Source organism: Schistocerca nitens, chromosome 1, assembly GCF_023898315.1.
Source record: "Schistocerca nitens isolate TAMUIC-IGC-003100 chromosome 1, iqSchNite1.1, whole genome shotgun sequence".
Lineage (NCBI taxonomy): Eukaryota > Metazoa > Arthropoda > Insecta > Orthoptera > Acrididae > Schistocerca > Schistocerca nitens.
In genome coordinates, this window is record NC_064614.1 from 607,783,809 (window position 1) to 608,937,241 (window position 1,153,433).

Genomic DNA, 1,153,433 nt, shown 5'->3' on the forward strand with positions numbered 1-1,153,433 from the left:
CCTTTGCATCGGATTCACACGGTGTAAAGCGTGATTCATCACTCCAGAGCACTCGTTTCCAGTCATTCACGGTCCAGTGGCGTCGCTCTTTACACGTCCTCAAGTGTCACTCAGCACTGACTGCAGAAAAGTGTGTGTTGTGAGTGTAGTGGACTGTTAAGGCAGCCAGTCCACAGTGAAGTAGCCGAAAGGGGCACGCGTCAACTCACGCCGTCTGGCGTTAAGTCTGGAACAGGAGTCGTAATGAATGTGATAAAGAAAAGAACGTAGCTACTAGAACACTTAACTTTTATATTGTCCTTTGGTATACAGCATTCTGGATGATACAAGTGAGACTATCGTGAGATACATGCAATGGTACAAATGGCGCCTTGCTAGGTCGTAGCCATGGACTTAGCTGAAGGCTATTCTCACTGTCTCTCGGCAAATGAGAGAAAGGCTTCGTCAGTGTAGTCGCTAGCAATGTCGTCGTACAACTGGGCGAGTGCTCGTGCGTTTCTCGAGACCTGCCTTGTGGTGGCGCTCGGTCTGCGATCCTGACAGTGGCGACACGCGGGTCCGATATGTACTAATGGACCGCGGCCGATTTAAGCTACCACCTAGCAAGTGTGGTGTCTGGCGGTGACACCACAGTGAGGAGTTGCTGGAGCACTGCGACCCTAACTTTTTAACCCCCTACGCAAGTCATAGTACTAGCTGGACTGTTGCTAGCAGTTTGGAACTCACCAGTGATTCCTTTCCCTGATTTCATATTATTTGTATACATCCGCTATGCTCGACGGTCCCTCTGTCAGAACACGAGGTCTACCTGGTATGTGTTTAGGTATGGTTGTTTCTTCGCTTTTCCACATCACGGTCGCAACACCAACAGTGAACGTCGGCGGCTTTAGAAGCATTGAAATGCCTCTGAGGAATGTGTTACTCGGTTGACATTCAATGATTAGTCCACGTTCAAAGTCAGTGAGTCCTCCTGACCGATCCATTCTGCTGTTGCGGCTTGTCTACCGACAACACAGTACTCCCCTCTACCTTTTATACTGGCTGGTTCGCCTCCCGTGGAATCTAGTGGTCAAATTCGCTTTACGTAAGAGTGCTGCGTACTTTTCATCAGATAGTACACTGTTGTTGTGGTCTTCAGTCCTGAGACTGGTTTGATGCAGCTCTCCATGCTACTCTATCCTGTGCAAGCTTCTTCATCTCCCAGTACCTACTGCAACCTACATCCTTCTGAATCTGCTTAGTGTATTCATCTCTTGGTCTCCCTCTACGATTTTTACCCTCCACGCTGCCCTCCAATGCTAAATTTGTGATCCCTTGATGCCTCAAAACATGTCCTACCAACCGATCCCTTCTTCTAGTCAAGTTGTGCCACAAACTTCTCTTCTCCCCAATCCTATTCAATACCTCCTCATTAGTTACGTGATCTACCCACCTTATCTTCAGCATTCTTCTGTAGCACCACATTTCGAAAGCTTCTATTCTCTTCTTGTCCAAACTAGTTATCGTCCATGTTTCACTTTCATACATGGCTACACTCCATACAAATACTTTCAGAAACGACTTCCTGACACTTAAATCTATACTCGACGTTAACAAATTTCTCTTCTTCAGAAACGATTTCCTTGCCATTGCCAGTCTACATTTTATATCCTCTCTACTTCGACCATCATCAGTTATTTTACTCCCTAAATAGCAAAACTCCTTTACTACTTTCAGTGTCTCATTTCCTAATCTAATCCCCTCAGCATCACCCGATTTAATTTGACTACATTCCATTATCCTCGTTTTGCTTTTGTTGATGTTCATCTTATATCCTCCTTCCAAGACACTGTCCATTCCGTTCAACTGCTCTTCCAAGTCCTTTGCTGTCTCTGACAGAATTACAATGTCATCAGCGAACCTCAAAGTTTTTACTTCTTCTCCATGAATTTTAATACCTACTCCAAATTTTTCTTTTGTTTCCTTTACTGCTTGCTCAATATACAGATTGAATAACATCGGGGAGAGGCTACAACCCTGTCTCACTCCTTTCCCAACCACAGCTTCTCTTTCATGCTCCTCGACTCTTATAACTGCCACCTGGTTTCTGTACAAATTGTAAATAGCCTTTCGCTCCCTGTATTTTACCCCTGCCACCTTCAGAATTTGAAAGAGAGTATTCAAGTTAACATTGTCAAAAGCTTTCTCTAAGTCTACAAATGCTAGAAACGTAGGTTTGCCTTTTCTTAATCTTTCTTCTAAGATAAGTCGTAAGGTTAGTATTGCCTCACGTGTTCCAACATTTCTACGGAATCGAAACTGATCTTCCCCGAGGTCCGCTTCTACCAGTTTTTCCATTCGTCTGTAAAGAATTCGCGTTAGTATTTTGCAGCCATGACTTATTAAACTGATAGTTCGGTAATTTTCACATCTGTCAACACCTGCTTTCTTTGGGATTGGAATTATTATATTCTTCTTGAAGTCTGAGGGTATTTCGCCTGTCTCATACATCTTGCTCACCAGATGGTAGAGTTTTGTCATTGCTACACCACGAAGATAACGTGCTACAGACCCGAAATTTAACCGACAGGAAGAATATTCTGTGATATGCAAATGATTAGATTTTCAGAGCATTCACACAAGGTTGGCGCCGGTGGCGACACCTACAACGTGCTGACATGAGGAAAGTTTCCAACCGATTTCTCGTACACAAACAGCAGTTGACCGGCACTGCCTGGTGAAACGTTGTTGTGATGCCTCGTGTAAGGAGGAGAAATGCGTACCGTCACGTTTCCGACTTTGATAAAGGACGGATTGTAGCCTATAGCGATTGCGGTTCATCGTATCGCGACATTGCTGCTCGTGTTGGTCGAGATCCAATGACGGTTAGCAGAATATGGAATCGATGGGTTCAGGAGGGTAATACGGACCGCCGTGCTGGATTCCAGCGGCCTCGTATCACTAGCAGTCGAGATGACAGGCATCTTATCCGCATGGCTGTAACGGATCGTGCAGCCACGTCTCGATCCCGATCCCTGAGTCAACAGATGGGGACGTTTGCAAGACAACAACCATCTGCACGAACAGTTCGACGACGTTTGCAGCAGCATGGACTATCAGCTCGGAGACCATGTCTGCGGTTACCCTTGACGCTGCATCACAGACAGGAGCGCCTGCGATGGTGTACTCAACGACGAACCTGGGTGCACGAATGGCAAAACCTCATTTTTTCGGATGAATCCAGGTTCTGTTTACAGCATCATGGTGGATTGGCGACATCGTGGTGAATGCACATTGGAAGCGTGTATTCGTCCTCGCCATACTGCCGTATCACCTGGCGTGATGGTATTGGGTGTCATTGGTTACACGCCTCGGTCACCTCTTGTTCGCATTGACGGCACTTTGAACAGTGGACGTTACATTTCAGATGTGTTACGACCCGTGGCTCTACCCTTAATTCGATCCCTGCGAAAGCCTACATTTCAGCAGGATAATGCACGACCGCATGTTGCAGGTCCTGTACGGGCCTTTCTGGATACAGAAAATGTTAGACTGTTGCCCTGGCCAGCACATTCTCCAGATCTCTCACCAATTGTAAACGTCTGGTAAATGGTGGCCGAGCAACTGGCTCATCACAATACGCCAGTCACTACTCTTGATGAACGGTGGTATTGTGTTGAAGCTGCATGGGCATCTGTACCTGTACACGCCATCCCAGCTCCGTTTGACTCAATGCCCAGGCGTATCAAGGCCGTTGTTACGGCCAGAGTTGGTTGTTCTGGGTACTGATTTCTCAGGATCTATGTACCCAAATTGCGTGAAAATATAATCACATGTCAGTTCTAGTATAATATATTTGTCCAATGAATACCCGTTTATCATCTGCATTTCTTCTTGGTGTAGCAATTTTAATGGCAGTAGTGTATATATGCATTATCGTTAATTTATCAAAGAAGTCACAGCGGATATATGTGGAAACTATTGGAGGATTAATCTGATTAGACACTCCTGTAAACTGGTGACTAGGGTAAAACACACCAGGGGAGAAGTATGAAGATGTACTCGCAACAGATCAGTTATAGGTAAGGACGATATACCAAAGAAACAATTCTGACATTGCGTGTAGTAATGGAAGGCAGAGTGAAGGAAAGTTTGTGAGCGTGGAGAAAGCTTTCGTCGTTGTAAGGTGAATAAGATGAACGCCATCCTTTAGGAGCTAAAATATAGACACACTCGAATAACATACAACATCTACAAAGCCCTAGTGGGAATAATATTAGGCTTACAACATTGCTTCCGCCGTTCTGCAATAGATGGCACCAGTCGCAAGTTGTGATTGAGGTTTTAGGTCGTAGACGTCGTACAATAAGTTTAGGCATTTGTAAACACAACACCATCAAAATATTAGTCAATTTGTAACAGTTTTTTTCGATTGAGCACGTCAACTTTTCCGGGAAGTTTTAATTTTCTGCTTTAACATGAAATCTACGACTGAGGCTTATAAAACGCTGGCCAAGACCTATGGTGATACAACTATTAGCGAAAAAAAGTGCAGAGAATGGTTTCAATGCTTCAAGAATGGCGGTTTTTACGTCTGAAACCGGCATGTCGACGGAAGAGAGAAAATTTTCGAATCTATTGATAACGACGGAAACAATCACAAGAGATCGTTATCGAAAGCAGTTGATGCGTTTGAGGCAAGTACTGAAAGACAAACGGCCGCAGTACAGCGATAGATATGAAAAGGTGATTTTGCAGCGTGAAAATACTTGAGCCCACGTCGCGAAACCCGTCGAAACGTAATTGGAAACGTCAAAACGGGAAGTCCTACCCACGGTCTGGCTGACCAGCACTTCCGGTCATATCAACAGGTGCAAATTTGGATCGATTCGTGGATCTCCTCAAAAGGCGCCCGTTCTTCAGCGGCGGGATTCGTATGCTGCCCGAAAGATGGGAGAAAGTAGTGGCAGCGACGCCCAATACTTTGAATCGTAAAATTTTTGTAAGTTTTTCCACAATTAAACCTCGAACTTCGGAAAAAGCGGCAGAAGCATAGTTATAGACCTAATAAATGTGTAAGGTCAAGTGTCACAAGTTGATGATAAGCTTACCACCACTGCTGTTCAACTCGTACGTCAAAGACGCAATGAAGAAAGTATGAGAAAATTTCGCGAACAGACACTGTTGCCAAGGTTTGCAGGCGCCGTGGGCCCCCTGAATGACATTTTGAAAGAAATCGACGGGATACTTATTTCTTTATCCATCGTATGATGAAAACAGATACACAAAATTAAACTCGTACACTTTTACGTTGGCAGATGTATTTGTCTGATCCATTTGATCGCTTCATCAGAGGCGTGGTGAATGTCCATTATTGTTCCATTGTACGAAGAGGACAGTGAGCAACGAATGGTGGTGGATGGACTGCAAAGAGGCGCTGCAGTCACAGTTTGAAGAAGGAGCCCATCCTCAGTTGTGCAGTAGATGACACCATCTGTCTCATCTGGTTCATGAGCATCCACTGAAGTCCAGGGGTACCTAATTCTTGTACCCGCGTGGAAAGGTTTTCAACTAGATGTTTGTTGACAACTGATGACTGCTCCCACCGGATTTTCCATGAATGGTTGATATTTAAAGTGGACTCAAGAAGATTTTTTGCTGTGCTCGACGACGGTTCCCTGGATTTCAAGCGTTACTGTTCTGCTTATGCTATATCTCGACGAACGGGTACCTGAGGATTCTTCTTAATGTTTTTCCAGACTTTGTGGAGAGCTTCTGATCTTCTAAGAGCTGGAGGTCGGATATTTATGAGAACAGGGAGCCTTAGTCTGTTTGTACTCCGAACATGTCCCACAATTATTCGTACTGCCTCACGAGTTGCGCGTCTATCTTCTTAGAGTAAGCGTTATTGATCCATATTGTACAGTGGTATGTAGCAACAATGTGTGATAGGGATAAGGCTGTGGATCTTTAAACAGAGCATTAGCCTCCCATGATGTGCTAGCAAGTTTTTGAAGTACATTACTTCTCGTTTTGAGTTCAGCAGCTACATTTGAGAGATGCAGCTGGAAAGTTGAGTTCTGTCTAGTGTTATTCCTAGGCATATTGGTGTACTGCCGTGCTGCAAATCTTACTTAGCCTATGAATCTGACTCCTGGTGTGTAATCTGCCTTACTGTTGTTTAGCCGAAATGAAAACATAATTTTTTCTGAAGACTTAGATGGATAAATAATTTCTTGTAGTAGGTTCCCGAGGCTTTATTCGTAAATCTCCATCTCGGTCACACAAATTTTACAATTTACTATTAGCGGTTTCAGCTACTGCCATCTTCAGATCTGTTACAAAAAAGAAAAAGAAAAACAGTGGTAACCAACGACATTCAGTTAGCTGGTAAAATCTATAACAAGTCTGGCGACATATAAGAAAAATAAAATAATATTCACATAATTAACAGCCATCAGTCATGCACACCAGCCATACATACATGTAGATACCAACGTCAAAATCTGTACACATACCGTCTACTGTAGCGATCGTAGCAAGTGCTGGTGATGGCCTAGATGCGTTTGGTATTTATACAAATAACTGAAGCTAGCAGGGGGCACTATAGCTGGGGTACATGAGTAACTAGTATTGTGAACTTAATAGTTAAAATGCAGTATGCGTGGTCATTAAATAAAATTTCTTCACATGGCAAAACGAGCGTCTGACAATAAAACATGAACGGACATAAAATATGTGGAATTAGGTCCGTGCTTAAAATCCACGTAAAAGGTGTAAAGAGTAATGATGTGAAGTTCCTAGCCTGGCAAAGTGAATAAAACACAGTTGTATAACATCCAGAATAAAAGTTTAAAAATTATCTCACATCTATAAATCGAAACCTTCTATCATGACAAAAAATTGAAACATAACCGTAAGTGTAAGGTAATTAACAAAACAGTGACTATTAATTAAAACCTCGATAGCCGATAACACATCCGGAGTGGGATCTCCATGGCGCCGTCTCCTTGCTTTTCTATATGAAGAAGTTCTTGTTTTCCTGCGGCAGAGCTTTCGGAAGAATGCCCAGTCTCCTCGCCGCTGGTGGCCGGCGCACTCGACCGCACGCCGAGCTGTTGCGACGCTCGACGTTGCTCAAACTAGTAGGTTTCCTATTACATCAAAGTAAGCGTTCAGGTTAAACTCATGTTGTTCATTAAGCATTAATTCTGGTTGCCGTTTTCTTTGCACATAAACTTCCATTTCTTCGAGCAGGTTCAGTATAGTCCCTTTGGTGTCTTATGCAACACTTCCATATTGTCCTCTATGATTTCTGCTGCATGTTTTTTTTTTAATTCCACATATTGTATGTCAGTTCATGTTTTATTGTCAGACTCTCATTTTGCAGTGTGAAGTAATTTTAATTAATGACAAGGCATACTGCACGTCAATTATTAAATTTACGATACTGGTTACTCATGTACCCTAGCTATAGTACCCTCTGCTGGCTGCAGTTAATATGTATAAAAACAAGACGCATTCCAGATCATCACCAGCACTTACTATGTATTTAGATGTATAAATTTTGACGTTAATTCCTACATCAGAATATTTTATTGTATGTTTGACTGGTATGAGGGCCGTTAATCATATATTTTTTTTTTATTTTTCTTATGTATCACCAGGCCTGTTATAGATTTTGTTCCAGATAGTTGAATTTAGTTCATTGTACAGTATTCTTTATTTGTAAGGTCATTGTACAACTATTTTTTATTTTATCGATCTGAAGATGACAGTAGCCGAAACAGGTAAGACTGAAATGTGAAATTTGTGTGATTAAGGCGGACCTTCACACATAAAGTGTCTCATTATGATCGCGGACTCATTTACGGACTTTATGTCTTCAATTGATATTCCAATGCTTTCATATCAGTGGATAAAGTGGTTTAAGCATCATCTTGGAGCTGTGCGTCACCAAAGAAATGTCGCTAGCGTAAATGAATTTTTTTTGACGATGTTTCCGGTGAGTTCTATACGTACAGACCGAAAAGGAGTGTAACCAGAACATGTTCTTGAGGTAAATCACCATTTAGTTTAAAGATTCGATTTCTGTTATTATCAGAATAAATCTGAAGGTATCTATGCCTCAACACGTTCTTAAATAAGCGCATCATTTAATTACCCTCCGCGTGACCTCCGGATGGTGCTAACAAAACAACGATGATAAACCTCTCGGTCAAAGGACACACAAGATATCAGAGTATCCTTTTCAGGATCAATAGGTTTGTAGAATTGGGCCATATATTTAGCAGAGGCTAGACACATGTTATGAATACTGAATAATGATGAATACCGAAAAATGACTTGCTTAACGGCAAAATTGGAAACAATACAGTGGTAGAACAAGTAAATGAATTATCCAATCGGAAGTAAGGTTACACAGGATGATGGAAACACGGAATGAATCAGAAGGATATTACGACAGGGGACGAAAGATTTTCTCAATATAAGAGCTCTACTGATATCAGATACTTATGCGGAAAAGAGGAGGAAGTTCCTGAAAGTGTGCGTCTGGAACTCAACATTGTATGGATGTGGAACAAGGACCATTGGAAATCCAGATTAGAGGAAACTGGAAACATTTTTAATATGGTGCTATTGAAATTGTTACAAATTAAGTGGACAGATACAGTACGAAGTGGGAAAGTACTACAAAGAAGAAATAAGAAGAGAAGTCTTACGAAGATCTTTATCAGAAGAAAGGACAAGTTACTGGGACGTCTTCTACGGCATCCATGAATAGTTAAATTGGTGCTGAAACGAGAGGTAGAGGGATGAAACAATAGCGACAGACAAAAATAGCGACAGACAAAACGGAAAACTGTTATAAAGGATACTGCACGTGACAGGAATGTAAGGCTGAAAAGGTCAGCACAAGGTATTAAAAGCTGGAGGACAACATCAGATCAGTAGCAATACTGACGACTTAGAAAAAAAGGAAAAGAAGGACTGTCTAGTGTTTCACGCTGACTTTCCCACTCAATGCATTGAGCTATATGCGTAATAACCGGCTGTAGGAGCAGACTAACACAAAATGAATAATTCCTTTATAATGATCGTAGAGTTCTATTAACCAAAGTGAACATGCATATGTGTGAAGTATACTAGGAACTTCCCTGTTTCAAAACATGAAGTAAATAATGGCTGCCACTGTTGATATAGATAAGCGCCACTAACAAATGGTTTAATTGGGAACTCGCCAGAATGGCTCTACAGGAAAACATCAAAAACTAACTACCAAATTATGATAAACTAAGAAGAGTGCCCACCTTTATTTGAGTTACACTGACGGCTGTATCAAATTTCGAAATGACATACTGCTTGGTACTGCTATCGAAGAACTTTCGTCTTGTCCAGTCATCTGCATCCACGTCCACATCAGTGCTTTGCAAAAAGCTGTAAAAGGCATTGTACAGAGTATATTTTGCGGCATATGTTGGAGTTTGTTTCCGTTGGATTCACAGATGCAGCACTGTGAATATGTATATACGTTTCTGTACACACTATTTAGACTCGTGTTATCTGTTTCTATGGGGCAGTATATATTGAATTAAACAAAACTTGCAGATTTCAGCCTAAAAACCAGTCCTTGAAAATTTCTTTGCAGGTCTTCACCAGTTGTTCGCCTTCTTTATAGAATATCTACCTGTCAAAATTTTTCACACTTTGTTTACACTCTCTCACATTTCAACAACGTATGACCATCAAACTATCTTTCTTTGTATGCGATCAATATCCTTTGTTAATGTGATGTGATATTGATATAACACATCTGAGCAGGATTTCAGTATAGTCCGTCTTCGGCAGCATCCCAACTGTAACAAATTGTTTTTGAGACTGAAGGAATGTGTTTTCAGAAAAGCGCTTATCTTATTTGAAGTGATTGTGGTAATCTGTGAGTCGGTCGGCATACCTAGTGGGTATGTGAGACAAGTTATAGATCCTCTGAGACCGAAGTGCTACTGGCCAAATTACTTGCTACTGACGCTGAAAGTGTTTCACAGCGATCGACAAAGTTGTTCTTCTAATACAGAGAGCACACAGGTGTTCTGGAGTGCATTCCCGTGCACAAGTTTAGAATTCTGGTCAGATTCTTCCGAATTTTGTTGGCGAATGCGGGTGTGATTGATAGGCCAACGCCTCGTACTGGTTTGTAAAGTTATTCGCTGTCTAGAGGAGGTGTTTGATAGAAGAGACGGACGTGGTGAAGTTTAAATAACTGAATTTGTTTTATAGAAACTTGTTTTGGTTTTGTTGTGACTCTCAACTTATGTAAGTCTGATCAGTTATGTTTTGTTTTTATGAAGATTTCCCGGGAAGTGCAAGGAAAAAAATGAAAACGGTGTATTGACATAGCGGTGTACGTTTTCAGCAATGATTTCTACCTATAATGGATATCTAAGGGTAGTTGAGAGTAGAGGTCAAAGATTCTCGTACTTAATTTCTTACCCAGCTATCACATAGCGACCACGAAGTCTCACTAGAAAATAGAATAAAATATTTCCTGCTTCTGTGCCCGTGAAAGCCTCCACAAGTCACACCAACATCCAAGAAAGGAAACAGGAGTAATTCGCTGAATTACGACTCATATCACTAACGTCGATTTGCAGTAGGATTTTGAAACATATATTGAGCTCGAACATTATGAATCACCTCGAAGAAAACGATTTATTGACAAATAACCAACACGGATTTACAAAATCGTTCTTGTGAAATGAGGCGATCGACAGGTGTTGTCGAACTGATTCCATATATTGAGGTTTCCAGAATTCTTTTGACACCGTTCCTCACAAGCGACTCATAATTAAATTGCGTCCTAAGGAGTGTCATCTCAGTTGGGTGACTGGATTCATAATTTCTTGTCAGGAAGATCACAGTTGGTAACGACTGACGGAAAGTCGTCGAGCAAAACGGAAGTAATATCTGGCGTCCCCGAAGGAAGTGTTATAGGCCCTCCGTTGTTCCAGATCTACATAAACGGTTTAAGAGACATTCTAAGCAGTACTCTTGGGTTGTTTGTAGACGATGTTGTCGTTTGCCGCCATGTAATGTCAGCAGATCATCAAAACGAATTGCAAAATGATTTAGACATGACGTCTATACGATATGAAAAGTGACAATTGGCTCTAAACAATGAAAAGTATGAAGTCTGACACATGAGTCCCGAAAAGAATCGGTCAAATTTCGGTTACAGGACAACACACACAAATCTGAAGGCTGTAACCAACTAAATACCTGGGGTCTACAATTAGGACTAACTTAAATTGGAACAAACACGTAGATAACGCTGTAGGGAAAACAAACAAAAGACTACACTTTATTGGCAGAACACTTACAAAATCCAAAAGTTTCACTAACGAGACTGCTTAGTGCTGACACTATGCTTGTCCGCCCTCTTCTGGAGTATTGCTGTGCGGTGTGGGATCCGCTTCGGACAGGATTGAGAGCACATCGTAAAGTTCAAAGACGGGCAGCACGTTTTAGTGTCGCGAAATATGGGAGAGAGTGCCACGCTTATGATACATGAACTGATGTGGCAGTCATTAAAACGAAGATGTTTTTCGCTGTGGCAGGACCAACACAACAAATTTCAATCAACAACTTTCTCCTCGGAGTGTGAAAATATTTTTTTGGCGCCGCCTACACAGTGAGAAAATCTTAATAATTTAGAACTTGCACGGAAAGATTTAAGTGTTCGTTTCTCCCGCGCGCTATTGTAGAGTGTAACGGCAGAGAAGTAACTTAAAGGTGGTTCGATGAACCCCCTGCCAGACACTTAATTGGAAACAGCAGAGTAATCATGTAGACTTAGATGTAGATGTACATATGGATGTTCCAGATTTCTAAATAAAGCAAACCGAACTGTATCAGAGTTAGCGCAAAAAACGATGCCAGTATTGGGGACATTCCAGTCTTATGCAAAACTGCCCAGTGAGATGCATGAGACAACTCAGGTTCCATGTTATCCAAACCTGTAGATAGGTGTAATTCGAAAAATCAAATGTAATAAGCAGTGCAGATGCCTATTGAACGAAGCTGACATTATTTTCTCAGAGATGCTACTACTGATGGTAAAAATTAAGGATGGGTTAAGTAAGTAGGCGTACTCCTTCAGTATAAACTGATATTAAAATCTGCAAGAGCACTTACTTCTCAGTCTAACAAGTCGTTAAACATCGAATTTTCAGGAAGATTACCTCCAAAATGGTTCAAATGGCTCTGAGCACTATGGGACTCAACTGCTTTGGTCATCAGTCCCCTAGAACTTAGAACTACTTAAACCTAACTAACCTAAGGACATCACACACATCCATGCCCGAGGCAGGATTCGAACCTGCGACCGTAGCAGTCGCACGGTTCCGGACTGCGCGCCTAGAACCGCGAGACCACCGCGGCCGGCTGAAGATTACCTCCACTTATGGACACTATATGTGGAGTATTTTCACAACAGAGACACCTGTGCAAGGTGACAAATAACGGATTTCGGATGTATTGTTGCAAATGCTTGTCAGTTTCTTACCTTGTGGTGATCAGACGTGGGTAGCCGGAACCTTGAGGACAAGTACGCCTCCGCTCACATCACATACCCATTCGGTCAAATATCGGGCCACTGTCATATCCGAATGGCCTAAAAATCTGGATAGTGGATGATTCGACCAGCCGGCCTAACTGAGATCAATGAAACCCTTTCACATTCTTTCAGGTGCTGGTTACTGTGTCTCACGTAAGTACGCTGCATGAGCATGTCCTTCACAGTGACTACTCAATGTCTGATGCTTCTCACCCCTCTTATAGTCCCTACCAGGTCTGGTAACAATACTAAACACAAACAATACTAATGCACTGCGGTGACCGTGCTACCTGTGAGAGAGAATTGCAGCTCCACTCTTTGCATACCCCCCCCCCCCCCCGACTGAGTGTATTTGCACCAACTTACACTGACATCCCACCATGTCTTCTGGCTGCTACACTTTCGTTGGCAGGCAGTGTAATTATGGACAACTATATTTTGTTACCATTTGTAGAAACAAAGCAAGAGATGCTGAAAATTCGTAGCTTTTATGATGGAAGGAATTACTCTTACGGTTGTGTGGGATTCTTCTACTGAGACGTTACAATCTTGTGCTGATCCTTTAGTTCTTTGTGTCAGGTCAGGCACTTATAGTCAGTGACGTAAGTAACACTTAACCACGTACAAACCGAAAGTTGTTGCCTATTCGCAACATGGCGGACAATGTATACGATACGAATACAGTGTCTGATCAAAACTATCCGAACATGTGGAACTGACTACTAGATGTCACAAAAGAGAGAGAGAGAGAGACAGACAGACAGACAAACAGACAGAGAGAGAGAGAGAAAGAGACAGACAGACAGAGACAGAGAGAGTATAAAAGGAGGTGGAGAGGACTGTGTAGTCACTAATAGAAAAGCGTGTCGGTGGTGGAGAGAACTGTGTGGTCAGTAATAGCAGAACATGTCGGTCAGGAATACTCAGTGACTTTGTACCTGGTCTAGTCATTGGATGTCAGCTGAGTAACGAATCCAGCAAGGACATTTCGACTCTTCTGAAATTGCCAAAGTCGGCGGTGATTGTAATGTGAAGTGATGAAGAGTAAAGGCAAGGGAGCGACCACAGCTAAACCAAGACCAAGCAGGCGACCTCATGTAGTGACAGACAGGGACCGTCGAGCATTGTGGGGGGTACTGTTTCGAAGTTTCTAACAGTTACATTTGTAATGTGCTGAAGAATGGTACGTGGGTGGCACCGAGTGCGTTGCCGAACTGGGTGGTCTTAGAAGCACACTTTGCCATTTTATTCACGCATGTAGAGTCCTCCCGTGATCACGCCGCAGAAGGACGAGAAAAAGGAGAGATGAAAAAGCGTATAAATACTTTTCCCTAATGGTTTAAACCCGCATGGCTCAGCAAAAATGTCTGTCACACCACACTCCAGAGGGGGCGAGATCACGTTTAGTGGGGTTGCAGCCCCTCGATGTACTCAGAGTGGGGTTGAAATGCTTAAGTGGTGGCAGCAGTGGCCAGATTTGTCAAGCACGTCATCCTGTTGCTCATCGCACTGCGATGTGTAGTTTTCGACACCGAAATGTATTGGAATGAACGCTCCAGGAGAAGAGAGGTTTCATCGACGATCTTTATGCCACCCCTTGAGGCCCCTTCGTGTCTGTTCTGAGCGGCGGTGTGTCTGAAATGTTTTCCTGGACTACCGAAACGAAAACGGCGTGATTCCAACGCAAGGTGCCGCGGTTCTGACGACCATCGCAGAGGAGTCAAAATAAGGAGGTGAAATGTGAATTAAATGTGAAACCCAGCTCGCGCTATTCGTCCACGAGACTCAGAGGGCCATAGACACGGGTTCACAGGTAGATGCCGTGTTTCTTGACTTCCGCAAGGCGTTCGATACAGTTCCCCACAGTCGTTTAATGAACAAAGTAAGAGCATATGGACTATCAGACCAATTGTGTGATTGGATTGAAGAGTTCCTAGATAATAGAACGCAGCATGTCATTCTCAATGGAGAGAAGTCTTCCGAAGTAAGAGTGATTTCAGGTGTGCCGCAGGGGAGTGTGATAGGACCGTTGCTATTCACAATATACATAAATGAACTTGTGGATGACAACGGAAGTTCACTGAGGCTTTTTGCAGATGATGCTGTGGTGTATCGAGAGGTTGTAACAATGGAAAATTGTACTGAAATGCAGGAGGATCTGCAGCGAATTGACGCATGGTGCAGGGAATGGCAATTGAATCTCAATGTAGACAAGTGTAATTTGCTGCGAATACATAGAAAGATAGATCCCTTATCATTTAGCTACATAATAGCTGGTCAGCAACCGGAAGCAGTTAATTCCATAAATTATCTGGGAGTACGCATTAGGAGTGATTTAAAATGGAATGATCATATAAAGTTGATTGTCGGTAAAGCAGATGCCAGACTGAGATTCATTGGAAGAATTCTAAGGAAATGCAATCCGAAAACGAAGGAAGTAGGTTACAGTGCGCTTGTTCGCCCACTGCTTGAATACTGCTCAGCAGTGTGGGATCCGTACCAGATAGGGTTGATAGAAGAGATAGAGAAGATCCAACGGAGAGCAGCGCGCTTCGTTACAGTATCATTTAGTAACCGCGAAAGCGTTACGGAGATGATAGATAAACTACAGTGGAAGACTGCAGGAGAGACGCTCAGTAGCTCGGTACGGGCTGTTGTTAAAGTTTCGAGAACATACCTTCACGAAGAGTCAAGCTGTATATTGCTCCCTCCTACGTATATCTCGCGAAGAGACCATGAGGATAAAATCAGAGAGATTAGAGCCCACACAGAAGCATACAGACAATCCTTCTTTCCACGAACAATACGAGATTGGAATAGAAGGCAGAACCGATAGAGGTACTCAAAGTACCCTCCGCCACACACCGTCAGATGGCTTGCGGAGTATGGATGTATATGTAGATGTAGATGTAGAAATGTAGGTAAAAGGCAGTGTGGTGGCCTTCCCATGGTCTGACACGTCCAAGGGGGCGTTTCACAGAATTGTGGTGAAACTGTGTGCCAATGTGACATCATTGACCCACCTTACAGCTCACATGAACTTCTGAGCGTGTGTCGACACCTTGCTGTTTGAAGCGTAGCCGAACCGGAGGGTGAAGTCGCAGGGTGTCACTCTTTTGCACCATTACAGAGGAACATTGCAGGCTTCTTAGAGTCAAAATTCATACTTATGCGTTGCAATAATACATAATCGCGGAGTTTCGAAAAAAGTTATTCTTTAATTTTGTAGCGCAGTGTATTAGTGTCTGTTGTGTTCCTAGCGTGGGTGGTAGCGCAAGAGATTGCTCAGCCTATATCAAGAGTTCGATCCTTACTACCGTTCCACTTCCAGTTCTTGTATCGGTCTCTTGCTCGGTTTTAGCAAATCAAACGAAGCATATGTTAGGTGACATCGTCTCTGGGGACAAAACATAAACCGGAACTTCTGTATTTGGAAAGCATTCTTAAAAAAGATTGGAAAGCCTCGCTTTCAACATAAGCCGCGATTAGTTAGCACCGAGTGGCAGCATTTGTGAAGAGAAATACGTAGCGCAGGACGTGCAGAGTCGTTGCATGTCAGCTGGGAGCAAGGTTAGATATTCAGTCCGGCAGAATAAAATAAAAACCGAATCTGCGCGACCCTGTGGTTGTGAGATGCTGCAGATATTACTTGTGGTTTTTGTGAATGATACTCTATCCAACATAAAGCGCTGTCTTTGTCCTGTCAAGGAGTTTCCAGCCCAGCTGGGGACGTAGAACGATATCCCCCACCAGCTTACAAGGAAAAGAATTAACACGAAACGAATGGGACTGAAAAGAAGTTTTACATTCAATCTGGCCACATTTCATTACAGTACAGATATACGATTTCATGCTAAGATTTGCTCTTGTAGATAACTTCTTAATGAAAGTATGTATTCAGTAGATTACTGGTTTTTGGAAATAAAATCTGTTATTGTATTTTGAATTGTCGTTTTCATCATCTTTGCGACAATTTTTCCGGTGTTCAGATGCGCATCTAAATAGCTGTGCGTACGTTTCCGACACAGTGGGTATAGGAAATATGACGTTAATTTCGTTATAACATTCACCGCCGTCGGCCTCTACATCGATGCGATCTTTTGAACTTTGAACGTCTTCGTCTGTCAAAATCAGCATTGTACATACGTAAACATCGAATACCACAAATTCATCCAGTGGTACTTTAGTGGAAACTCTTCATATTTCTCTGCCGTTGCGTGTGAAAATTATATAATGGTAAGACAGAGATTTAGGGACCAGGTTTTAAATTGTAAGACATTTCCAGGGGCAGATGTGGACTCTGACCACAATCTATTGGTTATGACCTGTAGATTAAAACTGAAGAAACTGCAAAAAGGTGGGAATTTCAGGAGATGGGACCTGGATAAACTGAAAGAACCAGAGGTTGTACAGAGTTTCAGGGAGAGCATAAGGGAATAATTGACAGGAATGGGGGAAAGAAATACAGTAGAAGAAGAATGGGTAGCTTTGAGGGATGAAGTAGCGAAGGCAGCAGAGGATCAAGTAGGTAAAAAGACGAGGGCTAATAGAAATCCTTGGGTAACAGAAGAAATATCGAATTAAATTGATGAAAGGAGAAAATATAAAAATGCAGTAAATGAAGCAGGCAAAAACGAATACAAACGTCTCAAAAATGAGATCGACAGGAAGTGCAAGATGGCTAAGCAGGGATGGCTAGAGGACAAATGTAAGGATGTAGAGGCCTATCTCACTAGGGGTAAGATAGATACTGCCTACAGGAAAATTAAAGAGACCTTTGGAGATAAGAGAATGACTTGTATGAATATCAAGAGCTCAGACGGAAACCCAGTTCTAACCAAAGAAGGGAAAGCAGAAAGGTGGAAAGAGTATATAGAGGGTCTATACAAGGGCGATGTACTTGAGGACAATATTATGGAAATGGAAGAGGATGTAGATGAAGATGAAATGGGAGAGAAGATACTGCGTGAAGAGTTTGACAGAGCACTGAAAGACCTGAGTCGAAACAAGGCCCCCGGAATAGACAACATTCCATTGGAACTACTGACGGCCTTGGGAGAGCCAGTCCTGACAAAACTCTACCATCTGGTGAGCAAGATGTATGAAACAGGCGAAATACCCTCAGACTTCAAGAAGAATATAATAATTCCAATCCCAAAGAAAGCAGGTGTTGACAGATGTGAAAATTACCGAACTATCAGTTTAATAAGTCACAGCTGCAAAATACTAACACGAATTCTTTACAGACGAATGGAAAAACTAGTAGAAGTCAACCTCGGGGAAGATCAGTTTGGATTCCGTAGAAATATTGGAACACGTGAGGCAATACTGACCTTACGACTTATCTTAGAAGAAAGATTAAGGAAAGGCAAACCTACGTTTCTAGCATTTGTAGACTTAGAAAAAGCTTTTGACAATGTTGACTGGAATACTCTCTTTCAAACTCTAAAGGTGGCAGGGGTAAAATACAGGGAGCGAAAGGCTATTTACAATTTGTACAGAAACCAGATGGCAGTTATAAGAGTCGAGGGACATGAAAGGGAAGCAGTGGTTGGGAAGGGAGTAAGACAGGGTTGTAGCCTTTCCCCGATGTTGTTCAATCTGTATATTGAGCAAGCAGTAAAGGAAACAAAAGAAAAATTCGGAGTAGGTATTAAAATTAATGGAGAAGAAATAAAAACTTTGAGGTTCGCTGATGACATTGTAATTCTGTCAGAGACAGCAAAGGACTCGGAAGAGCAGTTGAATGGAATGGACAGTGTCTTGAAAGGAGGATATAAGATGAACATCAACAAAAGCAAAACAAGGATAATGGAATGTAGTCTAATGAAGTCGGGTGATGCTGAGGGAATTAGATTAGGAAATGAGACACTTAAAGTAGTAAAGGAGTTTTGCTATTTGGGGAGCAAAATAACTGATGATGGTCGAAGTAGAGAGGATATAAAATGTAGACTGGCAATGGCAAGGAAAGCGTTTCTGAAGAAGAGAAATTTGTTAACATCGAGTATAGATTTAAGCGTCAGGAAGTCATTTCTGAAAGTATTTGTATGGCGTGTAGCCATGTATGGAAGTGAAACATGGACGATAAATAGTTTGGACAAGAAGAGAATAGAAGCTTTCGAAATGTGGTGCTACAGAAGAATGCTGAAGATTAGATGGGTAGATCACATAACTAATGAGGAGGTATTGAATAGGATTGGGGAGAAGTTTGTGGCACAACTTGACCAGAAGAAGGGATCGGTTGGTAGGACATGTTCTGAGGCATCAAGGGATCACCAATTTAGTATTGGAGGGCAGCGTGGAGGGGAAAAATCGTAGAGGGAGACCAAGAGATGAATACACTAAGCAGATTCAGAAGGATGTAGGTTGCAGTAGGTACTGGGAGATGAAAAAGCTTGCACAGGATAGAGTAGCATGGAGAGCTGCATCAAACCAGTCTCAGGACTGAAGACCACAACAACAACAACAGCGTGTGAAAAATAAATTCCCATTGCCTATTTTTAAAAACAAAAAATACAAAACGGTTAGGATACAAAACTCACTGATTTCGAAACAATCCACCGATTTCGGCTCCTATTACCGAATTCTGGAAATGAAGTTATTTTCCAAGCGCAGTGCCCAAAGAACCAGAGAAAGTAAAGTACATATTGTTCGATTTAATGGAACAACTCAGCTAATAAATTTGGGGACGTGGAGACTGCAGAAAAAAGGTACATTTATTCATCCTAGCTGCGAAATTTTTACACATTTGAATGATTTTTATACCTTGGTAAGGGGGAAAATGTATGAAAAGTGCATATTATATTGTTCAGTTGGCGCCGGCCGGAGTGGCCGTGCGGTTCTAGGCGCTACAGTCTGGAACCGGGCGACCGCTACGGTCGCAGGTTCGAATCCTGCATCGGGCATGGATGTGTGTGATGTCCTTAGGTTAGTTAGGTTTAGTTAGTTCTAAGTTCTAGGTGACTGATGACCTCAGAAGTTAAGTCGCTTAGTGCTCAGAGCCATTTGAACCATTTTTGTTTAGTGGGCGTCGGTTGGCACTGAAATGAAAGATTCTGAGAATTGCAAAAGCTCTTATTCCACTTGGTTACCTCTACCCATTGCAGTTTCTGTGCAATAAAGAGGCGAATTGTAATTCATGTGGTCGGCGTTTCCGTGAACCGCACTGTTTGCAGTAGGGAAGACAACTTTGCACCAGTTAGGTAATTGCATTCGAACTCGAGCTCACTGAGGTAACAAAAGTCATGGGGTAGCTATAGGCACATATACAGATAACGGTAGTATAGCATACACATTGTATAATACGGCAGTGCATTGACAGAGCTGTCATTTATACTTCGTTCATTCATGTGAAGAGGTTTCCGATGTGATTATGGTCGCACGACGGGACGGCAGATAGTAGGGTTCGAGTATGTCGCAGACCCGACAAAGCCAGTTGCGTAACTCGCCTTAGACGGGCCCTGTATCAAAATTTGTCGCGGGGCCCTTTTACCCGACTGCGGCGAAACTCAAATGGAGGATAAAGAATTTTCAAAAAAGAAACAAAAACTCTAATTTTAAATAAAATAAATGTTTCTGATTAAGTATAGTTTACATAGGTAAGTAATTACTTACAATTAAGTTCGCCTAGGTACCAAGCTAGCCAAACAATTCAAATATAAAATTTTCTCGAATTATTTTCGGCAAAGTTACTTACTAAATCATCAATCGCTGTGAAACGTCCCCTTAGAAAAATTATAATGACTGTGCTTAAACTGACACACAATATTTTTAGCGCAACACAATCTGACTTTCAATAATCCCTACAAGAGAATGGCCCTGACTAACATTAACCTACACGTTTCACAAATCACTTACCTCACAAAAATCTTCGTTACTCGAACTACTGCAATACAGCGAACGCCACTACTGCCAGCTAAATAAAAGATTCAAACTACTGAAGGCACTAACTACTGATAGGCATAGTTAGCAAATGAAAGATTTTGATAGAGAACAATGTATTTACCTTAATAGTGTTCAAAAGTCGTAATATATATATATATATATATATATATATATATATATATATATATATATATATATATATCAGTCCATGATATCCAATATTACAAGTTTACTCTTTCTGATGGACACACGTCCAGATCGTCCACTCTCAAAATTCCGCCATCTCTCTCCTCACATCCACCACTGCTGGCGGCTCTCCTCCAACTGCTCAACGCTACGCGCTGTTAACAGCCAAATGCCCAACACTACAATAGCAAACAACAATGCAAACCAACCACAGCCTTCACACAGCAAAGTCAGTGATTTTCATATAGAGCGCTACGTGGCGTTACCAACATAAAAACCTAAACAGCCTACTTACAGCTGAAGACGATGTTAGGTTTTTGAGATGTTCTACCTCTATAGACAGCACTGACACGTCTGAAAGCCGTTCTTGGCTCGTAGAATTCTAAGACAGTTTTTAATCAGTTTTAATTTCGAAAAACTGCTTTCAGCTGTTACAGTTGTTACAGGAAAGGTCAATAATAGGAAACATGCTGTTATTACCTCCGGAAAACTGGATTCATAGCTATTGAATATTATCAGTAATAATTCCGTGAGTTCTTTAATGGAATGGATTTTCTGAATTTCAGGATTTACGCACATTTTCAAAGAAATTAATTATTCATACGGATCAAATGACACGTCTTTACTGTATTTAGCAGTCAGTTTTCGCGCTTCCTTTTTTATTATTTCATTTGAAAAGATAAGAGTTTCTCCGGTCGTAACACTTCGAATGTATTACTCAGATGACACAGGCTATGAAATCTTTGCTTAGTTTGAGAAATTAATATATCTAAACAGCAATAGTACACATTGACTTCGAAGTACGATTCCGGGTCTGAAATTCTCTCATTTTCGGATAACTCGTCAAAATATCACTTCGTCATCTGCCGTCGTTTATTTTTGAAAACAGTTGTTACCCCCCCCCCCCCCCCTCCACTCATTTGCTAGGTCTCTGAACTCGTTTAGCAAACCATGGAATGAATTCTGATTTCTTGTATCGCTCAGTCTATTCACAAAATTACTTAGTAAAATACTAACTTTCTGTAAGTCATTGTTTTCATGCTGCAGAGCCTTAGAAAAAGAACTAGTGATTCCAAATAATAAATTAAAAAGGCGATAAGCACTGTACAATCATAGCTCTCTAAAATATTAATTATACTTTTACATTCGCCACGATCGTCTTTTTGGTGGAAATTAAAATTATCTGGTACAAAGTTTTCATTATTAATGAATAATTTTTCTTTATAGCCGATAAAGCGTCGTGACTTGAAGACTATCTAGTAGGGCAAACCTTCTTAAGGGTAAGCTTATATTTTAAATATTTATCATTACTCATCATTGGCCAGCGTTTTATACTATTGCCAAAAAAGTGTATATTTTTTTCCAAATTACCGAAAAAAGTGACACTTCAGGAACACGTTTCGCAGCATCACTTAAAATTAAATGTAATGCATGTTCCGCATAATGAATATAATCGGCATTTGGCGCTTGTTCTTTTATAAGGGCTTGTAATCTTCCACACATACCCGACATAACATTCGCTCCATCCTAACTCTGCCCTCTACACTTGGACAAATCAGTTCCGCATTCTTTTATAGTATCAAAAATTTCAGTTTAAAGCCTTTCTGCATTACAATCAGCTACAAATATAAATCCCAAAAAGGACTCACAGATTTTTATTGCTTTAGACACACGATCATAATTTTTTGCTATCGAGACTTATCGAAAAACTACAGAAAGTTGGTCAGTTTTTGACAAGTCTCGAGTTGTATCCAAAATAATCGCCATAAGTGAAACGTTTTTAATTTCTAAAATAATATTTTCTCTAACTGCGGTAGCAAGTGAATTAACAACCTCATTTCGAATCGTGCGGTATAAGTAGTTTATTTCAACTTTTCGCTTTAAAAGAAGTTCTTTTAAAATAGGATCATAATGCGACAGTAAACGTAAAATTGACATGAAATTTCCAGATTCGGAATTATGGCCTCATAAAGGTAAATTGCATGAAGTTAAAGTAATTATGACATTAACAACACGATGCAATACATCTCGCCAGGAAGTAATTTTACTACTCATTTCAGTTTGCAGTAAAGTATCGATGGTATTACCTTGTAACCAATCACTGAAAGATAGAGTCGCATTAATATGCTGCCGTGAGTTTTCATTGTCAGACACACATTGTGTAAAAGTGCTTCGAACTGAAACACCGTTATCCCATGCGGAGGAGTATGATTCGCTTTGACCATCTGCAAACAACCAACAGAAGTGACAATACGGTTTGTTTAAAATATTAGAATAACACAGCCAAGGCCTTGAAATTATTATACCGGCCTTATCGAAATAAGAGTAATTATATGCTGAGAAACATCGCTTTGCTTCTGGATCCTTTGGAAACGGTCCTTGTGGTTTAAAAGGGCCCAATTTAAAAATTATTTTTCGTTCGCATTCAGTAAGGCTGTCACCAAAATTTCCTCTGTCTGACCAAGATATATTATGAAATTCCTCAGATTTATTAAGATCTTCGGTATGGGTTTCTTCTGTTTCCCGAACTTCTGGCAGACAATGTGTTCCAGATGAATCTAAAAATAAAACTAAGTAAAACTAATATTGAGAATTTTTGGAACTTATTCAAAGCTATAGGGTTAAAAATGTTAATAAAAATCTTTAATTTTTAAATTAATCTTTAAATCAGATCCGGTGAACCCAAAATGTTTCACTGGCCTCCTTGATGAAGTGCATCGTCAAAGCGGGCCATATTTTGTATGTTGTTCAGTCTTAAGATCGCTGCGGTGTGGGGGGTGCAAGGTGCAGAAGACGGATGTACAACGGTACGGTGGAAGGAGTGAAATAAATTCGCCAAATTTGCGCTATCTTATTCAGTGCAAGCAAAACACACACACACACACACACACACAATCATTTCCCTACCGTGCCGCACGACTTCTGTGGTGGAGATGCGACGAATACAAGTGATATTGCGTGGAAACACTTTCTTTGTAGAGTCTTTGAAATTCGTATGTGGTACATTTTTCTACCAAAGAATATTATATTAAAGTAAGCCGGGTCTGATACAGATATTTCATGACTAAGAGAAGACTGACATTTAAAATACGGTACTTATTAAACTTTTACGATCCTGTTACGTGCCCTTGAGGCGTTGAAAAAGTTATAGATAATGTACCAGGAAAACCTTCCTTGTACATCTAGTAATATTAGAAATTCAACTTACCGCTCAACAAAGCGATAATAACATCTACATCTACATCCATATTCCGCAAGCCACCTGACGGTGTGTGGTGGAGGGTACCCTGAGTAACTCTATCGGTTCCCCTTCTATTCCAATCTCGTATTGTTCGTGGAATGCTTCTGTGTGGGCTCTAATCTCTCTGATTTTATCCTCATGGTCTCTTCGCGAGATATACGTAGGAGGGAGCAATATACTGCTGGACTCTTCGGTGAAGGTATGTTCTCGGAACTTTAACAAAAGCCCGTACCGAGCTACTGAGCGTCTCTCCTGCAGAGTCTTCCACTGGAGTTTATCTATCATCTCCGTAACGCTTTCGCGATTACTAAATGATCCTGTAACGAAGCGCGCTGCTCTCCGTTGGATCTTCTCTATCTCTTCTATCAACCCTATCTGGTACGGATCCCACACCGCTGAGCAGTATTCAAGCAGTGGGCGAACAAGCGTACTGTAACCTACTTCCTTTGTTTTCGGATTGCATTTCTTTAGGATTCTTCCAATGAATCTCAGTCTGGCATCTGATTTACCGACGATCAACTTTATATGATCATTCCATTTTAAATCACTCCTAATGCGTACTCCCAGATAATTTATGGAATTAACTGCCTCCAGTTGCTGACCTGCTATTTTGTAGCTAAATGATAAGGGATCTATCTTTCTATGTATTCGCAGCATATTACACTTGTCTACATTGAGATTCAGTTGCCATTCCCTGCACCATGCGTCAATTCGCTGCAGATCCCCTTGCATTTCAGTACAATTTTCCATTGTTACAACCTCTCGGTACACCACAGCATCATCTGCAAAAAGCCTCAGTGAACTTCCGATGTCATCCACCAGGTCATTTATGTATATTTTGAACAGCAACGGTCCCATGACACTCCCCTGTGGCACATCTGAAATCACTCTTACTTCGGAAGACTTCTCTCCATTGAGAATGACATGGTGCGTTCTGTTATCTAGGAACTCCTCAATCCAATCACACAATTGGTCTGATAGTCCATATGCTCTTACTTTGTTCATTAAACGACTGTGGGGAACTGTATCGAACGCCTTGCGGAAGTCAAGAAACACGGCATCTACCTGTGAACCCGTGTCTATGGCCCTCTGAGTCTCGTGGACGAATAGCGCGAGCTGGGTTTCACACGACCGTCTTTTTCGAAACTCATGCTGATTCCTACACAGTAGATTTCTAGTCTCCAGGAAAGTCATTATACTCGAACATAATACGTGTTCCAAAATTCTACAACTGATCGACGCTAGAGATATAGGTCTATAGTTCTGCACATCTGTTCGACGTCCCTTCTTGAAAACGGGGATGACCTATGCCCTTTTCCAATCCTTTGGAACGCTACGCTCTTCTAGAGACCTACGGTACACCGCTGCAAGAAGGGGGGCAAGTTCCTTCGCGTACTCTGTGTAAAATAGAACTGGTATCCCATCAGGTCCAGCGGCCTTTCCTCTTTTGAGCGATATTAATTGTTTCTCTATCCCTCTGTCGCCTATTTCGATATCTACCATTTTGTCATCTGTGCGACAATCTAGAGAAGGAACTACAGTGCAGTCTTCCTCTGTGAAACAGCTTTAAAAAGACATTTAGTATTTCGGCCTTTAGTCTGTCATCCTCTGTTTCAGTACCATTTTGATCACAGAGTGTCTGGACATTTTGTTTTCATCCACCTACCGCTTTGACATAAGACCAGAATTTCTTAGGATTTTCTGCCAAGTCAGTACATAGAACTTTACTTTCGAATTCATTGAACGCCTCTCGCATAGCCCTCCTCACACTACATTTCGCTTCGCGTAATTTTTGTTTGTCTGCAAGGCTTTGGCTATGTTTATGTTTGCTGTGAAGTTCCCTTTGCTTCCGTAGCAGTTTTCTAACTCGGTTGTTGTACCACGGTGGCTCTTTTCCATCTCTTACGATCTTGCTTGGCACATACTCATCTAACGCATATTGTACGATGGTTTTGAACTTTGTTCACTGATCCTCAACACTATCTGTACTTGAGACAAAACTTTTGTGTTGAGCCGTCAGGTACTCTGTAATCTGCTTTTTGTCACTTTTGCTAAACAGAAAAATCTTCCTACCTTTTTTAATATTTCTATTTACGGCTGAAATCATCGATGCCGTAACCGCTTTATGATCGCTGATTCCCTGTTCTGTGTTAACTTTTTCAAATAGTTCGGGTCTGTTTGTCACCAGAAGGTCTAATATATTATCGCCACGAGTCGGTTCTCTGTTTAACTGCTCAAGGTAGTTTTCAGATAAAGCACTTAAAAAAATTTCACTGGATTCTTTGTCCCTGCCACCCGTTATGAACGTTTGAGTCTCCCAGTCTATATCCGGCAAATTAAAATCTCCACCCAGAACTATAACATGGTGGGGAAATCTACTCGAAATATTTTCCAAATTATCCTTCAGGTGCTCAGCCACATCAGCTGCTGAGCCAGGGGGCCTATAAAGTCATCCAATTACCATGTCTGAGCCTGCTTTAACCGTGACCTTCACCCAAATCATTTCACATTTCGGATCTCCGTCAATTTCCTTCGATACTATTGCACTTCTTATCGCTATCGCAATAAAACACACGGCGTAACTGATACTGTAGCGCAACACAAATGATCACTGCAAAGATTGGCTGATGTTTCGAAGCAGCACGAAAAATTGTAAGCATCACGGACGTGATTCCTTCAGAACATAGGGGGATCGTCAAAATGTGAATGAAATAGTGGAGTATAGGGCTTAATTTCGGCCGGAACACGCCGGAACGGCGTTTCGGCACCTCCGAGGGAACATTTTTTTTGGGACCGAGTGGACCAAGTCTGCGCCGGAAATTAAAAATAGTACAGTTTCTTTAAAACGTAATGTAAAATAGAATTCGCCCCTGCGCAGGCACCGGTGAACGTAGAAGTGATTGGCCTGTGTGTTGCGAAAGAGTCTTAGCGATTTGTTTGCAAAAACATTCCACACGAATATCAATTTGCAATAGCTGCAAAACTGCAATGTGCATTGATTGACCTCTCTGTATTTGTAATCCTCTGTGAGTCTAGTGTATAACGAGAGATATTTCTGATCGCTCATGTTCCACTTTTGTAAAGTGTTAATTATGTACTACACTATAGTGTTCCTGTTATTTTTCGATATAAAATATGTCCTTCTTTTCTTTGACGAGATATTTTTGGTACTCTGCATTCGTGGCAAACGAATGTTGCAAAAAATACTATGCAAGCATATTGACCTATGATATTTTCCAAGGCCATCAAGATTAGAAGCTAACATTTGTAGTAGCTCCAGGACTAAAAAATGCTTGGGGAATATGTAACCAGCAAAGTCAACACATCGAACATACCATTCTGCAATTTATATAGCTGGTTCAGACGTTTTCGTCTAAACTATAATCCATAAACTCATCGATCTTACTAGAAAAATTCGATTATCGTCCTTACTTATAACGAATTTTCCATCCGACCAGTTCTCCCAAGGAACTATTTTTTTGCTACTGCAGATATCAGTTTTTATTTTGTTTTCATCACGCGTGATAAAGCGCAAATATCTCTAAACGAGCTTTTATAATCCTTTATTAAATGTACCGTACACACTGATAATCGCAGCTCCCGACACACAATACTTTAGAAAAGAGTGAACAACGGGTTGAGCCTTTTCGAGGCAACGAGGTTAAACAGTAATGTCGTACTATACTGATTAAAATTTTATTTTATTAAGTGTGTTCTTAATAAAAACTACAGTGACTGATTTCATTTTTCATCGCCCTTTCCGCACCAGATGTCTTGGCTGGAAGAGGTCCCTTCCTGATATAACCCCACTGTTGTTAACAAATTTAATGTATACCATCTTGTTAACTGTGTACTATAAAAAATTTATTTACTTAGTACTTTCTGCACGAAGCGCGTAAAATTAAACATCTATCTACATCCGCCTAATGTGGGAAAATGTGTATCTAAAATAATGGAATGTATTTTTCTTATAAAGGTGCGTACTGCGTATGTACAAATCTAGCGAACGCGCTGCTCGCATGTATTTACTAGTGCAATTTGTTCGACTAGACGATAGAACTAGATGCAACTTTTCGCACGCCGCTGTTCTCAAGCGACATGCATCGCATGTGCACCCTTAATCTAATCCTATGATTTGTTACCATAATTCTAATAAAATTATGTACGTTGTACATTTCCGCGACGGCATGTAATGATACTTATGAGCCCTACGTTACACGCCGTGGAACGCTACGTAACGTGACCTAAATTACAAACAACAATTTTTTTTTCCGTGGTGATAGATAAGTTTTTAATATTTGCAAAGTAAATCACTCACAGAAACTGATTGCTGAAAAAATGAAGAAATTTTGGGCAATTTCTTTATAATTTCCTCAGTTTAGTTCTTCTTTTCATAGTTCCATTGGGGTAATCACTCTTTCTTTCATTTCTTTCACAACTAAACTTATTAACATATAATCACTAGATTTACGCTTTGAACGTCATGAACTGCGTGCACAGATTGAAATAAACGCATATAGATTGTTCTGGTTCAACTGAAAATTGTAATTATTGTTGTTTGAGAAGTTCTGTGTTGCCAACATTTGGCCACCCGTTTAATTAAACTGTAGGGTACGGCCTAAGACTTAAGCGCTCACCTTGAGTGAGATTTTAGAAAATATTTTACGAATGTTTGCTAACATATGTCGGGCCCCCTGTAGCCCGGGGGCCCCGTATCACCGATACAGTTTATATGGCGGTAGCTAAGCCCCTGCCTCGGCCCAAGTTGTCAACAATACACTGTGCAAACTGGTGATGGGGGTCCGAAGTGGTGTGGGCTCTGTTTACATGGAATGGACTGGATCATCTGGTCCAACTGAACCGATCAGTGGTAGCCGAACACGGTTATGGTCGGCTACTTGTTCCGAAACAAGGATGGAATTTCCATGGATGACAACACGCCGTATCACCGGGCCACAGCAGTTTGCCATTGATTTGAAGAACATTCTGGACAATTCGAGCAAGTGATATGGCTACGAGATGGCCCGACATAAATCCCATCAAACATCTGTGGGACACAATCGAGAGGTTAGTTCCTGCACAAAATCCTGGACCGGCAACACTTTCAATTACGGATAGCTAAAGAAGCGGCATGGCTCAATATTTCTGCAGTGGACTTGCAACGACTTGTTGCGTAAATGTCGCGTCGATTTGCTGCACTGTAACTTACAAACCATATTAAAACGTATCCCAAGACTTGTCATCTCAGTGTGTATTACAGAATTCTGCCACAAATGGATATAAGTGATATAAGATGGTACTTCTGCGAGTTAGGCATGCTACCTGTTCCGTACAAACGATGCTCCTTTTTTTTTAATGGCGTGAAAGAATATTCCGCTCAAAAGATAGGCCGTAAATTGAGGTTAACAGTGGAGCTAATTCACTTGCAACTCGTCCCACGCGCCCTGGGAAATCATCACCTGGAATGCGCTTTTTGATTTACGCCGCCATTTCGCAACAGTTGGAGTTTGCGCTTACGTCAGTTGGGCCATTGGCGAGAACAAGGAGGTGCGCACGCGGCGGAATCAGGCGGGCCTTTGTGCGGCCCGCGGCCTGAAAGGCACAAAGGGATGCCGCCCGGCGGTCGGCAGCGGGCGCGGGGCACTGTCCTCTCACAGCTGAGCCCGCGACTCTGGCCGGCGGCCTGCTTACGTTACGCTGCTCAGAAGCGCGACACGCTGCGCTGAGCTCTCCTCGAGTGCCGCAAGCGGGTTTGGCGCCAGACGTGCGTGCGACTTTCGCTTTCAAACCAGCGTAGACACTCTAGGTCTACCTCTACGCTCTGCAAACCACGTACCGATATCTGACGAAAACAACATATACCAGCTACGTACGACTCTGCTATTTTTCTTTCTTTCAACACCCTATCTAGATATCTTAGTCCATATTTCTCAGTCCTATTTCATTCCACTTGCCTACGAGAATTTTGTCGTTTATATCAATTCGGTTATCCTCGTCACGTCTTTCAAGGTAAATGGCCTGTACGACGAAAGGCTGTAATCTACAGGGTGCAACAGATATGTACGATACAAATTGCAGGACACGTTCCTCACACGTAGACGAAGAAATTATGTTGTTACATAAATGGCCTGTACGACGAAAGGTTGTAATCTACAGGGTGCAACAGAAATGTACGGCACAAATTGCAGGACACTTCCCTCAGACGTAGACGAAGAAAGCATGTTGTTACATGAACTTGAGTCCGGAAACGCATTTTACAGCTCATTTGCTCCATCTCATTAACCATGGGAAACACGGAAGAACAGAACGTCAGAATCATGGGGAACATGCACGCTTGGTGATGTCTGGTTTACCTTGTGTTCTGCCCGTGCTTTGCTTTAAATGTTACACGGTTTTCCGAAACTCCTTCATCAAAGGAAACGAAGTAAATATTCCTGAATTCCAATCAAGAACAACTGCTAAGATAAGAAACATAGAAGTAGATATCCTCGGGGTAACAAAGCAGCTCAATTCACTTAATAAAGGCAAGGCCTCCGGTCCAGATTGTATACCAGTCACGTTCCTCCCAGAGTATGCTGATAAAATAGCTCCATATTTAGCAATTATATATAACCACTCGCTCACAGAAAGATCCGTACCTAAAGACTGGAAAATTCCTCAGCTCACACCAATACCGAAAAAGGGAAGTAGGAGTAATCCTCTGCAGGCCTTTATCACTAACGTCGATTTGCAGTAGGGTTTTGGAAAATATACTCTATTCAAACATTATGAAGTACCTCGAAGAAAACGATTTATTGACACGGATTCAGAAATTATCGTTCTTGTGAAACACAACTAGCTCTTTATACTCATGAAGTAATAAGTGCTATCGACAGGGGATGTCAAATTTATTCCATATTTTTAGATTTCCAGAAGGCTTTCGACACCGTTCCTCACAAGCGTCTTGTAACCAAACTGCGTGCCTATGGGCTATCGGCTCAGTTGTGCGACTGGTTTCGTGTTTCCTGTCAGGAAGGCCACAGTTCGTAGTAATAGAAGGAAAGTCATCGAGTAAAACAGAAATAATATCGGGCGTTCCCCAAGGAAGTTTTGTAGGCCCTCTATTGTTCGTGATTTATATCAACGACATAGGAGACAATCTGAGTAGCCGTCTTAGATTGTTTGCAGATGATGCTGTCATTTACCGTCTTGTAAAGTCATCAGATGATCAAAACGACATGCAAAATGATTTAGATAAGGTATCTGTATGGTGCGAAAAGTGGCACTTGACCCTGAATAAAGAAAGTGTGAAGTTATTCACATGAGTACTAAAAGAAATCAGCTAAATTTCGATTACGCGCTAAGTCACACAAATCTGAAGGCTGTAAATTCAAGTACATACTTAGGGATAACAATTACAAATAACCTAAATTGGAACGATCACATAGATAATATTGTGGGTAGAGTAAACCAAAGACTGCGATTCATTGGCAGAACACTTAAATGGTGCAACAGGTCTACTAAAGAGACTGCTTACACCACGCTTGTCCGCCCTATTCTGGAGTATTGCTGTGCGGTGTGGGATCCGCATCAGGTGGGACTGACGGATGACATCGAAAAAGTACAAAGAAGGGCAGCTCGTGTTACATTATCGTGAAATAGGGGAGATAGTGTCACAGACATGATACGTGAATTGGAGTGGCAATTATTAAAACAAAGGCGTTTTTCGTTGCGACGGGATCTTCTCATGAAATTTCAATCACCAGTTTTCTCCTTCGATTGCGAAAACATTCTGTTGCTACCCACCTACATAGGGAGAAATGATCATCACGATAAAATAAGAGAAATCAGGGCTCGTACAGAAAACTTTAAGTGCTCGTTTTTCCCGTGCGCAGTTAGAGAGTGGAACGGTAGAGAGACAGCTTGAAGGTGGTTCATTGATCCCTCTGCCAGACATTTTATTGTGAACAGCAGAGTAATCACGTAGATGTAGATGTAGATGTCCCTATTGCTATGCGACATACGTCATTTGTTGTTCACAGGTAACATCAACTGTTCCAGAGAACAGTACGACCGTTGCAACTACGTGGAATTAATCATAGACTTGACTCGCGCAATGGCAGAGTACACAAATGCAGAAATGGCAGATGCCCATTTGATGTATGTTGATGTATGAATTAGCTGACGACAATGCCGCTCGAGCTCATCGTTTTTACTGGGAGAGATTTCCAGGACGAAGGTCCGACAGGACAACGTTTGAAGCCATTGATCATCGTCTTAGGTAATACGAGGTATTTAAGCCCGATTCTCGGGACCTGGAAAGGCCTAGGTCGAGTACACCGCAACGGAAGGTGCCAATTCTTCATGCAGTTGACGATGACCTTACCGTCGGTACAAGACATGTAGCTGCAACACTGAATATTGGCCATATGACTGTGTGGCAAATGTTGCACGAGGACCAGCTTTATCCATACCATTTATGGCGTGTAGAGGCACTATCAGCAGCGCACGAGTACTCTTCTGCAAATGGTTTATTCAACAAAGTGCCAACTCAGATTTTAGTGCAACAGTGCTGTTCACAGATATGGCGTCGTTTCAGCGATATCAGATTGTAAATTTTCACAATCGGCTTGTATCGGCAATTGTTGAAGCAAGTCATCGACAAAGATTTTCTGTCAATGTTTCGGCCGGCATCGTTGGTGGCTGTTTGGTAGGGCCTGACATTCTTCCACCCAGGATCATTCGTAGAGAATGTTCCGGGTGATCTGTTGGCAGATGTGCCTTTAGCTGTGCGACAAGACATGTGCATCAAGCACGACGAAGCACTTCCTCATTTTAGCGTTAATGCCAAAAAAATGGTTCAAATGGCTCTGAGGACTATGGGACTCAACAGCTGTGGTCATAAGTCCCCTAGAACTTAGAACTACTCAAACCTAACTAACCTAAGGACATCAGACACATCCATGCCCGAGGCAAGATTCGAACCTGCGGCCGTAGCGTTAATGCCCATTGGCTTTTAAATAACAGATTCTGCGACAGATGGATAGATAGAGGAGGACAACTGCCTGGCCTCCACGCTCTCCACCCACTGTACTTCTATTTGTGGGGGCATTTGAAACCTCTTGTGTATGGAATCCAAATACAAGATGTTCACAGTCTCCGTGACCTATTATGGAAGGCTGCGAAACCATATGCAATACTCCAGGGAGACATCAGCACATCCGAAATTCACTACGACGGAGCGTTGACGCATACATGTATGGCCACGGAGGGCATACTGAATATCTCCTGTGAGAAAGAGTTGCATGTGGTATGCTGTTGCGTTCTGTTCGTGTGTGTTTCCTATGATTAATGAGTTGGAGAAAATGAATTGTAACATGTAAACAAAGCGTTTCCAGACCCCTGTTCAGGAAAAATAATTTCTTTGTCTATTTTTGAGGTATGTGTCCTGCAATTTGTGCCATACATTTTTGTTACGCCCTGTATGTCTGCCTCTACACTCTGGAAGCCCTCTAACGAGTTGTGGCGCAGGGTACTTAACGTAGCACTGTGATTTTCCCCCCTTTCCCGTTTCAGTCGCAAGTGGCGCACGGGAGGAACGATTGTTCCTGAGCCTTTACATGAGCTCTAATTCCTCCAATTAACAACGAAGTAATTAAACTGGTGTCACTTTTTAAATAAGTGGTTTGTGAAACTAGATATGATTCTCGTAATGATGATGATGTTGAACAATATGGCATAATATGCACTATGTGGCACAATAAAAAGAACACTTAACAACAAAATCCCAAAAGATTCGAAAATTAAATTTTCTGAAAGTATGGTGATACCATTAATGTTGTACACAAACGAAAATTGGACAGTTAAAAGAAGGTAACAGCAAACATATGACACTTCTGAGAAGAAAGAGGGGCTGTACAAGAAGAGAATGAATGAGTTGAATGAAGATGCTAGTAATGAGGAAGTGACTGAATACAGAGATGGGTGGAAACAACGATTGAATAGAGAATGAAAGACTACGCAAGAAATTCATGAATTATAATCCAGGATAATGGGGAGATATAGGTCGATCAAGCAACAATGGACACAAACTTTAAGACGGAACAGGCGGATACCTAATCCCTGTATATAAGACGACGGTGGCAACATGAAGTACCATTAATATTTTCCCTTTGCAAACAGAGTGTACCACAACAGTAGGTAACGTCTTGCTAGAACAGCGAACTATATAGCGTGTAACAAAGTGGTATGACAAACTTTCAGCAAACATCTTCACACAGAGGAAGAAAATATTCTTTATTTGCATGTTAGAGCTCATTTTTCGCTTCTCTTCATATCACATTAATCATGGAAAACACATAGAAACATAACGTACCAGCTTTACATGAAACGATTTCTAACATGAAATGTTCAAAATAGCATCTTACAACGCATGCGACCTTTGAGACTACTACTCGCGACTGGGAGAGGCCTAGAGGGACCAGGATGCTTCAGCTGGAGGAGGAACTTCGTGTCGTTGACGACAATCCCAGTGTCAGCGCAAGACAATTAACTGCAACAATTAATGTTGACAACAAGACGGCCTCGAAAGTGTTACAGCTGGAGAGTGCCTACCACTTGCAGCAAGTGCAGGCACTACCAGCATCTCATTTTTGCACGTGTGTGCTTCTGCGAATGGTTCATTCAGCAATGTGCCATCTCTTACTTTAATGCAGAATGTGCTGTTCACGGATGAGGCTTCGTTTCAGTGTGATCTTCACCATTAGCTCTTATGGCCTGTCGAGAATCCATATGAAATTGTGCAGTCACATCATCAACAAACATTTAATGTCAATCTCTGGGGAGGCGTTGTCGGTGACTGTTAGGACGTCATGTTCTTCCACCCTAGCTCAACGGTGAAACTTATCATGCGTTCTTAGAGAATGCTCTACCTGTACTACTAATGTCTGTACGAGAGCGACAAAACATGCACTTCGTCCACGATGGAGCTCCTCCTCATTTAGGTGTGAATTCACTAGGCCAGACGGGTGGGTAGAGCTGGATAAGTTCCTTCGCCTCCACGCTCTCCGGACCTAAACCCACTCAGCGCCTAAGGGTTCAATTCGATGACGGTTTGATGCATGTATCCTCGTTAACGGAGAGCATTTTGATCATTTCACTTAGGCAAATGTTAGCCGAGCGGTCTAAGGCGCTGCAGTCACGGACTGTGCGGCTGGTCCCGGCGGAGGTTCGAGTCCTCCCTCGGGCATGGATGTGTGTGTGTTTGTCCTTAGGATAGTTTAGGTTAAGTAGTGTGTAAGCTTAGGGACTGATGACCTTAGAAGTTAAGTCCCATACGATTTCACACACATTTGAACATTTGAACAATTACATTCCGTTTTCTCTTGTTCTATGGTCGCTCTAATATTTACAACAAACAGAGTATTAAGCCGCCCATACACCTCTCTCGTTTTTAAGTTCTTTTTGTATGCAATCAGTACGATAGCACTTCTGTCTGAATATTGTAAAGCTTTTAAACACTGAATACTGTCATGAAATGTGTAAGGAAATTCACGTCCTGAGATCAGCTGATTTATAAAATAGGCAATATTCTGTACTGGCGCAGAGGGGTACGCGAGTCTCTTCATTGTATTTTATAAAATTTAAATCATTAACGAGCGATTCTGGTAAAACTACGTTATCATCTTCTGTTAAACTAACTTAGCATTGGTAAATTCAAACTCATCTGTTTTTCCACTCACTATTGTCTCGGTATTCCTCATACAGTAAATACCACGTAAAAGCAAGTTCAGATGCGGAAACTTGGAAATTTGTGGTAAGTTACTATGGGACCAAACTGGTGAGGTCATCGGTCCCTCAAGTTAAGATGCAACGTTCTCAAGGAAACCTTATTTTGCGTAATTGCAGGAGCGGTCATTCGTCACACAAAAACGTGGCATTTGACTTTATAACGGGTAAAAGGTTAGAAGGTGGACAATGAAACTCTTTCCTTCACCTTTCCGTCGTCTCACTGACAGTCGTAAGCTGCCAAGGAAACGGGGACAGATAATGATCACTCTTCCTCGCCTGGATTCACAAACGCAGTCTTTTTCGCATTTCTTGCAAGGCAGCAGTACATATTATTGAATAATCTAGGAATTATATCATGACACACGCAGCTTACAAGAGTGCAGAAATGTCGAAGAGAATAGAATTTTATACATTTGCAGGCTTGAATGAGTTCGGTTTTCCTAAAAAGGACGGCGGAGTTTACTTTGCCCATAAAAGACCAGTCTCTCTGGAGACGGTACCAGTTAAATTTTACTCGTTCATGGCCATAAAGGATAAAATTAAGAAGAAAAATGTTTGGTAGTCTGGTCCTCTAAAATCAGACTTAAATTTTTTTGTAGTCGTAATCAGTAGAAGTTATCGCTGTAATTCTGACTACACAGTGAAATCACGTGACTGACTGTAGATTCTGAACGCTTTTTCTACGTGACCAGCAAAATTGTAATTTTAAGTAGAGGCATTCGGATAGTGTTTTCTAGTTGGTGATTGGGGAATATATCGTCCAACGAAGAATGTTGAAACTAAGATGGACAGGTCGAGTCACTAAACTTAACTCCGTCCGAACAGGCCTCGGAAGGCCCAACGGTACCGACCGGCCACCGTGTCATCCTCAGACCACAGGCGCCACGGAATGAGAATATGGATGGGCATGTGGTCAGCACACCGCACTCCCGGCCGTATATCAATTTACGAGACCAGAGCCGCTACTTCTCAATCAAGTAACTCCTCAGTTTGCCTGACAAGGGCTCAGTGCACTCCGTTTGCCAACAGCGCTCAACAGACTGGATGGTCACCCAGTCCGACAGCGGTTAACTTCAGTAATCTGACGGGAACCAGTGTTAACACTGCGGCAAAGCTGTTGGCCAATCTAGTCACGAAGGAAGAACTATTGAACCGAATTGGGGAGAAGTGTTGTATGACACAAACTGAGTAAAAGACGGGATAGGTTAATAGGACACATCTTGGACATGAAGGAGTAGTTAATTTGTTAATGTAGAGAATCGTGTAAGTAAAAACTGCTGATGGAGACCAAGGTTTGAATAAAGTAAGCACTGTCAAGTTCATATAGGGTGTAGCAGTTGTCGAAGAGGCTTGCACAAAATACCGTCGCTTAGAGAGCTGCATGAAAGCAGTCTTCGAACTGACGACTACAGCAACATGATGTATTTACCTTGTAGATAACTTGCTGCGTTAATTGGGAACTGGATGTACAGCTTTTTATTATCTGTGATTCTAAGGTGGAAATCTCATACGTTGCAATTTAAACTGAGGTACTAAGAAGGAAGAATTGCACTATTTGTTAGTGCACTTCGTCTCTCGATGATGGACAAAACATTTTACTCAAAAAGTGAAAAACAAGCTTCTAGGTTATCTGTAATAGCCGCGCGGGGTAGCCGTGTGGTCTAGGGCGCCTTGCCACGGTTCGCGTGGCTCTCCCCGTCCGAGGTTCGAGTCCTCCCTCAGGCATGGGTGTGTGTGTTGTCCTTAGCGTAAGTTAGATTAAGCAGTGCGTAAGACTAGGGACCGATGACCTCAGCGGTTTGGTCCCATAGTCCTTACCACAAATTTCCATTTTTATCTGTAATATCTGTTCGTATTGGTAAGCAATAAAATCAATAAAGACAGTTAACTGTTGAATAGGAAGTGAATTAGTCGGTGGATTATAATGGTTAATGTCTGCTGGTACATACACGCAGGAGAAAGGGAAGCTTGAGTCTAATGTCGTGTCGAAATCGATCTCATTGTAGTTCGGATAGATCAAGGCCACAGGAAGGAAGAGATCGTGGCCTCTTTGAAGATATCGTCCTGGCATTGGCCTGACGATTTCTGGAAAAGATGGCTGAGACAGAGGCAAAACGACAAAAAAACGAACAAAAGTGAAAGGGGTGCAATGTTAAGATTGACTGCTTCGGAAGTGAGTGACAAAACAGCAATGAAAACAGAAAAAATTGAATGTTATAAATTCGTGGAAGACTGTGGAGCAGAGGTGACAGTTCTCAAAAATACCTCTTCACAAGATGGGCTAAGAAAGTAAGACTTACGTAAGATTGAGGAAAGAGCTATGCAATCCATCATAACCTCGCTTAGTTCAAATGGTTAAAATGGATCTGAGCACTATGGGACTCAACATCTGTGGTCATAAGTCCCCTAGAACTTAGAACTACTTAAACCTAACTAACCTAAGGACATCACACACATCCATGCCCGAGGCAGGATCCGAACCTGCGACCGTAGCAGTCGCGCGGTTCCAGACTGAGCGCCTAGAACCGCTAGACCACCGCGGCCGGCTCTCGCTTAGTCAGCGTAAGAGCGTTACAGACATTCTCGACGATTTGCAACGGGAGATGCAGCAGGAAGGACGATATCAACCAGTAAACGTTTACCGCTGATTTTCCTAGAGTGTACGTCTCGAGATGAGTCTCCAAACAAATTACTTCCAGGCACAGACGTCTCATGTCACAATCATGACTAGAGTCACTCAAGTTCCGATGTAGGCAGGCGTACCGACTGCTGCCCCAGCCCCACCCTCGAATGCAAGAGAAAGAGGATAAGGCGATACCGGTAGACGCCACAAACTGGTTGTGGCTTGCGGAGTACGGTAGACCGGAAGGTTTAATTTGAGAGGCATACGCGAAAGTGCCATGTAGGACGTTGTAGCAGCTTCAGACAAGTCTGCAGAAAAACTTCGCAAATTATGTCTCCGTTGAAGTGTAAAACGTGAGAAACATACTATGTTCCACATCCTTTGTACGCAAATCGTGACGTAATTATGCGATTACCGTCACAACGGTAAAAAAATGTTGATCTTCCAGCGTGTAAGAATGAGGTGAAAGGCAGCGCGTAATCAGTGGAACAGGTGTAGTTCTGCAGTGAAACCAAACGGGACGGCGCGCGGTGCGGGAACAGGTTCTGTCCTTCTGGCTGCTTACCGTGTGGCGGGGCGTCGTGGGCGCGGTCGGTCGGCTGCGGTCCCGCGCGGCTGCCCAACTGCCCGCTGTCGCTGCCGCCACACTGGCCGGTCGCGTCAGCGGAAACGCAGCGCCCATTCACCCGCCGCTGCAGATTCCTCACCATAACAACATTCCTGCTGCGCTAGATGCGGCGTCCTTAAAGATTTCCGTGAGGAGACTTTCTACGAATTGTAGTACCACCGGCCTCCAGGAATACGGTCGGTCCTGGCTACTGACCATATTCGATCACAGAGCTACTTCTGAATCGAATTTGGTTTCACTAAAATATTCAAAATTATTCCAAAACATGAGATTTTTACGTGCACTCTTAGGGTCAGTGTAGCCGATGGAGATGCCAAAGAAATGGCTTACCACTTTTAACACTGTCATTTAACGTCTAAACCAATGACAAACCACTTCCAGCGAACCAAAGAGTTTCCTTTATGCTGTCAATTTGCCGTTAGCGAATCAAGGTTCAAAATGGCTCTGAGCACTATGGGATTTAACTTCTGAGGTCATCAGTCCCCTAGAACTTAGAACTACTTAAACCTAACTAACCTAAGGACATCACACACATCTATGCCCAAGGCAGGATTCGAGCCGTACCGGTCGCGCGGTTCCATACTGTAGCGCCGTGAACCGCTCGGCCACTCCGGCCGGCGCGAATCAAGGGAAATTTTTTGAAGATGTTCCAGCGCACTTGACAGACGCATCGAGATAGTTGAGTGATTATTACGCTATCAATCATCTTCGTCCAAGCCCAAATAAAACCCAACTGTTTGCGTGTCATCTTAAGTACAACCAGACTCAACCTAAGCTTAACATCACATGGCAAGGGATACAGTTAGTAAATAAGCACCATCTAAAGTATGTGGCAGTCACTCTGGATCATACTTCGACGCAGAAGCAGCGTTGTGTAAATACGAGAATAAAGATGGAAACCTGAAATAGTCTTCTCAAGAAGGGGCTCTCGACCACAGATCCTGACAACTAAGGCAGTGGCAACATGTTACAGTGCTGCAGTGTATACTTTCCCTGTCTCGCACAAATATGGCCACGCAAACGTAGCTGACAAAGCGCTAAACGAAACGCGTATACTTAATACAGTTTGTTTGAAACCTAAGCCACTTGTAAAGCACCAGTACACTAGCAGCTCGAAGGCATAGAACCACCAGATATTAGATGTGAAGTAACTACCAGTGGAGTGACAATAAATCGGGATCATCTGGGAATCCATTTCCTACACACATCAAAAAAAGTTTTGCATCACCTCGGTTCTAAGAGTTTCGGAATCTGTACAGAAAATTGGGATAGACATCAACATAAACATCATTTCCGCCCTTTTTATTGCTCATCAAAACCACACATGGCATGTTGTGCCACCAACAGCGAGACCTTCAGCGGTGGTAGTCCAGACACACCAGTACCTCTAATACCCAGTAACAAGATCTCTTGCATTGATGCATGCCTGTATTCGTCGTGGAATACTGTCGATAAGTTCAGCAAGGCAGCCCGACTGGGTTGCCTCCAAACACGTCTCCGACGATTGTGTGGTTGAAGGCATATGCGACACTCATCGGTGAAGAGAACGCGATGCCAATCCTGAGCAGTCCATTTGGCATGTTGTTGGGCCCATCTGTGCAGCGCTGCATGGTGTCGTGGTTGCAAAGATGAATCTCGCCATGGACGTCGGGCGTGAAGTTGCGCATCATGCAGCCTATTGCGCACAGTTTGAGTCGTAACACAAGTCCTGTGGCTGCTCGAAAAGCATTATTCAACATGGTGGCGTTGCTGTCAGGGTTCCTCCGAGCCACAATCCGCAGGTAGCGGTCATCCACTGCAGTAGTAGCCCTTGGCCGGCCTGAACGAGGCATGTCGTCGACAGTTCCTGCCTCTCTGTATCTCCTCCATGTCCGACTAATATCACTTTCGTTCACTCCGGGACGCCTGGACACTTCCCCTGTTGAGAGCCCTTTCTGGCACAAAGTAACAATGTGGACGCGAACGAACCGCGGTATTGACCGTCTAGGCATGGTTAAACTACAGACAACACGAGCCGTGTACCCCCTTCATGGTGGAACGACTGGAACTGATCGGCTGCCGGACCCCCTCCGACTAATAGGCGCTGCTCGTGCATGGTTGTTTACATCTTTGGACGGGTTTGGTGACATCTCTGAACACTCAAAGGAACTGTGTCTGTGATACAATATCCACAGTCGAAGTCTATCTTCAGGAGTTCGGGGAACTGGGCTGATGCAAAACTTTTTTTGTTATGTGCACATGGGCATGTTCCAGCGGTCCTAAGGTTGAGGTCCAGAAGAAGCTTCCTCACACCACTTTAGCGTTGCAAACAGCAGCAACCACAGCAGGGCAACATTTGTGGATTTCTACCTGGCGTCTCCCTTCGGAAACCCTCCCACCTGGGCACAAACAGAATTGGGTCGTCTCGAAGTCGCTCAGCCACCTTCCTGCTGGAGCTGGAAGATCCAAGAGTAACCTCCAGAAATGACATTTCCCTGCGTATACCACTAACTATGATAATGGAGAACCACAACGTACTGCGTCGTCAACTGTGCCCTGCATCTTGCACAGAGGAACAACTTCACTTTGCGACTACGAGTGCAACTGAAGTTGAAGCTTTTGGTCAAAAGTAATGTAACTTGATTATCCTTTCTTTCATTTCCTTTTAATAGTAATAACAGTCTGTTTGCTTCTGACTCTGATAAAAAACCAAACACTATTCAGCAGGTACCTCTCATGTAGCGCCATGTGCAGATGCAGATCCAGGGGGGAGGGGGTCACGGGAGTCGTGGAGCTGATGTCTGCCCCCTCCCCCCAAGTACACTTTACTAAACGCTTTTATATTTTTATGTATGTCAATTTCCACATTTCACACCGGAGCATAAAGAAGCATGACAACTAAGGCTCTCGAAAATGTTGAGGAATTCCAAAAATAAATTACAAGCTAAATCTAACACAGGATACTTTCGAGTTGCTTGGATGAGAGTCTGACCACGTAATGGAGCTTGCGGCCTGATCGCCTACAAAGAACGTTCCAACCAGGCAACAGTGCACATCCCAGTCTGACAATAGCTGCTGACAGCAACAAATTCGGCACGGTTCTTGAGAATCGGCAAACTAAAGGAAGTTTAGTGAGGCAAGACAGAAAACAGGAGACGCTATGTAAAGGAAGAAAGTACAGCAAGGCTGCCCTCCCGAATGCGACTGGAAGAAACAACAGTTTTCCAATTACATGCTTGCATAACCATTGTCTACACACCTGTGTTCATTGTCGTAGTGCTAAGTGAGAGCACACTTCGATTTTATGAGCTGGGAATTATGACGTATTAATGGTTGAAAAGGTTTAATGGTTGAAAAGGTTTATTGCTACCATAGTTCTTAAATCAGTTTCAAGACACGATTACTTCTTGAAATTTAGACTAATGACTTGCAAGTGCTGTATTTCTCTGAATAGCAATTCTTTGGTTGCTAAACAAATATACCAGCGATGTACCGGTGGAAAAATCATCTTCGTTATTATTATCTACATCTACACTCCGGAGGCGGTGTGTTGCTGACGACACTGGTACATTGTGTACCACTGTCGCTTCCCATCTCTCCGTGTTCCAGTCGCGAATGGTTCGCGGGAAGAATGATTACTGGAAAACTTCCGTGTGAGCATGAAACCTTCTAATTTTACGCTTCTGGTGATGCAGAACGCCTCTCTTGCAGAGTCTGCCGCTGAAGTTGGTTGATTATCTCTGAGACGCTTTCCTGCTCACTAAACGAACTTGTAACGAAACGTGTTGCCCTTCTTTGGATCTTCTCTATTTCCTCTATCAATCCTATTTGCTACGGCAGTAAAGGAAACAAAAGAAAAATTCGGAGTAGGTATTAAAATCCATGGAGAAGAAATAAAAACTTTGAGGTTCGCCGATGACATTGTAATTCTGTCAGAGACAGCAAAGGACTTGGAAGAGCAGTTGAAAGGAATGGATGGTGTCTTGAAGGGAGGATATAAGATGAACATCAACAAAAGCAAAACGAGGATAATGGAATGTAGTCGAATTAAATCGGGTGATGCTGAGGGTATTAGACTAGGAAATGAGACACTTAAAGTAGTAAAGGAGTTTTGCTATTTGGGGAGCAAAATAACTGATGATGGTCGAAGTAGAGAGGATATAAAATGTAGACTGGCAATGGCAAGGAAAGCGTTTCTGAAGAAGAGAAATTTGTTAACATCGAGTATAGATGTAAGTGTCAGGAAGTCGTTTCTGAAAGTATTTGTATGGAGTGTAGCCATGTATGGAAATGAAACATGGACGGTAAATAGTTTGGACAAGAAGAGAATAGAAGCTTTCGAAATGTGGTGCTACAGAAGAATGCTGAAGATTAGATGGGTAGATCACATAACTAATGAGGAGGTACTGAATAGGATTGGGGAGAAGAGGAGTTTGTGGCACAACTTGACCAGAAGAAGGGATCGGTTGGTAGGACATGTTCTGAGGCATCAAGGGATCACCAATTTAGTATTGGAGGGCAGCGTGGAGGGTAAAAATCGTAGAGGGAGACCAAGAGATGAATACACTAAGCAGATTCAGAAGGATGTAGGTTGCAGTAGGTACTGGGAGATGAAGAAGCTTGCACAGGATAGAGTAGCATGGAGAGCTGCATCAAACCAGTCTCAGGACTGAAGACCACAACAACAACAACGGAGAAGTATTCAAATATAGATCGAACGAGGGTTTTGTAAGTGACCTCCTTTATTAACGTACTAATTTCCTGGAGATTCTTCTAAAGCATCTCAATCGCATCTGTCTTTCATTAGTTTATGTGATCCTTTCAGTTTTAAATGCCTCGGTATGCATACTACTAGATATTTTATGGGAGTAACTGCTTCAAGTGAATTTCCGCAATAGTGTAGGCACACAATAATGGGTCATTCAGTCTGTTTACACGCAATACGCTACTTTTTTTACGTTGGGGGTTAATTGTCACACCCTGTACCAATTGTCGATCGTCTGAAGGTCTTCCTGCATTTCGTTAAATTTTTCTAGCTTTGCGGCTTCTCTATATACAACAGCATTATCGCGAAAACTCATGGCACTACCAATATTGTCTACTATGTTATTTATATATATTGGGCAAAGTAACAGATTTGCAACGCTGCCTTCGGATACGCTCGATGTTCTTTTTATGTCTTAAGACTTTTTGTCCATTGGGAATGACATACCGTGTTCCTTTTGCTTAAAGCTCTTCAATCCAATCATACAACTGGTCTGACATTCCGTAGGCTCATATTTTGTTCATTAGGCGGCAGTGCGGAACTGTATCGAATGCCTTACGGGAGTCAAGGAACACAGTATCTAACGCCTTCTCGATCTCGTGGACGAACAGAGCCAGCTAGGTTTCACACGATCGTTGTTTTCGGAACTTATATTGATACCTACAGAGGAGATTTTCGATCTCCAGGAATGACACAGTACGAGAGCATAAAACAAGTTCTAAAGTTCTACAACAGACCGAAGTCAGAGACATTGGCCTAAGGTGTAGTGCGTCTGTTCGACGACCTTTCTTGAAAACGGGGATGACACATGCTTCTTTTCCGATTAACAGGAACACTTCACTCCTCCAGTCACATAAGGTACACTGCTGCTAGTAGAAGGGCAAAACATCACAATAAATAATTTCGGTGTCAGATGGAATGTTGTTATCTCTGTATAAAAACAGTAGATATGCTAAGGTTGATCTTGTTTGTCACAACCTGGTGTCTTTACTTTCTTAGCGTTGAATAGAGTTTGGGCAGATGGGAGTATGTCCTTTCAGTATTTAATAATAACCATTCAAGTGAAGAAATTGGTGCACAAAATTATTATTTTCCTTTGGTAACTTTTATTGTAGAGAAGGCATAGGAGTTTCGCCGTTCTTCGAAGCTGTAAAAGGAAGTAAGCGCAAACAGATTATTCCTGGCTAGCTTGGACTTATTATTTTTACTAGATCCTAAAACTAACGACAATCATGAAATACGGCACTGTGAAATAACCCGTTCGTGTCTCTCTCGGTAATGTAAATCAGTTTTGCGTGCTTCGACTAACGATTCTATCGAGAACCATCCCCAAATTGCGGATGTGTCTGATTCTCAAAATTATTAAATTATTTTCCTTTCATTAAGCGGTCAGGAATTTCTCTCTTCCCGCTAATAAACGTAAGTCATACAGAAGGAGATTTTACAGGATCAAGTTCTTTCACATGCTATATGTACAATGGCAGTGGTATCCCGTCTGGTCGAGTGGCTTTCACTGTGTTCAGCAATTTCAGTTGCTTTTCTATTGCCGGCCGTTGTGACCGAGCGGTTCTAGGCGCGTTAGTCAGGGACCGCGCTGCTGCTACAGTCGCAGGTTCGAATCCTGCCTTGGGCATGGATATGTGTACTGTCCTTAGGTTAATTATGTTTATGCAGTTCTAAGTCTAGGGGACTGATGACCTCAGATGTTAAGTCCCATATTGCTCAGAGCTATTTCAACCATTGTTGCTTTTCTATTCCTTGGTCACTTATTTCGATACAAGTAATTTTGTCGTTCGTGCTATGATTTACAGGAGGTACGCCAGTACCATTTCCTTCCGCGATACAATTTTGGAAAAAGAAGTTTAGTTTTCCGCCTTTTCCGTGTCGTTCTCCATTGCACTTAATTGTAATTAAACAATTTACTTATCTTTTTCTTTCATCATATCGGTCAACTAGGGACCACGTCAACTGACTATTTGTATTCGAGCTTTGACTGCAGTCCAACGCTTGTGCATTAGTCGGCGGTGATATTTTTTCCTCTCTTAGGTCTACACCTTCCTTTTTTCCATCTTCGGATTTTTCTGAAAATGATCCCGCTCCTGAATATCTTCGGGAGAAATTTCTAGTTCTCGTTGATCTAACTTTTGTAAACCATGCACCTTTAATTTTTTTATCCTGAAAGTAGATTAATATCCTTTAGATATCTTTCCTGGGCTCATTCGTGTCACATGGCCACAGAAGGAAGACCTTCTATTCCAAATCGTTTTACTTACTTTCTCTATGTACGTATAGTTTATCATTGCGACGCCTTATGTACTCGTTTTCTTTGATGCAACGCTGAATTTTTCTCAAAATCTTTCTTTCTTTGGCCTCGACTTTCCCCATTAGATATTAATTTTTTTTAATTTTTTATTTACACGTCAAGTTCCGTAGGACCAAATTGAGAAGCAAATCTCCAAGGCCATGGAAAGTGTCAGTACACGAAATTACAATATAAAAGTAATGACATACGAATAAAATGTTTATGAACCCGAAGAAAGTCAGTCCATAAGTTCAAGTAAACACAATCAACAATACAACAAGAATCAGTTTAATTTTTCAAGGAACACCTGAACAGAATATAAGGAGTGAGCCATCAGGAAACTCTTTAGCTTCGATCTGAAAGATCGTGGATTACTGCTGAGATGTTTGAATTCGAATGAATTCGAATGGTAGCTTATTGAAAAAGGATGCAGCAGTATACTGCACCCCTTTCTGCACAAGAATTAAGGAAGTGCAATGCAAATGAAGGTTTGATTTCTGCAGAGTATTAACTCATTGCTCGTGAACAGGAGTCGACAAGAGGTTCGTGTACTTACACCACTTATCGCCCGAACCGCCCGTTTCTGAGCCAAAAATATCCTTTTAGAGTGGGAAGAGTTACCAGAAAATATAATACCATATGACATAAGAGAATGAAAATAAGCAAAGTAGACTAAGATCAACACTGATCCCTGGGGCACCCCCCCTCCCCCACTTGACTGTACCCCACTCAGACCTCACATCCTAGCCATTCTCAATACTATGGAGAATGACGTTTTGCTGTCTGTTGCTAAAGTAAGAGGTGAACCAATTGTTAGCTACTCCCTGTATTCCGTAATGGCCCAACTTCTGGAGCAATATTTTGTGATCAGCACAATCAAATGCCTTAGTCAATTAAAAAAATATGCTTAGAGTTCGAAAGATTTTGTTTAACCCATGCAGTACCTCACAGAGGAAAGAGAATATAGCATTTTCAGTTGTTAAACGACTTCTAAACCCGAACTGTACATTTGATAGTAAATGATCAATTATCCTTACACACACAGCCTTTTCTGTAATTTTATCAAACACTGAGGTCTAAAATTGTCTACATTATGCCTTTCTCCCTTTTTATAAAGCGACTTTACTAATGAGTTCTTCAATCGTCCAGGAAATTGACCATTCCTAAAGGAAAAATTACTAATGTGGCTAAATACGGGGCTGACATGTGCAGCACAGTACATTAATATTCTGCTAGGCACTCCATCATATCCATGAGTACAAAAGCCTTTTAGTGTTAAAATTTGTGCATCATTGTCTCTAAGACCATGCACACATTTACTAACAGAATGCCCTTCTAGTAATGAAGAATGAATAAAAATGTTGTCTATGACTGTGCTACTGTTCCCCTGCACCCTAGTTGAAAAAAAACACAGTCTGCATCAGACAATATGAATTTAGGAGATGTACCAACATCCTTTTTCTTGCACCATCATACACAAAATTTATACTGAAGTCACCACATATAACTAATTTCTGGTACTTCCTACAAAGTGAATCAAAAACCCTCTCTAGTTTGAGCAGATATGCTATGAAGTAAGAGTTAGGTGACCTATAAACAACTACAATCAGAAGTTTAGTTTCACTGAATTCAACAGCCCCTGCACGACTTCCCTTGTTGAAAGCCCTTCCTGCCACAAAGTAGTAATGCGGACGCGATTAAACCGTGGTATTGACCGTCTAGGCATGGTTGAACTACAGACATACAGACAACAGGAGCAGTGTACCCCCTTCCTGGTGGAACGACTGGAACTGATCGGCTGTCGGACCCCCTCCGTCTAATAGGCGCTGCTCGTGCATGGTTGTTTACATCTTTGGGCGGGTTTAGTGACATCTCTGAACACTCAAAGGAACTGTGTCTGTGATAAAATATCCACAGTCAAAGTCTATCTTCAGGAGTTTGGGGAATCGGGCTGATGCAAAACTTTCTTTGTTATGTGCACATGGGCACGTTCCAGCGGTCCTACGGTTGAGGTCCAGAAGAAGCTTCCTCAACACCACTTTAGCGTTGCTAACAGCAGTAACCGCAGCAGGGCAACATTTGTGGATTTCTACCTGGCGTCTCCCTTCGGAAACCTTCCCACCTGTCTTTCAGTTTTTACGTTGGGGGTTAATTGTCACACCCTGCTTCAATTGTCGATCCTCTGAAGGTCTTCCCGCATTTCGTTAAATTTTTCTAGCTTTGCGGCTTCTCTATATACAACAGCATTATTGCGAAAACTCATGTAACTACCGATATTCTCTACTATGTTATTTATATATATTGGGCAAAGTAACGGACTTGAAACGCTGCCTTCGGATACGCTCGATGCTATTTGGAATTTTTGTCCAGTGGGAAGGAAATACCGTGTTCCTTTTGCTAGAAGCTCTTCAATCCAATCATACAGCTGGTCTGATATTCCGTAGGCTTGTATTTTGTTCATTAGGCGGCAGTGCGGAACTGTATCGAATGCCTTACGGGAGTCAAATAACACGGTATTTACGTGGGTGCCTGTATCTACTCAAAATGGCTCAAATGGCTCTGAGCACTATGGGACTTAACATCTATGGTCATCAGTCCCCTAGAACTTAGTACTACTTAAACCTAACTAACCTAAGGACAGCACACAACACCCAGTCATCACGAGGCAGAGAAAATCCCTGACCCCGCCGGGAATCGAACCCGGGAACCCGGGCGTGGGACCTGTATCTACTGCCTTCTCGATCTTGTTGATGAACAGAGCCAGACGGTTTCACACGATCGTTGTTTTCGGAATTTATATTGATACCTACATCACAATAAATAATTTCCGTGTCAGATGGAATGTTATTATCTCTGTATGAAAACAGTAGATATGCTAAGATTGATCTTGTTTGTCACAACCTGGTGTCTTTACTTTTTTAGCGTTGAATAGAGTTTGGGCAGATGGATGTATGTCCGTTCATTATTTAATTATAACCATTCAAGTGAAAAAATTGATGCACAATATTCCTTTGGTACCTTTTATTGTAGAGAAGGCATTGGAGTTTCGCCGTTCTTCGAAGCTGTATAAGGACGTAAGCGAAAACAGATTATTCCCGGCTAGATTGGACTTCTTTTTTTTCTAGATTCTAAAACTAATCAGAATCATACGGCACTAGGAAGTAACCCGTTCTCTCGGTAATGTAAATCAGTTTTGCGTGCTTCGACTAACGATTCTATCGAGAACCATCCTCAAATTGCGGATGTATCTGATTCTCAAAATTATTAAATTATTTTCCTTTCACTAAGCAGTCAGCAATTTTTCTAACCCCGTCAATAAACGTAAGTCATACAGAAGGGGATTTTACAGGGCCTAGTTCTTTCGCATGCTATATCTACAATCGCAGTGGTATCCCGTCTGGGTCCAGTGGCTTTCACTGTGTTCAGCAATTTCAGTTGCTTTTCTATTTCATGATCACTTATTTCGATACCAGTCATTTTGCCGTTCGTGCTACGATTTACAGGAGGTACCCCTGTACCATTTTCTTCCGCGAATCAGTTCTGGAAAAAGACGTTTAGTTTTCTGCCTTTTCCGTGTCGTTCTCCATTGCAGTGCCATTGTTATCACAAAGTGTCTGTACCTATGGCTTTGATCATTTTACTGATTTAGCGCAAAACCAAAGCATCTTAGGATTTTCTTATGATTATTAATATATCATAACAAACATTTTATGGTAATTAAACAATTTGCTAATCTTTTTCTTTCATCATATCGGTCAACTAGGGACCACGTCAACTGACTATTTCTTTCCGAGCTTTGACTGTAGCCCAACGCTTGTGCATTCGTTGGCGGTGATTTTTTTTTTCTCCCTTGGGTCTACAACTTCCTTTTTTCCAGCTTCGGATTTTTCTGAAAATGACCCCGCTCCTGGATATCTTCGGGAGAAATTTCCAGTTCTCGTAGATTTTTTTCAACTTTTGTAAACCATGCACCTTTAATTTTTTTACCCTGAAAGATTAATACCCTTAGATATCTTTCCTGGCCTCACTCGTGTTACGTGGCCATAGGAGGCAGGCATACTTTTCCGAATCGTTTTACTAATTTTCTCTGTGTACTTATAGTTTGTCATTGCGACAGTACAACAAGAATCAGCTTAATTTTTCAAGGAACTCCTCGACAGAATAGAAGGAGTGACCCATGTGGAAACTCTTCAGTTTTGATTTGAAAGTGCGTGAATTACTGCTGAGATGTTTGAATTCGAGTGATAGCTCATTGAAAATAGCTGCAACAGTATATTGCACACCTTTCTGCACAAGAGTTAAGGAAGTCCGATCGACATGCGGGTTTCATTTCTGCCGAGTATTAACTGAGTGAAAGATGCTTATTGTTGGGAATAAGCTAATATTGTTAACAATAAATGACAGTAAAGAATATATATTAAGACGCCAATGTCAAAACACCCAAACTCGTGAACAGGGGTCGACAAGAGGTTCATCAACTTACTCCACTAATTGCCAAAAATATCCTTTTAGAATGGGAAGAGTTATCCCAAAATATAATACCATACGGTCCGCAGCTCGTGGTCATGCGGTAGCACTCTCGCTTCCCGCGCCCGGGTTCCCGGGTGCGATTCCCGGCGGGGTCAGGGATTTTCTCTTCCTCAAGTCCCATAGTGCTCAGAGCCATTTGAACCATTTTGAACCATTATAATACCATACGACATAAGCGGATGAAAATGAGCAAAGTGGACTAATTTTCTTGTAGAACGATCACTCACTTCATGTACCGTTCGAATAGTAAAAATGGCAGCATCAAATCTCTGAACAAGATCCAGAACGTCTATATATCTGAACACCCAGATATTTGAACTGTTCAATTTCACTAATAATATGCCCATTCCGTGAAATTAAAACGTCAGGTTTTTTTGAATTGTGTGTTAGAAACTGTAAAAACTGAGTCTTACTGTGATTTAGCGTTAGTTTATTTCCTACAAGCCATGAACTTAGGTCATGAACTGAACTATTTGAAACTGGCCAATGTTGCACACATCAGCAAACAGAAATATTTTAGAGTTACCTGTGCTACTAGAACGCATATCATTTACATAAATAAGGAACAGGAGTGGCCCCAACACTGATCCCTGGGGCACCCCCCACTTGACCGTACCCCACTCACCTCACATCATAGCTATTCTCAATACTATGGAGAATGACCTTTTGTTGTCTGTTGCTAAAGTAAGAGGTCAACCAGTTGTGAGATACTCTCTGTATTCCATAATGGTACAACTACTGGAGCATTATTTTGTGATCAACACAATCAAATGCCTCAGTTAATTTAAAAAAAAATGCCTAGCGTTCGAAACCTTTTGTTTAACCCATCCAGTACCTCATAGAGGAAAGAGAATATAGCATTCTCAGTTGTTAAACGACTTCTATGCCAAACTGTACATTTGATAGCAAATCGTGTGATATAAAATGATCAATTATCCTTATATACACAGCTTTTTCAATAACTTTAGCAAACACTGATGGCATACAAATAGATCTAAAATTGTCTACATTATTCCTTTCTCCCTTTTTAAGCAGTTTTACTACTGAGTACTTTAATCGTTCAAGAAACTGACCGTTCCCAAAGAAAAAATTACAAATATCGCTAAATTCAGGACTAACATGTGCAGCACAGTACTTTAATATTCTGCTAGGCACTCCACCATATCCATGAGAGTCCTTAGTCTTCAGTGATTTAATTATTGACTCACTAGGCACTCCACCATATCCATGAGAGTCCTTAGTCTTCAGTGATTTAATTATTGACTCAATCTCCCTCTTGTCTGTATCACAGAGAAGTATTTCAGACATCAATCTCATAAAGGCATTTGCCAAGAAAGTTATATGATTCCTTGTAGAAACTAAATTTTTATTTAATTCACCAGCAATGCTCAGAAAATGATTGTTAAATACTGTACATTTATCTGATTTATCAGTAACAGAAATATTTTTACTGCGAACTGACTTTATATCGTCGAGCTTGTACTGCTGACCAGACACTTCCTTCGCAACTGACCATATGGTTTTAATTTTTTCCTGTGAATTAACTACTCTATTTGAATTCCACATACTCTTTGCCTTCCTAATAACACTTTTAAGGACCTTACAATACTGTCTGTAATGGGCTACTGTAGCTTGATTATGACTACTTCTTACATTTTGATATAATTCCCGCTTTGTTCTACATGATATCTTTATCCCACTAGTCAGCCACCCGGGCTCCCTATTACTGATAGTACGCCGCTTAGAACATTCTAATGGAAATCAACGCTCAAAGAGTATAAGAAATGTGTTAAGGAAAGCATTATATTTATCATTTATGTTATCGGCACTATAAACATCTTGCCACTCTTGTTTCTTGACAGATTTCAAAAAACTCTCCATTGCTGTTGGATTAACTTCCCTGCATAGTTTGTAATTATATGTGACATTTGTTTGAGTACAAAAGCCTTTTAGTGTTAAAATTTGTGCATCATGGTCTGAAAAGCCATTCACCCCTTTACCAACAAAATGCCCATCTAGTAATGAAGAATGAATAAAAATATTGTCTATGGCTGTGCTGCTGTTCCCCTGCACCCTAGTTGGAAGAAACACAGTCTGCATCAGATCTTATGAATTTAGGAGACCTACCAACATCCTTTTTCTTGCAAAATTTGTATTGAAGTCACCACATATAACTAATTTCTGGTACTTCCAACAAAGTGAATCAAGAAACCTCTCTAGTCTGAGCAGAAATGCTCTGAAATCAGAGTTGGGGGACCTATGAACAACAACAATTAGAAGTTTAGTTTCACTAAATTCAACTGCCCCTGCACAACATTCAAATATCTGTTCAGTGCAGTGCCGTGATACGTCTACGGACTCAAATGGAATACTGTTTCTTACGTACATAGCCACTCCCCCACCCCGCAAGGAACTTGAAAAACATTTCTTGCTCATTGTAAGAGTGTCTACTGTATACAGAGCCTTCAGTAGAATTGACACGAAGGCTTCTTTCTCTGCCTGCTAATTTCTTTATTTTTACTCCGACCTCCAGTTCTCATGGCGTTGATTTTATGTTCGTCACAAAGAGTGTCTTCTCAAAGCAGATTTGAAGCCCAGCCTTCGCTGCATGTGTCTTCAGTTGGTTAAGCTGGTTTGCTGCCGCACATATATACTGAAAAAATCAAATTGATTATTTATGACGAATTTCTTTAGCGAATATGTCTATTGTGACTGCACAGTTGAGAAGCCTAGCACCTTGAAGAAGTACCTACATGACGTCCATCGGTGAACACCATATATTCTTCGTACTGTCCGCTTTTGTGCAATCAATACTTCCTCTTTCCATAAAATTATTTCGTAAGACATCACTGAGTGGGAATACACAAAATACGAGAGGTATTCAACAAGTAATGCAACACATCTTTTCTCAAAACAGATTGTTTTTGTTCAGGATTCCAGTACAACATATTATCCCTGCTCATTTGGCTACAAAAGCTAGTTTTTCAACACAAACTCTGTTCATTACGACGGACTTAAGCCACCTTACTGTCTGTATGGATACTAGTTTTGTTTCTTAATTTCTTGTGTGCTTGTGTACTTACCAGGCACACTCTAGCGTTCTAATAACTCTGCAGTGTACAGGTTTCCCGTCTTTGGTATGGATAAGGACTGTGATTGCTATCTTCAGATGCGAGCTGAGTTGGTGACCATTCACACTGTACTGAAAGTAGAAGTAGAGGAAATGAAAATGGGAGAGCTGTTAAGTCGGTGATATGATTTATTTCGAAATGTAGATGAGCCGCGCGCGGCTCGTGTTCGTACCGTTTATTGTTTAACGTCTTGTCCTTCTGGTGCTGCCGTCTCGTTTCTTATTCGATTTACTGGCGTCACTAAGTTCCTGGTTTACCTGCTCATGAGAGGCAGCAGCAGCGCTAATCGATAAGAGCACTGTCGTATTATCTTTGGGGCGACCGCTAGTATTTCCGGCTCGTCGTGTGTCGGGACTTCAGTCGGGACGCAGCGCTAGTGAGGTCGTGAGGTCCGGACAGCCAGTACTCGCCGACCGCTTGCGACACACACCCATTGTCCGACGGAAGGAGACGTGAGCGGGACGACCGTTGATTGGTCGTTAGGTCGGTCGTCTCATCGGGCAACGTGTATTTGGTCTTCTTATCGCTACTGGGCCCCTTCAATTGATCATCTTGCGGGGACTTTGGTCGGTTCCTTCCTCGTGCAGAGATGTCGGGTGGCCAATGGGCCGGTGTTCCCTCTGCATGGTTGGGTCCGAGCCAGTGTGCCCGGGTCGCCGTGTCTCCGAGTTCCGAAAGGACATCAAGAGAGTCTGGATGGAGCTGCAGTGAGCTCCGGAGAGCAATGACTCGCCCAACTGTTGCCGACACACACAACTTGAGTGGGGACGACATTGGTTGGTTGTTCGGTCGGTCGTCTCATCGGACGACGTGTATTTGGTCCGCGACCGCTTACGGAAACTGTGTGTGTCGACTTGTGATTTCTCCTTGTGGTTCCACAGTGATTTGTTTTAGGTTGTCGCAGTTCTTGGTGCAAGTGTTTACGTGGAACTGTGTGTAGCTTCTGTGATTTCCACTGAGCAGTTGTGAAAGCTGTCTGCGTACTGGAGTAGGCAGTCGGTCGGTTGGGTCAGAGCACCGAGTGTGTGTTTCCTCGCCGAGTTGATGCTGTCCGGCACGGCGTGTAGTTCGACAGCCTTTGGTGTTTAATATTTTTGAGTGGTTACTGTCCCTCGGCTGTGTTTAGACGTCAATTGTCATCACGTAGTGCTGCTGGGGTCTTCGTCCTCACTCATATTTTCGGTTGTCGTGCCGTTGGTCGGGTGGAAGGGAATTGGTTAGGTTGTTGGTTGGTTCGTCAGCCGTCTCTAGGTCGTGCTGCCACCCGATTATTTAGTGTTATGCTTGACTGCTGGTCTCACCTAAACTGTTGTTACAGTTTTCTCCTGAGGCCGACCCTTCGAACACTTCTGAGCACCACTGTTTCTTGTTTGTGATTGTCATTTTATATGGTCGCAAGTACTGTGTTAGGCCTTCAGCGGTGTATTAATTTGTCTGTTTTATGTTTAGTATATGGCCTTCAGCCGAACCTTATGTGAAGTATTTTAAGATTAGGCCTTCACCCGTGTTTTATTTAAAGTTCTTGTTTGCTCTGTATCCAGGCCTTCAGTCGCGTTTGTTTTAAAATTTTTGCCTTTCAGCCGTAATGCGTAAATTCCTGTCTGTAAGGTTTCTCTTTAATTATCTTAAATTCTTAAAATGGACTTCGGCCATACTGTGTAAATGCTTATCATAAGCTTTGTCTTTAATTATTTTGAATAATTGCATGGGCCTTCAGCCGTCAAGATATTTCAGGTTTTCGTAAGATGTTTTTCTGTTGTACTGTGTAAATGCTTGTCTTTAAAGGTTGCCTTTATTATGTTGACATATTATTGCGCTTTCAGCTGAGAAATTAATTTAAATTTTCCTCGATATGGCTTTTAGCCGAAATTGGTAAATGCTTGCCCTTTAAAGAATTTCCTTTGCTGATCTCAAATATTATTTGGGCCTTTAATCGAGAAGATATTTTAATTTTACTTAAAGTAAGGCCTTCAGCCGTTTGTCTAAATTCTTGTGTTTTAAAAGGAATTATTTAAACCTTATTATTGAGAAGTTACTTGGGCCCTCAGTCGTGAATTGGTTCTTGTTGTTTTAAAGAGAAAACTGTGCATTGTTTTTCGAGGAATAAAGTTGTGTGTTCTTGTGTAACTAACAGTAACTGATTTTGGCCCCCTTTCCACAACCTGATCCGCTCTGTCCTGCGAAACCAGATTTCAGTAAAGCTGCTAGAGGAGGAAGACTCATGTTCCAGAATTTAGCGTTGAAGTTCTTCTTGTGGGACATGGGAGCCATTGTGGAGAGGAATTTACAGCTAATGTATTTCCATCCCAGATTCAGAGGCATTTCTTTTGCTCCAATATGGAGGTCATTTGTTGCTGAACCCTCAGTATTGGTTAGACCATTAGTGAGGCAGGACCTTCAATTATTGCTGCAAATAAGGCGAGTACACCGTTTGTTTGCAAATTATATTAACGAGCTTCAAACAGGAGCGACTTATTACCAGTTGTCTGTGTGGATACTAGTTTTGTTTCTTAATTTCTTGCGTGTTTGTGTACTTACTAGGCACAGTCTAGAGTTCTAATAACTCTGTAGTGTACAGTTTTCCCAGCTTTGGTATGGATAAGGCCTGTGATTTCTATGTTCAGATGCGAGCTGAGTTGGTGACCTTTAACACACTCCAGGTGGTGTTGGTTTCGGTCACAATGGTTGAGACTGTTGCCAATGAGTGAAACGGTGAGGGGCGATCTGAGAAGCGTCCAACGCGTCCCACTTGTTCACAGATTGGTCCACTACTGTAGCCGCCCCTGATACTGGCCACACGTGTGGTTGAGAGGGTAGTCGTTCCAAGGTGTGGCAGAAGCAAAAGACTTTCCGAGGGGCCCAGTCAGTGGGGCCTCCGATCTGACGAGCAGGTTTCGGGCGCAGTCTATGGCTAACGAAATCCTTCCACCAAATGCATAGCTTGCCCTGCTCCAGAGGAGGCCTCTACCAACGAGGTCTGGGTATTCACAGAGAACACCTATATGTCTTAGGGATATAGCTGCCAAAGAGGAAAAGGAATCCAGTTTCCACTCTGTGTGCGTACCTGGAGGATTCATTTCAGGTGTGGAAAGGCTACTTCCGGATGTCATGAAGAGCACAGGGTGCAGCAAACTGCAGTGGTGGCTCAAGTCGGAACTAAAAACGTGTGTCGCTTTGGATCAGGAGAGATGCCCTCTGGTTTCGGCAACTAGCTGAAGCGGTAAAGATTACCAGTCTTGCTTGTGAGACGAAGGCGGAGCTCACCGTCTGCAGCATGGCTGACACAGCCGACAGTGGTCCTTTGGTAAAGAGTCGTGTGGAGGGCCTAAATCAGAGGTTGAGATGTTCAGCGATGTACCTGTGGTAACAAGGTTGTTGTAGCGAGACTAAATACCGTAACTTCGAAACTCGCCAAAAATAAACGCAAACTACATCTAGTTAAATAAGCAGAAAAAAATTCGCTTGAAGCCTTCCTAAGAGACGGTCTCCACTACCTCCAATCTGACTGTGTGGGCATAGACCAGATGTGGTTGGGAATCAAAGAAATGGTATCGACGGCAATTGAGAGGTATGTACCAAATAAACTAGTAAGAGATGGTACACAAAACATGTCAGAACACTGTTGCAGAAGTAACGAAATAAGCATGACACGTTTCAAAGAACGAAAGCCCCAAAGTTTGGCGACGCTATACAGAAGCTCGAAATTTAGTGCGAAGAGACGCTTTTAACACTTCCCATAGCGAAACTCTGTCTCGAAATCGAGCAGAAAATTCAGATATTCTGCTCGTACGTAAATTACACCAGTGGCAAAACGCAATAATACCTTCACTGGTGACGATTTTGATAACAGTGCCACTAAAACAGGAGACAAAGTAAATATTACAGAATGCGAATCAAGAACAACTGCACCGCGCGTTGTAGCCACACGGCCTGAGGCGTCTCTTCACGGTCCGCGCGGCCCTTCCCCCGTCTGAGGTTAGAGTCCTCCCTCGGGCATGGGTGTGTGTGTTGTAGGTTAAGTAGTGTGTAGGCTTAGGGACCGATGACCTCAGCAGTTTGGTCCCGTAACTCCTTACCACCACCAGAACAACTGCCAACATGAGTAACATAGAAGTAGATATCCTCGGTGTAGTCAAGCAGCTTCAAACACTTACGCAAGATAAGATCCGTGGTCCAGATTGTATACCATTAGGTTCCTTTCAGAATTGCTGGTACAGTAGCTCCCTACTTCGCAATTACTTACAACCGCTCGCTCTTCGAAAGATCCGTACCCAAGGACTGGAAAGTTGCACAAGTCAGACCAATACTCAAGAAAGCAAAAACGAATAATCTGCTGAGTTACAGTAGAAATCTGGAACATTTACTGTGTTCGAACATTTCGCGTTACCCCCGAAGAAAACGATTTATTGACAGACAGCCAATATGGATTCAGAAAATATCGTTCTTGTGAAACACAACTGGCTCGTTATTCTCACGAAGTAACGAGCGCTATCAACAGGGGATGTCAAATTGATTCTATATTTTTGGATTTTCAAGTCTTTTGACACAATTCCTCACAAGCGACTACTAATAAAACAACATTCCAGTAATGCGACTGGATTCATGATTTCCTGTCAGAAGCGTCACAGTTCGTAGTAACTGACGGAAAGTCATCGAGTAAATCAGAAGTAATATCTGGCGTTCCCAAGGATGTGTTATAAGCCCTCTGCTGTTCCTGATCTACATATACGAATTAGGAGACAATCTGAGCAGCCCTCTTAGACTGTTTGCAGATGATGCTACCATTTTCCGTCTTAAAAAGTCATCGGATGATCAAAACAAAGTGGAAAAATGATTGAGACAAGATATCTCTATTGTAGGAAAAGTGGAAATTGTTTCCAAATAAGGAAATGTATGAATTCATACACATGAGAACTAAAAGATATCTGCTAAACTTCACTTACACGATAAATCACACAAATCTAAAGGCTGTAAATTCTACTAAATACTTAGGGGATATAATTACGAATAACTTACATTGGGACAATCACGTAGATAATGTTGGGGAAAAAGCAAACCAAAGTCTGCGATTTATTGGCAGACCACGTAGAAAACGCAACAGGTCTACTAAATAGACTGCTTATATTACGCCTATCCGTCCCCTTCTGCAATACTGCTATGCGGTCTGTGATCCAGATCATATAGGATTGACGAAGGGCATCGCTAAAGTTCGAAGGAGGACAGCTCGTTTTGTATTATTGCGAAATAGGGGAGAGAGTGCCAAGGATGTGATACACGAATTGGAGTGGCAATCATAAAAGTAAAGGCACTCTTCGTTGCGGCAGGGTCTTCTCGTGTAATTTCAATCACAACTTTCTCCTTAGAGTGTGAAAATAATTTATGGGAACTCACTAACAGAAGGAGGAATGATCATCGTAGTAAAAGAAGAGAAATCAGAGCTCGCGCGGATATATTTAAGTGTTCGTTTTCCCGGTACGCTGTTCGAGAGTTTAACAGTAGAGAAACAGCTTGAAGGTTGTTCGATGAACTCGCTGTCGGGCACTTAATCGTGTAGATATAGGTTTATGTGCAGAATCCATAGTTTTTAAACATAGTCTAAATTTATAAGGAAGCTTGTTCAGGCCTTCTAATACGGAGTTCGATGCTGATATGGAACCATGGTACCGGCAGTCCGAACGCACCACCTATCCTGAGCGTCCCACAACTTTTCTTCACGTGTAGACAAATTTTCATAGTACTCTGCGTGTACCACTGATGCCAGATGTGTAGACACCAATGATTAGGTCGGCGATATTTCCAGAACATTTTTATGTACTCGCTCACTGTTATTGTCATGTCGTAACCACAATCAAACATCGAATGTTTCAGAAAATGCAAATATTACAAAGTAAGAAATTTTTAGAACATTCTACAGACGATAAGCAACAAATAGCAAGTATTTGCTGGTGATCAGATTTGAAATTATGACCCGCAACACGCCAACTAGAGATACTTGCCGATATTCTACGCAGTGCAGCTCGCAGCAACATTTGTTGTAGCTGCGTCCATTTCCTGGTAGCACTGCTTTAGAAAATCAAATGGCTCTGAGCGCTATGGGACTTAACATCTGAGGTCATCAGTCCCCTAGAGAACTACTTAAACCTAACTAACCCAAGGACATCACACAGATCCATGTCCGAGGCAGGATTCGAACCTACTACCGTAGCGGTCGCGCGGTTCCAGACTGAAGCGCCTAGAACCGCTCGGCTACACCGGCCGGCTTTAAAATATCACATGTCACATAATTGTATAGATCGTCGGAACACTGCAATGTCTGAACGTCCTTTTGAACGACATTATGTAGGCCCGATGTGATAATACCAAACAGCAGGCGATAAAGAATTGAGCCTTGCAGCTGTGGTACACTTGTTTCTCTTGGTCCCACACGTTTGTCTCCTGCTAATCAGTGAAGTTTTGAGGACGTAAACATGGTACTAAGATTTTGAAATTTTGTAGCTAATACAGGAATCAACACATTGTTATAAACGCTGGAGGTGTCCATGTATACAGAGTTCATTCATCTATCCATTCACTTGCACACTGTATTCTTTAAATCCTAGTGATGTAATCATGCCTGATACACATTTCGAACCCTTCATGGTGATGAGTATCGATATCATGTGAAACCATTATTACTAAAATTCATTACTTCATGCACGACAATTTATATTTGATGTGACTAGGATAATTTATAGTTTTAACACGTAAATATAACAATTTATTTTTATAAATTTCGTTAAATATATCAGTTGGTTCAAATAAGATCTTTAACAAAGATATAAATAATTAAGTTCTTTGTATTTATATGTAATCATTCATCCAGTCGTTCACCTACACACTGTATTCTTTAAATCCCATAACGAAGAAGCAGAACCTGCAGGAATGTGGGACGAGTCCGTTTGTGATGTAATCGTGCCTGCTACACATTTTGAACCCCCATGGTGACGAGTATCGATATCATGTGAAACCATTATTACTAAAATTAATTACTTCACGCATGACAATTTATATTTTATGTGACTAGGATAATTTTATGATTCAAATAAGATCTTTACCAGAGATGTAAATAATTAAATTATTTGTCTTTATACGTTATCTTTGTTCTCTTGCATGGTTGGCGAGAAGAGTTGTAGAAATTATTGTGATTTTTCTTATTTTAATTATTTTTATAAATTTTTTATTTGAATTACTGGAAGAAAAGGTTCCATCTTAGATGTAGAAAGAGTTGGGTTTTACTTTTTGTAGGAAACAATCAAGTTCAGTTGTAGATGTTGTAAAGAAATGGTCATGTTTTATATGAATTTAAAGTTTGGAAATTAATGATTGTAAATTGAGTGAAAGCCAGGGGCGTAACTTTAGGGCCTATAATGCAGATGGGCCCGATACTTCAGGGGGCCGCAGTAAACCAAATAAAATATTATTGTTACTATTATTGACATTAAAAATAAGTACAAAAATTAAAATATATACAAATATAAGTAAAGAAATGTGTATAAGATGAACAGTCAAGTTAAATGCGATTCTGCACAGAAAAGGTCGGCTCAAAACGATTCCGGAGAATCTATCAACGGTTAGTTGAGGTTAGGACAGCTGGAAGAAAGTGTAAATAATGCTTGTCCTTGGCGTCTCTCGTAACACTTGGCTTGCAGCATTGTCCTCGGTCGTCAGAAAAGAGCGGTGCATATTAGTTATTACAAAATAATGACAACAATGATAATGTATACCAAAACACCACATGTAGGTAGAAAGTTATTCTTTCTTGATGTGTGTGATAGACAAAATCGGTCACCGGGTCCATTCCTCAAAGATACCAAGCATTAAAATAGGTTCTTCACTAAATATTACAAGAAGTTCACATTGACATAACAAAGAACTAGGGGATAATGGCTGTGTTATTCATCTAAAAATGATAGTTCATAGTAAACCGTGTTGTTTTCTTTGAAGAAAAGAAATCGGCATCAACTTGGATGGAAAGGGTGTGAGATTAGAGGCAGCTAGCCAAAAGCATAGTGCCACACGAAACTAGCTATGCACATTAGAAAGCATGTGTTCAGTTCGTGGCGTAAGAAAAAAACAGTTGCCGTGGGTACGGATTCAGAACTAAAGAAAAGTGAGAACATAAGGAAACAGGTCCTTGAGTGTATTGTGAATTTATCGTTGAGACTGGCATCCAATAATATAGCTTTTCGAAGACATAGGGAGTAAACGGGAATATCTTAGCAAGTATCGAATTTCTCGCAAAGTAACTTGCGTCCGGGAAGTAAGGACGAATTTGAAGTTTGCGCCTTTTCGTCATATGACGGTTGGCAGCCGTGGTTTTTTCATATCTGTTATCTGCGAGCCTTCCAATTAGCAGCCTGATAGCTTTTGTGTGGTGAGCGTTGTTGTTTGATATTTATTTCCGTCACGGAGCCGGTGAAAACTGAGCAACGTATGCAAGTGATAAAAAGTTATTACAAAAACAGCGAGTCCCATACAACCGTTCGTGAATTGCGTGTGACGCTCGGACGTAATGCTTTTCCAACTGAATCATTAGTTCGGAAGATGATCCAGAAGTGTGAGACCACGGGTTCTGTTTCAAACGTTAAGAAGACAGGACGACCGCGTTCTACTCGAACAAAAGAAAACATTGCAGTCGTGCGTGACAGTGTGACTGTAAGCCCCCGAAAATCGGTTCGCCGACGGGCTCAACTACTGAATTTATCACCAAGTTCTCTGCATGAAATCCTTTCAAAAGATCTGAAAATGCATGCGTACATCATTCAACTTAAACAAGAGTTGAAGCCTGCGCATCATGAAAATTCGATTTGCTCAATGGGTCTTGGCTCGACAGGCGGAGAACGAGAACACCACAAAAAGAATAATTTTTCAGATGAGATGCACTTCCATCTCAGTGGGTACGTCAATAATCAGAACTGCAGAATTTGTGGTAATGAAAATCCGCGAGTGACTGTGGACGATCAGAAGCATCCACATTGCACGACCGTGTGGGGTGGGTTCTGGGCAGGAGGAGTGATCATCCCGTACTTTTTTGAAAATGACGAGGGAGCTGTCGTCACTGTGAACGGCGACCGTTACCGAAACATGCTTTCTGATTGGTTATTTCATCTTCCTGATGAAAATGAGGATTTTTGGTTTCAACAAGATGGTGCGACATGGTACACATCCCGTGAAACGATTGCTCTGCTGAATGAAAAGTTTTCTCAAAAATTATCTCTCTGCTTGGCAACCAGGAATGGACTGCCAGATCTACATCAACATCTACATGATTACTCTGTAATTCACATTTAAGTGCTTAGCAGAGGGTTCATCGAACCACAATCATACTATCTCTCTACCATTCCACTCCCGAACAGCGTGCGGGAAAAACGAACACCTAAACCTTTCTGTTCGAGCTCTGATTTCTCTTATTTTATTTCGATGATCATTCCTACCTATGTAGGTTGGGCTCAACAAAATATTTTCGCATTCGGAAGAGAAAGTTGGTGACTGAAATTTCGTAAATAGATCTCGCCGCGACGAAAAACGTCTTTGCTTTAATGACTTCCATCCCAACTCGCGTATCATATCTGCCACACTCTCTCCCCTATTACGTGATAGTACAAAACGAGCTGCCCTTCTTTGCACCCTTTCGATGTCCTCCGACAATCCCACTTGGTAAGGATCCCACACCACGCAGCAATATTCTAACAGAGGACGAACGAGTGTAGTGTAAGCTGTCTCTTTAGTGGACTTGTTGCATCTTCTAAGTGTCCTGCCAATGAAACGCAACCTTTGGCTCGCCTTCCCCACAATATTATCTATGTGGTCTTTCCAACTGGAGTTGTTCGTAATTTTAACACCCTGGTACTTAGTTGAATTGACAGCCTTGAAAAATGTACTATTTATCGAGTAATCGAATTCCAACGGATTTCTTTTGAAACTCATGTGGATCACCTCACACTTTTCGTTATTTAGCGTCAACTACCACCTGCCACACCATACAGCAATCTTTTCCAAATCGCTTTGCAACTGATACTGGTCTTCGGATGACCTTACTAGAAGGTAAATTACAGCATCATCTGCGAACAACCTAAGAGAACTGCTCGGATTGTCACCCAGGTCATTTATATAGATTAGGAACAGCAGAGGTCCCAGGACGCTTCCCTGGGGAACACCTGATATCACTTCAAATTTACTCGATGATTTGCCGTCTATTACTACGAACTGCGACCTTCCGGACAGGAAATCAGGAATCCAGTCGCACAAGTGAGACGATACTCCATAGGCCCGCAGCTTGATTAGAAGTCGCTTGTGAGGACAATCTTACACCTTGTGACTATTTTTTGCGCGGATCTGTGAAACTAAAAGTGTACGTGAAAAAATCACACTCAATACACTAATTGAAGGATGAAATTAAAAAAGGTTATAACGGCATCCCACCAGATGTTTTTGAACGCGTCATCGAGAACTTCAAGGAACGCATTGTTAGTTGCCGCGCGGCCTTGGGTGGTCATATGGAGGATATAATTTTTCGTATATAAATGGGAGAAGTTACTTCATGTGTTCGTAAAAAAATTACATTTTCAATAAATTTTGTATGGTCTGTAGCACTTTGATATTCGTCCCTACTTCTCAGACACCCTAGAGGATTCGGTGTAACGTGATCTAATAAATAAATCAAAATATACGAAGAAGAACCTTAGCCCTTCAATTCAAAATGAGTCAATAAATGTCCTACCCCCTTCAGTTGCAAAAATTATTAATTACATTAAAGCTGCCGCATTCTTTTCTGTTGTTACAGATATAACACAGGACATTACAAAAAGAGATGAAATAGCTCAAATATTTATATATGTTTCAGTTTCACATGATGTCACTGCAAAGCCATGTAATGTGGAAATAAATGAAAGCTTTGTAGATTTTCGTGAAATAAAAGATCAAGGTGTATCAGGAATAGAAAACGAAATACTAAGTACAACAGGAGAAAAGGGACTCTTGTTAACTAAAATCCGTGGTCAGCATTCGACGGTTGCGCCAGTATGCAAGGAATATACAAAGTTGTCAGAACGAGAATTCAAAGAGACACAGAACTGCAAAATAACTGCATTTTTATAGCAGATAATTTAAATCTAATAGTTAACGATGCTGCATGTGGAACTCAAGAAGTCAGGTCATTTTATGACACAGTAGAAAGGTTGTATTTTTGCCTCAGTCATAGTATTAAAACATTGGAACTTTTGGTATCTTCTTGTAACTTAAAAAAGCTTTGTCCAAGGTTGAGCAGAGATAATCAGCGTGAGCTCGGCCCACATCCCAAACGACTGCTCGATTCAGTACAGATTCTAAAAGATACACATCGAATATACATTAGATTTACATAAGAAATAAATTGTAAATAGCACACAGGCCTCCAAACATGAAAGGGAAAATCGGGTCAGACAACCGAGACCGATTGATGTGCAGCTAATTAAGGTTAACAGAGTAAAATTTACATAAAAAATTAAATTACAACACCCTCACCGACTTTTTAGACTGGAAAACCTAAAGCAGATAACTGGGCCTATTTGACGCACAAGTACTTAAAGTTAACTGACAATGAAAAATATTAAATATACCTACACCTAGAAAATACATGCACCGGTAGTGCAAATAAAAGCAGATCTTTCTAGATCAGGTACTCACAAAATAGAACTAAGCAAAATGCAAGCTGTCATATTATTGAATCCATGTTTAACTCGGGCAACTTCTTATCACAGGGTTGCTGATTCTGATAAAGGGCAATGGCTAACATAACAGCCAGTAGTATAAGCCAGGCTAGCTTACGGTAAGAGCACCAAATGAACTAGTAGCAAAGGCACAGGGTTTTCACGAACAGTGACCGACACTTTACTTCATACAATACAGGCTTGTCATCGTTTACTCCTGCGTTGGGCCTGTGAGAATTAAAGATGTTATATGTGGCCATGTCTACCAACCAAGGCAGCAATAAACAAGCCTAGTCGAGCTCCAAAGTATGACCCTCTACCGCAAATGTAGGGGTAAACAGTGACTCTCCAATACGTGTAGGCATCTTCCCTGAAGTAAACAACCACCATCCAAGCGCGGCAGTCGGAACTGCAAGGCTAGCAAGTTCAGGCCGTAATCCAGGCAGACTCGTTCACAGATAGGCAACCCCCAGAAGACCTCTAGCGTGAGCTGCGTGTGCGCTTAAATGCCACCATATACCGAGTCGCGAGAGAAGCCATAGCTAGGTCACGAAACCCAAAGAAGTTCTCCCTCTCGTAAATGAAAGGGGGAGGTGGGGAGGTAGTGTCAAGACCCCAAAATTTAAGGGACAACCTGTGCTTCAGCATCCCGATTATCAGGGCTAACTTTGAGCTGACTTAAATGCTCCCTGGGCAGTCACTTAGTAGCATTGTCCTGAAAAAGGCATCTGATGACATCGTACAGCCCCACTAAGTGAGGAAGTATCGTAGCAGTAACCTTCTGACCAGCCTTCCTCTGATCCACGAAATTCTTTAACAAAATGACTTTGCCGAACTTGAGTGAGACTGATTGCCTGCCCCTGTTATACCTGGTAGCCTATCTCCGGTGTGCGAGACGAATGTGGTTCCCGGCAGCTTATGAGTTCTCCCTTATGACATTGGGATTAATATCCTCAGGAAGGTGGTCATATGTTTACCAGAGGTTTGATGTAAGCGAGTTAATCGGAAACGAAAATATCAACTTGGTAGGTGTAGTTTTGAGGGTTTCATGCACAACTGCACGAAATGCAAAATTAAGGTAGTTGATGGACAGGTAGCACTTCGCCTGAGACTGGTCATGGAAAATAATCATGGCTAATTTAAAGTTATGGTTCAAATGGCTCTGAGCACTATGGGACTCAACATCTGTGGTCATAAGTCCCCTACAACTTAGAACTATTTAAACCTAACTAACCTAAGGACATCACACACATCCATGCCCGAGGCAGGATTCGAACCTGCGACCGGCTTTAAAGTTATGATTAACTCGTTCTTCAGATGATGTCATCGGGTAATAGGGGGAGGTTGTGATGTGAGAAATCGCGCTCTTAGAATAAAACCTCCTAAATTTTCGGGACAGAAAGGTCGGTGAATCACAGCTCACTAAAACCTTGCGGAAAATATTTTTACCAGGTGCCGAAAGGTAGCCCCAGTTGTCATAGATTTACTCGGGAGCAATTAAATAAAATGACTAAATCGTCAACCACAACAAAATGTATCTGTTACCGCTTTTATTACAGGGAAAGGTCCCAGATGGGCAGCTTATCCATATGGTCTTCTAGCTAACTGGAATGCAAACTGCCCCTGCAGGTACTAGAATTAGCTTTAGCCTTACTGTACTCTTGGCACTGGCTGACCAACTTTCTTACATCGGCATTCAAACTCGTCCGAGTTAAATGCTCATTTATCCTCATGATGGTTTTGTAACTACCCAGACGTTCGTCACATAGATGTTGGTGGATGTGCTTAAAACGGTTGGAACAAATTCCTTCGGAAGACAGATCCTCATTTTCCCGCCGCAGCAGGTACGGTAATACAAGAGGCGTTTGTTAATGGAATATCCCATCATGTGTAGACTGTCCCGAAGCTGTTGCTTCACGTTACGTAGTTAAGCATCTTCTTCTTGTTTTCTTTTTTAAGTCACCGAATAACACAAGTATATTGCCCAGGACTGCAGAAACACAAATGGATTCCTGGTTAACTTGTGGGGTCTCAACAACTTCTGAGTCACGTTGGAACATGCGACTGAGAGCATTAGCAACTAGACTTGTTGTAACTGGGATTCACAGTCATAAACATTTTTTGAAGGACATCATCTTTACGCCAGTGACTGTTATAAGCTTTCATTACACTATTGCAGTTTTGGCCTTAGGCCATTATCAAGCGATATAATGGCTTTAAGCCATGTCAACGTAATGTAAGCTGACACATTTGTATGTCGTTGTCAATGCTGTTAAATACACTCGTGACGTTGTTACACAGTGCGAGCTCACGTATTCAGACATTGTAAAACAACATAATCTATAAGTGCACATGTTCGTTAAACCATCGCTAGTTTAATGCATTTGCGACTAGTGATAGTTTAACGAACATGTGCACTTACATATTATGTTGTTTTACGATGCTTACATGGCTTAAAGCCATAATATCTCTTGATAATGGCCTAAGGCCGAAATTGCAATAGTGTAATAAAAACTAATAACGGTCATTGGCGTAAAGCTGATGTCCTTCAAACAATTAGTAACTAGGTTATCTGCACCTCTGATGTGCATTACCTCAAAATGGAAGGCGGGAGCCGGCCGCGGTAGTCTCGCGGTTCTAGGCGCGCAGTCCGGAACCGTGCGACTGCTACGGTCGCAGGTTCAAATCCTACCTCGGGCATGGATGTGTGTGATGTCCTTAGGTTAGTTAGGTTTAAGTAGTTCTAAGTTCTAGGGGACTAATGACCACAGCAGTTGAGTCCCATAGTGCTCAGAGCCATTTGAACCATTTTTGAAGGCGGGAATCGTAACCATCCAATGGGCAATTCTGCCTGTCTTACGGGGCCTGCCCAACATCCGGGTCAAAGCTTGGTTATCTGTTTCCAGGTGGAATGGTTTATAGCAAAGGTAAAATATAAATTTCTCGAGTCTGAACACGACAGTCGAGGCCTCCAGCTCATATACAGGCTAGTTAACTTCGGCGGACGATAAGATACTCGAAAGATAAGTGATCGCCTTCCACTCTCCACCACACTCTTGGACTAACACGGTCGCTATCTCTGAATTTGAGGCAACTGTTTGCAAAATAAACTCGTTGTCGAAATCAGAAACAGCTAAGACGGGGGTGCTAGCAAAGGCTATTCTTAAGCTGCTGGATACAGATTTCTGGGTGCTGGTCCACTGAATTTTTCGCCTTTTTGGTGCAACTGATTCAGGGGAGTGGCCAGCTGGACAAAATTAGCGATAAACTTCCGAAAAAATTCACCGTTGCTATAAACCTAGCCACATCACTCTTGTCTTTAGGAGGTGGGAACTCACGGATGGCATACCATCAGCTGACATGCTGTGTCCCAAAAAGAAAATCTGCTGGCGGGAGGTTTCACAGTCAATTCAGCTATGCGTAAAGAGCGCAATACTTGGCGTTAATTATGAAGTTTTCAACAAAGATCTTGCTGTGTATTATAACATCATCTAGATAATGGTAAACACATTTGAATTTCAGCTCACATAACACAGAATACAGAAAATGCAACGACACAGCCATCCCTGTGTCCAACCCAAAAGAGACACGATTATATTCAAACAGATTCCAGTTAGTACAAAATTAAGCGAGAGGTTTTGACTCTTCGGCCAATGGCACTTGATATGGGCCTGAGTAATAGCAAGAATGGTAAAATACCGAGCTCCCAGAAACAAGGTAAAACAACTATGGAAGTAGGCTAATGGCATAGATTCTAATACTACTTTTCGTTTAAGGGAGTGGTAATCAACTACTGATTAATAACCGTAGCCACTGGGCTTAAGAACTACAAAAATGGGCGAGATGTGCAGCGACACTGACAGCCTAATATCACCACCTGCCAAAAGTTGACAGATAATCTTATATAGCTCTTTCATTTTAAGAGGAGGCAATCGGTAGGGGGATTGCCGGACAGAGATTTGATCGGCAAGCTACGTTTTGGAATCAGTTTTGTCTGTGACCCCTAATTTATCAGTAAGGACGTCTAGTTATTCCGCAAGTACTTGAAGTAATTGCTAAGCCTCAACTGTACTCAGATAAGCAATAATAAAAGGGTTAACTTTGCCTTTGCCATTATACATCCTTTGAGATGTAGATGCCTTGCCGTAGTGGTACCACCGGGTCCCCGTTAGATCACCGAAGTTAAGCGCTGTTGGGCTGGGCTACCACTTGCATGGGTGACCATCCGGTCTGCCGAGCGCTGTTGGCAAGCGGGGTGCACTCTCCTTGTAAGGCAAACTGAGGAGCTACTTGACTGAGAAGTAGCGGCTCCGGTCTCGGAAACTGACATACGGCTGGGAGAGCGGTGTGCTGACCACATGCCCCTCCATATCCACATCCAGTGACGCGCGTATGGTCTGAGGATGACACGGCGGCCGGTCAGTACCGTTGGGCCTCCATGGCCTGTTCGGGAAGAGTTTAGTTTACAGAGCAAATACCTTTTGGTAGGCAGAAACTTAAAAACGAACTCTCTGATACGTGGCGCCGTTGGCGCTAGTCGCTTCTCTGTATTCATTTAAGATCTCTGGGATCGACTCTTTGGTCGCTGTAAGTCTATTTAAGTGCACGACGCAGTGGGGAGAGGGCTGGTTTTTAGGTCGGTTGGTTGGCTCTCCGGTGTGCTGTCTGGTTGTCGGCGGTCGCTCCTTGTGCATGCTCTGCCTCTCTCTGTCGTGTGGGCAGTGGAGCTGCGGACGGAGACGTGCGTGCGGTGTACTGCGTCTAATGAGAGGGCGATGGTCTCGTCTGTGCTGCTAAACGATGTGAACGTGTGAAACTGGCTTTGGAATGTATCAGCCTGCAACCGGATACGCTTCAGAATCAAACATTAACGGCTCTCCCAGTGTTTGGACGCCCATGTTATCCCTTTCGTATTGAACACTGGTGCGCAACTTATTGAACAGTAGTTACCTGTGTGAACGAGGTTTGCCTGTTTTGGACGCACTTGAGATAGGGGCAAGGAGTTTATATCTAAGTGCGTGTCTGTGCACTCCAAAATAACCACAGGTACGATTTTCTGGCTGTCTGCTGGTATTTAGGTAATGTGTTCAGAGGTAAACAAACAGGGGCTTAATGATGAAAAATTTATTGTGTGCTAGAGTCCTGTCGTGAGGTAATTATTGAGTGTGTGTTTATGCAATATATATAATATAATTAATCGGCTCTGGGGATATGTCATGAGTTAAGTTACGAGGGCGTGATGTAGTATTATGTGCAGCTTCTTATATTTTTGGGCATATTATCACTTCCTGTTCTGGCAGTAATAAGCCTATCTGAACAGATTATTAATGAAAAAGTAGTGCAGATATTTAAATTGGTTAATTCTGAATGTGTATGGCTTGTGGGTCCCTTGTCGCCGTACTCCTGTTTTAAAATTTTTCTAATGTTTTATGGATCGTGTTTCTCTGGATACTGCCCAGTTGCTGTGTGGTTTTATGTTGTTGTTTCAGTGATACAATCAGCGGTGCGCGTCGTCCGTTGTAGCTGGTCGTTTGACTTGGGGACTACGCCTTGGCGGCGGCCAGTTTGGATTATAACCTATAGCGCGGTCGCTCTGTTTATCAGCAGACTCCAGTTATTCGGCGAATTTGAGTATTTTAGTATTTGCACCTGGTGACACCGAGCCGTCCAACTTTCCTTCTTCACTGTTCCTTCCGGCTTTCATTCAGGCTCGATCTGAGTTGTAGCTTCCGCGCACCTCTGATGTGCCATTACTTGTCACTGAAATTTTGTAATACCTGAAAGATGCCTTTCATTGCACTAGGTTTTTAATATCTTATTCAGAAAGAGAAATTGTAAGTTATTTCTGCTATTATATCGTAAAAGGGTGTCCTGCTTCTGTGGGAATTTTTCAAAGTAAACCATTTATAGTTTGTATGGTTCTTAAGACTTATGTAAAGAGAGTTTTAAAATTATTTATTGTTTGGGGTGGGCTTTGACACCAGTATACATCTTGTCTGTTTAGTAATGTTTCAAGTTCTAGGGCAATTATGTATATTATTCTGGGGTAACAGCAGTTTGCTGTTGTCATGCTATTGTTAAATAAAATCTGTTGGAAATTACAAGCCAGAGTTTGTGTTTGATTGGTAATTATTTCCTTGTCTTTACTGAGTTGAAGTATCCTTGAGCATGTGTCCCACGGACCACTGTCAACTTGCGTAATCTGAAATTCCCCGTCAAGTCTTCAATAAAAATCACAACGCAAGAAGACATCAGTCGACAGGCATTTGACAACAGTAAAACGTATCAGACACGACACTGATCTCGTCCAACACAGGCAACAACTCACCACTGACTGCACGACATTGCTTGATTAGTTTTTGTAAAGGAGGAAGTTTACAAATGTGAAGATGCTTGTCATATCACTGAAAATCCAACAGGGAGATGTCCCTACCCGAGTCAAGTAACCACATATTGGCTCATGGTTTAAAACAGCAAAACGAAATGGTAATTTGAGCTAGAAAGAGCCTTTATTATATCCATTGAGTGGCCCCCGGCACTTCTTACCATGAGCCGCCACCCTATGGCGTCAGCTCCATTTTACCCTGTCTCAGAGTACTGAACAATCTTGCACTAGATAACCTGACTGATCACACCGAAAACATATTGTGCTATCAAATGCTACCTGTTTATATTTATTACCAGGAGGTATGTTTTTAGCCGCAAAGGCCTCCAACATAAAATCATGAATGTCACACGTATTGTCGCTAAATCAAAGGTTTCTTATACTCGCCACTACTTTATCGAACTTAGTAAAAGTTTGTGGTTTATTTGTGAAGCGAATATGTCATCGATCTTCTGGATGCATACCTTCTTTCTTTCTTTCATTTGCTTGTGCCGTTTTTCCCGCGGATACGCAGGGTCAGCATGGTTAATCGGATGTGGCAATGTTAGTTGAAGGGGTGGCGTATGCCCGTCCTGCCGCCACCCCGAACCCCCCCGGAAGGAATTAGTGTACCCCAACTGTCTGACTAGTGTAATCCATGGAATAGAGCGAAAGTGTTCAGATGTCTGCGAGCCGTGTAACTGAGGCGGGACGTGGGGAGCAGCCCGGTATTCACCTAGGGGGATGTGGAAAACCGCCTGAAAACCACATCCAGGCTGGCCGGCACACCGGCCCTCGTCGTTAATCCGCCGGGCGGATTCGATCCGGGGCCGGCGCGCCTACCCGAGTGCAGGAAGCAGCGCGCTCGGCTAACCCGGCAGGTTCTCGATGCATACCTTCTAGAATATTATTTACTGCCTCAATTTCGGTAACTCTAAAGGAAAGAACTGACATGGGTAACCGAACATCCTCAGTATATCCGACGAGTAGCTCGCCATGGTTTTGAACATGATAGAAATGTTTATCGCAAACTGCTAATAAAAGGCCTCATCTACAGTGCTGCTCAATTTACCACAGGTTAACGGCTAAATAATTTGAAATATGACTGAATTGGTAATTTGCGGAACTTTGGCCTGATTCTGCAAACAAACGGTTCACCACAAAAGATAAACAGTTTCATTACTCATATCTATTGATAACTTATCAATTCTCTGTACTATAGGCAAAAGCGAATTAGTTAATTTGTTAAACAATTTCCAACTTCCCTCACAATTCGTGCAATTCGATCCAAAGGTTCCAAACCCCACACTGTAAATACTGTAGTTGGATCAAGAATAGGATCATCATCTTTATCCTGCCCAGAGGTATCTTGCCAGCTCACCAAACTGGCATTGAGCTGTAAGTCAATGATTTTTACTGTGAAGTTCTTCTATCAGAGGCGCCCATTTAGAGTCGAATTTTACCGTACTTGAATCCTGGGGCAGGAACACACATGTGCCTGACTCCTAAGCACAATTGAATGTGAAGGTACAGTTCCCAGACATAACTCAGTATTCACTTCCACGACGGACAGCACAGCAAACTACCGTACACTATGCGCAAGTGTAGACTTAACTCAGCTGTGCTGCCTTTTACTTTTAGACCACATACTTCGAGCTCGTATTGGAGTTGGTTTTTAGTCATGTCGGATATCGCCAGCACAGCTCGCCCGTCCGCTGAGGATTCCACCGTTACAGCCCCTGAAATGGACAAAACAAATATTACACTTTGCCTGCACTAGGCAACCTTATTCTTCATCAAATATCCTTAATTTATTTATAACGTCAGCACACTATTAGAACCACGCTCTGCTAGCACTGAAATGGGAGAGAGCTTTGATCTAGGTCTAATAAAGTACCGAACATTAAGAATATAATAATTTTCAATATACATTTGCCATGTAGGCCAAATTTAATATAAACAATGACAAACAATCAAACTCAATGGATCATCACAATACACCACAGTAACTTAGCAAAATTTTAAATTCCTGTCCTTTGAGTATTTCAGAGAATTTCCTATTTCATTTATAAAAAATCAAAACCTTTGAACTCGATAAACATTAAAAAACTCCCAAAGTGGCATGCAATGGATTTAGCAATTATTTTGGCTACTTGAAAATCAATATTACAATAACACAATACGAATAACACTTCCAAACAATTTTTAAAAAGTTTTGAAGACAGAAGAATATGTGACATCTACATTGCTTTTAAAATAAGAAATGGGACATCGAAAAACCAACAAGCACAAACAATTATTCTCAAGAGCAACCAAGAACAAATTCAAAGCAAATAAAGAGGCTGAAAACCGTGGGTCTAGCGGTTCTAGGCGCTCAGTCCGGAACCGCGCGACTGCTACGGTCGCAGGTTCGAATCCTGCCTCGGGCATGGATGTGTGTGATGTCCTTAGGTTAGTTAGGTTTAAGTAGTTCTAAGTTCTAGGGGACTGATGACCACAGATGTTAAGTCCCATAGTGCTCAGAGCCATTTGAACCATTTTTTTGAAAACCGTGGATCAGTTAACACACAGTAACTAGCTTGAGCTAGGCCGGCACCTGAAACGGTTGTTTGATTCAGTACAGATTCAAAACACACACTGGAAATGGCCAAAATAATCGCCGTTAGTATATGGCTCTGAGCACTATGGGACTCAACTGCTGTGGTTATCAGTCCCCTAGAACTTAGAACTACTTAAACCTAACTAACCTAAGGACATCACACACATCCATGCCCGAGGCAGGATTCGAACCTGCGACCGTAGCAGTCCCACGGTTCCGGACTGCGCGCCTAGAACCGCGAGACCACCGCGGCCGGCTCCCGTTAGTATAAGCCAGACCAGATTACGGTAAAACCACTAAACGAAACTCAGTAGAAGAAGCACAGGGGTTTTCACGAACTGCAGCCAACACTACCGCACACAAGACATGGTGCTTCCCATTGATTGCTGCATCAGGTATTGGATATTTAAAGACGGCGTATGTGACCATGTCTGCCATTCAAGGCAGCAAGAAACACGCGTAATCGAACTCCAAAATATGACTCACTGCTGCAAAGACAGAGGGAATCGACGACCAACCGGTATGCATAAACAAACTCCCTAAAGTAGAACATCCACTAGGCAAATGCGGCGAGCGGACCTGCACAGCTGTCAAGTTTAGGCTGTGACCCATGCAGACTCCTTCACTGACATTCAACCCCCAGCAGACCTCTACTGTGAGCTGCACATGCACTTAAATCCTACTCGAGGCGCTGCTAGGCCGCCACCTGATGTGATGCAAAAGAAGTCGTAGCTAGGTAACTAAACGCAAAGAAGTTCTGCAAGCAAAAAAATCAATACAAGTGTCTGCATATGGCTCAGTAGCAATGTCAATTATACAAACTATAAATGGTTAGGAATTGGAAACGAATAACGTGCATTATCGCTTATTTTTAAAGCTTGTCCAGGAAATACACAACACGAATTCTAGTATACATGGCATTGTTGTGAGATTGGTATGAAAATGGGCCCACACTGTCATAAATATAGTAAAAGTATTTGAGAAATTAAATTACAACATTTGTCGTAGCTGCGTCCATTTTCTGGTAGCACTCCTTTAAAATGCCACAAGTCACATAATTGTATAGATCGACGGAATACTGTAATGTCTGAACGTCTTGTTGGACGACGTTATGTAGGTCCTCTGTGATAATACACTGAAGCGCTAAAGAAACTGGTATAGGCATGCGTATTCAAATACAGAGATATCTGAACAGGCAGAATACGGCGCAGCGGCGGCGACGCCTATATAAGACAACAAGTGTCTGGCGCAGTTGTTAGATCTGTTACTGCTGCTAAAATGGCAGGTTATCAAGATTTAAGCGAGTCTGAACGTGATGTTATAGTCGGCGCAAAAGCGATGGCACATAGAAACTCTGAGGTAGCGATCAAGCGGGGATTTTCCCGTACGACCATTTCGCGAGTGTACCGTGAATATCAGGAATCCGACATCGCTGCAGCAAGACCCTGCAAGTACGGGACCAACGATGACTGAAGAGAATCGTTCAACATAACAGAAGCGCAACCCTTCCGCAAATTGCTGCAGATTTCAATGCTGGACCATCAACAAGTATCAGCTTGCGAACCATTCAACGAAACATCATCGATATGGGCTTTTGGAGCAGAAGGCTCCCTCGTGTACTCTTGATGACTGCACGACACGAAGCTTTACGCCTCTCCTGGGCCCGTCAACACCGACGATGGACTGTTGATGACTGGAAACATGTTGTCTGGTCGGACGAGTCTTATTTCAAATTGCATCGAACGGATGGACGTGTTTGGGTATGGAGACTACCTCACGAATCCATGGACCCTGCATGTCAGCAGGGGACTGTTTAAGCTGGTGCAGGCTCTGTAATGGTGTGGAGCGTGTGCAGTTGGAGTGATATGGGACCCCTGATACGTCTAGATAAGAATCTGACAGGTGACACGTACGTCAACATCCTGTCAGATCACCTGCATGTCCATTGGGCATTCCGACTTGGGCAATTCAAACAGGACAATGCGACACCCGACACGTCCAGCATTGCTACAGAGTAGCTCCAGGAACACTCTTCTCAGTTTAAACACTTTCGCTGCCCACCAAACTCCCGGACATGAACATTATTGAGCATATCTGGAATGCTTTGCAACGTGCTGTTCAGAAGAGATCTCCACGCCTTCATACTCTTAAGGAGTCATGGACAACCCTGCAGGATTCATGGCGTCAGTTCCCTCCAGCACTACTTCAGACATTAATAGAGTCCATGCCACGTCGTGTTGCGGCACTTCTACGTTTTCACGGAGGCCCTACACGATATAGGGCAGGTGTGCCAGTTTCTCTGGCTCTTCAGAATATGACATAACTGGTGTATAGGCAGAAGGAAACAGAGATTGTTGTTTACAAGTACAGCAGCCTCAGTTTGTGTCATATAATGGAAATAACATCGTCTATTGTAAACTAACTAATCTTCTTTCTTCCTATGTAGCAGGAATAAAGGCTTTATGAACTAAAAAAAATTGCTTCTCATTTGTTTCTGCTAAGTCTTATTAGTACCCTCTATAACTACTGCACTCAAATAGCTATTCAGTTCAATAATACAATGACAGCAGCTTAGAACACGGCTCTTCAGCCTACAGAATTTTTTTAAAAAAATGAAGATAATAAATAATAAAAGCAGGCGATAAAATCAGTGACATAAATGGTAAAATGGCGGAAAATTGTGAAACTTAAAACATAAAATAAAGGGTTGGCGATGCTAATAAAATACACAGGAAGCAGGTAGGTAAAATAATAGACAATTAAAAAAACACTGCAACAGTCTGGTTTCTGTTCACAAGAGATATAAAAATCACACCCAGCGACAGCATGATTTCTGTTCGCAACACTTTGGAAAAGACGCACAACACTGAACACTCACTTGATCACTGCATTAAAAAGTTGTCACAAATATGACACACTACAGCCGAGGGCAGATGAGGGGAACCCGGACAGATGATGGGAAAGAAAAGGGGGAAGGAGACGAAAAACGAAAGTGGGGGGAGGGGGGGGGAAGGAGCCAACGGAGAACAAGGACTCATAAGAGGGAGGAGGGCTGGGCAGACGCGAGAGGGAGTGGGGAAAGGCACAGGAAGGGAATGCAAAAGGACTTGGGAGGGGGAGAGAAGGGAGACAGGGTAGGTGGGGAAAAATAGGATGGCAGGGGGGGGGGGAGAGGGAGCCTAGGGAAAGGACAGAGGAAAGGAGGGGGAGGTGAGGATCAGAGTTGATAGGAGGGATAAATGGAGGGAGAGAGGGCATCATCTGGGAGGGGGAGTTGATGGAAGCCACCTTGGGAAAGGAGATGAAGTGTGTACAGATGGAGGGTAGAGAGGACACAACAGTGAAGGCACGGCAGAGGGCGGGGTTTAGTGAGGAGAGGAAAGGAGCAACCAGGGGATGAGGGGGGGATCTTCCATATCTGCAAAACGCTTTCGTCTCAAGTCTCTTTTCAGCCTTGGGAATAGGAAGAAGTCCGAGGGTGTTAAATCTGGCGAATAGGGCGCGTGGGTCAAGGTAGTCGTCTTCGCTGAGGCCAAAAAATGGCGAACACTGAGAGCCGTGTGCGTGGGAGCGTTGTCATGATGCAGGAACCACACGACAGAATCCCACAAAGCCGGACATTTTCGCAACAAACTTCTGCGAAGCCGTTTCATAACCTCCAAATAGAATTGTTCCTTTACTGTCTGGTTTTCAGGGACAAATTCAGAATGTATGATCCGATTGATGTCAAAAAAAAAAAAAAAAAAAAAGAAAAAAAAAAAAAAAAAAACAGATCAACATCGTTTTCACATTCGATTTCACTTGTCGAGCTTTTTTTGGTCGAGGTGAGCCAGGTGAGTTCCATTGTGAATGTTGTTTACTTTCTGGATCGTAGCCATAGCACCATGACTCATCCATCACCTGTAATGATTTTGTTGAAAAAATGTGGATCATCTTTGAATGCGTCCTTCATTTTGAGACAGGATTGAACATGACGATCCCTTTCATCTCCAGTAAGAAGCTTCGGCACGAATTTTGCTGCCACTCTTCGCATCCCCAAATCGATGGTCAAGATGCGCTGAATTGAGCTCCAGGACAACCCGGACAACTTCTCGAGTTGGACGATTGTCCTGCGTCGATCTACACTGATGAGATCACGGATTTTGTTGATGTTGTCTTCGCTTCGAGCAGTTTAAGGTCGACCGGAACGGGACCGATCTTCAACCACCATTTCTCCCTTTTTAAACCATTCGCACACTTGCGTTTTACTAAGAGCCTGGTCTTTGTAGACTGTCTCAATCATTGCAACAGTTTCTGCTGCGTTCTTGCCGAGCAAGAAACAAAACTTCAGTGCCGCACGTTGTTCGTAAGAACTAGTCATTTCCTCGTGTCACGTCTGCACTGTACGCACACTCAAAGAACTGCCAAAGGAACCACACTTCTCACTGTTGGGTGACGCCGCATGGCAGAATGACTCAGCAGAGCGGCACAATCTGCTACTACAAGTACGCGATGTGCAGCATTACGATTCCGGTTACTTTTGGGTCCCCCCTCGTATAAGCAGTGGACGGCTTCTCATTGGCTGGATGACGTCATGGTGAAAACGGCGTGTACAGAGGTGGCACCCTCTATGTCCACAGATTTTGTCTGCGTGGTTTATCCATCGTTGCTTGCAGCGCCATCCATCGCAACAGGCGCGCTCTTTCTTTATCAACTGCGCGCTTCCATGCATTGCTGAGTGCATATACGGAGTCTCTGTTGAAATTATTTTCACATAGTGTAATTTCAACTGCTTCCCTAATGACAAAGTTCCAATAGTTTGAAGCATGAGCAAGTATTCTTGTTTCATCAAATAGAATCTTATGTTTATTTAACAAACTGTGCTCAGCAACCGCTGATTTTTCTAGGTACCTGTATTTCAGGTGACGCTGATGCTCCCCACAGCGATCGGCAACAGTTCTTATAGACTGGCCCACACAATTTTTGCCACACTCGCAAGGAATGCTGTAAATTCCCGGTACTCTCAGGCCGAGATTATCTTTCACGGGTCAAATTAAATGGTTCAAATGGCTCTGAGCACTATGGGACTTAACGTCTGTGGTCATCAGTCCCCTAGAACTTAGAACTACTTAAACCTAACTAACCTAAGGACATCACACACATCCATGCCCGAGGCAGGATTCGAACCTGCGACCGTAGAAGTCGCGCGGTTCCGGACTGCGCGCCTAGAACCGCTAGACCACCGCGGCGAGCCGGCCGAAGTGGCCGTGCGGTTAAAGGCGCTGCAGTCTGGAACCGCAAGACCGCTACGGTCGCAGGTTCGAATCCTGCCTCGGGCATGGATGTTTGTGATGTCCTTAGGTTAGTTAGGTTTAACTAGTTCTAAGTTCTAGGGGACTAATGACCTCAGCAGTTGAGTCCCATAGTGCTCAGAGCCAGCCACCACCGCGGCCGGCTTCACGGGTCACAACATTTCCTTAACCTTCCTGGGTGACCGGAAGACTGGTCTGATTCCCTGCTAGCTCAGGACTCTACCGATCTTGCTGGTCGTTGCATCGCAGAATGGTAGCCGCCCGATGTGTTGGTCCTCTTGATCTGTTCGAACAGCGTCCTTCCTAGATTTCTTCGCCAGAGTAGATCTGATATCACAATCAGAACATCCATTTTTTCTGAATACCGTCGTCAGATGGTTCATCTCGGAGCCGAGATGATCCTTGTCCGAAATAGTCCTTGCTCTGTGTACCAAGGTATTCAGCATTGTTCTCTTCTGAACTGGGTGGCGAAAATTACGTGCCTTTAGATATAAATCTGTATGCGTCGGTTTTCTGTGCACAGAATGTCCGATACGTCCATCTGATTTTCGCTCCGCTCCACTAGCACATCTTTTCCACCTCCACTGTAAATCTTATGTTCTGGTGTATACCATTCAAATGATCAACAAAATGCTGCAGTGCCTCATTGCCTCAAGCTCGGGATTTTATCTAAATTTGACGTGGCAAGTAAACCGAGAATTTTTATGCAGTCGCTTAAATATGTTACTGAGACAAATGTATTTAAAAAATCATTATTTTATATTAATTATTTTGCTGTTACGATTTTGTTTTTTATCAGTGAAGTTGAGCTTATGGAGAGCGACTTTATTGCACTGTTTATGTATATATATCCACTCTCTTTATCCTTAAATTACTGTTACGTAAATGTAATAGCAACTTGAATCCATCTAGGTGCATCTATTCAACTTCTTTGGCTTCCAAATGATATACCATCATGCAGAACTCGTAGGTATTTCTGTTTCATGTAGTAAGGTGAAAAGCTCAATTTTCGCATTTAATGAGCTTCGTACGTTTTGATCGTAAACTGCAAATGCAATACGAATGTTACGTTTAGTCCTGGCCATGCTGACGTATTTCGTTTGGTGTTTACTTTCGCTAAGATTGAGCTGAGTGCTTGTCTCGATCCCCGCCAAAGCTTTTTGTGCCCTGTCGTCTTCTGAAATCTATTTGACCCTTAGGAATGGTGTTCTGCCTTTCCAGCCACCATTGCAACTTACGTGCCAGTTCGTGCTCTAAAATCTTATGCACACAGGAATGCAAAAACCCGTATGGAGATGTAACATCTGGTGACTTACGTACCTTACGATGTGGAACAACACGTGTTGATTTCATTTCTGATGTATCTACTTCCCTACACAAGACATCATTTATTATTTGGAACCTCGCTTAATTCTATCGACGGTAAGGGCACATCATTTGGCCAACGTGCTGTGCTCTTATCTCGTGCTGTTGCCCTGACGATTTCTGGAACAGTGACATTTTTATTTAAATTATGTTGCAGTTGGTCGTCACTGTTCCCTACGACGATTAGTGTGTCCAGTGTGGCTGAATGGTTTACTACAGTAAGGTTCTGGGCCAAAGACAGGAATTATTCTCTCCGTTTTCAGCTCGAAGTAATTTCTTTATTTTGTTCCAGACTGTGGTCATTTGGCCTGTGTGTTTACTGGGTCTCACCACGTCGTCCTCTTGTTATTTTTGAGGGGGCGTTTAACTTTGGCTTATACATTAAGGAGGCTGAGAATTGTAGCTCCTACCTTCTACGTGGTTCCCTTCGTTCCATAACTGCTGCCTTACCCTCTCTTTCCCATGATACATATTGATGCTCTGGTGACACACTTAATAAAGTTAGTTGGGAGTGTCTGCTCTTGGACATTACAATTATATTATTTTGGACGTTCCGGTTTCTGTTTAGTGTACACATCATATCCAATTTTTCTAATATTCCATTTATATTGCGAGAAGACTGTGCCCCTGCGATAGGACTTTTCTTTTTTACTTCTTATTAATATAGGTAAATAATCTGCTTCCAGGAGTTCTCATCTGAGACGATATGCAATGTTAGCTTACGAGGTGCTAGCACACTTCTCTCTTGGATTATTCTAATTGTGTTCAGGTTTAATTGTTTAAAATAACGAGGAGCATTTAAATCCTCAACAACAATTTTTGGCAGTTCGACTGAATTAATTTTTTTTTTCGGATTGACCACTGCTGATGTTTCAGTTCGTCGATCTATAAAGAGAAAGACTAACCAACATCCTAAGCGTAGCCAGTAGTGGAACTGTCCATATGAAATGTGACAGATTTATATTCTATGCCATGATTAATGGAAATAGAGCTTCGTCACTGATTCATCATTTTCCTGTTATGAAAAAATACTTCCACGCATATGCAGCTATTCAGGGAATATATTAACAAAATGAATTCTCTATTAGACTCTGTGGGAACAATTACCATTCGTTAAATAACCTTAAACAATTTGTTTTTATTCAAGCTCAGTTGAACACAGTAAAAGAAGGACTACCAGCCAGTGGAGCAAGTCAAGGCGTGTATTAAGAACGTGGAGCAGCTATTAGACTCAGCAGTAATAATTACCAAACGTTAAACGACTATAAACTATATGTGCTTAATCTGAATTGACACTGTAAAGGAAGAACTTTCAGCCACGTGGAACAAATGAAGATATACATTAGCAACATGAAGCAGTTATTAGACTCTGCAGTTGTAATTGCCAGTCGTTAAACAAGGTAAGGCATTTGTGCATCCTCGAGGTACACTGAACATAGCAAAATTGACAGGAAAGCCACAACCTTAGAAAAAAGCTGGAGCTTCCTCTGTTAAAGGAAGCAGATGCTGTTTATCTGATACTGCTAGCTTATTATCACCAGGGCTATACTGATACCACAGAACAGTAGTTACCTGTGTAGTATGAGACTAGAGACCTGTTTACATTCTTGTCGAAGCCTGCCCGAAAGAATTGGCATTTGTGCATTGGCAAAAACAGTCTGACCCTATAACATTTTTCAAGATGGTTTATAGCGACATCAGGCATTGGTTTGTCAAACATCTTATCATTAATGTACATCCATAGTATGATAAATAATGGAGCGTTATTACAACATCCTACATATCGTTCAGAACATTTTTGAACGTAGGGCCAATCTGTGCAAAATTTAGATCGTTGGAATACTTTTGAGCATATCGCAAAATTCAGACACTTTTGTACACAACAAGCTGTGTTGCTTTGCCGGTGAGGCGGCAGTCAGTGTGTTCCGCAGAGTGCCACCAAGCACAATCCTAGCTGTGCGCCAGTCAGCTGTTTCGTTTCAAAGACGCTGCCAGGCGCGCACCTCGCTGCGGCCTTCTGTGTACGGTGCCAGTGCTGTCGATGTAAGAAACAGTCTTTTCTAGAAAGACCCTTCCAAAATCAACTCACTACCAACGTAAAAATAAGAAGCAGCATTGTATTTCTTATTAAAGAAACAGAGGTGTACTTCACTTGTTTGTGAGAAGTGTCACAGCTGAGATATCAATATTAATTTTATTAAAGGGAAAGGAAACAAAGGCATTGCAATTTTTTTTGTATTGTACAGCACTTTATCTATTACCGTGTCTCCATGTCAATAAATTTCCTGCCACTTACCACCTTTAATTGTTAAATTTCCGCAACTTTATGACGCCATGCGTTGAAGGTCATTGATGATATGTCGTATGCGCGTGACTGGGTCATTGTCGAAGTCAGGTGTCCAACATCAATGATCATGTGTGATGTCACCAGGGTTCAAGGTCGGTCAAAATGGTCCAAAGGACCCATTGATATACTACTGCCGACATCTATATTTTATAAACTGGTGTTGCAGCAACCTCATTGCATTTCTGTATTTGGCTACCATAAAAAAATCAATTTTTCTTGTCTAGTAACAAAATTCTTAAAGACATATTATTTTTTAGGCTTTTGCAGTGATTTTTAAATGAATATACATGAAGCTATGCACTCTTTTGGCGAAAGTAAAGCACCTCAAACACTGAGACCTGAGCGTCCAGTACTACCAGCACACGTTAGCTGTTTTGGCTTTACGAGAGCCAAACTGAGCTATTGGTAAAGGCTGTTCTAAAAAAGGAAGGAGGTAGATATAATAGTAAACAATGAACCTTCAACAGACCCCCTCGAGCAAGCAACAGCCTTTAAAGAAACATTACTAGCTGTATACTTATTCCCGAACGACAACAGATTTGATGACATATTCAGACAACACGTAGACATGCAACTAGAAACCCTGATAAATTCCCCAACAACTGAAATCGAAGAACAGCAGGCCCTCACCAAAGACATCACAGACGTAGAAATAGAAGACGCAATCTTCTCAGGACGCAACTCCGCCCCCAGACAGAATGAAATCAGACGCATTCACCTACAAAAAGCCCCCCTCCACGTCATAATCCCCATCCTATCCCTTATCTTTAACTACTGCCTACACAATGAGACAATACCAACAAACTGGAAGACAAGCAAGACTATCATGATCCCTAAACCCGACAAACCCAGGACAGACCCAAAATCATACAGACCCATATCACTACTGGACGTGATAGGAAAAACATACGAACGAATAATAACTGACCGCATAAGGACTTACGTTGAGACGAAAGACCTACTTCCCCTCACACAAGCAGGATTCAGATACAACCACTCGACTAATGACCCCCTCCTCAAACTGACAGACAGCATCACCAAAGGGTTCAACCAGGGGCCGGCCGCGGTGGTCTAGCGGTTCTGGCGCTGCCGTCCGGAACCGCGGGACTGCTACGGTCGCAGGTTCGAATCCTGCCTCGGGCATGGGTGTGTGTGATGTCCTTAGGTTAGTTAGGTTTAAGTAGTTCTAAGTTCTAGGGGACTTATGACCTAAGATGTTGAGTCCCATAGTGCTCAGAGCCATTTGAACCATTTTTTTTCAACCAGGGACACTGCACACTCGCAGTGTTCCTGGACATAGAACGGGTCTTCGACAAACTATAGCACCAGGGCCTGCTGTTCAAACTAATCAGCATGGGCATCCCATCCAAAGTAGTAAGGCTAATCCAAACATATATCATCAACCGGACCTGCAGGGTGCACGTCGCCAATCAGGTGTCAGAAGCCTTTACGCCACAAGCTGGCGTCCCCCAAGGTGGCATCTTGTCCCCACTACTGTACACACTCTACACTGCTGACGTACCTACCGTAACGACTCCCCACGAAGAAATGGGACTATATGCAGACGACACGGCTTACTGGGGTACGGAATTACGCACAACGACACTGCAACGAAAAACGTCCACATACCTCCAACGTCTAGAAACCTGGATGGCAAAATGGAGGATACGACCTAACCCAACCAAGACACAGACAGTCCTCTTCAGACACAGACACTTAACAAAGAAGAAACAACAGAACGAACATGACATCCGACTAACCCTCTGGAATAACCCCCTACAACTAAACGACACAGCTAGATACCTCGGAGTATACCTAGACAATCATCTCAACTGGAAAACCCACCTGACGTACCTCATTAACAAAACCCGGCTCAGACAAAACCTAATACGACAAGTGCAAGGACGCTTCCATGGCTGCAACACTCAAACAGCAATACATACGTACAAAACCTTCATTCGTCCAGTTCTGGAGTATGCAGCAGCCCCCCTGTGAGGCATACATGCACCGATCGCAAAACGACTGTTCAGCACGGAACGCAGACTCCTACAAGGCTACCGTACATAACACCCAGCAACGAAGTATATGAGGCAACCAGAATGGAGCCACTACAAACCAGATTAGCCAAAATGAGAGCCAGACACGGAAATCACATCTTAAACAAAAGACCGGACATGGAGGACATTATCACTGTCAACCACAGAACAATCAGGAAACCTAAATTCAGATACACAACACCCTCCCACACAATCGCTCACAACACAGCAAAGACGTACCCCGATCTCGCCCCAATCCTATCACCACTAACAACAAATACCACCATCCTCCCACACCTAGACGAAAGAACTCAAGAATAAAACACAAACACCACCAAGCACACAAGAACATGGCCCACAAAAGAACCACCAAAACATACCTAACCCAACTCCCTCTACTCCCCCTCCCTCGCTCTGCACACTAAATAACAAATGTAAAATAAATGCATATGTAAAGGAGCATAAGTAGCTACCTGTATTATAAAATATCTGTAATTATAAACTATTAATGGCAAAGAACAAATTGCATTATAAAATTAATTGAAGGAAAACGAAACTGTAATGTAACATTAACAAAAAAACTGTTAAATTATCACTGAAATTGTTAAAATATCATTGTAACTGTTAAAATATCATTGTAAATGTTAAAATATCAAAATATCATTGTAATTGTAATTGTTAATGACCAAAAGAAAACTTGCACTATGTAGCAAGAGAAATGTAAAAATTGTCTAAAAATAAAGAATAAACTGTATAAACTCATGGCTGAAAAGGGCAAATAGCAAGCCCTAAAACAGCCCACTCTGTCCCCTCAGGACAGAGAATGAAAACGGCAAAAAAAAAAAAAAAAAAAAAAACAACTCCAATACAGCAGTCTCAGGTTGCCTGAAGAAGGCAACGAGTTACGTGGCCGAAATATTGTGCCAGGGCGACACAAACATCCGGCAGTAGACCCAATTATTCCACATGTCAAGATCTCGCCGGGAAAGCCTGTTATATCACAAATGCTTACTTCAGTCTTTCTTTCGTATACCCTGACCAGTGGTGACCAAGTATTCTTTAGTGGGTCAAGCAAACCCATTCACCGGCTGTTAGGGGTGGAGGAGGGTGGCGGGTGCAAAGACAGGCCTATTCACTGATTTCGTCAATTATGAATTAGAAATAGATCTTTCAGCACATCCGTTAAGCAAATAGCTATACCCATAGTTTGGACAGGTGTACTAGGCAGTCAGTGCTATGTTATTCTACAAAGAGAAACAATTCGTTAATAGCCGGCCGGAGTGGCCGAGCGGTTCTAGGCGCTACAATCTGGAACCGCGCAACCGCTACGGTCACAGGTTCGAATCTTGCCTCGGGCATGGATGTGTGTGATGTCCTTAGGTTAGTTAGGTTTAAGTAGTTCTAAGTTCTAGGGGACTGATGACCACAGCAGTTAAGTCCCATAGTGCTCAGAGCCATTTGAACCAATTCGTTAATATTAAAAGCCGTAACAAATCAATAGTTTGCTTTTTACCGACCTTGCTGATAAACGTGATATGGTTGCTGTAACGTTCAAAGAAATCTTGAGTCTCATTTCGAGTAAATACCGTACTCATGCAATTATACCCTGCGCAACAAAATTGAAGGATCACTTTTTTTGAAACCACGTAATTGTCTCCAACTGCGCCGCATTGGTTTAAAATTTGGCTCAAAGTGCCTACAATCTTCTTGTGTAATGGTGCAAAAACTTGACGCCCTGCGACATTACCCTCGGGCTCTGCGCCGCATCAAACAGCAAGATATCGACACATGCAATAAAAAAAAAGCTCGGAAGTTCACTTGAGCTATAAAGCGAGTTAATGATGTCGCATTGGCACCAAATTTCACCACAATTCTACCCAACGCCACCGTGGTGGACGTGTCACACGATGAGAAGATCTCCCCAGACCTTGTTACCCAAAATTCAACTCTTCTTTTGACGTCTCAGCGATGGATACCAGAAACGCGATACCTAGCGTTAAAATCACGCGGTTTTCTTTCAGGTGGCCAGGGAAAACATTTCAGACACACCGTCGCCCAGAATCGACATGAAAAGGCTTCAGGGGCTGGCATAAAAGGCGTCAATGAAACCACCCTTTTCCGTTGTGCATTGACCCCCACACACTTCGCGGTTGAAAACGAAAGATCGCAGCGCGATGAGTAACGGGAAGATGTTCTTGACGACCTTTGACCTTGCTTACATCCTTGGTCATTTCAACGCTTCTCTAAGGACTCTGTGGTGTTTCATTCCCACTGAAAGTGATTGCACCCCTTTGGAGTGTGCAATTTCTGCTCTCACGTACAGGTTGGAGCCACTATCGATCGTTCAGAGCCATTCGACGAAATTTTAACGTCATCCGAAGCAGTAAAGGATACTTACGCTTTTCCACCCCTCCTGTTTCGCGCCCTCCTCTGGCGTAATCACGCCGGAGTACATGCGCCTGAATAAAATGGCAGAGGGTCGCTCTAAGACCCCACAGTTCGGCAACATCCTCAGTGTCACTCACACAACTTTGTTGAGCGCGTTACAATAATTGCATAAGTATCCTTTACTGCTTCGGATGATGTTTAAATTTCGTCGAATGGTTTTCAACGATCCCTAGATACAATTGTCGTATCTGTCAGTAACTTCGACCCCTATTCACCTGCGAGGCCGCTCTGGCGCCAGCGGATTAGGCAAAACCCACGCATGGAGTGTCAGTGCAGCTACAACTGACTCAGCAGTCGACAGAGTCCCACGCGCAGCTATCATACCAGCAAAGTTTGCCTGTCTGAACTCACCGCGCCGTGGATGAAGGAGAGGGCCACACACACACACACACACACACAGACACACACACACACACACACACAGCTATATAAAATATATGGCAAGAGGTTCTTCTAACTATTCTGAATACACTCGTACACACACCATCTAGTCACTAATAAATAGAGAGCCAACACTCAGTCACTCAATCAGTAGTGTGAATCTGGGAGGGTCCCAATCACGTCCCCACACATTAACCATATGTCGTCATACTGTACTGCTTTCAGCTGCAGTGCAGTATGTACACTCAACAGCAAAAGAAACTGGGCCACTGCAGGCAAAACGGCTGAAAAATAGGACCATTTCGCAATAACAGCAGAAAAACACGACCAGGGCGCGACGTCAGTCAGAGAATTAAGGTCTTTGATTCATAAAGTGCGACATATCCGACTCTAATTTTGTATTCCTCGCCGGCCGAAGTGGCCGTGCGGTTAAAGGCGCTGCAGTCTGGAACCGCAAGACCGCTACGGTCGCAGGTTCGAATCCTGCCTCGGGCATGGATGTTTGTGATGTCCTTAGGTTAGTTAGGTTTAACTAGTTCTAAGTTCTAGGGGACTAATGACCTCAGCAGTTGAGTCCCATAGTGCTCAGAGCCATTTTGTATTCACCCATGCCTGCCATGCTAAGAAATACGAGGGGCGTTCAGAAAGTAAGCTCCGATCGGTCGCGAAATGGAAACGACTATGAAAATCCGATAAAGCTTTGCACAGATGTGTTGGGTAGTGTCTCTAGTATAACCCCAGTTGGCATCACGTCGCTCTTCTCATTCCTGAGCTCGCAGTGAGTGCGTAAAGATGTCTAGAAAATAGTGTCTGCCGCCAAGTACGAGGGCCTGGTGAGAAATTTCGCCTGAAGCTATGCAGCTAACATTACATAACTGTCGTGCTGTTTCTTCTTCAAGACAATTCTCAGCCGCATTCTGCAGGGGCAATGAAGATGCTCCTGCATCGTTTTCAAATGGAAATGTGAGATTACCCACAATACAGTCCGCAATTGTCTCCCCCTGAGTTTCATCTCTGGTCACATGAACCGCTGTCTTTGAAGACAACATTTTGACACAGACAACGAGGTGTAGGCCAGCGTGGAGAATTGGCGGAAAGCACTGGCGGCTGCCTTCTATGATGAGGCTATTGAAAAGTTGGTACAACGCTACGACAAAAGTCTAAGTCAGAACGGCGACTACGTAGAGAAGTAGCTGAAAGGTGTAGCTAATTGTTACAAGTAAAACATTTCTGATGTTCACTGTGGTTTCAATTTGGCAATCAATCGGAGCTTACTTTCTGAACAGGCCTCGTACTTTATGACTGAATGTTCGAATCGCTGGGACAGCACCTAGATACCAACAAATGTGAGGGACAGAGGCTATAACACTTTTAACCATGCACTGATAAGGCTCACTATCAACCATTCAGGCTTAACTAAGAATGGAACGCCAATTGTACCAACCTTTTTTTTTCGAAAACCCGTTATCTTCGTCTTTTGCTACGTGAAATAATAAAAGTTTTGGAATGAAGATTGAAGCCACAACATTATCTTCCACGAGCGTATGGACTCATATGTTTTGGCGCAACCACAAACGCCGGAACGAAGATGAGAATCGAAAGACCAGAGAAGGCAGTGAAGTAACGGCGGCCAATGGTGCGCGGAATCGGACCGCGCCGCGCCAGGCGTGCCCCCTGCAACAGCTGCATATAAACGCAGCTCCGGCTAGCCTCCGGCGTACATGATCGGCCCGAGTCTGCAACGTGATTAGTGCTACGCTGTCAGATCAAGCGTTTCCTTGGACTCTGTGTACACCAAGAAATGCACTGTTTTCACGTCGCCTCTCGCTAGCGACATTTGCTGAAAATAAAGTTAAGTATTGTCAGTTTGCTTTCTGGAAATAAAACTACTGCTGCTATTCGTTTGAAATTGTTATATAGCATTCCAAGAACGCTGCATTCCGTAGGCACCCTATTAGCGACGAGTGGGCAAGACCCCACATCATATATTCAATGAGGCCAATATATGTATGTTTCTCGTGGCGAAATGGTTAGAAGAGTGCAGCGACAGTCTGACAGTGTAGGTATCAAAGATACATGTTTCCATTTATTTATCGTTTGTACAAATTCATTAGAAAGAAAAAGACGACGATATTTCGGACAATGTTTAAGTAAATTACGAAATCGAAAGTGAGAGTAATGACATAGGTAGACTTAGTGCATATCTGCTTCGCAGTAATTAAAATACTTTTCTTCAAGTAGGTGAAGTTGCGAAAGATATGTTGTCTTATGTCAGAGAAAATATCTCATCAGAAAGCAGTTTTTGGAGTATTCTTAAAAGACAGAACCAAACATTGAATCATTACCAAATGTTCAAATGTGTGTGAAATCTTATGGGACTTAACTGCTAAGGTCATCAGTCCCTAAGCTTACACACTACTTAACCAAAATAATCCTAAGGACAATCACACACAGCCATGCCCGAGGGAGGACTCGAACCTCCGCCGAGACCAGCCGCACAGTCCATGACTACAGCGCCTGAGACCGCTCGACTAATCCCGCGCGGCGAATCATTACCAGTTCAGCGTAATAAATTGTACAAATTCGTACAGTTACATCTAATAATTATTATCCTCATGCGTTTAAAAGCAGTGATTACATTTTCTCAATAAATTAACAACAAAACACACTTCAATCAACAGAGTACAGGTAAGGGTGTAACGGCTTCTAGCGCACCTACAATCAGTCATTCAAGTTTTCTTGAATGGACAGTGTGTAAGGCGTTCGGATTTTACGGACCTTACATGAGCTTGATCCATAAATAAAAATCCTGGGCTTGAGAAGACAGTTCAGATGTGTTGTCCATTTGCGCGCTAAGTGGTAAGCTAAGTTTGCACACATTAGTACACTCACTGTGCAGATACAAAGGTCGGGCGTTCGACAAGTGTTATCAAATTAATAACAACGTCACTGATCACTTACTTGTCATAATATATTAGCTATAATATACAAAGACTTTTACAGACTTCTAGAAATAAATTATGCCCACAATTCAAAACTTTACAGAGGACTCTGAACTCAGACGTTCGCACCTCAAATGATGAGGTGAGATCAATTAAGGGTTTTTTAGTTTGATGAAGTTAGTTGAATACAAGTTAAATATCATAGTAAACTGATGAAAACAATAAAAACCGTGATTCGCTTCCTATCACTGATCTATTTAGGCAAACTATTTAACACAATGCACTATTATAATCCTACGAATCTCGTCCATCACATGTGCCGAACTATTAGTTCACTTTTCACTCCCATGAATAAAATCCTTGCGTAGAATCCAGTACAATGTTGACTCTGTGAAATGCAGTTCCACAAACCCATCTATGGCAACAAAGTCTCCAAGTTCTTCATATGGTTTACCATATTATTCAGATTTTCGTCATACCTTTCATGTTTTGGACTCGAATTCTGGAACACTGTATATCGTGTCGAGGCGTCTACGATTATTTACAAACAAATTAAAATTAATGGCCCCTAAATCGAAAAACATCAAGTGGAAGACAAGGGAAAATATGATGAGGTGAGCTGCGATCATGTGGTGGACCGGTTTAGCAACAATAGTACTGGACACAGAGCAATGGAAGAAGTCTGGAGAAGCCTTTGAACAACAGTGGGACACTAACTGCTAGTAATAAACGCAACAAATAAACACAAACAAAAGAACGCTCCATAGGATGTCATTACTCATGCGCTGGGATAAATTGGAACCGCTGACCAATGGTTAACTGTAATAAGTTCGTGGTTCTGATTGTGGATGTATGTCTGAAACTGAGGTGCTGTCAAAGAGGTTTATGGCTTGCGCCAAACGTAGAATATCGATTTGATGTTGGTTTCTCTTTCTTGTCACTCTGGCGGTATCGAAGGTGTCGACAACACAGCATGTCCTCCAATGTCCTAGCTGTAGCTGCAGAGGATTCGGCTAAAACTTGCAGTGTGCGGAAAAACTGACATGCTATCCACGCGCATCACAAATCTGGCACGTTTATTACTCTGTAGGTATCCCCCATCAATACGACAGTGATTAACTGGCAGTATCGCTAAACTTGAGCTCTGTCCCCAATTAATGCATGGTAATCAGGACCAACCAACAACAGCCCTACATACTTTATATATATGTCTGCAATAAATATTTCCAGTACACAAGATTTTTGTTCCTTTTGTTTAAGAATTCGACGTTGGACACATACGTGTTACGGTGGTTACCATTCACAATATTGGAATTCAACATTAATGATAAACAACCATTCACTGTTTTATCGTCATCATTATTAGTCACTGAGAACGCAGAAAGATACAAACAAATTATTATGACGATAGCTGCCACTATTGATGGCTGTTTGGCAGTTTTGCAGTTCAAATTAGCGACGTGGGAAGTGCGTATGTAGAAAAAGCTGGTGTCGTTGATTGAAGGCAGCACTTCTTGTAAATAACTAGCGGCCGCAGGGCCCTTAACAGGAGAATGAGATCCGAAGTACGTGATTTCCTGTCATTATTGGATCTTTCTTGCTTTTAACATTAGTCTTAAGAATTTTCCTTTCCTCTCGTGTTTTTATGACGTTGCAGCGTTCTAGATGGGAGCTAAGTGGAGACAATTAAGTGGGCCTCAGTAGCGATGTATGTTTTTTTTTTGTTTCAGTTGTAAGAATGTGGAACTTGGCGTAAGTAATTAGGAGGCTACAGAGCTGATAGTATTACATAGGTGGTAACGTTTTTATCCTCGTCTCGTGGGTCAAGGTGAGGCTCATTAATACTTTTATAAACTATTTTGGATGTATTCAAGTGTTAGGAGTTGATCCGGGTCCGCTGACAAATATATCTTGCAATGGTATAATTGCCTCGTGTAGTGAGAGTGCGCATATTATCACATTGGGACTGCGTTGACGCTAGGCACCGCGATCATGAGCTGCGAAAATAATAAAATGGCTATGATGCGTATTAGATGTTTATTCGTCACGTAGGGGCAAATCAACTAACAGATGCAACATACTTTCTTTGGTGCCTGAATGTGTAATCTGTTCATTCTCACATCATCTAAAAACGTTTCTTTAGCATTTTTCGAGTTCTTAATGACTTTGTCGAGTTCTTCCATGGCGATTCCAACTGTGGGTTTGCTAGTCTCGATATCTATTATTTCCGTTATATTTATTCGACCTACAAATTTTCAGTTAAGCAAGTGCTAATGAGGAAAGGGTACATGTTGATGTTCCCAGGATCTATCTCGGACAGGAATATCCTCCAAGAGTTTCGATTAGTTTAGGGCATGTCGAACATGATTTTGTTTATCTACCGTTAAATATTTCAGCTACATTTCTCTATCAGAGGGCTTAGTTTAATCAGAGAACGATATTCATATAACACAACATTAGATTAGATCCAAGAACATAATTTATGTTCCGTCCACATCATGGTAGTTCAAGGTGATGTTATCGTCTGGAACCTTCAACACAGCTCTTGCGCACATTTACTTTTCACTGTTCAACTGTTCACCAACTGTTTTTTAATCGAAAAAATTTGGGTATGCAACTAGCGCAAAACTAGGGCCACCAAAAGACATGGAAAGCAACGATCTCCCAGATGAAATCACCGTGGACAAACATGAAAAGTCATTGGGTAATCGAAATATGAAACAGAAATATAGATGACTTAACCCCCAACTAACAACCTGCAATATCACCAGAAACTTCAGCAAAACAAAAAACAAATTCAAACGAAATAACATGGTTTATTCCCCATTTAACGAGTACCATAACGACCATTAACTCCCATCTCCACTGATCGGCGGATTACCAATCAACACCGGAAGCTCCCATCGTCAAATCAATAACAACACTCGCCAGCGAATGTCGAATACTGGCGGTAAAACTCAACGCCCACCGTAGATATAGAAGTTATTCTTGTAGATTTTTCGTAACCGAAATGACTTGGCCAGTTCCTATGGATCCCAAATGTCAGATATGATAAATCGATACGAGTATACTACGGAAATAAATCTGTGTCCACTCTGCCACTAGGACCTCTCTTCTGTCCCCAACTGGGGACAAAAACCGACTCCTCGTTGCCACGAGTTCCTAGCTTCCAATGAAATATTGTAAGACCTATGCATTTTCGATAATCAGCGCTCTAGCTACAGTTTATTTGACAGCCATCACTACTAGGAGCTACCGCCATAATACCTCGCACCTCTGCATTTAATCATGATGTCAGATGCCAGAAACAGTCGAAGAACATCCATGCTCTGGTACAAGGACATAACTTATAGCTATTTCAGCCCTTCCCTAAGCGAAATATAGCTCGTCCAATCTCCACAGATCTCGAATTGTTGTCTGGAGAAACTGGTATGCTATGCGTCCTGCTACTCTCTGGATGCTAATACCTTTGTTTGTATGTGTGTGTGTGTGTGTGTGTGTGTGTGTGTGTGTGTGTGTGTGTGTGTGTGTGCGTATTTGTGTGTGTATGAGAGAGATAGAGAGGGAAAAGAGAGAGAGTAGATCTTACAGAAAAGTAGATCGCTGGTGCTTTTGTCTTAAGGGAGAGAGAAAAGGATAAGACAAGGATGTTTCAGAATACACAATGGGTAATGAAACAGGGTTTTTAAAGGAAGACACATGTTCTGCGAGGAATGATAGAGGAGAGAAATAAAAAAGGCATGAGATGGGGGGAGACATTACAGAAAAAGTACAATTTCAATGAAAACTGTTTGATTTGTTTATTAGTTCTGGGAGGATGGAGAGACAGGCAAGTGAGGCGAGAATATCGCACCTAAGAGAGTGAGAGAGGTAGTAAGAAGTAAAACTGTAAATTAAAGGTGAATAAATGTTTTAAAAAACTATTTACATATTTTTACGAGGCTGCAAGGGGTAGCAATAGAGGGGAAGAGAGAGACGAACTTCAAATAACATATAAAAGCCTTAAAAAGTCCCTCTTAATTTGCTAGTTTCCAAGCATGTAGGGACAGACCAAATAAAAGAGAAATGTATTAATTAAAAAATATATTTAAAAGAAATCGAACGCAACTTAAAAAAATTCTATTATTTTGGTTTTGACATTTTTGTATAGCTAAGTGATCTTCTACTAGCTGTCACTGACAGAAAACGGATCAAAAGAACAAGCAAATAAAACAGAATGTTTTCAGCGTCTAACGTCGTGTCTTGGCATGGAATCTATGGGGCGCCGGACGTAATTGTAGGAAGAGACAACTTTATCTCAGGCTTCAAGGACGCAGGCGTAAAGTGTGGTAGCTGCAGCCAGTTGATAGGCTGTAAGGTGAATTCTGCTTTACTGTATACCATTCAACCATCTCCGCTGTATGAGCGTATTGCCCACAGGCGCCGGATCCATGGGGCCTGAGGGGACCCGAGCCCCCTCAAAAATTCGTTAAGGGGGGGAGGGGGGGAGCCCTCTCCCCTCCCCCAATAATTTAAGAAAATTATTAGTTATATTATGCTTTGCAAAATCACAAAATTTTGTTGGAATTTTCATTTTTCTTGTTTGATGATAGTTACTTTTTAACATACATTCAGTAATGTGTTAAAACAAATAATTAATACCGTAGTAAGCAGGTTAACTGAAAAAGAGTGGTGTGAATCATGATAGTGTTACTGTGCTGTGGGCACTCTTAACAATTTGTCCCGGTGCCCGAACCCTCGGGTAAAGCCGGCCGGGTGGCCGAGCGGTTCTAGGCGCTACAGTCTGGAGCCGCGCGACCGCTACGGTCGCAGGTTCGAATCCTGCCTCGGGCATGGATGTGTGTGATGTCCTTAGGTTAGTTAGGTTTAAGTAGTTCTAAGTTCTAGGGGACTGATGACCTCAGAAGTTAAGTCCCATAGTGCTCAGAGCCATTTGAGCCTCGGGTAAAGTCTGGCGCCGGCGGGCCAGCGCTGCGGCCGCGGCGACATCAAAAGGACTGGAACAGAAGCACCTGGAACCCTTCGCCTCGCGTCGCCTTGACGCTTCGAGACATTAGGACGCCGCAGCTATATAAAGCCCACTCTGCTGTCGCAGTCATTCAGTTTGGATTGTTTCGTTCAGTGCATGCTACAGACGTGTTTAGTGTTCCGACTTTAGTGTCTAGTGGACCATTTTATATGACTATATTGTATTCGTTTACTTTAGTCTCTTAGTGTATTGTGAATTAAGTTTGCAATGGATAAATTTGTTACCAAAAAGGCGCGCTTGGAAGCTGATGATACTGTAAGTCAACCTCCAACAATTATTGTGTCGTCAATTGCTTCGTCGTCGTCTTCAGTCACAGCCGAAACCTGGACAGTCCGGTAAGGGAAGATCATTTCAGAAGTCTTTGTTGATCAAATATACATGGCTAGAATATGAAGCATCTACCGGAAAAGGTTTTGCATAACCTGCAAAGAGGTAGATGCTAAAAATCTATTACAATGTTCTTCAAAAAAAAGAAGATGCATTTACTTCCGTAGGATTTTCTAAATGGAAAAAGGCTTTGGAAAAATTCCGTCTTCATGAAAATACGTTTACGCATAAAGAAGGCGTTCTGAAACTAAATTCTATCACTAACCGAAGTGTGGCCTCCCAACTGAATGAACAATTAGATAGTGATATGAAGAAAGTCCGTTTAGCGTTTGAGACAATTTTTACTAACGTGCAATTTCTATGCCGACAAGGACTAGCAATTAGGGGACACGAAGATGTAAACTCAAATTTTTTTCAATTGTTGGGACTCCGAAAGAATAACATACCTGAGTTTAAAGACTGGAGGGCGTTCGGGGTATAAGTGCACGTCCCACGATATTCACAACGAGATCATTGATCTACTAGGAAAGTCTGTGTTGAGAAAGGTATTGGCTTCGATCAAGAAGACTGAAAATTTTTCTATTATGGTTGACGCAACAAGTGATTCTTCGATTCACGAACAAGTGTCATTTTGTATTCTTTATAAACACCGTAAGGGAATCCAACAATAGTATGGGACTTTTCAGAAGCATACGCTGTGAGAGTACCAACGACCAAGCTGGTCTACGACCCCTTTGCCCGACTCAATGGACTATGCGAGCTTCTAGTATCTTGAGAATAATGAAAAACTTCGAAGAACTAGAGTTTTTCTAAACATTTTCTGCAGAGGACAAAACAGAGGTAGGCTACAAATGTGCTACAAATGTGCAGGCTACCTTGAGTCAATGTTACAATTCAAGACTTATTTGTTTTTACGTCTTTATTGCCATGCAATGAACCCAGTAGAGGATGCCAATGAAAAAATTCAATGCCCTCATCTAAGTGTTGCTGATCTGGAAAAAATATATGAGGGCTTGATTTGTATATTGAATGGAAGGCGTGATAGTTTTGAACACTTTTGGGAAAAACTTTCACAAGTTGATGATCCTTCGCTTCCTCGGAATCGAAGTATACCAAAGAAGTATGAAAACAATGAAGCCAGCTCACCACACACTTTCAAAACCGCAAAAGAATACTACAAAGCTATTTACATTGAAGTTTGTGAAACGGTGCAATCTTGCATTACTGGGCGGTTTACTTCAACTGGACTCACACAGGTCATTGCAGTTGAACAAGAGTGCTTGCTTTTAGTAAGCCGAGGTGAAACAAATTTGGAAAAATCAACTGAGTTTTTCAAAAATGACCTAGACACTGAGAGACTGCGATTGCACTTGAATATATTAGCCGATATCGCTAATAAAAAAGACTGGTCTTCAAAAACATGCATGATGTAAGAACGTACAAGAGCCTGCAGTAGGAGAAATGCTATGTGAAGTAGTGAAGTGCACTAAGCTTCTCCAAGTAGTTCCAATCACGACAGCAACAGCAGAATGGTCATTTAGCGCCCTTAGACGTCTGAAGTCATATCTCCGATCAACAATGGGACAGGAGCGATTGAACAGCTTGGCTGTTCTTCATGCCCAACGAGATGTTTTGGATGAATTGGGTATCCGATCAGTTATCAACGACTTCATATTCAGTAATCCAGTCAGACGGTCGACATTTGCACCTTTCTAAAGACACTCTAGCCCTAATAATGGCATTTAGAGCAACATTAACCCTTAACCGGAATTGTTGGTCATTTTGGACCCGTCGACAACAATGAAACCGTCTAACAGTGGAATCGCGCGGAGTTTCAGTTTCGTGAGCCAGTGTAATCTCAGTGCATTCTGACGTGCGCCAGGGACCGGGAGCTCGCTGCTTGAAACCTACTGGAAGTGGAGCTAACAAGGGAACCTCCCCATCGCACCCCCCTCAGATTTAGCTATAAGTTGGAACAGTGGATAGGCCTTGAAAAACTGAACACAGATCAATCGAGAAAACAGGAAGAAGTTGTGTGGAACTATGAAAAAAATTAGCAAAATATACGAACTGAGTAGTCCACTTCAAGGGTGACATACAGCCAGGAGCGCCGTGGTCTTGTGGTTAGCGTGAGTAGCTGCGGAATAAGAGGTCCACGGTTTAAGTCCTCCCCTGAGTGAAAAATTTACTTCCTTTATTTTCGCAAAGTTATGATCTGTCCGTTCGTTCATTGACGTCTCTGTTCACTGTAATAAGTTTAGTGTCTGTGTTTTCCAACCGCACCACAAAATCATGTGATTACTGGACGAAAGGACGTGCCTCTCCAATAGGAACCGAAACTATTTGATCGCAAGGTCAAAGGTCAACCGATTCCTCCACAGGGAAACACGTCTGATATATTCTATACGACACTGGTGACGGCATGTGCGTCACATGACAGGAATATGTTGTCGACCCACCAAACTTGCACACTTGGCGAATGGGTAAAAAGATTCTTCTACCTTGCCCGATTTAGGTTTTCTTGTGGATGTGATTATCACTCCCAAAAAAGTGATCGCATCGGGCGGACAGACGGACAGATAATAATTGTCTGAAAACAAAAAATTAAAATTTTCAGCCGCGGGAAGACTTGAACCGTGGACCTCTCATTCCGCAGCTGCTCACGCTAACCACAAGACCACGACGCTCCTGGCAGCATGTCACCCTTGAAGTTGCATATGTTACACGTGGACTACTCAGTTCGTATATTTTGCTAATTTTTTTCATAGTTCCACACAACTTCTTCCTGTTTTCTCGATTGATCTGTGTTCAGTTTTTCAAGGCCTATCCACTCTGCCAACTTATAACTAAATCTGAGGGGGGTGCGATGGGGAGGTTCCCTTGTAAGTGCCATCCCTGGGTCCCATTTGACCCGCGATTTCAGATACGGAATGTTTTTAGTCAGTATATACTGACTTATTTTGTGGTGTTTCAGGTACTTAATTGCCACAATGCAGCGGAGTCTCACTGAAAAAGAAATCTGTGAACTATTTTTAGACGAAAATTATTCAGACACTGAATCTTTAAGTGTTTTTCAACCTTGTGATGAAGAGAACATAAGTAACGATGAAAATACACAACAAGAAATTTCGTCTTATCCAAGTAATTCATCGTCAGATGATTCAGTAGAGAGAGATAGCTGGCTGTCAAATAGAGTGTATTTTTGAGGAAAAAAATCGATGCAAGTGGTCTACTCATCCACCAGCTAGGTCCAGAGTCAGAAGCCACATCATCATTCACCTGCCTGGTCTCATCTGTACAGCTCGTGAAAAACGGAACATTCGCCAATTTAATCGTTGCTGTTGCTGATATCAGATGAAATGATCGCACATATTTGCACTCACACTAATCAGAAAATAACAGAATATTCAGAAAAATATAAAACTAATGCTACTTACACTAACCGTGTGAGTATTATGGAAATTAAAGCTTACTTTGGTTGTTGCTAGTATCAGGTGTACTCAAATCTGACCATGAAGATGTAGAAAGTTTATGGGCAACTGATGGAACAGGCCGAGATAAATTCAGAATAAAGATGTCAGTAAGGCGATTTATGTTCCCGTTATCTGCTTTGAGATTTGATTGTGTGAATTCTAGGGACAAAAGAAGAACTAATGATCGGGCTGCTCTCATCTCAGAAATATTTGGAAATTTCATTCAGAACTGTCAAAAAAACTACAGCTGCTTAGAAAATTTGACGGTTGATGAAATGCTTTGCCCTTTTAGAGAGAAATGTTTTTTTTCAGGGTTTATATGAAATCGAAGCCTGCTAAATATGGGATCAAGATTATGTGCCTTTGCGACGCTAAAACACACTATTTATACAATATTTTTATCTATATGGGCAAAGCAATCACTAATAAAACAAACCAACTTTCTGTTCCAACACAGAATGTACAGCAGCTTGCAGAACCTTTGTTTGGAAGAAACAAAAATATAACTGCTGATAACTGGCTCTCTTCTGTGGAGATGGTTGACAAACTGATTGAAAATTGTTTGACTGACGTTGGAACGATGCGCAAAAATAAAAGGGAAATACCACCAGAATCTTTAGCCAATAAACAATGGCTAGTAGGATCTACTTTATTTGGTTTCGTGAAGGATAAAACATTGGCATCTTATGTGCCAAAAAATAATCGAAGCGTAGTGGTGATCTCATCAATGCACCATGACAATTCGGTCAATGAAAACAGTGGAAAACCTGAGATAATTGAATTTTACAGCAGAAAAATGGTGGTGTTGATACATTAGATCAGAAATGCGCCAATTATTCAGTCTGTAGAAGAACACAACGATGACTGTGTGTAATTTTTCCAGCAATATTGAATGTTGCGAGTGCAAATGGATTCATATAATGGAATGCATCAAATGCTGGAAAACGTATGAAACGTAATCATTACATAAAAGAAATGGACTAAATTTGATAAGGCTATTTATCACAGAAAGAAAGATGGAGTATTCTTCATTTTCAGTATATTTGAAGAGTAGAATAGATAATTTTCTAGGGGCAGCTGATGAACCACAAAATGACCTACGACTAGAAAGTTCACCTTATAGTCAAAGTGGCTCACGAAAAAGAGGAAGGTGTTATTTATGTGGTCCAAAAACTGACAGCAAACTATCACAAAAATACGACAGATTTTTTAAGTTCACCTGTAAACGACACGCAAAAAAAGTGTTCTGTACCAAGTGCCATTCTTAGTTCAGGTACTGATATAGATAACATTTGGACACTTCACTGTTTCATTTTCATTATTTTTGTTTCTGATTGACCGCATAAAGAGTCCCTATTTATGTCAAAGGGAAGTTCTGAAAATCTCCATAGTATATCTTGGTTTTTTAATCTAGGCCTTTTTTGTAATCATGTAGCATTCCAAAATAATTACTAAAAATTCTTGTAAAATAAGAGACATGGGACTTAAAATTAAAAAAACAACACTATGTAAAATTTTTGCTCAATAAAAGTTGATTTATATTTGAAATAAAACTTATTTTAATACAATCATTACGCATTTACATATGAATTATATCTTTCATGGGGATTATGTTGAATTTTTATTCAAGGGTCCATTTGAACCGGCGATTCCATTATGTTAGTCAAAATATCGATTGTGGCTAAGGGTTAAAAATCTTTATAAAAGAGAGAATTAAATATACACATAATGTTAAATTTTCAGTTTCGAAATATTAGTACTAGTTTAGTACTGTATTGTAGTTATTTTCAAATACTTAAATTTTTTAGGGTGTAAGACCCAATTAAAACCCGCTACTTACATACTTTCTGACTGAAAGTATTAAGCATACTGTATTAATTTTATTAACTGTATTAAAGCATTAACTTTGAGATATTGTTTTTATTTAATGAACCCTGAGCCTTATTCAAAGTAAGCTTAAATTAGCTATTTCACTTATTAATCAAAGTGCTATTACTGTGCAACAGCAATATTTTATGTTTTATTCTTTTAATGATAGTTTAGGATTTATTTAAATATAATTTCAGTCTTTTCAGAGTTATATATTCACTGCTCTGTAATAGTCTATAAGCATGATTATTATTGTAAATTAAATAAGCTTTCTACGAAAATACCATGCACGTTTATGTTTTGTTTCTTTTCCAAAACCAAAAAATGTGTCAGGCTTGTCGAGTTTCCCGGAGTGTCGAGTTATTGAGAGTCCAGTTTTTGGGGTCCTAAGTTGATCATATGACTTTAAAATGCTTAAAAAGCTTTAAAACTCAATATTTTTCATCTAAAATTTAAAAAATTTCCTGGAGCAAGACCACCAGTGTTGCCCCCGGCCCCAGTATTTTTTCTCATTTGGCACCTCTGGTACTGCCTGTTGACAAGAGTTTCCTCAATTCTGTGAAGTACTTATGCTCTTCTCTCAGAAATCCAACCCAAGTAGGAAACCCATAGCTGTCCATTTCTTCTTGTTCCTGCTACATATTTTTTTCGACATCTTGTCTGTCGTGATATGTTAATCAATTTTAGACGGTCTTTGATTGTGGAAAACAGCTTCTAATCAACGAAAATTATGTTTTCCCACACTGCGATCAGATGAAGTTCTGGAATAAAACAGTTTTCTTTCAGAGTTCCTGTTCCACAGTGGATCTTCATGCATGCAGTCCAGCTTTCTTCAGCGGTCAGTGAACTATAGTAGGATGTCAGTAGACGTTTAATCCCAGATACTGATCATATCACTTCTGGTGTCATGTTACACATCCAGTGTCAGGTTATCCACTTTGGCGACTTATATTCAAGGTCAAGGTCACGCCCACTCCCCGGAGGAATAACCTTCCCCCCCCTTCTCCCAAACAATTGTTTGATTTACATTCAAGGTCATGATGTATCTCTACAGTAGCCATGTGACATAAAATTGGCGGAAACCGTTCTCAGCTAATGTGAGTACAATGAATTGGTGAGAAACCTCTCCTCTCCACCCTGAACCAATGAGGATCAAGCGCCCCCTCCTTCCCCTCCCCATCTTCATCTTGCACACTTAGGTGGGTGGAGTTTATTCAGGAGCTGGGCAGCAAAGGCAGGGGTTGTAGGCTGTATTTCTGACATGTGCATTTATTAAGTGCAGAATAAAGTTGTATGGATGGCACTGAGGGTGTTGCTAAAATGGAGGATCTTAGAGTGATCATTTGCCTTTTTATTCTCGCACATGTGGATGCTGCACTCCCATGTATCATGCCACAGGAGGATTAAAAAGCGTAAGCACCATTTACTGCTTCGGATCATGTTCAAATTTTGTCGAATGGTTTTGAATGATTACAACCTGTACAAGAGAACAGAAATTGTGGTCGGGCTGCACTCCAGTGGGGCGCGATCACGTTCAGTAGGGATGCAGCCCGAAAATGTCCTGAGAGAAGCGTTGAATCATCCAAGGGCGTCAGCAAGGTCAAAGGTTGTCAAGAACATCTTGCTGTTGCTCATCACATTCCGAACTGTTGTGGTGAAATGTTTTGGGAAGCAACGCCTCAGGAGTGTTTTCACTGACGTCCCATTATGTCATCCCGTGAGGTCGTTTCGGTTCTGAGCGGCGGTATATCTGAAATGTTTTCCTGGGCCACCCATAAGAAAATCGCGGTATTTCAATGCTGGGTGCCGCGTTTCTGACCTCCGTTGCAAAGACGTCAAAAGAAAGAGTGAAATTTGGGTACGAGGGGCTCTGTCGACCTTCTCATCGCGTGACACATCCACGGTAGCGTTGGGCAGGATTTTGATGAAATTAGGTGCCAATGTGATATCATCAACCCACCTTGCAGCTCACATGAACTTCTGAGCTGTAATCTTTTTTCCGCATGTGTCGAAGCCTTGTGGTTTGAAGCTTCACCGAGCCCGTGGGTGACTATTACAGAGGAAGGTTGTAGACACCTTTGAGATAAATTTCAAACGACTCGCAGCAATGGAGGAAAATGCCAAAGTTTCAAAGACGCGATACTTTAATTCTTTGCGCAGCGGAGACTGTCACAGAAATGAAATGATTCCGGAAAGTGGCCCTTCAGTACTGTTGCGCAATACAGCTTTTCGGTTGTTGCTGGAGAAAACCTGTTTCTAATTTTACTATGGATCCTTTCATGCACCGACCACTTGCGCTCGCCTACAGCTGCTGGTAGTACACTGAGAAGTTTGCAGGCGAGATAGCTCAGCGACTGACTGCTACGCAATCCTTCCACCAGGTAAAAGGAGAACCATTTTCAGCAGCAGCCCAAACACCATCTAAAGAGAAGAAACCACCGCAATTTCAGCGACATTAGCTAGCGTACGTCCTTTTTCATATAGCAACAATTGACACAAGGAGCTGATGAACTCCAATGCGTGGTTTTCATATTCAGCATTCGGACCAGTGCGTTTATACTGCGGATCTAACAGATTTCCTACAGCATGGACAGACTTGCAGGTGGATTTTGGTCTGTTTGTAATTGCAAAAAAATGGTTCAAATGGCTCTGAGCACTATGGGACTCAACTGCTGAGGTCATTAGTCCCCTAGAACTTAGAACTAGTTAAACCTAACTAACCTAAGTACATCACAAACATCCATGCCCGAGGCAGGATTCGAACCTGCGACCGTAGCGGTCCTGCGGTTCCAGACTGCAGCGCCTTTAACCGCACGGCCACTTCGGCCGGCTTGTAATTGCAGATATAACAAACACATAGTTGGTCTTTTGGAGATAGCTCTGAGCAATTGTTTTTTAAAAGGTCCACCTTTAGTGCAATTTTACCCTCGAAACTTCACAGAAGTTCTCCTGCGAAACTTGTGGGACTAGTACTCCTGGAAGAAAGGGTATTGCGGAGACATGGCTTATCCACAGCCTGGGTGATGTTTCCAGAACGAAATTTTCGCTCCACGGAGGAGTGTGCGCTAATACGAAACTTACTGGCAGATTAAAACTGTGTGCCGAACCGAGACCCGAATATGGGGCCTTTACCTTTCCGGGCAAGAGGTAATCAAGCACGACGTGACACGTTCTCACAGCTTTACTTCCGCCAGTATCTCGTCTCTTGCTCCGCTGCAGAGTGAAAATTTCGTTCTGGAAACGTCTTAATGTGTTATCGAAACGAACTGAAGGGGCAACAATGGATTCTAGATGATCTCTTCTTTTTTTATCAGACTCTCAAAACTTATTAAAGCTCCAGCCCAAGGAGCTGGTGAGGAAGGTCTCAAAGTTACAGCCTAATTCCCAGATTTTTCTTTCTGCTTCAGTTTTAACAGAGCATGAGGTACAATGCTTTTATTATTTTCTTACCGAGCTCCAATAGTCCCTGTACTACTGGTACAGCCGGCCGAAGTGGCCGTGCGGTTAAAGGCGCTGCAGTCTGGAACCGCAAGACCGCTACGGTCGCAGGTTCGAATCCTGCCTCGGGCATGGATGTTTGTGATGTCCTTAGGTTAGTTAGGTTTAACTAGTTCTAAGTTCTAGGGGACTAATGACCTCAGCAGTTGAGTCCCATAGTGCTCAGAGCCATTTGAACCATTTTGAACTACTGGTACAGCCATGATGTCTTTGATGAGGAGACTGATATGAGCAGCACATTCTACACATGTATTTTTCTTCCACCATTCTCCAGGTACCCCAGATATTTCTTGCACTGGCACCGTTGCGAACATGTCGTCCCCTATCTCTTGAACTACTGTGATAAGGCTTGAGGCGATAAGTTGTCCTATTTCTCTGCACCCATCAGGATGAATTCTCTTGAAGAAAATTAGTTCTGGTATCGTGACAACAAAATTAATAATTTTGTATCTGGAAACATTTGTCCATCCACCAGTAATTAAAGCGAGGGCATTTGATCGTTTATCTTGTCTGATTCCCGGCGGGGTCAGGAATTTTCTCTGCCTCGTGATGACTGGGTGTTGTGTGCTGTCCTTAGGTTAGTTAGGTTTAAGTAGTTCTAAGTTCTAGGGGACTGATGACCATAGCTGTTAAGTCCCATAGTGCTCAGAGCCATTTGAACAATTTTTGTTTATCTTGTCTGTGACAACAACATGAACACTTCGATATTCAGCGTTGAGCAACATTGTCGCAATAGCATGGTGGTTATTCGCCTCGTAGCTAGGACGAATTAAATGAAAAGCTTTCCTCCAGTATTGGGTCTCCAGCATTGATAAAGAGCTCCTGAAGTGTAAACAGCTCTAGTGGCGAATTTGCCTGAACCTCTCTCAGAATTTGTAAGAGTGCCTAATGAAATTGATGATGTGACACTCGAGAGACTTGATTGCTCATCAGGTGAAGTCGCAGAGGTAGTAGACATCGACGTTACACTAGTTGTTTGAGAAGTGGACCTCGAAATTTTTTCTGATCTCTGTAACGGCTCCAGAGCCGTGGAGTTGTGGACAGAGTCTAGACTTCTGAAGGTGATCTCATAGACGAGTAACCAGTGCGTTATGCTATATGGTTCCGCAGTACTTACACGTGGATTCCGTCTAGTTTTTGATGGTCCCATTTTACAATGCCCGCATTTCTGTACGACGCCACATGCTGAAGAACACTGGTCCCATACAAACTTTCCTTGTTTTGCATGGCCCTTTACATATCCCCATTCAGTTCCTAGACTATACAGCATCTCAGGTTTCTGGGGGAATCTAGTAAAACACTGATCGCATACGTAAACAAAACGAACGAAATGAGGTGACGCCCGATAGGTATGCAACACTCCAATTGTATAGGTAAAACAATCGCATGTGGATGTTGTTTATTTGTGAGAAGAAGTAGAAATATCTACCAGCTGTAACTTTGTTAATCTGGATTTGCCTTTTTGGTCTCACTGCTGTTTTTCTCGGTGTTTGGTTGCTGGCTGTAAACCGGTCTTATAACAATTTAGAAATGGTGTACACAACACTGAATTACTTATGCCTGCTGTTTCGATATGACAGTGAACATGCAATATAATCACTTTGCCCTTAGCTAAAAGTAACCACCCCTGTCACATCCCACCGGAGGTAGACGTTCTCTCTGCTGCGCGATGGCGATGGGCATGAGCTCTCCCACACAAGGTGACAGTCTCAACTTGGGGTCACGGATTTTAAAGCCCTTTCAGGATAAGGAAGTACTCGTTTTAAGAAGACTAAAGACCCGCTCACATGAACTTCTGAGCTGTAATCTTTTTTCCGCATGTGTCGGAGCCTTGCGGTTTGAAGCTTCACCGAGCCCGTGGGTGACTATTACAGAGGAAGGTTGTAGACACCTTTGAGATAAATTTCAAACGACTCGCAGCAATGGAGGAAAATGCCAAAGTTTCAAAGACGCAATACTTTAATTCTTTGCGCAGCGGAGACTGTCACAGAAATGAAATGATTCCGGAAAGTGGCCCTTCAGTACTGTTGCGCAATACAGCTTTTCGGTTGTTGCTGGAGAAAACCTGTTTCTAATTTTACTATGGATCCTTTTGGGCGCCAACATTCAGCCGTTTAAGAGGAAAATCGGTTTGAATAACGTGACGCGATTCATATATTGGAACGGTTGCACAAACAATCACTGGCAACATTTTTTTACACTCGTACAAGAAAACATACTTCGGTGGAATTTAAAAATGCAAGTCCCTGTTCAGTCAAATTGGCCACAAACATATTTTGAAATATTGGTAGGCTCAATTGATTCATAATCAAGGAATGTATCTTGATAGAATCTTCGTGCGATGAAGTTTCCCTCTGGACTTTTATTAAAACTGGATCGTTTTCCAAGTGCTTCATCAAAAGTTTCACCTTTATCGAATTTTGTTTATACATTTTTACCATTGCCCACTTATTTCGTAGTGTTTTTATAGTGGCTCATTGCTGGTTCTGATCTGATGTTTATTGATGCTGGATTTGCTATTATTAAGCAGTTGTTAATTGAAACATTTTTCCGTCTGTTCTATTAATATCTGAGCTCATACTGTGCTTTATTTAATTTATGTTGAAATAGAATTACTGGGGTGGCGTGAGACCCTATGCAGCGACAGGACTGGAGTAATTTTAAAATAAATTTGTCTTTTCCAATTGAGATGTTACGTTTTTTTGTGACCTGACGCCTTATAACTCCCAACTCCGCACTTGCTAAGGCGTTTTAATTCTATCACAGTTTGGTTGAGGGATGAGTGAACCGTTATACCACAAATGGCATAAAAGTGAAATTTATTTTATAAGTTTTTTGTGTACTGTGTATTTTCCAGTGTCTTTTTGTTTCTAGATAATTCTGTTATCAATCATGATTGCAAAGGAGGCAGTTGGAATTCGACACCTCAAGAAAGACCAATTAGTTTATGAATCACAAATGCACAGCCAGCTGGTAGAAGTCAGTGTTAGTGAATTAGCGCAGCATCTCTGTGGCGTCTGCTGCAGCTAAGCCTCACTATACCTGGCCAGGTAAATCAAACTATCGCTGTTTGTCTCGGGTCTCTTACCAGTGTTCAACATAATACGGTATTTACTTGCTTCAAGATAGTTGTCCCTTGCAGTCTCATTTATTTTGGATACAAGTTAATTAGATTTACATGAAATTAATACTGTTATAAAGCAGGGGACGGAAAATGAAGAGTTGCAATGAAACGTTAGGGGACTTACCTCATAGTTTTCTGTAATCTAGTCAGGAAGAGAAGCCCATTGACATAATTTATAGATTGTTTATGGCCACTTCCATGCACCAAAATCGTCAATAAGTATCATTTTGTTCACTCTGTATGTATGGCTTGTCATAAGTAGGGTTTGACAGTTCAGCATCTTGATAAATATTTTCTTACTTTGGCAATTTCAAGACATTAGTGATGATGCACCTACCTTTACTTCTAGAGAATTTAAGAAATTTTGTTTCAGAAGTGTCATATTGCACTATCATCACGATCTCGTGCTATCCTCAACCATCATTTGCCAAAGGTGTTAATCAGAACATTCAATCAGTGCAGATTACTTATCATAGGCAAGCTAAGAATAACTGAGATAAATCCATCAACTGGCTTAATTTTGCTTTCAGTTCCACTGTGCATGAGGTGCATATGTCCACCCCTGAAAAATTAATGCTTGCCTACCTGATTAATTTTCTGATATCCAGCCTTTGGTCCATCAGTGACAACCTCCCCAAGGAAACTGATCATGACACCATTAAAGGAATTGGAGTAACGCTATTGATAACATTCATTTTACTCACAGGAGGTAGGCCTGTGGATATAATGATTGTAGGCAACCTGTCTCATAAGTGATCGAGGATCCTGTTTTGGAAAGAACTTTTAGGGAGGGATATGAAAGCAAAAGTGCAAAATAACCACTTTGCTCGTGGTTAAGTAACTACCTGCTTTGCATCCCAACAGGGGCAGGCACTCTCTCTGCCACATCAACTTAACGGTAATCCACATAAACTCACTCTCAGTGATTTACCATCGATACTTGCAGAATGATCACTGTTGTGTACATAGTTCCGCGTAGTCAGCGCGTACACAACTTTCCCACTAGAGTGCATCCTGCTAAGCACAACAGCGCAGGCGCAGCGCTCGTCCGGCTCGGCACTACGAGATGGCGCTGCCATAGAGACGGACCAAATTCTGCTTCCACCGATCCGCATATTAATATGTAACGCAGCTAATGAGATTGCTGCTAACGTAGAACCTTTTCTCCTCGCGGATCACACTCGCGCAGTGATGCATGAGCGCTCGAGGTATTATAATGAGTGTAGAGACCTATAATTGGTCAGTCTACATTTCTCTGCACCAGTCTGTACCAGTCTGCATTAGTCTGTACAAATCTACATTAGTCTGTACCAGTCTGTATGAGTTCTACATTTGTCTGTACCAGTCTATAGTCAAGTTTCAGTCTGCGCCTAATAAGATTACCATTTCCATGAAGATAAATGTATAGACACTTTTATCAAGTATCAGAGATATATGTGATAATAAGATTAATGTACCAATACCAAAGGAACTTCAGATTGTCAATTGTAAATAGCATCCAGAACCAAGTTGTGTAATATTTACGCTTTTTATTATTTTAATAAATGTGTGTGAAAATTAATCAAGTTCTGTTTAAAGTTGGTCACCGTCAATCTGCTACTCTCAGCATGCAAGTGGCATTTCTATCGTCTGACCTAACGGCAGAAGATAAACACGCCACGGTAAGACCACAAGACATATTGCTGACACTCGCCTACTTCGTTCGAGCGACAAGTCAAATAATCTGATTGTGTGTACTGAAGGTCTTACAGTACACACGCCACAATCACCCAGGGACAAATGTAGGAATGTATGTAGGACATGAACAGTATGAGCAACTTCCAGAATTGAATATCCTTTTGAGTGAGAAAGTGAGTTGCTATTCTGTCAGCTTAGATGCCCAAGGTGCAGCTCGTCTGGATTTGGCAGAAGAAGGCGTTGCGCTTGCCAGAGGGTATTCTGTACCACTACTTGTCTACTGTTTAGTATCTACAAAAATCATAAGCAAAATGGAATTTCTGGGTGTTAGGTGCATTTATTTGGTGAGCACTTAGTGTGTAGAATGTTGAGCTGCTATCTGCAGTTATCTGCTGTGCCATATGGTTTTTATACTGTGTGCTTTAGGCTTGATTTAACCCTGTTGTTACTTGAAGAGTTCACCTACTGAACTATTTTACATTGATAAAATAGTTATTTCTCTCTATCAACTTGAAATGTAACATAAAGAGGTGACACATACTGCATAGAGCGATACCTTATCGAACCAGAGAACCCGATACTAAGTCAAGCTGTACACTGCCGGAAAATAAATTAGTATGCCCTTTTAGAGGTTTGCAATCTTATTGTTGCAAACAGTGCATATGGAGTACACGAAATGATTACATTTACACATCAATAGCACAAGCAGTTCTAAGGTAACAGGTAACTGACCCACACTGAAACACTCATATTAGTTCAAGGTGTGACCTCCACAGGGTGCAACACAGGCACTGATTCTGGCATCCAGTCAATCCTACAGATGGCGAATCTAATAATAATAATAATAATAATATTTATTCAACATCGAATAATCAAATACTATCCCTAGAAATAATACAGTTTCAGGACATCATACAGATTGTTCTTCTGAATACGTCAGTTTATAAATTACAAACTAAAGATTTGTTTGTATTAATCAATTTTACGGTTTGATGCATTTTACATTTGGTAGTATACAATCACAATATTACAAATATTGTTGTTATCAACATTATATTAGTTGTAGCTAACTTAAAACTATGAGCTTGACATACTTTTCATACAGATATAATACTCGTCTAGGGAATAAAAATGGGTTTCTATTAGAATTCTTTTTAGCTGATCTTTTAATTTGTTAGTAGGAAGGGTTGTGAGACTTTTTGGTAGGGCATTGGCTAGCTTCAGCCCAGCATTAAGTGCATTTTTTTCATATAAAGCTGTTCTGTGACTATTTACATGGTATCTGAACTTTTTCCTTGTATCGTACTGGTGCAGGTCACAGTTGAAATTTGGATTTATTGTTTTCACAAGCAGTATAACTTTCAATATGTATACACCTATAATGGTAAGCACGCCTAATTTTGGGAACAGATTCCGACATGATTCTCGAGGTTTGGCACCACAGATAATTCTGGTAACTTTTTTCTGTAGTATTAATAATGTGCTTAGGTTGGCTTGAGTTGTTGCACCCCATATTTCTACAGCATAGTTTAAATTTGATGAGAATAGGGCATGATAAGCAGTTTTTAGTACACACATGTCCTTACAATATTTGCTAATCATATTTATAGCAAACACATTCTTTGACAGCTTACATGCTGAGGAATCGATATGCATGTCCCATTTCAGGCTGTCCTGGATTGTAATTCCCAAGAACTTTGTCAATTTTTCTTTTTTTACAATGTCATTTCCTATGGATAATTTCATGTCAAATTGTATTTGTTTCCTTGTGTTAAATTCCATCATTGCAGTCTTTGATGCACTTACATTTAGATGGCTTTCATTAAAATACTTGACTATTTCATTAGTTACACTGTTGCACGGCACCGCCAGACTCTCATAGTCTTTGTGATTATACACTATTGTGTGTCATCTGCATACAATATTTTTGTACAGTTAGGAGAACAATATTGTATATCATTAACATAAATCAAGAAAACAAGGTGTCCCAAGACAGAACCTTGAGGCTCTCCATATTTGATATCAGTAATTTCAGATTTGTATGGCTCGCTGTTTGTTTTAAGCAAGACAAATTGTTTTTTATTGCTCATATACGATTTTATTAGCTCATAACCAGTTCCTCTGATACCCAGGTTCCACAGCTTGTCAAGTAATATGGTGATGTTGACACAATCAAAAGCTCTTTCTAGATCAAGGAACACTCCAGTTACATACTCCTTGTTCTCTATGGTCGTTATTATTTTGTCTATTAATTGTGCTGCTGCTACTGAAGTTGACTTATTTTTCATAAAGCCATTCTGATTTTCAAGTATTAAATTGTATTGACTCAGGAATGTCATTAGTCTAGTATAAATAACTTTCTCAACTACATTAGAAATTGCAGGTAAGATTGAGATGGGGTGGTAGTTTTCAATTTTAGATTTATCACCTTTCTTGTAAATCGGGATTACTTGTGCTATCTTTAGACTATCCAGGAAACAGCCTGATGCAATTACGTCATTTACTGCTGTGGCCATGGCATCAGATATGTTGTCTATGCATCTTTTCAGTGTACTGATAGACAATCCATCATAGCCTGCTGATTTTGTATATTTTAATGACATTATTATGTTTTTGACTTCCTTGCTATTGGTTGGGGCCAAGTATATGCTTTGTTTGATTGGAATGCCCATAAATCTATGCTGAAGATTCTTAAAATGGTCATTGACAGATTTTCCAACAGAAGAAAAGTACTCATTAAAAACATTTGCAATCTGACATTGACATTTCATGATATGCCCTTTATGGTTTATAGTGAAATCACTTGTTGATCTGTCCTTACAATCCCTAAAGCTATTTATTACTTTCCAAACAGCTAAACCAGTGTTAGTAGAGTTTCTTAACATTGTGGCTACATATTTACTTTTAGTTTCTAGCAGAAGATCTTTATAGTAATCCTGATAGTTCTTAAATTCTACATTTAGTCTATTATTATTGTTATTATTTATCATTGCATATTGGAAAAGTCTAAGTTTCTCTCTTGCTGTTTTTACTTCATGATTTATCCAGTTATTTTTTTGTATCTTTTTGCAGTCATTTACTGTAAAGGTCATTTCTAGGCACAAAACATTGAAGCAATAATAAAAATCTGATGAAAAATCACTGAAAGTAACGCTGTTTTTACACCCCATTGTAAGCTTTTCAGCAAACTGTTGAAATCTTTAACATTGCCATCATTGGTGATTCTTTTTGTCACATATTGTTTCTATTTTCTATTGACATGAAGATTTTCAGCTTCTATCAATACCTGTATTGCATGGTGGTCAGAAATGGCAAGCTTCAGAACTGATGCAATGCATGAAAAGTGGGACATGTTAGTTATAATGTTGTCAATGCATGATTTTACACTATTGACCTCTCTAGTGGGCTCGTTTATCAGAAATGTTAAGTTAAATTGAGCTAGTATTAGCATTAGTTTTTTAGATACAGAGTCATTGGACAGCAAGTCAATGTTTATATCTCCAGTTAGTATTATGTTAACACAGCCATTTTTATTGTAGTGTTTATTGTCAATATCAACAAGCAGGTCATTAAGAACATCAAAGAAACTATCTAGGCTACCAGATGGAGGTCTGTATAGGCCTATAATAATTAAGTTGTCTTTCCCACACTTATAATTAATTGCTGCTAGTTCTATTACACCCTCAATGCTGAAAGAACTTACATCTATTACACTATAATTACTACCACTGGCTGCAAAGATAGCTATCCCACCACCACGTTTCTCTTTTCTACTGAAGGCAGAGCAAAAGATCATGGAGGGTGGCTTACATACACTAATCTGTCATGGGACACGTTATGCCATGCCTCCTTGAGCTGTATACATAGTTCTGTAAGACGTGTTGGTTGACTAGTCACATGAGTCACCTCTCGTCCCATTGTATCCCACACATGCTTGACTGGAGACAAATCCGGAGACTGTGTTGCAGAGGGACCTTGCTGAATGTCTTGCAGAGCACATTGAGTTTCACAGGCAGTGTTTGGGCGAGCATTATCACATTGGAACAACATATTCCCTTCCTATTGCAAGAATGGCAAAAGAACAGGTCTAACAACATTCTGCATGTACTGAGTGCTTGTTAACATCCCCTCCAAAAACACCAAAGTTGAACAATAGTTATAGCTTATCGCACCCCAGATCATAAGTCCTGGGGCACATCCAGTGTGTGTTGGACGAATGCACCTATGAGATGGCACTTTGCAAATTTACATCAAACACGCAAACGACAATCATTTATGTGCAGGCATCCATCTTCCAATTGATTCTTTGACAGCACCAATAGAAGCGTGTGCACGATTGGTATAACATCAGTGGAAGACTGGCTAGAGGTGTGTTGGCCTAGTCCCAGTTATAATAACCAGGTCACAAAAGTTCATGTTGATAAGTCTGAGTTCACAAGCCCTCTTATCCCTGCTGTGTTACGTGTAGGGTCTGCCACTGCTGTCCTTACAATATGATGATCCTGGTGGGCATCTGTGCTGCGTGGACATCCAGAACATCATCTATGAGTGTGAGAATGCTCATATGACCACTGGTACCAGAACTGTTGCACAGCTAACGCAGTACATCCAATGTGTGTGGCAATTCTCCGACAGGACCATCCCGCCACTTGGAAGGCCATAATTTGACCCCGTTCAGACTCACTTAGTTGGCTGTAGGCAGCATGAATGCATCTCCATGGCATGCATGGCTGCCTGCTTGCTTCAAATCCTTGCACCATACTGAGCCTTCTGTCTGTGAGCATTCTGTGTTAAAGGGTAGACATAGATGGCGCTATGGTGACTATGTCACTACGCTCTCTGCTGGCAGATGCTGTTGAAACCATTATCAGTACATCTACTATCCCCAGCTAGTGTATGCTGTCATCAGAACAAAATCGACTTTGTCTTTCCAGGTGTACCAATTTTTTTCTGGCACTGCACATGCGAAGTAGATAAACTCCTTGAAGACAAATTGTAACCACGCTATGTGGCTGATTAAACTTTGGTTGTGTGCTTTGAATGTAATAGTGATGATTTTTAATTCAAATGTAATGAAATATTACTTTCATCTAAAAGTACATTTGACAAACTCAAATACTGAAACACAAATTTATAAAACCTTTACAGTATCACCTACCAGTTATTTCCAATCAGTTTAATGAGAAAACAGGAAACATGTTAGCCACGAAATTGGACCTGTAATTAAATTATTATTTGGTCTTTTAAATTATGAATTATTGTGAAGCCAAATTTTCTGTGTTCTGGGTGTGTTACATATATTCTGGATGTTTGTCCTGTTTTGTTAATCCAAATGTTGTAAGTTGTTATTTTACATATATTCGAACTATTTGTTATTCTAGAATGATTGTCCTGTTTTGTTAATTCAATTTCTTATCATCCATTTTATCATATACATGACATAGGAATTATCACAGGGAGAAAGAGAATGAGAGAGAGAGAGAGAGAGAGAGAGTGAGTGAGAGCATAATTTATATTTTTAACAGTCAAGTGAAATAACAATTTAATAATTACACTTTAAGATTTTCTTAATTACACTTTACATATTTTGTCTTATTTTTACATGCAAGTTTGAAAAAAAAAAAAAGAAAAAAAAATGTTTATACAAAGAAATCAAAAGATGAGCACTTTCTATTTAGATAGCAAAGAAATTCATCAAAATTATAGAAACTTTGACCTACTAGTAGCCTCTTTAATTCTTTTTTAAATATATGTGAGTTTTGTATGTTTTTGATTCCTTTTGGTAAGGTACTGAATGTTATTTTGGGTACATACATCACACTATTTTGGTTCAGCACTTTTGAATGTATGTTTATATGTAAATCATGAATGTTTCTGGTTTGACAATTGTGTACTTCACTGTTTAGAGAAGAGTATTCTTGATTTGACTTGAGGAAACATACTGATTCATAGATGAATAAACCTATGAGGGCCACATTTTCAATTCCTTAAAGAGTTCTCTACATTGATCTCTGCAGGCAACACCCTTCAGAATACGAATCGCTCTCTTTTGGAGCTTAAAACAACTTTTTGTGAAACCTGTATTCACCCAAAACATAATAGCATATCTTACAATGGAAAATTGAGGATGGAATCTAACAGTATTATGAGAAGGAAAGTTGTCACTCACCACATAGCAGAGATGCTGAGTTGCACATAGGCTCAACGAAAAGATTTTCACACTTAAGGCTTTCGGCCAATGACCTTTGTCAACAATAGACACACATAAGCACACACACACACTTATGCTAATGCAAACCCAACTCACACACATGATTGCAGTCTCAGGCAACTGAAACCACACTGCGAGCAGCAGCACCAGTACCTGATGGGAGTGGTGACTGGGTGGGGGAAAGGAGGAGGGTGGGGCGGGGAGGGGGAGAGAAGTATTATGGGGATGGCGGACAGTGAAGTGCTGCAGGTTGGGCGGCAGGCACGGGAGAGGTGGGGAGGGGGGAGGAAGTAGTGGAAAAGGAGAGAAATAGAGAGAAGTAAATAAATAACATAAAATATAATACATAAATAAAAAATACTGTTTGTGGTGGTGGAATGATAGCTGTGCAGTGCTGGAGAGGGAGCAGGGAAGACGCTGGATGGGTGAGGACAGCGACTAATGAAGGTTGAGGCCAGGAGGGTTGTGGGAATGTAGGATATATTGCAGGGAAAGTTCCCACTTGCACAATTCAGAAAAGCTGGTGTTGGTGGGAAGAATCCATATGGCACAGGCTGTGGAGCAGTCATTGAAATGAAGGATATCATGTTTGACAGCATGTTCAGCAACAGGATGGCTCATTTGTTTCTTGGCCACAGTTTGGTGGTGGCCATTCATGTGGACAGACAGCTTGTTGGTTGTCGTGCCTACACAGAATGCAGCACAGTGGCTGCAGCTTAGCTTGTAGACCACATGACTGGTTTCACAGGTAGCCCTGCCTTTTGATGGGACAGGTGATGTTAGTGAGCAGACTGGAGTAGGTGATGGTGGAAGGATGTATGGGACAGGTCTTGCATCTAGGTCTATGAAAGAGTTATGAGCCATGAGGTAAGGGATTGGGAGCAGGGGTCATGTAAGGCCACAGAGACACCCCCCCCCCCCTTCCAGTGCAGAGCACGGTGAGAGGAGGTGATGTAGGTTGGCGTGGTGATCGGTCTGGTGATGAAGTCGCGGTGCCACACCGGTGGGCGTAGCGGGCGCCCGAAACAGGAAACTGGGAGCAAGCAGCCCAGCAATGTGGGGGCATGGTGTGCCATGAGTGGTACGTGATTGCAGAGGTGGCCGTCCTCGTTGATCGAAGCCGTGATTGCCTCCTCTGCATCTGTCGGTACCGCAAACGTGCGTAAGAGTGTAACCTGGGCGACTGAATCGTCCAATGTGTGGGGGCAGGGGGGGGGGGGGGAGGGGGGGAGGGGGGGGAGGGGGGCCCGAGTAGGGCGTGTGTAGTGCGGGTCGTACCGTATCATCGTGCAGCATCATGTAATCGCAAACGTGTAGGTCTTTGTGCATGAAGACACGAGGGACCGTGTCTGCTCTTGGGGGCAGGGGGCGTACATTTGCAGCGAAGTGTTGGACATGTTCTATAAGCGTCGGAAGTTCTGACTGCGGGGGAGGATTGGAATCCTCGACGAATTGTGTTAGGAGGACGAGGGGTTCCCCGTACAACAATTCCGCTAGGGAGGCTTGCAAATCGTCTTTGTAACCCAAACGGACACCTAGTAGCACCCAGGGGAGGGTTTCGGACTAAGATCTGTTGTGGCACATCTGCACTGCTTTTAATGTGCGGTACCAGCACTCGCCCAACCCATTGCTTTGTGGGTGGTAGGTGGTTGTACGTAATTTGTTTGCACTGCATAGATCGCATTATTTGCCAAAGAGCACAGCTTCAAATTGTCGTCCTTGGTCCGTCGTGACCGAAGATGGGTGGTGGTGGTTAGTGTTTAACGTCCTGTCGACAACGAGGTCATTAGAGACGGAGCGCAAGCTCGGGTTAGGGAAGGGTTGGGAAGGAAATCGGCCGTGCCCTTTCAAAGGAACCATCCCAGCATTTGCCTGAAACGATTTAGGGAAATCACGGAAAACCTAAATCAGGATGGCTGGAGACGGGATTGAACCATCGTCCTCCCGAATTCGAGTCCAGTGTGCTAACCACTGCGCCACCTCGCTCGGTCCGAAGATGGGCAACCGAACCACGCGATCCATGAGGCGATGTAGGCCTGTGCGACAGAGTCAGCGGTAATGTCTGTTATTAGAATCGCCTCCACCCACCGACTAACACAGTCGATGATAGATAAAATGTATCAGAAACCCTCGGAAGGAGGGAGCGATCTGATCAGGTCAAGACTGACGTGAGGGAACCTGCCTTTCGGTACCTCAGACGAGCCCAATGGTGGGTATGTGTGATGGCCAAGCTTAGCGCATTGGCAAGGTATGCGTGCCTGTGTCCAGTTTTTGCAGTCTGCTCTAATCCCAGTCCATACGAATCACTCTGTTATGAGGCGTGTGGTAGCCCAAATACTGGGATGTGCTAGGTCGTGGATAGCGGCAAATAACTTATGGTGCAAGGCGGCCGGTACTAGGGGGCGGGCAGTACCTGTGGAGATGTCACAGAGGACTGATAAGGCTGAACCTGGAATTTGGCGGGGCTCAATTGAGAGCGAGGTGGACTCGCTTTTCAGTAATTGTTGAATGTCGTCATCCGCTTGTTGCTGGGCAGCTAGGTTGTCGAAGTCCCAAGAAAATGAAATCGTACCGGCCCATGACATGTAGTCAGCAACGATGTTGTCCACACCCTTGATATAATGGACGTCTGTTGTGAATTGACATATTAGGTCCATGTGTCTGATACGGTGGGGGGGGGGAGGTCGGTTGTGGGATTACGCACAGCGTCTGCCAACGGTTTGTGGTCTGTATGTATGGTCACTGACCTACCCACAATGTCCTCTCAGAAATGGCAAACTGCCTTGTAAATAGTAAAGAGTTCTCGGTCGAAAGTGGACCTCATATGCTGGGAGGCTGACAACTTCCGCGAGAAGAAACATAGTGGTTGTGCGGAGCCTGCCACCTGCTGCAGGAGCACAGCGCTGATAGCAGAATCGCTTGCATCAGCTGTGATTGATATTGGGGCGTCAGATACCGGGTGCGTGAGCATGCCAGCGTTCGCTAGTGCCGTTTTTAGTGCGACAAACGTGCGTCGCATGTCATTGCCCCATGGGACCTTGCGGAGCCCTGAAGTATTCTTTCTGATGAGTGTGTTGGTTAACAGAGCCTGTAGGGATGCGGCGTGTGGGATGTGCTGCCAAAACAAAATTTATCATCCCTAAAAAAGACGAAGGTCGCGGTAAGTCTCGGGCAGGGGGAGGTCGCGTATAAAGGCGACTGTGTCTGACGTGGGGCGGGTCCCTTCCGCGGAAACAGTATAGCCCAAAAATGTCACACTAGCGGACCGCAACTGAGATTTATCATCGTTGATTTGGACTCCATTCTCGGCGAGAATACTAAGAACTGTAGATAGGTGCTGTCCGTGTTCCTTGAGGGTAGTTGATGAAATGAGGATGTCGTCGAAATACGCATAACAGTATGGGAGTGAGAAAAGGATGGAGTCGATAAATCGTTGCCAAGTCTGTGGCGTTTTTGAGGACGTACGGCACATAACAGTACTCGTACAGTCCGAAAGGGGTGATGATTGCTGTTTTAGGGATGTCGTACTGGTACATGGGGATCTGATGGTACACTTTTCAGCAATCAAGTACACTGAAAACGCGTGCACCATGGAGTTGGGCGAAATCTTGTATGTTTGGTATAGGGTAGTTGTCTAAAATCGTTCTGGTGCTCAACTGTCAGTAGTCACCACACAAACGAAATGAACCATCCTTCTTGGGCACAAGATGGATAGGCGAGGACCAGTTGCTGTTGGATGGAAGGACAATACCTGAATCTAACAGCTCCTGTACAGTGGTTTTTGCATGCTGTAATTTGGTGGCATTAAGGCGTCAAGCCTTGTTGTGTACTGGGGGGCCTTCCGTAGTGTTCAAACGGTGACAGGTACCGTTAGTAATCGCGCTTATCACCTGCGGGACACCCTGGGGAACCACACTGGGACTAGGTGGGGTAACACGCACTACATTAAAGGTAGGAATGTCACTAACCTGCGGGAAAATGCATCATTGCGGAGGTATCTGCACCTCGGTGGAGTTCTCGTGGGTGTATCCTCGTGGTGTGGAAGCATCCCCTGCTGTCTCCTGTGTGCGTGACAGTTTGGCTGATGTGGCGGTGATCAACTATTGCAGACACGCGTTTTCGGCATGAAGGTTGGTGATCTCAAGGCGCTGGGTTGTCAGGCAGACTGCTAAAACAGGACAGGCAGCAAACTGTGGGGTAACTAGCATCAGACTTTAAGGCTGGGCAGAGTAAAAGTGTATCCAGACACACGATGCACTGAACACTCCTAATAATGGGCCTCTGCAGCTGACAACCGCTGCATGTGCCAATGTTAACAGCACTAAGAAATCGGCAACTAGGACTGAAATCTGAAATGGATACGTGACCATTGGCGCTGGGCATTGGCACAGGGGGCAGAGTGTAGCATGATCTGATGAATCCTGATACTTTTTTTATCATGCAGATGGGAGGATGTGAATCTGTCATCTTCAGGGGAACTGCTCCTTGACATCTGTACTGTGGGACAGAGACAAGCTGACAGTGGCTCCGTTATGCATGAGGGAACAATCATGTGGGCATTCATGGAGCCAGTGGAACTGGCGCAAGGTAGCATGATGGCCAAGGAATATTGTACACTGGTTGCAGACCATGTTCATTCCTTAATGACTCATCTTTCAACAATATCATGCGCCCTGTCAAAAGGCCAAGAGTGCAATGGAGTGGTTTGAGGAACATAGTGATGAGTTCCAGTTGACTTGCTTACCCTCCAACTCACTGGATCTGTACCCAATCAAACACATCTCAGATGTGTTCGATTGTGGCTTCAGAGTTCATCGTCGCCCTCCCCAGAATTTATGCAAATGTGACACATGTGCAGATGTGGTGTCAGCTCTCTCCAGTGACCTACGAAGGCCTCATTGCTTCAATCCATGATGTGTTTCTGCTGTTATCTATGCCTATTAGGTAGGTGGTCATAATTTTCTGGCCGATCAGCGTATGTACAGTCATGGACAAAACGAGCGAGACCGCTTGCCTTTTTGTTACGCTGATCCACACAGCTTTAAAGTCTGCTACACAGCATATCAGGCAAGGCGATGAAGTGCTACCAACATACTATGCACAGGTGTGAAATTGACAAACTATACGAACTTTGTCAGACTGTTTTCAATCATGTGTATCACTATATTAATGCTGATTAGTGTGTTAAACACAACAAGTAAATATAAGATGTAAATGAAAGAAGAAACGCTAATTAGTATGAACAGTACTAATGAAAAAGAATTTCAGCTTATCGAGATAACATAACTGTTAAAGTAAGACAAAGTACCCCAGATCGTTACGAATTAGTTCCTGCTTGATGCTCTGGTCAGTCATTGGTTTCATTTTCTCAAGCTCAGTGTGAGATGACTTTTGATGCAAATAAACAATTTTTCGACAAAATTTCACATTTCAGCTACACCATTTTTGGAGAAGTCTGGTGAGTCTAGGATCTAATTTACAGGTGAAGCAGAGTGTAGCAAATAGATATCCAGATTTCTTCAAACATCAAGAATCCAAGTTGAGCATTAACTCATGTAGCCCAACAAAGTGGTTATGTTTTGAGCATTGAGTTCTATTGATTATAAAAATAATTTGAGTTGGTCCTGTAATTTATTGTGTATTCAGGGTAAGCCCAAGTTTCATTTTACCATCTGCTATTTTAGTTGAAGCCATATGAGCATTCTCATCCAAATTTTACTTGTATATGCTTTTATGGAACTAGCTTCAGTAATGGCCATTTCAAATCAAGCTATGTATATTACTAAAGGTTTCTGTCTCCCTATGCTACAGTTATTCCTGTTTATTAAGCTTGAGCCTGCTTTGTAAATTTGTCAGTGTTATTTGTGCTGGCTTTGTTTAACTTATTTTGGTACTCAAGTTTAACTTTACTGTTGTTAAAGCCAAGTGGGCACTGTCCTTTAAATTTTATTTGTACATTCTATATCATTGTCTATCTATTTCACCGCGTTTTATAGGGGCTCATTGGCTGTTCTGATCTGATGTTTAATGGTGTTGTATTTATTATTATTGAGTATTTGTTAACTGAAACATTTTTCTCTCCGATCTAGTAATACCAGAATTCATGCTCTGCTTTACTTTGTGGCGTCGCGCGGGGTTAGCCAAGCGGTCTAAGGCGCTGCAGTCATGGACTGTGCGGCTGGTCCTGATGGAGGTTCGAGTCCTCCCTCGGGCATGGGTGTTTGGGGTTGTCCTTAGGATAATTTAGGTTAAGTAGTGTGTAAGCTTGGGGACTGATGACCTTAGCAGGTAAGTCCCATAAGATTTCACACAAATTTGAACATTTTACTTTGTGGCAGTTATTGACTGCAAGAATCGACCATCTCATCTATGAGAACGAACTTCTTTGAAAACTGTTGATCTCAGTGTGTTCTGAACACTGTATTCGAGCGGATGTGTTTGTACCGACAAGATCAAAATAAAGTTAATTCATTATAAACGAGCGAATACTTAATGTTGGGTTCGATATTACTGTACATAACATCTCGATTCCCACACTGGTGACCCCGATGCACACAAAATGCACAGAAATGCGTATTGGAACATCACCATGGACAAACAGTGCAGCAACCCTTTGTCGGAATTTTACGTCCATCAACTTTGCATCTCGCTGCATCTGGATGCAGTGTACAGGAAGTGTAATTACTGTGTAAATTCCTGACTCTTGTGTGAATCGTGCTTTTTGGTAACTTTTGTCACCTTCTCACACATCGACAATGCAACCGAGATGCACACGTCGTCCGTCGAAACCCGCTCAATGCGTTGGTAATTCCACTTCCAGACAGTGCAGTGCTCCTTCGATGATTAATTTGGACTATTTTGACTTGCTTTTGTGTAATGAATTAACTTTGTGCAGTGCTTCGACATTGGACAATCATGCCAAACAATGGACTGCAACAAATGGGGACTATGTTGCAAATCCCAGTTTGCACGAACTCCGAACTACAGCTAAATTGCATACCTGGTCGAATTCACAAACGCCCGTCATGGCTACCACATCTTCTGCACTGCGTGCAAATTCATTCGACCTGGTTTCCGCACAGCCTGTCTTCCAGAGTTCGAATGTTCGCGCCAACTTTTCCGCCACTTCTCCGCACTTGTACACTAGAGTGAAAGCTGCTTTAATTCAGCGCCTGTCACCAACATCACAGGAAGAATTTCATCAAGGACATCCTACCAATCAACAACAATGCACCAATTACACCGACGACAATGCCGGGTGTTTCTCAGTGCAACACTGTAAGTGCCACGCCTTCCTCTACGCAGCACCTGAGCCGCACCGACTCTGCTCGACTGCTACTGACTGGGATATCACGGCCGCCGCCTGCTGGCTCACTGACCTCGACCCAGTCAAAACAAACAGCTATGCTACATACGATCCTGCCACGGCTACCACACCCGCATCTTGTCCACAACTTGCTTTCACTACGCATGCTTACTGCCCGGCCGTACACTACTCGATCGTGCTCGCAACTTGTTCACCCACCCCCAGAAGACAATTTCAGCCGTATCAATGCTTTATACAGCAGTGAACGTCTTCTCACTCCGCCGCCACCAACTACTGAGTTTCACATTCGCGATTGCACACACGATATCTTCTACTCGAACTGTTATGTCAATACTGTGCTGTCGACCTTGTTTGTACACCAGGTTACCCATTGATAGAGACAGATTCTGATTTCGACCCCATCTTACTCAGTGACACACATCTGACTGCTTTATGACATACATTTTTGCCTGAACAACTGCGACAGCTACATGAGAAAATTGTGACATACAACTTGTTGGTACAAGATCTGTTACACATGCTGCAGCCGACACCGACCGAGCACGACATGCAACGGGATGCATTTTCGCCTGAACAACTGCGACAGCTACTAGAGCAAATTGCGACATACAACTTGTTGGTTCAAGATCAGTTACACATGCTGCAGCCGACACCAACCGAGAACGACATGCAACGAGATGCTTCTGTCATTGTTCTGCCTCCGACTGCTGATGATCCTTCGCCGTTACTACCAGCTACAACTAATACACTGACGATCACGCTACATGGATCTATGTCCCAGATGTCACAACTGTCATCATCACGCTGCCTCAAGTGGAAATTCTACGTTACTGATGTGATACAAGCAACTTATTTACGCTGCTGCCACCTTTCCTTGGTAGTTCCAGACACTTCGTTTCTGTACCATGGCATAACCAGCCGCATTCCAATGCCGCTTGCTTTGCCACCCTCTTCACTACGTCCACATTGTACGACCAATACACATCTGCCATTTCTGCTTCGACAAGTGAGCATCTTTCCGCTCCGACACACAACCGTGCAGCAGTTTCGCGTGAGCAGCTTGCAGCCTTACGACTCGACCACAGTGCCAACAGCATCAGCACACATGCAGCTCTAGTTCCATCAAACTGTGTCACCTCTCCCCCACGGACCAGTAGTTCATCCGCCGATTCAACTTCTTCACGTTCACAAATGTCAAGTGGCTGTGGGGCATGGAGGTGGGGAAAATGGAGCAAAATAGAGAGGAAAGATGGGCAGGTGTGTAGGCAGAGGGTGGCACTCAAAGAAGGTGAGACACGAAATAGGAAGGAATTGGTTGAACAAGAGGATGGAAACTGTTGAGTGGATTATGTGGGGACAGTTTGTCACATAACTCGAGGCCAGGATAATTTCGGAAGTGCAGAAAGTTTTGTAAGGATAACTCCATTTGTACACTTCAGAAAAGGTGGAGGCAGCGGGGAGAATCCCGATGGATCAGGTAGTGAAGCAGGCACTGAAATCAAGCTTTTTATGTTCATTTGCATTGTGTGGCACAGGGTGGTCTACTCTGCTCTTGGTCACAGTTTGGCAGTGGCCATTCATCCTGGTGGATAGCTGGTTGGTATTCATACCAATATAAAATCCTGTGTGTTGACTGCAGCAGATATGATATGGCTCATTTCAGGGTATGGTGATAGGTAATCAGAGCCCTGACAAAGACTGTGTTTCAGTTTTCCCCATCCAGGATGGTAGTGGGTGATGAAGGGGACACTTCTCTGTGACTGGTTGTTGTAGGTGGTGGGAGAATTGGGGGTGTGAGAGGAAATGTCACTGGAGATCTGTTTGCAGACAGTCTGGGGTTAGTGCCTGCCTGTGAAGATCTTGATGAGATACTCAGCATACTGTCTAAAGGAGTATTGCTGCAAATACACCATCCCCAAGTGGCCAGGCAGTATGGGAGGGGCTTCTTTGTGGGAAAGGGATGACAGCTGTCGAAATGCAGGTACTGTTGGTTGTTGGTGGGTTTACTCTGGACAGAAGTGCAGAATGAACCATCAGAGAGAATGAGGTCAATGTCCAGGAAGGTAGCATGATGGGTTGAGGAATACCAGGTGAAGTGGATGGGAGTGGAGGTGTTGTGGTTGTGAAGGAATGAAGGTAGGGTGTCTTGACCCTGAGTCATCAAATAACGTGAACCAGTGTAGGAACTTGGCATTTTGGGAGGCTAGGAAGGTCTCCTCTAGATGGCCCATAAACAAGTTGGCATAGCAGGGTGCCATGTGTGTGCCCATGACTGTGCCACAGATTTGTTTGTATACCTTCCCTTCAAAGGTCAAATAGTTGTGAGTTAGGATAAAGTTGGTAAGATATGAAGAATGAAGTAGTGGGTTTGGAGTATGACATTTGGAAAGGTAGTGTTCAATAGCAGTAACACCATGGGCATGAAGGATGTTGGCTTATAGGGAAGTCAGTTCAAGAGTGATGAGTAGGGATCCAGGAGGTAAAGGGTGGGGATGGTGGAGACTTGATGAAGGAAGTGATTGGTATCATAGACATAGGAGGCTAGATTATGGCAATTGGTTGGAGGTGTTGATCAGTGAGGACTAAAATTCTTTCAATGGAGGGACAATAACCAGCCACAAGGGGTATCCAGAATGGTTAGCTTTGTGGATTTTGGGGAGCATGCAGAAGATGGGTGTGTGGGGTGTCACAGAAGTAAAGTGGGAAATAGATTCAGGGGAGAAGTTCTCGGAAGGGCCTAAGTCTGTAAGCAGGGATTGAACATTGTGTGGAACTTCTGGGATGGGATCACTCTGACAGAGTTTATAGGTAGAGGAGTCACATAATTGGCAGAGACCTTCCTCCAGATAGTCACTTTGATTCATTACAATGGTGGTGGAACCTTTGTCTGCAGGTAGGATGATTAGATCAGGATATGTTTTGAGTCTGAGTATGGCTATTCTTTCTTCTTCTTAAAGGTTGGTGTTCTGAGGAAGGGACCTGGGGAAGGATGGTGAAACCAAGTTGGAGGTATGGAATTCGTGGAAGGTGACCAGTGAGTGGTTAGGTGGGAGGGGTGGGGATGGGGTAGGATCAAGCTTGGATAGTGGAATGAACATGTAATCTTTATGGTAAGTAGGAATCTATCTTTTCCTTAGAGTTTTGATATTCCAACCTGGAGTTTGCCTTGTTTGATTTTGTCAGACTGCTGTTCTTGCATCCCACAACCCTGTGATGTTCCCTTTGTTACTGTTCTCTGTAGTATTACTCTTCTCAGTGTCCATACTTTCTCTTCTTTCCTGTGTTTATTCACTGCCTTATAAACTGTATCAACTTCCAAGTCACACTGTATCAACAATCATCTGCACAGAACACAAGTTTCTGTGACTGCACAAGTTGTTGACACAGCATGTGATGCCGAAATTCTTCCCTCTGTTAATTATATTTGCCCCTATGGATCCCATTTCATATCTCTTCCTCATGTACTTTAGCATTTTATTTTCCACACCTGCCAGTGGCATGAACTTTGTGATCCTTGACCTAACCCATTCGCCTCCCCAGAGCACAACCATACTGCCATACATCATCCATTCCTTTTATCTCATGTCTACAGCTTACGGTCTAGTGGCTAGCATTGCTGCTTCTGGATCACAGGGTCCCAGTTTTGATTCCCTGCCGGATTAGGAATTTTCTCTGCCCAGGGTCTGGGTGTTTGTGTTGTTGTCCTCATCATTTCATCATCATCAGCATCATCATCATCTGTGACAGTGGCTAGATTGAATTGTTTAAAAATTGGACTGTGTAAAAATTGAATGCTGCTTAAACCATGGAATCGCCCACCCAACCATAAAAATTACTTTTTCTGGATCCCATTCATCTTTTCAGAATGACCTTATCTTTTCAGATTCCCCCAGTCCCTTGTCTCATAAATTTGGTACTGCAAGAACACACATGTATGGCATAGGCAACCCAGAATCACTGCAGTTGCCTCCACAAGTTACTGATACCTGTGCAATTCATGATGCATACATCACTTCTCTGAAACTGAATCCCTTGTTGTCCAGCATCTGGAAGAGCATTCCAGACACCACCTCCATACATTATCCAACCTGCTGACATCCTACTGCCACTTCGGTGTACCTCTGTCCAATCCCTATCCTACCCACAGTGTTCTTTCTCATCCACCTCTCATAGCATGTAAACTCTGACCTAAACCATCCCCTAAACCCTGCCTAGCTGACTTTTTCAACTTGCCACATACTCCAAAACTCCCTACCAACACTACACCAAATCCAGAGCCAAAACATTCCCACTCCCCCCCCCCCCCAAAAAAAAAATGTTCTTAACCTTTCCATCAAAATTCTCAACCCCATAGTAGTTTCAGTCCTATCCAAAGGCCTCACCTTTCACCCTACACCCAAATTTAATCATGATGGAATTGTTAGACCTATTCTCCTTCTCCCTATCCCTGCCATGGGAACTCTTCTTTTGCCACTAATCCCTCAAACCAGCTAACTTTATCTCAACATTGAACACTGCCTCTCCCAGTTCATATCACCATCCAGCGATAAACCCCTCTGCCTCTCCCTTTCCACATAACTACCCATTATTCATCTTCCAGGAATTCCTTACCTCCAACTTAGCCTCATCATACTTCCCCAGGTTACTTCCTCAGAACACAAACTGTTCAGCAGAAGAAAGAACAGCCATATACAACCTCAAAACAATTCCTGACCTAATTATCCTACTTGAAGACAAAGGATCCACCACTGTTATGAATCACAGTGACTACCTGGTAGAAGGACTGTACCAATTGTGTGACACCTCCACCTATAAACTCTGTCACAGTGATCCCATCCCAGAAGTCCAACATGACCTCGAATTCCTGCTTACAGACTTAGGCCCTTCACAGAAACTCTCCCCTGAATTCATTTCCCTCCTCACCCCTGTGAAACCATGCTCTAAAAAATCTACAGACCCAACCATCCTGGATGCCCCTTCTGGCTGGTTATTGTGCTTCCACTGAAAGAATTTGGCCCTCATTGACCATCCAGCCAATTGCCCTTAGCCTAGCCTACCATGTCTATGATACCAACCATTTCCTTCATCGAACCTCTACCAACCCCACCCCTTTACTCTTGGATCCCCACTCCTTACTTTTGATGCCACTTCCCAATAAACCAACATGCCCATGGTGTTGCCACTATTGAACACTACCTTTTCCAATGTCCTTCATACTCCAAGCCCTCTACTTCATTCTTCACACCTTACCAACTTTATCCTAACTGACAACTATTTCTCAATTGAAGGGAAGGTATACAAACAAATCTGTGGCAGAGCTATAGGTACACACATGGCACCCTACTATGCCAACTTGTTTATGGGCCATCTAGAGGAGACCTTCATATCCTCCCTTAACGCCAAATCCCTACTCTGGTTCAGGTTCTTTGATGATATCGTCATGATCTAAACTCAGAGTGAAAATACCCTACCTTAATTCACAATCTCAAAACCTTCTCCCCTATCTGCTTCACCTTGTCCTCTTCATCCAAGAGTTTTACCTTATTAGCCATTGACTTCCTCATTTCTGATGGTTCCATCTGCACCTCTGTCCACATTAAACCTACCAATCTCCAACAGTACCTGCACTTCGACAGCAGTCTTCACTTTCACACCAAAAAATTCCTCCCATATAGCCTGCTGACCCAGGAACAGCATATCTGCAGAGACAGGAACTCCCTTACCCAGTATGCTGAGTGGCTCACCAGGGCTTCACAGACAGGCACTATCCTCCCAGCATAATCCACAAACAGACCACCCTTACCATTTCCTCACACACCTCCAGTTCTCCCACCACCCTCTGGAAACAGACAAAAAGGAGTGTACACTTTGTCACCCAATACTACCCAGGATGGGAACAACCGAACCGTGTTATTCACCAGGGATTTGATTACCTATCATCAGGCACTGAAATGAGGTACATCCTATCCGAGATCCTTCGCACCCCTCCTAAAGTGGTGTTCCATCACCCACCCAGCCTCCACAACCTTCTAGTCCACCCCTGTGCTACTACTAGTCTCAGACCCTTGCCACAAGGATCCTATCTGTGTGGAAGACCCAAGTGCAAGACCTGCCGAATCAATCCACTCAGCAATTCCTATTCCAGTCCTGTTACAGGCTTATCCTACCCCATCAGAGGCTGGAGCCATGTCATGTACCAACTCTGCTGCAATCATTGCACAGTATTTTATATTGGTATTAGTACCAACCAGCTATCTACCAGGATGAATGGCCACTGCCTAACTGTGGGCAAGAGCTAACAAGATCACCTTGTGGTACAACATGCAGGTGAACATAAAACACTTGATTTCGATGCCTGCTTCACTATCTGATCCATGTGGATACTCCCCACCACCAGCAGCTTTTCTGAATTACACAGACAGAGTTATCCTTACAACAAATTCTCTGTTCCCAAAATTATTCTGGCCACAAGCTAAATAACATACTGTCCCCACACCTGCCACCCAACAGTTTCCACCCCTCTGTCTATCACCTCCTTCGTATTTCATCTCCCACATTCTTTGTGTGGCACCCTCTGCCAAAACACCCACTCATCTTCTCCCACTCCTCTCCTTCTTGCTCTATTTTCCCCACCTCCTTGCCCCACAGCCTCCCAACCCTGTGCCTGTTGGCAGTCTAGCCCCTGCATCATTAAGAAATTTCAATGATAATTTAAAATCCAGTAGAGAAATAAATTGCAGTGACAAGTACCTCCTCATATACCACCATAATGTCCAGCAGTCACAAAGAAGGTTTTAGACCTTGAGGTTTTGCTGGATCATCAACTTCATTTTGTCAGTGTTATATGTTTCTTGGAACACTGATTAAAGGCATATCAGATTGCTTCATTTCCAGTACCAGGCTACACACTTGCAAACTACTGCTGTAGAAGAAATCACAAAAATTGAGGTACAGCTGGTTTAATTAAAACTTGAATGAAATTAAAAACTATTGACAGTTTTTGGTACATCAGTGCCAAAGAAGCAACAGTTGTAGAAATCAGTGGTGCAAATACAGTTGTTGTGCGTATCTATCACTCTCAAAATGGAAACTTTTGGGCATATATCAATAAACCTGAAACATTAATAAATAGGATACAAGTAGGAAAGAAATCAGTAGGCCTTTGTGGGGATTTCAACATTGAGTTTCTTGCAACAATTAGGGGAAAAGAACTGTTGCTCAACCAAAACAAACAATTACAACCCCAACAAGAATTACAAAAACTTCTGCCACTGTTGTGGACCTAATATTTGTTAACAAACCCTATACAGCAAATTGTGTAAATACAAATTTTAGTGATCATGAAGCCCAACTGGTAATCCTCCCAGGATGTTTACCACCCAGCCAAGACCATAAAACAACTGTGACTGCAAGAAGGTTCAACACACAGAGCATAGAAACACTCAGTCACTTATTATCAAGAGAAAGGTGGGAAGAAGTTTCTCAAGAGCATGACATTAATAAAAAACAAATCTGAAAGCAAACTCACAGATAACAAAAAGTATAAAAGTCTCAAGCAACACAAAAAGAAAATTGCTCAATTACTGGATAAACTACAACGTATCCCTTCTCCTCAACAGTTATGTAGTATGTGTAGTATATAGTGTATGGATATATCATGGACCAGGCGAAAATAAAGGCCAATGATGAGTTTATATCAGAGTCATAGAATAAAAGCAAAGCAATCTGGAAAGTAATAAAGCAGGAAGGGAATATTAAAAAGGAAAATGTCACCCAGGACTGTGACAGCAAGGGAATTACTGACCTCCAGCAGATTGCAAATCTCTTGAGTATGAAGACAATAGAAAAAAATTAAATAATTAATAATAAGAGAGATAGGCCTGTCAACCAACAGAGCAAAGTAAATTCTTGCCTTCACTCAATCCATCTCTTACTGACCCCCAACAGTTTGCAAATCTCTTGAATATGAAGACAGTACAAAAAATCCAATAATTAATAACAACAGCGGTAGCCCAAACAACTAACAGGACAAAGTAAATTCTTGATTGATCTCTCTCTATGAAACATCACCATATGAAATCATTCACATAGCAAAAACTTTCACAAAAATGTCCTCAGGAATTGATGGTATTCAAGACTTCACCATAAAGGAATGTATTATTAACATTGCAACACCCTATACAGAGATAATCAACTCATCCTTCTCTACAGGAACCTGTCCTGATAGTCTTAAAATTGACAAAGTGACCCCTGTTCATAATAAAACGTGACAAAGCAAATTTGGAAAACCATAGACTAATCTCACTGTTATCAGTTTTTGCCAAACTCATTGAAGGAATCATACAATGAAGAGCCAAAGAAACTGGTACACCTGCCTAATATTGTGTAGGGCCCTGTGAGCATGCAGAAGTGCCACAACAAAACATGGCATGGACTCAACTAATGTCTGAAGTAGTGTTGGAGGGAATTGACACCATGAATCATGCAGGGCTGCCTATAAATCCATAAGATTATGAGGAGGTGGAGATCTCTTCTCAATATCATGTTGCAAGGAATCCCAGATATACTCAATAATGTTCATTTCTGGGGAATCTGGTGGCCAATGGAAGTGTTTACACTCAGAAGAGCGTTACTGGAGTCACTATGTAGCAATTCTGTACTTGTAGGATGTCGCATTGTCCTGCTGGAATTGCATACATCTGTCAGAATGCACAATGGACATTAAGGGATGTTGCATTGTCCTACTGTAATTGCCAAAGTCTGTCAGAATGCACAATGGATATGAATGGCTACAGATGATGAGACAGGATGCAAACGTACATGTCACCTGTCAGAGTTGTATCTAGACATATAAGGGTTACGATATCACTTCAACTACATATGCCCCACGTCATTACAGAACCCTCATAAGCTTGAACAGTCCCCCACTGACATGCAGAGTCCATGGATCCATGAGGATGTCTCCCTACCTGTACATGTCCATCCACTTGACACAATTTGAAATGAGACTCGTCAGACCAAGCAACATGTTTCAAGTCATCAAGCATCGAATGTCAGTGTTGGCAGGCCCAAGCAAGGTGTAAAGCTTTGTGTCATGCAGTCAGCAAGGGTACATGTATGGGCATTTGGCTCCAAAAGCCCATATAGATGATGTTCCGTTGAATGGTACACGCGCTGACACTTGTTGATGGCACAGAATTGAAATCTGCAGCAATTTGTGGAAGGGTTGCCTTCAGTCACATTGAATGATTCTCTTCAGGCATCATTGGTTCTGTTCTTGGAGGTTCTTTTTCTGGCCGCAGCGATGTCAGAGATTTGATGTTTTACGTGATTCCTGATATGAATGGTACACTTGTGAAAAGGTCATACGGGAAAATCCCCACTTCATTGCCAGCTCAGAGATGCTATGTCCCATAGCTCATACACTGACTATAACACCGCATTCAAACTCACTGAAATCTTGATAACCTACCATTGCAGTGGCAGTAACTGATTTGCCAACTGTATCAGATGTTTGTTGTCTTATATAGTCATTGCCAGCCACAGCACTGTATTCTGCCTGTTTACATATCTCTGTATTTGAATACACATGCCTATACCAATTTTTTTTGGAGTTTCAGGGTATATAACAGATACTGGAATTTACAGATAAGAACAAAATCCTCGCCAATGCCTACCATGGTTTCTGGAAAAATAAATCTACCATATATATAATGTCTTACTAAATGCTCTAGAAACACTGGATAGTAAAAAAAAAAAAAAAAAGAGGTTGCTGGATTTTCTCAGATGCAACCAACGCTTTGACAACTTGGACACAGAATCCTGTTGGAAAAATTCCAAAAGTATGCCATGAGAGGCACTGTATTAAAATGGGTCTCCTCATACTCTACAAATTGGAAACAGAAAGTAGAAATAACACATGAACTAAATGGAAACACTAGCACATATTTTTCAAATGCAGTAATATTCAAAAGTGGAGTCCCTCAAGGATCGTTTTTTGGGCCTATTCTTTTTTTCTGTCGTGATTGACCTAGATCTAAGCATAGAATCACAAATAAATACCTTTTTTGCAGATGACACTAGCATCCTTCATACAGGCAAAATACTAACATAGCTATAAAAGAAACATAAATAAAATTACAGACCAGCTAAATGATTGATTGCATGAAATAAACTAATAATAAACACATCGAAAACAACTATTCTTACTTTCTGTTTAAAAGGGGAAGCCTGCAACACCTCTACAATAATAAGCACTAGTGTATTGGGTTGGGTTAATTTGGTGGAAGAGACCAAACAGCAAGGTCAGTGGTCTCATCAGATTAGTGAAGCATGGGGAAGGAAGACAGCCATACCCTTTCAAAGGAACCAACTCGCTATTAGTCTGAGCAATTTAGGAAAATCATGGGAAATGTACTGCTGTAGAAGAAATCACAAAAATTGAGGTACAACTGTTTTAATTAAAATTTGATTGAAATTCAAAACTATTGACAAGTTTTTAGTACATCAGTATAGATAGTGACTTTGAAGCAACAGTTGTAGAAATCAATGGTGCAATTACAGATGTTGTGCATATCTGTCACTCTCAAAATGGTAACTTTTGGGCATATATCAATAAACCTGAAACATTAATAAATAGGATGCATGTAGGAAAGAAATCAGTAGACCTTTGCGGGGATTTCAACATCAACTTTCTTGCAGAAATTAGGGGAAAAGAATTGTTGCTCAGCTGATCAGGTACTTTCAATTTACAACAGGCCCAAGCAAGGTGTAAAGCTTTGTTTCATGCAGTCATCAAGGGTACATGTATGGGCATTCAGCTCTGAAAGCCCATATCGATGATGTTCCGTTCAAAGGTTCACACGCTGACACTTGTTGATGTCCCAGCACTGAAATCTGCAGCAATTTGCGGTAGGGTTGCACTTCTGCACATTGAATGATTCTCTTCAGGCATCATTGGTTCTGTTCTTGGAGGATCTTTTTCTGGCTGCAGCGATGTCAGAGATTTGATGTTTTACCTGATTCCTGATATTTATGGTAGACTTGTGAAAAGGTCATATGGGAAAATCCCCACTTCATTGCCACTTCAGAGATGCTGTGTCCCATAGCTCATGCACTGACTATAACACCACATTCAAATTCACTTAAATCTTGATAACCTGCCATTGCAGTGGCAGTAACTGATCTACCAACTGTTTCAGATGTTTGTTGTCTTATATAGATGTTGCCAAACACAGCACTGTATTCTGCCTGTTTACATATCTCTGTATTTGAATACACATGCCTATACCAGTTTATTTTGGCGTTTCAGTGTATATAACAGACTAATTGAATTTCTGGATAAGAACCAAATCCTCACTGTTGTCCAGCATGGTTTCTTGAAAAATAAATCTACCATATATAATTTCTTACGAAATGCTCTAGAAGCACTGGATTAAAAAAAAAAAAAAAAAAAAAAAAAAATGAGAGGCACCGCATTAAGATGGTTCTGCTCATACTCTACAAATTGGAAACAGAAAGTAGTAATAACACATGAACTAAATGGGAGCACTAGTACAAATTTTTCATATGCAGTAATAATCAAAAGTGGAGTCCCTCAAGGATCGATTCTTGGGCCTATCCTTTTCCTTCTATTCGTAAATGACCTTGATCTAAGCATAGAATTGTAAATAAATACCTTGTTTACATATGACACTAGCATCCTACATACAGGGAAAATACTAACATAGAGAAAAAAACATAAATAAAGTTACAGATCAGCTAAATGACTGGTTGGAGGAAATAAACTAATAATAAACACATCCAAAACAACTATTCTTATTTTCTATTTAAAAGGGGAAGCCTGCAACACCTCTGTGACAATAAGCACCAGAAGATTGGGTTGATTTGGTGGAAGAGGCCAAAAACGGGGTAATCAGTCTCATTGGATTAGGGAAGGAAGTCAGCCATGCCCTTTCAAAGGAACCATCCTGGCATTTGCCTGAAGCGACTTAGGAATATCACGGAAAACCTAAATCATGATGGCTGGATGCGGGATTGAACCGTCATCCTCCTGGATGCAAGACCAGTGTGGTAACCACTGTGCCACCTCACTCTGTAGCACCAGTGGAATTACTCCCTCAGTGGAAACAAAATTTATAGCTTATGGCTTCAACATGATTTTGTATGACACACACATATAACAAAAACAAATACAACACTAAAAAAGTATGCCACAGCCTATATTTACTTGCACGCAAAACAAGCTTTCACACTGTTCAAATTGCTTACATTGAATAGTTCCACAGAATTCTGCAATACAGAATTATATCTGGGGTTGCACATCAGCTAGCTCAGTCCTCTTCTTGATCCAAAAAAGAACTATAAGAGCAATGCACCATGCCCAGCAGACTGACTCCTTCAGGAACCTCTTTCAGAAGTTTTCAAACCCCCCTCTCACCTGTCTTTATATTCTAGAAACTTGTAAGTATGTGAGGAATTTCAAAAGGATGGATAAAAACTTTAATATACATGAACATAATACCAGGCAAAATGACAAGCTCCGCATTCAGTCAGTAAGGACAACAGCCTTTAAAACCTCCACTAAAAATGTACGATAGTCTGCCAAGCAAAATAAAATTTATTGTTTCATTTCCACTGTTTCATACATTGCTAAGAGCATTCTTATTACATCACTCCTTCCTTTCAATGCCAGAATTTTTAAACCGTCTTAAGTACAACAGTCTTAGAGCAAGAATGTGCAAAAATTGCTACTGCTGATAAAGTAGGATCAAATAGAATTAATTTATTGTGCTGTTAAAATAAATGTTGATGTTATACGTAACATGTATTTGTGTGTTTGTGACTGTGTGCATTCTCGTGTGCAAATAACATCCCATACTTTGTAGAGATTTACAGGATGAATAAATAAATTTTAAAAAATTAAATTTTATGTTAGCATTTGGTTCATTATAAATTATATCCCTGCCATCTCCTGTAAACTATTTTTAACAACATTTGTCCTGGAGTCATTAATTATTCTAACTGATTGCCACTGAGGCATATCCGTACTGTAAGGTGCTACGTTATTTATCCCAACTAACTGTGCATTCCAATAAATAAGAAAAGATTGATGTGATAAACTATTGTAATTTGGGAAGGTGAAATTAAAAACATGCAGGAGCAAGAAGGATGAACAAGGTCTGTTCAAAAAATTCCAGAACATTTGTAGCTTCTCGCCAATGATGTGTTTGAGCGAAATGCACTTGGCATCCCTTCACACACCTGTGTTTAATGTGTAACTGCTGAAAGATTCATTGATATATATCTGTTAGTTATTGGTCACACAGCTTGCAAATTTGAAGACAGTAGAGATAGAGGAGCAACTTACCTGCATTAAATTTAGCATGAAACTCAAGAAAACCTTTACAGAGACACACCTAATGGTGAAGGCCTATGGGAATGAGTACTTAAGCTGTAGTCAGTGTTATGAATGTTTCATGTCATTTATAAATGGCTGGAGGCTGCACAGAAGTTAAAGATGATCCTCATTCAGAAGGTCCTTCAATGTCTATCGACAATGCTCATGTCTGGAATGTCAAGGAAACTGTGCATGCCAATCGAAGGTTGACTGTCCCAGAAGTTGTAGAAGAATGTAACATTTCAGGTAGATCATGTCATGAAATCCTGGCACAGCATCTTGGAATGCATTGTGTTGATGCCAAGTTTGTCCCATGCCTCATGAGTCAAGACCAGAAAGATCTTCGTCTTGCAGTCTGTGAAGAACTTTCGAATTGCGCAAATGAAAATGAGATGTTCCTTAAAAGAATCATAACTGGTGATGTGACATGGATCTATGGTTATGATGCTGAGACCAAGGTTCAGTCTTCACAATGGGTTGGGAAAGGTTCTCCAAGACTAAAGAAAACTCGTCAGCTCAGGTCAAATATCAAAGCCATGCTGATACTTTTCTTTGACTTTGAACAATTAGTTCATCATGATCATCATGAATTCATGCCACCAGGACAAACTGTTAACTGATGGTATTATAGGGATGTGTTGTGACACCTGCGAAAATACGTGAGAAGGCAATGGCCGAAAATGTGGCAAGACAATTCATTGCTATTGCACCATGATAATGCATCTACACATTCATCTCTGTTGTTGTGTGACTATTACGCAATGAGCAAAATCACTGTGCTGCTTCAACCTCTGTAGTCTCCAGACCTGGTGCCTGCAGACCTTTCTTTACTTCCAAAGTTGAAAACCCCCATTAAAGGATGAAGATTTGCAATGATAGACAAGATAAAAGAAAATTTGCAGATGGTGCTTTGCGTGGTACAGCAAGAGACATAACAAAACTGCTTCCAGAAGTGGAAACAGCACAGGGAGCAGTGCATCAGTTGCGGAGGACAGTATTTCAAAGGAGACCATGCACAATAAGTAAAAGGTGAGCATAGAAAAATTTTGTGGACTAAGTTCCAGATTTTTTGAACAGATGTCATATATGGCTGATGACTAATGAGTGGAAGTCTAGTTGCTGATGGTGATGAATTCTTCTGGATAAACCATGTGAACAGAGCAACTGAAAGACTATGGCAATTGCAAGCTACTAAAATAAAAGATTTTTTTCTTATAAACAAACACCAATTGCTGCAGAAGATAATTATTTGCATAAGAAAAATCAGAATGTGTTTTATTTGAAGATGTATCATAAAAGTAATAAAGTTTGTACATTGATGTGTCAACAATTGCAGATTGTTAGTTTGCAATGAATTACTTGTGAGGACACAAATGTCTCTAATATGCATCGTGGGTGCTATACAATGTAGAATTTTGAAATGAATACATGTTAGAAGCTTGATAATGAGTGTTTTTAAGTTTTGATACATTCATTCCTTTTGGAAGTTATAGATGATGTTATATAATTGTAACAATGTCTGAGGTGAAATATTGTCTTTGAATTACTTCTGAAAAATGTTTTTTTGAAAGAAGGAAAACACACATTAATTACTAAAATAAAAACAAAAGTTTTATTGTGACTTAAAATCCACATTATACAGAGCAATGTTTTGTTCTTTAACAATAAAAGAAGCACAGTTTCATGTGTGTATAATTCATATTCGACATTACCCAAATTTCGTCAACCTTCATAATGCAAAAACCCTACCTCAAGGCTCTGACAATGTAATCCTGCTTATTGTCATCATATTGTCCTACAAATAATTTGTTCCTGTGTTAATACTCAATGGCACAAAATAGTCCAGTAAGAAAATTGATTTATCATCTACTCCTGCATACACAGTATGAAATAACTGGAGAAAACTATTTACTTCCTTGGATTTAATATGTAACAGAACTTTACAGCAGATGTTGCAATACTACTCACTGATAAAATATACTACCAATAGTGCCTGTCACATTTCTCCAACAGATTTGCAGACAACTAAATTGCATTCAGTCACAGCCTTCTCTGATATGTCTATATCTTTCAGCCTGAATAAAACTAAATGTTGCTAAATTTACTTGAAAAATAATATTTTCATGGAAAAATATCACTGTGGATAAGTATAATGAATAACTTAGCATTGGGAGTAGAGCAAAAATTAAAGAGAAAACACAGTTTTCTAAAAACCTAATGTTTTATGGGAGACTGGACTATGATACTATTTTATTGCAGAATTTACAGTGGTATATTACTAAATTACTGTTGTACAACATCTTATAACATGTCATTACAAGTGTCTGAGCTCCTCAATGTCCTCATATGAGTCTCACAAATTTTGAAGCATCAGAGGGACCAGTATCTGAGGATATCATCCCTTACAAATATGTGATGTTAGGAAGACTTTCATGTGAGTAAAAATAGATAAAACTGCATTTTCTGCATTTTTATCTAAGAACATGTCGTGACACAAATATTATGTATCATTCTGCAACTAAAAAGATAGCAAATAAAAATTTTACGCAAACGTATATACATGTATATAATGTAAAACCAAATTGGGGGATAGGTTTTTCTTCTTACACTGTGGCTCACCAGCTCAGTGTCAGAGATGTAGTATATCATGGACTAATGCAAATTTACAATTTCTTAGCAGAGTTGAACATTTGTTACACTTTTTTTAAGAAAAAGAAAGGAAATAGCTCTAAAAGTTTTCAATGTTCTGAGCAATCTCTTTCTTTCTTTGCAACATTTTTGTTAGTAAGGAACTGAATTCTTCTTATATTATGGCTATACACACACTCTGGACTACATTACAAAGCATTTTACTACAGGAGAAATAACAAAATGATAGTGTTATGTTTATCACTAATAGCAATCACAGTTTTTCCTTCCACTCCTTTTACATGAGTATCATAAATTTGAGGTGACAGTAAATGTCAAATTTTTTTTGTGCACTGATATGCCCTTTATATGAGTTCAAACTGTCTAACACGCTGTTCCCTGCAATCTGCAGATCAAAGCAAAATTCAAAGTCTTTATTCAGTTATCTTATAAATTTATCTGAAAATTTATGTAGCATTTGTTTATTTCTTATGGATAGTATATTAAATACAATACACTCTATAAGTGATTTCTCATAGAATTTCACTTTATGTTGTTTCATCACATAACTATCCACAGCAGTCAGAATGATGTCCTTGTTCTGACAATTATGTTTATAATGACTATGTTTGGCTGTCCTCATAGTTGGTAAACTGTAAAGTATTTACACAGAAAATTTTCCTTCATTGAGTGCACAGATTATAGCAAGTGCTTCACACATAACTCATGAGTTACAAACCCCTGAACGATGCTCAGACAAGAAGCTTTACATATGTAAAGTTTAAACAACATCCTTATTCAAGCATTATGGTACAAGAAATAATAAAAAGTCAAACAAGTGAAAAGCATTATTGTGGTAAGTACACTTCAGTACAACATCCTTAGATAACTTAAAATATGCTAACAAGCAACAATTTGTTCCAGTGGATGTTGAGAACTACCATGTTTCACTTCAGACACGGTTCCAATGTCATTCCTGTCTTACATATCAGATTGCCCGGGACCTGCAACATTCAGATTGCAGATTTAGTTTATACACTTCTTTAGGTGATAGGAAACTAAAGAAAGAGATAACTATAAATTAAAATCATATTTTTTCTGAAATAATATTTGTTTTTGGGAAATACTAAGTGATAACCTGTGTAAATGAGTTCAAATTATTTTAATAAAATATGTTTGACTGTTAAAAAAATATGCAGCAAGAAAACTTGAAATTCACCCACAAGAACTAGCAAAAAACAAAACTCAAAGAAAGTTTCAGTTAGTTCAGTGATTAACTTTAGATGGTAGCTACTGAAATCAGAGCATGCATCCAAATCACTACACATATCAGACAACAAATACATGCTAGATATTGACAGTAAAATCCTAGTAGCCTATACCTCTTCTAATGTAACATTAAAAGTATCTAGCTAGTGTCACTTGTTACAAAACTCTAAGAATATATCACATCCAAAGAGCAACTTTGAACTGCCAAAAGCAGTTAACAGTTGCCCTACGTTAAAGATGTAACTGCACTTAATAGGGCTGCATTAAGGAATTGTCATGTGTCTTATATACATAACAATTGTATCACCACAATTTGTGCATAATGGATTTCCTGCCTTACTAATATTACAGAAAGAATTTTGGATGTGTAGGAGAGAGGGATGTCAATGGCAATGGATCTAAAGGAAGGAAAAGGATGGATGTAATACCATGGTTCAAACAAAGTTAGGTCTCAGAAAAACGGCAACTGTCTTGAGGGTTAACTATGATGGTGCAGGGAATTATCATTCATTGCTTTTACTGTACCATGATCATAGTATATCCGACACAACAGAAACTCCAGTGGTCTGCGTAGATGACATTTTTGAGAAAACTTAAGTTATAGCTCTTTTGAACCTAATAATTAACTGCCTTACAAAAGTTTTGCACATGACATTTTTCTCTGCAAGTGCCTCTGGCCTTAAAACACTACTTTAGATCTGTTATGTGTTTTGTTCTTTTATAATTCTTAAGTGAACATAATATGTAGGATCTGTATATGTTCAGTGACAAACATAATAGGTAGGATTTCATCTTCAGGGACTGTTTTTCTCATCAAGATCATGTCTGCATGGTTAATATTTTATTAAACATCATTGAAATTTCTTTGGGCTCTCTCTCTTTATTAATTAAACATGTTTACTAAATTATGCTATTATCTTATTTATAAGAACAGCTCAAAGTAAATAACCCATGAATTTACTCCAGAAAAGTACAGATAACTTATAAGTATTATTTGAAACTATATGCTGTGAAATTTTGTACCATTTCACCAAGAAATTAGAAATTCATACATACTACACTCTAGTGGAACAGTGTGTGATCATTTATAAAATCAGAAAATTAAAGTTACTGGAGGACCAATCAGCAAAGCAGTGTAATGACATATTAAATATATGTCTTTGAATCAGATAATCTAGAAATACCATTCTAATTAGTGGACACATATTGGCCAGACAAATCAGCAACCTCTGATTTTTAATGACAGTTTATCTGCCATCATAGTTGCATGTTATTTCTAAGACAAAGTGTTTCCAGTTACTCAATGATCTTCTAAATCTGTTGTCTTGACAACCTCATCTGTTACAGTTGCAATTCTACTGTATCACCTCGTAGTGAAAATTGACCTGAAAATGGTTGTGTACACTGAAACAGGTTATCTCACAATTTACATGCAACTGTGTCACCAAATAAAACGTCACTAAAATGACAATCCTTAAAACTATTGAGCTTGAATAATTTTATGCCATGTACGGCAATTAATGTGACCTCATTTTCACAATGCACAGATGTGAATATCTATGCCTGTTGTTCAGAGATCTTTTTACCTGTTTCTTCCACATTAAAAACCAAAGGAATATTACAGCTTACAATCTAAGGATATTCTCAAAATAGCCAATATTGTATTTAGAGATGTGTTCACAATTACTTGGTACATCAATTGGCTTCCATTAACTAGTTCATCCCTTATTTTAAGAAAGTGAAAGATTCACTATATACAACATAACAAATTCTCACAAAATATAACATTTCTTCTTGGTTCAAACAAAATTGCATGTGTTAGCAAATTAAATTATTTCCCATTAATTTACAAAAATATCAACTCAATAAGAAAAGCCAGCATGGCCTCAGGAATTTTAATGAAGATGTGTAATGCTTAAATCATCACCTATAATAGTATTGACTAAGTGGAAAGATTGTGGAGTATTTTGGTAATACTTCTAGAGATAATATCACTCATGGTTCATGCATGTATATTTATGGTGTTTATATAAACCCACAGGGTACTTATATTTCTAGTTGTTGTTTCACAAAGTGTAATGTCTTAAGATGGGTATTACTGTTTCTCTTAATTTTTTGTGGTCGAATATGGATGCCAAAGGATAGTGTCTAGCTTCCAAATCTGTCTCAGTATAACTAAATATTTCATGTTGATCAGGATACTGGGTAAAGGCTAAATTCTACTGCAAGTAAAATAAATTATTATTCATTTTACTTTTTTGAAGAAGTAATGCTTGAACGAATTACTTATTACATCAAAAATGTAAACCAGTGTGATAGATTTAGATCATTAAAGATCATTAAGGCAAATTAATATTTATCTTAGTAAGTTTTCCAGGATATACAATAATGAAGTAGAATTTTGATGAATGAATAAGTTACTTTACCACAAATTAAGAGTCTTAACTTACTTTCATGTATAAAATACTTCTAATTTTTGCCATCAGAAACAGAAAAAGATGAAATAATCATTCTAAGTTTCAGAACTGTTAGTTCCTTCCTCACTCAAGGGTGAAAGAGGGTTAGGCTGTGAAAGGTTAGAAAGAAGAGCCATGCCAGTTAGCTACCCATTAGTTGTGAAATCTTTTGACCTGAATATGTGCCTTCCAAGAGCACTTCTCACTTAATTTTAATATCTTTCCTAAACATCTTCTTGGTTTCCTTTACTGCAAGAACACATGTAACATAAAATCACATTACATTCTCTTAGCACGGCTGCCACATCTTGACTGAAATAAAGCAGTACTAATGTGCAGGGGGTGGGCAGAAATATGGAAACACCAAAAACACATCACCATACTTAATACAGTGCAGGAAACCGATTGACATTCACAACAGCTTCCATTCATCTCAGAATAAATAAAAACAGATCCTGCATAGTTTTCAATGGAATCTTACACCATTCTTCCTGCAAAATAGTGACAAGTTCAGGTAATGATGAGAGAGGTGGATAGCAATCAGATTTCCTTCTCTCCAAAGCAGACCACAAAGGCTCAATATTACTGAGATCTGGTGGCTGTGCTGGCCAGGGGAGAGGCAACAATTCATCCTCATGCTCACAAAACCAGTCTTGGACAATAGAAGTTGTGTGAACAGGGGCTCTGTCATCTTGGAATACAGCACCACCACTTGGGACAAACATTGTACCATGGGATGGACCTGGTCAACCAAAACGGTCACATAATACTTGGCAGTAATGCGACTTTGCAGAGTAACCATGGAACCCATGAAATACCATGATATAACTGCCACAATCATTGGTAAGCCCCCAGTGTACTTCACTCTTTGGACATAACTTCAGTATGAAACAGTTATGAAACAAGCCTCATCCAACCAAACGACTTTTGTCCATTGCTCCATATTCCAGATATTATAGCTTCAGCACCATGTTTTCCTGTTATGGACATTTGCATCACTGATGAGCGGTTTTGCAATTCCTGCTCACCCTGAAATTCCCTGCTTACAGATCTCCATTTGTGTTATTCTGGTCCTCATTGGATTTGTTAAGTGTAGCATTTGGTTCTGCAGTGACTTTGCAGCTGTAATACTCATTTTTCATCACAAATCCTCTTCAATGACTCTCCATCATGTTCACTCAACAAGAACTTTCATCCACACCATAACTTAGAAGATGATTTTTTTCCAGTTTTGGTGTAGGCAGTATAACTCTTCAATACAGAGACTGTCAAAACACCAAACATTTTGGTTACCTCGCCATACAAGCACCATCAATTTGTGTATGTTCGAATGCACTGAGCTACAACCAAATGCATTCACAACTACACAGAACATTGTGCTGACCACAATGGCACTTGCAACATATTAAGAACATTGCACAGATGCCATTTGTCCTCAAATTCAGCACTGCAACCTGTAGGCTTGGCTACCATCTGCAGTAATGTTCAAGTATGTATTTCTCCTGGTGTTTGCATATTTTTGTCCACCTCTTGTATTAGTACCTGGTGTACAATATATGCCTACACAATCCACTTAATGTAAATTATTTGTACATATTGTGTCTGAGTGGTAAATCATGTCATATGCACTGTGTTCAAGTGGTTTATAATGAAATGGGCATTAATTTTAAAACTTAGTGTAAGTTACAATATTTTTGTCAATTACATTGGAATTTAGGCCAAGTTAAGACAGATATCAAGCATATTATGTCATTTGTGAATGAATATCCAACAGTTAACAGTAGCCTTTTGATTCATATTCAGTCATAAATAATGTTTATATATCAATGTCAAACACTATATTAAGTGGGCCATTAGTCTCAAAACAAGTGAAACAATAATGAATGAATCTCAGCAAGTACAATAAAGTAATATTATTTGGTATTTAAAACAGAAAAAGACTTGAACACTTTACAGTAAATCACTGTATGTATATGATCAACAGCAGTTCAACATTTGATTTCAAGGCTTTGGAGAAAAAATACTACTTTCAATGTTCTGTGATTTATTACAAGAGAACTTTATGGTGCCAATATTCCCACTTCAGTTTAGCCATTTGATCTGCTTCATGAAGCTGAAAAATGTACTGCTTGAAATTGAGTCCAAATAAATTCATGGTCCAACAATGAATTTCAGTGTCTTATTTGATAAGCAAAGGATGTCATAAATAAAATTGCTATTATGCTGTTCTAATATTTGAGGACTGATTTGTAAAAATGGGTTCATTATATCACTTCATTTCTAAGTAGTTATTCATAAACAGTATGTTGCTCTGTGAGTGAAGTCAGGAAAGTTGACTGCACAATTTTTGAAACTAAGTTGTGTCATGCTATACCCCTATCAGACATCATCTTCTGAGGGTCAAACAAACAATCCAAAATGTCGAAATATTTTGTTGGTTCTCACATACATACATAAAATAAAACAAGAGACATCAGAGCTCCCACAGAGAGATTTAACTGTTCAATTTTTCCACATGCAATTCATGAGTGAAATGGTCGAGAAATAGTCTGAAAGAGGTTCCATGAACCCTCTGCCAAACTCTCAAGTGAGAACTGGAGAGTAATCATAATGATATAAGGTAAGAGTGAATAGATATGATCTGTGTGTTGGGCATATTTGGCGGGAAACTCATCTTGCCAAAATGCTCATTGTGTATCAATTGCTGGTGCAACCTCAGTCAGATTATAGTCTATCTCTTATCACAGTGGAATCTACTTAGGACTATCCATATTACACAAATACAAAAGTCTCATTTTAGAATCTGCATCCAAATGGTGCCTTCAACACTGACCAACATTCTGCTTTTGGGAACAGCAAAAATGCCTCTTGGTAACTGATACCATTTCCTGATGGATAAAGATACAGTATGTCGCAGAGGATCCAGACTCCGGAGCCAGATGCTTCCTATAAATCATCTCATCTCATCTCATCTCATCTCATCTCATCGTCTTTGGGAAAATTATTCCTCTATTCAAACAAAAAGCAAGCTACTAAATTGATTCTGCTATGTGGCAAGAAAATGTCCTGAGTATCCAATTTACTGTATGTCTTTTCATGTGATTGGTACTGCAATCAGCAAGGTACTTTGCGCAAGGTACTAAATGAGATGAAAAAATTGTTTTCTGCTATCATTGTCATTATATTCAAATCAGAAAATATACCATCTTACAAAATTAGTGGGAACTAAGAAATTCTGACCTTCACATATAACTGAGTGTATTCTAATGGAGAGCTTATGTATTATGCTATTGATGGTCAGGCTGTAACATTATATCAATGCATTGTGTAATATTTACCTTGTGGAAGCCACGGCATAATCATGAGATTATCTCACAGTATCACTTTCAAACAAATTAATAGTTGAAACTTCCTTGCAGTTTGAAACTGTTTCCAAACTGGGGCTCCAACCAAGACGTGAAAGGTAGGTTCTTGGTCTGGCATGCAGCTTTAATCTGCCAAGAAGTTTCATAAGAGTGCACATTCCACTGAAGAGTGATAGTTCATTCTGGAAATTAAGAGCTGTACTATTCTCTACCATTTCTTCCCTCAATAATGATCTGTTAGCAGTTACTATTATCTGTTACCTATTATTACATGTCTGTAAAAGCTTACACTCACTCCTCGCCCCCCCCCCCCCCACCCCCATCCACACACGTACCCTGACCCCCTAAAATACATAGTTGTTGCTGCAGATAGTAAGCTGATAAATTTCTGCCTGCATCATTAGTTCAGTAAATTCCAATAGAATCAAAAAATGAAACTAAAATAACCATTCCATCACAAGATATCTTAAACATTCTCCTGAATCACAATTCAAGGACTATCTCAAATAAAAATATAAGTAAATATCATCTTAAGTATAAAAAATTCAAAGTAATAGTCTTAAAAGAAAACACATTGTAAGTAGAAAAATACTAATGAGTTTCATCTCTGCAACCTACCACCTGGAATTCCCATTGAGTCTATTGTGTTATCACTGTTGTTTTTTGTTATAATGGAAATTGAAAATGGAGTGAAGATATATGTTTATGGTGTGTTACAGTTTATATTACGTTTTTATCAATAGTACATAGAAGCACTTGGCCTGGGAGGAGAACAAACATTCATGCATTTCTGTATACGGTGGTGGTGGTGCAGAAACCAGTGGTGACATCAATGTCTCTTTCAATTTCTAGATTAATAAGATAAGGATTTAAGTTAATGAATAAAAGAAATACTTAAATCAAAACATTACAGAATTTCTTGTAAGACTTCATAAACAAAAGTACTTTTACAGTTTGAGAATGTTCTTTGTCCATTCTATTTAAATGATAGGGAAGAGAATACCAGTACTTACTGGAAATGTAAAATACGAAAGAAATTGTAATCTTTTCATCTTACCCTGTCCCCAGAAACTTAAACATTTGTTTACAAATCTAAAAGTATATGTTTAACATGGCATATATACTATATCCTAATGCATTATAAAATCTACTACAAATTATGACTAAAGTATTATTTTCATTACAGGGAAAGAAATGTATTAAAGAGAAAAATTCTGTAACATGCTTACTTCTGCAATTAAAAAGAAAAAAAAAAAAAACGAATTACAGCTAGAATACAGAATTGTTATGCATGTGTCTATATATAATCTCTTCTTTCCATACGTTGCAGGAAAAGTACACTAGCGTGTACTCTTGATTTCGTTAATTGCGTCCTCTGGATGTCACACTAAGCGAAACCTTTATGGATTTATACTGAGTCATATTATACATAAAAGACAACACTAGCTGTGAAAAACTACTTGTGTAGGCAGTCATTTAAAAAGTTCATAAAGAAGCTTCTTATAGAATTCATAGAAGTCCTGCTGTTTTCAAAACTGATGTTATACAACATAGCTGCCATTTATCTATTTCCTTTTGCTTAGTATGTATCGAAATTTATTAGCAAGTGTAAAAAGATAACAGTCATCTATATGCTATTACAATAAAGCACAGTAACCCATAACAGAAAACAGCTTTCACCCCAGTTTTCGGTCACTTGCTTTTTTTCAGTAACAGGAAACATTCACGCACGCAACTACACAGAAAACCAAATACACATTCCTGTGGTCACAGCAAGACTTGCCATGATTATAGGAATGTCTGTTGAGTGTCTGTGTGGTTGTGTGTGGAACAGAGTGCACTATTGTTGCAAAAAGAGCTAGTCTCAAAAACTAGTGTGAATGCTGTTTTCTTTCATGTCTTACTGTGCTCTACATGTTGATCCACTACAGGTGAGTGGTTACCTATCCCTTATTTCACACATTGCTCTATCCAGGAATATCCACTGTTGTCATTAGAACAGAGGTTTTATTTAAAGTGAATACTATGCTACTATAGGGATTTCCAGTCTCTATATACAAATAAACTGACAATTTGTAGAATAATGGCTAATATATGTTTTTTTTCCATTGGATTTTTGTTTGTTCCCAATTTCATGCCTTGCATTTCTAAGAGACCTTGGGACGCTAGAGATGGAGACAAAAGCTACATGGAAACCGTTTCCATACCTTGTATTTGTGTGAATGGTACTTAATATGAAACTGGCTTTTATCAATAGAGACAAATGCTATTAAGGAAGAAGTGTACTGAAGACAGCATAAGAATTCCAATAATTTGGAGAGGTTACTTTCAAATATCAATTTTTTACAACATTCTTGTTACTTGCTTCTGTAGACGTAATACTTCACTACTTTTTCTCCACACTCCACATGACAATAATGAGTATGCAGAATAAACTACAATTTTATCTGCACTCTAACATAAAGGAAGATAATTCTGAATCCAAAATACTGAAAATGGAGCATTTTACTAACCACAGCAATGTGATCACTTTCTGGTCTTTATCAAAATGTGTATATAGAGATTTTCTACACATTTACTTACAACACTGGTTTATTATTTATGCTGAAGCAACTTGAGAAACTGAAGTAAAACATCAGCAATAATTTTATGTGAGAATATGAGCTCCAAAAGGATTTAGTACTAGATAGAGATTTAATTAAATTAAGTCCAGTGCAGTGCAACTTCATAAATGAGCTCATTAATGTGCATTGGCCTAGTTGTCCTTACTTTCATTTTAGCTGTTTTAAATGCAACAGTAAATTGATACCTTTTTAAGTAGATAGCAAATATGGGGACAATTAATTCTCAATAGGCCTACTGTGCACTATTATTCTATTTCAAATCCTATACTTACACTACTGGCCATTAAAATTGCTACACCACGAAGATGACATGCTTATGATGTGAAATTTAACCAACAGGAAGAAGATGCTGTGATATGCAAATGATTAGCTTTTCAGAGCATTCACACAAGGTTGCCGCCGATGGTGACACCTACAACATGCTGAAATGAGGAAAATTTCCAACCAATTTCTATACACAAACAGCATTTGACCGGCATTGCCTGGTGAAACATTGTTGTGATGCCTCGTGTAAGGAAGAGAAATGCGTACCATCACGTTTCTGACTTTGATAAAGGTCAGGTTGTAGCCTATCGCTATCGTGGTTTATCGTATCGCTACATTGCTGCTCGCGCTGGTCGAGATCCAATGACTGTTAGCAGAATATGGAATCGGTGGGTTCAGGAGGGTAATACGGAACACGGTGCTGGATCTAAATGGCCTCATATCACTAGCAGTCAAGATGACAGGCATCTTATCTGCATGGCTGTAATGGATCGTACAGCCACGTCTCGATCCCTGAGTCAACAGATGAGGACGTTTGCAAGACAACAACCATATGTATGAACAGTTGGATGACATTTGGAGCAGCATGGACTATCAGCTCAGAGACCATGGCTGCGGTTACCCTTGATCCTGCATCACAGACAGTAGTGCCTGCGATGGTGTACTCAACGACGAACCTGGGTGCACAAATGGCAAAACATCATTTTTTTGGAATGAATCCAGGTTCTGTTTACAGCATCATGATGGTGGCATCCGTGTTTGGCAACATCGCGGTGAATGCACATTGGAAGCATGTATTCGTCATCGCCATACTGGCGTATCACCCGGCTTGATGGTATGGGGTGCCATTGGTTACACGTCTCAGTTACCTCTTGTTCACATTGATGGCGCTTTGAACAGTAGACGTTACATTTCAGATGTGTTACGACCCATGGCTCTACCCTTCATTTGATCCCTGTGGAACCCTACATTTTAGCAGGATAATGCACGACTGCAAGTTGCAGGTCCTGTACGGGCCTTTGTGGATACAGAAAATGTTTGACTGCTGCCCTGGCCAGCACATTCTCCAGATCTCTCATCAACTGAAAATTCTCAGGATCTATGCACCCAAATTGCGTGAAAATGTAATCACATGTCAGTTCTAGTATAATATACTTGACCAATGAATACCCGTTTATCATCTGCATTTCTTCTTGGTGTAGCAATTTTAATGGCCAGTAATGTATTTGCAATCTTTTGTGTAGTAAGGACAGCAGATACCATTAATGTCAGTCATTCATCTGGTGGAGAGTCTGCCTTTCAGCTAGATGAGAACTACAGTCCTGAGCTTCTATGAGGTGTGTTTTTTAAGTAAGTACTGTTTTGAATTTTTTTTAAAAAAAAAGAAAAAGAAAAGAAAAGATGTGCTAAGATATCTCAATAATTTTATTTTTAGATGAAATTAATCTACGCACTGACGCCATTACAGTCTGACTCTTCCTTGCTTACTGAGTGTTTAAGATGCCTCCGATCTTGTGCCCAGTGACTACCAACTGTTCCTGCACTTGAAGAAACACCTGGGTGGTCAGCGTCTTCAAGACGATGACGAAGTCAAAACAGTGGTGATGCAGTGGTTAACAAGTCAGGCGGCAGACTTCTATGAGGAAGGTATTCAAAAACTGGTACAGCGTTATGACAAGTGCCTCAATATTGATGGAAATTATGTAGAAAAGTAGATTAAGGTACAGGCTTTCATGTAAAAATAAAATTATTGAGATATCTTAGCACGCCTTTTTTTTTAATTTCAAAACGGTACTTACTTAAAAAACACGCCTCATATTTAGTTTTTATTTATATTCATTCACAATAACAGATATATTATGATGCACTTCATTGTTGCACTTCATAGAAAATGTAGGAATACAGTAAAAACTATTTCACTGAAACATTTATGAAGATTATGATAATTACCACCATCAGTGTGACACTTTTCCCCTCCTAGAGATAACACTCACAGCTTTAAGACCAGAATCCATCATCTCAGATTTAGATTACTTTAGCTGTGAAATGTATAGGAAAATTATCTGTACCACCACACACTGACTGACATGGATGGTATTAACAATTAAATCCATGTAGCTCCATTAAGGAACTTAACAGCCCAAAGGAGACACTACAAGGCTCTTAACTTCAAGATACTCTAGTAACTTTACCCTATTACATCATAAAAGCTTCAAGAAATTTTACATCAGAGAAACATTTGACAAAGCAGAGGTTGGTGAAATATACTATGGAAAGTAAATGATAAACTGATAACACAAAACTTATATAACAGTATTAATAATGACAACTACTCACCAAGTAAGGAAATCTCAAGCAGTTTATAGGCACATAAACAATAAGGTGGTCATTGTGGCTCACATTTTGAACTGAACAACCTTCTTCAGAGTGCACATGGGCATGTGCATGACCACCCACCCACTCATTCCCATTCTCCCTCCTAAGAATCCTCAAGTGCATTTTCTCTGATGTTTCAGCATATATTTGCAGTTTTGTTTTTGTAATGTATAGCTGGAATCATCCCAAATAAATACTGGTCATCATGTCTCTTCTGTGATGCCCAATATCAATGGAAAGTGTGGTTTGTTTCCCAATACAAACAAATTGATTTTTTATGCAGAATTTTGCATGAACGTTAAATAGAGCAATCCCAGATTAGTCTACTGTGATATCTGTTTTATCAATATGTGTTAACAAGGACAGTAAAACATGAAGAATAGCCAGTATTCCAGTAGCAACTGAGCAGCACTGCTACATGGTGGTAGCAGTCAGCACAGGCCGGGACAGTGCTGTAGCAGCTTGAGTAAAAGTTATTCTTTAAGTTTTACTGTCCCTGTGTGTACTTGTCAAAGAGCAAATATCACACTAAACTAATCTGGGCACATTCAATCGAATTGACACCTAAAATTCTGCTTTAAAAATAATTTTGTTTGTAATGGGAAACAACGCTGGGCGTTGCATGAAAGACATGATGAGCAGTGTTTGTTTTGGCTGACTCCCACTACACACTGCAAAACTAAATTGCTAATATCTGCTGAAACACAAATGGAGATTCATCTGATGACTATTTGGAAGGACACCAGAGGGAGGGAGAGAGAGAGAGAGAGAGAGATTTTTGAACCATCACTGAAGATCGTAACCTCAAAATTTGAGTAATAACGTTCAACTTCTTGTTGATTCATATCTATATTGACTATTCAATACTTCCTTCACATAGTGCATTGTTGTCTTTATTAACACTATTTTTTATCTTTCACTAAGGTTTTCCATTATCATAAAAATTAGGTAATATTGGGTTCCTTATGTTTAAACTCACTATTAACAAACAAATGACATTATTAATACCACAATTAATCAGATCCTGTAAAAACAATTGTCCAATAGAAATTCAAGCAGACTGTTGCTTATTCAGTCACTGTGATATGACTCACTTATCTGTCTGAGTGCAGATATTTACTGTTAGTTAATTACTATTTCAAACTAGTTTACTATACAGTCTGACAATTACCCATTCTTATCATTAAGAGGATGGCACACTATGAAATTTTATGTCTGGCATATTGTGATATACATACTGAAAAACATAGCGATAAATGTTTAAGAACATTGTTTAGTAATGACCAACAAAACAAAATTGCCATGTGTGATAAAGGATGAAAGAACAACAGTAAAATATATCTTTCATGGTCCAAATGTTGTTTAAGTGGGTCTCAGAAAAGAAATTAGAGAGAAGGGGGATTGAAATCAATCTGTAGTAACTGAAAAGAGTAGACCTACACCAGAACAATATGATTTTTAAAAACTTAATGCAATATGTTATCCATAATATTTATATATGTGTAATGGAGATATTCTTGTGCAGTTTCTACACTGTTACTGATGTTTTTGTGAGTAAAGTAAAAATAACTTTAATCATTGGCTTGTATTTCATGTATGTTACAGTCCAATACTTTAAATGGGGGTATTTTTGTCTCTGCCAGCTAGAAATAATACTAACAATGTCTTTTTAAATGTGTTCCATAATTATTAGCCATTTGTGTGATTCTCTATTACTTTTGGACACTGCAATGCTTATTACACCTACAATTGAGATCACTGTACATTATTAGACAAACAGCAAGCTTGGTAGCTCTCAGATCATCTAAGTGTTTAAATGTAAGTGGTGACAAAAACTGTTACAGAATTTCAGAAAAATTGCACTCATTGTCACCTGCCTGGTGTCACTTATGCTATTTTTCAAACTCACATGCTGATTGTGCTAATGTACCATAAGAATTTTGTTTCTTAAAACAGCCTGGCTACAACTGAATGACACTTTAAAAAATGATGATAAAGTGCTCAAAGCAAGGGTAAAATTTGCAGGATACATTGTGTCTCTGTTTCCTAAATCTCTGAAGTCCCACGTCACAATAGCTTCACTAGCAGTAACTAGCAAGGTACACTAGCAGCTGCTAAGAGCAGCAATTGTAACAATGAATAATTTTCCTTTCCCTCATTTTCATCTCTGATCTTTGACTGAGAAAACTGAAGCATTACCTCAATGTAGTACAATTCACTTCCTGGTTGTCCATATTGTCCAAGGAAACCAAGTTGACACTTGAAAGCAGTGCCTAATGAGAGTGATTATAAATGCATTTCCCATTTATGGTCACTCTCATCAGCCTTCGCACCAGCATCAACTTGGTTTGTACAGACAATAGTTTGTCCCTGTTTAAGCAAATGACTATAAGTTATTGGTTTACTAAATATATTTTCACTCCTGATACTCTCTACAAAATTCATGCAGTTGTTTTCTACTTTTGTTAGTATTATACTTCAACAAATGAAAAAATGAAGCTCATGGTAACCATATTGATTAGCCTTATAACACAGTCTACTGTCAAGAGTTGTCATTGACTTTCACTACATTTTTGTTTCAAGGAGAAAGGTTAAGTTTTAGAATTCAAATTGACCATGAACTTCATACATGCTTCTGAATGTCAAAGGCATCCAATGTTATGCAGCTATTATGTACTGTAATAAAAATGAAAGTAATAGTTCACACAATATGACACACACACTAGTTGTTAGAGTCAGTGCAAGGGTAAATGCAAACATCTCTTTGAAGCAAACTGCACCTTTGCAAGCATTTTATGTGTCAGTTAAAGTTCAGAATAAAATCTGATGCCATCATAGAATGAAGAACACTGACTAACACCAGTTAATGATTATTTAGTTTATCTGCGCTCAAAAATGCAGGGTGCAGAGACAGTGAGTTGATTTCTCTGTTTATTGGTGTACAAATTTTGTAACTCATGATTATGAGTTAAAGAGAAAGTAGTTACAACATGGTTATTTGTACTTCTCCCAACTTTCTGAACTGATTTTGTGCAAATATTATGAATGCTTATTATTTTGAATGTCATTATTGTTATGACAGTTTTTGTAAAAGGGAGCATAATTTATGAAATTTTAGAAGGAACTCAAAACAGTAATTGTGTGTCTTAATAAATAAAAGTTTTGCTCCACAATAAAAAGCTCCCCTTTTTTCTCTTTTTTTCATTTCTGAAAGGTGGAGTTTACTCCAGAGAGACAAAGTTCATAGGCTTTTCAAATCCAGATTACGTCTAGCAAAAATTTTAAAATGCAGACCAAAATTACCAAGAAATAATTAATAAGTGATTAACTACAGTACGCATCAAAATTATTAGAAGACTAAAGTCACAAAATTTATAAAAGAGGGTGATGCCGAGTACCTCCTGGGTATGACCCAGCTGGTCGACCTGCTACAGACATCTCAAATGTCTACCAAAAGCTCGAACGTTTGAACAAGTGATCACCCTCTGTTCACAGTCTGCCTGTCTCATCTCTTTCACATCATGAAGCTTGGGCTGAGGCAGGGGTCTCTGCACTGGACTCATTTTCTGGAATTACAGGAGCTTCAGGTAGGGGATCACTCTGAGACCCAGTCTTGTTCTCTTTTGAAGTCTCTGCTGATGCAAGATCCTTTGGCAGGTTTTTTGAGCTTGGTATCCTGGGACACTTAGCCCACAGTCCATTTATGAGACCTGTGCTGAAACCATGTGGTTGGGTGTGTTCTTGTAAAAGCTTAAATGCTTTTGAAGGAACAACATCATATTCAAAAGTTTGGTCAGTTCCATAATATGCATTTTGATTCCCCCAAGAATCATAATAATTGCAATAATCATAATAATTTGCACCATACATGGCATGTGTTGGGGGCATCAGTGGGTTGGCAATGTTGCTATTGGCAGCGTTGGCATTATTATTATTATAATTAATGGAATGTTGAGTCTGAAAACAAGATTGGTTTGAAGGCAAGCAAAACCCATTGCTTTCTTCTGAACCAGGGGAACTGACTGTGTCATATGGATCCATATCTTCTTGCAGTATACGTAATGCAGCTGCATGTAGTTTTGCCAGAGGTAATTTCTTTAGACGTTTACCTTTTTTCTTTTGCAACAAGCTTCGTATAAGCTCTTTTACTAAACGATCAGTAATAGTTGGAGAAGCAGGAGACCCAATGCCTGAAGAAGATGATAGACTATCTGGATCACTTGAACTATTCTGACGCAGTGGTAGTGTAAGTTGATCTTTCCTTGATTTCAGGGTTCCAACTGATTCTGTGTGTAAATCTTCTGCTTTATCATCATCCTCATCATTTTCTTCATCTTCTTTCCCACATTCATCCTGGAGAAGTTTGAAAAGACGAGAATGAGTAGCTGCTCTCTGACATTTGCTTAACAGTTGTAACTCATTTAAATTTAATTCAGACTCTGTGTCTGCATCCGATATGGGACGACTTAAGTCAGATGTTACTCCTGAATCATCTTCTTCACTTTCTTCCTGAGATTTTGAATTACTGGTTCTCATCTCATTTCTTCCTTGACTATTTGTTTCTGTGGAGTCTCTTCTCTGATTATCTCTGTGTGTCCCACTGGCAGTTTTTGGCTGTGTTTGTGAAGTTTCTAATTTGTTAAAAGTTTCATTATTGGAAATAATTTTACTATCAGTAACAATATTAAGTATCTTATCTGTTATGTCACTGCTGTCATTATTATTTGTATTTTCTGATTTGCTGTTTCTCTCAGAAACATAGTTTGTTGCAGGACTTTCAACTTTTTCTTTTGGTTTTATTGATATATTCCTCTCTCTTGTACTACTACTGGAACTGGCGCTACTTATACTCTCAGAATTAGAGGAACTCTCATCTTCACTTGTATCTGTGTCTTCCAACTCATGATTAGCAGTATTAACCATGGCATGTTCATCCTCTTTGTCACACTGTTGTTCGCAAGTTGATATTTCTTGCATTTTATTACTGCTCTGTACCTTCCTATTCTGTTCACCTTTGTCTTTTGTTGTTACACCTTTAGCTTCTGAAGTCTTGTTACTCTTTTCATCATCAATATTAGACCCAATCAGTTTTTTAATATGTGGAGCAAGTTTTACAGTTTGAATACTTGTACTACTGGAATCATCTTCCCAGTGACTGAAAGCACAGTCGCTATCATCACCCTTCACTTTTCCATCATCATCATCCTCTTCAGATACATTATTCAAATTCTCTGATGTAATATGTGACTTCGGAGGTTGTGGCTTTTTGTTGTTTGTTTTCTTCAGAGGCAGTGACAGACAAACAGATATATCAGAGTCAGACTCAGCAGTTTCATATACATCTAAATCTGATGCACTCCTTTGCCTGTTTAAATTATCCTCTAAACTCCCATGTCTTGAAAGCTTTGATATTTCAGATTCTTCTTTTTTGGTTATATCACCTTGCTGGTTAAAATGTTTATCCACATCTTGCTTCCACTGTTCTACTTTATCATTAGAACTAGATCGTGCTGTCAGACAAACAGTTACTGATACATCAGCTTCTTTTTGAGCTGTTGCCTTATTATTCACATTTGGTTTCAGCTCTCTTAACTTTGTGTCACCAAGAACTTCATCTTCCTTGGGAATCCTTTTCACCTGACTATCTCCAACGATCAGTGTTGTTACCTCTTCATCATTTTCTGATCTACTGAATTTGAGTTTTAGTGGCAAACGTACTGTTACTGTTGATGAACCAGGATCCATTGCATCATAATCAACATCACTGTCATCTTCACAATTATCCAGCGTTGCTGTTGAACTGTCACCATCTTCGCTTAAGTTACGAACATCAGCTTTCTCAGCTGAGTGAATGCGCTTAGTAGACTCTACATCACTGCATTCACTTTCTTCAAAAATCACACTTAGCTGGTGTGGAAGGCAAGTCTCTTCTTCATTGTTATAATGTCCTCTGTCACTAACCTCTTCAAACTCATCATCTCCATCTGAATCTTCTTCCCTTTCTGTTTCATCATCATTCGTTTCAGAGCTATGAGAAAGAACATCTGAACCAGAGTTATTGTTATACACGTTTATATCAGAAACAGACCGAATCATTTGCAGACTGTTACTACTACTTTTAGCAGATTCATCTGCTTCATTTCTATTCTCATCCTCCACCTCAGTATCTGAATCACTGGTATCATCTTCTTCAGAGCTACTACTATCATTTTCATTGGTTGATTCTTTCTTTCCATTGGCTTCATTACATTTTGGTGTGACACTCTCAGAAATCTTGTCTGGTTCAGTTACAATTTTATGCATATTTTCTTTTTCATTGTTACAAATCTCATTTGTGTTTCCTTCTGGTACATTATGTGGATTTCCTGATGGATGATTCATGTGTGGAAGCATTACTGGAGGATGTCCCTGGGGAATTCCATGTGCAAAATTTGCCCCATAATATGCCATTTCATCAGTGGATGAATATCCAGAACATTCATCGGAATCACTTCCACTATGTGGGTATCTAAATTGTCTTGATGGAGTGAAATGATGAGGTGAATAGACTGGAGGATATGGTGGAGGAGGATAACCATATGCAGCCATTTCTGCCATGTAAGCATACATAGCTGAATATGGGTCCCAGTAGTGCGGAGAAGGAGCTTGTGAATTCTTCTGTCCTTCCAAATTAGGAACAGGGTAGTATCTCCACCAGGCCTCAGGACCCCAGTAAGGAGGTACAGGTGACATGTTAGGATCATAAGGATACCACTGCCCAGCAGCATTCTCATCATAGCCTTGATGTGAGACAGAGACAGGTGCCTCACATTCGTCTGATGACGGGGCACTAGCTACAACAAATAAAAATCAGAAAGGGAAGATATAATCTGTTCCTTTTATTTAGTATGCAATTTGCCATCGAATAAAAACAGCTAATTAAAAATATCTGAACAAAAATCCAAAACCTATCTCTGATAATAATTCATTGTCTCTCTATTATAACAAAATAATGTAGTTAGATATTTACATTAGTGAAGCTAAATCTGGGACACTGAAATACCTTTATATCTATGATGATAAATCACAAGGTATCATTTATATTATTATTTACTTCTGGAGTGTTTATAGATTGGTCTATCAATGATGGTAGTCACAGTTCTCTTAAATTTTTTAAGAATTATGTTAACAGGTGCAGACCTCATGTTATTAAATGTATGAATTATATCAAATTAAGAACTACAATATAATTCTTGCAGCGATTACAGATTCACAGTACTCCAGTAGATTGTGGTCATAAGTATTAACATATTTATATATCACAGGAGAAACAAGATTAAAGAAGAATATTCAACAACTCCTTGCCTATTCTTAAAAATTATTTATACAGCAAGCACACTGTGTACTGAAAGTAATTTCCAAAATAATATGTTTGGTATATTATTTATCTTATTGTTCCCAAAAATAAAAAATAAACTCTGTATTTAGGAGAAATATGAGTGATACAGTTTATTGAAGCACTGTATTAAACAAGTGCATAAAATATTTTTATATGACATAGCTTCAGTTTTATTTTGTAATACGGAAAATATATCTTTCAACTTAAAATTTTCTTCAGTGGTGTGGAATAAAATGTAGCAGCCTAGAAATATTCTTCTAATTAATCTAAACACATTCAGTTATAGAGAGAATAAATTGCTTTGAAGAATGTCGCAATATATTAGAATGTTGCAATATATTAGTTTGTAAAAACAGTGTTATATGAAAAAGAAGTTAAAGATTAATTTAGATACTGATAAATGCTATGCCTTTATACAGAACACATTTGATGAAATTTGTCAGATCCCTTGTACCAATAATGAATCCCAAGTATACATATGAGGTGGTATAAGTCAACATTAGGAACAATTGAGAGATAAATTGGATGGAGAAATTACATAGTAGAAATGTAAGAAAGGTGAGAGATAGATAGAGAGAGAGAGAGAGAGAGAGAGAGAGAGAGAGAGAGTGAGTGCGTGCATGCATTGTTGAATGATCAGATGATCAGTTCTCCAATTCAGTACTGATATTTCGTAAAACAATTGTTTTATAAGAGATACAGATTATATGTGTCATTTAATAACTTTGTCAGTTCAGCACTGAAGACAAAAGAGATAATGGTTATGCAACCTGTACATTCATGTGAGCAAGAGCAATAGAAGATAAAGGGCATAAGTATAGAAAGCCAAATACTGAAGGCAGGTATTACCTTATGTTTAGACTTTGTGCATGTCACTTCTGGTAGAATTTGCTATAGATTTCTCTGTCAGTCAAGTCTGATGTGAAAAATTGAAATGTGAAACTGAGGAATGATTTGTCTCTTAAATTTGCATAGATTAATGTAACAAAAATAAATGAAGATGGAGAATAACCTCACTGTCAAACAAGCCATTGAATTTAACTTGATATTTAAATTAAGTGGAACTTTAAAAATACTACAAAATGTTCAATAACTTTTCATATAGTGTAGCTGCAAGCTACAAAACATTGGCATGCTTAGTCAAATATCAAACAGTGAGGATTTAAAAGCCAAAAAATATATTTTCCTGGTTGTGTCTTTTAACATCAAATTTCAGAAATATACTTGCAATATGTATTTGAAGGTAATTGTCACCAATTCTAATTGACTTTTTTTTCCACACTTCTTTCACTGAGTATGAAACAGACTCACAGCTATTTGCTGAAAAGATATTTTTAGAAATTTAAGTTATGGTTTCCTGCAAAACAAGATGAGTTTCTTCTAGTTTCTTCAACATGAGAATAGAAATTTAAATGCCACTTTCCTGTAAAATAAGATCCCTCTGTTCTATTATATTTGATGTGAGAATATTTAATGATGTGAAAACTTTTGCCTGGCTAGACAAATATCTTACTTTCTGCCTTTCTGATCCCACTATTCTCTGCAACCTAGTAAGAATTGGAAAATGCTCAGGACTGAATGCACAGGTACCCTACAACTCAGTATAAGTCATTTAGGATTAGAATTGTTTGCATATTCATTTCATAAATCATATCCATCAGTAACAATGTGAAGTTCTTCATAATTGTACCAAAAACCGGATACTGTATTGTTTGCCCTTCACATCAGTTACCTGATCTATTTATCCCAATTAGAAGTATTTGAATAGTCTCTCCAAATTATTTGATATGTGTGAATCATTTGCATGGCTTAGCAATGGTGCTGTAATCAAAACATTCTCCATACTTCTGTGTAACTTATATGACTATATTTACAGAGGCATGCCAACATTCTTGTCTCCCAAGCACATGGTGATCATATTTTCTTGTGACATCTCTTTGGCTTCATCATAATTTTTTATGACATGTCTTTGGCTAAACTGAAGTTCTGGATAATGTCAACAACCTAAATCCCATCACAAACCTGTTCCAGTACTCTCTAACTATGTGGGTTTTCTATTAACTGGCAAGGAATAAAGAAACTTGATATTCATTTCAGCACCACTTCACTTCTATGATGTGCTGAATGTCAAAGGAAGCCTGTTAGGTATTTTGAACTGTTCTTCATAACATTCAGGTTGATTTTTACAGCACAGTTGTTTAACTTCAATGAAAGCCTCCATGTTTGATAACAAAAATTTCCAATGCTCCAAACTGACATCAGTGATATAGATTCACAGTTCATTTACTTTTATATTTTGACCCTTAACAAAAATTGTCACTATCTAGCAATTTTCTTAGATGATTTGGGTGCATCATTACTGCTGTAGTGTAACTGTTGTAAGGGATAAATTCGTCGGTCTACATCAACTATATGCACTATCCTCAAGGACAAGGACAACATTAAGGAGATAGATGCTTTAAACGGAATGACAAAGAGTATCTAAACAATGGTTCCATATTCTGGATGACATCAAAGCAATGGCATGGTGAAACTATTAACGAGAACATCATTTGTGAGAATGCAAGAATAATTTTTGCTGACCTCATTATAAGAAGACACCAGGATCATCAGTGGCCGAAGAAGTGTTTAAGGGAAGCCATAGGCAATTCGAGCAGTTTAAGAGAAGAACTGGCATCCACAGCATTGTGAGGCATAGTGAAGCAGCCAGCTCCAACACAAAGGCAGCAGAGAAGTTCATCAGCAACTTCAAGATGCTTATAGCCTCTGATGATTATCTGCCACAACAGGTTTTTAATTGTAACAAGATGGGTCTATTCTGGAAAAAGATGCTGAAGTGTACCTTTATAACAGTAGAGGAGGATACTTTGCCCTGTCACAAGCCAATGAAAGTCCATCTCACACTCCTGTTTTGTGCCCATGCAAGTGGTGATCTGAAAATTAAACAGCTGCTTGTTTACCATTCAGAAACTCCACAAGCCCTCAAGAAGTAAGTCCAGAAGAGTGGGTCAAATGTGATGTGGAGGTCCAACAACAAGGTTTGGGTGACATGTGGTCTTTTTTTGTGATTGGACCAATGTAGTGTTTGGTCCTGCAGTAAAAAATATTTGCTGAGATGAATCTGCCACTCCATGTCTTGCTTGTTATGGACAATGCTCCTGCCCATTTCCAGGCCTACAAGAACACCTCCTTGAAGAATTTCAATTCATCAAGATCCACTTTCTGCCTCCCAACACCACTCCACTACTCTAGCCTATGGACAGTAGATTATTTCTAACTTTAAGGAACTCTATACTAAAGCACTCTTTGAATTCACTGAAGCTATCAATCTCACTCTCAGAGAGTTTTGTAAATATCACTTCAACATCATTGCCTGCATCAAGATGATCAAAAAGGTGTGAGAAGGTGTTATCGAGAGAACTCTCACTTCTGCTTCAACGAAGCTTTGGCTGAAGTGAATTGTCAAATGCAACTCTGAGGCATTTGAGTCAGTATCTCTGTAGTCTGTAGTCAATGAGACTGTGTCTTTTGCCAAGAGCATGGGACTAGAAGTGATAACAATGATACTGATGAACTTGTGGATGATCATAGCCAAGAAGACCACCGAAGAGCTTATGGAGTTGCAGTGTGTTTCACAGCAGGAATATGTGGAGAGGAGTTCTTCATAGGAGGAGAAGGAGGCAATAACGGCACAGCAGCAATCTTCTGGTGCAATAAGAGAAATGCTGAAAGCATGGGAATCGGTTGCATCATACACTGAAAATCATCACTCCAATAAAGAAGTGACAATGTGTGCTACAAATTTACTTGATGATAATGCTGTGTCTCATTTTCACCAAGTGTTGAATCATCTGCAGAAACAAATGGCTATAGATAGCTTCCTTGTAAAAAAGAATTACTTCTGTATAATGAATAATTAAGTACATAATACTGTAAATATAATTTTCTTTGAATAACTAGCATGAATAATATAAAACGTTTAGTACTTTTTCTGCATGGGATGCATTATTGTATTTTACATTAATTTATGCGGGATAAATTGTTTTGCTCAATGAGTGTTATGCACTAAGAATAAGTTTTTGGAACGAGTTATGCTCACTATGCGAGGTTCCACTGTATACAAATCTCTCATCACAAGTTGATCCTGTAATTGACAGAGGATAATGTACTGGCATATGTTAGTCCAAGGGCACATTTTGGAGCAAAAAAAAAAAAAAAAAAGGTAATTACATGAAATTAAGGTACAAAAATAAGTGCATATTTTTCATTGTCTATCAAATGCTAAGTCACAGAACATATTAAAAATTATAAAAGCACCTTGGGTGATTGTACAGTGAATAATAACTGCAGCTAAATAAGAAGTAATATGTGATTGTCAACAAAATGTTGAACTGAGCAATCAGTAATAACTAGAATTTGTTGAATTGGAGGATGTGGTTATTAAGATTGAGCAAGGGACCTAAAAGACTTGTGAGCTTGGACTGAAAGGACAATATTCTGCAAATTACTTAAGATTAGCTTACAGAATTTAAAATGGTTAACTTTATATAATTTAATATAGCAATGTTAATCAGTGAATTTCTGAGGGTAACTTGGCTGGTCACAATAAAATACAAACAATGACATCAAAGCAAAAATAACATTTTCAAGTAACTGGTCTTGGCAGAAATAGGCCTACTGAAAATTATGAGAGTTTATTACTGCACTCTCCATAAAAAGGATTGGTTTTACAAGAAGTTGGATTAACTGATAGGAAAAACACTGAAAATCACTTGTGACATGTCTGAAAACAAATGTGTCTATAGTGCAAAGAAAACCAAAAAATATCTTTTCAGTACCTGTCAGATTAAGCAATAAAACTTATAATTATGAAAAAGGAAAAGAGATCTGACATGCATGATTCAGTAATGAAAACAAGAGGAGATGGCAGACAGCAAAATCAAAACATTTCAAGACAAATGTTCAAAAATTTTAGACAATTGGCCGTTGACAATTAAACAATTAACTGGAGAAAGCTGGAAGCTTAAATTTTTAAATGAATGAAATCTAAACACATTGCCAGTGTAAATGACAATTCAGAGGTGTTAAGAAATATATGTGAAGGGTAGAAGATCATAATGAAATATGAGACAGATGAACTTATTTTCATTATGATGATAAAAAGATAGTCTATATACTGTGGTCTATATACAAAACAACAACACCATTTTTATAAACTTGTAAACCTTCAACATGTAAGAAGGGAAATGTGAAACAAAATGTGGTTGAAATCTGTAAGCAAAGTAAAAATTTTAACCATTCAATTTCTATGCTAAACCAACTGTAAAACTCAAACTGAATTAAATATTGAAAAACATTATTTTTGCAACTACATGAAAGGGAAGTTACCGTTTAACATTCTGTCTGTAGGGTAAAGAGGATATTAAATACACAGCACAAGCTTAGATTACATTAGGTTGAGTATGAAAAAGTATCTATGTCATTTTGAAAGAAACCATATTAGCATGTGCTTTATGTGATTTAGAGAAACAATGGAAAAATAAAAGTAAAACAGTGTGAGAATTTGGAGCCAACCCTCCACCCAAAGTGCCTTAATCACTATATCATATCACTTGATTTTTGTAACCTAAACCCATGAGCATCAATATATACACCCTCTGCCTGCTATGCCATTTAATGGTAAATTGTGTATGCTGAGTGCTGCATCAGAAAGTTGAGGAGGTATTAGGTAAACATGCATTTTATTTTCATAAAAGTATGGGTATTGCAAAAAGTTAATTTGTGAGGATTTATATCTCATAAATACGGTTCCAAAAAAACTTTGACCTATCAATGTGGCATAAATTACTTAAAATATGGAAATGTATAGAATGATATTATAAAAATAATTGCTGTATTTGAAAGCACTAAGAACCCATAAGAAATTGAACATGATTAAAAGCAAGACTATCTTGGGTGAGGCATATCTATAATTGTCTCCTGGTCCTGCAAACAGTATTGAGAGAGGCATATCTATAATTGTCCCACTGCCCTGCATAGAGCAAGAAGCAACAGAAATTAAAACACTAGTTGAATGTAAAAGAGAAAACACTGAATGTGTCACAGATATAACAAAGTGAAAGGAAACTGTGTGATAATTTTTTGCAATAATGATGAAATAAAACTGAAAGCATCGGCTTTGTCACTAACAGTATGTGTAATTTATCCAGTACCTGGATACAGTGTTTCCAGATGTGATCACCTAGAATCAGAGTTATACTCTATGAATGAAGGGATAATAACTTAAAAAATAAAGACTGTTGGGGAATTACAATGTTGGAATGTAAACCAGTGAAATTTTTAGTGCAAAAATACACCAAGTAATTACGTCAGTCATTGACAGGAATATCCACTCAAATTGGCATTATAATGAATTACATTTGATGGAGCATTACAATAAATTTGCATGAACTTAAAATATTATCATGAAATGAAAGATATACTAATCAGCAGGAGATATTTGTAGTTTTCAACTTTCTCCTGAGTAGCAACCCTGCCAACAATCCGACAAAGATGATGTTATGCATGATGTCAATGATAACTGAACACATGATGAATGAATAATGGAATGTTCTACTCATGCCCTAGACGTACTTTGCTCAACACAAGACCATTTTGTTTATCTTACATGCAGTCCACGGTTCAGTCTTTTTTCTCTAGAAAATGAATGATGCTAAATCATCAGACGGTAAACTTGCATGGACTACCAGGAATTTATAAATATGTGAAATTACTGAATATCTTATGTTACAGTGTCTCTGATAAAAAGAATTGCATTTTGATATGTAGGCAAAACAGAAATGAGTAAGCTCCTTTGGAGAAAGCTAAATCATACATTGTAAGCAGTATATTCAATTCAGAAACTAGAACTGTATCTATTACATTTCTAAAATTCTAGTCAAGAGTACTAAAAGATTAATCTGAATAATTTTCAAATTAGTACATGTTATGTAAGAAAATAAGTTTGTGTGTTGAGGACTTGCCTGTGTAGACAAGGGTGGCTTATTTAATTGGTGAAATGGGAATTCTGTTTAGCAACACGAAAAGTGATAAAACATGTCATAGGAATCCAATTTCAATATTCTAAGCTGACAACAATTAAACTCATCCTTGTATCTTATATTATAAAGCTATTTCAAAGGAATTAATCAAACTGATTCATTCAAGATTTGCGATTTCAACACCCATGCTCAAAAGGATTACATAAGCAATCAGCAATCACAAGTATTAAAAAGATCACATTTCTTACACACAATCCATGGTAAAATGTAATTTTCTTCATTAAATTAAAATTCTGGCCTGTAAACAATAGCTCATATTGCTTGAAATACCATGAATTTGAATTTCCTTCCATGGATATTACATTTATAAAAATGTATCATTAAAATTTATAATGGCAACTGTGTTTCAGTCATCTTTACTACCATACAGCTAGCAATGTATAGCTCTAGTATGACCAAAGATAAAATTTCATGTTGTCCATCCTCAGTAACCACTTTTCTAAAACTAAAAACCCAAAAATTATAGTTGTTTAGCAATGAAACTAAATATATATGTATATATATCACAATTCTAAGTAAATTAACTCTGGAAAGTAAAACGAAAAGTGAACATTGAAATTCATAAAACAATTTTTGATCAAACAATGGCATTAAACTCTGATCTCAGATTACATTGTATGATGCAACTCAGTCAGATCATGCTTGCATTTATTAAAGTAAATATGACAGCACAACATGCTCTTCCATATAACAGGCAAAAAACTTAAGTTTCTCTTTCAAAATATTCAGTACCCTATTCTGCAGTTCCATATAGATGCACACATTTTCCTTAAAATGTCCCAGACAATTATGGGAAATACATTTCATTTAACACTTAGTGATAACACATAAATGACTTCATACTATCCATCATACACCATTATCCCTCATACACTAGTAATGAAGTAAGTTCAAAAACAAAATTTCACATGATGTGTGTCTCATCAAATGTGACACCTGGCATAAAGCATTTCTTGCAAATCTCAAAAATGTGGAATTACATTGCATTAATATGAATGTCTGGCTCTGTAATGAATTTTGTCAGTTATATGTATTGAATCTAAACAGTATGATTTTATAAAAATATTAGAATGGGAACAAAATTATAACTGCATTTGTTATGTACAGTTATAAATTCCAGAATTTACTGTAAAATAATTGCAGCTCCACATCTGGCTACGTTTTCATCAATAACTTGTTCAGATTACAAAGCATTATATATCATTCCTTTAAGCTAAGTTTTTCTGTCAAGTCAATGGAGTTTAGAATATAAACAAAGGCAAAATTCAGCAGGATAATCATACTCACAATGTATCTGAATTCAAATGTAAGTCTGCCATCACAATTGCACTACAGTCAAATCTCTAAAGTTTACACTGTAGTCTAGTTTCTTTGCTCCCCTTATAATTTTCCAGTGGAACTTGATGTATTTTTTTTCCTTCAAATTTCAAGTGGGTTTGACATTCAGAATGTCACATTAAGGAATCCACACTCATTCTACTCATAATGTCACACGTCATGACCCAAATTAGTCTTAAAAAATAGAAGAAACCTGTTTAATCAGTCATTGCATTATAAAACACTAAACGAAACATGAAGAGAAATTTAGTAGAAGGGCTATCATATAAAAAAAAAGTGCTGATTAGTGTAACTCAGCTGTCAAACTTGTATTCTTTATCGGAGTACAGAGACACTCTTTTCTCCAAATGCTACAACTTGACTGGTGTGTGTGTGTGTGGGGGGGGGGGGGGGGGGGGAGGGGAGGGGGGGGAGTGGGGGCGGGGGGGGGGGAGTGCACATGTGTGAGTGCACATATGCCCTTTGATGAAGGGCACTGGTTTAATACCTGACTTACAGTAGGCTAGCTGTTTAGTGCTGTCAGTTTTGCCACTCGTGCGATTTATCACTGCATTTTGCAGCTGACTAGGTCAACCTGTCCAGTATAATCTGCTCCATCTCTAAAGCTCTGAAACTGCATCTGGTCCATGAGCAAATGTTTGTCTCATCCTAGTAAGCTCTGCAGTTAGCAGAACACTTTGTATATCACCATCTGATAAATGTCTTTTTTGTGTTAATTTCTTGTGGTGTATTACTTGAGTGAAAAGAAGGGGAAGGCAGTTGTGCCCTCTCACATTACACACTCATAACACAAGAGTGCCAACACAGGACCATAGGCGTAAAAGTGAACAGTTGCATACAACATTCACTACCATTTTTTAATGGGCCCGTCTACTCCTCAACACTTCTTTCTCTATACATTGACTGGTTCCCTTTCATAATAAGTTTTGTTATCTTGAATTACAATATCCCATTATTACAGCAATGTTTTTATACTGATAAAAAGCCGGCCGAAGTGGCCGTGCGGTTAAAGGCGCTGCAGTCTGGAACCACAAGACCGCTACGGTCGCAGGTTCGAATCCTGCCTCGGGCATGGATGTTTGTGATGTCCTTAGGTTAGTTAGGTTTAACTAGTTCTAAGTTCTAGGGGACTAATGACCTCAGCAGTTGAGTCCCATAGTGCTCAGAGCCATTTGAACCATACTGATAAAAACAATGTTTTTTCACTCTGTCATTTCTTTCCTTATTTTCTTTGTGCTGCAAGCAACGACACTAGTTTAATGAGCTGAAAGTAGTTCTGAGCTCAGTAATAATTTGAATGTGGCTTTGTTGTTGTAATGGCAAACATTTATTGCAAAAACTGACTTAGGAGTTAGTTCTTATTTGTAAAATATGACCTATAGATAAAAATAAAATAAACTAAAAAATTAATTCAAATGCTTGCATTAACAAGGACAGCAAACAGACATTCTCTATTCTGTGGTCGCAAAATGAGTATTCTAGTGAACTCTGTTACTTACATGTGAAGTGGAAACAACTGAGAACCAATTCATGACATGGAAGAAAGGATGGCTGAGAGGATGGTCTACTTAGTGAAGTAAAGTAGGACACACAACATGGAAAAAGAACATTGTTGTGATAACACATATTGGAGGTTTAACATGGTTCTCCTGGGCACAACAGAAATATTGTAAGGTACTAGTGAAGTTCAAGACAATCAGTAAACAAAAAAATAAAGGAATGACATAAAATGGAAAAAATGGATTTGACAACAACAAATAAAAATTCAAGAAGAAACTGGTTGCGTTTCAATCTAAAATAAATGAATCTGCTCCAACCACAATGCTTTGATCAAAAACAAATTACAATGGGAAAGAATATTAGTGTTTAGCATTCTGTCAACAATGATGTCATTAGAGAAAGAGCACAAGTTCAGATTAGGAAAGGATGTGGAAGGAAATCAGTTGTGCCCTTTCAAAGAATCGATCCTGGCATTTGCCTTAAGTGATTTAAAGGAATCACAGAAAACCTAAATATGGATGGCCAGACAGTGATCTGAACCATCATCCTGCCAAACACAAGTCCAGCATGCTAAAAAATGTGCTACCTTGCTCGGTACAAATTACAACTAAAACACAAAAGGTGATACACAATACTTTAGAAATGACAGATCATTAGCAAATTTTCTGATGAAAGGACAATCAAAATACATAAGTAGTGGTGTGTGCTGATGATTCATTGACTTTATAGGTAGTGTCCTCTCTCCTGAAAGCCAAAGCTAACTGCACTTAAGAAAGTTAATAAATTTATCCCATAGTAGGACCATAATAATGCAATGTCCATTCACTGTCCTAGAATTGCTCCTGAACTGCGTTCCAATAATGACCTTACTATGTGAAACAAAAATTATTAAGTACTGTTCTCTTGGCTCTATGAAAACTGGTTTTCAACACAAACATTTTAAAGGCTGATTTCAGCCCATGTTGACTAATTCATTCTCAAAATTGAGACCTTTCATACTTTCCCTCTCACCCTCTCCGCATCAGCTTTTTCCCATTAATCAGTCTTCTGACTAGTTTGATGAATCCCACCATGAATTTCTCTCCAGCACTATCCTCTTCATCTCAGAGTAGGAATTACACCCTACTCCACGACTGTTTGCTGGATGTATTCCAATCTTTGTCTTCCCCTACAAATTTTATCCTCTACAGCCCCCCTCTAGTACCACGGAAGGTATTCCCTGATGTCTTAAAACATGTCCTATCACCTTGTCCCTCCTTCTTGCCAGTGTTTACCAAATGTTCCTTTCTCTGATGATTCTGCAAAGAATCTTTTAATTCCTTATCTTATCAGTCCAACTTATTTTCAACATTCTTCTGCAGCACCACATTCTTCTGCAGCACCACATCTCCAATGCTTTGATTCTCTATTGTTCCAGTTTCCCCACTGTCCATGATTCACTATGTGCACAAGGCTGTGTGCCAGATGAACATTCTCAGAAATTTCTCCCTCATATTAAGGCATATGTTGATACCAGTAGACTTCTCTTGGCCACAAACGCCCTCTGTGGTTGTGCTAGTCAGGTTTTTTGTTCTCCTTGCTTTGTCCGTCATGGGTTATTTTGTTTCCAACGTAGCCAAATTCCTTAACTTCATCTACCTCATGATCACCATTTTTGATATTAAGCTTTTCATTATTCTCATTTCCGCTACTTTTTATTTCTTTTTTCTTTTCCTGGTTTACTATCAGTCCATATTCTGTACTCACTGGACTGTTCATTCTGTTCAACAGATCCTGTAATTCTCCTTCACTTTCATTGAAGATAGCAATGTCATCAGCGAATCTATATTGATAACCTTTCACCCTGAATCTGACTTCCAGTCTTGGGCCTTTCTTTTATTTCTGTCATTGCTTCTTCTATGCATAGATTGAACAATAGGGGTGAAATATGGCAACTTTGTCTTATATCCTTTTTAATCTAAGCACTTTGTTTTTGGTCTTCCAGTCATATTGTTCGCATATGGTTCTTGTACATACTGCATATTACCAGTCTTCCCCTTTAGCTTACTCCTATTTTTCTCAGAATTTTGAATATCTTGTACCATTTTACATTGTTGACTGCTTTTTCTAGGTTGACAAATCCTATGAGAATATCTAGATTTTTCTTCAGTCTTGCTTATCAAGTGCAATGTCAGAACTGTCTCTCTTGTGACTTTACCTTTCCTTAAGCCAATCTTTTCCTCATCTAATAGATCCTCAGTTTTCTTGTCTATTATTCTTGTCAGCAGCTTGGATGCATGAGCTGCTAAGCCTATTGTGTGATAGTTCTCACCCTTATCTGCCCTTGCTATCTTTGGAATTTTGTGGATGCTATTTTTCTGAAAGTGTGATGATACATTACCAGTGTAATGGACTCTACACACCAACTTGAATGGTTGCCACTTCTCCCAATGACTTTAGGAATTCTGGCAGAATGTTATCTATCCCTTCTGCCTTATTTGATGTCAAGAGAGCACCTTTGAATTCTGACTGTAATACTGGATTTACCACACTTTCCGTATCAACTCCAATTTCTTCTTCTATCACATCATTCCATGTCGACTGCAGTTTCTTTTTCTACCACATCATCAGGTAAGTCCTTCAATGTGTTCTTTCCACCAGTCCACTATCTCCTCTGTGGAATGCCCATTCACCATCCTTTCTTTTAACTTCACCAAAGGTTATTTTGACTTTTATATATGCTGAGTCTGTCCTCCTGACACATCTCCCTTTTGAATTCCTGCAGCCATTTCCCCTTGGCTACCCTGGTTTGCTATTCATTTCATTCCTAAGTGATTTATATTGCTGTATTCCCGTCTTTCCTTGAACATTTTTGTACTTCTTTCTTTTGTAAATCAACTGAAGTGTTTCTTCCCAAGCCCAAGTTTTCTTCACAGTTTCCTTCCTTGTACCTATGTCTGTCTGTCCAACATCTGCAATTGCCCTTTTCAGAGATCAGAGATGTCCATTCCTCTTTAAATGAACTGCTTACTCTTGGTATTCCTTATCACAGAATCCACACCCTTAGCAAACATTGAATGTGTCCCATCATTCCTCAGAACTAATTCTTCCAGATGATTCTCTTAAATTTCACTTTACTCTTCATCATTACTAAATTGTGATCTGAGTCTATATCTGGACCTGGGTATGCTTTAAATCCAATATCTGATTTCAGAATCTCTGTCTGACCATGATGTAATCAAGCCTGAAGGTTCCCTCCCATATCCCCAAGTCTTTTCCAGGTATGCTTCCTCTTACTGTGATTTTTGTACAGAGTATTTGATGTTACCATCAGAAATTTATTGCAGAACTTGATTAGTCTTTCTCCTCTCTCAATACTACTGCCAAGCCAACGTTCTCCCATAATCCTTTCTTCTATTCCTTCCCCTACTACAGCATTCCAATCTCAAATGACTATCAGATTTTCATCTCCCTTTACAAACTGAATTACACATTCCATATCCTCAAAATGCTTTCTCTGGCTCTTCATCTTCTGCTAGCAACACTGGAATGTATATCTGAACTATTGTTGTTGCTACTGATTCACTGTTGAATCTTATAAGAACAACCCTGTTATTGAACTCTTTTCAGTAACTCACTCTCTGCCCTACTTTCCTATTCATAATAAATCCTACTCCCATCACACCATTTTTTGCTGCTACTGATATTATCCCTTATTAACCCAACCGGAAATCCCTATCTTCTTTCCATTCCTCTTCACTGACCCTCACTAGATTCAGATTGAGCCATTGCATTTGTCTTTTCAGAGTTTTTAGCTTTCCTACTACTAACAAACTTCTGACATTCCATGCTCTAACTTGTAGAATGTTATCCTGTTGTCAGTTATTCCACCTTAGTCCTCTTGGCAGTTGCCTCCCAGAGATCGAAATGTGAGACTAATCAGGAACCCTTTGCCAATGGAGGGATCATCATGACACTTTTTCAATTACAGGTCATATGTCTTGTGGGTATACATTATGTGTCTTTAATGCAGTTGTTTCCATTGTCTTTTACATTCTCATGCTGATGCTCACTGATGATTTTTCTGCCTTTAAGTATAGTTTCCCATCCCAAGAGTAAGAGGTTGTCCTGAACCTCTGTCCATTGCTCTGCCCTCTTTGACAAGTCCAATGGTAGAGCAAGGATGACTTCTTATGCCAGAAGTCTTTGGCTGTCATTGTGATGATTTTTATTTAGAATTTAAGCAGTGGCTGTGTTTGATCAAGAACACAGGACATTTTTGATGACTAATCAAAGGCACTACTCCTAGACCACTGGACCAAGGACAAACTTACTAAGGAATAACTGATTACTTAAATGCATCAGCACTTTAAAGGAAAAACAGCCTAATTACGCCTATCAAAATAGCAAGCAACTCATTGTTACAGCTTACTGTCTGCAGGATGCATGTGAATTACCATTCTTGATCTTGAGCGTTAACTGCTCAGCTTTCCCTAAGAGACTTTTCCCTATAGGTATGGGCAATATTTAACATAACTATTAAGATAACACTGAGTCATAACAATTGAGCAAATAAAAAGTTCCACATTGACCTCTATTAAATTTTCAGTAGGGTACAATCCATTAGTGGGAAAATAAGTTTTCAGCTTTCACCTCATTCCTGGATAGATATCAGAAAAGTACTCAGTTTTTTGTGCTCTGTGTTTCTTCTTTCTGTTTAAATTTCAGTAATTTTTAACAAATAACTATCATTTGTGTCTTATTCCTGTAATAGCCAGCCTCAGAGTTCTATCTCACAACCTGTTATGCACAGATAATGCCATGGGATCAGAGTATTATTTGTATATCTGCAATGTATTTTTTCTTTCAGAATGTTCAGTCACTGCTGTTCTCTGTTGCAGCCATGACTCATTAATAGGTCAGCTTGGACAAGGTTTATTCAAAGCTATAAAATATTCATTTCTTTGATAACAGTTATCAGGGGCAGACTGTCAAACATAGAGTCTTTCCACAGTGCAAGCAGTACCACTATCCCATCACAGAAGCCATGACATGTTTACTGCTCCAACTATGTTGTGCATTCTTGACTGCAGTATTGTGGTTGTAAATGCGTTATGCAACTGTGATATACCATGGGAAAGTATAATATAAAAAAATTTACATTCAATTTTTTGTGTATCTGTGTGTGATTGTTAACAATGAACAAAACCCCAGTTATTTGTGGGGGTATTTTTCTATAAAAGATGGAAGTAACAAAATTACTCACAAGGAAACATCACCAGCCCCTGTAAAAATCTGGGCCATAATTCTCATAGTATACAGTTATGATCTTCAGAACATATAACTTTTAAATTTTGCAAGCATTGGTTGCCTGTCACTCTCTCCACCCCACTGCAGCCAACTAATTCCACAGCATGAAGTACTTTACAGCAAAGCTATAACCACAGTCCTCCTATTAGCAGGATGTTAAAGCAAAGGAAGAGGAGGGAGGAGGTGGACACATTTGTTTCATAACACAACTATGTTATGAAATGCTGTTCAATAATGTGTCATTTTAATCAAAAAATAGATCAGCATTATCAGTACAGTACATAATATGTCAGTCACATGAACATATATGTTCAATATTATTTAAAAGTATTCTCGTATTGATATTCTGCAGCTATTTATATGCTTGAAAAGCAAAATGAGTAAACCTAAATAACTGAAAAACAATTATGAAGTTAATTTTTTAATTTGATTTACAGTGTAAGGATGCCAATCACTTCAATGAATAGCATGTATTCTGCATATGTACTTGACTTTAATATCTTTAAAATCCAAAGAAAATAATGCACAACAGTGAAGTTAATAACATAATAGTGCTCTGCTATTTCTTTAATGACACTCTCATTTGTTTCATTCATATACACATCATTTGTGAATCACAACATAGAAATGTTTAATGCAGCCAGATTTCTGGCATAAGCTATAGGTTGGAAACCATGCACACTGACATAATGAACAAAGCAGGTTAATGGTGACACAGCAGTATTTCACAACTCTATTACCCACTACACCATACAGTATTTCACTCTCTGGAATTAGGTGGCTGCACTGGGGCTGAGTAAATGACAAACAACCAGTGTACATGAAATTTAAAAGCTGTACATTCGGAAGGCCACAAGTGCATACCATCAGCATTATGGCCCAAATTTTCACATGTGATTGATAACTGGGTCTGATATCTTGCAAGTGTGCTTTTTTCCCCATTAAAATATGAGTTTAAGTTGGTGATATTTGTGATCATCAAAATGACTAAGTATCCTGAGAAAACATCTGGAGCAAAGTGATCCAACAATAAATTTACCAACTCACAATTAACATTATACTCACATAACCGTGAAATCTGTAGAAAAGGTTCTGTTTCTAAAATATAGTTTGTCACTGAATGCAGCATAAATACATTGTTTAGAATCCTAAATTATAATGATTTTCTTAACCAAATAAAACACTTAGAAAACACTGTTACAATAATGTGAACTCTTTTGTTGTATCCAGTGCACTTCATGGCACTTATGGGACATATTAAATAATTAACAGATTTCTGGAACCTATTACCTGGTAGGAAATGGAATGTTATAACCTATTATTCATAATTAATAGTTTAGTCCATCCCTACTTCCACAAAATGGCTGCAAGTTGTTTAATTACTTTGAGTGCTGTTGGTGTGAAAGGTTTAAGAAGTTTGCAAATGAGCAGAAAAAAAACACACACACACACACTTGTGTGGCCACCAAAAATAGATTTCACTGGACCAGCATTTGTACATTGTTGCACTGTCATAATATAAGCATAACAATGAATTATATTTAATATTCATAATAAGAGACACTTGCCACAGAAGTAGAACAGTTTGAAATTTCACTGACAAATCAAACGTATAACATACAAAATGTATTAGTTTTACAAGGGTTATCTTACAAAGAATCAATTATTTGACAAAGATTGAATCATAGAGAAGAAATCACATTGTTTAATAAATGACATGTTACCTGCAATAAAGCAATAGTTTTTCTGCTGGGAAAATTAATCAAAAAGTAACAATCTAGTAAATAAAAATGTGTCTGTCATATGATTGAAGATTCTTTACTCTACAGAATCCTCCAAAATGTGGCAACCAGATCAGTATAGTAGTTCAGGGAAAGTAACTGCATCAAACTGAAGCTGTTCTGAATTTCCAAATAACTCATCCTGTTGATCTTTGTTTAAAAATTCCATGATTGTGCTAATAGAAAATTTAGAATGAAATAACAACAATGTGACAAGAATAGATTACTACTCACCACATAGGGGAGGCATTGACTGGCAGACAGGCACAGTGAAAAAAGATTGCTAGATATTATTAGCTATCAGAGTAAGTCCTTCATCAGGTGTAGATGAAAAACACACACACACACACACACACACACACACACACACACACACATATTCACATTTGCATATCATAACACACACAAACATCTCCACTGTCATCTCCAAGCTCTAAGGCCCTCTCCATTATGCTCTACAACCCTCCTACAAAGGTTTTCTGCTACTCACCCAACCAACACAATATCCTCCTCTGTTATTATTTCACCCCTACTTCTAATCAATTGCCCTAAGGCTTACATACCTGCTTGTGAATGTCCAGGGTGGAAGAACAACAATATGAAAAGCATTGCATGCCACTCACCACATAGAGGAGCCAGGTAGGTACAATCAAAAGACACTGTGCCAGTATGCAACTCAATGCCTTCTCTATGTGGTGAGTAAAAATCTATCTGTTTCATACTGTTGGGGCCAAGAAACAGCTGGACCACCAGTTGCTAAGCATGTTGTGCAGCTGAATGTGCTTGACATCAATGATTGCTCCACAGTCTGTGCTTTCTGGTTTGTTTCTACCAACTCCACTTTTTTTGAAATGCACAGATTACTGGAATCAAAGGGGCTCATTTTTTTAGGTTAGAGTTAGGTTACAAATAAAGAGTATTGAAAGAATAATCTTGTGAGCTGTTATTGCAAAATACTTCTCTGATGATTGTAACAGTCTACAGAGGAGAAATATAGATGCATTATCGAGCTACCTGTTAGACAAGAAGAAATAGTAGAGTGTGTAGATTTCAATGTAAATGAAAAAATGAAAAATTAACTAGAACTATTATTATTTGGGTGTTTCAATCTAATTTCTGTAATCAGTTTTCCAACTTGTGGCCAGCAAAATAGTAAGACACTGATTGACAACTTTTTTACAGGCAATGCTCAGGCTGAAAGAATTAATGTGTACCCAACTACTAATGGACTATCTGATCATGATGCACAATTAATGGACAGAAACAGTACGGTACCTTACAACTCTGAGACAAGTTCATACAAGACAGTGAGGCTTATTAATGAAACAGGGTACAATGTAAGCTGAAAGGGATGGTAAGCTGAAAGGGACAGTAAGCTAAAAGGGATGATACGGGATGAGGTAGATGTGGGAAGAGATGCTACTGTCAAATTCAGAATTTTATAGTAATTTTTTGTGAATATTTGAAAGTTGCTTTCCTAAAATATTATCCAGAAGATCCATTAAAAGAAAATTAAGCCATGGATAACTAAGGGAATTATATAATGGCCAGAGTACGTCAAGATCCAATATTGCTTGCTTGCTACAAAAAATGCTGTAGTACTTTGAAGAAAGACATTAAAATGTCCAGAAGTAGGCATTCCCAGACAGAAATAAATAATGCAGATAATAAGATTAAAACTAGTGCACAAGATTCCTCAACAATTAAATAAATGACAATGTTGTGACTGATAATAGCTCACAGGTTGCAAATACTTTAAACAATAACTTTCTAAACATAGCAGGAAATATGATTCAGTTAAAGAAGTAAGAGAATATATTAAAAATACAATTCCACAAAACTTTAAGCAACCAAAAGTAGCACCAACATCTTTCACTGAAATTAATACAATTATAAAAATAAAAAAAATAAAAAATTCATATGGAGTTGATGCAATTTCAGACAGAATTCTGAAAAGTTGTTCCAACTTCATCCTATCCCTTGTATATGTGAGTGACTTTGAACTTATCATTCAACAAGCAAAATTTATACATTTTGCAAATAATACTAGTGTTATTACAACTCCAATTAGAGAGTAAGCAACAGAAGAGGTCTTAAATGATGTTATCCAAAGAATTATTAAGTGGTTCTCTGAAAATGGACTCCCCATAAATTTTGAAAAAAACACACTACATTCAGTTCTGTACAACAAATAGAGTCATACGAAAAATTGATGTAGCACATGAGCAGGAGTCAGTAAATAGGGTAGAATGCTCCAGATTTTTTGGTGTACATGCTGATGAAAGCTACTGGAAGAAGCATATTACTGAGCTTCTCAATTAAGTTCAGTGACTTTTGCTCTTCATATTGGAAACAAACAATTCAACCTCCTCACATACTTAGCATATTTCCACAAAGTAATGTCTTACTGAATAAATGTCCATGGTGGCTCATCAGTTAGGAAGAAAGTATTGATTGCACAAAAGTGAGCAGTAGGAATTGCATATGATGTTCACCCACAGATGTCGTGTAGGTACCTCTTCAAAGAGCAAGACATTTTAACAGTGCTGTCACAGTAGATATGTTTACTAATGAACAAGTCATAAATAATCCATCACAATTTGAGAATACAGTGATGTCCATACACACAACACTAGAGGGAAAATGACCTTTATTACCCACTTTTGAAGCTGTCAGTGGTTCAGAAATAAGTTCAATATGCAGCAACAAAAATTTTTTATCTACCCAATAACAAAAATGTCTGACAGACAGCAAAGCACGTTTTAAATCTAACTTTAAATCATTTCTCCCACACAAATCCTTCTATTCAAATGACTAACTTCTACTTAAAAACTGCCAAGAAAAAAAACATTCGAATGATATATGGAACATGTAACTAACTGACAGATGGGAACTCACCCTGCAACATATCCTTCATTCCCATAAGCCCCGTCCTCAACCTTTGCTAGTCTGAGTTCTACAACTGCCTAACCATTCACTATTCGCACTCCATCCCTAAATATGCTTTGATTCCTAGCAGTACACCTGCACATTTATCTCCCCTTTTCTACTTCTCCCTTCTCCATTTTGATTCCCAATCACAGCCTGCCAATACTGCATCTAGCCGCCCACTACTCTGCTCCACAGCATCCTTGCAAGCTCCCACAGGCAGCAATATCATCTTCCCCCATCCTTACCTTGCTATCCCCAGGTGGGGTCCTCACCTCATACCTCTTCAGTTCCCCTCTCCCATCTCAACCAAGATCACTACTCACTATTGATGCAGTCAATCAGGTCTTAAGTGTCCCAAGACAACATTGGTCATTTGTATGTGAATGTGTGTGTGTTTTGTTTTGTGTTTGTATGATGAAGGACTTAGGCCAATAGCTATTAATCTCTACCAGTCTTTTTTCAATGAGCCTGTCTGCCATTTAATGCGTCCTCTATATGGCATGTCATAATCTATCCTTTTCATACAAGAATTGTGCTATATTTGTGTCTGCTAATGTTTTATAAGTGTTGTCACATGCTTAAATTATGAAAAAACACATATACAACAAAAATCAGCACAAATATGAAGGAAAATATGAATAGTGGTTGTCAGAAACAGAGAAATAAACTTATGAGTAATAAGATGATTAATGTCACACTTAAAATCTGTATAACCCAGTGTGGAGCTCCAAATTTGAAAATCTTACTTTTACATTGTTACTGTAACTGTTTCCATATACCATTAGAAACATGTGAAATACATATGCGTGATGATGTTAGGTCAATATCCTTCATGCAAAAAGAGTATTTCATAAACAGTATTTATTTTCATTATTAATATGTTGTGATCTAAGACAGCTGCAATGTAGATGCTCCAGAGTAATTGTATATTTAACTTCTAAATTAATAGTCAATCTATAAATGGACATACCTATGAAAATATTGTGACAACACCAACTGTAAGGACTACAATAAAATTAAATCATTCACAAAAATGGGCTAAGAAATTGCCCCTAAGGGTGGATGAAGCAACACATCCTGGTCAATGGCATAGAATAGAGAAGGCAATGGGAAACATTCCCTTGTGTTAAGGATATCCCAAGTGGAATGCAGCCATAAAAGTTGGCATTAATTAGGATTTAACTACTGATCATGGATCTTGGAAGCCAAGATCTGGCAGAGGAGATAAGAGGCAACTTAGGTCATCATCAAGCAAAATCTCTCTAAAATGGAGATGAAGATGGGAACATGGAATGTATGAATGCTACTGAAAGTGTGAAAACTGGACGATGTGAAAGATGCGATGAGGAAGAAGAGACAGATACATTATGTCTATGTGAAACAAGGTGGGAGAGAAATGGAGATTTCTACTGTGATGAGTTTAAAGTAATTTAAAGTGGTGGTAAGAAAAGAGGAAAGTATGGAGTGACAGTTGTAATAGGAGGAAAATTATTAAATAATGTTTGTGGTACTTACCATGTCATCGACTGTTTGATGCTGATACAAAAAGAAATAGTGCACCTGTGTACTTGTTAATATTTTCCAACATCGGATCATGACTTGGAAGACGCAGAGACTATGTATGAAGATAGTGAAGAACTGACAAAAGGAAAAGATAATGTTGCAATAATGGGTGATTTTAATGTCATAGTAGGATCCCATACAGAAAATACAACAGCAGGAAATTTTGACTTGGGGAAGCAAATGAAATAGGTGAAAATTTGGTAGATTTCTGTAATTACAAACAAACTATTTGAAGTCCCTCTTAGAAGGTATTAATGGGAGGCACCAGACAAAAGGCAATTGCAGTTACATTATATTAAGGAAGTAAAGGTAGAGGAACCAGATAAAATCATGACACAGTTATCTAGGTCCAGACGTAGATAGTGACCACACACCAGTGCTAGCCAAGAGCAACATTAGATTTAAAAGAACCTAGAGATCTGTCAAAAATAAATTGAGAATAGAAGGATTGAAAGAAGAAGCACTAATCATGGTTTTGGAGGAAAAAAAAACAATAAAATAGCTAATGAGTGATGAGCCATTCAGTGGAAGAATAAGAAAATGGGGAAAACTGAAGCAACAAATGAGGATTTAGAAACAAAGAAACTGGAGCCCAGAAAACTTTGGATGACAGACGAAATACTAAATCTAATTTGGGAATAGAATAAGCCTGGGAAGAAAAACAATGTAGATGACTACAAAAGAATCAGAAATTACATCAAAACCAAATGGAAAGAAGAAAATGAGAAATGAACAAAAAGCATTGCTGAAGAGATAGAAAAAGATCAGAAAAAGGGAAAAGAGGACAAAGTTTATAAGAAAATCAAAGCCCTTCAGTACAAACATACAATGAAATCAGTGGGCCTAACAGTTAAAAATAAAGAGAGAATATTACTGATAGACAATGATGAGTATGTGTTCATTAGAAAGAGTGCATAGAAGAGATATTTTATGATAAGGACTTCAAGAATGAAAGTAATCTAATTGAAGGCATTAATAAATGTAAAAAGGATGTGGAAGGTCCTACTATCATGAAACATGAATTTGAACATGCACTCTGGAGTCTCAAAGAAGGAAAAGCAACTAGTGTTGATGACATTCCTGCAGATTTGCTGAAAAATTTCAGTAACAACATGAAAAAAAAACAATTATTCAGAACAGTAATTGAAAGCTATGAAAGAGGAATCATGCCAGAAGACTCCAGACAACACGTAACCATTACCACACCTAAAATAGAAAATGCAGTTGACTGCACCAGTTACAGAACACCATCATTAATATAGTTGAAAGCACAAAAAAAGGAAAGGTAGGTAAGTATATTGGAGAAGAGCAATTTGGATTTAGAGAAGGCAGAGGTGCAAGAGAACCAATTTTGACCTTGCACCATTCTGGTCGAGCTGCTAGTAATTTGTGTTTAAGATGTACGTGCTTGTGTGAATGAATGAGTGTATGTTTCCTTTTCTGACAAAGACTTTAGTTGAAAGTTAATGTGTAAACATCTTTTAGTTGTGCCTGTCTGCAACTTAATGTGTCATCTTTATGGTAAGTACCAATCTATCTTTTTCTTAGATTGTTGATATTTCAGCCTGTAGTTCCCATTGTTTGATTTTGCTATTGGAGAGAAGGATGGATATTAATAGAAGAACGTATGTAACCTTCACCGACTTAGAAAAAGCTTTTGACAATGTAAACTGGGAGTTACTCATTAGGGCTATGAAAAAATAAGACTTGTCTGGAAGGACAGAAGAAAAATTAACTAACTGTATCAGAACCAAAGCACAAAAACAAACATCAATAATATACAGAAAAAGGCAAATTTTAGAAAAGGAGTTAGACATGGATGTCTCACATTCCCATATTGTTTCTTTGAGGAAGCTATTCAGGTTGTGAAGGAGAATACAAAAGGAATAAAAGCCAATGATGAAAAGATAGATTTATTATATTTACTGATGTCATTTGGATGCTTGGTGTAATGACTGGCAATTATCTCTCAATATTATTAAGTGTAACCTACTGCATCTAACAAAGCAAAAATCCCCATTAATGTACGAGTACAAAATAAACGCCCAGTCTTTGGAAGCAGTAACATCCATCAAGTATATGAGTGTGACTATTCGAAATGATCTCAAATGGAATGATCAAATTACACAAGTAACGGGAAAGGCGAAGTCTAGATTGCAGTTTATTGGTAGAATCCAGAAGTGATGCAGTCCTTCAACAAAGGAAATTGCTTACAATATGTTGGTTCATCGAGTCTTAGAGTATTGTTTGTCTGCATGGGACCCTGACCAGTTGGTTCTGATTCAAGAGATTGAGAAGGTCCAAAGAAGAGTGACAAGATTCACAACTGGTACATTTAGCCATCACGAGAGCATTACAAATCTCATAGAAAGTTTGTAGTGGGACACACTTGGAGATAGATGACGCACTAAACAGTGGAGACTGCTCACTAAATTCTGAAATCCGATCTTTGCTGAGGATGTAGAGCACATATTATTACCACCAACTTTCAAATCGTGCAATGATCACCATTCAAAGATAAGGGAAATTAGAGCTCATACTGAGGCATTCAGATAGTTGTTTTTCCTTTGTGCGATCTGCGAGTGGAACAGGGGGGCTGAAATATGACTTTGGCACAAATTGTGCCCTCCGCCACACACCACTTGGTGGCTAGTGGAGTATTTATGTAGATGTAGATGTATTCATTTTAAGATACAAAAAAAGAATGAGGATTTGTGTCAGATGAGGAAACCTACCTACGAATCTCAAGTTTTTCAAGGGAATAAAAACCAATAGTTCACCATACACACTTAGTTCTTTCTAAAATTTTACATATCTGAAAAATAATGCACAGCAGAAAGTCTAAGTTCAAAAAAAGGCGAAAAGGTACTGAAAAGCAATGAAACTGTAAGGTGGAAATATTTCCATTTTCACATACTGTTAATGATTTCACAGTAGGCTCAAAAGATCCCTATGACATATCACAAAACAGAACATAGAACAACTGCTGGCACATAGTAATGACACTATGCTGCTAAGCTAATGAGAAAGAAGAACCTCAATTATTTACATGTAGATAGCTTTCTAATCTGAATAAGAAACAAATATAAAAAATGCTGATATTTGCAATGAAAGAGCACAAAAATTGTGGGATATAAAACAAGTGATACATAATCAAAAAGACAAGTCAATAATTAATTAAAAAAGGAAACTTTAAAAACTTGAGTTGTTAAAAGAAATCATAACAAGATCACTACAAAATTTTCTATTTGTATTAAGAATATGACAAAAACAAATGAACTTGGTAAATCTCTGTGGACTGAAATATCCTGGACCAAAGCACAAGTTTTAAACTGGATATCTCATACTACTGAATTGAAGTGAGGAGAGATCCCCAAGTGGATTAGGAAGTTCCTTCAACATGAGCACAGAGGCTGGAAGTGAACCATAAATTCCATATACAGGCCAAACTACTTGAAGAATACCACAGTACTTCAGTTCATAACACACTTTCAGCTTTACACATATAAAAAATGTATCACAACTGGGCAAGGTGGCACAGTGGAGGGACAGTGACCTGATACATGGGAGGAGTATATTTTAAATCCTTTGTGACAACTCTTCTTTTTGTTCCCTACATTTTTCCTGAAATAAGCTGAGGTGAATATTGGAATGGCTTCTCTAACAACATGATGGTCAATTCCTTTTCCACTCAACCAAGTTAGACTTTTTTTTCATTTACACCCACTGTAATCTCTGGTTCTCCTCTTATTCTCATCAACAAATGATATAATAAATGTAATTACATTTCTTGCCATTTGGAAAAACATTAAGAGAAATAGAAGATACCTGGGAACCATAGAACAACAATATAGTTAAGTATCTAATGAATAAATTCAGTGGAGAAACAGGATCAGGTATGGATACGTGAGTGGGTTATGTGCACAGATATTGAGAAAAGTGTTAGTCTTCTGAAGTCAGTATGTTACTACTTTGAAATAGAGAATTCTGCATAATGGGTGAATATTGGGGTTCAGTTTCATAGCATAGCATCCAGAATTATTGTGTTAGGAAGTAAGTCCATTTGGTCATCCATCATAAAAGAGGTATCTGTAACAAATACTGTACAACAACAAGCAGCAGCACTAAAAATTTATAGAAACACATTTGTTTCAAAAGACATTGACACCTTTGTCTCATCTTCTCATACTGCTTCAGTTTCTGTGTCTGGAAACAACTGATATTACAATTGGAAAACCTGAATGATAGAACATCAAGCAGAGTTACATCGGAATTCAATTTAAAGGTAACTTTTTTATACAAAATGGACAATATATATTTCAGTGTGGTGCTCTGGCTTCACAAACTGGGCCTGGTTGTGGTGGAATGTGTACTAAAAAACATAGGTATGTGACAAACATAAGAACTGCTGTTAAAAATGATTGATAATGAGAAAGATGAATTATGAACTAAATTTAGTTTGTGGCATCCACTAATTTTCTTTAATGAACCATGTATTACTAGTAACAGGAGTTCTTTCTTTATGGAAATCTTTCTTTATTAAGTTGTAACTTCTCATTATTTTAAGATAATTAATTCCCATGAGACAGATGTGAACAGAAATACAAAAATATGAGTATAGAGACTGAGAGAAATCGTTTTCTTTAAGCTATATGTAAAACTGTTTTATTTTAAAATAGGAACTCGAGGCTTTCTTCCATATAAAACTATTTTAAGCAACAGTATCTCAAGAAAAAAATGCGTTATTGGTAGCAAAGTAGTGTCTTGACACTTTCAGTGAATTTAAGATGATTATAATATGACACTGCAAGGTCCTGGTTGGGATACAAGTAATGAAAGGAGTAAACATAATTACCCAACATATAATCAAGGCACTAAGCAGTTGCAGGGAGCTGCGCGGGATTAGCCGAGCGGTCTAAGGTGCTACAGTTACGGACTGTGCGGCTGGTCCCGGCGGAGGTTCAAGTCCTCCCTCGGGTATGGATGTGTGTGTTTGTCCTTAGGATAATTTAGGTTAAGTAGTGTGTAAGCTTAGGGACTGATGACCTTAGCAGTTAAAGTCCCATAAGATTTCACACACATTTGAACATTTGAGTTGCAGGGACACAAACAGTACCGAAGATGTTGCTGAGCCTATGTTACTTAGGTTCAAATAATGACTGTGCCTGAAAGTTCAGCATCATTGTCAGTCTTGTTTACATATCTTTTGATCACTCAATGCCTTAAGTGCACACTATTTACATTACTCAAAATGATTATAGAGATAATAAGAAATTTTATTTGTCATAAACACTTGCATCATAAATTAATTGAAGATCCACATTGTTAGGCTGTATCATATTCCCTGCAGACTTACATATAAACTAATTGTTTTAATTTACTTTACTTACCACAGTTCTCGGGTGCTGTCATTGCCTGCAGCATCCTAAATGAACGAGAAGGAATACAACCTCCAGTATATTTCTTAGGCTCCTGAACTTGTTGCTCAGATGGTGGAATATATGGCTGAGGAGATTCTGCAGAAGCACACAGATGAAATTTATAGTATCTCTGGTATTTATAAAAGATAATCATTTTATTTTATTTTAAGGCAAATTAAGATTAAAGACATTAATTTCTTAATCTGTGGCAAAATCAGCATTGATGATTAAACAGTGGTGCGTAATTACATCCATCCTAAACAATGTACAACATACCTGTTGCCACAGACCAACACCTACCACTGAGTTTATTTCAGGACTCTGCTTGATGATATGATACCTGCTTAACTACAGCCTATCAGAAGGAATTGGCTATATTCCTCCACAGACACCAAACATGCAGCAGAGCTACAGCTGCCATGAAAAAAAGAAGCTCTACCTATCTTATAGTAAGCAGCTGAAAATATTCTATAACAGGTAACTTACTACATTTTAAAATATATACTTCAGTACTTTTGAAATCATGAACAGCTGTGTTGACAAAATGCCCAATGGCATTTTGAAGTGAAACATTTATTTGAAAAACCACAAAAGCATCACAATACCCCAATACTGTCTGTGTAAAACAAAAACACACTTCTTTACATCACAGACAGCCATTGTACACAACTGCCAAACCAAAGAACAAAATTACGATGACCTGTGAAAGACAACTCCCAAAGATTATTAGTACACACACACACACACACACACACACACACACACACACACACACACACACACACACATATATATATATATATATATATATATATATATATATATATATAAACAAAGATGATGTGACTTACCGGACGAAAGCGCTGGCAGGTCGATAGACACACAAACAAACACAAACACACACACAAAATTCAAGCTTTCGCAACAAACTGTTGCCTCATCAGGAAAGAGGGAAGGAGAGGGAAAGACGAAAGGATGTGGGTTTTAAGGGAGAGGGTAAGGAGTCATTCCAATCCCAGGAGCGGAAAGACTTACCTTAGGGGGAAAAAAGGACGGGTATACACTCACACACACACACATATCCATCCACACATATACAGACATCTCTTTAAATATTTCTGCTTGTGTCTGTATATGTGTGGATGGATATGTGTGTGTGCGAGTGTATACCCGTCCTTTTTTCCCCCTAAGGTAAGTCTTTCCGCTCCCGGGATTGAAATGACTCCTTACCCTCTCCCTTAAAACCCACATCCTTTCGTCTTTCCCTCTCCTTCCCTCTTTCCTGATGAGGCAACAGTTTGTTGCGAAAGCTTGAATTTTGTGTGTATGTTTGTGTTTGTTTGTGTGTCTGTTGACCTGCCAGCACTTTCATTTGGTAAGTCACATCATCTTTGTTTTTAGATATATTTTTCCTACGTGGAATGTTTCCCTCTATTATAACCATATACATAACAACATTGAAAACACGAATACTTTCACAAGCTGAGATATGAATTTAGGAACATGCACATCATCCCAGTTACATACTTGCAGCTGGATTCATAATGCTACACATGTCCATATGCAGTGGTTGTACAGCACTTACGTAGGTAATAAATTTAATCTGTTACTAGAATTCATTTGATTTTTTTCTCCACATTTTTCCCTCTTCTTCATTGTTCTTCTCCTCAAAAAAGTTTTGGTTAGTTTATTATATGACTAATGTGTATCACTCTCCCTTCCTTGAAACATTTTTGTTCACCAATGTTTTCAGTGCTGATTCTTACACGCCCATTATTAACTTGTCTAAGGTTTTTAAGTGTATCAGTAAAGTGAATTTTCTTGTCTCTCTGCCACACACTATTCCTGATTTTTTTGGGAGTCAGTTTGATTTGGGAATTGCTGATACAAAATCATCAGGAGAATTATAACTTGCAAATCATTAGATCTGAAAGGCACTATCAGGGAACAAAATATAAAATTAATAAAAAATAAGTACAAGCCAGTTTGATTCTTTTTGGGATATACTAGTATGCTACAAGTGCCTGATAATAAATAATTCCTGTATTCCAATGCTTGCCAAGAATAGTCTTTATGTCAGATATGCATTGGTTTATGGATGTCATAAACCCATATTCAACGCACCTTTTACGGTCAGGTAGGCACTCTCACAGTCAAAACCTTCTGTTGGCAGTTGTGCTATTTGGGATATAATATTGAATTTTTCCCTTGAAGACCTATTCTGCCAACACCTGCTCTGCATTCCTGTGTTGACAGCATGCTTACTAACCCCTGAGTTCATTAAAAATGTAGACAGTACTTTTAGGAAAGTCTTTTGACAGGCTTTCTTTCTTTTAAGATAAATTGGAACAGTTCTTTTACATTGAATGAATGTGTTGGTAGGTCACTGGATAATTCTCCATACATGTTTATCTTGTTAACTGAAAGCAATCAACTAATATTTCTCAGGAGAGCAATTTAGCAGGTGCATTCACTTTTTCTATATGCTCTAAAACATCTTACTGAACTACCTGTAGTCAAGATGTGAACAATCTACCAAAATGAGGAATGCCGAACACTCATATGTGACTGATTGATACATTGCCCATAGAAACATACAACAGCAGAGAGATGTTATTAACTTGTCAGAGCCTTTATAGACAGAAAATATTCTGCTCATATAGTCTGGAAAAATATTTGCACTACTAATCCCTCCCTGTCACAATACCAACTCATAGCCACTGTGAATCAGTACCCTCCTCCGATTATTAATATCACTAGGCCCTTGAAATGCTCAACCACAGCCTTCAACTTGTTTCTGAATATATCTTGTGTAAAATGGGGAATGGCTTATCCAGAATTCTATCCTTATCACCCAAAGCAGTATTCCTTCACTCAGACAACCTATACAATACGTTTATCCCTATCACAATCCAGCTATCAACCTTGCTCTGCACAAGTCATTCATTAGTGCACAACCCAGGTGCAAAACCTCCCAAATGCAAGACCTGACCTACATAACCACCCACCACAGTTCAGTGACAGTCATTTCATATCCTGTTTCTTCCAATTTCCTGTCTAATCTAAATATATGGTAATTATCTAAAATTTCTAGATTCTTCTTTTTTCAATTTTTTTTTGTTTATATTAGATTCACATTTGGTTAAAATGTGAATTGTGGTTTATTCATTGATGTACATTTGCAATCCATGTAGTTTGAGAATGGGAAATATGTCAAAAACTTACTTTGCACTGTAGGAATTGGCATGGGTTTCAAAAAAGACGGTTGTGTGAAACCCAGCTCACGCTATTCGTCCACGAGACTCAGAGGGCCACAGACACAAGTTCCCAGGTAGATGCCATGTTTCTTGACTTCCACAAGGCATTTGATACAGTTCCCCACAGTCACTTAATGAACAAATTAAGAGCATTTGGACTATCAGATCAATTGTGTGATTGTATTGAAGAGCTCCTAGATAACAGAATGCAGCATGTCATTCTCAATGGTGAGAAGTCTTCTGAAGTAAGAGTGATTTCAGGTGTGCCACAGGGGAGTGTCATAGGACTGTTGCTATTCACATTATACATAAATGACCTTGTGGATAACATCAGAAGTTCACCGAGGCTTTTTGTGGATGATGCTGTAGTATATCGAGAGGTTGTAACAATGGAAAATTGTACTGAAATGCAGGAGGATGTACAATGAATTGACGCATGGTGCACAGAATGGCAATTGAGTGTCAATGTAGACAAGTGTAATGTGCTGCGAATACATAGAAAGAAAGATCCTTTATCATTTAGCTACAATATTGCAGGTCAGCACCTGGAAGCAGTTAATTCCATAAATTATCTGGAGTAGGCATTAGGAGTGATTTAAAATGGAATGACCATATAAAATTAATCATCGGTAAAGTGGATGTCAGACTGAGAGTCATTGGAGGAATCCTAAGGAGATGCAATCCGAAAACAAAGGAAGTAGGTTACAGTACACTTGTTCACCCACTGCTTGAATAATGCTCACTGGTGTGGGATCCACACCAGATAGGGTTGATAGAAGAGATAGAGAAGATCCAACGGAGAGCAGTGTGCTTCGTTACGGGATCATTTAGTAATCACAAAAGCATTATGGAGATGATAGATAAACTCCAGTGGAAGACTCTGCAAGAGAGACACTCCGTAGCTCAGTACGGGCTTTTCTTGAAGTTTCGAGAACATACCTTCACCAAGAAGTCAAGCAGTATATTGCTCCCTCCTTTGTATATCTTGCGAAGAGATCATGAGGATAAAATCAGAGAGATTGGAGACCACACAGACGCATACCGACAATCTTTCTTTCCATGAACAATATAAGACTGGAATAGAAGGGAGAACCGATAGAGGTTCTCTAAGTACCCTCTGCCACACACCGTCAGATGGCTTGTGGAGTATGAATGTAGATGTAGATGTAGACAATAATTTTTAGATCAATAAGAATATAACACTAAAATGATGTCCTTCATAGAAATATGACGGATATGCATCAAGTTGCATCCAGCTCAATTACCAGTTTATCTTGCCTATATTCATCTGCTGAGTATCGCATATTAAAGATACAAACCATCCTGTTTCTACTTAGATCCATACTCATCACAGCGGATGCCATCTCCCTATACATCAATGTTCCACATTCCAATGGCCCAGCTGCCATCAAGCACTACCTCACAATGTCCTTCCAACTCCAAACCCACTACCCCATTTCTCACACATCTAACCAGTTATATCCTCATACACAACTACTTCTCCTGTGAGGGAAAGATATGTAAACAAATCTGTGGCTCAGCCATGAACACTTGCATGGCACCTTCCTATGCCAAACTGCTTATGGGTCACCTGGAAGAAAACTTCCTAGGATCCCAAAACCCCAAACCCCTTGCTGGTTCATGTTAATTCCACTTCATGATCTAGTCCCAGGGCTAAGACACTGCACACTCATTCCTCCAAAGGCTCAATGCCTTTTTCCCCATTTGCTTCACCTGGTCTCCTCAGCCAATTTGTCACCTTCCTGGATACTGACCTTCATCTCTGTGATTGCCCCATCCATAGTTCCAAATCTGCTTATATCAAGCCCACCAGCCACCAACAGTACCTGCAATTTGACAGCTGTCATCACCTTCACACCAAAAATTCACTCCCATACATCCTGGTTGTTCACAGCTCATGGTTTCGCGGTAGCATTCTCGCTTCCCAAGCACGGGATCCCAGGTTCAATTCCTGGTGGGGTCAGGGATTTTCCCTGCCTCAAGATGACTGGGTGTTGTTGTGTCATCTTCATTATCATCATTCATCCCGATTACAGTCGTAGGAAAGAAACGGCTAACCACCTCCACTAGGCCCTTGCCTAGTACGGCGGTGCGTGTCTTCTGCATCATTCCCCTATGCTTTGTCAAGGAGTATGGGACTTCATCATCATCATATCCTGGTTATTTGTAGACAGCATATCTGCAGTGACCAAAATTTCCTTGTCCACTATTCTGAAGGTGTCACAAGGGCCTTCATGGACAGGCGATATCCCCCAAAACTAGTCTGCAAACAGATATTCCTCACCACATTATCACACATCCCTAATTCTCCCACCATTCCCAAGAACTGGCTGCAAAGGAGCACCCCCCCCCCCCCTCCAGCCCCCAATCGCCCAATATAATCCCAGACTGGAGCAAATGAATCACGACTTTCGCAAGGGCTTCAACTGCCTATTATCTCAATCAGAAAGTAGGGACAACCTACTCACAATCCTTCTCCAGTCCTTTTAAAGTGGTATTCCTCCACCAAAACTAACTACAGAACATCCTGATCCATTGCTATGCTATTCCACTCTCACTAACAATCCTTTACCATCATGATCATGCCCCAACAAAAATCCAAGAGCATAAACTGCGCAATTCACCTGCCCAGCATGTTCCAATCTTATCCTACCCAATCAGATGCAGAGTCACCTGTGAAAGCAGCAATGTAAGTTATTTAGGAATGATATAAATAGGAAGTGCAGGGAAGGCAAGGCAAAATGGATGTAGGAAAAATGTGAAGATATTGAAAAAGAAATGGTCATCAGAAAGACAGATGCAATGTATAGGAAAGCTGAAACAAACTTTGGTGAAATAAAAAGCAAGAGTATCAATATCAAGAATGCAATGGCAATTCCATTGTTAAATGCAGAGAAGGGAGTAGATAAGTGGAAAGAGTATAAGGCCTTAATGAGAATGAGGATTTGACTGATGGTATGGTAGAGATGGGAACTGATATGGAAGACATGGGCAATCCAGTATTATAGTCAAAGATCAACAGAGCTCTGGAAGATTTGTGATCAATAAGACAGGGCAGATAGACAACATTCCTTTAAAATTTCTAAAATCATCAGGAGAACTGGCAACAAAATTACTATAAAATTATAAACCTATCAACAAACTTTCAGGAAAATATCATGCACACAATCCTGAAGACAGCAAGGGCTGGTAAGTATAAGAACTATTGTACAGTCAGTGTAATGTCTCATGTATCCAAGTTATTGACAACAGTAATATACAGAAGAATGGACAAGAAAATCCAGGAGCTGCTAAATGTTTCTCACTTTGGTTTTAAGAAAGATAAAGTCACCAGAGAGTCAGTTCTGCTGCTATGCTTGATAATTAAGAAAAATCAAGACACATTCATTGGATTTGTTAACCTAGAAAAAGTGTTCAACAATGTAAAAGGGTGCAAGATGTTTAAAAGTGTGAGAAAAATAGGAATAAGCAATATGGAAAGACAGGTAATATACAAATGTACAAGGAACAAGAGGGAATAATAAGAATGGAAGACAAAGAATGAAGTACTCAGACTTCTCAATTTGTACATCAAACAAGCAATGACAGAAGTAAAAGACAGGTTTAAGAGTTGGTGAAAGGATATCAATGATATCACTGATGATATTGCTATCCTCAGTGAAAAAGAATAGGAACTGCAGACTTGCTGAATGGAATGAGCAGTCTAATGAGCACACATTGTGGATTGAGAGTAAATCAAAGCAAGACAAAAGTTATGTGGAGTCATATAAATGAGACTAGGTGATAATTAACATCAAAATTGGATACCACAGAGTAGACAGAGTAAAGGAATTATGTTACCTTGGAAGCAAAATAACACATGATGGATGAAGAACATAAAAACAGAGTAGTACAGGCAAATAGGGCACTCCTGGCCAAAAAGAGTCTACTAGAATCGAAGGTAGGCCTCAGTTTGAGGAAGAAATTTTTGAGAAAATACATTTTGAGCACAGAATTGTATAGTAGTGAATCATAGACTAAGGGAACTCCAGAACAGAAGAGAATTGCTGTTTGAGATGTTGTGCTACAGAAGGATGCTGAAAATTAGGAACTGATAAGAATTGAGGAAGTCCTCCATAGGATCTCCAAAGAAAGGAACATAAACTGCTGACAAGATGACAGAACAGGATAACAGGACACGTTCAGACATCAGGGAATAATTTCCACAGCACTTGGAGGAGATTTAGATGGCAAAATTTGTAAGGAAAGACAAAGATTGTACTACAGCTAGCAAATAATTGAGTAGTAGGGTGCAAGTACTACTCTGGGGTGAAGAGTTTTGCACAGGAGAGGGAAAAAATGTGCTTCATTGGAATGAGATCAGATGACCTTGGGGAGGAAGGGGTGTGGGGGCTGGGGCAGAGGGGCACTACACTCATGTTCAGTGAGTGTTTTTCAGAGAGTTCTTACACAATTTCAGACTGATGGAGTGATTCATTGACTTGTTGGTGGTACAAATCGCAAGTAGCTTCCAGAATTGTTTACTGGTAAGAGACAATGGCTGACATATGAGCCGACCTCATTTCATCCCACTTAAAAATTCCCAGCACAGGAATACCTCCACTACCTGCCTGAATAGTATGCTGTTGTCAAGGTGGGTGCATCATAACATGTGGATTATGATGTACTTGTTCCCACAACCCACCAGACCAGGTGACTTTTTCCCATGTTTCATATATTCAGTGGTGGTGTTATCACTTCAGTGCTAACCTCTGTGCCTTGTGACAGGTGGGAAGCAGAGTCACATATGTGGAGTGGTGGCATCTGTACCTCATATTAAGGATCTTCTTCCAGATGGTTCAGCTATTCATTGGTTGTTACTAAGAGATGAACTCATGACAGATTTACTGGACTGTGGCCTCTTCTCTTACAATCTGTTACAGTGAAAGGCAAATACTGTCATTGTCACTTTATTACCCACAGCTGCTGTCTTTGGTGGCAGCAGTTTTTGCTAAATTGAAAAGCCCAGTGCTTGCACAAAACAGCACACAACTCTCACAGAGTGAACTATTTGCAACTTTTTAATAAACTCCCACAGTCAGAATTCAGTACACCTGCCAATCATTTTAAAAGTAAGTTGTATAACAGGTTAATAAACAACCCACTCTACAATTTAAGAGAATTCTTGAATACGATTAGTGTAAAAATGAAATTTAAGATTACAATTACAATTTGGTGCAACCAGTAAAGATAGGGTAAATGATTTATGCATGTAATGTGAACATTAATCAATATAGTAGTTGCTACTGTATCATATCATTAATGTAAAGTCTATTCCACAACACATGGTCAACTGCTAATAAAGAATCTGAACCTATGGAATGTTCATTCATCAAACATCAACAACCAGTCTGCTATCAAAAGCACTGATACCAAACTTCCTGTTGATCCTGCACTTATCTATCACTCTGATGACATGTGCAACATCTGATGACAATCCATTTGTATGAGTTACCCAACAATTCCATCCATCACAATGCTGGGCATGCTCACTCTCCAACAAAGCTACTGCCTCAAATTAAATGGCTAGTAGTTGACAGCAGGCAGTTGCTGCCTACGAGTAAGTGTAAATGACTTTTTGCTGTAGTTTGTCTACTGGTAAATTATCTCATAATAAACAATAAATAACTTCATGTTCCAAAACCATAAAAACTATCTCAGGGGTCACACAAACAAGAGTACATATTCTTTGAAAAGCACAGAGATATGCTGGTCTTTATCACACGACTGAGGAATATGATGATTCTCTCCTCAAAAATTAAAGTGATGAAGCTCATGCTATTATCTCTCTATCACTCATGAGGTCTTACTCTGTGGATCAGCCATTAAAAAACCAAAATCATTACCATTTTTTTGCTAGCAAATGAGAGAATTAGTGACATGTTATGTTTACAGTGTACTTCATCAGTCACTGAAAAAGGCAAGGGCCCTTTATAATTACTCTTATCCCTGTTCCCTTTCATTCTTCTAATGAATATTGTTCAACTGCAACACTTTAACATCTTATCTTTTCTTCAGAGCAAAATTTCCACTCTGCAGTGATGCATATGATGTGGTATGTATTACACTTAGCAAGCAGGTTTCATTCTGAAACCAACTCCTAAGCTGTGACTAACAGTTTGTTACAAGAGACTGGTGAACACCTAAGTAGACAGGCACATGATAAATTTTTAAACAGTGTGGCAGATGTTGTCTGCTTACATTTTGTCCCTATTTCATTCCATATTCTCTGTCTCTGAACAACTGGCAGTGCTGGTGCATGTTCATACTGCCACAACCACAGCTTCTGACTCTCACTCATAAAGTTAATATACTGTATATGCGACCCAATCATTCTCATTTTTAGTCTAATATGTGTCGAGCTTCTTTTACATTATCAATATCAAGCATCAAAAAGGCAAAATTGCCATCACCAACACAAATATCAACATTAAATGTACAACAGAATCCTAAATTGCACACAACAAATAGAACTGGTACAATAATAATATCGGCTGGCATGTTATGTGGTACATTTTCTCTTGTTGAGTTTGCATCTCCCCACAGAGAGTTGGGGGAGGTCAGTCATAAACACACACACACACACACACACACACACACACACACAAACACACACACACACACACACATGCACCAGACAGACTGTGAAATTCAGAGACTGTGCTACAAAGGTCAACAATGAACTGTCTGTCTATAAGATGAATGGTTGACTTTACTTATACGATCAGTTATTTAAAAGCAAGTATATTTTCACTATCCAATACAAAGCAGATTTATGTTAAGTAAACTTCAGGTTACTTTATAAAATATCTTACATAATTACAAATAATTGCTTTCATCGCACTTGTCACGATACTTTCCACACTGCTACCTTTACATGGAGGTCTGGAAAAAATATTTGACAGTAAATATTGACTATGTACCTGTAGCTGGCTGTACACTGGCTGGCCTCTGTGGAGGTCCTCGAGATGGGGCTGGAGCAGGAGGAACTGTAGACAGATACGTTGCATATGCATCACCTATCTAGAAAGTAGTATAACATTTACATGCAGTCCAAGGCAGTTACTGAATTGTTGGAATAAGTAAGTGAAAACTGTCCTTTTGGAGTCTTTTAGTTTCCTGTAGTATTTACTGTAGTATGAATGAGCATTATTTGCTGAAAAATGCTAACTTTGTAAACTTAATTTTGTTCTTACATAAAATTTAACACTGTAATTCCACAGTGCACACAACAGAAGATACTGCAGATACAGAACACAGTGGAAACTGCATAACAGCAAATTACTGACAGAAAACTCATGGAAAAATATTATTAAAAAGTAGATTCTATATATTGTGCTGATGATAAATAAATGATACTCTATGTTAAGCTGATGGTGCCCATTACTGACTCAAAATCAGAATTATACACAGCCAAAGATAATAACGACAGCTTTATTTTCATAAGTGAAGCTCAGATGAAGTGGCCTAATCAGATGAATGAGAGAATATAATGTTGTAACATATAGCACAACACGTACAATGTAGAATGTCTAAAGTGAAACCTGGTGCTGAACATATTTTACAATTTTGAATTCTTTTCTCTCTTTTTTATTTGCATCTGCATACATCTGTTAAGTATTCAAGTTTAGTTTTACCTTCAGGCGCAAACTCCATTTTACACTCAAACTTCTGTGATAAATGGTTATATTTCCTGTCATGAACAATGATAATAAATTTTGACTATTATCAGCCAGAACTTTCACACACCTTAAACTTGACTGTCCCTAGTATACTTAGTATAAACAAAATTTCAAACCTATGATCAGATACTTTTCTCAAAAACTTAATCTCAAAAACTTCATCTGATTAATAAAAAGATACTTTTTGGAAGCAGAGGCAACTTAAAAGTTCTGCTGTCCCTCTTAGCACTCATACAAAAAGATGCAAAATCATGGTCTAAAATGTTAATCCAGATATTTGGTACTAGGTCTCATGAGACAGAACACTCATTGACAGAATACTCATTGCCTTCTCAAGAAAACGTGAAAACTAAGAAAGTACACAAAACATGGTTATGCAGCATAGGTTAGTACAGTTGCAGCTAATGATGCACATTGCCATGCATAATCCAAAACTAATGAAACAAAATAATTTTTATTGCAACTTTAAATCAGAAAATTAGCACTAACACATGCAAATTCTGCAGTTATATCTTCCTAAGGTGGCATATTTTGTTAGTAGTTAACAGAAAATAAAGTAAAGATTTTCTCTGAGTAAAGCCCTAGCATTGCTATAAATTCCTTGCATTTTATGACAATTACAGTACATCTAAATATGTGGTGTTTTCATGTTTTGTAAACTGTTACTTCATCAGATAGATCACAGTGTTAAGTGTTTTGTTTGTTTAAGAGAATATTAACAATATAATGAGAAGCTCCAACATTACTTTAGTTCCTAAAAATTAAGGAAAAACAAAACTGGTTTTGACTTTACAGAAATACAAGCATCCAAAAGCAAAAGCATTTGCAAGTTTTCACAGAGACTTAATTGATATGGTGAAAAGGGATGCATGGAGAGGATACATATCATCTTGAGGCATACTTTCAAATGAGATCCCTACACCCATTATACAAAGTTTCAACTTGTACATTGTTGAGGCCTGAGTCATAACTATAGTTTTCTTCCAAAACATTATCACTTCTTCAACTCAAGACAGTAAAAGTCTGTGTAACTCCTAGGTTCTGGCTGGTTGGTTGATTTGGGGGAGGGGACCAAACAGCAAGGTCATTGATCCCTAGGTTTTGTTGCTGGGTAAATGCTATACATTTTTTCTTTTTTTCTTTTTTCTTTTTTTTTTAATATAGCTCAGTAATTGGTTGAGAACAGTCTGTATTCAAACAATAAATTATTATGTAATTGTTCGTAGAATTTTTTATCCATTTGAAAATATGTTTCCTGGAAAACTGATTGCCTTGTGGATGGAATCATGTGAAGTGTGGCTATAAAATAATAGGACTGATTCTTTCACAGAAGTACAAATGTGCCAAAGATGAATGACCAATAGCTGTGAGGCCTTCTCAGTTGAATGTAGTGTCTTTGGTGTCTGTAAATAAATCAGTGTGGCCGGGGCCGTCTTATTATTTTGTTTTGTCAGAAAAATGATAAGTTAATAATAGAGCAACAAATTCTCATGAAGTTTCACATGAAATTTGGAAAAACTGCCACTAAAACCTATTGTTTGCTAAAAGAAGTGTATGGCAAAGACTGTTTATCCTGTATGCAGGTTTTTGAGTGGGTCAAGCATTTCTAATGTGGCCAAGAAGACGCTGAAGGAGACTCACACCCAGGACACCCTTCAACAACAGAAACAGATGCAAATATCTCAAAAGTAGGTAATCTGATCAAGCTGACCATCAGCTGAGTATTTGATTGATTGCTAAAACAGTAGGAATTGACAAAGAATGCATAAGGAAAATTTTACATAGCCAATTTACCATGAGAAAATTGTCAAGATTGGACAAAAAGGAGCTAATGAAAATGTTTGTACTGACACTTTGATTACCACTGAAAATGATCCTAATTTCTTGGAAAGAGAGATAACGTGTGGCAAGCTTGGTTTTTCACTTATGATCAATAAAATAAGTGTCAATACATGCACTAGAGGGGCCTGGCTTCACTGAGAGCAAAGAAAGACTGAAAGAGCAAATCTAAATTCAATATTCAAGGTATTGTGTAACTACACCGAGTTCCTGAAGGTCAAGCTATTAATCAACATTACTATTTTGAGGTTCTTGCTCAACTCCATGAGAAAATAAGGAAAAAAGGACTTTAATTATGGAAGAACAAGTCATGGACTCTTACCAAGACAACACACTTGCTCATACTGCATTGTATAGTTAGAGGTTTCTAGCAGAGTACAGCATCCCAGTATTAGACAGCCCATCTCTTTCACCTGACCTAGCACCATGTGACTTTTATCTATTCCCAAAGGTTACATCTGCCCTAAATGGAATAACATTTCAGTCCACTGAAGCAGGGAAAGAAAAACTGGCATGTGCCATCAAGTAGCTCACAGAGGAAGACTTCCAGTACTGTTTCAATCAATGGAAAATTTGCATGGTACATTGTAGGGATAAAGGAGGGGAGTATATTGACGGTGACAATAAATAAATAAATAAATATGTATGTGTTTGAAATAAAGTGTTTTACAGCAGTAGTCCTGTTATTTTATAGCCATGCCCCATAAGAAGTGCATACAACACTTTCATGACATTAAATTTTATTTGAACTCAGAATCACCCAATTCTGTATCAAAAGCTGAAAAAGTGACAGGACAAAACATGTACTCTGTTTTGTTGCTGTATGTGAACTGGAGCGGTTAACATTTTTATGTAATGAAAGGAGAAAAGGAAACTAGGGTTTCATGTCCTAACACCTGATAGGTTATATGCTTCAATTAGGAAAGGATGAGAGCAGAAGGCAGGAGTGGAAAATTAAACCTGCTACTTCTGAATGTAAATATAGTATCTCATCCACTTCCCCACCTCACTTTGGTGATGTGATATTATCATGCTGGAGAGAAATGGAAGATAATGAATCAGAGTTAGTGAATAAAGTAGCAGGAATGATAATGGAAAAATGAAAATTCCAAATTTATCTCATTAAAGAAATGAAAAGATAGAAACAGAAAATATGTAAGTACAAGCAATTACAGAAACTGAAATGAGAAGGGACACCAACAGTAAAGGGAATCCTAAAGATTAAATTAAGTAAAAGACAACTGAATGGGAGCAGAAATGAATGAAATATTAGACAATGTTCATCATAAATTTTCACTTCTAGTGTCAGTTAATTTCAATGTAATTATAACCCTTTTACTTTCATAATTAAACTTCTCTCTTTTCCTAATTAGTTTTACATTACTCCCTCCCCATTAATATTCTTACGACTGTGTCACATTCTCTGCTTTCGCTTTCTCTATGCCCCCTCCTTCCTACAACCTTTTCAACAGATTTCTTCTCCATCTATCTATATCATTCTCCTCTCTCTATCCTTCTCACTGTTGCTTTCCTGTGGGCAATTTTGTTAGCTCTCCAAATGCTGCCTTTATTTTTTTCCCAGTGGTATAGTATATGCTCAAACAGGAGCATTAATGTATTGTCCATCAACTTTTTCAACTTTGAGAAAGAACTGATTGACTCAAATACTAAAGAAACTCTGGTGTTTCCTTTACTAGTTGCTTATAAGTCTTGATAACTTAGGCATTTGGTATTATCATCCTTCATATATTGCCAAAAATGCTCGGTGCCAATTTTAAATGAAACTGCTTCTGATGAGATGTTTATGACTGCATTAAAATTGTAAAAAATATCACCTAAAACGTAAAATGGAACAGGTAATGTTGGTTTGCCATTTGTTTCAAGTAATTAGTGTGAAGCACTCCTTCTAGTGTGGATGCAAGTACAAATCAACATCATTTGGAGACTATGAGCTGTATAGAAGTTGTATCCCCCCTCCAATTAGTTTCCTGTTGACAGATACAACTGGATGTTGACACCACAAAAATCAACGAAGGCTCAGAAATAACACATAAATTTATCTGCCACATATTTTGCCAGTGTGTTTCAAACATTGGCCACATTATAAAAATGCTTTACATAAGGCAAGAAGTCTATAAAGCTATGGAGATGTTTTAGAAAGAATGGCCTAGTTGAAAGGTGAGTATGATGTAGCATTGGAAAGAAAACATGATGACGCTGGATTTCCATGTTGCGTTGGTGCCTTGGAGGCTCTCTGAATGACAGCAAATAGTGGCTTGAAATCATACTGAATGAATCCCAATGCCATGTTGTCAGGGTTAATGTTGATTTATTATTTCACAGTACTGGCAGAAGAAATTTCTTGTATCTTGAAACCAATCATATCTGAATACCATAATTCTGTACAAATTCTAAAAATGATGTGGCACATTGTCAATCCAAATTCAGCCATCTGCATCCTAATATATGTGTAGAGAACTTGTAATCTTTTTTATGGCTAATTACCAGTGTTACAGTTTGGCATTGGACTTTGGAATCGGCTCAATGCCTGTATTTTGGAGCTAGGTACATAAGTCACCACACAATATGACAATGTCACTTGTTGTAATCAAACCAGATCAACTGGAACCATATGACATGTGTAAGTGACCTGGAATACACAATGGACACACCATTACTCCATCACAATACTGGAATATTCGAGTTACATGACATTTGTTCAATTCATCTCTGGGTCTTTCAGCAAATCATACAGAAGCTCATAGTTCTGAGTAACCCATCAATGAGGTTTCTCCATGATCTTTTGATATACTGATTAATTGCTTAAAGCTTTGTACATGCTTTATTAAAACTGTAGGGCTAGTCACATAATTGGCTTGTGACAACAGTGCAAACAGATGCTCATAGTCCCTCAGTTCAAGGGAATTTTGACCATTAATATAACAACCATAGATGTTTGTGTGTGTGTGTGTGTGTGTGTATGTGTGTTTTGGACAGTTTCTTCTAGGTGTGTAATTTTTTCTGTTACTCACTGAATATTCTGAGCTGGACTTCCAGTTGTCATTTTAAGATACAACTGAAATACAGTGTTTATATAATGATTTTTTTGTGCTGTGTCATATTCATGTTTTCCAGATAAATCAAAACTTTTACACAATTTGCATCATTACAATTATATTTCAAGGTTTCATTGTTGCAGAGTTTTCGTGTGGTAAGGGTTTTATGAAACAATTTTATTTAACCCCCCTCCATTTTTAATAGTTTTCTCTAACACACTGCACCAACATTCCATTAGAAAGGAGAATACTACCATATCAACTTTCTCATTATCTCACTTTACTACTTTTTTATTACTTGTTTTTACTATGCATGGATTCATGCATGGGAATGTCACACTTGAAACATTTGTTTCTCATAACTATGAAAACACATGCAGGGATTTCCAGCAAACACGATCTATCATGTCCCCTCACCAAAGTCTGAACCACTTGCTCCATCAGTCATGCTTTGAAGTATACGAAAAGCACGCGAGGGAATTGCTGGCCCTCTGTATCTGGGATCTGATTCATTGTGCAGAAAAGAATCCTCGTCCACTAAAGGAAACAGCAAAATTAAATGTTTTCAGCAGTAGCTCATGAAAATATAATGTATAAATATGCAAAGAGCCTGAAATGTTTACCAAAAACCATTCCCCAAAAGAAATTTCTATTAGCTGCAATATAAATACATTGTAATACAGTGTTAAAGACCAACATGTCTGCCATCTACTGTCTGCAGAAGCTTGTGCTGAAAGAGGAGGTATATTTACTTCCATCACCAGTTTTCATCTGCCTGAAAGCTAATACTAAATTTAATTTTTTATACCACTTTCATCCAACATCTTGAAGACTCTTGAAGGGATATGACCACCTCTGTACCTTGGATTCTCTTCTTCCAACAAATGGCTTTCTTCTGCAACTGTCATTAAGTAAAAACAGAAAGTACTATACCTGAATATCATTCTCAGTGAGAAAATTACAAATGTAATCACAGTATTTCAGTTTCATGTTATTCTAAAGCTAGGATCCAGGTGAGTAGTTTTCAGTTACTTGGACTAGAATCTCATTGAATGTACTCTCATTAGCTGACAATAAAATAAAAATTTCAGCTAGTTTTTATGTTATTTATGACACTAAATGTGACTCAGCAAGCAGTAGTCCCGATTTATTCAACCAGTAATAAAAGATTAAAGTTGAAAAAGATGATGACACTTTTGACAGTAGGAAGATGAGCATGTTTTTGTCACATAAAATTAGCAGGAAAGTTTAGTAATAGGTTAGAAACAAATATAATATTTTACATATTGGTCTTCTCTATGAACAGTTGACTTATTTATAAAAAATACTGATATATTTGATATACTTGGCTGCTGAGAAGATGAATATATTTGTTTTCAGTATTCTTACATCTAAGTGGTATTTCTTCAACATTATGAGCTATTTCTTCAACATTATTATGGATAAACTGCACTGTAAAAACAATTAAGCACCAAGTAAATAATTTAGGAGTAAATGAGACCACTCACTAAATTGTAAAAGTGTTGAGAGGCTGACAGGCTCACACAGAACAGATTGGAAAATTGCTAGTTTTCAGAAGAAATCATTTGACAACCTAGCATTCACACACACACACACACACACACACACACACACACACACACACACACACACACACACACAGACCATGTGTACACACTACCACACCTCTGCCCCTACACTGAGCTGTCTCGGCATACAATTCTGTGTATGGTGCCGGCACAATGTAGGGGCACATGCGTGTTTGTGTGTGTGGGTTAGGGGGAAGGGGGGAGGCACCCCCTTGCATGCCCATGTTTGTGTATTTGTACCCTAACCCATCAAAGGATTTCTTCCACTATCTAACAAGTTTTCATTGTCTTTGGAGCATGACTGTCAATAATTTAATGTTCCTGCTGTCTGGTGAGTGGTGTTCTTTACTTCTAAATTATTAATGTTTCGCTATAAATTTCCTTTATAACTTCCTAATAAATTTGCTGTTTGTTAATTTATTTAGAAAAGTCAGAAACATAATTCTATTGGATCTTACTGGTTGATAGGGTATCATGTGCAGTCTATATTGTTGTAGAATATATGTTAGACTGCACATGATACCCTATCAACCAGTAAGATCCAATAGAATTATGTTTCTGACTTTTCTAAATAAATTAACAAACAGCAAATTTATTAGGAAGTTATAAAGGAAATTTCCTTTTAAGATATTTGCGAAGACAGTAACAAAAGTAAGTATTTTGTGTTTGTTCTAAAACCTTTGAAAGCAGTTATTAGCTGATGAACCCAACATGTACTCATAATAACTTTGAATCAGCCAATAGCTTAACATAGCACCTGCGGGAATGTTAGTCAGCTTATACAAAGTCATGAATTCAATGGCAGTAATACAGCCTATGTGTCATGATGAATGAAGCACCAACAGTTACTTAACAATTTATTTTATTGCAGTATATGACTGACTCAGTCATATCCTTGACAGATATAGAACAAATGTCATATAGGTGGCAAGGTTACATTGAATGTATGCACAGTGGAGAATAACTGTCCAGTTGTGTGAGGGAAGTCAGGTAGAATGTTCTATGGAAGAATTAACTGACTCTGTATTTATGCTGCACAGGCACAGCTCTAGGTTTCCGTACTGGGGAAGGCTGTGACATTTAGCATTCGGAACTAACTTAGGCCCCTGTCTATGCTACAGATCAGTCCGACACTTTATCACAACAAATCATACTAAAAGACACATTTTGGAGATAGCTTCAATGTAATGAATGTTAGCTTCACTGTATGCTTAATATTTTTCATCTTTTCAATTCTAAATTTGGGATATTTAATGTTTTGTATGTTGCAAGATTAAACAAAGATGTTCGCATGAGGTCATGGGTCTTGTTCTGTGATTTGGTGATAGATACAATCTGAGCAACTGCCATGCTGATTTAACTGCTAGAGGAACTAACAGACATTACTGTATTTGTTGGTTATTATATTTACATGTGTATATTATGAAAATATGTAAATGATTTATGCAATAAAGCATTCCGTCTTCAGGCCAAAAGTGGTTCATCGCGACCATCCGACCACCGTGTCATCCTCAGTTGACGATGCGGATAGGAGGGGCATGTGGTCAGCGCACCGCTCTCCCGGTTATTATGATGGCTTTCTTTGACTGGAGCCGCTACTATTTGGTCGAGTAGCTCCTCAATTGGCATCACAAGGCTGAGTGCACCCCGAAAAATGGCAACATTGCATGGCGGCTGGATGGTCACCCATCCAGTGCTTAACTTTGGTGATCTCACGGGAACCAGTGTATCCACTGCGGCAAAGCCATTGCCGGTTCATGCAATACACAACGTTAAAGATGTCACCAAAATGCAGATTTTTAATATGGTTTGTTGTGGTAAAGTGCTGGAAAATGTGATGTTGCTGGGAAAACATGTTAATCCCCCTTCTTAGGTAGTTACAAAGGGAAATTGCTTCCTATCACCTAATAACCCATGTTTTGCTTACCTTAATTCACTTATTCATAGGTGAAAAGAACTTGTCTCCTCATGTGCGCAGCAAAATGGGCTATGACCATTTCATTGAAATTTGGATGAGTTAACAGTTCTTTTTCAAGAGAGCACATCATGAGCATACAAACTCTGCCATTACTAATAATATTTCGCATGACTGTTTTCACCAGTTATAGCATCCACTGAGAAGCAGTATTCTGCCTCTCTAGTCATCACTGTGATGATCACTATTATCGGTAGCAGGTTAACACTTTCAGGAAAAGTTTTTACCAAGTTTTTTTCATAAAGAAATTCATTAAGGTCACCTGGTGCTTTCATGAATCCTATTGTCTGTACAACATATTCAGTTCATGACATAAGTCTGAAGACTATAATTAAAACAAATTAACAAATGCTTTAAGTTCTTTTTTAGGAAAAGAAATGATATTTTGAAACCATATCAGTTCAAACAGCTGTGCAGTTGACAGATGACCATTAAAATTGAATCAATCACTGATCTGAGTCATGATGCAGCCAAAGGTGTCTCAGGCACACATCTTTCTTGATTCTGTGAAATATTGGTTCTTATTGCTCCCATTGATGGTCAATGTTAAGTGAGGTCCTAACATAACATGCTGGATCCTTGCTGCAAAGTGAAATACATATTCAGTAGTTTTCACTGCATCAGTATTCCTTTGCTGCAGTTCATGGAAAAAATGTCACAATGTGGTATGACTTTCTTTAAAAAATGTAACCAGAAGAGGAAATATTTGTCTTGAAGAAAACCCTTCAGTTCCATAGTTTTGTTTATTGACCTGTAACCATTTTCACAGTTGTCAGTAATTTGTTCCCTGCACTTAACAATTTTGTTTTGGTGTTTGTATGCAGCAGTTACAATCTGTGATTTGAAATTCTATGTGATGGACTGAGGACAAGTAGGAATACGTTTCTTCACTATTTTATCAAGAACAGCTGTGCACCTCAGAGACTGGATAAAAAGGTAGAAATTCCTTACAAGTCAGTGAAAAGGCATACTTGCTTACTGCCTGTCACATAATGTTCAATTCTTAAATTTGAATGATGTGTGAATGAAGTGAGCTTTTTCGTAAACATCTTTAATCCTAGTCGGAATTCCACTTTTGTGGTCACTCATATCAGGAGGACCATCGTAACACTAACCTATAATGTTTTTTCTGGTGCCTCATTTACCTGCTGAGAAGGGCTACAGCTCCACCATCTGGTGGAAATCTTTCATTTATATTCCCCAGTATCTTATATCAAATTATTAGGGCCAGCTGTGATAAATTTGCACAGGCTGTGGTTTCATTAACTTTGATTGTCAGAATTTGTTCACTCCTGATAAGATACCTCATAAACTGATTACAGCAGTTCATTTTGAATTATTTTGGACAGACATAGGAAAACATGATTTTCTGATTTTTCAGTGTGTTGCTTCAATATACTATCCAGTTTTTACATTAGACCATCTAGCCCTCAAAAACTTTCTGGACTCTTGGAATTTTCTGTTTCATCATGGCCCCTTAAGGCTAGCTTGGATTTACCACAAAATTTAGAACAGTTTTCCCAGTACACGCAGATTCTTTGACACATTTTCCTTGTCTGTATATTAAGCAAGTAAGCACTATCTACTTGGCACACTTTTTCCAAAATGAAAATTTCATAATGCAATTTAAGTGTTGTTTCCTCGAATTATGTTTTTCTTTCTTTCTTTCTTTTCTTCCCATTGTGTAAAATTTGCATTCTCAGTCCAAGCACTATCACTACAATTTCTAACAAGATAAGTGACATGGGAAAATGCACTTCTCACTTCCCACACACACAACCACTCAGCTGCATTGGACATTGCTCTATTAAAATTGTGTATATACATCCTTGCCTGGGTGTACACCTAATAAACTGCACACTGAATTCATATTGTGCTGTTTTCAGACTTACAATATGCTACAATTATTCACAAGGAAATTAAACCCACTGGGACTCAAGCACAATACATTCTCAAAAAGAAGTTTGCTAATAATGCACTTTATCCCACAAACACAATCAGCAAGCAAGGAAACGAAGTAACAGGAGACTTTTTGCATGCTTATTTCTTCTATATATTTGTGAAAATCTTGCTTAGGTGGTGACACTTGTATTACCTTATTATAGCACATTCTATACGACATTTACAAACTTATTCCTACAGCAGGTGGAACTGCCAATGCCAGAAAGAACAAAATTATCTGAAACACTATCAAAACATTAATACTGAACATTGATCAATGATGACACAAAGCATAATTGAGGTATAAAGATGAGATACAAAGAGACAGGAATCCAATAGAGAAGTTTCAGCCACTTTATTCATTCAATTTTGATGTAAGCAGTGGAACAAGAAAATCATGTGGAAGTTGGTAGGACCCCTTAGGCTAAATGGACAGATCCGTTGGGGTCCCATAAGAGCTATACTACAAAACAGCCATGCCCCCTGAAGTCTACAACACAGAGCTAACCAATATTTCAAGGTGCAGCTGTAAGACCAGTTACTATATGTTTGATACCATTATTTGATATCAACAATTCAAAAAATTCTGGTGGTTATTTTTAAAATCTAAATGGGGAAACATGCAAAATGCAGCCTGATAATTTAAATTCTATAATAAATTATTGATAATGGCTCAGATTCTTTAACTAAGAGCTGCACCTGGTCCATAGTGTGGCAGAACACTAAATATCTGAACGCAAATAAGTCAGCAGGGGACAACAACAAACTACCATAGTTATTATAGTCAGTCAGAGATATAATAACTAGATTACTACATGTGATGACCAGAATATGTGAAAGCAGACACATACTATCAAGTTTCAAGCAAACCATTATCATAAAACTACCAGTGAAGGTGAAAATATTACACAGAAAACTTAAGAAAAATTGGAGAAGTACTGAATGACAAACATTTTGACTCTATAAAAGGTAAACATACCAATGAAGCATATCTAATCTTGTACTTAGTAATAAAAGGAAGCATAATGGAAAAGCAGGAGACTTCCATTCTATTTGTGGACCTCAGTAAACATTTGAACAATGCAAAGTGAAATAGCAATATTATGAAAAAGACAGATTGCTACTCATCATACAGCGGTCATGCTGAGTTGCAGACAGGCACAACAAAAAGACTACTAAGCACATAAGCCTTTGACCAGAAGGTGGTCTACTAAACACATAAGCTTTTGGCCAGAAGGAAGTCAAGATGTTTGAAACCCTCACGACAATAGGCATAAGGCACAGAGAGAAATAAACAATTACTAAAATTTACAGTTAGTGCCCTCTCTAATAAGCTTAAAGTTGAAAGTATTTTAAATTTAATCTTCATTTCTTCCAAACTGTCACAATTCAGTACAAGTGCCTACACTCTGAATGATTCCTGCTTAATTACTTTCCATCAAACTTTCTTTTCAAAATTCTCATTATTTCGTATCCAACAGTCACCTCTCCTTTGCCTTTTGTTACGAGAAGTTCTGTTGTCCTGTTTTTGAAGAGGAATTATTAAATGCTACAATCTTGATATGTATGAGACCAGTAACAATTATTTTATGTTGTAAGTGAAATAAATGACTTTAAGTCTCTACTCAGAATCAAATATAGCTATTAATGTGAAATGCATGATTAATTGCTTAATTTATAGCATATTTACAAATACAAATGTATTGTCAAATCAAACAGCATGTTTAGATCGCTTCCACTATTTTGTCCCCTTGTAGTTTCTCCAACCAGTATACGTCATCTATTTTTTGTAAAATTCTTCCATTAATATCCAAATTGTTGAACTATTAACGAATTTCAGTTATATTGTATAGCACACACTGGTACAGACAAACAACTCTCCGTATCTTATTTATGATTCTTTTTTCCCTAGTCAGTCTCCTCTCCCTTTACTCTTTCTCCATATCTGCTCTCCCTTTCTCTCTTTGTCAGAACAGACAAAAGACAGTTTGTCATGGACAGGGAGATGAAGTCATTTTCGTTAATTGCTCTCTCATTATGCTAGTCCTATTTATTGTCTCTCTCTTCTCGCTATTTACTTCCCCTTTTTCTCGGCCTGTCTTTCCTATCTGTTATCCATGAGTCTCTTCCTTCAAGTAAAGCATTTGTTGTGAAGACACTCACTTTTCAATCTGATTCTGCTACTTGCTGCTCTTCAAGTATAAGCTGTAACACCCTGTTAATTTCTTATGTAGTTTAGTTCAATGTATAACTTTTTTCTCCTGTGGCTCATGTTTTGTATGGTTCAAAATGGCTCTGAGCACTATGGGACTTAACTTCTAAGGTTGTCAGTCCCCTAGAACTTAGAACTACTTAAACCTAACTAATATAAGGACATCACACACATCCATGCCCGAGGCAGGATTCGAACCTGCGACCGGAGTGGTCGCACAATTCCAGACTGTAGCACCTAGAACTGCTCGGCCACTCCGGGCGGCATGTTTTGTATGTTTTTGTCAACGTTTCTTGTTTGGCTTGACCATATATCCTGAATTTTCATTGCACTTTGTGTTCTTCCTTGCCTCTAACCTCAGCCACTGAAGGAAAAATTTTGTTTTGGTTTGTGTGTAAATCAATATTCATTTTATATGCTGTTGGTTCTTCACTGATATTTATTCTTGTTCAATAGCAGCACAGTTACTATATTCCAAATTACTGAGTATTTGATGGCAATTATATTACGTAAACAATTGATACTGTTTCCAACTCTTACCCTGAGCTTTGAATCTGTTCATAAGTGCACGATCATCCTCACTCAGCTGAAGTTTTCTCAGTTGTTGCACTGGCACGCCTTGTGTTGACTGATTGCCATAAGGATACTCCATATGCTGACTATTCTCATTGCCTGCTGAAAAATTCAATGTGATATGTGTTATTTACAAATTTCTATTACACTCCTGGAAATGGAAAAAAGAACACATTGACACCGGTGTGTCAGACCCACCATACTTGCTCCGGACACTGCGAGAGGGCTGTACAAGCAATGATCACACGCACGGCACAGCGGACACACCAGGAACCGCGGTGTTGGCCGTCGAATGGCGCTAGCTGCGCAGCATTTGTGCACCGCCGCCGTCAGTGTCAGCCAGTTTGCCGTGGCATACGGAGCTCCATCGCAGTCTTTAACACTGGTAGCATGCCGCGACAGCGTGGACGTGAACCGTATGTGCAGTTGACGGACTTTGAGCGAGGGCGTATAGTGGGCATGCGGGAGGCTGGGTGGACGTACCGCCGAATTGCTCAACACGTGGGGCGTGAGGTCTCCACAGTACATCGATGTTGTCGCCAGTGGTCGGCGGAAGGTGCACGTGCCCGTCGACCTGGGACCGGACCGCAGCGACGCACGGATGCACGCCAAGACCGTAGGATCCTACGCAGTGCCGTAGGGGACCGCACCGCCACTTCCCAGCAAATTAGGGACACTGTTGCTCCTGGGGTATCGGCGAGGACCATTCGCAACCGTCTCCATGAAGCTGGGCTACGGTCCCGCACACCGTTAGGCCGTCTTCCGCTCACGCCCCAACATCGTGCAGCCCGCCTCCAGTGGTGTCGCGACAGGCGTGAGTGGAGGGACGAATGGAGACGTGTCGTCTTCAGCGATGAGAGTCGCTTCTGCCTTGGTGCCAATGATGGTCGTATGCGTGTTTGGCGCCGTGTAGGTGAGCGCCACAATCAGGACTGCATACGACCGAGGCACACAGGGCCAACACCCGGCATCATGGTGTGGGGAGCGATCTCCTACACTGGCCGTACACCACTGGTGATCGTCGAGGGGACACTGAATAGTGCACGGTACATCCAAACCGTCATCGAACCCATCATTCTACCATTCCTAGACCGGCAAGGGAACTTGCTGTTCCAACAGGACAATGCACGTCCGCATGTATCCCGTGCCACCCAACGTGCTCTAGAAGGTGTAAGTCAACTACCCTGGCCAGCAAGATCTCCGGATCTGTCCCCCATTGAGCATGTTTGGGACTGGATGAAGCGTCGTCTCACGCGGTCTGCACGTCCAGCACGAACGCTGGTCCAACTGAGGCGCCAGGTGGAAATGGCATGGCAAGCCGTTCCACAGGACTACATCCAGCATCTCTACGATCGTCTCCATGGGAGAATAGCAGCCTGCATTGCTGCGAAAGGTGGATATACACTGTACTAGAGCCGACATTGTGCATGCTCTGTTGCCTGTGTCTATGTGCCTGTGGTTCTGTCAGTGTGATCATGTGATGTATCTGACCCCAGGAATGTGTCAATAAAGTTTCCCCTTCCTGGGACTATGAATTCACGGTGTTCTTATTTCAGTTTCCAGGAGTGTATAATGAAATCCACACATTAACATACATGTGGAAGATTTTTAAGTATTTGTTAGCAGCTGTGTATTAAACTTCAATCTGTAAGTGTTAGTAAGATATTTTCAGTTTGCAATAAAAAAGTGTATAAATGCCTATGATTAATAAGTGTTTTAATCTTAATGAACATCAGTCAGTGTAAAGTTCAACAAACTGGTTTTAAATGTCTGAAAATCTCTACTAATCTATAGATACATGCACCCTGATGTTCCTTGTTCAGCATTTCGGAGAGGGTGTGTATGTATAGCAATAATTAATCTTTCTTTGCCATGAATGAATATAGCACAGGAAAAATGACTGCTCAGATTCCCCTGTATGATGTCTTGTCTAATCCTTATGATCACCAAAGTGTAATCTGATATACTATAAATATTCTTGGAGTCATCACTGAAAACTAGATCTTGAAATTTCGTTAACACATTTCTTGAAGTATTCATTATCTTCCTTCAGCACATGACCTTTTCCCAAACAACAATATCAAGAGATAAAAATGCAGACTATGCTCTTTTATCACAAACATTGTTGCTTTAAGGGTTTCAAAGTTTCTGTTTGAGTCTTTCATGTACCAAATAAGACTGCAGTTACACGTAATACAATTTTGAAAAAACTATTTATTTTAGTTCAGTGTAGACTGAATTCCATGTAACTGAGAAATATTCTACTACGTGTTGTACAAACACATAAAAAACTCTCTCTTTCAAAGAGAAATTCCATTTTCCAATAGTCCTTCCAATTAACTGAATCTCACCACTTGTTGGATGTTTTTAATGTATTCAGTCATCTTCAAGCATTTTACATGCTATCAGAGTTGTCATTGTTTGTTCACAGTAAAGAATATCAGTTCTAAGGAAAACAATGTAAACTAGAAAACAAAATACTAAAGACAACACTCAGTCTAAGCCAGATAACTATAAAATACAGTAAAAGGGGTAACAATATAGACATGTTAGTTAGCATACAAATTCACAGCAAGATAAGAGTCAGAATATAAGGCCTTCCTTCACACAATGAAGGAATTTCTCAATGGCATAAAATGCATTTTGGCCAATATTGTTTATCATCCCCAGATATCTTTAGTGAGACAGTGCATCCAGACTGAATTCTGAAAATAATCCCTGAGGCTATGGCTAAGTCATGTCTCCATGATATCCTTTCTAGGACTGCTAATTCTGCAAGGTACGCAGGAGAACTGCTGTGAAGTTTCAAAGGTAGTAGATGAGGTACATCTGGAAGTAATGCTCTGAGGGTGGACCATGAGTCTTGCGTAGATAGCTCAGTTTGTAGAGCACTTGTCCATGAAAGGCACATGTCTCAAGTTCGTATCCCAGTTTGGCACACAGTTTTAATCTGCCAGGAAGTTTTGAGATAGTACATTGAAATGTTTATGTTCTGACAAGCATAGGTTTGTTTTAAACAACAATATCCAAGTTTTCAGTTAAATCCAACTGTAAGAAAGAAAATGCTGTGCTGTGAACAGGTGTGCTTTCATTTTCTTTCTTGCAGGCAGTTTCAACTATGATAGCAGGATATTTAAACAAGTTGTTTTCCCATATGTTCTGTTTCTCCAGATATATAATTTTAAACAAAAATTGTATACACAACAATGTACTGTTTTTTCCTTCCTCGCAACTGTTAACAGAAAAGCTGTACATAAGGAAATTTCCATTTATGGCTTATCATATTATGACTAGAATATCACTATGCAACCTGCATCGACCAAAATTCTGTAATGCTTCTGAAATAAACAATATTATTTTGGAAAAAATTGTAGAAACACATAAGGAATACCAGTCAATCAATACCATGGTCACCACTGAACATGCAGTTCAGTATAACAAAAATGTCTTAAATTCACTGACACAGAATCCAGCTGGCTTTCCACCACACAGAATGTAAGACAGGGCTGCAGTCTTTCACTCCTACTGTTCAATCTGTATATCAAAGGACCAATGAAAGAAATAAAAGAAAAAATCAGGACTAAAATTTGGGGTGAGAGGATATCAATGATTCACTATCCTCATTGGAGGTGAAGAAGAATTAATGGATCTATTGAAAGGAATAACAGTCTAATGAGCACGTAATACAGACTGAGAGTAAACTGAAGAAAGACAAAAGTGATGAGAAGTAGAAGGTATGAGAATTGTGAGTAACTTATTGTTAAAATTGGTGATCACAAAGTAGAAAAAAATTAAGGAGTTCTGCTGCCTTGGAAACAAAATAACCCATGGCAAATAATATACAATGACCATAAAAGCCCAAGAAAAATGGCATTCTTGACCAAGAGAAATCTACTAATAGCAAACATAGGGCTTCAGTTTGAGGAAGAAATATGAGGGATATTGATAAGTAACGCAACACATGTTTTTCTCATCCAATTTTAGTTTAAAGCTATGGAATTTGTTGTGGGACACCATGGAATATTCCCACTTTAGCCTCTTTAGTTTCATGAAGTTCCAATAGGTGGCACTGCTAAATGTAGCCTCAAAACTGGCATCTGTAACAGAGGTGCATTTCAAGCAGAGAGCTGTCATTGAGTTTCTTTTGGGAGAAAAAAAGAAGATCATAGATATTCAAAGGTGCTTGCAGAATGTTTACCGGGACGTGACAGTGAATAAAAGCACAGTAAGTTCTTGGGTGAGGCATCTGTCATCATCACAACTAGGTTGCACAAACCTGTGGGATCTCCATTGTGCCAGCTGGCTGCATACAGCTGTGGCTCCTGCAGAGTTGGAACATGCAGATACTCTCATTCAAGGTGACTGATGGTCCACAGTCACACACCTCCCTGTTCAACTGGATGTCTCTGTTGATGGTGCTGACACACTCATCCACCAATTGGGGCATTCAAAGGTGTGTGCCTGCTGGGTTCCTCAATGCCTAACAGAAGACTTCCATCTGTTTGGCCCAATGAAGGATGCACTCTACAGGAAGCAGTACATGAATGCTGGGGAGGTTATTGATGCAGCAAGATTTTGGCTCTGACATCAACAGGTAGAGTGGTACCATGCAGGCGTACAAGCCCACCCAGTAATGTGGTGGAAGGCCATCACATTGAATGGAGATTGTTGTTGTTGTTGTGGTCTTCAGTCCTGAGACTGGTTTGATGCAGCTCTCCACGCTACTCTATCCTGTGCAAGCTTCTTCATCTTCCAGTACCTACTGCAACCTACATCCTTCTGAATCTGCTTGGTGTATTCATCTCTTGGTCTCCCTCTACGATTTTTACCCTCCACACTGCCCTCCAATACTAAATTGGTGATCCCTTGATGCCTCAGAACATGTCCTACCAACCAATCCCTTCTTCTAGTCAAGTTGTGCCACAAACTTCTCTTCTCCCCAATCCTATTCAACACCTCCTCATTTGTTATGTGATCTACCCATCTAATCTTCAGCATTCTTCTGTAGCACCACATTTCGAAAGCTTCTATTCTCTTCTTGTCTAAACTATTTATCGTCCATGTTTCACTTCCATACATGGCTACACTCCATACAAATTCTTTCAGAAACGACTTCCTAACACTTAAATCAATACTCGATGTTAACAAATTTCTCTTCTTCAGAAACACATTCCTTCCCATTGCCAGTCTACATTTTATATCCTCTCTACTTCGACCATCATCAGTTATTTTTCTCCCCAAATAGCAAAACTCCTTTACTACTTTAATGGAGATTATGTTGCAAAAATATGGTGAATAATATGGTATGTTGGAATCCTGAGTAAAACCAACCTGCTTTCATAAAATGAATGTATTGCATTACTTACTGAATGCCCCATGTATCTGAGAATGCACATCTGAAGCACAGGATTGTATGGTAGTGAATCATGCATGGATTGTGGGGAAACTGGAACAAAAGCAAACTGAAGAATTTGAGATGTGATGCTACAGAAGAACGTTGATATTAGATGGACTGTAAGGTAAAGACTCAGTGAAGAGAGGAAGGTAAGGAAATACTCTGACAAGAAGAAGGGACAGGACGATAGAACATGTCCTAAGACATCAGGGAATAAACTTGATGGCACAAGAGGGAGCTGTAGAGGGTAAAAAATATAGAGGAAGACAGAAATTGGAATACAACAACAAATGCTTGAGAATGTAGGTGGAAAGTGCTGCTCTGAGATGAGGAGGTTGACACAGGAGCGGAATTTGTGGCAGCCCACATCAAAGCAGTTATAAGACTGCTAACTCAGAAAATCTGAAAAAATAAAAAACTTATCCCAACTAATTTACCAATTCATTTTAAGTAATTGGCATTCCCAATCAAGGTTTTATTTCCAATAAAAAAACAAGTTTCAAAGTCAGACACTCAAATATATCGGGACTCATTTACAGTCAGATTGTTTCTCCCATGGTCAATTGTATGTTGATCTTTCATGAAGCAGTAGTTCAGAGTATCAGTTCATACTCTTACCACAGAATATCCAAAAAATGAAAAACAGTGTGTATTCTCCAGTTCTGTAATTGTATTTTGCACTAAAAGTTTTTTTAAAAAAACTGTAAAAACCAAAAATGAAAAAAGGAGGTCTTTTTCATTCCTGTCATACATACTTTATTATAATTTCGAGTTCTGTACATTCAAAGTGGGTGAAGTCACAATTTATTTCCTGACACAATTCCCAGGGATAGCCTGGTTTAGGATGTATATCTGGTTCCCATTTATATTTAGCAACTGCTTACAGTGTCAGGTGCATCTGGAGAGCCACAGAACTACATGTATGAACTACTACATATACTTCTACTATATGGAATACTACATACATGGAACACTTTGAAAGACTTCAGTTACAAATTCATGAAGAAATTCAACACAACCATTTGCAGTAAGTGCGGAACTGCATACACAGATAATTTAAACCAACTGCAACAAGCAATTTGCAACTGTGCTCAGATGCAGTAATTTCAATATGTCTATGTTGTCAGTAGATTAATTTGGAACATTTTCAGTAATTTCAGCATGTCTATATTGGGAAACAGATTAATCTGGAACAATGCTTTGTCATTATGACTATAAAACATATTGCCTTATTCTTACTGCAATATCCGTTACAAGAGAAAATGTACAAAGATAAATCCCATGTTGTTAATATAATCAAGAACAGGTGTTGAGAGGTAGCTATATTAACAAAAATATTAAAAAATTTCCAGAGGCTGGTATGTTAGCAGATAATCTGTAACTTTTTCTTTGGAAAATTTAATTTTCAGTATGTCAAAATAAATTTTTAACTGTCCATTAGAAAATTATCCAACATCTTGAAAAATAAAAATGATCTCTTCAAATATGCCATACTTGAACATTATTGAGAGATGCAAATGATGTGTCACATTATGATCCAAATTTAGTCCAGTGCACAGCCTTCACATGTCATATGCTTCACCACACATAATATAAATATTATATACTTGTTATATTACAGCAACTACCTCTTTTGAAGTCTTTTTCTTTTCATTTATAATTTTATCTTCAAAAATTTCTCTCATAACAATTCATGCTACTGGAGACATCACATGATGTTACTTTCCACTCTACACCATTTCTATACACATAGATCACTCACCATCAGTATTGTCAGTATCTGTAATTTTTTGCAGCACTCTGAATGATCGAGACTGGATTGGAGCCCCATTTGCACCAGGAGGGCCCCAGCTCTGCTGCTGTTGTAACTGTCTAGGATTGTGCTCAGCCGCACTGAAGGAACATAAACTGCATGTAAATTTGTTAATTTTCAAAACTGGTGGGGTTAGATATCAAAAATTAACACACGGGATGTGATTACTAAGCTAAAAATGGAAGTATGAAATTAGTATGGCACAGATGAAAATAAATATCAGCCTGAAATTCTGCACCTAAATGGTCTCTGTAGGTGAGTGGCAATAATAGGAAACAAAAGTTTGCTACAAATTCTTTGTAAAATAGTGAGAAATATATCACAAATGAGAGCATGACTCTAAAAAGATTTAGTGGTTCAGTTGTTAAGAAAGTTTTTTCTATGAGTTTGCTAACAACATTTCTACTTTGTCTTTTTGTTCTACTAGGGGTATCTGTATGAAACAAGTTGAAATTTTCTGTCAGAAATTCTAGTTTTACTTCACTAATACAGTCAAAGTTGAAAATTACACACAACACAGCAGTGTAGCAACTTCATTTCTTGTGCTGTTAAAATAGTTTCTATATTCTTCACAGATTTGGAAATTACACGAGTTGGAGGGAGAATCAGTAGAAATCAGATATCGTAACTGTTGACAGAGTTACTAATACACAACATTTATTTAAATTATCTAGTCACACAGAGTATTTCAGATAAGAAGATAACATTGACTGTACATCCACAAGGCAAAATTCCAAATACCACTTACAGGCACTTTTAAAAGTAGGAAAACTTATACCTAACTTTCTGATCTGTTACTTCCTTCCTCAAAGAGGATAGAGGGATAGTTGGAGATGTTTGGAAAGAAGTAACAGATCATTCAAACCTTAGATAGAGACGGACCCACACCTCCTGCGAAGACAATATGTCTTTGCTTCCACCCATAGGTGGGTCCCTCTTAATGTGGGGTCTGATGTGTCACATTATGATCCAAATTTAGTCCAGTGCACAGCCCTCACATGTCATATGCTTCACCACACATAATACAGATATTATATACTTGTTATATTACAGCAACTACTTCTTTTACCTTCTAAAACTCACCTGAAGAGAGAACTAACAGAGTTCCTTTTCTTTTTTAACTGTTAAATTTGTCTACTGGCAGTCTGTGGAATTTCGCCACATGTGGTAAGAACTGGCAGATCGTTTTGTCGCCTTGAAATTTTATGGTTTTTATTCTATGTACAATATTTTTTTATGTTATACTAAATCAGTAATCATTTTTGTTGCTGACAATCAAAATCACTATCAGCTGAACAGTGATCTACATAATCACAACACAATACAGAGAAATAATTTTCACATAGACTTTGTCTCCACGTCTATGGCTCAGAGTGAGTTATGTACTCTGGTGCAAAGTAATTCAACGAGTTTGTGTTTAACATAAAGCAAGAAATTGAGAATAATAATTAGTCCAAAAGAAAATTAGAAGCGTGCTTTATTATCCACTCTTTCTACAAGTTAACTGAATACCAATATTTAAAGAATAAAGTTCTGTTAACTACATGGCAAATAGCAAAGTTGATTGTAAAATTACATGACAAATAGTAATGTACTATAAACATGAATCAGTATTTGCAGATGTAGATAACTATTTTCTTTGAAAAATACCATTGTAATATTAACCAACCAATAGGAAATAAACAGTAACTATTTAAAGTAAATTAGGAGTAGCAGCCTTTTGAAAAGAAGCACTTTTTATTTGATTAAATTTAGCTGACATAAGTGTGAATGGCATTAAACTGTATAGTGAAAGATTATGGTTAATATGTATATGGAGTAAGTTTCTGTTCTATGTTTGTCCTTTCTTGATACTTACCTTAACTCATTCCCCATTTGTAAGGGTTTCCTTCTTTATGAGATCTACAGAACACACTGAATAAATGAATGGAGCTTTTGCTCAGACTGGACAAGGATGGGTGTACAAAGCAATACACTTCATATCAAGTGTAGGCTTATTATCAAAAGTATGATCATATGGGGTTTCAAGTGAAAGTTGTGACTGGATTGAGGATTTTTTGGTAAGAGGGCTGCAGCAAGTTAACTTGGACAGAGCATGCCTCAGGAAAGTGTGTGAGGACCCTTGCTGGCCATCTTGCATATTAATGACCTTGTGGACAATATTAAGAGTCTCCTGAGACTTTTCACAGATGATGCAGTAATTTATAACAAAGTAGTATGTGAAAGAAGATGCACAAATATTCAGTTATATTTGATAAGATTTCCAAGTGGTGCAAAAATTGGCAATTTGCTTCAAATGTTCAAAAATGAAAAATTGTGAACTTTATCAATGAGTGACAGCTGGAATCAATTAATTTATACAAGTACTTGGGTGTAACAATTTGTAGGGATATGAAGTGCAGCAATCAAATAGACTCAGCTGTATGTACTGCAAGTGGAAGACTACTGTTCATTGGTAGAATACCATGGAAATACAAACAGTTTACCAAAGACATTGATTGAAAAACACTCCTGTGATCCATCCTAAAATATTGCTCAAGCGTGTGGGACCTGACTAGGACTAACAGGGGATATAGAAAGAGTACAAAGAAGGCAGGATGAATGGTCACAGGTTTGCTTGACCCTTGGAAGAGAGTTATAAAGATGTTAAAGAATGGAACTGGCAGACACTTGAAGATAGACATGAACTATCCATGAAGACTCAATTAGATGGTTTCTAGAACCAACTTTAAGTGATGAATCTATGAATATATTACAATCCCCTGTATATGGTTCCTAAGAAGTAGTTATTCCTGTACTCCAAATATGAAGGGAACAGGAGAATGTCCTAATATCTGGTACAATGGGCTGTATCCTCTGCCGTGCACTTTACGGTGGTTTGCCGAGCATGGATGTAGAGATACATAAAGATGTAGATGTACAAATGGTGTGGTATGGCTAAGGAGATGATCCTGACATTCTCTTGAATGTGGTTTAGGCTGAGATGTAACTTTGTTGTTAGGAGATCTGCATAATGAAATATTCAGTAACAAATTCATATAGGAGCAGTTGATACACTTTTCAAGTAAAATATTCAAATTTTTCATGTTGTATGTAAAGTACACCAGGAGATGCATTCAGTACCTTCACTGTCCAATAACGATAGTGATGTTATTGATGACAGCACCCCTAAAACAGTTTTCTGAAATTCCTTCACAAAAGAAGACGAAGTAAATATTCCAGAATTCTAATCAAGAACAATTGGCAACATGAGTAACTTAGAAGTAGATATCCTCAGTGTAGTGAAGCAATGTAAAACAATTAAGAAAGGTAAGGCCTCCAGTCTAGACTATACATCTTCAGACTATGTTGATACAATAGCACCATACTTTGTGATCATATACAACCACTTGCTCATAGCAAGATCTGTGCCCTAAGACTGGAAAGCTTCACAAGTCACACCTATAACCAAGAAGGGAAATAGCAATAATCCACTGAATTACAGACCTGTATCAATAATGTCAATTTACTGTAGGATTATAGAACATACACTGTGCTCGATCATTATGAATTCAGAGTTACCTACAATAAAACGATCAATTGAAAAATAGCCAAAATGGATTCAGAAAATATAATTCTTGTGAAACACAACTAACTCTTCATTCTCATGAAGTAATGAGTGCTATTGATAGGGGATGTCAAACTGATTCCATATTTTTATATTCCCAGAAGTCTTTTGACACAGTTCCTCACAATCGACTTCTAATTAAATTATGTGCCTATGGAGTATTATCTAAGTTGTGTGACTGATTTCATGATTTCCCATCAGAAAGGTCAAAGTTCATGATAACTGATGGAAAGTCATACAGTAAAACAGAAGTTTTATCTAGCATTCTGTAAGGAAGTGTTAAATGTCATCTGTTGTTCCTGACCTATATAAACATTGTAGGAGACAATCTGAGCAGCCCTCTTAAATTGTTTGCAAATGATGCTGTCATTTACAGCCTTATAAACTCATCAGATGATCAAAACAAATTGAAAAATGATTTAGCCAAGATTCTGTATAGAGGAAAAAGTGGCATTTGACTCTAAATAATGAAAAGTGTGAAGTCACTGACATGTATACTAAAAGGAATCCACTATATTGCAAAATTCTTTGGGATTACAATTACAAATAACTTAAACTGGAATGTGAATAACTTGAATTGGAACAATCACATAGATAATGTTGTGGGGAAGGCAAACCAAAGACTGTGATTTATTGGCAGAACACATAAAATGTAACAGGTCTACTGAAGAGACTGCTTACACCATACTTGTCTGCTCTCTTCTGGAGTATTGCTGTGTGGTGTGGGATCTGAATCAGATAGGATTGATGGAGGACATCAGAAAGGTTCAAAGAAAGGCAGCTCATTTTGTATGATTGTGATAAGGTAGAGAGTGTCATCGATAAGGATACATAAATTGCGTTTCTGGACATGATTATGTCAAGGAATTTACCTGGGAGGACCAAGAATAATGGTGGGCTAGAATGGATCCAAGTAATCAATTATTGTTAATTGTTATTAGGGTTTGTGAGGGAAGCACTCATTAAAAGAGATTTGCAATATATTCATCAACTTACATTTCACTGGTTCCAGGACCGCTTGGAGTTGGGCTTGTTGGTGAAGCTGAAGAAGGATTAAATTTATTGTGAACATAGACTGGCTGTCTCTGTTGCACATGTTGTTGTGCTGATGGCTTTGATTGGCTGGGTGCTGGTTCACCTTCAATTTGGATTGGTATGATTCTCGTGTTTGTTTGCTGATTTGTTGCTGAAGGGGTTGACTTATTTGCCTGAACTGGAGTATCCCGTCCCTCCACCTGAAAGATAGGTTTTTCAAAACTCACAATAGTCATCACTTCAGGTTTTTCATCAAAAAATGCGCAAAACCCACAGTAAATGTACAAAATATGAATGTTAATATTTTTTTTTTTGTCCATAGAGTGTATACTTACCAGTTGGCAAAATAGAAATGACAGAAGAAGCCTAACAAATACAATTTTTTGAGCTCCAAATCAGCTTGAAATAATGCAAGTATATACTAAAAATCCATGAAGTTGTAAATGAATGTCAGTATTTCTCTTCTTTTACTAATAATACTGAAGATGAAATGATAGGTGATTAACAAACTAAATGAAATGCTCTGGTATTATAGAAGATTCAAATACGATAGAAAAGATAAATTAGACTATAGTAATATATTCAGTGTATGTAATTACTTCATTCTAGCTTGTGGGAGTAAGCACAGAAACTTTCATTATGTTTCAATCAGTCCTTCTACATGACCAGCTCTTTCACAGAGTCAGAATATGTACTCAATCCAAGATATAGTGCTATAATTATGTTCCTTGAAACTCCTGTACCTTCAAAACATGTACAAACAAATAAGAAATTTTAATTTATTTGAAGCACACTTTCTTGTCCTCTCCCTTATGGGCTCAAATCAAAACATTACACTCTCAGTATTTTTTTCATAGCATAATCTATTTCTAATCAACTATTTAATTAGTACTAATCTATTATTTTGCCACAAGTAAAAATTCAAGTAAATCGGTAGAGTGGCCTGTACCTTCCTTTAAGAGGTGACATGCCAAGTAGTGCTCTCAGAAACAAGTGAAGTGCAAAATACTATTCCTGGTTAAAGTTTGTGTGTTCCTTTCTCACGAAGGAATAAGGAATTGATTGAAACATGTCACCCCCTCCCTTCTTTCCAGGCTTCCAGAACTTGGATCTTCATCTCCTGAAGATGAGCAATGACTTCCAACTTGTTCCTCTTGTTATGTACAGTTTTCTCAACAAAAATTTCCACTTCATACAACTAAACAACTTTTTCAAAAAGTCTGTATTTATTTATTTTTAAAACTGCTACTATGTGATAGAGGTCATGTTTCAAAACAAAACTTGTGATGTGGCATTGGGGAGTAATCACACTTACTTGTATGGGTATGATCCGTGTACCACTTGGTGCGGGTGTGGGTGTGGGTGTAGGTGTTGGTGCTCCTGCTGCTGCTGAGGGTTGTCTCTGCACAGGAGTTTCATCACGGTTGACCCAAGTTGGCACTTGTTGCTGCTGGGGGCGCTGACTCATCCATGGTGTTGGTGCTTTGTTCAGGGAAACAGGAGACAATGGACTGGCAGTCTTCTGCTGATCTTGCTGCTGCTGTTGTACTGGAGGTATGTAAATGGAGCCCACTTGAGCTCTTCCACCTTGTGGCTGTACAACAGGTGGGATGTAGATGCTTCCAGGTTCATTTTGTGGTGATGCAGGTTTTGCCTGTAAACATGAGGATTTCATACATGCTATGGAGTCGAGCAGTTCTCTTACACTTTTAGGTTTAGTGAAAAGAACTAATGAAACTGAATATTACCTGAACAGAATATATATTATTTTTATTGAATGGAAAGTAAAACCCAATTGTTAGTTGTCCAATCATATGGCTGTCAACAATAATTCACAGAACATCAACACATTCTCAACTGTACATTGTTGAATACAGAAGAAAGTAAATTGTGATTCATATATGACAAGAAATCTGAAACTTATAACTGGAGTGCAGCTATATTATCACAATATGTCTGTTTTGGACCAAACACCAATAAGACAATGTACTGTTTATTGTATATGACATACCAGAGTGATGTTTATTGTTGAGACATTATTAAATCTTACTCCACTATAGTTTCTGAAGTTACTTTTATAAAAACTGTCTGTATAACTGTATAATTAATTTTACTCCATCCATACAAATGAAGAGTCACCTTACCTGTGTTTGAGACCATTGTGGTGGCTGTGTTGTGGCTTGATTCTGATTAACTGGCTGAGGCTGAGGAGGTGGAACTGGAACTTTCTGCACTTGTAGTTGTGAGTGTGGTGGAGAAACTGGTGCCTTCTGCACTTGTGGTTGTGTCTGTACCTGTGGCTGTGGAGGAGGAGGTGGTGGAACTGGTGGTGACATTTGTTGATTGCCTGTTGGAAAGACAGCGACTGGCATCTGAGGTTGCATAGCAGCCAAAGCTGATGGTGGGAGCTGGCCATGTGCCAGTGGTGATGTTTTTTGTTGTATCTGGAAAAGAAATTTGGCATTTTGATGGTGATGTAGTTAAAATATGTGGAAAATAATTTATACAGAAAAATCTGTACAATCCAGAATTCACATGAGATGAAAACCTACGTACAAGGATAAATACCCAGAACAGATCCACATTAGTTCAAAACAAAGGTAAGGAATAAGCAAGAAATGTTATCTAACATACAGATAAAAATGTAGGACTATGTTACTGAATAAGGAATAAAAAGAAATTTTTAAATTCATCAAATTCATCAATGTGATTTGTAAATCTGTAAGTGGCACAATCACTCATGTTCAGAATCAAAGAACTCATCATCCATCAAAAGAGGGACTGCTTGGAAATCACACAGGACTATCATATATCCCTTGTAATGTTTCTTGACACAGCAGTCTACATTCCTACATTTCCTATATTTCCAGTATGTGAACAAAAAGTGAGATCATACAAGCACTCTTCTGCCGATTAAAAGGGATTGCATATACGTGCACTTAAAGATGAGAAAATCATCTTATGAAAAATTACTTTTGTGTATTGGCATATTCTTTGAAAAGAAAGACTTTGCTTAAGCTAGTGCTATACAGATAATCATATTTATTCAGCTACCAAGCTTTCATTTGACAAACATTCCTGCCACAAAAAACTGAAATCATTTCCACTGGCAATATAGAATAATTGTGATCTAGAATCAGTCAGTGTACATTTTCTTCACTTATCCTGTGTATTTGTATATCATTAAATTTTAATTAGAATAAATGGTTTATGTTTTCCTTTTCCAATAACACTCAGTTGAATGTCATCAGTTGTTACATATAAATTAGATAAGGTCTTTCACATAATATCACAGTATGGAAGTATGATTAAAACTGGACTTCTACAAAAAAGTGGGATGAGGGGGTATACATGATACCATTAACCACTTCACAGAAAAATAATTTAGGAAAAGAAACCATATTTTAACACAATCACTGTAGTGGACAGCATTATAGCACCATATAAAAAGTTTCTTCTTTAGCTCTGAACTAAAGATCAGCAGGCATCAACATTCTGCCACAAACAACTGTTTTGGTACATCAGATTGATATCCATTCATGTCACCTCAAAATACTTGTTTTCCACTTTTGTTTTATGTGTGTTCCCTCTCTCTTCATTTCGATTCTCCCATTCACAAAAATTATTAATCACTACCCTACACATCCAGTATTTATTCTGACCTCAAGTCTTCTCCACTTTCTTCAGCCTCCCCCCCCCCCCTCACCATTTACAACCTCAACCCCCCTTACAACCCAACCCTCCACCCAGCCCCTCTATACACAACACTTTTCTAGCTTCTTGTTATTTCCTCTCATTTTAACATGACTGAAACTCCAATCTAATTTTTAATATGCATCTCTGATGAAGACTGTAACTGCAATATCATTGTAGACATAGTGCCTTACATTAAAAAGAATTGTATTTTGTCCCCACCCAGCAGAAAATTTTTTACTCGTGTGAAAATAATGCAATTAAGTTTCTGAGACATTTAGTTGGCAACTAGTCACTTTTACAGTAAATTATTAAATTTCTTTACTTGTAGAAAATGCATTCCAAGTTACTCACTGGCTGTTCTGGTACACCTTCTGCATTAGCATTTCGTGTTATGCGTCTCTGCATCCTGGGGCTTCGAATCTGTGACAGATCAAGGCCCCCTGGTGTGTAAGTGAAGGGCTTCTTATCCTTGGTCATCATTGCATTCTGAATGGCAGCAGGTGGCTCATAGGCGTTGCCTGTCTGCCCTACACGTCCACCTGTGCGTGTATCTGGAATCTTGAATAAGGAAAAAAAAAAAAGGTTAGCTTTCGAAGGCTGTCAAATAGAAAGTGTACATATTAACTAGTTAGACAAATAAGTACATGTATTAAAACATAGACAGTTTTGTTCACAGTACAGTACTGTGAATTATAAGATCCAAATTTTCTCATCTGAGAGTGTAGATCAACTATATGTCATACTCAGGATGAGTTTTACTTGGTAACAAGTGGAATGAAAGCATCTAGAACAAAATTCAGAAAACTCATTCTTTTAATAATAACAGACACTGTCTCCATCGGCTGCAATACAATTGATCCAGCAGAATCCTTTTTTTATTTCATCTGAGAAGAAATTTGTAATTTGCTTCATAAACATCTCTAGAGTTCATGTAAAATTTCCTCCCTCCAACACATTTTTGAGGTTAGGTAACAAAGTAGTTACATGGGGACACATCAGATTCAGCCTGTGCACACAGAAGTTCCCATTTTTTTCAGTGACTTCTCATCTTTGTAAACACACAGATTTGCCTGCAATGTGTCGTGATGTGGCTCCTTTTCATCTACAATTATATAAGAACACCAGAAGTTCTTTGATTTGTGTTTCAACATTTCCAAACACAGTTTTGCAATTTCCTCCTTCAACCCTGTTTCTCTGGAGACAACGAATGTGACAGCTATAGCGAGCTCTTCATAAAGATGTTCTATGTGTATTCATTCATCTACATGTACACACACACACACACACACACACACACACACACACACACACACACACACACACACACACCTAAAGCACAAGTAAAATGCATGATGGAAGGTGTATTGTACCAAAAATAGAGACTTTCTGTCATCCTTCATCTGCAACTGACTTTTTGTTGATTTTGCATTTCTCAATCAGTTGGTAACCTTGACTCACAGTGGCGACAAAATTTTAAATTCTTTACAGAGGAACTGAAGAAGAAGCAACTCTGCACCAGTTAAACAAGCTTAAATAAATTGTGTAAGTACCACTTCAATTTAACCCATTGGCTGTTACATGTCACAATGTAAATCACACTTTAGTCATGTGGCACGCCTACATTAATAATGATTGCTACAGATCTTTAGAATACTAACTGATTCATAGGTCCTGCCAGTGCATGAAAAACAACATGAATGAATACTGTGCAGTTACATGCACAGAAGAAGAATATATTTATATGGGTCCTCAATCACTGTCCCTGGACTATCAAAAGTCAGTTAATTTTTGCTGATTATTGTTATTGGTATAGTATCATCAGCTTCAGAGAATGTTCAGCTTCACCTTTTTAAACATTTTTTCATATATAAACATCTCTGGCTGTTTCTAAGAAGGTCCAAAGTGATATTTCAGCTATAGTTGGCCCTAAAGATGCCAGTAATTTTTTACACTCATTGCTGGCATTGAATTTTTAATAGAAAATGCACATGACATTTTGGAAGGTGACAGCAGCAAAGATGTTGAAAGCAGAAGTCAACCATGTTGTGGTGACTTATGCATTGATAAGAAAAGGAAGCTTAAGGCTGCCCCAAAGACTGGGAGAAAAACACCAATAAAGCAATGAGATTGCATCGACAGGCATACACTGGATGCAAAGAAGTAGAAGTGGCTAAGTTACTCAGTGTTCTGTAAGAGCCAGAAAACTATGTTTGACATTTATTTCAAATATGTGTCAGAAAATCATCCAAAGAAAGTGTTATACATTTTTACTGATGATAGGCAATCAATGCTTAACACATTTTGTTAGATGATGCCACTGGATCAGAGGAAGACTTATCTAACCAGTCTTGTGGACATTATTCCACCTAAATGTCCTGGGAAGATCACTAAGAAATCCTGGAGAAATTAAATGGAAAAACAAAGCATGCAGAAAATAAAGTTCGGACTACTCTTTTGATGCCCGATCTAGACTGAAAAATATTGCAAATAGAAGGATGAGTTCTGATTCAGAAACACTGCATTCTTGAATAAAATGAGAAAGGAAAAATGATGAGAAGAGCTTCATAAAATAATTTCTTAACAGTCTTCCAAACTTGTTATAGCAACACTGCAAGAAACCCTTCTCCAAGCTTTACTACTACACAATCCAAATTACTATTTTACAGATTCTATAAGAAAAAATGCAATGTGGAGAAAGTTTCACAACACACATGGTTTATGAATACACTAACACAAGCTTATTTTCTCCCTAAAAAGATCAGTGTGACTTGTGTTGTAGTTACAGGCTCAGAAACGTGAGTGAAGATTGCTCAAAGCACCACAAAGAACAGAGGGAGTGTGCAAGGCTGCAAAGAGAGACAAATAAAAATTATGGCCAGCAGAAGCTCTGCTGGGAGTATACCATGAATGCAGGGGTCATTAATTTAGGTGTGCCATTATGGTTATTACCACTCCCGAACCTATTTTGTTCTCTGAATAGTTCCCATCATTATAAACATCTACTGCATATTCCTTGAGTTTGTAATTTTCTCCTAAAGTTACTGTACATGCTGGATGGGACCACTGTTTATAATATAAAGGAGTGTCTATGAAATGGGCCATGTGTTCAATTTTTATATTCTTCAGCTATTGCGTGGAATTTAATAGCTAGAGGTGTAATGCCTGTTAGAATGTGCAAGGCTACAGTTGATGTCATTCCTTGTGCCTTAGCAGTTTTTATGCTGATCAAGTGCTGGATTCTTCATACAGTTATATTTTCTTCTTAGTGTATGACTCCAAACAGGAGCTGCATATGCCAATATTGGTAGTATAGTGCCATTGTAAATTATTTCAATTGCTCCAGAACCAAGTTCCCAGATAAGCCTTGCTGATTTAGATAAAGAATGAGTAAGTTTAATACATTTTTCAGTCACAAACTGCATGTGCTCAATAAACAAATTTAGAATCAATAATTATACCAAAGTATCATAACCTTTCAACTTGTTGCAAATCATTATTGTGCAAAACAATACTAACTGTTGCTTTGTCTTTATGCCTTCTCCTTGTTAATAGCATTATTTTCACCTTTTGCTCAATAAAAACGGACTTTTTGTTTTGGGCCCAAGCTGTGAGTTTTTCCATTTCTCTATGCAGAGCTCCTCAGTAATAGTGACAGTTACTGCTTTGGTCAATATGATTAAGTCATATGCAAGTGCTACTATCCTTGTATCAGCTGTGTAATCCAAATACAGCAGAGAATTATACTGGATATTCCAAAAATCTGGGCCACAGCAAGCTTTCTGAACATCAAGACTGGCTATTATTATGTAATATCCTTGTGATGTGCTTTCCTCTATGAAGTTCTTAACAGTCAACATGCATTTACTATCCCTTTCTGTGGAGTAAATCCATACTTATAGTTGCCTAGGTTATCCTTAGAGGAGACACGGTGCATATTCTGTTATTGCTTTTCCCTCCTTATGCAGAATGATGATGGAACAAAATTTGGATATTTCCATACTGTTTTCTTGACAAGGTTTGAGAATTGTTACTATTTTGGCTCTTTTTCACCATCTCAGAAAGCAAGCGTTCTTCCACAACTGTTACAGGGTGTTTCAAAAATGACCGACATATTAGAAACGGCAATATGCTTGGGACAGCAGTACATTTTCAGGCGGACAAACTTTCGAAATTACAGTAGTTACAATTTTCAACAACAGATGGCGCTGCAAGTGATGTGAAAGATGTAGAAGACAACGCAGTCTGTGGGTGCGCCATTCTGTATGTCGTCTTTCTGCTGTAAGCGTGTGCTTTTCACAACGTGCAAGTGTGCTGTAGACAACATGGTTTATTCCTTAGAACAGAGGATTTTTCTGGTGTTGGAATTCCACCGCCTAGAACACAGTATTGTTGCAACAAGACGAAGTTTTCAACGGAGGTTTAATGTAACCAAAGGACCGAAAAGCGATAAATAAAGGATCTGTTTGAAAAATTTCAACGGACTGGGAACGTGACGGATGAACGTGCTGGAAAGGTAGGGCGACCGCGTACGGCAACCACAGAGGGCAACACGCAGCTAGTGCAGCAGTTGATCCAACAGCGGCCTCGGGTTTCCATTCGCCGTGTTGCAGCTGCAGTCCAAATGACGCCAACGTCCACGTATCGTCTCATGCGCCAGAGTTTACACCTCTATCCATACAAAATTCAAACGCGGCAACCCCTAAGCACCGCTACCATTGCTGCACGAGAGACATTCGCTAACGATATAGTGCACAGGATTGATGACGGCGATATGCATGTGGGCAGCATTTGGTTTACTGACGAAGCTTATTTTACCTGGACGGCTTCGTCAATAAACAGAACTGGCGCATATGGGGAACCGAAAAGCCCCATGTTGCAGTCCCATCGTCCCTGCATCCTCAAAAGGTACTGGTCTGGGCCGCCATTTCTTCCAAAGGAATCATTGGCCCATTTTTCAGATCCGAAACGATTACTGCATCACGCTATCTGGACATTCTTCGTGAATTTGTGGTGGTACAAACTGTCTTAGATGACACTGCGAACACCTCGTGGTTTATGCAAGATGGTGCCCGGCCACATCGCACGGCCGACGTCTTTAATTTCCTGAATTAATATTTCGATGATCGTGTGATTGCTTTGGGCTATCCGAAACATACAGGAGGCAGCGTGGATTGGCCTCCCTATTCGCCAGACATGAACCCCTGTGACTTCTTTCTGTGGGGACACTTGAAAGACCAGGTGTACCGCCAGAATCCAGAAACAATTGAACAGCTGAAGCAGTACATCTCATCTGCATGTGAAGCCATTCCGCCAGACACGTTGTCAAAGGTTTCGGGTAATTTCATTCAGAGACTATGCCATATTATTGCTACGCATGGTGGATATGTGGAAAATATCGTACTATAGAGTTTCCCAGACCGCAGCGCCATCTGTTGTTGAAAATTGTAACTACTGTAATTTCGAAAGTTTGTCTGCCTGAAAATGTACTGTTGTCCCAAGCATATTGCAACAAACGGTGTATTTCTATCGCTGCTCGTTTAGTTTTTATTGCCGTTTCAAATATACCGGTCATTTTTGAAACACCCTGTATATAAAGAGGCAAGATAGTTGGGAAAAGCGCTATACAACTGAAGAAGAATCTTACTAGTAACACCATTTTCATCAGGCGTCTTCTTTTCAGGCAAGTTTGTTATTATTTACTCTATCTTTGTCTCTGTAAACTCTACATCGTCTATCGTTCTGTTTGGTTGTAATGTTTGAAGTTTGGTTGTAATGTTTGAATTTTTATTAGTGTATGATATTTCATGTCTTTTATTATATTGTCCTCAGGCACAAAATATTCGAGCATATAGGATGCAGTTTTGATTAAATCCTTTGTTGTCATGTTGTCACTTTTCCTTAGAATTGTCATGGGGGTATTATCTCTGATTTTCCCTGGAGCAATTTTAAGAGACAGACTGCATTCCAAGATGTTATTTGTTGGGGTCAAGCTGCAGTATTGCTTTCAGGACTGTGCTTTTGCTTTCTGAATAGCTGTGCTGTTCCTTCTTTTCTTTATAATATTGTTGCCTCCATAGCCTCCCCCCCTCCCCCCAAATTCTGACCTGTTTCTTTCAAGTTGTGTACCATTTCTTAAGTTCAATAAGGAGGTCACACTGAACCATGAAATACACTTCCATATCATAACACCACCTGCTCCATACTACACTGTTGGCACTACACATGTAGGCAGGTAAAGTTCTCCAGGCATTTGCCAAACCCAGATGCTTTCACTGGATTGCCAAAGGGTATAACGTGACTGATTGTTCCAAACCACTCATTTCCAGTTACATGCAATCCAGTAGCATCACTTTCTACATCACCTCATGTGTCGTTTAATATTAACTACAGAAATGTGGTGGCTTTTTAACTTCCTGCGTGCAGTCATTGTGCTAGCTGCACTGCTGTTAGGACTTAGGATCTTTCCAGTGATTCCTTCCGTTGATTTCATAGGATTTTGTACAACCATCCTCCACAATGCTCATCGGTCCCTGTCCATCACTACATGAGGTCTGCTGGTCTTGGCTTTTCTGTGATGGTTCTTTCATGTTTCCACATCACAGTCATGTCATAGACAATTGACTTGGGCAGCTTCAGAAGGGTCGAATTGTCCCTGATGGATTTGTTACTCAGGTGATACCCAGTGACTAGACCATGTTCAGAGTCATGAGCTCTCCTGACTGCCCCATGCCACTGTTACTGCCTCTCTACTGGCAACACAGTATTACCCACCTCCTTTTATACCGGTTGTTCTCCCTCTTGTGACATTTAGTGGTCAGTTCCACATTACACTGGGGTATACAGACATTTTTCATCACATAGTTTATGACCTAAAATTCACCAAAGGTAAGTTAGCCAGCAACTACATTTTTCACTAAAAGCTTTTCGGAATGTATGATGGATTACTTAATTTCGAACTGTCACAGTAACTATAATCAATAATGAAAAGAGAGCAAGTTCATTGTCAAGTGGCAACGTGAGACTATAAGGTACGAAAGAATCAAATGCTTTTATCATATAGTTTTCTCAAAATTGAGTGAGAAAAACTTCATAGTGGAGCACACACACAAATCTCATATCAGTGGTTTTTAATTATTTTGTGCGAGAAGTACAGATTTTACTGAGAGATGGATTTAGCTTTGCTTCATTTCCGTAAGAGATTAATTAAGTTGACTAAAGCTTCATTGTCTGATGAAGACAGTGTGCCAAGTTAACTCTGAATCACTTCTATTAGCACAGAGTCATGTGCACACTATGCCATTGTCACATACCTGGCCTACATGTATTACATATTACATCACTGCTCATGTCACGTTGGTGGTTGTCTTGCCTTAAAGAGCATGAAACTGCATTTCCTATCCAATAAGCCTTGATATGAAGAGATATGAGATAAAAGCCCTGATCTTATGGAGTCTATTATGGGGATGGAAGTTATCACTGAAACAACCAGTTTTCGGTTATATCGGTTTTTTACAACGCCAGTTCACGCTGAGTATTAAAATCACTCAACACAACACGTTTTGGGAATAACTGATTTTCAATTTTTAATTTCTATTACTTTCTGAAATAAATGTAGAAATTGAACAAAAGGTGAAAAATTTTTACTACCTTAGTTTCAATATACATAGAATCAAAATATTAAATTAATTAGGTGAATAACAGAAAAACTTTGTCCATCCACCATTAACTGCTTTTCTTGATAAGTGGCTGAATACTACAAAAAAATCACCAGTATTCTCCAACTGATTCTAACTTAAAAACTCTGCTCAAAAATCATATTGTGCAGTATGTGCAATATTACTTACTTAGATGCCAGCTGTGCAGAAGGGGCGGAGGGGGGGGGGGGGGGGAACAATGTTAGTGGGGAGTGAGTGGCCTCCTTGTGGGTGGAACAGTGTAGTGGTAGGGGAGGTGTAGTTCTACAGCCACCTAACACACAGAACACATACGCTACACAGTGAGTCTGCAAAAGATTGTATTAACAGATTATGCCAAAACAACAAATAATTCAATAAGTCAACCGTTTATTATTAAAAACACAATTGGTACCAGATTAGGCTGAAACTGGATCATACCGAGCGATTTATTTTCACTTGTCTTAAAATTAGCTTCAGTGGTGTTTACACAATTTCACCTCACAAACATGCTAATGCAGCCACAATTGTGGCATAATCCTGAAACAGACTACTATTAATCAGATAACTGAGCATAAATGAAGATTGATAACTTATAAAAAGCTTATTTCTGGTATACAAATAAAAGTATGATTCCATCATTTATGGTGTCACAAAATCCACAATAATGCTCATTTCACCAGCTATCGACAGCCCTTGGAAGACTTACATTATTTCATTGAAAAAAAAATGTAGTCTCTGGTAGATTGCAGTACTGGTACATAAGAAAGTTATGCATATTAGCTATGTGGCAAAATACTCTGTTCTTTGCATGCTATCATTTGCCAAAAATTCCATTTACAATCTTGAACCATTTATGAGACCCGAAGGATGGTATGAATATTTCACATCCATTATCTTTTTCGCAGTGGATCAGAAGTGTACATATAATCTATTTTCTTGTCTCAAGTTCAACGAAAAATTCAGTATGTCAGCTCCATTTCATATGGACTAACATGCACCAAACGCAAATTCTTAACGACCCCATTTTTTTATTGAAAAGTATTCGAATTTAGTCAGTACATAGAAATATCACAATAACTGTGACTGTTAACAAAATGATAGGCAGTCTTCATCATGAAGCTGACGATTGAGGCTATGAGATGTGTGAGAATCATTCTTTTTACGAAATAGTTTCTTTAAAACAAAAGGATGCAGCGCAACTGGTGTGCGCATACCTCTGTTCTTGCAGTAGAGCTGAGGCAGGTAGGAAAAATTTCGTTCATAACAGAGGAAGCTCACAGCTGTGCATGCGAAAGGCAATTGGGGCAGCCACCCCTTCGGAACAGATTGGTGGACTCGCCCAGTGCTGGGCACGAGAGTGCATTTCCATGCACCGGCCAAATAATCCAGCGCGAACTCTAATCGTTGATCGTACCACTATTTGGGCATTATGAAAGTCAGTGCTGAAGCATGAAAACTGAGGTTCAGAACTGTTTTTCTTGTTAATTTGTGCATTTTCATGGGCTACAAGCAGATCAAGGCATATTATGTATTTCAGGCAGCAGATCAGCTACTTTGTATTTTAATCATGATCTATAAACGAATTGTTAAGTTTTAAGTTTTCTCATCGTATGATGTCGCAAGTTTGATGGGCTCTTTCCGTTTTTAGTCTATTGAAGCAAATGGATCATTATGCTTTACTGGTAGCGCACTTCATAAAATACTTCCAGGCCATGGATGGTGCTATTCTGTAATACAACTGATGTCTGCTGATGACAATGACGTGGGGCAAGTCTTCTAAAGCGCATGTACACGTATACCATCTAATATGGCACACCACGTGGTATTAGGTACAGTCAGAGTTTCAAAACTGCTGTAGGCTACTGTAGACTGTCGTAAATAAGTGTAGACTATGGTAGTTTTTCTAGTAGCTTTGGTCAATTAAGATCATAAGCACTCCGTCTTCAGGCCACGAGTGCCCTACTGCGCCCATCCGACCGCTGTGTCATCCTCAGTGGAGGACGCGGATAGGAGGGGTGTGGGGTCAGCACACCGCTCTCCCGGTCGCTATGATGGTATTCTTGACAGAAGTTCCTACTATTCGGTCGAGTAGCTCCTCAATTGGCATCACGAGGCTGAGTGCGCCCCGAAAAATGGCAATGGCCCATGGCGGCCTGGATGGTCACCCATCCAAGTGCCGACCACGCCCAACAGCGCTTAACTTCCATGACTCCCCGGGAACCCGTGTATCCACTGCGGCAAGGCCATCAATTAAGATCGTACTCACATTATCTACACGTTAGGTGTGCTGCATGCTTGTCGGGCGTTATCTCATTTGGTCGCTTCGTTTTGCGTGTGCGATCAGTGTCTTATTAAGATTCCCCTTAAAACTGGAAGAGGTGAACGGTATAGAATCTGAGTGTGGGTATTTAAAGGGCAGTGCAACATAAGGGAAATTTTTGTTCTGCATAGTTATCCTCCCGTCTGTTGTTTAAAAACAAACAGTATTTATAGCAAATCTGAAATAATCATTGTTTAACTGAACTTTACTCGAAAATTTTAGACTTGTAACGTGAAACAGATGAATGTTGTAGTAAAAAAAAAATCAAACATTGCTTCACTGCTGCGTCGAGCTCATATAAAACATGTTTCTGTTATTGCTAAACAACTTTCTAACTTATCAATTGTAACAAGGAACTCTTGCCTTTGATCATGATGAAAAACATCCTATTTAGTACAACATAACAGCAATAATTATAGAGTATTTGTGTTTGTGCATGTAAACTGTTCTTGTATCAAAAGCAGTTATTTTGGTTGCATAGAAGTGCAGAGGTTACGCGCATATCTAATAGGTTTATTTATTTATTTAGTCCTTCAAATCCTATATGTATAGAATATATACAAGGATATTGGACATGGTTAGGTATTTACAAGATAAAATACAGTTTGTATTGCAATCCTAAGGACTAGATATTGAGGAATTTAGCACAGATTCATAAATACAACAAACATTACAGGCAACATACAAAGTAGAATATTAATAATGCATCTTTATTTTTGTTGTTTGGCTTTTATATATTCTGTCAGACTGTAAAAGCAATGATCAATTAAATATGCCTTTACTTCAGCCTTAAAACTACAGAGTTTACCTATTGATTTAATATGTTTAGGTAGATTATTGAAAATCTTTATCCCAGTATGTAGTGTGGCTTTTTGGCACAATGATGTTCTCACCTGTTTCACATGAAGGTCAGATTTTTGCCTTGTATTGTGTGCATGTATATCTTCATTTTTTAATAAGATATCTGGGTGTCTATCGATATATTGTTTGATGAAAACTGATGTTTTGTAGGTAAAAATGCAAGGAAGAGGAAGAACTGACAGTTTTTTGAATATGGGTCTGCATGATTTCGTATTGTTTACCCCTCATTTTCTTTGCTTAAAAATGCAAGTTATATTTTGTAAAGATATAAAATACAGAATGAACTAACACTGAACGATGTGTAGTTCTAATTATGCGCTAAACAAAGAAACAAAAAAAGTTCTCTTTCACACATTCATTTATGTTTCTTTCCCTACCAATGCTACCTACCATTACTGCCAGTAATCCTGTCATTTATTACCTCATTCATGTATTGTATCAAAACTGCCGAACCCTGGTTTTGGTGGAGCGCAACGCTGAACCAGTTCTTACATCTGTTTGTTGCTCGTTTCTGTCGGTATTGTTATTAAAATAGCACTGATCACTTTTCCCATTTTCTATTATGACATAGTATTTCTAATCAATAGGAATTTTACGAATACCAATTACTTGCTTTTTTTTTTAAAAAAAAAAGATTTATGTGAAAGCCAAATTTTAGCGCTGCTGCTACAGCTAATTGATATTTCTGTTTTTACCCAGTTATTAGTAAAAAATAACGGTATCGGTTTTTAAGAGGTCGGTTTTTTCTATCCCTAGTCCATTACCTGCGCTACTACTTTTTCAGTATGCTGATAAACTTTTTTGCCTGTACTACTCAAACCTGGAAAACCGAGCCTACAGTTACGAACCTGACAGTGACAGCGTATCGTCTGGTTGCTATTTACTATGAGTTCGGTTTCATCGAAGAGTGGCAAGAAATCTCGAGACGTCCAACAAAAATTTCTTGCAGAATGCTAGTTCACGAAGCTATACAAAGAAAAATGGGAAATCAAGAAACCTATATGAGGTCATTTACAGGAACTTGCAGCCATTCTCCCCAAGGACTGTCAAGGCTGTTATACGACGGCATCTCTTACGAATTGATCTCTTCTTGGAAATCACTGTCTCAGCCATGTCGTGTTTTGTTGCTGCTTAAAGGAATTGCTGGAGCATTTGAGATCATTTTATTATCTTGAAAGAGCGGTAATTGGTGTAGCACATTTTTCTTTTTTAAAAAGAAGGCACTGTAGAAATAGTATCAGGATTATATGAATAAAATTATGTTATTTCTTTTAAGCTAGTCGATTAAAAATAATATTTCAAAAAGTTTTGTCACTTGCTATTTCACAAGCAAGGACACCAAAGTAAGTCGTACAGGACACACTGACAAACGAATATGGTGTAACATACCCTACATCAATATAGCGTATCTAACATAAAGTCTTTCCCTTGTTTGTTTTGCTGAGACCCGAAATTTCATTGCAGCTCTGAAGCGCAAATTTTACACCTCTATGAATGGTTGTACGCATTTCAGACAAGTTTTTCTCCCTCCAGTGAAATTAATGTTTTTCTACTTAACACAGTATTATTTCTGCAGCCTTAAATTATGGAGTTGGGTGGCTGGAGGTGGGGGGGGAATGTCTGTCGGTACGCGTCCTTGTCTAACTGTTATAATCTGTGCGCGAGATACGATGGAAGCTATACAAAGAAAAATGGGAAATCAAGAAACCTATATGAGGTCATTTACAGGAACTTGCAGCCATTCTCCCCAAGGGCAAATTATTGTTGAATCGACTTCCTTAAACATCATTTCGCAGAATAACATTGTCTTTCTTCCAAAGATTTCCATTAAAGTTTTTTTTAACATCATCTCCGTTACATGCTGTTTCCATTACAAATGCGTCGCACTTTCCAAGGAGATGCTCAACAGAGACAAGTCTTTCGTGCTGCGCTTTCCTTGTTAATCTCATTTCATACTGTTTCGTCGTATACCCCTTAGACGATGTGGTAGACTCCAAAAGATTGCAAATGATTTTGTAATCGGATACCGTCGCCTTTCTCACTTCATATTAAATTACTACCAACATTGTATCACAAATCTCAAAGCGAAAGTTTTCTATCACGATGTCACGGGTTTTAGATATTCGAAAGAAATCTAAAATACAAAGTGTGTTAAAAAAAAACTGAATCTTGCTGTGTCAGCTTTATTGCTTATTGTACAACATTTTAAGCACTGTCTCTTCAAAATAGTTTCCTCTACTGGTAATATACCGTTCGCACCGTTTCTTCCAGTTTCGGGAACTTCTCCTGGAACACATTTTGTGGGATGCGGCGCAGATTTCTCATCGCATTGCCCTGTGTCTCCTATATGGTTTGGAAACGACGTCCTTTCAACGTATTTTTCAGTTTGGGAAACAGGAAAAAGTCTGCTGGTGCTAGCCCCGGAGAATACAGTGTATGGAGCACAGCGGTAATGTGGTGTTTTGCTAGATAGTTTCAGACAAGGAGTGACGCGTGAACTGGCGCATTGCCATGATGCTACATCCAACTCTGGTTTTCCCACAGTTCAGGCCTCTTCTTGCGCACAGCATCCCTCATGCGCACTGGGATTCTCTGGTAGACTTCTTTGTTGACCATCTGACCACGTGGCCCATCTGACCACGTGGCACAAAGTCATGATGGATAATGCCTTTGTATTCGAAAAACACAATCAACATCACCTTGATCTTTGACCGACTCATGCGTACTTTTTTGGACGAGGTGACCCCTTGCCCACCCACTGCGCCGACTGCATCGTCGTTTCAGCATCATAGACGTACACCCACGTCTCATCGCCCGTTATGATGTTCTTAACAACGTTTTGCTTGTCATTAACAGCGGCAAACAGTTCCTCGCACATTTCAACCCGGGTCTCTTTCTGATCTTCAGTCGCCGGCCGGAGTGGCCTGCGGTTCTAGGCGCTACAGTCTGGAGCCGCGTGACCGCTACGGTCGCAGGTTCGAATCCTGCCTCGGGCATGGACGTGTGTGATGTCCTTAGGTTGGTTAGGTTTAAGTAGTTCTACGTTCTAGGGGACTGATGACCTCAGAAGTTAAGTCCCATAGTGCTCAGAGCCATTTGAACCATTTGTTGATCTTCAGTCATCAAACGCGGTACGAATTTTGCACTGACACGACGCATTCAAGTTTGTCACTCAAATGTTGATGGCATGATCCCCACCTCCTCAGCAGCTTCCCAAACAGTTAAAAGAAGATTTCCGCGAATCACAGCACGAACACTATCCACATGGCCATCATCATCTGCTGATGTGGAAGGCCGTCCAGATTTGGAATCGTCACAGACGAGACACACTGCACTGTTGGAAACGTTTAAACCACTCGTAACACTGTGTGCGACTCATACAGTTCTCCCTGTAGGCTTGGCTAAGCATTTGGGACGTCCCTCTGAAAGTTTTGCCAAGTTTGTAGCAGAATTTCACACATACACGTTGTTTTTCAAGCTCCTTCATTGCACTAACCCGACGAGCATGCTGTACACGTACTTACTTCAGAGGCTGTGGTTCGCTTGCTAATAGTCAAAGCGACACGAGGCAAATGGCAGTTTGTTGTCTAAACCTGCCGCTAGATGCGCTCAGTAGCCGGCGCTCTCTCTGCTGCTTATCACAGTGTTTCAAAAGTCCGGTTTCTTTTTGAACGCATCTCGTATGCGTTTAGAACGCGACAAGTTTGCAACGCCCATACGACCACGTTTAAATTCATCTATTCAATAACACTGATCAACTTGTTTTCTCGCTCACGAGTACCAGTAGTTATATTTAATGCAGTTTTTATTGTGTTTTCCAATACGTGTTTAGAATTTTCCATTCCTGCAGGTTGTTTTTATTTCAGCTCTCTAAAATAAACGTTCTTTTTCGTCCTTTTATCTACTGTCTGTTCAGTTTACAGTGGACACACACACACACACACACACACACACACACACACACACACACACAGCTTCTTGCCTGCAGCATCGTCCATGTATGCTTATGTCACATATTGCATAAAGATAGGGCTCTGCTGTTTTACATGATACGACTCAAGAAAGGATGTTAAAATTATCTTTGATATTCAGCCATGTGCCATGCCGTTGGTCCCGAAACACGTTGACAAATGAATCATGTATATATCAAATTTTGTTTAAGTGATTTCATCAAAATAATCACGAAAAATTCAAATCTCGCATTTACTCTACGTTCCCTCGTCAATTTCTTTCCCCTCTCTTACACCTGCTTCATCACACGTTGTACCTTTTCCAACTGTCTTCTCACGCTCTGTACGTCTTCCACCTGCCTCCTCTTCATCTGTCCCTCTTCTGCCTGGCTCCTCAAACCCCCTCTGACTTCCATCTGCCTCTTCACACCGTCTCTCTATTCCATTTCACGTACTTTTCCTCTTCCACCTCACACTCTCTCTCTCTTCCACCCTATTCCTTTTCAATCAACATGCCAACTACCCCTCTCCATCTTCCACCTGCTTCATAAACCACCACCCCACACTCTGTTCATCTCCTCCTGTCCCTCAGTCCATTTCTTCCCCTCCCTCTCTCCGCCTGTCTCCTCCCCACTCTCTCTCTGTGCATCGCCTCCTCCCCTTCCCTCTGTCCACTTCCCCTCCCTCCTCTCTGTCCATCTCCAACCACCAATTTGTCCCACCTGTCATTGCTCCTCCCCCCTCCCCATCGCGTCCACACAGCCGTGGCCGTCCACCCATATACCGCCTGCAATGTATTCCAATACTGTCTGCACAACACGCCGGTCCTGTAGGAAATCCAATTGGACACACGGTCCTCTGGGTATTTCACAGTGAAGAAACACTATTTTTCCACCCTCACCTCCATCTCTGTAGGCGGCAGGTTTCCTCACCCCCATAATGCTTCTTTACAGACATTAAGTGATATGTGTACCACGTATGAGTGAAATCGATCCATTGGTTTAGGAAGAGAGGTTGAAAAATGGTTCAAATGGCTCTAACAAGGGAACCTCCCAATCGCATCCCCCTCACATTTAGTTATAAGTTGGCAGAGTGGATAGGCCTTGAAAAACTGAACACAGATCAATCGAGAAAACAGGAAGAAGTTGTGTGGAACTATGAAAAAAATTAGCAAAATATACGAACTGAGTAGTCCACATGCAACATATGCAACTTCAAGGGTGACATGCAGGCAGGAGCGCCGTGGTCTTGTGGTTAGCGTGAGTAGCTGCGGAATTTACTTTTTTTATTAAAATTGCTACACCAAGAAGAAATGCAGATGATAAACGGGTATTCATTGGACAGATATATTATACTAGAACTGACATGAGATTACATTTTCACGCAATTTGGGTGCATAGATCCTGAGAAATCAGTACCCAGAACAACCACCTCTGGCCGTAACAACGGCCTTGATACGCCTGGGCATTGAGTCAAACAGAGCTTGAATGGCGTGTACAGGTACAGCCGCCCATGCAGCTTCAACAAGATACCATAGTTCATCAAGAGTAGTGACTGGCGTATTGTGACGAGGCAGCTGCTCGGCCATCATTGACCAGACGTTTTCAATTGGTGAGAGAACTGGAGAATGTGCTGGCCAGGGCAGCAGTCGAACATTTTCTGTATCCAGAAAGGCCCGTACAGAACCTGCAACATGCGGTCGCGCATTATCCTACTGAAACGTAGTGTTTCGCAGGGATCGAATGAAGGGTATAGCCACGGGTCGTAACACATCTGAAATGTAACGTCCACTGTTCAAAGTGCCGTCAATGCGAACAAGAGGTGACCGAGACGTGTAACCAATGGTACCCCATACTATCACGCCGGGTGATACGCCAGTATGGCGATGATGAATACACGCTTCCAATGTGCGTTCACCGCAATATCGCCAAACACGGATGCCACCATCATGATGCTGTAAACAGAACCTGGATTCATCCGAAAAAATGACGTTTTGCCATTCGAGCACCCAGGTTCGTCGTTGAGTACACCATCGCAGGCGCTCCTGTCTGTGATGCAGCGTCAAGGGTAACCGCAGCCATGGTCTCCGAGGTGATAGTCCATGCTGCTGCAAACGTCGTCGAACTGTTCGTGCAGATGGTTGTTGTCTTGTAAACGTCCCCATCTGTTGGCTCAGGGATCGAGACGTGGCTGCACGATCCGTTACAGCCATGCGGATAAGATGCCTGTCATCTCGACTGCTAGTGATACGAGGCCGTTGGGATCCAGCACGGCGTTCCGTATTACCCTCCTGAACCCAGCGATTCCATATTCTGCTAACAGTCATTGGATCTCGACCAACGCGAGCAGCAATGTCGCGATACGATAAACCGCAATCGCGATAGGCTACAATCCGACCTTTATCAAAGTCGGAAACGTGATGGTACGCATTTCTCCTCCTTACACGATGCATCACAACAACGTTTCACCAGGTAACGCCGGTCAACTGCTGTTTGTGTATGAGAAATCGGTTGGAAACTTTCCTCATGTCAGCACGTTGTAGGTGTCGCCACCGGCGCCTACCTTGTGTGAATGCTCTGAAAAGCTAATCATTTGCATGTCACAGCATCTTCTTCCTGTCGGTTAAATTTCGCGTGTGTAGCACGTCATCTCCGTGGTGTAGCAATTTTAATGGCCAGTAGTGTAAAAGAAATCATGGCTCACACGGACGTTTACCGACAACCACTCTTCCAACACTTCCCAGAAGGTGGCCTGCGGAGTATACATGTATGTGTAGCAAAATTTCCTGCTCTTTTATAGAATTAAAGAGGCATATCAAACCAACTTTATAATAACTTGGATCACATAGATAATACATTACTAGTAACATTTTGCGAATTAAATAAACATTCAGAGAGAGAGAGTGCGCAACCTGCTTTGAGAGACTTACCTCAGTGGCAATACGAACGGCAGGCAAGGCTCCAGCACCTGGAGGCGGCGGTGGGGGCGGCGCTGGCGGTGCGGGGGCGGGGAAGGGCGGTGGCGCTGGCGCTGCGCTCACTCCATCACCTGCGTGTTAACACAAGTCGCTTAAGACGACGGCACCAGCGATCCGGAAACAAGTCTGCAACTTCCGATGACTGGCCATAAGATTTCCGTGGCGTCAACAGGTAGAATGTGACAGCAAATACAAACAAATTATCATCTGGGGCATAGCTAGGCTGGTTGGTTGGTTTGGGGAAGGAGACCAGACAGCGAGGTCATCGGTCTCATCGGATTAGGGAAGGATGGGGAAGGAAGTCGGCCGTGCCCTTTGAAAGGAACCATCCCGGCATTTGCCTGGAGCGATTTAGGGAAATCACGGAAAACCTAAATCAGGATGGCCGGACGCGGGATTGAACCGTCGTTCTCCCGAATGCGAGTCCAGTGTCTAACCACTGCGCCACCTCGCTCGGTCATAGCTAGGTAGTTTGGCACCAAATGGGGAGTTTTAATTTGACACCCTATCCCCCGCCCCCCAACCACACAAAAACGCCAAACAATTTTTTGGAGGACTCAGTTTTTTTTGGTGGAAGTGTTTAAGTAAGCAGAGTACAGTGTTAACTATTTTGTAAACAGTTCTTCTGGTTGAAAACAAGTAAAACGCATTTTTGTACATAACACAGTTTAATTGGTTATTAATGAGGCAGTATAAATAACCAAAGATTTTGAAAATGCGTCATCAGAATCGATGCCTTTATTACACTGTTTTTCGATCGATGAACTGCCAAAGTAGAAAGTCGTGCTTGTTTCATAGTGGCCCTCCGATAATTCTTAAAGTTTGAGTTTTGAAAAAATCCTCTCATGTGACGCTACCGAAACAATGTCGAGAAAAACCTTAATGCCAAAATGAGACAGGCAACAGAATCGGGAAATTCATATTCAGCTACGAACTATAAGAACCTTAAGGACTTCCTACCCTGAGACTCTTCTTTTGGAATTTTGGCAGCTTGCAAATTACTGCTCATCTTACGTGAAATTAATACACATTCCGAAGCTTAGTAATTCTTCTATAACAATTCTCCATAAACAAAAAGTACACAAAAACCAGAAATTACACAGTGCAGGAAACATAGTTTAAGCATATAAGTGCTGTTGTTATTTTGTGCTAAGTAGAGATATTAACTTCAAAATTAAATTAAATTTAAAATCTAATATCTCTACTTAGCACAAAATAACAACAGCACGATAACTTCCACAGCATTACAAAATCATAAAACAGTTTAGTGACTGATAAGCTACGTAGGCAATGCCCCCTTGACAAAAAATTTATTATACCAAACTAAATCATTTACACTGACGGCCCAAATACTGTGTGAGAATAATTTTTGTTTACGCGGTATTTTAGAGGTAAAATTCGTGTAAGCAAGCGAAAGGGCCAAGCCCAGTCCATAAGCCCTCGAGCTGCTTTCCCGCTTTCCTCAGCATCAAGAATGAAACAACGAAAAAAAAAAAAATGCATTACGTGCCTTACAACCTAGCAAGCTTTTTCACACCACAGGTCTGATACTCGTCGAATAACTTCTGGTGCTTCAGTATCACACTGTGCACCCTTGTGGTTAGAAACCTGTGTTCTGTGGATTGTGCAGCCTTTGAATTAGAGACTAAATGGTTGCCTGAGTGTGTTGCACAAAAGACATTCATGGAGTGGGGTTGTCACTAATTTACTATGGAATTAGTTGATGCTCATTTGCGTCTGGATGTTCATTAATTACCCAGGTAAAGACCGTTGTGGTATCAAGTGGCTGCAGTCTAAGCTATTTGACTTCCAAAAATTACTGTTGTTTCTGTTTTCTGGTACTAAACTGTTTCAGAGGACAGAGTTGACATTCTCCTATATGCATCTGGGACTCAGGAAGATGGACGGAGAGCATATCGTGGTACAAGGTGTGTGGTGGAGCAGCGGGCGTGACACAATCAGATGTTACTAAAAGAGAAGCAATGTTCCATTTATACCAAAAGCAATGTTAATGAATATAAAGATCATTTGGTTACCACTGAGTCTTCTATAAGTCGCAAACAAAATTTGTATACCCATTTATGTCTTCATTGTATATACTCTTAAGTTTAAAGATTTTGTGGTTGATTTGGTTATGCTTATTCTGTCTCGTGAGAAAGTGTCGAAGGGAGGCAGTTGATTACTGGTTTGAATAAGATTGAGGTAATTGAAATTCCTAAGAAAGAACAATAATTCAAAGACGTGCGTAAAAGGTTCCATTTTTAAGACGTGAAATTGTAAATTTTACTGTCAGTACTGGTATGATTGTGGCATATTCGTTTACACATTGGTTCCCTTAAGGAAATAATGTAATTGCAAGTTTTTACGCTGTATGGGAAAACTGTATTTAGTATTGTTGTTGGGTTATCAGTGACAAGTTTTGTGTGAGTTTGTAACTTTAAAATTAATGTTTGAAGTGTTAATGTTCTCCCCACTCCATCAATCGCTCCAGTCTTTTCCATTGTGGCCCATCTATCTGTTAAAACAGGTTTTCCCAAGATTTTTTATTGTACTGTATTACAATGTATGTACGATGCACCAAATGATTTCGATCCGCTTAATGCGTGAAAAGCGAATGGCATATTCTCCAACGCCTTAAATTGATTTCCTTCAGTTGTGTATTTATGGCAGTTTTGTCTTTCTTTTCTGCAGGTTCTAGCAATTTACAAAAAAGTCAACGCCTCTCAGTTTAAAGGTATACATACTTCACCTTACATTTCCATCCCCAGAGTCATCAACTAACATTGTATTCTACATTTCTCGCCCGTAACGGGCAGACCATGAATCAAGCCCATTGCTTGTGTCTCGGTTATCATTAGTAAAGACAGGCCCCTCTGGCGACAACTGATTCATCTTACTATCTTGTTTCTCGTGACGTATAGGCAACTGTTGAAATAATTTTGTCAACAGTACTTTGTCCTGTCAGCTTCTACCCATATGAAACCAACCGGCAGCATACCTTGTTTGTTGACATCGCTGTCACCGCTGGAAGAAAGCCAAGCAGAGAACTGCTTATACTTGGTCATTAACTAGTAACTCATTTGATTGTAAGGAGATGTTACAGTGTTTTTAGTACCTTATCTCATCAAATGATTAACCGTGTGAATACAGGTATAATTACTGATGGTTAGAAGGTCTTTGTTTATACAGCGTCCGTATCTTCACATCACAATTTCCTTCAGATTGGCATGCATGTATGTAGGAACAGGCACTGTTATGACGGTTACAGCTGTGGTAAATATTACGAAAGCGATTAACTTTTTGCGAATACGGATTGACGTCAGCTGTTTGTGGCTGATGAAAATTTGTGCCTGACCGAGACTCAACGCCGGCCCGAGTGGCCGAGCCGTTCTAGGCGCTACAGTCCGGAACCGCGCGACCGCTACGGTCGCAGGTTCGAATCCTGCCTCGGGCAGGTTTAAGTAGTTCTAAGTTCTAGGGGACTGATGACCTCAGATGTTAAGTCCCATAGTGCTCAGAGCCATTTGAACCACTTTTGAGACTCAAACCCGGATTTCCCGCATATCGTGAGCGGTCGCCTGAACTTGTATTTGTTAGTCATAACAGTACTGTGTACAAATCCCAGTGTACGTGAAGAGAAATAGTGAAACGTTGTGCAGCGTCTGACTGTACGAATGAATTGGGGAAATGAGCCAATATCCAAGGTACGTGAATACGTTTAAATATTTTACCCACAGTCACAGCACTCGCATTTTCATAGGGTAGGCATTACTGACTACATTTTTCTTCAACAGTAGCTGCTGTTTTTGAAGGTACAGGTGAACATGAGGCTCAAGACGTTTCTTTTTATGGTGCTGTAAAATGTTGCTGAGAATACCACACAGTCAGGTATCAAATTCAGCTGCATACCGCATGTGGCATAAAACGCTAATAATGTAGTGTACCAGGTACTGGAAAAAATCATGTGATGTCAAATATATTTCTTCTCTGCCCGGGGACTGGGTGTTTGTGTTGTCCTCATCGTTTCATCATCATCATCATCATCATTCGTGACAGTGGCTAGATTGGAATGCGAAAAAAATTGGACTGTGTACAAATTGGGACTTTGTACGGGCGCTGATGACCGCCCAGTTCAGCGCCCCACAAACCAAAACATCATCATCATCAAATATATTTCAGTACTAAACAACTAAGTGCTACAGTTCGCTCTCGTGCTAACGTGATAAGTTGCATTTAGTTGTGAACAAACAGCTATGGCAAATTTCTTGAAGTACGTAAAAAAATGATAAACAGTGACTGGTTGCCGTTTGTTCATAAGTTAAATTGCTATCTTGTAATTACACACTTAAATGAGACGTTATGTTTGAGACGTAATTCAAAGGAAGATGTGTTATAACCAAAGGAGCGTAAGTTTACCACCACAATGGCCACCGAGGCGCCTTTCAAATTGTCCGCTGTTCACAACAGACCACTTACAGGACTGTGGGGCCTTGTTCTCGATACTCTAATGAGCCAGAGAAATCGCTACACACAGACACCTGTGTGACGGAGGTAGAAGTAAACCAGCATTCTCAGTGCAGTTCATCAAAGCGCGTGGTCTCTCCAATTGCACACTGGATTTTGCGGCTTGTTTACTCTGTGCAATCTGCCCACGTGCCTCGAAGGCCGCCACACACGTAACTGCATACTTGACAAGCACGCATGCACAAGCGTGCTAGCGCAAGCATGCTTGAGCGTGTGTGGGATAAATCTGCGCAAGCGTCGGGACTGTACAAGCAGCTTCGTGCTTGATCGATTTTCGATTACGCATGCCAGTCCAAGCATTCAAGCGTGTGCATCCTTGACGTGTGTGCCAAGAATAGCCAGGCTCTTGCAAGCATTTGGCAGTAATTTTATTTGATTTAGCTATTGTCTGACCCTGTTAAATTACATTCTATAGAAAGGTTGTCCTGTATTATAGGACAAGTTAAGGAATCCATTATTACATGAAAAAAAAAAACAGGGGAGAACAGTAATGCTGTCAAACAATTTTTGTCCCATGGCTACCGCGAGTAGTTACCATGCGAATAATACCGGGTGATCAAAAAGTCAGTGTAAATTTGAAAACTGAATAAATCACGGAATAATGTAGATAGAGAGGTACAAATTGACACACATGATTGGAATGACATAGGGTTTTATTAGAACCAAAAAATTACAAAAGTTCAATAAATTGTCCGACAGATGGGCTTCATCTGATCAGAATAGCAATAACTAGCATAACAAAGTAAGACAAAGCAAAGATGATGTTCTTTGCAGGAAATGCTCAATATGTCCACCATCATTCCTCAACAATAGCTGTAGTCGAGGAATAATGTTGTGAACAGCACTGTAAAGCATGTCCGGAGTTATGGTGAGGCATTGGCGTCGGATGTTGTCTTTCAGCAGCCCTAGAGGTGTCGGTCGATCACGATACACTTGCGACTTCAGGTAACCCCAAAGCCAATAATCGCACGGACTGAGGTCTGGGGACCTGGGAGGCCAAGCATGACGAAAGTGGCGGATGAGCACACGATCATCACCAAACGACGCGCGCAAGAGATCTTTCACGCGTCTAACAATATGGGGTGGAGCGCCATCCTGCATTTTGGTTCTAATAAAACCCCATGTCATTCCAAGCATGTGTGTCCATTTTTACCTCTCTATCTACATTATTCCGTGGTTTATTAAGTTTACAAATTTATACTGACTTTTTGATCACCCGGTATTTTCGCTTCTTCACACACTATCCACTCCACATATCACATTTCCTCTTTCTTCGTAATAGAAGAAAAAAGGCTGCCTAGGCCATGGCATCGTCGTCTGAAGTCGATATTTGTGACAAACTGACGCTTGTACAAGCATTCTTGAGCCGTGTGGAGACGCGAGGAATTTGTGCATGCTTGCACAAGCACTCGTGCTGTTACGCGTGGGGCCTTAAGAGTCATTTCAAGCTTTAGACGGTGCGCGCATTCTCACTTTACGTCAATAAAGTTTGTCAGAGCGGGAAGTTGACCGCTGAATTGGCGTTCACCACAGCGACGACATTCGAACATTCAGTTAGTATCGTGTCTCTCGAAATACTGAAGATCTGCCTCGCAGTCGTCGCTCACGCTCAACAACACTACCTGATGACCGCTACCTACAAACTATAGCGCACAGCTACCCTGAGAAGAATGCAACAGAACTGCGCGCCATCTTCATGCACGCAACTGGGAGGGCTGTGTCGACCGACCGCAAGCAAATGGCGCCACACGATCGATCTGGCCTCTTGGCGTCCATATAACTTTTCCCTCCCCCCCCCCCCTCCCCCCTCCACCCACCCGCTCCCCGAGCACAGTGTAAAACAGAGAAAGTGGATAAAGGAACACTTGGATCAATGGCGTCAGTTCTGCTTCACCGTCGTGCAGGATGTGTCTGACAGCTGATGATCGTCTTAGAGGAGTGTGGAGGCGACCAAATACCTGCGCACGGCTCAGGAATGCGGGCCCATGGGTTCACCAAGCCAGGTGGATCAGTTGCATTGTGGGTCGGTATCACGTAAGGGCGTGGGATCCTCTCATCATTATCGAGGGTAAATCCATGGCTATACAGTATCGGGACAGGACCGTCCAACCTGTTGTCCAGCCTGCAGGCAAAGTTTCGACGATGCGTTGTCTTTCACAACAATAGTGCACGAGCATAGCGCTCCCAGCTCATAAACATTTGAATGTAAGCGCGCGCCCGTTCGTAGGCACGAGAGTGCTGCCTTTCCTTTCTTGGGCAATATTTTTTGTTTATTATCATGCCTCTCAGTTCATAATTAGATAATACTTATCATAACTGCAATGTGCTGATAGGAATGACACGTGTGTATCACACAATCGCTAATGCTGATCTACTTCAGTCGTACTGACAAAGAGTAAATAAAGTGACTAAATTACGTCACATTGCTCCATTCACATACACAACTTCGCATGCATATTCTAGTCAGGATTCAGTAAGTATCTATGTGTTTATTAATGGCAGCTATACTGACCCAGGTGAAGAGTAACAGAACCTTGGCCTATTTTCCTCGGACCATTTTCTTCCCACTCTGTAGCTCAGTAATTCCATTTTGACACATCAGTAGCATGACTTATGATTTTCTTAAGCTTCTGTAGTTTTCTTTTATAGCTGTGACGTCCAGGCTGTTATTTCTCCTCTAGGTTCGTAATATATACATTCACAGTGTTTTTTCCACTGTTTTATTGTAACACTTAAGTTTGGCATCTTCCTTTTTCTGCTGTTTTCAGCCGTTTCATGGTCTATAACGACACACTGACGTGACAAAAGTCATGGGATACCCTCCAATATCGTGTCGGACCTACTTCTGCACGGCGTAGTGCAGCAACTCGACGTGGCGTGGACTCAATAAGTCGATGGAAGTCCCGTGCCGAAATATTGAGCCATGCTGCCTCTACAGCCGTCCATAACTGAGAAAGCGTTGGCGTTGCAGGTTTTTGTACACGAGCTGACCTCTCGGTTACGTCCCATAAAAGTTCGATGGTATTCGTGTCGGGTGATGTGGGTGGCCAAATCATTCGGTCGAATGTCCAAAACGTTCTTCAAACCAATCGAGAACAATTGTGGCATGGTGCAATGTCATCCATAAGAATTCTATCGTTGTTTGGGAACATGAAATCCTAACGCAACCACTTCCAGTCAATGATCGGTTCAGTTGGTCCAGATGACCCAGTCCATTCCACGTAAACACAGCTAACACCACTAAGGAGCCACCATCAGCTTGCACAGTGTCTAGTTGACAACTTGGCTCCATGGCTTCATGGGGTCTGCGTCACACTCGAACATTACCATCAGCTCTTACCAACTGAAATCTGGACTCACCCGACCAGATCACGGTTTTCCAGTCGTCTAGGGTCTAACAGGTATGCCGAAGAGCCCAGGAGAGGCGCTGCAGGCGATGTCGAGCTGTCAGCAAAGTACTCGCTCTGCTGTCCTAACGGATACATTCGTCGTACGTTCCCACATCGATTTCTGCGATTATTTCATTCAACGTTGCTTGACAGCTCCATGCAAATTTCGCTGCTCTCGGTCGGTCGTTAAGTGAAGGCCGTCGGCTACTGCGTTGTCCGTGGTGAGAGGTAATGCCCGAGGTTGGTATTCTCGGCACACCTCTGACATTGTGGATCTCTGAATACTGAATTCGCTAACGATTTCCTAAATGGAATGTGTCATGCGTCTATCTCCATCTACCATCCCGCGTTCGAAGTGCGTTAATTCCCATCGTGCGGCCATAACCTTTGCGTCACGCTGCCGGAAACCTTTTCACATGAATCACCTGACAGCTCCGTCAATGCACTGTCCTCGTATACTGTGTGTACGCGATACTACCGCCACCTGTATATGTGCACATCGCTATGCCCTGACGTTTGTCGCATCAGTTTTGTGTGATGATGACAAAACCTCCCACGACGATGGAAAAGGGCACATGTACAATTTTAGAAATGGGACACAGATTCGGAAAGACTAAGTACTGAAGAAGAACTTGTTGTGGGAAATATGTTAGTGAAATAAGAGAACTTAAGAATCGTTATTTGTACACTTTACTAAATTTATTCATATATATGTAGTTGCTAATGTAGTAAAGAGGAAAAACCTGATCAACATGTGGCGGTTCATTTTGAGGGTTGGTAACATGAAATTCCATTAGTACACGGCATAGTGTTCGCATGGACGAGGAATCTTCAATCAGTACTATATCTACCGCACGTGCAATGATGTTCGGGAAGTAATAAGATAACAGCAAATACACCACCATCAGTCACAGAAAGTGCAAGCTTTCTTCTGGTGATTTCGCATCTTGCGTCATGTTGAAACAATGGGCGCTGCGGCGATGTATTTTCGACCCTCTCTTTCCTGCTTATGTGCCTGAAACGGGTGAAGCCTGTTTTACCACAAGCAGAATCCTGAGTAATCGCAGTGGTCATTTATAGGCCCTTGTGTGTCTCCGCAACAGTTGTCTACAGTCTAGAATCATCAGTACAGATGAGCAGAGAACATATATTCGGGCACTGTCAGAGGTTGGTTCACAGGTGTAAGATAGGCACAAATTTCAAACGGGGTAATGTAGATGCTGCATATAGGAAGTTAGGAAGAATAGTGTTTAACATACCATCAACGACTACATGATTATGGAGGAACACAAGCTTGGGAAGACGCCCTTTTCAAAGAAACCATCCAGGTATTTACCTGAAGTAATTTTTGAGAACATTTGGAGTGAAGAACAGCGGCTTTTCTGTTCAAGTTGCATTTGACGTTCGTGGAATTCGCAACGTGTACTGCGTTTACCGCCACCGCCTACCAACATAGTATGAAGTCTAAAGATGGTCAGTAGCTGACCGAAACCGGTTAACACAAAAATAAAGGTTTACTGAGATGAAGACTGTTTATGCTCATTTTAAATTTACGTTAAGCAATTTAGGGAAACGCGCAACAGCTAAATCTGAATGCGTGGACGGGAATTTCGAGCTCCATCCTCCAGAATGTAAGCCCAGTGTCTTACCTTCACAGTGCCATAAAGCTCGAGGCAAGGTCTACACAAGTTCGAAAATGAAATTTAAAAACTGGAAAAGTTTCATCACATCCTGTAAAGAAGGAATTATTGCTCTTTCGGAGAAAACAATGGCGTATAGATGTGAAAACGGACAATCAATCTATTATCACAGGCGTTAAAAATTCCGAAGAATGTTTTATCAAATAACGGAGCAAAAAACTGAAAGTAAATTATCAGAGCAGTAGTTTTGTTAAGGAAAGGTAGGGGGCACTCGAGGAGTAATTCCAGCGCTGCGGTTAATAACAGAAGGCAGATTTAGGAGAAACAGGGAAACAGACGAGTACATTGTATTTGTAGATTCAGAGAAGTCTTTTGATAATACGGAATACAATAACATATTTTCCATTCTTAGCTAATGTGGTGTCCAACTACGAGGACAGAGCACTAATCAATTTCATTTTGTAAAGCAGACTGACGTAGTCGGTATTGACCGAAACGTACAAGAGACCAAAATCAAGACATCAGTAAGGCAGAGTTGATCACTGTCACTACTGACAATTTGTGTACTTCATTTATTTATTTATTTATTGTACCGTTACAACAACGAATAGTACGAAGTAAATATAGTGAACATTGGTGTACAGAAGAGTCAGAGTGAGAAGGATGTCGTTGTGAGAGTTGTTTATCATCATCAGCATGATGACATCGCGGTGGTCACTGAAAATGTAAGGGAATTCAGTTACGTGCTCAATCAAATGGAACTTGTGCTAGCTGGTCGCTGTAACATGTGCTCAAGCAAAACAAAAACTAAGGTAATGATGTGTGCAGCTGGTGAATAGTTAAATGTTCATCTTGGACAAGATACTCTTGAAGAGTTGGATGAAATTTGGAATCTCGTCAGTAGAACGGATAAAAGAAGGAAGATGCAAGAAAGAAGTAGAAGTGGGGGTTACACAAACCAGTAGTCCTTGCCATAAAAAACAGCTGCTGTAAATCAGGACTATAAACACTGAGATCAAAAAAAGATGGATGAAAAGTCTTGTTTGAGGTCCATGGGCGCAAATGTTGACTATGATTAAGACAGAAATGAAACGATTACAAGCGTTTAAAATGTGCTGCCGTAGGAGACTGTTGGAGATGGGCTGATCGAGTGAGAAATGAATACTTTCTGCCGTCAGTCAGAGAGAAGAAACGCTTAATATAGACCATAATAAACCGAGACAGAAAATAGCCGTGGCCTATATACACATCAACAAAAGTTTTGCATCACCTCTTTATTTATAAATTCAAAAAGTGATTGTGAGGCATGCATACGTATTCATTTGCAGTGTGTCCATATCCGCCCATGGGAGTGGGGGGCGTGTTTTTACAGTACTTCTAAGCAACGTCAGTACTTGATAGAGCGTCTCCTGGCTCGGATGCAGGCTTAAACCCATCGTGGCTTACCATGGATGAGATCATAATTCAAATTGTCCCACTCGTCAATGGCGAGTCCCGCAGAGTACATGGTCGCTGTCGACGTCCAAAACCACTTCGTTCCATCGATCCCACACATGTTCGATTGGGTTCTTGTCCGGGGAATAGACAGGTCACTCCTTTCTGGCGATACTGGAATGCTGAAGCAACGTGTTCAAGAGAACAGCACGGTGAGTACACGAGTTATCATCGAGGTGAAAATCTCACGAAAAGTTTGGCGATATGGTCCCACAGTTGGTTGCAGTATCTTGTCCGTGTACCGTAAAGCAGTGAGACTGCCTTCAACAACCACGAGAGATGTACCGTGGCTCTTGTTGCACACGTGGGACAGTGTTGGAAACGTTCGATAATATCGGGCTGTCTCCACACACGTCTGCGATTATCAGGGTACAAAAAGATCCGAGTTTCGTCCGTAAATAACACAAGCGCCAATCTCGGAGCGCCCAGTGAGCATGGTGTCTTTCCAATCTGTAACGGAGCCATGGTGTTACGGAGTACGACGTGGTACTCGCCACGGTCGTTGTGAATGAAGATTTGCTTCATGCTATCGTCTCTTACCAGTTTGACGCGATACGAATACGTGACGTACCACAGCCCCTTCGAAAGCCAAATTCAATTCTGGAGCACTCATACAATGGTTTCTTTGATTCAGAAGTTGTAGATATCGATCATCCAATGCACCCATCGAATTTGGACGGTCTGTGCGATGTATGTTCTTAATACTGCCTGTCAATTGGAGCCCATTCCACGTTAACACCATATCGCTCACTCCAGTGCACAAGTCGAGCAATTGCCCTGGTTGACGATCCTTCCGCGCGTAACATTAAGATCCGATCACTGGTCGCGGCTGTTCTACGTGGGATCATGGAAGTTCACTCTACTGTTCCACAGACGTCGCTAATGCGTCCCTACTGGTGCTTTACATTCAACTGAAATGCTGCAATCCATTCGACTGCAGCGTGCTATCCGTAGGCAGCGCTCATGGTAACTGCGTGTATGTTCAAAATCGTTGATGCTTTCGTGGCCGCTTGTTGACAAACTGCCCATTGGCTTCTGTCTCGGGTTCTTCGGCCGACGTTCATCTAATGATTTTACTGACTTTTCGCTAGCACGAGTGGCTGGTATTGTCAAAGCTTCACCTTCCATTGCCGGTGGTGAACTGGAGCCGAGCTCGCGGCCGCAGACTATATATGTACCCGGCGCGCCAACGTCCGAGGGCTTCTCCGCGGTCATTTCCGGTGCGGTTCTCCTCTTGCTACCTGCGACGGTCCTTCGCTGCAGTACGAGAAGCCAGGATCCGTTGACCTTAAGGCTTTCTTCTTTCTTGTTGAAACTGTCTGTTGGTGTGTTTTTGTATTTCTACAGCTTCTCTGAACAAGTTCGTGTGATAGTGCTTCTCTACAGCCAGAATTTCCGTGTCGGCAAATTTTATTAGTTGGTCGGTCTCACTCAGTGCGTGCTCTGCTATGACCGATTTCTCCACCTGCCCCAACCTGCAATGTCGCTTATGTTCTTTGATCCTGGGCATCGCGTCGAATTGAACTTGGATGAGAGAAGCGAGTACGTCATTCCATGCTGCTTCAAATCTACGCCAGGGTTGATCGGTCATATTGGCTGGCGAGCTATGGTGTGCCAGTCTGTCGACAACCCATGGAAAGATGTTCCGATTGGCAGAGAGACCTTGAAATGCGCGAGCAGGGCAACAGCCGAACAGCCTCTGTATCGAGACAGGTCATGACAGAGAGAGCAACATGCGATCTTGGGTAACGTTGTTGAAAGATGACGTCACAGAGAGCTTGAAAATAAGGCACATCTGTCGCCCATACCTTCTCGGAAATGTAACCGCTGTTTTCCGGATCACCGATTATGTGACCGAGAGATGATTGTGTTGTGTGTCCAATGGCACAGCATTATCATCACAACAGGTGCTGGGCGTGTATGGCTGTGACGAATACGTCCTGGCAATGTTCATACTACTCGGAGCCTCCTCACAGGAATCTGTCCATTGGTATATTGTACGCAGAATATGGACTTGTCTGAAAAGCCATCCCTGTTTCCAGTGTTGTTGGATGCACGACATCGGCACGCCTCTCTCTGGTTCCGTGTGAAGGGAAGTTGCATCAATGATCGCTATGTTGACAGTCCATATTGCCCCAGACGTCATCGCACTGTCTGTTTTATTCGAGGGGTGGGGGTGGGGGGTGGGGGCGAAAAGTAATGCCTCTCAATTCTTTATTCTGTTGTCAGACTCGGTTGAGGTGTTACATGTCATCCTGATTTAGGTTTCGCGTGATTTCCCTAGATCACTCCAGGCAAATGCCGGGATGGTTCCTTTGAAAGGGCACGGCCGACTTCCTTCCCCATCCTTCCCTAATCCGAGCTTGTGCTCCGTCTCTAATGACCTCGTTGTCGACGGGACGTTAAACACTAATGTCCTCCTCCTGTTATATGTCATGCATGTTACACAGTGGACTGCCCCACTTCGATAGGAAGGGTTCCAACTTGAAGCGTGTAACAAGACGGTGTGTGAAGTAAATACGTCTGTGCGCGAGAAATCTGTGCCTGAGAAACAGCGTGCTCTAATCGAGTTTCTTACAGCAGAAAACGTGCCACACTCGGAGCATCCTCTCCTTCAGCATGACAATGGCAGATCACACACGAGCGCTGCGACATCTGTAACCTTCCGACGCCTTGTGTTCACGGTCATCGATCATCCTCGATACAGTAACAACATGCCCCCATCCGATTTTCACCTGTTTCCAAAACTTGAAGAACGTCTTCGAGGACTTCACTTTGATAGTAATGAAGCGATGCAAGCAGAGGTGAGTCAGTAGGCATTGTGCACCATAGTAAACGTTCCATGGTTCGTTAGGAACATAACGATTCACAATGACTTACAAATAAACACTGTTCCAGAGGAGATTCGATCCATGTCGGAAAACTTTTATGCCAGATTTCCTTCCTCCAGCAAATCATTCATTCGTGAATTATCCATGTATGAAACACACAAACATAAGCGTCCTATATTTATATTGTTACCACATCTGGAATCCAGACTGAGTCTGACATCCGCCATGCAGTGAAATAACCATTGTTCGAACATATTGTATTTATGTATGCTGCCGTCACACATCATTGTAAATAGTGTACCGTAACACTGTAAATTGTAATGTTTAAACTGCAATATTGTGCACCGTAAACAATATTTTGCTCTTTTTATTTCAAATGTCATGTTGTCCTATTGTTACATATAACGTTAAAATTATTTGTAAATCTTCTGATATTTACAGTTACTAATGACCTAGTCCTTGTAACTCAAAACTTGAATCCACGTTATATACTCATTTGTATTTTGTCATCTTGTGGGGTTTTTATAGGCTCCATGGCAAATGTTTTGCGCCATCACTGTCATTTTCAGCTAGATATACGAAATATTATGTAATTGGGTGGAAAAATCCGCGGGTCGGAACTCTATAAAATAAAAACGGAGTTTATGGCTTCATTAACAATGTCAAACATTCTACAGTGATAGTATCTACAAAACTGGTCTCCCGCTTTGAGAAATGTGTTCGTCGCCAAGGTTACTACAATGAGAAATTAATATGTAGACATGAAGTGTGGAGTTGTAGAATGCTAATAACGTTTGTTTTATTTAAAAAAGCATTCAGGGTTTTCATATAAAATATTCGGAGGCAACACTTTTGAGCAGGTCCTCGTAGTTGTTTTGCTTCAAGCAAGTCCATTTCCGGATTTGGTGTATGTAACGTGACTGTACGATACTGCACGGCCGAGCGAACAATGGGTCCGCCTTCTCGGGCACAGGTCCCGCGGGGTCGTTGAGGTCCTGCATGTATTGAGTACGGTTCTCCTTTATTCCATATGCACACAGCAGACCTGGGATTCAAACCAACGCGATCTGGAATATCGCGGAGCGATAGACCGCAGTCTTGAAAGGCCACAGTCCTGCCGCTTTCGAATTGTAACCCACCTTGGTAGACTTCTCTCCTTCTTAGACGAGACATAATACGATGATCTAACAAACAACCAACACCGAAATGAGAGTTTTGAACGAGAAACCCACTGTCTACTCCTTCCTTATGCAAAAAATGCGATTGCCAATAATCTCGCATACTTTGTGCGAACGATCTGAAATGTTAACCATTTGCGTAGTCAAGCAAGAAGTACACTTCATTCTAATTTGACGCTTGTGACACGTCCACCGTGTTCATGGTGTTGCTGCTTGAACACACGACAGTGTAGTTGATACTCCTTTGACTTTCTATTTCGTATATGATGTTTAGTCCGCCACTAGCTGTATTAAAAATACTTTAGCGTTTGTAATATCAATTATCGGAGTACAGCGTTTTGACGTACAGGGCCTTATAAACCGAGAGTCACTTGTAACTCTTCAGAATTGTTAGTTTTCTTATGTTTCTCCTCTCTCTCCTTGCGCCTTTGCTCTAGCATCAGGACGCTGTTGGGCGGAAATATCAACCTTACCTGGAAATAAAATACAGAGAGTAAGCTTTGAAGGGTTAGGCAGAACTTACCCGCAGGTGTCCCTGGTCCTGGGCTGGGTGAGCCTCCTCCGGAAATCTGGCTCGACTGTCGTCTGCAAAAAAAAAGAGAACAAACTTAACCTCACATATTAAAATGTTGCACTTTATAAAATATGAGAACAAAATACAAGTAACAGAGCTGTCCTCAATGACCATCCTAATTTTTTTTTTTTTTTTTTTTTTTTTTTTTTTTTTTTTTTTTTTTTTGCCGGTGCATTCATTGCTCTATCAGATTTCTGGCGTGCAGCCCTCCCAACTCCATTTGTTCCACTGATATTCGGACTGCATACCATCCGGCCATCATCCGAGTGAGTCGACCGACTCAAGCTACAGCCTTTTATCGTCTTTGCGGTTGATTGTAGTTTCTTGGGTTCCTTTTTTGATTATATTCTCGATCTTCCTTCTTGTGTTCTTCATTTGATAAGTGGTTTAATATTCAATAAGAAACACAATTTAACCGTTCTAGTTCCACTGGGATCAATATGATCCCATAAGCTCATTGGAAAATCATATCTCAATTATTTTCAAAGCTTTTCTTTTTCAGAATATATAACTTTCTCTCTCTCTCTCTGAGACAATTGTGTCCAAAGATGTTTTGTTCAATTTTATATTTATAACACAAAAAAAAAAATGGTTCAAATGGCTCTGAGCACTATGGGACTTACTTTCTGAGGTCATCAGTCTCCTAGAACTTAGAACTACTTAAACCTAACTATCCTAAGGACATCGCACACATCCATGCCCGAGGCAGGATTCGAACCTGCAACCGTAGCGGTCGCGCGGTTCAAATGGCTCTGAGCACTATGGGACTTAACATCTATGGTCATCAGTCCCCTAGAACTTAGAACTACTTAAACCTAACTAACCTAAGGACAGCACACAACACCCAGTCATCACGAGGCAGAGAAAATCCCTGACCCCGCCGGGAATCGAACCCTGGAACCCGGGCGCGGGAAGCGAGAACGCTACCGCACGACCACGAGCTGCGGACGCGGTCGCGCGGTTCCAGACTGAATCGCTTGGCCACCCCGGCCGGCCTTTACAACACATTAAAATGTATTCATGTTGTTTTTTGCACTGAGTACCACTGGGGTCAATATGACCTCAATCTGAATTTCATTTTTGTTTCTTGAATGTAATGTTTATGAAAATAGAATCATTATTGTTACATTGAACAAATGTAGTGTATCTTTTTGTGTTAATTCGTTAAATAACTGCCAATATATTCTATGTAAATTACTTGGGATCTATAGGACCCCAGTTGCACTCAGTGAGAGAAAAAACACCTGGTAGTAGGCCGGTTAAATGCGTAATGCTTTATTTGCATGACAGAGTGGAAGAGAAGAGTTCTCTTGTAAGTTTTAGCGAAGCAGCACGACAACGGAGAGAGAAACAAAGAATGAGAGACAGCGCTCTTTGGAGTTTCGATCGACCAGGAGCGTCTAGATTTGTCAACGTCTTGTTGCCATCCTCGACTCGGCGAGAGGATGGGCCTTGTAACAGCGCTGACCTTCCATCTAACTTACTCACTCGACGAAAGAAACATCGCGTGAAACGAGCCCACGCTACGTCTACAAACGACGGCGTGTCACAGTTCAACGACCGAGACAAATTACTGGTACCAGATTTTATTTTGATTTACGAGGGAGACAGCGATAAACTGTTGATCGCTGCCTCTTTTTTTAAATCGAAATAAAATCAGATTATTTCGATAAATTATAAACAATGGAGCCAACAGTTACACAGAATTGTAACTGACAAAAACAAGTCTGTGTTCAAATCAGTTTTCATTAGATATTTGTTACAATGGATAATAATGAAAGGTTACCTGAACACGGGAGAAATTGAAAATTAAGAGAGAAAGATTCAGGCTTTGTCGATCATCTTTTAACAGAAAACCACTCATACGATATAGAATTTACATTCTGTAAAGAAAAGTAGAAAGGTGACGCTGGTAGAAATACTTGAAATCAACAAACATGTCAGCTTAGTACTAAAAGCTCAAACTTAATTTTCTTTCTCCCCTCTTTTAAATTAAGTTTTAGTTACAAAGCACAGAGTGAAATTGTAAATTCAAAATAATTTTTCATCAATTGTTAAATGTATCTACAAAAAACGCTGTATCATTTTTTGGTTAATGTAATTACTTCTACGCGATAAAAAATGCAATACTTCCGTATGTCAACACTCTAACAAGTCAGGTTGGTATCTTCTGTGAAAATAAAATTCGTGTAAGTTGCACTTCACTGTTTCTGTGTTCACGACATACAGTTGTCACCTGAAGAGGCCTAAGAAGCCGAAAGGAAGTGGGTGACCAAATAAACTAATTTTGCAGAACATCAATAAGTGTTTCTTATTTAATATAATAATGACTTTGAAAGAAAGCACAGGATCTAATTAAACACCCTCTGGCCAATTTTGCGACAAAAAGTAAGGAACGACTTAATCAAGCCTGATACAATCGATAAGTGGTTAAAGAATATTTGGAATAGGATTCATTTATAAAACGCAGCAGCGTTTATGTTTCTTTTCATTATTGAATCGTTGTGTTCTGGGGATCATAACAGCATTTTGCAATCGTAACTGACTATGAATGTTGGTAGTCATAATGGCACTTAAGTACTTTGGCTAAAGTAATTTAAAAAAGTAGAGTAGCAGTCTGGGGCATGCGTTATGTGAGTTGAATTCTAGTTAAAGAATGGAAGGATGAAGAATAATATTTAACAGCCCGTCAACATCGACGACATTACAAAACGGAACTGCTCAAAGGTGGAGAAGGAAATGCCATGACCTTGCTGAAGTAAACATTAGGATTTCGTTAGAAACGATTTAGGGAATCCACAGAAAAACAAAACCAGGACGACCAGACGGAGATTTTAACCCTCGCGTAGCCAGTTCTTACTCTAGTGACTTAATGACACAGCTATCGAAGGACGGATGACGATTGGCAATTCTCTGCCTCATGATGACTGGGTGTTGTGTGTTGTCCTTAGGTTAGTTAGGTTTAAGTAGTTCTAAGTTCTAGGGGACTGATGACCATAGATGTTAAGTCCCATAGTGCTCAGAGCCATTTGAACCATTTGAAAATTGACAAACAGATTCAGAATTGTATAGTAGAAGCATCTAGCAGGAGAGCCCATCAATGCCGTCCCTCCACGTATGAGAAAGGAAAGAGAACTTGTCTGATTTAAATTCATTCATCATAATCGTTGTTTTTCGAAAGACTGCAACTGTAATGAAATATTTCACCAGTTATTTTTTTCAAGCAAGCACGACGCCTTTAAGGAATTTATTCCCATTTTCAAATGCAACTATTTACACTGGTATTGTACGTAACGTCTCAGGGTGTTGTTCTACTTCGCTTGCCAGGCAGCCGTCGTTTTATGATCTTACTGCGATCGCAAAATATAAATTTGGAATTTTTTACGCACTAATGTTAAAGAATAGTTAGAAAATAGTATTTTCTAAGTTTGTGTAACAAATTCCAAGATTTATATTTTCCGATACAGTAAAAATACAAAAGACTATTGCAGGGCAAGAAAAGCAAAACAACACACGCGCAGGCATCACATGCAATAAATAGTTGCACTTGAAAATAGGAATAAATTCCTGAAACTCATCGTGCTATACGTGCAGTGTTATATTTAAATCGAAATTTCTGTAGCTTGTAGTTATATGTAGCACAGCAGATACAGTAAGCGAACTGGCTTGTGAGACTTGACGCAGTTTCCGTCTCGAGTGCACGTGCTGAGAGGAAAGACGGCAGCGGACCTTGCCCCACATGGTCTGCCTTGGCCGGCCATACTGGGCAGCGACCCGAGGCTACGTGAGCTCCAGTTATCACAGGTCGCGTCATCATTTCTACACAGCTACCTGCTATCAGCAACGTGCAACCCGCGTAAAATACTTTCATTTCTAATCCAGAAAGGTATTCATAAAATGAAAAGTAATGTGTTCACAGGCTCACACAAAATTACATGGCACACAAACCTTAACAATAGAAGCATTGTTTAACAGGTAGGAGGAAGTTGACAGTAATAATACGTATAAAAGAATTAATGTATAGAACATCTGTTGTCACTACACAATAAACATATTACTTATAAAGTTACTGAAGATTGATGTTTCCGAAATTAGCAACTTCGTAGTAAGTATCTGAAAAGCCGTTCGGGGAACCGTGAAGCGCATTCATAAGGATAATAAAATTGTCGATGCAGACGCGTACAGCTGGGTTCACAACGATTTAAATGGCGAGAGATACGTTATTGCACCACAAGTTTAAAGAGATAGCTACACATTAGCACCTGCCGACGAAGTTACCTATCACACACCTTTTTCCATACGTGAGTGTGCTAGACTAAGCTTATTAGATTGGAGCAGATGCATCCGAGCAACAAAAGATAAATTAAGTACAAATGTACGGTTCTGACCAAAGTTCTAGGGGACTGATGACCTCAGATGTTAAGCCCCATAGTACTCAGAGCCATTTTTTTTTCTTTTATAGTGTTCTGTGAATTCATTCTGAGCGTGGAGACATGGTAACATTTTTTTTCACGTTTAGAGTCCAGTAATGAGGCAACATTCCATTTAAGTGGAACAGTGAACCACTACACCAGCCACGTATCACAGCCAAACACGAGAGAGACTCTCCTTAGCTTCACGTATTTTGCGCCTCACGTATTTTACGGCTCACTTTTTTGGGGGGGAGGGGGGGGGGGGGAAAGATGGTTACAGAAGTCGCGTACTTGAATATGTTGGTCTGGCTTTTCCCACAGCTGCGAGAACATGACAAAAACCTTATTTTTCAGCAGGACGGGGCACCACCATACTGGTGATACATGTAAGAGCATTTCTTAATAATGAGCTGGTTCAACGATGGCTCGACTGTGAAGGGAGTACGGATCTCGCATTGCACCATTGGCCTCCAAGGTTTCACGCTACGTGAATTTTGTGGAAATTTGTGAGAGACTCCTCTTATGTGCCACCCCTTCAATGAACTTTGAGTGAACTCAGTGACGCCGAAAAGTAAAAGCAGTATACGTGGTAACTCCAGACATGCTTGCAAAAGTATGGGACCATTTTGACAATCATCTGGATGATGGTACACGCATCCGGTGGAGGGCAAAAGTATGGGACGATTTCGACAGTCATCTGGATGATGGTCGTGTGTCAGGTGGAGGGCAAAAGTTTGATGAAACTTATTGCAGCACTCTGTAGACTTTTTGACTAGGTGATATTTGGCTGGCCAGATTGCTTGTCTTCCTACTGTGCACTGCGTTGAGCGACACTGATTGGCTGCAGGGAGCAGCGGTGGCGGCCATGTGTTCGCCACAGACAAGGCCGTCGGTGTCCGGCGAGGCCGCGGCGTTCTGTTTGTAGCATACATGGCTCTGCCCGCTGCCGGGCCTTAGCCTATTCCGCAGACCCGCACTTCCATTCCTGTCATCCTCAAGGCCGCGCGCCCCTGGGAGACCTGTCTCAGCGACGTGATCTGTTGCCGGCCCTTCCGAGGGAGCAAAGATTTGCGTTACGCGCGGCACCTGCTCTCCGCGTCTTTCTCCCTTTTATAGACAATGAGGTCCGTGTCACATAACGAATGTTTCGGTTTCACTGCCCGTGAGAGTGGAGTATGAGACAACTGGGTGACGGTCACGTATTTCGTGCAGAAGTAACGTCAGTCGAGAAACGTGAAAGCCTGCGTATCTGGATCTGGAGAGAATGAAGTCTTTTATTGTACTGTACAATGCTTGCATCAGAGACATACCATACTTCAAATACATTTTGTGTCGATCTGCTCCAGATTTTGCAAACGTCCATAAAGTTAATGAAAGCTGGTACGATATTACTACTAAACTAAAGAGCAACATCAGTTTTGCCGGTCGGGATGGCCGAGCAGTTCTAGGCGCTACAGTCTGGAACCGGTGACAGCTACGGTCGCAGGTTCGAATGCTGCCTCGGGCATGAGCGTGTGTGATGTCCTTAGGTTAGTTAGGTTTAAGTAGTCCCATAGTGCTCAGAGCCATCTGAACATCAGTTTTCACATGCTTAAAGTATTGACTGAAGTCGCTTCCATTTGTGAGTGATTATGCAAGTGTGGTCAGAAAGTCTAAAAAGCTCGTATGGGTGTTGCAGGGTAGGTTGTACTGAAAAATAATAGTTAAGAAAAAAATTCGATACGTTGTGTTAATTAGCACTGAAGTTAGTCAGTAACGCCGTTGCACGCAAAAATTCAAGCGTGTTCTTCGTTTGGTCTCCAAAGAGAGCAATACAAAAATTTGAAATTAGACGGTAGTAAGGATCGAAACCGAGCCAAAGACTGAGCAGTCTCGTGCGCTATCATCTACGCTATGAGAACAACTGACAGTAATCTGGCGGGCCATTTGAATTTGCGCGCACAACGGCCTGATTGCAGACTTCAAAGTTAACTAACTCAGAAACGGCTGAACGTATGGAATTTTTTTTTCCAACGATTACTTCTCAGCACAACCTATCCTGCAACGCCCTCACAAGCTTTTCAAACTGTTTCTCACCACTCCGTACAATTATAAAAGTTTCCTTACTTCAGTACATCCCATATAAACTCAACCTCTCTGGAGCCATGAAAAGTACAGGGAGCCTTGTTACATTCCACAGCTCTACACACCCTTTACTTGTAATCATTTTCTTTGGATATATAAGAATTCAGTAACAGCTGTATTTTATTTGTGAAAACAAATAGTTTCACATGCAATCGAAGAGCCCCAATTTGAAAAATCGTAGGAAACTCACTCCATAGCCCACTTTTGTAGCTGTGTTGCATTAAAAATGTATGGCAGGATCATTAACATGGGATCCTCAGTAATGGAATCGATCCGATCATATCTTTGAGCTGAAAGGTACCTTACAAATCCTTCGTGGAAGCAACTTCGATGAGGAGGGCGTGGGAGGCATTTTACCTTAAGAAACTTCCTTGCCGTTGTAAAATAAACTCGTGGAAGTTTTGGAACAGTTTCAGGAGTGAAGACTGCATCTTCACATTCATGATAATAATTTTGTGAATAATAACGACCTCATGGTTTGAATGCTAATTCTAATTGTTCTAATTGTTAAAAAGCACGAACTCGTTAGAGGTTTAGTCGTTGCTAGAAACTGTAGGTATTGGTATGAGAATGAGAGCGCCCATCTACCAGTGGCAGGGATTAAAACCAACTTTACGAGGGGATGTCTGGTTGCTTTCGACGTTGTTATGGTCTTCACTCTGAGGACTGGTTTGATGCAGCTCTCCATGCTACTCTGTCCTGTCTCAGCCTCTTCGTTTCTGAATAACTAGTGCAACTTACATCCTTCTGAGTCTCCTTACTGCACTCTTGGTCTCCCTCTACGATTTTCAACCCCCACCCTTCCCTCCAGCACTAAATTGGTGATCCCTTGATATCTCCGAATGTGTCCTATCAACGGATCCCTTATTTTATTCTTTTCTCCTCAATTCTATTCAGCACCTCCTAATTAGTTATGGGATCTACCACATTTCGAAATCTTGAATTCTCTTCTTGTATAAACTGTTTATCGTCCATGTTTCAGTTCCATACATGGTTACACTCCACACAAATACTTTCAGAAAAGACTTCCTAAGACTTAAATCTATATTCGATATCAACAAATTTCTTTTCTTCAGAAACGTTTTTCTTGCCATTGCCAGCCTACATTTTATTTCCTCTCTACTTCGGCCATCGTCAGTTATTTTACTGCCCAAATAGCAAAACTCATCTACTACTTTAAGTGTCTCGTTTCCTAATCTAATATCCTCGGCATCACCTGACTTATCTCGGCTACATTTCATGATCATTGTTTTGCTTTTGTTGATGTTCATCTCTACCCACGTTTCAAGACGCTGTCCATTCATTTCAGCTGGTCTTCTAACTCCTTTTTTGTCTCTGACAGAATTACAACGTCATCGGCAAACCACAAAGTTTTTTTTGTCCCTGTACTTTAATTCCTACGCCAAATTTTTCTTTTGTTTCCTTTTTTGCCAGCTCAATGTACAGACTGAATAGCATTGGGTTGGTTCAAATGGCTCTGAGCACTATGGGACTTAACATCTATGGTCATCAGTCCCCTAGAACTTAGAACTACTTAAATCTAACTAACCTACGGACATCACACAACACCCAGTCATCACGAGGGAATAGCATTGGGGATAGGCACATTTTCCAAATGTGGCTTATTAAACTGATAGTTCGGTAATATTCACACCTGTCACCACCTGCTTTCTTTGAAACTGGGATGATATAAACCGTACAATTTATATATTAAAATTAGAAATTTGTACATCGCTTTTAGCAATACAACAAACAGGTACTGCACAACAGTAGCGCAGTCGTTTTAGTATATAGGGAACTTTCTGTAATCTGGAAATATATAAAAGAAATGAATTTTGTGAAATACCTCAGAGTATATTTCGGTAGCGTTGCTAATATGCTTTCCTAGCGATGCGCAACCAGTACGTTTCCTAGAGAGCTGCAAATTAGCGCCACCGTAACTGTGCATATTACGACTAGGTGACTATGATTTGTGCAGGTGTAGCTGCATGCAGCGTTTATGGTTATAGAGGATATCTGTCAGCGCGGGCACGATGGTCAGTGTAGTTCCCTCCAAAAGCATCAAGGGAACTGTTCGCTTATATCTCATCTAATGGGCCGACTGCCATTAGTGTCCTCTTGTGCTCCCACTACACGGACCATTTCGGGGAACACTGTGATTTAAGCCGCGATGTTAGCATATGGTCAGCACAAGATGAATTGCACGTGTTACGATGTCGGTCATATTTCGTTGATAAAGCCGTGCGGATTCGAATCAGACTCTGCTAGATCACGATATAACGTCCCAAACATAGAGGTCGGTAGTCTGTGTATGAGGTGGGACAAATAAAAGTGGCCCTGCCGAGTGCATACTATTGGACGTGAATTTGTGGTGGCAATAACGGAGGAGGAAATGATCTTCAGTTACTTCCAATAGGAGGGAGCAACTGCCCTTACAGCCGGCCAAACCTACGAGCACATTTACACAATCTTCACGCTTGACAGAGTTGTAAGCAGACGTCAAGCTGGTCGCGTTCCTAGCTGGCAACCCACGTCACCTGATCTAACAGTGTGCGATTACTTTGTGTTGGGAGCCCTCAAGTCTAAGGTGTATCGCAACAATCCTCACAGTCTTCAAGAAGTGCAGCAGAACATTTCGGATGAGACTGCAGAAAATTCAGCAGTCCAACTTCGATCCGCTTTCAGCAACTTGCTGACCAGGGCCCAAAAGTGCAATGAGATGAATGATGGTCACTTTCAACATCTGCTACAGTCAGGTTAGTACTGTACTTCCTTTCCTCTGCTGCGTTTCTTTGTGCCCTGGTGCTCATTTCCCCGTGTCACTCTTATTTGCCCCACCCTGTATGTATAGATAATTTGATTTCTCATACATAAATTGTGAAACAAAGCTTTAATTAGGTAAAAAAAATTTCTTTATCAGCGTTCTCGCCTGACATGACTTACGAAGCAACTGCAAAGGGAGTTTGGTACTGTGTGCTGTGAGAGTCCTGGTGCCGACTGGTGCCCATGCATAATAACGAAAGTCACCAGTTCATATTCATTATCATCAAGGCGCGCCTTATCAGCACTCTAATGGTAAGCCATAGGAAGTCAGAATTTGATATGGGAAGTTAAATTGTCGCCTTGTATTACGTAAATCAGAATAAGGTGCTTATTCAAAATTAGTGCCTGTTCATTATGGAAAGAAACGACCAGTTAGTTACGTTATGTGGGTACTATTGAAACTTCTCGAAAAGTACTGCGCCCGTTTGCATTGTGACCAATTTCTTTTCGAATACTTTTGTAGTTCGGGATAAGTCCTTAATATTTGCCTTTTGGAAAACCACTCTTACATAGCACATAGTCACTTCAATACCAGTGTCCAGTGAAACCGTTGGTAACACCAATAACAAAAATATACAGACACAGTGGCGTATAAGGTGCTAATCTAAATTAAGAAGCAGAGCGCAATGAATCAGCTGACCACGACTACATGTTTGGCTTGTGAGAAATTATTTTTAAAGTTTGTAAAAAGGCCCAGCAGTGACATGATGAGAAGGAAAACAAAAACACCAAGTGATATAGGTGTTTTGTATCACTAGGCTAGTAAATAACGTTGCACTGTTGCCTCGACATGAGAAAACGTTTCTACCCTCCCAGTATTCTAAAACGAACATAACACACACACACACACACACACACACACACACACACACACACACACACGAGAGAGAGAGAGAGAGAGAGAGAGAGAGAGAGACATGCTTATATACATACACTTTTAAGAAACTAACCAATTACAAGAACAAGTGCACTGAAGTAATCACAGATTATTCCGATCCGGTTATTCTAAATGCACCAAAAAAAAAAGTTAGACTTTAAATGAAGGAGAGGAAATTAAGATAAAAATTTTCTGCAAAATCTTGTTGTTACAAAATGTTTTCACCTCACTTTACGATCGCAAGATTAAAGCCGAGACACTGCTGAAGAATTTAATTGTATCAAATAATGACGAAAACTGAGCACCTAATGATCTTTCCTCATATAAATTTGGGATGATAGTCACAACATTTAACCTGTGTATTCGACCGACAGTGAAAGGAGGAGTCGATACGGAACACGACGACACGCCAGGGGCTGGAGGAACGCCCACCTGTTGGTGAACTGCTGGAGCGCGTTTCCCGGCTGTGGTCCGCGCTGGAGGCTGCTTCGGAGATCACTAGCTCCAGCGCGGAGTCAGCGTCGGCAGCGTGATCCACTTTCTTTCCAGCAGTAGAGGGGGCGAGGACAACAGCGTCTGTGTCTGTGGATGCGCCGCCTGCCGACCTTGGGCGATTACCATGACGTACTGGATTGCATGGCTTCGAACACCTGTCACTCGGCTTTAAGAAAAATCAATCGCCTCTGGCGCTATCGATACATTTAAGACTTCTCAGTGATCCACTGGTGTCAAAAGGTGGAAGTGAATAATCATGCAATTTTCTATAGAAGTTGCGCTATGATATCGAGGGTAAAAGAGAGGAGAAAGGATCTAGAGTTTAGCGTCTGTCGACATTGAGATAATTATAGGTGGAATGCTGAAATGGGCGAAGATGGGGAAAGAAACTACCTTTGGTGTTTTTAAAGCACCTGACTCCGGATTCGCCTGAACTGATTTAGGGAGACCACTGAGCTACTCTTATCAAAAAAATAAACTTAAACTGTGGTAAAAATTATCTTGGCAGAAGTATGCTAAATTGCACGAACACTTAAGGTAGCGATACAGAACGTCAAAGGCAGCAAAATGAACAAATACCATGTAACACAGGGACGTATCAGCTGAACTGCTTAATGTTACACTAAGATTCATAAACCACATTTTGTACACTGCTCGATTTCGTAAAGGCAACAATACAGCAAGGGCCTGTGTCCAGCAGCCGTTTGCACTTCAATGTTAGAAATTACGAAATATCCTACTGAAATTAGGGACTCGAGACTCTTCATCCCTAAACTGTAATTCTACGAGATCTGTCACTCTTCAAGTGTTGTACTGTAAATCGTTTCCCGGAACGCGTCGTGCAAAATAAAAACGGAATCGTGAGTGATGGCAGGAAAGTTATTTCATAAAGAAAGCCACTGTTTCGACATTCGCAGGCTTTCACTAACTCTTTCTACTGGATCAAATGAATATTGTAAAAATTATTATGATCTTGTTATTGGTTATACTGATCAAATGTTTATTTGAGTCTTTAAATCTGCAAGCGCTAGACATTTAATGAAACGTGAGTAATTATCATCACTATCCAAAATTCGTCAAGATTATACTAATTTATGATATAAATATCAGAAATTATTTAAAATATATTAATATTAGAAAATTATTGTAAACGAAACCGAAAGGCATAAAATTTCAGCTTCTCGGTAAAGGAGATGGACCAGTAATGGTCTTTATCTATGAGGTTCAATTTCACTAGACTTCTTCACTGTTTGAGAGGAAATGTGGATCCAAATAGTAGCAATTAATCCAACCTAATGTTATTAAGCTATCTCACTTTTCGCTGAGTAGAAAAACGTAAACGTATTTGTGATATCAACTACTCATAACTAATTGATAACAGAAAAAACTGATCAAGAAAAAGAGCATTGAGAAGAGATGGAAATGTTACGGAGAAAGAATAAAAGACTGGGGACTGTGCCATTCACGTAAAGACTGATGAAGGAAAGAAAAGGTAATAATCTTAGAGCTACTTTTTTATAAGTTGAGACCGCTATTCCTGGTTAAAAATGACAGCTAAAAGTGATGTAAATCCTGCTCAAATGTTATCTCTGGTCAGCATTACAGTACGAAGCAGGTATCCAGTTCCCAACACCCTGAACGAAATGTGATTGTAAAATAATGTTACCGATAAAAAATGACTAGTTCCTCAAAAGAGCTCGTAAAATTAGAGGAAAAATAAAAATATCATGAAAGTCTATCAAAAGAGTTTACACCTCATGTAATGTAAGACACACAGCTAATACTACACAGAAAAGTAAAGGGCGACGACAGAACTGACGGGCTACAGATATTTCGGCTTAAGGTATCAGAAAATAGACGAGTATTCAGAAAGAAGACTGGCAGCTATACGACAGCACTAGTAGCGGGGTTAATGAGATTCAAGTGCAGTTTAGGTCCCACCTATATCAGTGCCATGAGGGTCCAACACCTCCCCCCTCAAGGTCACCATCTGTCCCACCGTATTCCCCCCCTCCCAACCAGTTTCGGATAAACTGCGACATGAATGAAACACACCTGCCACTTTTTCCATACAGCCACCTGAGCTGAAAACAAGAACTGCATATTGAAGGGTGGTCATTGTGTTGCATAATGACGAGGTGCCAGTGTAGGACGCATTGTAATGAGCCGGATGTGTGTTGTGTGGCCTTGAGGTTTCTAGTTGAGCTGGATCGTGCTGTGGGTGGTGTGTTGTTGGGGTTTATAATAATGGGCTGTCATGGGTACTCGGTCCTCCTGTTCGTGTCTCTGGCGGCCCCTGTCTGAACATTTTTGTCGCCTAATAAGAAAATGAGGTTTGCGGAAAAATGTGAGACAGTTTACAAACTAATATCGTGGGATTTTGCCTATCATACTGCATGTATTGGTCATTGGGAACAGATGGCACGTAATCGTAGCCGTTTCCATAGACTTAAGACATGTGCAAAATTTTGTATCCTGAACAGAATGTGTATCATAGAAATCATACTTGTGGAAAATTTCGTTCAAAACGTAATGTGATATTTAAGTAAATTATTGTTTTTGTCATTTTTATCTCTATGTATTTAGAGCATATAGCTCTCCATTTTCTATTATATGTGGCTTTTTCCTCGCAAAGAATGAAGAGGTTGTCCTATCTGTGATGTGATAGCATGAAGCAGATCACTGATGTAAGGAATCTGTTGTTAACAAAATGTAAAAGTGCTTCAGCCAATGATAAGTCAGACATATAGTAATAGGTTCACATCATTTTTCTGAAACTGTTTCGTTCATACTCATTTCTGGTGGTTCCAAACAACATGAAAAGATATTTTGTGAAATGTCAGCACTACATATTATTTACAGTTTCATGATTGCCTTTTATAAGAAAATTGGCAGAGCATAAGAGGGATTGCTGTACGCAGAAACCAGTACATACCTACTGAGCAGAAAAGTTCATGAAATTTAAAAGTTTTTCATATAAAGAGTAGTAAGTATCGTTTGTCGTGTACATGGACTTTGAATGGTTCCACGGCCCTGTGGCTGGCTATGATGGTGACCACAAAGACAACTGTCATGTACCATTTGCTGCAGCATCATTCATCTAGCCACATCAGATGATATAAAGAAACTCATAAATGCCTGTTTGACGATATAGTTTGCTACCTAACTGGGGTATTGTACACAACTTACCGACTCCCATCGCATTTAGCCATCAACTTGAGTGAGTGCGATATACGTGATGAAAATGAAATAGCAAGTCTCCAGCCGGTGCGCACTGAGATATTTTATTTTCGCAAGCAGTATTACGCAACATGTCTTAGATTCGGGTAGGCATCACTCGAGTCTTTGCTTCAGTTGGATATGCATCTCTCATGTTCGATGATGTATAATTTCATGTGCGGTTATGAATATCTGGCTTCATGGGATACACTCTTCTATGCTATGGTCTGCGTATCCAGTATACTTACGGTGGACGCGGAATGTGAGCATGTGTAACAAGCAGACGAGGTACGAATTTAATAGAGAATTATGCAAGGACACAAAGGTATGAATTATTGCAGCTGTATTTGAGCAACATACAGTCTGCGTCCTGGGTCAGAGTGGCAGACAATACTCAAAAGCACAACCCGGGGCAAATAATCAACGACTAAGTGAACTGTTCAACTACAGCTCTTACCAATTCATCGGACAGCGATTTCTGTCTATTAGAGTCTGATCCAATCCTAAAGATTTTTAACGCATGTTTCTGGTGTAGGATATGTCTTGGCATGACCTAATAGTTTGTTGCTACTAAGTTATGTGGTCGCTGACGTATACTGTTACTCTCTCTCTTGGAGAATATTGAAAACTTCTTCTTATTGATCAGATTATATGTCTTACATTTATTAAGTGAACATGATTACAGATATGAAGCATATTTAGGTACCTTCCACGTTTTGGCCTTTCGCCCTTAATATTGTAGTGTGATCTAATTTGACAGCTAATGTCTGCATCGTTAATTCGATCCAAGCACTTCGTAATTTGGTGCATAACTTGCTTTCAACAGATTATTTCGTCTTTCCTCTGTTCTAAAGATTTAGATATGTTGGTGCTACAACGAGGTCTTACAAAGCCAGTACTTCGATAATGTGCAGTGCTATTGTACAAGAGTGTGGATAACTTTGTATGCTACAGTCGCCATTGACAATCAGAGAACTATTGTTTCCTATAGTTTTACCTAAGTTTTGTTGCCTGTGGAATCCCAAGTCAGTGTGTTCTGAAAAGATTCTCTACGGCCTGTAGTAATTACAGTACATGTCACAATAAAAGGTTAAATTTTTCGAAACTCCGTGATTGTCTCTCATTGCGATGCATAAGTTTGATATTTCGCTCAATGGCGTCTACAGTTTTCCTCGGAAATTGTGAAAAAGTATTGTGCTCTACAACGTCACTCTCGGGCAAGCTGTCGACACATAAGAAAAGAAGACCAGAACTCAGAAGTTCATATGAGGTGTAAGGTGGTTTACTGATGACACGCTGGTACCAATTTTCACCACAATTCTGCCGAACGCCACCGTTAACCTGTCACACGATGGGAAGATCGTCACACCAGCTCTCACCCACATTTCACCCGCTTTTTTTTTACGCCTCTGCGACGGAGGTTAGAAGCACGACGCCCAGCATTGAAATCACGCGGTTTGCTTCTGGGTGGCAGAGTAACACATAACAGACACACCGCTGCTCAGACCCGACCCAAAAAGGCCTCAGGAGGTGGCATATAGGGCGTCAATGAAACCACACCTTTTCTTGCGGCGATTATGCCCACACATGTCGTATTGCGAGGAACAACAGGACGACGTTCTTCACAGCCTTTGACATTACTAATACCCCCCGGACATTTCAATCCTCCTATGAGACATAGTGGGACTGCATTCCCATTAAACGTGATTGCATACCTTTGAAGTACAGTGCGACTACAGTTTCTGTTCCCGTCTACCGACTGGAACCACTAGAGATCGTTCAATACCACTCGACGAAATTTCAAAAAATGGTTCAAATGGTTCTGAGCACTATGGGACTTAACATCTGTGGTCATCAGTCCCCTAGAACTTAGAACTACTTAAACCTAACTAATCTAAGGACATCACACACATCCATGTCCGAGGCAGGATTCGAACCTGCGACCGTAGCAGTCGCGCGGTTCCGGACTGCGCGCCTAGAACCGCTAGACCACCGCGGCCGGCGACGAAATTTGAACGTGATCAAAGCAGAAAAGCGTGCTTATGATTTTTCAGCCCTCCTGTTTCACGACCTCCTGTGGCGTGATCACGGGGGTTGCGACATTAACACATGCGTGAACAGCCACAAAGAGTACCTGTAAGATCATCCAGTTCGGCAATAACCTCGGATGCACATGCCCACGTTTATTGAGAATTTTAAAAACGTGCCTTTGCAGAGAAAACCTGTGGAGTAGCGCTAGGCACCTACAGGCAGGCAACCACTTGACACTCCTCTGATGCATTTGCCTGCCTGCAGGCGCCTACGATTACTTAACAGATTTTCTCTATAAAGGCACATTTTTAAAATTCTCAGTAAATGTGAGTGGGTGCCACTGAGGGCATTGCCGAACTGGAGGAGAGGGTCTCAGAGAGGCTCTTTTCTGTTATTCACATGTGTCAATTTCTCACCCCTCCATGATAATGTCACAAGACAGTGTGAAACAGGAGGGCTGAAAAAGCATAACCACCCTTTTCTGTTTCAGATCACGTTCAAATTTAATCAAATGGTTTTGAACGACCCCTACTGGTTCCAACTTATACACAAGAGCAAAAGTTGTGGTCGTGCTGAAATTCGAAATGGTATGCTCACATTCAATGGGGTGCAGCCCCACAGTGTCCTCAGAGAAGGGCTGAAATGTCCAGGGGTGCCAGCAGTGTCAAAGGTAGTCAAGTTCATCAGCTTGTTGCTCTTCATACTGCGAACTTTCGTTTCCGAGCGTGAAATGTAAGGGAATTAACGCCCCTACGAATGGGATGGTTTCATTGACGCCCTTTATGACCCCCCCCCCCCTTTCCCCGTAAGGTCTTTTTGTGACGATTATGAGCAGTGGCGGGTCTGTAATGTTTTCCTCGACCACTCTATCCTGGGCGTCACGGATCTGACCTCTATCGCTGAAGCGTCAAAAGAAGGGGTGAAATTTGGGTAAGAGGGGATTTGAAGACATTCTTATCGTGTGACAAGTTCACGGTGGGGCTCAGCAGAATTGTGGTGAAATTTGGTGCCAATGTGATACCTACAACTCTTTACCATAATGCAGCGCTTCAGCAACCGTGAATTGTTCAGACAATAAGAAATTCAGCCTTCAGTTGCAACTGACGGCTGAATTTCCTATTGTCTGAACAATGCGATATCATTAACCACCTTATACTTCACATGAATTTCTGAGAGCTCTGGTCTTTTTTCGCATGTGTCGACAACTTGCTGTTCGAAGCTTCGTCGAGCCAGAAGGTGACGTCGCAGGGCGCCACGCTTTTTCATCATTAAAGACGAGCGCTGTAGGAACATTTGAGAGAAATTTCTGACTTTTGTGTCCCAATGGGAGACAATCTCGGGGTTTCAAAAAAGTGATCATTTAACCGTAGTTCTAGGCGCTTCAGTCTGGAACCACTTGCTTGCTACGGTCGCAGGTTCGAATCCTGCCTCGGGCATGGATATCTGTGATGTCCTTAGGTTAGTTAGGTTTAAGTAGTTCTAAGTCTATGGGACTGATGACCTCAGATGTTAAGTCCCATAGTGCTAGAGCCATTTCAACCATTTTAACTGTGTTGCGCAGTGTATTTAGTATACAAATTTATGTAACTCCTTCCTTAATTACCGAAGACTGCAAAGTCTGCACTTTCTTAATGCACTTATTCCCCATTTGGGGGAAATTAAATGAAACTGCACGGAATAAAGACGGACGAAAAGGATCCGCAATTGATGTTTGGTAAAACACTGAATGAGTTACGTTGTCTGGGACAAGATGGCCAGTCGGCCGGATCGCGTGCACTGTTAATCGCCGTATCGGAGACGGATATTTCTTTTAATGACGGCTGTCGCCAGCACGGCTGCTACTGGGCGCGTGTCTAATCTGTCCTCACTTCCAGCTGGCGAGCCCTGCCGTCGATACAGCACACGTGCCCAGAGGATGCGGCTGGCCGCTCTTATTCACGTTACCTGAGACTTCTCCAGTGCTGTGACGTTAAGTTCTACGAGTAGCATCTCAATGCATGACAGTCTTATTTTCTGTGTTCACGTCTTGGTCTTTAAAGCGTTCCATAGAGTTTCGGTGCCATTTGCCTATAACACACTACATTCTCTGAGAGCAACATTTCACATGTCGAAGGAGCTGTAACTTTTTGTCAGCATTCAAAAGTCATTAAATTGGGATTTTGTCACAAAGTGTTGGCAGGTGTTTAATATTGTCGTCTGCAAAACACTTCAATGATACAATGAAGTTTTTCAAGCAAATTTTTCAAAGTAGTTTCGGTTGCCTTTTTAGATTACAGATGTTCGGATGCCTGAAGTAGGCATGCGTACGTGAAATTCGATGCACATATACAATTAATTGTTCCTTGCAACAGGTTTTAAACGTTGAGCGAATGGTCTAACACGTCACCACTGCCAGTTCCCATAGCATGATGACTTTGTCAGCGTAACGATAGCAGGGGTAGGACCAAAAATTAAAGTCGGAAGAAAGAGGAGAAGCACCTAAAAATGCGTATAAAGTAGAACAGGAAGTGAGGTCTGAACAGGGAGTTGTTAGACTTCTATGAGCAACCCATATACTAATACAGCTTAGAGTTTTTTCCTGTTTTACACTGAATAAGATTTCATGTTCTTATAACACTGACAAAGTTAAATATTTGTGCAACAATCTTGTATATCAAGGTACTGTGTTACATCCATACCTGCTGTATAAAACTGCCATCACTGAGAGTTGATTTCAACACCACAGTGCTTTACTAGGTGTGCTGCTATTGGAGGCGGAATGCCCTTACCTTTCATCGACCTTTGAACCGATTCAGCTCCTTGTAGGGAAGCTTTTCAGTTTAACGTGAGCTCCAAATAGTGATTCTTATTTTGTTTCATTTTGTCGAGTTTCTCTCCTGTTGTGATCAGCGACTTCTCCTATTTCTATGGTTTGGACATTAGCCACTTCGCTTTGTACTGTAACTGAATTTGCAAAAATATCATTGCAAAAGCATTGGTTGCTATTTAGGAATCCGCACACCGTATTCTTGATTCACTTTACACACATATTATAGAAGTAAAAGAACCCACTGAGGATTGTACAAAGGAGTAAAACACGCTCAGATGAAATTAAGAGAAGGGTACCGAGTTTTGCTCAAGGCAAGACAGACTTCAACCCTCTAAGCGTGTATTTTTCGTGTGCGCTCCACTGCCTCAGTGGGTAATTTCTCCCAGCGCCACGTACCTTGCATTATCATTAAAACTTTCCTTTGTCGATTTTAGTTTATGGACCAAAACTAAAGCGGAATAGGATCGATAGAGCGGAACTTCGCATATTGCACACCTATAAGATGTCTCTTTTCGAAGGTCTCTTCTTGTGCGTACTCTACACTACCTTGTTGGTCTTTCATTCGTTGTGCTTGGCAAGAACTCTGGTAAATATGAGGCTTTGAGAGGAGTCGCGTTTGGTGTCCGAGGTGTGCGCCCAATTGACCCTAGTTGTGGAGAGGATACGGCCAACCGTTGCGCAAGGTTAATCATGAATTGCAATCTGCTTTTTTTGGTGAACAGAATGTATGCACTAAAGTGTGCAACGTCCAACAAGTGGCGAAAAATGTTTTTTCAGTGCGCTCTTGGCCACTTGGTGGCTTTGTAACTGGGAACAACTCCTATTCAAACCTTTCATATTCCTTTTGTAATCCTTGATAACACTTCGTTTTTGCACGATGCCAATCTTTGAATTTACTTTTGGAAAGGTGTGTTCATTGAACGTGTTCACCATCACGAAGTCTCTCTTCTCCTTCCATTTTATCAACATCTGCTTGATTATGTGCACCGTTAAGTAATCGCGCTTTTTATTTTTTGTAAAGTCGGCTAATTCCTTTCTCTTTTTCTGCATTGTGCCAACAACGTCGGTGTTCTTATTCGGTTGTTTGTCAGCCAAATCTGGACTAGTATACCAACTGTCGAGGGAAACATAGGGCTTAATTTCAGCTGGAACACATGTAGGAATTCCGACACCTCCCCCGCAATTTTTTTTAGCTCATCGGAACAAGTCGGCACCGGAGATTTAAAATAATGCACGTTTGTTAAATTATAAAGCAAATGTATATCATAAATTGCCATTGCGCCGGCGGCACCAGTGAAGATGACAGGTGCGTGGGGGGGGGGGGGGGGGGGCGAGGTACAGTGTGTGTGTGTGTGTGTGTGTGTTTGTACACAGTATACCCAAGACAAGACAATTTGAGCATCATTCTCAAGTTGTGATTGGTACATACCGAAACCTCAGAGATCTACAGTATAACCAGCATAAGACGAGCTGCTTTCCAGAGTCGTGTTCGGCGCAATTCGCCTTTTGTTTACGACTGCCAGCAACCTCAGCGATTTAGTAGTATGGTGACGTCTCGTGTTATGTTTTCAAAAATCTAAACTTCTGGTTCTTATTGCTGTGGTGCTGTTGGTGATAGGGGCGGGAGTTTGTGTGGTTGAAGAGATGCCTTTCGGCCCCTAAAATTTTAGAAATTAAGCGCTGGGTAAATACATTTTACGAGCAAATCGTAAGCAAGCTTGAACATAATTCGACAATTATTTTCTTTTCAGGATGCGACTGCCACAATTTGTGTTCTCACCAATATAAAAAATGAAAAATACAACTATATTATCTTGACTGGCGAGAGGTACCTTGTAGAAGAGATAGCATTAACTATTAGCATTATACCACCTGCCTGCCTGAACTCGTCGTTACAATTAACTACAAGCTACAGAATGCTGTGGAGGGTTTAAAAAGTTGAATCTATTGAAAAAGAGCATTTAAAATAAAAGTTTGTTTCCAGTATTGTAGATTAGAGGCCGTTTTGAGTCAAACATGAAGTGATTACTTCATACATTCTTTTTTGGTCTAGGAATACATTTCTTTCGCAGAATCTATGCCATACTGTTTAGTGTGTCTCCAGACACTGACAATCCCGACGTGTGCTGCTACGCGCGATAACCACACAGAACGAAGCAGTAGGACGGATCAAATTTCTACTCCCAGTTATATTTCAGAACTTACGGGTCTTGTTTCCCTGCTTAAACAAAAAAAGCTAGAACGACTTTTTATCCGCGTCCTCGCGGAGGCGCCAGCTGTCCGATGGTTGAAACTGTGAGCGCGATTGCTCGCAGGACTCAATTTGAGACGCGGCACACGTTTGTAAAAATAAACATCTGTGCTGGGAGGTCGGAGAGAAGCGATTTCGGCGCAGCGGGGCGTGCGGCCCGCTTTTAGAACAAAGACGCCGCTTTGCCGTAACGGAGGCACAGCCTCATTACTCGCCGGCCGTACTCCTCTGCGCCGCGCATTTATTTAAAAATAAGCCCGACGGCGTTCTTCACATTCGCACGAAGCCGCCGAGCGACGCCCCAGTCATTAACCTACTTAGGCTGCAGACATTGTTCCTCATCGAGTGCAAAGGAGACGAGGAGGTTGGTTGGTTGGTTAGTGCTATGTCGTCTTGGCGCCTCTAGAGCAAACTAAACTGCTGTCAACAACATCCAGTCATCTACCTCACATCATGATCAAACTTTTTCTCGGATCCATGTCTAATGCAATTTTGGGTCATTCTTTATCTTTATTAGAAACAACTCCACTATCACATACATGTTTATGTTTGGATGGCCAACGGGACATCTACCCAATTTACCATATCTGGCACTCTTCCAGTGTCCATCTATTTCCAAACTTGAAATTAAAGAAAAAATGAATGACTCATGCGCTACTCAGTTTAAGGCTATATTCAGTAGAAACTTCCTCCAACATAAGTCCATGGCGAGTAAACTAGAGGGATCAGAGTGCATGGAGAGGTTTATCGACAATCGTTCTTGCCAGCCACCATTAGCGATTGGAACAGGGAAATGAAAGAAAATGGTAATGGTACCAGAAATACCCTCCGCCACATACCATAAGATGACTCGCAGAGAACAGATAGATGTAGATACGTTATTCACGAATAATTTCATCCATAATGAGTGTAACTCCTTGGCTGTAGTAGCAACGTCATTAACTACTCGCCATTTTTGACTATTTTTTTCTTTTGTCATTAGCTGTTTTCAGTGAGGGTCATCATCAGATCGCGTGGTGTTCCTGCCTGGTAAACTATGAGAGCACGCTGAATAGTAATGTCTCCAAATTTTTTACGTGAAAACTCAAATAAAATAAACGTTGTTAACATTCAACATTCTTACGCTTGATATCTACGTATTTGTCACTCAACATAGCTCTGGCGACGAAAACATTTCTCCCCACGAGAGACCAGCTTGTTGATACTGTCACTGCAGAATGTTTGTTGACGTAGCTACCACTTCATCTCTGCTTGCGCCGCTTCGACACTATCGAAGTGAAGTACACAAAGGTGTTCTTTAAGTTTTGGAAACGAATGACTATCTAATGGGGCCAAATAAGGATTGCATGGAGGATCATCAATGACAGTGAACGCAAGGCATCGGACAGTTCCTGATGTCGCAGCGCTCACGTGTGGACTGGCGTTGTCATACAGAAGAAGAGGATGTTCCATGTGTGGACGAACTCTTGGAATTCGAAACTCGACTACTGCGCGCTGTTTCTCACGCTCCGACATAATTCGTTACAAGCCGCTATGCTAGACACTACAATTCGGATTGCAAATGTGTACACATTAAGAATACAGACGGAGAATGTCAATACGTTTGTTTTATTTGAAAAGCTTTAAGAGATTTCATATTAAAAATCTGGAGGCGTTACTTTGCATCACGTCCTCGTATGTGTCATATGGCGTTAGCAAGTAACTGGATTCCGCGTGAAGTACGATGCAAAATGTATGGCGTGTTTTTGTGTTTGCAGCAGGTGTCGAAACTTATGAGATACTTTTACTGTCGCACGACTTACTTCGCGTTTGATGTTACACTACACGATGCCTGCACCCATCACAGTTACGTACTCTACGTACTAGAGACAGACCTAAGGCACCTCACATGTAGGCCATCCGAGTGTTATCCGTCAGATAGGTTTACACTAGGGCACGAGCCACACGAACAAAGTTAAATAGAAAGCAGCGTTCACCTATTCTCGATAGTTCAGTTTTGTGTTATTTCACTGACTGTACTGCCTTGACACATCCATTGTTTTGACTGCGTAGTACCATCTCCAGTGCTATTTTATCAGTTAAATATAATTTTTATGCACAATATGATCCCTCCACATTTGTTTATTCAAATCAAATGGTTCAAATGGCTCTGAGCACTATGGGACTTCTGAGGTCATCAGTCCCCTAGAGCTTAGAACTACTTAAACCTAACTAACCTAACGACGTCACACACATCCATGCCCGAGGCAGGATTCGAACCTGCGACCGTAGTGGTCGCGCGGTTCCAGACTGTAGCGTCTAGAACCGCTCGGCCACTCCGGCCGGCTATTCAAATCATCACGGTCAATATTTACATTATAGACCACATTTCTTATTGCAGCAAAAATATATAAAGAATTAAATAAAATGAAGTAAATAACTAATTTAATGTCAACCAACCACAAAATTTTGCAGCTAATCTGCTGGCGTTACAAACTGTACAAAGTTCTTGCTAACTTGCAACTAATATGCTAGCTCTTAAAACAAAAATATATACTCAAGCATGTTTGTGCAGCTCTCACCGATTTAAAAATGAAGAAAACAACTAATATACTGTACTCTGTAAGGCTCTAACGAGGTCGGGTCATATATTGATAAATTAGTACAAATTTCGTGTCAACCATCTTCCTGTCATCAGCGCCGTTATTACAGTGTGAGTTCTTTTAGCAACCACATTCAAGCAAGCTACATTCAAGTCGAGCAGCAAATTTTGACATTATTGTCAAACGATCGAACTAGTTTCACTCTGAAGTGCACTAAAAATGTGCTGTGATCCTCTACTGGACGCCGTGACTTCGAAAAAAAGACGAACGTGATTGAAGGGTTCGAAGAGCGACGAATGTGTTTCGATGGTTCGGATGCTACGGATGAGGCTGTTTTCATACGAGGCCGTATTTTTTAAAATTTTTTTTAAAGGATCGGTAACAACTGTGGTGTGTGTGTCTACATGGTGCTGTGTTTTTTTTTCCATGTGATGCATGTTGGTGCTTTCGCTGTTCATTCACTTGGCATTCTCTTATGAGGCATTAATATCAAAAACTTCGTACGTACTGCATTACCAGTTGTGCGGCTGGTCCCGGCGGAGGTTGAGTCCTCCCTCGGGCATGGGTGTGTGTGTTTGTCCTTAGGATAATTTAGGTTAAGTAGTGTGTAAGCTTAGGGACTGATTACCTTAGCCGTTAAGTCCCATAAGATTTCACAAACATTTGAACATTTTTTTTTGTGAAACTTCCTGGCAGATTAAAACTGTGTGCCCGACCGAGACTCGAACTCGGGACCTTTGCCTTTCGCGGGCATGTGCTCTACCAACTGAGCTACCGAAGCACGACTCACGCCCGGTCCTCACAGCTTTACTTCTGCCAGTACCTCGTCTCCTACCTTCCGGGCGTGAGTCGTGCTTCGGTAGCTCAGTTGGTAGAGCACTTGCCCGCGAAAGGCAAAGGTCCCGAGTTCGAGTCTCGGTCGGGCACACAGTTTTAATCTGCCAGGAAGTTTCATATCAGCGCACACTCCGCTGCAGAGTGAAAATCTCATTCTGGATTTTTTTTTGTATTACCAGTTGATATTTATTGCATCCTCTTGTGAAAGAAAAACAGAAGTTTGGCATTATCTTCGTTCATTCGGGACAATTCGTTGGCTGCATGAACTGCTGGATAACTTTTTGGCGTTAGCTATTTTTTTTTTTAGCCCTTTACGTTCTACAGTGCACTCAAATCTCAGCGTGAATTTGTCAAATTATCAAAAAATTTCATCAGCTTGATATCTTGGTCATTATTAATAGCAATCTCTATTTTTAAAGTTCCAAGATTTGTCACGGAGCCGAGTTTTGAAATGTTTCTTCAGCTTGGGAAATATACCTTGCTTTATTCGTGACATTTCGTCACAAATCGTAGCTCTCATGAGAAACAGAGGTAACCTTTTAAAACTGACAGCATGAGAAATAGTTTCTCCGTCTTGTAGGTATCTGTCCCATGGTACAGAAAGTGAATATTTATTTCGTTTGTAATTTTCTGTTTCACATAACTAAGTTATAGGGTGCTAGCGAACGGCTCTGTACTTCCGTCGTGTAGGTGTTTCAGGCTTTCAGTGGGACAGCCGTATTAGTTGGTACGAAACTTCCTGCGCCGCACCGGAACTCGAACCCGGGACCTCTGGTTGGTGACTGCTGTTGCATGTGAACGGCCACACACTCTGTGCATTGGAACTCTAACGTATGATACTATAAACGATCTGCCAAAAATACCTCAGTGCCGTGTGAATGCTACTTCAGATCTACACATTTTCGTAAATGTCAGCAGCAATCGCTTGATTGCTTTATTCTGGTGAAGCCTAGGTGTACTTGGTTGACTTCTTCCGAACTATAGACAACATGTCGTGTGTGTAATTGTGTCATGTGGGTGAGTGCCACGAGCTCTGATGAATTTTAATTCCGTGACTACCTACTTCTGGATGAGTATGCAATGAGCGGAACAGACCGAAACCCAGTGCCCCTCAAAAGGCATCCTGTGAGCCGTCGAGATTAATGTGTTCTTCCAATTGACGGATCTTCGCATACAGAGTCTTGTGCTCTAGCTGTACGAGTATGAGTCACTTTGGGAAAATGTAACCCGTGGTATTGGCGAATAGTATAATGATGATCCCTCCATAAGCAGCTCTGTTCCACTTACCAGCCACCTCCATTTCTCGCTCTTGGAAACGAATTGTTTTATCGCTAAAAGGTTACGTCGTTATATAACCGAATGCGAGGCTAAATTTCGTTCCAGAAGTAAAACATCTGCGAGTACCCAGAGAGAACATTTTTATTTCTTAATATACGTATTTCTCGATACAGTCACAGCACCTGGTAAGGATTTTTGTAATCTTGTTTTAAATTACAAAATAAACTATCTGTAAGCGGCGAACAAAACGTTTCCGTTCGAAGTCCATAGAGTTCAGAAACGGTATGCCGGTCAGGCAACATCACGGACCAGGTTGAAGATACCAGTTCGGTAAACCACCGTGTCCCGCTGCGTGAAGAAGGCCCTAACTGCCTGGTGAACATCCTCGTCCGACAGAAATCGTCGATAGTTCAAGGCCTTTGATAAGAGACCGAAAGCGTGATAATCGCATGAGGATCAGGAACATAGGACAGGTGCTCGAGTGTCTGTCACCTGAGCTGGTGTAACTTCAGCTTTACGACATTTGGTATATGGATACGTGTGTTATCATGAAGCAGCAGTACCCTTTGGCTCAGATTTCCCGGAAGTCTCGCCTTAACTGCATGCCGTAATTCCTCCAGATCTCTCTTCGATCCTAGACACTCACAGGAGACGCGTTGTTGTTCGCTGTCTTCTTCCCTCAGCTCTTAATGAGCTCAACTTTGCACGAAGAATACCATATTCCCTGTCGCGTATAGACACCGTGATTAACAGCACTGCACGTCGTGGTGCGTGTTTTATTGCTTGTAGAGGCAACCTCAATCCGTATTTGAGAGGACTTACTAACAGAAAGAATAGAAATTCATCCTTAAAGGGACGAAATCGATAGATGTACCTACAATGCTTAACTGTTGCTCCTCAGTATTATGGGCGAGATAGAGAAGAAAAAAATGGTTCAAATGGCTCTGAGCACTATGGGACTCAACTACTGAGGTCATTAGTCCCCTAGAACTTACAACTAGTTAAACCTAACTAACCTAAGGACATCACAAATATCCATGCCCGAGGCAGGATTCGAACCTGCGACCGTAGCGGTCTTGCGGTTCCAGACTGCAGCGCCTTTAACCGCACGGCCACTACGGCCGGCGATAGAGAAGAACCAAAGAATAGCGGCGAGTTTCGTCACTCGTTGGTTTAGTAAGCATTACCGAGATCCGCGTCAAACTCCATTGGCAGACCTGCCAAGACAGGCGTTGTGCGTCACCGAGCCGCGTACTGTTAAGTTCGGAGAGCGTTCGTTCCAAGAAAAGTCAGGCAACATACTACTTCCTGTCACGCACATGTCCTGTAATGAACATAACAGGGAAATCAGAGAAATCTGAGCTCGTACGATGGCTTACCGACAACGAGTTTATTAGAGGCAGCGCTGAAGCACTGTCGGGGGAAAGGCCGGGGAAGAGAGTCGGCGTGTCCTGTCAACGAGAACCACTCCGGTATTTGCCCCTAGCGATTTAGGCAAAACAAGGAAACCTGCACCTGGAAGGCGGGGCGAGGATTTGAAGTTCTGTCCTCTGTAATACGAGTCCCGTGCTTTGCCTTACCACTGCACCACCTCGTCTATCTGTACTCGCCGACAGTTGCTCTTCCCAACCGAGCGGGAAAGGAGGTAACAGGTAGCGGTGCTAGAAATGCTCTTCACCACACACAGCGAGGAGGCTTGCATAGAACTAGATGCATTTGCGATGTACGAAATGCACATCCAAACTGTTCATTTCAAGAATTTTGTTAATTGGAGCTAAGTATCTTTTTAGTGAACACCGTTTTTATGCTTTGTTTATGCCGTGTCCAATGGTTTAGATATTTCCTAAGTTCGATCACTCTTGACGCACAACTTCCTCTGTTTTCGTTTGCATTGCTTTTCTTTAATTTATGGAAACCAGGGAAACTAGGTAGCTATCTACGCATACCCGAAAGCTTGCGAGCTCTGCTAAAAAAAAAAAATTCACATGAGGTGGAATATTCGGTAAAATATCGGCAGTCACAATTGATCGCTGTCTTGCTTCTCTTGGGAAATCCCACAATAATGTTCATCCTGTGTAAATTTAGCTGCGCGTTGACGGCTGCTGTTCGGCGTGGATCACCCCTCCCCCACTCCCTCCCTCCCCCCTCACGCTCCAGAACATAACTACCCGACGTCCTCAGTTTTAACATGAGACGGATGCCTATGATTTTGATAACAACAACAATAAATATATAATGTGTTTTAGTATTGCAATAATAATAATTTGTTTACAGCAGCGCTTAGAACAAAGCGTTAACATAACTCCCAAGAAAATGCAAATCGGACGATTGCATAGTTTTAAAAGCATTCGTTCGAAAAATTCAAATTACACGTCTTGTGCAATTACTTTTAACAACCATAATAGCAACAAACTGTCTCAAATGTAACAACGTCATAATTTACATGATATAAAATCGAAGCATGTACTCACCATTATCAGTATTAAGTGGAAAGTTTAACGTAGGAGTTTTAGGAGAGAATTGTTCCTAACTACAGACGCGTAAGACACCGGTGCAGATCGAGCGCCGGCCACTGGGGACGAGCGGTTCTAGGCGTTTCAGTCTGGAGCAGCGCAACCACTACGGTCGGAGGTTCGAATCCTGCCCCGGACATGGACGTGTGTGATGCCCTTAGGTTAGTTAGGTTTAAGTACGTTCTAAGCTCTAGGGGACTGATGACCTCAGATGTTAAGTCCCATAGTGCTCAGCCAGTTGAACCATTTTGAGGTGATCGAGCCAGACCGACCACATTTTCGATATTATTAAGCTCAGTAAGCAATTGAGTAATAGGCATTGCCAGTGCTTTGTGCACTCCGTTTTGCTTTGGGTTGTGCGTTACCCGTTGCGTACTTTCCTTATTTTGAAAATGAGTGAAGAGACTAATCGTGGTCCATGAAGGGGTTAGATTACGTTTCACATAACACCAGGAGGGATCGACGTGTCAGTTCTAGTTTCGCAGAACCGTAGATTGGCAGTCTTTGCTCCACCGCACCTCTCCTCACTCCTCGAGAGGCCAGAGTGCTTGTTTGTTTACGCTAATGGCCGACTGCCACGTTACACGGTCCGCAGAGCATCTAACTTAGCAGCTATAACTAAAGAGGTAATAATAGATCAAGTCATCAGACAATGATGTAGCTTGTCACCGACATTTTTTAACTTCTATATTGAGGATCTCAGAAGAAAACGAAAGAATGTAGTACATGACAGTATTCAATGGAAAAGAAGCCGTCATCTCAGCGCTATGCTGTATGCAAATGATGTAGTCTCAACACAGGGTAAGGAAGCAAACTTGTAACATTCGGTGTATACATTACATGAACCAGGAAAACGATCCTACAATATGAAAACACCGGTAAGTCCCAGATCCTTTAAAGAATCGAACTGCCATGTATAAAACAGCTTCAGGTATTTGATTACTTTACAAATGAATTAATGTGTTAAATATTTGACTTTAAGCATGTAAGCGAGAAGAGGTTTAGGGAAGGTTTGAAATTATGCTTACAGGTCTGTTGGAAGCCGGTGAGAGATCTCATTGTGAAACACTAAATGAATATAGCCAGGGTAATTATCTCTCCTTTATAAGTAGAATCCAGTTTTTGACGAATCTCAGTATTTATGTCATATCTCCTGAAATGTTTGTCGTACAATGATAAAATCTCCTGAAGCGCATGTCGTATAATGATACAGTCTCCTGAAGTGCGTGTCGCGCAATGACACAATTTTGGGTGATTCAGCGGTATATGTACACACTATCTACAAACAGTGTTGCGATTAGAGTCGGTAGTTAAGATGCAACAAATTAAAAGGCAACGCCTGACGCTGAAGTTTTACTGCATTACAGCTAAAGTGCAGTAAGCGATACATTTTTTCCTATCATCATTTTGTGTGGGGAATTGTCAACGAGAAAAAGTTTCGTAAGAGTTTAAAATTATGTGTAAAGTTTGTTAGAAGTCACTAAGTGCTCGCATTCTCAAATACTGGATGAATATAGTTCAAATGGCTCTGAGCACTATGCGACTTAACTTCGGAGGTCATCAGTCGCCTAGAACTTAGAACTAATTAAACCTAACTAACCTAAGGACATCACACACATCCATGCCCGAGGCAGGATTCGAACCTGCGACCGTAGCGGTCACGCGGTTCCAGACTGAAGCGCCTTTAACCGCACGGCCACACCGGCCGGCAATGAATATAGTCGGTATATTTGCACGCAGTCGGTTAAGTTGGCTCAAGACAATCACACAGTTCCTAACTGCAATACTTGTCTTACCGCGTTAATCTTTTACCATAAGACCATATCTCTAACAGAATTTTAAATTTCTAAATTCGGTTTATAATTACTCGAAACATTGAAATTTTTTTCCCTTGAAGCCGTTAGGCAGGCAACCTGTAACTAGGACTGGATTCGGGGATAGCAGTTCAGTAATACAGGTTCACTATTGAAAATAAACTTTCTAAAATATCCAGCCTGATTAAAAAGGTACTGGAACAAGTCTCCAGTTTTAGAAACTTAAGTCGCAGTATCAATTTAAATAGCGGTAATGATGTGCAGAATAAACTCAATAAATTTCACGACATACAAATATGTGGAACGATACGTAAATCTTAAAGACTAGACAGACAAAATTAAATTTTAACAAAGGAACAGCTCTGCCTGTCTTTCTCTGTGGTAGTGAGTCTTGGAATGAGAAAAAGAAAGAAACGCAGCATAGGCTCTGCCGAAGCGAGATCTTAAAGATCTGTCAAAGGTTGCTCACGGAGCATGAGAAATGAGAATACACGGGAAGAATTAAATATATTTGTCTAGAGCGACAAGTGGAAGAATACAGGGAGTAAAGGCAACATCTTAGACACGTGGAAGACGACAGAACTCCAGTCGTCGTAAACAAGTACAAGCCCTCACGAAAAAGAGTCTTCACTCCTCTTCAGGCCACGAGTGGCCTACCGGGACCATCCGACCGCCGTGTCATCCTCGGTGGAGGATGCGGATAGGAGGGGTGTGGGGTCAGCACACCGCTCTCCCGGTCGTAAGATGGTATTCTTGACCGAAGCCGCTACTATTCGGTCGAGTAGCTCCTCAATTGGCATCACAAGGCTGAGTGCACCCCGAAAAATGGCAACAGCGCACCACGGCCTGGATGGTCACCCATCCAAGTGCCGACCACGCCCGACAGCGCTTAACTTCGGTGATCTCACGGGAACCGGTGTATCCACTGCGGCAAGGCCGTTGTCAAAAAGACTCTTGGGAAGACAGAAAAAATGGTATCGCATTGTGAAGTAGGATCAGTTATATTGCCTAAGCCTTCAAGTGAAAAAGAGAAAAAGAAGAGCTTTGTAATAATAGGTCTGCAGACTATGGGTACGCGAGAGCGTAAATTTTGAGGAACGCTGTTTTTCTTTCTCTCATTCCTTTCCATCTACAGTCGGGAAAGTATGTTGCGGTTATCTTTGTGTTATCGCAGCGTCTTTCCCTTTTATTGTATTATTCAACGACCTGCGCTTTGCCGATTCTACTTGTGGAATTAAGAACGTTGTCGGAATTGTTGCTGTCAGTGGCTGTGGTCAGCCTGTGAATGGGCGCATTCTCCTGGCTGGAATGTTTCCTGCAGCCGGTCAAGACGTAAGACCATCCGCGTGAGGTAGCCCCTAGGCAACCTACTAGAAAGTCTCGTGTGTTAAGCATAGCTTGAAATTTTATACAGTTATTGTCATTTTCGGAACTCTGGGGCTCTCAGTTTTGATGCAAAACTTGGCGATAAATTTGGTTATTGACACAAGTAAACATATAAACGCCTTTAGTAAAATGTTCTTTGAAGGAAGAAGGGCTGTAACCCTCATAAATTCCCGGTCTTGGATCCGCTCCCGGCTGCTGGTATGGGCAGTGCGGCGGTGCGTTGCAGCGTGCAGCGCAGACAATGCAGCGCAGCGGCCTTCGGGGAGCCCACTTGCCCGGCCCGTCCGCCGAAGGCGACCAAAAAAACTGGAGTCCGGTTTTCCGAGCGAGCGGCCGGTGCCTTGGCAGCGGGCGTCGCGACGCCAGAGCGTTGCACCGCGGGAGAACACGGCAAGGCGCCAGCTGACTAAATTTGGACAGAGCCACCGCCGCCGCCACCACCGTACGTCACGAGCGGGGCCCACGCGCCGCCTGCGCCGCTTCCACTCGCCACCGCAGACGCCGGCCGGCCGCCAGCCGCGCCTTTCCCACGCGTACCCTTAAGCCCGGTCCACACGCAACGATCTGTCCGCGCAGACATCGGCGCAGATGTCTGTACATGCAAAATATCGCTGCAAATGTGGTGTGATCACACGACACAAACCCCAATCTACTACTCGCCCGCCATCTGTCGGTGTAGAAAAGATATATCAGTGGCAAGCGACTATGCTCACCGTAAAAGTAAAAAAATTAATTCAGTTGTTTTGAAATATAGAAATGGAGGAAGTTCTGTTGTGGTCTGTGTTCGCAACTTGTGTTGCAAAAAACATTCAGACCAACCGCAGGAAACAGAGAAAGCGGTAAAATGGTGTAGACAGTGGCTGCTAAAGCGAAAGTAGTTTTCTCACGTAAATTTACTGCGAGAGTTGCAGGGCGAACCTGTTTTGTTTTACATTACCTCGTGTTCCATTTCCTCGCACATTGACACTCCAATTTCATCTTCAATTGTTCTCCTGCTTGGTCTTGGCGTTTATTGATCACTAAGAAAGCCAAGCACATCAAAATACCATAATGTTGGCTGGTATACTTGATCTACTCCTACACCAGATCTTCTAGATTTCTGAACTTTGGATAACTCTTTTCGGTAAACAGTTCGCAACGAATTTTTTTTATTTTTTATTACTGTTTCTCTGTTTGCCGAGGCGTCAACTGCCCGCAATTTTTCAATTAGAGCATTGTATGCTGCTGTGTTTTTGTCTCGGTCACTATATTCTTTACTTTTAATCTTCCACAAACATGGGTGGTTTCTATATATTTCAATGAATTCACTTACAAACTCTCGAGAACACTGACGAGTATCAGCCATTTTAATGCCCTGTGCGCACAAATACAAACTCTAGACTGAGCAAACAGCTGTTTTGCGCCAGATTTGCGGCGATCTCCTGTCCACACGCTCCAACTTGTCTGCGCAGATGTGGTTTGAACCCACAGATTTGAGAGGTTTCGCTCAAACCTCAAACTGCCAGGTTTGAACATACCTCAGGTTGGTGCAAATCTTCTGTCCACACGCAACGATCTGTCTGCGCAGATGTGGAGTGCGCAGACAGATCGTTGCGTTTGGACGGGCCTTTACGCACTGCGACCGGCTATCCACGTACAAACATATTTACTAAGTGAACGCGATAGCCTTCGACAAAATTATGGAGCTCGCTCAGGAATATTTTCTATAGTCTCTATAAAATAGTATATAAACTGAAGAGCCAAAGAAACTGGTACACCTGCCTCATATCGTGTAATTCCGCAAAACGACGTGACATGTACTCGACTAATGTCTGAAGTACTGCTGGAGGGAAATGACACCATAAATCCTGCAGGACTGTCCATAGATCCGTAAGAGTACGAGGGATGGAGGAATCTGAACAGCACGTTGGAAGGCATCCAAAATATGCTCAATAACTTACATGTCTGGCGAAAAAAAAAAATGGTTCAAATGGTTCTGAGCACTATGGGACTCAACTGCTGAGGTCATCAGTCCCCTAGAACTTTAGAACTAGTTAAACCTAACTAACCTAAGGACATCACAAACATCCATGCCCGAGGCAGGATTCGAACCTGCGACCGTAGCGGTCTTGCGGTTCCAGACTGCAGCGCCTTTAACCGCACGGCCACTTCGGCCGGCCATGTCTGGCGAGTTTGGAGGCCAGCGGAACTGATTAAACTAAGAAGAGTGTTCCTAGAGCCACCCTGCAGCAATTCCGGACGTCTGGGGTGTCGCATTGTCCTTTTGGAATTGCCCAAGTCCATCGGAATGCACAATAGACATGAATGGATGCAGGTGATCAGACAGGATGCTTACGAACGTGTCACCTCTCAGGGTATTGTCTAGACGTATTAGGGGTCCGATATCACTCCAACCGCACACGCCCCACACCATTACAGAGCCTCCACCAACCTGAACAGTCCACTGCTGACATGCAGGGCCCACGGATTCATGAGGTTGTCTTCGTACCCGTACACTTCCATCCGCTCGATACAATTTGAAACGAGACTCGTTCGACCAGGCAACATGTTTCCAGTCATCAACAGCCCCGTGTCGGTGTTGACGGGTCCAGGCTAGGCGTAAAGCTTTGTGTCGTGCAGTCATGAATGGTACACGAGTGTTCCTTCGGCTCCGAAAGCCCGTATCGATGATGTTTCATTGGGTGATTTGCACGCTGACCTTGTTGATGGCCCAGCATTGAAATCTGCAGCAATGTACGGAAGGGTTGCACTTCTGTCACGTTGAACGATTCTCTTCAGTCGTCGTTGGTCCCTTTATTGCAGGGTCTTTTTCCGGCCCCTGCGATGTCGGGGATTTGATGTTTTATCGGAATCCTGATATTCACGATACACTCGCGAAATGTTCGTACAGGAAAATCCCCACTTGATCGCCACATCGGAGATGCTGTGTTCCATCGCTCGTGCACCGACTATAACACGTTCAAACTCACTTAAATCTTGAAAACCTGCCATTGTAGCAGCAGTAACCGATCTAGCAACTGCACCAGACACATGTTGTCTTATACAGGCGTTGACGACCTTAGTGCCGTCTTCTGCCTGTTTACATATATCTGTATTTGAATTCGCATGCCTATACCAGCCTTTTTCGCGCTTAGTGTATACAGTTACCTGTCTCTAGTGGCTTCTTAGAGAGTAATAACCCATATATATATATATATATATATATATATATATATATATATATATATATATATATATATATATACTCCTGGAAATTGAAATAAGAACACCGTGAATTCATTGTCCCAGGAAGGGGAAACTTTATTGACACATTCCTGGGGTCAGATACGTCACATGATCACATTGACAGAACCACAGGCACATAGACACAGGCAACAGAGCATGCACAATGTCGGCACTAGTACAGTGTATATCCACCTTTCCCAGCAATGCAGGCTGCTATTCTCCCATGGAGACGATCGTAGAGATGCTGGATGTAGTCCTGTGGAACGGCTTGCCATGCCATTTCCACCTGGCGCCTCAGTTGGACCAGCGTTCGTGCCGGACGTGCAGACCGCGTGAGACGACGCTTCATCCAGTCCCAAACATGCTCAATGGGGGACAGATCCGGAGATCTTGCTGGCCAGGGTAGTTGACTTACACCTTCTAGAGCACGTTGAGTGGCACGGGATACATGCTGACGTGCATTGTCCTGTTGGAACAGCAAGTTCCCTTGCCGGTCTAGGAATGGTAGAACGATGGGTTCGATGACGGTTTGGATGTACCGTGTACTATTCAGTGTCCCCTCGACGATCACCAGTGGTGTACGGCCAGTGTAGGAGATCGCTCCCCACACCACGATGCCGGGTGTTGGCCCTGTGTGCCTCGGTCGTATGCAGTCCTGATTGTGGCGCTCACCTGCACGGCGCCAAACACGCATACGACCATCATTGGCAGCAAGGCAGAAGCGACTCTCATCGCTGAAGACGACACGTCTCCATTCGTCCCTCCATTCACGCCTGTCGCGACACCACTGGAGGCGGGCTGCACGATGTTGGGGCGTGAGCGGAAGACGGCCTAACGGTGTGCGGGACCGTAGCCCAGCTTCATGGAGACGGTTGCGAATGGTCCTCGCCGATACCCCAGGAGCAACAGTGTCCCTAATTTGCTGGGAAGTGACGGTGCGGTCCCCTACGGCACTGCGTAGGATCCTACGGTCTTGGCGTGCATCCGTGCGTCGCTGCGGTCCGGTCCCAGGTCGACGGGCACGTGCACCTTCCGCCGACCACTGGCGACAACATCGATGTACTGTGGAGACCTCACGCCCCACGTGTTGAGCAATTCGGCGGTACGTCCACCCGGCCTCCCGCATGCCCACTATGCGCCCTCGCTCAAAGTCCGTCAACTGCACGTACGGTTCACGTCCACGCTGTCGCGGCATGCTACCAGTGTTAAAGACTGCGATGGAGCTCCGTATGCCACGGCAAACTGGCTGACACTGACGGCGGCGGTGCACAAATGCTGCGCAGCTAGCGCCATTCGACGGCCAACACCGCGGTTCCTGGCGTGTCCGCTGTGCCGTGCGTGTGATCATTGCTTGTACAGCCCTCTCGCAGTGTCCGGAGCAAGTATGGTGGGTCTGACACACCGGTGTCAATGTGTTCTTTTTTCCATTTCCAGGAGTGTATATATATATATGTGTGTGTGTGTGTGTGTGTGTGTGTGTGTGTGTGTGTTTGCGTGTGTGTGTACAAGGTCTGTTCAAAAAATTCCGGAACATTCGTAATTTTGCGCCAATGGTGTGTTGGGGCGAAATGCGGTTGACATCCCTGCACACGCCTGTGTTTAATGTGTAACTGCGCCGGTCGGAGTGGCCGAGCGGTTCTAGGCGCTTCAGTCTGGAACCGAGCGACCGCTACGGCCGCAGGTTCGAATCCTGCCTCGGGCATGGATGTGTGTGATGCCCTTAGGTTAGATAGGTTAAAGTAGTTCTAAGTTCTAGGGGATTGATGACCTCAGAAGTTAAGTCCCATAGTGCTCAGAGCCATTTTTTGTGTAACTGCCGGAAGTTCGATTGCTGCATATCTGTTAGTTATTGTTCAGTGCTGTATTGCGTAGAACGTTGTGTCGCACAATTTGCGAATTTTGAGATGGCAAGAGTTAAAGGAGCAACGTGTCTGCTTTAAATTTTGCAAAAATGTTCACTCTCAAAGTGAAATCCTCGAAAGTGTTCAAAGTTTCGGAAAGAGATGAAATCTGATTGAACCAAGTCATGACTGTGTGGAGGATGATCGATGACAGTGAACACAAGGCATCGAATCGCTGCAGATGTCGCAGAATTGTCATGCCGAGGGAGTGGGTGTTGTGTTCCATGTGTGGACGGACTCTTCGAATACGAAACTCTATTACAGCATGCTGTTTCTCACGCACCGACATAATTACGTTACACACACCCTTATTACACGCTGCACTTCGGAACCCACTAGCAGCAGTGGGCTACAAATATGCAGATTAAGAGTAAAGAAGTATAGTGTTAATAACGTTTGTTTTATTTAAAAAGTGTAAAGATTTTCACACAAAAATTATGAGGCATCAATATTCATCACGCCCTCGTATATGTCGCTGCCTATAACTGAGCTATCTGATCAGCAATTCAATTAAACCTTGGATCACTTCACGTGACCAGCTCTCTTCGAATCATTTCAAGGTCATATTCTCGCAATCGGCCCGTACACTACGGCAGTTTGCCAGTGACACTGCCGGCCGATCGCCACTGCCCGCGGGACTAAATATAGATCAAACAATCCTATTGTTGTGACCGAAGATATGGTTTTATTTATTTTCACATATACCATATATAACATACCGCGCATGTCCCTATCTCTGGCGTGTTAAGGCTTGAAACCAACATCTAAGTCACGTGACTCAGGGCAGAAAGCCGAGTTCCTGTCTTTACTCGCTGTGTGAAGTGGAGCTGACAGTTACAGTTTTTCCCATATATAGCTTAAATCAAGCATTGATTTTGACAATTCAACGAACTGTAGTGCTACTATTATACATATAGTAGTGCAGTTAACGTAGTTTCTCCGAAATAACATAATAAATCAAAGATTATCGTTTTTACATCTGATCAAGTTTAGAAGTTTTGACAGTTCTTTTTAAAAGCCACAGAATAATTGTTGTTTAGTGAATACTCTTTTTTGGCGCGGTGAATTCTTGTAGTTCAGCACTTCCACAGGAGTGGAAGACAAAATAATAATTCCGCACATAGCATTAGTTTTTCTAACGATTCCACAAGAATATGTGTGTGTGTGTGGGGGGGGGGGGAGGGGGGGAGGGGAGGGGGAGGGGGAATGTTATATTCTTTTGTAAGAAAGGAAATTCGTTTATGTGCATAATGTCAGGTATTTATACAAAATAAGCGCATATAATTTGTGACTTTTTCTCAATCCAGTACAGATATGGAAACGATATCAAGATAAGAATCGTAATATATACAAAACGTTGATTATACTTGTGTAGTGAGCTAGAGCTAGATACTAACGGTATGTCGTATTAAAATCTTAGTTATTCATCAAGGTTTGCGTCCAAGAACCAATATCCATCCTAACTTTCAAATCACGGAAATACCTCTGCAAGTATTTTGAAATAGCTCCCTTTCACAATTGAGATTTTCATCAGTTTGTGCGGGGTCAAAACACGACTTCTCTGGGCATATATTCACTGAGGAACTGTAATTTTGTTGCTTGTAAACAGAACTGTCAGTACGTTTCACCTGGTCACATGTAAGAACTATAACCATCGCATTAATGTTAAGAACTTCGGAGAAATCAGATTAACTGCACAACTACATAAGGCAAATTATTTTCCTATTAAAACCAATGTTTCATTTCAGCTATAAATGAGAAAAACTGTATCAACTCCACCCCATACAGTGAGTAATAGCAGAAACTCGGCATCCTGCTCCGAATCACGTGACTTAGATGTTGGTTTCAATCGAGGCCTACGAGAGAGATAGGCCGCGGCGCTACGTCACGAAGGTAGGCCTGCGCTGGCTCAACTCAACAGACAAACTACGTTTCTACACCTATTAACCTGCCCGCATCTCGTGGTCGTGCGGTAGCGTTCTCGCTTCCCACGCTCGGGTTCCCGGGTTCGATTCCCGGCGGGGTCAGGGGTTTTCTCTGCCTCGTGATGGCTGGGTGTTGTGTGCTGTCCTTAGGTTAGTTAGGTTTAAGTAGTTCTAAGTTCTAGGGGACTTATGACCACAGCAGTTGAGTCCCATAGTGCTCAGAGCCATTTGAACCATTTTGAACACCTATTAACCCATATTCAGTTGTGTGTGAAATCTTATGGGACTTAACTGCTAAGGTCATCAGTCCCTAAGCTTATACAGTACTCAATCTAAATTATCCTAAGGACAAACACACACACACACCCATGCCCGAGGGAGGACTCCAACCTCCGCCGGGACCAGCCGCACAGCCCATGAATGCAGCGCCTTAGACCGCGAGGCTATTAACCCATAACTAAATGTGTACGTACAAACGAGAATTGCATCTTCTACTGTAATCCGCTATTGTAGAGTCTTACTGTTATTAGTCCTACAATGATTGGAAGTCCATAGGCGTAATTATAATTTGTTGCGGTTGTACTAGGGTAAAATAAAATTAAAATCACGCCAAAATGATTGTAGTTGCATAAGGCACCACCTCTTGTATGAAATGAAGACTGCTAAACAGAAGAGTGTAAATGCTACAAGTAAGCCGTTACACCATTTATATCGAGTATTGATCTTAAATTAAATTTTGATGTAATACTTTTAATCAGTAAGACTTCATAATAGCAGATTCCAGTAGAAGAAGTCATTCTCGTTAGCACGTACAAGCCCAGCTGCGAGTTAACAGGTCTAGAAACGCATTTTGGCTGCTGAGCTGAGCGAGCGAGCGAGTTCAGGCCTACCTACGCGACGTACGCGCCGCGGCCTGTCTTTCTTGTGGGCCTCGGTTTCAGTGTAATGACGTCACTCGCGGTCTATGTTATCTGTGATCTATGTACTTTCACAATTCGCCAATGATATCGCCCACTAGCTCTTATGCACATATCGATATTCGGACGAGGTTCAAGAACAGTAGACTTACAAACTGAACATTTTGAAAAAACAAATCTCATTTGAACTGACTTCAAGCGCACGTAAGGCACTTGCATCGGTATGTGATTTGAAGAGACCAAAAGTTGTCTCACCAGTTGTCGCGTAAAACGTACTGTCAGAATAGAAAGAGAAGGTGTTCACCAACATAATTCTGATTCGCTACGTTCATACACCGCCACTATCGATTTCCTTCGACTGGCTTCGAGAATGCTCATGCTCATGCATTATCATGCTGTGCGCAGGCGAATTGCAGTCGAGTTGCGAGTAACGCGCGCACTGCCGACAAAACGTCTCTTCGATCCGCTGTGAATGTGCTGGGCATTGTAAGACCTTGCGTTCGTTGTGCGTATCTGCAGGTTACGGAATAATATCGGCACCAGTTCTATTTTTTTTCTTTTTTGGGACTTGCTGTTGTTGCCTATGTTTCTTTTTCTTACTTCCATACTCTCTAAAATATTAATATAACGCATGCTATCACTCACTTATCAAAATGGCTCTGAGCACTATGGGACTCAACTGCTGAGGTCATTAGTCCCCTAGAACTTAGAACTTCACTTATCAACACAGGCTGTTACTATGAAGCAATACGACCGATATAGCTGAGTGTCATGCCGCCACACCTGCATTTTAGTGCATTAGCAGAGACGAGACTGCCGGTCGGGGTGGCCGAGCGGTTCTAGGCTCTACAGTCTGGAACCGCGCGACCGCTACGGTCACAGGTTCGAATCCTGCCTCGGGCATGGATGTGTGTGATGTCCTTAGGTTAGTTAGGTTTAAGTAGTTCTAAGTTCTAGGTGACTGATGACGTCAGAAGTTAAGTCCCATAGTGCTCAGAGCCATTTGAACCATTTGAACGTTCAATAACAGGCTTTAATTTTGTGCTCAATAACTGTATCCTGATTCCTTTGGTGCCTGATTGAGAGACGAAACTTCTGCTAACAATAACCAGACTCCTGCCGTATCATTTGGTTTCAAACGAACATTGGTGCAATTTGTAAACCGATTAGCATCCTTACGTCTGCATCGTAAATATCCAGTTTATATGAGGCTGTCTTGTTACTGTTCGTCTTGTTAACGCTGTAGGGAGAAGGGAGCGTGAAATACAGTGTACACCTCAGCTAGGGTACCAAATGGGGCGTCATATTTATTGCTCCCATACAATGCAAGAATAACCATGAAGTGTCTTGTTGCCTTTCGATTTAGTCTCTAAATTAAATTCAGGACACTGAGGAGTACACATCTCTTCTCATCTTGAAATTTGTGATCAGACAAACCATTGTTTTGTCACGACGATTCGAATCTGCCGAGTTGTCGTTGAGAGTCGCACCAACGTAGAGGGATCGCCCATAGAACTGTTTGTAGCCAGTTGACTGGTACGAAGGTATAGGGTCTAATCCGATTTAAAGTAGAGGTGAAGAGGCTGGCTGAACCCATACAGATATATGAATAAGGACAGTATCAGGTCCAATGGAACTACTGTTCGCAAGCTATTCTAGCAACTCGAACATAAACGAACACGCATCGAAAGATGGAAATAGACGACTACTTCAGGTATTGTAGGAGGCGTTACCCATCTTTTCCTTGCGATTCGAGGTATGTAAATTGGCGAGCTTTCCAGTTTTTAAAGCTTTAGTAAATATCGTATATTGTCGATTATGCATATGCCCAATCGAATTACAAAGGTTAAAAAATTCGAGCAAGAGAAATTATCACAATATTTCATTAATGACGTGCACTAAGTCAGCCAAGTTACCCGGCTAGTAATCGCCACAGAAATCTTGTGCAGATATCGTTACTGCTCGGAGAGTAACTCCCATCCTGTCGCGAAAACTTTGCTCCTGTTGCTACACGGCCGCACTTGCCCTCGGTCAACACGCGGGCCCGAGCCCAGCGGATGCCGGGGCGCGTGTCGGAGAGGCCTTCCGGCGTGGGTCACGGTATGGATATAATTAGCGGGCACAGCCCGTAGCGCCGGTGATTCAGCAGTGACGTCAGCGGCCGGCCAGCCTGAGTCCATGCATGGGCTTTATCAACATCCGGAAGCTGCCCTCTGCCACCAGACGATCTTACATCATGCCCTCAAATACCACCCGCTAACAAGCGTTTCACGTTGGTTCCTGCACTGAATCTAACCGAGGCACAAGAAGATGAGCCAAAGCGTAGGTGTTGAGGGTGCGGGATTTAATCGAAACTGCACGACTTGTGAGGCTATCAGATTTTATTTAAATTATTACTAAAATAGCATAGCGGTAGGGTGTAGCGCCAAGTCAGATCTGGATACTTGGCGATGTATTTTTAGAACAATGTCGTTTTGCTTTCTGTTGAGATAAGAGACATCACAGCTGTAGGCGATCGTCTGTCTACATCTGCATGCATCTTCTAACAACATCTTCAAAGAGCTCGTTATTGGTAGAAGATTTCGTCCGTCTGACGCACACACATTTTCCGTATTTTGCCTATCTGTGACTCCTGTTGCCTTTGGTAGTACATTAGCAAAGAGTTGCATGAAGCATAGAATTCAGACACACTCGCCTTGAAACTGGAGTACAAAGACCAAGACAGTGTTTAATTTCTGGTTCAAAGACTCAGAATCGAATATTACTGGTAAGAGTGATGGTTTAATAATGTGAGGAGAGGATCCAAAAAGATGGCTCTGAGCACTATACTACCTAACTTCTGAGGTCATCAGTCGCCTAGAACTCAGAACTAATTAAACCTAACTAACCGAAGGACATCACACACATCCATGCCCGAGGCAGGATTCGAGCCTGCGACCGTAGCGGTCGCTCGGTTCCACACTGTAGCGCCTAGAACCGCTCGGCCACCCCGGCCGGCCTACTGCGATATAGAACACAAAGCGGTGTATATGCGAACGGAAAAATGTTAATATGGGAAATTTATAACATTTTCTGACAGATTCTTTTGGGCAGGAAAAGAAAACTTACCCACTGCAGTTTTGTCCATTTGGTTCAGAGTTAGCTTCCCCATAGAGATTTGATTTAGCTGTACGCTTAATCCGGTCTGCAATTGACCTTAGTTCCTTATAATACAATCCTTTGGAATAATAATTTGCTAATAATGAGTTATTTACGATTACTTTTACACGGCGGGAGAGGGGGGTGGGTGGATTAATTAATTTTCTTATTCAGATTTAATTACGTTCACCGTAAATGAATTTGAACCGACGCTGCTTGAATGGCGAGAAGCTTTTATTCAGGAATATCGCCAAAATACTACTAGAACGCTCTGCACTTTCCGAACTTGCAAAATGAACAAAAGTTATGTGATCAAGTAGTAGAACAATAGAGTTACATGAGTTTAACACATAAGCCCACTACGGAACGCTGTATTTCACACGTTCTTTCAAGATTCCTGTCTCGTCACATGATGAAATCTTATCAAGAAGCATACTTAAAGGTAGACCATGCCTCTCGCCGTCAAGGTCACGCATTGCGAAAGGGGTTAATAAAAGTGGCTTCTGTCCTGCTTCATGTGACAATGTGTTTTTTCTGTAGTCGGTGCTGAGGTTAGTGGAAGAAAGTCATTAGAAAAACGTATTTTCTTTATCTCTAAACAAAACTCCACAACGAATATTGTGCACCTTGACTTGAGCCCTTGTAGCAACTCTGGATTAGACCACTTTTTAAGTATATATAGCTACTGCATCACTTCTACCTTCGAATTCAGTTCACTAGAGGAAGACATTTTTTAGTGTCGTCGGGAGTTTCGTTTTGTAACGATTCTCTTATTATTTAATTTCACTTCTACGTTAACAATCCACAAGCCATCTTATGGTGTGTGGTGGAAGGTGCGTCAGTACCACTGTCACTTCCGCCGTTTCCTTTTCCATCCGTGAATGATGCGCCCGAAGAACGATTGTTGGTTAGCCCCCGTTTGTGCTCGAATCCTTCTAATATTGCCTTCACAGTCTTTTTGCAAAACGTACGTGGGTGGAAGCAATATAGTAGTTGACTGCTCTAGGAAAAGTACGCTTTCGAAATTTTAACAGTAAACCATCTCGTGATGCACAACACCTCTCTTGGCCAGACGGTTTTAGATGATGAATCCTCCCTTGTGCGGCTGTCCTTTAATTGTTGCCTATGGCCGCTAGATTTGTCTACGTGAGGGCAGCGGACGAATGGGTGGTGGCGCCCGAAGAGAGTGTCGGCGCGTTTTGTGAGGACGGGGCGCCGTGACTCAGTCGGCTGTCGGCTGTCGGTCGGCCGTGTCCCGGTTTCCCTCCCCAGTCCCCAGCCGCGGAAAGTGAGCGGCCTCTTGACACTGACCCACACTACGTGGCCGGCTGCTCCTCTCCTCTCCTCTCCTCTCCTCTCCTCTCCTAGCACCTTGCTCTCTCACACTCATTCCTTCCGGTCTCTAAACGCTACTATGCTTATCGAACATTACGACGAAATCAATAACACAAGTATTTGCCGAGTCTTCCTCGTATCTAAATCTACATCTACATTCATACTCCGCAGACCACGGCGGAGGGCAGCACGTGCACTGGTAGCCATTCCCTTCCTGCTCAACTCGCAAGTGGAGCGAGGAAGAAACGATCGTCTGTAGGTACATCCTGTGATGATGATACAAACGCTCAAGGATGATGGAGAAGGGTAAAAGTATCAATTTGAGGTAAGGAATCCAGATCCGGAAACGACCTAGTCGAAACTTATAAACGAAAATCGTTGCGATACCTACACACATACTACACACGTTCCAGGAACATATCTCACATGTTAATCGTCAGCCGGCCGGGGTGGCCGAGCGGTTCTAGGCGCTACAGTCTGGAACCGCGCGACCGCTACGGTCGCAGGTTCGAATCCTGCCTCGGGCATGGATGTGAGTGATGTCCTTAGGTTAGTTAGGTTTCTAGGGGACTGATGACCTCAGAAGTTAAGTCCCATAGTGCTCAGAGCCATTTCATTTTGTTATTCGTCAACGAATTTGTTTTCAATATGATGGACCCCACGTCACTTTGGACTGAGAGCTCGTGCATACCTAGCTCAGACATTCCCTGAAAAGTGAATAGATAAGGAGGTCCTTTTTCGTGGTTACCGCACTTGATATCTTCTTGTGGGGCAATGTGAAACGTCTGGTGCACGAGACGCCTGTCGAGATTGAAGAGTATTCCTGGCAAGAGTTCTCGCTGCCTTCGCCACTGTTCAAAAGGCGGGTACGACAGAAATTTGTGCGACTATCCCATGCCTGCATTGACGCTCGAGGACGCCATTTTGAACAATTATTATAAATGTAACAGATTATGAAACCAATGCAGGCAAACGGAATTCATAATTACTGTACCCTAGACTGCAGTTTTGCTGATATTAAGTTACGGGGAAATTATCTGAAGGTATTGGGGAGTATTCAGAAGAATTATGTACTTCATGATCAGCGTGCGGAAGTTGGGGCCCCTAGTTCGAACGTCGCGCGTGGTTAAGGTGGAACTTGAATAAATTCCTCATACTGATAAATTCACACTTCTCCACCATCCCTGAAAGTCTGTAACGTCTCGAAATCACCCTGTGCGCACAATCTGTAGACGTCGTCCTAGAAGCCAAGACAATGGTATTCAGGCATTCTCAATGATTAAGAAAACATATAACGTCACCTTCTCTTGATACAACATCTAAAACGACACATGAGACAGAACTGGTAGTGGTGCTGAATCTTATGAACCAGCACAAGATTCCTTACGCGAGCATGAAGTAATGTAACTATATACAATATGGCCGACAGCGCCGTATGAGTTCTCATCTAAGCAGTAATTACAGCATTGCTCACACAAAAGCGTCTTTGGCGACCTGCCACCATTGAATCTGCCCGACAAAGAGACAAATGTTTTAGTAATGCCAAGATCGGTTTCTGGAGAAGCATACACTACGACATGACGCAATGGAAGGGACGACTGAGAAACATTCTTAAAAGGCAAGGACATTCATTACCAATGCTGTGGGCGCTTTAGAATAGATAATTACGGATGTGAGTAGTCTTGCTAGTAGACTTCCATATGTGGTTAGTTCCGTGCCGCATGTTTACCCTTCCCTCTTTGGTTCATTGCCAAATCAGTTAATGCTTGCGTATGTTCCCATTCAAAATGAGTAGACTGGTTCCTACGTTACGTGTTGGGAGCAACTTCCATTTACCACATCTATAAAGTGATACAACTTGATTTCTTTTCAGAGATATTTTTGTTACGCTGCCCGTTTTTTTTTTTTTTTCAAATCGTAGTTTCGCGTTGGTAACAGGAATAATTTTTCGACGTCCAATTTTCTGATTGCTACCTCTTTATCCTGCTTTGGCATCTGAACTGTAATGAATTAATTACAATGAGTTTTGTGGGAGAATAGGTGAAATGCCTAATTCCTCAAAAACCTGTGTACAAGATAATTGTTAATGAGCACTGTTTATTCATGTTGTAGACAGTTGTTTCAATTCACCATTTTAGCTACAGTTTCACAGTACTTTTCATGAAAATTGTTTTGAATACTCTACTACAGTTAAGAAATAATAATGACGCCCATAAGACACTACATTGTACACTGGTCCATATGCGACAAGAATAGGTCCCCCATGACGTACTGTATTTAGAGGAGAGACAGAAATATGTGATGGTTTGCGACACCTACTTAAGTTAACGAGCTGAGCTGTCTGTTTCTCGACTGCTGTCAGGCAGTTTCATTCCATTTCCATGGAACTTCATCGTGTTCTCCTGCAGTCCACTGGACGGGCGCTATTAACGTCGGCCTTCAGTAGACTCTGCATTGCACAGTCTGTCAGCCTCTGAGATTGAAACGCCATTTTCGTGTGCAGTGAACTGAACTATCTCCGACATTCTATCCGAGCTGTGTAACTCGCCACTCCTGACGCAAACAGCGATCTTGCATCAGATCTGGAGGTTACGGTTATGCATGCCGTACGAGACACGCGCGAGGTAACACATATCGGGACATGTTGCTCAAACTGTGTCGGTATAGCATGCAAAGCGAATGTGTTTTTTTCTGATTGCTGTATCTGCATATAAGTAAGAAGTATCTTGATAAAAGAAAGGATGAGATCGCGTGGCATTATTCACGGGTAAATACCATTGCACTGCAAGTCGCTGAATTGGTAAAGAACGAATTAGAGTTTAACGTCTCGTAGACAAGATCGTTAAGAGACGGAATGCAAGCACGGATTAGGGAAGAGTGGGAGGGAAAGGGACACTACTTATTCAATGAGTCCATTTCGGCATTCTTCTATAGTGATTAACCCCTTAATGCCGAATGTCGCGAATTCACATCATACGAAAGCGACGCTAATAAATGGAAGGTTAATGTTTTTGAGTGCCACTGACGATAGGAGCAGATTCTACACGAAGCTACCAACGGTTCTGACCTGTACTTCAGTGTTCGTAGCGTTTTGGGTACTTCTACAGCGACTTGCTGTTCGCACCTTTGATCACACACACACACACACACACACACACACACACACACACGAGATGCCTTCGTCATTCGCTAGACACACAAGGTAAGTTCAGTTCTTAAAATTATTTGTTTGTTTCATAATATCTGTGACGTGTCGTACATTACATTTTGACGTAATAAAATAGTCGCACGTGGAAGTGGAAATACAGTTTGTAAAACACATTCTCAGGTGTTTGTGTACGTTTCGGGGTACATGCAAGAGATGCAATCAAAGAAGTGAAAGTAATCTATAACACCGGAATACTTCGGTGGCCAATTGTGTCCATTATATGCGTATATATGCTTTAAGTTTCAGGTACGTCTACCCGAAATGACGCAGTCGGTCATTGGCTTCAGTTTATAGACACAATACAAATATATAAAAGACCAAATTGTCAATGAGAGACCGTATTATTGTGTAGTAAGTGTAACGTTCGTTTGTGACTAAACAACTGTCAAGGTATGGGTATCGAATGGATAAAGATGATAAATTCTGGTGTTAAGCGCTGTTATAACACAGAACAAGCTGATGAATAAACAATTTAACACTGGTATCAATTATCGCATCGATGTCTTAGCGTAATGTAGACTCGTGCGTTCGTTAGCCCACACAGTAATAGTTAAATACCGGGGATGCTTGCCGCGGATTGCACAGAATTTTCTAATATTCGTGGTCCAAACTCGGTGGTGTCACCTTTCCTAGAACTTACATCGCTCCAGAGGCTGAGAGGCGAGAGTAACCGATTTCCACTCTTCGCTTCTTCAACGAAAGTTAAAATGATACATAAATCGCAAATAATCAGTAAATAATGTAGATTATATGTAATGTAACTGTAAGAGAGCAAAAAATCGCATCACTTCATGACACTGTCAGTTCTGTAGGAGACGATCTATAGTAATTACCAGTGTTACGGTCTTCCTGTGGTAACACTTTATAAACTAAGTTCTCAAATATTTGTGCAATGATAATAAGGTTCAGCAAATTAAACTGCCACGTTCAGATCTGAAAAATATTGAAGGAACAGGTTACACGCCAGTATGCAAATGCAAAAAAATATACATATAAAGAGACTCCATAGTCTGCTTCTTAAATATTTTTCAGGTCTGAAGATGGCAAATTAATTTTCTGAAACTAGTTATCAATGTCGAAATATTTGCTATCTTGGCTAACAAAGTGTTCCCACATGAAGACTACTGCTGCACTTAAATGGAATACAGTTCGAGAACAGTACGTTACGAACACAAAATCATTACTCTGTAAAGCACTCACAGTCTGTACGAGCAGTACTCGTATGAGTATCTGTACGTAGCGCGTCGAACAAATGTCTTGCTTGATGTTTTCATGTTGTGTCACTTGCTGTGCTTCTTGGATCTCAGTCAGTTACTCATTTGTACTGAATGTTGGAGTACACTGGTAGGCCGTTCACAGACTAGTCACGATAACAGAGGCTGGTGCCTCCGGCGCAGGTCAAAGTCGTGTCTTGCTACATCGTCAACACACTTGTTGTTTCAGATGTTTCACTCGCTCAGATGCAGACGGATATGGAAACTATCAATATACGTCTTATTCAAACAGTCCTGCTAGAATACTGTGGTGCAGGGAGTACCGCACCACAATCGATTAGCAGCGCTCAAAACACTCGTAGAGCAGCAGCTGTATGGTTTGGAAGTACAAACTGTACCAAGGTCCCCCAGCGCCGCAGCTGCCAACTCACGGGCATCGCGTGTGTCGATAGCGACCAGTCGCTGCCTGGTTAAATACCGGAGCACTGACCTACTGGCGACAGTTCTATTCAGTGGGCCGAGTCGTGTACAGTCTCCAGTTACCGCCGAGTCTACACGCTGCAGTGTTCGTCCGTCGTCTTCGAGACTTATGCTCCTTCGCCATCGTAGGCCATCTCTGGGCCCTGCGAAGACATCTCTCAGAGGCGCAGTGATAGGACTTAAATATTTTAGAGGACTAGTAGTAGGTGTATTGGACACTCCACAAGAAGAATCCTTTGAGTATCTCTTCATATTTAATAAATATCATTTTATTACTAATTGTTGGAAATCTTTCAGACTGAAGATGTGCCGTCCTTCTGTGTTCCCAACAAATGCACCAGAACTAATTTAGATCGCTCTGGAGTCTGGAGTATAAGGTTGTCAACTGAAGACACCTCCTACCGACTAAATATGTACAGTGCTTTATCTCAGAGCTGCCTGAATATGTACACCGCTTTATCTCAGCGCCACCATCATATGGGCAGTGCTTTATCTCGGCGCCAACTTCCTGGGTGCCATGCGTCTCGTTCAGAAGAGTCCCGATATTTCTACAGAGTCTGAGCAAGGAGACGGGCGAGATTGTACTCCAGAAGTCGCAGGCGCATGCGAGTTGACGCGCTCAGAAGCGTGACCCGCTTTATGATAGCAAAATGCCTTGAAAACATACATCTGCACACTCCTGATGTTATATTTCAGCACGAGAATATCCCACCTAATATTTCACGAAATGCACAAGAACTTTATGCAACTTTCTCCTTCCTCAAAGAGCCATCCAGCTGGCAAAATCTAAGGCGAGGTGCATACAGCCACTTGATGTTCGATCTATAAACAGCGAGGTAATAATGGAATTGCCTGGTACACATCAGCACTTGACTTGTTTGGTTTGACGCCACAACGATTGGAAATCGTTGCTACATTTCCTACGGTTCATGAAAAATTAATTACATAGTAAACAGAGATGAATTAACACTTCAAGTGTCACTGGAAAATACATATACCACTGGTCTTAAATGCCGTTTATTACTTTATTTATTACAAACAATCGATTTTAGTGGTATTAATATATTCACAGGAAAGGTTTCCCTAACGGATAAAAATTTTATACTCACAAGAGTTGCTCTGATAAGTATGAATATCATTTGTATATTTCTGAGCCGTTGGGCTTGAGATACAAGCAAACAAGTGAATAGTGATATGAATATTTACCGACGATCCTTGAGAGACTTGTCTTCCGAGCTGGTTTTGTGTTCAATTAGCGTTTGTCGTTTGTGCATTTACTCGTTGTCTCATATAAACGTTAAATACGTGAAGTTCATCATGACTTTTCTTACGGTATAAAGTATAAAATCAATCAAATGAACCTGGGGGGAGGAGGGGGTGTGGTCGTGTGTAAGCATATTTACGGCTAGTTTTCTTCCGTGCTGTTCATGTAAGTAAACAGATTACCATTATTCATTGTTCTGATTATATGCTGAAATATGAAATGCTGTTTCTAACTAAGAAAGAACTTTGCATATAATATTGATTTCAAAATTGTCAAGAAAGTGTTAGCCACTGAGTTGTTATAAATTATTTCCACTGACAGCGCACATGCAGGATGAGTACTGAAAACATGTAACATGACGAAAATAGTTTATGTACATACTCGAATGTAATGGACACACTATATATTCACTTTTGGTTTGTATAGTTAGAGGGATCATACCGACATTTGTTAACGTTTGTTTTAGATCTATAAGAATGACATCATGGAGGGACAGGTGAAGTTTTGGCTGATCGTGTAACGCACTGCTCAGGAAAGGTTACAGAAGAGCACGAAGAAGATTCAGAATTTGGAGGAGACTCTGATGCAGATGATGTAATTGCTATCTCTGCCGTTTCAAACACTGCTATAGTAACGATGGTAGTCCGGGTAGCACAGTGTCAAGTAGACCAGTGGGTGAAATGTATAGTACAGATTCAGTAGGTAGCGTAGAATGTTCGCCTCTGCTTGAAGAATCATTTCGTGAAATGCGTGAAACACTGTGATACTGAAGTGGCTGCAAATGTGGATTCATATGCATGATCTAAAGTTGGTTGTGGAACGCAGGCCTTTGGGATTTGTTTTCCTCCTGAGTGCATATGTGTACTAACAAAAGTTGACATTGATAATTTCCTGCAAATGTTTTCAAACTTACCACTGAAACTTTCGTCTATCATTTCGTGCTGCTGATCCACTGATATGGGTATTTACCACCCCATAAATCTTGGTGGACATGGAAATCTATAAAATTGAAATGTATGTTTGTTTAAAATCTTAAATTTCCAAAAGTTCTTCACCAATTGCTTTGAAATTTTGACATAACGTTCCATTCGAATACGCGCGTGTTTTATATAATTATGGAAGCGCCGTATGTAATATACAAACACTTATGTAATCTGTAAACGGAAATGTAGTCACTAAAAATCTCGAAGAGTTCTTGACCGCATTACTTCAAATTTTTACACAATACGCAAATAAACATTCAGACAGACGTAGGCTACGTATTTGTTAAACGACAGTCCTGTGCTTATGGCTTATGAGCTTGTAATTGTAATACTACTATAGAGTCTGAATCGTTCAAAAGTTTGTAATCCTACCGATTTGCTGATTAACACTATGCGAAATACTATCACTGAAGCTACTATCAAATCCAGCTGCTGGAGAGGTCATTCTCATACCCCGTATACCAGTCACCCAAACCAATTTACCTATTCATTTTAAGCGACTTCAGGTCCCAATCAAGGTTTCGTTTGCAGTGACAATAACCAAAGATCAAGGTTAGAGACAGGGGTAAGAGGACAGGAAGGGTGGGGAGAAATTGACGTAGAGATGGCAGAGGAGGGGATGACAGAGAGAGGGGAGAAGGAGATGCACAGAGAGAGGAGGGAGGAGCAGCAAAGACAAAGAGAGGAGAAAGAGAGCATGAGCAGAAGGGGGGAAGGGCGAGGAAATTTGACGTGATTTCAAGACCTATATTTAGCAATTCCGAATCACTGCCCAGTTTCAAAAAACAATTCTGACATCTACTGCTAATATGCCAGCAAACATTGTTATTGTTTGTCTCCCAGTACTGACAACTCATGGCTATGTGTGACTCGAACCGATCAGCTGCTATAGTATAAACCCATTGTGAAGTTGAACATATTAGAAACGTGTGCTTTCGCTTTTCTTTCTTTTCCATTTCAGCGGACAGTGCCACAGCATCGTGTGGTAGGGTACAGCTGGTAGGTAATAGATCGAGCAATTTTACTGATTCTAGAATGGAATTTTCACTCTACAGCGGAGTGTGCGCTGATATGAAACTTCCTGGCAGATTAAAACTGTGTGCCGGACCGAGACTCGAACTCGAGTTCAAAACTCGAACTAGAGTTCGAGTCTCGGTCCGGCACACAGTTTTAATCTGCCAGGAAGTTACAGTTTTACTGATTACTACTCCTTAAAAGTACACACGGACGAGTATTTTATTGTTCTGCTGGCTAGGTCATTTCGACACTCGAAGGGTTAATCCGAATTTTAATCTGTGGGCTATGTAACTCTGAACGTATTTTCAAGTGTGCGGAACTTGGTGAGCTGAGCCGGCTATGCAGCGAGTGAGGGAGCGCGGTGGCCGGTACGCCGTAACCCGAGCGGGCGTCCGCGGTTGCTGCAGGCGGACCTCCGGCGCCGCTCTGCCTGGCTAGGCCGTCGCCAGGTGGCAGCACCGTCAAGCTCCCGCAGCGCCGCCCTCCACGAGTTATTGTTTACTCGTGGTCGCTGCTCTGCGTCACCAGCATCCGAACAATACTTCCTTCTTATTCATGAATCGAATCACCACTACGGAGGCGCCAATGTGGGACGACTCCCCACACGCTTAGTCACCTCGCGGCTAGAAATGATCCATTCTCTGTTCTGCAGCAACAAACAAATGAGGAATGGTTAGACTAACTTGCTGTCGAAGACGGGGCTGCTGGAATGTGAACACCGGCCGCGTCCTTATAACATTTGCCGTAATAAGATTCCTCTGCATCGATTAGAGAAAGCGTAAAGTACCTAAATCTAAACGGGCGGATCGGATGTGACTGTCTTAGCTCCCAAAGTTGAATCCAGTACACCACATGTTAACAAAGATACAGAATTATTTGAATGACACTCTAAATCAGTGGTCGTCAAACGGCGGTCCGCTGGCCGCATGCGACCCATATCGTACCGCCAGCGGTTCTCAGCTGTATTTTATAATATGCATCTACCAATTAAAAGACGAATCCAAAACCGTCAAGTAATGTTAAGAATTTTCACGAGCGTAGTTTTCCCGCTCATAAGAAACAAGCACTTAGCGACAACAGTATTTTAAGATGTGCTTAATTGTATCTGACGTTAGTGAATTCGGCTACGAGCTAACTTTGCCGCTTACGTGAGCGGGGGAATGTTTTATTGTTTGTCTCCCAGTACTGACAACTCATGCGTGTGTGTGACTCGAACCGATCAGCTGCTATAGTATAAATTTCAAGCGAAAGTGACGTGGACGCGTAACTGCGCATTATACAAGCTTGAAGAATAATGACATTCAAAACACTCAGCAAAAATTCGTGATCGTGTCTCATATTTAATAATGTATTTAGGTATGAGTACAATTACTGTTATCGAAAAAATGTTCAAATGTCTGTTAAATCTTATGGGACTTAACTGCTAAGGTCATCAGTCCCTAAGCTTACACACTACTTAACTTAAATTACCCTAAGGACAAACACACACACCCATGCCCGAGGGAGGACTCGAACCTCCGCCTTGACCAGCCGCACAGTCCATGACTGCAGTGCCTGAGACCGCTCGGCTAATCCCGCGCGTCTTGTTATCAATCAATGCGATATCCACTCATAGAGACAACACAACACCACTTCGCCGGGCAACTGGCATCACAACATGGGCTCGTCGAAGGTGGCAGCAGTCTGATATAGAGAACAGTCGACACGAAGTATTTAACAATGTTAGAGAATATGGGCTTGTTGCATCGTCACTATAGCTAGTCTGTTGGGGGCTCATAAAATACTAATTGATGTAGTTTACCAATAAATAATAAGATCGGTATATATGCGATCCAAGATGACGTTCCACAATTGCAGTCGGCACTTGGTCACAAACGTTTGACAACCACTGTTCTAAATGGTCAACATGTGTTGCGGCGGCACGACAAGAAAACATAGCCGAGGAGTGGCTGCTTCATATCCGTCCATGACGTCAACAAGGAGACCACACGGCACTTGCATTTTTCTAATATTTTATACTTATGGCCGGCCGAAGTGGCCGTGCGGTTAAAGGCGCTGCAGTCTGGAACCGCAAGACCGTTACGGTCGCAGGTTCGAATCCTGCCTCGGGCATGGATGTTTGTGATGTCCTTAGGTCAGTTAGGTTTAACTAGTTCTAAGTTCTAGGGGACTAATGACCTCAGCAGTTGAGTCCCATAGTGGTCAGAGCCATTTGAACCATTTATACTTATGGTATGTGAAGTTGAGAATTCAAATATCAGTCACACAAGGCAATTAGATGCAACTCTCAATAATTCTCGAGAAAATCACTTTGAAGTTTTGAAGTTTTCCCAACGCCTTTAGTAACCTAACGTAAGACTGATTTTGGCAGTGTGACTCTGTGGCAGAGTGCTTGTCTGCCACATGGACGGTCTGGACTCGATTCCTGGCAGATTCAAATTTTTATTCAAAGATGTATGTTCTATGAGCATTTATGTAAAGCATGAAATGCATAAAGATGTAAAAAACTGGTAGCGTTCGAAACGTGAAATCGCTGGTTCGAGTCTTGTTTTGGTTATTATGTTTTCGTTTCTTTTTTATTCAGTTCAGTTCAAATATAAAGTTCATCAAATACATGCAATAACTGGCATTTTATGAAAAAAGCATGTCTTCTTATTTCTAATTACATTTTACATAGAAAAATAATTTTTCTGTGCAAATGTAAATTCTTACTTACGGATTGTTTGTAAAATATTGTTAATAAAGGTTGCTTCCATTAAATAAAAACATTACAAATTAAAATTTCATCTTGATGTATTTTATTCTTCATGGAAATGCACATAGAACATGCACCTATGTTTAAATTATTTACCACAGCTAAGAATCGAACTCGTGCCGCCCACGTGGAGGACAAGTGCTCTACGACAGCGTCATTCTGCCTTTCCAAAAGTTTGTCTTACTTTATGATGTTAAATTCGCCCGGAAAAACTTGGAAGTCGATTTTCTCGAGAATTTTTGAGAGCTGCGTCGCACCGCTTCGTGGGATTGACATCTGAGTTCTGAACTTAACGTACTAAAAATATAAAAAATTATAAAAATCCGATTGCCGTTTGATCTCCTTGTAAGTATAAGTTTTCTCCGTCTCCTACATTATTCCTGATTTACAGTGTCGTCCTTCAGCGAGAGCCATGTGTGGCGCTGCCGGTACAGCCATCATGCTCCAACAATAAGGCAGCGTCTGGCACCAATTACGAGACACAAAGTGATCTCCATGGAAATAGCGAGCTATGCGACTGTTAAAGAATAATTATTATTGTCGTTAGTTTCTCAGAAACACATCTAAAAAAGGCACAATCTGCAAACAATGGTCGCTCTTTTTTCTGGGTGATCGTTCTCCTTAAAAAATACATTTGATGAGGTTGCAACAAGGAAGGGAGGGATAGAGGATCAACGTCAGTCGACTTACGAGCAATTAGAGACGGAGCTCATGCTCAGACTGGACGAGAATTTGGAAGAAAATTATCTGTGTCTTTTCGAAAGAACCATCCTGCCATTTGCCTCAAGTCACCCAGCAAAACAAGGGAAACCACAAAAGTGACTGGCCGGACGGGGGTCTGAATCTGACTCGGTGCTGTAATAACCATTGCGCCAAATGGCTCTCTGCAGCTTCCAGGTCTTGTATTGTAATGCCTAAGGAGCAACTGCAAAATTTATTTGAACGAGTGATAGTCTCCGATTGCAGAACAACTAAGCAGAATACCATTGCGAAGTTGTGGAGAAAACCGAACTTACCAGCCCATGTTAGCTCTACAATGCATGTCTCCGCGATTCTCATGAAGTCAATATAAATTTACAGGTCAAGTTCTCTCTCACAAAAGTATATGTCCAGAAAACTTTATTACATTTATCAAATACGAAATGAAGTGTTCCATTGGACATATAATGATTGTTTCTGCTGATAGTTTGCTGTTGTTCTCATTTTACGTTAGCGTAACATTCGGTTCCGTTACTGTCAGTTGCGGAACTAGGAACTTCATTTTCGCGGTGGTGTCGAGTGCCAAAGCAAGGCTCTTACTTCGCAACACACTTAAAGAAAAGATAGTCACTGCAAGCTGCGTTAACGAATGAACGACTCCGGCATAGCCGTACCCAGAACGGTTATCGCTACGCCGCCGTATCGACTCTTCCACTTACAACCGACCGCAGGACCGTTCAGCCTCAGTCTGCAATCATCGACTACGACGACGGCGTTGTCTTCCAGTAGGCCAGTTGTGTGATCAATTTATTAGGATGTAACTCAACGTGGAAATTATTGTTAAGCGTACTCTGTGTGAGAGAATTCTATTTTGTCTGCATCAAGTGATACGTAAATGTTCAGAGACAGCTGTAAATACTCATGAAATTCTTGTGGAAATGGACTATAGAAATTTATTTTTGTAACAAAAGCACTCCGTCTTCAGGCCACAAGTGGCCCATCGGGACCATCCGACCGCCGTGTCATCCTCAGATAAGGATGCGGATAGGTGGAGCGTGTGGTCAGCACACCGCTCTCCCGATCGTTACGATGGTTTTCGTTGACGGGGGGCGCTACTTTTCGGTCGAGTAGCTCCTCAATTTGCATGACGAGCCATTTTTGTAACAAAGTGAACTAATATTTTGTGTGTTATAGTAGCCACTCGATATCCTCCTGTAGCAAACTAAAGAAGCCATTGTTGTACCGACGAGTGTACTTTCAACCTATAGAAAATTCTCTGCTCTGCACGGCCAGTTTAGGCCCAAGAGACATAAGTGGTCGCTTGGGACATCAAAGGTGCCGCTGATGAAGAATATGTGCACAGAGTGTATCACAATTAGCTGCAGAAATAGCCCGTTTCCACGCGCTTGTTTATTTTTAAAGACCGTACTAGGAGCCCAAAGAATGGCAGCTACCGTGTGTGCGAGAGAGAAAGGGAGGGCGTCAAATGAATGTCACTTGTGTGGAAAAAATGTTCTTCGACCAGCTCTGTGAATTGAAAAGAATGATGCCTGCAACAGAGAATAACCGATTCGGAATAAGCATGGCTGCGAGTATCTACTGGCTGCGTGTATGATTTTTATTTTTCTCCTTCATGTACCTAATGTCCTACACAGACTTCTAGCGGCAACTGTGAATCAAACCAACGGAACAACTGTAAAGGTGAGCGAGCAATATGAAGCAGTGGTGAGACAATGAATTTGTATTTGGGAGGACGATGGTTCAAATCCCCATCTGGACATCTGGATTCACGTTTTCAGCGGTTTCTCTAAATCACTCAAGGCGAATGGTGAGATTTTTCTTTTGAAAGCATACCTCCCGCCGATTGCATTCATCTTTCCCGACTTTGAGAATGTGCCCTGTCACTAATGATATAGTAGTCGACAGGACGTTCATCTTTAACCATTCCTTTTTCCTTTCACCACTATGTTGGTGCATAGCCTGGTCGAAGAAAATCCTGATGTAATGACGATGCGAATATTCCACCCAAAGAAGACAAAATAGAATAAAAATAAATCTTCAAAGCCGTACTATTTGTTTGGCACAATGAATACCAGTTTATGGTTTACAGTCTCGGTACACATATTACACTACGTACTGGACTCCTGTACAGTCGTATTTTGCGAGGATGTTGTTGACAGATCTTACAAGCTGGAATCCGTCCTATCTCCGAAGTAATAACCACTCACGCCTGCGATTTCGTGGAGTCAAAGGTGCTCCAATGCTCTGCTTTTCCGATATGCGATATTTTCTGTTCATCAACAGACTTCGCCTCAATAGTTGGATTACGTTTTAAACTTCTCCGCTGAGTCTCACTGTAGGGACGTGTGACACGTTGATGGCGGTTCATTTGTTAAATTGACATACTAAGCTTCCCGAGCTTCCCATGTGGTGCAAGAGTAAAGAAAAGATCACCAACAATAAGCCTGAGCGTCCCTGTTACGGTGCATTCTAAAGGAATGTGTGCTTCGAGCAACAAAGGAGCACTATTGAGCTGAATTCTTAAGATGCAGCAAGACTAACCTGACCGGCCAACAATTAGCACTCCGTGCAAGCTGCAGAAAAAGGCGCTACAACCGCCAGAAAAAGGCACGCTGTTCGTGTTTATTCTGCACGTAGGAGACTAATGTCGACAAACCATTTTCCCTTTGCAACCCTCAATTAAAGCACACTGTAACACGACATAGGCCTGCCATTAAAGACTCGCACGCCTATCACTCGAACACAGTACGTTACTGTACTCGAGATACAAATACGAAGTATCGATCGTCAACGTTTGGGGCCCAAATCACACAACAAAACTACTTTTGCTGGTACCGTTAGTCCGAGTTCCTCTCTATGGTGTTGGAAAGATCGCCAACAATAAGCCAGAGCATCCCTGTTACGGTGCATTCTAAAGGAATGTGTGCTTCGAGCAACAAAGGAGCACTATTGAGCTGAATTCTTAAGATGCAGCAAGACTAACCTGACCGGCCAACAATTAGCACTCCGTGCAAGCTGCAGAAAAAGGCGTTACAACCGCCAGAAAAAGGCACGCTGTTCGTGTTTATTCTGCACGTAGGAGACTAATGTCGACAAACCATTTTCCCTTTGCAACCCTCAATTAAAGCACACTGTAACACGACATAGACCTGCCATTAAAGACTCGCACGCCTATCACTCTAACACAGTACGTTACTGTACTCGAGATACAAATACGAAGTATCGATCGTCAACGTTCGGGGCCCAAATCACACAACAAAACTACTTTTGCTGGTACCGTTAGTCCGAGTTCCTCTCTATGGTGTTAAACCATTAATGAGATATCGACATAAAGTATAATAGAACACCAAAGCAAATGAATCAAAGAAAGAGTAACCTGATTTAAGGAATCATCCAGAAATTTGTCTGAGTAAAACTGTACCAGGTAGGCTACACGGAGTTTCAACAGTAGTTCACCCAACTTTGAAAATTAAGGAAAGGAGATTAAAATATAACGTATCATCGATGACGACGTCATTAAGGACAGTACGACGATGCTCTAGAAAAGTATAGACAAATAATTCAGTAGCTCTCCTACATTATATTATACATTTCGATGATCGTAACTGGGAGAATAACCATTGGCCACAAGTGTTCCCTACAGCAGAAAGGAGCACAGGTATTGTTTTTTTCGCCCTCAAATGGCGATCATGCACCTTCAGAGGAATGCTGTGACTCGGTTTCCTGTGACCTAGGCCGTGCAGTGCATTGTGTATAGAAACAAAGGCAGATGACGACGCGGCTCTTGTTTACATTCATGGCGCGCGAAGCGTGTGCGTGTCGCCACTTTGTGTGAAAAAAAAAAAACCGCAAGAAGCGACGCGTGTTTTTCGCGTGAGGAACAGGGCGTTTATTGTTGAGCAGGTGTGCAGAGTCCACAGTGAGTGTACACGGCAAACACTGGGGCAGCAGCCTGGGCTCGGAAATCCCCCACTGCGCCCTCCACCGGCGCGTCTGACAGCGCACCGTGTCTGCGTCACGGGGGCGTTGGTCCGGCTCCAAGAGATGGGCAAAAGGAAACCAACGTTCAGAAACGGTATGTATGAAAATGGCTTTCTGCAGTCATTTAAGTAGCGCGTTCATCTACATCTACATCTACATTCATACTCCGCAAGCCACCCAACGATGTGTGGCGGAGGGCACCTTACGTGCCACTGTCATTACCTCCCTTTCCTGTTCCAGTCGCGTATGGTTCGCGGGAAGAACGACTGTCTGAAAGCCTCCGTGCGCGCTCTAATCTCTCTAATTTTACATTCGTGATCTCCTCGGGAGGTATAAGTAGGGGGAAGCAATATACTCGATACCTCATCCAGAAACGCACCCTCTCGAAACCTGGCGAGCAAGCTACACCGCGATGCAGAGCGCCTCTCTTGCAGAGTCTGCCACTTGAGTTTATTAAACATCTCCGTAACGCTATCACGGTTACCAAATAACCCTGTGACGAAACGCGCCGCTCTTCTTTGGATCTTCTCTATCTCCTCCGTCAACCCGATCTGGTACGGATCCCACACTGATGAGCAATACTCAAGTATAGGTCGAACGAGTGTTTTGTAAGCCACCTCCTTTGTTGCTGGACTACATTTTCTAAGCACTCTCCCAATGAATCTCAACCTGGTACCCGCCTTACCAACAATTAATTTTATATGATCATTCCACTTCAAATCGTTCCGCACGCTTACTCCCAGATATTTTACAGAAGTAACTGCTACCAGTGTTTGTTCCGCTATCATATAATCATACAATAAAGGATCCTTCTTTCTATGTATTCGCAATACATTACATTTGTCTATGTTAAGGGACAGTTGCCACTCCCTGCACCAAGTGCCTATCCGCTGCAGATCTTCCTGCATTTCGCTACAATTTTCTAATGCTGCAACTTCTCTGTATACTACAGCATCATCCGCGAAAAGCCGCATGGAACTTCCGACACTATCTACTAGGTCATTTATATATATTGTGAAAAGCAATGGTCCCATAACACTCCCCTGTGGCACGCCAGAGGTTACCTTAACGTCTGTAGACGTCTCTCCATTGATAACAACATGCTGTGTTCTGTTTGCTAAAAACTCTTCAATCCAGCCACACAGCTGGTCTGATATTCCGTAGGCTCTTACTTTGTTTATCAGGCGACAGTGCGCAACTGTATCGAACGCCTTCCGGAAGTCAAGAAAAATAGCATCTACCTGGGAACCTGTATCTAATATTTTCTGGGTCTCATGAACAAATAACGCGAGTTGGGTCTCACACGATCGCTGTTTCCGGAATCCATGTTGATTCCTACATAGTAGATTCTGGGTTTCCAAAAATGACATGATACTCGAGCAAAAAACATGTTCTAAAATTCTACAACAGATCGACGTCAGAGATATAGGTCTATAGTTTTGCGCATCTGCTCGACGACCCTTCTTGAAGACTGGGACTACCTGTGCTCTTTTCCAATCATTTGGAACCCTCCGTTCCTCTAGAGACTTGCGGTACACGGCTGTTAGAAGGGGGGCAAGTTCTTTCGCGTACTCTGTGTAGAATCGAATTGGTATCCCGTCAGGTCCAGTGGACTTTCCTCTGTTGAGTGATTCCAGTTGCTTTTCTATTCCTTGGACACTTATTTCGATGTCAGCCATTTTTTCGTTTGTGCGAGGATTTAGAGAAGGAACTGCAGTGCGGTCTTCCTCTGTGAAACAGCTTTGGAAAAAGGTGTTTAGTATTTCAGCTTTACGCGTGTCATCCTCTGTTTCAATGCCATCATCATCCCGGAGTGTCTGGATATGCTGTTTCGAGCCACTTACTGATTTAACGTAAGACCAGAACTTCCTAGGATTTTCTGTGAAGTCTGTACATAGAATTTTACTTATTCCAGTGTTATGCCTATTTTCTCTGTACCTAAAAATTAAGTGTAGTTAATGAGATCTTGGTGTAAGAACTCTGCCAACAATTAGATATGAGCTACACAATAACAATATTGTTCGATTTTCATCTCGCTTAATGTCTTTGTCAGAGATATTACATGGTATTAAAACTTATTGTTCCATAATATAATATTCGCGAAAAGTAAAGCAGTAGAAAAGATTTTCAACGGAGATAGAACCGAACCAGATACATTTCTAGAAAGAACGTGACCAGCCTTAAAAATCAAATATCAAATAAAATTGAATACATAAAACATCTAATTTATTTAGTCAGATGGCAAAATTCTTGAGCAAGGAATGAAGAGAATTTAGAATTTAATGTCTCGTAAACGCCCAGACTACTAGAGATGGATGGAAAATACCTCCTTCGCAAAAGTGATTCATAGAGACCAGGAGAAGCTAAGAGAGAATGGTCAGCCTGGAATTCGAGCCCTGTCCCAGCCAAACATGAATTATGCCGATGGCGCGCGTAATGTCAGGCAACGATTCCATACTCGGTTGCTAGTAGAGTTTTTCTGGTAGTTAACATGCTTTTCATCTCTAGCGACGCTTTATGCCTTTCCGAGGTTCAGATTCCACGTTAACATCCAGCTCTCCATTCTATACCTGACTCAATGAAATATTTTCCAGATCGGAGTAAAGATACGCCATTGTCCAACATTTAATGCGATTCTGTCTGTTTTAATTATTGAGGAGTTGACCGTCTGGTTTTAAAATTTCTTTCCTTTTTACCTTTAATTTGATTGGGAAACCACTGAGATTGAACTTAACATATACATGGATGGACATGAGAAATGGAAGGTTGCAATAAAGTTTTCATCTGTGGTTATTACTTTACGTATGAAATATTCTTTTGCAGATTAATAAAAATGAATTTCTTTGAATATTCCAAAATAATGATTCAAGTTTTACTTTTATTCAAGTACTAAAGCTGTATGTGCAAGAATGAAAATATTATTGTCCATCGAACTTAGCAAACATTTTCACGTTGCAGTGGATTTTTGTTTAACTGGATATACCCCGACTAGGTTTGAAGCATAAGACTATCTTTACAATATGAAAATGTTTTCTCTTTTTTATATAGCTAAGGCCTCATGAAAATTATCCACTTTGAAATACACTTCACGATATTTTCAGAATTTATCAGTTTTTTTGAATGAAAATTTACAAAGGCTGCAGCTTGTATCCACCTGTAAATGCACAAGATAAAATCTACTATCTCTTTTTATTCTGCGTCTGGAATGCTGTGAAAAGAAACACTTTATTATTTTCGTTCACCTCTACCTGTACCCTTTTTAGGATGTTGTCGTTATTGCCATCGTATACTTAAATCTGCCGATGCTGCAGGCTGCTCGCTCGCGGCGCAGCTCCGCACCGCCAGCAATATCCAATAAAATGCCGAAATTTCTTAAATAAAATGGGTAATGTCCGGTGCGAACTTTGCAGTAATTGTGACAAACAGATTTTACTAGCTAAATATATTTTAACAGAAAGAATTAAAATCTTTACACACCTTTCGCAATCCCAGCTGCAAATGGCGTCGATCATCGACTTATGACAAATGAAGACTACCTAATTGCGTAATGCACGTCTCGGGTTCCTCTCCCATTCAGTCCGTGCAGAAGACAAGCGATTCTTTTACAATATATTGCCTATTCACATCTTGACTAATTCTTGTACAGTCTTTGTCATTTTTAATTACATATCGTTTCTTCTGTGGCGGTTTTAACATCCTCCGCCACAGATAGTATTTCACATTTCTTTGAATAATCATTTATAATAGCAAAATTCATACTTATCTTTTTCCTCGCAAAAATAAGTGTCCTTTTGAAATTCAATTAACAGAAATACATATAAATTATTTGTTACAGTGAGCATTATACATCGAAATGTTCTTTTAACTTTCACTTTGGATGCTTGCTGCCAGAGAACGTTACAAACAGTACCACATCCAGTAAAAGCACTGTGGTCTCCAAACTAGGGCCTTAAACACAGTGCTATCTCTGTAGGTAAACTCTTGAGACGTAAAACCTTCTACGGCTTCTTCTCACTTATGGCCTTCGCGAGATGTGCTAGCTGTCTTGATGTTCTTTGGCTCCGACCGCCACCTCTAGGCGGTTGGTCGAAGACCACACGGAGCGGCCGGGGCAGGCAGTGGGCTTTGAGCCTTCTACCAGGTGGGTACCGGCGTACTTGTAAACTGCTGGCTGCGGTCAGCTGACGGAACAGCGGGAAGTGAGTTGTACTAGTGGTTTGATTCTTGGCCACGCTTCCCATAACATGTTATTAGGTGACATTTCTGCTGGAACCCGTATTAGCGCCCAGAACTATGAAAACAGTTGTTATTTACAATGCATTGAAGTACATTCGGTTTCTTTAAGTCTCTTGTTTAATCCAGGACTGCGGATTTCATACAGACTGGTTTGAGGTTCCGTTTCTGAACTCATATGGTTGGGTTTAAATAAGGGAATTTGTTCAGAGTACAGAGGCGATGCCTGCGTTTTAGTAGTGGCTATTACAGACATGGGCTGGGGCTTGTGTTGGCTCTGAGCACTATGGGACTTAACATCTATGGTCATCAGTCCCGTAGAACTTAGAACTACTTAAACCTAACTAACCTAAGGACATCACACAACACCCAGTCATCACGAGGCAGAGAAAATCCCTGACCCCGCCGGGAATCGAACCCGGGAACCCGGGCGTGGGAAGCGAGAACGCTACCACACGACCACGAGCTGCGGACGGGCTTGTGTTTATGAAGTTGTTACCACTATGGCTGCTGGGTGTTAATACTGTAGCACCCAGTTGTAAGAAGTGGTTTCCTGACGTAAGTTTTACGGTGTTGCATGCTATAGTAAACGGATTTCATATCCTGGACTACCGGTTGTGGCATGAAGTGTGACGCAAAAAGAAAGTTATGAATTATATTTTAAGAAGTATCCCGTAATGATAATTAGTTCGGTCTTATAAGCTATTTTACGTCTGCCGGGTTGCTTTGTCGTTTTAGGATGTAGGTGGGCCGGCCGGAGTGGCCGTGTGGTTCTAGGCGCTACAGTCTGGAGCCGCGTGACCGCTACGGTCGCAGGTTCGAATCCTGCCTCGGGCATGGATGTGTGTGATGTCCTTAGGTTAGTTAGGTTTAAGTAGTTCTAAGTTCTAGGGGACTGATGACCACAGCAGTTAAGTCCCCTAGTGCTCAGAGCCATTTTTGATGTAAGTGGGGCTGCTCATTATAGTCATTTAATGACGTATTATTTTACGTTATTTGACTGAAAGGTTTGTTAAATACTGAGCCTTCGTGTGAGTGAGTTTTGTTTTAAGGCTTATTCTCTAGTATATAATAATTATTGTGCGGGGTATGGTTTCTGGATTTGTTAATGTTTTCAGAAGAGTTTAACTTAAATGTTGTGACTCTGTTACGGTATCCATATCTGGGGCGGACCTGCATGGAAGTAAAGAACCACAGGTGCAAGTTAGTTCGACAACAATTGTGACCTTACGTCTCGGCCGTGCTATTATTATTTATTTTTCGGGTGATCAGAGTAATTTTCTTTATAACATGTAACTGAGTGGCCAATATGGAACTTTTTGACGTGTAAATAGCTCCCGATGCTACACTCAATATTGTGGTATTCCTGTAAACTGTTCTCTTCTGTTCCACGGCATATAAGCTTCGCTTCTTATATTTTTTTATTAAAAATTGTATGTGTTTAATTAATAAATGTTATGAGTTGTTATTCTGTGCTTTAATAACTCAGATCTCGTTCCACTACATGCTGTGGTACAACAGGTACAAAATCAGAATTGAAAGGCGGTAATTGAGTTCATTGCAGCGTAGGACCAAAACCTCAAGAACAGTAGGCTATAAAGAGAACATAAATTAATGGTGAACAAGGTGGAATCAGTGAATATCTGCTACTGAAATTAAAGGCAGAAGTACAATGCGATGCGATTGGAAGCTAATAACAATGCAAAACACCAGCATATCAGTCGAGTGAAGGGATATGGAAGATCAACGAGACGATTGTTGGAGCTAATACAATTGGAAGCAGGCTGAGCAGGTCTACCATGGGAAGAATGTAGACAACAACATAACAATTATAAGAAGTGTTAAACAATTGCATATCACGCTGTGGAAACTGCAGTTGATAAAAGATGATGATTTTTTCCACATCACCGAACCGCGAACATCGCATTTTAATTTTATGTCTTTATTTAGTCTACGATAGTGTTCACTGCAAGAAATGCCCATCTCCCTCATATATAGTCCCAATTACTGAATATCTAAACCTAGTCAGAAACATAAAGGTGTTCTGTTCTTGAAGATTTAGAGAAAATATGACGTGTTATCTTCTTGTGACTAAGACGAACAAGAAATAATTCAGGAATCTACAATTTTCTTTCACATGAAACATAATGGTGCTCTGTTCTGGAAAATTTAGACGAAATATGTAGTGTTATCTTCATGTGAGACTAAGACGAACAAGAAATAATTCAGGAATCTCTTTAGTCTTCGTTCACATGAAACTATAAAACCACCAAATAACAACAGGAGGAGCAACCAATAATTACAACACTTGCATAGAATCCCCATAGGAAACTTTAATAGACACACGAAAAGTATCGATACCGTGTTCCATCCGCAAATGGGTAGCGGTAAAACATCACTTAATTAAAAAATCACTTAATTTCTCTGTACGCGCCCTAGTCGCTCTGTTCTTGTGGTCTCCCTGCAAGAGCCGGCCGCTGTGTACGAGCGGTTCTAGGCCCTTCAGTCCGGAATCGCGCTGCTGCTACGGTCGCAGGTTCGAATCCTGCCTCGGACATGGATGTGTGTGATGTCCTTAGGTTAGTTAGGTTTAAGTAGTTCTGAGTCTAGGGAACTGATGACCTCAGATGTTAAGTCCCATAATGCTTAGAGCCATTTGAACCATTCCCCCCCCCCCCCCCCCCCCCGCAAGATGTACGATAGAAAAATCTGACTCAAACAGCTGAGCAAAGTTATCCGAAAAGAAAAAAAAGAGGTTCCTAAGCACTCTTTCGAACTAACTGGCAACAGATTAGAACCCAGTGTCTGAAGACCTAAGAGCTATTCCTGAATTGACATGGCGAAGATCCCACCCACTTGAAAAATGCTTCGGATCACACTAAGGTTTGTATACGCTGCCTTTTGGAGCTGCGCATCAATTTGTTGTACGTAACGTAACGGCTGATAGCTTGGACTGTTCTGATGGATTGATGCTCTTGCTGTTAATATGTGCTAAGATGTTCTACCCCAAAAGAAAACAAACCAGAAGAGCGCGTTGGAGTTCTCTAATTTCACTTTGCCACTACCTAACACGAAGAACGGCTTCCTTTCGTACAGAGGCGCAACTGAAAGGGAGCTCTCGTTTCATAAATCAACATCTGTGAAAACGGATTTCCAGAGAGATGTGGAGGTGCTGTCCCTTGTCACCATACAGGCGACAACCCCGATCTGTGGCACTAGTGTTCGTCCTTCGTACATGACTAGGAGAGGTGCCAAGTGAGTCAGCTTTCTTCGCTCTGTCCTCCATCCAGTGAGGCGCGGAATGAAGCCAAGGCGCTGTCACTACCACCAAGCGACGCATCGGGAAAACAGGAAAAGCTATGTCCCCTTGGTGGCGAAAATGTGTGGTGGATCTGGGGTATACAGTTACGCAAAAACTGGGAAGCTACTGTCCAAGGACAGTCCGTATTTTACTCTGACACATTATGTCCGTAACATTTGTAGGACTTCAGAAGAAAAGTTAATGTACGTATAAAAATATATTTAAAAAAAAACAACACCTGTGGTAGAGAAAATTCTGCCCCTCACTCACAGCACTTCTCAGTTTGATTCACGATTGATCCATTCGTTGGTCCATGGAAGTCAGAGTAACCAATGATCACGTCTTATTGTTTTTCTTAAGGTATCACTTTCCTGTTTCGTACAAGCCCCTCATTCGTCATTGAAAGTGTATGAGGCAGAGACGCCCTATACATGTGAGTTTGTGTCCAGGAGAAGTGCAAAAATATGGTAAAGTATGGTGGTCGCGGAATGTGCAATGTCACGCGAAGTTTAGTTTCGTGTCTCGGTGTTTCCCGTCAGTGGATACCATGTAGAGTTGCTCTCGTTGGACATAGATGTTTGCTGGAACGCATCTGCTGCAAATGATGCTGAACGTTGGGTCAGCAGAGACTGTGCGGAGATAGAATTGTATGGACCCTTAATAAAAATTTTCCAGTATTAGGGATCATAATTTTAGCAATTTTCGTTCATACAGTGATTACAAAACTGAAACCAGCCGTAAGTAAATGAAGTTGAGCTGTAATATCGATCTGCTTCGTAGACGACGTAATTCTATAGTACTTAAAGAATTTCTATACAAAAAATTACATCAGATTTCAGAAATAAATTAAAAATAATTAAAGGAATAAGATATAGCAATCGTTATTCTCTATTCGAATTTTAAAAAATTCAGTAGAAAGAAGCAACAGAAGATAACAGCACATCTGTATCCTCCCCAGAAGGTACTAAACCACACCGATAATAAATGGGCCGCCATGCTGTAAGTAGGTAGGAAGCTACGAGTACTTGCTAAACTAAAACCCAGGAAATGTGCATCACCTTCTTCTACTAGGAACACTGTTGGACAGATTCTGTTCAACAGTAAAGACAACGTTTCGACTTTTAGAATAGAGTACAATTTATAGTATTTTTTGCAATCTCTGTGGCAGATTATGTGTAGGTCAGTCTGGTAGAGCTATAACTACTAGACTGCCTGAGCACAAAAGGAGTTGGAGACTGAAGAAGAAAGATTTCACCTTGGCTGAACATGCACTGAATGAATGCGATTGGTGTGGTTTCAAACGTAACGTTCTCCACAAAAGAACTAAAGGCAGAAAATTGATATTACTCGAAATTCTGGGTATTAATAAACACCAATCAAAGAGTCCTGACAGTGTTCTTAATGATCAAACACAATTTCATTATTCACACTTACTGAAATAGCATCAACCAGCTAATATTTTTTTCTCTGTCACCATTAGACAGTACGCATGTTATAATCGATACACGCCCACATTTCATAGACTCCTTTCTCTCCCCTGCCCACACCACCTCTTTTCGGCCATTCACAAGTTGTTTTCAGTTATTTTATGCATGTAACACAGCAGGCTGTGCCAATACTCACTTCTACGTCGTTTCTGGCTTATACTTTCTTACATTTTTAATCTATGACTATAAATTAATAAAAGATTTATATGTTCAAGTCTTCTTTGTGAATTTCATTATGCTTATGTTTTTGTATAGACATATAGTTGTAAAACGTCACATCTGTTTGGAAAAACAATCTTTGCACAGCCATAAGCTCTCGCAAAGTGTTGCGTGGACCATCTGTGTAGTCTTAAGTAAACAGGATGGCCTAGAAATCCGAAAGTCGGTTATGAAGCGATAAATCGGAGCCCTGGTGAAATAGTACAAAGGGCAACGGAAGCTTTTGCTTGCTGGCACTGCACATTTTGGCAAGTGTTGGAAGGGAAAATGGCGGAGGGAGGCCGGGGGGTGGGCGAGTCAAAACAACAGATGCCGTATGCGTTAGTGACGTACAGATCGTGTATTTCAGTATTCGTGTTCAGTTGGCTGAGTGAAATTTCAGAAGGTCAACTAGTGGGTATATATTTTTGGGTTGATGGGATCTTCAAATGGGCTGGACATCGGAAAATATACCGTCTGATTACATGTAGTGAATCTTACACAAAAAAGATGACTTTCCATAGGTCTATAATCATCAACCAGACGAGTGGAGAAAATTGCCGAAAGTCATAACCGTCTCCTTTAACAGCTGGCACGCATTCTGTCCACTTATAGAGTAGACTGTTACAAAAAAAGTAATTAGCAACCATGAAAAAACTTAAAAACGAAAATTGTCTACTTCTTTTTAATAATGTTTTCACTTCGTCAATATATACACTGCCAAATAAAAAAAGTGAAGCATACAGAAGGGGAGAAAGAAATGAAATGAGATTTTAAGGATGGAGATGGTAGTGATTATAAAATCGAGTCAAATGTACTGGTTCGATTGGGAACGGTGTCATAAAGCTGATGCATACTTTTCTACAGCAAGCCGGCCCAAAACTGTTGTAATTGTTCCTTGATATCCTGCATAGCGGCAAAGGGATGGAGTTCACGTCGGAGCTGGTCATACATTAAGTTCCGTGGGGAACAAAGGGACAGAATAGGGACATTGCTGGCCACGGAAGTACGTCAACATTACACAGACAGTTCATAGACACATGGAATATGTAGACTAGTATTGTCCTGTTGAAAAACGGTACGACAATATTATCGCAGGAGAGGTAACACATGAGAACGCAGAATGTCCGTGACGTACTGTTGTGCCGACAGAGTTCCCTCAAGCACCATCAGCCGTGCACCTCACACCATGACGCCAGGAGTCCAAAACATTGGAAGAATGGATTCTCTCTCCAAGTCGTCGCTGTACTCCCCGACGATGGTCATCCGGCGTCGCGCAGAAACGCAATTCTTCGCCAAACACAATGTCATGCTACTCATCAGCACTCCATGATTCCCAGTCAAGGCACCACCCTAAACTCAGCTGTTCGTGTGGGCATGAGACCCAATTCCTCAGACCGTTGTTGCAAGTCTCTGACCAGTGGTGTGGGATGACACAGAATTTTGCAGGGAGTCAATTACTTGTTTTCAGATGATAGGCGTACGCAATAAAGAGTCCCTAGCTTGTGATGGTCAGACGAGGTCGATTGGAACCTCGACAACGAGTATGCCATCCCTCATGTTCCAAGCCGGTCAAATGAAGACGCACACTGATGTCCCGTTTCAAACTCTGTCAGCTGCTGATAAATCATACGAGTATGCTGCATCTCAACATGTGATCGTCGTCGCACCGCGTGACGGGACTGCGTCTTATCTCGATTGTTGGTGGCGTCTGAAAACTGAGAGTTGTGCCTCCAATCTGTGATGTGTTTCTTGCACTGATGATCCGGATGTCCTAGTTGTGGTTCCCAACCTTCCTTAGATCATTATCCTTGAGTGCAATCAGATACTAGGTAGTGCCACTGCCCTCCCCCCCGCCCCCCCCCCACACCAAATTATCACCAACTTTAGCACCTAACTAAACTGCAGAATGAAACCCTTTTCTTGGAACATCTTTATTTTTAAAATGAAATATGAATGGTATTTAGTTTGTGTGTGTGTGTGTGTGTGTGTGTGTGTGTGTGTGTGTGTTTGCTAGAATGAATAACGAAAGAATTCATGGTGCATTGCAAGTGCTACCCACAATTCCTCCTCAGGTACAAAAGCTAACTATCCACAGTGAGGATAGACACTTGTTATGAAACATACTTCCCCTGCATCAGTCCCCACCATTGTGGCACTTGTTTGACCTGCACACTGCAACCCAGTTTTAAATCAAACAGATTTATATGTATGCGATATACGGTTTACTGTTGGTAAATCACTTGATTGCTGCACTCTTTGCTTCTGAACTGGCAGAAATTGGACAACGTCAGGCTGTTAATGCGTTGTATCTAACCACTCTAATAAAAACTAAACGAAAATCCGCCCGAACATGCCATGAAGGCCCAGCGGTGCCGATCGGCCGCCGAGTCATCCTCAGCCCACAGGCGTCACTGGATGCAGATATGGAGGGGCGTGTGGTTAGCACACCACTCTCGCGGCCATTTTGTCAGTTTACGAGACTGGAGCCGCTAATTCTCAATCAAGTAACTCCTTAGTTCGCCTCACAAGGGCAGAGTGCATCCCGCTTGCCAGCAGCGCTTGGAAGACTGGATGGTCACCCATCCAAGTTCTAGCCCAGTCCGACAGCGCTTAACTTCGGTGATCTGATGGTTCAAATGGCTCTGAGCACTATGGGACTCAACTGCTGTGGTTATCAGTCCCCTAGAACTTAGAACTACTTAAACCTAACTAAACTAAGGACATCACACACATCCATGCCCGAGGCAGGATTCGAACCTGCGACCGTAGCAGTCGCACGGTTCCGGACTGCGCGCCTAGAACCGTGAGAACACCGCGGCCGGCTCGGTGATCTGATGGGAACCGGTGTTACCACTGCTGTAAGGCCGTTGGCCAAGCACTCTAATAATAATAATAATAATAATAATGACACTGTGTACAGCACTATAGTAGCCCTTATGTAGTTACTGTTGTGTTGTGCTGTCGATTAATTCATTTTTCTGTCTAGAAGCGAGTAATGAAGGAATTTCTGGACTACTGCAGTTACAGTCTACAACATTTTCTTGAGATATTTAGTATTTGTCACGTATATGTCGCACTTCTATCATCAGCGATGTACAGAACAAAGCACAACCTATGCGTGTAGTGGGTGAACTGTGAGAAACCTTAACCTCCACCACATGAATGCTGTTAACTGAGAAAAAGTGATTATTGATACCTCATATAATCAATATTAGAGTCTTACAAAATAGTGATAATAGTAATGAGCTTTTGAAAATAATTTAGTTTCGTGATTGAAATAGAATCTAATCGTTTAGTTTTTACCCCTCATAAAATTTCATGTAACCCCTCAGGGGGTAAATACCCCCATGTTGGGAACCACTATGCTAGGTGGTGGCTGCATTTGTCCAGTTGTTTTCTGGCACTGGCGAGACAGTCGCACAGTAGACGTGGCTAACGAGTGGTGTGCAATCGCTGCAGCCGCGTGCCAAGTGCACGGATGCGCGAGGTGTGGACTATGCTGTCTTCCTGCGGAAGAGTCGCAGTTTCGCGGTACCTCGTGAAGGGTGGGTACTTCACTGGACGGTTGGAAAGCGCTTCGGTATGTGGACGGACAAGCGAAGAGCACGGTCTGGAAGCCTCTGCAGACCGTCTATGTGCGTGTTCGCCAAATGCTCGAAGATGGGTTGAAACAGCGTAAAGTAGATGGCATCGCCTAGCTGAGGTAGAAGTGTTGTCTCAAGATTCGAAAAATGGGTACAGAACCCCCATCCTTACAGAGACCATGTGGAAATGGTTCTCGATGTGTTGTTCCCATTTTAATCTCCTGTCTACGGTGATGACCAGCTACATTACTGTGGTGCCCCATGGCGCAGCTGTTCCTCGGATGGTAATAGGCGGCAGTGCTGCTGGCACTGGTTGTCTGGCAACCGTTAAGGCTTGGGTCTTCTCACCGTTGAATTTTCGAGATCATTTGGTGGCCCACTGTGTCAGTTCTTCAACTGCTTGCCGTAAGCAGCGACATAAGTGAGGAAAAAAAAAAGTGTTCGCTGTGTACAAGGTATACAGCACCGGTCCCAGGACGGGTCCCAGAGGTACGCCAGCACATATAAGACGTTCCGTGCCCACACGTGGCATGTGATGCTGGCTCTATAAGCTTTACCAGGTCTGGTAACAATATGATACAGGAACAACACGAATGGACTCTGCCGCAAATGATGCGTTCGTGTAGCAGTGAACTCGAATCTACACTAAGGTGACGAAAGTCTTGGAATATCTCGCAATATCGTGACAGACCTCCTCTAGCCAGATGTAATGCAGTAACTCGACGTGGCATGGACTCAACAAGTCGCTGGAAGTCCCCTGCAGAAATATTGAGCCATGCTCCTTTATTGCCACCCATTATTGCGAAAGTGTCGCCGGTGCAGAATTTTGGGCGAGAACATACCTTTTGATTATGTCCCATAAATGTTCCATAGGATCCATCTGGGTGACCAAATCATTCGCTCAGAATGTCCTGAATGTTCTTTGAACCAATGCGAACAGCGGTAGCCCAGTGACGTGTCGAATTATCATCCACAAAAACCCATCGTTGTTTGGGAGCCTGAAGTCCATGAATGGCTCCAGATGCTCTCCACGTAATGTAACACACTCGTTTCCAGGCAACTATCGGTTCATTTGGACCAGAGGACCCAATCCATTCCATATAAACACAGCCCACACCACCATGGAGCCACTACCAGCTTGCACAGTCCCTTGTTGACAACTTGGGGCCATTGCTTTGTGTGATCTGCGCCACACTCGAATCCTACCATCAGCGTACTGAAATTGGGACTCATCTGGCCACAGTCTTCCAGTCGTTTAGGGTCCAAACGACATTTTCATGAGCCCAGGAGAGACGCTGCAGGCGATGGACTCGCATCGGTCGTCTGCTGCCACAGCCCATTAACGCCAAATTTCGCCTCCCTGTCCTAACAGATATGTTCGTCGTACGTCCCACATTGACTTCTGCGGTTATTTCACAAAGCGTTGCCTATCTGTTAGAACTGACAGCTCTCCGCAATCGCCGCTCCTCTCGGTCGTTAAGGCGTTGTCCGTGGTGAGAATAGTAACAGAAATCTGGTATTCTCGGCACTCTCTTGACGCTGTGGATTTTGGAATATTGAATTCTCTAACGATTTTCGAAATGAAATGACTCACGCGTTAAGCTCCAGCTACCATTCCGCGTTCAGAGTCTGTTAATTTCTCTCGTGCGGAAACCTTTTCACATGGATCACCTGAGTTCAAATGACAGCTCCGCCAATGCAGTGCCGTTTTACATCTTGTGTAAGCGATATTACCGCCATCTGTGTATGTACATACCGCTGTCCCACGACATTTTCACCTTAGTGTGAATCAAACAATCGGGCAGGCAACGGCAGGTTCAACATCTGGTCCCACGCGGTCGTCGGACGGAGCAGAACAAGAGAATCCTGCCTTTTCTCACCCTGTTGCACGCCGGAGAGAGCGTGCTGTGGTCCGTGTTATGGAGCGCGGCGGTCCGGGACATGCGTGTGGTAACCGAAGCCGTGGCAGCGTGAGTCATTAGGGAAGACCGGTTCCCACGCCGCCAGCCCCCATCCGGTACGACACAGACAGGCGCAAGGCGCCGGCCCCCACCGAATTCCTGTGACAGAGGAGGCTGCACATCGCTGACCCGGCGCACGCCTGCCGTCTTCGAACCTGTTGCTGGTATCGTTTCAGTACATGTGGTAGCAAACCCTACAGACTGCGCTTGAATATCTGTAAGAAGCAAAACAATGAAAATCACCTTGCTGTCTCGTTGTGTTGATTTGGCTTCGGCATGGGATGGATCTACGTCACAAAATTTAATCAATTCTGTAATACAAACGTTGAACTGCGCAATTTCTGTAGGAACAGTCAGCGCTTTCCGGTAATGTTAGCTACAGGAACTACTTTTCCTAGGAGAAAGCACTCCTTTGTGTTTCCTCCAAGCTGATAAAACTCAGAGAGCCGTTCTCTGTGTCCATGAGGATGCAGCTATCTGATGGAGCAGCTCATAGGCAAAATCTTTTTGGCCGTTAGGGCGCAAGTTGTCGCTATCTTTAATAACGTCAACTGGCGTCCATTACTTTGGAATCAGTCGTGTGTAATATGACGTCGGTAGAATTTCGGTCGCGCCACGGGAGATACAAGCGCCTGAGTAGCCGTCTGCAATTGCGAGAGCGCACCGCGTGCGCTGTGAGCTGACCGCAGAACTTTCACGTCGATTTTGGTGGAGTTAGGATTTCCGCGCTTACCGTTCTTTCTATTCATATCTCGCATCTCTCACGGTCAGTTATTACATCTTCTGGATGTTACTTTTGATGATTTCTCACGTTCCACTGTTACGGCTCTCTACGACTTGCACAATCTGTTATATCTTGTGCCATTGTTTTTCTCTTGTTACTCGTTTCTCATAAGGAGGGACGGTTATACGACGAGAAATCTAGAATAGTCCACTGATGTCCTGTACTGTAACATCGCTACCTCCCTTTCAAATGTGTTTTCAGTACTTCAGTATTTAATTATGCCACTAATTATTGCTTGTCTGTTCCTGGTTTGTGGCTTCCCAATGTGCCTTATCATATAACACATTCTGGTGTAATAACTTGTCTTAAGGACGTCATCCGATGCCGGCACGATGTAATTACTCTCCTCTTCTTCGATAATTTAAAGTTTTTATACTGCTACATTCGTTTCAGGATAAATCACAATCAAGGGAACTGGAGCTTGAACCTTGTTCTACTTGTTGATCGCCAGTTTTTATCTTGGTTCTAATTTTGTATTCTCCTCATCATGCCACAACTTCTGTTTCTGACATACATATCTCAAAATCACAGCTTTTACAAATGACATTTAGATTTAGCGTCTGTATTGATTTCTGAACCTTACATTCATCATTCTATAGGATGAACTGATCATCTGCGAGAAGCTCGTCATGATTTTATTAACTTAATCATTCACTTAACCACTTCCATAAACTATTCTACAGGCTTTGTGCCTGAGCCGTGGCAACTTTAATGTTGGCACGCATGACACTCCGCTGGCGCCACTAACTACTTGGGCTGCGGATATCAATTCTGTTCAATGTCGGGGGGCGAGGGTCTTTGGTCGAAGAGTGTGTTGTTTGTTTCTGGGGGGCCGTGATACGGACATTTAGCTGGAGGGCACGTGACTGGCAAGTGGTTGGTTTTGGGGACTCCTGCTGTCCGGTTTGGACCTTTAGAAGCCGCGAGTGGTTAAATCGGTCGGTGGCAAGCTTTGCTGGCTGGATTAAGGATTAATAGCGACGAGTTGCGGGAAGAGCAGCGGACTCTGCGTACAACCTGGTCACCGAGTTCCGGCCAACTCTGCATGCTTGAATTTTACGGCACCTGGAAGATCACCAGTACCGATTGGAGGTAATATCACCCTTGCTTGTAATTCTGGAAGTCATGTGTCCTTCACACCTGAGTGGAGTTAAGTGTTATTTTTTATTGGCACTTGTTATCGTAAGGCCACGTCTGTGTTAATGTTGAATTAGATCTGTCATTAATGCGCCTCCAGGTGATTGTGTGGATAGCCGTTGGTCAATGTAACTGATAACAGTTTGTTGTTCCAGCCCCCTATTCCGTGCAAGTGTACGAGCGTTCTCTGTTGTAAACTGAATTAATGAAATTTAAATTACAACATAATATGTATCTAGTAATTGGATTTTCAGACGCTAATGTTTCACCTTTTTAACTCTCAAGTAATTTTAAGGAGTGTTAAGCTTGTAACTTTTATGTGTAGCCACTTCTGGAATAAGTTAGCGTTGCCTATATCTTAGACATTCTCGTTTGTAGCCTTATTTGGATAAATTACTGTTCCCTTCTGATGTGTGTTTTCAGGGTAGTTGTGGCAGCGGACGACGCGTTCCTGTTTCCTGGGCCCGGAGCAGCGACGTGTTTTCTTCCTCCTGCGGCGACACTTCCGTTGTAGCACGGCGCCTAGGTTGGCCCGCAATCAGACGCCTCTACCAGCCGCCTCATCTTGGCTCAAGTTAAGGAAAACTGATCGTTTGATGCGTGCCACGGCGGAGTGTCGCCAGCTAATTCCGGAACTCTTGATTTATTCAGTATTGCGAATCAAGCAGGCACATAAGCTTTGAAGCGAGATCTGCAAGTCCAGAGTTCCTTGTCACTATATTTGCTCTTTAATTACTTATTTAAACCTTGCACCCTTATTGCTAGTTCTGGAGTGTGTTACGTTTTAAAGCCTTTAAATTTGCGTATGAACTGTTGATTTTCCCGTTCTTGTCTACAGTCATTAGGTAATTCAATTCATTGTGAAACTTTACTGTGTGTTGCCGTTGGCTGTGGTAGCCATTTGCTGTAATTTTTCATCTTCCTTGTATTTTGAGGGATTGTATTTTTATGTAAGAGTTATTATCAATGTTTCTGCCGGTGTGTACCAGCTGGGAGTCGCATTTAAATTGTATGCCTTCCCAGCTCTTCTTGTATTTTGGGGGATTGTGTATTTTATTGCTTAAGGGATTTTGTGAAGGTTTATAAATTGTTAAGGGCTTTCCAACAGCCAAAATCTGTGGTGTTGCCTATTTGCTTAAAGTTTCATCCGTGCTTGGTAATTCTTAGTATCTTCAGTTGCAGTCATTTGTAACTCATTATACTGGTAAAACTCAGTTTGTTGAACCAGATTGCCGTCACACTAGTTGGTGTGACTTCTTACTTGTATTTGGGGACATGCATATTCCTGGGTTAAGCCCTGTTCTTAACAGTATAAATTGTTAAAGATTTTTATTAATGAATTGATCCTGTTCAGATTATTTAAATTATTATGAGCGTTGTTATTCATTTTAACAAGGTTTTTAAATTGTAATCTTAATCATTGTTGTTAATCAAGAAATTGTATTCTATGAAATGACAAATGACGGAACTTGTGGGTCCACCTTCAATGTGTTGTTCCTTAAAATTATCCCAACCCTTGTTGTGAGGTATCAGCAGAGCCAATGTCCTAGATTAAATTCGAAATTTCTCTGCAGCGTCTCATGCAATGAGGGCATGTGACACTGTTGATGACGATCCATCCGTTGCATGGGGACGACAGGCCCTAACGTTCCCTTGGTGCTGTTTGAAAAGAGTAGGCTATGTGCTGGCTTCAACCCCTTCCTTCTCTCATGATCACAAAATGGAAACACGATACCACATTACACACATACCGCTACAGTCGTCTGTTCATGCGAAGTACCCTTAACACACAAATCTCATACTTCACGAAGGAAAGGTGCTAGTGTGCACGAATAGGGAGAACCTTTCCAATGAGGCGGTTGAACTTGTTCCTCGTGGCCTCCCAGCCAAGCATGCCATATGAGTTTTCTTCTTACTTTTATCACTGCGAGCTGTACCACACCTCTACGATCTCTCTTTTACAACACTGAACAAAACTGATTCCCTTTCGTTTGCGCCAATAAACCTAAACCTCAATGAAAAGTCTGCTGCTCGTGGTCTAGTGGCTAGCGTTCCTGCCTCTGGATCGCGGGGTCCCGAGTTCGATCCCCGGCCGGGTTGGGGATTTTCTCCGCCTTGGGACTGGGTGTTTGTATTGTCCTCCATTTTTCATCATCATTCGTGAAAGTGGCAAGATTGGACTGTGTAAAGACTGGGAATTTGTACGGGCGCTGATAACCGCGCAGTTGAGCGCCGCACAAACCAAACACCACCATCATCTCAATGAAAAGAATGGTAGTTGTCTCACAATATTTGATTCTAGTTAAGTATTCGCTAAATGTAACCCCTGGGTTGCTCTGCCATCATTTGGAACCACGCCTGCATTTAAACAGCTCGTCACACATGACGTACATCGACCCTGGCTTTTAGTATTCCAGCTGGAAGCTTCAACGTCCATTAGATACGGGAAGCGTGATTCACCACTGGAGGACCCAAGCAAGGGCACGCCTCAGTTCTCCTGCCGAGAGTTGCTGTCGGCATTCCATAAACCGCTTCCTGAAGAAGCATCAAGCTTCATATCTGCGGAGAAGCATTTCGATTCAAATCACAGCGATAAATAATGTACGTGTGCAGTGTTGCTTGTAGGGGCTACTATTAGGACGTTTAAAGCGTGCTATTATGAGTACCGCACTATTGTGTTCGCAGTTAACTGATTCTCCACGTATATTATCTTAACTGGGGAAGGTAATGTTACTATCTGTTAGCTACCCTAGCCGTCTTTTATGAGTGTAACAGTGAATGTAGGGGGACTTTCATGGTCATGCGTGCAGCACTATACACCGAAATATCAGAGCTGTAGAAAACTGGTTAATGTATAGAATGTGGAAGCAAAATAAAGGAAAATCCTTTTCGATAAGACTGATTATTTGAAATGATCGTAATTAGTTTTCACCATTGTTATTTTGCTGGCTTTTACCTCATCCCAACATGATAGTTTTGGAAGAAGCAACGAACTTGATTTCAACATTGCGAGCTACTGAGTTAATACGTTTCACATATTCTGACCTAACCTGCCTCTACAGTTGTTTTCCTCCATTGTCCCTTCTTGTGCCTAGGTGTCTTACTTCAGTTATATTTATAATACCGTACCTCTTCTCTTCGTAAGTTATCCGTTCACTGAAGTTTTTATATCCTTCTATAATGCTACGCCTCAAGACTAGTAACCGAATACTAAAGGTGAAAGAGATTCTCAGTGGTAGTGCTGCTTTTGAACTGTAATGGATGGATATAAAACGAAGGAAGGACATGACTAAACTCCTCTCGAAAATTGGCAGCTGGATATTAGGACCTGAGAGGAATCATCATCTATACCACGAATGCACATCGAACCAGACAGTGGTAAAGTTTATAACATACTTCATGAACTCTCAAGTCGACCTGGCGACGAGGAACTTTGTGAAGCGGCATTTTTTCTCCTTGTCGGTCAAATTATGGCGATGCAACCTTCGCACCACCAGAATACGAGCGGGCAGCCTTTGAGTTGACCAGCAGCGCACCACAGAAAAAAATGGCTCTGAGCACTATGCGACTTAATTTCTGAGGTGATCAGTCGCCTAGAACTTAAAACTACTTAAACCTAACTAACCTAAGGACATCACACACATGCATGCCCGAGGCAGGATTCGAACCTGCGACCGTAGCGGTCGCTCGGTTCCAGACTGTAGCGCCTAGAACCGCACGCCCACTCCGGCCGGTGCACCACAGAAATGTTTCGAACGCTTCTTTCTTTATACATGACAGAACTCGACAAAGAAAACGACATCTTCGAAAAGGAAGGAGAAATGAAGATTGGAACTTGACGCCCCGCTTCTTCCAGGTGCCAGTCCCGTGTCTTAACCACTGCAGTAGGCCGCTCGCTGAAAATGAAAGTGCTGGTGCGACAGCCGTGCCCGTGGCCATCACCATGACTCACGAGACAGGTCGATCAGCGGGCACTTTCAGCCACTGCTGTTCTCAGGCACGAACTGGGTGACTCAGCCCAAAGGGAAGCCCTATGACGTTTACGGGGAATCACAACGCATGTCTTGGAAATACACAAATGTTCGCATAACAGAAGTAGAAGGGGGTGTGTAGGAAGGGTGGGAGGGAGGGAGAGACAGTGTAGCAGATGAACGGTGATGAACAGAGTTATTTCTTACGATAGAGGAAGCCGGACAGGATCAGCAGGACCTGCAAGCAGTTAGCGTATGCCACGTACTCCAGTATCTCTATTTGGAGTTGTTTTCTACACATAACTGAAGTTATCGGGACCATCCACTGACCGATGCATAAACAGAATTAATTGGAAAAATAGGACCAACTTTCGTAACAAGTTGTTCATTGTTTTTGTGGATGGAATTATGCCTGATGATGGTAAAAAAAGATTGTAAATTGTGATAACAGAGTTTCGTTTCAAAATTATTTAATGAAACCGATATCCTGTTAACTACCCCGTTTATCCATGGCAGTGATAGTACGAGGGTGTGCTGAAAAGTAATGCCTCCGAATACTTCACGTGAAAACTCTTACCGCTTTTTAAATAAAACAATCTACGGCTCTATTCTTCATGTCTACAGTTTTATTTCTCAACACAGTCATTCTGATGACGAGCACCTTTCTGCTAACGAGAGAGGCCGGCCGGAGTGGCCGAGCGGTTATCGGCGCTACAGTCTGGAACCTCGCGACCTCAGCAGCAGTTGAGTCCCATAGTGCTCAGAGCCATTTGAACTTTTTTTTTTTTTTTTTTTTTTTTTTTGCTAACGACGTACCAATTTCTATATACCGTCACTGTAGAATGTTTGGCTTTGTTGACAGAGCCACAACTTCACCTGTTCTTGCATCGCTTCATCACTATAAAAGTGAAGTCCTCGAAGGTGTTCTTGAAGTTTCGGATACAGATGACAATCGGATGTGGCCAAGTCGGGACTGTATGGAGGGTCATCGATAACAGTACTTTTAAGGCGTCGAATTGTTGTAGATGTCGCAGCGCTCGTGTGTGGTCTGGCATTGTTATTCTGTAGGACAAGATCTCCTCGTGTGGACGAACTCTTCGAATTCGAAACTCGATTACAGCAGGCTTTTTCTCACGCATCGACATAGGTACGTTCCACATCACCAAGTTACACACTACAGTTCGTAGCCCTCTAAGGGCAAAGGACTGTAAATATGAAGACATGTAGGATAAAGATGTAGAATGTCAATAACGTTTGTTTTATTAAAAAAGTTTTAAGGTTTTCACATGAAATGTTCGGAGGCGTTGCTTTTCAGAACGCCCTTGTACGATTCTCAGTGAGTCTTTCCGGTGCGGTATCTGGGAAACCTTTAAGCTTCGGCCTTACTAGAGCATCAGGAATATGAAATGTCGAACAAGAGAGAATACACTACGTCCTAAGCAAGAAATGTGCAATTTATCAGGAAATATGGCCGTAATTTGACTTTTAAGAGTGGAGGAAAAAGTGTTCAAATGTGTGTGAAATCTTATGGGACTTAACTGCTAAGGTCATCAGTCCCTAAGCTTACACACTACTGAACCTAAATTATCCTAAGGACAAACACACACACCCATGCCCGAGGGAGGACTCGAACCTCCGCCGGGACCAGCCGCACACTCCATGACTGCAGCGCCCCAGACCGCTCGGCTAATACCGCGCGGCAAGAGTGGAGGAACCGGTATCATTTCCACGTTGGTGGGAACTCGTTTATCTATATAAACGATTTAGAAGACAGTCTGAGCAGCCGTCTTACGTTCTTTGCACATGGTGCTGTCGTTTATATCTAGTAAAGTCACCACAAGATCAAAACAAATTGCAAAAAGATTTAGAGAAGATATCTGAACTGTGCGAAAATTGTCAATTGACCCTAAATAATGAAAAGTGTGAGGTCATCCACATGGTTGCTAAAAGGAATCCGTTAAACTTCGGTTACACGATAAATCAGGCCGTAAATTCAACTAAATACCTAGGAATTGCAGTTACGAATAATTTAAATTGGAGAGAACAGGTAGAAAACGTTGTGTGAAAGTAAAACTAAAGACTACGCTTTATTGGCAGAACACTTAGAAAATTTAACAGATGTACTAAAGAGATTCCCTACATTACGTTTTTCCACCCTCTTTCGGAGTACTGCTGCGTGATCTGGGATCCTCAACAGATAGGATTAGCGGAGAACATCGAGAAAGTTCAACGAAAAGCAGCACGTTTTGTACTATCGCGAAACAGGGGAGAGAGTGTCACGGACATGTTACAAAATCTCCAATCTCCCCTCAAATCCTTAGGCTTCCTGAAGTACATGAACCCAGCCACTCAGAATACCCATTGTGACCGGTCACTGTGTCCATCCCCTGGGGTGGACACCATTAAAACAAAGGCGTTTTTCTTTGTGGCGGAATCTTCTCACGAAATTTCAGTCACCAACTTTCTACATAGAATGCGAAAATATTTTGTTGCCGCCGATCTACACAGGGAGAAACGATCATCATAATAAAATAAGAGAAATCAGAGCTCGCACGGGAAGATATAGGTGTTCGTTTTTTCCACCCACTGTTCGAGAGTGGACTAATAGAGAATTATTGTGAAAGTGGTTCGATGAACCTTCTGCCAGGAACTTCAGTATGATTTGCATAATATCCATGTAGATGTAGATGGAGACGTAGGCGTGGTAAATTGTTGGGATCGGCATCGAAGGTATCTGAACTTTACGGTCGCTTCGACTGCTTGATTGGTGGAGCAGTATGTTGATGTCGTTTCTGTCCTCAGTAGCTGTCTGAAATGCCTGGATACCGCTTAACCTCATATTACTGCTTTGGTGACATTCACCTTTCATTAACTCTATTTCCTCTTCAAACGGGGGGTTAAAACGTACTGTTGCCGACATTTTCGTCTTCTTCTGCTTGACGTTACTGGTGTCAGCTAAAGCAGCAACGTCATTTTACATTACGACTTGTGAAAAAGACAAAGAAGTAATGAGATGTATGCCACCGTTTTCAACTGGATGTAAGTGCAATGTGTCGCAGAAGCAAGGAATGTACAACAGACTATGCAGAGCTTTGTGATAAAGACAATGTGCTTCAAAGTCACACGCGTTTCATACCACTCGACCTCATGGTTCTGCGATGGAGGTGAGCCTGGCCTACGACGCCGGCCCCTTCGAGGACACAAACCTGCACGACAACAACACTAGAGACGTCATCATTTAAGACAAGGACACGCCGCTTGACGTCGCGCTTGAGCTTACACGGTCACTTCATCTAAAAGAAAACAGCCCCATCACAACGACTTATATCACATGTCGCTGTTAAGGAAAATAGGCGAAATCATGGCAGCAAAAATTATTGTATTTGTCAGCCATAATTACTTATTGCTTGATAAGAGTGCGAGTTAAGTGTCACGGAAAATGAAAATCGATGGGATGACTTCGCTGGAAAGGAAATGCGTGTTACGTGCTGACGGAAAAGGCCTGCTGTGAACAGATTTACAGAGACTTTAAGGGAACAGACAGTTTTTATGTTAAATTCCTGAACAAAATAAACGTGTATCCGTAGAGAACAAACTCTAGATTTCACTCATGAAACATCCCATTGGTTATTAACAGACTGAACTCACATAACGAGAAGAGAGCTCCGGTCCCTGTACGACAGTCATGGCTAATGTGTCAGTGGTTTCCTTAAATAATTTCAGGCGAATGTCATGGTGGTACCTTAAAGAGATTAGACACATTTTGGGCGCTCATTCTTTTTCAACTGAATGCCTGTTGTGTAAAGACTGCAGTGTTGACGGATTTTGTTTTTTAGAATGCACTCATTGCATAAATACTGTTTTTATCCAGCGTCTAAACTATTTCGAGCAGTTGAAATTCGCCGTTCCCTTCACAGCTGACAAAGCAAATAAAGTGTAAGTGAAATAACCAATACGATTCACAGGGAAAAAAAATGGAATACCTAGTCTTGTTTTCTTTGCTGATACTCAGGGACGAAGTAGAAAGAACGGAAAACAATGACTCACCGAAAGCAATTCTAATGGATCAGTCACCAAGCTCCTTGTTGAGCAAGTGCTGCCCAAATGATACTAAAAACGCTCATTACGACACAGGCTTATTTACAAAGTCGTCTTGATCTCTATAAATGGACTAGGTGGCTAAACAAAAAGAAGTGGACAACTTTTCCGAGGGTTCTGAACAAACTTAATTATGTGTATCACAGTTACGTGCTAGATCCATCCCAAGAATCGAAAAACACGACGAGTTTTGGCTGTTATCGATATCGACACTGGCAAGACACTCGTCATAGGCTTTCCAAGACTTTCGAGAAGGTTTTAATTTTAAGTCTGAAAAATTCGATAGTGAATGCGAAATTACACAAGAAATTAATAAAAATAAATTAAAAACTACAATAGCGAATGCGAGATTGCAGAAAAATGTGTTTATTTCTTTCATTTTGGAGTTATATCAGCATGCTACGCCAATTGGCAATTGCAGATGCTTTGACTTCGTCTGATATCGTCCCGGTTGCAAACACTGGTAAGATATGACGGAAGAGAGGAAAATGGTACATCTGGCCATAGGGCTATTGTTGCGCAGATGTCGAACTGTTGTGGAATACTCGAACGGATATTTTAAGGAATATTGGAACTTCATATCGAACTATAGGAGTGCAATCCTGCATCGCTTGCCGGATTACTTTGAAACATTACAGATTCTGCACATGTCGTAGGCATAGACTGTCAGGGGATATTTGTATGTAGAATGAGCAATTCGAAAATTACGACCGGCCGCAGTGGCCGAGCGGTTCTAGGCGCTTCAGTCCGGAACCGCGCGACTGCTACGGTCGCAGGTTCGAATCCTGCCTCGGGCATGGATGTGTGTGATGTCCTTAGATTAGTTAGGTTTAAGTAGTTTTAAGTTCTAGAGACCTATGACCTCAGAAGTTAAGTCCCATAGTGCTCAGAGCCATTTGAACCATATAATGGTGTCATCTTTACCGATTGAGGTACGAAACCTTAAAAATGCGGTGACGTCGGCAGGGGATACGGGTTGGACGGGCGGGGGGAGGGGGGAGGGGCAGAAGGAGGGCAGGGCATAGCAGAAGTTTTCCTGGGTTCCCGCAGCTCGAGCTAACCCTTTGAGTGCCCTAATCATCGAACTAGTAAGGTCGCCAGTTCGTAAATACTACTTCGTCGAGCTGTTGCGTTTCATTTAGTTGTGAATTGCCCTTCGTAAGAGTCTCGCCACGCACGGAGGAGACGAACCGGACGCGAAAGTAGGCGGAGAGCTGCGGCGCGGCGGTGCAGTGCGCTGACAGCTATGGAAAGCAGACGCTCTCCCGACAGCCGAGCCGAGCCGAGCCGGCCCCGTAAATCACGTCGGCTGCACCGGACCGCGGCGGCGCGCCGGCCACTCCCAGGGCAGCACGGCGCGGCGTGTCCGCCTAGACTGGCTCCGTTTACACGCCGGCCGCCGACTGTGTGCGGGCTGCAGCGACCACCGTGTAGCTCCTTATTTTCGGTGTCTAGCGGTAAATGACGGGCCAGAATTGTGACTCTTTTTCTTTCGAAAACTACACCGTATCGGTCGGCCTGTCTTCGGTCTAGTCAGCCGTCTCGATTTCCACATCATTACCAGCAGAGCGGTAACACACGAGCTTACTTGGTTTCGCTTCTCGGCAATTATTTAACTGCATGTTGCTTAAATCAGTAGCACGATTTATATCGAAATGACATTCTGAACACCATTTTCAAATGTTCTTTACCCGCCTCCCTGACCGAGGTCGCTAACACACACTTACGCGGTGGTTAAAAAATGGTTCAAATGGCTCTGAGCATTATGGGACGTAACATCTGAGGTCATCAGTTCCCTAAAACTTAGAACTACTTAAACCTGACTAACCTAAGGACGTCACACACATCCATGCCCGAGGCAGGATTCAAACCTGCGACCGTAGCACTTGCGCGGTTCCAGATTGTAGCGCCTAGAACCGCTCCGCCACTCCGTACGCGGTGGCGCTCGTTTCACAGAGTAACCGGTTCGAATCCTGATAGTGGATGAAATTTTCATTTCCAGCATTTCGCCGGCAAGGGGAGGACAGGTGGTGGCGTAAAGTTTCTGATCACCACACTTTTTGTTTCAGTATCATGGATTAAATTCCAGACTTTTCCGCGGTGTCTCACAGAATGGCGGCATGTCACTGTTGATAGTGACATGTCCGTCGAATGGGGAAGTTAAGCTCTGCGGCCCCCTTGGTGCTCTTCGCTTAGAGAAGGCTAGGTGCCGGCAACGGGTTTCACCCTCTCCCTTCTCTCATCGTCTGCAACACGAACATGACACGACGCTGCAAAATGGCTCTGCGCACTATGGGACTTAACTTCTGAGGTCATCAGTCCCCTAGAACTTAGAACTAATTAAACCTAACTAACCTAAGGACATCACACACATCCATGCCCGATGCAGGATTCGAACCTGCGACCGTAGCGTTCGCTCGGTTCCAGACTGTAGCGCCTAGAACCGCACGGCCACAGCGGCCGGCTACACGACGCTGCACATACATACACTCATTATAGACACCTACACTTAAGAGAAACACTTATTCACGCCATTCTCATACATCGCGACGGAAATATGCCTGCGGGCACGAAGGAGAGGGAAAACCTTTCCCAGCCGTTCATGCAATACGATTTTAACTTTAAAATCTTTGAAACTTTCCTGACAGATTAAAATTGTGTGCCGAACCGAGACTGGTACTCGGGACCTTTGACTTTCGCGGGCAAGTGCTCTACCATCTTTAAAATGTTTCTTTACAAACGAAAATCCGGAAGTATCACTCCAACTTAAATTCTCGCACCGCTGCAAAGATGAGTGGCGTTGAGAAACAGCTGAAAAGTTAAAACTGCGTAAATCTGCAGAGTTGATGGTATCCCTAACAGATCCTGCACTCAATTTTCCGCTGAGTTAGCGCTTCTTTTAACTATAATATACCGTAGATCCCGCGAACAAAAATATGTGCCCAGTAATAAAAACAAAGCACAGGTCACACATCTATTACAAGAAGGATCCACAAAACTGACATCCAATATCATTGTCGGCCGTCGTGGCCTTGCGGTTCTAGGCGCTTCAGTCCGGAACCGCGCTGCTGCTACGGTCGCAGGTTCGAATCCTGCCTCGGGCATGGATGTGTGTCATGACTTTAGGTTAGTTAGGTTTAAGTAGTTCTATGTCTAGGGGACTGATGACCTCAGATGTTAAATACCATAGTGCTTGGAGCCATTTGAACCATTTTTTTGTGTAAACTTTGTTTTCAAAGATTTTGTATTAAGTTCGTGGCAGGGGGTTCATCGAAACACCTTCAAGCTCTTTATCTGCCGTTCCACTCTCGAACAGCGCGCGGGGAAAACTTAAATCATTCCGTGCAAGCTCTGATCTCTCTTATTTTATTATGGACGTGGGCGCCGACAAAATATTTTCAAACTCTGATGAGGAAGTTGGTGATTGACATTTCATGAGAAGATCCCGCCGCAACGAAAACCGACTTTGTTTTAAAAATTGCCTACCCAATTCGAGTATCATATATGCGGCACTCTCTCCGCTATTTCGCGGTAATACAAAACGAGCGGTCGTTCTTTGAACTTTCTCCGTGTCCTCCGTCAATCCAATCTGATACGGATCCTACACCGCATAGCAACATTCCAGAAGAGGGCGGACAAGTGTAATGTAAGCAGTCTCTTTAGCAGGCCTGTTGAATTTTCTAAGAGTTTTGCAAATAAATCGCAGTCTTTGGTTTCCTTTTCCAATCTGTGCGGTCGTTCCATTTTAAGTTATTCGTAATTGTAATTCTTCCAAGTTCAAATATGTGTGAATTCCTAAGAAACCAAACTGCTGAGGTCATCAGTCATTAGAATTACACATTACTTAAACTAACTTACCCTAAGAACAACACAAACACCCATGCCCGAGGGAGGACTCAAACATCTGGTGGGAGAGCCGCGCAGTCCGTGACGTGGCGCCTCAAACCGCGCGGCCACTCCAGAAGTATTCAAAAATGGTTATGGGACTTAACATCTGAGGTCATCAGTCCCCTAGAACTTAGAACTACTTAAATCTAACTAACCTAAGGACATCACATACACCCATGCCCGAGGCAGGATTCGAACCTGCGACCGTAGCAGTCGGACGGTTCCGGACTGAAGCGCCTAGAACCGCTCGGCCACCACGGTCGGCCCCTAAGTATTCAGCTGAATTTTGTGTTTTATCCCATAACCGAAATTTAGGTGATTCCTTTTAGCATTCATGTGGATAACTTCACACTTTTTATGATTTAGAGGCCACTTTTCGCACCATACGGATATCTTGTCTAAATCTTTTGCATTTTTATTTTTGTATTAACATTGGACTACAAGCGACGTCATTTCTGAACTTTTGGTCTGACGAGGTAACGCAGTGATCAAAAACAGTTAAATTTATAAATTTGGGGGGAAGGGTGATATTGTTCTGGGAATAATCCTGATCTCACGAATGACGTAGCACATTAATAACGCTGGTGAGAACCGACGGTTCCATTATTTTGCACTTCATTCAATGTGCTCTACGCAACTCGCTGCTAACTGGAATCAACAATTTAGAAGACGAGACATGAAAACATGGAAAGCATATATCCTGACTACTTTGATCATTAAGGCGGGTTTTGCACTACTCCTCCGTTTACTGATTATGGCTGACAGGCCAGTCACGTCTCTAATCAGCTGCAGTCAGTTCCATTTGTACAGTTCAGAAATAAATGCACACAAAATCGCACAACTCAATTACTCTTTTTCATTCACTGATAACCCCACTATATTTTTCTTTAAGACACCCATTATCCTCTGCACGGTCACGGGAGTGTGTTACATATAAAGAAATTCTGCTCTCTGCGTTATTACACTGCGACTCACACATAAGTATTTCGCAAACGGATTACAGAATCACTTTCATTGTATTTCTTGGCAGAGGGTTCATAGAACCACTTTTAGATTATTCAAATTCAACTAGCACATGGGAAAAATGAGCACCTAACTGTCTGATTTCTTTTGTTTTTTAAGAAGGCCATTTCTCCGCCTGTAGGTGGATGTCAACAAAATATTTTGGCATTTGGAGGAGGAAGTTGTTGACTGAAACTTCGTGAAAAGACTCCGGCGCAATGAAAATGCATGTATTTCAGTAATTTCCACCCTGCACTCGCATGTCATATCGTTGATTCTCTCTACCTCATTTCGCGATAGTACAAAACGAAATGCCCTTGTTTGTTTTCGATGTCTTCCGTGAGTCCAGTCCGGTAAGGATCTTGTACCGCGCAGCAGTACTCCAAAGGAGGACGGACAAGCGTGATGTAGGCAGTCTAGTAGATTTGTACAGAGCGCTTTCGTGTCCGCAAATGGTGTTACCAGTTACAGGGTACTCGCAAGTAAGTTATTCAAGTCTGAACTTTCATCATTTTGAAAACACGTTGTGCATTACAGACCCCATAAAAATAGCACTATCTTTTTCTTGCAGTGTGTAGGACACACATATGCTGCAAGCTACCTTACGGTGTGTCCTGGAGGGGACTTTGTATACTACAGTCGCCTCTCCGCTTTCCTGTACCAGCCGCGAATAACTTACGGGTACTATCTGGAATGCAACAAAATCCGAGACGTGGTACAAATGACACACACCTGCTATTTCTTCAAACTGCGAATCTAAGAATTACATAAATTTGTAGAAAAAAAAGTGTTTGTTTCCAGTGCATTTGACCGTGTCCGCTCTTGTAATCGGGGTTCCGAACTCGGTGTGATGTAACTTTCTAAATAAACTGATAGGAGCGGTCGCCCTGCATCCGTATTTTTATCGGACAGACGTTGGAAGTCCCCAGAAGTAAATACTGATAAAAGAACGGCCTGCTACAACAGTGACATCAAGTTCCGGCACAGAAGAAGAAAAGCGCTCTGACTAGGTTTTCAAGAAAATGTGGAGTATCGCTCGGCTGCAACGTTTTCGCTAGATCCCGAAATTTTCGTATGTGACCAAGAAACTAGCAACCAGAAAATAAGTTTTGTAATATGATTCTAATGCCGTTGCCTTAGTTTCTCTGAGGACTGGTAACCCAGCCAGTTAGATGAAGAACATACAGTTTTATGTGAATTATGGATCACAAGATGATACCCTCTTTCTTTTAACTGCTTGAACTGAAAGTCACAGTAAATGTTCGGAAACTGCTACGTGCCACGCGGGGTAGCCGCGCGGTCTCGGGCGCCTTGCCACAGTTCGCGTGGCTCCCCCACTCGGAGGTTCGAGTCCTCCCTTGGGCATGGGTGTGTGTGTTGTCCTTAGCGTAAGTTAGTTTAAGTTAGACTAAGTAGTGTGTAAGCTTAGGGACTGATGATCTCAGCAGTTTGGTCCCATAGGAACTGACCACAAATTTCCAATTTCCAAACTATTAGGTAATTAGCCTGACACATCAGAAACTGAAGTAGTGTGATGCACTCCATATTACAAATTATGAAACAGTTTATTCTGCATATTATTATATGATACGCTACCAACAATTTCGAGCGTGAAATGTTCATCGTCGCACTTTTTTCTTTTTTTCCCTTTTTCTTTCACTAGTTTTACTATATGACATTATAAATACAATCTTAAATTCTACACTCCGACTAAGTAAATTGTTGTGATGCCTACTTGATAATGATTCCAAGCGCTTCAACAATTCTTTTGGATAAACACATGTACCCAAAAGTGGAGGGTAACATGAGTAAACCTCGAATCCACTGCACTCTGGTAGATTTCGATTTCTTTTCAGGCAGTTTCTTACTTTTATTTAATATGATTATATGCTAGAAACACGACACTGAAACGTCAAACGACACATTTCGCACATGTAACGCATGTTTCTTATTTGCGTTTGCAGTCGATGTGTATGCGCCGTAACAGTTCTGGTAACTGTTAGACGAGGAAAGCAAGCAATGTGGAGGTGCTAGTTGTTAAATATTATGGAAACTGATAGGAAGAGAAGAAACGTGATGATTAATGTGGTAGTTCAATATGCACAATAGTCAAGTCAGTTCTAAAATTCTTCGAAAGAAGACGATAGCCTGTTAGACCATTTTAAAAACTTTTCTTTGATATGCCTGGAATCACTTCTGGGCTACTTCGTACACATCACACAGAAGGCGTGAAAATAATAGCAAATTTTGTAGTGTATGATGAGGTACAGCAGTAATTATTGCCCCTGCTGGGGTATACTGGACAGTTTAGATGTATCTGAATGTAATATAAGCAGCATAATGAACCACTTATTAAAAATTAAGTACAGAGTTATGAATGACATACTTCAGTTTCTGTTTCGTGTTACCTGACAGCTTGTGACTCAAGAAGGGGTTCTCCAGCAACTCAGTAGTCTACTATGTTCATGCGTACATTTCAGTCGTAATGTAAAATATTTTGTTGCAGCATAGTTATATAATAATATTAATTCAAGTGCAGCATATTTTAATCTAGCTCTATTAAGAACGGACTGAGATCTAGCATAAAGTTGCATTTGTAAAATCAATTAGTTTCAATGTCAGGTTGACAAAGACAATCAGAGAGTTGCGTGTTTCGTTCTCAGAAATATTGTATTTGGCAACAGTGCAACTTCCTATTAGCAATTACTGGTACGCTTTCCCTGCTGCATTTCGTGATGGCTTGTAGAATATAAAAGTGGGTCAAAACAGTTACCAAGACAACTGACTTCACACCCAGTTGCTGAGTATTCTGTCATAATTGAATAGTGCCTGTATATAGCACAACGAGACGAAGTCTGTACAAATTACATTTCGCTCAGTGAGAAGCAAGGAGGACAGCGGCCGCCTTTGTGTTGAATGGCCCGCCACGTCTCGCATCGTCATTAAACTTCTTTCGGAGGCACTGCATAATGGTTAGCATTCGACACGCCTTTGAACCCCGACATGGTACACTCGCCCGGATCTTTACGCATGCTTGCTCGCATAAAGGCCGCGTCGACATTTTGCATGGTCTGCTAGCCATAAATCATGAGAGGACGGCGCCGTGATATGAAAAGAGAAACGAAGGAATACAAACCCGTCCTGTCTGAAATGAACGACCTAAGCTCTCTAGTTGAATACCCTCGTCACAGCTCGTTGCTCTTTCATGGAGAACAACAGCAATAATTACAGAAACGATGCAGATTGTTCAGAACCTCGACAGTACTTTAATGCCCTTTCTCTTCTTCTTAGAGCAGTTCTCGTAAGTAACAGCTTCGTTTCAACACTGTCAAAGGTTCCGTAGTCAAAAATCTTGGACATACACGCTTAGTTGTGCCAGTCTGCAACATTATGTCGCGAGGAAGAGCACTGCTTGTTGTCTGACACAAATCATTCGAGTATGTTTGTCATAGGCGCCTAGGGAACACCACCTACGTAACGACAATAGTATTGGTTGATGTGATTTGAATCAAATATGTCTACTGGAAGTTGCTGAAAATTTCATCGTGATGAAAATATATGAACTAATAATGACGACAAGGCAAGTGAAAAGAGGAATGGACGCTTCACTAGTTAAGTAACAAAGAGAGCACTGATTACTCTTCGATACTGCTTAAGCGTGACAATGTAGGCACATTAATATTACCTGCCGCTAGGGGCCACGCCATCCAGCTCCACAGAAGTAAATAGTCCCAGTATGAGAAGGTATAAGCAACAGAAACGTGCCGTGGTCTCATTCGCAGTATAAAATAGCTCATCACAGACCACATGCATATAAGAAGATGCAACAGTCTTACTCATAATGTGGCTACAGGCGGTGGAAATAGCAGAACAATGGCATGTTCACGAGAACATATTGTAACTGATTACGTAACCGCGGGAAATTTGTCCGAATCGAATCATATCACTCCCTTTGTTGCCACATCGAGCTTTATTTATCCCGCAGTTCAGGCTGATATGCCACCTCTCACCGCATTATTACGTCAGTTACGTATGATGCTAAATTTATTAAGAGACGGTCACACGAATTGTGGTCATCTGAATCCGGTCACCGTTATTGTGGCAGGTCGAGTGAGAGTAATAAATGTGAAAGCATGGATCTTATACATAGCGTAGATAATGACTGGAGAAAGGCTCCTCTGACATATATAAATATACCCTCAATAGAAGTTAAATTAGAAAAATTGAGTCTAATAAAACACTGAGATGGGTAGTGTGTCAGAAAGCTATTACGTGTACCACTTTTACTTATCCAAGACAGAAAGGAGATCAGCATCGGTCGTAGTATTATCTCTCTTTTTTATTGTATTGCAAATCTATATTTCAACAGACACTGAAGCTATCTTCAGTGCTGTAGATACACATAATACAAGAATACGGCACAGAAACAACAAGTTGATCAACCGCCATGTTACAATTGTACACAATTACAGTTCCACGTAATAATGTAATTGTGCACAACTGTGACATGGGGTTTGATCAATGTGTGTTTCTATGCCTGGTTGTTGTATTATTTTCATTTGTAGCCCTGATGAAAGCTGCACTGTCAGTTGAAATCTAGATTTGGATTGCTGTAAAAAAGACAGATAATAGATGATATTTCGACGGACGCTGACCTTCTTTCTGTCCTGTAGTACATCACGGTCGTGGGTGTAATCGTTCCTATGGAATCGAACATGACTTATTTATACCATAGGTCACTATTCAGTTATTAAATGACGGGACATTCTGGTTCTGTCATACTCCGCGGTGAAGTGTCAGTGGCATATTGTTCTCGTGTCTGCGTAGGCAAATAGCTCCCTTTAAGAAATTTAAAAACTAGTAAATTGTTATCATAACTTTTGCTTATCCATCGTGTAATTTGTAACAACTGTTATTTTTATTGCTCTCGTTATAACAAGTAAATTTCCCTTACTAAAATCTGTATGCACATTTTGCATCAGCGGGAGACTCATGCTGAGTAAAACTTTCATCAATCATTTAGGTTAGATTGAAAACCACAGCGCTTTACTAGACATGTTCCTGTTGGAGAAGGTACACCAGTGCCTTCCTCCGACGTTTGAACTGACAATGAGTTACTCCGCCAGCGATAGGGGGTCCCACAGTTTAACGTGGTCTCCGATCACGATGCAACCCGGCCTTTTGCAGTTATAGTAGCACCAATCAAACGACTGTTGTTGTTATTGTGGTCTTCAGTCCTGAGACTGGTTTGATGCAGCTCTCCATGCTACTCTATCCTGTGCAATCTTCTTCATCTCCCAGTACCTACTGCAGCCTACATCCTTCTGAATCTGCTTAGTGTATTCATCTCTTGGTCTCCCTCTACGATTTTTACCCTCCACACTGCCCTCCAATGCTAAATTTGTGATCCCTTAATGCCTCAAAACATGTCCTACCAACCGATCCCTTCTTCTAGTCAAGTTGTGCCACAAACTTCTCTTCTCCCCAATCCTATTCAATACCTCCTCATTAGTTACGTGATCTACCCACCTTATCTTCAGCATTTTTCTGTAGCACTGACCAGACATTTTCTGCTTGATTTGTTTCAATCTCACCAAACGTGACACCGCGAATTCAGGATGAAACCCTTCTGATTTCCATTCTCCGTTGTCTCGATTTTCTGTGATTGACGTAGATCCATCAAGACATTAAGTTTATCCGTGTCATGTGGGTATTGCTTGAAAGACTTTTATGAACTAGTATATGCTGCGACAATCAGTTGTTACTAATATTTTATTAGCACGACGCGTTTCGGCAGCTTACTGCCACCATCAGGTGCATTTACAGTTAACTTTTAAGGTGTAATTAAAATGAAGTGAGGATATAGAAAATGTATCATGACATAACTACATCCAGATATAATGTTTTATCTTCACTGCATCCTACTGTTTTAACAATAGTACAATATTTGTAGCTAGTGTATCTCGGCTTTTAAGAATCTTTGGACTGACATTAACAAATGAATGAATGTGGAAGTGTTAAGTTGTGGTGTACTTGCTACTATGCGCTGAGTGCCAGACAACGAAACTATCAAAAAATGTAAGTAATCACGCCTATCAATTAATGAACGCATTATAACATATGTGTCTTCCTGAAAAGGCGTATTTTTGACATATAACCTCACCAGAAAACACAGCAAAGGAAACTAACCTCACTTCATTTTAATTACAACGTGGAAATAACTGTTACCGCAACTGATGATGGCAGGACGCCGCCGAAAGGCGTCGAGCTAATAAAATTTTAGTAACAAGTCACTGTTGCAGCATATATTATTTCATAAAAAACAAATATTGTAGGGGTTGCCAAAGACCGTTGAAATTAAAATTTAAAAAAGCAAGAGATAAATAGATCATATAGGAGAATACTATATGCCTAAACCGAATATGGCAGGTACTCAACCTGGTAGCTTCATCGGGTCTCCGAATGGTACGCATACAGATTTCTTCAATGCAATATTAGCAGTGATAATGAATTGAGAAGTATGGGAAAGGACACCACGATAGCTACAGGTAGGAGTCAGTCGGCGCGGCACGAGATTCGGGGCAAGTGCAGACGGGTAGAAATAAGAAAGAGGACTCACATCATGCTCTCGAGCTTGTCTGCGATGCCCTGGTCCTCGTGGACGCGCTCCTGCGGCATGGTGCTGAGCAGAGCGTTCGCCTTGTCGTTGTAGGTGCCCAGCATGCCGCGGTACATGTTGTACACCAGCTTCCGCACGTGCGGGTCCGAAGGGTCCACTTTAGCGGCCATGCTACCGGCGGCGGCGGCTCCTTCCGGAGGCATTCGAGAGCGAGGAGGCGGCGCTGCGACCGTTGGGACGCGGTGGGTCGTGTGCTGCTGCTGCTGCCGCCTGCTGCCTTCACGACGCGCGACCGGCCGGCGACTGGCGGCCGCTGGAGGCCGCTCTGCCGCGCCGCCGCTGATGACGTCACGCGCCGGCTGCCCCGCGTTTCCTTCCGTTACCGCTTCCCAGTAACTACTCCTCTTCCTGTTGGTAATGCGCGTTATCTCTCCGCAATGTGGAGGGTGTCAAGCGAAGTCGTATCGCGTACTCGCCAGTCACTGAGAACTGTTCACTGCCACCATTAAAACTGTAAAACTGCCGTAGGCTATCGTAAGGAAGCGCAGACTACGGTAGTTTTCCTAGTAGCTTTGGTCAGTTAAGATCGTAATCGCGTTACCTAAACGTTAGGTGTGTTGCATACGTATCGGGCGTTACCTCATTTCGATCACTTTGCGTACTCGATCAATGTCTTACTAGAGTCCCCTGATCACCGGAAGCGGTGAACCGTCTAGAAACCGAGTGTGGATATGAGAAGGGCCGTGTAACCTACGGAATATCTTTGTTCTACATAGTTGTCCTCTTGTTACTTAAAAATAAACAGTATTTATAGCAAAGTTGAAATTGTCAATGTTTAATTTAGATTTTTTTCGAAGGTTGTTGATTTTTTATGTGAAATATAGGGATGTTATTCTAAAAAGAAAAAGAAATACAGATTTATTAGCCGGCTGGTTTGGCCGAGCGGTTCTAGGCGCTTCAGTCTGGAACCGCGCGACCGCTACGGTCGCAGGTTCGAATCCTGCCTCGGGCATGGATCTGTGTGATGTTCTTAGGTTAGTCAGGTTTAAGTAGTTCTAAGTTCTAGGGGACTGATGACCTTAGGAGTTAAGTCCCATAGTGCTCAGAGCCATTTGAGCCATTTTTGAACAGATTTATTATACAGTGCTAGAAAAGGCTATTTCCTGAAAGAAATTAAAATTAGGAAAAATGGAAAATAAAAGCATATCAAACATCGATTCAATACTTCATCCAGCTTATCTAAAACATGTTTCTGTTATTCATAAACAACTTTGGCGCTTATCAGTTATAACACGAAACTTTGCCTCTGGTCACGAAAAAAGACGTTCTAGTGAGTGCATGTAAAGTCTACTCGCATCAAAAGTTACTGTTCTGGTTACAGAAAAGCGCCAAAGTTCCGCGAGTAGCTAGTTTTCTTTCATGCAGTTTTTGTTTTGTAAGGATATAAAATACACTCTCGATTAACACTGAACGTTGTGCGTTCCTAATTATGTGCAAAAATGGTTCAAATGGCTGTGAGCACTATGGGACTTAACTTCTGAGGTCATCAGTCCCCTAGAACTTAGGACTACTTAAACCTAACTAACTTAAGGACATCATACACATCCATGCCCGAGGCAGGATTCGAACCTGCGACAGTAGCGGTCGCGCGGTTCCAGACTGTAGCGTATAGAACCGCTCGGCCACCCCGACCGGCAACTATGTGCAAAACATAAAAACAAAAAACGAGAAGTCGTTGGTTCCCAGTTCTTTTCTCACATATTCATTTACGTTTCATTCCCTACCAATGCTACCAATACTACCGGTAATCCCACCATTTACTACGTCATCTATGTACTCTAACTCAACTACAAAACCGTAGTTTTGGCAGAGCGCAGCTCTAGCCACCACTCAATCCTCTAACGGTTCTCACTTGCATGGCAGGTTATAAACTCACTGGACAAAATACTAGTCACTCCTACAAACGACTACACTGATCATTTTGGAACATAGTACATGATGCAGAACTTGTACCACGCAGTCATTTCTCACTCCACGGTCATGGCAGTGGTGTGTGCTGTATGTACCAGTCGAGCGTATGGAATCAGTGGAGTGAGATGGGTTGACGTGGAGACATGAAGAAAGCCAGAAAGGAGCTTTCGCGTCTGTACGTGCCCTTGACTAAAACGTCAATGTAATTGGCAGATTTGTCGTTGTATCAACGAAGACTCTCCGACGTTTCGGCAAGGATTCGTGTACCATTCTGAGCCAGACGATGGGGTGCAACAACTGTGGTAGTAAAAACGTCGCAACTGACAGGGCTTGTCAATTACAATCTGTTCCAAACACGACAATAACTGCTGCTATCAGTGAATACAAGTCCATCTGAAACCACATCCCGAGTGAGCATTGCTATCTGATGGGCATTTGGGTAGATATCTCTCTAAAGGCCATTGCCCCCAACTACATATAAGCTAAACGAGTTCTGCGTGAAAAACAATACATAAAACGGACAGCAACTGACTGTAGGCAAGAAGTGCTATCCGAAGAATCGCTAATTGACCTCTTTTCAATTGAGTGAATGTCGAGTGCTCTGACCGCCAAATGAGTCGTTTAAACAACAGTGTGTGGAGGGTATCGTTTACGATGAAAGTGATTATGTGATGTTTTACGAAGTATTTTTCGTATTCATTTGAGATACCGCCAACATGACTTGGGATGTTTATTTTAGTGTTCACAATGACGAAGTGTTGACCTTTCTCCCACATCTTCATGATGTGTATGCTGTGTACACTCCCAAGATAACGTGTTCTCAGCGCCGCATGCACACATTCCTGGTCTGATGGAACATTCAGACATCCTATCACACCTCGACTGGTTCGCTAAATCATGTAAGACTAATCGCATAGAAAATTTGTGGGATTGTTTGGAACAAAAGATGAAACGTAACACTACGGAATCTAAATGTCACTTACTGGCATCAACTTGATATGGCCCATCTGAAGAAATTTGTTGACGCTTTTTGATGTCCAATTTGATGCCATTATCACAGCTAGAGGTGTATTAGTGTCGTACTTCCTGGGGGTGGTTAATTTTTTGTTCAGCGGTGCTATGTGTGACAAGTGGAACAAGCGTTAAGGAGGTTAATTTGACAAGAGCGAGTCAAAATCACCCTCTGGTCATTCGTATTATATTGACCGATGTTCCTCCAAATGAATGCAGTCGATACTTGATAGTTTGCCTGAACAAAGCTAAGCTTCGAGCAACTGATCTGGTATTTTGTTAGCAGTAACCTCCCCGACGACATGGCGGTAAATTTTAATCAACGATCTTCTATCTTTCTACCCCGCAGATTATTGAATTATAAAACTTTATGTATCTCCTTTCGCATCTTTGTCAGAGTGGATGTACAAGAAGGAATATAGAGCAGTGATCCTTCTCCACAACAAACAAAGAACACATTGTGTGCACGAGAAAGATTTTTCAGCCTATAGTGTTGGACTGTATGCCTCATACATGCGAAACATGATGCTAGAAGTACACTATCTGATTAGTGCTATACGAACACCCCTATGTAATCTGGAATTGACCACTAGATGTTACGAGAGGCCAATATAAAAGGAGTTGGGCAATATCGCGTTGTCAGTAGAGAAGCACTAACAGCAGAGTGGGTGCATCAGGAGAGCTCAGTGACTTCGAACATGGACTAATCGCTGGATGTCATCTGAGTAACAAAACCATCAGGGAGATTTCAACCCTTCTAAAGCTGCACAGGTCCACTGTCCGTGCTATGGTTGTGAAGTGCAAACATGAAGTAACAACCACCGCTAAGCCTGCTTCTTGAATTGACAGATACCAACCGTCGAACATTGCGGAGGGTGGTTGAAAAGATCGCATGAAATAAGCACAAGGCTCATTGCAAGTATCACGCCCAATTACTTGCGTATAAAGTAAGAGGGAAGATGGATATTGGCTCAAATGGCTCTGAGCACTATGGGACTTAACATCGCAGGTCATCAGACCCCTAGAACTTAGAACTACTTAAACCTAACCAACCTAAGGACATTACACACATCCGAGGCAGGATTCGAACCTGCGACCGTAGCGGTCGCGCGGTTCCAGACTGAACCGCCTAGAACCGCTCGGCCAACAACGGCCGGCGCAGATGGATATCATTACAGAAACATCACAAAGAGGAAGTTGCTGTACAGTACCTTTTCCACCAGAATTCTTATAATAGATGAGATCTATCTATATTCATCATATCGATCCAGATAGGTATTCGATTCTCTGTTAACAAAAATGACGATGTTATACGTCTCTGATCAGAGGGTAGTGTTACTAGATTCTAGAACGAAATGGTGTACTGACGAATTTATGTCAGTGGTCTCACTTCATTATTGTAAAATATTAGGCTTTTAAGTCAGTGTAATGATTTTAGCTTTAGCTTTACAAAAATTGTTTTAAAAGAGTACCTCTGATACCTGACAAGATTTCATCCATGCATGAGTGTAAGCCTGCTGAATCGTTCAAATCATGCGTCTTCTGATTGAATCCTCTTCTAAATACGATGACAGTTTGAGCATTTACAATGAGGCACTTTCAAACACATCAAAAAATTCTGTGTCTAAAGGAAGACTTCAATACATATTAGAAAGACAGTAATCGTAATTCCTTGGTACTAGATCGCTGTGGTTGGTGAATAAACAGAAAGCAGATAATCTCTATGTATGGGGGCAATTGGCCTTCCTCAATTTTACGTGCTCTGTGATAGACTTCAAATTCTACAAACCTGGAAATCTTTCGTTATTTATTTAGTTTGCACTTCCCCTCCGAAAATGTCACCGTCTGTACCAGAAGATGAAAAAATTTCCGAAATCGTTTCTTTATGATAAACTGACGTGATACTGTAGTACGGTAATTTTAAGCTGTTTCCTTTTAGCGTTCCCACACTATAAGATATCTGTGTGAATATTTACTAGTTGACTTGTAAGGCGGCAACAGAAAATAGATGTCAACTTAAAACTAGTCATTTCGGGTAGCAACAACGACAACAACAACAACATCAAAAACAACAACAACAACATAGATCGCTAGTAACTATTCACTCACTTAAAAGGAAAGGGTTTGCCAGCTGTAGTAGTAGTAGTAGTAGTAGTAGTAGTAGCTTTATTCATCCATAGATCTCTTTTTACAAGGATATATGACATGTCAAAGTATTTACAAGTTTAGACTAATTTAAAATAAGCTAATTCGTATACATATACATTTACAGACTTCAAGTTAGAGGCAATCATAAGATTTACTCCTGGAATACAGTATAATATTTTTTTTTTTTTACAAATAACTTATTACATAATGTAATGCCAGACTGTTTACTCATATCTCACTATCAGCCACTGCACACACTATACACACATAGTTTCATAACACTTCACACACTACACACATAAACACACACACACACACACACACACACACACTGGTGATCCCTGGGCCATTTTCTATACCGAAAATTCCCATTCGATGTTGAAAATTGTTTACAAAAACCTCGTCACGTCAGCTCCTTTCCAGGAGCAGATAAACATCTGACTGCACCTGACGCAACTTGTTCTTCTTGAAGTTCGGCATGTATATTCATTCCATCGAATTAGCTATCTTTGTGAGTCACCAACGAACGATGCGTCGAATGACAAAGAGCTTCAGAAACGGATGACGTAAGCACAGAAGCCAAGACCGCGGCACGGATGTATGCTTCCTCTGTTTGCAGCACGCATGGGACGTGCGCTGCTGTCTGCAACATATTCCGCCTGGTTGACGTATTTTTCAGATGCCGTCCACAGAGTCAGATTTCGCCATTTTTGGAAAAACACAGTGTCAACTCAATACAACGTCATCACTATAACAAGCAGTTGTTATTCGTGTGAGTGGTACAGTATATTGCCAACTTCAAATTTTATAATTATTACTAACGGCAAAACCGAGGGAATAGTTACACTTCGCATGTACTGCGATACCTGTGCTGAAGCTTTTCGAAAATATCAGTATCGTAATAGGCCAATGAGATAAAAATGTCTTTGTTTTATTCTCTTTGGTTTTGCATAACGTATAATACGCCGTACACGGCAGATTATCTCTTCATCAAATGCCTGCATCTTTAGAGGCACTCGACGAGCGCACTGTACTCCTTTCCATGTTCCTCGTTAAGTAGCTCAAACATTTAATAACCTAGTTAATCTTATCTGATAAAATGCAATCTTCTACTCTGTAAATTTTCGTAAACAAAGAACCATTTTATGACATTTTATTTCCGTGAAAGATAAACAAAGGCTTTCCGCTTCGGAGCACTTCTGTACCTCACCTGATATTTTTATGGAAAAATAAATTTTGTTGAGGAACTCCCTTCTTTCTGTATGATGTACGGAGTTTGCGTTCTTGATGTACTATGTCATTTAAGAAAATGTTGTTTTGTGTTTGTAATAGTAGTATTTTAAATATTCTTTTACAGGAGCTCACTATGTCATTAACATGCTTGTTATTGAACTGTAGTGTGAATGGCAATGTAATTTGCGCACACACTCACCTTCCGAACTTAGAAACCACATTTAAATTGCCGTGACACGACAATCAGAGTTACGATACAGCTTCTGCAAGTGGAAAGGAAAGTAGGTGATGATTTAGCGACGTAGCACACTAACGACATAAATTATCTTGTGAGCTCTTTGTCTCACGCCAAAGGAGAGACCCTGAGGGCCGCCTTGTTACATATTTCGAGTGCAACACGAGACGCCGTATCTGTCATACCGTAGGAACTCTCTCACACTGGGGTTTCTTTCACGCTGTGTAACTTAACCGTTGTAATGTAGCTGGTAGCTCTTAGGCTTCAACGAAGCCTTTCAACCTATCTATAAAGTGAAGTCGATTGAGCTACAACCGCATCTGAGACCATACTCGGTAATTTGGTTGGTACGTCAGAGCTTGGAAATAATACTAATTGAGCAGTAGATGAAAATACGAAATTTCCAATGCATGTGTAAGATCAACATTACATAGAAAATTTATGTAAGATATTTCAGTTTTGGTCTTTACTGTCAAAGTACCATGAACAAATTTATGAGACGCTCCGGACTGTTGATGCAAATGGACTCAAAATGAAGTGCAATGCTCAGCTGTAATTTCTACAAGAAATATGTAAGTCGTCTCGAGATAGAAGCGCTTACTTTTGACATTCCAACCACTAAGATCGAAAGAAAGCAGGAAAAAATTAACTTCCTTTGGTGCCGTGTAATTGATGCATGCTGCAATCCTGTCTTCACTGTTTGATCCCTTTCTGGCGCAGCGTGCTGGTGATCAAACACGACGTGATCACTATAATAATCGGACAGTCAACAGCGTGTTGTTATATTCCTCCTCTTCTTCTTTGTATCTTCTCCGTCATTCTCCTTCTTGTAATACGTGCTTGACGAGCAACAGCCCGTCCTGGATTTAACAGTTACTGTAAATCTGTCGTCAGGTGCCTCTCCGGTTACCGCACGGTTTGCCCCTAAAATGGGAAGGAAAGTTATGTCCATTCTCTGCCTCCGATCAGGGAAATTTTGTTTTTATCGTCGTCGTGTTTTAAATGTTCGTGCGCCGTTTTTATTTGACGGAAACAGTGACTCAATTTATTCGTCGAAATGGATGTGCGAAACAGTGTAAAACTTATAGCTAAGCTGGTAAGTTTATCAGACGAACGACCATTAATTTACTGGGCTGAAGCCAGGACTCAAGAACGATACGCCATTTTCTGCTCCATCTAAACAACATTCCATTAACCATACAATCACTAATTTTCTCGAATGAGACGAGAGTAATAAACAAATACTTCCATCATACAACACTTAAGAGCATTTTAATGTTTATGGCTGTCGTTTTAACAGACAACATCGTCGCTTTTGTCCCCTGGCTCGTTCCTTCGTAGTACATTTGCCGACATTCTAGAGAAGTGTCACGCTGAGAACGATGGGCATTAAGCTAGCAGAACGGCCTTGAGGTGGTGGCCACAAGCTGCACCTTTACTCGTAGCTGCTGGCTACGTGGGTGGCGCGGCTAAACGCGAGGTGTCAGCCGGCCGTGGGACGCACAGGCAGCTGCGCGTTGGAGCCTTGTACTGCACAACGAACAACATACTTAGCCCTGCATAACATCGCACATCCTTCTTGCACAACACCTTCTCATGTCGCGCAAATGTCGTCTCACAAATGCAATTCACTGTAAACTCTCAGTTGATGTTCTGGAATTTGCTCATTCAACGTGTAAACATGAACGATACAACGCTACCAGCCAAGTAGCGTACTTCGTAGAGTAAGCCTGCAGATTACCGTTCTCCCGGTCCGTGATGATGATATTCTAAACTGGAGTTGCTGCTTCTCCTACGGTAGCTCCACAATTGTCCTTACAAGGCACAGTAGCTCCTATTCAAGTCCTCCCAATAAGTTAAATTATTTCGCGGCAGGATCGAGTCGGTATGCGACAGAGAAACATACTGATGGTCTTCCCATGGAAGGCAATCCTTACACTCTTCTTGTCATCAGTCTTCGGACTTGTTTGATGCAGCCCGCCACGAATTCCTCTCCTGTGCCAACATCTTCATCTCAGAGTAACACTTGCAACCTACGTCCTTAACTATTTCTTGGCCGGCCGCGGTGGTCTAGCGGTTCTAGGCGCTCAGTCCGGAACCGCTGGACTGCTACGGTCGCAGGTTCGAATCCTGCCTCGGGCATGGATGTGTGTGATGTCCTTAGGTTAGTTAGGTTTAATTAGTTCTAAGTTCTAGGCGACTGATGACCTCAGAAGTTAAGTCGCATAGTGCTCAGAGCCATTTGAACCATTTGAACTATTTCTTGGGTACATTCCAATCTCTGTCTCCGTCTACAATTTGTACCCTTAAATGCTCTCTCTAGTGCCATTGAGTTTATTTACCGATTTAACACACGACCCTTCTTGCGCGGTTGCCACTTTCCCAAATGATTTAAAATTCCAAAGAAATGTTGTGTATTTCTTCTGTCTTATTTGATCGTAAGTCTTCTGGGGATCTTTTAAATTCTGACTCTAATACGTCATCAGACAAGTCTTCCTCCTTGTAAACATCATCAATGCACTCTTACCACCTATCCGCTCTCTCCTCTGCGCTCAACAGTGGAATTCCCACTGCACTGTTAATGTTGCCACTCTTGCTTTTAATTTCATCAAAAGTAGTTTTAGCTTCTATACACGATGAATCTGTCCTAGAAACAACCATTTCTTTTTCGATTTCCTCACATTTTTCCTGCACCCATTTCACTTTGGTTCCCCTGCATTTCGTATTCATTTCATTCCTAAGTGATTTATATCGCTGTATTCCTGAATTTCCTTGAATATTTTTGATTCATATTGCCGTATTTCTCAATTTCCTTAACATGTTTGTACTTCCTTGTTTGGTCGATCAATTGAAATATTTCTCCTGTTACCCATGGTTTCTTCGCAATTAACTTCCTCGTACTTACTTTTATCTCTCCGACTTCTGTGATTGCCCTTTTTAGTGATGTCAATTCCTCTACGACTGCACTACTGAGCTAATCCTTATAGCTGTATCTATAGCCTTAGAGAACTTGAAGCGTATCTCGTCATTCTTTAGTACCTCCGTATCCCACTTCTTTGCATACTGATTCTTCCTGGCTAATCTCTTAAACTTCAGTCTACTCTTCATCATTAATACATTGTGATCTGAGTCTCCATCTGCTCCTGGGTGCACCTTACACTCCAGTACCTGATTTCGGAATCTCTGCCTGACCATGATGTAATCTTACTAGGATTTTCCCGTATCTCCCGGACTTTTCCAAGTATACCTCCCCCTCTTGTGATTTTTGAACAGAGTATTCCTTTTTACTAGCTGATATTTACTGCAGAGCTCAAGTGGACTTTGTCTTCTCTCATTACTACTACGAACCTCACGTTCTCTCATAACTCTTTTTTCTGTTCCTTTCCCTACTGGCGCATTATAATCTCCCAAGATTATGAGATTATAATTTCCTTTTACATACTGAATTACCATTTCAGTATTCTCGTATGCTTTCTCTATCTCTCCACGTCCTGCTTATGGTGACGGCATACGTAGCCGAACTGTTGTTGTCGGCGTGGTCTGCTGTCGATTGTGTTGAGAAGTACCGTATCTCTCAATGACTGTCCGCAGTAATTCGCTCTCTGTCCTACTTTCCCATTTATAACGAATCCTACTCCCGCTATGTCATTTTCCGCTCCTGTCGATACTACCCTAGATTCTTCTGACAACGAATCCGTATCTTCTTTAAATTTCTCTTCCCCCCCCCCCCCCACTACATCTAGATTGAGCCTTTGCATTTCCATTTTCCGATGTTTTAGCTTGCCTACCACTTTCCACTACCTGACATTCCACGCTCTGACTCACAGATCTTTACCCTTTCGTTGGTTATTCAATATTTTCCTCGAAGTTACCTCCCCTTTAAGGCACTCCCACGGTCATCCAAATGAGGGAGTAATCAGGAATCTTTTGTCTGTGCAGAGATCATCGCGACACTTTTTAATTACTGGGCACATGTCTTGTGAATACAATTTGTTTTTCTTTGATGGAAAGCTTTCCACTGCCTTTTGCACCTTCATGCTGTTGATCATTGCTGATTCTTCAGCCTTTTAAGGGTAGTTTCACACCCCAAGGCAAGAAGTTGCCCTGAAACCCTCTCCGCCCCTCCGCGCACTTGGACAAGGTCGTTGGCATCAGAGAGTCTTCGGCAGCTATTGCTCGTGATTTTTATTCCGATTTTAAGCAGTGGCTGCGCTCGAACCCGGGACCCACAGCGTTTTGATTATTAGTCGAAGACGCTATCGCTAGTCGAGAGAAATACAAAATTGCATTAAAAAGTCGGAAACCTGCGAATCTTATGCCATGGATTCTATGCATGTGAGACAAGAAGATACGCTACGTAAAACAGAACGCCACTAACTTCACAAAACTGAAGTTTTCGAACTATTTAAAGCTTCATACTCAATAAAATGAAGTTTTTCGCAAGAATTCTGAAGAAGTGTCGACATACGATACTTTAAAAGTGGATACTAGTGTATAACGTTTCATTTTTCGTACTTTATAGATATAAATATTACTATTAACAGAAATGAACTTAAGTGATGGTGCCAGAAAATGTATCACTTTTAAAAAGCATTTCAGCAGTTACTAATAGTCCGCAGCTCGTCGTCGTGCGGTAGCGTTCTCGCTTCCCGCGCCCGGGTTCCCGGGTTCGATTCCCGGCGGGGTCAGGGATTTTCTCTGCCTCGTGATGACTGGGTGTTGTGTGATGTCCTTAGGTTAGTTAGGTTTAAGTAGTTCTAAGTTCTAGGGGACTGATGACCATACATGTTAAGTCCCATAGTGCTCAGAGCCATTTGAACCAATTACTAATATCTCCAGCACTACAGAAATATAATTCTTTCCAAAAATATGTATTGTTTCTAAACATTCGGACTGTGAGTATGGGCGTTTAATGGTAGCCATAGAGCCAACTTGAGCAAATGCCCTCTGGCCGTGGCACGACTTGGCTCGCCTCACACAGAACGAGGGTCGAACGCACAAAGCAGGACTCTGTGATTGCGGAAGGCAGCCTGCTGAGAGATAGGGCACACGCCGGCAGCTGCGACCCCGCCGTCTGGACACGTACGAGTCGTGAAAGAGAGCACGTGTGACGTGGCTGGCGCGTCGCAGGTGACAGCCCAACAAATTTATGTTCCGGATCCGAAAAATCTGAGTTCGCCGGTCATGTTATTTTGTCGGTTGTCTGCGAAATATCTGGAGGTCAAAGTTGCTCTTAAAAACATTGATTATAAGACAAAGAATGGAACAAATATTTTTTGGATTGGGAGTGAACCCTTAGCTTTCTTTTCCGCAGTTGAATTAACGTGTCAGTTTAACACGTTGTCAGCTTATAGCTGTTGGTCTAGTCCTTCTACGTAGTATGATAATATCCATAATAAAACGCTTGTAATGTGAGAAAAATTCAGAATGCGGTCCATCCTGTCCATTTGTCTCGAATCCCTCAGTGTATCAGTAAACAGCGAATTGATTACGTCATTTTCACAAAAGGATCCTCTCACCAAGGAATATAGGCTTGCGCTTATACCCAGAGTGTCCCTGTTGGGTTTGGAAAAAGATGTTGCAGGTCACAGGTTCTATCCGCTCGCTAGGCCCTGTTCGGGTAGTTCGAATGAAAGAGCACTACGTGTGTTTTGAGGAGTTAGGGGTCGATTCTCAGAAGGGTACAGGTTGAATATATTACAGTTTTAAGCCTTTGTAGCTGAATATGCCACCAGAATAAATTACAATTGAGTTCTTTAAGATACACATAAAGCTTACTAATCTGTTCTACGGCAAACAGACAGGCGGACCGGCAGAACGCTACATCCGCACTATGCCTCCAACGTGCGGGAACTCAAAAACGAGGCCAGTTTCTGTAGGATGGCCTTTGTCGCCCACGAAAATGAAGTTCAAACCTACTGCACCACGGAAAATTAAAACATACCTGTTCACTATCTGGGATACCATGCACTGTGACCTTGCTGCGATGAAATGCTGTGGTGATCTTGCGTTGATTATGGCACCCGATGACATCATGACTCCACAACCAGAATGTTTTGGGAATGTAACATTTCTCTCAACATCCCAAAACATTTTGGCAGACCTGTTGCTTTCACCGCGCCCTGTACTGAACGTACCTAATCGTTGTACGCGTTCCACAGCCTACACGCTAGAGATACAGAATTGTCTCATAACAGTAGAATTATTCAGTGATCATCACACTCTCTTTACACTCTCCACAGGTACCTCAATTTGCATCGGTTCATTCATCTTCTAGGATTATTATAAATGGACATCAGTTCTTGTAGTCGTCAATAAATTAGGTTATTCACTGTGTCTAGTACTGTTATGCTATAACTGATTGCCTCTGCTTTCGACAGTATTCTGGAGTGGCAGTCGGTAGATATTATTCACTTGTTCTTTAAGAAAGTTGTGAAGGAGAGTTGTGAGGGAGAAATTTGGAAAGCGAATTAAACTTCGAGGAGAAAAAATTAAAAGTTAAAGTTTTGCTGACAACGCTGAAATTCTGTCAGAGATGGCAAAGAATTTGGAAGAGCAGTTGAACGGAATACTCTGAGGTGCCAAAAGTCACGGGATACCTCCTACTATCGTGTTGTACCTCCTTTTGCCAGGCGGAGTGAGGAGTTCCGCGTGGCATGGGCTCAACAAGCCACTGGAAGTTCCCTCCAGAAATACTGAGCCATGCTTCCTCTATATCTGTCCATAGCTGCTAAATTGTTGCAGGTGCAGGACTTTGAGCACGAACTGACCTCTCGATTATGTTCCGTAAATGTTCGGTGGGAATCATGTCTGGAGATCTGGGTAGTCAAATCATTCGCTCGAACTGTCCAGAATGTCCTTCAGACCAATCACGATTAACTGCGGCCCTGTGACATGGCGCATTGTCATCCATAAAAATTCAATCTTTGTTTGGGAACATGAAGTTCATGGGTGGATGCAAATGGTGTCCAAGTAGCCGAAACATAACCATTTCCAGTCAATGGTTGGACCAGAGGCCCCAGTCAATTCCATGTAGACACAGTCCACACCATTATGGAGCCACCACCAGCTTGCACACAGTCTTGTTGACAACTTGGATCCATGGCTTCGCAGGGTCCGCGTCACACTTGAAGACTACCATCAGCTCTTACCAACTGAACTCGGGACTCACCTGACCAGGCCAGCAGTCTAGGGTCCAACCAATATGTTCGTGAGCCCAGGAAAGAAGATGAAGGCGATGTCGTGCTGTTAGCAAAGGCACTCGTCTCGGTCGTCCGCTGCCACAGCCCATTAACACTAAATCTCGCCGCATTGTCCTAACGGATACATCCACCTTGCGTCCCACATTGATTTCTGCTGTTATTTCACCCAGTGTTGCTTGTATGCTAGCACTGAACTCGCAGATGCTCTCGGTCTTTAAGTGAAGGCCATCGGCCACTGCGTTGTCCCTCGTGAGAGGGTATGCCTGAAATTTCGTATTTCGGCACAGTCTTGACACTTTGGGTCGCGGAATATTTAGATGCCTAACGATTTCCGAAATGGAACCTACCACGCGTCTAGCTCCATTAATTCCCCTGGTGCAGCCATAATGACGTCAGAAACATTTTCTCATGAATCACCTGAGTACAAATGACAGCTCCGCCAACAGAATGCCCTTTTGTATCTTGTATATATTACCCCCTTTGTATATGTGCATGTCGCTATACCATGACTTCTGTCACCTCAGTGTAGTTAGCGCCTGAAAAGAGCTTATAGGATGAGAGTCACCAAAAGTAAAACTAGGATAACGGGAACATAGTCACATTTAATCAGACGATACTGATAAAATTAAATTATAGCACGAGACGCTAAGAGGAGTTGAGTTTTCCTATTTGGACAGAAAAATGAGTGACTATACTCGAAGCACAGATGACATACACTACTGGCCATTAAAATTGCTACACCACGAAGATGACGTGCTACAGACGCGAAATTTAACCGGCAGGAAGAAGATGCTGTGATATGCAAATGATTACCTTTTCAGAGCATTCACACAAGGTTGGAGCCGGTGGCGACACCTACAACGTGCGGACATGAGGAAAGTTTCCAACCGATTTCTCATACACAAACAGCATTTGACCGGCGTTGCCTGGTGAAACGTTGTTGTGATGCCTCGTGTAAGGAGAAGAAATGCGTAACATCACGTTCCCGACTTTGATAAAGGTCGGATTGTAGCCTATCGCGATTGCGGTTTATCGTATCGCGACATTGTTGCTCGTGTTCGTCGAGATCCAATGACTGTTAGAAGAATATGGAATCGGTGGGTTCAAGAGGGTAATACGGAACGCCGTGCTGGATCACAACGGCCTCGTATCACTAGCAGTCGAGATGACAGGCATCTTATCCGCATGGCTGTAACGGATCGTGCAGCCACGTCCCGATCCCCGAGTCAACAGATTGGGACGTTTGCAAGACAACAACCATCTTCACGAACAGTTCGAAGACGTTTGCAGTAGCATGGACCATCAGTTCGGAGACCATGGATGCGGTTACCCTTGACGCTGCATCACAGACAGGAGCGTCTGCGATGGTGTACTCAACGACGAACCTGGGTGCACTAATGGCAAAACTTTATTTTTTCGGATGAATCCAGGTTCTGTTTACAGCATGATGATGGTCGCATCCGTGTTTGGCGACATCGCGCTGAACGCACATTGGAAGCGTGTATTTGTCATCGCCATACTGGCGTCTCACCCGGCGTGATGGTATGGGGTACCACTGGTTACACGTCTCGGTCAGCTCTTGTTCGCATTGACGGCACTTTGAGCAGTGCACGTTCCATTTCAGATATGTTACGACCCGTGGCTCTACTCTTCAATCGATCCCTGCGAAACCCTACATTTCCTCAGGATAATGCCCGACCGCATGTTGTAGGGCCTGTAAGGGCCTTTGTGGATACAGAAAATGTTCGACTGCTGCCCTGGCCAGCACATTCTCCAGATCTCTCACCAATTGAAAACGTCTGGTCAATGGTGGCCGAGCAACTGGCTCGTCACAATACGCCAGTCACTACTCTTAATGAACTGTGGCATCGTGTTGAAGCTGCATGTGCAGCTGTACCTGTACACGCCATCCAAGCTCTGACTCAATGCCCAGGCGTATGAAGGCCGTTATTACGGCCAGAGGTGGTTGTTCAGGGTACTGATTTCTCAGGATCTATGCACCCAAATTGCGTGAAAATGTAATCACATGTCAGTTCTAGTAAAATATGTTTGTCCAATGAATACCCGTTTATCATCTGCATTTTTTCTTGGTGTAGCAATTTTAATGGGCAGTAGTGTAAAATCCAACAGAGCAGCACTGAATTTAAATCCTCTGAAGTCTTTTCGGAAGATATATTTGTGTGGTGTAGCCTTCTACAGAAGTGAAACATGGACAGTAAACAAATTAGGGGTGAATAGAACAGGGGAGCGAAGAATTTTTTGACACGACTGAAAGAAAGGGTCAGGTGATAGTACACGTCCTGAGACATCAACGAATCGTAAGTTTCGTAGTGGAGGGTAGTGTGTGTGTGTATGTGTGTGTGTGTGGTGGGGGAGAGGAAGGGAGGCTTCACTACAGTAATCTGGTTCAGATCGATGTAGGTTGCAGTCGTTATGTAGCGACGACGACGCCTGCACAGGATGGACTAGCGTCAAGGGCTGCGCGAAACCAGTCTTCGGACTGAAGTCCACAGCAACAACACTTAGTTGTAAAACACCGCCGAACGTGGAAAGTTTTTGATCCTGTTAGTACCCAAGCAGTAGGTAGATGTAGGTTGCAGTCTGCTCATTCGAGGCGAAAATTCCTGAGGCAGTCGGGGATTGGGAGAGGAGGAGAGGGTGGGAGTGCGGGCCTGCGGCGTCGCGCGGGTCTCGGGTCCTGGTCGGGACGGGCCGGCCTGCATTCCAGCGTCTGGGCCGCCAGCTGCGGTGTCTGGCGGAGAAAGCCGGCGCGCCTGCCTGCCCTCTGCCACCTTTCGCCGCTTCCTGACCACCTCAACGGCTCGCCGGCCCGCCCCGGAACGCACCCGCAAGACCACGCCTGCCCCACAAACTACCATCAGTCTGATGCTTTCCACCTAAGTCGCATTACAGCTAGATTCTTGAAGCAACTAGCAACTGTTTTCTTCTTTGCAAGAATCGACATGTACGAGGGTCGTTTAGTATAAAATTTTATTTTTTTCTGAAGGCAGGTTGGTTTTATTCAGGGTTCAAATACACCATTATTAGCCATTCGTTTGGCTAAAAAATCCCTACTTTTCAACGCAGTCTCCGTTCATTGTGACGGCCTTACGTCTCCTTACTGGAAGGGCCTCCATACCCTCATGGTACCAATCTACTGGTCGACGTCGGAGCCAACGTCTTGCTACGTCAATAACCTCCCCACCATCCATGTACTGCTGCCCCTGGGCCGAGCAGATGGAAATCGGAAGGTGCGGGATCCGGGCTGTAGGGTGGATGATGACCAGTTCATTGAAGTTTTGTGAGCTTCTTTCTGGTGCACAGACTCGTGTTAGGTCTTGCTTTCTCATGGAGAAGTTTGAGTTCTTGCTTTCTCGTGGAGAAGGAATACTCGTTCGCAATTTTGTAGCGACGGACACACTGCAGATTGGGTGCGGCCGACCGTCACGTGGGGATTGGACGGGTTTGCGCGACCTTGCTGTGATGATGACAGACATCTGGCCCAACGACTCACCGTGCTTTTGTTCACTCCCATGTCTCCGCTGACATTCTGCAAGCGCCTATGAATATCTCTGATTCTGTGTTTTTGCGCCAAAAGAAACCCAATGACAGGACTCTGCCTGGAATGTATCTCAATTACAGAACTCAATTTGTAGGCTACGTACAGCACCGCCACCTATCGGAACTTCATGAAACAATAGGATCTGAAGCAGATATATTCCACGATGTTCCACAACAAATTCCTCATTTTTTCAATCGAAATTGATCGAGATAAAGAATATGTTGTATTCTTCACTTAAAACTTCCGGGCTGATACGCCGTGGTCGATGTTAAAACTCCCCCCTGACGTTTCGTCCCCTACTGCGGGAGACATCCTCCGAGGCAAAACGGCGAACTGCAAGGAGAACTCAAGGAAGCGCTGATTATATTGAGGGTGCCACCGTCCATCACGTGGCGTCGGCTATAAGACTGTCTCTGGTAATACCGACATTCTCGATTGATAGTAATCATTCGTCACGCTTCCGATGCAACGCTGACATCCAAATTTTATCCAGTTTAACACCTTCCTCTTCAGTTAAAATTATTACAGTGTTTATCAATCTCGATAATAATGCGAGATTTTAGATATAACGGTCGCCTCGCTGAATTTTATTTCATGATTACCTTCCTGGTAAACATGTACTGCTACGGTCGACTTATCCGTGTGATCCAGGCGGCAATTCCTCTTATGTTCAGCAAGACGGGTACTAACACTTCTCTTTGTGGTACCGATATAAACCTGTCCACAACAACAAGGAATTTTATGTGCCCCCGCTGTAGCCAAAGGATGTCGTGCATCTTTTGCCGATCTTAAATACACTACTGGCCATTACAATTGCTACACCACGAAGATGACGTGCTACAGACGCGAAATTAAACCGACAGGAAGAAGACGCTGTGATATGCAAATGATTACCTTTTCAGAGCATTCACGCAAGGTTGGTGCCGGTGGCGACACCTACAACGTGCTGACGTGACGAAAGTTTCCAACCGATTTCTCATACACAAACAGCAGTTGACCGGAGTTGCCTGGTGAAACGTTGTTGTGATACCTAGTGTAAGGAGGAGAAATTACCATCACGTTTCCGACTTTGATAAAGGTCGGATTGTAGCCTATCGCGATTGCGGTTTATCGTATCGCGACATTGCTGCTCGCGTTGGTCGAGATCCAATGACTGTTAGCAGAATATGGAATCGATGGGTTCAGGAGGGTATTACGGAACGCCGTGCTGGATCGCAACGGCCTCGTATCATTAGCAGTCGAGACGACAGGCGTCTTATCCGCATGGCTGTAACGGATCGTGCAGCCACGTCTCGATCCCTGAGTCAAGAGATGGGGACGTTTGCAAGACAACAACCATCTGCTCGAACAGTTTGACGACGTTTGCAGCAGCATGGACTATCAGCTCGGAGACCATAGCTGCGGTTACCATTGAAGCTTCATTACAGACAGGAGCGCCTGCGAGGGTGAACTCAACGACGAACCTGGGTGCACGAATGGCAAAACGTCATTTTTTCGGAGGAATCCAGGTTCTGTTTACAGCATCATGATGGTCGCATCCGTGATTGGCGACATTGCGGTGAACGCACATTGGAAGCGTGTATTCGTCATTGCCATAATGGCGTATCACTCGGCGTGATGGTATGGGGTGCCATCGGTTACAAGCCTCGGTCACCTCTTGTTCGCACTGACGGCACTTTGAACAGTGGACGTTAAGTTTCAGATGTGTTACGACCCGTGGGTCTACCCTTCATTCGATCCCTGCGAAACCCTACATTTCAGCAGGATAATGCCCGACCGCGTGTTGCAGGTCCTGTACGGGCCTTTTTGGATACAGAAAATGTTCGACTGCTGCCCTGGCCAGCACATTCTCCAGATCTCTCACCAAATGAAAACGTGTGGTCAATGGTGGCCGAGCGACTGACTCGTCACAATACGCCAGTCACTACTCTTGATGAACTGTGGTATCGTGTTGAAGCTGCATGGGCATCTGTACCTGTACACGCCAACCAAGCTCTGTTTGACTCAATGCCCAGGCGTATCAAGGCCGTTATTACGGCCTGAGGTGATTGTTCTGGGTACTGATTTCTCAGGATCTATTCACCCAAATTGCGTGAAAATGTAATCACATGCCAGTTCTAGTATAATATATTTGTCCAATGAATACCCGTTTATCATCTGCATTTCCTCTTGGTGTAGCAATTTTAAAGGGCAGTAGTGTATTATTTTCCTGGTGGGTCTAAAAATAGTATCCACTCCATATTTGCTTAACACTTTCCCAATGCGATCTGCGACCTTACTAATGAACGGAAGAAAAACCTTGCCGTTGGGCGGCTGTTGTTCATCGTTGCTCCGATTCTCTGCGTAGAGTGAAGTGCTCGATCTATCTGTTTGCTAGAACAGCCATTCTTGCGTTATTTATTCGACGGCCCTTGGGTTTTGTACACTGCCACGGTCTGAAAAAGTAGATTCCGAGAAAATAGCATAAAGTCGCATTTTCAACGTAACTTGCCAAAAGGCAAGGAATGTCACGCGGAAATCATGTATGAATATGAATTCTCTTTGCCTCTGTTGCCCAGCGTTTTCCTCCACTGTGTTTTCATCGATGCTCTACCAACTCCTGCGCTTGAGGATACGACTGTGAAAACTGGTAACCACTAGAAGGAAGGAAGAAAGGATCAAGCTTAGCCTGCTCTAGACAACAAAGCCCTTAGATGGGGTCCTACTTCCGTTGTCCAAGAACTACTTCCGTTGTCCAAGGATAGGGGAGAAATCGGCCACGATGACGTTCAAGAAACCATCAAGACATGTGGATGTGATTACGCAGAGAAACACGAAAAGCTAAGTTCGGGTGAGCAAACGGCGAACTGAACCGCGAATCTTCCATAATACAAGGTCAGTTTATAACCGTCTGCATCAGCTCAATCGATGCTGGGTACAAGAGTTGTGCAACACGATTACACGTAGAAGCGCAGGATTCTTTGAACAACTTATAACGTTAATGTGGGTGAGTAGGAAAAACAAACCCATAATGTTCGGATACAGCATTACTAGTGTCCTGCTTGACACACCCACGTCGTTTAAATATCTGGACGTAACTTTGTAAAGCGATACGAAATGGAGCGACCATGCGAGGTCTGTGGTAGGGATGGCGAATCGTCTAATTCGGCGTTTTGGAAGAGTTGTAGGAAAGAGTTGTTCACCTGTGACGCAGGCCGCATATGGGACGTTAGTGCGGTTTATTCTTGAGCACTCCTTGAGTGTTTGTGATCCGTACCAGGTCGCATTAATGGAAGACATCGAAACAACTCAGAGGCGGAATGCTAGATTTTTTACCGGTAGGTTCGAACAATACGTCAGTGTTATGGAGATGCTTCGGGTACTCAAATACGAATCCTTGTAGAGAATGCGACGTTCTTTTCGAGAAACACTATGCAGAAAATTTAGCGAGCTGACATTTGAAGCTGACTGCCTAACGATTTTACTGCGGCCAAGGATCACAAACGTAAGAGAAATTAGGACCCATACGGAGGCATAGAGACAGTCGTTTTTCACTCACTATATTTGCGAGTGGAACAGGAAAAGAAATGATTGGTAGTGGTTCTGAGTACCCTCCGCCACTCGCCACACGATGACTTGCGGAATACGTGTGGATACTAACTTTAGTAAAATCTGTAACATCCAGAAAGAATTTTTTTGAATGAATTAAAACCTGGATGACTTGTAAAATAAATCGGCTCCAGCAAGTGATTGAAAGCACATCGTTCTTCTTTTTCTTGTGCCTTTATTCCGCATCTGTGCAGTCTCAGTATGGTTGTTAACGGATTTGACATGGTTAATTTTTACCCTCCCCACCCATGACCCCTGGACGCAATGTGTCTATCCGTCTATCCCAACCGCCTGTGTATGGTGTTACTCATGTGAAAGAATGCGAAAGTTTCCTAAATGTCTGCAGATTGTACAACACGGGACTTGGTACCAGCCCCATATTCAGATAGCCGCATGTGAGAAACCGCCTAAAAACCAGATCCATGGTGGGCCGGCACAGCTACCCTCGCCGGCGCATATCCTCGTTGTGGAAGCCGCTCTTCAGTGTGCACGGCTGTCGCGGCGTGTAAGTGATTAAAATCGCATGAAGATGGCACACGTCTAGGAGCACTTGCTCCCTCCTTGTGCGTCTAGAAAGGTCAGTGTTACGCCGATCTCAGTTAATCGAGACCTGCCAAACAGAGAGAAAATGTGGAAGCTGTTGCCCATATATTTCCTCTATATCAAGGGGCGCAATATTAGCACGTGAGTTCCAAGGCAGCAGAACGACTGTTCTCTGGGTCTGCCATATCATCAAATTTCGGATCCTAAAGGGCACAGGGTGAACTGTTTGTACGGCAGTGACGCGTTTTAGGATGCAGTAAGAGAGCATACCGTGACGCGACAAGCAACGTGACCACAGCTCGCCTTCTGCCCGTATGACTAACGGAACGTACGCCCAGAATTTGTCGAGCGCTGAAGCACTGAAACAAGTGTGAATACGACTTTGTCAACAGTTCGACGCTGTCTGCTGGTAGCATTCATACTACTGTATCGTCTTCCATTATCCAGAACAAAGCCACAGATTGTAATGTTAACGTGAAATCTGTCACCCTAGCGTGCTTGAAGCGGTAACAGGAAACCAATCTGACATTAGCCTCAACATGAGAGCGATGCAACCTTTGTACGAAACCAATAATCGCTAGTTCCGCGCACGGCTTCGATCTCATTTGAAGGCAACAGGAAGTCCGGCAAGTTCACGCTCTACCTGTTTAGCCACAGGGGAATGGCCTGATATCAGTCATTTCGTGTGAAACGCGATGCCTTGGTCTTGTCATCTTGTTACCTTAGGCAGAGCGTCGACTCTTAACGGGACTATCTGATGGCTTTTAGTCAGTCGAATTCCTTCTGATGAGTTGTCTCGCAACGATTATAATGGGTTTTTAATGGCAAAATTCATATGCACCAAGAACGCGCTAACTGTTTCAGTCCTGGTGTCCTACGTCATGTGTTCCAAATTATTAACGAGTATGCTTCCAAGAATTAAAACTATTGGTCACAGTAACTATAAGAAAACATGGTTATATTGTAATAACGGCAGAGCAGTATGTGGGTTAAAGAAATGCAACAAGCCGAGAAAGATAATGTATTTAGTGGGGGAATATTTGTGTCTTAGAGTAGTTTTTGTTATTCTAGTGCGTTTAAAGAGGTTCCCACTGACGAAGGGCTGAACTGGGCTGTCACTAAAATAGAAAATTTTGGGATGAGTTGGTATTTTCATAGAATCTGTTTGAAAGAAAGATTTTTGTTGGCCATGAAGAATTCAGATGAGACTGAGCTCAATAGGTCTCAGAAACAAAAGTTCTAAAGATCACAGATTAATTGGGGAAGATACTGAGTATTTCAAAGCAAGATTTATTTTATACGACGAACAACTAATGCATCGCAACGCCATGAGTAGAGTTTCGTCGTGTTTACATTTAACTAAAGTAAGATGGAACAACAAAAAGTTTCATTATGACCTGCATTGGGTATTCGTAGTCGTCATGTAAGGTTTACAGTTTTGTTTCTAAGACAGACGTGGTTAAAACATCACACTTACAAATCCGATAGTGTTTCCTAGTAACCAGTACTAGCGACGTTAAGCATCACGCTAAATAGCTAAAACAGACCCCCACGGCTCGATGGAGTTTCAAGTTCTACGCTGAAGCTCCGAGTGAATTTAAAGCAGATCTCCTCAGCAAGGATGTGTTCCCCGTGATTGCAAAACGGCGCTGGTGACGTCCACCTTCAAAAACATGAAGTAGAACTGATCCACAGAATTCTCGCCCTTGCATCATCCACATCTATTTGTAGCAGAATACTAAAACATTCTCTGAGTTATTACCTATCTGGGACGAAACAACCTTCTGCGTGGAAATCAGCAAGGTTCTTCACACTCGCACTCTTCACACGCGGTGGATGGGGAGAAACAAGTTGATTCGGTGTTTCTAGAATTTCGAAAACATTTTGATTCAGCACCATACGAAAGAAAATCTAAACAAAATATCTAAACAAAATACGTACCTATGGTCACGTAACCAGGTTTGATACTGGATCGAAATTTTCTGACGGGGAAGGAGCTGTAAATTATCCTGGATGGAAAGTCATCTACACACACTGAATTAATAACTAATGTACCCGTAGCGTAATATGCTCTTCGCTGTTCATGTTATACATTGACATGGTGGATAATAGTAGTTTCCATCTCAGACATTTAGCAGATTATGTAGTTACCCACAAGGAAAGCCTGTCCGGTAAAATTACAGTAAATAAAAGTTAGATCTCGCCAGCATATCAGTAAAGAAGCGGCTTGCTCTTAACGTAGAGTAGTACGAAGTTACGCACTTCAAGAAATGTGGAATATATGGTAGTTTTGACTACGGAGTCAGAAATGGCGTCAAAGAAATCGCACAAATACAAGGGTTAGAACTTTAGTAGTGGCAACTATTTATTTGGAGCTCGTGCAAAACGGATACGTGTTTCAAAGTTTTACTGACCTTCGAAGTAGACACCAGCATTGTGTAAAACCCGTTGCCAGCGATGTGGAAGTCGCAGGATACTCTTAGCAGTGCCAGTTGTGTTGACGGTTCGAGCGGTGCGGTCTATTGCCCGGCCGGCCGGAGTGGCCGAGCGGTTCTAGGCGCTGCAGTCTGGAACCGCGCGACCGCTACGGTCTCAGGTTCAAATCCTGCCTCGGGCATGGATGTGTGTGATGTCCTTAGGTTAGTTAGGTTTAAGTACTTCTAAGTTCTAGGGGACTGATGACCTCAGATGTTAAGTCCCATAGTGCTCAGAGCCATTTGAACCATTTATTGCCCGACGAATTTGTAGCAGTCCTGAAGCGAATGTCGTGAAGTGTTTCCTTCAGTTTAGAAATCGAGCTGAACTCACGAGGGCTTAAGTCAGGGGAGTGCAGTAGGTGGTATAGCACTTAGCAGCCCCATCAGTCAACCAAATCAGTAACAGCTTGCACTGTACGTGCTTGAGCATTGTCCTGCAAAATGATGGTCATGTCCTGCAGAAAGTGTCATTACTTCTAAGCTGGTCGTAGGTTGTGTTCCAACAATGAACAGCATAGAGACGGCTGGCACTGCTACGACTTCCACATCGGTGGCAACGGGTTATGCACAATGATGGTGAAAAACTTTGAAACACGTATGTGTTTTGTACGAGCTGTAAATAAATAGTTGCCACTATTACAGTTCCAACCATCGTATTTTGGATTAACTAGATGTAGAAATATGAAGCAGACGATCATATACACTCAGGTCTTCGTAAAATAGGTGGCAGGCACGACTCATTGGTAAGGTACTTCCAAACTGCAGTTTCTCTGCAAAAGAGATTCCATACAAAGAAACATGCACGCCAGTAATTGACTATTGTTCCATTGCACGGGACCCATACCAAGCTGGACTGGCACTAGAGCGGCCAGATCTTCAAGATCGTCTTTCAGGGAATAAACTACTGATATTTATGATATTCAGCAGCCCCTATGTGTCTATCCTACAGAGATGCCGCGGATGTAATAGCTCGCACCCTCTCTCCGGAATGGAGCGCGCTGAAACCTTCGGTACTTAGTACAGCAGAATGTACCCTCAACCACGCTGTGAAACGTTCCTTCAGATCCTGCCTCGAGGCTTCCGTAGGGTCGCGCCCGGTCACATTTGCGGCCGCGGCCTGAATCCACATATCCCTGGCGATGTGCGGCACGTTAGACAAAGCACGAATTGCTCCGGAAACGATTATTAGCGGAGCGAGATTAATCCTCCACTCTGTTACACCATAAAAACAATCTAAATAAGGGTCGCCAGCCTCGCTTTCACCCACATGACAGGGTTAAACTTGTCACTACTCCAATGTCAATAATCGAAGCTCTGTAGCAGTCCAACCATTTTCAAAGGGATTTCGAGATCCCACTACTGCACTGGATATGTTCACAACTAACAGCGTTATACTCCGCCCCCAACTGACTACTAACAATTCCCGTTGATAATATGAACATAAGAAAACAGTAATATAGGTAAATATCAAAAGGGAGAAAGTCTCGCAAAACACCACACTCAAATTCGCATGGCAACAAACGAAATTTATTTGATAACAATTAACCTTAACCAAGTCTGTCCCTTTTGTCCTGCACCGCCACCAGTATGCTAATGGCTCAACGCTCTGTTCCGAAGTTTCTCTCATTACCGAATAAGTACAAGTTCACTATTCTACAACACTGGCCGAGAAAAACAAGGAAGTGTCAAGTACAACTCCACTCCCGCAACCGCGAACGCACTTCGGGTTCTCTCGGTATCCTGTACTGCATGAAGTAATTTGGTTGACCGCGAGTGGTCATCTATTACCGACTTATACTATACACACTGTAAACACTACGTCCGTCTTAGAGGACACACGACCTCTCCATCCATGAGGACTGCCGGCCGACTCATCGATTTCGTGAGCTCCGGATCACTCAGCGAAGTTATTTAACCTTCAGGCATTCCAGCCAACCAGAATCAAGACCAGAAAGTAGGACTACATTTGAAATTTCCTGCTTCTTCTTGTAGCGCTTCTATAATGTGCTGTCTCCTGGCAGGACACTGAGAAACTTTTCTGTAGAGGATGTTTGAAACACGATCATCCTGGGAAAAATAATCACTCTTAAAACCCGCTTAGTCGGTTCTGACCACCACTAATTTAGGATGACTAAGAAAAAATCGGCCCACCACCTTCAGGCCGACCAAAAACCCCCTTCCCAAAGCAACCGGAAACATGCTGAGGCTACTTCAAAAGCGGCTAGGAAATGACACGTGACACTTCACAGTAATTCGCAGAGTGTAGGTGTAGAAGTAGGCTGGGAGCCGCACAACGTTACCTTATCGACAGGTAACATTGCCTGTAACGCCCTGTAAGCTCAGTGTAATCAGGAACCGGGCCGCGGTAGTTCAGGTAGCATAGAAGTACATCCAAGGCTTTCTCCCACACCAGTCCGGTCCCCATACCCACGTTACTTCATGGCCAGCAAGGTCAGTAGAAAATAGCCGGCATCTCGCCTCGTCACGCCAGCTTCACCGCCTTCTACGGCAGTTCTTCGCTTACATAGCCGCACCTTTCTAATCTGTCTCGTTCTTTACTTCAAGTAGTCGGTGGCCTTCTCAGTGATACAAACGTACCTTTTTAAGCAGCAGACTGATCAGATGAAATGCATTAGAAAACTCAGACAATTGACACACATTTATCGCTGTCTGCTAATGGCTTCCTATTCGCCTTAGGTAGCCGTGTGCAAGGGAAACGTGCAAATCGGATATGTGGCCGTTTGTGACACGCAACCTCGACAACGACATCTCTTGTAACGAGCAGATAGGGAACAGCGAGTGAAGTATGACTTTAGCCAATCAGAATATTGGCTTTACGTTACATTTTAACTAACTGCAGTTTGTCTGCAAAAGAGTGTCCGTACAAGAAACTTGTGCGTTCCTTTACTACCATTCCTCCTGCTTTTGCGTGTGAACGTAAAGGATCAGCGGGTAGGAAACGGAAGCTTACAGTGGCTAAATTCTTCATTTGTGTGCCCATACTGTCCATAGTTCCTTTATAGTTCTTTGGGGTATTTTTGTTGTGTCGTTGCAACTACAAAAATGCGTGATTTTTCATTTACCTCAATAAAGCGAAACGCGTCAGGTGAAAAAATTCACGCATTTTTGTAGTTCCAACGACAGAAAAAAATACCCTCTAGAATTACAGTGGCTAGTCTGAAGTCGCGTTCATGAAGGACAATGGGAGAAGAATGGGAAAATGATGAGACGCGCGCGCGCCTGTTTGTGTCAGTGTGTGTGTGTGTGTGTGTGTGTGTGTGTGTGTGTGTGTGTGTGTGTGCGTGTGTGTGATGGGGAGAGGGGAACTGGCCGGTATTCGCAGGAAATATTTTCAGGGAAATAACGTGAAAAGTAAATTATGATGTGTACACAAAATTCAAGCCTAACATCACTATAACGATGGCGAATACCTTAAATTGCTGATTGCATTCACAGCGGATGTGTGTAAACAGTGATATAATTTATTCTCTGTGTCACGCATTGAAATGTGTTTTGACAGTATTAGTGGCTTACGCTTGAAATGCTACGACATTAATTCAGTGAATATTACACAAAGAAGAACGGAGTGATACGTTGTGGCCAAGTAACCGTTATTTTGCTTGTTATCTGTGTTAATACTTTCATCTGCAATGGCAATGAAGAATAACATTACTAGGAATTGTTCTTCTATGAAAGCCACTCATGCATCCTCTCTGATACGCGGAAACTCACAAATGAGTATCTGAAATCCATCATTCTCAATCATGATAAAGCGTGTTATCTAAATGAAGAGCATTGGAGACAACATTGCTGACATAAGGAATGGGTGATGTTTTGCTGAAAAGCTGATATTTACCCCTGCCAGCCCGTAAAGGAATTGTGAAGCTTCGCTTACATAAATTCTGTGAATGCAGTAACTAATATATTGACAGCTGTCTCCATGACCATCGTTTTTATTACTTGCAGGCACAAATCCTTCGTAATTTTGCGACTTTTCAAGTGATATATGAATGCCGTTTCAAGTGTTAGATTTGCTAATATATTTTTTACATGTGAAACTATCTGTTGCAGTACTCACATTAAAAATCCATTACCAATGCCGGAGCGTACCTACTCTTGAAGTGAAAGTTGTTAACAACTTACCTGAAACAGAAAGAAAATCATAGTTAAATAGTGTTGTCATTCGTATCTCAGACGTTATCAAGCTAATATGCGCTAGCAGCTAATTCTGACACTGAAAAGTCCTTCGTTTCTCTCGAGAAAATAATATAATCCAACGTAAAAAGATTTATAAGCGAATTCCATAGAACTTATAAACTTTTTAAAAAGCTATGTACTCGGAAAAAGAAAACACTTGAACAGAGACTCAACATGTATTAAACTCACAGAGACTCAAATGTGTATTGAAAACAATGCGTGATTATAGAATTTCTGAATCGATTCTGCACTTGTTACTTTATCATTGCTACCTATCGCCTCGAGATCACGTGCTGCTGGACACAACAGAGCACTATTTGGTACGTCGAACGGAACGTTTTGACCTTTTGTTGATAATAAAGGCTACACGAAACAAACAAACAAAATATTTTGCAACATAAAGCTGTAGGTGGATGCAGAAAGCTTGCTTTGCAAGCACTGAACCAAGACCTCCGACTGTTCTTAACAGTTTTACCACACGCGTTGATCAGTAAGAATCAAGAGATATCACAACTGCACTAAGAAGAGTGGTGAGAAAAGATAGCGTTATAAGTTTTCTCAGGGTCCGACAAAGGTCTGTAGTTCGAAGAAACTTCTCCGTGCTTGGACAAACTGTCTACATAATTCTCATATATTGAACTTATAGTGAGAGATTTGGACTACTAACGTCAGTCTCTGGGTGATTCCCAATCACACCTGATCTTTGGTGAAGCAACACAGAAACTACAAGAGCTGTATGACATACAAACAAAGATGATTTCTTGAGCTATTGTACGTCTACCGTTAACGTCATTAAGCAAGACCTGCTAGAGGGAGGATTGTTTATCCGCGCGGTTACCGCATTCCTTAACGGAGGAGTACATGGTGCAACATTCTAGTGAAAAAAGAAAAAAAAAGCAGCGACGACACCCAACTTAAACAGCTAAGATTGGTTGTTAATGACAAAATTTCGTGTGCTACAATTCGAAAGGGCCGGCCGAAGTGGCCGTGCGGTTAAAGGCGCTGCAGTCTGGAACCGCAAGACCGCTACGGTCGCAGGTTCGAATCCTGCCTCGGGCATGGATGTTTGTGATGTCCTTAACTAGTTCTGAGTTCTAGGGGACTAATGACCTCAGCAGTTGAGTCCCATAGTGCTCAGAGCCATTTGAACCATTTTGAGCCAATTCGAAAGATCAGTCATCAGAGACATAAATTTGATATAAAAATTAAAAACGTGTTTACCGGGAAGCGGTGCATGCAGCAATACGTGCCTTGAGTCGCAGAAGTATTTCGAAAAATGGTTCAAATGGCTATGAGCACTATGCGACTTAACTTCTGAGGTCATCAGTCGCCTAGAACTTAGAACTAATTAAACCTAACTAACCCAAGGACATCACACACATCCATGCCCGAGGCAGGACTCGAACCTGCGACCGTAGCGGTCGCTCGGCTCCAGACTGTAGCGCCTAGAACCGCACGGCCACTCCGGCCGGCTGAAGTATTTCGTTCCTTTCATCGGCGGATATGATGCTTATTATTTCATAACAACGGACGCAGTTCCATTTTGTACGGATGAAGAGTCTACGGCTGTGAGATGTTTCATGTTCTCGTTGTCAGAAAGCTGGTCATTTCAAAAAATAAAATAAATAAATAAATAAATGGGATATATCGCAAAACTATCATGTTACCGTCTGATTAAATGGTTATGTTGGAAAGACCTTTCTCAGAATTTGAGTTTCTCAGTGTACTTGGTAGGTATTAATGGTTTAAATGTCTCTGAGCACTCTGGGACTTAACATCTGAGGTCAGCCGGCCGAAGTGGCCGTGCGGTTAAAGGCGCTGCAGTCTGGAACCGCAAGACCGCTACGGTCGCAGGTTCGAATCCTGCCTCGGGCATGGATGTTTGTGATGTCCTTAGGTTAGTTAGGTTTAACTAGTTCTAAGTTCTAGGGGACTAATGACCTCAGAAGTTGAGTCCCATAGTGCTCAGAGCCATTTGAATCTGAGGTCATCAGTCCCCTAGACTTAGAACTACTTAAACCTAACTAACCTAAGGACATCACACACATCCATGCCCGAGGCAGGATTCGAACCTGCGACCATAGCAGCAGCGCGGTTCCGTACATAAGCGCCTAGAACGACTCGGCCACAGCGGCCGGCTCAGAATGAATAGGAATAGCAGGAATTTTCGCGGCTGTAGAGGAGCAGCGTCGGTCGGCATCGAGCTCGTTTTTTCCTTGTGTCAGAGGGGTCCTGGAATGTGACGTTTTTGTGGCCCGTGGCAGTGACCGATGCGATATCCGGAGCGAGAGCGCGCTGGCGGGAACCCCCTCCCTCCGTTGTCGACAGGCCAAGTCGCCCAGTAGCCTTGCCAGACTGCGCCGAGTCCTCATGTCGCCCTCCTGGTAACCTGATTTCTAGCCACTGTTTTAGTTCTACGTAGGTTTCCTTTCCTTTTACTTACAGTGTGCAACGAACCAAAATACGGCAGCAATTTATTTTAATATATTCTATTTTATTGTCTATTTACCAAAGTATAGCTGTTACACATTTTGATATTATCCATATTATTGGCTGTATGCTGCTCTGTGTATTATTGTGATGTTTACCGTAAAGTACAGAAATTAAGTCTGCTCTCGGATGTGTACAACTCTAGTCGTCTATCGCTAGACATTTTTACACAAAATCTCATGAATTACTTTCACTTTTCTGCCGCCTTCAGAATAGTAACTCAGGCCAATGACATACTCATAAGAAATATTAGAAAAACTGATAGAAGAATCATTCTTCGAAGTTTTAAATGTGCTCAGATAAAAGAGCGGTATGTACAAGAAAGAGAGAGAGAGAAATAATTGCGATAATGGGAAGAACCCAAAAAGCTATTATTGGCCGAAGGACCCAGCCGATTAATACAACAATTGCTTAACATGATCACAGGTAATTTCCTCTCCCATTTTTCATACATTGTGCCGAAATAAAACACCTACAGCCGTTCTTATGGCTTTATTTTGCTTTGTTGCAACCAGTTTCAAAGCTTCAATGCGTCATCCTCAGGTTGTTTTGATGCGGTACGGGTTGATATGATCCCTGTATATATCACATCATTACTGATTACACAGATAATCTGAACCTTACGTGTCAGCACTCCAATCATCAACTGGGCAGTTGATGGTTGATGCTAGGAGTGCTGACACGTAAGGTTCAGATTATCTTCGCATCCCGTAAGGCTGGCAACTGATATGATATACATATGGATCGTATCAACCTGCACCGCATCAAAACAACCTGAGTATGACGCATTGAAGCGTTGAAACTGGTTGCAAAAAAATAAAATAAAATCATAAGAACGGCTCTAGGTGTTTCATTTTGTCACTATAGTAAACAGCCGTCGGAGAGACCTCCTGTCAAAAGGATGGACATACAAAAAATTTTCATCCAATCCAAGCTTACTCTCAGTGTGCATTGACGCACGCAGCACTCGTACCTCGATTCGCAAGTGCTAATCGTTCGCCCAGTTTCGCCAACGTAGACGTTGCCGCACTCAAGTTAAAGTAAGTAAACACCAGCGGAGTAGAGAGCATGGACGGAATTCTTCTTGGGGCTCAATAATTAGGAATGGCGGTTATCACTGAATCAACTGGTTTTCGGTTACATCGGCTTTATTACACGCCAGTCTAATCCGATTGTTAAAACCGATCAAAATAACCGGCCATTGAAACAACCGGTTTTCAATCTTTTATTCCTCTTATTTCCTGTAACAAAGGCAGAAATCGAACAAAGATCGAAAAATTTGGACTCGATCAGTTTCAAGATACTTACGCTCAAAATATTAACTCAAATAACAAATAATAGAAATTTCGTCTGTCCACTGTTCGCTGATTTACTCAAAAGTGGCTGAATACTATAAAAAAACTCTCCGATCTCCTATTGATTCTAATTTTTTGAAACTCTGCTCAAAAATCATGTTCTAATTGGAGATCATATCACTATTTGGGCATTTCGCATATTTAATATTAAAGGTGAAAACTAAGATTAAGAACTCTTTTTTCGTGTTATTTGTCCGTTTTCAATGGCTACAAGCAGATAAAGGCATATTATGTCGACACAGGCAGCCTGTGAGCTGGGTTCTATTTTTATTGAATAATACGAATGAATTACTTTTATGCCTTTTATTTATTACCGTTACCATAATTTCTTTCCTCTTTTATTATTTTATAGAAATGACAGACAAACCTTAAATCTTTAAAAATGAATGAAGTATTGTACTTCATCGCTATGTCACTTCGTAAAATATTTCCAGACTAGGGCTGGTGCCACTCTGCAGTACGACGGATGCCCGGCGACGGCAGTGAAGAAGTACCGTGTAGACCATGTGAGAGCAGGTCTTGAAAATACACGCGCGCGATACACGGCAAAAGCGACTTTGCTGACTCAGCAGGGGTGAACCAGTTCCTACGCCACGTGTTTGTTGTTCGTTTCTGTAGGCATTATTACTATAATAGCACTGATTGCTTTTCCCATTTTCTATAATAACGCAATATTTCAAACCAATGTAAATTTCACAAATAAAAATTAGACACCTATTATAAATGAGACCAAAGAAATACCGAAAAATACCGGTTATTCAGAACTAAAATATCTCTTCTGCCGGACATTCGAGTCCTCCCTCGGGCGTTGGTGTGTATGTTGTTCTTAGAATATGTTAGTGTAAGTAGTGTGTACGTCTAGGGACCGATGACCTCAGCAGTTTGGTCCCTTCGGAATTCACACACATTTGACCATTTGAACTAAATATAAGTTTTTTCCAGCCCTACAATGGATCTCGAAACTTGCGACCGCCCTGAAATATTAGCTTAACTTCTCCGCCGTGCAGCAGCTGGCCTTTTACACCGGCGGAACGTACGAGAGGCTTTCGAAATAATTGAATGTCCGAACAGTATGAATAAGGGGAATGGCTGCAAGTTGCCGATGGCTTACTGCCAGCGATTCCAGCCCGACAAGTCTCAAGTATTCGCCGGCCAGCAGCTCCTCAGGTCCAGGGTTTACCAGCATAAACGAGAAGCCGCAGTCGAGATACCGCCCAGCATCGACACCTTGCTGCAGCCCCTAGCTACAAAATGCCGATTCGCTGTTATCTGCAAATCACCTGCCAGGGAAGCATTAGAATAACCCTCCGTTTATTCCACCCCTTCCCCCCCCCCCCGCCACCCCCCCCCCCCACCAACCCACACAAAAAACACACACGCCCGCCCTCCACAGGCATATTGACTTTGATCTGTCATTCGACAAATCAGAAACTGACGTCGATTATCGCGTGACAGCCGGCCGAAGTGGCCGTGCGGTTAAAGGCGCTGCAGCCTGGAACCGCGAGACCGCTACGGTCGCAGGTTCGAATCCTGCCTCGGGCATGGATGTTTGTGATGTCATTAGGTTAGTTAGGTTTAACTAGTTCTAAGTTCTAGGGGACTAATGACCTCAGCAGTTGAGTCCCATAGTGCTCAGAACCATTTGAACCATCGCGTGACAACTAATATGGGACGGTACATAGGAAAGAGCATTCCCGGAAACCGGCAGCTTAGTGATCCTGCAAACACGGTTATAATGTAGTGTTTAATACTGGTTTTTAGTTCCTTTTTCTTTCTTTTTTACAGGGCTGGCCATTAAAATTGCTACACCAAGAAGAAATGCAGATGATAAACGGGTATTCATAGTACAAATTATACTAGAACTGATATGTGATTACATTTTCACGCAATTTGGGTGCATAGATCCTGAGAAATCAGTACCCTGAACAACCACCTCTGGCCGTAATAACGGCCTTCATACGCCTGGGCATTGAGTCAAACAGAGCTTGGATGGCGTGTACAGGTACAGATGCCCATGCAGCTTCAACACCATACCACAGTTCATCAAGAGTAGTGACTGGCGTATTGTGACGAGTCAGTCGCTCGGCCACCATTGACCACACGTTTTCATTTGGTGAGAGATCTGGTGAAGCTGCTGACGAGGGCAGCAGTCGCACATTTTCTGTATCCAGAAAGGCCCGTACAGGACCCGCAACATGCGGTCGTGCATTATCCTGTTAAAATGTAGGGTTTCGCAGGGATCGAATGAAGAGTAGAGCCACGGCCCGTAACACATCTGAAATGTAACGTCCACTGTTCAAAGTGCCGTCAATGCGAACAAGAGCTGACCGAGACGTGTAACCAATGGCACCCCATACCATCATGCCGGGTGATACGCCAGTATGGCGATGACGAATACACGCTTCCAACGTGCATTCACCGCGATGTCGCCAAACACGGATGCCACCATCATGATGCTGTAAACAGAACCTGGATTCATCCGAAAAAATGACGTTTTGCCATTAGTGCATCCAGGTTCGTCGTTGAGTACACCATCGCAGGCGCTCCTGTCTGTGATACAGCGTCAAGGGTAACCGCAGCCATGGTCTCCGAGATGACAGTCCATGCTGCTGCAAACGTCGTCGAACTGTTCGTGCAGATGGTTGTTGTCTTGTAAACGTCCCCATCTGTTGACTCAGGGATCGAGACGTGGCAGCACCATCCGTTACAGCCATGCGAATAACATGCCTGTCATCTCGACTGCTAGTGATACGAGGCGTTGGGATCCAGCACGGTGTTCCGTAATACCCTCCTGAACCCACCGATTTCACATTCTGTTAACAGTCACCGACCAACGCGAGCAGCAATGTGGCGATACTATAAACCGCAATCGGAAAAGGCATCACAATAACGTTTCACCAGGCAACGCCGGTCAACTGCTGTCTGTGTATGAGAAATCGGTTGGAAACGTTCCTCATGTCAGCACGTTGTAGGTGTCACCACCGGCGCCAACCTTGTGTGAATGCTCTGAAAAGCTAATCATTTGCATATCACAGCATCTTCTTCCTGTCGGTTAAATTTCGCGTCTGTAGCACGTCACCTTCGTGGTGTAGCAATTTTAATGGCCAGTAGTGTAAAATAACATGGTCTGATGCCCAATAAGGATTTTTTTTTAAATCGATACTGGCTGTAGGAGCCTAAGCACTTTTACAATGTCATTGATTAAGACTATGTCGCAGATAAGTGACTGATACGTTCAGGCAATAACGTGAATGTTGTCGGTGATGGGCAGCGGCAGAGCCCGTGTCTACGGGACGATCCCTGGCAGGCGGCGCTGCAACGGACCGCAGGAGGCGGCGGGCGGCAGGCCAGTCTGAAGGTCAGGGCTTCAAGGCCTGCCGGACCATCACCCGCCAGCGCAGCCGAATCCCACGCCGACCGATCAGCCACACCGGACTAAGGCGCGCACTACCTAGGTTTAAAACTCGCTCGTTTACTAAATGAAACTATAATTCCGTGAAGGAATTATCAGCGGTGCTTAAAGTTAGTGGCACCCGTGACGAACAGCGTCAATGATTAAAAATCGTAAGATTAATAGATATCTGCGTAGATTAGTGCGAGCTGTATAAGGTTACACTCGCGACAAAGCAAAGAGGTATTTTGTGTGTTTCTGACACCCAGGTCACCAATGGCTTCTGGAGGGCACTAATGGTACTGTTGACGAGTCACCTATTCATTACTTGTCGGACCTAATGTGAGGTTTATTATATATACATATATACTCCGAAAGTACTGTATAGTGCATCGGCGGAGAGCAGGTCGCTTCAGTACCGTCGAATTTGTTTCCTGTAATATTCACCTATTGACCAAGGGGAAAATAACCATCTGTAGGAGCCCTAATCTATCTTATACTCTCACGGTGCCCGCACGAGGTATACGATTATGGCAGCACAATAGTCGTATAGTATCTTTCGATACAGTTTCGCTACATTTACCCAACAGGATTTCGTGAGAACTATATATAGTCTCTCTTCCCAGATTTCCAACTTAATAAAGTTCCTCAAATACTGCTGTTACAGTTTCGTAATGACTATACCAATATGACGATCCTAGGAGCGTGCCTCTGAATTCGATATCTTTTGTGCACACTTGATAAGGACTGCAAACACAAGAACAACAGATCTGGCCACACTGGCACCTTCTACGCGATTTCCCTTACAGGTACGCTGCATCTTATCAAAACATTCCTAGCAAATTTGTCTTCCCCAATATTTATTTTGTGAGAGATACACAGAGGAAAGGACAAAAATAGCGCGTTGTATTGTAGAACAGACTCAGGAATGTGCTATGTGGAGTACATGCTGTGTGGCTCAGCCTGCAGTTTGACTCCATTTCGATGACTAGCGTATCGCCATAAATATTTATTCACGCAACCTCTTGGGTAACCACACGAAGTGAGTGTAGACCGATGACATTTCCTAAAAGAAAAATCCGAGATGGTCACCGCGAAAGGCACTGTGAACCTTCGACTCTGAAGTCAACAATGGCAGAACACTCAAAATGCTCTGCTACTGTATGTATTTCTGCTGTTGGGGTCACCCTCAATACGTAGAAGCGTATTTCCTGAAATTCAACGATCACCGTATCTTCAAATCCATCAGCTGTTTAGTACGGCGGTCCACAGTGTAAACGACAAGTAGTCGCAATCAGGAGCGAATGTGATCAACATTTTTAGCGAGGATGGGCAATGGCTGTCTTGCAACGCGACCAGTTCCCCGCACATCACTGATTGCATTCATGTGTCAACCGTACGCTTCGATCACGTTCTGCAGTGTGTAGAATGAACATCGGGATGTGTTATGAAGCGCTAAGTGGAGCTGTGATTGACAGCACCCCCTATCTTAAGGAAATTTCTTCAGAGCCATATCATTTTTTCAATAGACTCATGGTAGTGATTTAAAAAATAAAACATCACAGTACATTATACTCTGAATGTCTGCGTCTTCTGCTCAAGAAAGTTCTCCTTGGCCTGTCGTATCCATAAGTAACTCTAGAGTGAGGTAGCCCGATTCTAGACACCAATATTTCTTGGAATAGTATAGTTTACATGCGCCAATATGACAACACTGCGCTGCAGACGGCATAACTATCAGTCCACGCACCGTCGTCTGTCACCCAGCGATCGAGACCACGCCCATCTAGTTGACTGCCAGAGCGATACCGTTATGGCACGAGCAGGAGAAAGTGCATAGCTCCTGCAGTAGCAGTTGACACTAATCAACAACGTGAGATTGTATCACAAAGTGCAGTCAAATTAATGTCTCGTGGGAGCTGGCTTAATCTTATGAACAATTTATTAAACGTGATATTATTTCCCCAAGGAGCTCTGGGGAACAGGCCTCCATTGAATGGCAGTGTTTGTAACAAAGAATTAGCACATTACCAGATAAGGAAAGTTGCTACTCAGCGTATAGCGGAGATGCTGAGTCGCGATAGGAACAAAAAAAAAAAAAAAAAAAAAAAAAGTTCAAATGCCTCTGAGCACTATGTGACTTAACTTCTGAGGTCATCAGTCGCCTAGAACTTAGAACTACTTAAACCTAACTAACCTAAGGACATCACACACATCCATGCCCGAGGCAGGATTCGAACCTGCGACTGTATTCTTAGAATTGACGATAATTACAAGAAAAGAAGTCACTTTATCTTATAGCAATATTGGGAATTAGACTGCGAGAATTGTAATTTTTAGCGTTTCAACACCACTCATATGGTGCTATCGCTTGTACTATAGTGCCATGATAATTATTATCCTTCACTGAATACGTGAATTTCCCCTTGAACTCAGAATAGTTCTGAGTACCGTCAGAAAGCACAGGCCCCGTCCACGAGCAAAGAATGCAGCGTAATGTATTCGCAGAACTCGCCTCCGCATCCGTTCCCTCTGTCTATTGCATTAATTTTTTAAATTTATTGGTTTCGGTTCAGCATGAGTCATTCGAGTTACTCTTGTAACCGATACATTCATATCTGAGGATGGTTCACCTCGAACCGGAACCGGTCATTTAAAAAAGTCAATGCAATAAAGACGGATAATAAATCTGTTTAAGAAAATATACTTCTCCATAACAACCAGCACTAACTCTGAAAGCTATGGTACGGAACTCAGTTCCCAATCTTCTCTGTGGTACCCTAAGGGGCATGCATTTAAGTAATCTGCTGCAATGTGTACTTTCGAAAGGTTTACATCCAGTGAACCAGCAATGTCTACTGAAGAAAACATGTTTGTACAGATGTTTGACTGGTCTGAGGACTGATTGGCAGGAAGAAAAGGGCACGTTGTGCAGAAGGACTGCCATCTATCTGCGGATAACGTTTATTGCTCCCGACGAATTTTCACACACGACGCGCTTATACGTCAAGATATGAGAACCGGGTAGCACCTGAAGAAGACAGCGAGGAACGCTGTTGAAATATCGTGCGAGAACGACGCGAACATCCGGCTGGATTCCCGAATATCCAAGATGTCAACAGATCGCCAGGAAAGCATGAAGAATTACAATAAAATTGTAGTTAATATGTGATTATACTTCGGCAAGATACAGAAATTGTACCTAAAATTGGGTGCTAGCATTTTATTTGGATACCAAGTGTAAGGTTACACTTCTCGAAATGTAGTTGACATTAACTATACGATTGTTAAGTCAGTCAGTTCGGTCAAATATCTGGAAATTACAACTCTCTCCGTCCAAACAGGCCTCACAAGGCTCAAAGGTACTACCGACCGCCGTGTCATCCTCAGACGATAAGCGTCATTGGATTCGGATAAGGAAGGGCATATGGTCAGCACACGGCTCTGGTGGCGGTTGTCAGTTTTCGTGATGGGGGCCGCTACGTCTCAGTGAAGTAGCACCTCAAATGGCCTCACAAGGGCCGAGTGCAGCCCGCTTGCCAACAGCGCTTAGCAGTCCCGGAGACGGTCACCCATCCACGTGCTAGCCAAGCCCCACTGCACTTAACTTTGCTAGCCAAGCCAAGCAGCACTTAACTTCGGTGATCTAACGGGAACTGGTGTGATCAGTGCGGCAAGGCTGTTAGCTTTTTAATTACGAAGTGAGGGAAATAGTGTGTGAAAAGAATGCATAGGTTTTTCTAAGTGTAAATGGTGAGCATCGGATCAGTGATGGAATACTGGAAAACTGCACCTTTTCTACCTAAGTGGATGCGAGTGTAACACACTTTGACTGCCTATTCTGGAATACTATTCAACTGTGTTTGTTTGTTTTATTTTAGGGCGCTGTACTAACTCAAGATACCGAATTGGACATAGTACGGAATAGCTAATGACTCGCTGCAGAATGTGTCTGAAATGGTTAAAAATTTGAAATAGTATTGAAGAAAGTCGTTTAATATCTCGATAAAACATTGTTATAAAATTATGAGAACCAATTTTCAGGAGGAATCTGGAAACTTGAATATAATGTACTGTGGTGGTGGTGGTGGTGGTTAGTGTTTAACGTCCCGTCGACTACGAGGTCATTAGAGACGGAGCGCAAGCTCGGGTTAGGGAAGGATTGGGAAGGAAATCGGCCGTGCCCTTTCAAAGGAACCATCCCGGCATTTGCCTGAAACGATTTAGGGAAATCACGGAAAACCTAAATCAGGATGGCTGGAGACGGGATTGAACCGTCGTCCTCCCGAATGCGAGTCCAGTGTGCTACCACTGCGCCACCTCGCTCGGTGTGTACTGTCAAAATTACACTCTGCCTCTGTGCCTTACATGTTAGATGTAGATTATACGAACGGTACTAGTATTATGTTAATTACCTCCTCGAAAAATTAGTTACGTAATTATTTGTTGTTTATTTACAGGCATATGCCTGCAAGTATATGCATTCAGCCATGCCTGCGATATATTGTTTTGAGTCCTCTAGCAGCGTGCTACGGTTCTACGGCGCTGGAATTTCAATGGCTACTATAACTAGACATATACCTGTAAACAAAAAAAAAAATGGTGACGTAACTTTATTTTTTCGGGGTGTTAATTAAAACTTTCGACTACCACCTGTCGAGCCCACGGCAGGCGAAACGTTTGGTACCGCAGCTACGCTGTCCAGCTCGTCCCCTGCGTAGCCGTGGGAAAGGACAGAAGGCGCAGAGGTGCGGATTCGCCGGAAGTGGAAGGCGAGCTGAGCTGTTGCGACAGCGCCCGCCGTCTGTTGCGCATCAGCGTCAGCGCGAGATACGAGAGCGCCTCCCGTTATGTCACCGCGCGCTGCCCGCCGGCCGTGACTTCGTTTAATCCGAGTTGATCCGCTTTAGAAGCTCGATGAGGCGTTACGACAGGCTGCACTCCCCGGTATATGCGAATCGTCCTGCGGGGAGTCTGCTCAGGCGCTTTACAGAACCGATACCTCTAATAGTACAGCGGTGGGCGACTCACATTTTTCTAAAAGTGACAGATAGGGTATCGTAGAAAAAGGACCATTAGGCAGTTAGCTCTCTAAAATGATCCAGGCCATATCCAGAATGTAAACGTTATTCCTGAAAAACGCGTTGGATTCAATGATCAGTATTTCTTGCCAGTGTCTGCATGCGAAGCAACTCCCATGGGGAAAGGAATCTTAAATCTTGTTGAAAATACTGGCAGTTGTTGAAACATGCAGACAAGCAAACAAGCGTATGTGAAAACTTGAAAGTGAAACTAAGAACTAGTACAAGGACTCAAGAAATAATTTGTTTATTTTTCTTAATCCAGGGAGACCCGTGTGAAACCATCGTACTTTTATAGTTTCAAATGGTAACAGTATTTGGCGTAATGTACCGCTGGGACGTCCGCCCCCGGTAGCTGAGTTATTAGCGTGACAGACTGTCAATCCTACGGGCCCGGGTTCGATTCCCGGCTGGATCGGAGGTTTTTTCCGCTCAGGGACTGGGTGTTGTGTTGTCCTAATCATCATCATTTCATCCCCATCGACGCGCAAGTCGCCGAAGTGGCGTCATATCAAAAGACTTGCACCAGGCGAGCGGTCTACCCGACGGGAGGCCCTCGTCACACGCCAATATTATTATTATTATTATTAGCGCTGGGATAAGGATAGTAGTGGGAATGAAAACATCTTTAAAAATGAACCGAACGACATGAAATAGTAATTATGAATTTATGGTACATTCTTGTATACATTTCTGTGTGTCTAAAAATGTGTCTTCAATTCCGAATATTTGTTTCGGCTGGTATGACGGGCAGAGATCAGGGACTATCAATTGGACCATATTACCTGTAACTTTCACTCGACAAAAATTTTCAGTTAAATTAAGCACATCAGGCAATAGAAGCAACAGATAAATCGCAGTTCAAGGCGACAATGACAAATATGTTTGTCGTTTCGGAAAGTATATTCGTTTAGAAAAGTCAGCTGGTACGACGGGCAGAGAGAACTGACTACCGTATTGGCCACGGTTATTATTTATGCTGTATACAAATTATCCACTTAACAAATATTTTAAAACAAATAAAATAGTGTTTGTAATCTCTATCTATAAACATCAGTGTCCTGACTGACTGACTCGTTATCTTCCAGCCAAAACCACTAAGGACAGAGACTTGTAATTTGGCGAAGGTGTGGACCTTATACTGTAGACGTCGTTTAAGAGGGATTTTCTCAATTTTCAGCCTTAAGGGGGTGAACTAGAGGATGAAGGATTATTTTGAAAACGTCGCTATTTATGCAATTTTGAAGCTAGACTTACGACAGTCGGTGTTTGGTTTCTCGGTCAGAAATAAAGAAATACATGTTTCAGCATTTTTTGAAATTGAACCCTATGGGGGTGAAATCTTTTCTTGAAAATATACCATTATTAAAGAACCACTAAAGTATTTTTAAAGCTACATCTATGAACATTGGTACTTGACTTCTCGGATACAAATAAAAAAATTCGTGTCCCAGAGTTTTTGGAAGTTGGACCCCTAAGGGGGTGAAGTAGAGGATGAGATTTTTTACGAAAATGTTTTATTATGAAACTGTTTTTAAAGCTAAATCTATAAAAATTAAAATTCGTTTCTCAATTAGAAATAAAAACAATACGTGTTCCACTGTTTTTGGAAACCCTTTGGGGTTGACACGGGGGATGAAAGATTTTATGGAAATATTTCATTGTGCAAGCATGTTTGAAGCTAAATCTATGAAAATTTGTATTTGACTTCTCTGTTAGAAATAAAAAGTACGCATGTGGAAATTCAACCCCTAAGAGGGTGAAATAGGGGTAAAATGTTTTATGAAAATATTTCATTGCCAAAGCGTTTTTAAAGATACATCTTTGAAAAATGGTGTTGGTTTCTCGGTTAGAGATAAAAAAAGGTGGTGAAACAGGGGTTGAAAAGTTTTATTGAAATATTGTACAAGCATTTTTGAAGCTAAATCTATGAAACTTTGTGCACTCCTGGAAATTGAAATAAGAACACCGTGAATTCATTGTCCCAGGAAGGGGAAACTTTATTGACACATTCCTGGGGTCAGATACATCACATGATCACACTGACAGAACCACAGGCACATAGACACAGGCAACAGAGCATGCACAATGTCGGCACTAGTACAGTGTATATCCACCTTTCGCAGCAATGCAGGCTGCTATTCTCCCATGGAGACGATCGTAGAGATGCTGGATGTAGTCCTGTGGAACGGCTTGCCATGCCATTTCCACCTGGCGCCTCAGTTGGACCAGCGTTCGTGCTGGACGTGCAGACCGCGTGAGACGACGCTTCATCCAGTCCCAAACATGCTCAATGGGGGACAGATCCGGAGATCTTGCTGGCCAGGGTAGTTGACTTACACCTTCTAGAGCACGTTGGGTGGCACGGGATACATGCGGACGTGCATTGTCCTGTTGGAACAGCAAGTTCCCTTGCCGGTCTAGGAATGGTAGAACGATGGGTTCGATGACGGTTTGGATGTACCGTGCACTATTCAGTGTCCCCTCGACGATCACCAGTGGTGTACGGCCAGTGTAGGAGATTGCTCCCCACACCATGATGCCGGGTGTTGGCCCTGTGTGCCTCGGTCGTATGCAGTCCTGATTGTGGCGCTCACCTGCACGGCGCCAAACACGCATACGACCATCATTGGCACCAAGGCAGAAGCGACTCTCATCGCTGAAGACGACACGTCTCCATTCGTCCCTCCATTCACGCCTGTCGCGACACCACTGGAGGCGGGCTGCACGATGTTGGGGCGTGAGCGGAAGACGGCCTAACGGTGTGCGGGACCGTAGCCCAGCTTCATGGAGACGGTTGCGAATGGTCCTCGCCGATACCCCAGGAGCAACAGTGTCCCTAATTTGCTGGGAAGTGGCGGTGCGGTCCCCTACGGCACTGCGTAGGATCCTACGGTCTTGGCGTGCATCCGTGCGTCGCTGCGGTCCGGTCCCAGGTCGACGGGCACGTGCACCTTCCGCCGACCACTGGCGACAACATCGATGTACTGTGGAGACCTCACGCCCCACGTGTTGAGCAATTCGGCGGTACGTCCACCCGGCCTCCCGCATGCCCACTATACGCCCTCGCTCAAAGTCCGTCAACTGCACATACGGTTCACGTCCACGCTGTCGCGGCATGCTACCAGTGTTAAAGACTGCGATGGAGCTCCGTATGCCACGGCAAACTGGCTGACACTGACGGCGGCGGTGCACAAATGCTGCGCAGCTAGCGCCATTCGACGGCCAACACCGCGGTTCCTGGTGTGTCCGCTGTGCCGTGCGTGTGATCATTGCTTGTACAGCCCTCTCGCAGTGTCCGGAGCAAGTATGGTGGGTCTGACACACCGGTGTCAATGTGTTCTTTTTTCCATTTCCAGGAGTGTATTTGGTTTCTCTGTTAGAAATAAAACATACGCATGTCACTGTTTTTGGAAATAGGGTCAGACTGATTCACTGATTCATCATCGCCCAGCCCAAACCGCTAAAAATGAAATTATTTTTGAGAAGGTGTTGATCTTATACTCGAGGCATCATTTAAGAAGGGATCGCCCGAAATTCCACTCCTAAGGGGATGAAATAAAGGATGAAAAGCTCTTTGAAAGGAGGTCGCTATTAAGGGAAATCTAAAGCTAAAACTACGAAAACAGGTATTTGGTTTCTCTGTCACAAAATAAAAAATACGTGTTCCGGTATTTTTGGAAATTCAACCACTAAGCGGGTAAAATAGCGCGTGAATGTTATTTGTCTAAAATAAGTAATTACTAAAGAACTACTGAATCATGGTGAGAAATAAAAAATTACGTGTTTCAAAGTTTCTGGAAATTCAATCCCTAAGGGAGAGCAATAGAGGATGAAACTTCTCAAGAAAATATTTTGTTACATTAAAAAAAAAGTTAAAGCTAAATTTATGTAAATTTGTATTTCACTTCTTGGTTTGATACAAAGAAATATTTATTAAGGATGAAAATTGCTATGGAAATATCTCCACAAGAACGCAAAAGGCTTTGTTAACGAAAACTTTGAACCCCCGCTACCGTAATCGCTTTTTGGTCAGAAGTACATTCGGGAGAAACCGTGCTTATATGGCCTTAATCAGCCTGAAAAGTTTAGAAGGTGTCGCAATTTGTGAACATTAAAATTCGATTAACTAAAAACAAAAAAAGATCATTGTTGGCCATACAGTGTGCGCTAGCGAACCAGCGGGCGCTAAGCTAGTACGATAATATGAAAAAGGACTCTGTTATTCGTGATTAATAAGTTAGCTTAGTCAGATAAAGGTATGAAGCTGAGCATCCATGATTCCCTTTTGCCTATGATAGTTTTAAAAATTGGAAATTTGTGGTAAGGTCTTATGGGCCCAAACTGCTGAGATCATCGGTCCCTAAGCTTACACACTAATTAATCTAACTAAAACTAACTTACGCTAAGGACAATACACACACCCATTCCCGAGGGAGGACTCGAACCCCCGACGGGGGAAGACACGCGGGCCGTGACAAGGCCCAGACCGCTCGGCTACCCCGCGCGGTTATAGTTAAAAGTCTCTTTTATTTTATAATTTTCTACAAATATGAAGTTTTAGCGCAAAATCGTTACGGAATTTCAGTAGCCGGTTAAGAAATCTTTCTAACGATTGGTATGTGTTGAGAAAAAGGGATGTTGACTTGAGAAGTAATGTATATGATAACTGTGACTTCTATTTGAATACTTGTATTCTAATATAAAGAAGCCACAGGCCATATACGTGGCAAAGTAACTTGCTACCTGTTTGTACTGTGTAGACATGGTGAGCCCGAGCTCTAACAAGAATATTTCGAAGATCGATCAGAGAAATTGTCTGAGTATTTTTGTCGTCACAGAGTACTTGCAATTCGTTTCATTTCTTACCCCTATTTGTATTTGTACCCCTAGCACACAGAAAATATCTGCACAGTGTAAATGTCACCGATGTGAGCTACGTAATTTGTTTGGAAACGAACTTTTTCCATTTATTTATCGTACTTGCATTTGACAGCAGTAAACCCACTTTATTCTTTGTCCTCAGGCTTGCATTCACTACTGCTCGGTCTTATCTAGGGTTTGCCTTTCTCGCAGTGTTACTTGTGCGATAACAGTTTGACAGAGCAGCGTGGGTAGATTATTCTGATAACGAATTACTGACCGATGTGCACCTCGTGTGTGGGTTCACAGAATGCAATAGAAGAGCGACATGACAAGTCTATGCTGGACTGTTCCCGCAGAGACGGCAGTCTCCTCACAGTCCACATATTTCGTCTGAGAGTTATTTCACTACCCTGTGTTTTGTTTTGTATCTTTTGGTCACTGCACATTACAGGCTTCTTCTCTGTTGTGAAAGAATTTTCACAGAACCATAGATAACTGGGCTAAAAAACCGAATAAATCGTAAATAAACTGTTTACTGTGCAACGACTGGTCCCTACATCAGCATACTCCGAGAATTTCCCTCAACAACCTCAAGAAATTTTGGATGTGCAGTTGGGGCTCATCCTGCATACGATACTCAAGTGATCTGTATTAACAGATACAAGAATTCGTATACTTTTTCTCTTTCATTACCTGGGAATTTTTGTGTTATGTTCGAAATAACTCGTTGTGAATTTCCATGTGCATATTTTGTAAGTTTGAAGTGAATGTTTTAAAAGGGAAGGAAAAAACTTATTACGACTTCGTTTGTCTACTTTCATTACGTAAGAGTCCTGATCACAATTATTACGTTATAAAATACGGTCTCATATTGGCGTCGATTATAAACAACGACCATCTTCGAACAAGATCAATTGCAACTTCAAGCTCCTGAGGCTATCTGGTTAGTGTCGTTTAGCAGTAATTATGTGAGAAGTATGCATCCTGCAGTTCATGAAGTGACATTCGCCAAACAATTGTTTTACCGAATGTGTTCACACGGATGAAAATGAAACAAGAACATAATTTATGAAGTTTGATATGCCGAATAATTTTACCTTTGAAACACAATTATTTTTTGTCGTACTACAGTCACCAGAAACCATTGTTACTGCTCCTCACTATTAGCCCCCGGTCGCATCTTGCTAACAGACGCACGGCAACTGAAAAATAACTCCTTTATATTCTATGCGTTTCTTGTAATTCCAGACACATACACAGATTAAATTCCAGGTTTCTGGAAACAGTTACAACTATTCTACATTTGTGAATGTGCACCAGTCCGCCGGCCGGAGTGGCCGAGCGGTTCTAGGCGCTACAGTCTGGAACCGCGCGACCGCTACGGTCGCAGGTTCGAATCCTGCCTCGCGCATGGATGTGTGTGATGTCCTTAGGTTAGTTAGGTTTAAGTAGTTCTAAGTTCTAGGGGACTGATGACCTCAGAAGTTAAGTCCCATAGTGCTCAGAGCTATTTGAACTGTTTTTTTTTTTTTTTTTTTTTTTTTTTTGCACCAGTCCGACACCCTTACTGGTATCGAGTAAATCTGTATAAGCACTACCGCTAGGCGCACTAGGAATCAAAGTTCATTTTTAAGCAAATAATGAAAGAGATCTTTTCGTGTTAGACTAGATGAGAACGACCGGCTGCACTGCCAAACCCCCCCGCTTGCATCACGCTCGACACTTGCTACTAATAATAATGCGCGAGTTGTCGTCTCTCTATCAGATTGACTTCCTCCAGACTGACTTCCTTCCTGCTGGTCCCATGTAGGTTTCAGGCTCAACTGGTTCCACACATTGGAGCTATTACTGGGTAATCTCGATTGTCGCTTCAGCTTATTAACGTTTCACCGCTCTCGACGCCCTTCTCGTCCTTATTAAACAATAGACATTCTCGTTCAAATGGAATGGTAAGTCAGTGATGCGGTACGACAATAAGAAGAAATACGTAAAAAGTAGAAATGGTGTATCATGTTGTGCGGCACATAAACTAGAAATATATAACAAAATTCGATTCCACTTTAAATGACTGGTTCTTCTCCGTTATTGGTATGTTGGAGCAGCTCATAGGTCTTACCTCTGACAGGGACATTATGGATGAAGCAAATCCGTATTTGGATTTGTACCCCATAGTACTTCACTAAAATTGATGTAAATTTAGAAGTTGTTGTGTTCATCCGACCAGTGACACCATTCATCTAACCACTGATAATCGATTCACGCCAAAACCTATCAACGCTGTCACTTGACTCCTTTCTCTGCACGTAAAAGGAACTCTTTTGGAAAGAGACAAACATTTAAGGGGCGTATTATTGGTCAGAAAACGTCTCAGATAGGAAGAGTTATGGGCGAAGGTTGAGTTCGCCCAATAATATTAAAGCTTCCCTTTCCTTTCCCTGTCGTCTGTGTCTCTCTCTCTCTCTCTTTCTCTTATTTTAAATACAAATACCGCGGTGCAGTTGTTGAATTTCCGCACATTACAAATGTGACACCTTCTTTTGTGGCCGATAGCCTTAATAGCGGAGACGAATGTGGATTATGCCACATGTCTACGAAGCGTGTAAATCTGTGTTCTGTGTGTGCTTGGTGTATCATTCACTTGCGTGTTGTGTTCCTGAGGCGGAAACGGTGCAACAGATCGGTATTCGCAAAGGTGTTATAAAAATGAGACTTGAGATGTCATACCTAAAGATGAAACTGATCACACAAGATAAAAGGGATCCATGGATGAAAGAAAATCAAATTCGGAACTAATTAATAGAATGCAGAAGTGGATATAGCCAACAGTACCATTAAGATTAACCTGTACAAAAACTTAATGAAAACCGAAACGGTATATTAATTACACAGATATGTCCCACTCAGCCGGCTGGAGTGGCCGAGCGTTTCTAGGCGCTACAGTCTGGAACCGCGCGACCGCTACGGTCGCAAGTTCGAATCCTGCCTCGGGCATGGATGTGTGTGACGTCCTTAGGTTAGTTAGGTTTAACTAGTTCTAAGTTCTAGGGGACTGATGACCTTAGAAGTTAAGTCCCATAGTGCCCAGAGCCCTTTGAACCATTTTTTTGTCCCACTCAACAGAAATGTCTCCTAGAGAATATAAAAGAAGGAGAGAGGAAGTCTTGTAGAAAATATTAGGACATAGAAAGAGTCATAACAATTTCAATCACTTGAAGGATTGTACACGAAGTCGAAGAAAATGCACTCTATAAAAGAGAATGCTATAGATAGTGTTTACAAATCATTCAGGGGGTTTTGATGTCTTATAGCTTCAAATACATAATTCCCATCCGGGTATACTAATAACCGACGAAGAGGGCAAATTTTAAAGTTTTATTTTTGTCACTGCATGTTTCACTGTGTACAATTTACCTTCTCATGTTGTGATATTGATTGTTTCCTAATCTTATAGCTGGTATCCCAAACTGCATATTCCAACAAGTCTGAGCTCCACCTCATGGGACGGAGTAGTTCGTCACCATATGAACGAGGAACGTCGAAGCCGTTGGATTGGGCGCCGCGCCGCGCTCAAGATGATTTGGCGCTCTTCAGGTGGCCCAGAATTTCTCCTGACCTTATGGTTTGCGATTTTTTCTGTACGACGGTATTTACGTACCACCTTTGCCGACAACACTGACTGAACTTCAGAATCGCATCACTGCTGCAATCGTGTTCGTTGACAGGGACATGCTAGAATGTGTATGGATCGAAATTGACTACTGTACAGATGTTTGTCGTGTAACACGAGGATAGCATGCTGAACTTTTGTAATGAAGGGTACTTATCCATGCAATGCATCATTCATTACTTTGTATGCAACTCTTTGTGAAATACGCTTATCAAAAACTTGTTGAATCACTTCTAAACATCATTTATATTTATTGACCATTAGAACTTCCCCAGAAATAAAAGGCAGGAGAACTTTAAAGTACCTGGAAGGTTAGAAATGAGCGGCTAAGAGGTCCTAGGACGTTTCGGAAGAACAGTATAGAGCAGAAAATAGTGTAAAATAGGGAAGATTATAGGAATATCAACGAAATCGAGGTATACGAGCAGGAAATGGATACGTAGTACTACACTGGAGTGCTTGAAAGAGGAAAATCAATCTCAGTGATACTGTATGTGGTTCATAATACTCGTAAAACCGACACAACTAAATAATGGTATCTAAAACGTCGAATGAGCATTAAATGTCGAATGAGTATTAAATCTTTATCGATTTTCAATGTCTGTTAGACTGTTGATTTTAAGAGAAGGCAGCGTGAAACGGGAACATAATGAATGTGATGTGTCAGTAGTAAAGATGGCTAATAAAGACAGTCAGAAAGCCAAGAAAAGATAACACATTAATAAGTTTATTTACAATATGTACACTTAATAACTGAATGAGAGTACTGAGAAATCGCACATGCCTATTTTTTGACGAAACTGGGTTTCCTGTGCTTTTGTACTTTAAATATACAGGCCGATAACGATACAAAGGAACCCCGTATGTCCTGGCATTTTCTTTGTCGTTGTGCAGTCATTGTATCACCTAAAGCAAAGAGAAACCCCCCACGTGTACTAAAGACAGAGGCTTTGTCAAAATGTTATGTTGTCGCCACAAATTTTAAACAGAGAGAATAATCGGCATGTGCCTATAAATGACAAGAAAGTACTTGACCATTTCTGCCATTCCTGCTAAAAGATGAAATCATCCAGAACTTCTTTAATGACGTATACAACTGGTCAACTTGTGTCAAAGAATGAACCATGTGTTGAGTGCAATTACAAAGAGAATGAAAATTGGCGTAATTTGTTTGATTTTTGTCCATATCACGAATAAAGTAAGAGTTAAGTAATGATTTATGCCTGTTTGTTACAAAATATTGAGAAAGCTTGCATGCTCACTAAATTAATTTTAACTGGATGTCAAGGAAATGTATCATGATTGCCTACAGTGCATTGGCGTACATACCTCTACATTCATTTTAACGAAAAATGAGAAGAAAAGCGGAATTTTGGCATAATTTTGATGCCTGTAGTGTTTTTTCTTTTTCTTTTTTTTTTTGTATCTCCTGAAAATTTTAGTTTTTCGCACATGTGGGGTTTGTCAATATTTCCATTCAACTGAGATATACCTAACTTTATATAAGTGTAGATTAACAAAGAGATAGAGATGCTGGCCAGTACTTACCTCAGCTCAGTACAGCCAATAGATAACACAAAACAGAACAGAAAATTTACGTATCCTAGCTTTTGGAACTTTGTTCTTTCGTCATGGAGGAGAGAGAGGAAAAAAGGGGAAGAAGGGAAAGTGGATTCAGTTACTCACAACCCAGGTTATGAAGCAACAGGGGAAAGGAAAACAGGGAGGGCAGCAAAGATGGAGGCATGGGTGTCAGAGGGAAGCCAAAGATATTCTACCGTAAGTACTGTGTCAGCTTCAAACCAAAGAGGATGCATACAGAAGTATATAGGTATATAGTATAAAGATAAACACAACTATGTAGGATGAAAAGATGCGTGAATGGCTAAAGAGTGTTGTGTTTATCTTTATACTATATACCTCTTTACTTCTTTATGCATCCTCTTTGGTTTGAAGCTGGCACAGTACTTACAGTAGAATATCTTTGGCTTCCCTCTGACACCCACGCCTCCATCTTTGTTACCCTCCTGTGGGGCGGCGGGTGGAATAATTGTTATTATATAATGTTCCTATTATTTATTTAATGCTGTTGTTTGCTGTTCTCAACACTGGCTCTCTAACTACAATATTGGCAACCAGAAAGTGATTGACAAAACGTGAAGCCTGTAATTAGAATTCCTAGTGCCCACTTCATCTGAGAAATACACTTATAGCTACAGCTTATAGTTCTGAGGAATTAGGAGATTGTCTGGGATTCATAATCAAAAACGATTCTGTCTAAAATGTTCACTATATACTGAAAGTCACAGACCAAAAAAGAATCCACACAATCCAACTACCAGAGCAGTTCAGAGTCTAATGCGCTGATGCAACTATAACTGTCCTAATTAAATGTTTAAGTGAATGCTCGCCATAATTTGATGATAATGTTCATCAAACGCCACGCTAAATAATGGTAGAATTTTTGTCTCGCGGCGGCACGTGAAAATACGACATAAGCAAACTGAAGATAGATCATTAAAGTCATCCTAGAATTAACACATCACTCGAAAACGATTTCATGGTTACGCGTATCCCGGGCATCCGAGGCTGTTTATAGCAATGATACCGATGCGACGCGACTCCCGGCACAGATGGTGCGCTAATCAGCGTCTGGAGAGAACTGGGGCCTTACTTCCTCGCGCAGCGTTCTTATATATAAAGCCGCGGTGCGAACGGCTAAGGGAACGACTGATCAAATCGGCTCTCCCGACTAGCCGCTGGGCTAGTAATGCACCACTTTAAGTTATTGAATAAATCATCGCTTCCTTTGCTGATGGCCGATGAAGCTCACAATTTAAATGTGCAATCAGCACACAGGTAAGTAATCATAATAAAAGTCTGACGTGGCTAAGTCAAATATTTTGGGCGAGAGAATTAATTTAATTATACTACACGCAGTAGACGAGCTCTGAACTTGCCGTTTGGAGATACGCTATCGCTATAGTTTTATAGTTATTCAATTGAAACTTCTCACATCTTTATGTTTATAGCGGATCTCCCTTCTACTTAAATTTAAACACCCTAGCCTTATTTATTCGCCTACTTAGTCTATCTTGCTTCCTTAATTTCTAAGACAAAACCTAGAAAATCATGAATTTCAACTAAAATTTTAATTTGTGAGATTCAAAATACTGTTTCTACTAAATTATTATGAAAAAGGAATCTAAATATAAATTTTTAAGTTTCTAGCTCTTTTCTGTTGCGCCAATGATTTTTACAGAAAAAGGTCCAAATTTCGAAAATGGTTAAAGTTATTGAACTGATATTCAACACATATTGATATAGTATTACTCCTGACATGCTAGAAACGTTTCATGTTGTTTACTTGATTTTTAAAGTATTGCGCAACATTTATGACGTCAGAGCTAGTTACAGCGGACTAGGCTAGCACACAATGGAAAGACTGATGAGAATTTTATAAGGCGTGAGTAGGCTGCTCCCTACACTCCCTGTTTACCTTTCCCCTGTTACTTCATAACCTGGATTGTGAGTAACTGAATCCACTTTCCCTTCTTCCCCTTTTTTCCCCTCTGTCCTCCCTGATGAAGGGACAAAGTTCCGAAAGCTAGGATACGTAAATTTTCTGTTCTGTTTTGTGTATCTATCGGCTGTACCTAGCTGAGGTAAATACTGGCCACTCCCCCTACCTCTTTGTTAGTATTTGTTTCACATCTTTATATGAGATTTTCCATTAATAATTTATCAGTGTAGATTCTTTTGTGTTGCTAAAATACATACAAAGAGAGTAAAGTTCTTGATTTCAAAAAGCGGACTTGAACGCTGGTACACTTAAATAGTTTCTGAATATTAGTAATGTTTAGCAGTGTCGTGCCACGTCAATGTATTTGTCTTACTGCAGTCTTCCGCAATAATGTTGACAAATTATAGATGCGCTGAAGCTGGTGCGAAGTTCTGAGTGTGGCTGCTTAAAAAGACGCGCCGACCAGTCCGAGTAGCAAACAGTGAGATCATGTAAACTGTGCGACCTCTGGTGGCGCCTATGAGTGGCGCTCCCCATCGGAGGTGGCGGGCGGTGGAAGACCGAACTCGCCCGGCGACGTGCTGGCGGGAGGTTCAAAAGTGCCGTTTCTTCTCTCCCGTAGCTGCGAGTGCGGTCGGCGGAGATACCATCGATACTGCAGAATGTGGCGTTAAACAATGGGGCTAATGAGCGCACGCGCTTTACACGGTGGGTGCCCTGTGTGTGTGTGTGTGTGTGGGCGGTAAGCCGGCGAGAGGAGCTGGGAGCGCGCTAATAGCGGCCGGGGGCAGGGACCCGCGCCGGCGTTTATCAGGAGGCTGCGTAAATATAGCGCCAGCCCGCCTCTGCCCGCCTGGGTCACCGGCCGCCGGCTAACAGCCCTCTGCTCAAATCTGACGGCCTCCGCTCATTCCCACAGGAAAACCTGAAACCACTCCAGCAGCAGCATAACAGCCGACACAGCGACAGTACCTCTTACAGCCAGCTGCTTGCTGACTGAACCCGAACTCCATCGACAAAATTTTGCAGGCTGTTCAGGGGAACGAGGATTTCGCTGTAAGGGACTTATCTCCGGTGGCTCGTTACTGAGTAATAATGTAATTATGATTTATTCGGTTTGTTGCCCTGTTCCTCTTGTTTCTGTAAAAATACACTCCTGGAAATTGAAATAAGAACACCGTGAATTCATTGTCCCAGGAAGGGGAAACTTTATTGACACATTCCTGGGGTCACATACATCACATGATCACACTGACAGAACCACAGGCACATAGACACAGGCAACAGAGCATGCACAATGTCGGCACTAGTACAGTGTATATCCACCTTTCGCAGCAATGCAGGCTGCTATTCTCCCATGGAGACGATCGTAGAGATGCTGGATGTAGTCCTGTGGAACGGCTTGCCATGCCATTTCCACCTGGCGCCTCAGTTGGACCAGCGTTCGTGCTGGACGTGCAGACCGCGTGAGACGACGCTTCATCCAGTCCCAAACATGCTCAATGGGGGACAGATCCGGAGATCTTGCTGGCCAGGGTAGTTGACTTACACCTTCTAGAGCACGTTGGGTGGCACGGGATACATGCGGACGTGCATTGTCCTGTTGGAACAGCAAGTTCCCTTGCCGGTCTAGGAATGGTAGAACGATGGGTTCGATGACGGTTTGGATGTACCGTGCACTATTCAGTGTCTCCTCGACGATCACCAGTGGTGTACGGCCAGTGTAGGAGATCGCTCCCCACACCATGATGCCGGGTGTTGGCCCTGTGTGCCTCGGTCGTATGCAGTCCTGATTGTGGCGCTCACCTGCACGGCGCCAAACACGCATACGACCATCATTGGCACCAAGGCAGAAGCGACTCTCATCGCTGAAGACGACACGTCTCCATTCGTCCCTCCATTCACGCCTGTCGCGACACCACTGGAGGCGGGCTGCACGATGTTGGGGCGTGAGCGGAAGACGGCCTAACGGTGTGCGGGACCGTAGCCCAGCTTCATGGAGACGGTTGCGAATGGTCCTCGCCGATACCCCAGGAGCAACAGTGTCCCTAATTTGCTGGGAAGTGGCGGTGCGGTCCCCTACGGCACTGCGTAGGATCCTACGGTCTTGGCGTGCATCCGTGCGTCGCTGCGGTCCGGTCCCAGGTCGACAGGCTCGTGCACCTTCCGCCGACCACTGGCGACAACATCGATGTACTGTGGAGACCTCACGCCCCACGTGTTGAGCAATTCGGCGGTACGTCCACCCGGCCTCCCGCATGCCCACTATACGCCCTGGCTCAAAGTCCGTCAGCTGCACATACGGTTCACGTCCACGCTGTCGCGGCATGCTACCAGTGTTAAAGACTGCGATGGAGCTCCGTATGCCACGGCAAACTGGCTGACACTGACGGCGGCGGTGCACAAATGCTGCGCAGCTAGCGCCATTCGACGGCCAACACCGCGGTTCCTGGTGAGTCCGCTGTGCCGTGCGTGTGATCATTGCTTGTACAGCCCTCTCGCAGTGTCCGGAGCAAGTATGGTGGGTCTGACACACCGGTGTCAATGTGTTCTTTTTTCCATTTCCAGGAGTGTATGTTCACGACAGCGAAAAAAGCCTGTAGTGGGCAATCACCATACCGCAACACGGAAGGATCCGGTTTGACAGGGAGGCCTATGAACAGATGCGAAAGTACTGTGGAGGTGTGCACGTAGCGGGAACAGCTTAGCATAGAGTGTTGTGCCGCTCTTCCACTGTATTCAGTGAACCACGCACGACGTCCATGTCGGCCAACTATTCTGCAGAAAACCTATCCATACTTCCCTGAATTAAGTTTAACGTACAGCTAATACTAGGAAAAAAAATTAGAGACAGAAATCGAAGCTTGATAATGAGAACTACAAGTGAGTTAATGGAACAAGTTCGTTTACAAACAAGAAAAGTGGCATTCCGTCGACATTTGTACTGCTGTGCAGATATTTTCAGTGTCATACAGGTAAGAAGATAAATGGGGGCAGAAATAACAGAAAAAGCATTTACTCTGTAATGAGTCATCTGACATCACGGGTCCCTTATAGCAAAATTCTCAGAAAATATCTGTGACCAATCTTCTAAGTTTTGTCGGTGGAATCCGTGTTCACCCTATAGAATAAAACACAGAGAACAAATACAGCCGGCCGGGGTGGCCGAGCGGTTCTAGGCGCTACAGTCTAGAACCGCGCGACCACTACGGTCGCAGGTTCGAATCCTGCCTCGCGCATGGATGTGTGTGATGTCCTTAGGTTAGTTAGGTTTAAGTCATTCTAAGTTCTAGGGGACTGATGACCTTAGAAGTTAAGTCCCATAGTGCTCAGAGCCATTTTGAACAAATACAGGTCAACGAGCGACGACACAGACATCAACAGGACATGCATCACACACACACACACACACACACACACACACACACACACACACTTAGACGCAATGTTTTGTTTTTGTCTGGAATAATGAGCAACATCAATTTGATTAAAGCACCTATGCCTGGGTTTCAGGCAGAATCCCCCATTTCGTTCGATGCAGAGCTGCTATTCCAATAACGTTGGAGAGGGTCTGCAATGCTGTTTAAGCTTAGGTGGAGTCCTAAGTGGGCTGAGGCGTGAATGGGAATTTGTATTGAGGATGGAAGTGTGATATGGTAGCCAGCACAGTTGTGCAAAGCCGCTGTGCCAGGGTGGCGTAGTGGTTAACGCAGCTGCCTCGTGGGCAGGAGACCCGGCTTCAAATCCCAGTCTCAACACAAATTTTCATTCGTCGTTTCGGTCTGCACATATTCATCAATAAATTAAAATTACTTCAACTCCCCCGGTCAATACCAGTATTTTCGGCAGGTTTACCTTGTATTGTATTGTATTGTATGATAACAGGGGACCTAGAAACGACGGAGAGGCTCCGTCCCCCGCCGCAGCCTCAGTGGTCCACAGCCCCACGACGAGTACCGCAGTCCACTTCACCCCTCCGCCGCCCCACACCGGCCACCGGTGGACCCCCCAGGGAACGTCTCACACCAGACGAGTGTAACTCCTATGTTTGCGTGGTAGAGTAATGGTGGTGTACGCGTACGTGGAGAACTTGTTTGCGCAGCAATCGCCGACATAGTGTAACTGAGGCGGAATAAGGGGAACCAGCCCGCATTCGCCGAGGCAAATGGAAAACCGCCTAAAAACCATCCACAGACTGGCCGGTTCACCGTACCTCGACCCAAATCTGGCGGTCGGATTCGTGCCGGGGACCAGGCGCTCCTTCCCGCCCGGAAAGCCGTGCGTTAGACCGCACGGCCAACCGGGCGGGCAGGTTTACCATAGTTGTAATACAAATACCCTTCATTCATTCCCAACTGGGAAGCCTTCCGCCTCGTTACGTCTGGTATTTGAAAAGATGATGCTTTTAGTTCTTGATGTTGGACAAATCTCAAACGATTCACTGTACTTTCCAATACAAAAATAAATAAGTCATTCTGATTGGAGACCCTTTCTCTGATACCTTCAAATCAAAGGTGGAATTTCAAATTGACTAGAACTATACAGCATTTTTCCTTGATAATGACATTTTTGCCATCAACAAGAATTAGTGCAGACTTACTACATCTTGCGTGATCGTAGAGGTGATGCACTAGAGGTGGTGACGTAAGACCGGTGCAGTGCTGACATTTCTTGGCGTGACTGAAGCTGAGGCATGCGATACCAATCCCAAACCTCCTTCAGCAGCAGCTCTAGTAATGAGTTAAGTTAAAAGGAGCTGGAGCTGTCAGAAATTTGAGTAAATTCTGTAGGTCTGTTGGATCGATGCCTCTTACCTCTTACTGAAAACACAAACGTTGGCAATGACTAGCAATACCCCGAATCATAATGCGAACATCTCATTCGAAACGAAACTGCTGGTTTATTAACAGACACTGAAAGTATAAAGGCAAATCTTCAAGAATATAAAAAAGTCTAATTATGGTTTTTGAATGCTTAGTAGATAATCTTATTTCCCTTAAAACTTGTAGGAAATTGTCAAAAACATCAAGAGTTTGTAAACCTTGCTAGTCAGTACAAACTGATCTTATTAGTGCATGGTCTGCGGTCATTTCAGTCAGGATATTAGCTATGAGTAATCTGTAAACCTATTCCTAATAACGTTGCAGAAGGTTCTTCGTTCATCGGTAAATGTTTAAATTACTATTGAACTATGTTATGCACGGCAGCAACAAAAGGTGATGTGCGGCTAATTGGGAGTTTAAATGAAGAAAGGGGGGGGGGAGAGGGGGGGCTAGACAACACTTTTCGTGGTAATGGAAGTGAACTTAGCCTCTATAGCAAGGAAGCAATAAACATACCCCTAATGCAACCAAATTTAGAGAGAATTTAATGCAAGAAATACATATAAGTAAGCTTTCATTGTCTGTATAACGAGAAAGGAATCATTGGCCGAGGCTAGGTCTGCAACCGTTAATGATATGAAATCAAAAAGTTCTCGAAAATCGATGGTGGCTCGGCATAACACTAAATGGGACTATTAGCAGACCAAAGCCGACGGTAACGCTCCGAGAAGAACTGTATTCTCAACAGCTTTACTCGGTCATTAAGTTTCATCAGAGAAGATGTATGAGAAGAGGAGTGCTCTCACATGCTAGTCGATGTAAACGTGACAGAATAACGAACACGATTTGTCACCGAGAAGTCGATGAAAGGTGGCAAGAATAATGTCCTTTCCTTATCTTGTTGCTTATTCTGGTATCAGTCCATAATAAGTAATAACGATATACAAAAAATAAAAATAAAAATTTGTGTGTCCGTTCATTGCAGTCATCTGGTTAGCCTGGGTCTAAAGCTCATATTGAGGGCCGAAAGTCCTTCCTAACCGCACGAAGTAATTTTTTTTTTCTAAGGCAAAGCTGTGAATTAATTTTCACCATCAATCGTTAAGTTGTGGAAAATCTGTTGACTACTGTTTTAGCTTCATTTTTGTGTATTTGCGCCAATGAAGAGGAATTATCCCGGCAGCTGTTTCGTAAACGACGTAGAAAACATCCTAAACTCAGTACGCAGACTCACCGGTGTTCAACCGCAAAATTCAACGTAGAGTATCGGTCCGGGTACGTCGCACTCAAACTAGTGTTCCACTCGTTTCATTATGGGAATAGGTCACATTGGCATATAGTTCACCACAATAGTGAACTTTTTTTCACGAAGCATTTATTTTTCACTGTTAAGCTTTCGACATCACTGCAACGAAACACAGGTGTCACGAATCTTAGCGATCAAGTTGTATGGTCAAAAATCACTGCTTTCCACAAAACTGGAAGTAAAGGCAGATTCAGCTGTACATAATGCAACTGGCACGAATGTTGAGCTTCTTGTTTACGCAGCAGTGCAGCACACAATTACCACTTGCAAACCAGCAGCGCCACAGACTCATTGCGTCATCTGTACACAGCTGGCAGCTGTACGCTCCACGTCCCTCAGAGTGAGATTACACATGTGGAGTAGACTAACTGATAGAACACCGTTAACGTATTACCGACCATAAAGGCGTACTGGCAAATTGGAAGCAGGTTGATCTCAGAAGTGCAAAGATCGTTAACGTCATCCATCTTGTTGTTTACAGAACGCGCCAAAGATTTCTAATCGCAGGTTCTACATTCAGAATGTTCGACCAAGGAAACCGAAGGATTGTATGCCCGTCGATGATCGCAATTTTCTAATATACTTCTTTCACCTTTACTAATGCTTGCTAGTGTTCGAAGTCCACGTGACACTATAGTTCCCCTTGGAGAAGTCAGTTGAAAGGTCGGAGAAGACAACAACACCCCATCTCCAACGGGGTCATACATACTAAAGCACTGTGATGTTCAAGCGAATCTTCGTGTTAATGTCAGATTTACATTACGACTACAGTAGGTCAGTGCACAGTTGCTTAGTACATTGATGATATTGATCGTTTTGAGCATACGCTTGCAGAAGATGATACGTGTGCCGAAACGGGAACAATCTTTCGTATATACCACTCAATGCTCGGCACGGGAGAAAGCATTTGCATTTGGAGGGCCATTTACACCCTGTCAGCATAGCAGCGGAGAATCTTTCTGCTCACCGCTGAGTCCCATTTAAGCTTGCAACGTGTCCTGAAGTGAGGAAATCGTTACAAAATATTAACAAGCCCATGAAAGGGATACAGTCGTACAAGCTCTGTCTGTGTGTAAGTGGCATATCTCTGAATCTTATGGAAGTGCTATTGCCGATTCATGCAGACGTTTGCCACAGTGCATATGTATGCCCTTGTGTCGGTTGGTATATAAAAATAAAGCGATGAGTTCATCGTTTTGTCGTAGGAAAGTCACTTAGTGGATGGAAGTATCGAGCAGCAGACAATATATCACAAAGTTTATGAGTCGATCTGCCGACCTGAACCTCGTAGCGGAACTTCAGGCCCTCTGGGGAGCCATATTGCTACTCGCAGATCACCTCTCCAACCCTTGCCGTTTTGGGAAGATCTTTTGAAGAAGAGTGTCGTTAGTTTCCAATAAAGATCGTGGATCTGTAACATCATCAAACGTCGTGCTGCATTGCTGCTCGGAGTAACTACATGTCGTATTGTCTCTACTGGTGCTACATTATGAACTGACACGTCTATTCTGTGCATTTCAGACTTCTTATAAACTCTTTATCTGGAACTGTTTCTAGGTGTTTTACTTCCGCTGTGTCAGCTGTTCAATAGCGTGGAGAGGTTTAATAGCACTGAAAAAAATGGTTCTGAGCACTATGGGACTTAACATCTGTGGTCATTAGTCCCCTAGAACTTAGAACTACTTAAACCTAACTAACCTAAGGACATCACACACATCCATGCCCGAGGCAGGATTCGAACCTGCGACCGTAGCGGTCGCGCGGCTCCGGACTGAGCGCCTAGAACCGCTAGACCACCGCGGCCGGCAAGCACTGAAAACATTGCTCTTTTTAGTTGTCGTTATTTTTGTGATTCCCTAGTTATAGAAGTCAGACAGAGTGAGAGAAGTCACTCGTCCTCAGCAGAACAGCAATTAGTGGTTTGTAAACAAAGCGTGGGCAGGCGCCAGGGGACAGGCGAGGAGGCTGTATCGGCGCTGCACTTGGCAGCGGGCTACCGGCGCTGATGCAACAGCCTGCGCCGCCTTTGCCAGCGCGCGTGCCTCAGGCGTGGGCGACTTCATTGCAGTACTGTGTCGCGGCCCTGGTTCCTCGCAGCGACCTTGGTCAATGAAAGACGGCAAACGTACTAACTTTTGTTCTGTAATCAAGTAACAGTTTCTGATACGAAACTCCAACCAACGTCAGTACACTTCCGAGCAAACAGAAATCTACATACTATAAAGTACGATGCCGCGTTTTTGTCTGTCTGTATGTGAAGGCTAATCTGTTACTGGTTTCACTAATAGATACACTGATTCACGAGGAACTTTCTGCGCATGATGATGCCTTGATGATGTTTCAGACGTCAGGGACGATGGAAACGGTAAATGTATCAATTTGAGTTAAGGAACCTGGATCGGAAACTACTGAGTCGAAAGCTGTACGAGAAAATCGTCCTGACACCTCTGACAGTGGGATACATCTTCTAGTACAGTTGTGGTAAGACTGCATCGTAGGCGACCAAAACAAGAAAAAATATCTATTAAACAAGGGTTTTAAAATGCATATCTTAAGAGTTACGTTCACTTGTTCATATTCGCTGCTGTGAACAAGAACCCATAGCTTTTAGGATATGCATTTTAGAACCGATATTTAAAGGACAGTTTTGTCTTGTTTTGGTCCATATTACATCTATCCCTCCTCCCCCCCTCCCCCCCAAAAAAAGAAAAGAAATGGGAATCTGAGAGATGTGTTCCATAGTATCTAAAATGAACCAACGCTCACAGTTCTTAAGATATGCATTTTGGAGCTCATACTTGACATTCTTTTCTTGTTTTGGTCCATACTACCATCTCTGGAAGTTGCATACCCTACGTTCTTTGCAAGAACAGTACCAGTGCATGTATTACAGAGTCAGAGGAATCAGAACAATATTCGCTTATAACTTTCGACTTGGACGTTTCCGAACCAGGGTCCCTCACCTCAAACTGATACGTTTACCCCTCTACACCATCACCGAATCACCCTGTGTATATTTTATTACCACTACGTTAGAGTAGTCGTCCGGCTGTAGATACTTAGTGTTAACCGTGAAAAGCTGGAACAGGTCGCTAGTAGAGCATAAAAATGAAATATGATTCTCACAAGATTACATGAAAATTTGATTTTACTTTTAATGTTTTTGTTAATCTTTCTTCTTCCTTTTCCTGGTCTTTAACCCGTATCTAGACGTGGTTGGCATAGTAATTCATGAGGTTGGCAATGTTAGAAGCAGAGAGTCATTGTTTGACGGCGTTCAGCTGATGAAATGACATCATAGGAAGGAACGGTGCGTGTTTAAGGGGTGATGTATATGGCTTTCTGTGAGAGTACGTCACCACTTACGTTCATTTAAAGTACATCATAAAAAAATGGCTCTGAGCACTATGGGACTCAACTGCTGAGGTCATTAGTCCCCTAGAACTTAGAACTAGTTAAACCTAACTAACCTAAGGACATCACAAACATCCATGCCCGAGGCAGGATTCGAACCTGCGACCGTAGCGGTCTTGCGGTTCCAGACTGCAGCGCCTTTAACCGCACGGCCACAAAGTACATCATATCCAAGGGCTGTGCTAAACAAGGTGCCAATCAGAAAAAAACGGTGCAGTCGTCACTGTACCATAGTGTGTGCGTCACAAAAGAAGGCTACTACAAAACTGACGTAGTCTTGTGTCGCCTTGAGAGATCGCTTGTGTCCTTTGCAGTTGCAGGGTTTTCTTATCTCGCTTACCGTACACGCTCTTTGCCCCATAATTCAAGTCCTCACAGCTTTCTGGGTGTACAGTTCCAGATTTGACGCTATTTTTTACCTGTACTGAACTCAACTCGCTGTTCTGAGTCGTTTTAGGTTTTGGGATTTGTATCGATCTGGAAGAAACAATTACGCTCCTGTTAGGGAGCCGGGATCGTGTAAGTTCTTCCCATTTTTTGTGGTTGCTTGCTATCGTGTTCATGGGCGAAGGCTAATATTGCTAACAATGTGAAGCCAGGGCTTCTTAGTTTACTTAATGTTACTTATTACTGCCTTTAATTCAGGATGATATCTCTCTTCCGAACTAGACTCACTCATAGAATAAGCGCCGAGTCTTTACTCTAGATGCTGGAGACGTCATTCTATGATATGCTGCAAGCTATTTCTTTGCATTGAAGCTGAAAATAAATAAGAAAAATCGTTTCAGAGAAAGTGTAACTTTGGTTTCTGGCTTTTCACTTCTGTTGTGTAAGTCGCATGTCGAAGAAGAAAGAAGGGAGTGAAAGATGCGGGTTACGAATAAAAGTGAAATGGAAACGGCTGAGAGTGCGAAGGTTCACTGACGGCACAGTCCTTATTTGACAAAGTAACGGACATGCTCATCCAACTCCAGTGGCAAACACTACGATGGAGCATCATCGTGTGGTTTGGGGTTAAAATTCCGAGAGCGTACGTTCCTGGAAGCGTCGACCGACGTGTTCCTTCCTTTCACGTATATTTCGAGAATAGGCAACAAAAGTAAAGGTAAGAGATTCCAGGTCATATGGAGATTTATCAACAATCATTCTTCCCACAGACCTTTCGTGACTGGAACAGGAAAGGGAGGCAGTGACAGCGAACACTGAAACACAAAGTACTGTCCGCCACACTTTTCGAGTGTAGGTGTTAATGCAAGGAAAAGGTAGAACTTCTGCTTAGCTTATGAGTTGGATTAACGATAAACCATCAAATAAGGAAACAAATGAAAAAAAATTTTCTGTATGTTAACGAGTTTACACAGGGTGGCCTAAGCAAGAAAGATTACAGAAACAGATTGACACAGATAAAGAAAACTTTCTTCAGCGGGAGAGTTCCGCTTTCGGCAAATATCAACATGGGGTTGTACACGATGTTGCTGAAATCTTAAATTTGGCACACTGCACTGTACGGAAATGAAAAAGTGCTTTATAAAATATGATAGAATAAACTGGAATCATTTTAAATGTGCTCCCACGGAGGAATGTGAAAAAATCGGTACGCTGATAATGAAGGAAAGGGGCTCCCAGAAGAAAGTACTTGTGGAACATGTGTTAAAGCACCTACAGATAACTGACCTGTGACTGGAATGAGAGTAGAGAACAAGAATTGTAGGGACAGGGGTACAATGTAAAATAGAAAATAGACTACATAGGAAGCAGGGTGTAGTGAAAAACACAGATGAAAATATTAGCACATTCTACTGAGAGAGGTGGCGACGTAAATTAGTGCCAAGAATGATGACAATTGAAAAGAATACCTTTTTTGCCGATGATTTTTGTATTTAATAGATATGATAAAAATTAACAGCTCACTTTAACACAGAGCGGTTGTTTCTTAGTCTGTTGAATGAGTGGAATTAAAACCCTTCTGCGTGCTATCAAAAAATGGTTCAAATGGCTCTGAGCACTACGGGACTTAACATCTATGGTCATCAGTCCCCTAGAACTTAGAACTACTTAAACCTAACGACACCACACAACACCCAGTCATCACGAGGTAGAGAAAATCCCTAACCCCGCCGGGAATCGAACCCGGGAACCCGGGCGCGGGAAGCGAGAACGCTACCGCACGACCACGAGCTGCGGACTCTGCGTGCTATCAATCAGGAGATTTCTGCTCTCCTTCAGTAGTACTCCTACTTCTTGAAGCGTTCTAACTTGCACGGCTACTGTCGGAATGTCATCAGCGAAGGCGAGTTTCTTCTGTGGAAAATAGTAAGCACTATAGTTGGTCCTAGGATACTGCAAAGGTCTGTGTTATACTGATTTACTTCTCACAAAGGAACGTGCATCATGCAATATAGAACAGATCAAGTCACGGATAATCAATATTGTCAGAATGTGTATAATTACGCGCATCAGTCTGCAGCAGCCTGTTAGGAGGGAGTCAGAACAGTAGCTTACCGGGAAGAGTTGGCTTTTGTCAACCACAGTAGGAAAAATGTTATCTCGATTCCTGAAGGGAATGTGAATAATTGGTGCATGTGATAGGTCTTAGATCCCATCATTCAGGCAACGCCACTACGATACGTCATCAGGGCAACGCGCGGTCTCATGTGACGAGGAAGCGTACAAGCAAAGAAGTCAAGAAATCTTTGTGTGTATTTCACAGACATTTCAAAATATTACTTTTAAAATTCATGGAAATTCAGGAAACGTAGCACAATTTCACTTGTGGCTTCAGAGATGTGTCCTGTGGAAAGGTCTGCGAGGGCGCGGCGTGGCGCTAGACGAAGCGGCTCCAGCTTGTGCGTGGCGCCCGCGTCAGCTCTGTTGGCGCGCTTTATGGCCACGCTTTCCAATTCAGCGGTCATTAGGCGGTCGTTACGCGCTGCCACAAAGTCTTCGGCGGAAATTAGTTTTATGGTGCAGGCACGCGTCTTGGACACTCGGGCCGTTTAAATCGCTTCTTCGCGCTCCGCTTGCCCGCTCGTGTCCGTGACGCGAGTTCTCACTGCTCTAAACGATCTATTGTACGCAGACACAGAAGCTAAGACGCTTGACACATTTATTTATCACGGCCCTTTTAACCACCGTTAGCTTTCCACAGTCGTTAAAAGGCAGCAGGCTTTTCAGGCCGTGTTGGTGTAAGATCGCGCAGAAGAACTTCAGGAACCCCTCACGCAAGTGATTTTTTGCAGTACGACTCATTTGATTTATCCCACTAAGAAAGCGGGCACATACCAGTCCTGTTGATGTAGTAGCCTAGTCTCACCATTCACCAAACATACACGTTGATTTATTCAGTACTTTTATCTCGAAGAAAGTGCACCTCCCATCAAGCAGGCCGGAGTGGCCGAGCGGTTCTAGGCGCTACAGTCTGGAGCCGCGCGACCGCTACGGTCGCAGGTTCGAATCCTGCCTCGCGCATGGATGTGTGTGATGTCCTTAGGTTAGTTAGGTTTAAATTGTTCTAAGTTCTAGGGTACTGATGACCTCAGAAGTTAAGTCTCATAGTGCTCAGAGCCATTTGAACCATTAAAACCTCCCATCATCTCGAACGTTGCCGGAATACCACAGTATTTTTCTATATGTGGTCTTAATTGAGGTGGTATGTTGTTCTCGTCCTCCAACCCAGGACTGGCTCATCCAGCTTGTTGTTAGGGGAACCTGTAGTTTAGCGCATAATCCAATCTCCATAGTTTTACATTCACAAAGCTTTTACACTGGTAACAGTTAAGCTGGGATCTAGAGGGGACCATAACCCAAACCTTTGGATATGGAAACACCCCACCAAGGTACATCACTTTACTGTGTACACAGGGTGAGTCACGTAAGAAATATCACCCCTTTTATTTCGTGAACGGTTTCAGATATTGGAACGAGGTTTTTCGGCAAGCGACGGTCCACTAAGAGGCACGTACTTTGGTATGTAATAAAGAACTTTAACTCTTGTATCTATGGAGGTATTGAAGGAAGATTTTTTTTAAATAGAATGTTATACTTTTTTAACGATAGTCGAAAGCGCTTGTAAAGATGAGGGCAGTAATATGATTCTTATTACTTTAGAGGTTGAAGATCTTTGCAGAAGAATCCGAGAAATGTTCTAAAATTCGAAAGCAAATCGGTCGAAATCGGCCACTGAATTGTAAGTACTCTCATGACAAGCGAAAAGCTATTTATAATTTATTCAGAAACCAGATGGCAGTTATAAGAGTAGAGGGGCATGAAAGGGAAGCAATGATTGGGAAGGGAGTTAGACAGGGTTGTAGCTTATCCCCGATGTTATTCAATCTGTATACTGAGCAAGCAGTAAAGGAAGCAAAAGAAAAATTTAGAGCAGGAATTTAAATCCATGGAGAAGAAATAGAAACTTTGAGGTTTGCCGATGACATTGTAATTCTGTCAGTGACAGCAAAGGATCTGGAAGAGCAGTTGAACGGAATGGACAGTCAGGATATAAGATGAACATCAATAAAAGCAAAATGAGGATAATGGAATGTAGTCGAATGAAGTCAGGCGATGCTGAGGGGATTAGATTAGGAAATGAGACAAAGTAGTGGCTCAAAAATGGCTCTGAGCACTATGGGACTTAACATCTGTGGTCATCAGTCCCCTAGAACTTAGAGCTACTTAAACCTAACTAACCTAAGGACATCACACACATCCATGCCCGAGGCAGGATTCGAATCTGCGACCGTAGCAGTCACGCGGTTCCGGACTAAGCGCCTAGAACCGCGAGACCACCGCGGCCGGCGACAAAGTAGTGGATGAGTTTTGTACCTGGGGAGCAAAATAACTGATGATGGTCGAAGTAGAGAGGATATAAAATGTAGACCGGCTATGGCGAGGAAAGCGTTTTTGAAGAAGAGAAATTTGTTAACGTCGTGTATAGATTTCAGTGTCAGGAAGTCTTTCCTGAAAGTATTTATATGGAGTATAGCCATGTATGGAAGTGAAACATGGACGATAAATAGTTCAGACAAGAAGAGAGTAGTAGCTTTCGCAATGTGGTGCTACAGAAGAATGCGAAGATTATATGGGTCCATTATGTAAGTAATGAGGAGGTACTGAATAGAATTGGGGAGAAGAGGAAATTGTGGCACAACCTGACTAAAAGAAGGCACCGTTTGGTAGAACACGTTCTGAGGCGTCAAGGGATCACCAATTTAGTATTGGAGGGTATCGTGTAGGGTAAAAATAGTAGAGGTAGACCAAGAGATGAGTACACTAAGGAGATTCAGAAGGATGTAGGTTGCAGTAGTTGTATTGTATGGAACTGGGGACCTAGAAACGATGGAGAGGCTTCGTCCCCGCCGTAGCCCTCAGTGCTACACAACCCTACAACAGTCTACAGCAGTCCACTCACCCCACTGCCGCCCCACACCGAACTCAGGGTTATTGTGCTGTTCGGCCCCCAGTGGACCCCCGGCAACGTCTCACACCAGGCGAGTGTAGCTCCAATGTTTGCGTGGTAGAGTAATTATGGTGTACGCGTACGTGGAGAAAATGTTTGCGCAGCAATCGCTGACATAGTGTAACTGAGGCGGAATAAGGGGAGCCAGCCAGCATTCGCCGAGGCAGATGGAAAACCGCCTTATAAACCATCCACAGACTGGCCGGCACACCGGACCTCGACTCTAATCTGCTGGGCGGATTCGTGCCAGGTACCGGTACGCTTTCCCGCCCGGAAAGCAGTGCGATAGACCGCACGGCTAACCGGGCGGGCTTGCAGCAGTTACTCAAAGATGAAGAATCTTGCCTAAGATCGAGTAGCATGGAGAGCTGCATCAAACCAGTCTGTGGAGTGAAGACCACCACAACAACAACAGTGTAGGCCCGTCTTGCTGTACATAACTACGGAGCCTGGCGTTAGAGCTCTGCTTGGCGCAATAGTCGACTCTGGCCGTATTGTTTTCCAATTTTAGGCCATTTCTAGGACTCTTTTGAGAAATGTTTCAACGTGAATGCTAACAGGCGCTATATCACTGTAATTGTCTTCCCATTTAAAACAAACCACACTTGCCACTATATCTTGATTGATGCCCGAGTTGAGAGCGTTACCCACAAGAAACATTACGTGCCCCTCAGCATACTGTCAGTTGCGGAAAATCTCGTTGCTATATCTGGAACGGTCCAGGAAATAAAGAGGAATTTATGTCTTACATGACTCACACTGTCTGCGTGGGTTTCAAAGAGAAAGACTTTTGACGCCCAAATGTGCAGTCACATGACATCCTGGCGAAGGTATCGGTAACGTGTTTCGAATTACTTCCTGAGAAGTGGAATCTGACTGGCTAATCTGTAATAGAATAATTACCAATTGAAGAGAGACGGAAATTGACCCATCGACACACTCGGAAAAAAGGGGTTTAATATCTCGTCGACATCACGCTCATTAGAGACGAAGCATCCACTCAGTGGAAAAGGGCCTTACGAAAGCGTTCATACTGGTGTTTACCTTATTTGATTTAAGAAAACCACTGATATCCTAAATCAGAATAGCAGGGATGAACTTTGGAACTACTTCCTTCGACGAGGCCATCGTGTGAACCAGTGCGTCACGCGGCAGGGTACATTCCGCAGAAAAATGCATTGTCAATATTCGAGGCGGATTGTGGTATATTTACTTCAACGACGTTGTCGTACCTCAATTCAGCTACCTATGTACTTTTTCATGACTTCGATGTTGACGATTCTGTGAAAAAGTCCTTTACATGTTCTTTAAATACTAAGTTGACCGCCAAATAGGTATTTTTACTGATCTAAGTGAGACTTAAAAGGTAACTGCAATTCGGTGCCAAAAAATGGCCTGCTCTTGCCCCAAAGTGCCGAGAAAAGCCTAGCTGACCCATTACCAACAGCCTGTTTACTTAATCCACATATGCTCCAGATGCATTCGGAAATTTACCAGCTGTGATGACACCAAGTACGATATAACCAGCCATACACACCTAATAACGTATCGAGCATAAAAAGCTCTTTAGACACTTAAATTCATCAATAAAAAACTGGCATCAAATAATGTGCCCGACTGTCTATGCAAAGGAAAGATTTATCGACTATAGCGGACGAATCAAGTCTTTAGGCTATACTAAAACGTTATGAAGTTATTAGCTACGGTTATTGTTTGCTCAAGATCAAAGAGAAGCAAGTATTGCATGTTCGACGGCTACGTACTAATTTTTTGTGTGTACTCTGGCGTGGGTAAGGGATGGAGGAATTGACCGCGTTATCACAAAAAAAAAAAAAATTACTTAGAAGTTGCTGGACATCGTTTAGGACTAATATGACAAAGCCAGAGGCAACTTATTTCATATTCTAATAATGATATCCTGTCACATTGAAGATGCGTAGCATTACATTCTGGAGTAGTCTATTGCGAAAGACCGCTCTTACTGCTGATAGTCTTCTTTTGTCTTCGCCTCAGAGTCTTATTGTTGATGTTTTGGAGGTAGAAGTGATGTTATCGACAATCCGTTGCATCACTCACTGTAGATACAATGATTATGCAGAGTGCTGTTATCTTCTGGAAAACAACTAATTTCCCACCAGTTCTGCTTTGAGTCAACTAACAGCTTGACGAGAACCGCTTCTCTTTCTCGCACTTTAAAACTGAAATGTAAGTTTGTCGGGTAACCATGTTACGCATATTGTAGGGTTCTTTATTAGCTAACGCAGTCTGTACGCGAATTTGTCTATGGCATTTATGCTACGAGAAGCATATTCACGCTAACAGGGGCCATTACTGATTGTTGCGTGGTTGGGATGGAGTGGGTATAGAAGCAATCGGAATGGCTGGCGTTTATCTGTCTGGAAAGAGATGGATAAATGTAAGGATATGTGTTTGCTATCTGGGATAGTTCGCCAGTTTGGCCAGCAAATCTTTCCCCTGTGTTCTGGGACAGGGTACAATTAAAATTTAAAGACAGCAGCTACTTTTCCTATCTTATGGCATTTTTTATATTAAGGGAGATGTGGTTGACGTCCAGGTGCTGAGAAGAACTTCCGAAGAGCAGAAAATTTCGAGCTCCGCAGTGGGTGTAGGTATGAATTCTCAGTGGGCGAAAATCTCTCTTAAATCCTATGGGCTTAGGAGACTTACGGCATGAATAGTATGTGGCGAGAGGCTGCGCTCAAGATCTGGCGTAGCTTGCAATAGATTGGAGAATTGATATCCAAGGACTTGGTTTTGTCTAAGAATGCAAACTGAGTATTGTATGGCGCCAACTGCAAAGAATGCTTGTTTGGTAGTTCACAGGAATAGGGTCATATCCAATTAGCCGAGAACTTTGTTTATTCGAATAAGTGTAAATGAACTTGACGAGCCGGCGCTGTGGTCGAACGGTTCTATGCTCTTTAGACCGGACCCGCGCTGCTGCTACGGTCGCAGGTTCGAATCCTGCCTCGCGCATGGATGTGTGTGATGTCCTTAGGTTAGTTACGTTTAAGTAGTTCTAAGTCTAGGGGACTGATGACCTCAGATGTTAAGTCCCACTGTGCTTAGAGCCATTTGAACCATTCTGAACTTGACGAGGGATACATCTACATCTACATCTACATTTATACTCCGCAAGCCACCCAACGGTGTGTGGCGGAGGGCACTTTACGTGCCACTGTCATTACCTCCCTTTCCTGTTCCAGTCGCGTATGGTTCGCGGGAAGAACGACTGTCTGAAAGCCTCCGTGCGCGCTCTAGTCTCTCTAATTTTACATTCGTGATCTCCTTGGGAGGTATAACTAGGGGGAAGCAATATATTCGATACCTCATCCAGAAACGCACCCTCTCGAAACCTGGCGAGCAAGCTACACCGCGATGCACAGCGCCTCTCATGCAGAGTCTGCCACTTGAGTTTGCTAAATATCTCCGAAACTCTATCACGGTTACCAAATAACCCTGTGACGAAACGCGCCGCTCTTCTTTAGATCTTCTCTACCTCCTCCGTCAACCTGATCCGGTACGGATCCCACACTGATGAGCAATACTCAAGTATAGGTCGAACGAGTGTTTTGTAAGCCACCTCCTTTGTTGATGGACTACATTTTCTAAGCACTCTCCCAATGAATCTCAACCTGGTACCCGCCTTACCAACAATTAACTTTATATGATCACTCCACTTCAAATCGTTCCGCACGCATACTCCCAGATATTTTACAGAAGTAACTGCTACCAGTGTTTCTTCCGCTATCATATAATCATACAATAAAGGATCCTTCTTTCTATGTATTCGCAATACATTACATTTGTCTTTGTTAAGGGACAGTTGCCACTCCCTGCACCAAGTGCCTATCCGCTGCAGATCTTCCTGCATTTCGCTACAATTTTCTGATGCTGCAACTTCTCTGTATACTACAGCATCATCCGCGAAAAGCCGCATGGAACTTCCGACACTATCTACTAGGTCATTTATATATATTGTGAAAAGCAATGGTCCCATAACACTCCCCTGTGGCACGCCAGAGGTTACTTTAACGTCTGTAGACGTCTCTCCATTGATAACAACATGCTGTGTTCTGTTTGCTAAAAACTCTTCAATCCAGCCACACAGCTGGTCTGATATTCCGTAGGCTCTTACTTTGTTTATCAGGCGACAGTGCGGAACTGTACCGAACGCCTTCTGGAAGTCAAGAAAAATAGCATCAACCTGGGAGCCGGTATCTAATATTTTCTGGGTCTCGTGAACAAATAAAGCGAGTTGGGTCTCACACGATCGCTGTTTCCGGAATCCATGTTGATTCGTACATAGTAGATTCTGGGTTTCCAAAAACGACATGATACTCGAGCAAAAAACGTGTTCTAAATTCTACAACAGATCGACGTCAGAGATATAGGTCTATAGTTTTGCGCATCTGCTCGACGACCCTTCTTGAAGACTGGGACTACCTGTGCTCTTTTCCAATCATTTGGAACCCTCCGTTCCTCTAGAGACTTGCGGTACACGGCTGTTAGAAGGGGGGCAAGTTCTTTCGCGTACTCTGTGTAGAATCGAACTGGTATCCCGTCAGGTCCAGTGGACTTTCCTGTTGAGTGATTCCAGTTGCTTTTCTATTCCTTGGACACTTATTTCGATGTCAGCCATTTTTTCGTTTGTGCGAGGATTTAGAGAAGGAACTGCAGTGCGGTCTTCCTCTGTGAAACAGCTTTGGAAAAAGGTGTTTAGTATTTCAGCTTTACGCGTGTCATCCTCTGTTTCAATGCCATCATCATCCCGGAGTGTCTGGATACGCTGTTTCGAGCCACTTACTGATTTAACGTAAGACCAGAACTTCCTAGGATTTTCTGTCAAGTCGGTACATTGAATTTTACTTTCGAATTCACCGAACGCTTCATGCATAGCCCTCCTTACGCTAACTTTGACATCGTTTAGCTTCTGTTTGTCTGAGAGGTTTTGGCTGCGTTTGAACTTGGAGTGAAGCTCTCTTTGTTTTCGCAGTAGTTTCCTAACTTTGTTGTTGTACCACGGTGGGTCTTTCCCGTCCCTCACAGTTTTACTCGGCACGTACCTGTCTAAAACGCATTTTACGATTGCCTTGAACTTTTTCCATAAACACTCAACATTGTTAGTGTCGAAACAGAAATTTTCGTTTTGATCTGTTAGGTAGTCTGAAGTCTGCCTTCTATTACTCTTGCTAAACAGATAAACCTTCCTTCCTTTTTTTATATTCCTATTAACTTCCATATTCAGGGATGCTGCAACGGCCTTATGATCACTGATTCCTGTTCTACACATACAGAGTCGAAAAGTTCGGGTCTGTTTGTTATCAGTAGGTCCAAGATGTTATCTCCACGAGTCGGTTCTCTGTTTAATTGCTCGAGGTAATTTTCGGATAGTGCACTCAGTATAATGTCACTCGATGCTCTGTCCCTACCACCCGTCCTAAACATTTGAGTGTCCCAGTCTATATCTGGTAAATTGAAATCTCCACCTAAGACTATAACATGCTGAGAAAATTTATGTGAAATGTATTCCAAATTTTCTCTCAGTTGTTCTGCCACTAATGCTGCTGAGTCGGGAGGTCGGTAAAAGGAGCCAATTATGAACCTAGCTCGGTTGTTGAGTGTAACCTCCACCCATAATAATTCACAGGAACTATCCACTTCTACTTCACTACAGGATAAACTACTACTAACAGAGACGGACACCCCACCACCGGTTGCATGCAATCTATCCTTTCTAAACACCGTCTGTACCTTTGTAAAAATTTCGGCAGAATTTATCTCTGGCTTCAGCCAGCTTTCTGTACCTATAACGATTTCAGCTTCGGTGCTTTCTATCAGCGCTTGAAGTTCCGGTACTATACCAACGCAGCTTCGACAGTTGGCAATTACAATACCGATTGCTGCTTGGTCCCCGCATGTCCTGACTTTGCCCCGCACCCATTGAGGCTGTTGCCCTTTCTGTACTTGCCCAAGGCCATCTAACCTAAAAAACCGCCCAGCCCACGCCACACAACCCCTGCTACCCGTGTAGCCGCTTGTTGTGTGTAGTGGACTCCTGACCTATCCAGCGGAACCCTATGGCGCAAGTCGAGGAATCTGCAACCCACATGGTCGCAGAACCGTCTCAGCCTCTGATTCAGACCCTCCACTCGGCTCTGTACCAAAGGTCCGCAGTCAGTCCTGTCGACGATGCTGGAGATGGTAAGCTCTGCTTTCATCCCGCTAGCGAGACTGGCAGTCTTCACCAAATCAGATAGCCACCGGAAGCCAGAGAGGATTTCCTCCGATCCATAGCGACACACATCATTGGTGCCGACATGAGCGACCACTTGCAGATGGGTGTACCTTGTACCCTTCATGGCATCCGGAAGGACCCTTTCCACATCTGGAATGACTCCCCCCGGTATGCACACGGAGTGCACATTGGTTTTCTTCCCCTCTCTTGCTGCCATTTCCCTAAGGGGCCCCATTACGCGCCTGACGTTGGAGCTCCCAACTACCAGTAAGCCCACCCTCTGCGACTGCCCGGATCTTGCAGACTGAGAGGCAACCTCTGGAACAGGACAAGCAGCCATGTCAGACCGAAGGTCAGTATCAGCCTGAGACAGAGCCCGAAACCGGTTCGTCAGACAAACTGGAGAGGCCTTCCGTTCAGCCCTCCGGAATGTCTTTCGCCCCCTGCCACACCTTGAGACGACCTCCCACTCTACCACAGGTGAGGGATCAGCCTCAATGCGGGCAGTATCCCGGGCAACCACAGTCGTAGTCCGATCGGGGGATGCGTGGGACGAGCTGGCCGTCCCCGACAAACCCCCATCCGGACCCCCACAGTGATGCCCATTGGCAACAGCCTCAAGCTGTGTGACCGAAGCCAACACTGTCTGAAGCTGGGAGCGAAGGGATGCCAACTCAGCCTGCATCCGAACACAGCAGTTGCAGTCCCTATCCATGCTAAAAACTGTTGTGCAAAGAACGTCTGAACTAATCTACAGAGAGCGCAAACAAATCGACAAAATTTAAACGGTTATTAAAATACAAGATTGCCTAGTAAATGCAGTAATGCTGCTACTTGCGCACTGCTGACACACTGCTCGGCGGCGGAAGGAGACTACGCGATTTTACACTATTCAGGTACTAAAACGCGATGCTACAACTCTCAAATACTATAATACGCCCGAAATTTATGAATTAAACAATGCAAGTACCAAAAACACGCAAAGAAATTAAGAATTAAACTATGTAACAAATGAGTGAGCTAGGAGTATACGACTTGCTGCTGCAGCTGCTTATCCAACGGCGGCAGGGAGCACACTCCCTGTCTAAAAAAACTTTGATTCACCATTATTTTAAACTTTCTAAAGTATCCTTGTAGCTAAAACGTGGTGTGTGTGTGAAAGAAATGTTACGTCTTAGAAATAAGTTATGAAAAATGTTTTATTGCCTGTTTTGTGTTTTATGTTACTGTAAAAAGATTGCGGTATGTTCTTCGAGGAATTTTGCTGTACCAATCTTGCGTATAAAACGAAAAATCCAAATCCTATGATCTTAGTTATAAGCATTAAATAGTAGTCTTGTAGTGCTACGAGGTACACGCCGCCACGCAGAATAGGGTGACTCCTGGAGCGTGTGCCGGCCGGAGTGGCCGTGCGGGTCTAGGCGCTACAGTCTGGAACCGAGCTACCGCTACGGTCGCAGGTTCGAATCCTGCCTCGGGCATGGATGTGTGTGATTTCCTTAGGTTAGTTAGGTTTATTTAGTTCTAAGTTCTAGGCGACTAATGACCTCAGAAGTTAAGTCGTATAGTGCTCAGAGCCATCCTGGAGTGTGTATTTGTATGTAGACGCACATGTACCGGGGCGTGCTGAAAAAGTAATTTTTTACGTGAAAACTCTTAATGCTTTTGAAATAACACGAACGTCATTAAATTCTACATCTGTGTTCTTCATGTCTACGTATTTATTTTTCAACATAGTCGTCCTGGCGACGGACACATTTCTCCCAACGAGAGACCAGTTTCTGTACATCGTTACTGTCGAATGTTTGACTTTGTTGGCGAAGCCACAACCTTACCTCTGCTTTATTACAGTAAAGTTCTCGAAGGCGTTCTTTAAATTTGGAAACAGATGGAAATCGGATGGGATCATGTCGGGACAATATGGAGGATGATCGATACCGTGAACCCAAGGCGTCGGTTGTTACGGATGTCACAGCGCTCGTTTGTGTTCTGGTATTGTCATGCTGAAGAGGAGGGTGCTGTAGGCGTGGACGAACTCTTCGATTTCAAAAATGTATTACAACACGCTATTTCTCACGCGCCGACGTAGTTAGGTTACACACCACCATGTTACAAGAAACAATTCGGAGACCTCTATCGGCAGACGTTGCAATTTGCTTGAGCGAAACCCTAAAACTGAGCGCGTAATACGTTTGACATGTAATATCTTAAATAAGATTGAGAACAGAATTCGGGGACATTACTTTTCAGAGCGCTCTCGTAGATGTAGATGTTCTTCGACTCCTCGCTGAATACTGGTTCTCCAGTCTTTGTAACTAGGTCGGTACGCCGTCTTCAATCACAGTATTTAATTTTTTCCCGTTTTGCTTCAGTGCGTTTCGGAGACACAGCTCTGTTCTCAAGGATTACATTAACGTTTTTGGCCGTTACATCTTATTCAGTTTATCACCTTCATTTCGCCACGAGATGTTCATCTTCGGCACGGCTGAAAACCTTCCACATTTACATCGCCGCGCGGAGTGGCCTCGCGGTTTGAGGCGCAATGTTATGGTTCAAAATGGTTCAAATGGCTCTGAGCACTATGGGACATAACTTCTGAGGTCATCAGTCCCCTAGAACTTAGAACTACTTAAACCTAACTAACCTAAGGACATCACAAACATCCATGCCCGAGGCAGGCTTGAAGCCTGCGACCGTAGCGGTCGCGTGGTTCCAAACTGAAGCTCCATGAATTTTAATTTTCGAAGTGTAAGTGTAAATTTCGTGGCGAAATTCAAGTGATAAATTGGAGCACATGTAAGTCAAATAATTCTTTGAGGACACAACTGTAACTACGAGAGGCGTTGGACTAAAACAGAAAAATAAAATATTGTGACACAAGATGGCGTTTTACTCACAAAAGTATTCCTAACCCATATGTTATTGTCACAGACAAAGAAGTCTTTCACGGAGGCATTGTTATATAAAACAATCTCGGGCTTCTTGCTGCGTCAGTTCAGGGTAAAACCTCGAGCATTCGACGATTATCTCCAATGTCTTCGTCAGGAGCACAGTTCAGTTGCTCCTGACGAAGATGTTGGAGGTAACCGCCGAAAGCTCGAGGTTTTGCACTGAAATGACGTGGCAAGAAGTCTAAGAATGTTTTTGTAGATATGTTTGTAAGTAAAACCATGTAAGTATGCTTTCAGGCGATAGTTAACCTTTTGACTATCTCTCTTTTATCGTAAACATTGAAGTACCAATGTGCTCAAGGATGTGACAGTCAGAATCATACGCAGGTACGACGTGCAGGTTTTTGGAATCTCCGGCAAATGTCACAGGGAGCAGGGCAGAGCGGGCAGAGACGGCTGCGGGTCCGTGTCGGTGTCCGGGGCCAGACGGCTGAGGACAAAGACGCCACTGAGGCCGCCGCCGCCGCCGCCAGGAAAAACTGGGCGCGCAGTAATGGCAGGCAGCGTCTGGACACGGCCGACGACGCCTCGCAGCTCCTCCCGGAGAGCGTCCGTGCGAGAGCGCCAGTTATCGACGACTCGTCATCACCGAATTTGTCGTAACCAACCACCGACGGGGCACACTGTGCAGTCAGGCCGTACCGTTAGCGAGCGCAATGGGTCTCGAAAGTTTTCAGTATATGGTCGGGTGTGGTTGTGAAAACTGCATCCGCGTCCAAAATCGCCCAAACAGGAAGAAGCAACGTAGGGCAGAACATGCAGAGGTTTTGAAAGCAGTGTACCATAAGCTGGCACCATAAAAGTCACCATGACTGTTGTAAACGTCAAAGACTAGTACGCGGCAAATCTATGAGCTGGGAAACAAAATATTTTTTGATTGCACCCTTTTATTGGCATGTGTGATGTGTATAATGCGAAAGGTATGATCTATATTTTATTTATGTATATATATGAGGAAGGTATCTGTTCTTTCCGACATGTCCGAAAGAACAGATACCATCCTCATATCAATATATATATATAGTTAAGGCTCACCGGCCACTAGACCATCTTCTTCTTCTGTGCGAATGCACAAACAGTGCCAGAACTCTAACGGGAATCGGCAACGCGTCGCGAGTAATGTCTGACGAACTGGTTTCAGGCTCTGTCTCAGACTGATACTGACCTTCGGTCTGACATGGCTGCTTGTCCTGTTCCAGAGGTTGCCCCTCAGTCTGCAAGATCCGGGTGGTCGCAGAGGGTGGGCTTACTGGTAGTTGGGAGCTCCAACGTCAGGCGCGTAATGGGGCCCCTTAGGGGAATGGCAGCAAGAGAGGGGAAGAAAACCAATGTGCACTCCGTGTGCATACCAGGGGGAGTCATTCCAGATGTGGAAAGGGTCCTTCCGGATGCCATGAAGGGTACAGGGTGCACCCATCAGCAGGTGGTCGCTCATGTCGGCACCAATGATGTGTGTCGCTATGGATCGGAGGAAATCCTCTCTGGCATCCGGCGGCTATCTGATTTGGTGAAGACTGCCACTCTCACTAGCGGGATGAAAGCAGAGCTCACCATCTGCAGCATCGTCGACAGGACTGACTGCGGACCTTTGGTACAGAGCCGAGTGGAGGGTCTGGATCGGAGGCTGAGAAGGTTCTGCGACCGTGTGGGCTGCAGATTCCTCGACTTGCGCCACAGGGTGGTGGGGTTTCGGGTTCCGCTGGATAGGTCAGGAGTCCACTACACGCAACAAGCGGCTACACGGGTAGCAGGGGTTGTGTGGCGTGGGCTGGGCGGCTTTTTAGGTTAGATGGCCTTGGGCAAGTACAGAAAGGGCAACAGCCTCAACGGGTGCGGGGCAAAGTCAGGACATGCGGGGACCAAGCAGCAATCGGTATTGTAATTGTCAACTGTCGAAGCTGCGTTGGTAAAGTACCGGAACTTCAAGCGCTGATAGAAAGCACCGAAGCTGAAATCGTTATAGGTACAGAAAGCTGGCTGAAGCCAGAGATAAAATCTGCCGAAATTTTTACAAAGGTACAGACGGTGTTTAGAAAGGATAGATTGCATGCAACCGGTGGTGGGGTGTTCGTCGCTGTTAGTAGTAGTTTATCCTGTAGTGAAGTAGAAGTGGATAGTTCCTGTGAATTATTATGGGTGGAGGTTACACTCAACAACCGAGCTAGGTTCATAATTGGCTCCTTTTACCGACCTCCCGACTCAGCAGCATTAGTGGCAGAACAACTGAGAGAAAATTTGGAATACATTTCACATAAATTTTCTCAGCATGTTATAGTCTTAGGTGGAGATTTCAATTTACCAGATATAGACTGGGACACTCAAATGTTTAGGACGGGTGGTAGGGACAGAGCATCGAGTGACATTATACTGAGTGCACTATCCGAAAATTGCCTCGAGCAATTAAACAGAGAACCGACTCGTGGAGATAACATCTTGGACCTACTGATAACAAACAGACCCGAACTTTTCGACTCTGTAAGTGCAGAACAGGGAATCAGTGATCATAAGGCCGTTGCAGCATCCTTGAATATGGAAGTTAATAGGAATACAAAAAAAGGGAGGAAGGTTTATCTGTTTAGCAAGAGTAATAGAAGGCAGATTTCAGACTACCTAACAGATCAAAACGAAAATTCTGTTCTGTTCTCTTGTTTCTGTTCCGACACTGACAATGTTGAGTGTTTATGGAAAAAGTTCAAGGCAATCGTAAAATGCGTTTTAGACAGGTACGTGCCGAGTAAAACTGTGAGGGACGGGAAAAACCCACCGTGGTACAACAACAAAGTTAGGAAACTACTGCGAAAGCAAAGAGAGTTTCACTCCAAGTTCAAACGCAGCCAAAACCTCTCAGACAAACAGAAGCTAAACGATGTCAAAGTTAGCGTAAGGAGGGCTATACGTGAAGCGTTCAGTGAATTCGAAAGTAAAATTCTATGTACCGACTTGACAGGAAATCCTAGGAAGTTCTGGTCTTACGTTAAATCAGTAAGTGGCTCGAAACAGCATATCCAGACACTCCGGGATGATGATGGCATTGAAACAGAGGATGACACGCGTGAAGCTGAAATACTAAACACCTTTTTCCAAAGCTGTTTCACATAGGAAGACCGCACTGCAGTTTCTTCTCTAAATCCTCGCACAAACGAAAAAATGGATGACATCGAAATAAGTGTCCAAGGAATAGAAAAGCAACTGGAATCACTCGTTTTTGGAAACCCAGAATCTACTCTGTAGGAATCAACATGGATTCCGGAAACAGCGATCGTGTGAGACCCAACTCGCTTTATTTGTTCACGAGACCCAGAAAATATTAGGTACCGGCTCCCAGGTAGATGCTATTTTTCTTGACTTCCAGAAGGCGATCGATACAGTTCCGCACTGTCGCCTGATAAACAAAGTAAGAGCCTACGGAATATCAGACCAGCTGTGTGGCTGGATTGAAGAGTTTTTAGCAAACAGAACACAGCATGTTGTTATCAATGGAGAGACGTCTACAGACGTTAAAGTAACCTCTGGCGTGCCACAGGGGAGTGTTATGGGACCATTGCTTTTCACAATATATATAAATGACCTAGCAGATAGTGTCGGAAGTTCCATGCGGCTTTTCGCGGATGATGCTGTAGTATACAGAGACGTTGCAGCGTTAGAAAATTGTAGCGAAATGCAGGAAGATCTGCAGCGGATAGGCACTTGGTGCAGGGAGTGGCAACTGCCCCTTAACATAGACAAATGTAATGTATTGCGAATACATAGAAAGAAGGATCCTTTATTGTATGATTATATGATAGCGGAACAAACACTGGTAGCAGTTACTTCTGTAAAATATCTGGGAGTATGCGTGCGGAACGATTTGAAGTGGAATGATCATATAAAATTAATTGTTGGTAAGGCGGGTACCAGGTTGAGATTCATTGGGAGAGTGCTTAGAAAATGTAGTCCATCAACAAAGGAGGTGGCTTACAAAACACTCGTTCGACCTATACTTGAGTATTGCTCATCAGTGTGGGATCCGTACCAGATCGGGTTGACGGAGGAGATAGAGAAGATCCAAAGAAGAGCGGCGCGTTTCGTCACAGGGTTATTTGGTAACCGTGATAGCGTTACGGAGATATTTAATAAACTCAAGTGGCAGACTCTGCATGAGAGGCGCTGTGCATCGCGGTGTAGCTTGCTCGCCAGGTTTCGAGAGGGTGCGTTTCTGGATGAGGTATCGAATATATTGCTTCCCCTTCTTATACCTCCCGAGGAGATCACGGGTGTAAAATTAGAGAGATTCGAGCGCGCACGGAGGCTTTCCGGCAGTCGTTCTTTCCGTGAACCGTACGCGACTGGAACAGAAAAGGGAGGTAATGACAGTGGCACGTAAAGTGCCCTCCGCCACACACCATTGGGTGGCTTGCGGAGTATAAATGTAGATGTAGATGTAGATAATGGGCGGGGGCACTACGAATGTAGTGTGGGACAATAAGTTGGGAATGTGGATGTCACGGGAGGCGTGCCAGAGATAAGTCCCTGCAGTCGCACTAATCTCTGTCTCCTCGGTGGCTCAGATGGACAGCCGGCACGGTAGCTGAGCGTGTTTGGTCAGAGGGCCTCTCGCCCTCTGTAATAAAAAACCGAGTAAAGGAATCAATGATCAACTTGAACGGATGGCTTGTGACGTCCGCCCAACGAACAATACCGAACAAAATGAAAAAAAGTAAAAAAAATAGAAAAGATGGATAGAGCCTCTGCCACGTAAGCAGGAGATCCCGGATTCGAGTCCCGGTTGGGGCACACATTTTCAACTCTCCCCGTTGACGTATGTCAACGCCTGTATGCAGCTAAGGGTTTTCATTTCATTATATTTTATTTAGCAGATTTTGACATAGAATTGAAACAACTCTGAATGATGTACCCCAATCTGTCATCCAAGCTCGGTTCAGCATGATGCCATACCGGGCTAGTCATTTACCTACAAAGGGTGTCGGCCCTGTGTACCAAATTTCGCAGCCTTTGTACCCCAAATCAACTAGAAATTTAATCGTATATACTTATGACTACACTGTATAAGTACAATAAGTAAAATTTCGATATTTTCTGTCCTTTCATTTGTTGCAAATGTAATGGCCGGCAGAAACAGTATGTTTCTCATATGTCAGTTCGCTACATCAGACAGTTACGATGTTGAAGTGTGAAGAGGTCGTAAGGTATGCTCGTTTCGTGAAAGTTTAGAGCGTACCACAGTTGCAGCCCGCGTAGTGGAGTGCAATTACTGCTGCACGCTGCGACTGTGCGAAGCCACAAGAAACGACCTAATTAGGATTCACGAGGAGTGAGAAGCAAGTCGAGTCACATAATTACTACAAGCGAGCGCAGACCACTGTCTGCCCGAATCACGTCTCTTGCGTTACAAACTACAGTCCTCTGCTACAAGACAGTACTCCTACAACTTTTTTCCTTCGACAGTAGTATCAGCAAGTTGCTACTGTTCAGTTTCCGGTCTTCCACATGCGATCGTTGCGTCTAAGAAATAAATTCTTTTCGTCACTATGATTTTCCCTACAAAAGAAACGCATAAAGCAGATAAGTGCTCAAACAGCTTAATCTTTTACGTGTATATGTGCTGAAACGCAGAAAGTGCATCCATGCGAGGTTGGACCATTAGACTTTCTCTGGTCAAATTCACGTGCCGTATTAATGACCTTCAGTCTGGCACACTGACCAGCGTAAGTGTCGTTTTAGGAGACTTCTTTCTTAGGCCAGAAAGAATCTGGATTTCAATTGCATCCCATAAAGCTGCTACTGTTACTCACAATGTGTCGCGGAAGGTGATTTCCATCAAGTCTAACGCTAGCAAATTTCTTTTGCTTCTGCGATTAAAAATGATATTACAAACGTAAAGATATGAGAAGTTCGATGAATAATGCATGCCCTTCAGTGCAGCTCTTTTAAACCTGTTCATGCAGCACAACGTTTTGGGCAGTGTCGCGAGACGTGGAGATGAGTCACAACCGGATCGAAGTCACACACCAAATCAGCGACTGCTGGATGGTGTGATACACCGGTGGTTTTCCCATATAAATATAGACGAATGTCTAGCTTATTTGCCGATGTATACTTGGGATACTAAGTTGCGGTTGTGGTATCAGGCACTTGGCCGCGGCCAATAAGTACCAGAAACAATGACTAAGAACTCATCGGGTATGCATCCCCCAATGAGGGGCTGATAACGACAGGAGTTGAGAATGGTATGTTTTCATTCGCTTGCGTTTTCTGTTACTTTCATTTCTGGTTAATGAGAATATATTTTGACGTTTTGAGATGAGAATAATCCTAAACGGGATCGCTGATATGAAGGTTCATTTGAGAGTACATTCTGCAGCAGACTTAAACTTCCATTCAAGAAAAATGTTTGCAGCCTACTGTCCGATCGCCACAGGTATGTCACAATCGGTAATACCTTTCAGAATGACAAATCAAGTAGCCGGATTCTGTATACCGTTGCTTCTAAAATGATTTTTCCATTTCTCCATTAAACCGTGGTTCATTAGTGCTTCTGTGGATAAACATAATCTTCCAAAACGGCGACAGTGGCAGCTAACTTTCTCAGTGCTGATGCAACATCCAAAGCTGTTTTGAAAAACAACGCGAACGACCTAGGGCATCTGTGACACTATCGCAAACAGAGTGAAAAGCATCTCGGACTATACGAGAATAATCTAAATGGTGTAATTAGGATATCTGAATACTCATCCCAACTCATAATAATGAATACAAAGTCGTTCATTGTTTTACAGCGAGAGAGTTATTGCGAAGCGAGGCGCAGTAATAAGCTCCTACGGACATTTAATTAACTAAATCTACTCGTAGTTTATCTCTTATATTTAGATTCGACCAAGTTTCTCTTCGAAACTTATGTAGGAAGCGGCAAATACGCATGTTTCTTTGTTACTGTGTATGTGCTGGAGTGTCTATACAAGTGTCCAATAGTGTTTTGTGTTCCAGTAATGTAACTGCAGTTCTACAGTTTGTTACAAAAAGTAGTTTCAGGCAGAAAGATGATGGATAAGAAACAATTATTTTCTCAAAAAGACGTAGGTGTGCCAGTTCTACACCATGGGTTCTGGTCACATAGTTGGAGTGGTGCCTAAGGCCGCCCCTTTGCATGTCTGAAAGTTGATGACGTATACCAATGCTTAGTGCGTTTCTCTTCTAAGACGATCAGCATCTATCTACTGTTTGGCAACGTACAGCATAAAATATACAATAAATGTCAACCTCGATGTTGCACTAAAATGAAATGTGTATGACAGAGTGCATTACGTCGTAACTGTGAAGAGTTAGCTAGTTACTTTTATTAGATATTAAACGACCGTGCGATTTTCTTCCGCCGTCGTAATGTTCACACACATGCCTCCCGCTTACGGAACGACTAGAGGTAATGGCCTGGTTGTCAGGAAACTGTGCGCTGTCTCTTCTTGAATAAAAAAAGGAGTGGAAGGTAAGGCGTTGCATAGTGACTTGCGGAGTATATATGTAGACGTAGGGAGATGTCGGATCAGTCGTGCAAGAACACTTTTTTTATTTTAAAAGAAAAGAAAGTTTGCTCCCGACCACCTTGAAAAGTCGGATAATCAATTAAACAGCCTTTGGTCGGAGAATATGGAACACTGGCCTCTTGGCATTAAGGCAGTTTCGTTAAGGTTGATGTTTCCCGACTATAGCAGTAAAAAATGAGCAAGGACGCCTGAAGAACGTAACAGCCACATTCAGGTGTAAAGCTACTCTGTTTCCTTAGTTATCCAGAACTCATCAGCTGACGCAGAAGCGACGAGTTTGCCAGACTCGTAGTAGTATCCCTAGCTCGAGAGGGAACGTCACAGGTTTGTGTCCTGCCTCGAGGTAGGGTACCATTTCTGTGTATGCCTGTGTATACATCAGAGCAATAATCATATTCTACGTTTGTTTACAGCCGCATGTAACACTAGACTGCAAATAAAATTAACGAGATCAAATATCACCATAGCCTATGTCCTCGTATATCAGTTGCGGTAAGAGAAATACGATGTGGATCGAGGTAAACATGTTGACCTCCATACTGAATTGCTGTTAAAGATTTGTACACACATCAAAAATGTTTTGCATCACATCAGTTCCGAGAGATCAGGAACCTGTACAGAAAACTGGAATAGAGATCAACATGAACATCATTTTCGCCCTTTTTATTGCTCATGAAAACCACACATTCCATGTTGTACCACCATACAGCGAGACCTTCAGAGGTGGTGGTCCAGACTGCTGTACACACCGGTACCTCTAATACCCAGTAGCACGTCCTGTTGCATTGAAGCGTGCCTATACTCGTCGTGTCATACTATTCACAAGTTCATCAATGCACTGTTTGTCCAGATTGCCCCTTCCTCAACGGTGATTCGGCGTAGATTCCTCAGAGTAGTTGGTGGGTCACGTCGTCCATAAACAGCCCTTTTGAATCTATCCCAGGCTTGTTCGATTGGGTTGATGTCTGGAGAACATGCTGCCCATTTTAGTCGAGCGATGTCGTTATCCTGAAGGAAGTCATTTATAAAATGTGCACGATGGGTGCGCGGATTGTCGTCCATGAAGACGAATGCCTCGCCAATATGCTGCCGCTATGATTGCAATATCGGTCGGAGGATGGCATTCACGTATCGTACAGCCGCTACGACGCCTTCCGTGACCACCAGCTGCGTAGGTCGGCCCCACATAGTGCCACTCCAAAACAGCAGGGAACCTCCACCTTCCTGCACTCGCTGGACAGTGTGTCTAAGGCGCTCAGCCTGACCGGGTTGCCTCCAAACATGTTCCCGACGATTGTCTGGTTGAAGGCACATGCGATACTCATCGGTGAAGAGAACTCAATGCCAATCCTGAGTGGTCCAGTCGGCATATTGTTGGGCCCATCTGTACTGCGCTGCTTGGTGTCTTGGATGCAAAAATGGACCTCGCCATCGACGTCGGGACTGAAACTGCGCATCATGCAGCCTATTGGACACAATTTGAGTCATAACACTACGTCCTCTGGCTACAAGAAAAGCATTATTCAACATGGTGGCGTTGCTGCCAGGGTTCTTCTGACCCCCTCCGTGTAATAGGCGCTGCTCATGCATGGTTGTTTACATCTTTGGGCGGGTTTAGTGACATCTGTGAACAGTCGAAGGGACTGTGTCTGTGATAAAATATCCACAGTCAACGTTTATCTTCAGGAGTTCTGGGAACCAGGGTGATGCAAAAATTTTTTGCCGTCAGTTGTGTAAAAAAATATTTATGCAAAATAATAATGTGTGTCAGTTTTGCCATAACAGATGTCGGTGATTTATATATGGCGCATTGTATTAAATGAAAACTATATTAACTGTACTGTACATGTGAGTTATAATGTAGTGAAAATCCGCAGCCTTCTTATTGAATGTTAACAGAGATAATGAGACAAAGAAATGAACGCCATCTATTGATAAACACTACCCACCTGAACAGTCCATGGGTGTACTGACGGTTCGAAGTGTCTAACGGGCACATTATTTCGGCGATAATATATGTCACCATCGTTAGGTTAACAATTAAGAAGACTCTCAGCAAACAAAACGATCTGGCGACCAGGGCGGACACAGATCTTATACCAACGCCATCACAGAAGCCGACGCTAGCGTCTTCGCGATCGGTGATCCGACGCGCAGCAGCGGGCGCTGACCGCTGACCGAGCAGAACGCGGGGGCAGGCATGTTAGTCGACCACGCGCCCTCAGGAGCTCAGTTCGTCGGCGCATCTGATCGCCGAAATACTATGCCCGTTGGACACTGTGAACCGGTAATACACACGTGGACTGTTCAATCAACAAATACGCCGGCAGAAACCGAAGAATCAGATTACCCACCTGGATTATACTTTTGCCCTTGACTCTTCTTATCCAAATTTCACTGTAACCTAAAAGTATAGACCTCACAAAATTTCATTTATGTTATTAATCAATTGAATACCCCTAGCTGCATACAGGCGTTGATATAAGTGAGCGGGGACAGTTGAACATGTGTGCCACGACCGGGACTCGAATCCGGGATCTGCTGCTTACATGGCAGACGCTCTATCAGTCTTTTTTTATCTCATTTTGTTCTATATTGTTCGTTGTTGTTCGTTGATCCGTTTACTCAGTTTTTTTTTATTACAGAGGGTAGCTAAAGCCTCTGACCGAACACGCTACGCTACCGTGCCGGCGTCCATCTGAGCCACCGAGGACACAGAGGATAGTATGACTGCAGGGACTTATCTTTGGTACGCCTCCCGTGTGACCCACATTCTCATCTTATTGTCCCGCACTATATTCATAGTGCCCCTGCCCATTATATTCATTACTCGCGGCTTGTTGCCAATTCCCGTAAGAATTCGGACATATCCGAAAGAACAGATACCATCTTCATGTATATATTTCATTTGTGTGTTTTTCATGGACTTGTCACACTCTCTTCTCGACGACATACTATTCAATATATTACTACAAGTGTATGAAATATTATTACCAGTGAATTAAAAGGCGACTTAACATGCTCTCGCTTGACATCACCGATAGCCTTTTTACCTTATAAAATCTTTGGCGCAGAATGCCAGCTAACATCCTTACTTATAGTCGAAGTTACTTAAACTGCGATGTGGTTCAATTTGATGTGTCACTTATGATCTAAGACAAACAGTCAGTGCGTATTCAATTTACCGTACACTGTATTCCCTTTAATGTTCAGTTACAGAACATTAAAAAAACCAGTGATAAATAATTGCCGCTTTGAATAAAAAAACAGTCCGCAGCTCGTGGTCGTGCGGTAGCGTTCTCGCTTCCCACGCCCGGGTTCCCGGGTTCGATTCCCGGCGGGGTCAGGGATTTTCTCTGCCTCGTGATGACTGCGTGTTGTGTGCTGTCCTTAGGTTAGTTAGCTTTACGTAGTTCTAAGTTCTAGGGGACTGATGACCATAGATGTTAAGTCCCATAGTGCTCAGAGCCAATAAAAAAACATTTATGTCTATTGATGCCCAGTGAATTTCTGTAACGTGAGTGCTGGTGATTATAATTACAGCTTACTTCCACGTCACCTCTTGGCCTTAAATATCTGTGTTGTATCATACGTGCCCGCATCTCGCGGTCGTGCGGTAGCATTCTCGCTTCCCACGCCCGGGGTCCTGGGTTCGATTCCCGGCGGGGTCAGGGATTTTCTCTGCCTCGTGATGGCTGGGTGTTGTGTGATGTCGTTAGGTTAGTTAGGTTTAAGTAGATCTAAGTTCTAGGGGGCTGATGACCATAGATGTTAAGTCCCATAGTGCTCAGAGCCATTTTTTTTTGTACCATACGTAAGTAAATACTTTCAAAATTATCAAATATAGTAACGTAGGTACCCTTTTCGTGTCAGGCAAAGAAACAGCACGGTACAATGTGGAAGCATGTTTCACTTGCGACCTGCACCTGAGAGCAGACCCTCACTATCCGTGTAGCATCGTGCAGTAATAAAAAGACGTTTTTCTGATCGAAGAGAAATTTATTTAGTAGCGAACGTGAGAGACATTTATCGAAAAAATCGGTACTGAAGTTATCATTTCCTTTTCTCTTCACACCTTTTGAACAGCGAATGGATTTCGTCTAACAACTTCTTCGGAGAGATAATTGCGGCAAGCCCTCTGAGAAGAGGTACTAGGCGAGCACGGTGCCGAATTTGATAGGGGCCTGTGCCGCGGAGCGCGCATTCCTGGCGCCTGTGTCACGTCGCGCCTTTGTGGCGGCCGCCCAGGCTGACTCAGCAGCCTTGGGCCTCCTGCCTCTGCCAACCTTATTACCTGCGCCTTATTAACTGGTCGCCGGGGCCGTAGGTGGCGGTCGGCAGCTGTCGCAGTAGAGTTTTCTGCTGTTCACTGACGAGACGTATTGGGTTGGAGCATAATTCGTAGCTTCTTTGTTTTGCGTGTTGGTATTCCAATTATTATAAATTTCTTTTTTCCCCGATGCGCTACTGTATCTTTTCGTTAGTTGACTGTCATTTTTTATTTGTAGTTCATAGTTGTTATTTGAGTTTACATATTGTCATTTTGTCATTTGGACGTAGTGAGTGGAGCTGTGGACGCTAGAGAACGGAGTGACAAGTGGAGAAAACGGAACATTTCCGGCATACTTTCCTGCTTGAGTTCAGTAGAAGCGGAGGCAGCCAGAAATATTTGCGCCATGTATGGGGATAATGCCATTGGACGAAGTACGGGAAGAAAGTTGTTTACTCGACTTAAGGAGGATCATTTTGACATTAAAGGCTCTGCGTGCTCAGGAAGACCTCGGGTTTTGCGAAGACTGTTTTAACACATTAATCCATAATGAGACACATCAGTGTACTGGATAACTGACAAATGAGCTGAACTGTGATCATTCCGCCATCGTGCATGGGGAAGGTTCAGAAATCAGGTGCATAGGTAGCGCATGCTCTACGACAAAAATCGGTGAGTGGCCATATGTTCATCTCTGGCTGCTCATCATCAGATGGCTCGTGAACACCAACCATTCCTATCCTGTATGATTTTAACATAATGAAAAGAAAGGTGTGATAGAGCCCAAACAAAGCACAACTTCACGTACAGGGACTTGCGCGCGTCCACAAAAAAATGGTTCAAATGGCTCTAAGCACTATGGGACTTAACATCTGTGGTCATCAGTCCCCTAGAACCTAGAACTACTTAAACCTAACTAACCTAAGGACATCACACACATCCATGCCCGAGGCAGGATTCGAACCTGCGACCGCAACAGCAGCGCGGTTCCGGACTGAAGCGCCTAGAACCGCTCGGCTACCGCGGCCAGCCGCGTCCACAAAAGATAATGTTATACTTCGAGTGGAACAGTGACGGTGTGGTGTACTACGAACTGCTTCCCCGACATGTAACCATTAGTGCTGACATTTACTGTCAACAACTAAGATGTCTTGCAGACACAATCCAAGAATTACGACCGGGAAGACTGATGAAGTGCTGCTACTCCACGGTAACGTCCGCCCGCATTCCGCTAAATCGACAAAAAATACTACACACGAACTGAGTTGGAAAGTCTTTCCGCACCCACCTTATTCACCTGATCTTGCGCCCTCAAATTATCACCTTTTCCACTCTCTAACAGCCTTCAAGGAACCTCCTTTCCGGCTGAAAATGCGCACCGATCATGTTTCAACGATTTCTTCGCCTCAAAACCATGTGATTTCTGAAGTCGCTGAATCGAAAAGTTACTCCATCTTTGGCGGACTGTTCTAAATAGTGAAGGAGAATATGTTATTGATGAATAAAGTCTCTGTTATGTGTATCTCTCGTGTTTCTTAAACTTATGAAAAAAACGCTACGAACTAATGCACTAAACCAATATTAAAGGAACGTATAGGGATAACTTTAAGCAGAGTATCCCTTACAAAAGTGAGAATTACTCATAGATAAAAGCTTGTTTTAAAGTTATAAATCTTTTGAATCGACGTTCTGATACTACACTGTCTGCTCGTATAAAACGCCTTACGCCAGTAAGGACTGTGTCGATGTTGTTTGCAGGTTGGTATGTAACTCCTGTAACAACATTGCGCTGCAGAGAAAATAATAATTTGATAATAAAATTGCTGTAATTAAAATTCGACTAATCACCGATTCTGATTTTTGTGTGTTGTTCTCATTCTTGTTGTGCTCTTCAGAAGGAAGTCTGGTTTGATGCAGCTCTAAACGCTAGTCTCTCCTCTGCAAAACTTTTCATCTCCGAATAACTGCTGCAACTTACATTCATGTGATTCTGTTTACTGTATTAATCCCTTGGTCTCCCTCTAGAATTTGCACCCACTATTCTTCCCTCCACTACCAAATTGACGATTCTTTGATGAGACGTCCTATCAACCGATTTTATCTATTAATGAACTACAGCAGTTTGACAACGCATAGACCATTGTTCAGTGTATGCCGCTTTCAGAATCTGAAGATGGTCATTGTATGGCCGAAACCGGTTATGACTGTGTCATAAGAATGTGACTGCGTCTATAAATAAACAAAAAATTTTTTACAAATTAATCAATCACTCGCCGGCCGCAGTGGCCGAGCGGTTCTAGGCGCTTCAGTCTGGAACCGCGCGACCGTTACGGTTGCAGGTTCGAATCCTGCCTCGGGGATGGCTGTCTGTGATGTTAGATTAGTTACGTTTAAGTAGTTCTAAGTTCTAGGGGACTGATGACCTCAGATGTTAAGTCTCATGGTGCTCAGAGCCGTTTGAATCAATCACTCACTCCACTGACAAAATGTGGTTTTTTCCAAAATCATTGCCTAGTGAAGTTTGCTATAATTTTTTTTTCCCCGATTCGCTACTGTGTCTTTTCATTGGTTACTGCATCTACCTATCTGATCTTCACCATTCTTCTAAAGCATAACAGTTCAAAAAATCCTATTGTCTTTCGTCTGAACTGCTTATCATCCGTATTTCGCTTCCGTAGCTGCACTCCGGACAAATACCTTCAGAAAAGACTTCCTAATACTTGAGATTTATAATAAACAGATTCCTTTTCTTAGAAATGCTGTTTGGCGCGAGTGTAATGACATCTGAACAGTGCGCTACAGACACGTATGTAGTGAAAATGACTGTACGCCGCGAGTTAACCGACTTTTGACGTGGGAGGATTATCGGTAAAGATGCGTAGACCGTACAGGATATCGGAAATTACAAAACAATTCTGTTCGACGAGATCAAGAGCATCTTTGGGTCGATCACCAATATCGCAGAGACATTGTTTCGAGACAATCAGTCGCACAGGACGGTCACAAGTGTTTAATGAACAGACCCCAGCGACGCCTGCTGTCGATGTGAATGTGAGGCACAGGGAATCACTTTAATCATTTTACGCCACGACAGTACGGAGAAGTACCCCCCCCCCCCCAGGCTTCAGCAGCCGACGGCGTCTAACATATCCTGTGCCTTCCCGTATTCCCGTAACATGCCACTGAATATATTCTCTGCAGGACACTAAATACTGTACTTTGTGGTTATTTCCTACCAATAGCGGCCGCTCTCTAACATTTACGAAACGAGCGAGGGAGATGGGTAATATGCCTCCGTACACGACCTCATCTCTTATCTTATCCTCAAGGACACTACGCGAGTTACAGCAGAGAGGTTTCAAAGCCAAGGGCGTCTGTGCAAGATCATATAAATCTGGAACTTCATACCGCCACCTCTCCTCCCTCCATCAACCCGATACTGGCGAATAAGTTACCTTCGGGTTGACAGCCATATGGTGCGTTAGCGCCCTCGGTGGGGAGGGGATTAATTATTTAGACTAATGACCTCAGCAGTTGAGTCCCATAGTGCTCAGAGCCATTTTGAATTATTTATGTTACGTATTTACCTTTGTAACTGCAATTTATACACCTGTTCTCTGCTGTAGTTATATGAATGCCGCATGTACACATTTCCTTATTGATATGGAGTATACTAAGAAACGATAGTTCTCTGTGTCAGTTCAGGAAGGATTCAGGTTCTTCAGTTTGCGGCAGACTTGATCGGGTAACGTGTGTAGTGCTTCGTCAAACGTTAATACTAGTTAAACGGACGTCGACCACCCTTAGATGTCATAACCAAGACAGTAGCAGATGTGTACTAAGGCATTTATGCAGACGAACAGCAGAAACTTTTGTATCGAAGTGTCAGTCAATGAAACTTTCCTCATTCGTGAGACTTCATTCCTAACCAGTTGTTCGAGTTTGTGAGTGGAGCAGCGTTTTTAAATAGACGAGTCCGCTCAGGTGACGAGAGAGTTTGCAGATTGTGGAGATAAAGAAACAAAAACTACGTACAAACAAGGATATCACAGAATGTCTCGGTGAATTCCCTGCAACACTGTTGTGGGGATTCGTACGAGTTAACAGGTAACGCGACGTTGTGCTTCCGAGCATATAACAAAAGTTTCAAGAACACTGGATGGCACGCAGAAAACAAACAGAACTACATAAGCGTCTCAAGTGTTCTTCTTTACCTACTGTGGTATTTTTCTCCAGAATGTAGGCGTATAAAGAGAACAACATGCAACTGTTTCAAGAATGCAACGCTTACATAAAGTAAGAATACAGGAGAGAACTATTCTTCATTGTATTCTTGAGAAATACCGCTATTTTTGAAAAATGGTATCACATCTGATGTGCAAATAGTGTCGACAATGCCGTTCGTTGCTATGTGACACGCATAAAGTAAGAGCAGCATCTGGACATTTCATTTCCTAATAAGACTAAAAAACTGCAAACTGACTGTCGCACATAGCAAGGGCGTAGAAGTTACAGATATGAGAGATGGAGATGCAGATTACGGAAGCATTTTGAGAATTGAACTCCTTTCTGCCTTTGTACGACGCGTTGAGCTCTGAGAGTACTTAACTACCCAGAAGCACTAGTTAAATGCTGTTATAACAGTTTTATGAAAGGCAGGCGCTACTTCAGCTGTGTTTTTTTATGAACTTTGAGAGTAGCGTCATAGCTCTAACTAATGATTACCGTGTTTTGTAACTCGTAGCAACGCCAGCATATTTTCTGTCGCTAATGCTGGAGGGGTGGCTTCATCCTGAGGTAGCCAATTCGAATCCTGGCTCTGGTGAGGAAGAGTTCCTGATCGCAAGACTGTCGCCCCACGCATTCAACATAGAATTTGCGGTGCATTTTCCGCCTAATACCGTAATCAAGACATCAATATATATGCTAAAGATATCTCCCATAAGGAGGGCATATAACTCCTAATTGTGATCTGTCTGTCGGAAGGTGAACGTTAGGTTCAGTAACCTCCCTGGACTACTCAGGAGAAGTACGCTTTGTATTTGTACTCCTATGTATTTCATCTTGCGTCAAAAAAATGGCTCTGAGCACTATGGACTTAACATCTATGGTCATCAGTCCCCTAGAACTTAGAACTACTTAAACCTAACTAACCTAAGGACATCACACAACACCCAGTCATCACGAGGCAGAGAAAATCCTTGACCCCGCCGGGAATCGAACCCGGGAACTCGGGCGCTGGAAGCGAGCATCTTGCGTCAACAACGTAGTAACGCTACAAATGTCGGTGCATATTTCGACCATTCAAAAAAAAAATGTAAATATGAAGCATGAATTATTCTGTTAAAATCAGAAGCAATACTTTCGTGTAGAATAGAAATCTGTAGTTTTGAGAAGTTAAATGACCAAAACATTCTCGCTTGACTAAATGGCGAAGCCTATGAACCGGAATTTGAACAGGAGCTAGATTTTATCGATGTTTTAATTCACCGGAAAACAAGAACGAACCAGGAAAAATAGTGAATGAAAAACATAAACTGGACGATTATTTTGGAAAGTGAACTAAAAGCAAGTGATACAAATGCAATATGATTTAAGTGAAGTTTTATAAATAAGTTAGTTTCCGGCAAATAACGCATAGGTAAAAGTTATATTTAGAATGTTTTGTGAATATAGTAAATAGACGTTTTTGGTGAAGACTTCGGATAGTCCGTATTTTTCGGTTCACTTGTTGATCTTCTTGAGCATTTCATTTCTTGGATGAGTTCTGCGATCTGAATGATTGCTAAATAGTTGAAGCAATAAATGTACAGACAACTCCGAAAATATGTCACACTGATATCAACAGTGATTATATATACCCGGGTAGTTATAATTAAACTTCCCCTATTTAACACGTTATAACACGGAAACTAAATACTGCACGAGTACCAAACTTGGTATTAATGTCAAGGACATGGGGAAGAGAAATAATGCGGGATCAAATACGCTTTTAATGTGCTGCTACGGTACATCATTCCATTACATACCGGTACCATTACTGCTACAAAAAGGGCTCAATATGGCGTCCATCAGTGTCCAGAAGAGTCTGAAAGCGCAGGATTGCATTCAGCACAGCAGAACGAAGTACGTCCTTAGGTATGGTAGCTACCTCTTTTGCTATGCTGCGCTTCAGATCAACACGTCTGTGAATGTTCCCCTGGCAAACCCTGCCCTTCAGGTAGACCCACAAACAGAGATCACAAGGAGTGAGATCAGGTGATCGTGCCGGCCAAGCATTTGGAAACGATAGGCTGATAATTCGATCGTTTACAAATGTGTTTCGGAGAAGCAGGTGAACTTCACGAGCGGTGTGCGTTGGGGCCCCATTTTGCATGAAAACTACATGAGTTCAATGCGTCTCTCTCCTGCAGGGAGGGTATGACTTGCTGGCGGAATATATCGCAGTAAGGTTTGCCAGTCACACTGCACGTCTTTGGTCCTTAAGCGCCTACCTGATCAGAAAAGAATGGGTCAATGCTGAACGTAGCCGTGAAGCCACACCTTATGGTGACACGTTCACCACACAGAGAAACTTCATTCACAGTGACTAGAGCTGAAGATTCCTACACTCAGCAATTCTGTGTGTTCACCTCACCCGTCAGAGAAAAATGAGTTTCGTCTGTCCGTAGTATGGTCCAGGGCCAGCCCTCGTCAATTTCAGTCCTTGCGAGAAAGTGGAGAGCGAAATCAACACTTCGTTGTGCGTCCTGTGGTGCGAGCTGCTGCACGATATGGATTTTTTTTTTGTTAAGTCTCCTTTTGACAGGTGGTCTTTGGGACGGCGGCCGTTTAGTATTGTAAGGAAAGTAAACGACTAGCAGTGGTACAGGATACCCTCCGCCAAGCACCGTACGGTGGCCAACGGAGTATGTATGTAGATGTAGAGGTGCACTGATCTGCCAGAACATTATGACCATCGACCTGCTGTCGATATAAACCCAAATCTGGCGAGGAATAACTACTAGTCAGACACATGCACGCTACATGTAGTATTAGCGAGAGTGCTCTCCGTGTGTAAGATGGGAAAGGTGCTTGATCTATTTGAGTTTGACCCAGGGCAGGCTGTGATCGTCCATAGGTTCGGCACGAGCATTTTGATAACTGCACGACCTTTCATGTGTTCAAGAACTGCTGTGGTGTCTTCAAGACGTCGCTTAACAAAGGTGAAACCACATCCAGACGTCATGGGTTGGCAGACCACCCCTCATTACAAATGTCGGACGTCGTAGGCTAGGCAGGTGACGAACTGTGGCGCAACCGTCAGGCTTTAATGCTGATCAGAGTACAAGTGTGTTTGAACACAGTGCACCGAACACACCGTCCGCCCCCGGTAACTGAGTGCTCACCGTGACAGAATGTCAAACCTAAGGGCCCGGGTTCGATTCCCGGCTGGGTCGGAGATTTTCTCCGCTCAGGGACTAGGTGTTGTGTGTTGTCCTAATCATCATCATTTCATCCCCATCGACGCGCAAGTCGCCGAAGTGGCGTCAGATCGAAAGACTTGCAACGGTCGAACGGTCTACCCGACGGAAGGCCCTAGTCACACGACATTTACATTTACCAACACACTTAACGACGGGCCTCCGCAGCCAACGGTCTATGCAAGTGCCAATGTTAACACCACGACGTCGGCAACTACGACTGAAATGGGCACGTTATCATCGTCACTGAACGTTGGCCCAGTGCCAGAGCGTTGGATGATGTGATGAAGCCCGATACGTTCTTCATCATGCCGATGGTAGGGGGCGAACCTGTCGTCTTCCAGGGAAACAGCTCCTGTACTGCGGGACCGAGACAAGCTGACGCGGGCTACATTATGCCCTGCGGACCATCCACGTGGGCATCCACGGTTCCAGTTGAGCTCGTACAGGTGCACTGAGCAGCCTGAATATTATGACCATCCACCTGCTATCGATATAAACCCATGCACGTGATAGCAGCGTCACCTGGCGAGGAATGACTGCTAGTCAGACATACGCACGGTGCATGTAGTATTAGTGAGCGTGCGAAGGAGTATTACACTGGCTGCAGACCATGTACACCGTTTCATGACGATCATGTTTCTCGACGGTAGTAGTATTTTCCAGGAAGATAACGCGCCATGTCACCCGATCGAACACGTCTGAGATGTGACTGAACGTAGCGTCATAGCTCATCGGCCCCCTCCCCGGAGTTTAAGTGAATTGAGTGACTTGTGTGTGTGTGTGTGTGTGTGTGTGTGTATGTGTGTGTGTATGTATGTGCAAATGTGGTGCCAACTCCGTCCAGCCATCTACCAAGGCCTCATTGCTTCCATGCCACGAAGCGACGTTACTGTTATCCGCACCAAAGCTGGACATACCGGCTATTAGGTACATGGTCATAATTTTCTGACTGATCAATGTAGATGTAATATGTAAAAATACAAGTATTCCTGAAGATAAGAGGTGAAGACGAATTGGCATTTTTCATTGTCAAGCGTAGAGATCAGATAACCACTGCGGATAAGAACGTGTGGGTTGTACTACACATGAAGGCAGTGGACAAGCAGCGAAAGCTTGGGAGGCGCCTGCGCACGCCAGGTGGGTTGAGCTGACGAGCCTCGCGGAGGTCCCGAGGCTCGCGCTATCGTCCATTAGTGGCGAGATGGGAGCTGCCCGTCTGGGTGGCATCCCACGCGCAGCTCGTATTTCTTCATTAAGCCGCCTTCCAGCCGGGCCGACGGTGATTTATGTAAACAAGCGCATAAATATATCAATGAGCGGCGGGGCAGGGCGCGCGCACGGAGCGGCATAATTAGAGAGCCAGAGGGCAATTGCCCCATTACGGCGTTACGGCCAAGTATGCGCCTTCCAGCCGACACGTCGCCGCTCTCCGAGCGCTGATTTCCACGCACGCTGGCGCTCTCCGCTATTGTCAGCCTCTGCAGGAAACGTGAGACGCCCCATCTGCATATAATTAAGAGTCTGAATAGCGACTTCGTGACTGCGGGCCATTTTCACGCCCTCAGGTGTGAATGGTACTACTGCGGTTAGGTAACACTTGAAATACTGGCGCCCTACATTCAGTCGCACATCTCACCTTAGGAGTAAATGTGGCAGTGATATCAATCGCCTTAAAATCTTAGCGGACATGACGAGTTAAACGTCACAAAAACACTGCCAGATTTTATATTCTTTCATTTGAGCAGGTCTTTCAGGGGGAGCTAGTGGCTCTACGTGCAAATATTAGATGTTCAGTGCCCAGCCAGTACTATATTTTCTTCTTTTCTGGCATCCAAGGTAACTTATGACAATCCTTTGTGTATCAGAAAAAGTTGTTGCATCGTGGTTCGGATTCCACGCTGAACTAACGGGCATATTTCTTTTGTGTGTACTGGGATACTGAACTATACGATTTCTTGTGCTACCTACTATTACCAAGTGTCCATGTCATGGGCATACCCCGCCATCTAGACAATTTTTCGATTCAGCATGAATCTGAAGCATTGCAAAACATGTAAAGGATAAGGACATTTACTAGCGGACCTGCCTTGTACTGGTACTCAGACCTATCTCCATGTAGATTTTGTTACTTTCCCAGCAACATGCCGGCCGTTGTGGCCGAGCGGTTCTAGGCGCTGCAGTCCGGAACCGCGCTGCTGCTACGGTCGCAGGTTCAAATCCTGCCTCGGGCATGGATGTGTGTTATGTCCTTAGGTTAGTTAGGTTTAAGTAGTTCTAAGTCTTGGGGACTGATGACCTCAGATGATAAGTCCCATAGTGCTTAGAGCCATTTGAACCCAGCAACATTTTCGCAAATGATGAGCTAATTAATTCTCAATCGTGCTTATCATGTATATAAGAATAAATATATCCATCTTTTGCAGCTTAACGCTCATTATTGTTTTCAATCAAACATATTTTACCAATTAGTTTGTTGTAACAATAACAAACTTTCAGTTGCAGAAGACGGATGACATTCATTCATGTTTAAGTGATAGAAATAATTCAAGTAAGGACTAGAACATATTGGGCAAAGAAGTGGCACTTATTGCTTCATATCTTCAAGGAAAATGTTTCAGTACCCTGTCTCTAGACAGAGTTTTGTGCTGTTTCACATCTCACTCGGACAGCTCCAGAGATCTGTAATATGCTATGCTTCTGTAAAATACAGCCGCTGAACAATTAGAGTTAGGAAATCTGGAATGGGCGCTTTGAGCTCGTGCAATCATTGGCTGAATTATGGTAACTAATACTGCAAACAGTTTGCAGCGTTAGGCAGTCACCTCAATTTTTTACTTGGTTTATTGTTGAGATAATTTAGTTTTGTATGTTACTGGGCTCTACTCGATATTGGAATGATTCATGAGCGTCTGTTTTTAAGAGATAATAAAAGTAACTGCTTCAATCAGAATGTTTTCTTCATAAAAACTTTCACTTTTTTCTCGGAACAAAACTCTGTCACCTAGTGCAGCAAAATTCATTACGAATTTCTCCCCCGTTCCTACTAGTTCATACCCATGCATTCAAACTCCACGCCTGCAACTGATGACGTTGGGAGATGGCCGCCATCTCTGTATGTGACGAGTAGCGCCGTGTGCCACCTTCCGTTGATTATAACAGGCGGCTCCCGTTATACGGTAGAAATGTTCGAAAATACCGTGCGATCGAAAAGTCGCCCACATAAAAAAGTAATTAAGTTTATTGTAATATGTTTTTTTTTTATTTCATTAAGTTAACACTTTATTAAACCATGGTCAAAATGGTTGCATGAACTCATTTTACCACGTGTGTGGCCACTTCGCGGAGCATGTTGGCACGGACGTTAATCTCCGTTGTTACGGTAGTCTTTAGATCCGTCAGTGTGTGCAGCATCATTTTTTAGAACGCTTCCTTTAACGTAGTACTACGGAAACAAGTCTAGAGACGTTAAATAGGGACAACCCCTAAGAAATGAATTCTTTCGTTGAATCTGTCACACCTGTTACCGTCCTGCTACAGCCAACAATGGCGTTGATTTACCTCAAGAAACGAAATAAACCGTGTGCTGATATCTTGTTACAAAAACTGTTCACTGTAGCTTAAAAGAAAATGAGCTCACTATTTGATGACGCAATACCTTACACCACAGTCCAATTTTCTGAAGCAAGATGATTTTATTAAAAAAATGGATTTTCGATTGAGAAAATTCTTGTGTTTTGCCTATTAACATATTCATTAAGGTGAAAGCACACTTTATTAGTGGAGAAAACATTATCCATCTCTGGGAGGCTATGAATATCAATATAACACCGAAACTGTGTACACTTCGTTAGGTACTTTTCTTTATCGGGCGCCAGTTCGTGCACGCTACCAGCAAAATCCGCTCGAAATTTTAAATTCTGCATTGCGTTCTGTGTTGTACCATACGCAATCTGAACTTGGACAGATAGTCATCTCAAATTTTTCGAAAGCGAAGGTATCATCATATCTTTCTCCTCGGTCACTTTAGGGTCCGTCAAAATGGCCTGTCTCGCTGTTCTCTTCATGTCTGCAAATGATCCGCGTTCCTATTAACGGGCGATTACCTCGATACTGTTGAATTGTTCGGTACTGTGGCACCCGGATATTTCCCACGAAATGCGTTTACAACACGTGCAGACGAATGACTTGCAAAATATTGTTCAACTAGGTAGTGAAGGGAGACGAAAATTTAATAGTCATGGGTGACTGGAATTCGAGAGTAGGAAAAGGGAGAGAAGGAAACATAGTAGGTTAATATGGATTGGGGCTAACAAATGAAGCCGTCTGGTAGAGTTTTGCACAGAGCACAACTTAATCATAATGGTAAGACAGAGATTTAGGAACCAGGTTTTAAATTGTAAGACATTTCCAGGGGCAGATGTGGACTCTGACCACAATCTATTGGTTATGAACTGTAGATGAAAACTGAAGAAACTGCAAAAAGGTGGGAATTTAAGGAGATGGGACCTGGATAAACTGAAAGAACCAGAGGTTGTACAGAGTTTCAGGGAGAGCATAAGGGAACAATTGACAGGAATGGGGGAAAGAAGTACAGTAGAAGAAGAATGGGTAGCTCTGAGGGATGAAGTAGTGAATGCAGCAGAGGATCAAGTAGGTAAAAAGACGAGGGCTAGTAGAAATCCTTGGGTAACAGAAGAAATGTTGAACTTAATTGATGAAAGGAGAAAATATAAAAATGCAGTAAATGAAGCAGGCAAAAAGGAATACAGACGTCTCAAAAATGAGATCGACAGGAAGTGAAAAATGGCTAAGCAGGGATGGCTAGAGGACAAATGTAAGGATGTAGAGGCTTGTCTCACTAGGGGTAAGATAGATACTGCCTACAGGAAAATTAAAGAGACCTTTGGAGAAAAGAGAACCACTTGTATGAATATCAAGAGCTCAGATGGAAACCCAGTTCTAAGCAAAGAAGGGAAAGCAGAAAGGTGGAAGGAGTATGTAGAGGGTCCATACACGGGCGATGTACTTGAGGACAATATTATGGAAATGGAAGAGGATGTAGATGAAGATGAAATGGGAGATAAGATACTGCGTGAAGAGTTTGACAGAGCACTGAAAGACCTGAGTCGAAACAAGGTCCCGGGAGTAGACAACATTCCATTAGAACTACTGACGGCCTTGAGAGAGCCAGTCCTGACAAAACTCTACCATCTGGTGAGCAAGATGTATGAGACAGGCGAAATACACTCAGACTTCAAGAAGAATATAATACGTAATTCCAATCCGAAAGAAAGCAGGTGTTGACAGATGTGAAAATTACCGAACTATCAGTTTAATAAGTCACAGCTGCAAAATACTAACGCGAATTCTTTACAGACGAATGGAAAAACTGGTAGAAGCCGACCTTGGGGAAGATCAGTTTGGATTCCGTAGAAATTTTGGAACACGCGAGACAGTACTGACCTTACGACTTATCTTAGAAGAAAGATTAAGGAAAGGAAAACCTACGTTTGTAGCACTTGTAGACTTAGAGAAAGCTTTTGACAATGTTGATTGGAATACTCTCTTTCAAATTCTAAAGGTGGCAGGGGTAAAATACAGGGAGCGAAAGGCTATTTACAATTTGTACAGAAACCAGATGGCAGTTGTAAGAGTCGAGGGGCATGAAAGGGAAGCAGTGGTTGGGAAGGGAGTGAGACAGGGTTGTAGCCTCTCCCCGATGTTAATCAATCTGTATATTGAGCAAGCAGTAAAGGAAACAAAACAGAAATTCGGAGTAGGTATTAAAATCCATGGAGAAGAAATAAAAACTTTGTGGTTCGCCGATGACATTGTAATTCTATCAGAGACAGCAAAGGACTTGGAAGATCAGTTGAATGGAATGGACAGTGTCTTGAAAGGAGGATATAAGATGAACATTAACAAAAGCAAAACGAGGATAATGGAATGTAGTCGAATTAAGTCGGGTGATGCTGAGGGAATTAGATTAGGAAATGAGACACTTAAAGTAGTAAAGGAGTTTTGCTATTTGGGGAGCAAAATAACTGATGATGGTCGAAGTAGAGAAGATATAAAATGTAGACTGGCAATGGCAAGGAAAGCGTATCTGAAGAAGAGAAATTTGTTTACATCGAGTATAGATTTAAGTGTCAGGAAGTCGTTTCTGAAAGTATTTGTATGGAGTGTAGCCATGTATGGAAGTGAAACATGGACGATAAATAGTTTGGACAAGAAGAGAATAGAAGCTTTCGAAATGTGGTGCTACAGAAGAATGCTGAAGAATAGATGAGTAGATCACATAACTAATGATAAAGTTTTGAATAGAATTGGGGAGAAGAGGAATATGTGGCACAACTTGACAAAAAGAAGGGACCGGTTAGTAGGACATGTTCTGAGGCATCAAGGGATCACAAATTTAGCATTGGAGGGCAGCGTGGAGGGTAAAACTCGTAGAGGGAGACCAAGAGATGAATACACTAAGCAGTTTCAGAAGGATGTGGGTTGCAGTAAGTACTGGGAGATGAAGAAGCTTGCACAGGATAGGGTAGCATGGAGAGCTGCATAAAACCAGTCTCAGGACTGAAGACCACAACAACAACAACATGATAACTCGTTGCTCTTCAGAAAACGACGTCTTTACTAAGGAAACAGTTGCTGTGACCTGTAGCCATTAAATTGCCGGTAAAATCTGTGGCACTCTCTTGGGGTGGCTGATAGAACGAATGCATTGCAGCTCCTATTTATACACACATTTATTACCATGTGCGTGAATTTTCGATCGCGCTTATCTATGCTTCTGTACATGAAGCCACATCTCACACTGGTTCCTAGACAGTTGCAGCTGTAACACTAACAGTATATTATTGTTGTTTTAGAAACCTTCTCTGACTTTGAACGTCTACAATAATTTCAGAGGGGCACAGTAAACTTAATGGAATACAGATGTCATATCATTCGGCGCCTTTGAGAAAAAGGGATTTCCTATGGAGGAAACTAACATCAGTTACGATGATAGCAACCATGCCACTGCTTCACTGAAGTGGAAGGACAAGCTCTATTCTCTGACTTGTCAGGTCTCAGAATTATTCTTTATAATTTTCCGTTAGAATATTTACAACCATTTATGAGATGATATTGGACAAGTATGTGAAATTAGTTGCCATGATTGTTGCGGCAACTGGTGAGATACAGAACGTTTCTCACAAAAACGGCAGTAATGTTGCTATAGATACAGTCTTGTGTTTGGATGGTGCATATGAAATGACCAAATAATACAACCTCCATTTCACTTGGACTGGTGAGGACGTCTGGAAACAGTTCTCCCTTTGTGAATGTCACAAGTATCCCTCAATGAAACACTCATTTTATAACGACTTATGTCGTGAACGATAAATACGATGGGGAAACTTTTCCACTAATACTCTGTTTCTCTTAGGCTAGTGATTGATATTTTGAGGAGCTGCTCTGAAGTACCTCAGGGCTATGATTATCGAGACTAGTTTGTAAAAATATACAACTTGTAATCATGTGTATCAACCGTAGTCGAATGGCTGGGGTCTCTGTCTTCGATGCGGAAGGACCCGGGTTCGACACCAGGTACCTCCTCAGATTTTTCTGTTGCAGAATGATCTGTAACGGATCCACTTAGCCTCCTGAGGCCAAATGAGGAGCTGCTTAAATAAATATCATAGATCGCTCCTCATACCACCTTGTAGGCAGCAGTCGGCCAGTTGGAATAGTCCCAAGACGTAATGCGTGGGTGGTGTTTACCTTAACATTTTAATTATGTTTACGAGTCAAAGAGGTTGACCTTAACGATCAGCTGAACACAAACATTCCGCTTGACGCGATTACCTTTTTTCTTCTTCTCTAATATGGTATTATGAGGAGGAAGGCAACACGAAGCAAGCGCGTTCAGTGACCAGGACATTTGAACGTGGAACGTAGGCCCTCCATTCTGGATTGATTAAGTGTGCTTATGCCAATGCTTGGACTAGGAAGCGCACACATTGTAATGCAGTCTCCGTCGTCATACCCAGACCAACACAAGAGTGGATCAGTCAGCAGCTCGTGGTCCTGTGATTGGCGTAGCTGACACAGCGCTCTTGGTTCGATTACGGCTGCGTCGAGGATTTTTTCCGTTGGGCTTTTCTGTTGTCCCACTATTTCATCATCATCGACGCGCAAGTCGCCGAAGTGCACCAGGCGACCGAACTTCCCCGAAGGGGACTCCTGGCCAAATATGTCCACCCACATTTTATTTGAGGAGTGGCTCGTCTGATCAGTTGCCAGTACATCCAACTGCTTCACTACCCGTTTAGAGGTGCCAACGTCATTTCACCGCTCAGTGTCACTCCAAGCATTATTAGGCTCTTAGTTAAATGTGTCCCGAATTCGATCTCGTAGCGTGCCACCGACCTTCACAGTCTCACCGTTAAATTTGCAATGGTGTCGCGAAAGGCCGCACTAGGTTTGCAGCAGACTTCGTACGGGTTGTGTTTAGCAACGACATCAGGTCCTGTTTGTGCTCGGTTAACGGCTACGTGCTCATCAGGAGACCTTGTGGTGAAAACCTCAATCTTGGGTTTGCAGCAGAACAATATTCAGGTCCACTGGTGGTGTGGTGGACCGAGCAGCGCTTGCATTGCACACGCGGTCACCTCTAACACTGGTAAAGGAGCGGTGACAGCCGGTGCTCTGTGTAGGAAATTGCCTCATTGCAGCGATGTTACAGCGAGACAGCGGGCGGTCGCACACGGAGAAGATATATATTAAAAATTTTGCAACATTGCCGAAATCTTGTAGCCTCCCATGTCGGTCGATCTCTTGTAAATCGGGGCTATGCTGAATCGCTGGTTAAGGAATTGCAGTGATCTTGGAGTATAAACAATCTAGAGTTTCAATTCTAGCAAATACGATGGAGCGGCAGCATATTATTGTCCAATATGTATGTGTTCAAGTACATTCGTATCGCATCCTGCCCCTCACGATGTACAGCCTCAATTTGTCTGTATAATTTTACTAGAATAATTTTACTACATTTTCTGTGATATGAAGTTACACACGAGGTGTAGTCATGCAATTTTATTTATCACCTCGAAAAAATATAGTTGCGTATCAATCTTTTGTTTGTTTGCAGATATATGTCCGCATTCCTGCTAAACACTGCCACAATAACGTAGCCTGCCGCTAGAGGAACCAATACATAATGGCACAGGCCATTTATAATATGGAGTACCGTGCGGTAATTCGTTTTCGGCAGCAGGGGAAACGATGTGGCCGTGTCAGACCAAAGCAGACAGCTAAAGAAGTGATCTGAAATTCCCTGTCACAGATGCAACGTTTTCGTTGCTGCGGTAAACGAATTACCGCACGATACTCGATATCATCAAGGGGTTGTGCCATTATGTGTTTCGCCCTCCAGCGACATGCTTCGGTACTGTGGCGCGTGGATTTTAGGGTATAGCAGGATTTCAGGCGTTTAACTGCAAACAAATAAAAAATACGCAATTATATTTTTTTGAAGTGACAAAGGAAATTTTATGAATAGTCCTCGTATCTATAGGGACGTACTTTGTACTTTATAATATTTATAAAGTATTTGGTGTTTACGAGCAGGTTGGAATAAGAGGATTATGCGTGAGCTTCGATGGAAAGGTACCATTTTTTAGTGTTCCTTACATCGGTTGGTTAAGAGTATCAATCTATTCTCCGTCCGTCCGTTTGTCAGCCTGCTTGTCTGCCTGTCCAGCTATCCAAAACCATTTCTCAGGAACGGACCATTTTTCTCAGGAAAGGGAAGACGCATCAAGCTGAAATTTGTGTCAGATCTTAATGTCTATAATCTCTTAGCGGTGCAATAAATATAAGCTTCTAAGTCAATACAACCAAAAGATACGGCCATTTGTGTCATATGTTTTGACACTTACAAGCTAACTCATCAAAATCTAAAGAGTACTTTCCATTGACCTAGAATTATGAAAGTTGTCAAAAGCAAGGTTTCAGACTACAACCAAAAGAAAAAAAATCGGGAAACTGTTAATTTATAATTATATCAAACAAAGAAACTTTTTGTCATTTGTTATCAAACTGTCTGTCCATCCGTCTGTTAAGACATGTCAGTTTGAAATTTATGTCATGTACTAAGATTTATGCTCCCTTGGCGGTAAAATAAACGCCAGCTTCTAAGTCAATGCAATCGAAAGATACGGCAATTTGTGTCACATGTTTTGATATTTGCAAACTAACTCACCAAAACCTGCAAGGAATTCTTGTTGGTCTAGAATCATGAAATTTGGCAAGAAGAGGGGTTTCACAGTACAGGGCAAGGAAAAATCCAAAATTGTTAGAGTGTAATTATATCACACGAAAAAAATTGACATTTGTTATCCGACTTCAAACTTGAAATTAAAACATTCTCGAAAGTCTTTGAATCCTTGGGACTGATATCTTGCCAGTATCAGCGTTGATAAAAGGAAAAAATCGCCTAGATCCTCGATGTCCAAAATGTCTGAACTGTCTGTACACATAATTAAGTGTGTACGGAACTCGCAGTGTGCAAGTCCTGACCAGGTTGGACGATCCGTCAATGCCGTGAGTTGCACTGATGACTTTGACTGTGAGGTTGTATAGCATCTGCTTAGCTCATTCGTGTGAGTTCCGATTATTGACAGCTGTTATATGTAAGATTTTCTTGTGTGTTTCAATGTCATACAAGTGCCTTTGCAGCTGGCGAAGCAGTGTGACCGACGATATTGTTTTTTCTTGCGCGGGTAAGTTTAGTTAAGAATCCGGCAGTAAAATGTGAAATTCCCTTTAGTAACCTTGTAAAACTAAACAATGAGGTCTCTTCTAAGTATAACACCCTGGGATTTCAGCGTCCTATGTTAAGACGATGGAATAAAAGACAAATCGAATACTGTGATAGAAGAAAACATGGCAAGGGTGGTATTATGCCAAATCAGTAAACGGTTTGTTGTGTCCGATCTATTTAAAGCAACACGTTTCATTAACACCGCAGAATGACTGCGAAGTAACAACGCTGACTGTTTAATATTTCATGACAATTCTGTACTTGGAAGAGGAAACACTTAAAGGAAATTTTTTCAGGTACCGACATGGAGCGTGTTTCAAGGCCTGAGTTGCAGCTCTTTAGTGGTAAAATGAAATGACCAATTAAAAAGAGAAGGTTCCCTTTTATGACAGCGTTTAAAGTTGAAGAGGTATGCAAGGACAAATGGGCGCTATTTTATGTCTAGTCATATTCTTCATGGTTCCTGAAAGCTATTGTCGAACGCAAAGATAACACTTCGAACGAAAATAATTACCAATTTTACTCACAAGCTGACGGTCTCAGCCACGTGACATTTCTCTGACTATTGTAATAACGAAGAGGTTAAACGTTAAACATTGCTCTCACCAAATAATTGCAAGCCATCTTTCTCTGATGCTACCACAAATTCTCAGTGACGATTCGTTATACGTGGAGGATTGATACAGACCTGAGTTCCATTACCCATGCTATCACCACGATTTGCATATACCCATGATGCTCGTACGAAGTTTTATAAGATTTTTAAGGCATTTAAGTTAAGAAGCACGTCGCATGTGTCCTATTTCCTTCCGTTCCCCTAAAAATCTCTTCTAGCAGGATCTTCGTCGTAACCGGAGCCTTGACATACTGACTTCAGAAAGAGGTACTTAATAACTTGGGTCACCGCAGTTTCACTTTCATAGTCGCTAAATGCGCTGGAGATCAATAGTGCAATTACGCAATGACTGGGCACGCGGAGGCGCCGAATTGGCTTAGAGCCCCGACAATATCGTGGGTCAGAGGGAGCAGCTCTGTGGTTCCAGACACGCTGCGTCCTATATCTGCCGTCGCCTTCCATATGCAAGGTTAATTTCTTCTGTTACTGCGGACGTCACATACCACTTAATTGATTTCAGGATACGGCAGATGTCGGCTCCGGACGTAAGAACGAGTGTCCCAATTGGAAGAGTGCACTCAAGAGCACAGCGCTTCAATTGTAATAGAATGAGTGAGAGAGAGAGAGAGAGAGAGAGAGAGAGAGAGAGAGAGAGGGTTCTAGGCGCCTTTCTCTGACTGCGGCAGAAATATTTAGTAGTCCTCTTGTTTTCCAGTATATAATGGCTCCATTCGTTTGATATTGAACAAGTAACTGTACCACGAGGCTAATTGATTGGCATGTTGCGATAGATTTGCGTTCCAAAGAGGAGTGATGTACTGTTGGTTCTACCAGTCACACATTGGTATCACATCTGCGATATGAAGGAGGTATCCGGCCATGTTGAGAATATGTCCATTCAGGGAACCGATGAATAGGTCTCTGACGAGAAAGACATTGATTGGATGCAAGCTGACTTTATTATTTTGGTATTACATGTTTCGGACATTGCCATCATCAAATATCCTGGAACATCATGTTGCACATAAATATAAAAGTTATATGTATGACATAGTACCTCCTTCAACGTCCCAGACCATTGATTACCGAAAATAACATGTCCCTAATTCAGACAACCGTAGTTCTACGACCTTTTCCAAGTGGTATAATATACAGCATGTCATTCGATTCCTCCGTGTAATAATTTAATGTATCTGCTCAACAGAGGAAGATAAAAACTCAGTTGGGCAAACCAAGAAAGTAAAATATTCTTTATTGCAAATATGGACTTCGAATAGAGTCAGAATTTCTGTAACCCATACGCAATAACGCATGGCTGCAAATGGGGTGGATGGAAAACCTGAAAATACTTGATGTTGTATTATGGAATTAGCCCTTAGAAATTAAGCGACCAGATGAAAAAAATGTAAGGCATAATAAGCGCACAAACAGCTTTGTGTCCGGTCTCTAAATGAGGAAAGAATAGTTATTAGGAAAAATTAATGTAGCAGTAGAGGAAGCAGTAGAGACTACTAAGTACGTAGAACGACAAAGAATACTCAACAACAGGGTGATTGTGAAGTTTGAAGGAAGTTGCTAAGGACAGAAAAAAATAAAATATCACATTTACTACAAAGGTATTCAACTGAAATGAAGTAACATTTAATTTCTCTCACGCCGACCTTGTTGCAATTGTTTGAAAAATATATGAATAAAACAATAATCCTTGTTAAAATTGGCTATCGGTGTTCTGCTATCAGCCTTTTGCGACGGAGACATTTTTACTATTCTGAAAGATACTAGGCTGTTCACTGTGCCGGCACCCCGAATGTTAAAGACAACAAACGCTACATTTACACCAGTTCCTTGTTATTTTACCTTAAAAATTATTACAGTACTTCACTTATCTGTCAGTAACGTGACTGAAACGGTCATTTCTGTACATTCTCTGTGATTTTCTCGTGAAGATTACTTTATATTACTTTTAGGTTTGGTTACCGATTATTGCCCAGAGAGCAAAGCCTGTTTGTAAGTTGTTTTAGAATGTGTTAAGACTTCACGTGACATCTAAGAACTATGCCATCGTCAACAAACAATTACGGGATTATTGCACTTTGTTTGGGAAAAGTGATGTGATAAAATACTGCAGTTGGTCATCGCTTTTCGTTTGATGTGTACCACGCGTTGCCATATGTATGTATTGGAGACTGTAGTATTATATTCAATACTAGAAGCAATCATTTTCCCAGACATGTATCACTGCAGATAGCTCACTACAGAAATTTCCTACGTGCTTGCTACAAGAAATCATATTGGAGGATGGTAAATTTCGAGAGAGAGTATATTATGTGCAGTCGATCACTGATTTAGTTTATAACTTTCTCAATGTACACTGTTTAACGTCAAGCAGCCTCCTTCGCTAAGAGCTACGAAGTTGAGGTCGTTTGCATGTTATCTGTCTATAGTAATTTTCCAAGTTTATTTTATAACTGATGATGCATTTGGTTACTCTTGGCCGCGCGTGCGCCATTGATTTACCATAAATGCCAGACCGGGATTTAAACTCGGACGCGTGCTTATCTCACGAAGTGCTCAAGGCGAGCAAATATAGGACCACTGACTGGCCACAGAGACGGGTGTCAAAGTCCGATACAGTTTTAACTTGTCACAAATGATCAATACTGCATATACTCTAACAAGACTTAAAAAATTCCGTCCTTTTACAGTTCTTTGGACTTTGATGAAGTCACACACGCCGCTATTTCAGAGCTGTTTCGAATAAAAGCTTCTAACTGTAGCGGCCGGACTATGTGGCCGAGCGGTTCTAGGCGCTTCAGTCCGGAACCGCGCTGCTGCTGCCTCGCCGGTTCGAATCCTGCCTCGGGCATGGATGTGTGTGATGTCCTTAGGTTAGGTTAGGTTTAAGTAGTTCTAAGTCTAGGGGACCGATGACCTCAGATGTTAAGTCCCATAGTGCTTAGAGCCATTTGAACCATTTGAACCACCTGTAGCCATCAGCACACTGCTCGTATTCGCAGTCGACTCGAATTAATTGATCCTGAAGAAGAGTTAATACACAAAATTTTACACAGTTCTTTACAAAAAAACAGCTTGTCGTTACTAGTGGTGCAAGAAATTATCAGCGTCACCTCTCACAATGCAGTTCCCACCTCCAACATTATTCACGAATGGAACGAAGGCAATGGAAAATCATCTGTGGTTAAACTATGATCGAAATTCATTACACTGATCAAATATTCAGCGACTACGGTTCTGTTTTTGTTTTTGGTCCAAAATAGGACACACTATAGAATATCAAAGATGTCGAAATACCGAACCAAAACCGGTTAAAATACTTTTATGCAGGGACATGCATCTGATAATAGTTTGCTTTTATAACACAACAGCTTCTTAATTAACGTCGTGAGTTAAATTCATTTGTTTAACTGCTCTTTATTTTTAGTGAATTACTGCTGTCAGCAAATTCCTGAAGACCAATACGTTGTGGGAGAGTTATTGAATCACCTATCCGAAAGTGAAATATTACAAAACTAATCAAGTTGTCGTAATAAACACACGATATTCAGGACAAGGCAGGAATTTTGCACTGTAATTCTTCCTCGTTGTGAAAGCTGTCGAGGTACGTGGCGCAGTAGTTATGGAATTGCATTCGTATTCGCAGAGATCGGGGTTCACCTCCGTGCTAGCAATCGATCTCAAATAACTGCGATCACAAATAAATTAAATGGTCTTCGAGTTTAACTCACCGTCGATGTCCGTAGCGCTGGCGATAGAGAGAAAAGAAGGCGGTTTAGAGAAAGTGCGTCAGGTTTACCGGGAGGCAGATCCTTTTACTCGTGAATACGAATGCAGTGTCCTAAACACTCCGTCTTCCAGCTCATTATATCAGCAACAGTGTGTGTTCGTAGTTTCTTCAACTCTTGTAACTCACTGACTGAGCATCTTGGTAGAGACCATACTGCATCGAAGGTAACCTGCTGCTGTAACCTCTACAGTCTGTGTTGCTGCGTGTGGACTTCGACGTGTGTCAATCGTATGTGATTGACAACTGCAGTGGAATATGTGTGTCAACTAATTTTACTTTTTTGTACTTGTATTTAGCAAGAACAGCGTCAACACGTTTGCATATTGGTTACGGTGCCTATTAGGAAACTCCATGGAAAAAATAATAAAGTAAAATAAAATAAATTTACTAAGATAAAGGAATGAAGTGGAAGAAGTTTATTCTTTAGTTTACTGTTGAAGACAATAATGCTGTTGATCAAAATTTGGAGAAGTACCTCCACGAAAACCGAAATTTTGGAAAATATATGTCTTTGAAGAGAAACAAGGCGAAAATTTGCACTAATTCTGATGCGCTCTTTTCGAAGAGATACCTGAGGTAGCCCACCAAACATTCTTGAAGAAAAAAAAATTAGTGACTGGCTGAGAGTTGTCACCCCGGTAAGGAAATTTAACGGACTGAAGTACTTTATGATAAACAGCCAGGAAGACGAGGAAGAAGAAGACAACAAATGAATTGGATGTAATGTTTATTCAGTTTCCATTAGAAATGTTTCTGCAAGTGGTTTGCTGCGTTAATTGGAATAAAATGCTGGTTTGGACCCTACTGTAAGACAATTACCGGCTACCCGCCAAACCCTTGTCAAACTAGTTCCGTAAGTACATCAAATTCTTGTCGGGTCATCAACCTGATGAAACTGCCGTTTGCACACAGTATTTTCCCGGTCCACCTGGCCGCTATCGTCAGGTGACAAAAGCTGAGCTGCTCTCGCCGATAACTGATTCAAACCGCGAACGACGGAACCTTTACAATGCAGCGAAAATATGAAGGTGCATGAGCTAAGGCAAAATGCGCATGGGCTTAATCGTTGCTGCTGCCCCCTGGGGCAAGAAGAGCTGCAGCGCCTCCAGCGATGAATAACGTCGAAAAGCGCTGTATCGTTAAAAATTGTTACGCACAGTCGGCCGATTCAGATGCCGTCGTTTCTTAGTATCTGATAAAACAAGATTCCAAGTTTTACCTAGCGGGTATCAGTTATCACGGTTAGTGATATATGATTTGGACGGCTTCTTTTAAAACACAATCCCAGTAGCGCGAGGCGTTTGCAACCACTTGTGTCTCATTGTACAGCAACCTACGTCCGTCTGCAAGACAGTGCTCAGCCACTGCAAATTTGTCAGGTTGTAATAATCGCGTATGGCTATGATGTTCAACACATCTGGCATTGATGGTACGAATAATCTGGCTAATGTATACTTTACCGCACTCACATGGTATTTTGTAAACGCCAGGCTTCCTCAAACCTAAATCGTCCTTAACAGAGCGAAGAAGTGCTCTAATCATAGATGGCAGACGGAATACACATCTGATTTTATGTTTCTTCAAAAGCCTACCTATCTTGGCATAAAGTATCTTCAGCTGGTTTAGGCAGCTGTCCAAACTCAAAAGCACGTCGAATCTATCTGCTCGTATAGCTGTTATGATTTTACACACGCTTGAGATGTTGCAGCTCCTGTGGCAAATTCTCAACATCCGAGATAGCATATGCTGTTTTACCATGGTGGATGATACCTGGTAGCACCTATCAATATGTGTCGGCTTCCTATAAACTCTGTGTCCAAGAGTTACGTCATCTTTTTTATAAACCAGTACATCCAAAAATGGTAACTTCCCTACTTTTCAATTTTCATTGTGAATTTGATGTTAGGATGGAGACAGTTAAAACGGTACAATAACTGGTGCAAAGAATATATTCCATGTGGTCAAAGAAGAAACTAATCGTCAACATACCTCAGAAAACGAGTAGGCTTCAAAAAAGATGTTTCCAGGGTCATATCCTCCAAGTCCTCCATAAAAAGATTAGCGACTGTGGGGTATCTGCAGGTGTGTAAATGACTGTGCACAGGCTGTGTAGAAATGTGTCACAAATTGCTATACAGGATAGCATTGATGAAAACTAGAATAAAATTTCCCATAATGGTATCCCTGGAAACAAATACCTCTTGAGAGATGGGCCAGTCTATTACTTAGAAGTAAACACTATAGGGACTGCTGCTTGTGGTTGCCATGCACCTTGTCACATCCTCAGCACTTCTTCGCAAAGAATCACATACTCTGTCCATTACACCTGACACAATTTGACACGCCTCACATGGGGTGGTCACACGCTCCTGTGACGCTTCCACATTGTCGATGGGTTGGGCGTACACCAATGCCTTTCAATGTCCTCATAGCTATAAGGCCAACGGATTCAGGTCCGGTGAACGGGAAGACCATTCTACCGGACTCCCACGACTAGTCCTTCGGCCGTGGCTCTTTGCGTTGTGGTACGGTCGAACGATCCGTAGAAATTGGGTGGTACGCCGTCCTGCACAAACACAGTTCTTGTGTTTCTGCTAGGGTAACGATGTCCAATAGTACTGGTAATGCATCGCGAAAAATTTGTGAATCACTGCATCTACTAATCCGCTTGGTAAAGTGTATAGCCCCATGAGCATGTCACCGACAGTTCCTGCCCACTGATACTGAAGCGATCCTGGTGCCTCACCTCCATGATTGCTTGAGGATTTGCATCTGTCTATACGTGCATACTGTGAAAATTTAGTGTGTCATCTCTTGCGAATCCTGTCTGTACCACTGAATACTACTGATTACTCATCACATGTAAATCGGCCCATATCTCAATAGGTGTTGGTTTTCAGCCTTATAATTATAGGAAATTTTCTTCTAGTTTTGGCCAATACTACTCGCTTTAGGAAATGGTGATGCGTTTTTAAACACCCTTTATACGCAGTTTTCTTTTTTTACTTTGTTCTGAAATTGCTAAGTCCAGCAGCACTATAAAAAGGATCCACGGATGAATAAAACTACTAATAGTAAAATTTCGAATGGCGAAGGTGAGGGATTGCTTGTGTGAATGGATTTTAGGGTGTTTCTATGGCGGCTGCGAGGTCGACGCCAGCCTGGCAGTGTCCCAGGCGCTGATACGGTCGCTTTCCCGGAAGACGAGACAGCGCTGTCCGGTGCATTGTTCCTGTACTTCGCAATACTAAGACCAGACCTCAAAGACAGTCCCAATGGACGATATCTTACCGCTCTCCATAACTCTGTTCCTTACTGCAGATTTTCTAAAATTTATGCCTTACAGTGAATTCGCCTACCTGTAGCGCGTGACCCTTAACGATTCGTGGCTGTTTTGGAGCAATTACAACCTACTATTCCATTCCGTCTCGAGCTTAGATAGGCCACACTGCTATTTTCCTTTCCCACGTGGCTTGATGAACATCGAAAGCTCCTCTGCCTCAGTCCTTTATCGGATTTCAGTACTATTGAAAGTCAGAGGTCTGTCATAGAACAGTCGCCTGCAAAACTGCTGCTCCAGGGCACTGCGTACAAAACTGTATAGAATACATTCACAAGCAATTCACGAGCTGTACGGACCCATCCCCATACAGATCTCATCCCTATGTAAGTCTTCACCATATCAATTATGATTCTCCTGATATTTCTACTATCTGGTAATCAACAGTACCCACGTTCGTAGGCGAGCTCTGTATTGCACTTCATTTCTATAGCAGGTAACAGAAGAAGTCGTTTCGGATACTGATAAAGCACAGAATTCTCACCATTCTATCTGATCGCTGAGGGGAAGAAATGGGTTGGCATAAAGTTTCTGATCACCAGCTCTCGTGCTAACCTTCTGTCTCCGCAGAATTTCATGGTGTAATGGCAGCTGATACCACTGACAATGATTAGTTCGCCCCTTGCAATAAGAAAGCAGCGGCCTTGACACTTTTTAGAGTGTGCTATATGCAAATGCCGTGCTTCAGCCAATTCCTCTCTCTCAGCGTCACTAGCAACACAGACATGGGATTACTCTTTCTACTCTACAGCCTAAAATAAGCACTCACACATAAGATACAGTATTCAAGGGAAGATGCCAATAGCTACTTTACGTTCTGGGAGGGTCTTATAATAAAGTATACCATTCGACCGTATTTATTTCTACCACTAGAACGTGACATTTGCTTTTGTGTCATATTTCTTATTTGCGTTACACAATTCATTCTGGACTTCTTTTAATAGACTGTGCATGGTAAAGCAAAAGGTCCTATAGTCATTTCATAACTTGTGTCACACTGCTGTATTTGTTTCTGTGGTGTATGAAGTTCTGAGAGGGACTGATCACATGGGCTTGTACTTACGTTCACCAGTGACAGCGCATCCGACCTCCGTAACAAATATCTGAGAAGAAAACATGTCACTGGTTTGCGTAACAATGCTACCCAGTTATCTATAGAGTCACGCTGACGAAACAGCCAGAGGCGCAGAGACGTCAGTTAGATCGCCGAATGACTCAGAAAGCAGGCATTAGGCCAAAATGCACAGCCTGCAGGACTTATCCGCAGCTGCCGCTACGGTAAATATTTGTATGAAACAGTTCTCGAAATAATATTACTTGCAGATACACGCAGTAACCTTACTTGAAATATTTTGAAAGTACAGAGTGGTTATAATTGAACTTTCGCTACTTCAGAGAGCTCCCACGAAAAAAAGGTCATCGTAGGACAATGAAACCTTCTGGAAACATTTGAACGGATATGCGGAAGAGAATAAACGAATAAACTATCAAACAAACACTCTTTAATTTCCAAATGAAAGGGTAACGTTTGTTAATTGCGTAACCTGTTTACTTTCTAGATTACAAATGGTGCTCAGTGTGACGGCCATCTGCACACACGACAATCTGGAACAGCACTAGAGACACCAGTTCACAGTTGTTCGCAGCACTTTTCGAACAATGGACCATGGAATGATGAGGTGTCGTGACGCAACTCGTACACTGCTTGCAGAGCGCACACTGAATCCAGCATTCTTAGCCATGGCAACAGCTACTTCTTCAACATTTTGTGGCGCTATTGACTGTCGGACTCTCCCAGGAACAATTCCCAAATCGCCAGTTAATTCGAACTTCCGAATCATTTTCTTCAACCCCAATACAGAACGAGAACTTCTCTGTATTCCTTTAATGCGTCGATACCCCTGAAGAGAAACACCTGTTGTTTTGGTAATACAGCCGTACGAGTAAAGGCGTGCTCACCTTACCCAGATCCATGTTGACTGGCTGCAACTGTAATTCATACTGATGTTACGTCGCCGCACCATTAGCGGCGCCTAACGGCAAGTCTTGGCACTAACGCTACTAACAGCGCAATTCCAGCAGCGAACAGTCTGAACATCGTTCCTATAAAACGGGGTACCCATATGGTAAATAGACCCTGGCTCAAGCAACGAAAGTTTAATTATAACCACCCTGAATATTCGAGACTGGTGTATAAAATTAACTACTTAGAGTACTGTTTAGAAACAGGTGAAGAATCTGTGAAGATCGATTTATAAGGAGGTTGAGGATGGGCTACCAAGAACTGAAATGCATTGTGCAGATGAGTGATCATGAACCTCAAATTTTCTGACGGAGTTGTGGTTGAAAGAAAGACAAAAGAAAGAATACGAAGGAATTATCCGAATGGGACGGAAATCGGTAGATGTGGAGTATATGTACAGATAAACAAATCATTACAATTTCATAAAAATTAGATGTTTTATTCAAGAGTAACAGCTTCACAACAGCAGGTCAATAACGCGTTGCTCCAATTCTGGCTCTTATGCAAGCAGTTATTCGGCGTGCCATTGACAGGTTGTTGGATGTCCACTTGAGAGATATCGTTCCAAATTCTGTCCAACTGGCGTGTTAGATAGTCAAAATCCTGAGATGGTTATAGGGCGCTGCCCATAATGGTCCAAACGTTCTCAGTTTGGAGAGATCCGGCGACTCTGCTGGCCAAGGTAGGATTTGGCAAGCACGAAGCAAGTAGTAGAAATGCTTGCCATGTGTCAGCGGGCATTATGTTGCTGAAAGATAAGCCCAAGATGGCTTGCCATGAAGTGCACCAAAACTGGGCACAGAATATTGTCGAGGGTACCGCTTCGCTGTAAGGGTGCCGCGGATGACAACCAAAGGGGTCGTTCTATGACAAGAAATGGCATCCCAGTCCATGATCCTTGGTTGTCGGGCCGTATAGCGGGCGACAGTCAAGTTGGTATCCCAGCGCTGTCTGGGGCGTCTTCAAACACGTATTCGGCCTGGAATCGCATTGACTGGAGTAGAATTGTCTCCAGCGATTAGTGCCGCTTCGAAATGAGCCCCAGTGACCAGCGAAGATGTGTCTGGAGACGCCCCAGTCAGATACCAACCTGACTCGTCTGCCATATACGGCCCGACAACCAGGAGTGATGACCTGGGGTACCACTTCATTTCATAGCAGAACCTCTTTGGATGTCATCCACAGCACCCTTATACCGCAACGGTACGTCGCCGACGTTCTACGCTCCGTTATGTTGCCCTTCATGGCATGCCATTCTGTGTGTACATTTCAACAAGATAACGCCCTCCCGCACACGACGAAAGTTTCTGCTACTTGTCTTAGTGCTTGCCAAATCCTATCTTGGCCAGCAAAGTGCGCAACAGCTCCCCCAGATTGAGAACGTTGGATTTTTGGGCAGAGCCCTCCAACCAGCTTGGGATTTGTCGATCTAACGTGCCAGCTGGACAGAATTTGGTACAATATTCCTCAGGAGGACATCCAGCAACTCTGTCATTCATTTACAAACCGAACAACGGATTACGAGGGTCACTCCAAAAGAAATGCACGCTCTTTTTTTTTTAAATCCATCTTGTATTCTACATGTTTGAAAGTTTTACATTGTGTAGATACATCCTTTAGGAACAATATTTTCATTTCTCCACATAATTTCAATCCCTCTGAACTGCCTTACGCCATCTTGGAACCAGCACCTGTATACCCGCACGGTAAAATTCTGGACCAACCTGTTGGAGCCACTGTTTGGCAGCGTGCACAAGGGTGTCATCATCTTCAAACCTTGTTCCACGAAGAGAGTCAGTTTCCCAAAGAGATGATAGTCACATAGAGCCAGGCAATGGCTGTAAAGCGGCTGTTACAGTCTTGTCCATCCGTGTTTTGTGATCGCTTCCATGGGTTTTTGACTGACATGTGCCAGTGCATTGTCGTGCAACAGCAAAACATCCTGCTTTTGCCGATGTGGTCTAACACGACTCAGTCGAGCTTGAAGTTTCTTCAGTGTCGTCACATATGCATCAGAATTTATGGTTGTTCCACTTGGCATGATGTCCACAAGAACGAGTCCTTCGGAATCGAAAAACACCGTAGCCATACCTTTTCCAGCAGAAGGTGTGGTTTTGAATTTTTTTTTCTTGGGTGAATTTGCATGATGCCACTCCATTGATTGCCTCTTCGTCTCTGGTCAAAAATGATGGAGCCTTGTTTCATCACCTGTCACAGTTCTTTCAAGAAATTCATCTCCACCATTCTCGTACTGTTCCAAGAGATCGCTGCATACCGTTTTTCTTGTTTCTTTGTGAGCCGCTGTCAACATCCTGGGAACCCACCTCGCACAAACCGTTTTTAACGCCAACACTTTCAGTATTCTGCAAACACTTCCTTCCCCTATCCCAACGTAGCGTGACAATTCGTTCACTGTGATGCGTCTTTCAGCAGTCGCCAATTCGTCAACTCTCTGGACATTGTCTGGAGTGTGTGCAATACGAGGCCTGCCACTGCGAGGACAATCCTCAATATTGCCGCGCCCGCTTTCATCACGTAACCTGCTTGCCTACCGACTAATTGTACTGCGATCGACAGCAGCATCTCCATACACGTTTTTCAACCTCTTGTGGATGTCTCGTTTTCACAGCACAGGAATTCTATGACAGCACCTTGCTTGTGACGAACGTCAAGTGTAACAGCCATCTTGAAGGTATGCTGTGGCGGCGCCACTCACGGGAACAGGTTGAACTAAGTTTGAAAATAAGCGCGAAGGATGTATCTACACACTGTAAAACTTGCACACATGCAGAATGAAAACTTTATTTTTACAAAAATAGTGTGTTTTTCTTTCGGAGTGACCCTCGTTCAAAGGGGCCAGAAGTGGACCAAAGCGGTATTGACTTGCTCAATTTATAAAACTCTTTCTCTTGAATAAATCATCCAATTTTTCTGAAATTGTAATCATGTGTGTCTGTACATGTACAAAGTTCCGTCCCATTCGCATAGTTCCTTCGTGGTGCATCGTTTTTCATTGTATTACGGTGTATTTCCGTTACGACGAAAATGAAATTTAATTTTATCTCGTTCGAAAATGTATTTTACTCCGCTGTCAGTTTGGACCTTGAGTTCATCTAACATTACGCTATAAGAAAAAGAGCTGTAATGGATGGTGCAGCTCGATATGGCACGTACGTTTAGTGCTACCGTACTATTGTTCGTGCTCTACAAACCCGCAGCTATGAATAATGGAACGGTATAAATAAATCATGCAACGAGTTGCGCCTCTTTGAAGATGGTTACACCGTTACCAGACTTGGATGTTTTTTTTATTTACGGCAGGCAGTAGTGAGCACGACGACGACGACGACGGCGGCGGCGGCGTGTGCTCGTCGTGAGTTAGGTGAGAAGACTGGCCGGGAGAAAGCGCGGTGCGCCCCGCCAGAGAAAGCCTGCCGCCTCGCCAGGACCTCCTGTCGGAATTCCCGACAACTGCCGCGTCACTTCTCTGCTGCTTTCTGAGAAACCTTTACTGTTTCCCTCGCCTTCTGGGCGGGTTAGCCTGAAAGAAAACTGATTCCATCCCGATGGCTTGTCCAACGCGGGACACATTCGAGAGAGGCTATTTTGCCAAGTATGTGGGTGGAGAGTTACAAAGGAGAGAATCCAACACCTCCTAATGGGATAGCGGGATACGTTCACCGGACCCCATGGAATGCCGGAATCGCTTAGGCGGCAGACGGGCCTATAACCACAACTGAGTCACTTAATGGTCCCCTTTCTACGACTACATCGTCCCCATTCACGATATAACTGTTAAATCCTGTTCGTTGGAACAGAGGAATATGACACCTTATCTTGCCACTGTAACTTTTGGCCTAGAAACTGTTATCTACTGATCATTTTACCTATCAAATTTTGAAGAACCCGGTGGCAGCACAACATAGTATGTGACACCAGAACGCAATATTACTATCGAAATGTTTAATTTTACCCTCTTTATCGAATGTGTTTTTGTTTCTTTGTTATGTAGTATTAGTTTCACTGCTGAGTAAACACTGTCAACGAAATATGAGAAATGCATTCATATGTTGTAGAGGAAGTGTTATTTAAAATTATTAAAAATAATTTTGTAAAATTTGTGAAGTGGAGACAATGGCAAAGTCAGGAACTTTGTGTTGTACCGAGTCATTGAAACTGTGGGATTAAAACGAAAAATTCGGATTACAGGCGCGACTGCTACGGTCGCAGTTACGATTCCTGCCTCAGGCATGGATGTGTGAGATGTCTTTACGTTAGTTAGGTTTAAGTAGTTTCAAGTTCTAGGGAACTGATGACCTCAGATGTTAAGTCCCATAGTGCTTAGAGCCATTTGAACCATTTTCGGATTACAGGCGGTCTTTGACAACAACAGGTCGTAAGAGAGAAATGTAATAAGTGAGGACGCAAATGTGAGTGGTTCTGTCACAGCGAATAAGTGAGCAGCAATTCGTTGTGGTTGCCAGAGGCACTGCAAATTCCGCTGGCCGCAATACGTTGCTTACTTATAATGATGCTTCGAGAGAAATGAAAGGAGGACTACTGTTTTGCCGAACTAGTGTAAGGAATATTTGTATCTGGATACGAGGCATTATAGTTGCCGCCGAGCTGCTGCCTCTCGCCTGCAGCACCCGAAAGTAAAATCGAAAGACTCCAGCACCATGCCTCTGTAAAAGCCATGGTTTTTCTTGAAGGATCTGGACAATAGAATTTTTGCATGAACTTTAATAAAAATTTCATTGTCATCAATAATCCAAGTCATTGTTACCTAAAACAGTAGCCATATCCTACTGTCCAATTTTCCTAGCGTCACATTATAACTGCTAAATTTTGATTAATACTGAGGACAAAAACTTTGCTAGAAAGTAAAACTAATTTTGTCTGGAGTTTGGAAGTTCATGCTGTTGCCAATTACTCGAAATCATTAATAAAAGTTTGAATAACGCCAATAACGAAAAACTTTTGATGTTAACATCTAAAGTAACTACTCAAACAGTTCAATCTGGTAAATCACAACTATTTTTTCTTCTACAATGGGCAATCATAAAGTTCCCGTTCGAAGGTCGTACAGTCCCGAATCGGTGTACCAATCAGGCAAAATCGCCGTGAGCACTGAGGCACTCGTCCCACCGACGCATCAGGTTGAAGATACCCGTTTGGTAAAACACCGCCTCCTGCTGCGTGAACAACTCCGTAACTGCCTGCTGCACATGCTCATGCGACAGGAATTGTCGACCCTTCAAGGCCTTTCTTTGACCGACCAAAGAGTGATAGTCGCATGGGGAGAGATGAGGACTATAGGGCGGGTGCTCGATTGTCTCCCACTTGAGTTGGTGTGATTTCTGCGTTACAACATTTACGATGCGAGGACGTGCGTTATCACGAAGCAGCAGCATCCCTTGTCACTGTTTGCATTCCAGAACGGTGATTATTTGACATACGTACTGCCGCATACACAATCTCCTTTTTCCGATGGTTGTCTAGCGGTGTTTGTCCTTCGATAGCTAAGAGAAGAATAACAGCACATTGGTCCTGTTTGGACGCATTTAGTAATAATGGTTGTTATTTTTCAATTTCGGCATTTACCACACGAGCGTCCGAAAGACAAGAATGCTGCACTAATCCCTTGCCTACAAAAAAATGGTTCAAATGGCTCTGAGCACTATGGGACTCAACTGCTGAGGTCATTAGTCCCCTAGAACTTAGAACTAGTTAAACCTAACTAACCTAAGGACATCACAAACATCCATGCCCGAGGCAGGATTCGAACCTGCGACCGTAGCGGTCCTGCGGTTCCAGGCTGCAGCGCCTTTAACCGCACGGCCACTTCGGCCGGCCCTTGCCTACAATTCGGTGCTTATATACCAACTTCAGAGTAACGCTACGTTACATACAAGCTGCAGTAACGCCGTCAGAACGGAAACTTTGCGGTCACCCTTATATACCGGGTGATCAAAAAATTAGTATAAATTTGAAAACTTAATAATTCGCGGAATAATGTAGATAGAGAGGTAAAAATTGACACACAGGCTTGGAATGACATGGGATTTTATTATAACAAAAAAAAAAAAGTTCACAAAATGGCCGACAGATGCGCGTCGTTTGGTGATATCGTGTGCTCAGCCGCTACTTTCGTCATGCTTGGCCTCCCAGGTCCCCAGACCTCAGTCCGTGCGATTATTGGCTTTGGGGTTACCTGAAGTCGCAAGTGTATCGTGATCGACCGACATCTCTAGGGATGCTGAAAGACAACATCCGACGCCAGTGCCTCACCATAACTCCGGACATGCTTTACAGTTCTGTTCACAACACTATTCCTCGTCTACAGCTATTGTTGAGGAATGATGGTGGACATATTGAGCATTTCCTGTAAAGAACATCATCTTTGCTTTGTCTTACCCTGTTATGCTAATTATCGCTATTCTGATCAGATGAAGCGCCATCTGTCGGACATTTTTTGAACCTTTTTTTTGTTCTAATAAAACCCCATGTCATTACAAACATGTGTGTCAATTTGTACCTCTCTATGTACATTATTCCGTGATTTATTCAGTTTTCAAATTTATACTGACTTTTTGATCACCCGGTATTACTAAATTAATTTTTTGTGATTTTGTTTATATTCTGTATCGATGTGTTTGCTGTTGTACTCAATCGCTGTTATGGTGTTTTAGTGCTGTTATGAAACGATTAAAGTTTAAATGAAGTAATAGTGAGACTGAGTTTTAAGCTTTGGAGAAGTCTGTCTGTAAATATTCCTTATAGTAAAGATTCCACTGACGTCAAGGAACGGCGTCATTACTATCTCTTAGTGTGGTACTGCAATCTATTCAGTTTTCATTTTATTTATCATTGCTTTAAATAGTTATAAAGTGAAGACTTCACTAAATGCCTTTGATTCTCTGAATAAGTGTAGTTACTCCCGCACATGTAGTGACTGGCGTCATCAATACATGGGTAATTGACAGTTGCGTGAACTTAAATATGATAGTACCCAACTGGTTTCAGAAACAAATTGATCGCTTTAGGACTGAATTATGTCATCGCCTGATTGGAATTTCACTGTAAAACAAATGTTGGCTAGTGATAGATTCAATACACGAGTTGAAATTGGTCTGTAATTGTAGATCCGATTAACCAATCGAAACTGATCACTAATTACATTTCTTTGCACTACGTCTTTATGATGACACTGTGTTGCAGTGCCGTTTTCGTGATTAGCTGTAGACCTTTCCACATCGTTTCGGTCAAATTACTTCGAAATCGATGCCTTTCTGACGAGTTAGTTACACATAACCACAGTCCGTTATAGGCTGTACTGGACGAAGTGGGAGGGTCCTGGCGTAAGCAATGGCAAAGGATGCCGACAAAATTGCGAAACTGTGGGTTAGGAACCAGAGTATGTTCCCATTGTGGAATGAGCACGTTTCAGTTATCACCACATATGACGAAACAATACTGTGCACAAAAACGGTAATCAGTTACAATCTGAAAATTCACGCAGTATAGTTTCAATCTCACGTGCATCAGCGCACAATTAAAATATAATAAACAGCGATACCATTGTCAGATACCCGTTTAGCACGCTCGTCGCTCGTTCGTGGTTCTCTTTCCTCATGGTTCCGGCGTTGCTTTATTCTTCTTCCATGATTGGTCTCAAATGCTACTCGATCATGACGACTGTAAGCATGTACCAATTGGAAGTCACTAAATCAAACTACGTGTAACGAGCGCGATGACACGTCCTGGTCTGTTGTTCAAACAACGATCTGGCAGTTCTGAGTTACGTTCCGTGTAGTTCTTTTAATCCGTTTCATGCAAACTCTTATCTTCCGCTAACTCATATAGCTCTCCTCCTTTTACGATTTAGCCTTCGACAGTGCATGTACTCCTGATGGGTAAAAAGAGAGAACTGCAGTAGTTTTACAGTTTTCTGGCCATCACCAAGTTTCATTAACTCGCCGTGATTTCACCGATTAAGATTAATTTTATTTTTGTGTATATGAATGATCTAACAAATTTCCATTGAAGTTTTACCCAGCCGAGACGCTTAATACACAGAAAAATCTACTTGCAAAGAAAATAGTGCTCGGCCTGCATTTCTCCACTGTAATCTAACCAATCAGATTTAACTTCTTTGCACCAAATGTGCCTCGACCAGAGGACCGTTTCCTTAATGGAATGGCTGTAAGGTCAGCCGCTGTTACCAGTTGAATATGGAAACGGACGACCTATGAACTTGCACAAAAATTATGCGGCCGTGTAGTTGGCACAATTCGTGTAGCTCGTCAAGTGCATTGCGAAACGTAAAAGAACATAATAAGACATCCGTAGCAAATTAGAATGCTCTCCTGGTTCTGCGTAGAGACAAGTGTCAATGCATTGTGGAAGGTTCTGGTTGCTCTGAGACTTGTCCTAAGATAATGCTCTCTTTTTATTGGAAATTGGACATTTGTAATAAATGCCTATGGGAACAAACTGCTGAGGTCATTCGTCCCTAGGCTTACACACTACTTAGTCCAGCTTTAACTTACGCTAAGCACAACACATACACCGATGCCCGAGGCAGGACTCTAACCTCCGACGGGGGGAGCCGCGCGAACCGTGGCAAGGAGGGCAGACCGCGCGGCTACCCCGCGCGGCTCTGTTTTTGTTTTTGCCGCTGTTGGCAACATTATTTTGTATGTTCTTGTCACTTATTATAGTCTATACGCATCTTTGTTTCCTTTACAAAATGCATCTGATATTGTATGTCGACTTTTACGTGTCAGAAAAAGCCCGAGACTGGACCCAGAATTTTCCACCATACTAATATTGAAATAACTTCTCGCTACACGCTGAGTAAACAGGTCTGTAGCACCTGCAACGTAAAACAGTCTCAGAAAATAAGACTTTTATCGAAGCCTGTCTAGAAGACAGAATTCAATATTTGATCGAGGGATCGCTATATCTTGCTGTAGTTATGTAAGGGGAAGCTGAGTCCAAAAAGCATTTGCATCATAGCTACCAATAAAGTTTTAGCTTTTTGCATAACTTCAGAAAGAATGGCAGCCACCTGCATTTAATAATAGCACGCTTTCAGCGAGAACCTAATCTTAGCAGACATTGGCAGTGCCAGAATACTTTGGCAACGCAGCGGAGGTTGAATTGTCGAAGTTCGAAAATCTGAGTAGCATAGATGAAATAAAAACGGCTACAGAATTAATTATGAGTTCATCATAGCGACAGTGAAGTGGTTTTGGCGGGCAGCGAGACCAACAACTCTCGGTGAGGATAAAGAGAGCCAGTAAACGACAAATCAAAGTAGCGGGCTGTCGACCGCCCGCGCACGCAGCCAGGTTGGGAACACGGCCAGTGGGCAGCTACTGGTGCCGCTGCTGTTGCTGCTGCTACCTGCCAGCCCCACAGCCCGGTCTAGGTCAAACGTGTAGGCTCCTTTTCCATGTGGCACGGCGATCAGAAGATATCGCGATCGATAAGAAGGGATTTCGGAAATAAATAAATCGCTCATTCTACAGCGGATTATGAGTTTAAGGGGCTCCGGAACGCCCTATACTTGCAATGTTAAAATAACGCTTATAAATTACATCTTTCCTCACAAAGTATTTGAGGTAGGAAGTTGAACTTTTTACATATTATTTATTGGAATATGGGCTACAACTTAGCACAGGGATTTTACAAAATTTTAGTTCAGTTATTAAAGATGATTTTTTTTTCAATTGTAATGAAAATTCACAACATTTTTTTGCAATTTTTTATTTATATATTCAAAAATATACAGTTTTTTGGAAAAAGGCTGTGTTAAATTATGCAGAAGGTACTGTGTAACATTTACTGAAAGTTTGAAACAAATATGTTTGGAAGATCCTTAGAAAACATGTAATTAGTATGAGAAAATAAAAGTTTTGGGAATCGAACGACAAAGATTGGATTAACTTTTTAGTGCATTCCTGGTCCATAGGATGGATTATCTTCATCCTCTGCAAACTCCTCCTCCAGCTTCCTCTTGTTCCTCCTCCTGTTTACTCTTGCTTGTATTTCTAGACTCTTTACAGCCCTGTCTGCAGCCCGAAGGCGTTCCTTGTCTAAAGCAAGCATCGCTCATACCATGTTAGAACCTATCTTCATTCCCATATTTCTAAATACCTTGCACCTTACAATGTTGCCATCATTGAAAGTCGCAACAGCATCATACACACCAAAGTGAAGTGTTTCTATTCCAACAAATACAGTCTTGGGGATTCTCGACCATATAACACTATTTACACTTTCATTGGGGTTTTGAGTTTTTCCGTGAATACACTTTTTCAACAGTTCAGGTGCTGCTAAGTCTCTGAAAATAGGTTTTATCACCTCCATTATTGCATGAAGCAGACTATGCTTATGAGTGTACACTTCACCAGTTAGCAATCCTTTGTTATATTTACACCAACTGTCTTCTTCTTTGGGACACAAGCTATGTTGGGGATTTTCATCGTCTTTATTGTTTACAGTAATAACACATACCTTTGGCTTTCCAACATTTCTCCTTTTCTTAAAAGCCTTCAGAGGATTTCTAATAACTTTACTTTTACTCATTATTATACTTCAACAAAACAGAGACTCAAGAAACAGAATTAATTACGAATATTTTCGAGATAACGACAGAGTAAATAAACATGAAACAATCGACAATCACACCAGCGATATATATTGAACCATCACAGGTTAGCCACAACACATACTTTATCTCACATCACTAAAATGTACCTGATGAACACGGACGTTAATAATAACACCATCTGACAGCAGTTTAACAGCGGCACAGTGGGTCACGCCCATGTAGAACACATTTCAAAAAAAATTTAAAAATAGTTGTAGTCTTCGGAATTGAATAAATTATATATCTATTAAAAGGTAATAGTCTGCAGATTCGGAAAACGCAAAAAAGTAAAAATTGAACTTTTCATGATTTTGAGCCTTTCCGGAGCCCCTTAAGTCCCCAGAAATTAATATGCCAAGTACGGGCTCAAACCCATATACACGTCTTCTCTCTCTCTCTCTCTCTCTTTTTTTTCTTTGCCAGGATTCTTCCAAATAGCGTACGTCAGTGGATTAGGAATATAGACAATCCACCTCCATTTCAGCACCTCCATTCCCATGCAACATGGGCTCTTCCGTTCCGTTGCTGGACAAAGACCACTCCGACCTGTCCCAGTCAAAGCCTAGGAAAAAAATTGCAGCTTTTGGCAGCACTGAACTCATGTTAAAATCCACATACATGGTTACCTTAAGAGTCATCAAAGGCGGAATGACGTCGTACATGTACGTTCCTCAAGAGATCCATTTAATAGGTGCGCAAACGATACGTCGATTTCTCTTTCTTAGTTATAGTGATGTCTCCACATTACGCTAGCATCGCAAGGAAACGTGCTGCACTTACGAGCTCACTTACAGAATACGCTTTTCCAGTCAGTGTGAAAGAGTCTTGATTTGCCGTAGGTTGCATTATTACACATTTATTGTGTTTCATTCTGCTTTCGTGCGTTGAATATTTTGGATTGACGAGTCGTGATACCTGAAGATGTTCAACGAACGAAACCGGTCGTAACATAATACATGTGTAATAATGCAGCTGATGTGCTGCACAAGTAATAGTCTTTGGATAAATTACTTGCGCATTATCTTCTTAAGGTGGTGCATTACTTTTGCGGCCAGATTTCTTGTTCGTAGAAAGGATATTATTCGAATTCGATGTGTTTAGTGTTACAGGGTGTCCATAGCAGTTGCAAAAATAATCCCCAGCCTTCCACCTTCTTCGTGATAATGTGTCAAATGAACATCTGCGTATATGGAGGACTGATGAATAATTATTAATCTGTAATGTAATTTGTGTGTTGTTGTAAATGATTATGAAAATGGAAGGAAGCAGATTGTAAAACCTGGCAGCGATACACGGTCCACTCCTGATGAACAGCATCAAGGGGCTCGCCGAGTTTAACGTTCCCAGAGAAGGGACGGATCACCGTTAGTATCACACATCTTACCTCCATGTTCCTTCACAATGATGTTCGTAATATAACCCAGAACATTAGTACACAGTTTGATGATAACGAACTAATGATTAACAAAAACCACATCAGCTGCTTTATTACACATTTATTGTGTTACGTCTTGATTGCGTTCGTTGAATATCTTCGGATTGTCGAGTTGTGCTACCTGAAGATGTTCAACGAACGAAACCGGTCGTAACACAATAAATGTGTAATAATGCAGCTCAAGTGGTTTTTATTAGTCATTAACATTGTTAGCTGTGGTGTTCAACATGATCAAAATGATGAACTATGGTAAGCTGCTAGCCAAATACTGATGAAACGTTCCTACATCATCGCTCGAAACAGCTGTTTCTCTTAGTTACCAATATCGCTTGCAGCAATAAAATCAACACGTTTTCATATGGTAGCAAGACTCGCATGCGGCCCTAAGACATCATTTACTCGCAATACCTTGATGTTGCAAACACTGTAACCTGGAGCAAAGAACGAAATCATTTGTTCTTACAGATGCGTTAATTACTTAGCTGTTGTCATTAATTATTCCTTGAAACAAGCATATCTATATGTTTCTTTATTATTTTTATAAACAGATATTATTTCACTTCTAGTTTTCTAAAACGTACAATTCATTAATTAATCTAGGATTTGTTACAAGTTGTATGCTATATGGCAATCATTAGCTAATGTTTTGGCACAAAGAGAGATACACTTTAGGCAACCAGGAGATGAAACGATGTTCACTTACAAAATAAGTAAACAAGAAAAGAATGGCGATTCGAGGATAAATTTGTAATGCGTTTGTCTTCTCAGCTGATGAATTTTTCACAGGTTATAAACCACTGCCAATGTTGATCCAAAATATATTCGCATAACTTAAGACACGACCGAGGAAGTTATTAAATATAACTTTACTCATCTTTCTCACATGCTCCGCTGAATTGACTTTCCGTGATCGTTTTAGATAATGGAATCCATCGCCTATGGGCGGGGGAGGTAGGGGGGGGATTGAGGTTTCGTAGATTCGAGCACTGTATCAGCATGAAGATCTGAGCCTAAAAATTTCAAAATAAACTAATGTGTGCCAGATGATGACATAAAATGTCGAAACTAGCACAATAAAGATTTTAGCAGATTTTTGGGTGGTATACACAAAAACGTCTTTTATAAAAGGCACGGAGCGCAGTGTAAAGAAGACTAACATATTAAGACCATTTACAGTTGTTTGTTCCTGCTGTACGTTTCTCGGCAGTAATATACAGGGCTACCAGGTAATTAGTCGGGTGTGTATCCAGAATGAGTATTCACTCTGCAGCGGAGTGTGGGCTGATTTATTTTCTGTGAGGTTAAAACTATGTGCCCGGCCGGGACTTGCACATGGAATCTTTTCCTTTTGCGGCTAAATACTCTACCGAGGGAGCGATCCACCTAGCTTGGCTAGTTCAGTCGGCTAAGCATTTGCCCGCGAAAGGTAAAGGTTCGTGGTTCGTCACCCAGTCGAGCGCACAGTTTTAATTTGCCAGGAAGTCTCATTTTTTTAAAACGTTACGCTACACCTTTGTACTTTATAAAGCGAAGTATAAAGGTAAGACTGAGCTCTGTTATTCTGGATAATTGCAAGCTGCGATAAACATGTTGTTCTTAAATAATTATGCTGAATGAAGAACACACGAAAAATCTCAGCTTGTTTTCGAAAAAGCTAAATATGCTCGCAGTTACACGATTGCACTCTCAGATCCTGAGAAGAAAGGGTTTTCGTTCCTAATACCGCGTTCTCTCCTCCCCTTGCCGGTCAAATAGTGTCGTAGAAAATTTCTTCCGCCGTCAAAATTCTAAATGCATACCTCTGAGTCGAGCACCCCCACGCAAGAGTACGTCAGTGACCTCAGCTACAAATTATGAAATTTACATAGTATACACGCAGCATAAGCATGTAACGTTACACAGTGTACGTAGTTATTTACTCGCTGATCACAACGATACAGCTGACAAGAAAGTATTCCGGGTCTGGTTCTGCATCGTATTGTAACTAACCGTCACTGATGAAACCATCCTTCCGGCCAAGTTTATAGTGGTCTTCTACTGAGTCTAGGCCCATACATTTGCATTATATTGTAAATAAGTGTACTGAAGAAACAAATTTTTCGGCAGCGGCTACAGTGGTCTTCTCCTAGTCCAGACCCACAAAGAGACAACTGTAACTGTGGCCGAAACTTTGGTTTCATCACTGACAGTTATCTACAATATGACGCGGTACCAGACCCAAGAATCTTTCACGTCAACTGACTCTGGCCGCGGAAACCTATGCAATTACACAACGGTACAGTCGATGAATAGCATCTTTGACTCCTTCTTATTGGGTCTACTTTGAAGTGTGAATTACCAGAAACTGGGTGGTAATTACACAACGGTACAGTCGATGAATAGCATCTTTGACTCCTTCTTATTGGGTCTACTTTGAAGTGTGAATTACCAGAAACTGGGTGGTATCCGGTACAGCACATAGCTTACCCCTCTCGGATAGCACCTGGTGGGTCACCGAGCTTTACCTTCGTGTTCGGCGGCTGGATCACCATCAAAAGTGTCCCACCCAGTCACCTCACGTGATGCTCTCGAGAGATTTGGGAACTAAATCAAGGCACAAAGTCTGACTTAGTAAGAGTGGGCAGCATTGAAGTACGGAAAATGAACATTAATGCAACAAGCAGGGCAAGCACTTCAACCTTTGTGCACGTAACATATCTTGTATGCATATAATAAGCTTTGTTTTGCTTTTATTCTTAGCTTTCATAGATTGGAACCTATTACCAAACAATGAATTTTGTGGAGCTCCTTTTGTTTGCGTCAGTTTCAGGGTCCCTTAGTCTCAACTGCAACGTATCGATGACACTGAGTCTGCGTATGTAGAATAATAGTTAAGGGAGTATCTTGGACAACAATTATAAGCTTCTCATGAAAAAGCTGTCGGTTTTCAGCAAATTTAAAACATAACAACATTTGTCGGAGAAATAAAGCCGCAAAGAAAGCAAGTATCTACTACAAACACCTTCAGCCAGACTTTTACGTACATTAGCAAACATTCCCAAAAAGACTTGGAATGTGTGTTATTGGAAGAGAGTGCGTTGAGTGTAGCAAAAGGGAGTCATTTATTAATACGTTTTGTCATTATTCCTGTCCCAGTTCCATCTGGTCTCTAAAAGGAAAGATAACACGAAGGCTTCTGAGTGCGCCTTGTTTTGTTTAATTCGACATCGACATCCTTGTCTGCCAATACTTCACAACAACAGTTTTCTCGGTATCGCTGCCTGCATACACTCTCACATCTGAAAGGATGAGCTCTCTATTGCAAACGACGAACCGAATAGTATTTACAACGCAACTCAGATCACTGCTTTTCAGTCATTCCATAAACATGTGTTTAAATAGAGACCGTGGGTAAATGTACCCAAGACTTCACAGAAACCCACACTCAGCAACAGGCAGTGGTGACTAAAAAAAACAATTCAGATCTCCTACTATCCAGATCTGCGTTATCCGTGCTTTCCTTGCATCACTTCCGGAAGGAATAGCTTCCGTATCGCCTCTGTTAGCTTCGATGTAGAAGAGGCATTAATCCATAAACATTCTTATCAGAAGGCAATTAAGTAATAAGTGAGCGGCATTATCTACCCCCTTCTTTATTCTGCTGAATCAACTGAAAAGACATTGCGGTAGACGAGTGAGCAATTTTTCTGCTATTCTGCTCACGTTGAAACAGAAAACATTTAGTGTGGTTAGGACTAAGAGACATCAGGTCTCAACGCTCTTTTGAAACAGGTGTATGGCAATGTAATGCCCAAGGCGTAGGAACTTTATGTCTGCGTCTTGTCCTATGAGAAAGTGTGCAGAGGGACGTTATACGCCGACTCCTTTTGTTGCTGGGTAACACATATCAAACGCAACGCTGAACATTAAGTGTCGCCTGTGAAACTATAATGACAGTAATTTAAGATCGTCTCGCTAGTCGCTAAAATACCGCAAGATAAGAAAGCGTGGGCCGCATTTGCATGCAAACTACTTAAAGAGTACGTCTAGCGTTTAAAGACTTTCACGCAAGCGCCTGTATATCTTCTCTGGTCTCAGACTGTCCTGTTTTATTACGGCGCGCGTAACACATTAGGGAACGAGTTCCCGACCACCATTAAGGATCTCAAGATTCGTGATGTGAATTTAGTCGAGGAGAAACCTGGGGAGCAGCCAGGTTCCTAATTTAATCCCCAGTCTGCTGTCGCCTTTCGTTTGATTTTTGCTTTAATCACTGCAGACGACTTTTGTATGCTAAACAGATCTTTATTTAGTCCTGTTGCTATGCCGCTGAAAGCCACAGGAGATATGTGCGTTAAATTTTCAGTACCGGTTTGGTCAGACTAAAACTACGAAGATCTCGGCGTCGTCTTAGGTTTATTTCTGGCACTTACATGACTTTTCTTCTGGGTACGCTCCGTATTCTTGCGAATTGCAAATCTGCAGTGTGATTATGACTGCATGTTGAACTCTTGGTCTGCTTTTAGCGATTGGGTGAGCCAGTTCACATACTGGAGGAGGTCACAAGACAGTAAGCTCGAGCCTAATGTTTTAAACAATCTGCAAGCTGGAGGAAGTTTTACTAAGTACTACTATAAGTGATACCTACACATCTTTACAGAAGTAAAGCGACGTTAAAATTCCGAGAAATAGTATTAGGGCCCATTGTCCAGCGGGAATATGTGGCAAGATTGTTTCTCACCTACTGCGCAAGGAATGACTGCTGACTGCACTTATACTGAAATATATTTTAAGTAAATCTCTCGTATTTAAATTTATTTTTTGCTTCCTAATAAGAACAAATGGCGCACCGCGTATTTCAGTGTCTAAATTTGACGGTACATTAATTAACTGTGTAACAGAAAAACTCCTGTGCTACAGACTAATGAAAGTACTTCGAAATGAGAACTTCTGGTGTTATGGACAATAACGCTGCATATTTATCACGCAGTAGGTGAATGAGGCTAAAAAGACCCAGAGGTGGCTACTCATGGCTAACACTTGGGTAAGACACATGAATGTCCTTAACTGTATTTTGAACAAACTTGAAATTGAACTACTTGGTTAAGAGTCGAGGTAAGGTTAGCTGTCATTCAGGCTACAGATTTAGTAAAATTAAGGAACTTACGGCGAATTACGACGAGTGGAGAAGCTAGATTCAATAGCGTAGCCGATTTAAATTATTATACGCAAGAAGAACAAATGCATAAACGCATTCTGCTTTCTCGACAAGTTAATGGTTGCGGCTTGTTGCATAGTTAGTGATGTTGAATGTAGATAGCTTATAAGGGCACACATCTAAAAGAAGTCAATAGGAAATAAATGCAATTGTGTCGATCCGGTTAGTGATGTTCGACAAAGTTAACTGTCGTAAATTTGTTGGTCTGGAATCAAACGCAACAACAAGCGCGAACGTGAATATAATGAACAGTGGAGGTGATTACATTCAGTGCTAATGCCATTCCTGTAGAGCTCGTACAAATTATGTAAAAGTTAAGATATTGGTAACTTGATCTCTTTTAATGGTTACGTTAGGTTAGATTAGATTAGGTTTTCGTTCCATTGACTCAAAATGAGATGATTCTCGTTGGTTTGGAACATGTGAGAAAGTATAACGTAAAAAAAACATAGAACATTTGAATACAATACTAACCTTCCTGATCATTTTCAGGATATAGTCAAGATATAAGAATGCATTACAGTAAACTGGAATTTCTAATATTTACAGAATTAATACAGTGTCAAAATGAAACATATTATTCATTAGTCTTGATTGTTGTGATCAAGTTCTGTCAAAACTGAAATCTAACAGGCATTTTTACGTAAGCTGGTCTAACAGTCACTGTTTAGATAACTAACATCCAAAAATGGAGTATTCCATTGAAAATTAGCCTGCATGACTGCTCCCAATATTTGTTTTTTTAATCTTTCTCTACTAAACAACCCCTTCCCCCTACATCCATGGCTGAGGAAAAGCCACTTTTAAACGTCGTTCATGCTAGAATAGGATTATCATTCTACGATCGCACGCTGGAAGATCAGAGCTTGAATCTTAGCAGGGCCTCTTTAATTTGATGTTGTAGTTCCGAGCCGCATGCTTTGATGAATTCCGACGAAAAGTCTAAATAATGTACGTCATCACGAATATTGCCTAATATCAAGACAATTTGAGAACACGGTTCGCGTAACTGCAGATTAGTTATGTATATGCTGTATAGCCAAACCAAAAAAGTGTAACTTTTTATTTATTATTTCCTAATTGTCATGTGACTACACATACGTCTCAGAAGCATGTGAAGGCATAGTTTTCAGAAGAGAACATGTACTATGGGTCCCTTTACGTTAATTTGCATGGGATGCATTTTCCCTTTTAGTAAATTTCAAAGGTAATACCATCGTTGTCAGTTAGCCAGTGTATGGCATTCTTAACTGACACCGTTAGTAAGAGGTAAGTGTGATAGTCTTGGTGCTTTGAGGAGCGATAATATGTTTGTGGAACGACTAATCTGATCGGAACATCTGAACATTATGCACACCAGAGACGCAAAAGGATGACACAAAAGATAGCTACTGTTAGCGAATAAAACAGTATATTTTGAGATTTTATCTTAAATTTTCATATTGGAATATCAATACCGATAGTGAACAAGAAATTTTAATCCTTCCTGCCCATATTGTGCTCGGAAACTGATGAAACAATACCAGGAATAGGGAAATTTCCCTTGCTAGACCTAAGTTTAATCAGTTCGACTTCATAGCACAGTAACTAAGCGGTATGTGTGTGTCAATGTGCACAGAAGTACTTTCTTTCGAATTTATAATAAAAATCTTCAGTGTATGTCCCTTATCCATTATTTAGTGTGAGTGTCAGTTCCTGCAAACTGAAACGCATGAAAATGCAGGCTGATTTCTCATCGATGCCTTGGGTATCACTTCTCCGTAATAGGGATTCGTCATTGTTTGTAGGGCTCATATTCCTGCAAGGACGCATGCTTCGTGAACCAACCTGAAAACTGATAGTCTCTTCAGAATGAATGTCCATATGTATAACTTAGTTGTTGGTGTCAATTATAACATAACAAATACATTATTTAATTTTTATAACCTATCTGTAGCTTTCACCTAATGCCATTTCTGTCGTCTATTTATTTAAAATTCTCGCTTCGATTCTGGCGTTCTGTCGCCAATTTGTTTCTCGTGCAAATGTGCCTGGAAATTTGTCGATTATTGTAGTTGACGTGTAATATATCCAATTGCCACCCACCTCTGCTGCCTCCTCTGCCTAGTTTCTTACTTCGGTTTAAGAAGGAGTTTGAAGATCATTTAGAAGCAGAAATGGGAGATTAGGATACGCCTAAGGAACCTAACGAACCCAAAGATAGATACCAGACTCCGCACGAAATATACCCATAAATGTATAATCACTACTTGTACAGTAAAGCTATTGAGTCGAGCCGGCCGCGGTGGTCTAGCGGTTCTAGGCGCTCAGTCCGGAACCGCGCGACTGCTACGGTCGCAGGTTCGAATCCTGCCTCGGGCATGGATGTATGTGATGTCCTTAGGTTAGTTAGGTTTAACTAGTTCTAAGTTATAGGGGACTAATGACCTCAGAAGTTGAGTCCCATAGGGCTCAGAGCCATTTGAAACATATTGAGTCGAACATTGGCTAGGGCTCTGCTTGAATCTTTCGCCACAACGTATACCGCCTGCTGCAGCGGCCGCACTCTCAACTACACTGTACGGTGTGTTGCGGACCGAAAGGGGCAAGCGCATGTCATTGCTGCTCTATACACAGACGACATAGAAATTCAGGCTTCATTCTGTGGAATATAAACGATTCTAATCACAGAATTGTCAAGCAGTAAAGAGGAGTCAACTGTTTACGCGTTAACAACGGTATTAACTACTAATATACTACACAACGATTGTTAAGAGTAAAGATATTAAAGGTGTTACGAAAACTTATAAGATAAAATACACATCCTATAGTAAATGCCTTCATACGAAGTGTAGCGTCACACACGTACTTTCTCACCATCAGCGGTCAACCATCGGTGAGTTGCCGTTAGTTTTTTAGATAGTTGTATCAAACATAACAAATTGAACACGTGATCCTTTCATTTCAAGCGACCTATTCAGCAGTGGTATAAGAAGTGCTCTTTCCTCCTCTTCCTATTGCATTGGGAGGTGGTACAGGAGTAGAAAGACTGTCGATTCCCCTGTGTGTCACCCTTATTTTTCAAACTTTCCTTCATTGCTATTTCGTGAGATGTATGTTGGCGGAAGTTATTGTGGCCTCTCACGCCCCCGGACTATTGCAGTTTTGAACATTTTCGTGATTCGAACTGGTTAAACGATGCCATGACTAACGTGCAGCTCTTTTTTTATTCTTCTCTCTTTTGTTAATCCAACTTAGTATGGCTTGCATATCGTCAAATGAAACTGCGGAGTTTTTCGAAAGAGGGTTTGGTAAGCAACCTCCTTGGGGTTCAACCAATAATTACACGTCTGACATCTACCTTTCTAAGGCTATATTTATGAGACCTAAAGTCGCTCCGCATAGATACTCCTCGATACTCGACGGTTGTGACTGTTTCCAGTGATTAATTACGGATTATGTAGTCAAACAACATACGATTTCTTTTTCTGTTTATGCATACAGTATTTATTTATGTGAGATATCAGTTATGGCTCCTTGCACCAATCGCACCATCCTCAAATCCCTCTGCATTTCGTAAGAATTTCCTAACTGTGCCACCTCTCCGAGCATAACTGCTTGTCTGTCAAAAGTTTCGGAGAGCTAGATACGTTACATGCCAGGCCATTCAACATCGTGAGCAGTAATGGTCCCATTTGAGGTACTTTGGGCCTTATTTTCGATTCTGACGACGGCTCCCCGTTAAGAGCGACGTACAGATATTTCTTTGTTTTCAATCTAGTACCATATCTGTTCCAATACTAGTATGCACTTCTTTCAGGTGACGGTGCGGAGGTGAGCACGTGTAACTATTATACTTTGAATCTCACGAACAAACAGTGGGTTTCACGCGATAGGTGCATGCGGAAATCGTTTTGAATGCTGATTTCCTACAGAAGAATTATTCGTTTTCTAGAAAATTCATCATACGCTATCTGATCAAAAGTATCCGCACAGCCCTATGTAATGCGGAATAGGTCACTAGATGTCACTGACAGGAAGATTCGTCATTTTAAAAGGAGGCGGGTAGTATTACGTTGTCATTGTCTCGAAAGTGGAAACGAATGATTTGCAGTGATGAATCACATTATACCTTGAGTCCTGTGGAAGGGTCTGAGTTTGACGAATGCTCGGAGAACTTTACCTTCCATTACGTGTAGTGCCAACAGTGAAATATAGAGGAGACGGTGTTACGGTTTGGGAGTGTTTTTCGTGGTTTGGGTGCGGTTCCCTTATTGCGCACAAGAAAATGCTAAATGCGGAAGGATATAAACACATTTAACAGTGTTTTGTACTGCGAACAGTAGAGGAACAGCTCGCAGACGACAACTGTATGTATCAGCGAGACAGTGCATCTTGTCACAAAGCGGCATCTGCGAGGTAATTGTTTGTGGAAAATAACGTTCCTCAGACGGACTTTCCTGCTCAAAGTCCTCAGCTGAACCCAGTGGAACGTCTTTGGGATGAGTTAGAATGTCGACCTCCCTCCACATCCTAGCGTCCAACACCGCTACTCTCGCTGGTTTCAGCACGTGAGAGAGTATCGGCTGCCATTAATTCACAGACATTCAGAGACCTCGTTGAAAGTCTTTCCAGCAGTGTTCAGGTCGTGATAAAGGCGAAGGGTGGTCACACCGCATAGTAATTTCCACCAATGCGTATCCGGATACTTTTGATCACATAATGTACGTGAGTAAACATTACATCCTATAATTTTTCCACCAATGGGTATTCGGATATTTTTGATCACATATACGTTGAGTAAACATTAAATTTTATGTGGTCAAAACACACTGGCAATGAGACAGCTCTATAGTTTCGCATATCTGTCCTGTGACCTTTTCTTAGAGATGGCCTGCACATCTTTCTAGGACGGATAAATTCGCTCATACACTCCTACATACGTTCTTGGACAGTTTAACCGACTGAGGTTCCATTAAAAACTGTGCAGGTAAGATACTGCTTTCGAATTCGTCGAATGCTTTCCACCCATCTGCATTTAATATTGTTCAGATTTCGTTCTCATTTTATCTGTTTGTAATAATGCAGCCTGCCCTCGTAAAATGATATCTTATTCTGTTACCTGGAAAGATGAAGGTAAGAAATTTCCTAAGAAGTGTGTTGAGGGAGACCTCTCTAGAATGTAGAGGAAAACAGTTCGTCTTGTCAGCGGTCAGTGATGCCTGCCATTCAAGAGTGCTAAGGGGATTAATTCAAAGTGTATTCCACTAGCGAAATACGAAGATAATATACATTAATGAAATTATACCCAACGTCCCACGTGAAAACTTACAATCACAATGTATCAGGCTTTACAATGGTCAATAGCGCAGACACAAACAATACGTTACTTAGAAACTGACATCTTTCAGAAATAAATCGATTCCTACCAAAAGTCTGCAGAAAATCTTAGACATATATAAAGTCTCCCAGAAACTACTGTAGGGATTTTAATCTGGTTTCCACTAATAGGCTGATTAACGAGGAAGGTTTGTATATACAATTTATAAATATTTCGTGCAAACTGCCTGAACTATGATTACGTAAAATCTCCTGCAGCTGTGACAACGAAGTCATAGCCATCTATAGGTGAATGGCAGATGGTAGCGCCAGGCCGGCGCGAACTACCGCTACTAGGAGGGCGGTGAGAGCTACCGCAGACATCTAAACGACTTGCAGTGCATGAGGTATCCGATATTAAGCTGTTAACAGATTTTTTTGGTATAGAGTTAATGTACAAGAGGTGTGAAGGGAAATGCGGTTTCAACCGCATTAGGAAAACTGTGGCGGTGGTTTCTAAAAATTCCAAAGGTTTTCCTCTGAGCCTGTTTAGGATTTTTGGTTCTTTGGCATGGGGAAAAAGAGAAAAGATGCTTCTGGGATTAAGGTTCAAAATGGTTCAAATAGCTCTGAGCCCAAGGGGCTTAACATCTGAGGTCATCAGTCCCCTAGAACTTAGAACTACTAAAACCTAACTAACCTAAGGACATCACACACATCCATGCCCGAGGCAGGATTCGAACCTGCGACCGTAGCGGTCGCGCGGTTCCAGACTGTAGCGCCTAGAACCGCTCGGCCACCCCGGCCGGCTGGGATTAAGGCTAGGAGAGAAAGATATTTCACATTTTACTCTTGGAACTAGTAGCCAGCACTTTTTCGACTCAAGGGCGCCGCTGTGGCCATCTGTGGGAGCAGGCAGGGACGAGCAACGAGCGTGGCGACCGGCGTGCGGCCCAAAATAAGCAGCGGACGCTAATAACCGGCGATTCGGCTCCGCTGGCCTTCAGCTGCCCAACACCCGATTTAATGTCTAGCCGAGCTATCTTTAACTTAGCTTCGCAAGTCAAGAAAACTGCCTCCCCAGAAGTTATCTTTCTACTAAAACTCCAAAGACCTGTGGACATCGTCCTGCCTCGCCACTAAAACGATATTCATACGTCACCGTGCTCCAACGATGAGGATATACGAGAGAAATCAACAAAGTTTATTTAAGTACACAGTCTCGCAGAAGAATGACAAATTGTAGTTGTTGCTCAAAAATATTCACTAATGGCCATTAAAATTGCTACACCAAGAAGAAATGCAGATGATAAACGGGTATTCATTGGACAAATATATTACACTAGAACTGACATGTGATTACATTTTCACGCAATTTATGTGCATAGATCCTGAGAAATCAGTACCCACAACAACCACCTCTGGCCGTAATTAGGGCCTTGATACGCCTGGGCATTGAGTCAAACAGAGCTTGCATGACGTGTACAGGTACAGCTGCACATGCAGCTTCAACACGATACCACAGTTCATCAAGAGTAGTGACTGCCGTATTGTGACGAGCCAGTTGCTCGGCCACCATTCACCAGACGTTTTCAGTTGGTGAGAGATCTGGAGAATGTGTTGGCCAGGGCAGCAGTCGAACATTTTCTGTATCCAGAAAGGTCCCGTACAGGATCTGCAACATGCGGTCGTGCATTATCCTGCTGAAATGTAAGGTTTCGCAGGGATCGAATGAAGGGTAGAGCCACGGGTCGTAACACATCTAAAATTTAACGTCCACTGTTCAAAGTGCCGTCAATGCGAACAAGAGGTGACCGAGACGTTTAACCAATGGCGCCCCATACCATCACGCCGGGTGATACGCCAGTATGGCGATAACGAATACACGCTTCCAATGTGCGTTCACCGCGATGTCGCCAAACACGGATGCGACAATCACGATGCTGTAAACAGAACCTGGATTCATCCGAAAAAACGAAGTTTTGCCATTCGTGCACCCAGGTTCGTCGTCGAGTACACCATCGCAGGCGCTCCTGTCTGTGATGCAGCGTCAACAGTAACCGCAGCCATGGTCTCCGAACTGTTCGTGCAGATGGTTGTTGTCTTGCAAACGTCCCCATCTGTTGACTCAGGGATCGAGACGTGGCTGCACGATCCATTACAGCCAAGCGGATAAGATGCCTGTCATCTCGACTGCTAGTAATACGAGACCGTTGGGATCCAGCACGGCGTTCCGTATTACCCTCCTGAACCCAGCTATTCCATATTATGCTAACAGTCATTGGATCTCGACCAACGCGAGCAGCAATGTCGCGATACGATAAACCGCAATCGCGATAGGCTACAATCCGACCTTTATCAAAGTCGGAAACGTGATGGTACGCATTTCTCATCCTTACACGAGGCATCACAACAACGTTTCACCAGGCAACGCCGGTCAACTGCTGTCTATGTATGAGAAATCGGTTGGAAACTTTCCCCATGTCAGCACGTTTTAGGTGTCGCCACCGGCGCCAACCTTGTGTGAATGCTCTGAAAAGCTAATCATTTGCATATCACAGCATCTTCATCCTGTCGGTTAAATTTCGCGTCTGTAGCACGCCATCTTCGTGGTGTAGCAATTTTAATGGCCAGTAGTGTATGAACTTCATGCGAAGATAAAATTATAATACTCGATAGAAACATCTGTGCTACAATTCCTAGTATAAAGTGAAAGACATGTGCTCGACCTAGTAAGTAACAGGCTTTTTCCTAGTGCTAATTATTTACGAATGGCTGTAATGGCTATCCATCGGCCAGAAGATTAGATGACTGGAAGCAGTGTTAAGCTTGCAACAGCATACTTCAAATGGCTCTGAGCACTATGGGACTTAACATCTATGGTCATCAGTCCCCTAGAACTTAGAACTACTTAAACCTAACTAACCTAAGGACATCACACACATCCATGGCCGTGGCAGGATTCGAACCTGCAACAGCATACTCAGCGTCAGCAGATTTCTTAGTAAAACCGAGCTATCTTAGTGCTGGAGACGGACATTCATTTCCTTGTGTTCGATGACATCTTGGGATATGCTACCATGAACAATTTCTTTTCCGTACTGAAAAATGAGTTAACAAAACGTGCGGAGAGTTAAAGGTCGATGCTTTGTGACCCTCTTGTTTGGTTGAGGCTAATACAACGGTTTTTTTTCTGTTGGAGATGTCGCATTATTCAGTTATAATCCGGTTTTCAGGCGTCAAGCTATCAAAATGGTTCAAATGGCTCTGAGCACTATGGGACTCAATTGCTGAGGTCATTAGTCCCCTAGAACTTAGAACTAGTTAAACCTAACTAACCTAAGGACATCACAAACATCCATGCCCGAGGCAGGATTCGAACCTGCGACCGTAGCGGTCTTGCGGTTCCAGACTGCAGCGCCTTTAACCGCAAGGCCACTTCGGCCGGCTCGTCAAGCTATCAAGCGAGGTTTTTGAGGTTATATTGTGCTGCTCGAATTCAGATTTAACTTACCAGTAAATCAGAACTATGGTAATAGTAAAAAAAAGCAAAGATGGAAGATAATTGATAGGGAATGAAAATGGACGTGAAAGGATATTTATCGAATAGAGTGAGGTACAGTGAAAAATTAAGTTGAACGATAAGTCTGATGAAGGAAAGAGGTGAAAAAGAAAAAAAAAAAGAGTACTAAACAAGAAACGAATCGGTATTTACGATTAGAAAACGAATGACAAGCTAAATAGTGAAGTCGTTGGGAAATTATTATTAAACATTCGTGCTAGTGAGTGATAAAATAAGTTATAGGAACCAAGGACGGATGTGTGTGTAAAACTACTGTCAAGTAATTACCTCTATCTCCTTATGAGTTTCTAATACCTATACAACTTAGCGCTAAGAAGCTGGCCTGCAGTTTCTGGATATGAATTAGAGATGAATAACCACTGTTTTTTAGGCTCACGAATTAACGTTGGGTGTTTATCGGCGCAAATAAAAGAACTGAATTTTAAATATTACAAATCATATTTGGAGAACTGCACTGTTTACCAGTGCGTAGTTGTGTGATTCGTGATACTTCCCATTATAAATTCTTTCTTCCTCGATTGGAAGATAAATTATCGTAAATGATATGAATCTGTATAGGTGTTCCAAATACGAAAGCTTTTTGTGGGAACAAAACAGTATGTAGTCCAAATTTATTAGAAGAATCTGCCAGTTTCGCAATGATTTCAGTTTTTTTATACACGACATAGTTACAAAAATAGCTACAGTCTTTTGTTCCCTATACTTCGGCCATCGTTTTCTTTCTCATGCCTTGACATCGCCATTATTCTTCCCTATCTCATATTTCTGTCTTCACTTCTTGGTAATTTTGATCTTTAGATCTCTCCAGAATTCAACTGTGCTCTGATGTGCCCTATTCTGAACTTTTTTTATTCAGTACTATTTCCACCAACATATATGTTAACGATGTGGACTACCACAAAAATACGGAGCAGATTTCTTCTAATCAGCTTGATTTAATAATCAGTTTTGTCCTACTGCAAATACTAAATGTACGCTGATGACCTCTAATTGTATCTACGTGCAGAATCAATAAACGTGAAGACAACTATCGAGAATCTAAATATTGACCTGTGTGCACTATCAAAATGGGCGCAGAATATAGGGTTGAAACTCAACGCATCCAGAATCGAAGCGGTGATCATTGGCCATTCTAGGCTCATTAACCCGAAATATCAGGAACCACCATAATCTTTAACCACAGATAGGACAAATATCAACTTCTCTTGTTCAGAAAAGTCTAGGAATAATAAGATATGAAAACCTAAACTGGACTGAACACTGCAGTGTGCAACGAAGTATCACCATCTCCCCGTTACCTTCATAAATATAGACAGCTGTTTCCTCTTGACCTGAAAAAAAAACCTTCTACCGACACTTACGCTTTCAGTTACCGATAACAGGGATATTATTCTGCAAGGTCTTTCTCAGGAAATCTCACGGTGCTTGGAACTGGTTACGAATGCCTGTGTTCGATGTATTTCTGATGTTCGACTATTTGATCATATTTCACCATCATATGCATGGCTATCTGGCTGTGTGCAGACTAGCACAGAAATTTCCATACCCTCTGCCTTTCCTACTGTTTTGTCAACGTTCACTGTCTCTCATATCTCTCCTCGACTTAAACGATGTTGTCTGAACAACAGTGCAGGAACAGCTGTTTAGAGCAAAATGCTTTCTGTCCCATTCCAAAGTTCAGCCATTTACTCTAAGTCCTTCTCAGTAGCAGGAACCCGACTCCCGCATTACTAATATCTAAATAACATCTCCAGCAGACATATACTGACGTATCTACTGAAGCTTCAACAACGACTATCAGTGTCCCTGCACGCACTCGTTACCCCTGTACTTCCTTCTTTCCTGCCAGATATTCCTCATTTACCAATTTTCTTAGCTGGTGCAGTCCCCTTAAATTTCCTTCCCCAGAACTCATTGTCTCAGAAAAATCTATTTTGTACAGCTACCGAAATCGCTATCGTTATTATTTTCATTATTATTATTATTATTGTCATTAGTGGCAGCACGGCCGCAATAGTAGAAGTTAACTTAATTACCAGAATGAGATTTTTCACTCTGCAGCGGAGTGTGCGCTGATATGAAACTTCCTGGCAGATTAAAACTGTGTGCCGGGCCGAGACTTGAACTCGGGACCTTTGCATTTCGCGGGCAAGTGCTCTACCAACTGAGGTAGGAGACGAGGTACTGGCAGAAGTAAAGCTGTGAGGACGGGTCGTGAGTCGTGCTTGGGTAGCACAGTTGGTAGTGCACATGCCCGCGAAAGGCAAAGGCCCCGATTTCAAGTCTCGGTGCGGCACACAGTTTTAATCTGCCAGGAAGTTTAACTTAATTAGTTTGCAGTCAGAGGTATTTGGTTACATTCCCTTTGTAGACCATTCAAATCATTTTAATACTATTTGTGATAATGAAGCTGTTATTTCTTAGTTAACTTTGATGTAAAACCGGTAGTGTGTGTGTGTGTGTGTGTGTGTGTGCAACCTTAGTCCGATGTAAGAGAGGGCCTGGTAGCACCAACCAGATCAGGTTAAGGAATTAAATTGTGATACGTAAGAGCATATTTTCTAGCTTTGAAATGTATACATTATATCTCTAAGACCATTTCTATGTTAGCCATTCTCGAAATGCTTCATTCTCCTTCTGATGAGGAAAAAAACATTTTGTTCCCGTGCAATAAATGAAACAAAGTAGATTATTTTAAATAAAAATTGTGTTTGTGGTCATTAGAAACTTTAGGTAAATTCTACAATAAAACATTTCTGTTTACGTACCCGGCCACTACTGTAAGTACCTGACCCCTACTTACAACAGTGGCCGAACCGTTCGACCTACAAGCAATGTGGCGGCGCGGTCGCGTCACCAGTGTGGCATAGGTGGCAACATTTTGTTTTAGTTGAAATCACACAGCTTCTTTGAGTCGCTGGGCAGATATGGTGTTTGCTCCCTCTGGTGGAAACGGTGATATCTTGCGGCACCGGGGTGATCGAGTGACTTCGCTGTGAGCCGCACAGAGCGTTGTTGCTCACTGCGGACTGGGAGCGGCATCGGCCGTCAGCAGGGGAAGCAGCGCCGTGTCATACCGGTCGGTCTACGGACTTGGCTTTCTGGAACGTGTGGCCCGCTGGAGTTGTGCGGCAGTTCTGGGTTTGAATTCTGTTGGACTAGGAAACAAATCGCGAGCCCCCCCCCCCCCCCCCCCCACAAAGTTTGTTGTCATGCGACTAGAGAGCCGTGCTTAGATTAGGTGCTCTAAGTTGATGAGTTGCTAACTCCACCCTCGCTTAGGCTCAGTTTTGTTTCCATGGAAACTGATGAACTTATTTTTCGTGTACTGGACAGGTTACATGACACAGGTTGCCTTGCATGTTGAAAGGTGCAACATTTCGGGATCAGTTATTTTTTAAATTTATTACATCTGATCTTGTAACATATTGTTCTGTCTTGCAGCTAATTCTCAGTTGCTTCAGATGATGATGTTGATGATGATGATGATGATGATTAGTGTTTTAGGGCGCACAACAACGAGGTTATCAGCGCCAGTTGATTCAGGTAAACATTTCAGTGGTTAATTATAATGTAAATTACACAGTCTAAAGATGAATGATTGTTTACCAGTACACATGTTTGGATCGAGGAGGATGTATCATAGCAGTCTGGTTTTGAGCAGCATTGTCCAGGAGCAAAACCCGGAACTAGTAAAGTTCATTATAAAAGGGGAGATTTAAATGTTTGATTTCTAAAATAGTGAAGTTCTGTAAATTTTGATTTTACAGCTATTAAGCTGAAATTTTAAAAAATGGTCTGGTATTCACAGTATTTTGAAGATAGTTAACCACCTTAAATTCTTAAGAGATGGAGTCATTTTTCCTGTGAGCTTCGTTTTTACTGTCGTTTGGACATGGTCCCAGTTGTTTACAGTTGTTCGTCCCGTTAATATTATCTATGTTTAGTTGAATCAAGTGAAAGATGTTGATTGTGGTGCTCTGTGGAACGATCCAAGTGATTTGTTATGTATTTTATTCTAAATTGTGATTTACTAAACGTACAAAATTTTCTATTAATAACTCGGTTCAGTCAGTTGACACCATCCTTTCATCCTGCTTCCAGTTGAAGCGTCAGCGGAAACGTTTCATTGAAGGTGACAACGGTGTCAGAAACCTACGCTAGCGCATATGGTAAAATGTTTTATAGCGTTGATTTACCAAACTCAGAAACTACGGGAATTAATGGACTCATATTCTGTCTCTTCGTACACATGTAGATTCGTTATAGAACCGTTGTTCTATAAGTATATTGTCAATGAATGAAGTTGAAATGAGTCTACAAAAAAATTAACTTGTAGAGAAAATTTCTACTGCATTGCCAACCACGGTCAAGTCAGTTGGCACAACAATCCTACTTATTATTTAAAGTTTCTTTCAAGGCCATGTTTTGCAATTAGTCACAAAAGTCGTTGTTTCTTTATTATTGTCAAGATCTGGCGAAATACTCTATCTGATCAAAAGTATCCTATTAATGGACACTAATGTGGAGTATCCTCGCCTTTATAGCAACTTGAACTTTGGTGTGGACACTTTGAATAAGCCATCTGAATGTCAATGAAGGAAAGGCAGCCGGCCGGAGTGGCCGAGCGGTTCTAGGCGCTACAGTCCGGAACCGCGCGACCGCTACGGTGGCAGGTTCGAATCCTGCCTCGGGCATGGATGTGTGTGATGTCCTTATAGGTTAGTTAGGTTTAAGTAGTTCTAAGTTCTAGGGGACTGCTAGATTCAGGTCAGGATTATGGGCACATCAGTCCTTCTCAGGATTGTTAGTGCCGACAGACCTTTGCCTCACAGATTCTGCTTTTCGTCATTGTCACACTGATACAAACACTCATCGTCTCCGAACTGTTGCTCCACCTGTACACAATAAGAGGATCACATCCTAACCATCTAAAACGCTCCCACACCTAATACCACCGCCACTGCACTTCACCGCACTACCCATGATGGCTGGTAACGTTCTATAGGCATGAGCCAATCCCAAAGTCTTCCACCGGCACGCCTCAAGTTACAGCATGATTCATCACCCCAAATCACTTACTTTCAGTGTCGTCGCTCTTCGCAGCTCCTGAAGCGTCGCTTAGCATTGACTGCAGAAACGTGTGGCTCATGAAGAAATGTTCCATCACTGTAGCCCATTATTCGTAACACGCTAAGCACAATCATTGTGCTAGCTGGGCTGCTGGTAGCACTTTAGAACTCAGGAGTTATTCCTTCCGCTGATTTCATGCGAATTTTTCAACCACCCTCTGCAATGCTGGACGGTCCCTGTTCGTCAGTAACATTTATAGGTCTAAATAATATTTAATTTAATTCCTCAGCTGCCAACACGTGTTGTTGATATACCTCGATGGGGACAGCTGAAAATGTGTGCCCCGACCGAGACCCGAACCCGGGATCTCCTGCTTGCATGGCAGACGCTCTATCCATCTGAGCCACCGACGACACAGATAAATGGCGCGACTGCAGGGACTTATCCCTTGCACGCTTCCCGTGGGACCCACATTCCCAACTGTCCACAATCTACATACGTAATGTACCTAATAGATATTTGCCCATCCACTCATTACTCGCGCACACTAAGGTGACGATTCCCTAGGTCTGCCTAGTCTTGTTTTAGCTGTGGTTGTTCCTTCGTGTTTCCACTCCCAGTCGCATCATCGACAGTCGACTTGAGCAGCTTTAGATGGGTTGAAATGTTCCTGGTGGATTTGTTCCTCAGATGATACAAAATGACTAGCACACATTCGACGTCACTGCAATTTTCTGTCGTACACATTCTGCTGTTCCTTCTCTGCTGATAACACAATACTACCCGCCTCCTTTTATACTATACGGTCCGTCTGTCGTGATGTCTAGTGGTGCAACGCATCTCTTCTCCTCTGTAGTTGGAGCGCAGGGTGACGCGAGTTGTTTTCTCCGTGATCCAGTCATTTCACCTCACGCTCTATGTTTGAGATCGCTTGCATCTATTAATTTATTATTTTTTGGCCTCTGCTGTTCGCAATGTTTCGCACTAAGTAAGGTTGCAACGACAAACGCGTTAATACATGGCTTCATTAACGGGTCGCCACCAGACTACAACTGGAAATATCATCTATTATTTTACAAATGATAGGATGATACAGCTACAAACTAATTGAATTCTATTATTTCACCAACCCATTTTGTCGACTAGTAGTGGCCAAACAACGCTTAATAATGTATTAACAATTTATCTACTATTGATAGCTCTAACTTAAATTATGCACTTTGTACTATGTGCAGCAAAGTAGATAAATTCGTCCTATGACTTCCGCACTCCACCTCATGCTAACACTAACAGACAACATCGGGAAAGCATACCGTTAAAATTACGTCTGTTCTCTTACCTGGTTCAAATGGTTCAAATGGCTCTGAGCACTATGCGACTTAACTTCTGAGGTCATCAGTAGCCTAGAACTTAGAACTAATTAAACCTAACTAACCTAAGGACATCACACACATCCATGCCCGAGGCAGGATTCGAACCTGCGACCGTAGCGGTCACTCGGTTCCAGACTGTAGCGCCCAGAACCGCACGGCCACTACGGCCGGCCCTCTTACCTGGTCCGTAACGAAGTGCCGAATTTTGGGTCGTCTCTCTGCATGCGTAAGTGCGGTGTAAAGTACAAGCTTTTGATCAATGACCAGCCTAGCTTCTGGTGGTCGTTTGAATTTCGATAATAGTGCCTTACGATTCGTATAGAAACTGGTACGCAAACGTTCGAATTCCAACAGAACTGAATCCCGCCAAGTGGAAGCTTGCCGCTTCTTCTCCCGGTGTGTGTGGGATGGGGCGCCAGCCATCCCAGTCCTTCAGGTATCATCGTTTTAAATTCCCGTACTCTCATCTTTCAATGTGGCCGAGTTTTTCCTGCGGCTGTGCAATATCATTGCGACGAATATTCCAAGACTCAAAACTTGCTGGGCTCTAATACTCAGCTTACACCATTTCCATACTATTTCTTTTCACTATCTCATCATCTACCCCTTCTAAATTATTCAGTAGTAATTTCTTTAAATAAGCTATGTGTTGCGTCTCATTATCTCCCCTCCCCCTTCCGCAATTAGGTTTCAAATCGAGGGTTCCAGAATGGCGTTCTCAATTCACTTCCGCATTACATAAGGGTGGCTAGTTGCTTCTCGAATAATCGCAAAACGTGCAATCTATGAGATCCATTTTGCAGTCTATGAGATCCATGTAAACCTGGTGAAGACTTCAGTGATACTTCAAGGTTCTGTGTCTTCTCGTCCCATGGACGTTCGAATATATTCTACATCGATGGTTTCAACTAAAAATTCTCAAGAATCCGCAGGCCCCTCGATTCGCAGCGCCTCTCTGTGGCCCTGCAACTGACTTATTCGCAACTCCGCGGGAGCCTGGCCTCACCTTTCATGTCCACGCGTCGCTATGCGAGACTGCCCCACGCGACCGCAGCCCACCGGCCACCATAGATCTTCAGCCGAGCCCTGGCACACTGAAGTAACAAATGGTTCAAATGGCTCTGAGCACTATGGGACTCAACTTCTAAGGTCATTAGTCCCCTAGAACTTAGAACTAGTTAAACCTAACTAACCTAAGGACATCACACACATCCATGCCCGAGGCAGGATTCGAACCTGCGACCGTAGCGGTCTCGCGGTTCCAGACTGCAGCGCCTAGAACCGCACGGCCACTTCGGCCGGCACTGAAGTAACAGTTTGCTGTACCGTCGCTGACATATTCGAACACTGGCCAGTGGGTCCTGTCGCCAGTTTTATACTACATATTCCAGTCTTGTAAAGGGAAATCAGTTTTTTGTGCGTGATTTCCCTATCTTATCTCTCAGTGCTAGCATAAACAATTCACACATCTTATTACACTTACAAAGCAGTCATAACAATTACTGACACTACGCAGAGCACACATGTAAGTTGTTAAAGTGCTCTCTCGTCGAAAACTTTGCAACAGAACAGAAGGCGCAGCAGTACCTCTCATACAGAAGGATGTGAAGCTGAAATGATGTTGACATTTATATGGATTGGTTTAGAGAAAACACTAAAAGAAGTAAATCAGAAAGACTAAATCTAAATTTAAACCTACCACTTCCAACGGCTTAACTGCTGTTCCGTTTCGTAATTCTAGAGACACATTAAATCTACTGGAGGGAAGATGGTTTCAGAAAGGGCTAGGTAATACCTCTACCCTGACGCACTCCAGTTCCAATTCTTCAGTCCACCTAGCAGATTATACAGCCACATCACTGTCAAAATTGTTTACTTTAGGGATTGTGAAGTAGCAAGTATGCTCGTCGTACGACAGAGCATGGTGTGGGACTGCTGAGACAATGGGGCCGCAGTTTCACCACCGGCAAGGTTTGCTTGAAACACAGTCCTCTTCATTTTCTATGGTCTCTGTCTCTACGCTGGGCCAATTTTCCCCTGTCTTCCGAATGCTTTCTTCGACTTTTGAAGTTGACCCTTGGTCTTTTCCTGTGTCCTTTGCTTCCATCTTCATCTCGTGCATCTTCGTAAGCATCCTCGTCTCATTTTTCTCTTTACATGTCGTTTTAATCTATTTCCTCTATCTCCTATTATAGGCGTTCCTCATGCGTTATCTCCGTAACTCTTTCATTTCTCATCTGTTCCAGTTTCCTTACTTCTAGCCGTCTTTTGAAAAACTTCATGTCACTCGTGCCATACTTTTGCCGTTTACTTCACGACCCAGGTCTCTGCAGCGTACAACATTGTTGTACAATACCTTTGTTGTAATACCTTCGAACTTTACTAGAGGGACTATTTTGTTCAATTTCATTCACCTCATACTCAAAAAGTCACCAGATTGGCGTGCACGTACACTTATCCATTTGTAATTCCTTCCACTTTTCTGCATTATTCTCTCCAGGTTAGTTGTCACGTTTAGTTGTAGACGTCAGTTCAAATCCCCTTCCGGACATTCATATTTAGGTTTTCAGTGGTTTCACTAAATCATCATCATCCCGAACAATTTCCAGTCCCAGGCTGGGTCTGTCTGGAATACAAACCTCGTCATCTAGTCCTGCCGGCCAGAGTGGCCGAGCGGTTCTAGGCGCCTCAGTCTGGAACTGCGCGACCGCTACGGTCGCAGGTTCGAATCCTGCCTCGGGCATGGATGTGTGTGATGTCCGTAGGTTAGTTAGGTTTAAGTAGTTCTAAGTTCTAGGAGACTGATGACATCAGCTGTTAAGTCCCATAGTCCTCAGAGCCATTGAACCATCTAGTCCTGTTTTCCCACCATCTTTCTATGTTCACTCTGGTCCAGTCCACGCCTCTTTTTTCAACACACGCTTTCCCAGCTTTCAGTCATATATCCCTCAGTGTTCCTCTTGCTCGTTTCCTTCACGTTTTCATTTCATGTATCTTCTTGGGAATCCTCTTGTTTTCCATTCTCTTTAAGTGCCCATACCGTCCTAGCCTTAATGTTTCTATCCTACTCTGCGAAGGTTCATCTTTAACTATTTCCACTGGCCTTTCATTCCTCATTCTACCTCTCTTTGGTACTCCTATTGCACTCCTGAGGATTCATTTCACATCTGGCTACATCTCTCTTACATTATCCATGTTTTAGGGGCATATGTCAGTACTGGTGTGTAGTAACTTCCATATACACTCCTGGAAATTGAAATAAGAACACCGTGAATTCATTGTCCCAGGAAGGGGAAACTTTATTGACACATTCCTGGGGTCAGATACATCACATGATCACACTGACAGAACCACAGGCACATAGACACAGGCAACAGAGCATGCACAATGTCGGCACTAGTACAGTGTATATCCACCTTTCGCAGCAATGCAGGCTGCTATTCTCCCATGGAGACGATCGTAGAGATGCTGGATGTAGTCCTGTGGAACGGCTTGCCATGCCATTTCCACCTGGCGCCTCAGTTGGACCAGCGTTCGTGCTGGACGTGCAGACCGCGTGAGACGACGCTTCATCCAGTCCCAAACATGCTCAATGGGGGACAAATCCGGAGATCTTGCTGGCCAGGGTAGTTGACTTACACCTTCTAGAGCACGTTGGGTGGCACGGGATACAAGCGGACGTGCATTGTCCTGTTGGAAAAGCAAGTTCCCTTGCCTGTCTAGGAATGGTAGAACGATGGGTTCGATGACGGTTTGGATGTACCGTGCACTATTCAGTGTCCCCTCGACGATCACCAGTGGTGTACGGCCAGTGTAGGAGATCGCTCCCCACACCATGATGCCGGGTGTTGGCCCTGTGTGCCTCGGTCGTATGCAGTCCTGATTGTGGCGCTCACCTGCACGGCGCCAAACACGCATACGACCATCATTGGCACCAAGGCAGAAGCGACTCTCGTCGCTGAAGACGACACGTCTCCATTCGTCCCTCCATTCACGCCTGTCGCGACACCACTGGAGGCGGGCTGCACGATGTTGGGGCGTGAGCGGAAGACGGCCTAACGGTGTGCGGGACCGTAGCCCAGCTTCATGGAGACGGTTGCGAATGGTCCTCGCCGATACCCCAGGAGCAATAGTGTCCCTAATTTGCTGGGAAGTGGCGGTGCGGTCCCCTACGGCACTGCGTAGGATCCTACGGTCTTGGCGTGCATCCGTGCGTCGCTGCGGTCCGGTCCCAGGTCGACGGGCACGTGCACCTTCCGCCGACCACTGGCGACAACATCGATGTACTGTGGAGACCTCACGCCCCACGTGTTGAGCAATTCGGCGGTACGTCCACCCGGCCTCCCGCATGCCCACTATACGCCCTCGCTCAAAGTCCGTCAACTGCACATACGGTTCACGTCCACGCTGTCGCGGCATGCTACCAGTGTTAAAGACTGCGATGGAGCTCCGTATGCCACGGCAAACTGGCTGACACTGACGGCGGCGGTGCACAAATGCTGCGCAGCTAGCGCCATTCGACGGCCAACACCGCGGTTCCTGGTGTGTCCGCTGTGCCGTGCGTGTGATCATTGCTTGTACAGCCCTCTCGCAGTGTCCGGAGCAAGTATGGTGGGTCTGACACACCGGTGTCAATGTGTTCTTTTTTCCATTTCCAGGAGTGTATTACTCCAATTTGATGGGACTTATTCCAAACCAGGCTCCTAACACTTATCAGGAATGCTCTTGCCTGTTTGTCATGTTCAATGATCTTTCTCGTTTCTTCCGGTTTCTTGTATCACATTTCCCAAGTACGTGACATTTTCCACCTTCAGTTGTTCAGCTCCATTCCTTGTTCTGCCAATTGGTCTATTTTTCTTTCTAGATGTAACCAGGATCTCACATTTGTTTACATGAAGTTTTCTCGCAGAAGACCAACCTCTCGTCCAAATCGAGGGAGAGGGGCAACGCCGCAGACTAAGAGAGATGGCCTACAGGAGTGAAGTGCAGTAGGGACTTCCAGTGCCCCGAGACCGACATGGTAGCTGTGAAGGTCCTGCAGGAACTCCGAAAAGTGGCAGTTAACCTAGCTAGCCGACAGTGGACCAATAACCACTTTTTACTAGGGAAATAGCCCTCAGAAAGGATGGTTTCCCTAAATGGTTTAAGGCAAATGTAGGACACGGGCGGGTCTCTTCTCCATTCCGAGTTAGCGCTCCGTCCTTAATGACCTCGTCGTCGACGGGACATTAAACATAAGCTTCCTTTTTATCTTCCTTTTTTTCCCTGACGTACAATTTAAGCCGGCGCTATATCGATAAATACCGCATCGCCGTACTTTCGAACTGGTCAACGCGTTGAAGAGCCAGCGAGTGCGATGGAGGACCTAAAGTGGTGGAGCCACCTGTGAACGGAAGCGCGGCCGACCTTCTGGGACGAGTGCGGGGCGGCGCGGCGCGGCGCGGCGCGGCCGAGGCCAGGATTAGCAGGCAACGGCATCACATGTCGCGCTATACTTAGCGCCCACCTTAGGTCGATGACTGCCCGCCGATCGCCAATCGGCTCCCTGACTTTCCGTGTCTCGCTGCTGCCGTGTGCCAGTGAAAGCTGCACGTCATTACCTCTGCTCTTTCTTTAGAAGAATACAGTGAACACGCGCAGTGGCTATCACGATGACCTTGTGTCTCATTGCTTCTGCTCTTTCTTTAGAAGAATCCAGTGAACAGACGCAGTGGCTATCATGATGGCCTTGTGTCTCAAAACTAATACGGTCAGTTTACTCTTCATTTCGAAGCCAGCACCTCCAGTGTTTCCTGATACCATTCGATTCTTGTAACAGAGCCTTCTTCTTGCCACGATGCACTTTAAGCGCTTTAATATGAGGGCGTTTTTTTCAAGGTCCGATCGGTCGCGAAATGGAAAACCACAGTGAAAACCAAAAATGTTTTTGATTTGCAACATTTAGCTGTGTTTTCCAGCTACGATATACTCGCCGCTCCGACTTAGACATTTGTCGTAGCGTGGTACCAACTTTCCAATACTCCCGTTATAGAATAGACATTAGGAGCCTGAGAGCCGAGACCAAACTACTCATACATACCTTCCAAGCGGCCGATCAACAGCGGCATAAGACACAGCATGAAGAAGTCCCATGAACGTGATACTGTAGTTTTTAGTCGTCCAATTTTGCTTTAATTTTATTCTCAAGTTTTGGAGCCAGCTTTTAATGTGCCTCCTTTCAGTCAGGAATTAGTATTATTACGAAGGACTTTTCATAACAATGCAACACATTTTTTTCTGAAAGCAGGTTGATTTTATCCAGGATTTCAGTACAGCAAATTATTCCCTATACTTTTGGCTACGAAACCCTATTTATCAAGATAATCTCTGTTCAGTGTGAAGGTCTTACGCTATCTTACTGGGAGGACCTATATGCTCCCGTGGCACCCGTTTACTGCTCGACGTCGGAGTTAACATCTTGCTGCATCGATAACCCTCTCGTCATCAGCGTACTGTTCCCGGAGGATTGCATCCTTCATTGGGCCATACAGATGAATGTGGCAAGGTGCGAGATCCCGGCTGTAGGACGGGTGAGGAAGAACAGCGTAATGAAGATCTGTGAGCTACTCTAGGATGTGCAGACTGGTGTGAGGCCTTTCGCTGTCATATTTTCATGGAGAAGGAGAAGTTGTTTTGCATTTTTGTGGCGACGAACACGCGGAAGTCGTTCGTTCAGTTTCCTGAGGGTAAAACAATACACTTCAGAATTGATCGTTGCACCACGAGAGAGGACATCAAACAAAATATCCCGCTCGGAGTACCAGAAAGACCTTACCAGCTGGGGATCCAGATTTGAACTTTTTCTTCGGAGGAGAGGCGGTGTGGCGCCATTCCGTGGATTGGCTTGTTTCCCGTTCGAAGTGATGAACCCCTGTTTCATCGCCTGTGGCGTTGTTCGATAAAAAAAATTGTTACGATCAGCCTCGTAACGTGCTAATAACTCCGCACAGATGGCCCTTCGGTGTTCTTTATGGTCTTCCGTTAGGCGGCGAGGAACGCAGCGGGCACACAGCTTTGAGAACTGGTGGACGAGTTGGTCAGCAGTACCAACAGAGACGTGCACTTGTGCAGCGAGGTGTTTGATTGTGATCCGCCGATCTCCTCGAATTAGAATGTCCAGGCGTTCCAGTACTGCTGGAGTCACGGCTGTGTGCGGACGGGCGGCACGCGAGATATCGGACATGTTCGCGCGACTTTGTTGAGACGATGAGAAACCCCTCGCCCAACGATTCATCGTGCTTTTGTTCACTGCCAGGTCTCCGTAGACAATCTGTAAGCGCTTATGAATATCTGCGATGCTCTGGTTTTCCGCCAAAAGAAACCCGATGACACCTCTCAGTTGTTAACGGACCTCCGTTACACACGCCTACCGGAACTTCATGAAACTATAGGTGCTGTACGCCTTACTACATCTGCATGCGTATTTCGCAAGGCAACTTGTGGTGTGTGGCGGAATTTACTGTGTTTACCATTGTCACTCCCCCCCCCCCCCCTTTTCTTGTTACAGTCGCAAATAGTTCGCGATTGCCGGTAAGCCTCCGAGTGAGGTCGGATCTCTCCAATATTTTCATAGTCTTTTCGCGAGATATACGTAGGAGGAAGCAATATGTTTGTTGATTCTTCTAAGAATTGTACTTTAACAATAAACCTCACCGTGAGGCAGAATGCCTCTCTTGCAACGTCTGCCACTTGGGTTGCTATTGTGCTTACTAAATGAACCTGTGACGAACGCGGTGATCTCCTCTGGATCTTCTCTATCTCCTCTATCAATTCTATCTGGAACAGATCCCATACTGACGAGCAATATTCAAGTTGACCAGTGGTTCACAACCTTTCTGACAGCATTGCTCCTGAGTGCAATCAGATATTAGTACACTGTGCACACTCCTCCTTCCCTCATCATTATCAACATTAGCGTATAACTAAATATTAGAAATAATAAGAATTTTGGTTTTTAAAATGATGAAACATTAATGATATTTAGTTTTTGTAGATGTTTCATTAAACCACGAACTGATGAATCAGTGGCACAATTGATACCCCTTACTTCTAACAACTTTTTTTCTTTTTAGACTGGTGAAGCAATTCTCAGTGCATCGCGAGTGGTACCTACAACTCGTTTTCTGAAAGGAAAGCTTACTATTCACACTGAGGGTACACAATTTTTACAAAGCACAAGTCCTCTGCACCAATCCCTTCCCTAACCATCCACATCCAAGTTAAAAGCGTACACTACAGTGACTCTTCGTAAATTATTTGATTGCTAGACTCCTTACTTCTGAACTGACAGAAATAGAACTCCAGTCTGTCATGGCTTAAAATTAAATGTGTGGTAAGTTCCTATGGGACTGAACTGCTAAGGTCATCGGTCCCTAGGCTTACACACTACTCAAATTAGCTTATGCTAAGGACAACACACACACCCATGCCCGAGGGAGGACTCGAACCTCCGATGAGGGAAGCCGCGCGGACCGTGACAAGGCGCCATGGCTTATGGCTTGGTCTCTGACTACTGCCAATGATGATAACAACAATACATAATAATAATGATAATAATGATAATAATAATGAGAGGACCCTACAGCAGGCTATAATCTTTGTATTATTACTATTGTGTTGCTGCGAAGTGAATAAGGAAGCAATTTCTGGTCTATTGAGCAAACTACATACTACTCGGAGAACTCATTTTCATGAGATAATTAACCATATGTGATGCATGTGTCTCCATTATACTACCACAGATGAATCTATGGGCTAGCGGTGCCGGCACAATAGCTTAGCGTGTTCGGTCAGAGGGATAGCTGTCATCTGTAATAAGAAAAACTGGGGAGCTAAGGACTTGGATGGGTGACCTTCCGGTCTGCCGAGCGCTGTTGGCAAACGGAGTGCACTCAACCCTTGTGAGGCAAATTGAGAAGCTACTTGATAGAGAAGTAGTTGCTCCGGTCTCGGAAACTGACATAAGGCCGGGATAGCGGTGTGCTGACCACATGCCCCTCCATACCCGCATCCAGTGACGTCTGTGGGCTGAGGATGACACGGCGGCCGGTCGGTACCGTTGGGCTTTCATGGCCTGTTCGGGAGGAGTTTAGGGGAGCTAAGGTGAAACAGCTGCGTTACAAATATGAAGAAATCGAAAAAGAAATGAATGTCGGAAGGACTGACTCAGCATGTAGAAAAGTCAAAACAGCCTTCGGTGAAATTAAAAGCAAGTGTGGTAACATTTAGAGTGCAATGGGAATTCCACTGTTAAATGCTGAGGAGAGAGAGAGCATAGGTGGTAAGAGTATGCTGAAGGCCTCTATGAGGGGAAGGCATGTCTGATGACGTGATAGAAGAAGAAACGCGAGTCGGTGTACAAGAGACAGGGGATCCAGTATTAGAACTGGAATTTAAGAGAGCTTTGGGGGACTTAGGGTCAAATAAGGCAGAAGGGATGGATAACATTATATCAGAATTTCTAAAATCTTTGGAGGAAGTGGCAACAAAATGACTGTTCCTGTTGGTGTGTAGGATGTATGAGTCTGGCAACATATGTTCTGACTTTCGGAAAAATATCATCCACACAATTCCGAAGACTACAAGAGCTGACAAATGCAATAATGATGGCTCTATCACCTTAACATCTCAGGCATCCAAGTTGCTGACAAGAATAATATACAGAAGAATGGGAAAGAAAATTGAGGACATGTTAGGTGATGCTCAGAGTGGCTTTACGAAAGATAAAGGCACCAGAGAGGCAGTTCTGACGCTGTGGTTTTTAATGGAAGCAAGTCTAAAGAAGAATCAAGACACGTTCAAGGATTTGTCGACCTGGAAAAAGCGTTCGACAATTCAAATGGTGAAAGATGTTAGAATTTCTGAGAAAAATGTGGATAAGCCATAGGGTGAGAAGGGTAGAACACAATATGTACTAGAGTCAAGAGGGAATAATGAAACTGAAAGACAAGGAACGAAGTGTTCGGATTAAAAAGGGTGTAAGACAGGGATGTAGTCTCCGTACAAACTGTTCGTTATATATTTTTAAGAAGCACTGACGGATATAACAGAAAGGTTCAAGAGTGGAATTAAAATTCAAGGAGAAGGGATACCTACTATGAGATTCGCCGATGATATTGCTAACCTCTGTGAAACTAAAGAATAATTACGGGAGCTGCTGAATGCAATGAACAGTGTAATGAGTACAGAATATGGATCGGGAGTAAATCGAAGAAAGACGAAAGTAATGAGAAACAGCAGAAATGAGAACAGCGTGGAACTTACCATCACGGATAGCTTGGCAGCAAAATAGCCCATGACGGATGGAGCAATGAAGACATAAAAGGCAGACTAGTACTGGCAAGAAGGGCATTCCTGGCAAAGAGGAGTCTACTTGTATGGAACGTAGGCCTTAATTTGAGGAAGAAATTAGTTAGAATGTACATTTGGAATGCGGCTGGACTGAAAACCGGAACAGAGGAGAATCGATTCATATGAGATGTGGTGCTACAGAAAAATGTTAAAAGTTAGGCGGACTAGTCAGGTAAGGAATGAGTAGGTTCTCCAGAAAACCGGCGAAGAAAGGAATGGATGAAAAGCACCGTCAAGATGAGGGTACTGGATAACAGGACATCTGTTTAGACATCACGGAATAACTTCAGTGATACTAGTGGGAGCTGCAGAGGTAAAAACTGTAGAGGAAGACAGAGACTGGAATACGTCGAGCTATTAATTGAGGACGTACGTTGCAAGTGCTACAATGAGATGAAGAGGTTGGCACAGGAGAGCAAATCGTGGAAGGTCACTTCAGATCAGTCAGAAAATTGAGGACTCTCAAAAAATAAGAAAAAGGTGCGTCATACAAAGTACGAAGTATGTATTTTGCCTTGGACTACGTAATGAAGATGATGTTCACACATTCGTTTCACAAGTTGTAGCCTCCTCCACATTGTATCACACCCTAGTACTCGAAAAAATAATGTAATAATTGGTAATTTACGTAATCAGTATTACAGACTCAAGAAGTAGTCATAATAGCAATTATTGAACCCTTTTGTTTTTACGACTCAGAAAATTTCATTTTACCTCTCAGGGGGAAATTACCCTCAGGTCCGGTATCACTGTTCTAGACGATGCGAGAACTACATTCAGACCTATGTCAGCTCCCCCTCTTGCAAGCCAGCGATTTACACCTTGTGTTATGACAACAGGTGCGGCAAGCTTAGGCCTAATGTGGAAAGATCGGTGAGCCGGCCGGTGTGGCGCAGCGGTTCTAGGCGCTTCAATCCGGAACTGCGCGACCGCTACGGTCACAGGTTCATATCCTGCCTCGGGCATGGATGTATGTGACGTCCTTAGGTTAGTTAGGTTTAGATACACTACTGGCTATTAAATTTTGCAACAACACGAAGATGACGTGCTGCAGACGCGAAATTTAACCGACAGGAAGAAGATGCTGTGGTACGCAAATGATTAGCTTTTCTGAGCATTCACACAAGGTTGGCGCCGGTGGCGACACCTACAACGTGCTGACATGAGGAAAGTTCCCAACCGATTTCTCATACACAGACAGCAGTTGACCGGCGTTGCCTGGTGAAACGTTGTTGTGATGCCTCGTGTAAGGAGGAGAAATGCGTACCATCACGTTTCCGACTTTGATAAAGGTCGGATTGTAGCCTATCGCGATTGGGCATCTTATCCGCATGGCTGTAACGGATCGTGCAACCACGTCTCGATCCCTGAGTCAACAGATGGGGACGTCTGCAAGACAACAACCATCTGCACGAACAGTTCGACGACGTTTACAGCAACATGGACTATCAGCTCGGAGACCACGGCAGCGGTTACCCTTGACGCTGCATCACAGACAGGAGCGCCTGCGATGGTGTACTCAATGACGAACATGGGTGCACGAATGGCAAAACGTCATTTTTTCGGATGAATCCAGGTTCTGTTTACAGCATCATGATCGTCGAATCCGTGTTTGGCGACATCGCGGTGAACGCACTTTGGAAGCGTGTATTCGTCATCGCCATACTGGCGTATCACCCGGCGTGATGGTATGGAGTACCATTGGTTACACGTCTCGGTCACCTCTTGTTCGCATTGACGGTACTTTGAACAGACCTCTTGTTCGCATTGACGGTACTTTGAACAGTGGACGTTACATTTCAGATGTGTTACGACCCGTGGCTCTACCCCTCATTCCATCCCTGCGAAACCCTACATTTCAGCAGGATAATGCACGACCGCATGTTGCAGGTCCTCTACGGGCCTTTTTGGATACAGAAAATGTTCGACTGCTGTACTGGCAGCACATTCTCCAGATCTCTCACCAATTGAAAACGTCTGTTCAATGGTGGTCGAGCAACTGGCTCGTCACAATACGCCAGTCACTACTCTTGATGAACTGTGGTATCGTGTTGAAGCTGCATGGGCAGCTGTACCTGTACACGCCATTCAAGGTCTATTTGACTCAATGCCCAGGCGTATCAAGGCCGTTATTACGGCAAGAGGTGGTTGTTCTGGGTTCTGATTTCTCAGGATCTATGCACCTAAATTGCGTGAAAATGTAATCACATGACAGTTTTACTATAATATGTATATTTCTCCAATGAATACCCGTTTATCATCTGCCTTTCTTCTTGGTGTAGCAATTTTAATGGCCAGTAGTGTAGTTCTAAGCTCTGATGACCTCAGGTGTTAAGTCCCATAGTGCTCAGAAGAGCCTTTTGGAAAGATCAGAGAGCGCCGAATAGCTGTGTGAGGGAGTCGGAGGGGGAAGGCAGGTTGACAGCAGGCCCCTGGCGCCGCCCCCTTGCGACCCGCCGCCAGCACGTGCTGCGCCGTCGCGTGGGCGGCGACTTGCGAATCGGAATGGGGACGGCACGCGAAAAAAGCCCGCCGCGCGGCCGCCGCTGTAAAAATACCGGGCCTGGCGGCGCGTCGTGTCGTGTGCCCGCCGGCCAGGTGCTCACCCGGAACACGGCTGTTTGTTTTCAGACGCAGTAATTCTGCTCACGCGGAAGGCGGCGGTGCTTGGCGCTTGGCTCCTCTCGTGGGACGCCCTCGCCCTCTCGCTTAATGCTCCGGGGAAACGATCGCTTGGGTAAACACACCAAGTGTAAATGCGTTCGATGAGAAACTGGCGCAGCTGTCTTTTGGCCCTATCCCAGCTGTTTCCGGACTTTGACGATGCGCTTTATTTGCGTTAGTGGAATTATTTTACTCCTGTTCTCGTAATTAGGTAATGTACGTTATTCAGTAACGAGATAGACGCTTCGAATTAGAGACAGGGAACAAGACCAAAGTGCTTCATGTAGATAGAACGGTAGCACAGAATAGAGAAATAGGGTTAACTACCCCGTGAGTGATAAAATGAAATTCTCTGAAGGGTAAAAACAAAACGGTTCCGCTGCATTTAGTTCACAAGACTAAACTATTTTTAAAGTATCGTTATTAAAGGTCCATTCATAGTAAGGTGACCACCACCTATATTCGACGTCAACGTGCAATAACCATTCACACACAGACCGCAGGTGGCAGCACCAACATTGAAATGTATAAAAAGCGTGTCGCGGGGGATGCGCAAATCAGTGGAGTCGTTGTCGTAATTCTGAAACGGAACGATTTATCTGACCTCCAAAAGGGCCTGATCATTGGCTTTCGGGCCAAGGGTGTAAGCATTTCCGAAACGGTTAAGTTTGTAAGCTACTCGCTTGTAGCCATTATTAAACGTGCATGGAAAAAGGGTGTTACCCAAAGCTGACGCAGTGACAACTGTGGTGCACCATAGGCCACAATGACCGGGTGAACGACCGTTGCGGAGATGTGTACGGGCAATTAGATGCGCAACTGTTGAGCAACTGACAGTCCAGATGAACCAAGAAGCTGCCAATAGTGTCTCCTCAACGACTGTTCAGCGAACGTTGTTGCTTATGGGCCTCAGCAGCAGGCGTCTGTTCACCGGCGACGAAGGTTAGAATTTCCACCTCAGAACCGCAACTGGACGTCCACTGGGTGGCGACAGGTGACCTGGAAGGCACAATGGATCAACACAAGTATGCATCTGTTCTTGGAGACCATGTACAGCCCTACATTCAGTTTGTTTCTCCTCGGCACGATGGCATCTACCAGCAGGACAGTGTAATTTGTCACCCAGCACACAGTGTACGTGTGTGGTTCAGAGAGAATCAGGATGAGTTTAACGCACTCCCCTGGCTACGATACTCCTTAGATTTAGACACAGACCAGAATCTGTGAGATGACCTCGATCAGACTGTTCGTGCCATGAGTTCTGGCCACGACACTGGAGTCGGCATGGCTCAGATACCCGTCAGTATCTTTCGCAAACTCACTGACTCTCTTCCTGCATGTCTCGCAGTGGTCCGTTCTGCAAAATGTGATTTTCGGATACTAACAGTATTGTGACTGGACAGCGTATTATCACTATTCCTTAGACTGTGCCGGCACGGTACCTCAGCGTGTTCGGTCAGAGAGCTGGCTGGCCTTTGTAATAAAAAAGACTGAGTGAAAAGATCAACAACGAACTTCAACGGATGTCATGTGACGTCCGCTAAGACGAAATACAACAAACCATTTAAAAAAAAAAAAAAAAAAAAAAAAAAAAAGAGGTCAGCGTCACGGACTGCCATCCTCAGGGGGCCGGGTTCGATTCCCGGCTGGGTCGGAGATTTTCTCCTCTCAGGGTCTGGGTGTTCGGTTGTCTTCATCGTCATTTTATACCCATCCGGCGCGCAGGTCACCCAATGTGGCGTCGAATGTAATAAGACCTTGACCAAGGCGGCCGGACCTGCCCCGTAAGGGGCCTCCCGGCCAATGACGCCAAATGCTCATTTCCATTTTTCCATTACTTAAGTTACTAATATTTATTTATTTTTTCATATACTAGCATTAACGCGTCTCACACGTGATGGAGGTTACAGCTTGTGAAATAAATGTATGAACATAATGTTCCTCACGTAGTTCACCCACTTCGCACATACTTCGTATTTTCTACCAAGCATCTATGAGAGTAAAACTGTGACGTACGCGTCACATATGCTTTAATATGTCATGAAAACGTTTTCTACGAGTTTTAGGTAGTTCTGACAATGGAACAGAAATTACTTAATTATTTGCTTCGCAGTAGACAAACGAACTAATTGACAGCACAACACAACAGTAAATATGGCTACTACGTACAGTAGATGGAGGTCCTAACAGTATTATTATTATGGTTGGTAACGGTAATACTCGAAACACTGGCGGCCTGAAGTCTTTCATTTTTGTAATTTCAGAAGTAAGGAATCCAGAAGTAAAGTGATTTACGAACACTAAGCGTAGTGCACATTTGAAATGTCGGTGCAGGGTGTGGGTGAAGGTAGTGTCGCTAGAGAGAGGAGAGGTGCAGAGGAAGCACATTTTGTACCAAGTGTCTACCCTCACTGTGGATAGTTAGCTCTCTTTTGTGAGAAGGAGTTGTATGTAGCATTCGCGATGCACTGAAAATTGCTTCATTATTCCAAAAAGGTCTTGTTGGAAGTATGTAGTAGACAATGTCTCACTGGCTCATTAATTTGTGGTTAAATAAAACACCTATAAAAAATAAATACCATTTGTCTTTCGGCGTTTGAAAAACAGGTGTTCAAAAAAATTATTCATTCTAAAATTTAGTTAGGCGCTAATGATTATGGTGCGTTGAGGGGGTGGGGATTTACTAGCAAACATCTGATGACAGTCAGGGGTAATGGTCTCAGGAACCACTGGTATGCGAGGTTGCTAACAGCAAACAAGAGGAGTATTATTATTTATTTTTCTGTTATTGTTCTTTTACGTTCGGTGCTTTGACATGAAATAATGTTTGACAGAATATCTATATTGTCCTTAGTGGTTCAGTCATTTATCATTAAAGGTAATTTTTGTGAGACCTCGGGAGCTAATGAAGATTCACGAATATGAATGAAGTTCTACGCAAGTTATACTTTATTTTCATTGACGTGTTTCGATGATAATCACATCATTATTAGCTATATTTCGTAATACAGATCTCTAAAGAAGTAACTTTTGACATAAAACATCATGAAATCCACGCGGTGGTGATGGCTGTGATGATGATGATGATGATACGACCATCGAGACAGATACTGTATGCAAATAAAGGAGGATTAACTCAGAACATTTTTCCCGTTACTAACTGATTTGTCCCGTCAAAAAGCTGTCCATTACGAGGCTTCTTTTACAGACATCGTGATCTCGCAGTGCTTCGCCAGATTGATAAAGATTCGAAGGAAATCGGTCGTGACACAGCGAGAGGAACCACAGACCCATCGGAGTCAATGTATTTAGAATACTACTAGGAAATTTTAATTAAGAAATTTAATTAATATTTCTTAGAACAACTAAGAAGTTATACAGAAAGATACGGTGTTTAAGCAGATTGCAAGTAACCACACAATCATAACACACAAAGCAAAAATAAAGCTAGAAACAAACAGACCCAAACCGCAGGAAGTCAGAAATGAGGATTATACAATGAACATTAATTATGGTGAGCTAATGAAAATTTTCACTAATTTTCTTTCTCTTTATATACTTTTACGCCTCTAAAGCTGCTTTATTAATTTTTTGGTAAAACATCCCACCATAAAACTGCTCTACTCCATCACAAATCTCCACAGTTCATCTTAGAATGATGTATCGGTTAATTTACGTCGTAAATGATAATTGTAACTCAAACAAAATTCGAAAGTACTGTGAGCAAGGACCCGCGTGACGTGAGTTTATAATAGTAATTGCACCGTTTTGTCCCTGCTTATAACGAAGGAGTGGTAATGGAGTTGTCAGTTTATGTAACTAAGGAAACTTCCTGGCAGATTAAAACTCGGACTGATATTCGAACTCGCTTCTGTGAAGGAGAGCTTCTGTGAAATTTGGAAGGTAGGAGACGAGGTGCTGGCGGAATTGGGGCTGTGAGGACGGGTAGTGAGTGGTGCTTGGGTAGCTCAGTCGGTAGAGCACTTGCCCGCGTGAGGCAAAGGTCCCGAGTTTGAGTCTAGGTCCGGCACACAGTTTTAATCTACCAGGAAGTTTCATATCAGCGCACACTCCGCCACAGGGTGAAAATTTCATTATGTTACTAAAGATTCAAGGAAATTAAGGATTAGAATATTTCAAATTTTTTCGTATATTCAATGAGCAGTACCTAAAACTTGTCTGTCGTTAAACATGTTCTTCAGTTCCGAAGTAGTTATCTGTTTAGCTAGTATCAAGAATAATTACGAGGGTTGTCCATAAAATAAGTTCCGATCGATCGCGAAATGGAAACAACTTTGAAAAGCAGAAACGTTTTATTTGCAACACTTAGGTACACGTTCCACCTACTTGTTTACATAGTCCCCGCTCCAACTGGGAGTTTTGTCGTAGTGTTGTATCAACTTTCCAATATCCTCATCGTTGAAAGCAGCGGCCTGTGCTTTCGGCCAGTTATCTGCACTGGTCTGCAGCTCGTTGTCTGTGGAACAGGTTTGTGTTCATAGCCAGCGGTTCTTCTGAGCGGACTCAGGGGGAGCCAGTTATGGACTGTATTGTAGATGATCAAACACTTCTCATCGGAAACGCAGCAGGAGCCTCTTCATTGCCCCTGCAACGTGCGGCCGAGAATTGGCATGAAGAAGGAACTGCTCGACAGTTCTGTTATGTGGGCTGCATGACACAGGCGAAATCTCTAACCAGGCCCTCATACCTGGCGGGGGACGCTATTCCGTGCGCATCTTTACATGCTCACTGTTCACTCAAAACTGAAAAGAGCGACGCGACACGATCAACGGGCATACTAGAGACACTGCCCAACACATCTGTGCAAAGCTTTACCGGATTTTCACAGTGGTTTCCATTTCACGACTGATCGGAACTTACTTTCTGGACAATCCTCGTATTAAACAATACACATCCCAGAAAAAGTAACACAGTAAGGTTGAAAATATAAATTCAGCTTTATAGCTTAACATACGCACCACATAACATACATTACAATATAAAACATTATGCATGTCAACCTAAAAAGGGAAAAAACATTTTGTCCTTATCTCCGTTTTCTAGCGGAGGTCTCAGTATACATTCTGCCGGACGTCAGCGACGTCAGCTCAGCCCTCACTTGTAGACTCTTTATCATGTGTCGCATCATCGCCACAACTATTCACATCTAACGAACTCTGCTTTAGTGTCGAGAGTTGTAGGAAAATCATGGATACTGAAGGGTTGGTGGAGGAAGCAAACGCCGGCTGCTGTGGCCGTGCGGTTCTAGGCGCTTCTGTCCGGAGGCGCACTGCTGCTACGGTCGCAGGTTCGAATCCTGCCTTGGGCATGGATGTGTGTGATGTCCTTAGATTAGTTAGGTTTAAGTAGTTCTAAGTCTATGGGACTGATGACCTCATATGTTAAGTCCCATAACGCTTAGAGCCATTTCAACCATTTGAGGAAGCAAACGACAAGAGGATACCAGTATCTCTTACGGGAACTGGGGGAATTCAGCTCTTTCAGATAGCAAACAAACTAAAAAAATGTACATGTAAGCTACGGCCATATCTCTCTATCATACAGTAAATCAAATGCTCCTATCTTCTCCCATTCGTATTTTCTTTCTCAGTCACTCATGCCTTTTCCTGCCCCACTCTTCACTACATGTATTCTATCACGTTCCTCTTTCTCTCCCTCTTCCATCCCTTCTTTCAGATTCAGTGCCTGATTGTACCACAGTTGAATTCCAATTGTCAGAAATTTGTTCGTGCTGTTCCAGTTTTAATCTACGAATATTAATTTTTTTCTACTATAGCTGCTGCTGTTTCCACTATTTATGTCATAATTATCTCTGCACGTTGAATTCCTTGTTACATGTAATTAATGTAAAGTTAAAGCAATTACAGTCCTCGGTCAAAAAATTAAAGTCTTTTGACCAGGTTTAGACACTTCTATGAGTGGCTTCATCAAAAATTAAATATTCAGATTGGCATATCACGTACAAGATAAATATCAAGCGATTAGACTTTAGTTACAAAAATTTAAGAAAGAATGTATTATTCACAAAAATTAAAAAAAGAAGCTTGATATTTATCTTATACGTGACATGCGAATTTGAATATTTAATTTCTGATTAAGACAATCATAGAAGTGTCAAAACCCGGTCAAAAGACTTAAATTTTGTGACCGAGGACTGTAATTGCTTTAACCTTACATTAATTACATCTAATAACAAATTCAACGTGCACACATAATTATGACATAAATAGTGGAAACAGCAGTAGCTATAGCAGAAAAAATTAATATTCGTACATTAAAACTGGAACAGCACGAACAAATTTTTGACAGTTGGAATTCAACTGCGGTACAATCAGGCATGTATTCTTTTTTAAATTTTTGTGACTGAAGCCTTATCGCTTGATACTTATCTAATACGTGACTTGCCAATTTGAATATTTAATTTCTGATGAAGGCACTCATAGAACTGTCGAAACCTGGTCAAAAGACTTAAATTTTGTGACCGAAGACTGTAATTGCTTTAACTTTAATTTGTAAACGGTAGCTGACTAAACAGCCATGTTTAAAACTTTAAGTAATTGATGTAGTTTAAAATACGTAGACTGTCTGATTAGATATCAGGATAATAATAAAATCATCCGTCGATATCTCAGTGATTGGCGCAGATGACCATCATGCCTGGCATAGAGCACATACAGGACTGGAGCGCCTGAGCTGCACAGATAAATAGCACAAGCGGTAGCAATTGCAGTAAATCGCGCAGGCGCCCGCAGACGACAGGCAGACAAAGTGTGCGCGCTGGCGGCAGGTGCCCTCGTGGCTGGCGATCGGGCCGGCATTCCTGCCCGCGCGCCCATACGTTGACCTCCGGACCCACCGCACCGTCTCGATTTGTTGCTTCCTCATTCCTCAGAGACCTGCTCCTATCTGAAGATGCTGTGAGGCTTCGAGCTTTCCCAGGCGCTCCATTAATACGTCGGCGTCGTCGGCGGATATCGATAAATCTCGCAGGTAAAGAACAATGACTCGGGCCGGGCAATTCCGCTGCGCCGCGCGCTGCCAGCGGCGAATGCCTCGAGGGGCGCCCAGCTCTGAGTCTCGTTCGGGGTCAATCACACTGCAGTCGCCCCACCGGCCGTTTACTAATTCCACCATCCAAAGCAGCGCACGCTAGGAACAACTCGCTAAGCGATTTCTGTCATGCTTAGCAAGGTGTAAGCCGCGACTATCTACACATTTTCGTAACAAAAGAAACGATAAAACGCAAAAAAAGAACTGATAAGTCAGTCACATGTGGATCGAACAATTCAGATCATTCTCGTTAACCCACTTACTCGCAACAGCAACTGCCACGTTTAGTTTTCTGCTACGGTTCATCAGCTTGAGAAGTATTCCTCACTTCACGACGTTGTTTTTGGGAGCTATGCTAAAGGACAGGGAATAACAGAGTGGCTAAACTATGTGATAACGCAGAAGATTACGCGGTTTAATTTCAGCAATTTTGCCTAAATTTCTAGAAAAATGTACCAGTTCGCTGCCTAAAACAGTAGCAGAATCAGCTACTTTTTTGACGAACTTATAGTAAGCCAAGGGAGTAACGATTATGATTCGCCGAACAACTATCCCCGACCCTTCATCTAGGTCATCTTGTACACTGTACCTACTATAGAGTATGTGGATTTCTGGGTCCAGTTACGAATTAAACCGTACTTTGTTGTGGTCCATCGACCAAAGTTTTCAGTAGAATTGCTTTCTACACGTTGTCACCAACAGGCTTCGTATGACTTGTTTTGCCGCCAAGTAGAAAAAGTGAGGTACTGTGAAGTAAGATCCACTTATTCGACAGAAAATCCCTGTCAGATGAAAAGAAATATCAACAATATCTCTCTTTGTCGCGTTGGTGGCAACTATCTGCCCGTCTTCAGTGTGATTTTTTCTGAATAGTTTCCACACTTGTGTTGAAGTTCTGACACTGTTCGTTCGTTTATGCTGTACATATAATGCATGATCTGCTGCACGTGCTAACAGAGACTACCGTCTCACAGTCTGAAGGAACATAACGGTGTAATAAACCAACAATAACGACATCATTAGGAACTGTGCAAGCGTTCCAACTGGGGAAATTATCAGCCGTGGTCTTTTCAAAGAAACTATCTCCTAGAGAAACCAAAATCTGGGTGGATGATTCGAACTTGAAGCCCGCTCCACCCAAATCTTAGCCACTAAACAATCTCTCTCGATAAAAGTTCTTGTTCAGGCTGATTTTGATAAGAGCATTAGCAGGAGATAACTGCTACGCTTAAATCAGGGCTTTCTTATCTTTTTTATAGGACAGCTTTCTGAATAGGTATACAATATTTGAATATATGGTTCAAATGGCTCTGAGCACTGTGGGACTTAGCTGCTGAGGTCATCAGTCCCCTAGAACTTAGAACTACTTAAACCTAACTAACCTAAGGACATCACACACATCCATGCCCGAGGCAGGATTCGAACCTGCGACCGTAGCAGTCACGCGGTTCCAGACTGTAGCGCCTAGAACAGCTCTGCCACTCCGGCCGGCGATTTGAATATAAATCGTAAAGAGAGGATATGAAAGCAATACGAAGATCAAACATAGATATAATGTTACTTGTCAGCATTAAATTACACTCCTGGAAATTGAAATAAGAACACCGTGAATTCATTGTCCCAGGAAGGGGAAACTTTATTGACACATTCCTGGGGTCAGATACATCACATGATCACACTGACAGAACCACATGCACATAGACACAGGCAACAGAGCATGCACAATGTTGGCACTAGTACAGTGTATATCCACCTTTCGCAGCAATGCAGGCTGCTATTCTCCCATGGAGACGATCGTAGAGATGCTGGATGTAGTCCTGTGGAACGGCTTGCCATGCCATTTCCACCTGGCGCCTCAGTTGGACCAGCGTTCGTGCTGGACGTGCAGACCGCGTGAGACGACGCTTCATCCAGTCCCAAACATGCTCAATGGGGGACAGATCCGGAGATCTTGCTGGCCAGGGTAGTTGACTTACACCTTCTAGAGCACGTTGGGTGGCACGGGATACATGCGGACGTGCATTGTCCTGTTGGAACAGCAAGTTCCCTTGCCGGTCTAGGAATGATAGAACGATGGGTTCGATGACGGTTTGGATGTACCGTGAACGATTCAGTGTCCCCTCGACGATCACCAGTGGTGTACGGCCAGTGTAGGAGATCGCTCCCCACACCATGATGCCGGGTGTTGGCCCTGTGTGCCTCGGTCGTATGCAGTCCTGATTGTGGCGCTCACCTGCACGGCGCCAAACACGCATACGACCATCATTGGCACCAAGGCAGAAGCGACTCTCATCGCTGAAGACGACACGTCTCCATTCGTCCCTCCATTCACGCCTGTCGCGACACCACTGGAGGCGGGCTGCACGATGTTGGGGCGTGAGCGGAAGACGGCCTAACGGTGTGCGGGACCGTAGCCCAGCTTCATGGAGACGGTTGCGAATGGTCCTCGCCGATACCCCAGGAGCAACAGTGTCCCTAATTTGCTGGGAAGTGGCGGTGCGGTCCCCTACGGCACTGCGTAGGATCCTACAGTCTTGGCGTGCATCCGTGCGTCGCTGCGGTCCGGTCCCAGGTCGACGGGCACGTGCACCTTCCGCCGACCACTGGCGACAACATCGCGGTACTGTGGAGACCTCACGCCCCACGTGTTGAGCAATTCGGCGGTACGTCCACCCGGCCTCCCGCATGCCCACTATACGCCCTCGCTCAAAGTCCGTCAACTGCACATACGGTTCACGTCCACGCTGTCACGGCATGCTACCAGTGTTAAAGACTGCGATGGAGCTCCGTATGCCACGGCAAACTGGCTGACACTGACGGCGGCGGTGCACAAATGCTGCGCAGCTAGCGCCATTCGACGGCCAACACGGCGTTTCCTGGTGTGTCCGCTGTGCCGTGCGTGTGATCATTGCTTGTACAGCCCTCTCGCAGTGTCCGGAGCAAGTATGGTGGGTCTGACACACCGGTGTCAATGTGTTCTTTTTTCCATTTCCAGGAGTGTATAATCTAGAGACAGAATGACGCGAAGAACTTCACACTCAGGCTGAAACGGTGTTGAGGAGATAGTGGTGGCAATGGTATGGGGTAAGGTGGAGAGACAGAGAGAGAGAGAGAGAGAGAGAGAGAGAGAGAGAGAGAGAAGAGAAGAGAGACAGACCGACAAAGAAATAGAGGCCCAGTAGATGAGACACACAGTATCTGCTCAGGGCTGTTCCCCGCCCCGAATTTACAAATGTAAAATTCTTGTCAAAATAATTTTACTGCGATTCTTAACAGTTTCAACAAATTGTGGCTGGTGGTAATATTTGTGTTCAGGACGCACTCATTAGGTATCAGTAAATTAGCACATAAGGAGGCAAGATAGTGATTAACAGATGAAAGGTGCAACTCTGAGTCGGAGACTCTGTCACCTTTTTTTTATTGCGTTGGCAAGGAGGACAGGTTTTGATTGCCGCAATGTAAATAGCTTTTTCTGTCTTGTTCGCTGCCAACCACTCTCATTTATTTGCCGGTTTTCCTAGCAGTGTTGTTGCTGCACCATAGTAAGAGCTTATTTGCAACGCAGATTTTGTCTTCAATGGCCCAACAAAAATGCAGTTAGTACACTTGTCCTATCAAATACACAACCGAGGAAAAAATGCAGTAAAGAGGACGAAGGACACGAGAGCACTAAGTTTATTCATAATGCTGCGTGTCCTGATATGCAGTTTTCATCCATCGTCATTTGAAGTGCGAGATGCTTAGCGTCGCTGGCGGCTACGAACGGCTATGTATGCGGATTCAAGAGTTGGATGTATGAAATCACTGAGTCGAGTGAAAACTTGTATCAAAGTTGTAATGTTTTACCTTAATTTTTTTTCTGTTTTTGTTGTTTAAGTGTATTTGTTCTCAAGAAAGTCATAAAAAATTCTCATAAATCATTTCTGGGGAACGATGGGCTGGATAAAAGACGTAATGTCAGTGCAAGGTAGTATAAATTCATTATTAGATACTAAAGGATAAATACTAGTGGAGTGGAAGATGAAACACAGGATTGAGACTTACGTAATATCTGCATATTTTGTGTATCAACTGAAGAAAGGGTGGAAGATTAAGATTATCTTTGAACCTTCAATATTTCCCTACTTTTTCGCGTTTTCACGGCACAAACCTCGCAATAATTCATCTGGCCTTTTGAGAAAAACAGGAACGGATGATTTAACACCTTGTTCTACAGACTCGCCAGTAACCCAGCCGGAAATAATTCAAAATACTAGTTTCACATAGCTAGTTCTGGAAATCGTTTGTTCATTTTACAGGAAGAATCGAGATTGTCGTTCTTTAACTGCTCTCACAGAAATGTTAAGCAATATCTTTTACATTTTCCTTTACAGTTTTGTCATCCTCTGCAATACGTATGAACATTTATGCTACGTTTCGAGGAAAGTTTTATAGGTCTCAAGGATAAATACTAAACTCTCAAATAATCCAGACGTTGCCAACAAAATGGCAGTAAGCATAAGTTTTCGGTGAAAGCGAACAGGTTCATTTGGCAAAAACACTAAAAGTCACCGGTAGTGACAGTGGTGAAATCAGAATTATGAAAAAAATGCAGGCTACATCTATCGTCAGTGTGAGGTGATCTGTTGTGGGAAGTAAACAAAAAGGCAATCTGAAGAAAAATTAAGGAATATCACTGGCAGTACCAGTCCTTGGCTTGAGCTGATCATAGGTGGTAGTTGCGTACAGCCATGCGCCATGTGTGGACAACAGAGAGGTTTTAGAACTATTATAAAAAGTATGTTTCAAAAAATAAACAGTGGCTCTGCAGGTGGACATCAGACTATAACTCTCAAAGCACGATATCAAATCGATCCTAGGATTTCGTTCTGTCACTAAATATGACACAAACGTACAGCAGTTCTCTGTGTATGTGAAAACTCAGCGTCGTGGTTCGTATTCCGTGAAGGATCATAAGATCCAGTGAGGCTGTCTGGGTGAGTCGGTTCTCCAGTAGGGACAAAGAAACAGCACACCACCTCCATTCGGTCCACTGCGACGTACTACGAGAACGGAGCAGTCATATTTTCAGAGATGTAGCGACCAGAGGATAGGTGCTCGCTGAGAGCCTGAATATTAAAGGGGTTTGGAACGGTCGTGGCCGCCACTGACTGTGGGAAGAAATCATTATTTACGAAGGGACGGCCAGTGATATCTGTCGAAGAAGTGATGAGCCTACAGATTGTTGCAGGCATAATGGTATGCGGTTACCGTGACGGACATTATTAAATAATCTGAGAAGGAAAGACACTGATATGTGTCTTCCATCTCGTCCTCGGAGCTTCCGTGGCGTTGCGCGAATCACCCTGGCGGACGCGACCGGCATCCACGCATTGTTAGCGACTTGCGACGCAGCAGACCAATTACACATCCACACTCAAATGTGTAATGGTGCACTTAACTTAATCCTTTGCACTGCTTCACTATTTAAGCCGGCCGGAGTGGTCGAGTGGTTCTAGGCGCTACAGTCTGGAACCGCGCGACCGCTACGGTCGCAAGTTCGAATCCTGCCTCGGGCATGGATGATTGTGATGTCCTTAGGTTAGTTAGGTTTAAGTAGTTCTAAGTTCTAGGGGACTGATGACCTCAGAAGTTCCATAGTGCTCAGAGCCATTTGAAACATTTTTTTTTTTTCACTGTTTGCTTAGTCTTAATGACGGCCGCTAACATCGCTTTCACCTACCAGTCATGGGTAAACCTCTCACTACTCCTAAACCACTAACAAATGCCCTGTATCAATCCAACTACTTTCATAAATGTTCCTAGGTCCGATTATCGGACTGGAAAATCTACACCGCTGACAGTCAGGTCCTAGCAACTTCCAGCGACAATCTCCACCAAGATCAAACAGGACAGTTGTCAAACGTCAACAGGTAAAAGTTGTCACACAAAAATATCATATCACAAGCTTCTGCGGAAACAAATGTATTTTATTGCTTTCAGTTACAGCTGGCCAAGTCCGTCACTTTCATCAAATGCCATCGCCAGTCATCTAAGCGCTCCACGCCCTGCTACGAGGCTCTTCTTACTGAACACGAGCATGCTCACTAAAGCACAACACTCCCTGCGGAAAAACGGAAAAATAACGAGAATTACAACACTTGCGCGTGGAAACGCAGTTTCCAGATCTTTAAAAGCTTCACACAACTTCCGAACAACTGTACTTATCTCTGATCGGCGATGTCTGAAAGAACAGACACCACATATATTTATGGGGATGACAGCCAATGATTCCTTTAGTGTAGATGCACACCAAGCTCGAACTCTTAAGGGAAACTGTGAGATTCCGCGAATGATGTGGCTAATGAGCAGGAGCGCTACATCAGCAGTCTGTGATATAAGTTGAGAATTTGGGTCTGACGGGAGACGTGCTAGGGGAGTCCATGTGGTTTTGGAGACAACTGCATCTGAATGGCGTAGTGGTCACAGCATCAGCCTAGTAAGCACAAGAACCATGTTCGAATCCCAGTCCACCACAAATTTTCATCTTGCTCTACTCATATAAATCAATGCCGTCTACTCCCGTATTTTAGAAACTTCACAAGATTTGTTTTAACATTTAGCCGTTTCTGCTATTCTGACTCAGATCACTTGCAGATAGACGACGCGCTAAACAGAAGGGGTTGCTCACTAAATTCCGCAATCCAATCTTCGCCGAGGATGTAGAGCATATATTATTACCACCAAATCGAGTAATGATCATCATTCAAAGATAAGGAAAATAAGAACTTGTACTGAGGCGTTCAGACAGTCGTTTTTCCCTCGCGCGGTCCGCGAGTGGAACAGAGGAACAGAGGGGGAGGGGGGGGGGGAATATAACTTTGGCGCGAATTGTGCCCTCCACCACACACCGCTTGGTGGCTAGCGGAGTATATATGTAGATGTAGAAACGCTATTAGCATTCTTCAGCAAAGAGCTGCTTCCTGACTGGCCCTTTTAAAAGTTTATTTCCAACAGCTACTGGAGAACACTAGAATAGTAGACCCTGGCCACATCCCACACTGTCCTCATGCTGGACAAAGCTCCCTGCCAACGGGTACACGAAACCCGCTGTGGCCTCCACAACTGCCAGATTAAAGAACACACGAGCGCGATTACGAATGGTATGTTACAAAGCTAGCAGATAATGCACAGGCCAAACTTTAAGCATTTAGCAGTATTACAAGTAACCTTGATCCCTTACACATACATAAACAAAAATGTGCTAATAACTCCGTAGAACACTTTCCGGAGCTGTGGAGATATCTTCATACGGATGACTCAGATAGTGCTCATGATTTATAACTTACTTTATGTGGCTGCAGCATCAGCCGTCACTTTGCGAAGTCGTACTTGGAAAGCAGAGACCACCTAGGAACTCGTCGCCTCCACTTAGCCTCTGATAGAGCTCTCCGAATGCAGAGTGTGTTGCGGTTGGTGCACAGGAAGAAGCACTGTTTGGGCGAGCCAGTGGCAACTAGCCGGTGCGGCGATCGGCGGTCGTTATATAGCTGCCCGCCATCTGCGGGGTAGCGGGGCGGCACGCCGCGTGCAGCCAAGGCCGGGTCACCCGCCACAGCCCACAGCCACGGGGGAGGCGCCGCGCACGTCTGCTATTTCGGGGGCGCCGGCCAGCAAGTCACTCAACCCGACCCAGCGCCGAACGGTAAAAATACCCAATGATGCCGCGCCATCAATTCCGCGTATGACGTAGCAGAGCACGTGCGCACCTCCGTCGCCTTGAGGGTTGTCCGCCGTCCGCTCGTCAGTACACGCGCTGCTCTTAGCAGCACGACCAAAAAAGCTGATCGTGAGGCAGGACTCGTTGCGTATCTAGAGACTACTCAGTGATATGGTAAGGGAAATATTTCAGATATTTGTTTCAGCGGCCGCCAGGTTAGCGGTGCTCGTCGAATGGAGTACTTTTCTATCGAGCGCTGGTGTCTTCGGCTGCTACACGGATAAAGAGTGCTTATCCGCTGTCTGAGTTCACAACCTCTCTTTATGGGGAAATACTTGAGGACTATTCTGTCAATTGGAGATAACACTTCAGTTTCGCAGTAAACGTGCCCCCATTCTAGCTCATAATCCTGGGCTCGTCAGGATGAGGTTGCACATTTGCAACTGCACACTAAAACATTCCAAATGGATGCTGTAGAGCTGGTTTAAGCTTGTGGCAACGCTACTTCCACCTACCGCCCTCCAAGTTCCGACTTAAGTTACTAACTGATCGCTAATTGGGAAAAGAGCTCCACATGCATTGTCAGACAACCTCCTCCTTTAACAATTACTTTGACAATCTCTTTTGGCTAGCCTTTGTGAATGCTAAAAAGGCAAGTAGCATCACCGTCTAATGCTATACAAATCTGTGGGTCGCCTCGCAACTGGATGTATCAGACCACGAATCAAAGGAATTAAATAGCACACAGTCTCCAACAGAACGGTCTAAAAGACCGCAACCTTGCGGAGTGTGTGAAATACTGGAGTGGTCCAGGAGGCAAGCTGAAACTTTGAATCACTCTGATGCGCGTTTGGATGGCGTCTGCCCAAGGTGGGATAGTGTCTGGGTTCCAGTCCAAGATTGGCAAACAGTGTTAATATCTCACGTATAAAAGGCCCAGTGGTGTTGAAACAAACCTTTGCGTGACGAGTATTACGAGCAAAGTTAAGACACAAAGTACTGTTCTTAGCTTCAAGTCAGCTTGTTGATCCATGTTTTGTGCAAGACTAGAGTTATTGGTCCTTATAATCTGCACTGCTGTTTGGTGGAAGAACAAGAGATTGTGCTTCGTCTGTCATGACCTTGTGGGCGCGACTTTAAACTTCCTTTCTTTGTAGTAACAGTTTATTTAGACAGAACGTTTGGTTTTGGACTGCTCTGTAGTTTTTGATGGAGCAGTATAAGTTAGAACCTTAGGATGATAAGGAACCGCTCGACGCGTGCTTGGCAACAAGATCAACCGTACTTCTTCCCACACTAATCTGCTGCCAGGAGCGACCCCATTTCTGTCGAGAAGGAAGATGATCTTTTGCTTCATTCAGGTACAGTTTATATCATTTTGTACTTCTGTATTGTGGGTGGCTGTTGGTGGATATTGACAGCCTCAGTCATACTGAGCACTAACACGTTACGTCAAGGCTCAGAATTGCCTTCTAAACCATTGGAAGGTGCCGACCCCTATTTAATGGTGAATATAACTACACTTTGTGTGGTAACTCGACTGTTGAACGCTTGCCTCTGCGACGCTTTTAGTTAAAAAAAATTGTTCAAATGGCTCTGAGCACCATGGGACTTAACTTCTGAGGTCATCAGTCCCCTAGCACTTAGCACTACTTAAACCTAACTAACCTAAGGACATTACACACATCCATGCCCGAGGCAGGATTCGAACCTGCGACCGCAGCGGTCGCGCGGTTCCAGACTGTAGCGCCTAGAACCGCTCAGCCACCCCAGCCGGCGCTTTTAGTTGTTTCAAAACTATACCCATTTCATCGTTGCATATATACGAGGTGCGACAACAAAGTAATGAGACTGATTTTCTTTGCAAGATGTTGCAACCCTGATGGCTTGCGTAGGCAAAATATATTTGACCTTGGTCTATAAGCTGCTTCTGGTCAAAGTGGCACATCGATGCAACTGCTCAGTTGTGAGTTGTGCTGTAATAAGTTAACACGTGTTTGAGTCTCTTGTCACGGAAACGGGACCGCATAATACTGCGCAACGGTGTGCCATTTCTTTTTGCGTTAAATTGAGTGAAAAAGCGACCACAACTTACGTTAAGCTTCAGAAGGCTTTTGGAGAGGAGGTTATGTCAAGAGCTCAAGTTTTTCGTTGGCATAGCATGTTTAGTGAAGGCAGAACGAATGTTGAAGATGAAGACCGCAGTGGACGACCATCAACCTCACGGACGGATGTCAATTTGGCCACAGTGCGTGAACTCGTACGATCTGATCGAAGATTATCCGCTAAAACGATTGCAGAAGAACTGAACATCAATCTAGAAACGGTTCGTCTAGTAATAATATTGCTGATAATTGGATTCTGCATCACGATAACGCGCCATCCCATACTGCTCTGTCAGTACAGCAATTTTTAACCTCAAAACAAATTTCATTACTACCAGAGCCACCCTATTCACCAGATATCGCTCCGTGCGACTTTTTTTCTATTTCCGAGAGTCAAAACGGCGGTCAAGGGACGCCATTTTCCAACAACACAAGGTGTCCAAGAAGCTGAGACGTGGGTCTTGGAGGATATTACAGAAGATGAGTTCCAGAAATGTTACCATCAACGGCAGAAGCGCTGGAAAAAGTGTGTACAATCAGAAGGGAACTACTTTGAAGGAGACAACACTAAACTTGACTAAAACGGTAAGCAACATTTTTTTTTCATCAGTCTCATTACTTTATTGTCGCACCCTATATTCAGTATTGTTCGTGAAAATGTCGTTACCATCAAGTGCCTAAATGATATGACGAATGTAAGACGCTGAAAGCCCTGTATGAGTTGTCAAATATCAAATTTACATCGGCCGAATTGCGCCGATGTACGATCTTACTTTACGTACGTATAAAACCTGGTAGAGAAGTACTAAATGTTCTTTCCTTACTGATAGCCATAAACTCTGTATGCGACATCAGTAAGCCTCACTGAATCTAAAGTTCTAGAGGTTTTTATTGTTGTTAAACTGTAGCGAGTAGCGTAAAGGTTGTACAGTACTGCGTGTGCGGAACACGTGGATTGAAGAGAAATGTACGACTCATAATTGTATCGCTGGATTACGAAATGAGACATTCACTCCTCATCCGTGCGATTGTGACAGACAATAGAGTTTCGCTCGAAAGCTGACGAACGGAGCCCTGTTACAGATGCGCCGTTGTCTTCCCCCGCTAACGCTTATGTTATCCAGTGAACACATCGCAAATATTCCTATGTGCAGAATAGATGCCAAATCGGTGATGACTGCAATTCGGTGGACTTGGCATTACAGGTGATTTGTCAATACGCAACAAATCGTATAGCTTTAATTCGGATTTCGCTGATGGACTAGTACATGTCAGACGCCATATAGGTGAAACTATATCCGAATGCACATCATTCAGAGTCACACTAGACGAACACCTGACGTACGATCTGAGGGCCAATGTAAGCCATGGACATCTGATTCGAAGCCAGTCATTCTTGTCTATTGTTTTGTGGATTAACCACACTTTCTTTGACAAGAACCCCTGTACGGTGTTGCAGTTTTCGCAATCAATAATGTATTTCATTTACTCGCTCATGATCTGGTGCAGGTCTCTCCGGTTGACGCCATTTCGGCTGTTTATATGGCGCTTCAAGAGTAGCTCATTAGCCAAGGCGACTGGCGATGGATGACTTCTAGTCAGCCACACTGCATGTACAATCAGTGAACGTGCTGTCCCCGTGCAGAATGGGGAGAGCGCGCGATCTGCTGAGTTTGACTGAGGGCAGATTGTGACGGCCGGAGGGCTCGGCACGAGCATTTCGGAAACTGCACGAATTTCGGGTGTTCAAGGAGTGCGGTGGTGTGGGTCTGCGAGACGTCGCGAATACAAAGTGAAACCACGTCCAGACGTCGTGGGGTCGGACGGCCACGAGTGATTACAGATGACGGACGTCGTTGGCTGGGCAGATTGATAAAACAGAACAGGCGGGGAACTGTGGTGGAACTAACATCAGACTTTAATGCTGAGCAGAGTACAAGTGTGTCTAAACACACAGCGAACCGAACATTTTCAACGATGGGCCTCCGCAGTTCACAAGCCATGCATGTGCCACGTTAACACCACGACATCGGCAACTACAACTGAAATGGGCACGTGACCAACGGCACTGGACGTTGGCGCAGTGGCAGAGCGTTGCATGGTCTGATGAATCCCGATACCTTCTTCATCATGCCGATGGGAGTGCGCGAATCCTTAGTCGCCCAGGGGAACAGCTCCTTGACACCTGTACTGCGGGACAGAGACAACCTGGCGGCGGCTCCATTACGCTCTGGGGAAAATTCACTTGGGCATCCATGGGTCCAGTGGAGCTCGTACAAGGCACCATGAAGTCCAAGGAGTATCGTACACTGGTTGCAGACATGGTACACCCCTTCATGACGATCATATTTCCGAACAGCAGTAGCATTTTCCAGCAAGATAATGCGCCATGTCACACGGCCAGGGGTTTGTTGAAGTGCTTCGACGAACACAGTGACGAGTTCCAATCGATGTGCTGGCTCGTCAACTCGCTAAATCTGGACCCGGTCGAACACATCTGGGATGTGATTGAAAGTGGCGTCAGAGTTCATCGCCCCCCCCCCCCGCCCCCCTCCTCGAAATTTGCGGGAACTGGGTAACTTGTGTGTGCAGATGCGGTGCCAAATGCTCCCGCGACGTACTAAGGTCTCATTGCTTCCATGCTACGACGTGTCGCCACTGTTATCCGCACCAAAGGTGGACGTAACCGCTATTAGGTAGTTGGTCTTAATGTTCTAGCCGAGCAGTGTACAGCGCTTTTCTTTTAACAAGGTTCAGGGACGCAGCCAAGCCTAACATCTTCCTCGTAACAGCATCAAATGTTCTCACGAAATGAGAAATCGTGGGGAGATGAGGAGTTTAGCACAAGCAGTAGTGCAAGGTACATCCACGCCACGTGCTTTCTTCGACATAGCAGACATACTAGAGAATTTTTTCGCTCGTCGGCATTCGAATCAGGTATCTCTCAAAAAATCGGCGCCACAAAAGCATCTGTTAAGGACCACGATTACGGTTGCAGCCGCGTGTTCGGTAATGTTCAAACGCACCGATATTGTGCTCTTTATAACTGATGCAATAGTTTCACGATATATTGTGATGCATAATCTGATTCCTGTTGAAAGCACACTGTCTTGGTTTCCCGCGCTGAAAGCACTGCCGGTGGATCAAGTGTGACAGAGGATTTCACAGTATTGGCTTCTTATTTCTATAATATTTGTACAGTGGTACCTAGACTTAATGTAATTTTGAAATTATTGCGAAGATGAGAAGAGCTTCAAACAGTTTATTCGGCAGAGTTGTATAAGTTTAAAACATAATTAACGAATGTTGGCTTTATTTTGAGCTCTGTGACAAAAGTGTATGCTCATTGATGTTCGTTTATCTTCTAACTATAGTGGTATCGAACTGGTCCCAGCACCAACTACCTGTGTGATGCTCTTTTCCCCTTTCAGAACAGATGGCACAGTCCACTGGTTCTCTGACGCGATCATCTGCGCCTCTGAGTGCACAGCGTGGGCGATGCTGTCCCATAAAGCGAGCTCGAGGCGCACTGCCATTTTTCCGAGCCGTTTACGCTACCTGACATATAAGGCCACAGGAAACTTGCGACTAAAATGCACAGTGTTTCCCAAATACAATTAACGGTACCACTGTTACAGTGAAGTATTTCCCTATGCATATTATCCAAAGCTGGCTCGTAACACAGTTTATACACTGAAAGAGAAAAATGCGCCAGATTAATATCCTCATATTGCAGTTTTGCGTCAAGACTAGTGAAACCTACAACATTATCTCCAGTAGGAAGTGAGAATTTTTTCATAGTTCCTCGACTCCAGTCCACGTTCGAAATGCTTCAGAGTAATCCATCTGAAAATAATAAGAAGTATTTAAATAATTTTCTGACAAACACGTGAGTCCGTCATGCTTTATATGTGTCTGCAGTACTGAGAAAATTCACACCTTAACAAAAAGGACGTCTCTGAAACGTGATCAAGATACGACATTTCACTAAAAAAATAACATTAAAAAATTAAAGTTTATTTATTTGTATGAGCACCGGCACTACAGTCAAAAGCTGTAGAATGAAAATATATTCTCCAACAACTGAAGCCATTTCATGACAGAGCACAAAAACAAAACGAGAAATAGGATCAATTTCATTTCGGACAAAATCACTTCTGACGAAAACACACAGCAGTTGCAGATGAAAACTGTAACGAAAAAAACCTTCGAGCGCGATTAAGTTGAGAAGACGATAAGTCCTTTAGAGGAGATACGGCTAAACAGTGCCAGACACACCCTAGATACTCATGCCTAAACGGTCGTGTCGTGTTTACCTTGGAAGCAGCTCTCGATGAGCATCCCGGCTCCACACCACTCCTTATATCCTCACGCTCTCAGTTGGAAGTGTGCGCTATTGGTATAACCGTCACCAAGTAGCCTCAACCATTTGATGTCGTAAAAGGAATTTTAGGTGATTCAGGCTAGATGTTGTAAGTCCATCTTATAAAATTAGATTATATTACACAACGCCTCTTCTAAATAGGAGAAAACGCACTTGTGTCCAATCACACTAAAAACTACATTGAACTTGTATTCGTGAGGAGCAAAGCTAAAATCCTGTCTGAACAGCTTGCCGTGGTTTTCGTAACTCCACCTTGACGAATGATGGTATTATTCCTTCAACATATTCAGTGACGATTCTCTTCTCCATCGTTGTCCAAACGAGCTAGGTCAATGTCTCTAATAAACTCGAAATCGACGAGAAGTTAAGTCTAACTAATAAAGCAGATCATTTAAGCTGTAAGGGCAATATAATCTGAATAGTATAACTATGGAGCTCCGGCCTCTCACCTCGATGGTATTGGTGTATCATGCATCGTTGTGAGGATGCAGTATAAGCTGATTCCTAACGACAGTCTTTCAAAAACAATTGTATGAAGCTATACGGACTAATTGTTCGTGACTACAGGCGAAAGGAGGATGGTACATCCTGACTGACTGCAGAGGTGCTTGTAGAGTTCGTTGATGCACCAAAGTGCAAAGTAAATCTGTCGTAAAGAATGTACTGAATCACCGAAAATTATATACAGTCACTTTAGTCGTGAATCACTAATCAGTATATGGAAATAACACGGACAGTTTTGCATTCAACAGCATATTTTGTCCGCCGCAGTCTTCAACCATCAATAGAAAGTAGTAAGAGGACAGTAAGGCCTATGTACATAACACACGGAATGGCTCGGCCCTACGTTCTCTACCTCTGGTAAAAGCCCCAAAGCAGGGACACTGACAGGGACAGAGGGGCGCCGGTGCCGTACTGACCTCCAGGGCGCCGTTTCCGCACTCATGACCTTGACCTGGTGTCCTGCGGGCTGCTTCCCTTCCCCGGGCTGGGCTTGCGAGACGCACTGACCGCGTGAGCCTTGCGGGAACTGGCCTCTGGCCTACAGCCGCCGCCGGGCGTCGCGACGCCCCCTCCCCTGCCCCCTCCCCCACCCGTCCCATCCCACTCGCCAGGCCCCCACCACCTGCCCCGGACGACGCCGACGCGTCTTCTAGAATATCTCACCAGCCGCAGACTGTTGTCCATTTTTTTTCTTCTTTCTTAGCGAACTAATACCGATCGGAGACAATCTCGTTCTGCTATTAACTAAGAATCATTTGTTACAAGTCTAAGGTACCTATTACTCCGAGAGTCGAACTCGGATACGTGAATCTGGTAGGGTGTGCTCCTCCGATCCGTGTATTAGAAACACCCTAATGGTCCGACTGAGTACTTGTGAGTGACTGCTCTTCTGTAGGCTATCGATTCGCCGGCCGCGGTGGCCGAGCAGCTCTAGGCACTCCAGTCCGGAACCGCGCGACTGTTACGGTCGCAGGTTCGAATCCTGCCTCGGGCATGGATGTGTGTAATGTCCTTAGGTTAGTTAGGTTTAAGTAGTTCTAAGTTCTAGGGGACTGATGACCTCAGCTGTAGGTCCCATAGTGCTCAGAGCCATTTAAACCATTTGAACCAGCTTTCGATTCTCGACCCAGCAAGCGGTTTCAACTCAAATAATGAATAACCTATGGACGGTACAAGACCAAGTGGAGAACGTAAACGTCTGTCCAGTAGGCCGTAAATAAATATTTCATCTAATTACTTAGATTAGCCGTCAATCGAAAATCACCGCCGTCCTTCCTCTGAGAATGAAATCTGTATTTCGTTCCATATTTAACACAACGCCCCTCTCTCTGTCAGCACTTCTCTCTTCCTCAGCGTGTTCTTCTCTTACCAAACCCTGATTTGGCAACTTGTGCGAAGTCACCTAATCCCTTTACTCTCTCAAGCAAATCGTCACATATAACTCACACTAAGTTTTCCCTTTTTAACAAATCCACACATCTCATCCCAAAACTCAACGAAATCCATTTTTACCCCTAATAAAAATCGCTTTCCACTACCACAGCAACAGGAATGAAGCAGCCCAGTTTCAATCTTCTCGTAAATTAGCAAAAGAATCGTCTCTTTTATTTTTTAAGTATAAAGCTGGCCATTTATTTTTTCATTTTTAATATTGAAGTATATTAATGTGTTTTAGATTATGAATCTCCCTATATGTGTTTTGAACTATTTGTCTGAAGAGCGGGTATAAACATTAAGAATGAAAACCCAACCACCTTCTGTCGGTTGTTACGAAGGAGAGGAAATAACAATAAAGCAGAAAAAACAAAGAGCAGGAATATGCGTTCGGGCTGCTCTAATCCTGAAAAACGTTTTCAGTTCAGTTGCCAAGTGCTGTAACTTTCAGTATTGGCAATAATTTTTAAAGCTTCCAACTAGAGGGACCACTGATCATATACCGCGTTTAGTGTTCGATTGAAGCAGAGAGACATGAGCCATAATCGAATAAAATCCGTCAGCGAACGGATGGCCGAAGATCTGGTACACCTGCTAGACGAGGTATCATTTTTGACGACAAACATCTCAGACTCAGTATTTGTAGCATGTGCCCAACACATCGCAAATCTAATCGAAGGGAAATTGTCTATGGTGTGGTGAGTTTCCATTACTTTATTCAAATTTTTCGCTAGCCTTGCCGTAAGATGGGGATGGACGGTAAATGGTTGTCTTGAGTGCAGGGCGCTCTGTTTACTTGTGAAATATGAAAACATAGGTTTCCTAAGAATTCTGTTGTTTATGACAGGGTAGAAAGGGCTGAAACGACGTAGACATCAATATCAGATTTTGCAGGCGCATGACCCATTCTTGAGGCTTTAGTAGTATCCAATATTTCCGTATGATTGAGCTGATTTCCCTGAAATTACGACCAGGAGCGCAGTACTGTATGGAAGTGGAAATAGGGGCCTAAAAAAACTGGAGAGTGCGGAGACAGAAAGATTAAGACGCAGGACAGACAACTGAATCTGCGTTAGACGAGTACAGATGAAAAGGTTGGTTGGTTGGTTGGTTGGTTCGGAGGAGAGGACCAAACAGGGAGGTCATAGGTCCCATCGGATTAGGGAAGGATGGGGAAGGAAGTTGGCCGTGGCCTTTGAAAGGAACCATCCCAGCGTTTGGCTGAAACGATTTAGGAAAATCACGGAAAACCTAAATCAGGATGGCCGAACGCGGGTTTGAACCGTCGTCCTCCCGACTGCGAATACAGTGTGCTAACCACTACGTCACCTCGCTCGGTCTGAGATGAAAAATTAACACAAGTAGGGAAGACTTTGTAACTGCATGGAACTAACCAAAATACAGATGACTGAAAAAGGATTGATTCGTTATGAATAGTTGGAAGACACCAATAACGATCCATCTCTAAGCCCCATAATCTTATTCTGAAGAGTTGCACTGCCACTGAGGGTTCGAAACTGAATGTAAAGCTCCGATATACACTGTGCACGAGTTTCGAAGAAAAGTAAGGAGCTTTCACATTTCCATGAGGAAGGAAGTTAGAGTGGAGAAGGCAACTTGCTATAATAACAAATGTAGTGTGTGTAAGCTCAACGGACAAAATAATACTCTCTCCTTTAAAAAGGCACACTAACCATTGTGGATCGCTGTGTGACCCTCTTCTGCTTGCGTAATTCATGACGGTTAAGTGTTGCATATGTTCCAGTCTTTTTATGAATTCACCTCGGTACGATCGGTCGGCGTCGAGGTGTGAAAGAAGGGCAGAAAGAAACTATCGTGTTCGGACGTGCCCACGACCAAACCGTGAATGAGGATTCCCTGGTGTATCACCGCAGACGGTACAAGTGTCTGCAAGGAATGGTATACCACACACAGCTTTGTAATGTGGCGTGAGAAGAGTGGTTATAGAAGATCCTAACCAACGCAGAACGGAGACGAGGGTAACGCCTTGTCAATGGGAATCTGTTCCGAGCCCGATAGGAACTACTGCAAATCGATCTCAGTCAGTCAGCAAAAACTACTAAGGAAACTGCACGCAATGGACATTTGGAGTCGGGTACCACGCGGAGGCAATTTATCACCAGCGGCACAAAAACCTACGCGTCTTCAGTGGGTAAAACAAGGGAGAAATTGGACAGTGTTCGACTGGTGGCTTACGGTGTGTCCTGACGAACTGCAAGGCATCGAGTGCACCTAAGGCTCAGTGTGACACTTAACCCGAAATATGGGCGGCCATGTATCTGAAGCTGGAGGTGGTTTTGTGACGTTTTTAGAGTGTTTTTCGAACCATGGTTTCGGCCCACTTATTCAGGTCACTGTGAACACGAACCAGATTGTTTGTCAGAACATCCTCAGTGACCAATTGTTGCCATTTAGGTTACAATTTGCTGATGATTATTCTGTGAACACTGACATGTAAGGGGCAGTCAAATGAAAACCGAACACCAGACTCAACAAGATCATGAAATGGCTCCGTTCACAAGTGATCACCACACGCTTTAAGACGTTTATCCAACTGAGAGACGTGACGATCAATTCCTGTTTCGTAGAACGCGGTCGGCCGCTGACAGATTCCCAACCGCACCTCGTCCGACCGAAACCGAAGTCCAAGCACGTCTTCCTTCGGGTCGCCAAAGATGAGAAAATCACACAGTGAATAATCCGGGCTGTGCGGAAAACTTTGCAGTGTTTCCCAGCCAAATCACTGAAGCGTAGCCTTCGTCCGACCGGCAGTGTGTGGGTGGGCGTTATCATGCAACAAGATGATTCCGTCCAACATCATTTATGGGCTTTAAGACTTAATGGGACATCGCAGTTTCTGCAGAGTATCTTCATAGCGCTGCGCATGACTGTGCTTCCATGCTCGAGGAACACTAGGAGCAGGGGTCCCCTGCAGTCGACGAAGGAAGTTATCATGACATTACCGGAACTTGTGTGAGCAGCTGTGTACTTCTTTGGCGGAGGAGATGTGGCAATTTTCCATTGTTGGCTTTGCCATATGCCCTCAGACTCGGAATGGTGGCGCCACGTAAGGTCACGATGGCCTTCTTCCCCGACACCAGGGACCCTCTCTCGATGAGTTCCTCGGAGTTTGCAACCACAGTCAATACCCAGCAGTATGAAAAATACTTTGCAAACACTGCGTGGCGCCATAAAGTCAAAACGCCCAGGAATCCCTTCAGATGGAATTATCCTGTTCCAGGATAACGCCCACACCCATACTGCCAATCGCACGAAGGTTATACTTCAGAGAAAACCCTGCAACCACCTCCGTACAGTCCAGATCTTTCCCTGTGTGATTTTCACATCTCTGGCGACCTGAAGAAAGACGTACATGGACGTCGATTTCAGTCGAACGAGCAAGTGCAGTAGTGGGTGTGGCTGTGGATCTGTCAGCGGCCAACGGCGTTCTACGAATAAGGAATTGATCGTCTCGTCTCCCTGTAGGATACATATCTTAATGCGTGTGGTGATTACTTCCATCTGTTGAACCAAATAAGTCGGCCTCGAAAGTGTACACAATTCGACTGTCGCATTTTGCGAAAGGATTGGGTTAAATGCCGGGAAGATGTAGTGGCCGCTCGGAGACAGCAGTGAGGACAGCGTAAGGGGCGACGTGGCCTTTCTGCGGCATGCTGGGAGCGCGGCGCTAGCGTTCCCCGACGCGCGCCGCTGCCGCCGTCTAATTATTCCCTGCCTAGTCAGCGCGCGCTGCAACGTTCAGCATACGGCTTTAAACGTAGCTGCCTGGGATGCTGCGAGCCACACAGTGTAAGGCACGGACAGAGGCCACAGATGGCATCAGTGGAGAACTACTCGGCCCAGTGACATTAATGTTACCACCGCTTATGGTTCAAATGGTTCAAATGGCTCTGAGCACTATGGGACTTAACATCTGAGGTCATCAGTCCCCTAGAACTTAGAACTACTTAAACCTAACTAACCTAAGGACATCACACACATCCACGCCCGAGGCAGGATTCGAACCTGCGACCGTAGCGGTCGTGCGGTTCCAGACTGTGGCGCCTTTAACCGCTCGACCACTCCGGCCGCCACCGCTTATGTTCCATGTCAATATGCAATGACCACTCAGCGTGGAGCGTATGTAAAGCGTTGGGGGTGGGGGGTCGGAAAACACTGCAGTCGTTATCATACTGACGAAACGGAGCGATTTATCTGTCGCGTCAAAAGTGCATGATCTGTGATCTTTGACTTTGGACATGGGCGGAAGCGTTCCCGGCCGGCCGCGGTGGTCTCGTGGTTCTAGGCGCGCAGTCCGGAACCGTGCGACTGCTACGGTCGCAGGTTCGAATCCTGCCTCGGGCATGGCTGTGTGTGATGTCCTTAGGTTAGTTAGGTTTCAGTAGTTCTAAGTTCGAGGGGACTGATGACCACAGCAGTTGAGTCCCATAGTGCTCAGAGCCATTTGAACCATTTTTGAAGCGTTCCCAAAGTGACGAAGTTTGTAAACTGTTCGCCTGCAGCTGTACTTAAAGTATACCGTGCATGGAAAAATGGAGCTATACAAAACAGTCGCACATGCAACTGTGATGCAGCACAGGCCATAGAAGACAGGGATGACCGACCGCTTCGGAGATGTGTACGGACGAAGTGGCGTGCAACAGTTAAAAATGTGACTGCACAGATGAACCAAGGGGCTACCAACAGGTCTCCTCAACGACCCTTCAGAGAACGTTGATGATTAGGAGCCTCCACAGCAACTGCATAGTTCATGTACTCATGCTGACTGCTGTTCATTGCCGATGCAGACTGGAATTTGTACGTTAATACCGCAACCGGACAATCAGTAAGTGGCGACAACTGGACTTCTCACATGAGTAACCTTTTATGTTCCGTCGGACAGTTGGCCGTTGTTCCGTACGGCGTGAAATGTCCGAAAGCAAACGAGGACTATAAAACTAGACTGGCGATGTTTTCTGCCATGCCCTGCGTGATTTAGTGACTCTGGAAGGCACGGTGGATCAACGGGCATCGATCCTTGGGGACCATGTCCTCCCCTACAGGCAGTTCGTTTTTTCTCGGTGCGACGGGATCTATCGGCAGGACAATGCAACGTGTCAAACAGCTCGCAATGTACGTGCGTGGTACTTACACCACCATACTCACCGGCTTAAAACCCAATCGAGAAACTGTGGGACCACCTCGATTGGGCTGTCCGCGCCATGGGTCCTCAACCCACTGCAAAAGATGCTTATTCGGGCTTTCGACTGGTGATCGCATTAATGTGACTGGAGAGTGTAGAAGTGCAGTCGATTAAGGTGGAGCAGTAGAGTACCGGAGATGTCACTGGATGCTTACCGGAAAACAGCTCTCACGAAAGACGAATTCTCTGCCACTGGATACAATAAGTCAAAGATATATATACTAATATGGTATCTGTTCTGTCCGAAAGAACAGATACCATCGGTGACCATACAACTCGTTGGAATGAAATTACAATGAAATGAACACCCTTAGCTGCTTACAAGCGCTGACATACGTCAACGGGGACAGATGAAAATATGTGCCCCGACCGGGACTCTCGAACCCGTGATCTCCTGCTTACATGGAAGACGCTCTGTCCATTTTTTTTTTTTTTACTCATTTTGTTCGATATAGTTCGTTGCGTTTGGTCGGGGCGGACGTCAGAAGACATCCGTTCAAATTGATCGTTGGTTCCTTAACTCAGTTTTTTTTATTACAGAGAGCACCCAGCCCTCTGACCGAACACGCTGAGCTACCGTGCCGGCTGTCCATCTGAGCCACCGAGGACACAGAGGATAGCGCGACTGCAGGAATTTATCTCTGGCACGCCTCCCGCGAAACCCACATTTTCAACGTATTGTCCCGCACTACATTCGTAGTGCCCCCGTCCATTATACTCATTACTCGCGGCGCGTTGCCGATTCCCGTCCGAAAGAACAGATACCATCTTAGTATATATATAGTTAAGGCTCACCGGCCACTTGACCATCTTCTTCGTCTGTGCCCGAACTCTAACGGGAATCGCAACGCGCCGAGAGTAATGAGTATAATGGGCGGGGGCACTACGAATGTAGTGCGGGACAATGCGTTGAGAATGTGGGTTTCGCGGGAGGCGTGCCAGAGATACATCCCTGCATTCGCGCTATCCCCTGTGTCCTCGGTGGCTCAGAGCGGTCATTGTGGTACTATTTTGTGAATAGGAAATTTCCAACGAACTCCAGACTACATTCCATTTATCTGGCTGATTCCGCTTTGTGTACCACTTGCAACCTGATTGACACAGATGAACATCAATTTGTCTGTGGAAATGCAAATAATATATAGTTGTCAATCAGAAAAAAATTAGCAACTACGCAGAGAAAACCGCCGTATTTGATATCGCCATCGTGCCTTTTATACCCGGAAGAAGAACTATACCCCACCTGGAAGAAAAATGTCGTCAACTGGTTGAAGGGACACGCGGTATTTTACCTACTGTCCAGTAAAAAAAAAAAAAAAAAGAGCGAAGGAGATTTTTGGACGTACATCTCCGACAAGCATCACAAGCTACTACGCATGAATAATTATTATGATACATACGCCAACTTCCTCAGAAGAACAGTCATGTGAACTCCATTTTCGAGGATGCGATTCAGAACATGAAAAACGAGAGACAATTTGATCTTTGAAAAACAAATACGATCAAGTGACGAACATCACTATCTGGTTTAGACTTGGATTTTTTCTAAAATGTCAAGGAACCTGTAATTAATTTTAGTTTGTTTAATTACTTTTAAATGTCAGTTGAAAATTATGTACTACTGTGGCATGTTATGATCAATAAATTGGAGAAAAAAAAAAGAAAATAAGATGGATAGAGCGTCTGCCATTTAACCAGGAGATCCCGGGTTCGAGTCCCGGTCGGGGCACACATTTTCATCTGTCCCCGTTGACGTATGTCAACGCCTGTAAGCAGCTAAGGGTGTTAATTTCATTGTAAAGTCGAAGATTGTTTTCTTTTCTATGTTAAGCAGCTACATGCAACAGTACTGTGGGAAAATTAGCTGCCCTAGACCCACCCAAAGAGGTACCATGTTCGTACGTTACGTTAATCCCACTCCACAACAAATTCTGCTGGATGCTGGTGGACATGGATTTCACAATTTCAATGAAATAACTATCGTTGTACAGAGTTCTCGAAAGAGAACTTCTTTTTTGTCTGGTTACTCAGTAATATCTTTTAAGGAAAGACAAAATGTAAGGCCGAATTCAGGAGGCATGACGGTGCTGCCAGCGGCAGAGATACTTCGCCGCATCCGAGTGCACGAAGATGACCACGGCTATACTTATTACAACGAGAAAAGCATTCTGAACAATCCTTACAGTAAATCTAAAGTAGATAAATACACGCTTTCGTAATAATTTTATACAGAAAGTTTATTTATAAACTAAAAACTTATGAAATGTTTTATATTTAAAACCTATCATGGAGAGTGGGCAAGCCTCCGGCCTCGACGCTGTGTGATGAGGTGTGGACGCCCAACACGTTGTTGTGGTATCACCGTGCCTCAACCAGTTTCCATATATGCTCACGATAGTAGCACGCGAAGAGCCGACTACCTTAGTCGTTTCGGGGATGCTCGTTTCCAGTCGCCCATCCCTAATAATCTCTCTTTTGTCAAAATCACTTATGTCAGTAGACTTCCTAATTGTCGGCCGAGCGGTTCTAGGCGGTTCAGTCTGGAACCGCTCTATCGCTACGGTCGCAGGTTCGAATCCTGCCTCTGGCATGGATGTGTATGATGTTCTTAGGTTAGTTAGGGTTAAGTAGTTCTAAGTTCTAGGGGACTGATGACCTCAGAAGTTAAGTCCCATAGTGCTCAGAACCATTTGAACCAATTGTCAGCCCATATCGTTGCCAGAATGGTTTCCCATTCTCTTTTTGTTTTTCTTTGTTATTTTAACTCGTCACGAAGAGGGGGACTGATAGCGGATTAAAACCGTTCTTAACTAAAGATTATATATATTTAAAAGACGTATTATTATACATAAAACAATATTTATATTTTTTAAAGAAACACGTTGATGAACAACTTTTATGGTGTTTAAAACAATTTAGACAGTTTTAAATTACTGTTACAATTTAATTTCTGATAATGTTACTGATGGTATAATATTGATGTTGCTGGGGCATGAAAATTATCACTGTCCTGATGAAAGTGGAGTAATGAGCTTGACTATGGAGCCCTCTGGTTGTGACTAAAAGTATGTGAGGTGGATGAATGGGGTGGGGGGAAGATAAGGAGATAGTGCGAGATGGAGCGTTGTGACCAGGGATGGAAGGAGGTTTCAGGATGGATGTCATCTGCGAGTAGTGGGAGCTGTTTAGGTTCCAGTAGGACAAGGTGGATTAGGCACGAAGGTGTGAGGGAGGTGGAATGTGTGTGTAGTGCCGCGACAGTTTTGGAGTTTTGCGATTAATGTACTGGATACAAAGGTTCTCTAGGAAGCAAAAAAGGTGAGAGAAGCAGATGAATTGGTATAAGATGAGAGTTGCTACACACACACACACACACACACACACACACACACACACACACTCTTTCTGTAGTGGGTCACTTGCCTGCAAATCCATCAGGCGGCTTTCTTTCTCGCTGTGAGCAGCGGTCCTAATGTTTGGCTCATAGTGTATCTTATTTGCCTTACTAAATCCCAGCACTATGCGAATTGAGATTTACCAAAGGACAAGTCACTGTAAAACTTGTTGGAGTAATTCTGCCATAAAAACAGACGTGACTTGTTCAGTTTATGGAGTGAGAAGTGGAGGTGAGGGGGGAAAAAAAATTGGAAGCGGAACGCTTGGCCGTTGTCAGTAATACAGGGTGTTTCAAAAATGACCGGTATATTTGAAACAGCAATAAAAACTAAACGAGCAGCGATAGAAATACACCGTTTGTTGCAATATGCTTGGGACAACAGTACATTTTCAGGCAGACAAACTTTCGAAATTACAGTAGTTACAATTTTCAACAACAGATGGCGCTGCGGTCTGGGAAACTCTATAGTACGATATTTTCCACATATCCACCATGCGTAGCAATAATATGGCGTAGTCTCTGAATGAAATTACCCGAAACCTTTGACAACGTGTCTGGCGGAATGGCTTCACATGCAGATGAGATGTACTGCTTCAGCTGTTCAATTGTTTCTGGATTCTGGCGGTACACCTGGTCTTTCAAGTGTCCCCACAGAAAGAAGTCACAGGGGTTCATGTCTGGCGAATAGGGAGGCCAATCCACGCCGCCTCCTGTATGTTTCGGATAGCCCAAAGCAATCACACGATCATCGAAATATTCATTCAGGAAATTAAAGACGTCGGCCGTGCGATGTGGCCGGGCACCATCTTGCATAAACCACGAGGTGTTCGCAGTGTCGTCTAAGGCAGTTTGTACCGCCACAAATTCACGAAGAATGTCCAGATAGCGTGATGCAGTAATCGTTTCGGATCTGAAAAATGGGCCAATGATTCCTTTGGAAGAAATGGCGGCCCAGACCAGTACTTTTTGAGGATGCAGGGACGATGGGACTGCAACATGGGGCTTTTCGGTTCCCCATATGCGCCAGTTCTGTTTATTGACGAAGCCGTCCAGGTAAAAATAAGCTTCGTCAGTAAACCAAATGCTGCCCACATGCATATCGCCGTCATCAATCCTGTGCACTATATCGTTAGCGAATGTCTCTCGTGTAGCAATGGTAGCGGCGCTGAGGGGTTGCCGCGTTTGAATTTTGTATGGATAGAGGTGTAAACTCTGGCGCATGAGACGATATGTGGACGTTGGCGTCATTTGGACCGCAGCTGCAACACGGCGAACGGAAACCCGAGGCCGCTGTTGGATCACCTGCTGCACTGGCTGCGCGTTGCCCTCTGTGGTTGCCGTACGCGGTCGCCCTACCTTTCCAGCACGTTCATCCGTCACGTTCCCAGTCCGTTGAAATTTTTCAAACAGATCCTTTATTGTATCGCTTTTCGGTCCTTTGGTTACATTAAACCTCCGTTGAAAACTTCGTCTTGTTGCAACAACACTGTGTTCTAGGCGGTGGAATTCCAACACCAGAAAAATCCTCTGTTCTAAGGAATAAACCATGTTGTCTACAGCACACTTGCACGTTGTGAAAAGCACACGCTTACAGCAGAAAGACGACGTACAGAATGGCGCACCCACAGACTGCGTTGTCTTCTATATCTTTCACATCACTTGCAGCGCCATCTGTTGTTGAAAATTGTAACTACTGTAATTTCGAAAGTTTGTCCGCCTGAAAATGTACTGTTGTCCCAAGCATATTGCAACAAACGGTGTATTTCTATCGCTGCTCGTTTAGTTTTTATTGCCGTTTCAAATATACCGGTGATTTTTGAAACACCCTGTACATGTCTGAGACGATGTTATAGTCCAAGATTTGGCCGCTTGGAGGCGTTGCTTGCTGTGTCATGTCAACGCCACGTCGAAGGTGAATGTGTGACTCCACTTCTCAACACTACCGCAAAGAACAATGTGTATACGCTTTTTGTGCCTCACACTTCTCGGGGCCCTCTACTTCCTGCTGTGCTGGCGTGCTTGTTTACGAATATTCTTCCTGCGAGAAGGCTGTCTACACGGTATTTTAAGCCGTTCGTCGGCGGCCCCGCGCATGCGCTCATGCGCCGCCAAATCTCTCTCTGGTCCTGTTTTGCTGGCACGCGAAACGACCGACCTTCCGTCCACGCGCTTATAGCCGCCGACGGTCGTTTTGGTTACCTCGTGGAACGCTCAACACTATTTCACTGCCATTAAATGAACTCGTTTTGAAAATCTAACATTCTAAGCGCTATAATCAGCTGCTGTCAATATTTAGCGTCAAATAATTTTTTACGCTTTAAGCTCTATTCAAACTCTTTGTTTCCAAAAAGGGTGAAATTGCTAAAGTATTTGATTATGATTTCATCCTTATTTGACTCTGGTTGCTGCACTCATGACGGACGCCGTCCGCTGTCTGACAGATCAGCAGAATCTACTTTCCTTTCTATCACCTTTTTTCACTTTAGACTTTGGCTTTTTATCTTTAAACCGAATTTTGTGCTTTTTAGGCTGTTCATTCCGTGCAACTGTTATTTAATTCCTGAGTCTGTGCGTTGCTCAATCCCCTGTTTATTGCAGATGAAAATCTTCCTTCGCCCCATACAGGTAGCGAATTTACACCTAGCACATACTCGCTCTTCTTACGTTAACATTTTTCCATCATTTTTTACAATTACACTTGTCATCCTGTGATAATGATGCGGTCCCATACTCCGAGGAGCGTAGGTGACGTTACAGGAGACCCGCACCGCTGTACTAGGCAAGGTCCTTGTGGAGGTGATTTGCCATTGCCTTCCTCCTGCCGTAATGGGTACGAATGATGACGGTGAAGACGACGACACAACAACACCCAGTCATCACTAGGCAGGAAAAATCCCTGACCCCGCCGGGAATCGAACCCGGGACCCCGTGCGCGGGTAGCGAGAACGCTAAGGCAAGACCACGGCTGTCATCCTTGCAGAGAATATCTATTTTACGATGTTATTACTTTTCTCTTATGCGTTCAATTATATTGTTTTTCTACTTTTATCGTTCATTTGATATACAGGCTACCTTTGTAGGTAGATCACAAGGGCAACATTTGCTTTCTTGTACTTCCTTCTTTCATTGATAAGTGAAAGTATTTCTTCTGTGTCAACTGCCTTTACTGTACTGTGTGCTGATATGTCCTGCTTTAATTACTGCACCGAGCGTGACAATAATTAATACACTTACTTGCAGTCAAGAAGAGTAAGTTTCCGTCTCGTCGAATAATATTGATTTAAGCTTTTCTTGGTGCCACTAAACGGCTTAACCTTGATAAGGTCACGGCCTATTCCTTCCATATCTTTCACCATATGTACAATTGCATAGCGTTTCTAATAATCTCGCCGGCGACATGACGTCGAATCTATCCTTCGCTTTTTTTGTTATTTATTGTTGTTTCTTACATAGTTATTTCTTTGTTTGTTAGGCTGTATACCGGTCTTCTCCTTTTGAACTCCGTCAGCGCTTCTATCGAACCCAGTGACGTCTCAGATAGTTTCCATTTTGCGACATTCTTTTTTATATGCAGCATACCACTAAACGATATGGTCCTTTTCTACATTTGAATTTGCGAGACTGCGTATCTTCGTTTAGCTAAGATTCGATTTGACGTCTGCACCTGTGTATGTCCTGTAATGCAGAATATGGTTCCTAAATACTTATCATTACGTAATCCAGATTATATATTTCTGTGAAAGTAGACCTGACTGTATGTGATTATTTTTTGTGGCGATCTATAAAAGACTCTGTTTATGTGCCTCCGTTACTAACAATGAATGAACTAAGACGTCGCATAAAAGCAGCTGTGGAAGCTGTAACTCAAGACATGCTACCTGCAGACTGGGAATAATTTGAATAGCGAATTGACATATGCCGTGCATCTCAAGGGGACATGTTTAACACTTATGAAAAGGTACGAAAAAAATTTTTTTTGAGTTTCCTGTTCATAGAGAAACAAAATTCATTGTGTATGTTTATTATTTTCAGAAGTACAAACGTTCCAAATCGGATGTAGGCAAGGGGTTAGTGTGGCCGTCGAACGGAAACCTTTTGATCGCCCCTTACATTACATCCCGCATCACAACCATAATTTTTCTTGACGTTCTAAAAGTACATGTTATATCGACAAAGCAGAAAGCTGACGGAAGGTGGAAGCTTTACATCCCGTCGACAAAGGGGTCATTAGAGATGGAACAAAAGATCAGATAGGACAAAAATTAGGAAGAAAATTGACACCGCACCTTTGAAAGAGACCATCCTAGCAAGAGATTTAGAGAAACCGCAGAAAAGCTAAATCTGAAAGGCCTGATGTGGATTTGGATATTGCTGCTGCCGAATGAGAGTCCAAAACTAGACATAGCGAGAAAGTGTAGTACTAAATTTTATGTCCACCTCACACAGTTAGACTTAGGTTTCCAACCTTTATCTTAAAGCATGTATACCAAATGCCGGAATTGTTCCTTCGGAAATGGTACGACCAACTATCATCATTTTGACTAATTCATTCATATAGTGTTTAACATTCGACATACAACGTCGCTGGCATTAACAAAATAGAAGGACTAATGGAATTTAACATCCCTTCGATGTGAGTGTCATTTGGAATGTAAAGCACCCTTAGATGGAACAAGAAGGATGATTCAAAGAAATGTTACAAACTGACACTGCACATCGGGCATACACCAAGGATCAGTAACCACATGGGAACCGGGGTCACAAAGGCCATCCAGTGCTACTAAATGGCATTACAATTGTTTAGTCACATGCTACAAATGGACGCCCACTACAGGAGATGCTCAAAGTCTTGTACGCACGCACAGAGTCACTCCTGACATGGTGTCGAGTCACGCCTGACATCAACGCTGCACTGCACGGCGCGCTCTGATACCTGCCTGGTGCATCTCGAAGACATCCTGCTGCTGCACCAATATTTTCCTCTAGATCCTCCGGCGATTCATACACAAGGCCCTTCAGCTACTCCCACAGGAAAAAATCGATTGGGGACAGATCGGATGATCGGGTGACTATGCGACTGGCCCACCGCGACCAAACCATCGGTCGAGAAAGGTTGCCTGCGGATGTGCCCTCATCCATTAGGAACTGATGTCGGTCATCATCAGCACGAGATGTGATCTTTCCGCAGGCATAAATACATTCTTGTACTCATTGTGACAAGCACGTCAACGGCTACCGAATCTATTCTTGAGGATGTTCGTGCCATGCCCGAAATACATACTATGTCAGTTCATGAAGAGTGGTTGCTGAGACTGTTACGAAAGTATATGTTTACCTATCGCATTCCGGACTTGCTCTGTGGGAGACAAATGGAAGGACCGGGCATGCCAGTCGTCCAGACGTTTGTAGTGTGAACTGCTGCGTTCGGTCTTGCGTTACACTGCTGGAATGTGTTATTTCATACCGTGGTCATGAAAGGTAGGACAATAGGTTTTACCATTCTTGCCAAATACTGGCGAGCATTCAGACTTCCTTCAACAGCTACCAAATCAGTCTTGTTGTCATATCAAACAGCTCTCCACGTAATGATATCACGAGTTGGACTATGAGTCGCGAGTGTGTACTCTGTTTAGACTGATTTCGATTTCAGCTGGAAAAACGCGTGGTTCTTGGTTACATCTGCCTGTACTAAAAAAAGAGTCATTGGCTTCATGGTCACAATGTCATCGCAAAAGCAGTGGCGTGCTTTATGACATGCTTTTGCTTACTATATCTCTTCATTGACGAGAAAGCGAAATGATGTGCCTTAAACGGAGCATTAGCACTAAATGCAAATGTCGTATGACTAGAGCCTCCCGTCGGATAGACCGTTCGCTGGGTGAAAGTCTTTCGATTTGACGCCACTTTTTTTTTTTTTTTTTTTTTTTTTTGCATTCTGTTCGTTGTGTTTGGTCGTTGCGGACGTCGCATGATATCCGTTCAAGTTTGTTGTTTTTTTATATTTTTTTATTACAGAGGCCAACCAGCTACACTTCGGCGACTTGCGCGTCGATGGGGATGAAATGGTGACGATGAGGACAACACAACACCCAGTCCCCGAGCGGAGAAAATCTCCGACCCAGCCGGGAATCGAACCCGGGCCCTTAGGATTGACAGTATGTCGCCCTGACCACTTTTTTTTTCGCTGATCTCAATTTGGTTCGTAATTGTTCGTTGGATATGTTCGGGGCGGACGTCCCATGACACCTGTTAATGTTCATCGTTGATCCGTTAGCTCAGTTTTTTATTACAGAGGGCAGCTAACCCTCTGACTGAACATGCTGAGCTACCGTGCAAAACGTAATCTCGAACTATGTACGCTACCCCTACCACAGCTAGCTTTTTAACCACTCAGCTACCGGGGGCGGACAGAATTGACACTGATGCGCAAGAATGAAATGAAGAAATAGCCCTTATGACAGATGAGCAACGACTCGAGTGTTCCCTTGAAGGAACATGAAAAAACGACGAGAGGACCTACATCGTTATAGGCCTATTAGTCGAGCGAGAAGTTTAACTTCGCTCCTCACAAACAGATATCCTGAGTATGAAACCGCTGAGTCAAAGATGGCGGTGTGAGATGAACAAACAAAGCGTCAACAAATCATTATTTTGAAACAAAATAGCATCTGAATAAGAAAACCTAATATCTATATTCCAAGCGTATTTTATATTTGAGGGGCTAAGTTTCGAAAAGGACCAGTTCCTTCTTTTGAAGTTTGAGTTGCCGGCCGCGGTGGTCTAGCGGTTCAGGCGCTCAGTCCGGAACCGCGCGACTGCTACGGTCGCAGGTTCGAATCCTGCCTCGGGCATGGAAGTGTGTGATGTCCTTAGGTTGGTTAGGTTTAAGTAGTTCTAAGTTCTAGGGGACTGATGACCACAGATGTTAAGTCACATAGTGCTCAGAGCCATTTGAACCATTTTTATTGAAGTTTGAGTTCCTGTCAATACGACGGCTCCAAGAAACACGTGATTAGTTAATCATGGAAACTCCTCTTCACAGTTATCTAAAAACATGCCAGAAACAAAATTACTTTAAAGTGCAGACTCGTTCGGAGACAATTTCTTTCAAAAACGAACAAGACAACTTTATTTACATCACAGATACTCTTGTTTTCTGTTTCTAAATGTGTTCCAAGAGAACAAAAGTGTATAATACGGTTAGTGCAACTCAAATGCTCTTATAATCTAGTTTTAAATATTTGTAACAATTTTCGGTCTCTACAGAAAAAAGATGAAGTTGCATGGAATTGAATTTGCGTTGCATTAAATTTTCCTTGGACAACATGTAAAACTTATTATGCTTTCATCGTGAAAGGAAAAACGAGCTGCTTGAACTCTTACAAGTGCATTTCAGCCAGAAATCGCTGTAGCTATCAAACATGCTCTTAAGGTGTATTTAGACGGACAATATTTTACTACAACGTGCGACCGCTATGGTCACCAAAATTGTTGCACTGTGGCATCAACGAATAACAGTATTCCGGTACGGTCAGGCAATATTACTGATGTACGTTACTACCGAGATATCGCCGAGCTGTTGCCGGTATCGTGCAATAAACTTTAAGAACAATTCGTACGGCCGAGCAAAATTTGTCTCTGTCCTTGTATGTATAACCTTCCCTCTCTTTTCAGTCTTGCTTCCTCTTCTTACGTCCACAGCGCCTCAGTAATAATGTAAGTGAAACAATATTATTTCGCTTCAGTTCGGAATCATGTGCGCGTAAAGGTATACGAATTTTTGTCGACGACAATGCAGAACTGGAAAATCGAGAGAAACATGAATTTTATAAACGTGACAACCAATTGCGGTCACAACTAAGAAACATGGGAAGTAATATATACGAAGACCGCAATCTGAGAACAATACATCCTCGTTGCTGCTGTCGTAGTAGAACGAAATCTGCAGCAGTGTATTCTTACGACTTTCAATTTTTTAAAAAGCGTTGATGAAAATAAAAGAAAGATTGAAAAGTAGGATTAAAATTCACTGTGAAAGGCTGTAAGTGATAATATTCGCGGGTGACGTCATTGTTATGCTGACTTAAGGTGAAGAAGAATTACAGGATCTGTGTAATGGAATGAACAATAAAATGGTTAGAGAATATGGAATTAGTGTAAACTAAGGAAAGGCGAAAGCAATGAGAAGCAACAGAAAGAAGTTTAAGAAGAACATTAACACTGAAACTGGCGACCACGAAGTAAACGCAGTGAAGAAGTTCTGCTGCCTTAGAAGCACAATAGCATGTGACAGACGAAACAAGAAGAACATAAAAAAACAGGCTAGCACAGGCAAAGTGGGTGTTCCTGGCCGAAAGAACGTCACTAGTATCGAAAAAATTTGTGAGAATGTACGTTTGGAACACAGCATTGTATGGAAGTGAAACAAAGACTGTGGGGAAACCGGAAATGAAGAGGATCGAAACGTTTGAGATGTGGTGCTGTAGAAAAGTGTTAAAAGTTACGTGGACTGATAAGAGATGAGACTTTTCACAGAAACGGCTAACAAGGGAACGTATGGAAAACACTGACAAGAAAATGAGACAGAATGATAGGATACGCGTTAATACATTATGAATAACTTACGTGTTGGTAGAATGGGCTGTATGGGATAAAAACTGTAGGGGAAAGCGATATTGGAATACATTCAACAAATAATTGAGGACGTAGAGTGTAAGTGCTACACTGAGGTGAAGAGTTTCATATAAGAAGGAATTCGTGGCGGCCTGCATCAAATAGTCGGAAGATTGATGAATCATCACTTCTATTTCCCTGTTCATAGTCAGCTACTAATCAAACGTCCTTTTTTTTTATTACGATCTTTCTAAACATTATTTTTCCCCTTACTTTACAATGGTTGTTGAACTGCATTAGAGAAATATATAGTTCTCTCACTGTTGGTGAACTCAATGAAATATTAATATAAGCATTTACATCAAAGCGTTGCAAACGTCTTGCATTAAAAGGTTGATTGATGAAAAAGTGGACTTGTATGTCAAAATATGAATCACCAGTAGTCAAAAACAAGCCTTATCACCAACGTGGTTGTAAACGTATACAGTCTTTCGCACTGATATTGGTTTTACCAATAACCCGACCAATTGTTTTTACGGTACATTCGTAACCACGGTTCAGTATTCTGGGAGAGATATGTATCCAGCACCAGTCCACGAACTAAAGTTTCGAAAGCAGTTACTTAAAAAAGAACGCATCCACAAAGCCAGTTTTTTCTGGCTAACTTTGCATGGGGGCTTAATTATATATAATGCAAATAATTTTGATTTTAGTAGCCGAATGTCCGGCTACGAAGTCTCGTAACCGGTTGGCCCTGACTAGTATTAGTACGCAATCTGACTGCATAAAATAACAACCAAGAATGAAAGGAAATTTCCGTTAACACAATTAATTAATTAAGTCCCCAGCAACTATAAAACCTACGAAACAACAAAACACAAGTGTAACTGTTCTGTGTGTGGAAGTGTGACTCAACGTACACATCTGGCACGGTTCTTCCTCAATAAGACAAGGTATTTTAAGCATCACTTACACTGAAGTAATTAAAAAAAACAGAAATACTATAATTGCACATAGAAACCAGAATTACACTCTAATACATGAACACAAGCCAGATGCTTTGTTGGCTGAACCTGTGACCAAGAGGCATTATTGTTTAAGACATTTGAAATAAAAATAAAAAAAATTTATTACCTTCATATATGTTGACGAAACATACACTCTGATCATTACAACATCCGCAATCGAACAGCATCGGCTGTCTAGCCCATCAGAACAACTGCATACAACATGCTCCCAACTAGTCACGGCTACATCGGAACTCCTACTACCCACTTCTCAATAAGCACTCTCCACTACGACTTCTCAGCAAGCACTCTCCACTACCACATCTCAACAAGCACTGCCAGTGGAGGCGGCTGAATAATACTCTTTGGCGCAATCTCTGGCGCCGTGACTCAGTGTAGCCACCTTTCAACTTTTATCCTTGTGGATTGTTAATACCGCGCTTGCTTCCAGTAGTTTTCTATCGTTCAGTTCGCAACAACAGTATGGTCCGTGTAAACGCTTCTGCCACGAAAATGTATTGGTACAAACAATGACGGGAACAGTGGCTGGTAATGTTGCTGAACATGTGGCTGTAATTCTTGGGACCAACAATATTTGCTTGGCAACATTTCTGAGCTATATTGTCAGGTAGTTGCAATTTCTGAGGCACGTGTAGACGTAACTTGAAGAAGTGAGTCTCGAATTCTCCACTGCTGCTTACTGGAGGACTGTGAGTACGAGTGATGGCGAGCGCGTGTAGGTTCTGCTGTCGGCACTGGTCACGTCCATGTCCATGGTGTTTCCAGGCTAGCGCTCGGCAAAGTTAGTCGCGCTAATCTTAGCCACGGTGTTACGTCACAGAGTGAATTGTTCTATTTCTGCGGAGGCTGCAAGTGAGGAGGGAGGACGCTGACAACTGGCGCACGCACATCACACGCGACAGCAATCTCGCTGCAGCCTTGCGAGTTCTTATCGGGCCGGAGCGTTATGACCTCAGGCTACGTCTGACCACAATACTGTTCTGTCCAGTATGCAATGTCAACCAGGTATGTATGCCAGAAACTTTTTCACGGTTTTTTTTTTGTTGCATTTTTCAGCTTCGTGTTGGTATGATATGACACTGAAATATTCGATAAGAGAATTTAGTTTACAAGACGATTACTGTATTGTAACGCGGTATGCCTAGCCTGTCTGCAAATTTTTACGTTCGCAATGGTATGTTAGGTGATACATATGTGAAACAGTAGTTCATGTTATATTTTATCTGTGGCAGTGACACTTGCATTTCTTTTGTAACGCTATTGCGTTATACCATACTTGCAATGTGTACACATTACATTTTAGTATTAGCCTGAATGTATCTTCCCAGAACTAAATAAAAATGGTTTCCATCCACCGTTTCTGACCAATATACGAGGGCAGTTCAGTAAGTAATGCAACACACTTTTTTTTCTCGGTCAATTTTGGTTGAAAAAACCGGAAATTTCTTGTGGAATATTTTCAAACATTCCCGCTTCGTCTCGTATAGTTTCATTGACTTCCGACAGGTGGCAGCGCTGTACGGAGATGTTAAAATGGCGTCTGTAACGGATGTGCATTGCAAACAACGGGCAGTGATCGAGTTTCTTTTGGCGGAAAACCAGGGCATCTCAGATATTCATAGGCGCTTGCAGAATGTCTACGGTGATCTGGCAGTGGACAAAAGCACGGTGAGTCGTTGGGCAAAGCGTGTGTCATCATCCCCACAAGGTCAAGCAAGACTGTCTGATCTCCCGCGTGCGGGCCGGCCGTGCACAGCTGTAACTCCTACAATGGCGGAGCGTGCGAACACACTCGTTCGAGATGATCGACGGATCACCATCAAACAACTCAGTGCTCAACTTGACATCTCTGTTGGTAGTGCTGTCACAATTGTTCACCAGTTGGGATATTCAAAGGTTTGTTCCCGCTGGGTCCCTCGTTGTCTAACCGAACACCATAAAGAGCAAGGGAGAACCATCTGTGCGGAATTGCTTGCTCGTCATGTGGCTGAGGGTGACAATTTCTTGTCAAAGATTGTTACAGGCGATGAAACATGGGTTCATCACTTCGAACCTGAAACAAAACGGCAATCAATGGAGTGGCGCCACACCCACTCCCTTACCAAGAAAAAGTTTAAAGCCATACCCTCAGCCGGTAAAGTCATGGTTACAGTCTTCTGGGACGCTGAAGGGGTTATTCTGTTCGATGTCCTTCCCCATGGTCAAACGATCAACTCTGAAGTGTATTGTGCTACTCTTCAGAAATTGAAGAAACGACTTCAGCGTGTTCGTAGGCACAAAAATCTGAACGAACTTCTCCTTCTTCATGACAACGCAAGACCTCTCACAAGTCTTTGCACCCGAGAGGAGCTCACAAAACTTCAGTGGACTGTTCTTCCTCATGCACCCTACAGCCCCGATCTCGCACCGTCGGATTTCCATATGTTTGGCCCAATGAAGGACGCAATCCGTGGGACGCACTACGCAGATGATGTAGAAGTTACTGATGCAGTACGACGTTGGCTCCGACATCGACCAGTGGAATGGTACCGTGCAGGCATACAGGCCCTCATTTCAAGGTGGCGTAAGGCCGTAGCACTGAATGGAGATTACGTTGAAAAATAGTGTTGTGTAGCTAAAAGATTGGGGAATAACCTGGTGTATTTCAATGCTGAATAAAACAACCCCTGTTTCAGAAAAAAAATGTGTTGCATTACTTATTGAACTGCCCTCGTATTTGGAAGAACTCTTTTAGCTGTAGGACAAATACTGAACCTGACGGTCCCCTCCTAAATATTTCCAAATGGGACTCCTTTTACCCCCGGGTCGCCCGACTCTCGAATGGTTCCTTAAATAAACAGTCCACTCTACTTTTTGGAATAGGAAATAACAACTATTTAAAAATACCTGCGCACGCCCATACAGTTTCATTCAGTGAGCCGCACACAGTGATGCTAATCTAAATACTTCGACACACACACACACACAAAACAGACATACAGATGTACACATAGACTGTTTGTTAATTTTTGATTAGGACAATGCTACATATTGTCAAGTAGTACCAACACCAGTCTGTGACCAAGGCTTTCAGGAGGTTTTCTTCGTTGTAAGGCAGAATACAGAACTGATAATCCCCTCCCACTTGTACCCAATAAATACCCTCTCTAACCCTCCCCCAGCTCGCTCGTATTGGAGTGTAAAAATTGGAGCTCCGCAATTGACTGGAGCTTAAATATATTGCCTTACCCACTAAGGGCAGGGAATGAAATAGAAAAAAGTATATCTTTTGTGCACTGTAGCACATGTCAAGCATATCAAAGGCTTGAAACCAAATAAAAAACGCTCCAATCTCCTGGTTCTGAGGAAGTTTTGCGCGAAGTTGCCCTTCGTTATCAGGCAAATTCTGACGCTGGTAATCTACTCCCAAATGTTCCCAATTTTAACACCTTCGGCCGACTTCCAATTCGATAAGGTTTGAGTGTAAAGAACCGACAGCTCCACAGACTCCGCACTGTTACTTGGAAGTGCAAAAAGGCTTATTTTCTCTCCTTACAACAATCCAAATTAAACTGAATCTGGTCGTCTTCAACTTTGAATCCAGTGCCGACTCTTTCCCACGACTTGAAAATCAGGCATACTTCACCATATAAATTCTGTACGTTCTATTTAGAGCTATGTTAAAACAAATCCAGTCAAAATTTCGTTCAGTGAATGATTTATTTAGCAGTAATTAGTTTCTGGATTACACCCATCTACGGTGCGTTGCGTTCATTTCTTGCGATAATTGTATGTTGTTTCCCTTTTATTATGAACAAGTAAGCATGCTTAGCACTATAAATATGTAACAGATCTGTCGACATTTTCTGATCCTGAAAGATTTCAGCGTAGATAACGTCTTTTGTGGACGATAGTGGTTTAATGTGTGTTTCCGTGTATTATTAAGCACTTACAGTTGATCAAAATACAGGATTGCGGAAGAAATGTGTGTCACTGAAGATGGACCTTGTAAGTAGGCTGTTTATGTTTTCTTATTGGCAACGTTACGTAGCGCTTTGTATGAAACTGGCTGTGCTGTGTGCAGTCTGTGGCTAGTTTGCATTGTTGTCTGCCATTGTAGTGTTGGGCAGCTGGATGTGAACAGCGCGTAGCGTTGCGCAGTTGGAGGTGAGCTGCCAGCAGTGGTGGATGTGGAGAGAGAGATGGCGGAGTTTTGAAATTTGTAATACTGGATATCATGAAGTGCTGTATATATTATTATTAAGGTAAATACATTGTTTGTTCTCTATCAAAATCTTTCATTTGCTAACTATGCCTATCAGTAGTTAGTGCCTTCAGTAGTTTGAATCTTTTATGTAGCTGGCAGTAGTGGCGCTCGCTGTATTGCAGTAGTTCGAGTAACGAAGATTTTTGGTGAGGTAAGTGATTTGTGAAAGGTATAGGTTAATGTTAGTCAGGGCCATTCTTTTGTAGGGATTTTTGAAAGTCAGATTGCGTTGCGCTAAAAAATATTGTGTGTCAGTTTAAGCACAGTCCTTTATAATTGTTCAAAGGGGACGTTCCAACCTAGTTACGAATAAATACATTATTCATACGACGTTGGATTGTTTCCGTATAGTTATACTTCTTCTAATTTCGCGATGGTAATATTACATTAAAAACTACAAAAAATATATAAAATGGTTAGTTACGCTTTAAGAAACCTGGAGATATTAAAGATATAAATATACTCCCATGTTTAGAAACGATAGGGGATATTAAGTGCAATAAAAGTGCCTGAACACTATGTTTAGCTCAAGAGAGTATTTGGAGTACTCACGTGGGCAAAAAATATATCTGACATCTTAAATGGGCTAGTAAATACGAAAAATCATGAGTAACGAGCACTCACTACAGAAGGAGAATGATCGTAAGAACAGATGATCGCTCTTTCTGATTTATACGAAGAAGAGGTTATGACAACCTCATAGATACGATTTAACGTAGTTATTATTTATTACTCCGTTGTCATTGTGTTGTCTTCTGAATAATTACCGTAGTGGTATTTATTACACTGCCGCGAGATATAATCAATTGTGGCCATTGGCGGGAACAATGGTCCATTCCAAACGTTGACGTACATTACAGGCCCTTGTGCGTAACAGTGTTGTCTTGGGGACAACGCTGCTGCCTACGTCTGTGTGGCAGCACGTGTTCTAGCTACTGTTTGCGTTGCCAATGTTGTACCATGGCCTCTGCTCAATAAAGTCGTTATGGAATAAACTTTATATCGATGTAAAGTTCCTTGTAAAGTGATACCTTTCCATTAACTTCCAAAATCGCTTAGGTAGTGTGATCGATTTTATAATTCAAAGGAGATAAGAAAATTAAAAAGGAACGATACGAAACATTTTAGGAACAATTAATTATGACGTATAGGCTTTAAGAGAGAGCGGGGAGATAGCTTCCTTCTATGTGAAATACGATCCGAATTCCAAGCCTGTATAACGCTTTGTCTCGATCCTAAATAGATGCTAACGTAATAACTGAATTTAGATTTATCTCTCTAAAACTTTTTAATCAGAGTCAGCGTGTGAGCATGAACATTGATATATTCTGTAACATAAAATAAACATATTTTGCGCGTGAGGAACATAACAGCTTATGCGAAGGGATAACTAACAACAAAAAATCCTTCGAAGAATAGACTGAAACATCTGGATTGGTACATTTTTCGACAATTGTCAGTTGTAAGGTTTACGTTAATAATATTGAGAAAGATAGAAATAAGTTTGTGAAACAAATCGGTTGGAATAGTGGGCAGACTTCTTGGTCCACGACAACGAAGTCTATGATGGGAGATGCAACTGACTTTTAAATTGTACCAGGAAAGAGAAGCTGAAAGATAGAATGTATAACATGGTTTCTTGACAATACTGGTAGAATTAAAATGAGACTATGGAACAAAATGAACACAGAACCGAACTAACCACAATGCTTATGTTCGACTTTCATACTATGACCAGCAGGACATTGCGATGTTTGAGAAAGCGATCATTATGGTGGGCTGTGTTTTACTTCATTTTCCAAAAAGATCGTGCTATTCACTTTTTATTTAATTTTAAAACTTGTGACTTTTGGCCTGAGGGCCATACATTCGTTATGCTGACCTGTCTTCCGAAAGGGCAGACACCACACATGGTTCGACGGCCCCCAATAATACCTTTTGTGTAGATGCAAGCATGCGTTGGAACTCATACGGGAACCAGCGAGTGCTACGAGTATAGAGGCTTAATGGACGGGGACACTACATCAGTAGCGCGAGGATAAGTTGGAAGTTTGTCGTCGGTCAGGAACTGTTTCCGACTGGCTGAAGCGGTTATGACCGCTCAAGCGGTAAATCCGGGTTCGAGCTCCGGTCAGGGACACTTTTCCATTTTTCCGCACCGAATTATTTCAATGCCCACTATCAGCCGTTGTCTGTCTTTCTTTGATGTTTAGTTTCGCAATGCGTTTTACGAAGTAATCCTTTCTGATTTTCGTGGTCGGAACTAGCAGGCACTCTATGATATTGAAATTTTTCTAACATTTTATCCCTCCCGCTCCCCTCCCCCCCCCCCCCCCTTGTATTTTATACAAGATTGAGAAACAGTAATATGTGTCTGAGGATCCTCACGATTTAGAACATTTTATTCTATATTACATTTTAAACGTGAACGTTTTAAGCTAGGTTTGACTGTGACTGTTACTGAAATATAATCTGAAAATAGAAACTGCAGTAACCAGTCACTTTTATTAGTCTTTCTGTCATTAGTCTTTCTTTTAGAACTCGTAGAAAAGTATTCCACAGTAGGAGTATCACGCCCCTGCGTGCTGCAAAATTCGCCGTGGGTGTTTGTTACTATTTAAGTAGCGAGATTGGACCCTTTTTATTATTTATTACTAACTGTAATTTCTATTACGTAACGCATATCTCCACGCTAAAACACTGGCAACAGTGTTCGTCTAAAGGCATCACAGTCTAACGTTTAGTTTGTCAATATCTGCGAAACTCCGTGTCCTGTGGAATTGCATATCTTCCTAAAGGACAATTGTGTGCCCGAGATAAAATTTTACAGCATGTGTGTCGTCCACATTCTGTGTTCTCTGGGTCAACCACTCTTCTCCATCGCAAAGACACACTACACTATTAAAGGTTGAGTTTCGTCATCATTGTATTTCCCCATTCAGATCATGCAATACAGGCGAACTGTGAAAGTCAAAGCAGAGTCAGATATAGCTTGTAAACACGCACACATCACAGGTGGGATCTTTATCGTTTGCACATTGAATGGACTATTTTCTGTGTATATAAATTGTATATGAAAACATATTACAATGTTATGTACACTAAACGACATCATGTTAAGCACAAAATATGAATTTTATTTTAATTTCGATCAGTAGGCCTTGTAAGTGTAGATTATATACTTCAGTGTCATAAATACTCTTCCAAATTGCGTCTGGAAGATAACAAAGTCTATGTTCGTGGTCTGCTTCGAGGTCACCTTGTCCTTTGCTGTAATGACGTAACAGTGGGCGTGGCGCCCGTAGGTGGATGCGAACAGTAATTGGAAATTTGAGGTAAGGTCTCATGGGACCAAATTGCTGAGGTCCCACCTAACTTAATCTAACTTACGCTAAAGACGGCACACACACCCATGGAGGACTGGAACCTCCTACGGGTTAAGCCGCGCGGACCGTGACAAGACGCCAGAGACCGCACGGCTACCCCGCCCGGCTGAACAGTAATTAAGCGAATTTGAGCGTATTCTTTACCTCGAAATCCGTGGATTACAGTGTGTTAGGCATTGTTGTGGAAAAACTCGTAACAAATTTTCGTATTCCTCTGCGCCGAAGCAAACTGTTTCAATAAACCAGAGAAATCACGATGAAAAATCGTCTTCGTCGTCTTCAGCATTATCTGCATAAGAACAATGATTTAGGTCGACTGTAGATCTGTTTGGCAGTCCCACTGATTGGTTTTTCGACTTCAATACACTCTATTTTACAGCTGTAGTTTGTGGTAACCTTAAAAGTCGCTAACGCATTGTTATCTAACATAAGATACCCTGTTTCCTGATTATCTTCCGAGGAAAAAAACTAAGAAGTAATTTTTGCATGAACCAAGATTTTTTTATTTGCAATTTTCGTGAATCATCCATTAAGTCGAGGTTCAATAACGACAACAGAACTTTAGCCTAAACACTATTAGAATTATCAAATTCCGTTTCGACACAATTAAAGTGTTAACCAATCATTTGCGGCACAGCTAAGAAAGTTGTTGGTGTATAAGTTTTGTTTTGTGTGCCCTTACAGTCATTGTGTTAGCATCAAGTATTCAGGGGTATCTTTAAGCCGTAAATATCAAGATGCATATAAATCAGTCTTGGTCAAGTTAGGACAGTACAATCTGTGTTATGACGCGATTCATTGTTGTGTCTGAGAACTAATTTAAGAAATTATCGCCGGCGGAGTGGCCGAGCGGTTCTAGGCGCTACAGTCTGGAACCGCGCCATCGCTACGGTCGCAGGTTCGAATCCTGCCTCGGGCATGGATGTGTGTGATGTCCTTAGGTTAGTTAGGTTTAAGTAGTTCTAAGTTCTTGGGGCTGATGACCTCAGTAGTTAAGTCCCATAGTGCTCAGAGCCATTTGAACCATTTTTAAGAAATTATCATACAGTTATTTCAGCACGTCTATCTTTAGAAATTGCTAAGCAAAGCGATTTACTTGAGCTGAACATTTAACTTTAGTAGCCGAGTTATTTTGTTTGTTTACGCATGTGTCATTAGGAAGGATAATCATAATCATAAACTATCAATTAGCAGCTCAAAAAAATAAAAATGAGCGATTAATTTTTTTTTATTTTTATTTTTTTTCGCAGGTACCTGTTCATGGTACTGGTACATATTGAAATCTCCGCACCACAGTACCGTAACACGTAGACAGAGAGTCCGAAACGAAAGGGCACAACCCATTGATGAAATGGATAATTAGTTTCCTGCCTTTGAAGGGGAACGAGAACAACGCTACAGCGCTCAGTGCTGATTCGATGAAACTGTATGACAACAGTGCACTATCATAAGACAGAAGTTAGGTGGCGGAGACGCTTCTAGTGCTATGAGACAAGTCTGAATGACGGAGAAAGAAGTGGCAGACCAACTCCTCGTGAAACACAGGGAATCGGAAGAAAAGCTGAGACTAGTGCTCTAATGCCGGCGTACCACAAATGCGATAGTGGAAAACGTGAAAATTAGTGCTTGGTTTTCAACACCTTGCACGGATTTTGGAGAAAAAGCCGTTTCGCGGTTGTTTATGCGAATGGTCACTCCCATTAAAAAAGCTCCCGAATCGAAGCAGCAGCAGAAAAAATGACTCTAAGCACCACGGGACTTAACATCTGAGGTCATCAGTCCCCTAGACGTAGAACTACTTGAACCTAACTAACGTAAGGACGTCACACACATCCATGCCCGAGGCAGGATTCGAACCTGCGACCGTAGCAGCATCTCGGTTCCGGACTGAAGCGCCTAGAACCTCCCGGCCGCAGAAGCTGGCGCAGCAGCAGAAACATTGCAGCTGTATCACACCAATATAGGTTACTTCTTTAGCTACCTAATCGCCAAAGACAAGTTAGGGGTGTATCAGTATGAAACAGAGACAGGAGCAAAGCAAGCGGTGGAACCATGTGGATTCATCACCGCTGAAAAAGTCGAAGAGTCAACCAACCACGGGCGACATGATACGATGTGTCTTTTGAGACTGTCATGGTGTAGTTGTAATACACGGCCCAGTCACAGAAATTTGACCATCGCCTGTGTTCGAAGTCAACGAGCAATAGTCACTCACAAACGGCACGTGCACAAGCAACGGAGAATCTACAGGAAAATTAAAGAGACCTTTGGAGAAAAGAGAACCACTTTTATGAATATCAAGAGCTCAGATGGAAACCCAGTTCTAAGCAAAGAGGGGAAAGGAGAAAGGTGGATGGAGTATATAGAAGGTCTACACAAGGGCGATGTACTTGAGGACAGTATCATGGGAATGGAAGAGGATGTAGATGAAGATGAAATGGGAGATACGATACTGCGTGAAGAGTTTGACAGAGCACTGAAAGACCTGAGTCGAAACAAGGCCCCGGGAGTAGACAACATTCCATTGGAACTACTGACGGCCTTGGGAAAGCCAGTCCTGACAAAACTCTACCATCTGGTGAGCAAGATGTATGAAACAGGCGAAATACCCTCAGATTTCAAGAAGAATATAATAATTCCAATCCCAAAGAAAGCAGGTGTTGACAGATGTGAAAATTACCGAACTATCAGTTTAATAAGCCACAGCTGCAAAATACTAACGCGAATTATTTACAGACGAATGGAAAAACTGGTAGAAGCCGACCTCGGCGAAGATCAGTTTGGATTCCGTAGAAATGTTGGAACACGTGAGGCAATACTGACCTTACGACTTATCTTAGAAGAAAGATTAAGGAAAGGCAAACCTACGTTTCTAGCATTTGTAGACTTAGAGAAAGCTTTTGACAATGTTGACTGGAATACTCTCTTCCAAATTCTAAAGGTGGCAGGGGTAAAATACAGGGAGCGAAAGGCTATTTACAATTTGTACAGAAATCAGATGGCAGTTATAAGAGTCCAGGGGCATGAAAGGGAAGCAGTGGTTGGGAAGGGAGTGAGACAGGGTTGTAGCCTATCCCTGATGTTATTCAATCTGTATATTGAGCAAGCAGTGAAGGAAACAAAAGAAAAATTCGGAGTAGGTATTAAAATCCATGGAGAAGAAATAAAAACTTTGAGGTTCGCCGATGACACTGTAATTCTGTCAGAGACAGCAAAGGACTTGGAAGAGCAGTTGAAGGGAATGGACAGTGCCTTGAAAGGAGGATATAAGATGAACATCAACAAAAGCAAAACGAGGATAATGGAATGTAGTCGTATTAAATCGGCTGATGCTGAGGGAATTAGATTAGGAAATGAGACACTTAAAGTAGTAAAGGAGTTTTGCTATTTGGGGAGCAAAATAACTGATGATGGTCGAAGTAGAGAAGATATAAAATGTAGACTGGCAATGGCAAGGAAAGCGTTTCTGAAGAAGAGAAATTTGTTAACATCGAGTATAGATTTAAGTGTCAGGAAGACGTTTCTGAAAGTATTTGTATGGAGTGTAGCCATGTATGGAAGTGAAACATGGACGATAACTAGTTTGGACAAGAAGAGAATATAAGCTTTCGAAATGTGGTTTTACAGAAGAATGCTGAAGAGTAGATGGGTAGATCACATAACTAATGAGGAGGTATTGAATAGAATTGGGGAGAAGAGGAATTTGTGACACAACTTGACGAGAAGAAGGGACCGGTTGGTAGGACATGTTCTGAGTCATCAAGGGATCACAAATTTAGCATTGGAGGGCAGCGTGGAGGGTAAAAATCGTAGAGGGAGACCAAGAGATGAATACACTAAACAGATTCAGAAGGCTGTAGGTTGCAGTAGGTAATGGGAGATGAAGGAGCTTGCACAGGATAGATTAGCATGGAGAGCTGCATCAAACCAGTCTCAGGACTGAAGACCACAACAACAACAACAATCTCATAATGAAGAAACGGAGCGATTTATTTGACGTCCGAAATGGCATGATCATTGGCTTTCGGGCCAAGTGTGGAAACATTTCCGAAACGGCTAAGTTTCTAAACTGTTCGCGTGCCGTGCATGACAAAATGGCGATATCCAAAATCGGCGCCGAGGCAACTGTGGTGCACCACGGGCATAAATGACAGGGGTGAACGACGTCTGCGGAGATGTGTACGGTCGAATAGACGTGCAAATGTTAAACGACTGATCGCCCAGTGGAACAAAGGAGCTCAGCGACCTTTCAGTGGGCGGGCCTCCGCAGCAGGTGCCTGGTTTATGCACAGATGCTGACTGTTGTTCATCGGTAATGAGGGCTGGAGTTTGCGTGCCAGTACCGCAACCGGATGTCCACTGAGTGGCGACAAGTAGCCTTTTCAGGGGAATCACGTTTTGCGTTCCATAGCACTGAAAGCAAACTCCCTGCAACACTCATCGGAAGGGTCCATGCTGTTCGCAGTTTAGTTGCGTGGTTCTAAGAGCACCAGTATGAGTTAACCGTATTCCTGTGGGCATTAAAGTCCCCAGATTTATACCCAATCGTGACTCTGTGGAAACACCTCGGTCGAACAGTTCTTGCCACGGATCCTCAACCGAAAAGCCTAACGCAGCTGGCCACGGTACTGGTGTCACCATGGCTCCATATCCCTCTGGTTACCTTTCAGAAAATCACCGACTCTATTTCTGCACTTCTCTCGCTGCAAAATAAGGTTACATAGCCTTGTGATGGAATGTAGTCGAATTAAATCGGGTGATGTTGCGGGAATTAGATTAGGAAATGAGACGCTTAAAGTAGTAAATGAGTTTTGCTATTTGGGGAGCAAAATAACTGATGACGGTCGAAGTAGAGAGGATATAAAATGTTGACTGGCAATGGCAAGGAAAGCGTTTATGAAGAAGAGAAATTTGTTAACATCGTATATTCATTTAAGTGTCAGGAAGCCTTTTCTGAAAGTATTTGTATGGAGTGTAGCCATGTATGGAAGTGAAGTTTAGACAAAAAGATAACAGAAGCTTTCAAAATGTGCTGCTACAGAAGATTGGTGAAGGTTAGATGGGTAGATCATATAACTAATAAGGAGGTACTGAATAGAATTGGGGAGAAGAGAAATTTTTGGCACAACTTGACCAGAAGAAGGGATCGGTTGGTAGGACATATTCTGAGGCATCAAGGGATCACCAATTTAGTATTGAGGGCAGCGCGGAGGGTAAAAATCGTAGAGGGAGACCAAGAGATGAATACACTAAGCAGATTCAGAAGGATGTAGGTTGCAGTAGGTACTGGAAGATGAAGAAGCTTGCACAGGATAGAGTAGCATGGAGAGCTGCATCAAACCAGTCTCTGGACTGAAGACCACAACAACAACATAGTCTTGTGGCAAGTGATTACACTGACGTGAGTGGAGAGTGTCAATTATGTTTATAAGGGGCTATGTGTCATAGGAGCATACTAACAAAAGCTCCAGACGAAGTTACGGAATGCTGTCAAAACGAAGCGTCGTGAAAACTGTCCAAGGGGTGTATATGCTCCACGACGACGCCCCAGATCATTCCGCACGAGATACAGTCACTCGAACTGCTTCTTTGGGCTACCCTGACATGCTGCTCAGTGATTTCTTCCTCTTTCCTGGAATGAAGAAACGACAGCGTACCAGGCATCTGCAGGTTGGCGACGAGCTGTTTTTCGAGAGGTAGAGCGTTTCCTCAGCAGCCAAAAATACCGACTTCTACAACCAAGGTGTCTGCAAAGCCAGCAGAGGACATTTGCAACTGCCTCACTGGCACCATTTTCAGGCCCGTATACTCGAAACGAGATAATCCGTCCAGTCGTTCGTGCGTGCCAAAGGACTCACTATATCTAACTGGTTTCCGTGCATATCTTCACAATAGTCGTGGGCAATTCGCACATTTAACGCAACAGCCTTACTAAAGGAACGATATACCAAATTGGTTTGAGTAGGTATCTTCACAATAGTCGTTGACCCCCCACACACCTAATGAGAAATGTTGTAAGATGTGTGAATGGTCCATGTCTATTGGGAAGATAACTATGGACACCAGTTTGATATAGTGGTTCCTTTATGAAGTCCATACGACTAATCCTGTTTCGTGTAAAGGGGCCTGAAGTTGGTGCATAAGAGGCACCAAAACTGGTAGTGTAACAGAATATTCCAAATTTACGGTTGTTGGATATGTGCTCTGCGAGAATGTATTTCTCCTAGCGTCTGGTCTCTGCACGTGATCGAAGCTCTTGTCAGCAGCTACTTGGCCGCAGGACCGGGTGAGCGGGTCTTTGCTGGACAACCTCCAACAAGCCGCATCGGATCTGAGCGCGGCTGGGATTCCCCGCAATGTACGCAGAAAAAGAAATCAAAGCGGAGGCGAAGCGCGGCCGACGCACGCGTGGCGGGGCTGGCTGCCGGCTGCTGGCTAGCACGGCGACGCGTGTACGTCGGCCGCCCGGCCCGCAACCAACACCAGGAATACTACCGGCGCCCACGCGCCCCTGCCGCTCCCCTCCAGCCACCGGGGCACTCATCGTTCTACCCGTCCAAACCTTTTTGTGCTACCAGCACTACTAAAGACCTGAAACTTGAGGATGCTCAGCAGCTCCGGATGTACGTTATTTCCGAATCGCAAAAACTTGATAGTGGCGCCCCCTCCCCCCCCCCCTCCCCCATTCGTGCGTTTGAGACTGGACGTCAAAAATTTAAAAGAAAATCGATTTTCAAAAAATGTTCATTTTTCGGCGCTCATCTTTCTGAAGAGTTTGATATATAAAACATATATGTTCGAGGAAATATAAGAATGTTGTTCGGTCTTAAGTGTGCCAAAGTACAGTGCTACGCCTCTTCACACAGCATTTTTCTATCGCACATCACTGTACTTCGCTCTGTGGAATTCAAACGAGTACATTTTGTAATGGAGGCCATCAAGCCTGTACTCAGACACTGGAAATTATGATGTCCTGTGGTGCCTCTCCTACTCTCAGTCAGCCGATTTGACATCCTACCCCCCCCCCCCCCCCCTTAAAAAAACTCACAATTAATACTTGATAGGATTATTTGTAACCAGGAGAATAAGAACTCTTCAGGAAATTTGCGCCCTTTATTGCCTATTAGCTAATACCTTTCCCTTTTGTGGGACACAAAATTAAATATGGGAAGCATAAAACCAGTAAAGACAAGAGACAAGCAAGGCAGTACGCATTTATTCAATCCTTAAGTCCAGGTATTTTTTTCTCTCTAGTCCTGCTACAGCTTAACACAGCGTGCTTTCCTTTCTGCGAAAGAATCTATTATCTCGTCAGAATTTGTCAAATATTTTGCTACATGAAAAATCAAAATGTATTTGTCTAATACTGAAAAAGCTATTAATACGAATAGTACCCAAAACTGGTGTGGTTTCTCGATTTGATTACGTCTATTTTGTCACTGTCTGCTAGATAAAACGAAATAGGCCTTTCTCATAATTAAGCAGTTGTAACACACGCCAAATAACCGAGACAGTTTTGCTATAAATTCTCATTTTTATGTACATCATTTACATAAATAACACGACAGAATATAATTCACGAAGTACCACTATCAAATGCCTACTAGGTACACTACAAGAAAAAAGTTTATGTCAGTAAATAATTTCATTCGTGAGCTCCAGTAGTACGAAATTTTTATACAAATTTGAAATCGTCATATACTTCCATATAACTTCTGTGGTATCCGCGTTTCTTCTCATTCTTCGTTTTAACAAGTAATATTGTCATCACTAATTCTGCAACTATTCCTGCCATTGTCAAAACCTGTTCTCTGGCTAACTTCCCTAACAATCCCAGAATCAAAAGTTCAGTTCTATCCTATTTATTCTGTGCCATTCTGAGAATAGTAGATCAGCTGCTAACCGAGAACAATACAACTGATAGCGTAACGATCTGGCAAAAATTTTCTGTCAAAATTTCACTTTCTTGGATATACCTAGAACATAATATACGGGTATAATCTTTCTTACCTGTTATTCCTATTGGTCGTTTACTTCCACTCTGATGGTCTGAATCTACGGATTTCGATAATATTGTAGTAACGTTGATCATTCGCATACCCAAGCAACCACCCCCCCCCCACACACACACACACAGAAAAAGATTAGCATTCAAGCGTTCGGGTTTATTCGGCACAGCTTGTATAGCCCCGTCCCATTTTGTCAGCGGGAAATTTTTTTTATTTCTAGATGTGACTCGGATCCCCTTGCAGGGATATTACGTACACTACGCACGCATTCAAAACTCAACTTAAGATTCATTCAAAAATCAGCGTAGAATGTGTTCAAAAATATTTGAAAACCAACCGGGACGCGTTTCAAAATCATATGAAGAATCGATAGACCAACGTGGGCTGGATGTTAGGCGCTTTGTTAAACAATGTTTCTTTCTTCAAGAAAATGAATTTGGCGCCCCCTAAAATTGACGCCCCGGGCAGATACTCCGGTTTACCTCCCCCCCCCCCCCCAGTTAAGATCAAAACTCGCAACCTATGCATACTGTATTATCTGCATCTTGATTTCTTTTATTTTTATCTGAAGACAAAAAGGCTGTGGTAAAACATCACCACGTTCGGATATTTCAACCTCCTTCACAATATAACTTACTATGTAGAAGCTACTGTGACATACTTCCACATCTACACTGACGGAAAAATAGCTGCAACACCAAGGAGGAACCGTACGAAACAAACGAAAGTTGGTAGACGTGTTTATTCATCCAATTTCATGCCAGTCGCATAACAGTGGCGCTAGTAGTGCCTCAATGTGGATGCAAATCACATTTGCTTTAAATACACGCTGTAACGATCGCGAGAGTTGGTTATCCTTGTGATTGGACGTGGTGAGTTGATGTTAGTCAAGAATACCTGCCGCCATTATTAACACCTCACTGAGTTTGAACGAGGTAGGGTAGTATGGCTACGAGAAGCTGGATGTTCCTTCTGCGATATTTCAGAGATTGGCAGGAATGTAGTGTAGCCGCTGTACATTATTGCTCGTAGCGGTCGCAAGAAGGTCGGGGTTCGGACGACCACGTGGCACTACCGAGACGGAAGACCATAGTGTCCGGCGTATGGCTCTGGCACATCATACTGCATCTGCAGCAGCAATCTGAGCAGCAGTTGACACCACAACGGCGCAACGGACTGTAACAAATCGGTTACTTCAAGGACAGCTCCGAACCAGATGCTCTGTAACGTGCATTCCACCAACCCTAAACCACCGCGTTTATGTCTTCACCGGTGTTAAGCAAGAGCTCATTGGAGGGCAGGGTGGAGATCTGTTGTGTTTTCTGACGAAAGCTGGCTGGTTAACCGACGCACCCACACTGGAAAATTGTACGTCGGTATGGTGATTCGACCTGTTGTGTTGTCATTCATGAACGGCATCCCACGGGGTGTTTTACAAAAGGAGACCACTCGCCAAGACACCACTGCTATAACCCAACATGCTGTACAGTGTCTTGGTCTGCTCAGTCACCACACCTGTCACCATTCGAGCACATATTGTCAGATCAGATCGGAATTCCCCGTTTTAACCACACTGACAATGAATCTTGTTTTAGAAGCTGTAAAGTTTGGTCTGATGACGGCAGTATCCGAAACGACGTATGTATTAAGTTATCTAGACGGTTTCATTCACAAAATATCGACTGTACGGTTACAAAGTAGTAGTGTTTGTCATTCTGTCCTCAACCTGAAGTGACTAATTCATTGGAAGAGGACTTCATATTTACGGGGACGTGCTGGAAAGTAATGCCTCCGTTTTTGTGTGTGAAAACTCTTGAAGCTATTTAAATAAAAAAACATTATTAACATTGTACATCTATGTTCTTAGTATCTACATACTTATTTCTCAATATAGTCATCCTGGTAACGTACACATTTTTCCAAACGAAAGATCAGTTTGTTGATTCCGTCATTGCGGAATGTTTGCCTTTGTTGAGGGAACCACTAATCTCACGTCTCCTTGGACTTCTTCAACACTATCGAAGTGAAGTCCTTGAAGGTATTCTTTAAGCTTTGGAAACAGATGAAAATGGATGGAGCCAAGTCGAGACTATGTGGAGGTTGATCGATGAGAGTGAACCCACGGCATTGGCTTGTTATAGATGTCGCAGCGCTCGCAACTGGTTTGGCATTTTCATGCTGAAGGTGAGGGTACTCCATGTGTGAACGAACGCTTCGAAATCGAAACTCGATTACAGCACACTGTTTCTCATGCACCAACATAGTTATGTATACACCGCCATGTTTCATGCCACACTTGGGGGGGGGGGGGTCTAGCTGTGGAGGGCAGTGAATATGTAGAAATGATGAATTAAGATACATAATGTTAATAACGTTTTTTTTATCTAAGGAGTTTTAAGAGGTTCCACATAAAAAATTTGGAAAAATAATGTCTCAAATTTTTCGCTTACTATATGCTTGTTCATCGGTACCACTTTCGTTCTGTAACCAACATGCGATGGCGATTTAATATATGCATGGAAAAAATATGAAAATCATTACGAGAAGAAGAGCATATTTGCGGTACATCTGATAAGAAATCGAAGATGAAATAATTTGGAAAGTAAGTGTGCTCGAGAGGGTAAAGTAGTCAGGAATAGAATACGTGGCTTGGAATTCGGAAGTCGTTACGTTTCTTAATTGCAGAACTTATCATGTTGATGAGTGAAATAATGAAATGAAGGAAAAGCAGTACCTGCGTAGGGTTATGACACTGCATGAGTACTGTGAAGAACTCAAGTGCAACTCGATTCTTAAATTATGGTTAATACTACTCGAGGCTTACATTTACATTGGAACGAAGCAGATTACTACAAAATGATGTGAACATTACGTATTAATTTAAATAAATTGCTTTGAAGACTGATCATCTCAAACATAATAAGTAACCGCTGGAAACCAAAAATATGTGTGTAATACTAAACCAAGTATGCAGACACGAACAACGAGCAGAACAGGATAGAACTTAAAGAAGGGGAACATTAAAGCGATCGACGACTGACGAGGAGAACACTCCAAGTGCCATAATCCGATTTCCCAGAAACTGCGCTTAACTGATGACGGGTCAAAATAAGGGAATACTTTTCTCAGCTTATCCGTCTATCCTCATTATTTTCTGAAAAAATCACGGACATTGTTTTTGAGGTACTTTATGTGCCTTTTAACGACTAAGTAGTTCAATCGAAGCGGTGGAGCACTGATTAGCATTATGGTTTCACACATTTGCGCCCCGTGTTCGAAAACCAGTTATTACTTTTTATTTTTGTTTTCCATTTATCTATTCATATTTGTTTTCTATTTACGTACTCATGCACATAGAAGATTACTACACAAATGTTTCTCATAGTATATTGAAATAACGTTGTCTTTATTCGTTTACTAATTGGGTGGTGTACGAATTAAAAAGAAAAAAAGGACAATAAATGAATGGAAAAATTATTTGAAATTGTTTGTGGTGGCATTTCTGTCGCTATCTTGACTGAAAATCAAATGAAAGCTATTCGTGGTTTGCCGTGAAATTATTACAACGCGTGAAGTCTTCAGCTATGTTAACAACGTTTCTTTGCCGACTGAGACTCATACCAAGAAATGTCGCTGTGGCAAACATGCTTTCGGGCTATGCTCGTATTGTTCAGAATTTATGTCTTTCGAATCTTTCTATTTTCGGTATCATCCAAGAAAATCCACCAATCTTCCTGAAGAATAAACATTAGAGTAAAATATTGAGAACTGGCATACGAATGAAATACGAGAATACGAGAATTTTAAAAGATTGTAACCGCTGAAAATACCATAACACAGGACGTGTAATAAATGTGTAGCCTTTATTTTGAACGCAGTTGCAGTTTTACAATTAATATAGTGTCCTTGTATCTCATATCTTGTTAAGGAACATCAGTGTAGTAATCTTCTACGGACATGGGTAGATAAATGGAAAAAAAATGAAATAAAATAAATAAAAACAATAATCGGGCTTCGAACACGGGACGTAGAAGCAGTGGTGGCTCGTGACTATACATTTGGGTGTTCACAAATTTTTAGATTCAGATAAATTTGAGAATGTGAAATTAATAGCATCTGTTGTAGTTATGCGTATCAGCAAGTTTATACAACTACAGCCACTGCCAATAGTAATAACAACAGCAATCATAACAATAAAATAATAATAATATGCACAACTTCTTTGAGAAAAGAAAAAAAATTCTGCGGACTTTTGTTGTTTTGTACATAATTAAGTACAGTTTAGGGCAATAACGAAATAATTCGGCACGTAAGGCTATTACATAATGCCAGTCGCGCATGCGCAAAAGCTCCTTAAAACGTGCACAATTGAAGGTGTGCTCGCGATCCATATATTTCGGCTCTCAGCATCTATGTCACGTTTAACAGTATTCAAAGAAAAATAACAAATAAATCCGCAAGGTATCGAAAATTAGGATGTTCACGTGTTCTTGTGCTCTTTCACAGCAGCCGCAACTGCGCAAAAGTGAGAGGCTGCGACGCTATATACGTCACTTAGGTTGAACTTATTGGGCTCTGAAAGGCATATGCACTATGTGATCAAAAGTATCCGGACACCTGGCAGAAAATAACTTACAAGTTCATGGCGTCCTCCATCGGTAACACTGGAATTCAGTATGGTGTTTGCACACCCTTAGTCTTGATGACAGCTTCCACTTTCGCAGGCATACGTTCAGTCAGGTGCTGGAAGCTTTCTTGGCGAATGGCAACCCATTCTTCACGGAGTGCTACACTGAGGCGGCGTATCGATGTCGGTCGGTGAGACCTGGCACGAAGTCGGCGTTCCAAAACATCCAAAAGGTATTCTGTGGGTTTCAAGTCAGGGCTCTGTGCAGCCAGTCCATTACTGGGATGTTATTGTCGTGTAACCACTCCGCCACATGTCGTGTATTATGAACAGGTGGTCGATAGTGTTCAAAGATGCAACCACCATCCCCGAATTGCTCTTCAACAGAGGGAGGCAAGAAGGTGCTTAAAACATCAATGTAGGCCTGTGCTGCGGTGCTGTCACGCAAAACAACAAGGGGTGAAAGCCCCCTCCATGAAAAACACGACCTCACCATAAGATCACCGCCTCCAAATTTCACTGTTGGCACAACACACGCTGGCAGAAGGCGTTCACCGGGCATTCGCCATACCCACACCCTGCTAGCGGATCGCCACATTGTGTACCGTGATTCACTCTACACGTTTTTCCACTGTTCAATCGTCCAATGTTTACGCTCGTTACATCGAGCGAGGCGTCGTTTGGTATTTACCAGCGTGATGTTGCGGCTTATGAGCAGCCTCTCGACAATGAAATCCAAGCTTTCTCACCTCCTGCCTGTCATAGCACCTGCAGTGGATCCTGATGCAGTTTGGAATTCCTGTGTGATAGTCTGGATAGATGTCTGTCTATTACACATTACAACCTTCGTCAACTGCCGGCGGTCTCGTCAGTCAACAGACGAAGCCGTCCTGTACGCTTTTGTGCTGTACGTGTCCCTTCACATTTCCACTTCACTATCACATCGGAAACAGTGGACCTCGGGATGTTTAGGAGTGTGGAAATCTCGCGTACAGACGTATGACACAAGTGACCCCCAGTCACCTCACCACGTTCGAAGTCCGTAAGTTCCGCGGAGCGCCTCATTCTGCTGTCTCACAATGTCTAATGAGTAATGAGGTCGCTGATGTGGAGTACCTGACAGTAGGTGGCAGCACAATGCACCCAATGTGGAAAACGTATGTTTTTGGGGGTGTCCGAAGACTTTTGATCCCATTGAAAACTTTGACGGTTGTTTTCTGAAAAACGATTGAATATCTACGCACAAGCCGAATTATGCGTTCGCTTATTTTGACTCCTCCTCCGCGGAGCTAAGTTGCTGGAAAATCAGGTTACAGCAATTGCCGTGTTCTCATCGTGAGAACTTAAATAAAGGGAAAATTAACATCAGTAAGCCCCTCGCAGTTAATACACGCACCCTGTGTCGTGGTATTTATATCAGTTTTGCGGAGATCTGATGTAATCAGATGTGCCGAACCTGTGCCAGTAGCCGGCCGCGGTGGCCGAGCGGTTCTAGGCGCTTCAGTCCGGAACCGCGCGACCGCTACGGTCGCAGGTTCGAATCGTGCCTCGGGCATGGATGTGTGTGATGTCCTTAGGTTAGTTAGGTTTAAGTAGTTCTAAGTTCTTGGGAACTGATGACCTCAGATGTTAAGTCCCATAGTGCTCAGAGCCATTTGAACCTGTGCCAGTAGTCTATTCGTTGTTCTCGGGCGACAACAAAGAGTACAGGCGAATTTCTGCTCGTCGTGCTGCCAGACGCCAGCAGCGAATTAGGGCGCTGACAGCTGATTCGGCCTGCGGGACAGAATGGGGGCAGCTTGGCGCGTCCCCACTTGTTGCAGCGTGTCGCAAACCACTCCATCTGGCGGCGCGTGTCGAACAGGGTGGGAGGGCGGACGGGCCACGCCTTCACGGACGACGGTTCACAGCCGGCGCGCCACGTTGTAAACTCCGTTCCCTGCCAACCGACACGTCCCTGTCGCTGCTGTGTTCCAACGGTTCTGCTCTGCGACGGTTCTGCGAATGCTGTGGAAACCGTGCCAATTGTTGGATTAGCCACACTGCGACTCGCCCTACCTGCACGCCCGTCGATAGACTAAGGAGGTTCTTGTCATTGGAAGAGTTGCTGGGGACATCGTGAGCTCATATGAACACACCGATATGGCATTAGTGTAATTGAGAGAGTTATTATGACAGTTCAGTGATTTGTCGGAATGCGGGTTCCGAGTGAAAGGCAACGAAAAAATATTATGAAAAACTTCACTGCCGGAAAAAAATCGCAAAACATAGTTGTCCGATACAAACGGAAGTCGGTAGGTATGCTACTTCATCTGAAAGGTGATGTCTATTCAGATTTTGCACCAGTCGTGTAAGAGTGGCGCTAGTAGCGCCGGTACGAGAATGCAAATCATGTTTGCTTTAAGTACACGCTGTTAACCATATGGTTGCCATTCGTCCCGATATATCCGGACCGTCACCGTTATGGGGCTTATTGTGCCGACATCCCAACAAAACCGAACTTTGCAAAATACTGTTACGAGCTTGGTTCAAGTAACGCCATCTGTTAGCGCAATATGTAAATGTAGCGTCAGTTACTTTTATTTATGTCAGCAAATTTATAGTGACAAGGTCGTCTCACAGATGGCGCTGCATGTTGCGTATCCTGTATCGACTATGCAAGCACGTTCTTCGAGAAAATACAAGACTTCTCCAATAGTATGGGGCTGGAACTATTTAAGCAGCGCCACGCGGAAGGATCGGGCAGTTCGCATTTGAACAGCGATCTGATAAGACAGTTCTTTCTAAACGTAGTACGAACAACGAGTGCAAGTCAGTGATGTTTTAAGTGTTTACCGAGGGTATAGAGGATGTGAATTGTATAGTGCAGTGAACTTCGATCACTAAAGTGTTATTGTCGACTGTCTACAGTATAATTAACTTAGCTTATCGTAGCATACGAAAATTACTAACAAGGGAACCTCCCCATAGCACCCCCCTCAGATTTAGTTATAAGTTGGCCCAGTGGATAGGCCTTGAAAAACTGTACACAGATCAATCGAGAAAACAGGAAGAAGTTGTGTGGAACTATAAAAAAATAAGCAAAATATACAAACTGAGTAGTCCACGCGCAACATATGTAACGTCAAGGACAATGAGACCTCACGAGCGCCGTGTTCCCGTGGTTAGCGTGAGGAGCTGGGAAACGAGAGGTCCTGGGTTCAAGTTTTCCCTCGAGTGAAAAATTTACTTTTTTTTTATTTTCGCAAAGTTAAGATCAGTCCGTTCGTTCATTGACGTCTCTGTTCACTGTAATAAGTTTAGTGTCTGTGTTTTGCGACCGCACCGTAAAACCGTGCGACTAGTAGACGAAAGGACGTGCCTCTCCAGTGGGAACCGAAAACATCTGATCGCAAGGTCATAGGTCAACCGATTCCTCCACAGAAAAACACGTCTGATATATTCTATACGACACTAGTGATGGCATGTGCGTCACATGACAGGAATATGTTGTTGACCCACCTAACTTGTACATTTGGCGAATGGGTAAAACAATTCTTCTACCTTGCCCGATTTAGATTTTCTTGTGGATATAATAATCACTCCCAAAAAATTGATGAAAACATAAGAGTTTGTCACATAAACTGCAACAAATGAATGCAACAGTTTCACAGTCGCACAGTTTTCCCTGTGCTCTGTCAAAACAAATGTTTTCCATACAACGTCCCCATACTACGGCGCAGTTACCTCGCATCGGACGAACAGATAATAATTGTCTGAAAATAAAAAATTAAACTTTTCACTCGAGGGGAGACTTGAACCAAGGACCTCTCGTTGTGCAGCTCCTCACGCTAGCCACGGGACTACGACGCTCTTGGTTTTGGATTCCCCTAGATGTTGCCTATGTTGCGCATGCACTACTCAGTTTGTATATTTTGCTTATTTTTTCATAGTTCCACGCAACTTCTTCCTGTTTTCTCGATTGATCTGTGTTCAGTTTTTCAAGGCCTATCCACTGTGCCAACTTATAATTAAATCTGAGGGGGGTGCGATGGGGAGGTTCCCTTGTAAGGATGGAAAGAGAAAAGGTCGCTTTTCGGATGATTACGCAAAAGAGGGGTCTTTTGACAAAAATGACTTACGGATCAGGAAGCGCTTTGTGAGGTTTGTAGCTGTTTCATCACAGTACATCACAGTTCAGTAGAGTTCATCACAGTAGAGTAGTGGTAGCGTTAACGCCTAGCACGCAGGGGGCCCAGTTTCTTTTTCCGGCAGGGGACTGCATGATGTGTGTCCATCATCATTGATCCGCAAGTCGCCGACGTGGCGTCCACAAAAAAAGACTTGCAATACGGTGGCCGAACTTCCCCAAACGGGGCCTCCCGGCCAACAGTGCCATACGATCATTCCGATTTTATTCCACGGTGGGAAGGCAGATGCGAGGCATCACGTTTTTACGAAGAATCATACAAGTAGATTCGCGGCAGCATCGATATCAAAGCCCATTTCTACATTCATTATTAAAGGAGATACCCAGGAAGAATTGCTCTTTGCTGCTGCAGAACTAACAAAGTTGTCAAGCATCATCAGTCCTTCAGTTCTCTTCACTGTGTCGTAAAACTGAATGCCGCAGTGTTTCCCGACTCCAAAGTGCCGCAAAATAGTCTACAGCAAGGACCAAAGCTACAGCACCACACTCGGTGACCGAAAGCATAAAAGAATTGCAAGAAGTTTCATTATACGGCATAGGCACCGACGCATCGAACACATGGCTGAAAAGAAGTTTTCTTTAATTGTTCATTTCTTTACTGAAACCGACACAATCCAACAAAAGCTATTGAAGTTTTATTCGCCGAGTAACGAAAATCAGAGAAAATTGCCAAAGTTTTGTCTGCATACTTTAAGACAACTGCAGATTCCATTAGATAAATTAATCGCTTTTTGTGGAGACATTACCAGTACTAACTTCGGAGGGCTTCAGGATGCCCTGTCCATATTCTCCATAATGTTATATCAAACGCTGCCTAAGTCTTAACTGTGGACATTGAAATAATCGCCTTGAAAGTAATTATTTTTCAATATACGCGTATAGGACAAAGAAGCTGAAAGAGTTGCTTATACGTCGATATCAATCATCAGACTCTTCTGTCTCACTCAAAAACAAGATTTCTGTCGTTAATTCCCGCCGCTGAAGAGAATTCTTAAGCTTTGAATTCCATTAAAACAATTTTTTGACGCCGAAGACAGTCCAAAAATGGTTCAAATGGCTCTGAGCACTATGGGACTTAACATCTATGGTCATCAGTCCCCTAGAACTTAGAACTACTTAAACCTAACTAACCTAAGGACAGCACACAACACCCAGCCATCACGAGGCAGAGAAAATCCCTGACCCCGCCGGGAATCGAACCCGGGAACCCGGGCGTGGGAAGCGAGAACGCTACCGCACGACCACGAGATGCGGGCCCGAAGACAGTCCACCTAAACTAATTTCAGCTTTTGTCAGTAGTCCGATCAGTGAAATTTACTTCACGTTCCTGAAGTCAAAACTGGTTCTGTTTGGAAAAAAAACATGAAACGCATGAACAAGAATAAAGTCTCGATAATTGAAATAAGAAATATATTAATTTACACTCAAAGATATCTGAATGAAAGGAAGACTGCTGGCTTTATTTGCCTGCAAACCAAGACGATTTTGAAAAAATTAACGAATAAGGACCCTAATCAAGAAATAATAAATTTGATTTCGAAACTCGAGGAAGAGACAATAGCTACCCTTATCATAGCATTTCGTTACTTAGAGAAATGGGCTATTTCTTTTAATAAATATCAAGTATTTGATTGGATGACGCTATCTGAAATCCCAGATTGGATGATGGTTGAAAATACTATTATATTCCTGACTAAAATGGTGTGAAGATTTCAGGCGGCCATTGTTTTCAGGAAGAGTTCTTCAGAAATTAAGCGTGAGTCGGAAGAATGGAAGTTTAAACACTCCGTGGAAGGAAGGTGGATTTACTTTCATATATATTGGCCACGACATCTTGGTAGATGATTGTTGCAGTGTCTGTGTGTTTATGGGTTGCGTTTTTTCATATGACTTGTCAAGCCAATGGCAGCACAGCATCTCTTGCCGCAATTGTCACAGGTGTATCTGTCTGCTGAGGCAGGAGCAATGTCTAACAAGCCTTCATCATGCTTCGACATTCCAGATGATATATCATCACGCCACTCTGGTCTCATGCTAGCCCGTGCCTCCCATCTGTTTGTGTCGATTCCAAAGCTCTCCATATCTCGTTTACAGGAGTCCTTGAACCTCAATACAGGACGTCCTACAGGTCTTTTGGCTATAGAGATCTCTCCAACCACCACCTCACGTGATAATCTGTCAGGATGCATCCGGTGGACGTGTCCCAGCCAGCGGAGTCGTCTCTGCTTCAAGATAGCTGAAATACTGTTGCAGTTAGTTTTAGATAGCACTGCTTCGTTGGTCACTCGGTCCTTCCACGTTACTCCGAGGATGGATCTCAGGCACCGCATGTGGAAACCATTGAGCCGACGTTCTTGTTTGGCATAGGTAGTCCATGTTTCCGATGCATACAAAAGGATGCTGAGGACGCAAGTTTGATATACAAGAATTTTGGTGGTCAAAGGGAGATTGTTGTTTTTCCAAACACGTGTAGAGAGTTAGTCAAAAGTTGTCGCAGCTCTTCCAATGCGAGCATCAATTTCCTTGTCAACAGACATGTTTGATTCTATAGTAGATCCAAGATAGCAGAAGTTATCTACGACTTGCAGAGTAGTGCCATCTAGTGTGATATTCGGCTTTGTGTTAGCACCCTGGACCACAATTACGGTCTTACTGCTGACCAAAAATCCTGAACACAAATGCCAAGTGCTAAAACGGGGCGAGTATTTGTTTTGTATTCCCGCACACAACGCCACTATGGAAGAGTGTTTTCGTTGATGTCGGCCCAGTGCACAGATGAAAGAAATCGACTGCTGCCAGGGACTGTGGAATCAATCTTACAGTGTCAGTTTAAATACAAGCTGACTTGCATGGCATTTTATAAGTACGTAAAAGGAAAAAAAAAAGACTTGCTGAAAGAGGCGAAATCTTCAAAATACGGTGTACCAACCAGTTCTGCCGGAACAGTGTTTTAAGTAAAAAGTAATTTTCTTAAAGAAATTATTTACTTCATTTCTACACCCTATCTCAGAGTGTCCCAACGAGGTCCCAGCTAGATATGGCAAATCTACACTACTAGGCATTAAAACTGCTACACCAAGAAGAAATCCAGATGATAAACGGGTATTCATTGGACAAATATATTATACTAGAACTGACATATGATTACATTTTCACGCAATTTGGGTGCATAGATCCTGAGAAATCAGTACCCAGAACAACTACCTCTGGCCGTAATAATGGCCTTGATACGCCTGGGCCTTGAGTCAAACAGAGCTTGGATGACGTGTACAGGTACAGCTGCCCATGCAGCTTCAACACGATACCACAGTTCATCAGGAGTAGTCACTGGCGTTTTGTGACGAGCCAGTTGTTCGGCCACCACTGACCAGATGTTTTCAATTGTTGAGAGATCTGGAGAATGTGCTGGCCAGGGCAGCAGTCGAACATTTTCTGTATCCAGAAAAGCCCGTACAGGACCTGCAACATGCGGTCGTGCATTATTCTGCTGAAATGTAGGGTTCCGCAGGGACCGAATGAAGGGTATAGCCACGGGTCGTAACACATCTGAAATGTAACGTCCACTGTTCAAAGTGCCGTCAATGCGAACAAGAGTTGACCCAGACGTGTAACCAATGGCACCCCATGTCATCACGCCGGGTGATACGCCAGTATGGCTTCCAATGTGCGTTCACCGCGATGTCGCCAAACACGGATGCGACCATCATGATGCTGTAAACAGAACCTGGATTCACCCGAAAAAATGACGTTTTGCCATTCGTGCACCCAGGGTCGTTGTTGAGAAATCGGTTGGAAACTTTCCTTATTTCAGCACGTTGTAGGTGTCGCCACTGGCGCCAACTTTGTGTGAATGCTCTGAAAAGCTAATCATTTGCATATCACAGCATCTTGTTCCTGTCGGTTAAATTTCGCGTCTGTAGCACGTCATCTTCGTGGTGTACCACTTCTAATGGCCAGTAGTGTATGTAACGGTCGTGAGCGTTAGCTATGTTTAAGATAGGACGTCGTTAGTTGATTTTAGTTAAGTAAGCTTTTAAGGCGGCAAAGTCGCTAATATCAACAGCTCGATGAGTTTGAACGAAGTAGTATAATAGACCTACGAGAAGCTGGATGGTTGTTTCCGCGATACTGAAGATAGACTTGGCAGGAATGTAGCCACTCTACATGTTTGCTGGCAGCGGTGGTCACGATAATGTACGATTCCAAGATGACCGGACCACGGACGGCCACGTGGCATTACCGAGAGGGAGGACCATCGTGTTCGGCTTACGGCTCTGGCGCATAGTACTGTATCTGCAGCGGCAATTTGAACAGCGGGTGGCACCGCAGTGACATCACGTGCATTCCACTGACCACGCCCACCATTTGTGACTTCAGAGGTGACAAGCGAGAGCTCACTGGAGGACAGGGTGGAGGTCTGTTGTGTTTCCTGATGAAAGCCGGTACTGTCTCGGTGCCGGTGATGATGAGAAGAAGTGTTGATTAGAAGCAGGCCAGATGAGGGCCTGCAACCAAACTGTTTGCGTGCAGTGTGTGCTAGAAAGGCCGGGCCTCCACCTGGAGTTATGGTCTGGGGTACGATTTCGTATGACAGCAGGAGCACTCTCGTCGTTCTCCCAAGTAGCCTGACTGCTAATTTGGACATCAGTTTGGTGCTTCCACCTTTGTGCTACTTACTATTCATGTAATGCATTTCAGGTTTTTTTTTTACCGACAGGATAACACTCACCCTCATACAGCTGGTGTAACCCAAGATGCTCTACAGTGTGTCGACACGTTGCCTTGCCCTGCGCAATCCCCAGGTGTGTGTCTAATCGATCCATCATCGGATGACAGCTACAACGTTATCCACAAACAGCATTAACCGTCGCTGTATTGACCGCCCAAGTGCATCAGGTATGGAACTTCATCCCAAAAACTGACGTTCGGCACCTGTACGCTTGCATTCAACATTCTGGCGGTTACACCGGTTATTAATGTTCCACCGTTTCACATTGGCAATGTATTATCTCGCGCTTACGTTGACCTGTGATCTTACAATGTTATTCACTTAAATAGGTTACCTAGAAAAATGTATTCCCGAAATTAATAAATAAAGTAATTAATTATTTTTTGGCGTTGAGACTTTTTCTGCCAGTGTATCTACATTTACTTCTGTGTTCTCAACCTCACTATAACCTTCAGAACGTACTTCTGCTATGTAATTATTAAGGTCTCTTCTTTTTCGTACACTTGTATACGTCTTTTGTGGGCTATTATTGTTTTTATCTGCACAGAGTCTACAGGAACGATATACAGTAGATGATGACAGTTTGTAGATTCGGCCTGACACCATTCGTTCTTTTATTTTATGAACAGTTTACACACGAAGCCTTCTTCTTTGAGTGTATCCAGACTTTCATAATCACAGCAGCAGTCTCTCTAGAGGCTAACATCTCGACCATGCGGGCTTTCTTCTTTGAACACTATTGACATTGCCTGTTAGTCCAACTGCATATGTATCCTAAGGACTCGAGAGGTATCTAAATGGAAAATGAACCACCAAAAGCTGATGTTTAAGAAAACGTTTTTACTTGTTTAGGCTATAACCTGTTTTTAGCAGTGTAGGACCCCAAGAAACCCGAAGATCCAAATTAAAATATCATGATAATTTAAAGTAGGGAAAAGTGTTATCCTGACAGGTACGACTACTTTGACAAGAATACAACACCTTAAAGTTTTGATGAACGCCAATTTCAATAATTACTGAGTATGTCGTGATATAAAGGTAGAAAGAAAGAAAGGTTATTTTTAATTAGCTATCAAACATCTGAGTAATAACTGCAAATCAGTACGACGAAAGTTAAGTCCAAAGCAATATGTCGGTCAGAGATAACATTTATTGTGAAAGAGAGTTGTAAACTCGGCGAAAAGGAAATTTAATGCGTCTACAATGCTCGATCATGGAAATGTTAGTCGCTTACTAGCTTGCTTGCTATCAAGTCGTGAGAGAGCACCATTTGTTTTAGTACTAAAAACGGAACGCTGCGAGATTGTTTCTATTAAAAAAAAGTACTATTGCATGATAGAGATGCGCGAACTGTGTTGTCAGTTATTCTGACTTGAGAACTTGAACTGAAGTGATATTCTGATAGTGTACGACGAGTTAATAAACTTTAATTATTGGAGATATTATTGTTGGACTCAACCTTCATCAAAGTGAACAGTTACAACGAAGAATGGACATAGTATCGATGACTGCAATACCTAATTAGCATTGAGTAGGAAACATTAATACGACCACACGAAGATAATACAAATACGCCGATTGTAAAAGTTGTCGTAATTGTCAAGATCACCGAACTGACGAGAATCGTAATTGATCTGATTCATCAGTGTGCGTGTGGTGTGATGATTATAAACTAAGTGCTAAGAAGGAACAATAAAAATTGTTCGTCACTAATGGAAATCTCACGTGTTGGCTCCATCATTAATTGAACTGTGTGATAGTTGATCATCAAAATTAATGAACTGTGAACATTTTAATTGAAAGACTGACTTGATGAACATTGAGCATTGAAAGGAGTGTTTTCCGAAATAATATTACGACACACGACAGCAAAATAGCATTATAGATTATCTGTGGACTTGCGTCGTGCCGTAGTGAACAATTCTGCCTAGCAACGTAACAACAACTACTGATATTGAACCGCAAATGAATTTTTTCTCGCTTCAGTGGTGTGAGACGATGCCGGTGATGAATGATTCACTAAATACTGCAATGACCAACTAAACGGGCATAGCAAATCATCATAAAACCCTGACAGACAATTAAAATCAGCAGTTCGCATCGCTGAGAAGACTGTGCGGACTCGCAAACGGACTTTCATACATTACGCGACGAACAATTTTCTTTAGAGATTTTCAGGTGCTGTTCCACGTTATTCGACGGGGACAACCATCACTGCGCGTCGCGTCTCCATTCCACTGACCGAGCTGTGGCAGTAGCGGCTCAACATCAACAGCGACAACAAAAGGGGAGAGGGGACGTCACAGCAGCTATCCCACCTACAGATGGTTGCAGTCGATTCTTAGATACGTTGCAGACAGTGTTGATGGTACAAGTAAAGACTTTTATGATATAATGATTATGAACTCTTTATTGTATCATGAGATGCGACAAATAAAACAACAAATAACGACACAGTGAATGAGAAAATGTTATGACCAGGTATAATTACTTTCGTCCGGCCACAACTGTGGATTCTTTGATAGCTCTGGAGAAGGCTCTTCAAATATTAGTTCACTTCATTACATAATTGAATAAAATATTTACACTGACACACTTCTTTGCAACAGGATTAACAAAATGTTCTCTTGCAGTACAAAATGCAACATTAAAACAGTACAAATTTATCCGAAACTAAAACTACTCATTGGTCCAGACGATGATGTTGACTACTGTAGCTGAGGTCTCGAACTGGACTGAGCTGTTTCAAGCAGGACTCTATATTGACCTCCGCGTGAGGGCGCTGCTGTACTGAGAGGGAGGGCGTATGTTGTGGAGTGCCTCCCACTGGTTGTTGCAGACTGCAGCGAGCCGTCGATAATGCCTATGGTATCGATTAGCGCTGCCAACTTTGGTGTGGCACCATGATATCTGGACGATACTATAGGAAAAATAATCATGTATCTTATGTTTGTCTTTATTTTCATACTTTTTTATAACTTCAAAGAGATAAGAAAGGCTGGTACAAAACGTAAAAGAATTGAAAATGAGCTCTTCTATGACGAAACACAGAAACACCCCTTTCGCGTGGCAAGCATGCAGTACAGTAACGACCATGACTTAAAGTGTCGTACTGTAGAGGCTCCACCCGTTGTATGAAACCTCTGAGCATTAAGGAAGTGTACGTGACTTGCAGAATACCGGTATGTTGTTTTAGGCGCCGTGTTATAATGTCAGAATTTTCAAGTGTGTCAGCATTCAAGACTATTAATTACAGACAACTTTACCATCTTTCTATGTAACTCAGCAACAAAGAAGAACCTACGGCACTACAAAGTTATCTCTCTCTCAATTATTAAGTGTACATAGAGCAAATAAACTTATTAATATGTTACCTTTTAACAGATGCCTGATTGTCTTTCTTGCTCACCTCTACTACCGACACATCAGTAGACAGTTTGGTACTTGATAATGTAAACTTAGCCGCAGAAGGTCTTCAGTTTTTCACGGTCCAGTCTCACATCTTTCTTTTTGTGGTTTGTTCTACAGACAGCGTCGATGTAAGTACTGGTAAGGTGTTGAATGAAAATCACGTTAAGATTCGTTTTGAGATGATATACATTTCATATTAACGGGTACACAATATCCTGAAAGAAGTCCCAACTATAAGGAGATGAGAGCGCGAGAGATCCCAGGTTTGATTGACTCGAGACCAAATGTCTACGTAGGAAATTTCCAAATCTGACTAGAAGAAATTGATGCATAATTCGGAGGATGTCTAGCGTTGCTGCGTGACTTAAGATGAAATTTAGATCTACTGCCCCATTATGAACAGTAAACTGAGAGGGTCAAAGTGCACCAAAAACGATGAATACCTGTTTGTTGGAAAATTATGGCGATTGTTTTTTAGACTAATAGGATATCATCATGACTGAATATTTGGAAAATGTAAAATGTTGCTGATCATTATTATTATTATTGAATGTTTACAACCATTCATCTAGAGATTTGAAGCAGGAGTGAACTGGATTGACGAAAAGATAGTTCTCTTTTACCAGGATAGATGGCTTGTTCAAGCTTCGTCCGTTTCTGTGGCAACAGTTAGCGATCTGGGTTTCAAAGAGTCTCCCCATTTTCTCTGTAAGACATCCTTTCTCTCTGCGCGTCATTTGTTCGTTTCTTGTCTCCCCATAAAACTACTTAGGGTAATGAAATTATCATAGAACGAATTAGTTACCTCTAGTGCTCACTAAAATTATGCAGATTTGTAAACAAATTTCATTTCCGACGGATTAAAAAATTTGGAGTCCTTTTGAACGAAATAGAATGTACTCAATGGAGATAATGTAGAGGAATAAAACTGAATGTTCTCAATAAAAGTTATAAACCAAATTTCCAACCAAATGCATCATCCAAACTCGCAAGTGCTCGCTATAGCTGTAAAATTTCGTTTCTGTACCGTTCCTGTTCGCTTGTTTCGGGGAATACTGCGTACGACAGAGAAAGAGGCTTCCTTCTGCCTTGAAGTCTTGGGCTGGTCTTAACTAATCCCACTAAATGGGTACAGGTCGGAGCGTATGAGGACAGATCGAGAAGAAGTGATTTCCCCATGACTGCCGGAGCCCCGACCAGAGGCAGCACTTAACGGCAGCGCTGAAAAGAGGAGCAGGTAACGGCCAATGAGAACGTCTGCATTCCTGATTACGACAGGCTGAAAGGCTGTATGTTAAATAATTCCGTGTAGTGGTGTGGAGCTGACGAAATCGAGGAGTCGGGTAGAAGCCTCCATGGTGTTGGGCGGAGTTTGCGTTGTTACGTGCTCATCATTTCGGAAGTCTGAAATTAGTGATGCTCTATGATCAATGAAGTTACTTTTCCGGTACGGGAAGGCTACGAAGTATTTGAAAGTGCGTTCTCACGCGGGCGTCCAATTTTGCTTAGGCTTTTCCCTCTTTTTGTCTGCGACTGCTGCGGGTTTTTGAGTGTAGACTCGTCGCTAAAACAAGGCTTCAGAGCAGAGAGTGGAGACAGCATCTAGCTGGAGGCGTTTTCGAATAAAAGTGACGGACTTGGCTAGAGTTAACTGATAATAATAAATTTCATTTGTTTCCGTGAAAATTTGAGCGTGGTGTTTTCGAGTGACGTCTTCCCTACCGACTTTGAACTGTGTTCATGTTTACTTGTTACGGTCATTGTCAACAGATAACTAAAGCCAGTTGACAGTGGCGTACCGAACATTCGCGGTGAACATATTCCAGTCCAATACAAAGGTATCAGAACGTTTCCTGAAAATACATTGTTCTTGAAACTTCCTGGCAGATTAAAACTGTGTGCCCGACCGAGACTCGAACTCTGGACCTTTGCCTTTCGCGGGCAAGTGCTCTACCAACTGAGCTACTGAAGCACGACTCACGCCCGGTCCTCACAGCGCACACTCCGCTTCAGAGTGAAAATCTCATTCTGGAAACATCCCCGAGGCTGTGGCTAAGCCATGTCTCCGCAGTATCCTTTCTTTCAGGAGTGCTAGTTCTGCAAGGTTCGCAGGAGAGCTTCTGTAAAGTTTGGAAGGTAGGAGACGAGATACTGGCAGAAGTAATGCTGTGAGGACCGGGCGTGAGTCGTGCTTCGGTAGCTCAGTTGGTAGAGCACTTGCCCGCGAAAGGCTAAGGTCCCGAGTTCGAGTCTCGGTCGGGCACACAGTTTTAATCTGCCAGGAAGTTTCATATCAGCGCACACTCCGCTGCAGAGTGAAAATCTCATTCTGGATACATTGTTCTTGTTTAATACTAATACAGTCCATTATCCTTGTTTTGTTTTTGTTGATATTCATCTTATATCCTCCTTTCAAGACACTGTCCATTCCGTTCAACTGCTCTTCAGAGTCCTTTGCTATCTCTGGCAGAATTGCAGAGTCATCGGCAGTCCTCAAAGCTTTTATTTCTTCTCCCTGAACTTTAATTTCTTCTTCAAATTTTTCTTTGGTTTCCTTTGCGACTTCCTCATTGAACACATTGAATAACATCAGGTACAGGCTACAACCCTGTCTCAGTCCCTTCTCAACCACTCCTTCCCTTTCATGGTCCTCTATTCTTATCTGTTTTCGCCTCTGGTAGCTTCAGAATATCAAACGATGTATTCCACGTAACACAGCAAAATTCTCTCCAAGTCTACTGTTATAAAAGTACCTATGCCTTTCTGTAACCTATGTTGTAAGATAAGTCGTATGGTCAGTACTGCCTGGCATGTTCCCACATTTCTCCGATAGCTACAGAACTTTTTAATTAATGACCTTTGAGTTGTGAAGTTTAGCCTGTCTCGTAGGGTCAAAGCTTTTAAAGCTTTCCAGTCACATCGCAGGAGCAACACGTAGCGTCATTGGTCTCGCGCATCGCACATCGCCCAGACTGCGGGCATTCATGTCGCAGCCGCGAGTGCTGGAGCTCCTTAAAGTGCACGAAAGAAACGTTTCATGCTGTGGGGAGTCTTTCTTTCTTTCTTTCTTTTTTTTTTTTTTTTTTTTTTTTTTTTTTTTTCAGTCATCAATCAATCTTCTGTTGGTTTGGTGCGGTCCGTCACGAATTCCTCTCCTGTGCCAACCTCTTCATTTCATTGTAGCACTTGCAACCTACATCCTCAATTATTTGCCGGATGTATTCCAATATTTGTCTTCCTCTACCGTTATTACAGTCTAAAGCTCTCTCTAGTGCTATGGAAGTTATTCCCTGATGTCTCAACAGATGTTCTACCATCCTGTCTCCTCTTAGATGCCTTACCATCCTATCACTTCTTCTTGTCAGAGTTTCCATATATTCCTTTCCTTGCCGATTCTGCGGAGAACCTCTCCATTCCCTACCTTATCAGTCCATCTAGTTTTCAACGTTCTTCTGTAGCAACACATCTCAAATTCTTCGATTGTCTTCTTTTCCGGTTTTCCCATAGTCTATGTTCCACTACCGTTCAAAGCTGCGGGCCAAAGGTACATTCTTAGAAATTTCTTCCTCAAACTGAAGCCTATGTTTGATACTAGTAGACTTCTCTTTGTCACGAATGCCCTTCTTGCCAGTGCTAGTCTACTTTTTATGTCCTCCTCGTCCCGTCCGTCATGGGTTATTTTGCTGCCTAGGTAGCAGAATTCCTTGACTTCATCTACATCATGATCACTAACCATGATGGTAAGTTTCACGCTGTTCTCATTTCTGTTGCTTCTCACTACTTTTCGTCTTTTTTCGATTTACTCCATATCCATATTCTATACTCATTACACTGTTCATCCATTCAGCGGATCCCGTAAGTCTTCTTCACTTTCACTGAGGTTGGCGGTATCATCGGTGAATCTTATTGTTGGTATCGCTTCACCTTGAATTTTAATTCCACTCTTGAACCTTTCTGTTACATCCCTCATTGCTTGTTAGATGTATATATTGAACAGTTGGGGTGAAAGACTACATCCCTGTCGCATTCCCTTTTTAATCCGAGCACTTCGTTGTTAGTCTTGCACCCTACCTCTTGACTCTTGTACATATCGTATACCATCCGTCTTTCCCTAGAGCTTACCCCCATTTTTCTCAGAATTTCGAACATGTTGCGCCATCTCGTTGTCAGAGTTCGCGCGGCTGCCCCCGTCGGAGGTTCGAGTCCTCCCTCGGGCATGGGTATGTATGTTGTCTTTAGCGTTAGTTTAAGTTAGATTAATTAGTGTGTGAGTGTAGGGACCGATGACCTCAGTAGTTTGGTCCCATAGAACTATCCACAAATTTCCAAATTTTCCTGTAGCGCCATCTGATGTTGTCGAACCCTTTTCCCAGGTCGACAAATCCTACGAACATGTCTCGTTTCTTCTTTAGTCTTGCTTCCATTATCAACCGCAGTCTCAAAACTGCGTCTCTGGTGCTATCACCTTTCCTAAAGCCAAACTGATCGTCACATAACACATCTTCAATTTTCTTTTCCACTCTTATGTACACTGAAGCGCCAAAGCAACTGGTATAGGCATGTGTATTCAAATACAGAGATACATAAAGAGGCAGAATACGGCGCTGCGGTTGGCAATGCCTATGTAACACAACAAGTGTCTGGCGCAGTTGTTAGATCGGTTACTGCTGCCACAATGGCAGGCTATCGAGAGTTAAGGAAGTGTGAACGTTGTGTTACAGTCTGCGCACGAGCGATGGGACACAGCATCTCCGAGGTAGCGATGAAGTGGGGTTTTTGCCGTACGATCATTTCACGAGTGTACCGTGAATATCAGGAATCCGGTAAAACAACATATCTCCGACCGCTGCGGACGGAAAAAGATCCTGCAAGAACGGGACCAACGACGACTCAAGGGAATCGTTTAACGTTACACAAGTGCAACCTTTCCTCATATTGCTGCACATTTCAATGCTGGTCCATCAACAAGTGTAGCATGCGAACCATTCAAAGAAACAACATCGATGTGGCCTTTCGGAGCCGGAGGCCCACGTGTGTACGCTTGATGACTGCACGACACAGAGCTTTACGCCTCGCCTGGACCCGTCAATACTGAGATTGGACTGTTGACGACTGGAAAAATGTTGGCTGGTCGGAAGAGTCTCGTTCCAAATTGTGTCGAGCGGTTCGACGTGTACAGGATGGAGACAACTCATGAATCCGTGGACCGTGCATGTCAGAAGGGGACTGTTCAAGCTGGTGGAGGCTCTGTAATGATGGGGGGCGTGTGCAGTTGGAGTGCTGTTGGACCCCCGATACGTCTAGATACGACTCTGACAGATGACACGTACGTAAGCATCCTGTCTGATCAACTGCATCCATTCATTTCCATTGTGCGTTCCGACGGACTTGGGAAATTCCAGCAGGACAATGCCACACGTCCGGAATTGCTACAGAGTGGCTCCAGGAACGCTCTTCTGAGTTTAAACACTTCCGCTGGCTTCCAAACTCCCCAGACATGAACAGTTTTTAACGTATCTGGGATGCCTAGCAACGTACTGTTCAGGAGAGATCTCCACCCCCTCATACTTTCACGAATTTATGGACAGCCCTGCAGGATTCACAGTATCAGTTCCCTCCAGAACTACTTCAGACGTTAGTCGAGTCCATGCCACGTCGCGTTTCGGCACTCCTGCCTGCTCGCGGCGGCCCTACATGATATCAGGCATGTGTACCAGTTTCTTTGGCTCTTCAGTGTATATTATTCTTTGTCAGCAACTTGGATGCATGAGCTGTGCAGCTGACTGTGAGGTAATTCTCGAACTTGTCGGGTCTTTCAGTCTTCGGAATTGTGTAGACGACGTTTTCTGAAAGTCAGATGGTTTATCGCCAGACTCATACATCCTACGCACCAACATTAACAACGATATTTGAAAATTTATGAGCTGTAGAAGAAGGAAGAGCACTACTCCGCGCAAAGAGATTATTCGGCCACTGCAACTACTCTGCATCTTCCAACATTTGTTTTCACGGGAAAGGAAAGATAGGATTTAACGTCCTGTCGACGATGAATACATTACAGACTAAGTACGTACTTAGAAGAATGGGGTAGAAAATCGGCCGTAATCTTTGAGAGGGATTTTTTTACGTCTTAGGTGATTTAACGAAATCTCGAAAACCTTAAATTTTTATGGCCGGATGGGAAATCGAACCGCCATTGTCCATAATACGAGTCCAGTACCTCACTACACCGACTCCTAGCTCGGTGCGATACAGATTTCACGAAATGCACAATGGTCCGCGCTGTGCTACTTTCCAACTGCTCGGCAGCTCACATTTATGGGACCATGTCTTGTGCTTTGGATTCTGCTAACAGAAAACGGTCGACTATACTTACAGACAGACTCACCAGCTCCACGAGCGCAGCAGTTATTACAGATTTTTATCGCCGTCGCAACTACGCACGGCCCCTGGTGAGACCGGCAGGCCTCGAAGCCCGGCCCGGCGGCGTGGGCCACGGCGCGTGGTCTATGTCTGGAGGCTGACTCACCAGCCGGGCACGCATCTCCTCGGGCGCAAACATTTCAGCCCGGACAGCCGGCGCAGCAGAGCAAACAGGCCGTCTGCCCGCAGGCCCGCTGCCGCTACGGGTTCTCTTCCTGCTTCCCAGCTACTCCATGATACGTGCCTTGCTGAGGCCTCATGCCACGAGTGAATTACACTGGCAAATACAAGTTCATACCCAAACGTTGATTGTACTTATTATCTATTTAGCTACAATGAGAACAGTACCGTTACCGTCTAACTCTGCAAAAATCTTTTTCGGTCAAAGTGAGAGGTCTGCGAGTTATTAACGATTCACGCAATTTAATCATGCTTACCTGCCACAGCCGTTATTTCGGTCTTTTACAACGGCTACCGCGTCTCTACTCTGTAACAGTTCCACCAAGAGTAGGAATAGTTGTCAGTCCTTCCCCCTATACGTTCTTATCAAGCAATGTGCCGAAGTGGTAATGCAATGACCGTGCATTCGCAAGGAAGGAGGTTGCAACCCCTGTCTCGCCATTCTCATTTATGTTTCCTAGTTTTCGTTAACTAACTTACGAAAAATCATTCAGTGTTTTTTCAGTTAACTTAATTTTCTGCCTTAGCCTTACATCTAATCATCGTTGCTTGTAATCTCACAGAAGACTCGTATACCGGAGAGGCTAGGTTCAAATTCCTGCTTCAACGAGGCCACAGCCTACTTCCTACTGCCCAGCTATTACAGTGCTTCGACTCTCATGAACTTGTCGTCGACTAGACGTTTCATTTTAAGCTTTGTATTTAACGACAAGCTAGATAATGAAACATAAGGCATCCTCTGCTGGGTGGAAATGAATGAAAGCGCGGGATCATGTTGCCAGTCGTCTCCCAGTCGTGTGCATAAAGTTTGACGTCATATAACGTGAGGTCAGCGTGACTACAGTGACGAATGGGGCTATGGCGCTATAGGCTATGGGGCTATGAGGCTGCCTCCCTAACCCCCCCCCCCCCCCCTGATACGAGTACGAGGCAGTAGAAGGAACCGGAAAAGACAGTGTCTGTCAATCAGCGAGCCGTTACAACGGGCTGTTGTCGTGTTCCTCATTACATCACGGACCAGAGATAACATCTGGACGATTTCTCATACAAGGGAAACTGGAAGAAGGGCGATGTGTGACGAGTGTAGCCCAGAAGTTTGGTAATACTCACAGCTTTTTTTCAAATGCCAGGGGAGCATTACGAACCACAGGTACTGCTACCGTAGGGAGAGGAGTTGGTAGACCACAGTCAACTCCAGCACTAGATGGCAGCTACAATGTGTAACAGGCAAGAGAGAGACCCACCTCAAACAGAACAGCGGATGCAATTTCAACCATGTAAGGGCTGTTCAAAAAGAAACGCGCCCCTAGTCTGGAATGCGCAAATCGGTGACAGGAGGGTAATATCGTGGCGTGTGTAACGAGGTGTGGTTCCGACCAGAACGTGGAAGTTCACAGCCCGTCGCTAGAGGGCACGCGTGCAGGTCACGTGACTACACAGATCTAACAGCATCATGCATCAATCATCCAACGCTGCCAGTCACATTGCAAACAGTGAAATGAAGGTGTCATAAGAAGAGCAAAGACATGTTGTTAGTTTTCTGACATCGGAAGGAGTAAGAGAAACTGACATTCATAGACGAATGTCACAAATGTACGCCGAACACTGCATGTCCCTTGCAAGGGACAAGGCGTGGCACAAGCGCTTCAGGGAAGGACGGGTGTCGTTAGGCGATGATGCACGGTCTGGAGCACCACACTGCATTACCGATGACATCGTCCAGCTGGTGGATGCACTCATTATACAGGACCGTCGAGTGACAGTGAAAGCCATAGCCGCTGTGGTCGGATTGAGCGTGGGAAGTATTCACACCATCATGAAGCAATGACTGCACATGCGCCAAGTGGGTGCCCAGTGGGTGCCCCACAGTCTTCAACCACACCAGGAAGCATGTCGAATGGGCCACTGTCTTGCTCATCTGCAGCGCTATTCTCGGGAAGGGAATGCGTTCGTGACACGAGTGGTGGCTGGAGATAAGTGATGGTGTCATCACTTCGAACCAGAATCAAAACGATAAAGTCTCCAGTGGCCAACGTCATCCACACGAGTGCAGGGAAGGTTATGCTGACGTTCTACTTTGACCAACATGGCCTCCTTCTGATCCACTTCCTGCAGCACGGGTCAACAGTGAATGCCCAGCGTTACTCGCAAACCTTGACCACCCTTCGCCAAGCGATCAAATTAAAACGACCAGGAGCTCTCACCCGTGGGGTCATTCTGCTCCACGACAATGCAAAGCCTCATACGGCCAACACAGTCGCGGCACTGCTGCAGAATTTCAAATGGAAGGTTCTCGCGCACCTTACATACAATCCAGACCTCTCTCCCTGTGATTACGCCATTTCTTGGCCACCTTAAAAGGGCCCTGAGGGGCAAACGAGTCACTTCGAACGACGACGTCCAGCTGTACGTGCGGAACTGGTTAACATCGCAGCCCTGGGAATTTTATGAGACAGCCATTCACCGCCTTGTGTCACAGTGGGACAAGTGTCTCAACAGCCAGGGTCAATACTTCTAACATTCAGGTACTGGTTTCTGTAATTATGCCTCCGGCTCGTTTCCTTTTGAACACTCCTTATATTTAACAGTACTGTATGGCACGCAATCACGCGCCTCAAAGTGTCAGGTGATTGCATTGCGCTCGTATCTTTGCCTGGAGGCCAGTACGTTGTGTTCCGTTGACACCTGCACATAGGCGGCAACGTTGGCTATGCCGCCAAGAGCATACGAACTGCACCAGCGACGGGTGTGGTCGCGTGCTCTTCTCGGGTGAGAGCAAACTCAGTCTGAGTTGTTATTCTGGGTGTGTCCTCGTAAGGCGAGAGGCAAGAACAGGTAATGTACTCTGGAACATTGTCGAACATGATCGTTTTGGTGGTGTAAGTGCTACGGTTTGGGGAGGCATAGAGTTGCACGGACGTACTGACCTCCAAGTCTTTGAACACGGTACACTCACCGGTCAACGTTATTGTGACACTGTACTCCTTACTCATGTGCGTCTTTTCTGAGGTGCGTTCGGTCCTGACTTCATGTTTATGGATGGCAATGCGCGACCGCATCGAACAGTGGTGGCGGACGAGCTCTTGGAACGAGAAAACGGATCAAATGGCTCTGAGCACTATGGGACTTAACATCTGAAGTCATCAGTCCCCCAGAACGTAGAACTACTTAAACCTAATTAACCTAAGGACATCACACACATCAATGCCCGAGGCAGGATTCGAACCTGCGACCTTAGCGGTCGCGCAGTTCCAAACTGAAGCGCCTAGAACCGCTCAGCCATTCTGGCCGGTACTTGGAACGAGAGTTTATTTGTTCCAATGGACTGGCGTGCTCGTTCCCTCGAGTCAGATCCCGTTGAGCACATGTGGGATGTGTTGGGGACAAGTATTGCAGCACGTCCTCAAGCACCAATGACCACCCAGCGTTTGCCAACTACACTGGTGTAAGAATGGAATGCTGTCACAAGAACACCTTATCAACGCTGTGGGCCAGCATGGGAGCACGTTGCAGAGCATGCACTTCTGTCTGCGGTGACCACAAACCCTATCAGTAACCATGTCCCACATTTTGTAATGTCCAGGAAACCATCATAAATTACGGTTTCACTTTAATTATTGTCATTGAACAAAAGTGTCATTTATGTTTGTCTCATTGCGTATTTCTTTGTTGCCTTCTTTACTGTGCTGTAGCAGTTCTTCCTACGTATGGTTCAAGTTTCATCGAGCTATGTTACTTGGGAGTGACACATCACGCGAAACTTACTATCGACCTCAGTTTTTCGCACCAGAATAGTTGGAAATAAGTAAATAACTTGTGAGTCAAATGCTTTTCTTCCACGACACAATATCTTTTGGCCTCATTAATACACTAGTATGAATTTCCGGAGGTTCCTCCAAAGAAATCCTAGTCGATTTCTTTTCAAGTCAAATAAAATGGATGAAAATGTAATGTTAGCTTGTTGAAAGAAGACTAAATCAAAGAAAAGATAAGTTACAAGGGTGGTCTTGTTGTACTACTAAACAATGTACTCTTTCTGTGGAGTAATTTAGTTGAACAGGGATCGAGCAGGAATGCGCTGTGCCCTATACAATGAAACTATTCCAACATTTTCTTTGGTTGACGTAGGGTAATCTCGAAAACCTGAAATCTGGATGGTAACTTATGGATTTCAAACCCTATACTGTCAAGTACAAACCCATTACCTTTAGTACCATGCCAGCTCACTTGATGAAATAGGAAGCCACAAGCAGAATCAGATGTGTAATTGTGCGATCCAAAATCCTGTCCATTACATTGCATATATAGTTTCTGAAACAGTCTAAAGTGCAAGGAATTCATTATTTTCACAGTGGTTATGATTACTTAGGGCTAAAGGAAAAGAGACATTACGACCTGTTAGTCGATCTTTCCTGTGATTCGGGTTATTTACATCACCATTATTTGTCATGTCTGAAGCAAGGTAAGTTCAGACCATAGCAAAAAGCTGTAAAAGTTCATCCTTATTCATTTTCTTATTGCTTTCTTTTACACTAGTCCACAATCACTAACACGACAGCCTTTCGTACAGTTTAAACCTGTAGAATCCTCCACCTTACGTCTCAGGTCTTTTATGATTCGGTTTAGACTTGAGCTTCTATGTTATAAGTTCGTGTAGTTCGAATAACTGTCTAACATTTAAAAACTTTATGTACACAACAAAAAATTGTCAAGAATTAGGTGCTAATTACAGAATCGATTTTAATTTGCCGAATATTTGGAATCTCCCATGTTTTTCAGTCTGTACAATGAACAAACAGTTAGACAAACCTTAGAGAAACTTGATAAGCGAGTTAAGATTCTCAGAGAAGAAATAAAAAAGTTAGGATTTAACGATGACATTGTAGTTCTATTAGAGATGGTAGCTTCTTGAATAGAGAAGTTATAAAATGAACATTAAGAAAAGTAAAACAAGGCTGATGAATTGTAGTAAAATTAAGTCGGATGATGCTTAGCGAATTGCATAAGGAAATCAGACACTGAAAGTTGCAGATAAGTTTGGCTATTTAGGCAATAAAATATCTGACGATGACCGAAATAGAAACGATATAATATGCAGTCTGTAAAAGTAAGAAAAGAATTTCTGAAACAGAGGAATTTGTTGACATTTAATTTAAATTTAAACGTTAGGAAATCTTTTCTGAAAGTATTTGTCTCGAATTAAGCCTTTTATGGGAGTGAAAAGTGGACGTTAGACAATTCAGACGATAGGAGAATATCGTTTGGAGTGTGGTGTTACAGTAGAATGCTAAGGATTAAATGCGTATACCGAATCGCTAACGAACAGGTACTGCATAGAGCTGGGGACAGAAGGAATTTGTGGCACAACTTAATTAAAAGAAGGGGTCGTCTGGCAAGACACATTTTAAACTTCGCATGGTGTATGGGATCTTTTTAGATCCCAAGGCTCTTTTAACTACAAACAATTTTTACGCAGTTTTAACGTGGATGGAGACTTCTCGTCCTCCAGATATGCTTTCCATGAAATTTTTGCTATGGGATCAGAAAATACCCCAGGTATACAATAAGTGATTTTCAACGTTATATTTCAACTTTATTACGAAAATAAAAACTTGGCAGCAATGCACCTTCAAAACAGACGTTTATCTGTCCATTGTTGTAAACAATTAGTAGAAAATAAATACACGTGAATTGTGACAACAAATTCACAGTTAGGAACTGCATTTTGTTGAAGTAACATGTGATATTATAGTTGACCCGTCATCGGTGGTGATATACGTTTCGAAAGGGGCTATAGTCTCGATCCGGCTGTAGCAGATTTACAAATGAGTGATAATGATAACGAATAAGTTTTTGGAAATGACGATGAGAGTGATAATAATGCAGGTATGATAGAGGAAGATATACAAGTCGAAGATAAAGTGGATGTCAGTGAACATGAAGAAGATGATAATGGTATTCAGCAAACTAGTGTGCCTATTCTTGTATATATAAGTGGACAGATAACGTATGACACAGTACGATCTGACGTGCGCAAGCAGGTTTCAAGGAATGTAATAAGTGAAACTGCACATATTCCCCGTCACCTTAGACCACAGTTACAGACAAGAGCAGATTGTCTCAGACTTTTTATCACCAATCACATGCAGAGTGATAGTAATGCATACCAGTAACCCTGCAGATGACAGTAAAATTCTACACCCACACCTTCAACGCTGGATTGAACATGGCTCCAAAGAACTGCAGGCATTCTTCGGTCTACCAATAATAGCTACACAGAGCACGTGGAAAATCTTTGAGAGAATTTTGGTCAGATGAGTATAGCTTACCAATTTCTCAAGCCACAATGAACTTTTCAATATTAATTAGTTACAGTGCTGCTAAATAGTGTGTGGTATATGAATTTCTTGCGTTAAAATAAATTTTTGAACTAAACAAACTAAACAATATGTATGTTTTTATATTTCAAACGTAGCTAGTACATAATTGTACAAGGTATACATAACTTAATTATAGCAAGCAACAATGTAGTTGTAATTTCAACAATATGTTTGGGCGTGTCAATAAATCATTATTATTTTGGTGGAAATATTTTATATTTCATCTCCATAAAATTGTCAGAATCACTTTGGGATCAAAAATGACCCCAGACATATAATATATTTATCCAGAGCTGATACCATGTGAGGCTTAAAGCATCAGGGAATTATCAATTGGGCTATGAACGAAAGCGAGGGACGAAAAAATTATATCGGAAGAACAAGGACAGACTAGAGTGGTGCCTCTGACTGAATATCACTTCGTGGTGAAATACAGAGTCATGTAATACTGTTACAACACACGTTATGATATATAACACGTAAATAAAATTATTCTGTTTTCTAAATGACGTCATGTTCGCTTTTAGCCGTGACTCTTTACTTCGTTATTTCAGTTTCGGCAATTACGTCTTTTTCAAGCATGTAGAAAGACATAATACAAAGTCTTAAGAAAAAAGAGAATGAGATTAATAGTATATACAACAATTCTCCGGTTTATAAGCCTTTACATACTTACAATACCTGATGTTATGTCATAGAAATAGGGTAAAATTAATGGTCTTGCAGGACTGTGTTACTCTTAAAGGTGATATAGTCATTAGTTGTTATTAATGACACGAGTATATTTGTTACTGACATGTAGGTTGTTGCCTGTCATATAGAGAACCTATTCTTTGAAAATTGCTAATGCAGCTAGCAAGATTTTTTAAGAACAAGTGGACTGCTCTTTAATGGAATGAGAGCTGAAATGGAGAGTTTGCTATTACAATTTAACTGTATGCATCCAAATATTGTTTTTACGATGTAACTAGAGAAACAACATTCCATTAATTTTGTGAGTTTCATGATAAAGAACAGTAATGGCACCCATAAATTCGGAATGCACTGGAAACCGAACTGCCTGCCAGCATAATTCATAAGAGTTTGTGCTACCCAGACGTACATGTGAAAGCTCTCTTTTCACTCAACGATCAACAGAATCATTAAGTTTCTCTATAACAAAACAAAATTACCGAAATGTTATGTATATTAAACGATTAAAGCGTGCTAATAACAGCTTCGTCCCTGAATGGTAGATAAAGTGCGTACTACAAAATTACAGAACAAGAAATCACATTGACACGAGAAATACATCCAGATAAAATTAAGTACGTTGATTCGCCTTATCATGATACTACTTCAAATAGAACAGCCCTCACTGAAGCGTGGATATTAAATGCGGAGTTGTACGCCAGTCATCAAGCTATACTTCACGTAGTCTGCTTACAACTCGACAAGGTCCTAGTGTGTACTGACTCGATGAGTGCCCTAATTTCCTTCCGAGGGCACCCGAAGGAAAAACTGTTAATCCTTTGGGACACGACATACTGCGAAGTCTCAGTCGAACAAAGGAGCTGCGGCAACGGATTAATCTTGAATGGATACCGGGACGTGTTGGAATTAGGGGCAACGAGCGGTGCGCGTCAACTGGCGAAAATGGTGCAGCGTCTACTTCCCATCGGCATACCGCTACCATACAGTGATTTGCGTACTGGACCCGCCAGCAAAAAAAGAAGAAAAAAAACAACGGGTCGGATAAAGTTAAGGGGACGTAAACAATAATATCAAAGACACACGGTTTAGGCTGTACTACGATCAACAACAGATACCACGCCATTCTTGGTTTCTCAACTTTGTACTCACGAGAATAGAAATTCTTACTCTTAAAAAACTAACAGCAAGTCATAAGAATACCAATAATACGAAAAATTTGTTAAAATTAATTTCTTCATCAAATTGTGATTCCTTCCACATCGTCGAGGACATTGTACATATATTTGTAGAATGTGATAAATACCCTCATCCAGGAACAACTACACTGTACAATATTTTAAAAATTCAGGACTATTTTTCTCTTAGGGTAGCTCTTGGTTCCATGAATAAATCCGCTGTCAAATGTATTTGCTATTTCATTCGTCTTTGTAAAAGGTAACATTAAAATTTGAGGATACCTTTACATTACATTATGCATGCACATAACTGGACTGTATGATAAAATATCGTGGCTTTTATTCTAACGGTGCAGTCACATTGATGTATTTTGTTGTCTCCTTATTTAGTTTAATTTTGTTTTATGTTTTGTAGAAAAAGTAGGCCAATGACCTGTTTGTATCATTATGTGTAATAATTGTATTGGTGAAATGGGCTCCACCTGAAACCAAATAAAATAAAATATAAGTAGCCCGCGATTTTCGTGAAATTAATGTGCGAGTCAGGCTCCTCACCGGCAACAAGGCAGGGAAAATATTCAGGCACACCACCATTTGTGCACTCAGGAATTCGTAAAATCAAATGTGGCGAATGTGAAAGTATCTATGTGCAGCAAACAGGTAGGTGTTTCACTTCCAGATTCAGATCAGACTGCTGTATTAATTGCCAAACAAAATTTTCAAAGGAGCATTATTTTTAGCGAAAATTTCGTTGCCATTGAACTGAGCAGACTTTATGTAATCTTCGATAAACCCACTGCCACAGGATTGGCCATAGAATTGGCCACATCGGATATTTCGAAAGCTCTTCTTTTCGACTTTCACGACGAACATAAACGACAAAAAAATGGCAACAACAAAAAATTATTGATGTTGGGTAATGAAATGTGGAGAATACATTTGTCTTGGTAACATATGCGAGTGATTAACATTGCAAGATCACAGATTAATATAAGCGCGAGATAAGCCATTGCAAATACGAAAGCTGGTGCATTACTAACACGTCTAACCGCCAGAATGTTGAGTGCATGTTTGTAAATGTCCATGCATTGTGTTACACAGATGCCGAATGTCCGTTTGAGGTAGGGAGTTCCATGCCTGTTGCACTTGGTCAGTCAATAAAGGGACAGTTAATGCTGCTTGTGGATGACGCTGGATTGTCCGATGATGCCCCTTATGTGCTTTATTGGCGACATATATGTGATCGAGCAGGCCAAGACAACATTCCGACGCTCCGTAGAGCATATTTCTCCACAATAGCGGTACGTGTGTGAGCGTTATCCTGTTGGAAAACACCCCTGGAATGCTAGCACAACAGGTTGAACCACCAGATTGATGTACAAATTAGCAGTCAGGGTGCTTTGGATGACTACAAGAGTGCTCCTGCTGTCATACGAAATCGCACCCCAGACTCCAAATGTAGGTCCAGTGTTTCTAATATGCAGACAAGCTGGTTGCAGGCCCTCGATTGGCCTCCTTCTAACCAACACCCGGCCGTCACATGCACCGAAGTGCAACCAGCTTTCATCAGAAAACAGAATAGATCTCCACGCCACCCTCCAATGAGCTCTCGCTTCGCCCACTGAGGTCATTCATAATCATTTACGGATTGTTAGCGATAGCAGTGTTTGGCGTGTGAATAAACCGTGCAAAAACAACTGTAGTATAAATAATTTTAGGTTATTTACTTTCGTTCAGAGGCAAGTTCCTCAACCATATTCAGCCGACAATACGCATACAGGTACCATTACAAAGATAATTATGTACTGCGAACATACGGATCTTAATAGAACAATTTGATTAGTGGCTGCCTATGACTTAATCCATATAATCAAAGACTGGTTTCAGGGAAGTTGGTAACGAAAGATTCTGTCAATAGTATCTTTCCCAAATCAGAGCCAGCAGAATATAATCAGTGACCTTTTATTAGTGAGGGGTGGTTTGGATCTTTGGAGACTTAGTTTTTATGGGAAACAGATGAGAATGTTTTTTGTGGCTAACTCGTGATTCACTCACATCATAGATTATTCAAAGAGGTCAGAACTCTTCTACTATTTTAACTCACAGTTCCCTCGGTTTTCAGCATGGACTTGAGTTAAATCTTCCTTGCACTGGGTGTGTAAAGCAGGCACTCGGATATAACGTCCCCTCAAGTTTTCTGACGTCTCAGACGAATTTATCTCTGGAAGCAGTCCAAGCGACTTAGTAATTCGAAAGCCACGTTACTGAAGGACGTCTATACATAATGAGACGTACTGGCAGAACACAAAACAAAGCTCCTATTCACATCATTAACACCTGGTACATTTCTGAACTTACAAGATTAAGACTGATAACTGCAGTGATTAAGCGGGTATTATGGAAATGTCACCACGAAGAGCTCTTTTTCCTAAATTCCGTTCCAGAAGCATAGTATTGAGTTCTAAAATGTCCGAAAAATAGTTTGCGGAGCTACATCATCACTGTAGGAGCTCCGAAACCTAAGAAAAATATTATTCGGTCCGACGATCAAGGCATATCATTATTTAATGCCGCAAATCGAGATACCAATGCACCTGGCAACATGTACAGCACTGTCATACGAACTGTATTCTAGAGAAACATGCTCCTGATATGGGATTAATTACCTGTTAAGCATGAAGAGATGTTTCGTCATGCGCCCCAATTCTGTAATTTTTAAACATGTTTTAATACGAAACTTATCAACGCATTAAAACTGTGTGCTGGTCCAGACCTCTCCATCGGAGGGCAAGAGTCTTAACCGATTAGGATATTCATACACGCCTCACGCCCTTTCTAACAGCTTCATTCTATTAATATTTCTCTTCTACTTTACTAATTTCTACAGAGATTCTCCCGTATACCTACCTAGCTGCGACATATTAACTTTCCTTTTGTGACCTATCTGCACAAGCCTCATTCCCCGCCAAACAGCTTCACGCCACTAGTACGTTTCTCATACGTTACTGCCCCCACGAAGCTTCTCTTGTATACCCACGTAACTCTTGGAACTCGTTATAGAAAGGATATGGCAAAGAATCTACCCAATCACACGCTGTGTGTACTTTCCAGGACGATATTTCACTTCACAGTGAAGTGTGTGTTGTTATTATGAGTCGGATGGGGACTCAAACCCAGAAATTTTATGTTGACCGAAGCGCTTACCTGTACGGCTGTGTCTAAGCCTTTTCTCCACCATGTCATTTCTTCCAGGAATGACTGTCCAGACAGTCATGCAGGAGACCTTACGAGAACCTGCCGAATGCTGAAATTGAGAAACAGGATGTTCCACAACAGATCGGAGTGTCTCAGGGGTGACGTTAAGAATGTGTTGCGAATACGTGCCTCCATTTCAGCTACGTTTGTAATCGAAGCACTGAACACAGTCTCTTTCAGCTAACTCCACAGCCAGAAGTCACACGGATTAAGATAAAGTGATCTGGATGGCCAGGCTGTAGAAAAATGACGGCTGATAGTTCTAGTATTTCCAAAACAACTCTGCAGTAGCTGCTTCACTGGCTGTGCAATGTGTGGATGAGCGCCGCCTTACATAAAAATGGTCCTACCCACACATCCACGTTGTTGAATGATTGGAATGACGTTGGTGTGAAGACTCTTATAGCGTTTGTCGCCGACAGTATAGGTAACAGGACCTACAGGAACCACCTCCTCCCAATAACTACGGCTCTACGATAAACGATGCCGTCGCTCCGCACCACACTGTTATCTCTGCAGAATGAAGTGGTACCAGCGATGTGCGTGCCAATTTTCATTTCCCATATTCCGCTATTCTGTGTATTGACACGTCCATCGAGATGGAAATGGGCTTCATCTGTCTACAGAATGTCCCATGGCCATCCATTATCAACTTCCACGTGAGCGAGAAATTCTAGAGGGGACGTTTGTTTTACTCACACGTCAGCATGAAGCAAATTCCCGAACATGTTTAATTTTGTATGGGTGTAAATACAGGATGTTTCGTAGAATTTTATACTCCGAGCGAAGATTTCCAGAGCTCGAACAACTTCTTGTGCACTGCATGTTTCCACACCAACGCTAGACATCTCTTGCAACGCTGTGCTCACATCTTCTGCTGATGTCAGATCAGTTGTTTACCTCTGCCACTTTGCACTTCAAAATAGTCGTTTTTAAATGTTTTTTATTCCAGTCTTTGATCAGAATATCAATTTTTAGACGATGACCGGTTTCAGTCGGTAATGACCATCCTCAGATCTTTTTTACACGTCAAAACGATGCCATTATGGCCTTATTTTACCGACAGTGCTCAACCTTTCATTGCGACGGCTATGCCGAGCATCTCAGACGGAAACCGGGAAACAGTCGCGTACCACACGTCTTTTATTTTGCGTATTCTGCCCCTTACATCAACATCTAGTGGAAAAATTTTTGTTAAATTTATTTTGATTGCGTAACGTTCACCCCCTCTTCGATAACATTCCGTTCAAATTTGACGCCATTTTGAGCAGTGGTTCGTTTTGTACAGCGTTTTGAAACTAGAAACTGGAATTTTAATTACAATCGCTCTGTATTTCTTACTGTCCGATCAGTTATGGAACGAAAAGTCTTATTTGTTATGCAATCTAATTACGAAAATACCTAATGAAGATGCAAGTGAGAGGAATTTTTGTAAACAGACAGACTTGAACTGCCCTGTCATGTAATCTACTTTTTCCAGTTATATTGCATCCTGTGACGAAGGCTATCCCATCACAAATTTGCCACAATACAATCCTGACATTGTTTACAAAAGTTTTAGAGTACTTACCCATTTTCTTCTAATGACGGCTGTTGAACAGGGAAGATTTCTTGCAGTGATTTCCTGGAACGAGTTCTCTGCAAGGACCCAGGTGCAGCTCCAGAATCCGCCTCGCTGGAGTCGAAGTCTGCGTGGCGGTCGTCTTGCTGAGACACGGGAGATATTTTTCTGCCCCGACTGCCTGGTGGCTTCGTCTTAGGGACGCCGAGAGGTAAGTGATCTTCTTCTGGATTCCATTGAGTACCATTTTCGTTTGGCATGTGATTGCCATTTGTCGTTGCCAGTGACTGATAGAAAACGTCATCGTTCTTTTCGTCGATCAAGGCTTCGGCAAATTTTATACGTCTTTCTGAAAGGTCGTTCGGAGTGGCTGGCGTTTCTTGTACCTCGTCTTGCCAAAAGCCTTTGGACAGAATGCCGTCGGCGCTGTTTCTATAGCCGTTCGCCGGTGGGCTGGTTGTTGTCAGACCGACCTTCCCGTCGCTGTACGTCCTGAGCGAGCGCTGAGTCACGTTTTGAAACTCCGACGTCTTCCGAGGAACTCCCAGCGAGGTCTGTCTGCGCAGACTGAGGTGCTGCGTGGCGTCGCTGCCGGCGACTGCGGTCTGCTCGAACATCTCCCGCAGGAAGGCCGTCTGCGAGCTCCTCCTGGAGGGAGTGCCGCGCTGGAAGTAGGAACCAGAGCTGCTCGCGTCAACGGAGGGAAGTCGGTATCGCGGGAACGTCCCGGTCATGGGACTGGAGGCAGGGCTGGATACGGGGCTGGAGACGCCGGAGCTGGAGACGCTGGAGCTGCGCGAGAGCCGACTGCGCGGCGCCTTCATGACGAGCAGCTCGAGGCTGGTTCCTGGCTCTGCCACCACGTCGTCCACTTCGTCCTGCGTTAGCTCGGCCGGGTCGCGCCCGCCCAGCCGCAGGATGACGTCCCCAGGCGCCAGGTAATGGGCCCCCACCGTGCCATTGCTCACCTGCCGGCAGACGCAAGTATTAATTAGCAATAGCGAGTCTATACCACGTAAGGCGCAATGCTTAGAGGTCTGAGCGGAGAAAAGAAACGATATCCGCATCCGCGAGTCCTTATCGGCACCTGCATCCCCTAACGTTAGAGTTCCGTAAAGAACTTTAACCCTTACTGTATTCACAGCTATGATGATATCTTACAATTTCGGAAGTAAACATTCAACCTGCACTTTATTATTATGATTTTGTTTATTTATTAATCGACAGAAAGTGCAAAATGGTGCAAAAAAAATGGTTCAAATGGCTCTGAGCACTATGGGACTTAACTTCTGAGGTCATCAGTCCCCTAGAACTTAGAACTACTTAAACCTAACTAACCTAAGGACATCACACACATCCATGCCCGAGGCAGGATTCGAACCTGCGACCGTAGCGGTCGCGAGGTTCCAGACTGTAGCGCCTAGAACCGCCCGGCCACCCCGGCCGGCGTGCAAAATGGCTAAGCAGGCATGACTAGAGGACAAATGAGCTTTTAGAAGCATACATCACTAGGGGAAAGATAGCTACTACCTACAGGAAAATTAAAGAGGCCGTTGGAGGATAGAGAAGCAGCTGTATGAATACCAAGAGTTCAGATGGATAACCATTCTTAAGCAAAGAAGGGAAAGCTCAAAAGTGGAAGGAGTATATAGACGGTCTCTACAAGGGAGATGTACTTGAGGGTATATTATAGAAATGGAAGAGGACGTAGATGAAAATGAGATCGAAGGTACGACATTACCAGACGAATTTGGCAGAGCACTGAAAGACCTAAGTCGAAACAAGGCCCCTGGAGCAGACAACATTCAAGCAGAACTGCTGATAGCCTTGGGAGAATCAGCCATGAAAAACTCTTCCGCGTGCAAGATGTGCGAGAAAGATAGCAGATGCCGACAGATGTGAATATTAACGAACTAGCAGTTTAATAAGTAATGGTTGCAAGATACTAACACGAATTTTTTACAGAAGAACGGAAAAACTGATTGAAGTCAGTTAGGATTCCAGGGAACTGTAGGAACACCCGAGGAAATACTGGCCCTACGACTTCTCTTAGATTAAGGAAAGGCAAAAATGGAAATGAGTGTACGGCATTTAGGGCTGGCAGTCCCACATTAGGGGAAGTCCGGCCGCCGAAGGCAAGTACTTATTGCATTCGGCGGAGATGAGAATGAAATGATGATGAGGACAACACGACACCCAGTACCAGAGCGGAGAAAATCTCCTGCCCCAGCCGGCAATCGAACCCGGACCCCTTGCCGTGGCATTCCGCTGCGCTGACCACTCAGCTAACGGGGACGGACTAAGGAGAGGCAATCCTACGTTTATAGCATTTGTAGACTTAGAGAAAACTTTTTGACAATGTTGATTGGAATACTCTCTTTGAAATTCTGCAGGTAGCAGGGGTAAAATACAGGGTGCGAATGGCTACTTTCAACTTGTAAAGAAAGCAGATGGCAAATATAAGAGTCGAAGGGCATGAAAGGGACGCAATGATTGACAAGGGAGTGAGACAGGGATGTAGCCCATCCACTATGTCATTCAATCTGTACATTTAGCAAGCAATAAAGGAAACAAAAGAAAAATTTTGAATAGGAATTAAAGCCCAGGGAGAAGAAATAAAAACTTTTAGGTTTACAGATGACATCGTAATTTTGCCAGAGATAGCAAAGGACTTGCAAGAACAGTTGAACGGAATGGGCAGTGTCTTGAACGGAGGATACAAGATGGATATAAACAAAAACAAAACAAGGATAATGTAATGTAGTCCAATTAAATCAGGTAAGCGGAAGTTAGATCAGAAAACGGGACACTTAAAGTAGTAGATGAGTTTTGCTAATTGGGCAGAAAAATAACTGATGTTACAGAGGGTACAAAATGGAGACTGGCAATGGCAAGAAAAGCGTTTCTTAAGAAGAGAAATTTGTTAAGTTTAAGTGTCAGGAAGTCTTTTCTGCCGGCCGGTGTTGCCGAGCGGTTCTAGGCGCTTCAGTCTGGAACAGCGCGACTGCTACGGTCGCAGGTTCGAATCCTGCGTCGGGCATGGATGTGTGTGATGTCCTTAGGTTAGTTAGGTTTAAGTAGTTCTAAGTTCTAGGGGACTGATGACCTCAGATGTTAAGTCCCATAGTGCTCAGAGCCATTTGAACCATTTTTGAAGTCTTTTTTTAAAGTATTTGCCTAGAGGGTAGCCATGTATGGAAGTGAAACATGGACGATAAACAATTTAGACAAGAAGAGAATAGAAGCTTTTGAAATGTGGTGCTACAGAAGAATGCTGAAGATTAGATGGGTAGATCATGTAACTAATGAGGAGGTACTGAACAGAAATGGGCAGAAAAGAAATTTGTGGCACAACATATCTAGAAGAAGGAATCGGTTGGCAGGACACATTGATATATCACGGGATCAGCAATTTAGTACTGGAGGAAAGCGTGGAGGGGAAAAACGTAAAGGAATATCAAGAGATGAATATCTTACGCAGATTCAAAAGGATTAGGTTGCAGTAGTTACTCAGAGATAAAGAGGCTTGCGTAAGATAATGTGGAGAGCTTCATCGAACCAGTCTTCGCTCTGAGGACCATTACAACAACAATTATTTACATTTCATTGTTTCTCGCAAAAAATGAAGACAAATAAATAAAACAAAATACTAATATGCACGTGTAGAACTTCTATCTCCAAAACAAATACTTTATCAACTACGGATCCGCAAATCTCCGTAGACTATAATCCAGTCGACAAATCTGACAGCCTTGCACCTGGCCCGAATTTTCCTCTATTGAAGTCCTCACTCGGCTTTGAAACTTTTCTGCAAATTAACTGCTGGACTTACGTCAATTTCTTTTTGTACCTACGGGTCTCACAAAATAATTTTGCTCCTTATTTAAGTTTTAACTGATCTTGCTGAAAAGAAATGTCGTATCCGTTTCGTACACACTGTGTATATGATTTTCTTCTTGCTATAAAAAGTGTTTTCTTCCGTACGGACTACTGCAGTTTCGTTACTCGCTTTAATATGCAGCCACTTTCCATCACCTCATAAAAAAATGTGTCCATAGCGCTAATTTTACTGCCGCACTTTCAGTAATTCTTTACAGAAGAATGGAAAAACTGGTGTAAGCCAGTTAGGATTCCAGGGAAATGCAGGAAAACACGAGGCAATATTGGCCCTAAGACTTGTCTTAGAAGATAGATTAAGGAAAGGCAATCCTACGTTTATAGCATTTGTAGACTTTGAGAAAACTTTTTGATAATGTTGATGGGAGGATATTAGCCTCCGTTGACACTCAGCATACAAATCATGTAATTCGTATCATAATAATGATGCTGTCCTTTAACTTTTAACCACAAAGTAATTATTATTAGCGGGAAAACAGTCCTATCGCAGCACAAAAAATCCGAATATACTCCAGTTTAAAAGATTCTGAATGAAAATTGCGGCACCAGCTGCCTCGTTCTTTCTTTCTCAGAACTTTTAAAAATTCTCCCAAAAATTTTGGCAAGTGAACGTATTCGCGCTCTTTTTAACATGCGTCTTACATCTCACTCCCACAAGCTCCCCTAACTGTAACACGCCCACACTCACTAGGCCATCGCTGTAAGTCCCTCACACCCATCCGCAACCAGTTGCCCATTCTCACTCACTCATTCAGCCTAGCTCATTGTCATTATCTTCTTGTGTCTGTTACTGTCTCTTCTCTCACGCCCACAGTCTCCTTTCTCCTGTCTTTCTATTGCTTTCCCCTCTCATTGACACTGTCTCCCTCTTGATCTCTCTAACTGCTACTATCTCATTCACTTCTTCCCACTGCTCCTGCCTCTGCTCTCTGTCATTATCTCTTTCTACATCCTTGTCACTGTCATAGAATCTGTCTCTCATTATCACTGGCTCTCACCCACTTACCCTTTCTCTTTCTCTTTATCCCTCTCCCAATGCCACTGTCTTCTTCATCCCTTTCCTAGCGCTGCTCTGTCACTGTCAGCTATGTTCCATTGCTACTTGTCCCTTTCCTTCACACTGCTATTGTTTCCTTCGTTCTTTCCATATAACAACAGCTTTTTGGGAAAATTTTTAAAGGTGTTGAGCAAGGTAGAATGAAGCAGCTGCCCTCTCGGTTTTGCAGAGGATGTCCAGCGACGAGTACTTAAAACATTGCCATGCCATGGGCTCCTGTAGAGCATATAGGTCAGAGCTCACTGTTTCCTCTGTGTGCGTAAAGTGAAGTGGGGGAGCTGAAAGTGATCCGATCTTCAAATTTAAGTTACTTCCAAGCGGTACGTTTCTGGATCTAAGTCTTTTATCAAAACTTTATCAAAGTACCCTCTATAGCCTGTAACAGGAACTGTGAACACACTTTATATAAATCATTGACGGACGTTACTGGTAGCATAATTGACACAAAAATGCCTAGGACTGAGCAAAAAGTTAATCCTCCATCTTTGGACTTGCAGCCATGCTCATTTACACACTTTAAAAATTTTCCTTTTTCTGTTTTCTTGTGTACTACGTAGAAATTAATTTTCTTGTCTTTAAACGGTAATATTCTTCTCTTTCAAGAAAATTTTTTTCTCATTCGTCAAGTGATGATCCCAAGCAGAACATCATCTACTTCAAAATGTTCCCTTGATGCGCTGTAGCGAGTCCAGTTGGTCACCAGACATCGTGTGAATTGTTTTCGTAGTTGACAAAATGTTTGGAAGTAAATTTTCAGAAATGAGCCTCATTATACACCAACGATTAAAGACACGAAGTTTATGAAGTAAAAGAGTAGTAGATCACTACGTATTGCTCTGTTTTTGGCTATGGATACAATTGGTTCGATTGTTATCTTGTGACGTCCAAGATGGGCATGTCCGACATTATGGAATACCGCTGTTACATAAAACCCACGTTCATTGTGAAAGTGCTGAAAACGAAGATTAGATTTGTGCCTTCTGCAAATCGACGAAAAAAACGAATAATTGTTTCAGGACTTGGTGTTGAAGTAAATAAACTTAACAGAGTATTATTGAATCAAACTATTTTTCCTATTACTGATAAGTAATTCTTTTAAGAGTTTAAATTAGGAGCAATTTCAGAAATGTATTTTGTGTACATAAAGTATATTTTTTCCCAAAGTTTAAATGATTGTCTGCATTTTTACAACCCTGTTGCATATTTCCTGAGTATTCTATTTTAGCCTCCAAGTGCACCTCTTTATAAAACATTTTTTTTTGGAGGTAAGTTTTACAAAATTTTCAAATTTTGTTAAGAGATATACTTGAAGTTTATGATAAACTATGAGAGCTAAGAATGGCTTCAATGTTGAGATATAAGTTCAAAAGTAAATGGTACTCCGTACTGCCCGAAAACCATCTAAATCTTTTTCGATAAAAACAAACTTATTTTATATACGATCGAAACCTGTATACTTTAGGAATGTCTGTGATAAGAAAGCAAACTATCATATAGTATGACTCTTTGTATTACTAGTAAGATCAGAAGCCTCATCCTGAATAAGTAAGAACGGGACGAATTTTTTCTTCATTCGTTATACAGGAAACGAGCTGTAGTTAAACACAATTGACGGGCACAATTTCTGTGCGCGCTAGCCCTAGCTGTATAGGCAACCCAACAAACTCTACTGCTCTGCTGGCAGACAGGGGGAATACTTTCGCGAACATGAGGGAAGCGGAATAATTATCGCAGAACTGATAGGACTCCTACGCGAAGGTAATTTTAATTTCTGGTAAAAGCGCTGTCAAAGGTGACCGAATTGTAACATCATCAGGCTTATTTCAGGTCTCCTCTATCTTATGTGGGAACTACGCCCGTTACTTTTACGTATATTTATCCAAAAGGTTTAAAGAAATGTAAAGCTTCGCACTCGTATGTGCATTGCAACTGCTTTTCTTCCAGCCTAGTAAGCAAGTATCATACAATGACACTGTAAATAAGCATCAGACGTTACATAGCTAGTCTTGAAATTCCCGCTAGTGGTGCTTATTTACCTAATTATTAGATATTTGTGTTTTTCACTGCAGTAATATTTTATCTCAGAGCAGGTAAACAAGCATAATAGCATATACACTCCTGGAAATTGAAATAAGAACACCGTGAATTCATTGTCCCAGGAAGGGGAAACTTTATTGACACATTCCTGGGGTCAATTACATCACATGATCACACTGACAGAACCACAGGCACATAGACACAGGCAACAGAGCATGCACAATGTCGGCACTAGTACAGTGTATATCCACCTTTCGCAGCAATGCAGGCTGCTATTCTCCCATGGAGACGATCGTAGAGATGCTGGATGTAGTCCTGTGGAACGGCTTGCCATGCCATTTCCACCTGGCGCCTCAGTTGGACCAGCGTTCGTGCTGGACGTGCAGACCGCGTGAGACGACGCTTCATCCAGTCCCAAACATGCTCAATGGGGGACAGATCCGGAGATCTTGCTGGCCAGGGTAGTTGACTTACACCTTCTAGAGCACGTTGGGTGGCACGGGATACATGCGGACGTGCATTGTCCTGTTGGAACAGCAAGTTCCCTTGCCGGTCTAGGAATGGTGGAACGATGGGTTCGATGACGGTTTGGATGTACCGTGCACTATTCAGTGTCCCCTCGACGGTCAACAGTGGTGTACGGCCAGTGTAGGAGATCGCTCCCCACACCATGATGCCGGGTGTTGGCCCTGTGTGCCTCGGTCGTATGCAGTCCTGATTGTGGCGCTCACCTGCACGGCGCCAAACACGCATACGACCATCATTGGCACCAAGGCAGAAGCGACTCTCATCGCTGAAGACGACACGTCTCCATTCGTCCCTCCATTCACGCCTGTCGCGACACCACGGGAGGCGGGCTGCACGATGTTGGGGCGTGAGCGGAAGACGGCCTAACGGTGTGCGGGACCGTAGTCCAGCTTCATGGAGACGGTTGCGAATGGTCCTCGCCGATACCCCAGGAGCAACAGTGTCCCTAATTTGCTGGGAAGTGGCGGTGCGGTCCCCTACGGCACTGCGTAGGATCCTACGGTCTTGGCGTGCATCCGTGCGTCGCTGCGGTCCGGTCCCAGGTCGACGGGCACGTGCACCTTCCGCCGACCACTGGCGACAACATCGATGTACTGTGGAGACCTCACGCCCCACGTGTTGAGCAATTCGGCGGTACGTCCACCCGGCCTCCCGCATGCCCACTATACGCCCTCGCTCAAAGTCCGTCAACTGCACATACGGTTCACGTCCACGCTGTCGCGGCATGCTACCAGTGTTAAAGACTGCGATTGAGCTCCGTATGCCACGGCAAACTGGCTGACACTGACGGCGGCGGTGCACAAATGCTGCGCAGCTAGCGCCATTCGACGGCCAACACCGCGGTTCCTGGTGTGTCCGCTGTGCCGTGCGTGTGATCATTGCTTTTACAGCCCTCTCGCAGTGTCCGGAGCAAGTATGGTGGGTCTGACACACCGGTGTCAATGTGTTCTTTTTTCCATTTCCAGGAGTGTAGTTTACGTTATGTAATTGGGGTGGGGAATTCCTGCACAGTTTCTGAGGGTCTGAGGTTACGAAGTAGTTCCCTTTTGTTTCGTTCTTTGTAAATACGTCTCTCGTTTATTCCTTGATCAGACAACTGATACAGATTTGAAATTTCTACCCTCTTCGTCTTCGCCAGCCATAGGCTGAGATGAATAATTAAATCAAATAACAAAAATAAGAAACGCCAGCAAAATGAATGTAAAATGTCTCCCTAAACTGCACGGAATAACACTTTCTCTCTCGCTCTCTCTTTCTGCCTCTCTCACCACCCACCTACTCACCCACCCGCCCACACACACACACACACACACACACACACACACACACACACAATAGAACCACGGACTACATAAATTCTTAAAACCTTCTAGTACATAAGGAAATCAATTGATAGCGAGGAGATGGAAATTCTGTTGCAAATTTGCCTGGCTGTATCGCCCCTAAACTACAAAAGGGCGGTGGGTCAGTCTCTCTGCTAAACACTACATTCTCCAACCAAAAAATTTTGCTAGAGTCGAGGCAGTAAACAATATTTTGTCATACGTGTTACACTTGTCTCATCATTAGCTAAAATGGTTTAAGCACACTGATGCTCTGTCGTTATAATAAAAAATACACTTAACTGAAACATAGCCTATTGACATGTGTGAATACTCTTAGACAACGGGGACGCCATGGATCAGAGGACAATGCTCAACCCGTAGTACGGTGAGTGCCACTTCATCTCGTCGCTGTTACCGGAAGAAGACCAGCTACAGCCGGAGAGTTAATTTTAGCGATCGCAGCTTACTGTCCGACATTTCTAGTCACCACATCCCACTGGAGTATGATCTTCTCGCTCAGTCAATGACACAATATTCCAGAATGTGTCCGCTACAAGACTGCTCTGCTGCTGTTAGCCGACTCTGTAGTCCGGGTGGCGACGTGCGCTAATACGAAACAGTACCCTCCCCTACTTTTGTAGCAGGGGAGAGGAGCCCTTAATCATTGGACCCTTTGCTCAGCTGGGTTCATTCGCTCAGGAGCTTAGAGAACACTAAGTAAGTCGAAGCGTATGAGAAATTCTTTTGTAGATAACACTAGTTTTGCCTATTTGCCTCCACAATCGCATACAACTTTGCGCTGTAAATTGTGATTTTATCTGTACGTGAATTATGAAGAAATATTGGATACTGGGTATTAGTTTTCCTTTTGTATATCAGCCACAGTAATATCTTCAGCAGCATGTAGTCGGGATGTAATTAGGTCATTTGCCTGAGAAGTGTAGACATGATAGATGACAGTGCCTGCCACATCCACCGGATACAATCTGAGTGGCAAGGCAGATGTGACAAAATGCCTTGGAAGGGGTATCCACTACTTGTGCAGCAAATGGTGGAGTCTTTTTCTCAAATTTATGGCCAGCTAATTTCTCCCAGTCTTGAGAAAACGTGTTTTTAAAAAAAAAAACGGTGGGATTTTTTGTTTTTGTTTTATTGAGTTTTAGGATTTTTTTTCGTATTGACGATTAAATAGTTCAGTTTAAATTCCTTTGATTAATTTATTCAAAACACTAACCCATTCTTACATCTGTTTTATTAGTGCCTCTTTTCTTGCCCTGTCTGAGAGAATGTTCTCCATCTATCGGATTATTTGGTCAAAATTACCAGTACGATATAATTTTTGGAGAGGAAAGATCCGAGAAATTAGTGAGGATCTATAAATTTTTACATTTAAACTCAATTGAGCTTTACAGTCATTATGATTCTATATCAAGTTCAACCTTTTTTTTTGGATTGTAGATATTATTTAACTGTGTTTCGTATATTACGAGAAAGATTAAATAAAAATTTTAATAAAATAAATTCTTGGGACAGTAAGTAGTTGCTTTCAATAAATATGATGGCTCTTTTTAATTAGTGTAAGGGTATATAACATTTTGTATGTTAAGTACATTTTCATAATTAAATATATAGCTGGGCTTTACTCGGCTTTTTGGCGGCACTTTTAAAATTCTTTTAAATTCACATGGGTTTTTTAGGCCGAGTTTTATTTATAGCAACCCTGATTTATCCACAATGAATTCACGTCAGCTGTGTCCTTACAAGCGCGTGTTTAAAATTAATTCGCTATGAGAAATGCATCTTCGCAAACTCCCATGTCAAGCCAATACCGAACGAACACATCGGGGTAAATTGCAATAGCATGTAAATTGGGGACAGAATTGCATTCAACAGACACTTGCTTCTTCTTAGCCACAAAGTGGCCTTGTTACAGAACACAAAGACACATCAAGGACCGAAAATACTTTTATGATCTGAGCAATCTCATTTCTACCGGTATGTGAATCACTCCCTGTGTCGTATTCAATGCAACCTCAGGAAGACTTTGGCGAGGTTTGTGTGTAAGAAGTGATGAAAGCTGAAAGGAAACTGTATCATGATCATGTTCCAGGGATATGTTAACTGCCATAAATTAATTCTTTGGTTGAGAAGAGAAGTGTTTAGAAACAGCGCGGCCACAATGATCTGCAGAACAACTAGACTTGTACTTAGCACGTCATCTTAACGAGAACTGAAATATTAGGAAACGTGCCTTCTGAATCATAATTTTCGCTTCCATTGAACTAAACGTGCGATTGGCTATTCGGAAGTGATCAGACGTCTGTACTGACCTGTAAAGCCCCCTGTTGAAACATCTAGTTGAGCCTAGAACAGTGAATGGGATATCGGAGCCGGCATATAAGCCATCTGCCCAAAACACGCAGTCTTTGTATCAGGAGTGGTTTCACATGGATGTCTCCTGCATTTTCAACCTTATCTCGTCGCCTTAGTGAAGCGCAGGAGATGTTAAATGGAGTTAGGGCGTAAGTGACTAGTTGTCCTGTCCGATGAGAGAATGTCGTCTGAACAAAACCATATAAAACGTAGCGACGTCTATTACTGTAGCCGAACATTCAGGTGCTGGAGATTATTTTGCTTCACTAAAACTGTTACCTGGGCGTTTGTAAGGTGGAACAAAAGGACAGCTGCTACTCGTTTCTCTAACACGGTATGCTTATTACGCTGGAAAGTTCTGTGGTGTCACCGCCAGACACCACACTTGCTGGGTGGTAGCTTTAAATCGGCCGCGGTCCATTAGTACATGTCGGACCCGCGTGTCGCCACTGTCAGTGATCGCAGACCGAGCGCCACCACACGGCAGGTCTCGAGAGACTTACGAGCACTCGCCCCAGTTGTACGGACGACGTAGCTAGCGATGCACACTGACGAAGCCTCGCTCATTTGCAGAGCAGATAGAATAGCCTTCAGCTAAGTCCATGGCTACGACCTAGCAAGGCGCCATTAGCCTTACATAGCAATTGATACTTATCGTATAAAGCATGTCTCATCAAGAACGATGTATACAACAAGGATGGATTAAAGTTAAGTATTCCAGAAGCTACGTACTTTTCTTTATAGCATTCATTACGTATCCTGTTTCAGACCTATCTACTAGCCTGCGTGAGTTAACGCGTGCCTTTCGGCTACTTCCAAGTGGCGTGGTTGTCTTACTACGCCACATCAAGTTCTATAATGTGAAAGTCTTCAAAATATCTTTTAGAATCATTGTCTGTCGAGACTCAATGTCTATGCATTTCATTATATTGGCTAAATTACGTTTTCCAACATTCGCAAAGGAAAATCACAGAATATTACCACAATTCAGCTGCCATATCACTACCCATTGGAAGTACTGTCAGTTTCAAGACGGAATTTGCAAACGCATTTCGTCCGCGGTTAACAATAATTTATCACAAACCTATCAACTACCTATCAAAAATTCTCAAGAGGTGTTTCATGTAACTACCACCCTATGTTACTCTCGAGTATGTGCAGAAACATTATAGAACACGACGTTTTTCTTGGCTGCTAGCATGGATTTTGAATGAAACCGAAATGCGGAACCTAACTCGCGTATTTCACAATTGTTATCCAAAACACCATATGGTGTTTAGTGTATCTGGACTTGCGAAATGCTATCGATTCGGAACAACACGAGCACCTACGAAAGTTCATTCGTATGGTAATTCTAACTAAATCTGTAACAGAGTTGCGAGCTTCTTAACAGACATTTCACATCATGGTTTCCTGAACGAAGATATTGACATACTAGTAATCTCAACCGTGCCCCTGGCAAATTTAATAACGCCATTCCTGTTCAAGAAAGGCTTAGTAAATAGTTGTTAATGGACGTCTTATAAACACCGCGAGCTGCATTTAAAATGTTTAATAGCCAAACCGGTATTCGGGCTCGGAACCCATCGTGAATGGCATACATGAGTTGGGCAAAAATACGGAGACACCAAAAGCACTATACATTACGACGCCTAAAACAGTGTAGCGACCACGTTGGCATTGAAAACAGCTACCTGTAGTCTGGGAATGGATAAATACAAGTCCTGTAAGGTCTTTATTAATCCTGCAAAATAGTGGCAAGTTTAGGTAACGATAGTGGAGGCAGATAGCGATTACGCACCCTTCTCTCCAAAGTAGACCACAAATGGTTCAGTAACATTGTCGCAAAAGAAGCCGAGTAGCGCAGTCGCCGTAGCGGAGTGGTTATGATACTAGATTGTTGCATAGACGGTCGTGAGATCAAAACTCACCTAAAGTGCAAAATTTTAATTTCTATATTCGGTTCCGAGTACAATCTAGAAGTATCCACAAATGGCAAGAATCATTGTACTGGAATGTTCTGTTGCTGTATATATAATGTATGTGTTCTGGGTGGAGGCGGTTCGCTCCGCACTCTTGTATGTGCAAGTGCTTAATAAACCTTCGTTAAGCGAAGTTAGTGTTAGTCATTCATCTACTTACACCTTCCTCTTTGTGACAATATTGAGAGCTCGTGACTGTGGTGCTCAGTGGAAGATATGACAGTTCGTCCTCGTACTCACAAAACCAGTCCTGGAAGCTGCGCGTTGTATGAACAGGACCCTGTCGTTTTGGAACACACCATCATAATTGGGAAACAAATATAGTATCATGGGATGTACTTGGTCAGTGAAAATAGACACATAATCGTTGGCAGCAAAGCGATCCTGCAGAATTACCCAAATCATCACTGAACCACTCCCCCCTCCCCTGTTTCACTATTGAGACGGTAAGCTCGGCCAGGAGTTGGGTTGGAAACAGTGTCAAACAAGCCTCATCCGACCCAGTCCACTGTTTCGGCACACGTTTTCCCTTTATGGGCATTTGCATCACTGATGGGCGGTTTTTGAGTTCCAGCTTGCCCTGCAATTCCCTGTTTATGGAGCTCACCGGGTTAGCTAGTTCAACACTCAGTTCTGCAGTGACTTTTGCAGCTGTCGTCCCCTTATTTTTCATCACAATCCTCTTCAATGACCTTCTGTCACGATCCCTCAACATACACTTTCATCCTAGTTATGACTCAGCGGATGTTGTTATTCCGCTTACCCCGAACGCGGTGTTAATCTTCGATACGGTGCCTCTTGAAACTCCAAACATTTCGGCTCACTTGGTTAAGGAAGCACCTACCATGTGATTACCAACAATTTAGCCACGTTGGAATTCACTTGTCTCCGACATAATGAACTCAACAGCTACACAGAACACTGTTATGACCACGACTAACACAAGCAACATATTGAGGACATTACACAGGTGCCGTTCGTGGTAAAATACAGCAGCCTAATCTGCAGGCTCGTCTAGCATCTGGATTTATGTTCAGTCATGCTTTTGTCGCGATGTTTCCCTATTTTTGTTCAATCTCAGCATGTTGTGTATTTCTGTTTCAATGACACGTGTATTACTTATAAATTATTTGTGGTGTTCAAATCGATGTTCATCTGACGGTACACAGGTTATCGTGTATATTACTGTTGTCAACTCTTAAATTGTAATATTTCGTGGTCACATTCGACACAACTGTCCAAGTTTTAACAGCAGGAACATGCACGAGAACCTGTATATTGTAAAATGAACATCAATTTGAACACTGCAAAGAATTTGTAATGAACGCACATGCTGTTGTTAGAGAGATACATAATATATGCCACTGACGATGGGTTCGACACCCGAATACCGGTTACCTATTAAACATTTTAATTGCACCTCACGGTATTTACAAAATGTCTTTTAATAAATATTTGAAATCTGCGGAGCACCAAGCATTCAAGATTTTTAGTAAATAGGTAGGATACGATGTAGTATCTCTGAAATGAGTTATCTAAATAAATTTTAGTGTTATCCTGTCTGATGTTGATATGGCAACCACCGAAAAAAACTAATATTTGGGTACAAATATTGAGAAACGCACAGAAACGTAAAGTTGCGCAGTTTACAAAACTTGAAAGGTACTACTGTCCGAACATACGATTAACGAATAACATCTGAAAGCTCTCTTCTCAGAAAAATACATAGGGCAACAATGTGTTGGGGCACCATCTTCTATTAAACAATTGCATTGCTATGGTACTGGGAAAATGATTTGTCTCTATGAGAGGAATTGATGTATAGTACTTGTGGGACATTTTTAAAGTACAGCTCAAGTGAAGTATGGATTTAAGCAGTATTAAACAACGGAGACCGAAATTATACACTACTGGCCATTAAAATTGCTACACCACGAAGATGACGTGCTACTGACGTGAAATTTAACAGACAGGAATAAGATACTGTGATATGCAAATGATTAGCTTTTCAGAGCATTCACTCAAGGTTGGCGCTGGTGGCTACACCTACAACGTGCTGACATGAACAAAGTTTCTAACCGATTTCTGATACACAAACAGCAGTTGACCGGCGTTGCCTCGCGAAACGTTGTTGTGATGCCTCGTGTAAGGAGGAGAAATACGTACCATCCCGTTTCCGACTTTGATAAAGGTCGGATTGTAGCCTATCGCGATTGCGGTTTATCGTATCGCGACATTGCTGCTCGCGTTGGTCGAGATCGAATGACGTTAGCAGAATATGGAATCGGTGGGTTCAGGAGGGTAATACGGAACGCCGTGCTGGATCCCAACGGCCTCGTATCACTAGCAGTCGAGATGACAGGCATCTTATCCGCATGGCTGTAACGGATCGTGCAGCCACGTCTCGATCCTTGAGTCAACAGATGGGGACGTTTGCAAGACAACAAACATCTGCGTGAACAGTTCCACGACGTTTTCAGCAGCATGGACTATCAGTTCGGAGACCACGGCTGCGGTTACCCTTGACGCTGCATCACAGGCAGGAGCGCTTGCGATGGTGTACTCAACGACGCACCTGGGTGCACGAATGGCAAAACGTAATTTTTTCGGATGAATCCAGGTTTGTTTACAGCATCATGATGGTCGCATCCGTGTTTGGCGGTGAACGCACATTGGAAGCGTGTATTCGTCACCGCCATACTGGCGTATCACCCGGCGTGCCATTGGTTACACGTCTCGCTCACCTCTTGTTCGCATTGACGGCACTTTGAACAGTGGACGTTACATTTCAGATGTGTTACGACCCGTAGGTCTACCCTTCATTCGATCCCTGCCAAACCCTACATTTCAGCAGGATAATGCACGACCGCATACAGAAAATGGTTGACTGCTGCCCTGGCCAGCACATTCTCCAGATCTCTCACCAATTGAAAACGTCTGGTCAATGTTGGCCGAGCAACTGGCTCGTCACAATAAGCCAGTGACTACTCTTGATGAGCTGTGGTATAGTGTTGAACTTGCATGGGCAGCTGTACCTGTACACGCCATCCAAGCTCTGTTTGTTTCAACGCCCAGGCGTATCAAGGCCGATATTACTGCCAGAGGTGGTTGTTCTGGATACTGATTTCTCAGGATCTATGTACCCAAATTGCGTGAAAATGTAATCACATGTCAGTTCTAGCATAATATATTTGTCCAATGAATACCCGTGTATCATCTGCATTTCTTCTTGGTGTAGCAATTTTAATGGCCAATAGTGTACAAATAAGGGCGGCACGAGTGGGCCACAGCTAGTTCTCAATTCACTTACTAATCTTTCGAATTTCTGATTAAATGAAACTGTCAGGTACTCAGAGAGATTTTAACATATCGCTGAACAATTTTTGCTAAGTTCAAGAACGCTCTTTCATGGCCTCTGTTCTGTTCCGTATATACATATTATTCTACATCTACATTTATACTCCGCAAGCCACCCAACTCCGCAAGCACTTTACGTGCCACTGTCATTACCTCCCTTTCCTGTTCCAGTCGCGTATGGTTCGCGGAAAGAACGACTGTCTGAAAGCCTCCGTGCGCTCTCGAATCTCTCTAATTTTACATTCGTGATCTCCTCGGGAGGTATAAGTAGGAGGAAGCAATATATTCAATACCTCATCCAGAAACGCACCCTCTCGAAACCTGGCGAGCAAGCTACTCCGCGATGCAGAGCGCCTCTCTTGCAGAGTCTGCCACTTGAGTTTGCTAAAAATCTCCGTAACGCTTTCACGGTTACCAAATAACCCTGTGACGAAACGCGCCGCTCTTCTTTGGATTTTCTCTATCTCCTCCGTCAACCCGATCTGGTACGGATCCCACACTGATGAGCAATACTCAAGTATAAGTCGAACGAGTGTTTTGTAAGCCACCTCCTTTGATAATGGACTACATTTTCTAAGGACTCTCCCAATGAATCTCAACCTGGTACCCGCCTTAGCAACAATTAATTTTATATGATCATTCCACTTCAAATCGTTCCGTACGCATACTTCCAGATATTTTACAGAAGTAACTGCTACCAATGTTTCTTCCGCTGTCATATAATCACACAATAAAGGATCCTTCTTTCTATGTATTCGCAATACATTACATTTGTCTATGTAAAGGGTCAGTTGCCACTCCCTGCACCAAGTGCCTATCCGCTGCAGATCTTCCTGCATTTCGCTACAATTTTCTAATGCTGCAACTTCTCTGTATACTACAGCATCATCCGCGAAAAGCCGCATGGAACTTCCGACACTATCTACTAGGTCATTTATATATATTGTGAAAAGCAATGGTCCCATAACACTCCCCTGTGGCACGCCAGGGGTTACTTTAACGTCTGTAGACGTCTCTCCATTGATAACAACATGCTGTGTTCTGTTTGCTAAAAATTCTTCAATCCAGCCACACAGCTGGTCTGATATTCCGTAGGCTCTTACTTTGTTTATCAGGCGACAGTGCGGAACTGTATCGAACGCCTTCCGGAAGTCAAGAAAAATAGCATCTACCTGGGAGCCTGTATCTAATATTTTCTGGGTCTCATGAACAAATAAAGCGAGTTGGGTCTCACACGATCGCTGTTTCCGGAATCCATGTTGATTCCTACATAGTAGATTCTGGGTTTCCAAAAACGACATGATACTCGAACAAAAAACATGTTCTAAAATTCTACAACAGATCGACGTCATAGATATAGGTCTATAGTTTTGCGCATCTGTTCGAGGACCCTTCTTGAAGACTGGGACTACCTGTGCTCTTTTCCAATCATTTGGAACCCTCCGTTCCTCTAGAGACTTGCGGTACACGGCTGTTAGAAGGGGGGCAAGTTCTTTCGCGTACTCTGTGTAGAATCGAATTGGTATCCCGTCAGGTCCAGTGGACTTTCCTCTGTTGAGTGATTCCAGTTGCTTTTCTATTCCTTGGACACTTATTTCGATGTCAGCCATTTTTTCGTTTGTGCGAGGATTTAGAGAAGGAACTGCAGTGCGGTCTTCCTCTGTGAAACAGCTTTGGAAAAAGGTGTTTAGTATTTCAGCTTTACGCGTGTCATCCTCTGTTTCAATGCCATCATCATCCCGGAGTGTCTGGATATGCTGTTTCGAGCCACTTACTGATTTAACGTAAGACCAGAACTTCCTAGGATTTTCTGTCAAGTCGGTACACAGAATTTTACTTTCGAATTCACTGAACGCTTCACGCATAGCCCTCCTTACGCTAACTTTGACATCGTTTAGCTTCTGTTTGTCTGAGAGGTTTTGGCTGCGTTTAAACTTGGAGTGAAGCTCTCTTTGCTTTCGCAGTAGTTTCCTAACTTTGTTGTTGTACCACGGTGGGTTTTTCCCGGCCCTCACAGTTTTACTCGGCACGTACCTGTCTAAAACGCATTTTACGATTGCCTTGAACTTTTTCCATAAACACTCAACATTGTCAGTGTCGGAACAGAAATTTTCGTTTTGATCTGTTAGGTAGTCTGAAATCTGCCTTCTATTACTCTTGCTAAACAGATAAACCTTCCTCCCTTTTTTTGTATTCCTATTAACTTCCATATTCAGGGATGCTGCAACGGCCTTATGATCACTGATTCCCTGTTCTGCACATACAGAGTCGAAAAGTTCGGGTCTGTTTGTTATCAGTAGGTCCAAGATGTTATCTCCACGAGTCGGTTCTCTGTTTAATTGCTCGAGGTAATTTTCGGATAGTGCACTCAGTATAATGTCACTCGATGCTCCGTCCCTACCACCCGTCCTAAACATCTGAGTGTCCCAGTCTATATCTGGTAAATTGAAATCTCCACCTAAGACTATAACATGCTGAGAAAATTTATGTGAAATGTATTCCAAATTTTCTTTCAGTTGTTCTGCCACTAATGCTGCTGAGTCGGGAGGTCGGCAAAAGGAGCCAATTATTAACCTCGTTCGATTGTTGAGTGTAGCCTCCACTCATAATAATTCACAGGAACTATCCACTTCTACTTCACTACAGCATAGACTACTACTAACAGCGACGAACACTCCACCACCGGTTGCATGCACTCTATCCTTTCTAAACACCATCTGTACCTTTGTAAAAATTTCGGCAGAATTTATCTCTGGCTTCAGCCAGCTTTCTGTACCTATAACGATTTCAGATTCGGTGCTTTCTATCAGCGCTTGAAGTTCCGGTATTTTACCAACGCAGCTTCGACAGTTGACAATTACAATACCGATTGCTGCTTGGTCCCCGCATGTCCTAACTTTGCCCCGCACCCGTTGAGGCTGTTGCCCTTTCTGTACTTGCCCAAGGCCATCTAACCTAAAAAACCGCCCAGCCCACGCCACACAACCCCTGCTACCCATGTAGCCGCTTGTTGCGTGTAGTGGACTCCTGACCTATCCAGCAGAACACGAAACCCCACCACCCTATGGCGCAAGTCGAGGAATCTGCAGCCCACATGGTCGCAGAACCGTCTCAGCCTCTGATGCAGACCCTCCACTCGGTTCTGTACCAAAGGTCCGCAGTCAGTCCTGTCGACGATGCTGCAGATGGTGAGCTCTGCTTTCATCCCGCTAGCGAGACTGGCAGTCTTCACCAAATCAGATAGCCGCCGGAAGCCAGAGAGGATTTCCTCCGATCCACAGCGACACACATCATTGGTGCCGACATGAGCGACCACCTGCTGATGGGTGCACCCTGTACCCTTCATGGCATCCGGAAGGACCCTTTCCACATCTGGAATGACTCCCCCCGGTATGCACACGGAGTGCACATTGGTTTTCTTCCCCTCTCTTGCTGCCATTTCCCTAAGGGGCCCCATTACGCGCCTGACGTTGGAGCTCCCAAGTACCAGTAAGCCCACCCTCTGCGACCGCCCGAATCTTGCAGATTGAGGGGCAACCTCTGGAACAGGACAAGCAGCCATGTCAGGCCGAAGATCAGTATCAGCCTGAGACAGAGCCTGAAACCGGTTCGTCAGACAAACTGGAGAGGCCTTCCGTTCAGCCCTCCGGAATGTCTTTCGCCCCCTGCCACACCTTGAGACGACCTCCCACTCTACCACAGGTGAGGGATCAGCCTCAATGCGGGCAGTATCTCGGGCAACCACAGTCGTAGTCCGATCGGGGGATGCGTGGGACGAGCTGGCCGTCACCGACAAACCCCCATCCGGACCCCCACAGTGATGCCCATTGGCAACAGCCTCAAGCTGTGTAACCGAAGCCAACACTACCTGAAGCTGGGAGCGAAGGGATGCCAACTCAGCCTGCATCCGAACACAGCAGTTGCAGTCCCTATCCATGCTAAAAACTGTTGTGCGAAGAACGTCTGAACTAATCTACAGAGAGCGCAAACAAATCGACAAAATTTAAACGGTTATTAAAATACAAGATTGCCTAGTAAATGCAGTAATGCTGCTACTTGCGCACTGCTGACACACTGCTCGGCGGCGGAAGGAGACTACGCGATTTTACACTATTCAGGTACTAAAACGCGATGCTACAACTCTCAAATACTATAATAATTTATGAATTAAACAATGCAAGTACCAAAAACACGCAAATAAATTAAGAATTACACTATGTAACAAATGAGTGAGCTAGGAGTATACGACTTGCTGCTGCAGCTGCTTATCCAACGGCGACAGGGAGCAAGCAAAGTTGACACTCGGCTCATTGGCCGACGGGAGCGACCGTAAAGGCATTTTCCATTTGCGATCGCTACCATCAGCCACTGTGCAGAGAGTCAACTTACTGTGCGTGTATAGTATCCAACTACGTAGCGCACATGACTGTACTAGCTTCCTGAGAAGAGGAGCCGGTGTTGCCAACTTTGGGGGTTTCCCCCTAAATTTCGGGGAATCAGCTTCCGTAGGGGTGGGGGGGGGAGGGGGGGGGGAATTTAGAGGTACAAATACTTAGGAAGGAAATGTAGGAGGAAGTGTGCTTTGTGAGGAATTTGTGGTGGCTTCCTGAGCATGAATAACCGTATCAATTAAAAATTATTTAGCATAGCTAACACTGAAATGTTTCATTCTTGATTTTTTTTATTGGCAACCCTCCTTTACGACAGATTCCGCAACGTAAGCTGTTCTCGAATTGAGGATTACCACGATTACCAGAGAAAGAGTAGAGATCAGATGAGTTAGCAGCAGTCAATCAGTAAAAAGGTAAGGTACAGTAAAGCTTGTGAACTGTAGTTTAACAACTGTTTAAATGTGTTTGTATGTATGAAGTGGACATGTCATCAGAGAGAAAGCGTATTTTCAGAGACACACAAAGACGTGGGAATCAGATACCTTTCTGAGAGGTACGTTTATCTCCATTTCGTTTGATTTTATGTGCATAGCTAAGCAGTGACGATGTTTATACAGATTGTCCTGTAGCTCATACGTATGCGACGGTTTACATCTGATCATGTCATATGGAAACTACTGCTTCTTTTAGGAAACAGGAAGGGGTAGAATATTAAGAATTTGTATTTTTCCCTAAAGGACGTTTGGAATGAATGCTTGCATACGTCGCTCGACATGAAGGTTTGTAACAAAAGGTTCCATCAGTGAAAATAAATACTAATTACTGGTCATTATGTGTTGAATGCGTGTTATAAAGGGCTGCTATTAATTAGTAACTGACCCCTGTCCTCGTTGCTTTTCATATAGGTTGGCCCCTGACCTGTCTGATCAAGAATGTAGAGCCTTTTGGAAAAAGCCGTTCTAAGCTTAAAGCTCATAAAAACGATCTGCTAGACAATGCAAAAAGTGAAAAGCACGAAGAAAAACATAAAATGAAGAAAACAGCAAAATCATGCCAAAAGTAAAGCCGCTATAAATCAACAATCATGTTAAAAAGGCGGAAGGAAAAGTTGATGTTTATGTTGCTCAACACTCCTCCATTAAAAAGGGATGCCACCTGGTAGAATGTTAGGACCTTCGGCTGGGGTCAAAAGATATATCACACAAAATTAAAATCGTAATCAGTGCGAATGTGCAAGAGGATTTAATCGTAGAAATAGGAAATTCTTCGTATTCTTTCATTATTGATGAAAGCACAGACGTAAGGACTCAAAGCAGTTTTGCATTTTATCTTTGTCTTTTGAAGAAATGCATCATAACTATATTTTAATGCACTCCGTAATTAATTGCTTGTGATGCTCACATCATTTACAATGTCCTAAATTAAAAATTGGAAAGCGATGGTTTTAAAGTGGTAAAGTTGATATGAATTGATATGAAAGAAGATGCAAGTGTAACAGTAGGAATACATAGCTCTGTAACAGCTCTTTTCAAAGAAATAGTTCCTGACTTAGTTGTTGGTAAGTGTGTTAGTCATTTTCATCACCTTTGTGCATAAAAAGCTGCAGCAGTCTACACAGGCAAATTGGAATTGCTTGTTAGACGTGCATACAGTTGATTTTCTTACAGTCCTAAGAGACTGGACGAATGCAAACAGTTATGTAAAATTGTGAATGAGAATTGCAATAAAATAAAATTAAGCACTCTCTGATAGACGCGATAGCTAGGTATTTTACTACTGATACAATTTTGAAGCAATGGGACGAATTTTCTCTCGCTAAAAGCGACGATAAATGCTATATTGCTGAACAACAATGCAAGATAGTAGACTGTTCAGCATACAGAACACTATTGATGTTTTTCAGAAATGAATTAAAATCCATTTGCAGAATTAATTTGATTTTAAAAAATGAGAATACTGTGGGTGAGAAAGTCTTGAAAGACGTCTTGAGGTTGTTCAGATCTTTGCTCAGAAAGATTCTTGTTCCACCTCAGCTAGAAAAACTAAAGGATGATGAAATCACAAATTTTCATTCTGTAAATCACCTAATCCATACTCAAGCCTTGTACTTGGGTTACGAATTTAAATCCATAGAACACGTTCGGAAGCCAGAAGAACATTCCGATGTCCATGAGAGATGCAAAAGTTTCTACTAGAATTTTGTAAGGAATTTCAGATACGATTGTCAGAAAAGATAGCAGTTTTGCAAAAGATGACTGTACTTCACCCTTCCACTGCAGCTTCCCAGTACTAACCAGATACTGTTCCATTTGTCTCCAACTTTGAAGTACAAAGATAACTGGTAAAATAGATGACATCATCTCAGAATGGAACGCCCTGCGAAATAAACAGTAGAGAAACGTTTCAGACACTATAGATTTCTGGACAGAGGTTTTGCAAGATACGATGCATCTGGTACTACCCGATTTTGCAATATTGGCAGTTTTGCAGCTGGGTTGCTGACACTGCTTATATCAAATGCTACAGCTGAATATGCATTTTCAGGATTTTCTTGCATAAAAAAATAAACTCAGGAATAGGTTCTCTACAGCGTTAGTAAATGCTTTTCTAACCATTTAAAAAGGGAAAATATTCTGTATTCGTCCTGAACCATGGTCCAAAATGGTGAAGAAGTTCAATGTATCCATGTACGACCAAGCAAAGAAGTTCTGGAAGACCTTGGAGACGTCTAAAGACTACCAACTTTTTTTATGAGCTATATAAAAAGAAAATTCTTTGTAAGTAGTTTCAAATATTATTAAAATCGTTGTTGTATGAATAATGCATGATCAGAACGTGGCAGTAGTCTTCGAATATTGACAAACGATACTCAAAACACCTCAGGTCTCTGAGAAAGAATACAAGCATGACAGTTCTGTTGAGATTTTCACCTTAGAGTAATATATTACAATTCTTTGCTGAAACTTACACATTACTGATGTCGTTGTTATATTGTTTCTTGCCACTCCACCACGCTGGCACTTTAAGAGAGAGAGAGAGAGAGAGAGAGAGAGAGAGAGCCAGCGAGTTAGGATTTGCATAATATATTATATATCGTGGGTATTATCACAGGTATTACTCCACTTCGTCGGAGTGGTCGTAGTCCTGCTCAAAGCACTATATTTTATACTTCCTGCGGAGAAACCGACCTTACTGGAAACTTCAAAATTTGCGAATGGAATCTTGCTTATTCTTTACGGAGTTTATCTAAAATATAACACCAACCCAAGGCATATTAACACTGTAACATCACTTGAAGAACTTCATGCAAATGCAAGTTCTTCTTAATTTAAACACTAGAAAGTTCATGGCATTTTCTGTCAGAATTGCAGGGTACAGTTACGCCGTCTAAAGTGTTATAAGTTATTAGGACGGTTCCGGATCCCCCCACCCGTTCACCCGCCCAAAAATAAAAAATAAAAATTTAATAATATAAGTATTTAGTTTCATAAACTATTTAGAGGATTTTGGCCAGACAGGGTGATTGCAAATGCGATATAGGGTGAATTGTGTTTCAGCGTTGGGCAAATCGTTGACAGTTGTGTAATAAAGTTTCTATTCCATTTGTATTACTTATTTTTGTACTTTATGAAATGTTATTGGTGTAGTCGACATTTACTTAAAACTGCTGCATCTGTTGAAAATTAGGAGTATATATTTTCAAGAAACCAATAAATACTACGATAAATGAATTTAACTCTGAAATCCACAACGAAAATATTTTGAGCAAATGATTTAGTATTCGTACTATTTTCGCAGCTCGTTCCCATCACGAAGACAAAAGTGCACAAAACAACGCAGGAAGATCTTTAACATTGATGTAAACTGTTATTTATGAGACGTTATATGTCCGCCTTGCTGCAGGATAAGTTTACCCAATATGGAGCAGTCATCGTGCAGTAACCTTTCTACTGAGAAGGGGTTACCGGGATGCTGATATCTCTATGTATTTGCAGACAAAATAAAACAACGATACTTGACAAATGTCTGACATGCCTCTGAATTCAATAAAAACGCAAAGCAGTAATAACGAAATAAGGCTGTTGTTTTCTCTTGAAATATTTTTGCTGGTAAAACAACATAAATACAGCGAAATTACTGGTACTGGCATGTGCTGTAATGTAATCACATAGCATCTCAATAAATTTCTCGCAGAAAAATAATTCCTCGCAACGTCTGTAAATTACTATTGCCGCCAAAACAACTGTTTCTGAATGTTTGAAAAAAAAAAAAGGAAAAAAATTTGGCCACTCCATATGAATGTGGTATAGCAGCGCGTCATTTCCAGTCTCGTCAGGTATAATACAAACAACCGAAATCTTTGCTACGAACCACAAATATAAAATTAAACATAAAATAATCCAGAAAACAACAAAATCTTTTCATTTACCTGATTTCTGATGGTCGAGAGCTTCTTCTGAAGGAATAGCTTGAGTATGTAACATTTTTACGTACTTTGTACGTACTTCATACGTAAATTTACACTGAGTGATTGTTGTTTAATGCTACTATAATTCATTACTTTGTTGAGAGATACTATCCATGGAGGACAAAATGTGATGTTCGACGCAGTATTATCTTCGCGTAGTGCTTCTGCTCTTTGCATGTCGTTTCTATTTTCCATGTTTTGACCTAAACCATATGTTCGCTCTACATCAGTAAGAATCTTGTTAATAATTATGGCACACGCAAAAAGGTGACATTTCATTCAAAAACTACATTTCAAAATTTGTTTCTTTAATAATATATAAAGAAATATGAACACACATGCCAATCCTTACTACAGTTATTTATTTTTCGTTGCATCGTGCCGTGGCTAAATGTTCTGATCAATGTACAATGATGTATCATCATTTGAAGTAATCAGTAATATTAGTTTGGATACCGCAAAGAGAGTGAAGGTGAAGCCAAGTACTCGTAGAATCAACAGCAACTTGGAAATCGACGAGTATTACTGCTCTTTTGATGGTGTTGACAAAGTGCTGGTGACAAGTTGTTACAAGTTTTCTATGTTGAGTAGCTTTCTATATTTGATCACTTGCTGTTTCAAATTGTCAACCCATGAAGCAAGGCGACAAAATATCGTTTGTGCACTTGTACACTATGATCAGTAACTGCGTACGAGCGCGATTAGAACAATGAATGATTTCCATTTTTAGTATTATATGCACGCACAAACAATAGTGGTGAAACGGAAAAAAATATTAATTGCGCAAAAAACCTGAAAGAACATTTATTAACGCAGCTGTGATCTGTATACAAGGTACGATATTATTGTAACAAGAATAAATCTATAAATAAAACTAGATACTTGCTCATAAAGTAGCGCCAGGGTTGCGAATTCGCTTTCCGGTGCCTATTTGCAACAGTGATAATAAACTGCACAATTAACTCACATTTTCAATTATCAATAATCAATAAAGCTATTAGCTGAAAAGCGCTGATTCCGTTGACAGATGTTTGTATTGACGTGTTCGTAAAGTGACTGCGATTGAATGTACACATTACTATACATCTGGTTTATATTGTACAAGTGAGACACAACACAACGTTTGCTACTATGTATGATTAGATTTTAAATCTGAAAGCCTGAATAGTTTAATCAAATATAGTTTTTTAGTTGAATGTATTACTTCGTTTTGCATTTTCAGAACCGTATCTTCCGCAGTATCGGTGAATTCATGCTTCATGATGAGAAGTATTAACTGTCTTCAAGTGCAGGTCCGTATATCATATATAAGAAACTTTTGTCACATATGTTTCGACGCAGTAGTTACGTGAATATAGCAGAAAACTGTAATGTAACAATAGAATTATGGATGTGTCACCATTTGAGTTTGATCATGCACGGTTCTGCACATCACCTATTTAAATTTTCTCTTAAGTAACGATAAATTCGTTATTTTGGTCTCAACTTTCTCCAAACTCAGCATCTGTACCGCTTTTTGCTCTATAAAGTTAAAAAAAACCTTTGATCTACGTACTGAACAAAATGAACAGCTTTAGACCTCGTGCTGCGATCTAACGGCGTCCTCTTGAACCCTCTTCTTGCACTGTTGGCACTTGGCCCAGAACGGTGCCATTGGCTACGCGGTGTTCTCTCTGTAACGTGGAAGATGAATGTCTGTTTATCTGTCTCTTAATAGAGCTGTTTACTTGTTGCATTAGCAGAATAGTACTCAGTGTGCACTTTCGTTACTACTAACAGTGCTCTCCCATTATCGCTATTTTGAACTGAGATGTCTCAAATATTTCGGCCGTAGCTCTGTGGTAACTATGACACATTTTCTCTGTCGTATATGAGCAAGCGAAATATGAGGAGATGAGCTATGAAGGGTTTCGTTAACTGCTGCTGATGATTTAGGTCTAGCTGTGATCGTCATATTCACTTGAGAAATACCAATGGGAGGCACAAAATGACGAGCTGCACATCTCACCGTTCAACATAGGTCTCCATTTATTGTGGAGTAGATTTGCGAGTAACTGCCTACTTCTCACGTCCATGACGGAGCACTTGACTCTCGGATACAAGAGCTCACATACGATAGTTAGTAGGGGGAGTGGGCCGAGATCTGGGGTTGTTGTTGTTGTTGTGGTCTTCAGTCCTGAGACTGGTTTGATGCAGCTCTCCATGCTACTCTATCCTGTGCAAGCTTCTTCATCTCCCAGTACCTACTGCAACCTACATCCTTCTGAATCTGCTTAGTGTATTCATCTCTTGGTCTCCCTCTACGATTTTTACCCTCCACGCTGCCCGCCAATGCTAAATTTGTGATCCCTTGATGCCTCAGAACATGTCCTACCAACCGATCCCTTCTTCTAGTCAAGTTGTGCCACAAACTTCTCTTCTCCCCAATCCTATTCAATACCTCCTCATTAGTTACGTGATCTACCCACCTTATCTTCAGCATTCTTCTGTAGCACCACATTTCGAAAGCTTCTATTCTCTTCTTGTCCAAACTGGTTATCGCCCATGTTTCACTTCCATACATGGCTACACTCCATACAAATACTTTCAGAAACGACTTCCTGACACTTAAATCTATACTCGATGTTAACAAATTTCTCTTCTTCAGAAACGATTTCCTTGCCATTGCCAGTCTACATTTTATATCCTCTCTGCTTCGACCATCATCAGTTATTTTACTCCCTAAATAGCAAAACTCCTTTACTACTTTAAGTGTCTCATTTCCTAATCTAATCCCCTCAGCATCACCCGATTTAATTTGACTACATTCCATTATCCTCGTTTTGTTTTTGTTGATGTTCATCTTATATCCTCCTTTCAACACACTGTCCATTCCGTTCAACTGCTCTTCCAAGTCCTTTGCTGTCTCTGACAGAATTGCAATGTCATCGGCGAACCTCAAAGTTTTTACTTCTTCTACATGAATTTTAATACCTACTCCGAATTTTTCTTTTGTTTCCTTTACTGCTTGCTCAATATACAGATTGAATAACATCGGGGAGAGGCTACAACCCTGTCTCACTCCTTTCCCAACCACTGCTTCCCTTTCATGCCCCTCGACTCTTATAACTGCCATCTGGTTTCTGTACAAATTGTAAATAGCCTTTCGCTCCCTGTATTTTACCCCTGCCACCTTCAGAATTTGAAAGAGAGTATTCCAGTTAACGTTGTCAAAAGCTTTCTCTAAGTCTACAAATGCTAGAAACGTAGGTTTGCCTTTTCTTAATCTTTCTTCTAAGATAAGTCGTAAGGTTAGTATTGCCTCACGTGTTCCAACATTTCTACGGAATCCAAACTGATCTTCCCCGAGGTCCGCTTCTACCAGTTTTTCCATTCGTCTGTAAAGAATTCGCGTTAGTATTTTGCAGCTGTGACTTATTAAACTGATAGTTCGGTAATTTTCACATCTGTCAACACCTGCTTTCTTTGGTATTGGAATTATTATATTCTTCTTGAAGTCTGTGGGTATTTCGCCTGTCTCATACATCTTGCTCACCAGACGGTAGAGTTTTGTCATGACTGGCTCTCCCAAGGCCATCAGTAGTTCTAATGGAATGTTGTCTACTCCCGGGGCCTTGTTTCGACTCAGGTCTTTCAGTGCTCTGTCAAACTCTTCACGCAGTATCTTATCTCCCATTTCATCTTCATCTACATCCTCTTCCATTTCCATAATATTGTCCTCAAGTACTTCGCCCTTGTATAAACCCTCTACATACTCCTTCCACCTTTCTGCCTTCCCTTCTTTGCTTAGAACTGGGTTGCCATCTGAGCTCTTGATATCCATACAAGTGGTTCTCTTCCCTCCAAAGGTCTCTCTAATTTTCCTGTAGGCAGTATCTATCTTACCCCTAGTGAGACAAGCCTCTACATCCTTACATTTGTCCTCTAGCCATCCCTGCTTAGCCATTTTGCACTTCCTGTCTATCTCATTTTTGAGACGTTTGTATTCCCTTTTGCCTGCTTCATTTACTGCATTTTTATATTTTCTCCTTTCATCAATTAAATTCAATATTTCTTCTGTTACCCAAGGATTTCTATTAGCCCTCGTCTTTTTACCTACTTGATCCTCTGCTGCCTTCACTACTTCATCCCTCAGAGCTACCCATTCTTCTTCTACTGTATTTCTTTCCCCCATTCCTGTCAATTGTTCCCTTATGCTCTCCCTGAAACTCTCTACAACCTCTGGTTCTTTCAGTTTATCCAGGTCCCATCTCCTTAAATTCCCACCTTTTTGCAGTTTCTTCAGTTTCAATCTGCAGTTCATAACCAATAGATTGTGGTCAGAATCCACATCTGCCCCTGGAAATGTCTTACAATTTAAAACCTGGTTCCTAAATCTCTGTCTTACCATTATATAATTTATCTGATACCTATTAGTATCTCCAGGATTCTTCCAGGTATACAACCTTCTTTTATGATTCTTGAACCAAGTGTTAGCTATGATTAAGTTATGCTCTGTGCAAAATTCTACAAGGCGGCTTCCTCTTTCATTTCTTCCTCCTAATCCATATTCACCTACTATGTTTCCTTCTCTCCCTTTTCCTACTGACGAATTCCAGTCACCCATGACTATTAAAATTTCGTCTCCCTTCACTACCTGAATAATTTCTTTTATCTCGTCATACATTTCATCAATTTCTTCCTCATCTGCAGAGCTAGTTGGCATATAAACTTGTACTACTGTAGTAGGCATGGGCTTTGTGTCTATCTTGGCCACAATAATGCGTTCACTATGCTGTTTGTAGTAGCTAACCCGCACTCCTATTTTTTTATTCATTATTAAACCTACTCCTGCATTACCCCTATTTGATTTTGTATTTATAACCCTGTAATCACCTGACCAAAAGTCTTGTTCCTCCTGCCACCGAACTTCACTAATTCCCACTATATCTAACTTTAACCTATCCATTTCCCTTTTTAAATTTTCTAACCTACCTGCTCGATTAAGGGATCTGACATTCCACGCTCCGATCCGTAGAATGCCAGTTTGCTTTCTCCTGATAACGACGTCTGATCTGGGGTATGGAGTATTTTAAATATTTTATAGACGAATGTCGATTGCTAAGAAACCATAGAAATGTTCCAGTTTTGACTCTATTAAAAGGAAGAAAAACACCTGACTACTCTTAATGTTTCCTACCCCTGAGATCTAAGTGTGTGGGGAGGATGGAGGGAGGGGGGAGCGGGAGAGAGATTATATGTTGCTATATTCATGACGCTGATGACAACGATGGGATGTTACTCCCATGTTTATTTCAAGAAATTTTCAGAAAATGAATCATGAGCAGGAAATTGCGCCCTATACGGATGTACATTGACAAAACCGATTAACTGCAGAGACGGATTCCTGACTGGAAATGGAGTAAAAAAGGTCCTATGAACATGTGTCCGCCAGCCGTTGTGGCCGAGCGGTTCTAGGCGCTTCAGTCCGGAACCGCACTGCTGCTACAGTCGCAGGTTCGAATCCTGCCTCGGGCATGGATGTGTGTGATGTCCTTAGGTTAGTTAGGTTTAAGTAGTTCTAAGTTCTAGAGGACTGATGGCCTCAGTTGTTAAGTCCCGTAGTACTTAGAGCCATTTGAACCATTTTTGAACATCTGTCCGGATATGCATCGTGGCCACGGTGGACGGTGTTGACGAATAAAGATTCCTCTGGCAACGTGCCATGTGTTCCCTCTGTGTTGCGGGCTGTGATTGGCACAGCGTGCTGTAAGCAGCAGAATGGTCTGATATTCACGTCGGGAACAAGCCGAGATGTGTTTGTGTACGGGCAAGCAGATGGAAACGGTAAAGAGGCAGAACCCGGTCCTCAAAATCTGGTGTACGTATAGTCCGCCGCCTTCTTGCAGGTTCGTCCGTCTGAAAGGGCCCTTGATCCACACAAACGCCCAAAAAGGGCTTGAAATGTTATGTGATGTGGTTGGTGTGTGTGAAGGTACTAAAACAAGTATAGCCGTGTTGCCTCTCCATCGTTTCCATCTACGTCGCCGTACACAAACACCATCTCGGTTTGTTTCTGACATGAATACCTGACTATTCTGGTGCTTACCTGCCCTCCGTCAATCACAGCCTGCAACACAAAAGGAACACACAGCTCGTGGTCAGAGGAACTTTCATTCGTCAGCGCCATCTACCTCAGTAAAGATGCGTTCTGGGATGCATGTTCATAGGACATTTTTCCCTTCATTTCCAATCAGCAAACCGTCCCTGCAGTTTGTCAGTTTTATTAATGTTCACCCTGTATAATCCAATGCTTTTGTCTATAAATGACGTAACATCATCGTACGAGCCTGCGATGTTTGTCACTAGTTAACGTAATTTATCCCTCTTGAGTTTTTATTTATTTTTGAATATACACCTTTACGCATGTTGGAAGCCTTTCCCCCACCCCTCTTATGGGTCCTCATCCTCCATTGGCTCCTTTCCCCCCTCCCCCCCCTTCGATTTTCCTCTCCTTCCCCCCTTTTTTATTTTCCCATCATCTGTCCGGTTTCCCCCCACCTGCTCTCGGCTGTGGTATGTCACATTTGCAAACTTTTTAGTGCAGTGTTCCAGTGAATGTTCAGTGTTGTTCGTCATTCTAGTGTTGCGAACAGAAACCATTCTGTCGCTGGGTGTGAATTTTATGTCTTTTGCGAACAGAAACCAGACTCTCGCCGTGTTTTTTGATTGTCTGTCTATTATTTTTACCTGTCTGCTTCGTATGTATTTTATTAGCATCATCATCCCTTTGTTCTATGTTTTAAGTTCCACGATTTTTTCGCCATGTTACTATTTAAGTCTCCGATTTTATCACCTGTTTTTCTTATTTATTCTCTTCACCTTTTTAAAACAAAGTGTGTAGGCTGAAGAGCGGCATACTAAGCTGCTGCCAGCCCACCTCCTTCGGGGGGAATCTAAATTAAATAAAGAGAAAAAAAATTGGAAGCCTTCAAAAGAATCACACAAAACGAATGTCGATACACTGTATCACACACTCGTCAAATACCCATGTGTAATCGTACGATAACGGAGTCTGTCATATGGTACGGCTGTACAAGGAAATCTGACGAGTTACAGTGCGTCGAGATTCTTTTAATGAGATTCATCTGGTGGCTTGAGCCGAAACGCACTGAGGGGAATATTAAAAAATAAAACAGTTGAGACGGAAAAGTGCATTAACACAGTGTAAGTACTAGCGGCTTACAGCACCTACAAGGATTGAAGGACTGATTTCCCAACACAGGCTGTTACTCCCTATTCAGGCTATTATGAAAACAGCAGAAAAACCAAAACTAACGTAACTGCATCACTCGGAAAAAATTACGCTAATAAATCCAAACTCGAATAGTGAAGAAAACATTTTGCCACTAATAAACGAGCAGGTTTTGAGAGATTGCCTACCCGTGGAGACAGCACCGTTCTCACTTATGTCAGGCCAGTAGACTGAAGTGTATGGAGCGATAGAAGGGGAGTGGTCCACCCAGATGCGTGCACAGCTTTGTATTTGAGTAGAGGCAAAATACTTTCTCCGTACACGTGATTTATAAATTTTGAGGACATTGTCATCTGCTCAATATTTGCTCCTATTGGTTCCTAAGGTGCACTTTTAGTACCTGCTCAGTTTGCAAAACAGTGAGATCCTTACATAAAGCAGAACGTACGTAGGTGATGTGCAGGACCGCACATGATCAAACTCAAATGGCTACAAATCCATAATCCTATTGTTACATTACAGTTTGTGGTGAACTGAGAATTCTTCTCTGCTGTCGGACATGAAATGTCGAGTAGATGACTAATGAGATTGCCCTGTATTAGGAGGCAACAATTACTTGATATCGACAGTTAAATAAAATCAAACACAAATGGTAAGAAATTAAGGGGTTCATGTATGAATGTAAAAGATTGCTTATAAGATCAAAACATGAAAGAAATGTATTTATTTCAGTGCTGTTTGCACAAACCAAAACAAAATTACAAATCTCAGGGCTGATTTGACAGGGCGTGGACACGACTCAATTTTTAAGGGGAAGGAGGGGGTACGAATCGTCTCACCATTATTCGTTATCGTTCGTCGTATAGTGCTGTCGGCGCAGGCGCAGCGTCGGTACGGCGCGTCGCGTTGGAACTGCATCTACATCTACAGCTGCGTGATTACTCTGCTATTCACAATAAAGCGCCTGGCAGAGGATTCAGTGAAACACTTTCAAGCTGTCTCTCTACCGTTCCAGTCTCGAACGGCACGCGGGAAAAACGTGCAATTAAATTGTTCTGTGTGAGCCCTGATTTATTTTATCGTGATGATCATTTCTCCCTATGTAGGTGGGTGGCAAAAGAATGCTTTCGCAATCGGAGGAGAAAACTGGTGATTGAAATTTCATGAGAAGATCCCGTCGCAACGAAAAACGCCTTTGTTTTAATGATTGCCACTCCAATTCACGTATCATGTCTGTGACACTATCTCCCCTATTTCGCGATAATTCAAAATGCGCTGCTCTTCTTTGTACTTTTTCGATGTCATCCGTGAGTCGCACCTGATGCGTATCCCGCACCGCACAGCAATGCTCCAGAATAGGGCGGACAAGCGTGGTGTAAGCAGTCTCTTTAGAAGACCTGTTGCACCTCCTAAGTGTTCTGCCAATGAATCGCAGTCTTTGGTTTGCTCTACCCACAATATTATCTATGTGATGGTTCCAATTTAGATTATTGGTAATTGTAATCCCTAAGTATTTAGTTGAATTTACAGCCTTCAGATTTGTGTGGCTTATCACGTAATCGAAATTTAGCTGATTTCTTTTAGTACCCATGTGAATAACTTCACGCTTTTCTCTATCCATGGTCAATTGCCACTTTTCGCGCCATACAGATATCGTATCTAAACCATTTTGCAAGTCGTTTTGATCATCTGATGACTTTACAAGACGGTAAATGACAGCATCATATGCAAACAATCTAAGACGGCTACTCAGATTGTCTCCTATGTCGTTAATATAGAACAGGAATAACAGAAGGCTTATAACACTTCCTTGGGGAACGCAGGATATTACTTCTGTTTTACTCGATGACTTTCCATCTATTACTACGAACTGTGACCTTTCTGACAGGAAATCTCGAATCCAGTCGCACAACTGAGGCGATACTCCGTAGGCACGCAGTTTGGTTAGAAGAAGCTTGTGAGGAACGGTGTCGAAAGCGTTTTGGAAATCTAAAAATATGGAATCAATTTGACATCCCCTGTCGATAGCACTCATTAATTCATGAGTATAAAGAGCTAGTTTTGTTTCACAAGAACGATATTTTCTGAATCCGTGCTGACTATGTGTCAATAAATCGTTTTCTTCGAGGTACTTCATAACGACTGAATACAGCATATGTTCCAAAATCCAGCTGCAAATCGACGTTAGTGATATAGGCCTGTAATTCAGCGGATTACTCCTACTTCTCTTTTTGGGTATTGGTGTGACTTGAGGAATTTTCCAATCTGTAGGTACGGATGTTTCTGTCAGCGAGTGGTCGTATATAATTGCTAGATATGGAGCTATTTTATCAGCATACTCTGAGAGGAATCTGACTGGTATACAATCTGAACCGGAGGCCTTACCTTTATTAAGTGATTTAAGCTGCTTCGTTACTCCGAGGATATCTACTTCTGTTTCTCATCTTGGCAGTTGTTCTTGACTGGAATTCAGGAATATTTACTTGGTCTTCTGTGCGGCGCGAGTCGGCTGCACTCATCAGCGGTCGCGCCTGCGCGGCGAGGCCCAGGTACGATCTCCGTTCTGTCTTCCAGTTGTCGGTTGCGTGATATCACGGTGAAGGAAGGAGGACGTTGCTGATGGATGGAAGAGATGTCATGTCCTCTCGTTTCCGTGCCGTCTCACCCACTGCCTTTTTCGCTCCTCATCCGCCTCTCAGCTCCTCTTCGAAATTTTCTCCCTTTCGGCGTTGTCATTGGTGTGTAACACCATAGCTCTAATGCTCTACTGATTTATTTTTCTTTTGTTTTATTTAAAATTACATCGCTGAGCTTCTGTAAATATGTTTGATTGAATAGATAACACAAAATTGTATACTGCTTTCTTTATACAAACTTTGAGGTCATGGTTTGGTTCTATGCAGTGTAGTGTATCTGTTATTTAAATTCTTTGTCCCATTTGGAGGGAACAAAACTTACTATATATAATTGTAATTTCTGTGTGAATAATTTTTTGTAGAAATATTAATATGTGCAAATGTTCTGTGTTATTCAATGCGTTTGTTTGCTGTTATGTAAACCGCTGATCCTCACTTAGGAATCTTAGTAATTTTGTATATAAGAGGTAGTGTGGTTCCCCTCGGGAAAGGAACTGTGTAGCGCGCGAAAATTGTGGTTGGCCTAGGTAGGAAAGGTGGAACTGGTAGTCAGTCGGGGACGAACTACGAGTCGGGGACGAACTACCAAACTGTGCACTGCCATGTAAAGTATGCATATTGTGCTGGTTCCGAGAGAGGCTTTTACTGCTACTTTCCAATGCCTCGGATGGATGGATAAATAGCTGGAACTATTCTGGAATTTGTATCTATCATCACCACCAAGAAATGACTGAGTCCAGCAATTCTACCTGCAATTCCACCTACCAACATGCAGTTGCCACCACATTGCGCAATCATTGCATCGGAATGTTACAATGATGTACAGTGAAGGATCAGCTTAATGGATGTTTTAGTGTGCACAAATATAAGGTAATTTATACCTAAATTTATGTACCTACCTTAATTTTTTCCTAATCATAACACCTCTCAGGTTCCTTTCCGTTTGAACTAAAGTAATTACCGAGTGTCCCTACTGAAAGAACATTTATGACCAATGTTATGCTAATTAATGCCTCTTGAACTTAGTAAAAAGAAAGTTAAAGTTAATGTGGCAAGAAAGTGATTTAAAGTAAATGTTGTTTGCTGAAAATAATTGTCCTATTAAAACTGCTTATTAAAGTGCTGTTGCCAACTGCAAAATTAAAAGTTCTTAAGACTGAGGCTTGTAAAGTTTTGCTTAGCAAATGATCACCTTGATATCTGTATTAAATTCAGAAAGGTGAGTCAGTTTCTTGCAATTTTGTCAACATTGTGTTTCGCTGTAGTAAAAGTGGAAAACTGCAATAGTAGGAAATTATATATATGTTCATGATTGCTAAATGTTTGTCTCTCTTGTGTATTGGAAGTGCATATTAATCGTATAACTGGATTCACAGTTTGTCTATTGTGTTAATGCTGAGTAACAAGTAACGGAAAGACCATTAATTATGAAAATCATAATTTCTTTCTTCAAATGATAGTGAGAAGCAACGTTTCAGTGGATTCCAATTAACTTTCATTTTAAATAGTAAAGTATTTAACTGAGAGAGACTTAAATTATATCCATTTAATGATTCTGCAGTGAATGTTAATAGTAATGTTATAAAGACCATTCAGTTTGAACAAGCCTTGAAAGCAATAGTGTGTTTCGTCATCTCTTATAATTTTACAAATAGTTTGTGCTGCTCTAGCTGTTTGTTCCAACCTTAACGTTAACATATGCAGGTGTCAGAGTTCATTGCACTCGCGTGTGGCCAAGTTAAACAGTGCAGATAGGCAAAAATTTGTTTGTTACTGTTCAAACATCTACGTTATTCTGTCTTTCACTTCCGATAAGCCACCTCCGTTAGGTACAATACGGTCAACATAATAAAACTCCTCTCAGAGGGTAACACTGCTCTGATGCGTTATACCATAATTACTCTAACAAAATAATTCTGTTTTGCAAACTGCCTACAGCTTCGAGGTTATGGTATAGCAGTAGCGGACGATAGTGTTATAGGTGGACAAAATTTTCAATGCAGCCCAATGACAGATCGCCGTTTCATAGCCGCGCCTCTCCGTGCAGAGAGAAAATTTCCTATCTTACGTGGTCTGGCGTGTACCTCGTGAATCTGCATCTTTCCCACGATTTCACATTCTTACGATGCTTTCTGCATTACGAAGCTGTTGTGAAAACAGCTGCACAGCACTTCTTAGTAACCGCTATCCCTGCATGAGGCCAGGAGAGACTCACGTTTGGGCTTCGCCTCAGAGATTGCTGGCGTCCGTGATTTATAACGAACGTCCTTACTGTCGAGGAAAACATCATCTTAAGAACGCGGACTACTTTCATCCAGCTCCTGCGCGTGTTCACCCCGCTTTGTGTACGCTTCTCCCTATGCCCTTGGTATGCTGGGTGCTGGAATTGTCGGCCCAGTTCTGCTTTACAAGGCAGGTAAAATGACTACTGTCAGACCAGAAGAATTCACACGCTTTTGCGCGTACGTTCTTGTTGGGGTTGGGTTGTTTGGGGAAGGAGACCAGACAGCGAGGTCATCGGTCTCATCGGATTAGGAAAGGATGGGGAAGGAAGTCGGCCGTGTCCTTTCAGAGGAACTATCCTGGCATTTGCCTGGAGTGATTTAGGGAAATCACGGAAAACCTAAATCAGGATGGCCGGACGCGGGATTGCACCGTCGTCCTCCCGAATGCGAGTCCGCGTACGTTCTTTGCGTCCATCAGTTCTCAACATGCGTCTCGGTCAGCCAGGCCCTTCACAGTGTGTTTCTTCTAGAGTGAGGCGAGGGTGTACGCCCGACTTCTCGCTGTGTGCTTGCAGAATGGCTGCGGTGCCCTCTCCTGGGACTCCCTCCTCCCACCCCTCGGCCGCTGGTGCTACAGTTAGCGAAAGCAGTCCTGGCCAGAGGTACCACGAGTTTTCTGTTTTATTCACGTAAGTACGTCGTCGAAACACTTGTCACAAAAGTTTCTTCAAGCTAACATTGGAGCTAAACCTGCTTTTACATTCCTAAGTTTTACGCTTCCCCGCTATTTACGTTAATTTTGGTTTGTAACCTCGTAAGCATTGTTCTCTCAATTATTTTCCTGCCGTTAAAAATTTCGTGTGGATAACCTTTCCACTTCTGTGCTTTTGAACCACTGTCATAAGCTACAGCATCGATTTTCAAATCGATTTGTGTACAAACTACATCGTTTTCCCGCTCATACACAACCTGTAGGGTAATGCATAACATAAAACTGTAGAGTTTGTTTCAGACTCTAAATCATTTTGGGCTCGAAAAGAAATATACGTGGCCTTTTTTGAGGCACTTTCAAAACATTTCCGTAATGTTTCATCACCTGACTCTACTACAAACTGCAATAAATAATCGAAAACAGCATTTAAATTTGTTTTTCCCCTTAAAGGCAAGTCATGTAATCCACGAAACAATACGCAAAAAACAACTTATTTCAACATAGCGCTATCAGTTTGTGTTAATTTCACAAGATTCCCATCGACAAGTTTGAACAGATGGTTTATCAATGGGCCATAATGATTGCCATATGTCATGCATGGCGAGAAAAGCACCCACAACTTAGGAAGCGCACCTTTAAATGCTGCAGAACAAACCAACCATAGATACAGTGACAACGCGTCCAATCGAAATGTTATCGTTTCGCCACCTACGTCACTCAATACATTGTAATTTTTGTCAGGTTGCCATAGATTAAATAAAATCTTACAACTTATGAAATCTTCAATCACTTTGTTTCCAACGTAATTTCCGACGTCGAAAAACACTACTACCCTTTTCATCAACGCACTGAAGCCAGCATAGGAACCGGTGGATAGGTCTATATTTCCTCCATCAGGATAATTACTAGGATCTTTAGTACAGATATTTAGAGTTCGACTCACCCTTTTCCTGGCATACTTCATCGCAGTTAATATATTTTTCTACTCCCTCACTTTAATTTTCGGATTTCATTCGTTTATGAAGTGCAAAAAGCACACAATTTCAAGTAAACCACATTCATACACCACCACTCACTTACAGCGTTTTGTTGACTGTGAAAACATTGAGAGGTTACTCCGTCAACTACTGACAACACTTTCGCACCGTACCAATCAGCTGAGTTCCGTGACAGCGCGTTATAGAGATGTTCATGTTCAAAAGTAATTACTTGGAGACTGTCTGTTGTACAATTACTCAGTGAGTGCAACCCACTGTTAGATCTCACACACTGGCAGCAGGTCCGATGAAGATGACTTCTTACGTCTACAGACAGGTACTGATCAGCGGTCACACAATACAAATGCCGTATTTTCAGCAAATGAAAAGAAATATAATGCTATTTTCTACATTAAATTAGCACATGACGCGTATGTTCGGCATACGTGATATGAATAAGACAGTTTTACCAAAATCCAATAATTAAAAGTTGTTGCAGGAGTAGGAGATACAGAAATCCCACGACTTAAAACTAACAGTGAAGATGCTTCCCCATCTTCATTCTATGAACGCTGCAATTGCCAAATGTAATTAGAAATCTATTTACATATGCCTGCTCACTATTAGCGACACTTTTTGTTCTTTATGTAATAAAAGCTTATTCATTAATCTTAATTTTGATACCGTTTAAACAGTTAGTTATAAAATGTAATTGTATTAAAAAGATTCTTGTACAAATACAAGAACTAATAAAAAGGTAGCGGAAAAAGATAGCCGGCCGCGGTGGTCTAGCGGTTCTAGGCGCTCAGTCAGGAACCGCGCGACTGCTACGGTCACAGGTTCGAATCCTGCCTCGGGCGTGGATATGTGTGATGTCCTTAGGTTAGTTAGGTTTAAGTAGTTCTAAGTTCTAGGGGACTTATGACCACCGATGTTGAGTCCCATAGTGCTCAGAGCCATTTGAACCATTTGGAAAAAGATAGCGTAATGTGTAAGGTGACTGCTTGTGGTAAACAGGAAATTCGGGCTTGATTACCTGTCTGGCATTAATTTACAGTTGTCAATGTGTCATCTTTACCTTGCGGGTTTAGCATGAGTGGTTTGCACTTTAGCCGTTCTCGGCATTGCATCTTCCTTGACTTCGTCACTATGGTTTCATTCATTTCATTTCGGTGCATTTAAGTAATGTAATAAAATATGGCGATTTCACTATATTTAATTTATTTCACAGGATATTGCGATTGCAGTCCGTATACGTAAGTAGAAATTCATATGCTGGCACCAATGGCTATTGGATAACATACTGATCAACGTACCAAAATCATACTATTGTTTTTTATCAGTGAGAGAATACATAATTGTCATTTTTTTCGAGAACAAATGTAAAGGTCGACGGGAAGGGCTTGCTGAAAATCCGGATTGAGTTGTGGCTCTTGCTGCTGCATGTCGCGACTGCGTACTGACCGACTGCACTCGGTACCGTGGGCGAGTGTCAGGGAACAGCTCTTCTCTTGTCTTACCATTCAATTGCGTGTCACAATAAAACTACAAAACACAAGCGTTCGTCGTAAACAATGACCAGAATTATTTCCAATTTAGCTGACACCAGGATACATCCCTTATACTACGGAACGTATGTGCGGGAAATGATAACCCGATAATTAATTAGTGTCCTTCGGCATTTAGTACCGAAGACATCTGGACTCATCGCAGCAACGCCAGGGGCAATAATCCGGTAACATAGCAACAATAGTTGAACATCAACTCCTTCGTGAAACTGGTACTGAGGTCTGCTTGCACTATTATGCTTTCTCTATCGAAGAGAAAACGTTTCGATGAGCTGCACCAAATGTGGCACCAAGTATCCACAGTTTTCATATAGGTTATGGAAATGTGCCTGACAAAAGAAAATGCAGCACCCAGAAGACGTGGTCGTATTTCAATGTAATTTCGTACATTTACACACTATCGGAGGGTGTGTAAACGATTGGTTATGTTATGGTTTTAGGTAAACTATTGGGGTTGCAGTTCTCTGTTACAGGTAGATTCATTAGTGTCATTCGTGTTCAGTGTTGTTACCATCCCTACTAGGGTCAGATGTTGAGCGATCACTGTGAAGGACACGGAGATGCAGCGTACTCCTTTGTGGCAGCGTTATCAGCAACTGACAGAGTTTGAAAGGGGTCTCTCTGTCGGATCCAGATTTGTGGGGCATTGAGATGTGACAGTGGCCCAATGTTGGACCGCGTGGGAACGTGAGGGCTGGCATACTCGTCAAGGTTCCGGTCGACCACGTCTGATCAACACAAGGGAGGATCACCATTTTCTGTCACTTTATCACATCAGCACCTGCCATCCGAGAACAAGTAATGGACTTCCTATAACAGTCTGTGACATCCCGTGCCTTTGGACGGAGACTAACACCAGCCTGACTAGAGAATTACCGTCTCACGTATTTGGAGTGTTGCATTGACGGAGAAACATTGACTGTTGATGAATCGTGTAGCACTGTGTTCAACGATGAATAGCGGCTCTGTACTGCCCTGGATGTCCATCGTTGGTGAGTACGGCGGAAATCTGGAGTGAGGTCCCCTTTTTCCCATGTTTTGTGAGGCACAGTGTTGTTACCCATGGCGTCATGGTTTGGGGAGCCATCAGGTATTGTCTGGCAACGGCCGGTCGTGATTGGGGGGAAACTGACTGCACAGCCGTACGTCACGGACATCCTACGTCCTCACGTGGTTCACCTCATGTGACAGTCTCTTGTTACCGGGACAATGCTCGTCAGTATACGGCTCCTGTCTCTATGAACTGTGTGCATGATATTGAGGTACTCCCGCGACCAGCAAAAACGCCAGATCTGTCTCCGATAGTATATGTGTGAGACTAACTTGGGCATGAACTTCGTTCCAGTGTCACTATCCGGGATATCAAGGCCCAGTTCAAGAGTTGTGGGCCAGCTTACCTCAGGAGAGGATACAACGGCTTTACGACAGCCGTCCCTGGCCAGAGGATTTTTTATGAAACTGATAAGTGGACCAATACTCCCAGTTCTTTGTAAATTTGATTCGATTTTTTAATCTCTGACATAACATCACACAACCTCTCAAACTGTGTAGTTTCGATTTCTCCTTCTGTTTTGGGTGGATCACTATTTTTGTTAGTCAGTGTATTAGCTACCGATAGTAATGCGTGTAATATAAATTCGCAACAAGATAGAATGAATCAATAGGGTGTATCATAATTAACAGCGAAACTTGAGACTGGTGAAAGTGTACGGTAACAGAATCAAAGACGTTCCAATAAATATAAACGAGCCGTTTGTGAGGTCTGATTACGAGCCACCACTGACTCTTCTATGGAACATTGTCGTAGTTAGTGAGAAAGTATTTGAAATATGAACTTTTCAATTAAGTTACCATCTAACTGGACACAAATTTCATCCATCGTGCTTGCTTGTGGAACGTTGTACACAGACAATGGGACACCCACACGCTTTGCTGCTGATGAAAGACGACATCAAACGTTTCGTATGATCCAAGATCGACAAATGGAGCTTGCAAGAACGTCTAGCTCAGATTCCCTGGATTTCTGTCTGGGGTTATCTCAAAAGTAAAGTGTAAGGCAATGGTCGTTGCTATGACTGAAGGACAACAGTAAATTGTACACCTTGTCAAGATTTACGAGATGATCTGAAGACGTTCGAAAGAATTCGTAATTCTCTGCAGAGACAAGTGCACTATTATATTTAAAAGCGAGGAATGACTGTAGAATACCTGCTTTAACAGCTAACTACGAGTTCATTGTAAATTGTAGTAGCGGTTCGTGACTGGGCAGTTACGTGAAGAGCTAATAAGAAAGAAAAGTATACTCATATTTACGCAAGCTTAGTTTAGTAACTGAACTTGACTATTTTTGTACACCAAATCAGCCCTTCCGTCCTTCAAGGCCGCAAACTTGTCTGTGATGTCTTTATAGATTGGCTGTGTTTCTATTAACTGCGCTAGAAGTTCTTTCTGAACTGAAATATTCGCTAAAGGAGAAAGTGTTCTCTCCTGAAATTGCGTTCCTGAGATATGTTTTTATACTCTTTAGACGACAAAAGCTTCGTTCATAGATGCTGCAGTAGAACAAATGGACAGAATAAAGGAGAACAGCTTACAAGTATCTGTAAGAAGTCCTTACCGTGATTAAGCGTTTCTAGCATCTTTCCGATGGAAATAATTCTGTACTTCTCATCAGCATACAAAATAGAGAGCTAGTTTCTTCAGCACTGTGTCTTGGAAAATACAGGCCCAAAATGTTTTGCAAGTTTTTAAGTGCACTAAAAGGAAAACGTGGGGTATTCTTCAAATTTTGTGGTACCGCCAAGGTAAACAAAATGAATTTTTTCACAATCGCGAAATCTCTCATCCACTTCTATCAAAACATAATCCAAAATTTCGTTAACAAAGTGAAAGATGTGTTTCTAATAAAATACACGTCACATCATGAGCTGAATTCATATTTAAAACAAACAGCAAGCACTAACCGCAGCACAGATGTAAGTGTGCTCCACGCGCACAACAAAAAGGATTCAAGTGGCTCTGAGCACTATGGGACTTAACAGCTGAGGTCATCAGTCCCCTAGAACGTAGAACTACTTAAACCTAACTAACCTAAGGACATCACACACATCCATGCCCGAGGCACGATTCGAACCTGCGACCGTAGCAGTCGCGTGGTTCCGGACTGAAGCGCCTAGAACCGCTCGGCAACATCGGCCGGCACACGTACAACAACCACTGCTTTACACTCTGCTGTCGGGAACTGAAATAAAATATCGATCTACGTTACCGTGTGCCCCTTCCACATGCAAACTCAAGCAGGTGACGTCACGATTTCCATAGCAACTATACAGCTAAGCTCGGCCTGTTGGTCCACCCATGAGGTTGAGCTGCGAGAAACGGGAAGAACACTTCAGTTCGACATCCTGATTTAGGTTTTCCGTGATTTCCCTAAAATCGCTCCAGGCAAATGCCGGGATGGTTCCTTTGAAAGGGCACGGCCGACTTCCTTCTCCGTCCTTCCCTAATTCGATGAGACGGATAACCTCGCTGTTTGGTCTCTTCCCCCAAACAACCCAACCCAACTTCACTTCGCCTGATCAAAATCGTACGCTTGCTGCTACGAGAGAGTTCTGCGCAGTGCAAAACATGGAAATACGTTTTGAGTAAAAGATGGCATGTGCGGTAAAATAAATAAAGTTTTTTAAAGTCTGGTGGGATAAAAACATTGGTGAAATGCTATTTGACCTACTACCCTCGAATAGCCGCCTCTGACGTACTGAAGCAGTATTGCATTTATTGTCAGGGTAGGCCATGGGTAGAATTTCAGACCAGCTAGATAGGAACTGAGACGAAAAGTTTACATTTCAAATAACGTCTGTAATAACTAGAACAATGTGTTGTACTGAATCCAGTGGCAGCTCCAGCCACAATTATCTAGCAAACTTCTAGTCTGCGAACCCATAATTACTGGAACATGGTGCTTCCATTAACACGTATTTTACTCTGTGTGGCTTTCTGCCGTTAATTATGATACTCCCGGTATCGAGTTATATCAGAATGAGAACTTTCCCAAAAACAATAATTCTGCGAAGAAGATGAGCGGTTAGGCGGTTTCTCACACAATGGTTGATTGGCCGGCTGTTGGCGCCGTCTGTGCTGGGAAAACAGCGTCCTTCCTTTCGCATCCGGCACGTGCAGCGGCGCCTGGCAGCCGCGGCAGTCCAGCGGTCCACTATACAAATGGCAGCCGCCACCTGTCGCCGCCTGCATGCGAAGTGGAGCGGCTAGCGCCCAGCGCTCTGCGGTTCCCAAGGCAACGCGCGCTGCGTTGCCCGGCCCTACAACGGCGTGCCCGGCCCCGTACGAGTGTGTGGGCCTTGCGCACAAGGTAACATGTAATCTGAGGCAATGTACCAGCTGGCCATTAAAATTGCTACACCAAGAAGAAATGTAGATGATAAACGGGTATTCATTGGACAAATATATTATACTAGAACTGACATGTCATTACATTTTCACGCAATTTGGGTGCATACATCCTGAGAAATCAGTACTCAGTACAACTACCTCTGGCAGTAATAACGGCCTCGATGCGCCTGGGCATTGAGTCAAACAGAGCTTGGATGGCGTGTACAGGTACAGCTGTCCATGCAGCTTCAACACGATACCACAGTTCATCAAGAGTAGTGACTGGCGTATTGTGACGAGCCAGTTGCTCGGCCACCATTGACCAGACATTTTCAATTGGTGAAATTTCTGGAGAATGTGCTGGCCAGGGCAGCAGTCGAACATTTTCTGTATCCAGAAAGGCACGTACAGGACCTGCAACATTATCCTGCTGAAATGTAGGGTTTCGCAGGGACCGAATGAAGGGTAGAGCCACGGGTCGTGACACATCTGAAATGAAACGTCGACTGTTCAAAGTCCCGTTAATGGGAACAAGAGGTGACCGAGACGTGTAACTAATGGCACCCCATACCATCATGCCGGGTGATACGCCAGTACGGCGATGACGAATACACGCTTCCAATGTGCGTTAAAACACGATGTCGCCAAACACGGATGCGACCATCATGATGCTGTAGGCAGAACCTGGATTCATCCGAAAAAATGACGTTTTGCCATTCGTGCACCCAGGTTCGCCGTTGAGTACACCATCGCAGGCGCTCCTATCTGTGATGCAGTGTCAAGGGTAACCGCAGCCATGGTCTCTGAGCTGATAGTCCATGCTGCTGCAAACGTCGTCGAACTATTCGTGCAGATGGTTGTTGTCCTGCAAACATCCACATCTGTTGACTCAGGGATCGAGACGTGGCTGCACGATCCGTTACAGCCGTGCTGATAAGATGCCTGTCATCTCGACTGCTAGTGATACGAGGCCGTTGGGATCCAGCACGGCGTTCCATATTACCCTCTTAAACCCACCGATTCCATATTCTGCTAACAGTCATTGGACCTCGACCAACGCGAGCAGCAGTGTCGCGATACGATAAACCGGAATCGCGATAGGCTACAATCCGAACTGTATCAAAGTCGGAAACGTGATGGTACGCATTTCTCCTCCTTACACGATGCGTCACAACAACGTTTCACCAGGCAACGCCAGTGTAAGTGCTGTTTATGTATGAGAAATCGGTTGGAAACTTTCCTCATGTCAGTACGGTGTAGGTGTCGCCACCGGCGCCAACCTTGTGTGAATGCTCTGAAAAGCTAATCATTTGCATATCACAGCATCTTCTTCCTGTCGGTTAAATTTCGCGTCTGTAGCACGTCATCTTCGTGGTGTAGCAATTTTAATGGCCAGTAGTGTATTTATGGATGGAGCGACTGCATTTTCACTTGAGGCAAGGGGTCCAAACAACCGTTTTTATAACAAATGGTGTAAGAAAATGGCTCTGAGCACTATGCGACTTAACTTCTGAGGTCATCAGTTGCCTAGAACTTAGAACTAGTGAAACCTAACTAACCTAAGGTCCTCACACACATCCACGCCCGAGGCAGGATTCGATCCTGCGACCGTAGCGGTCGCTCGGCTCCAGACTGTAGCGCCTAGAACCGCAAGGCTACCCCGGCTGGCCAAATGGTGTAAGAAACAACACAGTGTTACACTCACTCGCAAGATATATGGTTTACCTCTTTTTCTTAAATGTCAATAAACTATTGTTAACTGTTATGCGAGGTGGTCAGAAACAGCCCGAAAAGCTTGTAAGTGCGCTGCAAGGTAGGCTGTGCTTAGAAATAATTGTTAACAAAAAATTGGATACGTTGCGCCGTTTCCCGGTTAACTAGAGTTGAAGTTAGCCAATCAGGCGCTTGCGCATGCGGCCTGTCAGATACGAGTAGTGTAAGTTGTTCTCATAGCACGGATGATAATGCACGTGATTACTCAGCCCTTAGCTCAGGGTCAACCCTTACTACAGTCTCATATCTAATTTTTGTATCACCCTTTTGTTCGGTTTTAGGAAAGCAAACAAATAACACACTTGGCGACATTGTCTTTGGTGGGCTGCTCGAATTTGTGCACACAGCGGCCTGATTCAATGCATATTAACTCAGAAACAGCACAATGTATCAAATATTTTGCTTTAATTATTTCTCAACACAACCTGCACTGCAACACCCTTACAAGCTTTCAAATGGTTCAAATGGCTCTAAGCACTATGGGACTTAACATCTGAGGTCATCAGTCCCCTAGACTTAGAACTACTTAAACCTAAGTAACATAAGGACATCACACACATCCTTCCCGAGGCAGGATTCGAACCCGCGACCGTAGCAGCAGCGTGGTTCCGGACTATAGCGCATAGAACCGCTCGGTCACAGCGACCGGCTACAAGCTTTCCAGACTGTTTCTGACCCCCCTGTATTTATAAAGCAGAGTGTATGTATGTCCGGGATCTTCTCTGAAACCCCTGTACCAATTTCAAACAAATTGGTAGAGAAACAGTCGGCCTCAAGAGCATCACCACTGTTGGGCTTGTAACCTCCTAGTTCCAATAGTAGTGGAGACACAGGCAAAAAGTTTTTTTCAGCCCCTTATTGTAGTGGGACGCAAAATTGAAGCGTCACCCATCCACCAGTGTCAGCCCAGTTTGCAGGTGAATATAAGTTTAATTTAGTGTTTTGTTTATGTATTTTTGTAATCTTTGTAATTGTTGTGAATTATCTAAAGTTTTTTATTTATTTTTTATGTTTCATGTACGGAGAGGGCGGCGCAACAAACGGAGACAGCATCTTCACTGCCGGGACCAGAGAGAAAATTGCTGGCCGCTATACGTCGCGGGTCGACAGCCAAAGAGCAACTGAAGATCCTGAAACCGAGTTGTTGCGTCGTGCTTCTAAAAACTGAAAAAAATAAGAATTTGTAATGTTTCTACAACAATGACATCATAGAAAGTTTAATCATGTTGTAAATGTTCAGTCCTCTCTTGCCAAGGCTCAGGTTCACGTCTATGTGTAGTATATAGGAAGATAATAAACTAGTGTATACTAGTGTATACTAGTGTATACTACAGAAGAATGCTGAAGATAAGGTGGGTAGATCACGTAACTAATGAGGAGGTATTGAATAGGATTGGGGAGAAGAGAAGTTTGTGGCACAACTTGACTAGAAGAAGGGATCGGTTGGTAGGACATGTTTTGAGGCATCAAGGGATCACAAATTTAGCATTGGAGGGCAGCGTGGAGGGTAAAAATCGTAGAGGGAGACCAAGAGATCAATACACTAAGCAGATTCAGAAGGATGTAGGTTGCAGTAGGTACTGGGAGATGAAGAAGCTTGCACAGGATAGAGTAGCATGGAGAGCTGCATCAAACCAGTCTCAGGACTGAAGACCACAACAACAACAACATACTACAAAAGTTTAAATACGTGTTCCGAGAATTTATTTATGAAGAATTACGTTAAGGAAGAAGTATTATTAATTTATTTGACAAGATTATTAATTTTTGACAACGTTTATCGCGAGTTTGAGTCTTGAAAGTTTATTCAATGTGGTGCTAATATTTATTAAAGCAGATAACATGCATTAATATAATTTCTGAGAAGAAACAAACGACATCTAAATTGAAAAAAGTTTGCGCAAACCAATAGGACTGAGTGACGTAATTCTGCGCATACGACTCAAATAATGATGTTTTACAGTTTCGTTCAAGAACCATTTAGAGACAATTTAAAAACAATTTAAATAATTTTGAAGTGTGTTGTAACTGACGTAGGTGACGAAGTCTGCACATGGTCATATGTCAAAAGAAAATCATTTATACAAAACTATACGTCGTTATACTACATTATCTACAGCGTGTCTTGCACGACAGGTTTGTTGTGTTGGAACAGTATAGACCTGCCAAATCAACCTACTTTGCAGGACAGCTTACACGTTGGGTGCGAGAAACGGTTGCCATGCTCTGACATATAGGCTACGCTGCATGACAGGTGTGTTGCGTTGGGGCAGTTTTGTCTTACTGACCTGCTGAGCATGGCAGTCTGTACATCAGGAGGAAATAAATGATACTCGAGCCCCGGTGTGCAGTCTGTAGACGGAGACCTAGGCATTAATACATGAAGGCGGCTCAAATGGATGTAGGCTGTAGTAGTAATTATGGTAAAAAGTAGTGGCTTGCACAGGATGGACTAGTGTGAATAACGGCGTCGAAACAACCTTCGGCAACAACAACAACAAAGGTTATTAATTCAAGGATAATCTATAAATTCATGTTACGATCACTGTGCTTCGATGATGTTTTATTAATCCTGCCCTCGCACAGATGCAGCGATTGTACTGTTTTAGTTTGCTGGAAACAGTTGTTCTTTATGTTCTGGATGAACTGGCTATTAGTAGTCACGTTACATGCCGCTCTGAATGCAGTTTTTTGCATCTTAGTGGGTGTAGTTTTTCAGAATCTGTTATTATTTAAATTCATTTAAACTGATGTTAACATGTTAACATGTTGCGTTTCGTGTCTTGAGCCATGCGATCTTTCGACATATAATCGAAAGCGCGAGGGCTCTGATGATGTCGCCGGTTAGCAACCTAAAACACCTAGACATTATCATCATCGTCATCATCATCAACAACAACATCTTCATCGAAAGCACGATGCAGCCATCTAGCTAACAGCTTGCTTAGCATCCCGCCGCGAGCAAGCGCGCGGTCTGCCGTTTCTACTTAACGCCGCCACGATCAGCTCGGCATCAGTTGTTGCCGACAAATAACAGGAGGATACCCAACCAGCGGCAGCGGCTGGCGGTTACGTGCGATATGAACGCTGCAAGCAACTTCCGGAATCGCATAGACCTTTGAACACATGTCTGCATTACAAATCTGTCAAGTTCCCAAAACATCGGAAGCACGCCACTCGCATATGGTGGAAGACGGCCTTTCTGTTATGTCTGCTGTTTGGTATCTACGGAAGTGAAAGCAAAGTGGAATAGATAGAGTTGTAAAACTACCATAGGCTACCGTAGACTATAGCAAGTAAGTGTAGACTACGGTAGTTTTCCTAGCAGCTTTGGTCAGTTAAGATCGTAACTGCGTTACCTGTACATTATGTGTGTTGCATACCTATCTGGCGTTAGTTCATTTCGATCGATTTGTTTGTGATCAGTGTCTTACTAGGTTCCCCTAGAAACCGAAAGTGGTGAACCACTAGAAACTGAGTGAGAATATATACTGAACATTTTTGTTCCACATAATTAACCTTCTGTCTGTTACTTAAAAATAAACAGTATTTACAGGAAAATTGAAACTATCATTGCTGATTTGTAACGTGTAACAGAGGAATGGCGTAGTAAAAGGAAAAAATAAGATTTATCATAAAGCGCTAAAAAAGGCAATTTCCTCAAAAAAAAGACAAAATTAAAAAAATCGAAACAAAAAAGTATCAAACATTGCTCCAGTACTTCGTCGAGCTTATATAAAACATATTTCCGTTATTGCTGAACAACTTTCGCACGTATCAGCTACAAAAGTAAACTCTTGTCTTTCATAGTGATGAAGAATGTTCCATTAAATACAAAGTAACAACAATAATTAGATACATTTTTTGTGTTGTCATGTAAACTGTACTTGCATCAAAAGTAATTGTTTTGGTTGCAAAAAAGCGCATAAGAAACTCAGGCAGCAAATAATTTTTTTTACTAAAAAATGCACCTTATATTTTATAAGGATGCTACCAATATTACTGCTAGTTCTACCATTCACTGTATCATTTATGTACTGTACCAAAACTACCGTGGTCGAGCGGTTCTAGGCGCTTCAGTCTGGAACCGCGCGACCGCTAAGGTCGCAGGTTCGAATCCTGCCTCTGGCATGGATGTGTGTGATGTCCTTAGGTTAGTTAGGTTTAAGTATGAAACTTCCTGGCAGATTAAAACTGTGTGCCGGACCGAGACTCGAACTCGGGACCTTTGCCTTTCGCGGGCAAGTGCTCTACCAACTGAGCTACCCAAGCACGACTCACGCTCCGTCCTCACAGCTTTACTTCTGCCAGTACCTCGTCTCCTACCTTCCAAACTTTACAGAAGCTCTCCTGCGAACCTTGCAGAACTAGCACTCCTGAAAGAAAGGATATTGCGGAGACATGGCTTGGCCACAGCCTGGGGGATGTTTCTAGAATGAGATTTTTCACTCTACAGCGGAGTGTGCGCTGATTCTAGGTGCGCTCATTCTAGGTTTAAGTAGTTCTAAGTCTAGGGGACTGATGATCTCAGATGTTAAGTCCCATAGCGCTCAGAACCATTTGAACCAAAACTACCCAACCGTAATTTTGGTAGAGAGCAACTCTAGGAACGGCTGAGCCATCTGTGCTTCCTTGGTCAGCAACTTAAAGTGTAAACTGTACTAGAAGCTAATGGTAGTTATCCAGTGTGCTGTGGTGTTACTATACTGTGTGTTTTGAGGCTTCAGTTAACCACAGTGTTGTTAACACGCGTTTACCAATAATTATGCTAATAAACTTGGTTGTTCTTCACGCTTATTTCTGTATATTGGCTTTACGTACTCTTGAAAATTCATGAACATTATAGGTTTTCCCTGTAATGTGTACTGAGCGTAAAGGTAAGTCTAATTTTCTGTTTATTTTAAGCCTCATGGGCGTTCTGGTTCAAATTTTATATTTATATATCTTTTGGGTGGAATTTGAAATCAAGACATGCACATGCTACTGGTCTCTGTTCATGTTAAAAACATTCGTGTTTATTGGGTACGAGCCTAGTGTTATGTACGCTGGCTCGGACACGTGGGGCTAAATACATTACTTGCCGTTGAAGCCAACTGGGCGCTATTTCCAAATTTTATTGAAACGTCACTCATAATTGTCCATTTGTTTGGCAATGTTCTTAATTAGCGGCTCATTGCCTGTTCTCAGCTGATAACTAAATGTCCGTACTAGTTAGTTTTATTGGTGTGTGATATTTACTAACGGAAACGTCTTTCTCTCTGTTTTAGTTCACATTTGCTTGTTTAATCTGCGTTGGAACAGAAATAATGAAGAGGCTAAAGTCAGCGTTTGGCTATCCCGAGTTAAATTATTCAGTTTATAATTATAAAACTGCATTATTCATTTTCTTGCAGTTATTGAAGTTTCTCAGAATTACTCAGTTATATGGAGTTCCGTTTTAAAAGTAACTTGCCTCTAGTTGTGAAAATCCAATTTTTTGAAACCGAGCACCTTGGCACTGCCATTCCTCGCTAGCTACAGTATTTCATATCTAACACTTAATTGTTTCAGGTAAAAATTTGACTGGTGGTTAATTTTTATGTAAACTATGTGCGGAAGAGGATTGATTTTTACCTAAAATTATTACTTAATGGAACCAGACGTTTGTTCGCAGCAACCAAGTTTGAGCAAGACTGTCTGGGATCCAAACTCAGAACCATCGGAGTTCTTTCTCAGACAGAAGGTATCCTTCTTACATGTTTGGTTTTTGAAACTGTGTTATATAATTGGCAGCTTCCTTAATCATTTGGAAATTATGTTTTTAAGATTTGTTTTACTATCGTTAAGCTCTATTGTTTAAAAATTCTCTGGTTGTTAAGTCTGGTGTTTTAATAATTATAAAGTTGCTTTCAGTTTGTTAAGAACCTAAGTTATATTGCTTGCGAGCCTTGTTTTTACACATTTTAATGAGTTTAATATTGTCACTGTTTACGTTGTTAGTTACGTGAGCTCAAGTGAGATTTCGAGAATAAAACTGTGTTTTGTTTTGTGCTGCAATGGTTGTTATTTTCATAAAGGTGTCAGTTATCGTATTTTGTAACACGACTCAATGAATCAGTCCCAGCCTTGCATCCTACTGTCCAGTTGAACCACATGATTATAATCTGTCTTTTATAATTGATTCGATTATTTTTGAGAATGAAAACTGCAGGAAAATGGACTGGTGTTTTCTGCGTCTGTATTATATTTCTTTAGCAGAGGCCCAACTCTTTCCTGTCTTAAATATTCTGGAAATTTCCCTGATGTAATTGACCGTTTTATTATGTTTGTCAAGGGACCTTGTATACTTTGTCTCTATTGTTTTAACACACATACCGGTAGACCTAAGCTTGCTGACTTTTTATTTTTTGGGTTTTGTGCAGTTTTGTAGAGGCTAGCGCCTGTTACAGTCGTTAGGCAGATATGAAGAGACTTACACGATAGACTAGCATGGAGAGCTGCATCACATCTGTCTTTAGACTGAAGACCATAACGACAACAGCTTTTCAACTGAGTTCTTTATTTATCATTAGTAAAACTGGCTCAACATTTTTATTCGAAAAGATGAGAGGTATATGCTAACGATGTTAGAAAAAATCAAACAAGTGTTAAGAAATAGAATGACGGTATCAGTAAATTACTTGAATACTCTGCAGTTTCAGCAGACAAAAACGACAAAGATAAAATACTGTAAGCCAGCTATATTTTGCCGCTAAACTGTGTTCCGCGTCTTGTTTCTACCCTGGACTAGCGACTTTGGCAATGGTCCACGCACAGCATGTAGTTAACAGGTCAGCCGCCAGGCGGCGACTGCTCGCGGCTGCCGTATCTTTACATCCAAGTATCGTTCGAGCAAACCAATCTCATACAGCTTTAATATTGACGTCGTGCCTGAGGATGTACACTGCTTATTCAATTATGTGTAGTTTTATTTGTCTATATTTTCAGTTGAATTTCTTTTTATTATGACATTGCATAATGGTTAGAATTCTAATTAGTCATTAAGCGTTTTTGCAGAAAATTCATGTCAAAAAAGCAAATCGTTCCCAATTTTATATGTAGTCTATCTTTAAGCAAGTAAATGTATGGCATACTTTTATTGTGCTCTTCAGATTACTGATGCCTTGTGCGTTCTATTGTAAGAGTGTTAGAAATTGAGTACTTAAAAAATGTATAACATTTCTGTTCATCGACAAAGAACATTAGATGGCACATTTGTACAACTATCATCTAGCATTTAATGATAGAAACGCAAACTGAAACCCGTGACCTTTACCAATTTCCTTTGGTCATATTGTGCTACATGTCTCAAGGTTTAATACATGTTCAGTAACATTTAGTTCAGTATTTTTTACACATTCATTGTTATTTGTCCATGCATTCGACGATGATGTCCCATATGGTTTTTGAAGGCGTGTTTTTACCGCTACATCTGAATCTGGAACGCGGTCGAATTTCCTCGCCAACAGCAACTGCTAAACGAGTGTTACGGAATATTCCTATTGAATGCAGTATATTTAGCACTTATTGCGAGTTAACGCACAAGCATAACAGACGTTTGTAACTGTGATTAGTGCCAAACTTATTCCCACAACTGAAACTGTGACAAGCTCAGACAAATTGCCACCAACAAGATAAGGCGAGGGCGGTGACACACCGGAGCCTATACGAGAAACAATGATACTTGCGAAACCCGTAATAAAAGCTGCGAATAATTAAATAATAATTTAATACCGTTCAGAGAGAAAAAACCGTGTCAAGTGATGCTGGTAGTAACGCAAACAGGTTAGTCAGTGTGAATTATAAATATAAGTGTATCTAATTTGTCGACCAGGGAAAACGTAATAACTGACCAGAATGTGAAAATCAATTAACGTGCAGAATAAGACAGTAGAATGACGGATGAATCTACTTCCACTGAATCAATTTATACAGGATCTAGTCCAAATCTGTCGGGTAAGTGCACTGAGAAAAGTCAAGATTATACAGGACGACAGATCTTAGCTCATATGTGAGTTTTTTTATTGGAGACAAGAAGGGAAACGTGAGCAGACTACAACCTGTGTTAGCTGGTACAATACTGTAACTGGTACAATACTGTCTCGAGAGATTCTGGAATTGCGTATTCGACTGCCTAACATAGCACTAACAGGGAGAAATAGATTAAAGATCGACTGAAGTTCAGCGACGGCAGCTTATGACGTCATGACGTCACGCGTTGTAAAAATGGAACGCAACTTGAAGCATATACCGCACTTCATAGAAGGTTTTTATACGTGAAGTGTCAACGGATATCGCCCAATACGAGATTAAACAGGACACTGAGCCCACAGTAAAAGTGCTTGAAGTAACGACTCTTACTACATGTGAGCTACACAAAAGTGTGGAGACTGAGTTTAAATTACGGACAAGCATTCTCATTTTTGACAGGCAAGCACAGCTGCATTTGGTTAACTCTTACGGCACTACTTAATCTAACAGTGTCTGGCCCTGCATATCTACTACAACTGCTTATGCTTCCGGCAGTGCAACAGACGGCCGCTACATGAGCAGCATGGTCACGTTCACGCGACGGTGAGTTTCAAGTCGCACACAGTTTCGCGAAATGAGATAGTTCAGTCCTCATGAGGAGACCAGTGATTCTCGAAACGGGTTACACTATAAAAGTCAATGTCTTGGTAACGTAATAATTTATTAAAGTTGATCAGTTTTGATAAAATACTATGCGACCAAGACATCGAAATATATAATCAAGTTGGACACAATAAGTTGTAACAACAGAGTTCCCACAACGGAGATATCCAACAATACAACAAACATAATTTGCAAAAGGTATGGACAGTGCGAGCAAGCACAAGAGCTATCTATTCGGTACATTATATTCATAAAGAAGCAAATGATTGGCTTTACGTTCAAACATATGGTCAGACGGTGAGATGACAACAAGAGTATATAATCAATTACTTACAGTATATGAAACACTGTCCCTCACTTACAATCAAAGAGCTAATTTCCAGAACTGACGTCGCAAAATAGATCCAAGCCCAGTAACTTATGACTGAAATGAATTGAACAGACACAGATAGCACTAGATACGCTGTGTACACCATACTCACAAACGACAAAAAAGCAGCTCTCATGCGCAACAGGACATTGGGGAGACGTGTGGTGACTTTCAGTACCACAGCAAAATTTGCTGCATTACATCAGAATGTACTAAGCCCTCTGGGATCTACGGGGAGTGAGTTGAGCGTTAGTATTGGCCGGTAATAAATAACGTACGCAAAGAGATGGCAATGTGATACAATATCTAATTTAAGTGATAACCAGAAGTACTAGAACAAATTCAAGGGGACGGGCAGGATAATCCAACTGTTGGCCTCAGAATGGCTGAAGCAAAATGTCGAAGAAAACAGTAGAGTCAGTATCCTCTCTTCCGTTTAATATTATGTTTAATGCCGTAAAGTGGGGCGCAAGGTATGTAAAATGTAATAAAATTACCCTCCTATAATACATTAGTTTTCTAAATATAGCCATCTGCGCTATCAGTGAAACATAGCCTGCAGATAAGTTTATGTTTTCAGGGTAACTTAACGGTCATCACACAGCTTCCTTTAAATAATATTTTAAAAGGATTATAAGGTTTCGAGGCAATGCTAGAAAATTCTGGATCGGAAATTACAATATCAGCGTTGTAGAGAATAGCCAATAACAGACTGTCAGTGGATGAACTGTGTGGTACACATGGACTGTTTAAAGTACCTGTGCTAAACCTGTGGTATTTAAACGCGGTACAAACAGTTTTGTGGATAACTAAGTTTTTTATCACTGAAACCAGTAGGGAGATACATGCGCACAATAATGTTTGGGTAGATAGATCAGACCTGGTAGCATCAAAGGCATTCTGCAAGAGAACACATTTCAGTTATGCAGTTTCAGTTGTTTCAGCAGAAAATGATGTTATACACATGTTCAAAGAGCATATACTAATACAAGAGACAGACTTTATCAAATACTCCTTATTCAAGCGAGTTTGCTTGAAGTTGTAGTGCGTCAGTTCCTTCCATAACAGCTGGTCTTACATTATTGGAATGCGAACTCGTTAAGAAAGTCCTGGACGCTGTCACGTGTGGTCTATCCCAGTACAACATTATTCTGCACACCTTTCTCCACTAATGTATATGACATATGGTCAAGAATTCAATCTTTGTGTTAAGGTGTCGTAAAGTATGCATAATCACAGTGAATCAGTGAAGAACAAGCGAGGCGGAGGAGAATGCACATGGGCACAGCACGGAGTCTGCAAAAAAGGTTGAGTAGTTTACTGCTTTTCTTATGCAGCTCTACCACTAAGTAATTCCATAGAGCACTTGGGTGCACAGTTTAACCCACGCACAGCGTGACAATCAGGAAATGATGCCGGCCAAATTCTGGCAATTAAAAGTTTTCTTTCTACCCGGCTTGAAACTGACATCCTATGGGCCACGCTCACAGCTCCGTCCATGGTGGCAGATGTTAGAAGTGGCAACTGAGTCAATGAGTCTGATAGTGAATCCAATATCAGTATTCATGAAGTCTAAAGAATAACTGTTGGCGTTTTCTAACTCCCTTTAGTACGTCTTTAGAGAAACCCAGAAATGAGCTTACATGTACGTGCGGCATAGCTGTTTTTTCATTACGTTTATATGTTTATGAATAATTAATCAATATTCAATGCAACTATTGTTGTAGGAAGTGTTGCAAGTAAACGTGGGATCTGAATTCTTCCAACAGCGGCTGAATACAGAGTGTATAAGGACGAATGGTCAGTATTCAGAGATATGGCAGTAACGATCATTAGAAGAAAAAATGTCTACTAAACATTGACTCTAAAATGCATACCTTAAAAACTATGAGCGCTTATTCAGTAGAAGAGATGTGTTTCACAGGAGCGAATATGAAGTGCTCATAGCTCTTAAGGTATGCATTTTAGAGCTCATGTTAAGTAGACTTTTTGCTTCAAATGATCGTTACTGTCACATCCCTGAATACTGACCAGTCCTCCTAAGATACCCCGTACATTGTATGAAAGAACAACAGTAAGAAAGAGAGGATAAGAGTTCTCAGATCAGTATTGAGTATTGACTATTTTGTCTGCTCAGCACCGAGTGGTTGGGATACACCTCCTTTAAGTGAGAAGCATCTTCATTGGATACCAATTTACGGCAATGACTTCAGTGAAAATGTAAGTTGAAGAGTTCGATTTAGCAGACAGAGCGATTAGACCTATATTTATTTCTGTGACTGAAACGCTGAATTATTTATTGTTCACCATTGACCAATTTCTGCGTAATAGCGTTTGCAAGTGGTCACTGCAATAAACATAAGAACAACGTAATAAGCATCTAGTAGTACAGAATGTAGTACAAGTACAAAGTTGATGATATTGAACGTATGATGGTTACATAACGAAATAATAAAGGGATGTATCACATTAGTCACCTTATTACTTTGGTATGCTGTGTACAATGTACATTTATACAAAGGTTAGGTGGGTAGATCGGATAGCCTTGTACGTGAAACGTTGACGATAAGCAGTTTGGTAAAGAAGAGAATAGAAACCTTTGAAATATGGTACTACAGAAGAATACTGAAGATTAGGCCATATGGGTAGATCGAATAACAGATGAAGGGGTGCTAAACCGAAGCGGAAAAACAGAAATTTATGGAAGCTGACTAAAAGAAGGGATCGGTTGATGTGACACATTTTGAGGTATCAAGGAATTACCAGTTTCGTAGAGGAGGAAACTGTGGGGGCAAAAACTATAGAGGGTCGCCAAGACTTGACTGCAACAAACAGGTTGAAATGAATATAGGTCGCAGTTAAGCGGTACGAAGAGCCCTGCGCTGGGTAGAACAGCCTGAAGAGCTGGAAAAATGCAGTTCTCGGGTCATAGGCCGAATGAACATACACTGTGGGGCCAAAGAGTCACAGGATGGCGATACTCACATATACGTATGGTGCTAGCATCGCGTATACAAGGTATAAAAACAGTACTGCATTGGTGGAGCTGCCATTTGTACTCACGAGATTCGTGTGAAAAGGTTTCCGACGTGATTATGGCCGCACGACTTGAATTAGCAGACTTGGAACGCAGAATGGTCGTTGGAGCTAGAAGCTTGGGACATTTAGTTTCTGAAATGGTTAGGGAACTCAATATTCCGAGATCCACAGGGTTAAGAGTGTGCTGAAAATACACTTCAGGCGTTTCCTCTCACCACGGACAACGCAGTGGCCGATGACATTCATTTACCGATCGAGAGCAGCGACGGTTGCGCAAAGTTGTCAGCGCAAACAGGCAAGCAACATTGCGTGAAATAACCGCAGAAATCAATGTGGGCTGTACGGCGAACGTATCCGTTAGGACGGTATGGTGAAATCTGGCGTTAAGGTCCTATAGCAGGAGAGGAGCATCGCGAGTGCCTTTGCTAACAGCTTGACATCGCCTGCAGCGCCTCTGCTGGACTCTTACCATATCGGTTGGATACTAGACGACTGGAAAACAGTGGCTTGGTCAGATGACTCCCGATTTCAGTTAGTAGAAGTAGAAGCTGATGGTATGGTTTGAGTGTGGTGGAGACCCCGCGAAGCCATGGACCCAAGCTGTCAACAAGGTACGTGCAAGCTGTTGGTGGTTCCATAATGATGTGGGTTGTGTTTGTGTGAAATGGGTTGGGTTCTCTGGTCCAACAGGAACGATCATTGACTGGAAATGGTTATGTTCGGCTACAAGCAGACCATTTGCAGCCATTAATGGACTTCATGTCCCCAAAAAACGATGTCCCATGCCATCAGGTCACAGTTGTCCGCGACTTACTTGAAGAACATTCTGGACATTTCGAGCAAAGGATTTGGCCCTGCAGATCGCCCAACATGAATCCCGTCGAACATTTACGGGACATAATCGAGAGGTCAGTTCGAGCTGATTCGTTTGTTTGTACGATTAGCAATTATATGAGAGCAAAAGCAGCTCAACTTAAAACTGTTTGAGGAGCTCAACAATATGCTTCTTCCATTTCAAGTTTTCATCAGTGTGTATATCCAAAAACGTGGAGCATACTATCCTGTTTACTGGCTCTTGCTCGTGAACAACACCACTTGTTGGTATGGCTCTGTTTGATCTACAGAACTGAAAATAGTGTTTTTTTTCTCCAAGAATTTAAGAAGGGTTTATTTTCTGAGAGCCACTTTATATTTCTTTGAAATATCGTTTACTATCTCTTCTGCAGCTTTCTCTCTAACGGTATTCGTTTTGACAGTAGTACCGTGTGGATGACAGAAGCCTTTCTGCAGTCATATCGTCCAGAACCATGTCCTCCCCGTGGGCGTACAAGCGGCCGTCGCGCAGATGTGGCTCTCCTCTGTGGAAGTCGCATCGTACAGAGACTACCAAGGACGCAGTAACAATGCCGGATGACGTTGGTGGCGTGGAAGTAGCTTGCATGGACTGTCATGTAGCGGAACACTTCGGCATACGCTTATTGTAGGGGCTGGGCACGTCGAAAATCACACTGTACGATTCATTCCACTCGCCAACAGGTAGTTATTGGAGGTATGTCTGATGTGGGACACTTTCTAGGAGTGAAATGTGTACCTGCCACCAGTTCTCTCCGAAGGGTACTGTAGAAACCTAGTGTCCCACCATGTACACCCGTTTATTGCCTACAGCAGCGCACAGGTTACTTGTGCCTTGAGCAAGACACAGCACCATCCGTTGATCTAGGGTTGCGTCTGGTCTGTGGAGCTCTGCACGGACTTGAGGTGTTTGTTCCTCCCCTTAACTGCGCCCTCCGTCCTCAATGCCATACGCCATATCAACCCAGTTCTATTGTGTTCTTCTAAGACGACATTCAGAGAGGTGCCTGGGACTTGTTACTAGCGGCGACCAATGTCTCTGAGTTGTGGGTGGTGGTTGAGCGGTCATGATTCAGGACGGTTTCCTCATGCTTTTGGTGCATCGTTGAGTCCACTGCAAGGCCCGTTGCAGCAGTCATCGAGGCGAAAAAGGGACGGATTGCACCTAGGGGTACTCGGTCGGTGTTCGCAACTGAACTGCTCATCAGCTCTCCCTTGGTTCTGTACGAGTGGAGTGTGCTCTGTTCCGACACCGAGTTTCACCCTCCCGTTTCCTTTGACATCTCATCCACAACGACTACACAAACAGAACATCACAGCCATCCAGACGAACCAGATACACATCTGACGCGTCTTAACAGAAATTTATTTCCTTACAGGTTAACTCTTACAACAGAGTAAAAACGGCATCAAGACACAGTTAATAACCCTATTGATTCAGAACAGAGATAACGCCGTTACCGATTTCACAAAGCCACGGTCTCATCATCGCGATTGTCGCTGTACCGTTTATTTCCCTTATTAATACAACGGAGATGCTGAAAAAACGAGGTTCTAAAAACAAACGAATTTTTTTTTAATATTTGGCAACCACTTACTAATCTCTCGCCAGCTTATTGCTGTGTAGTTTGTACAGTTTGCTCCAATAATTGGTTAATTATCTTCATTCAAAGATTTTATGTGCACAGTAAGATGAACTTGACTAGACAACACTTCCGGGCTGTGATTCTTCTACGATTTTAACTCGTCATTATGTCATTATGCCTATCGGCTTACAAATGCATTTAGCGAAGAAGAAACATCCAAGGCAAACGTTTTAATTGGTATAGCAAATTCAAGAGGTATAGGTTTTTTTGTTAGTGATGAATACTGGCAGAAATTTTGCCGCTGTTCGAGCAATGTTTGAAGAACATCGAAGGACATCCTTTGAATTTATTGGGGTGACATGGACATTGGTATGAGACAAATTCAAAACAATTTACATCAGCAATTAGACGTGAGAAAACTTTGTTGTAAATGAATTCCACTTAAACTGACGCCTGATCAAACACAACAGCACACTGATTGGTGCAGAAAACTCTGGAAAAATTCCAAGGCGGCACTTCAAATGTGGCTTGCAGTATCGCTAGTGGTGACGAATCCTGCATTTATTCTCATGATCCTGAAAAGTTAATGGGCTCAATGGGTCTTTCAAATAGAACCAAACGACCGACGAATTCGTAGTGCTGGTAATAAAATGGGTGCTAGTTTTCTTCTAAAACAGGCCATATTGCTAATATACCTCTAGAAGAGAGACATACCCCTTATTGCCGATTGGTGCACCAATGATTTTTACCGCAAATTTTGTATCACGACAACGCATCGTCACATCCAGCAGAACTAATATCTGAGTATCAGCTGAGCACCATGGACTCTCCACCATACAATCCTGACATACAACCTTGTGTTTTCCTTTTGTTGGAAAAAACTGAAGGTGAAATGCGTGGTATCACTTTTTTGTCATATGAAGCACTGCAACAGTAAAAGACTCCCGGTTTCAGAATTGCCTCGGGAAGAGCAGCATCATTGTTTTACGGACTGATTTTATGAAATGCAAAAATATGTTCATGATGAAGAGCAATATTTTATAAAAACAATAAAAAAACTAATGCTCGTTTGATTTTCTAAAAATTTTCCGTGTCGCCCGCTTACCAAAATGTCGAAGGAAGACACTGGCAAATACTTTGACGAGAATTTTGCAAAACCCTGTGTCACATCAATTTCCAGCCCCAGATCCACATTACTGTTTATGTGATAGACTGATTTTTATTTTCGTACAAACTGTTCGAACACAAAGTCTGAGTGCGGTAGCGTTCTCGCTTCCCGCGCCCGGGTTCCCGGATTCAATTCCCGGCGGGGTCAGGGATTTTCTCTGCCTCGTGATGACTGGGTGTTGTGTGATGTCCTTAGGTTAGTTAGGTTTAAGTAGTTCTAAGTTCTAGGGGACTGATGACCATATATGTTAAGTCCCACAGTGCTCAGAGCCATTTGAACCATTTTTGAACAAAGTCTGAAATGTTTACACTCCTACTTAATATTTGTTTCTAGTCGAATACACGACAGGTTATATGGCATCACAAGCGATATTTGTGCCCGAGAGAGCCGGTGGGGACTCCTAGATTTTTTGCAGGGGTGGAGTATTTTACTACACTATAAATTTACAGAGCCATAATGTCGTTCAACATTACAAATTCACTTGCACGAACGCCACGAGCACGCTGCATGATGTGAAGGTTATCAGGTGCCGTGAAGCAAGTGCCGAGTCTGCAAGCAGACGTCGCTATCCGAATCGACACAGAAGCTTCGTCGTCTCGCAGAGGGACGGGTCGTGTGCTCGCTTCCCATGACGGCAACGCCCAAAGACTGCATCCACTGCCAACAGACACTGCCCTACCCCCACCATTCGCCAGAGAATGGCTCTTCCATAGAAACAACGCGAGTGCCGCTTAATGCACTGTTGCTTGTATTGTTTCTCCACTTGCTACGTTACGCAGGACCATATTCGTATACAGGTATTCCCTTCAGAGACTGGACAGTTTAGTACATGCATTCTCGCTTGTCGTACGACATACGTTTTAATCTCACCATTCCTCTTTCAAACATTTTTCCCTGATTGCGAGGTTTTTTAGGATTTCGTGGTGTACCTTTTGAAGAACGTCATACACGATCATTAGGCTTCTAAGTTCAGAGTAACATATAGTGTGCTTATGTACTCACCCGTTGGCTTTACACCACTGTTTTAAAAGTGACATTTTCAGCGCCTTTCCTTTGAACGGGCACGGTCGACTTTCTTCCCCATCCTTCCATAATTCGATGGGACCGATGGCGTCGCTGTTTGGTTCCCTTCCCCCAACCAACCAAAAGTGACAGTTAACTGTCACATTATGATAAAATAATGTATAAAGAGAAACTTTTTTAATTGTTAGGACTAACATGCAAAACTCTTGAAATTATCACTTTCAGGATCCTGTCTTCGCGGAAGAAAAGATCTGCACTGCCACAGACACTGACCTGCATTTTTCCTCTGTCATGTCACGTATAACATGTGAGGACAACTTGGTGCGTTCACAGATAATATTCTCAGGCTAGAAACAAGTAGTTTGCGTAGCGATATCTGTGCTTTCCGATGTTCAGATGTCTCAGAACTTTAACTGTACCATGTAAATGTACATTTCAAATACACTCCCTCGTTAGTTTCATAATTGGTAACATAAAGTTATTCGTGTGGTCCCACAGAATCCGGGGAAAAAATAATTATGAAATTATACAGCTATGTGCCACCAATGAATAACGCAAAAGTCGGTAGGGATGATTTTAGTGAGGTGCTTAGCCTGAAATTAACTGTGGGTCAGTTTGCCGAATCAGCACATATGAAGCTCGGACTTTTTCACTCTTTATCCACGGATCCAAGAAGAAATACATCAAAACAGGACCATCCTCTGTAAGTTATACAGGATGTTACAAAAAGGTACGGCCAAACTTTCAGGAAACATTCCTCACACACAAAGAAAGAAAATATGTTATGTAGACATGTGTCCGGAAACGCTTACTTTCCATGGTAGAGCTCTATTACTTCTCTTCAAATCACATTAATCATGGAATGGAAACATACAGCAACAGAACGTACCAGCGTGACTTCAAACACTTTGTTACAGGAAATATTCAAAATGTCCTCCGTTAGCGAGGATACATGCATCCACCCTCCGTCGCATGGAATCCCTGATGCGCTAATGCAGCCCTGGAGAATGGCGTATTATATCACAGCCGTCCACAATACGAGCACGAAGAGTCTCTACATTTGGTACCGGTGTTGCGTAGACAAGAGCTTTCAAATGCCCCCATAAATGAAAGTCAAGAGGGTTGAGGTCAGGAGAGCGTGGAGGCCACGGAATTGGCCCGCCTCTACCAATCCATCGGTCACCGAATCTGTTGTTGAGAAGCGTACGAACATTTCGACTGAAATGTGCAGGAGCTCCATCGTGCATGAACCACATGTTGTGTCGTACTTATAAGGGCACATGTTCTAGCAGCACAGGTAGAGTATCCCGTATGAAATCATGATAACGTGCTCCATTGAGCGTAGGTGGCCCAATCAAGACATCATCAACAATGCCTGCCCAAACGTTCACAGAAAATCTGTGTTGATGACGTGATAGCACAATTGCATGCGGATTCTCGTCAGCCCACACATGTTGATTGTGAAAATTTACAATTTGATCACGTTAGAATGAAACCTCATCCGTAAAGAGAAAATTTGCACTGAAATGAGGATTGACACATTGTTGGATGAACCATTCGCAGAAGTGTACCCGTGGAGGCCAACCAGCTGCTGATAGTGCCTGCACACGCTGTACATGGTACGGAAACAACTGGTTCTCCCGTAGCACTCTCCATACAGTCACGTGGTCAACGTTACCTTGTACAGCAGCAACTTCTCTGACGCTGACATTATGGTTATCGTCAACTGCACGAAGAATTCTCTCGTCCATTGCAGGTGTCCTCGTCGTTCTAGGTCTTCCCCAGTCGCGAGTCATAGGCTGGAATGTTCCGTGCTTCCTAAGACGTCGATCAATTGCTTCAAACGTCTTCCTGTCGGGACACCTTCGTTCTGGAAATCTGTCTCGATACAAACGTACCGCACCACGGCTATTGCCCCGTGCTAATCCATACATCAAATGGGCATTTGCCAACTCCGCATTTGTAAACATTGCACTGACTGCAAAACCACGTTCGTGATGAACACTAACCTGTTGATGCTACGTACTGATGTGCTTGATGCTAGCACTGTAGAGCAATGAGTCGCATGTCAACACAAGCACCGAAGTCAACTTTACCTTCCTTCAATTGGGCCAACTGGCGGTGAATCGAGGAAGTACAGTACATACTGACGAAACTAAAATGAGCTCTAACATGGAAATTAAGCGTTTCCGGACACATGTCCACATAACATCTTTTCTTTATTTGTGTGTGAGGAATGTTTCCTGAAAGTTTGGCCGTACCTTTTTGTAACACCCTGTATATAACACATCTTACATACGTTATCCCTGAAACAACGGGTTTTCCGTTGTATTGTTTCTTTCTTTTACAACAGTTTAATCTGAGTGATAAAAACGATCAAAATAACTTGTTTCTGAAGTAACCGGTTCTTGGTCTTTTATGTTTCATTATTTCTTGTACTAAACGTGGAAATCGAATACATATTGAAAAATTTTACCTCCCTCAGTTTGAAGATGCACAGAACCAAAATATCAAATTAAATAGTCAAATAAAAGAAAAACGCCTTCCAACGTTCGCTGCTTTTCTCGAAAAGCAATAGGTGAATGAATACTACCAGTATTCTCTTATTGATTCCAAGTTTTTGAAACTCTGTTTAAAAATCACGTTGTAATCGAAGATCCTACCACTATTTGGGCATTAGGAATAGTCAGTGCCAAAGGGTGAAAACAGTTTGCAGGACCCTATTTTTCGTCTGAATCTGTACTTTTTCAAGGAATACAAGCAGATAAAGGCATAGTATGTAGACACAGGCAACAGATCAGCTACTTTCTACTTTTATTTGAAAATGTGAATGAATTGTTAAGTTTTAGGTTTTCTCCTTATATGATGTAGCGAGTTTGTTATGGCTCCTCAATATCGTAATTTTTTAAAGCAAATAGAGCATTGTACTTCACTGACAGCGAACTTCGTAAAATACTTTTCAGACTAGGGATGGTGCCATTTTGTAATACAACTAATGTTGGTCAACAGCGAGAAACTACCATGTAGACTAGATAGTGCATGTCACGAGCACTGCATGTTCATGGGTACTATCCAACAGACTACGCCACACAGCGCCACAGGGAACACGTACACCATTGTCTTAGCAATCCTGCACCAGTCCATGTGTTTGTTCATCGTTTGTGGGAGCATTTTTATTAAGACAGGACAGATCGCTTTTCTCATTTTCTGCACAACGCCATCTTTCAAAGCAATGGCAATTTTACGAATAAAAGTTACTCGTTTATTAAAAAATATTTATTGAAAAACCAAAAATTTTACCACTGCTGCTGTGGCTATTTGATAGTTTGGTTTTCTACCCAGTTATCAGTTAAAAATAAAAAAAAGCTGTTATAAGAGAAGTCAAGCAAATATCGAAAAATTCTTGTTATTCACAACTACTGCACCGGTACCGGTTTTCGAGAGTAAGTTTTTCCCATGCCTACACTGAGGTGACAAAAGTCATGGGGTAACGATATGCACACGTATCGCTTACATAATTCATAAAAGGGTAGTGCATTGGCAGAGATATCAGTTGTACTCAGTTGACTCGTGTGACAATTTTCCGAGACGATTACACTCACACGACGGGAATTAACAGACTCTGAACACGGAATGACGCCTTGTACATTCCATTTCGGAAATCGTTCGGGAATTCAATATTCCGAGATCCACAGGGTTAAGAGTGTGCCGAGAATACCAGACATCATGTATTACCTCTCAACGTGGTGAACGTGGTGGGCGACGGCCATCACTTAACGACCGACTGTAGCGGCGTCTGTGTAGAGTTGTCAGCGCTAAGAGACAATCAACACTGCGTGAAATAACCGCAGAAATCAAAGTGGGACGGGCGACTGACGCATCAGTTAGGAAAGTGAGGCGAAATTTGGGGTTAACAGGCTATGATATTAGAGGAGTGACGCGAGTGGCTTTGCTAATAGCATGACATTGCCTGCAGCGCCTCTCCTGGGCTTGTGACCATATCGGTTGAACCCTAGGCAGCTGGAAAATCGTGGCTTGGTCGAATGTGTCCCGATTTCAATTGGTACGAGCTTATGCTAAGGTTCGAGTGTGATGCAGACCACACGAAGACCTTGACCCAAGTTGGCTGGAAACATTTATGCTCGGCTACTTGTATACCATTTGGGGGCCATTCTCGAACTTCACGTTCCAAAAACAACGATGGTATTCTCATGGATAACAATGTGCCATGTCATCGAGTCACAGTTGTTCATGACTGGTTTGAACATTCAGGAAAATTCGAGCTTTGGTCCCCCAGATCGCCCGGCGTGAATCCCATCGAACATTCATGGGGCGTAGTGGAGACGTCAGTTCACGCACAAAATCCTGCACGGGCAACATTTTCGCAATTACGGACGGCTACAGAGGCAGCATGGCTCAGTATTTCTGCAGGGGACTTCCAACGGCTTGTTGAGTCCATACCACGTCGAGCAGCTGCACTATGCCGGGCAAAAGGAGGTCCGATACCTTCTTAAGAGGTCTCCCATGACTTTTGCCACCTAGTGTAAGTCTGTGGTATGATTTCATAACATAATGAATCAGTGTTAAGAAACGGGAGAATAATACGCGCAGCACCACAGATTGCATTTGATAGTGACACAAATGAAACAAATAATTGTTACGAACGTCGCTGGAAAATATAATAGTGTTAAAGTAACATCGCTGAGGCGTTGGAGAAGTCTAGGGAGTTGACTCTTCAGGTTACATGCAGATGACACGCTGATGGCTAAATTACTTAAAACAAAAGGCGTTTCTCACCAGAGTAGCTCAAGTTATTTTACGTTGAAACTTTCAGAACATATTATGTTGTTTTTTGGCTATTACCGTCACAGCTGTTATGCAACAGTGAGTAGGATAGAAATCGGAGGAGGTAGGTGAATAGTAATCGTGAAAATTATCAGATACGATGCTAGCCATTGTCAGATGCCAAGGCGAAAGTATTCTATAAATGTACTAAGTACACGACAAATATCATATGAGAATGAGGGCAGAGTTTTTGAGAGCGTTCCCAAAGCAAGATAAAATTTCACATAAAGCTGTAGATGGCGAAACAAGATATATCAAGAGAGCAAGGTGGAGCAGAAGAAGTCATCACTGGGTGATTCTGCTACCTTTCAAGGAATGCCTCAAACGATAGCCTTAAAATTCGAAACTAGAAATAAACCTCAACATTGAATTCTGTCTGGACTGGGAAATAGTACATGAATTATTTCTATCGATGCCCATGCTTGCACCAAGACGTTAAAAGGATATGAACCATTAAAGAATCTCTTCGCGCTAATACAGATAGAATTATTACTGAAGACGCCAGCGTTCTCACGCCTAACCATGGAAAAAACTGCTGTCGCTAATTTGCACTCGTCAGCATCCATCAGCGGTTAAACGGAAAATGAAGGCATGCGCCTCGGCAGCTGCATGATTAAGGGTGATCTACACAAATAACAGTAGGGAATTGGAAAGAGCTCGAACCTCAAGCCGAAAAATATTAGCTATGAATAAAATAGTTAAAAACAATCAGTGATATGAATGTATGTTAGTAGGAAACGCAAACCAATGAAATAAAAAGCAGAAACATATGAACATAGACGACGGTAGGTGGGATTACCACTAAACTGTAAGTAGTGCAGAATAGCGAGTGTCTAAATGAAACTCTAACCTTGAAATGCAAGTAGTATGGAAGTGAAGGGCAGAGAGAGGCGTACGGCGTGATGGCTTGTATTACTGAACCGAGGTATATGACAGAGGAATTTTAGTCCTAACTGAACTGTACGTTTGCTACTGCCATAAGGCCATATTAATGGAAGAAATGTCAGTCCAACAAACGATTTACTACGGTGGGACTGCAAGGACAAGCGCCCAATTTAATTTCCTCGTCAATCATGTCAAGATGTTTCGCAAATTCGGCTTGTCGTCTGTAGGAAGACAGCTTTATTGCATGATTGATCTGCCTGGTGTTATGGGTCACTAATCGTTGTGATATCTTAAAGTGGCGCCCCCTTATCGCACTCTCTCTCTGTTTGGATCATTTTCAAGATTCAGAGTAGATTATGCCCGCTCGTTGTATGGCATAGCTTCCAGGCAGCTTCTGTAGACACTCGACTTAGTATCGATACAAAATACTGCGATTACGCATAGAAGCTCTAGGATCCACCCTGAAGACTGCACTACTACTCGAAAGAATACAAAAATGGTTCAAATGGCTCTGAGCACTATGGGACTTAACATCTGAAGTCATCAGTTCCCTCGAACTTAGAACTACTTAAACCTAACTAACCTAAGGACATCACACACATCCATGGCCGAGGCAGGATTCGAACCTGTGACCGAAAGAATGGCAGCATCCCTATCAATACAGTGAAAATACCCCTCAGCAGGGAACTTTTTCTGAAACATCAACAACGCTTTGGGGATGAGCTTATAAATAAAACTTGCAACCTTATACTACCCCAGCCAATAGTCAACCCACAAACCAAAACCACCACTTGTGAAGGCATTTTCAATGCTAAGCAAACTCCAGAACCTCATTCGAAGAACGCGGCTGCTATCCTACTTCGAGAAAAAGTTCAAACGTATCGACCAGGTATGGGACATACGTATTAAAATCGACTACTTGAGGACCCTAGTAATTAACAACAACACTTTAGATATCTTTCTCTCACAATCGCCAAGTGCTGCGTGTGCGTATACCGAATGGTCCAAATACAATGACTCTGTCGGCTACACATACACAGATATTAAAAGTAAAAAGAGTGAACTATTTCGCCCACTGAAAGGGGGTCAATTTACACGGATGAACTAGTGACCGAAGAGGGCACTAAGCTATAGCATGTCCATCACTAATAACCATGTCGTAATAATCACAGACTCCAACAATGTGGTGCAGACACTGACATCAGTTGGTCAAGACAAGGGAGAGTTGTTATTTACCATATCAAAAGGCTGCTGCTGTATCAGAGCTACAAATGGTACACAAGTGTCGCTTTAAAAAAAAAGGAAAAACAAAGTAAGAACGATACATCGGTCCTATAAAGTGGTTTCCTCTATGACTAGAGCCAGCTACTGAACATTTGGATCTAGAAAGGACTGACACGGAAGAGCTCTACAGAATCGTGTAGGGGACCTAGTTAAACGTGACTTCGGTTACGATCAGAACTACAGTCATGAGGAAAACTATCGCTCCACTCAATCGGCCCATTCGATAGCCACTGGTGAAATGTAAATATCACCGGCGCTGGCAGCGAGTGCAGCAAGGGTGTTCCCCGGCGCTTTACGTGCCGCATTGTTTACGCGGCGGCGCTGGCTGGCGCTTGGCCCGGGCTGCGCCTGGGGCGGCAGTTCCCAGGTCGCCGGTGTTCTCCGCGGGTTGCGCCAGCTGCCAGCCACCGCTGCAAGAATAGACGCGACTCGCGCCACTGCGGTCGCGGCCGCAGGCGCAGCCGCCACCAGCCCGCGGCCGCCTTCCGAAGCGGCAGGTGACCACCGCCAGCGAGTCGGTGCTCGGGTGCCTGTCCTCTGCAACTGCCGTGTAGGGGCGTTATGGGCACACTACTTCATAGCTTCATAGGACAATCGCCTTAATCTGCCTTCCTTCTACCTTTTGACCATCATCGTCCTAATAACACAAATATGTTTCACCCCTACGAGCCTTGTTAGCAGTTGTGTTATACTGTAGACTGGCCGTGGTCCTCGTCGTATGAGACAGCAATGTCCATCCACTCCTGCCACAACCGTCACATGTCGGACAGACGGCGTGATTACAGCCTCTGATATCATGCGCGTTATTCCATAGATCTATATTAATATTACACTCTAAGACAAAAAAAAATGACGTACCACAAAGGAATTATCCGAATGGGGCGAAAATCGGTAGATGCAACGTACGTGTACAGAAAAACAAAGAATTACAACTCCAGAAAAAATTAGATGATTTATTCAAGAGAAAGAGCTTCACAAATTGAACAAGTCAATGGCGGTTCCGTCCACCTATAGCCCTTATACACTCTACATCTACCTACATCGACATTTATACTCCGAAAGCCACCCAACGGTGTGTGGCGGAGGGCACTTTGCGTGCCACTGTCATTACCTCCCTTTCCTGTTCAAGTCGCGTATGGTTCGCGGGATGAACGACTGTCTGAAAGCCTCCGTGCGCGCTCGAATCTCTCTAATTTTACATTCGTGATCTCCTCGGGAGGTATAAGTAGGGGGAAGCAATATATTCGATACCTCATCCAGAAACGCACCCTCTCGAAACGTGGCAAGCAAGCTACTCCGCGATGCAGAGCGCCTCTCTTGCAGAGTCTGCCACTTGAGTTTGCTAAAAATCTCCGTAACGCTTTCACGGTTACCAAATAACCCTGTGACGAAACGCGCCGCTCTTCTTTGGATTTTCTCTATCTCCTCCGTCAACCCGATCTGGTACGGATCTCACACTGATGAGCAATACTCAAGTATAGGTCGAACGAGTGTTTTGTAAGCCACCTCCTTTGATAATTGACTACATTTTCTAAGGACTCTCCCAATGAATCTCAACCTGGTACCCGCCTTACCAACAATTAATTTTATATGATCATTCCACTTCAAATCGTTCCGTACGCATACTCCCAGATATTTTACAGAAGTAACTGCTACCAGTGTTTCTTCCGCTGTCATATAATCATACAATAAAGGATCCTTCTTTCTATGTATTCGCAATACATTACATTTGTCTATGTTAAGGGTCAGTTGCCACTCCCTGCACCAAGTGCCTATCCGCTGCAGATCTTCCTGCATTTCGCTACAATTTTCTAATGCTGCAACTTCTCTGTATACTACAGCATCATCCGCGAAAAGCCGCATGGAACTTCCGACACTATCTACTAGGTCATTTATATATACTGTGAAAAGCAGTGGTCCCATAACACTCCCCTGTGGCACGCCAGAGGTTACTTTAACGTCTGTAGACCAGTCACACAGCTGGTCTGATATTCCGTAGGCTCTTACTTTGTTTATCAGGCGACAGTGCGGAACTGTAGCGAACGCACTCATGTTCATAAATTAAGGATAATGTGCCACACAACGTGGCACTACACAAAACTGGCGCTAATAGCAGAGGCACACAGGGAACACACACGACACACATCTGCATGTCCACAGTATTGGTGATAAGTTGAGAAAACCGTCCCGAAACACATGTGCTACAAAATGCAACTATTTCCTGCGCATGTACCCCGACATCAATATGGAATATGATCACCACGCACACGAAACACAGGCCGCACAACGGGTTGGCATACTCTGCATCAGGTGGTCGTGCAGCTGCTGGGGTATAGCCTCCCATTCTCGCACCAGTGCCTGTCGGAGCTCCTGAAGTGCCGTAGGGGTTTGAAGACGTGCAGCGCTAAGTCGACCGAGAGCATCCCAGACGTGCTCGATGGGGTTTAGGTCTGGAGAACAGGCAGGCCACTCAATTCGCCTGATATCTTCTGTTTCAAGATACTCCTCCACGATGGCAGCTCGGTGGGGCCATGCGCTATCATCCATCAGGAGGAAGGTGGGACCCACTGCACCCCTGAAAAGGGGACATACTGGTGCAAAATGGCGTCCCGATACACCTGACCTGCCACAGTTCCTCTGTCAAAGACATGCAGGGGTGTACGTGCACCAATCATAATCCCATCTCACACCATCAAACCACGACCTCCATACAGGTCCATTTCAAGGATATTAAGGGGTTAGTATCCGGTTCCTGGTTCACATCAGATGGAAATCTGGCAGGAATCACTGTTCAAACTATACCTTGACTCGTCCGTGAACATAACCTCGGACCACTGTTCCAATGACCCCATGTACTGTATTCTTGGCACTAGGCTTTACGGGCTCTCCTTTGACCAGCGGTCAGTGGAATGTACCTTGCAGGTCTCCGGGCGAATAAACCATGTCTGTTTAGTCGTCTGTAGACGGTGTGTCTGGAGACAACTGTTCCAGTGGCTGCGGTAAGGTCGCGAGCAAGGCTACCAGCAGTACTCCGTGGCCGTCTGCAGGCACTGATGGTGAGATATCGGTCTTCTTGTGGTGCTGTACACTGTGGACGACCCGTACTGTAGCGCCTGGACACGTTTCCTGAGTGCCAGAATCGTTGCAATAATCGTGAGATCACACTTTGTGGCACACGAAGGGCTCGTGCTACGACCTGCTGTGTTGGACCAGCCTCCAGTCGCCCTAGTATTCTACTCCTCATAACGTCATAATATATGTTCTTTGAGCCATTTTGAAGACGCAGTCACCATTATCACGTCTGAAAACATCTGCACACTTACTCGCTGCACCGTAATCTGACATGCACCAACACACCTCTGCGGATCTGAACTGCTGCCAGCGCCACCGTGCGACGACCGCAGGTCAAATGCACCACAGGGTCATACCCCGAGATGATTTAAACCCGCAAACCGCCCACCAGAGCGTTGTTTAACCATGTATCAGCATTATCCTTAATTTATGACCATGAGCGTAGTTATTCGACTTGGCATTGATCGATGTCCTCCTGGTGGATATCGTGCTGAATTCTGTACAATTGGCTCATTAGATCGTCAAAATCTTGATCTGGTTGGAGGGCCTTGACCACAACTCTCCAGACGTTCTCAATTGAGGAGAGATCTGAGGGCCTTTCTGGGCAAGGCAGGGTTCAACAAGCACGAAGAGAAGCAGTAGAAGAACTTGCCGTATGCGGACGGGCATTACACTGTGACAAATGTCATGGGATAGCGATATGCACTTATACAGATGGCGGTAGTATCACATACACGGTATAGAAGTACAGTACCGTGGTGGAGCTGTCATTTGTAGTCAGCTCACTCATGTGAACAGGTTTCCGACGTAATTATGGCTGCACGACGGAAATTAATACACTGTAAACGCGGAACAGTAATTGAAGCTAGACGAATGGGATATTTAATTTCGCAGATCGTTAGGAAATACAGTATTCCGAGAGATGCAGTGTCAAGAGTGCGCTGAGAATACCAAATGTCAGGCAATACGTCTCACCACAGACAACGGAGTGGCCGACGACCTTCACTTAATGACCCAGAGCAGCGGCATTGTCAGTGCTAACAGACGAGTAACATTGCGTGAAATAATCGGAGAAATCAATGTGGGACGTATGACGAACGTATCAGTTAGGACAGTGCGTTGAAATCTGGGGTTAACAGGCTATGGCAACAGACGACCAACGTGAGTACCTTTGGTAACAGCACGACATCGGCATCCGCGCTCTTCTGGGCTCATGACCATATAGATTGGATCCTAGACGACTGGAAAATGGTGGCCTGGTCAGATGAGTCCCACATTCATTTGGTAAGACCTGACGGTAGAATTAGTTTTTTATATTAGGTGCGTTGTGCTGCTACCTACTGCCAGGTACTCCGTATCAGTGACCTCAGTAGTCACTAGGCATCGTGAGAGAGCAGAATGAGGAGCTCCGCGGAACTCAAGGACTTCGAACGTAGTCAGATGATTGTGTGTCACTTGTGTCATACGTCTGTACGCGAGATTACAACACTGCTAAACATCCGTAGATCAAAGGTTCCCGATGTGATACTGAAGTGGAACCGTGAGGGGACATGTACAGCACAAAAGCGTACAGGCCGACCTCGTCTGTTGACTGACAGAGACCGCCGACAGTTGAAGAGGGTCGTAATGTATAATAGGCAGACATCTATCCAGACCATCACGCAGGAATTCCAAACTGCATCAGGATCCACTTCATGTACTATGACAGTTAGGCGGGAGGTGAGAAAACTTGGATTTCATGGTCGAGCGGCTGTTCATAAGCCACACATCACGTCGGTAAATGCCAAACGACGCCTCGCTTGCTATAAGGAGCGTAAACATCGGACGATTGAACAGTGGAAAAACGTTGTGTGGAGTGACGAATCACGGTACACAAACTAGCGATCCGATGGCAGGTTGTGTGTATGACGAATGCCCGGTGAACGTCATCTGCCAGCGTGTGTAGTGCCAACAGTAAAATTCGGAGGCGGTGGTGTTATTGTATGGTCGTGTTTTTCATGGATGGTGCTTGCACCCCTTGTTGTTTTGCGTGGCACTATCACAGCACAGGCCTACATTGATGTTTTAAGCACCTTCGTGCTTCCAACTGTTGAAGAGCAATTCGAGGATGGCGATTGCATCTTTCAACACGATCGAGCACCTGTTCATAATGCACGGCCTGTGGTTGAGTGGTTACATGACAATAACATCCCTGTAATGGACTGGCCTGCACAGAGTCCGGTCCTGAAACCTATAGACGATCTTTGGGATGTTTTGGGACGCCGACTTCGTGCCAGGCGTCACCGGACGATATCGATACCTGTCCTCAGTGCAGCACTCCGTGAGGAATGGGCGGCAATTCCCCAACAAACCTTCCAGCAGCTGATTCAATGTATGTCTGCGAGAGTGTAAGCTGACATCAAGGCTAAGGATGGGCCAACATCATTTTGAACTCCATCGTTACCGATGGAGGGCGGCACTGACTTGTAAGTATTTTTCAGCCAGGTGTCTGTATGCTTTGGTCACATAGTGTAGTTGCAGCTGCTTCCCTTTGATTTTTCCGTACACCGTATTTAATATGTAAACGACGTTGATAGCTGTAAATTTCTCTTCAAGGGCGCTTTCATGTGTGCGTCGCTTAATGTCAGTAGACAAATACAATGAAGTTCCAGTATGTAACAGTTTTTCACAAACGGTTTTTCAGGAACTGGGCTTACGTTCCCGCCTTTCAGAAATAATATTTTAGTGCTCTGATTGTCATTTCCAAAATTATTTCGCTAAGCTATTGGATGCTGCTAAGTGAACTGAAATTTAGACAACCACTTCAACCCTGTTGGTGGAATACCGATGATGAAATTTCTTTTCTAGGTGCAGGGAAGCTGTTGTGCTGTCTATGGATGAGATATGAGAATTGCAGATCTAGTGTCCAGCGGCGACTACTTCATCAAAGCACATCTCGGATAGGACACATATAGGGAAGGTTAGTTTACAAGTGAACCATCCTGGCATTCAGCTTTATTCGTTTCGGAAACACGGTAAACGTAAATCTTTATGCCCAGCACTCGCTCCCAGCAAACACGAGCCAGTGATGTAGCGACAATTCACTGGATATCACTGGTCTCGCACGTCATTGCCTTGCATGTCACTGTTTGCAGGTACCTGAATCATTCCTCTCTAGTGTGAAAGAGTAGGCTGTTTAAAGTGTGAAAGAGTCGGGTGTTTAACGTCAGATTAAATCGCACGTAAATATTTCCATGTAGAAGTAAAGCAACTGGGCTGGGCTCTGCTGTTAAGAGAGATTTGCCGCTTCACGTGATTCGTGACACACACGTACGAGCACACAGAGGCAGTTATTAGTCCAGACGACGTTACCCCGTGTTTTGTGTGTATTGTACGTTTTTGACATGCTTTTGGCAGAGGTACTGATGTGAGGCGATTTCTTGTGCATGCCACAGCGACGAGACGGTTCTACATGACACATCTTGCTATTGTCCGGTTTCCAGTTGATGACACTATGTTTTCTTCAGAATGGGCCTTCCATTCTCTGTTAGGAAGAGAGCTAGCCGACGGTGACTTGTATCTATAAATTGTTGCATCGTTGATGGTTACAATGTCTGTGTTTATATAGTGTCTGCATCCTAACAATACAATGTCCTTCAGATGTGCATGCCTGTCTGAAGGAACAAACACTATCATTGACGATTACAGTAGTGGTAAACATTACGAAATAGACTCGCATTCTGCGAATATGCATTGCCATCAGCTGTTTGCGCCACATGAAAATTTGTACCTGAACAGAATTCGAACCCGGATTCCCCGCTTATCACGAACTGTCGCCTTAACAACTTTGCCTTTCCGAGCCCGCTTCCAGGGCCGATCCCAAATTTCAATTATGCTCGCACAATTCGTGAGGAGACAAATATTATATCGTCATTTTAGCCCGTCGATGCATGCATGCGTGTTTGAAGGGCGTAGTTTTGTGAAGATACAGACACTATATAAATGTAGACATTGTAACCGTCAATGAAGTATCCATGCCTCGAGGGGCTAAAATTACGATATAACATTTGCGGAAATCACGAATGCCGGCCGGGGTAGCCGAGCGGTTCTAGGCGCTCCAGTCTGGAACCGCGCGACCGCTACGACCGCAGGTTCGAATCCTGCTTCGGGCATGGATGTGTGTGATGTCCTTAGGTTAGTTAGGTTTAAGTAGTTGTTCTAGGGGACTGATGACCTTTGAAGTTAAGTCCCATAGTGCTCAGAGCCATTTGAACCATTTTGAATCACAAATTGTGCGAGCGTAAGTGTTGTGACTACGTCACAGATGTAAGTTTGGATCGGTCCTGGAGGCATGCTCGGATAGCCAAAAATGTTAAGGCGACCACTCATGATAACTGGGAAATTCTGATCCGAGTACCGGTCCGGCACAAATTTTCATGTGTCGCAAGCAGCTCACGTCAATGCAAAGACGCAGAATGCGAATCTATTGCGTAATTTAAATATTATTGTTCATTGCTGTATTCCATCTTGCGAGAGACGCTCCCTGATTGCTGTTACCAGCTTTCAACGGCAAAACAATGTCTTCAGTACTGCCTGAAAGCTATGAGCACCTAGAAGTGCAGCAACGCTGAGGTGTTGGCACAGGGACGCAAACAAGGGGATGTCGCGTGTTCGGTAGTGGTAGACGCACGAAACGGGCGCGGAAAACCCACTTAATTATCATAGTTCCAATCTCGCTGCACAGACCATAACTAAGGAGGCCACCGTAGTATTTGATTGGTAGTCAACGAAAAATTCCCTCAGTCATAACTACTTAACATGAGACCCCGATAATCTGTTTCTGATCAAGCGCTCGGAGATGAAGCGACTTTTCCACCCAGTGAGATCGCATCTCTGATATCCAGAACAAGGACTCATAATCTCGCGGTCACGTGTTACAAAGGGTTGTTTCAACCGAAGGGATGAAAAGAAGGAAAGTTAAACCTCTCTTCTTCTTCGAGGTGATTAGAAGCGGAGGATCAGCTCAGTTGACGAAATGACGTTGGTTTTGGTCATCATCCGTCTGACAGGTTTGATGCGACCTACCACAACTTCCTCTCCATGTTAGTGTAGCACTGGATCCAACGCCTCAGTTATTTGTTAGAAAGACCCCAATCTCTATCTTCCTCTAGAGTTTTTATCCTTTACAGGTCCCTCAGATAACACAGGAGTTATAACCTGATTTTTAAACTCATGTGCCGTCGTTCTGCCTCTTCTTCTAGTCAGTGTTTCCCACACATTCCTTTCTTCGCCGATTCTGCGGAGAACCTACTCATTTCTTATCACTCCGTACAATTTTCAACATCCTTCTAGAACACAGCTTCTCAAAAATTTTCGCTGCTCTTATTTTTCTGTTTTTCCACAGTCCATGATTCACTTTCATGCAGTGAAAATGGAAATTATCGTTTGGCATCATTGGCCGGGAGGCCCCTTGCGTGGCAGGTCCGGCCACCTTGGTCCAGGTCTTATCACATTCGACACCACATGGGGCGACCTGCGCGCCGGATGGGGATGAAATGAAGATGAAGATAGTACAACTCCCAGTCCCTGAGCGGAGAAAATCCCTGACCCAGCCGTGAATCGAACCCGGCCCTGGAGGACGGCAATTAGTCACGCTGACCACAGCCATCGGGGCGGACGCTTCCATGCAATGCTGTGCTGGAATGGTACAGTCTCAGAAATTTTCTCCTATTTTCACGCTAGCAGACTTCTTTTAGCGGGAAATACCCTCTGAGACTGGACGGGGCTTGTACCCATTGTCTTAACCACTGTCACAGTTCGCTTAAGGTGAAGCTATAGGAAAAATCGAAATTGCGTAATCACATGTTCAAATTATCCACCACAGACACCAGCATTTATTTTTATGATGTTTACTAATTCCTTCTGTGCCCAAATTGCTTGTGAATACGTCTTCTTTTCGACATCAGTGAGATAACTAAGTTATGTAAAGATATAAAATGATATTACATTGATCCTTTAAGTCACTGATACGCGGGTCCATGGCAAAGATGATAGCGCTGGCTGACTCAGGAGCTCTCTTCTTGAGATAGGACCATACTGATGGATCAGATTATCGTCTCGAAAAATTTGCCAAGTAAGAGGAGAAGAAGTGGTGCCATACAGAGGGATCTCCAAAGCCCAGATCGTTGTTTCACTTCTAAGCCGTATCTTTTCATGTGTAATGAGATCGTAATATAGACAGTGATTCGTCCATAGGATTGAGAGATTAAGCTAGACGTTTTGCATGATGGATTTAGAAGCGTGTAGACGACGAACCACAACGCAACCTTCTATTCATTGCCGGCCAGAGTGGCCGTGCGGTTCTGGGCGCTACAGTCTGGAACCGGGCGACCGCTACAGTCGCAGGTTCGAATCCTGCCTCGGGCATGGATGTGTGTGATGTCCCTAGGTTAGTTAGGTTTAATTAGTTCTGAGTTCTAGGCGACTGATGACCTTAGAAGTTAAGTCGCATAGTGCTCGGAGCCATTTGAACCATTCTTCTTTTCATTCTATGTTCTTTCACAAACTTGCAGAATTTGCTGCTTCCGTCGGTTCTCTTTCAAAAGAACAAATTTGACGAAAGGAATGGTAGAAATTAAAATGACTCCCTGACTTCCGATTCCCAACTAACAGGTACATCTGGCCTGCTAATCTTCTGCTGTCTTGACAGTGGCCAGCATCGGACCTCATTTCTTCTAGTAGGCGTTTCTGATTATAAATTAAAAGATTTTAGGAGGCAACAGGGGAACTCTACAGACCAGTAGTTAGACAGATCTGGTAAAATCTTGTATATATTTCTATAAAACACACACATGGAAATGCGAGGTAGCCTCTTAAATTAAAACATCGGATGCTACACTCTTAGGAACCGCACAAACCTGACAAAAGTCTTGCTGCAAGATTAGACAAGGGAAACAATTTGCAGTATAAACGAGCGTTCTGCAACTCATCCAGTCCTTGATCGAAGGAGAGAAAGAGAGAGAGAGAGAGAGAGAGAGAGTACACTGATAGATAAATGGTAATGAATATTATGGATGAGAAAGAATAAACTGAAGCCCAAGCAGGTGCAGTACAAAGTACTATCGCGCAAGCATGGTTACCTTCGTAACACCTGCCGATCGATATGCAAACCGTTCCATTTCTAATGCTTTACAATCGAAACTATAGCGATTGCTTTATTTTTAATGCAAAGCAATACTAACCATAGGTGTAACGTCGATGGTTGCTACTGAGAACACTAACCAAGGACAAAAACATAGAAACAGTGGCAAATTCTGCGCTACAGAACTCCGCAGATCTACTCCACGAACATCTGCAAGCAACTGAGGACGAGAGGACCTCTCCCGTCAGTTTTGTTACTAATAGAGTATCGCAACCCAGTAGCGTCCCCCGGCAGAAAGAGCAGCCCGTAGCTAGCCTACCAGAGTGACGATCGAGTTTTGTTCTGGCGTACAAGGCCTGGTCTCACGGTTCCGAAATTGGGTTCCCTGGTGTGGCAGCAAGTCGTTTAAAGCGGAGGGCTCTCCTGTGCGCCTCGAAGAAGCCAGAGTTTTGAATTCGAAATAACGGTTCGAGCAGCCTTTGTGGCTGTTCACCTTAATGCAAATTACTAAACATGTTTAAATTAAGGCTCGGAAAATTACTCCGTCCCCACGAGACAACAGTGCTCTGGTTAGGTAAGCCTACGGTGATATCTGACTGCCGGGGAAGATTAGTTTGATATGATTATTAATCGGATCGACCTTGGTGATATTTCGAATGTTTTGTAAATTGGCGTGTAATATAAAAATACCGTCAGAAGAATGAATTGTATTTTGTTATAATACTGTCAGGAAGGAACTCTGCCACTGCCGGTCCCAAAAAACCTGGGGCCTCATCTCGCAAGTGATGAGGGAAGAGGAGGGGATGAGAACCACCTCGCAAAAATCCTGGGTCCATCTGGCTCCGGATGGTAGCACCCCGTGAGGGCCCCTGCCTAGGGTTACGGGTGAAGCCCGGTCAACGGTCTCAGAGGCGGAAGAGGAATCCAGCTCCCAACGTCAGAGAGAGCGGAAGAGCCTAATGGAGAAAACAAAATAAGCGGCGAAATGGTCAGCGTCAGTTCACCAGTGGTGCGACTGAAATTCATATTCTGGAACTAACCCTTCCAGTCTTAACATTCTGAGTTCTCAATGAGACTACTCAACCCCCCACATTCCTGGTACAATCATTATGGAGCATTTTGATAACTACAATATTACCCCAGGTGGTCAATCCATCGCCGGTATTACTGACATAACTGGTCTTTCGGATTCTGGGGCGGCCAGGTTAAAAAGCAAAGTGATTCAGGAGAGGAAGTCGGAGTCCTCTGGCCAACTTAAAACCAAAACAAATACATCTTTTGCTACACTTAACATAGAATCACTTTTTCTACATCTACATCTACATCTATACTCCGCGAGCCACCTTACGGTGTGTGGCGGAGGGTACTTATTGTACCACTATCTGATCCAGGTAAACTTCATAGGTTGGGAGATACATTGAAAGACCAGAAGGTTGAAGTTTTGGCACTTCAAGAAACACGAATGACGGACAATAACACCATGGATATCGGCAATTACCGTCTTTTTAGAAGTAAAACTGATATAAGAATACTTAATAATGCGCCACGTCTGGGAGTTGCTTTTTCAGTCTCCAAAAATATTTTAAACTCAACAACGGAGGTAAAATCCATTAATAATAGACTAATGACAATTTGTCTTAAATGCGCAAATAAAGCATTCACTTTAATTAATGCTCATATGCCAGTCAATGAGGATAGCCGTAAAAAACCTGATGAAGTTAATGAAGCATGGGAAACAATAGGAAACATCATCTCGAACACCCTCAAACCATGCTAAAATTTCAATGGGTGATTTTAATGCTCAGTTAGCTAAAGAGAAAAAATTATAAGAAAACGGTGGGTGGCTTTCCTGTGCATACATGGACAAACCAAAATGGCCAAAGACTTTTTGAAACATGCAAAAATTTTAACCTTAAAATAATGTCAACAAATTTTAAAAAGAACCTTCCAAACAAAAAACCTGGCAGGCTCCCAATACATTTATTGGGGAATTTCAGATCTATCACGTAGCAGTTTCATACCCTAACTACAAAGAAAGGGGCTACTATTGATTCTGATCTTTATTTAATGCGATTAAAAGTGAAACTTCAGCCTCAGAAACTCTTCAAAACAAAAAATGTTATCCCAGAATTTGACACTGCTAAAATAACCCCAAGTCTAACAAGTGAAATGACAAAAAATGATCCAACAATTCGCAAAGCCTAAAAGAAAAGTTCATCAGAATAGCACGAAATTTAATTCCGCTTCGAAAGAAACAAGAACACCCCTGGTGGAACGCGGATTGTGACACAGCAGTTAAGTCTAGGCACTAAGCATCAAAAATTTGGAATAGTAACAAAACTGAAAAAAAGCACAACACCTTTCTGTGAGAAAAGAAACATCTAAATTAATCCGACAGACTTAAATAAACTACGAAAATGCGCAGCTTTTGGAAGTCGAAAAAGATTTCCAAACTTTTATAAGACATTCAAAACAAAACTAACTGGTTACCAACTTCAAAGTCTTTGCTTCAAAAATGAAAATGGCAGTTTGGCTCGTAACAACTAGGAAAATTGTAAGGTACGTGCTAATTATTTTGAAAAACTATTGAACTGTTCAGAACCAGCGAATAAATTCCAACCACAGTAAATTAACAACACCAACCCTAACTCTAAAGCACCTAGTGAAATCAAAATAACTAAACAAAGTAAGAGACTTAAAAACAATAAAGCACCCACAGAAGACGGTATAATCCCAGAATTACTCAAATCAGCTGACCCTAACACTATAAGAGAGTTCACTCAACTAATAGGACGTATCTGGCAAGCTGAGAAAATACCTGAGGACTGGAAAACTGCCCTAATTCATCAATTGCATAAAAAAAGGGGATAGGACCGATGTTAATAATTACCATGGAACCTCTCTCCTCCCAGACACATACAAATTCTCTCGCAGTGTTTACTTGATCGAGCCCAAGGATGGCTAGAACCTAAAATTGCTGAATACCAAGCAGGCTTTAGACCAAACAGATCCTGTCCGGAACAAATTCTTGCTTTAAAACTAATCCTCAGACACCAAAGGATTTCTAGTTACAATATTGTATGTACATTTGTGGATTTTAAAAAGGCTTACGACTCAGTTGATCGTGATTCTCTTTACCAAATTTTAAAGGAACAAGGGCTTGATAATAAAACTCTAACATTGATTAAGGAAACGTTAACCGACACTAAAGTTAATTCACAGGAGAGATTTCTGAACCATTTGAAATAAAGACTGGTCTTAGACGGGGAGATGGACTATCTCCATTACTGTTTAACTGTGTTTTGGAAAAGGTAATTAGAGAATGGCGAGAGCAAAAGTCGATTCAAAATATAGACCAATCAATCAAGTTAAGTGGAAGTGATATTAGAGTAGATTGCCTCGCCTTTGCAGATTTTCTGGCAGTTTTAACTAGAGATGTTACCACAGACCAAAAACAAATTGAAATTCTTAAAGAAGTCTCGGAAAAGGTAGGACTACAAATATCATTCGAAAAAACGGAATACATGACAGGCAACATACAAGCACCAAAGTTTTTGAACACGAAATATGGAAAAATAAAAAGGGTGTCTCAGTTTAAATACTTGGGGGAATTTTAATTTTAATCAGGAAGAGGGATACCGAAGAAATTCAAAAGAAAAAAAGAAAGATTATTAGGAAAATATTAGGCCCCAAAATTACTGATGGAGAAACTTACAGGCTGAGAAGTAATAAGGAAATAGAAGACTGCACAGACATACATGGTGACATGAGAAAACGAAGAGTTAAATTTTATGGGCACATTAAAAGAATGGCACCGACTAGGTTGACAAAACAAATAGTAGAATTCTAAGGAAACAGAAGTAAGGCCAAAACTGAGGCAATGGAATGGATTGCTGTTATTGATGTGGATCTTAAAGCAGCCGGCATAACTCTGGCAGACCTTACAGATACGAAAACAATCAGACACAAGATATTTGACTGGAAAATTTTTCAGAGGGAAATTAGAAAACGGACTGTAACACCATGGTCTGATGAAAGAAAGAGACTTCATTCTGAAAGGATGAAACAAATTTGGGCACAAAGGAAGGCCAGCCATCAAACGTGACATTGACGGATTGACAGAATGGCAGTCGTTCCTACTGCACACCTCGTGGTAGGCTAGAGAAAAATTTCTACTCTACAATCTCTACTCCACAAACATCATTGCGACGATGTGCACGACATAGGCTAATTAGCAGGTGATACAACACCGAGTACTTGGAAGAAGACTGTGAAAACCGGCAAGAACAGGACCTTCCAAGTAGTGCGGTGCATGGTCTTTACAACGCTATTGATATTAAAAAGAGCGCCGAAACCAAATAATTAGGAAAATTCAAAAATTGAAGAAGGAATTTTTTAAAACACATCAACAAGTTCAGAAAACTCTGCGGCAACATGAAAACATTTGGCGGTATACCCTAGCATACCAAGACAGAGCTTCGTACCATTCCCTTCGGCTCCTTTGAGAGCAGGGTAACTGAGATGCGAATTGGAGCGAAGGAACGTCTGTTCGATAGTTACAAAAGCTCCGCGGAAATCGTCGTGAGAATGTCAGCAGATTAGGCTATTGTTCGTGAAAGCAAACACTTTATCTGGCAGTTACCGCCGTTAAGGTGGAAGACTGTATTTAGGAAGAGGGCCCGTCGTGACCACAGCGGCTCGTGGCCGGGCCGAGATAAACGCGGCGGCCCTGCCCGGCCACACAGCCGCCACGAACTCGTAAAGGCGCTCCGGCTCTGGGGGTCGATTTGTATCACTTCACTGTGCTGAGAGGGCGGCACTCGGATCAGCCAGATGGGACAAACATTTCAGGCATTACGTTCGTAGAAGCGCTGCTGCTCGAACACCAGAAAATTAAAGATCAGTATACGAGGGTGGGCAGAAAAGTAACGCCAATGAACTTATTGTGTGACGACACCTAACCTTATTAAAGTTCTACATCTTTATTCTTCACGTCTACATATTTATTTCTCAACATTATCATCCTGACGATGAACACATTTCTCCCAGCTAGAAACCTGTTTGCTGATACCATCACTGTAGAATGCTTGACTGTCTTGACAGAGCCACAGCTATGGATGGCCGGTGTCTCTGAAACATCTGGTTTTCGACTATATCGTTTTTCTAACTCCAGTTTAACTGCTCTTTAAAAAACACTTAAAATAACCGGTTTATGAAATAACCAATTTTCGGATTTTTATTCCTATCATTTCCTGTAATAAACGTAGAAATCGAACAAAGACTGAAAAATTTTGACTCCCTCGGCTTCAGGAAACGTAGAAACAAAATATCAAATTGCATAGCTAAATAAAACAAAATTTACCCTGTTTAGCACTTGCTACTTTTCTCGAAAAGTGATATATGTTTAACTGCTACAGAATGTCACCTGTATTCTCCTATTGATTCTAAATTTTTGAAACTCTGCTCAAAAATCGTAATGTAATAGTGACCGTACCACTATTTGGACATTACGAATATTCAACACTAAAGGGTAAAAATCGAGATTGAAGAACTCTACTTTTCGTGTCACTTTGTCCGTTTTCAAGGGCTAAAAGCAGATAAATGCATGTTGTGTAGACACAGGCAGCAGTAAAATGCTTTCTGTTTTCATTGTAAATCATCAATAAACTGTGTTTAAGTTTTCCCCTTACACTATGTTGTAATTTGTAGTGTCTCTTTCTGACTTTAACCTTTTAGAGTAAATCGAGCGTTGTGCTTCACTGATATCGCACATCTTAAAATACTTCCAGACTAGGAATTGTGCCATTCTGTAGTACAACTGATGTCCTACGACGACAGTGGTGCAAGTCTGACACACTACAAGTGCATACGTACCACCTAGCAGGCCACACCACATGATATTATTGTTTCAACAACGCTGTACCACGTGCCATGCGTTCGTTGCTCGTTTCGTCGGCATTATTATTAACATAGCACTGATCGCTTTCCCTCATTTTCTATAATAAACCAAAATTTCAAAGCAACGCAATTTTACGAATAAAAATTACTTGTGCTTGAAAAAAGTTTGTTTAAAAACGGAAACTTTTAACGCTGCTCTTGTGGCTAAAACGAAAATCTTTAACTCTGCTGCTATGGCTAACTGATATTTCGGTTTTTTACCCGATTATTATTAGAAAATTAAAACACCTGTTATTACCGAGAACAAACAAATTCCGAAAAAAAACAATTATTCAGAACTAAAATACCGGTATCGGCTCTTCCCGTTTGTAGCGACATCTTCACCTCTGGTTGAACTGTTTCACCACTATCAAAGTGAAGTCCTCGAAGGTGTTCTTTAAGTTTTCGAAACAGATGAAAATCGGACGGGGCTATGTCGTGAACGTATGGAAGATGATCGATGACAGCGAACCCAAGGCGTCAGATTGTTGCAGGTGTAGCATAGTGTGTGGTCTGACATTGTCATGCTGAAGGAGAGGGTGCTCCACGTACGGATGAATTCTTCAAATACGAAACTCTGTTTCTCACGCACCGACGTAGTTATTTTACACACCGCCATGTTACACGCTACTGTTCGGAGTCCTCAAACAGTAGAGGGCTGCAAATGTGTAGACAAGAAGAGTAAAGATGTAGAATGTTAATAAAGTTTCTTTTATTTAAAAAGTTTTAAGTGTTTTCACATAAATTCGGAGGCGTTACTTTTCCGTTCGTTCTCGTACGTACACGCCGCGAAGTCTTGCAAACACTCTTTCACTACTCGTGTGTAGCCAAAGACGTTACCCACATTCCAGCTTTAGTGGAACCCTACGTGCTCTAGGCGTATGCTCTAGGCATATGGAAACAGAAATCAGCCATAAAGTCAACGTCTACAGCTGCAATCCTACTGTGCAAGTAACATTTTGTATTGCAGGATACTTACATCCCAAACACCGCTTAATATTGCATTTATTAACGGATGGTGCACAGGAAGTTGCAAGTGTGCAATATCTGACGATAATAGACTCCATGCTGGGTAGGTTGGCTTGTTTAGTGCCTGTATTTTTCTGAAAATAGCTTTTTAGAAAGTGGAAAAGTGCTTTTGGAGTGCTGGAAGCCATAAGTCGCCGGTTTTGGAGATCGGTTGGTTGGTGGGCGTGGGAAAAGAAATAGGGCACCATTTTCGTGAAGTATTGAGTTAAATAATGTTTTAAAATAAAGATTTATACCTACGGGCGAATAAAAACAAGTGACGGAAAGTAATATGGTCATAACGGCACACCCTGAACAGACGTAATGCACACTTAGATGACAAGTCATGGGTTAGCGATCTGCACATGTACAGATGGCGGTAGTACCACGTACACAAGGTATAAAAAAGCAGTGCTCTGGCGGAGATGTGGTTTGTACTCAGGTGATTCATGTGAAAATTCCGACGCGATTGTGGCCGCACGGCGGCAATTAACAGACTTTGAACGTGGAATGGTAGTTGGAGCTAGACACATGGGACATTCCATTTCGGATGTCTTAGGAAATTCAATATTTCAAGATCCACAGTAGCAAGAGTGCGCTGAGAATACCAGATTTCAGGCATTACGTCTCACCACAAGCAATGACTGACCGTTTTCCTTTACTTAATGACCGAGAGCAGCGGTGTCAGTGCAAACAAACAAGCAACACTGCGTGAAACAGCCGCACAAATCAATGTCCAGCGCACGACGAAAGTATCCTTTAGGAGATTGTGGCGAAATTTGGCGTTAATGGGCTATGGCAGCAGATGACAGAGACGGCGCCTCTCCAGAGCTAGTGACCACATCGGTTGGACCCTGGACGACTGGAAAATCGTTGCCTGGTCGGATAAGTCTTGTTTTTAGTTGGTAGGGATCGAGTGTGATGCAGACTAACGGAGCCATGGACCCAACAGGGCACTGTGCAAGTTGGTGGTGGCTCCATGGCGGTGTGGGCTGTGTTTACATGGAACGGACTGGGTCCTCTAGTCCGACAGAACCGATCATTGACTGTAAATGATTACGTTCGGCTACTTGGAGCCCACTTGCAGCCATTCGTGTACTTCATGTTCCCAAACACCGATGGAATTTTTACGGATGACAATCCGCCATGTTACAGGGTCACAATTATTGCGATAGATTTGAAGAACAGTTTGGACAAATTGAGCGAATGATTGAGTCACCCAGATCGGCCGGCATGAATGGCACTGAACATTTATGGGACATAACGAAGAGGTCAGTTCGTGCACAAAATCCTGCACCGGAAATACTTTCGCGATTATTGTCGCCTATAGAGGTAACGTGGCTCAGTATTTCTGCAGGGGTCTTCCAACTATTTGTTCAGTCCATGCCACGTCGAGTTGCTGCACTACCTCGGACAGAAGGAGGTTGGACACAAATTAGGAGGTACCCCATGGCTTTTGTCAGCTCAGTGTATTGCATTGCGTGACTAAAGTACAGACAGTAAAACGTTAAATTTATAGTGTCATGAAAGTGTGACTAGAACCTGAACTGTTGTTGTTACCGAATCTCAGCACCCAACAACCACACTTTACTTCAGTATAACAGCGCAGATCATTGCTCAATGATCCTGAGACCTCCAGAAATTGTGGAAAAATATTGGTTCGACCTAGCTTTCCATGACAGCCTATCATATGTAAATTTGTTCATCGCTACTGTTGTGTCTAGACCATACAGCCCAGACACAATGCTGTAGCCGATAGGGCACGCAAGGCTAACGCAGACGGGCGTGAAGTCTGGAACATGAGACTTATAAATGCACTAAAGAAAAATACGTAGCTTTTTTAATACTTAACTTTATTCTCTTGTTGGAATACATCTCTCCTGCATACTCGTAAGCTATTGGCACTGATACAAATGGCGCCTTGCTAGGTGGTCGCCATTTAACTTAGCAGAGGGCTATTCTACTGTCTATCTCTCGGCAATTGAGAGCAAGGCTTAGCACGTCCAATCGCTAGCTATGTTGTCCGTACAACTGGGGACGAGGTCTCCTCAGTCTCTCGAGACCTGCCTTGTGGTGGCGCTAGGTTTGCGATCCCACAGTGGCGACACGCGGGTCCGACATGTACTACAGGACCGCGGCCGATTTAAGTTACCACCTAGCAAGTGTGGTGTCTAGCGGTGACACCACAGCTACTTAACTATTGCAACCTGCATCCACTAGTTCCACGAAGTCAGGCGCTACTATCCCTCTACAGTTTTTACTCTCACACTTCCGCCGGCCGCGGTGGCCGTGCGGTTCTAGGCACTTCAGTCCGGAACCGCGTGATTGCTAAGGTCGCAGGTTCGAATCCTGCCTAGGGCATGGATGTGTGTGATGTCCTTAGGTTAGTTAGGTTTAACTAGTTCTAAGTTCTAGGGGACCGATGACCTAAGATGTTAAGTCCCATAGTGCTCAGAGCCATTTGAACCATTTGAATCCCACACTTCCCTTCCTTACCAAACAGACATTCATGCCACAGGATATGCCCTATGACCTGTCCACTGCTTTAGAAAAGCTGCGCCATAAATTACTACTCTTCTAGTTCTATTCAGTAACTTTTCACTACTTATCCAGTCTACTGATCTAATCTTTATCATTGTTCTACGTACAGTATCACGTTCCAAAATCTTCAATTCTAATCTCAGGTGTACTATCTACTGTCCACGTTTCATTTTAGTACTAGTCTACGTTCCAGACGTCCTGGCAGTTAAATATGTACTCGATAAAATATTGATATTTCCTTAATTTTTGTAAATGTCGACTTGGCTTATCCCAGAGTCAAAGGAGACAAAAGGTCAAAGAATTCGAATTCTTATGAAACATTGGGACCGACCTCATTTGTGAACTCAATCAATTATTTATATAAACTGTTTTCATTTCAGAAAACTTCTAATAAACTGTAAGTAACACTAGGCACCACGTGGTGCAATAAAGCGCTAGTCACCTAATACACAGTCTGATGTTACATACATTCAGGTAAGCTCTACCATCCATATAGACTGATGCCTATTTTGCAATTGTATCACCAGTAAATCGGATAATGGGTTTACGAACACGGTCCCGTATCTTCTGTATACACGTAATCTATCTTAGCCGTCACACGACATGTCTGTTGGAGGAGGTGGTAGGTTTACTGGCTTATCTTGGAACGTCGGCTCTCGTAGTTCAGTCTGGCGTATATCTGCCCAATAACCACACTACACTCAGTCGTACCTGGATACCTCTGTGATAGCGCTGGCCGTGAAAGTTAATCTGCCGTGAAGTTCAAAAACAGCGCACACTCCGGTTTAGCGTGAAACACTCTTTCTAGAAACTAAACCATCTTTCGTAAGAACTGGAACACAGAGAATAGGCTGCAATGAAACCAAACTTTGAAGATTTATAAAGCAGTGTACCAGAAATTAAGATTGCACAGATATGACACATACGTAAATCCCTCTCATGTGTGAGCAGAAAATTTATGTTTTAGAACCATTAAACTCAAGTGGAAACGCGAAATCAGTTTCAAATATGGCTCTTGGCATTTAAAGGCGGAATATCAGCATGAGAGTTGGGTCTTGTTTTGAGGGAGGAGACCAGACAGCGAGGTCATCGGTCTCATCGGATTAGCGAAGGACGGGGAAGGAAGTCGGCCGTGCCCTTTCAAAGGAACCATCCCGGCATTTGCATGGAACGATTTAGGGAAATCACCGGAAAACCTAAATCAGGATGGCCGGACGCAGGATTGAACCGTCGTCCTCCTGAATACGAGTCCAGTGTGCTAACCACTGCTCCACCTCGCTCGGTAATATCAACATGAGAGTGAGTCTCGAGGAAGCAGAATAATCGGTCTTACAGTTTGGTTCGTACAGTGCATGCAGCCAGGACGGTGATTGCTTTGTGGATCTAGTGGGCAGGAATGTGTGACGGCAAGTGCTTCTCCAATGGGACGGCAAGACCAGATGGCAGTCATATTGTTCACATAGCCAAGCGGACCGTTCAGTGCGGTTCACAAATGGTTCAAATGACTCCAAGCACAATCTGAGGGCATCAATCCCCCAGACTTAGAACTACTTAAACCTAACTAACCTAAGGACATCACACACATCCATGCCCGAGGCAGGATTCGACCCTGCGACCGTGGCAGCAGCGCGGTTCCGGACTGGAGCGCCTAGAACCGCTCGGCCACAGCGGCCGGCGCTGCGGTTCACAGTACTTACTCAACGCTGGAGTACAACGGAAGTGAACCTGCCAACACTCCGAGCTATATGCGTGGCACGTAAACCATTGCTCCGCCTCCCATCACTCAGAAAGTACAAACAGCTCATATGCTATTTAATGTCAGTGGAAATGGCCTGCGTTGTTGAGCAATTTATCGGACGCTAAGTGCCTTGAATTGGAGCGCGAGTGGTGTTGACTCGCATGTGCTACCCTGTCGAATGTGCTCTCTTAACATGTTGTCTGTTGAACATGTCTGATCTATGGTTGATGGGCGACTCATTCGTCCCAGTTGCCGTTTAGCAAGACAGTTGATGCTTTATAGCTTAGCTGTGTGGAGTTAAGTTTCCTAGAAACATATCCCGACCATGAATGAAAATCACAAAGTAAAGGCTGAAGATGCGACGGATTCTGGAGACTCACGTCTGCTCACTCAGTATGAGCACTGCTTGCGAAAGGCACGATTCCTGCTCCGAATAGCGATCCAGCACATAGTTTTAATATATTCACGCCCCACTTGATTCCACGTCACGACGTTTACAAGCTGTGATAGCGGCCATTTTAGGCATCGCGCCATACTGAAGGATCACGTATCGTTCCGCACACCTATTCATTTGGAAAAGGTAACTAGGCGGTGATATCGAATCGTTATCAGTCACATGTAAACTTCTTGCTATTTCTATTTTCAGAAATGTGACTGTAAGTTTATACGATCATTAGATCGTTAATCACTATGGAGGTATTTTTCAATTGTCACTGGCGCTAGTTGTTGCTCGTAGATGCCCATTTAAAGAATAGCGGGTCTTTTCACATTTTACAGCTGTTACAGTTGCTTTCATTGTTTATTTATTTAAGTAACAGTTGCCAGTCTTTGCACTAAGTAATCATTATCCCAAGTATAGCTGCATTTTGCAGCAGTTTCGTAGTGACAGGTATCACTATAAAACTCAGCAGATAAAACAGGCGAAACGGAATACAGACGTATAAAGCATGAGACTAGCAGAAAGTGCAAAAACGCTAAGCAGGAATGGCTAGAGGATAAAAGCAAGAGAAACATAGATGCCACCTACAGGAATATTAAAGAGAACTTAGGAGAAAAGAGAAACTCCTGTGTGAATATCAAGAACATGTATGGGAAGTCCGTACTAAGCAAAGAATGAAAAGCTGAAAGTTGGCCGTAATATATACAGGATCTATATAAGGGGAACAAATTGGAGGACCGTAGTATAGAACGAGAAGAGGAGGTAGGTGAAGATGAGGTGGGGGCATATGGTACTGCGAGAAGAATATGAGACAGCACAGGAATTTCTGAATGGAAACAACACACCTGGAGCAGACTACATTTCATCGGAATTACTGAAACCATTGACAGAGCCAGCCTACATGTTGTGCAAGCTGTATGAGACAGGTGAAGAAGTACGCTCAAACTTCAGGAAATATGTAATAATTCCAATTCCAAAGGAACCAAGTGCTGACAGGTGTGAATACTACCTATCAGATTAATACTCGTGAGTCATGGCTGCAAAATATTGACCTGAAGTATTTACAGAAGAACGGAAAAACTGGTGGAGTCCAAACTCGGGAACGATCAGTTCTGGAGAAATGTGGGAACTCGCGATGCTATGCAGTCCCTAAGAGTTATCCTAGAAAATATGTTGAAGAAACGTTTATAGCATTTGTAGATTTAGAGAAAGCTTTTAACGATGTTGACTTGACTACACCCTTTAAAATGTTGAAGGTAGCAGGTATAAAAAACAAGGAGCGAAAGATTATTTACAACTTGTGTAGAAATCAGACTGCAATGAAAAGACACGTAAGGGATGTAAATGGGAAGTAGTAATTGAGGAGGATGTGGGACATGGTTGTAGCATATCCCCAGTGTTTAAATCTGTACATTGAGCAATCTGTGAAGTTAATCAAAGAGAAATTTGGAAAGGGAATTAATGTCCATGGAGAAGAAACACTAACTTTACGGTTTGCCGATGACATTGTAATTCCGTCGGAGACAGCAAACGACTTGGAAGAACAGTTGAAAAGAGATTATAAGATGAACACCAATAAAATTATGGATCAAAACAACAAACATAAATCAATGATATAATAATGAAGAGTTTATCTATTCTTCGTGTCACCTAGTAGTGAAATGCACTCAAATTAAACCACTCAATCCTGAGAGAATTAAATTAGGAAGTGAGACTCTAAAACTAGTAGATGAATGTCGTTATTTGGACAGTAAAGTAAGAAAGATATAAAGTGCGCATTGGCAATAGCCAGAAAAGCATTTCTAAAAAAAGAGGAATTTGTCTACATCAGATAAAATGTTGTGTTAGATCGTTTCTGAAGTTGTCTGGAGTTTAGCCTTGTATGGAAGTGAAACGTGGACAATAGGCTATTCAGATAAGAGAAACTTTTAATATGTAGTGCTATAGGAGAATGCTGGAGATTAGATGGGTATATCGAACAACAAATGCGGAGTTAGAGAACCGAAGTGAGGAAAAACGAAGTTTATGGCACGACTGAAAGAAGGGATCAATTGATAGGACACAACCTGAGTCATCAAGGAACTGCCAGTTCGGTAATGGAGGGAAGTGTGAAGAATAAAAGTTGTAGAGGAAGACTAAGGGATGAATGCAATAAGCAAATTCAAATGGATGTAGGTTGCGACAGTTATGCGGAAATGAAGGAGATTGCACGGGATCGACTAGCATGGAGATCAGCATCAAACCAATCTTCGGATTAAAGACCACAACAACAACAACAGCAACAGATATCACAACATATGGCTACGTTGTAGCACCTGACAGATCCTTACGTGCGTCAAAAAACATTTTTAAGAACATATTCTGTTTACCAACTGTCTGTGCGGAATCGAGGGCTTTCCCTAAGTCAAGGATACGGTAGCAACGTACTGAGGTAACAAAAGTCATTAGAAACCGATATGCACATATAAAGGTGGCGATAGCATCGCGTACACAACGTATAAAAGGGCAGCGCATTGGCGGAGCCGTTATTCATATTCAGGTGATTCATATGAAAAGGTTTCGGACGTAATTATGGCCGCAAGACGGGAATTAACAAACTTTGAACTGGTAGCTGGAGCTAGACGCAAGGGACATTCCATTTCGGAAATCGTTAGGGACTTCAATATCCGAGATCCACAGCGTCAAGAGCGTGCAGAAAATACCAAATTTCAGCCAGTATCTCTCACAACGGACGAAGCAGTGGCCGATGGCCTTCACTTAATTACCGAGTGCAGTAGAGTTGTGCTAACAGACAAGCAACTCTGCGTGAAATAGCCACAAAAATCACTGTAGGACGTACGAAGAACGTACGCATTAGCACAGTGTGGCGAAATGTGGCGTTATTGGGCTAGATCAGCCTTTGCTAAGAGTACGACATCGCCTTGCAGCGCCTCTCTTGCGCCCGTGACCATATTGGTTGGACATCAAACGACTGGAAAACCGTAGCCTGGTTAGATGAGTCCCGATTTCACATTGTAAGCGCCGATAGTACGTACGGTTCAAGCGTGGCGCGGACCGGATGATTTGGCTGCCCGGATCACTCGACATGAATCCCGTCGAACATTTATGGAGCATAATCGAAAGGTTATTCCTTGCCCTAAACCGTGTGTTGGCAACACTTTAGCAATTATGGACGTCTATAGGGTCGACATGGCTCAATATTTCAGCAAGAGACTCCCAACGACTTGCTGAGTCCATGCCACGTCGAGTTGCCGCACTACCCCGCGCAATAGGAGGTCTGACACGATAGTAGGAGGTATCCCTCAACTTTCTTCACCTCAGTAGGTGTAGCCTTCCAGATGTAGTAAGTGATTATGGTGAGCACACTTTCACACCATCAGTGTTCGGTGTCCTAAAAGGACATTATTCATTAGCACAAAACTTGTTTCAGAAGTCTATACCAGTCGCCAGAAACGGCTTAGGTTGTGCTGTCATCTTTTCTAAAACTAGATACAAGTAAAAAATAAGCGTATAGTGATACGTATTTCTGTCTATTATGTATATAAGTTGATTGATTCTGAAACTGAAGTGCAGTGAATATTATTTGAGAAAATAACACTATAAAAATTTTCAGAAATGATAAAAATTCATGGGCTTATGATCTACACTGGTATTAGAACGGGTTACTATAATCAGAAACTGTTTAAGACACCAAATCTTTTAATAAAGGGTACATCCATAACTAAAAGTTTCCAATTAGACCTAGATACGGAACCCTACCTCATATGATTGGGGAAACCAGAGAAGAAACTGCATCTGACAAGATGAGACAAGAAGTTTTGAATGTTCCTTGGTGCGTGTGCTTTACCGCTGCAATGTAGATTCAGGAATGCACTGAAGTAATGGTGTACTCTTCAGAGCGCGGCTCGGTTGGTGTTGAGATTACGCGCCATTCGCAGCTGCCACAATCGACCTCTATACCCAACGGCGCCCCTGGCCAAGACGCCAGATGATCAGCCGGCATCACTCTCTTTAATGAACTATGGGAGAAGTTTAGCTGTGTAGTGTGTCGTCTGTACTTGATGGTTATCGCCTAAGGCGCATGAAAGACAGTGATACTCTTCGGGGCTGCACTGTCGTGATGAGAACATCGTGGACAGAAGCATCTTCTTCTGTGTGTTTTACACAAGCAAATACGTGCGTAGAGTTAATAGGCAGAAGACAGCGTCGTGTTACAGGAACGAAGATGTGTTTCTGTCCCCTGTGCTCCAACATCGGTTGGGCACTCAGTTATCTCTTCAGCACTTTTCTACGCCCACTGGCGAGTGAAACGCTCAACGTTTTTTTTTTTTTTTTTTTCTTTTTTTCTGCCAGTGTCTGCCACGTGAGTACCGCTGTTACATGCTTGTAGTCTTTCACATATCACTGCAATACCCACATACTCTTTCACGTATCACTGTAATATGCTTACACTTTTGATTGCTTGCAACTTCACATTGTGTACAACTACATTCAGTAAGGTCGACTCATTTAAAATTCGTAATTTAGTCATCCCGCGTCCTTTATTGAGGAGAGGCTCAATGATGTTTCGTGGAGATTTTAGTCCGAATACTTCAACGTTTATAGGACTGTTCAGAGAGCGCCTTAGACCAAGGCTACACTGTCGCTTCGTGTTTCTGTTTATTACATATCACACTCTATCTCTGTCATATTACCTGCATGACGATTCAATTTCCTTAAACTGTAATTTTATTAGCATTTTAATAATTCAGAGGTACATCATTTTAATGTAATGGTACCATAATGTTAACCCTAATATCTACTGCTTTAGCCCAGAACACATTAACACTCCAAGTCCTACTAAAAAAAAGACCTTATGGTGGCCGAAGACATTGAACAGTATCTTCCTAATTCTGTCTTGCACAAAATCAGCGACCAGACACCGTCTCGACCTGCAATCAGTAGTGGCCAATACCGTGGTAATGCACCTCAGTCTATAAAGAAGCCTACTAACATCATGTGCACCAATCGTGAGTGGAGCTTATAGGGAAATGCGGGTAAGATAAAATGTGCACAAGAAGCAAAAGAGAACAGTAACACTGGAAGATCAAGAAAGAAGTGCTCTGAGTAAAAGGAGTATAAGACAGCGATGTAGTCTTTCGCCCCTACTGTTCAATCTGTACGTCGAAAAAGCAATGACAGGAATAAAAGTGAGGTTCAAGAGTGGGATTAAAATTCAGGATGAAAGCATATCGACGATAAGATTCGGTGATGACACAACTATTCTCAGTGAAAGTGAAAAAGAACTACACGATCTGCTGAATAGAAGGACGAATCTAATGCGAACAGAATATCGATTGAGAGTAAATCGAAAGTTACGAGAAGTAGAAGAAATAAGAACAACGAGAAACTCAACATCAGCATTGGTGGTCACAAAGTAGATGAAGTTAAGGAATATTGCTACTTAGAACGCAAAATAACCCATGACGGACGGAGTAAGGAGGACATCAAAAGCAGACTAGTACTGGAAATGAATGGGAGTTCGAAATGTCGGACTGTGGGTCATGATTACTGTTTCTAGAAACAGGTAAATCTGCTACCTCTGCCAAAATAGGTCCATGGCTTGCAATGCCCATATGAACCTGGCTAAGAGAAGTCTACTGGCATCAAACATAGACCTTAATTTGCGGAAGAAATATCTAAGAATGTACGTTTAGAGCAGAGCGTTGTATGGTAGTGAAACATGGACTGTGGGAAAACCGGAATAGAAGAGAATCTAAGCGTTTAAAATGTGGTGCTAGAGAAGAAAGTTGAAAACTAGATGAACTATAAGGTAAGAAATAATGAGGTTCTCCGCAAACTCGGCGAGGAAACGAATATATGGAAAACACTGACAAGAAGAAGGAACAGTATGATAGGACACTTGTTAAGACATCAAGAAATCGAAGTGATTGAAATGTGATGCTACAGAAGAATGCTGAAAATTAGGTGAACTGACAAGGTAAGAAATGTGGAGGTTCAAGAAGGAACAGGATGATAGGACATCTGTTGAGACATCAGGGAATAACTTGCATGATACTGCAGGGGTCTGTAGAGTGGGTTAAAATCAACAGTGGAGATCGTAATAATATTTGTTTAATATGAATATTTGTTTAATGTGAAAGCCATCTTCAGAATTTTTGGCCGTCTATAGCTGGTGCTGGTGGCTCCCCGGTTTTCTCGAGATATCACGATCGTACACTGTCGTACAGTGTATTCTGAACACGGCTTTGACATAAGCCGAAACAGGTAAATAAACAAATATTATTGAGATCTCGACTGTTGATTTTAATCTAAATATAGCACCAGGTCGCTGCACTCCATAGGTATTGTCCAAATTTATGGAGCTGTAGAGGATAAAAGTTTTTGAGCCTGGAATACAACCAGGAAGTAATCGAGGACACTGGTTGCAAGCTCTACCCTGAGGTGAAAAGGTTGGCACAGAAGAGGAATTCGTGGCGGGCTGCATCAAACCAGTCAGAAGACTAATGATGCAAAATAAATAAATGAATAAATAAATAAATGAAACTGTTCAATAGAGAATTACGCGTGAGACAATAAATAACGTAAACATCTGAATGGGAGTTCGGAAGGTCATGATAACTATTTCTGGAAATAAGTAAATCTGTCGTCTATCACAAAATAGGTCCATGGCATGCGCCCATATGAACCTCTATAAATAACGTAACATCTAACATTGGAAGAGAATGAAAAAAAAGAAAAAATCTCTATGATGATGAAACAGCAATGAGAAACATGTCGGGATGAGGAAATAATAAATGTTTTGAGTAAGCGGCCCTGACTTTCATCGTAGTAATACATTAGATTTACGCTATGAAAGAAACTAAGCATAATGAAGTTGCACGGAAAGTGTAGCGAATCAAAGCTAGAAATGATTGTGGCGAAAATAATAGTGGCGACTTGAAAGTTTTCGTGACACGGTGATGCGATAAGATTCTCTTGAGAAACCAACCACATCGCTCCGCAGAGTTCCCGCAACGTTTTGGGAAGCACAAACTTCCTCTTTCCATTTTCCCCCGATTGACGTCGTTCATATCAGGAAATGGTTATTGCAAATTGCGAGAAAAGGAAATATGTGACCTGGCATAACTGGAATTACAAGCCCGCATCTCGTGGTCGTGCGGTAGCGTTCTCGCTTCCCACGCCCGGGTTCCCGGGTTCGATTCCCGGCGGGGTCAGGGATTTTCTCTGCCTCGTGATGGCTGGGTGTTGTGTGCTGTCCTTAGGTTAGTTAGGTTTAAGTAGTTCTAAGTTCTAGGGGACTGATGACCATAGATGTTAAGTCCCATAGTGCTCAGAGCCATTTGGAATTACAATACGTGAAAATATCATGTCAAAATATTATAAATCACATGAGAATCTGCTGATAATTGTTCCCTCTGCACCCTAAACAATTTATTATGGTGAAGGACAAATAACGTAATTCTTACACGACGATAGCAGCTCCAGTGGTTAAGTAAATTACACTGAGAATGGTGCGAGACCAAAGCTTATCCCTAATGTGGACAGACACACAGATAGTGCCGCTGCCTGGGCTGCACTTGCGGCGATGACTTAGCCGGTTCTGCCCAAACACTGCAGGCGCGACCGGAAGGCTAAACACGGCGCGGATCTGGCAGTGATCGCGTCACTTCCTCTGCACGCGGCCTCATCTGCGAGGCCAGTTCTGCTCCCAGCATCCGCTGCCCCTGTGGCGTGTCGGCCCACTGCCTGCCCACCGCCAGTTCCTGTTCAGCCCTCGTGGAAAATTTGGTTAGCCGAAGCTGTACCAGTATGCCGTCCGCATACACAGAACATGTTCAACCATTATTTCTCATTGTCTACGTTTTATCGACTGATGGAATATGGCATTTCATTCCTACACTGACACAGAAAAGATTGCATCACCAAGAAGGAGTTGTGTGACAGAAACCAAAGTTGATAGACGCGTTTCTACATCCGAAAGATGATGTCTGTTCAGATTTCGCTCCAGTCGCATAAGAGTTGAGGTAGTAGCGCCACTATGAGGATGCAAATCAGGTTGGCCTTAAATATACGCTGTAACGGTCGTGAGCGTTCGTTGCCTTTGATATAGGACGTGGTGCGTTGATATTAGTCAAGAGTGCCTTTGAAGCGACGAAGAAGCCATTGTCAACACCTCATTGAGTTTGAACGAAGTCGTGTAACTGGGCCACCAGAAGCTGAATGTCCCTTCTGCGATACTGCGGGAACCTGTGGCAGGAACATGGCCACTGTATATGACTGCTAGCAGCGGTGGTCACGAGAATGTGTAGTTGCAAGAAGACTGGGGTCCGGACGGCCACGTGGAATTACCGAGAGGGAAGACCATCGTGTTCTGCGTATGGCTCTGGCGCACCATACTGCATCTGCAGCAGTAATCTGAGCAGCAGCTGGCACAGAGCTTCAAGGGTAGCTCCATTCCAGACGCCCTGTAGCGTACCTTCCACTGACCCCAAACCACCGTCGTTTGCGAATTCAGTGGTGTCAAGTGAGAACTCATTGGAGGGCAGGGTGGAGCTCTATTGTGTTTTCTGATGAGAGCTGGTTCTGCCTCGGTGCCACTGATGGCTGTATATTGGTTAGGAAGAGCCCAGTTCAGGGGATATGACCAACCTGCCTCCGTGCTATATACACTGGAATTACATCTGGAGTTATGGTCTGGAGTGCGATTTACTATGACAGCAGGAGCAATCTCGTGGTTATCCCACAAACCCTGACTGCAGTCTGTGCTGCTATGCCGGCTGCTGTGACCGAGCGGTTCTAGAAGCTTCAGTCCGGAACCACGCTGCTGCTACGGTCGCAGGTTCGAATCCTGCCTCGGGCATGGATGTATGTGATGTCCTTAGGTTAGCTAGGTTTAAGTAGTTCTAAGTCTAGGTGATTGATGACCTCAGATGATAAGTCCCATAGTGCTTGGAGCCATTTGAACCATTAGTGTTGACATTCATGAGTAGCATTCCAGAGGGCGTTTTCAAACGTGATACCGCTCGCCCACATACCGCTGCGTAACCCAACATTCTCTGCAGAGTGTCGATATGTTGCCTTGGCCTACTCGGTCACCATATCTGTCTTCAGTAGAGCACGTGTAGGATCTGATCGAACTACAACTCCAGAGTCAACCACAACCAGTATTAGCTTTCCCCGACCTGACCGACGAAGTGCAATAGGCATCGAACTCCATCCCACAAACTGACATCCGGCACTTATACAACACAATGAACGCACGTCTCCATGATTACATTCAACATTCTGATGGTTACATCGGTTATTAATGTACCAACATTTCACATTTTCAATGGCTTATCTCGCACTTACATTAACCCATCATCTTGCAATGTTAATCACTTCCATATGTAACGTAGACAAATGTATTCCAGACAATGCACGTACCTCGTTTTTCAATGTCTATCCTCATATCCACGACACCCATAGCCCTTGACAAGTAGTGCTTTATATTCCAGTCTGTTTCTTTCCTTCTATTTTTAATATTGTCTCCTTGTCCCTTTGTTACACAGGTGGGTAATGACCCTCCCTTCGTGACAGTTTTCCATATAATTCACCCCTGATACAGTTATGACTTATACTTGGAAGTACTGGCAAACGTCGGGAGGAAGAAATATTAGTGGACGATGGCCAAGATAGGGGAAAATGATTATCATAACAGTATCGAAGAGATTATGATAATTGAAGTATTAAGCAACATGTGATAGCTACGGCGGTGGCTTTGCTGCTCTACGTAGTTAAATTGTTACAGTTAGTTACTAGATGTCATCTACAATTCTAAGACGATGCTCATTTCAAAAATCTTATTTTAATGGGTAATTAACAGACTAAATAAGCGACAGGAGACTCTGGTGAGACAGGTTCCTGTTGAATATTAATGCTGCAACGTTGTTAGTCTAGAACACTATTTCCAACTGGAATTTCTTTCCTGCTTTTATTTACTTTCTTACTTCCAAATTTCTGCAAATCCCTTTAGAAATCCATCTGTGGTAATAACAGTCAAGATGCTGCCTTATCATGAGGTAGAAAAAAGAACAACGACATGTGATGACAAAAGTATGGAACCATAATGACATAAAATCACTCGCTTCAAACCGAATGTTACAGAGTAGAGTACGTCTTCTTTCTTCAGTATGAAGTGTTGCTTGGATGTCTGCGATAAGATGTGGTCCATTGTTGCTCTTGTTTGCAGAACTCGAAATCCTGCGTTGGGTCATCTCCTACTCTTACCGAACATCACCAAGAGGTCACCAGGTCACACGTAATCAACCATCAAGCATGTGAAACGCCCTCACCGGATGTGACACTGCCGACAGGCCTGGGATTTTACGCAAAACTATGTTGCCCTATATTAGTTGTGACACGTTCATTACCTGGGCTCCTCCTCATACCGACCATCTTACGTTGATGAACACAGCTACGAAGAAGGGTCAGTCTGTCATTTACAAATGCATTAACACTCATATATTGAGCAAGCGTAAGCATCCGTTAACGTGCGACTCGAGTTGTAAAACTACCGTAGGCTACTGCAGACTATAAGAAGTAAGCGTAGACTACGGAAGCTTTCTTAGTAGCTCTGGTCAGTTAAGGTCGTATTCGTGTTACCTGTACGTTAGGTATGTTGCATACTTATCGGACATTAACTCTTACCTATCGTTTTCTTCATGTATGCGATCAGTATCTTACTAGATTCCTCTAAAAAATGGAAGCGGTGAATCATCTAGAAACTGAGTATATATATATATATATATATATATATATATATATATATATATATATATATATATATATATATATATATACAGGGTGTTTCAAAAATGACCGGTATATTTGAAACGGCAATAAAAACTAAACGAGCAGCGATAGAAATACACCGTTTGTTGCAATATGCTTGGGGCAACAGTATATTTTCAGGCAGACAAACTTTCGAAATTACAGTAGTTACAATTTTCAACAACAGATGGCGCTGCGGTCCGGGAAACTCTATAGTACGATATTTTCCACATATCCACCATGCGAAGCAATAATATGGCGTAGTCTCTGAATGAAATTACCCGAAACCTTTGACAACGTGTCTGGCGGAATGGCTTCACATGCAGATGAGATGTACTGCTTCAGCTGTTCAATTGTTTCTGGATTCTGGCGGTACACCTGGTCTTTCAAGTGTCCCCACAGAAAGAGGTCACAGGGGTTCATGTCTGGCGAATAGGGAGGACAATCCACGCCGCCTCCTGTATGTTTCGGATAGCCCAAAGCAATCACACGATCATCGAAATATTCATTCAGGTAATTAAAGACGTCGGCCGTGCGATGTGGCCGGGCACCATCTTGCACAAACCACGAGGTGTTCGCAGTGTCGTCTAAGGCAGTTTGTACCGTCACAAATTCACGAAGAATGTCCAGATAGTGTGATGCAGTAATCGTTTCGGATCTGAAAAATGGGCCAATGATTCCTTTGGAAGAAATGGCGGCCCAGACCAGTACTTTTTGAGGATGCAGGGACGATGGGACTGCAACATGGGGCTTTTCGGTTCCCCATATGCGCCAGTTCTGTTTATTAACGAAGCCGTCCAGGTAAAAATAAGCTTCGTCAGTAAACCAAATGCTGCCCACATGCATATCGCCGTCATCAATCCTGTGCACTATATCGTTAGCGAATGTCTCTCGTGCAGCAATGGTAGCGGCGCTGTGGGGTTGCCGCGTTTGAATTTTGTATGGATAGAGATGTAAACTCTGGCGCATGAGACGATACGTGGACGTTGGCGTCATTTGGACCGCAGCTGCAACACGGCGAACGGAAACCCGAGGCCGCTGTTGGATCACCTGCTGCACTAGCTGCGCGTTGCCCTCTGTGGTTGCCGTACGCGGTCGCCCTACCTTTCCAGCACGTTCATCCGTCACGTTCCCAGTCCGTTGAAATTTTTCAAACAGATCCTTTATTGTATCGCTTTTCGGTCCTTTGGTTACATTAAACCTCCGTTGAAAACTTCGTCTTGTTGCAACAACACTGTGTTCTAGGCGGTGGAATTCCAACACCAGAAAAATCCTCTGTTCTAAGGAATAAACCATGTTGTCTACAGCACACTTGCACGTTGTGAACAGCACACGCTTACAGCAGAAAGACGACGTACAGAATGGCGCACCCACAGACTGCGTTGTCTTCTATATCTTTCACATCACTTGCAGCGCCATCTGTTGTTGAAAATTGTAACTATTGTAATTTCGAAAGTTTGTCCTCCTGAAAATGTACTGTTGTCCCAAGCATATTTCAACAAACGGTGTATTTCTATCGCTGCTCGTTTAGTTTTTATTGCCGTTTCAAATATACCGGTCATTTTTGAAACACACTGTATATACCAACAAAAAGAAATCAGGCGACGTCAAATCCGACGACCTAGCCAAGCGGGCCTCTGTCGATCCACCGATCAGTATATACACTATGTGATCAAAAGTGTCCGGACACCTGGCTGAAAATGACTACAAGTTCGTGGCGCCATCCATCGGTAATGCTGGAATTCAATATAGTATTCGGCCACCCTTTGCCTCGACGACAGCTCACGCAAACATACGTTAAATCAGTCAAATCAGGTGCTGGAAGGTTTCATGGGGAATGGCAGCCCATTCTTCACGGAGTGCTGCACTGACGAGAGGTTTCGATGTCGGTCGGTGAGGCCTCTCACGAAGTCGGCGTTCCGAAACATCCCAGAGGTGTTGCCGGCTGGGGTGGCCGAGTGGTTCTAGGTGCTACAGTCTGGAACCGCGCGACCGCTACGACCGCAGGTTCGAATCCTGCCTCGGGCATGGTTGTGTGTGATGTCCTTAGGTTAGTAAGGTTTAAGTAGTTCTAAGTTCTAGAGGACTGATGTCCTCAGAAGTTAAGTCCCATAGTGCTCAGAGCCATTTTTGAACCAGAGGTGTTCTACAGGGTTCAGGTCAGGGCTCTGTGCAGGCCAGTCCGTTACAGGGATATTATTGTGGTCTAACCACTCCGCCACAGGCCGTACATTATGAAAAGGTGCTCGATCGTGTTGAAAGATGCAATCGCCATCCCCGAATCGCTATTTAATCTCGGGAAGCAAGAAGGTGCTTAAAACATCAGTGTAGGCTTTTGCTGTGATAGTGCCACGCAAAACAACAAGGGGTGCAAGCCCCATCCATGAAAAACACGACCACACCATTACACCACCTCCGAATTTTACTGTTGGCACTACACACGCTGGCACATGACGTTCACCAGGCATTCGCCATACCCACACCCAACCACCGAATCGCTACATTGTGTACAGTGTTCCGTAACTCCACACAACGTTCTTCTGCTGTTCAATCGTCCAATGTTTACGCTCCTTATACCAAGCGAGGCGTCGTTTGGCATTTACCGCCGTGATGTGTGGGTTATGAGCAGCCGCTCGACCATGAAATCAAAGCTTCCTCACCTCCCGCCTAACTGTCATAGTACTTGCGGTGGATCCTGATGCAGTTTGGAATTCCTGTGTGATGGTCTGGATAGATGTCTGCCTGTTACACATTACGACCCTCTTCAACTGTCGGCGGTCTCTGTCAGTCAACAGACGAGGTCGGCCTATACGCTTTTGTGCTGTACGTGTCCCTTCGCGTTTCCACTTCACTATTACATCGGAAACAGTGGACCTAGAGTACGGAAATCTCGGGTACAGACGAATGACACAAGTGACACCTAATTGCCTGACCACGTTCGAAGTCCGTCAGTTTCGCGGAGCGCCTCATTCTGCTCTTTCACGATGTCCAATGACCACTGGGGTCGCTGATATGAAGTACCTGGCAGTACGTGGCAGCAAAACGTACGTAATACGAAAAACGTATGTTTATGGGGGTATCAGGAAACTTTTAATCACGTACTGTATAATATACTCAATAGAACGTTCTTCATCATGATCAAAGGCAAGAATTTTCTGATAATATTGATAAATGGGTAAGTTGCTTATGAATAACGGAAACATATTTTATATGAGTTCGTTGAAGTATTGAAGAGATGTTTCACATAATTCTGATTTGCATTTTTTTTTTTAATTTTACCTTTTCGTTGAGCCAATTGCGTTTTCTAGTGCTTTATGATAAATCTGTACTGTTTTCTTTACTTTTACTGCAGCATCCCCCTGTTTCACGTTACAGATCAACAGTTTTCGAATAAAACCTAAATTAAACATTGACAATTTCAATTTTGCTATAAATAATGTTTACTTTAAAGTAACAGACAGGAGAATAACTATGTAAAACTAAATGTCCCTTATGTTACCCCGTCCTTTATGTTAAAAGGTAAGGTGTAATAGTAAGTGCCTACAGGCCGTGAAGACATGGTCGATCGCATCAGAAACGCCTGTGCCGACATTCTCGCAGATGTGCTTCTGTCCTGTGTACAGTCATTTGAAATCCGGATCACTAAGTGTATTGACGTTGGTTTTTCTACGTTTGAATTCTTTAATTGGAAAAGTAGAGTAGCGTTCGCTTCGAGCCACGGTCACACTGGTGTGTCGAGTAGTCCCTGCTCGATGTTCGACATGTCGGAGGAATACAACGTTGAGGCCGGCCGGAGTGGCCGAGCGGTTCTAGGCGCTACAGTCTGGAACCGCGCGGCCGCTACGGTCGCAGGTTCGAATCCTGCCTCGGGCATGGATGTGTGTGATGTCCTTAGGTTAATTAGGTTTAAGTAGTTCTAAGTTCTAGGGGTGGGAATTTAAGGAGATGGGACCTGGATAAACTGAAAGAACCTGAGGTTGTAGAGAGTTTCAGAGAGAGCATAAGGGAACAATTGACAGGAATGGGGGAAAGAAATACAGTAGAAGAGGAATGGGTAGCTCTGAGGGATGAAGTAGTGAAGGCAGCAGACGATCAAGTAGGTAAAAAGACGAGGGCTAATAGAAATCCTTGGGTAACAGAAGAAATATTGAATTTAATTGATGAAAGGAGAAAATATAAAAATGCAGTAAATGAAGCAGGCAAAAAGGAATACAAACGTCTCAAAAATGAGATCGACAGGAAGTGCAAAATGGCTAAGCAGAGATGGCTAGAGGACAAATGTAAGGATGTAGAGGCTTGTCTCACTAGGGGTAAGACAGATACTGCCTACAGGAAAATTAAAGAGACCTTTGGAGAGAAGAGAACCACTTGTATGAATATCAAGAGCTCAGATGGCAACCCAGTTCTAAGCAAAGAAGGGAAGGCAGAAAGGTGGAAGGAGTATATAGAGGGTTTATACAAAGGCGATGTACTTGAGGACAATATTATGGAAATGGAAGAGGATGTAGATCAAGACGAAATGGGAGATAAGATACTGCGTGAAGAGTTTGACAGAGTACTTAAAGACCTAAGTTGAAACAAAGCGCCGGGAGTAGACAACATTCCAGTAGAACTACTGACAGCCTTAGGAGAGCCAGTCCTGACAAAACTCTACCATCTGGTGAGCAAGATGTATGAGACAGGCGAAATACCCTCAGACTTCAAGAAGAATATAATAATTATAATCCCAAAGAAAGCAGGTGTTGACAGATGTGAAAATTACCGAACTATCAGTTTAATAAGTCACAGCTGCAAAATACTAACGCGAATTCTTTACAGACGAATGGAAAAACTGGTAGAAGCGGACCTCGGGGAAGATCAGTTTGGATTCCGTAGAAATGTTGGAACACGTGAGGCAATACTAACCTTACGACTTATCTTAGAAGAAAGATTAAGAAAAGGCAAACCTATGTTTCTAGCATTTGTAGACTTAGAGAAAGCTTTTGACAATGTTAACTGGAATACTCTCTTTCAAATTCTGAAGGTGACAGGGGTAAAATACAGGGAGCGAAAGGCTATTTACAATTTGTATAGAAACCAGATGGCAGTTATAAGAGTCGAGGGGCATGGAAGGGAAGCAGTGGTTGGGAAAGGAGTGAGACAGGGTTGTAGCCTTTCCCCGATGTTATTCAATCTGTATATTGAGCAAGCAGTAAAGGAAACAAAAGAAAAATTCGGAGTAGGTATTAAAATCCATGGAGAAGAGATAAAAACTTTGAGGTTCGCCGATGACATTGACAGAATTAGAGAGACAGCAAAGGACTTGGAAGAGCAGTTGAACGGAATGGACAGTGTCTTGAAAGGAGGATATAAGATGAACATCAACAAAAGCAAAACGAGGATAATGGAATGTTGTCAAATTAAATCGTGTGATGCTGAGGGAATTAGATTAGGAAATGAGACACTTAAAGTAGTAAAGGAGTTTTGCTATTTAGGGAGTAAAATAACTGATGATGGTCGAAGTAGAGAGGATATAAAATGTAGACTGGCAATGGCAAGGAAAGCGTTTCTGAAGAAGAGAAATTTGTTAACATCGAGTATAGATTTAAGTGTCAGGAAGTCGTCTCTGAAAGTATTTGTATGGAGTGTAGCCATGTATGGAAGTGAAACATGGGCGATAACTAGTTTGGACAAGAAGAGAATAGAAGCTTTCGAAATGTGGTGCTACAGAAGAATGCTGAAGATAAGGTGGGTAGATCACGTAACTAATGAGGAGGTATTGAATAGGATTGGGGAGAAGAGAAGTTTGTGGCACAACTTGACTACAAGAAGGGATCGGTTGGTAGGACATGTTTTGAGGCATCAAGGGATCACAAATTTAGCATTGGAGGGCAGCGTGGAGGGTAAAAATCGTAGAGGGAGACCAAGAGATGAATACACCAAGCAGATTCAGAAGTATGTAGGTTGCAGTAGGTACTGGGAGATGAAGAAGCTTGCACAGGATAGAGTAGCATGGAGAGCTGCATCAAACCAGTCTCAGGACTGAAGACCACAGCAGCAGCAAGTTCTAGGGGACTCATGACCTCAGAAGTTAAGTCCCATAGAGCTCAGAGCCATTTGAACCATTTTGAACAACGGTGAGAATGGGTTTGCCAATCAGATGTTATGAAATACTGGTCTGTCCTACCTGCGCAGTTTGGAAGAGTGGTCTCACGTGGCATTGGATATTCAAGGGGCATTGGATAGTATGTCACAAATTACGATTGTGTATCCATCTCTATTCCTCCGATCACCTCACCATCTGTCTCGAAACGAAGAAAATGCTTCAGACAAAACATATGTAAATTTTGCCATAGAATCGTAATCTGCAAGTAAAAAAGTGGGTTCTCACTAAAGAGTTCAACGTTGTCCCCGGCCAGCTATGCGCGTGGTGGGGTGGCGCATCGAATGTGATATCGTTGGATGTCACCTTCCGAGCCAAACAAGTTGGAATTGTAACTTTTTTTGATCCAATGTATAGTATTAGAGGTATTTCAATGTCTTCCGTTAAAATAAACGCCAATGTTCGTGCATGTGAACTGTACTTGCATCAAAAGTAATTGCTTTGGTTACATAAATGCACATAGGTTTCACCATCGACTGATTTTTACTACTTATAAAATGCAATTTGTTTTCTATAAGGATATAAAATACACAATGGACTAACAGTGAATGATGTGAGGTTTCCATTGTGTGCGAAACAAACAACCAATAAACAAAAACAAAAAGAATTCGTCGGCTCCCAGTTTCTCACATGAGATTTTCATTGTGCGCAAAACAGACATCCAATAAACAAAAACAAAAAGAATTCGACGTCTCCCTTACACATTCATTTATCTTTCTTTTCCTACCAATGCTACCAATACTAGCGGTAATCCTACCATTTACTGCGTCATTTATGTGGTGTACCACGAATCGTAGTATTGGTAGAGGGCACCTCTACATACGACGCTCTACTGTCAACACTGAATTCTTGTGAACAACACTGGTAATGCATCATCTCGAGCAATCCTTTCATCCTTACTCTGGGAAACTACGATCACAGCCATAGGTGGAAGCACAAGCGGCCAAAGACACTACTAGCGAGGGCATAGCCACCTATGGTAAATTAACATACTCCAACAAGCGACAAACGTCGGTAAGCCTCTGCATATCAGCAACACTGACTGGCAATTACCAGCTGATACTAGAGCCGACCAACAGGCCACAGCAAGGACACCGACGAGCTCGCCCGCTAACGCACAAACAATTCGCCAACATCACCCTACACTGTGCATCCGATATATGACCTATTTGACACAAAAACGATGATAAACCTATTGCAGGTTGCTGAAGCTGAACGAGAGCTCAACACCGGCACCCAGCGGCAGCCGCCGAGCAACACCACCGCACTACGCCAAAGGTATCGACACGCATGATACCCACTACTAACAAAGCCTACCCTTGCACGACCTATCGCAGGCAGCAAGACATCCGCTGCTGCTCTTACAACCCGACCTGACTATCGGAGAAGTTTTTTTTGCCTTGGCTCTTGCCTTGGCACTTTTTTTCCTCTGCTCTTCAAACCGTTACCCTTCGTTCGACTTCGATCCAATCTATCTCTAGATGAGCGCGTATTAATGGTTAACCTTAACCAGACGTACGCAGACATCGCAGTACCCACATCCTGCGAGACCTCACTTTAGTGAAAACTAACCCTTACGCAGAGATGGCAGTAGACCTATTGAGTTGGGCAGCATGCCGGTGTGGGCGTGGAGGGGCTCCACCTGTGACAACATGTAAACAGTTACCGTCAACATCGTGAAAGACAATTTGGTGATTTATGGGAAATTAGACAATGCATCGACAAAGAAGAACCACGTGTTTCCCAAAAAAAGCCTGTAATGCCGACATTCACTCTGTCCAAAGGGTGCTGTGAGACTGGCCAAGGGGAAAACCGATGCAGCTGCACAGCCTGGTTTTGTGCACAGGCTGTGCAAAACCATACAAAATGCTCAATATCGCCGTCAGTCACTAGCCAGTAGATGTGATGGCACGCCGAAACCTTTATGCAGGTCATACTCCAGAGCAACACATGTAGGAGCTAGAGTATGCATGGATGCCGACCTATCGCAGAGGTTTTTCCCTTGGCTCTTGCCTTGGCACTTTTTTTCCTCTGCCCTTCAAACCGCTACCCTTCGTTCGACTTCGACCCAATCTATCTCCCGAGGAGCGCGTGTTAATGGTTAACCTTAACCAGACGTACGCAAACATCGCAGTACCCACATCCTGCGACACCTCCTTTAGTGAAAACTAACCCTTATGCAGAGATCGCAGTAGATCTATTGAGTTGGCCATCCTGCCGGTGTGGGCGTGGAGGGGCTCCACCTCTTAAAAAAAAAATCGTATGTTCTTACATGTGTCCTCCAGAGTCGACTGTGCTTCAAAATGGCTCTGAGCACTATGGGACTTAACATCTGTGGTCATCAGTCCCCTAGAACTTAGAACTACTTAAACCTAACTAACCTAAGGATATCACACACATCCATGCCCGAGGCAGGATTCGAACCCGCGACCGTAGCGGTCACGCGGTTCCAGACTGAAGCGCCTAGAACCGGTCGGCCACACCGGCCAGCAGTCATCTGTGTTCCACTTTCTTTCGAACTACTGTTTTCCCGCGTTAGTGCTGCAAAGCGTGACAGTGGCGACGTTACGTAACGAATGCTATCTGGAATAAAGATGTCACTTTGACTAATGAGGTATTTCATGGCAGGTGAAAGATAATGGCAACTATACAGCATAACGAATATCACTGTACGGCCGACATTGCTTTTGCTCTCTGCTTAAGCGCGAATGCCATATTCCTTAGAACCAGATGGCGCCTCGGGCGATATGGCAGAGAGCCGCGTACGCCCGCCGCTGACCGGTCCGGGCGCTTCGTGCGCCAGTGAATGGGTGACGTCAGCTGGGTCATGCCGCGTTCCCGGTTCACGGCCGCCGCAGCGCAGCGCGCGCACCGCCCTTCCTGTGGCATCCACCGTTCTGGGAGGTGGAGGAGTCGTCTGTGTGCGCGGCCGTCGACCGGCTAGAGGCCACCAGCGCCGTGGGTAAGGCACACGAGCGGCGCCCAACACCTGCGTGTGCGTGTGTCGCGACAGCAGAGCGGAAACAATGTGCACCATAATTTTGTTTTGGAGGAGGAAGAGAAATGTTAGTATGTCCCGTCTGCTTCAAGACGGAAAACCACGTCTAATGCAGAAGCTTATGGGAAATAACATCCGTCTCAGAGTTCAACAAAATGGTTCAAATGGCTCGGAGCACTATGGGACTCAACTGCTGTGGTCATAAGTCCCCTAGAACTTAGAACTACTTAAACCTAAAGACACACATCCATGCCCGAGGCAGGATTCGAACCTGCGACCGTAGCGGTCGCGCGGTTCCAGACTGTAGCGCCCAGAACCGCTCGGCCACTTCGGCCGGCAGAGTTCAACAAACTATCAATCATTCGTTTAAGTGATTTCGGAAATTCTTTAAATACGAAGGCTCTTCGGAAAATAAGGTCCTAAAGGTAGCAAAATGGAAACGATAGTGAAAATCCGATGGAGCAGATGTGTTGGGCAGTGCCTCTAGTACGCCTGTCGATCGCGTCACGTCGCTGTTTTCAGTTCTGAGAGCACAGTGAGCACGTAAAGGTGCCTACAACAGTAGTGTCTACCGCAAAGTATGGGCGACCGCTGCGAGGTTTTCAGCCTGGTTTCATGCAACCCCACAAAACGTAACTGTCGTCCATTTCCTTCCTCGTGAACATTCTCGGCAGCACACTGCAGAGGCAATGGGGATGAGCCTGCAGTGTTTTCGATAGCAACTGTTTGGTACAACATTACGACAAATGTCTAAGTAGGAGCGGAGACAATGTAGAGAAGCAGCTGGAACGTGTAGCAGTGTTGCATATAAAACATTTTTGATTTTCACTGTGGTTTCCATCTGGCGACCTATCGGACCTTACTTTCAGAATAGCCGTGGTAAATTAAAAAAGTTTGCAGCAGTAACTCCGAAATATACCAAAACTTCTTTGTAAAAGTTATAACACACTCAGTCCCTGCGAAGAACCGTTCGTGGCAAGTGTAAAACTACGTAGGTTATTTCGTTCTAAATAAAAGATCGGAAAATGTTACCACAAGGAAAATATTTGCGTTTTCCTTAAGTTACAACTATTTTACATTTAATGGCAACATTTATAAGTAGCCAAATGACTTATCGATAGGACCGTGAATAACTGGTACCATAGTTGACATATACAAAACTAATTTGGAACGAAAATTTCTCAACAGACAAGAATACTGCCTAAAGAAAATTGTATTTTATAGGAGATATACAGATGACTCACTGCTACTAGAAAAATGGAACGCTAAGGACATAGTGGACATTCTAAATTGTTTCAGAAGTCTATACCAGAAAAATTGATTTACCGTAAAACACGAAAAAGACAAAATAATTATTTACCTGGAACTAAATATCACAAGACACAACAACATATGCATGTCCAAAATTAATATGAAAAATACGATGATCACTATCACAATCTTTGTAACGTCATGTCGTCTAAACATTCATAAACAAGCGGCATATGGGCTAATTCTGTATAGGGCACTTAGTATGCCTTTGGATAAAGAAAACATGCAACAGAAACCAGACATAGTAAAACAGTCTACAGCCACCGATGATAACACTGATTCAATGGTTCAAATGGTTCAAATGGCTCTGAGCACTATCGGACTTAACATCTGTGGTCATCAGTCCCCTAGAACTTAGAACTACTTAAACCTAACTAACCTAAGGACATCACACACATCCATGCCCGAGGCAGGATTCGAACCTGCGACCGTAGCAGTCGCGCGGTTCCGGACTGAGCGTCTAGAACCGCTAGACCACCGCGGCCGGCCACTGATTCAATGATTGAGTCAGTATTAAACAAATTAAATAAAGACCCGGAAACAAATCACAGCAAAGAAGATACAGATAAAAACAGATTAAGATGTAGCATCCCATACATTGGTAATATATCACAAAAGATTGCAAATTCCTTGGAAACCCAACAATAAACGAAACAGGAACTAATACACAACATTAAGCGCAATCATGACCCATATTCATATTCTGGAATATACAAAATGACATGCCAGGAATGTTCTAACTAGAACAAACAGGCCGAGATATCCACACCAGGTATACTACTGCACATGAAAGTCTACACAGTCATGTGACGTGAAATTGGGCTCTCACCTGCGATAAAGCCTTCAGAGATCTCAACTAAGCCTTGCTCCGTCCGACATTTCTTATGGCCTACAATCCGTCAAATCTTTTAATAGTAGCAGTTGATACTTCTGATTATGGCTTGGCCACAGTGTTACCTCACAAAGTATTGCGTTCAGATCCAGAACTCTGATTCAGGCGCAACTCAGCTACAGCCTAATAGAAGAGTGTGGTCTGGTTAGTGTTTTCATTCAAGAAATTCCATGACCATGTGTACAGCCGACGTTTCACGTTACTGACGGGCCATAAACCCTTTTACCATTATCCAAGGCAACTCCGTCGGAACCGGATTCTCAAGTCATTTTGGAAATCTTTAACGTGCTCGAGACAGACTAACCAGGTTCCAGCACGGATTTTCACTATAGGACTCCAGGAAACTATAGTTACCGATAACGGCCTTCGATTCGCATCTTCCGAATTTACCTCTCTCTGTTATTCGAACGCCAATGATATAACCCACACCGAGCCTTTTCATACCACATTCAGTTACACTGCCATCATATTTTAGCTGAGGCCTCACTCTCTTTTCGGCTATTTATCGCTCCACGCCTCAGGAGCGGCATCAGCTTCGCCAAGCTAGACGAAACTCACCATCTCTCATCCCGCAAGGATCCATTGCCTTGACGCCAAAGTTATTCTGTCGAAGATGACGTTTGGGCATTGGTTTTCTCCAAAAATCGCCGCCAATGGGCTCCGGCAGCAATAACCCATTTGTTGGGAAAAGCCATGGTGGAAGTAATACTACAAGAGAGCTCGATTTGTCACAACCATGCCTATCAGCTGCGCTCACGGAAAACGGAGAAGCATCCTAGCAGTGGATTATCATAATCTTTTGTTCCCGAGTCGGACCTCCCACCTCCCCAAAACTTGGACAACACAGCACAACCGCCACAGCCACAGAGTCCATTGCCTTCCGCCTCTACTGAGGTGTCAGCCCCCCTCTGCTCCCGCGGTTCAGGCACGATCTCAGCCCATCCGGCTCTCCAGTGCCACCGGCGGTCAACGAAGAAGCACCAGGTTCCTCAGACATCGAGACGTGTTACACCCTCTCGTCCTTCTCACAGCAACGGCCTAGCCTCGCGTGGGTTGCATTAGCAGACGCCAGAGCTCAACCATGCATTCTGCCTAGGCCAGCAGCCTGCACTGCGGGAGCCGCCAGAGGTCACTGCCTAGCGGACCTGTTTGCCCCAGCGGGCAACGTGATTGGGAGGAGTGCCTCTGGTATATGCGGCCTCTATATTTTTACGGCAGCACAAAGCCGCTTCGAGGCACCTTCCGTCGAGCTCTTGGCCAAGCACCGACTGCACCCGCAGTTCGCTACTTACGAGGCCGTGTCACACCAGTCGCCTCCCCCCGACGGGGCTGCTAACACCTCGCTTCACGATGGCCTGAACTTGGCCTTTGCATCGCAGACGTCCATGGACTCGGTGTCGTCCGTCGATCTGCACCCCATTATTTTGTTCTACTTCCGAGTGAACGTTAACTTTGACTGTTTCGTCATTGTGGCATTCAGTCTAAGCTGTACTTCGACAAATTCAGTGATAATAACGAACTATCAAAAACCTGCAGTGATTAACTTTTCTGTAAAGCAGGAGTATTTTGCTTATGTACTTTCCAGTGAAACTATTATACTCTACTGGCCATTAAAATTGCTGCACCACGAAGATGACATGCTACAGACGCGAAATTTAACCGACAGGAAGAAGAGGCTGTGATACGCAAATGATTAGCTTTTCAGAGCATTCACACAAGGTTGGCGCCGGTGGCGACACCTACAACGTGCTGACATGAAGGAAGTTTCCAACCGATTACTCATACACAAACAGCAGTTGACCGGCGTTGCCTGGTGAAACGTTTTTGTGACGCCTCGTGTAAGGAGGAGAAATGCGTACCATCACAATTCCGACTTTGATACAGTTCGGATTGTAGCCTATCGCGATTGCTGTTTATCGTATCGCGACACTGCTGCTCGCGTTGGTCGAGGTCCAATGAGTGTTAGCAGAATATGGAATCGGTGGGTTCAGGAGGGTAATACGGAACGCCGTGCTGGATCCCAACGGCCTCGTATCACTAGCAGTCGAGATGACAGGCATCTTATCGACATGGCTGTAAGCGATCGTGCAGCCACGTCTCGATTCCTTGGTCAACAGATGGGGACGTTTGCAAGGCAACAACCATCTGGACGAACAGTTCGATGACGGTTGCAGCACCATGGACTATCAGCTCGGAGACCATGGCTGCGGTTACCCTAGACACTGCATCATAGACAGGAGCGCCTGCGATGGTATACTCAACGACGAACCTGGGTGCACGAATGGTAAAAAGTCATTTTTTCGGATGAATCCAGGTTCTGTTTACAGCATCATGATGGTCGCATCCGTGTTTGGCGAAATCGCGGTGAACGCACATTGGAAGCGTGTATTCGTCATCGCCATACTGGCGTATCACCCGGCATGATGGTGTAGGGTGCCATTGGTTACCCGTCTCGGTCACCTCTTGTTCGCATTGACGGCACTTTGAACAGTGGACGTTACATTTCAGATGTGTTACGACCCGTTGCTCTGCCCTTCATTCGACCCTTGCGAAACCCTACATTTCAACAGGGTAACGCACGACCGCATGTTACAGGTCCTGTACGGGCCTTTCTGGATACAGAAAATGTTCGACTGCTGCCCTGGCCAGCACATTCTCCAGATCTCTTACCAATTGAAAACGTTTGGTGAATGGTGGCCGAGCAACTGGCTCGTCACAATACGCCAGTCACTACTCTTGATGAACTGTGGTATCGTGTTGAAGCTGCATGGGCAGCTGTACCTGTACACTCCATCCAAGCTCTGTTTGACTCAATGCCCAGGCGTATCAAGGCCGTTATTACGGTCAGATGTGGTTGTTCTGGGTACTGATTTCTCTGGATCTATGCACCCAAATTGCGTGAAAATGTAACCACATGTCAGTTCTAGTATAATATATTTGTCCAATGAATACCCGTTTATCATCTGCATTTCTCCTTGGTGTAGCAATTTTAATGGCCAGTAGTGTACTTTTCTTTGCCTTGGCTGCACTTCAACCGGCATAAAGTTTAGTAGTTATCATATATTCATGTTCAATAAAGCGTTGATCCTAGTGTTCAGTGCTCTAGAGTCATTTTCTGCAAGAGAGTATGTGCCTGCAAGAGAACATCTCACACTTATCTCGTTAAAAATAAACCAGAAGCATAGCACATGCCAAGGTAATGATTACAGTTTGCACGGGCATCTGAGATTCCTTGGATATTTGGCTATAGCAGATTACATGAGTCTGCAGGCTCCGTGGCCTTAGTCATTGAATGTAAAATCTCCTAAGTTGTTAGACCGCGTCATGCTCCTCTTCACACTTGTTCTTCTCAAACTGACGTTTCGGATGACTATTGAGGTAATCATGAGCACTCTCCTAGTGTTCTCGGTTAGCTGTTCAGTTAACTGGACGGCCTAACAACCTAGAAGATTTCACCTCTTACAGCAGATACTGTGCTGCCTACCCAAGATTCACAAGGATGGGGCACCTCTTCGCCCAATAGTGAGCAATATAGGAGCTCCTACTTATTTCCTGGCCAAATATTTTACTACACTGTTGGGACCTCTCACAGGCAAGTGTGAGCACCATATCCGGAATTCAGAGGACTTCGTAGGACGCCTGAAGACACTTAAGTTACAAGCGTCGGATGTTTTAGTTAGTTTTGACGTTATATCTTTGTTTACGAAAGTACCTCTGCAGGACTTGTTAGAGCTTATCAGCAGCCAGTTGGAGAGAGACATTGTGGCATTATTTAAACATGTGCTTACCTCAACTTATTTCTTATTTAATGAACGGTATTTTGAACAAGTGGACGGTGTCGCCATGGGAAGTCCTCTGTCTCCCATGGTGGCAAACTATTTTATGGAAGACTTTGAGGAAAAAGCACTGCAGTCGGCAAGTCTCAAGCCTTCTCATTTTTGGCGGTATGCAGACTACACTTTTGTGGTGTGGCCCCACGGAGTAGAGACATTACCTGTGTTTCTCCAACATTTGAACTCGCTCCATCCCAATATACAGTTCACTATGGAAGTGGAAAGGGATGGCATCTTACCTTTCCTGGACGTCTTAGTCAGAAGAAGAGCTGACGGTACACTGGGACACAGCGTCTATCGCATATCAACTCATACAGAGCTATATTTGCAGGCCACAAGTTGCCATTATCCTGCGCAGCGCGGTAGTGTCCTATGCTCTTTGGTGCGTAGAGCACATGTAGTCTCAGATGCCGACAGTCTATTTGGTGAGCTAAAACACCTGAGAACGGTATTCCAACAGAATGGCTATTCCGACGGGCAGATACGCCATGCATTCCGTTCCAAGCAAACTCAAAGCAGGGATGTAAATGAAGTAACGGAGGCACCCACTGCAACAGCGTTCTTGCCCTATTTTGGCGGCATGTCTTCGAGAATAGAGAGAATCCTCAAAAAGCACGACGTCAAGTGTGTTTTTTGGCCACCAGCGAAACTGAGGAATTTATTGTTCTCGGTCAAAGACGACCTTGGCCTCAGGAAACGTGGCGTGAATAAAATCCCATGCCAATGTGGAAAATCTTATATCGGACAGACAAGCCGAACCGTGAAAGAACGTTGCGTCGAACATCATCGTCATACACGCCTGGGACAACCTGATAAATCAGCGGTAGCGGAACATTGCCTGGAAACGGGACATCGTATGCTTTACGAACAGACGGAAATTTTATCCCCAGCATCATCTTTCTGGGACTGTGTTATTAAGGAGGCCATACATATCCTCACGGTGGACAATCTTAGCCGGCCGCGGTGGTCTAGCGGTTCTAGGCGCGCAGTCCGGAACCACGCGACTGCTACGGTCGCAGGTTCGAATCCTGCCTCGGGCATGGATGTGTGTGATATCCTTAGGTTAGTTAGGTTTAAGTAGTTCTAAGTTCTAGGGGACTGATGACCACAGATGTTAAGTCCCATAGTGCTCAGAACCATTTGGACCATTTTTTGGACAATCTTATCAACAGGGATGCAGGTTTTCAACTGAGCGCCGTCTGGATTCCAGCACTGGCTGCCATTAAATCAAAAACAGGGAAAACAAGAACTTCCGTTTCCTCAAGTGACGCAACGCGTAGTTGAGATTTTTTAGTTGATACTTTAATCGCAGGAGCGCCCGGCAGAACAGTCATTGCCCATAGCGCACGCCCTTCTGCGGCTCCAAGCTGGGGGCACCAGGAGCGCCGATTTCCTCCAACTACGAGCGTCTTCCCGCGCACGCGTATTGCCTGCTCCCGTCACGATAAATTCCGACGCCGCCGCGCGATTATCATCAGTCGCGCCTTGCAGCAGTGACAGCAACAGCTACCACCACCTGAAGATGTCGAGCAGTTGCATCGAAGAAATATTGTGCGATTTACACAATACGATCCGGCGGCAAACCCAAGAAGCGTATTTGCAACAGATCCGTCGGGAAAGCATGAAAAGTCACAGCAGATAAATATTTTGCAGAGTTCGGCTAACGGCGTAGGGATAGGTTAACCTAAGCACGACGTGTAAGTTGAAGCTATTATCTATGCTTGGAAGAGCGCGGTTTGTATATGATGTCAGCGAGAGTGGCGGTTAGCGTCTGTTACCAGCGTCGGTCCCCAGGCAGCAATAACCCAGCGCCGGATGTCTGCACTTGGCGAGCCGACTGGACCACTTCACCTGGTTGTTGTGACTGGACCAATAAACGAGCTGATTTAAATCTGGTTTAAAATGGGTGACGGATTTGTGATAGCTTGAGTTATCAACAAGGGCGAGCCACCGGCTGACGGCTCACATCCACATCACACCCTCTAGCTGCGAACCGATAACGGCCTCTCGACACGACAGAAAATACTGTGGTGAGCAAGTCAAGTTTACGACGACGATGTGTTAGATCACCATACAGGAAACTATTTTGGCTGTCCTGCACTCCTTGTATCGTTATCTGACACGAAACTGAACTTAAAACAGTGAGACGGCAACATATAACATTTACGAAGAAGACAGCATGAAGACCAAAGAACACTAAATGCAGTCGGTCATCAACTGTGAGAAAAATATCCCTGCTGTCCATATGTTTGGGAAGTGTACATCTTCCTATGCGTGGAATGAAGAGTCTTCGTGGATCTTCTAAGCAGCATTGTTCCAAGTATCCTGTTACCGAGTGAGTTACTGGGAGGGTATGTGAACGCCCTTCACGTGATGTCGGCTATCGCAGTAATTTATGAGCAGCGCAAGCAGCCCGCAACAGGTTGGACAGGTCATAAACTTGTAATGTGAGGTGGGCATGCCGCAGAGAGCAACCAGTAAAACCTCTCATCTCCCGAGAGGCCGTAGAAGGGATGCTGATGGTCCTTGATAACACGATACTGTAGTCAATAACATTTTTCTATTCAAGAGTTCTACGTTTTTACTCCACTCTATAATGGACACTCCAGGGATTTTTAAACAATCCAAGTTGCATTTTACACACTTCTTCAACTTGTTGCAAGAAAAGAGGAATAATGTGGATTTTTCTCATAACTTTTTTTCTGGAATGCACCTCAGAGACTATATAATGTTGAAATCGCGTTTTTTATTACTTTCAGTTATACGCCAAGGTTAACTAGGCTTATCATTGGTACCGACAGTCGCGTTGTTTTGATGCGCAAGCGGTGCAGTTAACGCCTGACGAGGGACAGTTGGATTTCACTGTCAGTGAGTGTCGGTGGCTGTCTGTGGCTGATTCGCTTATAGGAGCCATGGAACGGAATGTGACGGTAGGAAGGTTGAAACTGTGTTAAAAAAAAAAAAAGAATTTATTGATGGTGCGTTTGTGCTGTGTGTTGCGAAATTCTGTCGATGGTACGCATAATACGGAAGTGATATAAGTTCGCATCCGGGTACAACTACCGCGCAACGTGGACAGAACCAGTAAGATAACAATTACGCTCAGAATCAGTAGACATGTTTCATGTTTAAAAGCAGCATGTGGACAGCACAGCCCTGACAAGGAACTACTTAAGAGAATAACTCACTGGAACTGAGTCAACTTAACTGATATTTAGCATCCACTCATTGCCTTCCTATTGGACATTATGTTGATTGAAACATTTCAGCATAGCTGCTGTCAAGCTTCTACTGAGGAAAGAGCGGCCTGTACTGTATCTGGCAGGTAGATGGGAGAAGTACACGTTCGTAAAAAATAATCTTTCTCACCACATAGTCCCACCAAATTCTCCAGCCGCATCGCTTGCAGACTATGAACCAAGGTTAGTTGGTCACGGAAGTCACTACTAATTTCTTAGTAAAATGCTGATAAAAACACAAATACCTAATACCTAACAGTGGAGGTTACAATTAAAGGACAAGTACTCGCGGTGGTCCAGTGAGAGCTGTAATTATCATATGGTAGCGCAACTTGGTTATTGGCCACCAGGTGCAAATCTGGCGCAGTATAGCATCTCGTCGACGTCTCTGGTGCTTGTATTAAACAAACTGTTTAAGTGGCTGTTAATAATAAAATCAACAGTATGCTTTTCTTACTTGTTTCACCTATTCTGCCCACGGCCCATTCCTAATACATTACATACGGAAACATTGCTATACATCTTTCTTGCGTTCACAGCGCCAAATTTGGACCTGGTGGCCAAAATAGGAACTAATTTTTTTCCAGCCTAAATCGGTTCCGCATTGATGCAGTAGAATATCTTCCAGCCTCACTGCCATACGATAATTACAGCCCACATTGGACGTCTGGGAATAGCTGCACTTTAATTATAACCAACCAGTATGAGCTGAATAATACAGTGAAATGGCCTAAGCTACAGGGAGGAAATAAAAAGTGCGTGCTGCAAGGAAGTCACAGGGTTGTCTTCCAAAGGGTACATTTATGTTGGGAGCATACAGAAAACGAATATTGCAGAATAGTATGTACCAAAATGTAAGTTGGTTAGGGTAGTGTTATCCAGCCCTAAATGGTCTATGTGGCGAGTGGTTGCAGAAAGCTGCTGTTCACTTTCAATAAATTCTTATTATTAACCACAAATACTAAGACAGCAACAGTATCCCTAACGCTGGAACAACGGCTTTAGTATGGAAGAAATATAGTGTTTGATTCAAAATTAAGAGAGAAAAAATCACTCTACTTTCTCAAGTTCGTGAAACGGAAGCCACCATTAGTTCAACAACAAAGAAATGCGCTGTTAACGAATTTGTACGATAGTGATGGTGGAAAACAAATCAAGGAGGCTTGAAAAGCCAGAACCGAGTAGTCTAACTGCTATAAGGGTCATAATGAATAACAGAAGCGAACTGTGCTTAAGTGCTTGTTCTTGGACACCAAATGACAAAAATTTTATTCAGTACATTCTAAGAAGCAAAAGAGTTCAACTGGATGATGCATGTTTGTAGTAAGTGGAACAACAAAGCTCGTGGACATAACAGAGACTCGACCAGATGCTCTCTCAGAGCCAGTAAATGGCAGAAATGAAATACCCCGGAAGTCTGAGCTCTTCGTGCAGTACGCTGTCGTCACCCTCGCATCGTTGAACATGTTTAGCCAGCGAACCAACGACAAACAACTGTCAGCGCGAAAGCGAAAAGATGCTGATAGACACATCCCAAACGACCACTCTCAGCAGCTTGTGTGTGCTGCAGAACGAGAATATTTTTCATTTTATAATCATTGCTTGTTTCACTTAGCTTTCCATCCTTATCCTAGCCTATCCTTTGGATGTCCCTTCTCTTCTGAGCACCTGCTACAGCAGATATTGTTCCCCACCGTTATTCACATCTCGTACCCCCACCAGTCCCAAACAATATTTTATAGATCCCTGCACACATTTTCACCCAACTCCAGCTCTAGTTCTCATATACCATCATTATGACTTTTGTCCTCCTACTTAATGTTATCACCCTACGGCATTACGACTGAAACAGCGCCGGTTCACTTTTTCGCATTTGTCACAGACTTTATCTCAGTAGTATTTGGTGCTGTGCATCAAACGTTTAGTTTCAAAAGCCCCTTCCCTAAACACAGGGCAGAGCTTGGGACCTAAAGAACATCTTTTTTGAACGATGTTGTTTTAGACCATTGTAGAATATATTAAACTGTTTCTTATCCTGCTCGTTTCTTATGATCTTACTCTGATGTTACTACATCGCTGAAGCTTACCAGTTTTAATCGTAAAGTAATGTTATTCTCTTTTCCGGTAATATTCGAATTATGCGTTAATTACGGTAGGTCTCGTAACTCTTCATTACTTTCAGGCGCCTTTATCTGGAAGCGGTAGCACTATTACATGTCCAAAATTCACTTATATACCTCTTCTGAAGTTTCGTTTCACTTTCTTACTTACCTCCTGGTGTACGGGTTACGCAGAAGTTGCAGTGTGCCCAAATGTGCCCCTTCCTCCACATGAGCTTTTCGATGTTAAATGGTTCTGAGCACTATGGGACTTAACATCTGAGGTCATCAGTCCCCTAGAACTTAAAACTACTTAATCCTAACTAACCTAATGGACATCACACACATCCATGTCCGAGGCAGGATTCGAACCTGCGGCCGTAGCGGTCGCGCGGTTCCAGACTGAAGCGCCTAGAACCGCTCGGCCACACTGGCCGGCTTTTCGATGTTGCTTACCCATATTTACTGAAGCACCTTTGGCTTTTGCAAGTCTGCTAAACGTTTTGTGTATCGTCACTTTCGGCTCAGAGTTCCCATCGTCTTTATCCACTTTCCAAGAGACGTTGGATACATATGTATGTTTGGAATTCTCCTATTTATTACGAAGTCGCAATAGTTTCTTGGGTCCCTTTACCCATATGTGTCCTAAGTCAAGCTGATCATAATCTACTGCGTCTTGTCTGCAAACTTTCTTTCTATTCTTCTGTACTCTTCGATCATTGTAGACAGTTTTCTGGAGGATAGTATCTCAATCCCTTCGAACCAGTAGTATGATGGTTACAAGCATACGCTGAAGCTACGCTCAGCCTTCCTAGGACATTTAATTCTATTTATTCTAGGTTTCATACATTTTATATTCGTCTAAAAAATAAAGAGATGTAATTAGATATTCGATTACACAGGGTCTCCGACGAGGTATGGTCACTGTTCAGGGATATGAAAGGATCGATCATTTGAAGTAAGTAACTTCATATGGATATATACCCTAATCCGAATTATTTCCGAAATATAACACATTTAATATACATTTTTATGTATGTTATGTGTTATTCAATATATTGTCAGGCTTATACATGTACATATGTACAACAGTTAATAAATATTATACCATACGTTTTACAAAGTATCAGGTGAAAAATACGTATTTTTAACACACACACTTCTAAACATTATCTTACATGTCACATTGCAGCCATCGTATTCACAATAAATATTCCAATATCTCATAGTCAACATCAATTTTTGTGCACCCAAAAATGGTTCAAATGGCTCTGAGCACTATGGGACTCAACTGCTGTGGTCATAAGTCCCCTAGAACTTAGAACTACTTAAACCTAACTAACCTAAGGACATCACACAACACCCAGCCATCACGAGACAGAGAAAATCCCTGATCCCGCCGGGAATCGAACCCGGGAACCCGGGCGTGGGAAGCGAGAACGCTACCGCACGACCACGAGATGCGGGCTTTTGTGCACTCTTGGGAGAACATATCATGTTGCTTGTCCGAATACCTTTGCACTTTCGCTCGTCCTCAAGATGTTCAACAAATGAATTTTCCAAAAAATGCAAGTAGTTCTGTCATCATCCGCTCTTCTAAAATAATTGGACCTATCAACATGTTACCAACCATGCTGCACCTAACATTGATCGAAGAACGAATTTGGAAATTGGTTTGTCTACAGCGTGTGGATTTTCCTTCGACCATCGATGATTATTATGTGCGTTTTGGATTTCATTTCATGTAAACGTAGCTTCATCGGTGAATAGTATTAATGGATGCAAATGACGATTTTTATTTAACCAGTGACAAAATCGTGTAGCATTGTCTCCGACGTGCAGATTGTGGATACGCAGTATGTGGAATGGCTACAAGTTTTCCCGCATGCAGTGTTCGTCACAAACTTGTTCGTCGTCGAACACAGATACGTGCTGAATGTCGCCATGTGCTGGTGGTAGGACTGCGCTGCACCATTTTAATAATGTATTGCCGTTCCCGCAAAGGTTGGCGAAGGTTGTTGAAGTACACATTCAGGAGACAAATGGGAACTTGGAAGAAAACCTGCTTCACGCAGTGTACTGAAAATTGTGGTAAACACTCTACGATCGAGAATTCGACGTGTCAGAAAGCGTCGACAGTATCCATTGACAGCAGCAGGAGCTATGTCATTGCAGAATCCGTAAACATACGCCACATCTGCATGTTCTTCAATAGTGTAGATGTGTGACATTTTAGCCAGACCGCGTACAGACACATTTAACCAATGCTTCTCTCTGATACACTCTCAATCCCTCGCAGTACTTCAATCGCAACACATCATGGACAACTATGCGTTCAAGGTGCTATTTTATTGGCAGGAAGTCATCCCGAGCAAAGAGGTTGTAAGCGACGAGATAGAGTGGGCTGGAATAAAATGCAGAAGGGATGCGGTCGATAATGCACTTACGCCCGCGCCATCAGTCCAAAAACAAATGTTCATTAAATATGTTCTCTGTCAGAAACCATTTGGAATAGGTATATGTCGTATGAAGTTTCTTGCTTGAAATGAGCATTCCTGTTATATCCCTGAATAGTGACCTTTCCCCCTGGGACACTTGAATATAAATATTAACTTTTGGTTGCCCGGTTCTAGGCGCTACAGTCTGGAACCGCGTGACCGCTACGGTCGCAGGTTCGAATCCTGCCTCTGGCATGGATGTGTGTGATGTCCTTAGTTAGGTTTAAGTAGTTGTAAGTTCTAGGGGACTGATGACCTCAGTAGTTAAGTCCCATAGTGCTCAGAGCCATTTCAACCATTTCAATTTTGGTTGCCCCTGGCTTCTTACATAGAAGGGTATATTTTCACTTACTGTGTAATCTATTGGGGCAATCTTCGGTTGATTGTACTTCTTGTTGTTTGGTATTTTATACAAAGGAATCTGTGACTGTATACGATTTTAAAAAAGAAAAAAGAAAAAATAACAAAAAACAATTTCTCTTCGGTTGCTGTGGTAAGTTGGTAATTTTCATAATTATTCGCTTCAGAAATATGCCCCAATACCCAAGCGTTTATACATATACAGGTAAGTCTAAAACTGAAGAAACTGCAAAAAGGTGGGAATTTAAGGAGATGGCACCTGGATAAACTGAAAGAACCAGAGATTGTACAGAGTTTCAGAGAGAGCATAAGGGAACTATTGACAGGAATGGGGGAAAGAAATACAGTACAAGAAGAATGGGTAGCTTTGAGGAATGAAATAGTTAAGCCAGCAGAGGATCAAGTAGGTAAAAAGACGAGGGCTACTAGAAATTCTTGGGTAACAGAAGAGATACTGAATTTAATTGATGAAAGGAGAAAATACAAAAATGCAGTAAGTGTAGCAGGCAAAAAGGAATACAAACGTCTCAAAAATGAGATCGACAGGAAGTGGAAAATGGCTAAGCAGGGATGGCTAGAGGGCAAATGTACAACCAGCATGTTCGCTACCCCAACGAATTCTTCCTCGACGATGGCGTGGCTGATGTGGGATGTATTTAATGGGCTTCCGAGCATTCAGATCAGCATCTTTTAATCGCTTCAGAATGGTCTGGCAAAGACAGGTGTGCTTGTGGCCGTTGCATGGTCTGCAGAGATGTGCCTAGTAGTGAGATGTCTATTTCTTTCTCCCACTAAGCCTATGTATCGATCGTCTTGCAGTTTGGTGGTCCGTCTGCAGCCACCAAATGCTTTCACAAAGCATTTCCAGCTTGAGCGGCCTTTTTTAAACCCGAGATGACACTTTTGGACACGCCAATTACTGTAACCACAGTTGTGACGCTTTGACTGGCTCCGAGCCGTCCAACTGCTCATCCACGATCATAAGAAATCAAATGATGTCTTGCAGACATATTTCCGTACAACATGGAGTGTTGCACTAATCGTCCCACAACAGTCTCCGTCAAACACTGTACTGCATGAACTGTCGAATGCATGCAGAGCGTCCGTTCTGAGTCTTCGATGCAATAAACACGTCCCGCCATGTACATTCCTTTCACTGTTATTGGTCGGGTGTTCAGTAGCAATTGTCGGTTGCTCCGTAGCAGTTGACTGTGATAGACAATCTTTTTCCAGATAGTTGGCAACAACCGATTAACTCCTTCTTTTTGATCGTCTTGTACTTAGTCCTCATACAGTGTCGGTCTTTCTCCGAAGAGTTAGCCGATGGAGTATTTTGAAATCGTTCGAGATGCTCTTCCTATCAGTTATATATGCAATTGAGTAGGAAACGTTTAACCTGTCACTTTTTGCCTAACAGTAGCGATGCTTCGAATGGAAACATCTTTGCGCCTTAGACATCCGTACATCTTTTAAAAACCAGAGTGAGCCGTACTGCGGCTCGTGTTGGTGCTGTTTGTGGATTTCCGTCGTCTGTTCGAGTCCAGACCGTATCGTTTAGTTGACATGGTTGCGGTTGTTTGTCTTCTTCGCGTGTTGACTGGCGCCACTTGGTTTCGCAAGCGTTGCTTGTCCGCTAGTGGCAGCAGCGGCAGTTATCGATATGTATTAACTGTGGCCCTATCTTTGGGGCGACGTGTTGTTCTTTCAGATCGTGTCAGTGTGCAGTTCGGTAGGGGGACTCGGGAGGAGCCAGGTCCGCACATTGCGAGAAAACGCTGGGACCGCTGGCGGCGCGCATGGACTGCCGGTTCAAATGGCTCAAATGGCTCTGAGCACTATGTGACTTAACATCTGAGGTCATCAGTCCCCTAGAACTTAGCACTACTTAAACCTAACTAACCTAAGGACATCACACACATCCATGCCCGAGGCAGGATTCGACCCTGCGACCGTAGCGGTCTCCCGGTTGCAGACTGTAGTGGACTGCCGGATCGAAGGCCTGTGGTCACGAGGGTGCACGACCTCGTGGTAAACCTGGTCCTGCAAGCTTTAAGTTGAGTGCATTTGGATGCAAATAGAGAAACCTCCACCATTGTGAGATCTTGCGATTCTTCAGTGGCTGGGTTTCGTGTTGCTGCTCGTAGTGTTGCCAAGTCGAAGAGCAGCGAGTGGAGTGCTTTGGGAAGGCGGATCTGATTTCCTTTTCTGGACTTCTAATTACTATTTATTGCGTTCAGTTTGTTACTGTTTGTTAAGTCAACCAGCGGTATCTTTGCTGCCCTGTGTCCGCTAACGCCCCAGTGATCTGCCCTGGAGGTTAATGTATGTAACGGCAGTGTACGTTTCCGCGCCTTGCCGCTGCTTTCCGGTGGGGCGTGTAGTTTTGACAGGTTTCTTAATTGTAGGTTGGTTGGCGAGTCTTCTGCTCTGGTGGTAGTGATCCCTTTCTCGTTCCGGGTGCTCTAAGCACAGTATTCTGTGAGCGGAATCCAGACCGCCAGTTCTGGCATCGGCGTATTTTTACATCTTTGCATTTGGTTTATTGGACGTCAGGTAGCCTCAGCAAGATTATCATTAGTCATTCGTTAGACTGCCACTAGTCTGAGTTACCATCTCGTGAACTGAATGCAACTCTTGCCAGCCTACCTAGCCGTTCGCGATGCTCGATTCCTGGTGCACTGTCTGTAACAGACCCTTGTGTTTTATTATTGTATTTTCTGTCGTATTGTACGTTACTAATTTTTTTATATAATTGCCATTATTGGCGTTACAGCAAGTTTAAATGGTTGTGCTACCAAGTTTACCATCATTTTGTCTCACCCGTTTGGTGATCAGTTGCCTGTCTTTTTTTAAATTAACCTTTGCTATTGCATTGTTGTTTTACAGTATGTTTGTTAATTTTTTTATATAATTGCCGTTTTTGGCGTTAAAGGCCTTCAGCCGTGATTGTCGTTACGTGCCTTAAAATTCTAATTGGGATCATATTGGCTTGTTTTTAAAACATTATTTGCTGTGTCTGCATTTTCCGCTCATTTGGTAAATTGTAACGCACTGAAAGCACTATTAGTTACACAGCTGTTTATTCCTTCATTAATAATGTGTGATATGTATGTTTTTGGATAGGGTCCGCCTTTAGCAAAACACATTTTTGTTTTTTAACCCAAATATGTTTCACTGCAGTTGCAGCGTCTTCAATGGGCTTTTATTGTCCATCTTTTTTCTGATGTGTTGTGTTTCTACAGTGGCCGTTTTTTTGCACAGTTTGTCATCTGCAACCACTTATGACAAACTGTGCAAAAAAAAAACGGCCACTGTAGAAACACAACACATCAGAAAAACCACACCATGTGGTAAAAAGAAGGAAAATAAAAGCCCACTGAAGATGCTGCAACTGCAGTGAAACATGTTTGGGTTAAAAAACAAAAATGTGTTTTGCTAAAGGCATACCCTATCCAAAAACATACATATTGTTAAAACACGGAAGAAAAGAGCTTCAACCCCAAGATGATTAATGTGTGATATCTTTATTTATTGCTCAGTCTGGAATTACCGTTTTGAAATAAATGTGTGTAGTTGCAAAACGTTCAAATGGCTCTGAGCACTATGCGACTTAACTTCTGAGGTCATCAGTCGCCTAGAACTTAGAACTACTTAAACCTAACTAACATAAGGACATCACACACATCCATGCCCGAGGCAGGATTCGAACCTGCGACCGTAGTTGCAAAACGGAACCAATAGTAACTGATTAGGGCTCCGTCCACAATCGTAACCGAATCTTGCCTTCCTCGACTGCCAGGTTACAAGAGCTACCACAACAGATGCCATGGCCTATATTCTCCACTTGTAAATTCAAGTGGACATAGTGAGGCTTCTGGGCTAACAGTTCCCTCTCCCACTACCCCCTCCACACACACACACACACACACACACACACACACAGTTGGCGGTTAGCTGTCACTCCTCTTAACTTTCCACATCATATGTCTCTTTCAAATTAGTAGCCGGCTTTATCTGACAATTTGTTTCAAGAAACGACGTTTTGTCCCAATTATGGAAACACGAAAGCTGGTATCTCGGGGTACGAGGCGCGTCTGGTGAAGATAACCCTGGCAGCGCCGACGTCGCCTCAGCGACCCGCAGGCGGCGGCGCCGGCTGCAACTGGAGCCCGTCCATCGTCCAGCGTCCACTGGGGCCTGTGGGCCGGCTGACGCGGCGGGATCCCTCCTCGTGTCGGCCTCCGGGAGGGCCTTGCGTTCGCTCTCACAGCGTAATGAATGCTGCGCACCCGAGGAATCAGTAAGGTGTTGCTGAATGCAGTTGTACTAGGTGGGTAAAATGAAACGGACCCGAAAGAAAATTATAAGACTAACATGGAACTGACCCTTTTTGATGAAGAAAATTGTGATGTAGATGCGCCAGTCTATTGTTGTAACATGTCTGTCATCCACTTTTTCCGCATGCCCTAACACGAAGTCTCGTTTGACTGGGTGAGAGGAGCAACGTGTTTTGTGTATTAGTGACCATCTGAATGCGGCACAAAATGGTGCTCACGATGAACCACCGCTTGTTCATTGTCGAGTGTTATGCGAAGCACAGTTCACGGAGAACGGGTAAGGAACTGAAACTTCCTGCCAGATTAAAACTGTGTGCCGGACCGAGACTCGAACTCGGGACCTTTGCATTTCGCGGGCAAGTGCTCTACCACCTGAGCTACCCAAGCACGACTCAGGACGCGTCCTCACAGCTTTACTTCTGCCAGTATCTCGTCTCCCACCTTCCAAACTTTACAGAAGATCTCCTTCGAACCATGCAGAACTAGCACTCCTGAAAGAAAGGATATTGCGGAGGCATAGGTTAGGACGGGGCGTGAGTCGTGTTTGGGTAACAGATGGTAGAGCACTTGCCCGCGAAAGGCAAAGGTCCCGAGTTCGAGTCTCGGTGCGGCACACAGTTTTAATATGCCAGGAAGTTTCATATCAGCGCACACTTCGCTGCAGAGTGAAAATCTCATTCGGGTAAGAAACTGTTTACGCAACTTTGTGAGGCTGGGGGTATTTAGGCAAGGCCTCCAGCAAACACTGCAATGCAAAACATAGTAGCAAAATAGCGCGAAACGGGCTCTGCATCGAATAAAAACCGTAACTGTCCGGAAAGAGTTAGAACACCGCAAAAAATTTATTCGAGAGAAGGAAAGCCGGAAACAAAAGTATGACGAAATCTGACTGCCGTTTATCTGTGCAAATGGGGTTTAAGATATCGAAGTATTGGAACATTATCACACCGCAAAACTATTGATACGTAGCCCTAATGGTGAAAAGAATCAGGCATCTCACCCCTGGACAGATCGCTGCAGACCCTGCAATTGCCAGCAGTACACTTGTCTCTGCCAGACCATTTCGCGATGATTAAATCATGCTCGGAAGCACGTTAAATACCGGGTGATCAAAAAGTCAGTATAAATTTGAAAACTTAATAAACCACGGAATAATGTAGATAGAGAGGTAAAAATTGACACACATGCTTGGAATGACATGGTGTTTTATTAGCACAAAAAAACCACCCCATATTGCTAGACGCGTGAAAGATCTCTTGCGCGCGTCGTTTGGTGATGATCGTGTGCTCAGCCGCCACTTTCATCATGCTTGGCCTCGCAGGTCCCCAGACTTCAGTCCGTGCGATTATTGGCTTTGGGGTTACCTGAAGTCGCAAGTGTATCGTGATCGACCGACATCTCTAGGGATGCTGAAAGACAACATCCGACGCCAATGCCTCACCATAACTCCGGACATGCTTTACAGTGCTGTTCTCAACATTATTCTTCGACTACAACTATTATTGAGGAATGATGGTGGACATATTCAGCATTTCCTGTAAAGAACTTCATCTTTGCTTTGTCTTACTTTGTTATGCTAATTATTGCTATTCTGATCAGATGAAGAGCCATCTGTCGGACATTTTTTGAACGTTTGTATTTTTCTGGTTCTAATAAAACCCCATGTCATTCCAAGCATGTGAGTCGATTTGTACCTCTCTATCTACATTATTCCGTGATTTATTCAGTTTTCAAATTTATACTGACTTTTTAATCACCCGGTAAATCCCACATCAGCTACGTCAACGGTGGCCACTTACAGCACCTTCTGCGATGTTCATTAGCAAGGGTAAATCCCAAGTCAGTGTTATTGTAAGTAATTATCAGGCGAGTTCACTTTTGCCCACCCTGTGTAACGAATTTTTCTTACAGTTTAACAACAATATGGCTGTCGAACTAAACTGCAAACATTTTTCCATTGTCATTCTAGGCAAATACCACGCTAATTCCTCGTCGTCTCGGGAGTCTACCATGTCTTAAACTGCTCAGACACTGCTGTTACAGCCGGCCGCTGGTGGCCGAGCGGTTCTGGGGCTACAGTCTGGAACCGCGCGACCGCTACGGTCGCAGGTTCGAATCCTGCCTCGGGCATGGATGTGTGTGTTGTCCTTAGGTTAGTTAGGTTTAAGTAGTTCTAAGTTCTAGGGGACTTATGACCTCAGCAGTTGAGTCCCATAGTGCTCAGAGCCATTTTGAACTGCTGTTACATATTTCGCCATCTTTGTTCTGGAAACTTGACTCCAACATTTTAAAAGTCTTCATTCACACCTGTCGACTATATTACTTCGAAGTAACTCAACATTACTGGAAAACAGCTCAACGTTAGTGAAAATCACTAGACTAATAAAAACATGCAACTACTGAAAAACTTTTTCCACATATTATAAACAATAAACTACATAAATGGTTAGCATTAAAAATTTCTTGAACTTTGAGAATCCAACATAATATGCCTCAATTGGAGCCTCTGAAGATTGTGGCGTGGAATCAGATAGGGACTAGGTGTTCCCGATATCTCTGCCTCTATGCTGTACAGTGCGGGACCACAAAGCGTCGATACTACGTAGTTGTCCACGACGAATGAATAGATTTCTGTCAAGCTATACTCGAAATTTTGATTTTAATTATCTTTAATACCAGTGGTTGACTGCAAACGTACATCACTTGGTTGTCGTTTTCGGTCTGTGATGACCATATACAGACCTATTTTAATATACAGATAAATGTGCAACGCAAACTGCATAAGAAAACATAATAGGAACAATGCTTCCACTTGAACATATATATGGTGTCCCGGAAATGTTGCTACAGACTTTGAGGAGTTGTAGAGAGTGCCTTGAGAAACAAATCGAGGATAGAGTGTCGAAATTATAGGCGCCGGCAGCTGCAACTGGCCCACTCCTTCGGCAACAAACATGACTTTATACGCTAATGGACCGTAGACAGAATGTCTCGAAATGTTGTTTGCTATTCAGTGATCGTAGCTGTTTGCCACTATAGTCAGTGGAGAAGATGGAGCAGGCTGCTGCATAGACAGACCTTGTCTCCTATGAATGCGATGCTCTATTTCGTTGGTGAATGACGCTTTCGGACATGGGTTTCCATCTGCAGTTTATTTTTCTCCTGTATACCGAACAAAATTGCAAATTTTAGAGGGTTCCAGGAGAAAAATAAACAGCGAATGAAAGCCTGTGTCTCAAACAGTCATCCACGTAGGCAACAAAACAATGCATTCATAGGCGACAAGTCCTTTCTGCGCAGCAGCTGGCAATCGTTGCAATCACTCGCGACCACTGAGTAACAGACAACATTCCGAGAGTTTCCACCTATAGTCTGTGACCATACAAAGCCACATTTGCCACCCAAGGGGTTGCCTAGTGGCAGGTGCCAGAACCCACAACTTCAACGCTCTGTAGCGTCGTTGGGATATGTTTCTGGACGATTTGTTCCTCAAGGCACCCTCTAAAGCCCCTCAAAGTTTGTCGCAACATTTGTGCAACGACCTGTATATTAAACACAGGTTAGATAAACGTACAGAAATGTCTACATGTTGCAAAGTCTAGGGATTTGAAGACATTTACGGCAGAACGGCAATGTCAGCTAGAATCATATGCGGATTGCATCCAGGATGTCCAGATATAAAAACCATAATATGGCATCCAGCATGGTGAGATCCCGTAAGGAAACTGCCGACTGACGGGACTGTTGACATCGTACTGTGCTGCGAGCACGAGAACAGAACACCAGCACACTTTGCGACAGTTACAGAGTTACAGGGCGTCGAAGCTGCATTCACAGCTTACAGGAGCAAGAAGGTTGAAAATTAGGTAGACTGATAAGATAACGACCGAGGAGGTTCTATGTAGAATCAGTGAAAACAGGAACAGGTGGGAAACACTGACAAGAAGAAGGGACAGGAATATAGCAGGGAATAGCCTGAAAAAAGTAAATCTGGAGCGTAAAGTGTTAGAAATGCCAACCAGTCATTAACTGTGTCATACAAACAGTACATTTCTGTACAATAAGAACATAGCACATAAAGTTCTTAAGCAAGAGACGCTAACATACGTAAAACAGGAAACGATGCTATCCCTCTCCGAGCAGAGGACAAGTAAAAGAGATTATGCTTAATTCTTGAAACAGGCAGCAGTCGCCAGATGGCCTAACATGTCCCTCAGGTACTGAAAGGATTTTTCGTGTACAACCTATGCTAGTAACGAAAGCATAGACTTCAAAACATGTAAAAAGAATAAAGGCTTTAAGTGAACTGTGCACCAGATTCATAAACAAAAACCGCTTCTAATCTGTATCAGAATGTAGAGACGTATTATGTATGCTGTATTTAAGAAACCACAAGTGATGACGCTTCGTAAATAAAAGCGAAATGTTTCACTTGTAACACTATCTTAAATTCCACTACGCTTAAGACATAGAGAGAAAAATAATTGAAAATTAGTATACGAAGCATATGTAGAAATTAATTTTTTGTTCGTTTTTTGAGGGTTGGCAACACTGAGTGGTAGAGGTGGATCTGCTGACCACAGCGAGGACCGTAGAAACACCTTAGTACGTAAACTCACGCTGTACTGTCCAGCTGCGTGAACGATGTCGGTAAGAAACCCGCCAAGTGTGAACCAAGCGCTGTGATTCGCTTGCTACTCACGGAAGGAATAACACCTGCCGAAATCTTTCTGGCGAATGAAAACGATTTACGCCGAAGGTAATATGAACAGAACTAGAGTCTTTAGGCAGAACAAATGTTCATGACGAACAGAGGAATGAAAGACCGTCCATTTTGACTGACGAGTTGGAACAGAAAATCGAGGAAGCTGCTCGCGAAGACTGCCGATTGATAGTGGATGAAATTTCTGAGATGTTTCCAGAACTCTTCAGAACTGCCTTATACGAGACACTCAAAGAAACGCCGGGATACCGGAAACTGCGCTAGATGGGTACCAAAACAGCTGAAAGAGCTGCGCAAGAAAAATGTGGTCAGTAGCGCCCACGAGGTTCTTGAGCGACTTGAATTGGGACGTGAGGACTTTCTGAGGCCTGTTGTGCCTGGAGCTGAATCTTAGATGGCTGATTAAAAGCCTGAGACAAAAAGAATTCATAACAGTGGTGTCACACCAATTCCTCTTCTGTCAAAAAATTCGAAACCATAATCTCGGGCCTCAGTATTTTGTGACAGAAAAGGCATCATTTTGGTCGAATTTCTGCCTCATCGGAGACCATCAACGCTCAACGGTATTATGAGACTCTAAAATACTCAGAAGGAGCGTTCAAAACAAAAGGAGAGGAATGCTGATGAGAAGAGTGTGCTTGTTGCAGGACAACGCACGTCCTCACAAAGCCTTAGCCACCAAAGCGCTCTTGGACTCATTCGTTAGGGATGTCTCGAACCCCCCCCCCCCCCCCCCCCGTACTCCCCTGTATTGGCGCCTTCAGATTATCATCTTTTCACCTCCCTAAAGAAACACATGAGTGTACTTAAACTTTCAATCTACGGACAGGGGAAGAAAGAGGTTCTGGCGTGAGGGAAGGAGCTTGCGTGAGAGTTCTTCGCATAAAGTAGCATGTGCCACGGCCCACCAAACACATTGAAAGGGGTGGCATTTAAGTGGAAAAATAGTCAACAAGTATGTCAACAGTTTCATGTAATTTTTTTCAAATACGCCTTTTCTAAATACACTACTGGCCATTAAAATTGCTACACCACGAAGATAACGTGCTACAGACGCGAAATTTCCCCGACAGGAAGAAGATGCTGTGATATGCAAATGATTAGCTTTTCAGAGCATTCACACAAGGTTGGCGCCGGTGGCCACACCTACAACATGCTGACATGAGGAAAGTTTCCAACCGATTTCTCATACACAAACAGCAGTTGACCGGCTTTGCCAGGTGAAACGTTGTTGTGATGCTTAGAGTAAGGAGGAGAAATGCGTACCATCACGTTTCCGACTTTGATAAAGGTCGGATTGTAGCCTATCACGACTGTTCGAATGTGTGTGAAATCTTATAGGACTTAACTACTAAGGTCATCACTCCCTAAGCTTACACACTACTTAACCTAAATTATCCTAAGGACAAACATACACACACCCATGCCCGAGAGAGGACTCGAACCTCCGCCGGGACCAGCCGCACAGTCCATGACTGCAGCGCCTTAGACCGCTCATTATCGCGATTGCGGTTTATCGTATCGCGACACTGCTGCTCGCGTTGGTCGAGATCCAATGTATGTTAGCAGAATGGAATCGGTGGGTTCAGGAGAGTAATACGGAACGCCGTGCTGGATCGCAACCGCCTCGCATCACTAGCAGTAGAGATGATAGGTATCTTATCCGCATGGCTGTAACTGATCGTTCAATCACGTCTCGATCCCTGTGGCAACAGATGGGGACGTTTGCAGGACAACAACCACTGCACGAACAGTTCGACGACGTTTGCAGCAGCATGGACTATCAGCTCGGAGACCATGACTGCGGTTACCCTTGACGCTGCATCACAGACAGGAGCGCCTGCGATGGTGTACTCAACGACGAACCTGGGTGCACGAATGGCAAAACGTCATTTTTTCTGATGAATCCAGGTTCTGTTTACAGCATCATGATGGTCGCATCCGTGTTTGGCGACATCACGGTGAACGCACATTGGAAGCGTGTATTCGTCATCGCCATACTGGCGTATCACCCGGCGTGATGGTGTGGGGTGCCGTTGGTTACACATCTCTGTCACCTCTTGTTCGCATTTACGGCACTTTGAACAGTGGACGTTACATTTCAGATGTGTTACGACCCGTGGCTCTACCCTTCATTCGATACCTACGGAACCCTACATTTCAGTAAGATAATGCACGACCGTATGTTGCAGGTCCTGTACGGGCTTTTGTGGATACAGAAAATGTTCGACTGCTGCCCTGGCCAGCACATTCTCCAGATCTCTTACCAATTGAAAACGTCTGGTGAATGGTGGCCGAGCAACTGGCTCGTCACAATACGCCAGTCGCTACTCTTGACGAACTATGGTATCGTGTTGAAGCTGCATGGGCAGCTGTACCTGTACACGCCATCCAAGCTCTGCTTGACTCAATGCCCAGGCGTATCAAGGCCGTTATTACGGCCAGATGTGGTTGTTCTGGGTACTGATTTCTCACGATCTATGCACCTAAACTGCGTGAAAATGTAATCACATGTAAGTTCTAAGTTCTAGTATAACATATTTGTCCAAGGAATACCCCTTTATGATCTGCAATAATTCTTGGTGAAGCAATTTTAATGGCCAGTAGTGTAAATTTAAACATCTATTTCACCTAATTTCTGAACATGCCTCGTGATTTACCGATCACAGAGGTACGTAGTGGTACAACTGTCGTGGCTTATGAAAGTGTCTTGGCAGTCGCGAATTTTGTTATCATAATCAGGTCCGCTACATCTATAGAATAATACTGCTAATAAACTTGCAGGCTCTAGTATGTTGGTAACCTTGCGTTAGCGAGATACGTATCCAGCCTTTCTTGACTTACGATGTGTCTGACAACGCTGGTCACTGTGAAAGAGTTCGGCTGCAAACGAGTGCCCACAGCGCAGCGGGAAGGCCTCGCCCAGCGAGAGGCGCGCCGCGGCTGTGGTGGGCGGACTGCATCCTCGCGTTTACGAGCGCCGCGCCAGAGTGGGCTGTTGCCGGCCCGGACGCGCCGCCGTCCGCTGTGTATGCCATACGGAGCGTTCGCCCGAAATAGCGACGCTTTTCACCCCGTCCGCGGCCTGACAGCTCCCGTCGTGCCCTCGCCGCTCGTAAAGTGACGGCTTTATTTTCTCTCTTTCCGTGTGGTTTGGTGTAGTCTGCACCGCGGCTTTGTGGTCGCGTTCCGCCCCTCCGGACCCCTGAACTCAGCACGCTGCGGGTCCGCACCGCTGTAACCTGCCGGCACCGTTCACCTCTTCCAGAGGCACGCTCGGGACAGACAGTAAATAACTTTTACTGCGGATGGAGATGTTTGCATTAAAGATTCATATCTGCCTAGTAAGTGTGTCAAAGAAGAATATTTTCGGTCTTCCGCGTAACGAATGCCTACATTAGAAATCGAGACTGCAAAATGATTATTGTAAGGAACAAGATGTCTCCCCGGAAATGTTGCTCTTACTTTAGTTACGAAAGACAAAAGAAAAAAGGAACTGTGCACCCCCCCACCCCCTCCCCGTGTTCTCCAGATGTAACTACTAAATGAATTTCCGCGAAACTGACTGATGTCAATCCGCAGTAGGATTTTGGAACATATACTGTGTTCGAACATTGTGGATTACCTCTAAGAAAACAATCTCTTGATACGCATTCGGCACTGATTCGCAAAACATCGTTCTTGTGAAACACAGCTAGCTCATTATTCACGCGAATTCACAGGGGATCTCGAATGGATTCCATAATTTCGAATTTCCAGAAGGCCTTTGACACGGTTTGTCACAAGCGTCTTCCAATCAAACTGCGTGCTTGTGGAATATCGTCTCAGTTGTGCGACTTAATGCGTGTCAGAGAGGCTACAGTTAGTAGTAACTGACGGAAAACCTGCTAGTAAAACGGAAGTGATACCTGGCATTCCCCGAGAAACTGTTACAGGCCCTCTGCTGTTCGTTATCGGCCGGCCGGGGTGGCCGAGCGGTTCTAGGCGCTACAGTCTGGAACCGCGCGACCGCTACGGTCGCAGGTTCGAATCCTGCCTCGGGCATGGATGTGTATGCTGTCCTTAGGTTAGTTAGGTTTAAGTAGTTCTAAGTTCTAGGGGACTGATGACCTCAGAAGTTAAGTCCCATAGTGCTCAGAGCCATTTTTTTTGTTCGTTATCTATATAAACGATGTAGGACACAAGCTCAGCATCTCTTTTACGTTGCTTTCAGATGATGCCGTCATTTACCTTCCAGGTCATATAATCAAAATCCAGTCTCGGAAACTGACATACGGCCGGGAGAGCGGAGTGCTGACCACATGCCCCTCCATATCCGCATCCAATGACGCCTATGGGCTGAGGTTGACACGGCGACCGATCGGTACTGTTGGGCCTTCATGGCTTGTTTGGGAGTAGTTTAGTTTAGTTTTTAGTTCATATGATCAAAAACCACTGAAAAATGATTTAGACAGATGATCCGTAATGCTATTCACTCCCGCCCGGATAGCCGTGCGGTCTAACGCAGGGCTTTCCGGATTGTGAAGGTGCACCTTGGACCCCGGCACGAATCCGCCAGGCGGACTTGTGTCGAGTTCCGGTGAGTCGGCTAGTCTGTGGATGGTTTTTAGGCGGTTTTCCATCTGCCTCTTCGAATGCGGGCTGGTTCCCCTCATTCCGCCTCAGCTACACTGTGTCGGCGATTGCTGAGTAAACAAGTTCTCCACGTACGCGTACACCACCATTACTCTACCACGCAAACATAGGGGCTACACTCATTTGGTGTGAGACGTTCCCTGGGGGGGGGGGGGGGGGGGGGGGCGGGGGGGGGGGTCCACCGGGGGCCGAACCGCACAATAACCCTGAAAGAGTGGTTCGGTGTGGCGCGGCAGAGGGGTGAAGTGGACCACGGTAGTCGTCGTGGAATTGTGGACCACTGCAGCTGCGGCGAGGACGGAGCCTCTCCGTCGTTTCTAGGCCTCCGGTTAACATACGATACAATACAATAAATGGCTATTCACCCTCAATAGTTAAAAGAGTGAGGTGATCCGCATGAGTACAAAAATGAATTCACCAAATTTCGACTAGCGAATAAAATACACTAATCTAAAGGATTTCAATTCAACTAAATACTTAGGGATTACAGTTACGAATAGCTTAAATTCGAACCATCAGGTAGATAATGTTGAGGGGAAGGCAAAGCAAAGACTGCGTTCTATTGGCAGAACATTTAGAAAATACAATAGAGCTACTAAAGAGACCTCCTATTCTGGAGTGTTGCTGCGCGGTATAGAATCTGCACTACATACGATTTACAGAGGCAATCGAAAAACTCCAAAGAAGGGCAGTTCGTTTTGTATTATCGCGAAGTACGGGAGAGAATGTCACTGATACGATACAGGAATTGTGGCGGCAGCTTTTGAAACAAAGCCGTTTCTGTTTGCGCACCATCTTTTCATGAGATTTCCATCACCAATCTCTCCTCCGAAACCGACAATATTTTGTTGGCGGTCACCTACAAAGGGTGAAATGATCATCGAAATACAGTACGAGAAATCAGAGCTTGCACGGAAAGATTTAATTGTGCCTTTTTCCCGGGCGCCGTTTGAGAGTGGAATAGTAGAGAAAGAGTTTGAAAACGCTACGATAAGCCCTTGCCAGGCACTTGACTGTGAATTCTAGAGTAATCATGAAGATGAAGATGTAGATGTAGAATGATAAATCATAACCATAACATCGAGCACAAGACAGGTAGTGACCGTTGATCACCTTAACACTATAACACATACTCAATTGAAACTGCACAAAGAGTATAAAACGTGCTGGCTGAGTCTAAATAGTGCTGACATCTTTGCGGGGTGAACAGTAATTCTTTTGATATAGGTGACACTTGGCCTCCAGTGGATCGTCGCAGAACAATTCGTTTCAATTCGATACTTCAACCATCTTTGAGAGCGGTTTGTTCAAATGGTTCAAATGGCTCTGAGCACTATGGGACTTAACTGCTGTGGTCATCAGTCCCCTGGAACTTAGAACCACTTAAACCTAACTAACCTAAGGACATCAAACACATCCATGCCCGAGGGAGGATTCGAACCTGCGACCGTAGCAGTCGGGCGGTTCCAGACTGTAGCGCGGTTTGTTCTAAAAACAACTGTACACTAGTGAAAAAGCACTTGATAAGGGATGAGTGTTGTGTTCGTATTGAAAGCTTCTCCTTTGACTCGCGGTCATCGCTGTTAGCACCAAGTAAATGGCTTCTTCCCCTTTCGCCCTGAAGTGTCTCTATCCTGTCTTACGTTTTATCCCGGCAGTTTTGCTGCTTAAGCCTTCATATAGTGCAGGCAGGGTGGCTTACTCTAGGAACTACTGAGCCTTTAGGAAAGGAAGATTAGGATTTAACATCCCTTGAACGACAAGGTCGAGGTTAGAGGTGAGATGGGTTGGATTATTTTGGGGAGGAGACCAAACAGCGAGGTCATCGGTCTCATCAGATTAGGGAAGGACAGAGAAGGAAGTCGGCCGTGCCCTTTCAAAGGAACCATCCCCGCATTTGCCTGGAGCGATTTGGGGAAATCACGGAAAACCTAAATCAGTATGGCCGGACGGGGGATTGAACCGTCGTCCTCCCGAATGCGAGTCCAGTGTGCTAGCCACTGCGCCACCTCGCTCGGTGTGACAAGGTCGAGCCCAAGCTCATACTGGGATACAATGGAGAAGAAAATCATATGCGTTATTTCCAAAGGAATCACCCTGCCACGCCATCTTACGTGATGTGCGGCAGCAGCATAAAACCTATATTCTACGGCCCGCATGTAATTTGAACGAAAGTTTACGGCAATCCACATTTCTTGACCGATTGATTCTCTACGCTTTTTCTTTGTTTTCTGTTGACGTACATGAAGGTTGGGTTGACGCGGCCGCCACGAATCCCATTCCTGTGCCAACCTTTAATGTTAGGGTAGCACTTGCACCCATCGTCCTCTGTCGTTCGTTGTTTATATTCCAACCTGTGTCTTCCCTCACAGTTTCTACCCTGTACAGCTCCCTCACGTTCCATGGAAGTTATTCATCGACGTCTTAACACTTGTTCCATCATCCCTCCTTTTCTTCCAGTAAGTGCTTACGCATGTCAGTTTCCTCGCCTGTTCCGCGGAGCAGCTAAATCTGTTTAATTTCCAGTATTCTTCTCTAACGCCACATTTCCAACGCTTCGATTCTCTTCTTTACCAGTTCTTTCATAGTCCATCATTTTGTATACAATAAGAACATTTCCTGAAGTTTCTCCTCAAACAAAGACGCACGTGCATTTCGTACTATTGGAAACGAGCGTCTGGCGTCATTAGCCGGGAGGCCCCTCCGGGGCAGATCCGGCCACCTTGGTGCAGGTCTTATTACATTCGACGCCACACTGGGCGACCTGTTCGCCGGATGGGGATGAAATGATGATGAAGACAACACAACACCCAGTCCCTGAGCGGAGAAAATCCCCGACCTAGCTGGGAATCGAACCCGGGCCCCTTAGGACGGCAGTCCGTCACGCTGACCATTTAGCTATCGGGCCGGACTTCGTACTAGTAGACTCCTTTTAGCGACGAATTCCCTCTTTGTCTTTGCTAGTCTACTTCTTAACTTCTTTCTGTCTTCCTCAGGCGTTATTTTACCAGACTGAAAATAATGGCTTTCAGTGTATATCCTCATCTACCGCAAAGTCGCTTCCCCTACACTGACCTTTAAGGATACGAATGTCCAGCTGTTTCACGGGTACAGATTTAAAATATTGACGTATTCTGCTGCGATTGAGTGAAACATCAATTGTAGGTGATGATGATTATAAGCATCTTATCACTGACCACCCTTTTCTAAGCGAGCAAAAATTGTTTGTGACATTTCTGGTCCAGTGCGTCTGATAACGCCCAGCATGTTTTGTGTAACATCGCGGACGATATGACTTCTTACGGCACCGCCTTATCAGACTGACCCTGCTTTCCCAAATGTCAAATCTGTGGCTGACAGCTCAACATTTCTTCGAAATAGCGCGATGCTCTAGAATTCGTTTAAGAACGTCGCAGCGAGCCTGTAGTAAAAACATCTTACACATTCTAAAAGTGGCGTAATTTATTGCCATTCGAACGAGTGGAATTTATTAACCGTCAGCGAAGTTTTTGGATCCTAACATTTACGCTTGTATTTCAGCGTCCTAACGTAAAACAAATGAAATTTATACAAACTTGTAGAAGAGAGACATTTTAGTGTGGGATATGCACATAAAAGTTTAAGTTAACTGTACCACCACATAAACACAGCAGCACGTTATTTCTAACAGTTTACCAGAAAATAATTTATACACCAGTTGCTAAAAAACAAGGAAGAAATACATATATGATGAGGTTACAAAAGTTATGCAAGAAATGTAATGAGACCTAACGAAAGAGCACATGAAATGACAAAGAAAAACTAAAACGTATAAATCAACAGAAACAAACATAGCGTATATTGTAAAAGCGCTCACGGTGTAGCAACGGAAGAAGCAAGACGAGCGCTTGCAGCAACGTATGTCCCTGATGCATCTCATAACATCTCTTTGGAACTCAGATTGGAAGTTCCCCTGTCCACCCAGTGCTGCTGTAGATATTCTTCCAAGAACGATGTCACTCTCTATCATGAAATCATCATTTGTTGCACGGGCGCTGAGACGTTCGTAGGATCAAGCGAGCCATCGCGACGCACCTACACGCACTACTACTTGCTCGTTTAAAAAGTGAGCGCATTCTCTGAATAGACACTTCCTTTTACGACAGCTTTCCTTGTAACGGATCTTTAGTAGAGGATAACTTAATGGCCGGCCGGAGTGGCCGTGCGGTTAAAGGCGCTGCAGTCTGGAACCGCAAGACCGCTACGGTCGCAGGTTCAAATCCTGCCTCGGGCATGGATGTTTGTGATGTCTTTAGGTTAGTTAGGTTTAACTAGTTCTAAGTTCTAGGGGACTAATGACCTCAGCAGTCGAGTCCCATAGTGCTCAGAGCCATTTGAACCATTTGATAACTTAATGCCGTTTGGTGCGTGGCGGAAGGTGCCCTTTACCACCGTTAGTCATTCCCTTTCCCGCTCCAATCTGAAATGGAGCGACGGAATTACGATTATCCACTGATTTATCTCGTCTTGGCTCTCCTTATGCGAGATGTATGTTAGGGACAGCAGAATCGCTCTGCAGTCTGTCACAAATGCCGTCTCTGTCAATTTCCTTAATCGTGTTTTGTTCAAAAATGGCTCTGAGCACTATGGGACTCAACATCTGTCATCAGTCTCCTAGAACTTAGAACTGCTTAAACCTAACTAACCTAAGGACATCACACACATCCATGCCCGAGGCAGGATTCGAACCTGCGACCGTAGAGGTCGCGCGGTTCCAGACTGAAGCGCCTAGAACCGCTTGGCCACAGCGGCCGGCCGTGTTTCGTGAAAAGAATATTTTATTCCTTCCAGGGATCCACGGAGCAGTTCACGGAGTATTTCCGTAACGTTCACATGTTGATCGAAACAGTCGGCAACAAATCTGACATCACGCCTTTGAACTGCTTCGTTGTCTTGCTTTAATCCGACCGGGCGGGGATCCCAAACACTCCAGCATTACTCAAGAATGGGTTGTACAAGTGTTCTCTATGCGATCTCATCTATAGATGAACTACGCTTTCCTAGAATTCTTCCAATAAAGCGAAGACGACCATTCCCCTTACCTATTAACGACCTTGCGTCCTCGTTCCATTTTATTGCTCTTTGCAACGTTACGCCTAGATATTTAATTCATGTGACTGCTCTTTGCAACGTTACGCCTAGATATTTAATTCATGTGACTGCTCTTTGCAACGTTACGCCTAGATATTTAGTTCATGTGATATCAAGATACACATCATCAATCCTGTATTTAAACAATACAGGATCATTTTTCCTACTCCTCTTTATTAAAACATATTTTCCCACATTAAGAGCAAGCTGCCATTCATCACAGCAAATAATAATTCTATCAATGTCATCCACTGACACGCTTTCCACTATACGAGAGCAAGGTGGGCAGTGCTTGACATGAAATTTAAGACTGTATTTTTAGGTCAGATATGCAGTTTTTCGGTGTAGTCCTCGTACATGTCAACGCACTTAGACCAACAATGAGATTCAGTTCCTGAAGTGCGCTTATGAATGGCTACAAAATATCATGTTCTGGCTGTTATGAGATCTTGATTGGTACCAAAACATTTTACAACCACTGTTTCTGTAGATGTGGACATAAGTCGAAGACATTGATTGGTAGATCTACTGGATGAGACGAATGTTCCAAAAATTTGCAATGAAAATGTCTCAGTTTCCTTAATGCCAAAGCACCTTTCATTGTTTTGATGATTTTGGTTTCTTTTGCGGTCCGAGCCTCTTCTCACATTCGTGCGAGCTTCTGTTAGTTTCTTCCAGTCAAGATAGACGACAGTTAATGTTCTTTTCTTCAATTTTCGGAACGATCAGCCTAGATTACGCGGCTTACTGCTCACAGTTTCACCAGTAGCATGTCATTTTCTACTAAAGCCAAGCTGAGTTTAATGTGGAAAGCATCGTAGCAGATTATTAGTGCAATATAGATACGTGAGATGTAGTCCATATTACTCAAAACGTATACCAGACAGATCAAACACAGTGTGGCTAACATCACGCAACGGACGTATTGTTTTGGGTAGCTTTTGTTCTCCTACACACTCTCCTCTAGCTGTAATGTAGTCATGCTATAGTGGACAGAGACGGTCATAGAGATGCCGAATATACTCGTGGTAATCAGGGGATGTCACTCGAAATGCAGCTCGGACCACATTTAATCCCTTCATGAGGATAGTTCTGTGTGATGTTTATGTAAAATGGCAGAAACGTAAGGTAACCGTGATAGCTATAGTAACCGGCGAACGCCTAGCGGAAGCGCGCAGAGTAAATTGCTCTGTCCTGCTGGAAAATCATCGTCTCCAGAATACACCGGATGGCGATCTTAATCTATCCTGCGCTTCTCAGTGTTTCTCGAGCAAAACCTACGTATGTAAGGTCATTCTAGCCTTTTTTTGGGTCATCAGTCACCTGACAGGTTTGATGCCGATCGCCGCTCATTCCTCTCCTGTGCCAACCTCTTCATCCCAGAGTAGCACTTGCAATCTACGTCCTTAGTTATTTGTCTGTGTATTCAAATCTCTTTCCTACACAGCTTTTAACCTCTACAGCTCCGTCTAGTACCATGAAAGTCATTCCCTCATGCCTTGTCCCTTCTCCTTGTTAGTGTTTTCCACATATTCCTTTCCTTTCCGACTCTGCGCAGAACTGCCTAATTCCTTATCTTATCAGTCCACCTAATTTTCGACATCGTCGGTAGAACCACATCTCAAATGCTTCGATTCTCTTCTTTTCCTGTTTTCCCACAGTCCATGTTTCACTACCATACAATGCTGTACTCCAGACATACATTCTCAGAAATTTCTTCCTCAAATTAAGGCCGATATTTGATATTAGTAGACTTCTCTTGGCCAGGAATGCCCTTTTTGCCATTGCTAGTCTGCTTTTGATGTCATTCTTGCTCCGTCCGTCATTGGTTATTTTACCGCATAGGTAGCATAATTCCATAACTTCATCCACTTCGTGACCATCAGTCGTGATGTTACGTTTCTGGCTGTTGTCATTTCTACTACTTCTCATTACCTTCATCTTTCTTCGATTTACCTCTGTCCGCTCCTCCGCCCTCTTTGACAAGGTTGTTGGCAGAATGAGGGTGACTTCTTATGCCCGAAGTCTTCAGCCGCCAATGCTGATTATTAATCAAAATTTAAGAGGTGGCGTGTTTCGGACCCGGACAGAGGACATTTTGATTACCCCTGTATTTTTTCTTTGATGTCATTTTGTTCGTTGTTTTTGTTCGTGGCGGACGTCCCATGAGATCTGTTGAACTTCATCATTGATCTATTCACTTTTTTTTTAGTACATAGGGCACCTAACCCTCTGATCGAACACGCTGGGCGCTGATAACTTCGACGTTGAGCGCACACGCTGAGCTACCATGCCGGCACTATCACTCTCCAGAGGCCATCCTGCGTGCTGTTCTCGTTGCGACTCAAGCAGTTATCAGTCTACCGTCAATGACGCTGAGGCAGAATCCGCCCCTTTCTACTAACATCAATTTGTGTCTTACACCCGTGATGTACTCTACGAGGTAGCGTGACTAGCACCACCGTCGTTCGAAAACGAGCTTCTAGCACTGAGTTCCTGATGGTCCCTACTGTTATTCTGGGTCCTAAATTGTGTTGTGGCCACTGCGTTATCATAAATGGTTGCCTTTCTGGTGAGGCATCAAGCGTGAAATTATATGCACTTGTCATCCAGAACGTGGACGACAAGTTAGTGCACCGTCCTTGAACCAGGCACTAGCATTGACACACATCTAAACTGTTGATCCCTTAATTAGACCTTGTTAATTTCCCTTAACTGCACAGTTCGTGCTTTTAACGCTGTCATGCCATGTTGAGACCGTTTCCTAACCCGGAACATTTCCCAGTTCTTCAAGTAACCTTGCCTGATCACACTCCTATTAGTGGAGATTAACATGAGGTGTGTCCACCACGCTCGTTACACAGTACCTACTCCGCCTACGCCACTAAGTTTTGAAGCATTGCCTTTACAGGCCTACCTCAGGGCCCCATGCAAACACTTCCTCTGATGAATATATCGGCGTACCTTGTGTATATCTATGTGCATGAGCATGTGAACGCGATGTATGTTTGGGAGGGAGGGGGGGGGGGGAATTGCATTCAAAATATCAGCCTCACTATCAGACACACAAACCTATGAAGTTGCTAATCTGTTTAGCAAACTTGGAAACGAAATCGAAAAGTGAAGGTAGTAAATATTATGGCTTCTGACCAGGGTAATCAACCTTTCTTTACCTATGCCCCACTTCTGTATCTCTGTCAGTAGTAAAATTTTCGAACTGCCGACCCTTCCCACAGTAAAGGTGATTCACAAAGTAGGGAAGTAACTTTACTATAAAATTTATAAAATAGAGTTACAGCAAGTTAAAACATGTAATAATAATTACTTAGAAAACACTTTATGTCAAAATTATATGAAAAACTAATGAAAGTTTTTTTTAAATTTTTTACCACACACCGCCCACCATGAAAGCTAGAACGCCCACTAGTGGGCGATAGGGACCGTGCTGACTACCGCTGAACCAGACGCTCCGAATTTTAGCTGTGTAGAAAACTTTTGATGCAGATAACTTCCTCGCTCAGTATTTCTAAGTTGAAAAATAGCAAATAAACAGCAAAATATACATATTAAATGGCATTAGAAGGTGCATCGTTTGCTAAACTATATAATGATACTATGAAATGTAGTGCTTTGGGTCTGTGATCTGTTATTAAGAAGGTTTGTGTTCGCTGCGTCCGTAGCGATTTTATGGCAACATTTGGGTGATGCCAAATGGTGAGTATGAGAAAGGCATCACGCTAACATTGACCTCGGGTTTGATGAAGACATTGTTTCCCGAAAGGTGGACTGATCCATACCACCGGTTCTCCACTGCCGTAAGGTCTACTTAGTTAGTCCAAAATGTTTCTAGACTTGATTAATAAAAAATAGAAAAGAGTTAAAATGGTGATTTCAGTGCTTCAAGTATTCTACATATTCCCCCCCCCCCCCCCCCAACTTGAGTGCAACGCACAAAACGTTCATACAAATGGGTGAAACTGCCAGAAAAGTCCTGCTGTGGAATGTTGTCCAGCTCGCGTTCCTCATTCGCTTCGATATTGGTCATGTCGTCAAAGCGTTAACCCTTCATGTGAATTTCTGCACTTCCTCGTTTTTTTGTTGTAATAACACCAATTCTCGTCACCCGTGATGATTTTTTCCAGAAAAGGCTTGCGTGCTAGAAAATAGTGGTTAACCTTCAACTGTTAACCACCCACCTACCTAAAGCGGAAAGTGTACATCGATAAAGAAAGCGTAGATGTGGACTTCGACATAAAAAGACGGTAGTTTAAGGCTGTTATGAGTCCGTTTCACACTGAGTTGAATCGCTCCGAACAAAAATGAGATAGTTATGCCTGTAACATACATCTACATGGTTACTCTGCAAATCACATTTTAGTGCCTGGCAGAGGGTTCATCTATAGGCTTTTATACTCGATCTTCCGTTAAGAATATGTAAGACTCTAAAAAGACGACTTCCTAGTTCTATTCGAAGTACCCTGCCTTGGGATACTAGCGTACTTGAAATTTGAAAATTCTAGCATACTTGATCACAAAATGAGGTAATTGGAGGCATTTAATCTGAGCAGCAGAACTATAGTTGTATGCTGACGACCGTTGCTACTATTATTACAAGCTGTTACTGCTGTCGTCGGAGACATTCGGCATAGTGCAACAAGGTGGATGTCGCTCAAACTGTGTGTTATTGGTGCGTGAAATTACTGCGCCGGTCATTGCCTGAGAAGACTACACGCTATTTTGCGAGTTATGGCACATTTAAAGGAACAGGAAAGGGTTACAAGACACGCTGATTTATATGGAGGCGCGCTCATTACATCGACCGCGATGTTTTTAAAGCTAATTAGATACGCCAATTACAGGAGCCATAGGCTGCTCTTCACTTCATACGAATAGCCACATACTGCTAAGCCTACTACATGTTGGCAGTCATTAGCGATAGAATTGCATACCACGGGTGAACAGTGCAGAATATGATAATGCCGGAGGAGAAAACATTGGAAACATTTTTAATTTGGTTGTACATAAGGATTTCAATAATATGTAGAAAGATAAACTACGAAGTGAAGAAAGAATAGAAATAATTGGTAAGGGGAAGTAGACTCCTTACCAGATAAAGGAAAAGCTAAATAACACTTAAAGAGTAGAAAACTTGTCACTATAAGGATGATTAAAGAAAAAAACTGTAATGGGAAACAAGGCAGCCATCAAACACAAAGCGAGATTTTTCGGAAAAATATAGTACGAACATGATAGATTATGCTGCATAAGCAAAACTATCCTTGAATATTTTCACGAGGATGAGTGAACGTATGATTAAAATTTTGTTCGATAAAAAATTGAAACCCATAAAAGCACAAAAAAAATAGAAAGTCGAATTATTAGATTCTTCCGTCACTTCTTGGTAGAACAATCTCACATTGAAAATAAACAAACTGTGTTTTGTTTCACTAATATTCCTTCATTACTAACCGATTCAGCGTCATCTGATGCTGGTCTAATAAGCCTAAATGCAGACCGCAGTGAAAAGTTTAGGCGAAAGAAACGCAATTTGTTTATTTTTCGACCAGAAAAAAACTAAATCAGGAAATTAGTAGGGTTGACATCACATTTCATCGACTAAGGTGGCAATGAGACTAACAACAGAGATAGAAATGACCAAGCGTTCAAGAATTTCCTTCAATCAATTGAATTAATTTCGATGACATGGAATTCATGGTGGTAACTCATATTAAATAAATGAAATTTCAGTGATACGAAATGCTATCAGTTAAATGATAGTCAGAAATGCTGAACCGTCTTCTAACGGACCATCTCCGAACGCGGCTTCGACCGACGGCTGCCCCCAGGCTATGAAATCAGCCACGATATTTATCCATCCTGTCAGCTACAACGCCTGCCTCCCTATCCTACACATCAGGGCTTTCCCCACTCGCTTCTTCCTCATACCACGCAGCGGTCCACACACTAGTCCCCTACGCTATTTTCGTCTCCTCTCATCCGCATCCTACTTGCTCTAACCTTCACAGTTGTTTACAACTTAATGGAGCCTTTTATTTACACTCACACCATATGATCCTACAAAACACCAAACCTTCCCTGTTTCCCAGGGAAGGTCCTTCAACTTTTAACAAATGTGCACTATTTTTTTTAACTTTTTAAACTTTACTGCCCCTATATTCTGGAATGGAATGGAATGGAATTTATGTTTGTTCAAAAATAATGCTAAGAGACCCAGTGGCAATGAAAGTTTGAGTCAGGTCTGGAAGCATGCTCAGAAAGTCTAATGGCTAAGGTGACTAATGGGGAAAAGCAGAAATCCTGGTTTGTGACCCGATCTGGTACAAATTTTCATTAGTCACGGAATGTTCATTTCATTAAATATTCGTATGGTGCATGAGATGAATAAGAAACACAGTTAATGAAATTCCGGAAGTAACGCCAAATTAGGTGTACGAACTATTCAAAGCATGTAGGCTACTGTGGACGATGATTCGATAGCAAAGCAGCGAGGCAAAGTATTCGGAAGAAAGTTATTTCTGATCTTCTCAAGCATTACGTTGGAAAGAATCTTGGAAACTGCACAATATTTCAACGAGTCAGTTGCTCGTCGTGTTCAGGAGTGACTAAGAAGACGAGCAGCTGACCTTTTCAAATATTTTGTAGTTTCCATGGCACAGTCTGACGCAACAACTCAGAACCTAGCAAGCAGTTAATACGCCGGGAAAACCTCAAAGACAAAAATATTTGCAGAGTTTTTACAAAAGAACACAATTTCCCAATAGCAGGAAAAGCAGTAAGGGTACTTACTTCACTACAAAGGGGACACACAATACATTGAAAAACGATGGGCCCATCAGTCTCCCCTACGTAATATACAAGATATTCTCATAAATTACTACCAGCCACGTAGATAAAACTCTAGATTTTTATCAGGCGAAGAAACACGCTCTTTATAGTAATGCATGTAGCGAATTTAATCATTTTCACGTCATGAATGAAACGATAATGAGCTTGTATACCACTTACTCTTACTTTCATAGATTTTGACAAAGCTTTTGATATGGTTTCAACGAAATCTATACGAACAGCCCTTGAGGAACTGAGTATTGATCCAACCTTATGGTACTATACTTAAGATTGTATACATCAATGCTATACTTTCCGTCATACTGGCAGAGGATAGAGATTCAGAATCCCTTCTCCCCATTCGACGGTGTTTACCCACCAAAATACACTGCGAGATATTTTTACTCTTGAGTGCACAAAATGTTCCGCAACAGCAATTGTTTCTGTAATCTGACTCTCCGATCTGCGGAAGTTACCATATTTGTGTGTAAAACAATAGGCGTCCTTTGATGTAGTCATACATGATCAATCATTTTATTCCCTGCAGCTCTTCAATACCAGAAGCTGCGAATTTAACCACTAATTAGAAAAAACCGGGCGCCTTGAAGCCGGCTAGAAGACGCTGTACCCAACATGTGCAGGAATCTTTCGATACGTCAATCCAGCTTCCCTCAGGCCCAGAACGCGATCCCGTTCAAGTGGCTGAGGCTGTTGAACGGTTATAGTGTATCGGTGGTGTGTCGCTGCTTTGAACTGTGGAGCGTGAAACATTCCCACACCCGTAGACCGGGGTCTGGACGTACAGGCGCACGTCAAGATTGATGCATTGTGTGTGGACAACCTAACGTCATCGAGAGACGAAATCCGGGCACGTGCTGCACCTTTTGTGTGATCAGGGGCCATTGGGAATCGCCTGCTTGCAGCAGGATTCATCACGTGTGCCTCTGTTAGGCTACCACAGACACCAAGACATCGTCGAGCACAGTTATTCTGATGTCATGGAAGAGTTTACTCGAGAAAGAAATAGCGCTCTGTTGTCTTCATTGATGAGATTAGGTTCACTCTGCATGCGAATGACGTACGTACACGTGTATGGAGTGGACCTTGTGAGACGCTTATCCCAGCAAAGGCCAATACCAGGTTTCATGGTTACGACTCGGGGTCATATTTGCTTTTCCGCAGCTTAAAGCAAACAGTGCCCGCTATATAGCACAGCCTGTTACCCGCATGATACTGCCATTAGTTCGACAGGAAGGTGATGTCGTATTTCAGCAGGACAACGCACGTCCACACACGGCTGCTGCGACGTAACGCGCTCTTCGTGGCTCACAACAACTGCTCTGGCCAGCAGGATCGCTAGATTTCTTGCCAATTAACACTATGGGACATGATGAAGAGGGAATTTATTCATTACCCAGGGCCTGCAAGAACTATTGCCGAATTGCAAGAAGAGGCGCAATATGCTTGGGAGAAACTTTCGCAGGATCCAATTCATCACTTTTGTGACCGCTTGCATGCTAGAATACATACCTGCGTTGCTCCCAGAGAGGGACACACTGTATTGATGCGACTGTTTTGGCACCCTTCACTGTGACGTGTGTTTCACTCGGTCTGAATTTATCGTCATATACTCCTACAATGATGACTATATGCCCCCTCATTTGTCAATGAAATGACTTTTCTTCCGCAGATATATAGCGACTGTCACTCATTGAGAGATAGAGAGCAATGGCAGACGTCGAAAACAGAATATGCATATGAAAATATTCCATAAGAATGGAAGCAATGGCAGAGAGCATCAAACCAGTCGACTGAGACTTCATAAATAAATCATAGAATCGTTGAATAATGCATTCACGGATATATATTTTTTCTTTTATTCTTTTTGCCACTACTGAAGTGGTTTCTAGTAATTGGGTCGACAGATGCCCTACACTGACAGAAAATCTCGGTGTTACAACACAAATATTGAGTGCGGAATGGATATTGTCGATGTGTCATTCTGTAAAGGGAGAGAAGGGGGGGGGGGAGAGAGAGAGAGAGAAGGGTGGTGCAGCTGAGGTGGGGAGAGGAGGGGGGCTAGCTCGGGAGAGCTGTTCCCAAGACATTAAAATTAATACTATAACGGTTTTCAGAAATTACTGCAACCAGTCGCCTTATATGTAGATGTATTTTATTTAACCATGACCGGTTTCGAGCTGCCTAGCAACTCATCATCAGATGGTATATACATTCACTTTGCACTTCCTGTATTTGTTCATTGTTCCTAGCCAGGTAAAAGGAACAATGAACAAATACAGGAAGTGCAAAGTGAATGTATATACCATCTGATGATGAGTTGCTAGGCAGCTCGAAACCGGTCATGGTTAAATAAAATACATCTACATATAAGGCGACTGGTTGCAGTAATTTCTGAAAACCTTTTCACACCACAGTCGCAGTGCTCCACATCCACAATGGATAAAAGTCTAATACTATAACGTCGCTTTCATTGTAATGAAACAATGACATGAAGAGGGCTGCTGAAATGTTCTACTTTTTTATGTTCTACTTTTTTTTCTGGTGGCCGACAGCGTGCGACCGCTGACTGGCTCATTCACCCAGCTACTTGACGTGCTACGGGCAAAAACTCTGCAACAGAATTGAAGTCTGTGTGTACTCTATTAGGTACAATTGACCTTGCAATTACCTCAGGAGCATCTGTCATATAAGGATGTAGCGAAGACCAAAAGTAACATAGATGTTGAGTCATGCTGGGACAGAGTGGGTTTTAATACAGTTCATTTACATTCTTGTGAGAACTTCTTTTACAGTTGAGTCTAGTGGCATATTTATTAGTCACGGACACGTACATATTGCGCAAAGAGAGTAATGACATACTTGTGTATACATGGACATCGTTTTGTCTCCGTAGCTTACAAAAACGAAAGAAGAAATTGGGAGCGGTGGGGGGGGGGGGGGGGGCGGGGGGGGGGCGGTAAAGACATAGATACAACATGCCACCTACTGAACACGCCAAATCGGATATGAAGCTTAAACCTACTCGTAAAAGCTACAACCAAACCGCCTATGTGTACGACAGGGATATATATGAACATCAATTACACTTCCCTGATGAAAGAATGCTTCAATATAAAAAAAAAACCAGGTCGCTTGTACCAGAGTGAATCCTTCCACAACGATTTTCTGTAGATTGGCGACTCCATGTTGTCTTGTGCACTACGACCAGATAACAGGTATACTTGAAAAAAGAGACAGCATTGGTCGTATATTTTTTACTATTGCAAAATCGATTTTCTGTCACTGAGTGACCATCTTCAGTGCTGTATTGTATAACTTAAATTGGGATGCACTGTTGTCACTAAGCTTACGGCGATCACATAGGACTGATTTTGTGAATAAAATTTCTTCAGAGAGAATAATGTAGAAAAGGAGAGATTGGTTTATCAAATGATACCCTTCATCTCTCCCATCCTGTTGCTTTTAAGCGTACTGGGGCACTAGTTAAGAAACCGGACTAGTTTTCGTTCCAGTTCATGTGGAATTTCCGCTTCGCCCATATGTGTGAGGTCTTGCATGATATCCTTATTTCTTGAGCAGCTCAACATATGTTCCGTCTCTGATCACGTGGACAGAACGTTGAACTTTAAAATTCCCTCCTTCCTCTGAACTTCTTTTGTTCTGTATATTGACTACATTCCACAGTTTTAATCTGTGTACTTACTCTAGCCTTAGTGGGTGCAAACAGTTTTCATCGTCCACTGCTCCCGCCTTTTCTTTATCTCCTTCTTCACACTGCTTGCTCAATTGATACTTCACATCTTCACTTCGTTTTTAATATCCTTTCGATATCTGTCGGGCCATATTTTTTTAAAAAAATATTTTTTTCTTCTCCGTTTATCCCACAGGCCGCATTTCATTTTTACAGAATGCTCCCTTCGAGAGATACTGTCACTCAAAGGTTTTTATAATTTCTGAACTGAAGATTGACTAAGCAATCATTTGTAACTTCCACTGCTCATTGCTTTGTTATTTTTTTTCATTTGCAATTCTTGTACGTCGCTACAGAATAATATTTCATTGCCTTCTGCGTCCTCCAAAATTTTGCTATAAAATAATTATCGTATCTTCTCATTACTTTCGTATTTATTTTGTTTATAATTAACTGAATTCTGTTTATGTAGCCCAGTCCATTTAAGAGCTTTTTCAGTTGTAACGGCTACCGTCAGCTGTAGTACTTGTTTCTCTTGATTTGTTCAAATTTCTTTTCTCAACACACAGTGTTTCCGTGTTGGTGACAGAAACTTTCACGCCTGATGGAAAATAGCAAATGTATGGATAGGAACACCGGTCCGGAAACGACTCAGGTGGAAGTTACGAAAAGCGTCGCGAGATACGTCTGGCAGTGCAATACGAAACCATACGATTACTCAAACGATACGTCAGCCAATACAAACGATCCACTATAAAGGACAAAATCATACATCTAATACTGCAGAACTACCAATCTATGACAAAGAACATATTTGATTATGTGAAACAGTTAGGTGAGTAGGAATTTATCGGAGACCACAGAATTTTCACGGTACATTATTAAATGACATTGGCTATATTCACAGAGAATGGTTTTATTTTCGAATTTCACGGATGCTCAGTGTAAAAGCACGAACATTTCTAGCATTACTTTCGATCTAAGTCATGCATCCCTCTGCCGTGGGATAAGGCAGGCGTGGATCCAGGTTTCCGTGCCGAAGGGGGCGAGGGCGGGGCAGTTACCGTTTGATGCTGTGTGTCTACCTGCCACCCAAGTGTAACTTGAAATGTCGCTCACTTGTAGCTTACCAACAGACCAACAGGTGCCTACGATTTCAATGATAATAAGTATCAAATAGATGAAATGTTTTAATATAGTAATAACAATAATGATAATTTGATCACATCTGAACTTAGAAGATCGATTTAGCATCATGTCCAAGAAATTGAAGTTCAGTAAAACGTAGAATTTGAAATTCATTGCCGGCCGGGGTGGCCGAGAAGTTCTAGGCGCTACAGTCTGAAACCGCGCGACCGCTACGGTCACAGGTTCGAATCCTGCCTCGGGCATGGATGTGTGTGATGTCCTTAGGTTAGTTAGGTTTAAGTAGTTCTAAGTTCTAGGGGACTGATGACCTCAGCAGTTAAGTCCCATAGTGCTCAGAGCCATTTGAACCATTTTTTTAAAATGCATTCATCCGCAAATTTGGAAGATATATTTGTCATGCAATTGATTTAAGAACTATAATAGCAACAACTTCTCTAGCTCTGACAATGTCATAATTTACACGCTATAAAATGGCAGTGTGTAAGCACCGTTACCAGCATTTCACTTGTCGCTGCAGTTGTGAAGACAGGACTGCAGGCTGTGTTTATCTGACAGTAAAGAAGTGGTCAAATGTTTGAGCGGCTCGTAAACAAGACTCCCTATAAATTACACAATATGTTTTTGTCCGAACTTTCATAGCCAAAGGAAGAGTGGGAAATGGGGAAATGGAATATCAAATCGACCAGGGTGAGGTCTGGATACTAAATTGACCTGGATGAGGTCTAGTATTGTAACACAAAAAATTTACTTGATTAGTAGCTTGAAGAAAATTAAAGTATTTCACGAACAGCTGCTGATAGTTCTGTAAATGAAGTTTCAAAAAGTTTGTCTGCTCAAGGCGTAGTTATTTTGAACAAAGAAGTTACATTGGCGTGACATTTAACTGTCAAAACATATTCCTTCGAGTTAAGCGCAAAATTGAGGACATTTGAGAACAGAAAGACAAGGAAAGGAAATGAGATGTCAATACAATCACGTATTCTGAACAAAACTTGAAAAGAAAAGAAAGATCCGTCAAAGTTTTTGTGAAATAATTTGTCTAAAAGTAAGAAATAAATTAGTTTGGAGAAACATTTGAATCACCTTCCACTGATGCTCGAAATCATGTAAAGCAAATGAGTTGTTTCAAATGTTACTCTAAACAATTTTATTTTTTATTTGTAAACAAATCATTCGACAAATATTTAACCGATGTTGTTCACGATTTTTCTTTTAATTTTCGTAGAGGGTCTTCCCATTTTGTCTTTTCTGTGATTTAAGGTTCCACTTATGGACACACGAATTGTGTTGGATTTGTTATTGACAACTAGTATGAATTTGCGCCTTTACTTTACCTGTCTGGAACGTTACCGGTCAGACCAAAAGCCCATCGAATGGGGAACGGCCTCATTCAGACAACTTAAAAGTATCCTGTGTTAAATGTAGCTTGCAAGTGACAAAATTCCTTTCCATTTACGAGACAACTTAGCTTTCGAACATGCTACTGGATTCTCCGAAAGTTAGTTGTGACATTTGGAAATTGGTGTATGTAAAAATATAAACGCTACTACTGAATTGTATTTGGATAGTGTCAAGGTCTCCATGTTTTCTCCCCCCACTTCCCCCCTCCCCGGTTCGTGCCTATGACAGAGAACATGAAAACGAAACGAGAGGCGAGCGAAAAACAAATGACAGTCCAGGCGGAAGATCAGTATAAAGTGCAGACGAGACAATAGTTCTGGGGTCGCATACGTCACTGACCGCCGGCACAGGTCACCAGAGCAAGTGAGCTGGACTTATGATGGAGCCAAGGCTAAGGCCCGTGACTCAGTCGGCCGCCATCGTGCGTCTACGTCATTGTTTGTACAGCGGCGCTCAGGAGCTGCCCTGCAGCGTCACCGCCACTGCGCGCGCAATGTCAGCTTCGAAAATTGCTCTTCACCATCGAGATAAAACCAAATCGTTTTGTGAGCACATTGATTGTACACTTTCATATTGCAGATCTGCTTCTGTACCAATGGTGTCCTCACTTGTCACGCTAATATTCGGAACTCCCACGTTCATTATATTCTACTATAGCAGTGTGAATCCTGCTCTCAAAATTTGTACAGATACTCATTGAGTACTTTCACAAAATAGAGTTCAAAACACAGTGTGTAACAAGTGTAAATGTAGATACCTCCAATGGTGACTGAAGATGGTGTAACTTTACATTTGTGTTTACGTCATTTGTAGAATAACAATTACTGCCATTACAAGTCATATGTTCTTTGGTTGGGTAGTTGTAGTTCCAAGTGCATGTAGTAGGAGCAAGCCATCGATGCTTACTCTCCCTAGGCAGCAGGACAGGGGTTAAAGTGTGGACAAAACAAATGCATGCTATTGACTGGAGAAACTCCAATAACTAAGCATATCGGACAAACAATTGTCACTCCCAGAAGACACAATCCTGATATCCTGTAACACCTCCTTTAGCCTTAATAATGACAGCAGTTTGGAGGAGAGGAAAGAACACAAGTTTCTTCAGATATGCCAATCCTGCCAAAGCCGCTCAATGATGATTAGAACCCATAGAGCTACCAAATTATGAGGTTGATTGCTACAATTCTCCACCTGTGCCATATAGTCTGGGACATTTTCTGTGGAATTACGATCGGTTGATTAAGTGGGTCATTCAAGGTCCCATAGGGTGGCCTGAGCTCTCGTCTAACGAGAAAGGTATGCGTGCTGCCCTGCGAATAGGGCTGTTGTTATCTTGGAAGATGGTGGTGTTCACAGCAGACTCGTCATGAAGACGTAGAAGAGAGGGGAACACTTGGTCATTGGAATGCTGAAATAAACACCCTATTCCACGTTCACAGTAATATGAATGAGTGGGTCTAAGTCATGATACGAAAGAGACTACCGCCTTCGACTGAGCTACAGCTTCCACAAACAGCATTGTTAAACATCTCGTCGGGCAGTTGGTGCACTCGACGTTCGTTCGTTGATTCGGGGGAGGGGACCAAACAGCGACGTCATCGGTCCCTTCGAATTAGGGAAGGATGGGGAAGGAAGCCGCCGCGCCCTTTCAAAGGAACCATCCCGCCATTTGTCTGAAGCGATTTAGGGAAATCACGGAAAACCTAAATCAGGATGGCCAGGCGCGGGTCTGAACCATCGTCCTCCCGAATGCAAGTCCAGTGTGCTATCCACTGCGCCACCTCGCTCAGTTTGTGTACTCGACGCCTCACAGTATTTGAAAACGAGACGAATTCGCAAGCTGTCACACCACAGCATATGCCTCCAATTATTAACATTCCAATTTCTCTTATGCTTGGTCCTTTGAAGTGGGCTGCTGTAAGCAGTGGCGTTTTGTGAGGTACCAACTCCAGAGGTCCGTCGTATGCAATATGTCTTCGCAAATTTAATTGGGAAACTTACTGAGGTGGATTTCTATCCACTGAAAGAAGCAATTACTGTCGGATTTGGAACCGTTTGTCACTGACAACGCATCGTCTCCGGTCGCTGTCGATTGGAATATTTTTACGACCACTGTTCTTACGCCATGTTAGGGCTGCGACTGTTACACCTGTGGTGTCACCGCCAGACACCACACTTGCTAGGTGGTAGCTTAAATCGGCCGCGGTCCATTAGTACATGTCGGACCCGCGTGTCGCCACTGTCAGGATCGCAGACCGAGCGCCACCACAAGGCAGGTCTCGAGAGACGTACTAGAACTCGCCCCAGTTGTACGACGACGTTGCTAGCGACTACACTGACGAAGCCTTTCTCTCATTTGCCGAGAGACAGTTAGAATAGCCTTCAGCTAAGTCCATGGCTACGACCTAGCAAGGCGCCATTAGTTACTTCATGAATCTAAAGAGTCTCACTTGTATCATCAAGAATGCTGTATACCAAAGGATTCACTAAAAGTTAAGTGTTCTAGTAGCTACGTTCTTTTCTTTATCACATTCATTACGAATCCTGTTCCAGACTTCGCGCCAGTCGGCTTGTGTATACGCGTGCCCTATCGGCTACTTCACTGTGGACTGGCTGCCTTAACAGTCCACTACAACACCATTGCTTGTAGCCACACTGGGAATTGTGACAATACAGCAACAGACCCGGGAACTCTATTCACGGCGCGGTTGTGAGCTCGTCCTTTATAGCTCCTTTCCGTCATTCTGTCACGTCTCCACGACTTATTATGCTGATCCTATAAAACTGATTGTCACAGATCGATCACTTCCCTATCATCACTCAGGTCAGTGGTGGTGAGTCTCACATGACATTACCAACAGTGCTTCACAGCGCTCACTCAGCTATCCTAAGTGGATGACAAGTATTTCGTCCGGAGAGCATTTTTCCAACTGAAACAACTTCTTTCACTGGTGACAGCAGTCACGTTTCACAGCCGTGCGGGGTAGCTGCGCAGTGTAAGGCTCCTTGCCACGGTTCGCGCGGCTCCTCCCGTCGGAAGTACGAGTCCTCCCTCGGGCATGGGTATGTGTGTTGTGCTTAGCGTAAGTTAGTTTAAGTAGTCTGTAAGAATAGGGACCGATGACCTCAGCGGATTGGTCCCATAGGAACTTACCACCATGCACGTTTCTAAGTACAGACACCAGAACACAGAAATCGTTATGAAACCACGCTAATTCGCGATCACTCGAACATCGCCAACAAAGTAGCGAGATTCTCAGGGTCGCTCACTTAGCTTGATGTCAGCTAACATGGAAGGTCACGCAAGTACCTTTACGAGGAAAAAATCCAAAAATTGTTAATTTGTAATTATCTCAGACGAACAAAAAAATATATATTTTTTAAATTTCTTATCCGACTGTCTGTTTGTCTGTCTCTTAAGATCTCTTTTTCTCAGGAACGAATAAATTTATAAATTTGAAATTTACGTCACCTAGACCTACTAATTTCTGTACTTCCTTAGTGCAATAAGAAGATAGGCAGTTTACGTCACATATTTTCATATGCGCAAACTCACTTATAAAAACCAATAGCGTACTTCCCGTTGACCTAGAACCACGAAACTTGGCAAGCAGCAAGCTTTCACAGTAAAAGTAAAGGAAAAAAATCCTAAATGTCTTAATTTTTAATAATGTCATACGGAAAAAAATAATTTATGTCATATTTTATTTGGCTGTCTGTTAAGACCCTCATTTTCTAAGAAACGAGAAAATGTATCATGCTGAAATTTGCGTCATCTACTAAGGTCTATGGTGTTTTGGTGGTTAAAAAATTTGAGCTTGTGAGTCAGTACAGTAAACAAATGGTTCAAATGGCTCTGAGCACTATGGGACTCAACTGCTGAGGTCATTAGTCCCCTAGAACTTAGAACTAGTTAAACCTAACTAACCTAAGGACATCACAAACATCCATGCCCGAGGCAGGATTCGAACCTGCGACCGTAGCGGTCCTGCGGTTCCAGACTGCAGCGCCTTTAACCGCACGGCCACTTCGGCCGGCGTACAGTAAACAGATACGGCTACTTATGTCATATATTTTGATGCTCGCGGCTCACTAATCAAAACCTGTGAGGTACATCCTGTTGATCTATATTCATGACATTTGGAAGGAAGCAAACTTTCACAGTACAACAGTCGGAAAAAATCTGAATATCTATTAGTTTGTATTTATGTAACATGGAGAAAATTGTCATTTATCTGATAGTCTGTCTGCCATCTCGTCTGTAAAGACGACTTTTTCTTGGGAACGGGTAGACGTATCATGTTGAAATTTGTCACATATTAAGGTCTACGTCCCCTTGACGGTGTAAAAAATTCTAGCTACGCCGTCAATTCAGTCAAAAGATACGGCAATTTATGTCATATATGTCGATATCGTTTTTATGGTTCCTGTATCGTTTGCCAATGAAAAGCGATGGCCAACTTATCATCAGCCCCTTTCCGTTCCATGTAAACAGGAGAAGAACGCCACCACCTGCCTGAGCGGTGTGCTGGTGGCGGTAGGCTGCTCTGCCTGTTGTGGATGTCGACGCACGTTCGCACTGCGACTCGTCACTGCCGATGACTGTGTCCCATGCATCGAATGTTCATTGGTGGTGCTCCTTCGAACAAGTTAATCTCCGTACGTTGTTGACGTGCGGTCAATAGAAGTACACGTCCAGACGGTGGCTGCTCTACTTCATAACTGGAAGGGGGTTCTAGAGTCTTCGGCTGCTCACGGAGTGCTGTTGCCCAACATCAAATAGCCTTGTGATTTGCTGCACTGTCTCCTGCACTGTGATCAGCTTCGTTAGCCGTACCGACAGGAACGCGCTCTCTCTTCAGCCTTGCAATTAATGAATTTCTCACGAATATAAGAAGAGGAGAAACACAGCCTCTGAGCATTAAAACATCTTTTCCGATCTCGAAATGGTGAATCGAACAAAACTGTAACCATCCGACGCAATTCGTGGACGCACAACCTCAAAGCCATCGAGTGTCTGTCGTGCACAATCTCTCCTACACGGGAGTGAAACTTGTGTTTTATCTGTTAGGAAAGCAAAGAAGATCCACAGCGTAAAATAAATAAATTTCACCCAATCATGTTGTTTCTGGTCACAGTACATGTTTTCAGCGAAGTCTACTGTGACCAACTGTGTATTTAAATACTTTCAACGACATTCATTTGTCAAATGGTTCAAATGGCTCTAAGCACTATGGGACGTAACGTCTGAGGTCATCAGTCCCCTACACTTAGAACCACTTAAACCTAACTAACCTAAGGACATCATACACATCCATGCCCGAGGCAGGATTCGAACCTGCGACCGTAGCAGCAGCGCGGTTCCGGACTGAAGCGCCTAGAACCGCTCGTCCACAGCGGCCGGCTATTCATTTGTCATTATCCTTACTGTAATAGCCATTAACACCTAGAAACAATCTTAGCTTAAAAAAACAGCACACAAAGAAATTTGTAGCATTGTCTAGGTATGCAAAATGTAGTGCTATGTTGGATCAATAACATTTACTTGTTTTTGTTGTTGTCGCCTTCAGTCCGCAGATTGCTACGATCCAGCTTTTCAAATTAGTCTATTTTCTGCAAGACTCCTCATCTCCGAATAGCTACAGTAGCCTACATCCTTTTCAAATTGGTTACTGTATTCAACCCTTCGTCTCCCCCTGCAATTTTACCTCCTGCAACCCTCCTCATCTCCGAATAGCTACAGTAACTTACATCCATTTCAAATTGGTTACTGTATTCAACCCTTCGTCTCCCCCTACAATGTTACCTCTCCCCCCCTCCCCCACCCCACATACACACAGTTCCCTCCTTTACCAAACTGAACATTTCATCATACCTCAGGATGTGTCCTATCAACCGGTCCCTTCTTTAAGTCAAGTCTTGCCATAAATTTATTTTTTCCCCACTTCGGTCCAGTGCCTCTCCATCAATTACTCGATCTACTTATCTAATTGCCAAGATTGTTCTGTAGAACCAAACTACAAAAGATTGTATTCTCTTCTTGTCTGAACTGCGTATCGTCCATACTTTCATACGGGGCTACACTCCAGACAAATACCATCAGAAATGACTCCTAACTCTTACAATTATATCTATGTTAATAAATTCCTCCTTTTCAGAAATGTTTTACATGCTATTTCCACTTTGCGTTTTACACTGTCCAGTCACATTAATATGATCACCTGCCAAAAGCCTGATGGACCTGTTTTTGTAGAGCGGACCGCTGCGAGAGGTGCAGGAAAAGAGTCAGTGAGGTTCGGGAAGGTATGGAGAGGGATGTGAAGCCATGCTGACTCCAGTTCCGTGCCCAACTGTATTAGGTTTCTCGGTTAAGGATCTATGGCGCGAACAGGAAGTATGGCGAAGTGGTCCCACCGATTCTCGATTGAATTTAAGTCCGGGCAATCTGGTGGCCAGCGGAGTACGGTAAACCCATCGTGGTGATCATCGGACCACGCTCGTACACTGCAAGCTGTGTAACGCTTTGCATTGTCATGTCGGCAGATGCACACTGCATGTGGAGGATAGATGCATACTTGTGTTGATCCAGTGTGCCTTCCAAAGTGACGAGACCACTCGGGGAATGCCTCCGGCCTGGTCCTTTCCGACGATTGTTGCAGGGTGTTTACTTTCACGCCGTACAAGCCAACGTCCGTCTGTCCCAAGGAGCATTAAAAGTGATTGTCTGAAAACACTACCTATCACCACTCAATGGACGTCCAGTTGCGGTACTGGCGAGCAAATTCCAGTCTTCGTCGATGATAAACAGCAGTCAGCATGCGGTAGCCTGTGCGCAGCAATGTTCGCTGAATGTTTGTTGGTGAGACACTGTTGCCAGCCCCTTGTCAGTTGCTCGTCTATTTGCCCGTACACACCTGCCCCGTGCTGGGCAGATGCAGACTTTTCCATGACCCTACATGATGATATAAGATGACTAATTTCCGGGTGCAGACTGCACGTTTTGGGGTAGGGATGGCTTTTTAATGAGAAGCCTAATAATATGATGTGATTTCTGACACTAGTTAATGTTTTTAAATTTGGCTGGGTTTCATAATAGTATTTTGAATGTACTCTTAATATTTTACTATTGTTCAGTTTATGAAATATGTCCCAACATTAATTGGGAGAACATTATTATTATTATTATTATTTCTTTCCTTTCTCAGACGTTATGCCTGGTTAAAAATGGAAAGTGACGTGGACCTTGATCAAGCGTGACTTCCTTTTAACGGTATGGTATATGTTACATTGCATTTAGGAACTTTCGGGTAATTGAGCATGTATCAATAATTACAGATTTCTGTAGTTGTATATATACGTTTGGATGTAGCTGTATTGCGTTGATGTACTGGTGGATATTGTGTGGCATGACTCCTGTAGTTGATAGTATAATTGGTATAATGTCAACTTTATCCTGATGCCACATGTCCTTGACTTCCTCAGCCAGTTGGATGTATTTTTCAATTTTTTCTCCTGTTATCTTCTGTATATTTGTTGTATTGGGTATGGATATTTCGATTAGTTGTGTAAATTTCTTATTTTTATTGGTGAGTATGATGTCAGGTTTGTTATGTGGTGTTGTTTTATGTGTTATAATGGTTCTGTTCCAGTCTAATTTGTATTCATCATTCTCCAGTACATTTTGTGGTGCATACTTGTATGTGGGAACGTGTTGTTTTATTAGTTTATGTTGTATGGCAAGTTGTTGATGTATTATTTTTGCTACATTGTCATGTCTTCTGTTGTATTCTGTATTTTCTAGTATTGTACATTATTATTATTATTATTATTATTAATTGTTATTATTATTGTTATTGTGTCATCTGAAATACCCTATTTATGAGTATGGTGTACATCTTGAAATAAATATTTAATGATCATAAATTATTCAATATCTTAATTACTGCCTGAATTAACAAATGAGAGGTGTTGTTGCATTCCAAAAAAAAAAACTATAATAAAGCCATATTGTCAAAGTTAAGAATCTTGCAGTCACTGTGCAATCTAACCTCTGCACCATTTCAGTGCAGTAATGTGTTCATTGTAAATAAGTATTATAGTAGTTCTATTACATGTTTATTACCTTATAAATATAAAAAACTTTTCTTACTTTAAATTCAGTGTATTAGTGTTTGTAAAATGATGCTTTCATATAGTGTTCATTAAAAACACTACGAATATTCCACTTGGGACCTGTGGAAGGTACATTAGCTTATTTGTTTAAGTTGTAAATATTTGTTGTGTATTATTGTTTTCTCTGACATGTTCTACGTCCTGGAGGAGCTTCTCACTATGGATCAATTGGAATGTAAGTAAATCTAACCTAAACTAACCTAACCTCCGCAGCCGTCGTTTACCACTGTCATCTATGGCCCTGGTGCACCACAGTTGCCACGCCGGTGGTTTTGGATGCGCCATTTTGCCAAGCACGGTACACTTTCTACATCTGCATCTATATGGTTACTCTGCAATTCACACTTAAGTCACTGGCAGAATGTTCATCGAACCATTTTCATACTACTTCTCTACCATTCCACTCTCGAATGGCACGTGGGAAAAAGGAACACCTTAATCTTTCCGTTTGAGCTCTGATTTTCCTTATTTTATTTGTTGTCGTTGCGGTCTTCAGTCCTGAGACTGGTTTGATGCAGCTCTCCATGCTACTCTATCCTGTGCAAGCTTCTTCATCTCCCAGTACCTACTGCAGCCTACATCCTTCTGAATCTGTTTAGTGTATTCATCTCTTGGTCTCCCCCTACGATTTTTACCCTCCACGCTGCCCTCCACTACTAAATTGGTGATCCCTTGATGCTTCAGAACATGTCCTACCAACCGGTCCCTTCTTCTGGTCAAGTTGTGCCACAAACTCCTCTTCTCCCCACTTCTATTCAATACCTTCTCATTAGTTATGTGATCTACCCATCTAATCTTCAGCATTCTTCTGTAGCACCACATTTCGAAAGCTTCTATTCTCTTCTTGTCTAAACTATTTATCGTCCATGTTTCACTTCCATACATAGCTACGCTCCATACAAATACTTTCAGAAACGACTTCCTGACACATAAATCTATACTCGATGTTAACAAATTTCTCTTCTTCAGAAACGCTTTCCTTGCCATTGCCAGTCTATATTTTATATCCTCTCTACTTCGACCATCATCAGTTATTTTGCTCCCCAAATTGCAAAACTCCTTTACTACTTTAAGTGTCTCATTTCCTAATCTAATTCCCTCAGCATCACCCGACTTAATTCGACTACATTCCATATCCTCGTTTTGCTTTTGTTGATGTTCATCTTATACCCTCCTTTCAAGACACTGTCCATTCCGTTCAACTGCTCTTCCAAGTCCTTTGCTGTCTCTGACAGAATTACAATGTCATCGGCGAATCTCAAAGTTTTTATTTCTTCTCCATGGATTTTAATACGTACTCCGATTTTTTCTTTCGTTTCCTTTACTGCTTGCTCAATATACAGATTGAATAGCATCGGGGAGAGGCTACAACCCTGTCTCACTCCCTTCCCAACCACTGCTTCCCTTTCATGTTCCTCGACTCTTATAACTGCCCTCTGGTTTCTGTACAAATTGTAAATAGCCTTTCGCTCCCTGTATTTTACCCCTGCCACCTTCAGAATTTGAAAGAGAGTATTCCAGTCAACATTGTCAAAAGCTTTCTCTAAGTCTAGAAACGCTAGAAACGTAGGTTTGCCTTTCCTTAATCTTTCTTCTAAGAGAAGTCGTAGGGTCAGTATTGCCTCACGTGTTCCAAGATTTCTACGGAATCCAAACTGATCTTCCCCGAGGTCGGCTTCTACCAGTTTTTCCATTCTTCTGTAAAGAATTCTCGTTAGTATTTTGCAGCTGTGACTTATTAAACTGATAGTTCGGTAATATTCACATCTGTCAACACCTGCTTTCTTTGGGATTATAATTATTATATTCTTCTTGAAGTCTGCTTATTTTATTAAGATGATAATTTCGCCTTACGAAGGTGGGTGTCAACAAAATATATTCGGATTCGGAAGAGGAAGTTTGAAATTCCGCCATTGTTTCAGTGACTGCCACCCCAGCTTGTGTATCATATCAGTGACACTCTCACCCCTATTGCGCGATAACGAGCTGCTCCTCTTTGCACCTTGTCGATGTCCTCCAGCAACCCTACCTGGTAAAGATCCCACAACGCACAGCAATATTCCAGTAGAGGACCGACAAATGTAATGTAGGCTATCTCTTTAGTGGGTTTGTCGCATCTTCTAAGTGTTCTGCCAACAAAGCGCAGTTTTTGTTTCGCCTTCCCCACAATATTATTTATGTGGTCTTTCCAATTTAAGTTGCTCGTAATTGTAATTCCTAGGTATTTAGTAGAATTGACATTCCTTAGATTCGTGCGACTTAATGTATACCCAAAATTTATCGGATTTCTTTTAGTACCCATGTGGATGACCTCGCTCTTTTCTTTGTTTAGTGCCAATTGCCACTTTTCGAACCATACAGAAATTCTCTCTAGATCATTTTGTAATTGGAATTGATCGTCTGATGATTTTACTAGACGGTAAGTTACAGCGTCATCTGCAAACAATCTAAGGGGGCTGCTCAGATTATCACCTAGATCATTTATGTAAATCCGGAACAGCAGAGGGCCTATGACACTACCTTGCGGAACACCAGATATCACTTCTGTTCTACTCGATGATTTACCGTTTATTACTACGAACTGTGACATCTCTGAGAAGAAATCACGAACCCAGTCACACGACCGAGACAATACTCCATATGCACGCAATTTGATTAATAGTCGCTTGTGAGGAACAGTATCAAAAGCCTTCTCGAAATGTAGGACTATGGAATCGATCTGAGATCCCTTGCCGACAGCACTCATTATTTCATGGTAATAAAGAGCTAGCTGTGTTGCACAAGAACGATATTTTCTGAATCCGTGTTAGTTATGTATCAACAAGGTGATTCATAATGTTCGAGTACAGTATATGCTTCAAAATCCTACTGCAAATTGAGGTCAGTGATATAGGTCTGTAATTTAATGGGTTACTCCTATTTCCATTCTTGAATATTTGTGTGACCTGTGCTACTTTCCAGTCTTTAACCACGGTGGTACGCTAGTACTTTAGAAACTTAGTCCAGAAAATGCTTCGGGCCTTGGTTCAAAAGCCGATGATCATTGTTTTGGACGTCTGGTAAAACCTTTCGTTTTCGCATTACGTCAATGATTGCACTGTTTTCCGCGTCTCCCCGACACGCTTTATGAACTCGAGTGTCGCCACCTGCCGACTGTAAGCGGTTATTGTACGTTGACTTCGAACATAGGCGGTGGTCACGTTAATGTGACTGGACTGTGTATATCTTCTCCATATCGGCAATCATCAGATATTTTTCATACACGTTAAACGCTGTCGTTGTGCCCCCAGTTTCCCAGTGTGCATTGTTGCGGAACCTAGCACACAGACATGAAGTTAAGAAGTGTGTCATGGGATAGAAGAAGCGCTCTTAAAAGTCGAGTGTAATCTAAACAGCAACACTGCTTCAGGGGAGCCTGAGACACCCAGCTAATGGCCTCCTTCACGCAGTTTAATATGTCATGTTCGAGCAGAATAATTCGACACAGGACATGATGGCATTCTTGGAAATGTCGAGTACCACTGCTTCCCTAGCCTGTGCGTTCACGACACACATCTACCACCACACGTATCTGGGATATGCGTGATCGGCAAATTGTTGTCATGGACCTTCTGTTGACACTTTGTGGGTTTGTTTACAAACCGCGTGGCGAGATACGCCTCAGGTAGAAATTACCAATACCTTGATTTTAGATGCTCTAACTCCAGCCTGTTCAAACTTGACGGTAACGTGAGTTCTCTTATATGGAAATCATTTATAGTGTTCCAGTCCTTATTAATTTATTGTGAAGAATCTAATATGTTGTCTAAAGATCAGTCATATCCTTTTCACTGTGTAACTTTCACAAACGTTAGTGAGTGTAGCTGTCCGTTTCTTCGAGGAAAAACTTCGTTCTATACGCTGAAAGTAGCCAATAAAACATTACTCTGCATTTGAAACTATGCCACGAAAGAACAAGATAACACTTGACGGTAACACCACAACACACACAACCACGTCGGGACACACGCCATGTGCTACAAAACGATGCTACTCAGAATTCGCTAACGAGCAGCTGTAAATGTTTAGACTTTTTTGCTGACGGCGTGCATGCATTATTTTTAGACCGATTCTATAGGCCTCATTCTCGGTCGTAGAGCAGCTGCTGGTGGCCTTTGTTCTTGCTGTAAACAAGTATCTATCCTTCAGCACATCTAAATCTGTACCAGCATTCTAGTTCTCACCTAGAGAACTGCACTGTATCTTCAGAGAATAACGGAGAAATGCAGTTGTTACTCTACAACACCGTACGTAGATTCGGCCATTGCACGTGGTCAACTGACATATTACAGTCGCACACAAGCATAAACTGGTGTATGTTGTTATGGTGAAATACAGCAGGAATACAGTACAAACAAAACGAGAGAAAAGGGGAAAGCGGTTACGGGCTGGTGTGACAGTTCCCTGTGTACGTTGTTAAGTTTATACGACAACCAGAAGAAAGAAAGAGCGAAAACCAATGAAAATGTTTATGAAATGTTAAAGTTTTATATCAATACGGAATAATAGATAGCAAAGATGATGAGTAAACTACAATTTATTCTCCTGACAGGAAAATGAACATTACATATGTCGTGTCTGTTCTTTCGGAAATGTCCGATAGGGCAGCCACCAATTTTGATCCAGCAACCAGTAGGGATCAAGACAAAATGGAGATATAGATTTTGGCTGCGAGTGGGCATCGATTTAAATCAATGGGGAAAGCTAAAAATCTGTGCCGGTCTGGGATTCGAACCAGGGCCTGCGGTAGATGCTCTGAGCACTGCGCCATCACAACTACACGGACTGCCGTAGCAGGCCTCGCGTTAGACCCAAATTCTCGACCTATCCACACACTATGAATGAAGTGCCTCTTGCCCATTATTCTCATTACTTGTGGCATTTCGCAGACTCCCGTAAGAGTTGGAGCGCTGGTCTGAAACCGACGGGACACATATGGCACGCTGTAGGGCGCCAGCTGCGCTCCCACAAACCACCGACCCGTCACTTACGCAGATTTCGTGATCTGTACGTACACTCATGCTCATACATTAAGGATAATTGCAGAATGTGGTGTCACACAACGTGGCACTATACAAAAGTGGCGCTAATAGCATAGGCACACAGGGAACACACACGACACAGATCTGTAAGTCCACGGTACTGGTGATAAGTTGAGAAAAGCGTCCCGAAACACATGTGCTACAAAACGCCACTGTTTCCTGTGCATATACCCCGACATTAATATGGGATGTGATCACCATGCACGCGTACACAGGCCGCACAACGGGCTGGCATACTCTGGATCAGGTGGTCGAGCAGCTGCTGGGGTAAGGCCTCCCATTATTGCACCAGTGCCTGTCGGAGCTCCTGAACTGTCCTAAGGATTTGAAGACATGTAGCGATACGTCAACTGAGATCATCATCCCAGACGTGCTCGAAGGGGTTTAGGTCTCGAGAACAGGCAGGCCACTCCATTCGCATGATATCCACTGTTTCAAGCTACTCCTCCACGATGGCAGCTCGGTGGGGACGTGCGTTATCAACCACCAGGAGGAAAGTGGGACCCACTGCACCCCTGAAAAGGCGGACATACTGATGCAAAATGACGTCCCGATACACCTGATCGCTTACAGTTCCTCTGCCAAAGACATGCAGGGGCGTACGTGCACCAGTCATAGTCCCACCTCACACCATCAAATCATGACCTCCATACAGGTCCCTTTCAAGGACATTAAGGGGTTGGTATCTGAAAACCCGGCGAGAATCACTGTTCAGACTGTATCTGGACTCGTCCATGAACATAACATGGTACCACTGTTCCAATGACCACGTACTGCGTTCTTGACACCAGGCTTTACAGGCTCTCCTGTCACCAGGAGTCAGTGGAATGCACCTCGCAGGTCTCCGGGCGAATAAACCTTGTCTGTTCCGTCGTCTGTAGACTATGTGTCTAGAGACAACTGTTCCAGTGGCTGCGGTAAGGTCCAGAGCAAGGCTTCCTGCAGTAATCCATGGCCGTCTGCGGGCACTGCTGGTGAGATATCGGTCTTCTTGTGGAGTTGTACACTGTGGACGTCCAGTACTGTAGCGTCTGGATACGTTTCCTGTCTGCTGGAATCGTTGCCATACTCTTGAGATCACACTTTGTGGCACACGGAGGCCCCGTGCTACGACCTGCTGTGTTTGACCAGCCTCCAGTCGCCCTAGTATTCTACCCCTCATAACGTCATCAGTATGTGCTCTTTGAGCCATTTTGAACACACAGTCACCATTAGCACGTCTGAAAACGTCTGAACACTTACTCGCCGCACCGTACTCTGATATGCACCAACACTCCTCTGCGTATGTAGACTGCTGCCAGCGCCACCGTGCGAAGACCGCAGGTCAAATGCTCCGCATTGTCATACCCCGAGGTGATTTAAATCCGCAAAACACCCACCAGAGGGTTGTTTCACGATGTATCAGCATTATCCTTAATTTATGAGCATGAGTGTAGATATCTGGTGCCACATACCTCCGGGATCCTACCCAGAAACTGTCGGATCCATTCCACTCAAAATCGCTGTTGTATTACTTTCCAAAGATGGGCCAACGCACTATTAAGCAATAGGTCATAATGCTTTGCCTCATCAGAGTAAATCTACATACTCGGCCACTGCAGTACTTCCAAAACGATATACATCTTCTCTCCTCAACTGTTCAATCGTTTGGGACTATTGAAGTGGTGAGGGGCCTCTGTCATGTAGTTGAAAGTACCTATTCGACCAGCTGGCTTTCTTAATTTGAAAACGGTTTGTCAGAAAATTTATTCCTTGGGATATAGCACTATGTGTTCGGAAATCTTTGTTTTGCGAAGCATTGCTTCTGATATTTTGAACCATTGAATCTCAAAAGAAATACGCTATATCATCAAGATCCTTCCGAGTGCACAATGGGCACTGCTACAGCAACAACTACGTTTCGTGTTCTGAGAATGACTGAAGGGGACCGATTGATTCTGAAATAAAGGTTCAGCGCCAGGTATTCTGCCAACATTTATGTCTGATTGCGGAATTTAGGTTCAGATGGCTCTGAGCACTATGTGACTTAACATCTGAGGTCATCAGTCCCCTAGAACTTAGAACTACTTAAACCTAACTAACCTAAGGACATCACACACATCCATGCCCGAGGCAGGATTCGAACCTGCGACCGTAGCGGTCGCGCGGTTCCAGACTGAAGCGCCTAGAACCGCTCGGACACACCGGCCAGCGCGGAATTTAGGAGTTGACATTATTCTAACTACTGATGAAACATAATTACAACAATTTGCTGCTGAGTTTTTACTATTTATTTATTTCACTATCTAGATTTCGTTGCAGAGCCATTTTCAAGTCCAGTGGTAAAAAAAAAGGACTGTGTAGCTCTACAATCGAAATCGCGATAGTGAAAGAAATAAATTATAGAAACTTGCAGTGAAAAGGCGGCAATGATTTCATTCAACAAGTATATTATGGTTGTGATCCCCAACCAAAGAAAAATCATGGTAGTAATAATTTACCAAAGAGACGACGCAATAATCTTGCTCCAGGGTCTTCCTGAACAACACTTATCCTTACTAATGAATATACCAAGGACTGAGTACAAATGAGTGACATACGTGCATTTTCTTTGCTTTGGCCAAACCTCATCTGAAGGGGGACCGAATACATACGCTATAATTCCGCATCCACCCTACAATTCAGATTTAGCCGCATGTGATTTTTCACTTTTTCCACAAAAGCGAAAGAAGTCTACCATAAGCGGGGTTAGTTGAACATAGTATTGGGTAGGATATCATCTACGGCTTCTATTACTTTGTCAGGTGAGATTTTTCGCCGCGCGGGATTAGCCGAGCGGTCTCAGGCGCGGCAGTCGTGGAGTTTGCGGCTGGTTCCGGCGGAGGTTCGAGTCCTCCCTCGGGCATGGGTGTGTGTGTTTGTCCTTAGGATAATTTAGGTTAATTAGTGTGTAAGCTTAGGAACTGATGACCTCAGCAGTTAAGTCCCATAAGATTTCACACACGTTTGAACGTTTTTTTGAGATTTTTCTTTGGAGTAGACCGAGTATTTATAATAGATTTTCTTTTTCCTATTTGTTTCAGGAATTTTTCTCGCTTGCATTTTAGCGTAAATATGTGTATTTGGAAGGTAGCAAACGGCATCGACTGAAACTGGTAGACAGATACTTTCTAGAACTTGCATCCTTCTTAGGTTGGTATCAAATGGTTCAAATGGCCCTGAGCACTATGGGACTCAACTGCTGTGGTTATAAGTCCCCTAGAACTTAGAACTACTTAAACCTAACTAACCTAAGGACAGCACACAACACCCAGCCATCACGAGGCAGAGAAAATCCCTGACCCCGCCGGGAATCGAACCCGGGAACCCGGGCGTGGGAAGCGAGAACGCTACCGCACGACCACGAGATGCGGGCAGGTTGGTATCTACAGCATCAGAACAAATTTCAGGACCGTATTTATAAACTGTGGGATCAAAGACAAAAGAGATTTTTAATGTAGTCTTAGTACTAATGCTACTGAATTTCATTAATGCACATAAGAGGGCTACTTTTGTTTCAGTCTCTGATCGGTCGTGAGATCGAAGCCACAGTGAAAATTAAAAATGTTTCATGCACATACCTTCCAGCTACTTCTCTAAATAGTCACTGCTCCGACTTAGACAGTTATTACAGAGTGATACAAACTTTCTAATACCCTCTTCATAGAAGGCAGCCGCCTGTGCTTCCCGCCAATTCCCTACGCTGATCTGCAGCTCGTTGTCTGTGTCAGCAGAGAGATGAAAATCAGAGAGAACCAAGTCCGGGCTGTATGGTCGGTGATCAAACACTTCCCATCGAAAATGCTGCAGAAACGTTTTCGTTGCACCTGCAGTACGCGGGCGAACATTCTATTGAAGGAACACACGCATGTCACTTACGTTACGTGGGCTGCATGAAACCAGGCGGAACCCTCCAGCATGAAGAAATCGAATAGCAACACTTGGTGGGAGATTCTATTCCTCTGGGCATCTTTACATGCTTACTGTGTGCTCAGAACTTAAAACAGCGACGTAACGCGATCAACAAATGTATTATACTCTGTTCATCATAAGAATAAACCTGCTGTAAACAAACACCAACGCGATGATTGATCAGAAGCCGTAGCACGCGTACGCTGGTGTTGTTATGGTCTTGAAACTAGGTCCTATTATGGAGTAGATATCTTATTACTAAGTTATGTTAAATGAAACTATAAGACATTCTAACGTAATAATAGCCATCAACGTTGTTCTTAATCATGTTTTAGCTATGTAGTTTTTATTTCAAAACTCATGTACGGTTGTAGTCTCTCTACTGTTGTGCTCTGATTGTCGCGCAATTAATACGCAGTAAGAAAATGGCCGAGGCTGCTTCCTACTCCGTAGTGAAACACGCGCGTAGAATGGAATTAAAAGGTGCTGACAAACAGGTTGTTCGGAATGTGTTTCATAAATTTACAGAAAAAAATTGAGGTTGAAGTATACACTGGATGAACAGCGGAATCAGTAGCGTAGTAGATAGATGTGTTGCTGTAGTTCGTGGATCGCTGGTTCAAGTCTCGCTTTGGTCATCTTTTTTTTTTTTTTTTAATTTGAAATATCTGCATCTCGTAATTGTGAAATTCGTCATCATTTTTGTGAATAAGGCACGTCTTCTATTTACATATTGCACGCGAAATTCCATGAAAGCCCCCAGCTGTACGCTTTAGTGGGAAATACCATTTACGTTCCAATTCATGGTAGCAGTCGATTTATTTATGACTGTTTCTGGGGTGCGTAGATCGAAGATACATATATGAGCCACATTAGTCTCAAAATGAATGATAAAGAAGGGCATGGGTTAGTTTTCAGAGTCGTTTTCACATGGCCTGGTGGCTTTAACGACCTCCTCTCTGGTTATGGGTATACCACAGGCCATTCCTAAATTCTTTCAGTTATCAGGTTTCTTATAACAAGATTTAAGTATTTTACAGGGGTCTAATCCCTCAGTGTAAAACTGAATATGTCCTCTTATGAGGAGAGCGCAGTGTGTACGGATTTCTTTCTCACCCTGAACTTAAAGGAGCTGCTTCCGTTGCCGGTTTGTCGATTTGAGTGAGCCATTGGAAAACTTTATAATTATTAAAAAAAAGAGCAGAATAGTACGTGCTGTTCTCTCTGTTTCCGAATTTCAACTAATACCGACAATTTTGTTATGAGTATGTTATGACAAGTGATCAAGTGAACAAACCTCCTATCTGTGTGCAAAACGAGGCGCAGAAACTGGCCAACAAGAGCATAGACGCAGAAGAATCAACGAACTTAGTGGACAGTTTACACACCTTCTGTCGTGTACAGCAAAGAGACTTCCTTGTTCTTTCCTTCATTAGTGTACCAAGTGTGATTACATAAAACTGGCACCTGTCCACCAAATGCTGTTTATTATAAGCTTGTGATACAGCATTACCACAAGCCAGTATTGTTGATGTGATAATGAAATCACTGATCAAATAACGGCAGAGTTCACGGTTCCTATCTCTCCTTTCAAATGTGAGCACACCGAACAGAAAATTAGTCACCTGCAAGAAACACCATACAAATACTTTGTAATACCGCTTCGAGCCTTGATAACGGTGTCTTCGGCGAGGGAATGTGTCCACAAGTTTCTTCAGATATTCTATATCCAGCCGAAGACACTTATCGATTATAACATTCGGTATAACTATCAACATGCGTAGGTGTTTATTACTACGTTCCACCCACTGTTTCAAAAAGTCCGACAGTTTCTGTGGGACTATGATCAGAAGACTCAGCGAGATGCGATAGATGCCTGAAAAGCATGAATGCGTCCGTTGTTCTCTTGGAAGAAGGGAGTGGAAACAACGCCCTCACCGTGAAGATGTAGAAGACAGGGCAACATTTGCTCATCGAGAACATTGAAATGAACATCCTTGTTCATGGTCGCGGTAATCTGAATAACTGGGCCCAGAAAATGACGGAGTGTCAGAAAATCTTAAAGACGGCTAAGTAACAACTCTTTGAGCTTCGACAGTGGCTCACAGTCGGATACTAACGCAAATCTGAATACACCTGCGATCCCAGAAAAATGAGGTGCATACAGTGACAAAATAATATCTCAATACCTTCAAAACTACAGAAGTCAGTATCTCACAGTGAATAACCATTTTGACAATGACCCTCTGAATTATAAATTATAATTGGTTGAAGCGATTTCAGCAAACGGTATCTCAAATGATAGCATTGCACTACAGCTATCATCCCTGAAAGCTGCGTATTTGCATTTATTTTATTTATTGATTTAAGACATTTTTTACATCTTTTTCATTATGCAAATGTTTGCCAGAACACTATGTTCTCCACACTTACACAGCAAACGAATGCAGCATGAATACCTCATATTTTGTTATACTTGGGTTATTATTTAATGAATAGTTTACTAGATTGCCAAAAACATTTATTTAAATGTTGGTTGTAAGAGCTATTAAAAAACTGTGCTAATTTAAAAGTGGTCAATCGCACGTGTTAGCGTACACCACCTTTGTGAAAGAATGCCAGAAGACACTTCCTAAAGGCAGGCCTAAATAATTGTTTAAACTATAATTAACGACAATTCGTTGTCATTTAACATGAGCACACGTGCACAATAATGCTACCTCATTCATTTATGAACCAATAATTACTTTTATTTATTGTAAATGCTCTGACTGTAACCCAATGTTAATACATTTCTCTTATTTAAATATTATTATAATAGTTAAGTGCGGGAAAGTGTTCAAGTGAGTCAAATAATGTCTGCAGAGCTTGAGAACGATATGTTTTTGGTCGAGATGGCCTTCAGCCAATGAGAGATGGACGGCGGTGGAACACTGCTGGAGTCACGTGGAGGGGGGGGGGGGGGGCGCTCATGGGAGTGATTCTGAACACTTTGTGACGAGTTACGGAGGAAGGAAGACCTGTGTAGAGTAACGTGCGCTGTTCGGTGGTATAGATGATTGATTCTTGGAGGTGAACGGTCGCTATAATACTCTAACTTTTGAAGGAACTCTAACTCATAAGAGATCTGAGGACAGACAGAGTATGAATTGCTGTTCTTTGTACCGCTTCTGTTAATTTGTGAATCATCATGTTGAACTCTGTACTATTTTGAGCTGATGGATATTTCGTATACTGCGACAAGCAATGGACTTAGTTATCGCGAGTCTTTGATGACTGTTTAGTTTGGGAATTTTGCTACCATTCTTTTAATGCTCTCGTCGTAACTTTACTGCATTTGATAAGGTTATTTTTCTGTCTGTGTTTTAACTGAATATTGTAGGATCACTTCCGGGTTTATTTGAGATGTCCTTTTCTTGAAAAACATAATTCAACATAATTCTGTCGTACACATCAATAACAGGCGTTAGAATAGAGCCGTTGTTATTAAATTAATAATTTATTTTTTATTTCTATGTAATTATAGCCAATGCATAGACTATCTGATGCTGGATCACAGCTACAGGTTATTATTTGTAGCGAATTAGCTGCGAGGCGTGAAAGCAGACGTGCGCGCCTCGACCTTATGACTACATCGAACTATTCTTTTTAAACAAAACCGTGCATAGCTCCAGCATGTAACCACAGGTAAACATACAACTGGTTTGCTCGTATTGGCTGCTGTTTCGAAGAGCACCTACTACTCAAGCAGTAGAACCGTTAGGTGCCGTCGCACCCGCTTACATAATTTTGAATCTGTCACGTTTCTGTGTTCTCAGGCGCATTGATGAGGTGCCGATTTATGTCCCGTTGTGACCAAATAAAGGGCTTTTGCTACATACCCGACTCCGAAAGTGGGCTACATGCCGTCCCCTTCGCAATGTTCGCTCGGAAAATCATTGTGATGGATCTGCATTCACTGACAACAGCAATGCCATCGGGTTGGAAACCGATTGTCATAGACAATATGGTAGCTTCCATGTTCTGCTTGTGACGGAAAACAGTGTCGCATATCATTGACTACTTTCCTCTCCACGAGGCAAAAATCTGGCACGCCAGATTATTTATTTCACGCCCTGTCCTTTATTGGAGCATGAAATTCTACACTGTGACGTCAACAGCTCCTCGTCCACAAGCGTTTTCACCCTCCACCCTCGTCCGTGAGGGGACGTCTTTAGTGTACTGTACGTATGTGTACAATGTAATCTCGTCTTAAACCATTGCTCAAATTATTTATATTGTGATTTCTCTCTACATATGATTCCATATGTGGTAGCATCCTGTTGGTACTATGGTTCAATAACATACAAAGACTGGCGCACACCTCCTTCACTGTCATGATTTATGTCAGCACTTGAGGGTCACCCCTGATCTACACTATCTACAGCGCTCCAAACCGACAAGTGTGATCTTTTGAGGGACTGGCTAATATTTTTTTCTGGCAAGCTTGAGTACCCCTCTTGGACGTGCGGTCTAATGCACTGCTTTCCGGGCGGGAAGACGTGTCGGTCCCCGGCACGAATCAGCCCGGCAGATTAGTGTCGAGGTCCGATGTGCCGGCCAGTCTGTGGATGGTTTTTAAGGTGGTTTTCCAAATGCCTCGGCGAATGCGGGCTGGTTACCTTATTCCGCCACAGTTACACTATGTCGGCGATTGCTGCGCAAACACTTTCTCCACGCACGCTTACACCATGATTACTCTACCACAAATACATTGGGGTTACACATGTCTGGTGTGAGACGTTGCCGGGGGAGGGGCGCTGAGGGCCGAACCGCACAATAACCCTGGATTCGGCGTGGGCCGGCGGTAAAGTGAGTGGACTGCTGTAGCCTGTTGTGGGGTTGTGTACTACTGCGGGCTACGGCGGGGACGGAGCCTCTCCCTCGTTTCTAGGCCCCCAGTTCAGTACAATACAATACAATATCCATCTTGAAAGTACCCTAGATTACACTACAATGAGCGCTACACTTAAGCGCCAAAGAAACTGGTATAGGCAGGCATATTCAAATTTAGAGAATGTAAACAGGCAGAATACTGCGCTGCGGTCGGCAACGCCTATATATGACAAGGGTCTGGTGCAGTTGTTAGATCGGTTACTACTGCTACAAAGGTAGGTTATCAAGATTTAAGTGCGTTTGAACATGGAGTTACAGTCGGCGCACGAGCGATGGGACACAGCATCTCCCAGGCAGCGATGAAGTGGGGATTTTCCCGTACGACCATTTCAAGAATGTACCATGAGTATCAGGAATCCGGTATAACATCAACTCTCCGACATCGCTGCGGCCGGAAAAAGATCCTGCAAGAGCGAAACAAACAACGACTGAAGAGGGCGATCAATGTGACACAAGTGCAACCCTTCCGCAAATTGCTGCAGATTTCGGTGCTTGGCCATCAACAAGCGTCAGCGTGAGAACCATTCAACAAAACATCATCGACATAGGCTTTCGGAGCCGAAGGCCCACTATTACCTTTGATGACTGCACGACACAAAGCTTTACGCTTCGCCTGGGCCCGTCAACACCGTCATAGGACTGTTGATGACTGGAAACATTTTGCCTGGTCAGACGAGTCTCGTTTCAAATTGTGTCGAACGGATGGACATGTACGAGTATGGAGGCAACCTTATGAATCCATAGACCTTGCATGTCAGCAGGGGACTGTTCAAGCTGGTGGATGCTCTATGATGGTATGGGGTGTGTGCAGTTGGAGTGATATAGAACCCTTCATACTTCTAGATACGACTCTGAGAGGTGACACGTACGTAAGTATCCTGTCTGATCGCCTGCATCCATTCATGTCCGTTGTGCATTCCGAAGGACTTGGCCAATTCCAGCAGGAAAAGCGAAACCCCACACGTCCATAATTACTACAGAGTGGCTCCAGGAACACTCTTCTGAGTTTAAACACTCCCGCCGGCCACCAGACTCCCCAGACATGAACATTATTGAGCATATATGGGATGCCTTGCAAAGTGCTGTTCGGAAGAGATCTCCACCCCCTCGTAATCATGAGGATTTATGGATAGCCCTGCAGGATTCGTGGTGACGGTCCCTCCAGCACTGCCTTAGACATTAGTCGAATCCATGGCACTTAGTGTTGCGGCACCTCTGAGTGCTCGCGGGGACCCTATACGAAATTAGGCAAGTTTACCAGTTTCTATGGCTTTTAAGTGTAGATAACGGCATAAAAGTACACTACTGGCCATTAAAATTGCTACACCACGTGGATGACGTGCTACAGACGGGAAATTTAACCGACAGGAAGAAGATGCTGTGATATGCAAATGATTAGCTTTTCAGAGCATTCACACAAGGTTGGCGCCGGTGGCGACACCTACAACTTGATGACATGAGGAAAGTTTCCAATCGATTTCTCATATACAAACAGCAGTAGACCGGCGTTGCCTGGTGAAACTATGTTGTGATGCCTCACGTAAGGAGGAGAAATGCGTACCATCACGTTTCCGGCTTTGATAAAGGTCGGATTGTAGCCTATCGCGATTCCGGTTTATCGTATCGCGAGATTGCTGCTCGCGTTGGTCGAGATCCAATGACTGTTAGCAGAATATGGAATCGGTGGGTTCAGGAGGGTAACACGGAACGCCGTGCTGGATCCCAACGGCCTCGTATCACTAGCAGTCGAGATGACAGGCATCTGATCCTCATGGCTGTAGCGGATCATGCAGCCACGTATCGATCCCTGAGTCAACAGATGGGGACGTTTGCAAGACAACAACCATCTGCACGAACAGTTCAACAACGTTTGCAGCAGCATGGACTATCAGCTCGGAGACCGTGGCTGCGGGTACCCTTGACGCTGCATCACACACAGGAGCGCCTGTGATGGTATAATCAACGACGAACCTTGGTGCACGAATGGCAAAACGTCATTGTTTTGGATGAATCCAGGTTCTTTTTACAGTATCATGATGGTCGCATCCGTGTGTGACGACATCGCGGTGAACGCACATTGAAAGCGTGCATTCGTCATCGCCATATTGGCGTATCACCCGGCGTGACGGTATGGGGTGCCATTGGTTACACATCTCTGTCACCTCTTGTTCGCATTGACGGCACTTTGAACAGTGGACGTTACATTTCAGATGTGTTACGATCCGTGGCTGTACCCTCCATTCGATCCCAGAGAAACCCTACATTTCAGCAGGATAATGCACGACCGCATGTTGCAGGTCCTGTACGAGCCTTTCTTGATACAGAAAATGTTCGACTGCTGCCCTGACCATCACATTCTCCAGATCTCTCACCAATTGGAAACGTCTGGTTAATGGTGGCCGAGCAACTGGCTCGTCACAATACGCCAGTCACTACTCTTGATGAACTGTGGTATCGTGTTGAGGCTGCATGGGCAACTGTACCTGTACACGCCATCCAAGCTCTGTTTGACTCAATGCCCAGGCATATCATGGCCGTTATTACGACCGGAGGTGGTTGTTCCGGGTACTGATTTCTCAGGATGTATGCACCCAAACTGCGTGAAAATGTAATCACATGTCAGTTCTAGTACAATATATTTGTCCAATGAATACGCATTTATGATGTGGACTTCTTCTTGGCGTAGCAATTTTAATGGCCAGTGGTGTAGATGTTGCGCCGTGCTGCATGTCCCAGCACTGAAGAAGGCCTGCAGTAGGCCCACGTGTGCGCGCGCAGCCATGCCCACGTGTAGCAGTCTGCGGCCGCGGTTCCGGCCCGCCGACCGCCGGCACAGGTCGCGTGCTCGCGAGCCCCGTGCCCTGCCACGCGGAACGCGGCGCGTGCCGCCAACAAAGGCCTGCCCGCCATTCAGACAACCCGACACCGCAGGTGCGAGCTGCCCGTCTCCTATCTGCCTGCCGGGCTCGTCGACCTTCCTTGTAAACACAACTGGCACAGTAGTTCCTTGTTGCTGACCGGTAACTGTGCAAACTGTTCACCACTTTCTGCGATTGCACTTTCGGGAAACTCAGTAAAATTATCGAATAAAAGGGTGCCCATGTCGGCATGGTTGACGCTATTTTTATGTGACACCTTTTATCGGCTGGCCACAGAATCATTTAACTCGACACAATAAAGCGGAGTTATCGATATCACTGGCGCCTTGGGCTCACAAGGAACCCATTGAGTGCTAGATTGGAAGATCAGTCTATAGTAAATCTCATTTGAAAGCATTGTGGTAACAGTTTCGACATGAAAGATATTGGCAGTTTATGACTCACCATAATAGTTCAGACAAAAAGAGAATAGAAGCTTTCGAAATGTGGTGCTACAGAAGAATGCTGAAGGTTAGATGCGTAGATCACATATCTAATGAATAGGTATTGAATAGAATTGGAGAGAAGAGAAATTTGTGGCACGACTAGAAGAAGGGATCGATTGGTAGGACATATTCGGAGGCATCAAGGGATCACCAATTTAGTATTGGAGGACAGCACGGAGGGTCAAAATCGTAGAGGGAGACCAAGAGATGAATACACTAAACAGATTCAGAAGGATGTAGGTTGCAGTAGGTACTGGGAGATGAAGAAACTTGCACAGGATAGAGTAGCATGGAGAGCTGCATCAAACCAGTCCCTGGACTGAAGACCACAACAACATGACTCACCATGTAATCAAGAAGGTTCAAATGGTTCAAATGGCTCTGAGCACTATGGGACTCAACTGCTGAGGTCATTAGTCCCCTAGAACTTAGAACTAGTTAAACCTAACTAACCTAAGGACATCACAAACATCCATGCCCGAGGCAGGATTCGAACCTGTGACCGTAGCAGTCCTGCGGTTCCAGACTGCAGCGCCTTTAACCGCACGGCCACTTCGGCCGGCTAATCAGGAAGGCAACAGAAAACGAGTGTCTGGGATGTACAGAGATCAACCTTCAATGGGCTGTGTGTACTACACTTCACAAAATGGACATCGTCGACATTCAAGAAATGTTCAAAACAAACCATGAACTTGCACCATGAACACAGAATGAAAAATAGAGCGTCGCTGTGACCGCAAACGTTCGCACCATAAAGACCGAAGGCGGACTCCTTGGGAGTTGCAAACCGTGCAGGACGTTCAGCTAAATATCCACTCTTAAAAAATGCAAATAGAATGATATTGGTGTACCGGGCTCATGAGAACTGATGGAATGTGATGGCATGCAACTGAATACAAGAGAGTCTGTCGTGGAGCGTATCGTGAAACTGGCTATCATTTAAGGCGTAGTTGCAGATAGTGCAAAAATCTGTTTTATAGGAACGGAAAAAACAAACATCCAGAGGTTAAATTTATCCAAGGGTTCCAGATGGTATGAACTGCCACGGCACACACTTTTCAGGAGGAATACTTTTCCATAAAGGACTATGATTTTTACTCGCAGACCAGGAACCAAGCAAAAGCTAGTTATTTTGACCAGCTATTGGCCAAAAGCAGTGCTCACACCATAGCTGTACTTCTATTACGCCCATTTTCCCAATCTTGCTTTCTGTGACGCATATATTCCCTACTGCGCTTGCAATATCTCGCATACGGGAAAGAATCGTCGGGGACAAAGCACCTTCAACTTCTCACAGCACAATAAATAATTTTCCAGCCAATTAACCATCTAGATTGACAGTCGGCATAATTGTATACGAATGCGTTCAGTCATTGATGTTAGTTGATCCTCATACAACTCTCTTGGTACCTTCAATTTCCAGCGTTCCTTTCATATGCACTTCCTCTTCAAATCCCGATTGGTCGGAGTTGAACACACGTTCCTCACTGAACTATGGGATAAGTTATGTCATCTACAAATTTTCGAGCCGATTCCGCGTTTGCTATGCATCGTTAAGTCAACAATTTCTTTGAAATTTCGTTATATTGCGCCTTCCAATTCTGTAAAATTGTTTGAACGTATGCAACCAGCCACTGTTTCCCTTGAATTCACTGTAATCTATGTCGCGTGCAATTTAATGTGCATAACGTATTAGGTCACAATCATACACATCTTGTAAATTGCATGTAGCATCCTTGAAACGTGCAAACACCACTTTTTACAAAAAGTGCGTCTTGTCCTCTCTCGAATATTCGTAGTTTCTCGCATTACACTCTCATATTGCTGCTGACTTATTCGAAACCTATACTTTTTTTTCTTTTACTACGCTGCGGATGATCTTCCACGTGCTTAATTATGCTTAGTACCAGCTCCTTGGACAACGATTGTCCTTTACTACGGTTCACTGAGCACAGCATTCTCGGCTCCCTGTCCGATAACGATGAAGACCTACATCATGGCTTGACACCTGTTTCAATATCACTTTCATTTGTTAGACACGTATCGTCTACAATGTACTCGTCATGTACATTGTCCGCTCAGTCGAGCGTATACGACACAACACATTCCACTGACCCATTTTGCAGAAAGGACAATACTTCATCTGCCACTTCTTTCTCAGTCAGAGAAGTCCACGCACGCCCGGGTACAATCGTGGCTCCGCAGGCAACCGAAAACATTTTTGCATGAAGCCACCGAACGTGCCGTCTCTCAGTGTGATATATTTATTAACAGTTATACCGATTATTTTTGAAATAATAAACAGTTTACATATTTTTTGCGTCTGTCTCGTTTTTATTTGAGTGCTCCTTATAAAACAAAAACGTCCGGCTTGAAATCTCGTAGGAAATAGACGTATTTTCCGGGTTGTCTGATTGAATATGTAATATTGTTGTATTCTGAACACCGATACACCCCGAAAATCTCGCTGCCTTACAGTTGCACATGTCAGCTACGTTTTCAACATGATCGTTTCGTAGCCGCCCAGGTCTGATCCCCTTGTTCGCTTGAAACCACCTGATCCAGTATCCGGCTGCAGAGTGGCGTGGATTTTTCTTCGGCTTGGAGCTGATGGCCCGGTATCTTCCAGATCCTCTTAAAAGGATGTGGCTAGAACCTACAAGGCGGGCTTACAGAGAGAGTAATTTCCCCATGGTTGTGGCCGAGCGGTTCTAAGCGCTTCAGTTCGGAACCGCGCTGCTGCTATGGTCACAGGTTCGAATCCTGCCTCGGACATGTATGTGTGGTGTCCTTAGGTTAGTTAGGTTTAAATAGTTCTAAGTCTAGGGGACTGATGAACTCAGATGTTAAGACCTATAGTGCTCAGAGCAGGCCGGCCGCGATGGTCTCGCGGTTCTAGGCGCTCAGTCCGGAACCGCGCGACTGCTACGGTCGCAGGTTCGAATCCTGCCTCGGCCATGGATGTGTGTGGTGTCCTTAGGTTAGTTAGGTTTAAGTAGTTCTAAGTTCTAGGGGACCGATGACCACAGATGTTAAGTCCCATAGTGCTCAGAGCCATTTGAACCATTTTTTTGCTCAGAGCTATAATTTCCCCATGACAGGTGCTGCTTCCAATATCCGTTGCGGAAAAGATTCCAAATGTCCTGCCAGGAGTCGGCACCTTAGGGAAGCGCTGCAAGCAGGGACAGGAAATCGTCAGTGGGATTGTCTACATCCTGCTCCTGAGTTACGTATACTCTTCTTCCGCGGGAAGCGGAAAGACAACTTGTCACTATGTGTGGATTTATGGTATTACCTTCACACTGCTGAAGGTGTTACCATCAATCCTCACATTTCGTTCCCGATTCCAACTGACTGAAAGGCCAGTGTGTCAGATAATTTCAATGGAGCAGGCTGGAGCTGAGGAAAGCGAGAAGTCGGCCGGCAGCCTCGAGGGTTGAAGAAATTGTGTGTCGTTTCGGGCAGACGTCGTGTTTATAAGATAAGTTTGGAGTAGACGATCCTTCTTGGAACATACTCTGACAAACGTCCTTCAACTGTAGGAGGCTGTTCAGTCTCACGGATTAGCACTGCTCTTCTCTGCGTTATCCGGATACGTAATAGTGTTTATCTGTTAGTGGAGGCTTTAAGCATCCTGCAATGAGACTATCGGTCTCTTTGACGGCTGCAGTCAGATACCATAAGATCACTTCTAGAATACCCAGGCAATACGTTTCACAGAAAGACACCATATCGATGTTGATGTATGGATTGTCGAACCTCTGATTTAGCTATTCAGATTGTTTATTATATTTCTCTCGTATGATTAAAATCTTCTTTTTGTGCAGTAAGACTCAACCCTTCTGCATACAGTAAGCTTCACTCATTTGGACTTAATGGCTGGTCATTGGCGAATATTTCGGAAGAATTTATCCTAAAATACTTCTCCTCGTCAGGCTACTTCTTCATACTACGCAGCGATTGTACTGTCCTTGGAATTCAAGAGAAAAGCTGCAGTATTCAAAAAGAGTGCTCCTAAGTTTATTGAAACAGAAGTCGATAAGGTTGTACAGTTTCATATATAGTAATGGATGATTAACAAAGTCACTAGCTGCTGTCAGATCCACAAAAGTCAAACCAAAATCATTGCAGTTGTTACAAAGTTGCTTAAAAAATTATTCTGAAACATTTAATGTATTCCGTCTCCCAACTGAAAAGAAAAGAACAATATTCCCGTTACATTAATAAAAGTAACTCAGCGTCGCTTTCCTGAAAGTTGTTTGTTATTGTCTGAGATAAATGGAACACTGCCAGGCAGACTGTTTTTCAGATATTAGTGCATTTCATTACCCGGGACTGCTTGTCGGTGTGATACCGAGTGGCTCCAGAGATGGTGGCCGCTGTTGCATGCATGGAGGGGGCTGTGTCGAACGGGGTCAAACATTTACAGGCAATGTTTCTGTCACTCCGACTCAATTGCTTACGCATAGAGCCAATGTGTTAAGCGACCACCTAGCAGAAGCTGAAGTGCTTCACATCAGGCCTACGAGCAAATCATCCCACACTACAAGTATCTACACCTGTCACCCTTTCTCCCCAGGCGTTCTGCAAAATTCTCCCTGGGCACATCCTTACATTTGATTGAAGACAGTTTCTTCGTAGCACTAAACGAATTATTTGCTAGTGGTTTTCGTGTCACTTGAGTTACACTCTTCGTGCTAAAGGTACATAGCCCGACAAATGCGCGATTTAAAAGCAATCCAGAATAAAGCTTAGTTTGCTGGTATCTCCCAGAATCTGCAACTTCCCTGTCTTGGTGAGCCACAAATCTTCTCAGATCTCTTAGACTTTGTCCTCCCATTGTGTATTACCGTTGTGACGAGCAGGAGAAACCTACTCTTACGATTACACTGACTGTAAAAAAACATTTCAACACCAAGAAGGAGTTGTGCGAGATAAACTAATGTTGGTAGGTGTATTGTCACATTTGAAATAGCTTCTATTCACATTTCGCGCCAGTCGCCTAAGAGTGGCTCTAGCAGCGCCATTATGAGTATGTAAATGAAGTTTGATCCAAATACGAGTTGTAACGGTCGTGTGCGTTAGTTACCTTTGAGACTGGACTTCATGAGATGATGATTGTCAAGAACTCTTTTAAGATGACGAAGACACCAACAGATCAACAAGTTTAAACGAGGTCCTGTAATAGAGCTACGAGAAGCTGAATGTTCCTCCTATGATACTGCAAAAAGGCTTGGCAGGAAGGTAGCCATAGTACATGATTGCTGGCAGCAGTGATCACGGGAATATACGGTCGCGAGAAGACCGGGCTTCGGATGGCCATATGGCAGTACCGAGAGGGAAGACCATTGTGTTCAACGTATGGTTCTGGTGCATCGTACTGCGTATGCAGCAGCAATATGAGCAGCACTTGGCACCACAGTGACACAATGAACTGCTACAAATCAATTATTTCAAGGAAGCTCTGAGTAAGAGGCTCCATAGCGTGCATTCCACTAGCCGCAAAATCACCGCCATTGGTGACTTCAGTGGTGTCAAGTGAGAGCTCGTTGGAGGTTACGGTAGAAGCGGTTACGGTAGAAGCTTATAGTGTTTTCCAATGAAAGCTACTTCTGTCTCTATGCCAGTGATGGGCTGATCAGAAGGACGCCATGTGAACATCTACAACCAGCCTATCTGAATGCTAGACAAGCTGGATTTACGACTGGAGTTATGGTCTGGGTGCGAATTCGTATGACGGGTCGCGAGAAGACCGGGCTTCGGATGGCCATATGGCAGTACCGAGAGGGAAGACCATTGTGTTCAACGTATGGTTCTGGTGCATCGTACTGGTCTGGGTGCGAATTCGTATGACGGGTCGCGAGAAGACCGAGCTTCGGATGGCCATATGGCAGTACCGAGAGGGAAGACCATTGTGTTCAACGTATGGTTCTGGTGCATCGTACTGGTCTGGGTGCGAATTCGTATGACGGGTCGCGAGAAGACCGGGCTTCGGATGGCCATATGGCAGTACCGAGAGGGAAGACCATTGTGTTCAACGTATGGTTCTGGTGCATCGTACTGGTCTGGGTGCGAATTCGTATGACGGGTCGCGAGAAGACCGGGCTTCGGATGGCCATATGGCAGTACCGAGAGGGAAGACCATTGTGTTCAACGTATGGTTCTGGTGCATCGTACTGCGTCTGCAGCAGCAATATGAGCAGCAGTTGCCACCACAGTGACACAACGAACTGCTACAAATCAGTTATTTCAAGGAAGCTCTTGTGGTTATCCCACGCACGCTGACTGTATATTTCTACGTCAATCTGATGATTACGTTGATCTGGTGATTCGGCTTGTTGTGCTGCCACTCATGATCAGCATTCCAGGGGGTCTTTTCGAACAGGATAATGCTCGACCACATGACGCTGTTGTAATACAATGTGCAACAGAGCGTCGACATGTTGCCAGATCACTAGATGTGTCTGTAATCAAGTGCATTTGTGACATCATCGGACGACAATTCCAGCGTCGTCCACAGCCAGCATTAACTTCCCTGTATTGACCGTATAAGTTCAACAGGCATAGAACTCAGTCCCACAGACTGACATCCGGAGCCTGTACTACACAATGCATGGATGAATTCATTCTGACGGTTACACCGGTTGTTACTTGACCAGCACTCCCCATTTGCAATAACTTTTCTCGCACTTACATTAACCTGTGATTTGCAATGTTTATCATTTAAATATGTTACCTAGATAAATGTATTTCTGAAATTTCATTACTCTACATTATTTCTTGGTTTTGGAATGTTTTCCGTCAGTGTGTTTTGGGAGTGAAGTCCACCCTTGGCATCAGTGTATGGCGAGTCCCTGAGGCTCGGGATGCCCTCGTATTTTTTCCGGGATGAAGCACTGTTTGCTTGCATATGAGTCGAGGGTCAAATATGGGTAAGGGTCTATTCGCAATTGAATGTTAAACCAGTTTATGAAAGTGGCTTAATCTTTCACGTTGCAAATACACTCCTGGAAATTGAAATAAGAACACCGTGAATTCATTGTCCCAGGAAGGGGTAACTTTATTGACACATTCCTGGGGTCAGATACATCACATGATCACACTGACAGAACCACAGGCACATAGACACAGGCAACAGAGCATGCACAATGTCGGCACTAGTACAGTGTATATCCACCTTTCGCAGCAATGCAGGCTGCTATTCTCCCATGGAGACGATCGTAGAGATGCTGGATGTAGTCCTGTGGAACGGCTTGCTATGCCATTTCCACCTGGCGCCTCAGTTGGACCAGCGTTCGTGCTGGACGTGCAGACCGCGTGAGACGACGCTTCATCCAGTCCCAAACATGCTCAATGGGGGACAGATCCGGAGATCTTGCTGGCCAGGGTAGTTGACTTACACCTTCTAGAGCACGTTGGGTGGCACGGGATACATGCGGACGTGCATTGTCCTGTTGGAACAGCAAGTTCCCTTGCCGGTCTAGGAATGGTAGAACGATGGGTTCGATGACGGTTTGGATGTACCGTGCACTATTCAGTGTCCCCTCGACGATCACCAGTGGTGTACGGCCAGTGTAGGAGATCGCTCCCCACACCATGATGCCGGGTGTTGGCCCTGTGTGCCTCGGTCGTATGCAGTCCTGATTGTGGCGCTCACCTGCACGGCGCCAAACACGCATACGACCATCATTGGCACCAAGGCAGAAGCGACTCTCATCGCTGAAGACGACACGTCTCCATTCGTCCCTCCATTCACGCCTGTCGCGACACCACTGGAGGCGGGCTGCACGATGTTGGGGCGTGAGCGGAAGACGGCCTAACGGTGTGCGGGACCGTAGCCCAGCTTCATGGAGACGGTTGCGAATGGTCCTCGCCGATACCCCAGGAGCAACAGTGTCCCTAATTTGCTGGGAAGTGGCGGTGTGGTCCCCTACGGCACTGCGTAGGATCCTACGGTCTTGGCGTGCATCCGTGCGTCGCTGCGGTCCGGTCCCAGGTCGACGGGCACGTGCACCTTCCGCCGACCACTGGCGACAACATCGATGTACTGTGGAGACCTCACGCCCCACGTGTTGAGCAATTCGGCGGTACGTCCACCCGGCCTCCCGCATGCCCACTATACGCCCTCGCTCAAAGTCCGTCAACTGCACATACGGTTCACGTCCACGCTGTCGCGGCATGCTACCAGTGTTAAAGACTGCGATGGAGCTCCGTATGCCACGGCACACTGGCTGACACTGACGGCGGCGGTGCACAAATGCTGCGCAGCTAGCGCCATTCGACGGCCAACACCGCGGGTCCTGGTGTGTCCGCTGTGCCGTGCGTGTGATCATTGCTTGTACAGCCCTCTCGCAGTGTCCGGAGCAAGTATGGTGGGTCTGACACACCGGTGTCAATGTGTTCTTTTTTCCATTTCCAGGAGTGTATCATTTGGGATCTATTCAGTACGGTAGTTGCCTATCGTTTCAAGTAATTTGAGCTATTTTTGTAACTGGTCAAATACAGATACATCCAGTGTACAGTCTCCCGCTGTTGGACTGTGCGTTACAAACGGACGAACAGGGTGACACAAGCGAATCAGTTGGGTGAATGTCTGCTGGCGAATTACAAGTACAGGATGGTAGAGTGAATAAGATATTCACGAAAATAGAACGCATGGGAGTATATTCGCGAAAGGAACATGGTGGCGTATCTACAGTTGGCGACCTAATGTTGCTGCAATACAGGAATTAACAGTACTTAATCTTTTTGTTCAAAAAATGGCTCTGAGCACTATGGGACTTAACATCTATGGTCATCAGTCCCCTAGAACTTAGAACTACTTAAACCTAACTAACCTAAGGACATCACACAACACCCAGTCATCACGAGGCAGAGAAAATCCCTGACCCCGCCGGGAATCGAACCCGGGAACCCGGGCGTGGGAAGCGAGAACGCTACCGCACAACCACGAGCTGCGGACAATCTTTTTGTTAATTAGATTAGATACGCAGATCATGTAACTAATGAGGAGGTACTGAATAGAATTGGGGAGAAGAGAAGTTCGTGATACAACCTGACTAAAAGAAGGGTTCGGTTGGTAGGACACGTTGTGAGGCATCAAGGGATCACCAGTTTAGTGGAGGGAAACGTGGGGTTAAAAATGGTGGAGGGAGGCCAGGAGATGAGTACAGTAAGCAGACTCAAAAGGATGTAGGTTGCAGTAGTTAGACGGAGATGAAGAGGCTTGCACAGCGACCGGCCGCTGTGACCGAGAGGTTCTAGGCGCTTCGATCCGGAACCGAGCTGCTGCTACGGTAGCAGGTTCGAATCCTGCCTCGGGCATGGATGTGTGTGATGTCCTTAGGTTAGTTAGGTCTAAGTAGTTCCAAGTCTAGGCGACTAATGACCTCAGATGTTAAGTCCTATAGTGCTTAGGGCCATTTGAATCTTTTTTTTTTTAATAGGTGTTTGCAATATCATTGTAGACATTCCCCAGAACCAGTAAGATTGGGAAGAAGAGCCGAAACGGAAAACAGCGTACGGATTTCATTTGGATATTGTAGCTTTTTTAAAGTAAAGAAATATTTCATTACGGTTTTTCATGTCTTATTGTACTAGAAGAGTTTGACCATTGCAGGTGATTATTGACTTCAATCTCTTGGAGATTTCTGTTTCAAATAGTGATAGTCCAATGGGCCAAAATCGCTACAAGGCAGTCGAACATGCACTGTGCTGCAATATTTTGTTCGCTACAGTCTCTTCGAACACTTATGAGGCTGACAACTAATGCAATAAGTAAATACTTGTTTGCTGTGACAAGATTACGGTAACCTATTCGAAAATGTAACACTGGTTCTCAGGAAACTTAAATAGGAATTATTTCGAAGGAAGTTGTTCCACGGAATACTGTTGGATGAATTTAGATAACCGGTTTCCGAGAAATCGCAGTTTTGCTATCTTCATCGCATACACGGTGTAGCAACAATGGGAATGAGAGAGATTGAGACACCTATAGGGGCATATTCATACTCCTTTTTATCTCGCCCAGTAAACGAATCGAACACAATAGAAAGTCTCTAATATCAATATGAAACACGCTCCACAACGCACTATACAGGCGCTAGTGGGGCAAAAAAAGTACGGTGCCCGACAGGTCTCAAAGTCGGCCTGGAGATAACTTGATACTGTTGCTGAGGGGTTGGCTATATGTGGCAACGGATGCTAAGTGTTTCTTTCTCTCACCTCCACTGTCAATTACACATCTCTGTATTCCACGTGTAATCGTCGCAATTGCTTATAGTGAATACCTAGACGGAAGACACAACACTCATATTTCGTTGGTGATGGAACAACGTCGGCGATTTAAGAGTAACTTCCAACCATAGCGGCTGAGCTCAGGGGACTCAAATGCATCAATCAATACCTGAAATGACCCACGTCACCGCGCTTTCATCTAATCCTACGTTTATTTATTAACATTAAAAAAATGGTTCAAATGGCTCTGAGCACTATGGGACTTAACATCTATGGTCATCAGTCCCCTAGAACTTAGAACTACTTAAACCTAACTAACCTAAGGACATCACACAACACCCAGCCATCACGAGACAGAGAAAATCCCTGATCCCGCCGGGAATCGAACCCGGGAACCCGGGCGTGGGAAGCGAGAACGCTACCGCACGACCACGAGATGCGGGCTATTAACATTAGGTATGTGTGTTGTAGGAGAGCTGATGAAATTGAATGAGTTTCCGCAAGGGCGAAACACTGAAGGTCATGGTCACATTTAAATAATAGTTCGGTACGTAACAGGAAAGAATGAAGTCATATTTGTAGGTGAAGCATCTGACCATAATTTGAGGTTTTGGAAGTGACAAATTAATACCTTTTATGTTAATACATCAGACATTATTAATCCAGTCTGGGATACTAAGTGAAGAACGTAGCGAAAACTGCGTCAGTCATACATCAAATTGTCCTGACGGACATTTTTCAAAACCACAATTCTTGCGCAAAGATCCAATAAAGTGACGGAGATAACGCTACAGCAATATGCACTCCCAACAGTGATCAGACGGTCCGTTAAGATAAAGACGGCTATAACGCACGACATCCATTAGTAAAAGCAGCGTAAGACTTGTTGAAAGCACTCTAGCAAAACGTGTCGACGTAACAAACGAGTTCGGAAATGTCGAAAATAACCGTCTGACGCTTGTTCCAATGCCTTGTAGTTCTGTAATCTTCAGAGTCGTGTCTGCCTTCTGAACGATGACATTTATTTCGAAGGGAAGCAATATAGCTGCGGCAGTTTAGATAACAGTCCAACAAAGACGGCTTTCATCGAAAGCCTTCGAGTTAGGCCCGTGATTGCGACATGTCAACTTCAAGACAGAAATATCGACAGCAAGTGACGGAATAAGAGTCAAGATTAGAAAGAAACTGTGATTTTCGCGTAGGACTGGAAACTTTCTGTCGTGGCTCATTACGTAAACTACGCCCTGGAGAAAAACTTGTGGCGGATTTTTCTCCTTGGAACATTTCAATGATAAGAACAATCCGGGATGATTTCAATGTTCAAGAGTTTTGTGCGGTTATTCCGATAATTTTAGCGCTGTCATCAGCATATTTCACACAATTCTTGAAAATTGCTTTACGCAGGAGATTTTTTTTTCATTGGACAATGCAAATTATTGATAAATTCTTACTTTTCGATTTACATTACTCACGTTCAATAGAATTCAGAAATTATTTGTGACTGTTCTCTCTGTTGTTCCTCACTCCCTCTCTAACCCACTCAAGTGAATCTGATTATGCATATTATCCAAAGCAGAAAGCTGATACCAAAACAGTGATCCCTAAGATGCAATTCAGACATTAACGCATTGCAATATCGTTAAGTGTCAACACCTAATCCCGCCGTCATGCCACCTCATGAGCAGACGTGTCATGAAGACTGTGACCATTCACTGTGCTACAGTCACTGTTGCATTTAACCTTTTTTTCTGATTACAAGGGAGCCACAGAGGTTTGTTTATATTTTCGCTATCTTCTACTCTCTACCAAAACTATCTACATGATAAACTCAAAACTGCTGTAAGGAACATAAAACAGGAAAACGTCGGTTTTAATATGAGCTTTGTACCGTCCAGTGTGATAAAGTGGAAAAAACCGTATAGCTATATTTGTGGTATCCTCTTAAAGCAGAGATGGGGTAATTGCTGCAGAATTTGGGTCTGTTTAATGTTGAGGGTTAAATATCTAAAAAAAATATTTTGTCTGGAATTTAATTGGATTCAGTTAACTTTGCAGTATAAATATAATGTCCTAACTATTAACCGGGAAATCAAAATTGCGTGTATGTAAAGTCTGTCAAATGTAGTAGTGCGCTTATTAAGTTACATTCTTTTCTGGTATTACATGTTACCCCCAAGATTTCTGCAGCCCGGCGATATGAGTCTCCTGCTGTCCGACGTTTCGCTGATAAGTTCGTCGCAAGCTACATCTCAAGAATAGATTAGACTGTTCGTAATAATCTGTTTGGACGTTGTCCATGAAACGACAGGATTCTAGATCGGGTTCTGGTAAGCAATATCAGCCCTAGAAAAATCTTAAAAAAAGGAGACAAACACTATTATGGTGAACAAAATTCTCCGCTTAAAGTTCTGACCATGCGCAGCCTCTTGCATTGCTACTTAAATTCATCAGTCCGAAGATCTGTTCCGATAAGCAACACGTCGGCATTTATATATGTTGTATCATTTTAAAATAAAATTCGTAGCTTTCTTTACGTATTAAGAAGTGGTGTTTTTTCCGATATTCTTTTTACACAACAACTAATCTCGTTTCTATCTATTACTAGTTTAGAAAATTATTAAACTTTCTGAATTCCAAATTTAACGAGATGGCTAACTTTCAACACTGCATCAAATTAGCTTCCGACAAGAAATCATTACTCAATCGGAGAACAAGCTTGAGTCCCCTTTCATAATTCATTAATCGCTTATTAGCCAAGTCCAGAGACAAATGCTGCATGCCACATAAAGCAAAGCTTCTCTTTCGCAGTCAGAAAACAGATGGTCGATTATGTGGAAATTGTGAATATTTACAGTATGTCTAGACAGAAAAGCCAGGTGCAGTTCATATCTGCGAAAGCAAAGCTGTTTTTCTATTTCTGCCTCAAACGGTCGATCCACAAATTGTTTCTCGTAAAGAAACAGGAAAAAATCACAGTTCACATAGAGATCTGGAACATTACGGGATACTGAAACCGTAGGCAAGCTGTCACAAACAGATGACAAGAATTGTCAGAACAACCTCTTTGTATGAAATAGGAAGCACAAAAATTAAATACTACCACGACCCAATAACAGAAACATCACATTGCTGCATGTTTTCCCATTAGTGACACAAATTTTTATTTACTAGTGGTAAGAAATGCTTCGTGACACTTTATCTGCCACAAAACACTCTAAACAGTAAGATATTGTCTAAATTCTAACGCGAGAACCTCAACCAAAGCACGTGTAAAGGGCACAGGTCGAGTGAACCTCTTTATTAGTGATAAACTTTGTATCCAGTCACAGTATTGACACATGCGATAACAGACAGCCTTGCAAACGTGTACTGCATAAAGATAACGTAAGTTATCTTAAATAGAAATCTATCTGGGTATTTATCGTTAAAAGTGATACATTCCGCCACACAACTCGTGCGTCTGAACATATAGCCTGAAGCTGTATAATTAGTTACGTTTACTAGTTTCATTCCATTGTTAATCTGCTACGAGGACTTGTAAAGCTTATAGAATAGTCGAAGCTATGACGTAAATTGACATAGACATTTAGTGCCAAATCTTTCATAAGCGACTCACAGTCACATATATGAATAGCTGATAAATGACTTATCAACACAGCAGAGATATAGAGAACATCACACGACACAGAAATGAGAGTGAATCCATATGCTGCGTGATGCTCTGAAAGACTGAACTTTTTGAATATTTGAATACTATAAGAAAGAAAGCTACGCCGGCCGGTGTGGCCGTGCGGTTCTAGGCGCGTCAGTCTGGAACCGCGAGACCGCTACGGTCGCAGGTTCGAATCCTGCCTCGGGCATGGATGTATGTGATGTCCTTAGGTTAGTTAGGTTTAAGTAGTTCTAAGTTCTAGGGGACTGATGACCTCAGCTGTTAAGTCCCATAGTGCTCAGAGCCATTTGAACCAAAGAAAGCTACTTCCGCACCAGGCGTAATAACTTGCCCTAAAAAATAATTTTAAAGATTTCATTTCGAAGTTATGTTGATCTGAAAACTATGTTGCTCTACAACCATAGACAGAAATCTCTGCAGGTGCGAATATACGCAGTAATATTTATTTTGCGGATAAGAACCTACGTCAGTTCGGATACCCAAGGTTATGTATGAGGTGTTTATAATAAACATTAACTTGTGCTGAAAAGCTCAATTGAAGTGTTGATGTTACAATTTTCGTCTCTCTCCACTGGAAGAAATGGATAATGCCACTAACCATTGTTTAAGTCACTGTTATAGCCCTTTCGGTACGGGGTGCCCCTGGCCTACATTGGCTTGGATTCCTGTACCATTTCCCTTAACAAAAGTCACGTGGCCACCAAAAGCAGGCACAAAGCAACTCAAAGATGTTCTAGGGTACTCTATCCATTGGAATTTTTGCTCCATGGCCTCATTCCTGTTTGTGTATCACAGACGACATAAATAATGAATATCCCAACAGCCCTCTTAAGTAAAATTACAAGTACACAAAATGATGTTTATTAGACTGATAAGTGTATCACATTACCAGATCTAACATTATTGAGAATTATCGTTCAGTTGCTAAACACACTATATGACTAACATCCAACAATACTCAAGACGTTACGCCAAATTGTAACACGACTCCATTTAACCTCTCAATACTGAGGAAATATTCCAGGGAAAATTTCAAAAACGTGTTTCAGTAATGACAGAAGAAAGTTGTAAGTTAAGGAATGTACCAGTACTATGGCAGATTAGATCGTATTAACTTGTCATAGTCGACCTCTACGTTCTTAATCAGTTGAAGGTCTGACTTCAACAGATGCAAATTTCAAAAACGTGTTTCAGTAATGACAGAAGAAAGTTGTAAGTTAAGGAATGTACCAGTACTATGGCAGATTAGATCGTATTAACTTGTCATAGTCGACCTCTACGTTCTTAATCAGTTGAAGGTCTGACTTCAACAGATGCAAATTTCAAAAACGTGTTTCAGTAATGACAGAAGAAAGTTGTAAGTTAAGGAGTGTACCAGTACTATGGCAGATTAGATCGTATTAACTTGTCATAGTCGACCTCTACGTTCTTAATCAGTTGAAGGTCTGACTTCAAGCTAGGGGAAACCTACTGCCAGAGTTTCGGTGTACCGAACGGGTCAAGTGGTTTACAAAATGCCAGTGTTCGCGGGTGCGGATGAGTGACTCGCGGGTGAGCTGCCGACAGGAATAGCATTTATTTTATCCGCGTAGATCTCTTTAATCATAGACACAATCGAAACCAAAAATGAGCTAAATTAAGAAATTTCTGAGATCTGAAGTTCCGATATTTAATGTGAATTAATCCTCCGTTTTTTTTTAAATAAATAAGGTGGATAAATGATTCATGCACCTACGAAAAATATTTTGTTTTAGAACCAATATTTACTCTGTGTAATATAGCTGTCACTGAAAAATCAAGTAGAAAATTTAGTTTCGGGCTAACATTTAGTGCTCATACCGCTTTATATGTATGAGGTCATTTGGTATGAAAAAAGAGTAGTAGCCTTAGTCATTTTTTTAATTTTTGTAATTTTTTTTTCCACTCTCATCAGACAAACCACATTATACCTGAATTATGTTATGCATTTCTTTGAATACTGACTGTTGGAATGTATGGCGCTTTTTTTCTCTTTCCTTGCATGATAAGCGCTGTTACTAAAAAGAGGTCTTTGCCTATGAGTCAATATGACGCCTCTAGAAATGAGTTAAAATAGCTGCAACAACGCCGCCTTTCACTGAAAAGTGCAACAGCCCTTAAAATATTTTTTTCGGATAATTTGCGACGGTTCAAAACTGCCAGATCAGAACATTTAGCGAACAGGTCGCTGCTGAGTTTTAGCTTGCGACTACAGTTTTTCTAAACGCAGAACTTTTCATGCTGCCCTGTCCTTTGTCTACGGACCGGACGAGATGGCGCAGAGATTAACTGCTCAAATCAGGGTCTGGCCTTCTACGTATAGATATTACGTAGTGTCGAAAAATTGCTTAAGGCCGGGTTCGCAAATTGGGTCCAACGTTGGCGCGAACAGTGTTCGTCCAATGTCCGGATCGATGAAACGTCATTGGAACCAACGTTGACTCAAATGCTGGTACGACTACGTCGCTTGTCGGCATTTTTCCCAAATATCAAAGGACGTTGGGACAGTATCGATAGCCGATCACACAATGGTGTCAAAGTTATTTCGTTTTCTCTCTTTGCCTTTTCGAAACCAAGTTTGTTCGTTCGTCGTCTTCGTCGTCGTCATCGTCGTCGTATTTATTTCCAGGTTAAGTTTCTCGAAATGTCTCAGGCACAGTCGACCAATATTATTCACTCTCAAAACTACAAATGCACCTCAGCGGTTGTGCGTCAGGAAAGTTTAAGTTGAGTCTATACGAATTCAACTTAATTTTGGCTCCAGTGTGTGGACGCTGTCTCATTAATATTGGCCAATGTTGGCGCCAGCTTTGGCAACAACATGCGGACAAAGGGGTAGGAACAAGAGAGGGTAACATTTGTTGTGTACCACGCTTACGTTCCAGACTACAATCATTGTTCATTGTGACGGCCCTCTGCATCCACGACGGCCTTGGACCGCTCTAGAGATATCATTTCACAAATGTTCGCAGCACTTTTCGAATAATGGGCCACGGAATGGGCCGGCCGAAGTGGCCGTGCGGTTAAAGGCGCTGCAGTCTGGAACCGCAAGACCGCTACGGTCGCAGGTTCGAATCCTGCCCCGGGCATGGATGTTTGTGATGTCCTTAGGTTAGTTAGGTTTAACTAGTTCTAAGTTCTAGGGGACTAATGACCTCAGCAGTTGAGTCCCATAGTGCTCAGAGCCATTCAGAGCCACGGAATGTTCAGCTGTCCTGACACAGCTCGTTCACTACCTGAAGGTGGCACATTGCGTCCAGCATTCTCAGTTATGGCAACAGTAACTTCTTCAACAATTTATGGCGTAATTGGCAGTCGACCTCTCCCACGAGCAATTCCAAAATTGTCAGCTAATTCGAATATACGAACCATGTTCAACGCCGGTGCGAAAAAATGATTTCTCCACATTCCTTTAATGCGTCAATATTCGCGAAGATGAACAGTGCTATTGCTGTTGTATCCATAGAACAACTTTATGAGAAAGCCCTGCTTACCTTCTCCAGGCCCATGCTGACTGTCTGGAACTTTAGTGCACACTAACGACTGTATTTCAACCCTACATCGCAGCATCAGTACACATGTTTAGCGGCAAGTCATGACACTAACACTACTAACAACGCAAATCCCTCAACGCACACATTGAACATCATTCCTATAACGTTGCTTATCCATACGGTATAGAATTTTCCATCTACACTGGCGCAAATAGCGGAAGTTTAACTATCACCACCCTGTAGTACTGATCCCCTGCAAGGCAAAAAAGAGTTCAATTTAATTAGTAGTACACAGCGGTCTTGTTACAATATTTTGTTGACAATGTACTGTTTCGTAGTAACAGCTCAGCATTCGGCAGACATTGAATGAACTCTATAGAAAGAACCGAATTAAACTTGACAAATAGTGCGATAGGAAAAATGATAACTAACTTTTATGAATATTTCGGACATAAGGGATTGTATTATGAGGGCTGCGACTGTTGATCAATACAAACAAAACAGTTTCTGCGTCAGATAGATCAACAGACGCAGTCTTCATAATAGCATTCGTTATGGACGAAATATTCACTTATGTGTCAAGTGGGGCAACGAAAGGGGACAGAAATTGCGAGACAGTAAGGGTAAACTTCTGAAAACCAACGCTAGTATTGATTTTAACACAGACTGCAGGAGATATGGAAGTATCCAAAATTACATCAAGAATTCGTGATCTGGTAACACAGTCCGTCAGAAAGTCAAGAAAATGTGGCAGATACCGAAATTAGAGTACTCCAGAGAAAGAAAAACTTCCGAAATAGACTATTCCAACTAAGTGTGGCACAAAATCAATGACAGTATAAGGAGTACGTCACTACCACTAAACAGACACAAAAGCAAGGTATCCAAAAGCAAAAAAAAGGTATCCAAAAGCTAAAACGTCCAGTTGACATCAAACCATATAAATAACGATTCAGGGATGCAACATAAACTCCATAGCAAAGTTATAAACATCACTAAAAATCGAATTCAATGATGAAGAACTTGACCTACTTAATAAAGGTCTGAAACACAACATAGAACCACCACTCTACATTGTGAATATTAAAGAATCAATCGTAGCTACTAAGAATACAAAGGATGCCGCTAAGTTAGACAACAACATTAAAACAGTTGTAGTAGAACAAGTTAAAAATCTGGCTGAGAAAGAAACCAGCAGAGAAACAGAAACATCACCACCATTAACGTCACAAGAGCACACAGAGGAAATTCAGTAGTTATTTTATAAGAAAATTAATTCATCCAGAAAACCTTAACGTTCTTTGAAGAAAATATCATACAGTTAGACAAAGATCCTACCAATAAATTCCAAACTGAACTTAAGGCCCTTCTCAAATCACTAACTTCCTGCTTACCGAAAGGGAAAATCAACAATGTATGTGCATGAAACCAACAGCACCACGCCTTAGATCTCAATCAAAGGATTGCAAAAAAGAAGGCTCTATACGACCAATATCAAACTCAATAAATTACCATGTGTACAAAATTCAACAGAAACTCAACAAGATCCTACAGGATAGCTTTGTGTTGGAAAGTAATAGCCTCTCATATCCTAGTGATCTGAATACATTTATCGTACTAACAAATACCAAATGATCTCTCTAGATGTAACAAATCTGTATACTAACATCCTCATTCATGATGTTTTAGCTGTTATTAAACAAAACCTAATAAAATACCGGAAGCTCTCCCTGGCAGAAATCACCTTCTGGAACTGGTATCGAAATATAATTATTTCTCTTTCAACGGAAAAAAGTACAAACAAACAAATGGGCTAGCTATGGATGACAGCATATCAGGAACTACAGCCGAAATATTCCTTAACTACCTAGAGCACAAACTTTTCACAAAAAACCAACAAGAATTCAAAAAGTTCAATTCACCGAAGATATGTCGATGATAGATTTCTGCCCATTGATGGGAAAACAAAGATTATGCCAAAGGCACCCCCCAAACATTCAACAAAATGCGCAAAAATATTAAATTCGCCTGTTAACAGAAAATAAATAACACTATTAACTTCCTCTATTTAACCGTCTGCAAACAAGATAACAAATATTTCTTCCAAATTTACAGGAAACAAGCCACTACAGACATAAGCGTATATGCTTCCTCGTGTCATCCCAAAAAGCACAAACTAGCAGCTTATCGCCTGATGATCCATAGAGCTCTAAAAATCCCGCTAAGTGAAGAGAGCCTCCAGAATGATATAAAAATCGTGAAACGAATAGCTGTAGCTAATGGATGTAAAAGCACACTGACAATTTAGTTAAAAAATTAAAAAATAAAATCAACGAAATAACCACCAGAAACTAATAAAATACAATAACAACGTGCATCTCCTCCCTCGGTAACTTCTCCCAAACAGTTGCCAGTATCTTCAGGCGACACAAAATGAGAATTGCATTCCAAACAAACAATTAAATTTGTCAAAGACTTCCTCATAACTTAAAAACAGTCAATAACTTCTCATCCTCTGGCATATAAAAACTAACACGTTGTAAATGTTCGGCTCAGTACATATGTCAAACAGGTCGTAACTTCCACACCAGATTCAAAGAACGAATCAACGCCTTCCGATATAATACACCACACAAATCTGCAATAGCCTCCCATATAAAAGATAATTTGACAATGTAGAAAGCAACCTTGAAATACTTCCTAAGCTGAAGTAAGGACACAGAATGTCTCTATACGGAGGAGTAGAAAGCTATATAACCAGAAAGAAACTTGGGGAATATCTACTCGACAATAGTGAAATAGGCTCAGCCAACTTTTTCAAAAGCTTTGACAAAGTACTTAAACCGTTTTCATAATTTACAGTTTCAATGCACAGCAACTGATGTAACCACTCCCACTCATCCCCGAATAAATTCAACGTACAATGCATGTGCATGATCTGCTGTTATATTTTTATATACAAGAAATTAATACAATAATTCAAGTGTTCACATATCTATATTCAATTGCAGCCCATTCACATTTTTTAAAACATATTTATGTTCATATCCATTTAATCATTATTTTTGCATCCAATGCTGCAGCACATTGACATTTAAATATATATATATATATATATATATATATATATATATATATATATATATATATATATAACTACCAGCTATAACTGAGTTGGGTACCTGCCAATATTCTAGCGCAGCCCATTCAAATAGTTAAAAAAGAAAAACATACTTTTATAGAAACCACTCAGTCTTTCATCTTTTTATCCATGTACAACACCTTTGAAATGACAGTGTAAACATAATGTGTAGTGTAGAGGCAACAGAATGCAGATCTTTACAGATCTACCACCCCTGTAAGTACAATTTACTGTCAGAAATTCATTTTTTTAACCTCTAAAGTGCTTTTCTAAATAAACCATTTTTATTATTATCAAAAGGCGCAAAATAGTCTACGCTGCCTTTGGTCTGCGAATGTGAAAAGACGTCTGTACTCTTCACCAACAGTAGCCACATAAATAGAACACCCTCCACCTGAATATGGTGGTGTGAACCATCGAAACGCGTAGTGGTCAAATAAACAAGCGACTGACGCAGAATCTGTTTTATTTATACTGTATTTTATGTTTGATAACATATCAGTAGTCGCGTGTAAAAAGAGCTTTCTCCAGGAATATACGAAGAAACCAGCGGTGCCAGGTCTGTAAATCGCAGATAGAGGAAAAAATGTAGATCAGTTTCTTACGGGCAGTGCGCTCTGTACGTCACGCATTTCTCCGTTACCTTTTCATAACACTAAGTGAATTGATATCCAAATGCCAGAGAAAGACGGAGAAAATGTTAATCAGATCAGTTTCCTTTGGACACAGGTCTTCGTTACGACTTGTGGGACCAGCTGGTCCGCCTCCGCTGACAGGCGGGCAGAATGTGGGCAGCCGTCACTATCGATCCCAATATAAACGTCCAGCCAGATGTCGCAAGGCTCAGGCCAGAATTATCTTCACGGCGACACGACTCCGCTGCCTTCTGATGTTCGTGGTACTACATATGTGTCCCCTGATGCGCTTATCTCTCCCCATCAGAATAGGTGCAGCGTTCACGTACTCGTCACAACGCGGACCATCGATGTTCTGTGTAAAATATCGTTCATCATCGTTTTTATCCACTTGCTGAAGTCTTCTTCACTATAATTGGTTAGGCTCAGATGAAGAATATCGTAGTGTCTTTCTTAAAAGACAATTTTGGAAATATTCCTCGTTAGGAGTTGGCAGATTACTCAAGGTGAAGCTCTTGTTTTCTTCCTATGTCACATTCGACTTTGAATTTATAATCTATGGCGCCTTTGATAAATAAGCAGCAATGGCCTGAGAAGTAAGGTGCAATGCACCACGTTTATTTCTACTCATCAGGTGGTTCTGACATAACGAAGGCTCTTCATACCACTCGAGCCGGCCGCAGTGGCCAGTCGGTTCTAGGCGCTTCAGTCCGGAACCGCGCGACTGCTACGGTCGCAGGTTCGAATCCTGCCTCGGGCATGGATGTGTGTGATGTCCTTAGGTTAGTTAGGCATAAGTGGTTTTACGTTGTAGGGGACTAATGACCTCAGATGTTAAGTCCCATAGTGCTCAGAGCCATTTGAACCATTTTTCATACCACTATATTTAAAACAGAAGGTAGGATCACTGATACATAAAACCCAATACCATTTCGATCATCTGCAAGTTAAGCACTGTACGCACAGTTTTTCACTTAAGTCGTTACCTTGGATAGGTTTCTCATAAGCCTTGCTTGCAATGAAGTACTATGTGGTTCGGAAAAAAATCATGGATGACTGTCACGTCGACGACGTCGTGGATGGCTGTCATATTAGGACGCGGTAGAAAACTCGAGAAGAAAACAGAGTGTAGACAAAAGTATGAAACTATTAAGAATGATTCGAGCTGTGGGGAGTGCAATGTGAGGCCACGTGTCATTTGAAGAATTCTAGGGAAGTTCAGCTCGCCAGCAGTTTAGAATCATACGGTGAGCTCCTCATCGGTGTACCGACTGTTCTGTCGGTAGAACATTTGCCAGCAAATGGCAGAGGTCCCAGGTTCAAATCCAATTTTAATCTGCCGGGAAGTTTCAGATCAACGCACATTACATTGCACAGTCCAAATTCATCATCTAAATCGTTCCCTACGCTGTGGCTATTTGTGAGCCGTTTCTTCGCAGGTACTTTTCTTCCACGAGTGCTATAAAGGGGCGATCAAAAAATTTTCGTTCGAAGGTCCTACATTCCTGAATCGGTATTCCAAATAAACAAAATCGTCAGAAGAATTGAAGCAATCATTCCACGGACGCACCTGGTTGAGGATACCCGTTTGGTAAAGCACCGTGTCTTGCTGCGTGAGGAAGTCTCTAACCGCCTGATGCACATTCTCTTCCCACAGGAATCGTCGATCCTTTAAAGCCTTTTTTACGGGACCGAAAGTGTGGTAAGCGCATGGCGAGAAGCCAGGACTTTAGGGGGGTTCTCGAATGTCTCCTGCTTGAGTTGGCGTAATTTCTACGATATGGGGATATGCGTTATCATGAGACTGCAGTTTCCCCTTGGCAACAACGGTGGTTTTCGACAGATATGGTGCCCTATACACGTTCTTCACTTTCTGGTGGATGTCTACCGGTGTTTGTACTTCTGCAGCCAAGAAACAAATAACAACACATTGGTCCTGTTTGGATGTACTTGGTAATAACATTTACACAGTTCACGTTTCCGAATTTACCGCTCTCACTTCGAAAAGACGCGAATGCCACTCTAATCCCTTGCTTATACACCTGCATCAAAATATACGCTACAGCAACGCCCTCAAACGGAAACGTTGTGATTGCCTGTTACATTATCGCAACGATTGCAGGAGAACTTCTGTGAAGTTTAGAAAGTAGAAGAAAGGTATCATCGGAATTAAAGCTGTGCGGTACCGGAATTAAAGCTGTGTGGCCGAGTTGTGAGTCATACTTGGATAGCTCAGTTCGTAAAGCAGTTGCCCGCAAAAGTCAAAGGTCCCAGTTTTGAGTACCGGCCCGACACACGGATTTAATCTGCTAGGAAGTTCCGTATCAGCGTACATTGTGGTGCAGAGAAAATTAATTCAGTTTGTGATTCGTTAGTATTTAAATATAAGGACTTTGGTATGTGTGACAGATCCTTGTTTTACCTACAGTTCATGGTATAACTAGTAGACAAATAATGATGTACAATAGCTGACTTTCCAGGGCTATCTCAGTTGTGAAAGTTGCTCCTGTTCAGGCATCTAATAGACTACTTACTTCCAGAGACCGAAATTTGCATTTCTTTTATACTACACAAGAGGCTGTCTTGGCGTACTAATGATATTCCATTATTTCTCGGGACTGCATCTGGGATATAATTATAATTCGGTTGAGAACCTTTCAGCCATTCTCAAGTTGAGTCGCTAGTAAGACTTTTAACGCACTATACACTGTGAAGTAAACACGCATCCGTCAACGATAATACTATTGGTAACAAGAGCGTCAGTCATAGATAAAACTTCACTCCTCTAAGTGTAAAACAAAACAAACACCGAGTCAGCAAATCCACAGTGCTTACTAAGCACTTGATTTATTACGGATGGCTTACGTTGTACTGCCAGGCAGTGGCGACCTAGAACAATATTTCCTTTGCAATAGCAGACGTGAAAACAGGGATCTCCAAGGTTTGTCGAGCTGTAAATTCTCATATGAATTGAGTAGGTTGTCTGCTAATTGTATTTCCACCGCTTTCTTGACCATTGAATCCCAGTAGGACGAGACTGTGACCAGTATCTTAAATTTCCTTAATCAAAGGAATGGAATCGTGGAAACTCATTTCAAGTCTGCGCTCTCAAAGAAAATATTGTTCTAGGTCTCCACTGACCCACGTTACAACATCAGCCACCCATAGTAGTCAATCAAATAGTTCGTAAATACTATGGATTCTATGAATCCGCGCTTACTTTTTTTTTAGTCTTACAGGCGTAAAATTTTATCTATGACAGACGCTCTTATTACTAACGCTACTATCTTTGACGCAAGTGCGTTTACTCCTCAGTGTAAAGTGCATCAAAAATCTTGCTAGCGACTAACCTTGAGAATAGCTGAAACGTTGTCAGGTGAAACATCGGTACACGAGTTAATAATACCCCGGAGAGTTAATAATATCCCGGACGCACTACCGAAAAAGTATGGAGTATTCCATCTTCTGGGAAACTTCAAGAAACACAGCGCACCTGGTATGAATACGCCGTTAAGCCTGCTCAATAAAGGACCAGCGTGAACTTTCATCTCTAGTGTGAAAATTGCGTGGAAGGACACATGTTTTCTGATCCACCACGGTACGCGAGTGGCACGGAAGATATCTTAAGTGTCTGTACTTGCTATGGTTAGTCGAATTTTGCCTTTATTGCCGTTACTGAAACAATATGTAGGAAATGTGATATCTTGGTCGTGAAAATTTCTGAGTAAGCTTCGACGACTCATGGACCGTTCTTTTTTTATGTGTGTGTGTGTGTGTGTGTGTGTGTGTGTGTGTGTGTGTGTGTGTGTCACTCCCAGGAGTGAAACCCAACCTTTCATGAAGTCCTACGTGATTTATATGCCGCATATCTACTCTGGAATAGGGCGTACAGCGTTTTGTGAGCAATCCCTTTCGTAAACAAAATGCAGTTTCCACGAAATCTACAGATGAGTCTAAGCCTACCGCATTCTTCACCCATAAATGAGAATTGGAAATTTGTGGTAAGTTCCTATGGGACGAAACTGCTGATGTCATCGGTCCCTAGGCTTACACACTACTTAATCTAACTTAAACTAACTTAATCTAAGGACAACACACACACCCATAGCCAAGGGAGGACTCAAACCTTCGACGGGGGGAGCCACGCGGACCGTGACAAGGCGCCTGAGACAGCGCGGCTTAAATTACGATAACATACGGAATTACTGGGAGTGTGAGCACGGAAGGAAAGACGATTTTTCGTGCCATCTGTCCCCCCTCGGTTGAAGCTGTGAGAAGAGAACGTATTGAAGTCTACAAGAGCAGATGCGCTCGCTGATGACAACTCTGTCTACAATCTAAAACTAGCAATTGTAAACCATGACGATGTGACTGTTCGCCTAAGAACTCTTCCTACATGCACGGCGAGAAAAACTGGAAACGAACATTGACAGAATCTATTTTGTGTATGTCATGTCTCGCAATTCCTAAATACTTGAAAAAATGCTATACTTCAGAACAACAACAGTTTCTTACGAAATAAACTGTCGTTAACTACCAGTTTCGACGTACCAATAAAATTATTAACAACACCCAACATTGGATCTACCTTACTGCGGCGTCAAAAATAAAACAAAAAAGCTCCTGACGCAGGATGGATTTGTATTTTGTTTCTGAGGCCATGGTCAGAATGTTGTCCTACAGGTAAAGCAGCTCACTACATCAGTCACTTTTGTTGTGTCGATTCCCTAAGGTCTCGACACAATGAGTGGCTAGAAGCACGCGAAACTAACGCAGACGGGCGTAAATTCTGAAACAGGAGACTGGATGAAAACTATAAAGAAAAGAAGAGAGATTTTAATATACTTAACTTTAATGTAGTCTTGTTCTTGTTGAAATACATCTCTTGCATAGTAGTAAGCAATTAGCAATGATACACATGGCGCCTTGCTAGGTAGTAGCGATGGACTAGCTGAAGGCTATTTAATCTGTCTCTCGGCAAATGAGAGAATGACTTGATACGTCAGGTCGCAAGCTATGTCGTCCGTACAACTGGGGCGAGGTCAAGTCCGTGTCTTGTGACCTGCCCTGTGGTGGCGCTACGTTTGCGAATACACAGTGGCGACACGCGGGTCCGACATGTACTACAGGACCGCGGCCGATTTAAGTTACCACCTAGCAAGTGTGGTGTCTAGCGGTGACACCACATTCCTCCCCCGCAAAACGGCGAACGGTCGTGAGATAAGGCTTCCGCCCGCCGTGGGGAGGACCCCATGTTGACGTATGCGATGAGGTGGGGAGCCTAACAACAGGCGAGGCTGTGCCACCCGCACCCGGCCATTCGGTCCGAGGGGAGCTAGGAAACGCCTGCAAACCTAGTCCAGGGTGCACGTCAACATGAGGTGTATGCGCACGTAATGATATAAGAGGAGCCGCGGGGTCGACCTCCATGTGGTCGGAGCACCCGACGGGCGAAGACGACATCTGGTCCGGAGCGGGCAAGAGGTCCATGGCGGAGGACGGCTGGTCACGGGAAGCAAGCGGCGGCGCGTGACCCAGGGAGGCGCGAGGCGGCTGCAGCGAAGCGTCCGCTGCTGGCGGCGCCGGCGGCGGCTGCGGCGGCGCGACGCCATGAGGCAAAATGGAAGGCATCGTCGGTAACACCTGGGGATGAGGCGAGCCAGTAGATGGGTCCCCAGGGCGCTGACCTGACGGCTCCGTCGCTGAAAGCAGACGGGGAGCGGCAGAACCCAGGCGACGACAGAGGCGCAGCTGATTGAGATGCCGACGCACCTCACCAGAGGCCCCCAAAACCAAATACATCGCGCGGCCGAGGCAGCGAAGAATGCGCCCTGCGAGCCAACGCTGTGAACCGCGATAGTTGCGATAATAGACAACGTCGCCAGGAGCAAAAGCAGGAGTCTGCCGCTGCACAGGAACCTGATGTGGCGGATGCAGCAAAGACATCAGAGTTCGATGAGGACGACCATGGAGCAACTCAGCCGGCGAGCGACCATCGCGGGGCTGAGAGCGATATGAGGACAAAAAGAGCAACAAAGCGTCCTCCCGAGAATGCGACTCTTTCAACTTCAACATCTGCGACTTGAAAGTCCGGACCAATCGTTCAGCGGCACCGTTTGACTGAGGCGAAAACGGCGCGGATGTCAGATGTTGAATACCATTGGCCTTGCAGAACGACTGAAATTCTGCGGACATGAATTGTGGGCCATTGTCGGAAACAATAGTCTGCGGAAGACCTTCAATGCAAAAGATAGCAGACAAGGCTTGGATTGTGGCAGAAGACGTCGTGGAAGACATCCTGACAACAAAAGGAAAATTACTGAAAGCATCGACCACAACCAACCATCGAGCATTCCAGAATGGACCAGCAAAATCGATGTGCAAGCGTTGCCAAGGGGAAGTGGCTTTCGGCCAAGCAAAGAATTTCCGCGGCGGTGCGGATTGTTGTTCGGCACACGCCACGCAAGAGGAGCACATATTCGTAACCGCAGCATCGATTCCGAACCAAGTACAATGCTGACGAGCAAGCTGTTTCGTTCGCACTATACCCCAATGTCCTTGGTGGAGAAGCTTTAAGACAGCTGACTGTAACGAACGTGGGACCACGACTCTGGACTGATCATTATCAGAACGCAACAACAAAACACCACGTCGTACAAAAAGTCTCTCCTTGTGAGCAAAAAAACGGCGAACCAAAGGATCCTCGATCCGTGACTTTGACAAGGGCCATTGCGTAGCAACAAAACGCAAAACGGGAGCAAGGACAGGGTCAGCAGCTGTGGCAGTAGCTACACGACGAAAATCAATCGGAAACGATGCGACCACGTCATCGGCTTCCGAATCAATGAACATGCAAGCAAGTTCGGAAGAATCGAATGCTTTATCCTCAGCAACAGGCAAACGGGACAACGCATCAGCGTTTCCGTGCTTAGCAGTGGACCGATACAAGATATCGTAGCGGTACTGCGAGAGAAAAAGAGACCAGCGAATGAATTTCTGCGCTGTACGAGGAGGTACAGGCTTGTTCGGATGAAAAAGCGATGTCAAAGGTTTGTGGTCCGTGATGATTGTAAAGTGACGACCATACAAGAAATCGTGAAACTTTGTTACACCAAACACAAGAGCCAAAGCTTCCTTCTCTATTTGGGAATAATTTCTTAGCGCAGATGAGAGCAATTTTGACGCAAAGGCAATAGGGCGATCATGCGAACCATCTTTGTGCGCAAGCACAGCACCGATCCCGAAATCCGATGCATCGACCATCAACAAAAGGGGTTTTCGGGGATCGAATGGCGTAAGGCAAGTATTTGAAAGTAACGCCGATTTCAACTGGCGAAAGGCGCGTTCGCATTCCGTCGTCCAGACGAACGGAACACCTTTACGGCGTAAGCGATGAAGCGGAGCTGAAATGGAAGAAGCATTGCGCACAAATCGGTGATAATAATTTACCTTACCCAGCATACTCTGTAGCTGTTTTAAGTTCTGCGGTGACGGCAAGTCCTGAATGGCACGAAGGTGCTCTGGACTCGGATGTATTCCTTGGGCATTTATGACATGCCCCAGGTACGGTAAGTCACGAGCAAAAAACACACATTTGTCCTTCCTCAAGCGAAGACCATTCTGACGCAAGACCCGAAAGAAGGTCCGGAGATTCTGCAAATGTTCGGCTTCTGTCTTTCCTGAGATCACAATATCGTCCAGATAGTTCGCAGCAGTAGGGACCGACGCACAAATAGTTTGTAAATATTGCTGAAATAAAGCAGGGGCGGATGCACACCCGAATGGCAGTCTTTTGAAGCGATACAAGCCAAGATGCGTGTTAACCACTAAGACGCGCTGGGATTCTTCGTCCACAGGTAGTTGCAAGTACGCATCTGCTAGGTCCAATTTTGAAAAATATTTTCCCGGGCACAGTTTGTCAAAAAGATCTTCCGGGCGGGGCAAAGGAAAAGTAGCAGTCACAAGTTGTGGATTCACAGTTGCCTTGAAGTCCACGCAAAGTCTCAATTTTCCGGAAGGTTTTGGCAAAATTACTAAGGGTGAGGCCCAGAGAGAAGCCTGCACACGTTCAATTACACCTTGAGATTCTAAATCGTGCAATGTTCGTGCGACCTCATCACGCAATGCGTGGGGAACATTGCGCGCTCTGAAAAATTTCGGGTGCGCGTTGTCTTTCAGTTCCAAATGCGCTTCATAGTTCTTAGCGCAACCAAGGCCCGGTGCAAAAATGTCTGCAAATTCTTCACAAAGACTAGAAACACTGGCGGAAGGCACAGTCTGATTCACTGATAGGACCTGATTTACAATAGACATATTAAACAATTGAAACAAATCTAAACCAAACAAGTTCACTGCACTAGAGGAACGAAGAACATAAAATGACACAAGTTTTGTCTGTCCCTTGTATGTTGCAATAAGGCTGCACTGTCCTAACACAGGTATATGCTGTCCTGAGTAACTAGTTAACGTAACATTTGCGGCACGCAATGGCGGGGCGCCCAGTTGTTTGTACGTGTCGTGATTGAGCAATGAAACTGCAGCTCCGGTATCGAGCTGGAATGGTATCACTTTTCCTGCAAAGTCTAAGTCCACAAAAAGTTTAGTGTCTTGTTGACGACAAGAGGGACTGTCTCGTGCAATGTGAACTGAGACAGGTACAGAAGCACTTGCGACTTTACGGGATTTCCGGCGACGTCGACGCACACTTTGGGTGGGACGAACACAGTCACTGTTAGCTAAAGTGTCACTGGACGGGTGGGAATGAACTACATGAATGTCCATGGGCGAAGGTCCACGAGCCGGATTGTCCTGGGTTCGATTCCGGCGCGAAGCAAAGGGCCTGGAATTTGTGTGATTGTCTGATCTGAACTTTTTCTGGCAAACACTTTGTACATGTCCTTTCTTTTGACAGTAAAAGCAAATAGCTTGGCGTGACGGGCAATTTTCACGCGAATGTCTAGTTGCACACCGCGGGCAAGATTTCACTGCATTTGCTTGCTGACGCGGCGCACGTGGTTGCAAGCTAGGCGGCCGCAGCGAAGTCGGGCGCGAGGGCCGCTTAGCGTCCCGTGCAGCGGGCCGGGCGGGTCGATTAATGTGACACACTGCTGGCGAAGTTTCAAATGATTCCTGAGCAAAGTCAAGTGTGTCTTGCCTGTCCAATATGTCTATCACTTGTTGCAGGGAGGGATTAACGAGTTTCAAAATCTGTTCCCGTATGCGAACATCAGAAACGTTCTGTGCAATTGCATCACGCACCATAGTATCTGAATATGGGAGGCCACATTCACAGGCAAACGCGCAGTCTCTAGTAAGTCCTTGCAAAGTTGCTACCCACTCCCTGTTAGTCTGACCGGCGGTACGTTTTGTACGAAAAAACGTATACCGTTTTGCAACAACATTAACTGTTTCTTTGAAATAGGCATCTAAAGCCGACAAAATTTCCTCGTAGGTCAGAGTTGCTACGTCGCGTCGGGGAAACAATTTCACTATCACCCGGTAGGTAGACACACCGACACAAGAAAGCAAAAACGGCTGCCGCTCTTTACCTTGAATTCCATAAGCAGTGAGGTGGAAGTTGAACTGATCGGCCCACTCAGTCCAGCTTTCGGTTGTGGCCTCAAAGGGCCTAAATGGCGGTGCGACAGCGTTGTGTGGCTGCGGTAGCGATGAAGCGGCGGGTGCCGCATCGGTTTGCAGCGCACGTTGACCCTGGACGAGCTGTCCAAGGGCTTCCAATAACGCCTGCGTCTGCTGATTCTGCAAGCGAAAAAATTCGGACAGTACATCTGGAGAATGCGGCGAAGCCATGATTCAAGCAAATTAGAGCAAGTATAACACAAAGACTGCAACGTGGGCGCGGCATCCCATCCTCGTCGCCAAAATATTGTTGTGTCGATTCCCTAAGGTCTCGACACAATGAGTGGCTAGAAGCACGCGAAACTAACGCAGACGGGCGTAAATTCTGAAACAGGAGACTGGATGAAAACTATAAAGAAAAGAAGAGAGATTTTAATATACTTAACTTTAATGTAGTCTTGTTCTTGTTGAAATACATCTCTTGCATAGTAGTAAGCAATTAGCAATGATACACATGGCGCCTTGCTAGGTAGTAGCGATGGACTAGCTGAAGGCTATTTAATCTGTCTCTCGGCAAATGAGAGAATGACTTGATACGTCAGGTCGCAAGCTATGTCGTCCGTACAACTGGGGCGAGGTCAAGTCCGTGTCTTGTGACCTGCCCTGTGGTGGCGCTACGTTTGCGAATACACAGTGGCGACACGCGGGTCCGACATGTACTACAGGACCGCGGCCGATTTAAGTTACCACCTAGCAAGTGTGGTGTCTAGCGGTGACACCACAACTTTTTTATTTTCCCTCTAAGCGTTTTGACGGATCACATCATATTCAGATGGAGAGTTGTGTTGTTACAATCCTGGTTTAGTGTAAAGCACAGACAAAGTGCAAGGTAAGTTATGTTTCGCCTTGTGCCAATGCTAAAATTTAATTTCGAAAAAGGTACTGTAAAACAAAAGTGATTTTGTAGATCAGAGATGTAGAATCGAAAAGATAGTGCATACTTCTACCTGTTGCATGAGCTTTTCACTGTACATTATCTTTACACTGTCGGTTCACATAGTGGGATATGTAGAACATCTTTGTGTCGGTAGCCATCATGATGCCGTCCTTTCTGGACGAAATATTCATGTTGTCACATACACTGAAGAGCCAAAGAAGCTGGTACACGTCCCTAATATCGTGTAAGTCCCCCGCGAGCACGCATAAATGCCGCAACAGGACGTGGCATGGACTCAACTAACGTCTCAAGCAGTGCTGCAGCGAACTGACATCATGAATCCTGCAGAGCTGTCTATAAATCATAAGAGTAGGAGGGGTGGAGATCTCTTCTGAACAGCACGTTGCAAGGCATCCCAGATATGATCTGTAATGTTCATGTCTGGGAAGTTCGGTGACCAGGGGAAGTGTTTAAGTCAAAAGAATGTTCCTGGAGCCATTCTGCAGCAATCCCGGACGCGTGCGGCGAAGTATTGTCCTGCTGGAATTGCTCAAGTCCGTCAGAATGCACAATGGACATAAATTGATGCAGGTGATCAGACAAGGTGCTTTCGTACGTGTCACCTGTCAGAGTCTTATCCAGACGTATCAGAGGTCCCATATCACTCCAACTGCTCACGCCCCACACTATTACAGAACCCCCACCAGCTTGAACAGTCCCCTGCTGACATGCAGGGTCCATGGATTTATGTGTCTGTCTCCATACCGTTACACGTCGATCCGCTCGATACAATTTGAAACGAGACTCGTCCGAGCAGGCAACACGTTTCCAGTCATCAACAGTCCAACGTCTGTGTTGAGGGGTGTAGGCGAGGCGTAAAACTTTGTGCCGTGCAGTCATCAATGGTACACCTGAGGGCCTTTGGCTCCGAAAGCCCATATCGATGATGTTTTATTGATTGGTTCGCCGGTTCTAGGCGCTCAGTCAGGAACCGCGCGACTGCTACGGTCGCAGGTTCGAATCCTGCCTCGGGCATGGATGTGTGTGATGTCCTTAGGTTAGTTAGGTTTAAGTAGTTCTAAGTTCTAGGGGACTTATGACCACAGATGTTGAGTCCCATAGTGCTCAGAACCATTTGAACCATTTTTGTGATTGGTTCGCACGCTGACACTTGTTGATGGCCCAACCTTTAAATCTGGAGCAATCTGCGGGAGGGTTGCTCTTCTGTTAAGCTGAACCATTCTCTTCAGTCATCGTTGGCTTCGTTCTTAAAGGATCTTTTTCGGCCGCAGCAGTGTCGGAGATCTGATGTTTTGCCGGATTCCTGATATTCACGGTACACTCGTGAAATGGTCGTACGGGAAAATACCCACTTCATCGCTACCTCGGAGATGCTGTGTCCCATCGCTCGTGCGCCGACCATAACACCACGTTCAAACTCACTTAAACCTTGATAACCTGCCATTGCAGCAGCAGTGATCGATCTAACAACTGACCAGATACGTGTCTTATATAGCGTTGCCGACCGCGGCGCCGTATTCTGCCTTTTCACATATCTCTGAATTTGAATACGCATGCCTATACCAATTTCTTTGGCGCTGCAGTCTAGTCTGAAGCAAGGTACTGTCATTGTACGCGATGAGGATCGTAACTGACACTTAATAAATTTTTATTTCACGAGCTACTCTTGATGGTGGCTCAGAGATATGACTTTTCCGGCTCTGTTTGAAGCGTCAGCGGCCGGTGCTGGCTGTGGGAAGCAGGTAACACGTGGCGACCGGCAGTGTTTACACGGCGAGAGCGGGGCGACAGTTGCGACACTTGGCGAACGGCCCTGCGCATCTCGCACGGCGGGACCCCGAGATTGGCCGAGAGGCGGGAAAGAGCGCGTGTGTGGTCGCGTTGCCAGCTGTGACGTCACGTCGCCTGACAGGCGCTGCACGCGAAGTTTTTTGCTTGTTCCGTACAGGTAGAGCTCAAACGAATGGCGCAGTTCCAAAAGTAAATAAAGCTTGTCAGATGGTTGCCACATACATCGTCAGTAGCAGCAGCTGTCCAAGTTTCCGAATCTCTGTTTACAGTCTGCAGCTAATGCTCTCTGTTTTGGTACTGGCACTGGTTTTCAAGCTGGCTTTCCAGTTCGTAAGAGCTTCTTCCACATCCCGTTGTGAAGTACAAGAAAGAAGTACAGGAATCTCGGGGTGAATTTTTAATAAAGCATCGCGACAAAAAGTTTCCCTTAGTGCCATTTGTAAGTTGCCGGTTCACATATTTCTCCAGCGCAGCTAGCTCGCTCGTGCATTACGCGATATGCGGGATGGCGATAAAAGTGCAACAAAAAGCGTCATGCCTTTTCCATTACAACGAGCAATTCAGTTACAACTAGAATCATAAAACTGTCATTGGCTGCCGATTGGCTGCCGTAGACTATCATAAGTACGTGTAGACTACAGTTGTTTTCGTAGTAGCTTTGATGAAGTAAGGCCGTACCCACGTTACCTGTAAGTTTGGTGTGTTGCATACCTATCAGGCGTTACCTCATAAAGATCACTTTCTTTACGTATGTGACCAGTGTCTTACTAGATTCTTCTAAAAACTGGAAGCGGGAAACTGTCTAGAAACAGAATGAGGATATATAAATGGCCAGGTAATCTATGGAACACTTCTGTTCTAGACAGTTATCCTCCTGTCTGTTACTTAAAAGTAAACACTGTTTATAGCAAAACTTAAATTTTCAATGTTTAATTCAGGTTTTATTCGAAAATTGTTGATTTGTGACTTAAAGCAGAGGGATGTTATAGCAAAAATAAAGAACACGGCATTTCCTAAACAAAAAGATAAGATAATAATAATAAAAACGCAAAACAAAAATATGTCAACATTGCTTCAGTACTTCGTCGAACTTGCATTTCTATTGTTCATAATCAACTTTCGCTTTTATAAATAATAACAGGAAACTCTTGCCTTAGATCGTGATGAAGACCGGTCTATTGAGTACATTACTATTTTTTTTTTAAGTTTCTGCAGGTAAACTGCACTTTCATAACGAAAATTACATAATTGTTATCACTTTTAAAATGCAATTTATGTTCTGTAAGGACACAAAATACACAAAGAACTAACATTGAATGATGAGCTGTTCTAATTATGTGCAAAAAAAAAAAAAAAAAAAAAAGAGAGAGAGAGAGAGAGAGAAAAAGAAAAATACAAAGAGAAGTCGTCGCCTTACAGTTTCTCTCTTATACATCCATTTATGTTTCTTTCCCTATAAAGGCTACCGACACTACTGGTAATCCTGCCACTTACTATTTGATTTATGTTTCGTAACAAAACTACCGAACCTCAATTTAGTTAGAGTGGAACTCTAGTTACAACTGCATGGCGTCATTTTCGTCGAGAGTACGACACTTTAATTTATACAGTTCAAAGCAGTCGACGACAACGCAAGCCATTTCAGTAACATCGCATTGCACCATAGGTAATCACGGTACTCTGATCTCACAATATGTCATTTTTTTGTGCGTGTCTGAGAAAGCCTCGCCTTCCGGCAACTCGGGGTGAACTGCGACGCTGTTTAGTAACATTAGACATGCATCTTAAAATATCGAGCGAGTCTGATTATTGTCTGGATGTTGACCGTGCATCGCGTGAAGGGCACATTGAATGTTTCTCAGAGTAAATGGAGACCTTCACGCTAAATGCAACTGTAAAAAGGACCCTAAGTACATGTGCATGCTAGTAAAAGATATACACTTTAAAATCGAATGGTTCGTCTAACAATCAAAACTTTATAATCCTATGTGTATGTCAAAATTTGCCCCCAGATTCTACTTTCAGTCCTGTGGAAGATATAGTTTTGTAAAGTCGAATTAATATTTTTTAAACACCATGTATTAGCATCGACTCCGACCGTAGCATAGCGGTCAGTATGCCTTAATGCCATGCGGAAGACTCGATTTCGATTCCCGGTACTGTCAGACATTTTTCCTTGTAGAAAGAACTTGAACATTGTGCACTGAATCTCGTGATGCCAACTGACGAGCTACTTGAAAGAAAATTAGTGGTTCCAAGCCTGAAAAATCGACAACGGCCGAGAGAGCGTGTGTTGACCACATGCTCCTCCACCCCGCATCCGCATGATCCCATATGGCAGAGGATGACAGGACGGCCTCTCAACATCATGTGGTTTTCAGTGCCTGATCGCCGAGTTTGTCACTATTTGTGACAATAAAATGTGAGATTCGTACAGATTGCCACGCCGTCAACTCATTCTGTTATGCCCACCTGGTACTTGTGACGTCTAAAGTGTGTGGTTCATGACATGTGCCGCGAAACTGGGCTTACGAAGTAGCTCCACAAGAAGACTTACAGGCTGCCTGTATCCATTTCGCTTGTTACTGTCATTTCTGAAGGAAGACCCTTTTGCAACAGACGGTCATCAATACTGGGAAATGGAAGGCAGTATTTGGGTAACGGCGAAGTTCGTAAACTTTTCGGGTGCATCTGTGATGAAAGTTTATAGTGACTACACAAACAGCACATCTATTGGACAACTATGTGGGAAAAAGAGGGGTCGTACAGCACTGTTGACTCGGAGAATCCGAGGAGTAATGTTCAGCTACCCAATCTGGATGGAGTTTGTTCCTCTGGGAACAACGGCCCTTTTCACGCTGTTTATGAGAGTTGTGTCCAAAACACTTTGTTGACTGCAGGTTACTGAGAGTGTTGCGTCCGGTCTTGATTGTGCTGTGTGGTGACAATAAAATGGAGAGGGTGAAACCTGGTGCCTCTGGATAGCCTCATCGTCTCGAATATCACCAAGGGGACCGTCGGGCTTAAAGTACTCACCCGATGGACGGACCACCCTGCGCAGTGTAATGCGCCCTCACTTGATGAGACACTGCGGAGAGGTTTGCAATTTACTCCAGAACATTGGTACCAAGTCTGGTGATCAGGAACCGTAACCTGTCACCTCTGCTCCTCTTGTTTCCCAAACATTGATGATGAAAATTGCTTCTACCACGAGGATTTGGAACCAGCTACCTTTGAGATGCAAGCCACCGCACAGGTGTGCGTTTAAGACGTCGGCTACGGAGGCAGGGTATTACGGTAAAATTGCGAAGCTTCGAATACTATACAGGTCCTTGGTGAATGTTGACTATGGCGTAACTCAGAGAGCAAATACTTTATGGAGCAACCGTACTCACTTCTACCCTGACAGTTCCCAGAAGTGAAGTGATGGTGTCCACTAACAAGACAAAAGATTTAAATTTGTTGAACATTATCGATGTTGAACTGCTGCAGATTGTTGACCCGAAGCCTTCTTCGACAGGTCATATTTTCTGTTTCATAGGACGGATTGACGCCAATATGGCGGCGAAAAACACACACACGTTTGCAGCCGTTACTAGACGAACAAGAGGGACGGGGCCAACATTATGTTTCCGAGACAGCCCCTAGGATTTCTAACACGCTACTAAGGCACTCTTGACCAATTTGGTTGCCATGTACGGAGATATGTTCAACCATACCCGATTACTTCTTCGCTGGCGAGGGTAGGCTCAAATGGTTCAAACGGCTCTGAGCACTATGGGACTTAACTTCTGAGGTCATCCGTCCCCTAGAACTTAGAACTACTTAAACCTAACTAACCTAAGGACATCACAAACACATCCATGCCCGAGGCAGGATTCGAACCTGCGACCGGAGCAGCAGCGCGGTTCAGGACTGAAGCGCCTAGAACTGCTCGGTCACAGCGGCCGGCTCACAAGGCCGCGCAAACATGTCCGTTGTTCCGCGTGCCGAAAGCCTGTACACAGCTGTGACTTCTGCAATCTTGGAAATTGAAGAAACGACTTCAGCGTGTTCGTTGCCAAAGAAATTGAAGTGAACATCTCCTTCTCCATGACAATGCAAGGCATTACATAGGTCTGCGCAGCCTAGATTTCGCGCCTCCTGACTTAATCTGTTTGGCCCAATGAAGGATGCACTCCGCGGGAAGCAGTACTTGGATAATGCAAAGGTTATTGACGCGCCAAGACGTTGGCTCCGAAGTCGATCAGTGGAAAATATAAAACGTCAGATCAGACACAGACGGCTGAAGGTGTTTTGATTCGTCATTTTATACTGAACAGCCGAGGTCCAGCAACCATCTGTATAAAGATAGACTTACAGGGACTCGATCAGTAGAGTATTACCATGCAGGCCCACTCAGTCAGGTGGCTTAAGGCCGTCTTATTGAACGTAGATTGTGTCGAGAAATAGGATTCTTTGGCCAAAAAAGTGGGGAATAATGTGATGTGTTGTAATCCTGAATAAAGCCAACCTCCTTCCAGAATAAAATGTTTTGTGTTACTTATTGAACGCCATTTATGCTATGTGTGTCTTTTATTTTACCTCACCCTTCAGGCGTCTTTTTTATTCACAATAGTATAGAAAAAAACACGCAAAACTTAATAGGTATCTTGGAAAATTAGATAATAATCTACGGTATAGTACTTTTTTAAGTATCATCGTGCAGAAATTCACACAAATGCAACACATTGTACACCAATGCAAATGAAAAACAATGTAATTCACTAAATAAACTTTGATTGAGTTTTTGGCAAATACTGTGTGTGCGTTTGTACACAATGAATGGAAAATTTCCAAGGTAGAATAAGACATACGCAGAGCAACTACAGTAATTTAAATCATAAAATTAATTTCACTCAATCATGTTCATATTATAAGCCTTTTACTTTCAATTTAGATGCCAAAACGAAGGTTTGTGGTTGCGTCATCGTGTTCGTTTGTGTGTGTGTGTGTGTGTTTGCCCGTTTGCAGCTATTTTAGAATGAGGTTTTTGACTCCGAGCAAAACTCATTAAACGTAGTTCGTACGAGCAAAGGCTGTGCCGATGTTATACAGGCTCTCCTGTAATCGAGGCTGTATCTAAGGAATCTGTGACGTGTATGAAACGGTGTCGGAGAATATTACAAGCCATCCATTTAGATTTTCTCAAAGATATGAAAACAGCGAGTAACTGAACGGATGCGAGAACGTGAGTGCTCCAAGGTTATTGACTTAGCCCTGTGCCGCAGTTATTAGCTCTGCTACATGTTTCACAGATACAGTCATTGTAGTTTAGTTCCTTCAGTTTCACACACGATTATTACGGAAGGTACTTTAATATAATACCCTTGGATTATTGCAAAATTCTATACAACCGGTACGCATTCTCGGTGTGGGACAAGTTGATAAGAAATAGCCATGTACAACAGCTTTAATCGGGTCTTTATTCACATCATTTTTGATCAATAAATTTTGTGCTAGGTAAATCGAGTCTTACGTAGGAGGTATTTGCAATTACTCACCAATTCTGATGTTGAAATCTAAGTCTGGATAGGAATTCCCAGCTACATTTATTTACTTCTTGGAAGAAATTGCATGACTCTACATTCATTAAAGTACTTATTTATTAATTTGACGTTCTAAAAGGATACATTTATTGTTGAGCTACCGAAATTCATAACCTAACATTAAACCTTTTCGCGACAGGAACATGCAAGACAAGAAATAAAACATGTATTCAGACAAATTACACCTGACGATGGACCCACAGGGTCCGAAATGCATCATGTATTTAATAAAACAAGAAAAGTTGTGACTGAAGCCGTTTATTAATTCATACCTCCAGTGTACTGAATACAGTCACGTTTGAAGCTGCAAAATAAGGATAAAATTAAATAGAATGTCACGCTTTCATTGAAAACAACTCTTTTCTTTCTCACGAAATAAATTATCATCATAATTTCTCAATCGTGAGGAAGAGGTTCAGAGGTGTGAAGTTCGGAGTTGCCAGGCAGTACGTAAAGGTGCTAAATTGAATTCCGGACCACTTTGCACGGTCTCACGAACTTTGAGTGCATGCAGCTGTTGATGGTTAACCGTCCGCCGCTTGGAGACGGTACTGTCGGCGTCTTCTTTCTGCTACTCTGGGGAAGTAGGTGATGGCTGGTACCTCGTTCCACCGTCTTACCTCTCCTGCCGACGTCAGCATCATAAAATCACGGACTCTCAGTGGGTTCACCTCCGACGGAACAGATTGCAAACCTCTCCGCAGGGTCCTTTGTTGCATAATGCTATGTCTCTTGAGGAACAAAGACCTTCGACGATCTCTCTCCCTAAGGAGTTGAAAGGGTGAAAAGTAAAGTAGTCGTATGGTGTTACTGCTGCGAGACACGAAATGACAATTGAACTGTCCACTTGCGAAGCTTACATTTTTCGCACAGATTGGTCCTTAAGTGTCACATATATGTTTAACATATATTGGGTTTTTCGCTACCACCTCGCAGGTTTTATTACGACGCAGAATTACTTGATTTTTTTGGAAAATTCGTTTGCTGGACAGATGGCGATCCGTTGGATCGTGTGTCATGGCGCAGTGGTTAAGGGAATAAACTCGTATTAGGAAGAAACGGGGTTCAAAACTTCGTCCAGGCACCAAAATTTAGTTTTTCCGTGGTTTCCCTAATTCGATGCTACGATTTCGTTGAAAAATGGAATTCCTTTTTCTTTCCAAGCTTGTGCTCCGTGTAACTAAACGAAGACACAAATGTATAGAAAAGAAGGTGAGCACGCAAGGTGAACTGTTACTCGCTTTATGGGAGTAGCTGCCCTCAGATGTTTAGAGATGTGCTGTGCAAGAAACATAACACGTTCTCGTGTGAGTAAAAACGCACATCGTGTTGCTCGTGGACTGGGAACTAAACAGAAATCACAGAATGTAAGTGCACATTTTTGTCATACCGTTGCTTCCCAAGTTTCTTCTGTCAACTTGGACACATGGTATAGCACAGGGAATGTTTCTCAGTAAGGTCACTGGCTGCTGATGGCGCGGTTGGTGTAAATGCCTCACCAACGCAGAGCGAATATGTTACAGTTGCAACGTTTATCTAAAGCTGGGCATGTCAGTTTTTCCAAGTGTTGTCGCTCAATACCAGCTCAATTTTTCTTGTGTGCATCTTAACCGAAATGCTAACAAGACGGTTCTTGAAGGCTCTGTCCACATTAAATTAATTTTTGTGGTACCCTTATTTCTAAGCATCATGAAAATGGACTTTCAGTTTTTAGTTGGTACTGAGATTAAAAGATGTACACACCACTTGCTTGGGTTTGTCCACTTACTGCAAAATTTCCTCATGGTTCGCTGATACATAGTGTTTCCCATGACTCACAGCTTTCACTGCTAAAGCTACGTCGTCAGCCTAAGTTAATCGTTTTGGTACGGTTTCTGGTATGCCAGCGAATAAACAGGTTGAACAGGACTGGGGCCAGGAGGCATTTCGTTCTGTAGATGTCCTATTTTACCAGTTTGGTCTCTCGCAACCTGTTGAAATAGTTGTGCCATATTTAATATCTATTCACGAGTCTTTTGTTTTTTTCTTCACATGACAGAGCGTCTCACACACGTAGTACACCAGACATCATATTTTGATGTTAGCTGAAAAACACAACAAGAGATATACGAGTACAAGGACATTCTTCTCCGAACATACGATCATACGCTTATTTTCAGGTAGAACATTTGGAAAAGCTAATAGATTCACTATCGAACTTGTCCTTCAGAATTAGCTCTCCTAACTTCCTGTTGTCCTTATTAAGCTACAATTCCTCCGTAAGTTATTATACGGCTTTTTAAACGATTTAGTAAATTAGCCAGTAAGCTCACGTGCGTATTTTTATTACGTTACTACACACGTGGGACACTTTTACCCCAGGTAGAAAAAAAATATTTTCATGAAACTAGCCAGAACATTGAAATATACGCGTATACATGACAACTTTAGAGTATTTTAAAGATACACTGACAAAAATTAAATTTCAAACAGGCTGTCTATTCTGGAGAGTTTGTCTTTTGCATCTAATTAGAGTAATTTCCAATAAAGTCATCCCAAACTGAAAATTATTGTTCCTTACATATTAACGTAGAGCAAGCATTGAACATAGTTTTGTTTTTCTGGTCTTTTTCCGAAACGAGTTTCATGTCTCCCGAAGATGATTTAATTTTCTTCTGTCTTGGTCCTACCACTCCAGTCATGGATCTCACAGCTGATTTGACAAGTGAGAGCAAGGTTTCTTGGTGGCGCAGATGTTGTCCACAGGGTGCCATCCTTTCCTTCATAGCTTATCTGAAGATATTGCCACAACCTCTGAATCATCACTATCTACCTGTTACTCACTATCTGTATTACGACGACTCTCTCTGAAATGCGGTTATTTTCGCTCTGTTCTACATAGGATTCCATGTCTTTATCATGTTTCGAATTTTCGATCTATTCCCACAGTTCAGTGGCTACAGTGCATACATTTTCTATCACAGTCGCGGGATATCTTTTACCCAGACACACCTCTACCCAAAAAGACGATGCGTGAAACTGAAGAATTTGCACATTGCTGGAAGGAGGAGGAGTTGGTTGGAAGGTAAAAGGTACATGCAGAATCACAGTTGTAGAATTTATCTAACAAAGCTACCAACGTATCAAAGCTACAGCGGGGCATAGTTTACTCCAAAGGTGTGCTTGCGGGTTAATAACAATTTTTATGCTCTTCAATGAGTGTCCAGAGTTTTCTAAATGCGTAGCTGTGCCTGATTTCATGATAAGCCTATCAACCTAATATTTGATGCCTACAGAATATCTAGAGTGGCTATACTTGGCTACACATTGCACGACTATATTACTACTGACATCTCTACTATTAAACTAGACCACGTCTGTGCAGTTAAAATGTACCAGAACTCAAGAGAAAGCGTTATTGTTGTACTTGGTCCACTCAGGCAAGATTTCATGCACAATGTGCCTCAACTCGGAAGGTAGACTTTAATAGCTCCGTGACAAAGAAGTCATTAAAGACGAAATGCGCCCGAACTAGAGAGTTTACAGGTTGTACACAAAGATAGAATTATTTGCTTTTATGATCATGACACTTTCCAGATTCCTCATTTTTGTGTCCGTACGTTTGTTCCTGCGATGATGAAATGTTAAATGGTGTGGACGAAACTTCCGAGTTACCGTTATTTCGCGAATGAACTTCTAGTTTAGTGTTGTTATCTGCGTCATGGCGGCGATTCGCTGCTGTCGTGTTACTATTGAAAGTGTTTTATGTTGGTCGTAATGTCGAAGTTATATCTGAATTATATTTGTTGCTGTTACTTAAGAACGAGTGGAGACACAGGACTGGAAATACCACATGCACTGCAGTGATGTTGCTGGAGGGTATAAACAAGTCTGCTAGAACTCAGTAGAACAGCAACATATTCCAGTCATAAAAGAAAAATTTACCATAAAACCGACTTACTTCAACTTTTTCTAAAATTCCTACTAGATGGAAGAGGTGGAAGAATTATTTTACCGAGAAAGTAATTTAGTACAAGGAGATCAAAACAAAGAAAACTTTGAGAGCAAATTGGCGCAACCCCAAAAAGAGAAAAAGAAAGTTTTCTTCAAAATAGGAATCTGCTGTTGTGAACCATTTGACCAGCACTGGAGAAGTCTGAGACTGTATCTGCGGACCAGGGAAATCTCAATGCTCGGGAAATTGGTAAAGAAAAACTTGCTGTAGGAAGATTTTAAAAGTTTAAGTCGACAGATGTACAAAGTGGCGAAATACTCGAAAAAATAGGCAAAATAGAAAGTTTGAAACAGCTTACTTGAAGAAGTGGCATATAGGTTTGACGAGTGTAAAATACCTAGGATTGTGAAATTTAGGAAAGGAAGCTAGACAGACAACTGTGTGTAGAACAAGATCGAAGGAACTGTGTGATACTGAAAGATTGCTATCGAAAAAGGTTTCCCGGAAGGACATCTATAGTTGATGCCTTATCGCCGCCGGACGCGGTGGTCTAGCGGTTCTGGCGCTGCAGTCCGGAACCGCGGGACTGCTACGATCGCAGGTTCGAATCCTGCCTCGGGCATGGGTGTGTGTGATGTCCTTAGGTTAGTTAGGTTTAAGTAGTTCTAAGTTCTAGGGGACTTATGACCTAAGATGTTGAGTCCCATAGTGCTCAGAGCCATTTGAACCATTTTTTTTAGCCTTATTGCCACATAACCACATTATTTACAATCCAGATGATTTAACTGCAATACATATGTGCCACCCCCCCCCCCGCCGCCGCCCCCTTAAATTCACCCCCGCCGCCGCCCCCTTAAATTCACCCCTTCTCCACCAAAAACTTACACCATCCTTACGCAAAGACTGTCTAAAGACTGGCTACATCTCCAGCGCTACCACCACAACCTGTTCTGTGAAAAACATTCAGACGTCGATTGCCAGTTGTTTGATATGGCTTCACTGCTGAATCGAACATTCTTGCTCTCGTAGTCTTCTGGGAACATTCACAGATCCAGTAATAACGCCCAGATGACCCATGAGAAGTTCATATCTCGTTTGCCTACTTAAAAAACAAAATTCCCTTAATGGAACGATAGAGACAGTTCGACCGATTCCATTGATGTACACACATCAAAAAAAGTTTTGCATCGCTCCGGTTCCCAGAACTCCTGAAGAAAGACGTTGACTGTGGATATTGTATAACAGACACAGTCCCTTTGATGTTCAGAGATGTCACTAAACCCGCCCGAAGATGTAAACAACCATGCATGAGCAGCGCCTATTAGACGGAGGGGGTCCCACAGCCGATCAGTTTCAGTCATTCCACCAGGAAGGAGGTACACGACTCGTGTTGTCTGTAGTTCAGCCATGTGCGTTCCAACGCGTCCGCATTGTTACTTTGTGCCAGGAAGGGCTCCCAACAAGGAAGTGTCTGGGCGTCTCGGAGTGAATCAAAGCGATCTTCTTCAGGCATGGAGGAGATACAGAGACAGGAACTGTCAATGACAGGCCTCGCTCAGGCCACCCAAGTGCTACTACTACAGTGGATGACCACTAACTACGAATTATGGCTCGGAGGAAATCTGACAGCAACGCCACTATGTTGAATAATGCTTTTCGTGCAGCCACAGGACATCATGTTACGACTCAAACCGTGCGCAACAGGCTACATAATGCGCAACTTCACTCCAGACGTCCATGGCGAGGTTCATCTTTGCAACCACGAAACCATGCAGCGCGGTACAGATGGGCCCAAAAGCATGCTGAATGGACCGCTCAGGGTTGGCATTGCGTTCTCTTTGCTGATGAGTGTCGCCTATACCATCAACCAGACAATCGTCGGAAACGTGTTTGGAGGCAACCCGGTCAGGCTGAATGCCTTAGACACATTGTCCAGCGAGTGCAGCAAGGTGGAGGTTCCCTGCTGTTTTGGGGTGGCACTATGTGGGGCCGACGTACGCCGCTGGTGGTCATGGAAGGCGCCGTAACGGCACTGTGAAACGTGAATGCCATCCTCTGAACGATAGTGCAGCCATATCCGCAACGTACTGGCGAGGCATTCGTCTTCATGGACGACAATTCGCGTACTCATCGTGCACATCTTGTGAATGACTTCCTTCAGGATAACGACATCGCTCGACTAGAGTGGCCAGCACAATCTCCAGACATGAAGCTCTCGGACATGCCTGGGTTAGATTGAAAAGGGCTGTTTATGGACAACGTGACCCTCCAGCCACTCTGAGGGATCTACGCCGAGTTGCCGTTGAGGAGTGGGACAATCTGGACCAACAGTGCCTTGATGAACTTGTGGATAGTATGCCACGACGAATACAGGCATTCTTCAATGCAAGAGGACGTGCTACTGGGTATTAGAGGTACCGGTGTGTACAGCAATCTGGACCGCCATCTCTGAATGTCTCGCTGTACGATGGTACAACATGTAATGTGTTGTTTTCATTAGCAATAGCCTGCCGAAATGGCCGAGCGGTTCGAGGCGCTACAGTCTGGAACCGCGCGACTGCTACGGTCGCAGGTTCGAATCCTGCCTCGGGCATGGATGTGTGTGATGTCCTTAGGTTAGTTAGGTTTAAGTAGTTCTAAGTTCTAGGGGACTGGTGACCTTCGAAGTTAAGTCCCATAGTGCTGAGAGCCATTTGAACCATGAGCAATAAAAAGGGCAGAAATGATGTCTACGCTGATCTCTACTCCAATTTTCTGTACAGGTTCCGGAACTCTCGGAACCCAGGTGATGCAAAACTTTTTTTGATGTGTTCACCCAGCAACTGTAGTCAACTTGGAACTGCTCCTTCGTTACCCAGTGTTGGTGTCGCCGACACGGGTGAATGTGGCGACCTCTGCGTGTACTGGCCACTTGAGTGGTCGCTGTGCTGTGTACACACAAACTGGTTCCACAGCTGGGCGTTCAGCGCTTGGTGTTTAGGCAGCGCAGCAGCGACCAGTGGGCACCCAGCGCCAAGTAAAGCTTTTCCCGCCACTAATGAATACATTTGTGTTTATCCCTTTGGTGCCAAAGGGATTGTCAATTTTCACTGCGATTTGTCCACAGTCAAGCAATATTTTAGAAACGAGAACATTTTCCGCGTGGACTGTTATTAAATTTATTTAACTAACACATAATCCAGAAACACAATACAAAGCACAGGACAATCAAAGGTGAAATTTATTAGAGAGAGATTCACCACACTGGAACACCGTCAGACAAAATTTAGAAACTTCAGAAAAGTAATCACTATAAAATTGTCCGCTCCGATAGCTGAATGGTCAGCGTGACGGATTGTCTATCTTCTGGACCCGGGTTCGATTCTTGGCTGGGTCGGGGAATTTTCTCCGCCCATGGCCTGGGTGTTGCGCTGTTCTCATCATCATCCCATGATCCTCATCGACTACAGGTCGCCGAAGTGGCATCAAAATGAAAGACCGGCACCCGGCGAACGATCTGCCCGACAGAGGGCCCTAGCCATACGATTAAATAAATACTATAAAATTCAGGGAAACTAAACTAGGGATTAGCTTCCATACTAATAATACTATCAAACAGAACATTCGACATCATACTATTAAAAAGAATAGAGTGGGACACAAGTTCAAAGTGCAACACTGGTCAGAAGGGGTTACATTTGCTCAGAAACACATCACCTTTTATAGCCCATTTGAAGGAGACAGGGCACCAAGTATCAGATATCGAAAAGTCTCTTAAGTTCCTGTATGAAGCAAAGAAAGGTAAAATGATGATTGTTTTGGAGGAAATAGAGATTTGCGATTAGGTGAAGAAGTTGCCAGATATACTATTAAATGAACAAAAGGCATTAATAAACGAAAGGTCCTTAGATAATTTTAATTGCTGTTGTAAAGAGATAGATGCTGGAAAGTAACGCTAAGTTCGTAATTTTGACACTGAACCGAGTATTTACGGACTTACTTAAAGTAACAACGAGCTTAAAATACAAACGGAATATGTACATACATGTTATACAAAATTTTAGTTTATTGTTTTGAGCAAGATTTTTACTGCTATGTAATATTTATCTAATAACGAAGCGTTTGCATTTAACAGTGTTTGTTTTTATATTGTTTTTAGCACTGAGCATGTTGTTGAGGTGTAATACCATAATTAATCTGCGAGATAGTGTTGCGTATATACCGACGATTTTATTTGTGTATGTCATTAGTGCTGTTAGCGTCAAAGAATACAGGTCTTGTAACAAGTAAGATGTCCGTCTCCGCAGCTGAATGGTCAGCGTAAATGGCTGCCATGCTAACGACCCGGGCTCGATTCCAGATGCTGGCAAGGGTTTTTCCTTGGTGGGACGACTGGTACGGCGTGCTTTCAGCCTGGCGACGCCTATCGAGGAGCTACTTGACCGACTAGTAGCGGCTCCACTGTCTAGAAAGTCTCCAAAACGGCCGGGAGGGCGGTGTGCTCACCACATGCATTTCTGCGCCACGTCCACATGACCCCGCTAGGTAGTACACGACACGGCGGCCGGCAGACATCGCTTATGTCTTCACGACCTGGATGAGGAGCACCGCTTTCACCCTCGTAGATATGTAACAGTTTTACAGAACAAATAGTTAGTTGTAAATAATTCGCGTAACAGAGGGCACAGAAAACAGGGAAAATGTAAATCTAACACTAAACTTAGGACTTTTGGTAGTAACAACCAGCACGTTATTAGAACTTAAGTTGTCAAACGTCACCTTCTGGAAGCACTGTGTAAATTATGTGGGCAGACGACGTGGATTCGACAGCAATTATTACAACAAGTAAGGTGTGTACAAGACGTCGAGTGAATTCATCCTCCTACGTACCGGTTCAACAGTAGACAAAGCAGATCGCAAACATCCGTTCATTGAAACGATACCGCAAAACTGTAATCAACAAAGAAAATGTTTGCAAAACACTCTTGCGAATAATTCCAGAATATTCCTCAAGTGTGTCGGATCCATACTGAAAATGGGTAACAGGGGATGTTGAACGTGTTATAAGATGGGCAACACCAATTGTCACTGATTTGTCAGAGAGCGTCACGGAAATTCTGAAAAAGTCCTCGGATACAGTGTCTACTACCCCAGTAATGCCTACTTCTAGATCTTCGAGAGCCAGTATTTAGTGAAAATCGAGAAATGTACAACAACCCCTTCTGCATCTCTCCCGTAAGGAGTGCGAAGACAATATTCACTAATTTAAAGCACACAAGCAGTCATCCTTCCCTCGCTAAACACGTGGCACGATGGGAAATACAAAAAAAAGTGGTTCAGATGGCTCTGAGCATTATGGGACTTAACTTATGAGGTCATCAGTCCCCTAGAACTTAGAACTACTTAAACCTAAATAACCTAAGGACATCACATACACCCATACCCGAGGCAAGATTCGAACCTGCGACCGTAGCGGTCGCGCTGTTCCAGACTGTAGCGCCTAGAACCGCTAGGCCACCCCGGCCGGCTGGGAAATACCCTTCGTCATTCTCTTCACAGTCGTTTGCAGAGTGGATGGGTCAAATGGCTCTGAGCACTATGGGACTTAACTTCTGAGGTCATCAGTCCCCTAGAACATAGAACTACTTAAACCTAACTAACCTAAGGACATCACGTACATCCATGCCCGAGGCAGGATTCGAACCTGCGACCATAGCGGTCGCGCGGTTCCAGACTGTGGCACCAGAACCGCTCGACCACACCGGCTGGCTGCAGTGTGGACGTAGATGCAATTAGCATTATGCATAAAACGATACACGGTTTTTGCGAACACGTTCTGATTTCCTTCTCGTAATTCACTACGCAATATGTTCGTGATATCGGTGTACTGCACTTGTAATTAACATTGCTCAGAGAGCGCCTTAGAACAAACGCGCCACCCTTGAAAAAATTCTGTGCTATCATACGTCTCCTGGAATTCAATTACCTCGATAGCTCTGATACTGAAATCATAGCCACCGTATCACAGAGACGATGAGGCAAGGGCTGAATAGACCGAAAAGACCACATCAGATCACCGTAATGGCGGAAAGTTGACATCAAGATCATTGGACACGATGCACTAATTCAGTTTTTTTTTGTGTGTGTTGGTTGTTCGTCGGGTAGACTGAAATGCTGTTTGAACACTTTTCAGTTATCCTGTAACACTGAAATATAGAAATAACCATAAGCTCCCCTAGTAAAATGATGGTGACAATTTCTTTCATTACCAAGTCTCTAGCCGGCTATCTTCTTCATACGCTGCTCCACTCGATAAACGGGTATTAGTGACTACTTAGAAGTTGATGGGACTGTCAAGCCTATCGCATATTGGTCACCCCATTATTACCTGTGAGTACTGTGGACCGTAATACTTTGCAGGAACACTTGCGGTAAAAAAAACATGAGAATGGACGTTTTTGATGATAGTCTGGGGAATGGTAGATAAACTGACACGGTTAATACGTCAATTACGAACATAATTTTTGTATAAAAAATCGAATTTTATGCACGCCACTGATGCACTAGCATGGTTAGACATTTATTCATGTTGCGTAGGGCAAGGCTGTCGCTACAGTGAGAGCATTACAACTGGGTTGATGGGACAAGTGACCTGTCGCCGAGGAACAGAATACTTGAAACTCGCCGCTTGTTAGTGGTTCTGGAAACACTTGGTGAGGATAGAGAGAAAGCACGTACGTGGAATAACAGCCCGAGTTTAGAATGAGCGGTAATGAGCGCGTAAGTCACGCGTGATTCGCTCATAGCAGAATACGAATTGTAGGATGTTTCATGGAGTAATTAGAGGTGGAGACACATAAAAGTGTTTCACTACAGAAAAAGCCCCGGGCATACATCTTACAACTGCAGTCCTTTCAGCAGGAGCTACCTCATTCATCCAGGACTGCGAGTCAACTGCTACATGACAGTGCGCGGCCCCTCCCACCGGAGGTTCGAGTCCTCCCTCGGGCACGGGTGTGAGTGTTGTCCTTAGCGTTAAGTTAGTTTAAGTAGTGTGTAAGCCTAGGGACCGATGACCTCAGCGGTTTGATCCCTTAGGAATTCAAACACATTTGAACATGGCACTGTTTTATTAACTCAATAAGCTAGCTGCAAAGTCCATTTGCACTCATTGTCGAATTGAACGCATTGTCGAATACTAGGCCCGTTATCACGGCAGAGCAACAGCAGAGTCGATGCCACACCGAATTTTAAATCAGGGGTACAAAAATATTTGTACCAGATCACGGTAGCAAATGGAATACGTTAAACTTCTAGCCATTGTTACTGCAGTAAGACGTTCGAAGATTCATCGAAAATCACACATTTTCAACGTTCTAGAGTCAGCCCCTGGTAGCTGAGTGGTCAGCGCGACGAAATGTCATACCTAACGGCCCGAGTTCGATTCCTGGTTGGGTCGGAGATTTTCTCCGCTCAGAGACTGGGTGTTGAGTTGTCCTTATCATCATCATCATTTCATCCCCGTCGACACGCAAGTCACCGAAATAGAGTCCACTCGAAAGACTTGCACCAGGCGAACGGTCTACCCGACGGGAGGCCCCCGCCACACGGCATTTCCATTTCCAACGTTCTAGAAACTAGAATTTTAATCTTCACAGAATCTCTTGCGCGCACGGTTAGGGATAAGTATATTTACGACCTATTTTGTAGTGGAAGATCGATTCTGCAACAGGAGATAAAAATACTAACAGATGACGGGTACCGAGAGTGGTAGCACAGTGGTCGGCACACTGGACACGTATTCGGAATAACGACGGTTCACGTCCCCGTCCTGTCAGCCGTGATTTTCCAGAATCGCTCAAGGCAATTTCCGAGATGGTTCCTCTAAAAGGGCACGGCCAATTTCTTTCCCCTTTTTTTTTGGTCATCAGTCTACTGACTGGTTTGATGCGGCCCGCCACGAATTCCTTTCCTGTGCTAACCTCTTCATCTCAGAGTAGCACTTGCAACCTACGTCCTCAATTATTTGCTTGACGTATTACAATCTCTGTCTTCCTCTACAGTTTTTGCCCTCTACAGCTCCCTCTAGTACCATGGAAGTCATTCCCTCATGTCTTAGCAGATGTCCTATCATCCTGTCCCTTCTCCTTATCAGTGTTTTCCACATATTCCTTTCCTCTCCGATTCTGCGTAGAACCTCCTCATTCCTTACCTTATCAGTCCACCTAATTTTCAACATTCGTCTATAGCACCACATCGAAAATGCTTCGATTCTCTTCTGCTCCGGTTTTCCCACAGTCCATGTTTCACTACCATACAATGCTGTACTCCAGACGTACATCCTCAGAAATTTCTTCCTCAAATGAAGGCCGGTATTTGTTATTAATAGACTTCTCTTGGCCAGAAATGCCTTTTTTGCCATAGCGAGTCTGCTTTTGATGTCCTCCTTGCTCCGTCCGTCATTGCTTATTTTACTGCCTAGGTAGCAGAATTCCTTAACTTCATTGACTTCGTGACCATCAATCCTAATGTAAAGTTTCTCGCTGTTCTCATTTCTACTACTTCTCATTACCTTCGTCTTTCTCCGATTTACTCTCAAACCATACTGTGTACTCATTAGACTGTTCATTCCGTTCAGCAGATCATTTAATTCTTCACTTTCACTCAGGATAGCAATGTCATCAGCGAATCGTATCACTGATATCCTTTCACCTTGTATCTTAATTCCACTCCTGAACCTTTCCTTTATTTCCATGATTGCTTCCTCGATGTACAGATTGAAGAGTAGGGGCGAAAGGCTACGGCCTTGTCTTACACCCTTCTTAATACGAGCACTTCGTTCTTGATCGTCCACTCTTATTATTCCCTCTTGGTTGTTGTACATATTGTATATGACCCGTCTCTCCCTATAGCTTACCCCTACTTTTTTCAAAACCTCGAACAGCTTGCACCATTTTATATTGTCGAACGCTTTTTCCAGGTCGACAAATCCTATGAAAGTGTCTTGATTTTTCTTTAGCCTTGCTTCCATTATTAGCCGTAACGTCAGAATTGCCTCTCTCGTCCCTTTACTTTTCCTAAAGCCAAACTGATCGTCACCTAGCGCATTCTCAATTTTCTTTTCCATTCTTCTGTATATTATTTTTGTAAGCAGCTTCGATGCATGAGCTGTTAAGCTGATTGTGCGATAATTCTCGCACTTGTCAGCTCTTGCCGTCTTCGGAATTGTGTGGATGATGCTTTTCCAAAGTCAGATGGTATGTCGCCAGACTCATATATTCTACACACCAACGTGAATAGTCGTTTTGTTGCCACTTCCCCCAATGATTTTAGAAATTCTGATGGAATGTTATCTATCCCTTCTGCCTTATTTGACCGTAAGTCCTCCAAAGCTCTTTTAAATTCCGATTCTAATACTGGATCCCCTATCTCTTCTAAATCGACTCCTCTTTCTTCTTCTATCACATCAGACAAATCTTCACCCTCATAGAGGCTTTCAATGTATTCTTTCCACCTATCTGCTCTCTCCTCTGCATTTAACAGTGGAATTCCCGTTGCACTCTTAATGTTACCACCGTTGCTTTTAATGTCACCATAGGTTGTTTTGACTTTCCTGTATGCTGAGTCTGTCCTTCCGACAATCATATCTTTTTCGATGTCTTCACATTTTTCCTGCAGCCATTTCGTCTTAGCTTCCCTGCACTTCCTGTTTATTTCATTCCTCAGCGACTTGTATTTCTGTATTCCTGATTTTCCCGGAACATGTTTGTACTTCCTCCTTTCATCAATCAACCGAAGTATTTCTTCTGTTACCCATGGTTTCTTCGCAGCTACCTTCTTTGTAGCTATGTTTTCCTTCCCAACTTCCGTGATGGCCCTTTTTAGAGATGTCCATTCCTCTTCAACTGTACTGCCTACTGCGCTATTCCTTCTCTAATTCGAGCTTGTGCTCCTTCTCTAATGACTTAGTGGTCGGCGGCACGTTGACCTGCAATCTTCCTTCCTTGAGGCGAGCTGCGATGCACGCTGGTAGGGCAGGAGAGGGACATATTTGAAGGTCTGTGTCGGTCGGTGGTGAAATCTGTGTCGGTCGAAGAGCACTTGCGACATATCGTTCAGAAACATTGTGCTAACGAACGTAGAGTAGGTCCGTCAAGTACAACCGCCGAAATGCGAGTGGAACTGTGGTATCAATGCGACGAGCGAAGCACCAGCTGAATGTCCTCGAGATGTTGCTGAGCACCTGGGAAGCTGTGTACACCTGGGATGCTCCTTTCGACAATAGTTTTTTATGATGTTGGTTTCCCTACGTTCGTTTCAGTTGCGCTGCCGATGCCTCTTGCAAGAATTAGTGGAGACTCCTGCTTGTCAGTGGTTTCCCTGGGATTTGCGACACCAAGGAAATTTTTATGAGCATTCTGATCGTTATTAATATAGGATACGTCCCACCAGGAGCCAGCATTGTACATAACGGACAGGACAATGTCTATGAAAGTGGCAAAATCCAATCATATATTGGCTAAGACGACGACTAGCTCCGAAATCGAAGTGTTTATCAGTTTTGTGAAGTCACTGCAATCTGCATTTGAGGTCAACTGAGTAGAAGCTTCCACAGAGCGAATTGAGTTTCTGAGACGTCCTGTACAGCGCCCAAGAGAAACTGTAACCGTGGGCCGGAGAGATCGGCAGACTTACTATCCAAATGTGTGGAGGGAGGGACAGTTGCAGCCATAATTCTTTCCGTGGTTGACTAATGTGGATGAAACATCTAGAGAGCCTTGTTTTTAACCTAATGGCGCGAAACTTCCCAGTGGTAGACACGTGTCAGCGTAGTTTTCAATAACGAGTCCAAGAAATCTTAAACAATAAAGCGCAGACTTCGTAAACAGCATAAAAAGTGTTCTTTCCACAGGAAGTACGAAAGTAAAGGATTCGAAGTGACTGTTTTACTCTCGTAACTTCTTACGTACAGACATTTCTAATCCAAGAGTTTCATACTCGTTTTCATAGTCATTTTGTGGGACACCACTAGACAATCAGGTGGGGGCGACAATCAGTGTTCTTATCTTATGATTTAGTGGTCCGATCTGTGGCGTTTTCTAAGTGCTGCCCGCCTTTGTAGCAACGGTAAGGCGGTTCGAATCCGAGTGGTGGAAAAGTTTCGCTGCCAGTATTTGGCCGGCAAGGGGAGGTGTGGTGTTGGTGTAAACTTCCTAATCACCAGTCTTCCAGTCTTCGCGCCTGTGTCCTGGATTAAATTCTAAAACGTCTCCGCAATGTCTCATAATGTCAGCGCGTGTGGCGCTGTTGATGGCGATCCGTCTGTCGGGTGGGGACATTAAGCTCATTGGCCCGCTTGGTGCCGTTCCAGAGGAGTAGGCTGCATGCGGCACCGGGTTTCACCCTCTCCCTTCCCCTCATCCAACCCTAAGCCTTACAAGCAATCATCACCGTCATCCTTACGACACAGGTTCGCACACATTTCATAACACGTCGCAGGAACGCAATTTCAAACCACATCCACTATGACTTTGCCTAGAACGATGATGCCAGATTCCCGTACCTGCGCCCCCCCCCCCCCCCGCCCTCACCCCCCCCCCTCCTGCCCCCGCCACCTATGATTTCCCGAGTAGTTGACTTTATCAGAGTATGTAGAGCTCATATTAGTAGGATATGGGTTGTAACCTTGTCTCCCAGGTCTAAGGGAGGCTGGCGACCATTCTATTACAATTTCACACATACAGCAAGTTCTCGATTATCCTAGTTACCCGAGACTAAATGGATAACGGAAAAAACACAAATAATCAAAAATACACATGTTTTCTACCGGAAGTTGCTTTCTACTGAATAAAATATCCTCGGGCGTCCAGTCATTTTAACCACTTAACGCAGCCGAAAGTCCGAAAACATTTTATTCAATGTTACCGCTGCGAGACTCTGCATTTTTACATTGCTATGTACTATATTTATAAAAGCCATTTGAAAGCCCACTCTGCACAGTTAAGCGTACGCGCCTGAAACGATTGGTTGGAAATTGTCGACCTTCAGCTGCTATGGAAAGGACAGGAAACAGTGGACTGGAAATTATCGACTTTTAGCTCCTATGGAAGCGACAGGAAATCAGCCTTAGAAATGTTATTTGGGTAGAGACCCCACATTTACCTGCGAATGAAATGGGAAGCAACTGAAGAATATTTCGCGCGACTGCTACGGTCGCAGGTTCGAATCCTGCCTCGGGCATGGATGTGTGTGATGTCCTTAGGTTAGTTAGGTTTAAGTAGTTCTAAGTTCTAGGGGACTTATGACCACAGATGTTGAGTCCCATAGTGCTCAGAGCCATTTGAACCATTTTTTTGAAGAATATTTCGGAGATGTCCGATGGTGGAATTGGGGTCCGCATTGTCTTCCGGCGGTAAAATAACAGATTACTTCAATATAAGAACGTAGGCTTCCGAGGCCGGTGTCATGCCGCGTCATTGCTAATCATAGTCTGTAGTAAATAGAAGCACCTATCCCCATGCAACTTAGTTTTTAGCAATCGCGCGCCATAATACCCAGAAGAATTTTAATCACTAGATTACTTCAACTTCGTCTTTTTTTAATGGTTAACTGTGCAGGGATAATCCGTACCAGAATATCCGCAACCTTTCTGTGTAGGAGTGTAGGAAGTTGATTCTGGCCCAGCCACGAAATTCCCGTCGCCGGCACCAGCGACGAAACGGCTGAGGACACATTGTGAACCCAAGCGGACCGCAATACGCCTGGAACAGTGGACCGTGGCAGCGGAGGCTACATTTTACATCACGCAGAGGTAAGGTACAGTACAGACGGACCGCAACGGACACGTATTCGGGCTAGATTCTTTCCGTTGTATACTGTATTAACATTTCACCATCATTCATCACTATATCACCCTTTTCCCCAAATCTCTCGAGTGAAAGAGGTACGTCATAGACGACGAGAAAACAACCGACTGCATTCACACAAATTCCGACATGTCTCCTCCAGATTTCTTGTAGGGACGGTCGGACAAATGGAGGAGAGAAAGCCACTTTCGCAGAAAGCCAGAGCGCTGGGTCCGGCCCGTGGCGGCCGTGACCCCTGACCTTGCCGGCAAACGGCGCCGGTAATTACGCGAAGGCGTGTGTCGCCCGACCTGGCGCTGAGGTGCGGCGCAGCAGAGCCCTTTGTCCGAGCTCGCCGGTACCCGCGGACGCCACGCTATCTTGCTTTGTAGGTCGGCGAAAGTCACAAATTTCATACTCCCTCAGAGCTCCACCTTTCTCGCCTTATCAACGTCTACGTTTTCATTAAGGCTCCGCAGTAACCGCACTCATATACACAAATCCGGATGAATTCGAAATCTGATGATACGTACAGCAGTGAATAAATTTGCAGAGTGTAGTAATACACTCACGCTCATAAATTAAGGATAATGCTGACACATGGTGGAAAAACGCTCTGGTGGGCGGTTTGTGGGTTTAAATCACCTCGGTGTATGACCATGCGGTGCATCTGAACTGCGGACTTCGCACGGTGGCGCTGTCAGCAGTCCACATACGCAGAGGTGTGTTGGTGCATGTCAGAGTACGGTGCAGCGAGTAAGTGTGCAGACGTTTTCAGACGTGCTAATGGTGACTGCGTGTTGAAAATAGCTCAAACAAAACATATTAATGACGTTATGAGGGACAGATAATAGGGCGACTGGAGGCTGGTCAAACGCAGCAGGTCGTAGCACGGGCCCTCCGTGTGCCACAAAGTGTGATCTCAAGATTGTGGCAACGATTCCAGCAGACAGGAAACGTGTCCAGACGCTACAGCACGGGACGTCCACAGTGCATACCACCACAAGAAGACCGATCTCTCACCGTCAGTGCCCGCAGACTGCCACGGAGTACTGCAGGTAGCCTTGCTCGGGACCTTACCGCAGCCACTGGAACAGTTGTCTCCAGACACATAGTCTACAGACGACTGAACGGACATGCTTTACTTGCCTGGAGACCTGAAAGGTGCATTCCACTGACCCCTGGTCACAGGAGAGCCTGTAAAGCCTGGTGTGAAGAATACAGTACATGGTCATTGGAACAGTGGTCCGAGGTTATGTTCACGGACGAGTCCAGGTATAGTCTGAACAGTGATTCTCACCGGGTTTTCATCCGGCGTAAACCAGTAATCAGATGACAACCCCTTAATGTCCTTGAAAGGGATCTGAATGGAGGTCGTGGTTTGATGGTGTGGGATGGGATTATGATTGGTGCACGTACACCCCTGCATCTTTTTGACAGAGGAACTAGAACCGGTCAGGTGTAATGGGACGTCATATTGCACCAGTATGTCCACCCTGATGGCCGGCCTTTGTGGCCGAGCGGCTCTAGGCGCTTCAGTCCGGAATCGCACGACCGCTACGGTCGCAGGTTCGAATCCTGCCTCGGGCATGGATGTGTGTGCTGTCCTTAGGTTAGTTAGGTTTAAGTAGTTCTAAGTCTAGGGGACTGATGACCTCAGATGTTAAGTCCCATAGTGCTCAGAGCCATTTGAACCATTTTGAACCTCCTGATGGATGATAACGCACGGCCCCACAGAGCTGCCATCGTGGAGGAGTACCTTGAAACAGAAGATATCAGACGAATGGAGTGGCTTGCGTGTTCTCCCGCCCTAAACCTCATCGAGCACGTTTGGGATGCTCTCGGTCGATGCATCGCTACACGTCTTCAAACCCCTACGACACTTCAGGAGCTCCGACAGGCACTGGTGCAAGAATGGGAGGCTACACCCCAGCAACTGCTAGACCACCTGATCCAGAATATGTCAACCCGTTGTGCGGCCTGTGTACGTGTGCATGGTTATCAAATCCCATATTGATGTCGGGGTACATGCGCAGGAAACAGTGGCTATTTGTAGCATATGTGTTTCAGGACGGTTTTCTCAATTCATCACCAATATCGTGGACTTACAGATCTGTGTCGTGTCTGTTCCCTGTGTGCCGTTGCTATTAGCGCCAGTTTTGTGTAGTGCAACATTGTGTGGCATCACATTCTGCAATTATCCTTAATTTATGAGCATGAGTGTATATACGTGATGGATTTGTTGTACCGAGACAGTTCTGATGTTATGAAAGGATGTGCACACTGACTGAGTAATGGAAGAGAATAGGATGAACGTTATCCGCGTGGATTTAACGTACCGCAGAGCTTCGACCACATCTTTCACCCGATACTGAAGCGTGGCAAACGATGTGAAAGGTCTTCAGACACCAGAATCGTCAAAATTACACCACAAGGCTATCACTGGATGAAGAAAAATTTTCCTTTATTTTGTTTCCGTTACTATACACTTCAACTGTTAAACCATCTTCAAATCGATGCATAAGGAAAACCCATCAGAATAGGTATGCGAGCCGTAGTGGCCCATTTCACTATCGATAACTTTTAGCTGGCGTCTCAGTAGGGGACGCGGTTATCCCTGCCTCGCCTAGTTTTGACAAGCGGCCGCTAGGGTCGCGCCTACGGGGAGAGAGGCCTCCGGAGAGCGCGGCGCAGGCAATTGGCGTGAGTTTCCTCCTAGTGTGGAGCTGAGGGCAGCAGCGGTGCTTGGAGCAACAGACACGCCATGCGGATCGGCACGAAGTCTTTTCCTGGTCGTCGCTCACTCTTTTTCGCCAGAACTGGGCAGAAGGCAAAGATATGGATAGCTAATGCTGTGCGCAACTAGTTGTTCAGCTGCGTGCACCCATTTCCAGCTCCACAAATTGCTTGAAACAGATGTTCATGTTCATTGAGTCGTCATGCACGCCCTATTTTTCAGCTCTGTGGTTCTAGGAATAATGTTTGGTTTGTTTGGGGGAAGAGACCAAACAGCTAGGTCATCGGTCTCATTGGATTAGTAAAGGACGAAGAAGGAAGTCGGCAGTGCCCTTTCAAAGGAACCATCCCGGTATTTGCCTGGAGCGATTTAGGGAAATCACGGAAAACCTAAATCAGGATGGCCGGACGCGGGATTGAACCGTTGTCCTCCCGAATGTGAGTCCATGGAATAATGTATTGCCCTGTCTGTTCTGTCTGATTTTGAAGTAACTCGTCTTAATCTGCTGGCCAGCTTCTCTCTCAAAAAAAAAAAAAAAAATTGCCATGGTTAACGTTGTTATGATTATGTAATGTGCCTCGTAGTCACGCATAGCTGTATGAGGGACCTCCACCTTATCTAGCTTTTTTTATAATTTTTTTTTTGGTGTTTGTTTTAAAATTCTTATGCACAAGAAACAGCTGTACCTAAGTTTTAATAGTTGTCACGATTTTGGAAGCTGGTGGGCTCTCTGGTGCTACTATTATCCGGCCCTTTTAAGAATGCTGTTAGCTGGTTCAAATGGCTCTGAGCACTATGGGACTTAACATCTGTGGTCATCAGTCCCCTAGAACTTAGAACTACTTAAACCTAACTAATCTGACATCACACACATCCATGCCCGAGGCAGGATTCGAACCTGCGACCGTAGCGGTCACGCGGTAAGAGACTGAAGCGCCTAGAACCGCACGGCCACACCGGCCGGCCCATGCTGTTAGCTCCAGCTAATGGTAAGATCCTAGCAAGTTGTTTATTATATTCCTTCCTGGAAGAAATAACAACTTCCTTTCTGTAGGTCTCTTTTAGTGAAGCTTATTTCGCAGGGCGTATCATCTTATTGGAAATTCACTGTAGTGTAGTCATGGGTAAACCATAACTTTACTTGTAGTACTGTATAATTCAGTCAGACACTTATCTTTCTTGCTTGTTAACAGCACTTAATAAGTTGCTGGAAGAGGGTTTTCTGTCGGCAGCTTCTTGCCTTGGCGGCCTGGCTTCCTTGCAGCCGCGTGCATGGGTCTCGAGCATTTCGTAGCGCGGTTTGCTCTTTGTTTACAGTCACGCATGGCTGTCTGTGCTGAAGCTGAGTATCTCACATTACCTGACCTGCTCTGAAAACGAAATTTTGCTATCAACCTAGAGGACTTTGTTTAACTGGCTTTGCACAAGTAGTTTGCCTTTAATGTTTAATACACATAACATCCTTGTTCTAGGTTTGTTGTAAATCTTTTGATGTACATCTTTTAGAGATCATGTCTTGAAGAAGTTTATCTAGAGCTATTTCAATTATTTTAGTTGGCTGATTTATTTAAAATTGTTTACTTTAAAAATTTTAAAAGTTCCAAAATTGTTAAGGTCTTATTTCTTCAATTTATTATTATTATTATTATTATTATTATTGTTGTAACTCAACGGCTGTCTCATTCACCATTTTGAACGCATTTATCCTGCAATTGTTGTTGCCCAAGGATAAGTGGTGTTAGTTAAGGTAGTCTAGTTCTTCCATGTCATTTCCCTGTTCCTGGTAATTCTCGATTTCAGCTTGGCCGTTCTGATGGGTTGCACTTGCGAATGCTTTTAAAAATACCTTCACTGTGAAAGTTACAGTAATCGAAACAATATGAATGGAAGTTTTTCTTCATCTAGTTACAGCCAGAGTGATAAAATGTTAAAAGAAGATGTGTGGTATCACGTATCGATACCACCCCATGGGCGCCTTTAAGTTGGCAAGGGATTAGCAATTTTCCATCAGACGCGGCCGCTCAGCATATGGCCAATCCGATGGTGCGCGCCCTCTATGTAACGCCTCCAGCAGCTTCGTACCACAAGCGCCGTTTCTGCCGCAATACGTGACGGCTGGTGCCAGCCAGACCCACATTCGCACTTCGGGCCTCTCCGCTAGGACACCATCGTTCCTACTTACTTCACGGAGCCTCATCCTTGTTGACATTGTCATAGCTGGACTCTGTTTCTTGCTGTCTTTGTATGCCTGGAGAAATCCAAGTTAAGTAAAGCTTCTGTTTGTAGTGTTAACTTGTTCGCTAATCATTTCTGCTCCTGTCCATCTTTCCTGAGAAGACAGTTGCCAGCCCACTTTGTAGTCCACTGTTCCTTACCATTGTGTACCCAGTCGCACACAACAATGTGTAACTACACTGTCTGATCAAAAGTATCATCGAAACACCTCTGTGTAATGCAGAATTGACAACTAGATGTCACGAGAGCCATATCCACCCTTATTCGTAAATGGTGACGAGGAATATTGCAATGTCGGTAAGAAAAAAGTGCGTATCACTTATTTTGCCCGAGAGTAGCCTTTTGAAAAAAGTGCGTATCACTTATTTTGCCCGAGAGTAGCCTTTTGTGTAGTTCGGCCGCAGATTTGTCACCACTTCGGTGACTTGCGTATCGACGATGATGAAACGATGATAAGAGCAACACAACACCCATTCCCTGAGTGTGGGTGTCGAACATGGGCCCCTCGCATGGAGGCTGACTCTATTGTCAGTAGATAAGGAGCAACAGCGGAATTGGTCGCTCAGGAGAGCTCGATGACTTCGACCGTGAAATGGTGACTGGATGTCAATTGGGAAAAAAATCCGTCATGGACATGTTATCTTTTCTAAAACTGGCCAAGACATCTGTTGGTGATTACCTGTGAAGTGAAAACACAAAGAAACAACTACAATTAAACCAGGACCACGACGACGACACGTACTGAAGGACAGTGACTGTTGAGCTTTGCAGAAGGTGGTTGTAGGGGAAGGAATCATTTGTGATTTCCAAACAGCTACCAGAGTCCGTCTAGCATGACTGTGTCGGGTATTACAAAGAATGGGGTACAGCCGTCGAGCAATTCCTCTTAAGCCATTCGTTTCTATAGTCTGTGCTAAGTAAGGTGGTGCAAAGAGCAACCGTTGGGCATTGGATGACTGGAAAGCTTTGTACTCTATAGTAATCCAATGGAAAGGCAAATACTTGGGGTACGCACCTGCCATCATGTGTACTACCAACAGTAGTACAGACAGGTAGTGTTACGGTATTAAGATGCTTTTTGTGGTTGGGGTGTCGTTTCCTTATTGTACTTAAGAAAAATATAAATACGGTAGGATGAGAACACATTTTACAGCATTGTGTACGACGTGCAGTTTCCGAGATGATGGCCTTTGGCGTTTGTATGACAGTGTAACCTATCTTGAAGCAGTAACTGTCAGAGAGCGGTGTATGGAGAGTAACATTCCTGAAATTGACTGGCCTGTCCAAAGTCCAGACACGAACCCAATGAAACACCTTTAGACGGCCGCCGTGGCCGAGCGGTACTAAGCGCTTCAGTCCGGAACCGCGCTGCTGCTACGGTTGCAGGTTCGAATCCTGCCTCGAGCATGGATGTGTGTGATGTCCTTAGGTTAGTTAGATTTAAGTAGTTCTAAGTTCTAGGGGACTGATGACCTCAGGTGTGCTTAGAGCCATTTGAACCATTTGAAACACCTTTCTACTGAGGAAGAACGTTGACTTCGCTCCAGACCTCAGAGTCGTACTCTCTCCTTGAGGAAGAATGGGCTGCCATTCCCCCATAGACATTCAGACACCTCACTGAAAGGCTCCCCAGCACCGATCAAGTCGTCACAAAGGCGAAAAGCGGCCACACACATGTCAATGTCCACTAATAGGTGGTCGGATCACATAGCGTACTTGCCTCACTGGTTCGACAGCGTCTGCTGCGTTCTTCGGCTTGGAACATCCAGAACACTAAAAATACTTCCAACTGCAGAGACCATATGATCAGCATCGCTGACGTCCTGAGGAGCAAAATGTAAAGTTTTCGCATGAGACTCGGTTTAACCTATCCTACAACATTGGTTGTGTACATGTCAAATGGTAACTGTAACGTTGAACAACTTAGTGGCAAAACTGAACCGTCTATTCGTGTCGTTCTTGCAGCTTCTTTGGTACTCTATGAATTCTCAATCGGAGCAAAAAATCCCAGCGCTCTTGGCACTTGAGACGTACGCAATACATTTCCCAGAAGGCTAACTGGGAAACGTTTATTGGTGAACTCAAATCAATTCAGCCGCCCGTTCCGTTGGGATATTCATTTTCACACATTTCGACGTCGACAGCTTGCAGTCCTATGTTCAAGAGAACAACATTCGTGTCAGCTGTTGACGCTGCTGACACCCACGCGGACGATTTAACTCTTCTGTATAAACATCGCCGGTCTGCAACCACATTGAACGTGTTCTAACCGTTTTCGGGTGTATAGTGACTGCAGTCTTTTCCCTGGTATACATGGTTGAACAACTAGGGAAAGTTCTAAACCATTTTACGAAATCTGAACTTGATCCAAAGCAGAGAAGGGCGTTTATGCTTCTTTATCCCTCCTTTTCCGCTCCCTCCTGTGACTTTGAAACGCGCGTGAGTAAAATCGTAAATAGCCCCTTTGGGACACATCAGTTCGACAATATCCTGAGTGACACATTAAAAAGTCTCTGTACAGAGTTAACCACCCACCGACCCCTATTCGCCAACAGACAACCCTCTCCACAGAAGCGCCTATTAGCGGCATGCAAAATCAGAGGAATTTCTAAAGGGTTGCCTATCCTGCCGGTGTGTAGGTTCAAAAAATGGCTCTGAGCACTATGGGACTTAACTGCTGAGGTCATTAGTCCTCTAGAAATTAGAACTACTTAAACCTAACTAACCTAAGGACGTCACACACATCCATGCCCGAGGCAGGATTCGAACCTGCGACCGTAGTGGTCGCACAGTTCCAGACTGTTGCGCATAGAACCGCTCGGCCACCCCGGCCGGCCCGGTGTGTAGGGATTGATGGATAGGGCCTTCGTACATACATTTTCGAAGTCCCAACAAAGGTGCAGAGTGGCACTGACGGTATTGTCGAATTGGGGGTGGGGGTCTTAGAGGGACTCTATTCACGCACGTTTTAATCTCCCGTGCAATCGCCACAAAAGCCCGCGAGAAAGGAGCGATGAAAATGCATAAACACCCTTTTCTGCTTCAGATCATGTTCAGATTTCGTCGAATGGTTTTGAACTGTCATTACTTGTTCCATACAACACACCAGAGAAATAACTACGTTCGCCCTACACTCCAAATAGAAGAGATCACGTTCAATGAGGTACGATGTACTTAGAGAAACGTTGGATCATGCAGAAGTTGACGAGAAGGTCGTCCTGTTGCACACTGCACCGCAAACTGTCGTTTTCGATCACTAAATGTCTGAAATGAACGTCTCAAAGAAAGGTATCGTTTTATTCTTGCCTTTTACCATACCTTCTGAGGCCTTTTCATGTTGATCTTGAGCAGCAGTGTATCAGAAATGTTTTCATCGAGTAGTCATATATAACCACGTGATTTGAACTCTGGACATTACGGTTATGACCTCTGTCGTAAGCCGACCTTGGTGGCCGAGCGGTTCTAGGCGCTACAGTCTGGAACCGCGCGACCGCTACGGTCGCAGGTTCGAATCCTGCCTCGGGCATGGATGTGTGTGCTGTCCTTAGGTTAGTTAGGTTTAAGTAGTTCTAAGTTCTAGGGGACTGATGACCTCAGTAGTTAAGTTCCATAGTGCTCAGAGCCATTTGAACCATTTGAACCTCTGTCTTAGTCGGCCGAGACTAGGGGTAACATCCTGGTAAGGGTAAGTGTGACGACCTTCTTGTGGTGTGATAAGTGTGAAAAAATTCATCTACCTTACACTTTTCTTTTTTTCTGCACGTGTTGCTGTATGCAGCGTCGCAGAGCCCAAGGGTGATGTCACATGGTACAACGCTTCTGTATAATTATAGAGGAATATAGTAGGCTCCTTCGAGCCAAATTCCGAGCTTTTGGTCGCACTGAGAGAAAATGAGGTGCATTGAAAAAAAAATGACCCTTTAATTTTGTAGTGCAATTTAGTTGTCGCTGCTTCAGTAAATAATTTCAACTAGTACATAAGGCTAGCTCGTTGTTCTTTTCGTAATCTCAGGGCAATAAGCTTCGGTAGCGTTCTGTATAAGCCGTTTCTGTAACAAACTCTCTCATTCACACTAATGATCTAACCTGACATATTCTGTAAAAATTCACGTAATGGAAGAACGTGTCATGGCCATAATTTGTTTGGCAGTGGGGAAGAAGAGAGTAGCACGGAGTCAGATTTTGTGTTAATGTCCTGAAACCCGCCCGAAAACCCTTGGTAATGTTTGATGTATGGTGGCATGTAACACTGCTGACAGTTGTCAGCAGAAGGTGTCAAATTCTGCGGCCGCTGCTACTCGACCAATGGACTCCATGTGCCGGCAGTGGTTGCTTCTCTCCCTGTTCCTACTCTCTCATCGTCGTCACCAAATACAATCAAAAAAAAGTTTTGCATCACCTCGGTTCAGAGAGTTCCGGAACCTGTACAGAAAATTGGAATATAGATCTACGTAAACATCATTTCCGCCCTTTTTATTGATCATGAAAACCACACATTGCATGTTCTACAACCATACAGCTTGACCTTCAGAGGTGGTGGTCCAGATTGCTGTACACACCGGTACCTCTAATATCCAGTAGCACGTCCTCTTGCTTTGAAGCATGCCTGTATTCGTCGTGGCATACTATCCACAAGTTCATAAGGCACTGTTGGTCCAGATTGTCCCACTCCTCTGCGGCGATTCGGCGTAGATCCCTGAGAGTGCCTGGGGGTCAGGTCATCCATGAACAACCATTTTCAATCTAACCCAGGCATTTTCGTTAGGGTTCATGTCTGGAGAACATGCTGGCCACTCTAGTCGAGCGATGTCGTTATCCTGAAGGAAGTCATTCACAAGATGTGCACGATGAGTGCGCGAATTGTCGTCCATGAAGACGAATGCCTCGCCAACATGCTGCCGATATGGTTGCACTATCGGTCAGAGGATGGCATTCACGTTTCACAGTACCGTTACGACGCCTTCCATGATCACCAGCGGCCTACATCGGCCCCACATAGTGCCACCCCAAAACAGCAGGGAACCTCCACCTTGCTGCACTCGCTGGACAATGTGTCTAAGGCATTCAGCCTGACCGGGTTGCCTCCAAACACGTTTCCGACGATTGTCTGGTTGAAGGTATAGGCGACACTCATCAGTAAAGAGAACGCGATGCCAATCCTGAGCGGTCCATTCAGCATGTTTTTGGGCCCATCTGTACCGCGCTGGATGGTTTCGTGGTTGCAAAGATGGACCTCGCCATGGACATCGGGAGTGAATTTGCGCATCATGCAAGCTACTGCGCACAGTTTGAGTCGTAACACGACGTCCTGTGGCTGCACGAGAAGCATTATTCAACATGGTGGCTTTGCTATCACGGTTCCTCCGAGCCATAATCCGTAGGTAGCGGTCATCCACTGCAGTAGGAGCCCTTGGACGGCCTGAGCAAAGCCTGTCATCAACAGTTCTTGTCTCTCTGTATCTCCTCCATGTCCGAACATCATCGCATTGCTTCACTCCAAGACGCCCAGACACTTCCCTCGTTGGAAGCCCTAACTGGCACAAAGTAACACTGCGGATGCGATTGAACCTCGGTATTGACCTTCTAGTCATGGCTGAACTACAGACAAGACGAGCCGTGTACCTCCTTCCGATCGGCTGTTGGGCCCCCTCCGTCTAATAAGCGCTGCTCATGCATGGTTGTTTACATCTTTGGACGGGTTTAGTGAAATCTCTGAACAGTCAAAGGGACTGTTTCTATGATACAATATCCACACTCAATGTCTATCTTCAGGATTTCTGGGAACTAGGGTGATGCAAAAAATTTTGATGTGTGTACAATTAAATGCTCTCACGCCTTCATTCTTCTCTCTCTCTCTCTCTCTAACAGATGCATATATATATATATATATATATATATATATATATATATATATATATATATATATATATATATATATATATATATATATATACAGAAGATATTGTAAATACCCAACAGTCTCCATGATGGAAAGAAGCCATTCTATAACAAGGAAGTGAACATTCCTACTTGGCCGACTGAACTTACTATCATCCTGCAGTTTTGGGGAACAAATCGATGATGCAAACGCATGTCTTGAAATTTCATTCAATGACGCTACCGAGTGTCGAACTTATACATAACTGTGCCTGCCACTTGGCTACCCCTTCAGCGGCATACGTGACCTTGTACGCTTACGGACCGCAGGCGAAACGTCACTCAATGGTATTTGTTATTCAGTGATGGCAACTAATTGCCAGGGTCACCAGTGGAGAAGGTGGAGCTGGCTGCTATATACAAAGGCCTTGTTTCCTATGAATGCGATGCTCTGTTGCCTCGGTGGATTACGGTTTCGACACTGGTCTTCAGCCACAGTTTAATTTTCTCCTAGAACTCTCTAAAATCTGCAATGGTTGTCGGTATACAGGAGAAAAATAATCGGAGAGTGAAAACCCGTGTATGAAACGGCCATCCACAGAGACAACAGAGTATCAGATTCACAGCAGACAAAGCCTATCTACGTAGCAGCTAGCTCCATCTTCCCTGCTGGCGATTGTGCACTGATTAACAAACAGCATTGCGAGGCGTTCCGCCTATGGTCTGTCAGCATACAAAGCCACATTTGCTGCTGAAGGGATGGCCTAGTGGCAGGTGCTGGCGCCTGTAACTTCGACACTCTGTAGCGTCGCTGGATGACATTTTATGACACGGATTCCTATCCTCTATTTGTTCCTCAAGACCATCTCTGTAGCCCCCCCCCCCCTCCCCAAGTTTATCGCTATATTTCTGGGACACTATGTGTACAGGGTGAACATTAATAAAACCGACAAACTACAGGGACAGATTACTGACTGGAAATGGAGGAACAAAGGCCCTATGAACATGTGTCCACAAATGTATCTTTGCCATGATAGATGTCGCTGACGAATGAAAGCTCCTCTGACCATGTGCCATGAGTTGCCTGCATCTTGCAGGTTGTGTGATTGGCGCAGCGTACTGTAGGCAGTGGAATGGTCCGGCATTCAAGTCGGTAACAAGCCGAGATGGTGTCGGTGTATGGCCTAGTATATGAACACGGTCGAGAGGCAGCACAACTGTACCAAAATAAGTACCCTCACTTACACAAACCACATCATACAACATTTCAAACCCTTTCTGGGCGTTTGTGTGATCATGCGTCCTTTCAGACAGACGAACGTGCTGGGAGGTGGCAGAGTGTGCGTACACGAGATTTGGAGGAGGGGTGCTGCAGGATATTTAGACGAAACCTAGTACAAGTTGCAGGGAAGTGGCCCGCCAACATAGTGTAAGCCAAAGTACGATTATGTGTAACCTGCATGACAGCCGCTACTATTCCTATCATTTGAAACGAGTACAAGGATTATCAGCAGCGTATTTCCCTCTACAGGAAGGATTTTGTCGATGGTTTTTGCACGGGCATCATCAATCTACATAATCGTCATCTGTGGCTACAGACACGACACGCGATCAGAGGAACTTCCGTTCGTCAGCGCCATCTACTGTGGCAAGACACATGTTCACAGCACCTTTTTTCCTCCATTTCCAGTCACAAATCCCTCCCTACAGTTTGTCGGTTTTATTAATTTTCACCATTATACGGAACCTTAGAACCATACTACACGTCAGACGATGCCGGAACAGTACAGTGATCTTTCTGAATTTCAAAAAAGTTGTGATTCTGTTGACAGGAAAAATTGCGAACAGACAGAAAAACGAGGGTCATTATTAACGACACGTTATTAGGTACCACCTCAAAAGTAAATTGCATGCGTGAAGCCTGAAACACATTCGAAAGTCACACAGGAGTCCGACAAGAAGATGACTTATCGCCTCTCCCGTCCATGGTATTGGAAAAAAATAATCCGAGAAAGGGAAAATCACGTCAAAGGTATCCAAATTGGAAAGAAGAAAGGATAAAGTCACTGAAAATGATTCATCTCTGCAGATGACTTGTCTGTATTGAAGTAAAACAAAGATGAAGCAAAACTAGCCCTAGATAAGTGCCTGGAATCTCCTGCAAAATTGGACTCCAAATTTCCTATAAAAAAACCTCAGCATTTGGACGCCAAATCAACCGGAAAACTGCCACTGAAAAGAGAGTATGGAAAAATCTTGCAGATCTTTCACTTCAAGTACTTAGGAGAAATGATTCAACTCACAGGGCTGAAGACGATCTCCAACGCAGAAAGAATAATCAGAATACAAAACGCGTATAAACTGACATGGAATCACTACAACAAAAAAGCTGAATAAAGATGCGAGGTGATGAACTTCATCACGTTTGGTGATGCCTTTTTATAATAAGGGAATGCAGGATCCCATAACGAACGCCTTTCACGACATTTTTCAGTTTATCGGTATTATCTTTCGTCCACACCATCTTCACGGACTGCTAGTCAGTGTATTCAATTGATCACTTGCACCCAAGATGCAACACCAGGAGTGTATCAGGGACTTGTACCGTGTTCTCGATGAGCGAACGGACACAGGCGCATTGTGCCAGAACAGAGTATTTCTCGGAATTCTAGCGTCCATGTTGCAGGCATATGTCACAGGAACTTACAACTCGTGCCCAACTCATCGGCTACGTGTGCCGGGCACAAGTCTACGTGATACATCCCTCATAGTGAATGTAGCTTCACCCTGACGAAACGTGACTCATAAAGAATTCTGAGACAATAATGTGACTCCACGAATATATTATAAGACCCACGTGTCAAACATACACGAACAACGAGTCGCCGGAATGTCTTTCAAAATGTCATTGACATGTAACTTCTTCAATTCAGAGCTCACGTTCTGTGCTCTGCACAATACTCATTTCCTGGACTATCTATTCGTCTTGGAGAAGTAACGAGGCTTGTTTCAAGCTGTGATTTTATTGAGAAAAGTGCGTTGTCGTCACGTCAAGGCGGAAAACGCTGCTGCCTGAGACGACTTTCATTTGGGCATTCTGTACGGAAGGAAGAGGAAACTGCAACAGAGCGCGTTTTATTGCCATCGCGCGGACGGACAACGTGTTCAGACTTGGGAGCGCGGCTTGCTTGTTAGGAGCGCGGCGCGGCGAGTTTCCCTGTCGTCCCGCTGGTCGGCATCGCACAACAAGGCAGTAAAGGGGAAAGCGGCCAGCAGCCGCATCGTACATCTCATGTTGCGGGGAAACTCCTCTTTGTAGCTGATGCTAATGAAGACAGGCAATACAAGCAAGTTTTCACTCGGCTCGGCTATTGTGCGTCATTTCTGAGAAACTGAAAAAGGGCGAGAAAGGGAAACTGCTGTGTGGACTGCGTAGTGAACATAACAGAGCATCGGCGTGTCACTGATAGACATCGGTGGGGGGTCTAAGTGTCTCTGAGTATTGACAGTAATTCCAGTTGCTTCTTGCCAATGGATGTAGCCAACATAAGAGAGTCTTTTTTATCTTCGTAAAAATAAGGGAGCATATCACGACTTCGAATTATTGACTGAACGCTAGGGGACGATGGATTACTGGTCAACACAAAGTTTTCTTTTGGCAAGGTTCCATGAAGAAAGAGTGTTGTAATATTTCGAAATGGAAATTCAAAGTATTTCAGTAAAATACCTACTTTCGATTGAAAAGAAATCGCATTATATACTCATATAAAGTTTATAATTTTGTTTTCAAATAATGATTACACTTACGTCAAAGGCTATGGTCTGAAAATGGACGTGATGGTCCGAAACTAGTCAGCACAAAGAAACGACTATTATCGCAAATGTGATGTACTGGATGAAAATGGAAATGGAAATGAAGTCCCAAGCTTCTTGACAGAGCGTAGGGGAACGATGCAGGAGACCCGAACCGCCGTACTAGACAAGGTCCTAATGGAGGTGGTTTGCCGGTGCCTTCCTCCGAATGGGGATGAATTATGATGATGAAGACGACACAACAACACCCAGTCATCTCGGGGTAGGTGAAAATCCCTGATCCCGCCGGGTGTACACGATCATCACATGAAATTGCATATCTGATTGTAAGAAATCTCACAAAAGTATAAATCTCGTATTGAAAGCTAAAGAATTTCAAGAACAAGATTTTGCCTGTAGACGTATTGATAGCGCCATTATATGAGTAGACTGAACCTAACATGACATTTCATTTGAAGACGAGATATTAACAATCCGTACAATACATGGAGTTGTGTACCACGCCTAGCAGAATAGTTAATGAGTAAGCAAAAATGTTCAAATGTGTGTGAAGTCTTATGGGACTTAACTGCTAAGGTCATCAGTCCCTAAGCTTACACACTACTTAATCTACATTATCCGAAGGACAAACACACACACCCATTCCCGAGGGAGGTCAAGAACCTCCGCCGGGACCAATGAGTAAGCAGATTGTCGACTTCAGCAAATAGGAACTTCATACATAAAACTATTGGCACTGTTCCGTACGTGATTAACCATGCAAACAACCCTCCATCAAAGCCCATAATGTAATGTGAGACAGGAAATTGCGGACAAGACAGAGTAGCAGACAAATGATTGGCGTTAAATTTTTTTCTTCAGAAAAGCAAAAAAGGACAGTGAAATAAACAGTCATGGAAAGAAACCGTCCTTCATTGTCATCACCTGGGCCAGAAAACTAAAATGTTGACATGGCGCTCAAAAAAGAGAACCAATGATGGAAATCTGAAATTTTTCACATATTTCGAGGCTTTCCAGTTCGTAGATAAATCAATATAAAGAGAGATGTGTTCTTACTTCACTGAGGGTGCCATTGGTTACACGTCTCGGTCACCTCTTGTTCGCATTGACGGCACTTTGAACAGTGGACGTTACATTTCAGATGTGTTACGACCCGTGGCTGTACCCTTCATTCGATCCCTGCGAAACCTTGCATTTCAGCAGGATAATGCACGACCGCATGTTGCAGGTCCTGTACGGGCCTTTCTTGATACAGAAAATGTTCGACTGCTGCCCTGGCCAGCACATTCTCCAGATCTCTCACCAATTGAAAACGTCTGGTCAATGATGGCCGAGCAACTGGCTCGTCACAATACGCCAGTCACTACTCTTAATGAACTGTGGTGTTGTGTTGAAGCTGCATGGGCAGCTGCACCTGTACACGCCATCCAAGCTCTGTTTGACTCAATGCTCAGGCTTATCAAGGCCGTTATTACGGCCAGAGGTGGTTGTTCTGGGTAGTGATGTCTCAGGATCTATGCACCCAAATTGCGTGAAAATGTAATCAAAATGGTTCAAATGGCTCTGAGCACTATGGGACTTAACATCTGTGGTCATCAGTCCCCTAGAACTTAGAACTACTTAAACCTAACTAACCTACGGACATCACACACATCCATGCCCGAGGCAGGATTCGAACCTGCGACCGTAGCAGTCGCGCGGTTCCGTACTGAGCGCCCAGAACCGCTAGACCACCGCGGCCGGCAAAATGTAATCACATGTCAGTTCTAGTATAATATATTTGTCCAATGAATACCCGTTTATCGTCTGCATTTCTTCTTGGTGTAGCAATTTTAATGACCAGTAGTGTACATAGCTATTAGGCTGCTAAATCGTTGTGTTCAAAACACCGGCAGATCCACGAGTAATCTACGGCCGTGGAAAGTATTATTCAGATGTTTCCCAACTTGAACGTCTATGTGTGTAGGGTTCCCGTCGTATCTGAACACAATCGATCTACAATAGTTAACAGGACGTTCTAAAATTGATTTTAGTAACATTTCAAGCAGAGATACATAGTAACTTTCAGTTAACATAATACATAATGTGTTCACTCTGTCTGGCCTTATATATTGCCAGCACACAGTTTAGAACAACTTTGCGGGGACGGTGTCATAAAAGTACTGCGCTAGCATTTTAACAGTGCCAAGCGAAGCAGTTGTTTTTTATATCTCTTCTCTTCCGACAGCAATCTCATCACTAAACAGATTACACGTCGGCAAATTGGTGTCGGTAAGAAGCCACTGTTAAAACCCCACGCATCACGGAAGCCGTTGTATGAGAAGTGTTAAGTGTTCTGCACAGCCGTCAATAATACCTTGTCTGTTTCTGCTCGACCAGCTTCCTGCTCGTATCACCGTTCTGCGATCCATTGATTTTAATTATAGACTACTGCTTTTAGCGTGCTATTTGTTTATAACTTGATTTGAATGATGGGAAGTGGTGTCAAGGCAGCTACCACTCCGCCATGATTGTTAAAAAGAATCTCTATTACAGGAGGAAGCGTCTTCAGTTGACGCAAAGCAGATATTGACAATTAATAAAAAGTATTTCACAGCCGTTATGGATCATTTCATCCAAAATGTGAATCTCTTTTGACTGATACTACTCTTGTAACTGGAGCCAATGATTCTGCGCTCTTTTTTCTCCAGTTCTTCGAGGGAGCCTCTATTTGCATTTAGTGTTAGGCTTTCCGCCGCATACATAACTATTGGCCTCAGAAACGTTTAATAGCGACGTATCTTAGTGTTTTGTGAAAATTATTTATTGTTGTAAATCATGGAGACGTTTCGTAGGCTATTTCAAATTTACGCAACAGTTCCGTAAATGCTTCCTTAGCCAGTCCGTTTCTTGATAATGATCTCACCCACGTACTTAAATTTTTCTACTCTACTGATGTCTCCGGAGTTTTGGGTGTTAATGCTGATGACAATCATTATTTCTGTTCTTTCAAATCATATGTCCAGACCACTTTGTTCGGCAGTTTTTTTTAGCAGATTTGAACCATAGCACTTCCTACGTATTTTTGCACAACTATATTACAGGCAAAAACCAGTCTACCACGAGTCCCTTGGATTTAGTTTCCATTCTCATCGGGCTACAGTCGATTTCCATCAGTTTAGTTCGCCAGAACCTGATGTTTTTTTTTTTTCAAGAACACAGCTGAAAACTATCGGAAACAACCTATCGCATTGTCTCACTCCAGTTTTGACCTGAAAGGAAATTGGGAGGCTTCCTAGGAACTTTATCTGAGAACTCGTATCCCTTCGTGGTGGCTCTAATTAACGCCAGCAGCTTAAGGTCAACCCCGAATTCATTAAATATGTAATTACATTAGAAACTGAAGAAATAAAAGAATGAAGGAATTGAAACTTTGATTGGATACAAACAATCCTGTTGGCATAACATCCGTAACTGAGCATTATAGTAACTGAGCATTATAGCAGAGGTTGAAAATACCGCTTCAGTTGTATATGATTTTCACACGATCGGTTTCGGACTAAGCCCATCCTCAAGTGTCGTAGCTGTGCTGTGGTCCCCGAGCGCCGCGTGTACCAGGCGCGGTGTGCTGCCTATGAGCGCAGACCAGGGAATTCTGCGCCCATTCGTCACACAGTGGGTGTCGGCGTTACGGATTAAAATTGTCTGGTACGCACAGAACGCGTAATCTGAATGTGACAGTTCTTATGCAGATTAGGCAGTCTTTTACGTCCGTAACCAAAGCCTTATGAAGACCAATCAAGTTTCGCATTATTCTAAATGATCGTCAGTGCTCACCGTAGCACGGCTTCTCTTACAATTTTGTTAGCTAGGATCACGAACAGCTCTCTTGCTTTCACTAACTACTATAGGCAATATTAAATTATCATCGTCAGTCACGGTGTCTTTGTTTCTTACGTCATTCTACACGTTCTTCCACACGTATGTGGAGGGTTTAGTACAGAACACTTTCACTGGCTCTAAATATATTCACATTTTTTGTTGTGAAGGTCCACTGCCATCTCGCCATTACGTATACTTTGTTTTGATATTGCAGGATGCGTTTGCCTTTTGTTTTGTTTTGGAGGTGGTAGGAGCATCCGCTACTGCTCCGTTTGTGTATGTGCGTGTGTGTTTGTGTGTATGTATGTATGTATGTATGTTTACAATTCTTTTCTCGACTTTTGTGTGTGTTGCATACATCTCAGGGAATAACAACTCCTTGTGTGTGTGTGTGTGTGTGTGTGTGTGTGTGTGTTTGTGTTTGTGTAAAAAGTGCTAATATATCTAATACGCATAACTTCTGCGTGGATTAACTATTGTTTTACTGTGGTATGGAGGTGGGCGATCTAGGATTGGTGTTCACAAATGACACACACACACACACACACACACACACACACACACACACACACACACACACACACACACATACAAACAAGGGCATATCATTATTTCAACCACACGTATACACGCATACACGCATACACACACACACACACACACACACACACACACACACACACCAGTCGCAAAACGAAGACCTACCCAGAGCAGCAACAGATTCTGCTATACCACCAAAACAAAACAAAAGACGAACGCATCCCGCAATATCCAAACAAAGTACACGAAATGGCGACATGTCAGGAGACCTACATAACGAAAAAAAGCACATGCATATATTTAGTGTCAGTGGAACTGCTGTGTACTAAAACCTACCACATATGTGTAGAAGGACTTTGATCTAAGAAACAAAAAACCTAGAGTAATGATGATAATTTAATACTGTTTATAGCAGTCAGTAGGAGAACTGTCCATGACACTAGCAAACAAAATTATAAGACAAGCCTTATTGTTACAATGACCACTGAAGATGCTTTAGTATAAAGCGAAACGCGTTTGGGCTTAATAAGACTTTTATTACAGTCGTAAAGGGCGGTATAACCTATAAAACTGGTAATACAGCGACTGTAGAAAAAATAGACCATAAAACAAAATGACAATTGCGTTATAGATGAGGCGACTTTCAGAAGAGGCCGCATTACGAGGCGAGCATATGGTGTGCGTTGTTGCGAGCGCCTTATCTCGCGAGATAAGCGGCCCCTGTCTGGTGTCGCCGTATCTCAGCTGCGGATCGCCCGCCGACCATTGTCCACTTGACCCCGGTACCACTTCCTTCCGAGCGTCCGTTAACTCAATTACGCCGGCCACGACGGCCGTGATGGCGACTCCGCTGAACTGTTCACTTACGCGAGCTCTCTGCCTCTTGATTGACCGACGCCTTTTATGTCCTGCCTGTTATATTACTTGCCCTTCTAACGCAATACTGGAGACAAAAAAACTTACAGTGCCCATTTTCTCAACCAACCCACGCCTAACCTGCTCATTGTCCGTCCGCATGGTCCAGTGAAACAGCTAGGCCGCTTCGGCTTGGAAAAGGGAAATGAGCCACATTCGCACCGCTGCCGGAATAAATGTGCAGCTCTAAGCTTAAAGACACAACATTGGTGGCAATTGGTCAAGCGCCCTGCTCTTGCGGTGGTCTAAGGTTCAATTCAGAGATGTCACCCAACCCCTACAGAAATCCTCCTCCGTTGCTGAGATCGCATTGCACACCTGTGCGGTGGTAATAGACTTGGTAGGTAGCTGGTGTGGTGGTGGAAGAAATATTAAGCACCAGTATTTGGCAGGCAAGAGGAGCAGAGGTAGTGGCGTGAAGTTCTCGATCACTCAAATTTGCGCCAATGTTCTGGACTAAATTCTAAATCTCTTCGCAGTAAAGTGATGGTGACGCCTCTGTGAGACGAGGGTGCTAAGCCTCTCGAACCGATCTGTGTTATTACAGAATAGCAAGCTACGTGTCGCCACCATGTTTCGCCCTCTCTTTCATCTCGTCATCATACAATCGCCCTCTCTTTCATCTCGACATCATACAACAGAAAGTTGATTCCATACTACACAAATATCCATTACAGTGCTCTACAGACGGCAGATACATTCGTACATCGTATATCCCATTAGGAAGCCCAACAAGGCAGATTCTCCCCAACCAGCAATGTCGTAAGACTCTTTACTTACATGTATACAACTGACGAAACTCTGCAAAAGTTGCATCATTTCTAAACTAAACATTTAAAATAATCCTCATTAACAAATGCTTATTCAGTTTAGATCGCCAGAAGATAACATCATATTACCAGTTTCGACCACCTTTGCCTATCAGCCGATATGGTGGTATATTACGATCAAGAACGGGGTAGTCATGAACGTAAATGCCAATTTTCATGAAGTGAGTAGAAACTGGATGAAGGCCACAGCAGAAAATGGGCCAATATTGAGCACTGACCAGCTGAGTGGGGTCACGCTCCCGCACACGCTACAGAAAGAGGACAGGCGGAAGCAGGGCCACAAGGTGTGAGGGCTCTAGACGGGTAGTTGCGCAGTGAAAACCTTTGCGACCGGAAGTTAGAAACAGGTGGAACAGTGTCTGCGAGGCGGCCACGCTACTACAAATGGCTCGTGGTATAACAAGTTGCCGTTCATCGGGTAGCCTAAACGCAAACAAATTACACCACCATCCCCTAACATTATGATAAGATTGGTCCAGTTGGAGCCTGTTTCGTGTGTTTCAATCACACTTTGTCATACTTGAAAATTTAAACTTTATATGTGGTTTGAAAATATTGGTATTCTGTTTTCTAGCCGGCCGCTGTGGCTGAGCCGTTCTAGGCGCTTCAGTAGAACCACGCTGCTGCTACAGTCGCAGGTTCGAATCCTGCCTCGGACATGGACGTGTGTGATGCCCTTAGGTCAGTTTGGTTTACGTAGTTCTAAGGGACTGATGACCTGCCATGTTAAGTCCCATAGTGCTTAAAGCCATTTGAACCTTTTTTTTTCTCTCCTGTAAACGGCTCGCCGGCCGTTATGGCCAAGCAGTTCTAGGCGCTTCAGTCTGGAACCGCGCCACCGCTACGGTCCCAGGTTCGAATCCTGCCTCGGGCATGGATGTGTATGATGTCCTTAGGTTAGTTAGGTTTTAGTTCTAGGAGACTGATGACCTCAGATGTTAAGTCCCATTGTGGTCAGAGCCATTAGAACCATTTTGTAAACGGCTCCTATGCTGTATTTTATTTTGCTAAAATTTTAAAATGGAAAATGTAAAGGTCCTTTAACACAGTCCGCTATGCAACTCACCTAAAACTTCCACAAGATCCGCTAATTGTAAGGGACTAACACTCGCTAGTCCATCGCTGTAAGTCTCACATGCCTGTCCACTCCCATTTTCCCCTTCTCTGTCACTCATTCAATCCAACTCATTGTCATTATCTCTTTGTGTCTCTCTTCGATCGTCTCCTGTGTCACAACCACAGTCCCCTTCTTTCTGTTCTACTACTTCAGTGAACTCTCACTGTCACTTTCTTCCTCTTGCTAATATGTCATTCTTTCTGCTATCTCTTCTCCGTGTCACTGTCTCTCTCTTCCTCGTTGTCATTGTCATACACTGTCTAATTTTCTTTGTATCTCACCACTTCCACTTTCTCTTTATTCCCCTCTCCCTCCCCAGCCCCCCTGCACTGTCTCCTTCACTCTTTTTCTAGCACTGTTCTGTCAGTGTTCACTGCCACTATGTCCTTCAGTTTCCCTTGCACTGCCATTATTTCTTTCACTCTTTCTATAACACAACCACTGTACTTATCACTTTCCGTCTCTTTGTCACTACCATTGTCTTTTTGTCCCTCAGTTCTCTCAGCATACAAAAGGGCAAATATGTTCGCAAGCCAAATTTTCTTGGAAAAGTTTTAAAGATGCTAAGGAAGATAGAATGGGGCAGCTGATACCATACTTTTCTGTCAGAGTCTTTTAAATAAACAGGAACATATTTGCACTTTTTGTGCTCCGGAGAAGCACTTTTCCGCTGGTATACTGATAAGCCCAAAAGGTTGTGAGCACGGCCGACCGCGAGACTAAATGCCGCGGGCACGTAATGCGACGAGGAAAGTATAAAAGCAAAGCAGACACGAAGGGGAAATTTATGCAGCGACGCTACGGGCTGCAAATGGCAATTATTCACTGATGTAAGCGACTTTGACGAAGGACAGATTGTTATGGTTCAGTGCATGGGAACGAGCGTCTCGTTTACGGCGAAGCTGACCTGCCTGCTGTTCGCGTGCGGCTGTCGTGAGCAACTGCGGAAAGCGACTGAAGGACGGTGAGACGTCGGGTAGGCGAGAAAATGTTGTGCGTCCACGCCTCATCAAAGGATTTGGAGATCAGAGACTTGCTCACTTTGTGAAACAGGACAAGCGGCGATCTGTCACATACCTGACGACAGAGGTCAATGCTGGTGCCAACACAGGTGTTTCAGAGCCACCGTTCAGCACACATTCTTGAAGATGAGGCTCCGCAGCAGACGACCCCTGTTGACCCTATGATGTCGTCAGTTACGATTTCAGTGAGTATAGCATCATCGAGGTCAGAATGTGGTTCAATTGAAACGTTTCACCTGACCGGATGCATCACTTTCCTTGCTTCACCAGTTCGATCGCCGTGTCCTGATAGGGTGTTATACAGGTGAACGGCTGCTCGGAACATTTATTGCGCCACTGAATCTGGCCGGTGGTCACAGTACTAACCTGTGGAGGACATTCACCTGGGATCCCACGGGACTTGTGGTATGATCAAAGCCACCATGACACCTGTGGTTACGTAAATATTATTGCGGACCACCTGTGTCCCTACAAGATACATGGTGTCTTCCACAATGGGTAGCATCTTCCAGCAGAATAACTGCCAGAAAGCCAAAATCGCGTTGGAGTGGCTGGAGGGGCTTGATAGTGATCTCACGTTGATCTCATAGCTACCAAATTAGCCTGAACTGGAACCGATGGGGCGCATCTGGGACGCTATCAGGTTCCACCTCTGCCAGTACAAACCGCTGGCCTTTAATTTACTGGAATTTCGTGATCTGTGCGAGGACATCTGGTGCCCCATATCTCCTGAAACCTACCAAGAAAATGTCGAATCCGTGCAAGGCAGAATCGCTGCTGCATTGCGTTCCAAAAGTGGACCAACATACTGTTAGACAGGTAGTCATAATGTTTTGGCTCATCAGTGCATGTTCCAACAGATTTAAGTTCTGAAGTTAAAGTTTTATGTTTTGACTGCGTAAATAGTAACGTTAAATATAATAATTGCTGTAGACCTGTCCTAGCAGAATATGTTCTGACTGTTGAATGTACCAGGAGCTTATTACAGAAAGCGCTCAAGACCTAGAACTCAGCTCCCATTCATATTTTTCACTGCTCCGCTGCTCGTAGCTTACTGTGTATAGCGAGCACGGTCACAAGGGCTCGTCATCAGCACTACACAGTCACAAATTGTGAACGTCATCGTACTTATAAAATGTATTTTGTACACTGATGGACATTAAAATTGCAACATCATGAAAGAGGCTTGAAACAAACGTCAAATTGGCAATATGAAAACAACTGGCATTTCAGCGGAACCACACAACATAGGTTTCATTAACTCCATCCGCGATTCTGTACATAGAAAAAAGACACAGAGCAATTCTCGAGCAGAAATCGTACATGTCGGAATTTGACCGCGGCAATATCGTAGTGTGTCGAGAATGCAGTTCATCGGTCCGGAATGCTGCTGCTCGCTGTGGATACAGAATAGATGCGTTCAGAAGAGCCATATTCAACACCATGGTAAATCTCGATGGTGCAACGCGACTACCACCCGAAGGAACAGACGTATTGTTTGCACTTACTCGCAGGACCGTCCAGTCACGTCACATTCCTTGAGTCAGGAAACTGGTTTTCTTGTAGCAGCAAAAGTATCCACACGGATAGGCCCGCCCGGTTAGCGGAGCGGTCTAACGCACGGCTTACCGGAGTGGGAAGGAGCGCCTGGTCCCCGGCACGAATCCGCCCGACGGACTTGTGTCGAGGTCCGGTGAGCCGGCCAGTCTGTGGATGGTTTTTAGGCGGTTTTCCATCTGTCTCGGCGAATGCGGGCTGATTCCCCTTATTCCGCCTGTTACACTATGTCGGCAATTGCTGCGCAAACATGTTCTCCATGTACGAGTACACTACTATTTCACTACCACACAGACATAGGGGTTACACTCGTCAGGGGTAAGACGTTCCCTGGGGGGGGGGGGGGGGGGGGGGGGGGGAATCCATCGGGGGCCGAACCGCACAAAAACCCTGAAAGAGTGGTTCGGTGTGAGGTGGCGGAGAGGTGAAGTGGACTGCGGTAGTTGTCGTGGGGTTGTGGACAACTGCGGCGGGAACGGAGCCTCTCCATCGTTTGTAGGTCCCCGGTTAACATACAGTACAATAAAATACAATCCACACCGATAGTGCGATGACGTCTGGTGTACCACGGATTGTCAGCACGCAACATCACTGCTCAGACAAGTATCATTTCTACATGCAGCATGAAACTAGATTCATCCCTGTGAGGAGGCTCTGAGGAGAACGAACGTTGCCGGATTGAATTAGTCATCGTCGCCCAGCACCTGGCGTCATGGTATGTGGTGCCATTCGGTACACATCGCCATCACTTCTCGTATTCATAGTCGTTACTCTGGACAGTAGGCGTTGCGTTTCTGACGTGTTACAGACAGCAATTGCGGCTCGTCCTCAAAGCCTCTGTGACATATTCTGTTGACAAGCTAATGCAGATCGCATGTTGCTCATGCTGTGCTGACCTACTTCGATGCCGGCTTGAGTGGCCGTGCGGTTCTAGGCGCTACAGTCTGGAACCGAGCGACCGCAGGGTCGCAGGTTCGAATCCTACCTCGGGCATGGATGTGTGTGATGTCCTTAGGTTAGTTAGGTTTAATTAGTTCTAAGTTGTAGGCGACTGATGACGTCAGAAGTTAAGTCGCATAGTGCTCAGAGCCATTTGAACCTACTTCGATACAGAGTGGTCAAGAGCTACAGTGGTCAACGTGTCCCGAGATCTCTCATCAAGGGAAAACATCAATCTGGTATATTCGTTCTAGTATTTTTTAACGCAAATTTCGTCATCCGCTATGCTTTTATGGCGTTTCAGCTTTTATGATCAGCGATGTATACTGTGAACCTTAATTAACTCACGTAACATTTTTTAGACGTCTTGCAACTTTAAAATATTTGCATGAGCTGAGGAGCGCCGTAAAACTGACAAATCCCCTCCGTGTTGGAGGAATAAAATCATCAACGAAGAAAGAGAAATATCAGCAGTGCTACACAGAGGAACGAGCACATGGACGTCGTTTTACAACCATAGATGAGATTAAAAACTCTTCGCTGAGATAACTGAAAGCTATTCCAAAGATCTAGTTCTAGAATTGTCTCGGGAACTGAAAAAAGCGCTGGTGCAGGTGTATATGTGATGGGGACTATTTTGTAGGGGTTAACATCGATGTAGACGAATAAATAAAATCTTTTTTTTTTTAAGGCATAATTCCCCTTACTTTTTGGACACATCTCATATTTCTCTGTGCTGTCTCACGAAATTTATATTTGTAAACTGGCGTTTCAAATGGTTCAAATGGCTCTGAGCACTATGGGACTTAACTTCTGAGGTCATCAGTCCCCTAGAACTTAGAACTACTTAAACCTAACTAACCTAAGGACATCACACACATCCATGCCCGAGGCAGGATTCCAACCTGCGACCGTAGCGGTCGCGCGGTTCCAGACTGTAGCGCCTAGAACCGCTCGGTCACCCCGGCCGGCTGGCGTTTCACAGTCACCATTGTATATAACACACTTCATCAACTACGCTAGTTCTGTTGAACAGGGTGGGGAAGCAATTTAGCCGTCGCTTGTCGTGGAGAGATCTCAGGAGATCACAGGATGGAGAAATCTCAGTCTCAGTCCCGAAATGGGGCTCTAAACAGCTCCGCTCCTAAATGCGGTTCCCGTGAGATACCCCCTCTTGTCATTCTACTCGTTAATGAAATTACTGTATGAGTAAAATTACTGTAAGTAATGGATTTATATTTATAAGTAAATGTCAAATTCGGAGCGCCTGGAAGGTACAGCTCATCGTTCTACAAGTAAGACAAAATGTGCAAGAACATTTAAAATATTCAAAATGGTGCAGACTGTTCAGCGAAATGCGTCACGAAGGTGAAGAAAAATACTAGCAAAGAAGCACGCATTCCATGAAAATCAGTGTGTGAAACGAAATGAGAAGGATGCAAATGATATTGATAGTCATACTGGAATCAGTACAACGCCTCACACCAAGGAGAAGATACAATGGGCGACCAAAAAGTTCCCGATTGAGGGCGTTGTTGCAGCGCATAATCAACCCAACGCGACTCTGATGCGAGCAAACAGCCACCGAAATGTCGGTAAGGGGTTAGTGTGGCTTTCGAATGAAAATAATCGAAAGCCTCTTATACGTGGCATACGGAAACCTACGCATCACACTAGTGTTGTAAGTCAGATGGATAAACCTTGTGAAAAGTGGAAAACGAAGAATGTGTGGCCCAAAGAGTGCTCAGAGCCATTTGAACCATTTGTGACGTCCGTGGAACATGAGTGTGTGTTGTTGGTCGGCGAATTGTTCCTCTACGTCCCTCCTCAGTCAGAGGTTCCGTGGCGCCGCGTGAAGCCGTCCTCGTGTCCGCAGCCAGAATCCATACACTCCTGGCGATGCACTACACAAGCTACGCGAAGTATCGACATACTGCTCCGCTGATGTACACGGAAACGTTTATTGCTGACGCGGTTTAATCTTCTGTACTGTTACACTATCAAAACGACTGCAAATAAGACTTGCTTTCACCCGTGACATAGGTTTAAAATTGTCACTACTTCTATGCCACTAATAAATGCCCTGTATTCGTCGAACTAATTTCAGAAAGATTCCGAAATTCGGTCTCTGACTGAAAAACGTACACCACTAACAATTAATACACCACTTACAGTTGACTCCGTACAACTTTCTCATATAATTTTTACAAAGACAAAAAAGAATACAGTTTGAAGTAGGTAGGACAAAAGGTACAAAAAAACACCAAACTTCAAATTTCCACAGAACAAATGGAATTTATTGATTTCAATAAGACCTCCTTAACTACGCCACGTCCATTAAACACCACTCCTAGCTCACGAAAGGGCAAACTCGTCTAGATAATTGGGACGTGAGTAATTGGCATTATATTCCTCCACACAGCAAGCCACTCTCAGCATTGAAGAAAATAACTTTATGAATCATGAAAGGTCACTCACTCGCGACGTGATACACGCAGTGTCCAAAAACATCACATCCGACCCACTAGGCCCTCGACTTGCTTCCTACACAAGTGAGGGCTACCAACCGAAGTCCCCATTTTCCGAACTTCACACAACTCCCCGAAATGCTTCAACTTTCAAGTCTCTCAACCAATCAACTTCCAGAACAGAGTGTAGCCACTTCCACTGGCAGCCGCGCGGTTTGAGGCGCCATGTCACGGACTACGCGGCCTCTCTCGCCGGAGGTTTGAGTCCTACCTCGGGCATGGGTGTGTGTTTGTGTGTGTGTGTGTGTGTTGTTTTTAGTATAAGTTAGTTTAAATAGTATATAAGTCTAGGGACCGATGGCCTTAGCAGTTTGATCCCCTACTGGCCATATCCTGTTCCCACTAATAGCATTCCCGTGTAAACTGATGTTTCATGGCTAGCAAACAGTTGAAGAGAGAGAGTATTAGTGGTTGTTAGAGTGAGATCCCGCTTTCGACTTCCGACCGGGTCTGACACTTTCTTTACTCGGGGACCATAATCGACGCGCAAGTCATCGAAGTAGCATCAAATACAAAGACTTGCACCAGGCAGCTGGACTACACCAGACGAGGTCACCCGGCCAATAAAGTTATAGGGTCATTTCATTTCAATGTAGCACAGTGAAAAATGCTTTCCCACAAATCAGGTCGCATGGGATACAGGACCATGTCGGCATAAGGGCAAAGGACGCTCTGATCAGTGAGCAATTATTCGCACCCACTGTAACATCCCAACCGCACTGTGATTACTATCGACGACTTGCCGTTAGGACAAAAGGAGACAGGTCATCAGTGTGTAATGAGTACATGAACTTGAAAGGAAGTTGGTACTGGCATATCTAACAACATATACTCCACAGTTTCCCAATTCTGCTCTTAAGCAGAATGAAAGACAAAACAGAAATGATACCAGGTGTTCCCAGAGGAAATTTTATAGGCACTCTGATGTTCCTCATCTAAATAAACGGTTTTGGAGACAACCTGAGTAGCCCTCTTAGATTTGCTTACAGATAATGCTGTCATTTACTATTTAGTAAATAGATATTCTCCACTACGCTTGTCCGTCATCTTCTGGAACACTATTGCCCGTGTGGAATAGTACCAGATACATTTGACGGAGGACATTGGAAAAGTTCAAAGAAGTGCAACTCGTTTTGTATTATCGTGATATAGGGAAGGGACTGTCACAGATGATAAGCAAGTTGAGATGGAAACATTAAAACAAAAGCTTTTTCGTTCCACCGAGGTCTTTTCACGAAATTTGAATCACCAACTCTCTCCTCTGAATGCGGAAATATTTTGTTGAGCCGGCCGCGGTGGTCTAGCGGTTCTAGGCGCGCAGTCCGGAACCGCGCGACTACTACGGTCGCAGGTTCGAATCCTGCCTCGGGCATGGATGTGTGTACTGTCCTTAGGTTAGTTCGGTTTAAGTAGTTCTAAGTTCTAGGGGACTGATGACCACAGATGTTAAGTCCCATAGTGCTCAGAGCCATTTGAACCATTTTTTATTTTGTTGATGCCAACCTGCATGGCGAGAAACGATCATCTTAATAAAATAAGAGAAATTACAGCAAGTACGGAGATGTTTAAGTGTCAGCTTTTCCCGGGCGCTATTCGAGAATAGAAGGATAGAGAAATAGTTTACAAGTGGTTCGATGGACCCTCTGCCAACGCGTATATGTACGTGTAGATCGTTAATGGATTAAGAGCACACTACTTGGGAGCTAACAAGACACATTGCTATTATTGCGCAACTGGCGATGACGTACTGCCTATTTTATTGGAATGTGTAAAATAATAAAGTCCTTCGGAGAAAATACTGTACAGGCAACTGAAAAATTGTTGATTGCTTCTCACTCCGATTAGTTCTAAATCCTTTGAACTGTCACAGCTGGAAAAATATTAATAAATTTATTAAACTTAGTAAACGAGACCTGTAATGATACTTTATACTTGACTGATTAGTTTATAGATAAGCTTAACTTTAAATGATAGTTTGTACAATGTCTTTATCTTCGTGAAAACAAAGCGTACAACTATTGATTTTAAAAATTTTACTGTCTTCATTCCTTACGTTTAAGGCGGTGGTTCCCAACTTCTGTGAGAGTAAAATTGAGATATATACATCACATATGCTTAAATATCTCATGAAAATGCCATCTCCAAGTTGTACTAATTTCCTACAATAAGACAGAAATTGCTTCAGTATTCACATGGCAACAGTATCTGGTGTAGGGCCTACACAGTATTATTATTATTATTATTATTATTGTCGTTGTTGTTGTTGTTTGCGCCAGTGGTGCGACACAAAGCATCTGTGGCCTGAAGTCTTGCAGTTACCGCTAGTTCTTAAGTTACTGCTAGTTCAGAAGCAAGGAGGTCAGTAGTCAAGTGGTTTACAAACAATTGGCCAAGGTATTGCGACAACGTTTTGATTGATTTTAAATTAATTTTTAATTGAAGTAAATATCGCTAGGGAGAGAAGTGGTGCAGAGAAAGTATGTTTTGTAACAAGTGTCTACCCTCAATGTGGAAGGTTAGCTTATATTTCAGAGAAGGAGTTCTAGTTAGGACTCCTGACACACTGAGAATTGGTTCAAATGGCTCTGAGCACTATGGAACTTAACATCTGTGGTCATCAGTCCCCTAGAACTTAGAACTACTTAAACCTAACTAACCTAAGGACATCACACACATCCATGCCCGAGGCAGGATTCGAACCTGCGACCGCAGCAGCCGCGCGGCTCCGGACACACTGAGAATTGTTTCATTATTCGCTACATAAAGGTAGTCAGAAATAAGCAGTGCTAATTGTTTCATTGACTCATTAGTTCGCGGTTTAATAAAAGAATTATAGAAATGAAAATGTTCGAAGAAAATTATGTTCGTTTTAAAGTTTAGTTAGGCGTTAATGTTGAGAATTGGGGAAGGGGAGGTGGGGTTCTCTCTAACATCTGATTACACTAAGGAGTAATAGCCTCATAAAGGTGGGGAACGAATGGTGTAAATTATCCACATTGAACTTTCCAGCACGCTTCTGATATTTGTACTTTGTTGTATGAGTCATTGTTTTACCCATTAGCAAAAAGACAGAGGAACACAGAGAAAGTACGTGAGTCTTAAGTGGCACTAAAGTTGTCGGGAGGACGAGAGCAGTGAGTGAGCACAGAGCAGGCGGGCCCTGTTCTCAGAGGCGCGGCACGCATGCAGGCAGGCAGGCAGCGCCGGTACCCCGGGTCAGAGGGCTCGCCGCCACAGGGAGATAGGCTTTGGCGGGCTGGCCGGGACCCGCGAACTCTGTGCCCACCGCCAAATCACTGTGCGGCCGTGCTTGCAAGAGGATTCGAATGTTATGAGACACAGGCTATGGTGTCACTAGAGTATGACCGATTCTGTAGGAGTGCAGTTTTGTGACAGGCGAGTAAACATACACTACTGGCCATTAAAATTGCTACACCAAGAAGAAATGCAGATGATAAACGGGTATTCATTGGACAAATATATTATACTAGAACTGACACGTGATTACATTTTCACGCAATTTGGGTGCATAGATCCTGAGAAATCAGTACCCAGAACAACCACATCTGGCCGTAATAACGGCCTTGATACGCCTGGGCATTGAGTCAAACAGAGCTTGGATGGCGTGTACAGGTACAGCTGCCCATGCAGCTTCAACACGATACCACAGTTCATCAAGAGTAGTGACGTATTGTGACGAGCCAGTTGCTCGGCCACCATTGACAAAACGTTTTCAATTGGTGAGAGATCTGGAGAATGTGCTGGCTAGGACAGCAGCCGAACATTTTCTGTACCCAGAAAGGCCCGTACAGGACCTGCAACATGCGGTCGTCCATTATCCTGCTGGAGTGTAGGGTTTTGCAGGGATCGAATGAACATCCACTGTTCAAAGTGCCGTCAATGCGAACAAGAGGTGACCGAGACGTGTAACCAATGGCACTCCATACCATCACGCCGGGTGATACGCCAGTATGGCGATGACGAATACACACTTCCAATGTGCGTTCACCGCCATGTCGCTAAACACGGATGCGACCATCATGATGCTGTAAACAGAAGCTGGATTCATCCGAAAAAATGACGTTTTGCCATTCGTGCAACCAGGTTCGTCGTTGAGTACACGATCGCAGGCGCTCCTCTCTTTGATTTAGCGTCAAGGGTAACCGCAGTCATGGTCTCCGAGCTGATAGTCCATGCTGCTGCAAACGTCGTCGAACTGTTCGTGCAGTGGTTGTTGTCCTGCAAACGTCCCCATCTGTTGACTCAGGGATCGAGACGTGGCTGCACGATCCGTTACAGCCATGCGGATAAGATGCCTGTCATCTCGACCGCTAGTGATACGAGGCCGTTGGGATCCAGAATGGCGTTCCGTATTACCTACCCAGTCATTGGATCTCGACCAACGCGAGCAGCAATGTCGTGATACGATAAACCGGAATCGCGATAGGCTACAATCCGACTTTATCAAAGTCGGAAACGTGATGGTACGCGTTTCTCCTCCTTACACGAGGCATCACAACAACGTTTCACCAGGCAACGCCGGTCAGCTGCTGTTTGTGTATGAGAAATCGGTTGGAAACTCTCCTCATGTCAGCACGTTGTAGGTGTCGTCACCGGCGCCAGCCTTGTGTGAATGCTCTGATAAGCTCATCATTTGCATATCACAGCATCTTCTTCCTGTCGGCTAAATTTCGCGTCTGTAGCACGTCATCTTCGTGGTGTAGCAACTTTAACGGCCAGTAGTGTATAACAAAAGGAAAAGGTAGAGAGAGTGAAGCAGGAGGCTGAAGAAGAAATACACTGGTATGCAAAACTTGACAAAATAAACTTTCGTATTATGTGTCAGTGCCATGGAACATAACACGATGAAAGTTGCACTGTACGTGAAAAGAATGTAACTGAAAGAAAGGCGGAATTAGACGATCAGATATGACTCTTTTATTCACAGACGACTGAAGTCACCGTGATTTATGACGGTCCCCTGGACATCACAAATTGCAGGATACGGTCCTTATGCCGGCCGAAGTGGCCGTGCGGTTAAAGGCGCTGCAGTCTGGAACCGCGAGACCGCTACGGTCGCAGGTTCGAATCGTGCCTCGGGCATGGATGTTTGTGATGTCCTTAGGTTAGTAAGGTTTAACTAGTTCTAAGTTCTAGGGGACTAATGACCTCAGCAGTTGAGTCCCATAGTGCTCAGAGCCATTTGAACCATTTCAACCATACGGTCCTTATGATGCCATATTTCTCGACTTTCGGAAGGCGTTCGACTCAGTTCCGCACTGTCGCTTGCTACAAAAAATGTGCGCTTACGGTCTATCCAATGACATATGCGGTTGGACAGAAAGTTTTCTAAAAGACAGGGAGCAGTATGTCGTCCTGAACGGGGTAACTTCAACAGAAACAAGAGTAACTTCAGGTGTGCCCCAGGGCACCATTTACATAAACGATCTGGTTGATGGTACTGACAGCGGCCTTAGACTGTTTGCCGATGATGCTGTAGTCTACAGGATAGTAGTATCACACGAAAAGCAGAGACCGAATGTGAGAAAAATCGCCGGCCGGAGTGGCCTAGCGGTTCTAGGCGCTACAGTCTGGAACCGCGCGACCGCTACTGTCGCAGGTTCGAATCCTGCCTCGGGCATGGATGTGTGTGATGTCCTTAGGTTAGTTAGGTTTAAGTAGTTCTAAGTTCTAGGGGACTGATGACCTCAGAAGTTAAGTCGCATAGTGCTCAGAGCCATTTGAACCATTTGAACACGAAAGTTGTGAACAAATTAATGAGGATTTGCAGAAAATAAATGCGTGGTGTAATGACTGGCAGTTATCTCTCAATATTAGTAAGTATAATCTACTGCGTATAACAAGGCGAAAATCCCCATCAGTGTATGAGTACAAAATAAATGATCAGTCTTTGGAAGCGGTAACATCAGTCAAGTATCTGGGTGTGACTATTCGAAATGATCTCAAATGGACTGATCAGATTTCACAAGTAACGGGTAAGGCGAACTCTAGATTGCGGTTTATTGGTAGAATCCTTCAACAAAGGAATTAGCTTACAATACGTTAGTTCGTCTGTATGGGACCCTTACCAGTTGGGTCTGATTCAAGAGATTGAGAAGGTCCAAAGAAGAGCGGCAAGATTCGTGACTGGTACATTTAGCCATCGCGAGAGCGTTACAAATCTCATAGAAAGTTTGAAGTGGGACAGACTTGCAATTAGACGGCGCGCTAAACAGAAGGGGCTGCTCTCTAAATTGCGAAACTCAGTTTTAACCGAGGATGTAGAGCATATATTATTACAACCAACTTTCAAATCGCGTAATGATCATCATTCAAAGATAAGGGAAATAAGAGCTCGTACTGAGGCGTTCAGTCGTTTTTCCCTCGCGCGATCCGCGAGTGGAACAGAGGAGGGGAAATATGACTTTGGCGCGAATTGTCCCCTCCGCCACACACCGTTTGGTGGCTAGTGGAGTATATATGTAGATCTAGATGTAGATGTAATAGGGTGTGCCACCACCATGGTCGACAGTCCATGACTTGGAACGTGCTCCCCTGATGACCACGAGGTTGGTAAGGAGTTCTTGTGGTAGGGTGTTCCATTCCTCAACGAGCGAGCTTGTCAAGTGCTGGATGATCGTTAGTGCACGTGCACGTGACGCAATACGTCTCCCCCACGCATCCCACATGTGCTCAATGTGACTTAAGTCGGTGAAACGGGCAGGCGAACCCATTTGCCGAATATCCTCTCCTTTCAAGAGCTGCTCCACCTGCGCTGTTCGATGCGGTCGCGCACTGTCATCCAGAAAAATGAAGTCCGGTCCAAAAGCGTCCCTGAAACACGCACATGGGGAAGCAGTGTCACAACAACGTTGAGTGCTGAGTGTACCGTGTTCATAGACTAGCAGGTCGGTACAGCTATGTGCCTCCTCACAGCACAGCACCTGCATCACCAAAACGATCATGTTCGCCAATGCTGCACGTACCCACATATGGTGATAGGTGGGAACACTGATGCGCCCAGGGTCATCGTCGAATATGATAGTTTTGGTGCTCCATGTGCTATGGTGTGGTGCAGGATAATAGTGCATGGGCGTACTGAACAAATCTTTGAACACGGTACACTCGCAGCCAACGCTATTGCGACACTGTACTCCTTTGCCACTTCCTCCCTTTCAGGGGTGCATTCGGTCCTGACTTCTTTTTACAGATGACAACACGCAACGTGTCGAATGGTGCAGCTGGAAGATCTCTTGGAACGAGAGGATATTCGGCGAGTGGGCTAGCCTGTCGGTTCCGCCGTATTAAATCCAATCTAGCACGTGTGGGACACGTTCGGGAGATGTGTTGCAGCACCTCCACATCCACCAACGACCATCCAGCATTTGTCAAGCGCGCTGGCAGAGGAATGGAACGCCCTGACACATGAACTACCAATCTTGCGATCGGCATGAGAGCATGTTGTGTGCCGATTTTCGGCACGATTGTGTTCCGGCCGTGAGTGTTAGGTCGATATTGGCCTCGCCAGAGATACTGGGGCGCCGAGTTGGTGGCGAGTGGCCCTCTAGCGACGAGGAGAGGAGAGGAGGAATGGAGAGTACCGAGCGAGAAGGATAGAACGGTAGAGTGTTGGGGTCCGGGTGGTCCGAATTGTGCATTAATAATTTTGGCACTCTGTGGTAATGAACTGATGCTGAAACCGATACACTTGGGAATTCAACGCTGCTGTGCAACGACAAGCCGTGGGCTCTGCAATTGTAAGGACGCAATGTACAGCGAGCTCGGCATATGTCGTTTGTGGGTGTTTTGCCACGGCAGATAAACAAGACAAAAAATGTGTGTGAAATCTTATGGGACTTAACTGCTAAGGTCATCAGTCCCTAATCTTACACACTACTTAACCTAAATTATTCTAAGGACAAACACACACACCCACGCCCGAGGGAGGACTCGAACCTCCGCTGGGACCAGCCGCACAGTCCACGACTGTGGTCCGCGGACCACACGTTGGGAAGCCCTGCTGTAGGAATTGAACTCAAAAATAACCTGTCGTCTTCCTAAGTCACTTCAAGTGAAGCAGCAAAACGTCACAATGGTTCCCCAGGAAAGACTATTGTCTTGTGGTTCGGGTTCCGGTCAGGCACAAATTTTCATTGTCGTCATTCCATTATACAGCTGATGGTTGTCCACAATCGCAACTGCGAATACGTTTTGTATATAGACTATTGTAACTTCGTTTGATTCTGACAAGCCTGCCGTCTATAATGTCTAAATTTCTGTGTAAAAATAAATAATGCCAAAGACAATAACGAAAAAGAGAAAGACAGTACGGTTTTTATTTATTCTTTTATTGAAATTTTTGTGAAGTGTAACGTGTACTGCCTAATTTGTTTCTGAAGCATTCCACACCCTCTACTGAAATGACCCTTGATTAATTTGAAGGACGGCCTACACTAATTCGAATATTGCTAAATAAACCTATACTCATACCAATCTGCTGCTCTTCATAGTCCCTGTAGATAATCTTAACTCTTGCATTTAACACTTTTTCTATCGCTATTATTTCACTGTAGTTGCTACCAGGAGAAAAAACGTTTATTTGTAATTGTGAAACTAATGCATTAGTAATAACAAGCAAAACATAGATTCCATATAAGAACTGTAATAAGACAAGAATAATTTCTCTTTGTAACGTGCGAACATTTATCTAAACAGAGAGTTTGGTGGTGTGTTGCATTGTGTAACTGTAACAAGAAAGGAGGACAAAATTCTCGCAGCTCCCAGGAACGGAGATCGCAGTTGTCAGGTTTCGGGGAAGATATTCGATATGAGAGCTCTTCCAGTCTACTGTTACAGGACAGCCAGCGGACTCGGAGTCACAGTGGCTGCCCATTCATGTCACGGTCAAACCGATTCCGCAAACTTAGTGCAAAATCTTTCATCTTTCTTCCGTTAGTGTTACTGTGTTCTTTAGTGACGAATATAAAAAGAAAAACAAAGGAAGGTTTTACATCCACCGTAAGAGACGCAGTACGGATGACGCCGGGGGAAGGAATCAGCCATAGCCCTTTTGAAGATACAATCCCAGTATTTCCATACGGTGATTCAGAGGAACGACAGCAGACATACAACTGGGTGGTAACCAATAGATACCAACCCAGCACCATCCGTAAACGAGTCCAATGCTTTAAGTACGGCGCCACGTAAAATATGTTGCCCCATCCCAGTCAAGATAGCACTTGTGATAATAATCCCCCATCCTTCTTCTGCAGGTCATCCGTTAATCCTTTTATGTTCCTTTCAGGCTTTGGCGTGAATCTTAAGTCCCAATAATCCGTCAAGTCATTATCTACCCGATGAAATAAGCAACTCAGCTCTCTAACTTACGTCTGCATGTTTCAGCTTACAGTGAATATGTTGATGTAAGCCAGAGGATTCCAGCTGTTCTACGTCGAAAATTTTTCTTTATCTCGTTTATTAGGCCATTAATGCACAAGCGGAACGGTTAAGAGCGAAAACTTTTCATTTTTGTATTCACGGTACACAGCCACTGCTAGTTTCGAAATATGAATATCTGTTTCACACATACCAACAAAAGTTTTTATCATCTGCTAATTTCGAAAATTCATTGCACTCAATACAAAAACTGGCTCAGAGGCATTCGTATATATTCATTAGCAATACGCCCAGAATCTTTTACCGAGCGAGGTGGCGCAGTGGCTAGCATACTGGACTTGCATTCGGGAGGACGACGGTTCAATACCACGTCCGGCCATCCTAATTTAGGTTTTCCGTGATTTCCCTAAATCGCTCCATGCAAATGCCGGCATGGTTCCTTTGAAAGGTCACGGCCTTCCTTGCCCGTTTTCCCCTAATCCGATGAGACCGATGACCTTGCTGTCTGGTCTCCTCCACCAAACAAAACAAACCCAACCCAGAAACTCCAAATAAAAAATAAGCATTTGTGTAATGACAAAATCGTCTGTTTCCCAATAGGGGCTTTTCTCAGCACTCCTGAGCAAAGTCAATACGTACACAGGCTTGAATCCGTCGTGGCATACCATCGATGACGTCATCAAGCCAGCTCTAGTCCAAATCGTCCCATTCTTCAATGGCGATTCTGCGTAAGTCGCGCAACGTACATGGTCGTTGTTGACGCCCAAAAACACCTCGTTTCAATCGATAGCACATATGCTCGTTTGGGTTCATGTCCGAGGAACAGGCAGGCTACTCTATTCTGCTGATTCTAGCATGCTGAAGCAAGGAGTTCATGAGAACAGCTCGACGATCACGCGAATTATGACCCAGCAAGATGAAACTGTCACCAAAATGTTGGCAGAATCTCGTCCCTGCACCGTAAAGCAGTAAGACTGTCTTCAACAACTACGAGAGTTGTACGGTGGCACCATGTGATGCTATCCCTGAACATGGCTCCACGACCGGCATTTTGTTGCACATGTGGTACATAGTGTCGCAGGCGTTCGGTATTACCGGGTTGTCGCCAGACACTTCGCGGTTATTAGGGTACCAACACACCCGAGTTGCGTCCATAAACAACACACGATGCCTATCCTGAGGCGTCCATTCTGCATGATTTCTTGTTGTGTGCGATGTGGCGCTCGCAATGGTTTTGAGAATGGAGATTCGCATCATACAGTCGTCTCCCAACAGTTTCGTGATGATATAGACATGTATATAAACGCCGAAATCAGTTCTGGAGCACTCAGCCCACGGTTCTTTTGAGTGAAAAGTCGTAGTTATCGATCATCGTGTGCACCTGTTAACGGCCTGTGCGACGTAAATCCTCAACACTACCTGTCTATTGGAACCTATTCCATGTCCACATCATTTTGGCTCCATTGCACACATCGACCAACTTCACTGGTTGACAAGCCTTCTGCACTTAACGCGATGATGCAATCATTGGTAGCTATTTTCCTTCTTGGAATGATGGATGATCACTCTACTGTTCCACAGATGTCACTGACGCGTCCCTAGTGGTACTTTACTTTCAACTGAAATGCTGCAATCAGTTCGGGTGTGAGGTTATACCTATAGCTAACGCTTATGGTAAAAGTGCGTACGTTTACAAACATCTTGAGGGTCGCTCCCTTCAGATCGTTACAGGAACAGTCACAGTACAAACACGAACGCACGACATATCGAGGTGATGAAAAACTTTTGTTGATGTGTGTAGTTTATAACTTTCACTGTAACACACTGCCATAAAATCGCACATCGCTGGAGAAAACGAACACCATGGTTCAAATGGCTCTGAGCACTATGGGACTTAACTTCTGAGGTCATCAGTCCCCTAGAACTTAGAACTACTTAAACCTAACTAACCTAAGGACATCACACACAGCCATGCCAGAGGCAGGATTCGAACCTGCGACCGTAGCGGTCGCGCGGTTCCAGACTGTAGCGCCTAGAACCGCACGGCCACCCCGGCCGGCACCATTGACTCAGTTTTCCGTGGCCACTTCATACTTCTTCAAGGCCGTGCGTGATATCTTCACCTACATTTGTCAAGAGATGGCCTCTATATCGACAAAAGATTAATTACGCAGGCGCCTCTGCAACGTCAGCAGTACAAGCGTCACTGCCAAAATATGCGACATGTCTCCACTGCGCTACGTTGAACTTCTATTGAGTCTACAACATAGGTTTATGATTGTTTTGGAAGTAGGTAACAGCGATGCACCCGTCTCATATTATGATATAACTGTTATTTGAAGTAACTTATTCCCGCATATGACTGTAAGCGAAGCGAGTACGCTGACGATGTGTGCAAGACGAACACGAATCCCAGCAACATAATTTTCTATTTTGGTACAGAGGACCCGTGGACTCTGGTGCTTCGCCAGAGACTAATAATGTCATTCTGATTTATTCGGTTTGTTATCCCAGTTACCTACGTTTCTGTGAAAATATTTTCACATCAATGAACAAGCAATCACCATGACACGCATAGATACGGTTTCTCAAAGACGCCTACGTGAGGATGCAGAAGTACTGTAATGAGGCTACTGTCTCAGTGAGAAGGGCTCAGAATATCGCCTCTGCGCCGCTCCTCCAGTATTTTCAGTGAACACATACACGTGGTGCATATCGGCCATCAGTAAACCTATCCATACTGCTGTATACCGCTTTTAACGTATAAGTAACACTGCTGGAAAAACAAACCTGAAACGGAACAGAGCAGTACTGAATGCAAGCTCGAAGGAGAAGAGTAAAGTGGGCACATCTGTCGTCGACAGAAAATACCGCGCCTGAATGGAAGAAGGTTTTTTTTTTCTCAGGAAAGATACTCAGCGCATACATATTCAGCGAATACCATCAATGTTTAAACATTCGTGCAAATGTTTTTATTACAATGCAGTTACAAAGATAAATGAATGTGATTACTCTGTAACGGGTCACTAGACACCATTGGTCCCTTACTGCAAAATATTCAAAAAATCCTTGAACAACCTCTGAAATGTTGTCTGTGGAATTCGTCTTCACCTTGTATATATGATTTTGTTCGTGAAAATATATGCTTGTATTTCTCTCTCTCCCTTCCCTTCCTCTCTCTCTCTCTCTCTCTTTCTTTCTTTCTGTGTGTGTGTGTGTGTGTGTGGTGTGTGTGTGTGCATGCGTGCGAGTGAGAGAGAGAGGGGGCGAAGGGAGGGAGAGAGAGAGAGAGAGAGAGAGAGAGAGAGAGTGAGAGACGGAAAGAGAGGGACTTCGGAGCATGTTTTAGACCAGGGCTTCCCAACCTTTTCAGCTGGTGGACCCCTTCTTCAGTCGAAAATCCATGACGGACCCATAGTCTGTTCCCAATGATCCCCCCCCCCCTCCTCGAAGTATCAATAGTCTTTGGTTTAGAGATGAATGAAAACAACTTGAAGGTCAAAAATCGACTTATGAAATAGGTAGTGCACTGACAAAGCAAGTTTAACATTTAATGATGCCTGGGGTCGCATACGTGCCAGCGAGTGCTGTGATTGGGCGACAAAGCTCGCGCCGCGCATGCGTAAAAGGTTTCAGCGCATCTACCGCCGTGAGCCGGCGCACAAACGAACCCCGTATTGTTGCGAACAGAAGCCGCATTCTCCGGCACTAAACTGTGTATGCGTTCTCACTTAGAAACCCAAAGGCTGCTTGGGAATACGACCTGAAGTAAAAGTACACATTTTTTCATACGAAATAAAATAGTGATGAATTTGATTTTCACATTTTTATTCAATAATTTTACTCATTATTTTACACGATTTGGTGAAGGGTGGCCCCGGACCCCCCTAGAAAAAGCCGGCGGACCCATAAGGGGTCCGCGGACCACACGTTGGGAAGCCCTGTCTTAGACGATGCGACTACTCAACTTCAGAGAGCAATAAAATCGTCTGAATACGTGCGTCTCTACATTTTACGTCCGGACGGCCTCTTCACTTCCGCTGACACTCCAGTTTAGCTTATGCAAGTCATGTTATTGTCTGCTCAGTGCTGTTGAGGGCAGTAACGACGCCCGAATGTGACACGTCACCCAACCCGCCCTCTTTACTTTCTCGCTTGTCACTCCGGCCATCCGACATTCAAATAGACTGCCGTGTGTTGAGCCGAGCAATCCATTCCGAAATGTGTACCACTATAACGGCGTTGTAGATAACCAAACATGAATCGTGTGAGCGAAGTACTTGTGCGACAGAAAAGAATGGATGCCGTTCACCTTGATATCTGTATCCATTACCTAAAAATCTACATCTAAATCTACATGATTATGATAATTTACAATTTAGTACCTGGAAGAGGATTCATCGAATCATCTTCAAGCTGCCTCTCTACCGTTTCACTCTCGAACAGCACGCAGGAAAAACGAACACGTAGATCTTTCCGTGTGCGCTCTGATTCTCTTATTTTATTATGAAGTTATTTCATCCCTAAGTAGGCGGGCACCAACAAAATGTTTTCACACTCTGAGGAGAAAGTTGGTGATCGAAATTTAATGAGAACGTCCTGCCGCAACGAAAAACGCCTCTGTTTTGTGACTGCCTTTTCAACTCCCCTATCATATGCGTGACGCTCTGTCCACTATTTCGTCATAATACAAAACGAGCTGCCGTTCTTTGAACTCCGTCAATGCTATCCCACACCGCACAGCAATACTCCAGAAAATAAGGACGAAAATCATCAACGTAAAGAAAATAACAGACCGTTGCCTTCTATTTTCTTTTTTTACTGTTCTATTGCCGATTTAAGGCCGCTACGTCTCATCTGCAGACGATTAGGCTATTTAAAGTGTTGAAACACATGCTCTACATATAAACCAGCTCCAAAAGTAAAATACTTATTATTCACGTTGCCAAGCAATGAGTATTTGAAGATTCTTGAAGCAGATGGTTGGAGGATAGACAAATAAAATGGAAATTTATTGGTTGTGGTGTTCTTCACGGTCTGTTGCCTCGAATAGCCAAGGCAATGTGGAAAGATAAAGAAAAAGAAAGATAACGACGTAAAAAAATTAACCCAGTATACTGGTCTATGCATAAAAATACCTGGCCTATTAAGTGCTCTTCGTATTTCTGAAAGACTTCCTTTTTGCAATCAAGAGATCGTGACTATCACAAAGGAATGCTACAACGAGTCCATTTCAAAACTACGACTGGCGCCTGATTTTGCTTAATGGAAATCGCGTTGCTGCATAACCTTTTCCTGCAAAAAGGTTCCTAACTGTTTTATATTAACATCGTAATAAAGTATTAATTCTAACAGCACTTACTAAGTCCACAAAGACGAGCTTTAGGAAGTGTCGTATTCAGAATGTCTCCCATGAAATGACCTTGTGGCAGCATTTGTGTAACAGACACAGTTGAACGTGCCATACTTTTGTAAACGGAAAACCTATTTATCTGAAAACAGCGTCTGCGATGTATGGAATACTGTAGAGAAATGGCCAACAGGGCAGTGCAGTGTGACACATTGCCTTTCAGACAGTGCCAGGAAGGTAACAGCATTGGCACACGAAGCTACACACTCGTTCGTACAATGATCAGTACTAACAGTGGAAGCTGATATCTTATCTAACTTTGATCCTCTAGATCGCGACTAACTCTCCGACGATATGAAAGACCTTTGAGCTCTGCGGAACATTCGCTGAAAGCAAAATATACCTACAGTGGCATGTTTGTTAAAAAAGCGTTTTCTCCTATGAAAATACTTTCACATACCGATAACAGATTAACAAAAGTGGTAACGTTTATGTAATTAGTTTGAAATATTGCGGTGTGAAATAGAAAATTACTCTAGACCCTCTGAGGGACAAGAGAAAATCGTAAAAACAGGCGTTTGTGAAGGAACTTCAAGTGGCAGAATCAGCTGCAAGAGGTAAGCTCTGCTTACGTATCAGCTACGCGAGTGAAGAATCGCTCTATCCCGAAATGCTGGAGGGGCTACGCGGAAAATAGTGTTCGTACTAATAACTACTTTGAATAAACTGGAACCGTTCGTCCAATGACATGAAGGCTGGAGACTGACAATGCCAGTTGAGAAAATCCTTTGGTACACTCTATGAAGTTTGTTACGAATAAATAATAAACATAACAGATGATTAAATCGAATGCCTATTAAGACGTAGTTTCTTCAGTCTGAGGCAAATTTGAGTGAGTTATACGACTGTGTGCTTAATTAAGTAATAGGTGTCTTCAGTCGTTGCTTAATACAATGATTTCATGTTAACCATTAATTTATCCATATTAACGGTTGTTGCGCTCCTTGGTTGTGGATCAAATTACTTGGAGCAATACAGCAACCAGACAATTTTTATACAACTCTATTTATATAGGGACACGTTTCGTTCGGACTTAACGTGGCGTAATGCATTTATTTTCCATTAGTAGTACCATTTTGTGGACTGCGTTTTGAACGCGGTAGCTGCCTTTTGTTCCGTGGCTTACACTTCCTCGTTTCTTATTTACATGAACAACACACGCACTTTTAACATCGCTGGTGCAGTTTATTATTTGCGAAAAGTCTCTTGGCATTAATAAAATTATATAAAAAGTTACCAATTGTTGTAGTTGTTCAAATAATATATGAGAAACGCTAAATGTGACAGTCAGTGCTGTAGCAACTGGTTATTTTCGTTTATCTTGCTGGGCGACTGTCACTCATAAGGAAATCAGGATTTAGAATTATGTAGAAAATATTGTTTGCAGAAACTCCCCGGCCCCTCCTTACGGCTAATTACGGCTTGGCATTAGTGTTAGTCTAAGCGTTCGACGTGCTTTCATTGACGGTTCTCTTCGTGGCGCAAAGCGTTGGCAAATTGCAACGTGCTGCCCTTTTCGTTGGTGTACGTCAGAAAGTCAGTATTCCCTACTCTGAAGGCGATCTAAACACGAAACTTGATGTGCAGGAGAATAAACAAATTATAAAAACTGAAGTAACCGTAAACAACATCTTCCGAGACTGTTCAATTCTTCATCTGTAGAAACAGCGTGCATTACGGCTGCGTCTCCTACAATTTCGATGCCCCTAGACTTGGCGACTAAAATGCAAATTTTGCTCCTTGTGGCAGTTTAGTGAACTCATAGGAAATGGTCTAACGGGGTTTTGATAGCCACACATCCCGAATAAGAGGGTACTGTGTTAAACAGTGAAACAGCATGATCGAAGTTAACATTCTTAGTAGTTTTAATACAGCGCAGTCGTACTATACGTTATCGTCGACTTAAAATATCTTTGTCATTTTTTAAAACAAATATTTGAAAGCGACGGCTATGTACAGGCTGTTTTAATGTTTATAATGACTATAATTTATTGCGATCCATAGTTTCTGCTAGATATTTGCTTCTACATAAACGAGGAAATGATTTAATGGTTAGGAAAAGAGAGAAAGAGGAGAAGTGGTGACGAATAAATCAGGTTTAAGACAGAACTAAGTATTTTGCATGTTTTAGTACGCTTGAAAAGCTAGATTTACTGTAAGGATGTTACAGATAAGATTGTAATTAATTTTTGTGCTAAGAACGCCCAAACCGAAACCAACCATTTTTTGGCACTTTTGATGGTAGATATAACACTGAAATCGCAAGCAAAGCTCACATTAGTCACCTATCTAACAAGAAACCGACCAGCTAGTTTGCGTCTACATACTGCACCTCGCCAACAAGCAAACTGTTAAACAGTTGTGATCTAGATAAATAAGGGCAGTCAGATGGAAATGAGACAGATGGAAAAAACAGTAAGTACACTGTTTATTCGTTCAAAAATAATCGTCATCGCCGTAACTGACAATACATTTACCCCACTGTGAAACAAGACGGTCCAAGCCTTCACAGGAAAATGTTTGCGGTTGTCTCGGGACCGATGATTTTACCCTAGTGAGTACCCTTTCATCCGAAACAAACCGACGGCCACGAATGTCTTTCTTCAGGGCTCCAACTACTATGAAATCGAGTAGGCAGAGATCGGGACTGTGTGAAGGACTTGCAAGGGCTTCCCAGTAATCGAAACAACCACGGCAACATATAGGCCTGACCACGTGTTCGATTTTCTCCCGAAGAAGAGGTGGACGCCTAGGTACAGCCATGCTTTCGTTGACAGTGGCAAATATTTTTCCTTGAAAGCACTGGCCGTCTTGTCGCGCAGTGGGATAAATATATTAACAGTTATAACGATTACTTTTGAGATAATAAACCATTTTTTTCAATCTGTCCCGTTTCCATTTGATTACCGTTATAGTTAACTCATTTGTTCGTCAAGTAACTCGGGCGTGAGAATGGAAGTAATGAAAACATCATTTTCACGTTTAACTCGGCACTCGTGACTTCTACAATGGCGTAATTTGAGCTTTACAGCACTGCTGAGAGTACTCTATATGCATTGTTTACAGCGCTGATGACGTCCGTACAAGAGTTCAAAACGTTAGAGGTCGCTGTATGCCCCTGCTCCCTTCGACTCCAGCACTACAACACACTGACGCTTCTCGTTGTACTTTTAAGTGTTGTCAGTGCACAGAGACGGTCGATACGGAGTTTTACGACGTCAGAAGAACTGCACGCCGTCGTTTGTTTCAGGGGAGGAGAGTGGCGGGAAGGGTGCGGAATGGCAGCCGCAGCAACAGGTGTGTGCGAGTTACCTGCTGGACTGTGAGCGCGGCGCCGGCTTTGACGGCGGCGAAGCCCCAGGCGGTGGAGGCGTCCCCGCGCTGCAGCAGCAGGCTCAGCAGCTGCTGCGGCTGGCCCGCCATGGCCGCTACTGGCGCGAGGCGCGCCGGCCACAGCCGCGCTGAGCAGGCGGTCCCCCCCACGGGCCGCCGCCGCCGCAGCCGCTGCACAGGTACGCACCGCCAGATAAACGGCACCAGTCTCCCCACCGCACATTACGGTCACTCCTACCGCCTGGTCCAGCGACGGCCGGTACAGCGGAGCAAGGGCAGCTCTGTTCGGATTCACTGCGCTTTACTTGCCCCTTCACACTCATGCTCATAAACTAAGGATAATGCTGATACATGGTGAAACAACGCTCTGATGGGCGGTTTGCGGGTTTAAATCACCTCGGGGTATGACCATGCGGTGCATTTGACCTGCGGTCGTCGTACGGTAGCGCTGGCAGCAGTCCACATACGCAGAGGTGTGTTGGTGCATGTCAGAGTACGGTGCAGCGAGTAAGTGTGCAGACGTTTTCAGACGTGCTAATGGTGACTGCGTGTTGAAAATAGCTCAAAGAAAACATATTAATGACGTTATGAGGGACAGATAATAGGGCGACTGGAGGCTGGTCAAACGCAGCAGGTCGTAGCACGGGCCCGCCGGTGTGGCCGTGCGGTTCTAGGCGCTTCAGTCTGGAACCGCGTGACCGCTACGGTTGCAGGTTCGAATCCTGCCTCGCGCATGGATGTGTGTGATGTCCTTAGCTTAGTTAGGTTTAAGTAGTTCTAAGTTCTAGGGGACTGATGACCACAGATGTTAAGTCCCATAGTGCTCAGAGCCATTTGAACCATTTGAGCCTCCATGTCTTTAACAGAGGAACTGTAACAGGTCAGGTGTATCGGGACTTCATTTTGCACTAGTATGTCCATCTTTACAGGGGTGCAGTGGGTCCCGTCTTCCTCCTGATGGATGACAACGCACGGCCCCACCGAGCTGCCATGGTGGTGCAGTACCTTGAAACAGGTGATATCAGACGAATGGAATGGCCTGCCTGTTCTCCAGACCTAAACCCCAGCGAGCAAATTTGGAATGCTCTCGGTCGATGTATCGCTGCACGTCTTCAAACCCCTACGACACTTCAGGAGCTTCGATAGGCTTGGTGCAAGAATGGTAGGCTATACCCCAGCAGCTGCTCAACCACCTGATCCAGAGTATGCCAACCCGTTGTGCGGCCTGTGCACGTGTCCATGGTGATCGTATCCAATACTGATGTCGGGGTACATGCGCAGGAAACACATGCGTTTTGTAGCGTATCTGTTTCGGGACGGTTTGCTCAACTTATCACCAATACCGTGGACTTACAGATCTGTGTCGTGTGTTTTCCACTGCAATTATCCTTAATTTATGAGCATGAGTGTAGTAACATACACTTGGGGAAAAAATCGCAACAGCAAAAAATATTTAATGTAGAGTAATGGAATTTCAGAAATAGATTTGTGTAAATAATATCTTTAATTTATTAACATTGCAAACTCACAAGTTAATGTAAGTGCGAGGTAAGCCACTGCACATGTGAAATGCTAGTACGTCAATAGCTGGTGTAACCGTCACTATGCTGAATGCAAACATGCGAACGTTCACTGTGTTGTACAGATGCCGGATATCAGAGTGTGGGATGGAGTTCCATGTCTGCTTCATTCAGTCGGTCGATACAGGGACGTTTAATGTTGGTTTTTGGATGACAATGGATTTGTCCTCCTATGATGCTCCATACGTGCTCGATTGTACACAGATTCGGTGATCGAGTATGCCAAGGCAACACGTCGACACTCTGTAGAGGCATGCTGGGTTGCAATAGCAGTATGTGGCCGAACGTTATCCTGTTGGAAAATACTGCCGCCCCCTCCACCCCTAATGCTTTTCATGACTGACAGCACAACAGCTCAAATCACCAGACTGACGTACAAATTTGCAGTCAGGGCGCGCCGCATAACCACGAAAGTGCTCTTGATGTCATCCGAACTCGTACCCCAAACCATAATGCTAGGTGCCGGTCAGTGTCTCTAGGCCATTTTGCCATGGACAGGTTTCTTGGAGGCCCTCAACTGGCTTCCTTCTAACCAACACGCAACCATCATTGGCATCGAGACACCCAGTTATCATAAGAAAACCCAACAGGCCTTCACCCTACCCTCCAATGAGCTCTCGCTTGACACAACTGAAGTTGCAAATGGCACGCTACAGGGCATCTGGCTCAGAGCTGTCCTTGGAGTAACCGATTTGAAAAAGTCCGTTGTGTCACTGTGGTGCCAACTGCTGCTCAAATTGCTGCTGCAGACGTAGTACGGTGCCCTACAGCCTTACTCAGAACACGATAGTCTTCCTTCTCAGTGGTGCCAGGTAGCAGTCCGGAGCCTGTCTTCTTTGCAACAGTACATTCTCGTGACTACCGCTGTCAGTAACCTTGTACAGTCGCTACATTCCTGTCAAGTCTTTCTGCAATAACGCAGAAGGAACATCCAGCTTCTAGTAGCCCTATTACACGACCTCGTTCAAAGTCAGTGAGGTACTGATAATGCCGTCTTTGTCGCCTTAAAGTCATTAGTGACTAACATTAACTCACCACATCCAGTCTCAAACGTAACTAAAGCTCAGGACTGTTACAGCTGATTTTCGTCCTCATAGAGCTACTAGCGCACTGTGATGCAACTGGTGCGAAATTTGAACAGGCATAATGTTTTTTTTTTTTTCATTTGCCGGCCGAAGTGGCCGAGCGGTTAAAGGCGCTACAGTCTGGAAACGCACGACCACTACGGTCGCAGGTTCGAATCCTGCCTCGGGCATGGATGTGTGTGATGTCCTTAGGTTAGTTAGGTTTAAGTAGTTCTAAGTTCTAGGGGACTTATGACCACAGCAGTTGAGTCCCATAGTGCTCAGAGCCATTTGAACCTTTTTTTTTTCATTTATTCCGCTTGCAGTTGCAATGTTTTTCGTCAGTGTGTTCTCAACCGAAATATCTCGAACAGAATGACTCCTCCTAACCGACCAACGCAGATTCCGAAAAAATCGGTCCTGCGGAACCAAAAATGCGCCTTTGTTACCCGGCAAACCGAAAGCCATTAGTAGAGGTAGTCAGGTGGATTCAGTACTTCTTAACGTAAGAAAGGTTTCAACGCAGCACCACAACAGCGTTTACCGCAACAGCGACCGTAATATATTTTATCAAACGAAGTTTTTGACTGTACTGAGCATTTACTCCGTTTCAGGAGTGTGGTGCGATGCAGATCACAATTATGCTGTAATTCTGCTGCTGATATACAGGAGTCTAACCCATCTTCTATTTATCCTTCTTCTAACAAATATAAATTGACATCTTCCGCCGCTGTGCTGTCTGTATGTTCGAGCTAATCACAGGAACTACAGTAGGGATTTTGACCCGGATTTCGCTAACAGATAGATTGATATACGAGGAAGGTATGTGCATACTGGGTGGTCAGAAACGATCTCAAAAACTTGTAAATAGGTCGCAGGGTCGGTTGTCGTGACAAGTAATTCTTAAGAAAATATTCGATACGTTACCCCGTTTCCGCGTTAATTAGCATTGAAGTTAGCCAACCAGGCCGTAGCGCGTGCAGATTCAAGGGGCGTGCCAGATACAATTAGTGTCAGTTGCTCTCTTAGTATAGGTGATAGCACAGGAGAACTCGGCCTCTGGCTCGGCTTTGATCCTTACTATCGTCCCATGTCCAATTTTTGTATCGTTCTCTCGTTCTGTTTTACGAAACGAAACAAAGAACACGTTTGGCGACACCGTCTCTGACAGGCTGCACGAATATGCGCGCGCAATGGCCTGATTGGCTACCTCCAACACTCTTTTAGTGGGGGACGGCGCAACGTAAAGAATTTTTTTTGTTAACAATTACTTCTCAGCACAACCTATCCTGCAACCCCCTTACAAGCTTTGCAGACTGACCGCCTCGTACAATTTATAAAATATTCCTGCAAAATGGGTGAACTATTATGAAACACGTCAACACTGTGAAAACGATGCCATTGTCATATAACAGTGAATGCCAGAAATTCTTGCAATAACAGCCGCTCGCGCAGTGCTCGACGTTACGTGGCGAATGATACTGCGTACCGATGTTGTGTGGTAGATGGCGCTCTGTACCAACGGTGAATAGCAAAGCGTGCTTCTTACCAATGTTACGTGGCAGCTGCTGCTTCGCACCACATTGCGAGACGGAGAACGCTTCATATGAATTTTTCGTGGCAGAGGGTGCTTCGTAGGATGTTACACTGGGATATGCGGGAAAAAAGCAAAGAGAATGTACACATTGTGATCAAAAGTATCCGGGCACCACCAAAAACAAATGTTTTTCATATTAGGTGCATTGTGCTGCCACCTACTACCGGGTACTCCATATCAGCGACCTCAATAGTCATTAGACATCGTGAGAGAGCAGAATTGGGCGCTCCGCGAAACTCACGGACTTCGAACGTGGTAAGGTGATTGGGTGTCACTTGTGTCATACGTCTGTACGCGAGATTTCCACACTCCTAAACATCCCTTGGTCCACTGTTTCCGATGTGATTGTGAAATGGAAACGTGAAGGGAGACGTACATCACAGAAGCGTACAATCCGACCTCGTCTAAAAAATGGTTCAAATGGCTCTGAGCACTATGGGACTTAACATCTATGGTCATCAGTCCCCTAGAACTTAGAACTACTTAAACCTAACTAACCTAAGGACGTCACACAACACCCAGACATCACGAGGCAGAGAAAATCCCTGACCCCGCCGGGAATCGAACCCGGGAACCCGGGCGTGGGAAGCGAGAACGCTACCGCACGACCACGAGCTGCGGGCCGACCTCGTCTGTTGTCTTACAGAGACTTCCGATAGTTGAAGAGGGTCGTAATGTGTAATAGATTATCCAGATCACCACACAGGAATTCCAAACTGGATCAGCATCCACTGCAAGTACTATGACAGTTAGGTGGGAGGTGAGTAAACTTGGATTTCGTGGTCGAGCGGCTGCTCATAAGCCACACATCACGCCGCTAAATGCCAAGTGACGCCTCGCTTGGGTAAGGAGCGTAAACATTGTACGACTCAACAGTGGAAAAACGTTGTGTGTGTGTGTGGAGTGACGAATCACGGTACACAATGTGGCGATTCGATGCAGGGTCTGGGTATGGCGAATGCCCGGTGAACGACTTCTGCCAGCGTGTGCAGTGCCAACAGTAAAATTCGGAGGCGGTGGTGTTATGGTGTGGTCGTGGTTTCATGGAGGGGGCTTGCACTCCTTGTTGTTTTGCGTGGCACTATCACAGCACAAGCCTACATTGATGTTTGAAGCACCTTCTTGCTCCCCACTGTTGAAGAGCAATTCGGGGATGGCGACTGCATCCTTCAACACGATCGAGCACCTTCCACAATGTACGGCCCTTGGCGGAGTGGTCACACGACAATAACATCCATGTAACGGACTGGCCTGCACAGACTCCTGTCCTGAATCGTATAGAACACCTTTGTGATGTTTTGGAGCGCTGACGTCGTGCCAGGCTTCACCCACCGACATCGATACCTCTCCTCAGTGCAGAACTCCGTGAAGAATGGGCTGCCATTCTCCAAGAAACCTTCCAGCACCTTGATTAAATGTATGCCTGCGAGAGTGGAAGCTGTCATCAAGGCTAAGGGCCAGCAACGTATTGAATTCCAGCATTACCGATGGAGAGCACCACGAACTTGTAAGTCGTTTTCAGCTAGGTGTCCGGATACTTTTGATCACATAGTGTAGCTTGCGCTGCACTGGCGCTGTAGTCGGGTGACCGGTAAGTGGTTGTAGCTCGCGCTGAATTGGCACTGCAGTCGGCGGACCAGGCGGCGCGGTAATTCGTAGCTTCCATCATTGCCACGAGACGTCATTCCAGACGCCATTTCAATATGGAACACACAAAGTTCGTGCCTCCTGAGAACTTTTCTGCTGTGTTCTGTTTAATACGTTTTTATTTGAAATTGAAGATATTCTATTACCTACTGTTGTTCTCTGAATTTTTATACTGTCTCTGTGCAGTGGCCTCTCAATATTACCATAACGCCAGATGCATCGTATGGCCATAGGTACTTAGAGCTACACGTGCAAAGCTGCGAAGGGTTGCTAGTAAGATCTAAAATCGACTATGGTTGCGTGTCGTTCCGCATAGGCAATAGGAAATCAATTTCGAAACTAAGAGAAAATCCAGTTCAGGTGAATCGGGGTTGGTCTGAGAGTTGTATGTTCCACGCCAACAAACTGATTGTTGGGAAAAGTTGCAGAAATGCCCAACGCTTCTCGGAATGACAGACATATTTCTCCTCAGACGACTTTCTGTCCTTGACCAGCCACTAATGTAGAATGTCGAGAAATTGTTTATGGAGAAATGAATGGACAAAGAAGAAATACTGCCTAAGATTCGGAACTATGTACAAGCTTCACAGCGAAATAATATCGGCAGCCCGAAATTTCTACTTTCCAATGAAAACATTCGCCGAAGCAGAGCAGTTAGTAAAAATCTGCGTTGCTGATAACCGCTCGATGTATCGTCAGATATATACTAACGACTCCAAAACCACAGGTAATGACAGAGTGAGGTGCGCCTTCCCGTGTCCAAACGGAGGTTACAAGGAATTGATTTTGCTTCCCAATAAGACTTCTAGTTTTCGCGGCAGAAGCCACAGCTATACTTCCAGCTTTACTTTACTGAGGTGACACCTCCTAGTATCGTGTCGGACCTCCTCTTGCCCAGCGTAGTGCAGCAACGCGACTTGGCGTGTACTCAACAAGTCCCTGCACGAATATTGAGCCATGCTCTCTCTATGTTGTTGTGGTCTTCAGCCCTAAGACTGGTTTGATGCAATTCTCCATACTAATCTATCCTGTGCAAGCTTCTTCATCTCCGTGTAACTACTGCAACCTACATCCTTCTGAGTCCGCTTACCGTATTCATCTCCTGGTCTCCCTCCACTTCTAAATTGGTGATCCCTTGATGCCTCAGAATGTGTCGTACCAACCGAACCCTTCTTTTAGTCAGGTTGTACCACGAATGTCTCTTCTCCCCAATTCTATTCAGTGTCTCTTCATTAGTTACATGATCTGCCGATATGATCTCCAGCATTCTTCTGTAGCACCACATCTCAAAAGCTTCTATTCCCTTTTTGGCTAAATTGTTTATCATCCATGTTTCACTTCCATACATGGCTACACTCCGTACAAATACTTTTAGAAAGGACTTCCTGACCTTTAAATTTATACTCGATGTTAACAAATTTCTCCTCTTCAGATTTGCTTTTCCTGCCATTGCTAGTTCACATTTTATATTCTCCCTACTTCGGCCATCATCAGTTATTTTGCTTTCCAAACAGCAAAACTCATTTACTACTTTAAGTGTCTCATTTCTTAATCTAATTCCCTCAGCATCACATGGTTTAATTCGACTAAATTCCATTATGTTCCATTATGTTCGTTTTGCTTCTGTTGACGTTCATCTTACATCCTCCTTTCAAGACACTCTCCATTCCGTTCAAATGGTCTAAATGGCTCTGAGCACTATGGGACTTAATATCTGAGGTCATCAGTCCCCTAGACTTAGAACTACTTGAACATAAATAACCTAAGGACAGCACACAAATCCATGCCCGAGGCAGGATTCGAACCTCCGACCGTAGCAGCAGCGCGGTTCCGGCAGAAGCGCCTAGAACCGCTCGGCCACAAAGGCCGGCTTCTTCCGTTCAATTACTCTTTCAAGTCCTTTGCTTTCTCTGACAGAATTACAGTATCGTCGGCAAACGTCAAAGTTTTTATTTTTTCTCCTTAGAGTTCAAATCCTACTCCAAATTTTTCTTTTCTTTCCCTTACTGCTTGCTCAATATATAGATCGGATAACATTGGGGATAGGCTGCAACCCTGTCTCACACTCTTTATCAAACATTCCTTCCCTTTCGTGCCCTCCACTCTTATAATTGCCGTCTGGTTTGTGTGGAAATTGTAAATAGTCTTCCGCTCCCTGTATTTTACCCCTAAAACCTTTATAATTTGAAAGAGACATTCCAGTCAACATTGTCAAAAATCTTTCTCTTAATCTACAAATGCTATAAACGTAGGTTTATTTTTACTTACCCTATCTTCTATGACAAGATGTAGGGTCACTATGGCCTCGCGCGTTCCTACATTTCTACGGAATCCAAACTGATCATCCACAAGATCGGCTTCTGCCAGCTTTTCCATTCTTCTATAAAGGATTCGTGTTAGTATTTTGCAACAGTGACTTATTAAACTGATAGCTCGGTAATTTTCACACTTGTCAGTAGCTGCTTTCTTTGGAAGTGGAATTACTGCGTTCTTCCTGAATGTGAGTATTTCACCTGTCCCATACATCTTGCTCACCAGGTGGAAGAGTTTTGTTATTGCTGGGCTCTCCCAAGGCTATCAGTAGCTTTGTCGGAATGTTGTCTACTCCCGAGGCCTTGTTTCGACTTAGGTCTTTCGGTATTTTGTCAAATTCTTCACGCAGTATATCTACCTTTTCATCTTCACCACGTCCTCTTCCATTTCCATAACCTTGCCCTGAAGTACATCTCCCTTGTATAGATCCTCTATATACTCCTTCCAACTTTCCGCTTTCCCTTCTTTGCTTAGGACTGGTTTTCCATCTGAGCTCTTCATATTCATACAGGCTGTTCTCCTTTCTCCAAAGATCTCTTTAATTTTCTGTGTGCCACATCCATCTTACCACTAGTGATATATGCTTTTACATCCTTACATTTGTCCTCTGACCATTCTTGCTTGGCCATTTTGCAATTCCTGTCGATCTCATTTTTTAGACGTTTCTATTCGCTATCACCTACCTCATTTATTGCATTTTTATATTTCTCCTTTCTTCGATTCAATCTAATATCTTTTGTGTTACCCAAGGATTTCTACTAGCCCTCGTCTTTTTACCTACTTGATCATACTCTGCCTTTACTATTTCATTTCTCAAAGCTACCCATTCTTCTTCTACTGTATTCCTTTAACCTGTTCTTTTCAACTGTTCCCTAATACTCCTTCTGAAACTCTCTACAATCTGCGGTTCTTTCAGTTTATCCAGGCCCCATCTTCTTAAATTCCTGCCTTTTTGCAGTTTCTTGAGTCTTAATCTGCAGTTCATAACCAACAAATTGTGGTCAGCGTCCACATCTGCTCCTGGAAATGTCTTAAAAATTAAAGCCTGGTTCAGAAATCTCTGTCTTACCATTATGTAATCAACCTGAAACCTTCCGGTGCCTCCAGGCCTCCACCACGTGCACAACCTTCTTTCATGATTCTTAAACCAATGTTTCGTGCAAAATTCTACCAGAAGTCTTCCCCTTTCGTTCCTTTCTCCCAATCCGAATTCACCTACTACTTTTCCCTCTCTTCCTTTTCCTACTATCGAATTCTAATCCTCCATGACTATTAAATTTTCGCCTCCCTTAACTATCTGAATAATTTCTTTTATTTCACCATATATTTCCTCAATCTCCTCCTCATCTGCGGAGTTAGCTGGCATATAAACTTGTACTACTGTGGTGGGTGCGGTCTTCATTTCTAAAATTGGCTACAATAATGCATTCACTATGCTGTTTTAGTAGCTTACCCGTGTTCCTATTTTGTTATTCACTACAGCCGTCCATAATTGGGAAGGTGTTCCCGATGCAGATTTTTGTATATGAACTGACGTCTCGATTATCTCCCATAAATATTCGATGGGATTCATGTCGGGCGATCTGAGTGGCCAAATCATTCTCTTAAATTGTTAGAATGCTCTTCAAACCAATCGCAAACAGTTGTGGTCCGATGGCATGTTGCACTGTCATCCATAAAAATTTCATCGTTGTTTGGGAAAATGAAGTCGGTGAATGGCTACAAGTGGTCTCCAAGTGGCCGAAAATAATCATTTCCAGTCAGAGATCGGTTCACTTGTTGCGGAAGACACAGTCCATTCCATGTAAACACAGACAACATCATTATGGAGAGAACAGCTTGCACAGTGCCTTTTTAAGAACTTGGGTCCATCGTTTCGTAGGCTCTGCGCCACATTCTAATCCTACCAACAGCTCTTTTCAACTGAAATCGGAGCTCAACTGACCAGGCCACAGGTTCTCAGTCGTCCAGGGTCCAACCGATGTGGTTATGGGCCCAGGAGGGGCGCTGCAGGTGGTATCATGCTGTTAGCAAAGGCACTCGCGTAGGTCGTTTGCTGCCATAGCCCACTGACCAAGTGCTGGTGATGATGAAGGCAGACAGTGGCAGCTCCCTCTGTCAGCCGTGGTTAGTGCAACATGGCGCCGTATATAGCTAAGCCTCCGATCAAGACTGCGGCTGCAGTCGGCGCCTGGCCCAGAGCTCGATGGAAGATATCTCAGAGTGGCTTCGCACCGCACTAAATACCCAGGCTGTGTAGTGGTACCAAAGAAACTATTTGCCTAGGCAGCATTCACGATTGAAACTCTGTTGTCTGCTGCTGTGACGCCTTCGAGATTCGGCCGCTGGTACACCAGTGCTGTGAGAAGGGTTGCCGATCTGCATGGCATACAGCCCTTACGCAGCAATTCCGCAGACATCTTCACCGAATACAAGTTTGTAATAATCCTTACTGTGAATGTGACGAAGTAATAGTAACAGATGGCAATCACATTTTCTTCCGAATGTAAATTGTATACAAGCCATCAAATTTATTTGACAGAACTATTAATCACATCTCATCGTTACCTTCCCGTTGGTGTGAAGGCTTGCGTGCCTCAACGATTCAGATAGCCGTACCGTAGATGCAACCACAACGGAGGGGTATCTGTTGAGAGGCCAGACAAACATGTGGTTCCTGAAGAGGGGCAGCAGCCTTTTCAGTAGCTGCAGGGCCAACAGTCTGGATGATTGACTGATCAGGCCTTGTAACACTAACCAAAACGGCCTTGCTGTGCTGGTACTGCGAACGGTTGAAAGCAAGGGGAAACTACAGCCGTAATTTTTCACGAGGGCATGCAGCTTTACTGTATGATTAAATGATGATGGCGTCCTCTTGGGTAAAATATTCCGGAGGTAAAATAGTCCCCCATTCGGATCTCCGGGCTGGGACTACTCAAGAGGACATCGTTATCAGGAGAAAGAAAACTGGCGTTCTACGGATCGAAGTGTGGAATGTCAGACCCCTAATCGGGCAGGTAGGTTAGAAATTTTATAAAGGGAAATACATAGGTTAAAGTTAGATATAGTGGGAATCAGTGAAGTTCGGTGGCAGGAGGAACAAGACTTTGGGTCAGGTGAATACAGGGCTATAAATACAAAATCAAATAGGGGTAATACAGGAGTAGGTTTAATAATGAATAAAAAATAGGAGCACGGGTAAGCTACTACAAACAGCATAGTGAACGCATTATTGTGGCCAAGATAGACACGAAGCCCACGCCTACTACAGTAGTACAAGTTTATATGCCAACTAGCTCTGCAGATGATGAAGAAATTGATGAAATGTATGATGAGATAAAAGAAATTATTCAGGTAGTGAAGGGAGACGAAAATTTAATAGTCATGGGTGACTGGAATTCGACAGTAGGAAAATGGAGAGAAGGAAACATAGTAGGTGAATATGGATTGGGGCTAAGAAATGAAAGAGGAAGCCGCCTGGTAGAATTTTGCACAGAGCATATATTAATCATAGCTAACACTTGGTTCAAGAAACATGAAAGAAGGTTGTATTCATGGAAAGACCCTGTAGATACTAGGTTTCAGACAGATTATATAATGGTAAGACAGAGATTTAGGAACCAGATTTTAAATTGTAAGACATTTCCAGGGGCAGATGTGGACTCTGACCACAATCTATTGTTTATGAACTGTAGATTAAAACTGAAGAAACTGCAAAAAGGTGGGAATTTAAGGAGATGGGACCTGGATAAACTGACTAAACCAGAGGTTGTACAGAGTTTCAGGGAGAGCATACGGGAATAATTGACAAGAATGTGTGAAAGATATACTGTAGAAGAAGAATGGGTAGCTTTGAGGGATGAAATAGTGAAGGCAGCAGAGGATCAAATAGGTAAAAAGACGAGGGCTAGTAGAAACCCTTGGGTAGCAGAAGAAATATTGAATTTAATTGATGAAAGGAGAAAATATAAAAATGCAGTAAATGAAGCAGGCAAAAAGAAATACAAACGTCTCAAAAATGAGATCGACAGGAAGTGCAAAATGGCTAAGCAGGGATGGCTAGAGGACAAATGTAAGGATGTAGAGGCTTATCTCACTAGGGGTAAGATAGATACTGCCTACAGGAAAATTAAAGATACCTTTGGACAAAGGAGAACCACTTGCATGAATATCAAGAGCTTTGATGGAAACCCAATTCTAAGCAAAGAAGGGAAAGCAGAAAGGTGGAAGGAGTATATAGAGGGTCTATGCAGGGGTGATGTTCATGAGGACAATATTATGAAAATGGAAGAGGATGTAGATGAAGATGAAATGGGAGATATGATACCGCGTGAAGAGTTTGATAGAGCACTGAAAGACCTAAGTTGAAACAAGGCCCCGGGAGTAGACAACATTCCAGTAGAACTACTGACAGCCTTAGGAGAGCCAGTCCTGACAAAACTCTACCATCTGGTGAGCAAGATGTATAAGAGAGGCGAAATTACCTCAGACTTCAAGAAGAATATAATAATTCCAATCCCAAAGAAAGCAGGTGTTGGCAGATGCGAAAATTACCGAACTATCAGTTTAATAAGTCACAGCTGCTAAATTCTAACGCGAATTCTTTACAGACGAAATGAAAAACTGGTAGAAGCGGACCTCGGGGAAGATCAGTTTGGATTCCGTAGAAATGTTGGAACACGTGAGGAAATACTGACCTTACGACTTATCTTAGAAGAAAGATTAAGGAATGGCAAACCTAAGTTTCTAGCATTTGTAGACTTAGAGAAAGCTTTTCACGATGTTGACTGGAATACTCTCTTTCAAGTTCTGATGGTGGTAGGGAGCGAAAGGCTATGTACAATTTGTACAGAAACCAGATGGCAGCCATAAGAGTCGAGGGGCATGAAAGGGAAGCAGTGGTTGGGGAGGGAGTGAGACAGGGTTGTAGCCTATCCCCGATGTTATTCAATTTGTATATTGTGCAAGCAATAAAGGAAACAAAAGAAAAGTTCGGAGTAGGTATTAAAATACATGGAGAAGAAATAAAAACTTTGAGGTTCGCCGATGACATTGTAATTCTGTCAGACACAGCAAAGGACTTGGAAGAGCAGTTGAACGGAATGGACAGTGTCTTGAAAGGAACATTACCGATGGAGGTCGCTACGAACCTAAGTCATTTTCAACTAGGTGTACGGATACTTATGGTCACATAGTGTACCAATAATTGCTTCAAAATACGTGCAGCTAAAATTTTGAGCCTTTATTGTCGTGATTATGTGTCTTTAGTAAAAAATAGTCAAAAATAATCGCTGACGTTATTCATTCACTTTCTTCTACCATTCTGGAATTAGGCCCCAAAAGAAAAAAAATTACAGTTTTCGCCTCGTGCTAACCGACCTTAACAGTTTGCTTTCTTGAAGAAGATCATCCATCGAAGTTCGTAAAAGTAATTTTTCTGTACGTTGTAAACTTTGTACTGACTTTAATGCCTTGTTACTGCCGTGATAGCTTCATATGCCACAAACGGTTCTGAATTACCACAAGAAATCTGCTGGGAAAGATTGCTATTCAGAGTAAAATTTAGTGTGTGTGCCCGATAAACTAGTACTGGTGTTAAGACGTTGGCAACACTGTATACAGTTTTTAGAAGTCTGGGCCTATGTTTAGCCTGTGTTTATGGCGAGAGATGGCGTTACCGCTTGATGCTGTCTAGGGATAAAAAGAGGTGGAGCGTTTGTTGCTAATATAGAGGAAAATACAAACATCAGACAAAAAGCGCAGGCCTCCTCGTTACTGTAAAGCATCCATCTCCCTGATGGGAGCTTACATTTTTATCTGTCCATTACGAACGCCACATTAATCTTTTATCATATCTCGCCACGGGACTGACGAATTTCAAACTTGCAAAGTAGGTTTCCAGATTTGTTCAGCGTTACATTCTCACAAATATGGTGTGTTCCGAAACAGAAGTATTTCTTATTATTTTCTTACTAGCTGAGGTACCCGGCTTCACTCAGGGAGTTGACAAGAAAATGTGTGGTACGCCTGTTTCCAGTTGAGTTTGTTTCACTTTAAAGTGATATCCGTCCTCTCCTTTCAGAAACATTAACGTATATTGGAGGGCGTCATATGAACGATGTGTGTCTACAGTGTGCTGTAGCCCTTCTCTTCTTCGTTGCTCAATTATGAAACGGTTTTTGTTTTCATTGTCCACAATTACGGTCGTGTCTTCGTCTACCTGAGGTGCATTAAATCTACGTTCGTGATCTCCATGTAGTCTGTTGTTGGCTCGAATTATAACTTTCCAGTCATTAGAAACTATTCTGTCTAGTGCTACTTTGAGTATGTGAATCAGTTGATTGTATTCATGTAAGATCCTCTGTACACCTCGGACTACTACTCGTCTCAATCCACTGATGTTGGTGCATCGTTGATCAATTTCTGTTTTTGTAGAAATTTATGGTGTTCGATGGGTATTGGTAGTAATGATCCCATTTTGTGATAGATTTATCCATGGATGGAAAAACATAATCGACTTCATCTCCGCTAGTGTTGTTCGAACTGGCACCGAAAGAAGTCATTTGGAAGTAGACATCACACGCTTTTATATTTTGAAGAAAGTGTTTTGATTCTGGAGATTCCCCAGTCAAGTGCTGTAAAAATTCCTGCGGAGGTGCTTCAGCAGTGGTAATCGAATTTTTCCATTCATTCAATAGAATCCTGGTGTTTCTTTACCGAATTTTTTCGCGATACAAAACTGGTAGGTGTAATCAATTTTTCCGATTACGACGTGTTTCTGTTTCTTATATTCTTTCATCGGGTCTTAGTGGAATGCTTCATTTGTCAAGTTGTACTCTTTACTTGTCCCTATCCACGCTCCTAGCAGGGTGATATTTTCATGACTGGCTTCAGTTCGCAGTCTTTTATTATAAGATTGTCTCGCAATTCTTGATTCTTCAATCCGTTCATTTCGTCGTTCTTCGGTTTCTCTGATTCTCACGGTGCTCATTCTCGTTCGTTGGGAACTTAAACGTGCTTCGCGCTCTTCGTCTGTTTCGTTTTTTCGCTTTGCTTTTTGTCTTCGCCGTTTTTCTTCAAAACTGCCAAAATCTTTTACGTATGGGCATTATCTAAAACATAAACCAAATCAACGTTTTATTAACAAACACACTATATATACTATCGACACTTTTCACACTTTACTTTCGATTTGTATTCAGTCTCTTTATTACTCTGACTTCTCACACTTCACTGTTTGTTCCTCCTTTCGTCACTGATAAGAAACTGACGTTCGAACACACGACAGGTCTTGCTTTATATACTCCGACCAATGGGTAGCCCCGCCAGAACATCCTAAAAAGGCTTCGAATGGTCCACCATGTTCCAGAAATTCCACAACATTCGAGAGCGTTCTGGAATGTTTCCAATTATTCCAAAACACCCCGGATCATTATAGAATATTCCGAAACATTCTGGAATGCTGTGGAATGCTCTGGAATGTTCTAAAAATTTCTAGAAGGCGAAACTTACCAGCGCTTATATCTTCAAAAGCGCGCCCTTCAGATAAAAACGGGAACCTTCTTCATCCTTCTTCATGGATGGGGGATAGGGGGCTACCACACATATAATTCCCTTGATCATACCGGGACCCGTTTCTGCACACACACACACACACACACACACACACACACACACACACACACACACATATATATATATATATATATATATATATATATATATATATATATATATATATATATATATATTACACAATTTCCAAATTTTTGTTACAGTCGCTTCAGCTCCTGTGAGTAATCGACCATTTCTTTTTCAAGTTACTTAAGTGTTAGGGAAAACAGGTACATTAGGTGCAACCGTCTTTTAAGTACCTTGTGGTTATAGTTAAAGCGCGGCCACTGACGGAGGTCCACTGTGGGCTGTAATTATCGCATGGCAACAAAACTGGGTAAATATCCTAATGCGTTGATAGAGAACCGGTTTTCTCTGGAAAAAGTATTTTCAATTTCGGCCACTAGATGCAAGTCTGGTGCTATACTCTGTTTGTATGAAGGTATGACATCCACACCATCATTTGACAAGCCATAACGTGAGTGAGCAGTATCGCCATCCAGAAGAGAGACTGTGGGCTGTTGGTGAAACTGTTTTATGTGAACGGCAGCAATTACAGTGATGCACTGAGGGAGTATCGCCGACTGAAAGATCTGTGGAGAAGCCCAGGGTCGTTAAACGGTTTAAGGTAGATTATACTGAAATTCGGAAACACTGGTGAGCTTGGTGTAGCCCCTGGAAGGTGACGGCATCCTGTACCAGTGGAAGTTACTGATTAGGTTGCTGTTGCTGTAATTGACCATGCAGCACATGCCTTGGGTAGTGTTAGTGCTCGCGCAGTGTCACGCGAATTGTCCACCCATAGTCAATAGCACGGATAGTTTTGAGGTTTATTTTACACTGCTACCCGTGCAAGATACAGACAGTGCAATAACTGAAACCTCATGATCCTCAGCAACGTTCTGAATTGCTCTTCGGTTTATGGATCGAAGTCGACTGGAAGGAACACATACAAAATGTTGTGGGGAAGGCTAACCAAAGACTGCGTTTTATTGGCAGGACACTTGGAAAATGTAACAGATCTGCTAAGGAGATTGCCTACACTAAGCTTGTCCGTCCTCTTTTAGAATACTGCTGCGGGGTGTGGGATCTTTACCAGATAGGACTGACGGAGTACATAGAAAAAGTTCAAAGAAGGGCAGCACGTTTTGTATTATCGCGAAATATGGGAGAGAGTGTCACTGAAATGATACAGGATTAGGGCTGGACATCATTAAAAGAAAGGAGTTGTTCGTTCGACGGAATCTTCTCAAGAAATTCCAATCATCAACTTTCTCCTCCGAATGCGAAAATATATTGTTGACACCGATCTACACAAGGAGAAACGATCACCATGATAAAATAAGGGAAACCAGAGCTCGTACGGAAAGATATAGGTGTTCGCTCTTTCCGCGCGCTATACGAGATTGGAGTAATATAGTATTATGAAGGTGGTTCGATGAACCCTCTCCCAGGCACTTAAATGTGGTTTGCAGAGATGTAGCTGTGGATATACAATTTCTACGGAGTGATGCTGCACATTTTGCTCAACAGGGTGCAGTGAATACACAGAGCTGCCGAATTTGTGGTCCTGTTTAACCGTGTGTTGTGCACGAAGAGGCACTGCACTCGCCGTATGTGACTGTGTGGTGTGGATTCACAAGCACTTTTACTCTCGATCTGTTCTGCTTTGAGGACAACACACCTAGAAGGCCTCTCAGGTGTACCGTGACGTGTGCATTTTATGGAGACCTCCATGTACACCATGTGATTCCTGCTTTGGACCGCGCAAGTGTGTGGAAACCATTGTTTTCATGCAAGATGGGGCAACACTTCATGCCGCTCGACCAGGAAAGATCTGCTTAATGCAACTTTCCAGTAACGTGTTATCTTCAGAGATTTACCAGACGAACGGCCAGCAACATCACCTGACCTGAATCCATGTGACTTTTGGCTCTGGGATATTCAAAAGAAAGTGCTTACCAGGAACACGTTCGGTCTCTGCTTGATCTGGAAGGCAGTTTAGAGAAAAATTTTTCTCGGATTCCACCGGAACTGCTGCGAGCAACTGTTGATCACGTCTTTTGACGACTGCAGCATCTCGTCGGCGCATCCGTTTCACATACTGAACAAATTGTGTAAGCGGTGTTTAATAACAAAATCTACATTATGCCTTTTTCACTTACTTGACCTTTTCTGCCTACATATCCTTCCTAACCCAGTACATATGGAAACATTTCCATACATATTTCTTCCATTCGCACCGACACATTTCCACCTAGTTGCCAAAATCTGAACTAATTTTCTCCAACGTAAATCGTTTCTGCATTAGCATATCTTTCAAATTTCGCTGTCATACGATAATTACAGCCTACAGTGGACCTCTGTACATAGCTTCACTTTAATTATAACCTGCTGGTACAACGTATTGAATGCGCTGCAAATTCAGTTTTGCCCAGTCTGGCGAACCACATACGTTATCCGTTATCATACAATGAAGGCTTTCACGACCGGATGTTTCAGCTGCCGAGAATCCTTCCGAGCTGTATGGCCTTACTACATGGAAGTCATCTATCCTTGACGTTTCGTCCAAAGCTACGTTGGACGTCTTCGGAGATGCTCCTAGCAGTGCTGAGTCTTGCCGACTGACGAGTCGGACGTCGAAGAACGACCTAAATACTGTGGAAAGTGGGCGTGGTCTAGATTTCACATGATAGCAGAGATGAACCTTGTCAAGAATAAAATATTACTATTGATCATAGTACTCCAAATATCCGTTATATTAACAATGTAAATCATCCTGTCCTGTTTGACTTTATTATCTCTCTCTCTCTCCCTCGTGATCTCTAAAACAACGTTGCCTAGCTGCCTAGCTACGACAAGGGATAAGTACCTTTTTTCAATGTATCGTCGTCTCTCCGTAAGTGTTTGAAGAAATTAAGTTTTTTAACTTTCTAAAATACATAAATTGATATTTCCATTTATAATTAAGCATTTTCACGTATTTTCATACCGAAATGTGTTAGGCTACCTTGCATACAACTTAAGCAGCTGATTGTTATGAACCTCACTCTTTAACGCTGTCAACAAAAGTTTTACACAACTAGCTGGTAGAGATTTGTAGACAGATCATCTTCTTACGGTTTCCAATAATTTTCTAGTTTAGAATTGGTAATAACGCTTTCACCAAGAGCTGTCTGGTAACTACGAAGAGCGTTGGAATATCGGCACATCTCAACCTAACCTGATCTTCTTGGCACCCGGCTCACGGTAATCGGCAGTAGGTACACACGGGTTGTTATCCATTTCCATTACTTTTACAGCGCATCAGCTGATAAGCACGATAACGATGGTATCTCTGACGCGTTTTGCAGCTGCCGAAGCAATCAAAGACAGTCACTACGCTGAACAGACCTTTAGCAGATGCACGTTTTATTGAGCGTAAGTGATCGTTCTCATGTATTTCACATGTCTCGTTCTTGGCACTAGAAAACGCAGAGGCACTGGAGAGGCGGTTCTGACGGCGTAATTGATAGTGGAAGCAAGACTTCAGAAAAACCAAGACGCTTTCATAGGATTCGTCGACATACAAAAAGCGTTCGACAACGTAAAATGGTGCAAAATATTTGAAATTCTCAGAAAAATTGCTATATGGAAGATGTCTAATTTACAATATATACAAGAGCCAACAAAGTGCGCTAAGAATGGAAAACTGTGTACTAAAACTTGTTATGGTAAGATAAATGTGTTTGTGTGAAATATTATGGGACTTAACTGTTAAGGTCATCAGTCCCTAAGCTTACACACTACTTAACCTAAATTATCCTAAGGGCGAACACACACACCCATGCCCGAGGGAGGACTTGAACCTCCGCCGGGACCAGCGAGATAAATGTACTAATCGATCTTGGTTCAAATGAAATGACCAATTCCCAAGTTGAAGACTCAAAAATATACTACCATATAGCTATATGAAAACGTATAAACGTCAACATATATAAACACTTAATGTAATTACAATGATGATTATGGACTTCTTAAAAAGATAAGCGATGATAAACAATTATTTGTATTTTATTTACGACATAAATGTTCTAAAGAATATTTTGCACAAATAGATCTATATATAATAGTATTTTCTTTGCTACATGCTGTTGGAAGTAAATCTTTGTCTTTGAGTAGTTAGTGTTACGAGTCTGAAGTGCGAGGATGGATTACAATTACGTGTTTGTGTTAGCATCGTGGTTGATGCTGATTTGTATTGCACAGTGAAATGACTGAAAATATGTGTGTTCTACACTTAAAAGTCCACCAGTGTTCATACTATTTAACAGAATGAAACCAAGCATCCCCTACACCAGTATAAAAAGTTACATTTTAGAATGGACTTCCAACTTGGCGACTTAAACAAAGAAGAAGAATAAAGATGAGTATTGTGAAAACTGTTTATTGAAATTTTACTCTTTCTACCTCTCTCCGCAGCTTGTCACTTCCTCAGCGCGCCAAGTGCTTTGTCCAGCCGCATAAACTATTAACTTACTTCGAAATTTAAAAAATCAACTTTGAGCTACAAGAGGCTGTTGACGGTCAGAACGGGAAGAGATGTGCTTTGAATAAAACGGGTGTAAACAAAGGAGGCAATTTATCTCCCCTACTCTTCAAACTGTACAGCGAATAAGCAATGACAGAAATAAAATAAAGGATCAAGAGTGTGATGAAAACGTCAGCGTGAAAGGATGTCAATGACAGTAGTCGCTGATGACATTGCTAGCCTCAGTGAAAATGAAAACTACGATACCTTTTGCACGAAACGAACACCACTGAACATGGAATGAGAGAAAACCAAAGAAATATGAACGTAAGGAGGAGCAGTAAAAGTGAGATTAGCGATAAACGTAACAGCAAAATTGGGGACAACGTACAGGCGAATTAAAGGTATTTTGCTCCAATGCGAAAAAGTAACGCTTGGCGAGGGAAGCAGCGACGACATAAAAAGTAAACTAGAACAGACAAATAGGGCATTCCTGGCCAAAAGAAGTCTACTGGTGTCAAACATAGGCCTTAATTAGAGGAAGATGGTGGTGAATCATGGACTGTGGAAAAAAACCGGAATAGAAGAGAATCGAAACGTTTGAGATGTGGTGCTACAGAAGATGGCTGAAAATGAAGTGGTGAGGTAAGAAACGAGAAGGTTCAACAGAGAACGTACGTGGAAAACAGTAGAATAAGGGGCCCGACGGTAGGACATGTGTTAAGACATCAAGGAGTAACTTCCATGCTACTAGAGAGAGCCACAGAGGGCAAGACAGATGTGCAACATATCCACGAAATATTCGAAGACGTTGGATGTTGTGACGGAATATTTTATGGTGTTTGGCGTCAAGGTAGTTTTAGCGTATACCTTTGTAGACCAGCCCTCCTGCCTTCGTCTTATTTTTATTGGCTCCACGTGGATTGCACACTGGCTGCCTTGGAGTCACTGTCTTTTATTACATTCTGTTGTTAGGTTCCACGATTTCTCTGATTTTGATCCGAAAAAAAAGGTTCTAAGCACTATGGGACTTAACATCTAAGGTCATCAGTCCCCTAGACGTAGAACTACTTAAACCTAACTAATCTAAGAACATCACACACATCCATGCCTAAGGCAGGATTCGAACCTGCGACCGTAACAGCATCGCGGTTCCGGACTGAAGTGCCTAGAACCGCTCGATCTCCGCGGGCGGCTTTTGACTTGCAGCTTTGCATTTGATGCTACAATATTTTACTGCAAGCTGTCATACTTTGTACAAATCTTATGTTACATAAAGTTTGTTAAAATCACACGAGAGCCATATAGTTGCATATGTATTAATCCACATGGATTTATCGTTTTAATGATTACTTAATACATTAACAAAAAATGGAAAGTATATTTTTAATATTATTTACATTTCATTCATGTCCGCACTTATCAGTCATCAAAGAGGCTGCACTGTTATTGTTCACTGAGTGCCACCTAATGGCGGTCGAATAATTTACCTTATTTCCTGTACCTGTGTCGCCGCCAATATCTACCCACGCCTCATACGTTTGTGTGCTAACTGACGATATACCCTGTATTGATATTTTAAAATGTTTGGTACGTATTACTCTTGTATTTTAATGTATTTGTACCCTATTTATTGTGAGCACTTTCCCTTTCCTGATATATCGAAATAATGTGAATTCCATGGATACGAGGGTTGAAACTTCAATGCACTCCGTCTTCAGGCCACAAGTGGCCCATCGGGACCATCCAACCGCCGTGTCATCCTCAGTTGAGGATGCGGATAGGAGGGGCGTGTGGTCAGCACACCGCTCTCCAGGTCGTTATGATGGTTTTCTGGAACTTCAATAGTGACAATTATTTATTTACAGCTCGTACAAAATAGGTACATGTTTCAAATTTTTAATGACCTTCAAAGTAGTCGCCAGCAATGTGTATAACCCGTTGCCAGCGATGTGGAAGTCGTGTTGACAGTTCGAGCGACGCGGTCTTTTCCCGACGAACTTGTAGCAGTTCTGAAATGAACGCCGTGAAGTGTTTCCTTCAGTTTAGAAATCGAGATGAACTCACGAGGGGAGTGCAGTAGGTGTTATAGCACTTAGCAGCCCCATCAGTCAAACAAATCAGTAACAGAGTGCATTGTACGTCTTGAACATTGTCCTGCAAAATGATGGTCAGGCCCTGCAGAAAGTGTCATCATTTCTGTCTCTATGCTGTTCATTTTGGAACACAACCTACGACCATCTTAGAGACAGAAGTGATGACACTTTCTGCAGGACCTGACCATTATTTTGCAGGACAATGCTCAAGCACGTGCAGTGCAAGCTGTTACTGATTTGTTTGACTGATGGGGCTGCTAAGTGCTATACCACCTACTGCACTCCCCTGACTTAAGCCCTCGTGAGTTCAACTCGATTTCTAAACTGAAGGAAACACTTCACCGCATTCATTTCAGAACTGCTACAAATGTGTCGGGCAATAGACCGCGCCGCTCGAACAGTCAAACAACTGGCACTGCTATGAGTATGGTTCAAATGGCTCTGAGCACTATGGGACTTAACATCTGAGGTCATCAGTCCCCTAGAACTTAGAACTACTTAAACCTAACTAACCTAAGGACATCACACACATCCATTCCCGAGGCAGGATTCGAACCTGCGACCGTAGCTGTCGCGCGGTTCCAGACTGAAGCGCCTAGAACCACTCGGCCACTCCGGCCGGCGCTAAGAGTATCCTGCGACTTCCACATCGCTGGCAAATGGTTATACACAATGCTGGCGACTACTTTGAAGGTCAGTAAAACTCTGAAAAACGTACCTATTTTGTAGGAGCTGTAAATAAATAGTTGCCACTATTAAAGTTCCAACCCTCGTATTTTTCTCTTCTTACGAAAAATACTTTTGTAATGTGTGCAAAGAACTGTGTATCCTACGTTTTCACTTTTTCTCTCATGGCAGATCCGCTGATGGCAGTTAATCGAAACACATGATCAAAATAGAAAGTAATAAAGTGCGGCCAATGCAGAAAAATTTTGTCTTTTACCTAGGTATGTATTGTCATGAAAATGGATGTATAATGTCCCATTATAAATTTTTGCTAATATGTTTTTGTTCAAATGTATTTTGTAGATCAAAATAAAAGAACTAAGCTGCAAAAACGTCGCATATCGATTGCCTATAACCAACCAGTATCTAGAGCAGCGAAGACATTACAGCACGCAGCAGCTGGTCACTGGAAGATGAACGGACGGCCATTCTTAATAAAGTACTAATCGTCAAAAGTGATGGTACCTTTGAACATTTGTGTGCTTTAATGGTTCGGAAATGTGTTAAAATGGGTCTTACGGTCAGTTGCAGTGGACTTAGGTGCTCACTGCGTCAGAGTAGAAACTGACCATATGTGTCTGGGAGTCCAGACATAGTCATAAGCGAGTTTGCAGGTGTGGTAAGTCAGGTACAGAGACAGTCACTAGCAGGAAAGTAAATACCTCCTCGAGCTTTCTGCCAGTAAAATACGGTAGAGCAGGTTCCAATTATCATTGTTGGAATTGGTTTTAAAAGCACGACAGCATTGCTAGTACGGGGAGATCTTGTGAAATAACGGTACAAAAAGCGGACGTGTAAGAGCTATTAAGATTATTGCAGCATTGTGTTGATACAGCTGTATCTAGACCGAGTAATTATTATTGGTATTTTGGTGTGAGAATTTGTTGAGGTCGGACAGTGATCCGATTTCTGCCGTTATCCGGTGGCTTGTGGTCCTGTTCAGAACCCTCTAAGGCAATAGGATGGATCCTTTATTTGTATTGGAGATTAGTTTGGTGACTTGGACTGAGCGAGATATTGACTCAATTGCAGGGTTTTAGTTTAGCAGGCACTAGAAATTTAAAAATTGATCTTTGCTTTGGTCATACATCGCGTTTTGCCCGAAGGTTTTCAAAGATCTTTCCCTGAATTGTTAAACATAAAGACACATTAATGAGAATTTTGTGCAGAATTATCACAAACTTACAGAATTATTATGGCGAATGACCATTCATTAAAGAAACTTTAGTGGGACGCCTTTGCCAGTACCTGAATAGATAGATTTTTGATCCAGTTGTTTAATTTCAGGGCCTGAAATGGTGGTGGCACTTAGGTTTTTTGTTTAAACTAATTACTCACTGCCGTTGTTGATTTGGGCAGTTAGCTGGCACTCGTTGACAGCCGACAATATACTGCAGAAAAGATAACAACGATCCAATAAATATTTGATTGACGGAAAATAATAATCAGGCCCTGATTTCTAATTTGAAGTAAATAAATCTTTTCCCAAATAATTATGAGTCTCAAAGAAAGTAATAAAGAAATAATATTTCGTAAAATACGTAACGGCGTGTTCCAACTTTGGTGACACGAGTTGCATGAGTTTTGAGTTTGTGTGTGTTCGCAGAGTGTAGACAAACTGAAATATGAAGTGGGAAACGGAGAATAATGTTCGCTTTTTTGAGGTCTATGCTTTGCACAGGTGTTTATGGGTTTCAGTGATGCTGATTACAAAAATCAGCAACATATCGCTGCTCCTGAGAGCATCACGTGCGATCAGAACACAGATAGTTTGACAATATCTGAACTGCGTGGCAAAATTTATTGAATTAGGAGCACATATACAACTGAATTAAGAAAAATACAAGCAAATGTAATTCTATCTGTGGGAATGCTCTCGTCTACAAGACTAAAATACCATCACTCGTTCGAATTGGCCTAATCTTTTTTTCAAAGGGATATTGTTGACAGGAGGGAAGGCTACAAAAATCAAGAAGCTGCATTCTTTATTCAATATTTATCTATTTAAAACGTCGCAGTGGTGCTCCCCATTTTTGAATTTTGAAATATTGCCACTGAACAGATCTTCAAGAAAGTAGTTTGCAAACCATTCTCTTCTTAATGCGGCCCTCTTCGAATAATTACTGCTGTCAATGTTAATGATTATTACTGTTAATGTTAATAATTATTGGTGTTAATGAAAAAGCGTCATCATCAACTAAAACCGCATCTTACAGCATACCGAGTGTCCTCGACTGTAATGCAAGCAATGTGATATGTAATTTCAGTTCTGGCGGCAGTGGTTCATGCATTATAGTATCTTTATTCCTTATCGCATAATTAACTCTATTTAGAAGAAATTTGAACAGTTCTGGTGACATTCTAAGATAATTAAAAGAACTTCTTAGGGCTTCCACTATAAATTATTTCAGCAAGGATGCTGAGCAACCGAGCTGACGTCTTTTCTTCATCCAGTCACGAATCGAAACACGTTTCTTATTTTTTTCTTATGCAGCGATTCCACGCAACAAGCTTTAACTCCACCCCAACTCATGCGACGTGCAGCTGCCAAAACTTTCATTTCAGACACGACTCACGAACCCACAAAACGACAAAACTGAAGTGTATACTGGTTTCGCCGTGTCTAAAGTCAATTGTGAAACCATTTGCGTGCAGCTCATTCCACGGAACGAGTGGCGCAACCCAATGTCGCCGTGTGAAATAGGCATAAATGAGAGAACAAAGATCACAGTACTTCTCTGTTAGCCATATTAGAGAGTAACAGTCTAAAGACACATTTTACAAGTTTTACGTATATCTAGACAGTGATGATCATTTCGATATTATTCGAAGTAAATAAATATAATAGAAATAATTAATTTGAGTAGCAGAGAGATATAAAATGGGGACTTTTCATGGTAATTTTTGTGAGAGAAAAGAAAACAAAGATATATTAGCTGATGGAAACTGATAATTAATAAGGAGGAGACTAATATTATATCTCTGACTTGGCGGTTAACGTGATCTTTCCTTCCAGTTAGCAAAATTTACATGACAAAAGAATGCAGGCAAGAGGTTCGTAGTCATATTTAGGTAAACTGTATATTTTTTATCGTTAGGCTTGTCTAAATAGTCAGCATTTTAACGATAGATAAACGGGAGACAGAATATGTCATGTGTAGTAACGAAAACTCCATGCATGTGAACTGTTACCCTGACCCATAAAACGCCGGCCGCGGTGGTCTAGCGGTTCTAGGCGCTCAGTCCGGAACCGCGCGACTGCTATGGTCGCAGGTTCGAATCCTCCCTCGGGCATGGATGTGTGTGATGTCCTTAGGTTAGTTAGGTTTAAGTAGTTCTAAGTTCTAGGGGACTGATGACCACAGATGTTAAGTCCCACAGTGCTCAGAGCCATTTGAACCATTTTGACCCATAAAACTAATTAACAGCCTGACACACCTTTAAGGTCTAAGATATAAGTTAGTATGCACAACTGTAATGGATTACACAGATGATTTAAGGCCCTGTCTGTAGACCCTAAGGTGGAGGTTTACGCATATAAATTATTTAATGTGAATGAAAGTTGAACAGAAATAATTTTTCGATTATTATAGTAATGTATTCAATTGGAACATAATTATTCCAAATAGATCATGAATGAATATGAATTGATTCACAAACTCCTTATGCGAACTGTCAACTACTGGAGTCAGCGTTACCTGAACTAGCAAGACATATGCACTTCTGATGCTAATGGCAGTGTGAAAAATATCCTCAAATCTCATTAACTTCAACAAAAACAGTGACGGTGGCCCTGACAGTGTTTGAGAAAGTCGTACATTCACTACAACGATGCTGAACCTGCGCCAGATGATTGTACTGATTTCCGTAAGTGCGGACTAAGAAAAGCCCTATCACGTCAGAGCTCATCGTAATTGCTCACCGAGAGTCGTGCAGAATGCCACTGTCATGCGAATGGCCCTAAGGTAGAGGATGAGGGTCACGTTACTATCGAAACAACTCTTGTTCCCACTCGTCTGCCAAGATGTGTGCCGCTGTCCGTCTCCAACGCAGTCGCCTAATACGCACAAGGTATGAACAGCCCTGTGTCTTTCCGCCGACTATGATTTCCAAATATGCACAAAATGTGCACATCTCCACATCTCTGCTGCGACTCTATAATTTTTAGACCAGTCTTACGCCCTTGCCAATCACATTACAATATGCCCTTCCACTTCTAAACAATTGTCTCTTCAGCTCTGGTTCCGTAATGTCACTAACAAATTTACCTGCGGTGCGTTGTTGCGCCCAGCAGCTAGCCTCACATCAGACGTCTGAAATTAGAAAGTTGCTTAGTAGGCTAGGCCTTTATTTTCTGCAACCTATGTTTCGTTCTAAAAACATAAGCTGGTTATCTTCAAAGTGTTCTTTGTAAAACATGGAAAAGCGCTTCTCTCCTGCTTCTAGAGCCGCGTCCCAGCATCAATTTGGCCACTGGGCAAAGCTCGGTTGTAAAACGCACAATAGCCTACTACTTGGGCTGTTCATAAAATATCGATATATCGATTTATCTTCAAAAATATCAGCGTATATGGGCGACGCACTTCCCGGATATATCGATACTAAAAGGGCACAATCGAATTCCGATATTTTTATTTTATATTTTTTTTCGCAGTTTTCGGTAAATATTTGAAGTTGTTTTTGAAATTGTATGTTGTTGTGGTCTTCAGTCCTGAGACTGGTTTGATTCAGCTCTCCATGCTACTCTATCCTGTGCAAGCTTCTTCATCTCCCAGTACCTACTGCAACCTACATCCTTCTGAATCTGCTTAGTGTATGCATCTCTTGGTCTCCCCCTACGATTTTTACCCTCCACGCTGCCCTCCAATACTAAATTGGTGATCCCTTGATGCCTCAAAATATGTCCCACCAACCGATCCCTTCTTCTGGTCAAGTTGTGCCACAAACTCCTCTTCTCCCCAATCCGATTCAGTACCTCCTCATTAGTTATGTGATCTATTGTAGTGGAATATAATTTCACTTTCACTGTGTGAAGGAGTCCTACTACTTTTCTTGCTTTCCTCACGTCCAATCTTTCTCTATGATTGGGTAAAGCAAGTATACATGGCACAAAAGAAGCAATCCGATTGCAATGGGGTGTGATGGTACGACAGGAAAAATAAGTTGCGTTAAAAACAATTTTTAACGTAACTAGTGTGCTGTTTCTTCACATTGGTATTCTTCAAAAACAGTCGCTAAAAATGATTTAAAAAATCTAAATGACATAATTGGTCTTTACGGTGGGCGGAGACGTGTGAAGAGAAATGCTGCCGTAATCGGCGCTCGGTGCTACCAATAGACTGCAACGTTTAGCTTCACCACGCAGTTTTAACACTTCAGCTGCTAGGTTGCTGGCGCTGGCACAAATGAAAAACTAGGGAAGTCGACATAAAGTATTCCGGAAAAATCCAATATGTGACGAAATCAAATGACGGATCCATTGGACACCTTTTATTGTGCCACTTACATGCATTTACCATTGTTAGCAAAGTGGTTATCAAGACGTGTGAACGTGCACTGTTTTACTTTCAATTCTTGCTCTAAGGGGGATAGGCAGGCTACTAGCTTGTTGATGTACAGAATGTCTAATAACAAAACAATACTTCAGCATACTTCTTCTTCTCCTCCCCAGCGATCACAGGGCCACTAGACCGCGCTGCATTAACTATCTGCTTCCACCGCCTTCTATCTCTCACAATCTCTCTCCACCCTGCGGAAATTCCTAATGCTGCGATGTCCTTCTCTATGTCATCTTTCCACCTTGTACGAGGTCGGCCCAATGGTCTTGTTGCCTGGACAGTACCGTCAAATGCTTTTTTGGTGATTTTGTTGTTTTCCTTTCTAGCCACATGTCCAGCCCATTGCAGTCTCTTACTTTTTAGTTTCTGGATGATAGTGGGTTGCTTCATTAGCTGATAAATTTCATTGTTCTTTCAAATTCCCCATATGCCATTCCCCAGCACAGGTCCCCAGATTTTTCTCATTACTTTTATTTCGAAAACATTCAATTTTTCTCTTTCATTCTTTGTAAGCGTCCAGCTTTCTGAACCGTACAGTACTATGGGGCAGATGATAGTGTTGTATATCTTCATCTTTGTGATGATTGACAAAGCTATACTTTTAAGTGGATTGCTTAGTGAGTACAGTCATTATGACTCTGAGACTATTCTTTCGTTTATATCCATTGTTATGATATTTTTACTGTTGAAACGTGATCCAAGGCATTTAAACTGAATAACGTTTCTGAATTTAGAATGTTGGTCAATTTCAAAGTAAGGATTTGGGTTTCTGACTCGACCTATTTCCATATATTCTGATTTCTCTTGGTTAATCAAAAGCCCCATTTTGCTGGCACTGTGCCTGAGAGATCTGTACATGTCTCTCAGTTCTTCTTCAGTTTCACTCAGCAACACTATATCATCTGCATAAACCAGGAGTTTTACTTCACTGTGTTCGAATCGGAGCCCATTGTATAGATGTAAATTACTCTCGCGAACCACTTTCTCTAATGCAAGGTTGAAGAGGACACCTGAATGAGCGTCTCCTTGTCGTAAGCCTGTTTTAATTGGAAAGGTGGGGGATATGGATCCTCTGAACTTCACTGCTGCCTGGGAGCCATCCATGCACAATTGTATCATCCTAATGATTTTACTGGGTATACTAAATCTTCGTAACGTGTCGTAGAGCCTACTTCTGTGGATGCTGTCATAGGTTTGCTGGAAGTCAATGAAGAGACAGTGGATGTTTTTGTTGAACTCCCAGTATTTCTCAAAGATCTGTCGTATAGTAAACAAATTATCAGTTGTGGAACGGTTTGTCGAAATCCAGCCTGATAATCTTTAATGTTTTCTGCGTAAGGTTTAAGTTTTTCCAGAATGATCGTTGACAGGATTTTGTATGTTATGTTCAACAAACTGATTCCTCTGTAATTTTCACATTCCATTCTGTTTCCTTTCTTGTGTGTGTGACAAATTATTGCAGTTTTCCAATCTTCAGGCAGTGTTTCAGTTTTCCATATCATTGTGATAAGGTTATAAATTTCTTTGTGTAGTTTGCTTCCTTCTTTTAACATATCTGCTGATATGTGGTCCTCGCCTGTTGCCTTGTTGTTTTTCAGCTTCTGAATGTTGTGGATCACTTCCTATTCTGTGATTCTACATTCGTCATTATTAATGCTGTCACTCTCAGACATTGCTTGAAGGTTATGTGCGGATCAGTGGAATTTAACATTTCTGAGAAATACTCTTTCCGTCTTTCGAGGATATCTTCCAGCTGTGTTAGCATATTTTGATTTTTATCTTTTATGAATAGGTTTTCACTTTGATAACCTCTCTTACTTTTCTTTGTATACTGAAACAACTTCTTTGAGTTTCCATTCCTGCTTTCCACTTCAATAGATTCTAGGACTCCTATTAGATACTTCCTTTTCTGTGTTCGAAGAACTCTTGCTGTTTCTCTTCTAACCACCTCCTGTCCTCACTCTCCTTATTATGCAGCCACAACATCCTGGCCTCTTTCCTCTTTTCCACTGTTCTCTGAAACTGTTCGTTAAACCGTTACTGTTTCTTCGTTTTCTTTTTCTTACCCAGTGGTTTTTCTGCTGCATTTGTTACTACAGTCTTTATTCTTTCCCAAGCCTTCTCGACGCTATTTACCTCCTCAGCTTCTTGCAATGCTGTAAATCGGTTATTTATTTCAATCGCATAGGTTTCTTAACAGACAGTTCCTTCAGTCGTTCGATGTCTAAATTAGGTTTTGGTGTGGCTTTTGGTTGTTGATTTCAAATCGTCTTGATTTTCATCTTTCCTAACAATAGGAAATGATCTGAGCCAATTTCAGCTCCTCTGTGCGTTCTGAAATCTCTTATAAATGAAGTGCAACGTTGATCTGTCATAACATGGACAATCTGATTTACTGTTTTGCCACCTGGAGAGCACCATGTACCTTTGTGTATTTCTTTGTGAGGGGACATCGTCGAGCAAATTCTCATTTTCTTTGACAGTGCAAAATTGATCATTTTTAATCCATTTTCGTTTGTGGTCGAGTGCTTGCTGTGTTTTCCTATTGTGAGGATGAACATATCCTCTTTACCTTTTTTCCCATTAAAGTCCCCCAGGATAATTCTCAAATTTCTTGTTGGAATACTTTCGACTACTCTCTCTAATTCTTCGTAGTACTCATCTTTCTCATCCTCAGTTGAATCTTCAGTCGGTGCCTGGACATTTATGAATGTTATATCGTACCACTGGTGTTTGATTGTTATGTAAGGCATTCTTTAATGGGATTGAATTCCTTAACCCGATTAACAATCATGTTCTTAACAGCAAAACCAGTACCAAATTCATTATGTTTTTCATTTGCCCCATAAAAAAGTGACACAATTATCCTCCGTGTGTATCCCTTCTCCTAGCTACCTAACTTCCTGTATAGCTACAATGTCTGTCTTGTATGTTTTTAATTCAGATATCAAAGTCGCTGCCGCAGCTGGTTTATTAAGACTACGAACGTTCCATATCCCAAATGTGAAGCATTTTTCTTGTTTCCATCTCGCGAATTCCTGTTCCATAGCCTATGTCCGTTTCCTTTGGATCCATTATCCGAGGCGAATTGTTGATATGAGCCAATAGGTATAGGATCCCCTGGCCACGTTACGAGCGCTGCCCAGGTTAAGCTTGGTGATGGGCTGCCACCTCACAGCTTCCAAGCTTGCTGAGTAATATTTTGGATTACCTAGGCAGATTGCCTTTCCCAGGCTCGGAGCTCTACCTGCCCCGTAGAGATTCCTTCCGCCTCTTCTACCGTTGGAATGCTATAAAAACATTCTCTTCTGGCATCCGAGCCGTTGGCTTCCTCTTCACGGGTTTTGGTCCACCCCGGGTATTATATTTCCCTGACACTGACCATATCTGGTGAGCATTCCCCTATCCGCCACCTGTGGAGGAGCCCGATGGGGGACCAGCAACCCCTCACGGGACTTCTGCATACAACTCCATTTTATTAGGCAGGTGCGTCAGCATATCGATATTTCGATACAGTTTCTCGATACATCGAGAGCCTATAATGTCATTAAATATCGATACGTCTGATTCGCGATATTTTTAAAAATATCAACAGTCCTACCTGGTACTCCCCATGGCTGGCTACGGCGACGTGATATCGGCGGAGGCAACACCTGACGCTCCAGTCTAGGCTGATGGATAGGCGCTCCTATTTTTGCTGCATTCTCCGTCCTACCAGTCCCAAATACAGTGCACCGCACCGTCCCGCGCACACAGACAGAATACAAGGGAGTCCAGCACTATGTTAAACGCAAAGAAATGAAGGTAGAGGGAGCTCAGTACGTAGATTCACTGTGATCTGATGCATCTAATAAAAACATTGCCATTGAAATCTGCAGCATTATTACCCTCCAATTACTGAATTATCATCACAGTAAATGAAATAGACATGTGAAATTGCTTGCTGTATTTCATATAAATTATGTCTCCCTTACAACTCAGCGATATAGTGGAGATGCAATTATTAATAATTAAGTAATTTGATAGGTATGTAAGTTCTAAAGAAGCATACATTAATTAATTTTTTACCTTACTTATTACAATTGAAATACACTCCTGGAAATTGAAATAAGAACACCGTGAATTCATTGTCCCAGGAAGGGGAAACTTGATTGACACATTCCTGGGGTCAGATACATCACATGATCACACTGACAGAACCACAGGCACATAGACATAGGCAACAGAGCATGCACAATGTCGGCACTAGTACAGTGTATATCCACCTTTCGCAGCAATGCAGGCTGCTATTCTCCCATGGAGACGATCGTAGAGATGCTGGATGTAGTCCTGTGGAACGGCTTGCCATGCCATTTCCACCTGGCGCCTCAGTTGGACCAGCGTTCGTGCTGGACGTGCAGACCGCGTGAGACGACGCTTCATCCAGTCCCAAACATGCTCAATGGGGGACAGATCCGGAGATCTTGCTGGCCAGGGTAGTTGACTTACACCTTCTAGAGCACGTTGGGTGGCACGGGATACATGCGGACGTGCATTGTCCTGTTGGAACAGCAAGTTCCCTTGCCGGTCTAGGAATGGTAGAACGATGGGTTCGATGACGGTTTGGATGTACCGTGCACTATTCAGTGTCCCCTCGACGATCACCAGTGGTGTACGGGCCAGTGTAGGAGATCGCTCCCCACACCATGATGCCGGGTGTTGGCCCTGTGTGCCTCGGTCGTATGCAGTCCTGATTGTGGCGCTCACCTGCACGGCGCCAAACACGCATACGACCATCATTGGCACCAAGGCAGAAGCGACTCTCATCGCTGAAGACGACACGTCTCCATTCGTCCCTCCATTCACGCCTGTCGCGACACCACTGGAGGCGGGCTGCACGATGTTGGGGCGTGAGCGGAAGACGGCCTAACGGTGTGCGGGACCGTAGCCCAGCTTCATGGAGACGGTTGCGAATGGTCCTCGCCGATACCCCAGGAGCAACAGTGTCCCTAATTTGCTGGGAAGTGGCGGTGCGGTCCCCTACGGCACTGCGTAGGATCCTACGGTCTTGGCGTGCATCCGTGCGTCGCTGCGGTCCGGTCCCAGGTCGACGGGCACGTGCACCTTCCGCCGACCACTGGCGACAACATCGATGTACTGTGGAGACCTCACGCCCCACGTGTTGAGCAATTCGGCGGTACGTCCACCCGGCCTCTCGCATGCCCACTATACGCCCTCGCTCAAAGTCCGTCAACTGCACATACGGTTCACGTCCACGCTGTCGCGGCATGCTACCAGTGTTAAAGACTGCGATGGAGCTCCGTATGCCACGGCAAACTGGCTGACACTGACGGCGGCGGTGCACAAATGCTGCGCAGCTAGCGCCATTCGACGGCCAACACCGCGGTTCCTGGTGTGGCCGCTGTGCCGTGCGTGTGATCATTGCTTGTACAGCCCTCTCGCAGTGTCCGGAGCAAGTATGGTGGGTCTGACACACCGGTGTCAATGTGTTCTTTTTTCCATTTCCAGGAGTGTATTAAGTAAGGAAAGGGCCCCATACTTGCACCAAATGTCAGTAAGACATGGATTATAAGTAGAAAATATAACAATGTTGCTAGCCCTTTGTACACTAGATATTTACGTATTAAAAAAAAAAGCAATGAGAGTTATTGACTTCTCAGGATTATTTTGCACTAAACCTAAGGCAACTTATTAATTTATTTGGGTATTAAGGAAGTGACACATTGTTGGTGTTATAATACATATAGCCGGCCGGGGTGGCCGAGCGGTTCTAGGCGCTACAGTCTGGGACCGCGCGACCACTACGGTCGCAGGTTCGAATCCTGCCTCGGGCATGGATGTGTGTGATGTCCTTAGGTTAGTTAGGTTTAAGTAGTTCTAAGCTCTAGGCGACTGATGACCTCAGAAGTTAAGTCCCATAGTGCTCAGAGCCATTTGAACCAATTTAATACATATAACAAAAAGAGCTGTATTAGATATTTGATACCTAGCACTGCTCAGAATGAAATTCTAGATTTAATTTTGTAAATTCAGACACATATACACAACGTCTTTGTCTGTGTATACGTCAGTGACATGCGTAATTGTACAAGGTTATGTGTGCGCATGCAGCTGAAATATGTATTGGAAAGAAATAATATACACTCCTGGAAATTGAAATAAGAACACCGTGAATTCATTGTCCCAGGAAGGGGAAACTTTATTGACACATTCCTGGGGTCAGATACATCACATGATCACACTGACAGAACCACAGGCACATAGACATAGGCAACAGAGCATGCACAATGTCGGCACTAGTACAGTGTATATCCACCTTTCGCAGCAATGCAGGCTGCTATTCTCCCATGGAGACGATCGTAGAGATGCTGGATGTAGTCCTGTGGAACGGCTTGCCATGCCATTTCCACCTGGCGCCTCAGTTGGACCAGCGTTCGTGCTGGACGTGCAGACCGCGTGAGACGACGCTTCATCCAGTCCCAAACATGCTCAATGGGGGACAGATCCGGAGATCTTGCTGGCCAGGGTAGTTGACTTACACCTTCTAGAGCACGTTGGGTGGCACGGGATACATGCGGACGTGCATTGTCCTGTTGGAACAGCAAGTTCCCTTGCCGGTCTAGGAATGGTAGAACGATGGGTTCGATGACGGTTTGGATGTACCGTGCACTATTCAGTGTCCCCTCGACGATCACCAGTGGTGTACGGGCCAGTGTAGGAGATCGCTCCCCACACCATGATGCCGGGTGTTGGCCCTGTGTGCCTCGGTCGTATGCAGTCCTGATTGTGGCGCTCACCTGCACGGCGCCAAACACGCATACGACCATCATTGGCACCAAGGCAGAAGCGACTCTCATCGCTGAAGACGACACGTCTCCATTCGTCCCTCCATTCACGCCTGTCGCGACACCACTGGAGGCGGGCTGCACGATGTTGGGGCGTGAGCGGAAGACGGCCTAACGGTGTGCGGGACCGTAGCCCAGCTTCATGGAGACGGTTGCGAATGGTCCTCGCCGATACCCCAGGAGCAACAGTGTCCCTAATTTGCTGGGAAGTGGCGGTGCGGTCCCCTACGGCACTGCGTAGGATCCTACGGTCTTGGCGTGCATCCGTGCGTCGCTGCGGTCCGGTCCCAGGTCGACGGGCACGTGCACCTTCCGCCGACCACTGGCGACAACATCGATGTACTGTGGAGACCTCACGCCCCACGTGTTGAGCAATTCGGCGGTACGTCCACCCGGCCTCTCGCATGCCCACTATACGCCCTCGCTCAAAGTCCGTCAACTGCACATACGGTTCACGTCCACGCTGTCGCGGCATGCTACCAGTGTTAAAGACTGCGATGGAGCTCCGTATGCCACGGCAAACTGGCTGACACTGACGGCGGCGGTGCACAAATGCTGCGCAGCTAGCGCCATTCGACGGCCAACACCGCGGTTCCTGGTGTGGCCGCTGTGCCGTGCGTGTGATCATTGCTTGTACAGCCCTCTCGCAGTGTCCGGAGCAAGTATGGTGGGTCTGACACACCGGTGTCAATGTGTTCTTTTTTCCATTTCCAGGAGTGTATTAAGTAAGGAAAGGGCCCCATACTTGCACCAAATGTCAGTAAGACATGGATTATAAGTAGAAAATATAACAATGTTGCTAGCCCTTTGTACACTAGATATTTACGTATTAAAAAAAAAAGCAATGAGAGTTATTGACTTCTCAGGATTATTTTGCACTAAACCTAAGGCAACTTATTAATTTATTTGGGTATTAAGGAAGTGACACATTGTTGGTGTTATAATACATATAGCCGGCCGGGGTGGCCGAGCGGTTCTAGGCGCTACAGTCTGGGACCGCGCGACCACTACGGTCGCAGGTTCGAATCCTGCCTCGGGCATGGATGTGTGTGATGTCCTTAGGTTAGTTAGGTTTAAGTAGTTCTAAGCTCTAGGCGACTGATGACCTCAGAAGTTAAGTCCCATAGTGCTCAGAGCCATTTGAACCAATTTAATACATATAACAAAAAGAGCTGTATTAGATATTTGATACCTAGCACTGCTCAGAATGAAATTCTAGATTTAATTTTGTAAATTCAGACACATATACACAACGTCTTTGTCTGTGTATACGTCAGTGACATGCGTAATTGTACAAGGTTATGTGTGCGCATGCAGCTGAAATATGTATTGGAAAGAAATAATATACACTCCTGGAAATTGAAATAAGAACACCGTGAATTCATTGTCCCAGGAAGGGGAAACTTTATTGACACATTCCTGGGGTCAGATACATCACATGATCACACTGACAGAACCACAGGCACATAGACACAGGCAACAGAGCATGCACAATGTCGGCACTAGTACAGTGTATATCCACCTTTCGCAGCAATGCAGGCTGCTATTCTCCCATGGAGACGATCGTAGAGATGCTGGATGTAGTCCTGTAGAACGGCTTGCCATGCCATTTCCACCTGGCGCCTCAGTTGGACCAGCGTTCGTGCTGGACGTGCAGACCGCGTGAGACGACGCTTCATCCAGTCCCAAACATGCTCAATGGGGGACAGATCCGGAGATCTTGCTGGCCAGGGTAGTTGACTTACACCTTCTAGAGCATGTTGGGTGGCACGGGATACATGCGGACGTGCATTGTCCTGTTGGAACAGCAAGTTCCCTTGCCGGTCTAGGAATGGTAGAACGATGGGTTCGATGACGGTTTGGATGTACCGTGCACTATTCAGTGTCCCCTCGACGATCACCAGTGGTGTACGGCCAGTGTAGGAGATCACTCCCCACACCATGATGCCGGGTGTTGGCCCTGTGTGCCTCGGTCGTATGCGGTCCTGATTGTGGCGCTCACCTGCACGGCGCCAAACACGCATACGACCATCATTGGCACCAAGGCAGAAGCGACTCTCATCGCTGAAGACGACACGTCTCCATTCGTCCCTCCATTCACGCCTGTCGCGACACCACTGGAGGCGGGCTGCACGATGTTGGGGCGTGAGCGGAAGACGGCCTAACGGTGTGCGGGACCGTAGCCCAGCTTCATGGAGACGGTTGCGAATGGTCCTCGCCGATACCCCAGGAGCAACAGTGTCCCTAATTTGCTGGGAAGTGGCGGTGCGGTCCCCTACGGCACTGCGTAGGATCCTACGGTCTTGGCGTGCATCCGTGCGTCGCTGCGGTCCGGTCCCAGGTCGACGGGCACGTGCACCTTCCGCCGACCACTGGCGACAACATCGATGTACTGTGGAGACCTCACGCCCCACGTGTTGAGCAATTCGGCGGTACGTCCACCCGGCCTCTCGCATGCCCACTATACGCCCTCGCTCAAAGTCCGTCAACTGCACATACGGTTCACGTCCACGCTGTCGCGGCATGCTACCAGTGTTAAAGACTGCGATGGAGCTCCGTATGCCACGGCAAACTGGCTGACACTGACGGCGGCGGTGCACAAATGCTGCGCAGCTAGCGCCATTCGACGGCCAACACCGCGGTTCCTGGTGTGGCCGCTGTGCCGTGCGTGTGATCATTGCTTGTACAGCCCTCTCGCAGTGTCCGGAGCAAGTATGGTGGGTCTGACACACCGGTGTCAATGTGTTCTTTTTTCCATTTCCAGGAGTGTATTAAGTAAGGAAAGGGCCCCATACTTGCACCAAATGTCAGTAAGACATGGATTATAAGTAGAAAATATAACAATGTTGCTAGCCCTTTGTACACTAGATATTTACGTATTAAAAAAAAAGCAATGAGAGTTATTGACTTCTCAGGATTATTTTGCACTAAACCTAAGGCAACTTATTAATTTATTTGGGTATTAAGGAAGTGACACATTGTTGGTGTTATAATACATATAGCCGGCCGGGGTGGCCGAGCGGTTCTAGGCGCTACAGTCTGGGACCGCGCGACCACTACGGTCGCAGGTTCGAATCCTGCCTCGGGCATGGATGTGTGTGATGTCCTTAGGTTAGTTAGGTTTAAGTAGTTCTAAGCTCTAGGCGACTGATGACCTCAGAAGTTAAGTCCCATAGTGCTCAGAGCCATTTGAACCAATTTAATACATATAACAAAAAGAGCTGTATTAGATATTTGATACCTAGCACTGCTCAGAATGAAATTCTAGATTTAATTTTGTAAATTCAGACACATATACACAACGTCTTTGTCTGTGTATACGTCAGTGACATGCGTAATTGTACAAGGTTATGTGTGCGCATGCAGCTGAAATATGTATTGGAAAGAAATAATATACACTCCTGGAAATTGAAATAAGAACACCGTGAATTCATTGTCCCAGGAAGGGGAAACTTTATTGACACATTCCTGGGGTCAGATACATCACATGATCACACTGACAGAACCACAGGCACATAGACATAGGCAACAGAGCATGCACAATGTCGGCACTAGTACAGTGTATATCCACCTTTCGCAGCAATGCAGGCTGCTATTCTCCCATGGAGACGATCGTAGAGATGCTGGATGTAGTCCTGTGGAACGGCTTGCCATGCCATTTCCACCTGGCGCCTCAGTTGGACCAGCGTTCGTGCTGGACGTGCAGACCGCGTGAGACGACGCTTCATCCAGTCCCAAACATGCTCAATGGGGGACAGATCCGGAGATCTTGCTGGCCAGGGTAGTTGACTTACACCTTCTAGAGCACGTTGGGTGGCACGGGATACATGCGGACGTGCATTGTCCTGTTGGAACAGCAAGTTCCCTTGCCGGTCTAGGAATGGTAGAACGATGGGTTCGATGACGGTTTGGATGTACCGTGCACTATTCAGTGTCCCCTCGACGATCACCAGTGGTGTACGGGCCAGTGTAGGAGATCGCTCCCCACACCATGATGCCGGGTGTTGGCCCTGTGTGCCTCGGTCGTATGCGGTCCTGATTGTGGCGCTCACCTGCACGGCGCCAAACACGCATACGACCATCATTGGCACCAAGGCAGAAGCGACTCTCATCGCTGAAGACGACACGTCTCCATTCGTCCCTCCATTCACGCCTGTCGCGACACCACTGGAGGCGGGCTGCACGATGTTGGGGCGTGAGCGGAAGACGGCCTAACGGTGTGCGGGACCGTAGCCCAGCTTCATGGAGACGGTTGCGAATGGTCCTCGCCGATACCCCAGGAGCAACAGTGTCCCTAATTTGCTGGGAAGTGGCGGTGCGGTCCCCTACGGCACTGCGTAGGATCCTACGGTCTTGGCGTGCATCCGTGCGTCGCTGCGGTCCGGTCCCAGGTCGACGGGCACGTGCACCTTCCGCCGACCACTGGCGACAACATCGATGTACTGTGGAGACCTCACGCCCCACGTGTTGAGCAATTCGGCGGTACGTCCACCCGGCCTCTCGCATGCCCACTATACGCCCTCGCTCAAAGTCCGTCAACTGCACATACGGTTCACGTCCACGCTGTCGCGGCATGCTACCAGTGTTAAAGACTGCGATGGAGCTCCGTATGCCACGGCAAACTAGCTGACACTGACGGCGGCGGTGCACAAATGCTGCGCAGCTAGCGCCATTCGACGGCCAACACCGCGGTTCCTGGTGTGGCCGCTGTGCCGTGCGTGTGATCATTGCTTGTACAGCCCTCTCGCAGTGTCCGGAGCAAGTATGGTGGGTCTGACACACCGGTGTCAATGTGTTCTTTTTTCCATTTCCAGGAGTGTATTAAGTAAGGAAAGGGCCCCATACTTGCACCAAATGTCAGTAAGACATGGATTATAAGTAGAAAATATAACAATGTTGCTAGCCCTTTGTACACTAGATATTTACGTATTAAAAAAAAAAGCAATGAGAGTTATTGACTTCTCAGGATTATTTTGCACTAAACCTAAGGCAACTTATTAATTTATTTGGGTATTAAGGAAGTGACACATTGTTGGTGTTATAATACATATAGCCGGCCGGGGTGGCCGAGCGGTTCTAGGCGCTACAGTCTGGGACCGCGCGACCACTACGGTCGCAGGTTCGAATCCTGCCTCGGGCATGGATGTGTGTGATGTCCTTAGGTTAGTTAGGTTTAAGTAGTTCTAAGCTCTAGGCGACTGATGACCTCAGAAGTTAAGTCCCATAGTGCTCAGAGCCATTTGAACCAATTTAATACATATAACAAAAAGAGCTGTATTAGATATTTGATACCTAGCACTGCTCAGAATGAAATTCTAGATTTAATTTTGTAAATTCAGACACATATACACAACGTCTTTGTCTGTGTATACGTCAGTGACATGCGTAATTGTACAAGGTTATGTGTGCGCATGCAGCTGAATTATGTATTGGAAAGAAATAATATACACTCCTGGAAATTGAAATAAGAACACCGTGAATTCATTGTCCCAGGAAGGGGAAACTTTATTGACACATTCCTGGGGTCAGATACATCACATGATCACACTGACAGAACCACAGGCACATAGACACAGGCAACAGAGCATGCACAATGTCGGCACTAGTACAGTGTATATCCACCTTTCGCAGCAATGCAGGCTGCTATTCTCCCATGGAGACGATCGTAGAGATGCTGGATGTAGTCCTGTAGAACGGCTTGCCATGCCATTTCCACCTGGCGCCTCAGTTGGACCAGCGTTCGTGCTGGACGTGCAGACCGCGTGAGACGACGCTTCATCCAGTCCCAAACATGCTCAATGGGGGACAGATCCGGAGATCTTGCTGGCCAGGGTAGTTGACTTACACCTTCTAGAGCATGTTGGGTGGCACGGGATACATGCGGACGTGCATTGTCCTGTTGGAACAGCAAGTTCCCTTGCCGGTCTAGGAATGGTAGAACGATGGGTTCGATGACGGTTTGGATGTACCGTGCACTATTCAGTGTCCCCTCGACGATCACCAGTGGTGTACGGCCAGTGTAGGAGATCACTCCCCACACCATGATGCCGGGTGTTGGCCCTGTGTGCCTCGGTCGTATGCAGTCCTGATTGTGGCGCTCACCTGCACGGCGCCAAACACGCATACGACCATCATTGGCACCAAGGCAGAAGCGACTCTCATCGCTGAAGACGACACGTCTCCATTCGTCCCTCCATTCACGCCTGTCGCGACACCACTGGAGGCGGGCTGCACGATGTTGGGGCGTGAGCGGAAGACGGCCTAACGGTGTGCGGGACCGTAGCCCAGCTTCATGGAGACGGTTGCGAATGGTCCTCGCCGATACCCCAGGAGCAACAGTGTCCCTAATTTGCTGGGAAGTGGCGGTGCGGTCCCCTACGGCACTGCGTAGGATCCTACGGTCTTGGCGTGCATCCGTGCGTCGCTGCGGTCCGGTCCCAGGTCGACGGGCACGTGCACCTTCCGCCGACCACTGGCGACAACATCGATGTACTGTGGAGACCTCACGCCCCACGTGTTGAGCAATTCGGCGGTACGTCCACCCGGCCTCTCGCATGCCCACTATACGCCCTCGCTCAAAGTCCGTCAACTGCACATACGGTTCACGTCCACGCTGTCGCGGCATGCTACCAGTGTTAAAGACTGCGATGGAGCTCCGTATGCCACGGCAAACTGGCTGACACTGACGGCGGCGGTGCACAAATGCTGCGCAGCTAGCGCCATTCGACGGCCAACACCGCGGTTCCTGGTGTGGCCGCTGTGCCGTGCGTGTGATCATTGCTTGTACAGCCCTCTCGCAGTGTCCGGAGCAAGTATGGTGGGTCTGACACACCGGTGTCAATGTGTTCTTTTTTCCATTTCCAGGAGTGTATTAAGTAAGGAAAGGGCCCCATACTTGCACCAAATGTCAGTAAGACATGGATTATAAGTAGAAAATATAACAATGTTGCTAGCCCTTTGTACACTAGATATTTACGTATTAAAAAAAAAGCAATGAGAGTTATTGACTTCTCAGGATTATTTTGCACTAAACCTAAGGCAACTTATTAATTTATTTGGGTATTAAGGAAGTGACACATTGTTGGTGTTATAATACATATAGCCGGCCGGGGTGGCCGAGCGGTTCTAGGCGCTACAGTCTGGGACCGCGCGACCACTACGGTCGCAGGTTCGAATCCTGCCTCGGGCATGGATGTGTGTGATGTCCTTAGGTTAGTTAGGTTTAAGTAGTTCTAAGCTCTAGGCGACTGATGACCTCAGAAGTTAAGTCCCATAGTGCTCAGAGCCATTTGAACCAATTTAATACATATAACAAAAAGAGCTGTATTAGATATTTGATACCTAGCACTGCTCAGAATGAAATTCTAGATTTAATTTTGTAAATTCAGACACATATACACAACGTCTTTGTCTGTGTATACGTCAGTGACATGCGTAATTGTACAAGGTTATGTGTGCGCATGCAGCTGAAATATGTATTGGAAAGAAATAATATACACTCCTGGAAATTGAAATAAGAACACCGTGAATTCATTGTCCCAGGAAGGGGAAACTTTATTGACACATTCCTGGGGTCAGATACATCACATGATCACACTGACAGAACCACAGGCACATAGACATAGGCAACAGAGCATGCACAATGTCGGCACTAGTACAGTGTATATCCACCTTTCGCAGCAATGCAGGCTGCTATTCTCCCATGGAGACGATCGTAGAGATGCTGGATGTAGTCCTGTGGAACGGCTTGCCATGCCATTTCCACCTGGCGCCTCAGTTGGACCAGCGTTCGTGCTGGACGTGCAGACCGCGTGAGACGACGCTTCATCCAGTCCCAAACATGCTCAATGGGGGACAGATCCGGAGATCTTGCTGGCCAGGGTAGTTGACTTACACCTTCTAGAGCACGTTGGGTGGCACGGGATACATGCGGACGTGCATTGTCCTGTTGGAACAGCAAGTTCCCTTGCCGGTCTAGGAATGGTAGAACGATGGGTTCGATGACGGTTTGGATGTACCGTGCACTATTCAGTGTCCCCTCGACGATCACCAGTGGTGTACGGGCCAGTGTAGGAGATCGCTCCCCACACCATGATGCCGGGTGTTGGCCCTGTGTGCCTCGGTCGTATGCGGTCCTGATTGTGGCGCTCACCTGCACGGCGCCAAACACGCATACGACCATCATTGGCACCAAGGCAGAAGCGACTCTCATCGCTGAAGACGACACGTCTCCATTCGTCCCTCCATTCACGCCTGTCGCGACACCACTGGAGGCGGGCTGCACGATGTTGGGGCGTGAGCGGAAGACGGCCTAACGGTGTGCGGGACCGTAGCCCAGCTTCATGGAGACGGTTGCGAATGGTCCTCGCCGATACCCCAGGAGCAACAGTGTCCCTAATTTGCTGGGAAGTGGCGGTGCGGTCCCCTACGGCACTGCGTAGGATCCTACGGTCTTGGCGTGCATCCGTGCGTCGCTGCGGTCCGGTCCCAGGTCGACGGGCACGTGCACCTTCCGCCGACCACTGGCGACAACATCGATGTACTGTGGAGACCTCACGCCCCACGTGTTGAGCAATTCGGCGGTACGTCCACCCGGCCTCTCGCATGCCCACTATACGCCCTCGCTCAAAGTCCGTCAACTGCACATACGGTTCACGTCCACGCTGTCGCGGCATGCTACCAGTGTTAAAGACTGCGATGGAGCTCCGTATGCCACGGCAAACTAGCTGACACTGACGGCGGCGGTGCACAAATGCTGCGCAGCTAGCGCCATTCGACGGCCAACACCGCGGTTCCTGGTGTGGCCGCTGTGCCGTGCGTGTGATCATTGCTTGTACAGCCCTCTCGCAGTGTCCGGAGCAAGTATGGTGGGTCTGACACACCGGTGTCAATGTGTTCTTTTTTCCATTTCCAGGAGTGTATTAAGTAAGGAAAGGGCCCCATACTTGCACCAAATGTCAGTAAGACATGGATTATAAGTAGAAAATATAACAATGTTGCTAGCCCTTTGTACACTAGATATTTACGTATTAAAAAAAAAAGCAATGAGAGTTATTGACTTCTCAGGATTATTTTGCACTAAACCTAAGGCAACTTATTAATTTATTTGGGTATTAAGGAAGTGACACATTGTTGGTGTTATAATACATATAGCCGGCCGGGGTGGCCGAGCGGTTCTAGGCGCTACAGTCTGGGACCGCGCGACCACTACGGTCGCAGGTTCGAATCCTGCCTCGGGCATGGATGTGTGTGATGTCCTTAGGTTAGTTAGGTTTAAGTAGTTCTAAGCTCTAGGCGACTGATGACCTCAGAAGTTAAGTCCCATAGTGCTCAGAGCCATTTGAACCAATTTAATACATATAACAAAAAGAGCTGTATTAGATATTTGATACCTAGCACTGCTCAGAATGAAATTCTAGATTTAATTTTGTAAATTCAGACACATATACACAACGTCTTTGTCTGTGTATACGTCAGTGACATGCGTAATTGTACAAGGTTATGTGTGCGCATGCAGCTGAATTATGTATTGGAAAGAAATAATATACACTCCTGGAAATTGAAATAAGAACACCGTGAATTCATTGTCCCAGGAAGGGGAAACTTTATTGACACATTCCTGGGGTCAGATACATCACATGATCACACTGACAGAACCACAGGCACATAGACACAGGCAACAGAGCATGCACAATGTCGGCACTAGTACAGTGTATATCCACCTTTCACAGCAATGCAGGCTGCTATTCTCCCATGGAGACGATCGTAGAGATGCTGGATGTAGTCCTGTAGAACGGCTTGCCATGCCATTTCCACCTGGCGCCTCAGTTGGACCAGCGTTCGTGCTGGACGTGCAGACCGCGTGAGACGACGCTTCATCCAGTCCCAAACATGCTCAATGGGGGACAGATCCGGAGATCTTGCTGGCCAGGGTAGTTGACTTACACCTTCTAGAGCACGTTGGGTGGCACGGGATACATGCGGACGTGCATTGTCCTGTTGGAACAGCAAGTTCCCTTGCCGGTCTAGGAATGGTAGAACGATGGGTTCGATGACGGTTTGGATGTACCGTGCACTATTCAGTGTCCCCTCGACGATCACCAGTGGTGTACGGCCAGTGTAGGAGATCGCTCCCCACACCATGATGCCGGGTGTTGGCCCTGTGTGCCTCGGTCGTATGCAGTCCTGATTGTGGCGCTCACCTGCACGGCGCCAAACACGCATACGACCATCATTGGCACCAAGGCAGAAGCGACTCTCATCGCTGAAGATGACACGTCTCCATTCGTCCCTCCATTCACGCCTGTCGCGACACCACTGGAGGCGGGCTGCACGATGTTGGGGCGTGAGCGGAAGACGGCCTAACGGTTTGCGGGACCGTAGCCCAGCTTCATGGAGACGGTTGCGAATGGTCCTCGCCGATACCCCAGGAGCAACAGTGTCCCTAATTTGCTGGGAAGTGGCGGTGCGGTCCCCTACGGCACTGCGTAGGATCCTACGGTCTTGGCGTGCATCCGTGCGTCGCTGCGGTCCGGTCCCAGGTCGACGGGCACGTGCACCTTCCGCCGACCACTGGCGACAACATCGATGTACTGTGGAGACCTCACGCCCCACGTGTTGAGCAATTCGGCGGTACGTCCACCCGGCCTCTCGCATGCCCACTATACGCCCTCGCTCAAAGTCCGTCAACTGCACATACGGTTCACGTCCACGCTGTCGCGGCATGCTACCAGTGTTAAAGACTGCGATGGAGCTCCGTATGCCACGGCAAACTGGCTGACACTGACGGCGGCGGTGCACAAATGCTGCGCAGCTAGCGCCATTCGACGGCCAACACCGCGGTTCCTGGTGTGTCCGCTGTGCCGTGCGTGTGATCATTGCTTGTACAGCCCTCTCGCAGTGTCCGGAGCAAGTATGGTGGGTCTGACACACCGGTGTCAATGTGTTCTTTTTTCCATTTCCAGGAGTGTAGATCAGATACAAGCAGGGCGTCTACACATCAACTACATACGTAATTGCTGATTGCCTGCAGGATTATTCTAGACAGTAAAATTCACAGTTTATGTACTAGTATTAAAGTCGACATAGTATACCGAGTGTCGGCACTGTGTGGATCAGGAAGTATTGAAGTGCTAGTACATTCTGTGACTTAAATTTTATTTCGTGGAGTAGTACACAGAGTTTGGACCGCTGCAGTGATTAATTTTAAAGGCGCGCTAGTACATATACTGACAAGGTAGTTGGAAGACACAAAAAGAATTACAACAGCAGCATTTAAAACAGTATTACTTGTTATTTCATGTACTTCAGTATCTTCAGAATGACCCTAAGATCAGACCTACCGAGGAAGCAATAGCTAAAAACAAAACAAAAAAAGAGAGAGAGAAGTCATCACCTTTACATTGATCGTATATCAAATACAACAGACTTGGAATTCAGGGCAGCCAAAGCTTGGATATAACACTCTGAAAAGATAATACCGCTTAAACCGCAAGTTCTTTATTCATGGACCCTACCGGTTTCGCAGCATTTTAGATGAATTAGCAGGTGCAATCTGTACAACTGGTAGTTCATAATATAGCTAGAAAACATAATTAAAACGAAAAAGTATGTACACGACGAACATACTCACAAATTCAAGTCTTGTTCAGGCGGAAAAAAAGAGGTATCACAGGAGCGTTCTTTGTGATTTTATTTGTGACGTCCGCTACTTAGCGAAAATTTGCTGGTTACAAACAGTGGGTCATCCCATTCTCTTTTTTCGATCAGAACACGAATTGATTTCATGAGTTGTTCATCCCGTATGTACTTTTTCATTTTAGTTATATTTTCTTGCCACCTTACATGAGCCTTTTTTAACAATTTGTACAGATTGAAACTGATGATTCTACATCTACATCTACATCTATACTCCGCGAGCCACCTTACGGTGTGTGGCGGAGGGTACTTATTGTACCACTATCTGATCCCCCCTTCCCTGTTCCATTCACGAATTGTGCGTGGGAAGAACGACTGCTTGTAAGTCTCCGTATTTGCTCTAATTTCTCGGATCTTTTCGTTGTGATCATTACGCGAGATATATGTGGGCGGTAGTAATATGTTGCCCATCTCTTCCCGGAATGTGCTCTCTCGTAATTTCGATAATAAACCTCTCCGTATTGCGTAACGCCTTTCTTGAAGTGTCCGCCACTGGAGCTTGTTCAGCATCTCCGTAACGCTCTCGCGCTGACTAAATGTCCCCATGACGAATCGCGCTGCTTTTCGCTGGATCATGTCTATCTCTTCTATTAATCCAACCTGGTAAGGGTCCCATACTGATGAGCAATACTCAAGAATCGGACGAACAAGCGTTTTGTAAGCTACTTCTTTCGTCGATGAGTCACATTTTCTTAGAATTCTTCCTATGAATCTCAACCTGGCGCCTGCTTTTCCCACTATTTGTTTTATGTGATCATTCCACTTCAGATCGCTCCGGATAGTAACTCCTAAGTATTTTACGGTCGTTACCGCTTCCAATGATTTACCACCTATGGCATAATCGTACTGGAATGGATTTCTGCCCCTATGTATGCGCATTATATTACATTTATCTACGTTTAGGGAAAGCTGCCAGCTGTCGCACCATTCATTAATCCTCTGCAGGTCTTCCTGGAGTACGTACGAGTCTTCTGATGTTGCTACTTTCTTGTAGACAACCGTGTCATCTGCAAATAGCCTCACGGAGCTACCGATGTTGTCAACTAAGTCATTTATGTATATTGTAAACAATAAAGGTCCTATCACGCTTCCTTGCGGTACTCCCGAAATTACCTCTACATCTGCAGATTTTGAACCGTTAAGAATGACATGTTGTGTTCTTTCTTCTAGGAAATCCTGAATCCAATCACAAACCTGGTCCGATATTCCGTAAGCACGTATTTTTTTCACTAAACGTAAGTGCGGAACCGTATCAAATGCCTTCCTGAAGTCCAGGAATACGGCATCAATCTGCTCGCCAGTGTCTACGGCACTGTGAATTTCTTGGGCAAATAGGGCGAGCTGGGTTTCACATGATCTCTGTTTGCGGAATCCATGTTGGTTATGATGAAGGAGATTTGTATTATCTAAGAACGTCATAATACGAGAACACAAAACATGTTCCATTATTCTACAACAGATTGACGTAAGTGAAATAGGCCTATAATTATTCGCATCTGATTTATGACCCTTCTTGAAAATGGGAACGACCTGTGCTTTCTTCCAGTCGCTAGGTACTTTACGTTCTTCCAGAGATCTACGATAAATTGCTGATAGAAAGGGGGCAAGTTCTTTAGCATAATCACTGTAGAATCTTAAGGGTATCTCGTCTGGTCCGGATGCTTTTCCGCTACTAAGTGATAGCAGTTGTTTTTCAATTCCGATATCGTTTATTTCAATATTTTCCATTTTGGCGTCCGTGCGACGGCTGAAGTCAGGGACCGTGTTACGATTTTCCGCAGTGAAACAGTTTCGGAACACTGAATTCAGTATTTCTGCCTTTCTTCGGTCGTCCTCTGTTTCGGTGCCATCGTGGTCAACGAGTGACTGAATAGGGGATTTAGATCCGCTTACCGATTTTACATATGACCAAAACTTTTTAGGGTTCTTGTTTAGATTGTTTGCCAATGTTTTATGTTCGAATTCGTTGAATGCTTCTCTCATTGCTCTCTTTACGCTCTTTTTCGCTTCGTTCAGCTTTTCCTTATCAGCTATGATTCGACTACTCTTAAACCTATGGTGAAGCTTTCTTTGTTTCCGTAGTACCTTTCGTACATGATTGTTATACCACGGTGGATCTTTCCCCTCGCTTTGGACCTTAGTCGGTACGAACTTATCTAAGGCGTACTGGACGATGTTTCTGAATTTTTTCCATTTTTGTTCCACATCCTCTTCCTCAGAAATGAACGTTTGATGGTGGTCACTCAGATATTCTGCGATTTGTGCCCTATCACTCTTGTTAAGCAAATAGATTTTCCTTCCTTTCTTGGCATTTCTTATTACACTTGTAGTCATTGATGCAACCACTGACTTATGATCACTGATACCCTCTTCTACATTCACGGAGTCGAAAAGTTCCGGTCTATTTGTTGCTATGAGGTCTAAAACGTTAGCTTCACGAGTTGGTTCTCTAACTATCTGCTCGAAGTAATTCTCGGACAAGGCAGTCAGGATAATGTCACAAGAGTCTCTGTCCCTGGCTCCAGTTCTGATTGTGTGACTATCCCATTCTATACCTGGTAGATTGAAGTCTCCCCCTATTACAATAGTATGATCACGAAACTTCTTCACGACGTTCTGCAGGTTCTCTCTGAGGCGCTCAACTACTACGGTTGCTGATGCAGGTGGCCTATAGAAGCATCCGACTATCATATCTGACCCACCTTTGATACTTAACTTAACCCAGATTATTTCACATTCGCATTCGCTAATAACTTCACTGGATATTATTGAATTCTTTACTGCTATAAATACTCCTCCACCATTGGCGTTTATCCTATCCTTGCGGTATATATTCCATTCTGTGTCTAGGATTTCGTTACTGTTCACTTCCGGTTTTAACCAACTTTCCGTTCCTAATACTATATGCGCACTATTTCCTTCAATAAGAGATACTAATTCAGGAACCTTGCCCTGGATACTCCTGCAGTTTACCAATATTACGTTAACTTTTCCTGTTTTTGGTCTCTGAGGACGGACGTTCTTTATCAACGATGATAATGTTCTCTCTGGTAAGCCGTCAGGTATTTTATCGTTTCGCCCAAGGGGGGGTCCCTCTAACCTAAAAAACCCCCGTGTGCACGCCACACGTACTCTGCTACCCTAGTAGCTGCTTCCGGTGTGTAGTGCACGCCTGACCTGTCTAGGGGGGCCCTACAGTTCTCCACCCAATAACGGAGGTCGATGAATTTGCAACCATTATAGTCGCAGAGTCGTCTGAGCCTCTGGTTTAGACCCTCCACACGGCTCCAAACCAGAGGACCGCGATCGACTCTGGGCACTATGCTGCAGATATTAAGCTCAGCTTGCACTCCGCGTGCGATGCTGGTTGTCTTCACCAAATCAGCCAGCCGCCGGAAGGAACCAAGGATGGCCTCAGAACCCAAGCGGCAGGCGTCATTCGTTCCGACATGTGCTACTATCTGCAGCCGGTCACACCCAGTGCGTTCAATAGCTGCCGGAAGGGCCTCCTCCACATTACGGACGAGACCCCCCGGCAAGCACACCGAGTGCACACTGGCATTCTTCCCCGACCTACCCGCTATTTTCCTGAGGGGCTCCATAACCCGCCTAACGTTGGAGCTCCCTATAACTAATAGGCCCGCCCTCTGTGACTGTCGGGACCTTGCCGGAGAATCGGCCACTGGCCCAACAGGCGAGGCATCCTGTGGTGGCTCGGAAACGATGTCATCACCACTAGGAAGCACCCCGTACCTGTTGGAAAGGGGTAAGGCAGCCGCCACGCGGCCAGATCCCACCTTCGCCTTTCGGCCAGGCACGCGCGAGCCCACCACTGTCCGCCATTCACCCTGGAGTGATGGCTGACCGGTAAGATGCTCACTGCCGGAAGACGCAGCGACATCAGGGGTTCCATGTGATTCCAAGGCCACCGAAGTAGGCATAGGTCTCACCACAGTTGCCCCAACGCCACTACGAGCCGACGCCTGCGCCTCGAGCTCGATGAGCCTAACAGACAAAGCCTCCACCTGTCCCCGAAGAGTGGCCAATTCTCCTTGCGTCCGCTCACAACAACCACAGTCCCTACACATGACTATGTTTACCCTACTCTATACGGTGACAAATTCCCAAGATAATCTTCTGATGAGCTACTCTGATAATCAAGAAACACTCACTGAAATACGAGACGCGAAAACTACGCTAGGTTTTCCCAGAAAAACTATTTAAAAGCTAAGCGCAGCAAATAAGTACAAAAACACTGTTATTGAAATAAAAGGTTCTACCTAGTAAGCACTCGAACACGCAAGAAATTACAAAAATAAACTAGTAATTACACAGATAACTGAAAATAAGTCGCTGCTGTTTGTAAAATATGTAAGAAGCAGACGGTGTACTCGCCTTAGTAGTAGCAGGAGCTAGCGATGCGCTCTCGCTGACGGTCTAACTGACACTGACTGAGCTGCTCTAACCAAACATACAAGCCTGCACGATACGAGAGTCGATACAACGGTCGATAGCAATGGCGGTACTGTACACTACACTGTTATTGAAATAAAAGGTTCTACCTAGTAAGCACTCGAACACGCAAGAAATTACAAAAATAAACTAGTAATTACACAGATAACTGAAAATAAGTCGCTGCTGTTTGTAAAATATGTAAGAAGCAGACGGTGTACTCGCCTTAGTAGTAGCAGGAGCTAGCGATGCGCTCTCGCTGACGGTCTAACTGACACTGACTGAGCTGCTCTAACCAAACATACAAGCCTGCACGATACGAGAGTCGATACAACGGTCGATAGCAATGGCGGTACTGTACACTACACTGTTATTGAAATAAAAGGTTCTACCTAGTAAGCACTCGAACACGCAAGAAATTACAAAAATAAACTAGTAATTACACAGATAACTGAAAATAAGTCGCTGCTGTTTGTAAAATATGTATGATTCAGCTAATATGCCACGAAGCCGCTCGTGCCTATAAAAAAAAATAACTTTTACAGCCTAAGCGGTCTTATCCTTTCAAAATGCTACATCTAACGGTATTCGAAGAATTGTGTTCTTATGTACAGTGTGTATAAACTGTTCGTAAAACACAAATGACATTAAATACAGCTACTTCAATATTGAGCGATGGGTTTCGTTGTGGGATTAATAATCGTGATATATTTTCCTCAAAGTTTCCAAAATTGGCGCAAAGTTGACTTGGGACTGGGAGCGATCAGCTATAGGCCGAGCACCCCGTGGTCACTTCCTTTGCGTGACAGTTGCCCTTTCATGGTTAGTTTTTCAATCATACCAGTTGTACAAGATAAACACCTATCACCTTCATCAAGGGTTTAGCTAAGTATTGCGTTCCAGTATCCATAATTTCCTTTCCGTTCCCAGGTCTCTCCTACTGGCGGTCAATATCTCGAAGTTTCCACGGAGCTATACCGGCGGTGTCTGCGTTAGGTATCGACTATAACGCTTTTTACTCTCACTTTATCCATTACCGTATTTATCCTCTTATGGTTTCAACCCATATCTTCATTACAGCACCGTCTCACACCTCGAAGTAATATCATTTCAGTGGACTGCAGTCCCGAAAATTCTCTTTTGGCATTTGACTATGTTTTTCTTCCGTGCAGCAAAGCTGAGTGATCTATTGCTTTGTAAACGTATATCCCCATTTCATTTCTTGTTTTGGTCTTCAGGATTTTTTCCTATTGTTTCACTTATTTGACAGAATTTACTGACTTTTGCATGGCTTCAGTCTGCCGACCTTCAAATTGCGCTCTAGGTATCTGACACCTGATATCTGTTAGATGACATGAGACTAATTTGGAATGTGAAGAATCCTTACCCTTGGTTAACCACTACTTTTGCTTTGGTCTTATATACTAGCAGTCCACACTACTGGTAATTTTCATACTACTCCAGGCAAATCAGTCAGCTGGTACTACTTTGAGAAAATATCAATGTAACTCCTTAAGAACGGTCCTAGAAAATCCACTTTCACGTCAGTAACAGCAAAAAGTACTTAGCTCCCGGGAAACGCACTTCATTTGCACATACCCCAAAAGAGATAGAGTGAAAGTAGAATTCCGGACTCCTTACAATAGCAGCTTTCGCTTTGTGTGAAACTCCCATTAGAAAGTCGTAGGCCTCCCAGAGAACAGGACAGTGTGACAAGTCGGCAGAGTACCCATAAAAAAAACGCGACAAAGTACTTCGGAACTGGCACGACTTCTCAGATGGCACATGGTACAGAAGTCGTCCGTGTTTTCTTTGCATAATATCAGCAACTCGTGGTCTTATGGTTAACGCAGCTGACTGTCGACCACAGGGATCCGGGTTCGATGAACGATCTGGACTGGCTGTGTGTGTTGTCTTCATTATCATTTCATCATCATCTACGCGCAAGTCGCCTGAGTGGCGGCAAATAATATTTGCATCACGCGACCGAAGTTCCCAGAAAGCGACGACCCGCCAAAACTGCCATATGCACGTTACAATTTTCCCTTGTGTAATTTGTTATGCGGGTGACATGGTAAAGGCATACAACTTGTGCAACGTATCACAGTGAAATACATGTGTTGAGACATGTTTGGCAACAGTGTATAGAGTTATTAAAAGGATGGACCCAGTTTAATCGGTCTTTGCTTCTTGAAATATAAATGTATACGATTAATCCACACATCCTTGCCTTGATCTTGAAAGTCATGCACGTTATACTCGTATCTTGGTAACCGTTCGGGAAAATGTACTATTTTGGTTAGAAGCAACGAGCGGATAAATGCTCCTATGGGAGCACAAAAAACGCGAATATGCTCCTGTTTAAAAGATTCTGACTGAAAAGTGGGGTGCCAGCTCTCTCATTTTACCTTCTCAGCACCTTTAAAAATTTTCCGACAAAATTTGGCTTGCGCATGTATTCTCACTCTTCTTAACATGCAACTCACCTCTCACTCCCACGAGCTCCCCAACTTTAAGTCGCGCACACCCACTAGTTCATGACGCATCTACTCCCATCTGCCCAGACTCACTGACTCATTCAGACCAACTCATTGTCATTATCTGTTTGTGTCCCTCTCACTGTCACTGTCTCCTGTCTCACAGCCATATTCTCATTCGTTCTGTCCTCTGACTACTGTCTCCCTCACTCTCGCTCACTGCTACTATCTCATTCATTCACTCCCACTGCTGCTGTCTCTTCTCACTGTCAATATCTCTGTCTTCCACGTTGTCATTGTCATGGACTCTGCTTCACATTATCACTGGCTCTCCCCCACTTCCACTTTCTCCACGTCCTCATTCCCCTTCTACTAGCACCGTCTCCTTCACTATTTTCCTGGCACTGTTCTGTTACTGTCAACTATGTTCCGTTGCCACTGTGTCCCTCTCTTTCTCTTATACTGTCATTGTCTTCTTCGCTCGTTATATACAACAAACGCTATTATCTTCCAATATATATTACTTGTCCGTCTCTTTCCTACAATCAATGTCTTCTTCTGTCCTAGCATAAAATGCACAATTATGATTGTATTCGCCTTTTTTGTGCAGCGATAGGAGTATTTTACGATACTTTCCTTCTTTTTCCTGATGTCAGCCACATGAAAATAACTTTATGGTTCAGTAAAATTTTAATAGTTTACTTGTGTGGCACTGAAATACGCAAAACTAATTTTAAGCTCAAAACGGATTTTACGTCCACAAACATTTTGCATGTGCTTTGGTACTACAACACTGGGTTCCTAGAAACCTTCTGATGATAACGGGGACACTTTACGGCGTATGTCTCCGTGCTACGTTTTCGCCTCTCATAGGATTTTATGTGCTGTGGTAGGGTAATTCTGAACCTTTGTTTCTTGCAGACGGATCAAGATATCAAAAAAATTTCAAGATTGCTATGCATAGCCGTCTCGCCATCCGGGGATCGGTTTTGGTACCCAAAAAACATGTTTCTGGTGGTGTTTCTCGATAACGGGTAAAGATTATTGAGAATGGGAAGGTGGAATGTCTAGACAAATGTCTAAAGAACATACCGGTAAAATTTGAGTGAAATGTATGGCATTCAAACTTTGACCCTGTTCAGTACGGTAGGTATAGCACTCGTATGAGGATCCTTCTGTTGGGTATACAAATGATCTGTAGGCCAAGAACTGCCCAAAACACGCGACTCCGACCTTTCTGTCATCAATAGAACCCGAGGTATAAGCCCCGAAAACATTCTGTTCTTACGCGCGGCTTCTGGAACATATTGGAAGTGCATGCTGTCGCTCACATACTGACAGTTTCAGATCGTCTGCGGATGTACCAGACTTTAACCGTGTAACGTCCGATGTTGTGTTAACGCGCTCCTTCTTCTCTATTACTCCGTTTCTGCTGACTGAATCGAGCAGAGAACCAGGACCTAGATTCAAAATTCTACCTTCAACTGCCGTTCCATCGTCACTATTTGGTGCTGCTGTGCGCTAGTTCTAAACACAACACGCCGTACCACCTTACGACTGTTGTGCAATATTCTCTTTTTTTAATCAGATATGACTGTAATGTGATATTATTACAGGCTTCTTTGCGTCAATTTTACTCGGACCTATGAATATCTATAAGTACACATATATGAAAAAAGCCCTATGAAGAGCGTGAATGAACATACTTCATTTGCGCCATATGAATTTAGGTTCCTCAGTGTGGCATTTGCGAATGGAACGCGGGTTAGTGTGTCTCCTGATGTTATTCTTATTTTTCTTTATTGTAATTTCACTTCCACTACCATAAAGGGCGCTTGTTTGGGTATTTAATGGTGCGCTGGTAAGATATGGTTTCGGAAATCTTTCTAAACGCCGGAGTAACACTGAAGGTTTAAGGAAAAATAACATTCTGAGTGCTTTCCATGGTTCTGTGTATGTTGTGAGTGGAGTTGTTAATGTAAATTTTATATTCACTGTTCCGACGGGAGAGACTTCCAGGTCGCTAGTAAGATACTATTACCTATGTGTTTGTTTCACTTTAAAGGCGCTATCGGAGGGATACTGATACCTTAAGTCATTTTTCGTTTTGCTTTGGGATCTGTCACTTCCATGGGAAAACTCAAGGCTCTCCGCGTGATCCAAAAATGTTAAACGCACCAGGAAAATCGAAAATGTTGAAACTGTAACCTGTCGTCATAGTTTCGAGTACCTGGATAATGTCGACACCCTTACCGGGTAATACCAACTGCATGAAATACAGGCAGAATAAAATTTCTCTTCTAAGAAAGTAACGCATTTTATTAACTTAACATGCATCAAAATACGTGCGCAGCATGTTTTTGAAAATGGTGTTCAAGTTGGAAAAAATAAATCAGCTGCAGCGTTACTGAAACCTAGAACTCTGTCGATACATTGTGCTGATGGTTTTGTTAAGCTTATTTTAGGATTTCTATTCTTAAAACCATAAACCTAGTTTTTTCAATCATTTTGGTAATTTTATTGTAATTGTGCTCAAGTCCTAGTTTTTTGATAAGTTCATAAGCAATTCACCGCAACTGGACCAGGGAAAGGCCACAGAATAATTGTGCCAACGTGGTCACAAGGTTGACTAATTCTTGTCATTGTTAAGGAGTAAAAACAGATCTTCTCCCCAAGGAAGGTTTTTTGTCTGAATTTGATATTAATCATTCATAAAGCGTAATTTTTAGTGTGTTCAGCTCCTCTGATACGCTATTCAGTCATCCCCCTGAGTTCACTAAGCTTAATGCGTTTTTTGGGGATTCTTCAGTCAATTTAGCCCTCTCTCATTTTCTTTTTCTTGTGCTCGCCATCTGAAATTAAGACCTTGCATGTGCGTAAATAGCTTTTTCTTTTTTAAGTTTAGAGCGTAGGGAAATATAGATATACTTCTGAGACTGGTCCACATTCGTCTATCGATATTACCCCACTCAGACATCATGGCTGAGACCATACTTTAAAGGCTTTGCTAATACTTGAAAAGCTACAAAACTCTTTCTAAAAAACGCACTAGGAAACATATTATCTACGACCTAGGTTATTACCGTTAAAAAAATTTGAAATGGTTGCCTCACTTTAAGCGTAAATCAAATACACCATCAAAACGCAATAAAAATTAATTTTTAGCGCGCAAAGTAACACTGTTGCTTACAAGAACTCGTCGCCTCTGCACCCCAGCTTCTGGCATCCTCCACTATGCTGCAGCACTGTCTCCCTCTGACTACAGCACTACTGTACTCAACTGAGAAAATGATGGTGCCGTTATTGTTTGGTATATCGGTATTCCCCCGGTCTCCCCTACTACAGCGCACGGTATGATCTGTGCGAAATAACCTAATCTTGATAAATACGGAACACTTGTAAGCGTTCTGTTGTGATATAAACACTTCTTTCAGAATTAATTCCTGCCTCGATTGTTTCGCGCGTGTTTCTCCCTATCTCTATCTTAATGCACCTAAAAAAATTTTACGCCTCATTGAAAAATATGACTAAAAACGAAGTATTGTCACTGACAAGACGTTTTCTTTATATCACGCTACATGATATACACAATGTGGTCAAAAGTATCAGGACACACCCAAAATCATGCGTTTTTCGTATTAGGTGCATTGTGCTGCCACCTGTTGTCAGGTGCTCCATATCAGCGACCTCAGTAGTCATTAGACATCGTGAGAGAGCAGAATAGGGCGCAACGCGGAACTCACGGACTTCGAACGTGGTCAGGTGAATGGGTGTCACTTATGTCATACGTCTGTACGCGTGATTTCCTTACTCCTAGACATCCCTAGGTCCAATTTTTCCGATGCGATAGTGAAGTGGAAAAGTGAAAGGACACGTACAGCACAAAAGCGTACAGGCCGACCTCGTCTGTTGACTGATAGAGACCACCGAGAGTTCAAGAGGGTCGTAATTTGTATTAGGCAGCCATCTTTCCAGACCATCATACAGAAATTCCAAACTGCATCAGGACCCACTGCAAGTACGAGGGTTGGAACTTTAATAGTGGGAACTACACTACTGGCCATTAAAATTATTACACCACGAAGATGACGTGCTACAGACGCGTAATTTAACCGACAGGAAGAAGATGCTGTGATATGCAAATCATTAGCTTTTCAGAGAATTCACACAAGGTTGGCGCCGGTGGCGACACCTACAATGTGCTGACACGAGGAAAGTTTCCAACCGATTTCTCATACACAAACAGCAGTTGACCGGCGTTGCTTGGTGAAACGTTGTTGTGATGCCTCGTGTAAGGAGCAGAAATGCGTACCATCACGTTTCCGGCTTTGGTAAAGGTCGGATTGTAGCCTATCGCGATTGGGAATTATCGCATCGCGACATTGCTGCTCGCGTTGGTCGAGATCCAATGACTGTCAGCAGAATTGGAATCGATGGGTTCAGGAGGGTAATACTGAACGCTGTGCTGGAGCCCAACGGCCTCGTATCACTAGCAGTCGAGATGACAGGCATCTTATCCGCTAGGCTGTAACGGATCGTGCAGCCACGTCTCGATCCCCGAGTCAACAGATGGGGACGTTTGCAAGACAACAACCATCTGCACGAACAGTTCGACGACGTTTTAAGTAGCATGGACCATCAGCTCGGAGACCATGGCTGCGGTTACCCTTGACGCTGCATCACAGACAGGAGCGCCAGCGATGGTGTACTCAACGACGCACCTGGGTGCACGAATGGCAAAACGTCATTTTTTCGGATAAATCCAGGTTCTGTTTACAGCGTCGTGATGGTCGCATCCGTGTTTGGCGACATCGCGGTGAACGCACATTGGAAGCGTGTATTCGTCATCGCCATACTGGTGTATTACCCGGCGTGATGGTGTAGCGTGCCATTGGTTACACTTCTCGGTCACCTCTTGTTCGCATTGACGGCACTTTGAACAGTGTACGTTACATTTCAGATGTGTTACGACCCGTGGCTGTACCCTTCATTCGATCCCTGCGAAACCTTACATTTCAGCAGGATAATGCACGACCGCATGTTGCAGGTCCTGTACGGGCCTTTCTGGATACAGAAAATGTTCAACTGCTGCCCTGGCCAGCACATTCTCCAGATCTCTCACCAACTGAAAACGTCTGGTCAATGGTGGCCGAGCAACTGGCTCGTCGCAGTACGCCAGTCACTACTTTGATGAACTGTGGTACCGTGTTGAAGCTGCATGGGCTGCTGTACCTGTACACGCCATCCAAGCTCTGTTCGACTCAACGCCCATGCGTATCAAGGCTGCTATTACGGCCAGAGGTGGTTGTTCTGGGTACTGATTTCTCAGGATCTATGCACCCAAATTGCGTGAAAATGTAATCACATGCCAGTTCTAGTATAATATATTTGTCCAATGAATACCCGTTTATCATCTACATTTCTTCTTGGTGTAGTAATTTTAATGGCCATTAGTGTATTTATTTACCGCTCGTACAAAATAGATACATGTTTCAAAGTTTTACTGACCTTCAAAGTAGTCACCAGGATTGTGTATAACCCGTTGCCAGCGATGTGGAAGTCGTAGGATACTCTCAGCAGTGCCAGATGTGTTCATTTTTGGAACACAACCTACGACCAGCTTAGAGACAGAAGTGATGACACTTTCTTCAGGACCTGACCATCATTTTGCAGAACAATGCTCAAGCACGTACAGTGCAATCTGTTATTGATTTGTTTGACTGATGGGGCTACTAAGTGCTATACCACCTACTGCACTCCCCTGACTTAATCCCTCGTGAGTTCAGCTCGATTTCTAAACTCAAGGAAACACTTCACGGCATTCGCTTCAGAACTGACACGAATTCGTCGGGCAATAGACCGCGCCGCTCGTACTGTCAACACAACTGGCATTATTAAGTGTATTCTATGACATCCACATCGCTGGCAACGGGTTATACACAATGCTGGCGACTACTTTGAAGCTCAGTAAAACGTTGAAACACGTATCTATTTTGTACGAGCTGTAAAAACATAGTTGCTTCTATTAAAGTTCCTACCCTCGTATTATGACAGTTAGGCGGGAGGTGAGAAAGCTTGGATTTCATGGTCGAGCGTCTGTTCATAAGCCACACATCACACCGGTAAATGCCAAACGACGCCTCGCTTGGTGTAAGAAGCGTAAACATGGGACGATTGTACAGTGGAAAAACTTTGTGTGGAGTGACGAATCACGGTACAAAATGTGGCGATCCTATGGTACGGTGTGTGTATGGCAAATGCCCGGTGAATATAATCTGCCTTTGTGTATAATGCCAACAGAAAAATTCGGAGGAGGTGGTGTTATGGTGTGGTCGTATTTTTCATGGGCGGGGCTTGTACCCGTTTTTTTGCGTGGCACTATCACTGCATATACTCCATCAGTGCAGGAGCGACCAAATCTGAATTAATTTTGTTCTTCAGATTCAGTTATTTCTTCTATCCTCTTTTTTAGGATACGGCCATAGACTCTCGCCATGGTTGGTATCACACTAATATCACGATAGTTTGTACAATTTCTCCTGTTGCCTTACTTAAATATTGATGCAATTGTTGCCTTTTTCCACTCCTTTGGGGCTTGGTCACCTCTAAGTTATTTGTCAAAAATCACTTCCAAATCTCCAAGAGTTTTGACGATGCTGCTTTAACCAGTTCTGTATAAATTAATCCTGGACCCGGTGACTTTGTGTTTTTCATAGCATTAATTGCATATTGGACTTCCTTCGCGATTATCGGTGGTATATTATCATTACTGGTTTCGGTGTCTGGTGGGTTCTCAGTGAATGCCGCTCTGATCTCAGTTAATAGTCCTTGGTCATGTTGTACCCATTCCTGCATGCTAGTGAGGTTTACATCTGCTCTTTATTCTGTGGTTTCATTGTTTTAATATCTTCCAGGCTTTATTTGCTCGTGTATTCCCTATTGCTTTTTTTAATCTCTTCACCGGTTTTCTGCCATGCTTCGTTTTTTGCCTAAATTATTGTTTTCTGTGCATCTTTACTCCGCTCTCTGTATTCCCACCAATCATTGATCTTGAGTTCAACAATTTATTCTTTCCTCTTACTTTCTACCTTCTCTTGTACCGAGTGGTTCCACCACTCATCACAGTTCTATTACTCTTTTGAATTTCTTTTTTTCCCAGTGCTTCATAAGTTGCGTTATGGATGGCTTATTTAACCATCTCATACATCTTATATGCAGAGGTTTCTTTAACGGCAGCAAGTTTTTCTGTAAGCCTTTGCTGCTAAAAGAAACGGGTCGAGGCTTTGTAAATTATATTGAATGTTATTGGCTTTCTCTGGCTCGGTTTCCACTTGAATTTCTGTGTCTTTGATAAACTTGAATAATATCTTAGACATGAGCAAAAAAATGTTTGATCCGCACTCTGCACCTTTCATAGCCCTCACGTCTTGTACTACTAGCTTTGTTGTTTGCTTCATTATGACATAGTCTATAATGGACTTGAGGTTAACGCTTGGTTTCGTCCATGTGTATTTGTGGATGTCCTTATGCGTGAACCATCCATTCAGAATTCTTAAGTCATTTTGCATGCAGAATTCTATCAATCTTTCACCATTATTATTTATGGTTTCTTCACCATACTGTCCCACTATGTTGTCATTAGCTTTCCATCCTGTTCTGGCATTTAGGTCTCCTAGTAAAATGACTTCTTTGTGATTCCCGATATTTTCAAGAGACCTTGTCAACTGAGTGTAAAATAAATCTTTCTTCGCTACATCAGCGTCGTCGTTTGGTGAATAAACAACAATAATCACCACAGAATGACCCTTTATTTTCATCTGTACTTGCAGAATTCTGTCACTGTCATTTTCCCAGCTGGTTACGTTTTTCTTGAGTTGTTTCTTTATGGCAATGGCAACTCCACTTTGGGCTCGTTGTTCCTTTGGTACGCCACTTCTGTACCATGCCCTTTCACTTTGGTTTCTGTTAGGCCCACAATGTCGACTCAGTGCCCTTTATTTCTTTAAAGAGTTCACATTTCTTTGAAGAAATTCCTTGTATATTCCATGTTGCAATTCTCATTGTCCTTTTTCGTGCCTGTTGTCGTCTTCGTTTTGATCCATTCCGTTCCGAGGATAAACTGGGAGGTTTTGCATATGATTTCTTTTGCTAGGGTGGAGTGCAGGTCCAACGCCTAAACCCCGACTTGGAGGACCAGGTAATTTTTAATCGTGGTTTTCTGTCACTAGACGATTGCCTTTCTGGGCTCAGGGATTCTGTCTATCCTTCCCTTGGGTTCCTTTGTAACTGAGGTGCCACTTACGCCAAGTCCGCCGAACCGAAGTCAATCTTCTTCGCCTTCCTTGCCGATGTGGTCTTCACCCGTAACCCTGGGCGTGGGTAACGCGTTGTACCTCACGATACTGGGTCGCCAGCAGAACTTTGCCACCAGCTCGAAAGCGGGGCCCACCCCCGCGCCGTGGACGCGCCTGCTGAGAATTACCCAAGTGCGCTTAGAGAAGGCGGCTGTAATCACCCTGGGCCGGATTAATGTGCATGTATGGTTCCACGCACAAAACCCTGTGCATCGTACAAAGGCACGCGAGTTTTCATCAGGTCACCAATATGACATACGAGTGTTATTGATACAGTGACGATTCGAAATAGCTCCATCAGTAAACACTACTGACGTGATTACTCGGCGTTTTGCAGTTAGCCAACTACAAAATTGCAATCGTATACATTCATCTCCTGCTCGAAGGTGCTGAATGCCCGATAATTGAAAAAGATGTAGGCTATGCATACGTAATGTCCACCGTAATCTTGTATGTGGAAGTGCTTGTTGAATGACTATGTTTAATCAACTGAGTAATACCTTGTCTTTCCTGCACACTCTGTTGATCTGCAGGTTCAGATAAAATTGACTCCTGGGTACCGCAGCAGTAGCTCGCAGTTTACTGAAAACACGAATAAACTCTCTTGAACAAGCTACTCTGAGTATTCTCTACATCACAACCACCATTGGAAAATTCACTTACGTAAACTTAAGCAAAACTCCACAACATGATCTTAAAAACAAAAAATTAGAACCGATAAAGAAATTAATAGTTCTCATAACTGCAGTACCAACAGGCGAAATAAGAGTGTGTCTCTGTAACAAACAAAAATTAGACCCATGTTATATACGTTTTTATTAGAAATTAGTCTACACTGCCACCTCCTAATACGTTTACTATTCATCCGAAACACGCTGTGTCCGAATGATGTTTATAGGAAACGCTCAGATGATTGTAAGTGTAAACCACTTTTCCACTTGGTCCAGGGTAAACTCGAAGACAGAGCGAGGCAGCGGCAAACTGAAGGATATCGAAAGACATCAAAAAAATTCACGTATCGAAAATGTTGGAATTTTTCCATTTCAGGTCTTCCCAATTAATCGTTTTTAGGATTCCGTACCTCACTCAGTAAAAACGGAGCCCTTATAGCATCAATTCGTTGTCCGTCTGACTGTCTGCCTGTCTATTTGTCTGTCTACACGTCTGTTAATACCCTTTTTCTCAGGAACTGATTGACGTATCAGGTTGAAATTTATGTCACATACTAAGTTCTACGGTCCCTTCACGGTGTACAAAATTTAAGCGTCTACATCAATGCATTCAAAAGATGCGGCAATTTATGTCACGTATTCTGATATATCGCTAGTATTGATATTGAAACTGTGGTGTCACCGCCAGACACCACACTTGCTAGGTGGTAGCTTTAAATCGGCCGCGGTCCATTAGTACACGTCGGACTCGCGTGTCGCCACTGGCAGTGATCGCAGACCGAGCGCCACCACACGGCAGGTCTCGAGAGACTTACTAGCACTCGCCCCAGTTGTACGGACGACATTGCTAGCGACTACACGTACGAAGCCTTTCTCTCAATTGCCGAGAGACAGTTAGAATAGCCTTCAGCTAAGTCCATGGCTACGACCTAGCAAGGCGCATTACCCATATCTGGAGAGAGTCTCACTTGTATTATCAAGAGAAATGTACCACAATGAATTAAAGTTAAGTATACGAGAAGCTCCGTTCTTTTCTTTATAGCTTTCATCACGTATCCTGTTTCAGACTTAACGCCAGTCTGCGTGTGTGTACGCGTGCCTTTCGGTTACCCGTCACTGTGGACTGGCTACCTTGTCAGTCCACTACAGAAACTTCTTTATTTAAATGACTATGGCTGAACTTAAATTGCTGAATGACTGAGGCCCACAATATCCTAGCGCAACGCAATCTGACTGCTCAAAAACAAAAGATAACCTGACTTCAAATAATTAATTCAAAAGAATGGCCCTGACTAAAAAGAAATCCTAGCATTAACCTAAACACTTGATTAAGCACTTACCTCACAAAAATCTTCATTACGCGAACTACTGTAATACAGCAAGCGTCAATACTGCCAGCTAAATAAAAGATTCTAACTACTAAAACCACTAACTACTAATAGGCATGTGGTTAGCAAAGGAAAGATTTTGTTGCAAACCAAATAATGTTTTTTTTTACATTAATAATGTGACATCCAGTTCAGACACGAATATAAATCGTCATTGACACCTAGTACAAACGTATATAATCATGAATAATATTCAATGTCCAAGTCGAACATGTAAGGATCGTTAGCCTACGCTAACAAAAAAAATGGCTCTGAGCACTATGGGACTTAACATCTGAGGTCATCAGTCCCCTAGAACTTAGAACTACTTAAACCTAACTAACCCAAGGACATCAAACACATCCATGCCCGAGGCAGGATTCGAACCTGCGACCGTAGCGGTCGCGCGGTTCTAGACTGAAGCGCCTAGAACCGCTCGGTCACACCGGCCGGCCCTACGCTAACACTTCAGACCTCTACCCTCCATCAGTGCTAACTTCTCACATCTAACATCCATCACTGTTGGCTGCTCACCTCCAACTTCCCAACAGTACTGGCGATTAACTTCCAAACACGAGTCCGACCAGCCACAGAGTCTCGTACAAAGAAAGCACAGTCAGAGATCCAATGCAAAGCGCTACACAGAGCTGCCAACCCAGGAGCAGCCCATTTACAATATTGATGACAGGTGAAAAAATGTCTCAATTCTTGATTCCCTGGATGGATGAACAATCTATACAGTATGAACATTAATAAAACTGACAAACTGCAGGTACGGATTCCTGACTGGAAATGGAGGGAAAAAGGTCTCATGAATACGTGTTCGGAAATGTATCGTTGCCACGGTACATGGCACAGATGAATGAAAATTTCTCCGACCACGTGCCGTGTATTCCTTGTGTGTTGCAGGTTGTGCAATTGACGCAGAATGGTCCGGTATTCATATCGGGAACTAGCTGTGATGGTACTTGTGTTCGGCCAAGCAGATGTAAACGGTCGAGATGCAGCACGGCTATACTAAAACAGGTACCGTAGCAGGCACCAACCACAACGCACAACATTTCAAGCCCTTTTTGGGCGTTTGTGTGATCATGGATCCTTTCAGACAGACAAACGTACACGGAGGCAGCGGACTGTGCGTACACCAGATTTGGAGGACCGGGCTGTGCCTCTCGACCGTTTCCGTCTGCTTGGTCGTACACAAGAACCATCTCGGCTTGTTCCCGACATGCCCACCGGACCATTCTGCCGGTTACACTACGCTGCGTCAATCACACAACCTGCAACACACAAGAGACACACGGCACGTGGTCAGAGGAACTTTCAATCGTCAACGCCATCTACCGAGGCAATGACGCATCTTCGGACACATGTTCATAGGACCCTTTTTCTTCCATTTTCAGTCAAGAACCTGTCATCGCAGTTTGTCGGTTTTATTAATGTTCACCCCGTATGCATAATTAAGTTTGTACGGAACCATAGGTGAGTGAGTCCTACTCGCACTTGTTGTTGTTGTTGTTGTAGTCTTCAGTCCTGAGACTGGTTTGATGCAGCTCTCCATGCTTCGCTTCTTCTAGTCAAGTTGTGCCACAAACTCCTCTTCTCCCCAATTCTATTCAATACCTCCTCATTAATTATGTGATATACCCATCTAATCTTCTGCATTCTTCTGTAGCACCACATTTCGAAAGCTTCTATTCTCTTCTTGTCTAAAGTATTTAGCGTCCATGTTTCACTTCCAAACATGGCTACACTCATACAAATACTTTCAGGAACGACTTCGTGACACTTAAATCTATACTCGATGTTAACAAATTTCTCGTCTTCAGAAACGCTTTCCTTGCCATTGTCAGTCTACATTTTATATCCTCTCTACTTCGACCATCATCAGTTATTTTGCTCCCCAAATAGCAAAACTCCTTTACTACTTTAAGTGTCTCATTTCCTAATCTAATTCCCTCAGCATCACCCGACTTAATTCGACTACATTCCATTATCCTTGTTTTGCTTTTGTTGATGTTCATCTTATATCCTCCTTTCAAGACACTGTTCATTCCGTTCAACTGCTCTTCCAAGTCCTTTGCTGTCTCTGACAGAATTACAATGTCATCGGCGAACCTCAAAGTTTTTATTTCTTCTCCATGTATTTTAATACCTACTCCGAACTTTTCTTTTGTTTCCTTTACTGCTTGCTCAATATACAGATTGAATAGCATCGGGGAGAGGCTACAACCCTGTCTCATTCCCTTCCCAACCACTGCTTCCCTTTCATGCCCCTCGACTCTTATAACTGCCATCTGGTTTCTGTACAAATTGTAAGTAGCCTTTCGCTCCCTGTATTTTACCCCTGTCACCTTCAGAATTTGAAAGAGAGTATTCCACTCAACATTGTCAAAAGCTTTCTCTAAGTCTACACATGCTAGAAACGTAGGTTTGCCTTTCCTTAATCTTTCTTCTAAGATAAGTCGTAGGGTCAGTATTTCCTCACGTGTTCCAACATTTCCACGGAATCCAAACTGATCTTCCCCGAGGTCGGCTTCTACCTGTTTTTCCATTCGTCTGTAAAGAATTCGCGTTAGTATTTTGCAGCTGTGGCTTATTAAACTGACAGTTCGGTAATTTTCACATCTGTCAACACCTGCTTTCTTTTGGATTGGAATTATTATATTCTTCTTGAAGTCTGAGGTAATTTCTCCTGTCTCATACGTCTTGCTCAACAGATAGTAGAGTTTTGTCAGGACTGGCTCTCCCAAGGCCGTCAGTAGTTCTAATGGAATGTTGTCTACTCCCGGGGCCTTGTTTCGACTTAGGTCTTTCAGTGCTCTATCAAACTCTTCACGCAGTATCATATCTCCCATTTCGTCTTCGTCTACCTCCTCTTCCATTTCCATAATATTGTCCTCAAGAACATCACCCCTGTATATACCCTGTATATACTCCTTCCACCTTTCTGCTTTCCCTTATTTCCTTAGAACTTCTCTGGATTTTTTTTATATATACTTACTGTTAAGTTATATTGTATAAACTTTTATATTTAGTATTGCGTTATCAGAGCTAAGAATTATAAAAATGAGTTTTGTAGGTATTCAGTTCATTGAATTTGTTCTGCTATATGTTTTAGAAACACGTATTAGGTAGTATTGTCCTCAAGAACATCACCCCTCTATAGACTCTCTATATACTCCTTCCACCTTTTTTGCTTTCCCTTCTTTCCTTAGAACTTATCTGGATTTTTTTATATATACTTACTGTTAAGTTGTATTGTATAAACTTTTATATTTAGTATTCCGTTATCAGAGATAAGAATTATAAAAATGAGTTTTGTAGGTATTCAATTCATTGAATGTGTTCTACTATATGTTTTAGAAACACATATTAGGTAAGATTTTCATAAAGTAGTAAATAATACGGTCAACGTGAAAACAATATCGACAAAATATTTTAAGGGAAGTTAAGAAGAGAAAAAGGCAGACCTTCGAAAACTGAGCTGTAAAGTAATTTGAAGAATAGTACATACTTAAATCCTTCGGTTTTCATTTCAAAATATTCCCAAAATCCATTAAAACAGCAGTTAGTAATATCCACAGTTGCAGCTATCTAAGGTGCTGGAATTACCTAACGTATAATAGCGATACATATTTGTCGAATAAAAGAAAGTACACACAACTCATTCTATTGGAATTCTGTATGTAGTGTGATAGCGAAGAAGGTATCGTTTTCTGCTTAAACCCAGTGCGGCCGATGTCAGAATTGTCTGATCGAGTCGTGAATGATCCAGGAAACAAACGTTGCGTGCCTTCCAGGTTCTCAGTTTCGGTCTATGCACGTGGCTTCAGCTTACCGTTTGTTCCAAAGTATTCTTAGCAACACGTTGGTTGAAAAATGCACCTGGGAATACTCAAGCGTCTGCACAGCGTGTGTATCACTCTGGCATTCCACCCGCCGGGGAGGAACAAACAAAGAGCCCAAGAATGTACCGGACGTGTCTCTGTAAGAGTTCTTAATGCTAGTGGGCCAATTCCGTGTCTGCTGCAGGCCCGATGTACCACAGAATTAAAGCCACAAGAAGCACGGGATTAAGCAATGCTGCAGATGTTGAGAAGCAGATTTTCACTATCCTTTCAAAACCACGATCTCACATCTTCTCGCTAATTACATATCTCTCAACAAGAGAAAATGTGTGGGAAACGGTATAATTATTCAGTTCAGTTGTATTAGAATAACGGTACATTTTTGAGACAATGAGTCGTATGAATAAAACAGAGAATATACTTTATACTCAGATGTTCGGAGAAAGTTCTCTGGTTGGCATGAATAAAGCGAGTCTGAGAATATACTTCACCCGAGTATGTTCTCAGTGTGGGTTGAAGGGTGGGGGAAGTTGCTCAAAGCAAAGTATATTCTCCGATTTCGTATGAATAAAGCCAAAGAAGTTTCTCACAAGCGGAGAACATTCTCTGTTTTTGTGAGTGAGCTCCATAGCATACTTCGAGCTGAGTGAGTTGTGTTGTGTTGTGTTGTGATTAAGCGTTACCGAGTGTTTTTAGCGAAAATGGCGGAATTTATGTTTCTTGAAAGGCAAAAAAAGATATACGTAGTACGCAGGAACACAGAAGAAAGGAACTGTAGAAGTTTGTATAGATTTAACAGTCAAAACATTAATTGGCTGGCGAATCACTTTCTTCCGGAAAATCACGAAAGAAGAGGAGGCGCCCTTTCCAATGAATGCAAAATGAAAATATTTTTGCGCTATTTAGCGGATCCAGGCTTTCAGATAGGTGTAGGAGAAGATTTGGGAGTACACCAGACTACAGTATCACTAACATTTTCGTATGTTCTGCGACAGGTCAACAGGAAAGCACCGTTGTGGATCAGATTTCCGAGAAATATTAACGAACTAGAAACAGCGAAAGTTAAATGGCAATCGAGATACAAGTTTCCACGTGCGGTAGGGGCCCTAGACTGCACTCACATACCTATAATGAAACCTTCTTCACATGGAGACGAATACGTCAATCGAAAGGGCTTTCCATCTATAAACGTGCAGGCGACGTGTGACAACAGTGAAATGTTTACGAGTGTTGATGCTTCATGGCCAGGGTCTGTACATGGCGCTAGGATATGGAGAAACTCCGATGTATATTGCGTGAGAACCAGTGCAACGCCCTAATTTTACGAGACGAAGGATATGGCATTGCACCGTGGTTAATGACACCATTTCAAAATCCAGAAACACCTGATGAAAGGACATACAACAGACTTCACTCTTATGCTCTTATGTTACGTAATAAAATGCTGTTTAGTGTTGTTTTTTTTTTCATTCTCTATCATCGATTTTACTTTCAACAAAAATTGTTTAACTTGTAACTATTCAAACTGGAACAGAGATACTACTGTAAATAGCTTTGGACACAACAGGTTAACATGAACTGCTGGAACCTTAATGTAATTTCTGTACTGTAACTTCAGCAGATTGATGGCACAAGTTTTTATTTTACTTTACCAAAATTGTTCCAAGGATGTGGTGAAGATATTTGCCAGGTGCTACAGTAAATAAGTGCACAACTGTCTAACCTGCAGCATTTAAAATACAAACAAATTACTCTTTTTGCTTTACTTTACCAGAAATTGTTTCAAGGATGTGGTGAAGATATTTGCCAGGTGCTACAGTAAATAAAGTGCACAACTGTCTAACCTGCAGCATTTAAAATACAAACAAGTTACCGTTTTTGCTTTACTGTGCCAAAAATTAGTGGTGAAGGTATTTGCCAGATGCTATAGGAAATAAGTGCACAACTGTTTTACCTGCAGCATTTAAAATAGAAACAACTTACTCTTTTTGCTTTACTGTACCAAAAATTAGTGGTGAAGGTATTTGCCAGATGCTACAGTAAAACAAGTTACTCTTTTTGCTTTACTTTACCAGAAATTGTTTCAATGATGTGGTGAAGATACTGGCCAGACACAACAATATAAGTGCATACACTTTTTTAACATTTCAGATTGGATTATATTACTCTTATTGTTTGATTGAAAAGACATTTGTACTGAATAATTTTTGTAAGAGGATATGGAATTTGGTAAATGAGGAATGAAAATGAACATTCACTTTAAAAAGATGTTTTTATTAATAAAATTCGTTATGTAAATAAGGCACTACACAATTTGTTTTATTGTTTATCTTCTTCGCGCATCAATTTCTGCTGCTTTCGTTTGAGTATGTCCAATTGATGCAATAGCACCAGCCTTTGCAGCTCTGGAGTAGACAAATTACGTGTCTCATCTGTTTCCGTGCTTAATCTCCCACGTTTAGGCACTCTCTCATGCCCCGAAGCAGGCGATTGAGAAGGTATGACGACTTCGGGGCCCACGAGATCCATATGGTCGGCTGCAACAATTAGTGGTAGCTGCAAAATTGACTCTTGTTCATACATGCAGTCTGTGTCAGCTACCTCCGAATTCCTTGGTGAAATGATGACAGAGGTGGAAGCACCACCTACTGCACAAGCTCCTAATGAAAATTAAAAAAAAAAAAGTAATAGTAGTGTGTCAGGATTCAGTTTCTAGTTAGTAAATATACCAAACAGGTTTACGCAGAAATGTGGGAGAGGTTCGTCCAATTTCATGCATAGTACACTGTGATACTTTTACTGAAAAGTGGTGATATAGCAGACGAAATTTACCAAACATTGTTTCATTTTCACACGTTAAAAATACGTATTTGTCTGAATCACAATTTCAAAGCATTAAGCGCGTAATTAAAAAATCGGAAAGTATGGGACTTACCAGGAACTCTGTGGATAGTTGGGTTGCAGTCATCTCCGTCCAAAAACTTTAAAAATATCTGCTCCCAATTTTTCAGGGAAATCTTAATGTTTCCCGTCTTATTCACATCCGTTTTCGCCTTGATACGGGATTTCATGTTGTGCAGTTTCTTCATTATCTGCCCGTCCGTTATTTCTTTCCCGAAATTAACCATATAACGGTGTTGTATTTCTTTAATACAATCTGCTTTCTCTCTTCTTGCGGCCGGAGTTTGTGATTTACTGATGATTGCGGGGTAATCTTTAATAATGTTGACAAAGGCTAATTCTGAGTCTTCCATTTCGGCACAGAAATAACTTGAGAAAACTTTCGCTAACACAAAACATACGCAAACGAAACAAACTGAGAACCAAAGATGTTGGATTTTAATCTCTTTGCTGAGAACTTACTCAGTAAGGAGGGGAGGTAGAGAGAATGTACTCCAGGGTCAGAGATTATGCTTCCTAGTTTTTATTCATACGAAACTGAGAACTTTCTTTGAGAATGTTCTTTTGCTCTGAGTATCAACTCTGGAGAATGTTCTCGTTTTTATTCATACAACCCAATATTTTTTCTGAACACAGGCTATAGGAAATTGGGTATCAGTGCATTATTACTTATTTGTATATTAGTGTATTATTACTTACAGTATAATAAATTGAGCGAGCGAGTGCGCACAGATGTAAGACACTACTGGACACATCTACGGCAACTAAGAGTTAAGTTTTCCATGATTTCCCCAAATCACGTAAAGCGAACGCTGGGATGGCTCATTTGAAAGGGCAGCGCCTGTACCCCAACCAATCCTTCTCCGGAACTTGTTCTGCGTGTCATATGACCTCTTCGTCGACGGGACGTTGAATCATAATTTTCCTTCTTTCGTAATTTGAAGAAGAGGATTTTCCATCCCTATCAGTTTCTCTGTTTCTGCTGCAGTTCTGTTGGTCCTAGGACAACCGGAATCTCTCATAATTGAATATTAAACTGAATTTCTCTACAAGATCTATATTCCCAGTTCTATTCATATTTTTATACCCATGATCCTAATTTTCATCGTTGTACGGCTTTCCATAAAACTTAACTGTTGTTTGTGTAATCTCTTTTATGTCTGGATTACTTATTACTTTTGAGTACTAGATCTCCTGTTTTCCATAAGTAGTTTATATTCGAGCTTTACTCATATAACTGTTGCTTCCGAAAAGTATTATTCCTTACAACCTTTGTTTCTTTGGTCATTACCACTAGAAATTACCTTAACATTTTTTCATTCCTTTCGATACTGTACTTCCTTCCTCACCTTAAGGCGCACACTTACTTTTTTCTATAATCAAACATACCACTTACACACTTGCATACTGAAGTTTCGAGCTCTGTTCCCGTGCTTGAGGAAAAATAATAATGAACTAAGAATGGGTCCGTCTTTTTGCGGGTACACAAATCAGAGTTCTGTTTTATCATGCAAACATGTTTCACCACTGTTGTGGCACCTTCAATGTTTTTTTATCACTTTCTTCAAATACACACACATAGATTATTTTTAGGTTAAGGAATATAATATATCAGATTTTGTTGTCATTTAAATTTTATGTACATATTACGTTTGATTTTACGTTGTAAGTATTTGTGGCTGCCAACCAAAATCAGACAGGTTAAATTAGTAGACTATACCATGTCATCTGCAAACATGAGGAATGTTAGAAAATCGTCAGCACTGAATTTTTTATTTATTATCTATTTTAAAAAATTATGTTCTGCTAAAATTCGTGGCATATGCCCTTTTTTGGCCTTGCCATTGTGGTACTTTGCTAGTTCCTAGCTGTGGTGGACTTGTTCTAACTTATTTTTCCTCTGTATATAGATGTGAACAAATAAGTGAATTAAATAAATAAGTAAAAATAATGTGAGCAATGTGAGGATGTAGCAGGTGGCGGGAAGGGGGAGGTTACGTGGCCAGGCCTCGGGATTCGACCCCTGGCCACGTTGTCTCCTCCAACCTGTAGCTCACTATGGCACTTACTAAAAAAAAAAAAAGTTTAAAATAGGTTGATAGAGCATTTTCCCGCGAAAAAAGGGAAAAAATATGCTCACAGTGTTGGATTGTTAAGCAGGTGAACCCTGTTCAAAACCCCCTCGTGCCCTTTTTTCCGCTATTCTCGTTATTCAAATTTGTGACTGTGTCATGGTGTAATGTCCATTTGCAACAGCGAGGTGTAGGGTAGGGACCTATAACGACAGTTGATTCTGCACAACTACTCTGTTAGCAGCCGAAAGGAAAGTGGCTTTTGAAGGGGAACCGCAAATGTTTGATGACAAGGCGACAAGTCAACCGAATCATCCACGAAAACACGCCTGGTGTGTCATACACGGCATTAGTCACAGCACGTGTGTCATATGATAGAAATCTCTTATCGACGCACTTAATTTGTACGGCTGGTAAGTGAGTTACATACGCGTCCTTGCCCGGCATTGGTGTTCGTACGAACGTGAATGTGGTCACTCCGAAGGAAATGATGAAAACATAATAGTTTGTCACATATGCTACAACAAATGAACGCGACAGTTTCACAATCACACAGTTTCTCTGAGCTCTGTCGAAATATATGCTTTCAAAGTTTTTGAAGTTGCCTTCCATTTTGAAAGTCTCGACTCTTGAATTCCTTTGCTGTAACATAGTTCACACGCGTTTATTTGTTGTTTTCATTTCACAGTTTCTTTGTCGTATCTCGCCTGCTCTCATTATTCATCACATTTACTTGCGACGGTAACGTATTCTTATCGCATGACACATATTCTATAACCAATGCATAGTATGACAACTGGCAGGACTACAGAAAGAGAACAAACATTTCAGTATACTGATTGGCAGTTTATAATGCTATGGAAAAAACCGGGGGTACGAGGGAGTTTCGTACACACCTGGACCGCTTGGCAGTTCAACACCAATACCACTTACCCACGACACCGTTGCTCTGTTAAGCTGCTCTTTAATGAACTTATTGTTCTTGGACCGTTTACTGTTTCTAATTTGCTTTTTTTTTACAGTTGAGCACACCTTTTTACTGTTTTCATGCTTGATCTGTGTTCAGTTTTTGACGGGCTATCCACTGAGCTGTACTAGCACTAAATCTGAGGAAAGCGCGATGTGGAGTTTCCCTTGTGAGTATCTCATCGTGAATTTCTACGTGTCCTGAAAACTGGATATTTGTGGTAAGGACTATGGGACCAAACTGCTGATGTCGTCGGTCCCTAGGCTTACACAGTAATTAATCTAACTTAACCTAACTTACGCTAAGGACAACACACACACCCATGCCCGAGGGAGGACTCGAGTCTCCGACGGAGGGGAGCCACGCGAGCCGTGACAAAACGCCCTACAGCGCGCGGCTACACCGCGTGGCCTACGTGTCTGTCCGATGTATACTGAATCACAGATTTCGCAGGTTAGCTGGTATATACCCGCTATGTTGAATTTATCTGTGGTGGTGTTATGGGTGTTAGGTATTCTTAATCTTTTTTTGCAAAGTGTTTGTTTTGTATGCCATATTTATACTCGTACCTTGTTTCCTCATGGTGTTTCATATTCTGTGTGTTATTCTATTGTCAAATGTCAGGCTGTATCATTTTTTCAAGTTCTCTGTGGTTTCGTCATTTTCTGTGCCTTGTGTGTTCTCTGTTGTGTGGTTGTTGCTGGTACATTGTGTTGTGGTACAGTTGTGTGTGTTCTGTGAAACAATACAAAATGAAACACACACAGAAATAAACGGAACAAAGTTCTCGGACGTCACACTAAAACAAACGACAGTTGGGAGCGCATCAAAGACGTAAATCTGTGCAGTGAAATGTGTGTCCAAGCCACAGCAACATAACGGGACGCAGTATTTACAAAAGAGCAGGAGAAAACGCGGGTACACACTCTCAAAATACGAATCATAATCCATGAATAACAAACTAAACGAAATAGTCCGCCATAACTAATACTCGCAAAACTTTTACCAATGTCCAGATGCTCAGCTCAACTACATAAAACCACGTTCAGTAAAAAACAAACTTGTCATAACTGAGAACTAGCAAAATACTATAACAGTAACGCCAAAAAAGGGCATACGCCATGAATTTTACCAGAACATACAATTTAAAGATTGGATTATAAATAAAAGATCCAATGTTCCCTCATGTTTAAAAATCAAATAAAAAGTAAGTGACATCTTTGCTTCTACGGATCTCGCTCCGTTTGCCGCCACCAGCAATCATAATGGCTGGGAAAAGCCTGAAGAAGGTCTGACGAAAGGGCCGAAACCGGTTGCTAACGAAAAAAAATCTGAAAACGCGATCGAGACTTTTTCATTTGATTTTTTGCATTTTATACCGATCGCTACTTACTCCAGTTACAAAATGCTTTCTAAAATTTTAAATCTCTAGTATTCGCAGATGACATGCCTTCCAGATTTAGACCTGTGGCTGATTTTGGTTGGCAACCACATGACACACACAATATAAAATCAAAGGTAAAGGGTACATACAATGTAAATGACAACAAAATCTGATGCGTCATATTCCTTGACCTAAAAATAACATGTATGTATGTATTTGGGAAATTAATAAAGAAAAACACTGATGGTCTCACAGCTGTGGTGTAACATATTTGGGTGATAAAACAAAATAATTTGTGTACCTTGGGCCATCCCGAATTCATTATTATTTATACACTTACTTGTGTAACCGACTTTTTTCTGAAGTTATACCCACACACTACAGAGCTCGAACCAAACTTGGTACATACATGACACATACAACTTAGTATATGGAATGAAATACGATAGGTGAAAGGACGCTTACGTATAATAGAACTCTGGAAAGCATGCAGCAAATCCGATAAATCTTGATACGCATTTTATTTAATATATGAAAAAAATATTGTGTCCATGAGACACACACAACGGCCGTAGGGATGGGATCGGGAATGAAAATGTGGTGACATCTAAAATTAATCACAAGCGATCGACATTAGTGTTGAATCCATAGTTTTCAGGTTTGATAAGGCGTCTGGGGGCAGTCCGGATGACTTCTAGTTTAGTCGACTAAAATAAGTATACTCTAATTATATTCAATTTTAAGAACGTTTTTCCAAATGAAGAGAACTCTACAGATCGTTCCATAATAACTAAACATGAAAGAAAACTTTTAGTATGTATTTGTGTTTTGGTAAGGATCGACAACTACGGGCACTAGTTAGTATAGAATAACGGCTTTCTTCATAGGTGCAAACTCCATATCGGAAATGTGAAGAAAGCATCATGCCACAAAGTGGTTGATAGAAACATCTGTTTGTGGACATGGCTAGTCCTCGACAGATACCGTAATTAATACAGTAATTAATACACAGTAATTAATCTAACTTAACCTAACTTACGCTAAGGACAACACACACACCCATGCCCGAGGGAGGACTCGAGTCTCCGACGGAGGGGAGCCACGCGAGCCGTGACAAAACGCCCTACAGCGCGCGGCTACACCGCGTGGCCTACGTGCCTGTCCGATGTATACTGAATCACAGATTTCGCAGGTTAGCTGGTACATACCCGCTATGTTGAATTTATCTGTGGTGAAAGGGATTTCATATTGTGCAGTTTCTTCATTATTTGCCCGTCCGTTATTTCTTTCCCGAAATTAACCATATAACGGTGTTGTATTTCTTTAATACAATCTGCTTTCTCTCTTCTTGCGGCCGGAGTTTGTGATTTACTGATGATTGCGGGGTAATCTTTAATAATGTTGACAAAGACTAATTCTGAGTCTTCCATTTCGGCACAGAAATAACTTGAGAAAACTTTCGCTAACACAAAACATGCGTAAACGAAACAGACTGAGAACCAAAGATGTTGGATTTTAATCTCTTTGCTGAGAACTTACTCAGTAAGGAGGGGAGGTAGAGAGAAAGTACTCCAGGGTAAGAGATTATGCTTCCTAGTTTTTATTCATACGAAACTGAGAACTTTCTTACAGAATGTTCTTTTGCTCTGAGTATCAACTCTGGAGAATGTTCTAGTTTTTATTCATACAACCCAATATTTTTTCTGAACACAGGCTATAGGAAATTGGGTATTAGTGCATTATTACTTATTTGTATATTAGTGTATTATTACTTACAGTATAATAAATTGAGCGAGCGAGTGCGCACAGATGTAAGACACTACTGGACACATCTACGGCAACTAAGAGTTAAGTTTTCCATGATTTCCCCAAATCACGTAAAGCGAACGCTGGGATGGCTCATTTGAAAGGGCAGCGCCTGTACCCCAACCAATCCTTCTCCGGAACTTGTTCTGCGTGTCATATGACCTCTTCGTCGACGGGACGTTGAATCATAATTTTCCTTCTTTCGTAATTTGAAGAAGAGGATTTTCCATCCCTATCAGTTTCTCTGTTTCTGCTGCAGTTCTGTTGGTCCTAGGACAACCGGAATCTCTCATAATTGAATATTAAACTGAATTTCTCTACAAGATCTATATTCCCAGTTCTATTCATATTTTTATACCCATGATCCTAATTTTCATCGTTGTACGGCTTTCCATAAAACTTAACTGTTGTTTGTGTAATCTCTTTTATGTCTGGATTACTTATTACTTTTGAGTACTAGATCTCCTGTTTTCCATAAGTAGTTTATATTCGAGCTTTACTCATATAACTGTTGCTTCCGAAAAGTATTATTTCTTACAACCTTTGTTTCTTTGGTCATTACCACTAGAAATTACCTTAACATTTTTTCATTCCTTTCGATACTGTACTTCCTTCCTCACCTTAAGGCGCACACTTACTTTTTTCTATAATCAAACATACCACTTACACACTTGCATACTGAAGTTTCGAGCTCTGTTCCCGTGCTTGAGGAAAAATAATAATGAACTAAGAATGGGTCCGTCTTTTTGCGGGTATACAAATTAGAGTTCTGTTTTATCATGCAAACATGTTTCACCACTGTTGTGGCACCTTCAATGTTTTTTTATCACTTTCTTCAAATACACACACATAGGTTATTTTTAGGTTAAGGAATATAATATATCAGATTTTGTTGTCATTTAAATTTTATGTACATTTTACGTTTGATTTTACGTTGTAAGTATTGTGGCTGCCAACCAAAATCAGACAGGTTAAATTAGTAGACTATACCATGTCATCTGCAAACATGAGGAATGTTAGAAAATCGTCAGCACTGAATTTTTTATTTATTATCTATTTTAAAAAATTATGTTCTGCTAAAATTCGTGGCATATGCCCTTTTTTGGCCTTGCCATTGTGGTACTTTGCTAGTACCTAGCTGTGGTGGACTTGTTCTAACTTGTTTTTCCTCTGTATATAGATGTGAACAAATAAGTGAATTAAATAAATAAGTAAAAATAATGTGATCAATGTGAGGATGTAGCAGGTGGCGGGAAGGGGGAGGTTACGTGGCCAGGCCTCGGGATTCGACCCCTGGCCACGTTGTCTCCTCCAACCTGTAGCTCACTATGGCACTTACTAAAAAAAAAAAAAAAAGTTTAAAATAGGTTGATAGAGCATTTTCCCGCGAAAAAAGGGAAAAAATATGCTCACAGTGTTGGATTGTTAAGCAGGTGAACCCTGTTCAAAACCCCCTCGTGCCCTTTTTTCCGCTATTCTCGTTATTCAAATTTGTGACTGTGTCATGGTGTAATGTCCATTTGCAACAGCGAGGTGTAGGGTAGGGACCTATAACGACAGTTGATTCTGCACAACTACTCTGTTAGCAGCCGAAAGGAAAGTGGCTTTTGAAGGGGAACCGCAAATGTTTGATGACAAGGCGACAAGTCAACCGAATCATCCACGAAAACACGCCTGGTGTGTCATACACGGCATTAGTCACAGCACGTGTGTCATATGATAGAAATCTCTTATCGACGCACTTAATTTGTACGGCTGGTAAGTGAGTTACATACGCGTCCTTGCCCGGCATTGGTGTTCGTACGAACGTGAATGTGGTCACTCCGAAGGAAATGATGAAAACATAATAGTTTGTCACATATGCTACAACAAATGAATGCGACTGTTTCACAATCACACAGTTTCTCTGAGCTCTGTCGAAATATATGCTTTCAAAGTTTTTGAAGTTGCCTTCCATTTTGAAAGTCTCGACTCTTGAATTCCTTTGCTGTAACATAGTTCACACGCGTTTATTTGTTGTTTTCATTTCACAGTTTCTTTGTCGTATCTCGCCTGCTCTCATTATTCATCACATTTACTTGCGACGGTAACGTATTCTTATCGCATGACACATATTCTATAACCAATGCATAGTATGACAACTGGCAGGACTACAGAAAGAGAACAAACATTTCAGTATACTGATTGGCAGTTTATAATGCTATGGAAAAAACCGGGGGTACGAGGGAGTTTCGTACACACCTGGACCGCTTGGCAGTTCAACACCAATACCACTTACCCACGACACCGTTGCTCTGTTAAGCTGCTCTTTAATGAACTTATTGTTCTTGGACCGTTTACTGTTTCTAATTTGCTTTTTTTTTACAGTTGAGCACACCTTTTTACTGTTTTCATGCTTGATCTGTGTTCAGTTTTTGACGGGCTATCCACTGAGCTGTACTAGCACTAAATCTGAGGAAAGCGCGATGTGGAGTTTCCCTTGTGAGTATCTCATCGTGAATTTCTACGTGTCCTGAAAACTGGATATTTGTGGTAAGGACTATGGGACCAAACTGCTGATGTCGTCGGTCCCTAGGCTTACACAGTAATTAATCTAACTTAACCTAACTTACGCTAAGGACAACACACACACCCATGCCCGAGGGAGGACTCGAGTCTCCGACGGAGGGGAGCCACGCGAGCCGTGACAAAACGCCCTACAGCGCGCGGCTACACCGCGTGGCCTACGTGTCTGTCCGATGTATACTGAATCACAGATTTCGCAGGTTAGCTGGTATATACCCGCTATGTTGAATTTATCTGTGGTGGTGTTATGGGTGTTAGGTATTCTTAATCTTTTTTGCAAAGTGTTTGTTTTGTATGCCATATTTATACTCGTACCTTGTTTCCTCATGGTGTTTCATATTCTGTGTGTTATTCTATTGTCAAATGTCAGGCTGTATCATTTTTTCAAGTTCTCTGTGGTTTCGTCATTTTCTGTGCCTTGTGTGTTCTCTGTTGTGTGGTTGTTGCTGGTACATTGTGTTGTGGTACAGTTGTGTGTGTTCTGTGAAACAATACAAAATGAAACACACACAGAAATAAACGGAACAAAGTTCTCGGACGTCACACTAAAACAAACGACAGTTGGGAGCGCATCAAAGACGTAAATCTGTGCAGTGAAATGTGTGTCCAAGCCACAGCAACATAACGGGACGCAGTATTTACAAAAGAGCAGGAGAAAACGCGGGTACACACTCTCAAAATACGAATCATAATCCATGAATAACAAACTAAACGAAATAGTCCGCCATAACTAATACTCGCAAAACTTTTACCAATGTCCAGATGCTCAGCTCAACTACATAAAACCACGTTCAGTAAAAAACAAACTTGTCATAACTGAGAACTAGCAAAATACTATAACAGTAACGCCAAAAAAGGGCATACGCCATGAATTTTACCAGAACATACAATTTAAAGATTGGATTATAAATAAAAGATCCAATGTTCCCTCATGTTTAAAAATCAAATAAAAAGTAAGTGACATCTTTGCTTCTACGGATCTCGCTCCGTTTGCCGCCACCAGCAATCATAATGGCTGGGAAAAGCCTGAAGAAGGTCTGACGAAAGGGCCGAAACCGGTTGCTAACGAAAAAAAATCTGAAAACGCGATCGAGACTTTTTCATTTGATTTTTTGCATTTTATACCGATCGCTACTTACTCCAGTTACAAAATGCTTTCTAAAATTTTAAATCTCTAGTATTCGCAGATGACATGCCTTCCAGATTTAGACCTGTGGCTGATTTTGGTTGGCAGCCACATGACACACACAATATAAAATCAAAGGTAAAGGGTACATACAATGTAAATGACAACAAAATCTGATGCGTCATATTCCTTGACCTAAAAATAACATGTATGTATGTATTTGGGAAATTAATAAAGAAAAACACTGATGGTCTCACAGCTGTGGTGTAACATATTTGGGTGATAAAACAAAATAATTTGTGTACCTTGGGCCATCCCGAATTCATTATTATTTATACACTTACTTGTGTAACCGACTTTTTTCTGAAGTTATACCCACACACTACAGAGCTCGAACCAAACTTGGTACATACATGACACATACAACTTAGTATATGGAATGAAATACGATAGGTGAAAGGACGCTTACGTATAATAGAACTCTGGAAAGCATGCAGCAAATCCGATAAATCTTGATACGCATTTTATTTAATATATGAAAAAAATATTGTGTCCATGAGACACACACAACGGCCGTAGGGATGGGATCGGGAATGAAAATGTGGTGACATCTAAAATTAATCACAAGCGATCGACATTAGTGTTGAATCCATAGTTTTCAGGTTTGATAAGGCGTCTGGGGGCAGTCCGGATGACTTCTAGTTTAGTCGACTAAAATAAGTATACTCTAATTATGTTCAATTTTAAGAACGTTTTTCCAAATGAAGAGAACTCTACAGATCGTTCCATAATAACTAAACATGAAAGAAAACTTTTAGTATGTATTTGTGTTTTGGTAAGGATCGACAACTACGGGCACTAGTTAGTATAGAATAACGGCTTTCTTCATAGGTGCAAACTCCATATCGGAAATGTGAAGAAAGCATCATGCCACAAAGTGGTTGATAGAAACATCTGTTTGTGGACATGGCTAGTCCTCGACAGATACCGTAATTAATACAGTAATTAATACACAGTAATTAATCTAACTTAACCTAACTTACGCTAAGGACAACACACACACCCATGCCCGAGGGAGGACTCGAGTCTCCGACGGAGGGGAGCCACGCGAGCCGTGACAAAACGCCCTACAGCGCGCGGCTACACCGCGTGGCCTACGTGCCTGTCCGATGTATACTGAATCACAGATTTCGCAGGTTAGCTGGTACATACCCGCTATGTTGAATTTATCTGTGGTGAAAGGGATTTCATATTGTGCAGTTTCTTCATTATTTGCCCGTCCGTTATTTCTTTCCCGAAATTAACCATATAACGGTGTTGTATTTCTTTAATACAATCTGCTTTCTCTCTTCTTGCGGCCGGAGTTTGTGATTTACTGATGATTGCGGGGTAATCTTTAATAATGTTGACAAAGACTAATTCTGAGTCTTCCATTTCGGCACAGAAATAACTTGAGAAAACTTTCGCTAACACAAAACATGCGTAAACGAAACAGACTGAGAACCAAAGATGTTGGATTTTAATCTCTTTGCTGAGAACTTACTCAGTAAGGAGGGGAGGTAGAGAGAAAGTACTCCAGGGTAAGAGATTATGCTTCCTAGTTTTTATTCATACGAAACTGAGAACTTTCTTACAGAATGTTCTTTTGCTCTGAGTATCAACTCTGGAGAATGTTCTAGTTTTTATTCATACAACCCAATATTTTTTCTGAACACAGGCTATAGGAAATTGGGTATTAGTGCATTATTACTTATTTGTATATTAGTGTATTATTACTTACAGTATAATAAATTGAGCGAGCGAGTGCGCACAGATGTAAGACACTACTGGACACATCTACGGCAACTAAGAGTTAAGTTTTCCATGATTTCCCCAAATCACGTAAAGCGAACGCTGGGATGGCTCATTTGAAAGGGCAGCGCCTGTACCCCAACCAATCCTTCTCCGGAACTTGTTCTGCGTGTCATATGACCTCTTCGTCGACGGGACGTTGAATCATAATTTTCCTTCTTTCGTAATTTGAAGAAGAGGATTTTCCATCCCTATCAGTTTCTCTGTTTCTGCTGCAGTTCTGTTGGTCCTAGGACAACCGGAATCTCTCATAATTGAATATTAAACTGAATTTCTCTACAAGATCTATATTCCCAGTTCTATTCATATTTTTATACCCATGATCCTAATTTTCATCGTTGTACGGCTTTCCATAAAACTTAACTGTTGTTTGTGTAATCTCTTTTATGTCTGGATTACTTATTACTTTTGAGTACTAGATCTCCTGTTTTCCATAAGTAGTTTATATTCGAGCTTTACTCATATAACTGTTGCTTCCGAAAAGTATTATTTCTTACAACCTTTGTTTCTTTGGTCATTACCACTAGAAATTACCTTAACATTTTTTCATTCCTTTCGATACTGTACTTCCTTCCTCACCTTAAGGCGCACACTTACTTTTTTCTATAATCAAACATACCACTTACACACTTGCATACTGAAGTTTCGAGCTCTGTTCCCGTGCTTGAGGAAAAATAATAATGAACTAAGAATGGGTCCGTCTTTTTGCGGGTATACAAATTAGAGTTCTGTTTTATCATGCAAACATGTTTCACCACTGTTGTGGCACCTTCAATGTTTTTTTATCACTTTCTTCAAATACACACACATAGGTTATTTTTAGGTTAAGGAATATAATATATCAGATTTTGTTGTCATTTAAATTTTATGTACATTTTACGTTTGATTTTACGTTGTAAGTATTGTGGCTGCCAACCAAAATCAGACAGGTTAAATTAGTAGACTATACCATGTCATCTGCAAACATGAGGAATGTTAGAAAATCGTCAGCACTGAATTTTTTATTTATTATCTATTTTAAAAAATTATGTTCTGCTAAAATTCGTGGCATATGCCCTTTTTTGGCCTTGCCATTGTGGTACTTTGCTAGTACCTAGCTGTGGTGGACTTGTTCTAACTTGTTTTTCCTCTGTATATAGATGTGAACAAATAAGTGAATTAAATAAATAAGTAAAAATAATGTGATCAATGTGAGGATGTAGCAGGTGGCGGGAAGGGGGAGGTTACGTGGCCAGGCCTCGGGATTCGACCCCTGGCCACGTTGTCTCCTCCAACCTGTAGCTCACTATGGCACTTACTAAAAAAAAAAAAAAAAGTTTAAAATAGGTTGATAGAGCATTTTCCCGCGAAAAAAGGGAAAAAATATGCTCACAGTGTTGGATTGTTAAGCAGGTGAACCCTGTTCAAAACCCCCTCGTGCCCTTTTTTCCGCTATTCTCGTTATTCAAATTTGTGACTGTGTCATGGTGTAATGTCCATTTGCAACAGCGAGGTGTAGGGTAGGGACCTATAACGACAGTTGATTCTGCACAACTACTCTGTTAGCAGCCGAAAGGAAAGTGGCTTTTGAAGGGGAACCGCAAATGTTTGATGACAAGGCGACAAGTCAACCGAATCATCCACGAAAACACGCCTGGTGTGTCATACACGGCATTAGTCACAGCACGTGTGTCATATGATAGAAATCTCTTATCGACGCACTTAATTTGTACGGCTGGTAAGTGAGTTACATACGCGTCCTTGCCCGGCATTGGTGTTCGTACGAACGTGAATGTGGTCACTCCGAAGGAAATGATGAAAACATAATAGTTTGTCACATATGCTACAACAAATGAATGCGACTGTTTCACAATCACACAGTTTCTCTGAGCTCTGTCGAAATATATGCTTTCAAAGTTTTTGAAGTTGCCTTCCATTTTGAAAGTCTCGACTCTTGAATTCCTTTGCTGTAACATAGTTCACACGCGTTTATTTGTTGTTTTCATTTCACAGTTTCTTTGTCGTATCTCGCCTGCTCTCATTATTCATCACATTTACTTGCGACGGTAACGTATTCTTATCGCATGACACATATTCTATAACCAATGCATAGTATGACAACTGGCAGGACTACAGAAAGAGAACAAACATTTCAGTATACTGATTGGCAGTTTATAATGCTATGGAAAAAACCGGGGGTACGAGGGAGTTTCGTACACACCTGGACCGCTTGGCAGTTCAACACCAATACCACTTACCCACGACACCGTTGCTCTGTTAAGCTGCTCTTTAATGAACTTATTGTTCTTGGACCGTTTACTGTTTCTAATTTGCTTTTTTTTTACAGTTGAGCACACCTTTTTACTGTTTTCATGCTTGATCTGTGTTCAGTTTTTGACGGGCTATCCACTGAGCTGTACTAGCACTAAATCTGAGGAAAGCGCGATGTGGAGTTTCCCTTGTGAGTATCTCATCGTGAATTTCTACGTGTCCTGAAAACTGGATATTTGTGGTAAGGACTATGGGACCAAACTGCTGATGTCGTCGGTCCCTAGGCTTACACAGTAATTAATCTAACTTAACCTAACTTACGCTAAGGACAACACACACACCCATGCCCGAGGGAGGACTCGAGTCTCCGACGGAGGGGAGCCACGCGAGCCGTGACAAAACGCCCTACAGCGCGCGGCTACACCGCGTGGCCTACGTGTCTGTCCGATGTATACTGAATCACAGATTTCGCAGGTTAGCTGGTATATACCCGCTATGTTGAATTTATCTGTGGTGGTGTTATGGGTGTTAGGTATTCTTAATCTTTTTTGCAAAGTGTTTGTTTTGTATGCCATATTTATACTCGTACCTTGTTTCCTCATGGTGTTTCATATTCTGTGTGTTATTCTATTGTCAAATGTCAGGCTGTATCATTTTTTCAAGTTCTCTGTGGTTTCGTCATTTTCTGTGCCTTGTGTGTTCTCTGTTGTGTGGTTGTTGCTGGTACATTGTGTTGTGGTACAGTTGTGTGTGTTCTGTGAAACAATACAAAATGAAACACACACAGAAATAAACGGAACAAAGTTCTCGGACGTCACACTAAAACAAACGACAGTTGGGAGCGCATCAAAGACGTAAATCTGTGCAGTGAAATGTGTGTCCAAGCCACAGCAACATAACGGGACGCAGTATTTACAAAAGAGCAGGAGAAAACGCGGGTACACACTCTCAAAATACGAATCATAATCCATGAATAACAAACTAAACGAAATAGTCCGCCATAACTAATACTCGCAAAACTTTTACCAATGTCCAGATGCTCAGCTCAACTACATAAAACCACGTTCAGTAAAAAACAAACTTGTCATAACTGAGAACTAGCAAAATACTATAACAGTAACGCCAAAAAAGGGCATACGCCATGAATTTTACCAGAACATACAATTTAAAGATTGGATTATAAATAAAAGATCCAATGTTCCCTCATGTTTAAAAATCAAATAAAAAGTAAGTGACATCTTTGCTTCTACGGATCTCGCTCCGTTTGCCGCCACCAGCAATCATAATGGCTGGGAAAAGCCTGAAGAAGGTCTGACGAAAGGGCCGAAACCGGTTGCTAACGAAAAAAAATCTGAAAACGCGATCGAGACTTTTTCATTTGATTTTTTGCATTTTATACCGATCGCTACTTACTCCAGTTACAAAATGCTTTCTAAAATTTTAAATCTCTAGTATTCGCAGATGACATGCCTTCCAGATTTAGACCTGTGGCTGATTTTGGTTGGCAGCCACATGACACACACAATATAAAATCAAAGGTAAAGGGTACATACAATGTAAATGACAACAAAATCTGATGCGTCATATTCCTTGACCTAAAAATAACATGTATGTATGTATTTGGGAAATTAATAAAGAAAAACACTGATGGTCTCACAGCTGTGGTGTAACATATTTGGGTGATAAAACAAAATAATTTGTGTACCTTGGGCCATCCCGAATTCATTATTATTTATACACTTACTTGTGTAACCGACTTTTTTCTGAAGTTATACCCACACACTACAGAGCTCGAACCAAACTTGGTACATACATGACACATACAACTTAGTATATGGAATGAAATACGATAGGTGAAAGGACGCTTACGTATAATAGAACTCTGGAAAGCATGCAGCAAATCCGATAAATCTTGATACGCATTTTATTTAATATATGAAAAAAATATTGTGTCCATGAGACACACACAACGGCCGTAGGGATGGGATCGGGAATGAAAATGTGGTGACATCTAAAATTAATCACAAGCGATCGACATTAGTGTTGAATCCATAGTTTTCAGGTTTGATAAGGCGTCTGGGGGCAGTCCGGATGACTTCTAGTTTAGTCGACTAAAATAAGTATACTCTAATTATGTTCAATTTTAAGAACGTTTTTCCAAATGAAGAGAACTCTACAGATCGTTCCATAATAACTAAACATGAAAGAAAACTTTTAGTATGTATTTGTGTTTTGGTAAGGATCGACAACTACGGGCACTAGTTAGTATAGAATAACGGCTTTCTTCATAGGTGCAAACTCCATATCGGAAATGTGAAGAAAGCATCATGCCACAAAGTGGTTGATAGAAACATCTGTTTGTGGACATGGCTAGTCCTCGACAGATACCGTAATTAATACAGTAATTAATACACAGTAATTAATCTAACTTAACCTAACTTACGCTAAGGACAACACACACACCCATGCCCGAGGGAGGACTCGAGTCTCCGACGGAGGGGAGCCACGCGAGCCGTGACAAAACGCCCTACAGCGCGCGGCTACACCGCGTGGCCTACGTGCCTGTCCGATGTATACTGAATCACAGATTTCGCAGGTTAGCTGGTACATACCCGCTATGTTGAATTTATCTGTGGTGAAAGGGATTTCATATTGTGCAGTTTCTTCATTATTTGCCCGTCCGTTATTTCTTTCCCGAAATTAACCATATAACGGTGTTGTATTTCTTTAATACAATCTGCTTTCTCTCTTCTTGCGGCCGGAGTTTGTGATTTACTGATGATTGCGGGGTAATCTTTAATAATGTTGACAAAGACTAATTCTGAGTCTTCCATTTCGGCACAGAAATAACTTGAGAAAACTTTCGCTAACACAAAACATGCGTAAACGAAACAGACTGAGAACCAAAGATGTTGGATTTTAATCTCTTTGCTGAGAACTTACTCAGTAAGGAGGGGAGGTAGAGAGAAAGTACTCCAGGGTAAGAGATTATGCTTCCTAGTTTTTATTCATACGAAACTGAGAACTTTCTTACAGAATGTTCTTTTGCTCTGAGTATCAACTCTGGAGAATGTTCTAGTTTTTATTCATACAACCCAATATTTTTTCTGAACACAGGCTATAGGAAATTGGGTATTAGTGCATTATTACTTATTTGTATATTAGTGTATTATTACTTACAGTATAATAAATTGAGCGAGCGAGTGCGCACAGATGTAAGACACTACTGGACACATCTACGGCAACTAAGAGTTAAGTTTTCCATGATTTCCCCAAATCACGTAAAGCGAACGCTGGGATGGCTCATTTGAAAGGGCAGCGCCTGTACCCCAACCAATCCTTCTCCGGAACTTGTTCTGCGTGTCATATGACCTCTTCGTCGACGGGACGTTGAATCATAATTTTCCTTCTTTCGTAATTTGAAGAAGAGGATTTTCCATCCCTATCAGTTTCTCTGTTTCTGCTGCAGTTCTGTTGGTCCTAGGACAACCGGAATCTCTCATAATTGAATATTAAACTGAATTTCTCTACAAGATCTATATTCCCAGTTCTATTCATATTTTTATACCCATGATCCTAATTTTCATCGTTGTACGGCTTTCCATAAAACTTAACTGTTGTTTGTGTAATCTCTTTTATGTCTGGATTACTTATTACTTTTGAGTACTAGATCTCCTGTTTTCCATAAGTAGTTTATATTCGAGCTTTACTCATATAACTGTTGCTTCCGAAAAGTATTATTCCTTACAACCTTTGTTTCTTTGGTCATTACCACTAGAAATTACCTTAACATTTTTTCATTCCTTTCGATACTGTACTTCCTTCCTCACCTTAAGGCGCACACTTACTTTTTTCTATAATCAAACATACCACTTACACACTTGCATACTGAAGTTTCGAGCTCTGTTCCCGTGCTTGAGGAAAAATAATAATGAACTAAGAATGGGTCCGTCTTTTTGCGGGTATACAAATTAGAGTTCTGTTTTATCATGCAAACATGTTTCACCACTGTTGTGGCACCTTCAATGTTTTTTTATCACTTTCTTCAAATACACACACATAGGTTATTTTTAGGTTAAGGAATATAATATATCAGATTTTGTTGTCATTTAAATTTTATGTACATTTTACGTTTGATTTTACGTTGTAAGTATTGTGGCTGCCAACCAAAATCAGACAGGTTAAATTAGTAGACTATACCATGTCATCTGCAAACATGAGGAATGTTAGAAAATCGTCAGCACTGAATTTTTTATTTATTATCTATTTTAAAAAATTATGTTCTGCTAAAATTCGTGGCATATGCCCTTTTTTGGCCTTGCCATTGTGGTACTTTGCTAGTACCTAGCTGTGGTGGACTTGTTCTAACTTGTTTTTCCTCTGTATATAGATGTGAACAAATAAGTGAATTAAATAAATAAGTAAAAATAATGTGATCAATGTGAGGATGTAGCAGGTGGCGGGAAGGGGGAGGTTACGTGGCCAGGCCTCGGGATTCGACCCCTGGCCACGTTGTCTCCTCCAACCTGTAGCTCACTATGGCACTTACTAAAAAAAAAAAAAGTTTAAAATGGGTTGATAGAGCATTTTCCCGCGAAAAAAGGGAAAAAATATGCTCACAGTGTTGGATTGTTAAGCAGGTGAACCCTGTTCAAAAACCCCTCGTGCCCTTTTTTCCGCTATTCTCGTTATTCAAATTTGTGACTGTGTCATGGTGTAATGTCCATTTGCAACAGCGAGGTGTAGGGTAGGGACCTATAACGACAGTTGATTCTGCACAACTACTCTGTTAGCAGCCGAAAAGAAAGTGGCTTTTGAAGGGGAACCGCAAATGTTTGATGACAAGGCGACAAGTCAACCGAATCATCCACGAAAACACGCCTGGTGTGTCATACACGGCATTAGTCACAGCACGTGTGTCATATGATAGAAATCTCTTATCGACGCACTTAATTTGTATGACTGGTAAGTGAGTTACATACGCCTCCTTGCCCGACATTGGTGTTCGTACGAACATGAATGTGGTCACTCCCAAGGAACTGATGAAAACATAATAGTTTGTCACATATGCTACAACAAATGAACGCGACTGTTTCACAATCACACAGTTTCTCTGAGCTCTGTCGAAATATATGCTTTCAAAGTTTTTGAAGTTGCCTTCCATTTTGAAAGTCTCGACTCTTGAATTCCTTTGCTGTAACATAGTTCACACGCGTTTATTTGTTGTTTTCATTTCACAGTTTCTTTGTCGTATCTCGCCTGCTCTCATTATTCATCACATTTACTTGCGACGGTAACGTATTCTTATCGCATGACACATATTCTATAACCAATGCATAGTATGACAACTGGCAGGACTACAGAAAGAGAACAAACATTTCAGTATACTGATTGGCAGTTTATAATGCTATGGAAAAAACCGGGGGTACGAGGGAGTTTCGTACACACCTGGACCGCTTGGCAGTTCAACACCAATACCACTTACCCACGACACCGTTGCTCTGTTAAGCTGCTCTTTAATGAACTTATTGTTCTTGGACCGTTTACTGTTTCTAATTTGCTTTTTTTTTTACAGTTGAGCACACCTTTTTACTGTTTTCATGCTTGATCTGTGTTCAGTTTTTGACGGGCTATCCACTGAGCTGTACTAGCACTAAATCTGAGGAAAGCGCGATGTGGAGTTTCCCTTGTGAGTATCTCATCGTGAATTTCTACGTGTCCTGAAAACTGGATATTTGTGGTAAGGACTATGGGACCAAACTGCTGATGTCGTCGGTCCCTAGGCTTACACAGTAATTAATCTAACTTAACCTAACTTACGCTAAGGACAACACACACACCCATGCCCGAGGGAGGACTCGAGTCTCCGACGGAGGGGAGCCACGCGAGCCGTGACAAAACGCCCTACAGCGCGTGGCCTACGTGTCTGTCCGATGTATACTGAATCACAGATTTCGCAGGTTAGCTGGTATATACCCGCTATGTTGAATTTATCTGTGGTGGTGTTATGGGTGTTAGGTATTCTTAATCTTTTTTGCTAAGTGTTTGTTTTGTATGCCATATTTATACTCGTACCTTGTTTCCTCATGGTGTTTCATATTCTGTGTGTTATTCTATTGTCAAATGTCAGGCTGTATCATTTTTTCAAGTTCTCTGTGGTTTCGTCATTTTCTGTGCCTTGTGTGTTCTCTGTTGTGTGGTTGTTGCTGGTACATTGTGTTGTGGTACAGTTGTGTGTGTTCTGTGAAACAATACAAAATGAAACACACACAGAAATAAACGGAACAAAGTTCTCGGACGTCACACTAAAACAAACGACAGTTGGGAGCGCATCAAAGACGTAAATCTGTGCAGTGAAATGTGTGTCCAAGCCACAGCAACATAACGGGACGCAGTATTTACAAAAGAGCAGGAGAAAACGCGGGTACACACTCTCAAAATACGAATCATAATCCATGAATAACAAACTAAACGAAATAGTCCGCCATAACTAATACTCGCAAAACTTTTACCAATGTCCAGATGCTCAGCTCAACTACATAAAACCACGTTCAGTAAAAAACAAACTTGTCATAACTGAGAACTAGCAAAATACTATAACAGTAACGCCAAAAAAGGGCATACGCCATGAATTTTACCAGAACATACAATTTAAAGATTGGATTATAAATAAAAGATCCAATGTTCCCTCATGTTTAAAAATCAAATAAAAAGTAAGTGACATCTTTGCTTCTACGGATCTCGCTCCGTTTGCCGCCACCAGCAATCATAATGGCTGGGAAAAGCCTGAAGAAGGTCTGACGAAAGGGCCGAAACCGGTTGCTAACGAAAAAAAATCTGAAAACGCGATCGAGACTTTTTCATTTGATTTTTTGCATTTTATACCGATCGCTACTTACTCCAGTTACAAAATGCTTTCTAAAATTTTAAATCTCTAGTATTCGCAGATGACATGCCTTCCAGATTTAGACCTGTGGCTGATTTTGGTTGGCAGCCACATGACACACACAATATAAAATCAAAGGTAAAGGGTACATACAATGTAAATGACAACAAAATCTGATGCGTCATATTCCTTGACCTAAAAATAACATGTATGTATGTATTTGGGAAATTAATAAAGAAAAACACTGATGGTCTCACAGCTGTGGTGTAACATATTTGGGTGATAAAACAAAATAATTTGTGTACCTTGGGCCATCCCGAATTCATTATTACTTATACACTTACTTGTGTAACCGACTTTTTTCTGAAGTTATACCCACACACTACAGAGCTCGAACCAAACTTGGTACATACATGACACATACAACTTAGTATATGGAATGAAATACGATAGGTGAAAGGACGCTTACGTATAATAGAACTCTGGAAAGCATGCAGCAAATCCGATAAATCTTGATACGCATTTTATTTAATATATGAAAAAAATATTGTGTCCATGAGACACACACAACGGCCGTAGGGATGGGATCGGGAATGAAAATGTGGTGACATCTAAAATTAATCACAAGCGATCGACATTAGTGTTGAATCCATAGTTTTCAGGTTTGATAAGGTGTCTGGGGGCAGTCCGGATGACTTCTAGTTTAGTCGACTAAAATAAGTATACTCTAATTATGTACAATTTTAAGAACGTTTTTCCAAACGAAGAGAACTCTACAGATCGTTCCATAATAACTAAACATGAAAGAAAACTTTTAGTATGTATTTGTGTTTTGGTAAGGATCGACAACTACGGGCACTAGTTAGTATAGAATAACGGCTTTCTTCATAGGTGCAAACTCCATATCGGAAATGTGAAGAAAGCATCATGCCACAGAGTGGTTGATAGAAACATCTGTTTGTGGACATGGCTAGTCCTCGACAGATACCGTAATAGCGGCCAGGAACATACGAGATGGAAGAATGTGTTGTTTGGAGTACAGCGCCTAAAGAAGCAAGACCAAGCTGCAAGAACCTCATTCAACAAGAGCTTCACTGAATATTACAGCAGCATGTCTCGCTGTAAAGCACATGATTTTCCAAACTAGTCATTTACTACGTCAGTGGAAAGTCAGCACTTTCATCCCATTCATAAAGAACTGTCTACTGCGACACTCCTGTACGTCTTTAGTTAACAGGTTTTGGCTGATTGCAAGAATCTTCTTTTCTTTAGCCATGCGACAATTGTGCCTTTCTTTTGAAACACTATTTGAATCAATAACCGAATAATGGAGGGAGTTGACGCAATAATTAAGAATTAGAACCTAAGTTCCAGACCTCATCCTGTCGTCTATATTTACATTTTCCGCAAACAAAATGCCAGAATACTTCCTGTTACAAGGGCTACGGCATATATCCTTGTCCTGCTGGGTTAGTGCTGCATCTCCAGTATGTTTGCTGTCAACCTTCCTCTCTTCTTTTGGTACAGCCGACAATATGGTCATAGATGTGGTATGTACGGTGCGTTTGATTGAAAATAGCAACACAGACGACTTGCCTGGAGCATACTGAGCCGGATCAATGTGATTAAGCGGCTTAACTACTGGCACCGCCCCCACTTTCTACAAGTCGAGTGTGGCCTCCTACACAAGATGAGCAGCCCAGGATAAGAATGTACCTGTCGGAGGGAAAGAGTGATTTCTTAAAATGCCTACAGCTGATGCCTTTCTCAGCCCTTTTCGGAAAGAGACTGTATTATGTATCAAAAGACACTTTCATAAATTAGGCGTCAAAAACCTAATCTTTGGTATTCTCTTAAAATTGTACGACACAGCACAATTTTTCGCTGTTTAAGTTCCCTTCGGATTACAAACAAGTGCCTTGTTACATGAAGTTATGCCTCCACTAGCACCTAACTCACTACATGAAAGCAGAATATGAATTAATCTTTAGCTCTCTTCGGCACACACGTTGTATATATATATATATATATATATATATATATATATATATATATATATATGCGTGCGGGTGTACACACTTATTTATTACGTGAATGGAAAATGCTATTCATGTGCGGCTCTCACAGGAAGGATTGTTAGTCAAGTAGGCAATAAGCAGATTGTAATAATACTTAGAAAGTGTATTTTTTGTGCAAATGTACATTTTTAATTGGAACAATGCATAATGACATTAATAATCTAAAAGTAGGGTAAATTAGAATGTCAGTTGTATCTGTCGCTGGGTTCTAGAGCGAGTCGTTTACGAGATACCGTGTTTGGAAAAGATCCCATACCGACACTTGTTTGTGCCATTCAACCAGCGTAGTTGCTAGGTATGACGTTATGTTTGGTTACTGTGTGCTTGTGTGTTCCTTGAGTGCATTGTGACTTGCTAGTCAGTTAGTGTGTGACAGTGCAAACAGTAGGTCGTCAGTGGTCGATGGGATTTAGCAATGCCGAAAAAGTCGACATGCTCGTGTTATATGGAGAGTGTAGAAAGAACGCAGTTTGTTGTGCGGTGCATGCGGTAAGATATCACAATACACGTCAACCATCTCGGCAATTATTTATTTTCCTCTTCAGCCAGTTACGTGAAAGTGGTTGTGTAACACCTAGACAGTGTAACAAAAGGAAAAAAAGGGACAACAGAAGAGGACGAAATTAATGTTCTTGCTGCTGTTGCAGTTGATCCGCACGTTAGCTTCCGCGCAATCGCACGAGGAAGTAGCATGACCCAGGCAGGTGTCCTACACGTTCTTCATCGACATACTTTCCATCCACATCACATCTGTCCGTCAAGAACTGCATGGAAGAGATTATGAGAATCGTGTTAACTTCCGTACGTGCGCATTAAGACAAGATACTTCAGATGTATCATGTATCTTGTTTAATGATGAAGTCATATTTATCAATCATGACCCAGGAAACCGCCGAAATATGCACTACTGGTCTTTTGGCAATCCCCGCTGGCTTCGTCAGGTGGAATGTCAGCGTCCATGGAGTGTAAATGTGTGGTGTGAGATAGTGAACCGTCAGCACACAGGCTCGTTTATCACAGACGGAACACTGCAGTGTCGCTACGGTCGCAGGTTCGAATCCTGCCTCGGGCATGGATGTTTGTGATGTCCTTAGGTTAGTTAGGTTTAACTAGTTCTAAGTTCTAGGGGACTAATGACCTCAGCAGTTGAGTCCCATAGTGCTCAGAGCCATTTGAACACTGAAGTGTCGCAGCCTCCTAATAGACCATCTTCCACGGATGTGATTCCAAATCGTAGGACTGGATGCAGAGGACCTGTACCTTGGCCGGCCGGTTCCCCAAATTTAAATAACGTCTGTAGACTTTTTTTCTGCGGGGAAAGCCGAAAGACGTTGTCTACAAGGTAACACCAACTACACACGATGATATGCAACGACGTAATACTGTAGCCTGCTCGGACACTCCCTCTGAAATGCTAGCTCGCGTGCAGCAGTCGTTCCTTAACTGATTGGAAGTTTGTATTGCCGTTACCGGTAGTCAGTTTGAACACAACCTCTGATGATCAATTGTCTCGTTACTGGTCAGAACACACATAACTACTGTATGCACTTGTGTCGTTCTTTAGTGTGTGCTGTCACAGGAACTGTACAAGTTTCTGTATGGGAACTCTTCAAAAAACGATATCTCTTAAACGACTCGTACTAGAATATTGCAACAGACACCAGTGACATTCTAATTTACCCTACTTTTAGTTTGCCTGATGTCAATAAACATTTTTCCATTTAAAAAGTATACAATCTGTTGGATGGCTAACAGTACGAGGCCCTGACTACCAATCCACTTTGTGAAAAGCGCACGTCAATAGCACTTTCCACTGCTGCAATATTTGCGGTGCAACTTGTAGGAGATTCATCTCTTTCCCCCTCCCTCTCACTCTCTCTCTCTCTCTTCTCTCTCTTCTCTCTCCATCCCTCTTTTTTTCTCTTTCTCTCTCTAGTGGTGGGGAAGAAAGTTTGTTAGACACAGAATGCAAAATGTTCTCTCATGCTTCGCGGCGACGCCATGTCACCTTCTATATTGTTTATTCCTGTGAGTGGCGGCAGGACGTAGGCAATCTGCAGAGTGTGTGTGCCTTGTGTCTTGCCTATAATCCAGTCATCCGCTGCATACGAAAGGCGATAGGCCCAGCAAAATTAAAGTTACTGATCCGTTTCCAATAATGTAGTTCACCGAAAGTTGTAAGGTGGGCAGGTCATTTTGATTTTTGTAAGTTATCTATGTGCACGTTTTTTGTGGCACAGTCTTTGCCTCTGCTCAGCCTGATACATTCTTATTTGAAATGTGGTAGGTGATGGACGTTTTCAATAGTATTGGTAGTATAGTATTCACGGGACATGTGACATGTAGTTGAACAAGTGTCATCATGATTTCTCCATTGGCAAAAGGTTCCGGGATAGTCCCGCGTTCGGATCTCCGGGAGGGGCTGCAAAAAGATTGAATAATCAGCGAAAGGATAACGTTCTACGAGTCAGGGCGTGGCATCTCAGAAGCTTGAGAAACTAGAAAACCTGAAAGGAGAAATGCAAAGTCTCAATGTAGATATAGTAGGAGATAGTGAAGTGAAGTGGAAAGAAGACAAGGATTTCTGGTCAGAGGGTGTAGGGTAATATTAACAGGAGCAGAAAATGGTGTAACAGGAGGGGGATTCGTTATGAATAGGAAGGTAGGACAGAGAGTGTGTCACTGTCAACAGTTCAGTGACAGAGTTGTTCTTATCAGAATCGACAGCAAACCAACACCGACAAAACTGTTCAGGTATACATGCCGACGTCGCAAGCTGAAGATGAAGAGATAGAGAAAGTATATCAGGATATTGGAGGGTAATACAGTATGTAAAGGGAGATGAAAATCTAATAGTCATGGGGGACTGGAAAGCAGTTGTACGGGAAGGAATAGAAGAAAAGGTTACAGGAGAATATGGGTTTGGGACAAGGAATGAGAGAGGAGAAAGACTAAGTGAGTTCTGTAACATGCTTCAGCTAGTAATAGCGAATACTCTGTTCAAGAATCACAAGAGGAGGAGGCATACTTGGAAAAGGCCGGGTGATACGGGAAGAATTAAGTTAGATTACATCATTGTCAGACAGAGATTCCGAAATCAGATACCGTATAGTAAGGCGTACCCAGGAGCAGATACAGACTCAGATCACAATATAGTAGTGATGAACAGTACACTGAAGTTTAAGATATTAGTCAGGAAGAATCTATACGCAAAGAAGTGGGATACAGAAGTACTAAGGAATGACGTGATACGGTTGAAGTTCTCTAAGGCTATAGATACAGCAATAAGGAATAGCTCAGTAGGCAGTACAGTTGAAGAGGAATGGACATCACTAAAAAGGGCCCTCACAGAAGTTGGGAAGGAAAACATAGGTACAAAGAAGGAAATTGCGAAGAATCCATGGGTAACAGAAGAAATACTTCAACTGATCGATGAAAGGAAGAAGTACAAAAATATTCCGGGAAACTCGGGAATACAGAAATACAAGTCGCTGAGGAATGAAATAAATAGGAAGCGCAGAGAAGTTAAGATGAAATGGCTGCAGGAAAAATTTGAATACATCGAAAAAGAAATGATTGTCGGAAGGACAACGCAGCGTACAAGAAACAACCTTCGGTGACATTAAAAGCAATGGAGATAACATTAAGAGTGCAAGGGAAATTCCACTCTTAAATGCAGAGCAGATAGCGGATAGGTGGAAAGAGAACACTGAAAGCCTCTATGAGGGGGAAGATTTGTCCGATGTGATAGAAGAAGAAGAAGAAACAGGAGTCGATTTAGAAGAGATAGGGGATCCAGTATTAGAATCAGAATTTAAAAGAGCTTTGGAGGACTTAAGATCAAAGAACGCAGAAGGAATAGACAACATTCCATCATAATTTCTAAAATCATTGGGGGAAGTGGCAACAAAAGGACTATTCACGCTGGTGTGTAGAATGTATGAGTCTGACGAAATACCATATGACTCGGAAAAATATCATCCACACAATTCCGAAGACGGCAAGAGCTGACAAGTGCGAGAATTATCGCAGAATCAGCTTAACAGCTCATGCATCCAAGTTGCTTACAAGAATAATATACAGAAGAATGGTACAGAAAATTGAGGATGCGCTAGATGACGATCAGTTTGGCTTTAAGAAAGGTAAAGGCACGAGAGAGGCAATTCTGACGTTGCGGTTAATAATGGCAGCAAGACTAGAGAAAAGTCAAGACACGTTCATAGGATTTGTCGACCTCGTTCGACAATGGAAAATGGTGCAAGATGTTTGAAATTCTGAAAAAAAGTAAGGGTAAGCTACATGGAGAGACGGGTCATATACAATATGTACAACGGGCAAGAGGGAATAATAAGAGTGGACGACCAAGTGCGAAGTGCTTGTATTAAAGCGGTTGTAAGATAAGGATGTAGCCTTTCGCACGTGGTGTTCAATCTGTACGTCGACGAAGCGATGATGGAAATAAAAGCAAGGTTCAGGAAAGGAATTAAAATTCGAGGTGAAAGGATATCAATGATACGATTCGCTGATGACATTGCTATCCTGAGCGAAAGTGAAGAAGAATTACATGATCTGATGAACTGAATGAACAGTCTAATGAGTATAGAGTATATGGATTGAGAGTAAATTGAAGAAAGACGAAGGTAATGAGAAGTAGTAGAAATGAGAACAGCGAGAAACTTAACATCGCGATTGATGGTCACGAAGTAGATGAAGTTAAGGAATTCTGCTACCTAGGCAGCAAAATAAACAATTATGGACGGAGCGACTAGGACATCAAAAGCGGACTAGCAATAGCAAAAAGGGCAATCCTGGCCAAGAGAAATCTGCTAATACCAAATATCAGCCTTAATTTGAGGAAGAAATTTCTTAGAATGTGCGTCTGGAGAACAGCATTGTATGCTAGAGAAACAAGGACTGTGGGAAAATCGGAAGAGAAGAGAATCGAAGGACTTAATGTGGTTCTACCGCCCAATGTTGAAAATTAGGTGGACTGATAAGGAGTTTCTGTGCAGAATCGGAGAGAAAAGGAATATGTGGAAAACACTAATAAGGAGAAAGGAGAGGATGATAGGACATGTGTTATGACATGAGGGAATGACTTCCATGGTACTAGAGGGAGCTGTAGAGGGCAAAGACTGTAGAGGAAGACAGAGACTGGAATACATCCAACATATAATTGAGGACATAGGTTGCGATTGCTACTCTGAGATGAAGAGGTTAGCTCAGGTGAGGATTTCTTGGCGGGCTGCATCTAAGGAGTCAAAAGACTGACTGACGACAAAAAAAAAAAAAAAAAAAAAAAACCCTCATGGAGTCTAATGCAGCTGTAGTGCCTCAGGGTGAATGTCAGGCACATTTCTGCGTTTTTGGACGATTTTGTCAGTCACATTTCTGTGTTTTTCTGGGCCCATTATGTCCCTGAGGGTTGTAATTTTGTCACAGATGGATACTGTGGTGTGAGTGGAGAGGACTTATTATGCGTTCGCTTGCCAAGTGTTACAGGTGATGTCCTCGTTATGTGAGTGAGGGAACCGTTACCGCGATCTCTGTGGACATCTCTCGTGACATCAACGATTCGAATTTTAATCATACTATGTGTAACCTTTATCATGCTCCTTTCGTATTTGCTACGTCATTGACAGAGAGTACCAGCCAGCAATTTCTTTTCATAAGGTTAATTTCCAGTGCTCAAGTAAATTGTTTAATGGCTAAATCTGTTTCGACTTGTAACACTGGAAAGCATATCCTCCTATTTCCATCTATTGTACTATAAATTTTTTCCTTCTTTTGTCACCTGAAGATCTGACATTTCTGTGTCTTTATATATTTTAATTGTTTTACTATATATATATATATTCCATTTATGTCGATGTGTAATTGGTTTGTTTTGTAAATATTATTTGTATTTTTACGCTGGGTCTGGCCTAGGGAAAACTATGCTATCGAACGATTACATCGATATGTCGTTGGAGAACCAAAGTGCTTAGGATCTTTGGTAGCGTTAACTCTGCCGCATGGAGCGCGGGCAGAGGGAGTCTGGCTGGAGAATGGCGGTGGAGCAGGTGTGTTGTGTGACGCTCCCGCGAGTTGCCGCGCTTTCGGGGTTTGGCAGCATGTAATTGCACTCGACTTGCTATGATAGTTCCTGACACGGTGTCGGGGACGGGAAGCATTAGCTGGCGCACATCAAGAGCCCGTTTCGCCTGGTGACTGTATCGAGAAGAAGGCGCGCCAACATCCAGCTTCTGCAACAGCGACGGCCGACAATGAGTGACTGTCGCCACCTCCCCGATCGACGACTGCAAACCTTCAATCAACCAACAAGGAAAACTAAAAGCACGTAAAGTTTTAGAACTGTATGGCAGACCTCAGCTTTTCAAACTGTTGCATCACAAAAATACAGCAACTTAGCATGAAACTTTGTTGCTCATTGTCCCAATTGCATTACCAAGCAGGGTCCCTTCCTTTTCTGGAATGAACCCGAGTGTCGTTGAAATTCATACGCCAGCATTAAAGTAATATCATTCCATTTCACCGCTTTAATTTCAAAGTTCAGTTAAAGTATTCATAGCTGGCTACATTATTTAGATTACACAAGCAGAAATTAAGAGTCGAGTATTGTTACCATATTTTAGCTTCCCTATGACTGCAGCTCAGCTTGGTACGTACTAAATTTTACTATTGTTAATTGTTCAGAATCATTTAATTCAAGTTCAGAGTTAAATCTCATATTCCTAAATTGCGTAAATTCGAGTAGCTTTTCAAATGATTGTTGAGGTAACCCAGGACTAACCTTATTTATTGAATTTCGTAGTGCTTCAGAAACAAAGTTCACTATTAATTTCAGTCACTAAATTAACTTTCAATTTTCCGGTTTTATTAATTCTTTTCCTAAATTAAGTGAGAGTGTAGCGAAATTTATTACTTTTGACAAACATTTAGTTTCCACACAACACGTGTCAACCTTCAGTTGCCACGTTTTTAGTGCTAATTATATGTGTAATAACCTTTCTTTTTCAGTTATTATAGTAGTTGTCCATAGGACTGGCGACCGTAATTTTCCCCAAATCTCAAATATCTAATTAATGCCAGTTAATTGTTAACGTAACGATCGCACATTTACTTTCTTTATTAACTTCACTCCTTTTCAAAATTAATTTCCAACAGTTTCATTTGCATTTTTCCTTTCATTTAGATGTAACCCTTTCCTCCCTCTTTACCGACAAATTAACTTCGGTGACGATTGCTTTTCCCAAATTTCCATTAGGTTCAAAAAAAGGTTCAAATGGCTCTGAGCACTATGGGACTTAACATCTGTGGTCATCAGTCCCCTAGAACTTAGAACTACTTAAACCTAACTAACCTAAGGACATCACACACATCCATGCCCGAGTCAGGATTCGAACCTGCGACCGTAGCAGTCGCGCGGTGCCGGACTGAGTGCCTAGAACCGCGAGACCACCGCGGCCGGCTTCCATTAGGTGCACGCGGTATAATTTTTCACTGTCATTGAGGTCAATACGTGAGGGGGATGTTACAGACTGATTAGTCATTTTCAGTTACCCTACAAAACAAAAACCAAAAAAGTACAAACGCAGTGTTCACAATTAACTGTGAAAATTGACTTGGTTTCTCATAGACATAGAAGCAAAAACAATCCAGATAAACATGGATCCGCAAAGGATTTGTTTAAGAGATAATTCTCCATATGCGGTTACAAGCCACCAACGACTTTGGTATTAAACATTTTCCTACTTAATACAAATTTATTTGAAATCTCAACTTTTTAGGAAGTCCTCAGCTAACTGGGGACTAAAATAAAATAACTGTCATTTATTTTGATGATCTACTATAAAACACAGATGGCATTGGTTTGGTTGGTGCTAATATTATGATAAGACCTTGCTCTTAGTAAATGCTGGGTAGGAAGGAAGGCTGGAGGGACAGAGGACAATACAGATAAATGGAGTGTGGAGATGATGTTGGATTAGGAAACAAATGCTGCAAAAGAAGCTATGGTGGGTCAGGAGGCTCAGAGAGGTGTCGAAGCCTTGATCCAAAGAAAGCATATTGATTCTAAGTCTACTACTGTTAGAATGGATAGATACCAATGCGTATTTCTGGGAGAAGGAATCTGTTGAAACTGAGATAGGATATGAAGAGCATGGGAGGGAGGGACATATTAGTACAGGTGCAGCAGCAGCCCAGCCTTGGATGGGGTTCGTGACATGATGGGGGTGTTCTTCGATTTCGTGGCATATAGAGGAACAACTGGCAGAGGATGCGAGTAGTGAGACTGACTGTATCTGAGCCCACTCTTCACGGTCGCTAGATCTCTTTATGTAAAAAAAGACACGCGTCACATTCAATGTCAGTCCCACCCCTCCCCCTCTCGTCTCTCGCCTCTCGCCTGCCCCCAAACCCCTTCCACAGCGGACTTACCCATTTCTAGAAGCAAATTCGTTGACATAAAATGGTGGCAAATTCAAATGAGATTTTTCCTATTGACTGGGCACGCGAACCCAGCCAGCATGATTGCCAGACCTCCAAACCACTCCCTTGGCTTATCGCCCGAATATTAAAACTGACATCACTTCTGTCCCCCCACCCCTGAACCATGGACCTTGCCGTTGGTGGGGAGGTTTGCGTGCCTCAACGATACAGATAGCCGTACCATAGGTGCAACCACAATGGAGGGGTATTTGTTGAGAGGCCAGACAAACGTGTGGTTCCTGAAGAGGGCCAGCAGCCTTTTCAGCAGTTGCAGTGGCAACAGTCTGGATGACTGACTGATCTGGCCTTGTAACACTAACCAAAACGGCCTTACTGTTGTGGTACTGCGAACTGCTGAAAGCAAGGGGGAAACTACAGCCATATTTTTTCCCGAGGGCATGCAGCTTTACTGTATGATTAAATGATGATGGCATCCTCTTGGGTAAAATATTCCGGAGGTAAAATAGTCTCCCATTCGGATCTCCGGGCTTGGACTACTCAAGATGACGTCATTATCAGGAGAAAGAAAACTGGCGTTCTACGGATCGGAGCGTGAAATGTCAGATACCTTAATCAGGCAGGTAGGTTAGAAAATTTAAAAAGGGAAATGGATAGGTTAAAGTTGGATATAGTGGAAATTAGTGAAGTTCGGTGGTAGGAGGAACAAGACTTTTGGTCAGGTGAATACAGGGTTATAAATACAAAATCAAATAGTGGTAACGCAGCAGTAGGTTTAATAATGAATAAAAAAATAGGGGTGCGGGTAAGCTACTACAAACAGCATAGTGAACGCATTATTGTGGCCAAGATAGACACGAAGCCCACGCCTACTACAGTAGTACAAGTTTATATGCCAACTAGCTCTGCAGATGATGAAGAACTTGATGAAATGTATGATGAGATAAAAGAAATTATTCAGGTAGTGATGGGAGACGAAAATTTAATAGTCATGGGTGACTAGAATTCAACAGTAGGAAAAGGAAGGGAAACGTAGTAGGTGAATATGGATTAGGGCTAAGAAATAAAAGAGGAAGCCGCCTGGTAGAATTTTGCACAGAGCATAACTTAATCATAGCTAACACTTGGTTCAAGAAACATGAAAGAAGGTTGTATACATGGAAGGACCCTGTAGATACTAGAAGGTTTCAGATAGATTATATAATGATAAGACAGAGATTTAGGAACCATATTTTAAATTGTAAGACATTTCCAGGGGCAGATGTGGACTCTGATCACAATCAGTTGGTTATGAACTGTAGATTAAAACTGAAGAAACTGCAAAAAGGTGGAAATTTAAGGAGATGGGACCTGGATAAACTGACTAAACCAGAGGTTGTACAGAGTTTCAGGGAGAGCATAAAGGAACAATTGACAGGAATGGGGGAAAGAAATACAGTAGAAGAAGAATGGGTAGCTTTGAGGGAAGAAATATTGATGGTGGCAGAGGATCAAGTAGGTAAAAAGACGAGGGCTAGTAGAACTCCTTGGGTAACAAAAGAAATATTGAACTTAATTGACGAAAGGAGAAAATATAAAAATGCAGTAAATGAAGCAAGCAAAAAGGAATACAGACGTCTCAAAAATGAGATCGACAGGAAGTGCAAAATGGCTAAGCAGGGATGGCTAGATGACAAATGTAAGGATATAGAGGCTTAACTCACTAGGGGTAAGATAGATACTGCCTTCAGTAATATTAAAGAGACCTTTGGAGAAAAGAGCGCCACTTGTATGAATATCAAGAGCTCAGATGGAAACCCAGTTCTAAGCAAAGAAGGGAAAGCAGAAAGGTGGAAGGAGTATATAGAGGGTCTATACAGGGGCGATGTTCTTGAGAACAATACTATGGAAATAGAAGAGGATGTAGATGAAGATGAAATGGGAGATATGGTACTGCGTGAAGAGTTTGATAGAGCACTGAAAGACCTAAGTCGAAACAAGGCCCCGGGAGTAGACAACATTCCATTAGAACTACTGACGGCCTTGCGAGAGCCAGTCATGACAAAACTCTACTATTTGGTGAGCAAGATGTATGAGACAGGCGAAATTACCTCAGACTTCAAGAAGAATATAATAATTCCAATCCCAAAGAAAGCAGATGTTGACAGATGTGAAAATTACCGAACTATCAGTTTAATAAGTCACAGCTGCAAAATACTAACGCGAATTCTTTACAGACGAATGGAAAAACTGATAGATGCTGACCTCGGGGAAGATCAGTTTGGATTCCATAGAAATGTTGGAACACGTGAGGCAATACTGACCCTACGACTAATCTTAGAAGAAAGATTAAGGAAAGGCAAACCTACGTTTCTAGCATTTGTAGACTTAGAGAAAACTTTTGACAGTGTTGACTGGAATACTCTCTTTCAAATACTGAAGGTGGCAGGGGTAAAATACAAGGAGCGAAAGGCTATTTACAATTTGTACAGAAAGCAGACGGAAGTTATAAGAGTCGAGGGACATGAAAGGGAGCAGTGGTTGGGAAGGGAGTGAGACAGGGTTGTAGCCTCTCCCCGATGTTATTCAATCTGTATATTGAGCAAGCAGTAAAAGAAACCAAAGGACAGTTCGGAGTAGGTATTAAAATCCATGGAGAAGAAATAAAAACTTTGAGATTCGCCGGTGACATTGTAATTCTGTCAGAGACAGCTAAGGACTTGGAAGAGCAGTTGAATGGAATGGACAGTATCTTGAAAGGAGGATATAAGATGAACATCAACAAAAGCAAAAGGATAATGGAATGTAGTCGAATTAAGTCGGGTGATGCTGAGGGAATTAGATTAGGAAATGAGACACTTAAAGTAGTAAAGGAGTTTTGCTATTTGGGGAGCAAAATAACTGATGATGGTCGAAGTAGAGAAGATATAAAATTTAGACTGGCAATGGCTAGGAAAGCGTTTCTGAAGAAGAGAAATGTGTTAACATCGAGTATAGATTTAAGTGTCAGGAAGTCGTTTGTGAAAGTAATTGTATGGAGTGTAGGCATGTATGGGATTGAAACATGGATGATAAATAGTTTGGACGACAAGAGAATAGGAGCTTTCGAAATGTGGTGCTACAGAAGAATGCTGAAGATTAGATAGGTAGATCACATAACTAATAAGGAGGTATTGATTAGAACTGGAGAGAAGAGAAATTTGTGGCACAACTTGACTAGAAGAAGGGATCGGTTGGTAGGGCATATTCTGAGGCATCAAGGGATCACCAATTTAGTACTGGAGGGCAGCGTGGAGGGTAAAAATCGTAGAGGGAGACCAAGAGATGAATACACTAAGCAGATTCAGAAGGATGTAGGTTGCAGTAGGTACTGGGAGATGAAGAAGCTTGCACAGGATAGAGTAGCATGGAGAGCTGCATCAAACCAGTCTCAGGACTGAAGACCACAACAACAACAACATCTCTTGTGTTCATGAAAGTCTGATTTAGGGCTCTGATATAAACCAAACGCTCACTTAGCTGTAACCAATGGCACCCCATACCATCACGCCGGGTGATACGCCAGTATGGCGATGACGAATACAGTCTTCCAATGTGCGTTCGCCGCGATGTCGCCAAACACATTCCTCCGAAAAAATGTTTTTTGCCATTCGTGCACCCAGGTTCGTCATTGAGTACACCATCGCAGGTGCAGCTGTCTGTGATGCAGCGTCAAGGGTAACCGCAGCCATGGTCTCCGAGCTGATAGTCCATGCTGCTGCAAACGTCGTCGAACTGTTCGTGCAGATGGTTGTTGTCTTGCAAACGTCCCCATCTGTTGACTCAGGGATCGAGACGTGGCTGCACGATCCGTTACAGCCATGCGGATAAGATGCCTGTCATCTCGACTGCTAGTGATACGAGGCCGTTGGGATCCAGCACGGCGTTCCGTATTACCCTCCTGAACCCGCCGATTCCATAGTCTGCTAACAGTCATTGGATCTCGACCAACGCGAGCAGCAACGTCGCGATACGATAAACCGCAATCGCGATAGGCTACAGTTCGACCTTTATCAAAGTGGGAAACGTGATGGTACGCATTTCTCCTCCTTACACGAGGCATCACAACAACGTTTCACCAGGCAACGGCGGTCAACTGCTGTTTGTGTATGAGAAATCGGTTGGAAATTCTCCTCATGTCAGCACGTTGTAGGTGTCACCACCGGCGCCAACCTTGTGTGAATTCTCTGAAAAGCTAATCATTTGCATATCACAGCATCTTCCTCCTTTCGGTTAAATTTCGCGTCTGTAGCACGTCATCTTCGTGGTGTAGCAATTTTAATGGCCAGTAGTATATTAAGCTTATACAGTCTGTTACAGCTTTAGTTAGGAATGGCGATTGCTTCAGTTATATTTGGCAGTCATTTCCTAATCTCAGTATAGAAAAGTTAAAAGCAGGAATTTTTGTTGGGTCACAGATCCGTACTCTCACAAACAACGATGATTTCACAAATCACATTACTCAAGTTGAACTGGAAGTGTGGACAAGCTGTGTATCAGTTGTCAAACATTTTTGGGGAATCACAAAGCTGAAGAATATTCCGAAACAGTAGGCAAAATGCTCTAGAATTTCCCAGAACTAGGAGCTAATATGAGTGTTAAATTGAATTTTTTGCACAGTCATTTAGATAAATTTCCTGGCAGCTTGGGCGATTATAGCGGAGAAGAAGGGGAACGGTTCCACCAGGACATCAAGATTGTGGAGGCAAAATGTCAAGGCCGTTGGGATCACCATATGATGGCAGACTATTGCTGCAGCTTGCAGAGAGACTGTCCAGACGAAAACCACCGAATAAAATCCCATACAAAAAGTTTTTCTTACTTCTTATTGATATTTTTTGTTATGATTAATTTTGTTATTCTTTGTATCATTTACAGCACTTTGTTTGGAATTATCTGATAACTTTTATACAAACGTTTTAAGAAAGATTCTCCTCTTTTTATATTTTGATGTCCAATATAAACAGACTGCCTTTATTTCATAAAGTAGAATCAATTCAACAGTAATATTTTCGTATTCAGTAAATCAAAATTACCTGAACCTGATTAATAAATCCCATGCTGCAGAATCAGTGTTATACTGCTTATGTAATTCCACTTGTCTTAATTGTCTGGTTCTGTATATCAGGGTAAGTGTGACTGGCTGGCATACAGAGGACCCCAAAGGATCGATTTCCGGTACGGACAGGGCAGTTTTACTTGGGTTCAAATGGTGCAAATGGCTCTGAGCACTATGGGACTTTACTTCTGAGGTCATCAGTCCCCTAGAACTTAGAACTACTTTAAATAACCGAAGGACACCACATACATCCACGCCCGAGGCAGGATTCGAACCTGCGACCGTAGCGGTCGCGCGGTTCCAGACTGTAGCACCTAGAACCGCTCGGCCACTCCGGCCGGCTTTTTACTTGGGGGGGGGGGGGGGGGGAGCTGATACTGGGTGCACTCAGCCTCTTGAGGCCAACTGTGGAGCTACTCGGTCGATTAGTAGCAGTTCCAAGGTCAAGAAACCAACAATACCTGGGAGAGCGGTGTGGTACAGAGGGGCCAAGCAGAGATTCTTCTCCATGAAGTCAGCAGTAAAACGAGGTTCAGTTATTTATGAACCACGTTTACAGTCGTCTTGTTCTACACTGGCCTTGTAGCCGATGCCTCAAGTGGCTACATGTTCGATTCCCGCTGATGACTGCCGCGTCAGCTCCTCGTCTGCAGGCCCAGGCGAAGAGAGAGTGACCTCACAAACAGCGGCACACTGCCGGCGTGGCTATGGTCCAGCATGAAAGGTCTCATACTAAGTGCTGGAGTGTGCTCGATCCCGCTCCGAATTCTGTGTTGACCCATCAGCGATGTGTTGTAAGTTGTGTGGTCGGTCGCTCTCCTTCCTGCCGGCCAGGTAGGTTTCAGCGCCCAGAGGCACCTAAGAGTTGAACAGGAACGTGGACCCCACGAGGCCCTGCTGCGGGTTTCTTTGCTGAAGTTCGGTTCTGCCAGCACTCCGCGATGTAGTGTTGTTGGAAGACAGTCAGCTTCTCCATCAGCAATAGTAAGCGGCGAACAGTTTGAAGTTCAGCAGGCGAAGACCGTCGTCTCAGGTACATCTTCGGGTGTTTCATAAACTGTTCTGGAGTATCTAAGACATAGATTCGTTACAGTATCGTAATCATGGAATCGAGTGCTATTACTGTGAACGCCATCGATCTCAATCATCAACTCTTTGGGAGCTGCAGAGCTCGAATATCTAAAGGGAGGTAACGTGAGGCTATGAGGATACTCGGTCCGTAATGACCACATGCGTCATTCTTATTCCGCTATGTTCGCTTAACAGGCTCTTAACTGCTGTGTAGGTTCTCTGACACGGGTTCTTTTGAAATAGGTACGGTTTCTTTCGACATTTCGTTCGAGCTATTAGATAAGCGTGACACGTCTCCGTTGGGTTCCTGTCCCGTGCTATTTTCTGCTGAGTTCGTCCTCTCTCTTTCTCGGCGCGGTGTTGTAACGCGCTGGGACCTGACCCGCTTGCGACATTTCACGTATTTCCTGTTCTGTCTCTGGCGTGACCGCACTTTTCTTGTGGCAATGTGAATTAGTTTTTAAGTTTTTTGTATTTTCAACTCATTATTCTGTGCCATAACACATCCCTCCTCTTTAAAAAAATTCGTCCCGAATTTTCCCTGCTTTACTCATTACTACTTAGTCGATACCTGCCTTATATTTTAAAAAATAAGTGAACAACTGTTTCCTGTGTTGCTTCGAAACCAAAGTCTTGAATCTTAGTTAGTTTAATTAATCTACGTTGTCATATTTTGCCGGCCGGGGTGGCCGAGCGGCTCTAGGTGCTACAGTCTGGAATCGCGCGACCGAGACGGCCGCAGGTTCGAATCCTGCCTCGGGCATGTATGTGTGTGATGTCCTTAGGTTAGTTAGGTTTATGTAGTTCTAAGTTCTAGGGGACTGATGACCTTCGAAGTTAAGTCCCATAGTGCGCAGAGCCATTTGAACCATTTTTTATTTGTCATATTTTCCTGGTTAACTGCGCTATTTTGATTTTCTTCATCTATTACTTATTACCGGCATGTACCCACTCTATATGTATCCGGTGTATAGTAGTCTCATTTGAATGAGTTATCTTGCGTTTTATACAAAAGTTGCGCAAATAAATACTAGAACAAAGATTATGATTGACTGAAATTTGTCCTTTTTCTGAAGTTATTAATTCGTTTATTGATTATACCAAAGCTGAATCTGAGGTATCGTTACTAAAATTTGGATTTTGACTGGATAAGGTGTATGGTGTTTCCTTTGGGCAATACGATGTTGGTCGCGATGCGTTAAGCGTTATTGGACCTGTTATGATAGCTGGGAAATGAATTTGTCTTCCTACTATCTCACACCTAGTCCCGTTAATTAACAATCCATTGCCTCGTAATTCTAGTTTCATTATTACGATCGGTTTGTTGTTTCTATAGCTAGTGATGATTACTGTTTCTGGCGCAAATATGGATAAAGCCAGTGATCTCCAGTTTTCTGAAATTTTGTCTAGGGTGCTAAGACTTTTTCCTCGCACTCTCCTTCTTCCATTTTCCCAAAAAACAATTGTATTTCACATGATTTTTCGTTCGTCTTTGTTTGATAAATAATAACATTTTCTCAAATACAATCTCTGAAATCTGCTACAGACATTCCGACATGAGCCCTTCTCTGTCTACAAACTAATAAATTGAAGATATTCCTGGTGTTATGGGCATATTGTTCTAATTCCATTGTTAAGTTTCGTATTTCTTTAGTAACAATGAGGATTCCTTGCTCCATGGGCCCAATACGTGTTGTGTGCCATCTACTTTTCCTTTTGTATCTTCTGATAACTCTTTTACATTTCCGATTGTGCTGTTCAAATTCTTGATATCCTCGTTATCCACTGTTCTAAACACATTTTTTAATAGTTTCCCTTCGGCATCTAACCAACCACGTTTTTTACATATTTACATTTGTGGTACAATATCCGGTATCTGCTGCATCTGAGTACTCAGTTTCTCACACGAGTCTTAATTCCTGATACTAGTTCTGCATATCTTCCAACAATGCACCTTTTTCTACTTCCTTTCGTAAAGCTGTAAACCTATGTTGCAGTCTTCGTACGTCATTCCTTACTTCACAAATGTTAAATGTAAAGGCGACTGTCCGTCTGTGACTCTTTAGTAGCATATCTAATTCCCTAGCAAATAAAATTCCATTGTATAGCGGTTGATATCGTGTCATATCTCGTCTGCAACAGTTTAATAGCGCTATGCTCAGAAAAAGTTTTCTAGTCAGCATCTCGGCATATCGTATGAGAGAAATGGATGTGCCATCAATCCCCTCCCTTCTTTATACAAGTAAACAAACACAGAACATGACAAGTAACGAAAATTTTGACTAAACAAAGTAATAAACAAATATGATATCCCAGAACTTACACTATTTACTTCTAGATCTAAGCCCATAAGGTAAATTTTGCTGATGTACCTTCTTCCTTTGTATTTCTGCTTTTTCCGTAACATTTTAAAAGAATTTGTGGCAATATGTAGCATCTCATTCTGTCCCCGCAAACGAGAGTGTTCAGTGGTGTATAAACATTTCGTGTCATTAGCATTTGGGTAGCATTCATCCCACGCTAGGTGAGGAGAGCCCTACGTCATAGTGACGTAACGCTACGTCATCGTGGCGTAAATAAACCTAAATCGACTTCATGAGTACGTATATCGATCTTTGCAGTTGTACCACAGAGGTTGCATGGTAACGTGAAAGCTAAATGTAAATACATGTGTAGAAACGAAGTTACAGCAGTTGTGTGGTATGTTCAGCCCAGTTGAATTAGTTATTAAGCTGGAATCCCAACAATTTTGGATATTATTTTGTGTTTCTGAACATAATGAATGTCTGAACGAAGGAACCATAACGAAAGGAAAAAAATAAACGCCTACAGTAATTTTTTTAAATCCGATGAATCGTCCATAAATCATGTGGACAGAAAAGTGAAATAATTAATTATTAAGCTGTAATCCAAAGAATTTGGGATGTTATTGGGTATCTCACGAACATAACGGAAGTCAAAAAAAGCTTGTAGTCATTTAAAAAAAAAAATCCATGAATCGTGCATGATTGCGTCGACAGAAACGTGAAATAATTATTAAGCTCTAACCCTAAGAATTTAGGATGCTATTGTGTGTTTCATGAACATAAATAATATATGAACGAAGGAACCATAACCACAACAAAAGTCAAAAAAGCGAGTAGTCATATTTTTAAAAAATCGATTAATTGCGCATAAATCATGTGGACAGATACGTGGAATATGGAGAAATTAAAGTGTTTCGTATTTTTATAAAAGCCAATAAATTATACATAACTTTTCTGGGCAGAAACGTTAAACCGAGAAAGTAATGTGGTTCCAAATATAATTCCGAATATTGCTGGAATTTTAATTTTGCCTTCTTGTTGCAGATCAACTCAGACAATTTTGGTCTTCAGAAATAAATTATTGCTGATGATTATAATGTATAATGTAACCTGTTTATAACACATCATTATTTTTCTTTATAGGCTGTATACTGTGAAAAAACAATGATATTTCGTCTATAATTGTTACATTCTGATATTGAAGAAGTATCAACTACAAAAAAAGTAAGTTTCCTAGTAGTTGCCAAATGATGTTGAACACTGACTGTCACAATGGGTGAGCTACTTAACATAACCTCAACAGCCCATAGTTTTTAACAGCACGAATTGATGTTTCATATGCGATGGTGGAATACTGTGTTTGTTTATTCTCTCAGTAGACATGGTACGTATAAATTTTGGGTGTGTTTGGCATGATTACTATAGCTATTTCCATATTGCCTAAGAGTCATACAAAAAGTAGCTAAAATGGCGACAGCACTCACTGCTTTCAGTTACTTATAATGTTGGTAAATGTGACTTGCATGTCATTGTTTTTTCACAGTATACAAAGTATGAAGAAAAATAATGACGTGTGTTATCACATGTCAGTACATTATAATCATCAGCTATAATTTATTTCTGGAGAGCAGAAGTTTCTGTGCTGATCTACAGCATGAAGGCAAAATTAAAATTCCAGCAACATTCGGAATTAACTTTGAAACTGTGGTGTCACAGCCAGACACCACACTTGCTGGTGGTAGCTTAAATCGGCCGCGGTCCATTAGTACGTGTCGGACCCGCGTGTCGCCACTGTCAGGATCGCAGACCGAGCGCCACCACAAGGCAGGTCTCGAGAGATGTACTAGCACTCGCCCCAGTTGTACGACGACGTTGCTAGCGACTACACTGACGAAGCCTTTCTCTCATTTGCCGAGAGACAGTTAGAATAGCCTTCAGCTAAGTTAATGGCTACGACCTAGCAAGGCGCCATTAACCATTTGTAACGTTGCATGTACCTCAAGATAGAGTCTCACTTGTATCATCCAGAATGCTGTATACCAAAGGACAATATAAAAGTTAAGTGTTCTAGTAGCTACGTTCTTTTCTTTATCACATTCATTACGAATCCTGTTCCAGACTTAACGCCAGACGGCGTGAGTTGACGCGTGCCCTTTCGGCTACTTCACTGTGGACTGGCTGCCTTAACAGTCCACTACAGAAACCACATTAATTTCTCAGTTTAAGCTTTCTGTCCAAAACAGTTATGTACAATCCATTGGCTTATATAAAAATACGAAACACTTTAATTTTCTATTTCACGTTTCTATCCACATCATTATGCAGAATTAATCGGATTTTTTTTAAAAAATGACTAGACGCTATTTTTGACTTTCATTATTGTTAAGGTTCCTTCGTTCAGACATCCATTACATCAAGAAACATACAACAGCATCCAAAATTGTTGAGATTACAGGTTAATAAATAATTCAACTGGGATGAGCATACCAAACAACTGCTGTAAATTCATTTCTACACCTGTATTTACATTTAGCTTTTACGTTACCGTGCAACCTCTGTGGTACAACTGCAAAGATCGATATACGTACTCATAAAGTCGATTTAGATTTATTACATCACGATGACGTAGCGTTACGTTACTATGACGTAGTGCTCTCCTCACCTAGCGTGAGATGAATGCTACCCTTAGTATTTGTCATTATAGTTACTCTTTGACGTTAGAGATGTAGACAGTTCCATGCCGCTCTTTACAGTCACTGTTAAGCCTTCCACGCTTGTAAACAACCTTGTATAGACGTCCTTTATGTGGAAATAAATGTTCAATTCTATTAGATACCACGTATTTGGTGACCTCGATGGTGACACAACACGACTGCGTCGGCTTCGGCGTTCCGCGCCGCATCGTAACATGAACGTTCATTACTTCCGTGTCAGCCGCGGCATGCTCGTTCTCGCACGAAAACGGACAATCAGCCAGTCACCACAGAGCCAGCTACGAGCAGCACAGTTAATAGGGTTGCAATTAAACCCCCGCCGTTCTGGCAGCACAACCCAGTGTTGTGGTTTGCGCAGCTTGAAAGCAGATACCAGCTGAAGCATACCTATGTAGTCGCAGCACTAACAGAAGACTTAGCCGCTGAAGTGTAAGATATCATTGCAGCACCGCCCAACGCTGAACGGTATACGTCAATTAAGAAAGTGCTAACGACGCGCCTGTCACAATCGGAAGCGAAGCGACTACAGAAGCTTTTACGGACTGAGGAGCCCGGCGATCGAACCCCGTCACAACTTCTGCGCCGTTTGCGCAAACTGTCAAGCAATACAGTGAGCGACGACGTGCTGCGCAGTATTTGGTTGTCCCGGTCACCCTCTGACACTCCAAAAATGCTGACTGTGTGCGCATGTGGTTTAAATGCACTAGCGCACACAGCGGACAGGATCGTCGAGATGTATCCCGCAACTAACGTGTCAACACTGATATCACGGCAAGAGAATGTCTGCTGCGACACTAGCACAGCTCCAGTCGCAATTAGCTGAGCTTACCAAGCAAGTAGCCGCTACAAACGCTGCACACACGTCGGTGGCCGCGCCACCGGTTGTCAAGAAGTCGTAACCACTCGCCATCGGCACAAAACTTATGCCGGTACCACAAGAAATTCGGCAACGACACGTGAAAGTGTACACCACCATGGCCGGCCGGTGTGACCGTGCGGTTCTAGGCGCTACGGTCTGGAGCTGCGCGATCGCTACGGTCGCAGGTTCGAATCCTGCCTCGACCATGGATGTGTGTGATGTCCTTAGGTTAGTTAGGTAGTTCTTAGTTCTAGGGGACTGATGACCTCAGAAGTTAAGTGCCATAGTGCTCAGAGCCATTTTGTACACCACCATGAAAGTGGGCATGAAGCTAAAAACGTAACAGCAACAGCTACTCGTACCGGTAATGCATGTCGAGTTTTTGCCACAAAACGCAACGCGAAAGAACAGTACATAGTGGACACAGGGGCAGAAGTGTCCGTGTACCCGGTAACTCGTTTACCACGCCGGAGCTGCCGCTGTTTGCCGCTAACAACATGCAGTCAGGTCACATTGCTGCTTAACCTTTGGTTACGCCGTATATCTGAGTGGCGTTTCACAGTAGTGGACATATTGCAGCCAATCGTAGGTTCAAAATGGTTCAAATGGCTCTGAGCACTATGGGACTCAACTGCTGTGGTCATAAGTCCCCTAGAACTTAGAACTACTTAAACCTAACTAACCTAAGGACAGCACACAACACCCAGCCATCACGAGGCAGAGAAAATCCCTGACCCCGCCGGGAATCGAACCCGGGAACCCGGGCGTGGGAAGCGAGAACGCTACCGCACGACCACGAGATGCGGGCAGCCAATCGTAGGAGTCGATTTCTTATCCTTTTATGATGTGATACCTGACTTCCGAAGCAATCAGCTGATCGACTCCACTACAAATACGCATACTCCAGGGTAGGTCTACTGCATCACTCCGATGACGGTACGTACAGTCGCAGGCGATAAGCAGTAGACACAATTACTAAAAGAATTTCCAGAAATCCTGTAGCAGCCACCTACTCTCCCGCCGGTTAAACATACAACGGTACATCGCATTTTGACCACGCCAGGCTTGTCATCTCACTTTAGGCCTAGACGTTTGATGCCAGGTAAGTTGCGAATGGAGAAGCAGGAATTCGACAGCATGCTGGCAATAGGGCTATGCAGAGTTTCGAGTAGTAGTTGGGCAGCCCCAGTCCGGGTGGTACCTAAGAAGAAGAACAGATGGCGTCCACGTGGTGAATACCGACAGCTCAATGCGAGGACCATTCCAGATCAGTAACCGGTTCCACATACAGAAGGCTTCTCTGCCAGCGTTCATGGTAAGTCTATATTTTCCACTACTGAGCTACTCTGGGCGTATAATCAGATCACCGTTGCTGTAGAAGATATCCTCAAGACAGCAGTGACAACACCTTCCCGGCCGGCCAGGGTGGCCGAGCGGTTCTCGACGCTACAGTCTGGAACCGCGCGACCGCTACGGTCGCAGGTTCGAATCCTGCCTCGGGCATGGATGTTTGTGATGTCCTTAGGTTAGTTAGGTTTAAGTAGTTCTAAGTTCTAGGGGACTTAAGACCACAGATGTTGAGTCCCATAGTGCTCAGAGCCATTTGAACCATTTTTTGAACACCTTCCCGTCCATTCAAGTTCACTAGCTTGCCTTTTGGTCTGTGCAACGCAGCATGGATGAGATCACTAGGGTCTTAGGCTTTTGTTATGTTTAGATAGATGACATTTTGGTGATGTTTGCTACGGAAGAAGAGCATTTACATCTGGCTCTGATATTTAATCGTTTACGCACCCAAGGCTTAGTAATTAATCCTTCAAAGTGTACTTTTGGGGCGAGAGATGTGCAATTTCTGGGTTACACGGTAGACGCGCATAGTATTAGACCGTCACAAAATAAAGGGAAAGTACCATTACAATCAGAGAGATACAATTGTTTTTGGGGGTCATAAATGTTTACCAAACATTTGTATACAATTATGGTCGATAGTGGCTCCCCTGAATGAATTTCTAAAGCAAAAGGGCAAATTGCATTGGACAAGCGAGGCAGACGACGCTTTTCAAGCTGTAAAACCAGCGATTGCAGAGGCTGCACAATTAGCAGACCCCATAGCACAGGCTCCACTTGCACTTGTGGTTGGTGCCTCGTCTACAGCCGTTGGCGCTGTGCTGCAGCAACAGGTCGAGCATTGTTGGCAGCCCATAGCATTCTTCAGTAACAAGTAGTCACCTTCTCAGCAACACTGGGCAACCAGTCACCGCGAACTGTATGCTGCGTACGCCGTAGTCAAGAATTTACTAGAGGACTGACCGTTCACTATTTATACAGATCGCAAACCGATAATGCACGCCTTTGCTTTAGATCAGAGAAAGGATCGCTGAGGCAACTATGTCATTTAGATTACATTAGAAAAATCACCACCTGCAATGTGATATACAGGGGCAGTTAACATACCAGCGGATGCGTTATCGTGTGAAGAGAGTGCGAACGCGACATCAGACACATGCTCACATGTTCTAGCTGTAGCGGCTGGCATTGATTTTTGATGCCCTCGCACAGGCCGAACAACGTGACAATGATTTACAAGAGTTGTTGGAACAACCGGGACGACTGAAGTTACAACGTGTAGCGATACCTGGAGCAAATGCTGAACTGCATTATGACCTATTTCGACTGAAATCACGTGCATCTGTGCCGCAATACTTTCGCGCACAAGCAATTGCATCAGTACACAGTCTGGGGTACAAGCCACTTTTAGATTAGTCAAACAAAGTTTCGTGTGGCCTGGAATGCACGCAGATTGCAAAACATTTGTCAAAAAATGGTTCAAATGGCTCTGTGCTCTGGGGTCATCAGTCTCCTAGAACTTAGAACTACGTAAACCTAACTAACCTAAGGACATCACACACATCCATGCCCGAGGCAGGATTCGAACCTGCAACCGTAGCGGTCGCGCGGGTCCAGACTGTAGCGCCTAGAACCGCTCGGCCACTCCGTCCGGCAACATTTGTCAAGAAATGCATTGTTTGAAACTTCCTGGCAACTGTGTGCCGGACCGAGACACGAACTCGGGACCTTTGCCTTTCGCGGGCAAGTGCTCTACCGTCATTTTCTTCTTTTTTTTTGTAATCTCATTTAAATCGTTGTATCTGCTCGGGGCGGATGTCGCAAAACACCCGTTTCATTTCGTCGTTTATCCATTAACTCAGTTTTTTTTATTATTATTACAGAGGGCAGCAACCCTTCTGACCGAACACGCTGAGATACCGTGCCGACATACAGCCTTAGTTCTGCCAGGATCTCTTCTCCTACCTTCCAAACTTCACAGAAACTCTTCTGCGAACCATGCAGAACAGCGCACACTCCGCTGCAGAGTGGAAATCTCATTGAATGTATTGCGTGTCAGAGGAACAAGATCACGCAGCATGTCCGAGCACCGCTAGGTGCAGTTCTGCCACCTACCACCATCGCACTGGACCGACTCAAGCCCGCGTTTCTCGATGCGTTGGACACAGCAAGGACTGCAGGAGGCAAACGAGAAGACAAGAATATAACACCAGAAAACGTTCCCGTACCACACAGCCACCACGAGACACTATGGACGCCAGGCGCCTCAGAGAAGAAAACAATTCCAAAAACTGGTGCCTTACCTCCTGCTGGAACCACCGACTCCAGTGGCACAATTCCAGGTTTCAAAAAAGCAGTGGTAACGCGTACAGGCCGACACGCGAAGTTTAATCTGCGATATCGTAAATACTAGGTTGGGGATGTCATTTAGACTACTGGCCATTAAAATTGCTACACCAAGAAGAAATGCAGATGATAAACGTGTATTCATTGGACAAATATATTATACTAGAACTGACATGAGATTACGTTTTCACGCAATTTGGGTGCATAGATCCTGAGAAATCAGTATCCAGAACAACCACCTCTGGCCGTAATAACGGCCTTGGTACCCCTGGGCATTCAGTCAAACACAGCTTGGATGGCGTGTACAAGTACAGCTGCCCATGCAGCTTCAACGATACCACAGTTCATCAAGAGTAGTGACTGGCGTATTGTGACGAGCCAGTTGCTCGGCCACCATTGACCAGACGTTTTCAGTTGGTGAGAGATCTGGAAAATGTGCTGGCCAGGGCAGCAGTCGAACATTTTCTGTATCCAGAAAGGCCCGTACAGGACCTGCAACATGCGGTCGTCCTTTATCCCGCTGAAATGTGGGGTTTCGCAGGGATCGAATGAAGGGTAGAGCCACGGGTCGTAACACATCTGAAATGTAACGTCCACTATTCAAAGTGCCGTCATTGCGAACAAGAGGTGACCGTGACGTGTAACCAATGGCACCCCATACCATCACGCCGGGTGATACGCCAGTATGACGATGACGAAACACCCTTCCAATGTGAATTCACCGCGCTGTCGCCCAACACGGATGCGACCATCACGATGCTGTAAACAGAACCTGGATTCATCCATAAAAATGACGTTTTGCCATTCGTGCACCAAGGTTCGTCGTTGATTATACCATCAAAGGCGCTCCTGTGTGTGATGCAGCGTCAAGGGTAACCGCAGCCACTGTCTCCGAGCTGATAGTCCATGCTGCTGCAAACGTTGTTGAACTGTTCGTGCAGATGGTTGTTGTCTTGCAAACGTCCCCATCTGTTGACTCAGGGATCGATACGTGGCTGCACGATCCGTTACAGCCATGCGGATAAGATGCCTGTCATCTCGACTGCTAATGATACGAGGCCGTTGGGATCCATCACGGCGTTCCGTATTACCCTCCTGAACCCACCGATTTCATATTCTGCTAACAGTCATTGGATCTCGACCAATGCGAGAAGCAATGTCGCGATACGATAAACTGCAGTCGCGATAGGCTACGATCCGACCTTTATCAAAGTGGGAAACGTGATGGTACGCATTTCTCCTCCTTACACGAGGCATCACAACAACTTTTCACCAGGCAACGCCGGTCAACTGCTATTTGTGTATGAGAAATCGGTTGGAAACTTTCCTCGTGTCAGCACGTTGTAGGTGTCGCTACCGGCGCCAACCTTGTGTGAATTCTCTGAAAAGCTAATCAGCGTCTTCTTCCTGTCGGTGAAATTTCGCGTCTGTAGCACATCATCTTCGTGGTGTAGCAATTTTAATGGCCAGTAGTGTAGCATCTCATTCTGTCCCCGCAAACGCGAATGTACAGTGGTGTAGAAACATTCCGTGTCACCAGTATTCGCCATTATAGTTACTTTTTGACGTTAGAGATATAGACCCCTACATACCACTCTTTACAGTTACTTTTACGCCTTGCACGCTTGTAGGCTACTACGTATAGACGTGTTTTATGTGGGAATAAATATTCAATCAACCAGCCAGGTTAGCCGAGAGCGCTAACGCGCTGCTTTCTGGCCCCGGATCGAATCCGCCCGGCGGATTACCGACGTGGTACAGTGTGCTCGCCAGCCTGGATATGATTTTGCCAAATTCGATCCTAACCATGCCGACCCCGCGAAACTGCGGGACAAGGCATTAGCAAAAAGAAAAAACAAATGTTCAATCAATGACAGATTTACATATAGAGCCCCTAAGCACAGGCCTAGGGGTGGAACCTTAAGGGGGGCGGCATTTTTTGCTCAATATTCACTTTAATCTTTTACATTTTAAAGTAACTGCGCTTACAAAAGACAAAAAATTTTAAAATTGTTAAACAATTTGCTAGTTTAAATAAGCCTTACGAACGAACTTCGACAATACAATCTTGGAAAATGTACATAGTTTACTTGGTGACTGAATGGAAATTTAACATTGATCTTCATGATTCTTCAAAATATTTTGAACTAAGCTGTCAGGACAGCAGTCTACAATACAATGTTTGAAACATTATTATTCTGAGAATGTTGTTGGCTTCTACTTAACCCTACCATATTTTCCCTGTGAAAATACTGGGACCCCTAAAAAGCTGTGATAAACTGATCAGCAGTTTCTTAAATACTGTAACATATGTGGGCCTCAGTATGTAAAACCCGACTGTACTGAAATTTCTTGTAGAAATTACGGGGAAGTATCAAGTCAGCCGTCCATTACTGTAATTAATGCGGAAGCTCTTTGGTCTTCAATATCTGAGCTTTGATTTAATGACACCAGTTTAACAAAACCTGTTGAACTGGGAATGTTTTACATTTTTAAGCACATGTTTATATGAAAAGAACATAAGCAGAATATCTAATAATGTGTGAAATACACTTCACAACAGTTTAAAAATTTTATTTATTTATTTATTTACTTAGTTATTTTTTTGGCAAAAAAGGAAGAAGAAACGAACTTTCGTTTGCCTCATTTATTGTGCTGCAGCCTACATGATATCAAAGTTACCAATTTATGTAATCAAATAGTACGTGGCATTGTAAATTTTATATTGAACTTCTTAACTATACTTTTTTTCTTTGACGGAAGGTTATTTTTATTTTATGTTGGAACAGAAGGAGCATTTGCTTGTAGACATAACAGCACTGTTCTCACAAATGACAACATACCACATCAACTGCCAACAAGACTACTTAAACTTTGTAGTCTGTCTTCTCTGCCCACAGAATCCGCTAAAATGTTATAAAAATAAGTGGGATACGAGTCGGTCCAGCACATCTCACTGCAAGAAATTGCAAAAATTAATTGCTTTTTAAATTAGAAAGACAGTGTCAAGAATATGCAGAACATATTTGCGACCCAACTAAAATTCAGACGACGCGGGAAACAGAAGCAAAAAAGGGACTGTTCCGTATTCTTTACGAGACGAATTCCAGCCGGCAGGTGTGCTTCTACTGCTCACTGACAACAGAGAAACAGGCGACAATGAAATTAAATTATTCTGCATTGTCGTTCTTTCATAGCACAGTTACGTCGAGTAATCCGAGTTGGTTAGTTCATCGCCCCGTGGTTAAAGGAAAAATATTTGCGCTCGTGAGCCGTGTTTAAAGTAAAAAGCTTTGTCCTCGTGTGCAGTGTAGTACGATTGGAACTGGATACAGTCTTTCTTCCTTTCCTTTTCCAATTTTTTTCTTTTGTTTTGACTGTTGGTTGACAATTTTGTAAGTACCTTAACATGAATAACAGTGAAAAAAGCAAACGTAAAAAATGAAGTTGGGCGGCATTTCGCAAATTATCGAAGGAAGGGCGAGTACGAGAAGCCAATGTTCTAAAAACACTTGGTGTAATAGATAAATTTTTCGCAAAAAGTGTCGCTGGTTCTACTTCGAGTTGAAGTAGTACAGATGATATTTTTGGCAGTGCAGCTGTTGTACGAAACAAAAGTTAAAAATGAAGGAAAGCAAATTGTTCCTGATTTCGAGTTTCACGAAAAACTAAGTGTCGAGTCAGACATTACAAAAAGAAATAACCTCGTTAGTGATGATCCTGCAGAATGTTGTGTCAATAAATCAACAATCGACATTCTCTTACAACGTGGCATTAACCAAAATTGTAAGTGATTTTTCTAATTCAAGAAGATCAATAGGCGATAAAACCAGATATTTGAACAAAAAAGTATTTTACCGTAAACTTTTAAATGGTGAATCAACTTTGCGTGATTTTCTAGTATACTCGTGTACCATCGGTGCTGTTTTTTGTGAACCACGTAAATTGTTCGGACGTGACCCGCAATTGCTACTAATGGTATTGCAGATTGGAAAAATATTTCTAATATTTTATCTCATCAGGAGAATTCACTTGAACATAAAAATTATGAGTTATCCCTCTTAACAAGAAAGAAGTCACTTGGAACAATAGATAACCATTTCGAGACATATGTTGAGAAAGAAAAAAATGTACTGGCGCAGTGTGTTGAAAAAGTTGTTTGCAGTAGTGAAGAAGCTAACAAGTCGTGAACTTCCCCTATTTAGAAACGTAGAATGATTCCATTCGTTACATAATGATCAATTTATGATGTCTCTTGAACTTATAGCCGACTTTGATCTTTTTCCCACAGTGCACATTGAACGATATGGAAATCCAGGACAGAGACATACAAGTTATCATTCTTCAACAATCTTCTAAAAGAATAAAAAGATATATCGTAAGTGAAATAAAACAGGCTAAATATTTCTCTATAATAGTAGATTCTACTGAAGACATTTCACATATTGATGAATTATCTTTCATATTAAGATACGTGAACGAGAATGGTGAACCTGTTGATCTTTTCCTTCTGTTTTTACCAAACTTAGCTGAGGCTGTAAGTTCTGTCTACAAATTCCATTGATATTACTGACTTTAGAGGCCAGTCATATGACAACGCAAGCAATATATCAGGAACCTAATTGGTTTGCAGGCACACGTTAAGGAACGAAATCCGAAAACGCATTATGTGCCTTGTGCATCACATTCTTTGAATTTAATCGCCGCTAATGGTGCAAGATGTTGTCGGGAAGCATGTTCATTTTTCAATGTAGTGCAAAATAATTTTTTCTCTGCTTCTACATAGCGCTGGGATAAACTTCTTTCTTTCATGAAACCAGGAAGCAAAACGGTAAAATGTTTATCAAAAACGCATTGGTCAGCAAGAGAGGAAGTTTGTGAAAACTGGGAGGGCGATATCAATGCCCTCACACATATTGCCAATAATACATTTGAAAAAACCACTTGTGCGAAATGAGGCTTCAGCTTTATTGAATCAACTCAGCAGACTAGAAACATTATTCATGATGACAGTTTGGAACGATATACTCCAGAGATTTAATAGCGTGCAAGAATTATATGAATCACTTGTAGGATTTATTGCATCTATTCGTGTCATGTTCGACTATTATGAAAATAAATCCATGGAGATTGTGACTGATATAGAATGTGAATACACCTATAAAAGATCACGAAAACGTAAACTTCATTATGAGGAAGAAGCGGACTCTGAAGAAGTTTTTCTGACTGGAAGGGAAAAATTTAAAGCGAAACATTTCTCCCAGTACTCGACAACTTGGTACGCCGAAGTAGTGAGGAGGAAGGAAAGCTAGAGAACACTGTTGGACTCTTTCACAGTTTTCAGTAACCTTAAGAATAGTTCACCTGACGATATTGCTGAAGGTGCAGCAAAACTCCAAGCGTCATATGACACAGATTTAGAGCCTAGCTTCCCTAGTGAATGTGTACATTTTGCGGAACTTTTGAAATCTTCTGAGATTAGTGATATACCAGTCTAAAGGAGTAAATTTTTACCAAAAGAGAGGTTACAGTCCGTGTTTCCGAATGTTGACATTGCCATTAGAATATTTTTATGTTTGGCACCTACAAATTGTTCAGCAGAACGCTCGTTTTCGGTTCTTAAAAGACTGAAATCGTACCTACGTTCTAAGTTGTCTGAGGAGAGACTGAACGCCTTGTCCATTCTTCACATCGAAGCCGGCCTCCTAACTGATAACCGTCTGAACTATGAGGATATGATCAACGGCTTTGCTGACTGGTGAGTTTCTTTATTTAATCACATAAGTTTTAAAAATTTAAGATTATAATGTGATTTTTATTATAACTAAGAGCACATGCATTGGATTTGCAAACTACGAATTACTTGTTTATTTTACAATAGCCGATGGCACAACGTGGAACTAAACCTCGTTTACGTGCAGACGTGACCGAAGGCTCCCGACAATACTGAACAATACCCGAATGACCCAGGCCACTCGGCGCTGTACATTTAAGTCATACTGATACTGTAGTGTATTACAACTGATGCATATTCTGGGCGTCTGCTGAAATGTATAGTTATCGCACAAATATACGCTATCGGAGAGTACGCTCAGATGAAAAAGTGTTAATAAATAACTTAGTTCAGTTCTGTCGATAAATAGGTAAAAGCTTTGCTAATACCGTTAGAAACAGCTATGGTGAGAGCAGTAACTGCAGTACAAAACTGTTTAGCCTTTACATGGATTAAGGGGTCCGCCCCTGGTAGCTGAGTGGTCGCCGGCACGGTAGCTCAGCGTGTTCGGTCAGATAGCTGATTTCCCTCTGCAATAAAAAACTGAGTGATAGGATCAACAACGAACTTGAAAGGATGTTACGTGACGTCCGCAACGACCAAACACAACGCCAAGAACGAACAAAATAATTTAAAAAAATGATCAGCGTGACAGATTGTCAATGACTAAAATGTAGACTTTCACGGCCGGAAATATCATGTCCGTTATAATTATCCGGGCTGTTATGCCGTGGTCGGTTGATGAATTCTGTGTCGATTCCCAACGTCAATCAGTAGAGAGCCAGTGGGTGTGTTGGACCTTCCATCGAGCTACGGACCCCCTTGAAGATGTCTCCCGCAGTCGGAGACGAAACGTTGGGAATTGACACAGAATTCATCAACCGACCACGGCATAACAGCCCGGATAATTATAATGGACAAGATTGTCAATCCTTCGATTCCCGGTTGGGTCGGAGATTTTCTCCGCCCAGGGACTGGGTGTTGTGTTGTCCTAATCATCATCATTTCATCCCCATCGACGCGCAAGTCGCCGAAGTGGCGTCAAATCGAAAGACTTGCACCCGGCGAACGTTCTATTCGATGGGAGGCCCAAGTTACACGACATTTTTTTTATGGATTAAAGGTATTGTGTACACTTATTATGCGGCATCTAGCTACACAGACCCTAAATCTTTAGACGTTAACTATTAGATTATAAAAGAAATTTAATTTTTCCACTCTAATCTGTAAAATTGTGTAATAGCAAATCCAGTTCTGTGTTTGCTCGTCTGCATTTAGTTATTAGTTCGTGCACCGAAATCTCTATTTCATTTACACTTCTTAGCCTTCCTATAGATTCACATATTTCTTTTTATCTGCTACACATTCAAGTTATTAGACCGTAAAACGACAGTTTAATTTTAATTTTGAACGCATCTCTGTAAAAGTACGTATTAATTTCTAATGTATGACTCGTTCGCTTTAATTTTTAGATCGTAACACAACTATTTTATTTTCATTTTCAACGGTTTCGTGTAAAAGAACATATTAAAAGTGAATGTATAACAAAAATCCGTTGTCTGCTACACGCTCTGCTGAATTTTTAGGCCATAAATGAAAAGCTATTTTCCTTGTGTTCGTTTCTGTTGACTTTAGAAAGAAGAATGTGTTTAACACACTGCAGTTCTGAGTTTGTTTTATCCACTGACGTACACCAAGTACAGTTTAGGAGCAATATTACATTTTGATTGAGTGTGACTAGACCGCTGACGCGGCCTTCAGAACAACAAATAGCAGAGTACGTAAACAGCTCACAGTACTCCCACACAAAACGGCAATTTTGAAGTGATCGGGTAATAGTTATTATTTAAAACATGTTCTTTTTGGGGGCCGTCATATGGTGTGCCTAGGGGCCAATTCGGTGACCTAGAGGGCCAATTAGTAGGGTTACCTCTGCGTATACATCGACAAGTGTAAACACGGTTCAATACCTCCCATGCTCCAATTGCGTACTGTGTTGGGCAATCGTCATGCTGAAACCAAATGTGTTGTCGAACGTCCAGGGCAACATCCTGCAGTAGTTACAGTAGTTCCTGTTCCAAAAACGTTCGATATTTCCGTCAATTCAACGTGCCATCGATAAAATACGGACCAATGAGTTTGTTCCCCATGATGCCACACCATATGTTAAGCGACCAAGGACGTCGATGGTCAACTTGCCGTCCCCAGTGAGGATTGTCTACTCTCTAGTAACGCATGTTAGGCCGGTTAACGTTGTCATGGTTTGTGATTGTAGACTCATCGGAAAATAGTACCTCGGCAAAGAACGTGAGGGTCGTTTGCATTTGTTGACGTGCCCATTCACAAAACACTACCCAGTTATTGAAACCGGCGCCATGAAGTTCTTGATGCACTGACAAGTAGTATGTATGATACTTCTGAGGATGCAGCATTGTGACAAGCCTGACTCGCGATATACACTCCTGGAAATTGAAATAAGAACACCGTGAATTCATTGTCCCAGGAAGGGGAAACTTTATTGACACATTCCTGGGTCAGATACATCACATGATCACACTGACAGAACCACAGGCACATAGACACAGGCAACAGAGCATGCACAATGTCGGCACTAGTACAGTGTATATCCACCTTTCGCAGCAATGCAGGCTGCTATTCTCCCATGGAGACGATCGTAGAGATGCTGGATGTAGTCCTGTGGAACGGCTTGCCATGCCATTTCCACCTGGCGCCTCAGTTGGACCAGCGTTCGTGCTGGACGTGCAGACCGCGTGAGACGACGCTTCATCCAGTCCCAAACATGCTCAATGGGGGACAGATCCGGAGATCTTGCTGGCCAGGGTAGTTGACTTACACCTTCTAGAGCACGTTGGGTGGCACGGGATACATGCGGACGTGCATTGTCCTGTTGGAACAGCAAGTTCCCTTGCCGGTCTAGGAATGGTAGAACGATGGGTTCGATGACGGTTTGGATGTACCGTGCGCTATTCAGTGTCCCCTCGACGATCACCAGTGGTGTACGGCCATTGTAGGAGATCGCTCCCCACACCATGATGCCGGGTGTTGGCCCTGTGTGCCTCGGTCGTATGCAGTCCTGATTGTGGCGCTCACTTGCACGGCGCCAAACACGCATACGACCATCATTGGCACCAAGGCAGAAGCGACTCTCATCGCTGAAGACGACACGTCTCCATTCGTCCCTCCATTCACGCCTGTCGCGACACCACTGGAGGCGGGCTGCACGCTGTTGGGGCGTGAGCGGAAGACGGCCTAACGGTGTGCGGGACCGTAGCCCAGCTTCATGGAGACGGTTGCGAATGGTCCTCGCCGATACCCCAGGAGCAACAGTGTCCCTAATTTGCTGGGAAGTGGCGGTGCGGTCCCCTACGGCACTGCGTAGGATCCTACGGTCTTGGCGTGCATCCGTGCGTCGCTGCGGTCCGGTCCCAGGTCGACGGGCACGTGCACCTTCCGCCGACCACTGGCGACAACATCGATGTACTGTGGAGACCTCACGCCCCACGTGTTGAGCAATTCGGCGGTACGTCCACCCGGCCTCCCGCATGCCCACTATACGCCCTCGCTCAAAGTCCGTCAACTGCACATACGGTTCACGTCCACGCTGTCGCGGCATGCTACCAGTGTTAAAGACTGCGATGGAGCTCCGTATGCCACGGCAAACTGGCTGACACTGACGGCGGCGGTGCACAAATGCTGCGCAGCTAGCGCCATTCGACGGCCAACACCGCGGTTCCTGGTGTGTCCGCTGTGCCGTGCGTGTGATCATTGCTTGTACAGCCCTCTCGCAGTGTCCGGAGCAAGTATGGTGGGTCTGACACAAAGGTGTCAATGTGTTCTTTTTTCCATTTCCAGGAGTGTAATTGCCGGGCGCTTACCCGTGTGTTATGGCGCACTGCCGCTAACAGTTATTTCATTAGCTTCTCCTGTAAAATGTTTGATTCGTTTCATTTTACCGGTCTGTAAGCTGCCATAAGATATAAAAGCGTTCACAACCTTTTTAAAAGTACAAACTAGAGCAAGCTTTCCCACGAAAACACTCGGCATACAAAGCAACAGCAGCCTCAACATTTCTCCTACATTCTCCATAAACCAGGATCATTTTAATTTTTTATTCTTTGGCTGCAGCGTTAATCGTCTACTTGTACGTGTGTTCTCCAAATGACAGGTAGGTGTACTAGCAAAAAACACTGCGCAAATATGACAATGTTTAGAGCCGTTTATCTGTTCTACGCTTGCGTGATACGTGAGCTCCGGTCGCCCACGGCCACGGTGGCACCTCGAATAGTTGCCTGTCCGGTATGTCGGAGGAACACAACGTTGTGAATAGGGTTTTCAATTAGAAGTTAGGAAATACTGGCCTTTCCGCACGTGCCATTGGATATTCTAGGACCATTGAGATGCATGGCCGGCCGCTGGTGGCCGAGCGGTTCTGGCGCTACAATCTGGAACCGCGCGACCGCTACGGTCGCAGGTTCGAATCCTGCCTCGGGCATGGATGTGTGTGTTGTCCTTAGCTTAGTTAGGTTTAAGTAGTTCTAAGTTCTAGGGGACTTATGATCTCAGCAGTTGAGTCCCATAGTGCTCAGAGCCATTTGAACCATTTTTTTGAGATGCATGTCGTAAATTACAATTGTATACCCATTTCTATTCCTCTGATTACAGCGCGATGTACGGCGAAACGAAGAAAATCATTCAGACAAAATGTATGTAGATTTTTCCGTAGAATCGTAATCTGCAATAAAAAAAATAGGGGTTCTCTTTGACGATTTCAAAGTTGGCCCCCGTCACCCATGCACGGGGTGGGATGGCAGATAGAATATGGTATCTTTGAGAGAAACAAATTGTAATTATAACTTTTTTTATCCTATGTATAGTTTTCGAGATATTTCGATGTCTTCAGTTAAAATGACCAGCCAGTATGTTTCGTGTGACACTTCTGGTAGCGTCCTGACGCCAGCCACACCTCTTGCCACATCTTTCACATTATGTGAAACTTCCTGGCAGATTAAAACTGTGTGCCGGACCGAAACTCGAACTCGGGACCTTTGCCTTTCGCGGGCAAGTGCTCTACCAACTGAGCTACCCAAGCACGAATCGCGCCCCGTCCTCACAGCTTTACTTCTGCCAGTACCTCGTCTCCTACCTTCCAAACTTCGCAGGAGATTTCTGTAAAGTTTGGGCAGCTCAGTTGGTAGAGCACTTGCCCGCGAAAGGCAAAAGTCCCGTGTTCGAGTCTCTTTCACAATATGTGTTCAACCTTTACAACGATATTTCAGCACTTATTGCTAGCAATTGTCTTTTCTGATTGGTGCATTATTCTATATCGGCCTCTAACTCGTGTTGGATTTGACTTCAGGTTTGTTTTGTATCATACTTTGCATACGCAAAGTTATACGTTTTACAATGAGTAAAGCATAATGTAACGAGACATTGGAGTACATCGTAGATACCGTCACTTTACTCTACTTCAAGGTTACTTGATTCGCTTGACGCCGCCTCCAACTTGACTATGGGAACGTCAAAATGCCCGTTACACCTGTTCGGTTGGTGGTGTTCGAAACGCAGCTGGTCAGAAAAGCAGCTGTGGGGATGGCAAGGAGTTAGTCAAGCCTGTGCGGAGTTTGGAATGCAGCAGAGCTTGTGGGATGACATATTGGATCGTTTTGTGAAGGTTTCCCGCTTAGCACGAATGACAGTGCCATGATTCATCCAAAAGTACACGGTCCAATTACATTAACGTGACCATCGTCTACGTTCGATGTCAAAGTGCAGTAACCACTAACAGAAAGCAGGTGACAGCACTAGCAATGGAGGGTATACAAAACGGGGGGGGGGGGGGGGGGAGGTGGAAAACAGTGCAGTCGCTCTCGTAATGCTGAAATAAAGAGATTTATCTGACGTCCAAACGGGTGGTCATTGAGTTTCGGGGCAAAGTGGAAGCATTTCGGAAACGCCTAAGTCTGTAAACTGTTAATGTGATGTCGTGGTTAAAGTATACCTTGCATGGCAAAATGGCACTATCCAAAACCGGTGCCCAGGCAACTGGGGTGTACTCTGATAGACTGTTGAGCAACTGACCGCCCACGTTAAGCAAGGGGCTACCAACAGTGCCTCCTAATGACCATTCAGCGAACGTTGCTGTGTATGGGCTCTGCAGCAGGCAATTGGCTCATGCATCAGTGGTGACTGCTGTTCACTGAAGACGAACGCTCTAATTCGCACGCTAGTATCTCAAGTGAATGTCCACGGACTGATGACAGGTGGCCTTTACAGATGAATCATTTATGCTTGTACGGCCCTGCAACAATCAGAAGGGTCCAAGCCAGAGGAGGGAGCGTTATGGTAAGTGGAATGTTTTCCTGTCATTACCTGGGTGAGCTCGTCGTTATGGAAGGAGCAATGGATCAAAACAATTACGCTTTTATCCTTGGGGACCATGTCCGCCCGATCTTGCCGTTTGTTTTTTCCTCGGCACGATGGCATCTACTAGCAGGACAATGCATTGTGTCACACAGCTTGCAGTGTACGTGCATGGTTTTAGGAGCACAAGGATGAGTTCACCGTACTCCCTTGGCCACCAAACTCCCTTGCTGTACACCCAATCTAAACTCTGTGGGACCGCCTCGATCGGCCTGTTCGCGCCATGGATTCTCAACCGAGAAACATAGCACAGATGACCACAGCAGTGGAGCCGTCATCGCTCCAAATCTCTCCCTGTCGGCACCTCCTAGAATCTCATTGACTCTCTTCCAGCACGTCCTGCTGCAAAAGGGTTCTGACAGGTAATCAAATTCGTGACTGGACAGTACATATGACGAACACAGTGCATAATCCACAAAACTGTGGAGTTTGTAGGCCACAAAACTGTGCAGTTTGTAGGCCTTTTATGCGACAAAATCTTGCTAACCCCAACACTATCTTGTTTTTATATTGTGACTGAGGGTCTAACAGGGTGCACATGCTCACAGCTGTTAACGTGCATTTAATATAGTATGTATTGTGCAGTGCAAAGCGGCACATTTGGACTTTCCGTCAACAGCGCCGAGGTTACGGTGGCTTTCGGTGGCGCTTTCTGCGAGAGGGCTCTTGTTGTGTGCGGATTTCAACGCTAGCACCTCTCGGACCGTCCTCTGGCGGAATGGCGGAGGCCATTTGTGGCCAGCGAGGGAGACGGAACCAGCAAGGTCTAGAACATGGATCTGTCCAGCGTGTGGAGAGTCACAACGGTCAACACCGAGCGAAGCCAAGCCGTATGTGCACATCACCTGTTAGGAAAGCGGACAGTGTCTTTCTCTAGTGTCCAGGTGTGTTTCAATCATTGTTGTGCTGGTGCCTGTTCTCAGTATATTAGGTAGTCGTGTTATACGTAGTATAGGCAGCCCACCCGTTCAGGGGAATGAAATGACAATAAAGGAAATAAATACATAGCATCGGTGAGTCAGAGTGTAGCTCCTGTGTGTCATTTAGCATACTGTGTTATTCTGCTTGCCCTATTCATGGCATAGCTACCATAGGGCTAAGCGGGGCAATGCACCCGGGGCCCCAAGTTCAAGGGGCCCCTCGATCTCCATGAACGACGTTCGAAAAAGTTATATAATACCTTAGTTGAATCATGAATTTTCGAATTTTAACTTCCTGGACCCTGACCAACAATGCTCGAATGGCACGAACTGAAATCACAAAAATTTCTCCCATCTCAAGAACATAAACATAACAGCGTGTATTGCTCTCCCCTAAGACGTGGACCCTGCCACCTGTCGGGTGTTGTCGATTGAAGTCGGAGTTACCATGGCTGCCAATCTTTGCCAACTAACAGTAAGCGGCGATGAATTACTAGCAGTGTGTTTGACAAACAGTGTGTGACCACATTTTGATATAAAGTCCCTACAATATATTAGTGCGGATTGCTGTTGCTGCCGCGCGTCATTTTTACCATCGAAAACGACGGTATTGCGCGAAAAATTGCAGGCCCTGCCAAGCACCAACATTTTCTCCCTGCGTCTGCCAAGGCCTTGCTCCGCACGGTCCTAGAATTCTCCGTGGCAGCGAGGAGGCACGTCGTAGCGGACAAGCAATAATATGGCGTTAAGTATGGTAACCCAACTGTCTGTGTAGGGAATTTCCCTAAACGAAAGATCCTTGTCACACCAAACACTGCCAACATAATCCAAAACTGGGAAGTCAAAGAAAATGCTACAACAAGTGATCACAATCTCATTACTTTTAGCCTAGGAGACAGAGAGTGCCACTGGGACTGGGCCATGGGGTGGGAGCTGCAACTGAATTACAGAAGAGCAGATTGGGAGAGACTAGCGAGAGAGTGCGACATTCCTCCATTGCCAGAAGGTGACGTGCAACAGGACCTGGACAAGAGCGCTGAAGAACTGGTGAGTGCAGTTACCAGAGCGGTGAAGGCAGCTGTTCCAAACAGGAGCAGGGCCATAGCGGCCTCCCCGTCACCATGGTCAGCGGAACTAGAGGATTTGCGTCAGTCTGTCAGAAGGCTGAGGAGGCACTACCAGCGCAATGTCGTCTGGTGGTAAAAGTAAAGATGGTTACTGCAATACCGGGAGGCGAAAGAGAAATTTCAAAAAGAACTTAAAGAAGTCAGAATACAGAGCTGGGAGAGATTTGTATTGGACCAGTTGGCCTTGGACCCATGGGGAGTGCCCTATAAACTAGTTAGGGAAAAGATCCGCTCTCCAATGATGCTATCAACGACCAGGCATGGGGGTGGGATGACGGAATCCTGGCAGGAGACTGCCGAGCTCCTTCTCCAGTCCCTGCTGCCTGATGAAGATGTGGCTAGTGACACCGAAGACCAGCCTCAATTACGAAACGAAGATCGTGACAGAATGGCAAACGATAGGAGAGTCCATCCCTTTTCTGAAGGGGAAGTGGCTGCCCACATTAAAGCATTGAAGACAGGGAAAGCCCCCAGCCCACACGGCATTGTGGTGGAGGTAGTGCAGTTCCTGGCGCCCCAACTGGTAGCTCCACTTACCCATCTATACAATGAATGTCTCAGACAGGAAAAATTCCCAAAAATTTGGAAAGTAGCCAACGTAGTGATTATTAAAAAAGGACCCAATAAGGACCCAGCTGAAGCTAAGTCCTACACACCGATTTGCCTATTAGATATCTTTGGGAAGTTATTCGAAAAATTGCTAGCTGACAGACTGACTGCGCACCGAGTGCTGTGCAGGATGAGCGGCAGGCAGTTCGGCTTCAGGCAGGGGCGATCGGCAACCGACGCAATCGCTCTGGCGGCCGAGGTCTGTGGCTCTACCCCGTACAAGTACATTGTCGGCATCATGATTGACATCAGTGGCGCCCTTGACAACCTGTGGTGGCCTTCGCTCTTCTCTTGCCTGCGGGCGAAAGAGTGTCCAGGGCCGCTATATGGTTGCCTGAGGAGCTATTGTGAAGGGCGGGAGGTCTGGCTATCAGCCCCTAGCGGCAAAGTTGGAAAAACCTTAACTAAGGGATGTCCCCAGGGTTCCGTCCTTGGTCCCCTGTTCTGGGATATCCACAAGGAACCACTTCTAGACAGTTTGCAACAGAGTGAAGATGTGCTAGAGGTGATAGCGTACGCAGATGACCTCCTTCTGCTGGTCGGCGGCCGGAGCCGCGAAGACATGGAACCGAAAATAGAAAGAGTTATGGCAAAATTGCAACTATGGTGTACTAATACTAAAATGTCAATTTCACCAACTAAATCAACATACCTATTGCTGAAAGGACAGCTAGTAAGAAACCCTACAGTTAGAATTGGGGGCTCACCAGTTCTCTGACGACAAGAGACTCCCTACTTGGGTGTCATCATCGATGAAAGGTGGAACTTCGGAAGGCACATTGCGTCTGTAACCCAAAAAGCACTACAAGTCCTCAATAACCTCATCTCAAAAGATTTCACCTTCCACCACACCTAATAAAATTGTATCATAACAGTATACTAACTTCAATAGTGGGTTACGGATCGGGAGTCTGGGTGCACAGGCTCACAAGGGTGGTGCCTGCCAGGACAGTGAGAAGAGTACAAAGGAACATGCTGTTAAGATCTGTGGGGGCGTACAGAACATCCCCAGGCCGTGCCCTGTTAGTGATAATGGGGCTCTGTCCTCTAGATATTAAAATATGGGAACAAACAGCACGGTACTGGGTCAAGAAAGGGAACAACATGAAAACAGAGAACATACTGGGAGCTTTGGCTAGGGACAAGGGAGAAATACAAAGAAGGGGTGATGACGTATGGAAGGAATCTTGGGAAATGGTTGAATCTGGCAGAAGAACCTTCGGATTCTTGCCAATGTTAAAGATAGGTTAGGCATGAGGTATTTCGAACCAACCCATGGTCTAATACATTTTCTCACTGGTCATGGGCCCTACCTGACATATCTATGTCGGTTTGGGAAAAGGGCTACACCTGAGTGTGACTGTGGCGCTTTGGAGGGTACTCCCGACCATGTGGTTTACGAGTGCCCCCTTTTCGATGATGCAGGAGCTACATTAAGACAACAACTTCCAAACAACAACACATACGACTTATTAAGACACGAAGAGACTTTCGAAACTCTGAACAACTTGGCAAATGAGGTATCACGAAAAGTTCTGACTGCATACCTGAGGGACTTTCGCGACTAGAACCAACCACTGAACGTGTCCTAGTACACTAATCCTGTACCGCCTGTGCGTGGACAGGTCGACTTTTAGTTGGAATCCGCCACGTGCAGGGCTAGGGGGACTGGGGTACACCTATTCTCGACTAAGACAGCACCGGATTTGACGTAGGTTAGTTAGTAGTTAGTAGCATTAGAAGTAGACACTAAATTAGGAACCTGCAGCGACAAGCAGTTTTGGCCTGCCCAGTGTCAGTGTCACGCTCATCGGGATTAGCTCTATGAGCAAGGCCTTGAAGTAGGTTTATATCTAGGCTGAAACACCTGTAACGCTGCAGGCAGTTAGGAATTAACAAGTAGGAAAATTAACAGCTAGGTAGTAGTGTATAGATTAACAATCGTAAACTGCCTATTAACATGTACTGTGTTACACTGTCTGTAGCTCATAAATTAACTGTAACATTGTAATAACTATAATAGCTGCTGATAACATATAATATTGTATTAACATTAGGACCCACTAATCACTAAGGTGGTAGGTTAATTTGTATAACCATTATAGTTGTTATTGAAATAAGGTTTTTTTTAAACGAATGATCCTTAATTACAGATGCCGATAAATTGTTGTAACCAGTTGCACTCTAAATTTCATAAAAGAAGAAGAGAAAATGTGGATCTTGGTCTTGGATGGTTTTGAAGATTGTATCCATCGGTTACAGATGTTGAGAGAGTTAAAGCATTACCAGATGAACGAATTACGGTAAGTAGCCTACTGTCTTCAGTGGCTTCACATTCTTCACCTGCTCTTTTTCTGAGCTGACATACTGTAACATGTTTAGCACAATGTTTACATCATGTTTACTCTTAACAATGTGTAAAGTCAGTGTCGTCCAGTGAGTATTCGCCTCGAACACATGCAGGCAATCAAGCAATAGGACTGTTTGTTTACTTTGCAAAGTTTTTGCTGAAGTGAACTAAGACTATGGATAAAAAAAGAAACCCAGTGGTGGGTTTAAGCAAAATCAACGTCAGGCAAAAGAAGAGAGTTTAAAAATATTAAGCGAAATTGACAAATTTCTTACTCATTGTTCTACAACTACTTGTGGCCCAAGCATTTGTCTTGATTGTGACTCACATAACATCGTATCTGTTGAGAAACCTGTTGAAGACGATCTGACAATAATTGCAGTTAAAAATACCGACGGCCACGATGACACCACCAATCACATTGACAACATCCAAATGGCATATGAAACAGGGAAAGAATCGTCAGTATTGGGACAAAGCCATTATGAGCACAGTCTGCATTGTTGCCAGATGTATCCAAGATGGCGGCGACGACGTCATCCAAGATGGCTGCATGTAGAATTGGCAACAGTGCATGAAGTCATCCAAGATGGCGGTATAACGTCATCAAGATGGTGGATTTTGGTGGGAAGTTTGAATTTTGGCGGGAAGAAGGTCAATTGGGCTACCTCCACTAACCTAAGCCCCCTCCCCCAGAATTATGGCGGGAAGTTCGAATTCCAGTAGGATAATTCATCACACCCCAATAATCTCTACTAAGCAAAAAAGTCGCAGGAAGATAGGTAACTTGGGATACTTCCACTAACCTAAGTCACCCAACCGCCACTTCCTCCTATGAACTGGCGCGAAGTTTGAATTTTGGTGGGAAGGTAAGTCACTTGGGGTTTCACTACTAATATAAGAAGATGGCACGACAGAAAGGACACTTGCACCAACCTCAGTCACCCGACTGCCACCTCATCCTAAGGGGTTGGTGGGAAACGGACTCAGCCTGCACTAGGCTGATGGAGATAGGAAGGAGTGTACTTTATTTATTTTGGAGCAATTTAGTTAGGGATCGACTATATCACAGTGATACAGAACACATGCTCTGACATGACCCAAAGCATACAGACCTGTAAACTACTCCTACATAACTCATGCATAATGTTCTACACACACGCTAGCTAATTGAATACCGTCAAAAATAACATATTGCACAGACTACAGACATGAAAACCACTCGTAAATAATGCAATACATTTACGCCCAGAGAGCCAAACAACTCGTAAATTGTCAAAATAATAAGCCATCTAAAAAAACTCTGGAAACATGCTTGCTGATGGTCAACTGTCGAAATCATGCACCAGTCTTTATTTAAACAATTAGAGACAGAGCCACCATCGAGTGTGTTCACCAGGAGGTCTGCACTCCAACTGACCAGGTACACAGTACCACCACCAGAGGGCGCTGTCGCCCATTCTGTGACATAATCCAAGATGGCAGCTAGACATCAGCTGATGACGCAAGTACCGTTATCCAAGATGGCGTCAAACAGTGTGTTCACCACAAGGTCTGTCCAACGGGGGCCCTAGCCACACGACATTTCCATTTCCATACCACAAGGTCTGCACCTAGTAATCATTACCATCACCAGAGAGTGCTATCGCATGTTTCATCATGTAACCCTAGATGGTGGGGGTAAATGGCGGAAAAACGACTCTGCCTGTGCTGAAAATGACCTTTAATTTTGCACGCAGTGTCTCCACCATGAGATCTAGATTCCAACTGACCTAGTACACAATACGGCCACCAGAGCATGCTGTCATCCCTCCTGTGATGTAATCCAAGATGGTGGTCTGTAGGGGGAAAATGGCGCGAAAATGAATCAGCCTGCTCTAGGCTGCTAGGGGGAGTAAGGAAGGAGCACACTCTATTTACTTTGGAACATTTTATTTAGGGATGTAGTACATTTATCACACTTATACAAAATGCACGCTCTGACGTGCTTGGGGCCATCTCAAACAGCCCACAGGCCTGCAAACTCCTTCTAAATAACGCTCTCCAGACATGCAAACAACTCCTAAATTAATGATATAATTTCAGTACACACTTGCAGACTCATCCTAAATAATGCAGGACAGTGATGTGTAGACACGCTCAGTACTCGTAAACTGTTCAAATAATGCACAGCCTACAGACCTGCTTGCAAAATAATACAACAGATATACGTAAGCGCCCTCCGCCACCCCCGGATCCCCTGCAAAGTGATGCGGCTGTCAGCTGTCAAACCACACACAGACACCCGTTCAGGACTGCACACACTGTCACACCCATGAGCCGCCACTGCCAAATGCAGGTGAAAGCTGCGTCTACTTTCGAGTATAAATTTACTGTTATATACTACATCACAGAACTCCAAGGCGCGCTCACATGAGACGCTTCTGGGCAGCATGTGTCTTTACCGTTGATGACAGAGTACCACAGGGTGCATTGCTCCTAGTGCGACATGAGACAAACGTTTCTGAGACAATGCCACGAAGTGCATTCGCATAGCTACAAACCCATCTAAAAGGTTCTCAACCTTATCCTTATGTCAAACGGCATTGTAAAACAATAACAGTGAAGTCGACCTCTCGGGAACTGTATAGTGTCCCAGCAATAGTTAATCCTCGCTTTCTTCATGTCTCAGCTCATGCATAGGAATTCTTGCCCTAACAGAACCTGTTCACGAAAGTAACATCGAATACCCCCTTCCCACCGCTCCTAACATGATAGCCTTCCTGCTCTCAACATATACAAATGATCTCACCACTATATAAAGGCTCCTATATCCCAGCAAAAGGATGTGAATGCATTGAGCAATATGATTGGCTCTTATCGAATTTACCCGCCGAATTACTGATGCCACCGGTATCGAAGCTCCATCCACCTTTTCTTTCTGGGACTTTCAGAGGTAAAATTATTTTGCACAGATCGCTAAATTGCATTGACAGTTAAACCCACAAAGTTGTCCACAGATCATCAAATACATCCCAGACTCACAAGAATATTGGAAGCCAGAAAGATATTTACCTGTGTAACTACAATTAAATATTACTGTTGCTGCTACAGTCTGACACTGATCAATGTACTGGTAATGTATCCTTTTGATGACTATGCTTCTGGAACGAATCTCAGTATTTATTTCGCACATAATTTTCCACATAAAAAATCTCTCTCATACCCTCACCGTTATTGATGTGCTGAATCTATATGTCCCTCATGATAGGACACAAAGACATACTTCATAAACCTCATACTCAAATGCGAACATATCATGCATCCCCTACTACTAAGTATAATACTTTGTCAACAACTGATTGCCTACGATATGAAATAATACAGATGGAAAATCAACCATGCGTGTGCATGTCTCTTATAATTCTTCCTGCGAGTTGCACCACTATGTCTTAGAAAGACATAATTAAAGGAATTGTCAATAGGATCCAATGCAGGTATGTCCTTGAATGGAAAGACCTGATTCCAAATCATGGACATCATTTCTAGCAGACTGCGTGACACTAGAGATCTGAGAAGCTAGTGCACATTTTCTTATGATCTCAATCGGCACATCGTCTACTACTACTGTTTGTGTTCCTTTTCAATCAGTCATCGACTATAACTCAGTGTATATATTGCGGAACCTCTGATATGGTCACGAGACAGAATGCGCTGTAAATACTATAGAATTGCCAGTTTGAGGGAGTGACAAATACCGCTTACATACGACGTTCCTTAACCGAATCACTTTCAAAATCTGGTAATTTTATCACGAGGTTGCATCGTGGGCTGCTAATACACATTCCTACGATCATCGCACAGTATTTGTCTGGAAAAAGAACATCTCATTCAGAGGTAATGTCGTACCTCAGTTTGTTAAGTGGGTATAGCTTTTAACATTGATACTCTGCGCTTGTAGAACCAAGATCGCTTGTGACAGTAACATGCAGTAGTTTATGTGATCGGGTTTTTTTAACATCTGGCCGATTACGTCTCTCTTTCTAAGACATAGTGGTGCAACTCGCAGGAAGAATTATAAGAGACATGCACACGCATGGTTGATTTTCCATCTGTATTATTTCTTATCGTAAGCAATTAGTTGTTGACAAAGTATTATACTTAGTAGTAGGGGATGCATGATATGTTCGCATTTGAGTATGAGGTTTATGAAGTATATCTTTGTGTAAAGGAAATTACTATGTCCAGTCGTAAGGAAGGTACTCATATTTCCATTTCCAGAACCACTGCCTTCAGCAGGGAATATTTCCGATACTTCGCTCACTGTCGAATGCCATTCAATTGAGACCGTGATTGTAACATTTAATTCTAAGTATAATGATGAAACATATAAGTGGCCGGTTTTCTAGAATGATTCCGTGTATGCATGGCCTGTGGTGGGAATGATTCACGTTTCCTATTAACTGCAGCATCCGTCTGAATGCAAAGGCCTGTTGGAGTTTAGGAATGTATCTGAGTTAACTTTGCCATCCTCTAGAAGACCGAACAGCGAACTAATACTTAGTATGTGTTGGATAGCTTTCGTGATCAAGTGGGAATTTGAGAATGAACATGAATGTGTGTTTGCATTGTACTGTTATTCCCTTCCATGTAAATTGTTTGGTTGACTGCTTCTGCAAATTTTGCGCCTTTATTTGGTTGAGAGAAAATTGATTGTGGGGTGTACATCTAGCAGGCGAAAGAGACATTTGCTTGTTCTCTACACATGAGAAACACCTTAGTTGGCTTGTAAATTATAGGGATGATTTGGAATCTGTTACATAAGCGAGATCGGTATTTGAATATGGAAATATCATTTTTCATCTGTTTGTTTCTAGTTACTCAGTGGTCTAGAGCACACTCCACCTAGCTACAGTTTCAGGTTTGTAGAGAAATAATTTGCAGTCTATATCTTCGGAATTATGTTGTGTGAGCGATCGGACGGCTTCTGCTGTGTGCTTGATATCGAGAAGTACTGAGAAAATGATATAATATTATGGTAAACGATGCGAAAATACTTGTGTCCTTGTAATCCCCGAGTCTGGAGATGTGTGTAGAAAAGTGAGCAAGCGAGGAAGCAGATTCGGATCAGAAACATTAACGGGTTTGTGCCGAGGGGAAACGATAGCGAATTTGTAGAAGAGTTCTGAGAGCGAGTTCGGTCTGCTGAGGGTGCCCTGGGATTATTTTGTATGACAGAGGATATGAATTGTATGTTTACTAGATCGACATGATACGTGCTGATATATTGCTGGGATGGTGATCGGTTTCACACTCCAATATTCTTGTGAGTCTGGTATGTATTTGATGATCTGTAGCCAAATATGCGAGGTTTCGTTGTCGGTGCGATATGGTGATCAGTGTAAAATGGTTTATTAACACTGAATGTCACATCTGTAGAAAGAAAGAAAAGGCTGATGGTGCTTCCCTAGGGCTGAGGAGCATCGTGACATTTAGCAGGTGTGAGTGGTTTGTGTAAAATGTGTATATATTGTATTGTAAGTTACTGTGTCTTACGTTGTGTAAAATATTTATGTATTGCATTGTAAAGTTAGTATAGTTTATGTTGTGGCATGACTAGAGAGGTTGCTTTGTGTCCTATCATGAGAGACATATAGATTCAGCACATCAATAACCGTGAGGGTATGAGAGAGATTTTTTATGTGAAAAATTCTGTGCGAAATAAATACTGAGATTCGTTCCAGAAGCATAGTCATCAAAATGATACATTACCTGGACATTGATCAGTGTCTGACTGTAGCAGCAACAGTAATATTTAATTGTAGTTACACAGGTAAATATCTTACTGGCTTCCAATATTCTTGTGAGTCTGGTATGTATTTGATGATCTGTGGACAACTTTGTGGGTTTAACTGTCAATACAATTTAGCGACCTGTGCAGTGTACAGTGAGTGTCAGCAGCTAATGTTAATCTATTTGTATCCACTGTAAAGTTCTATTGGCCTATTTAGCAATGAAAAAAAATATTTTGTAGTTGTTGGTGATTTTAATGTAGATTTTGTTGAAAACTATTCCAGTAAGAACTTGTTGCAATCAGTTGCACTGTCATTCAACTTAGTTCATACTGTTAACTTTCTAACTAGAGTAGCTAAGGGCTCAAAGATAAAGAAGTTCACATACATTGTCTTCTCAACCATCTAACTACAAATAAAATATTATACAAGACAGAATTTTGATTTCTAAAGCGTTCCAGTATTCAGAAATCTATTCTCACATAGAGCAAGAATGTATTTAATGCATTAGACAATAAATTACAGGCTATTTGTATATTTTCTGATCTGTCAAAGTCATTTGACTGTGAAAATCACAATATCCTATTAATTAAATTAGAATATTATGGTTTAACAGGAAATTCTGCAAAATGTGTCAAATCCTATATCTCTGACAGAAAACAAAGTGTGTCAGTAGGAAAGAGATGGGTATTAAGCTATCAGGCATCAGCCAAATGGGAAGAAATAATATGTGGTGGCCCCCGAGGTTCCATCTTAGGGTCATTACTTTTTCTTCTATATGTATATCAATCACCTTTCTCCAGTGACATTACCAGATGCTAGGTTTATTTTGTTTGCAGATTATACAAACACTGCAATAAATAGTAAATCAAGTATGGCCTTGGAAAGATTGGCTAATGAAATTTTCATGGACATTAATTAATGGTTCATAGCCCATTCTTTGTCACTAAACCTTGAAACAACATACTGCATGCAGATCAGAATTTGTAAAAGGTTTCCAGCCGGTATGTACCTAAAATATGACAGCAAGCAGATAGAAAAAGTTTACAGTTTTAAGTTCTTGGGATTACAGTTTGATAATAAATTTAACTGGCATGAGCATAGTACAGAACTGCTAACATGCCTAAAGAGATCTCTATTTGCTATGCAAATGTTGCCACATATGTTGTTGTTGTTGTTGTTGTGGTGGTGATGTTGGTCTTCAGTCCAGAGACTGGTTTCATGCATCTCTCCAAGCTATCCTGTGCAAGCTGCTTCATCGTAATGTACCTACTGCAACCTACATCCTTCTGAATCTGCTTAGTGTATCCATATCTTGGTCTCCCTCTACGATTTTTAGTCTCCACACTGCCCTCCAATACTAAACTTGTGATCCCTTGATGCCTCAGAACATGTCCTACCAACCAATCAATTTCTCTAGTCGAGTTATGCCACAAATTCCTCTTCTCCCCAATTCTACTCAGGACCTCCTCATTCATTACGTGATCTACCCATCTAATTTTCAACATTCTTCTGTAGCACCACATTTCGAAAGCTTCTATTCTCTTCTTGTCCAAACTATTTATCGTCCATGGCTACACTCCATACAAATACTTCCCAAAAAGACTTACTGACACTTAAATCTGTTCTCTTCTTCAGAAACGCTTTCCTTGCCATTGCCACTCTACATTTTATATCCTCTCTACTTCGACCATCATCAGTTATTTTGCTCCCCAAATAGCAAAAATCATCTACTACTTTAAGTGTCTCATTTCCTAACCTAATTCCCTCAGCATAATCTGATTTAATTCGACAACATTCCATTATCCTCGTTTTGCTTTTCTTAATGGTTATCTTATATCCTCTTTTCAAGACACTGTCCATTTCGCTCTGGTGCTCTTCCTGGTCCTTTGCTGTCTCTGACAGAATTACAGTGCCATTAGCAAACCTCAAAGTTTTTATTTCTTCTCTGTGGATTTTAATTCCCACTCCAAATTTTTCTTTTGTTTCCTTTACTGCTTGCTCAGTATATAGATTGAATAACATTAGGGATAGGCTTACAACCCTGTCTCACTCCCTTCCCAACCACTGCTTCCATTTCATACCCCTCGGCTCGTATAAATACCATTTGGTTTCTTTACAAATTGTAAATAGCCTTTCACTCCTTGTATTTCACCCCTGCCACCTATAAGATTTGAAAGACAGTATTCCAGTCAACATTGACAGAAGCTTTCTCCAAGTCTACAAATGCCAGAAACGTAGGTTTGCCTTTCCTTAATCTATCTCCTACAATAAGTCGTAGGGCCAGTATTGCCTCACATGTTCCAACATTTCTATGGAATACAAACTGGTCTTCCTCGAGGTCGGATTCTACCAGTCTTTCCATTCGTCTGTAAAGAATTAGTGTTAGTATTTTGCAGGTGTGACTTATTAAGCTGATAGTTCAGTAATTTTGATACCGGTCAACAACTGCTTACTTTGGTATTGGAATTATTATATTCTTCTTGAAGTCTGAGGGTACTGCGCCTGTCTCATATATCTTGTTCACCAGATGGTAGAGTTTTATCATGACTTGCTCTCCCAAGGCTATCAGAAGTTCTAATGGATTGTTGTCTACTTCCAGAGTCTTGTTTCGACTTAGGTCTTTCAGTGCTCTGTCAAACTCTCCACACGGTATCATCTTCATCTACATCCTCTTCCATCCCCATAATATTACCCTCAAGAACATCGCCCTTGTATAGATCTATGTACACCTTCCACCTTTTGGCTTTCGCTTCTTTGCTTAGTACTGGTTTTTCATCTGCGCTCTTGATATTCATACAAGTGGTTCTCTTTTCTCTAAAGGTCTCTTTAATTTTCCTGTAGGCAGTATCCATCTTACCCCTAATGATATATGCCTCTACATCCTTACATTTATCCTCTAGCCATCCCTGCATTTTGCACTTCATGTCGATCTCATTTTTGAGACGTTTGTACTCCTTTTTGCCTGCTTCATTTACTGCATTTTTATATTTTCTCCTTCCATCCATTAAATTCAATATCTCTTCTGTTACACAAGGATTTCTACTAGCCCTCGTCTTTCTACCTAATTGATCCTCTGTTGTCTTCACTGCTTCATCTCTCAAAGCTACCCATTCTTCTTCTACCATATTTCTTTCCCCCATTCTTGTCAATCGTTCCCTAATGCTCTCTCTGAAACTCTCTACAACCTCTGGTTCTTTCACTTTATACAGGTCCCATCTTCTAAATTCCCGCCATTTTGCAGTTTCTTCAGTTTTAATCTACAGTTCATAACCAGTAGATTGTGGTCAGAGGCTACATCTGCCCCTGGAAATGTCTTACAATTTAAAACCTGGTTCCTAAATCTCTCTCTTCCAATTATATATTGTATCTGAAACCTTCCAGTGTCCCAAGGCCTCTTCCACTTGTACAACAGTCTTCCATGATTCTTGAACCAAGTGTTAGCTATGATTAAGTTATGCTCTGTGCAAAATTCTACCAGACTGGTTCCTGTTTCATTCCTTACTCCCATTCCATATTCATCTACTACTTTTTCTTCTCATCCTTCTTCTACTATCGAATTCCATGACTATTAAATGTTCGCCTCCCTTCACTATCTGAATAATTTATTTTATCTCATCATATATTTTTTCCATCTCTTCGTCATCTGCGGAGCTATTTGGCGTATCTACTTGAACTACTGTGGTACGTGTTGGCTTCATGTCTATCTTGGCTACAATAATGCGTTCACTATGCTATTCATAGTAGCTTACTGGGCCTCCTATTTCTTTATTCATTATTAAACCTACTCCTGCATTACCTCTATTTGGTTTTGTATTTATAACCCTGTATTCATCTGACCAGAAGTGTTGTTCTTCCTGCCACCAAACTTTTTTAATTCCCACTATATCTAACTTTATTCTATCCATTTCCTTTTTAAATTTTCTACCCTACCCACCCGTTTAAGAGATCTGACATTCCACGCTTCGATCTGCAGAACGCCAGTTTTGTTTCTCCTGAGTTACCAGATATAGTTGATACAAAAATGAAAAGCGAGTGTACGATGCTTCCTTTCATTCTACAATGTCATATGGGCTATTTTCTGGGCTAACTCGTCAAGCCAAGCTAAAGTTTTCTGAACCCAAAAACATGCCGTATGAATTACTTGTGGTGTGAACTCGAGAACATCCTGCAGATGATTGCTACACAATATATTTATTTCTTACTGACATTTATCATTAAAAATATATCTTTTTTTTTCAAATCAATAGCTCAGTCCATGGAATCAATACTAGAAATAAGAAAAACTTCCTCAAAGATATAAAGTCATTTATTTTAGTTCAGAAAGGTGTCCACTATCCAGCAATAGACATTCTCAATAACATGTCAGCATCCATAAAAGTTTAACTAACAATAATGTTCTGCTACAGAAGAGTCTAAAGGGTTTGCTGGTGGCCAACTCCTTCTACTGTGTTGGCGAATTTCTTAACAGACCTGACTAATGTGTGTATGTTATTAATAATATCACACAATGCTAATATTGCGTAGAATCTGACTTCTGTACAAATTCTGAGCAGTAAAGCGACCATTGTCAATAAGTGATATAACTGTTTTCTTCTTCTTTTATTTGATAATGTGTGGCGACAACAGCCCAAGAATTATCATGTGCCCCTAAGTGTACTGATCATTTAATATTTTATGACAAGTTTTATATCTTTTAAATGCAAATATGCTCAAGCGTTTTTTTTATTTCGGATCTGTGGAAGGCACATTAGCTATCTGCTCTTATTTTGTAAACATTTATTGTGTATTCTTGTTTTGTGACATATTCCACATCCCACAGGATCTCATCACTGTGGGTGAATAGGCACGTAAAGCACATCTAATCTAATATAACCGAAACTAACAAATGTTCCGTGACGACTTGGATATATTTTCCATTGAATGGTCATCTGTAAGTGAGGTCAGATATTGTTGTTGTTGTTGTGGTCTTCAGTCCTGAGACTGGTTTGATGCAGCTCTCCATGCTACTCTATCCTGTGCAAGCTTCTTCATCTCCCAGTACCTACTGCAACCTACATACTTCTGAATCTGCTTAGTGTATTCATCTCTTGGTCTCCCTCTACGATTTTTACCCTCCACGCTGCCCTCCAATGCTAAATTTGTGATCCCTTGATGCCTCAAAACATGTCCTACCAACCGATCCCTTCTAGTCAAGTTGTGCCACAAACTTCTCTTCTCCCCAATCCTATTCAATACCTCCTCATTAGTTACGTGATCTACCCACCTTATCTTCAGCAGTCTTCTGTAGCACCACATTTCGAAAGCTTCTATTCTCTTCTTGTCCAAACTGGTTATCGTCCATGTTTCACTTCCATACATGGCTACACTCCATACAAATACTTTCAGAAACGACTTCCTGACACTTAAATCTATACTCGATGTTAACAAATTTCTCTTCTTCAGAAACGCTTTCCTTGCCATTGCCAGTCTACATTTTATATCCTCTCTACTTCGACCATCATCAGTTATTTTACTCCCTAAATAGCAAAACTCCTTTACTACTTTAAGTGTCTCATTTCCTAATCTAATCCCCTCAGCATCACCAAATTTAATTTGACTACATTCCATTATCCTCGTTTTGCTTTTGTTGATGTTCATCTTATATCCTCTTTTCAAGACACTGTCCATTCCGTTCAACTGCTCTCCCAAGTCCTTTGCTGTCTCTGACAGAATTACAATGTCATCGGCGAACCTCAAAGTTTTTACTTCTTCTCCATGGGTTTTAATACCTACTCCGAATTTTTCTTTTGTTTCCTTCACTGCTTCCTCATTATACAGATTGAATAACATTGGGGAGAGGCTACAACCCTGTCTCACTCCCTTCCCAACCACTGCTTCCCTTTCATGTCCCTCGACCCTTATAACTGCCATCTGGTTTCTGTACAAATTGTAAATAGCCTTCCGCTCCTTGTATTTTACCCCTGCCACCTTTAGAATTTGAAAGAGAGTATTCCAGTTAACGTTGTCTCTAAGTCTACAAATGCTAGAAAATAGGTTTGCCTTTTCTTAATCTTTCTTTTAAGATAAGTCGTAAGGTTAGTATTGCCTCACGTGTTCCAACATTTCTACGGAATCCAAACTGATCTTCCCCAAGGTCCGCTTCTACCAGTTTTTCCATTCGTCTGTAAAGAATTCGCGTTAGTATTTTGCAGCTGTGACTTATTAAACTGATAGTTCGGTAATTTTCACATCTGTCAACACCTGCTTTCTTTGGGATTGGAATTATTATATTCTTCTTGAAGTCTGAGGGCATTTCGCCCGTCTTATACATCTTGCTCACCAGTTTGTACAGTTTTGTCATGACTGGCTCTCCCAAGGCCATCAGTAGTTCTAATGGAATGTTGTCTACTCCCGGGGCCTTGTTTCGACTCTGGTCTTTCAGTGCTCTGTCAAACTCTTCACACAGTATCTTATCTCCCATTTCATCTTCATCTACATCCTCTTCCATTTCCATAATATTGTCCTCAAGTACATCGCCCTTGTATAAACCCTCTATATACTCCTTCCACCTTTCTGCCTTCCCTTCTTTGCTTAGAACTGGGTTGCCATCTGAGCTCTTGATATTCATACAAGTGGTTCTCTTCTCTCCAAAGGTCTCTTTAATTTTCCTGTAGGCAGTATCTGTCTTACCCCTAGTGAGACAAGCCCCTACATCCTTACATTTGTCCTCTAGCCATCCCTGCTTAGCCGTTTTGCACTTCCTGTCGATCTCATTTTTGAGACGTTTGTATTCTTTTTTGCCTGCTTCATTTACTGCATTTTTATATTTTCTCCTTTCATCAATTAAATTCAATATTTCTTCTGTTACCCAAGGATTTCCATTAGCCCTCGTCTTTTTACCTACTTGATCCTCTGCTGCCTTCACTACTTCATCCCTCAGAGCTACCCATTTAGATTAGATTAGATTAGATTTACTTTCATTCCAATTGATCCGTAGTGAGGAGGTCCTCCAGGATGTGGAACATGTCAGAAAAACAACAATACATGACAAATATTTACAACTAAAACAAATAAGCTAATGTACCATTCCACAGTTCCCCAGTGGAATGATCGTCATTTTACAAATACTAATGCACTGAATTTAATATAAAAAAGTTTTTTATTTATTTATAAGGTAATACAACTACTGTAATACTTATTTACAATGAACACTTTACTGCACTGAAATGGTGCAGAAGTTAGATTATACTAGCACACACACACACTCACACACACACACACAAATTTTCGATGAACACATTATTGCACTGAAATTGTGCAGAAGTTATGTTGTACTTATATACAAATCAGTTGGTTTTACTAAGAAATTCATCAGTGGAGTAGAAGGAGTTGGCCACCAATAAATCCTTTAGGCTTCTCTTAAACTGAATTTCATTTTTTGTTAAGCTTTTTATGGCTGCTGGTAAGTTATTGAAAATGTGTGTTCCTGAATAATGCACACCTTTTTTACAAGACTAAGTGACTTTAAATCCTTGTGAAGATTATTCTTATTTCTAGTATTGATTCCATGAATTGAGCTGTTGGTTTGAAAAAGTGATATATTTTTAATGACAAATTTCATTAAGGAATAAATATATTGGGAAGCAGTAGTTAGTATCCCTAGTTCCCTAAACAGGCTTCTGCAGGATGTTCTTGAGTTCACACCACATATAACTCTCACTGCACGTTTTTGTGCCCGGAAAACTTTAGCTTGGCTTGATGAATTACCACAAAAAATAATCCCATATGACATTATGGAATGAAAGTAAGCATAGTATGCCAGCTTTTTCATTTTTATATCCCCTATGTCTGACAAAATTCGCATTGCAAACAGAGATTTGTTAAGACGCTTCAGCAGTTCTGTGGTGTGCTCCTCCCAGTTGAATTTATTATCAAGCTGTAATCCCAAGAATTTAACACTGTCCACTTCTTCTATCTTCTTGTCATCGTATGTTAGACATATACCCTTGGGATACCCCTTACAAGTTCTGAACTGCATGTAGTGTGTTTTTTCAAAGTTTAGTGACAAAGAATTGGCTAGGAACCAGTGATTAATGTCCACAAATATTTTATTGGCTGATCTTTCTAAGACTACACTTGATTTGCTATTTATTGCAATGTTTGTATCATTGGCAAACAAAACAAACATGGCATCTGGTAATGTTACTGATGAAAGGTCATTGATATACACAAGAAAAAGTAAGGGCCCCAAAATGGAACCTTGTGGGACCCCACATGTAATTAGTTCCCAGTTGGATGATGCCTGATAGCTTGATACGTGTCTCTTTCCTAATAACACCCTTTGTTTCCTGCCTGAGATATAAGATTTGAACCATTTTGCATCATTTTCTGTTATACTATAATATTCTAGTTTACTTAAAAGGATATTGTGATTTACGCAGTCAAATGCCTTTGACAGATCACAAAATATACCAGTTGCCTGCAATTTTTGTCTAATGAATTAAGCACATTTTCACTGTAAGTGTAGATAGCCTTCTCAATATCAGAACCTTTTAGAAATCCAAACTGTGACTTTGACAGTATGTTATTTGAGATAAAATGGTTATAAAGACGACTGTACATTACTTTTTCGAAAATTTTTGAGAATGCTGGCAACAGTGAAATTGGACGGAAATTTGATGCTATTTTTATATCTCCCTTCTTAAACGGTGGCTTAACTTCAGCATATTTCAGCCATTCAGGAAATATTCCACTAATAAACGACTGGTTACACAGGTAGCTTAATATGTTACTTAGCTCAGAATCACATTCCTTAATTAACTTTGTTGATATTTCATCATACCCACTAGATGTTTTTGATTTTAAAGATTTTATGATGGACATTATTTCTGTTGGGGTAGTGAGGGTCAAATTCATATTATGGAAGTTACTTGAAATGCCTGGTCTAAGGTAATCCATAGCAGCATCTACCGAACCTGACAACCCCATCTTTTCAGTAACAGTTATAAAATGTTTGTTAAAAAGTTCTGCAACACTATACACATCTGTCACCAATGTATCATTTACTCTTAATGCTATTTGTTACTCTTCATGTCTGGTTCTACCGGTCCCCTCCTTCACTATATCCCATATTGTCTTTATTTTGTTATCTGATATGACTATCTTTTCCTTGTAATATATTTGCTATGACATCCGTATTACAGTCTTTAATATTTTGCAGTATTTCTTATAATGTGCTATAGCATCAACATTGGAAATGTTTCGGATTGACAGATACAGATTCTTCTTCTAATGTATTTCTTTCCCCCATTCGTGTCAATTGTTCCCTTATGCTCTCCCTGAAACTCTCTACAACCTCTGGTTCTTTCAGTTTATCCAGGTCCCATCTCCTTAAATTCCCACCTTTTTGCAGTTTCTTCAGTTTCAATCTGCAGTTTATGACCAATAGATTGTGGTCAGAATCCACATCTGCCCCTGGAAATGTCTTACAATTTAAAACCTGGTTCCTAAATCTCTGTCTTACCATTATATAATCTATCTGATACCTTTTAGTATCTCCAGGATTCTTCCAGGTATACAACCTTCTTTTATTATTCTTGAACCAAGTGTTAGCTGTGATTAAGTTATGCTCTGTGCAAAATTCTACAAGGCGGCTTCCTCTTTCATTTCTTCCCCCCAATCCATATTCTCCTACTATGTTTCCTTCTCTCCCTTTTCCTACACTCGAATTCCAGTCACCCATGACTATTAAATTTTCGTCTCCCTTCACTACCTGAATAATTTCTTTTATCTCGTCATACATTTCATCAATTTCTTCATCATCTGCAGAGCTAGTTGGCATATAAACTTGTACTACTGTAGTAGGCATGGGCTTTGTGTCTATCTTGGCCGCAATAATGCGTTCACTATGCTGTTTGTAGTAGCTAACCCGCACTCCTATTTTTTTTATTCATTATTAAACCTACTTCGGCATTACCCCTATTTGATTTTGTATTTATAACCCTGTAATCACCTGACCAAAAGTCTTGTTCCTCCTGCCACCGAACTTCACTAATTCCCACTATATCCAACTTTAACCTATCCATTTCCCTTTTTAAATTTTCTAACCTACCTGCCCGATTAAGGGATCTGACATTCCACGCTCCGATCCGTAGAATGCCGGTTTTCTTTCTCCTGATAACGACGTCCTCTTGAGTAGTCCCCGCCCGGAGATCCGAATGGGGGACTATTTTACCTCCGGAATATTTTACCCAAGAGGACGCCATCATCATTTAATCATACAGTGAAGCTGCATGTCCTCGGGAAAATTACGGCTGTAGTTTCCCCTTGCTTTCAGCCGTTCGCAGTACCAGCACAGCAAGGCCGTTTTGGTTAATGTTACAAGGCCAGATCAGTCAATCATCCAGACTGTTGCCCCTGCAACTACTGGAAAGGCCGCGGCCCCTCTTCAGGAACCACATGTTTGTCTGGCCTCTCAACAGATACCCCTCCGTTGCGGTTGCACCTACGGTACGGCCATCTGTATCGCTGAGGCACGCAAGCCTCCCCACCAACGGCAAGGTCCATGGTTCATGGGGGAAGAATATTTGAAAGTGAAAATGTTTAGGTTTTACAATCACAGAACTGGGCTGACTCCTGTACTGTGTATAAATAAGGACATACATTTCCATTAAATAATCTTTTATTAAGTGGCAAAAGTAAAGTCTGTTGAAAAGTACGTTATTTGCCATTCAAGGAAAAATAGTGGATAAGGTAGACAAGCTCTGTGTATTCCATTACATACAGATAAAAATGTTGTTTCCCTTCTCAGCAATTTACTATATTACACTGATTAAAAATAAGTGTTATGAAGTTTGCTTTGGCCATTAATAAACTTTATCGTCCTTAGCTCCTCAATACTGATGCCATACTCTCATCGTTCCGCACTGTGCTTAACGAATAGATGTCGTGTTGACGATTCATCTAGCGTGAATCCTTCACCATTTAACGGCGACGTTAAGTGTTAGTTAGTTCAGTTCCGTTGACATCTACTGTGAACCGGCCTGAAATTTCCATTTCGAGTCGACGGAATGCGAGTATGAACCATAGAGTAAATATTTACTCTATGCTGTGAACAGATGACTGTCTTTTGCGCTGGCTCAAAACCACAAGTGTCTTTGGTTGTGTCACAGCTTGTTTGTACTTTGCAGTTTATGTTTTAAGTCTTACAATCAAGTGTGTACAAGCAAAAGTTAACACTTCTGTGATTTACTGATGTGTTGCATGATACTCTTCTAAACGTAGTTAATATTTGATCGGACGCCGGAAAAAAATCGAAATGAGTGAGGTACCAACACAAGAATTTAAGTTAGACCCAGACTGCGAACTGAGATTCGAGGTCGAAAGCAAGAACGAGAAAGTGAACTTGGAGGTAGGTTTTGTGTTTTGTATGGTTTATTATTACGTTATAGACTGTACTAAGCATATAAGTTTTTGTTACTGTCGCTTTTCATCTTGAATCAGGTTCTATATTTTCTTCAATTGATGCTTTGATAGTGCAGCAGAAACCTAATAGTACGGTCATAGGCTTGGACACTTACGTTTTACCTGCAGCAACATTACTCATAATTTCATTGTGTATTTACAAATGGTCACCGGGAGTACTTCTAGTTCCTCTGTTATGTGCTGCAGGAGTCCTGGATTGAATTTCCTTTAACGCTTTCTGACTACGAATAGAGTAGCAGATACAATGAACTGCAGGTCTCCCAACAAGTTTCAGTTGGAAAACTTAATATGAATCAGTTAGCCACACATTTAGTTAAAGTTTTTTTACTCCTCAAAATTGAAATCGGCTACAAGAAATCTGGACCTATACATACATTGCACATCAACATTCAGTGTAACAGAGTTGCTGGTTGGGTAATTTGGAACGCAGGAAGTGTGAAGGGTTAAAATTGTTGAGATATATCAATATTTGACTGCAGTGAGCATCTTAGTAGAACAAACTTGAGCCTTGGCTGAACATTACAGATGATTCCTTATTTAGTGACTTTAACTCAAAGGTAACGAGGTATTATGTGTCAGAAGGATTTGGAGAAAGTGATGCCCTATACAGTATTGATGGGACACACATTTTGCATCATTTTAAACGTTTGGTGCCATTAGTCAGCTTAACTCATGACGTAACCAAATTTGTTGCCTGCGTTTGTTTACACTATGCAGATAATGCTGCTGTACACACAATCACTGGAAATTTTATGTATCTAGAACTAGCTCTATTCCAACTGTGACATTTCTTTCAAGGGCTTAAGCTGACTTTCACCATTATAAAATGGTGAAGTCATATGACAATCATTACCACCTCAGTCGCTGAAGAAAGAAGCATCAGGCACTTCATGGTTCATTTCACAGAACACTCAAACTGGTTCAGTCACGAAACTTTCTCAGAGAAAGCTGATCACAAGATCAACGCCACTGAGGAACTGATTGTTCAGAGAATATGTATATTCCTCCAATGATGGTGTGAAAACATTTGGCAATGTCTTCCATAATGTTTCAAAATTGTGAAACAAATTTCAGTGGTGAATTTGGAAAAATTTTCAGTCATTTCACATATAAGCTGGCATGGGTCCAAAATTAAAGTAGATAGCTTCTAAAACTTAAAAACTATTATTTCTGGTTGTATCAAGCTAAAAAAGCACTAAAAAACATACAGTTGAAATAGAGTCCTCCCCAAAGAAATGTAAAATTTGGCACCCAAAACTGTTTCATCAGATTTGCAGTTGCATTTATTTTGAAAGAGAAGGGCAGACACTGTTACACAAAAAGCACAAGAAGACAGCATGGTGTGTTAGGAATCCTTGGCTCAACTAGTCCTTAAAATAATGATTTTTGGATGGTTAAAAATGAGCTCTCCCAGTTGCACAATGAATGAGCTATCATTTTTGTAGTAGTACAGTAGCCACTAGATGTTTTAAAAACATGATCAATAATATATTCCTATTCAGTAAAAAACGTTGTTTAGCCCAATGCTTCATTCGACAGTTACATTCACACATTTGCCGGTTTCAGTCAATCCCCCGATAATATCATACTAGTGACCTTTTCATATTTGTTGTACTTTGCACATGTGAATAGATCTGCCAGACAAGACACAGGGTACAAGCCTTTGCATCCACTGCGTGCTCTACAACATACATTTCTTGGTCAAAAAGACATTTAAAGTTGATCTCACAAGGAGAGGTCCGTAGTGTTGCAATCGACTTTTTGCAACCATCTATATGGTGGTGTAGATTAAGAACCCAGGTATCTCACCCTGAAGTCATTCACTCTGGTGGGCTCTTGTGTATGAATAAAAGCCAAAAAACAATTTAGCCTGTTCCTGTATAGAGTAAATTAACACCAGCCTTTCGACTGCTGCCATAGCATAATGGGCAGTGTGCCAACTGGAAAACTGAAAGTGCTAGGTACGAATCCTGTCATATTCTTATAACTTTTATTTTATTTTTCTTCAGTTATCTGCTTCAAATGTAATGTTTTTAAATTTTGTAATCTGTTGCAAAGTCATTTTAACCATTGTATAAATTTCTTATTTGTTCTCATATTGTCTTCCTGTCATTCTTTTTTCATTTGGAATCTCTGTCCATGTGGTTTTAATTCTTTTTATTTATGTATTGTGATATTTAATCATTTAAAAATACTAATAAAGCAACTAAAAAAGAATAGTTATCAGTATTCATATTGATTGTGCAACAGTCACAAAAATTTATTTTTCATTGAGAGACGTGCAGTTTTTTTTATATGGTAATCATCGCACAGTCATTTGAAAAACAGATTGTTCTCGCACAGTGGACAAACTATAAAAGCTGTCTTTCTACATTCGCATAGGTTCTTCATCAAATTACTCTATTCTTTCATCATGACATTTGCCAGTTGATGAATTTACGTTGCTGAACATTTTAAATGCTGCACACTCATAAAACAAATGCAAAAGGGAAATGCAAAAAAGAAGCAAAAAAGAACTGATATGTGATTGGTAACTGCAAATCCATCAGTGATTTTGAGCCCAATGGAGGAAAGATAACAAACGAGGAACTTAATACAATGATAGAAATGACTTAGCAAAGGATTAGAAAATTTGATGCAAATAACTGAATGAAAATAGAATTTAAAAATAAAAGAGAAATTATAGGAATGTGACAAGATTCGTAACCGCAATCTTCTGTTTTCCAGTTTGTTATGTTGCCCATTACACTACGGCAGTAGTCGAAAGTGTGGTATTAATTTAATGATCTATAGAAACAGGCTGTTTTTTTTCCTCATAAACAAGGGCACACCTGGGTATATGGCTTCAGGATGCGATACTTGGATCCTTAACCTACACCACCATATATGTGGTTGCCAAACATTGATTTGCACCACTGGGGACCTCTCCTTGCCATTGGTCTCCCCAACTATGATTTCTATTGATCGCCTTAGACTGCCATTTTGCACATCAAATACTGACACAGAGGATACTGGACATGATGCAAAGGATGGTGCTCATCTCACCTGATAATCTGATGATGGGTGAGGAAGACTTAATTACCAATACCTGCGTTACTTATCACACGATCTAGTTGTCACTTCTATTTCAATAGAAGGTTGTGTTTGGACATGGGACCGTGGCAAGGGGGGGGGGGTTGCTGCTCTTAATGATGAAGAATGGCAAAACCACTACTTTACTATGGGCTGCTGTGGAATTTATACCTCAGGATGCTCTTTGTTCTTACAGGACATTAAGTTATTAATTGGCTGTGTTTCTTTGTTAGCTTAACAGTGTTCATGGTCTCTTCAGTAGGCCTATTCTTTTAAAATCTTATGTCAAAGTATTTCAATTAAAACACAATAAATTTATGTTCACAGCTGAAAAATGGTGTTGCCGAAATTTTTGGTACCGAACTTGTAAAGGGAAAGGCGTATACTTTCACCACTGGAGCAAAAGTAGCTGTCTTTACTTGGAAAGGCTGTGTTGTGGAGCTGAGAGGCAAAGTTGATGTGAGCTACATTGCAAAGGAAACTCCTGTTGTAAGTTATTTGTAAAAAATAAATATTGTATGTTTGATAATGAATGTCATCTAGTTGGCTTTTATATATAATCTGTTCACATGAAATAACCCTGTAATAATCCAAAGCCAGCTTTGTAGTATATGTCTGCAGTAAATTTTGCCAGAAGCAAATTTAGGTCCTTTGCAAGATCTGGGGTGTGTTCACGGTATTGGAGGAAGCGGCCTCAAACTCTTTTCTCTGTAGCCTAATCTTACATTCAAGTAATCGATAGTTTATATGTTCACCTTATTTTTGTGCAAAAGTCAAATTCTTACGTTCCATTAAGGGTGCCTGCCAGAAATTTTCGGAGGAAACTGTGTGAAGAGTCAAGGTATTTCAGGCAGAATTGGTGCAGTTACAATTTATGGGATTAAAGATGAAAATAGAAGGCAAGTTAATTTCAAAATATTTTGATAACTACATAGACCGTGCTACTTTCGGATCATGTAATACTAACGAAGCCATGGTCATGTTGTTATTAGGTGCCAACATGTGGAAAGTAGTACTGTTTGCATTTTAAACATATTACGTTTTGTAAATATTTCTTAGTCTTATTATTACATTATGAAAAGGATAGATTGCTACTCACTGCGTATTAGAGATGTTGAGTCGCAGACAGGCACAACAAAAAGACATGTAAGCTTTCAGCCATAAGGCCTTCTTATGAAATAGAGACACGCTCCCGGGATTGGAATGACTCCTTACCCTCTCCCTTAAAACCCACATCTTTTCGTCTTTCCCTCTCCTTCCCTCTTTGCTGACGAAGCAATCGTTGGTTGCGAAAGCTTGAATTTTGTGTGTATGTTTGTGTGTCTATCGACCTGCCAGCGCTTTCGTTTGGTAAGTCACATTTTTTTGACTCAACATCTTTGCTATGCTTACACAGCTCGCTCACATATGACCAGTGCCTCTGGCTGCTGAGGCCAGTCTGGCTATATGGTGAGTTGTGATCTGTCCTTTTCATAATACTGTCATTATCCCATCCGATTTTTCCATTGTTTGATTCTGTCTAATTATTCTGTTTTTTCTCTCTGTTTAGATAATGTATCTAAATGCCCATGCGTGCCTAGAAAAACTGAGAGAAAAAGCAGCAGAAGAAAATACCCGAGGACCCATCACTATGATAGTTGGACCTACTGATGTTGGAAAGTCAACACTTTGTCGTTTGCTTCTTAATTATGCTGTTCGAATGGGCAGAAGGCCTGTATTTGTGGACCTTGACATTGGCCAGGGACAGATATCTGTGCCTGGAAGTATAGGTAAAATCTGTTTGAAGTGTTACTACACTTACCTCTTTACAGTTCTGGGACCTAGTTGGCAACTATAGTTTCCTTGAATTGATGTAAGGGCCAGAATTTTTTCTTGATTGTGTCATGATGTATTAAATGCAAGCTCATTGTTTTGCTTACAACTACAGTTTACCATGCGAGGAAACTACTTAAGCTAGACAATAGATATATACTGGGAGTAACTGGTTGGCTTTCAATAAGAGATAAGAGGTTCGGCATTCCAGAGAAGGTACTGTGGGTTTTGTAGGAAATAAGTTAAAAACGTTTGGAGCATTATTCTGTGATTATTGTGAAGGTAGAAGTGAATGCAAGTGAGTTGTAAGTACAAAGCTTTGTGTGAAGCCCAGTCCATATGTAAACTGTGTAACTTGATTGGAGTTGTTTACAAAATGTATACTAGAAAATGAAATCAGAAATAATGCTAAGAAAGCCAGAAGCTATCTTCCAAATGTGTGTTTGACATAGGCAGAATGCTAAAAGTATGTTATTTGTTGTGTCTAGGAATCCTGCATACCCGGTTTGCTAATCAATCAGACAACTCGTATTAATGACTTTTATTATAACTAGACAATTACAAATACTTAACTTTGATGTTACACAGATGTGTCACAAGCAACGGGCAACATACAAAATAATCAGTCTTTGCAGTGACTGCGTATCTCTGAATGAGCTACATAGAGATTCTAATCAAGAGGCTACGATGTGTCGGCTAACGAAGTTCCTAGCATTGAAGTTGTTATCGAAGTGGGCAGTCACTAGTCAGGGTGCAGCACTTATGTCCTCTTCACCTGCTGTCTGGAGAGAGGCAGGTTAGCATGGGATTGGCTGGCCTCTTCTCACAGCTCTCTCTTCTCTGTCGTTCTCAACTGGCGTGCCGGTGCTGACTTTATGCTGTTACATTCCTCCCCCTTCCAAAAGCGACACCGTTGTTGTATATGGAGCATGGCAACGAGGGGTGGGGGAGGCAGGAGCATGGATGCTCTGATGGACCGGAAGCTGTGGCTGCATGGGATGTCAGACCTCAGGTCATGCCTGCTGCGGCGTGGGCGGGCCCAGCTCTATCAGTAGGACAAGAGGAGGCACAAGCTCCGTCTCCACGGGGTCGTCCCGGAGTGTCATGATGACACCATCTGGCAGCTGCTGTGGCAGCACTGTTCCCGGGTTCGTGAATCTGGGGGAATAGATGCAGAAGGATCACTGTGCAGGTGACAGTGGCAAATTTGATTGTGGTGTTGGCACTGCAATCCATCTGGGCCTGAAATGAGAAACATGAATGTGCCAAGTTGACGAACGATCTTGCCTCACACCCACCGTCTGCTGCCGCTAGAAATCCTGAAAAACACAATATCATGCAGCATGAAGCGATACTTGTGGCCTTCCATTGGCTCTGGATGCTGAGGAGAGTGAAGCTGGTGGAGCAGTATCCGATGGTGGCGGCCATGAAGCAATACCACTTGCGATGGTCCATCTCATGAATGCAAACAATAGAAGGCAAGAAACAATTGCAATGCTTGATGCCTGCTGTGTGCAGTTTGAAGTTTGACGATCTGTTGCTTGAAGATTCTGACAAAACGTTCCGCTTTGCCATTTGACTGTGGATGGAATGATGCACTAGTTAGATGCTGTATGCCATTGCATTCACAGAATGTTTCAAATTCATTTGGTATGAACTGTGGGCCGTTGTCCGACACTATGACTTCAGGAAACCTTAGAGGCAAAAAATAGATGACAACGCCTGAACTGTGCTACATGATGATGTCGTGTTCATTGGCACAGCAAAAGGAAATTTGCTATAGGAATCTACCACAATCAACCAACGAATGCTCCAAAAAGGTCCCACAAAGTCTATGTGCACATGTTCCTATGGTGATTGCGACTTAGACAGAGTAGAGAATTTTTGTGGCAGAGCCACCCGATTTTCCACATATGCGTGACACTGTGACGTCTGTTCTATTTGGGTGTCTGTATCCTGCCAAGTACAGTGGCAATGCGCTAACTGTTTCGTACAAACAATCCACCAGTGTCCTTGGTGAAGTAACTGTAACACTTCTTTTTGCAAAGCTTTGGGTATCAACACACATGGCTGTCCTCTGTCATTTTGAACAGGGGTCACATCTTTTTGTACAGTGAGGCTATGTGGACATGCAAAGTCTCAGCACTCTACTGAGTTTGTTATGCTGTGCAATGAGTGAGGTCAATATGTGCAAATGTATTTTAGCAGTATGTTCAAATCTGAATCAGCTTCTGTGGCCTGTACAATCATCCTGTAGTTTAGAAGAAAGTATTGAAGCAATTCAGATTACTGAGCATCAATGTGACAACAAGATGCAGCAGAAGCATCAAAGTCTGTATCAAGGCCAATCGGAAGATGTGAAAGTGTGTCTGCATTACCTTGTTGAGCTGTTGGATGATGTTCAATCCCATACTGGTATTGAGACAACAACAAAGCCCATCTTTGCAATTTTTAGGTAGTTCGTACAGGAACTGGCTTCATCGGATCAAACAAGGACTACAATGGCTGGTGATTCGTTACTAAGTAGAACTTTCTGCTATACAAACAGTGGTGGAATTTCGTGACACCTTACACGATAACCATTGTCTCTCTAAGTTTTTGAAAAGCTTCTTGGCACTCATCTGTCCAAACAAAGTGGATGTTCCTGCAACGCAAGCGATGCATAAGACTGACTGCAATTCTGTGACATTGCAAGGAACTGGCAGGTCACATGTGGCTAACAAATGTGACTGAAGAGGAGGTACACCTTGACTGTTTATGACATGACCAAGATACTGCAACCCAGGTTTAAAAAAAATCACACTTGTCCAGTATACACTTTAGTCCTGCATCAGATAAAACACGAAACAAAGCACGCAAATTTGCAATGTGTTCTTCAGGTGTACGACCTCCTACGACAATATCGTCCAAATAATTTGAACAGTTTGGTACTTGAGCAGTCAGCTGTTCCAAATACCGTTGGAAAAAGGCAGGCGCGGAAGAATTGCCAAAAGGCAAACGCAAATATTTAAACAACCTCAAATGAGTGTTCACAACACAATTGGTTTGAGATTTGCCATCTAGTGGTATTTGAAGATATGCGTCATGCAAATCAATTTTTGAAAAGTAGCGACCAGCACCTAATCTTTCCATGAGATCCTCTGGGTGTGTCAATGGATAAGTATCAATCACAGTTTGTGGGCTGACTGTAGACTTAAAGTCAACACAGAGGCGAATGCGGCCTGAAGGTTAGGGGAACAAAATCAGTGGACTTGCCCATCGACTAATTTGTATGGGTACAATAACTCCACTATCTTGCAATTCTGTAAATTCAGCAGCCACATTGTCTCGTAATGCTATGGGATCAGTTCTGGCTCGACAAAATTTTGACTGAGCATTCTCTTTCACAGTAATATGTGCAGAAAAATTGTAGCTTTGCCTAAACCTTCAGAAGAGAGTTCAGGGAATTCTTTCAGCAAGCAAGCTACACTGTCATTGGCATTGAATGCAGTCACTGATAACACATTGTCCTGAATGTGAAAGCCAAAGAAATCAAATGAATCAAGGCCAAATATGTTCTTACAATTGCGTGATTGTCCATTACAAGACGTGAGGTGTGTGCTAGTTTTAGATGGGTGGGGATCCTAACAGTTTGTGTGTTATAATTCAGCAATGTAACAGAGTCACCCATGTCCAGCTGAAATTTCACATGTTTTCCATTAAGATGCAAATGAACAAAACATATGTTGGACTGGCACAGCACTGAAGAAACTGTTTGCTTGCTAGTTTTGCTAATGCCTGCTACAGGCTTTGAATACACTGCATGTATTATATGGGCCTTGTGACTAGATTTTTGTGAGTGGGCAGAATTCTTATGTTTGTTCAGTTGCAAACATACAGATTGTACGTAACCTCTCTTGCCACAAGTGTAACACTGTGCTTGTCTGGGCAGGCAATCTCAGCATTTGTGCCATGAATAGCACCAAGGGCATGACTTAATTCTGTTCACTGATGGAGCCACCTGTTTAGAGAACTTTTAACGTGGCAAGGCGCCTGCATGCTGTCGCTGCCTGCTGGTCGTGAGCAAGGGATGACTCAATGCGACAAATGGTGGCTGCTCAAATTTATCGGCCACTACGGCACCTGAATCATACTGATCTAGAATTTGCACTACATGATGACATGATGGATCTGGCTGTTTCAGAATCCATTGCCTAAGTGTGACATCAGTTACATTGTACACGATCGCATCACACAACATAACATCTGTATATAAAGTACCACAAGGTCATTTGAATTTGCATTTCCTCTTCATACCCTGCAAATGTGTTATCCACTTGCAATAAGTTTGTTCTGACCTTTTCTTCCAATGAAAGAATTGGTACCTAGCTGCCACCACATTCATTTGTCGGTCATAGTAGTTAGTTAGAGAACCTTCAACCTGATCATAGGAAAGTTCACTCAGAGTGGCCCTAGGGAACAGTTTCTGAATGAGGCGAAAGACTGCACTTCCTACCGTTGTCAAAAAGTAATGTAGTTTCACAGTACCTGATACTTTGTGAGAAATGATGTGGGCTTCATACTGTTGCAACCACTCGAGTCATTCCTCTTCATTTTCATTAAACTGGGAGCTACAGTTGCAGCATGTTGGTTGGTAGGGCACACTGTGTTGGTCGCTTGGTTGGCCAGTAACTGATGTACCATGTTTAGAAGGTGCAATCTGCTGCGTCTGAAACTGAAACATATGTGTTAGTTGCGTTGTATCTATCGCTTGCAGCTGGAGCACCTGAGCAGGGGATGGGAGATGTGGGTTGCTCATTTTGGAGTATGCAAATGCAATAAACATACAATGCAAGAAATAAAAATAAGCACACAAGCAAAGAAAATTTCTGTAATGCCCACCTGAAAACACTGAATAGGAAAAAAACACTATAAGAGACACTGTTAAAACATGTAAACACACCCCTGCAAATAAAAGACAAGGTAGAATTAAGACACCAGCAAAACACACATGCCCACGACAAAACAACATAGAGACAATTGGTTGCAGCTGGCGGCTCGGGGTTCAAACTTAGCGGGATGTCGCTATGTTATTCGGACATCTTCCTCGCCATGTTATTCATTCACCTCATTGCCATGTTGTTGTGTCTTGGGATCCTTCATACTCAGTTCGCTAGACAAACAATCAAACAACTTACATTAATGAGTTTTATTATAACTGGACAATTACAAATACTTAACTTTGATGTTACACAGATGTGTCTCAAGCAGAGGACGACATACAAAATAATCAGTCATTGCAGTGACTACTCATCTTTAACTGAGCTATGTAGAGATTCTAATGAAGTGGCTACGATGCATCAGCTACAATGTGGCTAACGTTGAAGCTGCTATCGAAGTGGGCTGCCACCAGTCTGGGATGGTGCTTATGTCCTCTTCACCTGGGGGCTGCTGCTGTCACTTTTTTGTCCTGTAGGGAGGTTGGTCAGCATGCGATTGGCTTACCTCTTGTCAAAGCTGTCTCTTCTCTGTTGTTCCTGACTGACATGCTGGCGCTGACTTTACACCTTAACATTATTTAAGCATAATGCTATCAAACATGTGTTAAGCCCCATGTAAGTCACGGGTTTCAGAGATCCATGAAAAAACCATTGCTTGCTAGCCCAGCTGTGCAGAATAAACTGTGACAGCACAACATAGAAACATGGGACATATGTGGCTTGGCAGTACAGGGACTTGTAGTGTGCCTGCACCATTCTGTGTGGGCAGAGGTCTTGTGTATAATGATTCTGTCTCCATGCCATTGTGTCAGTGATTAAATCTGATTGATGAAGTGTCGAACATTCTAGGCTGAAGGACTTAGCCCGAACAGGGCCTCCACAGGTCAGGTCATTGCTAGCCTCTAGAGGACACTTGTCAGACAGTAGAAAATGCAGCTGCAAGCTGCGCTGGACATCCTGATCCATTATGTGCCATAGCACTACATGTCTGTTTGGTGTTCTGTATTCTTGTCTCACTGAACTAGGTCTGGTAATTGGCTTGATAGGACATAAATGTTCATAAAAAATACTTATATATAGAGGAAGCATGGCTCCACATAAAAGCAAGTGCCTAAATATACATTATAGAAATGCTGTTAATAGTCAAGAGTTCATTCAAATACAAGAAATATTATGTCATTGTTTCAGCATTGTGAATCACTGTATATTATAAAAATGTATGTGTGTTCAACATTTCCTCATAAATTACTGGATCAATCTCAACCAAACTGCCACACATATCTCTTGCTACGTGGAAAGAAGCACTGTTTGGTGTAAGAACCATGTACCTCTCTAAGGGGTGGCAGGGAAAATAAGTGTAACATGCCACATGCAAATGCACAGGCTATATTTACTCAGTATTTGTTAATGAGTGCACTTAGCAACTTGCAACAAATGAAACATAATACGTAATACATAATTTCAAACCTTTACAAACTTTTGCTCACTGACTCCCTTCTGCCCTCCAAAATGGGATGGAGGGGTGGAGAGGAGGATAGAAGTGAACAGATAGAAGAGGGAGGAGGAGATAGACTAATATGAGGTTGGAATAAATAAATACCCAGACAACACCGGATTTCTCAGTTAGTTGAAAGATAAAATGTGCAGGTGTGACAGCACAGAACATAAATTACATGAAAATTATTAACATGTACAAATAATGATTTATAATGCAAGAGATAGGCACAAACTATAAGCAAAACTGCTGCTTTGCAAACAAGAATAGTGAAATTACTAGTGACCACAAAATAAGGGCTGGCATGTTGCCAAATGTTGTGTCATAAGTGCAGGTAGAAGGCATTCATTAATAAGAAGAGTGCAGAATGCATATTTTACAGTCTGTCAAAACATAGCGTGAGAAGCCTTCAGATACCCAGGAAGCCATTTCTTTTTGTTGGATCCGTATTTCACTTTTTGATTCTAATGGAAGGTGTGAATGTAGAACTTAATCGCATAAAAAGCACATTTTAAAATTACAATTTGTACATGGCAAGATGTCATAATAATTAAGTGATGAATGACAACCAATTTCGTGTACCAGGTTGCTCCATAATGTTTCAGCCATTAAATTAGGAATTGATATTTCGTTTTTCTCAACAGAATCGTGAATTTGAACATGGTACTGTAACTCTTCCCCCATGAACCATGGACCTTGCCGTTGGTGAGGAGGCTTGCGTGCCTCAGCGATACAGATGGCCGTACCGTAGGTGCAACCACAACGGAGGGGTATCTGTTGAGAGGCCAGACAAACATGTGGTTCCTGAAAGGGGCAGCAGCCTTTTCAGTAGTTGCAGGGGCAACAGTCTGGATGATTGACTGATCTGGCCTTGTAACATTAACCAAAACGGCCTTGCTGTGCTGGTACTGCGAACGGCTGAAAGCAAGGGGAAACTACAGCCGTAATTTTTCCCGAGGACATGCAGCTTTACTGTATGATTAAATGATGATGGCGTCCTCTTGGGTAAAATATTCCGGAGGTAAAATAGTCCCCCATTCGGATCTCCGGGCGGGGACTACTCAAGAGGACGTCGTTATCAGGAGAAAGAAAACTGGCATTCTACGGATCGGAGCGTGGAATGTCAGATCCCTTAATCGGGCAGGTAGGTTAGAAAATTTAAAAAGGGAAATGGATAGGTTAAAGTTAGATATAGTGGGAATTAGTGAAGTTCGGTGGCAGGAGGAACAAGACTTTTGGTCAGGTGATTACAGGGTTATAAATACAAAATCAAATAGGGGTAATGCAGGAGTAGGTTTAATAATGAATAAAAAAATAGGAGTGCGGGTTAGCTACTACAAACAGCATAGTGAACGCATTATTGTGGCCAAGATAGACACAAAGCCCATGCCTACTACAGTAGTACAAGTTTATATGCCAACTAGCTCTGCAGATGATGTAGAAATTGATGAAATGTATGACGAGATAAAAGAAATTATTCAGGTAGTGAAGGGAGACGAAAATTTAATAGTCATGGGTGACTGGAATTCGTCAGTAGGAAAAGGGAGAGAAGGAAACATAGTAGGTGAATATGGATTGGGGGGAAGAAATGAAAGAGGAAGCCGCCTTGTAGAATTTTGCACAGAGCATAACTTAATCATAGCTAACACTTGGTTCAAGAATCATAAAAGAAGGTTGTATACATGGAAGAATCCTGGAGATACTAATAGGTATCAGATAGATTATATAATGGTAAGACAGAGATTTAGGAACCAGGTTTTAAATTGTAAGACATTTCCAGGGGCAGATGTGGATTCTGACCACAATCTATTGGTTATGAACTGCAGATTGAAACTGAAGAAACTGCAAAAAGGTGGGAATTTAAGGAGATGGGACCTGGATAAACTGAAAGAACCAAAGGTTGTACAGAGTTTCATGGAGAGCATAAGGGAACAATTGACAGGAATGGGGGAAAGAAATACAGTAGAAGAAGAATTGGTAGCTCTGAGGGATGAAGTAGTGAAGGCAGCAGAGGATCAAGTAGGTAAAAAGACGAGGGCTAATAGAAATCCTTGGGTAACAGAAGATATATTGAATTTAATTGATGAAAGGAGAAAATATAAAAATGCAGTAAATGAAGCAGGCAAAAGGGAATACAAACGTCTCAAAAATGAGATTGACAGAAAGTGCAAAATGGCTAAGCAGGGATGGCTAGAGGACAAATGTAAGGATGTAGAGGCTTGTCTCACTAGGGGTAAGATAGATACTGGCTACAGGAAAATTAAAGAGACCTTTGGAGAGAAGAGAACCACTTGTATGAATATCAAGAGCTCAGATGGCAACCCAGTTCTAAGCAAAGAAGGGAAGGCAGAAAGGTGGAAGGAGTATATAGAGGGTTTATACAAGGGCGATGTACTTGAGGACAGTATTATGGAAATGGAAGAGGATGTAGATGAAGATGAAATGGGAGATAAGATACTGCGTGAAGAGTTTGACAGAGCACTGAAAGACCTGAGTCGAAACAAGGCCCCGGGAGTAGACAACATTCCATTAGAACTACTGACGGCCTTGCGAGAGCCAGTCATGACAAAACTCTACCATCTGGTGAGCAAGATGTATGAGACAGGCGAAATACCCACAGCCTTCAAGAAGAATATAATAATTCCAATACCAAAGAAAGCAGGTGTTGACAGATGTGAAAATTACCGAACTATCAGTTCAATAAGTCACAGCTGCAAAATACTAACGCGAATTCTTTACAGACGAATGGAAAAACAGGTAGAAGCGGACCTTGGGGAAGATCAGTTTGGATTCCGTAGAAATGTTGGAACACGTGAGGCAATACTAACCTTACGACTTATCTTAGAAGAAAGATTAAGAAAAGGCAAACCTACGTTTCTAGCATTTGTAGACTTAGAGAAAGCTTTTGACAACGTTAACTGGAATACTCTCTTTCAAATTCTAAAGGTGGCAGGGGTAAAATACAGGGAGCGAAAGGCTATTTACAATTTGTACAGAAACCAGATGGCAGTTATAAGAGTCGAGGGGCATGAAAGGGAAGCAGTGGTTGGGAAAGGAGTGAGACAGGGTTGTAGCCTCTCCCCGATGTTATTCAATCTGTATATTGAGCAAGCAGTAAAGGAAACAAAAGAAAAATTCGGAGTAGGTATTAAAATTCATGGAGAAGAATTAAAAACTTTGAGGTTCGCCGATGACATTGTAATTCTGTCAGAGACAGCAAAGGACTTGGAAGAGCAGTTGAACGGAATGGACAGTGTCTTGAAAGGAGGATATAAGATGAACATCAACAAAAGCAAAACGAGGATAATGGAATGTAGTCAAATTAAATCTGGTGATGCTGAGGGAATTAGATTAGGAAATGAGACACTTAAAGTAGTAAAGGAATTTTGCTATTTAGGGAGTAAAATAACTGATGATGGTCGAAGTAGAGAGGATATAAAATGTAGACTGGAAATGGCAAGGAAATCGTTTCTGAAGAAGAGAAATTTGTTAACATCGAGTATAGATTTAAGTGTCAGGAAGTCGTTTCTGAAAGTATTTGTATGGAGTGTAGCCATGTATGGAAGTGAAACATGGACAATAACCAGTTTGGACAAGAAGAGAATAGAAGCTTTCGAAATGTGGTGCTACAGAAGAATGCTGAAGATAAGGTGGGTAGATCACGTAACTAATGAGGAGGTACTGAATAGGATTGGGGAGAACAGAAGTTTGTGGCACAACTTGACTAGAAGAAGGGATCGGTTGGTAGGACATGTTTTGAGGCATCAAGGGATCACAAATTTAGCATTGGAGGGCAGTGTGGAGGGTAAAAATCGTAGAGGGAGACCAAGAGATCAATACACTAAGCAGATTCAGAAGGATGTAGGTTGCAGTAGGTACTGGGAGATGAAGAAGCTTGCACAGGATAGAGTAGCATGGAGAGCTGCATCAAACCAGTCTCAGGACTGAAGACCACAACAACAACAACTGTAAGACTTACGAAACTGTTGTTGTACCATGTTCCTACAAGACTCCACATCACTGTACAGCAAGATTTTGCACTACTGAGCATGATGGAGCAGTGGTTAAAGCACTGCCTTCCTGTTTGGGAAGAACAGATTTAAGATCACCATCCAGGTTAAGAGTTTCTGTGAATGCATTAAACTGACTGATGCAGAAGGCTGATTTCTTTGAAAAGGGCATGGCTGATTTGATTACTTACCCTTGTCTGACCAATGCTGGTACTCCATCTGGAATTACCTTGTTCTCTGTGGGATAATGAACGCTAGTCGTCCTGTCAACACAGCTGGTTTTGAATCCTGGTTGGGATCATTATCAGATGACCATAATTGAAGATGACCTTAATAATATAAATTATTTAGTAGTAGTTGCTTCAGAACATACATAAGGGGAAATAATGCAAATCCAGTCTAAAGCATATAGCATTTCGAAAACCACATTATGTCCGGGCTACTAGCTGCATACCATTTAGTTTATATTCTCCTTTTTTAGCAAACTATTTTGTAGATTGTAGATGCTATTAACCTTACAGGTACTGCAACTTTCATTTTATGTACTCAAAATTTAATTAGTTTGCACTTTATATAAACATTGTGAAAAATGGAGAGACCTGTAATTAAAGTAGGATAAGTGGTATTTCTTGTTATTCCACATTAAATTATTTTTAGGTGCTCTTCTTGTGGAAAGACCAGCATCAGTTGAAGAAGGTTTCTCGCAGCAAGCGCCACTGGTCTACCACTTTGGTCACTGTGGTCCAGCTGCAAATCTGACTTTATATAATATACTAGTTACAAGACTGTCTGAAGTTGTCTCTGAAAGGATGCAGGCAAATAGAAGAGGTGAGTAAATAGTACAGGGTGTGTTGAAAATAATTGTACAATATCAAGACACAATACAATTTTTATTTGCTAAACCAGGATATTGGAATTTCTTTCAAAATATGCAGCTCAACGTAAATTAAAAAAAAAAATCGTTATAAAGTTCGTAAATGTTCACTTTTTACCCCCTTTGGATGCCTAGTGTGTGTTGATATGCTATGAAATTGTCCCATACATATGCAAGCATTTGGTCAGCTGCAAACATCAACCACTAAGAACGGGAGGTGATGAAACAGAGCACATCTAAGTGCCCAGTCCAGACATTCACACCAGGCAACTGCATATTAGTATGATGGGAAATTAAAAAGTAAAGGGCTTTCGAGAAAAGACATATTTATTCTAATGATATAAAACTGAAACATATATTATTTTTCAACATAACATCCCTGCTCTTCATCACACTTCGGCCTATGTTTCGCAAGTTTGATTCCGCCGGAAAAAAAGATTTTAGGTTGCACCTGTGACAAATTTCGCATTGTCTCAGTGACTACTACATAGGTCGCAAACCTTCTTCCTCTGAACATTTCCTTCATTGGTCTAAACATATGGAAATCACTTGGAGCCAGGTTTGGATTGTGTGATGGGCATTCCAACAATTCAGATCCCAACTCCTTTATTGTTTCTGCCATTCATTTGGCACTCTGGTACAGAGCCGAGTGGAGGGCCTGAATCAGAGGCTCAGATGGTTCTGTGACCGTGTAGGCCGCAGATTTCTCGACTTGCACCAAAGGGTGGTTGGCTTTCGGGTTCTGCTGAATCGGTCAGGTGTCCACTATACGCAGGAGTTGGCTACATGGGTAGCAGGGTCTGTGTGGCATGGACTGGGCAGTTTTTTAGGTTAGGGGGTCTCAGGAAAACACAGGAAGGGCTTCAGTCACAAAGAGTGCAGGCCAAACACAGGAAGAACGTAGATACAGGAACCATTGGTAAATTGTCATAGTTTTGTTGGGAATGTACCAGAGCTCCAAGCGCTAATAGAAAGCACTGGTGCTTAAATCGTTACAGGCACTGAAAGCTGGCTAAAGCCGGAGATAAGCTCAGCCGAAATTTTTGCGAAGAACCTAACTGTGTTCTGAAAGGATAGGCTAAACACGGTTGGCGGTGGTGTGTTTGTTGCTATTAGAAGTAGTTAATTTTGTCACGAAATTGAAGTAGATAGTTTCTGTGAGTTAGTATGGGCAGAGGTCATTGTTGGCAACCAGAGTAAAATAATGATTGGATCCTTCTACCAACCTCCCAGTTCAGATGATAGAGTTGCTGAAAGGTTCAAGGAAAATTTGAGTTTGAATTCAAACACGTACCCAACTCATTTGATTATAGTTGGTGGTGATTTTAATTTACCCTTGATATGTTGGCATAAGTACATGTTTAATTCTGGAGGTACACGTAAAACATCATCCGAAATCATGCCAAACGCATACTCTGAAAATTATTTCAAGCGGTTAGTTTATAGTAAACAGTTGTGAAAATACACTTGTCCTCTTAGCAACAAATAATCCTGAGTTAATAATGAGCATCAAAACTGATACAGGGATTAATGAACACAGGGTTGTCGTAGAGATTGAATATTGTAACCCCCAAATCCTCCAAAAATAAATGAAAAGTACACCTATTCAAAAAAGCAGATAAAAATTCACTTAATGCCTTCCTGAGAGACAATCTCCACTCCTTTCAAATTAGTAGTATAAATGTTAGCTTGAATTCAGAGAAATAGTATCAGCAGCAATTGAGAGATTTATATCAAATAAATTAAAAATCGACAGAGCTGATCCTCCTTGGTACACAAAACGGGTCAAAACACTGTTGCAGAATCAACGAAAGAAACATGCCAAATTTAAACAGACACAAAATCCCCTAGATTGGCGATCTTTCATAGGAGCTCGAAATTTAGTGCAGACTTCAGTGTGAGGTGCTTCTAACAGTTTCTACATAGAAACTTTGTCTCAAAACCTGGCAGAAAATCCAAAGAGATTCTGTTGTATGTGAAGTATGTTAGCGGCGAGAAACAATCAATGCCTTCTCTGCGCGATATTTATGGAGATACTATCGAAGACAATGCTGCGAAAGCAGAGTTGCTAAACACAGCCTTCCAAAATGCCTTCACAAAAGAAGACAAAGTAAATATTCCAGGAATGGAATTGAGAACAGCTGCTAACGTGAGTAACGTAGAAGGAGATATTCTCGGAGTAGTGAAGCAACTTAAACCACTTAATAAAAGCAAGTATTCTGATCCAGACTGTATACCAATTAGGTTCCTTTCAGAGTATGCTGATGTGTTAGCTCCATACCTAATAGTCCTATACATCCGTTTGCTTGACGAAATATTCATACTCAAAGACTGGAAATTTGCACAGGTCACACCAATATTAAAGAACGATAGTAGGAGCAATCCACTAAATTACAAGCCCATATCATTAACATCCATATTCAGCAGGATTTTGGAACATATAGCGAGTTCTAACATTATGAATAACCTCGAAGAGAACGGTCTGTTGACGCACAGTCAGCAAGGGTTTAGAAAACATCGTTCTTGTGAAATACAACTAGCTCTTTACTCACATGAAGTGTAGAGTGCTATTGACAAGGCATTTCAGATTGATTCCATATTTCTGGATTTCTGGGAGGCTTTTGGCACTGTACCACACAAGTGGTTTGTAGTGAAACTGTGTGCTTATGGAATATCGTTTCAGTTATGTGACTGAATTTGTGATGTCCTGTCAGATAGGTCACAGTTCGTAGTAGTTGACAGAAAGTCATAAAGTAAAACAGAAGTGATTTCTGGCATTCCCCAAGGTAGTGTTATAGGCCCTTTGCTGCTCTTTATCTATGTAAATGATTTGGGAGACAATCTGAGCAGCCATCTTAGGTTGTTTGCAGATGACATTGTCACTTATTGACTAAGTCATCAGAAGATCAGAACAAATTGCAAAATGATTTAGAAAAGATATCTGAATGGTGCAAAAATTGGCAGTTGACCCTAAATAACGAAAAGTGTGAGGTCGTCCACATGATTGCTGAAAGGAATTCGTTAAACTTTGGTTACATGATACATCAGACAAATCCAAAGGCCGTAAATTCAGCTAATTGCCTAGGAATTACAATTACAAACAACTTAAATTGGAAGAAATACATAGAAAATGTTGAGGGGAAGGCTAACCAAAGACTGTGTTTTATTGGCAGGACACTTAGAAAATGTAACAGATCTATTAAGGAGACTGCCTACACTACACTTGTCCGTCCTCTTTTAGAATACTGCTGCACAATGTGGGATCCTTACCAGATAGGACTGACAGAGTACATCGAAAAAGTACAAAGAAGTGCAGCACGTTTTGTAGTATTGGGAGAGAGCGTCACTGAAATGATACAGGATTTGGGCTTGATATCAGTAAAAGAAAGGCATTTTTCATTGCGATGGAATCTTCTCATGAAATTCCAATCACCAACTTTCTCCTTTGAAAGCGAAAATATTTTATATACACTGACCTACATAGGGAGGAACGATCACCACTATAAAATAAGGGAAATCAGAGCTCTTACAGAAAGATACAGGTGTTTGTTTTTTCCGTGCACTATACGAGATCAGAATAATAGAGAATAATACAGAGATGAACCCTCTGCAAGGCACTTAAATGTGATTTGCAGAGTATCCATGTATATATAGATGTAGAATGTGGCTCAGTGTTATCTTGCTGCAGGATGACAACTTTTCGCAGTTTTCCATGTTTGGATCTGATTGCAGGCTTCAGTTTGATTCAGAAAACACCACAATAGTTCTCACTATTCCCCGTCTCACCTCTTGGAGTGTAAAGAACACCCACATTTTGTCTACAGTAACAGTTTGCTGTAAAAATCCATCTCCCCTGGTGGTAATGGGCCAAATGTCTACAAGAGATGTCCATCCTTTGCATCTTATGCTGCACTGACAATAGTTTCGGTATGCACCTTGCACGCACTGTCTGAAAATTTAGCCTGTCGTATAAGATGGAATACATTGAACCATGACTGATATGTAAAGTATTGGCGATTTCTGCCACTGTGATTTGTCTGCTTTCCATCACCATAGCCTCAACTATTTCCAAATAGTCCTCAGTTATTGGCGTTGATGGTCTGCACGTTCTTTCCTTGTCACAGAGAGAAGTTCTTCGCTGTTTGAAGTGCTTTATCCATTCGTAGATATTGCTTCGTAATAAATAACTGTCATCATACTACACTGTCACTTGACAAATAATTTATGCAGATTTAAAGTATTTCCTTCTTGGTGTAGATCTACGCCGGAGCTGCCATGTTTCTTGCTGTGCTACTAAATGATGACTAATGTGGGAATAAGAGTGACACATTGTATTGAATTGCTGCAGATGACAGTACTTCAGCCCCTAGCAGTGTTACCAAGCCTTAGGACAAGAAATGCAAAAGCCCTTTACTTTTTGACTTCCTCTCGTATTATTAAGGTAACAGTCGTGATGGATCCCTTCATAAGGAACAAATATGAATTGGGCTGCTAACCAACCCACAGTGTGTACTGCATGGTGACAAAGTTTGCTCTTATTTGGACTGAATGTATTACTGGTGCCCCAAAGAATAACACTTTACTTAACGACTCTGGAGACTCATGAGCTCTTTTGGCATGTGATCAGCATGCAGACAGGTTGTGTTGATCCATTGCTCTGAGGTTCTAAAAGGAACTCAGATCTAATCTGAGACTGTTGAGATTTGGCACTGTTTACATGTCTTACCAAACTCTAAGGGGCTCGACGGACTGTATAGAGTTGTTGGATATGCTACTAACATGTGATTTCCGAGGACTTTGGTACTCCGGCCAGGATGAAAGAATATTCTGGCTAGTGAAATGATAGGGCTCAAGAAATGCTTTCACGCCACATTACATGCCTAGGTACTTCTGCATCTGTACCTTTCTGTGAGAATTTTGACTAAATGTACTATAACAAAAATCTTAAAAACCAACTGCTTCCACTATATTTTGTTTGAAAACAATAAATTGCTGAACTCTAGGATACAAATATAGATTAGTGGAGTTGAATTAAATAAGATGAAATGAGATAAATAGGGTTGGAGAAAGTGCAATGAACATATGGAAGGCCAGATAGAACTGTCATGGATGTAAAATGGCTAACATTAAGAGAAAGTTTTACACATCAACCATGGTCTAATAACCCATGTTTTAAGTGATATCAGTACCAGCCATGAAAGGGTACATTGTATGATCAATCCTCCAGTTCAGTGAACTTAAAATGTAGAATGTCTGAGGGCAGTTTAATGTAACGTATTATCCATTTAGAAATAAACTGAAGCAAGATGAATTTATTGTGATGTACTTGATCCAAGAATCAGCAATAAGAGAGATGAAACCACGGATGGTAGACTACCACCCTGTCTCACTCCCTTCTCAGCTACTGCCACCAGTCATATCCTTTGACTCTTATAATTGCAATATGGTTTCTGTACAATCTGTAGATAACCATTGCTCCTTATAGTGTATCCCTCTTACTTTCAAAATTTTAAAGATTGTTTTCCGTGCAACTTTATCAAATGCTTTCTCTAAATGTGCGAATGCTATAGGTGTAGATTTGCCTTTCTTCATTTATCTTCTAAGATAAGTTGTAGGAACAGTATTGCCTTGTGTGTTCCTACAGTTCTCCAGAAGCCATACTGATCTTTGCTGAGGTGACTTTCAATCGGTTTTTCTATTCTTCTGTAAATAATGTGTAAGTATTTTAGAATCATGAGTAAATAAACTAATTTTACTGAATACAAGCAGTAAACATCTGTTGAGATGGTTGTAGTGGATTCTGCTGCTGTGTGCCACAAATCAAACAACATATTGTCAGAAAGACAATTATGATGTAATTCACAAGGTGACAAGGAGGGGGAGACAATCTCTGCAGTATTTTGCCTTGGAGGCACAAGAATCCTCATGCCTCCACCCCATACTGATATCCCTTGACACACATTTAGCACTTAATTCTTTTCAGCCACTACAAATTTTACTTGCTCCTATTAGTAGAGCATATCATTGTTAAACATCCATGTTTGTTTGTGCTTAAAGCAAATCAACTTCAGTTCCATGTGTACAGCCATCTGGTAAAAGCACCAGGAATGTTTTGAAGCATCTATGTGTACACTTTGCATGCCACTGTCAAGGTGCATGATGAAGAGTGCTTCACACCAGTATTGTCGATTTTCTGTTCTAGTCCATCTTTATTAAGTGATTATTTATTTATTTATTTGGGGGGGGGGGGGTGCTCTGTAAGTCTCTGTATACACCCTTATGTTGTTCCACGATCTTTGTATGGGAAATATGATCGCTGCAGCATAATGCTCGCACGGTTTTCAAACACAAGTTTTCTAAATTTACCCAAGAGGGTTTCACAAGAACTGCATCATCTTACTTGCTAGAACTCCAGTTTGCATTCCCTGAGCATTTTCGTTTTGTATGGGCTATACTGATCTCTCTCAGCCCTAGCGGTATGTATCTGAATTCATTTGTTATACACCATTTCATCTACAGGTACATTGCATTTTCCCACAACTACCTCTTTGCTGTAGGCATTATCACACATTTATCCATATTTAAATAGAGTTGTTCATTACACCAAGTTGAAATTTTGTCAGAGTCTTTCTGCGTTTTGTTATGAGTGCCCAACAATGGTAATTGCCTGTAGAAAGCAGCATTGTATGCGAATGTTCTTATAGTGCTGCTGTTGCTAGCTAATAAATCACATACGTATATTGAGAATATTGGAGGTCTTATTTCACCCCCTTAAGACACAGCTGATTTTAATTTCTTTACTGTAGAACATTTGTTGTCCATTGTAATGTACTATATTCTAATAGTCAAATGTTCATAGAGCCAATCATATGTCAGGGAAGATACTTCATATGACTGTATCTTGGTTAGTAGTTGACAATGTTCTAGGAAGATGAAATCTGCTTATTCACTTGGATCTGTTGTTTACAAAATGTTGTGTCTGGATGAGCAAGTTGTATTCTAAATACATCTGCTTCTTTGAGAGAAGCTTTCTTTTTACTGGGAATATTGTAAAGTTTGAGCTTAGAATATGCTCCTCGCAGTTGCAAAAGATGGATGTCAGAAATATTGGTTAATAATTCTGTGCATCTATCTTTCACCGTTATTGCAGATGTCTCACTATGAAAGTTATTCTCAATGAGCTTGGAAGGGGTTTATTAAAATACAGGGTGATTCAAAAAGAATACCACAACTTTAAAAATGTGTATTTAATGAAAGAAACATAATATAACCTTCTGTTATACATCATTACAAAGAGTATTTAAAAAGGTTTTTTTTCACTCAAAAACAAGTTCAGAGATGTTCAATATGGCCCCCTCCAGACACACGAGCAATATCAACCCGATACTCCAACTCGTTCCACACTCTCTGTAGCATATCAGGCGTAACAGTTTGGATAGCTGCTGTTATTTCTCGTTTCAAATCATCAATGGTGGCTGGGAGAGGTGGCCGAAACACCATATCCTTAACGTACCCCCATAAGAAAAAATCGCAGGGGGTAAGATCAGGGCTTCTTGGAGGCCAGTGATGAAGTGCTGTGTCACGGGCTGCCTGGCGGCCGATCCATCGCCTCGGGTAGTTGACGTTCAGGTTTCATAACTAACCTTTTTCGTAGGACTCTCCATACAGTTGATTGTGGAATTTGCAGCTCTCTGCTAGCTCTGCGAGTCCTGCGAACAAATGCTTGCTGGATGCGTGCTACATTTTCATCACTCGTTCGCGGCCGTCCAGAACTTTTCCCTTTGCACAAACACCCATTCTCTGTAAACTGTTTATACCAACGTTTAATAGCCGGCCGAAGTGGCCGTGCGGTTAAAGGCGCTGCAGTCTGGAACCGCAAGACCGCTACGGTCGCAGGTTCGAATCCTGCCTCGGGCATGGATGTTTGTGATGTCCTTAGGTTAGTTAGGTTTAACTAGTTCTAAGTTCTAGGGGACTAATGACCTCAGCAGTTGAGACCCATAGTGCTCAGAGCCATTTGAACCAACCAACGTTTAATACACCACCTATCAGGAGGTTTAACACCATACTTCGTTTGAAATGCACGCTGAACAACTGTCGTCGATTCACTTCTGCCGTACTCAATAACACAAAAAGCTTTCTGTTGAGCGGTCGCCATCTTAGCATCAACTGACACTGACGCCTAGTCAGCAGCGCCTCAAGCGGACAAATGTACAACTAAATGAAACTTTATAGCTCCCTTAATTCGCTGACAGATAGTGCTTAGCTCTGCCTTTTGTCGTTGCAGAGTTTTAAATTCCTAAAGTTGTGGTATTCTTTTTGATTCACCCTGTATAACTGGAAGTCCCTCAGGGCCTAGTGCCTTGTTCACTTTAATAAGCCTTTTTTTTTTTTTTTATTAAAAACTGGGGGTGTTAATGCCAACATCTCTCATTTGTTTATACATCTATGCAGTGGCCAGAGATTGGTACATTTTTTAGTATGGTATTTAATATTCCTGCTTCTTGTCTGGTGTCTGCAGTACAACAAAATCCTAGGATTTTTTAAAAGATTTTTCACTAGGATCTGATTGTGAAAATTGTTGTAGGATTCACATCTTGCCCTTATTAACAGGCAAGTGAGTTTCTAAATCAGTTTCTCTACATTCTGTTTTATAGTGAGTGTGTAATAGTCTCTATTGTTAAAATACTCTCTGAATGGCACTGTTAACCTAAGTTTGGTCTTTGTCATCTTTTATTGCTTCAGTGTCTACATATTTTTGTAGACTATGTTTTACAATGTCTTTCAGCTGTAACTACTAAATATTCCGAGTTCATCTTTTAAGTAAGTTGATAGTGACATGTTTATGAGTTCAACCATTATTATTATTATTATTATTATTATTATTATTATTGCTAAAAGTTATGTTCCCTTATGTTTGTGTTGAGTAGATGTTGAGGGAGTGGCTCTCCCTACAATGCCAGACCAGAGTGGCCAGCCTGGCCCTTCTCCTGCACTGACATTCCCAAACATAACTATCTTTTTGGTTATTTACTTATCTTTTTGACCTCCATGAATCAACATGCTTTTTTAGCAAATCTGTTTATGGTACTAATTTGGCTAGTAGCATTAATTTGTCACAGCAGCTAGATATCTGATACAGAAGAACAACACTGCTTTTTTTTCCCTTCTTTCTGTCGTAATTATGACCTGAATGTTCTGAGAGAATTGGGAAACTGATAACAACGCAATGTAGTCTCGTAAAACAAGTCGCAGTCTTCATCTGAAGCAGTGTGTGTGGATGCGAATTAGAACCCCACTCCTTCCAAGTATTATTTCAGTGTCATAACTACTCCACCATATCACCTTGAGAAAAAGAAGCAGTGCAGCAGTGACTTCTGAAAGACAACAAAAGATGTACATGACTCTGTCTCTGACAGTCTATTTCTGATTCACTCAGAATAAAAGAAAACACGTAATAAATACTATCTAAAATGTAATTATAAACAGGGGTTATGTGCAGAAGTGACTGCAAAGAATTTATCAGAGAGCTCTGCTTCTTAATTCATCATAGCTCCAATCTGGCAAACACTGAATACAGCCAGGGCAGAATGGTGGCAGGCCTGATTACTTGGGGAAAAAAAAACTACTACTTTGAAAATTAGTTCTTTACCTTATGTCTAATACTAGCAATATATGTATATGTATTTACTGAAAAACCCGATTTTGGTCCAATAAAGTGTTTAGAACATGTGCTGTCTTTCTGTCCACAGCAAATGCCTCGGGAGTGATAATCAACACATGTGGTTGGGTTAAAGGCGATGGTTATAAACTTCTGACACATGTTGCCCAAGCATTTGAAGTAGATATTATTATTGTGCTGGATCAAGAACGACTTTATAATGAATTAGTACGTGACATGCCACCATTTGTAAAAGTGGTATTCCTTCCCAAGAGTGGTGGAGTGAGTAATTTTTTTGTTGTTTTTTTATGTAGCATTGTGCTAACACTTAGCTATTAATATTACCGATGCTTTGTCGATGCAAGTAAAATTTAGTTTGTAGTTTTTTTTCAATGTTCCTGTCAGTTATGCATCTCTAAACTGCTCTCATAATGATACATGAATTTAAATCTGCAAAGTCTTATTGCAGATTTAATAGTAACAATGTTGGATGTTTCCAGCATATTATAATTGTATTCTGATCAGGTCTCGAACCACCAACCTTTGTCTTAAAAGAAACGTTTTTGTATCTGGGCTATTTGAGGATGGCTCATAGTCAGTGGCATGTATGTGAACATATTCCACAAATATTCTTTTGATGACAGATTGAGGTTTATACTAGTCATGTAGGTACTTCATCCCTGATACTTGGGCTATGCATGGGCAATCGATTTCTTGTCGAAAGACTGTACTTGGGTGTTTGTTGCATATATTGCTAAGCATATGAGACTATGTTATGTGCTGAGACTTTCATGGCCACCAGATCTGTGTCTCATCCCTGATAGTTGACCTGAAGCTGCGCTGGTTATCTCTAAATATCTTGTGTTCCTTCAGTGGTCATTTGTTATTTGGGAAGACCAGGTTTTGATTTTCTGGTCCACAGTGCAAACAAAGTAGTGGGATTCAGGAGAGAGAGAGAGAGGGGGGGGGGGACACTAATTTGGTTAGTACACAAGGTATAAATTACTCATAGATTTGAAAGTACACTTTAGTTATCTATGCCTTAGGGAATCAGGTGGGTTCTACTCCCTGAAGTTAAGCTTGGTGCTGAATTTGTGCTACAGACTTTTTCAAGCATTTGTTATACGGGATTGGTTCAAATGTACATAGCTTATACATCAGTGATGCTCAACTTGTACTGCTGTGCCATACTGATGGTTCTAACTAAGAATCACAGAGAAAGTCTTCTCTAAGTATCAGTTCTTGATGCACTGCTGCTGAGGCTTAGAGTCGGAGGAAATATTCCTTCATGAGAGGAAAAACATGTGCTTGTAGTATGTCTACAGTAATATGTTATTAGCTCATGTCATTTTCTAATGTGAGCCCCTAATGTGACACACTAATCTTCCTTGGTATAGCTAGTAATCATCTGTCAGAAACAGGTACCCTCACATATCTGTTCAGGCTGACCAGGTCACTATGACTATCACATTGAAATACATAATGTATCTGTGAAATATTGATACTACTGTGGAACATATGTCTCATGCTCCCTTTGTTTATGTGATTTCTGATGCTCTACACATGCTACCAACACTATCATGTGTTGACACCTGCAACTTAACTTTGCCTTCTGGTTGCTTAACTTTTTTTAAGAATGATTTGCAGAAAAAACTCTCATTAAGTTGGACATATACTTCAAGGTGTACATGTAATCGAGTGAAATAACATGTGCGGACATCATGAGCTGATCACCTGCCCCCGCCCCCCTCCCCCTCCAGTCCTAAAGGAACTGTTGATGCATTTCCCTAAAGCATTATATCCTAAGTGGAAAGGTATGAGTGTATAGAATGACGGAAGTATTGGAACTTCCTGGCAGATTAAAACTGTGTGCCAGACCGAGACTCAAACTCGCGACCCTTGCCTTTCACGGGCAAGTGCTCAAGAGGATGGGGCATGAGTCGTGCTTGGGTAGCTCAGATGGTAGATCACTTGCCCGCGAAAGGCAAAGGTTTCGAGTTCGAATTTCGGTCTGGCACACCGTTTTAATCTGCCAGGAAGCTTCATATCAGCGCACACTCCCCTGCAGAGTGAAAATCTCATTCTATGACGGAAGTATTGATAGGGTCATAAAAGAATCGTTTTATTTTATATCCAATTTCTTTGTTATTTTTTTCAAATTTGAGTGTCATTTTTCGTCAGTTTTGGTATTATTTTTCTGCCAGGTTTGGTGCTATTTTCTGCCACCTTTGGCATCATTTTTTGCCAATTTTTATGTTAGTTTCTGTTTAGTTATTTTTGAAGTGCCAATTGTTCCACGTGCTCGATCGTGTTGAAAGATGCAATCGCCATCCCCGAATTGATCTTCAACAGTGGGAAGCAAGAAGGTGCTTAAAATGTCAATGTAGGCCTGTGCTGTGATAGTGCCTCACAAAATAACAAGGGGTTCAAGCCTCCTCCATGAAAAACACGACCACATCATAACACCACTGCCTCCGAATTTTACTGTCAGCACTACACACGCTGGCAGATGACGTTCACCGGGCATATCCATCCCCTTCCATTGGATTGCCGCATTGTATACCATGATTCGTCACTCCACACAACATTTTTCCACTGTTTTTCCAATGTTTACGCTCCATACACCAAGCGAGGTGTTTTTTGGCATTTACCAGAGTGATGTGTGGCTTATGAGCAACCGCTTGATCATGAAATCCAAGTTTTCTCACCTCCTGCCTAACTGTCATAGTACTTGCAGTGGATCTTGATGCAGTTTGGCATTCCTGTGTGATGATCTGATAGATGTCCGCTTATTATACGTTACGACCCTCTTCAACTGTAGTCGGTCTCTGTCAGTCAACAGACGAATCGGCCCGTATGCTGTTGTGCTGGATGTGTCCCTCACGTTTATACTTCAATATCACATTGGAAGCAGTGACCTAGGGATGTGTAGAAGAGTGGAAATCTCGCATACAGACATATGGCACAAGCGACACCCAGTCACCTGACTAGGTTCGAAGTCCATGAGTTCCATGGAGCGCCCCATTGTGTTCTCTCACAAGGTCTAATGACTACTGAGGTCGCTGATATGGGGTACCTGGCAGTAGGTGGCAGCATAATGCACCTAATATGAAAAAGTTATGTTTTGGGGGGTGTTCGAATACTTTTGATTACATAGTGTATTTACTGACATAATAGATCACATTATTTGAATTATTTTAAAAAAGAAAACGATTATAGTAAGCCCAATAAAACTAGTCAGTTAAGGAAAAAATAGTTTTGCAGCCGTAAACTGTTGAAAGTTCAACAGAAAGTATTGTCATAATTTCAGAATTCGCTTCTGTGACATCGTGCTGCCACACTGTCAGTACTTTACTGATTTGTGAAGACTGTCACCCAGTGTCTAAATTTGAACAGCACAATACCAGAAAATTGACAGTATCCACATATCCTTCTGACGATGTGAAAAGTTGCTTTTCCATTTAATTATGAAATGATATGTATCCCTTCAGAATATCGTACACAACTTAGACTTGCTATTGTAAATACATGTAACAGAATCTTTGTCTTGTAAGCATTAATAGAGTTCATTATCACTCCCTGGCTTATACAAGAATTAGAGGGAGGAACACAGACTTAATATACATGGACCTGTAGCCATAATTTAACTAGGAATATAGATAATGGTTTTAGCTGGTGACGAGAGATTGCCCAATGTTTTTGTACAAGAAATCATAGCAAAAATGTCTTGGTTTGGGGGAGTTCATTAATGTGGTGTGTCAATTAAACTGCATATTTTTGTAGTGCGCAATTATGAATACAAAAATCATCAAATACATCACTTAAGTTTCACAAATATGTAAATAAAAGTGGAGTCAAACCTAGTACACATGAGCTCATGTAAACATTTTTCTGGCTGTAAAACTGAGAATGTTTATTTCAGTATTTATACAATATTATTTTTACTATTTTGTAAATTATGTTTGTGGTATCAGTGTGGTGTGTCATGTGGATCAGGGCCTAGGTTAGATGCCATGTTGATTTATGCATTTACACAATTAAAGTACCATATTTGGTATTTTTCATATATATGCTTTCATACTGAAAAATAGATAGTTTAATTGATTCACTGCAGTAAAGATGTCTCAACAGCAAGTCATTTTTTGTATGATAGTTCTTGCAGAAGTGTCAGGAAATATCAAGTCAATGACGAATTGTTACTAGAGAATGGAGATAATTTGAAGTAGGTTGTTTTTGTTTGATAGTACTTTACCTGGCAAATCAGCTTTCATTTTAAGGTTACATACAGTTTTCAGCACTGAGAGCAAAAAAGTCAAAATCCAACTTTATCATTCAATAAGTGTCAGTTACCTATATTAGCAAACGCCTACTTTCAGAATTGTGACATTTTAATATGGAAACAAGGAAAAATGCAAAATCTTGTTACATTTTAGTTTTGTGTTATCTTGCAGATTTCACATTACATTGCCAAATATTGTAGATTTTTGCCTTACATTTTGCTGTAACATGTATGCGAAATTTTCTTGTCCCTGAGTGGAATGTGGTGAACAAGGACACAATTTGCACTCTGTACAGGAAGTACAGAAGACCTGTACACACTGGGGCTGAAAATATTTACGTAGTATTTGGAAATTGCAGTGGGTGGTAAAAAACAGACAATTTTGTCTTTTATACAAAAATATTAATATTCATAAAGGTAGCAAAAAAAGTTATTTATTCAGAATTAATTTTGAACCACATAAATGGGAAGTATAGTCTCTCTCTCCCATCCCTAAATATTTTTTAGCTTCCACTGGAATATAGGAAATTTCTCTTAAACACATTTAAGTTTAAGATTAATAAGGTTGCTAAGTACAGATAGGAACTCCAAGAGGAAAAAGAATAAATTCTACCTTTTCCATATAGCTTTTTTATGTTTGTGTAATCAGTACAATGTAACAGTGCCTATGCTCCTGTCCTAACATTTATCTACATAATATTAAATAGTCTGCATATAATGGCAGCAGTTCTGTGCTACACTCTGATGCCATAAAACAAACTCACTTCATAGGAAGGCGAAATATACGCAATAGTGAAGATCACTCAGAAACGTATGGTAAGCGAACTTCTATCAGTGACAATTCAGTTTAATTCACTGGTGATGTGATCATGGAAAATATGTCTTCGTGGAGTCCTTTGTTTAATTTATGATAAAATCTGTAAAGTTTGTTGTTAACATTATATTGCCGCTAAGGTCAATAGGAACTGTCCCTTGATGTTCAATAATAAACATTATACAATACATGATGTTTGTTTAAATGTTCATTATGAAAAATTTGATCTTCCATTTGCTATGTGAATTAATGAGTACCGTATTTACTCGAATCTAAGCCGCACTTTTTTTCTGGTTTTTGTAATCCAGAAACCCCTTGCGGCTTAGAATTGAGTCCAAAGTAAGCGGAAGTTCTGAAAAATGTTGGTTGGTGCCACCACAACTAACTTCTGCTGTCGAATATATGTAGTGCTACACAGGCATGCTTTTCAGGAACAAAGATAAATACTGGCGCCAAAACCTCTCTGTCAGGTAGAAGACCCCAAGTTTTGACCACTGCATTTTCATACATTATCCAACGAAGTAAATAGAAATTCCGTATTGTTCATCTTCAAATGTAGCAACCTTTCAAATATTCGTAGCAACAAAAATAAATGTCTTTACATAAAAATACCAACAATGCACAAGGCTTTAGGATTGTTGCACGAGTTGATACGCTGGGTCACATTAAGGTTTCACGTAGCGGCACCAACTGCTTCGTGGAATTTTCTGAAGTGCTTGTTGGTGTTAGTGAACCATAATGAAGCGCTTTCATTATAGTGCCAAATTCAAGAGGGGGTTATTTCTTTTACAGAACAAAGTTCTAATTGAGCTGCAGGTCTGTGATACGGGATTGATGAGAGCATCATCGGCTGATGGCGACTGCAGAGAGACAAATTATTTGAATGTTCAAGTAGCAGGAAAGCATTTAGTGGGCTAAAGTGTGGCCGATATCATGCACTAGAAGTGATTTTAAATGAGTTTGTTAAGAAACAGTGTCAGAAATTCCTGCCTGTGAATGCCGAAATTTTAAAAATTAAGGCACATGGAATTGCTAGAGAGCAAAACATCAAAAATTTTAAGGCTAGTCACAGCTGAATTGATCTGTTTATGAAGTGCTGGGGATTTCACTTCGGAGGCAAACTTCAGTTGCACAGAAACTGACGAAAAATTATGAAGAAAAACTTGTGGAATTTCAGCGCTTCATAATTAGGCGGCGCACAGAAAAGTAATACCTTCTTGGTCAAATAGGAAATGCTGACCAAACTCCCGTATATTTTAACATGCCGTCAAATTATACGGTTGACACCAAAGGAAAGAAAGATGAAATGTTCTTATATCAGGGGGTGAAAAACAGCTGATGTCCATCATGCTTGCTTGCACAGCAGATGGACATAAATTACCCCCATTCATAATTTTCAAGCGAAAGACTTTACCGAAATCGGAAGTGTTTCCAAAAACTGTAGTTGTACGAGCAAACGAAACTGGGTGGTTTCCTGAGGACATGATGCTGGAATGGATTACGCGTTTGTGGAATCGTCATCCTGGCGCAATGCTTGGTTTACGCAGCCTGTTGGTATTACATGCGTACGCAGGCCATACAACACCTGCAGTTAAACGAAAATTAGGGGAAAGCAAAACACATTTGGCAGTAATTCCAGGTGGGATGATGTCAATTCTGCAACCACTTGACGTCTGTTTGAATATACCATTTAAGGACAAGCTAAAATGCATGTACACAGACTGGATTTCGAAAAGCAACAGACAACTGACACCAACAGGACCTATAAAACACGCAAGTTTGTCGCAAGTGTGCCAGTGGATTTATGATGCATGGAAGTGTGTTCCAAATCAGACTGTGCAACAAGCATTTAAAAAATGTTCGCTATCCAATGCACTAGATTGTATGGAGGACGATGCTCTGTATGAAGAAATGAGCAACAAAGAATCGAGTGATAGTGATTCAGAATCATGACTGATATTTTAAACATTTCTTACATGATGTATTACAAACCTAATAAAATTTTGTTTTAAATTTCAGCCTTTAGTTTCTAAGTTATTTTCATTCTTGTTTTATAAGTGTTGAGACTCTGCATTGCACAGGATAGAAAAGCGTGGAGAGCTGCATCAAACCAGCCCACGGACCGAAGACAACAACAACAACAACAACAACAACAACAGCAGCAGCAACACATTCTGCATTTGAAGTCATCACTAAAAATCTAGGATGTATGTCAATAGGGCCAACTCTACGTTCTGAATTTTTTCCTACCTGTGACAAGAGATGGCTGCTAATAGGAACTTTTATGAATCGTGAATCACATGCAGTATTCTCTTCACCATAAGAATAATACGAATGTAAACATAATGCCGTGTATTCTTTCATGTTTGCTGCTATCTCATTTAAATCCTGACTGCCTAATAAACTATGAAACTAGGGTGAGACAACAGCAAACGCGGAAAAATATACATATCATTTCATGTTTATGTTCGTATTATTCTTATGTTGAATAGTGATACAATCAGAAATGAAGTATGGCAACTGACTATATTTTTAAATCTAAGATGACTCTAATTTCTGTACAGAGTGTAATGTACTAAAGAGGCCTCTGCAAAGATTTTCAGACTGAGAAAAATTTTCGCTAAACTCTCATTCAGAACATCTTTTATCATACGCAGTCTATTATTTGGTTCTTGTCGATCATTATCAAAGAAAGCAGCAGTGTAATTAACAACAAATAGCAGTCTCTTGCCATTGTTTCGCTAATGAGACACTCCTCTCTTTTTTTTATTGTAAGCAGCAGTAGTGCGCACAAAAGCAAGCCATGCCACGAGCAGTGACAGGTCGTAAACACTGATTATCAGAATGTGACAAACAAAGCATGACACAGTACAATAATGCATTTTCAGCTTAGAGTGACGTAAACACCTATAACAAAGAGAACGGCACTTATCAGATCAATGCAAAATAAGCAATCAATTCAAACCAGACGAAGGATATGAAAAAGGAAGGGTACCCATATAAATAAGGACGGAGTGCATGACGCATAGCAATGGCTACCTGGTAAAGTTTAACTGCTAAGCTTATGACTCAGACCAAACTACTGTAACTGTATCTTCATCCATTCGACCTAAATTGTGTCTCATGTTACAATGGACCAACTTTGTTTCGATTTGGAGGTGCAGTCTAAAACTTTTCTCTCCCCTTGCATTTCGAGTCTCAAATTTCAGGTGCGGCTTGGATTCGGGGAATTTTTTTTTCCTTGATTTCGAGTCTCATTTTTCAGATGCAGCTTAGATTCGACTGCGGCTTAGATTCAAGTAAATACAGTAACTTTAGAAGCTAGTCACATTCACACTAAGGTGTTGTCATACATTGACTTGTCAGTGGCTTTGTTGGGTGTACTTAGCAATTTTTTTTTTAAATAATGCAACTTGCAATTTTTCCTTTAGTATTTGCAATATCTCTCATGTTGTAATAGCTTTGTCCCAGTATTTTATCTTGTTGACATATTTTTCTATGTAGAGGCGTTTGCTACCTTATCATTTGTTAACCGGTTCCTGGTTGAAAACTTTCTTTTTCAATCTCTCTTGGGCATCCTTTGACGAATAATTGGCCAAGAAAGACTGTTCAAACACTTTGTAAGTGTTACGTGTATCAGGCATTTCTGTGGACCATAGAACTGCATCTTTTTCCATTGATCCAGCCATGAACGTTATTTTATGAATGTCAGCTCAGCATTCGGGTAGGACCCCATGGAATGGCTTCATAACAACCATAGGGTTGTGGATCATTTGTCAGGTATAAAAGCACTGAATTGTCTATGTTGTATCATGTTCTCCTCTAACATCGCATTTGCTATGAGAGGAGTGATACCTAATCTGTACAAAGCAGTACTTACTGCAGTGTGGAATTGCAGCTCTGTACTAGTACCTGCTGTACAAATTGTAAATAGCCTTTCGCTCCCTGTATTTTACCCCTGCCACCTTTAGAATTTGAAAGAGAGTATTCCAGTCAACATTGTCAAAAGCTTTCTCTAAGTCTACAAATGCTAGAAATGTAGGTTTGCCTTTCCTTAATCTTTCTTCTAAGATAAGTCGTAAGGTCAGTATTGCCTCACGTGTTCCAACATTTCTACGGAATCCAAACTGATCTTCCCCGAGGTCGGCTTCTACTAGTTTTTCCATTCGTCTGTAAAGAATTCGTGTTAGTATTTTGCATCTGTGGCTTATTAAACTGATTGTTCGGTAATTCTCACATCTGTCAACACCTGCTTTCTTTGGGATTGGAATTATTATATTCTTCTTGAAGTCTGAGGGTATTTCGCCTGTTTCATACATCTTGCTCACCAGATGGTAGAGTTTAGTCAGGACTGGCTCTCCCAAGGCCTTCAGTAGTTCCAATGGAATGTTGTCTACTCCGGGGGCCTTGTTTCGACTCAGGTCTTTCAGTGCTCTGTCAAACTCTTCACGCAGTATCGTATCTCCCATTTCATCTTCATCTACATCCTCTTCCATTTCCATAATATTGTCCTCAAGTACATCGCCCTTGTATAGACCCTCTATATACTCCTTCCACCTTTCTGCCTTCCCTTCTTTGCTTAGAACTGGGTTTCCATCTGAGCTCTTGATGTTCATACAAGTGGTTCTCTTATCTCCAAAGGTCTCTTTAATTTTCCTGTAGGCAGTATCTATCTTACCCCTCATGATATAAGCCTCTACATCCTTACATTTGTCCTCTAGCCATCCCTGCTTAGCCATTTTGCACTTCCTGTCGATCTCATTTTTGAGACGTTTGTATCTCTTTTTGCCTGCTTCATTTACTGCATTTTTATATTTTCTCCTTTCATCAATTAAATTCAATATTTCTTCTGTTACCCAAGGATTTCTACTAGCCCTCGTCTTTTTACCTACTTGATCCTCTGCTGCCTTCACTACTTCATCCCTCAAAGCTACCCATTCTTCTTCTACTGTATTTCTTTCCCCCATTCCTGTCAATTGTTCCCTTATGCTCTGCCTGAAACTCTGAACAACCTCTGGTTCTTTCAGTTTATCCGGGTCCCATCTCATTAAATTCCCACCTTTTTGCAGTTTCTTCAGTTTTAATCTACAGGTCATAACCAATAGATTGTGGTCAGAGTCCACATCTGCCCCTGGAAATGTCTTACAATTTAAAACCTGGTTCCTAAATCTCTGTCTTACCATTATATAATCTATCTGATACCTTTTAGTATCTCCAGGGTTCTTCCATGTATACAACCTTCTATCAAGATTCTTAAACCAAGTGTTAGCTATGATTAAGTTGTGCTCTGTGCAAAATTCTACCAGGCGGCTTCCTCTTTCATTTCTTAGCCCCAGTCCATATTCACCTACTACGTCTCCTTCTCTCCCTTTTCCTACACTCGAATTCCAGTCACCCATGACTATTAAATTTTCGTCTCCCTTCACTATCTGAATAATTTCTTTTATTTCATCATACATTTCTTCAATTTCTTCATCATCTGCAGAGCTAGTTGGCATATAAACTTGTACTACTGTAGTAGGTGTGGGCTTCGTATCTATCTTGGCCACAATAATGCGTTCACTAAGCTGTTTGTAGTAGCTTACCCGCGTTCCTATTTTCCTATTCATTATTAAACCTACTCCTGCATTACCCCTATTTGACTTTGTGTTTATAACCCTGTAGTCACCTGACCAGAAGTCTTTTTCCTCCTGCCACCGAACTTCACTAATTCCCACTATATCTAACTTTAACCTATCCATTTCCCTTTTCAATTTTTCTAACCTACCTGCCCGATTAAGGGATCTGACATTCCACGCTCCGATCTGTAGAACGCCGGTTTTCTTTCTCCTGATAACGACATCCTCTTGAGTAGTCCCCGCCCGGAGATCCGAATGGGGGACTGTTTTACCTCCGGAATATTTTACCCAAGAGGACGCCATCATCATTTAATCATACAGTAAAGCTGCATGCCCTCGGGAAAAATTACGGCCGTAGTTTCCCCTTGATTTCAGCCGTTCGCAGTACCAGCACAGCAAGGCCGTTTTGATTATTGTTACAAGGCCAGATCAGTCAATCATCCAGACTGTTGCCCTTGCAACTACTGAAAAGGCTGCTGCCCCTCTTCAGGAACCACACGTTTGTCTGGGCTCTCAACAGATACCCCTCCGTTGTGGTTGTACCTATGGTACGGCTATCTGTATCACTGTACAATTTGTACAGAAACCAGATGGCAGTTATAAGAGTCGAGGGACATGAAAGGGAAGCAGTGGTTGGGAAGGGAGTAAGACAGGGTTGTAGCCTCTCCCCGATGTTATTCAATCTATATATTGAGCAAGCAGTAAAGGAAACAAAAGAAAAATTCGGAGTAGGTATTAAAATCCATGGAGAAGAAATAAAAACTTTGAGGTTCGCCGATGACATTGTAATTCTGTCAGAGACAGCAAAGGACTTGGAAGAGCAGTTGAACGGAATGGATGGTGTCTTGAAGGGAGGATATAAGATGAACATCAACAAAAGCAAAACGAGGATAATGGAATGTAGTCGAATTAAGTCGGGTGATGTTGAGGGTATTAGATTAGGAAATGAGACACTTAAAGTAGTAAAGGAGTTTTGCTATTTGGGGAGCAAAATAACTGATGATGGTCGAAGTAGAGAGGATATAAAATGTAGACTGGCAATGGCAAGGAAAGCGTTTCTGAAGAAGAGAAATTTGTTAACATCGAGTATAGATTTAAGTGTCAGGAAGTCATTTCTGAAAGTATTTGTATGGAGTGTAGCCATGTATGGAAGTGAAACATGGACGGTAAATACTTTGGACAAGAAGAGAATAGAAGCTTTCAAAATGTGGTGCTACAGAAGAATGCTGAAGATTAGATGGGTAGATCACATAACTAATGAGGAGGTACTGAATAGGATTCGGGAGAAGAGGAGTTTGTGGCACAATTTGACCAGAAGAAGGGATCGGTTGGTAGGACATGTTCTGAGGCATCAAGGGATCACCAATTTAGTATTGGAGGGCAGCGTGGAGGGTAAAAATCGTAGGGGGAGACCAAGAGATGAATACACTAAGCAGATTCAGAAGGATGTAGGTTGCAGTAGGTACTGGGAGATGAAGAAGCTTGCACATGATAGAGTAGCATGGAGAGCTGCATCAAACCAGTCTCAGGACTGAAGACCACAACAACAACAACTAGTACCTGCATGCAGTACATGCCCACTAATAGGTACTGATACACCGTTCGTTGATGTGATAGAAGAGCTGTCACTCGCGATCATCTGGTGACAAGATCTTTAATTTCTTTTACTTCGTTGATCAAGGTCAGCACTCTTCTTCTTCTTCTGGTTTTTTTTTTTTTTTTTTCCCCCTGTGCTCCTTTTCAGTATGCTGAAATTGTTGACTATTGTTTCTTTGATGCACCCATTAGTTTTTTTCTTTAAGAGTGTGATCTGCGAATTCCCCTCATGCTTGCTGTTTGTGTTTCCAGTGGGAAATTTTTTTTTTCTAATATCTGATAAATTTGATCTTCTTTCTCCTTCGGCCAATTTGTTGTGTCTGTTTGTATAGGTCAGACTGCCGAGTTATTAGCCTTTTATGCTCTCCACTGATGGTTTCCATTTTAACCACTAGATGGCGAATAGCAAAGCAATAGAATAATTAGTACATAATAAGTGTCTGTCATCGGTGTGGTGTCTGCAAAATCAATTTTATATTTTACACAAAAACATTCTTATTAATTGTATTTTTATAAGTATTGCTTCCTTTATATAAGATATCAAAAGAATGTTCATTATACAGATTTAATTTTGAACCTCGTAAATCTGAAGTACAGGCTCTCTCATTTGTACTTCTTTTTTGGTACATGGAAGTGAATAGTATTTAAATAAAAAATTTTTACCTGCCACTGGAATCAGTACATCCAACATCTCATTTTTTTCAAATATAGGAAATTTTCCTTAAACACTCATAAGTTTAAGGTTAGTAATAGAGTACAGTTAGGTTGCCAAGTAAAATAATAAACACAAAGGGGAAAAAGTTTAGTTTTTTCCGTATATTTTTTCAGTAGCACTATCACTACAATGTGACTGTGCCTGTGCTCGTCCTATCAGTAATATATATAATCTTAAATAGCCTACGTATAATGATGGCAGTCATGCTTTGTACTCTGATGCCTTAAAACAGACCCACCTCATAGGAAAGATCGCTCAGAGACACGTGATAAGCGAAAATCTTATCAGCGATAATTCAGTTTAAATCTCTGATGCTGTGACCATGGAAAATATGTCTTTGTGGAGTCCTTTGTTTAATTTACGATAAAATCTGTAAAGTTTCGTGTTGATATTATAGGGAACAGGAGAAAAACCATTTTTGTAGCATATTGATTTCATGTTATATTTCCAAAAATTGTACATTTCGAATCACTTGTCACTTCATCATCTGTGTGAAATATTCCTGTTCCTAAGTGGTATGTGATGGAAAGGGACACCATATGCACACTGTACAGCAAGTAAAGGAGACAGAGAACACATTGGTACACAAAAAATTTACTTGGAAATTGAGGTGCATGGTAGAAAACAGAGGACCATCCATCAGAAGAGGCTTACAAAAAGAAAAGTGGACAAGGGCAAAGATGTGAGTGATTATTATTAATAATAATAGTCATCACTAGAACCATTGATGGAAATCAGTCATAATAAAACATAAGGCTTTCCCCATTGATATCTGCTAAGGGTATATACTTTTCATGGAATGAGTTGTACATATGCTGTCCCCAGCACTGAATACAGTGCCATACAGGATAATACAATTGGCATTTACTATTTGGCAAACATGCATGTGTAAAATCCTATTACTTTCTTGCATTCTACAAGGATCATTCAATAGGTAATGCCCCACATTTTTTTTCTCAGAGCATATTTATTGTTAAGTCAGAATTTGATGACAATATAAATCAACATGTCCTGTCCATGTCCTATTTTTGTATGTAGTCTCCATCACAGTGGAAGAGTATGTATTACCTGCTGGTAAAAGCTCTTGTCCTGTAGGCTTAGCCATATTTTCACGGCGTGACTGACACTCTCGTCATCTTCAAAGTGTGTTCCCCAATTGTCGAGTTGTGATGCGCCAATCGGCATGAATAATGGCATCCACATGATCCAGCATGTCTGGAGCAGTGGCTGTGATGGGATTTCCCAAGTGTGGCTGAGCTCTGTTTCTGCATTTCCTGAGGCTGTAACTTTCTTTACCCAATGTCCAACTGTACTACTATCAGTTGCAGTATCGTCATACACTGCACGCAGACGGTTATGGATGTTCACCACTGTTTCTTTTTCTGCACACAAGAATCCAATAACAGCATGCTGCTTGTAATGTGAGTCATATGTTGACGCCATTTTGATGCTGTACTTTGTCTCTGCCATCTGCCAGAGCGGTTTGAAACTTCAATAGCACACAGAACAAGCATCGAATGTGAAGCACAAACAAGGATGTTTGTGTATGTACGTTAATGGCTTTTTAAGAAAATGTGGGACATTACGACCCTCGTACAAGTGCAAGGATTTTGAGAATAGAAAACTGATAAGACTATCATGAACATAATATAAAAGCATAGACTAAATAGAACTAACTGTTATTCTCATACTTTTCTTAGGTCGTTGAGAGGAGTCAGAGTCAACGTGCTGAAGCGAGGGATTCCAGAGTCAGAGAATACTTCTATGGACTTCGTTCTCCATTGTATCCACATTCTTTTGATGTGAGATTCAGTGAACTAAAAATATATAAAATCGGAGCTCCAGCATTGCCTGATTCGTGCATGCCTTTGGGAATGAAAGCAGAAGATAACCATACAAAGCTAGTTGCAGTAACACCAGGTATTTCTTTAAATTTTCCTTCCATGAGTTTTTTTTTTTTTCATTCAACCTGTTTGTTTATTTATTTATTTATTGCATCTTCCTGTTAAAAAGACATTTAAAAGAATACATGCTATATATTAACATTGAACCTTAGTGTTTTTGTCAGTCTAGCAGAATGCCACTGGGCATTAGCATGGAATAGCATCGGTTCACGCAGTCTTCTTGGTTGTTGTACTTGGATTGTGTCTGCAATATGTCTTCAGTTGTTGACATTAAATGTCAGCAGTGATGTTTACCCTTGTGCAAGCAATTTGTAGTAGACCACACTGTCACTATTCCAACAGATGCATAACATTATCTTTTGTGGATACATGCAGGTCTTTGTATGTGGTGTTACTGCTTTGTTTGGACTCAACCATTCCTTTATTTTCCTTATGTTAGCATAAAGACACCATTTCTTGTCACTAGTAACAGTACAACATAGGAATGATTGGTGTTGTTGACGAATCAGTTGATGACGAAAAAGCAGAGATACACAAATAATGAATGACAATCGATTGGTAAACCTGTAGCAACAGGAATACTGACATGCAGAACAAAAACACTGTGAACTTACGCACCAACCTAATATTTCTCATTATACTTTGAGATGTGGTACTGGATAAACGCTGCACCTCTATCTCACACTCGTTGCGACCACTGCTTCCCTTTTATGCCCTTTGATTCTTATAACTGCCGTCCAGTGTCTGTACAAGTTGTGAACAGCCTTTCGCTCCTTATATTGTACCACTGATTCCATCAGAATTTCAAACAGTGTATTCCAGTCAACATTGTCAAAAGCTTTCACTAAGTCTATAAATTTTACAAATGTAGATTTGCCGTCCCTTAACCTATCTTCTAAGAGAAGTTGAAGAGTCAGTATTGCTTCACTTGTTCCTATATTTCTCCAAAATCCAAATTGATCTTCCCCTAGGTCAGCTTCTACCAGTTTTTCCATTCTTCTGTAAAATATTTATGTTAGTATGAAGCAGCCATGACTTACTAAACTGATAGATTAGTAATATTCATATCTGTCAGCAGCTGCTTACTTTGGAATTGGAATTATTGCATTCTTCTTGCTAACTTAGGATATTTTGCCTGTCTCATACATCTTGCATGCCAGGTGGAATAGTATTGTCATGTCTGGCTCTCCCAAGTATATCAGTAGTACTGACATAACGCCATCTACTCCAGAGGCCTTGTTTCCACACAGGTATTTCAGTGCTCTGTCAAATTCTTCTCGTAGTATTATCTCCCCCATCTCATCTCTTTCTGTTTTCTCTTCCCTTCCTATAATATGACGTTCATTTCCCTTATACAGCTCCTCTATATACGCCTTCCCCCTTTCAACTTTCCCTTCTTCACTAAGTACTGATTTCCATATGAGCTCTAGCTAGTCATATACCACTTCCCTTTTCTCCACAGGTCTCTCTAATTTTATTGTAGGGCATTTCTACCTCCCCCATTGTTAAACATACTTCTCAGCCTTGCATTTGTCCTGCAGTCATTCCTGCATAGCCATTTTGCACCTCCTGTCAATCTCATTTTCCTATCGCTTGCCTTGTTACTGCATTTTTATATTTTCTCCTTTCATCCATTAAATTCAATATCTCTGTAATATCCAAGGATTTTTACTAGACCTTGTCTGTTTACCTATATGATCCTCTGCTGCCTTAAGTATTTCATCTCTCAAAGCTATCCCTCATCTCCTACTGTATGCTTTTCCCTGTTGCATTGGTCATTACTGTTGCCTAATGTTCACTTTGAAACTGTACAACCTCTGGCTCTTTCAACTTATACAGGTCTTGTCTCCTTAATTCCCTACCTTTTTGCAGTTTCTTTGGTTTTAATCTATAGTTCATAATGACAAAATTGTGGTCAGAGCCCACATCTGCCCATGGAAATATCTTACAGTTTAAAATTTAATTCCAAAAACTCTATCTTACGATTATATAATCATTCTGAAACCTTCCAATGTCTCCAAGCCCCTTCCACATATACAGCCTTATTTCATGATTCTTAAGCCAAGTGTTAGCAATGATTAAATTATGCTCCATGCAGAAGTCTTATCAGGTGGCTTCCTCTTTCATTCCTGTCACTCAGTCCATGTTCACCAACTGTTTTTTCTTCCTTTCCCTATTATCATATTCTGGTCCCCCACCACAATTAAATTTTCATCACCCTGAACTGTATGAATAATTTCTTTTATCTCACCGTTCATTTCTTCAATCTCTTCTTCATCTGTGAAGCTAGATGGCATTTAAAGCTGTACTACTGTGGTGGGTGTTGGCTTAATGTTTGTCTTGACTACAATAATGGATTCATTGCTGTTCATAGTAGCTTACGCACATTACTATTTTCTTATTCATTATTAGACTTGCTCCTGCATTACCTATGTCTGATTTTATATTTATTACCCTGTACTCACCTGACCAGAAGTTCTGTTCCTCGTGCGACCAAACTTTACTAATTCCCATGATATCTAACTTCAATCTATCCATTTTCGTATAACATTTCTAACCTTCCTGCATGATTAAGTGATCTAAGACTCAGTTCACACAGAAATGGTGTGGCGCAGATGTGTGGTGTGGACATGGCACTGTTTCACAGCACCTCCATGGTAACAAATGAAACAGTTCACACGGAGATGGTGTGGTTCAGTCCGCGCTACAACAGTTTGACATTACAGATGGTGCACCAAAGGGATGCATGACAGAGACACCCATGATGTGCACCAGTTTTGATTAATTTGAAGTCATCTGATAAACGTCAAAAACAAAACAAAAATAAATTGTTTTATGTAGGTGAAGCAATGCTACATCTGTCTCTGTAGATAGTTTTGAATAGATCATGAAAAGGAAATAGGCTACTATGCACCATATAATGGAAACGCTGATTTGCAGTCTGGCCTCGGCAGCAAGAGACACTGGTCATGCGTGAGAGAGTTGCATTTGCGTGAATCTCTCTCTCTCTCTCTCTCTCTCTCTCTCTCTCTCTCTCTCTGTGTGTGTGTGTGTGTGTGTGTGTGTGTGTGTGTGTGTGTGTGTGTGTGTGTGTTTTTACTTGTTACAGAAATAGAAACTTCATTTTGAGAAAATACAACACAAGCCAAAACACTGCAGTACAAATCTGCACAGACAGCACCAGAGGATACAGAAAAATTTAACTCTATTCCTCTTGCCATTAAACTGAACAGCTACAGTCAGCATTACATTTTCTGTCCTCAATAATTGGATTTTGCCAGACAGATGTGCAAATCCACTGTTCACTTGGTGCTTGCTCATATGAATTCCATGGGACGTGCTGTCAAGTAAGGCTTTCTTCCTGCACTTTTGACTGACAGAATTGTATAACACAGCGTGGAGAAAACTGTGATGTTGTCTAGTGGCAAATTTCTTTCACCTGCACCTCTCAGCTTCTTTTCAATGCTTTGACAAATCCAAGGTTGTTGGATCTTACGATATTTCCTTCCCCGTAGTGTAGTAGGGTTGTGAGATGAAATCTATAGGCAGACATACTCAGTTATTTCAAATAAGCCTTTGTGGTCAGTGTGCTAAGATCCCTGAAATCTCTGGTTCCATCTTTCACAGAATAAATCCATTGTCACTGGCATTGGCAGTAACTAGAATCCAGTTTTCTAGGGAAAGGATATTTTATTCCTCTCTGTAAGGGCAAAATCTCTGTCACATGGTAGGAAACATTGCCCTGTAGTGGAGGAATTTCTGGTCAACAGCAGTGAAATATTTACAGTTGATCAGATTTTGGAAAAGCGTCAGAATATTTGGAACATCTTTCACAAAGTCAGTTATGCACAGGCTTACGTTCAAATTAAAATTATATGAAAAATAAGTATTATGATCAAAACATTCCAGTCCTGTTGCTTTTCTCTGAAAACTGTCTTTCACTTTGTTTAAGACAATATAGAAATGGTTTTGAGACATTCTGTAAAAATGCTGGAAACATTTGAAATACACAATCAGTTCTTTCATTATGTCGGATGTGCCGTATTTCTTCCCTTTTTTCATCAATAATGGATGTACCCAGTATCTTGCTCAACGTTTACAAGTTACAAAAGATCCACTGCATCAATATCTTTGTCTGATGAAACCAATATATTCTGATCATTGTTCATGTCCTGTTTGCACCACATCCCTGACTCACCGCCATCAACATCCATGCCACACCATTTCTGTGTGAATTGGGCCTAATGTTCCACACTCTGACCTGTAGAATGCCAATTTTGTTTCTACTGATGGAATGGAAATTTCTTAATTTCGTTATACTTTCCACTTTTCATATTATCTTCGTCTTATAATCATATTTCTTACTCTGCCCTTTCTATCATCTCTGAATAATTCTTAATAATATACTATATTTGACCTTTCTCCCTCTCCCTCTTTGACACCTTTTCCTTTTTCGTCTTTGCCCCACTCCTTATCACGTGTGGGAGCCCATTAAATGAGGATATGATTGATCTACACCTCTCCATCCCTTTTTTCTAACCTCACTCAACCAATTTCTCCCCTCTTTCTTCTCTAAAGAAGGAATGTTTATTTACAAAACATAGGAGTATTGTTCTATATTGTAAGTAGTAAAGTCACTCCTATATGATTATTGTTTCTGTTATCTGAAACTTTTCTGTATTTGTTAACTGACAGGTGAAAGTTCAGTCATTGTTGTAAAATGAAAGAAACATATGTCATATATACAGGGTGATTCACAAAGATATGCAAATATTTCAATAGTTATTCTACAAGTAATACTAACACTTACCATGCTAAGCCCTTAACTGCATGCCACTCCCTGTGTGCTGACTGATTTTTTTCTATTTTCAACAGACTTTAAATAGCTGTAAAGGATGTTTAGTTAGAGATACATAAAAACTACAGGTATGGTTTAAAACTTTAAGGTTTCAACTTTACATGGGTTAACAGTCATGTGTATGGGGCATATACTGTTTCCAAGAAGTGATGCGGATTTCTCCTCGATTTTGTGAAAATAAATTTTTGTCAAAAATTTATTTTTTTTATAACGTCCAGTTTAACACATATATTTCAGAACGACACAACACATATAAGTCACAGAGTAAGTTGACAAGCAAAACATGTGTACACGTTAGCATTCGAATGAGCACTGAGCCCCAGTCTAGTGGCCGCTGCTCGGCTGGCCGCTTAGGTGGCGCAGCTGCTGCATGGCTGGCAGACAGTGCCACACGTAGAGGACGCGCGTAATTGCGCGGCGGCGCTTTGAATGATCGGCGAGTCACAACACTTTTCCCCTCTTTGAAATTGTTGCACTGGTCTTGATGGAGGTGTCCTGGAGATGGCTAACATCCATAGGCGTTGTTTGACTCGCCGTAAAGTCTCGAGGAGGAGGTTTCGCGTACGGACGGAAGTGTCCCCGATGATAACGGGTCGAGATGACAGGAGACGTAGGGGTCGAATCTGCGGGGGCCCCATGCACCAATCTGCCCGTTGCGGCAAGTCCAGTTGATATGACAGGAGACATGGGCGATGTGTCGGCGTCCGTTGGAGGAGGAGGCGAGTAGATTTTCTCTGACAGAGGATGATCATCCGGTTCCTGCATGGGCACGTCTCCTGGTGGCATCCGTTCTTGTGCTGGCATCGCGATGACGGTGAGAGGGCTGCGTTGTGAGTATTGAGAGATGCCAAGATCCCGAGTGTCAGGTAAAGCCGAAGGTGGTGTAGCGGCATTCGGAACAGGCGTTGCCGGCACACGAGGCCGAAGCTGGTCCGAATGTCGCACTGCAACACCCGTGTCCCTCTGGATTTCATACAGGCGTCTGCAACGGTGTTGTAAGATGCGGCCCGGGCTCCATTTCGGCCGCCTGCCATATCCCCGTACCCAGACGAGGTCGTCGGCGGCGAACCGGCCAAGTGAAGGCACCCGCGGCCATGATGTGGAAGGCCGCAGAAGATGAAGTAGCGTGCGGGGCTGTCGGCCATGTAAGAGCTCAGCCGGGCTGTGGTCGCCCATGAGGGTGAAACGGTAAGATGCCAGAAACTGGAGAAGCGCATCATCAGCAGCAGAAGAAGTCAGAAGTTTCCGCATCTGAGCCTTAAATGTGCGGACTAGTCGTTCAGCCTCACCGTTGAATTGTGGATGGAACGGCGGGGCCGTGACATGCGTAACGCTGTGACGAGCACAAAAATCCGCAGATTCGGAAGAGGCAAATTGCGGACCATTATCAGTAACAAGAGTAGAGGGGAGGTCTTCCAAAGAAAAAATGCAGGCGAGAGCACTGGTGGTTGCCGCGGTGGTAGGCGACATGCAACGGACAATGAAAGGAAAGTTAGAGTAGGCGTCAATTACGAGGAGCCAATAAGTACCTAAAAAGGGTCCCGCAAAGTCAGCATGAATGCGCTCCCAGGGCTTCTCAGGCGAAGGCCACGGTGACAAAGATGACTTCGGGGCAGCGGTCTGTGATGCACAAGGGCCGCAGGCAGCGACCAAGTGTGCTATTTCAGAGTCGATGCCAGGCCAGTACACATGACGGCGCGCCAGAGATTTTGTGCGAGACACACCCCAGTGCCCTTGGTGAAGGAGGCGCAAGACAGAAGCACGCAAAGATGCAGGTACCACAACACACGGCAAAGCATTGTCAGTGGAAAGGAGGATAACACCATCCCTAGCCGTGAGGCGGTAGCGCAAAGCGTAGTAGTTCCGCAATGGATCAGAAGTCTTAGCGGATGGGCGATCTGGCCAACCCTTCTGAATACAGCGTAAAACCCGGGAGAGGGTAGGGTCAGAACCCGTAGCAGCCGCCAGCCTGTCTCCAGTGATGGGGAACCCGTCCACAACCCGCTGCTCGGCAACATCCAGGTGGAAACACAAAAGTTTATCCCTATCGAATGCCTGATCAGGACCCATGGGAAGGCGAGACAGAGCATCAGCATTTGCATGTTGAGCCGTTGGCCGGAAATAAATCTCATAATTGAAACAAGACAAGTAAAGAACCCAACGCTGGAGGCGGTGTGCAGCCTTGTTGGGAAGTGACGTTGATGGATGAAACAAGGAAACAAGTGGTTTGTGATCTGTAACAAGATGAAATTTTGAGACACAGAGAAAAACACCAAACTTATGAAGAGCATAAATAATGGCCAAAGCTTCTTTCTCAATTTGAGAATACTTTTGTGGGGCATCCGTGAGCGTTTTGGAGGCATAAGCAATGGGTTGTTCCGAACCGTCAGAAAAACGTTGCGCAAGGACTGCACCGACCCCGTATCGAGAGGCGTCTGTGGCAAGAACAAGATGTTGGCCAGGTCGATAAGTAGCCAGGCACGGGGCCTGTCTCAGCATAGTCTTCAATTTCTGGAAAGCCGCATCGCATGACGTGGACCAGTGAAAAGGCACGTTTTTATGCAACAGGCGATGCAACGGCTGAGCCACCGAAGCCGCAGACGGTAAAAACTTCTGATAGTATGCTATTTTCCCCAAGAAGGCCTGCAGTTCCTTAACAGATGTAGGGCGAGGAAGGGCATCGACCGCAGCAACAGTTTGCTGAAGCGGACGAATACCATCCCGAGAGAGTTGAAACCCCATGTACGTGATAGATGCCTGAAAAATTGTGATTTCTGAAGATTACACTTAAGACCGGCAGTCTGTAAGACATGAAAAAGCGTGCGGAGATTTTGAAGGTGTTCTTCAGTGGTGGAGCCAGTGACAACAATGTCGTCCATTTAATTGATACACCCAGGGACAGGGAGCAATAATCGTTCCAAGAATCGCTGAAAGAGAGCAGGGGTGCTAGCAACCCCGAATGGCAAGCATTGGTATTGATAGAGACCAAAAGGCGTGTTAAGGACCAGAAACTGCCGGGAAGCAGCGTCGAGAGGAAGTTGATGATAAGCTTCTGACAGGTCAACTTTAGAAAAATACTGGCCTCCAGCAAGTTTAGTGAACAGTTCTTCAGGACGGGGCATAGGGTAAGTGTCGATGAGGCATTAAGCATTTACAGTGGCTTTGAAATCGCCACAGAGACGAATATCACTATTTGGCTTAGCAACGACAACAACAGGAGAGGACCACTCACTGGAAGTGACAGGAAGCAAGACCCCTGAAGTAGTGAGACGATCCAACTCCCGTTTTACCCAATCACAAAGGGTCACAGGAATGGGCCGAGCCCGAAAAAACTTAGGCCGAGCAGTGGGTTTGAGCGTGATATGAGCTTCAAAGTCGTTTGCACGGCCTAACCCAGAAGAAAAAAGGGACAAAAATGTCATCGACAAGGAATCCAATTGAGCATAAGGAATAGCATCAGAGACGATATTGACAGACTCATCTATGGAGAACCCAAAAACACGAAAGGCATCGAAACCAAAAAGATTCTCTGCGTTACTCTGGTCGACTACAAATATGGGAACAGTGCGAACGACTGATTTGTAAGATACCTCAGCATTAAATTGTCCCAAGAGAGAAATCTTTTGCTTATTGTACGTCCGTAATTGCTGAGTGACAGGTGACAGGAGCGGAGAACCCAATTGAAGATACGTCTGAGAATTAATTATAGTGGCAGCAGAACCGGTATCCACCTGCATGCGAACATCTCGACCAAGGATTTGGACATTGAGGAATAACTTCCCTGAAAGGGAAGAAGTGCAATTGACAGACAACACAGAATCAGAATCAGCGTCATGTTCATGAACATCAAGTATGCGGTCGGATTTGCAAACGGAAGACACATGACCTTTCTTTTTGCAGTTGTGACACACAGCCCAACGTTGGGGACAATCCTCGCGTGTATGTTTCGTAAAACACCGCGGACATGAAAGAAGTTGCCGGGGGTTTTGCTGCAGTTTCTTAGCGGGTTGTTTACGGTTAGGCCGAGGCTGCACGTGGGAGCGCACTGCGGCCACGTCGGCCGGCGGGGACGCGCCGCACGCGTCATCAACAGCGCACAGAGGTTGTATTTCCCTGACACCACCCCACGCCTCTGTTTGCGCCCCAGCGGCGCGAGAAATTTCAAAAGACTGCGCAATGGAGAGAACTTCATCTAGAGTCGGATTTGCCAACTGAAGGGCACGTTGCCGAACTTCTTTGTCCGGTGCCGACCGGACAATAGCACCCCGTACCATGCAATCGGCATAGGATTCTTTGTGAACGTCAGTAACAAATTGACACTTTTGACTGAGGCCGTGAAGTTCAGCAGCCCAAGCGCGATAGGATTGATGCGGCTGTTTTTGACAAGGATAAAAGGCAACATGAGAGGCTACCACATGCGTTTGCTTTTGAAAATAGACAGACAGAAGTGAGCACATTTCAGCAAAGGACAAAGACGCAGGATCCTTCAAAGGAGCCAATTGCGACAACAACCGATACATTTGAGGTGAAATCCAGGAAAGGAACAGAGATTTACATGGTTGTTCGTCCGTGACATGAAATGCCAAGAAGTGCTGTCGAAGATGTTTTTCATAATCAGACCAGTCTTCCGCCGTCTCGTCGTAAGGAGGAAAAGGAGGTATAGCCAACGACGAGAAACGCCCCGCATTTGACACCGCGACGAAATCGCGAATCGCCGCTGTTAGAAGTGTTTGCTGTTCAAGGAGATTTTGCAATAGTTGCTCGACAGTAGCCATGGAAACCTGTGGGTCAATGGTGAAAAGGAAAAATCCACTAACTCGTCGCCGATTGTTATAACGTCCAGTTTAACACATATAAGTCACAGAGTAAGTTGACAAGCAAGACGTGTACACGTTAGCATTCGAATGAGCACTGAGCCCCAGTCTAGCGGGGGGTGGGGGGTGGGGGGGGGTGTGGGGGGGGGAACAGGCGGTGGCTCACCTTCATCAGACGACAAATCTGTGTCTGAAATAATACAGAACGTAACAGAACAAATCACAACATGAACTGTCTTGTTCTGCATCGATTTAGTAAGATGTTAGACTTGCCTGGACTATCATTATTTTCCAGCATTTCGTAATCACTGTCACTATCGAAATCCGAAAAATCATCATCAGTAGGTTCAGCAAGTACTTCTTCAACCATTTTTCGAAGTTTTGCATCCTCATCACTCGCCATTGTGAGTAAAAAGAAGATAAACAAGCTAAAACCAAAATACTAGCGCCAAAATCAACGGTAAACAAACGACAGGACACCACAGAACACGTAAAATACGCGTGAAAAACACACGTGAATTCGTTCGGAAATGTATATGAATATATCGCATTACCTCACTAGGTGCTGTGATCTAGCGCTAATATGATGAATTACGAGCATTACAGGACCTACAGGTTGTAGCGGGAACGCTAACAATGCGTTTGAAACACTAAAACAATGTGGAATGCTGCGGGACGTAATATTACGGCAGCCTCACGGTAAGTGCTAAAGAAAAATGTTTATATAAACATAGGTCCACAAATGTTTAGTTACAGCTAATAAAAGATTTCGCCTGAAATTTAGCAGCTTCCCAAATATGAAGCCATCGCAAAACTGTATGAAGTTAAAGTAAAGCACAATTTCCATTTATTTTATTGTTATTGGTTTGCTGAATGTAATAAAACATGTCCTAGATGTGTATCTGCAGTAGTTTACCAGAACATTCAGAGAAGCAAAGATTATTATACAAGTACACATTTAAATGAACATTTTCCCCAGAAATGGATTGGTCATGGTACTACACTTCTGTGGCTACCCAGATTGCCCTATTTATAACACCAATAAATTTTTGTGTATGGGGATGGATGAAAGACATAGTTTATGAGGACAAAGTCAATACATGTGAGGCATTACTTGCTCGCATTAAGTAATTAAGAAGAATCCTGTGATACTGAAAAAGGCAACAAAATCTGTTCATGCACATGCAGCTAAATGCATTGAACTCGGTGGAGACATTTTTGAACATTTATTGTTAATGTATTGTGAAATTGTATATACACTGTACAACTTCCTTAATTCTGAGCTTTGTTTTTTCCGGTTTAACATGAATTTACATGTGCTATGGTATTAATAAAAGCAGATTATGTGACACATTCATACAGTTTCAGTTAATGTTATTACCATCATTATTTCCAAAATTAAATTCTCTACAACTTCTGTTGAAAACTTTGTGCAGTTCTCTGGAATTTAAAAAAAGTTGGGCCAAGTAGTTAATAAATTAAAAATTTTACAAAATTACTTCTTTGCTTCTCTGGATGTTCTGGAAAACTACTTCAGATATACATCTAGGACATGTTTTATTAGATTCATCAGATCAATAACAGCAAAATAAATAGAAATCGTGCATTATTTTAGCCTTGTACAGTTTTGCAGTGGCTTCATATTAGCGAAGTTGCTAAATTTCTGGCAAAATCTTTTAGTAGCTGTAACTCTGTAACTAAACATAAGATATAACTCGCCGAATAACGGAAGTGTTGAGTTGTCATCAGGTATACACAAAAGAGAAAGGAAACTTTGTTGAACTAGAGAGAGAGAGCGCGCGCGCACACGCGCACACACACACACACACACACACACACACACACACACACACACACAGGTACAGGCAAGGGAGATAGAGGCAGGAAGGGGGGCCGGATAACTAGCAGTTGAGAGGGAGGCAGCTGGTTTGATGGCTAGGAATACGATAGGGAGGAGCAGCAGGTGCTGGAGCGAGGCATGTTGTGCACCTGCCACCTCTCCCTCCAACATTCTGAGCCAGCAAACAAGCTGCTTCCCACTGAGCTGCTAGCTATCTACTCTCAACCCCACTTCTTGCCTCCCACCTCTCTCCCTCTACTCACCCCAACTGACAGAATCACCACCCCACCTTAGTCCATCTACCAAATTGCAGCCCTGTGTGTGTGGGGGGGGGGGGGGGGGGCGGAGGGGGGGCACGTGTGCGCATGCACACTCTAGTTTGACAAAGAATTTATTCCAAAAGCTAGCAAGTTTTCTCTCTCTTGTGTGTGCCTTTCAAAACTAAATACTTTTACTGTTCTGTGAATGGTCTTCTTTACTTGTAAATTATTTACAGAAACAAATGTTAACAATTCTTGATACGGAAGAGGGGCAATTATGTAACAGAAAACTCAAAAAGGACTGACGTCCGCAGTTTAAAAAATACAGTAGAATCTGTAACTTTTTAAGTGTGGCTGAAAAAAAGCGAATTCTAGAAAACTTTGTTTATTAGATAATAATCACAAGTTATTTTTCCAGAGACTTTATAATTTAAAGCAATAAATTTATTTTACATACTAATGCATTGAGTTTTAAATGTCAGCATTACACTCAAATGCTAGAGTAAAGAGAACATTAATTACATGTTATTTACAAGCTACAACTATTTTTTTTTTAAATAATAGAAAGGGACAAAGATACAAATGCCAAAATGTTCCAGAAATGTATATGTCTTGTCGCAGTCACATTCAGTACATTTAATTCTTTACTTAATTTTGTGACCAGGTGCTCCTCCTGTAAGAATATGATTAACTTTGAATTATATGGAGCCTTCTCCAAAATGTTATCTGATGCTGTTGTAAGACTGGACTTATAAAATTGCAAATCTCTTCCTTTCAGGACCTAATCTGTTGCATCATTTGCTTGCTGTTAGCTTCGCTGCCTCTACAGATGATGATGTCATTCACAGTAATGTTGCAGGTTTTATATGTGTGTAAGTATAGAAGTGTGTTACAAAGTCAGACTTTGTTAATAATTATGGCATGGAAAGTTCTGGGAGAATGTAAATAATGTACGAGTAAAGGAAACAACTGACTAAACAATAGAAATGATGTGTTATTGATAGGCACACAAAAATAATGAAGACTTTACTAGTTTTTGGACAGATCCTTCACTTAAACAATTCAGAGAGTTAATAATTAATTACATTAATTTGGAGAAAATGGTATTGTAGTCGAACTTGATTAAACAGTTCTAAATGGTGTATTTCCAAGAAAAAATCTGATTTGGTTGTTAGTAAATGTTACTGGAAAATCCAGTTAGATTTTTTTTCTGAACCACAGTTGTAAATGTGCAGTAATACCAAGATGATGATAGCAGAGTTAAAGAGGTGAAGAAATTTATATTGTGGTTTTGATAAGTACAAATAGTGTAATCAGAAATAAGTTTCATATGAAATGCTTGCTGAGTATTTCAAGTTTAACACAAGACAACATTGGAAGTCATTGAACAGCATTAAATCGTAACTAACCTCTATGCCTTTGACACTGCAGAATATTAGAAGGGTGTGAAACAAATTCAGAGTGGTAAATTCTCTTATTTGTGGTCCAGAACAGTTACGTGCTGTATCAGTTAAATTTCACAGTGCATTTAGTGATTGTTTCTCTCCGAGGCAATAGGTAATTATATTGAGTTGTCCTTGTACATGTAACAGTGCTTAACAGCATTTGCCATATTTCAGATGCTATGTAAATGACTGCCAGAGAAATATATTGGCCAGTGGGATGTGAGGTATCTAATATAGCTGCCTTGTAAGGAATATATGCATTTAATATCACTTGCCTGACAAGTTGCTGAGCACAATATAAGAGGGCTAGTGAGTTAGGTTGTTTAACGTGGTTTTGTGTACATGTAGTTTGAATGCAATAGTGTAGTAGGTAAACTGGAATAAAGGTGTACCATAGTTAAAGTGATCCTGGAAAATCATAAGTGGATACAAATAATGGAGACAACTACTCACTGTATTGTGGAGCAATTGAAAAGTATATGGATGTGCAAATAAAGTGACTCAGCTTACATGCTTGCACCTTATGCAGATTGTAATTACGATTCAAAGGCTCTGCTGCCACATCATAGTTCGTTTTTGGTATGCCTCAGTTCTGCTGCTACACAATGAGAGTTGTCTGCATTCACACACTATTTGAACTGCAATTGATGTAATTGAATTGGAAATTCATTTAGCATTGTGCTAAGATTGTGGAAACAATAGGAGATCACTGGAAACACCTATAGATTCCATGCAAATGCTCATGTGCGGAATGTGATCTATCAGAAGACTGTTGTTTGATGACAGCTGTGAAATATAACCCATAGAATAGCGCATGTATTGATTTTATTAGACATGGAAATGCATGTGATGTGAAACTGTATTACAATGACTGCACGTATTAGGACACTATGTGTGTAAATTTTTAAACTGTGTGCTACAAAAAATTGCATAAGCAACCAAATCTGGTATAATCAAACAATGGAAACTCCAGGTTGGAATACCAACAATGTAATGGAAAGATAGATTGCTGTGTACTGTAAAGATGACACATTAAGTTGCAGACAGGCACAGCTACCTTAATTGTCATTGAGAAGTATCTTGTAATTGTTACTATCAGCAACTTAAGGTGTCATCTTTACGATAAGTAACAATCTTACCTTTTCCTTATGTTTGTTCAAGTTTGTTATAACATAGACTGACAGATGAAGAGGGTGAGTTGAGTTCTGTTCACATATAAAAGTTAGTTTATTTAATACCCATTGATTGGCATTTAGTCTGAACCAAGTATGAAATAGATGTGGGAAGAACTATCAGAAACTGAGCTATCAGCCAACAAGGCCTTCATGAGATTTAAAACTTCCTCGGCATGCATATTGTTCCACAAAATTTCAGGAGAACTGCCGGATGTTTGTAACTTACTGCCACAATATTTTGGCGCAGAGTCTTATGGCCATCTTCAGATTATACTGGCAAAAACGCACTGAGCTCTGGTACTTCAGGCCCCGTTGGCACGTGCGTGGTGGATTCATTTGGTATTGCCCATGCACTACTTGAGCGCGTTTGATTCTGCTGCGCCGCGAGCCCTGCGTATTGAAAACTCGCCGCTTTCATATCAATTAAATTGTCTTCCTGCAGTTCCATTATAGAAGTACGCTGGCTATGGAGGACACGAAGTTTTTCAACGATTGGATTCCATGCCAAATTCAACTGAAAACCACTGTCTCGATTATTAAGAGACTCACTGTCAGACAGTCATATTTCCATGGATTCATTAATAATAGAACTCTAAAAGTTAGACACATAGGCCACAATATTTGTCTCACTGTTTTTGATGACATGACCAGTGGAAATACAGTATTCAGTGATGGCAATCTTACAAGGCTGAAGAAAGTGAGTATGCCGCTGATGTTCTCCAATGCGATCCTGCACAGTACATGTTATTTGCCCTATATAAGATTTGCCGCATTCACACAGAATCCTGTAAACACCTGCCTTGCGCAGCTCTAGGTCATCTTTGACAGACCCCAACAGCAACGAAAATTTTGCAGGAGGGCGAAAGATTGCTTTCACTTTATATATTCTTAGTATTCTGCCTATTTGCCCTGAAATATTACCAATATATGGTAAATAGGCAGTCGTTTTAAAGGCCTCTTCCTCTTCTTTGCTCCACCGTTTACAGGTCTGCAGTGCTCTCTCCACTTCAGAAATACAATCTGCAGGTGCTCCAGTTCCGTTTGCAAACTATCGGTGTCAGAGATGACGTGGGATCAGTGAATCAATGTCTTCAAAACACCTATCGTTTGTGCCGGATGTTGGCAACCAGCGGCTTGCAAGTAAAGGTCTGTGTGAGGCACACTGGACTCGCATTCGGGAGGACGACGGTTCAATCCCGTCTCCGGCCATCCTGATTTAGGTTTTCCGTGATTTCCCTAAATCGCTTCAGGCAAATGCCGGGATGGTTCCTTTGAAAGGGCACGGCCGATTTCCTTCCCCATCCTTCCCTAACCCGAGCTTGCGCTCCGTCTCTAATGACCTCGTTGTCGACGGGACGTTAACCACTAATCTCCTCCTCCCTCTGTGTGAGGGGACTTTCTATATACTGAATGACCACGTGTGCCATCCCTCTTATGTCACACCAAGACATCTAAAAACTGCAGGCAACCCTCCTCCTCCAACTCCAGGCTTATGGAAGTGTAGCAGACTCATGTTTGATATTTATCCATCCTTTAGTAGTAGTGACTGTGCCATTGACATATAAAATGTAACATTACATCTTGTATTGTACATGTGTGCTTAAATTTATCTAATTAAAGAAAGATGGAAAGATGAAACTGGTTTTCTTTGTTCCAGTTTGTCAGTTTTGGACACAAGTGAATTTAATGAAGTCCTCACAACTAATTTTAGGGCTAAAATTAAAAAATAATATTGTAAGTTGATAATTTAAATAATGTGTTACAAATTTGTTAGTCCTTTGCCATGGTACAATTTATAACCTAAAATTTCATCATGTGGTACTTAAAGGAGGGAGCATACTGCATTTAAATCATCATATTGGTTGACATTTGTGCGAGTTCAGATAACAAACTAAAAGCACAGAAATTTATGTCCATTGTTATTACGTATCTGTATTACCAACATGCATTTCCATAGTTTAAAGAAAGAAACATTCCCAGAGAACTAGTAACTACACACTTTAGAAGATGGCAAATGGAACTAGTAAATGATATGCAATTTTCCAAAATTGATATGAGAGAAATACTCTCCATAATCAGATTAATTTATTTGAAACTGGCTGTTTAAATAACATTCCCAAGTTCCATATCTGTCTTGAATTGCACTGATCATAAAGATGTGACTCGCATTTGGGAGGATGATGGTTTGAATCACTGTTATGTCATCCAGATTTGTGTTTTCCCTGTTTTTGTGAATCTTGTAAGCCAAATAAGACGATTCCTTCTCCAAATCAAAGCTTGTGCTCCATCTATAATGATTTAATCTATTGAACACTAAACTCTGATCTCCCTTCCCTCCTTAGAGGCATGAAAGAATGATTGCTTCTTCTAACTTTAGATGATGATACCTGGCAGAGTTGTCCCTCTTGAGCATGCCTTTCACGTAGACCATACATAGAAAGAACTGCTTCGGTATAGTAAAGAAGGTAACTGAAAGAACTTGGCAATGAGACAAACAGAAATGACACATTTATTAAAAGACAGTAATTATCCTTAAGTCACCACAATTCATGATGGACCTCTGGGCATTACAAAATGTGGGACATGATTCTTAATAGGGCATGTGATCATTACAAACAGCAAAGCATGCTCTGAAAGATGCTCCCATGCTGGCTACAAGGTTGGTAGATAGTTCTTGTGGTAGGGTTCTCCATTCCTCCACCACCACGCTTGACAACCGCTGAATGGTTGTTGGTGCATGTGGATGTGCCGCAGTACATCTCCCCAATGTATAACACATGTGCTTGATGCTATTTAGTTTGAAAGAATGGGCTAGCCAGTCCCTTTGCCAAATATCCTTTTGTTCAAAGAGCTCCTCCACCTGCGCTGGTCAATGTGGTCATGCATTGTCATCCACAAAAATGAAATTCTGAATATAGCCTGGATATATTGACTAGATGTGGGAACAAATAACCCACCCAGGAACATTGTTGAGCATGATAGTTTTGGTGGTTCAGGTGTTATATAATTTGGGGAGGCATAATGTTGGATGGGCATAATGATTTCCATGTCTTTGAACTCATTAGGTCACCAGTCGGTGTTATTGTGACACTGTATTCTTCCTGCATGTGTGTCTTTTCTTGTGTGCATTCAGCCCTGGCTTCATTTTTATGTGTGACAGTGTGTGGCCACATTAAACACCTTAGGTGGAGAAGCTACTAGAATGAGAAGATATTCTGAAAATGGACTGGCCTGCCCATTCCCCTTGATTTAAGTCCCTTTGTGCACATGTGGAGTGTATTGGAGAAACAGATTGCAGCATGTCAACATGCACTAATGGCCATCCAGCAGTCATCAGCCATGCTTTTGGAGGAGTGGAACACTCTACCACAAGAACTCCTTACCAACCCTGTGACCAGCATGGAAGCACTTTGCAGAGCATACATTGCCATCCATGGTGATCACACACCCTCCCTGTCACACCATTTGTAACGTCCAGGGAACTATTGTGAATCATGTTGGCCTCAGTATAATTATTGTCATTGAATAGAAATGTCATTTCTGCTTGTCAAATTGCATATTTCTTTCAGTTGTCTTTTGCACCATACTGTAACGATTCTTTTTAGGTATGGAAAAGCTATCTTTCTTGGCAATGACGCATCATGCAAAAGTTATTTTTGTCCCACTGTCTATGTGGGGCATAACACTGACCTGTACAGTCACACAAAAGACTGAGCTGCTGGTCCTACATGCACTTACCGTATTTACTCAGATCTAAGCCGCACTTTTTTTCCAGTTTTTGTAATCCAAGAAACCGCTTGTGGCTTAGAATCGAGTGCAAACACCATTGTATATGTTGTAAAAGACAGTATCTTGTTGTGCTTAGTGCTCCAATTTCATTAAATTGTAATCTCATGGACTTGAATGCATATACTTCAGTCGTCATTGAATTATCTTCTGTGTGTGTTCCAGAACAAACGTTGACATGGAAAGGCAAAGTTTGACAGTGCTGAGCCCCCAGCCGAGGCCACTTCCAAAGACTTTATTGCTGTTATCTGAAGTACAATTCATGGACAGCCACTGACATTAGGTGTTACGGTAAGTGGAAATGTGTAACTCTTTTTACGCATACTGCAACGGGTACCTTTGTTTCGTTTCATCAGACTTTATTCAGTTGGCTCCGTTGCATGTGATTGGTTAGGTGGGGGGTGGAGGGGGATGGGGTTTCTATTTCAGTAACTTTTCTTTTCTATAGTAGACCCAGTTGGTTGACACTGTGAAGGTTCTTACGTTCACCATTAGACGCAACACTACATTCAGATATTACTGTTGTAGTTCTGACAGGTGCCTAATGGGAAAACCTACCTGCAGCACTTGACAATTGCTCCTAGTTGTCTCCCACTCTTTCACTGCACAACATACTCAAAAACAGGTGCTGTAAAGTACACAACTGTGTAAGAAAATTGGAACACCAAGAAGACGACATGCGGGTACAATGAAATTTATTCCATAGAGGGACATGACAATACACAGATGATTAGGATTGCAGAATTATACATGCATTGTGAACTTTAGACTGCAGTACAGTGTGAAGCCACTATGTGCTACAATCTTAGCCTCCAGATATCATGGCATGGAATCAAAGACGGCTTGGAAAAGCTGCCAGAGTGTACACTACCACATGGTTGGTAGGCGTGTTCAAACATGCAGCTCATGAGAGCAGTGGTACCTGTTGTTCTTCAAAGAACATGCCACACATGGCTGGACCTTGTCCTGCTGAAATATGGCATGTAAAGCTGCCTCCAGGAGGGGTAGTGCATCAGGCTATAAAATCTACTGATCTGGTGGATGCTGTTCCAGCTGCCTTCACAAAGTAAGAGACAAGGTCACTTGTTATAGGCAATGGGATTCCAAACCATCACATTTGGTATTATTCTCCTACATCGCTCAAAATGCAGTCTGCCCAATTGCACTCACCACATTAGTGTTGTAACACGTACACAGCCATCACTGTTGGACAAGTTGAAGTGGGACTCATCAGAAAACACTTTGTTTTTCCATCCACCAGCAGTGAGCTGTTGTTCACAAGCTCATTGCAGTCTTAGGTGTTGTTGCTATCTTTTCAGTAGGAGCCAACATAATGGCATGAATTCCACAAGTCAACTCCTCAGCATATGGTGTATACTATCAATGCAGACATGACCACACACTTTCCAGTGATCCACTGTGAAGTCAACATCGTTAATGAGACTGTTCTCTTATTTTTTATCCTACATTGTGGTCACTTTGTGTGCTCAAGTACCCATACATTGATGTGTAGGACTGTCTTCTAGTTCCAGAAACATCACTGTTGTAGTAGTATGCCCTATAGGAGCTGCAGTGTCCCATTAATGAACTGGAGACCAGTCGTTCTGCCCTGTTCAAACTCGCTCTCATGTTGATATTGTGCACTTTGACATTGACTAGTAATTCCGACACTTGCTCACACATTTCCACATGGTTTGACGGCTCTTAACTGTCTATGTGGGGCATAACACTGACCTGTACAGTCACACAAAAGACTGAGCTGCTGGTCCTACATGCACCTACCGTATTTACTCGAATCTAAGCCGCACTTTTTTTCCAGTTTTTGTAATCCAAAAAACCGCTTGTGGCTTAGAATTGAGTGCAAAGTACGCGGAAGTTCTGAAAAATTTCGGTAGGTGCCGCCACAACTAACTTCTGCCGTCGAATATATGAGCGCTACACAGGCATGCTTTGCAGGCACAAAGATAAATACTGGCGTCTGGCACCAAAACCTCTGCGTCAGCAAATAAATTAAAAGAAAAGGTAGAAGAATGTAAACATAATGCTGTGTATTCTTTCGTGTTTGCTGCTATCTCATTTAAACACCTATAACAAAGAGAACGGCACTTATCAGACCAAAGCACAATAGGCAATCGATTCAAACCAGACGAAGCACGTGAAAAAGGAAGGGTACCCGTATAAATACGGACGGAGCGCCTGACACATAGCAATGGCTACTTGGTAAATCTTAACTGTTAAGCTCACGACTCGAACCAAACTACTGTAGCTGTATCTTCATCCATTCGATCTAAATTGTGTCTCATGTTACAATGGACTAACTTTGTTTCGATGTGGAAGTGCGGTCTAAGACTTTTCTCTCGTCTTGAATTTCGAGTCTCAAATTGCAGGTGTGGCTTAAATTCGAGTGCGGCTTAGTTTCGAGTAAATACGGTATCTCTCTGCAATCTTAATCACATATTATGGTGGCACATCCTCCGATTTTGCAGTGAGTTGCACCATTCCTTTTAGTAGTTCACAGTGGGTTAGAACACTCTTTCTCAAATATGACTTCATTGAATCTAATAAAGTAATTGTTGTAATATTATTAATCACGTAAATTGGTCTGCACTGTTCATACTATAGTAAAACATGTTAAGCAAGTGAATTATGTGGTAGTGCCAGTTCGTCTATGATGTTTTTCACATTTCAGTGCATACAGGACTGGTTGTTCCCATCACCACATAGTTTCTTTAAACAGAGAATGTTACTGTGGTTCAACTAAACAACTCAAACCCAGTACACTCCACCTCTCTTTGTTGAGAGCTCTTACACAGTCACACATGACAGAACTAGCTTTCATATCGATCACTTTTTGTGTTGGAACTTGAATTTTTACACCTTAGTTTATATCATTAACTTCACATCTGTGGTTTCACCCAACATTCAGTGAAACAGAATTATTTAAATATATATTTGTTCATTTTCGTAGCACTGATACATGGTAAGCAAGTGCGTGTAATATAAGGGATTTGCATAAATGTACATGGTTTTTTTTCCCCCTGTGAGAAGTATCTACCATTAAGATCACTAATGCCCTGAGCCTAAAAGTGTTTGCATTCTGCATATAAAGTCAGTGAAAGGAGTCACAAATTACAGAATAAAAGGCAGCTGCAGAATTCAGAATGCAGTTGGTAAAAAGTTGTATTGATGAATGTATAAATTTATTTCTCCGATGAAGATAGGTGAAAGCCCAAAACATGGCTTGGCATGATGAGCTATTTAAAAAGTGCCTTGTTTCTGTATTTCTTTAAGTAATTCAATTCATATACATGGAGCTTAGTAACCATTAACAATGGTAAACTAACATGAACCATATTGTTCTAATACAGAAGAGTGCGAGGATAATGAGACAGCGCTTGTCTTAGTAACATAACATTTAGAAATAGTGATGCTGTAAAGTACCATCAGGTTAATGTTTCATAATTTATCAGACACAAAATTGAAGTAACTTTCAATGCACACTGCTGATTTCTCAAAGTCTGACCGTGATTGCTCTTCAAGTTAAATGTACATTGAGGCATGGCTTTACATACCACTTGTCAAAATATTGTGCTGGTTGTATGTTTTAATCGTGTACCATTCATTTTATTTTTGATAAATGGTGATTTTGTGTTTTTTATTGTTATTTCTTTTCCAGAACCAGCTGTGGATGCTAAATCATATAGTTTTGTCACCTGGAGTAAGGGTTCAAAACTACAAAAGCTTGGAGACTATTGAAGTGGCACAAGGACAGCAATAAGCAAGCCACAAATTGTTGAGAATGTTGGAAAGAATTGAAGTTATAATGAATGTGATCATCAGTAATTATGTGGCACTTGATTTAGCCTTGAGTGATGAGATATCATTTAGAAGCAAAATATGTATTCATTTTATGAATGATGCACTACACATGAGTGGATCACAGTATTACCAAGTAGAATTACAGTATTTTCCCTGTACCTTGCACTGACCCACAATTTTTATATTGTTTTGGAGGTCCATATCATAGTCACTACCTGTACACAGAGACTAGACCAATTAGACACAGTTGAAGTGTGAAGAAGGTTCCATTGTGCATCACCTTCGAACAACATTGACACAGAACCATTTAATATAAAGCTTTTGTTTGCATAAAGAATGTGTGAATTTTGTCAGTTTGCATTTTTGTCTGTGAGGTTTACAAAGTGGATTAAAAATAATTTTATTGAAGAAGGATAGACTTATGCAAAAATCATTTCTATTTATATGGTCTGTTAACTGTGTAATGCATTCTTTTACACACATTTTGCACTCACTCTTCCCCCCCCCCTCTCCCAATACCATTCACTTTAAGATTCAAATGGAGATTTCTAAGTGTGGAACAGTCCACAGAATTCATTATAGAATGTGTCACACTTTGTTTGTTCGAATAGCACAGTGATTTTGTTCCTATTTCAAAGGAAGCAGAAGCCTAATATGACTTGTAACACAATGTACATTTTGAGGATGAGTGATTTAGGTATATCTAAGTGTTGTACACTGTATATATTGTTGTAATTTTATCTGGATCTAGACTTTTCTAGCATATGATCGTTGGCAAACATTATTAAAAAAAACTAGAACATTTTTTTCTCCTTGGGAATGAGAGAACAAAACCTGTTTACTATCCTTACACAAGAGAAAATGTAATACTGCTGGTTCTTATGTGTATTGGTGTATTCACTGGTGTTCTTGTGTGGAAATGTAATGTAATAACTAAAGTCTGTGTGTCTCATGCAGGGCTACAATGTGTCTTGGTACAAAAATGTAACACTGAGATAAATTTTTATCACTCTGATAAATATAAGAGACAGTGTAATATGGTGGTAATTATGTACAAAGATTTTATAATAATTTTGTTGTTGTCATTTAATATGTACATAAAGCTGTTTACACTGTGATGAAATTTATATTTATGGCTATCTGTGTATTTATATTTTTGTAATTAATTTTGGAAAACAAATGAAATAAACACTTATTTGTTAATGTCGTCTTTGTTGTGCATTTACCTAACTACACATTAAATGACTAAGAACTGGCAAACGAATGGACAAAATGCCACACATGTATCTTGATATTCAAAAAGGTTGTTATTGGGATTACTCAGTCACAGGAGAAGTAAATTTATTAATTCAACAAGGGATATAATTCACTCTAGCTGGCTTGCAGACAGGAAAAAGGTGGCTGCTGAATGTAAAATGTCCTTGTCCAACCAACTCACAAGATTAGTAATTCTAGACAACCAGAACTATCACTCTTGGATACAATTGTTCCGTTTTTACACCTTAATAAAACAGAGATGGCAATTATTGATTCAACACAGCATTGCATCTAATATAGATGTATAATAAATTGGTAAGTTATTGGTGATGATTGCACGTATTACAGGTAAAAAAAATTGAGAAAATTTATCTTGTATCTTATTAACAAGCTTACTACGGTCAGTTTTAATTCCTTACAAGTGTAACCTGAAATTATGTCCATCATTTTTAATCTTGTCCTTTATTTAGTTTTCACATAAACCGCATTTTCACACAAGTGGTGTCACAACTTTCAGTTGTTTCTTTGCTAAAGAATGACAGTTCCCATATTAAAAAATCCAACAATTCACGTTATTTTACTCCTCAAACCTATGTTTTACAGCTCTATCTTAGATAATTTTGCCAAACTCTCGTGTGCTGCAGATATCAGTTCTTGCATTTCCATCATGTCAACAGAAAACAGATCTCTAATAACAATATTTTCTGACCCAGTGTACTGAACATTTTGTCATAAACTGTACAAATAGATTGCATGATGCCTAGTAACATGTGTTGTTAAGATTGCTAGTTTTGTAGATGAAAGTGAATTCTGGAGAGTGTAAAGAGAATCATAGTTTTTGTTTCAGGCGTGTCGTTCTTGTGGTTCTAATTACCTTATCATAGCTTCATTTCTATGTCCCAATTCAAATACTGTAACTTCTCTTTGGAGACAAAGGTGTTGTGTTTAAATATAAAAATATATGTGAAACTTAACCAAGATTTAGAAGTCACATTGGAGGAAATAGCTAAATTGTTTTAGTTCTTGGACTTTGATGGCCAACGGACTTTGTATTGCTGTAATTATTAAACTGTTGACATAGTTTTCAATTTAAATCAGAGGTGACAATATGAAGTACCACTTATTTAATGTTTATCTAAATTTTTATGTTCTCTAGCTACTGAAGATTCTACCTTTATAAAGTCGATGTCAAGTCAACAGTGTGTGTGTGTGTGTGTGTGTGTGTGTGTGTGTGTACACACACACACACACACACACACACACACACACACACACCTCTCAGTCCAGTACACTTGCCAACTATGGTCTTGTTGCTTCTATGCTAATAACTTTGTGTCAGCTGTATTAGGTACAGATGTTCTACCTGCTGATGACGTGAAACTTTGTGCCGGACTGGGACTCGAAATCGGATTTTCTGCTTACGGCTCATGGCATCGACAAATCTGGGTCCAGGTCCCAGTTCGACACGAATTTTCATATGCCACCAACATGTAGAACATCTGTACCTAATATAGCAGACACCAAGTTCTTCGCATTCAGCAAATTTATATCAGTCTAATTTTGAATGGCTGTCAGTCATCATCAATGTTCCAAAGACCACTTCTTGTATAGTGTGTATGACATGAGCATATCTTCATGTATTCATCCAGTTACAGTGAATAAATATGTGACATGTATATCCTTTCTATTAACTGCTCCTTAATGTCTAATGACATGTAATCAGTACATTTTTGAACGTATCATTTGGTAATGAAATCAACTAAAAATTTTTTAAACAATGAAAAATCTGTGGTGCAATAATAACAATATTATGAAAGGATAGATTGCTACTCACCATATAGTGGAGATGTTGAGTTGCAGACAGGCACAACAGAAAGGTTGCTAAACAAAGCGAGCTTTTGGCCAAAAGGCCTTCTTCTGAAGTAGATAACACATACACACACAACTCACACTAGACTGCAAGAAGCTGTGCATAACGGGAGCAGTAATCTGGGCGATGGAGGTAAGGAGGAGGTTGGAGTGGGGACAGGGAAGGACAGCAGTGTAATGGCATGTGGTGAGGACAGGTTAGGGCAGGTATGTGCAGTCTGGAGGTTAGACGCCACAGAGAGAGAAGTAAAAGCTCTGTGGGTGCATTGTTAGAATAGAAGGCTGTGTAGTGCTAGAGTGGGAGCAGGTAAGGGGATAGGGGGGTGAAATACAGTGATTAACGAAGGTAGAGGCCAGTCAGGTTACAGGAATGTAGTGGTATATTGTGTAGTGTTCCCATCTGCACAGTTCAGAAAAGCTGGTGTTGGTAGAAAGGATCCAGATCGCAAAGGATGTGAAGCAGTCATTGGAAGTGAAGAACGTTGTGTTGGATAGCGTGCTCAGCACCTGGGTGGTCCAGCTGTCTATTGTCCATAGTGCGTCAGTGACCATTCACGCCGACAGCTTGTTGGTTGGCATGCCCACATAGAACACAGCACAGTGGTTGAACTTAGTTTGTAGATCACATGATTGTTTTTGCAGATAGCCCTGCCTTGAGGGGATAGGTGATGTTTGTGGCCGGGCAGGAGTAGGCAGTGGTGGGAGGGTGTATATCCTTCCCACTATTCTTCCCACCCCTTCCACAGTGGTATTCTGCCACTGTGCTGCATTCTACGTGGACATGACAACCAACAAGCTGTGTGTCTACATGAATGGCCATTGACAAACTATGGACAATAGACAGCTGGACCACCCAGTTGCTGAGCACACTGCCCAACACAACATTCTCCACTTCAGTGAGTGTTTCATAGCCTGCGCCATCTGGTTCCTTCCCCCACTTCCTTTTGAGTGCATGCTTCTTCCAGTGTCAGGCTTTGCCCTATTCCTCAGCTGATAGGAATCAAAGGTCTTCATCAAATTGTATATTTGCTTTAGCACTTGCCCCTGAATGTGTCTGATCTCTTAGAATTTTAACAAACCAGCAGCTGCAGTTCCATTGTGGAATGTGAGTCCACTTCTACTAGATCCAACTGTTAATGAGGCCATGTGATAGCTTTACGTCCTCCTCACCAGAATTGTCAACTCCCCTGGCCCCGTAAAGCTGGAATCACACAAAGTGTACTTCATCGCACAAAACATTTCCTTGTGTTCAGTTCCTCATTTTCTGCCAGGACGTCTGCAACAAATAATTCATTTGCTAGCAGTTTGGTGCCAACAACATGCAGAATATCTTCCCATTTTTTACGGGATCTTTTGTGGGGAGCTAAAGGAACCAAGCTCATAATTTACTGGGTCCCCAAGTGCCTAGATGTAACTGCTGTCGATGGAGTGAAACTTAAGATGATGAGCTGTCCTAATATAGTACTATGAAATATACTTTGAGAATGGTGTCATAACCACTCCTCACACAGGGAAGTACTCCTGTCCATGCCTGGAAGCTATTCCTGTTAATCTAAATATCTGCCACTGTGCAGCCCAGTGCTTATTTTACTTCCACCCACTCCATATGTCTTGTACTTGAGTAGGCCCATATTGCCAGATCCCAACAACAAATGAATAGTAATTATTGATATCTGTGAACATATATCTAAGAAACAGTTGATTCCTCACCCTTCACCCACCACACAAAATTCTGCCACTTCCACCAAGCACTGTAGTAGTCATATTTATTGCGAGTGCGATCCAGTGGCCAGACTGACACCATTCCATCTTAACAACCTCAATCCATTCACATCTATTTCACATTCACATCCGTTTCACTCGCCTCTGGAAATGTCACCCATACTTCTGTTTGGCATGCCACGTCTCCTACAGCTATTGCAGTGAGGAGTGTGTCCCATTCATCTGTAACTGTAGTATTTTGCCTTTACATGGAAAACATTTCTCCTTTTCCTAGGCTTTGAACAAGACTCAGTCTTTGCAAATGATGAAGTCTGTAGGGGTTCTGCCCTTTCTTAGGGCAGTACTCTGCTGGTAATCAAGTCAGAAAGCCATCAAATGCTTGCTGCTCTGCTTCATGGCTAGTAGTGTCATTCTCACTTCCGTATTTGCGAGTTCACAGAGCTTAGCATTTACTCCCCATATGTAATCCATGATTGCCTCAAGACCTTCAATGCTATCTTGGTAGAACTGTACTACCGACTCATGTTCTCGAATTGATAGCATTCCAATAACCTACCCGTTATTGCCAAAGGTGCCTGCTTCCCTCAGTTTTTCATGGCACCTGATAAATGAACAACCTTCATTCCATTTTCACAAAGTAGTTGTCACTTGCAGATTCTCAAAAAACATTGTATTTTCCTGAGGCATTATAGAGAACAGGATAACTAGGTTAACACTCCAGCTGTAAGGCTTTTGGAGCAGTACTAACTGGAACTTCTACTTTCTCACTTTCTTTCTGATTTGCTACCTCATTAAGTAAAAGTTAAATTATGACTACAAAACTGCCTGCTCTGCTGCAGTGCCTGCATTCTTTCTTAATTTCTGTAATCAATTTAGACTGTGCCAAAAAACCAAGGGATGTGCATTACACAAGCACATCCATTGCACTGTGACAGTGCTGCAAATACTGCTGCTCCTGATCTCCGCAGGAGCTCCAGACCTGATGCTTCTTGCCACTTCTGACACCATATTATAATATCCCATGTGGCTGTAGGTATAATTAAGATTTTCAATTGACATCAACCATGCAGGTGATGGTTGGGGCCTAGATGTTGGTAGCAGCTGTGCATTAGAGTGCAGAGCAGGAGCTTAGGATGCGGCAGCATTAGATGGACTCCAAAAATCCAACTCCAGACCCACTCATCCAATACATTTATTGAAGATGTGTAAGTGTCAGGAAGTGACCTTCCACACAGCTCTTGCAGGCAGCTCTATGTGAATGATGCGGTGGCATGGCTAGTCATCCTATCGTCTCAATTCCTCAAGCCAGAGCAATCTCAATGGATGGAGTCCAACAACTGTTTCCTTAGTTGAGGAATATCAGACTGTTTATGTACCATGTTCCAGCATGAACTGAAATATGGTCAACTTTCCTTGATGGCATCAGTGTGATTTCATATGAGTGACTGCTGCACCCTGGTCCACTTTTATAGTAAGCTGTGAGGTAGCACTATAATTCTTAGAAATTTCTTTCTCAAAGAACTGTTGTTTTTTTTTTTTTTTTTTCTGAGATATACAGGTTGAACAGCAGAAGAGAGAGAGAGAGAGAGAGACTGCTTGTCTGCTTTACACCGATTCTAATCCAAGAACTCCTTTCTTGGTCTCTTATTCTTTTATCTTGGTTCTTGTACACAATGTACTTTACCTGCCTTTCCATGTAGCTTATAGCTAGTTTTGTGATGATTTCAAACACCTTGTGCCATTTTACAATGTTGAATGACATATTTAGCTTGAAAAACCCTATGAAAATATCTTGATTTTTCTCAAAGTCTTGCTTGCACTATAAAGTTGAACTTCACCTTTCCTGTTAGATGACTAATGTACCCTCAATTTTAATTTCCAGTTTTCTCTATATTATTCTGGCCAGCAACTTGGATGAGTGAGTTGTCAAACTGAATGTGTGATAGTTCTGCCTCCTTATTTTCTGAATTGTGTGAATTACAATCTGCTGAATGTATTTACTCCAAAGTTGGGTTTTAATGTTTGCCCTTTATCTGGGTTGTTTTTGTGCCAGATTATGTGGTTCTCATCTGACCCAAATTTACCATGTTACATTTTCTTTTACTGTAATTTTTTTTCCCCAGTTCTATTCAGCACAATTTTGATACACGATCCCAAACATTGAGAACTACTTCCAAGTTACTCGTATTTTACTTGTGGCTACTTCTCCAATAATTTCTTCTATCTGCATAATCCTAACACTACAGTTACCATTACATTTATATTATGTAACAGCAATTCTGTGGTTGATTAGGCATCATTGCCACTGGATTCTTCCTTGATGCAGCTCTGAGAAGCTTGTCGATGTCCACAAAATGAGGAAGTCATTTGTCTCTCCACCTTTTTTATGTTGTTCCACTACAGCAGCACAAGGTCTATCAATAATCCATTTTTTAGTTCATTGTGAAACCCAACAATAAGTTTTATCAAAAAAACCTTGATATCTGTTCAACAGCTTTACATACACTGATCAGCCAGAACATTATGCCTACCAACCTACTATTGATATAAACCCATCCAGGCAATAGCAGCGTCACCTGGTGAGGAATGGCTGCTAGTCAGACACATGCACGTTGCATGTAGTGCCTGTGAGCATGCTGCCTATGTGTAGAATGGGGAAGGCCCACAATCTACCTGAGTTTGAGCGAGGGCACTTTTTGATGGCCCAGACATTCAGCATGAGCATTTCAGAAACTGCACAACTTGCTGAGTGATTGAGGAGTGGTGTGGTGAGTGTCTTCAACACATGGTGAAACCACATCCAGATGTCATGGGGTTGGGTGGTCACCTCTCAGTACAGGTGTCAGATGTTACGAGTTGGGCAGACTAGTAAAAAAGGACAGGCGGTGAACTGTAGTGGAAGTTACATCATACTTTAATACGGGGCAGAGTACAAGTGTGTCTGAACACACAGTGCACTGAACACTCATAATGATGGGCCTCTGCAGCCGAAGACCCATTCATGGGCCAATGTTAACACCACAACATCAGCATCTAGGACTTGGGCATTTGATCATTGGCACTGGGTGATGGCATATTGGCTGAGTGTTGCAAGGTCTGATGAATCCTAATACCTTCTTCTTCATGCCGATGGGAGGGTGCAAATCTGTTGTCTTCCAGGTTCAAAATGGTTCAAATGGCTTAGAGCACTCTGGGACTTAACATCTGAGGTCATCAGTCCCCTAGAACTTAGAACTACTTAAACCTAACTAACCTAAGGACATCACACACATCCATGCCCAAGGCAGGATTCAAATCTGTGACCATTGCAGTCGCGCGGTTACGTGCTGAAGTGCTTAGAACCGCTCAGCCACAGCAGCCGGCTGTCTTCCAGGGAAACAGCTCCTTGACACCTGTACTGTGGGATGGAGACAAGTTGACAGCAGCTCCAGTAAGCTCTGGGGAACATTCACGTGAACATCCATGGGCCCAGTGGAGCTTGTGTGAGGCACCACGATGACCAAGGAATAGCGTATACTGCTTGCAGACCACGTACAACCCTTCATGACGATCATGTTACCTGACAGCAGTGGCACTTTTCAACAAGAAAATACATCATTTCACAAAGCCAGGAGTGTGATGGAGTGATTTGTGGAAAACAGTGGTGAGTTTCAGTTGATGATCTGGGATGTGATTGAATGTGGCGTCAGAGCACATTGCCCTGCTCCCCAGAATTTACAGGAACTAGGTGACTTGTGTGTACAGATGTGGTACCAACTCCCTCTAGTGACCTATCAGGGCCTCACTGTTTCCATGCCATTTTCCATGCCAAATGTGGACATACCAGCTATTACAAGGGTGGTTTGAATAGTTCTCGGAATCACCACAAGAGGTCAGCACTAGTGCAAAGAGTTGTTCATGTGATATTCATTGGACTGTTGCCTGTAAACTTGTGCCACGTCAGTGCCATTGGAAGAGAACTGTGGTGGTGACATGGCTCTCTTCTTGTTCCCACGTAGTGATTTGCGAAGATGGAAAAAAATCGAGATTCGAGCAGTGATTAAGTACTTTATAAAGAAAGGTATGAAAGCAAAGGACATTCATGCCAATTTCCAAAATACACTGAGGGACACTGCTCCTTCATATTCAACTGTTGCCAAGTGGAGAAATGAATAAATTTGTCGGGAGAGCTTAGATGATGATCCACACAGTGGTAGGACAAGACATGTCACTATTCCAGAAATCATTGCAAAAGTGCACAAAATGGTAATGGAGGATCGCTGATTGAAAGTGCATGAAATTGCTCATGCATGCCAGATGTCATCTGAAAGGATTAGAAATGAAAAAATTATCTGCAAGATGGATGCCCCGACTCTTTATGCATGAGAATGGACATTGCAAAATTACATAAACTAAGGTATGAATTGTTACCACACCCACCTTGCTTCACCTGACATGGCTCCATCAGTCTTCTATCTCTTCCCAAATCTGAAAATTTTTCTTGGTGGATGAAGATACACTTCAAATGAAGAACTGATAGCCGGAGTTGACAACTATTTTGCAGGCCCGGAGGAACCTCATTTTCAAGATGGGATCAAGGCACTGGAACACTGTTGGAAAAAGTGCATTGAAAAGTACACTGAAAAATAAAAAAGTTTCAGTGATGTAAGTACTTTTTTTGTATTCTGTTCTGAGAAATTTTCAAACTGCCCTTGTAGATAGGTGGTCATAATGTTCTGGCTGATCAGTGTATGAACTATTCCAAGACTATGGCAGACTCAACTCAAAACCACAATATGAGACTGTAGAGTTATCTTTCATACCATACATCTTGTGCTCTTATTTTCAGTTGTCTCAACTGTTTTTAAATGGCCTTAACATCAAAAACAGTGACAATTCTTGATCATACTATAGTTAACTTCTCTCACATCACATACTGCTGAAACATGTTTACTGGGGTTTCTGGGATTCTACTCTACTTCAGTCATTACTAATGTAATTTCTGCCAACATTTTCTGCTTTTATTCCAAATGGTAGAGTGCCCCATCTTTTTCACGTGCACATGTCTCTGCTCTTTCTTAGTTTGTAGATTTTCTGTCTTTATGCAATTGCAATATATGCCTTGCCTCTTATACATAACTTCTTGTTGTTTTCAGTGCAACTATTGGTTAAATGCAGCTCTTCTAACAAGTCTATTCTGAGAAAATCTTCGTCTATACATAATTACTGCAACTTACATCCATTTGCAACTGCTTACTGTATACTCGTCTTGGTCTTCCTATACAGCTTTTAGTCGCCCATACTTCCCTCCCTTACCAAATTAATTATCTTGATGCTTCAGGATGTGTGTACCAATCTCTTTCTTGTTTTATTCGAATTCTGACATAAATTGCTTTTCTCCCCTATTCAGTTCAGTATATTTTCATTACCTATTCTATCCATCAATTTAATCAAAGATTCTCCTGCAACACCAGTTTCTGAAAGCTTCTATCACCTTCTTATCCATAGATAGTCCATATTTTGCTTTTTAAAGAGGCTACATTCCAGACAAACACATCCTGCAAAGACTTCCTAACAATTAAATTATATATAAGATTAACATATTTCTCATTTTCAAAAAAGATTTTCTTCTTATTTACAGTCTATATTTTAATCATCTTTACTTCCATTATCATGTTACTTTCACTGCACAATAGCAAAACTTGTCTGCTGCTTTCAACATCTCATTTCTTAAGCTGATTCCCCCGGACTCACCTGATTTAATTTGATTGCATTCTATTACCCATATTTTACTTTTATTGATACTCATCTTATAACCTCTTTTCAAGACACTATGTATTCGACTAAACTGTTCCTCCAGTTCGTTTGTCATCTCTAATTGAACTATAATGTTTTTGGTGAAACTTGAGGTTTTTATTTCTTCTCTCCAAACTTTTATTCCTTTTCCAAATATCTCCTTAGTTTCTTTAGTCTGCATTTCATACTAATAAATTACATCCAGAGTCCACATCTGCTCCTAGAAATGTGCTGCAGTTTGAAATTTGGAATCAAAATCTGTTTACCATTACCCAGTTTATCTAAAACCTTTTGCTGTCTCCTGGTCTCTTCCACATACACAACCTTCTTTCATGATTATTAAACCAAGTGCATACAATGATTAAATTGTGGTCTGTGCAAAATTATATCATGTGGCTCCCCACTTCATTTCTTTTCCCCAATCCATATCCTGCTTATCTTCTTTTTCCTTCTATTGATTACTGTTATTCCATCACAATTAGACTTAACATATGGAATAATTTCTTTAATGTCATCATTCATTTTTCCAATATCTGCAGAAATGATAAGCCTCTATTCTTGTACCACTGTGCCGCATTGTTACTTTTTTCATTTACTTGGCTATGGTGAACTGTCACTGTGATGATCCATCACTATGCTGTTCACAGCTGTTTAGCTGTATTCCTGGTTTCTTGTTTGTTATTACACTTACTCCTACAGTATACCAATTTTATTTTATGTTAATAACCCTGTACTCACTCAACCAGATACCCTGTTTTTCCTGCCACCGCTCTTCACTACCTTCAACTAGTCTGTTTCTCTTTTCATGTTATTTAACTCACCTAATGGATTAATGGATCTGACATTCCACACTAGAGGCTGTAGAACACCATTTTTTTCAGTTGATAAAGTCCTTCTTAATAGTCTCCCAGCCGGAGATCCAAATGGGAGACTGATTTTCTTCAGTACACTTTACAAAGGAGGATGCCCCTCATCATTATGCCATATGGTAGAGCAGCATTTCCTTGGGAAATATGACTGTAGTTTTCCCTTGTTTATGTAACTTCTCAATTCACAAAGAGACATACAAAATTGCTCCTAATATTTTAACAACTGACATATTTGACGGCATCGCTGTTTATACAGGGATACCTTCTTCAAATGTATTGGGTTGGTGTACAAGTTCATAATATTTTTTCCTTAATAATGGATTTAGAGAGATCAACTTCAATTGTACTAATAGTTTATAACTAAAACAATGGAAGCAGATCTCTCTAAATTAATTACACTCCTGGAAATTGAAATAAGAACACCGTGAATTCATTGTCCCAGGAAGGGGAAACTTTATTGACACATTCCTGGGGTCAGATACATCACATGATCACACTGACAGAACCACAGGCACATAGACACAGGCAACAGAGCATGCACAATGTCGGCACTAGTACAGTGTATATCCACCTTTCGCAGCAATGCAGGCTGCTATTCTCCCATGGAGACGATCGTAGAGATGCTGGACGTAGTCCTGTGGAACGGCTTGCCATGCCATTTCCACCTGGCGCCTCAGTTGGACCAGCGTTCGTGCTAGATGTGCAGACCGCATTGAGACGACGCTTCATCCAGTCCCAAACATGCTCAATGGGGGACAGATCCAGAGATCTTGCTGGCCAGGGTAGTTGACTTACACCTTCTAGAGCACGTTGGGTGGCACGGGATACATGCGGACGTGCATTGTCCTGTTGGAACAGCAAGTTCCCTTGCCGGTCTAGGAATGGTAGAACGATGGGTTCGATGACGGTTTGGATGTACCGTGCACTATTCAGTGTCCCCTCGACGATCACCAGTGGTGTACGGCCAGTGTAGGAGATCGCTCCCCACACCATGATGCCGGGTGTTGGCCCTGTGTGCCTCGGTCGTATGCAGTCCTGATTGTGGCGCTCACCTGCACGGCGCCAAACACGCATACGACCATCATTGGCACCAAGGCAGAAGCGACTCTCATCGCTGAAGACGACACGTCTCCATTCGTCCCTCCATTCACGCCTGTTGCGACACCACTGGAGGCGGGCTGCACGATGTTGGGGCGTGAGCGGAAGACGGCCTAACGGTGTGCGGGACCGTAGCCCAGCTTCATGGAGACGGTTGCGAATGGTCCTCGCCGATACCCCAGGAGCAACAGTGTCCCTAATTTGCTGGGAAGTGGCGGTGCGGTCCCCTACGGCACTGCGTAGGATCCTACGGTCTTGACGTGCATCCGTGCGTCGCTGCGGTCCGGTCCCAGGTCGACGGGCACGTGCACCTTCCGCCGACCACTAGCGACAACATCGATGTACTGTGGAGACCTCACGCCCCACGTGTTGAGTAATTCGGCGGTACGTCCACCCGGCCTCCTGCATGCCCACTATACGCCCTCGCTCAAAGTCCGTCAACTGCACATACGGTTCACGTCCACGCTGTCGCGGCATGCTACCAGTGTTAAAGACTGCGATGGAGCTCCGTATGCCACGGCAAACTGGCTGACACTGACGGCGGCGGTGCACAAATGCTGCACAGCTAGCGCCATTCGACGGCCAACACCGCGGTTCCTGGTGTGTCCGCTGTGCCGTGCGTGTGATCATTGCTTGTACAGCCCTCTCGCAGTGTCCGGAGCAAGTATGGTGGGTCTGACACACCGGTGTCAATGTGTTCTTTTTTCCATTTCCAGGAGTGTATCTTGCCTCTCAGTTGCGGATGTACAAGGAACCATATCTTGTTTTTCCATAAGTTTAATAAACACAAAACATACGCATACAAAGACTTTAGTCATCATTAACGTTTCCTCCTTCACTGTTTACAACAGTCTACCAATGTTGGGGAACCTTTTTGAATTCACAGCTGCAGAAATCGTGTGATTCTGAGGTGAAGAACTCGCCAAGAAGTGCTTGGAGCACATTTTCATCCAGAACGGAAGTTCCATGATGGCTGTTTGATAGAGAGCAAAAAAGGTGGAAATCTAAGGGCACAAGATCAGCAGTGATGGTTGCATCTTGGGGAAGCTATTCGTAGTACACCACACCATCGCTGTTTCACCAAGTGCATAATGTTACCTTCTGTGGACATGCACAAGTCTTTGTATGTGGAGTTGCTGCTTTGTTTGGGCTCAACCATTCCTTTCCTTTCCTTATTTTAATATAAAGATACCATTTCTCATCACCAATAATGATACAGAATAGGAATGATTGGTGTTCTTCATACACCAGTTGATGTCAAACAAGCAGAGATACGCATATGGCCACCTGCTGATTTTTATGCTTTTGGCTTAGAGTTTGTGGTACCCATTCCCCTAATTTTTAAACCTTTCCCATTGCATGAATGTGTTGCACAATGGTGAAATGATCACAGTTCATAACATCTACCAGTTCTTGAGTACATTACTGTGCATTAATGTATTTAAATGATCTACATCAAACCCTGAAGGCCTTCCTGAACTTGGAGAGTCACTTATACCAAAATGATGCTCCCTAAGATGAGAAAACCATTTTCTTGCTGTGCTCTGTTCAGTGGCATTATCTCCACACATGGCACAAATGTTTCTGGCTGCCTTCACTGCTGTCACCCCTCTAGTGAACTAAGACAGAAGAATATATCAGAAACAATCCAATGTCTCCACTTTGCATTCCATTTTGTAGTGTCCACAACTCCACTCACTATCTCCAAGTGACAATATGTAAACTCTAATGGCAACAGTGAACTACAAATAAAAATTGACACATGATAAATAAACACACAGCATCTGAAATACCAATATGTAAAAAAAATGCTACAAACTTATCCACCAATTGAATGCAAATGGACTCAGACAAACTGTTTGGCCATGGAATGTCCAGAACCCAGACATTATCATCCTCTATGTCATCATTCAAGGAATCTGAGTGCCTGATATTCCACAAAGACCATTCGGATCCCTCCATCCTGCAGGAAAAAAAAACTGCAGAGATGGGAAACTTGCTTTCCAGCCTCCAGAGAAATCTCCAATAGCCTACACCCTCCCACCCTCCACTCCCCCCAGACACACGCCCACACTCACACATATTCTCTCTCTCTCTCTCTCTCTCTCTTCCCCCCCCCCCCCCCCTCCCTCTCCTCCCATTCCTCTTGGTTTTCGTTAAAATTGTATTTTAGTCTTTTGGAAAGCAAGTTCACCATAACTAACACTCTCTACCTTTTCTATATGTTCTCTCTTTTTTACATCATCTTATTTGATTTATTCTTCTGCTTGTTACTTTTTTCTTGTTCTTCCTCTTCTTCAAATGCATCTTTATTTCTCATTTTGTCTCTCTCTTCTAGAATCTCTGGTTTGAAGTTGACTCAGTACTTCCTAACCTCCCTGATGTATTTTCACTTTCTTTTGTGTACCTGTCCTTTCATACAAAGCAGGTTCCTCTTATCTTGTTCCCTTTGCCAATCTTAACCATTTAATTTTTACAGTTCATTTCCTTATGAAGAAGGAAGTTCCAAAAGATGTTTTTTTTGCTTTTCTGATGACTGCAATTGGAGTTCCTACAGTAAGTACTGACTAACACTTCTGTCTCTTTATGAATGCAATTATGTGTTAAACTGAATATTATTTCTTATATGTAACGTACTAGACAAGTTATTACTACTTAGTTGCTTTTCAGAGGTTTTCGGCTGCATAATACCCACCCACAAGCCAGTCCAGCTTCAGTATAACTGTTTAAAATGAGAAAAGCAATAATAAATTTAATGGGAGCACATTATGCTCTGAAACTCTTGTCAGTATCTTAATATCTCAAACATATGGTGTTTTAGGCATGTATGGTATGGTTGTATACATAGTGTGCTTAACATTGAGGCCACCAGCAACCCTACCAAAATAATTTGAGATGAATGTTGTTCAGCAAATTTTAATTACATTTGAAAATAAAAATATTGACTGAGAATCTAATTCACTCTGCCCCTTTATCACTATTTTACAATCAGACTTTCACACAGAAGCATAAAATACATCCTGTGTCAAAATACAAGTACTATTCCTGAACTATAGCCAAATATTGTACCAGGGTACCACGACTAGCTAATCAGTGTGAAAAATGGGATGAACCCAGTGCTCTGAAAACAGACTAACATCATCTACCTAATTATCTATCGAGATCAGGAACAATTACAGTTAACACCCACACATTTCCCTAGAGAATTTTAAACCCATACTATTAGCCCACTCCTCCAGCTCTCTCCATCAATTGCAACTGACAAGTTATTTATGCGAGGTTAGAGAATGAGCAGACAACAGCAGTCATCCACAAACAATGAACATTGGATGGCAGATTTGACTTTGGATGTAATGCTGTTGATTGCTACAGCAGAGTCATGCCCCAAACATATCTGTGATGAACACTATTGTTCCACTCACATTGCTCTGACGTAGCACCACCAATGTGGTATCTAAAAGCACACAATGAAACAAAGGATAAAAATCGTGATTTGTGGAACTACCCAATGATACGAGAATGAAACTTTAACTATGCAGCGGAGTTCACTGACATGAAACTTCCTAGCAGATTAAAACTGTGTGCTGGACCAAGACTAGAACATGGGACTTCAGCCTTTCGTGGGCAAGTGTTCCACCGACTGAACTACATAAGCATGTCTCATGACCCATCCTCACAGCTCTGCTTCTGCCAGTGCCTTGTCTCCTGCCTTCAAATGATATTATGCATCCAAGTAGTGTCATAGACCCCTTCAAAGTCAAGGAATATATCTATGAGGCAATGTCTATGTAAGAAAGATTGTTGCATATCTAGCTCTAACAGGGTGATGTTGTTAAGGGTGGAACAATACCTCCTGAACCCATACTGAAGGCAACTAAGTGGTCTAAGACCCAGGTCAATGCCAGCTGACCATAAATTCCAATGTCTTTCCTATGCAGCTAGTGAGAATCGCACTATGGTATCTGCTGGGAGAGGTGTGATCTTTTCCTGAATTCAGAAGGCATGCCAAAATTGCTTCTCTTCACAGGTTGAGGAAGTCTTCAGTCATCCAATTTTTACTGAAAAGAGGTGGAACACTTTCCACTGCATTCTTTTTTATATTTTGTAATGTGCAGTACCATATTTGATCATTGGCCTTAGATAATGCACAATCCAGCTCCCAAATGGAAAATGGACAGTTTTATTACTAGTGTTTGTGGAATGGAAAATCCATTTGTTTCTCTGCTCAATGTGGTGTAAACTTCTATGTTGGTATTCAGTGCCAGTTATCAAACTGAAGCAGTCAAGTGCTCAGCCACTGCAAGTCTGATGGATGGCTCCAGGTGAAAACTGGAAACATCCCTTCTTTAGTATAGTTGTTTTTAGTGGCCTGGCATGTTTGCCAGATATTCTACTCACAACTTGCCATACTTTTGAAGAGATAGTGGAACAATTTATCAAGTTGAAAAACACTTGGCAAGATCTCTTCCTGCCCTCTTTGGTTGTCCTTTGTGCCTTTGCCCTCATGACCTGATAGGCTGTCAGGTTCACAGTAGATGGTTAAGTTTTGAACTGTCACAAAGCCATGAACCTGGTCCTGATTGCAGAGTGACGCTTATTGTTCTACCATGGGACCTGTGACCTCTGAAGTTACCCTGAGGACTTTGGGTTAGTTGATCAGTTGCGTGGTGGATCACGTTCGTAATATGCAACACTCAGTTCAGCTTGTGTTCAAAAACAGTGAATTGAATGTACAGCACCAAGCTTTCTCTGCAGAGAATCCAATGCAGTAATTTCTTTTCGCCCACTGCTCTGTGTGAAAAGTAGATTCAGATGAGGATGTGATCACAAGGGTGCAAGTCATCTACTGCTTTCCACTTAGTACCTCTGCAAGGGCAAGAGAGAAAAAAATGGGATCTATGGTATCAAATGACCATGTTGCAGTGCTAAAGTGCGTGCTACTACCAGTGTTTAGAAGACAAAGCTCTTTTGACACAATGAAGCTTTCAACAAGTCAACCACTGGAGCAAGTCGATGTAGATCACATTGTGCATTAAAATCTTGCACAAATAAGAATGATTGGGAGAGTTGCAAAATTAGGTCAGAGAAAGTCTTTCCATTCAGTGCTTCATTGAGTGCAAATAAGTGTCATATAATGTAGCATCATATGGAATGTGTACCTCTATAGCAACTGCTTGATGTAAGTCATTCACATGGCCACTCCACCTCTAGCTGTGTGCCTGCTGAAGTCATAATTTTTTGTCACCACCTGGCTCCAATATGTAAGCCTTATAGTATTCAAATCCAAAGGGTTCCCTACAGGTTGCACACTAGTAACTGTTATGCCTCAATAACCATCCATTTTATCAGTGTGTGGCAAATCTTGAGATTGAGTATTTTTTAGAAGTCTGTTCAAGGCTTATGATACTGGCAGTTAAGCCAAGACCCCTACTACCTGTGACACATAACCTTCCACCTATGCACTGGTGGTGACTGAAGGATGCTCAGAGTTTAAGGTTACTGAGCACTGTTGGCACTCATTAGTCCCAAGCTCAAGCACCCCCATTTCACCGAAGCCATACCCAGACAACAAAGACTGAGCTACCTGAGATGCTAACCATTTAGCATGACTCCTGAGGCACATGCAGTCCTTTAAGCGGCATGGATGTAATAAGCATTACCCTCCTCGGTCTTCCAAATAAATATTCATTATCAGGCATTAAAACAGTCCACAGAGATCACAAAATGCTTTTTCAAATACTAATAACTGTTAATACAATGTTTGAGGAACTTTGCTACTTTTTATTGATTGGTGTTACTATAGTAAAATTGCTGAAGAGTTCACGACAAACTACTCCCAATTATCTCTTTTAAACACATTGTAAATGATGTGGGAAGAGCCTCAATGAATGAACTTGAATAAACTCAAGTCGACATGATTTAGGCCATGGGTGTCCAACCCACAGCCCACAGGCCACCCAAAGCAAGTATCAGTGCACCCAAAGGAGTGAGCATTTATCACACTATCAGAAAAAAAGTTTATGTAAAGCTATAACAAACTGAATATTTTCAATTTGATACTCCTACTCCTTCTACACTACATTGGACCATCCCGTTCTTTTTTTCTCAATGATTATTGCTATTGCTAAGTTATGTGCAGCCCAAAAATATATGTCTTTTTTCCAATGTGGCCCAGACAAGCTACAAGGTTGGAAACTCCTGATTTAGACCAATCTCAGTATATGCCAACGTTGGTGAGAAAACTTTGTTAATCTTGCTCAGGGTTCACTGGATTTTCAGTATATCCTATAATTGTGAAGTAGAATAAAGACAGCCTGTTGCAGGAAGACTAAATCATTGGAAATCAGGTAAAGCTTGTACTTAAATGTGAGCACCTTTACAAAGCCTTTGTATTTGTACTGTTACTTCATATTCACATATGCAAAATCTATACCAAACTGAAATGACAGATTGAGTTAAGAAGGCAGAAAAACCTACTTTATCAAAGATAATTACAAAAAGTTCAAGTGTTGAAGAGCAGTTTAAATAGCATGTCAGAAAAACAAAAATACATACTAAATTCTTGGTGGCTTTTTGTTGTAGGGGCATTAGGACATTGTCCAAGGCACATTTTTATGCCTAATGGTTCATCTCCTAATGCTGAAGACATCACCAAAGACTCAGTCTGTTGTCAAAGACTTAAAAAAGCTCAGCAAGCCAGACTATACAATCTATGCAACAGCAGGTTCATGACATGACTGACCGCGAGACCATGTCCTAAGGTTGCGAAGTTGCATAAATGTGTTATGGAGTTTGTTGTTTCTAATTACAATTCTTCTCCTTTTTATTTTTAAGTTTTGTTTTGTATTTTTGAATTTCTATGGCCATTATGTATGTCCCAGTTTGTAATGATTGGACCTTGATAAACCTAAAGTATCGGAGAAACAAATTTGGTTGTTTTCTGTTCACAGTGCATGATCCACTGCAGCTGATTTAACCATATAGTCCACATGATGGTTACTCTTGCGTTCTTTAAGCCTTGTGTTAATGTTCCTTTTTGTGGTTCGTGTTGCAGTTTACCACATGTGCAAGGAACTTTCTACACACCTGCAGTTGCAAGTGACATGTTCAAATGGAACATGTCAGAGAAACAAAAACTACACACTAAATCCTTGGTGACTCTTCGTTATATAGGCACTAGGCTGTGGTCCAACACTTTTGCAGTGTTCAAATATCAAGGTATGTGTACTGTTGGTTTAAACAATGTGGTCAGTACAAAGCACAGTTCTTGCAATTCTGTTGATGGAATCTTTGTCTTTGATAAGGAAGAAAGTTTTCACTTTAGATGGTTTTTTTTTCACAAGAAGCTATGAATATTTTAGAGTATGGTGCTCTATTTCTCTCTTTATCAGAGTAGCCATTTCTTCTGAAAGTATCTCTTAATTTATTGGACTGTTCATTCAAGTATTGCGGCTCACAGATTCTTTATTCCAGTTCACCAATGTTTCAATCATTCTTCACTCCTACTTGCGATGGTAATTAAAATTTTTGTGAAGGTGTGTATCCATGTGAGTGGGCTTAGTGCCCTGAAGTCTGTCAGGTTTTCAAGTGCCCATACATTACAAATGAAATTCAGAAATGAAAATAGTCAATGTTTGGAAATATAATATGTGCAGTTAAAAAGATATCCCCACCAAATGGTGGCAAGAGAAAACACACATAAAAGATATGGGTATGTTTGAGCTCTTGGTGCCAAAAGGGAAATGAAAAGGCTGGTGAGGTTAAGGAAGTGGTAAGTTATAGAAAATTCACCCAGAACCCCAGATATGGGGAAACTTTCTGGACATAGTGAGGAAGAAAGAGACTTTAACTATGACTGAACCTATGTGATTGTTCTATTTCATATCCCTACAAAGTGTTTGACCAAGTATGAACTGACTGATTCCAACTGTGACTCATTGATACTGTAATCATAGGATTTTACATTATTTGTTTTGTTTTGTAAAATGCACAATTTTACATTTATGAACATTTAAAGCAAGTTGTCAATCTTAGTACCACTTTGAAATTTTATCAAGATCCAACTGAACATTTGTGTTTCATTATAGACAACTGCATCACCTGAAGTTACTGTTAATATTGTCTGCAAGGGCATTAATACACAACATGAACAGTAAAGACCCCAATGCACTTCCCTGAAGTTACTTCTACATCTGTCAATGGCTCTCCATCCAAGATAACTTGCTGTGTCCTCTCCACTAAGAAATCGTCGATCCGTTCACAAATCTAGCTTGTTAACCCATGATTGTACTTTCAATAATAATAAATGTACATGTAGTATTGAGTCAAACACCTTTTGGAAGTCAAGAAACCATGGATCTACCTGACTATCTCAATCCATGGGTTTCAGGATGTCATGTGAAAAAAGTGGTAGTTGGGTTTCATGGGATGTATGTTTTTGTAATCCTCACTGGTTGGCATGGAAGAGGCCATTCAGTTCTAAATACCTCATTAGGCACAAATATACAATTTCATGATTTATTCTGATATGGTCCCACATGTCTATTAATAGAAAAAAAGACTTTTATAAACAAATAATGCTAGCAATGTGGAAATAACATGAACAGATTCACACGTCAAGCATATTTTGAGGAAGCTCCATTCAATAGCTTGTTCTACCTCCTCTTGCACCAGTCATGACATCCAACCATGCAGGCATGCTCCTGCTTAATGCTGCAATGTACTCTTGATGCATCAGCTCTCATACTTTCACGAGGGCTTCCTGTAGGGTCTCCAAGTAATGCTGGCAGGTCCTTCTGCCCGCCTCATCCCATACTTGATCAACAGAATTCAAATCAAGAGCTCTGAGCAGGCCAAGCCAGAGCATGAATCTTACTTCATCGAATATCTCTTGCACAATTCTCATGGCATGTGGGCATGCATTAGTGTAAAAACATCACTGATAAATGGAGACAAGACACAACATGCTCCAAATGGATTTCTTCCACATACTGAAGTGCTGTAAGAGACCAAATCCGTCCTTGCAATCATACAGATTCCTCCCAACACCACCAGAGAAACACTCTGAAAAGGTGTCCTGGATGAGAATGTGCAAGGGGAATACCCTTTCCCAGGCCATCTTCATACCCTCTTTCTTCCATCAGATCATGGGCTAAATCGTTAGTCATCTGTGAACACCACTTGCTTCCATGTTGTACTCGCCATCTGCAAAATTCCCTTGCAAAATATAGCTGAGCTGTGTGATGCTCTCTGGTGAGTTCTGAGGTTGGTCTTCTTGACTGAAGATTGGCTTCTTCCAGTCTTCTTTGGAAGTTACCTCACTACTATCCACACCTCAGACTTGGTGGAGCTGATTTTTGTGCTTCAAAGGCTGATGGTTGCAGAGAACTTGAATTTGTAAGAAGTGATTACCTCTTGCTAAAATTGCTCATTTCCTTGAGCAGCCCAAGTTTTCCTGTATCTTTTTTATGGTTCTGGAAACCATGGGAGGTGTTCAAAACACTTCTTCAACATAAAGCAAGCTGCAACCACTTTCCAGCAGAGCAACAAACAGTTTTTTTTTTTTTTTTTTTTTTTTTTTTTTTTTTTTTTTTTTTTTTTTTTTTGCAACCTCAGGGCTTAACGGAATGTTTACTCCAGAAAGCTGATCAAATAATCACAGAAAAATGCTACAAGTAGGCATGACTGAAAGTAGAAAAATACAAAGTGCAAAAATAAGAGCTGCAAGAGAGGGACAACATTATTGCTTAACATCCCGTGATGTGTTTTTCAGGTTGCATGGGGAAAAAAATAATAATAAAAAAAAACATTTAAGGCTAGTGCAATAAACAGGAGATGCTTAATTGTTCACTTGCAAAGCAGCACCAATAACACACCAATAAGATATCCCATTTAAAAAAGTGCAACACCTTGATTAAATAGATAATTATACATCATTTATTATATGTAGTGTTTTTCACACTGAGCTCAGAATATGTTTTAAGATTCTACAACAAAAAGTTGTCAAAGGTACTGGACGATTTTGTGGATCACTTCTGCTGCACTTCCTGTAGATGTGTGTGATCTGTGCTTTTTATCAACCTCTGGGCAAAATTTTTTGTTCACAAGATCTTTGGTATTTTATGGTTAAAAGAGGGGCAAACTCAGCTCCAAATTCAGTATAGGATCTCAATGGGGATTCCATTGGGCCCTACAGCTTTGTTCAATTTTAACGATTTTGTCTGTTTCTTCAATGCCACTGACACTAATGTGACTTTCACTAATTTTTGCAGTGGTATGAGAGTTAAATTGGGACTACGGTATACTCCTGGGTGTTACTTTGTAAAGTAAAATTTGAAAACAAAGTTAAGCATTTCTGCTTTTGCTTTGCCATATTCAATTTCAGTTTGGGCACTAACTCACTGCCACTGACAGCTTTTACACCAGGTCAGAATTTCTTTGGGTTTTGTGGGAGATCTTTCATGATATTCTGTTACTGTAATCGTTAAAGGCTTCAACACATTGGCCTCTGCACAACCAGTTATGTTTCATTCAGTATATCACTATCTGTAGACCTATGCTTTGTTTTACACCTGTTATGCAGCAGTCAATGTTTCTTTCGAAGTTTCCTTGTAGTGATTACATCACAGAGGGGCCTCCAATCACAAACTGTTGAACTAGGTACAGGTAAACTATTTTTTTTAACTTGAGACACAGGTCCTCTAACTGCTCCACTCCAGATGTAATATACACTCCTGGAAATTGAAATAAGAACACCGTGAATTCATTGTCCCAGGAAGGGGAAACTTTATTGACACATTCCTGGGGTCAGATACATCACATGATCACACTGACAGAACCACAGGCACATAGACACAGGCAACAGAGCATGCACAATGTCGGCACTAGTACAGTGTATATCCACCTTTCGCAGCAATGCAGGCTGCTATTCTCCCATGGAGACGATCGTAGAGATGCTGGATGTAGTCCTGTGGAACGGCTTGCCATACCATTTCCACCTGGCGCCTCAGTTGGACCAGCGTTCGTGCTGGACGTGCAGACCGCGTGAGACGACGCTTCATCCAGTCCCAAACATGCTCAATGGGGGACAGATCCGGAGATCTTGCTGGCCAGGGTAGTTGACGTACACCTTTTAGAGCACGTTGGGTGGCACGGAGTACATGCGGACGTGCATTGTCCTGTTGGAACAGCAAGTTCCCTTGCCGGTCTAGGAATGGTAGAACGATGGGTTCGATGACGGTTTGGATGTACCGTGCACTATTCAGTGTCCCCTCGACGATCACCAGTGGTGTACGGCCAGTGTAGGAGATCGCTCCCCACACCATGATGCCGGGTGTTGGCCCTGTGTGTCTCGGTCGTATGCAGTCCTGATTGTGGCGCTCACCTGCACGGCGCCAAACACGCATACGACCATCATTGGCACCAAGGCAGAAGCGACTCTCATCGCTGAAGACGACACGTCTCCATTCGTCCCTCCATTCACGCCTGTCGCGACACCACTGGAGGCGGGCTGCAAGATGTTGGGGCGTGAGCGGAAGACGGCCTAACGGTGTGCGGGACCGTAGCCCAGCTTCATGGAGACGGTTGCGAATGGTCCTCGCCGATACCCCAGGAGCAACAGTGTCCCTAATTTGCTGGGAAGTGGCGGTGTGGTCCCCTACGGCACTGCGTAGGATCCTATGGTCTTGGCGTGCATCCGTGCGTCGCTGCGGTCCGGTCCCAGGTCGACGGGCACGTGCACCTTCCGCCGACCACTGGCGACAACATCGATGTACTGTGGAGACCTCACGCCCCACGTGTTGAGCAATTCGGCGGTACGTCCACCCGGCCTCCCGCATGCCCACTATACGCCCTCGCTCAAAGTCCGTCAACTGCACATACGGTTCACGTCCACGCTGTCGCGGCATGCTACCAGTGTTAAAGACTGCGATGGAGCTCCGTATGCCACGGCAAACTGGCTGACACTGACGGCGGCGGTGCACAAATGCTGTGCAGCTAGCGCCATTCGACGGCCAACACCGCAGTTCCTGGTGTGTCCGCTGTGCCGTGTGTGTGATCATTGCTTGTACAGCCCTCTCGCAGTGTCCGGAGCAAGTATGGTGGGTCTGACACACCAGTGTCAATGTGTTCTTTTTTCCATTTCCAGGAGTGTGTGTATATATATATATATATATATATATATATATATATATATATATATATAACAGAGGGAAACATTCCACGTGGAAAAATATATCTAAAAAGAAAGATGATGAGACTTACCAAACAAAAGCGCTGGCAGGTCGATAGACACACAAACAAACACAAATATACACACAAAATTCAAGCTTTCGCAACAAACTGTTGCCTCATGTGTGGATGGATATGTGTGTGTGTGCGAGTGTATACCTGTCCTTTTTTCCCCCTAAGGTAAGTCTTTCCGCTCCCGGGATTGGAATGCCTCCTTATCCTCTCCCTTAAAACCCACATCCTTTCGTCTTTCCCTCTCCTTCCCCTCTTTCCTGATGAGGCAACAGTTTGTTGCGAAAGCTTGAATTTTGTGTGTATATTTGTGTTTGTTTGTGTGTCTATCGACCTGCCAGCGCTTTTGTTTGGTAAGTCTCATCATCTTTCTTTTTTTTTTGAGAGCTTGTTTGAGATATGACATGACTGCCACTTTCTCTAGTTTACTGAAAGTACAAATCATCCTACTTGTTTTATCTGTGCTATGTACTTCAGCAGTCATATTGCTACAAATTTACTGTGGTCATTGATAGCAGTTTTAATGTGGACATCCTTAAGGAAATCACATCTATTTGTTACCATCAGGTCAAATTCTTTGTCATGATTGGATTTCCAAACTGCAGGTGGACAAAAATATGGAGACCCAAAACCATAACACATTACAATGCCTAATGCAATGTAGGAAACCCCTTGACACTGAAAACAGCCTCCCGTCATCTCAGGATGAATAAAAACACATCTTTATGGAAATCTTATACCATTAATCCTGCTAAATACTGGCAAGTTTAGGTAACGATGATGGAGGAGGGAGGTGGGTAGCAGCCACACACCATTCTCTCCAAAATAGGTCACAAACCAGTCCTGAATGATGTGAGCTATGCAAGCAGGAGCTCTGTCGTCTTGGAACGTATCATCAACATCGGGGCTCAAACACTGTACCATGGGATGGACCAGGTTCAACCAAAATGGTCACATAAACCTCGACAGTAAAATGATCTTAAGAGTGCCCAGGGAACACCGCAATATGGCTATCCAAATCATCACTGAACCCCTGCTACGTTTCATTATTGGGATGTAAATTCAGCCAGAAACTGGAAACAGTTTGATATAAGACTCATCCAACCAAATGACAACTTTACAACCTTGCATTGCTTCACAGTCTATGATTTACGGCTTTAGCATCACTTTTTTCTGTTACTGGCATTTGCATCAAGCCGGCCGCTGTGACCGAGCGGTTCTAGGCACTTCAGTCCGGAACCACGCGACTGCTATGATCGCAGGTTCAAATCCTGCCTCGGGCGTGGATGTGTGTGATGTCCTTAGGTTACTTAGGTTTAAGTAGTTCCAAGTTCTAGGGGACTGATGACCTAAGTCCCATAGTGCTCAGAGTCATTGGCATCAATGGTGAGTAATTTTGGAATTCCAGTCTGCCTTGCACTTCCCAGCTTCTGGAACTCACTTTGTGTTATATTGGTGCTGATGGTTCATGAGTGCAACATTCAGTTCTGCAACGACGTCTGCAGCTGTCGTCCCCTTATTTTTTGTCACAATCTTCTTCAATGACTGTCTTGTCAAAACCACTCGAGACATACTTTCATCCACACTTTGATTTACTGGGCAATGTTTTTCTGTTTTTCCTGTATGCAGTGTGTATCTTTGATATGGTGCCTCTTGAAATACCAAACACTCTCGCTACCTTGGTTACAGAAGCACTCCTCATACAATCACCAACAATCTGATCACACTGGAATTCACTTAGCTCCTACATAATGTACTTGCAACTACACAGAACACTGTTCTGAACACGGCTGATACTTGCAACATGTTGAGATAATGCACAGGTGCCATTTGTGGTCAAATACAACAGCACAACCTACAGGCTTGGCTAGCGTCTGGATTTATGCTCAAGCATGCTTTTCTTGTGGTGGTTGCATATTTTGTCCAATTTGTGTTTTTGTTCTGCATATTTTTGGACAAACCATTTATTATTATCTCAAAGGATTTTATCACTCCTACTATTTACAAAACTGTAATTATTCTAATTGATTTTAATCATCCAATAGTCACTTCCAGTGATTACAGTATGATTGAGGACCTTAGGAACTGAGGGCTTTCAGTTATATCGGGGAGGATCTGGTGGTTGACAGAAGGATCCAATTACAATTTTATGCCCACCCCTGATAGTAGGTCTTACCCAGATTATCTCACATACAGTGTCAATTTCTATCTTGGTGGGCTTCTGCAACAAATACACCACCTCCATTTCCCACCACCCTATCCTTTCAATTTAAACTCAGATTTACCCAAAAATCTCACTCCTGTCAACTTCAGGTTTTAACCAGCTTCACATGCCTAGAATTACGAGAGTTTCATTGCTTTCTGGAAGCACTTCAAACTCTGGCACTTTGATATGAATGTTTTCGCGGTTAACAACTAGAATTTTGTACATTTTCCAGAATGAGATTTTCACTCTGCAGTCGAGTGTGCGCTGATATGAGACTTCCTGGCAGATTAAAAATGTGTGCCAGACCGAGACTCGAACTCGGGACCAGTTCGAGTCTCGGTCCAGCACACAGTTTTAATCTGCCAGGAAGTTTCATTTTGTAGATTGTTCTTAGGTCTAAAATTGATCCCTTGAACTAAGTTGTTAGTTTGAAAGAGACTGAAATTGCTGAGGACTAATTTTATAAAAGAATGAATATACTAAAAAGTGGCTATTAATATACTAAGTCCTTTGAGCAGACTCCTGTAGGATGTTCTTTAATTCCAAGAATATATCTAAATCTTGATATTATTTGTCGTTATATACATGAATACGTTGCAAGCCAAAGATGAAGAGAGAGAGAAAGTAAATGAGGATATTGAATACCTAATTCAGTACACAAAGGGAGATGAAAATCTAATAGTCATGGGGGGGATTGGAATGCGGTTGTAGGGGGAGTAGAAACAGTTACAGGAGAATATGGGCTTGGTACTAAATTTCAGCTAGTAATAGCAAATAATCTGTTCAAGAATCAAGAGTATGAGGTACACTTGGAAAAGGCCAGGAGACAGGGCCAGATTTTAGTCAGATTACATTAAGGTCAGGCATAGATTCTAAAATCAGTTACTGGTTTGTAAGGTGTACCCAGGAGCAGATAACAATTTGGTAGTGATGAAGAATAAGCTGAAGTTTAAGACACTAGTCAGGAAGAATCAATGTGCAAAGAAGTGGGACATACTAAGGAACGAAGAGATACACTAAGATCTCTTAGGCTACAGATACTATGATATAGAATAGCTCAGTAGGCAGTAAAGTGGAAGAGGAATGGAAATCTCTATAAAGGGCAATCACAGGAGTCAGAAAGAACACTGGTACAATTAAGGTAACTGCGAAGAAATCACGGTAACTGAAGAGAAACTTCAGTTGATCGATGAGAGAAGGAAGTACAAAAATATTCAGAGAAATTCAGGAATACAGAAATACAAGTCACTTACGAATGAGATAAATGCAAAGTGCAGGTAAGCTAAGGTGAAGTGGCTGCATAAAAATGTGAATAAATTGAAAAAGAAACGATTGTTGGAAGTCCTGATTTTGCATATATAGTCAAAATAACTGAGCCGTGCGTGGCTCGTGTTCCCGCCATCAGCTATTTTACTCCCTGTTTTTAACGTACTTCCATCTCACTACGTTAATTTAAATTATTACTGTCACTGTGACCGGCGCTAGCAGCGTGTATCAATATATCCACTCTCGTAGTATCTGTGCTCAACTGCTATTACTTCCCGGTCGGTGTCTGTCGGAGGGACAGTTCGGATAAGCAGTTCGACTCACGGGTTCGGGTCAGCCAGTCAGTTGAAATGTGTCTGGAGCACAGTCCCGACATGGCTCGCCCAACCACTGCCGCCATGCATCGCTTGAGCCGGGCCACGGTCTTGGTGGATCAATGGTCGGTCGTCCAACCAGACGACGCGTTTTGGCTCACTGTGTGTGCGCGCACATCGATTCCTGATTTGTCCTTGCGTGTGATTAATTACTGTTGAGTATTGTTCAAGTCTTCGTGCAAGTGTTTGTCAAACTGTATGTGTAGTTGGTTTCATTTCCATTGACAACTTGTTTTAAATGTTGTCTGCGTACTGGCAGCCAGTTGGTCGGTTGTTGCAGACGAGGGAAGTTATTCTGCATGGTGCAGTTGGCTGGGGCTGCTGGCAGCCTCTGCGCAGTGTCGGAGCGTGTGTGGAGCTGTCCGATCGCTACGAGCTTCATGGTTCACCGACCCAGGACGTCAAAGTTGAGAAGTGATTTCAACTACCCAAGCCACGTCTATTCATGTTGTGGGGGTTCGCTGTTGGGGAGGTTTTCTGGTGAGCAACACCGAGTGGTTCTACTGCTGAGATTTAGCCGCCATGCGGTGCAATTAACTATTTGGGTCAACTACGATTTGGTGTGCACCAGTGGAATTTTCTGCCTAGTGGCCGTTAGTGTTCCGGTTACCTGCCCTGGCCACTAATGTAATTTCAGGCAGCGTCCTTTCCTCACCTGTTGTCACTGTCCAACATGGTGTGTACTTTTGACAGCTAATACATACTCCATTGTGGATTGTCACATTTGTAACATTGCCAGTTGGGGTTCTCATGTACTGATTGACGGGAATCAAGTTGTGTCGGTCGGTTCATGGCTGCCCCCTGGTTGGGTTCCGATGGATCAAGTATAGTTGGGCTCGCCACCTGTCTCACCTAAGTGAACAAAGGCAGACCGACCTCCATGAAGGCCTTCTGAGTGCCACCGTTGTTTAATTACCTGTTGTCAGCTATTTTAAATTTTAGGCTTGTCGTTATTGTTTGTATCTTAAAATTTTGCAAAATTAATTTTTAAATATATCTTCTAGGCTTAAACAATGTGGCCTTCTGTCTTTAAAGATTATGCTAATATACTTTGAAATTTTTAAGTTTGATTGTGGCCCTCTGCCATTTGTGTTGCACCTTGTATACGTTGCCTTTTGGGTCTTAAATTATTTTATTGCTATCTTAATTCAATTTTTTACTTTTTTAAGATTTCTTGTTGGCCTTCTGCCTTTAAAGGCTTATGGTAATATAGCCTAAAATTTTAGAAATTAATTGTGGCTCTCCGCCTTTTGTATTGCACTTTGCATGTTGTTTTTTGAATTATTTTATTGCTATCCTAATTGGATTTTTATCATGTTAAGATTTCTTGTTGGAGGCCTTCAGCCATGAAAGAGTCGCTACATTACAATAAATGACATTTAGAAGCAGAAACTGACTTCAACCCTTGGCCGTTTCCACAATCCTATTACCTGTTCTGCCCAGCGGGTTTAGTGGGCGTCGCAATAACCTTTGGTGAGAAAGGAAGAAAAAGAAGGAGACGAAAGTGGAAAAAAAATGGTGACATTAAGAGCGCAATGGGTATTCCACGGAGAAATGCAGAGGAGAGAACGGATAGGTGAAAAGAGTACACTGAAGGCTGTGATGGGGGACTTGTCTGATGACCTGATAGAAGAAGAAGTAGAAGTTGATACAGAGGAGATAGGGAATCCAGTACTAGAATCAGAGTTTAAAAGAGCTTTGGTAGACTTTGAAGATGATTATGACAGAAGGGTAGGAGCATTCTGTCAGAATTTCTAAAATCATCTGGGGAAGCAAAGGCAATTGCACTCGCGGTACAAGAAAGATCGGGAGAATGAGGACAGGCAAAAGTTAGTAGAGATTCGTGCTGCTGTAAAAAGAGTGATGCGCGAAGCATTCAACCACTACCACCGTCATACCTTAGCAAAAGATCTTGCTGGAAACCCAAGGAAATTCTGGTCTTACGTAAAATCGGTAAGCGGGTCGAAAGCTTCCATCCAGTCACTCACTGATCAGTCTGGCCTGGCAACGGAAGACAGCAAAACGAATGCTGAAATTTTAAATTTAGCATTTGAGAAATCTTTCACGCAGGAGGATCATACAAACATACCGCCGTTTGAGTCCCGTATAGTTTCCCATATGGAGGACATATTGATAGACATCCCTGGGCTTGTGAAGCAGCTGAGTGGGTTGAAAATAAATAAATCGCCAGGTCCTGATGGGATTCGAATTCAGTTTTACAGAGAGTACTCTACTGTATTGGCTCCTTACTTAGCTTGCATTTATCGCAAATCCTTTGCCCAATGTAAAGTCCCGAGCGACTGGAAAAAAGCACAAGTGACGCCTGTATATAAGAAGGGTAGAAGGAGGGATCCTCAAAATTACAGACCAATATCCGTAACATCGGTTTGTTGCAGGATTCTCGAACATATTCTCAGTTCGAATATAATGAATTTCCTTGAGACAGAGAAGTTGCTGTCCCTGCATCAGCATGGCTTTAGAAAGCATCGCTCCTGCGAAACGCAACTCGCCCTTTTTTACATGATATCTTGCGAACCATGGGCGAAGGGTATCAGACAGATGCCATATTCCTTGACTTCCAGAAAGCGTTTGACTCTGTGCCCCACTGCAGACTCCTAACTAAGGTATGAGCATATGGGATTGGTTCCCAAATATGTGAGTGGCTTGAAGACTTCTTAAGTAATAGAACCCAGTATGTTGTCCTCGATGGTGAGTGTTCATCAGAGGTGAGGATATCATCTGGAGTGCCCCAGGGAAGTGTTGTAGGTCCGCTGTTGTTTTCTGTCTACATAAATGATCTTTTGGATAGGGTGGATAGCAATGTGCGGCTGTTTGCTGATGATGCTGTGGTGTATGGGAAGGTGTCGTCGTTGAGTGACTGTAGGAGGATACAAGATGACTTGGACAGGATTTGTGATTGGTGTAAAGATTGGCAGCTAACTCTAAATATAGATAAATGTAAATTAATGCAGATGAATAGGTAAAAGAATCATGTAATGTTTGAATGCTCCATTAGTAGTGTAGCGCTTGACACAGTCACATCGATTAAATATTTGGGCGTAACACTGCAGAGCGATAAGAAGTGGGACAAGCATGTAATGGCTGTTGTGGGGAAGGCGGATAGTCGTCTTCGGTTCATTGGTAGAATTTTGGGAAGATGTGGTTCATCTGTAAAGGAGACCGCTTATAAAATACTAATACGACCTATTCTTGAGTACTGCTTGAACGTTTGGGATCCCTATCAGGTCGGATTTGGGAAGGACATAGAAGCAATTCAGAGGCGGGCTGCTAGATTTGTTACTGGTAGGTTTGATCATCATGTGAGTGTTACGGAAATGCTTCAGAAACTCGAGTGGGAGTCTCTGCAGGAAAGGAGGCATTCTTTTCGTGAATCGCTACTGAGGAAATTTAGAGAACCAGCATTTGAAGCTGACTGCAGTACAATTTTACTGCCGCCAACTTACATTTCGCGGAAAGACCACAAAGATAAAATAAGAGAGATTACGGCTCGTACATAGGCATATAGGCAGTCATTTTTTCCTCATTCTGTTTGGAGTGGAACAGGGAGAGAAGATGCTAGTTGTGGTACGAGGTACCCTCCGCCACACACTGTATGGTGGATTGCGGAGTATTGATGTAGATGTAGGAAGTTGCAACGTAGCAACTATTCACACTGGTGTGTAGAATGTATGCATTTGGTGATATACCATTTGACTTCTGGAAAAACGCCATTCACACAATTCTGCAGATTGCAAGAGTCAACAAATGTGAGAATTATCGCACAACCAGCTTAACAGCTGATGCACCCAAGCTGCTGACAAGAATAATATACAGCAGGATGAAAAAGATAACTGAGGATGTGTTAGCTTGATGATCAGTTTGACTTTCGGAAAGGTGAAGGCACCAGAGAGGAAGTTTTGACGTTGTGGATGATAGTGGAGGAAAGGCTACAGAAACATAAAGACACATAGGATTCGTCGCCTGGAAAAAGAGGTCGACAGTGTCAAATGGTGCAAGAAGTTTGGAATTCTGAGACAAATAGGGGTAAGCCATACAAGTAATAGAAGCGATGATGGAAATGAAAAGAAAAGATTCAAGAGTGGAATTAAATTCAAGGTGAAAAGATATCAATAATAAATATTCATTGATGACACTGCAATCCTCTGTGAAAGTGAAGAAGAATTCCACGATCTGCTGAATGGAAGGAACAATCTAATGAGTACATAATATGGATTGAGAATAAATCGAAGAAAGACGAAAGTAATGAGTAGTAGCAAAAATTAGAACAGCGAGAGACTTAATATCATGACTGGTGATCACAAAGTACTCAAAGTTAAGGAATTCTGATACCTAGGCAGCAAAATAACTCACGATGGACAGAGCAAGGACGACATAAAAAGCAGACTAACACTGTCGAGGAAGAAATTTCTCAGAATGTATGTTTGGACCAGAGCATTGTATGGCAGTGATATGTGAACTGTGGGAAAATGAGAACAGAAGAGAATCAAAGCATTTGAGATATGGTGCTACAGAATAATGTTGTAAATTAGGTAAAGAATGAGGTGGTCCTCTGGACAATCAGCGAGGAATGTAATATATGGAAAACACTTACAAGAAGAAGGGACAGGGTGGTAGAACACCGGTTAAGACATCAGGGAATAACTTCTACGGTATTAGAGAGAGCCGTAGAGTGTAAAAACTGAAAAAGAAAATGTCGACTGGATTACATCCAGCAAATAATTGAGAATGTAGGTTGCAAGTATCATTCTGAGATGAAGAGTATGGCAAAGGAGAGGAATTTGTGACAAGCCGCATCAAACCAGTCAGAAAACTGATGGGACTCAAAACTTTTCTCCAAAAAGAAAGGATTTGGAACAGATATCTGAATTACAATTTGCTTTAACAATTATATATGGAACAATACCTCGTACTACCCTCTTTAGATGAGAAACATTTTAGGTCTGATTGATATTGGCATTATTCCTCTAGGTACTGAAACATCCATTTTCCCTCTCTCATGTGTTACATTATTTGCAGTCCTAGCACTTTACATTAATTAAAATCATTTTAAATTTTGCTAGCAATCATAACAGTTCATTACAAAGTTGTGAATCTTAAAGCCACAATAAATTGTCTAATTTGCAGAGTTGGAGATAAAAATTATTTACACAACTTCTTTAGAATGTATTTATTTTAGTGTATTCTTCACAAATGATACATGTACGTACAATTTGGTAATGCCTAAAATAACACTATTTATCTGTTTGTTGATTTAATGTTTCGAAGACGGATCTCTGTTTTTTGAGTTCATCTACTAATGTTAGCACCTTTGGGTGGCTAAATTTGTCTTCTGTTGAATCAAAAAAGTCTTGTAGGCCATGTGGTCGTTTCTCAGATTTTTCGTATTCAAAAGCTTGGAGAACCATGTCAAACCTATCTAACTCTTTTACAAACTTTGCTTCTGGTGTCTTTTGCTCTTCATATTCCTAAAACATTATGAACAATTCAAAAATTATAATGACAGCTGGGTAGAAATTAAATCTTATAATTAAAATCTACACTATTCTTAACATTAACTGAATTTTTTGTTGTTACTTAACAAACATGACAACCTCTACTGAAGATAATTTCACCCCGTGTGAAAGAGAACATTTGCAGATTCTCTCTCTCTCTCTCTCTCTCTCTCTCTCTCTCTCTCACACACACACACACACACACACACACACACACACACAGACAGAGAGAGAGAGAGAGAGAGAGAGAGAGAGAAAGTTTAAATATACTTTAAATGGCATTATTCCATTTTATTTTCCATGGATAAAAACAAAAAACAACAATCTTGGAAATGTAAAGCTAAAATGTGAGCAAATGTGCTGAGCGGTGATCTGCATATGATTTATGATGATAAGAATGTGGAACAGGTATGAAAGTCACTAGTTCTGAACAAATGGAATGAAAATCACCTACAGTACTGAAAGAGGATTCATCGCAACTGGAACGATTTACAACTTGATTAAGAACCATTAACCTTTTTGCAGTCAATGTCATACTTTATTATACTTATTTAAGCTGCCATATATATCGTGCTGCATTCAATTTAAAAATAAGAAAAAATACCATTTACCCACAAAAGTATGCGGTTTACTATGGTGTACACAGACTCTAAAATTTCTTCACTTTGAATTGTTTATAAGTGGTGAAATAAAAAGTATTTTAAAAAGTAGTATAAATTTGATTTTGTTTGCATATAATTAACATTACACTTGATTTGAAGAAAGCACACTAACATCCATAAATTCTACACACATTTCTGAGTTAAATGACATAAAAAAAATATTGAAATTTTACTATAATTTACAGAGATAATGATTATAATACCTGCACACTAAGTTACACACTGCACTTGTGTTTCACCTACCAATTGTGTTTTGGAGCAGAATACATTTTACCAAACCTTGGAAATGCCTTAGATGGAAAACCGTCTATGCCATTTACAAGGTTTGGTCTCCAGTACGAAAATGAAGTTAGGCCTTTTGTTAATCTCATATTCAGTAAGCAAGCTGTAAATCCTCTTACGTCAGCTATTGTGACATCCTTCCATTTTTATATGGGCTAGACAAAGTAGGGGCATGTTTACAGATTATAAATTACTTAGCTGAGTGATTTGTCTTTGTGACAAATAGCTGAAGTAACACTGCAGTGAAACATAATTTGAAATATTCGACTGCAGTAGAGCCCACTGGTGGCATATGCTTTGGTCCATGCACGTCATGAGAAGGATGTGGTAGCAGCTGTAGTGCTTCAAGTGCAATCACTTCAGTGTAGTGTTTATTTTTCATCCTGTCTTCATTTTCAATCAATATACCAGCAAGAACATCACTGTCACTTTCTGAACTGCTGCTACTTTCACTAAAATAATCTGTATCATTAATATTTTCCAGTAACTCACAAATGGCATTGTTGGACACATTTCTAATAAATAATTTGCAAAAGAGATGGATGGTTGGGTTAAAGGGGCCAAACTATGAGATTCTGTGTGTGTGCAAAGCCAGGAACAGCCCCAGAGAGGGGGGACACAGAACAAATCCCAATGGACTCCACTGTATACGAGAATCAAGAAAGTCATGAGACAGAAGCCCCGAGAAGTGAGAGAGGTGTAAAAGGGTGAAGGTGGGAGAGTTGCCCCACCCACAAAGCAGCTGGAGGTCCCCGGGACATATGCAACCAGAGACACACCCTCTGCACCTGACCGGTGCTTCCACACCCTCTGTTACCACATAGAGACTAGCTACACATAACAGATAAAATCTCAGCAAAGAGGACAATGACAATGAGTCTGGCAAGAAATAACAAATGTAAAAGACTGAGAAGATTAAAAATGTGGAAGGGTAGGAGCCACACCAGACCACAGAGCAGGCGATGGGGCACCTCTCCAATCCCTCAGGAGGCTGATGAGGCTAATGTGGCCTACATTACAGCGAGGAGTAAAACCCACTTTCATGAGTTAAATTCAAAACCAAATCAGCCACTTTACTGTCGTCTGCTGGTGCCAGTGATAGGCAGACAGAAAGTTTAAGGTATCTCCGTGAGGTGGCCAAATTAGGGCAATCCAGGATGTGGGCCCCCTAGAGATGGGCAGCACACTGATAGTGAGGCGGATCCTCACATTGGAAGATGTGGCTGTGGGTCATCCAAATGTGGCCAATGCGAAGCCAACTGAGGACAGCAGATTCTCCGCAAGAAGCACAAAGGGAAGACAGCTATGTGGTTGTAGTCTCCTTTATCGTTTGCAACTTATTCACAGAAACCAGTGCACACCAGTCCGCATTTCAGGCCTCCAACATCTGTTGGTGTAGAGTCTACAGAAGGTCCGGTGAAAGTACTGCCACATCCAAAGTCGGCATTCTGGTAGCCATCTTAGACAATCAGTCAGCATGTTCGTTCCCTGGTATCCCAAAGCAACTGACTGACAGCTTGGTGGAGATCATACGGGAGATTCTGGATAGCCATAATTAATGGGTGTCACAGGTAGCACTGGTTGACAGCCTGAAGATGACTCAAGAAGTCACTGCAAATTAAGAATGACTCACCTGTGCAAGAAGGAAGGTGGGTGAGTGCTCTAGCAATGGCCACCAATTCTGCAGTGAATGCACTGCATTTGTTCAGTAGGGAATGTAGTTCACTGCATCTTACATTTGAAGTAGGCAAAACCAGTTTGTCTGTCAGTAGTACAGCCATCAGTGTATATCATGTCTGAGCCTCGGAATACATCAAGAACATCCAGGAACATGCAGCGAAAAACCATACAGTCTACTGAGTCTTTTGGTCTCAAGGAGAGGTCAAGGTAGATCTGAGGAAGGGATACACACCTTGGGGGCACACGTGACTTCTCCCTAACAAGAAGTGACAGTAGGGAAAGGTGGAGTTCAGACCACAGACTCTGTATGCGAACTGTGATGCCACCTTGGCCTCTATTAAGGAAGCTAGCTCTCCCTACCAGGAAAGAGGACACAACAGTTCGGATGTTCAAGGCACCAGCGAATATGTACCGCATAGTTGAGCAGCACCTGTTGGTACCTGATTTGTAGGGGAAGGACGCCAGCCTCCATGAGTAGGCTTTCACAGGGCTGGTCCAAAATGAACCTGTTGCAAGTCGGACTCACAATGGTTTATTGGTCCAGCATCCGCACTGCTGAGCCATATGCCAGGCTCTCATAATCAAGACGTGACAGGATTGAAGCTTTGCAGGGTCACAAAAGTGTAGAGTGGTCTGCAGCGTGCTGGTATTACTGAGACGGTGAAGAGTATGAAGATTTGACCAACAAATTTGCTTAAGTTGGCTAAGATGGGGAAGCTACATCAACTGTGCATCACAGACCAATCCCAAAAAATGATATGACACCACCACATTGAGCATTTGGTCCTCGAGGTAAAGTTCTGGTTGGGGATGGACAGTATGACAGCAACAGAAGTGCATGACACACCTTGGCAGCGGAACACCAGAAGCCATGAGTGAGAGAACAGGATGGATCGTTTCGCACGACACACTGCAAATGGCGTTTAGCAACGCCCACTGTTAAGGAGCAATAATAGACGCAAAAGTCATTAGCATAGCGGAAGGGGGCGCACTGTAGATCCCACAGCTACAGCTAGATCATTGACAGCCACTAGGAAAAGGGTCACCTTCAATATAGAGCCTTGCAGGACCCCATTCTGTTGTATAAGGAGAGAGTAGGAAGCACCAACTTGAACCTGGAAAGTAGCGTCAGACAAAAAGTCTGAGACAAAAATTGAGAGTTGGCCACACACACTCCAATCATTGAGGGCAGCGAGGTTATGGTGATGCCACGTGGAGTCATAAGCCCCTTGTAAGTCAAAGAAGACAGCTGCAAAATTTTGACATCAGTCAAAAGCTGACCGAATAGCTGACTCCAAATTGTTAGCAGCAGAACGGCCTTGGCAAAAACCACCCTGGGACGAAGACAAAAGACCCCGAGGCTCAAGGTACCAACACGGCAAAAGGACCCTCGGGGGCTAACATGAAGGCTCCAGTATCCACTCTGTTGTCTTTTAGTTTCTGCTGGACATGATGGACAAAATGCACACCTTGTCCCTCGAAATTGGCATGCAACTCATCATCAGTCTGTAAAAGAAGATCTAGGTGGAAAATGATACCATGTACCATATTAAAACTTTAATGGGGGATTATCATGGCAGGAATATCATCCAGCTTGTTACAGGTGAGTAGTGTCCATGATTGATTGACATGATTGAGTGGGGGAAGTCATATTAAGCAAAATGAAGCCACTTTTTTATTTTTGGAACCACTGCCTGTCCTTAAGATGTTCAACGAAGAACAAAGACTTTATAAACAAAAAGGAATCCCCGCCTGTTCTATAAAAACCAAGCATTGGAGGGAGTATTTCTCAACTTGTCTCTGAGCCCTATGTTCCTCCCATGGCAAAGCCAGGAGAGGGAACATTCTGGGGTCCTGCTTCTCCACACTGTGATATGTCTTAGCTTCAGAAGAGATTGATGTGGCGGTGAGGCCACCAGCCTAAGTAAGTTTAACTCGCTTCATGTGGGAATCTTCCATCATGGTACCAACCAATATGAACGAGAGCTCTCCCCATAGACACCACACAGCTACAGCAACAGTTGCCTAACCAGCAAACCACTGCCTGGAGTCTCCGTGCCCCATCCATTATGGACACCTACTCCTTGGCTTGTGTGTGGTGTTTCCAGCTCAGGCACCAACAGTGTAAGCCCTGTATGGTCAGGGGGCTACCATTGTGCAGGTACTTGATGACCTGACCCCCCCCCCCCACACACACACACACTCAAATGGCATGGCTACTATACTGGATTTGCGTTTAGTGCTGTTGCAAGAAAAATGGTTGCAAAGAGAGAAAGGTGGAATACACATTGTGTTGGATGACCTTCTCTGCACTTAAATAAAACTTTGAAAAGAAGTAACAAGCCAGAACCGACAGGGGGACCACATAGAAAATAATGAAAAGCTGTAGGAGGCCAGGAGCTGAGGAAACAAATGTCCAAAACAAAAACCAGATAAACACAGTCAACACCAAACACCCCAACCAATGGAAAGGTAAAGAGTAAAAAAAGAATAATATGAAGATACTTGCAGCATGGAAAGGTAAGCAGTGTTGCTAGGACTCTGGGGAGCCTTGGTGGCGAAGAATGAACTCACAAAAGAGAGACTAGCCCCTTGAGGGGTGTGGGTTTCAAAAGGGAATGGAATAAACAAACTGAAAACATTACCTTAAGCACAGGAAAACAGTAAATAACAATGCTACACAAAAAGTCAGATAAAATAACAAAATGTAAACAAGTATTACAAAGCATGATGTCAGCAAACGAGCTACTCAATAGCAGAGTTATTGATCGTCAATATTTCACTGCAACAATGCTCAACAGTTGATAGCTATTGATGCAAACATAAATAGAAATACTGAGCACCCTAACAAATCTAGCAGCAAATTTTATAAGCTAAGTGAAAGTAAGCAGAGTACCAATCAATCAGTTGGGAGTAATGATAGATCATTACCTTGTCATTCAAAGGATTAATAACAAGAGAACTCGAATTCAGTTGTCTACAATGCCTATTTTTTCCTAATACTGAGCTCCAAATTGCATGACAATCTAGAAGAAATACGCATGTGACAGTACTGCACTATATCTTTCCCAAGCCAGGAAGGATATGCTGTTGGAGGAGTAATTATAAAGCCTGTGTTTCAATCCGAAGAGGAATTTTATGTTCATCAACTGTGTTACAAAGGACTGCTGTGGTCACTGAGGCAAGTGTGAGCACCAGTGGGGTTTTCTAGATGATACAAACTGTGCAGGAGCTGGGAGACATCCTTTGTCAACAGCCTTGGTTAGACTGTGGGCAGAGGGGTGAGGGGGGGGGGGGGCAGGATTTTCATGAAATCTGAGCACAATGGCTAGAAGCTCTGCTGTAAATACACTACAGGATCCTGGCAACAAATGGTGCCTGAAGCTGGTAGGAGAAGTGAAAGCGTATCCCACCTTATCAGTAGTCTTAGAACCATCAGTGCAAAAGATGGTGGCACCTTGGAACTCTGCAAGGATGGCACATACAAGACGCCGGTAAACCATAGA

At 42.4% G+C, this 1,153,433-nt stretch overlaps 3 protein-coding genes across 3 annotated transcripts in view; 1 reads left to right on the plus strand and 2 right to left on the minus strand.

The window, feature by feature from the left end:
- Nucleotides 1-138,652: 138,652 nt before the first annotated feature.
- Nucleotides 138,653-897,465, minus strand: LOC126256894 (uncharacterized). The gene is made up of 15 exons (XM_049955519.1): nt 897,335-897,465; nt 611,293-612,251; nt 259,439-259,500; nt 243,812-243,930; nt 226,427-226,633; nt 224,524-224,823; nt 223,695-224,033; nt 222,341-222,579; nt 217,687-217,817; nt 210,497-210,628; nt 202,657-202,776; nt 196,586-196,651; nt 186,316-186,441; nt 155,444-158,878; nt 138,653-140,695 (listed from the first exon to the last, which is right to left on the minus strand). Exons 1-14 carry the CDS (start codon nt 897,443-897,445, stop codon nt 155,565-155,567), a joined length of 6,225 nt encoding a protein of 2,074 aa, XP_049811476.1. The 5' UTR covers nt 897,446-897,465; the 3' UTR covers nt 138,653-140,695; nt 155,444-155,564.
- Nucleotides 897,466-1,049,954: 152,489 nt separating this feature from the next.
- Nucleotides 1,049,955-1,114,270, plus strand: LOC126256911 (protein CLP1 homolog). The gene is made up of 9 exons (XM_049955520.1): nt 1,049,955-1,050,214; nt 1,053,688-1,053,849; nt 1,054,910-1,055,129; nt 1,066,314-1,066,484; nt 1,076,283-1,076,473; nt 1,090,914-1,091,133; nt 1,103,668-1,103,761; nt 1,109,461-1,109,586; nt 1,112,972-1,114,270. Exons 1-8 carry the CDS (start codon nt 1,050,122-1,050,124, stop codon nt 1,109,570-1,109,572), a joined length of 1,263 nt encoding a protein of 420 aa, XP_049811477.1. The 5' UTR covers nt 1,049,955-1,050,121; the 3' UTR covers nt 1,109,573-1,109,586; nt 1,112,972-1,114,270.
- Nucleotides 1,114,271-1,146,963: 32,693 nt separating this feature from the next.
- The window catches only part of LOC126256927 (5'-deoxynucleotidase HDDC2), a 22,128-nt gene continuing 15,658 nt past the window's right edge, over nt 1,146,964-1,153,433 (minus strand). Inside the window, exon 4 of the mRNA XM_049955521.1 lies at nt 1,146,964-1,147,276. Within this exon, the coding sequence (XP_049811478.1) occupies nt 1,147,043-1,147,276 (234 nt within the window). The 3' untranslated portion in view covers nt 1,146,964-1,147,042. The remainder of the gene's footprint in view (nt 1,147,277-1,153,433) is intronic.

Coding starts and splice junctions, on each gene's coding strand:
- LOC126256894 (XM_049955519.1), bottom strand. CDS start 897,445: ATGGCGGGCCAGCCGCAGCAGCTGCTGAGCCTGCTGCTGCAGCGCGGG. Junction 224,824..226,426: donor AAGGTGTACCAGAACAGCCA/GTGAGTAACTTG, acceptor TTTCTTTTCCAG/ATACAACAAAAAACATCACC. Junction 210,629..217,686: donor AGATACTGACAATACTGATG/GTGAGTGATCTA, acceptor ATTTTTCAGCAG/GCAATGAGAATAGTCAGCAT.
- LOC126256911 (XM_049955520.1), top strand. CDS start 1,050,122: ATGAGTGAGGTACCAACACAAGAATTTAAGTTAGACCCAGACTGCGAA. Junction 1,053,850..1,054,909: donor TTGCAAAGGAAACTCCTGTT/GTAAGTTATTTG, acceptor CTCTCTGTTTAG/ATAATGTATCTAAATGCCCA. Junction 1,066,485..1,076,282: donor GATGCAGGCAAATAGAAGAG/GTGAGTAAATAG, acceptor TTCTGTCCACAG/CAAATGCCTCGGGAGTGATA.